General features: G+C 44.9%; 3 protein-coding genes, 2 long non-coding RNA genes and 2 pseudogenes across 5 annotated transcripts; 3 read left to right on the plus strand and 4 right to left on the minus strand.

Moving 5' to 3' along the window:
- The first annotated feature begins 69,690 nt into the window (after positions 1 to 69,690).
- LOC134968664 (mucin-5AC-like) lies at positions 69,691 to 578,782 on the plus strand. Its single transcript, XM_063944186.1, has 41 exons — positions 69,691 to 69,715; positions 70,991 to 71,131; positions 100,120 to 100,284; positions 103,302 to 103,396; positions 151,110 to 151,236; positions 183,493 to 183,748; positions 202,251 to 202,306; positions 206,543 to 207,235; positions 208,013 to 208,362; positions 210,811 to 210,933; positions 211,001 to 211,430; positions 216,594 to 217,433; positions 217,504 to 218,352; positions 223,127 to 223,227; positions 232,951 to 233,102; positions 233,179 to 233,317; positions 235,597 to 235,707; positions 235,832 to 236,011; positions 236,232 to 236,471; positions 248,997 to 249,153; positions 259,169 to 259,297; positions 259,396 to 259,540; positions 270,936 to 270,979; positions 271,824 to 271,988; positions 273,950 to 274,471; positions 294,568 to 294,731; positions 302,069 to 302,243; positions 335,029 to 335,631; positions 370,209 to 371,387; positions 379,550 to 380,728; positions 388,985 to 389,656; positions 405,558 to 406,229; positions 413,127 to 413,798; positions 443,545 to 444,216; positions 459,049 to 459,720; positions 474,393 to 475,052; positions 479,485 to 480,144; positions 487,105 to 487,136; positions 529,239 to 529,410; positions 542,598 to 542,715; positions 576,303 to 578,782. The coding sequence occupies exons 1-41, from the start codon at positions 69,691 to 69,693 to the stop codon at positions 576,478 to 576,480; spliced, it is 14,715 nt and encodes a 4,904-aa protein (XP_063800256.1). The 3' UTR covers positions 576,481 to 578,782.
- On the minus strand, positions 335,152 to 357,592 carry LOC134969058 (uncharacterized). The gene is made up of 4 exons (XR_010189396.1): positions 357,516 to 357,592; positions 356,763 to 356,947; positions 355,321 to 355,454; positions 335,152 to 335,251 (listed from the first exon to the last, which is right to left on the minus strand). It is a non-coding gene; the product is annotated as an uncharacterized LOC134969058 (long non-coding RNA).
- Positions 578,783 to 628,435: 49,653 nt separating the features above from the next.
- On the plus strand, positions 628,436 to 637,337 carry LOC134969053 (uncharacterized). The gene is made up of 3 exons (XR_010189388.1): positions 628,436 to 628,522; positions 628,879 to 629,141; positions 636,761 to 637,337. It is a non-coding gene; the product is annotated as an uncharacterized LOC134969053 (long non-coding RNA).
- A 102,830-nt stretch (positions 637,338 to 740,167) lies between these two features.
- Positions 740,168 to 753,399, minus strand: LOC134969052 (intestinal mucin-like protein). Its single transcript, XM_063944757.1, has 5 exons — positions 753,210 to 753,399; positions 751,815 to 751,937; positions 745,831 to 745,891; positions 743,794 to 743,896; positions 740,168 to 740,806 (listed from the first exon to the last, which is right to left on the minus strand). The coding sequence occupies exons 1-5, from the start codon at positions 753,357 to 753,359 to the stop codon at positions 740,635 to 740,637; spliced, it is 609 nt and encodes a 202-aa protein (XP_063800827.1). The 5' UTR covers positions 753,360 to 753,399; the 3' UTR covers positions 740,168 to 740,634.
- Positions 753,400 to 757,116: 3,717 nt separating this feature from the next.
- LOC134968665 (mucin-5B-like) lies at positions 757,117 to 928,847 on the minus strand. The gene is made up of 32 exons (XM_063944187.1): positions 928,775 to 928,847; positions 927,070 to 927,114; positions 924,450 to 924,711; positions 924,225 to 924,342; positions 918,250 to 918,337; positions 915,733 to 915,887; positions 913,723 to 913,828; positions 913,251 to 913,357; positions 910,485 to 910,709; positions 909,079 to 909,199; positions 908,847 to 908,964; positions 907,078 to 907,216; positions 906,698 to 906,808; positions 892,092 to 892,161; positions 876,463 to 876,600; positions 873,353 to 873,517; positions 867,166 to 867,260; positions 863,729 to 863,855; positions 859,277 to 859,532; positions 848,425 to 848,464; positions 840,192 to 840,305; positions 838,759 to 838,910; positions 835,480 to 835,618; positions 835,249 to 835,359; positions 824,042 to 824,221; positions 823,586 to 823,825; positions 793,328 to 793,484; positions 792,929 to 793,057; positions 791,861 to 792,005; positions 786,989 to 787,032; positions 772,402 to 782,211; positions 757,117 to 757,271 (listed from the first exon to the last, which is right to left on the minus strand). Exons 1-32 carry the CDS (start codon positions 928,845 to 928,847, stop codon positions 757,117 to 757,119), a joined length of 13,935 nt encoding a protein of 4,644 aa, XP_063800257.1.
- Positions 928,848 to 1,045,961: 117,114 nt separating this feature from the next.
- LOC134971372 (5S ribosomal RNA) lies at positions 1,045,962 to 1,046,080 on the minus strand (annotated as a pseudogene).
- A 9,086-nt stretch (positions 1,046,081 to 1,055,166) lies between these two features.
- Positions 1,055,167 to 1,055,285, plus strand: LOC134971373 (5S ribosomal RNA; annotated as a pseudogene).
- Positions 1,055,286 to 1,153,433: the final 98,148 nt, after the last annotated feature.

The raw sequence follows: 1,153,433 nt of genomic DNA on the forward strand, positions 1-1,153,433 counted from the left end.
GCGGACGGATCGCCTAGTCACGTCTGGAGTGCACGTATGGGACGGAGCCGCTTCAGAAGAACGTGGCTCCATCTGTATGCCTTGTGTACAGCGACTCATTATGTACTGTATGTAGGCTAGACCATGAAGGATGCATATTATTTCAATTTCTACGGCAGGTTACATTGGGTTCCACAGGGAAAACATCGGGGTGTAAAGTGGATCTGGATCCAGAGGCACCAACAGGCAAAGCTTTAGCTGTCCCAGGATGCATAGGGGCCTCCTCTATAACACCGACTACACTGAGAGCTAAGTTTTGAGTTGGTGCCGGCAGCAGCAGGTCACTGAAAAGGGGAGCTGCGCTGTGCAGCCCTGAAAGCTTTTCATCTGACAAGAATTGAGTTTGCTATTTGAGCTGGCAGCACTTCTATGTCAGTGTGACATTCAGTGCTGTCGCTCCATCACATCCCAAGTGGCGTTGCACACTCCCATTAGCCTGGTTCCCGGGTACCTGCGTCGGCGACGTCCCGACTTAGGCACGGTCGCAGACTGCTCTCCTGGATCACGTGGCTGCTACGGGGAGGCGGTAAGAGGGTCTCCTAGGTGGGACTCACCATTAAACCGCGATCCGTTCACAGTCTGGGTAGATGGACCGCGGCGCTGGTGTGGACACTGTCACTGGGCAGGGCACAGGTCAGGTGTATTAACACCAGTTTAATGGGGCTCCATAGTACCTGGGATGGAAGACCAGCATAGGGGTGGCGGTACTTGACCTGTAGCCCCTCCCCCGGCCCAGGGTGCCATCTCCTGCAGATTTCCCACCCTGGAGCTGCCTCACTCTCCCTCACTCCCTCACTCCCTCACAGAGACTCTGGGCACCATCTTAACAGCATAGCAGCAGGTTTCCGGGATTGCTGAACAAGGTCTCCCATGTAAAGCCATCTGTGTACAGCGCTGTGTCTTTACATTCACTTGAGTATCCTACATGTCTTAGAGACAGCGTTAGTTGAGAAAAGGTGTACATTGCAGAGTATATTGTATGAGTATTCTGCTATATCCTCCGGCCTGAGACCGTGCTGCGTTTTTATATATATATATATATATATATATATATAAGTCCAGTGCAGCATTATTGTATATAATTTCTACATTGCTTGTGACTGTGTGCCTGTATCTGCTGTGTGGTTTCACTTTTAGTGTTTCCCAGATATAACTGTCACTATATTCTGTACCGTGGGCTAGATGCGTTTGGATCAAACATTATAGTTGTGCACAGAGTTTATCTATACACCTATATAATTATATTACTCCTGTGTTACAGTCACATTATACCCTGTTGTTTTATTCCTAAAGTTATTGTATTTGTCTGGCTATATAATCGTACGGTGTAAGTCCAATTGTTTACATTGTGCAATGTCTAACAAAAAGAGCAGCAAATCTGCAGAAGCTCCTGCATTATGCAGAGCATGCTCCGTGGACTTATCAGAGTGGGAATTATTGCATGAGGGTCTCTGTACCGGGTGCCATGCACCTCCCAGTCAGTCCGTAGCCCCTGCACTTAGAAGCCTCCATGGGCAGCATTCACTACCCTGCTGGGTACTCTAGTGGAGTGCCTTGCAACCCCTATGGAGCCACCTGTGCCATTACCCCCACAAATTGTGCCCATGGTTAATCCGCTTTGGGCGGAAAGATTGTCTAACAAACTGCAACAACTAAACCATTCCCTGGTTAGACTAGAAATCTACCACGGGTCACTCCCATGCCCCTGGTCCCTCAAAGCGGGCTGCTTCCTCCTCACTGTCTACAAACCTCTCTGATGTCTCATCTGAAGAGGAGGGGGAGCATGTGGTCCTGTTGGACACTGAATCCTGTATTACTGATGACAAATCTCCCTTATTGATAGTTGTCCCTGCGCTAGTGGTTGCTCTTAAGCATATCCTGCAAATCACAGATGAGGAGGATTCCACTACTGGGGAAAAGTAAACTGATAAATTTAAACAGCAGAAGGTGGTTAAAACTGTATTACCCCATTCTGATCATTTAGTGGACATCAGACAGGAACCCTGGTCTAATCCAGGGAAGAAATTCCCTATTCCCAAACAGGCCTTGGCTCGCTACCCTCTCCCTGCAGAGTTATGTAACAAATGGGAGACTCCGCCACCGGTGGATTCTCATGTCACCCGCCTAGTGGTGTGATCCACTCTGCCTGTCACCATTGTCACCTCACTGAGGGAGCCGACAGATAAGCATGTTGAGGGATGCCCGAAATCTGTATATTCCCTTATAGGGGCTATTCATAGACCCACTATAGCTGCCTCTTGGGCTGCAAAAGGTATTGAAGCGTGGGTTCAGGCATTAGAGGAAGAGCTGCCTGAGGATACAGTGTTTCTGAAAATGCCAGACAATACCTGTCTCATATTACCACCGCTTCTTATTACATTCAAGAAGCGTCCACTGAGGTGGGAGTGTTGATAGCCAAGGCGTTGGCTACGTCTGTCCTGGCGTGCTGCATACTGTGGTTAATGTCGTGGAAAGTGGACTTGGACTCCAAGAAGTCATTAGAAGTCCTCCCCTTCACTGGGGACATTTTATTTGGGGAAGACCTATATAAAATTGTGTCTGAACCGGCAGCTGCTAAGACAGCTTTTCTCCCCACTAGTAAGCCTTCTCAAAAGACAAAAAGTACCACTTTTTGTTCCTTTCGGCCTCAAGGGAAAGAGAAAGGTCAAATGTACCATAGACAATCTCGCATTTCCAAAACCTCCAAGCCCAAGGTGAAGCAGTCTTGGGCAGCCTGTTAGCCTGCTGCCAAGCATGACAAGCCTGCTGAATGATGGGGTGGGCCTCCCCCTGGGGGACCCCAGGGTGTGTGGCTGACTTCCACAGTTTGCGCAGGTCTGGCTCACGACCAATTCAGACTCTTGGGTACTGGAAGTTGTTTCTCATGGGTACGCTGTCTCATTCAAGAGATGTCCCCCTCACTGTTAGGCGCCGAGGGTCCGCTCGTCAGTGCGGCCGGCGCCTAGCAACGGGGACGCCACTGTCGGATCGTGTTCCCCGTTGCTGGGTCTAAGTTTATATCATCACTGGTTTCCTGGCTGTGTAGCATGCAGCTGCACGGCATGTTGTAATTATCACTCATCTGTTTCCCTGGCCATGCAGCTTGTCAGCTGCATGGCATTTAATCCAATCAGCCTCCAAACAGCTGATTGGAAGACTCTCTGTTAAAAGCACTCCCAGGACTCCTCACAGACGCCGGTGATAGCTTCCTGTTTGCCTGATTCTGCTGCAGAGAGAGTTCCCAGTCCCGGTCTGTTCGTTTGTTCCTGTTCTCAGTGATCCAGTACTCGGAAGTTACCATCTGTTCCTGGAGTCTGACCGAGCACCTTTAACATCTGGTGGTGTTCGTGAGTCGCGGCGCAGCCGTGTGTTGCGGCTTGTCCGCTACTATTTATTATTGTGTTTATTTTGAGTTCTGGTGCCTTGCGGAGGATTCCGCTTCCACAAGATCCACTCTGGTGTCCAGCGGTGCCGGATAGGAGTGTCGGATCCGTGGATCCTTGGTTGTCCTTTTCCCTGGCGGCTAGTCCGCACATACCTTTTGATTTAGTTAAGTTAGCTTGTAACCCCTGGCTTGGTTGCTTAGTCAGAGGGCCCCTTGTTATCTCCCTGTCTCGGACTTCCCCTTGTCTCCCATTAAGACCTGCGGGGGCATCGGGGTTGGGCAGACATAATCCGCCCTTCGAACGCGGCTGCCATGGGCTCAAGCAACCATAGTCTCGCAGGGGATTTCTGATAACACGGGCGAGACAACGGAGTTAGGGCGCCAGGGGTTACTAGGCTCTCCAGCTCCCACAACCTGTATTTCATTCCTGTACTCAGATCTCTGCCATAAGATCTTCTCCAGTCTGGAGTACAGGAATCGTAACATTATCACCGGCCGACAAAAGAAAAAATTTCAACAGGAGTTAATTTTTTCACTTATCCAGTAGGGAGAATTTTGTCGGCCTCATGAATCCCACCGGTGTTGGGCCAAATCCTGGCCAGTTTTTGGTTAGTCAGATTCAGGAACTTACCCAGATGGTTCAGGATCTGTCCCTCCGGGTGAGCTCACAGGAAGATCTGTTACGGACTTCCCCGAGGGTCATCCCTGAACCAAAAATGCATCTGCCTGACCGTTTTTCTGGGGATAGAAAACAGTTTTTTAATTTTAAAGAGTCTTGTAAATTGTATTTTCGTTTAAGACCAGTTTCCTCAGGTACGGAGGCTCAGCGGGTTGGAATTATAATTTCTCTGCTTCAGGGGGATCCTCAGACCTGGGCTTTTGGTTTAAAGACAGACGATCCGGCCTTATCGTCTGTAGACGCCTTTTTGAAATCTTTAGGGCTATTGTATGACGACCCTGATAGAGAGGCATCCGCAGAAAGTCAGTTGCGTGCTCTAAGACAGGGTAGGAATCCTGCAGAGAATTATTGTACGGAGTTTCGCCGTTGGTCGAACGACTGTGGCTGGAATGATCCTGCCCTGCGCAGTCAGTTTCGCCTCGGCTTATCTGAATCTATAAAAGACAGCCTCCTTCAGTATCCCGCTCCTGAGAACCTTGATAAACTCATGGAGCTCTCTATTAAAATAGATCGTCGGCTCAGAGAGCGGAGGACTGAGAAAGGGGCATCTGTAGTTTCTTTTCCCTGTGTTTCTTCCGTTCCGATAGACATGGAGGAGCCTATGCAGATTGGTCTCTCCAAATTGTCTCCGGAAGAAAGAACCAGGAGGCAAAATTCTGGTCTGTGTTTGTACTGCGGAGGTAAGGGACATTTTGCCCGTAGTTGCCCAAACAAGTCGGGAAACTTCCTGACCAAGTGAATAGTGAGGGGGTTCACTTTGGTCTACAGCTCATCTCCTCAAATAATTCACTATTGGTTCCTGCTAAAGTTTCTTATGACAGCCTCTGTTCCTCGGTCTCTGCTTTTGTGGACAGTGGAGCTGCAGGAAACTTTATGGACTTAACATGGGCCAAGGCCTTAGGTATTCCTCAGTTAACCATAAGTAGGTGTATCACCATGCATGGTTTAGATGGGAGTCCCTTATCCAATGGGGTTATTTCTCTATGTACACCTCCTGTTTTGCTCTCGGTGGGAGCTCTACATTCTGAAAAGATTGAGTTTTTTTCTTACCCATTGTCCAGCAGTTCCTGTGGTTCTGGGTCACCCTTGGCTGGCCTTTCATAATCCCATCATAGATTGGCAGTCTGGGGAGATTCTACAATGGAGTACCATCTGTGATAAAGAATGTATTACACTTCCTATCCGAGTAGCTGCTGCCAGGCCCGCACATATTCCTGGAGAGTACCAAGATTTTGTTGATGTGTTTTCCAAGGGCAATGCGGATATTTTGCCTCCCCATAGGCCTTATGATTGTACCATTGAGTTAATTCCTGGTGCCACGTTGCCTAAAGGAAGGTTATATGCATTGTCTGGTCCTGAAACTGTGGCCATGAATGAGTATGTGAAAGAAAGTCTTGAGAAAGGGTTTATCAGGCCATCTAAATCCCCTTTAAGTGCAGGTTTTTTTTTCGTAGAGAAGAAGGATGGTTCCCTCAGACCCTGCATTGACTTTCGAGCCCTGAATAAAATCTCAGTAAAGAATACTTACCCTCTGCCTCTGATCTCTGTCCTCTTTGATCAGCTACGTTCGGCTGTTATTTTTTCCAAGATTGACCTGAGAGGAGCATATAATCTCATTAGAATCCGATCGGGGGATTAGTGGAAAACGGCATTCAGTACTCAATCAGGTCACTATGAGTATCTGGTCATGCCTTTCGGCCTATCTAACGCTCCGGCAGTCTTTCAGGATCTCATTAATGATGTGCTCCGTGAGTTTCTGGGAAGATTCGTTGTGGTCTATTTAGACGACATTTTGATTTATTCTGACTCTATAGAACAACATGTTACCCAGGTGCGTCAGGTACTTAAGAAATTACGTGAAAATCACTTGTATGCCAAACCGGAGAAGTGTGAATTTCACGTCACGGAGGTATCCTTTTTAGGGTACATTATTTCCCCTCGGGGATTCCGAATGGAACCTAAGAAGCTCCAAGCCATCCTGAGTTGGGCGCAACCCACCAACTTAAAAGCAATTCAGCGCTTTTTAGGGTTTGCGAACTACTACAGAAGGTTTATTCACTCTTTCTCTGACATAGTTGCTCCCATTGTGGCACTCACTAAGAAGGGAGCAGATCCTACCAATTGGTCATGTGAAGCTAAAGTATCTTTTCAGGCCTTGAAACAAGCCTTTGTCTCAGCCCCTGTCCTTAGACATCCCAACCCAGAATTGCCTTTCATCGTTGAGGAAGATGCCTCGGAGGTTGGTGTAGGGGCTATTCTTTCTCAGAAGGATCCAGATTCCCTTGAGTTACATCCTTGTGCCTTTATGTCCAGGAAATTCTCATCTGCTGAATCCAACTACGATGTTGGTAATCGGGAGTTGCTGGCTATTAAATGGGCTTTTGAGGAGTGGAGACATTGGCTTGAAGGAGCGACCCATACCATTTCTGTTTTGACAGATCACAAAAATCTTCAATACATTGAATCAGCTAAGCGACTGAATGCCCGACAGGCTCGTTGGGCTTTATTTTTCACTCATTTCAAATTCATTATCACCTTCAGACCTGGTTCCAAGAATACCAAGGCAGATGCCCTCTCACGCAGTTTTCTTCCCGCTCAAGACAACAGTCCTGTTACTCTCATACTTCCGCCTTCAGTCATTCAGGCAGGTCTCACACAGGATGTTTTTTCTCAATTGAAGCTGCTTCAACATCAAGCTCCGGGAAATACTCCTGCTGGTCGTCTTTTTGTTCCTGAGTTTTTGAGAGCAACTGTTTTGGAGGAATTTCATGATAGCAAAGTTGCAGGGCATCTGGGAGTCGCTAAAACTTTTGAATTGGTATCCCGCGCAGTGTGGTGGCCTGGTCTTTCTAAAGACATTAAAGAGTTTGTTTTTTCGTGTCAGGTCTGTGCACAGCATAAAGTTCCCCGTTCTTTGCCTATTGGTCAACTTATGCCATTGAATGTTCCTCTTAGACCATGGTCGCATATCTCCATGGATTTTGTGGTGGATCTCCCTCTGTCAGCTGGATGCACAGTCATATGGGTGGTAGTGGACCGTTTTAGTAAGATGGCTCATTTTATTGGTCTTCCCCGATTGCCATCTGCCCAGGGATTGGCAGTCTTGTTCCTCCGTCATGTTTTCAGACTCCATGGGTTACCCACTGATATTGTTTCTGACAGGGGTCCACAATTCATTGCACAGTTTTGGAAGTCTTTTTGTGCTTCGTTAAAAATGAAATTATCATTAACCTCCGGTTATCATCCACAATCAAATGGACAGACTGAGCGAGTGAACCAATCCTTAAAACAATATTTGCGTTTGTACTCGGCCAAACTCCAAAATGACTGGTCTGAGTTTCTTCCATTGGCAGAGTTTGCTTATAATAATGCCTGTCATTCCTCTACCAATGTGTCTCCATTTTTTGCAGTTTTTGGTTTCCACCCCAGAGCTAATTCATTTTTCCAACATTCCTCTGTCTCCTCTCTGGCCCTGACCTCTCATCTTAAACTTATTTGGAAAAAAGTGCACATAGCTCTCAGAAAAGCAGCTTTCAAGGAAAAAGATTTTTCGGACAGGTTCCGGCGGCCGTGCACTTTTAGAGTAGGAGACAGGGTGTGGCTGTCGACTCGCAATATCAAACTTCGACAAACCTCAGCCAGATTGGGTCCTAGATTTATTGGACCATTTCTCATTATCAAAAAAGTCAATCCAGTTGCTTTCCGGTTACAGCTACCAAAAACGTTACGAATCGGAAATACCTTCCATTGCTCTTTGCTCAAACCATATGTTTCATCTAGCAGATTTCCTCGTAAAAAACCTCAGGGGAGATCACCAGTTAATGTACAGGGTCAGCAGGAGTTCGTGGTTGAGAAGGTTCTCGATTCCAAGCTGTCCCGGGGTCGGCTTTATTTTTTGGTGCATTGGAGAGGTTATGGTCCTGAGGAAAGGTCGTGGGTCCTAGATGAGGACCTTCATGCCCCAAGGCTCAAAAGGGCATTTTTTCAAGAATTTCCTCAGAAACCCGGATTTAGGGGTTCCTTGACCCCTCCTCAAGGGGGGGTACTGTTAGGCGCCGAGGGTCCGCTCGTCAGTGCGGCCGGCGCCTAGCAACGGGGACGCCACTATCGGATCGTGTTCCCCGTTGCTGGGTCTAAGTTTATATCATCACTGGTTTCCTGGCTGTGTAGCATGCAGCTGCACGGCATGTTGTAATTATCACTCATCTGTTTCCCTGGCCATGCAGCTTGTCAGCTGCATGGCATTTAATCCAATCAGCCTCCAAACAGCTGATTGGAAGACTCTCTGTTAAAAGCACTCCCAGGACTCCTCACAGACGCCGGTGATAGCTTCCTGTTTGCCTGATTCTGCTGCAGAGAGAGTTCCCAGTCCCGGTCTGTTCGTTTGTTCCTGTTCTCAGTGATCCAGTACTCGGAAGTTACCATCTGTTCCTGGAGTCTGACCGAGCACCTTTAACATCTGGTGGTGTTCGTGAGTCGCGGCGCAGCCGTGTGTTGCGGCTTGTCCGCTACTATTTATTATTGTGTTTATTTTGAGTTCTGGTGCCTTGCGGAGGATTCCGCTTCCACAAGATCCACTCTGGTGTCCAGCGGTGCCGGATAGGAGTGTCGGATCCGTGGATCCTTGGTTGTCCTTTTCCCTGGCGGCTAGTCCGCACATACCTTTTGATTTAGTTAAGTTAGCTTGTAACCCCTGGCTTGGTTGCTTAGTCAGAGGGCCCCTTGTTATCTCCCTGTCTCGGACTTCCCCTTGTCTCCCATTAAGACCTGCGGGGGCATCGGGGTTGGGCAGACATAATCCGCCCTTCGAACGCGGCTGCCATGGGCTCAAGCAACCATAGTCTCGCAGGGGATTTCTGATAACACGGGCGAGACAACGGAGTTAGGGCGCCAGGGGTTACTAGGCTCTCCAGCTCCCACAACCTGTATTTCATTCCTGTACTCAGATCTCTGCCATAAGATCTTCTCCAGTCTGGAGTACAGGAATCGTAACACTCACCAGTTCTGCACAATGGCTCTCCCATCGGATCCATTGAAAGTGCAGGCTCTATAAACGGTTTTAAGTTTGCTCCTGAGCATGGAAGTGGTTGTGCCAGTTCCTCACCCCCAGAGGGGCAGAGGTTATTACCCGACCCTGTTTCTGGTCCCGAAACCCGATGAGTCCTACTGGCCCATACTCAACCTGAAATCTTTGAACAAGTTTGTGAGAGTGTCCAAGTTTTGTATGGAAACACTGCACTGAATATTGCTGGATATGGAACCTGGAGACTATATGGTATCCTTGGATATACAGGATGCATATCTGCATATTCCTATTGCCATGTCACATCAGCAGGTCCTGCAGTTTGCTATTGGCGATCTACACTACCAATTCCAGGCTCTGCCATTTGGACTGGCTATGGCTCCTCTGGTTCTTCACCAAGGTCATGGCTGTTATGATGGCCCACCTCCGTCACCAGGGAATCAGAATCCTCCCGTACTTGGATGACTTACTGATTCTGGCAAGTTCACATGAAGTCCTCCTCAGTCATCTACAACTGACGGTGCCTTTCCTGCAAGCCCGTGGGTGGCTAATAAATTGGAAAAAGTCCTCGCTGGTCCCAGCTCAGAGCATGGTGCACCTGGAGGCACTCTTGGATACACACAGTCAGAGATTGTTCCTGTCTCCAGACAAAGTCCTGAAACTTGAAAACAGGATAAGGCGCTTCCTTCATCACCCCAGAGTGTCCATACACTCTGCGATGCAAGTACTTGCCCTGATGGTGTCGTCCTTCAACATGGCGGAGTATGCTCAATTTTACTCTAGTCCTCTGCAACGGTTGATCTTCTCCAAGTGGGATGGCCTGCCTCATCGGATAAGATACCAAATGGTCTCTTTGACTCTGGAGGTTAGTCTGTCACTGTCCTGGTGGATCCAGGACCAGCAATTGAGAAAGGGCGGTCCCTTCTGGATCCCCAACTGTGTCCTACTGCGATGGACGCCAGTCTTTGGGGATGGGGAGCGGTGTTGGAGCAACACTCATTTCAGGGTCATTAAACCAAGGAAGAATCACTACTTCCAATCAATATTCTGGAGTTGAGGGCAGTGTTCAATGCACTGTCGCCCTGCCTCTGGTACAGAACAGGCATGTTCAGGTACAATCAGACAATGCCACCATAGTTGCTTACATAAATCATCAGGGTGGTACTCAAAGCTGCATGGCGATGTTGGAGGTGTCCAAAATCCTATGTTGGGCGAAACGCCATCTAACAGCTATATCAACAGTGTTCATTCCAGGCATCCTGAACTGGGAAGCGGACTTCCTCAGTCGCCAGGACGTTCACTCCAGAGAGTGGAGCCTTCATCCCGAAGTCTTCCAACTCCTGGTAGACAGATGGGGTCTGCCAGACGTGGACCTCATGGCGTCTCGACACATTTACAAAGTTCCGGTCTTCAGATCAAGGACCAGGGATCCTCAGGCAGTGTTCGTGGACGCACTGGCAGTTCGGTGGGACTTTCAACTGCCTTACATTTTCCCTCTGGTGTCACTCCTAGCCAGAGTACTGCGGAAGTTCAAGCAAGAAGGAGGAATGCTAATTCTAGTCACTGCGTGGCCCAAACGGCATTGGTTCTCAGACCTGCAGGGTCTATCGACAGAGCGTCCCCTTCTGCTTCCTCAGCATCAAGACCTCCTTGTGCAGGGCCCTTGTCTCTACCAAGGACCTGGACAGACTGGATTTGATGGCGTGGCTCTTAAAGCATCACTCCTAAGGGCCAAAGGATTTACTGAGTCAGTCATTCAGACTATGCTGAATGCCCGCAAACTGGTCTCTGCCCGGATTTATTACAGGGTTTGGCATTTTTACTTCACCTGGTGTGCTGATAAGAATTATGATGTTTATAGATTCAGAACTTCCAGTATTCTGGCTTTTCTACAAAGAGGCTTAGACTTAGTTCTGCGTCTGGCCTCCCTCATGGTTCACACTTCTGCCTTGTCGGTATAATTTCATTGCAAGATTGCCTTTATACCTGATGTTCATACATTCACTCAGGGTGTTCTACTTATTCAGCCCTCCTATGTCTCCAGAGGCTCCATGGGACCTATATATTGCATTAAAAGCCCTTCATGAGTCTCCCTTCAAACCTCTTCAATTGGTGAACCTCAAATGGCACACAGCCAAGGTCCTGTTCTTGTTGGCTATTGCCTCCGCGAGAAGGGTCTCAGACTTAGGCACTTTGTCCTGTTGTCCGCCCTTTCTGATTTTCCACCATGACAGGGTGGTTCTCAGAACCAGGCCCGGTTACCTACCTCAGATGGTGTCATTTTTTCACCTGAACCAATAGATTGTGGTCCCGGCCTTTATCTCTTTGGACTTGTTGGCTAAAGACCAGTCTTTAGATGTGGTTAGGGCTCTTCGTGTCTATGTTGACAGAACTGCCTTTGTTAGATGGTCTGATGCCCTATTTGTCCTGTCTGGATTCCAAAAATGTGGCTGGCCTGCGATTAAGAAAACCTTGTCCAGACGGTGATTGCACATGTTTATGTGCAGGCTGGACTTCCAGCTCCTGCTGCGATTAAGGCCGGTTCTACCCAGTCTGTTGTACCTTCTTGGGCGGGCTGCCATGGTGCGTCCACACAAATATTGTGCAAGGCAGCTACGTTGTCCTCTGTGAACATTTTTCTTAGGTTCTATGCTTTTGATACCTTCCCCTCGCTTCCATTGGACCCTGGATTCTCACATCCGCTAAGGCTCGTCCCCTCCCTTGAGGAACTGCTTTAGGACATCCCCGATGTTTTCCCTGTGGAAACCAATGTCACCTGCTGCAGAAAGGAGAATTATGGTAGACTTATCATTGTTAACTCTCTTTCTGCAAGGTAAATTGGGTTCCACAGGGCGCCCACCCTGACGCACCTAGCTTCTTTGGGTTTGTATGGCATTAGCCACTGGTACCTTCTCCTGTCGTGAGATTGTGTTTTTATCTGACTAACATCTGCCTTCTCTCTTGACTGCTCCTGCATTGGATTGGTTATCAAAACTGAGCTCTCAGTGCCTGGAGGCGGGGTTATAGAGGATGACCCTATGCACCCTGGGACAGCTAAAGCTTTGCCTGTTGGTGCCTATGGATCCAGAGTTCAGGCAGTCCTATCTGGCTTCTATGGGCTGCATCCTGCGCAGACCATAGAAGCCAGTGTTTTTCACATGCACAATCCCGCCGCCTCTTGTACGCATGCACTAACCTGGCAGCTGCCAGATCCATTGTGCAGGTTGGCTCTCTTTTCTGCGGGCATGGCATTGGTAGTGGCAGATCCCTTCCTACCAGAAGATATGAGCCGCTACTGGTGGGCACTCTACCTCAGGAGTATCACCTTTGTTTTGGGGGAAAGTCACAGGTTTGCAACTCCGATCCCCTATGCAGTAAATAGACTCCTATGTCTTACTGTTGACAGCCTACTAGTATTGTCTTCCTAACATGAATTTCTGGTGATAACATTTCCAGAGATACAGCGTAGCATGGGCACCACCATGTTGTCTTTGATGATATGCTCCTATCATCATTATGCTCCTATCCTTCAAATAGCTACCATCACCTCAAATAGGATTTCAGTGGCTTTCATTTCAGATAAACTCCAGCTGGCTGATTTAATCTCAGCACCTGTGCTGCATAAAGAATTCCAGCTTCCATTACTGATTGATACCTGCAATCATAGTGTTATCACACTGGGCTTAATTCAGACCTAATCGCTGCTGTGCGTTTTTGCACAGCAGCCGATCAGGTCTGAACTGCACATGCGCCGGCGCATGCCAGACAGCCGATGGCCATCTCAGTTTAGCGATCGCCTCTTCCTGATTGACAGGCAGAGGCGATCGCTGGGCGGGAGGGTGCGGGGCCAGCGGTGTTTGGCTGCTGTTTTGAGGGCATGGTCCAGGCAACGCAGGCATGCCCGGACCGTGTGGGGTGGGACGCGGTGCCTGTGTGATGTCACACGCAGCCGCTGCTACCTGGATAGCGATGGGTAGCTCCCTGCCAGCGCGCTGGAGCTGCGCTGGTAGGGAGCTACTCGTCAAGTATAAAAGCATCGCCGCTATGCAATGCTTTTGTACTTGTTTGGGGAGGAGGTAGGGCTAGACATGCGGGGCGGACTAGCCCTGTACTGGGCATCCCCCGCATGTCTGAGTAACTAATCGTAGCCATTAAAAATTTTGCACGGCTACGACCAGGTCTGAATTAGGCCCACAGTTCTTAAAACACCACACACCTTGCAGTGTTCAGCCACAGCCAGGAAGACCAGTAGTGACTACTTAGGATTAATCTGTCCTGCCTCACTGCTTGTGTGAGTTCTAACTAATGAGTAAAAGCATCATCCATGCACCTAGTTTCATCCACTCCAGTTCTCACCAACTTTTCACAGGGGTTCCAGTTTCGAGCCCACAACAAATACAGAATCTGACAGTACACAAGCGGCAGATCTGAGATGTCACCACGGCTGTGATATTTGCATATATATATATATATATATATATATATTAGAGATGAGCGGGTTCGGTTCCTCGGGATCCGAACCCCCCCGAACTTCACCCATTTTACACGGTTCTGAGACAGACTGGAATCTTCCCGCTTTGCTCGGTTAACCCAAGCGCGCCCGAACGTCATCATCCCGCTGTCGGATTCTCGCGAGATTCGTATTCTATATAAGGAGCCGCGCATCACTGCCATTTTCACTCGTGCATTGGAGATGATAGCGAGAGAACGTTGCTGCGTTCTCTCAGTTTCTGTGTTCAGTGTAGAGATGAGCGGATTCGGTTTTACTCGGTTTTACTCGGTTCTCAAAACCGAATCTTATTGGCTCACGGATGTCACGTGTTTTGGATAGCCAATAAGATTCGGTTTTGAGAACCGAGTAAAACCGAGTAAAACCGAATCCGCTCATCTCTAGCAGTGTGCTGCAAATATCTGTGCACAGTGTGCTGCAAATATCTGTGCTCAGTGTGCTGCAAATATCTGTGCTCAGTGTGCTGCAAATATCTACGTTCTCTGCCTGAAAAACGCTCCATATCTGTGCTGCATTGTAGTATATAGTAGGAGGACAGTGCAGAATTTTGCTGACTACCAGTATATATATAGCAGTACGGTACAGTAGTCCATTGCTCTACCGCTGTGTCGTCAAGTATACTATCCATCCATACCTGTGCTGCATTTTAGTTGTGCGCAGTATATAGTAGGAGGACAGTGCAGAATTTTGCTGACCACCAGTATATATATATATATATAGCAGTACGGTACAGTAGTCCATTGCTCTACCTCTGTGTCGTCAAGTATACTATCCATCCATACCTGTGCTGCATTTTAGTTGTGCGCAGTATATAGTAGGAGGACAGTGCAAAGTTTTGCTGACCACCAGTATATATATAGCAGTACAGTACAGTAGTACATTGCTCTACCTCTGTGTCGTCAAGTATACTATCCATCCATACCTGTGCTGCATTGTAGTTGTGCGCAGTATATAGTAGGAGGACAGTGCAGAATTTTGCTGACCATCAGCATATATATAGCAGTACGGTACAGTAGTCCATTGCTCTACCTCTGTGTCGTCAAGTATACTATCAATCCATACCTGTGCTGCATTTCAGTTGTGTGCAGTATATAGTAGGAGGACAGTGCAGAATTTTGCTGACCACCAGTATATATATATATAGCAGTACGGTACAGTAGTCCATTGCTCTACCTCTGTGTCGTTAAGTATACTATCCATCCATACCTGTGCTGCATTTTAGTTTTGAGCAGTATATAGTAGGAGGACAGTGCAGAATTTTGCTGACCACCAGTATATATATAGCAGTACGGTACAGTAGTCCATTGCTCTACCCCTGTGTCGTCAAGTATACTATCCATCCATACCTGTGCTGCATTTTAGTTGTGCGCAGTATGTAGTAGGAGGACAGTGCAGAATTTTGCTGACCACCAGTATATATATAGCAGTACGGTACAGTAGGCCATTGCTATTGATATATTACTGGCCTATAATTCCACACATTAAAAAATGGAGAACAAAAATGTGGAGGGTGAAATAGGGAAAGACCAAGATCCACTTCCACCTCGTGCTGAAGCTGCTGTTACTAGTCATGGCCGAGACGATGAAATGTCATCAACGTCGTCTGCCAAGGCCGATGCCCAATGTCATAGTAGAGAGCATGTCAAATCCAAAAAACAAAAGTTCAGTAAAATGACCCAAAAATCAAAATTAAAAGCGTCTGATGAGAAGTGTAAACTTGCCAATATGCCACTTACGACACGGAGTGGCAAGGAACGGCTGAGGCCCTGGCCTATGTTCATGGCTAGTGATTCAGCTTCACGTGAGGATGGAAGCACTCATCCTCCCGCTAGAAAAATGAAAAGACTTAAGCTGGCAAAAGCACAGCAAAAAACTGTGCGTTCTTCTAAATCACAAATCCCCAAGGAGAGTCCATTTGTGTCGGTTGCGATGCCTGACCTTCCCAACACTGGACGGGAAGAGGTGGCCCCTTCCACCATTTGCACGCCCCCTGCAAGTGCTGGAAGGAGTACCTGCAGTCCAGTTCCTGATAGTCAAATTGAAGATCTCACTGTTGAAGTACACCAGGATGAGGATATGGGTGTTGCTGGCGCTGAGGAAAAAATTGACAAGGAGGATTCTGATGGTGAGGTGGTTTGTTTAAGTCAGGCACCCGGGGAGACACCTGTTGTCCATGGGACGAATATGGCCATTGACATGCCTGGTCAAATTACAAAAAAAATCACCTCTTCGGTGTGGAATTATTTTAACAGAAATGCGGACAACAGGTGTCAAGCCGTGTGTTGCCTTTGTCAAGCTGTAATAAGTAGGGGTAAGGACGTTAACCACCTAGGAACATCCTCCCTTATACGTCACCTGGAGCGCATTCATCAGAAGTCATTGACAAGTTCAAAAACATTGGGTGACAGCGGAAGCAGTCCACTGACAACTACATCCCTTCCTCTTGTAACCAAGCTCCTGCAAACCACACCACCAACTCCCTCAGTGTCAATTTCCTCCTTAGACAGGAAAGCCAATAGTCCTGCAGGCCATGTCACTGGCAAGTCTGACGAGTCCTATCCTTCCTGGGATTCCTCCGATGCATCCTTGAGTGTAACGCCTACTGCTGCTGGCGCTTCTGTTGTTGCTGCTGGGAGTCGATTGTCATCCCAGAGGGGAAGTCGGAAGACCACTTGTACTACTTCCAGTAAGCAATTGACTGTCCAACAGTCCTTTGCGAGGAAGATGAAATATCACAGCAGCCATCCTGCTGCAAAGTGGATAACTCAGGCCTTGGCAGCTGCGGTGGTGTTAAACGTGTGTCCGGTATCCACCGTTAATTCACAGGGAATTAGACAATTGATTGAGGTACTGTGTACCCGGTACCAAATACCATCTAGGTTCCATTTCTCTAGGCAGGCGATACCAAGAATGTACACAGACCTCAGAGTCACCAGTGTCCTAAAAAATGCAGTTGTACCCAATGTCCACTTAACGACAACATGTGAACAAGTGGAGCAGGGCAGACTCAGGACTATATGACTGTGACAGCCCGCTGGGTAGATGTATTGCCTCCCGCAGCAAGAACATCAGCAGTGGCACCAGTAGCAGCCTATCGCAAACACCAACTCGTTCCTAGGCAGGCTACGCTTTGTATCACCGCTTTCCATAAGAGGCACACAGCTGACAACCTCTTACGGAAACTGAGGAACATCATCGCAGAATGGCTTACCCTAATTGGACTCTCCTGGGGATTTGTGACATTGGACAATGCCACCAATATTGTGCGTGCATTACATGTGGGCAAATTCCAGCACATCCCATGTTTTGCACATACATTGAATTTGGTGGTGCAGAATAAAAAAAAAAATGACAGGGGCGTGCAAGACATGCTGTCGGTGGCCCGAAGAATTGCAGGCCACTTTCGGCATTCAGCCTCTGCGTGCCGAAGACTGGAGCACCAGCAAACACTCCTGAACCTGCCCCGCCATCATCTGAAGCAAGAGTGGTAACGAGGTGGAATTCAACCCTCTATATGCTTCAGAGGATGGAGGAGCAGCAAAAGGCCATTCAAGCCTATACATCTGCCTACGATATAGGCAAAGGAGGGGGAATGCACCTGAATCAAGTGCAGTGGAGAATGATTTCAACGTTGTGCAAGGTTCTGCAACCCTTGGAACTTGCCACACGTGAAGTCAGTTCAGGCACTGCCAGCCTGAGTCAGGTCATTCCCCTCATCAGGCTTTTGCAGAAGCAGCTGGAGAGATTGAAGGAGGAGCTAAAATGGAGCGATTCCGCTAGGCATGTGGGACTTGTGGATGGAGCCTTTCATTAGCTTAACCAGGATTAGAGGGTGGTCAATCTGATGAAATCAGAGCACTACATTTTGGCCACCGTGCTCGATCCTAGGTTTAAAGCCTACGTTGTATCTCTCTTTCCGGCAGACACAAGTGTGCATAGATGCAAAGACCTGCTGGTGAGACACTTGTCAAGTCAAGCGGAATGTGACCCGTCAACAGCTCCTCCTTCACATTCTTCCGCAACTGGGGGTGCGAGGAAAAGGCTAAGAATTCCGAGCCCACCCGCTGTCGGTGATGCAGGGCAGTCTGGAGCGAGTGCTGACATCTGGTCCGTACTGAAGGACCTGCCAACGATTACTGACATGTCGTCTACTGTCACTGCATATGATTCTGTCACAATTGAAAGAATGGTGGAGGATTATATGAGTGACCGCATCCAAGTAGTCACGTCAGACAGTCCGTACGTATACTGGCAGGAAAAAGAGGCAATTTGGAGGCCCTTGCACAAATTGGCTTTATTTTACCTAAGTTGCCCCCCCCTCCAGTGTGTACTCCGAAAGAGTGTTTAGTGCAGCCGCTCACCTTGTCAGCAATCGGCGTACGAGGTTACTTCCAGAAAATGTGGAGAAGATGATGTTCATTAAAATGAATTATAATCAATTCCTCCATGGAGACATTCACCAGCAATTGCCTCCAGAAAGTACACAGGGACCTGAGATGGTTGATTCCAGAGGGGGCGAATTAATAATCTGTGAGGAGGGAGATGTACACAGTGAAAGGGGTGAGGAATCGGACGATGAGGAGGAGGTGGACATCTTGCCTCTGTAGAGCCAGTTTGTGCAAGGAGAGATTGATTGCTTCTTTTTTGGTGGGCGCCCAAACCAACCAGTCATTTCAGTCACAGTCGTGTGGCAGACCCTGTTGCTGAAATGATGGGTTTGTTAAAGTGTGCATGTCCTGTTTATACAACATAAGGGTGGGTGGGAGGGCCCAAGGACAATTCCATCTTGCACCTCTTTTTTCTTTAATTTATCTTTGCATCATGTGCTGTTTGGGGACTATTTTTTGAAGTGCCATCCTGTCTGACACTGCAGTGCCACTCCTACATGGGCCAGGTGTTTGTGTCGGCCACTTGGGTCGCTTAGCTTAGCCATCCAGCGACGTTGGTACGCTTCTTTTTTTCTTTGCATCATGTGCTGTTTGGGGACTATTTTTTTAAATGCCACCCTGTCTGACACTGCAGTGCCACTCCTAGATGGGCCAGGTGTTTGTGTCGGCCACTTGGGTCGCTTAGCTTAGTCATCCAGCGACCTCGGTGCAAATTTTAGGACTGTGAGGTGTGAGGTGTTCAGTATAGACTGGAAATGAGTGGAAATTATGGTTATTGAGGTTAATAATACTATGGGATCAAAATGATTCCCAAATTCTATGATTTAAGCTGTTTATGAGGGTTTTTTTTTTTTTAAAAACACCTGAATCCAAAACACACCCGAATCCGACAAAAATTTTTCAGGGAAGTTTTGCCAAAACGCGTCCGAATCCAAAACACTGCCGCGGAACCGAATCCAAAACCAAAACCCGAAAAATTTCCGGTGCACATCACTAATATATATATATATATATATATATATATATATATATATATATATATCCGCTGCATATGGCATAGCAGCTGCAACTACATTTGTGACTGTCTCTGAACCAGGCCCTGAATTCACAGTTTCAGTGATTGTGGCACCTAATTGGTTCTACCACTAACAAACAAACCATGACCACTGGCAACCAATCACTTACAAGGCAAAACTATCCCTTGTAAGTGACTGCCCCTTTAAAAATCTGTCCGAGTTTGGCCGGCATCCCGCACGGCTGTCGAGCTCAAACTAAATTACACCCGGCTACTGATGGCCAATGTTGTGAATATTCATGGTCAAGGAAAACATCCAGATATATGCGTATGTATAGATATACTGTATTTTAACCTATAGGCAAGTCACACAGATCTCCACTTACAGTATGGGTATATGGCTTTGAAAGAGTGGCAACTGGGCATGTTCACATAATCTAATGTGAAAATGTGTGTTTTACATTGTTGTGCTTCTGAGCTGTGTGCATGCTCCATCTGATGGGTCTTCAGCATCCAGAATGGTTTGGTCTAAATCTGGATAATAATGATGACCCTTACCACTGGCATATTTATAATGGGTGCAGTGTGTGGGGTCCCACTCCGCACACCCATTACATTTAATACTTAACCCTCCAGAGTTCTGCAGCGCTGCACAAATCACTAGGAAATGGTGTGGTGCCTTTTTTCCAGTGTTTCATGTTTGCGCACTAGAAAAATCCCTGGGAAAATGTCCGCTGCGCCATCTCCCCAGAGATCTGCACATGCGCTGTAGACCCTGGGACAGTGCTATGGTCCCCTAGGGACCCTAGTGCCCAGAGCTTAGCGCTGCCAGCTAGAGAGGAGAGGCCTAGATGAAGCCTGCACACGGGCCTCCTCCTCTCTAGAAACGTCCCTGACTCTTGCGCTCTGCTGTTGTTTAGGGGCTCTGTGTCCGCATGCTACTTGCAACTCAGACTTGCTGTAGGGACCCAATTACATTTTCATGCATGCAATGTGATCACAGATTTAAACGCTATGGGCATGACTCAAAATTAGGCCCATAATCTGATGTAAAGTAATTTGGTGCTAACGCCAAGATACAAGTATGTCACATTCATGTGCATTTAATATGTAGGCTAGGTATACATAAAAAAAAATGTGATTGTCAATTTTGGAAAGTAAAAGTAGATGTCACCATGGAAATTCTACTTGACCCTATGGTGACAGTCCCTATTTTAATAAACCTTTAAAAATTTAGAGTTTCACCACACCCTTATCTGAAATCCTGACAATGAAGTGGAAAGAATAAGTAGTCATACTTGCCTGCACTTCCAGAATGCCCGCATGACTCTTGAATCTTTGGTGGTCCTCCCAGATGTCCAGAAAAGTAGATAAGGCGCCAGTAAATTGAGCAGTCCTGGCTGTTTGATGATGTGTTTCATGCTGAGCATTTTACAATACTGGTAATAGAGGCATTGTATAGCAGGCGGTGGGGATACAGTGACATGATCAAGGCATCTTGCCCCCCACACTTCCCACCTGGCTGACCCCTCCTGGAGGAGCCGTTAGAAACTCGGCACATATGTAAGTAGTTTGTGGCAAGTACTGTGTATTTGTATGAAAATGCAATCATAAAATTATGTTACTGTATATGGATGTTTATTATACTCTTATTTCTCATTTTTCAGCACAGGGGTTTAATTTTGATAAAGTCTGCAGTTACTGGAACAACTTTCACTACAAGACTTTTAATGACGAGATTTTCTTCTTTTCTGGAAATTGCACCTACCTCTTTTCTTCACATTGTAAGAACAACTATGAGGATTTCATTGTGCAGATCAGACACACAGTGGTAAACAACTATGTCACTGATACCACAATCACCATGAAAATTGATACAGTAAAAGTGGAACTTATTAACAACACTGTGCTGGTCGATGGGGAAGTGTAAGTATATCATGCAAGAATGTGAGATCAAACTTTAGACTCAAAAGATTAAAGCATAGAAACTTCAATAGATTTAAAAATGGAAAGTATTATGTAAATAGGGAAATAGGCAATGGTAGGTAGACTGTATGTGTAACCATTGCCTGTCCAGGCAGCTCTAGGGAAGGACATTTCTTACTAATTAATTGAAACTTTATTGAAAATATAGCTGTTCCACTCTATTTCTAACCATTTTTTTAATGGATGATTACTATATCATGACAATGACTGTGCTGTGAAGATATATATCTTTCCCAGTTGCCCTGAGCCAGCTGCCTTTCTTTCCTATCCCAGATCTCTCCTCTTGTCATTAGAGGATTTCTGAGCAGAAAGTTGAAATTCTCTGAGAGGCTGAGAACTTCTTTAGAACTGGGCATCATCTATCTGTAATTTCTCTTAATCTGGAGATCTTTGTAAAAGATAATCAACTACAAACCAAACCCATATAAAAAAATCAGGGGTGGATTGGGATCGAAAGTCAGCCCCGGTAAATTTATGGAAGCAGCCCTAATGGGGTGTGGTCTGATGAGGGGGTGGAGTCTGTTGAGGGGGGCGAGATCACTCCTCACAGGATCTGATTGTACGCAATTGCGGCCTTCCTTGCGTCTTTTGCTGCAGTTGTGTTTGAGACCAGGGACAGATTGGGAACTAAAAGTGTCCCTGTAAAATTTTGTAGAAGTGGCCCAACATGGGCAGCATAAGAGGTATAACATACTGTGTAGCCATGGCAGCATCACTGGATGGCAGAGTTGCTGTACTTCAGAGACTGCATAACAGAATGAATGGGACAATGCAGTGTAATGAGTGCTGTATGCTGCCTGTCATGTGTGGGGAGTGGAGCCACATGATAACACACAAAATAGGCCCCAGAGACACGTCAGCCTACCAGGAATCTTCCTGGTGAGCTCTATCGTCAATCCGCCACTGAAAAGAAGTAAGCGCCAACATCATCTTACCAATTTCCAGCAACCATCATCAAAACTGGATTAGAAGTATACCAAATGGTGAGTGACAAAGAATATGATGAAACTGTAGTGAACAGAAAACCTATGAGGAACAAAATAATAAAATCATCAACAACTTCATATAGGATATAAAAACAAGACTTACAGAAATAGAAGAAAAGAATGGCAGTGACGGTGGTGTCCTCAGTGCGGAGTTGCTGGTGGCCTCGGCACTGCTGGCTGTGTCGGTAGTGTGGGGATACCAGGGGTGTCCTCAGTGCAGGGGTGCCGGCAGTGTCCTCAGTGCAAGGTTGCCAGTGGCGTCAGTAGTGCTGTGGTGCTGGTGGTGTCGGCAGTGCATGATTGTCGGCGGTGTCCTCCAGTGGTGTCAACAGTGTCAGCAACATGGGAGTGCCAGCAGTGTCCTCAGTGATGGGGTTGTTGGCAGTATGGGGGTGTCGGCTGAGTCAGCATTGTGAAGGTGCTGGTTGTGTCATCAGTGCAGGAGTGCTGGCAATGTCCTCAGTAAGGGGGTGCCGGCAGTGTCGGCATTGCTGGGAGTGCCAACAGTGTCCTCTGTGCGGTAGTGCCAGCGATATCATCAGTGCGGGGGTGTCGGCAGTGTGGGGGTGTCAGCAGTGTGGACAGCGGTGTCAGCAGTGTGAGCGGCAGTGTAATTACCTTGGTGCGGGCCGCCATCTCATCCCTTTAAAGTCTGTGGGGACATGCTGATTGGCTGAGATTGGCTCTGCCAGTCAGCGGTCAGACAATTGACTTAATGGGACTTTTGAAATTGGCGCCACAGCCAAAACCGTGAGATCCAACATTTACATCTTGCGGTTTCACCTCAGGTCGGGATCCGAGGCACCCGGGGCAGATCCGAGCCCCAGCCGGACTGACTCGGATCCCGGAAGTTCGGAGCTGTTTGGATTTTTTAAAAACCGAACCGCTCATCTCTATACTGTATAGGTGTATTTCAATATATAATGTACATACTTTTGATAAAAACTACTATTAAGCACTTCTACCATGCAGTTCCTTCATATTTTTTTTAAAGATTTCTGGCCAGCGCTTACAGTTTCATCCAGAATCAATAGCCCCATGAATCACACTGGCATCCTTGAAAAAGTACAAGCTGCTGCACGAAATGCGTTGGAGGCAAGAGGGAATACAATCCAAAAGCTCCCCCGTCCAGGGCCGTCTTAACAGCAGGCAAGGCCGCTGGGCACAGCAGTGCACTGGGCCCCCTACCCATCCTCCAGCAGTAGGGGTGGGGGGTGCTATCAGCAGCAGCTTTGATGTCCCGCGGGTGGTAGCGGGTGTTCTATCTTCCGCTCAGCATGTAGTTCCTGGAGAAGTAATAACTGCTAATTACTCCTTCACTGCACTGATGGGGCGAGAGAGATAACACTAAACTGTGGAAGGCGACACTGGGCTGAATGAGGTGGCACTGGTACTTGACTTCCAGGGTGGTACAGGGTGTTTAATACGTAGGGGAGGGGTGAATAGTTGAGCGGGCTTAATATTCAGTATTTGCTGGTGGGAGGGCAGCTTGCTTGACCGCAGATATCTCCAGTTTCTGGAATTAGATTTCTTAGCTTTGAAAAGGATAAAAAAAAACTAGAGAGTGCCACCTTTCAGGAGGTATTGGGGACTTGGGGAACAGAGATTAGGAGCCAGAGCAATCCACCAAGCGTGTGGAGCTGGAGCAGGGACGAGCTGCTGGAAGGCTGATACTGTATCTCTGGTTCTTGGCATAGTAAAGACAAACTGCCAGTGTCCCCTGAAAGGGGAGAATCCCAGCTTTTGGAGTATACCCTCAGAAAAACTCAAAGTCAGACAGAACCAGAGATGTCTGGCTGGGAAAAGCAATTAACAGGCTTCGATGGGGAACACTGCTTTGAAGTCAGATATCTCCAGTTCCCCTGGGCCAATTTTAAAATATCTGATACCCCTGGAAAGAGGGGACCCTCAGCTATCAGCCTATGGTCCTTATACTCCTGGGGCCCCTGGGTAAGATCCCATTGAGCCCATACAAAAAGTCGGCCCTGCCCCCTTCATCAGCTTACAACTGTACACCCGGAGCCGGCACCCGGTTCCTGAGTGATGTCATCAATTGCGACCCTCTACAGCCGGACAAATGGTGCATGTGGGCATTATACACAGGTGCAGAGGTATAAACTCCTGGAAATTTGGTGGGTTTTGATCAGAGATGGGCGGAAAAGATACACAGGTGAGGCACTGCCTCACCTGTCAAAGACTTTTTACTCCAGAGATTTTACTATTTAAATGATTAGAATAATACAAAGAAGATATTTTTAACATATTATTTGTATTTTTCATACACTTTATACAGTAAAAATACTGGCCCAGATGTTAGTATTACAGGAAAGGCTCTGCATCACCTGCCTCACCCCACAGCATGTCACTGGCATTTCTATAATGGGTGCAGTATGCACCTATATATTATACTTACCCCTCCAGAGTCCCGAGACAGTGGCCCTTCACTGCAGACAGAAATCACTTGGAAAATGGCCACTGAGTGATTTGCGCAAGTGCATTGGAGCTGTCCCTGGTAACAAGGTGCAGGAGCCATGTTCCCGGAGAGCTGCACATGAACAGTATACTTTGCTATTATGCCAGAGTATGCAGCTGCCGCAGAGGTGGGGGCCCGCGACAGAGGCTGCAGGTGGGTCCCCTCCTCTCTTAAAACGCCCCTGACTAACATGGTGTCCTATTTTTCGTTAAAGCTATTTATTTGATACATTTTGTGAACTAGGTATGAATCAAAATCAATTATAAATGGATAAATCAATTTGGATATTTCTGCACATGACAATTTTTAATCAAACATTCTAAGTTGATCTAAAAAAATGTTTTAAACATGTTTAAGAACAACATCCTGCATGCAAAGGAATAAGTAATTTTTTTTATTTTTGTTACTTAGAGTGGAACCACCCTACAGTGAATCAACAGTTATAATTCAGAAAAGCGGGTCATACATAAAAATCTCCTCAATAATTGGAGTCGAGTTTATGAAGAAAGATGATGGCAGCTTTGAGGTAAAAAAACAAAACAAGGATCAACAAAACACAATCCAAACACTAGTATGATACAATACTGAAGACAGCTTTTTTCTTTTATCTCTTTTTCATTATTAACACATACTGTACAGTAAATATTTCTGAGGCTCTGTTTAATGTATTGATTGATATTCACTTCACTTACTGTAAAGAAAAAAAGACAGGTTCGACTTTTGCTTATTTTTAGAAGCTTAGCAATAGATAAGTGATTTATTTATATTTTATGAAACTGAATAAAATCACTGTCTCGGTTCATGCAAATATAGTAAAAAGTTTTTTTAAGAGAAGTTTGTTCTATAATACAATTATTATTTATTGACTTGGTGGCAACTAGTGTCAATAGCTCTGTACAGAGAAACAATAACATTGAAAACACAACCACTTCAATATAAAAAGTACAAAAAGAACTGAAAAAGTGGAGGACTACAGATGGAGCCTCCCTCATCGTTGCTGTTTCTCCACCTAAGCAATAGATCAGGTTGTTCAGTTATTGCACGGACAGGCGCATTGAGGCATGACTTCATACGCAGCATGCAATACACATCTTCACCACTGGGTGGCTAATGCGACGCTAATCCAGTACTGTAGAGCGAATAGTGGCGGATTGATCTCCAAGCTCTAGCAAGTGGTCAGTGACGACTGTAACATGACTGTATACTGTACACACAAACCAATGGTCAGAAGGAGAGAGTCAATTAAAAAACAAAGAAACCAATAAATCAATCAATAAAATTAGTGTATACAAACCCAAGTGAATGTGTTAAAGCAATGGTCCATTAACGGGTTATGTGAGGGCCAAGTCCTGTAGACTAATCAATAAATAAAAATAGTGTATACAGATGCAAACAAACGTGTTAAAGCAATGGTCCATTGACATTAGGCATACAGTACTGTATGTGAGCATCCAAGTCTCATAGCCAATACAGCAAAACCCATGGGAAGGGATCACTGCTTACATTTACACATGAGCTTGTGTCTCTATCACCAGGCATCATGGCCAAGTGGTGAAATGTCCTGCACCCCATGCTCAGAGCCCCATGTTCGATTCCCAAAGTGCGAATGCCCTTGTTTTGTTTTTTTTTCGTTTTTTCCTTCTTGACACTTTATAAAAATTTTTTATAACATTCATATATTTAAGAGCCTTACATTCAATAAAATTATGCACACAGGAAAAGACCTGTTTCCATAACTAACTGTCGGGCATCTGACATGCAAATTCCATAGCACAGTACTGTAGTGTATAATATACACTCACTCTGGCCCTCTTTAGTCCTTTCCCCCAACCAAAGTGATTGTAGTATCAGCCCTTCATTTACATATTGTGTTGGGCTCTTTGTGTGAAAAAATTAGTCTCTCAGGGGAGGGGGGAGGTGGTGAGATGGTGAGATGCTGTCGAAAATATTCATTCTTTGTCAGGACCCCAAAAAAGAAACCAATAAATAAATGAATAAAAATAGTATATCCAGATGCAAATGAACATGTTAAAGCAATGGTCCATCGACGTTAGGTTTATGTGAGCTATTCAATTCAATTAAAATTGTCTTAAAGCTTAATATCTTTGGTTCTTGGGGTCCAATAGGCTCAGAACCATGTTGGTATGGAAGGGGAGATGACTAGATACCAGATGATACTGACCCCAAGTTTCTATAAACCCCACAAGGCCAACAGCAAGCGTTGGAACCCATGGTGGGTCTGAATTAATGGGCCCATTATAGTCTATGGGAAAATGGGTCCACTTTGCCCCAATATCTCTGGTTCTGGGTTTCCCAGAGACTCGAGACTGATACCATATGAAAGAGGAGACTATTGGCTTTCGGAGCAGACCGGCCACTAGTTTATGCCGGTAGCATGAAGAGTTTGTAAAGTACTCTGCTCTAAAGGCTACAGAGGCAAGTGTTATCTTTATATGTATAATGGGATGGGATAAAAGCTCCTCCCTAAGTTTCTAGATGCAAAAACACAGTGCTTAGCATCTCTGTACAGTATTTTCTATTTGAGTACTAAGTAGCACGAACAGCTTGTAACGTACTCTGCTCTAAAAGCTACAGTGGCAAGTGTTATCTTTATAAGTATAATGGCGAGAGGTAAAAGCTCCTCACTGAGGGCCTAATTCAGAGTTGATCTCAGCAGCAAATTTGTTAGCAGTTGGGCAAAACCATGTGCACTACAGGGAGGGCAGATATAACATGTGCAGAGAGAGTTAGATTTGGGTTGAGTGCGTTCAATAAAATCTAAATTGCAATGTAAAAATAAGCGAGCCAGTATTTACCCTGCACAGAAACAAAATAACCCACCCAAATCTAACTCTCTCTGCAAATGTTATTTCTGCCATACCTGCAGTGTACATGGGGGGTCATTCCGAGTTGATCGTAGCTGTGCTAAATTTATCATGTTTCCAGACATGCGGGGGGACGCCCAGCACAGGGCTAGTCCGCCCCACATGTCAGTGCCAGCCCCCACCCCCCGCACAAGTACAAAAGCATCGCACAACATGATGCTTTGTACTTGTGGAGTAACTCCCGGCCAGCGCAGCTCCTGCGGCTGGCCAGGAGTTGATCATTGCTGCCCCTGGTCGCAGCGGCTGTGTGTGACATCATGCAGCCACTGCAGCCCGCCCCCCACATGGTCCGGCCACACCGCCGCCCCCATAACAGCGGTCAAACACCGCCGTGCCGCCCAGCACCCGCCTCTCCCTGACAATCAGGCAGGGGCGTATGCTAGGAAACGACGGCATTCAGCCGTCTGGCATGCGCCAGTGCACTACGGCACATGCACAGTTCCGACTTGATCGCTGCATTGCGATAAACTGCAGCGAGCGATCGGGTCAGAATGACCCCCATGGTTTTGCCCAACTGCTAACAAATTTGCTGCTGCGATCAACTCTGAATTACCCCCTAAGTTCCTGGATGCCAAATCACTGTGCTTAGCATCTCTGTACAGTATTTTCTATCTAGCCAGAAACCTGGCACCCTGGTCGGACAATTGGAGGGGACCCAACACACGGTTGCTTGCCATATCCCTTTGCTGTGTCACATAAACTAGTTGCCAGTCTGCCCTGAAAGCCAAGATGCTCCTCCTACGTATGGTACTGGTCTCAAGTCTCTGGGACACCCAGAACCAGAGATATCTGGATGCAAAATGGACCCATTTTCCCATAGACTATAATGAGCCTGCTAATTCAGACCCACCATGGGTTCTGATGCTTGCCGTTAGCCTTGTGGCGGTCAAAGAAACTTTGGATAGGTATCCACTGGTAGCTATTTGTCTCCCCTTACATGCTTCTGAGCCGATTGGACCCCCAGAACCGGAGATATTAAGCTTTAAGCCCATTTTAATTTAATTTAATTTCATAGTTCACATAAACCTAACGTCAATGGACCATTGCTTTAACACGTTCATTTGTGTCTGTATACACTATTTTTATTTATTTGTTTGTCTACGGGACCTCACTGCCGCAATGTATTTCTAATAGCTTAATGATACGCGCGTACAGCATTCCCCATACAGTGTACAGTAAAGTAGTTCTTGCGCTATAGTGTACTGTATTTCAATGGAGACCACACGCATGCGAAATGGTAATTTTAAAAAGCAACATCTGGTGGATGATCGCAGGTATTACACTCACTGGTAACGCCAAACACCATGATTAGCTCTGTGAGCCTCCCTACAACTAGGCACGCCGCCTTGTGCCCAAGCACGCTGCGACTCCGTAATCAGGACTAGCGCCATAGACAGCATCGATGAGTGAGGCTCCATCTGTAAACAGAGAAATAAGATGACTTTGGGAGTGGCAATAAAACATTCTCACTATTCAATAAGATTCAGAAACTGCCATCTTGTTGGAAAAAGGGCAGTTTCCGACTGATTTAGGTTGGAAGGGGTTCCGATCTATTCAATAGGGGCTGTTTTCTTCCCGACAAGTCGGTAAATTCCCGACTTGTCAGAAAACACGTGGATTGGTGGAATAGCCACGGATCCAAGTGCTTTTGTCCAAAAATCTCAATCCGACTTTAAAAAAAGTTGGATTGAGCTGATGATACAGGGGGAGCGGGGCGAGGGAGGGAGAGAGTGCTTACTGGTGGGTGCAGCTGGAGCCACGGTCAGTGGAAGACATGGCTCCTCTCTGACTGGTGTCCCCTCAGCCAGTCTCCTCACTGAATGCGGCTGTGCAGCTCCCTCGGGAAGCTCCCTGTGATCTCACACATGGGGAGCTGCTGACAGCAGCAGCATGGATGGGAGGGAACGGCCAAATCCGACAATCGGATTCGGCTCAAATCCGACAGTCGGATTTAGCTGCTCATTGAATAGGGCTTGTCGGATCCATTCTGACAAATGCATGTCAGAATGGATCCGACTTTTATTGAATATACAGTACCCCTAAATAACTAAGGCCCAAATGTATTAAGCCTTAAAAAGTGATAAAGTGGAGACAGATAAAGAGTTATTATTATTATTATTATTATTATTATTAGCCTTTATTCATATGGTGCCACAAGGGTTCTGCAGCGCCCAATCATAGAGTACATAAGCAAATAATCAAAACAGGAAAACAGCGACTTACAGTTGAAGACAATATAGGACAAGTATAGGGTAAATAAACATAGCAACATCAGCAGATGACACTGAAATAAGTATCAGAGTGGCAGAAAACCGCATCATTTGGTGCAGTTGAAGATTATTAAAGTAAAAAAGGATAAGCGCATGAGGGAAGAGGGCCCTGCTCATGAGACCTTACATTCTAAAGGGGAGGGCAGGCAGGCAGGGGTTACACAGATGGGGTAGATAGCGCTTGGAACAGAGGTTTAGGATGAGATTTGGCTATGTTTGGTGAAGAAGTGGGTCTTGAGAGCCAGTTTGAAGTTTTGTAGAGAGGTGGAGAGTCTGAGGGAGAGAAGTAGAGAGATCCAGAGAAAGGGAGCAGCACCTGAAAAATCTTGGAGGTACTGTAGGAGAAAGTAATCAGTAGGTAGGAAAGTCGGCGTACATTAGCAGAGCGAAGAGGACAGGTGGGAGTGTAAAGGGAGATAAGGTCAGAGATGAAAAGGATGAGAGGAGTGGGTGAGGACTTTGTAGGCAAGTGTGAGAAGCTTGAATTGTATTCTGAAAGGGAAGGGAAGCTAGTGAAGGGCGTTTAGTAGAGGGGAGGTGGACATAGTGCATTTGGTGAGGAAGATGAGGCGGGCTGCAGCTTTGAGGATAGATTAGAGTGGAGAGAGGCATTTGTCAAGGATGCCAGTCAGGAGGAGATTACAGTAGTCTAGTCTGGAGATGACCAATGAGTGGATAAGGGTCTAAGTAGCATCCTGGGTTAGAAAGGGTCTGATCTTGGAAATATTTTTTTAGATGAAAACAACAGATTTGTGAGAGGTGCTGAATGTGTGGTTTGAAGGAGAGGGAGGAATCAAGTATTACTCCAAGACAGTTCACTTGGGGGCTAGAGGAGATAGTTATGCCATCAATAGATAAAGAAATTGTGGGAGGTTAGGTGGTGTGGAGGGTGGGAAGATGATCAGCTCAGTCTTAGACATGTTAAGTTTAAGAAAGCGCTGGGACATCCAAGAAGAGATAGCAGAGAGACAGTTGGAGATACGAGTGAGGAGAGCGGGAGAGAGGCCCGGGGATGAAAGATAGATTTGAGTATCAGCAGCATAGAGATGATATTGGAAATCAAAAGAACTAATCAGTTTACCTAAATAGGACATATAGAGAGAGAAAAGGAGAGGTCCAAGAACAGAACCTTGGGGGACACCTACAGTTAGTGGAAGTGAGCAGAGGTGGAGTCATGAGGGGAGACAGAGAATTAACAGTTAGATTGGTAGGAAGACACCCAAGAGAGGGCAATATCACGCAGACCAATGGAGTAAAGGATTTGCAGAAGGAGAAGGTGGTTCACAGTGTCAAAAGCAGGAGAGAGGTCAAGAAGAATAAGCAGAGAGTAGTGGCCCTTAGATTTAGCAGCATGGAGGTCATTGCAGACTTTTGTAAGGGCAGTTCAGTGGAGTGGAGAGAATGGAAGCCAGACTGTAACGGTTTAAGAAGTGAGTGTGAGGAATGTAAGGAAGTAAGTCGGTTATAGACAATTCGCTCAAGGAGTTTGGAGGCAAAAGGGGTGGAGAGAGATGGGTCGGTATTTGGAGAGAGTGTTTGGATCAAGGTTAGGTTTCACAAGAATAGGAGAGAAGAGTGCATGCTTAAAGGCAGAGGGGATAGTTCCTGATGAGAGGGAGACATTAAGAAGGTGGTCAAGATGGGAACAGGCAGAAGGAGAGAGGTAGCGGAGGAGGTGGGAGGGGATAGGTTCAAGTGGGGGGTACAGATGAGGGCCGTGACTTCCTCAGTTCACATGGAAGAAAGATGTCAGAGTTGGTGAGAGGGATGGAGAGGGGTGGTAAGGGATAAGAGGTGGCTGGCTACTGCTAGTGTTCTGGTGTGATGTGATGTCCTGAGGTATGGAGCCAATTTTGGTTGTGAAATAAGTGGCATAGTCAAGAGCAGAGAGTGAGGAGGGGAGACAAGGTGGAGGTAGTCAGAGGAGTGAGTTGAAAGTGGCAAAGCGACATTGGATGTTGGAATGGCTCTTGAAGTATGACTGTTTAGCAAGGGAAAGAGCAGCACTGAAGGATGAGAACATAAGTTTGAAATGGAGGAAGTCTGATTAGAGCGTGATTTCCTCCAGTGTCGCTCAGAAGAATGTGAGCATTTTTGCAGATATCTGGTGCATTTTGTGTGCCAGGGTTGAGGTGTTAATTTGCATGGGTGAATAGTGGTTGGTGGAGCGACAGAGTCAAGAGCAGAAGTAAGGGATACATTGTATAGGGAAGTAGTTTGTGTAGGGCATGAGAGAGAGAAGAGGAGAGAAGTAAGTCAAAAAGGGAGGTTAGAGATGTGAAAGTGATGTAAAGGAGTTTAGAGGCAGGGGATTTTGTGGGGATATCGACAGGAATGTTGAATATTGAAATCGCCTAGGATAATAGAGGGAATGTCAGAAGAGAGGAAGTGAGGAAACCAGGAAGCAAAGCTATAGAGGAATTTGGAAGCAATGCCGGAACCTGTGTGTGTGTGTGTGTGTGTGTGTGTGTGTGTGTGTGTGTGTAGGGGGGGGACTGTAAATGGCAGCCCCTCTAAGATGTACAGGTTGGAAGAGGCATATAGCATGGAGCTCAAATGTAGAGAATGTAAGGGATGGTTCTGGGGGTATGAGTTGGTAGGAGTAACTAGAGGGTAAAAGGACCCCAACACCACCATGGTGACCCTCAGGTCGGGGTGGTGTGTGAGTATAAGGCCCCAAGCAGAGAAAGCATAGGAGAAGTAGTGTCAGAGGGAGTAATCCAGGTTTCAGTAATGGCTAGTAAATGCAGCGAGTTGGAGATGAAAAGGTTGTGAGTGGAACCAGTTTGTTACAAACAGATCTGGCATTCCATAGGGCACAGGATAGAGAGTATAAATTTGTGGGAGAGATGTAGATGAGATTATTATGGTTGCTGTAGCATTGAGGTGAGATTAACTTTGAGGGCAGGGATGATAAGATAGGAGTGTTGGTGCGGGTGGCTGAGCTAGGAAGGTGGTGGGCAGGGAAGGAGTTCAGTGGGATATGGATGGGTGTGTGGGGAAATGACAGGAAGAGGATGGAGGCAGCAGGGCTGAGTGGTGGGGTAGTAGGACCATGGGGCAGAGGTGAATGACAGGAGAGGAGGAGAAAGTGAACAGAGGGGTGGAAGGGATACAGAGGAGGGGATAAAGGAGGAGGTGTAGGAGACTAGGGGGGTAGGATAAAGGTGGGAACAGGAGGCAAGATACATTTATAGGTAGACACTGAATGATGGGTGGAGTAGAAGAAAGCCTGGACATAGTGTGGAGTAGATAAATAGGTGGAGGGAAACTGGAAGTAGGAGTGGAGGCTGTAAGGGAATCAGAGCAGTAGAATTGCAGAAATGCAAGTGAGAAAAGCAGTGTAAGCTCAATGGGTGTAAATTTAGTTTGAAGTGAATCAAAAGCGTAGATAAAATGGGTGCAGAAATTGATTTGGACTGTAAGAAACTAGAGGATTGTGAGTGACAGTATAAAGCAATGGCAATCAGACAGGATTTTTAAATGTTTGAAGGTAAAAATGCATTGGTACAACTGTGCATAAAAATCAAACAAACAAAAATACAAATAAAAGCATGTCTTCGTAAAATGGATGGGTTTTGAAATGTCCAAGTCAGGTAGTTAAGTGTTATTTAGACAGATTCAACAAGAAGGAGGTGAATGATATGGAGTAAGTGAATTCAGATTTGTTTTTTTCAATTAGTTCTTCAATTTTCTATTATTGATAGACTGGTCTCCTTCTGTTTCACTTCGGTTGAACTCTGGTTGAATGCTGCTGTTATGTGTCCATTTTATCACACTTTAATAATAAATGCACACAGCCTACCGGCTTTGCACAGCCTACAGGATGGAATTTAAGTAGAGAAATACTGCATGTAATCCCAATAATTGGAATGTACAACCACTCCACACCCCCTAGAATGCCAAGCAATAAATTAGCTAACACAAACAAGCAAGGCATACCACATAGTTAACAACTGGGTCTATACCAGGCCAGGCCAACCTGTGGCTCTCCAGCTGTTGTGAAACTACGAGTCCCAGCATGAACTGCCACAGTTTTGCTATTAGGGAATGCTAAAACTGTGGCAGGGCATGCTGGGTTGTGTAGTTTTGTAACAGCTGGGGAGCCGCAGGTTGGCCAGGCCTGGTCTATACAATTCAAAACTAAAGAAGGTACATCAGAATGAGATACCATGCAGTAATGTTTCAATTTAAATTACCTAGCAGTTTCAGGCTGGCCTATAGAAGTATAATGCAGCAGAATATGTTGGTAGGTGTAGTTAAATTGCCTAGCAGTTTCAGGCTGGCCCATAGAAGTAAAATGCTGTAGAATATGTTGTTAATAAAGTGATACATGACCAGCCAATCAGCTTCCTAGCTACCATGTAACAGTCTGTGTTTGAAAAATGACAGTTAGGAGCTGGTTGGCTGGTGCTGTATTACTCTTTATCCATCCCCACATTATCACTTTTTAAGGCTTAATACATTTGGGCCTTAGTGCCTTTTGGTGGACATTTACTGTAGAAATAATTTGAGAAATAGATGCATTTTAAAGGATCATTTAAAGCAGAGTAGACTGGAAGACAGTCTGATATTGTGGGGTCTATGTACGAAGCCTTGGATTGAGATAAAGTGGACGGAAATAAAGACCCAGCCAATCAGATCCTTACTGTCATCTCACAGGCTCGGTTTGAAAAATGACAGTTAGGAGCTGATTGGCTGGTACTTTATCTCCGTCCACTTTATCTCCACCCAAGGCTTAGTAAATAGACCCCTGTATGTCTGGGTATTATCTCCAGAGGAATGAAGCTGGAAAGAGAGGAATGATTAAATGGATTAAAGGTTAGAGGGAGGCGTTTAAACTGGATTATGTACAAGAAGGGGAGCCAGTGAAGGAGTGTAAAGGTCAAATTTATCAAAAGAAGACCACAAAGTAGGAGGTTGCAATCTATATAGACAAATTGTACAGATGTTGCGGAGGTCAAAGTGAAAAGATTGGGAGCTAGCGTGAATGCGAATGTTGGGGGGATGACCTTTTGGCAGAAGTCATGTTTGACAGGAAAGAGGACAATGTTGTCAACAGTAAGGATATATTTACTAGAGTCGATTTTAAATTGATGAAAATTAGTCTAAATCGATACTGAGTATCAGGGGCTATAACATACATGTGCTAACAAATGGGATTTTCTTCAAATAAATTTTTAAATGTTAATGCAACATCACTTTAGATAAATTTTTATTGAAAAAAACAATAGAAATTGACCTTTAGAAAATATACCCCCTAAAATAGAGGTGGGAAGGAGTGCAGGTGAGGAGGAAACAATATGCTCAGACTTAGACATACATCTAGTTGAAGAAAGTGTAAGGACTTCTATGAAGAGAGGCAAATGGAGATAAAAGATAGGGCAGATTGGGAGAGGTCAGAAGAGAAGTAAATTTGGGTATTATTCGACAAAGATTGCATTGTAAACCAAAAGAACTGATAATACAAAGGGCACCTAAATCATATTGCACCTATATGTTAATTAAGCAGCTTCTGATATTAAAATGATTTTGATGAAAACATAAAAACAGAATATAAGCTTTAACAGTATGGTGTGAAATATGTATTAAGTGTATAAGGTCCCCATTGGATATAGAAATTGTGACGGGATCCGTTTGATTTGCCGGCTTTTGCCCTTCTGCTCCATGGAAGGTTTCTGTCCTCCCTGAGCTCGCCTTAGGACACCTGCGATACGGTTTGATAGATGTACCGCCTCATCCTGGTGGTCAGGATAGAGATGCTGGAATCACGCTTTCTCAGCAGCTGCGCATCCCCAGTAATAAGGATCCGGCGGAGCGGAGGTAAGCAGGAACCGGGGCTGCAGTGCCATCTCTGCAGCCGGGCACCCCAAGTAATAAGAAGCTGGCGCAGGGGACCCTGCAATGTCCCAACAGGGGTGTCCACTGGGGATTTGTGCAGCAGATGGGAGGGGGGTGTCAACGACTGCAGTGCGATTATTGCCTGCAGCAGGGGGTGCGAGGAAAGGCTGCCGCTGCAGTTACTGAAGTTACTGAAAGCAGGCGGACTGCCCCAGTTATCAGGTGCCGGTCACAGTGACTATGCAGCTGCCAGCCAACCCCGGTATTTAGGTGCAGGGGGTTGCTGATTCTGTATATGGGCCTAATTCAGACCTAATTGCTAGGGTGCGTTTTTTTAATCCCTGCGATCAGGTATTTGCCGCCTACAAGGTGAGGGGGAAATCGCTGTGCAGGGGTGCAATCGCATGTGCAGGAGAGCTGCACAAATAGAAGTTTGTGCAGTCTCTGCACAGCCCAGGACTTACTCTTCAAGTGCGATGATCGGGGCCGGAGCTGATGTCAGAAACCCTCCCTTCAAATGCCTGGTCCCTCCTACGTTTCTCCAGACACTCCTTAAAAACGGTTAGTTGCCACCCACAAATGGCCTGTTCCTGTCAGTCACCTTGCAATCGCCCATTCGATCGCTTTTCTTGCACATCCCGTCGCTGCCCGCTGATCGCCATCACTGTGGACCAATGCACCTGCGCATTGTGGTGCATACGCATGCGCAGTTCAGACCAGATCACAGGCTGTACAAAAATGCAGCCTAGTGATCAGGTCTGAATTAGGCCCATAGTAAATATTTTTATATATGTATATATATATATATATATATATATATATATATATATAAAGTCAATCCGTGGGGTCCACACTCACATAATCCATATTCATGCTGGGGTGCATTTCCAGATGAAAGATAACCATCAGGTTATAATTCCACAATAGCCAAACGAAGGGAGAGCACTCACCAGACTTGTTTAAAAGGTAAATCCTTTATTTCAGAACAGGAAGTCAAACAGCTACATCATGATGTAGCTGTTTGACTTCCTGTTCTGAAATAAAGGATTTACCTTTTAAACAAGTCTGGTGAGTGCTCTCCCTTCGTTTGGCTATATATATATATATATATATATGTGATCTGAGGGCGCATATAATGGTGTTCCTTATTTAAACCATTCACAGTAAACTATTTAACAATGCTGATATATTTAATGATAAAACATCACTTATTAAAAAAATGTATTCACAGTAAAATTGTTTAAAATATACAATAATCCATAAACAACATCTGTAAAAGTCTTTTGATGATGTTTAATCATGTTTAATCATGATGGAACAGACGTTGACAAGAATATACAACCCAACACGTTTCGTCTTGCAGGACTTCTTCAGGGTTATATAGTCAATTGCCCAAATTTTATGTGTTAAAGGTGAAAAGGAGATAAACCACTGGACATGCCAGCTAGGGCTATATAATCTGGATTTAATAGGTATATTGTTGCAATATCGTAGATGAATTCTTGAATATATAGAGGTGAAGATTAGCACTCTCCAATGGGAGCGTATCCCTTTAATGATAGATACAGTACCATATAAAGACCAACGGATTTTGTTGGTCTGCTGTAGTACACCAGATATATATTACTGGACTTTTTGCTAGATAACATGAACCTTCCATGTAGAAACCGGCCAATGGAAGCAGCCACACTAGAATTGGTGTGACTCTCTGAAGGTCCAGTTGTTTATGGATTATTATATATTTTAAACAATTTTACTGTGAATACATTTTTTTAATAAGTGATGTTTTATTGTTTAATATATTGGCATTGTTAAACAGATTACTGTGGATGGTTTAAATTGGGAACACCATTATTAGTGCCTTCAGATCAGTTTGCTATTTGTTATTTAAGAATCTTTGCTAACATCTAGCGGTGCTGCTTAAAAATTATATCTTAGCGCAACTGGGTTCTTTCTTATATATTTACATATATATACTGTATATAATATTCACTTCCTTGTTTGGGTGCTGCGCATGGGGAAAATGATCACTATCCGAAAAACTGTCTTTACAAAAAGCCCAGTTTTTCGGAGTGATAATTTTTTCATGGGGGCATATTGAATACTGAGAAAAATTGTATATACATTTTTTTCACATATTTGCTCATATTTATTTAGTTATTTTTATTTAGTTAATTATTTCATTTTTTTTATTCAATCATTTATTTTTGTCAATGCCTTGATCATCTGCCACATACTATTATAATATTAATACACGTAATACATTTTTCACACAGCACAATTAGAAGAAAATGGGAACATTTGGGAACACCAAGGAAAAGGGAGAGAGGGGAAGCACAAATGGAGAAGGAACAGTTAAAAAGATTGAGCAGGGGGATGCCAAGATTGAGCAGTGTCATGGTTCCAAAGAGAGTATAGGATGGGAAGAAGGAGATTGCTGTCATCTGCATCAAAGGCATCTGATACTGTGGGTAAAGAATGATTTAAATGGGAGATGTGAAGAGGTCATTACTGACCTTGGTCAATGAACTAGAAGCAGATCATGAACTAATGGGAGTGGGCAGCTCTTGGAATACAGTCAGTGCAAGATTTTGGTGGCAAAAGAGAAATGAGATGGGACAGCAGTTATAGAGGATGATTGAAAGTTTTTTTTAGGAATGGGAGAGACAAGAGCATGTTTAAAGAAAGAAGAGACAGTGCCAGTGGAAAGAAAGTTAAAATGTGAGCAAGGGGGTAACAACCATCAAGATATAAGGTGTGGATGAGCTGGGTCCAAGGGGGGCAAGTGGATGTAGAAAAGAAAGAGAGGAGGGAGCAGACATCATTACCTCTTGTGAGGGAGAAGAAGGATAGGGTAGGTTGACCAGTGACGCAAGTTACTACAAGGATATTGAACTTATTTGCACTCACCATATGTCATCAAAGGAAATCTAAATATCCAAGTAAGAATAAATGCTATTATAATTTATTTTTACACTGTGTCAGCATATTCTCTTTTACGCAATATACTAGAGAGTCCTATATAACCAAATAAAAATAAAAGATATCTAGAATACTGCACAGAAGGGCCCCCAGAATATTGTATGTGTGAAACTCACAGATATTTTAACCAAACTGTCCTGAATTGCTAAATTAGAATATATCTTATTAATCTTTTGAATATGATACTTCTACTCTCTTAACTTTAGCTCAAGCTTGATAGCAAATACACCAACCAGACATGTGGGCTTTGTGGAGAGCTCAACGGAGAAAGCACTTTTTATAAAAATGGTGAGAATTCCTTCTATTTTTGTTTGTGTGAAGATTGTATAAAATATTTGATGGCAAATAATGTGATAAGAGAACAGAACAATCATTTTATGACAGTACACTGTATACAGTGAATGTGTAGTAGTTTTGTTGGGTTTCTCCATTCCTCCTCAGCCCATAGTTTCTACATTCTTGGTCATGGTCCCAGGCAGTGGCTGCAACCCAGACCACATATAGCTATGATGGGGGGGGGGGGGGGGGACAGGTTAAGTCTTGTATACAAGCGCTGTAGTACCTTCACTGTGTGTTATACATTGTGTGCTGACTGTCTGTTCAGTCCATTAAACTGCAGCGCCACTGTGTGAATCACAGCCATGCTTTTCCTTCCTGTATAACCAACCTCCAGACTCTTGTGTAACAAGCCAATGGAAGTCTGGCTCGGAATATGCAGGAATGAGAAGTGTGGCTGTGATACACAGAGCGGTACTGCCGATCCCCGGTTTTATAACACATAGTAAAGGTATTATAAAGCTAATATATACAAGACTTAACCTGAACCCCCCCTTCACTACCCCATGGGCAGCAGCCGCCACTGCTCCCAGATACAGCATATGGCAAAATAAAGTTACTTTGAATTCATTAGCAGCAAAATGGTCATGTATCAGGTAAATAAAAGTAGATTTCGGAATAGATTTTAGTAAATATAGTATCTTTTCAATTCACTATATAAATTCAGTGCCCTTAACCACTAAACAACACCTATTTTTGGTGGATGTTTGCGCCTTTTCCCAGTTTTTCGAGCTGATATTGTACAGACAAAAATTTACAAAGCTGAACCACTGCAAATATATTTTTGGGGTGTAATCTGCGTAATAATTACATATGGTTTCTGTCTGTCAAAATGGGGCTGTTATTGTTAGTACCCTCTAAATGGAAGAACTTGGCGGTCTGTACCGTGTTGAATGAGGACAAGACATACCCCTAGATATTCATTTTTCTGCACAAATTAGTCTCATTTTGTGAGACAAAGTATTTAAATGAGATTCAAGGGATGGAGAGAGAACAAGTAGGTGTTACTTGAATAGTGGTGTTCAAAAAGTAATTGATATTTAGAAATCCTCAGAAGAGATATTGGGCTGGATGTAATGCCACCACGACTTCTGTGGCCGTGTGCGGGATGCCAGCCAAACTCAGATTTTTTTTTATAGAGCAATTACTTACAAGGCATGGTTTTGCCTTGTAAATGATTGCCCCTTTAAAAAAACGTCAGAGTTCATCTGACCTCCCGCACAGCCGATAAATTCGGGCGACATTACATCCTCGCTCATCGCCTCATACATATTATACCTTTCGAGCACGGTTTCTAGAGAATGTTCAAGAGGATATTTACTGTAGCAGTATTTTTGACAAATTTAATAAGAACATTGAAATGTACATTAGTGACATGTAAAAGTCCTCATGTCATTCCTGTTATTATTTATTTGGACATAAATGAGGCACAAATGCATTTTTACAACTAAAAGTAAAATTTGAAATTAATGCTTACTGTCAAGTGGTCATATACACATTTTATTCTATACCCGTAATTCCACATAACTGTGGTCAAAGTGATTTTCCAGATGATATTTCTGAAACCTGAATGTGGACATGCAATTGTGTATACTTGAGGTATAGAAATAAGTACATGTTCTGTGATGATCAGTATGATTTGCCAATGGACGAGATACTGGCTGTCAGTATACAAACAGCGGCATCCTGTCCGTCAGAATCCCGATAGCCCCCCATTAAGGCTCCTATCCCTCACCTTTTCCCTACCCTAACCCTCCCCGGTGGTGCCTAACCCTAACCCTCCCTGCTTGGTGCCTACCCCTAACCCTCCCTTCCCTGCATGCTTAAACCTAACCCTCCCCGCTTGATGCCTAACCCTAACCTCCCCCTCTAAGTGCCTAAACCTAATCCTCCCTCCCCAGTCCCTAACCCTACCTTCTCGTACCTGCTCCCTAACGCTAAACCCCCTTCTCCTGCCTAAACCTAACCCTCTCCCCCGCGAGGCAGGACGCCAGTGCGTACCGCTGTGAGGATGACCAGGATGCTGGCTGTCAGTAATGTGATGTCGGCATTCCAAGCGGCGTTGGTATGTAGATGCCGGCATTGTGTCCTCCTTCGGGATCCCGGCATCGGTATATTGACTGCCAGGATCCCATCCATTGGGAAGGTAACTGCTTCCCATGCTGTGGAGTCTAATTTTTACAAATTAGTAAATGAGTTTAATTAAAGTAAAGTATATTATTCACTTGCTCCAGATTGCACATTTGGTTTATCTTACAGTATGTATCTGAGACATTGAAAAAATAATGAGTAGGGTATTATACCAGTAATACTGAGGTGACAGCACAGACTACGTACAGAGCTGGCCCTAACCAATATGATGCCCGAGGCAATATTTTGGCTGGTGCCCCCTAGCACCAATGCTAGTTCCGCCTCTGTCCCTGTGCTCCTTTCACAGCACCATCACCCCTCACCCATAGCAGTCCTCATTTTGGTGTTCCTACCCCCTATATTTTAAATAGGAACAGTGTGCACATTCGGCGCAAAGCCCAGAAAGGTGTGTGTTTTTGCTGGGAAGGGGCATGGCCACACAATAGTACTCCCAATTCAAGTTACGCCACACAACAGCGCAACTTTATTCACATTTTATCATGCAATAGTGTCCCTAATTCACATTACATCACACAGTAGTACCACTTTATCTTATACAGTATATGTTACTGCTCACATTAGTGTCCCTTTTTCACATTAGATCACACTGAATTGCTCCTTATTCACATTACACCACACCATATTGCTCTTTATTCACATTAGACCACACAGTAGTGCCCTTTCTGTACGTTATGCCACACAGTAGAGCACCTCATACACATAATGCCACACATTAGTAATGCATTTACTATATACCATACAGTAATGCCCCTTACACATACGACACACATTATTTATTTATTTATTTATAAACATAATGCACCTTACATATTGGGGGTAATTCCAAGTTGATCGCAGCAGGAAATTTTTTTAGCAGTTGGGCAAAACCATGTGCACTGCAGGGGGGGCAGATATAACATGTGGACGAGCTGGCACCGGACTATCGCTGGACCAGCTGGCACCAGAGTGTTGCTGAAACAGCTGGCACCGGAGTATCACTGGACCAGCTGGCAGCAGAGTATCACTGGACCAGCTGGCAGCAGAGTATCGCTGAACAAGCTGGCACTGGAGTTTTGCTGGACCGGCTGGAACCAGAGGATTGCTCAACCAGCTGGCACTGGAGTTTCACTGAACTGACTGGCACTGGATTATCACTGGACCAGCTGGCACCGGAGAATTGCTGGACCAGCGGGCACAGGAGTTTTGATGGACCGGCTGGAAAACCAAAGTATCGCTGAACCGGCTAGCACTGGAGTATCACTGAACTGGCTGGCACCGGAGTATTGCTTGACCTCTGGCACCAGAGTATCACTGGACCAGCTGGCACCGGAGTATCGCTGGACCAGCTGGCATCAGAGCTTCGCCGGACTGACTGGAACCGGAAGATCCCTGAACCGGCTGGCACCGGAGTGTCGCTGACCTGGCTGGCAACAGAGTATCGATGAACCGGCCATAACCAGAGTATTGCTGAACTGGTTGGGACCGGGAGACTGGACCAGCTATGACCGGAGACTGGACCGCTGGAACTGGGTAACTGGATGGGCTGGGATCGGGAGAATGGACTGGGTAGACTGACCAGGCTGGACCTGGAATATTGCTGGACTGGATGGTACCAGGACAGACTGACCAGGCTGGACCTGGAGTATTGTTGGACCAGCTGGAAGCGGGACGGTCTGACCAGGCTAGATCTGGAGTGTTGCTGGACCTGGAGTAGCAGACTCTATAGAATACCAGGCTGAATCTAAGAAACTGTATAAGCTAGTTCTACAGCAATCAGAACTTAGCCTAAATGTAGCTGGAGAGCAACATTGTCAGACCATCAGCTAGTACCAGTGAAGATTCCCTTATACCCCTAGCTGAGCAGCGATAGGGCAGTGGAGTCAGCTGACCGGAGTGAGGCATGCGTTTGGTAAATTGGAGATCAGATGGAACCATGGGGTGCAGCAATGGCAGATAATCTCACAGTACTGCACACAAATAGTTACCAGCTGTTCTGAGATCATTGCTGCAATCTGGAGTCAGCACAGGTATTAAATCAGCCTGGGGGAACTGCTGCAGCAGCAGCAGCAGAAGCACAGTCTTACACTGAATGTAGGCCAGCTTGTACAGCAGATACTGGAGTAAGAACGAAACAAAAGTCAACATGGAACTCTGAAGCAAGGCTGAGCAAAAGTAAGGACATCACAGGAAATTCTGGCCTGCAAGACAGGAGGCTGAGGTAAGACACATGGCTGGTTACTACAACATAGGACATTTAAGTCAGGTTCATGACATAAGTGGTAAATAATGAACCCACAATAAAGTTAAAAACCATATGGAGCTTACCCTGAGATAAGCTACTGATCCTTGGTCTCTGCCAATGGTATGCGGATAGCACACCGATCGTCGGGACCTGATAACCGATTATCCATTACGTTTGGTGAGATATATCTCTACCTACTGTAATATTACATCCAAGGGTGGTTAATATGAAATGTCACCTTCTCTATAAAAGGAAATAAGTTATTAGTGTTTCCACTTACTAAATAGACTGATTCAAAATAAATCTGTAGGGAGGAATTATCTTTGCCTATGTTATATTTATCTAAGGCTGGTTATTTATTTACTATAAATACAGTATAAATTTATTAAGAGACTGATACCCTAATTAGCTTTTGGACTCTCCTTATTATCCAGTTTCAAATGTACAATTACAGTGCATACTTGGTAGATGTAAACACTACATTTAAACATGTAATTTATGCCACAGAGTAAACCAATAAATTGAACAACTGTCTAAATATAGAACATATCAGCAGTTTTAAACTGTATTAACTGGACAAGTGGCCAACAAGTTGGATATATCAATGGCATTTAACATTCTCACCTCCCACTTTTAGTAAAGAATATAGGAGATATTTTGTCCAAATTACAAATGCCCTCAACATTCATACAATGTAGGGCTTAATTCAGCATAGATCGCTAATTGTAACATTGTGTTTGCGCAAGGGGTAATAGTGACAGAAATTGCATACAGATCATAATTGCAATGTAGCCGCTGTTTGACTGACAGGAAGCCAGTGTTTCTGGGCGAAAACCTGACGTTTTCTGGCTGTGTCAGAAAAAACACAGATGTGCCCAGGCATTTTTGGGGAGGGTCTCTGACGTCAGCGCAGACCACTTCCAGCCCGTCTCAGTCGCAGATTACAGGCAGCCTCAGAGCTACTTACATTTGCTCAGATGGCAAAAAATCTTTGATGTTTACGAAAATTGCATATGCATATGTCAATGGATAGCAATCTGAGATGTATTCGCAAACTTGGAGGGAGCGTTTTTTCTTCCTCTCGAGGCTATGCCTTTCTACCCGCAGACAACTGCAATTTCTCTAAATAGTGATCCAGGCTAATTTAGGCTCGTAATCCTGTAATTGTTATTGGACAATATAGAAGGACGCATAACTATAGTTTTAATTACATGGCTTTTAATTATGTACATATTCTGACTTTTACTCCAAGCTTTTATTTCTTTATAATAAATTATTTTATCGATATTGTACTTACAAAATGTAGTGCACCACACTATAACAACCTCTATTCTCTCTCTCTTGATGTACTACTATATATTTAGGTTTGATTGTTAGGTGGTGCACTCCCTAATATGAAATTCTGGATTATACATTTTTCTCTGTTTTATTTCTTTGTACTGTAGATGTTTTTTGAAATATTTTTGAAGACTACCTTCCAGAGCGGTACATAAACATATCAGTGTTCATTGTAAATACTTTAAACCAGATATATTTTTTCTTCCCAGGATTTCCACTTTCGGAAACAGAGTTTGGAAATAGTCAAAAAATGGAGGGCCCAAATGAAGAATGTGCAGATGTAGAACCTCCAGTGTGGAACGCATGCCCTACTAATATTGTAACTATGACATTTAATTTAAGTGTTCATCAAAAGCAATGACATTTATTATTACAAGAATTAAATAGAAAATCATAGAATATTTTATAGTTTTCCTGGTGGTATTCGTAACCTGGCAATGACCATGTTATTTGCTAAAGGCTAAACCGCATACTTTCAACTGCCATAGCTAAAACTGAAATTGTGATTTTTACACATGAAAAGAAATCAAATTGTATAATGTAATGAGATGGGGTGTTGGTTGCAATGTCTGGGGAGAGGGGTTAGGATGGGGTGGGGCAGGTAGTGGGAGGTTAGGATGGGATGACATAGAGCATGGGGGGGTGGGGTGGAGTGGAGGGATGGTAAATACAGCAGTAAGAGCCGAGGGTTGGGTTGCACAGCAGGGGGCATGGTGGTGTGGTCAGGGGCAAACTGGTGGGACCTGCTACTAGTAATAATAATAATACTAGCAACCCCCTATATTGTGAGTGCTGGATTAGAGTTACTTGGATAGAACAATGAAACTCAAGTTGGCTCTTTATAGTAATTTGTGACATTGCATTACCCTCAGAGCTTTCTGCCTCAAAGACAAAGTACATGGCAATATTTAGACTCCCTGTAAAATTCACCTGGAAAAAAATGTCATTAACAAAACATGACAACTAAACTTTGCACAATACAAAATACTCATACACTGCCTTAAATGCTGTCTATACCCCTAAACCACAAGATAAACTGCACAATTGTAATTTACATAGAGACAAAGACACAGAGAATTTGGCAGCAGATAAGAACTACTAGCCTATCTAGTCTGCCCTAAACACATTTACATGCACACACTTACACTAGGGTTATTTTTTTGTGTCGGTAGCTAAGTAACCTACTAGTATATTTTTGGATTCTGGGAGGACTGCGCTGGCAGGCAGCTACCTACCATGTTCTGGGTCACAGCAGCTGTGTGTGACATCACACAGCCGCCGCAGCCCATCCCGCAACGGTCCAGAAACGCCTGCGTTGTCTGGACTGAGTCCCACCAATGGCATTCTAACGCTGTTGGCATGCCCCCTTCCGCCCAGCGACCACCTCTGCCTGTCAATCAGGCAGAGATGATCACATCTCACTGGGTGCACATGCACAGTGCGGCCACTGCGCGTGCGCACTACAGAAAGGGCATCAGGCTGAGATCGCTGCCATTGCATCGATCAGGTCTGAATTAGCATGATATAATACCTGCAGAAATGCCTACTCCTGCTCTTGTACAGTCTCTGGGACATCTCCAAGTTCAGATGCATCAGACTATGTGCTGTACTACACTTAGTGGTAACAACCTTTCCTAGAGGTCTGATGCTGGTGGTCTATTGTCTGCTGCCTTTCAGGTCTTGGCCTGTATCACTATATAGTCCCATATGCTGAAGGGATGAATATTGGTACTGCCCAATCCCACCGTTGCCACCAAATGTCAAATACCTGTGTATAGAGACTTATTTCACAAGGTAACCTGGCATATTATTGTGGATCATGAATCGAACAAGCAACAGAGAGATACAACTGTATCTTTATTATATTTTGGATGTATACAATATAATCCAATAAAACAATTCCCAGGTTAAGCATTACTATCCTAGTTCATATATTTACCATACAATGTTATTGGGACTAGGAAGCACTCCACTCTCCAATTTCTGACTGATGAAACTCAATGATTTGCAGAAAAGTGAGTGACTGCCTTACTGCAAGCAGAAGCCTAACAACTCCAAGCCCTGCACTTCTTCTCATGGTAGAATCTTGTAATACCATCCAGCTGGCAAGACACAAAACATCGCTCTTCATTATCTCCTCTTAGGAGCCTAAACTCCACACCCCAGAAGATGTTAGACATCACTGAGCTCCCAACACTTTACTGTCTGGACTTTTTGAAATATTTCAAATCTCATGATGTTGGTATAAACTCCTGTATGTCTTCTGGTATTGGGTATACCTGCAGAGGGTTTGGTTGTGATGCAAAAGTATACTCCCCATGTTTGAAAACAACTCCCTGTGCTGTATGTACTGTAATGTCTGAAAGTTACAATACTTTGATTGTACAATAGATGAGAGGGATTATTAATTGGAAGAGAAATTTATGTTAATGTGTGTCCCTCCTTTAGTTAAGTGTTCATGGTCAATTGTGATATCATGCATCCTTCAGCTGTCCAGAGCTTTCTGCCTCATAGGCCATATATACTGTAGACTTCCTGTAGAATTCACCTGGTAACATGTTGGAAACAAAACTTGACAACCTAGTTTTACACAATACTCTTATAAAATCCCTTAGATGCTGTCTATATTAAAGATGTGCGGTTCGGATTACCTGAAATCTGAATGTGCCCAATCGTCTATGATCTGAGTCAATCCGAAGCAAGACTTGGGGTTTCCCGCCAGGCACGGATTCCAAATTGAGGAAAAACATCATCCTCCTTGTGTCAGATTTTCATGGGTTTTAGATTCTGTATAAGGGCACTGTGGCTGGAAATCAGAGCTATTTGTGTACAATGTATTAGATTTAAACTAATGCATGGGTACTGTTTATAGCTCCACCTAATTGATAGACAACTATTTTATACAATTTTCTTGCAGTAGATCAAAGACAACTTGAACAACCATAAAAAACACATCAAAAAATAAAATCTATAATTTATCTTGTCACATGCAAGAATAACAGCAGCCTATGTACTACATTCACACTGGTACAGGACTCAGGAGGACTCTGTGTGTCTCAGTCTCTAGACCCAAATGCTCTCAATAGATAACAGGTTACACAGGACCCAGACACCAAGGCGGGGAGGAGGAAAAGCTAGGATCCCTGGGTCACTGGGCAGCTCTCTTCCCCCTTCTACTGTATCTCGCCTTTGGTCGGGAAGCTCCATCAGTAGTTCGTGTCACCTGATACCCCTGTGTCTCTGCCTGTACGGCATACTGTCCTGTTTTCATTCTGGCTGCCTGGTTCTGCTGCTGCATAAGAGGGAGAGCTAGTGATGTTGGTGTGCTCTGGCAAGGAGGGCCTTGATAGAGGGGGGAAGGCAGGATACAGTATCCCCTGTGCATCACCTAGGTTGAACTACTTAATTGATAAGAAAGGTATTTCAACACAGGTAATTGCAATCATAAATGAAGAGGGAAGTCCAAATAGAGAGCGTTTTGTATTTGTATTTGTTTGTATTATTACATTTTGGCCTCGGTCTCATCACTGTTGACAATTTCCTAATCATTATATGCATCATCTTTCTTATTACTGATGTCAAGAAGATCATCATTTTCCTCCAACATTCCAGTAGTTCATCACCACTGTAATCTAGACTTGCATACCCATTTTGTGAAGAATGATTATGGTGTTCCTATATTTGTAGTTAATTTTTATGAAGACCAATTTCTCTACTTTTTTTTGGTAGTGGCCTCCTATGTTGATCACTCACAATGTTTCCTTCTGTGCTAAACATTGCTTCAGAGTACACTGAAATTTCCTTCTTTACTTTCCAAAATTCCAATGGACACTCTGTAATGGGTCATTCCATGGTAACAAACGTTACATTTTGAAATATATTTAATGTGAAATATATTTTTTTGAGCATGCGTTTTGAATATTTTGTGCAAAGTAAATGTTGTTTGTCTGGTACATGATATACTTTAATTTTGATGCAAAGCTTGTCAGGAAAACTGGTAACAGACGTTTACATAAAAAGACCATTTTCATGGAATCACCCTAATGCTAATTTGTGTATTAGCATAATGTTTCCCTCCACCATTCTAGACATTGACACTACATCACAATGAGATGTGGCAGTGTTGTCACAGTCGAAAGTGGACATTTTATTTAAGCCTGCCCAGATGTTATAACAACCATTCAGATTTCTGCACTGTGTTAACTCATCAAATGTGAATCTCTGTTTTAGCCTGGCATTATTATTACAACTATTATTACTACTCCTAATAACAGCACTAGTAGATGCTGAAGCAGAGGATGTGGCACTTGAGAGTTGGTCAACTTTCTCACAAGGATCTGGGTCATTTGGGGAAAAAAAGACAAAACTTAAGACTTAAACCTAGGCTCAAGCATTGTTGACAAAATGTAGTTATCATTTTGCAAGGGAAAATTTACTGCCAAAAAACATCAAATTGCCAACACTGGAATTCACCATTACAGAAGTTTCTGTACTTTGTTGTATTGGGTGGCAAGGGTCTTCCTCATAAAATTTGTAGTTTCCACTTTTCATTGGTTACTACTTCAAATGGTTTCAGTAGCGTGCATAAAACAAAGAGTATTCTCCAGTGTGCTGGAGTAAGGCAGGTTACACACCTAAAAGACATCTGTCCAATCTGTCTGGTGGTAACAAAAATCTGGGAATGTATGAGAGCAAACGACAATCAACTATTTCCACCCAAACACTGGAAAGCAGACAATAGTCATTCAGACAAATTGATTAAATCCGTTAGATATAACAAATTTACCCAAACAATTGTTTTTGTCCGTTTTCCAGTGTTGGAAACATTTGAATAGGCGCTTTCGCGAATTTACTGCAATTCGCGATTTTTACAGTGAAATGTGGTTTCAACGTTAATTGAATACTCCCTTTAGTGGGATAAGCCATCTTGCTATGACATCCCTAAGTTTTTCTAACAAGTTGACTCTGGTATGCCTCTTTGTTAAGCCGGTGATACAGAGAATAGCCAGCCTGTGTATGAGCTGGCATTTTGTGTTAGATACTGCTTCTGCCGCTGCTGCTGCTGAAGAAGACAATACACCCACACAGTGGGCTTTCACAGTCATGTCATTTTTAGTTTGATCAGTACCGCTTGTCCACATATCTGTCATTAAGTGGATAGTGGGTATAATGTCCCCTAAGCCCCCCCGATTAAAATTTTCGGACTCATATAAATTAAATTAACTTAAGTTAGGAATCAATCCTTCCTTCCTTTACCTGTCTTCCACTCTATGCATACTTCCCCTCCATCAGGCCTTTGCTCTATTTCTTGATTAATGAAAACATTCTTGGTTACTTTCTGGTTACCTTTTATGAGGTCATACAGTTTTTTAAACTGCCATCCTGTCTGCCACTGCAGTGCCATTCTGTTTGTTACATGTGCCATATTTGAAGTTGAACTGCCACGTGTTTGTGCCGCCCACTGCTTTCTTAAATTAGTCAGCTTCCTATTTATGCCATTTGATTTGAACCGAGAAGTTATAACATCTATTTGAGCTACTTACAACTTAAACACAGTAAAGACAGTGGGTTTGCAATGTGGTAGAGAAGGCCAGCAACAGACAAATGATTACATAAAGTGTAGGACTGAAACATGAAGGGCCCATGCTTAGAGGTTTGGCTAACCATTAGAGAGTACATGGTCTGGGGCCCTTGATAAATATGTATAGTAAATACTGACAGTGCATGCATGGTAATGTACAAGATTAATAACCTGAATGCACTGTAGAAAAACACTGTAGTCCTGTGCAACATACTGTAACATACTGTATGTATAATTCAAGTGCACAATCTGCAACCTGATCCCTAGAGGAAGGACTGGGGGGTGCAGGCAGTGAGGCCCACTGGGGGTTTTCCCTGTGGGCCAGTGCGACCCTGGTTACATATGACTAACCTTAGCAGATGGCAGGAGAGTTAGGATAGGGTTCTGCTATATACAATACATTATTATACTGTCTATATAGAAATGGCAGATAGGCTAGAGGTCTATTTTGCAAAATTAGCTACTTAATAATAAAACTCTACTATATTGGTGTTTTTCCTTTTACAGTTTTTGAATGGCGTTACCCTTTAGTTAATTTAATTTTACGTTTTTAAGTACTGAAGCACTGTATGAAAATAATTGTGCTTTGTTCTATTATTTTTATATTTTTAGGCAGTATGTGAGTCTGTGTTAACAAACACAAGCTTTTCAAGCTGTAATCAAGTTACCGCAGTTCAGCCATATATTGATGCTTGCAATCAAGACCTATGTCTATGTGAAGAGCCTGACAAGGTTTCCTGTATTTGTTCAACTATTGCTGCGTACTCCCACCAATGCATTCTGCATAAAGGAGACCCTGCAGATTGGAGAACTCCAGACATTTGCCGTAAGTTTACACATGCTTATTTGATTAAGTATATGATGGATTCCTCTATATAGGAGTGTTTTAAGAGAGGAGGGGATCTATAGGCCTGCTTAGAGTGGGTCTCTAACCCTCACATTAGTACATGCACAGTGTAGAATCTACTGTGCAAACACATATACTATATGTGGTGTCGCCATTTTACCAGAGATAAATATAGAAAGAGTGAGTATATTCAATGATCACAGGACTTGTGGTGTGGTCCCCTTTGGACTAATGGGCCCATGTGCACCACACACCTTGCATTAATTAGATATATACCTACAATATGCCTTTATATGAACTGGACTTTATTGTGTCCCAATAACTTAACAGTAAAGGGGAGATGTACTAAACAGTGAAAACAGTGGAGAAGTGAGCCAGTCGAGAAGTCGCCCATGGTAACCAATCAGCATTGACGTAACATTTATAATTTGCATACTGTAAAACTATACAGAGCAGCTTGCTCATTTTTCCACTCTTATACACTCTTATACACTCTTAGTACATCTCCCCCTATTCAATTAGTGCCGTTTTTTCTACTAGTCAAAAAAACTGCACTTTCCGCCCATTTGTAGGTCAAATTTACATTTGACCTATTCAAAGCCCGTTCCGATTTTTTGAGTTGTCGAAAAATCTGCCCATGCTAAAACCATGTGGATCAGCGAATTCGCCGCCGATCCATGTGTTTTGGCAAATTCGCAGGTGCTTTCGCAAATTTTTTGCCCGTGCCAATTTGACATAAAAAAATTGAAAAGGCAAGGCGAAAACGGAGCACAAACCTGTTGAAAATGCCTGCTATTTAATACCCAACGGTCGAATTAGTGTCGATTTTCCGACTGTTGCCGATGGATTGTTTGGTGATATTTTCTATATTACATTTGGTGATTTGGTGGTGTGTGGTGACACGCTTTCTCACTAAACAATTCAAGATAGGCAGCTAGATTTAACGCACTGATTTGTCCATATTTTTGTGTAAATTGTCTTTTGGGCACAGCATATTAATCATGCTGTGACATTGGGGCACTGCGAGCTATCTCACAAATGGAGACCTGCACATACGCAGAACACGTATGACTCATGCAGATCTCTCACTATCGGTTTTGTACAAACACCATTGCGTTTGCATACAACAACGAATCAGGGCCTAAGGCACCATTATAATGTTTTTGCATCCTTTTGGGGCATCAATCATGCATAATAGCGGTCTAATTCTGCATGTCATTTAACTCCCGGCCTTTAACACATTTGTGGAATTTGGTAGTTTGGGTTCACAATGTAAACTGATTATTTTTTGTTTTTGTTTTTTTTCCCTTTTAGCCAAATTTTGTGCAAACAACATGGAATACAGAGAGTGCAGCTCAGCTAGTAATAATAGCTGTTCTAGCCTAGATATAGAAAGTTTGTGGGATGAAGATTGTGTGGAAGGCTGCTTCTGTACTGAAGGTTAGTGGATTCTCCCAGTTGCTGTAATGTATACAACACACAGCTTATGTCAAAGGTACGGGCCACTACTTTCTACTTATTTTTCTTGATCTCTCTGCTGCTTTTGACACTATGGAAAACCCTCTCCTACTGCAAATCCTTCACTCCATTGGTCTGTGTGATACTGCCCTCTCTTGGCTGTCTTCCTACCTCTCTGACCGTTCATTCTCTGTCTCTTCTCATGACTCCCCCTCCCCCTCACTTCCACTAACTGTAGGTGTACCCCAAGGCTCTGTCCTTGGTCCTTTTCTTTTCTCTCTCTATACATCCTCACTAGGTAAGCTCATTAGCTCTTTGATTTCCAATATCCTCTCTATGCTGATGACACTCAAATCTATCTTTCCTCTCCGGACCTCTCCCCTGCTCTCCTCACTTGAATCTCCAACTGTCTCTCTGCTATCTCGGGTGGCCATTCCGAGTTGTTCGCTCGCAAGCTGCTTTTAGCAGCTTTGCACACGCTAAGCCGCCGCCTACTGGGAGTGAATCTTAGCTTATCAAAATTGCGAACGAAAGATTTGCAATATTGCGAAAATACTTCTCTGTGCAGTTTCTGAGTAGCTCGAGACTTACTCTGCCAGTGCGATCAGTTCAGTGCTTGTCGTTCCTGGTTTGACGTCACAAACACACCCAGCGTTCGCCCAGACACTCCTCCGTTTCTCCAGCCACTCCCGCGTTTTTCCCAGAAACGGTAGCGTTTTTTCACACACACCCATAAAATGGCCAGTTTCCGCCCAGAAACACCCACTTCCTGTCAATCACATTACGATCACCAGCACGAAGAAAAAACCTCGTAATGCCGTGAGTAAAATACCTAACTGCATAGCAAATTTACTTGGCGCAGTCGCACTGCGGACATTGCGCATGCGCATTAGCGACTAATCGCTCTGTTGCGAGAAAAAAATAACGAGCGAACAACTCGGAATGACCCCCTCTGTTTGGATGTTCCAGCGCTTTCTTAAACTTAACATGTCTAAGACTGAGCTGATCATCTTCCCTCCCTCCCGCATAACCTCACCTCCCACAATCGTATTATCTAGTGATGGCACTACTACCTCCTCTAGCCCCAAAGTGCGCTGTCTTGGAGTAATCCTTGACTCCTCCCTCTTCTACAAACCACACATTCAGCACCTCTCACAAACCTGCCATTTTCATCTAAAAAATATTTCCAGGATCAGACCCTTTCTGACCCAGGATGCTACTAAGACCCTTATCCACTGACTGGTCATCTCCAGACTGGACTACTGTAATCTCCTCCTGACTGGCATTCCTGACAAATACCTCCCTCCACTCCAATCTATCCTCAATACTGCTGCCCGGCTCATTTTCCTCAAATGCACAATGAGACCTTCACTGGCTTCCCTTCCCTTTCAGAATCCATTTCAAGCTTCTCACACTCACTTACAAAGCCCTCACCCACTCCTCTCCCTTTTACATCTCTGACCTTATCTCCCCTTACACTCACACCCGTCCTCTTCGCTCTCTGCTAATGCACGCCAACTCTCCTGCCTACTGATTACTTCCTCCCACTCCTATCTCCAAGATTTTTCACGTGCTGCTCCAACTTCTCTGGAATTCCCTACCTCTCCCCCTCAGACTCTCCACCTCTCTACAAAACTTCAAATGGGCTCTCAAGACCCACTTCTTCACCAAACCCAGCCAAATCTTATCCTAACCCTCTGTCCACGCTCTCTATGTACCCCATCTGTGTCACCCCTGTCTGTCTACTCCTCACCTTTAGAATGTAAGCTCTCACGAGTAGGGCCCTCTTCCCTCATGTGCTTATCCTTTCTCTAACTTTAATAATCTTCAACTGCACCAACTCCAGCAGTCCTCTGCCACCTGATACTTATTTCAGTGTCATGTGCTTTTGTAGCTATGTTTATTTACCCTGTACTTGTCCTATATTGTCTTCAACTGAAAGTTGCTGTTTTCCCGTTTTGATTATTCGTTTATGTACTCTGTAATTGGGCGCTGCGGAACCCTTGTGGCACCATAAAAATAAAGGATAATAATAATCATACTTAGAAATATTTATGACAAGATTAGCTTTATATATACAGCCATTTGGTCTAAAACATCATTGTGATCAACTATTAAAAACATAAAACAAAACACTAACTAAAACAAACTGATCTTCCAGAGAGAATACTAACTCACTTCTTTTGCACTCTATCAAGTGGGCAGCCTCTGGACCGCAACAGGATACAGTCATTAGGTCCACCACACTTAGGTCAACAGTCATTAGGTCGACCATTACTGGTCAACATGCATTAGGTCAACATGTTCCCTAGGTCGACATGTTCCCTAGGTCGGCATGTACTAGACATGGAAAAAGGTCGACATGCATTTTTCAAAAATGTTTTATTTTTTGAACTTTTTCATACTTTACGATCTATGTGGACTACGATTGGGAATAGTAACCTTTCGCTCGCCATGCTAGGGGACATGGTGCACCAATTGGGGTTCCTCCTCACTTTATGATGAAAATGAAACAAAAAAAACCTTATGTCGACCTTTTTCCATGTCGACCTTATTCAGTTCGATCTAATGACTGTTTTGACCTATTTCAGGTGTCTACCTGGTCACTGTCGACCAATAGTAGTTGACCTAATGACTGTCAACCTAATGCATGTCGACCCTACGACCCATACCCACTGCAAATAACCACTTTCTCTGTAGTGACAGAACATCAACATATATAGTACTCAGCCAATTAATGTGGTCTAATGTCCATATATAGTTTATTATTATTATTATTATTATTCACACCATCATAATACACTTAATCATGTCGCACAGAAAGTACAAACAAGATAAAAACAAAAGAAAAAGTGTTTAGTTATCATTCTATGTTAGTTGTCTATTGCTGCTGTGAGAGGTGCAGCTGCTGTGCGTGTGGTGGTGCCTGCTGCCTTGCAGGTGTAGACTCGGTACTCACCAGGCGCCGCTCTCTCTCACCTTCAGGTACCGGAACCTTCAACGGACCTGGCAATCTTCAATCGGATCCGGACACGGCGATTCCCTCTCGGAGCTGACCGACGACCGAGCTGAGGAGAGAATAGTTTACCTTAAAGGGGGTATCGACCCTTCTTCCACTGGAACAGGGGATGCCCCAGGGGTGACCGCGACCTTCACCGGTTGGGTGAAAGGTCATCACCGGCACAAAGCCTCAGCCACCCAGATTTCACACACTCGCGCTCTCGCACGTAGTGTGATGAAAAGGATTCCCACGTCCGTGAGCAATCCCGACTCCGGTGCTCGGGGACAGACAAGGGACAAACGTACACAGATGCTACTCACCGTCACAAGTCTTGCACTCCGATCTTCTCCACTTACAGGTCCCTGTAAGGAGGCAAAGAGAAACAGCCGTGCAGGGCCAAGAACTACCCTAGTCTCGCAGCCCTGTGGCCTGACTATCCGGGCCGGGGGGTTCCCCGGCTACTCGTGGCCACGGGCCTGGAGGGCCCGACTAAATGCCCCACGGGCCGGGAGGGCCCGACTACTTGCCCACAGGCCGGGAGGGCCTGACTGTGCCCACGGGCCTAATGCCCGAACACCCGGTGGTCTAGGGAGGAGCGGGTACAGGGGCACCTGAAAAGGGCCTACCTGACCCGCTGGGAGAGGCACCAGGGGGGAGCTTCGCCAGCCCTTTGCTTCCCACCCCTGGTGACCTCTCTGGCGCTCTTCTTTAATCTTCGGCCGCTGGCCCGTCCTGGCCAGCGGCGCCGCCGTCGCCTCGCCGCGTCCAGCCGCCGCTGGACATCTTCTTCCTGCCGCCGGACATCTTCAGGCCTCTTCCGCGGCCACCCGAGCTCCCACCGCGATGTCTTCTTCCTCGCGCCGCCGGGGATCTTCGCCGCTCTTCGGCGCGGCCTCCTCTCCCTGCTGTTCCCGCCCGGCGTCTGACGTCAGACGCCGGGGGCGGGGCCTGTGACGCGGCGAGCACCGATTGGCTCGCCGCGCCCCTCTGTGATTGGCCGGCGCCCCGCGAGCCGTGATTGGCTCGCGGACGGCGCCAGATTCAAAAAGACTCCGGCGGCGCTTCTCATTGGCGGCCCGAGCGGCGCCAAGTTTAAAGCGCCGCCGCGCCGCTACCCGCCACCGACAGCCTGGTGCAGGGAAATAACCGATCCCTGCACCAGACACCCACCGCCACGCACTGACAAGCGCTGTGGGTAGACAAGCTGCCCCAGCGCTGCCCACAGTCAGCACCGCTGATGTACCTACAGGGCACATCTCTACACTGCGGGAGACAGAGACTTCAAAATGAAGCTAAAAGCATAGCACCACTCAAATCTATTTATATATTTAGGCCCAGAATTATCAAGCCTTGAATAGTGATAAATTGCATGGCGATAAAGTATCAACCATCCAGCTCCTAACTGCCATGTCACAAGCTGTGTTTTAAAAATGACAGTTAGGAGCTGATTGGTTGGTACTTTATTGGTTGGTGCAATTTATCACTCTCCAAGGCTTGATAAATCTGGGCCTTAATCGGCAAAGTCATTCTTTTGTGAGAGCAACTACTCCATGATGACAACACACATTTTGATGGTTCAGGTGTCATTTGATAGGGTGTGAGGTGGAGATGTGCATTGCAGAATTTTGATACGTGGTCAGGTTGTTTAGGAATAGTTCATCAAATTTGTATTTTTTTTCCATGGAAAAAGCGCTGAGTAGGGTTGTAAATTTCAGCGAAGCCATTGCCAATTTTTTTCTGCCCTAATTTCAGTTCATATAATGAATTAATTATTTCTAACACTTAACAAAATATTGGGATACAGTAAACTTTAGGGATGCAGGAAACTGTTGGGATACAGGAAACTGTTGGGATACAGGAAACTGATGAACGCATTGTAGAACACACAATATTTTTTTGGCTCAATTTCGAGCAATGCGGTTGACTAGTCAACATAAATGAGACAAAATAATGAACTTAAAATACTACTTAAAAGGTTTATGACACAGAATAATATGATAATGAAGTAAACTTGGAGAATATACTAGTAGCAACTAAAAACATAGAACCTTTGCACTTTTGCATTCAAAAAATAAACCAAACCAGACATTTCTAATAGATCAACTCCTCATAGAGTTTAATATTAATATTACTATCTATTTTAAAGGCTTAAAGTTTGATGACATCGGCAACAATGGTTGTATACTGATTGAGGAATGTCCCTGTACATACAGTGGTAATACGTATAACCCAGGAGAATCATATATGACTAAATGTAGCAATTGGTAAGTAACAATACTGACATTCGTGATATTCTCAAAGCTAGATTAATAAGAGCCTGCAGATCCACAAGCTTTGGTGTCCTAATGTTGGTATTATCCTCTAGCCAAACCTTCTCATAGCTTGTCAGTCTTTACAGAGCTGATTGAGAGACACTGCGCTGTGCAGTTTACTCAGTCAGTAGGGATAGGAATGGAAGAGTTGTGGTTATAAAGGGATCTAGTGAAGATGGCGGCTGTCCGGATCCCAGCAGCTGAAATACTGATGCCGGAATCCCAACATCATCAGAATACCGACACTGGAATCCCAAAAAGTTCATAACACCAACGCTGGAATCCCGACAGCCGTCATCCCGACCATGGGTATTGCAAGAGGGTTAGGTTTAGGACTAGGGGTGGCGGTGTTAGGTTCAGGCACCAACCCGTGAGGTTAGGGTTAGCCTGCGGGAAGGGAGAAGTTAGGGTTAGGCTGCGGAATGGGGGGGGGCTTGGTTTAGGCACCACCTGGGGGAGGTTAGGTTTAGGCTCTAAGGGGGGAGGGTTAGGTTTAGGCTGCGGGAATAGGGGGGTAAGGTTTAACCAACAACAGGGGAGGTTAGGTTTAGGCACCAAAGGGCAAGGTTAGGGTTAGGCTGTGGGAAGGGAGGGTTAGGTTTAGGGGGTAGGGGAGAACATCAGTAGCTCACCCCTGTCGGGATTTCAATTGTCGGGATTCCAGCATCAATATACTGAAAGCCGCCATCCTGACTGCTGGTAACTCATACTCAGCCCGTTACAAAGTGCCCATGCCCGTGTCTGCCAGGGAGGTATAGCCATGCCTACATGTTTTTACAGTGAATTTCCCTCCAGCAGCCCAGAATATTTATATAGACAATGAGGCATGGCCAGGGCTCTGCCCACCACAACCACACCCCACTAAATACCATGCCCCAAAATGTTTCTCAGTCCACCTGCACTTAATCCTCATAGAAATCATGTTCCTTATGTAAACTATACCTGACCTATATGGCTTTGCTTTTCCCCAGCTCAAAAACTCAAAGAAAACTCAAAGCATTCAGTTATGCTAATTGACTTGGCTTCTTTGACATTTGCTGTGCTGGTGAACAAACACCTCTCATTCCCTTACTTCTATAAGCATGGTCCTATTCTTTCTAATGATGAATCTTAACTTGCGTGTTTGGAGCATGATCATGAAGAAGAGTTAGCTCTTTACAATAATCTCTATTTACAGCTCATGTGTCAGTGGAAGATGGAATTGCACAATCTTTCCTTGTTCAATGACTTGTGCCATAGAGGGAGGGTCACACATTACCACCTTCGATCAGTTACGGTATGACGTTTATGGGGACTGTTCTTATGTCATTTCCAAGGTAAGACAATAGTAGCACTGCTTTTACTTTCTAATAGTCTATAAATTCAACAGTCACTTATGGAAAATACACAATTATATGTACAGACTAGCTGTTCTACCCATTCTTTGCACGGGAGTTTCTGATTTTCACTGTTATAAGTGTACATGAGTGTTAATAATTTGGTAAATCTTTAGAGATGTAAATTTTGAAATGTGTTAATGTACAGTAAGTAAAAATTAATCCATGGTACTTGGCGTTACCCGAGGAGCACCCGTAGCAGATACGGTAAAAAGTGGCAGGACCATTTTTGTAGTTTATTAAATTCTACACACTGGAAGTGCAACCCAGATTTTGATCTGATTGTCCATTTAGGCGTTTTCGCTCACACAACGCAAGCCACGCATTGGTAATGACATCATTATGTCAACCCCATTTTCCTCGCCTTAGAGGAGGTTTATTATTCAAATTACAGAGTTTTCCTATTTATCACCTGAAGAATACTTACAGTATGTTAAATTATAACTTCCTAACATATCGGGAAGTAAGAGAATTAATGATGAGTCAGTCAGTAGGTGAGTGAGGGCTTTTTGCATTTATATATATTGTATGTGTAGTGTATGTAATTAGGTATAATTAATTAATTAATTAATTAATTAAATAATATAGTTAAACATGAAAAGGGTACTATTATGTCTTTAATCGCATTACAAATATGGTAATTTTTATATTATTTTTGAAAGTTTTACTGTTAAGTGCATCTCATACTTGATAAATAGCCCCAAAATAGTTCCAAATCACCATAACATGTGCACTGTATCATGTAAAATTTTCAAAGGTTTTAATAATACATTTTATAGAAATTGCTGTGGCAGGGACAGCATGATTCAACATGAGGTTAATGTGGAATGGGCATTGTCGGACTGGGGCATGAAGGGCCCACCGGGGGAATGCAGTGATAGGGGCCCATACTTATAGGTGTGGCCAGCCTACAAAGGGGGTGTGACTAGCCTCCACAGAGGCTTGAAATATGCAATAGACTTGTGCAGTGTAATGCAACATATCTACTATGTATAATATAAGTACACAGTCTGGAACCAGATCCCTAGAGGAAAGAGTGGGACCCCAGGCAGTGGGGCCCACCGGTGGTTTCCCCTGTACCCCTGTGGGCCAGTCCGACCCTGGGAATGGGAGGCTTTTGCAGGATTGGAATAGCAGCAACAGGTCTGATGGAATCTGTTCTGGGTTTTAGCTGAGTCTGTGGTAAGCCACAGCTGGTCTAATCACTTCACCTTTTCTGCTGTCTTTAAAAATGTGTTTTGGTAAGTAGGTTATGGCTCCTGATGCCATCAAGTGGCAAGGTGATAGACGGAAGAGTGAGGTTACATTAGGAGCCATTTGGAATATGCGCGGTTTGTGATTGCTAGAACTTGGAATGTTATACTGCTGTTTTAAGAACTGCCAGTAAAACCTGACCTGCAAAACCTGCACGTGAAGCTGTATCCTACTCAAGGTGGAAATAAAGTGTGCTGGATAACACTCCGATTATGTGATTCCTGTCACATTGCCCATAATACTTATCCAGCCATATGATTTTTTTTAATACAAGACTGAAAAAACAAGAATGCTGAAGGAATACAGAATTTTTCACCCTAAGTAGGAGGACTACAGCTTTACCAATCACCTTCCAGTTAACCCTGAAAAGAAGAAAATATTTTACCCAATTTAGTTCATAAAACGGCCAATATTTTGAAATATATTAACTAACCCATGATGCCGAAAGCAAGCTCCATCTGTCCTGAAGAAAAATAATCTTACATTTTGAGGTGCAAGTTTGCCATATTTTCACTTTCAAAGAATCAGTTATATAGAACCATGGAGACATGACAAAAAAAGAGAACCTTGTCATACTGTACATGTTTTACACTAGGAGCATCATTATAAAAAAAAAAACATTTGAATTAAACAGATGGGAAATATATCTTTGAAAATGAAAAAGGTTGCTAATTGGGGGTAAAAAGTTACTTTAATATTTGTTTAAAATATAAAAGTTTAGAAGTGACATTTTTGAGACATCAAAGGGTCGCTTCATCAATGATGACATTTTGGTCCCGATCAACCTAATTTCTTATAAATGCATACAGTATTATGGTAATAAGAAATAATGTATTGGGGCAATGTATCAAGAACTACTTGCCAAGAGATTGGCTCAAATAACAGCCCAACCCTTTGTAAAGAGTAAATGATACACTTACGCAATCACCTTACTTTCATGTAAGGACTCGACAGAGTTAGGGTGTGTACATATGGTGAGATTCGGGCTATGCCCGATTTCCACTATGCGACAGGGGCCGGGTCGGCACATAGTCAGTATCGCAAGCACATAATGAGTGTGCTTGCGATACTGGCTATGTGCGATTTTGGCAAAGTGTCAATTTTGACTATCTCTTCTATAGAGATAGTCAAAATTGACTTGCCCGCACAGTCTATCTTTTCTTTCGATGACGACCGCGCATCGGCATTGAATCGGGATCAGAAGGTGACTGTCACCTTGCGATCTGCACCAACTTTTCTTCAGATTCTGACTATATAGTCAGAATCGGAAGAAAAAATCTCACCGTGTGTACACACCCTTACTGTGCTTGCATATCAGTCTGGCTCCACATGTGCAAGCAACCAATAACTGGGGAGGGATATAAGGGATCAGTGTGATGTTGTAACCTACTGTATAGACAACAATAACTAATCCTGTAAATTTATGGCATTGGGAGGAATTTGATGAATTTGGCAATATTGCAGGTCCCATAGACTACAAAATAAAAGGATCCTATTGAAACATCAAGGGCGTAAATACTTAGAAATTACATATACTGTATATATATAGAGAGAGAGAGAGAGAGAGAGAGAGAGAGAGAGAGAGAAAATATAAATAGTGAAGGCTCTCCATAGTGCATTAAAAGGTTGATTTGATTAAAACACACCAGGCACAAAGCTGCAAATCACATGTAGCCTCTGGTGACAAGCGTCAGAGAGATGAGCCCTCTGACAAAGTGATTTACGAAACTCGTTAGGGCATGGTCTCCTGATGTCACCACAGCAGGCTTACGGCACTTGATAGCTCGCTCTGAGGTGGTCTGACACGTAGAGGTTCCCGGCTCTGAGAGATGAGGTAGCGGGGTGTAGGATCCCGACAGGAGCTGAAGGAGGCTGGAGTATTATTGATCCAATCTATGTGGTAACCAGCCCACACAGTTGATTTTAATGGTATGGGAGGCTACATGTGATTTGCAGCATTGTACCTGGTGTGTTTTAAACAAATAAACCTTTTAATGCACATCGGAGCGCCTCCACTATTTATATTTTCCATAGATTTATGACCCGGTGGACTACAGGGATTAATAGAGAAGAAGTCGCGGTCCAAATATTTCCTGGAACTGGAACGGACTAGCATGCGGAAAAATTTATTGGGTGAAAGAACTTTGTCTCTCACTGTTAAAAAAGTGTGGACGAATTGTTGGAACAGAAACTGTGAGCTCAGTATGCATAAGTGTTTTAGAAAAAAAATTATAAATATATATATTTGTATAGCCACTTTTAGCAGAAATCTGTTTTCTACTTTTCCTCATGCCTCATCTGTTTGCATACAAGTCTTACATTTCTACAACAGTTATGCTAATCAGCTTCATTCTTTTTCAGGATTGTGTTAATAACAGTTTTGCCATCTTGGGTGATCTAAAGCGGTCTGGGATAAGAAAAACTGACACATGTCTTATGAGAGTCACCATCATCTTAGAAAATGTCGATATGGTAGGTGAACAATCTAAGATAAGAGAACATATTTTCAGTTGTATGTATACAGTAGCTCACAAACAATTATGTAAACAGTGACATTAAGTACAGGTATAAGGAGTTTAGAATAATGTAAAGAACTTTGGTCCTCTGTGTTTGAGTGCAAGCTTCCTAAATACAAGTGTGTGTCCTATTGCATCAATTATTATATATGTATCATTGTATGTTATGCATGTAAGTATCTGTTATAGCTTCAGCAAAGTACAAGATGAGTCCCTAGATCAAAAGTCCCTAGGACAGGAGTATTCACCTATACCAAGTTGCCATTCCCATAAAAGCTTCCATTGCTAAGAGCAAACATTTTATGTAACCACAAGTCTGATATCATAAGGTTTTTAAGTGTAATAAAGAAAGACCTCTCCGAAGTACTGCATTTACTATAAACAAATGTTTTATTACTTGAGTCTGTTAGTAACTTACTAATCTGTTCATATGGAAATTGGACTTTTTTTTAAATCTAGCTGCTGCCACTATATAAACTTTGGAGTGTTTCTAAGTCCAATTAAGGACAATTCTATTTATTTATTCAGTTAGTTAGTTAGTTAGTTAGTTAGTTAGTTAGTTAGTTTATTTAATTATTTATCTATTCATTGTATTTATCAATTAGCACATATTTGGCTTAGTGTGTAACAGTCCCTCTGATTATAGGGGTTAGCGCGATTTGCACCATATATACAACAATATATATATATATATATATATATATTCAGTACTTAAAGTTGTCCTGGAGTGGTGGTGTAACCCATTGCCCCTGCCACCTACCCCCCTTTCATTAGGTGGATCCAGTGCTGGTGCTAGGGTGTTTGACACCTCTCTGCAATGTATAAATATATGCCCTACCTCCCATACTTCTCAAAGGTGGAGTAACAGTGTACGCCGAAGGTGTGGTCTCACAAGTTTGTTTGGAGATGTACACTACAGGATAATCATTTCTATATTATGGAACTACAGAAAATACGTAACAATTGGAACCATAGCTATATTGGATAGACATTCATATATATATATATATATATATATATATATATATATATAGCGCATTTATTATTGTAAGTAAAAGTTTTCCACCTAACACTTTTTTATCGCCTAATCAATTGATATACAGCATTACTAAATTTAAACCAGAATCTATAAAGGGTTTGATTTCAGACAAACATTTAACCAAGTGTAAGAGAAACATATTGTCTTTATATAAAACGAAACCATATTTTACATTCAGACTTCTGTCAAGTAACACAAATAAGTACGTTTTTATTTATATTTTTAGTTTAAAGAAATTTTGTAACATCATACAGGCTCAAGCTGTATTTTCCATTATTCTGTTTATTATTATTTCATGTCTTGTTTATTGTCTTTTTATTGCTTTTTTTTAGATTTTAGAGATTGTACCCACTGGCTACGTGTATGAGAATAGGAACCTTAAAGACCTGCCTGTATCATCAGGTATGGAACTTTTATCTCATTTGGGGAATTTCTGAGAAGTGGTGCAGACTGGTAATTGAACACAAAATGTGCTGTAATGGAATAAATCTGATTCTACATCTATAGATTGATCACAGAATATTTTTTGCACAATTACCTCCCTACCTATAGTAACATTTCCTTAATATCTATAGTTGTTTGTAGATATGCTTGTGTATGTTGATTTTTTTTTTTTTCAACTTAAGTATACTGTATCCAAGTTTAATAAATGTATGCAAATTAATGATACAGGTAAAGGCAAAATGTTATTGATAGAAAATCAGGAGTTTAAGAAAGTGTGGTTGAAATAATTACATAAACATATATACTGTGTATATATATATATATATATATATACTGGTAGTTGATTTTAGGTGAGGTAGTCGGAGACCGCTACTTCCTGTTTTTTTAGATGGTATGCAAATTGAGGAGGTAGATTCTTTTAAGCTTCTGGGCATTTATGTATCTAGAGACCTAATTTTGTCTTTAAACTGCACCTTCTTAGTTAAGAAGGCACAGCAACGCCTCTTTTGCTTAAGACGACTTGCTTGAGTACAGATTTGCTGATTAAGTTTTATTGCAGTATAGTAGAGAGTGTTCTTACTTACAGAGTAATAGTATGGTATGGGAACTGTACTGTGGCTGAGAGGGCTTCCCTGGAACGTGTGGTCATAACTGCAGGCAGGGTCATTGGTGTGTCCTTACCATGTGTATATGACCTTTATGAAAAGAGAGTGTTAAAAAGAGCTAGAAATACATTGACAGATTCCAGTCATCCAAATTACTCAGTTTTTGAGAGATCACCATCACAAAAATGTTGTAGAAGTGTACATACGCATACATAATATATGATTAATAGTTTTTTTTCCAGCAGCTATACGTTCACTAAATGGTCTAAATGAAATGAGATCATTTATAAGTGAGACTTGTTTGTTTGTTTTACTGTGCAGGATGTTTATTGAAAAAATGTCATTGACATTTCATTGTTGTCTTGTTAATGACAATAAAGTATTATATTATTGTATATAGTCACACTTCTGAAAAAAATGACAGTAAGGCAGGTCTCCTGGTCGATGTTTCAATGATTAGCTAATTTTTATAGAAAAAAGCAGAGAAAGGTCCCTAGTAATTTTGACTCCCAGATATGTAATATGTGAAGGATGCCAGACAAATGGAAAGGCTATTTTCAAGCCCTCTATCATTTTATGGGGAGCCGAAATATTTAAAGCTAATGATTTAAAGAAATTAATTTTAAAGTTAGAAAGCGATCCAAACTTCTCAAATTCCAGCATAAGATGAGGAAACGAGGTTACAGGTTGAGAGATCATCAAGGAGATCATCTGCAAATAATGCAAGTTTATATATAGAACCATCAAACCATATCCCTGAAATTTCAGAGTTGGATCTTATAGCAAGGGCAAGGGCCTCAATGCATAACACAAATATTAGAGGGGATAGGAGGCAAGCCTGACGGGTACCATTACGGATCGTAAAAGACTCCGACAGGAAGCCACTGACTGTCACTTTTGCTGATGGTGTTGAATAAAGGGACATAGGGGGTCATTCCGACCAGTTCGCACAAATCGGTTTATCGCTGTGGTGCGAACGGGTGCGGAATGCGCATGCGCGGCTGCCGCAGTGCGCATGCGCGACATTGCCCGACGACAGGGGTTGCCGGGTTATGTCAAGAAGAACGGACAAAGCGGTCACAGAGCCGATCGCAAGAAGATTGACAGGAAGAAGGCGGTCCTGGGTGGCACCGAAGCGATTCCAACCATTTTCGGGGAGTGGATTTCAAAATGCAGGAGTGTCCAGAAGAACGGAGGGCGGATGTCTGACGTCAAAGCCGGGACCTGCATTGCTGATATCGTCGCACAGGGTAAGTATGTCCAGTTCTGGTCTAGTTTTACTTGAATTTTTTTTTAACTTGGCAGGGCTGCACAAGCGATCGTAGCCCTGCTAAGCTAAAATACACTCCCCCATAGGCGTGGACTAATTGATCGCAACAGCAGCAAATAGTTGCTGGCTGCGATCAACTCGGAATGACCACCCGAATTGGACCCAAACCCAAGTGTTCCAGCACTAACCTCATAAAAATCCAGTTTGTCCTATCAAAAGCTTTTTCAGCATCCATAGATAAAAGTATAGTGGGTGTGTCCTCATCAGAAATATGTTGAATCAGATTAATTATTTAAGTTGTATTATCTCTTGCTTCATGCCCCTGCACAAAGCCAACTTGATCACTATGAATTAAATGGGGAAGGCGAGAATTAAGTCTATTAGCTATTATTTTAGCATACAATTTAAGATCCACATTAAGCAAGGAGACAGGCCTATAGCTGAACACAAGAAAGGGTCTTTACCTAATTTGTGTATCACTGAGATGTGTGCTTCTAAGGATTGAGAAGAGAAGTGCGACTCACTGGAGACCTCATTAACAGCTTTCAGTAACATGGGAGCTAATACATTTTTAAATGTTTTGTAATATCCTATCGTAAGTCCATCTGGACCTGGACTTTTACTCAAGGGAGAAGTTGAAATAGCCATCTCAATTTCACCTAAGGAAAACGTAGATAATAGGGAATGAACTAGTGGAAAGATAGCCCAAAACATCTTGTGAGGACAGAATTGGTAACATTTCAGAAGAAGAGTCAGATAAATTATATAAAAAAAGAGTGGTAGTATTTCTGAAATGAAGAAGCTATTCTGGAGGTTTCTGAAACAGTCACAGTGGAGCTATCCTTAACAGAGTTTATAAATCCAGCAGCCCTCTGAGCTCTGAGAGTGCGAGTTAAGAGTTTGCTAGGTTTATTCCCCCATGAATAAAAATCAACCTTTACATTTTGTCACAGAGAGTTTTATCAGAGAGGATTTTATTCATGGAGGTGCATGCTTCTGTCAATTTGAAATATGTTTTGCTAGATAAAGTATCCTTATGTGAGGATTCCAGAAGTGCAATCTGATGGAGCAAGGCTGCAATTTGAACAGTGTTTTGCTTTTTGGTAAAGGAGCTCAAACGAATAAAGGCACCCTGAAGAATACATTTGTGAGACTCACAAATGGTGATCTGAGACATACGTGGGGTTTCAGTATGTTTCAAAATATCTATAAGGGTAGAAGTATTTTCAGATTTACAATAGTCATCCAGCAAAAGGATCTTGTTAAGCCTCCAGGTCCACTGTTGGGGAGAAGTCGGCGGGAGAATTAGTGTTAACAAAACTGGTGCATGATCGGACCATGTAATTGATCCTATATTAGTGTCTGCCAGCAAGTGTAGGTGCCTATGACTGAGAAAGAGGTAGTCTAAATGGGAGTAACTGTTGTGAGGGCAAGAATAAAAAGTAAAGTCCCTATTGGATGGGTGAAGGACTCTCCAGGAGTCGGCCAGCTGGTACTTGTGAAAGACCTTCCTAACCTTAGAATATTTAACTGATGAAAACTTAGGTGAATTAGAGGCAGTATCTATAGAGGGACTGAGGGCCCAGTTGAGGTCTCCACCTAAAACGGTGATGCTCTGTATTAAGGGAGCCGTCATGTACAGTGCAGTTTTAATAAAGGTCATTTATGATTGATTTGGTACATAGATATTAATAATTGTGAAGTATTGACAGAATATTGTACAGGTAATCAGAAGAAGCCTCCCAGGGATCAATCTATGAACCGTAATGTCCAAGACAGGGAGCCATCGTGCAAATAGTATAGCTACATCCTTAGACTTCCCATCTGGGTTGTTACTATAAAAACCTGTGGGAAAGTGGAGATCTCGGAGAGGGGGGATGGGGGCTTGTTTTAAAATGCGTCTCCTGAATCAGAGCTACATCGGCACTGCTGGCCCAAAAGGATCTTAGCAATTTGGACCTCTTCTCGGTTATATTCAATCCCCTAGCATTGATTGACAAGACTACAAGTTTTGTTGGGGTAGTCATTTAGAGAAAACTGATCATGGCTTAAGAAAGAATCCCATGTATACAGAGTAAAAAGGGTATCTTAAGATCTGTACACAGAGCAGAAAAAGAGAAAGTAGGAAGTAGAGAAGAGAAAAATAAACTCTAGACCTAACATCAAATGAAATACACACAGAGAATGTGGAACCTGAGGAAGATCCCAACATCTCAAACAACAGTGTGAAACGTGGGTATGGGGGTTGAAGGGGTCAGTGTCGCGTAATGTCTCGAAGTAATAACAATGATAAACACAGCATAATTATTACACTTCAAAGTTATAGGTAAACAACCGAACCATAGTAAATCATGAAAAAAAATAATCTTCCGTAAATATCATAGAAAGACAGAAATCACAGAGATATTCTTATCAACACTGTTGCTTGTCAAGAAGCAGTTCGGATGATCTCTTGCTTTCAAACTGATATACACAAAGAAGGTAATTCAAGGCAAATCAACATCCCAAAGTCAAGTTTCCTCAAGGGGAGAGGGCAACGCAGGACTCTTAGGAAGATGACGGAACTGTCTGCCATGATAATTTATTCTCAAGGAACTTTGAGAAGTCCAGTTGAGCTAGCGGCTCTTTCCATTTAGGAATGTCGATCAGTGGAAGCCCTAAAGTCTTGCAAAAGGACGGAATATTGGAAGGAGTATGAATAAAGCATGGTTTCCCTAAGAAGAACACCTGCCAATTAAATGGGTAACCCCATCTGTACTTTGACGCTTGCGTAGCTCATCTGTCAGAGGGCATAGTGCTCTGCGTTGCTGTAAAGTATACCAAGATAGGTCTTGATAAATCTGTATTGTGACTCCATTGAAGTCCACACCATCCAGTTGTCAGGCTTTCTGCATTATCTTATCTTTTTGAGAGTAATAATGCAGTCTGCAAATTACATTTCTAGGATTGACAGAAGGAGTGCCTCAAAGTCGAAGAGCTCTATGAGCTCGATCAAAGACAATTTCCTCATTGGGATCATTCTTGAGAATTTCACTGAACACCTTCGTCAACACAGGAATCAGATTAGCTGGTTGAATGTCCTCAGGGAGGCCCCTAATTCTTATATTGTTTCTTCTCCCCCTGTTGTCTAGATCCTCAATCCTAGCTTTCATGAGCCTCATTTCAGTGGTTTGAAGAGCTACAATGTCAGACAGTTCAGTGAAAGGTTTGTTCGTTGATTCCTGACCATCTTCCAGCTCTGTAAGGTGCACAGAAATGACAGTTAACTTTTGTTTGACTGATGCAATTTCTTGTCTAATAGTGGTTTGAAGATATTGTTTGGTAGGTAAAGCATTGATGTAGGTCAGAATTTCTTGCAGTTCTTTACCCCTATCAGTAGCTGTGTGAGAAGGCAGGTCAGTCATCATGGAAGGGCTTGGAGGAGAGGACGGGATCGGAGAAGAGTCTGATCTATCAGCACTAGAGTTCAATGCTTATTGATGAGGAAGAAAAAAAAGGTCTCAAGTCAGTTTGAGAGGTTTCCTTTTTGGGACATGGTTTAACTTTCTTATGAGATGATTTTCCAGTCCTGCTCATACTTCAGTGTAACATTACAGAGATCAGAGAAGAAGGGCAGCAAGCTAATAGCAACATAATAGAGGTATTGAAGTGTTGAAATAGGGAGACATCAGCGAGCACAGACCCCCAGTGGTCAACGGATACATAAGCATCATGAGGTCAGTTCTTATCGTTAGTAGCAAGAAGATGCCATCGTTGAACAACATAGTAACTTATATGAGCTAGCAACTGTAACTTGCTACTGCCATGGACATATAGGCTGCTGCACCGTAACTATAGATCATGCTTCAAAAGCTCCAAATGTGTATTTTGTAGTGTACCTGTGATTTTTTTTACTATCATCATTTCTAGTGATGTCTTTTTAGCTACTTAACTTTGGGGATTACTAGATTAGTTAATGTATCAGATGACTGAATATTATCTAATATAAATGAGTCATTGTAGTGAATATCATAATAATTGCTATACATAGGAAATCAAAACACCACTCAACTATTCTTTAAATTGTAGCGAGCAAACAAATTACAAAAATTTTAACTATTGTCCATTTATTGTACCATTTTTAGAGAAGAAAATATCATTAATTTAATGTTTATTATTAATGGCTGTATACTGTATATTGCTGTAGTTCCCTAGTATTTACTAAGAACTAAGAAGTAAGAGGTTTACACATTTATTATGAGTTACAATTACTGTACTGTAAATCTCCAAATGGAATGTAACAGTATCCAGAGAATAGCAATTTTGTGTAGCATTCTATGTATTATGATATCAGAAATGATTCTAACTCTTTAGCAAAAATAAAAAATAATAATAATACAAAGCTAAGCTAGATATAATAATATTTTATGTTATAATATTTAATGGATGTTATGAATCCTACTACTGAACATAAGTACGGTATAGTAACATTTAGTAATGCCTTCTGCATTTGGGGCATTGCCAAGAGAAAGATGAGAGACATGAGACAGAACAATGCAGAAGGGCTGAAGGCCGCTAATATTTTATCTCCCCCAAACACATACAGATACACATACAGATACCAGAAAAAACACTACTTGATTTGTGCCCATATCCAAATGTAAATTGAAATCAATATTTACAGTACTATATATCCCTTTCAGTTGAAGCCTTAGTTATGGGGAGCAGAGCAGTTTATTAAAACATAATAATGGAACCAATGCACTAATTATGTTTCCCTTTGTATGGTTTTTGTTTCAGTAAACTACATCATCTTTGAAGTCCCACCTTCCTATATTATTGTCTACATAATTGAACAGCGACTTACAGTAGTGATTCAAATCAAACCTATTATGCAACTGTATCTGGTTTTGGAACCATCATTTCAAACTATGACTTGTGGTAAGAATGATTCTGTATGTCAGTTGATTACATTCAGCAGTGAAGAATGTAAAATTGAACTTTACATACAGATTTAACCTATTATTGCACACCAAACAGACAAGAATCCTACAAATGTACTCTATATTGCTGAATGCCACTATAGAAAAATTTGGTCCAGCTAATTTGCTTCATAATAAATTCTTCCTATTATATACATAGCCAAGCAAAAATGATTTACTTTCTTAATATGCACTCAGTTTTGAAGTTTTGAAGTCCTGGTGCCTCATTTTCACTATTGATTAATTTATCTTCCGACTTGCACCATCTTCCCCATTCTTCCTCACAGCTCTGTACATTAAAACTGACAACAAGGTATATGCTCATTTCATACTGCAACCACCTTATTCTATACTTCAACCCCCCCCCCCCCACACACACACACACACCACCACCACCACCTCAAGTTATTTAACCTCAGATACAGTATCATGATTTAGGTCACTGAACACTCCTTACCATCTTACCCTTTACATCATTAAAACTATTTCCTCCCAACTGTTCCCCTTTTCTCCGCCACTGCATGCCCCCTTCTAGATCACCTCTTTGACCTATTTATCTCACTGGTATATTCCCATTACTCTCTAACTGCCACTTTATTTCTCTCCTCCCCAGTGGTGCAAGTAGAAATTTTTTGGTGGTACAGATAGTAAAAATGGGCGTGGCCATGTGCCGTGATGGGGCGTGGTCACATGAAACAAGGGGAGTGGCTACATGACAATAGGGGCATGGACACATTATGCCACATACCATAATGCCTATTACATATTATACCACATACAATTATGCCACTAACACCATTTTACAAAAATGCCCCTTATAAATTATGCCCCAGCGTTGGGCTGGTGGTACTGTGTACCACCACCAAATTTCTTTAATGGTACTCTGTACAACCCCGTACCACCCTACATTCAGCACTGCTCCTCCCTTAAGTAACTTGTGTATAATTGCTTATATCAATTTCCATACTTTCAGTCTCTACTCGACTCTGAATTTGGGCTTCCACACCCAAAATTTCACTGATAATATCCACACCGAAGTGATCAACAATTTACTTACAGAATAGTCCAGGAGTCACTTGTCCATACTCCCCTGCCGCTGTGCTGTTTTTGACAGAATTGATTACACTCTCTTGCATCCAACTCTTCACTGATTTGATTTTTATGATATACTCAGTTCCTGGATAGCATCAAACTTATCCAGAAACTTGTTCACTATCTCTTCCATTAGCACATCATCATCTTCATTCTCACAATCTGTTGGGGTTCAACAAGTCTGTTTTTAGGCTTTTGTTATTCTCATACTACACATTTCTTTCTGAACCATGTTCATTTGATCTCCATTACTATCTATGCACTGATTTCATCCAAATCTGCATTTTCTCTACCCTGACTTCTCACCTTTTCTAATATTCCATGGAATCATTTGTCTCTCTGCTATTTCCATGTGGATTTCCAAATTCTGCCTAAAGCTAAACATGTACAATACAAAGTTTATCAAGTTCCTCAGTGCAAATAACACAGCACTTTCCTTTACCTCCCATGTCCATTGTCTTCATTCCATCCTTCTCTTTGGTACCAAAACATCTCATTTCTATGTATATGTATATAGATATAAATATACACAGTAGTGCTTGAAAGTTTGTGAACCCTTCAGAATTTTCTATATTTCTGCTAATATTTGGCCTAAAACTACCTCAGATTTTCACATGAGTCCTAAAAGTAGATAAAGAGAATCAAATCAAACAAATAAGACATAAAATATTAGACGTGCTCATTTTTTTTATTGAGGAAATTGATCCAATATCACATATATGTGAGTGGCAAAAGTATGTGAACCTATAGGCTTAGCAGACATTTTGAAGGTGAAATCAGAGACAGGTATTTTTAATCAATGGGATAACAATCAGGTGTGAGTGGACAACCTGTCTTTTTAAAATAACAGGGATCTATCAAAGTTTGTTGTTCACAAGTCATGTTTGTGTAAGTGTATCATGCCACAGACAAAGGAGATTTTTTGAGGACTTCAGAAGAACAGTTGTTGATGCTCATGAAGCTGGAAAAGGTTACAAAACCAGTTCTGAAGAGTTTGGATGCCGCCAATCAACAGACTATTGGCGGCATCCAGACAGATTGTGTAAAATGGAGGAAATTCCAGACTATTATTACCTCCCCCAGGAGTGGTCGATCAACAAAGATAACGCCAAGAGGAAGGGGTCTAAAAGTTTGCAAGGTCACAAAGGAATCCAAGGTAACGTCTAAGCAACTGAAGGCCTTTCTCCCATTAGCTAATGTAAATGTTCATGAGGCCACACTGAATAACAATGTTATGCATGGCAGGATTGCAAGAAGAAAGACACTGTTCTCTATAAAAGAATATTGCTGTTCATCTGCAGTTTGCTAAAGATCACCTTGACAAGCCAGAAGGCTATGGGAACACTGGGGCAGATGTATTAACCTGGAGAAGGCATAAGGAAGTGATAAACCAGTGATATGTGCAAGGTGATAAAGGCACCAGCCATTCAGATCCTAACTGTTGGAACTGATTGGCTGGTGCCTTTATCACCTTGCACATATCCCTGATTTATCACTTCCTTATGCCTTCTACAGGTTAATACATCTGCTCCAATGTTTTGTGGACAGATGAGTCCAAATTAGAGCTTTTTGGTTTAAATGAGAAGTGTTATGTGTGGACAAAGGAGCACAGCATTCCAGCATAAAAACCTCATACCATCTGTAAAAGATGGTGGTGGTAAGTATCATGGTTTGGGCCTGTTTTACTGCATCTGGCCCAGGAAGACTTGCCATCATTAATGGGACAATGAATCCTGAATTTTACCAGAATATTCTAAAAGAAAATGTCAGTACATCTGTCCATGAGATGCATCTCGAGAGAATGTGAGTCATGCAGAAAGATAACAATCCAAAGTACACAAGTCATTCAACCAAAGAATGGTTAAAAAGGAATAAATTAAAAGTTTTGGAATGGCCAAGTCGAAGTACTAACCTTAATGCAATCTAAATGTTGTGGAAGGAACTGAAGCAAGCAGTTCATGGGAGGATACCCACCAACATAACAGAAGCTGTTTTGTACAAAGGAATGGGGTAAGATTCCTCCAAGACAATGTTCAGGACTAATCAACAATTAACGTAAATGTTTACATGCAGTTAAGGTTCACATTTGATATTTGATAATTTTCCTCAATGAAAAATTGAGCACGTCTAATTTTTTTTTGTCTCATTTGTTTGATCTGGTTCCTTTTACCTACTTTTAGATAAATGTCATTTTAGTACAAATTTCAGCAGAAATACTGTATAGAAAATTATGAAGGGTGCACAAACTTTCAAGCACCACTGTATATACTAAATATATATATATATATATATATATATATAGAATTGAAGACTACGGCGCTCAGGTGCAGTTTTGTGACAATTATACCATAAGTATGAAATAAAAATTCTAAAAATATAGTAAAAAATGTAATCAAATATAATAATATAATAAAACACCTCTGTTCTATATATAAACACTTCTCAATAGATTATTTGAGTGGCAGCTTGTAATACATAGACATATGCTTGGCATGCATATAAAATCTGTTGCAAGAATTGGTGAAAACAAGCGCCCAAGAGTGTGGTGACTAAAATTCAGGGGGAATGAAGGTATAGAGGAAGGGATGATAAGGATCAGCTTAAAACACTTATCTGGTAGAGAGGAACTCAGCTCAAGCAGCACTCTTTTTGTGGCTTAAAAACATGCGGATAAAACAGAAGAAAACTAACATAGTGTATACCATTTAGATTACGTATTGTGTTACTGCTTAATTTCACAGGCCCAATTAGGGAACTTGCTTATTCCCACAGGAGATAAATATATAGCCTGGGCAGTATATATATTAAAAATACAAAGAATTTAATGACATAATCACATAAAAATACACATAAAATGGCTGGATAACATGCGTACAGAATAAAAAATTATATCAGGCTTATCTGTCCATAACAATGGCTGTAATGCATGCGTACAGGATTTAAAATTGTTTGAAGCTTATCTGTCCATAAAAGGAGATGTCTGCAGGTACTCCCAACGCGTTTCGTCCGTCAGCAACAGGACTTCATCAAGGGGATAACCACACTGAGCAAGCTTTGCTCTATTTATGCCCAAAGGAGGTGATTAATGATGACATCACTTCCTGTGACTATCATTAGTTTTGTTGGAGGAAAAAGCAATTTTTGATATTTTAATCTGCACTCAAATAAGTGACAAGTGGATTAGAAAAAGGATAGAATATGAAAGAACCGAAAATGCGAAGAAAAAACAAAGAAAAAAGGGTTTTAATACCATTAGTGACAGCTAATGCCGTCGGAAATAGCGGTGGACCGCATGTGGAACGCATGCGTCATTTCCGCCCGGCGTAGTATAGTATTAGTGCAGTGAAGTGCCGATATTATCTATCGTGTGGGTAGATACAGGAGGATCAGGGTAGGGGGTGATTATGCTCTTAGACATAGAAGAGAGATCCAATATAGTAGTACCGATTAGGGAAAGGAGGAAAATAGCGGTGACACGCACCGCCATGACAGTGACGTTACTTCCGTAATAGACGCGGAAGTGAGCTGACGTGTTTGTTAATGCGGTGGAATGCACCGCCATTAGGTTCCGGCCATATGGATAGTGCGTGTAGTACTGTGACACGCATCTCCATTCATATAAGGAAGTGCATAATGATTATGATGATTGTGTAGTAAAATTTGAGATCACAATAGTGATTATTTAGCCGAGTGTGCAATTGTGACGTTGTAGTCATATATTGTGGATAGTTAAAGGTGCAGGTGATATTTAAAGTGACATGGCATTTGTTTAAAAAAATAAAAAATATATATACATATACACATCCTAGATAATGATAAATTAAAGTGACAGTGCCATAATTTATATTGCTAACATTTAATTTTAAAGTGACAGTGCAACAATTAGTGTTGTATCATGCTGTTTATTTTGAGTGCAGTTAGATATCAATAACCATTGATATTAATGATTTTATGTGTAATATAAATAGGACCTAGATCAGTTATTCTTTTATGAAATAGGCGATACAGTAATGTGAACTCATTATATCTTAGTCATTCAATTGTCCATTGTTTAAATGTATCCTCAAAAAAAGTCTTGCACATCACTTGGAGTCGTCTTATACTCCTTCCCACGTTTGTCAGTTTTTTGTATCGTCTGACGGAGAATTTAACTGAAAAAGAACCATAGGATGGCTTATGACATAAAGCCTTGACTACATGTAGTTATCAATATGCATAACAAGAAAAACCAATTTCTTGCATCATTATGTGTCAAAAAAGGAGTGAAGGAGATGAAAGGTGTGTGAGAAATGAAGCATCAAAGAAAAGGGGCAATTTCAAAGGCTTCATTCAGTCCTAACGGGGATAAGGTCTTTAGTTCATATATCCAGAACATTTCACGTTTTGACAACTTATTTAAGATATCACCCCCTCTTTCTCCAAGTTTTACCAGTTCAATAGCTTTAAATGAAATATCTTCCGGATTTGATTTATGTTTTTCTGTAAAATGTTTGGAAACTGTATGGTTGTCTATCCTGTTTTTGATATTTCTAATATGCTCTTGAATTCATAACTTAAGGACTCTTTTCGTCTTTCCGACGTACTTTAATCCACATGTGCACTCCAATAGGTATATTACCATGGTCGAGTTACAGTTTAAGAAGTCTTTAATACTGTATTCTTTGGTGCTATTGTGATTGGTAAATTTTTTCCTATTTGGATGAAGATATTTGCAAATATTACAATTTCCACATTTATAGCATCCTTTACAGTTAATGAAGGTGCTATTTCCGGCTTTATTCCTGTTTTGTAGGTGACTTGGAGCCAAAATGTCTTTCAGGCTGCTGGTTTTTCGAAATACAATATCTGGTTTTGATGGGAGAATATCTTTTAGTATTGGATCCATTAGTAAGATATTCCAGTGCTTATTGAAGGATTTCTTAATGATATGCTCTTGATTACTAAATGTAGTGATGAATGGGGTGAAGTTCTCAGATTTCTTTTGTGCTTGTTTGTTAAATAGATCCGTTCTTTGTACGTTGGCCGTCTTTTCCAATGCTTCATTTATCACATGTTCCGGATATCTCCTTTCCTTAAATCTGGTGGCGTATGTTGTTAGTTGGTTATTGCAATCCTGTTCGTTACTGCAGTTGCGTTTGATACGATAAAACTGAGAGTATGGGATGTTGGTTTTCCAATTCCGAGCATGGCAACTTTTGAAATGAAGGTAGCTGTTAGTGTCTACTTCTTTATATGATTACTGGTTATAACTTTTGAGTCGGAACTCGAAAGGGTAAGATCCAGGTAATGTACACTTTCTTTGCTAATCTCGTATGTAAACTTCAAATTGTATTGGTTTGTAGTGAGTAATCGAAAAAACTTCTGAATAGTTCCTCATCTCCTTCCCAGATGATCAGAATATCATCTATATATCGTTTGTATACAATCAGATTTTTCAAGTATGGATTATTGTTATAGATGCACTCTTCTTCCCATGAGCCCATTAGTAAGTTGGCGAAGCTGGGAGCAAATGATGTACCCATGGCCGTTCCACAAATTTGTAAGTAGAAAGTCCGCTGGAACGTGAAGTAATTGTGACTTAGGATGAATTTCATGAAGTCGCAGATTGCATTCTTATGAGATGGTGATAGTTCTGGGTTTTTATCCAGGTATCTTCTGCAAGCTTCTATTCCCTTTTCAGACCTATCATCGCAGGGATTGACTCCCTTACTAGCCATTTATCAGAATATGTAGACATCTTTTTGTGTAAATACGTAATCAACCTACCATCCTTTTTGAAAGACACCAACAGTGCAATCAATATACTGTCCTCAGTGGAATGGAAGGATTCCTTTCTTTGGATTACCATAGACGTGCAAAGCCTATACACCTCCATTGTCCATGAAAAGGGAATAGAAGCTTGCAGAAGATACCTGGATAAAGACCCAGAACTATCAACATCTCATAAGAATGCAATCTGCGACTTCATGAAATTCATCCTAAGTCACAATTACTTCACATTCCAGCGGACTTTCTACTTACAAATTTGTGGAACGGCCATGGGTACATCATTTGCTCCCAGCTTCGCCAACTTACTAATGGGCTCATGGGAAGAAGAGTGCATCTATAACAATAATCCATACTTGAAAAATCTGATTGTATACAAACGATATATAGATGATATTCTGATCATCTGGGAAGTAGATGAGGAACTATTCAGAAGTTTTTTTCGATTACTCACTACAAACCAATACAATTTGAAGTTTACATACGAGATTAGCAAAGAAAGTGTACATTACCTGGATCTTACCCTTTCGAGTTCCGACTCAAAAGTTATAACCAGTAATCATATAAAAGAAGTAGACACTAACAGCTACCTTCATTTCAAAAGTTGCCATGCTCGGAATTGGAAAACCAACATCCCATACTCTCAGTTTTATCGTATCAAACGCAACTGCAGTAACGAACAGGATTGCAATAACCAACTAACAACATACGCCACCAGATTTAAGGAAAGGAGATATCCGGAACATGTGATAAATGAAGATTTGGAAAAGACGGCCAACGTACAAAGAACGGATCTCATTTAACAAACAAGCACAAAAGAAATCTGAGAACTTCACCCCATTCATCACTACATTTAGTAATCAAGAGCATATCATTAAGAAATCCATCAATAAGCACTGGAATATCTTACTAATGGATCCAATACTAAAAGATATTCTCCCATCAAAACCAGATATTGTATTTCGAAAAACCAGCAGCCTGAAAGACATTTTGGCTCCAAGTCACCTACAAAACAGGAATAAAGCCGGAAATAGCACCTTCATTAACTGTAAAGGATGCTATAAATGTGGAAATTGTAATATTTGCAAATATCTTCATCCAAATAGGAAAAAATTTACCAATCACAATAGCACCAAAGAATACAGTATTAAAGACTTCTTAAACTGTAACTCGACCATGGTAATATACCTATTGGAGTGCACATGTGGATTAAAGTACGTCGGAAAGACGAAAAGAGTCCTTAAGTTACGAATTCAAGAGCATATTAGAAATATCAAAAACAGGATAGACAACCATACAGTTTCCAAACATTTTACAGAAAAACATAAATCAAATCCGGAAGATATTTCATTTAAAGCTATTGAACTGGTAAAACTTGGAGAAAGAGGGGGTGATATCTTAAATAAGTTGTCAAAACGTGAAATGTTCTGGATATATGAACTAAAGACCTTATCCCCGTTAGGACTGAATGAAGCCTTTGAAATTGCCCCTTTTCTTTGATGCTTCATTTCTCACACACCTTTCATCTCCTTCACTCCTTTGTTGACACATAATGATGTAAGAAATTGTTTTTTCTTGTTCTGCATATTGATAACTACATGTAGTCAAGGCTTTATGTCATAAGCCATCCTATGGTACTTTTTCAGTTAAATTCTCCGTCAGACGATACAAAAAACTGACAAACGTGGGAAGGAGTATAAGACGACTCCAAGTGATGTGCAAGACTTTTTTTGAGGATACATTTAAACAATGGACAATTGAATGACTAAGATATAATGAGTTCACATTACTGTATCGCCTATTTCATAAAAGAATAACTGATCTAGGTCCTATTTATATTACACATAAAATCATTAATATCAATGGTTATTGATATCTAACTGCACTCAAAATAAACAGCATGATACAACACTAATTGTTGCACTGTCACTTTAAAATTAAATGTTAGCAATATAAATTATGGCACTGTCACTTTAATTTATCATTATCTAGGATGTGTATATGTATATATATTTTTTATTTTTTTAAACAAATGCCATGTCACTTTAAATATCACCTGCACCTTTAACTATCCACAATATATGACTACAACGTCACAATTGCACACTCGGCTAAATAATCACTATTGTGATCTCAAATTTTACTACACAATCATCATAATCATTATGCACTTCCTTATATGAATGGAGATGCGTGTCACAGTACTACACGCACTATCCATATGGCCGGAACCTAATGGCGGTGCGTTCCACCGCATTAACAAACACGTCAGCTCACTTCCGCGTCTATTACGGAAGTAACGTCACTGTCATGGCGGTGCGTGTCACCGCTATTTTCCTCCTTTCCCTAATCGGTACTACTATATTGGATCTCTCTTCTATGTCTAAGAGCATAATCACCCCCTACCCTGATCCTCCTGTATCTACCCACACGATAGATAATATCGGCACTTCACTGCACTAATACTATACTACGCCGGGCGGAAATGACGCATGCGTTCCACATGCGGTCCACCGCTATTTCCGACGGCATTAGCTGTCACTAATGGTATTAAAACCCTTTTTTCTTTGTTTTTTCTTCGCATTTCCGGTTCTTTCATATTCTATCCTTTTTCTAATCCACTTGTCACTTATTTGAGTGCAGATTAAAATATCAAAAATTGCTTTTTCCTCCAACAAAACTAATGATAGTCACAGGAAGTGATGTCATCATTAATCACCTCCTTTGGGCATAAATAGAGCAAAGCTTGCTCAGTGTGGTTATCCCCTTGATGAAGTCCTGTTGCTGACGGACGAAACGCGTTGGGAGTACCTGCAGACATCTCCTTTTATGGACAGATAAGCTTCAAACAATTTTAAATCCTGTACGCATGCATTACAGCCATTGTTATGGACAGATAAGCCTGATATAATTTTTTATTCTGTACGCATGTTATCCAGCCATTTTATGTGTATTTTTATGTGATTATGTCATTAAATTCTTTGTATTTTTAATATATATACTGCCCAGGCTATATATTTATCTCCTGTGGGAATAAGCAAGTTCCCTAACTGGGCCTGTGAAATTAAGCAGTAACACAATACGTAATCTAAATGGTATACACTATGTTAGTTTTCTTCTGTTTTATCCGCATGTTTTTAAGCCACAAAAAGAGTGCTGCTTGAGCCGAGTTCCTCTCTACCAGATAAGTGTTTTAAGCTGATCCTTATCATCCCTTCCTCTATACCTTCATTCCCCCTGAATTTTAGTCACCACACTCTTGGGCGTTTGTTTTCACCAATTCTTGCAATATATATATATATATATATATATACACACACACACAGACACACACACACACGCACGCACTATATGGATAAAAGTGTTTGTACACTTGACCATTACACCAACAGGCAATGTGTTCAAATACATATACTTTATTTTGGAGTTGGTCTCTTTTTTGCAGCTATAACAGCTTCCACTCTTCTTGAAGATTTTGAAGTGTTTCTGTGGGAATTTCTCCCCATTCATTCTGTAGAGTATTTATGAGGTCAGGCACTGATGTTGGATGAGTAGGCCTGGCTTGCAATCTTCATTCCTGTTCATTCCAAAGGTGCTTGATGGAGTTTAGGGCTCTATGCGGGCCAGTCAAGTTCTTCCATACCGAACTCTTCAAACCATGTCTTTATGGTTCTTGCTTTCTGCACTGTGACAGTCATGTTGGAATAGAAAAGAGCCTTCCCCAAACTGTTGACACAAAGTTGGTAGCATAGCATTGTCCAAAATGTATTGGCACACTGAAGCATTAAGATTGCCCTTCACTGGAGATAAGTGGCCTAGCCCGAACCCTGGAAAACAGCCATATACCCTTATCCCTGCTCTACCAAACTTCACAGTTGGAATAATGCAGTCAGGCAGGTGATGTTCTCCTGGCATCTGCCCAACCCAGATTCACCCATCTGACTTCCAAATGGAGAATACAGAGCCGGCCTAACCAATTTGATGCCTCTAAGCAAGATTTTGGCTGGTGCCCATTACCAATGCTGCTAGTTCCATCTCTGACCCAGTATCCCTCTCCCAGCACAGCACCCATCACCCAGCAGCAAGGGCAGATTGGGATGGAAAACAAGCCCAGGAAATTTACGGAAGCAGCCCTAATGAGCGCGGGATCTGCTAAGAAGGTGGGGTCTGCCAAGAGGAGCAGGAGCCCTACTCATAGGGTCTGATTCTGAGTTGCATGCAGTTGCAGCTTTCCTTGTGGCTTTTGCAGCAGTTGCATCTGGAACTTTATTCTGATGCCATTACACTACCATTCCCTGGTGCACATCCTTGCATCTGAATATGCAAGACCTGAGATGCCCACTGTCAGTGTGTACATTATGCTTTGCACATCTTTAGATGCCACCGTTGGTTGCCACTATTGAAACTTTCACCAGCCCTATGCTAGATGCAGATCATCTGCCTCAGTATGGCCTCCACTGTGAGCAATTCAGCATCTCTGTACACAACCACTTTCAGCAACTGACCCATGTCACTCCTATAAGATGCCAGTACTAGGTTATATCTGTGTCTGAATAGCCAACTCCCTGTAATCAACTAGTAAAGCACAACACATTTCTAATACACTTGTTGGTATGTACATCTGATGCTGTACTGCAAATCTGTACATACAAAATCAGGACACGTGCAGATATAAAAACATTGCAGAAGAAAAACTAAAAACATTGGCCCCCAAAGAAAACTAAAAAAAAAAATTGGCCCCACAGGAAAAAAACAAACTGACCATCAACAGTAAAAAACAAACATACTGACCCCGCAACAGGGAATATAAAACATTTGTCCCCACAGGAATAAACAAATTGGCCCCTACAGGATGAAAACACATTGCCCCCAAAGAAAAAAAAAAAATATATTGACCTCACTGGAAAATACATAAACACAGTAGCCCTAACAGGAAAAAACCCAACTGGCCCCCAACAGGAAAAAACAAACATACTGACCCACAACAGGGAAAAAACAACAACATTTGACCACACAGGAATAAACACATTGTCCCCTCCCCCAGAGAAAAAACACAGTGGGCAAAACAGAAAACAATAATACGTATTAGTGACAACAATAAGGGAAAAAAATGGGGTGGAAAGCATATGACCCTGCGTTCAGGGGGGGGGGTATTGTGCCTAGGAGGCCTTGCGGTACCATGGACAGTGTATGTAGCTGGGATGGGGTGTGGGGGGTATGGTGAGTAGTCTATGTCCCCGGGGGCCATGGGTGGGGCAAAGATACTGTATATATAGGAGTCTAACTAATACCCTCTTGCACTATACTAGATATATGATATGGCTGAAAAATTCAATACATTAGATCTTATATTTTATAAGTATAGGAAAATGTATTCATACACAATGAATCACAAATTTTAAAGCAAGACCGGTCTCATTAATACCATAAAAATCTTTGAATGAGAATAACAAGTATATATTATACTATACGGAGATGGACTTAAGCATAAACTGTGCACAGAAGTGTATATACTATTATGTAAGGAAATAGCTCAGTCCATGAATATTAGTCAATGTGTAACCACTGTCAGCTGCTAGTTAGAACCCGTACACTGATTAAATATCCGTAGATAGTTATTTTGTATCACAGTTCCTTTAAAAGTAACCATCCAGCACAAAGCAATAAACTGCGTGAGAACCGCTCTGAACCGGAGTCTTACGTGAGGCTTAAGCCAATGATATCAGCAAGGGGGAGTTCTAGTGTCTACTGAGGTGGTCTCTGGCTGCGGCAGCCGGCACCTGTGCTGGCGCCTGCTGTATATGATCCTGCCCGACTTCAAGGCTCTGTGAGTCCACACCTCTTTGTGCCGTATGCAGGCACTGGTGAGCAGTTTCTCTCCTCCCAGCAATCATTCCAACAAATGATGGTATCAATAGCTGATGCAAAGTACGGGTCCAATTAATGCAGGGGTCCAAAAAACAATGCTTCTGACGACTAGCAGCTGACAGTGGTTACACATTGACTAATATTCACGGACTGAGCTATTTCCTTACATAATAGTATATACACTTCTGTGCACAGATTATGCTTAAGTCCACCTCCGTATAGTATAATATATGCTTGTTATTCTTATTCAAAGATTTTTATGATATTAATGAGACCGGTCTTGCTTTAAAATTTGTGATTCATTGTGCATGAATAAATTTTACTATACTTATAAAATATAAGATCTAATGTACTGAATTTTTCAGCCATATCATATATCTAGTATAGCGCAAGAGGGTATTAGTTATAGTTCTGTGGTATATTGCACTTGGGAATTCCAGTGCATATAAATTGACTTGCTAACCCCAAGTCAAAAACTCTCCTGCAGCTTATTTGAAATAATACTATTTATATATTAGTCAATCATAGGATTTTTTAATACATTGTATTAGTGCTCCGGTTAAAGCGGTTTTTTGTTTGTTTGTTTTTTTGGCAATTTTTTGTGGAGGTCAGAGGGGCATGTTCTGGAGGCCAGGAGTTAGAGCGGATTGTGGCTATGTGCCTGAGGCGGGGGGAGAGGGTTAGGGTGGGTACTGTACGGTGAGTCCTGGATGGAAGGCTTGTAGTAGTAGTGTTGGGAAGCAGGGGGCAGGCTGAGAATAGTAGTGGGAAGCAGAGGGCCAGCCGGGAGTAGTAGTGGGAAGCAGCGGGCAGGCTGGAGTAGTGGTAGTGCAGATAAGGGGACAGACTCGGAGTAGTAGTGGTGGGAAGTAGAAGGCATGCTTGGAGTAGTACTGTTGAGCAAGAGGCAGGCTAGTAGTGGTAATGAGGATAAGGGGGCAGACTGGGAGTAGCAGCGGTAGGGAGAAAAGGGAAGGCAAAAATTAGTATTGGGAAGCAGGGTGCAGGCTGGGAGTAGGAGTAGTGGGGGTTGAAGAAGTCAGGCTGGCACTAGCAGTGGGAAGCAGGGGGCAGTAATGTGGGAAGCAGGGGACAGGCTGGGGTAGTGGTAGTGCGGATCAGGGGACAGGCTGGGAGTAGTAGTGTTGGAAGCAGGGGCCAGATGAGAACAGTAATGGGAAAAAGGGCAGGATGGAAGAGGATGGAAACAAGATTCTCACCTATCTGCAGCTCCCAGGTCCCGGCCACCCATGCTGCTTCCATTGACAGCAGCCTCACACAGGAGGAAGTACTGCAGTGTCCCGCTCCTCTGGCTCCTACACAGCAGTGCCAGCACATCACCCTCTTTATGCTGCGAGTTTCAGCTGACCCAGGGGATGGCTGGACTATCCTACATATACATGGGAGGGGGGACTGCAGAAGATGAGTAAGGGGACACTACCCGGCAGCACAGGTAATTAAAGTCCAGAGCTTCCAGTTTGTTGCCCGCTGTGAATGCTGAGCCGTCCCTAGGCTTGGGGTGCATGCCCCTAGGCATTTGCCTACTTTGCCTATACCTAGGGCCGGATATAGGAGAAGGGTGATTTGTCACTCCACAGAACATGTTTCCACTGCTCCACAGTCCAGTGTCAGTGTGCTTTACACCACTCCATTCGACGCTTGGCTTTGGACTTGGTGATGTGAGGCTTGCATGCAGCTGCTCGGCCATGGAAACTCATTCCATTAAGCTCCCGCCGCACATTTTTTATGCTTGCATTAATGCCAGTGGGAAGTTTGGAACTCTTTAGCTATGGAAGTGTTGGCGACTTTTACGCACTGTGCGCCTTAGCAGTCATTGACCTTGCTCTGTGATTTACGTGGTCTTCCGTTTCATGGCTGAGTTTCTGTTGTTCCTAAACGCTTCCACTTTCTAATAATATTATTTACAGCTGACTATGGAAGATCAGCATGGATGACATTTCACAAATCATGTTGCAAAGGTGGCATCCTATCACAGTACCATGCTTGAAGTCACTGAGCTCTTCAGAACGACCCATTTTGTATCACAAATGTATGCAAATGGAGACTGCATAGCTGGGTGCTTGCCTTTTCACACCTGCGGCAACAGGTCTGACTGAAACACCTGAATTTATTAATTAACTGGTGTGGCCAAACACTTTTGTCCATATACAGTAGTGTGTATATGTAAGCACCCAGGTAAGCGCCAACAGTCAAAAGCAGAAAAAAATACTGTATATATAAAAATCTTCAATATCAATATTGGAAATAGCTTCAATGTCCATAGTGCAAATAGCAAATGGGCATATCCAATGCCTTTCATATCCACAAAGAAATAAATTGCTGAACTTATACTGGTCTCATAGATTGGTTGCCATGGGCAACTTCTCCACTGGTTCACTTCTCCACTCTTATTACTGCTACATACATCTGTTCCTGAGGTGACTTTGACATGTGCCAAATTGTGATGGCTTGATGACTGGGTCAGAACATTTCTAAAATTGCACGACTTGTGGGAGTATTGCTCATATGCAGTTGCTAGTAACTCCCAAAAGTGGTCCAACTAAGGACAACCGGTAAACTGATGAATAGACGGGTCATGGGCACCCAAGGCTCATTAATGTGCACAGGGAGCAAATATTAACCCATCTGGTCCTATATTACAGAAGAGCTACTGTAGAACAAATTGCTGAAAAAGCTACTTCTGCTCTGATAGAAAGGGGATCAGTATGATATCCCGGCTGTCGGGATCCTGGCAGTGAGGAGACCAACGCTGGGATCCCGATAGCTGGAATACTGGCGGCTAGCGGAGCGTGTCCCCTCGCGGGCTATCTGCACTCACCACGTTTTGGGTCCGGTGGTGACCTTAGGTCGCCAAATGGTTTTATCCCCCCCCCTCCCCCCGGGTGGTGGCGTGGACCCCCACCCGAGTGGGGATTTCGCCCGGCATTCAGAATTCACCAGCTGTCGAGATACAGATGTCGGTCTTCTGACAGCTGGGATCCCAACAACCGGCAAATTGCCTCCCAATAGAAAGTATCAGAAGACACAGTGCATCACAACTTGCTATGTGTAAGGCTGCAGACTGGTCAGAATGTACATGCTAACCTCTGTCCACCACCGAAAGCACCTACAATGGGCAGGTGAGGAACTGGATCATGGAGCAATGGAAAAAGGTGACCTGGTCTGATGAATCACAATTTCTTTTAAATCATGTGGACAGCCGAGTGCGTGTGCAGGAGGATTTCTTTTAAATCATGTTCTCTTGTATACTTGCTGCTATGTGTACAAATTGCAGCAAGGGCAGCATGGCATAGCAGGGCGTGTGTGATCGCACGCTCCCACTATGCCATAGACATGAATGGGAGCTGGCGTACAAATTGAGCCCTCCTCCTATTCACTTCAATGGAACCTGGCAGCGATGCAAATGAGTGTTGCATTATGGTCCCGCTACAGCACACTGCTAAAAGCAGCAAGGCTGTAGCGGGACACATCTGTACCTGGGGAGGAGATGGCACCAGGATGCATTATGGGACGAAGTCAAGCCAGCGGAGGCAATGTGTGCTAGGCAATATTCTGCTAGGAAACGGATACTGGCATTCATGTGAATGTTACTTTGACACGTACCACCTACTGTACCTAAACATTGGTGCAGACCAAGTACACTGTTTCATGGCAGTGGTCTTCCTTGATGGCAGTGACCTTTTTCAGTAGAAAAATAAAGTGGTTCTAATACCAGGCACCAATCGAAATACTCAATGTCCATAGCTTCCTGTTGCTACCAGTGCAGTGGATGCTTACTCAACCTCTTTGAGATACTAAGCAAAAGCAAATATATAAATATGGAAGCGCTGGAGACTAGGATTCACTTAGAAACAGGAGACTATTTATTTTATCATCTCCTACAAAAAACATTAAAACCGGGATCCAAGAGTCGGTATGCTGACCTCAGGGATCCCAAACGCCTGTATGTCAGCCACAACCATATATACCTTTTGGTCTGGTCAATATATTCTATCAATCTGTGCAAGGTTTACTTTGAGACACAATAAACCAATTTTCTCCAGAACCAACAATTAGCAGCATAAGAAAAACATCTATATACAGTACAAATACAATAATAGTAAATTGCACAATATCAATCTATGCAGGGTTTGCTTTAAGAGACAATCTGTACTAATTTTCTCAAGAACCAGTTTAGCATCATACTGTAAAATGATTCTTTTGAATCCAGATAGCGTCATATAACAATAAAGTGCACTGAACCGCTTTTTATGAAAATAAATAAATAAATGGGTTTGTATATTAGTTAGCACCCAAGAAAAAAAGGCAGTCTGTTTGGTGCAGTAGCATGTGCTAAATGGTATAAACAGCAATTAAAAATGATGAAACATGGCCATGGGATGTTTTAAGTACCACACCCTCCTCTGTCCTGGGCTTTGTTTTGCAGCTATAGTGATTCTCCTCTCCCGGCTATATGGATGGTAATTCTGCCATGTCTGGAGATTTTGGAGTGTTAACTATGCTTGCTCCAGGTGGGTAGTGTGTACACCAGCTATATCTAGCTATAAAAATGTGTTTCACATCCTTTGCTAGTTAATCAGCGGCATCCTCGGTCAGTATAAGATGTGTTGCAGGGTTCTGCTTCTTAAACCATGATTGCACGCCCTGCACCTGTGTAGAACAGTGCTGTCCAAGCGTCACTGTCATTTCTCATTACTGAGCATGTACAGCAGCCATTTTATGTGTTCCAGCACTTTTGTTTGCATTCCAATTACAGGAAGTCAATCGGGCTGTCACTTCCTGGACAGTGGCTTTGTTTATGGTTATGGCTAAAACCAATTTGGAGAAAGGACCTCTGACATCACCAGTAGGAGAAGCAAGGCCTGAATAAGCTACCCAAAATGTACCTTTGCGGGCTCACTTCGCTTGCTACGCTTCGGACTTGGGGGCTCACTCCACTCCGTTTGCCACCGGGTTACTAAAGGGAAAAGTTGGTGGCATGAATAGTGAAAGAACTATCCCCCCGGCCTAGCTCCTCCCCCTGATGTCAGAGATCCTTTCTCCAACTTGGTTCTAGCATCTACCCTTTGTTTATTTCACTGCAATTATGTGCACAATTGTTTTTAAAGACATGTTTAAAAATGAACCCTGCATATACCTAAACATATTTTACATACATTGAGTACCTGCAAAAACTGATTATTCAATCAACTTTATAAAACAGCTTTTAACTATATTTTATGCATATAAATGCACAGTTAAAGTGGGCAAAACATAGCATTACCACTAAGCTTTAAACGCATATCTATTATTATAATTTTTATGTTTTGTTCTTATAAACAGCATATTTTATTTTGTATAGTTAAATTCACTGTTCAGTATATGGAGATTAATCTCATTCATTAGGATACTCCAGATATCACTTATAATATTAACACCACAGAAACTTCATGCTAAAATAAATGTGTAAATAATGAGAAATAAGAGATCATATATCATAGATTAAAAAAATGGAAATGGGAAAAACAGCTAATTTATATGTATCTGGGGATCATGTCTACCGGTTAAGCCCTGACAGCACCCACCTCGGTGGACACAGATTGGTAGTGCGGAAATGGGTTGATCAGCAGAAATAAGGACTGCTAGTCATAATTATATCGGCTAAAACATTACTACCAATAATGCATGAAGTACAAACTAATATTAGTGAAATTTTAACTAATTTGCTGGACCCAAGAAAGAGAAGAACTATTAGTCCAAAAGTTTAGGGGATAGAAAAAACCAATGGAGATGAACCCATAGAGGAAGCAGTTCACAATAGTACCAAAAAGAATAAATAGATTCAAAATTGCATAGTACGTAGAAGTCAAAAAATAATAACTCAAATATTATTCAACAATACTGTGTTGTTAAGGCCATGTGGATATAAAGTGTCTAATTGATAGATCCAGAAGGCCTCCCTACAACACAGCAGACCAAACCTATCCCCTCCTCTGGTGTTGGGCTGTATCTGTTCAATGTCTTTCACTAAAACTACTTGCAGAGAGGAATTTTTACATTGTGAGATGTGGCTTGACACTGGATGTGTCTTTATGACCTTATTAATGTTTCACCAGTGCTCCATCCATCTGATGTGTAGCGTACTTGTGGTATGGCCTATATACTGTCTGCCACGTCCACATTGTATCATATATATCACATATATGTGGACCTACAATTGATAAAACCCTTAATAGGAAATTGTTTACCATTTTGTTGTGAACGGAATTCCTCTCTGTATGTATGCAGGTATTACATGCCATCTTTCCACAGCGATGAAACCCCACTAATTTCAATTTAAAGTTATCTGATTTTCTAAAAATTATTTTTCCTTCTAAATTTATCTGATCCTTTAAGAGAGAATCTAATTGTAATAAGGACGAGTTGGTTTTAATGATCTTTTGAATTTCTTTAGAACAGCTGTTAAACTTGGTTATAAATAATGCTGAGCTGTCATCATTCATCTGAGTATTACCATTTTTTGACCCTTGATTTCGGTAGTAGAAGATCTGATCTATTTTATCTACCTCAGTTCTCACCTTATCTGGTAATTCTCTGGGGTAGCCCTGCTCTAAGAAGGATAAATATAAGTATCTCCACTTGTTTTTTATATGATTCTTTAGAACTGCAATTTCTTTTAATTCTAACAAACTGTCCTTTTGGTATATTGGACTTCCATGTTTTTGTTTGTAAGCTTTTGAAATTTAAGGGGTAAATTTAATAAGATGGGAGTTCTATTTAAGATGGGATGTTGAACATAGCAACCAATCAGATTCCAGGTATCATGTTCTAGAAGGTGCTAGATAAATGAGAAGTAGAATCTGATTGGTTGCTTTGGGCAACATCCCACCTTAAATAGAACTCCCATTTTAGTAAATTTACCCATAAGTATCTATTTTTGACTACTGGTTTTATATATGTTTTTGTCATTAGTGAGCCATCTTTAACTGTTAGTGCCATGTCCAGGAAGCTATTATCTGTATAGCTATAAGTTGACTTGAATTTTAAACCATATCGGTTAGTGTTTAAACTGTTAACAAAACTCATTAAAGTGTCCAAAGTCCCCTCCCAACCAATATATAAATCATCAATATATCATCCATAGAGGACCAGGTGTGCCACATACTCACCACCCCACACATGCTCCTCCTCAAACCACCCGATGTATAGGTTGGTGAAACTACGGGCTAACCTGGTCCCCATGGTGGTGCCTCGTGTTTGTAAAAAAAACTTGTGTATCAAACGTAAAATAATTGTGCTGTAAAATAAATTGTGCATATCTTAATATAAAACCATGCAGACCAACTACACTGCTTCATGGCAATGGTTTTCCTTGATGGCAGTGACCTTTTTCAGTAGGATAATGCGCACTGCATCATTGCAAACATTGTTCAGGAATGGTTTAAGGAACAAGACAAGGAGTTCAAGATGTGTTGATGCCACTATAGGTTATTGGTACAGCCTCATCTGCAATACTGTGCTCAGTTCTGGAGGCCATATCTCCAGAATTATATAAATACATTAGACACTGTACAAAGAAAGCCAGCTAAAATGGTGCATGGCCTACATCACAAATCTTACCAGGAAATACTTAAAGATATTAATATGTATAGTTTGGAACAAAGAAGGGAAAGGGGATACATGATAGAAACTTTCAAATATATCAAGGGTTTTAATAAGGTACAAGAGGGAAACATTCTTCAAAGAAAGAGAAGTATTAGACATGCGCTGAAACTGGAGGGAGGGAGGTAGGTTTAGAGGAAATTTGAGGAAAAATTACTTCACAGAAAAGGTAGTGGATAAGTGGAATAGCCTCCCATCAGAGGTGGTAAAGGTTAAGACTAGAGCAATTTAAACACACTTGGGTTAGGCATAAGAATATCCTTACAAAGACATAAGGAACAACTAAGGTTGAAGTTGCCAAAAGGATAAAAGAAAAAGGGGCCAATACGATGGGCCAAGAGATTCTTATCTGCCATCAAATTCTATGTTTCTATGTTTCTATGTTCTATGATTTTGCCTCCAAACTCCCCAGGGGATATATTTACCAAAAGTCGATTTGTTTAAATTTTTATCCATTTATGGTTGATGTTTGGTTAATTTTTTATCAATTTTGTGTTTCAGGGTCTAAACCAGACATTTACTAACAGATGATTTTTGATATTGATTAAAAAAGTCAATAATCATCTGTTAGTAAATGTGTGACTTGAAACCCTTAAATACAAAATAAATACTTAAATATACCTCCAGATCTCGAACCAGTTGAGTGTCTGTGGGGTGTGCTGCAAAAACAAATCAGAGCTATGGAGACTCCACCTCACAGCAAACCAGATTTAAAGCTGGTAATGTTCTGGTGCCAGATAACACAGCACACCCCAGAGGTCCTGTAGAGTACGTGCCTCAATGGGATAGAGTTGTTTTGGCTGTAAAAGGGGAACCTAAACAATATGAGGCAGGTTATTTTAATATTATTGCTGATTGGTATATGCTTGTCCACATAATAACACCCTTGTTAAACTTTGCTTATGTGAGAACACCCTTCTGCTTCCTCAGTTGTACTGTAAGTATAAATGTGGCAAAAGGTCTTGAGTGCAGCATTAATTCAAATTTCCATAGACTATTCAAACCGGCATATATTCAATTCCATATCAGCCGTTTTGTCCTTAAATGAGCTAACATTATTCACTGAAAAACATTGTTTAGTTATAAACTCAAAAAAGTTCACCAGTTCTGCCTAATTCATGAATGGTCCGCATGTCCCCAAGCATTATTGCTAGAGCATATATAAAATTTCACACTGAAAATAAAATGAATGTCTGTTTCTCAAAGAGAAAGATACTGTGCTCTACAATTACACTGAAAGTGAAATCTACAAAAAGTAGTGTTATCATTCAAGCAGAAGGGAACTGGGATCTAATTGTTGTTTGTAAGGTATTGTAAGGAAGCAGATGAGCAATACTGTATAAAGTCCAAATGTAGCAGGAGGCGTCTGCAGGAGAAAGAGGTCTCTTGTGAATCACCATCATTATAGCCACAGCACTTGGCCAGTTTGCATAAGCCAAGCTTACTCATGGCAACATTATTTAATTGTTGATATTATGAATATGAACAAATTAAATGCAAACATTGTGATCATGACAACATTCTGACTACTGTATGTCAGTTGTCACGGTTCTGGAATTCTTTGGATCCGGCTTTGAACATTGGATATGAGCATAGATTTACAATAAACTGGGAGGCTGGATGTCACTTATAGTCATAGGTTTTACAGGAGATTAAGCACACTAGTGACACATAGGGACCACAAACTGGTGATATACAAGGATACTGAATTGGAACTGAATTGGACCGGACGGTCTCTCACCTCTTAATCAATTAAAAGCAGCAAGGCCAGAGACACACTCTAGAAGCAAGGAGCCCGAAACTCAGAGCAGCATAGTACTGGCAAAATGGAACTGGAGACTCAGTCAGGAATCAGGGAAAAGCCAGAGGAAGCTATATCCCTGGTACTGCTCTGACACAAGATCTGGCCCCAGAATCAAATGAGGAACTTGGAACAGAGGAGCAGACTGGGTATTGTGTACAGTTCTGGGCACCACACTGTAAAAGAGACATATTAGAACTTGAAAAGGTTCAGAGGCAAGCTACCAAATTGATTAAGGGGTTGGAGACACTGAACTATGAGGAGAGGCTTTCTAGGTTAGATATGTTTACACTAGAAATAAGATGACTAAGAGGAGATATGATTAATATTTACAAACATATAAAGGGCCAATATGAGGAGCTTTCAGGTAATTTGTTTATTAATAGTCCTCTACACAAATTGCACGGACACCCACTAAGGCTTGAGGAGAGGAAATTTCGTGCTCAGTGCAGGAAGGGATTCTTCACTGTAAGGGCAATACGAATATGCAATACACTGCCAGAGAAGGATGTAATGCCGGACTCAGTCAATGCATTTAAAAATGGGTTTGATAAATTTCTAACGGAAAAAGATACTGTATATGAGGATAAAGCCTTTAACCAAAATAGAATAGGGAATACAATATAATTCAGGTTGAACTCGATGGACTACTGGTCTTTTTTCAACCTCGAGAACTAAGTTAAATACTGCTCTGACGCAAGACCTGGCCCCAGAATCCAAAGAGGAACTTGGAACAGCGGAGCAGCCTTTGTAAAGACAGTACTGAATGCACAGACCATAACCCAACCCTGGACTCTAGTCCCAGAACCTGCACCCTATTCTGCCAGCCCAAGACAACACACACAGTGGTAAACCAGTATGTCTCAGCAAAAGATATGCCATTTAACCTGAGTGAACCACAAAGAAATGCTTCTGAGCACAGTACAAGGTGGTAGTCAGCCCAGATGTGGAACAAGGTCTGCAAAGATGGCATGCAGTGAGCACAGCAGCAGGTGGAATGAGCAGCAGGTACACAAGCTGTGATGATGGTGAGGTGAATGGAAGCAAGTCTGTGTGCAGCATAGAAGACGCAGCACTTATAGATGGTAACTCAGCGGTAATGTGATGTTCACTTGATGCTGGCAGTGTGGAGGCCGCAGTGCTGATATATGGAATTACAACTGCAGGTGGAATGGAGGTAATGGCAGGAGTATAGAGTAGTCTCTGGAACATGATCACAGGAGATACACTGGAGCCCAGAACGATCCTTTGGAGGAACACAATTGTTCAAGCAATGAGGTGATCCCCAGTTGATAAAGGGAGTGGTGTCATCTTAATGGTCTGGCTAACCATGTGAATGGCTAGGTGAACATGTGATCACTAAGTAAGTCTGAAAAGAAGTCTGTATGCAGAAATGGATGAATGTTTCACATTGTATTAGAGGAGGATTTACCACAAGGCAACCAAGGTGGCTGCTTAGGGCCCTGTGGGTCTCAGGGGGCCCTGTGAGTCCCAGGGGGGCCCGCTGATAAAGCTATATGGAGGGCATTTCCTGCAAACCGCAGCCTTCATCAAAAATGTTGGAGAACTGGGCTGGCTGAATACTCCCAGCAGGCTGTCAGTGATTAGACAGCTGTTGGATGCCAGATCCAGCACATGCCTGTGTCTCCAGTCCTGCAGTGTTGTAAGCTATGATCAGTAATATACAATGTAAGTGGGGTCGCCAGTCCTTAGTAGTATGCTGATTACTCCCTCGCTACTTACACCTGAGCTGTATTGTGTATAGAGAATTGTGGTTCTCTTTGTTACCTGTACTCAATTTTGTTATTTATTTACTGTAAATGTTAAGTTCTGTCCCCCTGTACTGTTGTATGCCCTTTGTACAGCGCTGCGTAACACTGGTGGCGCCTTATAAGTAAAACGTAATAATATTAATAATGTGATCAGTGAGTGTAATAATGGGGTATAGGGACCTGCTACGTACAGTGAGGGGAGCATTGATCTAGAATGCAGTAACTGTGTGAAGCCTTAAATCCCCAGTTTCCTTTCAGCTGACAACTTCAGTGAATCACAAAAATTGTCATATTTTTTAAACCACTTCTGCCAATACCTTTGTATAAACATTGTCTGACACATGGGTTTAAACTTACTAAAGCTCCTGCAGTTTTCAGCCACTTCTGTGTTAGGAACTCTCTTTATGCAAAACAGAACTCCATTTCACAGATCGTAGCAAACAACAGGTAGGTTTATTCTATGGTAGTGAAGCATACAGGAAAACAAGAATGATGTCAGGCACAGCAGACTGAAATAAATATTTACAGAGTATCACAGAAACATTAAGAACTTAACTTGGTGGTGCAAGAAAACTGGAATCTAAACATAAACTTAGGAACACCGGAGAACATGGTTTGCAGGCTAGACTTGGAAGGTAACAGAGGGCTGGAACACAAGAAACCAAGACTGGCAGGCTTGTCTGGAAAACTGACTGGCAGGTTTGACAGGCTAACAACATTAATGATCCAGCAATGCATGCTGGATCTTTGGCCAATTATATAGCACAGGAAACAGGTATACCAAGCTGGAATAGAACCCTAATTAATACACCTGACCACAAAACAGAACAAAGCCTAAGGTATGGTGACCCCTAGTGGTAAAGAACATATTACCAGAAAATACACAGCAACCACAATATAACATAATCCCCCTCTTCACAAGGTGGATTCTAGACACCTTAAAGAGTCATCTTCTTTCTCTTTTTCTTCTTTTTATTAGAAGACAGTGGGGAGCTTATACCCTCTTGCAATACAGAGTCCTCCCGGAGAACAAAGGAAACTGTCAATGAGCTAAATCTTTTAATTAAAGCCTTGACAAATATGAATAAATCCTGGAAAACTGGGTCTTGAAAGTCCATAAACGAACGTGCCCACATCAAGACCTCCCCTTTGCATCTCATCAGCATGTTGGCAATAATGTCAGAATGGACACAGTCGATTGACTCAAGGTTCAGCTTAAGAAGGACTCAAGTTTGGAGAACTCTCCTTCAAAATATATAGGCTGGTCCTCACAAACTGATGTACTCTCCAGTAAAGTTGGCATCTCTTGGTCCTCTGGCACGGCAGGCACATCTCCGGCCTCTGGCAAGGTGGACCCCTCTCAGAACTCTGGCGAGACAGACCCCTCTCGGTCCTCTGGCACGGCAGGCACATCTCTGGCCTCTGGCAATGTGGATCCCTCTCGGAACTCTGGCGAGGCAGACCCCTCTCGGAACTCTGGCGAGGCGGACCCCTCTTGGTGCTAGAAACAGAAATTTTGGACACCCGCTGAGTTCTGGATATTTGACAGAACACCGGCTTGACCATCGGAAACCTTTGCTGGGATCTGGACAGAGTATAAGACATCGGCTTGATTATCATATACCCCTGCTGGGGTCTAGACCTTGGCTGAAATCTTGGATTCCCCTGTTGAGATCTGTACATCGAACAGAACATTGGTTTGATCATTGGATACTCTTGCTGGGGTCTGAAAATTTGACAAGATGAACACTCAGGGCGACAAAGCAGGCTCTCCAGGATTGCTATGCAGTCATTTAAAAACAATTCTTTAATTCAGTTATATTACATGTACATAAAGTGTGTATAAGGATGTTGTCCATGACTGTATATAGCCTGTAAAAGTAAGGCATTCTCTATTTAAATGTGTAAACATAGCCATTTTCAAAAGATTTCAAATACAATGCTAAAATGTGACAATATGGTACATTTTATAAATCTGTCCACTTTTATCAATGAAAGGGAAGGTTTATCAGTTTATATATTAATTTTTAATATATGCGTCATCGTGAACTTTGCATATAATCGCCCATTTGCGAGGCCATTGAAGTTGCGTCGACCTCGGAATTAGGCCCTATATGTATAGTGTGTGCAATGCCTAGTAACATATATTGTACAGTATGCACTGCTCAGGACATCTATTATGGCTGACCAGAGGTTAGTGTTACCTGCTATGCAGGATATTGGTTCTTCAAGTCTGACCTTTTGCTGCTCTGTTGCTTCATTTAGCCAACCAGCCTTTGGCCAATATTTTGGAAACCAATATTATGAGTTGTGAGGTGGTCAAAATTGACTGAAAATTACTGGAAATGTATGTTCTTGAAGTTATTAATACTGAAGTAACAAAAATAGGCCCAAATGACATGATTTTAGCAGTTTTTAGCATTTAAACACACTTCAGCCTGCTGCGCTAGCTCTGCATTAAAAATACTGAGTGTGTGCTGCTCCAGCCTCTGCATAAAACAAAACTGCATTATAAAACAAATATAAATTCGGGGGGACACTGTCAGTACCAGTAGTATACATTAAGTATATGACATGTAGGGGATGCACTGCTGCTGCCAGCCTGCAACTGCTGTGTGCTGAGTCTCACAAGGGGCTGTACTGTAGGTGGTACACTATGTTGACTTTGCTTTTAATATTATATAAGTTACTTGTATAACTACGTTGTGTCCACTCTAGAGACTCAGAGTCTCACAAGGGGGTATGCTGTATCCTAGTGCGCTTTCCTCACGTGCATCTAACCCTTTGATTCACGCAGTTTGAAAGGAGTTGCAAGTTATATTAAAAAAAGTTAATTTCTATTGTTTGTACTATTTGGAGCACTGTACCCTAGTGTGCTTTCCTCACATGCTCTAACCCTGTGATTCACGCAGTTTGAAAGGAGCTGCAAGTTAAATAAAAATATATTGTTAATTTCTATTGTTTGAACTAATTGTTGGGCTGTACCCTAGATGCGTTTTCGTCACGTGCATCTAACCTTATGATTCACTCAGTTTGAATGGAGCTGCAAGTTATATTAAAAAAAATGTTAATTTCTATTGTTTGTACTATTTGGTGCGCTGTACCATAGTGTGCTTTCCTCACGTGCATCTAACCCTGTGATTCACGCAGTTTGAAAGGAGTTGCAAGTTATATAAAAATATATTGTTAATTTCTATTGTTTGTACTATTTGGTGTGCTGTACCCTAGTGCACTTTCCTTACATGCATCTAACCCAGTGATTCAAGGAGTTTGAAAGGAGCTGCAAGTTATATAAAATTATATTGTTAATTTCTGTTGTTTGTACTATTTGGTGTGCTGTACCCTAATGCGCTTTCCTCACGTGCATCTAACCCTGTGATACACGCACTTAAAATGGATAACAATCAGTTTAGAAAACACCAACCTGCTGCCACCAGTCATGATGATAACGATAGTCCAGCATCTTCTGAAGCCGATGCTGAAGGGCATAGTGGATCTAAGTCAGGGCATCTAAAACCAAAAACCTGATATACAGTGGTAAAGAAAAAAACACCTCTTATAAAGGGAAGGTTTGGTGCAGAATGACATAAAATTGGCAACATGCCATTAACCGCAAGCAGTGTCAGGGAAAGGCTCAGGCCTTGGCCTTCATTTCTGAGTGGTGGTTTTGCACCTGTCAGTGAGGCATCTTCTTCTGCCTCTCACACTCGGAGTCTAGAAGAGGTGCAAAAAAACTGAAAACCAGTAAGGCAGTAGAACAAACTGTGCAATCAGAAACACAAATATCTCAAATACCTGAGGAGAGTCTAAGTGTGTCCCCGAGTGCTATGTGTGCGTCTTACCTTTCAGATACAGTACTCACAGAGAAGCCACCTTCCATCATTTCTGCTCCCTCTGCATATGTGGGGATGAGCAGCATAAGTGTTGCTGATGACATATAAATTGAGGATGCCACCATGGAATTGCAAGAGGATGAGGTGGAGATTTGTGTAGCCAATGCTGGCACTAATGAGGATGTTGGGGAAGGGGATGTTGTTTGTGTTAGTCAGGCACCCATGGAAGCATCTCTTGGACATGATAAAAAGAAGGCCATTGTCATGTCTGGGTATAGGACCAACAAATCCACCTCTTTAGTGTGGAATTATTTTTACCCAACCCTGACTTTTGTCAAGCCATCTGTAGCCTTTGTGTAAAGTACAGTAAGTAGAGGTAGGGATGTTAAACATTTAAATACCTCCACCCTATTATGTCATCTGCAGCGAGTTCATGACAAGCATTTTATAACATCCACAACTGGTGCTAAAAAAATAACGGCAAATAGTCCAGCATCAGCTAGTTCCCTTCTTTCTACTAGCTAGATAAATGAATGTTAATTTTAAGAAAATCAGTGAAATAGAAAAAAAAATAGAAGACTTGTGCATCACAGAAAAGAAATAGTGAAAAAAGGGGTTGGGTTTAATTTTCTGGCGTTCGGGATGAAGGAAGTCAGAATACTGACTGCTGAATCCTGATGGTTAGAATCCAGACGGGAAGGTAAGAAATTTGTCTGAAAACAGGAAGGTCTCTGTATATGATCCCCTCTAAATAGCCTACAGTTCTGTGTAAACATCACCTGCATGCTTATCACATGTGGGAACGCCTTGTTACCACCCAGTAACAAACACTCAGCTGCAAGTGGAGATGCAACTGACATACATGCAACAATACAGCTGACATATATATAACAATACAGTTGCTTGTGCAGGCTCTAACGCATGCTCAATTGCCATGTATTGGAAGTCCAATGTGTAGAGCAAACTTTCATGCAACTCTTACAGTAGTCATGATATTAATATACAGTCCTACTTGAATAATACCACATGCACCCACTACCTAACTTAAAGGAGCCTTTGCTTTAGCATAAATTCCTGCATCCTAATTAATCGACACACTTCTACAGTATTCATTTGTAATTATGTTAACAAAGGATATTACTCAATTTTCCAGGTCTTTGTGGAAATTTCAACAACATACAGATCGATGATCTCAAGTCCTTAGGTGGTGTGGTTGAGGGGACTGCTGCTGCTTTTGTAAACACATGGAAATCATCAGCCCTTTGTCCAAATGTTAAAAACATCTTTGATGACCCTTGCAGTCTTAGTGTGGAAAGTGGTAGGTACCTATGTACAATTCTTATTTATTATTTTGATTTTCTTATTACCAGTTACTTATATAGTGCGCACACATATTCCATAGTGCTTTACAGAGAATATTTAGCAATTCACATCAGTCCCTGCCCCAGTGGAGCTTACACTCTCTGGGGTAAATGTATTATAGCGGCACGGATTGTGCTGCTATAACACTTCCCGCTTCGCCTCATTAACGAGGCGAAGCAGGAAGGGACATCGACAAGATTTACTAACATCTTGTCTGCTGAAGCGGGGGAGCAAAAGCTCCCCCCTCCGGCAATGTCCCCCGAGCACACATCTGTGTCTCCCTGTCCCGGCGGCTCCAGTGCACCTGCACGGGTTTTCTCTACTCATGCGAGATCCCCTGCGCACTCCGGAGCTGGCACAACCAGGGACAGCTCTGTCCCTGATGTGGTGAATGGGCATTGCCACCTGCAGCTGTCGAAATCTACATTGACAGCTACAGGTATCGGAAAGTTCATACATTGCCCACGCTTATCGGCCTGCTAGCCTTTAGTTAGCAGCGTGGATAAGGACCGAGGCGCGTAGCTCTCCTGTCACCCTGCAGACACCGCTGCCTTCATACATGGGGGAGAAGCAGTATAGCTGATACCGCTTCTCCCCCATAACGATGGATAATACATTTACCCATATATTCCTTATCACATGTACATTTTTGGTTGGGAGCTACTAGTATAATTTTTGGATTGTGGGAGGAAACTGGAGCCCCCGGAGTAAACCGACACAAGTACAGGAAGAATATACAAACTCCACACAGTTAGGGCTGTGGTGGGAATCGAACCCATGACCTCAGTGCTGTAAGGCAGTAATGCTAACCATTACACAATCTCTACTGCTTAGAAATGTTCCATGTAGTAATACTTTATTTTCAACCTCTAAATGTCTCAATATTATTGCAGTACTACAGTAATTTAAGTTACATTACATTAGTACTAGGAACATTGATGTCTCGCTATTATTCACACCAATTTATTAACCTCTAAATTTCAAAACAATTTATAGATTATATTTATTTTTATCTGTCAGAGATATTTAATGTCTACAATGTTTATTGGGGTTTGGTGTGGAAGTTGGTGTTGTAGTTTCACAGTTGATCTTAAAAGGATGTGGATGAAGTTTTATCAATGATTTTATACAGTGAATTGTGGGGTGTAACAAAGGATAGGTTATAGGGTGAATGGTAAATATGAATGAGTTTATACTTATCCAGTGCTGTTGAGTTTGTTGTTTTGTTCTCCTGTTTTAGTCGGCCATCTTTTTCACTGTTATTTACTCCAGGGATCGTCAGTACATGCAATGAGATTTTAGGAATAACGATTGTACTAGCTATTGACGCTTTTATAAAACAAGACAAAAGGCTATTTCAAATAAGGTCCTCCTCAGTTTTTGTTATGCTTTCTATAAAGTGGTTGCTAATGGTAGGAAGCTTAGCAAGATTCTATTCTCTCCCTTCTTGTGGGATTTTTTTCTTTTCAACTAGAAAACAGGTTTTCCCACTAACTTTTTTCTGTGCTTGTAAGAGCGTACCTCACTTACATAATGTGAGGTGATGGTAGACTTATCAAGGTATCTTTAAACCATTTTTTTAGTTGTAAGAGCGTACCTCACGCAAAATGAGGCTGTGATAGACTTATCAAGGTATCTTTTAACAATGTGTTAGGTACAGCATATGCCCAGGTGCATAGCTGACTTACACTTATAATGTGTTATATGCTCATATCATGGTATATTTGTGCGTGAAGCAGGGTGTACCAGTATTCACAAAGGTAATGTGGTTCTTCAATCTCATCAAGGTATCTTTCTCCTCTCATACAGAGATGTCATTAATTCAAAGCTGAATTTATGAGATAAATGTTTATGTTTGTACATAAAACAAAAAAAGTAAGAGAAAGAATTTTTTAAAATGTGATAAAACATTAACACAAAAAACAGGCATTGATCATAGGAGGCCCCCAAACATCCAGGAGGAAAAGGATGACCCTCTTTATTTAACCTAAACAGAACTGGTTCCTAGTGAGGCTAAACAAAACTGATAGAGGTCATACCTTCCTCCAAAGGTTATGAGGGCAAATTTGTCTTATAAATTAATCTCTTTGAATTAAGGACATCTCTGTATGAGAGGAGAAAGATACCTTGATGAGATTGAAGAGCCGCATTACCCTTGTGAATACTGGTACACACTTCTTCATGCACAAAGATACCATGATATAAGCATATAACACATTATAAGTGTAAGTCAGGTATGCACCTGGGCATATTCTATACATACCACATAACCATTGGAAACTAATTGATTGTTAAAAGATACCTTGATAAGTTTATCACCGCGTCATTTTGTTTACGCGAGGTACGCTTTTACAAGTAAAAAAACTGGTTTAAAGATACCTTGATAAATCTACCATCTCCTCAGATTTTGAAAAAAGTTACCACTTTATAGAAAGCATAACAAAAACTGAGGAGGAGCTTATTTGAAAAAGCCTTTTGTCTTGTTTTATAAAAACATCAATAGTTAATACAATCGTTATTCCTAAAATCTCATTGCATGTACTGACGATCCCCGGAGTAAATAACAATTAAAAGACAGCCGACTAAAACAGGAGAACAAAACAACAAACTCAACAACACTGGATAAGTATAAACTCATTCATACTTACCATTCACCCTATAACCTATCCTTTGTTACACACCACAATTCACTGTATAAAAGCAGTGACAAAACTTCATTCACATCCCTTTAAGATCAACTGTGAAACGACAGCGTCATCTTCCACACCAAACCCCAATAAACATTGTGTGCAAATTTCTAGGGCTAGTTCTACAGGTGTTGGCAAGAGGCAGCAGAAGTTTTTTTCAAAGGAGCGCCTAACATTTCCTTAAACCCCCTTTTTTGTTACATATTTAATGTCTAGTCTGCTGTAGGTGCAAATAAATGTATTACATCATATGCCAAGAAAAACATATTTTTGTTTCTCCATTCAGAGGAGTATGCCAAATACTGGTGTTCACAAATCACCGATCCTTCTGGGGCCTTGAGTACGTGTCACAGTAAAGTGGACCCAAATATTTATTACAAGGTATTATACTTCTCAGTTTAAAAAGGTTTTCCGTTCTGTCTGTTAATAAATTGTCTACTTCTTTATGATTTAGCACTGATGATCTAATGGTGAAACAAATATACCAATAACTATTGAATAACTATTTATATTTTTTGCTCTTAATTTGCAGGAACCATAATGTTCATATCATTAGCTTATAGTTAAGATTGTACATAGATGTAGTTTCTTTAAACATATCTTACATTCTCATTGTATAAAACATATGTTAACACAATATTTATCATTTGTTTCTTTGGGCGTGGGTTTTATCTCAAGCTGTCATTGTGTATATAGGATATGATGTTGTCTAAAGCTCTACCTATTTTGTGTGTGTAACCCAACACAATGGCTATCTGTGGTGTACATCCCACTGTGCCAATTTTGTTATATGTACACTTTGCTGAATGGTGGGTACATTAAGTGTAACATATATTAATTATCACTGCTGTCTCAATTACACCTACTAGTATACTCAATTGCATAAATCAAAACTACAGTCTCAATTATTCCTAAACCAAAACATGTTTTGCAGCCCATAACACAATATGTTTATCCCGGCATATGCTCTTTAGGCAATATAATGAAGAAACAGCATTACACCATGACAAGCTTAATTAATATACAGTAATAAATACTTAACATTGCAATACACAGTACAATTTGGGGCTAAATGTAATTGTGTATGAGAAGCCAAAGGTGCAGAAGTTTGTGCGAGAATATCCGATTTTTCAAGCAGCAATCTTTTACAAGGCAGAGGCAGGTTGGTTTTGCCTCTTACTGTATATGATTGCTGCTTTAAAAATGTGGGCATTGTCGCACAAACTCCGGCACCTCTGGTAACTTGCACACCACTGATCATATAACAGCACATCACACATCATAATCTCTAACCTAAACTTTATCACTGTACAGTTTTGCACCACAGATATGTATTGAACATTGTTTTAAATTAGAGCTGAGCGAGTTCGGTTCCCTGAGAACCAACCCCCCCGCCCCGAGCTTAACGCTCCAAGCCCGGATCCGAGTCTGGCTCGGGACTTCCCGCCAGACTCTGCAAAATGTCATCATACCGCTGTCGGAATCTTGCGGGTTTTGGATCCCATATAAACAGCCGCGCCTCACCGCCATTTTCACTATGGACTTGGAGAGTGAGGAAGACAGACCTCTCTCTCTCTCTCACTCTGTGGGTGGTGGCGTCGGGTGGGGTTAGTGTGTGCTCTGTAGGGGTGCTGCTGCTGTCACTGTGGTGTTCCTGTGCTGTTAGGGGTGCTGTCCTGACTGTCACTGGTGTTTCATGTGCTGTTACTGCCGGGTGCTGCAGCTGTACATGGGTGTTGCTGTCCTGGCTGTCACTGTGTTGTACAGGGAGCAGGGGAACTGTCCTCCTCCTGTATGCTGGAAAATATAGGGGTGCTGCTGGCCCTGTATGTTGTAAAAATTCAGAAGTGCAGTTGTTAAAAATCAAAAGCACACTGCTCCTGTATGCTGTCAAATATTGGGATGCTGCTGTTCAAGTAACATTACACTGGCCCTGTATGCTATAAAAATTCAGGGGTGCAGTTGTTAAAAATGAAAAGCACACTGCTGTATGCTGTAAAATATAGGGGTGCTGCTGTTTAAATAACATTGCACTGGCCCTGTATGCTATTACATTTCAGGGGTGCAGTTGTTAAAAATTAAAAGCACGCTGCTGCTGCATGCTGTAAAATACTGGGTTGCTGCTGTTTAAATAACATTACACTAGCCTTGTATGCTATTAAAATTCATAGGTGCAGTTGTTAAAAATTAAAAGCACATTGCTGTTGTAAAATATAGGGGTGTTGCTGTTCAAATAACATTACACTGGTCCTGTACGCTATAAAAATTCAGGGGTGCAGTGGAAATCAATGTACACTGGCCCTGTCTTGTATGCTGTAATAATTCTAGGGTTCAGTGAAACTCAAGATACACTGGCCCTGTCTTGTATGCTGTAATAATTCTAGGGTGCAGTGAAAATCAATGTACACTGGCCCTGTCTTGTATGCAGTAAAATTACAGGGGTGTTGTGAAAATACAGGGGTGCTGGCGCTGTCTGCGGTTGCGATGTCTAGGCCTGATCTTTACAACACTGTATGGGAAGAGGAGGCTCCTACCCCCATTTGCACACACCCTGCAAGTGCTGGGAGGAGCACCCTCAGTCTAGTTGCTGATATTGAGATTGAGGATGTCACTGTAGAAGTACACAAGGATGAGAAGGATATGGGTGTAGCTAGCACTGAGGAGGAAGTTGACGATGAGGATTCTGATGGTGATGTGGTTTGTTTGTGTAAGGCACCAGTTGTTGGCCATGGGATGAAAAAGCCCATTGTCATGCTTGGGCAAAATACCAAAAAAGCCACCTTCGGCCACCTCTTCGGTGTGGAATTATTTCTCCACAAATCTGGACAACAGGTGTCTAGACATCTGTTGCCTTTGTCAATCCATAATAAGTAGGGGTAAGGACGTTAACCACCTAGGAACATCCTCCCTTATACGTCACCTGCAGCTCATTCATCATAAGTCATTGTCAAGTTCAGAAACTTTGGATAATAGCGTAAGCAGTCCACTGACACCTAAATGATGTGGTTTGTTTGTTTGAATATTTTTTATCTGTGAGGATGAGGATGTAAACATTGAAGGGGGGGGATATGTGAATGAGGACAACATCTTGCCACTGTAGAGCCAGTTTGTGCAAGGAGAGATTAATTGCTTCTTTTTTGGTGGGGGCCCAAGCAAACCAATCAATTCAGCCACAGACCCTGTCTCTGAAATGATTGGTTTGTGAAAGTGTGCATGTCCTGTTTATACAATATAAGGGTGGATGGGAGTTCCCAAGGACAATTCCATCTTGCACATCTTTTTTTCTTTGCATTATGTGCTCTTTGGGGCCTTTTTTTTTTTAAACTGCCATCCTGTCTGCTCCTGCAGTGCTACTCCTAGATGGGCCAGGTGTTTGTGCCGCCCACTTGTGTCGCTTAGCTTAGTCATCCAGTGACCTCGTTGCACCTCTTTTTTATCTTTGCATGATGTGCTCTTTGGGGCCTAGTTTTTAAAACTGCCATCCTGTCTGCCACTGCAGTGCCACTCCTAAATGGGCCAGGTGTTTGTGCCGTCCACTTGTATTGCTTAGCTTAGTCATCCAGCTACCTCATTGCACCTTTTTTTTTCTTTGCATTATGTGTTCTTTGGGGCCTATTTTTTAAACTGCCATCCTGTCTACCTCTGCAGTGCCACTCCTAGATGAGCCAGGTGTTTGTGCCGCCCACTTGTGTCGCTTAGCTTAGTCATCCAGCGACCTCGGTGCAACCTTTTGGCCTAAAAACAATATTGTGAGGTGTTCAGAATAGAGTGGAAATATGTGGAAATGAATGTTATTGAGGTTAATAATACCATAGGATCAAAATTACCCCCAAATTCTGTGATTTTAGCTGTTTTTATGGTTTTTTTTCAAAAATAATCCAGATCCAAAACCAAAGCCAAATCCCGAAAGTTTTGGCAAAACCAATCCAGATCTAAAACACGAGCAGGGATCCAGATCCATAACCAAAACATAAAACACGAAAAGTGCCAGTCGCACATCTCTATTTTAAATCAGTGTTAATTTTGACAAGGATTTTCAATTTAGATTTAGACTTAGTCACTTAAATTGTAGTTGGTTTATAGTCACATTTTAGTCCTTTTCTTTTGCTTTGTTTTAATCACGATTTGTGAGTTATTCAGAGTTGTTAGCAAACAAAAAAAGCATACTAATGGGCAAAACCATGTTGCACTGCAAATGGGGCAGATGTAACATGTGCAGAGAGATTAGATTTGGGTGGGGTGTGTTCAAAATGAAATCTTAATTGCAGTGTAAAAATAAAGCAGCCAGTATTTACTAGAGATGAGCGGGTTCGGTTTCTCTGAATCCGAACCCGCACGAACTTCATGTTTTTTTCACGGGTCCGAGCAGACTCGGATCCTCCCGCCTTGCTCGGTTAACCCGAGCGCGCCCGAACGTCATCATGACGCTGTCGGATTCTCGCGAGACTCGGATTCTATATAAGGAGCCGCGCGTCGCCGCCATTTTCACACGTGCATTGAGATTGATAGGGAGAGGACGTGGCTGGCGTCCTCTCCATTAGAAATTAGATTAGAAGAGAGAGAGAGATTGTGCAGAGTCAGACAGAGTTTACCACAGTGACCAGTGCAGTTGTTGTTAGTTAACTTTTATTTATTTTAATATAATATATCCGTTCTCTGCTATATCCGTTCTCTGCCTGAAAAAAAACGATACACAGCAGCAGCCAGTCACACAGTGTGACTCAGTCTGTGTGCACTCAGCTCAGCCCAGTGTGCTGCACATCAATGTATAAAAGGCAAAGCTTATAATAATTGTGGGGGAGACTGGGGAGCACTGCAGGTTGTTATAGCAGGAGCCCCCAGGAGTACATAATATTATATTAATTTAAAATTAAACAGTGCACACTTTTGCTGCAGGAGTGCCACTGCCAGTGTGACTAGTGGTGACCAGTGCCTGACCACCAGTATAGTAGTATATTGTTGTATGTATTGTATACTATCTCTTTATCAACCAGTCTATATTAGCAGCAGACACAGTACAGTGCGGTAGTTCACGGCTGTGGCTACCTCTGTGTCGGCAGTCGGAACTCGGCAGGCAGTCCGTCCATCCATAATTGTATTACAATATATACCACCTAACCGTGGTATTTTTTTTTCTTTCTTTATACCGTCGTCATAGTGTCATACTAGTTGTTACGAGTATACTACTATCTCTTTATCAACCAGTGTACAGTGCGGTAGTTCACGGCTGTGGCTACCTCTGTGTCGGCAGTCGGCAGGCAGTCCGTCCATCCATAATTGTATTATTATTATAATATATACCACCTAACCGTGGTTTTTTTTTCATTCTTTATACCGTCATAGTGTCATACTAGTTGTTACGAGTATACTACTATCTCTTTATCAACCAGTGTACAGTGCGGTAGTTCACGGCTGTGGCTACCTCTGTGTCGGCAGTCGGCAGGCAGTCCGTCCATCCATAATTGTATTATTATTATAATATATACCACCTAACCGTGGTTTTTTTTTCATTCTTTATACCGTCGTCATAGTGTCATACTAGTTGTTACGAGTATACTACTATCTCTTTATCAACCAGTGTACAGTGCGGTAGTTCACGGCTGTGGCTACCTCTGTGTCGGCAGTCGGCAGGCAGTCCGTCCATCCATAATTGTATTATTATTATAATATATACCACCTAACCGTGGTTTTTTTTTCATTCTTTATACCGTCATCATAGTGTCATACTAGTTGTTACGAGTATACTACTATCTCTTTATCAACCAGTGTACAGTGCGGTAGTTCACGGCTGTGGCTACCTCTGTGTCGGCAGTCGGCAGGCAGTCCGTCCATCCATAATTGTATTATTATTATAATATATACCACCTAACCGTGGTTTTTTTTTCATTCTTTATACCGTCGTCATAGTGTCATACTAGTTGTTACGAGTATACTACTATCTCTTTATCAACCAGTGTACAGTGCGGTAGTTCACGGCTGTGGCTACCTCTGTGTCGGCAGTCGGCAGGCAGTCCGTCCATCCATAATTGTATTATTATTATAATATATACCACCTAACTGTGGTATTTTTTTTTCTTTCTTTATACCGTCGTCATAGTGTCATACTAGTTGTTACGAGTATACTACTATCTCTTTATCAACCAGTGTACAGTGCGGTAGTTCACGGCTGTGGCTACCTCTGTGTCGGCAGTCGGCAGGCAGTCCGTCCATCCATAATTGTATTATTATTATAATATATACCACCTAACCGTGGTTTTTTTTTCATTCTTTATACCGTCGTCATAGTGTCATACTAGTTGTTACGAGTATACTACTATCTCTTTATCAACCAGTGTACAGTGCGGTAGTTCACGGCTGTGGCTACCTCTGTGTCGGCAGTCGGCAGGCAGTCCGTCCATCCATAATTGTATTATTATTATAATATATACCACCTAACCGTGTTTTTTTTTTCATTCTTTATACCGTCGTCATAGTGTCATACTAGTTGTTACGAGTATACTACTATCTCTTTATCAACCAGTGTACAGTGCGGTAGTTCACGGCTGTGGCTACCTCTGTGTCGGCAGTCGGCAGGCAGTCCGTCCATCCATAATTGTATTATTATTATAATATATACCACCTAACCGTGGTTTTTTTATACCACCTAACCGTGGCAGTCCGTCCATAATTGTATACTAGTATCCAATCCATCCATCTCCATTGTTTACCTGAGGTGCCTTTTAGTTCTGCCTATAAAATATGGAGAACAAAAAAGTTGAGGTTCCAAAATTAGGGAAAGATCAAGATCCACTTCCACCTCGTGCTGAAGCTGCTGCCACTAGTCATGGCCGAGACGATGAAATGCCAGCAACGTCGTCTGCCAAGGCCGATGCCCAATGTCATAGTACAGAGCATGTCAAATCCAAAACACCAAATATCAGAAAAAAAAGGACTCCAAAACCTAAAATAAAATTGTCGGAGGAGAAGCGTAAACTTGCCAATATGCCATTTACCACACGGAGTGGCAAGGAACGGCTGAGGCCCTGGCCTATGTTCATGGCTAGTGGTTCAGCTTCACATGAGGATGGAAGCACTCAGCCTCTCGCTAGAAAACTGAAAAGACTCAAGCTGGCAAAAGCACCGCAAAGAACTGTGCGTTCTTTGAAATCCCAAATCCACAAGGAGAGTCCAATTGTGTCGTTTGCGATGCCTGACCTTCCCAACACTGGACGTGAAGAGCATGCGCCTTCCACTATTTGCATGCCCCCTGCAAGTGCTGGAAGGAGCACCCGCAGTCCAGTTCCTGATAGTCAGATTGAAGATGTCAGTGTTGAAGTACACCAGGATGAGGAGGATATGGGTGTTGCTGGCGCTGGGGAGGAAATTGACCAGGAGGATTCTGATGGTGAGGTGGTTTGTTTAAGTCAGGCACCCGGGGAGACACCTGTTGTCCGTGGGAGGAATATGGCCGTTGACATGCCAGGTGAAAATACCAAAAAAATCAGCTCTTCGGTGTGGAGGTATTTCACCAGAAATGCGGACAACAGGTGTCAAGCCGTGTGTTCCCTTTGTCAAGCTGTAATAAGTAGGGGTAAGGACGTTAACCACCTCGGAACATCCTCCCTTATACGTCACCTGCAGCGCATTCATAATAAGTCAGTGACAAGTTCAAAAACTTTGGGTGACAGCGGAAGCAGTCCACTGACCAGTAAATCCCTTCCTCTTGTAACCAAGCTCACGCAAACCACCCCACCAACTCCCTCAGTGTCAATTTCCTCCTTCCCCAGGAATGCCAATAGTCCTGCAGGCCATGTCACTGGCAAGTCTGACGAGTCCTCTCCTGCCTGGGATTCCTCCGATGCATCCTTGCGTGTAACACCTACTGCTGCTGGCGCTGCTGTTGTTGCCGCTGGGAGTCGATGGTCATCCCAGAGGGGAAGTCGTAAGCCCACTTGTACTACTTCCAGTAAGCAATTGACTGTTCAACAGTCCTTTGCGAGGAAGATGAAATATCACAGCAGTCATCCTACTGCAAAGCGGATAACTGAGTCCTTGACAACTATGTTGGTGTTAGACGTGCGTCCGGTATCCGCCGTTAGTTCACAGGGAACTAGACAATTTATTGAGGCAGTGTGCCCCCGTTACCAAATACCATCTAGGTTCCACTTCTCTAGGCAGGCGATACCGAGAATGTACACGGACGTCAGAAAAAGACTCACCAGTGTCCTAAAAAATGCAGTTGTACCCAATGTCCACTTAACCACGGACATGTGGACAAGTGGAGCAGGGCAGGGTCAGGACTATATGACTGTGACAGCCCACTGGGTAGATGTATGGACTCCCGCCGCAAGAACAGCAGCGGCGGCACCAGTAGCAGCATCTCGCAAACGCCAACTCTTTCCTAGGCAGGCTACGCTTTGTATCACCGCTTTCCAGAATACGCACACAGCTGAAAACCTCTTACGGCAACTGAGGAAGATCATCGCGGAATGGCTTACCCCAATTGGACTCTCCTGTGGATTTGTGGCATCGGACAACGCCAGCAATATTGTGTGTGCATTAAATATGGGCAAATTCCAGCACGTCCCATGTTTTGCACATACCTTGAATTTGGTGGTGCAGAATTTTTTAAAAAACGACAGGGGCGTGCAAGAGATGCTGTCGGTGGCCAGAAAAATTGCGGGACACTTTCGGCGTACAGGCACCACGTACAGAAGACTGGAGCACCACCAAAAACTACTGAACCTGCCCTGCCATCATCTGAAGCAAGAAGTGGTAACGAGGTGGAATTCAACCCTCTATATGCTTCAGAGGTTGGAGGAGCAGCAAAAGGCCATTCAAGCCTATACAATTGAGCACGATATAGGAGATGGAATGCACCTGTCTCAAGTGCAGTGGAGAATGATTTCAACGTTGTGCAAGGTTCTGATGCCCTTTGAACTTGCCACACGTGAAGTCAGTTCAGACACTGCCAGCCTGAGTCAGGTCATTCCCCTCATCAGGCTTTTGCAGAAGAAGCTGGAGGCATTGAAGAAGGAGCTAACACGGAGCGATTCCGCTAGGCATGTGGGACTTGTGGATGCAGCCCTTAATTCGCTTAACAAGGATTCACGGGTGGTCAATCTGTTGAAATCAGAGCACTACATTTTGGCCACCGTGCTCGATCCTAGATTTAAAGCCTACCTTGGATCTCTCTTTCCGGCAGACACAGGTCTGCTGGGGTTGAAAGACCTGCTGGTGACAAAATTGTCAAGTCAAGCGGAACGCGACCTGTCAACATCTCCTCCTTCACATACTCCCGCAACTGGGGGTGCGAGGAAAAGGCTCAGAATTCCGAGCCCACCCGCTGGCGGTGATGCAGGGCAGTCTGGAGCGACTGCTGATGCTGACATCTGGTCCGGACTGAAGGACCTGACAACGATTACGGACATGTCGTCTACTGTCACTGCATATGATTCTCTCAACATTGATAGAATGGTGGAGGATTATATGAGTGACCGCATCCAAGTAGGCACGTCACACAGTCCGTACTTATTCTGGCAGGAAAAAGAGGCAATTTGGAGGCCCTTGCACAAACTGGCTTTATTCTACCTAAGTTGCCCTCCCACAAGTGTGTACTCCGAAAGAGTGTTTAGTGCCGCCGCTCACCTTGTCAGCAATCGGCGTACGAGGTTACATCCAGAAAATGTGGAGAAGATGATGTTCATTAAAATGAATTATAATCAATTCCTCCGCGGAGACATTGACCAGCAGCAATTGCCTCCACAAAGTACACAGGGAGCTGAGATGGTGGATTCCAGTGGGGACGAATTGATAATCTGTGAGGAGGGGGATGTACACGGTGATATATCGGAGGGTGAAGATGAGGTGGACATCTTGCCTCTGTAGAGCCAGTTTGTGCAAGGAGAGATTAATTGCTTCTTTTTTGGGGGGGGTCCAAACCAACCCGTCATATCAGTCACAGTCGTGTGGCAGACCCTGTCACTGAAATGATGGGTTGGTTAAAGTGTGCATGTCCTGTTTTGTTTATACAACATAAGGGTGGGTGGGAGGGCCCAAGGATAATTCCATCTTGCACCTCTTTTTTCTTTTCTTTTTCTTTGCATCATGTGCTGATTGGGGAGGGTTTTTTGGAAGGGACATCCTGCGTGACACTGCAGTGCCACTCCTAGATGGGCCCGGTGTTTGTGTCGGCCACTAGGGTCGCTAATCTTACTCACACAGCTACCTCATTGCGCCTCTTTTTTTCTTTGCGTCATGTGCTGTTTGGGGAGGGTTTTTTGGAAGGGACATCCTGCGTGACACTGCAGTGCCACTCCTAGATGTGCCCGGTGTTTGTGTCGGCCACTAGGGTCGCTAATCTTACTCACACAGTCAGCTACCTCATTGCGCCTCTTTTTTTCTTTGCGTCATGTGCTGTTTGGGGAGGGTTTTTTGGAAGGGACATCCTGCGTGACACTGCAGTGCCACTCCTAGATGGGCCCGGTGTTTGTGTCGGCCACTAGGGTCGCTTATCTTACTCACACAGCGACCTCGGTGCAAATTTTAGGACTAAAAATAATATTGTGAGGTGTGAGGTGTTCAGAATAGGCTGAAAATGAGTGTAAATTATGTTTTTTGAGGTTAATAATACTTTGGGATCAAAATTACCCCCAAATTCTATGATTTAAGCTGTTTTTTAGGGTTTTTTGAAAAAAACACCCGAATCCAAAACACACCCGAATCCGACAAAAAAAATTCGGTGAGGTTTTGCCAAAACGCGGTCGAACCCAAAACACGGCCGCGGAACCGAACCCAAAACCAAAACACAAAACCCGAAAAATTTCCGGCGCTCATCTCTAGTATTTACCATGCACAAAAACGATATGACCCACCCAAATCTAAATCTCTCTGCATATGTTACATTTGCCCCACCTGCAGTGCAACATGGTTTTGCCCAATTGTTAACTTTTTTGGTTTGCTAACAACTCTGAATAACCCCCTTAGTCAGTGAATCTCAGTTTTAATTTTAGTCATTTCATTTCTATAACACTCCCTTGTGAAGTTTGCATACCTTTAACTTTGGTGGTCATTCCGAGTTGATCGCAGCCAGCAACTTTTTGCTGCTGCTGCGATCAACTAGTCCACGCCTATGCGGGAGTGTATTTTAGCTTATCAGGGCTGCGATCGCTTGTGCAGCCCTGCTAAGCTAAAAAAATTTCAAGCAGAAGAAGACCAGCCCCATACCTACTTACTCTGTGCGACGATCTCTGCGATACTTGAGCCGGCTTTGACGCCAGACATCTGCCCTCCGTTCTGCTGGACATGCCTGCATTTTCCTTACCACTCTCCGAAAACGGTCTCCATTGGTCCGGATCCGTCCAGGTACGCCTTCATCTTGTCATTCTTCTTTGCGGTCGGCTCTGCGACCGCTTCCATCGTAGGACGCGATGTAACCAGGCGACCCCTGTCGCCGGGCAACATTGCGCACTGCGGCCATCGCACTTGCGCATTCCGGACCCATTCGCACCGCAGCGATAAGCCGCTGCGTGCGAAAGGGTCGGAATGACCCCCAATCTAAGCTCAGTAGGCTGAGAATGTGTTACAAACTGAGACTGACTTACCAATGTACTCCCATATATCACATACAAATGAATGCTTTAAGGTTGTTAGACCAAACACGTGCAATACACAATCCTATTTTCTTCACAGCAGGTTATATTTATTTTCTGCAAATATCTACCACACATAATTGTTCTTTAAAAATGTAAAACCCACTTCCAGTGTTAATTTTGTCAAGGATTATAAATTTAGTTTTAGATTTAGTTGATGTCATTGCTTTGTTTTAGTTAAGATTTAGTCAGTGGATCTCAGTTTTCATTTTAGTCTAATTTTAGTCCTGAAGTCCTGAAATAAACTGTAGTTGACGAATACTTTGTCAAAATTTCCCTCGACAAAATTAACACTGTTTTAAATACATATTTAATTGCTATATTTCCATGATCCTTAGAGAGAGAACTCTTGTGCTATCCATAGCCAATATCTATTTATTTTCTTGGGTTGAGGAGAGAGAGGGTACCCACTACTGCGAGGCACATGAGGCAGCTAATAGGTTATTCCATGAGCTCATTACCGTACTTTTGAGTGATATGTGTCTATGGGAGGAACTCATGTGCAGGAAGTGGGAGTATTGACCTACTTATAATATTTGTAAGACTGGTACCAAATTATTTTGTTTGACAGTAAACTAAATAGTTCCTAATTTCCTGTACAGTAAAGAAGGAAACATGGAGTCCCTGAAATTTTGTGTGTGTAATGGAATAAATGGAGTAGACGAAATGCAAAAAAATAATTATAGCGAAATATGTACTAAAAAAGTATATCTGAGAAGGTACATTTAGGCTACACTCCTTGTGAAAGGTTATAGATGTAAGATGGTGTACCAACTTAATACTGTAGATTAGATTCTTAATGCACACATATATGCTCCTTATTCACATTACACCACACCATATTGTTGCTTATACCCATTGCACAACAAAGTAGTGCTCTTTATACACGTTACGCCACACAGTAGTGACACAGTAGTGAACCTTATGCCACACAGTAGTAGCACCCCTTATACACATAATGCCACACAATAATGCCTGTTATACATTATGCCACTCATTATTATACACTAACCTCCCACCCCACACACACACACACACTCCCTGCATAGCATGCACTCTACCAATAAATCTGTAAACCTCAGTCTACCTGGACTCTGCAGATATTGAAGCCTGGCTGCAGGGAATCAGTGCCGGCTTCCCACTCCCACTGCTGCCAGCTGTATGAAATGATGCTTGATCAGAGCTGAGCTGACAGCTCCAGTCATGGTAAGGCAGCCAGAGCACAGCTGCCAGCTTCATCCTCCTATCCCCTGCAAACCTGTCCTAATCCCACCACTGCCCAATGCCAAGCAGATATGGCCCTAAGCTTGGAATATACACTCTAAGCTTGGAATATACACCCTAAGCATTTGCTTAGTTTACCTATGTTTAGGGCCGGTCTGATCACACCCTTATGACTAGAATGGTGCAACAGGATTAGATGGGGCAATGTGATGAGAGTACAGCAATCATGTATGCATGTCATTTTGATTGATTCATAGTTGTACACCTGTACCCATAACACTATCTTAACTAAAAATGAGCAGGTTCGGTTCTCCGAGGTACGAACCCCCCCAAACTTCACCTAGTTTACACGGTTCCGAGGCAGCCTCGGATCTTCCCGCCTTGCTCGGTTAACCCGAACGCGGCCGAACGTCATCATCCCGCTGTCGGATTCTCGCAAGATTCGTTTTCTATATAAAGAGCCGTGCGTCGCCGCCATTTTCACTCGTGCATTGGAGATTGAACGGAGAGGACGTGGCTGCGTTCTCTCCCTGAAAAGCTCAGCAATCTGTGCTCAGTGTGCTGCAAATATCTGTGCTCAGTGTGCTGCAAATATCTGTGCTCAGTGTGCTGAAAATATCTGTGCTCAGTGTGCTTTATTGTGGGGACTGGGGACCACCAGTATACAATTATACTTATAGTAGTACAGTACAGTAGGCCATTGCTGTATCTTGCAGCTCTGTGTCACTGCAATTATCCATTCCATATCTGTGCTGCATTTTTGTGAACAGTATATATTGTATTACAGTGCAGCATTTTGGTGACCCAACAGTATATAGTTGTGTACAGTAGGCCATTGCTGTATCTTGCAGCTCTGTGTCACTGCAAGTATCCATTCCATATCTGTGCTGCATTTTTGTGAGCAGTATATATAGTATTACAGTGCAGCATTTTGGTGACCAACAGTATATAGTTGTACAGTAGGCCATTGCTGTATCTTGCAGCTCTGTGTCACTGCAAGTATCCATTCCATATCTGTGCAGCATTTTTGTGAGCAGTATATATAGTATTACAGTGCAGCATTTTGGTGACTAACAGTATACATATATAGTACAGTACAGTAGGCCATTGCTATTGATATATTACTGGCATATAATTCCACACATTAAATAATGGAGAACAAAAATGTCGGGGGTAAAATAGGGAAAGATCAAAGTCCACTTCCACCTCGTGCTGAAGCTGCTGCCACTAGTCATGGCCGAGACGATGAAATGCCATCAACATCGTCTGCCAAGGTCGATGCCCAATGTCATAGTAGAGAGCATGTAAAAATCCAAAAAACTAAAGTTCAGTAAAATGACCCAAAAATCTAAATTAAAAGCGTCTGAGGAGAAGCGTAAACTTGCCAATATGCCATTTACTACACGGAGTTGCAAGGAATGGCTGAGGCCCTGGCCTATGTTCAGGGCTAGTGGTTCAGCTTCACATGAGGATGGAAGCACTCATCCTCCCGCTAGAAAACTGAAAAGAGTTAAGATGGCAAAAGCACAGCAAAGAACTGTGCATTCTTCTAAATCACAAATCCCCAAGAGAGTCCAATTGTGTCGGTTGCGATGCCTGATCTTCCCAACACTGGATGGGAAGAGGTGGCGTCTTCCACCATTTGCACGCCCCCTGCAAGTGCTGGAAGGAGCACCCACAGTCCAGTTCCTGATAGTCAAATTGAAGATGTCACTGTTGAAGTACACCAGGATGAGGATATGGGTGTTGCTGGCGCTGAGGAGGAAATTGACAAGGAGGATTCTGATGGTGAGGTGGTTTGTTTAAGTCAGGCACCCGGGAAAACACCTGTTGTTCATGGGATGAATATGGCCATTGACATGCCTGGTCAAATTACAAAACAAAAATCACCTCTTCGGTGTGGAATTATTTTAACTGAAATGCTGACAACAGGTGTCAAGCCGTGTGTTGCCTTTGTGAAGCTGTAATAAGTAGGGGTAAGGACGTTAACCACCTAGGAACATCCTCCCTTATACGTCACCTGGAGCGCATTCATCAGAAGTCAATGACAAGTTCAAAAACTTTGGGTGGCAGCAGAAGCAGTCCACTGACAACTTAATCCCTTCCTCTTGTACCCAAGCTCCCGCAAACCACTCCACCAACTCCCTCAGTGTCAATTTCCTTCTTAGACAGGAACGCCAAGAGTCCTGCAGGCCATGTCACTGGCAAGTCTGACGAGTCCTCTCCTAACTGGGATTCCTCCGATGGATCCTTGAGTGTAATGCCTACTGCTGCTGGCGCTGCTGTTGTTGCTGTTGGGAGTCGATTGTCATCCCAGAGGGGAAGTCGGAAGACCACTTGTACTACTTCCAGTAAGCAATTGACTGTCCAACAGTCCTTTGCGAGGAAGATGAAATATCACAGCAGTCATCCTGCTGCAAAGCAGATAACTCAGGCCTTGGCAGCTGTGGTGGTGTTAAACGTGTGTCCGATATCCACCGTTAATTCATAGGGAATTAGACAATTTATTGAGTGTGTGTGTACCCGGTATCAAGTAACATCTAGGTTCCACTTCTCTAGGCAGGCGATACCGAGAATGTACACAGACGTCACAAAAAGAGTCACCAGTGTCCTAAAAAATGCAGCTGTACCCAATGTCCACTTAACCACGGACATGTGGACAAGTTGAGCAGGGCAGACTCAGGACTATATGACTGTGACAGCCCACTGGGTAGATGTATTGCCTCCCACAGCAAGAACAGCAGCGGCGGCACCAGTAGCAGCATCTCGCAAACGCCAACTCGTTCTTAGGCAGGCTACGCTTTGTATCACCACTTTCCAATAGAGGCACACAGCTGACAACCTCTTACGGAAACTGAGGAACATCATCGCAGAATGGCTTACCCCAATTGGACTCTCCTGGGGATTTGTGACATCGGACAACGCCACCAATATTGTGCGTGCATTACATGTGGGCAAATTCCAGCACGTCCCATGTTTTGCACATACATTTAATTTGGTGGTGCAGAATTTTTTTTTTAAACGAAAGGGGTGTGCAAGAGATGCTGTCGGTGGCCCGAAGAATTGCGGGCCACTTTCGGCATTCAGCCACCACGTGCCAAAGACTGGAGCACCAGCAAAAACTCCTGAACCTGACCCGCCATCCGTGGTAACGAGGTGGAATTCAACCCTCTATATGCTTCAGACGATGGAGGAGCAGCAAAAGGCCATTCAAGCCTATACATCTGCCTACGATATAGGCAAAGGAGGGGGAATGCACCTGACTCAAGCGCAGTGGAGAATGATTTCAACGTTGTGCAAGGTTCTGCAACCCTTTGAACTTGCCACACGTGAAGTCAGTTCAGACACTGCCAGCCTGAGTCAGGTCATTCCCCTCATCAGGCTTTTGCAGAAGCAGCTGGAGAGATTGAAGGAGGAGCTAAAACAAAGCGATTCCGCTAGGCATGTGGGACTTGTGGATGGAGCCCTTAATTCGCTTAACCAGGATTCACGGGTTCTCAATCTGTTGAAATCAGAGCACTACATTTTGGCCACTATGCTCAATCCTAGGTTTAAATACTACGTTGTATCTCTCTTTCCGGCAGACACAAGTGTGCAGAGGTGCAAAGACCTGCTGGTGAGACACTTGTCAAGTCAAGCGGAATGTGACCCGTCAACAGCTCCTCCTTCACATTCTACCGCAACTGGGGCTGCGAGGAAAAGGCTAAGAATTCCAAGCCCACCCACTGGCGGTGATGCAGGGCAGTCTGGAGTGAGTGCTGACATCTGGTTCCGTATTGAAGGACCTGACAACGATTACTGACATGTCGTCTACTGTCACTGCATATGATTCTGTCACCATTGAAAGAATGGTGGAGGATTATATGAGTGACCGCATCCGAGTAGGCACGTCAGACAGTCCTTATGTATACTGGCAGGAAAAAGAGGCAATTTGGAGGCCCTTGCACAAACTGGCTTTATTTTACCTAAGTTGCCCTCCCTCCAGTGTGTACTCCGAAAGAGTGTTTAGTGCAGCCGGTCACCTTGTCAGCAATCGGTGTACAAGGTTACTTCCAGAAAATGTGGAGAAGATGATGTTCGTCAAAATGAATTATAATCAATTCCTCCGTGGAGACATTCACCAGTAATTGCCTCCAGAAAGTACACAGGGACCTGTGATGGTGGATTCCAGTGGGGACGAATTAATACTCTGTGAGGAGGGGGATGTACACAGTGAAAGGGGTGAGGAATCGGACGATGAGGAGGAGGTGGACGTCTTGCCTCTGTAGAGCCAGTTTGTGCAAGGAGAGATAGATTGCTTCTTTTTTGGTGGGGGCCCAAACCAACCAGTCATTTCAGCCACAGTCGTGTGGCAGACCCTGTCGCCGAAATGATGGGTTTGTTAAAGTGTGCATGTCCTGTTTATACAACATAAGGGTGGGTGGGAGGGGTGGGTGGGAGGGCCCAAGGACAATTCCATCTTGCACCTTTTTTTAAAAATTTATCTTTGCATCATGTGATGTTTGGGGCCAATTTTTTTAAGTGCCATCCTGTCTGACACTGCAGTGCCACTCCTAGATGGGCCAGGTGTTTGTGCCGGCCACTTGGGTCGCTTAGCTTAGTCATCCAGCGACCTCGGTGCAAATTTTAGGACTAAAAATAATATTGGGACTTCCGGCGGGCCATCCAGCATGGCTGCTTTTTAGCTGGGCTCCGGCTTGCAGGTTGGAAATCCACTAACATCCCCTGCTATCCCCTCTATTTGCCTGAGAGACCCTCTATACCAACCCCTACATCATAGGGAGCCTGGAGATACCCTGCAAGGGTAGGAGCGTGATTGTGTGCCCCCGAAGTTTGGCCTTCAAGGAGACGGCCTGCATGACCGCCGGCATGGGTTCTGGCACGAAGAATGGAGGCCTAGTAATACCCATCCCCTGCCACTCACGCGGGGATTTCCCATTACCTGCGGCCTTTTGGTGGTGACCCATCCGTGGTGTGAAGGTGCGGAGGCTCCGTGTCCGGCTGGCAGCCCGGCGGCTTCTGCTCCCTGGTACTCGGCTGCCCCTGCTGCCCCTGGACGCTTGTAAAGACTCCCGCGGTGGGCTGCGGTGTAGCGCTGCACCGGCGGCGATCTCTGGAGCGGTGGACCTGGCCTGGCTCCCCCCCGCTTCTGCTCCCAAGGCTGTGCGGCAGTGCTTGGGGACGGGACCGAACGGCGGGACGTGGTTTGCCTGACGGCGGTGGGGCGCTGAGACGGGGACGGCCCCTGGAGTGGAGGACGCTGACCTGGCTCCCCCCCTGCTTCCACGTCTGTGCTGCAGTGTCCAGAGGAGAGACTGGGTGACGCGGCGGTGATCGGCTGCCGTGACGGGCGCTGGCAGAGTGGAGACAGAGGATCCCGGGAGGTACTTGTCAACGCGGGTGAGGTGAGAGCCTGCTGAACCGAGGCCGATTGTTACCTGGGGGGTGGCCGCTGCTACCCTCGGCGCCCGGGGTGTTGCGATTCCTCTTCAGCCCTCTGAACCTGGTGCCGGGGTTTGGACACCCGGATTACTGTGCCCTTGTACATTGCAGCGGCAGTGAGTGCTGAGGTGAGCCCTGTGCCTGCTCGATTGAACCCCTCGAGAGTGACTAGACTAAGGGGCTGGGAACTGTTTTTGGGTACCCGCTGGCATAGTGAACATCACTCTAAAGGATAGTGGCGGTTTGGTGTCCTGCCTGTCGCTGACCACTGGCTGCGTGGTCCTACTACCCGGGATCGCATCTTTACATGAGAGACTTATACAGCCCCCTTGTACAATGCTTAATACCTGCCTGTTGTGTGCTCAGTCTCTCCTTCTTGCTTAGGCCCTTTTGTCTTGAGGTGTGGGAACCCAGGCCTCTCTCTTATTCTTCCTTCTGTATCTTGCTGGATTCTCCCCTTTTATTTCTTTCCTTTTTTCTTTCCCTATCTACCCACCATTAATACTGTACTTATTAGTAATGTTGGAAGCTGCCTCATGCGACACTGGTAAATGAGTTTATTGAATTCTCTATAGCCCCTGTGCAGGAAATTCTGAGGTTACATCGCCACCTGGTGGCTACCTAGTTTTAACATTTAATTGGCTATATTGATCTACTGTTACCTTTTACAAAGCCTTTTTACTGGGGCAATTTATAATTTCTCTCCTAATATTTGTCTCACAGTTGTTTTGCCCTGACATAGGCTTCAACCCGGAGGCTTCATGGTGCAATGCCTCTTCACTACCATTATCTGTATAATATGTGAGTTAATGTCTAGTTAAATTTTGTTTTTGTTTCTTTGCTGAGTAGCTCTGACAAATCTTCTGACTCAGGCCTTTACGTGAGGTGTTTTATTATCATATGCTACAGTGTGTTTGAAAAAGAGTCCTCAGCTTGTTGCACTTAGTGGTCTACGGACCGGGGGATGGACAAATACGTCCATAAAACTCCAGCGGTTAGATCCTCCCAATCCTCAGTCGCTACAAGAATGAGTAAGAACAAGAACACGGCTGGGAAACCTAACCCCCCCTCTCCCCCGGAGGCAGGGAACTCCCGAGACCAAACTCAGGAGGTGGAGGCGCTGCCTGATCAGCCCTCGTTAATGCATATGGCCCAAGAGCTCTCCCAGCTTCTCATGCCCCAAATTGACAAGAAACTTGAAAATATCCCTTTAATTGACAAAAGGCTTGAACAGATACAGACACTACTTGATTCGACACTTGCAAAAATTGACCATAACACCTCACGGATCACCTCGGGTTAGTGATGGGGAAGATCAGATACACACACTCCAGCGATCCACTGACACTCAGGATTCCTCTCTTAAAACCTTACAGGAAAAAATAGATGAGCTTGAAAACAGGGATAGGAGATCAAATCTACGCTTTGTGGGCATCCCCGAAACAGTTAGAGACAGACAATTGTCAGATTTTATAACGACTGATATATTCCTGGCTTTGGAAATTACAGATGCCCCATTCTTATCACATATTGAAAGGGTGCATAGAATTGGTCCTGCTCGACCTGATGTTGAAGTGAAGCCGAGACCAGTCATTGCGAAATTCATGGATTTTCGTATGAAGGAACATGTATTGCGCTCTTATCGCAAACTCCCGCAATTGGTAGTGCAGGGAAAGCGTATTTTGATTTTTCAGGATTTCTCGGCCTCTGTTGCGCAGAAGAGAAGGGAATTCTCGGATGTTTGCAAAATACTCCATGAGAGCAATACTAGATTCGCATTGCTGTATCCAGCTAAATTGCGCATTCATGACAATGGTCGCACACTGCTATTTGTTGATCCTGCCACCGCAAAATCCCATGTTACACACATGTTGAACCCTGGAAATCCACCACACCAGTACTAGATATATTGTTGTTCTAAACTTTATGTCCTGAGTCGGTTTAATTTTCACATGAGAGAGACATTTGGTCTCATTACATGCTACTCAGCTTGAATTTAAATGTTGCATTTACTTCTGATAGGTTTCTCGCCAGTGCTACCGGAGGGTTTAGCTCTTGTGTTGTTATTAGTTTGGCTTGGAAAAAATAAAAAATGTTATGTGAAGCAATGTGTGTTTTTTTTTTTTTGCCCGTGCCGTGCCTTCCTCACCCGGTCTGTTCCTGAGCTCTATGGTACAGTATGGTTTCGGTCGTTCCTCTCCGCTCGCTGGGAAGGAGGAGGACGACTCTGTGACGTGATGTTCCCGCTGGACTGTCACCCTCAGGTGGGTGTAGGTTAATAGACTAATGACCGATCCTAGTGTAAGAACCTCTTCATCAGATTCTTGCTTTAAGATTATATCCTGGAATGTGGGCGGCCTTAACTCCCCAATAAAACGTAATAGAGTTGTCACACACCTGAAACGGTTTAAACCTCAAATTATATTTCTCCAAGAGACCCACTGGGTGTCGGGCGCCTCCTCTGCTCTTCGGGCACCATGGTTAGATAGCTGTGTTTCTGCAGATAACACGAGGAAGACTAGGGGGGTGGCGATCCTATTTAGCAAACACCTACACTACACTGTTTTAAACTCTGTTACTGACCCGGAGGGGCGTTATTTAATTTTGGATGTGGAAATTTGGGGTAACAAATACACACTGGTTAATGTTTACGCACCCAATGGTGAGACAGCTGCTTTTCTCCAAGAATTAAGCTCTCAGCTGTTACAACGCGATAATTTTCAATTTATCCTGGGAGGCGACTGGAACACAGTGGATGATCCCACTATTGATAAACGTCCTGTCCCGCGTACTTCCGGTTCCTCTTTTTGGACACATCTCCAAACGTTAAAGGCCTCCCTTCAGCTTACTGATATTTGGCATCTCCTCAATCCCTCTGACAGATCATTTACTTTCTTTTCCGGGGTTCATAGATCCTGGTCCAGGATTGACTCAATCTTGGTTGCAGACTCCCTAGTTACGCAAGTCGCGCAAGCTGATATCCACAACATTTTGATATCGGACCATGCTCCTTTGACATTGACGCTGCAAAGAACTCTTCAGTCGGGAGGCTCCAGGATTTGGAGATTTCCGAGTTATCTTTATAATTGTGATGATTTTAGGAAATTTTTGATAACGAATTGGGCCAACTATTTAGACGATAACCTGGAACACTGGGACCACCCAACTATTCTTTGGGGTGCGGCAAAACCAGTTCTAAGGGGTCAAATTATTGAGTATGTTCATAGATTGAAAGAGAAAAATTTGGCGATTTTTAACGCCTTACAATCAGAATTAACTGATGCACTGCAGCGTCACCTTACCCTGCAGACTGAGGAGTCTTTGCAGCTTTATTTACAGGCTAAGCAACTCTTAAATGACCATTTGTTAGCGCAAGCAAAGCGTGACATGGTATTTTGTTCTCATAAATATTACCAATGGGGAAATAAATCAGGTCGACTACTGGCAAATATGGCTAGGAAAAAACCCACTCGCAAATTCATAACAGCTGTTAGACACCGAGCCTCGGGACAACTCTTTACCAGCTCCCCTGCCATATTAGATCATTTTGAATCTTATTTTGCTGACTTATACTCTGATCTCCCCTTCAGTGTAACTACCCATACCACGCTTCTACCAGACACAGTAGTACCACTAATAACGAATGCACAGTCGGATTTACTGGTGAGAGCTATCACGGAGGAGGAACTAGTCTCGGCAATGTCCAAACTCAAATTTGTACAAGTCTCCAGGCCCTGATGGCCTCTCCAATGAAATTTACAAAATCCTTCAGCCTCACATAGTTCCGACTCTGCTGGAATTGTTCAATGGTCTTTTGCAGCATCGCACCCCCTTTCACCACTTCACAACAGCACATACTATTTTAATCCCTATACCCGCACAGGACCCACAATTGGTGACCTCACACAGGCCCATTACGTTATTAAATACCGACATAAAATTATTTACTAAGATTTTGGCAGATCTGCTACAAACTATTCTCCCCCACACTTTAACTAATCACCAGCTCGGCTTTGATCGCAATACACATTCGGTTAAGGGAATTAGGGCGGCGGTCGCTGCTGTTATAGCTTCCGCTCAATCGTCCCAATCCAGGAATATACTCCTCAGTTTAGACACCACTAAGGCCTTCGATACAGTACTTTGGCCCCATCTATTCAAGGTCTTAGAACGTAGACTATTCCACCAAGACTTCATTGATATTATTCGCTACCTGTATGATTCCCCCTCTACTACCCTCTTACTTAATGGACATATTAGCAGCCCGGTGGTTATGCGCCGTGGCACGCGGCAGGGTTGCCCCTTGTCTCCCCTGCTGTTCAACCTGGCCATAGATCCCCTACACCGTTTGCTGTTAAGTGATACTCAGTTTCAGGGAATTCAGGTTGGTTGCAGAGACCTAAAACTTACTGCATTTGCCAATGATCTACTGCTTTATATCTCAGACCCGGAGGCTTCATTGACCCATATATTTAATTTACTGCAGGCTTATGTCAAGTTTCGGGCTTCAATGTTAACTGGGCAAAATCAGTGGCACTCAGATTGGGGAATGGTTCATTTTTGAAACATGGGGTGAGGAACCTACCATTGCAATGGAGTTCAGATGAACTAACTTATCTAGGGATTCGAATATCGAGAAAACCGGAGCGATTATATGCCCTAAATTTTACCTCGGCCATCCGAACAATTGAAACAGAACTTGAGACCTGGAAATCTATGCCTTTATCATATATGGGGAGGGCTAGCTTGATTAAGATGATATCATTCCCCCGTTTGATGTACTTCATTCAAGCCATGCCGCATGTACTTCTACCTAAAGACGTTCAACGTCTCAATTTTCTTTTTAGAAGATTTATTTGGCAGGGAGGGAGACCGCGCATAGCGTTGATCAAACTCCAGCAGACTGCAGGAAATGGGGGAATTAACTTCCCTAATATATTCTGGTACTCCCAAGCGGCCCAACTACGATACCTCCATGACTGGATGCACAATGACAATACGTACACAAACACAGACTTAGATAGGGAATTTTTACAAGGGGGGGATCTAATTACCTTTCTACATCTACACGCTCGGGAGGTGTCCGAGGAGCTGAGGAGAAACCCACTATTGTGGAACATTAAGAAGCTATGGACGGATATGCGACATAAACTTGATCTAAATGCCCACAAATCATTACATCTTCCGTTCATGGCTAATCCTGACTTCCAGGATGGTTGGGCACAATATCCGTTTAATATATGGCGGTTGGGGTGTGTGTCCAGGATAGGTGATCTAGTGGATATGCGGAGCTTGAGGCCGCTCAGGTTCCAGGAGGCCACTACTAAATATCCAACTTTGTTGGCCTATCCTGTGGCCTTTCTTTTGGCTCAACACTATGTTTAATCCATTATTGGATGTTTTTCACCTGGGGATTGGGACAATCCATTGGATAGAATGCTGAAACAAACCCCTAAGGTTCGTAAGGCAATTTCGACTGCATATGGGTACTTTCGGAACGTCTTAGACTACTCGAGGGGACTGGGAGGTATTATGTCTTGGAAGGATTGTCTCACAGACATTGAGATTACAGACTTACTTGCGGCACATGTTAAGGCCTGCAAATTATTTCCCTCTTCTAGGTATAAAGAAATGTCTCTTAATATTTGACATAGGACTTATTTATCGCCACATAGACGACACATTATAGGACTTGCTGACACACATGCATGTTGGAAATGTGGCACTCTTCAGGCGGATCTATTTCACTGCCTGTGGACATGCCCTATAATCAGACAGTTTTGGATACATATAAGAAACTACTTGACGGCCATTCTGGTGAACTATTGGAGGTTGTCTCCGGAGTGGGCGCTTTTCGGTATCCTACCACCGAATCAACGCCTCTCTTTGGGCAGTAAAAAGCTGCTGCTGGCAGTTAGTATAGCGGCTAGGAAGGCCATTCTGCAAGTGTGGATAGCTAGGGATCCACCTACTCTATCATTATTTAAAGCCAAACTATTCTACCTCTTTAGGATGGAGTGGATAAGCATCCTGCTGGAAAAAGATACTAAGATACAAAAAAAATTTGAAGTTTGGGAGAGCTATATAACGACCTTGTCGACAACGGTTAGGAAACAGCTCCATGACTCCCTGTCCAATACAGAATGGTTTCTAACTAGAATGGCTGCGGGAGATCCGCCGATTGTGCTTTAAAATTGACTGTGACTCGGGGCTTCGGGGGTGGATGGGTGGGGAAATAAGGTACGGACACGTTTTTTTTTTTCTTTCTCTTCTTATGTATAAATCCGGGTCAATCGACTGAGCTGGATTTTGGTTCAGTGGAGCCTGTGGTCTCCGGGGACATGTTTCATGCAGATGTGATACTGTTGCTTGCTTATAATGGATATGTCTCTCGATTAAGGACTCAACTGTATTCTCCCTTGTCTTGTTTTCATATGTTACCCTTCTACCGAAAATTTGAATTACAGGGAATGTTTATGTATGTATTGCATATATTGCTTCAATAAAAAATTATGTAAAAAAAAATAATAATAATATTGGCCCTCATTTCGAGTTGTTCGCTCGCTAGCTGCTTTTAGCAGCAGTGCACATGCTAAGCCGCCGCCTACTGGGAGTGTATTTTAGCATAGCAGAATTGCAAACGAAAGATTCGCAGAATTGCGAATAGAAATTTCTTAGCAGTTTCTGAGTAGCTCGAGACTTACTCATCCACTGCGATCAGTTCAGTCAGCTTCGTTCCTGGTTTGACGTCACAAACACACCCAGCGTTCGCCAAGACACCCCCCCATTTCTTCAGACACTCCCACGTTTTTCCCAGAAAGGCCAGCGTTTTTTCGCACACACCCATAAAACGGCCAGTTTCCGCCCAGAAACACCCACTTCCTGTCAATCACACTACGATCACCAGAACGATGAATTTTCTTCGTTAAGCCGTGAGTAAAATACCAAACTTTTTTGCAAATTTACTTGGCGCAGGCGCACTGCGAACGTTGCGCATGCGCAGTTTGCGACTAATCGCTCCGTTGCGAAAAAAACTAACGAGCGACGTCAAACCAGGAACGAAACTGACTGAACTGATCGCAGTGGCAGAGTAAGTCTCGAGCTACTCAGAAAATGCTAAGAAATTTCTATTCGCAATTTTGCGAATCTTTCGTTCGCAATTCTGCTAAGCTAAGATTCACTCCCAGAGGGCGGCGGCTTAGCGTGTGCACTGCTGCGAAAAGCGGCTAGCGAGCGAACAACTCGGAATGAGGGCCATGGTTGGATTTTGTACCCCGTACAACATGGAGATTTACAGAGAATTTGTATTCTTTAATATGTGCTGACAATACCCAAATACTGCTGCAAAAGCATCACATTTGTAAATAAAGCGAACTTTCAAATACAACTGCTTTTGGCTTGCTTGTTGGAGAATTATGCATGGATCAGTGATATTTGTGCATGCTTCTCTGTGTATAACTGTGTAAAATAGTATAATTTTTTTTTTAAATGAGCTGGTCCTGGTTGTTAAAATACCGGGGGAAAAATGTGTAAGGGTTCCCATTATTAAAAAAAACAGCACTGGGCTCTTGGACCGGTCCTGGTTCAAAAAATATGCATGGGAAAAGGACGTAGGGGTCCCCCGTATTTTTTAAACCAGCACCAGGCTCCACTGGTCAAGAAGATAATGCCACAGGTGGAGTACACATTCATATAGGTCCCAGTGGCCGTGGCATTACCAACTGAACTAGTCATCCGTGGCTGGGATTCCCTGGGGGAGTGGTGACACTCCAATAAATTGGTCCCCCCCTCCAGGCAACCAAGGGCCACGAATATAGCTCAAGGCTGTCCCCGGTAGCCCTGGGCAGTCGGTGCAGGGCTGACAACCATTAAGTGTAAAAATAATAAATAATAATGTCTTTTGTTGTGGAACTATATGTCCATAACAAACTATATATCCCAGCAAGCCTCCCCCGCATGCTGGTACTTGGAGTAACCACAAGGGTCATCCCCAATGACCCTTGTGGGTGCAGGACCACTGGCAACACCTGTCTGGCCACTTGCCGCCGCACTGTGGAGTCTAGCCCACCACCCGCCACCTGGCATGCCCGGCACCCAGCAACATTGCCCGGCTACCTTTCACATGTGCTGGGAGAGATGACATCTCTCTTAGCCTGCCCCAGCCCACCCACAATACCCTGCGCTGCGAAGAGAGCAGCATATGGCAGGAAGAGAAGAGGTGCATCTACCATGCCGGCTCATCACAGGTGAGTCTCTCTCTCTCTCCCCCCACCATCCATAATGTGTAAAAAAGGGGGACTGCCTGCCATAATGTGTAAAAAGGGGGACTCTGCTGCTGTAATGTGTAAAAAAGGGGGACTCTGCCTGCCTAATGTGTAAAAAAGAGGGACTCTGCTGCTGTAATGTGTAAAAAGGTGACTCTGCCTGTCATAATGTGTAAAAAGGGGAACTCTGTCTGCCGTAATTTGTAAAAGGGAGCTCTACCTGATGTAATGTGTAAAAGGGAGCTCTGTGGCCACACCCCTCCCCATGAAGCAACGCACCTATATTTTTGGCCTGCGCATATAAGGTGCGCACTGGCCCTGTTTTATATATGGGGGGTGCCAATGCTGTTTCTTGCACGTGGACTAAAATGTCTGGTTACAGCACTGACGCACAATATACTGGGTTTTTAATTAACATTATGGCAGAGCCCCTGGAGGTATGGACAGATCACTCCTAGGTGGTTGGGACACCCCTTTTAAGATACAACAGGCGACAGACAGAGCACCCCTGGACTGATACTGATATGACACACCCGGGGCTGCCATCAGAAATTGTGGGGCCTGGGATTGACAAAATTGGCAGTGCCCTCCCCCTCCCCAACCTCCCCCTATTGTGCCTAACCCTAACCTCCCTGAAATGGGTCCGAACCCTACCCCCCCACCCACAGCCTAACCTAACCTCCCCGGGGATGACTAAACTAACCCCCTTCCCACCATCAACCTAACCCAGTCACTATACTTACATGGGTCAGGATTCCAACTGTCGGGATTTAGACATCAGTCTCATGACGATTTTGGAATTTCTAGTGCCGGCATTGTGACGGGAGTCCAGATTTCGGCATCGGTATTCCGACAGCCGGGGTCCTGACTGCTGGCCAATTAACCGCATCCCTTTCAGCAATTAAAGACACAGATGAATGTATAATCTTCTAATTTGCATAGTTAATGGCGTGAGAGTGTTGATAACTGTAGCAATTAGCTATATTGTGTTATATTTGCTTAATTTATTTATTTACAGATACATATCACTGACATGTCCTTTAATAATTCAGTAGAAAATGCAGCCAGGCAGCCCCCTGACCCCCCCTATGAATGATCCCTGCAATAAACAGTGAGGCCCTGTGTACTCCTAGAATTTTAGTTACAGCCAGCCCCAGGCCCCTTCTGCCTCTAACAAACAATTACACTACATTCTTATCCTTCCTGTGAAAATACATCCTCCACTTCTGTCTGTCTCTCCACTCTCCACACGCCCACTGGTGTCTGCTCCTCAGTCGGGACTCTGGCTCCTCTTACGTTCATTGGCATCATGCCGCGCCGTACAATAAACTTTATTGTACAGCAAGCTGGTAGCTTGCTAGGAAATAATTTGATGCGTGGGTGGTGGGTAGCAGCCCGTGACCCAGTGCAGACGGGAGAAGAGCAGGGCCAGTGGCACCGGGAATATTAACAGTGGCTGCCATGTACCACCAGTGCTTGGTCGGGCAAAGGAGCAGCGGGGTGGTCACGGACAGTACTGCCGGTGCTGGGAATGCAGCAGTGGCGGTCAGTATGAGCACCCTGGGCCCTCTACTCTCTGTCAGAGTGGCTGGGCCCGGGACAAGTGTACCCATAGTACCCACTTGATGGCGGCCCTGAACACACCAGCCCCTGGATTTTTAATTAACACTGGGCCAGAGCCCCTGGATGTATGGACAGAGCACCTCTCGTCAGATACACCAGACGACAGAGCACCCTTTGACTGATACTGATAAGACACACCAGGCCCTGGATATACACACAGTATACTTGGTTTTAACACTGGGGCAGAGCTTCTGTATGTATATGAACAGATCACCCATTGCCAGATACATCAGACAACAGACAGAGCATCCCTGTACTGATAGGACACACCCACCCCAGGATGTAGACACAGTATATTGGGTTTTTAATTAACACTGGGGCAGAGCCCCTGGATGTATGGACAGATCCCCCCTAGGTGGACAGATCACTCCTCGTCAGATACACCATGTTAGATATTGGAATCTGGCGATGTCAGATTCACATTGCTGTGCATTCTGTGTTATACTTACAGTACCATGTTTCACCACTATATTGTTGTTCAGTGCTATTGTGCAGCTTGCTACAAAAGTGTGTTGCGTTTTTGGCAGTTAAGTAAAGTTGGAAGCACCATGCTGATCTCAGCTCCCGCTCTCCATGTCTGTTTGTGTCAATAAGCACATACACAGACACTACAATTGGCGACGAGTGGCTTCTGAACCCAGGCCACATCTGCTAGACCAGAAAGAAGTGGCAGTGTTTGTGAAGGAATCACTGTGCACTCTGTTTAGCTGCAAGCACCGATAAGGAGTCAGGCCCACGGTCATGGCTCTACATATAGGCACCTTAAGCAGGACTGTAACTAGGTGTGTGCGAGAGGGGCTTCGCACACAGCGCAGAGCCCTGGGGAGCGCACAGTCACGGCCCTGTTTAACACTGTATGGAGCATCAGAGCTCCGTACAGCCCAATTGCCCAGCCGCAGCCCACCCCAGCACAGCAAGCCGCCTCAGCTCCACTGTATGGACTCCGTACAGTGGAGCTGAGGCGGCTTGCAGCTGGGGCATGTTGGCTGGTCCTACCCGCTCCCATACTCCATACTACGGAGCATGGGAGCGAGGAGGACCCGCCAACATGCCCCAGCCGCAAGCCTCAGCTCCACTGTACGGAGCTTCAGAGCGGGGAGGACCCGCCAACATGCCCCAGCCGCAAGCCACTTCAGCTCCACTGTACGGAGCATCGGAGCGGGGAGGACCCACCAGACGCCAGCATTTCCCCGCTACAGGCCGTCTCAGCTCCATTGCCCAGCCGCAGCCCGCCCCAGCACAGCACAGCAGCACCAGCCAGTGTCACAGAGGACAGCGGGGAGAGATGGTAAGTGTCTGTCTGTCTCTCTCTATCGACGCTGTCTGCCGTAATGTGTAAAAAGGGGGACTGGCTGTCGTAATGTGTAAAAAGGGGATGCTGTCTGCCGTAATGTGTAAGAAGGGGACACTATCTGCCGTAATGTGTAAGAAGGGGGACGGCGTCTGCCGTAATGTGTAAGAAGAGGGACGCCGTTTGCCGTAATGTGTAAAAAGGGTGACAATGTCTGCCGTAATTTGTAAAAAGGGGGACGTTGTCTGCCATAATGTGTAAAAAGGTGGACTGTCTGCCGTAATGTGTAAAAAGGGGATGCTGACTGCTGTAATGTGTAAAAGGGGCTCTACCTGGTGTAGTGGCGCTACTGTGCGGTGTAATTTGAATAATGGAAACTACTGTGCACCATATTATGAATTGGTATTATTTTGTGGCCACACCCTTTCCCCATGAAGCCACGCCCCTATTTTTTGGCCCATATTTTACATAAGGTGTGGGGGGGGGGCGCTATTGCCGTTTCTTGCACACAGCGCTAAAATGCCTAGTTACGGCACTGACCTTAAGTGACTTTGACATTGAAAAAGATGACTGGCTCCACTACACTGAAAGGCTGGAGCAGTATTTTCTGGCAAATAACATTGCTGTAGACAAACAAACATAGTAACATAGTATCTGAGGTTGAAAAAAGACAATTGTCCATCGAGTTCAACCTATTTGTGGTCTCCTATGCATGATGATTTGACTAAAATTTCTGACTGATGCTGCTGTCAGCCGTTGCATTTTATCCCTATTTATAGTAACTATAATGCATGACTATGCACCATACCCCTGGATATCCTTATCCATTAGGAATTTATCTAACCCATTCTTAACGGTGTTGACAGATTCCGCCATTACAACTCCCTCGGGCAGGGAATTCCAAACACGTATTGTCCTTACCGTGAAAAAGCCTTTACGCCGTATTGTGCGGAATCTCCTCTCCTCTAACCTGAGCGAGTGTCCACGAGTCCTCTGTGTTGATCTAACCAAAAACAGGTCCCACGCAAGCTCTGTGTATTGTCCCCTTATATATTTGTAGATGTTGATCATATCCCCTCTTAGTCTCCGCTTTTCCAATGTAAACATGCCTAGTCTTTCAAGCCTTTCCTTGTATTCCATCGTCTCCATGCCCTTAATTAGTTTGGTCGCCCTCCTCTGTACCTTTTCAAGCTCCAGGATATCCTTTTTGTAGTACGGTGCCCAGAATTGTACACAGTATTCAAGGTGTGGCCTCACTAGTGATTTATATAACGGGAGTATAATACTCTCGTCCCTAGCATCAATACCCCGTTTTATGCATGCTAATATCTTATTAGCCTTCTTTGCTGCAGTCCTACTTTGGGTACTACTGCTTAGCTTGCTATCTATGAGGACACCTAAGTCCTTTTTCAGTACAGAATCCCCTAATTTTACCCCATTTAGTAGGTAGGTGTAATTTTTGTTCTTGTTACCACAGTGCATTACCTTACACTTGTCTGTGTTGAAGCGCATTCTCCATTTGGCTGCCCATGCTTCTAATTTAACTAAGTCGTTCTGAAGAGACTCGGCATCCTCCTCTGTATTTATAGCCTTACACAATTTGGTATCATCTGCAAAAATTGACACCATGCTCTCTAGACCTTCTGTTAGGTCGTTAATGAAAATATTGAACAATAGCGGTCCTAATACTGAGCCTTGCGGCACACCACTTAGCACTTCAGTCCAAGTTGAAAAAGATCCATTAACCACAACGCGCTGCTCCCTATTATCTAACCAGTTTTTGACCCAAGTGCATATTGTGCTTCCTAGCCCTGATTCGTGTAGCTTGTAGATAAGTCTCATGTGTGGTACAGTATCGAACGCTTTGGCAAAGTCTAAAAAGATTACATCCACGTCTTTACCCTGATCTAGGTTTGCGCTTACTGTTTCATAAAAGCCAAGAAAGTTGGTTTGACAGGATCTGTCCTTCATAAACCCTTGTTGATTGCTTTTAATGACCTTATTGGTTTCAAGGAACTTCTGAATACTATCTCTTAGAATACCTTTCAATACTTTCCCCACTATAGATGTAAGACTAACTGGTCTATAATTACCTGGTTCAGCTTTACTTCCCTTTTTGAATATAGGCACTACTTCCGCTATACGCCAGTCTTTGGGAACCATACCTGATATAACTGAATCCTTAAAGATCAAAGATAGCGGTTTTGCCAGTTCAGAGTGAAGCTCCATTAGAACCCTTGGATGAATGCCATCGGGCCCTGGTGATTTATTAATCTTTAAATGTTTTAATCGGTCACAGACTACTTCCTCGCTTAAATAAGTACCTATCAGTGTCATATTCTCATTATTGAGATTGTGTGTCAGTCCCTGAATTGGGTCCTCTCTAGTGAATACTGTTGAAAAAAACTCATTTAGTGTGTCCGCTATGTCATTATCATTTTTGCTTAAGACTCCCAACTTGTCTTTTAAAGGGCCTATACTCTCCTTCTTTAATCTCTTGCTATTAATGTATTTAAAGAATTTTTTGGGATTCGCTTTGCTTTCCTTTGCTACTAGTTTTTCAGTTTCTACTTTAGCCGCTCTTATTTCCTTTTTGCAAGTTTTTGCAAGTACCAGTTCTATTAAGTGCGATGGGAGGAAAAGCCTGTGGTCTGCTCCGCAATTTAACGTCCCCTGTGAGACCTGCTACTAAGTCTTATGCTGATATTGTTAAGATTTTACAAGAACATCTGTCCCCTAAGCCTCTCCTGATAGCAGAATGGTTCAGATTTCATAAACGGAACAAAAAGGAGGGGGAATCAGTGGCTGCCTATGTGACAGAATTAAAAAGACTGTCTGAGCACTGTCAATTTGGGGATGGCCTGAATGATGACCTGAGAGACCGTCTGGTGTGTGGTACAGTATTTTAAGTGGGAGTGTGCAAAACATTTACTAACAGAGACAAACATCACGTTTACACGTGCAGTACAAGTGGCACTATCAATGGAAACTGCAGGTAAGGATGTGCTGGAGCTCCAAATAGCTGGCAAGTCTGCATCACAAGTTCACAAAATGGTGACAACAACAACAAACACAACGCCCTTGCAAGAACATGGTCCCCCATTAGAAGTATGCTACCGCTGTGGCGCAGATACACATTCATCCAGGGACTGTAGGTTCAAACATGAACTGTGTCGGAAATGCAACAAAAAGGGGCATATTAAACGTATTTGCCGGTCGCAGACATATCAGGCTGAGGCCACTGGTGGGAAAAAGAATCACAGTAGATTAAGGAATACATATGTTTTGAAAGACCACAAGGTGGACTCAGACAGCGGCAACGATCTGGGCAGTTTGGAAGTGTTTGCAGTGAAAGGGGGTGACAAGCAAGCAATTTGGGTCACTCCACAAATCAATGGCCATCCGATTAAAATGGAACTGGATACGGGATCAGCAGTCTCTGTAATGTCAAACGCCATTTTAAAAATGTTAAATTAAACAAAATTTCGGTGCTGCTTAAAACATATACTGGGGAGAAAATTATTCCATGCAGGTTGTTGCCCGTACTTGTGCAGTATAATGGCCAGCAGGAGACTCTGGACTTATACATTGTTCAAAAAAGCGGCACAGCATTGTGGAGTCGGGAATGGCTCTGAAAAAGTCATTAAAAGCCTGAGCGTCACATAGACTCTGCCTTTGTCCCTGAACACAGTCCTTAACCAAGCTACAGCTGTTATGACTAATTTGAAAATTCAAGCCATTTAACAAATCCCCAAGAAAGGTAAAGGGTGGGGGGGGGGGATAGGTTCAACAGGCTGTGCAAGAAAGAAGCCTTCTAGATTTTTAAGTTGGGACATTAATACCGAACGGTCAGTGCCGTTTCTTGCGGCGGGCGAGCCGTGCAACCGCACGGGGCGCTCGCCACAGCGCTTCTAATGCTCTTTGATTCCCCCCTCCTCCCGAGTACCCAGCTCAGGGGGTGGAGTGTCACGGAATGACGCGGGTGCGTCGTGATGTCACGTCACAATCACGTCATTCCACGAAATTCCGCCCCCCCGAGCAAGGTACTCGGGAGGAGGGGGAGCCAAGCAGCTGTAGGAAGGGCCGGCGCGAAGAAGACGAGGGAGAGGCGGCCGAAGAGCGGGAAGAACCGCTTCAAACGTAAGTCAGTCTCTCTCTCTCCCCCCCTCTGCCTCCTGCCATCATGTGTAAAATGGGGACTCTTGCCTGCCATCATGTGTAAAATGGGGACTCTTGCCTGCCATCATGTGTAAAATGGGGACTCTTGCCTGCCATCATGTGTAAAATGGGGACACTTGCCTGCCATATTGTGTAAAATGGGGACTCTTGCCTGCCGTACTGTGTAAAAAGGGGACACTTGCCTGCCATATTATGTAAAATGGGGACACTTGCCTGCCGTAATGTGTAAAATGGGGACACTTGCCTGCCGTATTGTGGAAACTGGGGACACTTGCCTGCCGTATTGTGGAAAATGGGGACACTTGCCTGCCAAATTGTGGAAAATGGGTACACTTGTCTGCCGTATTGTGGAAAATGGGGACTCTTGCCTGCCGTATTGTGGAAAATGGGGACACTTGCCTGTAGTATTGTAGAAAATGGGGACACTTGCCTTCCCTATTGTGGAAAAATGCGGACACTTGCCTTCCGTATTGTGGAAAATGGGGACACTTGCCTGCCGTAATGTGTAAAATGGGGACTCTTGCCTGCCGTAATGTGTAAAATGGGGACTCTTGCCTGCCGTAATGTGTAAAATGGGGATTTAATGTATCAAGGGCATTACGGTGTTTGGCATAATATATATATATATATTTTTTCCTGTGGTCGCCGTGATCTGTCGGTGCAAGGTCAAAAACTGTGGTGCAAGGTAGTCTTTTCAGATGAGGCCAAGCCCATTTTAGTGAGACCACGCCCATTTTATTGAGGTCACGGGGGCGTGACCTTTTACTTTTTATATCTATTGGGGAGGCAGGGCGCATTTTTTTTATGTCAGAGGGGGCGCATTTTTTAATCTCGCACTGGGAGCCAAATTGGCTAGAAACAGCCCTGCGAACGGTCTTAATGATATGATAGAACTCAATAATGTTTAGAAGCAGAACACTCTTGGGATGGTTTGCCTAATGTGGGGGTTACACTACAGGTCCCTAGAGTCAGTCCCCACTGAGTTGGCCATCCCGGGAGTTATTTCAGGTACCACCCTCCTTGGAGTTCATTCGGGTGTGGATCATAGGATCGACAGTATCTAGGTTGACAATAGGTCGACAGTCAGTAGGTCGACAGGGTTTTTAGGTCGACATGTTCTAGGTCGACATGAGTTTTTCATGTTTTTTTGTGTCGTTTTGTCCATACAGTGACCGGGAAGCCCAATTAGTGCACCGTGTCCCCTCGCATGGCTCGCTTCGCACACCATGCTTCGGGCAAGGTTACTATTCCCAATCGTAGTCCGCGTGGATCGTTAAGTATGAAAAACTGAATTCAGAGTGGGGACAGCGTTGAGGATACAAGCTCCAGTATTGCAGCTATCAAAATATAAGGTTGTTTATACAAAGTTCGAACTCGCCTGTACGTTAGCTACAAAAACTTTGGGATTATCCTGTACCGGTTTAGGATTTCAATACTGTGATTAAGATATATGGGTTTTGTCCCATTTTTATTTCTACAATTAGGACTTCATTCTTACATATAAAAACACCCCTGAGGAAGTGTGTAGACGAAACGCGTTGGTTGATAAACATTGTGGGTTGGACAGGCTGTCATAGGAGCTCCTCCCCGGCTGGGGTAGACAGCAAGTTCCATTAAGACCTTATCCCACGAATGTTAAGATCGATGTAAGAATTATATATCATTTTAAAAGAAACATATTTTATTAAATTTCATGGAAATCTTAAATTTACGAGTGATGTCGTTATCTGGGTGAATCTGGTGAGAGGGTATTTTGCAGAATCATCCAACTTCCCGTGGTCAAATTCCAAATTGAAGGACTATCCTAGAAAATTAAAGAGACAATAACACATGTTTGAGCGCTATCTATACAACCATCTACACTGTTTAACCATCGGTTCTCGACTGGCAGGAGGACTTATTTGGAGATTAGCAGCCAATCTTTTCCAAGGACTATTGGGTCCATGGCGGATCACCTATAGCGCATTTTGGTTATATTTTTCTGTTGATGTATATATATATATATATATATATATATATATAAATGTCTATTGCTACAGTGTAACTTATTTAATGACAAAGATTCTGGGTTGGTTTATAGTGTGTATAACATCTAGAAAATAGAAAATAAATCTTTATTAATAGAATGATTGACCTGACTGATGGATTGAATTGTCTAATAACATGTTCTGTATAAAACATAATATACAATTTTGAACTTAAATGGTGACAATATGACTTGGAGGTAGATTTTTATTAAGGGGCAGAGTGGTTTTCTTTTATCAATGCATAGTGATCGCATGTGTGGGTTATTTTTGCATAAGCTGGTTAATTATAATGATGTGATATTGAGGAGTTCAATCTCTAATGATCCCAAGCTGTCTTGTATTGAGATAATTAGCCTAATTAGGGATAGACAGGATGACTGAGGGGCGGCACTTCTGATGAAACAGCCATGTCACATAGGCTGAGAAACGCGTCAAGCAGTGCCCCTGTTCTAACGGACCAACTGATCCTGCACCTGAGAACTCTTTTAGGGGTACATTTACTAAGCAGTGATAAGAGTGGAGAAGTGAGCCAGTGGAGAAATTTCCACATCAACCAATCGGCAGCTCTGTATCATTTTATAGTATGCAAATTATAGATGTTTCTTCAGTGCTGATTGGTTGATGGGGAAATTTCTCCACTGGCTCACTTCTCCACTCTTATCACTGCTTAGTAAATGTACCCCTTAGACTCCTGACACAGCATGCTGACAAGCCAGTGTCAGCAGCTGTGGTCTCCAGCAGATCCGAGCGACCAGCAGCTCTAAAGCCCAGTACCCACGGGCCGATTAAGGAGAGATGTGTGCTGAGCGAACCGCTCAGCACACATCTCTCCTGCCGCTCAGCATAGCGCGATCTGTGCTGAGCGTGCGGGGGGAGACGGGGGGGGGGGCGCTTACTTCACCCAGCGGGTGAAGTGAGCAACCCGCTAGATTGGCCTGCATGCAGGCCAATCTAGCAGCAGCGATAGCGATGTGCGGGCCGCGCATCGCTATCGCTGAGGGGGCTACACACGGAGCGATCATGCTGATATTCTAAGCAATCTAGTCAGATTGCTTAGAATATCGCTCCGTGAGTACCCCCCTTAAGGGACGGAAGCAGCAGGCACCGTCATTCCAGCCCTACTTAGGAGCCTGACAGCGCAGCTCCTTATCGAAGAGATTTACAGCTTTCAGCTACCGAAGCAGCAGACATCATCTTCTTGACCCCTTACAGGAACCTGACAGTGGATCTCCGTAAATAAGAGACGCATAACTCCAGCTCTGTAGATTTTTAACCCTGTCATTGCCATACACCTGGACTATCCACTAAACGACAGGTGAGGGTTATAAAAACTATATGGAGCCTTTGAAATAAATATTACATTTCATAACATGTAAGGAAGTGCTTGCTGCATTTGGACAAATTGTTATATTTAATTCAATGGAAAGGAGTCAGCTGTATGAAGCTTTCTACACTTCATACAGGTGCAGTGCCGTTTGACATACATTTTTGAAAAGTATATATATATTTTATTTTATTTTATTTTATGTTTATTAAGAACGTTTTTACCAACAGCTGTTGAGATATTTTTGTCTATATATTACCATCAATCAAAGACATTTACCAGCAAATTGATTGGTTTATAATATGAACACCAACTCTATTCATATTTTCAGCTGAAAGTTACCCCTATATACTGTGAATTTTTTATTGTGTATATTTTTTGATATATATGTTATATGATTATTAAAATAACTTTTTATTGATTGACTGCACTTTTGCTCTGTGGACGGAGCTTCTTTAAATTTTCTTCTCCCCTTTTTTTGTAATTATTACTGAGATTCAGCAACTCATTTTAAGCAGCTGCAGTGCAAGTAGCAGGTGTAATTGATTAAGCCAAACAATCATTTTATGTGGTTTTACCAAGTGTCTCCAAGTCAGTACACTAGCGCCCACTTCTTCTTATTTTCGATTTTAAGCTACAGCTGTTTTTCAACCAGGCATTGCGACCTTGCAACACATAAAAGGGAGCCAGTGCTCAAAGATGGAGCTGTTCCCAGGTTCCATAAAGTGTGGCCTGCACCGTAGGCTATCAGACAGAGGGTGGAGCTGGAGTTAAACTGGCTGGAAAGTGAGAAGATCATATCCAACGTGGATTGGAGCCCTTGGGCAACTACAGTAGTTCCAATTGTGAAAAAAAAAATGGCACAGTACGGGCATTTCAAGGTCACTATAAATCCAGTAATGCAAACAGATCACTACCCTTTACCAAAAATTGAAGATATCTTTGCAAATCTGGCTGGAGGACAGAGGTTTAGCAAGATTGACCCAGCTGATGCCTATCTACAAATGAAGATAGAGGACGATTCAAAGGTGTTCCTCACCATTAACATACACAAAGGTGGGACAATCGGGTGATAGTTAACATTGCTTCTGCCACTGCCCTTTGGACCAAGTGTTACAAGGGGTTCCTGGTACCCAGTACTATCTGGATGACATTATTGTGACAGGTTCATCTGATGCAGAAGACCTCCAAAATCTTAAATTGGTGTTGCAGCGGCTTGAATAATATGGGCTCAGAGTCAAAAGAGACAAGTGTGAGTTCTTCATGGCCTCTGTCACATCCTGTCGGCAAACGATTGATGCAAATGGCCTACCCAAATGTCAAGAAAAAGTGGAAGATGTGTTAAAGGCTCCCCCACCAAAAGACGTGTCCCAGTTTTGCCCTTCTTAGGGTTCATTAACTATTACCACAGATTCTTGCCTAACTAAGCCACAGTTCTGCATCCATTACATCAGTTGCTCCAGCAGGTTGAAATGGCTATGGCCTACAGAAATTGAATGTGAGCATGTTTTCACAAATGCAAAGGACTTGATAATATCACACATCGTGTTAACCCACTACGACCCCTTGCTTCCTGTTAGAGTGGCCTGTGATGCCTCATCTTACAGCAGGCCTGGCCAACCTGTGGCTCTCCAGCTGTTGTGAAACTACATGTCCCAGCATCCCTTTCCACAGTTCCAGCATTCACTAATAGCAAAACTGTGTCAGGGCATGCTGGGACATGTAGTTTTACAACAGCTGGAGAGCCACAGGTTGGCCAGGCCTGTCTTACGGCATTGGAGCTGTCATGTCACATACTATGCCAGATGGACAGGAGTGTCCAATAGCTTTTGCATCTCGTGCATTATCCAAGGCTGAACATAACTATGCACAGAGTGACAGAGAAGCCCTAAGCCTGGTTTGGGGAGTTAAATGATTCAATTAGTATTTATATGGCAAGAAGTTCACACTTGTGACTGACCATTAACCGCTTTTGTCCATCTTAAAACCTTCAGAAGGATATTCCTGTCACGTCGGCTGCATGGATGCAGAGATGGGCCCTGTTCTTAGGTGGCCATTGCTATACTATAGAATTCAAGCAGACTGCACAACATGCCAATGCAGGCAGGTTGTCTTGACTGCTTTTACAGACTGCCCCATTGCCACAGACAATCGAGGATTCGTAGAATGTTTTCACAATGACACAAGTGTAATGTCTCCCCATAACTGCCAGTATGATCAGATGTGAGACTGCTCGGTACCCTATCCTGCCTCAAGTACTCACATCCACACAAAAAGGGTGGGTCGTGCCTGTGCGTCGGCAGCTGGCTCCTTACTTTTATCGGAGGCGTGAGTTGACAGTTGATACTGGCTGCCTCCTCTGGGGGTTGCGGATCATCGTGCATTTCAAGCTGTGTGCAAGAGTTTTAGAGAAGCTCCATGTGGGTCATTTGAGCGTGGTCAAAACGAAGGCACTTGCCAGAAGTTTTGTGTGGTGGCCAGGCTTGGATCAACAGTTGGAGGATCTGGCCAGGGAATGTTCCGGGTGCCAATCTGTTCAAAATATGTCTGCTCCAGCACCATTGTATCCGTGGGAGTGGCCATCCACTCCATGGCAGCGGATACATGTGGACTTTGCGGGACCATTTCTAGAGTCCATGTTCCTGGTGGTGGTTGATGCCTGTTCCAAATAGCCTGAAGTTTTTACAGTTACTTCTACTATAGCTGCACACACAGTGGAAGTGTTGAGGAATCTTTTTGCCAGAACAGGGGTACCAGAGCAGTTGGTCAGTGACAACGGTCCTCAGTTTACCACTGAAGAGTTCCAGACTTTCCTGAAAAAAAACTACAAAAAAGCTACAAATGGACTGACTGAATGCTTCATTCAAACCTTAAAGCAAGCTTGCCGCATGATGTGCACAGACGGGCACTTTACAGCACAAGCTTTCCAATTTCTTGTGTGCCTACAGGAATTCGGTTCATGCCACAACAAATCAAATCCCAGCTATGCTGTTCCTGTGCAGGATCCTCAAGTCTCCACTGGATTTGATCAAGCTGGATATTCATGGATGGATTCGTGATCGGCAACTGAAGCAGTCTCTAATTTCAGGTGGTACTAAAATGCAAGTTTTGTCTGTAGACCAGACTGTGTGGGCCCGTAACTATTGTGGGGAACAGAAGTAGGTCATTGCAACTGTTACACAATGTAAAGGCCCACTGTCATATATAGTGGAAATTGAGCAGGTGGTACTGTGGCACAGGCACCTGGATCAACTACGTGACCATAATGGATCACCTACGTTGGATGGATAAAAACTTTCTGCAGAAGCTCCAGTGTCAATACCCACACCAGTAGACACTGTGGATTGTTCAGATGACCTGTCTGGAGTTGCACAATTGTTATAGCCCCATGATAATGTTGAAGTGAACACTGACACAGTAAAGTCCACAGACATCTTAAGTGCTCCTGCTCCAAGTTCACAGGTCATTCATGAGGACCGCCGCTATCCTTCTCGAATAAGACATGCGCAACAAAGACTGGACTTGTAAAATGGATTAAGAGGTATTTATCTACATGGAGAGGGAACTGTTAGATATTGGAATCTGGCTATGTCAGATTCACATTGCTGTGCATTCTGTGTTATACTTGCAGTACCATGTTTCACCACTGTTTTGTTGTTCAGTGCTATTGTGCAGCTTGCTGCAAAAGTGTGTTGCTTTATGTTTTTGGCAGATAAGTTGGAAGCACCAAGCTGATCTCAGCTCCTGGTCTCCACGTCTGTTTGTGTCAATAAGCACTTACACAGACACTACACACCAGACGACAGACATAGCATCCTTTGACTGATACTGATAGGACACACCAGTCCCTGGCTGTCTCCACAGTATACTGGGTTTTAACACGGGGGCAGAGCCCATGGATGTATATGGACAGATCACCCATTGTCAGATACAGCAGATGACAGACAGAGCACCCCTGGACTGATACACCAGCCCTACAGCAACCAGCTGTCCCATGCCCATGCCACACCACCCAGCACTGAGATGGATACGTCCATTCAGTGCAATCTCCACAGATGGAGTGAAAATGGCGCAGATCACAAGGACCTTTATAGACTTAAAAACCCTGCGAGAATCCGACAGCAGGATCATGACGTTTTGCCTCGTTTTGAGATCCAAGTCTGGCAGGAAACCCCGACTCGGATCCGTACTCGGATCGCAAAGTTCGGGTGGTTCTGGTTCTAGGAGAACCAGACCCATTCATCTCTAATAATAATAAATGTTAATCATTGATTATGTATTCTCTTTCGGGTTATTTTACTTTGGTCGTGTCTGCAAGTTAGTGTTATGTTATTGTTTCTTCTATACTGGGGACACTGGACTGCGACTTTAATTGCACAAGGATAAGCTTAAAACTAGGGATGAGCGGGTTCGTATCTCTGAGATCCGAACCCCCCCAAACTTCAGGATCCGAGTCCGGATCCAAGTCCGGGTTGGGACTGCCCACCACATTCTGATCCCAGATCAAGGCAAAATGTCATCATCTCTCTGTCGGATCTTGCGGGTTTTGGATTCTACATAAGGAGCTGCATGCCACTGCTATTTACACTCTGGACTTGGAGAGTGAGGGAGACAGACCTCTGTCTGTCTGTGGGTGGTTGCGTACAGGGGTGCTGCTGTCCTGTGTCACTGCCATTTTTACTCCAGACTTGAGAGTGAGGGAGACAGACATATGTCTGTCTGTGGTGGTGGTGTACAGGGGTGCTGCTGTCCTGTGCTCTTCTGGGATGGTGTCCTGTGCTGGTGTACTGTGCTGTTAAGGATGCTGCTTTCCTGCGCTGTTCTCGGTTGGTGTCCTGTGCTGCTGTCCTGTGCTGTATATGGTTGCTGTTCTGGGGTGTCCTGTGCTGTTTCGGGTGATGTACAGGGGTACTGTTCTGTGTGCTGTAAAAATAAAGGGGCACTGTGGCCCTGTTGGGTGCTGTAAAAATAAAGGAACGCTGTGGCCCTGTCCTGTATGCTGTAAAAATACAGGGGTGCTGTAAAAATTAAGGGGTGCTGTGGCCCTGTCCTGTATGCTGTGAAAATGCAGGGTTGCTGTGGCCCTGTCCTGTATGCAGTAAAAATACAGGAGTGCTGTATACATAATGGAACGCTGTGGCCCTGTCGGGTGCTGTAAAAATAGAGGGGTGCTGTGGCCCTGTCCTGTATGCTGTAAAAATACAGGGGTGCTGTAAAAATACAGGAAGAAAACTAGATTTTCCAAACACACCTATGTCTATATGTCTGCCATATAATTCCAGGGATGCCCTGTCTGAACCCGCTGATCTCTAGTAGATACTGTATATCTTCTAGTGTGCACTGTGTACCCAGCAATAGAGAGAGGTTCTTCTCAATTATTTCATGTTAGGGACTCAAATGAATGACTCAAATTAGTCAACCTTAATTTTGATTTATTAATGTTCCACATTTTGGGATTATTTACAAGATGCGCATTTGGTGTACAGGGTTCTTTTCCTTTATTTTGTAACTGTTTTCTCTTTAATAATTGTACATTGTAAGGGTTGTGTAGGGTTATCGCAAGACCTCGCTGTGTTAGAAGAACAGAGTTTCAGTGATCTTTCATTTCATCAGCTTTCCATTGCACTGCAGCACTAGATGGGCCAGGAGCTCCTGTGAGGCACAAGCAGTTACTGTATTAGGGCCCAGTATGGAGTCTCATGGTGGCTTACAGCCAGGAAGCTGTCTGGTTTGCCAGGCTGAGGCATGCTGGTAGCACAGAGATTAGCATTGCTTCCTCCCACAGTCCTACTTGTAATATGAAATGAGTTTGGACTAGAGTGGTAAGCTCCACTAGGTCAGGGGCTGAATAACAAAAAATGTACTGCACAGTTCTGCTTAGTACTGTACCGAGCCTACCCGAACTCAAATTGCCCGATCTGGGCCGCTGTGGGGGCTCACGTGGGGCTGCTAAAATATCTAAGAGGATGCTTTATTTAAAAATAAAATATGAATAAAATAAACAAGACTCACTGGTATGCTCACATGCGTGTAACTGGGAGCTGTGAAAAAGGAAACTAAGGCATATGCCACAAAATATGTAAATAAAAATGCAGTTAAAAAATAGAAAAAAAACAAACCCGCAAGATTTTCACAAAATAAATCTCCAGACTGCGTGGAGGGTAAAATATATATATAAAAGTTTATTTGCATCCCAGCATTAAATCCAAGATTATCGTTATCCCTGAAAATGGAGAAGGGGGTACAAATTCGGAGGCTTTGGCCCCTAGTTTTTCAGTTTGTCCAGTAATGTGGTAATTATACTGTACATACTGTACATAATGTGGTAATTATACTGTACATTTGCTTGGTTAAAGTACTTTCTGTTCCACACCAAGATAGGAGTGGAGGTGAAAGCCTGTGTGTTGTTTCTGATTGCATGTGCCTCTCTAATTTTTAGTCAACTTCTTGATACTGTCCTCTTCCTCTTGCCTCTTCTCATAATGGCCCTCATTCCGAGTTGATCGGTCGCAAGGCGAATTTAGCAGAGTTACACACGCTAAGCCGCCGCCTACTGGGAGTGTATCTTAGCATCTTAAAATTGCGACCGATGTATTCGCAATATTGCGATCACAAACTACTTAGCAGTTTTAGAGTAGCTCCACACTTACTCTGCCTGTGCGATCAGTTCAGTGCTTGTCGTTCCTGGTTTGACGTCACAAACACACCCAGCGTTCGCCCAACCACTCCCCCGTTTCTCCGGCCACTCCTGCGTTTTTTCCGGAAACTGTAGCGTTTTCAGCCACACGCCCATAAAACGCCGTGTTTCCGCCCAGTAACACCCATTTCCTGTCAATCACATTACGATCGCCGGAGCGATGAAAAAGCCGTGAGTAAAAATACTTTCTTCATAGCAAAGATACTTGGCGCAGTCGCAGTGCGAATATTGCGCATGCGCACTAAGCGGAATTTCACTGCGATGCGATGAAAAATACCGAGCGAACGACTCGGAATGAGGGCCAATGTGAAAAGTTATTAAATATGGAGGTGGTATGTTTGTAGCTAGTGATGATTCTGAGAACTTGGTGAGCTTTTTCCGGGGGACCACCTGTTGCTGAAATGATGGGTTTATTAAAGTGTGCATGTCCTGTTTAAACAACATAAGGGTGGATGGGAGGACCCAAGGACAGTTCCATCTTGCACCTCTTTTATTTCTTTGCATTATGTGCTCTTTGGGGACCAGTTTTTAAAACTGTCATCCTGTCTGCCACTGCTAGATGGCTATATTATAACAACAATGTTCCTTCATATGGTAATATAACAAGTTCCACTACTTCTGGACTATTAGCACTAACAATTTGGAATTACAAGTATTAGGTCTAATGTAGGCATTTAAATATTGCTGAAAAGAACTGCAATATCATATAAAAGTTAGAGTTATAGAAGGGTTATAATGTGCCCTGGGCTGAGTCATCACACCACACATGTGGTTCTCATGGGAATTTGTAGGCTGCAGGCTCTCCTTCCAGGCTTAGGATGGGCTTGGAAACTGGCAAGGTGGGTAATGCCAGCTTGTAAACTAATGTAGCTGAGATTAAGTTTCCAGCAGCACCAGAGTTTACTAGTTGAGTGACTATGATGGGCTGGACACAGGGCAATACGGAGGATACTTATTTCTGCCAACACCATGGTAAGGAACTCCAATACTATATCTGCTCCACTGGTGAAAGTTATTACATTTGACTTGCATTAGAGGATCCACTCTGCTGTATGGCGCGTGCATTAAGACTGACTAGTTGGAACTGAGAGTCACCGCAGAAGTCTTTGTAAGTGGACATCTCATCCATTTGTGTTACGTATATCACCTTTTGGAACATATTGGATTAATTAATAAACTGAGATGTACATCTATATTTAATACATCAGCAATAACCCTTTACATTTTAACTTTCCTGGTGCTTATGGAGATTCATTAATTAAAGTGAGACTGAGATATACAGTTAAGAACAATAATAGCAAGTCATTGGTCACAAGTGCTTGGTGAGTGTGTATTTTTTTTATATGTAGCTACGCAATTCGTGTTTGCTGTATTTTGTTTTGACATTTTACTGACCCACACCCGGGAATAATTTGTTTTTTGTGTTTACTAATCAAACTTTTTATATTATTTGATTTGTGGTCTGTACCAGTGGGTGTTCAAGCACCACCTAGTTTTATGTGTTTTTGTCATTTTATTAGAAGATTGACATACCTCTCCTAAGTGAGCAGCTACTTAATTGATCTGTGTGCTCCTGTACTGATTGACAGGCAGCACGCGGCAGTGTTACAATGTAGCGCCTATGCGCTCCATTGTAACCAACGGTGGGAACTTTCTGCTCAGCGGTGAGGTCACTTTCGGACAACCGCTGAGCAGAAAGTTCCCACCATTGGTTACAATGGAGCGCATAGGCGCTACATTGTAACACTGCCGTGTGCCGCCTGTCAGTCAGTACAGGAGCACACAGCCGATCAGGAGGGTGCCACAACGTGGCGCTCCCTGATTGGCTGAAGAAACCCACTTAGACATCAGTCAGAGTGGGTTTCTGGCATTCGGGGAAAGGGGGCCCATGTGAAAACATGGGTCCCCTTTCAGTGCGTGGCTCGGGTCTCCGTTTTTTTATTTTAATCAAGTACGTGGATTACAAATGGATTCGCCAAGGAGCCTGGTACCCTGGATCTGGTGAGTATAATTTATTCAACAGGTACCCCATGGATTCTACTGGAGAAGAGGACCGACCTGCGTGTAAACATAAGGTAAGTATGTATGTATGTTTGTGTGGATGTATGTAATAAATCTTTACTTTCAAGGTGTGTGTGTCTTGTCTTTTTTTAGGTATTTTTTTAGTATTAGTACTACAGGTACCAGCGGGCCCGTTTTTCCGCCGCATGCTGGTACTTGTGGTTCTCCAAGTACCAGCATGCGGGGGAGGCTTGCTGGGACTTGTAGTACTGCTACTAAAAACAATATCTTTACATTTTCAACAAAGGCTATCAGCCCCCCATCCGCAGCCCATTGGATGGGGGGGACAGCCTCGGGCTTCACCCCTGGCCCTTGGGTGGCTGGGGGGGGACCCCTTGATTGAAGGGGTCCCCACTCCCCCAGGGTACCCCGGCCAGGGGTGACTAGTTGGATATTTGATGCCACGGCCGCAGGGCACTATATAAAAGTGACCCCCGGCTGTGGCATTATCTGTCCAGCTAGTGGAGCCCGGTGCTGGTTTTAAAAATACGGGGGACCCCTACTCTTTTTGTCCCCCGTATTTTTGGAACCAGGACCAGGCCCAGAGCCCGATGCTGGTTGCTTAAATATGGGGGAACCCCTGTCAATTTTTTCCCCATATTTCTGCAACCAGGATCGGCTCAAAGAGCCCGAGGCTGGTTATGCTTAGGAGGAGGGAACCCCAGCTATTTTTTTTAAAAAAAAAACCACTTTCCCACCCCTTCCCACTGATATACATGCACGGATCTCATGGATCCGTGCATGCCTATCCAATCACGGATCAAAAAAGCAGGTCTGGTTTTTTTTAGCACTTTTTTACGAGTTGGAATTTTTCACGGCAGTGTTTTATTTTTTTTTGCTTTGCACCCCTTAGTAAATGACCGAGATTCATACTTAAACAGCCGCGTTTTGACCGATGGTGTATTCATTCGTAATTTTTTTCTTGGACTTCCCAAAAAATACGAATGCCCTCATCACTGCTGTGATTTGAGTTTAGTAAATTACCGAGATGACACTTTGAAGAAAAAACGGCATCTCGGTCAAAATCGGGACCTTAGTAAATATACCCCACTATCTACTAATGTGATTTGGGGATACTGTTTCATAATGTGTTCTGGCAGCCCTAAAATGTGACATAATGTGACCTAGGGCACTACTATGGTTCATAAAATGAAGTAGGGCGCTATTTTGGGGCATATAATCTTTCTCCAACAGGACTCAAGGTGCTTATCATTAACTAAGACACTACTATGGTTCTTAAAATGAACTAGAGCGCTTTTTTGGGGCATAAAATTAACAACTGCTGCAGAGAGGTGTCTCTCTAGAAGCACTGGGACAGGGGCCCATTCAAAATGTTTCTTTCGTGCTTACAAAGTTCTAGCTATGCCCCTGTTCGCTGGGGTTTGGCAAAAGCATGGGAATATACATTTACTCCTAACTAAATAATGCCCAATATTTGCTTTTTGGGAAAAGCTGATACAGTACAGTGTTTCCTATTTTTTTAACACTTTTTTAAAGATTGCATAGTAATTCCACTGTACAGTCATAGACATAAGCTGTTTATATACAAATATGTGCAGTAACGAAAAAGAGTGTGTAGTGCAAGTATTACAGGGAACAGACATGTATTAGGTCAAGTGGGGCACAGTCTGATCAGGATGACCTTTGTTTCATACTGTCTTTCATACTCTTTTTTTTTTTTTTTTTTTCCCCCATCATGGATATTTCCAGTTTACCTTTCACTCCTGATCTGGCCCGATGCTCCCATACTATTATACAAGGGATACATTTATCAGGCTCTAAAAATAAATGTTTGGACCTTGACAGATGGAACCTTCGCCATCTTCAGTTAGCATTTGTTTCCTGACCCTAACTCCTTCCTATGTCAAGGAGGTGTTGGGTTTGTGCAGACGGATCCGATCATATCCCTCCACCCCTGTTCCGCTCCTTCCACTGGCACCTTCCATCGTCCCTGTTCAGCTTCTTCAATCATGCGCCGGGTTCTTTGTGCACATACGTGAACCCAAGTTCATGCATGCGCACTAGCACCGTTGACTCTGCAGTGATAATTTTCACTGCTACAAAGTAGCTGTGATATATATTGCAGGCACAGATGATCTTTGGATGTTAAATTGCACCAGCAGGTTGAATAGTTAACTACTGTACTTGCAGCAAGTTGGATAGTTAACTTTCGGCAGCCAGGTGGCCCCTGATAATGAATAGTCCCCTTCGCACTTAAAAAAAAATTGCTGGAATTAAGGGTGAGCTAAATACAGTCCAGGTAGGAATACACTACTATCTAATTGCACATCAACAGGAACTAAAATATGCTAAATGTGTCCTTTACTTTCAGAACTGCCTGTGGGACACCTGTAGCTGTGAACAAAGTGAAGATTGTATGTGTGCTGCCATTTTTTCTTACATTAAAATATGTGCTGCTAAAGGAATTACAGTAGAAAACTGGATAAACAAAGCTTGCAGTAAGTACAGATTTTTTAATATTCTGAGTAGGTATGTTTATAAACAGCATATATGTTATACGTTCACCCAGTGCGCACTCTGCACCATCTCCCCCCGTTCCAGAGGTGCAGCCATCCGAAAAGGGGGCATGACCTAACAAAAGGTGGCATGGCCTTGCAGGGATCCCTGTTTAGTCACTCCAGGGGCATGTCCAGCATCCTCAAAGATGCTGGCTGCACCCGGAGACTGGGCTGAGTGCAGTACCAGCTTTTCATTTGTGACAGGAGCCGAGGGCGGCAGGTATTGCATACTGCAGCACCCAGCTCCTGCAGAGCCCGCACTCATGGAAAGCCAGCACTTTTGGGGGCCGCACCCCCCACACCCGGCTTGTGACGCCACTGCTGCAATGTACTGTGGGAGAATAGAATTGCTGCCATACATAGTGTGATGTAAAGGTCTAATTTATTTATGAAATAAATAACAAATTCTAATATCACAAGATGAATTAGCAAATGTTTTAAAGAGCAGAATACTCAGAAACTCAACAAGAGTCATGTGAATAGCAATGGCTATAACATCTTAAAAAACAGTTAATAGAAATTGTGTTAAAGAGCCAGGTATTCAGATTCTTTTATGTGCTTAATACACAATGTGTCACAAGATTTATAGTATAATATTGGAAATATCAGTATGACAAATGGATATACTAAAAAAAACCTGACTGTTCCAGAAAAAAAATAACAGAGCAGCTACTTACCCGGGAGTGTGTTGTGGGGCAAGGGCTGAGGATGTGTGGTTAAGTCTGTAAGGGCAGCTATGACAATGCTCCCACTGTGCCACCACTGAAGCAGTGCAAAACTGGAGGGGTATGGGTCCTTGGCAACCCATCGCTTTACTCTGAGAGAGTTGTGATAATCCAATAAAGAAAGCCTGACTATGCTGTCCTTTTTTAGATAGGTGTTCCAACCCTAAAATTATATTGTAGCAAAACAGATAAATTTGTTGGAAAATAAAACAGAACCCTTAAACCCACATGCAACCACTACATATAACATAATGATAATCACAATGATATATAGCACAGACACCCCCCTAGTGATCACCACACAGCATTACAATAACCGCCATACAGTACAGACAAGATACTGTACAAATGACCACCTAACAGGACATTGAGCATGCCTGTGACTACAATACAATACATTATCATATAATGCAATTGGACTGTAATTCTATAAAAATGTACATATAGATATGTTACCATACAGTACATCACTGCTGTAGTCATGGCAAACATCCCCTCTAGGCGCACCAGGTTCCATGAGAATATGCAAGCATTGGGTGTCTTTTTGACTCTAAATGAATCTTAATCTCAATGTAATGCAACCAGGATGAACCAGGAGATTGTGCTGATCACTTTACATGCTGTTTGGCATGACTGCTGCAAAAATGTATGAGGATCAGGCAAACTGTTGGGCCGAGTCTCGCAACATAGGGCTGGGCGATCAGTGCAGTCTCCTGGCTCAGTGTTCGCCCAGCAACCCGTCCATCAGTAGATGGCATATAGATAGCTGGGAGTCTGCCACGAGGCCAGGGCACCCTGACTCATGACACCCCCCCAACCGTGGCTTCGCCCCCTGTTATGCATCTATAAAAGGATATGCCAGGGCTGCTTCAAAATAAAAAAAAGATATTTTTATTTATATATATATATATATTCAATACTGGCAGAAGGCAGTACTCCTCATCAGCAAAGTATGTATAATGTAGGTGTCCTCCATACTGTACTTTTCTTGGGAAATCCAGTGGATTTTTATGGACCCTGGGAGAGAGAGGCATCACTGTACTTGTCCTGAAAGACTGAGGGCCTAATTCAGATCTGATCGCAGCAGCAAATTTCTTAGCTGATGGACAAAACCATATGCACTGCAGGGGGGGCAGATATAACATGTGCAGAGAGAGTTAGATTTGGGTGGGTTATATTGTTTCTGTGCAAGGTAAAAACTGGCTGCTTTATCTTTACACTGCAATTTAGATTTCAGTTTAAACACACCTCACCCAAATCCAACTCTCTCTGCACATGTTATATTCCGCCCCCCCCCTGCAGTACACATGGTTTAGCCCATTAACTAACAAATTTGCTGCTGCGATCATATCTTAATTAGGCCCTGAGATACTGGATTAAGTTACCATGCCATACCAAGCTCAGAAACAAATAGAACTGAGCTGGCCACCATGATCAAAATACTGAAGAAGTGGTTGAAATCGGATTGAAATACATTGGTTGGTGGAACACCTGGCAATTGACCTTTGTGTCCGGACATTGGACAAGGGTTTGCAGAAGTGGGTGATAAAGGTAGACCCTCATACCCCTGAGGAACTACTGTACCATGAGTGTAACTAGATGACATAGCTATACTCTCAAAAAACTGGGAAGTGCATCTTCCTAAGGTCGAGGCTGTAGTGGCCTCATTGAGATCAGCAGGTTACATTGCAAACCCTGAGAAATGTGCAGTGGCCCTAAAAGAAGCTAAATATTTGGGTTATGTAGTTTGACAGGTTAAGGTGAAACCTCAGATAGGTTGAAGCAGTCAAAAATAGTTTGAAGCCTGGGTCCGAGTCACAGTTGAGAACCTTCCTGGCCTTTGTAGGTTACTATAGGCAGTTTATCAATCACTTTGTGACTAGAGCGGCTCCATTAACAAACTTGATAATAAAATGCTGTCTGAATTGACTGGAGTGGACAAGTCTTGCTTAAACAACATGGACAGATTTGCATCTGGCCCTTTGTACCTCTCTAGTACTATAGGTACCTGATTTTGCATGCAGGTTCTTCCTCCAGACAGACACCTCTGATGTTTGCTCTGTTGCAGTGCTGTCCCAGGAAAATGAGAGTGGTAAAACACCCCGTATTGTACTTCAGCAGGAGGTTGTTGCCAAGGGAACAACATTACACAACAGTAGAGAAGGAGTGCCTAGCAATACTTAACCCAGGAAGTTGTCTTTTTTCATTCTCAGTCCTACAAGAAAAATACAACCTTCCTCTATCACATTTCTGTATGCTTTTGCAAACCCAACATTTATATACAATCTTTAAACAACCCCTTAGCAGCCCCCAGATGCTCCACGTCCATTTGAGCTTGGGGTATCAGCAAGAGAGGCCCGTGGACCCAGGCAGAGGCCGAAGCAAGAGTATAGAAGTCAGTCAAGGAGGACACTCCTGGAACTGTGCCTGGTAACGAGAGGCAGAGGCCGACCTCTGCTTCACCCCTAAAGGAGCGGCTGCTGGAGAAGGGAAGGTAACAGGGCCGCTGAGGTGTCGGGCGGCTCAGATCTCCGACACGAAGGAGGCGGGGGCAGGGCATAGATACACTGTAGTGAAACCAGGCGCAGGTGGGGCGGTGTCCCCTGAAAGCAGTCCAGGGCCTTGTCAGCCGCATCCCTGCACACACAAGTCACACCACTGGCTGCACCCCCACTGCCTTGCAACATCAGCTAATGGGAGCCGCATAACTAGGCACACCACTGCGTGACATGTATAGCACAGCAGCGGGCGCCTGGTGGCTGCAATGCTGATTAGCCTGGGAGCAGCATTGCCTGCAGTGTCCTGGGAGCTTTGTCTGTGGAGAATGCAGCTGATGCGCCCTCCACAGCATGGTGCTTTACGTGGCTGCGTACTTTGCGTTATGGTCGGGCCGGTCCAGGGCAGGCGGCAGTGACACTACTAGTTGTGAGCAGTAGTAGATTTACAGCTAGGGAACCTGGCCCTGCGTGGGGCCCTTGGGACCTGCTGGGACTTAGGCAGCTGCCATGGTTGACTAGCGGTAAATCCGCCACTGCTTATAAGGACATTAATACTGTGAGTCATATGTGTAAGGGGCATTACTGTGTGATATTATGTGTATAAATGCATTACTTATTGCTTCCGGCATCCCCGTTGCCAGGGATCCGGCGGCTCTCAGCGCCCGGCATCTGCCTGTTGCTAGGCGCCGGGTGGGAACAAGGAGACCTTGCGCCCGGCATCCACCTGTTGCTAAGCGCTGGACGGCGGTCAGCAGGAGGCACGGCATCCCAGCTCCCAAGCACCGGATGGGACACGTGCCTCCTGGCTCTAACAGTACCCCCCCTTGAAGAGGGGTTAAGAAACACCTAGATCTCCAGGTTTCTGGGGATATTTCTTGCAGAATACTTTTTTTAATTCAGGAGCCTGGAGGAACTTCCCAGTCACCTGAGTTCTCTCTACAGAACCATAGCCTTTCCAATGTACTAAATAATGTACATGACCCCATACAAACTTGGAGTCCAGGATTCTCTCAACAACAAATTCTTGATGTCCCCGATCATGACTGGAGAAGGTCTTCTGAAACTTCTTACTTTACATTTCTTAGAAACAAATGCCAGTTTAAATAGAGAACAATGGAAGGTATTATTGATTCTCAAAGATCTGGGTAATTTCAGATGGAAAGCAACAGAACTGATTTTCTGGATGATTTGAAATGGTCCAATGTAATGGGGTCCTAGTTCTGGCAGAGCTTGATGTGTTTGGCAGATAACCATACCATGACTCCTCCTTTGAAAGAACAAGGTTTCCGAAATCTGTCAGCAAATCTCTTAGACCGGACAGCTGCATCCTCCAAGGCTTGATGTACTTCCCTCCAAATCCTCCTAAGGCAAGACACGGGAGAAAAAGAAGAACTACACTGTCATGATGGAGTGAATGTATTGAATTTAGGATGAATACCGGAAACACAGAAGAAAGGAGAAATGGAAGTTGAAGAATGTTCAGCCTCATTATATGCAAACTCTGCAAAGGGTTGATGGTCAACCCAATCATCCTGGCATTTAGAGATATAACATCATAGATGTTGCTCCAATGATTGATTAACCCATTCTGTCTGGCCATTGGACTGTGGGTGATATCCTGACAAGAGGCTGATATTGATTCCTAGTTCCGCACAGAAAGATCCCCAGAAACGGGCTATGAATTGAGAACCTCTAAACGAGTAAATGTCTTGTGGTAGGCCATGAATACGGAATATATGTTGAATGAACAGAGAAGCAAGATCCTTAGCATTAGTCAGTTTAGCATTAGTCAGTTTAGAGGAATGAAATGAGCCATTTTACTGAAACGGTCAACTACCACCCAGATGACCAAGCATTTGGAAGATCTTGACAAATCTACAATAAAATCCATTGACAAATGTGTCCATGGCTTGGAGGGTACAGATAGAGGAAGTAATTGTGCAGAAGGAAGAACATGAGGAGACTTGTTTTTGGCACAGACATGACAGGCCCTAACAAACTCTCAAACGTCTGCCACCATACAGATCATGAGAGAAGATGTAAAATCTTATTAACCCCTGGATGTCCTGAAGTCTTGTTGTCATGGAACTCAGAATACTGAAGGATTCTCAGATGGGGCCTGCGTCTGTGCTGACTGGACTTGAGAGGCAAGATTCATGGTTAGGCCAGCAAGAATACACCCTGGGGTAAGAATAGGCTCCAGACGCTTAGAGACTTTATGACTAGACAGAAAACTTCGGGATAAAGCATCAGCTTTGATGTTTTTAGAACTGGGCCTCTAGGTAATTACAAAATTGAACCTGTCAAAGAACAGTGCCCATCTGGCTTGCCAAGAGTTTAATCTTTTAGCAGATTCAAGGTAGACTAAATTTTTGTGGTCTGTGAAAACGGTTATTGTATGCCTTGCTCCCTCCAGCCAGTGCCTCCATTCTTCCAAAGCACATTTGATTGCAAGGAGCTCTCTATTCCCTACGTCATAGTTGACTTTAGCAGGAGAAAATTTGCGAGAGAAAAAGGCACAGGGATGGAGCTTATGACTGACTGGATCCTCTTGTGATAGAATAGCTCCAACGCCTACTTCGGAGTCATCCATTTTTACAATGAAAGGTAGCTCTGGATCAGGATGCCAAAGAACAAGAGCAGAGATGAATGCTTTGTTAAGGTCCTCAAAGGCCTTTACTGCCTGTGGTGGCCAGTGAGCAGGATCTGCACCTTTCTTGGTCAGGCTCACAATTGGAGCAACAATTGAAGAGAATGAATCAATAAATCTTCTGTAGTAGTTTGCAAAACCAAGGAAACGTTGAGTAGCTTTTAGATTGGAGGGATGGACCTATTCCACAATTGCCTGAAGTTTCTTGGGATCCATAGAAAACCCCTTGGAGGTGATGATGTATCCTTGGAAGGCCACCTTCTCAACCTCAAATTCACATTTTTCCAATTTTGCATACAGATGATTTTCCCTGAGTTTGGTGAGGAACGCTTTTACATGAGCTTGGTGTTCTTTAAGTGAGGCGGAGTAGATCAGAATATCATTGAGATAGACGACCACAAATCTTCCCAGGAATTCCCGAAGAACATAATTTATGAGATCCTTCAAGACGGCAGGGGTGTTGGAGAGTCCAAAAGTCATAACCAAGTACTCATAGTGGCCCGAGTGAGTACTGAATGCGGTTTTCCATTCATCCTCCTGTCGGATCCAAATGAGATTATATGCCCCTCGTAAATCAATCTTAGAAATAATTGTAGCACTTCTGAGCTGATCAAATAAGACCGAGATCAGGGGCAATGGGTATGATTTTTGATTGTTATCTTATTCAGTCCTCTATAGTCTATACATGGCCGTAATGAGCCATCCTTTTTACCAACAAAGAAAAACACGGCTCCTACTGGTGATTTAGAAGGCCTGATGAAGCCATTTTCTAAACTCTCCCGGATGTATTCCTTCATTGCTTTCGTCTCGGGCAAAGACAGAACGTAGAGGCGGCCTTTTGGGAGACTAGCTCCAGGTACGAGATTGATTGTACAATCATAAGGACGGTGAGGAGGCAGAGATTCAGATTGTTGTTTGGAAAAAACATCCATAAAAGATATGTACTAGGCATTACGGTGTGTGGTATAATATGTAAGGCAGTACGGTGTGTGGCATAATGTGTAATGGTCTTTACGGTGTGTGGCATAATGTGTAATGGGTGTTACGGTGTCTGGCATAATGTGTAATGGGCATTACGGTGTGTGGCATAATGTGTAGTAAGCATTACGGTATTTGGCATAATGTGTAAGGGGCATTATGGTGTGTGGCATAATGTGGCCATGCCCCTATTGTCATAAAGCCACTCCACTAGCTTTGTGTGATCACGCCCCCTCATGACACACGCCCATCTTTACTATCAGTACCACTAAGAAAAAATGTCTACTTGCACCACTGATCCTACCTGCATATATCCCTGATGGGTTGGGTATGGGTTACTGAGGTTTAGAATGCCGGCAGGGGGGGGGGGGGGGGGGGGCAGGCACAATGAAGCCCCTTGCGGGCTCGGTGGCTTGCTGTGCTTGCCACAGGTTCTGTTCCCACTCTATGGGTGTTGTGGACACCCATGAGTGGGAATAGTCCCTCCTAGTCGGCATATCGACTGTCGAGCGTTCAAGTGTTCGGGATCCTGACCGCTGGTCACATAACTACATCCCATCCCTGATTGCCCACTCATAGCTTTCTCTCGGGAGTACTGCAATCCCAGCAGTTGGGATCCCGACAGTCAGAATGTCAACAGAGGCACTCTGACGTTCAGAAGCCCGAAGGTTTCCAGTGGGTATTTTAACCATATCCGTACCCCACCCCTCTTGCAGCCTAACCCCAACACCCACCCCCCCTAGCCCTAACCCTCCCCTAGTGCCTAACAAACCTAGCACCCAGAACTTACTGCTGGAATTCTGAATAGCCCCTAGCCCCTTAAATGGCCCTCTACAGCTCTGCACCTTGCCCCTTCACTGTCCACCCACAGCATCTTTCCCCAACACCTTTAGTGTTCAAAAGAAAGTGGGGGTCACAGAGAACTTGCGCGCTAAGATTCTAAAAACACGCATCAGTGCAGCACCCTGTGTGGCAGAGGTTTACTTATCTCAAATTATATCTTGATTTGCTGTATTGGATGTGTTCCTGTATGTTGGGTGTCAGCAGAAATGTGGAGAAAAAGAAAATTTCCACATAGTAAAGTACTGTTTTAACCGATGATAATAATAGATCCAAACACACAAGAGATTTTATATATATATATATATATATATATATATATATACACTCCTCAGTGTATCCACCAATTGAATAGAAAATGGAAGCTTTGTCAGACTAATGTGTACTTCAGGCATGTAGAAGCAAATCCTGATCGATTATTGACACAGAATAATTCATCAGGATTTGCTTCTACATGTCTGAAGTAGATATATATATATATATATATATATATAAAAAATAAGGAATGTTTTTTTCTATTTTGTATTCAGTTTTATAGGTTATTTTGAAATGGATATCCTAAACTGAATGCAAAATCGAATATTAGTAACTGTGGTACCTAATGAGAGAAAAAGAAGTTGCATTTGATTTAATATCTGTCAATTTAAATTGAACATAAAATTTAATTTTATAAAAACAAATATATAACCCCATCACAAAATGTATTACAGTATTTTCAAGGTCTGCTATCTTTAATATCAGTTTGTCATTCTGATACAATTATGCATACACAGATGTCATAACTCCAACACTGGGCCTCATATATGATGTAATGCAGAAGTCACCATTACCATTTAAAAATAAAATAGAAGACAAAAAATACTACACTGCTCAACAAAATAAAGGGAACACTTAAACAACACAATGTAACTCCAAGTCAATCTCTCTTCTGTGAAATCAATCTGTCCACTTAGGAAGCAACACTGATTGACAATCAATTTCACATGCTGTTGTGCAAATGGAATAGACAACAGGTGGAAATTATAGGCAATCAGCAAGACACCCCCCAATAAAGGAGTTGTTCTGCAGGTGGTGACCATAGACCACTTCTCAGCTCCTATGCTTTCTGGCTGATGTTTTGGTCACTTTTGAAAGCTGGCGGTGCTTTCACTCTAGTGGTAGCATGAAACGGAGTCTACAACCCACACAAGTGGCTCAGGTAGTGCAGCTCATCCAGGATGGCACATCAATGCGAGCTGTGACAAGAAGGTTTGCTGTGTCTGTCAGCGTAGTGTCCAGAGCATGGAGGCGCTACCAGGAGACAGGCCAGTACATCAGGAGACGTGGAGGAGGCCGTAGGAGGGCAAAAACCCAGCAGCAGGACCGCCACCTCCGCCTTTGTGCAAGGAGGAACAGGAGGAGCACTGCCAGAGCCCTGCAAAATGACCTCCAGCAAGCCACAAATGTGCATGTTTCTACTCAAACGATCAGAAACAGACTCCATGAGGGTGGTATGAGGGCCCGACGTCCACAAGTGGGGGTTGTGCTTACAGCCCAACACCGTGCAGGACGTTTGGCATTTGCCAGAGAACACCAAGATTGGCAAATTCACCACTGGTGACCTGTGCTCTTCACAGATGAAAATAGGATTTTAATACCTACCGGTAAATCCTTTTCTCTTAGTCCGTAGAGGATGCTGGGGACACTTCAAGAACCATGGGGTATAGACGGGATCCGCAGGAGACATGGGCACTTTAAGACTTTGAAGGGGTGTGAACTGGCTCCTCCCTCTATGCCCCTCCTCCAGACTCCAGTTATAGGAACTGTGCCCAGGGAGACGGACATTTCGAGGAAAAGGATTTATTGTTAAACTAAGGTAAGATACATACCAGCTCACACCACAAATACGCCATACAACATGGCATTTAACAGAACTCCAGTCAATGGCATGAACAATGTCACCAACAGGCTGACTATAACAGAAACACAACCTGTGTGTCAACATAACTAATAACTGCAGATAGAGTCCGCACTGGGACGGGCGCCCAGCATCCTCTACGGACTAAGAGAATAGGATTTACCGGTAGGTATTAAAATCCTATTTTCTCATACGTCCTAGAGGATGCTGGGGACACTTCAAGAACCATGGGGTTTATACCAAAGCTCTAGAACGGGTGGGAGAGTGCGGATGACTCTGCAGCACCGATTGACCAAACATGAGGTCCTCATCAGCCAGGGTATCAAACTTGTAAAATTTCGCAAAAGTGTTTGAACCCGACCAAGTAGCTGCTCGGCAGAGCCCACCTTTCTGGTAGAGTGGGCCTTCACTGATTTCGGTAACGGCAATCCAGCCATAGAATGAGCCTGCTTAATTATATGACAGATCCAGTGCGCAATAGTCTGCTTGGAAGCAGGATTTCCAATCTTGTTGGAAGCATACAGGACAAACAGAGCTTCTGTTTTCCGAAGTGGAGCCGTTCAGGTGACATAAATCTTTAAAGCCCTGACAACATCGAGAGATTTTGACTCAGCAAAAGCGTCAGTAGCCACCGGCACCACAATAGGCTGGTTCATGTGGAACGATGAAACCACCTTCGGCAGAAATTGTTGACGAGTCCTCAACTCTGCTCTATCTTCATGGAAGATTAAATAAGGACTCTTGTGAGACAAAGCCGCTAACTCAGACACCCGCCTTGCGGATACTCAGGCCAATAACATGACAACTTTCCAAGTGAGACATTTCAACTCTACCTTCTGTAAAGGTTCAAACCAATGTGATTGAAGGAACTGCAACACCACATTAAGATCCCATGGTGCCACTGGGGGCACAAATGGAGGTTGGATGTGCAAAACACCTTTCACGAAAGTCTGAACTTCTGGAAGGGAGGCCAATTGCTTTTGAAAGAAAACTGATAAGGCTGAAATTTGTACTTTAATCGAGTCTAACTTTAGGCCCGCATCCACACCTGCTTGCAGAAAATGGAGAAAACGCCCTAGCTGAAATTCTTCCGTAGGAGCCTTCTAGGATTCACACAAAGACACATATTTTCTCCAAATACGGTGGTAATGTTTTGACATTACTCCTTTCCTAGCTTCAAAAAGTGTGGGAATGACTTCACTGGGAATACCCTTTCAGGCTAGGATCCGGCGTTCAACCGCCAAGCCGTCAAACGTAGCCATGGTAAGTTGTGATATACGCACGGCCCCTGCTGTAACAGATCCTCTCGTAGAGGAAGAGGCCAGGGATCTTCTATGAGTAATTCCTGAAGATCTGGATACCAAGCTCTCCTTGGCCAGTCCGGAACAATGAGGATCGCCTGCACCCTTGTTCTTCTTATGATCTTTAGCACCTTTGGAATGAGCGGAAGCGGAGGGAGCACATACACCGACTGAAACACCCATGGTGTCACTAGCGCGTCCACCGCTATTGCTTGAGGGTCCCTCGACCTGGAACAATATCTCTGAAGTTTCTTGTTGAGGCGAGACGCCATCATGTCTATTTGAGGAATTCCGCAAAGACTTGTCACTTCTGCAAAGACCTCTTGATGAAGACCCCACTCTCCTGGATGAAGATCGTGTCTGCTGAGGAAGTCTGCTTCCCAGTTGTCTACTCCTGGAATGAAGATTGCTGACAGAGCGCTTGTATGTCTTTCCGCCCAGCGGAGAACTTTTGTGGCCTCTGCCATTGCCACTCTGCTCTTTGTTCCGCCCTGGCAGTTTATGTGCGCTACTGCTGTTATATTGTCCAACTGGATCAGTACGGGTAGGTTGCGAAGGAGACGTTCCGCTTGAAGAAGGCCGTTGTAAATGGCTCTTAACTCTAGAACGTTTATGTGTAGACAAAACTTCCTGGCTTGACCATCTTCCCTGGAAGTTTTCCCCCCATGTGACTGCTCCCCTGCCTCAGAGACTCGCATCCGTGGTCCCTAGGATCCAGTCCTGGATCCCAAACCTGCGTCCCTCTAGGAGGTGAGAGCTGTGCAGCCACCACAGGAGTGAGATTCTGGTCATGGAGGACAGGATTATTTTCCGGTGCATGTGCAGATGGGATCCGGACCACTTGTCCAACAGGTCCCACTGAAACACTCTGGCATGGAATCTGCAAAATTGAATGGCCTCGTAGGCTGCCACCATCTTTCCCAGCAATCGAGTGAATTGATGGATTGACACTAGAGATGAGCGGGTTCGGTTTCTCTGAATCCGAACCCGCCAGAACTTCATGTTTTTTTTCACGGGTCCGAGCGACTCGGATCTTCCCGCCTTGCTCGGTTAACCCGAGCGCGCCCCGAACGTCATCATGACGCTGTCGGATTCTCGCGAGGCTCGGATTCTATCGCGAGACTCGGATTCTATATAAGGAGCCGCGCGTCGCCGCCATTTTCACACGTGCATTGAGATTGATAGGGAGAGGACGTGGCTGGCGTCCTCTCCGTTTAGAATAGATTAGAGAGACACTTGATTTACTAATTTTGGGGAGCATTAGGAGTACTCAGTACAGTGCAGAGTTTTGCTGATAGTGACCACCAGTTTTATTTATAATCCGTTCTCTGCCTGAAAAAAGCGATACACAGCACACAGTGACTCAGTCACATACCATATCTGTGTGCACTGCTCAGGCTCAGGCCAGTGTGCTGCATCATCTATTATCTATATATAATATTATATATATCTGTCTGACTGCTCAGCTCACACAGCTTATAATTGTGGGGGAGACTGGGGAGCACTACTGCAGTGCCAGTTATAGGTTATAGCAGGAGCCAGGAGTACATAATATATTATATAGTGAGTGACCACCAGACACACAGTGCAGTTTATTTAATATATCCGTTCTCTGCCTGAAAAAAGCGATACACACAGTGACTCAGTCAGTCACATACCATATCTGTGTGCACTGCTCAGGCTCAGGCCAGTGTGCTGCATCATCTATATATATTATATATCTGTCTGACTGCTCAGCTCACACAGCTTATAATTGTGGGGGAGACTGGGGAGCACTACTGCAGTGCCAGTTATAGGTTATAGCAGGAGCCAGGAGTACATAATATTATATTAAAATTAAACAGTGCACACTTTTGCTGCAGGAGTGCCACTGCCAGTGTGACTAGTGACCAGTGACCTGACCACCAGTATATATAATATTAGTAGTATACTATCTCTTTATCAACCAGTCTATATTAGCAGCAGACACAGTACAGTGCGGTAGTTCACGGCTGTGGCTACCTCTGTGTCGGCACTCGGCAGCCCGTCCATAATTGTATATACCACCTAACCGTGTTTTTTTTTTCTTTCTTTATACATACATACTAGTTACGAGTATACTATCTCTTTATCAACCAGTCTATATTAGCAGCAGACACAGTACAGTGCGGTAGTTCACGGCTGTGGCTACCTCTGTGTCGGCACTCGGCAGCCCGTCCATAATTGTATATACCACCTAACCGTGGTTTTTTTTTCTTTCTTTATACATACATACTAGTTACGAGTATACTATCTCTTTATCAACCAGTCTATATATTAGCAGCAGACACAGTACAGTGCGGTAGTTCACGGCTGTGGCTACCTCTGTGTCGGCACTCGGCAGCCCGTCCATAATTGTATATACCACCTAACCGTGGTTTTTTTTTCTTTCTTTATACATACATACTAGTTACGAGTATACTATCTCTTTATCAACCAGTCTATATATTAGCAGCAGACACAGTACAGTGCGGTAGTTCACGGCTGTGGCTACCTCTGTGTCGGCACTCGGCAGCCCGTCCATAATTGTATATACCACCTAACCGTGGTTTTTTTTTCTTTCTTTATACATACATACTAGTTACGAGTATACTATCTCTTTATCAACCAGTCTATATATTAGCAGCAGACACAGTACAGTGCGGTAGTTCACGGCTGTGGCTACCTCTGTGTCGGCACTCGGCAGCCCGTCCATAATTGTATATACCACCTAACCGTGGTTTTTTTTTCTTTCTTTATACATACATACTAGTTACGAGTATACTATCTCTTTATCAACCAGTCTATATATTAGCAGCAGACACAGTACAGTGCGGTAGTTCACGGCTGTGGCTACCTCTGTGTCGGCACTCGGCAGCCCGTCCATAATTGTATATACCACCTAACCGTGGTTTTTTTTTCTTTCTTTATACATACATACTAGTTACGAGTATACTATCTCTTTATCAACCAGTCTATATATTAGCAGCAGACACAGTACAGTGCGGTAGTTCACGGCTGTGGCTACCTCTGTGTCGGCACTCGGCAGCCCGTCCATAATTGTATATACCACCTAACCGTGGTTTTTTTTTCTTTCTTTATACATACATACTAGTTACGAGTATACTATCTCTTTATCAACCAGTCTATATTAGCAGCAGACACAGTACAGTGCGGTAGTTCACGGCTGTGGCTACCTCTGTGTCGGCACTCGGCAGCCCGTCCATAATTGTATATACCACCTAACCGTGTTTTTTTTTTCTTTCTTTATACATACATACTAGTTACGAGTATACTATCTCTTTATCAACCAGTCTATATATTAGCAGCAGACACAGTACAGTGCGGTAGTTCACGGCTGTGGCTACCTCTGTGTCGGCACTCGGCAGCCCGTCCATAATTGTATATACCACCTAACCGTGGTTTTTTTTTCTTTCTTTATACATACATACTAGTTACGAGTATACTATCTCTTTATCAACCAGTCTATATATTAGCAGCAGACACAGTACAGTGCGGTAGTTCACGGCTGTGGCTACCTCTGTGTCGGCACTCGGCAGCCCGTCCATAATTGTATACTAGTATCCAATCCATCCATCTCCATTGTTTACCTGAGGTGCCTTTTAGTTGTGCCTATTAAAATATGGAGAACAAAAATGTTGAGGTTCCAAAATTAGGGAAAGATCAAGATCCACTTCCACCTCGTGCTGAAGCTGCTGCCACTAGTCATGGCCGAGACAATGAAATGCCAGCAACGTCGTCTGCCAAGGCCGATGCCCAATGTCATAGTACAGAGCATGTCAAATCCAAAACACCAAATATCAGTAAAAAAAGGACTCCAAAACATAAAATAAAATTGTCGGAGGAGAAGCGTAAACTTGCCAATATGCCATTTACCACACGGAGTGGCAAGGAACGGCTGAGGCCCTGGCCTATGTTCATGGCTAGTGGTTCAGCTTCACATGAGGATGGAAGCACTCAGCCTCTCGCTAGAAAACTGAAAAGACTCAAGCTGGCAAAAGCACCGCAAAGAACTGTGCGTTCTTTGAAATCCCAAATCCACAAGGAGAGTCCAATTGTGTCGGTTGCGATGCCTGACCTTCCCAACACTGGACGTGAAGAGCATGCGCCTTCCACCATTTGCACGCCCCCTGCAAGTGCTGGAAGGAGCACCCGCAGTCCAGTTCCTGATAGTCAGATTGAAGATGTCAGTGTTGAAGTACACCAGGATGAGGAGGATATGGGTGTTGCTGGCGCTGGGGAGGAAATTGACCAGGAGGATTCTGATGGTGAGGTGGTTTGTTTAAGTCAGGCACCCGGGGAGACACCTGTTGTCCGTGGGAGGAATATGGCCGTTGACATGCCAGGTGAAAATACCAAAAAAATCAGCTCTTCGGTGTGGAGGTATTTCACCAGAAATGCGGACAACAGGTGTCAAGCCGTGTGTTCCCTTTGTCAAGCTGTAATAAGTAGGGGTAAGGACGTTAACCACCTCGGAACATCCTCCCTTATACGTCACCTGCAGCGCATTCATAATAAGTCAGTGACAAGTTCAAAAACTTTGGGTGACAGCGGAAGCAGTCCACTGACCAGTAAATCCCTTCCTCTTGTAACCAAGCTCACGCAAACCACCCCACCAACTCCCTCAGTGTCAATTTCCTCCTTCCCCAGGAATGCCAATAGTCCTGCAGGCCATGTCACTGGCAATTCTGACGAGTCCTCTCCTGCCTGGGATTCCTCCGATGCATCCTTGCGTGTAACGCCTACTGCTGCTGGCGCTGCTGTTGTTGCCGCTGGGAGTCGATGGTCATCCCAGAGGGGAAGTCGTAAGCCCACTTGTACTACTTCCAGTAAGCAATTGACTGTTCAACAGTCCTTTGCGAGGAAGATGAAATATCACAGCAGTCATCCTACTGCAAAGCGGATAACTGAGTCCTTGACAACTATGTTGGTGTTAGACGTGCGTCCGGTATCCGCCGTTAGTTCACAGGGAACTAGACAATTTATTGAGGCAGTGTGCCCCCGTTACCAAATACCATCTAGGTTCCACTTCTCTAGGCAGGCGATACCGAGAATGTACACGGACGTCAGAAAAAGACTCACCAGTGTCCTAAAAAATGCAGTTGTACCCAATGTCCACTTAACCACGGACATGTGGACAAGTGGAGCAGGGCAGGGTCAGGACTATATGACTGTGACAGCCCACTGGGTAGATGTATGGACTCCCGCCGCAAGAACAGCAGCGGCGGCACCAGTAGCAGCATCTCGCAAACGCCAACTCTTTCCTAGGCAGGCTACGCTTTGTATCACCGCTTTCCAGAATACGCACACAGCTGAAAACCTCTTACGGCAACTGAGGAAGATCATCGCGGAATGGCTTACCCCAATTGGACTCTCCTGTGGATTTGTGGCATCGGACAACGCCAGCAATATTGTGTGTGCATTAAATATGGGCAAATTCCAGCACGTCCCATGTTTTGCACATACCTTGAATTTGGTGGTGCAGAATTTTTTAAAAAACGACAGGGGCGTGCAAGAGATGCTGTCGGTGGCCAGAAAAATTGCGGGACACTTTCGGCGTACAGGCACCACGTACAGAAGACTGGAGCACCACCAAAAACTACTGAACCTGCCCTGCCATCATCTGAAGCAAGAAGTGGTAACGAGGTGGAATTCAACCCTCTATATGCTTCAGAGGTTGGAGGAGCAGCAAAAGGCCATTCAAGCCTATACAATTGAGCACGATATAGTAGGTGGAATGCACCTGTCTCAAGTGCAGTGGAGAATGATTTCAACGTTGTGCAAGGTTCTGATGCCCTTTGAACTTTCCACACGTGAAGTCAGTTCAGACACTGCCAGCCTGAGTCAGGTCATTCCCCTCATCAGGCTTTTGCAGAAGAAGCTGGAGGCATTGAAGAAGGAGCTAAAAGGGAGCGATTCCGCTAGGCATGTGGGACTTGTGGATGCAGCCCTTAATTCGCTTAACAAGGATTCACGGGTGGTCAATCTGTTGAAATCAGAGCACTACATTTTGGCCACCGTGCTCGATCCTAGATTTAAAGCCTACCTTGGATCTCTCTTTCCGGCAGACACAGGTCTGCTGGGGTTGAAAGACCTGCTGGTGACAAAATTGTCAAGTCAAGCGGAACGCGACCTGTCAACATCTCCTCCTTCACATTCTCCCGCAACTGGGGGTGCGAGGAAAAGGCTCAGAATTCCGAGCCCACCCGCTGGCGGTGATGCAGGGCAGTCTGGAGCGACTGCTGATGCTGACATCTGGTCCGGACTGAAGGACCTGACAACGATTACGGACATGTCGTCTACTGTCACTGCATATGATTCTCTCAACATTGATAGAATGGTGGAGGATTATATGAGTGACCGCATCCAAGTAGGCACGTCACACAGTCCGTACTTATACTGGCAGGAAAAAGAGGCAATTTGGAGGCCCTTGCACAAACTGGCTTTATTCTACCTAAGTTGCCCTCCCACAAGTGTGTACTCCGAAAGAGTGTTTAGTGCCGCCGCTCACCTTGTCAGCAATCGGCGTACGAGGTTACATCCAGAAAATGTGGAGAAGATGATGTTCATTAAAATGAATTATAATCAATTCCTCCGCGGAGACATTGACCAGCAGCAATTGCCTCCACAAAGTACACAGGGAGCTGAGATGGTGGATTCCAGTGGGGACGAATTGATAATCTGTGAGGAGGGGGATGTACACGGTGATATATCGGAGGGTGAAGATGAGGTGGACATCTTGCCTCTGTAGAGCCAGTTTGTGCAAGGAGAGATTAATTGCTTCTTTTTTGGGGGGGTCCAAACCAACCCGTCATATCAGTCACAGTCGTGTGGCAGACCCTGTCACTGAAATGATGGGTTGGTTAAAGTGTGCATGTCCTGTTTTGTTTATACAACATAAGGGTGGGTGGGAGGGCCCAAGGACAATTCCATCTTGCACCTCTTTTTTCTTTTCTTTTTCTTTGCATCATGTGCTGATTGGGGAGGGTTTTTTGGAAGGGACGTCCTGCGTGACACTGCAGTGCCACTCCTAGATGGGCCCGGTGTTTGTGTCGGCCACTAGGGTCGCTAATCTTACTCACACAGTCAGCTACCTCATTGCGCCTCTTTTTTTCTTTGCGTCATGTGCTGTTTGGGGAGGGTTTTTTGGAAGGGACATCCTGCGTGACACTGCAGTGCCACTCCTAGATGGGCCCGGTGTTTGTGTCGGCCACTAGGGTCGCTAATCTTACTCACACAGCTACCTCATTGCGCCTCTTTTTTTCTTTGCGTCATGTGCTGTTTGGGGAGGGTTTTTTGGAAGGGACATCCTGCGTGACACTGCAGTGCCACTCCTAGATGGGCCCGGTGTTTGTGTCGGCCACTAGGGTCGCTTATCTTACTCACACAGCGACCTCGGTGCAAATTTTAGGACTAAAAATAATATTGTGAGGTGTGAGGTATTCAGAATAGACTGAAAATGAGTGTAAATTATGGTTTTTGAGGTTAATAATACTTTGGGATCAAAATGACCCCCAAATTCTATGATTTAAGCTGTTTTTTAGTGTTTTTTGAAAAAAACACCCGAATCCAAAACACACCCGAATCCGACAAAAAAAATTCGGTGAGGTTTTGCTAAAACGCGTTCGAACCCAAAACACGGCCGCGGAACCGAACCCAAAACCAAAACACAAAACCCGAAAAATTTCAGGCGCTCATCTCTAATTGACACTCTCGTCGGTTTCAGAATTTGTTTGACCAAACTCTGAATTTCCAGAGCCTTCTCTTCTGGAAGAAAAACTCTCTGTAATTCTGTGTCCAGAATCATTCCTAAAAACGACAGCCATTTCGTCGGATTTAACTGTGACTTCGGCAAGTTTAGGATCCAACCATGTTGTTGTAGAACTGTCAGGGAGAGCGTAATGTCCTGCACCAGCTTGGCTTTGGATCTCGCCTTTATCAGGAGATCGTCCGAATAAGGGATAATTGTGACTCCTTGCATGCGAAGGAGAACCATCATTTCCGCCATTACCTTGGTGAAAATCCTCAGAGCCGTGGACAGACCAAGCGGCAACGTCTGAAATTGGTAATGACAATTCTGAATAGCAAACCTCAGGTAAGCATGATGCGGAGGAAATATGGAATGTGTAAGTAGGCATCCTTTATGTCGACCGACACCATGAAATCCCCTTCCTCCAGACTGGAGATCACTGCTCGGAGAGATTCCATCTTGAATTTGAATTTTCTTAGGTAAAGATTGAGGGACTTTAGGTTCAGAATTGGTCTGACCGAACCGTCCGGCTTCGGGACCACAAACAGGCTTGAATAAAAGCCTTCTCCCTGTTGAGACGGGGGAACCCTGATAATGACTTGATTTAGACACAACTTTTGTATTGCATCGCATACAACCTTCCTGTCAGGAAGAGAAGCTGGTAAGGCCGATTTAAAAAAAATCGGTGAGGGGGAATGTCTTGAAACTCCACCACTATTTCTAAAACCCATGGGTCCAGGGCCGAACGAGCCCAGAATTGACTGAAGAGCTTGAGACATGCCGCCACCGGTGCGGACTCCTGCAGAGGAGCCCCAGCGTCATGCAGTGGATTTGGCAGAAGCCAGGGAGGACTTCTGCTCCTGGTAACCTGCCACAGCCGGAGAAATTTTACCTTTTCCTCTTCCCCTACTAGCAAGGAAGGAATAACCTCGGCCTTTTTTGTATTTTGATCCAAAAATGCCAATATCTCTCGCCGCCTCCTTTAGGTAGGCCGCAGCGTCCCTGATATAACCCAGAGTTAACAGGATGCTATCCCTATCTAGGGTATCTATATCAGATGACAAGTTTTCTGCCCACTTTTCGATAGCACTATTCACCCACGCCGATGCAATGGTTGGTCTGAGCAGTGTACCCGCGGTGACGTAAATGGATTTTAACATATTTTCCTGTCTACGATCCGCAGGATCCTTAAGGGCTGCCGTGTCAGGAGACGGTAAAGCAACCTTTTTAGACAACCGAGATAGAGCCTTGTCCACAATGGGGGATGACTCCCACTTTTCTCTATCCCCCGAGGGGAACAGATACGCCACCTGAATCCTTTTGGGAATCAGAAACTGTTTGTCAGGATTTTCCCACATTTTTTCAAAAAGAGTATTCAGTTCATGAGAGGGAGTAAACGTTATCTCAGGCTTTCCCTTATACATACAGACCCTAGTATCAGGAACCACAGGGTCTTCAGTGATATGTAACACGTCTTTTATTGCCACAATCATGTACTGAATGTTCTTTGCCAATTTTGGGTCTAATCTGGCATCACTATAGTCGACACTGGAGTCAGTGTCCGTATCTGTGTCTGCCAACTGAGCAAAGGAACGTTTCTGTGACCCCGAGGGGGTCTGGACCTGTGATAACACATCCTCCACAGATTTCTTCCATGCCTGGTTCTGAGATTCAGATCTATCTAATCTCTTATTAATAAGAGCCACATTAGCATTCAAGGCATTCAACACATTTACCCAATCAGGAGTCGGCGGTGCCGACAGGGTCACTCCCACAGCCATTTCTGTCCCTAACACAGTCTTCTCCTGGGAAGAGCACTCCGCCTCAGACATGCCGACACACGCGTACTGACACCCACAGACACAGTGGGCAAAAAGGGGACAGACCCACAGTAGAGCCTGTCAGAGAAACACAGAGGGAGTTTGCCAGCTCACAACCCAGTGCTCAATCCCGGTTCTGAAACGTTAATACAAAGCCTCAGACCTGTAGCGCTGTAATAATACTGATATTTGCACCAAATTAACTGTGCCCCCCCGTTTTGCACCATGTTACTTGTACAGCAGTGTTAAGGAAGGACCAGCGTCTCTGCAGCTCTGTGAAGAGAAAATGGCGCTGATGAGAGCTGTGAGGGCTAAGCTCCGCCCCCTTAATGGCGCGCTTCAGCCCCGCTATTTTTAACATAATTACACTGGCGGGGGCTAGGATTTTGTGCCTAGGCACTTATTATCCACTTTGCCAGCCTTAATGAGGAGTTTTTATGCTGCCCAGGGTGCCCCGCCCCCCCGCATCCTGCACCCTGTAGTGCCGCTGTGTGTGGGAGCATGGCACGCAGCGCGATCGCTGTGTGGTACCTCAGAAGCCATCACTGATGTCTTCTATCTTCTTCTACTCACCTGTCTTCTGGCTCTACAAGGGGGGTGACGGCGGGCTCTGGGAGTGAACCCCTAGGCGTACCTAGTGTTACAAACCCTCAGGAGCTAATGGTGTCCTGTAGCCAAGAAGCAGAGCCTTTGAACTCACTAGAAGTAGGTCTGACTTCTCTCCCCTAAGTCCCACGATGCAGGGAGACTGTTGCCAGCAGTCCTCCCTGAAAATAAAAAACCTAACATAAAGTATTTTCAGAGAAACTCAGTAGAGCTCCTCCAATTGCATCCAGTCTGCCTGGGCACAATTCTAAAACTGGAGTCTGAAGGAGGGGCATAGAGGGAGGAGCCAGTTCACACCCCTTCAAAGTCTAAAAGTGCCCATGACTCCTGCGGATCCCGTCTATACCCCATGGTTCTTGAAGTGTCCCCAGCATCCTCTAGGACAGAGGTTCTCAAACTGCTGGTAAGCCAGCAGGTGCACAGGTGTATTAATTACTCACTGACATATTTTAAAAGGTCCACAGGTGGAGCTAATTATTTCACTTGCGATTCTGTGAGGAGACCTGCAAAACTTGCACTGTGTGTGCCCCCGAGGACCGAGTTTGAGAACCTCTGCTCTAGGACGTATGAGAAAGCAGGTTCTCACTGAGCACATGGGACAGACGTGACAGAGTCTGGAAATGCCAAGGAGAATGTTCTGCTGCCTGCAACATCCTCCAGCATGACCGGTTTGGCAGTGGGTCAGTAATGGGGTGGGGTGGCATTTCTTTGGGGGGCCGCACAGCCCTCCATGTGCTCGCCAGAGGTATCCTGACTGCCATTAGGTACCGAGATGAGATCCTCAGACCCCTTGTGAGACCATATGCTGGTGCGGTTGGCCCTGGGTTCCTCCTAATGCAAGACAATGCTAGACCTCATGTGGCTGAAGTGTGTCAGCAGTTCCTGCAAGACGAAGGCATTGATGCTATGGATGCCCGTTCCCCAGACCTGAATCCAATTGAGCACATCTGGGACATCATGTCTCGCTCCATCCACCAACGCCACGTTGCACCACAGACTGTCCAGGAGTTGGCGGATGCTTTAGTCCAGGTCTGGAAGGAGATCCCTCAGGAAACCATCCGCCACCTCATCAGGAGCATGCCCAGGCATTGTATGGAGGTCATACAGGCACGTGGAGGCCACACAAACTACAGAGCCTCATTTTGACTTGATTTAAGGACTTTACATCAAAGTTGGATCAGCCTGTAGTGTGTTTTTCCACTTTAATTTTGAGTGTGACTCCAAATCCTGACCTCCATGGGTTAATAAATTTGATTTCCATTGATAATTTTTGTGTGATTTTGTTGTCAGCACATTCAACAATGTAAAGAACAAAGTATTTAATAGGAATATTTCATTCATTCAGATCTAGGATGTGTTGTTTAAGTGTTCCCTTTATTTTTTTGAGCAGTGTATTTTCTGGCCTAGAAAAGAACACAATTGGGCGCTAATGTTTTTAATCAAACGCTAGCCGTACGTTCCTGGGGCCTAGTTCTTATGCCACCAATTAAATATAACAAGGAAGAACAAAAAAACTTTGGAACTGCGCTTAGCATTTAATTATAGCTATTTATTCTTTACCACAATAAAATATAAAAATATATAAAAATGTATATAATTATACAATTACCGGCCGGATTTCTTTATAATATACAAATCAAGACATAAAACATTTAATGTATCCAAAATATGCATCTATTGCACAAAGAGAAATTTTTCTCCTAAAAACATGCATTTAAATCTTTATGCACATGAGGGAACTCCACTAATTGAGAGGAACTGCCTTTATGACTCCTATAACATCGCAGGCGTCCCTGCAATGTGGGATAACTCGTAAACTGTCCGTTTAATTATGTGAGGGAAAGAAATTGGTACGTTGTTACCTCAGTCACTCTTTATGTTCTGTCCCAAAGATCACAAGTGCCAGCACAATATTTGTTGGACAGATCTTATATACTGTATCCTTCCTTTTGGCAACGGAGTATCTCAGCAGTCTCTACATACAATGTAGGGGAGTTCAGGTGTCAGAATGTTCATATATCAGCACAACGACATACTCAATGCGGTTATATCAAGCTGATAGTGCAATCCTCCCTCTAGCCCCAGGTGCCGCATCTGCCTCTAATTGAGATGTAAGTAAACTCAGATCAGGGAGCGTACTCCTTATTCCCCCTTAGCACTGGGGTCCGGGTATCCGGGTGCTGAGTATAACAATAAAGTGAAGATAGCAGGCGCTTCCTGGAAAAGTTAAATTAGCCGGCCGGCTATAAACTCACTCGTTCACATACGCGTTTCTCCGCCTTCATGTATCCTCGGCGGCTTCCTCAGTGTGTATGGAGCCTCTTGATAATTAGCTGGCTTATAAGCCGGGTCCGTCTCTCCGTCTTCCTAATTCGCTGGTTCACGCGTAATGCGTTGCGTGCCAGACCTCATTATGATTTCCCATTACATACCGCAAGTCACCACCTGCGATCCCAATCAGAACCAAGCCTCTTTATAAATAAAAAAGCTGTTCAATCTAGGTTCCAATTACGTTATGATATTACAATACAGGGATTATTTTCAATTAGTGGAGTCACCTACATCATAATAACCTCTATATATATACATAATTCATCTCACAGTTCTAAAAACATATTACCAATTGTAGTTTAAACATATCCCCAGACATTTGATATTCCTTTTATACTTTACACATCGAAAATGCAAAAGATCTCATCAATTTATTCTACCGGAAATTTTATCCTGTTGTTGGTCAATAAATATACATACTGAATTTTAATTTCCTATATTTTATATATTATATATTGTACTTTCGTAATTCTTTGAGAATAATTATACTGACATTAATATTTAGTTCTAATTTTGAAATTTGCAAGGTTTAATCCAACAGATTTAGTTCAATAATATCATAATGAATAAATACTAACCATAATGAACACACATCCTCCAATCCTAATGCCCTATTTTCCTATTTACACATAGATAACTGCGCAATAATGGTGAATAATAACTCATAGTGTATTCCCATATTCCAATCACAACTAAACCCCATTCAGTTCAACAGTGTCGTTTAATCCATTTGGCATCATTGTGTCTAACTGGAAAATCCAGTATGCCTCACGTCTACATAATGACCCATACCTATTCCCCCCCCCCCCCGTTTGGTTTGTTTGATTTGTTCTATAGCTACCATGGTGATACCTTCAAATTTCCCTTTGCAGCACCGGGTTATATGATTCGACACTGGATGCTGTGCATTTTTCCTTATATTTCGCCTATGCTCCATAAAGCGCACATGCATTGTACGTGTAGTGCGACCTACATATTGTCTACCACAGACACACGTTAATAAATAAATAACGTATGTGGATAGGCAATTAATAAATTCTTTTATTTGAAATTTCTCTTTAGTCACAAATGACTGAAATTCTATACTTTTACGAGGAAGATAATTACACGATAAGCAATCCAATTTACCACACCTATGAAATCCACTAGGTTTTTGTGGCAGCCAAGTTGTATCAGTATTCACAACCTTTTTATTTTCATAATGACTAGTAACCAATTTGGATTTGAGATTTTCGGCCCTTCTAAAGATGACTGTACCTCTAGGGTCTACATCTGCCTTTATTAGTTCGTCAGAAAGTAACATTGATGTATTCTTTTTAATAATACGCCCAATTTGATGTGCACAGCAATTATATTTAGTTGAGAAGAGACCACTTTTTGCCTTATTCTTACTCTCCTCTTGCTTTCTTACCTCTATGGTTCTAGGTTTCTGGCCTACCATGTCTGCTGTCATAGAGCGTGTCCTTTGCAATGCTCTCCACTGCCATTATACCAGGGAGTCTCTCACACTGCATAAGGTCCCTGAACTCCCCTGGTTGATTGTGGCAGCAGATATCTTTCATTGGGGGGAAAGAAGCACTGGTTGGTTTGAGTTAGACTATCTGCCTAATTGCCAGTGCAATGGTAATCAACAAAATGAAAAAGTGCTTGACATTCCTCAGCAGGAAGTACAGCGTTCAATGTATTTGTGTCTTAATGGGACATTATTTACAAGACCAGCAGCACAAGGTACCCACAATCTAAAGGTTTTGCTGAAAGGGCAATCTAGTCAGCATAGCATATGTTAAAAAATTGTTTTAGTGACAAGTCTGATATTTATTTGAAAGAGACCACACTCCTCTATGCAGAGTCTTCGTATCCAACACCCACTTCATGGTCCCAGAAAATCCTCCATGTATTGGATATATAGTGTAGCTGATTCCCAGGAGAAATTTTCTCAATTAACCCCATTCTTTTTTACAACACTTGACAGGATCTCAAGTCCAAATTCCAAGTTCCAGACCATTGTTAAGTGACAATTACATTAATTCTGCAGAACTATTTTATTGTTGTTTCCTGCTGCAGTGTTCTACACACTTTGGCATGCTTGCACACATAAACACAATTTGTAAAGTCCCTTCCTCTTCTAAAACAGCGAGGATGTACATCTTAATAAATGTACTGAGGATGGACTTTCGTGGTCCCTGTCTCTTGAGCTTGATGTTACCAGACAACCATTTTGTGAGTTAGTGCAGTGAGGTAGCCAGTGTCTGTATTTAGCTCAAGTAAAGATGAAACTCCATGTCCTGTCATCTCTTTCGGTACCCAGCGTTATCTCGCTTATGTCACTCAGGTAGGGTTTTTAGGTGCTTATTTTGCCTAATGGTACAGTAGCAATTGCTTGCTTTTAATGTATCAATACTCATACATTACCATAGCCCTCTATAGCCCTTTATAATAAAGAAATTAAGTGAAATGTTATTATTTAAGTTAGGCAGGTCCTAATGTATTATTGAGAATGATAAAACTCCACTTAAGCCTGTAAGCAAACCAGATGCTTCCTCAAAATTGTGCATGTACAGACTGTCACGCAAAAGACTGACTCCCACTTACTGGACCTGATGCTGTTGTTTCATCTGCTGGGACACTCCCACTGGCCACTATAGTAAACATAAACATAATTTGGATTAAACAGCTGATTCTGGTTTGTTCTAATCACAGAAGAGTTCTGTAGAGTAAGAGTAGCTTCCACCTGACCAAAGGCACCAATGACTGATCAGAACACCCTATTTAAATCCATCACCTCCATCTGCTCATTGCCAGTACAACTTGTATCTTACCAGTTCCTGGTTTCAGTATCAGCAGTTCTGCTTCCTGCTTGGATTGATGTATCTGCCACCTGGTGCACATTCCATGGTGCACACTCAAGTTCTGTTTTTATCAGCTCCTGTCCCCTAAATTCAGCTTCTCCTAGCTTGAGTCTTAATGCAATCCTGTGCATTTTCCACAATACTAAACATCTGGGGGTATCTGGATTATAAAACAAAAAACAGTATTTCCAATGAGCGCTTAATAATACATGGGCACAATCAAATTTAAAATGTATAAACACAATTTATTCACATAGATTAATATTAATAAAACTCCCAGGCGTAAGCAATCACAATTAGTACATAAACAATAGATGATGAGATACACAGTTAAAATAACGCTGATGTTATAAAAATTTCTCCAGCACGTGTAGTTCAATAATATTTGCTTTACAAGGAACCTGCAATGCAAATCATCTCCAGTAAGAATATAACATGAAAGAATAGTATATTACCATGTGGAATTTGTCCAAACGGCGGAGACTCTCAGTCCTGTGTAGCCAGTCTCAACACCTGCGGGTAATAACCGTGTACAAGAGCTCCGTAAATAATAAATGTTGGTAAACCAGTCACAGAACTCACCATGCGGCAGTGTTACTTTGTGGCCAATAGGTCTCTGCACCTCCAGGTTCCGCACCTGGCAATGGTGTTTAACAGCAGCTGACCGGGCAGGGGTACAGTGGTCTATGTACCCGGAGACCGCACACAGCGATGGAATGCCTGGAGCGGTATGCAGTGGTAAGTGGTGAGGAGGTTCTCTTACAGTGACCGCGGTAACCAGATCTGCATCCCGCTGATTGATGCTGCTAGAGTCCACACAGAGCGGCAACACCTGAGGCGGTGAACGATGGTAAGCGGAAGCGGTCAATGTCCCACACTGTTGGCGCTGGACGGAGCTCTAACCCACTGATTGGCGGTGTGGCTGCAATGGGGTTGGTGGCAGTTAGCCACAGCAAGATGCCTTGATGTCTAATCCTGATGGAAAAAAGATTTGCTTTGCAGAATATCTTTAACAATGGAGATCTTAATCAATGGCTTCTTGAAAAAGCCGCATTGGAGTACGTGAAACGTGTTGAAGATACAAGGCTTTTACCTTTCCATTGTTAAAGATGGAGAGGGAAATTTTGACCAAAAAAAATCAAAACCTTATGTCAACCTTTTCATGTGTCGACCATTTCTGTGTCATCCTGTGGACTCTGTCGACCTTCCGCATGTCAACCATTTGGTGTCACCCTAGATATTGTTGACCTTCTGATTGTCAATCCTTTGATCCATAACCGTACCTGAGTGCATTTCACTCATAGCCTGCAGAATGCACATCCATTACCTGCCTGCATTATTACTCAGAGCCTGCAGAGTGCACATCCATAACATGCATGCATTATAATTTACAATCAGCAGAGTGCTCATCCTAGCAGAGCCCACTCTTGCCCAACATTTGCAAAGTCCTACAGCAAATACCTGCTACTATTGCAGGACAGGATATCAGTTACTCTCAGCTTAATGCGTCATCCCGATACTGCTCTGATACTCTAAGATTAGTTCCTGTGATATTACTGAAAGAGGAAGAGCACCATAAGGCCATCTAACTTTGGGTCTAATTCAGACCTGATCGCTAGGGTGCATTTTTTTGCATCCCTGCGATCAGGTAGTAGCCGCCTACAGGGGGAGGGGGTAGTCACTGTGCAGGGGTGCGATATCATGTGTAGAGAGCTGCACGGCCTCCTCACAGCTCAGGACTTACTCTTCCAGTGCGATGATCCGGCCAAGAGCTGACGTCAGGAACCCCCCCTTCAAACGACTGGACACGCCTGCGTTTTTCCGAATACTTCCTGGAAACGGTCAGGTGACACCCACAAACGGCCTCTTCCTGTCAATCTTCTTGCGATCGCCAGTGCGATCACTTTCTTTGTTCGTTCCATCGCTGTCCGGCGATCCCCGTCGCCACGGGGCGATGCACCTGCGCATTACGGTGCATACACATGTGCAGTTCTGACCTGATCAGGTCTGAATGACCCACTTTGTTCACTGCAGCCCCAACCAGTCTTGCCCATTGTTCGCAGTCCAGAGCCCAAACCATACACAGATCCTCCCACAGGCAAATTCACTTAAAACATTTTTTGGGGTCGTTTACGGTATAAAAGTGCATTATACCAGTGGCGGAACCTGTGAGGGGTGGACCCAGGTGCAAAAATAATCTATGGGCACCCCCTCATCAGCCCCACCCCAAGTTCACAATATGCAACACAGCAGTGGGTGACAGGGATAGGCAGAAGGTGACAGGGAGAGACAGTGGGTGACAGAGAGGGTGCTAGGCAGAGCCGGCCCTAACCAATATGATGCCCTAGGCAAGATTTTGGCTGGTGCCCCCTAGCACCACCGCTAGTTCCGCCTCTGACCATGCACCCCTTTCCCAGCACCATCACCCCCTACCCATAGCAGTCCTTTTTTTTGTTTTCCTACCCACTGTAATTTAAATAAGAACAGTGTGCACATTTGGCCTTACACATATGCCGCACATTATTAGTGCCCTTATACACATAATGACACACATAGTGCCCCTTACACATATGTTACACATTATTAGTGCCCTTATACACATAATGACACATGTAGTTCCCAGCGTGAGTCAACTGGCAGCTCTGCTAATGTTAGGTGCCTATTTTCTATGAAAATGCATCTTATTTGCATTGCTATGTGGCTAGGATGCACAAGCAGCTTCTGCTGATTAAAATGATATGTGGCATGCCTATATACTGTGTGCGACTGTGGCTGTATCTGCATATGAAATGCTACACACAGAATATAGGCATGCCGCATATCATTTTAATCAGCAGAAGCTGCTGATGCCCCTAGGCATACCAGATGCCCTAGGCAATTGCCTAGTTTGCCTATACCTAGGGCCGGCTCTGGTGCTAGGTATAGGCAGTGGCAGGGCCAGATTAACAATGGGGTGGATGGAGCAGCAGCTCCATCCCTCCCCATGAAGATAGGCCCAAGGAGACTGACAGAGGTGACCGTAAAAAAATGTGTTGTCGCCCCAACACTGCAATTTAGATGTTATATCTGCCCACCCTGCAGTGCAGATGGTTTTGCCCAACTGCTAACAAATTTGCTGCTACGATCAGGTCTGAATTACCCCCACTGATAGAAAGTGCAATGGAATATACTAGCGCTACATAAATGTTAATAAATAGCCTTTCAAATAGCAGGGGAAATTTGAAACAAATTGTAATATCAAAAGCTATATTATACATTTATTTATTTTGTCCCTGTAGGGGCTAATTTATTTTATTGTTTTCTGTGGGGGGCAATGTGTGTGTTTTCCTGTGGGGGCTATTAGGGCTCCTTCCATGAATTTCCCTGGCTAGTTCTCCATCTTAATCTGCCCCTGGTGACAGGTATAATCACCATGTGACAGGAATAGGCTGACTGAGAGGCAGTGGGTGACTGGAATAGGGTGAGTGGGTGACAGGAATAAGCTGACTGAGAGATATTGGGTGACTGGGATAGGGTGACAGGGAGTGGGTGACATGAATAGGCTGACTGAGAAGCACTGGGTGATTGAGATAGGGTGACAGCGAGAGGGTGACAGATAAAATCAGTGATTGACAGGAATAGGCTGGTATAGGGTAACAGGGAGCGGGTGACAGGTATAATCAGTGGGTGACAGGAATAGGCTGACTAAGAGACAGTGAGTGACTGGGATAGGGTGACAGGGAGAGGGGGACATGTATAATCAGTGGGATACAGGAACAGGCTGACTGACAGGCAGTAGGTGACTGGGATGGAGGAGTGTGTGACAGGAATAAGCTGACTGAGAGATAGTGGGTGACTGGGATAGGGTGACAGGGAGTAAGTGACAGAAATAGGCTGACTGAGAGGCACTGGGTGACTGGGATAGGGTGACAAGAAGAGGGTGACAAGTATAGGATGACTGAGATGCAGTGGGTGACTGGGATAGGGTAACAGGGAGTGGGTAACAGTTATAATAAGCAGGTGACAGGAAAAGGCTGACTGAGAGGCAGTGGATGACTGGGATAGGGTGACAAGGAGAGCTTGATAAGTATGTTACATACATTAATTCATTTACCTTGGCCCAGAACTATGGAGTGTGAAGGGAAATCTTCTCTTCTTAACGCCAGGGACAGTCAGTGAAATCATCATCAACGACAGCCTTTCACACATCCTCACAGAGGAAGTTGGATTAGAGGAAAGGGGGGGAGCTGAGTAAAGAGAGCCGCCCCTTCTCCCCTTCCTGCCACCCCGGACCGCAAACACTTAGGGGTGTATTCAATAACTGAAGGAAGCTGCCGTCTTGTCGGAAAGACGGCAGCTTCCGACAGAAATAGGTCGGAAGGGGTTCCGACCTGTTCAATAGGGGTTTGTTTTTTCCGACAAGTCGGGAATTCCTGCCGATCCGCATGCTTCTGTCGGAAATGGGGCCAAATCCGACAGGTTTTGGCCCCCTTTCCGACAAACTCAATCCTACTTGAAAAAAAGTTGGATTGAGGTGAGGAGATGAGCAGTGCTGCGGGCGGCTGGGGGAGCTGAGATCGGCGGCCAGCAGAAGGAGCTGGCTGCGGGGGGACATGTCTGCGGCGGGGGGAGAGGCGCTGCAGGGAGAGAGGTGCTTGTCCGTCCCTCGACCAGGTACCGCTCTACCTGCAGCGCCTCCCCACGCCACTGCAGACATGTACACCCGCAACCAGCTCCTCCCACCGGCCACCGATCTCAGCTCCCCCAGCCTCCCACAGGCACCTCTTTCCCTGCAGCGCCTCCCCTCGCCGCCGCAGACATGTCCCCCCACAGCCAGCTCCTCCCGCCGACCGCCGATCTCTGCGCCCCCCGCCACCGTCCCGCTCACGCCCACCGCCGTTAATACCCACCCTGGCCGCTGCTGTCAGTGCATCCGCAACCGCTGACAGCAGCGGCAGCACAGGACCCTGTGTACTGCCAAATCAGACAGTCGGATATGGCTGTCCATTGAATAGGGGTTGTCGGATCCATTCCGACAACTGCATGTTGGAATGGATCCGACTCTTATTGAATATACCCCTTAGTCACACTCACAGCAACAGTGTATAGACTCCCGAGTCAGCAGCAGTGGATTATTGTAATTTACTGGGGAGCGGCGCACCACTAACGGCAACATACAATGAGTCCGTGTGACACCTGCTGTGGGCCCCATCACTTCGCAATGCACCGGCTGCACCGCTGCTAGTTCCGCCATTGCATTGTACATTTTAATACATTGCAATTTTATGCCCATGTATGAGGACTAAGCAAACTATAAGTATGTGTGGTTTATATCTGGAGTTGCTATAATCATACAGCAAAATATAAAATATATACAATAGTGTATTTATGTTAGTCTGTTTTCCTCTGTGATACCCACAAAGTAATAGTTCTCTCTCAAATTTGATAGCAAGTAAAGACCTACATATAGTAAATATACCTATAAATGCAAAAAAAAACAAAAAACTTAACCTTGATATTTTCAATAAACACAAGTTCAATACTCATTGTGTTATTAATGCATTGCCAAAAATCACTGTCGTTTTTACAAGTTAAAACCTAAAAAGGGGTGAATAACAAATAAATTAAAAAGAATAATTTTTATAATTTCTTGATGAATACATTTTACCTCAAGCAAGAAAAATATATATTTAAAGGCCCACATTTTATTAGATGTTCCCGAGGTGATTCTGGCAATATACTGTAGCTGCTAGATTTGAAGAGGCAATTACAGTAGTTCTAAGGTAAAACCAGGTTGCTTTGCTTGATCCCTAATTATAGGCTAGCAAATCAGAGCCTAATAAATGTGGGCCTAAATATTAGTTTAAAAAATAGAAATTGCATACAACCTTGCTCTTATACATCACTTTAACATATGGTAACCCACATTTATTGTTCACTTTCTGTTTTTACAGGCAAGTATACAACCCTCTGTCCCGAAAGCCAGATCTTTAGCTACATGATAAATTCATACCCACCCACCTGTCGCTCTCTTAGTGAACTGGACATCACCTACCAAATCTACTTTGATCCACTGCCTGGCTGCACATGTGAGCAAGGATACTATATGAATGATGGTGGCATATGTGTTCCAGCTTCTGCCTGCCCATGTTACTATGATGGGATTGAAATACCTGCAGGACAAACTACAAACAAAGATGGAGTTTTGTGGTGAGTACTGACACGTATAGGGGTAGCGTCGAGCCATGGCACCCGGATCAGGCTCATCACAACTCCCCCCTCCATACACACAACCACACACCATGAATTAACCCCCTATTAAACAATTTCCTCATGGTTTAATTCCCCCCTAGGAGCCTTCATTAACTTATTCCTCTCCATTCCAATATCATTTCTTTATCAGCTCCCATAAATATCTTCCCACACATAGTCTGGAGGGGAAGTTTCTTAAGTGATTTACATGCTGGGGAACTCAAAGGGTAGGAGGACAGTACTTAAGGAGAGGTAGGGGGTGACCACCACACTGCCTGCATGTTCTATGTCACTGAATGCAGATACTGCACCTAATAGCCATAGAGCCGGAAGTTGCGCGCAGCCTTCCCGACTCTGTTGACTGCAACGGCCCACCAGCCCATCGGCCCTTCTGGCATTTGCGAGAAGTGCCAGATGAGCAGTCCGGCCCTGTTTGTAAGTAAAGCAAAAAAGCAAGTAACTGGAAAAAACCATGGTTCACTGCAGGTGGGGCAGCTGTAACATGTGCAGAGAGATTTAGATTTGGGTGACGTGTTCAAATAGAAATCTAAATTGCGGTGTAAAAATAAAGCTGTTGAACATTTGTGGGCTACATGCAAAAGCAGCCAGTATTTACCCTGCACAGAAAAAAATATAAATGTATTTGCTCCCCTTGCATTGCAAAACGTTACTTGTTTGTTTTTTTTGCTTTACTTACTAACATGAACCAGTCCATTCATTCTGAAGTAAATGTCTTTGATGCCTCGTAGCTGCATGTAAAAGGGGTTGTAGTGTCCATGGCATTTAGGATTAGTGGACTTGGTATAAAATTGCAGATAAAGTACAATGATGCCTGCCGCGGTTCACTCTTGTCAGCCCTCATTCTTTTGCCTTCTTACCCAGGTTAGCTCCCGGGTCACACAAAATTGGTGCGTACAATGCCAGTGCTAGTGTCCAGGTTACTCGTGCATTGTACCTTTGTTGGATTAGTGATGTGAATAAGACGCAAAATCAATACAAAACTGTATAGTAGAATGCATGGTTAGGATGGCTTAGTTGCAAAGTCTAGAGTGACAAATTAGGCTATTTGGCGCTATTTGAGAATAGGAGCATGTAAACAACAGGGGAGTATTAATGCCCGAGGTGGAAAGTGCGCAGGGGGGCTTTTTCTGGGCAGATTATTCCCATCCCATCTGCATCTTACCTTGTTTCAGAAAATAGGTCCCTCCTCCTCCGCTGCGCTATCTCCCCAGTGATATTTGTGAAAATTGAGCATGTGCACAAGAGAGCAAAATCTCTGGCACAGTGCCAAAGTCTTTGCTTTCACTGCAAATTGTCATCTTCCTGAAGATGTAATTGGGAAGATGGCGGAAGAGGAGGGACCGAGTTTGCTGCAACATGCTAAGTATAATCTGGGTGCAGGGTTACCCATTATAAATAAACATGGGAGGTGGTTGATAGATAGACAGTTAAGATGTTGACAGTCAATAGGTCGACACCATAGGGTCAACTGTCAAAAGGTCGACAGGGTCAAAATGTTGACAGGGTCAAAAGGTCGACAGTCAAAAAGTTGACAGGGTCAAAATACAGACACAAAAAAGGTTGACACCCATATGGTTGCCATGATTTTTAGGGTTTTTTCATGTTTTTACAACTTTTGCTGCATTTACTATCCACGTCATAAACTATTACCTTTAGTAACCTTGTGGCTCGCAAAGTGGAGCAGAGCGGGGCGAGTGTAGCAAGCCCATGAGGGTACGTATTTCAACAAATTTACTATTCATGTCACAAGCTAATACCTTTAATAACCTTGTGGCAAATGAAGTGGAGCAGAGTGAGCCACCGAACCCAAAATGTGGTGAGTGAAGCGAGCCCACAAGGGGATGCATTTCAACAAATTAGGGTAAAAATGTTTGAAAACACAAAATAACAACCAATTTTGTTGTGTCGACCTTTTTGACCATGTCGACCTTTGGCCCTGTTGACCTTTTGACCCTGTTGACCTTTTGACTGTCAACTCTATAGTGTAGACCTAATGACTGCTTACAGTATCTTTTTAATGTCTATCTTCTGTATCACACCCATGTGCCTATGGTGAACACATCGGTACAGTATCACTTCAATTTTTAGACGATAATACATTTTAAAAGATAAAGGACTAAGGTGCTTTGATTTCTCTATTCACAGGTATAGAAATTGGCAACCACATGGGCATATTGTATCTATAATGTCCATTGTGTCCAGTGTGTGTGTGGAACATAGGGGGTCATTCTGACCTGATCGCACGCTGCAGTTTATCGCAGCGGTGCGGTCGGGTCAGAACTCGGGTCAGGGTCGGATCATTCACACCGACATGGGCGTCCCCCTCATGTCAGTGTGAATGATCCTAGCTGTGCTAAATTTAGCACAGCTACGATCATCTCGGAATGACCCCCATGGCCCCTTTGTCCAAGGGGGCTCATACCACACTCCCTGCACACACATTACATTTACTGTATCTGTCAGTATCGGCTTTGCAGGAATCACTGGGAAAATGGCATGGCCACCATTTTCCCACAGAGTTGCACATATGCGGTAGATAAATCACCAGTAACATAGTGTGGGCACAGCAGACTCTTGCATAGTAGCAGAGTCTACTTGGCAGCTGTACCAGTCAGGGGAAGGGAGACCCGTATGGAGGCTGCACATGGGCAGTCTCCTCTCTCCTAAGCCACCCCAGATGCAACTACAGATGGAGAGAGAATTGACAGCATAGGAAAGGAATGAGTTAAACATCTTGTGAGGGGTTGACCCAGTGGTGCAGGTGGGCGGGTACGGGTGGGTACGGCGTACTCGTAAGAATTTAGCCGTGGGTACGCCGTACCCACACCGACGGGCCGCCGCTCCTCGCACCGCCGCTGATGTGAGGGAAGGAGAGCGCAGCCTGTGCCTCTCCTTCCCCTCAGTCTCCGGCGGGTGTCATAGTTTAATTCAGCGCCGATCCGTGAGCCAATCAGAGCTCGCGGTGCGAGCTCTGATTGGCTCACGGATCGGCGCTGAATTAAACTGTGAGACACCCGCCGGAGACTGAGGGGAAGGAGAGGCACAGGCTGCGCTCTCCTTCCCTCACACAGGACGGCAGCGGCCAGCGGCAGCGATGAGCGGGGGAAGGGGGGAGGCATGTTATACCTGGCACTGGGGGATATCTGGCACTGGGGAGGGCATTTCTATCTGGCACTGGGGGATATCTGGCACTGGGGGGGGCATTTCTATCTGGCACTGGGGGATATCTGGCACTGGGGGGGCATTTCTATCTGGCACTGGGGGATATCTGGCACTGGGGGGGCATTTCTATCTGGCACTGGGGGATATCTGGCACTGGGGGGGCATTTCTATCTGGCACTGGGGGATATCTGGCACTGGGGGGCATATATACCTGGCACTGGGGGATATCTGGCACTGGGGGGCATATATACCTGGCACTGGGGGATATCTTGCACAAGGGAGCATGTATACCTGGCACTGGGGGATATCTGGCACAGGGGGGCATGTATACCTGGCACTGGGGGATATCTGGCACAAGGGGGCATGTATACCTGGCACTGGGAGATATCTGGCACTGGGGGGGCATGTATACCTGGCACTGGGGGATATCTGGCACAGGGGGGCATGTATACCTGGCACTGGGGTATATCTGGCACTGGGGGCATATCTGGCACTGTAGGGGCATTTCTGTATCTGGCACGGGGGGCAATGTATATCTGACACAGTGGGGGCATTTGTGTATCTGGCACTGTGGGGCAATGTATATCTGGCACTGTGGGGCAACGTGTATCTGACACTGCGAGGCAATGTATATCTGGCACTCTGGGGGCATTTCTGTATCTGGCACTGTGGGCAATGTGTATCTGGCACTGTTAGTCAATGTGTATCTGGCACTGTGGGGCAATGTATATCTGGCACTGTGGGGCAACGTGTATCTGGCACTATTGGGGTCATACGTGTATCTGCCCCTCCCCCATATGTGTATCACGCCCCCATTTCTCTGACGTCCTAGTGGATGCTGGGAACTCCGTAAGGACCATGGGGAATAGCGGGCTCCGAAGGAGGCTGGGCACTCTAGAAAGATTTATGACTACCTGGTGTGCACTGGCTCCTCCCACTATGACCCTCCTCCAAGCCTCAGTTAGATTTTGTGCCCGGCCGAGGTTGGATGCACACTAGGGGCTCTCCTGAGCCTTTAGAAAGAAAGTATAGAAATTAGGTTTTTTATTTTCAGTGAGACCTGCTGGCAACAGGCTCATTGCAGCGAGGGACTAAGGGGAGAAGAAGCGAACCTGCCTGCTTGCAGCCAGCTTGGGCTTCTTAGGCTACTGGACACCATTAGCTCCAGAGGGATCGACCGCAGGCCCAGCCTTGGTGTTCGGTCCCGGAGCCGCGCCGCCGTCCCCCTTACAGAGCCAGAAGCAAGAAGAGGTCCGGAAAATTGGCGGCAGAAGACATCAGTCTTCACCAAGGTAGCGCACAGCAGTGCAGCTGTGCGCCATTGCTCCTCACACACACTTCACACTCCGGTCACTGAGGGTGCAGGGCGCTGGGGGGGGGCGCCCTGAGAAGCAATAATAACACCTTGGCTGGCAAAAATACCACAATATATAGCCCCAGAGGCTATATATGTGGAAAATACCCCTGCCAGAATATAGGAAAAAGCGGGAGAATAGTCCGCGGAAAAGGGGCGGAGCTATCTCCCTCAGCACACTGGCGCCATTTTTCCCTCACAGCTCCGCTGGAAGGAAGCTCCCTGGCTCTCCCCTGCAGTCTACACTACAGAAAAGGGTAAAAAAGAGAGGGGGGGCACTAAATTTAGGCGCAGTATACATTTATATAGAAAAAGCAGCTATAGGGGACATAACTCAGTTAGTCCCTGCATTATATAGCGCTCTGGTGTGTGCTGGCATACTCTCACTCTGTCCCCCCAAAGGGCTTTTGTGGGTCCTGTCCTCTGTTGGAGCATTCCCTTTGTGTGTGCGGTGTGTCGGTATGGCTGTGTCGACATGTTTGAAGAGGATAATGATGTGGAGACGGAGCAGATGCCTTTAGAAGGGATGTCACCCCCTGCGGGACAGACACCTGAGTGGATGAGCTTATGGAAAGAAATGAGTGCACGTATAGACTCCTTACATAAGAAATTTGACGACATGCCAAATGTGGGACAGCCGACTTCTTAGCTCGTGCCTGTCCAGGCGTCTCAAAGGTCATCAGGGGCTCTGAAATGCCCGCTACCTCAGACCGCAGACCCAGATGAGGACACTGATACTGACACCAGTGTCGACGACGATGAGTCTAACCTGATGCCCACTAAGGCCATTCACTGCATGATTGAGGCAATGAAAGAGGTGTTACACATTTCTGATATAAATACAGGTACCACTAAAAAGGGTATTATGTTTGGGGAGAAAAAACTACCCGTAGTTTTTCCCCCATCAGATGAATTAAATGAAGTGTGTGAAGAAGCGTGGGTTTTCCCTGAAAAAAAATTGGTAATTCCTAAGAAGGTACTAATGGCGTTCCCTTTCCCGCCAGAGGATAGGTCACGTTGGGAAACACCTCCTAGGGTGGATAAAGCGCTCACACGTTTGTCTAAAAAGGTGGCACTACCGTCTCCGGATACGGCCGCCCTCAAGGAACCTGCTGATAGAAAGCAGGAGGCGATCCTGAAGTCTGTATATACACACTCAGGCATTATACTTAGGCCAGCTATTGCGTCAGCATGGATGTGCAGTGCTGCCGCCGCGTGGTCAGATAAACTGTCAGAAAATATTGACACACTAGACAGAGACACGATCCTGCTAACCATAGACCATATCAAAGACTCAGTCTTATATATGAGAGATGCACAGAGGGAAATCTGCCGGCTGGCATCTAAAGTAAGTGCATTGTCCATTTCTGCTAGGAGAGGCTTATGGACTCGCCAGTGGACAGGAGATGCAGATTCTAAATGCACATGGAAGTTTTGCCTTATAAGGGTGAGGAATTATTTGGGGATGGTCTCTCGGACCTAGTTTCCACAGCAACGTCTGGGAAGTCAGCATTTTTACCCCATGTCCCCTCACAGCCTAAGAAGGCGCCGTTTTATCAGGTTCAGTCCTTTCGGACCCAGAAAAACAAGCGTGGAAAAGGCGGGTCTTTTCTGTCCAGAGGCAGAGGTAGGGGAAAAAGGCTGCAACAAACAGCAGGTTCCCAGGAGCAAAAGTCCTCCCCCGCTTCTTCTTCCAAGTCCGCCGCATGACGGTGGGGCTCCACAGGCGGAGCCAGGTACGGTGGGGGGCAGCCTCAAGAATTTCAGCGATCAGTGGGCTCGCTCACAGGTGGATCCCTGGATCCTTCAAATAGTATCTCAGGGGTACAAACTGGAATTCGAGGCGTCTCCACCCCACCGGTTCCTAAAATCTGCCTTGCCGATTGCTCCCTCAGACAGGGAGGCGGTGCTAGCGGCAATTCACAAGCTGTATTCCCAGCAGGTGATAATCCAGGTACCCCTACTTCAACAAGGCCGGGGTTACTATTCCACACTATTTGTGGTGCCGAAACCGGACGGTTCGGTGAGACCCATTTTAAATTTGAAATCCTTGAACACATACATAAAAAAATTCAAGTTCAAGATGGAATCGCTCAGGGCGGTTATTGCAAGCCTGGACGAGGGGGATTACATGGTATCCCTGGACATCAAGGATGCTTACTTGCATGTCCCCATTTACCATCCTCACCAGGAGTACCTCAGATTTGTGGTACAGGATTGCCATTACCAATTCCAGACGCTGCCGTTTGGACTGTCCACGGCACCGAGGGTATTTACCAAGGTTATGGCGGAAATGATGATACTCCTTCGAAAAAAGGGAGTTTTAATTATCCCGTACTTGGACGATCTCTTAATAAAGGCGAGATCCAAGAAACAGTTGTTGGTGGGAGTAGCACTATCTCAGGAAGTGCTGCACCAGCACGGCTGGATTCTGAATATCCCAAAGTCACAGCTGGTTCCGACGACACGGCTACTGTTCCTGGGTATAATTCTGGATACAGTCCAGAAAAAAGTGTTTCTCCCGGAGGAGAAAGCCAGGGATTTGTCATCTCTAGTCAGAGACCTCCTGAAACCAAAACAGGTATCGGTGCATCACTGCACGCGGGTCCTGGGAAAGATGGTAGCTTCTTACGAAGCAATTCCCTTCGGCAGGTTCCATGCCAGAATCTTTCAGTAGGACCTATTGGACAAATGGTCCGGATCGCATCTTCAGATGCATCGCTTAATAACCCTGTCTCCAAGAACCAGGGTGTCTCTACTGTGGTGGCTGCAGAGTGCCCATCTTCTAGAGGGCCGCAGGTTCGGCATACAGGACTGGGTCCTGGTGACCACGGATGCCAGCCTTCGAGGCTGGGGGGCAGTCACACGGGGAAGAAACTTCCAAGGACTATGGTCGAGTCAGGAGACTTCCCTTCACATAAATATTCTGGAACTAAGGGCCATTTACAATGCCCTAAGTCAAGCAAAATCCCTGCTCCTACACCAGCCGGTGCTGATCCAGTCAGACAACATCACGGCAGTCGCCCATGTAAATCGACAGGGAGGCACAAGAAGCAGGATGGCAATGGCAGAAGCCACAAGAATTCTCTGATGGGCGGAGAATCATGTACTAGCACTGTCAGCAGTGTTCATTCCGGGAGTGGACAACTGGGAAGCAGACTTCCTAAGCAGACACGACCTCCACCCGGGAGAGTGGGGACTTCATCCAGAAGTCTTCCAGATGCTGGTAAACCGTTGGGAAAAACCACAGGTGGACATGATGGCGTCCCGCCTCAACAAAAAGTTAAAAAGATATTGCGCCAGGTCAAGGGACCCTCAGGCGATAGCTGTGGACGCTCTAGTGACACCGTGGGTGTACCAGTCGGTTTATGTGTTCCCTCCTCTGCCTCTCATACCAAAGGTATTGAGAATAATAAGAAAGCGAGGAGTAAACACAATTCTAGTGGTTCCGGATTGGCCAAGACGAGCGTGGTACCCGGAACTTCAAGAGATGATCTCAGAGGACCCGTGGCCTCTGCCGCTCAGACAGGACCTGCTACAGCAGGGGCCCTGTCTGTTCCAAGACTTACCGTGGCTGCGTTTGACGGCATGGCGGTTGAACGCCGGATCCTGAAGGAAAAGGGTATTCCGGAAGAAGTCATTCCTACGCTTATTAAAGCCAGGAAAGATGTTACGGCATATCATTATCACCGCATATGGCAGAAATATGTTGCATGGTGCGAGGCCAAAAAGGCCCCAACAGAGGAATTTCAACTAGGTCGATTTCTGCATTTCCTGCAAGCAGGAGTGAATATGGGCCTAAAACTAGGCTCCATTAAAGTACAGATCTCGGCTCTGTCGATTTTCTTTCAAAAAGAACTAGCTTCAGTACCTGAAGTTCAGACATTTGTGAAAGGAGTGCTGCATATTCAGCCCCCGTTTGTGCCTCCTGTGGCACCTTGGGATCTCAACGTGGTGTTGAGTTTCTTAAAATCACATTGGTTTGAGCAACTAAAAACCGTGGATCTAAAATATCTCACGTGGAAAGTGGTCATGTTATTGGCCTTGGCTTCAGCCAGGCGAGTGTCAGAATTGGCGGCTTTATCATGTAAAAGCCCTTATCTGATTTTCCATATGGATAGGGCAGAATTGAGGACTCGTCCCCAGTTTCTCCCTAAGGTGGTGTCAGCGTTTTACCTGAACCAGCCTATTGTGGTGCCTGCGGCTACTAGGGATTTGGAGGACTCCAAGTTGCTAGACGTTGTCAGGGCCCTGAAAATATATGTTCCAGGACGGCTGGAGTCAGAAAATCTGACTCGCTGTTTATCCTGTATGCACCCAACAAGCTGGGTGCACCTGCTTCTAAGCAGACTATTGCTCGCTGGATTTGTAGTACAATTCAGCTTGCACATTCTGTGGCAGGCCTGCCACAGCCAAAATCTGTAAATGCCCATTCCACAAGGAAGGTGGGCTCATCTTGGGCGGCTGCCCGAGGGGTCTCGGCTTTACAACTTTGCCGAGCAGCTACTTGGTCAGGGGCAAACACGTTTGCAAAATTCTACAAATTTGATACCCTGGCTGAGGAGGACCTGGAGTTCTCTCATTCGGTGCTGCAGAGTCATCCGCACTCTCCCGCCCGTTTGGGAGCTTTGGTATAATCCCCATGGTCCTTACGGAGTTCCCAGCATCCACTAGGACGTCAGAGAAAATAAGAATTTACTCACCGGTAATTCTATTTCTCGTAGTCCGTAGTGGATGCTGGGCGCCCATCCCAAGTGCGGATTGTCTGCAATACTTGTAAATAGTTATTGCTAACTAAAGGGTTATTGTTGAGCCATCTGTTGAGAGGCTCAGTTGTTTTCATACTGTCAAACTGGATATAGTATCACGAGTTGTACGGTGTGATTGGTGTGGCTGGTATGAGTCTTACCCGGGATTCAAAATCCTTCCTTATTATGTCAGCTCGTCCGGGCACAGTGTCCTAACTGAGGCTTGGAGGAGGGTCATAGTGGGAGGAGCCAGTGCACACCAGGTAGTCATAAATCTTTCTAGAGTGCCCAGCCTCCTTCGGAGCCCGCTATTCCCCATGGTCCTTACGGTGTTCCCAGCATCCACTACGGACTACGAGAAATAGAATTACCGGTGAGTAAATTCTTATTTTTCATTGGCCACGCCCCATGTGGCATTTGGCCACACCCATTTTTTTGCGCGCGCGCCTTCGGCGCGCGCACACAGTACCCTTAAGACATTTTTTCTACTTGCACCACTGGGTTGACCTAGCTGGTAGGAAAGTACAGCCCTTGGAAAGAGGGGAGGGTTAGTATATATAGGGAAGGATAGGCCATTTTGTCTCTCTCTGGTTGGTGAAATTGCCTTGTGCTGGGTGAGTGCTGCAGTGCAGAGCTCCCCATATTTGGTGTACAGCTAGGGTTTTTGAATTTAACTGCTCTCCCTTACTTTGGTCGCTATGGCTTCCCGCCCTCGCCGTTCCGCCGGGACCCCAGCTCGATACCGCACTTCTGGCGGTGGAGCTGGGCCGGGGGAAGGGATGGCAGGCCTGGGGGACGGGGCTCTGTCCCCTGCGGCCACCACGGGTGCGGGCAGGAGCGCTGCTAGGCGGGTCAGGTCGGCCTCGCCGCTGGGGGCCAGGCCGGCTTTGCCGGGCGGGCACGGGCGGCGGGGTAGGCCAGAGATTCAGTCAGGCCCGGAGGTAGACGGGCATCAGCCCTCGCCTCCGGGAGCGCCTGACGAAGCGGCGGTGTCCGGCGGGCGCGCGCATGCGCGCCGCAGCGGGCGCTTGGCGGTTGCTGCACAGGCGGCCCCTGTCTCTCCCCCCTTGCCGTGGCCGGAGCTGAGTGCCGGGCGGGGGGTAGAAGCCAGACGGGGGTCGGTGGCTCGCCGCGCGGGGCTTGCTTCGGGGCCTCGCGCGGCGGGTATGGTCAGTGCGGCTGGCGGGGGAGCTGTGACGGAGACCAGTGGGACGCGCGCACGAGGTGCGCGCGCGCCCACGCCTGCCTCCGGCGGCGCCGGCCGCGCACGTGTGCTCGCAGCGGCGCCGCCAGCCCTGTTGTCCCCCTGTTCACCGCAGTTAACTCCCCGGCAGCCGGAGTCCGGCGGGGGCCGGGGAGGCAGGAGAGGTAGGGCAGCATTAGGGGGCAGGCGGGAGGCACAAGTGGTGGTAGAATATGAGCACCGGAGTGCAGCTGCACACGGTGACTGGGCGCGCGAGCCTGTGCCCACTGCCAGCGGCGCAGTGCGCGCGCGGGCGCGCGCAGCTGCGCCGTGAGTTTCTCGGTCTCCCCTACTTACTCCCCTGGGGCCAGAATCCAGCGGCCCGCGGGGGAGGAGGGGGGGACAGGGAATGGGTCAGCGCCCGCAGGGCGGCGGCGCGTGCGAATTATTCCCAGGGTGTCTCCCCCCTAGCGGCGGGAGATAGTTCCGACTCGCAGGGGGAGGTGGCGTACTCGGAGGCGGAGAGCGAGGGCAGCGCGGGCGCCGACAGGGGCGCCCCCGTCTTCCCACCGGGGCAGAGGGCGTTGGGTGCCCGGTTGCCGCCGGTCGGGCGGCGGGCGCGTGGTCGCGCGCGGGCCCCAGCGGGAGGTTCTTCGGGGCCCGATGGCTCGTTTTGGGGGGGTCGCGACCCCTCCGGAGCGCTGGCGTCGGCCCTGGCCACTGTGGTGGAGGCTTTAGGGCCGTTAGCAGCGGCTGGCTCCCCGAGGACGACTGCTAGTTCCGGCGAACCTGCGGCGGCAGGCGGGGCCGGTGGTCGGAGGGCTGCGGCGGCGCAGCGAGTGGCACGCGCCTGCCGGGAGCTCGGGGCGGCCGCCGCAGAATTGGAGCAAGGTCCGGGGCAGGACGCGCAGGGGTGCTCGGCGGCAACTCCTTCCTCACGAAGGGCGCGGCATGCGCCGCAAGTGCTGGCGGGGTCCTCCGTGTCTTTCTCTGTTGCAGGGGACCTCGGGGAAGTGGAGATGGCTGAATACGAAGAGGAAGACGGCGGTTTGGCCACGCCGGAGGATTCCATGTCGGGGTCGGCGGCATCAGGTGAGGTGGTGCAGTCGGTATCAGGTTCCTCCACGGGCTCTAGTTCTCGTAGTTCCTCCTCTTCCTCCTCTTCGTCTTCTCTATCGTCGCAGGTGTCCGCAGTCAGTAGCACGACTAGGGCAAGGAAGCGGGCGACGAAATTCGCCAAGAGGGCAGCGGGCCAGCAGAAGAGGCGGTAGAGGCGCAAGCGGCTTAGCGAGGAAGCTCGTAGGGCCAAGAAGCGCCGCGATTTGCCCGGGGTCGTGCGCTGCGAATATACTGCCGTTATGCGGGGGCTTCGAGATAGCTGCCGCAGGAAGATTCGCAGAGGGGACTTCGTTGATGTGTTCGTCCTGACGAAGGACGCGAAGAGGGAGTATAAGGCGGCGGCAGCGAAGAAGGGTATCGGGACGGAGGCATTCCGTACCTTCGATAATTGGCTGGCCGGGTTTTGGGTCTTCGCGGCGTGTTACCTGGAGGACAGGCCAAACGAGCACATGAACATAATCCGGTACCTGCATCTCGTGCACGACATGCAGCGCACGTCTGCGGGATCGGAGTGGCGTAGGTACGACCAGGAATTCAGGGAAAAGCAGGACGGATTGCAGGTCATGGACTTTGGGTTCAAGGACGTTGAGGTCTGGCTCAAGGTCACTCGGGCTTCGCAGCAGGCTGAGGAGCCCCGGAAACCGGGGGCGGACGGGCACCGCGCAGGGTCGTCCGCCCAAGGGTCCGGCGCGGAAGGCGGATTGGCCAAGCCAGGTAGGTCGGCCGTCCGCGCAGGGGGGCGTGCCACCACAAAAGGAAAATGTTTCGCGTTTAACAACGCGGCGTGTTCCTTTGGCAAGCAGTGTCGTTTTCGACACTCGTGCCTGCAGTGTGGCGGATCCCACCCAGCTTCCTCCTGCTTCAAAGGCAGTCGGCAAGGTGCCCGGGGTAAGCAACCTTACCCCAGACAAGCCGCGGGTGGGAGCGCTTCGCAGAGCGCCAACACCAATTAAATTGGAGACGATGGGCTGGTGGTTGGACTTGTATCCGAATAGGGAGGATGCACAATTTTTGTTTTCCGGTTTTCAGTTTGGGTTTCGCTTGCCTGTTGCGAGCGAGGTGTCCGTGCGTGCCCAGCGGAACCTCCAGTCTGCCCGAGCCTTGCCGTTAGTACTGAGGGAGAAAGTGGATAAGGAGGTCAGGTTGGGCAGGATGGAGGGACCGTTTCCATCGCCCCCGGTGGATGACTTGGTCATCTCTCCAGTGGGGGGTGGTTCCCAAGAAGACTCCAGTCGCTTTCCGTCATTCAGCATCTTTCTTACCCGTCGGGGGCATCGGTCAACGACGCAATACCGCCGGCTCATTGCTCGGTGGTGTATCAGTCGTTTGACGAAGCATTGGGGATGGTCCGCGGTTACGGGACCGGGGCCCTCATGGCTAAGATTGATGATGAGTCCGCTTTTCGGTTGCTGCCATTACACCCGGACTCATTCCGTTTTATGGGTTTCCGGATTGGAGCGGAGTATTTCATCGACAAATGTTTGCCGATGGGATGTTCCGTTTCATGCTCATTTTTCGAGCGTTTTAGCACTTTTTTACATTGGTGCGTGAAGTCTTCATCAGGGGGTCACGGGGTCGCCCATTACCTCGATGACTTCCTGTGCGCGGGTCCGGCAAATTCACCACGGTGCGGCGACTTGCTTTTCAGCATCCGAGCGCTGTTTTTCCACTTCGGCGTTCCTGTGGCCGAGGATAAAACAGAGGGCCCGTCCTCCTGCTTGTCCTTTTTGGGGATTGAGATTGACACGGTGGCAGGAGCGTGTCGGCTTCCTCGGGACAAGGTGGTGAAGCTCCGCGACGCCATTTGCCGGTTGGTAGGGTCGCGTAAGGTCACACTACGGCAGGCGCAGTCCTTGCTGGGCATGTTGAACTTTGCTTGTCGGGTAATCCCGATGGGCAGGGTTTTCTGCCGGAAGCTAGAAAGGGCGACTGCGGGGTGTGCCAGACCACACCATTTCGTACGTTTGTCCTCAGAGATTAAGAGGGATTTGGCAGTATGGGCCTCGTTCCTGGAGGACTTCAACGGGGTGTGTATATGGCAGGCCCCAATGGTGGACAGCGCTAGGTTGCAGTTGTTCACCGACGCAGCGGGTGCCTCTGGATTCGGTTGCTATCTGGAGGGATCTTGGTGCGCGGCCTCGTGGCCGGCGGAATGGCATCGCGAAGGTTTAACAAAGGACCTTTTGCTTCTGGAGCTTTTCCCCATTATGGTGGCGCTGGAGGTATGGGGCGATCGGCTGGCTCATCGCAGCATCTTGTTTAGATGTGATAATCTGGGTGTGGTGCATGCGATTAACAAACAGAGGGCGAAGTCGCTGGTCGTTCTGCGGGTGCTGGGGCAGTTGCTGTTGACGTGCCTACGTCGGAACGTGTGGTTCCGCGCGGAGCACGTGCCGGGGCTAGAGAACGGAATTGCTGATGCATTATCACGAGGGCAGTGGGAAAGATTTTGTTTGTTGGCACCCAAGGCCGACGAGCATGGTTTTCATTGTCCCGGTTATGTTTGGCAGGTGATCGGGCCGGACTGGAGGGTCTAGCGTTGCGGTCAGTCGCGCCAACTACGCTTACGGCTCACAGGCAAGCCTGGAGCGAGTGGGAGGAGTTTGTTCAAGGACGGAATTCACAAGGTAAGAGCGGGCATCGGATGATGCTTTCTTTTATTTGGCAGCTGTATGTTTCGGGTAGGTCCAGAGCGGTGGTTGCCCGGTACTTGGCTGGGATTTCGTTTTTCAGCAAAATAAAGGGCGTCCCCGACGTGACGAAAAGTGGGATTCTGCTGAAGGCGATGAAAGGATGGGCGCGAGTCGCGCCGACGCCGCCTGACAAGAGGCGGCCCATTGACGCGGCCTTGTTGTCGGCTGTCATCAGGGCGGTGGGAGGTGTCGCATCGTCCATGTTTGAGTCGCTGCTGTTCAGTTTGGCGTTCTCAATGGCTTACCACGGGGCCTTTAGGGTTTCGGAATTGGTAGCGCCTTCTAAGCGAGCAGATTCGCGCATGCTTGTCGGGGACGTGGTGGTGGGTGAGAGGTCCTTGCTTTGCAGATTGCGTCGCTCTAAGACGGACCAGGTGGGGAGAGGTCGTTGGGTCACCTTGGTTCCGGCTCTTGATGGGAGCATTTGCCCAGTGAGGTTGGCAGTGCAATATGAGGCAGTACGGCCTGACGGTCGGGGGTCATGGCTGCTGCATTATGACGGGCTGCCGGTGACGAAGTATCAATTTCGTTGGATGCTGGGTCGCTGTCTTGCGAGCTTGGGCCTTCCACCCGCTGCGTTCGGGACGCATTCCTTCCGCATAGGGGCTGCGACGTCGGCTGCGGCGGCGGGATTTTCCATGGCCGAGGTCCAGGCGGTGGGGCGATGGAAGTCGTCAAGTTACAGACGGTATATTCGCCCCGTTGCATGAGATGTTGGCTCGCGCGTAGTTTGTTTGTTTAATTACAGTTGTTCAGTCATGTTGTACAGTTCAGTACGTTATGGTGTTGTGCGTGTGTTTGTCTTCCCCTTTTTATCCTACTCAGGGATTAGCTACTCGCCGTTGCGGGCATGAGCCGGCAGCGGGGGTCTGGAGTTATTTTGCGATTTTTTTGCCTGACTTGACGGACTGAATTCTAATCCACAATTCGGCTAATCTGTTCTAATCAGAGTCCCTCAGCAGGTCTTTACGCTTTCACCTCCAGCTGAGTTCTTACATGTTTTAACCCCTTTTTTACCCCCCCCCACAACCCCCCCCCCCTTTTTATTTTCCTTAATTTGTTTTTCATTTACCCATTCGTGTGTTCATGTTATGCTTCAAATTGGCTCGAAGCTCGTGCAGATCGGCTAGGCCGAGATTTCTGCAATATTCGGAAACAAAATTTTTCTTTTTGGCAGATCCTTCAGGTTAATGCACTTACTGAATTATGGTTTAGATATTTAGTAACCAATTCTACCCCCTTTTCCTCCTCTTCAGGTTGGTTTGCTGATGACTTGACCGTTTGGGTGGTGGGCCACTCGTATGTTTTTTGGGCCGCAAAGTTTTTAGCCTCGGCTGGGGCTCAGCGGTTTCCTAGGGCTCAGGGAGTTAGATGGCTTGGTTGGCGAGGAATGATGTGGAAAGATCTGAGGAGTAGACTAGTCAGTCAGGCCAGCAAGCATGGAGTTCCTAAAGTATTGGTTGTCCATCTAGGTGGCAATGACCTGGGGAAGAGGACATCTTTGGAGTTGCGATGGGCCATGATACAGGATCTGGCAAGTGTGGCCGCGGCATGGACCAATTGCATATTGGTGTTCTCATTGATGGTGCCAAGGTTGAGTTGGCGAGGTGTGACGGACGGTCGCGTAATTGATGAGGCCAGAAAGAAGGTGAATGGGGCGGTGGCGAAGTGGGTGCTGTCCCACGGAGGCAAGGTAGTTCGCCACCCTAGGATTCAGTTCCGAGACAGTCACCTTTTTCGGCCTGATGGTGTGCACCTATCCAATGAGGGGATGATGTTTTTCCTGGAGGATCTGTTCCTAGTGTTGCAGGAGTTAGGGTGAGGTTATGGTGGCGGTGCGAAGACTCTGGGGAGGAGTCTTTCGCTGTTGGCGGAAAAGAACGGCAGTTTGTAGTTGTATGGTAAGCTGTAGTGATTTACAGTTTGATTTGGTTTAGGTGCACTCACCTCCATCGACTTATTGGCCGCTCGACCACCCGACCGGGAGGCAGCGGAATGGGCACCCCTCCGGGTGGGAAGTCATTGTGGGGGTGGAGCTAGCACCTATTACCGTTTTGATAGTTTGTATTTAAATTAAGATGGTTTTGATTTTAGCATTTTAAGGTTAGCGTCAGTCTAATAGAGCCGTTCTTTTTTCTGCCACCATATGCCGGCTGTTTCGGCATCTTAACAAAAGTTTTTCATTTACAGGTTTGCTATGGTTAGGGTCAAATAAATAGCTAGCAATTTTTCTGCCAAATTCAAGTCTCCGTGTCTTTATTTCTTGGTATGAGAGGTAACGAAGGCTTACTTAGAACGAAGGGGTCCACCAAATGTCACTAGGATGTTTAGGAGAGAGAATTGACAGCATAGGAAAGGAATGAGTTAAACATCTTGTGAGGGGTGGACCTAGCTGGTAGGAAAGTACAGCCCTTGGAAAGAAGGGAGGGTTAGTATATATAGGGAAGGATAGGCCATTTGGTCTCTCTCTGGTTGGTGAAATTGCCTTCCCGCCCTCCCACCCTGTTTGGTAGAGGTTCTGGCACGGAGTGCATTGGCATTGGATTGTTGGCTGGTTTTATCGTTGGCTATTTATTGGCGGAAAAGAACGGCAGTTTGTAGTTGTATGGTAAGCTGTAGTGATTTACAGTTTGATTTGGTTTAGGTGCACTCACCTCCATCGACTTATTGGCCGCTCGACCACCCGACCGGGAGGCAGCGGAATGGGCACCCCTCTGGGTGGGAAGTCATTGTGGGGGTGGAGCTAGCACCTATTACCATTTTGATAGTTTGTATTTAAATTAAGATGGTTTTGATTTTAGCATTTTAAGGTTAGCGTCAGTCTAATAGAGCCGTTCTTTTTTCTGCCACCATATGCCGGCTGTTTCGGCATCTTAACAAAAGTTTTTCATTTACAGGTTTGCTATGGTTAGGGTCAAATAAATAGCTAGCAATTTTTCTGCCAAATTCAAGTCTCCGTGTCTTTATTTCTTGGTATGAGAGGTAACGAAGGCTTACTTAGAACGAAGGGGTCCACCAAATGTCACTAGGATGTTTAGTGTCTCTTCTCATCCTACATATAATCGCCTGAAACGTGTATGCTCCACAGCAGCAAATATATGCAAATATATGCCACAGCTAGTCGCAGCCTACGACTGTTACCATTGCTTTCAATGGGAGTGGATACATATGCACGTGCCCACGAATCGCTGGCAGACTATTCATGACAAACAAGACACGTTTCCCGCATCTCATTTGCACAATAAGGGGGGTGACATCTGTACATCTTGTGCCACAACAATGGGGTACATTTTCTAACATTCGTGTTTTTGCCGTTGTCAGCCGAGATCAATCTCGCCGGACGTTTTAGAGTGCAACTTTTTTTTTTTTAAACACGGTACTAAACTACTGTGTTTTTAGTACCATGTAACATTTACTAAACTACTGTGTTTTTTCAATTTTTACTCACATAATGCCATTCGTATTGCCAGCAATGTTTTACGGGAGAAATTAGTAAAACACTGCCGGACATAACACAATGAAGCCCGGCCAGATCAGTGTGATCCGTGCAGGGCTTCATTGTGTACAGTACTGAAATAGGTAAAATAAAATAAAAAAATTGCGTGGGGTCCCCACTCCTAAGCATAACCAGCCCTGGGCTCTTTGAGCCAGTCCTGGTTGTTAAAATACCAGGGGGAAAATGTGTAGGGATCCCCAGTATTTATACAACCAGCGCCGGACTCTTGGTCCGGTCCTGGTTCCAAAAATATGGAGGACAAAACACGTAGGGGTCTGCGGCTAACCGCAAGGTTAATGGAGGTCACCCACAAGAGTGACCTCAATTAACCTTGCAGTTAGCCGCAGACCACAACTTTACCCCCATTGGCTATAATGGAGGATCGCGATCCTCCATTATAGCTTGTGCAATCCGCCTCATTGACAGGCCAGGAGTGCACAGCCAATCAGTAGAGCGCTATAACGTGGCACTCCATGATTGGCGGCCGGGTCCTCTTATGACAGCAGTCACAGGGGGTCCCGGCATTCGGGGAAAGGGGATCCATGTGTAAACATGGATCCCCTTTAGTCACGTGGCTCGGGTTGTTCGGTTTGTTATTTTATTAACCCCAGGGATGCCTGCTTGGACAGAAGAGGACCGATCTACACAGGATAATAGGTGAGAATATTGGGTTTTTTATTACAGGTACTCCAACGGATTCTACATGGACAAGGGGACCAAGGTGCTGCGTGGGACACTAGGTAAGTATGTTTGAGTGTGTAAGTGTGCATGTTTGTGTAAATAAACTTTTACTATCACAGTGCGTGTGTTGTGTTTTTTGGGGTATTTATATTGTTGTGGACCTATAGGTACCAGTGGGCCCCTTTTAATTCCCTGCATGCTGGTACTTGTGGTTCTCCAAGTACCAGCATGTGGGGAGGCTTGATGGGACTTGTAGTTCCACTGCAAAAGACAATATTCTGTTTTCACACATTTTTGGCTATCAGCCCTGCACCCACCGCCCAGGGGTGCTGGGGACCACCTCCGGCTTCACCCCTGGCCATTGGGTGCCTGGAGGGGTAGACTCCTTGATTTAAGGGGTCCCCACTCCCCAGGGTACCCTGACCAGGGGTGACTAGTTGAGGGGGTAATGCCACGGCTGCAGGGACCAATATAAATGTGTCCCTCAGGTGTGGCATTATGTCCCTTGCTAGTGGAGCCCAGTGCTGGTTAAAAAAAGACGGGGGACCCCTACTTCTTTTGTCCCCCATATTTTTGGAACCAGGACTGGACCAAGAGCCTGGTGCTGGTTGTATAAATACTCGGGATGCCTGTGCAATTTTTCCCCAGTATTTTAACAACCAGGACCGGCTCAAAGAGCCTGGGGCTGGTTATGCTTAGGAGGGGGAACCACACGCAATTTAAAAAAAAAACTTTGACTCTTTCATATACTTTTACACAAAGAAGTATGCACGCATCTCACTGATCCATGCATGGTTCTGCAAACATGCCAACCACAAGCAGTTCTGTTTGAAAGTTCTATTTCTGTACAAATTCCATGTTTTTCCGCAGTGTTTGGCTATTGTCGGCAGTGATTGAGAATACAAATTCTTAGTAAATTCCCATGTTGTTTGAGGTGTATGTGAAAATCCAACCGTGTTTGGCCGATGGTGTATTGATTCGTATTTGTGTGGAAGGCAGTGTATCTCAATACGAATAGCCCCAACACTGCAGAGATTTGTGTTCAGTAAATTACCGAAATGACACTTAGTAAAAAAGACCAACTCGAATGGATTCGGGACCTAAGTATATTTCCGCCAATGTTTCTACTGCTGTGAATATGGAGTATATTTAAGTTTAGACTATAATCTTGCCTGCAATCCACTAGGCCACCTGCTCTGCTTTTCTAAGCATACAGTGCACAGGAATATCGGATGATAAGAGGATCAGGTAGGACAGTATTACCAGGCGGACACCTTCAATGCTATATAGAAGAAACAGGTTTGATTTGTGATTTATAGGGTATTGGAAAAATGTACTTATTATGTTTATTGGTTACCTTGCTATCATCTGGAGTTATGAATAAATGAAACCAGGCATTCCCAACCTCGGTCCTCATTGCACACTAACAGTCCAGGTTTGTATGATATCCAGGCTTGAGCATAGGTGACTTATACCCAATATACTTCAGACTAGCAGAAATTTCCTAGGTTATTGCACATTGATTTTGCCTAGATGAAAGGGTCCTAAAGGAATATCCCGGGTCGCGGGGTTAAAGCCGGAATATGTGCAGTGCAATGGGTAATCCGGGTCAAGGCAACTCGGCATCTGATCATCTCCAAGCGCCGTCTCCTCCTCCTCCTGTAGCATCAGTGGTGACATCATCAACTCGGCATTATGCCGGGTCGGGCCGCGCGTCTGAAAGGGGTCTCAAGCCAGGTCGCATCTGGGAAGCACCCATGTACAAATTACCAGGTGCGACCTGGCTGTGTCAGTCTGAAAGGGGTATTAATTAGGGGTGGACTTCAGTATGCCGAATGTCGGGATCCTGGCGCACAGTATACCGGCGCCGGAATCCCGACACCCGGCATACCGACAGATATTCTCCCTCGTGGGGGTCCACGACCCCCCTGGAGGGAGAATAGATAGCGTAGCGCGCATAGCGCGCCACCGTGCCCGCAGCATCGCGAGCGCAGCGAGCCCGCAAGGGGCTCCATTGCGCTCGCCATGCTGTCGGTATGTCGGCGGTCGGGCTCCCGGCGCTGGTATGCTGGTCGCCAGGAGCCCGGCCACCGGCATACCATACTACACCCTTAATTAGTGCCTCAGTTATTTTGATATAACCATCTATGCTGAAACCTGGATATCACTAAAACCTGCACTGTTAGTGTGCCTTGAGGGCCGAGGCTGGGAATGCCTGAACTAAACTACAGTAAGTGAACATTTCATTTAAGAAAGAAACTAAAATTGACTCTTATTTTTAAAATCCACAGCACCTGTAGAAAAGGAAAATTAAACTGCTTGATTCCAAGTCAGAAAAGTAAGAAATGTTTTTTGTTTTTTTACCTCTAAGCTGTCTTTACTTTATTACCATTGTAATAAATGTAATAATAGTCCAAATAAAGCACAAATTTAGTGGCAAATGTCAGTGCTTTACCATTTTAAGTGCTGAAGAAAACAGAGCGGAAAAACAGCACAGGAGTAATGTACAATAAGGAATAGCTAAAGAAGAAAAAGTAAGAGTACACTAAATCGTACAGGTATAATAATATTCACTACCAACAAAGTAGGGGATGTCCCAGGAGGCTCAGCATGTCCACGCCTTCTCCCAGTAATGCATCTGTGAAGAGCCAGCTAGGACAGGGTATGGGGCACAGCATGCTGTGGAGGCAGACTTTTTAAAGGAGTTGCCACGGGGATTTGGAGGTAGTGCCCTTGCTGGAAACCCCTAATATTTTCTATTATGCATTAATTGAAATAATATTTAAGCAATAAGGGGTGCTATCACTTACAGCGAACATAGCAATAACCATTAGTTGAGACCAGAAAAAGATTGTCATTTATTGATGCACATATAGAAAATAAATATAGTTTTTATTTTTCTAACGTCCTAGGGGATACTGGGATGGTCTTAGTACCATGGGGTATAGATGGGGTCCATTGGAGCCATGGCACTTTCAAAATGTCTTCAGTATGCTAGCTCCTCCCCTCTATGCCTCTCCTGCAGACTCAATTTAGAAAAATGTGCCCAAGGAGCCGGGTGCATTCTCTGAAGCTCCAGAGAATTTTCTTAAAATTTTATTTTAGTTTATTATTTTCAGGCAGGACTGGTTGGTACCGGTCTGCCTGCGTCATGGGACTTAGGAGGGGGGACCAGTACCAACCTCTTGAAGGGTTAATAGTCCGGAACCCCGCTGACAGGACACAGGGGGTCATTCCGAGTTGATCGCTCGCTGACGATTTTCGCAGCGCAGCCATCAGGTAAAAAAATGGCAAAACTGCGTATGCACCGCAATGCGCACGCACGTCGTATGGGTACAAACAGCATCGTTGCTGTGCAATGCTTCAAGCGACGATGCCATTCGCACAGTCGATCGCAAGGATATTGACAGGAGGAGGGTGTTTATGGGTGTCAACTGACCATTTTCTGGGAGTGGTAGGACAAACGCAGGCGTGACCAAGCGTTTGCAGGGCGGGTATCTGACGTCAATTCCGAACCTCCATCGCTAGGATCATCGCACAGGATAAGTAACTTCAGGGCTGGTCTAGTTTTGCATAAAATGTTTTTGTACCGCTGGCTGCACATGCGATCGCACACTTACGAAGTGAAAAAAAACTCCCCCGTAGGCGGCGACTATGCGTTTGCACGGTTGCAAAGAGTAACTAGCGAGCGATCAACTCGAAATGAGGGCCACAGGATCTTGAGGTGTTGTTTCGCTCACCCCCAGGGTGTGCAAGCACTCCAACAGCATGCCGCCACCCCTAACAGAGCTGAAGACACTAGAGTGGTGAGTACTAAACCGGGGTCCCGGTTAGCTGGTCCCCGGTTCGAATAGCGGCATAAGGGGACGCGGGCACTTGGCACTGTGGGGGCAGTGCTGCCCACTGCAAACTCCCACACTAGCGCTGACATGAAAAAGGGGTTTTAACCCTGTTTTTCTACTACTAGAGATATTTGCCAGTATGTTAAGGATCAGGGCACACCGCGCGCCATTAAGGCAGCGGGGCTTCCCGGTGAGCGGGACCAGCAGCTCAGAGGTGTCATTTCTTGCTGCATCAGACTCCAGGCTGCATGCAGGGAAGCGCTGCTCCTCCAAGCACCCTCCACTGCAGCTACAATTGGTACCAAGGGGGTTTGTAGAAGGGGGGGAGCAATTTATTTGTAAAACAGATATTGAACGTTATATAAAGTTATAAGGCTGTAGCTACTGCCCGGCAAAGCACTGCTTAGCTTAGTGGCAGAGTTTGCTGGCTTCTCCTCTCTGTCTCAATCCTAGCTGTCTGGGTCACTGTGTTATATTTAACCTATTCCTGTGTTTATGCCCTGCTGTTCTGTATGTCTGGGAAAAAGGTTACATGTCAGTACTGTAACACAAAGTTTTCCCCCTACCCCAGTGGGTCTCTCTTGTGTACTCAGTGCAGTATCCCTTCTCAGGGTAACAGTTCTCTGGAGCCAGCATGGCTGGACTCCATTAAGGGGATGATTACTGATATAACTACTGAACTAGCTACTGCCAAGCAAGAAAGGCAGGTGTGTAAAAAATCTATTGATGATTTTCTTGTTCACACTGCAGACCTCAGACCTGCTTCCCAACCCCCTCTGCCAGTTTCACAGAAACGCACACTGCCCCATGTGCTCCAGTTTAACTCTGATAATGACATGCCAGATTTGGAGGAGGTAGAAGTTGAGGGGGATAAAGCAGAGACTGCTCTGTCTCATGGAGTGGAAGCTCTGATTTATTCTATTAAAGAGGTCCTAAATATCCCTGAAAAGGAAAGAGAACCTCATGTGGAATTGTTTTTCAATATAAAACCTAAGTCTCATGCTACATTTCCTGTTTCTATGGAATTAAACACGCTTTTTAAAGAAACACGCCTTTTGAGCGTATCCCCTTTTCCAGAGCACGCGCACATAGTTACAGTCTTCAGTCTTTTCATACCCCCACATCTAAATTTCCACTTCGACCACTGTATATAATATACATATATATATATATACATATATATGTATATTTAAATATATATATATATATATATATATATATATATATATATGATATAGAAAAGCGGCACTCACCAGTTTTTATAATGAAAGTTAAAACGTTTATTACATGTAATAAAGGACGTTTTAACTTTCATTATAAAGACTGCTGAGTGCCGCTTATCTATATCTTCTACAAATAGCTCTCCCAGAGCTTAAGAAGGCACCACAGCAAGGATTACCATTATTCCAAAGGGAGTGCAGGGCATTTGGACATTATATATATATATATATATATATATATATCTGGCTCCAGGGCTGGCACTCGACTGTATCTACAACCCACAGCCGGTGCCCTCACAATATAGTATGATACCATTCTCCTTGGTGCGCCACTCCAGGCTTGACAAATCACACAACTCCTTTATTTGGTCATTAACATTTCAGTATTCAAACTGTCTTCAGAATAACATGTATACAAACACTACATACCTTTTATAGAACACCTCCACGTGCATCAGGCTTGCCAGAGCAGGACAGCACACCCGTCCTGGGCGTCTTAAGATGACATCATTCCATAGCCAAAGCTCCGGAGCGTCTGTGAACCGTCACCATAGCAATGATAAACACCCATTACCACAAATACAAAAAATCCCTAGGGGCTTCCGCATGCGAAATTGTCCGACAATTGGTAGGCACTATCCATTGTTCTGTAAGTGTTGGATTGCAATCATGAACAAATGATGTTTGAATTTAATCCTATTAGTGATCGAACAATCAATGAAGGAACTGGATAAAATCAAATGCAAAATCAGTAATTTTGAGAAGATCCACATGCCTACCTTGACAAGTGATCAAGATATAGAATGGCTTGACAAATTAAATACACAAATAAATCAATATAAAAGAGATCTGATCCGTTTTAAAAAAGAGAAACAGTCTAAAGTGGATCTTGATTATGAAAAGCACACAGTGTACAAGTGGATATCAGGCGGCTCACAACAAGAATCTAAACACCGATTCTTTAGACAGAATAAAAAACCTTTATCAAGACTTGACACTGAATCCTCAGCAGACACTGGTAGTTCCAACACTGAAACAGAGCAATCCACAGTGGCAAGTGGCCCTTTAGGAGTGTCCACACAGGCCACAAAACCTGGACAAAGAGATAATATACGTGACGCAGCGGGCAGAACGAGAGGAAGAGGAAGAGTAGGCAGACCACCTCGAACCGGTCACAATTAATCTGTAATATTTCTTCATATGAATATCTAACAGTGAAATTAGCCTTTTGAGCAAAGGCTTATCAAAAATAATTGACGACTTTCAGTGGAATATAGAAAAAGCACACTTTACAGCGTAAATTGAAATTGAAGGAATATTTTGAAGGCAAACCATTAAATCCAAACTTTGTGGAAAAAATACCACCACAATTAAAGCAAGTTGCACCTCGCTCTTTAATTCAAGCTTAAAAACCTTTATGCGTATTCTGGACATAGAGGTACAAGATGCAGTAAAATCCCAGAATACCCATCATACGAATTTGACACCGCTTGAACGACAAGCTTTGAATCAGTTAGCAATTAATGATCAATTTATTATCATACCCGCAGACAAAGGAGGAGCCATAGTGCTCCAGGATTTATGTGACTATAAGCGCGAAATACAAAGACAACTTTCGAATCCAGGAGTATATAAACCATTACATCATGATCCTACACCAACATGCAGGAGAGAACTGAAGAATATTTTACAAAGAGCAGTGGATATTAACTTTATTTCTGAGGAGACTATGGATGCTTTATTACCGGAATTTCCGCTAGTCCTCCTTTTTTATACCTTACCAAAGATCCACAAGAACGAGAAATGCCCTCCGGGACATCCGATAATCTCAGTACGCGGATCTCTTTTACAGCAAACAGACGTCTTTTTAGACTCTTTATTTCAGCCGCTTATCCAGAAAGAGCCTAGCTTTTTACTGGATACAACACTGTTTCTGATGAAATTGAGATAAATAGGGGAGATGCCCCCTGGTTGTTTCTTAGCAAGTATTGATGTAACCAGCCTATATACGTCAATCTCCCATGAATAAGGATTAATGATGGTAAAAAAAATCTTATTGAAAAGCAATGTTTTCTCGCCACCGGTATTTGAAGTAATTGTATCTCTCTTAGAGCTTACATTGGTACAAAATAATTTCTTATATGATGGTCAGTTTTATCTGCAGACGAGGGTGTGTGCAATGGGCAGTAGCGCCGCCCCCTCGTATGCAAATATTGTTATGTTTGCCATTGAACAGGAGTTATTTTTTTCGAGTGTTGAGGGGAGTAGGAACATCATACTATTCAGCCTTTTCGTCATCTGGAAGGGCAGCAAAGCTCTATTTAGAGAAATAATGGATGAATACAATCAGCGCGAAGGCCCTATAAAATGTACATATATAATTGATCCTAATGAAATAAATTTTTGGGATGTGAAGCTCTGCATCCATAATAGTTAAGCAACGCAGTCTACTCAGAACCCGCAGATAAGAATAATCTGTTACAAGCAAATAGCTGTCATCAAAAAACCATGGTCAGAAGTCTCCCTTACTCGCAAATGGTAAGGATATGGAGGATAAATAGCGACCCTTTAATTGCTGAACAACAGATAGATGCAATAAAAGAAAAGCTGAGAGATCGTGGTTATGCATTAAAATCCTTATTAGAATCCAAACAAAAAGTTCTTACTCTAGATAGAAAATGTACATTGAGAAAAAACATTGAAGACTAGGGATTAGGAAAAAAGAATGCCCTGGGTAAATAAGTACAACGCTTTGTCACCAGCAATTAATAATATTGCCAAAAAACATTGGCCATTGGTAAAAACAGATAAGATCTTGGGATTATCAGAAACTAGATTGATGCACTTTTATTCACGGGGGCCGCAATATCCATGATTTCTTGGTAAAAGCTGACATACCTAAAAAACAAAATGTTCAGAGAACATTATTTTCTCAAAGCAGTAAAGTGGGGTGTATACGTTGTTCATGTGTTACGTGCCAATTCCTGATTCTGGGAGATACGTTCCCACACCCCCAGACAGGGAGCAAGATTCAAATACGACACTTGTTAGATTGAAACACGAATTATGTAGTGTACCAGATTATATGCCCATGTGGGCTATCATACGTCGAAAACACGGAAAGAAAATTTAAAGAGAGGATGGCAGCCCATCACTCATCGATCTGCAATGCCTTGATTAGTGGGTATAGTGACCAACCGGTCGCAAGACATTTTGTGACTCCTAACCACCCGCTTTCCTCACTGAGGTACAGGATGATATATCACGTTCCCTCCTCCTTAAGAGGAGGTAACAGATCTCTCAAATTAATACAATGTGAGACACGTTGGTTCGCAAGATTGGGGGTAATATACCCTAAGGGTCTCAATGAAAACATAACATATGGTAGTTTTTTATAGGTCTGGTGTGGATTTTTGCAGGACATGGTGATAGTCATGAGAATAGGTATATAAGGCTGACAAAATATTTTTAAAGATAATTTACTTTTGCTGCTTACCATAGATTGGAGGAATACTGGAGAGTGGTGATCTCAGGCCTGGAGGAAGGGGAATTCCTGGTATTCCTGGATATCAAGGATGCATACCTTCACATCCCGATATGGCCACCTCATCAGGCTTACCTCAGGTTTGTACTGCAGGATACTCACTTCTAGTTTCGGGATTTGCCCTATGGCCTCTCCACTGCCACACAGGTGTTCACAAAGGTGATGGCAGAGATGATGCTACAACTCTGTATGATGAGTGTGAACATCGTTCCATACTTGGATGATCTTCTCATAAAAGTGGTATCCGAGGCTTGGTTGTTGGAAAGCATAGCCCTGACTACACGGCTACTGATAGATCACGGGTGGATTCTTAATCTACAGAAATCACACTTGGTACCATTACAGAGGCTTCAGTTCTTGGGGATGATCCTGGACACAGTGTCTCAGAAGGTGTTCCTTCCTATGAACAAGGCCTTGACTATTCAGTCAATGGTGCGCTTCATTCTGAAACCTCCAAAAATCTTGGTGCATCTTTGCATCCGCCTGCTGGGCAAGATGGTAGCCTCATACGAGGCAATTCAGTATGGAAGGTTCCATGCCCATCCATTCCAGCTGGATCTGCTGGACAAATGGTCGGGTCACTCCTGCTTATGCACCAGCGGATATCCCTTTCACCAAGAGCACGGATTTCCATGTTATGATGATTGCAGACCTCCCACCTAGTGGAGGGTCAACATTTTGGAATTAAGACCTAGATTCTATTGACGACAGATGCGAGCCGCCACGGTTGGCGGGCTGTAACCCAAGGGGTTTAGTTTCAAGGATGGTGGTCACCTCAGGAGGCTTCCGTTCCAATAAACATTCTGGAACTCAGAGTGATTTACAATGCCCTTCTACAAGCCGCTTTTCTCCTCCAACATCAGATCCAGCCGGAAAACGCAATTGCGGTGGCGTACATAAACAAACAAGAACAGGGCCGCAATGTGAAAGGTGTCCTAAAAACTCCTCTGGGAGGAACCATGTCAGCCATCTTCATTCTGGGAGTGGACAACTGGGAGGCAGACTTCCTCAGCAGACATGGTCTGCACCCGGGGCCTTCACCCGCAGTTCATCTATCTGTTCCCTCCAATTCCTCTCATTCCCAGGGTCCTAAAGAGACTAAAAAGGGAAGGTGTTCAGGCAATTCTGATTGCCCTGGATTGGCCTCGCCGGGCCTGGTATGCAGACCTCCTGGCCATGTCCCTCGAAGAGCCCTGGCTTCTGCTGCTTCAAAAGGATCTTCTTCTGCAAGGACCGTTCATCTATCCGGACTTACCACGGCTACGTTTGATGGCGTGGTGGTTGAAAGGGAGATATTAGCCCAAGAAGGGCTTCCCTCCAAAGTCATCTCTACTATGGTCCAGGCTTGGAAGGTGGTCACATCTAAGCATTACCACCCTATCTGAAAGAAGTATGTCTCCTGGTGTGAGGGTCGACAGTCCTCCACTGTAGATTTTCATCTGAGTAGGTTCTTGCTCTTTCTGCAGGCAGGTGTGGGCCTTTGTTTAGGCTCCATTAAGGTTCAAATCTCTGCCTTGTCTGTTTTCTTCCAAAAACAGTTGGTTGTTATACTGGAAGTCCAGACATTCCTAAAAGGTGTCCTTTATATTCAGCCACCCTTTGTATTTCCCACGGCACCATGGGATCTCAATTTGGTCCTGATCTTTCTGCAATCAGAGTGGTTTGAATCTTTGCACCAGGTGGACTTGAAATATGTGACTTGAAAGACTGTCATGTTATTGGCCTTGGCCTCAGTGAGGCTTGGCTCGGAAATTGGGGGCCTTATCCTGTAAGAGCCCTTACCTGGTGTTTCACGAGGATAGAGCGGAGCTCAGGACTAGCACGCAGTTTCTCAACAAACAAAAAGCGACCTTTCTTGCGCTCAAAACAATTGTCAGCCCCTCGTCCCTCAAAAGAAACCTTCACCGTGGTCCCACTTAATGAGAATACACCAAAAGAAAAATGTGGGGCGAATGAGGCGCCACTTATCACTTATAGAGACACATAAATAAATGCTTACACCAGTAAAATTCACGACAGGTGAATCATAAATGACCTTCCATGGAAATGGATACTAAAAAGATAGTAAAAGAACACAAAACATAGTGTATTCCAATTTGATTGATTGATAAAGCTTTTATTGCTTCTTGGTCTCACTCACATGATGTATGAATTTAATTTGCATGTAGAAATTAGTGCATCAGGATGATTCAGCTTCATAAACATATACCCAGCATCAGCTCCAATTAGCAGTGATATACGAGTTGCATTTGCATGTAGAAATCAGTGCATCAGGATAGATGTGCACCCAGCATAAACTCCAATTAGCACTTGAAAACAAGAATAGAAAAATAGTGCAATACCGTCTGTGTAAGGGAAATAAATTCTTTTAATAAAAACACTCACAAACACAGACTTGGTAACAGCATTAAACAAGTAAAAGTTGCATGGATATCGGGATAAAGGAGAAAGCCACCAGCAGCATGGGATTATAATCACCGCAAGTCCCGGTTTACTCAAGGCGTCCCCACTCTGTCAGATCCCTTCTCCAAGTCTCCAAACAGTCCAGCATAAAACAGTCCCCAGCTAAAGCGCTTTCGGATGTCATATCCTTCTTCAGAAGCGTAGGGGACAAGCACGCTATCCAGCTTTAAGTAGTGTCTCAATCTAAGGAGATCCGTTACAGCTGTGAGTAGGAACCCTCCCATATGACAAGTCCGTGACATAGGGAGTGACGTTTGCGTTCCATCGGGCGGAACTCGCGTCGCCGGAAATGACGTATGTGGAACCCTGCATGCGTTCCATTTCAACCCGTTTTAATTCACAGCTCAATCTCGGTATATGTCTCCGCACAAGACCATCAAGCACCCAAAACATAAAAGATAGACATATCAGGGGTAATTTATAACCTTAAATTAGCAATATAAATAAATTAGAACCTTAAAAACATTAATGTTTAAAAACAAAAGAAGAGATTTAAAAAGGAAATAGAATTATCATAAGAACCATTAGAGTTCGAAGTCGCTATTAAGCCCTGAGGGGACTAGGGTTTTTAATTTATATATCCACTTCATTTCTGTTTTCGCCAGTAGAGTATTAATTTCTTTATTTTGAGGGGTGGGATTAATGGTTTGGATACCCCAAAAGGACTTAAAGTGACAGGGTTTGCAGGCGTGTTTCAATTTGAAATGTTTTGAGACCGTATGTGTATCCAGTCCCTTCTTTACGTTGCGGATATGTTCGGATAGTCTTGTCTTTAAATTCCTACTTGTCTTACCGACATATATTAATCCGCAGTCACATTCCATCGCATAGATAACATTACTCGAATTACATGTAATGAAATTCTTAAGGGGATAAGTATTCCCACCAACTGTAAATTCTTTAATCTTACTTGCGCCTTTTGTGCATTTGCACATGGCGCAAAGACCACATCTATAGAACCCTGTACTTCTGATACTAGTTCTCTTGGGGACTTCAATAGAACTTCGCACTAGGTTATCCTTAATAGATCTAGACCTTCTATAGATAAACCTAGGCTTAGAGGGTAATATTGGGCCTAAAACGGGATCCTTAGTGAGCACCATCCAGTGTTTTTTCACGATGGACTCAATTTCCCTATACTGTGAATTGAAATCAGTGATGAAAGACCACTTGAAATCATTCTCTCTTGATACCTTCTGATTAGTTCCCTGTATTAGATCTTTCCTATCTACAGTATTAGCTCTCTCCTGAGCTTTGGCTAAGCTTTCTTTACTATAACCTTTCTCAAGGAATCGTTCACATAAATCGCCCATTTGGTTCTCACAGGTACTGGAATCAGTACAATTCCATTTAACCCTTAGTAATTGACTGTAGGGAATCCCATCCAACCAGTGATCATGATGTTGACTGGTCCTTTCAATAAACCCATTAGAGTCAGTAGGTTTCCGGTATAATTTCGTATTAATTGAACCATTTGCTATATAAATGCAAAGGTCCAAATACATTATTTCCTTCTGACTTATAGTGGTAGTTAACCTAATATTAAATGGGTTGTTGTTAAGTCCTTCAATGAACAGGTCTAGATCTTTCAGATCCCTGTTCCATACAAATAATATATTGTCTATGTAGCGACGTCATAGCACCAGGCCCGCCCCGAGCTGCTCTCCATGCCATATCGCCTTTTCCTCCCAATAGGCCATGAAGAGGTTAGCATAGCTCGGGGCGAACCTGGTGCCCATTGCAGTCCCCACACGTTGAAGGTAATAATTACCGTTAAACACAAAATAATTATTTCTTAGGATAAACCTAATACCCTCTAAAATAAAAATCTTTAAATCAGAAGAATAATCAGATAATTCCAAAAAATAGGACACAGCCTCGATACCTTTTTCTTCTTCTATAATTGTATAGAGGGTGGATACATCAGAACTCGCAAGAACATAGTTCTCTTCCCATCCCAAACCATCCAATATAGTTAGAAGTTGTCCTGTATCCTTTAAGTAAGATTTAGTGCTTTTAACCAACGGTTGTAGGTAATGATCTAACAGCATTGAGAGATTAGAAGTAACACTGTTCACCCCAGACACTATAGGTCTACCTGGGGGACAGACCAGATTTTTATCGATCTTAGGTAGGCAATAAATAGTAGGAATTGTAGGATGTTCGATGTTGATGAAATCGAACTCATCCTTTGTTATAACACCCTTTAATAGGCCTTCTGTTGTCCATTTACGCAATGATTCACTGATCTTTAAGGTGGGGTCTGCCTTAATTTTTGAACAAGTGATCCCATCACTGAGCTTGCGATCCAACTCAGCTATGTAATCTACCTTATCCATCAAGACTAGACCCCCACCCTTATCTGCGGGTTTTATAATAATACTGTCATCGCTCTTCAAAGATTTTAAAGCGGACCATTCCTTTTTGGTTAAATTGCACTTCCTACGTTTTTTTCTCAAGGTCTGTTCAACATCGTCCAGTACAAGTTTGCTAAAGCAGTCTATAAAGCTCCCTTTTGCAAACGTAGGGTAAAACGATGATTTGGGTTTAAATTGGGAACCGGATTGAGCTTCCGAGTTCCCCACCTCATCATTGTTTTTACCAGTAAAGAACCTCCTCAGTGTAAGTTTACGTATAAACTTCTGTAAGTCCACGTAAAAACCAAAAGGCTCTAACTGACTAGTAGGGGCAAATTTCAGCCCTCTGGTAAGTACTTTTCTTTCATCTATTGTAAGAACTTTCTTACTTAAATTAAATATTTTTACTGTATTAACCTTGGGAATTTCAACTTTCTTTTTAATGGGTTTTTTCTTCTTAACACCCTCTCAGGAAGGAAGTAAGATATAGAGGGGGGAAAAGGATTAATAATTCCAATAAAACATGGAGGCGAGATACACAGAATAATCCTAGAGAGAATTATAGGAGGACAAACTTCAGGAGGACGGATAGAAGGGAAGAAGGTTTCTATCAAAGGGATAGAGACGATCAGTACTATATGGAGGATGATATTCCACAAGATAGGTGGAATCAAAGGGGAGCTAGATCACAGAAAACACGTTTTTTAGACCGGGATCGATCACGAAGGAGGGTGTTCTAGTCAAAACCAAATCCTTAGGCCCCCCAAAAAACCATAAAAAAAGAAAGAACCCTAATAAGAGAAGAAAGAGGGGAAAGAGAGGGGGTGTTAAGAAGAAAAAACCCATTAAAAAGAAAGTTGAAATTCCCAAGGTTAATACAGTAAAAATATTTAATTTAAGTAAGAAAGTTCTTACTATAGATGAAAGAAAAGTACTTACCAGAGGGCTGAAGTTTGCCCCTACTAGTCAGTTAGAGCCTTTTGGTTTTTACGTGGACTTACAGAAGTTTATACGTAAACTTACACTGAGGAGGTTCTTTACTGGTAAAAACAATGATGAGGTGGGGAACTCGGAAGCTCAATCCGGTTCCCAATTTAAACCCAAATCATTGTTTTACCCTACGTTTGCAAAAGGGAGCTTTATAGACTGCTTTAGCAAACTTGTACTGGACGATGTTGAACAGACCTTGAGAAAAAAACGTAGGAAGTGCAATTTAACCAAAAAGGAATGGTCCGCTTTAAAATCTTTGAAGAGCGATGACAGTATTATTATAAAACCCGCAGATAAGGGTGGGGGTCTAGTCTTGATGGATAAGGTAGATTGCATAGCTGAGTTGGATCGCCAGCTCAGTGATGGGATCACTTATTCAAAAATTAAGGCAGACCCCACCTTAAAGATCAGTGAATCATTGCGTAAATGGACAACAGAAGGCCTATTAAAGGGTGTTATAACAAAGGATGAGTTCGATTTCATCAACATCGAACATCCTACAATTCCTACTATTTATTGCCTACCTAAGATCCATAAAAATCCGGTCTGTCCCCCAGGTAGACCTATAGTGTCTGGGGTGAACAGTGTTACTTCTAATCTCTCAATGCTGTTAGATCATTACCTACAACCGTTAGTTAAATGCACTAAATCTTACTTAAAGGATACAGGACAACTTCTAACTATATTGGATGGTTTGGGATGGGAAGAGAACTATGTTCTTGCGAGTTCTGATGTATCCACCCTCTATACAATTATAGAAGAAGAAAAAGGTATCGAGGCTGTGTCCTATTTTTTGGAAATTATCTGATTATTCTTCTGATTTAAAGATTTTTATTTTAGAGGGTATTAGGTTTATCCTAAGAAATAATTATTTTGTGTTTAACGGTAATTATTACCTTCAATGTGTGGGGACTGCAATGGGCACCAGGTTCGCCCCGAGCTATGCTAACCTCTTCATGGCCTATTGGGAGGAAAAGGCGATATGGCATGGAGAGCAACTCGGGGCGGGCCTGGTGCTATGGCGTCGCTATATAGACGATATATTATTTGTATGGAACGGGGATCTGAAAGATCTAGACCTGTTCATTGAAGGACTTAACAACAACCCATTTAATATTAGGTTAACTACCACTATAAGTCAGAAGGAAATAATGTATTTGGACCTTTGCATTTATATAGCAAATGGTTCAATTAATACGAAATTATACCGGAAACCTACTGACTCTAATGGGTTTATTGAAAGGACCAGTCAACATCATGATCACTGGTTGGATGGGATTCCCTACAGTCAATTACTAAGGGTTAAACGGAATTGTACTGATTCCAGTACCTGTGAGAGCCAAATGGGCGATTTATGTGAACGATTCCTTGAGAAAGGTTATAGTAAAGAAAGCTTAGCCAAAGCTCAGGAGAGAGCTAATACTGTAGATAGGAAAGATCTAATACAGGGAACTAATCAGAAGGTATCAAGAGAGAATGATTTCAAGTGGTCTTTCATCACTGATTTCAATTCACAGTATAGGGAAATTGAGTCCATCATGAAAAAACACTGGATGGTGCTCACTAAGGATCCCGTTTTAGGCCCAATATTACCCTCTAAGCCTAGGTTTATCAATAGAAGGTCTAGATCTATTAAGGATAACCTAGTGCGTAGTTCTATTGAAGTCCCCAAGAGAACTAGTATCAGAAGTACAGGGTTCTATAGATGTGGTCTTTGCGCCATGTGCAAATGCACAAAAGGCGCAAGTAAGATTAAAGAATTTACAGTTGGTGGGAATACTTATCCCATTAAGAATTTCATTACATGTAATTCGAGTAATGTTATCTTTGCGATGGAATGTGACTGCGGAATAATATATGTCGGTAAGACAAGTAGGAATTTAAAGACAAGACTATCCGAACATATCCGCAACGTAAAGAAGGGACTGGATACACACACGGTCTCAAAACATTTCAAATTGAAACACGCCTGCAAACCCTGTCACTTTAAGTCCTTTTGGGGTATCCAAACCATTAATCCCACCCCTCGAAATAAAGAAATTAATACTCTACTGGCGAAAACAGAAATGAAGTGGATATATAAATTAAAAACCCTAGTCCCCTCAGGGCTTAATAGCGACTTCAAACTCAAATGGTTCTTATGATAATTCTATTTCCTTTTTAAATCTCTTCTTTTGTTTTTAAACATTAATGTTTTTAAGGTTCTAATTTATTTATATTGCTAATTTAAGGTTATAAGTTACCCCTGATATGTCTATCTTTTATGTTTTGGGTGCTTGATGGTCTTGTGCGGAGACATATACCGAGATTGAGCTGTGAATTAAAACGGGTTGAAATGGAACGCATGCCGAGTTCCGCATACGTCATTTCCGGCGACGCGAGTTCCGCCCGATGGAACGCAAACGTCACTCCCTATGTCACGGACTTGTCATATGGGAGGGTTCCTACTCACAGCTGTAACGGATCTCCTTAGATTGAGACACTACTTAAAGCTGGATAGCGTGCTTGTCCCCTACGCTTCTGAAGAAGGATGTGACATCCGAAAGCGCTTAAGCTGGGGACTGTTTTATGCTGGACTGTTTGGAGACTTGGAGAAGGGATCTGACAGAGTGGGGACGCCTTGAGTAAACCGGGACTTGCGGTGATTATAATCCCATGCTGCTGGTGGCTTTCTCCTTTATCCCGATATCCATGCAACTTTTACTTGTTTAATGCTGTTACCAAGTCTGTGTTTGTGAGTGTTTTTATTAAAAGAATTTATTTCCCTTACACAGACGGTATTGCACTATTTTTCTATTCTTGTTTTCAAGTGCTAATTGGAGTTTATGCTGGGTGCACATCTATCCTGATGCACTGATTTCTACATGCAAATTAAACTTGTATATCACTGCTAATTGGAGCTGATGCTGGGTATATGTTTATGAAGCTGAATCATCCTGATGCACTAATTTCTACATGCAAATTAAATTCATACATCATGTGAGTGAGACCAAGAAGCAATAAAAGCTTTATCAATCAATCAAATTGGAATACACTATGTTTTGTGTTCTTTTACTATCTTTTTAGTATCCATTTCCATGGAAGGTCATTTATGATTCACCTGTCGTGAATTTTACTGGTGTAAGCATTTATTTATGTGTCTCTATAAGTGATAAGTGGCGCCTCATTCGCCCCACATTTTTCTTTTGGTGTAGCACGCAGTTTCTGCCTAAAGTGGGTGTCGACATTTCACATCAATCAGCCGATTGTAGTTCCTGTGTTGTCTGAGACATCCACTTCTTCAAAGTTCTTGGACGTGGTTCGAGCTTTGAGGATTTATATCAAGAGAACAGCTCATCACTGGAAATCTGATTCCCTTTTTGTTTTCTATGACGCTACGAAGATCGGATGTCCTGCTTCAAAGCAGTCAATTGCTCGTTGGATCCGGATGACTGTACCACAGGCTTACTCTTCAGCGGCCTTGCCGCTGCCGAGTTCTATTTATGCCCACTCCACAAAGTCGATGGGTTCTTCCTGGGCGGCTGCCCGTGGTGTCTTGGCCTTGCAGTTGTGTCGAGCAGCTACTTGGTCTGGTTCAAACACATTTTGTTAAGTTTTACAAGTTCGATACCTTGGCTACTGAGGACCTTCAATTTGGTCGTTCGGTGTTGCAGGGATCTCTGCACTCTCCCACCTTGTCTGGGAGCTTTGGGACATCCCCCTGGTACTAAGGCCATCAAAGTATCCCCTAGGACGTTACAGAAAATAGGAATTTAATACCTACCAGTAATTCCTTTTCTCCTAGTCCGTAGAAGATACTGGGCGCCCTCCTCTGTGCTTCATAATAAAGTGGTACATACTAGAGTGAAACAGATTTTATATATATATATATATATATATATATATATATATATATGTATATTTTGTCAGTTCTTAATGCCGTACGGTGCAGATTTTCTTTTAATCCACATTTCTGTACTTCACTCACGCTTTCTATTTATTTTATATTACACTGGCTGTTCTTATTTTTTCACAATTTTAATGTGAATTATAAAAGCTATATTTTATATATGTGCATCAACAAATTATAACCTTTTAATAGTCCTTTCTTGGAGTTATTACAATAAGGAATATTAAGCCACACTATACGCTATATTATAGTCATATTTTTTAGAATTATTTTATGCTTGAATTAATTAGGAAGGTGCTCCAAGAGGAAGATATAAACTGAAAATATTTTTCAAGAAAGAGAAAATAAAGTTTTCTCATAATAGTTTACACACTTATAACAGTGGGATATATAAAACATAACTTTCTAGTAAGGTTAAAACTGTCAATATTAAACCCAAAGTGACATGAAAAATGAAGGTGAAAAATAAAACACATGGGGCCAAATGTAATAGAGAGATAGTTTCAGAAAGTGAGAGATTTGGTCAGGTTTTTCAGGGTTTCTTTTAAAGTGCCAATCATTTACACTGCAAAACCTGGTTGATCTTGTTGTGTAAATGATTGCCACTTTAAAAAATACTGCAAAACCTTACCAAATCTCTCACTTTTTGAAACTCTCACTCTATTACATTTGGCCCATGATCTTTAAAAGACGAGTCTATGGGCAACATTACATCTAACGTTCCTGATCCTGGGTTAATACAGTTGCAGTTCTTATTCCTACAAGCAGGTGTTCGTACTGTACTTTCTGATACACTGTTTATAATTTTTGACCACAATGTGTCCAATAAAGACTATACAGTACAACAAATGTCTTGTATTGTGTTGATAATTGTATCTATCATACCTCCCTGTGATAGATTCAGTTATTGTCTGTTAGGGAAATTAATAAATGAAACAGATACCACTATTCTACTGTAATCCTATTGCCTCTTTGGTCCAATCATATGAGTATTGGGTGTATATTTACATAAAGAGAGGTTTTCTTCATTTTTAAATCAATGAAATTTGATCTAAATCAGAATTTGGTTTAATTTAATATAAACAATTGGCAGTTAGCAAATGTGTGTTTTAGCATGATAAGCCCAACATCACTTTAGAATGATTTCCACCAGTTTAAAAAAACAAAAAATCAATGAAAATCAACCTTTTATTAAATATACCCCTTTTATTAAATATACCCCGTTGCACTGAACTATGTACAGTATATCAAAATCATAAAAGTGTCTATGCTTAGCAGTTTGTATTAGAGATGAGCGGGTTCGGTTTTACTCGTATTTACCCGAATCTCCTTATTGGCTATCGGACGCCACGTGTTTTGGTTAGCCAATAAGAAAAATCCAGAAAATAAGTAATGGCGATAATTCTGGCATAAAGAACCGAGTAAATTTGAACCCGCTCATCTCTAGTTTGTATTCACTACCATATATAGTCATTAACATACACTGTAATGAGATTAGAAATAGAATTACATTTGCTAAATTAATTCCCAAAATAGTGAAATTTAATTTATAATGTTTAGCACTTGAAATACATCTGCATAATTATGTGTTTTTGACCACATACAATTATTAAAAACGTATGCTGTCTTGAGGCTTATGATTAGACTTGCAATTATGATTACCAGAAAAATAATATTACAGACAATTATAAAAAAAAACCCCACTATAAAATACACCATGCTCAGCCTGTATGCATTAAATTATAAGTAGTACTGTTCAATTATATTTCCAACATTTATAATAAAACAATTAAGACATACATTAGCAGCTAGGTATAAGGAGTAAATTATTTGACTCTATTGTATACACTAGGGTCTAGCTGTATTCTGAGTATTACAGATTAAATAAACTAATTTAATAGCACATACTAGTTGTGACTGATTCACTGTACTTATGTACCATTGTGAATAGTTGTACAGCTGCAGTCTCCTTTAAAAAAGTGTCTTGGTCACTACACTAGTGAACCACCATATGTAATATAGCTGAAGTGTCTACGTCATTACATTGTACTACGGAAATGCACGTTTCGCATCTTTTTATAATAAGCATAAAATGCACATTCTCTTGGTAATGATATATGAGGGAGGATTCAATTGTTTTGGGCTCTCAGTTAATTAAAGGGTGCCAGGCAGAGTAATTAAATTGCTGCTCTGTTCAAACAGGAATGCTGCAGACGCCCACATTTTTGCTTGTTGCCTCCTGAGATGGTGAGCAGAAATGTTCAAAAAGTCTGCCATTGGGTGCCCTAATCAGGACTATACATGACTAAACCTGGTGCAGTTGGGCATGACAAGTGCTATAATTAATGGGCGCTTAAAACAATTGAATTGCTCTGTTGGGCACCCATTACTTACCATAGTGCCCAAAACAATTAAATTCCCCCCCATGGGTTATGTTGTATGTGTTTATGCAGATTATTTGAAATCCATTTTATGACACAGAAAGTCTTATTGGCTTTCTTTTCTACTCACCTACTTATATCCTTCTGATAATCTTATAATAAAACATCTAATGTGTATCATCTCTATTTGTAGATTGTATATCTCCAATGACATTTAATGATTGCGATCCATCGAAAGGAATAACCACTGGAGTAGAGTGTGCTAAAAGTTGTAGTACTCTGGATATGCATTGTGTAAGTACAGTATGTATAATGAAAACATTATCTTAGTGTTATCTAATAGTTGAGATTATTTCCATTTAAAGGACAAACCAGGTTGCATTCTTTTGTACTTGTTAAAAATGGAAAATAGGTACGTTCCCAAGACTTTTGTACATTTTACAGTCACTGCTGGTGATAATTAGTAGAACAGATTTGTCCAAAATTAGGATGTTATTTAGACTAATTATATAGAAAGGAAAGAGGCCACGTATAGCAATGTTGAAACTGCAGCAAACAAAATTTAAAGGGGGAATTAACTTTCCAAACACCCAACTTTATAATTATGCGTCTTTATTAAGATTTTTGAGGGATTGGACAAAGATACATACAGTATGCTCCAGCTGGAAACACAATTTTTAGAAAGGGGTAACTTGATCACATTCCTTTATGGGATGGAGGCTGAATTTGATCAGGACTTGAAAGATAACCCCCTGTTGTGAACGGTTTATCGCCTCTGGCACATTCTCAGAAGCTGTGGGAATCTAAGTTCACATAAGTCGTTATATCTCACGATTCTAGGTAACAGCGAATTCAAGCATGGGGAGGTGGGTTTTCCGTTCACGGCATTTCATTGTGAGGGTCTGAAAGATTTAGGAAGTCTGGTTAATCCAAGCTCATGACATTTGCACAGGCACAACAGTCTTACCCAATTATTCGAAGATACCCTTGACATTTTTTCAAATGCAACATTACGTAAGCTCTGTACTTAAGGCTTTATCAAAATCAGACTTAGACAATAACCTAGATGGAATCTTGAGGTCTCCGCCTGCACTGGAAAAAGCCCTGTCTGTACACTGTAGAATACTTAATACGCCTAAGGATCATTGCAGATCGCAGTCTGGTATACAACAGTGGGTGGCAGATTTTCCTACACTTACCTGTGATGTGTTGCTTAAAAGTCTAACAAACTCATGTAAATTAATACCCTCGGTACAATACCATGAAATGTTTTATAACATTACTCACAGGGCATACTATTCCCCACATAGGCAATTTATGGCAGGTATGACTGATTCGGACGAATGGCTAGAGCTGATCTATTACATTGCTTTTGGACATGTCTTATGCTACATCGGTTCTGGCTTCAAATCAGGCACTGCGCTACTGAACAGCTAATAAATGTCCTCCCTTTTACATCAGAGTGGTCAATCTTCGGGATTACTCTGGAAGGACAGAGAATTACAAAGGGTTGTTTAAGAGTTTATTGATGGCAATAAGTGCGGCAGCCTGTAAAGCTATACTGCAATCATGGATCCTGCAAAGCCTCCCTGTGTTATCTTTATTTAAGAGGAAATTGCACCATATTTCCCAAATGAGACAACATTGCATAAAGATAAACTGGTAGGGCGTTTTTTTTTTTAATCATGGAAGAGCTATATTGCTACTCTTCCTGTAGATTATCAAAGTAGAATAAGAAACTCATATAAGAATACAGAATCGTTTGAAACGAGATTATTATTGGATGACACGCCCCCCCCCCCCCCCCCTATAATGTTGGAAACCTGAGTTTCTAAAGATTCTTGTGGTAAGAGATGTCTCCAGGCCCTGACCTCTTCGCATGCCTGGAATGAATAGAGAAGTCAGTTTCTTGTTATGTAACTTGAGATGTATTTTATTTAAATCATTGTAAAGGGAAAGAATGTCTACGTATTTATAACAATTTTAGTATTCTAAGCATAATATTATGTTCGGTGTAACACGCTAGATGTACAACTGTTACTATCAATATCTTGTGCTTACAGGAAGCTCCTTGTCTTTTCGTTTTATTGTTCTCTTCCTTGCATGACAAATATCGTACTGTGAAGTGATGCATTAATAAACACATGTAAAAAAAAAATGGAAAATAGACCCAAAGGGTATGTTTAGTAAGTATATAGCAGAATGGAAACAATATAGCAAAATGTATCTAGCATTCATGTTTCATGAACATTAATCTTTGGTAGGCCATACAGATCTATGCTTCCACCTGCTTACCAATATCAGTCAGCCTCCTTTCAGCTCAAGGTTAGATTAACTGCAGCTGTGAACTGGTGCAATAGGGATCTTGTGAGAGCACCTCACCTTAATAGTGCTTATAGGTCTCTGTAAACTGCAGGCACACACTCCATACATGACAGATTATTGGATCATAGTCGGGATGACCTTGTCAGGAATCCCTCTCCTATCTAGAATCACCCATACAACTTCCATGCCGTTAAACGTAACCATGGTAAGTCTTGATAGACGAACGGTCCCTGCTGCAGAAGATCCTCTCGAAGAAGCAGAGGCCACAGATCTTCAATCAGCATCTCGAGAAGATCCGCATACCAGGCCCTTCGTGGCCAGTCCGGAGCAATGAGGAGTGCTTGAACCGTTTCCATTTTTATTCTTTTTAGAATTCTTGGGATCAGAGGAATGGGAGGAAACAAGTATACTAGCTTGCAAACCCACGGAGTTGTCAGGGCATCTACCGCTACTGCCTGTGGGTCCCTCGACCTGGATCAATACTGCTTGAGCTTCTTTTTGAGTTGAGAGGCCATCGTGTTGATTTGTGGATACCCCCACCAATTTGTTAACCACCTGAACACCTCCGGGTGGAGGCCCCATTTACCCTCGTGCAGATCGTGTCTGCTGAGGAAGTCTGCTTCCCAGTTGTCTACTCCCAGAAAGAAAATCACACACAATGCCACAGCGTGTTTTTCCGCCCAGAGGAGAATTCTTGACACCTCTGACATTGTAGCTCTGCTTTTCGTTCCGCCCTGCCGGTTTATGTACGTTACCGTCATCACATTGTCCGACTGGACCTGAATGGCCTGATGCTAAAGTTGAGATGAGGCCTGCAAAAGGGCATTGTAGATAGCCCTGAGTTCCAGGATGTTTATTGGAAGGACGACTTCCTGACCATCTTCCCTGAAACTGTACCCCCTGGGTGACTGCTCCCCAACCTCTGAGGCTTGCGTCTGTGGTTAGCAGAATCCAATTCTGAATCCTGAACCTCCAACCCTTGATTAGGTGAGAAGTCTGTAGCCACCACAGGAGGGGAGATCCTGGCTTTTGGTGACAGACAAATCCTCTAGTGCATGTGAAAATGTGTCCAACAGATCAAGCTGGAAGGGCATCGCATGAAAACTTCTGTACTGAATTGCTTCATAAGAAGCCACCATTTTCCCCAGAAGGCATTTGCAGAGATAAACTGAGATTCGGTCGGCTTAAAGATGGCCCGAACCATCGACTGGATTGCCATTGCCTTTTCCAATGGAAGGAATATTTTCTGAGACTCTGTCCAGTATCATTCCCAGGAATTGAAACCTCTGCGTTGGTTCTAGGTGAGATTTTGGCAGGTTCAGAATCCACCCATGATCCAGGAGTAGTCTGGTTGAGAGGGCAATGTCCTCCAACAGCTGTTCCCTGGACGGTGCCTTTATCAAAAGATCGTCCAAGTACGGAACTATGTTCACTCCCTGTCTGCGGAGCAACATCATAATTTCTGCCATCACTTTGGTGAACACCCTCGGTGCCGGTGGAGAGACCAAATGGCAGGGCCTGGAACTGGTAGTGACAGTCCTGCAGTGCAAACCATAGATAAGCCTGATGAGGCGGCCAGATCGTAATGTGAAGGTATGCATCCTTGAAATCCAGAGACACTAGGAATTCTCGCTCTTCCAGACCTGAGATTACCACTCTCAATGACTCCATCTTGAATTTGAGCACTCATAAGAACGGGTTCAATGACTTGAGGTTCAGAATCGGTCTTACCAAACCATACGGTACTACAAACAAGCTGGAATAGTAACCCTTGTTTTGTAGATGAGGTGGAACTGGAACAATGACCTGGGTCTGTAACAGTTTTTGAATGGGGTCATGTAAGTTTACTCTCGCTTCTTGTGAAATTGGTGAGCCTGATTTGAATAATCTGTGAGGTGGGAGCTCCTGCAACTCCAATCTGTAGCCCTGGGATATAAGGTCTATGACCCAGGGATCCTGGTACAATCCTGTCCAGATGTGACTGAAGAATTTTTGCCAGCATCCCACCCTCCTGTCTTCCAGGCATCACGGTCTACCATCATGCGGTGGATTTTGAGAAAGCAGAGCCTGAGCCCTGTTCCTGTGAACCAGCAGTTGCTGGTTTGGGTGGTTTACCTCTAGCATCTGCTTGCGGCGGTAGAAGAACATCTGGCCTTGCCCCTAAACTTGGCAGTCCTAACGGACTGTAGATTAGGTCCTGAGTAGACCTTCCTAGCTGGCGGAGCTGCAGAAGGTAGGTATGTGGATTTACCTGCAGTAGCTCGGGAGATCCATTTGTTGAGTTCATCTCCAAATAAGGCCTCTCCTGTGAAAGGTAGGCCTTCCACTCCTTTCCTGGAGTCCTCATCAGCCGTCCACTGATGTAGCCACTAGCCATAATCCTCTTTGTGCCGACACTGCCATAGCTGTAGTGCATGCATTAAGCAAACCTATTTATTTTATGGCTTCCACCATAAAATTTGCAGAGTCTAGTATATGTTGCAGGGGCAAAACAATTTCCTCTTGAGGTAAGGTGTCTAACCCCTCAATTAAATTACCTGACCATTAGCAATGGCTCTTGTAATCCACCCACTATAGTGGGTCTCTGGGCCACCCTGGCAGTAGTTTACAAAGATTTGAGTGTAGTCTCAATCTTGCGATCAGCCGCATAATTTAGGGAGGCTGCACCAGGGACAGTTAATACAATTTTACATGAGAGCCTGGAGACTGAGGCATCCACTATAGGTAGATTTTCCCTAATTTTTCCTATCCTCAGGAGGAAAAAGAAAAGATGATAGCGGCCTAGGAATTTGATTTTTTTTATCTGGATTAACCCACGGTGCTTCAAACAGGGTATTTAGTTCTTTTGACACAGGAAAAGTGGCTGAGGATTTTTTCTTAATATTAAAGTAAAATTCCTCACTCTCCTCTGTCACCTTATCAAGTATATTTAGAATTTCTCTGATAGCATCTATGAGAGCCTCTACATCCTGTGACAGAGTACCCTCCCCTACCACTGTGTCCACCTCACCTTCCTCCATTTCTGACCTTTCATTATCAGAGTCAGAATGCAGGATATGGGACAAAGTATTTTTTTGCGGACAAATGGTAGAGGACTGAGATGTTGGTCTGGGTACTTTTTCATAAACTCATCCATAGACTGCCTTAAGTATTGCGTTTCTTTCTCATTATGAGACAATTTTGTAGAAATGGTGGAAATCATTCCCCTAATGGAATCCAGCCATGCCAGTTCTGCCCCAATAGCCTGGGAAGGGATACTACACTGAGTAGTACACATTAGTGAAACCCCTGCAGAAGAGGAACACTGTTCCTAACATTAAACACGCTCTTTGCCTAACATACTGCAGTAGTGACAGCACACACACAAGAAAATGTTAAAAGCACAATTAACCCACAAATAGCCCTTCCAGAGAGACACACAGAGAGAGCATGGAACCAGCAAACGGTGCCTTTATCGCTAATGCCAAGCTTAGCCGGGTCACAGACTAAGTACCTAAATTAGGGACTTAGTACACTAGTAAACCACTTCCCCCTGGTACTGCTGAGGTAATCTGAAGTCTCTCCGGAGGAGTTGCACGTCCCTGTCAGTCAGCATCTGTGTCAGCTACAGTAGGGAAAATGGCGCTTGTGAGCTGCTGGATCCGCTCATAGTGAAGCCCCGCCCCTTCAATGGCGCACAGTCTTCCCTCTCTTCTTTATACTTGCTTATGTGTCTGTGTGCATAATATGGAGACATTCCCCTTTTATGGCTGTAGTGCCAGTCTGGGTATTGTGTACACTACAGTGTACTTAGTCAGGAGACTCAGTCCGCCCCATGTAGAAGCCATGCGTCTCCATACCCTCATGCCGCCATAATGGCCGGCGACCCGCTAACCGGGGCTAACAAGCTTAGTACTCACCACTCTTCTATCTTATGGGTCTGTTAGTGGTGGCGGCGTAGTGTGGGAATGTACACTCGCCGTGGTGGGGCTTGCAAATAGTTCCCTCAGGAGCTAGCGTCCTGTCAGCGGGGAACGGGACCATTAATCCTTGGTGGGGTTGGGCCGTTCCTCCTCCTAAGTCCCACGAAGCAGGCAGGCTGGTGCCATCCAGTCCTGCCTGAAAATAACAAACTTTAAAAATAAATGTACAAAACTCTCCAAGAGCTCCGCCGGGCTCATTTACTAAACTGAGTCTGGTAGGAGGGGCATAGATGGAGGAGCCAGCACACACAATCAAACTTCTAAAGTGCCAATGGCTCCTAGTGGACCCATCTATACCCCATGGTATTAAATGGATTCCCAGTATCCCCTAGGACGTAAGAGAAAATGGCATTGCTTGATAGTTTATAATAATCTTATATTACTGAATAAAAAATATATAATAGTAAACACATTTATTAATGTATATTTATTTTGTATAACTTTATTTCTCATGTTGACCATATATTTGCAAACTGTTGCCAATACAAACTGATACCATTCTATTTAGATAGTAAACCGGTTACTCTGGGTTTACTATATGTCCAAAATCCATAAATCTCTTGTACGGGTGGTCTTCTGTATGCCGGCGGTCGGGCTCCCGGCGCTCAGTATACCGGCGCCGGGAGCCCGACAGCCGGCATACCGACACTTATTTTCCCTCGTGGGGGTCCACGACCCCCATAGAGGGAGAATAAAATAGTGTGGCGCGCGTAGCGCGCCACCGTGCCCGTAGCGTGGCGAGCGCAGCGAGCCCGCAAGGGGCTCATTTGCGCTCGCCACGCTGTCGGTAAGCCGGCGGTCGGGCTCCCGGCGCCGGGATGCTGGTCGCCGGGAGCCCGACCGCCGGCCAGCCGTAGTGAACCCTCTTGTACACCCCATCCAGATGCCCCATTATTTCTAGTATTGGATCATTAACTGAAAACCTGTCTGCCTATGTTGATTATTATTTTCAACCATATGTTCCTCTCTCATATCCCATATTAGAGACAATACTCAGTTTTTACAAAAAATTTAAAAAGTAACATTGAGAAATTTTTTAACCAATAATATTTCATCACTCTATGCAAATATTCCTCATTAGGGGGCTGAGGCTGTGAATTTCTTTTTGTCTAAAGAGGATGGGATATCAAAGAGGAAATGGAAATTCCTAATAGATTCTATAATATTTATCTTGGAGCCCAATTATTTTATATTTGACCGTACATATTATTTACAGCACACTGGGATGGCCACGGGGACCAGGTTTGCTCACAGCTTTTGCAAACCTCTACATGTGCATGTTGGAGGAGAAGCTTGTTTGGGGTCCAGAGCTGGGGGGTGTATGACCACTACATAGACAACCAATTCATTAATCAATTAGCAATTTCTAGATAAAACCTTAGAGATCCATGATGGTGACATTTTGACCCATACCAGCGGTCGCCAACCCATCACTCAAGAGTGACAGGTAGCTTGTCACCACTTTCTAAGTGGCTCGCACGGCGGTGCATTTTAATATGATGCCGGCCGCCAGCCAATCAGAGCTCGCATGCTGGCTCCTGATTGGCTGCCGGTCCACACCATATTTCAAATAGTCGTGCGGCCGAAGACGTCAGCGACAGGACCCGGGACTTCAGCTGCAGCAGTGAGGATGGAGCAGGAGATGGAGGCACTCGCTGTGCAAGTGCCGGGCTCTCCTCCCCTCAGACACACACAAGAGAGCGGCAGCTGGAGGGGCAGACTCCAAAACCTGTGAGCACTTCTTGTATCTGTCACTGCTGGGTGGCATCAGATGTACCTGTCACTGCCGGGGGGCATCAGATGTACCTGTCACTGCTGGGGGGCATCAGATGTACCTGTCACTGCTGGGGGGCATCAGATGTATCTGTCACTGCTGGGGGGCATCAGATGTATCTGTCACTGCTGGGGGGCATCAGATGTATTTGTCACTGCTGGGGGGCATTAGATGTACCTGTCACTGATGGGGGGAAACAGGTGACTGCTGGGGGGCATCACATGTATCTGTCACTGCTGGGGGGCATCACATGTATCTGTCACTGCTGGAGGGCATTGCATGTATCTGTCACTGCTGGGGGCATTATTTGTGTATCTGGCACTGCTGGGGGGCATTATTTGTGTATCTGGCACTGCTAGGGGGTATTACTTGTAGTTGTGAGGCCACACCCACTTTCACAGGAACGCACATGCGCGCATTGGAGGGAGGGGGTAGCTCTTTCAGGGGTTTTTCATTTTCCGAAAGTAGCTCACACCCCAATTAAGGTTGGACACCACTGACCTATACTTATAAAATATAAGTAGATACCAAGAACATGTACAGTATATTGAATATTCCAGCAATCACCACAAATATTGCTTATGTAACATCCCACTAGGTCGAATGCATAGATTAAAATGTAATTGCTGCTCACCTACTAAATGTGAGGAACAAGCAGAGGAACTCTCTGAGACTTTTAAAGAAAAGGGCTATCCAGTGGAACCGATTGCCAGTGTTAAGACTAAGATTAGAACACTAGATAGCACCAATATCATTTCTGGGCCATCTATTGAAAATAAGAAGGTAAAAAGGAAAAAGAAGACCCTGAATAATTTCGATCCTTCAGTTGTTTTTTTTAATCTAAATTTAATAACTCTGTCAGCAAAAGCATGCCTTGTAAATGATTGCCACTATAAAAAAATGTCCAAGATCGTCGGCATCACGCACCTCAAACTTGGACCCTATTACATATGGCCAAATATGTCCCTCTCCCTATGGTTCCAGTTTTGCCATTTTCCCCTTTCAACAGCAAACACAGCAGCCCTAGTACAATATTAGGGCTTTTTCATTTCATTACTGCCGATAACCCATAGAAGCCTATGGGCTTCTCTCCGCAGCGCTGTGTGATGGATCCAATCGGATCCCTCCCAGCATGCCTCGCGCCCACCCTCGTCACCCTGCACATGCGCAGACTGAACCCCGGGGATGAATCCCGGAAGTCAGCGTGCAGCTGCGCATCGTGGAGGACAGCTCTTTTCGGAAGAGCTGTCCTCCGCAATGATGATAACATATGTAAGTACGCATGTTCAGCATCGTGGTGCTGGGCGGCGATGTGCATTAGTACATCCCGCTCACTGTATCTTCTCCACATTTTCTAACCATAATTACTGTACCACTTAATGTACCACATGTTTTAAGCTCCCAGGGTAAGAGCCAGGAGCTATTCTATTACTGCTTGGAGTAAGCTCGCTGGTACACGTAATATGGATTTCTGTTTGCACCTCAGGAAGGTGTGAACATAAATCTTTGTTAATTACATACATTAGGCTAGTTGTGGTCTTACTGCACACAGTAATTGCATAACTCAGGACACTTAACCTGGAATCTATTCTAATCTGTACCTCATGTTAGCCACATGGCCTGCCACAGGATATGGGGCTTACTGTGGTATATAATTGGATAGCTCTGGTCACATAACCTGGGAGTTAAGAGCCTGCGGTAAGACCCACAACAAATTGTGTTCTCAAATGGTGAACTAGGAATGAGCAGCCACCTTACCAACAGCAGACAGTGCTTACACTACACTTTAAAGTTTCACAGTTTTTGTAATACTGTATATTGACGTTCTTGTTTATTTATTATTGTTTTGAAGTATATTATCAATTTATCTGAAACCCAAGTTAACTATCATAGTCCCATAAATAGAGTTATATTAGTTTCATATTAAATTAAGATTTCTCCTTTTGGTGTCACTAGTATTCGAAAAGGTGTGTCCCGGGATGTGTCTGTCCACCTGGACTTTTGTCTGATGACCATAGGGGCTGCATTCCTGAAGAACAATGCCCATGTGTCCATAATGAAGCCACATATAACACAGGAGAGGTGATCAAAATCCCATGCAACACTTGGTATGTATATCTATATCTTTCGGTAATAGCACCGTGAGGCCTAAATGATAATGCATCATTCATAATATTTTCACAGTGTTTGCAAGGACAGAAGGTGGGAGTGTACTAACAATACCTGCCTGTCAACCTGTACTGTTTATGGTGATGGACATTATATTACCTTTGATGGAAAACGCTTTGAATTTAATGGGGAATGCCAATATGCTCTTGCTCAGGTACTGTATATTAAAATTGGACTTCACTTGCTCGTCATACAGTATATGTTTGGTTAGCTGTACAATTACATCTATTCTGATTTTTTTGTAACACTTTTCCATATGCCAGCACAATTAGAATCTTTTGTATAGTAGTGCTCTCTGAGCCTAATGTGGATCTGGCCGCTGGTCTGCGCTTTTTGCTGTCCTGCGATCAGATAGTCGCCGCCTACAAGGGGAGTGTGTATATTCGCTGTGTAAGTGTGCGTTCCTATGTGTTGCAGAGCTGCTCAAAATTAGTTTGTGCAGCCACTGCGCAGCCCAGGACTTACTCTTCCAGTGCGACTGAATCGTACTGATTGCGGCCAGAGCAGACATAAGACACCTCTGAAAATGCTTGAGCCCGCCTGCGGTTTTCTGGACACTCCCTGTAAATGCTCAGTTGCCACCATCAAATGGCCTCTTCCTGTCAATCACCTTGTGAACGCCCACACGAATGGATCCTTCGCACCATCCCGTCGCTGACCGCCGATGCCCGTTGTAGCCATCCGACACGCCTGCACATTACGGCTCAGATGCATGCGCAGTTCGGATCTGTTCGCCCGCTGTGTGAAAATGCACAGCAGCGATCAGATCTGAATGACCCCCTCTGTTTTTTCCGTATATTGCTTTTCTTGGATGGTGCCACTGAGTATTATGAATTTTATATAATTATTTTTTTTCATTAATTGAGTCATTTTGTTTTATTTCTTTTATTTATTATCAGTGCACACATACATATAGACCATGTACCTATGCTGCATACAGTGTCAGACTGGGGCATGTAGGGACCACCAGGAGAATGCAGTGGTAGGAACCCATGTTTAGGGGTGTGGCCAGTCTGCAGAGGGGGTGTGGCCTGCCACCTCATTGGTTTGACTAACCATTAGAGAGGGCAACGTCTGGGCCCCTTCATAAATATATACAGTATATTCAGCTGCTGCATGCGTGATAGTGAACCAGATAAATAACAGATTAATAACATTAATGCACTTTCGAAAATAGACCATAGTCCAGTATAAGGTAACACATATATATATAATGTATAATTCAAGTGCACAGTCTGGAAACTGATCCTTAGAGCAGGAGGTAGGCCCCCAGACAGTGGGGCCCACCGGTGGTTTCCCCTGTACCCCTCTGGGCCAGTCCAAGCCTGGATGCATGTATGTACAAAAGGCCTAAATCATGTTTGTAATTGTATGCAGCTGTAATTGTAATTGTGATTCTCCAGACTACAATGCTGCTAATGTTACAGTAGCAAGTGAATCTTCCGCCCAGAAATGAGAAGCCCACCAGAGCCATTATAAACTCATTTGCAATTGCGCACACATTTGCAGTCTCTATGCAAAAATAAGGAACATCAAGGTTAGGGGTAGCCCTGTGGCTACGCAGAATGGACACAGAAGTAGCAAGGGAGGCCCAATGTTTTTGCATGTACATGTTCATAGCCGACGGCAGATACTGTACATGTCCTGAAAGCGGCCTTGCAACACCTGTGTTTTTCCAACCGCTTCCCGTTAACACCTCCAAATGGTCCCTTCTTGTCAATCACATCTCCATGAAATCCTGATTATGAGCAAGATCACAGCGGCATCTTGACACATCACATCACATGCACAGTATGCCGATAATCGCTCAGTTGCGTGAACATCGGCCATTGCATACAAACATGAATTAGGCCCAATGTGTGAGAGATGTGCTGCTATCAGGGATCAAAGCTCCCCAAAAGAGATTGATACTGGATGTCCTATACTGTCTGTGCCTGGAGACACAGCATAGGTAAGTAGTTCTCAAATGCCAAAATTGTGAGTAAATCATATATAATTATTTTAATTTAGATTCAGATAAAATCCAAACTAGAATTCTAATACTTAAACATATCATAAAAACTGTGGACAAAGATATCTCATTGAAATCTATATATATATAGGACTCTGTTACGATTATTCATACAGACAATGGTAGAGCAAAATGCGTTATTTCTGTTCTTTTTATATTCTATTTGGGAGGTGACATAGATATCGCCTTTTGAGAGTGCAGCAGGCCTATCTTTTAATTAAGTTTTATTTAATAATTATATACACTATTATATTGTTTGGCGACATCAGACCTTATTCTTTTTTATTTTTAATAAATAATTCATATGTATTTTACTCCAATTTTGACATTTGAGAACTACCCACCTATTATCAATGCGTAAGCTACATAATTTAAGTTTATCATATAACTTATACAATGTTTTGTTTACTTCCCTTACCAAGGATCACTGCTCTGGGAATGATAATAATAGCACCTTCAGAGTCATTACAGAAAATATCCCTTGTGGGACCACAGGAACAACCTGCTCAAAATCTATCAAAGTTTTTCTGGAGGTGAGCACAGCTAATAAGACACAAACACTAAACCTAAACTCTATGCCAGAAAGGCATGGCTGCTAAACTGACCTTTATGTTTCTAATTCTATCTTATTTGACAGTTATTAAATTCCTTTTGCAGGGCTATGAAATAATCCTTGTTGATGATCACCTTAAAGTCGTACAAAGAGGTTCTATCACAGATGTTCCATACAGAGTGCGATTAATGGGCATCTTCTTGGTCTTTGAAGCTAAAAATGGATTGTCACTGATATGGGATAAGAAGACCAGCATCTTCATCAAAATTACTGAAGATTTTAAGGTGAAAATATACTGTGTTACAGTCTGCCTAATTTTTACATTTAACTCATAAGTAGAAAAGCTTGGGGATTCGCCCTCTTTTATGTTGTTCCAGGCTGCTTACCCACTAGAATAGATGTATCTGAATAGTAATATTTTATCTGCATTTGATATGGAAATGGATATTAAAATGTGTGATATGCTCACAAGAGTTCAACATTCTTTTATATTTTTTTTCACAGGGGAAGCTTTGTGGATTGTGTGGAAATTACGATGGAAATAGGATGAATGATTTCACTATGCGGACCAATGCAATTGTTGGAAACACTGAAGAATTTGGAAACAGCTGGAAGTTATCCACCAGTTGTCCAGATGCAACAGTTCACAGGAATCCTTGTTCTTTAAATCCATACAGATTACCCTGGGCACAAAAGCAGTGCGGTGTCATTAACAGTGAAGTCTTCTCCGAGTGCCATCCACAAGTATGTATAAATGGTATTGTATAATGCATCGAAAGAAGGACAGTATTCTTCCTAATTAATCTAGAACAATTACCCCTTGGTTTTAACATTGTTCATAGTATAATTTCTATCATGATTCCTTTCAGCCAACCTAGCGAGAGTAACCTAAGCACACATCTCATTGCTTCTGTACATAGCACTGTGGGCTCCATGTACAAGAAGTCCACTTATAATGGAGAAAAAGCGGGATCTGCTTTGCCTGTCATCATTGTGAAACAGGAGATGGCTAACGCAATTTGTACTAAAAATAGCTCTGCCGAGTGAACATTCCGTCACCTCCTCGGTGGTGACAGCAGAGACGCATTTCGCTTCTTGACACTGTAGATTCTCACCTGTCACCTCTGGTCTCCCAAGTCCCGTGCAGCTTCAGCATTGAGAATTTTTTATTAAAAAAAACAACAACTTTATTAATAACAGATAAAGGAGACAGAGAGCTCACTTCCTGCTTCTGCACTTGAGGAGGGGTAGATAACGGAAGCTAGAGGGGACAAAGCCCAGAGAAGACAGTTTACAGTGATCTATCTTCTTAGTAATAGCTGGGTCACTTATCACAGCCATAGGTGTTTATAGCAGCACAATACAATGCTATTAGTGCTAGCAGGCAGAAAGCGGACACATCTCTATAGTACATATTTGAAATAGTATATGTACTGTGATTTTCTCTTATTTATTTCGCCCATTTAGCTCCACTTAGTACAAGGACCGCCTAAGTCAGCAAACACTGTAAAGTTTCCCTAGCTGCCAACACTTACTGTATGCCCCCTGGGTAAATACTCCTCACAACATAACTGTGGAGTGATAGAAGCTTGTGAGTTTGCCAGGAGCAGTTTGGAAATCAGAAATTAAGCTTTTCACAGGAGTTTATTTTGTATTTGGAAATTAATTTTCCATGATTCCAGACAGCGTCACTATTCATAGATGGCACCATGATTTTGTTGCATTCCATTTGTCTCTCAATTGTTAGTTTATGTTAAAATGCAAGATAAACATATGTATTGAGTATAGCATGAGGCAATGAAAGGAAGACTTAGTAAATTAATATTACAGGTTTATTTAACTTGCCATTTTTTAAGGTATATTTGGTTAATGCTAGAGCATTTGTGTAAGTTACCAACTATGTCTGATTTTCTATTGACCTGTTCTTAATCTCAAAAACTGTTAGTGAGACGGATATCTGCACATGCTGTAATTTGAAAACCCTTTAAATACAATAAAACAGATTTAGCCAGGCTCATTGTTGCAGCGATGCGTATGCATGTGAATAGGCATCGCGGCAATGACTAACTGTGCCTATTTGCATCTGCGACTGGGTAAGGCAATGCATAAGCATCGTAGATACAAATATATGCATGCGCATGCCAGCATCCGCACGCATCGCAGCATCCTAGTCACGGTTGTAACTAGGCACATCCACAAGGGAGTAGTGTACAGGCTGTAGTACCAGCATTTAGCCAGCTAGGTTGTGGCAGTGCAGAGAACTACTTGTAATGGTTCAGCAACTGGTAAAAATAGGAAAACCAGGTGAATAAGGTAATATACAACTAGAGATGTGCACCGGAAATTTTTCGGGTTTTGTGTTTTGGTTTTGGATTCGGTTCCGCGGCCGTGTTTTGGATTCGGACACGTTTTGGCAAAACCTCCCTTAAAAATTTTTGTCGGATTCGGGTGTGTTTTGGATTCAGGTGTCTTTTTCTCAAAAACAGCTTAAAACATAGAATTTGGGGGTAATTTTGATCCTATAGTAACCTCAATAACCATAATTTCCACTCATTTCCAGTCTATTCTGAACACCTCACACCTCACAATACTATTTTTAGTCCTAAAATTTGCACCGAGGTCACTGGATGACTAAGCTAAGCGACCCAAGGGGGTGGCACAAACACCTGGCCCATCTAGGAAAGGTGCACTGTGGTCACTGGACGGCTAAGCTAAGCGACACAAACACCTCAATATCACAGGAATTATTCGTTCTAATCAATGGTATTATTGTTCCAAATCACTGGAAGAAAATGACAAAATCACAGGAATTATTTGTTCTAATCAATGGTATTATTGGTCCAAATCACTGGAAGAAAATGACAAAATCACTGGAATTAAATGGCAGTAATGTCGGGAATTATATCAAATGGCAGTACCACTAGACATATACGGAAGTGTCAAACAGGATGGCACTTAAAAAAATAGTCCCCAAACAGCACATGAAGCTGGATGGCTGAGCTAAGCAGAGGCGTATCTAGGGTAGGGCGAGTAGGGCACGTGCCCTGGGCACCTTGGCAGGCCCAGGAGAGGGGGGCGCCGCCGGCGGCCAGGGCATCATGCCCCACTCACCCCCGTCACGCCGAAAGCCGAAATGTGAGGGGAGGAGAGCGCACCGTCTCTCCCTCCCCTCACCGCCGCTGAAAGCCCTAGCAGCGCTGCCAGCAGCGCTGCTGTGTCCGGCCTCCGGCGGCGTTAGCCAACCAGAGCTTGCAGACCGGCTCCTGATTGGCTGCCGGTCCGCGAGCTCTGATTGGCTAGCGAACACAGCCGCCGGAGACCTGTCCTGGAGCGGTGAGGGGAAGGAGAGGCGCTCTTCTCCCCTCACATAGAACAAGCGGCGCCGCCGCACCGGTGACTCGGTAAGTGACCGGGGGGGGAGGAGAGAGAGCACAGTGGGGCATGTAACTGGCACAGTGGGGCATGTAACTGGCACAGTGGGGCATGTGACTGGCACAGTGGGGCATGTATCAGGCACAGTGTTGGGCATGTATCTGGCACAGTGAGGTATGTAACTGGCACAGTGGGGCATTGTATCTGGCACTGGGACAATGTAACTGGCACTGTGGGGCATGTATCTGGCACTGTGGGGCATTGTATCTGGCACTGTGGGACAATGTAACTTGCACAGTGGGGCATGTATCTGGCACAGTGGGGCATTGTATCTGGCACTGTGGGGCAATGTAACTGGCACTGTGGGGCATGTATCCGGCACTGTGGGGCATTGTATCTGGCACTGTGGGACAATGTAACTGGCACTGTGGGGCATTGTATCTGGCACTGTGGGACAATGTATCTGGCACTGTGGGACAATGTATCTGGCACTGTGGGGCATTGTATCTGGCACTGTGGGGCAATGTAACTGGCACTGTGGGGCATGTATCCGGCACTGTGGGGCATTGTATCTGGCACTGTGGGACAATGTAACTGGCACAGTGGGGCATGTATCTGGCACTGTGGGGCATTGTATCTGGCACTGTGGGGCAATGTAACTGGCACTGTGGGGCATGTATCCAGCACTGTGGGGCATTGTATCTGGCACTGTGGGGCATTGTATCTGGCACTGTGGGACAATGTAACTGGCACTGTGGGGCATGTATCTGGCACTGTGGGGCATTGTATCTGGCACTGTGGGGCAATGTAACTGGCACTGTGGGGCATTGTATCTGGCACTATGGGGCATTGTATCTGGCACTATGGGGCAATGTAACTGGCACTGTGGGGCAATGTAACTGGCACTGTGAGCCATTTTCAGTGGCCACACCCCTTCTGGAGCATGGTCACATGCCCATTTTTCGCCTTCTTTTGCTATGTTTTTTTTTTTTTTTTTGGGGGGGGGGGGCGCCATTTTACATCTTGCCCTTGGCTCCAAAAACCCTAGTTACGCCTCTGAAGCTAAGCGACACAAACACCTAACTATCACAGGAAAAGTCCCTGTGAACTAACAGTGGATACCGGACACACGTCTAACACCAACACAGCTGCCAAGGCCTGAGTTATCCACTTTGCAACAGGATGACTGCTGTGATATTTCATCTTCCTCACAAAGGACTGTTGGACAGTCAATTGCTTACTGGAAGTAGTACAAGTGGTCTTCCGACTTCCCCTCTGGGATGACGATCGACTCCCAGCAGCAACAACAGCAGTGCCAGCAGCAGTAGGCGTTACACTCAAGGATCCATCGGAGGAATCCCAGGCAGGAGAGGACTTGTCAGACTTGCCAGTGACATGGCCTGCAAGGCGTTCCTGTCTACAGAGGAAATTGACACTGAGGGAGTTGGTGGTGTGGTTTGCAGGAGCTTGGGTACAAGAGGAAGAAGGGATTTAGTTGTCAGTGGACTGCTTCCACTGTCACCCAAAGTTTTTGAACTTGTCAATGACTTCTGATGAATGCGCTCCAGGTGACGTATAAAGGAGGATGTTCCTAGGTGGTTAACGTCCTTACCCCTACTTATTACAGCTTGACAAAGGCAACACACGGCTTGACACCAGTTGTCCGCATGTCTGTTGAAATAATTCCACACCGAAGAGGTGATTTTTTTGGTATTTTGACCAGGCATGTCAATGGCCATATTCGTCCCATGGACAACAGGTGTCTCCCCGGGTGCCTGACTTAAACAAACCACCTCACCATCAGAATCCTCCTTGTCAATTTCCTCCTCAGCACCAGCAACACCCATATCCTCATCCCGGTGTACTTCAACAGTGACATCTTCAATTTGAATATCAGGAACTGGACTGTGGGTGCTCCTTCCAGCACTTGCAGGGGGCGTGCAAATGGTGGAAGGAGCCACCTCTTCCCATCCAGTGTTGGGAAGGTCAGGCATCGCAACCGACACAATTGGACTCTCCTTGGTGATTTGTGATTTAGAAGAACGCACAGTTCATTGCTGTGCTTTTGCCAGCTTAACTCTTTTCATTTTTCTGGCGGGAGGATGAGTGCTTCCATCCTCAGTTCCTCATGTGAAGCTGAACCACTAGCCATGAACATAGGCCAGGGCCTCAGACGTTCCTTGCCACTCTGTGTCATAAATGGCATATTGGCAAGTTTACGCTTCTCCTCAGACGCTTTTAATTTAGATTTTTGGGTCATTTTACTGAACTGTTTTTTGGATTTTACACGCTCTCTACTATGACATTGGGCATCGGCCTTGGCAGACGACATTGATGGGATTTCATCTTCTCTGCCATGACTAGTTTCAGCAGCTTCAGCACTAGGTGGAAGTGGATCTTGATCTTACCCTATTTTACCCTCCACATTTTTGTTCTCCATTTTTTAATGTGTGGAATTATATGCCAGTAATATTATTATATCAATAGCAATGGTCTACTGTACTGTACTACTATATACTGCTCACAACAATGCAGCACAGATATGGATACTTGCAGTGACACGGAGCTGCAAGATGCAGCAATGGCCTACTGTACTGTACAACTATATACTGTTGGTCACCACAATGCTGCACTGTACTACTATATATACTGCTTACAACAATGCAGCACAGATATGGATACTTACAGTGACATGGAGCTGCAAGATACAGCAAAGGACTACTGTACTGTACAACTATATACTGTTGGTCACCAAAATGCTGCACTGTGCTACTATATATAATATATATAGTATATACTGGTCACACAACAATGCAGCAGATATTGAGCACTGATTATCAGGATACTGTCTAGAACTGAGTCTGACACGGAGCTGCAAGATATAGCAATGGCCTACTGTACTGTACTACTATAATTATATACTGGTGGTCCCCACAATGCAGCACACTGAGCACAGATATTTGCAGCACACTGAGCACAGATATGGAGCTTTTCAGGCAGAGAACGTAGATATTTGCAGCACACTGAGCACAGATATGGAGCGTTTTCAGGCAGAGAACGCAGATATTTGCAGCACACTGAGCACAGATATTTGCAGCACACTGAGCACAGATTACGGAGCTTTTCAGGAAGAGAACATAGCCACGTCCTCTCCGTTCAATCTCCAATGCACGAGTGAAAATGGCGGTGATGCGCGGCTCTTTATATGGAATACGAATCTTGCGAGAATCCGACAGCGGGATGATGACGTTCGTCCTCGTTCAGGTTAACCGAGCAAGGCGGGAAGATCCGAGGCTGCCTCGGACCCGTGTAAAATAGGTGAAGTTCAGGGGGGTTCGGATCTCAACGAACTGAACCCGCTCATCACTATATACAACAAAGCAAGAGTTCATTTCTCAGGAGGATATGATAGTAGAATAGCTAATACATGAAAAGCAATCAGCAATCTGTTATAGAGATGTGCAGAAAACTGAAAGTCACTGTAACAGTATGTACTGTAAATGGCAGCGGAGAAAGTTAAGACTCACAGGAGAAAAGTTTGTCCAGGCAGCAAAACAGGATGTTTGACTTCAAAAATCAAAAGTGGGATGCCAGTTACTGTAGTAGGTAAAATATAAACAAGGCAGTGACAGGTACACGGATATCCTGTAATCAGCATATTTTCTGGGTTTTTTTTGCACTTGCAGCTCGTTCAAACTGCTTGGAGTCACAGGGCTTATATATACACTTGAACAATGCGCACTAGGGTCAAACTCACCAAACAGTACAAACAATATATATATATATATATATATATATATATATATTACTTTACATACAGCAGTGTGCCCCAATACATCACTATACAGAGCACTGGAGTCTGGAATTTCAGCACAGTCAATTAACAGCAGAGTACAGTGCATATGGAGCGTGCCCCTATACATAATGACTATATAATACAGAGATCACTGGCATCTGGAGTTTTATCACTGGAATGCCCGCTATACCCTATGCACACTGACTAAGAGATCACCACTGGAGTCTGCAGTCAGCACAGCCAATTAGCAGAGTACAGTGCATACAGTAGCATGTCCCCTATACCCAATGGACACTGACTATGAGATCACCCCTGGAGTCTGCAGTCAGCACAGCCAATTAGCAGAGTACAGTGCATACAGTAGCATGTCCCCTATACCCAATGCACACTGACTATGAGATCACCTCTGGAGTCTGCAGTCAGCACAGCCAATTAGCAGAGTACAGCAGCATGTAGTGAAATGGCGCAAAGTCCCGGCCGTGGTGCCTTATATAGCATCCTAAACCCACGATAATCTGATGCCAGGACTGATTTATTATTATTTATTAACCGTTTCTTATATAGCGCAGCAAATTCAGTTGCGCTTTACAATTGGAATACCACCAGACGAAATCCATAACACCCATATAGTGGGAATAGATCCTGTGTGTGAGCACTGCGAGCCACCGAGCCCGCAAGGGGACTCTTAGCACTCGCCCCACTGCCGGCAATCTGGACGGCGGGAGGGCGCTGTTGGGATATTGACAGCTGGCACCCCTTCTGCAGGTAAAACATGCTGAATCCGTGTGGACTGTACAGTGGGGATGTAATTCGATAGGAAAGCTTATGAAAGTTAAGTGAGTGGTTCTGAAATTTGATAAGCTTGCCTGAAGAGGTGAGTTTTCAGGGAATGTTGAAGGTTTGGAGATTAGAGGAGAGTCTTATGGTGCATTGTAGGGCATTCATGAATGGGAGCGAATAATGTGTGTGGGTTGGGTTGGGAGATATTTTGAGATAAGCGAAGAGATGTACACTGGTGTAGTTTGGTTAATGGCCTTGTGTGTGAGTAAAAGTATTTATACAGATATTGAATACGGTAGAATACAGGTAACCAATGGAGGTCCAGACAAAGTGGATCTGCAGACGATGAACATCTAGCAAGGAAGATTAGCCTTGCAGCAGCATTCAGAATGGATTGTAGTGGTGAGTGTCTCTTTGATAAGACCAGTAAAAAGACTATTGCAATAATCAATGCTCGAGATAATGAGTATTGATTACAGTATTTGCAGTGTCTTGTGTAAAGTATAGTAATATTTTGGATATGTGTTTTTTAGATGCACGTTACATGATTTTGAGACAGGTTGAATGTAGTGCAGTGAGCTTGAGGGTTAGGATTGATTGTCGAGTTCTCAACAGTTATAGAGATATCAGGTTGGTAACTACTATTGGTCGGTGGAACTATAATTAACTCTGTTTCGGAAATATTAAATTTGAGGTGGTGAGATGACATCCAAGATTAAGACAGAAAGACATTTAGTGACATGGACCAATTCAAATGGTGACAAATCTGGAGAGGATAGGTAGATTTGAGTATCATCTGCATACTGATGATATGGAAATCCAAAAGAGCTGATTAGTTTACCCAGATATGTGGTATAGACTGAGAAAAGCAGAGGACCTAAGACTGAGCCTTGTGGTACTCTAACTGAAAGAGGTAGCGAAGAGGAGGTGGATTCAGAGAAGCAGCACTAAAGGAGTAACTAGATAGGTAGGATAGGAACCAAGAAAGGGCTGTGTCTTCAAGGAATAGGGACAGTGGTGCAAGTAAGCGGGTACTCTCAGCTATGGGTACGTAGTACCACCTGCCACACACTTTGCGTCCACGACTGCCATTACCACAATTATAATGCACAACAATACAACAAGACCATGGTGCTAGGCAGTATGATGGCACCTTCCACTTTCTCAGGGTTACTGGGAGCGTGACGGTGACATCATGACGTCAATATATATATATTTATTATACTGGGGGTATCACTATATATTTCTGTTATACTGGAGGCATTACTATATCTTTCTAGCCTTGCCTCCAGAGTTCAAAGAAAAGGGACTGTATCATGTGGCCATGCTGCTAGTGTCATGTAGCCACTCCTACTAGTAGCATGTATCTATGGCTATGACCACTCACAACAAATGTCCACACCCATTTTTTCAGCACTCAGTACAACTAAAAAAATATTTCTACTTGCACCACTGCATAGGGATTGTAGTGTTTGTATAAGTAGAGAGTGGTCAACGTGTCAAAAGCAGCTGACAGAGCTAGAAGAATAAGGAGTAATGGCCTTTAGACTTCGCAGTGACCAGATCATTCACTACTTTAGTCAGTGCTGTCTCTGTGAAGTGTTGGGAATGACTGATGATGTTTTGTCTTGTTTTGGGAACTGAGTCAGATGGGAAACCCTGAGCCAGACATGGTTCACCCTTGGATCTGTGATGTTCGGGTGGGTCCGGTTTTCAGAGATTTAGGACCCGCTTATCTCTACTATAAAATATAATTCTAGTCTCCTCCATGTCTGCAATAACCACTGTCATTGCCATGTTTTCTTTTGTCACCCACTGTGAATTCTGCTTTTCCTGCTCCATACAACCAATGCTGTAATTATATTATGAAAACTGTCCTCTTAATACCTTCTGCTCCATTTTTTGCTACTGTCACACATTACTTAAACTGGCCATGATTATCTCGCAGATAATCTTCCAGATCTGGCTGGTTGGAATGAAAATCTGGTAATGAATGAGGGCAAATGACAATGGACCATTCACTCCCAAACACTGGAAAACAGACAAAAACTGTCATTCATACAAATCTGTGATTTAACCAATCTGTATAAATTACAGTTTCTGTCCATTGACCCAGATGATCTGCCAGATAATTGTATAGCGTATGTCCAGGTTTACCTACACTTCTTGACTGAAGAAGCTAAGCAAGATGTACAGATGGAGCCTCCGTTATTCAGGCTCTTTGCGTGACTAGGCGTGGATGCCTGGGCGCACCTAGTCATTGTGAGTGTCTCTGTGTGAATGGCCGCGTGCGCCCAGACGGAGATGCTCCCCATTCACTGTAATGAAAAGTGTCCCCATCCACATGCCCAGACAGAGACGCTCTGAATGGGAAGCGGCTCGTGCACTCCCAGCGTGACTAGGCGGACGGATTGCCTAGTCACGCCAGGAGTGCACGCCTGTGACTAGGCAGGGTTAGATAAAGAAGGCTCATCTGTAGCCAGGGAACATAAACAAAAGGAGCAGGAAGGTGGGATTCATAGGTCAGGAGCAGAGTGATACACTGTACATGTTCATTAATCTCAAGTGGGGGTATTGATGTAAAAAAAACTAGTCACAGGCACATGCTACAAACAGCCAGATATTAGCATACATGAGGAAGAACAACTCTAGCAGCAAATTTAAAAGGTTGCGTGATTGGGGGACATCCTAGTGATTGGGGATTTTAACTATCCTGATATAAATTGGAGTAACAATTCATGTGTTAAGGCTAGGGGCAACAGGTTCTTAAATATGTTAAAGGATCACTTCTTGTCTCAACTAGTCGAGGACCCAACTAGAGGTAAAACTACTCTGGATCTAGTAATTACTAATAACGTGGACATTATATCAAACACTAAAGTTGGGGAGACTTTGGGTAACAGTGATCACTATATGATCACATTCGACATCAGTTTCAGGAAACATAGCTATAAGGGATCAACCAAAACATTTAACTTTAGTAAGGCTAACTTCAGCATGCTGTGAAGTGCACTAAATGACATTGACTGGGAAGTTTTGTTTCATGGCAAGAACATTACGGAAATGTGGGATGCTTTGAAAGGGTTGCTAAATAGCAATATTCACATTCATTCCGATGGGCAGCAAACGCAGGAGTACCAAACTCAAACCAATGTGGCTTAATAAGAAGGTCAAGGAAGAAATGGATAAAAAGAAGCATGCTTTCAAAGCATTTAAATCTAATGGAAAGGCGGAGTCATTCCATTACTACAAGGAATGCAATAAAAGATGCAAAAAAGCAATAAGAGCAGCTAAAATTGATAACGAAGAGCAAATCGCTGTGGAGAGCAAAACCAATCCTAAAAAGTTTTTTAAATATATAAACAGTAAAAGGTTAAAAAAGGAGAACTTAGGTCCAATAAAATATGAATTTGGAGTATTGATAAATTATGATAAAGCAAAAGAGGAAATACTGAACGTATTTTTTTTATCAGTGTTTACCAGAGAGGAACCGATGGTGGGAGTAGTGCATAACGATAGTGCCAGCAATGATTCGTGGCTAGGTACTTGTTTAAGTGAAGTAATAGTCCTGGAGAAACTAAGAAAAATTAAGATTAATAAATCACTTGGCCCAGATGGATTTCACCGAGGGTACTTATGGAACTCAGATCACAACTGGCAAGACCTCTATACTTTGATTTTTAATAGTTCAATTAGATCAGGCATGGAACTGATGGATTGGTGTATAGCTGTGGTAGTGCCATTATTTGAAAAGGGATCTGAAAATCATCTGGGTAACTACAGAACAGTTAGTTTGACATCTATAGTGGAGAAAATATTGGAAGGAATTTTAAGGGATAGCATACAGGGTTATCTGCATACCGCTAAGATTATTAGCAAGAACCAGCATGAGTTTGTGAGAGACAGATCATGTCTAACTAACTTAGTTAGCTTCTATGAGGAAGTGAGCGACAATCTCGACCAGGGAAAACAGTGGATGTGGTCTACTTAGATTTAGCAAAAGCCAACGATACAGTGCCTCACAGGAGACTGATCATCAAATTAAAGGAGCTTGACCTTGGAAAAACTATTTGTACATGGATGAGAAACTGGCTGGATAATAGGGTACAGCGAGTAGTCATCAACGGAATGTACTCCAGCTGGGCAACAGTAGTCAGCGGAAAACCACAAGGGTCCGTACTCGAGCCACTACTGTTCAACATATTTATAAATGACCTAGAAATAGGCCTGGAAAGCACAGTGTCAGTCTTTGCTGATGATCCTAGGGTAATTAATTTGGAAATAGATGTGGAGTCTCTACAGAATGACTTATCTAAACTTGAAATCTGGGCGTCTAAATGGAGAATGAGGTTCAATATAGAAAAATGCAAAATTATGCATTTCCAGACTAAAAACAAACTTGCAATCTACATATTGCATGGGGAAAATTTAGGGGTAACAGTATTGGAAAAAGATCTGGGGGTACTCATTGATTATAGGCTTAATAACCGTCAAAGTGCAGCAAAGAAGGCAAGTAAAGTGCTAGCGTGCATAAAATGGGGAATTGAGACAAAGGACGAGACTGTAATCCTGCCGCTGTACAAATCATTGGTATGTTTGCACCTGGAATATTGTGTTTAATTTTGGGCACCATATTATAAAAAAGATATCTGTAAACTCGAAGGGGTTCAAAGGCATGCTACTAAATTGATTAAAGGGCTAGAGGGACTGGAGTATGAGGAAAGGCTTACTAGGTTGAAAATGTATACACTGGAAAAGAGGCGTCTAAGAGGAGACGTTATTAATATCTTCAAATAATTAAAGGGACATTACAAAGAAACGTCAGAGAAATTGTTTATAAAAAGAACTCTGCATAGGACCCGAGGTCACTCGCTGAGGTTAGAGGAAAGAAAATTCCATTCACAACGTAGGAAAGGGTTCTTCACTGTTAGGGCAATAAGGATTTGGAATTCCCTGCCTGAGAAGGTGGTAATGGTGGACTCTGTATATGCATTTAAAAAGGGATTGGATACATTTCTGACTGAAAAAGATATCCAGGGTTATAGCATTTAAAATTATGCACATTGATAATCTGGAAGGACATGATTTACAGTGGTTAACTAGACATAAAATATTATTTCAACAGGGAAAATTATAATGAACTCGGCTTAATACAGAAATACAGGTTGAACCCGATGGTCATTTTGCCTCTTTTCAACCTCAATAACTATGTTACTATGTTAATCATTTAGGTTTTCAATATACTGTATACACAAAAAAAGCAAAACTAAATGGCTAGCAATATATTGGACAGTTCTGATAAAGTTAAATTTCCCCTGTAGGTTGATCCATGCAAGTACTATGATGCCTGTGTTTCTGATTCATGTGCTTGTAACACTGGAGGCGACTGTGAATGTTTCTGTACAGCTATTGCTGCCTATGCCCAGGCATGTGGAGAATTTGATATATGCATCTCCTGGAGAGGTCCAAACTTTTGTCGTAAGTAATAAACTCAAATTACAATACATAGAAAAGGCAATAGGTTAGGTGGGCGTAACATAAGCCAATTATAGTAGATTGGTTAACATTTTTTAAAGAACACAGTGTAAAACAAAAACATTGCTGGATTATGTGAATATTTGAATGGTTTAATTGCAGTGGTCTTCTAATTTTTCATACACAATGGGCCTAATTCAAGGTTGATTGTAAAACAACATTTTCCTCTAATGGGCAAAACCATGTTGCACTGCAAGTGGGGCAGATATAATATGTGCAGAGACAGTTAAATTTGGGTGGGGTGTGTTCAAACTGAAATCTAAATTGCATGTAAAAGTAAAGCAGCCAGTATTTGCCCTGCACAGAAACAAAAATAACCCACCCAAATCTAACTGTCTATGCACATGTTGTATCTGCCCCACCTGCAGTGCAACATGGTTTTGCCCATTAGAGGAAAATATTGTTTTGCAATCAACCTTGAATTAGGCCCAATAACAATACTTTAATGCCATTCTGTGTACTTCACTTTATAGATATCTTCCTCTTGTAATCTGAATATATTTTGTTATATACTATTTTCTAATGCGGTCAACACATTCACCTCAAGTCCCTTCTTCTCTCCACCACTAAATAAATTATACCGTATCACTCCCCCCTGTTCTTCAGTCTCTACCTATTGGGAATAGGGGCATTATTCTGAGCTGCAGCATTTTATGATTTTTAGCAATATGGACATGCATCATAGCTTACATGTAAAACTTGATGATTTTCAGTGAGGGCTGAATGTACATTATAGGGTAGCAACCGGGTGCCAATGGTTCATTCATAGCATGAAAAGCATCCATTTGCACTGTTGTGGGCATGTAGACAGAATTGCAACCTATTCTGAGTTGAGCATACAATATGTAAAGTACTCGTCATTTACAGTTGGATCCTCTGCCCAAGATTGTGATAGACTTAAATGTCATTACTATTGAGGATAGCAGTTCTATTGGCTAGAGGGCTGGGGAGTTGTGGTTGCATAGATGCATACAACCCAAAATGTTCACATTGGACTTCACATTGGACTTCTAAATGCTTCAGGCAGCAAAAATTGTTACCACACTACATGCATCTCAGAATCATATCCAGTTGCAAATTTCATCTATGTGCTCACCCAATCCCCAGTCCCCCCCCCCCCCCCAAGTAAAATCTTCCTCCTTAGTGAACCAGTTGCAGTCCGTGTTGCACTGGCTACACTCTGACTGGAAGTGAGTTTGAATTGGAAGTGCTACCTATCAGTTACACACACTACAAACAGTCCTATAGGGTGGTGTTTCCTCCCTCTGGGACTGCCAGACCGGGCTGCGATTAGCAGAAAGCATATTTCTTGTGGGAAGCTCCTCCCTGCCATTCAGGCAGCCCTATCCGGCTTCTAAATGCTGCTGCCGACGCTGCCCATAGAAGCTGGTGTTTTGGCATGCACTGGTCCCAGAGCTTGCCAAATCCATTGTGTAGGTGTTGGGACCTGACTGGCCTGGGCTCTCATCTCCATGCAGCATGGGCAGCAGTAGCCCCCCTTGTCCAAGGGAGCTGCGATTGATCATATCTTAGCTGTACAGCGCAGAAGGGAGTAAGAGCTATTCGATTTATGGATGGGTGCTGCTGTGACAAGTAAAGGACAGCTATGCCACATCTTTACCTTTGTGATTTGGTGTTTGCCGCTATTTGCAGTGTCCTCGGTATAGCCCCATACTTTATTGTTTTATTCTTTTCAATATGAGGCTTGCATTATGAAAGTTTGAATGTTATATGCTAGCACACAGCTCTCCAACTCAACGCAGAATGCAAGCTACATTCTAGGGGCCTTAGTATAAGGTGCATGCAATTCCAAATGTATACGTGTGCAGCCTGCATATGAAACTTAGAGCAACCGGGAATGATTCTGAATCATACGTATCTCAGTTGATTTTCACCAACAGCTGAGTGGAGGTTACCGATTGGCAACTGGGTGGCAATGGAACGTTGTTTGTGCCTGAAACATAAGATGGCAAATGCAATGTAATGGGATTTCAGCTTGTCTGTCTCTGACTGTCAGTATAATCACTGAATTAATCCATTTTCTCTTACGTCCTAGAGGATGCTGGGGTCCACATTAGTACAATGGGTATAGACGGGTCTACTAGGAGCCACTGGCACTTTAAGAGTTTGAACGTGTGGGCTGGCACCTTCCTATATGCCCCTCCTACCAGACTCAGTTTAGAAAATGTGCCCGGAGGAGCTGATCACAGCTAAGGGAGCTCCATAGGAGTTCTTTTAGTTTTATTATTTTTGTTAGAGTTTAGCGAAGTAGGGAGGCTGCTGGCAACAGCCTCCCTGCTTTGAGGGACTAAGGGGAGGAGTAGTGTCCGCCCTGCGGGGTCTGAGCCACTATCTCTGCTGACAGGACACTGAGCGCCTGAGGGGATCGAACGTTCGCCGTCACAGGGGATCGCTCACCCCAGCAGCATGCCGCCACCCCCTTACAGAGCCAGAAGATCAGTGGCGAGTTAGTCACCGGCCCCCCTGGCAAGCGAGGAGCCGGTGTGAAGATGGCAGCAACAGGGTAGGGAGCGCAGTATTAACTGCGCTCCGGGGCTCAGCGGTACATGGTGAGGGGCGCCCTGAGCCAGCGCCAGAGGCAGAACTGTGGGAGGCAACGGAGTCATCTGCCGCCGGGCTCCTGCTCTGAAGGGGGCTCCTCTCCTCCCATTCTGTGACACCATTGAATTAAGTTAATTGATAGCTGCCGCTGTCTTTTCAGCGTCCGACTTCCTCACTGGTCCCTGTTCTTTACAAATCACACCCTCTTTATTATACTGAATATACACATTTTACAAGTGTCACACCCAGGATTAGAAACCACAACCTATTACACTGGAATCAGTCACTTTACTGACTAAGCTGTTTGCTCTTGTATAGGAATTAGGAAATATGAGAATTTTAACTATATGAAGATACTTCTCTGACAATTACACGTAACTTCATATAGTTAGCATTCTCATAACTCCATCAGTAAAGTGTCTGCTGTTAGTGTAACAGGTCATGGGTTCTAATCCTGGGTATGACTGCTAAGAAATGTGTGATTTAAAATAAAAGACAATTAAATGTAGAAATACAGTATATACATTTTTTTCAGAACACACACACACATACATACATATATTTATCTTTATATAGGAAATAGGGGGGAACCAATATATATCTTGCCTCGGGGCAACTGGGACAAACTTACGCCACTGGCCAGCGCCTACACCCTACAATGTTCAGCAAGCCTGTCAGGGTCCCAGGATTGCTGCCAGCACAATTCCTCAGGCCAGTATAATCTTCAGAAGAGCGGGAAGACAGCGCCATAAGAGGGGGCGGAGCTTCTCCTCAGAGCAGACCCAGCAGCGTTCAGCGCCATTTTCCTGCCTGCAGAAGCACTGACAGGGAGAGCTGTCCCTCCTGATCAACGCCAGCTGCCTTGTACGGTACCAGGGGGTTGTAGAAGGGGTGGAGGCTGTATATCTATACTGTGTAATCTATTAAGGTGCACAGTAAGTGCTAGATAAGGGTTTCCCTATATCCTGAAGTGCTGTGTGTGGGTTGGCTCCAATCTCTGTGGCTCTCTTGGCATTCTTGGGGGAAAACTCTGTCTGGCCCTTCCATGTGTGTGTGTGTGTGTGTGTGTGTATCCTGTGTCATATGCTGCGAAGGATAATTCCTTTCAGGATGATCCCATTCCATGTAATCAGGATTTCACTGTTTTAGCGCAGGTCCCTGCAAGAGAGCCTGAGTGGTTAGCCTCTATCAAAAGTATGATTTCTCAGATTTCTACCAAGGTTGCACAAAATGAAAATGCAACTCAGGTCTTACAGAACTCTATGGCAGTTTGGTCCGGTTCTCTTCCCTCAGGAACCCCTAGCGTACACTCTCATAAAGTGCTCTTGCCCAGATTATGCAGGATGACACGGATACCGATTCTGACACAGCAGATGGTGATGGGGATGTGCTGCGGGGGGCGGCATCTCTTGCAAAAGGGGTGCAGTTGATGATTGAGGCCATTAGAGATGTGTTGCATATTGCAGATACAACACCTGAGCAGGTTGAGGAGGCTTTCTTCACTGACAATAAGAAAACCTTGCTAACCTTCCCTGCGTCTAAGGAATTTTAACGCTATATTTGAGAAAGCCTGGGAAAACCCGGAGAAAAAAATTCAGATCCGTAGAAAGGTTCTGGTTGCTTTTCCCTTACCTGAGGAGGATAGGAAAACATCGGAAAAACCCACTCATTGTTGACGCGTCTGTCTCCAGACTGTCAAAAAAGGTGGTTTTACCGGTTTCAGGATCTACCGCGTTAAAAGAACCGGCTGATCGCAAAATTTACACTATGCTCAAATACATATACACGGCTTTGGGGGCGATATTACGTCCTACTATTGCCTGTGGGTGGATTTCTAAGGCTATATAGTAAAGTGGTCAGGCACGTTACTTGAAGATTCAAATACATTGGATAAAAGTGACGTTGAATTATTTTTACGTAACATTCAGGATTCTGTAGGATTTATGGTGGAATCCTGGGTTCAATGGCTGCAGGGATATCTTCCATGTTTGTCTTGGCTCGCAGGGGACTCTGGCTGCGCCAGTGGTCTGTCGATGCGGTATCTAGAAAAGTGTGGAGAACCTACCCTACACAGGTCAGGCTTTTTTTGGGGAAGCGTTGGATGCGTGGATTTCCACAGCAACCAAGGGTAAGTCACCTTTTCTTTCCCCAGCTGCACCTGCTACGAAGAAACCCTTTTCTGCAGCTACGTCACAGTCCTTTCAGGCTGTCAAATCAAGACAGTCCAAGCCGTCTAACACTTTCTTTAGAGGAGGTCGGGCAAAATCCAAGAAACCTACTGCTGCAGGTTCCCAGGAGCAGAAGCCCGCTTCAGGTACATCAAAGTCCTCAGCATGACGGTGGACCGCGCGGCCTGGAGGTAGGGCCGGTAGGAGCGAGGCTCAGACGATTCAGCCACTTCTGGGTGTTGTCCAGCCTGGACCCCTGGGCACAGGATATAGTGTCCCAGGGGTACAGGCTGGAGTTTCAAGAAACCCCACCTCACCGATTCTTCAAATCAGGCTTGCCAGTTTTGCTGGCAGACAGGGCTGTCCTACAGGAAGCCATTCAAAAGTTGGAAGAGTCACAGGTCATTGTACCAGTTCCACCTCATTTGTAAAACAAGGGTTACTATTCAAACCTTTTTGTGGTACCAAAACCGGATGGTTCGGTCAGGCCCATTCTGAACTTAAAATCACTAAACCCCTTTCTGAGGGAGTTCAAGTTCAAAATGGAGTCCCTAAGGTCGGTGATATCAGGTCTGGAAGAGGGGGAATTCCTGGTATCCCTAGAAATCAAGGATGCGTACCTCCACATTCCGATTTGGCCGCCGCATCAGGCTTTTCCTGATTCGCACTATTAGTAATTTTCAGTTCCAGGCACTGCCATTCGTCCTTTCCACGGCACCGAGGGTGTTCACCAAGGTGATGGCGGAGATGATGGTTCTCTGCAGACAGGGGGTGAATATAATCCCGTATCTGGACAATCTGCTAATAAAGGCATCGTCCAAGGAGAAGCTGTTACAGTCCATTGTTCTCACGACTCGTCTGCTCAGGGAATACGGTTGGATCCTGAATCTTTCAAAGTCACACTTTGAGCCGACCAGGAGATTGTCCTTTCTGGGAATGATCCTCGACACAGAGGTGCAGAGGGTGTTTCTTCCGGTTGAGAAGGCGTTGGTGGTACAAACAATGGTCCGGGATGTCCTGAAGCTGGCCCGGGTTTCGGTCCATCAGTGCATTTACCTTCTGGGGAAGATGGTTGCCTCTTACGAGGCTCTGTAGTACGGATATTGCTCCTCTGGTGGCTGCAACTACCTCATCTTCTGGAGGGCCGCAGGTTCGGGATTCAGGGTTGTGTCCTTCTGACCACGGATGCAAGTCTTCGGGGCTGGGGCGCAGTCTCTCGGGGAGAAACCTACCAAGGAAGGTGGTCAAATTTGGAATCAGGCCTGCCAATAAACATTCTGGAACTAAGAGCCGTCTACAACAGTCTTCTCCAAGCGGCCCATCTTCTGCAAGATCGGGCCATTCAGGTGCAGTCGGACAATGTAACGATGGTGGCTTACATAAACCGACAGGACGGAATGAAGAGAATAGCTGCAATGTCAGAGGTAACAAGAATCATCCTCTGGGTGGAAAAACACCCATTGGCGCTGTCAGCAATCTTCATTCCGGGAGCAGACAACTGGGAAGTGGACTTTTTCAGCAGACACGATCTCCTTCCAGAGGAGTGGGGACTCCATCTAGAGGTGTTCGTGGAGGTAACAAATCTTTGGGGTGTACCTCAAATAGACATGATGGCCTCTCGTCTCAACAAGAAGCTTCGGCGGTATTGTTCCAGGTCGAGGGACCCACAAGCCGCGGCGGTGGACACTCTAGTGACTCCATGGGTTTCCAGTCGGTGTACGTGTTTCCTCCACTTCCACTCATTCTAAGAGTTCTAAAACTCATAAGGAGAACAAAAGTTCAGGCAATCCTCATTGCTCCGGACTGGCCAAGAAGGGCTTGGTACGCGGATCTTCTGGATCTACTGCTAGAAGAGCCGAGGTCCTTTTCCTCTTTAGGAGGACCTGCTGCAGCAGGGGCCGTTCACTTATCAAGACTTACCGCGGCTACGTTTGAACGCCAGATTGAACGGAGGTTGAACGCCAGATATTAGCTCAGAAGGGCATTCTGAACAAGGTTATTCCTACCCTGATGCAGGCTAGGAAAGGAGTAACGTCTAAACATTACCATCATATTTGGAAAAAATATGTATCGTGGTGTGACTCCAAGAAATTTCCTATGGTGGAGTTTCAACTGGGATGGTTTCTCCTCTTTCTGCAAGCAGGTGTGGATATGGGCCTTAGGTTGGAATCCGTAAAGGTCCAGATTTCTGCCCTATCCATTTTCTTCCAGAAACAATTGGCTTCCCTCCCTGAGGTTCAGACTTTTCTGAAAGGGGTTCTGCACATCCAGGATTGGTTCAAGCCTCTACCAGAGGTTGAGGTCAAGTTTCTCACATAGAATGCTGTCACTTTGTTAGCCTTAGCTTCTGCTAGATGTGTGTCAGAGCTGGGGGCTTTGTCTTGTAAGAGCCCCTACTTGATCTTCCATGCAGATAGAGCTGAGCTCCAGGCTTCCTTCCGAAGGTTGTGTCGGCATTTCATATCAACCAACCTATTGTGGTGCCAGTTGCTACAGACTCCTCAGTTTCATCAAAGTCATTGGATGTTGTAAGGGCTCTGAAAATCTATGTGAAGAGGACTGCTCGTCACAGAAAATCGGACTCTTTGCCCTATGATCCCAGGAAACTTGGGTGTCCTGCTTCTAAGCAGACAATCTCTCTCTGGATCAGGTTCACTATCCAGCAGGCATATTCTACAGCAGGATTTCCATGTCCTACGTCTGTCAAGGCCCACTCTACTCGTAAAGTGGGTTCTTCCTGGGTTGATGCCCGGGGTGTCTCTGCTTTACAGCTTTGCCGAGCGGCTACTTGGTCTGGGTCGAACACGTTTGCAAAGTTCTACAAGTTCGATACTTTAGCCGCTGAGGACCTGAGGTTTGGTCAATCAGTTCTGCAGGAGCCTCCGTGCTCTCCCTCCCGGTCTGGGAGCTTTGGTACATTCCCATGGTACTAATGTGTAACCCAGCATCCTCTAGGACGTAAGAGAAAATAGGATTTTAATTACCCACCAATAAATCCTTTTCTCATAGTCTGTAGAGGATGCTGGGTGCCCGCCCAGCGCTTCGTGATCCTGCAGTGGTTACTTAGTTCAGTACTGCTTAGTTCTTGGTTAAGTACTGTTTTGTTACTTGGTAAGTAATATTGTTCAGCCGTTGGTGATGTTAGCTTGGTTTGCCTTGTGTGTGAGCTGGTATGAATCACTATCTTTGTAAAATCCTTCTCTCTAAGTTGTCCTTCTCCTCGGGCACAGTTTCTAAACTGAGTTTGGTAGGAGGAGCACAGAGGGAGGAACCAGCCTACACTTTCAAACTCTTAAAGTGCCAGTGGCTCCTAGTGGACCCGTCTATACCCCATGGTACTAATGTGGACTCCAGCATCCTCTACGGACTACGAGAAAAGGATTTACTGGTAGGTAATTAAAATCCTATTTACTAATAATTAGAGTTGTATTGTATGCAATCCAAAAATTCCATTTGCATTGATTCACTTTCATTTGCAGAGTTTTCAGATGTTAAATTCTTGAAATGGTTCTCCAATTTTCCTCCAAACAAGGAACAACTCTAAAAATATATCTTCTCTTTATCTAAAATTATGACACAGAGCGCACCCAGTGGTAGCACTGGGGTCGTTGTCACCTGGTGCAGCCAACAGCCCCCCAGCCTCCTGAATATGGTCCGTGGTTACACAGACAGGGGCGTGGCTTCATGGGATACCCCCATTTGCAACACTGTGGGGCATGGCCTTGCGGGAAGTCTACCCAATTACAGTATATACTCTGGGATGCTGGCCTGCCCTGGAGACACTGACTGCACTGCTGGCTCCCCCTCAGTGATATGAACCGGGCACTGCAGTATAATGTAGCACTTGGCTCCTGCAGCACTTGACTCCTGTCAATGTAGAGGCGCTGATATTTTGGTGTCACCCCCTGGAAGGGTGACTCCAGGGTCCAGACCACACCTTCCTTGTGATTTTCCCTAGTGACAGCCAAATTCCTCCAGTGACATTGGGTATAGAAGCTTGTGGCAATGTGGGGGTTAAAGGTAAGGATTCTGAAAGTGTGTCAACACAGAAGAGTTGATATTATTTCATTTTAGCAGCTGTTAATTTTAATTGCACAACATGAAGTCAGGGTTAGGAAATTTGAACAAAACACCTGAATAGAATCTCTGTAAAATGTAAGGTATTGTGTTTATACAACAAGGTCACAATAAACTTAATAATTGGTGCACAGTGCACAGGATTCACGGATACTTCCTATGTAGTTGACATCTTCTAAAGCTCATTCAGTTTAGGACAAATGTGACGATCATTGGACAATCCCCTTAAATGTGATCTGTCCCAGCTAAAGTGAAACAGTTGGGAGGTCATCATCACTATCAGTGCAGACTTGCACCAGCGTATACAGTACTTGACACAGTAGATCTGTCTGAAATCAAAGTCATTGTGCATGCCCATCTCTGAAGAGATTGCAGTTCCATCTATTTGCATTTCATTACACTTAGCCTACATGCAAACACTCTGGCTGACTCTCAATTACACCCATTTAGCTGTAAGTGAGGAGTTACTGAGATGTGTACATTCTGAATCGCTCATTGATGAGTAGGCCCAGATTCTATGCGTAAGCAGTTACTAAAAATCATAAGATCTGTCCACAAAATGGACTTGTGTTCAACACTAAGGCCCTAAGTACATAATGTGCAGAGGCGTTAGCGGGTGTGGTGTATTATTACTCTCCCCGGCCGCCTAAAAGGGGTATGGCTTAATAAAAAGGGGCGTGGTCTAGCTGGATCCCTCTTACGTATCCGGAGATGCTGGCTACCCCTGGAGACTAAGCTGGTGTAGTGTCAGCTCTTCATCTATGACAGGAGCCAAGTGCTGCAGGAGAATATCACTATGCAGCACCCAGCTCCTGAACCTGTAGAAGAGCCAGCACTTTGGTGTCACCCATACCGACGGTGACACCCGCACTCCCCGCACCTGGGTTGTGACGCCACTAGCAGTGTGCATATGATGGCATAAAGGATTTTTTTGGAGGAATGTATTAATCTAAATTGCATGGTCTGATCTGATAAGAAATGCTTTGTATCACTTTTCTGAATTAGCCCCAAATAAAAATAATATTTAGAATAGATTATGTTCCTTTTAATAAAAAATGATTATTTACTTTAATTACATGCAATCTATATCATGCGATATATCTGGTTATTTTATGTACAGTAAATTAGTGATGTTTATTCTGTGCCACCAGCTCTCTTCTGTGATTACTACAATGACAACAAACTATGTGAATGGTCCTACAGAGCTTGTGGTGTTCCATGCATGAAGACCTGCAGGAACCCAACTGGGATATGCCAAAATGAGTTAAAAGGCTTAGAAGGTATACAGTTACACAATATTACTGATTATATTTAACTAGAATTCACTCCCTCTGTTTGCTCCTAAAGCTAAAAAGATCTGTTACTGTCCTTTAAACAGGATGTTACCCCGAGTGTCCAGAAGACCAGCCTTATTTTGATGAGGATGAAATGATGTGTGTTGCAATTTGCGGCTGCTATGATGAGGAAAGAAAGCATTACAAGTTGGGGGCAAACGTTCCCAGTGAAGAGAATTGCTATATTTGGTAAAATAACTTCTCTTCCTATCTCTGTACATTTACTGTTTACATATACCTAAAATATGCATGGTCAAACAGATGGATGTTTTTTCTTTTCCACGTTCTGTGCAAATGCCACTTGATCTCTTGGTCATATAAAACGATTGTGCTAAATACAGTACAGTATTTACACAAACAGGACTTCACATTAAAATGTTCATGTCTCTTTCAGCACTCATGTACAGAGTTGTGTACAATGCCAGAGAACATTAGGTAACAAAATATACACATTTGTTTGTGACATCCCAAATAAGACAGTCATCAACTTTTCACTAGCAATGGAGGCGATTCAATTATCTGCTACTGTATGTGCCCAGTGTTGGACTGGGGTATGAAGGGCCCACCGGGGGAATGCAGATATAGGGGCCCATACTTAGGGGTGTGGCCATCCTCCAAAGGGGGTGTGGCAAGCCTCCACAGAGGCTTGAAATACACAATAGTTTAGTGCGGTGTAATGCAGCATATCTACCATGTATAATACAAGTGCACAGTCTGGAACCTGATCCCTAGAGGAAGGAGTGGGCCCTCAGGCAGTGGGGCCTACCGGTGTTTTCCCTGGTACCCCTGTGGGCCACTCCGACCCTGTATGTGCCACCAGGTATCTTTATATGCATGTCTGGCAGAATGCACTCCTGCGTATTATGATATGGAATTTTCACTCATTTTACAGAACTTATTCCGGAAAAATGATTGACACAGTTTCTTCATATTATAGTTGTAGTTATATAGAATAATGTAAAAAAAAAAAAAAATTCCAGCTATTTGGGGACAACCTGAGACAGTGCTACTATTTGTAGGGCATCTCAGCATTATTATATTCAGAGATCACCTGCACAGTGGCTGTCACTCCATAGACCATTTCTAATATGATATTAAATATAATATGATATGATTAATGTGGCAATTTGGGATTTTCATTGCATTAGCCTAAAGATTTTAAGCCTGTCTTAAGGGGTTGGGCACACATTGCTAGCTATCGGGATCCCGGCAGTCCGCATACCGACCCCAGGATCCTGGCAGCAGAATGCCGACAGGGAGGGGGGCAGCGCAACAAAGCCCCTCGATGTGCTCACCACAGGTTCTAGTCCCACTTTATGGGTATCATGGACACCCAGGAGTGGGAATAGTAGGCATTTCAGCAGAGGCTGGCGTCATTTGGAGCACTCAGGATCCCGCCGTCGGCATGGTGACCGCTGGGATCCCGAGCGTCGATCACATGACCGCATCCCATCTTAACCACTTAACTGGCATGGTCAGATCACGTGCAACCGCGCTGCCCTACTGTGTCCCCCAGTTTTTGACAAGGAGATCCATTCTGCGGATGTGCACAATATAAAATTTAAATATTTAAAAAAATACTTTTTAAACTTTAATAAATAATAAAATAAAATAAAACATTTTAAGAATGGCTTTGAAGGGAAAAATCGTCAGTTATATGGTTAAGGAGGTGTGTACTAGAGTTATAATATTTGAATTTAGCACCATATAAAATCTATTTATCATATACTATATAGTAATTGTTTTTTAACACCGGCTCATTAATGGGCTGATTTCGAATAGGCTTTAAGTAGAAATTCTGATAGATATCTGCACCAATTAGGTATACTGTACACACAGGAACAATAATACATACTGACTGATCCATAAAATGGGTGTCCACTTGAACAAATGTAACCATGACTGGATAAAGGCTAGTCAGGGCTCCTGGGCAACAAATGTGTGGGACTCCCACCAATAAAATTGACACCACCCCATCGCTGTCACTACTTTGCCCCTTGGGGGAGCAGGAAAAAAGAGTTAGGGGAGTAAGAGAGAGAGACATATGGTGTCAGGGAGAGAGAGAGAAATAGGAGGGAGCAAGGGAGAGATGAGAGATCTAGAGAGTGTGAGAGAGAGAGAGATGGTATCAGGGAGAAAGAGAGAACAGCGAGATAGAGAGAACAGCAAAATAAATGGTGTCAGAGAGAGAGAAAGAGTAGCAAGAAATCGAATGGAGAGAGAGAGACAGAGTGTCAGGGAGAGAGAGGGCGTCAGGGAGAGAAAGAGAGTTGGTTTTGGTGCAAGAGAGGTTGTCAGGGCAAGAGAGGAAATGACAGAAAGAGACGAGAGAGCAAGAAAGAGAGAGAGAGGGTGTCAGAGAAAGGAAGAAAACAAGGGGGAGCAAAAGAGACGGTGTCAGGGAGAGATAAGGAAAAAGGGGGAAGAGAGACAGAGCGAGTGTAGCAGAAAAGAGAGAAAGGGTGATGGAGAGGGAGAGGGGAGAGAGAAAGAGTGAGTGTGTGTAAGGGAGAGAGAGAGGTGAAAAGCATGAGGTAACCAAGAGAGGGAGAGAGAGAGTATGTCAGGGAGAGAGAGAAAGGTAGGGGGAGTGGGTGGGAGAGAGACAGAGGGTGTCAGGGAGAGAGAGAGGGGGAAAGAAAGAGGGAAACGGGAGAGGAAGGGGGTGTCGGAGAGAGATAAAGGGAGGGGGAGTGTGTGGGAAAGAGACAGAGGGTGTCAGGGAGAGAGAGAAAGGGAGGGGGACTGGGTGAGAGAGAGACAGATGGTGTCAGGAAGAGAGATGGGAGCAAGAGATAGAGTGTGGTATAGAGAGGGAGGGGAGAGAAAGAGGGTGAGAGAGGTTGCCGTCCAGAGGGTGCCATCCAGAGGGTGTTCTGGATGGCACAAGAGGGAGATATTGTGTCAGTTAGAGAAAGAGAGAGAGAGACAAAGAGGAGGAGGAGGATGAGAAAGAAAACGAAGACGATGAAAGAAGAAGAAGAAACAATATAAATTATTCTAAACCGAGCTTTAAAACCCTTCTGGTGCACTCCCCTTTTAATTACCAATTTCTTACTTATCTATCACTCAATGCAAAATGTTAACATTATTAAAAAGTTGAAGAGTAGATACCCGTATAAACAATTTTTAAATATATTAACTAGAGATGAGCGGGTTCGGTTTCTCTGAATCCGAACCCGCACGAACTTCATGTTTTTTTCACGGGTCCGAGCAGACTCGGATCTTCCCGCCTTGCTCGGTTAACCCGAGCGCGCCCGAACGTCATCATGACGCTGTCGGATTCTCGCGAGACTCGGATTCTATATAAGGAGCCGCGCGTCGCCGCCATTTTCACACGTGCATTGAGATTGATAGGGAGAGGACGTGGCTGGCGTCCTCTCCATTTAGATTAGGGTTGAGAGAGAGAGAGAGAGATTGACCTGAGGCTGTGATACTGTAGAAGAGAGTGCAGAGTTTAGTGACTGACGACCACAGTGACCACCAGACAGTGCAGTTGTTTGTTTTATTTAATATATCCGTTCTCTGCCTGAAAAAAACGATACACACAGTGACTCAGTCACATACCATATCTGTGTGCACTGCTCAGCCCAGTGTGCTGCATCAATGTATATATATATCTGACTGTGCTCAGCTCACACAGCTTATAATTGTGGGGGAGACTGGGGAGCACTGCAGTGCCAGTTATAGGTTATAGCAGGAGCCAGGAGTACATAATATTATATTAAAATTAAACAGTGCACACTTTTGCTGCAGGAGTGCCACTGCCAGTGTGACTAGTGACCAGTGACCTGACCACCAGTATATATAATATTAGTAGTATACTATCTCTTTATCAACCAGTCTATATTAGCAGCAGACACAGTACAGTGCGGTAGTTCACGGCTGTGGCTACCTCTGTGTCGGCACTCGGCAGCCCGTCCATAATTGTATATACCACCTAACCGTGGTTTTTTTTTCTTTCTTTATAGTCATACTAGTTACGAGTATACTATCTCTTTATCAACCAGTCTATATATTAGCAGCAGACACAGTACAGTGCGGTAGTTCACGGCTGTGGCTACCTCTGTGTCGGCACTCGGCAGCCCGTCCATAATTGTATATACCACCTAACCGTGGTTTTTTTTTCTTTCTTTATACATACATACTAGTTACGAGTATACTATCTCTTTATCAACCAGTCTATATTAGCAGCAGACACAGTACAGTGCGGTAGTTCACGGCTGTGGCTACCTCTGTGTCGGCACTCGGCAGCCCGTCCATAATTGTATATACCACCTAACCGTGGTTTTTTTTTCTTTCTTTATACATACATACTAGTTACGAGTATACTATCTCTTTATCAACCAGTCTATATATTAGCAGCAGACACAGTACAGTGCGGTAGTTCACGGCTGTGGCTACCTCTGTGTCGGCACTCGGCAGCCCGTCCATAATTGTATATACCACCTAACCGTGGTTTTTTTTTCTTTCTTTATACATACATACTAGTTACGAGTATACTATCTCTTTATCAACCAGTCTATATATTAGCAGCAGACACAGTACAGTGCGGTAGTTCACGGCTGTGGCTACCTCTGTGTCGGCACTCGGCAGCCCGTCCATAATTGTATATACCACCTAACCGTGGTTTTTTTTTCTTTCTTTATACATACATACATACTAGTTACGAGTATACTATCTCTTTATCAACCAGTCTATATTAGCAGCAGACACAGTACAGTGCGGTAGTTCACGGCTGTGGCTACCTCTGTGTCGGCACTCGGCAGCCCGTCCATAATTGTATATACCACCTAACCGTGGTTTTTTTTTCTTTCTTTATACATACATACTAGTTACGAGTATACTATCTCTTTATCAACCAGTCTATATATTAGCAGCAGACACAGTACAGTGCGGTAGTTCACGGCTGTGGCTACCTCTGTGTCGGCACTCGGCAGCCCGTCCATAATTGTATATACCACCTAACCGTGGTTTTTTTTTTCTTTCTTTATACATACATACTAGTTACGAGTATACTATCTCTTTATCAACCAGTCTATATATTAGCAGCAGACACAGTACAGTGCGGTAGTTCACGGCTGTGGCTACCTCTGTGTCGGCACTCGGCAGCCCGTCCATAATTGTATATACCACCTAACCGTGGTTTTTTTTTCTCTCTTTATACATACATACTAGTTACGAGTATACTATCTCTTTATCAACCAGTCTATATTAGCAGCAGACACAGTACAGTGCGGTAGTTCACGGCTGTGGCTACCTCTGTGTCGGCACTCGGCAGCCCGTCCATAATTGTATATACCACCTAACCGTGGTTTTTTTTTCTTTCTTTATACATACATACTAGTTACGAGTATACTATCTCTTTATCAACCAGTCTATATATTAGCAGCAGACACAGTACAGTGCGGTAGTTCACGGCTGTGGCTACCTCTGTGTCGGCACTCGGCAGCCCGTCCATAATTGTATATACCACCTAACCGTGGTTTTTTTTTCTTTCTTTATACATACATACTAGTTACGAGTATACTATCTCTTTATCAACCAGTCTATATATTAGCAGCAGACACAGTACAGTGCGGTAGTTCACGGCTGTGGCTACCTCTGTGTCGGCACTCGGCAGCCCGTCCATAATTGTATATACCACCTAACCGTGGGTTTTTTTTCTTTCTTTATAGTCATACTAGTTACGAGTATACTATCTCTTTATCAACCAGTCTATATTAGCAGCAGACACAGTACAGTGCGGTAGTTCACGGCTGTGGCTACCTCTGTGTCGGCACTCGGCAGCCCGTCCATAATTGTATATACCACCTAACCGTGGTTTTTTTTTCTTTCTTTATACATACATACTAGTTACGAGTATACTATCTCTTTATCAACCAGTCTATATTAGCAGCAGACACAGTACAGTGCGGTAGTTCACGGCTGTGGCTACCACTGTGTCGGCACTCGGCAGCCCGTCCATAATTGTATATACCACCTAACCGTGGTTTTTTTTTCTTTCTTTATACATACATACTAGTTACGAGTATACTATCTCTTTATCAACCAGTCTATATATTAGCAGCAGACACAGTACAGTGCGGTAGTTCACGGCTGTGGCTACCTCTGTGTCGGCACTCGGCAGCCCGTCCATAATTGTATATACCACCTAACCGTGGTTTTTTTTTCTTCTTTATACATACATACTACTACGACATCTCTTTATCAACCAGTCTATATTAGCAGCAGACACAGTACAGTACGGTAGTTCACGGCTGTGGCTACCTCTGTGTCTGCACTCGGCAGGCAGTCCGTCCATAATTGTATACCACCTAACCGTGGTTTTTTTTTCTTTCTTCTTTATACATACATAGTTACATAGACATCTCTTTATCAACCAGTCTATATTAGCAGCAGACACAGTACAGTACGGTAGTTCACGGCTGTGGCTACCTCTGTGTCTGCACTCGGCAGGCAGTCCGTCCATAATTGTATACCACCTAACCGTGGTTTTTTTTTCTTTCTTCTTTATACATACATAGTTACATAGACATCTCTTTATCAACCAGTCTATATTAGCAGCAGACACAGTACAGTACGGTAGTTCACGGCTGTGGCTACCTCTGTGTCTGCACTCGGCAGGCAGTCCGTCCATAATTGTATACCACCTAACCGTGGTTTTTTTTTCTTTCTTCTTTATACATACATAGTTACATAGACATCTCTTTATCAACCAGTCTATATTAGCAGCAGACACAGTACAGTACGGTAGTTCACGGCTGTGGCTACCTCTGTGTCTGCACTCGGCAGGCAGTCCATAATTGTATACTAGTATCCATCTCCATTGTTTACCTGAGGTGCCTTTTAGTTGTGCCTATTAAAATATGGAGAACAAAAATGTTGAGGTTCCAAAATTAGGGAAAGATCAAGATCCACTTCCACCTCGTGCTGAAGCTGCTGCCACTAGTCATGGCCGAGACGATGAAATGCCAGCAACGTCGTCTGCCAAGGCCGATGCCCAATGTCATAGTACAGAGCATGTCAAATCCAAAACACCAAATATCAGAAAAAAAAGGACTCCAAAACCTAAAATAAAATTGTCGGAGGAGAAGCGTAAACTTGCCAATATGCCATTTACGACACGGAGTGGCAAGGAACGGCTGAGGCCCTGGCCTATGTTCATGGCTAGTGGTTCAGCTTCACATGAGGATGGAAGCACTCAGCCTCTCGCTAGAAAAATGAAAAGACTCAAGCTGGCAAAAGCAGCACAGCAAAGAACTGTGCATTCTTCGAAATCCCAAATCCACAAGGAGAGTCCAATTGTGTAGGTTGCGATGCCTGACCTTCCCAACACTGGACGTGAAGAGCATGCGCCTTCCACCATTTGCACGCCCCCTGCAAGTGCTGGAAGGAGCACCCGCAGTCCAGTTCCTGATAGTCAGATTGAAGATGTCAGTGTTGAAGTACACCAGGATGAGGAGGATATGGGTGTTGCTGGCGCTGGGGAGGAAATTGACCAGGAGGATTCTGATGGTGAGGTGGTTTGTTTAAGTCAGGCACCCGGGGAGACACCTGTTGTCCGTGGGAGGAATATGGCCGTTGACATGCCAGGTGAAAATACCAAAAAAATCAGCTCTTCGGTGTGGAGGTATTTCACCAGAAATGCGGACAACAGGTGTCAAGCCGTGTGTTCCCTTTGTCAAGCTGTAATAAGTAGGGGTAAGGACGTTAACCACCTCGGAACATCCTCCTTTATACGTCACCTGCAGCGCATTCATAATAAGTCAGTGACAAGTTCAAAAACTTTGGGTGACAGCGGAAGCAGTCCACTGACCAGTAAATCCCTTCCTCTTGTAACCAAGCTCACGCAAACCACCCCACCAACTCCCTCAGTGTCAATTTCCTCCTTCCCCAGGAATGCCAATAGTCCTGCAGGCCATGTCACTGGCAATTCTGACGAGTCCTCTCCTGCCTGGGATTCCTCCGATGCATCCTTGCGTGTAACGCCTACTGCTGCTGGCGCTGCTGTTGTTGCCGCTGGAAGTCGATGGTCATCCCAGAGGGGAAGTCGTAAGCCCACTTGTACTACTTCCAGTAAGCAATTGACTGTTCAACAGTCCTTTGCGAGGAAGATGAAATATCACAGCAGTCATCCTACTGCAAAGCGGATAACTGAGGCCTTGGCATCCTGGGTGGTGAGAAACGTGGTTCCGGTATCCATCATTACTGCAGAGCCAACTAGAGACTTGTTGGAGGTACTGTGTCCCCGGTACCAAATACCATCTAGGTTCCATTTCTCTAGGCAGGCGATACCGAAAATGTACACAGACCTCAGAAAAAGAGTCACCAGTGTCCTAAAAAATGCAGCTGTACCCAATGTCCACTTAACCACGGACATGTGGACAAGTGGAGCAGGGCAGGGTCAGGACTATATGACTGTGACAGCCCACTGGGTAGATGTATGGACTCCCGCCGCAAGAACAGCAGCGGCGGCACCAGTAGCAGCATCTCGCAAACGCCAACTCTTTCCTAGGCAGGCTACGCTTTGTATCACCGGTTTCCAGAATACGCACACAGCTGAAAACCTCTTACAGCAACTGAGGAAGATCATCGCGGAATGGCTTACCCCAATTGGACTCTCCTGTGGATTTGTGGCATCGGACAACGCCAGCAATATTGTGTGTGCATTAAATATGGGCAAATTCCAGCACGTCCCATGTTTTGCACATACCTTGAATTTGGTGGTGCAGAATTTTTAAAAAAACGACAGGGGCGTGCAAGAGATGCTGTCGGTGGCCAGAAGAATTGCGGGACACTTTCGGCGTACAGGCACCACGTACAGAAGACTGGAGCACCACCAAAAACTACTGAACCTGCCCTGCCATCATCTGAAGCAAGAAGTGGTAACGAGGTGGAATTCAACCCTCTATATGCTTCAGAGGTTGGAGGAGCAGCAAAAGGCCATTCAAGCCTATACAATTGAGCACGATATAGTAGGTGGAATGCACCTGTCTCAAGCGCAGTGGAGAATGATTTCAACGTTGTGCAAGGTTCTGATGCCCTTTGAACTTGCCACACGTGAAGTCAGTTCAGACACTGCCAGCCTGAGTCAGGTCATTCCCCTCATCAGGCTTTTGCAGAAGAAGCTGGAGACATTGAAGGAGGAGCTAACACGGAGCGATTCCGCTAGGCATGTGGGACTTGTGGATGGAGCCCTTAATTCGCTTAACAAGGATTCACGGGTGGTCAATCTGTTGAAATCAGAGCACTACATTTTGGCCACCGTGCTCGATCCTAGATTTAAAGCCTACCTTGGATCTCTCTTTCCGGCAGACACAAGTCTGCTGGGGTTGAAAGACCTGCTGGTGACAAAATTGTCAAGTCAAGCGGAACGCGACCTGTCAACATCTCCTCCTTCACATTCTCCCGCAACTGGGGGTGCGAGGAAAAGGCTCAGAATTCCTAGCCCACCCGCTGGCGGTGATGCAGGGCAGTCTGGAGCGACTGCTGATGCTGACATCTGGTCCGGACTGAAGGACCTGACAACGATTACGGACATGTCGTCTACTGTCACTGCATATGATTCTCTCAACATTGATAGAATGGTGGAGGATTATATGAGTGACCGCATCCAAGTAGGCACGTCACACAGTCCGTACTTATACTGGCAGGAAAAAGAGGCAATTTGGAGGCCCTTGCACAAACTGGCTTTATTCTACCTAAGTTGCCCTCCCACAAGTGTGTACTCCGAAAGAGTGTTTAGTGCCGCCGCTCACCTTGTCAGCAATCGGCGTACGAGGTTACATCCAGAAAATGTGGAGAAGATGATGTTCATTAAAATGAATTATAATCAATTCCTCCGCGGAGACATTGACCAGCAGCAATTGCCTCCACAAAGTACACAGGGAGCTGAGATGGTGGATTCCAGTGGGGACGAATTGATAATCTGTGAGGAGGGGGATGTACACGGTGATATATCGGAGGGTGAAGATGAGGTGGACATCTTGCCTCTGTAGAGCCAGTTTGTGCAAGGAGAGATTAATTGCTTCTTTTTTGGGGGGGGTCCAAACCAACCCGTCATATCAGTCACAGTCGTGTGGCAGACCCTGTCACTGAAATGATGGGTTGGTTAAAGTGTGCATGTCCTGTTTATACAACATAAGGGTGGGTGGGAGGGCCCAAGGACAATTCCATCTTGCACCTCTTTTTTCTTTTCTTTTTCTTTGCATCATGTGCTGATTGGGGAGGGTTTTTTGGAAGGGACATCCTGCGTGACACTGCAGTGCCACTCCTAAATGGGCCCGGTGTTTGTGTCGGCCACTAGGGTCGCTAATCTTACTCACACAGTCAGCTACCTCATTGCGCCTCTTTTTTTCTTTGCGTCATGTGCTGTTTGGGGAGGGTTTTTTGGAAGGGACATCCTGCGTGACACTGCAGTGCCACTCCTAGATGGGCCCGGTGTTTGTGTCGGCCACTAGGGTCGCTAATCTTACTCACACAGCTACCTCATTGCGCCTCTTTTTTTCTTTGCGTCATGTGCTGTTTGGGGAGGGTTTTTTGGAAGGGCCATCCTGCGTGACACTGCAGTGCCACTCCTAGATGGGCCCGGTGTTTGTGTCGGCCACTAGGGTCGCTTATCTTACTCACACAGCGACCTCGGTGCAAATTTTAGGACTAAAAATAATATTGTGAGGTGTGAGGTATTCAGAATAGACTGAAAATTAGTGTAAATTATGGTTTTTGAGGTTAATAATACTTTGGGATCAAAATGACCCCCAAATTCTATGATTTAAGCTGTTTTTTAGTGTTTTTTTAAAAAAACACCCGAATCCAAAACACACCCGAATCCGACAAAAAAAATTCAGTGAGGTTTTGCCAAAACGCGTTCGAACCCAAAACACGGCCGCGGAACCGAACCCAAAACCAAAACACAAAACCCGAAAAATTTCAGGCGCTCATCTCTAATATTAACTAAATTTTGTTTAATATAATCAGTTGTGTAAAGTAGAAAATAGTGCCTCATATGACACACTTTGTTTTTGTTGTAATGACCTTTGCACTGTGCCAGAGTCTTCTGCGTATGCGCTAAATTCAGGTGCCATATTTCAGGTGATTACTTCAAAAATATGGCACTGGCTCAATATTTTCCCAGAAATATCAACTTAATTATGGTGCAGGCACCGGCAGGATGGTTTGACAGGCAGATAAGTACAACAAATGCAACAATTGGTGTGCAGTTTGGGCGCCCCTTGACCCAGGGGCCTATGAGCACTGCAAACAGGGCTGTAGAGAGCCAGGTACTTTTCACGGTGGGTGGCCTAACCGCAGGAGGCATGGCTATGCACTGAGGACAAGAGCTGAAACTGCTGGTGCCAGGTAAGGTGTGGGGGAAGGAGACCTGGGCCCAGGTCATTAGTACCCTCCGCCCCTCTCTCAGCCCCACTGACTACACATACAGCACCCATTATAGATGTGCCGCTGTTGTTGAAACCTGCGTACTATGCACATATTCAAATATTCTGTAAAGATGTCAGTTAATAGAAAATGTTTCTTGCATACAGTATGTATAGTGAAATCTTGTTTATATTTCTCCTCACAGTAATTGTACCATGAATGGCATAGAATGTACATACCATGTGGAAAGTAAGTTTTTAGAATAATTTTTGTCAAATGTGAAATAAAATTTATAGTTCATATACATTTTCCTTTTATATTTTTGGATTATGCTCATACTGTAAATAGAGGGAAAAGTTGCCAGTAAAGCACCTCCACTTTCTGATACATGGCCCCTAAGATCAACTATCTGCAGTACTTTATTGTTTTCCTGAAAATAAATTGCAACAAACTGTACTACACATCATCCATGCCTACCGATATTTAAGACGCATGAAACGAGACAGGGTCTGGACCATGTCATGATAGGGATTAGCCATGTCCCAATGCTAGGCTGCCCCTTAGCCATACCCTTTCCCCTACAAACATGCATTCATTGTGGCACATAACAGTAAATGAACAGATGAACAAAACATACCGTACCACCCAAATTTCCTACTGTAGGGTAGAGATGACTGCGAGCAGGATGGGGGACAGAACCCTTAAATCTCGACTGTCCTTAATAAATCATGATAGATGGTAGATATGGATTTTTCTGTCTAGTCTGTAGCAGGTGTCCTAAAAAAAACCAACAACAATAATGGGAATTTGAGTAAAAAAAAATAAAAAAAATAAAGGGAGCAGGAATAATCAGTGTTTAAAAAAACAGTGAAAAAAAAGGGATTGTTAAACTATTTTGTAAATATAAATATATTTTTTATATCTTGTCTGATGTTGTTTATCATAAAGTTTTTTTAATTTAAACAATATATTATTATTATTATTATTATTATTATTTTTATTATTTGCTACTTTAAATATCATAGAGACATCTTTTATAAATACTTATATACAGTATGTAACAACAAACTTTTCTTATTTCTTTTTATTATAGGCTGCATATGCGAGTACGATGGACACTTCTATAAATATAATGAAACTATTTACACCATCTCAAAAGGGGAAGGAGTCTGTGCCGATTTTATATGCAAGGAAAATGGAACCATCATCGAAGTTGACTACCCATGTGCCACTACTACGGCAACCACATTTACCACAGGTGTGATTTATACTGCCCATACACTGTAAGATATAACTCGCCGTCTGACAGATAGGCCAATCTGACTTTGCCATACTCTGCCAGATAATTGGTCTCTTTCTTTGATGGCAAGTATATCCACTATCAGATGAGACCACCAATTGTCACATGAGTAGGCATGCTGAAAGATTTGTCATGCTTGATAGAGCGATTATTGGTGTTCGGTTGGGCCGGCCATTAAACTCTGCAATTATCAGCCCGATCAATTCATAATCATCAGCCAATAGAGTTGATATTCAAAAAGTGTGAGGCTGCCTTTAGGTATAATTCATTCATCTGATGATACAAAGCAGGTTTATCCAATATTCTGGTGCAACATGCTGAAAGGCAATGTAACACAATTTAGAAAATTAATGTAACGCCTGATTGGTTGCTATGCATTACAGTGCATTTATTTTCAATTAACTGTATTATTATTTAAACCCCAATGAGTACATTTACATCTATGTCATAGACAGATTGATAGTAAGACTACAATTATCTCAAGTCCCTCAAGAACCAATTCATTTCACTTGATGGAAACAAAAAAAAAACATGATGGCTGCACTTCCATAAAGTATGTAATAAGCAGCTGTCATCTATCTCCAGTGTCTATGTATTGGACAATTTGATAGTCATTTACAAAGCAATTGCAATTTGCATCACATTAGACACACAAATAGTATTGTGGCATCATGAATCAGCAATAATATGCTGTACAATTAATAAAAGTCTATGAATATGTAGTGCATGCAACAAGATAGCGGCTGTTCTAAAATTAGCAGTTCAGCTCTTGTTTGTTTCAGAGGAAATAGTTGTGTTTGTAGGAGGGTGGGTGGGTGAGTATGTATTGCTTCTAGATTGTGGCTACGTTTAAAATGTTTTTTAGGAAATGATATAAGCCTTTTGCTCCAGGTTGCATCAAATGTGCCACGAGTGAGTCACATTTGCCTGAAGAGCTAGACTGTCCATCTGGCCCTTCTGGCAAATGCCAGAAGGGCCGATGGGCTGGTGAGCCAGTCCTGTCACACAGAGAGATGGGAATGCAGTGCGCCTCGCAGCTCTCTGATCTGCTCGCTCCCATGCCGGGAATGCAGCACACCTCGTGGCTCTCTGGTCTGCCCGCTCCCATGCCGGGAATGCAGCGCGCCTTGCGGCTCTCTGGTCTGGCCGCTCCCACGCCCCCTGTTCGTCTCTATGGAAATAAATGCGCACCACGGGCAACACCCCTGTCATGCCCCTGCCCGTCTCCATGGAAAGATAAATGGGGGGTAATTCCAAGTTGATCGCAGCAGGATATTTTTTAGCAGTTGGGTAAAACCATGTGCACTGCAGGGGGGACCGATGTAACATGTACAGAGAGAGTTAGATTTGGCTGGGTTATTTTGTTTCTGTGCAGGGTAAATACTGGCTGCTTTACTTTTACACTGGAATTTAGATTGCAGATTGAACTCACCACACCCAAATCTAACTCTCTCTGCACATGTTATATCTGCCTCCCCTGCAGTGCACATGGTTTTGCCCAACTGCTAAAAAATGTCCTGCTGCGATCAACTTGGAATTACCCCCAGGGTTGCGAACTTGGATATTCTGTTTCATTGTAGGCCATGCTCTGATGGAGAATTTACAGTACAGTAGCATGGAGCATGTGAAAGTTTCGACAGTGCATTCAATTGTAGTATCTAAAGGTTCACTAAGTAGTATTGTTGCATCTAAAGATGTACAAAGTAAACGTTCCAGTCCTTGTACATTCAGACACACACTTGTACATCGGAGGAAGGGCTGAAACTATCATTGGCTTAAAGTGGAATACACAATCACAGCAAAAGACATTAAAGTGGTCGCAGCAGTGTGTTACTCTTAATCAGCCCCATTGTGTGTCTGTTTCTGCATGTTTTGCTTTCACATGATAGTGACAATATTCATTTCCGCTTGTATCACAGAAACTAAAACCACAACATCAACGTACACTACCACATATCCCTCAACAACTACAGCACTTACAAGTACACCTACAGTTACATCCCAAACAACGGCTACATCACAAGGAACTCCAGCAACCCCAAACTGTACATCAGTGTGTGAGTGGACAGAGTGGTTTGATGAATATGAGCCTACCTTTGGAAATGAAGGAGGAGATTTTGAAAACTTACAAGCTATAGAAGAGGCTGGCTTTCAAGTCTGTCAGAACCCCTCGGACATTGAGTGCAGACCAAAATTATACCCCCAAAAAACACCCAAGGAATTAGGACAACATGTTGTTTGTACTGTGTCTGACGGTTTAATATGCTACAATAAGGATCAAATCACATTATCTGGTCGATGCTATGATTATGAAGTCAGATTCTTATGCTGTAGAAATTACTGCACAACCACATCCCCAGCGTCCACAACTTCTATACAGTCTACAACTGCTACAACAACCGCGTGTTATTGCTATACAAATGGCATATATTACGCACCAAGTAAGTGATTTACTTTATTTTTCCTCAGTAAGCATTTATTTACTTCTCAAAGTTTTGTGTATTATAGTATATATTATGTAGACTATCAAGAAATACGCCCTCTCACACATGCCATATATACGTATGAAAAGAAACATTGTTTAACTAGATGTTTGTATTAGTGTTTACACACAATGTGATGTGTTGACTAAAGATCCAGAATGCTTTGTTAAGTTTAAAATAAGTTTTATGTTCAAAAGAAATAATTCTTCATTGAAAAGTATGTTTTAGGAATATTCAAAAACCTTTATCATTTTCATACCCCATCTCTGATGTCATCATCTCAGCAGTACTATGGGGCTAACTCATATGTGGTTGGAGTGGCGTGTCCTGCACCAAAACATATTGGTACTTTGCATGGGGGAACAGGTCCTGCGACACAGGACTGCAGCAGACTGTCAGTGATTAACAGTCTCCTACCATTTGGAGGGCAGGGAGGGAGTGGAAACAACCACCGTTTCCCAAAACAGAAGCGTGTTGCCACCATTTAGGAGGCGGAAAGAGGTCAGGGATCTCCATTGGATGGATATTTACTGGGCTCTACGATTGGCGGCTTGCATGTGCCCATGGGGGTCACAAGCCTCGCAATGGTGAGTGAGTGATACGATGCTGCGTCCTAGGATCCAGGTCGGATCACTACTGTAGCAGGAGGCGTCTACTTGTAATAGATGTCTCCTTCTGCATTACCATACCACGCTATCACTGGTCCTTCCAAGGAAGCAGCAGTGATAGCAACTCTAACCACATCTGTATAAGACCCAGTGTGTTTCAGGTGATGGCGTTCTGATCTTCTGAGCGACCGTGACCTGTCCACTCACGTGGTTGTGCAAATGTATAGTAATAGTTTGGGCATTAGTTTTATCAGTGCTGAAGTGCAATTTATTGCTTCTTAGATGGGAGTTGATCTCATCTCCAGCGCTGACTCTGCACCCGCCCCCGATGCCGCCGCGGTCCCCACCCCTGGATGGCAACCCGACCTGACAATATGGAAGCATGTTCTCAGGGTCCAAAGTCGCAAAAAGCATCCGAGATCAGTACCTTCGGAGAGCTCAGACTCCGTTAAATACAGCCATTGATGCTTTGCATGCAACACCGATGGTGAGAGATATGGAGATCTGACATGCACAGGGTTAGTACTGCACATGTGCAGGTCTATTTCTGCAGGATCACTCATAATGCCCCTAAACAAAAGCATGATTGATATGCCACAGTTATTTGGGGGCGGGATGAGGGTGGTAATGGTTTGGGTTTTACAAAATAGGAGCATGTCGTCCCCATTTTGTAGGTGTGCTGAGGCCAGGGATTGCATCTTCTGGCCCCTGTTAGGGTAAAAACGCCGGCCATCCGGAGTAATCTGAGGGTTACTCAGATGGACAATGTTTTTGCATCTACTCCGAAACTGTGTCCGAGCAGCAGATCCCAAAATCTTGCAGGAGGTGTCTATTTACACAAGACTCCTCCTGCAGCATTAGCATATGTAAAACAGCATCTGCATCTAAAGACATAGCTGCTATGTGTACTGCGTCCACCTCTGAACCAGGCCCTTGGTGGACATTAGGTATAATAGTCAATTTGTACATTTGAAATTTTTACAAGTCTCAAGAAAATAGATACAAAAATGCTTTTACAGCCAGTGCAAATCCCAACAGCAGAATCCTATTAACGAAAATCCAGATGGCTTCTGGATATTTCACCCCACCCCTAATCTTATCCTAACTTACCTTTCCCACAGCCCAGCCCTAACCTTCTCCACCTTTAGACTAACCCTAACCGTTCCCTCCTGCAGCCTAACCCTAGCCTCACCCACCCCTGTAGCCTAATCCTAACTCTCCCCCCAATGCCTAACCCTAACCCCAACCCCAGTACTTGACTCCAGGAAACACGATTCAGTGTGGCCAGACCTTCCATATACAGCACAGATATCAAGGAGGACAAGGGACATCCTTGACAAGTGCCAGTATGTATCTGCCCAGGTTGTGTGAGTGTGCTGTTACGCCTTATCCTTGATGAGGACAATCAGTAGAGGGTTAAAAATCTCCGAAGGCAGGTCATGCCCAGACCCATGTATGCAATTACCCCCTCACTAAAGGCCAATTGATCTTAATAAATGCCTTCTCATCCTCTGTGAAGAGTTCACTGTGACATGAATTAATTCTATAATTTTGGTGGTGATGTCTCTCGCTTATCTTCCAGGACAAAACCCACCTAATCATTATAGACCAGATCTGTAAGTAGAAGTTTAAGTCGATTTGCAATACGTTTAGCGAATTATTTTATGGCCATATTAAGTAAGGAAACAGGGCTATAGTTGGAGCACAGGGACATTCCATACCCTCCTTTGGAAACATGATTATATGAGCTGATAGGGTCTGATTCAAAAAGTAAGTTATGGCAGATACTGGGCCTGTTTTAGAGGTGGACACAATCCAGACAGCTGCTGCATCTTTGCTAGCAGCTGATCTGAGAGTTTATTCTAATGCAGCAAACGTCGTCTTTTGTAAAAAGATGCCCATTGCCAGTTTCTCAGATCTGCTGCCTGCTTCCGAAGACGTAGATTAGATCAATATTGCAACTGGAGAAGCCAATCCTGCCTCATTCCCGGGATACCCAGAACTGAGTTGAAGTACAGGTGGCACTCATAAGTCACTGCATTAGTGTGATCCCATGGCCCATACCATGGCTAGTAAAAGGCCATTTTGGCTGACAACAGCTTGGTCCCTCAGATTCGGGGTGCAGGCAGCACTGTGTGGGTGCCTCCTGTGGCAGAGCATCCTGGGCTGTTACAGTTGCTGCAGTGGTTGTTGCTGTTGTTACCACTAGTGTGGTGCCCACTTGCGGTGGGACTTCCACTGGGGCTGCTCTTGGGTCTCTGCCAGATGCCGTCTAGCAGCCTGACCATTAGTATATTTGCTGGTAAATCATCTATCCCACACTCCACCAGGTTGCGGCACTTAGGGCAGCACAACTCACTCCTGGAGCTGACAGTGATCTGCAGGCAGCAGTGGCAGAAGGTGTGCTGGCATTGTTTTTTATTCTCAGTGGAAACAGCGGCTAAGAGAAAACCACAAGGTTAATTGAGGGCAACCACAAGATTGACCTCAATTAACGTTGTGGTTTTCTATTAGCCGCGGTTCCCACAACTCACTTCTATCGGACTTTCTCCCCATAGCAGTATATGGAAACCGATGATTGACAGCACTACAGCACATAGCCAATCAGGAGAGTGGCACATATGTGGCACTCCCTGTTTGGCTGCTGGATACTCTAGTGATACTCTAGTGACAGAAGTCACATGGAGGCTATCATTTGGAAATAAATACACATAAATGTCCTTCATCCACTAGTTCAGGTAATTTTTTTTTTCTTAACTCCTGGATGCCTACAGTACTTTGAATGTATTGGACCTATCTGCACAGGAAATAGGTGAGTATATATTTTTACAGGTGTCGTGGATTACTACTGGAGAAAAGGACCCAGAGGGCAACAGGGGGTGAAGGTACGTGTGAGTGTGTGTGTGTACGTACGTACGTACGTACGTACGTACGTACGTACGTATGTACATACGTGAGGATTACAGCAAGCCTACACCGCATGCTAGTACTTGGAGTACCACAAGTATTCAGCTCCTGCTAGTACCTGTAGTGCTCCTACAAAATAAAAATTATAATAAAGAGAAGACACACACCATTAGAAGTATAACTTTAATAAACACAATCCTACTAGTGGCGGGAGGGGTGGGGGAGTTAATAATGATCTGGCTGGGGTGAGTCCAACAAGTAAGTCCCCTGGCTGTAATCATAAAGCAGTGGAGGTGGCAGATAACGTCCACACATTTCTTAGATTGGAAGCATGAAGGCTTGGGAGCAGGGATGTAGCCAGAACTTTGTAGGCCCTATAGCAACACTTTGAAGGGGCCCCTGTCCCAATGCTTCTAGAGAAACACCTCTACACTGCATATGTTAATGTTATGCTCCATAGTAGTACCCTATTTCATGTTATTTCACATAATAAGGCTGACAATACAAAATGGGCTAAATTTACTAAGTTGGACATTTTTTAGAACTGGTGCTGTAGCTCATAGCAACCAATCAGATTCTACTTAACATTGATCTAGCTGCTTTTAAAAGATAATAAATAGAATCTGACTGGTTGCTATGGGCAACATCACCAGTTCTAAAAAAAAAAACTCCCACCTTAATATGTTGCACAGTATCCCTTATTCACATTATGACATGCAAAGTCCCCAGTTCATATTATGTCACACTATAGTGCTTCCACTTCATATTATTATTATTATTATTATTATTATTATTATTATTATTATTAATAGACAATATAGCACAAGTACAGGGTAAATAAACATAGTTGCATCAGCATATGACACTGACATAAGTATCAGGGTGGCAGAAGCCATGGGATTAGGTGCCGCTGAGGATGTTTAAGTAAGAGAAGAATAAGCACATGAGGGTTGAGGATCCTGCTCGTGAGAGCTTACATTCTAAAGGGAAGGGGCAGACAGACAGGGGTGGCACAGATGGGTGAGACAGCGAGCGTGGAACAGGGGGTTAGGATGAGATTAGGCTGGGTTTGGTGAAAAAGTGGGTCTTGAGAGTCCGTTTGAAGTTTTGTAGAGAGGTGGAGAGTCTGAGGGGGAGAGGTAGGGAATTCCAGAGAAAGGGAGCAGCACATGAGAAATCTTGAAGGTAGGAGTGAGAGGAAGTAATCAGTCAGCAGGAGAGGCGACGTGCATTAGCAGAGGATGGCTGGTGGTGTAAAGGGAGATAAGATTAGAGATGTAAATGGGAGAGGAGTGTGTGAGGGCTTTGTAAATGAGTGTGAGAAGTTTGAATTGGATTCTGAAAGGGAAGCCAGTGAAGGGCTAGTAGGAGAGGGGAGGTGGACGTAGTGTGTTTGGTGAGGAAGATTAAATGGGCTTCAGCGTTGAGGACAGATTGGAGTAGAGAGAGGTATTTGTCAGGGATGCCAGATAGGAGATTACAGTAGTCCAGTCTGGAAATGACCAGTGAGTGGATAATGGTCTTGGTGGCATCCTGTTTGAGAAAGCGTCTAATCCTGGAAATGTTTTTGAGATGAAAGTGGCAGGTTTGTGAAAGGTGCTGAATGTGTGGTTTGAAGGAGAGGGAGGAGTCAAGGATTACTCCAAGACAGTGCACTTGGGGGCTAGAGGAGATAGTAGTGCCATTAATAGATAATGAGATTTTGGGAGGTGAGGTTATGCGGGAGGGAGGGAAGATGATCAGCTCAGTCTTAAACATGTTGAATTTAAGAAATCACTGGGACATCCGAGAATAGATAGCAGAGAGACAGTTGCATACACGAATGAGGAGAGCAGGGGAGCTGTCAGTGGAGGAAATGTAGATTTGAGTGTCATCCGCATAGAGAGGATATTGGAAGTTAAAAGAGCTTATGAGTTCATCTAAAGAGGATGTATAGAGAGCGAAAAGGAGAGGACCAAGAACAGAACCTTGGGGGACACCTACAGTTAGTGGAAGTGGGGGGGTGATGTCATGAAAGGAGACCTAGAAGGAACGACGAGAGAGGTATGAGGACAGCTAGGAGAGGGCAGTATCATGCAGACCAAGGGAGTGAAGGATTTGCAGAAGGAGAAGGTGGTCCACAGTGTCAAAAGCAGCAGAGAGGTTAAGGAGAATAAGCAGAGAGTAGTGGCCCTTAGATTTTGCTGCATGGAGGTCATTGCAGACTTTTGTGAGGGCAGTTTCAGCGGAGTGGGGAGAACGGAAACCAGATTGGAATAGGTCAAGCAGTGAGTTGGAGGAAAGAAAGGCAGTAAGGCGGTGGTAGACAATGTGCTCAAGGAATTTGGAGTCAAAAGGGAGGAGAGAAATGGGTCAGTAGTTGGAGAGGGTGTTTGGATCAAGGGTAGGTTTTTTAAAAATAGGTGAGACAAGAGCATGCTTGAAGGTAGAGGGGACAGTGCCTGATGAGGTGGAAAGATTGAAAAGGTGGGCAAGATGGGAATAGGCAGAAGGACAGAGGTAATGGAGGAGGCGGGAGGGGATAGGGTCAAGTGTGGTGAGTGGGAACGGTTGAGGGCCATGATTTCCTCCACAGATACCTGGGAGAAAGAGTTGATTTGAGGGAAGGAGAGGGGTGGTAAGGGATGGGAGGTGGCTGGTTGCTGATGGTCTGATGGATGTGATGTCCTGATGTATGGAGTCAATCTCAGATGTGAAATAAGTGGCAAAGTCAAGAGCAGACAGAGAGGAGGGGAGAGGAGGTGGGGGTGGGCAGAGGAGGGAGTTGACAGTGGAAAGAGGCGCCGGGGGTTGGAAGACTGGGAGATGAGAAATTTGAAGTATGATTGTTTAGCGAGCGAAAGGGCAGCACTGAAGGGCAAGAGCATAAGTTTGAAATGGAGGAAGTCTGCCTTAGAGCGTGATTTCCTCCACTGTCGCTCAGCAGTATGTGAGCATTTTTGAAGATATCTGGTGCACTTGGTGTGCCAGAGTTGAGGTGTTAATCTATGAGGGTGAATTGTGGTAGGTGGAGTGACAGAGTCAAGAGCAGAAGTAAGGGATGCATTGTATAGGGAAGTGGCTTGTTCAGGGCATGAGAGAGAGAGAATAGGAGAGAGAAGTGAGTCGAACAGGGAGGACAGAGATCAGGTGTCAATAGCCTCAATGTTATGCTTAGTGATGGTTGCTTTAGGAGGGAGACATGGAGAATCAGAGATAGATAAGTTAAAAAATTGCAGGTGGTGGTCAGAGAGGGGAAAAGGGGAGTTGGAGAAATCAGAAATATCACAACAGTGATTAAAAACCAGATCCAGTGAGCTCCCATTCACATGGGAGGGAGAGGAAGTCGACTGGGAGAGACCAAGTGAAGAGATGAGGTTGAGGGGGTTAGAGGCAGGTGATTTTGGGGGGGGGGTTATTGATAGGAATGTTGAAATCACCCAGGATAATGGAGGGAATGTCAGAGGAGTAGAAATGAGGAAGCCAGGAAGTAAAGTTGTTGAGGAATGTGGATGGGATGCCAGGTGGTCGGTATATGACAGCAACTCGAAGATTAGCAGGTTGGTAGAGGTGTATAGCATGGACCTCAAATGTAGAGAATGTGGGGGATGGTTCTGGAGGTATGAGTTGGAATATGTAGCTAGAGGGTAAGAGGACCCCAAAAACACCACCATGGCAACCCCAGGTTGGGTGTGTGCGAGAATGTGAGGCCCCCAGCAGAGATGGCAGCAGGAGAAGTAGTGTCAGAGGGGGTAATACAGGTTTCAGTAATAGCTAGGAGATGCAGAGAGTTGGAAATGAATAGATCATGAGTGGGGTCAGTTTGTTATAAACTGATCTGGCATGCCAGGGGGCACAGGATAGGGGATAACAGTTTGTGGGAGAGATGTGAATGAGATTATGAGGGTTGCTGTAGCGATGAGGTGAGATGAATTTGGAAGGAAGGGATTCAGAGGGTGTAGTGGTGGTGCTGGAGCCTGGGCTAGAAAGGAGACAGCAGGCGTGGAGCATGGATGGAGTGCAGTATGATACTGGAGGAGCAGAGGTGAGGTGACAGGGAGAGAAGGGATAGAGCAGGGCTGGGTGGAGGGGTAGAGTGTCTGTAATGGGGCAGAGGTTAGTAACAGTGGGGTAGCAGGAGTGGGGGGAGTGAAGAATGGGGGAGGATGGGAGATAGAGGAGAGGAGAGAGGAAGAGATGGAGGAAACTGGGAGAGAAGGTTAGAGGTGGTAGCAGGGGTCAAAATAGAGGATTAGTAGGACAAGGAGTGTTGGGGAATTTTGTCAGCCTGGGCATAGCGTGGTTGGGGTAAGTAGTGATAGTAAAATGAAAATAGATGGGGTGGATGAAGGAGAGAGCAGTAGAATTGTAGAGATGCAGTTGATAGTAATGCCAAGGTAATTTGCACAGTATTTGAAAGTACAGTATATAAACTGTGGTTAGTGTACACAGGTTGAAAGAAAGTGGTGAAAGATTTAAAAAAAAATTACAAAGTGTTTGTAATGCAAACAGCAATCCAGTGTACCTTCATTACCTATGCCTATCGGACCAAACTTTGTTTTCAGGGTATTTACACTGTTATGGAAAACATTGTATTACACATAATTATTATATTATTGTTTTGCAGAAATTGGTTGTATAGTGTTTAGTCAGTGATGTTTGGAGGTTGTTATAAATGAACATAGATGTGTGAAGCAGTCCAATTGGTGATAGATTTGATAGAAATTTTCCTCAGTTGTTTGTTTTCTTTCAGTTTTCAACTAGGTTAAGTCCTAGGTAAGTCGCATGCGTAACCCTTTGAGTCTTCGCCCTTCAAAGACATATTGTGTCCCAGTTCATATTATGTAACATAATGCCTCCCAGTTCATAGTAAATTGTGTATTACAATGTGCAGCTCCAGGGGACTAGATATATTGCAGGCCCCAAGACAAAAGTTTGCAAGGCCCCTATATGCCACACAATGGTAAAAAATGTATATAACACATGTAACTGTGATAGGGAAGGTGGGCCCCTCTCAGCTCAGGGCCCCATAGCAACTGCACTCCCTGCACCTATGGTAGCTATGCCCTTGCTTGAGAGCTCTATGTGCTGTATCAAATATATCAGCAGTTCAATAAAGATTTTAGTAATTGCATCCACTAGGCCCTGTGTAATAACATCTTCTGAAACACCCCTCACTTGGAGATTGTTGAAATATTTATCTTCATATCTCATTTTCTGTAGCAATTGTGTATTTTGCTAGTTTAATACAAAAAAAATATACCGTACTTTCATGCAAAATGAATTGCAAATATACTACTGATTTCACAGTTGTTCCAAAAAAAGAAAGAAAAAAAGATCTACAGTAGTTGGTCAGGATTTACTTCAACTGAAGATTATGTATACACGTTTAGACAGCTCCGACTCACACAATTTCTGACAACTGCATGAAATCCTCATACAAGCCCTTTTTGACACACGTTCCTATAAAGCATTATGGGAAAGAGCTCTAGCTTTGAGAGGGTCAAGTTTGCCTGCTCATCCAGTGTTGAGATGTTCGAGACACAATATAGATTGTTGACTAGGTGATATGAATACCATTACATAATACACAACTTCATTCCCAGTGTCCTCTCTCTGCTGGAGATGATCATGTAAAATGTGATCATTACTGTATTTAATATTTGGTGGGACTGTCCTCTTATTTACCCCCTTCTCCGCTAAAATTATAGCAGAGATTTTGTTTTAAGGTGCATGCACACTGGACGTTCTTGCCCAGCGTGTATGCAGAACGATGATGTGAACATTTCTGGGTGCAAAAAGGCTCAGTGCATACCCCGGCCTAGCGATGTTCACGGGGTGAAACACTTTCCACAGTAGGAGACTGTGGAAAGTGGTTCACATGGCTTGTAAAACTAGCACTCACCACTCATCACCTGCCCATACACACTGGCTGAGTTTGAGCTCAAAGTAGCTCAAAATGCCAAAAGTGAGCTAATTTGAGCTGAAAATCGCCCAATGTCTATGGGCCTTTAGTCAGTGCCCTCTGGTCCAGAGTTCTAGTTCTTCTCTTACTTTGACATTACCCAAGCCATGTGCAAAAAATGTGTTGCTTACAAACATGCACACAGCACTAGGGCAGTTTTGCTGGTCACAGCTTCGGGATCCCTTCTTCCTCTCCAGCTGTTGGTCCTTAACTTTTTTTCCTTAGATCCCCTCCTGGCTTTGTTCTCTTGACAGTCCTAGAGTCCTTCCCCCCACACATACACAGCTTTTTACCCCTCTCTCGTTGTACCCTTCTCCATTTCTGTTTTTTATTTATTTATTTTTCTTCTTTGTCCCTTTCTTTTTTTTAACTTTCTCTTTTAATCTTGTTTTTTGTCCTTTATTTCTCTTTTCTTCTCCATCTTCCTTTCTCTTTTGTCTTTTTCTGTATTTCAGTGTTTTGTTTTGATATATTGAGGGAATTTGTACCTGGAGTGGGTTATTATTATTATTATTTCAAATTCCCTTCTTTTGTTTTTGTTATTTTTGCCCTCTCCTTTGTTTTCTTTTCTTTTTTTATTAATCTTTTCTCTTTACTTTTCTATTTTTTTCTTTTTCTCTGTTTATTTTTTCTTTCTTAATCTTTCTTTCCTTCTGCATTATTTTGTTTTTAAATATTGAGGTCATTTGTATCTGGAGTCGGTTAGAGGAATATGTGCAAATAAAAATGCATATATGAACGCAGTACCTGTGTAATTAATGTTTAAACTCCTTTATATAATGGTTGCGATATCCAGTTGGACAGTTAAGGGTTCTGAGTAATGCTGGCCAGTACTGGAGGTTGTTAGGTTGGCAGGTTAGCTAACTGTCCTTATCTCTGCCTACCTTTTTCTCCGAGTGGTGTGCGTTCTGGCTGGTCCCCGATGCTTCATTTACTGGCATCCACCCGGCAGACATCAGTCCGGACTTCCCGCTCTGTGTTTGGCACTTCCAACATGTTTCAGGCATAGAGCCCTTTGAGAAACAGTTAGCCAACCATACCTGTCAACCTAACAACCTTAAGTCATGGCTGGCATTACTCAGAATCCTCAACTGTCCATCCAGACACCACAATCATTATACAAAGGAGTTTAAACATTACTTATTAACCCCTTTTTTACTTTCACAGGTGTTTTCATTCTGTTATAGGATAGACTTTATTAAGTTTATATGTAGGTTAGATGTACAAATGGAATGTGGCCTGCTATACCCGCTATCCAGGGCCGGCTCTAGGCATGTTCGAATAGAGCGACCGCGCAGGGCGCCACCGTTAATGGGCGCCGCGCGCTGGCGCCGCCATATTCGATGCTGGAGCAGGCCCTGTGTGTGCAGCATTTGCCCGTCGCGCTGCGCGGCGCCGGTGTCTAACGTCAGACGCCGGCGCCGCACATAGCGCACACAAGTGGCCGCCCGCCAGCCCGCACCCGGACCCAGGCTCAGGCTCACTCTCGCTCGCCCGCCCGCCAGCACTCCCACACTCGGACAGGCGGACAGCAGTACTCCTCCCCAGCGCCGCAGGTATTTTGGGGGTGGGGGGGGCATTTATCTGGCACTGTGGGGGCATTTATCTGGCACTGTGGGGGCATTTCTGGCACACAGGGGGCATTTTTGGCTATGTGGGGGGCATTTCTGGCACACAGGGGGCATTTATCTGGCACTGTGGGGGCATTTCTGGCACTGGGGGCATTTCTGGCTCTGTGGGGGGCATTTCTGGCACTGTGGGGGCATTTTTGGCTCTGTGGGGGCATTTCTGGCTCTGTGGGAGCATTTCTGGCACTGTGGGGGCATTTCTGGCTCTGTGGGGGCATATCTGGCACTGTGGGGGCATTTATGTATCTGGCACTGTGGGGGCATATCTGGCACTGTGGGGGCATATCTGGCACTGTGGGGGCATATCTGGCACTGTGGGGGCATTTCTGGCTCAGTGGGGGGCATTTCTGGCTCAGTGGGGGGCATTTCTGGCACTGTGGGGGCATTTATCTGGCACTGTGGGGGCATTTCTGGCACACAGGGGGCATTTCTGGCACACAGGGGGCATTTTTGGCTATGTGGGGGGCATTTCTGGCACTGTGGGGGCATTTCTGGCTCTGTGGGGGCATTTCTGGCACTGTGGGGGCATTTATGTATCTGGCATTGTGGGGGCATATCTGGCACTGTGGGGGCATATCTGGCACTGTGGGGGCATATCTGGCACTGTGGGGGCATTTCTGGCTCAGTGGGGGGGGGCATTTCTGGCTCAGTGGGGGGCATTTCTGGCACTGTGGGGGCATTTCTGGCTCTGTGGGGGCATTTCTGGCTCTGTGGGGGCATATCTGGCACTGTGGGGGCATTTATGTATCTGGCACTGTGGGGCATATCTGGCACTGTGAGGGCATATCTGGCACTGTGGGGGCATATCTGGCTCAGTGGGGGGCATTTCTGGCTCAGTGGGGGGCATTTCTGGCACTGTGGGGGGCATTTCTGGCACTGTGGGGGCATTTCTGGCACTGTGGGGGCATTGCATATCTGGCTCCGTGGGGGCATATCTGGCACTGTGGGGGCATAACTGGCACTGTGGGGGCATATCTTGCACTGTGGGGGCATTTATCTGGCTCTGTGGGGGCATTTATCTGGCTCTGTGGGGGCATTTATCTGGCACTGTGGGGGCATTTATGTATCAGGCACTGTGGGGGCATTTATGTATCAGGCACTGTGGGGGCATTTATGTATCAGGCACCGTGGGGGCATTTATGTATCAGGCACCGTGGGGGCATTTATGTAACAGGCACCGTGGGGGCATTTATGTATCAGGCACCGTGGGGGCATTTATGTATCAGGCACCGTGGGGGCATTTATGTATCAGGCACCGTGGGGGCATTTATGTATCAGGCACCGTGGGGGCATTTATGTATCTGGCACCGTGGGGGCATATATGTATCTGGCACCGTGGGGGCATTTATGTATCTGGCACGGTGGGGGCATTTCTTGCACTGTGGGGGCATTTCTTGCACTGTGGGGGCATATCTTGCTCTGTGAGGGCATTAATGTATCTGGCACTGTGGGGGCATATCTGCGCTGTGGGGGCATTTATCCATCTGGAACTGTGTAGCCATTTATGTAGCTGGCACTGCTGGGGGGCATGTCACGTGTAGCTGGCACTGCTGGGGGGCATGTCATGTGTAGCTGGCACTGCTGGGGGGCATATCATGTAGTGTTCCCGCTAGGCGTCTGTGGCTGGGCAGTGTGTCTCAGTGCTCTACCTGGCGCAATGTGTCTAACGTGCTCTTATAGGAGGTTCTACCTGGTGCAATGTGTATTAGCTGCACTACTGTGTGGTGTAATGTGAATTGCCACTATAATGTGGCTACGCACCTTCCCCACGAAGTAACTCCCCTAAATTTTTGCTGCGCGCCTTCGGCGCGCACTGTCCATGCTTTGGCGTGTGGAAATGGGAACAACAAGCATTACAGTATGTACATCATTTTGCCCACCAAACTTAAAAATGTGCCCTCCCTGTGATCAGCAACCTGCCCTAAAAAGTGAACACTATCACATGTAGCTGGCACTGCTGGAGGGCATGTCATGTGTAGCTGGCACTGCTGGGGGACGAGACCACGCCCACTTTTTCAGGAGGCCACGCCCACTTTTCCAGGAACGTGCGCGCCTTCGGCGCGCGCATGGGGGGGGGGGCACTTTTACATTTTCTCGCTCAGGGTGCTAGTAGGCCTGGAGCCGGCCCTGCCGCTATCCTCTTTTTTTTGTCTCTCTCTCTTTTCTTCTCTCTCTTTTTTCTTACTCTCTTAATATTATTCTTTGGTATCTGTAATTTAATATAAGATATGAGCTTGCTATTTTGTGTAAGAAATAACATGTAAGATTCTTAATCTTGGTATCTGTAACACAGTCAGGAGCGTAGCCAGAACTTTGTGGGCCCCTTAGCAACATTTTGTGGGCCCCCTGTCCCAATGGTTCTAGAGAGACACCTCTCCACTGCATTTGTTAATTTTATGACCCATAATAGTGCTCTGGTTCATTTTCTGAACCATAGTAGTGGTTTAATTAATGTTATACCCCATAGTAGTGTTTTAGTTTATTTAATGAATCATAGTAGTGCCCTAGTTCACATTATGCCCCACATTGTAGGGCCACCAGTACACATTACACAATACAGTACCTAATACATTAGGACATGTAGTGCCCCTAGTTCATAGTATGCCACACTATAGTGCCTCCACTTCATACTGTGCCCCAGCTCATATTATGTAACATTAGAATGCCCTCCTGTTAATTTTATACCACATTACAATGAGCAGGTCCAGGGGCATAACTAAATATACTGTAGGCACCATGGCAAAAGTTTGTAAGGGCTCTTATGTACCACCCAGTGGTGAAAAAATAAGAATTTACTTACCGATAATTCTATTTCTCATAGTCCGTAGTGGATGCTGGGACTCCGTCAGGACCATGGGGAATAGCGGGCTCCGCAGGAGACAGGGCACATCTAAAAAAGCTTTTAGGTCACATGGTGCGTACTGGCTCCTCCCCCTATGACCCTCCTCCAAGCCTCAGTTAGGTACTGTGCCCGGACGAGCGTACACAATAAGGAAGGATCTTGAATCCCGGGTAAGACTCATACCAGCCACACCAATCACACCGTACAACTTGTGATCTGAACCCAGTTAACAGTATGATAACACAAACGAAGTAGCCTCTGAACAGATGGCTCACAACAACAGTAATAACCCGATTTTTGTAACAATAACTATGTACAAGCATTGCAGACAATCCGCACTTGGGATGGGCGCCCAGCATCCACTACGGACTATGAGAAATAGAATTATCGGTAAGTAAATTCTTATTTTCTCTAACGTCCTAGTGGATGCTGGGACTCCGTCAGGACCATGGGGATTATACCAAAGCTCCCAAACGGGCGGGAGAGTGCGGATGACTCTGCAGCACCGAATGAGAGAACTCCAGGTCCTCTTTAGCCAGAGTATCAAATTTGTAAAATTTTACAAACGTGTTCTCCCCTGACCACGTAGCTGCTCGGCAAAGTTGTAATGCCGAGACTCCTCGGGCAGCCGCCCAGGATGAGCCCACTTTCCTTGTGGAATGGGCCTTTACAGATTTAGGCTGTGGCAGGCCTGCCACAGAATGTGCAAGTTGGATTGTACTACATATCCAACGTGCAATCGTCTGTTTAGACGCAGGAGCACCCAACTTGTTGGGTGCATACAATGTAAACAACGAGTCAGATTTTCTGACTCCAGCTGTCCTTGAAATATATATTTTTAATGCTCTGACAACGTCCAGTAACTTGGAGTCCTCCAAGTCGCTAGTAGCCGCAGGCACCACAATAGGCTGGTTCAAGTGAAATGCCGAAACCACCTTAGGGAGAAATTGAGGACGTGTCCTCAATTCTGCCCTGTCCGAATGGAATATCAGATATGGGCTTTTGTATGACAAAGCTGCCAACTCCGAAACTCTCCTGGCTGAAGCCAGGGCCAACAGCATGGTTACCTTCCATGTAAGGTATTTTAAATCTACCGATTTTAAAGGCTCAAACCAATGAGATTTGAGAAAATTTAGAACCACGTTCAAATCCCACGGTGCCACAGGAGGCACTATTGGGGGTTGTATATGTAGTACACCTTTGACAAAAGTTTGTACTTCAGGCACTGACGCCAATTCCTTCTGGAAGAAAATTGATAAGGCCGAAATTTGAACTTTAATGGACCCCAATTTGAGGCCCATAGACAATCCTGCTTGCAGGAAATGTAAGAATCGACCCAATTGAAATTCTTCCGTTGGAGCCTTCTTGGCCTCACACCACGCAACATATTTTCTCCAAATGCGGTGATAATGTTGTGCGGTCACTTCTTTCCTGGCTTTAATTAAAGTAGGAATAACTTCCTCAGGAATGCCCTTCTCTTTTAGAATCCGGCGTTCAACCGCCATGCCGTCAAACGCAGCCGCGGTAAGTCTTGGAACATACAAGGTCCCTGCTGAAGCAGATCCCTTCTTAGAGGTAGAGGCCACGGATCCTCCGTGAGCATCTCTTGAAGTTCCGGATACCAAGTTCTTCTTGGCCAGTCCGGAGCTACCAGTATTGTTCTTACTCCTCTTTTCCGTATAATTCTCAGTACCTTTGGTATGAGAGGCAGAGGAGGGAACACATACACTGACTGGTACACCCACGGTGTTACCAGAGCGTCCACAGCTATTGCCTGAGGGTCTCTTGACCTGGCGCAATACCTGTCCAATTTTTTGTTGAGGCGAGACGCCATCATGTCCACCTTTGGTTTTTCCCAACGGTTCACAATCATGTGGAAAACTTCTGGATGAAGTCCCCACTCTCCCGGGTGAAGGTCGTGTCTGCTGAGGAAATCTGCTTCCCAGTTGTCCACTCCCGGGATGAACACTGCTGACAGTGCTACGACATGATTCTCCGCCCAGCGCAGAATCCTTGCAGCTTCTGCCATTGCACTCCTGCTTCTCGTGCCGCCTTGTCGGTTTACGTGGGCGACTGCCGTGATGTTGTCGGACTGGATCAACACCGGCTGACCCTGAAGCAGCGATTTTGCCAGGCTTAGAGCATTGTAGATCGCTCTTAGCTCCAGTATATTTATGTGAAGAGACGTCTCCAGGTTTGACCACACGCCCTGGAAGTTTCTTCCCTTTGTGACTGCTCCCCAACCTCGTAGGCTGGCATCCGTAGTCACCAGGACCCAGTCCTGTATGCCGAATCTGCGGCCCACTAACAGATGGGCAGTCTGCAACCACCACAGGAGAGACAACCTTGTTCTCGGTGACAGTGTTATCCGCTGATGCATGTGCAGATGCGATCCGGACCATTTGTCCAGCAGATCCCACTGAAATGTTCGTGCATGGAATCTGCCGAATGGAATCGCTTCGTACGAAGCCACCATCTTTCCCAGGACTCTTGTGCATTGATGTACTGACACAGTTCCTGGTTTTAGGAGGTTCTTGACAAGTTCGGATAACTCCCTTGCTTTCTCTTCCGGGAGAAATACCTTTTTCTGAACCGTGTCCAGAATCATGCCCAGGAACAGCAGATGTGTTGTCGGGGTCAATTGAGATTTTGGAAGATTTAGAATCCACCCGTGTTGCTGAAGCACTACTTGTGTTAGCGCTACACCGACTTCCAGCTGTTCTCTGGACTTTGCCCTTATCAGGAGATCGTCCAAGTAAGGGATAATTAATACGCCTTTTCTTCGTAGAAGAACCATCATTTCGGTCATTACCTTGGTAAAGACCCGAGGGGCCGTGGACAACCCAAACGGCAGCGTTTGAAACTGATAATGACAGTCTTGTATCACGAACCTGAGATACCCTTGGTGTGAGGGGTAAATCGGGACATGTAGATAAGCATCTTTTATGTCCAAGGACACCATGAAGTCTCCTTCTTCCAGATTCGCTATCACTGCTCTGAGTGACTCCATCTTGAACTTGAATTTCTTTATGTACAGGTTCAAGGATTTCAGATTTAGAATAGGCCTTACCGAACCGTCCGGTTTCGGTACCACAAATAATGTGGAATAATACCCCTTTCCCTGTTGTAGGAGGGGTACCTTGACTATCACCTGCTGAGAATACAGCTTGTGAATGGCTTCCAAAACCGACGTCCTTTCTGAGGGAGACGTTGGTAAAGCAGACTTTAGGAACCGGCGAGGGGGAGACCTTTCGAACTCCAGCATGTAACCCTGAGATACTATCTGCAGGACCCACGGGTCCACTTGTGAGTGAACCCATTGATTGCTGAAAATCTTGAGTCGACCCCCCCCCGTTCCTGAGTCCGCTTGTAAAGCCCCAGCGTCATGCTGATGGCTTTGTAGAAGCCGGGGCGGGCTTCTGTTCCTGGGCAGGGGCTGCTTGCTGCCCTTTCTTACCCTTTCCTCTGCCTCGCGGCAGATAAGACTGTCCTTTTGGTCGCTTTTTATAGGAGCGAAAGGACTGCGGCTGAAAAGACGGTGTCTTTTTCTGTTGGGAGGGGGTCTGAGGTAAAAAAGTGGATTTGCCGGCAGTTGCCGTGGCCACCAGGTCCGAAAGACCGACCCCAAACAATTCCTCTCCTTTATATGGCAATACTTCCATATGCCTCTTGGAATCCGCATCACCTGACCACTGTCGCGTCCATAAACTTCTTCTGGCAGATATGGACATCGCGCTTACTCTTGATGCTAGAGTACAAACATCCCTCTGAGCATCTCGCATATAAAGGAAAGCATCCTTTAATTGCTCTAGAGTCAATAAAATACTGTCCCTATCCAGGGTATCAATATTTTCAGTCAGAGAATCCAACCACACTACCCCAGCACTGCACATCCAGGCTGAGGCTATTGCCGGTCGCAGTATAACACCAGTATGTGTGTATATACTCTTCAGTGTAGTTTCCAGCCTCCTATCTGCTGGATCCTTGAGGGCGGCCGTATCAGGAGACGGCAACGCCACTTGCTTTGATAAACGTGTGAGCGCCTTATCCACCCTAGGGGGTGTATCCCAGCGCGCCCTAACCTCTGGTGGGAAAGGGTATAATGCCAATAACTTCTTGGAAATTAGCAGTTTTCTATCGGGGTTAACCCACGCTTCATCACACACGTCATTCAATTCCTCTGATTCTGGAAAAAATACAGGTAGTTTTTTCACCCCCCACATAATACCCCTTTTTGAGGTACCAGCAGTATCAGAGATCTGCAAAGCCTCCTTCATTGCCGTGATCATATAACGTGTGGCCCTATTGGAAAATACGTTTGTTTCTTCACCGTCGACACTAGATTCATCTGTGTCGGTACCCGTGTCGACTGACTGAGGTAAAGGACGTTTTACAGCCCCTGACGGTGTCTGAGACGCCTGAACCGGTACTAACTGGTTTGCCGGGCGTCTTATTTCGTCAACTGACTTTTGTAATGTGCTGACATTATCACGTAATTCCATAACTAAAGCCATCCATTCCGGTGTCGACTCCCTAGGGGGTGACATTACCATCATCGGCAATTGCTCTGCCTCCACACCAACATCGTCCTCATACATGTCGACACACACGTACCGACACACAGCAGCCACACAGGGAATGCTCTAATCGAAGACAGGACCCCTTAGCCCTTTGGGGAGACAGAGGGAGAGTTTGCCAGCACACACCAAAAGCGCTATAAAAGTATATAAACAACCCTAGAAGGTGTTGTTTACTATATATGCGCTCTTAATATATAAATATCGCCAATTTATGCCCCCCTTCTCTTTGTTACCCTGTTTCTGTAGTGCAGTGCAGGGGAGAGACCTGGGAGCCTTCCTCACCAGCGGAGCTGAGCAGGAAAATGGCGCTGAGTGCTGAGGAGAATAAGCTCCGCCCCTTTTTCGGCGGGCTTTCCCCCGGTTTTTAAGAAACTGGCCTGGGTTAAAATACATACATATAGCCTTAATGGCTATATGTGATGTATTTATTTTGCCACTAAAGGTAATTATATTGCTGCCCAGGGCGCCCCCAGCAGCGCCCTGCACCCTCCGTGACTGAGTCAGTGAGCCGTGTGACAACAATGGCGCACAGCTGCCGTGCTGTGCGCTACCTTCAAGAAGACTGAGGAGTCTTCTGCCGCCTGTTTTCCGGACCTCCGTTCTGCCGTCTCTTCAGCGTCTGTAAGGGGGATCGGCGGCGCGGCTCCGGGACGAACCCCAGGCTGACCTGTGTTCCGACTCCCTCTGGAGCTAAGTGTCCAGTAGCCTAAGACTCCAATCCATCCTGCACGCAGGTGAGTTGGAAATCTCTCCCCTAAGTCCCTCGATGCAGTGATCCTGTTGCCAGCAGGAATCACTGAGATTGAAACCTAAAAAAAAACTTTTCTAAACAGCTCTTTAGGAGAGCCACCTAGATTGCACCCTCTCGGATGGGCACAAAAACCTAACTGAGGCTTGGAGGAGGGTCATAGGGGGAGGAGCCAGTACGCACCATGTGACCTAAAAGCTTTTTTAGATGTGCCCTGTCTCCTGCGGAGCCCGCTATTCCCCATGGTCCTGACGGAGTCCCAGCATCCACTAGGACGTTAGAGAAATGTATATAACATATGTAACTTTGACAGGGAAGGTGGGCCCCTCTCAGCTCTGGGCTCCATAGCAACTGCACTCCCTGCACCTATGGTAGCTACGCCCTTGAACTCAGTGTAAGATATGAACTTGTTGTTTTGTGTAAAGTCAACTGAATATTAATGGAAAACCAAAAAAAAAGAAACAAAAGTGTGCAGTAGTGTTGTAACTGTAATGAATAGTTACTTGGAAATTGAGCACAACATTCTTTATACTGTATTATTTGGTTGCTCACTTCTCATATATATATATGTCCCGGTATGTCTTGAGAAAGGGGTATATACCTGGAAACGTCGACCAACAAGACCTGTCTTTTTTGCAACTTTAAACTGCCTTCCGAGTGCCATTCATTATTCCTGTTGGGTGAGATATGCAATGCTTCGATTTGGGCACCGAGGCTTTTACTTACCATTATTGATTGAGTGCCGACTTGCATGTGCTGATTTATATATACAGTGTATAAACTATTCTCTATTGCAGATTCTATTATTGAGCACCAACAGGATGGTTTTACATGTTACTATATTTTTTGCACTGATATATGTGAGATTGTTAGGATTGGTGAACCTTGCACCACATCTACAACTGCAACTACAGTCACTCCTCAGACATCTACGGAAATACCAGGTTGTCCTCCAAGAAAGGTAATTGCTATAATGAATGTCCAGTGGGTATGTATATGTGTACATTTTGCTCAAAAGTACATAGACACACACACACACACACACACACACACACACACACACGCACACACACACACACGCACACACACACACACACACACACACACACACACACACACACACACACACACATATTCTAACAACTCTAGCTATTATTCCCCATATGTCTTAAGGATTTGAAGACTAACTTCACAGTTGTACACTGGTATCATAAAAATGAAATTGTAAACAATGAATAACTGAAAATGAGAACATTAAGCAGAACATATAATAACAGGACATGAACACCATATTGCACTGCTGTTGGGGATAATTTGAATTGTGCAGAGATATGTAGATTAGAGATATGCGTAAACTCCTGTGTTTTGGTTGTAAATAGAAATGGTCGGCTCAGATTTGATCAAATCCAGGACACCCCGAACTTCCGGATTCTGAGTCTTTCCGAGCCCTGGCTCGGAGTTTCCTACCAGGCTTGGATTCCAAATTGAGGCAAAACATCATCCTCTTGGCATCAGATTCTCACTGGTTTTGGATTCGATATAAGCGGGCTATGGCCGGGAGTCGGCGCCATTGCACTCCAGTCCAGGCATGCTGCTGCATGCTGCATTCTGCTCTGCTTTAAGTGGCTGTGGGGTGTCCATCTGAGAGTGGCTGTGTGGTATCCATCTCAGCATGGCTGTGCGGTGTTCATCTCAGAGTGGCTGTGCTGTGTCCATCTGAGAATGGCTGTGCATTGTCCATCTAAGTGGCTGTGTGGTGTCCATCTAAGTGGCTGTGTTGGGTTCATCTAAGTGGCTGTGCTGTGTCCATTTAAGTGGCTGTGTAGTGCCCATCAAAGTGGCTGTGTGATGTCCATCTCAGTGGCTGTGCTGTGTCCATTTAAGTGGATGTGTAGTGGCCATCTAAGTGCCTGTGCAGTGTCCATCTCAATGGTACTGCACGGACTCCGCAGGCCCCACCCACTGCATTCGCGTAAGCAATGGGTTAAAAAAGTAAAAAAATTAAAGGGTTAAAAAAGTTTTTAAAGTTTTAAAAAATTGTATAATTTGTACTGTTCCCTAGTACGCCGTAATCCAGTATGCTCTGTACCCCAGTTGCCATGCATAAAAGCAGTCTGATTCCACAAAGTGTAAGCCCAGCTGCCAGTTGAAAACAGAAAAACATATTGTTGTATAATTTTGACATCTGGTCAGGTCTGAAAGGATTTCTAAAAATTAGTGGCACGTCTACCGTAACTTCATCTGATACGGTCACCATCCAGAGCCGGATTAAGGGGGGTGCCCCGGGGGTCAGTACCCCGGGCCCCCCTGTTTTAAGGGGCCCCCCGGCCGAAGCTCTGCACCGTTCTACAGGTTGCCGGGGCAGGAGGGATCCATGCTGTGCATGCGGCTCCCTCCCCCCTCCTCTCGGGTAGCATGGTCGGGGACTGAGTCAAGCAATCTCCAGCCTTCGCTGCTGCCAGGAGAGATGCTGCTGGCGGCAGAGGCTGGAGATTGCTTGACTCAGTCCCCGACCGTGCTGCCCGAGAGGAGGGGGGAGGAAGCCGCATGCACAGCCGCACTCCTCCCCCGGCAGCGTGGATCCCTCATACCCCGGCAGCCTGGTGTCTCTTCTCCCCATGCTGCAGCACGGCTCCCTTTGCCTGTGACCGCGGGAGGTGAGAAGCGGGAGGGGGGGGGGGGGGTAACTGTGGGGGCTGGTGGTCCACTGGGGGGCCCTGCTGTCTTTGGTGCCCCGGACCCCCCAAGGGCTTGATCCGGCCCTGTCACCATCCAAAGAATGGTGGAGGATTATTTTCATGACACCATACAAATAGGCATGTCACAGAGTCCCTTTGACTACTGGAAAGAAAAAAAGACAATGTGGAGGCCCTTGTACAAAGTGGCTTCCATTACTTAAGCTGCCCACCTTCTAGTGTGTACTTAAGAGTTTTTAGCACAGTCTTGAGGTGGTCCAAACTTACTGAAATTGAATGGAAATTAATGTTATTGAGGTTAGTAGTACTCTAGGAATAAAAAAGGCCCAAATTATGTGATTTGAGCTTTTTTTTGCCAATTTATTTAAAAAATACAAAACCAAAACCAGTCGCAGACGGAATCCAAAACCAAAACCGGATGACAAATTAGAAATAAACCAAAGCCAGCAAAAATGTTCCGGCACACATTTCTAGTTCTTAATTATCATGTTTTGGTACTGGTTTTGACAAAACAACCCTCAAGTGTTTTGGTTTTGGTTTGGATATGTATTTCTTTAAAAAAGGATAAAACAGTTAACTTGGACCTGTTTTTGTCCGTATAGTATTTGTCACGATCCAGGTGACTGGTCGCCATTTTCTACCAGTTAGGTGTCTCCTGAGATTGGTTCAGCGTGCCAGGCCCGGGTCATAACTATGTTTTGTTTTACATTTCATTTTTGTGTTACCCGCAGCGCCAGCTCAGCGGCCTTCTTAGTAATTTCACTGCCGCACCCGCGATCTTGCCGCATGGAAACTGAGTGTGGCGTCCTCTGTGAGCTGCGGCCGCCGCTGTCCTCTCAGTGGCCGCTGTGCGTGTGTGGAAGAGCGTGGAGTCACCTGCTGCCGCGGCCTCTGCCGCCATTGTTGTTTGGCACATGGTTCTTTCCCCTTCAAACTCTGTCATGGGCGCAGCCATGTTGGATAAAGTCACATGTCATTCTTCTTACCAATCTGCAGCGCTGCTGGTGCCTGTGTCAAGTTGTCAGCCAATGCCTGTTCACCAGCGGGTATAAATATCCTGTCCCAGCACCCAGGAAGTTGTCAGTGCTTCAATTGTCTTTTCAGCGATTCCAGTCTTCAGCTGCACTAGAGACTCTCCTGTGTTATACTCTGCAGTACAGCCTGACTCCCCTGTGTCTATACTCTGCAGTGCAGTCTGCTTCTCCTGTGATAACTCTCTGCGGTGCAGTCTGCTTCTCCTGTGATAACTTTCTGCGGTGCAGTCTGCTTCTCCTGTGATAACTCTCTGCGGTGCAGTCTGCTTCTCCTGTGATAACCCTCGGTGGTGCAGCCTGACTTTCCAGCTACTGCACCCTGCGTTGGCAGAGTATATGCTTTGGCTACCCATAGCTTTTCTCCAGCGGAACTCTGTTCACATTGTTCTCTGTATTCAACATTACAGCTAAGTGCTGTTCCTGCAATATCTAGCATCATTCTACTATTTCACCAACGATCTCAAGCATCATTAAACACCCTAAACTATTTCCCAAGTTACTGGTCTCAAGCCAGTAGGAATCCAGAGACTCTTTTGATGGTTATTGTTTGTTGCACTTTTCATGACTTTTATCATTTAATAAAAATCTCAAAGTTACCTCCAGTTGTCGTGGTCACGCCTTAGGGCATTGGTGCTGCAGCCTCTGCGCATGTCTAGGAGTCCCATCTCACCTCCTAAGTTTAAGTACCCGTCAGCCCCTAGAACTGAGGCTTCCTGCTACCAACACCAGCCCTCAGTTGTGACAGTATTATTAACATGAATGGCATTCAAATCCAGTCATTACCAGTCACTTGTTACACTATTCTGTATGATATGGCACCTGAAATCGATGGAGGGAATTACATGCAATCGAAAACCCAAGATCCGTTTTTGAGATGTGAGATCTGGACTTATGGGAAGACCTGACCTGGGACTCAGTTTTACTTGGAACCCCAAAGTGATCTGAGCCGGGACTCGGTTCAACCTGAAACCTAAAAGTTCGGGTATGTACGGTTTTAGGTAAAACTGAACCGCTCATATCTAATTTAGATTTGAGAAAGGTGTGTCCAAGCTGAAATCTGAATTGCAGCACAAAAATAAAGCTGGCCAGTATTTGTGGGCTATATACTTTGTTTATCTTGTATTCGCATCCCTTGTGTTGCAACAGTGCACAGATACAGTAAACGCTCTTTTTGCTTTACTCCCAACTCAGAATCAGGCCTCTAGTTTGCAAACTCTGTGACTATAGACATGGTAAGGCAATATCTTAAAATATGTCACTTAAAGAACTGTAGATAAAATCTGCTTCCAATTAATATAATTAATAGGATCCCAAGCTCAGGATCCAAGAGATATTGTACTTAATTCAAGAGTATGACTCAACTGTAGAGTCAATATGAAAATAAACTCCAAGAACAAAAAAAGGGAGTTGCCAAAAAAATGTATAAAAATAACAAACCAATTTCAAGATGTGCAGTAAAGAATAAAATATCAGCATTGCGTAAAATAATTAATGCTACTAAAGCTGGTAAAACTCTAATCCAATCTTAACTCAGAGCAAAAATGTTGGTCGGACATTGGTAGTCAGTGTATGCTCACACAACTTCTGGTTTCATTGGTTGGTCTTGTCACAAGATTTTTTATACTTACTGAAAAATCAGGAGACCAGATGACCAAACATCAAAACAATATAGAAATGTGTATGCTCCTAAGACTGGTTTGTCCTATTCTTCTCTCAATTCATCTCTGTGAGTGGCAGCTAATCTGCCAAAGATTGGAACTGTATACAGTGATGCAATCCTTTCACTAGATTGTTTCAGCAGATGTAGATTGGAGATCTGCTGCAAAATTGGAGGGGAGTGTACGCATAGACTGGATGTAGAATATGTGGCCAGGTCTCCAGTAACATGGTATAAACAGTCTGACCTGGAATTGGATTGGAATTGGATCCCCAGAGTATTGGAAAATTAAGTACCCAGTTTAAGACTAATTGCCAGTCCTTCTTGGACAAATTAACATAAAATGTTCATTTTGAATACTTTGCAGGTAATGACTGCCTGAAGTCTGGAACCCAATGATGTCATACAATGCTGGGTATCCTCCTTTGTTATATTTGTCAGTGCTTTACTGCATATGTCTTCAGTTGTTGTTTGTTTGTGGGTCTTTCTGCCTTCAATATTGTCTTCAGTCAGTGATATGCATGCTCGATCAGGTGATTGACTTGACCGTTGCAGAATATTCCATTTCTTTGCCTTATAAAACTCATGTGTTTCTTTTGCAGTATATTTTGGGTCATTGTCCATCTGTACTGTGAAGACAGTCCAATCAACTTTGCAGATTTTGACTGAATCTAAGCAGATAGTATATCCCTATGGACTTCAGCATTCATCTGACTGCTTCTGTCTTATGTTACCTCATCAATAAACACTAGTGACCCAGTGCCATCAGAAGCCAAGCAGAAACATGCCATCACACTGCCGCCACCATGTTTCACAGACAGTGTGGTATGCTTTGGTTCATGAGCATTTTTCAAGCCTTCTCCAAATTTTTTCTTCATCAATCCAAATAATGCTGTTCCAGAGCTGGGATGGCTTTTTTAGATGTTTATTGGCAAAGTCTAATCTAGCCCTTCTATTTTTCAGGCTTATGAATGGTTTGCAACTTGTGGTGAACCCTCTGTATTTGCTTTTGTGATGTATTCTCTTTATGCTAGACTTGGAAAATTCCTGGAGAATGTTCTTCACTTGGCTGGATGTTGTGAAATGTTTTTTTCTTTACAATGCAAATCATCCTGTGATCATGCAACAATGTTGTTTTTAATGGATGTCCAGGCCTTTTTGTGTTGTCAAGCTCACCAATATTTTTTTTTTATTCCTAGAATGTACCTCATTGTTGATTTGGCTACTACTAAGGTTCCTTAAATCTCTCGGCCTAAGGTGGCCGGTTTAACTTACATTTAGAGCTCCTATGACCACATGTTGTGAATTCATACCACAAATTAAAATATCTTCTCAACTTGGATCCCAATGCAGTACTACCTTTGTCCAAGCCTTGGGTGAGGAGATCAACTGTATCTCCAGACTCTATAAATTGCATTGCTGAATAAACCACTTGCTAGTGCCATTTTTTTTAAGACTGTTAGGAAATTGAACTATGTCCTAACCAGTTTTTCAAAGCAGCAATCATGAAATTGTTGGGCTGGACTGATTGCCTTAGATCTGATGTGAAGCACATTTTAGGTTTTCATAGTTCAACATCTTTATTTTTTCCAAATCCATATAAGTGTTTAGAACTTCCCTGAACAAACAAGATGCTAGCATCTTGATCCAATTCTCCACTGGCAATTTAGCATAGTTTGTGATTCCTTCAAAAGCCATCAGATATGCCTGAAATCATCTACTGGCATCATTTTATGCAGAGTATGTTGCACCTCTTATCTTATTGTTTCCTCAATGATACAGTAAGTCCAGGTGTGCCTACAACAGCCTAAAGGTCTCCTCCTGGGCCTTATCATGTGTTTGCTGTGCAGCAGAGGCTTCCAAAATACCTTTTTGAAATTATCTCCGATTTATTTGTTTGGCCAGATAGGAATATGGCTCCCCTAAATATCTCATGGTGGTATACATTGGTTTTATTCATATAAGGACACCTTTAAGATGACACTCACAGTGTAACTTTGGTTTAACAGTCTGCCTTATTTGTCAGTATGGCAGATCATTTTTTGCAAGCAAAACATATGGGGAGGCCATTTGCCTTTTTATATAATATGTGTAATGTATGTGATGCTGGTCAACAGAAGAAAGTACATATCCATTGCAGCGTACCATTATATCCAGTTGGTCTTTGACTTGACATGACACACTTGGGACTAGATGTATCAAGCAGTGAAAAGAATGGATACGTTGCCCATAGCAACAAATCAACATTGAGTTTGCATTTATCTTACCCACTTATCTACCCTCCTTGGATGATGGAGCTTTTTATTTCCTTTACCCTGCAGCCTGCCAGCAACAGTTACAGCTGAATTGTCTCCAATGGCATCATTAGATAGATAGATAGATAGATAGATAGATAGATAGATAGATAGATAGATATAATAGATAGATAGATAGATAGATAGATAGATAGATAGATAGATAGATAGATAGATAGATAGATAGATAGATAGATAGATACGATAGATATGATAGATATAATAGATACAATAGATACAATAGATAGATAGATATATAGATAGATAGATAGATAGATAGATAGATAGATAGATAGATAGATAGATAGATAGATAGAGTAGATAGATCGATAGATTCATATTTATTTGTGAGGAGACTTGTATATTTAATAATAACTGTTTCTTAAGCAATATCATAATAGCTTTGAAGGGGAGCACACATTACACATGTTTATATCAACTATAACCAATCTGTCATCCAATAAAGGGCACTAACAATTAAAGATGGTAATGTTTTCCTTTCTGAAATTGTTCCTCTGCTGAAGTGAATATAACCCATAGCTGAAATGCACAGTAAAAAAATGTTGTAAAATATATGCATACATTTTGAACTTTAACTTCCTATTCTTCCAATACAGTTTAATGAGACATGGCTAATTAACAACTGTACAGTGGCCACATGTCATGGATATAATAATGTTACTAAAGAGCGAGTGAAATGTCCACCTGTCTTGAGCCATTCCTGTCCTAATGGAGCAAAACCATATCCGGTCTATTCATCTGATGGCTGCTGCTACCAGATTGCCTGCAAGAGTAAGTCCTGTGGCATCATTGTTGTTATACTATACATGAAAATATTCATATAGAATATATTAATATAGATATATTGCTCAGTTACAGAATATGGTTGTCTGCTATGTTTACATTACTTGTGTTTTCATTAATGGGAATCTTAAAGTCTTCAGATGTCCTCACTTAGCTTTTCATTTTTTGGATTTTTTTCCATTTATTTTATCATGTGTAGCTTCCTTCTGTTTATTTCTATAATCAACCAGTTGTTTATGTTCATTGTCCTATGATACAGCACAATATGGTAAAATATACAGTATAGGTTGGAGCAGGACATGGGCGGAGGAAAGACTTAGGGGTACATTTACTAAGCAGTGATAAGAGTGGAGAAGTGAGCCAGTGGAGAAGTTGCCCATGGCAACCAATCAGCACTGAAGTAACATCTATAATTTGCATACTATAAAATGATACAGAGCTGCTGATTGGTTGATGGGGAAATTTCTCCACTGGCTCACTTCTCCGATCTTATCACTGCTTAGTAAATGTCCCCCTTTATCTTGTCTAAAGGGAAAACAAAACTTTAATCTCTTTATGCAAAATGACATATAGAAATGTTGTATGTGGCAGCACAATGTTACTGTATAGAATGGCATTTTCAAAATGTCATCAATGGTATGGTGGGTCTGGCCCTGTGAAAGCCCCACTTGGGTGCAGCTATGGGTTCAGGAACATTTTTGCTTGATTCCCCTCCTTAGGGGCGTGAGCAGTCAGGAAACAAAGACAATATTGTTTGTAAAAAGAGTGGAAGTAAAGAATTAATATTATTTTGGGCTGTATCCAGTTAGCAAGATGGCTTCTTTGCCTGCCACCATCTATTACTATTACAGAGTAAAAAGTGTGTATTATTATTATTATTATTATTTATTACCAGTTATTTATATAATGCACGCTTATTCCATTCCGCAGAGCTTTACAGAAAATATGGACCTTTCACATCAGTCCCTCACATGTACACACACACACACACACACACACACACACACACACACACACACACACACACACACACATGCACTAGGGTTAATTTTGTTGGGAACCAATTAACATGCCAGTATATTTTTGGATTGTTGGAGGAAACCAGAGTACCCAGAGGAAACCCACACAAGCATGGAAACAATATTCAAACTCCACACAATGGGGGCCATGGTGGGAATCGAACCCACTCATTCTTGTGAAGTAGTAATGCTAACCATTACACTATACATGCTGCCCACCATACCCAATGTAATAAATTTGCCCCCATTTAATATTAACTTTCCAGAATTATTGCAAAAATGTACAATGTAAAATACTCTGTTAGATACCAGTCTTTAAATGACAGTAAAAAGGACATTTTACATTTCAGCTCTAAATTTTAATTTAATCCCAAATTAATTTAAATAGTTACAATGTATATAAAGTTCAGAAGCAAATGATAAACCTACTAAAAGCACTCAAAATTCAAAATAGATTTGGAGGTTTGACTTTAGCAAGACTGCTCAATGAAATAGGGTGTCAATGGAGTACATTTAATTGTGAAATTTCACATTTACAAATTGACCCATGCACAATTGTTATCATTATAGTTTATTTATGAAGCTCCAACACTTGCATTTGATAAGTATTGTAAAATTATAACTGCCATTAGAAATATGTGTCAATAGCAACAGGGCTAAATATTTAATTAATCTGGAATATAGAGCATTATACAAATTTTCAAAATTAGATCTGTTGCAATATGGGACACCAATTAAAATACAAAAAAATTAGACTTAGAGGGAAATTTATTAAGATTAGTGCTGGGCTGCGATCCATTTTTTCACTTTTTGCTGGAATGTTGGGCGACGCAAATCTCAAAATTACTAAGAATTGTATTTGCTTACGCATTGTCATTCAATTGTGTTACTAATTGTGTTATGGTGTGTGTGAGTTCAGTCATTTATTTGCAACTGAATTCGCAAATTGTGGTTACGATGGAACTCAAATGGCAAATCTCAAAATCCAAACACGCCTGATCTTGCACCTGAATTTGCAATATGAATCGGAGTAAATTGCAAACACATTGAGATTGGCCCGAAATCCACATGCTACAGTGTCGCAACAATGTTCTTATGAAAACACCACCAATCCACCCAGACATGCATGGTGGCGTTTGTGTTGGCAGGAGTGTGCACAGTGGTTGGAGAGGAGAGTTTTCTTTGAGGTTTTGCGACTGTTGCTTGGTTTTGTAAGTTGTCTTTGTTTATTGTCTTGTTAGGTTTTAATGTCTGTTTTTGTTTTGTCTTGTGTCATTTTTATCTTGCCATTATTTGAGAGTGTCTGTGGAATGTGTGTGACAAATGTGTGTGAGGTGGTGTTGGAGGGTTTTTTTTTCTTTTATTTATCAGTGCTCATTGTTTTGTGTTGTGATGGCTTGTGTTGTGAGGTTTCAGTGCAGCAGTCTTTGGTGTAGTCTGAGCTGAAGAAGGATGATGATGATGATGATGATGGCTCTGTAGTCAGAGGTAAGACAAAGAGTGGCCGCAACATGCAGTTTGCATTTGAGAAGAATGTGGCCCTCATGAAAAGTTTAATGAGGTACAGTATTATGACCAGTTGTTTGGTCACTATTCCTCAAGAACAAGTCGTCACAAGAAAGCCTCGTGTGGCATTAAATTTTGGAGGGGTGAACTATTCTGGGACTCTGAAGCACTGTGGATGTGTGTAAAAAGCACTTCAGTGACAAAAAGCATTATGTGAAGCACAAAATGGCCACAGACACCAGAAGCATAGATGAAAACTTGGCAACAGTAGAGTTTTCTCATTATCGGATGAGGTGGTGACTTCCTTGGAGAGCCCATTTACCCTGACTGAACTGGAAGCAGCCATTGACTCCTCTCCATCTGGAAAGAACCCAGGCCCCGGTGGTTTAACCATTGCCTATTATAAAGCTTTTAAAGTTACCCTGGTCCCGCTCTTATTACAGTCTCTCAATCAACTTTCTGACTCCTGTCCCTCATTACAACAGTCTCTAGAGGCACATGTGACAGTTATCCTGAAAGAGGGTAAAGACTCCACTCTGCCACCTAGTTAGCACCAATATCTTTGTTAAATATTGATGTGAAATTATTTGCAAAAATGATAGCATCCCACCTCCAACCATTTATATGTGACATTATTCATCAGGACCAGGTTGGGTTTGTCCCGGGCCACAACACTTCCAAAGTGATTAATCTGACGCATCTTGCTTCCAACTCTTCCACCCCTATGATATTATCGACAGGTACTGAAAGCATTTGATAGGTGGATTAGCAGTTTTTGTCCAGGATACTGCTGGAACTGGGCTTATGTCCTACCTGCCTTTTCCAAAATACTCTCCCTCTACCACTATCCAAATGCCAAGGGTGGAGTGAAAAGGGTCACTCTCTCCATCCTTTTCCATTTCAAACGGGACTCGACACGGATGCCCACTCTCACCCCTTGTCTTAATGTTTTGTACGGAGGCTTTGGTCAGAGCGATTCAGATTAACCCAAATATCAGTGGAGTACAGGCCAGATCGTCTGTCCACAAACTTGCGCTTTACACAGACGACCTCCTTGCTCTTGTCTCAAATCCCACTGTATCTCTCCCCTCTTTTTGTTGAGAAATGTCAAAGGTTTGCTCTGCTAATTTTAAAATGAATTATTCTAAATTGATTGCACTAATATCAACGCTCCTGCGTCAATGGTTGCTCAGTTGCAACAAGCTTTCCCCTTTGTGTGGCATCCCTCTTGTATCAAATACTTTGGTGTGTTCCTTACATGGGACAACACTGACCTTGCCAGGTTGAAATTTGACCCACTTCTCCAGGGTGTAAAATTGGACTTTCAGCCTTAGATCTCTGTATGGGTCTCTTGGCTAGGATGCATTCACATTATTAAAATGAATAACCTCTTCAGGATACTTTACTTGTTACAGACATTACTCATATGTACATACCCACCTATTTCTTCAAAGCTCTGCATAAGATTGTACAGCATTTTGTATGGGGGCAATAAAAACCAATCCAATAAACACAGCATCCTCTACAGGCATAAACATTAGGGGGGGGGGGGGGGATTTCAGCAAACTAAATTTCTGACCTATTACCGTGCTGTCCTTCTTTTCCATATAGTAGAATGGACAATAGGTGCAGGTTATAAACAGTTGATTTCGATTGAGGATAGCATTCTGCCCACCCCCATTGATGTAGTCCCTTGGGGTCCGACTCTACCATCCCTGTCTCACTCGACAATTACTCCTACACTGTCGCATTGGAAGGTACAACATATCTTCACTAGTTTCTCCACTTACTGTACCTCCCTCTTTTTCAATTCTTACTTTCCTCCAGACCTACATCCCCCTTTCTTTCCCACATTGGTTCACTTCAAATCCGCACCGTCTCAGTCAGAATTATATAGTTACCTCTTTTTCAAATTTTCAGGAGATAGGGAACTTGCCAAATGGAGAGCTATGATGCTATTTCCAAGTGAAGCACTTCTTACAGAAGCATCTTCATGTGGCTTTGATCTCACAAGCTCTCACTCCTTTTGAATCACTATGTACTGCTAGACTGGCACCAAGGTGTAGCCTTTCTGACATCTATAAACTGCTGGCTGGAGTACAGTTCTGTTCTCTCCCTATTTTCACCCTCACCTGGCATGAGGAATTGGGGTTCAGTATTTCAGAGGGGCAGTGGAATTATTTTCATTTACTCAAGTCTCCTCACAAAGCACCTCTGTAGTTGAGATGCATTTGAAATTCTTCTCGTAGTGGTATAGATTTCCCAGTGTTCTGAGTAAAATATTCCCAGGCATGTCTAACTTGTTGGAATTGTGGACAGATATTGGGGTCATCCAATTCATATTTGGTGGGAATGCCCCAAAATTTGCAAATTCTAGGATACATTTATTCAGACTGTGATGGGGAGGGAATGTCTTCTGACTCTGTATCTTGGCTGTTCAATCTATTAGATATTCATATCTCTAGGTATAAGAAATCTTAACTCAAGTACTTTATTAATGCAGCAAAAGCGGTTATCCTATTTGTCTGGAAGGCCCTAAACCCATGTCCTATATCTGCCTGCTTTCAAAGGCTTGACACGTATGTGGATATGGAAGACCGTTACCTTACTAGCCAGAACAGATAGCAGGAATTTATCTCTACGTGGCCTGCTTGGCTAGACTATAAAGATTCCATTGAGTGCAATCCCCATTTGCTGGAATAGTGGACCCTAGTGTGGATCAGCCTTTTCGTTTTATGGGCCTAATTCAGACCTGATCGCTAGGCTGCCTTTTCTTACAGCCTTCGATCAGGTCTGAACTGTGCATGCGTATTCACCGCAATGCGCAGGCGTGTTGGTCCGCAGTGACAGGGATCGACAGGATGTGCGAGAAAAGCGATCGCACAGGCGATCGCAAGGTGACTGACAGGAAGAGGCCGTTTGTGGGTGGCAACTGACCGTTTTTAAGGAGTGTCCGGAGAAACGCAGGAGGGACCAGGCGTTTGGAAGGAGGGTTTCTGACGTCAGCTACGGCACCGATCATCGCACTGGACTTCTGTTTGTACAGCTCTCCTGCACTTTTGATCGCACCCCTGTACAGCGATTTCCCCCTCCCCTGTAGGCAGCGACTACCTGATCACAGGGATGTAAAAAATGCACCATAGCTATCAGGTCTGAATTAGGCCCTATATGTCCTCCTTCTGATCACAGGACAGATATCTATTTCAACTGTAGACCCAGTCTCATCTGACCCTCTTCTTTCTCTTCTCCTTTTTCTTCTTGATCTCTGTTATGCTCCTCTCCGTATTCCTCCCATCTTTCCCCCATATTTTGTTTTTCTGTTCTTTTCTTTTGCGTCCTAGAGGATACTGGGAATCCATTTAGTACCAAGCGGTATGGACGAGTCCACTAGGTGCCATTTGCACTTTAGGAAATTGAGACTGTGTGCTGGCTCCTCCCTCTATGCCCCTCCCACCAGACCCAGTTTAGAAAATGTGCCCGGAGAAGCCGTCATGCTAATGGAAGCTCCTGAAGAGTTTTCTGCATTTCTTTTATCTGTTTGTTATTTTCAGGCAGGACTGGATGGCACCAGCCTGCCTGCTTCATGGGGGGGAAACGGCCCAACCTCTTGAAGGGTTAATGGTCCTGTTCCATGCTGACAGGACACTAGCTCCTGAGGGAACTATTCACAAGCCCCATTACGGCGAGCGTACATTCCCGCAGCACGCCGCCACCCCTAACAGACCTAGAAGAGTGAAGAGTGGTGAGTACTAAGCCGGCGTCCCGGTTAGCAGGTCGCCAGCCATTATGGCGGCATGAGGGTATGGAGATGCACAGCTTCTACAGGTGGCGGCTGGGTCTCCAGTCTCAGTACACAGTGCAGACGCACAGCTTCTGAGGGGGCGAACTGAGTCTTAGTACACTGTACACAGTACCCACAGTGGCAAACACAGACTTAGAAGGGGTCTGACTCCAGTTTAAGCACTAAATTACTTTAGCCAGTATAAAAAAAAGCGGGAAGACTGCATGCCATTGAGGAGGCGGGGCTTCACTATGAGCAGATCCAGCAGCTCACCAGTGCCATTTTCCCTCTGCAGTGGACACAGACGCTGACTGACAGCTCCTCCAGCGTGACTCCAGAGTTACCTCAGCGGTACCAGGGGGTCATAGCAGGGGGGGGGGGGGCGATTATTAGTGTACTGAATACCCAATCTGGGTACTTAGTCTGCGACCCGGCTGGGCTTGGAATTAGCGGTAAGGGCGCTGTGTGCTGGCCACATACTATCTCTGTGTCTCCCTGGAAGAGCTCTTTGTGGGTTAATTGTGCTTTTAACCTTTTCCTGTGTGTGTGTGTGTGTGTGTGTGTGTGTGTGTGTGTGTGTGTGTGTGTGCTGTCACATTTACAATAGGTCAGGCAAAGAGTGTGTTTCATGTAAAGCAGAGTGTTCCTCTTCCCCAGGGGGCATACTACAATTTACTCTGTATAGTGCACCTTCCCAGGCTAGCGGGGCTGAGCCAGCATGGCTGGATTCCATTAAGGGAATGATTTCCAATATTTCTACTAAATTGTCCCGCAGTGAGAGAGAGACGCAGGACTTAAGTCTATGGATGAGTTTATGAACAGAGACTCAGTCCCCAAACCAGCATCTCAGACCCCCTACCATTTGTCCGCAAAAACGTACTCTGGCCCATATCCTGCAGTCTGACTCAGATGATGAAGGGTCAGACATGAAGGAGGGTGAGGTGGACTCACAGATAGGGGAAGCTACTCTGTCACAGGAAATAGAGGCTCTCATAGAGGCTATCAGAGACGTCTTACTTATCCCTGATAAGGTAACAGAGGAGTGTGAGGAATCTTACTTTAATGTAAAAAAAAAATCCTCAGTCACTTTTCCTGTGTCAAAGGAACTTAATACCCTGTTTGAAGAACCGTGGGTTAATCCTGATAGGAACTTTCAAATCCCTAAGAGGTTACTCTCATCCTGTTCTTTTCCTCCTGAGGACAGGAAAAAATGGGAAAATCCACCGATAGTGGATGCATCAGTATCCAGGATGCCACGAAAAATAGTATTGCCTGTCCCTGGTGCAGCCTCCCTGAAAGACACGGCTGATCATAGAATTGAGACCACACTCAAATCTTTGTAAACAGCTGCAGGGGTGGCCCAGAGACCTACTATAGCATGTGGGTGGATTACTAAAGCCATTGCTAAATGGTCGTGGTAACCTAATTGAGGGATTAGATTCCTTATCTCAGGGAGAGATTATTTTACTCCTGCAACATATACAAGACTCTGCAAACTTTATGGTGGAGGCCATAAAAGAAATAGGCTTGCTTAATGCATGCAACACTGCTTGGCAGTGTCAGCATGCAGTGGACTGCTGATGCAGACTCCAGGAAAGGTGTGGAAGGCCTGCCATTCACAGGAGAGGCCTTATTTCGAGATGAGACAAATGGATCTCCAAAGCTACTGCGGGTAAGTCTACATATCTTCCTTCCGCAGCTTCCCAAACCAGGAAGGCTTACTCAGCTTCTAATTTACAGTCCTTTCGGACAGCCAAGTTTAAGGGCAGAACCAAAGGTTCTTCTACAGCCACCAGAGGCGCTAGATGTAAACTACAAAAACCAGCAACTGCCAGTTCTCAGGAACAGAGTTCAAGCTCTACTTCCTCAAAGCCTTCAGCATGACGGTGGACCGCAATGCCTGGAAGACTGGTGGGTGGGAGCCTGACTAAAATTCTTCAGTCACATCTGGACAAGTTTGTGCCAGGATCCCTGGGTCATAAATCTTATATCCCAGGGCTACAGACTGGAGTTCCAGGAGCTCCCACCTCACACATTCTTCAAATCAGACTTACCAGTTTCGCAAGAGGCAAGTATAACTTTACAGTACGCCATTCAAAAACTGGTACAGACTCAGGTCATTGTTCCAGTTCCACCTCATCTGCAAAACAACGGGTATTATTCCAACTTGTTTGTAGTACCGAAACCGTACGGTTCGGTAAGACCGTTTTTGAACCTCAAGTCATTGAACCCGTACTTACGAGTGTTCAAATTCAAGATGGAGTCTCTGAGAGCGGTGATCTCAGGTCTGGAGGAGGGGGAATTCCTAGTGTCTCTGGCTATCAAGGATGCGTACCTTCACATTCCGATCTGGCCGCCTCATCAGGCTTATCTACAGTTTGCACTGCAGGACTGTCACTACCAGTTCCAGGCCCTGCCATTTGGTCTCCCCACGGCACCAAGGGTGTTCACCAAGGTGATGGCAGAGATGACGTTTCTCCTCCGCAATAAGGGAGTGAACATAATTCCATACCTGGATGATCGTCTGATAAAGGCTCCGTCCAGGGAGAAGTTGTTGGACAGCATTGGTCTCTCAACCAGACTACTCCGGGATCACGGGTGGATTCTGAACCTTCCGAAATCTCACCTAGAGCCAACACGGAGGCTTCCATTCCTGGAAATGATACTAAACACAGAGTTGCAGAAAGTATTCCTTCGGTTGTAAAAGGCATTGGTAATCCAGTCGATGGTTCGGGATGTCCTGAAGCCAACCCGGATATCGGTGCATCTATGCATTCGCCTTCTGGGGAAAATGGCAGACTCTTATGAGGCACTTCAGTACGGAAGGTTTCACGCAAGACCCTTCCAGCTCGATCTGTTGGACAAATGCTCCGGATCACATCTTCACATGCACCAGAGAATCCGTCTGTCGCTAAAAGCCAGGATTTCTCTCCTAAGGTGGCTTCAGACTTCTCATCTAATCGAGGGTCGACGGTTCGGGTTCAGAATTGGATTCTGCTAACCACAGACGCAAGCCTCAGAGGTTGGGGAGCAGTCACCCAAGGGGTGCAGTTTCAGGAAAGATAGTCAAGTCAGGAAGTCATCCTTCCAATCAACATTCTGGAACTCAGGGCTATATACTACGCCCTTTCTGCAGGCCTCATATCTTCTTCAAGATCCAGCCATTCAGGTCCAGTGGGACAATGTGACGGCAGTGACATACATAAACTGATAGGGCGGAACGAAAAGCATAGCAGCAATGTCAGAGGTGTCAAGAATTCTGTGGTGTTGTCAGTGGTCTTCATTTCTGGAGTAGACAACTGGGAAGCAGACTTCCTCAGCAGACACGACCTGCATCCGGGGGAGTGGGGCCTTCACCCGGAGGTGTTCAGGTGCTTGACTCATCGGTGGGGATATCCACAAATTGACATGATGGCCTCTCATCTCACCAAGAAGCTCGGGCGGTATTGTCCCAGTTTGAGAGACCCTCAGGCAGTGGCGGTAGATGCTGTGACGACTCCATGGGTCTATCAAATGGTGTACGTGTTTCCTCTACTTCCTCTGATCCCACTAATTCTAAAAAGAATAAAACGGGAAAGGATTCAAGCAATTCTCATTCCTCCAGACTGGCCAAGAAGGTCCTGGTATGCAGACCTTCGGGAGATGCTCCTTGAAGATTTGTGGCCTCTGCCTCTTTGGAAGGATCTTCTGCAACAGGGCCCATTCGTCTATCAAGACTTACTGCTGCTATGTTTAACAGCGTGGAGGTTGAATGGCTGATTCTAGTCAGGAGAGGGATCCCTGACAAGGTTATCCCGACTATGATCCAAGGCAGGAAGGGGGTAATGTCTAAATATTACCACCATATTTGGAAGAAATACGTCTCTTGGTGTGACAGCAGACAATATTCTGCAGCGGAATTTCATCTGGGACATTTTTCTGCAGTTAGGTGTGGATGTGGGCCTACGTCTGGGCTACATAAAAGTCCAGATTTCTGTCTTGTCCATTCTCTTTCAGAAACAATTGGCTTCTCTCCCTGAGGTCCAGATGTTCTTGAAAGGTGTTCTGCACATGCAACCTCCCTTTTTGCCTCCCACAGCACCTTGGGATCTCAATTTGGTGCTGCAGTTACTTCAGTCGGACTGGTTTGAACCGTTACAGGAGGTAGACGTAAAATGTCTTACGTGGAAGACCGTCACATTGTTGGCTTTGTATTCAGCAAGACGTGTGTCGGAGCTGAGGGCATTGTCTCACAAGAGTCCCTACTTAATTTTCCATGAGGACAGAGCTGAACTCAGAACTCATCAGCAATTTCTTCCTAAAGTAGTGTCTGCATTTCACATCAACCAACCTATTGTGGTTTCGGTTGTTACAGACACCTCTGCTGCTTCAAAGTCTTTGGATGTTGTGAGGGCTTTGAAGGTGTATGTAAAACGAACAGCTCGTCACAGAAAATCAGACTCACTGTTTGTTCTTTATGATCCCAATAAGATTGGGTGTCCTACTTCAAAGCAGTCCATAGCGCATTGGATCAGGCTCACTATCCAGCATGCTTATTCCACGGCAGGATTGCTGGTTCCAAAATCTGTACAGGCCCATTCTACTAGGTCATGGGTTCTTCTTGGGTGGCTGCCCAGGGTGTCTCGGCTTTACAGCTCTGCCGAGCAGCTCCTTGGTCAGGTTCAAACACGTTTGCTACGTTTTATAAGCTTGATACTTTGGCCTCTGAGGACCTTCAGTTTGGTCAATCAGTTCTACAGGAACCTCAGCATTCTCCCACCCGGTTTGGGAGCTTTGGTACTTTCCCGTGGTACTAAATGGATTCCCAGTATCCTCTAGGACGTAAGAGAAAATAAAATTTTGATTACCTACAGATAAATCCTTTTCTCTTAGTCCGTAGAGGATACTGGGTGCCCTCCTGGTGCTTCGTACTTCCTGCACTGTTACTTGGTTAAGTATTATTGTTTGGTTCAGCTATTGCTGTTCCTGGTTTCAAGTTTGGTTAGCATGGCTTTCCTCTTGTTTATGTGTGCTGGTTCGGAATCTCCCCACTATCCTTTTATATCCTTCTCTCAAAGTATGTCCGTCTCCTCGGGCACAGTTTCCTAGACTGGGTCTGGTAGGAGGGGCATAAAGGGAGGAGCCAGCACACACTATCAAATTCTTAAAGTGCCCATGGCTCCTAGTGGACCTGTCTATACCCCATGGTAAAAAATGGATTCCCAGTATCCTCTACGGACTACGAGAAAAGGAATTACTGGTAGGTAATTAAAATCCTATTTTTGTCATTTGTAATGTAAAAATTGCATTCACGCCATGATTACTTTGAAAAATGCTTTTATTACATTTGTATATTTTTGTTTTCAAATAAACATTGAATATAGAAACAAATAACATTATATGCTGGTGTTGACAGAATAAAATGTTACAAACCTGCCATTTGTTTATTTGCTTTTATATTACACTTCAAAAACCTGATCTCATGTAATTACTTAATTTAACACTTAACAAAACTTAAAAGAATAGAAACTGACTTTTTTAGCTTTTATGGGAAAAATATTGCAATATACTGACATATTAGTGTAAGAGTGTGTGGAGCAAATACAGTCACATATTTTACCTCAAAGTGACGTGTTTAATGCTTACACAAATGTCTATGCAAATTATATGCAAACAGAGGCAAGCTAATAATGTGCTGTTTCACAAGTTTCATAGCAAAAACGTTGTATGCTGATGTGTTTGGTCATTTTGAACTGATATAGGGGGTCATTTTGAGTTGATCGCTCACTAGCTAGTTTTAGCAGCCATGCCAACGCTATGCCGCCGCCCGCTGTGAGTGTATTTTAGCTTAGCAGAAGTGCAAACGGTTGTATCGCAGAGCGGCTACAAAAAATTTTTGTGTAGTTTCAGACTAGCTAAAAAGCTACTCAGCGCTTATTATCACTTCAGACTATTCAGTTCTGGATTTGACATCACAAACCCGCCCAGCTTTCGCCCAGCCACGCCTGCGATTTCTTGGAACGCCTGCATTTTTCCGCACACTCACTGAAAATGGTCTGTTGCAACCAAGAAACGCCCACTTCATGTCAATCACTCTGCGGCAAGCAGTGCGACTGAAATGCATCGCTAGACCCTGTGCAAAACTACATCGTTCGTTGTGCCCGTACATTGCGCCGCATACACATGTGTAGAACTGCCGATTTTTAGCCTGATCGCTGCGCTGCGAACAAATTCAGCTAGCGATCAACTCGGAATGACCCCCATAGTTAAGTAATAAAAAATGCTAAAAGGAAAATTGTACTTAACTGAGATTTTTTTGTTTACTACAGATGTAAAACTCTCTTTCAGAACTGCCAACAAGGGGGGTAATTCTGAGTTGATCGCAGAGGCAAGTTTGTTTGCAATTGGGCAAAACCATGTGCACTGCAGAGGGGGGGGGGCAGATGTAACATGTGCAGAGAGAGTTAGATGTGTGCGGTTTATTTTGTTTCTGTGCAGGGTAAATATTGGCTGCTTTATTTTTACACTGCAATTTAGATTTCAGTTTGAACACACCACACCCAAATCTAACTCTTTCTGCCCATGTTATATCTGCCCCCCTGCAGTGCACATGGTTTTGCCCAACTGCTAAAAAATTTCCTGCTGCGATCAACTTGGAATTACCCCCAATATACATTATAGGAGGGGCTAAATGCTTTGCACCTGGACTTCATTTTTTTTGCAGGACATCACATGTGTTGAAATACCTTGGATAAGTAGTTCACCACAGGTGACGTCAAACACTAATTTAGAGGGAAGGCAAGACACGCATAATTTAACATTTACTAGAATGGGTGATACCATTCTATTCTATGTGCACCTTTTGACATTGTCAACATTTTGACCCTGTCGACCTAATGCATGTCTACCATTAGTGGTAGACCTATTGACTGTAGACCTTTTTAGTGCAGATCTATTAATACACAACCAGTCCTATACAGCAGATATCAAATAGATAGCAACACAAATATATATACATAACCATATGCGATACAGTGTCAATGTTACATGAACAATAACATATAACTATGGGTGGAGTCAACATTCTTACATTTAATACATAAATTATTCAAAATATACAATAAAATCATGAGATATTTACGGAAATAATTTCACCCAGAATTGAGTTCATCAATGTCTAGAACAACTGCCAATTGATCAAAATGAAGCATGTTCCAATATGTACCTCAGAAGCCATTTAGGTGGTCACTGACGTTAAGCCTCCTTTAAATAAATAGCACTGTCCAATAGAAAATAATGACAGTATTCAGTGACTGATAGTGGGGTAATCTCTTGAGCATGTGTTGTCTGACATGCAGAGTTGGAGCCCTCAAGTGATGTGGTGTCTTAGGTGGGTACAGTCCAAAACTACAATGGAAGTTGGTGGAATATTTCAAATGTGCTGTCCAGAAGTTGATTAAGGCATCAAGATGGTGTTTCAGCAATCCAAAGTAGGTGGGTGGAGGTAGGTACAGCTAACGCATTTCACTTTTTCAGTGGCTGGCATTAATGAACTATTTTCATGAACTCAATTCTGGGTGAAGTTCATTCAGTATATGGCTCATGATTTTAGTGTATATTTTAATTATTAATGTATTAAATTATGAATTACTCCATCCATATTTATATTGGTACACTATCCCATCTGGTTATATTTATTAACCCTACAATCTACTGTATTTGCTATCTGTTTGTGTTTGAAGGGCTTGACTATCCCTATTTCATAGTAGTTGCTTGGTGAAACAAATCATATCTGCACCAGCACAGAACTGTCGTTGGTATAAATTTCTTTACAAGTTGTACAGTATGGGTGTGTATTAGTATGTTCTATGTCAGCAACAGTCCATATAGACTTGAAAATTGTCCAGTTTTCCATGTACTGTAAATATTAACTTGTTTTATTGTCTGAAAAGATGTCTGCAGATCTGCAGTAGCCGTCCACACGTCATCTGCACAGATGTGTCCTATAAGTATCCTGAAAATAATTATTTCAGTGTAACAATAGGGTCAGACACAATTCCCAAGGAGGTTTATAAATACGCCTTTGCTGGACTATGTCTCTTTTGTTTCAATGATATGAGAAAGGCTTACTAGATAGCTGTCACAGTTTATATCATCATACAGTTGAGAAGTTTGCTAGACTTCTTGGAAAGCAGCCACTAACCCCTATTGCACACTGTAACTGAAGCCGCTGTGGCCACTGTAATAAATCCTTTACCTACGTACTCTGTCCCCAGTTAGCGTACACAGTCCCGTACTGTGCATGCACTTTGCGTACACACGCCGGAATAGCCGTGCAGCTTACACTCAGTGCATACACACATACCGACACGCTGAGAGCACGAGGCAGCTCTAGGTGTGGCAATTACACTATACAAACGGTCAACAGAAACTGAATGCGACACCAGTATTTGATTGTAAGTTGTGGTCCAAAGCAGCAACAAGTAATAATATATTTGAAAAAGGGGGTTACAATAAGTTACAATATAAATGGTACAACACCATACAATTCAATCACAGAGAGAGAGTCACACCCAATGATACGTACGCTTTGTCGCTTGCGCCACCCGGATCCGGTCCCCAGTCGTCTGGCGAGACGACCTATGAGTCTTTAAAAAGCAGAGAGAGAGAGTGACCGGCCCAGGTGCAAGGTTTATATACCCTTGCCCAAAATACAATACAATGGGGTTGTATGCTCTCCTCTGATTGGTTGGAGGGATGGTCATTTACAGTACAGGAGAGGTCATTGGTCGGTTTGAAGAGATGGGCGATGCCTTGATCCAGGGGTGTGTACAGCTGGTCAGCTCTGGATTCCCACCGCATACCAAGTACATAATAAACACAAATATACCTTTAATCTGCCTTTGCGTATAACTATTCGCAACAACATGCGATCTTCTCCAAACCAACACCGGATTATTACTCATAATTATCCGAACACGTAGATACCATGCATGATGCTCTGATCAGTTACTGTCCCCTCGCATACTGTAAAGGTGTATAATTCCCTTGTTGTGCCTTGTAAATAAGTAAAAGTTGCATGAGGGGAAAGGGGAGACTATGTGTAATGTGTGTACTAAGTTTGGGAAATATGTAATGTGTGACAGATATTTCCATGTTCATTTGGTCACTTTGTTATGTTATCTCCAGGCAACATGATCCTACACATGAAATGACCAACCATTCTCAAGATACACACAAATATATATATATATATATATATATATATATATATTTATAAGTGTTTCCCTGCTATTATATCTATCTTTCAAAGGTTTTCTAGACTGCAGGCTGCCAGTAGTTAATAATTTGCAACCGCAGGCTTGTGTGTATCTATTGGGATATTTGTCTCCCATTGTTCTGGCCCCCACCAAACGATGTCTTGTTTGGTTTGTGTTTGTCTTTCTTCACAGACCAGGGGGTCTGTTCAAACATTGGAGTGAACAAGACATTGTGTTGGAAGGATGTGCATGTTTGGTTAGATTAGTGTGTGCGTGAACATTGACTCGACACAGGCTGGGTACTGTGGCATGTAATAATTTCCATTGCAAGTAAGAATCTTTCTGTAATTGCTCATACCATGCCCGTACGCCCACTACCGTGGGAGGCGATTGTACGCAATTTGCGAGTATGCGCACGCACGGCAGACTGAGTACATGCATGGATGCCATCTGCGTGGTGTTTGCATGTGGTGTGTGTATTGCAATATTTTTCAACTTCGACAGTCCACCCTTTGGCAGTCAACAATAACTGCCACTAATATTAATAACAGAGAAAAATATTTACATGCTATACATTACAATGGGCGAGTATGTACCTTGGAAGAGGGAGAAAAGGTCAAAGGTGAGACATGGATGGCCTAGTGTGATAGGAAAAACGTGTATGTATGAGTAACTGCCTGAGGGGGATGCATCATCGTGCAACACTAGCTTCTTGGCTTTGCGAAGTATTCATTATATTCCTTCTCATCCCGTATTAAGGGTCTGTACATGGTCCAACAAACTCCACCGATCTATATGATAAATGGAGAGCACATTTATGTGCTGATACATTGTGGGGATCCATATGTGTGAGCAATTATGTGTCCCTATTATCTAATGACTATGTGTGTTTCACTAACCTAGCCCTACAGAGATGAACAGAAGACATGTAACGGTACATACAACACTAAAATGACATTTTTGGTGATTGATGAGTTGGGTTCCAGTTTGTGGATTTCCTTTTTCTGATGCTAGCCTTGGCGAAAGTGATACGCTGATCCTGGGGTCCTATCAACCCGTACTCTCCATCAGAACTCACTCCAGATCCTTGCTCGACATCTCGGGGGCCCTCACAAAAACAAATTGTCCTGCACAAAAACAAAACCACCAGAAAAAGCCAGAATACAGTCTCTTGGGATGGATCCATTTCGTTAGGGACAAAAATAGGAAGATGAGGGGGAAAAACAAAGACAAAGTAGTGGGGAGGTGAAAAAAGAAAAACTGGTGCTACAACCTTCCTTGATCTTTGTTAACCGTCTCTGGCTGCACCATCCGTCTTTGCTCTTTCCGCTCCCTACGCTCGGGTGCCGCTCAGCAGTCTTGCCTTTTTAGTTCTCCCGGAATAGCTGCTCCAGCGATACAAGGTTCTCTTCACCTTTCTCCTTATCACGAGCTGTCTCCGGGTTTGCAACTTTCTTGCAGTGGGACGAGTGGACCCATGTCTCTCTTTCGCCGACCTTTAGTGCTGTTGTACTGGTCAATAAAACTTGGTACGGTCCTTCCCACCTGTCAATGAGGCAACCTGAGCGTAGAAAATTTCGAATCATCACAAAGTCCCCAGGTTCAATGTCATGACAATTACTGTTTGGTAGGTCAGGAATCACCAGCTTTAGATTTCTTTGTTGATTTCTGAGCTGCTGGCTCATCCTAACCAAATATTGCACAGTCACTTCATTATTACATTTCAAATCATCCTGGGTGTCAATCATTACGTAAGGTTGTCGCCCAAAAAGAACTTCAAAGGGTGATAGGTTAAGTGGTGACCTGGGCGTGGTTCTGATGCTGTACAACACTAGTGGCAATGCCTCTGGCCACAACAATCCAGTTTCAACCATCACCTTGCTAAGCTTGTTCTTAATAGTGCTATTCATTCTCTCCACCTTTGCGCTCGCCTGTGGCCGGTATGGAGTATGTAGCTTGCTATTAATACCCATCAGTTTGCACATGACCTGAAAGACTTCACCTATAAAATGGGTACCCCTATCACTTTCAATTATTCTAGGGATACCATATCTACACACAAATTCCTGCACAATTTTCTTTGCAGTGAACGTAGCAGTATTTGTGGCAGCGGGGAATGCTTCTACCCAATTTGAAGACATCTGTACACACTAGGACATATTTCAGATTCCTACAGGGTGGTAACTGTATGAAATCTATTTGTATTACCTGGAAGGGTCCGTCCGTAGGAGGGATATTGGATGGTTCCGTCAGTATTGTCTTCCCAACATTCTTTCTCATTCAGGTAATACAAGCCATTGCCCTCATACCTGCATGAGATGAGAACCCTGGTGCACTCCAGTATGCCCTGACCAGTTTGCACATACCCTCCTTGCCCAAGTGGGTCAGGCCATGAGCTGCTTCCACTAGGGCTGGAAGATATGCCTTGGGGGACACTAGCTTACCGTGCCCATCTGTCCAGAGGCCCGAAGACTCTCTTCCATATCCCTTTGCCTTCCAGACGGACTTCTCCTGCAGGGAACACAAATCTTGCATTTCAATGAGTTGTTGTGTGCTTATTGTATTAAATGTCATCAGTGGTGTGATGTTGGTTAGTGTGGCTGAACTTGCTGCTGCCTTGGCAGCTTCATCTGCCCGGCTGTTACCAAGTGACACTGGGTCTTGACTGTAAGTGTGGGCTTTGCACTTGATAACAGCAACTCTGTCGGGGTCTTGTATTGCTGATAGCAATCTTTTGATGTGGGTCGCATGCGCCACGGGTGTGCCAGCTGCTGTCATGAAATTTCTGAGGCGCCATAGGGCCCCGAAATCATGTACCACTCCAAACGCATATCAAGAATCCGTGTATATATTAGCTGATTTACCCTTGGCCAATTCACACGCTCTGGTTAGGGCGACTAGCTCAGCAACTTGTGCCGAGTGCGGTGGGCCCAGGGGTTCAGCTTCTGTGATACCTCTGTCGTCTACAACTGCATATCCAGTACACAGGTCTCCCGAGTCCGTCTGTCTGTGGCAACTACCGTCGGTGTAAAAGGTAAAATCTACGCCTTCCAGTGGGTTGTCACTGATGTCAGGTCTCGCAGTGAAAGTCTGATTCAGGTATTCCATACAATCATGCGTATCAGTATCAGCACTAAATCCTCCTTCACCATCATTCTCATCCTCCACCCTTTGTGCCTGTCCAGGCACACTTGGCAGATAAGTTGCAGGATTTAGTGTGCTGCATCTCTTTATGGTGATGTTTACAGGGGCCATTAGTGCTAATTCCCACTTTGTAAACCGTGCCGATGAGACATGTCTGGTTTGGGCGGAGTTCAGTAAGGCTGATACTGCATGAGGTGTATGGATGGTCAGGTTGTGTCCTAACACTACGTCTTCACTTTTACTTACTAGCAAAGCTATCGCTGCAACACTTTGCAAGCATGTGGGGAGAGACCGCGCTACGGTGTCCAACTGTGCACTGTAGTAAGCTACCGGCCTGCTGGCATCACCATGTCTCTGAGTTAAAACTCCTGCTGCGCACCCTGCACTTTCTGTACCGTATAATTCAAAAGGCTTCCCATAATCTGTCATACCTAATACAGGTGCCTGTGATAGGCACTGTTTGAGTCTCTCAAAGGCCAATTCGGACTCATCTGTGTGCGAGATCCGATCTGGTTTGTTCGAGGAGACCATTTCTTGCAAAGGTAAAGCCAGTATGGAGAATCCTGGGATCCAGTTTCGGCAGTACCCACACATTCCAAGGAAAGTGCGGATCTGTTGCTGGATCTGTGGCAGGGTCATGTCGCGAATCGCCTGTATTCTATCAGCAGTGAGGTGTTGTTGTCCTTGTGTCAAGCAATGCCCCAAATACCTCACCCTTTTACTGCACAACTGTAATTTATCCTTTGAAACCTTGTGTTCTGTCTGGGAGAGGTGAAGCAGCAGCTGCTTCGTATCTGCCAAGGACGTTTCAAATGAGTCAGAGCACAACAATAAGTCATCAAAATACTGTATTAGCACTGAGCCATTTTCAGGTTGAAAGGATTGCAAACAGTCATGCAGTGCTTGGGAGAAGATACTTGGGCTGTCAATGAAGCCTTGGGGAAGTCGAGTCCAGGTGTACTGTACTCCCCTGTAAGAGAAGGCGAAAAGGTACTGAGTGTCGGGGTGGAGAGGGACAGAAAAGAAGGCAGAACAGAGATCAATGACAGTGAAGTATGAAGAGGTTGCGGGGATCTGCATCAAGATGACAGCTGGATTGGGCACTACGGGGAATTGACTCTCAACTATTTTGTTCACCCCTCTTAAATTCTGCACTAGCCGGTAACCCCTCCCCCCGCTCTTTTTGACAGGGAAAATGGGACTATTGGCTGTGCTGGACGTCCTGACTAGGATGCCCTGCTGTAGCAGCCGTTCTATGACAGGGAAAATTCCTAGTTCTACCTCTGGCTTCAGAGGGTATTGGGGGATTTTTGGAGCTATCCTGCCATCTTTTAATTGTACCACTATTGGGGCTACATTCACCATCAATCCAGTGTCTTGTCCATCTTTGGTCCATAGGGAACCCGGTATTTGTGAGATCATTTCCTCTACCTGTGATGGACATGCGTCTAGGACAGTAGAGTGCAACATTAGCCATCGTGGTGTGTCTAGCATATCTTGCACTTCCTGTGCGTGGTTTTCAGGGATATCTAAAAACACGCCTTCAGGTGTACAATATATGACACATCGCATTTTGCACAGTAGGTCACTGCCTAGTAGATTAGTCGGAGCCGACGCAGCCAACAAAAATGAATGTCTGGTTTGCAAGGGCCCAATCGTAATCTCTGCAGGTCTAGACAAAGGATACTGCTGCACTCTTCCCGTCACTCCCATAGCCGAAATGGTTTTGCCCGTGGTCAGTAAATTGGTTGGAGCTTTGAGTACAGATCTGGCCGCCCCTGTATCTACAAGAAATGGTTGTAGTGTTCCTGCTACTTTGACCAAGACCTCAGGTTCATTCACAGGGCCAGCGATCTGCTTCACAGGCTGCAGACTACAGGTGTGGCCTAACCTCTATTGGGTCCGTGGACCCACCCTTTGGGCGTTGGCGGCTATGATATGTGAGGGGGATAACGGCAAGTCTTCGGGGGCTCGCCAGTCCTCCCGTGGTGGGTACCTCCTTGTTTCCCCTCTATGCGGCTCGTACTCTCTCCTGTATGATCCCTGATCTCCTCTATGTGTATAATTACTTTGCTCGTGTTCTTGGCTAGGGGGTCTGAATTTTTGTGTGCTGTTACAATTGCTGGCATAATGCCCTTCCCTTTTACACAGATAACAAACTCTTGACTTTTTCCATGTGTCAGGGGCCTGGGGTTTTGGTCGAGTTGGTGCTCCTTCCAGTGCTTGGATGCTCATCACCATCAACCGCTCCCCTTGTGCCTCCCTGGTTTTCTGGATATTACGGTCGTGTTCCAGTGCTGATTCCCTAAGTGCAGTCACCGTAATACCCCTCCAGTTTGGCAGAGAAGTTTGCACCCTGGTTTTCAGTGCCTCCTTCAATCCCTCCATTAATACAGAGACATCTACTTCCCTGTGGTTGACATTGTCTCTAATATCCTCAACCCCAGTGAATTTAGCCATTTCCATCAAAGCTCTGTGGAAATATTCGGATGCCAGTTCATTCTCTTTCTGTCTTATGGAAAAAATCTTATTCCATCTAACTACGGCTGGGAAATACAAACCTAGTTGTATATTGATTTGCCTGACATTCTCCTGATTGTAAGCATCAGTGAGTGGCACTTCTGCATCTAGGTTGCAGTCTGTAATAAATTTTGGGATGTCAATGTTAGAGGGGAGACTCGCTCGCAACACCATCTGCCAATCTTTGTTTGTGGGTTCTTGGGAAAGTCCTAAATCTTTTATATATTTCTGGCATCCGACTAAATCCTTTCTGGGGTCAGGGAATAATGCCATAATTGACCTCAACTCCATACGGGACCAGGGACAGTACATTGCAATGTTCCTGATTGTGGTCACCCCCTGAGTGTCAGTTCTCCCGTTAGGGACTGCAATCACCCTAACTGGATGCAACTCAACCACATCTTTCTTGTTTGTCTCTACAATACGGGGAGTCACTGTTTCTGCATAATGGACGGTACCGTACTTACCAGTCGCCACGATCTCATCTGTCCCCTCACTGGCTGATGCAGCTACTGCCCTTGGTGGTTGGGCAATGCCCACCCTTGTGTTGTGTATGGTGGCAGCCAGGGCAAGGGCTGAGATCATGCTAGGCTCATCCTCTACGTTGCTGTAATCTTGGGGAGAAGGTAAAACAGGGTACAAGGTACAAGCGTTAGTTTTAATACATTCGCTGCGCATTTCCCTGACCTCTACCTTTGTATCTTTGGTGGTGACACTCTTCTATCCATCAACATATGGTGGTGGTGGTGCTGTCGCATTCACGCTTCTGCCTGGTTTGGAACTTGCTGTGCGTGCAAGCTCCCTTTGCACATCCCCCTCTTGTTGCCACAAGTTTAAACAATCTGTATGCCTTACTCTTTGCTTTCTGGATTTGAGCAGGCATATTCTAATCCTTACATTTGTAGTACCTCTGGATCAAAACTACCTATCCCAGGAAATGATGCTTTATCCCCCACAGTCATTCGTGTCCATTCATCACAAAAGGTCTCAGTGTGGGGACCATACTTCCCCCACATTACCAACCGAGCTGACCCCTGGGTCTCAATTCTGCTGTCTGAACCCTGACTGAGGAACGTCCCTGTGTTGTGCACTTGGCTCCCATTGTGGACCCTTTTAACACGGGAAAACTTCCTAAAATGCTCCAAACACAGAAGTCTAACGGTGGAAGTCCTCAAAGTTCTTCCACTAACTACTTCTGCTCCGAGTACCACGGATCCGTCCTATTTAGCAGACACGCGTAGCCAGTGCAGGCCATACTTTGGCCTATATCCCCTGGGCCTTTAGGAATAGCTTACCGTACCCAGTGAATATCTGCCTAAAAGACCATTTTTACACAAATCACACCTGCATGTGCTTTACACAACGCGTATGATGATGAGATTTACGCACAAATATGCAAAACTTCGTATCACATTGCGCCATGTATCGCTCACACAACCGTGCGGTCCAATCGTACCGCTTATAGACACTTGCTATCTATAAGTTGTAGGATCACTGGAGTCTTCACACTGTGCTCCAAAACAGCCGGAGTGTAATACCAAGAAAAAAAAACCTTTAAAACAACAACTTCACAAAGCTTTATCACACTCCGTTGCACGTGTTCACCTAGACCGTGCTCACCAAGTTCACAGAGTTTCACAGAGTTCACCGAGTTCACCAAGTCCACCAAGCGGGGTTCAATACATTCACACCTTTTTCAGCCCACACTAACACTCTATAGTTTTCTGATCAGAAAAATATCCTTTCCTGTAAACTGATAGCTTTCCCCAGAGGTAACACACTTTATCAATGTTATTCTAATCTGCATTTGAAACCGGATAGTTATGTGCTATTTGTAGATAAACATCTACTACTCCGCTTTAAATTGAACTATTGTGTGGTTTGCCCTTGGTGTTAGCGATCTTACGCAACTTGAGTAATTACGCAACCGCACGTGCTTTTTCACGCTTGTGCGCGCTCACATACAAAAGTGCGCCCGCACTAAAACAAATCACACAGTATAAATGTGAGCGATATAAACTATTGTCGCTCACGAACACACCGCACAATTGCTCTGTTTAACCTAAAGGACTAGGCCAGAGCTGCGTTTTGTGTTCTTACAACTATATCATTAACACAGTTACTTCAAATGTATATAGCAACACAGATGTATCCGGTTTCACACAAACCCATAAATAACCGTTATAACCTATGGCAACAATATGTGGGATGGATGCAAAGTATGGGTACGCTGTGTGCGCCTTTACGCAAGGTTACATGTGCAAAAGAAAACAAAACAAAACTTTTAAATGCCTTTTTTTTTCCTTTGTCCTTGCGGTTCACGCCAGCATCCCTAACCAATGCAGTACAGGCGCGGTTCAGCAGCACAAGATAGCTCAACACAATATAATAATGCTAATTCACCCTTTGCTGCTGGCAAGCGCCTGCAATGTTGTGCAAAAGCCGGGTATGAGACGAGCCGGACGATACCCCCAACTGAGAAGTTTGCTAGACTTCTTGGAAAGCAGCCACTAACCCCTATTGCACACTGTAACTGAAGCCGCTGCGGCCACTGTAATAAATCCTTTACCTACGTACTCTGTCCTCAGTTAGCGTACACAGTCCCGTACTGTGCATGCACTTTGCGTACACACGCCGGAATAGCCGTGCAGCTTACACTCAGTGCATACACACAGACCGACACGCTGAGAGCACGAGGCAGCTCTAGGTGTGGCAATTACACTATACAAACGCTCAACAGAAACTGAATGCGACACCACTATTTGATTGTAAGTTGTGGTCCAAAGCAGCAACAAGTAATAATATATTTGAAAAAGGGGGTTACAATAAGTTACAATATAAATGGTACAACACCATACAATTCAATCACAGAGAGAGAGTCACACCCAATGATACGTACGCTTTGTCGCTTGCGCCACCCGGATCCGGTCCCCAGTCATCTGGCGAGACGACCTATGAGTCTTTAAAAAGCAGAGAGAGAGAGTGACCGGCCCAGGTGCAAGGTTTATATATCCTTGCCCAAAATACAATACAATGGGGTTTTATGCTCTCCACTGATTGGTTGGAGGGATGGTCGTTTACAGTACAGGAGAGGTCATTGGTCGGTTTGAAGAGATGGGCGATGCCTTGATCCAGGGGTGTGTACAGCTGGTCAGCTCTGGATTCCCACCGCATACCAAGTACATAATAAACACAAATATACCTTTAATCTGCCTTTGCGAATAACTATTCGCAATGACATGCGATCTTCTCCAAACCAACACCGGATTATTACTCATAATTATCCGAACACGTAGATACCATGCATGATGCTCTGATCAGTTACTGTCCCCTCGCATACTGTAAAGGTGTATAATTCCCTTGTTGTGCCTTGTAAATAAGTAAAAGTTGTATGAGGGGAAAGGGGAGACTATGTGTAATGTGTGTACTAAGTTTGGGAAATATGTAATGTGTGACAGATATTTCCATGTTCATTTGGTCACTTTGTTATGTTATCTCCAGGCAACATGATCCTACACATGAAATGACCAACCATTCTCAAGATACACACAAATAAATATATATATATATATATATATATATATTTATAAGTGTTTCCCTGCTATTATATCTATCTTTCAAAGGTTTTCTAGACTGCAGGCTGCCAGTAGTTAATAATTTGCAACCGCAGGCTTGTGTATATCTATTGGGATATTTGTCTCCCATTGTTCTGGCCCCCACCAAACGATGTCTTGTTTGGTTTGTGTTTGTCTTTCTTCACAGACCAGGGGGTCTGTTCAAACATTGGAGTGAACAAGACATTGTGTTGGAAGGATGTGCATGTTTGGTTAGATTAGTGTGTGTGTGTGTGTGTGCGTGTGAACAGTGACTCAACACAGGCTGGGCACTGTGGCATGTAATCATTTCCATTGCAAGAAAGAATCTTTCTGTAATTGCTCATACCATGCCCGTACGCGCACTCCCGTGGGAGGCGATTGTACGCAATTTGCGAGTACGCGCACGCATGGCAGACTGAGTACATGCATGGATGCCATCTGTGTGGTGTTTGCATGTGGTGTGTGTATTGCAATATTTTTCGACTTCAACACAGTTCATTCAGGGATTCATAGCTGCTTTACTAAGGAAATAGTCCCCTCCTGTTGTAGGACTGTGTTTATGGGTTATAGATATCCTGAAAGTAATTGTCACAGTGGGGTATGGGTCATTAGGTCGACCACACTTAGGTCGACAGTCATTAGATTGACCACTATTGGTCGACATGCATTAGGTTGACGTGGTCACTATGTCGACACGGTCATTAGGTCGACATGGGAAAAGGTCGACATGAGTTTTTTTTACTTTTATGGCATCTTCGTAAAGTGATGGGGAACCCCAATTAGTGCACCGTATCCCCTCGCTTCAGGCAGATTATCATATTGAAATGCTTTAATTGAATGAACTATACAAATCATTATTTACAACTATACAAAATAATATAAACGTACAATTACAAAGTGTGCAGAAAACATGTTATCAATGGCCCTCATTCCGAGTTGATCGCTCGCTAGCTACTTTTTGCAGCCGTGCAAACGTATAGTCGCCGCCCACAGGGGAGTGTATTTTCGCTTTGTAAGTGTGCGATCGCATGTGCAGCCGAGCGGGACGAAAAAGTTTTTTGCAGTTTCTGAATAGGTCTGAACTTACTCAGCCCTTGCGATCACTTCATCCTGTCCGGTCCCGGAACTGACGTCAGACACCCGCCCTGCAAACGTCTAGACACGTCTGCGTTTTCCCTACAACTCACAGAAAACGGTCAGTTGACACCCATAAACGCCCTCTTTCTGTCATTCTCCTTGCGAACGGCTGTGCGAATGGAATCATCGCTATAAGCATTGCACAGCAAATATGCTGTTTGTACCCGTACGACACGCCTGTACTTTGCGGTGCATACGCATGTGCAGTAGTAACCTGATCACTGCGTGCGATAAACTCGGAATGACCCCCAAAGTTGGAATGAGAAGAGAAGAAATACATCCCAATTATTAGAAGAAAGGTAAAACTGCACACCAACACACAGGCTAATACCCTGTATACTGTATACAGTAAGATACCGCTCAGGCTCGGCGCTACCCGCTCAGCGAAGGGATGCAGTGCAGGGAGGCGCTGGGACGGAGAGGCGCTCCCCCTGCTCTGCATTCCTTCCCTGCTGCGCCGTCCTGTCCCCACTGCTGCTGCTGCTGCTGTGCCTGTATGACAGGCACTGGCAGCGGCGCTTGTAGCATTAAAATCCTCCTCCCTCCGCTCCCCTTCCCTCACCTGTGTGACAGGACAGCGCTGTGTATGGGACAAAAGGGGGCAGAGCTACACGGGATGGAAGGGGCAGAGCTAAACGGGACCGAAGGGGGCGGAGCTACACGGACCAGGCTGCTATAGTGTACAGACTCAGAGGGAGACTGGCTTAGGTAAGTGAAGGGTGAGAGGGAAGTGTGTGTGTATTGTGTCTGTGTGTGTGGTATGTCTGTGTGCGTTTGTGTGCTTTAAGGACGCTACTACTACAGGGGGGGGCATTACGTGTAACGTCGCTACTAATGGGGGGCCATTACCTGTAACGTCGCTACTAATGGGGGGGCCATTACGTGTAACAACGCTACTACTAGGGGGGTCATTACGTGTAACAACGCTACTAATGGGGGGGCCATTACGTGTAACAATGCTACTAATGGGGGCCATTACGTGTAACAACGCTACTACTAGGGGGGTCATTACGTATGAGGACGATACTACTACTTGGGGGGGCATTATGTATAGGATGCTACTATTACTTGGGGGACATTACATATAACAATACTACAACTACTTGGGGCTGGGCCGTAACTACGTGTGTGCCAAGTGGGCTTGGCACACAGCGCAGTTGCCCTGAGGGTGCACGGCCAGCGGCATGTAATGAGTCAAATTGACTCATTACATGCCGCCTCTGAAGTCTGCGACGTGCGCCGCAGCCGCGCTGGAGGAGAGAGAAGCGCCGGAGGCAGCTGAGAAGGAGGAGGAGGGAGGGGGACTGGAGCCGCAGCAGCGCTATTTCATTGGTAGTAAGCGCCGCTGCAGCATCCCCCTCTCCTTCCGTATAGGCTGCCCGGCGCTGCTGTGGATGCTGGGATGCGGTTCCTCCATCCCAGCATCCACAGCAGCGCCAGGCAGCCTATACGGGAGGAGAGGGGGATGCTGCAGCGGCGCTTACTACCAATGACATAGCGCTGCTGCGGCTCCAGTCCCCCTCCCTCCTCCTCCTTGTCCGATGCCTGCACAGAGGGAGATGCCAGCACGAGGAGCCTGTCAGCGGGGAGAAGGTAAGTATATCCCTCTCTCTCTCTTTCTTTCTCTCTCTCTCTCTGGGGGACACCGTCTGCCATAATGTGTAAAAAGGGGGACTGGCTGCCGCAATGTGTAAAAAGGGGTCCTGGCTGCCGCAATGTGTAAAAAGGGGGCCTGGCTGCTGCAATGTGTAAAAAGGGGGACTGGCTGCCGCAATGTGTAAAAAGGGGGACTGGCTGCTGTAATGTGTAAAAAGGGGGACGCTGTCTGCTGTAATGTATAAAAGGGGCTCTAACTGGTGTAGTGGCGCTACTGTGCAGCGTAATTTGAATAATGGAGACTACTGTGCACGTAGTATGAATTGTTATTATTTTGTGGCCATGCCCCTTCCCCATGAAGACACGCCCCTATATATTTTTTGCGCGCCTACGGCGCGCACTGCCCCTGTCTTGCATGGGGGGGCGCCAATGTCATTTCTTGCACACAGCGCTAAAATGCCTAGTTACGGCACTGACTTGGGGGGCCTTACGTATAAGGACGCTACTTCTACTGGGGGTGCACTATGTATAAGGATGCTACTACTACTGGGGGGGCATTATGCATAGGGATGCTACTACTACTGGGGTGCATTACATATAAGGACGCTACTACTACTTGTGGGGCATTACGTATAAGATGAATAAGATTGTGCTACATTGTGGCGTAATTTTGAATGGGGGTACTATTGTGTGGCTATGCCCCTTACTTGTAAGACCACACCCCTTTTCCCGGTGCGCGCCAAAGGAATATGGGAGGGCGCAAATTTATAGTTTGCAGGGGGGCGCCGAACACCCTAGCACCGGCCCTGATACCGCTGCATGCATAAAGCTCCAACAGAGAGGGAAAACTGGTTTGTTTTAATCCCAGACTAAGGTGGAAATTTACTAAACTACCGATTTTAACTGAGATGGTGTTTTTTCTTCAAAGTGTCATCTCGGGAATTTACTAAACTCAAATCACGGCAGTGATGAGGGCATTCGTATTTTTTTGGAACTCAAAGAAAAAAATTATGAATGAATACACCATCGGTCAAATACGCCTGTTATTTGGTAGAACTCAGTAATTTACTAAAAAGAGTATTTCACAAACACTGCCGGCAATAGCCAAACACTGCCGTGAAAAAATACAAATCGTAAAAAAATGCTAAAATAAAACAGACCTACTTTTTTTTACCGTGTTCTGATAGGCATGCACGGATCCATGAGATCCGTGCATGTTTATCAGTGGGAAGGGGTGGGAAAGTGTTAAATTTGTTTGAAAGAAATGCGTGGGGTCCCCCCTCCTAAGCAAAACAAGCCTCGGGCTCTTTGAGCCGGTCCTGGTTCACAAAATATGTGGAACAAAATGACCGTGGTTCCCCCATATTTCATAAACCAGCACCGGGCTCTGCGCCTGGTCCTGGTTCCAAAATTATGGGGGACAAAAAGCGTAGGGGTCCCCCGTATTTTTGAAACCAGCACCGGGCTCCACTAGCCAGGTACATAATGCCACAGCCGGGGGACACTTTTATATTGGTCCCTGCGGCCCTGGCATTACATACCCAATTAGTCACCCCTGGCCGGGGTACCCTGGAGGAGTGGGAACCCCTTAAATCAAGGGGTCCCCCCCTCCAGCCACCCAAGGGCCAGGGGTGAATCCCGAGGCTGTCCCAACCATCCAAGGGCGGCGGATGGGGGGCTGATAGCCTTTTTGTAAAAATGTGAATATTGTTTTTAGTAGCAGTACAACAAGTCCCAGCAAGCCTCCCCCGCAAGCTGGTACTTGGAGAACCACAAGTACCAGCATGCGGTGGAAAACCGGGCCCGCTGGTACCTGTAGTACTACTACTAAAAAAATACCCCAATAAAAACAGGAGACACACACCTTGAAAGTATAAGTTTATTACATACATGCACACCTACATACATACATACATACATACTTACCTATGTTCACACGAGGGTCGGTCCTCTTCTCCATGTAGAATCCATGGGGTACCTGTGGAAAAAATTATACAGGTTGAGTATCCCATATCCAAATATCCGAAATACGGAATATTCCGAAATACGGACTTTTTTGAGCGAGAGTGAGATAGTGAAACTTTTGTTTTTTGATGGCTCAATGTACACAAACTTTGTTTAATACACACAGTTATTAAAAATATTGTATTAAATGCCCTTCAGGCTGTGTGTATAAGCTGTATATGAAACATAAATGAATTGTGTGAATGTAGACACACTTTGTTTAATGCACAAAGTTATAAAAAATATTGGCTAAAATTACCTTCAGGCTGTGTGTATAAGGTGCATATAAAACATAAATGCATTCTGTGCTTAGATTTAGGTCCCATTGCCATGATATCTCATTATGGTATGCAATTATTCCAAAATACGGAAAAATCTGATAATCAAAATACCTCTGGTCCCAAGCATTTTGGATAAGGGATACTCAACCTGTACTCACATAATCCAGTGTAGATCGGTCCTCTTCTGTTCTTTGTATAATCCACGTACTTTGCAAAATAAAAAAACGGACACCCGACCACGCACTGAAAGGGGCCCCATGTTTTCACATGGGACCCCTTTCCCCGAATGCCAGGACCCCCCCCCCCCCTGACTCCTGTCTAAGGGGGTTCCTTCAGCCAATCAGGGAGCGCCACGTCGTGGCACCCTCCTGATTGGCTGTGTGCTCCTGTAGTGTATGTCAGGCAGCACACCATTCCCACCATTGGTTACAATGGAGCGCATAGGCGCTACATTGTATCACTGCCGTGTGCTGCCTGACATACACTACAGGAGCACACAGCCAATCAGGAGGGTGCCACGATGTGGTGCTCCCTGATTGGCTGAAGGAACCCCCTTAGACAGGAGTCGGGGGGGGGGGGGTCCTGGCATTCAGGGAAAGGGGTCCCATGTGAAAACATGGGGCCCCTTTCAGTGCGTGGTCGGGTGTCCGTTTTTTTATTTTGCTAAGTACGTGGATTATACAAAGAACAGATGAGGACCGATCTACACTGGATTATGTGAGTAAAAATTTTTCCACAGGTACCCCATGGATTCTACATGGAGAAGAGGACCGACCCTCGTGTGATCATAGGTAAGTATGTATGTATGTAGGTGTGCATGTATGTAATAAACTTATACTTTCAAGGTGTGTGTCTCCTGTTTTTATTGGGGTACTGCTACTAAAAACAATATTCACATTTTTACAAAAAGGCTATCAGCCCCCCATCCGCCGCCCTTGGATGGGGGGGGCAGCCTCGGGCTTCACCCCTGGCCCTTGGGTGGCTGGAGGGGGGGGGACCCCTTGATTTAAGGGGCTCTCACTCCTCCAGGGTTCCCCGGCCAGGGGTAACTAGTTGGGTATGTAATGCCAGGGCCGCAGGGACCAATATAAAAGTGTCCCCCGGCTGTGGCATTATGTACCTGGCTAGTGGAGCCCGGTGCTGGTTTCAAAAATACGGGGGACCCCTATGCTTTTTGTCCCCCGTATTTTTGGAACCAGGACCAGGCGCAGAGCCCGGTGCTGGTTTATGAAATATGGCGGAACCCCGGTCATTTTGTTCCACATATTTTTGTGAACCAGGACCGGCTCAAAGAGCCCGAGGCTGGTTTTGTTTAGGGGGGGACCCCACGCATTTTTTTTTTTTTAATTTTAACAATGTTCTTCTTTTTACGAAAGGTGCACAATGAAGCCCAGCACGGATCGCACAGATCCGGCCGAGATTCATTGTGTTAATGTTGGCAGTGTTTTACAATTCATTCCCGTAAAACACTGCCAAAAAATACGAATGACATCGACATCGGAAAATACGAAAATGCAGAATACGACAGCTTAGTAAATTAGTCGTAATAAATTCAAAAAGTTGCAATTTTACACTTTCGATGTCATTCGTGTTTGAACTTTAACCTCATTCGGAAAAATACGAATTTTAGTAAATTTACCCCTAAATGTCAGTTGGTAATGGAAGTCAGATCAAGTCGAATATACATATATTTAAAAAAAAAAACAGTTTAAAAATAACAATATTATTAATTCATACATTTAAAAATCAAATTGCTAAAGTATTGTGCATATGACATTATAATACAGTGCATACAGTATATAGAGTGGAATTCAATTAATATCCCTTTGTTGAAGGTGCTGTATGATTTTTCAGATGTTACTTTAACTGCAGTAATACTTACATTTTTTGCAATGCAACCAAAATTATAAAAATATGAGAATCACCCACTGAGTATAATACAGGATCACGTTTTATCTTAAAATAGTTTACAGTTGTAATGTGTTTTTAAACTTACTGTACATATCACAGACCACAGTAGCATTCTATTTCACTGCTATCATATGTTGTTTGTAATGCATACATATCTGCATTAACTGAAACATAACATGTATCCTCTATTTTTCTTGCATGTACACTTTCTATGGTTTTATGGGGTTATTCAGGTCGCATCGACAGCAATAACCCCGTCAGCGGCGCCAGTGCACAGTGATCTGATCGCATTGGCTGCAAACGCCTCTGACAGGCAGAGGCGGGCATGGAGCGCCAACGGAGTGTTGCAGGAGGCAGCACGGTGGATTTTTGGTGCGGCTGCGTGACATCACACATAACGCTCTCATGAAAAAAATGGCGGCTGACCCTCTGCATACGCAGACTAGCTATGCCATCCACAGTTGCTGCAACCACAATTAAATTGCCACTGGGCAGGCCATTCTGCATGCCGGCGGCCTTGCCCTGCGATGGGCAGCCTTCAGCATGAAAAAGAAAGGATTGCAGATTCTGCTTTTTAATAGAATTTGCAATCTGTACTGAATAACCCCCTTAAATTGCAAAAGATATACTCAATTAGTGTCCTCAGTCAGTGGTGTCAATGGTGGCAGTGACAAGTGGTGCGCTAAAGTAGCCCACCCAGATGCCTAAGGCGTGTGCAACCTGAAAGGCTGTATCTTTTGTGGAAAGGGGTCTGGCTTTTTGACATGACCCCTCTTTCATCACTCCGGGGGCATACCTAGCATTCCTGTAGATACTAGGCTGCCCCTGGAGATTCTGCCTGCACTGTCAGCTCCTCCTCAGTGACAGGATCTGGGAGTACCATAGTGCAGCACCCGACTCCCGGAGCACTGAGAAGGAGCTGGCATCACCCCCTGGTGCACTCCCTGCACCCCTTAGTGATGACTCTGCCCTCATTTGGTGTATACAATTTCACATACACAGTTATAAATATATCTGATACATATATATTTTTTTTTAGCTTCCTGTGTCCCTGAGTGCTCCTGGTCAGTTTGGTATGACGTGAGTTATCCTGAATTTAATCCGAATGGAGGAGATTATGAAACCTATGAGAACATCAGGAATGCTGGATATCACCTGTGTGAGAAGCCAGAGAATATTTCCTGCAGAGCAGTGAATTTCCCAGATATACCACTGAATGACTTGGGGCAGAATCTGACATGTGACGTCTCCTATGGGCTCATCTGTAACAACAAAGACCAAGATACGGTTACACCTGTGTGTTATAACTATGAGATAAGTGTATACTGCTGTATTCCTCTCCCAGATTACTGCTTAACTACAACAGTTTACACAAGCACAACATCCACAACTCAGAGTACAACATCACTAACAACAACACCAACAACCACGGTTACTACGACTGCAACTACTCCAGAGACAACTACTCCCACCACTACAAAGGCCTCAACAACCACAACTCAGAGTACAACAACATTGGTATCTACATCACCAACAACCACTGTAACAATTACTCCAGAAATAACAACAACTCCCAAGTTAACAACTATACCAGAAACTTCAACACCTTCTACGTCTACAAAGACTACATCTCCAACTACACGTAAGAATTAAATGGAATTCAAATTTTATTTTGCCCATACAAGGTTTAAACACTGTATCGAAAATAAAAAAAGCTACTCTAATTGAAAGATAAAGGGCCTTATTCAAGTTTGTTAGCAAACCCAAAAATTAGCAATTGGGCAAAACCATATTGCACTTCAGGTGGGGCAGATGTAATATGTGTAGATAGATTTAGATTTGGGTGGGTGTGTTCAAACTGAAATCTAAATTGCAGTGTAAAAATAAAGCAGCCAGTATTTCCCCTCCACAGAAACAAAATAACCCACCCAAATCGAAAGCTCTCTGCACATGTTACATCTGCCCCACCTGCAGTGCAAAATGGTTTTGCCCAATTGCTAACTTTTTTGGTTTGCTAACAAACCTGAATAACATCCCCGAAGTACAGTATCATGCTTAATCAAGCAATGATTCAAAGTTTTACATTTTAGATGTTATGTGACAATAGGGTTTATAATGTGTTGTACGGAAGTTCATTGGCGGAGCATACAGTATGCTCAAAACTATAACTGCACAAGCATGCTATAATGAACATACATTTTAGTTTACACTTACAGTATATTATAGTACAATTACAGACATCTACGTTACATATATTTTCGAAGAAGTTATTATGATTGTCTTAAAACTACATGATAATAGTACCCACTCTGGTTCATACATTTGTGTATTGGTACCTGGTAATAGCACAAATATTTAAATATTTCTACAGTATATTGAGAGCTTTCTCATCTGGAGGCACCCCAAGAACCTCCAAATGACACTACAAGGACCAGCATACACTCTAACTACTGATCCCATGCATGCCTCTCTCAATTTAGAAATATATATGCGTGTGATGTTATCATGTAGCAATATACAAATGTCTGTGTGCACTATTATCTGTAGTGTTAGGACCACCATAACATAGAAACATAGATTTTGATGACAGATAAGAACCACTTGGCCCATTTAGTCTGCCTATGTAGACACACACTCTTACATGCTAGTGTTAATATTTGAGAGCTAATTAACCCACCAGTACATTTTTGGGTTATGCGAGGAAACCAGCCAGAGTACCTGGAGTAAACCCATGCAAGTACAGGGAGAATATACAAACTCCACACAGGGCTGTGGTGGGAATCGAACCCATGACCTCAGTGCTGTGAGGCAGTAATGCTAAGTGGCTGGTGGATTAATCATATCTTTGCAAATACTGTATATGTTACTGAGATTTTTGCATTTCTATTATCATATAGGGCGTAACTCTCTTTCTTTAACGTCCTAGTGGATGCTGGGGACTCCGTAAGGACCATGGGGAATAGACGGGCTCCACAGGAGACAGGGCACTTTAAGAAAGAATTAGGAATACTGGTGTGCACTGGCTCCTCTCTCTATGTCCCTCCTCCAGACCTCAGTTTGAATCTGTGCCCGGACGAGCTGGGTGCACTTTAGTGAGCTCTCCTGAGCTTGCTGAATAGAAAGTATTTTGTTAGGTTTTTTTATTTTCAGAGAGATCTGCTGGCAACAGACTCTCTGCTACGTGGGACTGAGGGGAGAGAAGCAGACCTACTCACTGTGGATAGGTCATGCTTCTTAGGCTACTGGACACCATTAGCTCCTGAGGGATCGAACACAGGAACGCACCCTTGGTCGTCCGATCCCAGAGCCGCGCCGCCGTCCCCCTCGCAGAGCCAGAAGCCGGCGTGAAAAGCAAGAAGACTTCGAAAGCGGCGGCAGAAGACTCCAGTCTTCATATGAGGTAGCGCACAGCACTGCAGCTGTGCGCCATTGCTCCCACATTACACCCGCACACTCCGGTCACTGTAGGGTGCAGGGCGGGGCGCCCTGGGCAGCAATTAAGTACCTCTTGGCATAAAAGAGCATATATACAGTTGGGCACTGTATATATGCATGGGCCCCCGCCATTATTGTACACAAATCGTGGGACAGAAGCCCGCCGCTGAGGGGGCGGGGCTTCTTCCTCAGCACTCACCAGCGCCATTTTCTCTCCACAGCTCCGCTGAGAGGAAGCTCCCCAGGCTCTCCCCTGCAGAATCACGGTAGAAAGAGTGTAAAAAGAGGGGGGGGGGGGGGGGGGGCACATAAATTTAGCGCAAAATCAGTGTATACAGCAGCTACTGGGAAACACTAAGTTACTGTGTAATTCCTGGGTCATATAGCGCTGGGGTGTGTGCTGGCATACTCTCTCTCTGTCTCTCCAAAGGGCCTTGTGGGGGTTCTGTCCTCAAATAGAGCATCCCCTGTGTGTGTGGTGTGTCGGTACGCTTGTGTCGACATGTTTGATGAGGAAGGCTATGTGGAAGCAGAGCAGGTGCAGATGAATGTGGTATCGCCGCCGACACCCGATTGGATGGATATGTGGAAGGGTTTAAATGATAATGTTAATTCCTTGCATAAAAGGTTGGATAAAGCTGAAGCCTTGGGACAGTCAGGGTCTCAACCCATGCCTGACCCTACAACGCAGAGGCCGTCAGGGTCTCAGAAGCGTCCACTATCCCAAATAGTTGACACAGATGTCGACACGGATTCTGACTCCAGTGTCGATGGCGATGATGCAAAGCTGCAGCCTAAAATGGCTAAAGCCATCCGCTACATGATTATAGCAATGAAGGATGTATTACACATCTCAGAGGAAAATCCAGTCCCTGACAAGAGGGTTTATATGTTTGGGGAAAAAAGGCATGAGGTGACTTTTCCCCCTTCACATGAATTAAACGAGTTATGTGAAAAGCTTGGGAATCTCCAGATAGGAAAGTGCAGATTTCCAAACGGTTGCTTATGGCGTATCCTTTCCCGCCAACGGACAGGTTACGCAGGGAATCCTCCCCTAGGGCAGACAAAGCTTTGACACGCTTATCTAAGAAGGTAGCCCTGCCGTCACAGGATACGGCCACCCTAAAGGATCCTGCGGATAGAAAGCAGGAAGGGATCCTGAAGTCCATTTATACACATTCAGGTACTCTGCTAAGGCCGGCAATTGCGTTGGCCTGGATGTGTAGTGCTGTCGCAGCATGGACAGATACTTTATCTGAGGAACTTGATACCTTGGACAAGGATACTATATTACTGACCCTGGGGCATATAAAAGACGCTGTCCTGTATATGAGAGATGCCCAGAGGGATATTACCCTACTGGGCTCTAGAATAAATGCAATGTCGATTTCGGCCAGACGGGTCCTGTGGACTCGGCAATGGACAGGTGATGCCAACTCAAAACGGCACATGGAGGTTTTACCTTATAAGAGTGAGGAATTGTTTGGGGACGGTCTCTCGGACCTAGTTTCCACAGCTATGGCTGGGAAGTCAAATTTTTTGCCATATATTCCCTCACAACCTAAGGAAGCACCGTATTACCAAATGCAGTCCTTTCGATCACAAAGAGGCAAGAAAGTCCGAGGTGCGTCCTTTCTTGCCAGAGGCAGGGGTAGAGGAAAGAAGCTGCACAATACAGCTAGTTCCCAGGAACAGAAGTCCTCCCCGGCTTCCACTAAACCCACCGCATGACGCTGGGGCTCCACAGGTGGAGCCAGGATCGGTGGGTGCGCGTCTCCGACATTTCAGTCGCCAGTGGGTTCGCTCACAGGTGGATCCCTGGGCTATGCAGATTGTGTCTCAGGGATACAAGCTGGAATTCGAAGTGATGCCCCCTCACCGTTACCTCAAATCGGCCCTGCCAGCTTCCCCCTTGGAGAGGGAAATAGTGTTAGCGGCAATTCACAATTTATATCTCCAGCAGGTGGCGGTGAAGGTTCCCCTCCTTCAACAGGGAAGGGGTTACTATTCCACTATGTTTGTGGTACCGAAACCGGACGGTTCGGTCAGACCCATTTTGAATTTAAAATCCCTGAACATTTACCTGAAAAGGTTCAAGTTCAAGATGGAATCGCTCAGAGCGGTCATTGCAAGCCTGGAAGAGGGGGATTTTATGGTGTCTCTGGACATAAAGGATGCTTACCTGCATGTCCCCATTTATCCACCTCATCAGGAGTACCTCAGATTCATGGTACAGGATTGTCATTACCAATTCCAGACGTTGCCGTTTGGTCTCTCCACGGCACCGAGAATATTTACCAAGGTAATGGCGGAAATGATGGTGCTCCTGCGAAAGCAAGGAGTCACAATTATCCCATACTTGGACGATCTCCTCATAAAGGCGAGGTCCAGAGAGCAGTTACTGATCAGCGTAGCACGCTTTCGGGAAGTGTTACAACAGCACGGCTGGATTCTGAATATTCCAAAGTCGCAGCTGATTCCTACGACGCGTCTGCCCTTCCTGGGCATGATTCTGGACACAGACCAGAAGAAGGTTTTTCTCCCGACGGAGAAGGCGCAGGAACTCATGACGCTGGTCAGAGACCTCTTAAAACCAAAACAGGTGTCGGTGCATCACAGCACGAAAGTCCTGGGAAAGATGGTGGCGTCATACGAGGCCATTCCCTTCGGCAGGTTCCATGCGAGGACCTTTCAGTGGGATCTGTTGGACAAGTGGTCCGGATCGCATCTACAGATGCATCGGCTGATCACCCTATCCACCAGGGCCAGGGTGTCTCTTCTGTGGTGGCTGCAGAGTGCTCACCTTCTCAAGGGTCGCAGATTCGGCATTCAGGACTGGGTCCTGGTGACCACGGATGCAAGCCTCCGAGGGTGGGGGGCAGTCACACTGGGAAGAAATTTCCAGGGTCTGTGGTCAAGTCAGGAGACTAGCCTTCACATCAATATCCTGGAACTAAGGGCCATATACAACGCTCTAAGTCAAGCGGAGACCCTGCTTCGCGACCAATCGGTGCTGATTCAATCAGACAACATCACCGCAGTGGCTCATGTAAACCGCCAAGGTGGCACAAGGAGCAGGGTGGCGATGGCGGAAGCCACCAGAATTCTTCGCTGGGCAGAGAATCACGTGAGAGCACTGTCAGCAGTGTTCATTCCGGGAGTGGACAACTGGGAAGCAGACTTCCTCAGCAGGCACGACCTCCACCCGGGAGAGTGGGGACTTCATCAAGATGTCTTCGCGCAGATTGCCAGTCGGTGGGAGCTTCCACAGGTGGACATGATGGCATCCCGCCTCAACAAAAAACTACAGAGGTATTGCGCCAGGTCAAGAGACCCTCAGGCGATAGCTGTAGACGCACTAGTGACACCGTGGGTGTTCCAGTCGGTTTATGTTTTTCCTCCTCTTCCTCTCATACCCAAGGTACTGAGAATCATAAGAAAAAGAGGAGTGAGAACAATACTAATTGTATCGGATTGGCCAAGAAGGACTTGGTATCCAGAGCTGCAAGAAATGCTCACAGAGGACCCATGGCCTCTGCCTCTAAGGCAGGATCTGTTGCAGCAGGGGCCCTGTCTGTTCCAAGACATACCGCGGCTGCGTTTGACGGCATGGCGGTTGAACGCCGGATCCTAGCAGAAAAAGGGATTCCGGATGAGGTTATTCCTACGCTAATAAAGGCTAGGAAAGACGTGACGGCTAAACATTATCACCGTATATGGCGAAAATATGTTGCTTGGTGTGAGGCCAGGAATGCCCCTACAGAGGAATTCCAGCTGGGCCGTTTCCTTCACTTCCTACAGTCGGGAGTGACTTTGGGCCTAAAATTGGGGTCCATTAAGGTCCAGATTTCGGCCCTATCAATTTTCTTCCAAAATTAACTAGCTTCTCTGCCTGAAGTTCAGACGTTTGTAAAGGGAGTGCTGCATATTCAGCCCCCGTTTGTGCCTCCAGTGGCACCTTGGGATCTTAACGTGGTGTTGAGTTTCCTGAAATCACACTGGTTTGAGCCACTTAAAACCGTGGAGTTAAAATATCTCACGTGGAAGGTGGTCATGCTATTAGCCTTGGCTTCGGCGAGGCGTGTGTCAGAATTGGCGGCTTTGTCACATAAAAGCCCCTATCTGGTTTTCCATATGGATAGGGCAGAATTGCGGACTCGTCCGCAATTCCTGCCAAAAGTGGTGTCATCTTTTCATATGAACCAACCTATTGTGGTGCCTGTGGCTACTTGTGACTTGGAGGATTCCGAGTTACTGGACGTAGTCAGGGCTTTCAAGGTTTATGTAGCCAGAACGGCTAGAGTCAGGAAAACTGAGTCGCTGTTTATCCTGTATGCATCCAACAAGCTGGGTGCTCCTGCTTCAAAGCAAACTATTGCTCGCTGGATCTGTAACACGATTCAGCATGCTCATTCTGCGGCTGGATAGCCGCTGCCAAAATCAGTTAAAGCCCATTCCACTAGGAAGGTGGGCTCTTCTTGGGCGGCTGCCCGAGGGGTCTCGGCATTACAACTATGCCGAGCTGCTACTTGGTCAGGTTCAAACACTTTTGCAAAGTTCTACAAGTTTGATACCCTGGCTGAGGAGGACCTTGAGTTTGCTCATTCGGTGCTGCAGAGTCATCTGCACTCTCCTGCCCGTTTGGGTGCTTTGGTATAATCCCTATGGTCCTTACGGAGTCCCAGCATCCACTAGGACGTTAGAGAAAATAAGATTTTACTTACCGGTAAATCTATTTCTCGTAGTCCGTAGTGGATGCTGGGCGCCCGTCCCAAGTGCGGACTCCTTCTGCAATACTTGTATATAGTTATTGCTTAAATAAGGGTTATTTTATGGTTGCATCAGGTTTATCTGATGCTCTGTTGTTGTTCATACTGTTAACAGGGTAAGGTTATCACGAGTTATACGGTGTGGTTGGTGTGGCTGTTATGAGTCTTACCCTGGATTCCAAAATCCTTCCTTGTACTGTCAGCTCTTCCGGGCACAGTTTCCTTAACTGAGGTCTGGAGGAGGGACATAGAGGGAGGAGCCAGTGCACACCAGTATTCCTAATTCTTTCTTAAAGTGCCCTGTCTCCTGCGGAGCCCGTCTATTCCCCATGGTCCTTACGGAGTCCCCAGCATCCACTACGGACTACGAGAAATAGATTTACCAGTAAGTAAAATCTTATTTTTCCTGGTCCATTGCAGTGTGCTGGAGGAATTATGTGTTATTTATCCTTGTCTAGATTAGACCCTCTCTTACAAGCACCTACAGTATAATAGACCCATAAATTGTCATAGTCATACATCTCCATGTGTGACTGAAGGAGCATAACTGGACTTTCTCGCATACCTGCAAGCTAAATTCAGTGTGGATGTGTAGACTGAAAAGTAGGCATGTCGAGTTTAAAAAATATGTATGCATTAATACGCAGATGTGTTTTTTTGCATAGCGACTAGTGCTGTACAAGTGTGCACCCATAATGATTATGGGTACCACGCCGAAGGTATGCATAGGGGCGGTGTGTCTGCAGATATGTGTAAAACGCTGCATACTGTATGGGTAATGATATACACAGTTTTTGCCATGGACGCAATGTGGGAGCAATTTTTTCTAACTTATTTTAGTTTCAAAGCTTTATTAGGTTTTCACAGTTTGAGATAAGATATAAAATCACAATATATTCATTTAAACTGAGTAATGTCATCTACATGACTATATGTATGGAATACAATGTTTCAGGAATAATAAAGGAACGTGGCTGGAAATGAGTATATTCCTGGCCAGTACAACAACTTAAACGCATATAAACAATTTTATAATTTTAGACAATTTAGAATTAGGTTAATGCATAAAGCATTTATACTCACAGTCTATGTAAATATAAAATTCAGTGTAGGGTAAAGAGCATTAAATTTATCTATAACTGGTACAGTATCTATAGTTAATTCCAACCCTATTGGAAGCAAAAGACTCAGTTACAGTGAGACAAGAAGAATAATATCCACAAATTCAGTTAAGAACATAATATGGGGGGAGACGCAGACATGGGAGGTAAGTGGGAAGGAGATGGGTAAGGGGATGAACTTGAGCAGAGCTCTAGCAACAAAAGATGGTAACCTAAGATACAGCAAAATGGGGACTTGGGACATACATTTCAAATATCTAACCCATATAAGAGTAATCTGTTTCCAGCACAATATTAAGCTGTTTAGGCATCAGGATGTACAGCCATTAATATGCTTGATTGTAATTTGACATCCAAGGAAGCTATAAACTGTCCCCACTTGTCATTGAATTTTGATATTCGATAGCCTGGGTTAAGAGAGAGTGCCCTTTTATCAAAATATAACAACTGCAATAGTCTTGTTTTCAATTCTTGGATCAAGGGGGCATGCTTCTTGGTCCAATAAGTTAGGATAAGTTTTTTAGCTAAAGTCAAAGCTACCGTTAGTAAGGGGATAGCATGTTTCTGTTGCGGAGTTAAAGCCCAGTGCGAGAAATTAAGACAAATGCAGGCTAGAGGATGGGGGGTAAGGGATAGGTTTAGTGTAGCATTAAGGAAGGAAAGAACCTTATGCCAGAAACTGAGTTTTTGGAGCAAGTCCAAAAGCAATGGAAGAATTTAGCATTAGCCATTCTACATTTAGGGCATGATCCAGATTCCGAGGAATCAATATATTTCCTTTGTGCTGGTGCTATATATATCCTATGGATGGTTTTAAAATGTGTTTCCTGGAGATATGCAGAATGTAAAATGGACAGTTTTGGAGTAGTGCTGCAATAATTGTGGAGTTCCATCAATATCCGGTATATCCTTTTTCCAAGATTCTAACAGAGGCAAAACACCTTTGTTTCTCTAACGTCCTAAGTGGATGCTGGGGACTCCGTAAGGACCATGGGGATTAGTGGCTCCGCAGGAGACTGGGCACAACTAAAGAAAGCTTTAGGACTACCTGGTGTGCACTGGCTCCTCCCACTAAGACCCTCCTCCAGACCTCAGTTAGATTCTTGTGCCCGGCTGAGCTGGATACACACTAGGGGCTCTCCTGAGCTCCTAGAAAGAAAGTATATTTTAGGTTTTTTATTTTACAGTGAGATCTGCTGGCAACAGACTCACTGCAGCGAGGGACTAAGGGGAGAAGAAGCGAACCTACCTAACTGGTGGTAGCTTGGGCTTCTTAGGCTACTGGACACCATTAGCTCCAGAGGGATCGACCGCATGGAACCGACCATTGATGTTCGGTCCCGGAGCCGCGCCGCCGGCCCCCTTACAGAGCCAGAAGCAAGAAGAGTCCGGAAAATCGGCGGCAGAAGACATCAGTCTTCACCAAGGTAGCGCACAGTACTGCAGCTGTGCGCCATTGCTCCTCATACACACTTCACACTCCGGTCACTGAGGGTGCAGGGCGCTGGGGGGGGGCGCCCTGAGCAGCAATAAAAACACCTTGGCTGGCAAATATATCACAATATATAGCCCCAGAGGCTATATATGTGATAAATACCCCTGCCAGAATCCATAAAAAAGCGGGAGAAAGGTCCGCGAAAAAGGGGCGGAGCTATCTCCCTCAGCACACTGGCGCCATTTTCTCTTCACAGTGCACCTGGAAGACAGCTCCCCAGGCTCTCCCCTGTAGTTTTCAGGCTCAAAGGGTTAAAAAGAGAGGGGGGGCACAAAATTTAGGCGCAATATTGTTTATACAAGCAGCTATGGGGGGAAAATCACTCAGTTATAGTGTTAATCCCTGCTTTATATAGCGCTCTGGTGTGTGCTGGCATACTCTCTCTCTGTCTCCCCAAAGGACTTTGTGGGGTCCTGTCCTCAGTCAGAGCATTCCCTGTGTGTGTGCTGTGTGTCGGTACGGCTGTGTCGACATGTGGGATGAGGAAGGTTACGTGGAGGTGGAGCAGAGGCCGATAAATGGGATGTCGCCCCCTGTGGGGCCGACACCAGAGTGGATGGATAGGTGGAAGGTATTAACCGACAATGTCAACTCCTTACATAGAAGGCTGGATGACGTAAAACAGCGGTGGGACAGCCGGCTTCTCAGCCCGCGCCTGCCCAGGCGTCTCAAAGGCCATCAGGGGCTCAAAAAAGCGCCCGTTACCTCAGATGGCAGACACAGATGTCGACACGGAGTCTGACTCCAGTGTCGACGAGGTTTAGACATATACACAATCCACTAGGAACATCCGTTACATGATCTCGGCAATGAAAAATGTGTTACGCATTTCTGACATGAACCCAAGTACCACATAAAAGGGGTTTTATTTTTGGGGAGAAAAAGCAGCCAGTGTTTTGTTCCCCCATCAGATGAATGAATGAAGTGTGTAAAGTAGCGTGGTTCCCCCGATAAGAAACTGGTAATTTCTAAAAAGTTACTGATGGCGTACCCTTTCCCGCCAGAGGATAGGTCACGTTGGGAGATATCCCTTAGGGTGGATAAGGCGCTCACACGTTTGTCAAAAAAGGTGGCACTGCCGTCTTAGGATACGGCCACCTTGAAGGAGCCTGCTGATAAAAAGCAGGAGGCTATCCTGAAGTCTATATATACACACTCAGGTTATATACTGAGACCTGCAATTGCCTCAGCATAAATAGTGCTGCTGCAGCGTGGTCTGATACCCTGTCAGATAATATTAAAACTCTAAGACAGGGATAATAGTTTGCTAACATAGAGCATATTAAAGACGTCGTCTTAGATATAAAGGATGCACAGAGGGATATTTGCCGGCTGGCATCCAGAATTAATGCAATGTCCATTCTACCAGGAGGGTATTAGAAACCTGGCAGTGGACAGGTGATGCTGCCTATAAAAGGCACATGGAGATTCTGCCTTATAAGGGTGAGGAATTGTTTGGGGATGGTCTCTGGGACCTCGTATCCACAGCAACAGCTGGGAAGAAAAATTTTTACCTCAGGTTTCCTCACAGCCTAAGAAAGCACTGTATTTTCAGGTACAGTCCTTTCGGCTTCAGAAAAGCAAGCGGGTCAAAGGCGCTTCCTTTCTGCACAGAGACCAGGGAAGAAGGAAAAAGCTGCACCAGCAGCCAGTTCCCAGGATCAAAAATCTTCCCCTGCTTCCTCTGAGTCCACCGCATGACGTTGGGGCTCAACAGGTGGAGACAGGTGCGGTAGGGGCGCGTCTCGGGAACTTCAGGGACCAGTGGGCTTGCCCACAGGTGGATCCCTAGGTTCTGCAAATAGTATCACAGGGATACAGGCTGGAGTTCGAGGCGACTCCCCCTCGCCGTTACCTCACATCAGCCTTGCCTGCTGCCCTCGGTGAAAGGTAGTACTGGCGGCAATTCACAAGCTGTACTTCCAGCAGGTGAAATCAAGGTACCCCTCCTTCAACAAGGCCGGGGTTACTATTCCAAAATGTTGTGGTACCGAAACCAGACGGTTCGGTGAGACCCATTCTAAAATTGAATGCCTTGAACACTTATATACGAAGGTTCAAGTTCAAAATGGAATCGCTCAGGGCGATTATTGCAAGCCTGGAGAATTTCATGGTATCACTGGACATCAAGGATGCTTACCTGCATGTCCCTATTTACCCTCTTCACCAGGAGTACCTCAAAATTGTGGTACAGGATTGTCATTACCAATTCCAGACGTTGCCGTTGGTCGGTCCCCGGCACAGAGGTATTTACCAAGGTAATGGCCGAAATAATTATCCCGTACTTGGACGATCTCCTTATAAAGGCGAGGTCCAGGGAGCAGTTGTTCGGCGGAGCAGCACTATCTCGGAAAGTGCTACAACAGCACGGCTGGATTCTGAATATTCCAAAGTCGCAGCTGGTTCCTACGACGCGTCTACTGTTCCTGGGTATGGTTCTGGACACAGAACAGGATAAAAAGGGTTTCTCCCGGAGGAGAAGTCCAAGGAGTTGTCGTCTCTAGACAGAGACCTCCTAATACGTATACAGGTGTCGGTGCATCAATGCATGCGAGCCCTGGGAAGGATGGTAGCTTCTTATGAAGAAATTCCATTCGCCAGGTCCCATGCAAGGATTTTCCAGTGGGATCTGTTGGACAAGTGGTCCGGGTCGTATCTTCAGATGCATCGGCGGATAACCCTGTCTCTAAGGGCCAGGGTGTCGCTGTTGTGGTGGCTGCAGAGTGCTCATCTTCTAGGGGGCCGCAGATTCGGCATACAGGACTGGGTCCTGGTGACCACGGATGCCAGCCTTCAAGGCTGGGGGGCAGTCACACAGGGAAGAAACTTCCAAGGCTATGGAAAAGTCAGGAGACTTCCCTACACATAAATATTCTGGAACTAAGGGCCATTTACAATGCCCTAAGTCAGGCTAGACCCCTGCTTCAACACCGGCCGGTGCTGATCCAGTCAGACAACATCACGGCGGTCGCTCATGTAAACCGACAGGGCGGCACAAGAAGCAGGATGGCGATGGCAGAAGCCACAAGGATTCTCCGATGGGTGGAAAATCATGTGTTAGCACTGTCAGCAGTGTTCATTCCCGGAGTGGACAACTGAGAAGCAGACTTTCTCAGAAGACACGACCTCCACCCGGGAGAGTGGGGACTTCATCCAGAAGTTTTCCAAATGATTGTACACCGTTGGGAAAGGCCACAGGTGGACATGATGGCGTCCCGCCTCAACAAAAAGCTACAAAGATATTGCGCCAGGTCAAGGGACCCTCAGGCGATAGCTGTGGATGCTCTGGTAACACCGTGGGTGTACCAGTCGGTGTATGTGTTCCCTTCTCTGCCTCTCTTACCCAGGGTAATGAGAATAATAAGAAGGAGAGGAGTAAGAACTATAATCATTGTTCCGGGTTGGCCAAGAAGGGCTTGGTAACCAGAACTCCAAGAAATTATCTCAGAGGACCCATGGCCTCTGCCGCTCAGACAGGACCTGCTGCAGCAGGGGGCCTGTCTGTTCCAAGACGTACCGCGGCTGCGTTTGACGGCATGGCGGTTGAACGCCGGATCCTGAAGGAAAAGGGCATTCCGGAGGAAGTTATCCCTACGCTATTTAAAGCTAGGAAAGAAGTAAACGCAAACCATTATCACCGCATATGGTGGAAATATGTTGCGTGCTGTGAGGCCAGGAAGGCCCCAAAGGAGAAATTTCAGCTAGGTCGATTTCTGCACTTCCTACAGTCAGAGGTGACTATGGGCCTAAAATTGGGTTCCATGAAGGTCCAGATTTCGGCTCTATCGATTTTCTTCCAAAATAGAACTGGCTTCACTGCCTGAAGTTCGGACTTTTGTTAAGGGAGTGCTGCATAGTCAGCCCCCGTTTGTGCCTCCAGTGGCACCGTGGGATTTTAACGTAGTGTTGGATTTCCTGAAGTCGCATTGAGTTGAGCCACTTAAATCCGTGGAGCTACAATACCTCACGTGGAAAGTGGTCATGCTGTGGGCCTTGGCGTCGGCCAGGCGTGTATCAGAATTGGCGGTTTTGTCATGCAAAAGCCCTTATCTGTATTTTATATGGATAAGGCGGAATTGAGGACTCGTTCCCAATTCCTTCCTAAGGTGGTATCAGTTTTCATGTGAACCAACCTATTGTGGTGCCTGCGGCTACTTGGGACTTGGAGGATTCCAAGTTTTTTCTGGACGTAGTCAGGGCCCTGAAAAATATATGTTTCCAGGACGGCTGGAGTCAGAAAGACTGACTCGCTATTTATCCTGTATGCACCCAACAAGCTGGGTGCTCCTGCTTCTAAGCAGACTATTGCTCGCTGGATCTGTAGCACGATTCAACTTGCACATTCTGCGGCTGGACTGCCGCACCCTAAATCTGTAAAAGCCCATTCCACGAGGAAAGTGGGCTCTTCTTGGGCGGCTGCCCGAGGGATCTCGGCTTTACAAATTTGCCGAGCTGTTACTTGGTCGGTGTCAAACACTTTTGCAAGAGTCTACAAGTTTCATACCCTGGCTGAGGAGGACCTAGAGTTTGCTCATTCGGTGCTGCAGAGTCATCCGCACTCTCCCGTCCGTTTGGGAGCTTTGGTATAACCCCTATGGTCCTTACGGAGTCCCCAGCATCCACTTAGGACGTTAGAGAAAATAAGATTTTACTCACCGGTAAATCTATTTCTCGTAGTCCGTAGTGGATGCTGGGCGCCCATCCCAAGTGCGGATTGTCTGCAATACTTGTATATAGTAATTGCCTAACTAAAGGGTTATTGTTGAGCCATCTGTTGAGAGGCTCATTTGTTATCATACTGTTAACTGGGTATTGTATCACGAGTTATACGGTATGATTGGTGTGGCTGGTATGAGTCTTACCCGGGATTCAAAATCCTTCCTATTTGTGTCAGCTCTTCCGGGCACAGTATCCTAACTGAGGTCTGGAGGAGGGTCTTAGGGGGAGGAGCCAGTGCACACCAGGTAGTCCTAAAGCTTTCTTTAGTTGTGCCCAGTCTCCTGCGGAGCCGCTAATCCCCATGGTCCTTACGGAATCCCCAGCATCCACTACGGACTACGAGAAATAGATTTACCGGTGAGTAAAATCTTATTTATTACGCGGAGAAAGTAGTAATGTGTATAAGGAAGAAGATTTTAACTTACGGGATGGAAGAGAACGAAGCAGATTAGCGAAAGGGGAATTAACCTTAGTAAACTGACAGGCATTTTGCAAGGAAGAGATGTAATGGCGTACTTGAAGGTATAGGTAGAAGTGAGAATTAGGTATATCGTATTGTTCCACTATGTGTGCAAATGAGAAAATATGACCACCCGGATCAAACAGTTTAGTTGCTAGATTTAGTCCCTTTTCACGCCACACTCTGATTGCGGGGTTGTGCAGGGAGGGCTGGAAGGCTGGATTGCCCCATATCGGGATAAACGGGGAGTATCTGTGGTTAGATTGCAAAGTCTTGTGAATTGCAAGCCAACTGTCATATGTGTCTTTAAAGAGTATATGCTGTAGAACTGATGGGGGGATGAGTTGTATTGGGGAATGAAGGAGGGCTCCTGGGGATAACGGCAGGAAAATAGATTGTTCTAGAGTATTATCAACGTAGTCTGAAGTCTCTAATAACCAATCTGATATATAACGGAATTGTGCAACCCTAGAATACAGCTGAAAATCTGGAATCCCCAAACCACCTTCCCTTTTGTTTTTTGTCAGTTTCAGAAGGGATAGCCTAGGCCTTTTATTCTGCCAAAGAAAGGATGAAACGGCTTTATTAAGTTTGAGGACATCTGGAGATGTAATGGTACAAGGAAGCATTTGTATAGCGTAGTAAATTTTAGGGAATATTATACTTTTGACAACGGCTGTCCTGCCTAGTAGAGATAATGGTAGTTTATTCCATCCATCCAATTGAGAAAGAACTTTATTAAGTAAGGATGTAAAGTTGGCTTTGTATATTTGAAGTGGGTTCCTGGTAATTTGAATCCCTAAATATTTTATAGAGTGGTCCTGAATAGTAAATTGATTTATTATCGGCAAGGCTTGGGTTAGAGCAGACAGTGGTGTTATAGGTAAAATATCTGATTTAGAAACATTAATTTTGTATCCAGACTGAGTATGATATGCTGATATTATGTCCATGATTGCGGGGAGGGAAGTTTCAGGGTTCAAAATAAATAGAAGCATATCATCAGCGAAAAGTGAAACTTTTAATTCTGATGAGGCGATCGTTATACCTTTAAACAAAGCGGCTGATCGAAGTGACATTGCTAGAGGTTCGATCGCTAAAGCAAACAGGAGTGGGGATAGGGGACACCCTTGTCTCGTGCCTCTCTGAATAGGAAAGGGGGGGGGGACAAAAAGCCATTACATGCTATCTGGGTAGAAGAAGAGTTATACAGAGTCTGGATAAAGGAGATAAAGAGAGCAGGGAAAACAAAGCGTTCCATAGTGGTAAACAGATGAGGCCAAAGTATTAAATCGAAGGCCTTTTCTGCATCCACACTTAGTATCATCTTTTCATCTGTGTCTGGAGCCTTGCCATAGAACGCTTGGATCGCTGCTAGAACTTTCCTAATATTTATAACAGAGTGCCTGCCTTTAATAAAACCTGTCTGGTCTTGATGAATAATGTGCGGCAACACAGGATTTAACCTAGTAGCGAGGATTTTCGTTAGTATTTTGTAGTCTGAATTTAACAAAGAAATTGGTCTATAAGACCCAGGTAAATCATGTGGTCTACCAGGTTTAGGAAGGACCTTAATGATGGCTGAATTAAAATAAAGGGGGGTATTATGATTGAAAAGGATAGAGTTAAAAACAGAGACCAAAATAGGGCAAATTCTAACACTGAACATCCTGTAAAAATCTCCACTAAACCCATCAGGACCAGGAGATTTAGCCTGCTTGAGTGTTTTAACTGCGTCTCGGACTTCTGTTAATGATATGGGATCAGTCAGTCGCAAAATAAATTCTTCAGGGACAGGAGTGAAAGAAATGTTTGTCAGGGAGGAAGGAATATGTGAAGAGTGTTTCAATTCCATGTTTGGTCCGGAGGGATCTAAAGAATAGGGTGTAGAGTATAGTTCAGCATAGAACGTTCTCATAACATCAGTAATTTGTTTATTGGATGTAGTGTGGGAACCATCAGGCAGTAGTAATGGTTGGACAGCCATAGCAGGTCTGGTGCCATTCAAAATATTAGTGAGTAATTTACTCGTCTTGTTACCAAATTGGTGATATTTAAAATTGGAAACAAACTGAGATTTATCTGTTAGTGATTGAAGAACTTCATCAAAGTGAGCCTGTGCCGTAAGATAATTTATCCTATTCGTGGGTGTCGGGTCTCTAGTGTAAGTAGAATATGCGTCAGTAAGTAGTTGTTGTTTAATAAGATAGGATTCTAAAGTTGACTTTCTCAATTGGGATTCATAAGACATAATAGACCCCCTTAGTACTGCTTTAGCCGTCATCAAATATAAGGCAGGATCCGAGGCCAAACTACTTTCATTATTGAGATGAAAGTCGTCCCAGGAATGATGAACATGAGAAATAAAATTCGGGGAATTGTGTAGGTGAGCAGGGAACCTCCAAATTTTGTGGTCAGAAATTTCATTCTGTGTTTTAAATATTACCCATACAAGTGCATGATCTGAAATAGTAATTGGTTCAATGTCAGATTCTACTACTTGAGTAAACAACGAGTTGGAGAGGGAAATGTAATCTATTCTGGAAAACGTGTGGTGTGCCGAGGACAAGCAAGTATAGCCTTTATCAGTTGGGTGGGTAGCCTTCCATACATCAATCATTTGCAGTAAGTGAAAAAGGGTAGGGACCCCTAATTTAGGGAGAGAGGGTGCACGTGGTTTAGGGTGAGATTTATCCAAGTGTAGGTGAGAAATAAGGTTGAAATCTCCACATAAAATAATATTGGAAGAAGAGAGAGGAAGTAATATACGAAGTATGGTCTTGAAAAAGGTTTTAGTGTAAACATTAGGAGCATATAGATTGCAGAGTGTGTAGGTTTTAGTATAAAGTCGGAAGGACACCACTACATATCTGCCATTTGGGTCTGCTTGGACAGTAACTTCATCTATAGGTAAGGATTTGGAAGCTAGGACTACCACTCCCCTAGATTTGGTATTATAAGGGGCAGATGCAAGAACCTGCCAGTTAAGCATTTGCAACTTAACCGTTTCAGCAGCTAATAGGTGAGTTTCCTGAATACAAGCTATATGTAATTTGAGTTTATTCAGGTATGTAAGTGTCTTACGTCTCTTCGCCGGAGTATGAAATCCCCCGATATTGATGGAACCGATTTTAACATTCGTTACCCTGGGATTAGGGAATGGAAAGTCTGATGGAAGAGGTACGTCTCCAAGAAGCCACTGATTATCCTAGATAAGGGGATAAAACATAAATGGGAAAGAACAAGAGGGTAGGGGGAGACATGAGATAAACACAAACGAAACATGTATAGCAATATACATCGATGCATGAGTAACATGCAGAGAAGTTATTAAACTCCAACTAAGGTAACTTCCGAACCGTATGAAAAAAAGAGATCAGTAGAGCCGTGCGGGGACAGCGGCTATGAGATAATCCTCGATCGGGACATGGCAGAGGCTCCATGGCCCAAAACATGAGTGTATATACCCCTAATAGGATTTGTAAATATTAAAACATATAATAAAATGAAGAGGGTAGAGGAGGGGGAGGGGGGAAGAGGGAGGAGTGGGGGGGGGGAGGGGAGCAAATTATATAAAAAACTCCACATACATATTTTAGTAGCTAAAATATTATGTCACAGGTATCTTAAACTGTATGAGAATAATGGTATTATATATAAAACAGCATATGATAGATGGTAAGTAGAGTCCAAGAACAGGTAAGAGTTTGTATCCCCTATTTAGAGTACATATGTCATATAGCATACTAGCAATCAGAACATAGATGGGAACAGCATACGAGAGATGATGTGTGGAGAAACAGGTGGAATGAAGTTGAAAATGTCCCTTCAAGCTTTGGCTGTCGCTGGAGAATCAGAAATGTCATCATATGCTGCTTGAGATCCTTCATCCAAAAAGGCCAGAGCGTCGGCAGGAGAGATAAAGTCATAATGTTTATCATCAATAAAGATGCGGAGCCTGGCTGGATACATAAGGGCAAACTTTTGTTTGGCTGCCACTAATGAGGAACATATTGGCGAAAACGCTTTACGTGCCTTAGTAAGTTCAACCGAAAAATCTTGGAATATACGAATCCTTGAACCTTCCCAGAGCAAGGTGTGCTCTCTGCGGGACGCCTTCCATATAGCAAGTTTGTGGAGGTAACTCAAACATTTGAAGATAACTACCCTCGGCCTTTTGTCATGCGGTTTTGGGGAGGGTCCAAGTCTATGAACCCTTTCCACTATTAGATCAGAACATTCGGATTCAATTTTCAGGAGTTTAGGTATAGTGGTTTTCACAAAACACATAAGGTCAGGGCCTTTTACAGATTCAGGGACTCTGACTAGTCTTATATTACATCTTCTTGTCCTGTTTTCATTATCGTCTATCTTGTTCCAGAGGTGATAGTTATCTCTCTGGAGTCTGTCAATAGCACTCTGAGCATCGGCTAAGTCGTGGCAGACAGCATCAACCCGGCGTTCAGTGTCACCTACCCTGATCTGCAGCTGTTGTATTTGCTGGGTAATCTCCGTGACTGCCTGTGCTAGGAGAGGAGTCATTGCATGCTTAATAGCCTCCACTATATCTCCATAAGTGGCTGGGGTGTCTGGGGATTTGCGTACCTGTGGTAGGTCTTCATCTGAGGAGGGCGCCGCTGCTTTCTTAGTAGCAGGGAGAGGTGACGCAGCGTCTTGACCCGCCGCCATGTGAGGCTCTGCTTGGCGCTTCTCCAAGCGGCTCTGCTGTTGCTGCTTAGCGGAGGGTGGAGAGGACAGAAATTTATCCATCTGGAGTCCCGAGAGCAGGGAGGTAAATGTGCGGGGGGTAGTGGAGGCAAAGGTGCCGTGATAGTGGTAATTAGCTGAGGGCCACGAAGCGGAGCTGAGCAATCACGCTGCTGCTCCCATGAACCGGGAAGCGGAAGTCTTTTCTAACTTATTTTATCATCAAGATGGTCTTCTAGGAAGAGTCAAAGTTATATCAAACTCCAGCTATTTGCATTTGTGTGTCATCTCAGGATGGATCCACTTGGGACATCTATTTTTTTGAGTATTTTTATTGAATTTTAACAAGAAAAAACCAACAAAGAAGAAAAAATCCCAAAAGAGGCAACAATTACATTTTGAGGCACAGACACAAATATATGTGGAATCAGGGCATAGATGGAGAAGAGAGTTCAGGCGAAAACAATGTGATGATCAATAGACTTTAAGGATGAAGAAAAAAATACAATACATTGATTTAACAGCTCAAAACAGACATTACTATAAGGAACACATAAGGCAAAGACACCCAAGGGTCAAAAAGAGACACAGTAAAGGTGTGGGGGGATGTGAATCCAAAGCTTACCTGGAGGATTTTCACAGAGCCCAAACTCTATCAAGTTTTAAGGGGCATTGCCGCTTGAAGTACATAAACCTCTCATGCGAGATTGACCAAGCCCATCAGGAGAGGAACGTAGGCGCAGGAGGAGCCATTCAGGTCTGAGCAATACAAAAAGATTAATAACAAAGAGCTATAAATACATATATAGGGGTTAAACAAAGGTATTCAAATCTCAATCATATCGACATACTCCACCATTCAGGACCACAACAAGGAAACGTAAGGGCAGGGCTATAACAATTGCTACAAATCAGCTCTGGAGGCTCAATACTTAGGAGAGGAGGCAGAGCATAACCATCCAAACCCAAATGAGCCAAACTAGAATCCAATAAACTCTGTGAAAGATATACAATTGGATCTGCTGGTAACCATCATATGCCTTGGCCACAGAAGAGAACCCCATTAGAAAACTCCAGTACTAATCGGACAAAAGTCCCTAGTCTTTTTTCCAAGGCTGTCTAAGGGAGCTTAATCCACTCACTCCCAAATCTAACAGTAATATAAAGTCCTTTAGAGAAATAGACTACTGGCTGGAGAATGTCTGATACAAAAGACATATAGGAAATGTATATACTGTATAATGGGATAGCATCATACCACTGTGCACAGAGAGTATGTCTGAACCGCAGTTATCGAAAAAACGTGAGAGGGGAGGTTTAAAGTAAAACCCAACTGAGCAATATATTGTTAAACCCACTCTGATAGGTATGAACCACTTAATCCACCCCATGGGACAGCAAAAGAGACCGCCCATCTTGAGCACAGAGTTCAGGAAAGGTAGCGTTGTCTCAATACAGAGAACAATGGTCAATCCCCATAAACCATTTGCTATAGCCACCCAAACTCTGCATGCCTGAATGAGGAGAGATGATAAACAGGCAAGCGAAGATCTGCTAATAAACACTGTAAAGGGGTGACAAATAGTTTTGTTTTCTTTAACATAGCCCTTTGGGTATCTCCCTGCCCTAGAGACCCACTCACAGAAGTGAACAATTTATCATCTAAAAAATAGAGTCTCATGTCCAGCAGTGCCAGATCCCCTCACCTTAAGTTCTACATAATGGGGGTTACAGTATTTAGGTTTGTTAGCAAACCAAAAAGTTAGCAACTGGGCAAAACCATGTTGCATTGCAGGTGGGGCACATGTAACATGTGCAGAGAGTGTTAGATTTGGGTGGGTTATATTGTTTCTGTGCATGGTAAATACTGGCTGCTTGAAAAACAGCCCCAGACCATTTTTCCTAGTCTACCACCTTTGCATTTGGAAGTATGCATTGGGCAGGAAGCTGTCTTCTTGCAGAACATTCTCCAGATTCATCTGTCCATTTTGCCAGACGGTGAAGCATAATCCATCATGCCATACTATGCCTTTCCACTGCTCTAAAGTCAAATAACAGTGTGCTTACCTCCAGCTGAAGATTGGCTTCATCCAAACAGTCCTTGTGCATACATTGCTTTCAGACCCAGTTTGGAACTCTGTAGTGAGTGTTGCATTTGAGAGAAGCTTTTTACACAATTCATGCTTCAGCACTCTTTGGTCCCAATCTCAGACTTTGTGTGGCAGAGCTGTTGTTGATTCTAAACTTTTAAACTTCAAAATAATAGCAGTAATAATTGGCAGAATCATAACTAGAAAAGGCAGATGTTTCCCATTTATATAAAATACACTTAAATTATATGTGTACATGATATCTATATGCTGTATACTGTATAAAAGGCAAATACCACTGACTCATCACAAAACCTACTGAACCATAAGGACTAGGAACTTGACATTTGGACAGTAGCTTGCTTTTGTGATGTAGGCACCCACTAAGAAGGGATTTTTCAAAATTCCACTTACAAAGGGGTTAAAAGGGGTGAGATGATTATTGGGAATTCCCTCCTCACAGAGGAGTTAAGACAGCCCACCCAGCCAGGGCTATAAAGAATGCATGGTGTCAGCCATACCAAGTTGCAGAGGGGGGAGGACACAATGCTCTGTTCCTGGACTTCCTTGCCAGTGGCAGTTGCTACTATTTGAATAATGGACTGCTCTGCAACTGCCACTGGCAAAGAAGTCCAGCCTTATGGTTCAGGAGATTGTGCAACGAGTCAGTTGTATTTGCCTTATATATATATATATATATATATAGTAGATTTCAGATATAAGTACTTACCCAATCTGTTTCCAGGTAGGAGAGGATAGTGTCTCAATTATCAGAGGTTAACCTGTCACTTGAACTAAACATTGCCGAACCTTTCAGAGAGCAACAGGAGGAAAGAAGAGATAGATATTTTCACTCTTAAATGCATTAAAGGAAAGCTTGATACTCAGCAACTGCTTATCTACTGTGTAAAGCAGGCCTCTCCAACCTGCGGCCCTCCAGCTGTACTGAAAATACAATTCCCAGCATTCCCTGCCACAGTTTTGCTGTCAGAAAATGCTAAAACTGTGGAAGGGCATGCTGGAATGTGTAGTTTCACAACAGCTGGAGGGCCACAGGTTGGACAGGCCTGGTGTAAAGGGTACCGACAGCTCTCTCACTGACCTTAAGTGTTGTGCAGAAATATTTACCTTTTTACCTCAAAGGAGGAGCCCTAAGGAGTGCAAGAAGCTACGCAAGGAGACCTAGGGCCCTTTGGAATAGAGTCAGCCTATCCCTGCAAACTTTACATATATAACATACAGAGTGGGCGGAGCTTGGATTGGACCCAGCATTTACAGCACTGAACAGGGCAGCATCAGAGGCGGGATGGGACAGAGAAGGATGCATATTATTCTTAGTTCCAGCCTTTAGACAGCATCAATCTGTGAAAGGCCCACCCAGAGGTGCAACCTGACAAACATTGGCAGCGGTGGCAGAGAATGTCTTGTTGTAAGTCTTCTGATCTTCTGTGATAAACTAATCAGTTAACTTTAGGTATAGATGTACCCATGCTCATCGTTGCTGCTGCTGCGCCATACAGGTGACCTAGTCGCGCCATACAAATAGCACAGGTAGGAGAAGTAAGGCAAGCCCTGACAAGCGGGCCAGTGCACATTAAATATAGTAGTTCTGTTTTAATACGTTAATACTGCAGGGTGGAGTACGAAATCACCAGAACAGCAGGCATCCAGGGAAATGTATACTGTATTAAATGATCCCTACATTGCATAGAAATTTGAACACTGAAAAAGATTTGCTGAGCATCTTCAACGCACACAAAGAAAAGCACAGTTCAGAGGGATTCAGTACAAGATCCCGCCGGACAGGATCCCAGCGGTTGGAATACCGACACCAGGATCCCGACCGGCACAATCCCGACAGGGGGGCGAGCGCAACGCACCCCCTTGCAGGCTCACTGCACTCGCCACGCTGCAGACACAGTGCCTTGCTACGCTCAGCACACTAATTTATTCTCCCCCAATGGGTGTCGTGGACACCCGTAGAGGGAGAATATGTCGGGATTGTGCCGGTCGGGATCCAGGTGTCGGTATTCCGACTGCCAGGATCCTGTCCGGCGGGATCTTGACCGCATCCCGTTCAGAGTTCTACACAGCTGGAGGGATCAGTGGTGGGGGAGGTTGTCTAATAAACAATGGGGAGGCCCAGGAAGAAGTACAGTAAACTCAGTCTCAAAGATAACACTCATAATTTAAAAAGCCACAACTTGTATATTTGTGTAAAGATTAGCCTCCACACATTTTTTCTAATTTTCCCAAAACAAGTTCTGTCAGACTTTGTATGTAGACTAAGACATGCACACACAGATATATAGTCAAAATTACAAAAAACTGTAGGTCAGGCATGTCAAAATCCCAACTGGACCAAATAATCAAGGTCTAAGTCTTGTGTGAGCTGCAAGAAAAATAAAGAGTTTTATATGTCTTATTTATCAGTGTGAGCTGACAACTGTGTTATTTCCCCTCATATATCACTGTACAGACCCCTCTAGTGACATGCGGTGAGGTGAGGCAGAGCCTTTCCTGTCATACTAATGTTTATGCCAGAGTTTTGACTGTATAAAGCAGATGAAAAATACAAATAATTTGTTAGAAATATCTTCTTTGCATTATTCTAATAATTTTTATAGCCAAAACCTTGGAGTAAACTCTATGGCAGGTGAGGCAGTGCCTCCCCTGCCTATCTTTTCTGCACATCTCTGATCAAAACTCATCAAATTTCCTGGAGTTTATAATGCTGCACCTGTGTATAATGCCCAGATGTACCCGTTGGCTCATATATTGCACGTAAATTTGATTCTGGGGCTAACCAGTGCCTCCTGAGCCATTTAGCTCGCCACACATCCCTGCGGCCCTCTCCCCTTTAATATTTAAAAATAATAATACCATTTCTAAGTGTGAGCTGATAGCTGTGTTATTCCCCCTCATATATCACTGTACGGTCCCCTCTCCCCTATATAATAATACCACATATCAGCATGTGCCGGGGGCTGTGTTATTCCCTCTCAAATATCACTGTGGTCCCTTCTCCCCTATATAATAATAATACCATATATCAGTGTGTTCCGGAAGCTGTGATATTTCCCCTCATATATCACTGTGCTGTCCCCTCTCCCCTATATAATAATAATATCAGTGTGAGAAGACAGTTGTGTTATTCCTTCTCATATATCACTGTACGGACCCCTCTCCTCTTACTTTAATATATATATATATATATATATATATATATATATTAATCTGTAAAGATCTCTGTTGGTGAGACTCACACTCACAGTCTTAAGTATCCTTATGGGCACTCTTTCCTCTCAGGGCGGCTTCCCTCCTCCGTCCTCACAGGAGACGTGATCTAACATCATCTCTGAAGGTAGGGTGGGCTGGTGGGAAAACCCGCCTAGAACCCAGCCTCCTCTCCTCCTGCAGCAGTCATGACTGGGTTCAATGGTGCTGGTAGTGGTAAGCCCTCCCAGAACCCAGCCTCCTAACCTCCAGCAGCATCCATGACTGGGTGAGGTGGGCAGTGCAGACTAGCAGGGCAGATGGGGGTGGCCAGACAATGATGCAGTGTGGGTGGATAAATGTGGACTCAGTTAACCCGTTGCAGCCCAAGTTAACCAGCTGCATAAAGACCCATGCCAGCGGGCCGCATAATGACTCTTGCATAAAAGATGCAGTAGGGGCCACATGCGGCCCTCCGGCTGTGAGTTTGACACCCCTGTCGTAGGTGCTACTTATTGTACAAATATACAAGTTGTGGCTTTTCAAATCCCCAGAGTGTTGTCTTTATGAGACTGAGTTTACTGTACTTCTTCCAGGGCCTCCCCATTGCTTAAATAGGCAGCCTCCCCCACCACTAATCCCACCTCCTGTGAGACTTGTGATTCTGAGGACTGGGTGCACTGCTTAGTAAATGACAAACACAACACGGCCGGTACACTACTGTATATAAATGAATGGCTCATGCTGTCATTTACTAAGCAGTATACCCAATCCGTGAAATCACAAGTCTCACGTGGGTGGGGTTGGAGGTGTGGGATGATGCCTATTAAAGCAATGGGAAGGCCCAGGAAGAAGTACAGTAAATACAGTCTCATAATGATAACACTCTCAAAATTTGAAAAGTCACACTTGTATATTTGTGTAATAAGTAACATCTACGGATTTTTTTCTAATTTTGACTGTATATCTGTGTGTATGTCTGAGACTGTATACAAAGTATGACAGAACTTGTTTTGGCAAAATTACAAAATATATGTGGATGCTAATTTTTACACATATATAGAAGTGTGGGAATTGAAACCTAGCTCATGGGCATGGTAACCATAGGTGATACCACTATGCCAAGATAGCTATGGAGACAGGTGACTGACACCTGCAGTGACATAGTGATGTTGTTCATTGTAATTTTTTTTATAGTGCGGTGTGTCCCAGCTCTATCGTTGATTTAATGATTTTTTTCTTTTAGAGAGCTGTGTAAAACTCTGAACTGTGCTTTGTGTGTGTTGGTGACGCTGTTTCTGTGTTCAAATTCTACTTAATGTAGAGATCATCTAATAAAGTAGTTCTTAAACTACAAACATCGTTTCTGCTGCGGGGTACACTGGGCTCCACAAGGATTAACATCGGGGTGTAGAGTAGGATCTTGATCCGAGGCACCAACAGGCTCAAAGCTTTGACCTTCTTCCCAAGATGCATAGCGCCGCCTCCTATATCACCCCGCCTCCGTGCACAGGAGCTCAGTTTGTAAGTTGGTGCCATGCAGTAAGCAGGCAATCAACAGGAGGGCTGCTCCTGCAGCCCATTTGTATAAGCCGTAACCGGGCGGTTCTTAGAACGCATCCGGGTTATTTACCCAAGGTGGTGTCTTCCTTCCACCTTAACCAGGAGATTGTGGTTCCAGCTTTTAATTCTCCTGAGTTGTGCTCTAAAGAGCGGTCTTTGGATGTGGTACGGGCTCTCCGTATCTATGTGAAGAGAACCTCCTCCATTAGGAAATCTGATTGTCTTTTTGTACTGTTTGGTTTTCACAAACGTGGCTGGCCTGCTCACAAGCAGACCTTGGCTAGATGGATTAGAATGGTGATTGCACATGCTTATGTACAGGCTGGTCTGCCAGCTCCTGTTACCATCAAAGCCGATTCTACTCAGTCTGTAGGACCTTCTTGGGCGGCCCGCCATGGTGCAACCCTTGAACAATTGTGCAAAGCGGCTACGTGGTCCTCAGTGAACACTAGAGATGAGCTGGTTCGGTTCTCAGAGAACCGAACCCTACCGAACTTTGCCTTCCAAGCCCGGATCCGAGTCTGGCTCGGGTTTTCCCGCCTGACTCGGAAACCCGAACGCGGCAAAACGTCATCATCCCGCTGTCGGATTCTCGCGGGATTTGGATTCCATATAAGGAGCCGCGCGTCGTGGCCATTTTCACTCCAGTCTCGGAGTGTGTATAGAGAGGAAGTGTCCTCAGTGTTCAGTGTTTGTGTGTTGGGGCGGGATAGTGGGGTGGCAAGTGTTGTGCTGCTCAGACCAGTCCAGTGTAGTCACTCAGTGTATTGTGCTGCATCAGTCCAGGCAGTCACAGTGTTGGTGTTCTCTACTGCCGTATATCCAGTGTAGCTGTATAAGTGGTGCTGTGTTGTGCAGACCAGTCCAGTGTAGTCAATGTATTGTGCTACATCAGTCCAGCCATTCACAGTGTTGGTGTTCTTTGCTGCCATATATCCAGTGTAGCTGTATAAGTGGTGCTGTGTTGTGCAGACCAGTCCAGTGTAGTCAGTGTATTGTGCTGCATCAGTCCAGCCATTCACAGTGTTGGTGTTCTCTGCTTCCATATATCCAGTGTAGCTGTATAATGTGGTGCTGTGTTGTGCAGACCCGTGGTAGTGTCCTGTGTCATCAGTAATTTCAGTGATGATAAATGCTGCTGCTATATGTCCACTACTGCAGTATAATAATTATAACAACAACCTGTTGTGCTGCATCAGACCAGTGGTAGTGTCCTGTGTCATCAGTAATTCCAGTGACGATATACGCTGCTGCTATATGTCCACTGCTGCAGTATAATAATTATTACAACAATAACTTGTTGTGCTGCATCAGACCAGAGGTAGTGTCCTGTCTCATCAGTCATTCCAGTCATTCCTGTGCCTCATATTGTCTCATATAACTCCCAAAAAATAATGGAGAACAAAAATTTTGAGGAGAAAATAGGGAAAGATCAAGAAGAACCACTTCCTCCTAGTGCTGAAGCTGCTGCCACTAGCCATGACATAGACGATGAAATGCCATCAATGTCGTCTGCCAAGGCCGATGTCCAAAGTGATAGTAGAGGGCATGTAAAATCCAAAAAGCCAAAGTTCAGTAAAAAGAACAAAAGAAATTTAAGTTGTCTGAGGAGAAACGTAAACTTGCCAATATGCCATTTATGACACGGAGTGGCAAGGAACAGCTGAGGCCCTGGCCTATGTTCATGGCTAGTGGTTCAGCTTCACATGACGATGGAAGCCCTCATCCTCCCGCTAGAAAAATTAAAAGAGTTAAGCTGGAAAGAGCACAGAAAAGAACTGTGCGCTCTGAGATGGTATCACAAATCCCCAAGGAGAGTCCAAGTGTGTTGGTAGTTGCAATGCCTGACCTTCCCAACACTGGATGGGAAAAGTTGGCTCCTTCCACTATTTGCACGCCCCCTGCAAGTGCTGGAAGGAGCACCCACAGTCCAGTTCCTGATATTCAAATTGAAGATGTCACTGTTGAAGTACACCAGGATGAGGAGATGGGTATTGCTGGCGCTGAGGAGGAAGTTGATGATGAGGATTCTGATGGTGATGTGGTTTGTTTAAGTCAGGCACCGAGGGAGACATCTGTTGTCCTTGGAATGAAGAAGCCCATTGTGATGCCTGGGCAAACTACCAACAAAGCCACCTCTTCGGTGTGGAATTATTTCTCCACAAATTCGGACAACAGGTGTCAAGCCATCTGTTGCCTCTGTCAATCTGTAATAAGTAGGAGTAAGGATGTTAACCATCTAGGAACATCCTCCCTTATACGTCACCTGCTGCGCATTCATAAGAAGTCAATGTCAAGTTGTGAAACTTTGGGTAAGAGCGTAAGCAGTCCACTAACACCTAAAGCCCTTCTTCCTCCTGTAATCAAGCTCCTGCAAGCCACACCACCAACTCCCTCAACGTCAACTTCCTCCTCAGTCAGGAACATCCGTAGTCCTGCAGGCCATGTCATTGTCAAGACTGAGGAGTTCTCTCCTAACCGAGATTCCTTTGTAGGATCCTTGAGTGTTACGCCTGCTGTTGCTGTCGCTGCTGTTGTTGCTGCTGGGAGTCGATCGTCATCCCAGAGGGGAAGTCGGAAGACCACTTGTACTACTTCCAGTAAGCAATTGACTGTCTAACAGTCCTTTGTGAGGAAGATTAAATATGACAGCAGTCATCCTTTTGCAAAGCGGATAACTGGGGCCTTGACAGCTATGTTGGTGTTAGAGGTGCGTCCGGTATCCACCATTAGTTCAGTGGCACTTAGAGATTTGATGGAGATAGTGTGTCCCCGGTATCAAATCCCATCTAGGTTCCACTTCTCTAGGCAGGCGATACCGAGAATGTACACAGATGTCAGAAAAAGAGTCACCAGTGCCCTACAAAATGCGGTTGTATCCAGTGTCCACTTAACTACGGACATGTGGACAAGTGGAACAGGGCAGACTAAGGACTATATGACTGTAACAGCCCACTGGGTAGATGTATGGCCTCCAGCAGCGATACCAGTAGCAGCATCTTGCAAACACCACCTCGTTCCTAGGCAAGCTACATTATGTATCACCGCTTTCCATAAAAGGGAACACAGCTGACAACCTCTTACAGAAACTGAGGAACATCAGCGCAGAATGGCTCACCCCAATTGGACTCTCCTTGGGATTTGTGATATCGGACAATGCCACCAATATTATGCGTGCATTACATCTTGTCAAATTCCAGCATGTCCCATGTTTTGCACATACAATTAATTTGGTGGTGCATAATTTTTTGAAAAATGAGAGGGGTGTGCAGGAAATGCTGTCGGTGGCCCGAAAAATCGCTAGCAAACACTCCTATACCTGCCCCGCCATCAACTGAAGCAAGAGATGGTAACGAGGTGGAATTCAACACTCTATATGCTTCAGAGAATGGAGGAGCAGCAAAAGGCCATTCAAGCCTGTACATCCACATATGATATAGGCAAAGTACTCAAGCGCAGTGGAGAATGAATTCCGTCTTGTGCAAGGTTCTCCAACCCTTCGAACTTGCCACACGTGAAGTCAGTTCAGACACTGCCAGCTTGAGTCAGGTCATTCCCCTCATCAGGCTTTTGCAGAAGTAGCTGGAGAAATTGAAGGAGGAGCTAAGAAGGAGCGATTCCGCAAAGTATGTGGGACTTGTGGATGGAGCCCTTCATTCGCTTTGCCAGGATTCAAGGGTGGTCAATCTGTTGAAATCAGAGCACTACATTTTGGCCACCGTGCTCGATCCTAGGTTTAAAGCCTACGTTGTATCTCTCTTTCCAGCAGACACAAGTGTGCAGAGGTGCAAAGACCTGCTGGTTAGTAAATTGTCAACTGAAGCAGAAAGTGACCCATCAACAGCTCCTCCTTCAATTTCTCTCGCCACTGGGGCTGCAAGGAAAAGGATAACATTTCCTAGCCCACCCGCTGGCGGTGATGCAGGGCAGTCAGGAGCGAAAGCTGACATCTGGTCCAGACTGAAGGACCTGCCAATGATTACTGACATGTCTACTGTCACTGCATATGATTCTGTCACCATTGAAAGAATGATGGAGGATTATATGAGTGACAGCATCCAAGTAGGCATGTCAGACAGTCCGTATGTATACTGGCAGGAAAAAGAGGCAATTTGGAGGCCCTTGCAGAAACTGGCTTTATTTTACCTAAGTTGCCCTCTCCAGTGTGTACTTTGAAAGAGTGTTTAGTACAGCTGGTAACCTTGTTAGCGATCAGTGTAGGGGGTTACTTCCAGAAAATATGGAGAAGATGATGTTCATCAAAATGAATTATAAAGTCCTCAGGGAAGACCTTTACCAGCAATTGCCTCCAGAAAGTACACAGGGACCTGAGATGGTGGATTCCAGTGGGGACGAATTAATACTCAGTGAGGAGGATGTACAGGGTGAAAGGGGTGAGGAATCGGAGGCTGATGATGAGGTGGACATCTTGCCTCTGTAGAGCCAGTTTGTGCAAGGAGAGATTGATTGCTTCTTTTTTGGTGGGGGCCCAAACAAACCAGTCATTTCAGCCACAGTCGGGTGGCAGACCCTGTCGCTTAAATGATTGATTTATTAAAGTGTGCATGTCCTGTTTATACAACATAAGGTTGGGTGGGAGGGCCCAAGGACAATTCCATCTTGCACCTCTTTTTCTTCTTTGCATCATGTGCTGTTTGGGGACTAGTTTTTTTAAAGTGCCATACTGTCTGTAACTGCAGTGCCACGCCTAGATAGGCCAGGTGTTTGTGCCGCACACTTGTGTCGCTTAGCTTGGCCATCCAGCTACCTCATTGCACCTCTTTTTCTTCTTTGCATCATGTGCTGTTTGGGGCCTATTTTTTAAATCTGCCATCCTGTCTGCCACTGCAGTGCCACTCCTAGATGGGCCAGGTGTTTGTGCCTCACACTTGTGTTGCTTAGCTTAGTCATACAGCTACCTAATTGCACCTCTTTTTCTTCTTTGCATCATGTGCTGTTTGGGGGCTATTTTTTAAATCTGCCATCCTGTCTTCAACTGCAGTTCCACTCCTAGACGGGCCAGGTGTTTGTGCCGCACACTTGTGTCGCTTAGCTTAGTCATACAGCCACCTCGGTGCAACTTTTAGGCCTAAAAACAATATTGTGAGGTGTGAGGTGTTTAGAATAGACTGGAAATGAGTGGAAATGATTGTTATTGAGGTTAATAAAATTGTAGGAACAAAATTACCACCAAATTCTATTATTTTAGCTGTTTTTATGGGGGGGGGGGTGTTCAAAAATCATCCAGATCCAAAACCAAAACCAAAACACGAAAGGGTGGTTTTGGCAAAATCAAGCCAAAGCCAAAACACGAAAATGGAATTAGAACCAAAACACAAAACACGAAAAGTGCCCGCCGCACATCTCTAGTGAACACGTTCATAAGGTTCTATGCCTTCGATACTTCCGCCTTCCAGGATGCTTCCTTTGGACGCCGGGATCTTGTGCCCGCTACAGTGCGTCCCCTCCTATAAGGAACTGCTTTAGTACATCTCCGATGTTAATCCTTGTGGAGCCCAGTGTACCCAGCAGCAGAAAACGAGATTTATGGTAAGAACTTACCGTTGTTAAATCTCTTTCTGCGAGGTACACTGGGCTCCACAAGGCACCCACCCTGACGCACTTAGCTTCTTTGGGTTGATATGGCATTAGCCGCTGATACTCTCCCCTGTGGTAAGTGTGTGGTCTATGTGGCTACTCATGTTTGTCGTCTCTGGTACCTGCTACTGCATTGGGCTGGTTAACGAAACTGAGCTCCTGTGCACGGTGGCAGGGTGATATAGGAGGCGGCGCTATGCATCTTGGGAAGAAAGTCAAAGCTTTGAGCCTGTTGGTGCCTCGGATCAAGATCCTACTCTACATCCCGATGTTAATCCTTGTGGAGCCCAGTGTACCTCGCAGAAAGAGAATTAACAATGGTAAGTTCTTACCATAAATCTCGTTTTTACTTTACAATGTAGACTTCACACATGTGCAATGGTGGTTTTCAAAAGCGACACCGGGTGGATGAACACCAGTATTGCACCCAATGGAGACTTAAATCATTACACTGTGACTGAATACATCACGCTGCGACAAGGCACAGGCAAATGTAATGCGACTAGTTTTTCGCACTACACGCCACACGGAGGATAGATGAGCATGGCTACATCTGTATATCCCGTTGTCTAGAAAATAAGAGACAGAGACTACAGATTCCCATACAATAAAATCCATTTGTTATTTTGGTGTGTTCTCGGGCGGTTTCATGGAGGGGCACTTTGATGCTACCAGTTCTCAACAACATCCTACTACAAGTGAGTCTATTTTAAAAACAGTATTATATTTGCTTAAATACCAGCTCTTTTTATCTCTTTGTGATTATACTTGATATTCCGTAGCAAAGCACGGGTATTCAGCTAGTACAGTATAAGTGATTGTTTACTACACAAAATAAAATTACATGGTTATATCATACCTCCCAACTGTCCCGATTTTCGCGGGACAGTCCCATTTTTTGGGGACTGTCCCACCCGCGGGTCGCAGTGTCACGTGGTGGTGGTAGTGGGGGGGGGGCAGTTGGGAGGCTCCTATCACTGTTCTTCTCCTTAGCAAAGCAGCGGTGAATAGACGCAGCGTCTATTCAGTGGAGACAGAGGGAGAGGGGGCATGCCAGCAGCTCCCAGAGCGCTGGGCATGCCCCCTCAGTGACGAAAATGGGGGCATGGCTCGTGATCACAGGCCCTCCCACGAAGCCACAGCCCCTTTTCAGTAGGACACCCCCCCTTCTCGGGCGCTCATGCTACGTGCGCGTGAAGATGTCCCTTTTTCCATCTCTCAAATGTTGGGAGGTATGGTAATATTCAAAATGATCAGATACAGTAACATATTATCAAGTGTAGCAGATGAAGAAAAGGAGAGTAGAGAAGATAGGCATCCCATATGATAATAGCGGAGTGAAATTGCACAGCAATATGCCACACACAAATGTACAGTGAGAAAACTGCATTCACCAAGCTCCAACTAATGCATCAGAGAGGAGTCTCTGGGGTCTTTTATATTTCCATACAACATTTCAGGTGTTTATGTAAGTCATACTTGCCTACCCTCCCGGAATGGGCGGGAGGCTCCCGAAATTTGGGTGACCCTCCCGGCCCCCTGGAAGAGCAGGCAAGTCTCCCGATTTCAGGGGTCACCCCCTGCCCGGCCACCCACTTAGCGAGTAAAGTGGGCGGTCCGGGCAGGTGATGACGCGATTCTTGTTGAATCGCATCCCCATAGCCATGCCCCCTGCTGTATAATGCCGGTAATAGCGGCATTACACAGCCGGGGGCGTGGCTTACATGACGCGTCCAGCAGTCATGCCCCCGTTCCGCCTCTGGCCCACCCCCATTCCGCCTCTGGCCCGCCCCCTTCAGCACGTCACCACACTGCACGCCTGCCCTGCTGAGCCGACCGGTTGCTCTCTCCCAGAGAGAGCAGCCCAAAAGTCGGTACGTATGATGTAAGTTAAATAAGGTGAACATATAAAGATGCCCTATCAAACATAAGTATATCTTTTATTCATATAATTTACAAAATCAAAATTTAAAAGCAGCACATATTTAGTATCACTTTTTGGTAATTTAAGATTAATGCAGGTCAGAGTGTTTTCTGCCTACCATGGTGTATTTAGCTAAAATTGAGTCACTGGGCCTGATTCACACACAAACCACATGCAATGCAGGTGTTCATGTAGTTTAGCAATTATTTGCAACTGCAAATTAGTATTTAAACATGCATGGGCAAGAAAAGTGGATATCTCTGTCCTTGCAAATATGGCTCCATGGATGTACAGAAGAGAAGTAATTTGTAGCTGCATTTGTGTAAACCCGCACACAGGAAACAGCTGATAGATGCTGCTGTGTGCGACTCTTAAGGGGGGTACTCACGGAGAGATCCTTGCTTAAAATCTAAGCAATCTGACTAGATTGCTTAGATTTTAAGAACAGATCACTCGTGTGTAGCCCCCTCAGCGATAGCGATGCGCGGACCCGTACATCGCTATCGCCGGTGCTAGATTGAGCCTGCATACAGGCCAATCTAGCACGTCGTTCATTTCACCCGCTGGGTGAAATGAGCGCCCCCCCCCCCGTCCTCCCCCGCATCGCTCAGCACACATCTTTCCCTTGTATATGGCCCTTAAATCAGCCCCACATTGTTTTGTCTGTTTTTTGGATCCACTAGATTCCATCCAATGCCATAATAATAACCCTTTATTGAAGTTGCAGTATGCTTTTCTAGATGCTATTTTAGCTTCAGCAATATTTACATTTTCATTTTAAATTTATAGCAATATAACCAAAATCTTAAAAATTATGTTGCCGAAAATCAACCACCGAGTAATATACAGTATGACCGTATATTCTTTATTAGAATTCTTAAAAGTTGTAACTTTTTTTAAACTAACACCTAACAGGGCCAAGATAGAGGCTACATTTTTCTGCTATCACATGCTATTTTTACTAGATATCTGCAGTTTGTGAAAGACATTTGACCTGCATTTATACTTTTTATTTCCATATATTGTATACATTGTCTTAGAATTCTAGATCTCAATTGGTGTACACCATTTCAGACACAACTAAATATATAAATATATATTCATTTATTTATCTTCCTTAAGCTTCCTGTGTCCCTAAGTGCTCATGGTCACAGTGGTTTGATGTGAGTTATCCTACAAATGGAGCCAGTGGAGGAGAGTATGAGACATATGAGAATATCACAAAAGCTGGATATCATCTGTGTGAGAAACCAGAGAACATTTCCTGCAGAGCAAAGCAATTCCCAGATAAACTGGACAAACTGGGACAGAAAGTGACATGTGATGTCTCCTATGGGCTCATCTGTAACAACAAAGACCAAGATGGGGTTGTACCTCTGTGTCACAACTATGAGATAAGTGTGTATTGCTGTCTCCCACTCCCAAGTTACTGCTTAACTACAACCCCTCTCACCACAACAACCACAACTCAGAGTACAACAACGTCTGCATCACCAACAACCACTGTTACTAAGACTACAACTTCTCCAGAGACATCTACTCCCACAACTACAAAGGCCACAACAACATCAACTCAGAGTACAACATCTACATCACCAACAACCACTGTTACTAAGACCACAACTTCTCCAGAAACATCTACTCCCACAACTACAAAGACCACAACATCAACTCGGAGTACAGCAACATCGACATCACCAACAACCACTGTTACTACGACTACAACTTCTCCAGAAACATCTACTCCCACAACTACAAAGACCACAACATCAACTCAGAGTACAACATCTACATCACCAACAACCACTGTTACTAAGACCACAACTTCTCCAGAAACATCTACTCCCACAACTACAAAGACCACAACAACATCAACTCAGAGTACAACATCTACATCACCAACAACCACTGTTACTAAGACCACAACTTCTCCAGAAACATCTACTCCCACAACTACAAAGACCACAACATCAACTCGGAGTACAGCAACATCGACATCACCAACAACCACTGTTACTACGACTACAACTTCTCCAGAAACATCTACTCCCACAACTACAAAGACCACAACAACATCAACTCAGAGTACAACATCTACATCACCAACAACCACTGTTACTAAGACCACAACTTCTCCAGAAACATCTACTCCCACAACTACAAAGACCACAACATCAACTCGGAGTACAGCAACATCGACATCACCAACAACCACTGTTACTACGACTACAACTACTCCAGAAATAACTACACCAGAGACATCTACTCCCACAACTACAAAGACCACATCTCCAACTACACGTAAGAGTGAAATGGGATTCAAATTCTATTTTGCATGTACAAAGTTTAAACACTGTGATATGCACATTATTCCAAAAAAAACTGTATTGAAAATAAGGAAAATAATAATAATAATAATAATAATAATACATTTTCTGGTACATAATTAGTTTTATATACAGTCAAATATGAGCTTTTAATGTGTTGAACATAAGTTAATATGTGGAGCCTATCATGCACATGCCCCAATACTAAGTTTATGCAAGTACAGGGGATGCAGGGTCATGCACATCTCAGTCACATCTCCACTTGTGACTGAAGGAACATAAATGGGCTTTATAGAGGCTTGCAGTAAGGGTGTTTAGACAGAATTGTAGGCTATGGGGTCTACTGAATTGAAGTCGGAACTGCCGTCTAGTCAGAAAGACGGCAGTTTCTGACTTTTTTAGGTCGAATCATGATTCGACCTGTTCAATAGTTTTGACGTTTTCCCGACTTGTCGGCAATTCCAACTTATTAGAAAACACGTGGATCAGTGGATTAGCAGCGGATTTACATGTTTTGTCGGATTTGCGGCAAAATCCGACAGGTTCTAGTCCCGTTTTTTGACAATGTCAATCCGACTTTAAAAAAGTCGGATTGGCATTATCGAAAACGTGCAATATCTGTCGGATTTGCCCGCAAATTTAATGCTGCATTGTCGGATCCCCTCCGTTGGAGAGGATCCGACATGCATTGAATAGACCCCTATATAGAGTTCTTTGTGCAAAAAATATGTAGGCCTGATTTAGAGTTATCATACAAAAAGTCTCTTATCAGGAAGCACTGCTAACGGGTTCAATTTTGACACAATTATGGATACATTTCACTATAATTTATTAAACATACACAGTATGGCCATATGAACAATACATAAAATACCCTAAGATACAATAAAGATCGTACAATAAAATACAGATCTGGCTGGTATAATTAACCTTCATCGATGGCTATGTTTTTATTTAGCCTGCATAATTAATAGTAATCTTATCAAAGCAATGAAATACAATTAAATCTTACTCTACAAATACAGGTTGAGTATCCATTATCCAAAATGCTTGGGACCAGAAGTATTTTGGATATCGGATTTTTCCGTATTTTGGAATAATTGCATACCATAATGAGATATCATGGTGATGGGACCTAGGTCTAAGCACAGAATGCATTTATGTTTCATATATACCTTATACACACAGCCTGAAGGTCATTTTAGCCAATATTTTTTTATAACTTTGTGCATTAAACAAAGTGTGTGTACAGTCACACAATTCATTTATGTTTCATATACACCTTATACACACAGCCTGAGGGTCTTATAATACAATACTTTTTAATAACTGTGTATTTAACAAAGTTTGTGTACATTGAGCCATCAGAAAACAAAGGTTTCACTATCTCAGTCTCACTCCAAAAATTCCGTATTTCGGAATATTCTGTATTTCGGAATATTTGGATATGGGATACTCAACCTGTATATTGCTGCACTCTGTGGCTGTTATTATTACAGCAGAGTCACAACAGCTTTCTAATAACTCAGTTGTTATACATCCACTCCTGTGGGAAAATTTTCACTTAACTGCTTATAGAGAATAATAAAGTTTTTCACTTTAATCTCTAGGATATATTTCAATTCCTTTGGGATTATTCAAATATAAGGAATAGCAACCGTATTATCTAGTTTTGGGATTCCTCACCTTGAGAATCGATTAGCAGTCTTCCTGTTTCGCTAGTCAAATCGGAACATGCAGAGAATCATATGCAAATGAGCTGGAGTCAGAAATGCACTCAATGCAGCTGTAGTGTTGTTTTTAACCACTTAACTGACTATTCCCCCCCCCCCAAAAAAAAAAAGCTCAGAAATTTAAATTTTTTTTAAAGAGTGAAATAGGTGAAGAACATGAATTTAATCCTATCCAAAATGATTTTAGTTAAAAAAAAATTATATATACATATATATAGATAGATAGATAGATAGATAGATAGATAGATACACATATGATTTTTATTTTATTTTTTTTACTTTTTTTCAAACATCGGAACATTGATCGGGAACATTGTGACCGTCGCAACTTTAGGTTTTAGAGCCCGGACAGCTGCCATGTACACAAGGGGTATGATTTACACTTACCAGCAGCTGCCATTGTCTGCAGCCGCTGGGGGTGGGGAATCCTGCTGTGCTGACCGATCAGCAATGATTGGCAGCACGGCAACACTGAGGGCAGGGTGCAGGGAGGCAGTGGGACCTTCCGGTCCCTATGACAGCAGCAGCGGAGGTAAGGTTCCCTTCCCTGCCACTGCTAACACAGTTTATCTGGCTGGTCGCATCCTGTGAAAACACTCTTTTTTACATTTTGTTAGTAAAAATAATGTTAATAAACGCATTGAGATTTTTGAGGCAGTGGCAGCTTAGCGCATATTCTCATATTATCTGTGTTCCTATTCGCAGCTGCGTATGCATAAGCGTACATCTCTGTATATGACTTTGTATGCATAAGTATACAGATGTATTATTAGCACAGAGTATAGTGCTGTACATAAGTGCACTGATAATAAGGATGGTTACCAAACCAAATGTCTGCATATACTGTAGGTGGCATGTCCACAGAGATGTGCCCAATTCTGATGACAGTATGGGTGTTTTGCACCAATACTTTAAAGATTGATAAGTATTGTAGTTCTCAAATGGCGTACAAAAATAAGAATTTACTTACCGATAATTCTATTTCTCGTAGTCCGTAGTGGATGCTGGGGACTCCGTCAGGACCATGGGGATTAGCGGCTCCGCAGGAGACAGGGCACAAAAGTAAAAGCTTTAGGATCAGGTGGTGTGCACTGGCTCCTCCCCCTATGACCCTCCTCCAAGCCTCAGTTAGGATACTGTGCCCGGACGAGCGTACACAATAAGGAAGGATTTTGAATCCCGGGTAAGACTCATACCAGCCACACCAATCACACTGTACAACCTGTGATCTGAACCCAGTTAACAGCATGATAACAGCGGAGCCTCTGAAAAGATGGCTCACAACAATAATAACCCGATTTTTGTAACAATAACTATGTACAAGTATTGCAGACAATCCGCACTTGGGATGGGCGCCCAGCATCCACTACGGACTACGAGAAATAGAATTATCGGTAAGTAAATTCTTATTTTCTCTGACGTCCTAAGTGGATGCTGGGGACTCCGTCAGGACCATGGGGATTATACCAAAGCTCCCAAATGGGCGGGAGAGTGCGGATGACTCTGCAGCACCGAATGAGAGAACTCCAGGTCCTCCTCAGTCAGGGTGTGCCCCTGACCAAGTAGCTGCTCGGCAAAGTTGTAAAGCCGAGACCCCTCGGGCAGCCGCCCAAGATGAGCCCCCTTCCTTGTGGAATGGGCATTTACATATTTTGGCTGTGGCAGGCCTGCCACAGCATGTGCAAGCTGAATTGTACTACACATCCAACTAGCAATCGTCTGCTTAGAAGCAAGAGCACCCAGTTTATTGGGTGCATACAGGATAACAGCAAGTCAGTTTTCCTGACTCCAGCCGTCCTGGAAACCTATATTTTCAGGGCCCTGACAACATCTAGCAACTTGGAGTCCTCCAAGTCCCTAGTAGCCGCAGGTACCACAATAAGCTGGTTCAGGTGAAACACTGACACCACCTTAGGGAGAAACTGGGGACGAGTCCGCAGCTCTGCCCTGTCCGAATGGACAATCAGATATGGGCTTTTGTGAGACAAAGCCGCCAATTCTGACACTCGCCTGGCCGAGGCCAGGGCCAACAGCATGGTCACTTTCCATGTGAGATATTTCAAATCCACAGATTTGAGCGGTTTAAACCAATGTGATTTGAGGAATCCCAGAACTACGTTGAGATCCCACAGTGCCACTGGAGGCACAAAAGGGGGTTGTATATGCAGTACTCCCTTGACAAACTTCTGGACTTCAGGAACTGAAGCCAATTCTTTCTGGAAGAAAATCGACAGGGCCGAAATTTGAACCTTAATGGACCCCAATTTGAGGCCCATAGACACTCCTGTTTGCTGGAAATGCAGGAATCGACCGAGTTGAAATTTCTTCGTGGGGCCTTCCTGGCCTCACACCACGCAACATATTTTCGCCACATGTGGTGATAATGTTGTGCGGTCACCTCCTTCCTGGCTTTGACCAGGGTAGGAATGACCTCTTCCGGAATGCCTTTTTCCCTTAGGATCCGGCGTTCAACCGCCATGCCGTCAAACGCAGCCGCGGTAAGTCTTGGAACAGACATGGTACTTGCTGAAGCAAGTCCCTTCTTAGCGGCAGAGGCCATGAGTCCTCTGTGAGCATCTCTTGAAGTTCCAGGTACCAAGTCCTTCTTGGCCAATCCAGAGCCACGAGTATAGTTCTTACTCCTCTACGTCTTATAATTCTCAGTACCTTGGGTATGAGAAGCAGAGGAGGGAACACATACACTGACTGGTACACCCACGGTGTTACCAGAGCGTCCACAGCTATTGCCTGAGGGTCTCTTGACCTGGCGCAATACCTGTCCAGTTTTTTGTTCAGGCGGGACGCCATCATGTCCACCTTTGGTCTTTCCCAATGGTTCACAATCATGTGGAAGACTTCCCGATGAAATCCCCACTCTCCCGGGCGTCGGAATGAACACTGCTGACAGTGCTATCACCTGATTTTCCGCCCAGCGAAGAATCCTTGCAGTTTCTGCTATTGCCCTTCTGCTTCTTGTGCCGCCCTGTCTGTTTACGTGGGCGACTGCCGTGATGTTGTCCCACTGGATCAATACCGGCTGACCTTGAAGCAGAGGTCTTGCTAAGCTTAGAGCATTGTAACTTGCCCTTAGCTCCAGTATATTTATGTGGAGAGAATTCTCCAGACTTGATCACACTCCCTGGAAATTTTTTCCCTGTGTGACTGCTCCCCAGCCTCTCAGGCTGGCATCCCTGGTCACCAGGACCCTTCCTGAATGCCGAATCTGCGGCCCATTAGTAGATGAGTACTTTGCAGCCACCGCAGAAGAAACACCCTTGTCCTTGGAGACAGGGTTATCCGCTGATGCATCTGAAGATGCGATCCAGACCATTTTTCCAGCAGATCCCACTGAAAAGTTCTTGCGTGAAAACTGCCGAATGGAATCGCTTCGTAAGAAGCCACCATTTTTCCCAGGACCCTTGTGCAATGATGCACTGACACTTTTCCTGGTTTTAGGAGGTTCCTGACTAGCTCGGATAACTCCCTGGCTTTCTTCTCCGGGAGAAACACCCTTTTCTGGACTGTGTCCAGAATCATCCCTAGGAACAGCCGATGTGTCGTCGGAAACAACTGCGGTTTTGGAATATTTAGAATCCACCCGTGCTGTTGTAGAACTACTTGAGATAGTGCTACTCCGACCTCCAACTGTTCTCTGGACCTTGCTCTTATCAGGAGGTCGTCCATTTTCTTTGAAGAAGAATCATCATTTCGGCCATTACCTTGGTAAAGACCCGGGGTGCCGTGGACAATCCAAACGGCAGCGTCTGAAACTGATAGTGACAGTTCTGTACCACGAACCTGAGGTACCCTTGGAGAGAAGGGCAAATTGGGACATGGAGGTAAGTATCCCTGATGTCCCGGGACACCCTATAGTCCCCTTCTTCCTGGTTCGCTATCACTGCTCTGAGGGACTCCATCTTGATTTGAACCTTTGTAAGTGTTCAAATATTTCAGATTTAGAATAGGTCTCACCGAGCCTTCTGGCTTCAGTACCACAACATAGTGTGGAATAATACCCCTTTCCTTGTTGTAGGAGGGGTACTTTGATTATCACCTGCTGGGAATACAGCTTGTGAATTGTTTCCAATACTGCCTCCCTGTCGGAGGGAGACGTTGGTAAAGCAGACTTCAGGAACCTGCGAGGGGGAAACGTCTCGACTTTCCAATCTGTACCCCTGGGATCCTACTTGTAGGATCCAGGGGTCCTGTACGGCCCCAGCGTCATGCTGAGAAACTTGGCAGAAGCGGTGGAGGCTTCTGTTCCTGGGAATGGGCTGCCTGCTGCAGTCTTCTTCCCTTTCCTCTATCCCTGGGCAGATATGACTCTTATGGGGACGAAAGGACTGAGGCTGAAAAGACGGTGTCTTTTTCTGCAGAGATGTGACTTAGGGTAAAAACGGTGGATTTTCCAGCAGTTGCCGTGGCCACCAGGTCCGATGGACCGACCCCAAATAACTCCTCCCCTTTATACGGCAATACTTCTTTGTGCCGTTTGGAATCTGCATCACCTGACCACTGTCGTGTCCATAAACATCTTCTGGCAGATATGGACATCGCACTTACTCTTGATGCCAGAGTGCAAATATCCCTCTGTGCATCTCGTATATATAGAAATGCATCCTTTAAATGCTCTATAGTCAATAAAATACTGTCCCTGTCAAGGGTATCAATATTTTTAGTCAGGGAATCCGACCAAGCCACCCCAGCTCTGCACATCCAGGCTGAGGCGATCGCTGGTCGCAGTATAACACCAGTATGTGTGTATATACTTCTTAGGATATTTTCCAGCCTCCTATCAGTTGGCTCCTTGAGGACGGCCCTATCTGGAGACGGTACCGCCACTTGTTTCCCAACGCGCCCTAACTTCTGGCGGGAAAGGGTATACCGCCAATAATTTTCTATCGGGGGAAACCCACGCATCATCACACACTTCATTTAATTTATCTGATTCAGGAAAAACTACAGGTAGTTTTTTCACACCCCACATAATACCCTTTTTTGTGGTACTTGTAGTATCAGAAATATGTAACACCTCCTTCATTGCCCTTAACAAGTAACGTGTGGCCCTAAAGGAAAATACGTTTGTTTCTTCACCGTCGACACTGAAATCAGTGTCCGTGTCTGTGTCGACCGACTGAGGTAAATGGGCGTTTTAAAGCCCCTGACGGTGTTTGAGACACCTGGACAGGTACTATTTTGTTTGCCGGCCGTCTCTGTTGACATTATCACGTAATTCCTTGAATAAGCCATCCATTCCGGTGTCGACTCCCTAGAGAGTGACATCACCATTACAGGCAATTGCTCCGCCTCCTCACCAACATCGTCCTCATACATGTCGACACACACGTACCGACACACAGCACACACACAGGGAATGCTCTGATAGAGGACAGGACCCCACTAGCCCTTTGGGGAGACAGAGGGAGAGTTTGCCAGCACACACCAAAAACGCTATAATTATACAGGGACAACCTTTATATAAGTGTTTTTCCCTTATAGCATTTTAATATATATAGTCATATCGCCAAATAAGTGCCCCCCCTCTCTGTTTTAACCCTGTTTCTGTAGTGCAGTGCAGGGGAGAGCCTGGGAGCCTTCCCACCAGCATTTCTGTGAGGGAAAATGGCGCTGTGTGCTGAGGAGAATAGGCCCCGCCCCCTTTTCGGCGGGCTTCTTCTCCCGTTTTTCTGAGACCTGGCAGGGGTTAAATACATCCATATAGCCCCCAGGGGCTATATGTGATGTATTTTTAGCCAGAATAAGGTACTATCATTGCTGCCCAGGGCGCCCCCCCCAGCGCCCTGCACCCTCAGTGACCGCTGCTATGAAGTGTGCTGACAACAATGGCGCACAGCTGCAGTGCTGTGCGCTACCTTATGAAGACTGAAAAGTCTTCTGCCGCCGGTTTCTGGACCTCTTCACTTTTCGGCATCTGCAAGGGGGTCGGCGGCGCGGCTCCGGGACGAACCCCAGGGTGAGACCTGTGTTCCGACTCCCTCTGGAGCTAATGGTGTCCAGTAGCCTAAGAAGCCAATCCATCCTGCACGCAGGTGAGTTCACTTCTCTCCCCTAAGTCCCTCGATGCAGTGAGCCTGTTGCCAGCAGGACTCACTGAAAATAAAAAACCTAACAAAACTTTTACTCTAAGCAGCTCTTTAGGAGAGCCACCTAGATTGCACCCTTCTCGGCCGGGCACAAAAATCTAACTGAGGCTTGGAGGAGGGTCATAGGGGGAGGAGCCAGTGCACACCACCTGATCCTAAAGCTTTTACTTTTGTGCCCTGTCTCCTGCGGAGCCGCTAATCCCCATGGTCCTGACGGAGTCCCCAGCATCCACTTAGGACGTCAGAGAAATTATATACTATAAAAATAAATGTATTTGATATATTTTTCTTTTCTTTAGCTTCCTGTTTCCGTAAGTGCTCATGGTCACAGTGGTTTGATGTGAGTTATCCTACAAATGGAACCAGTGGAGGAGATTACGAGACATATGAGAATATCACAAAAGCTGGATATCATCTGTGTGAGAAACCAGAGAACATTTCCTGCAGAGCAAAGCAATTCCCAGATAAACTGGACAAACTGGGACAGAAAGTGACATGTGATGTCTCCTATGGGCTCATCTGTAACAACAAAGACCAAGATGGGGTTGTACCTCTGTGTTACAACTATGAGATAAGTGTGTATTGCTGTCTCCCACTCCCAAGTTACTGCTTAACTACAACCCCTCTCACCACAACAACCACAACTCAGAGTACAACAACGTCTGCATCACCAACAACCACTGTTACTAAGACTACAACTTCTCCAGAGACATCTACTCCCACAACTACAAAGGCCACAACAACATCAACTCAGAGTACAACATCTACATCACCAACAACCACTGTTACTAAGACCACAACTTCTCCAGAAACATCTACTCCCACAACTACAAAGACCACAACATCAACTCGGAGTACAGCAACATCGACATCACCAACAACCACTGTTACTACGACTACAACTTCTCCAGAAACATCTACTCCCACAACTACAAAGACCACAACATCAACTCAGAGTACAACATCTACATCACCAACAACCACTGTTACTAAGACCACAACTTCTCCAGAAACATCTACTCCCACAACTACAAAGACCACAACAACATCAACTCAGAGTACAACATCTACATCACCAACAACCACTGTTACTAAGACCACAACTTCTCCAGAAACATCTACTCCCACAACTACAAAGACCACAACATCAACTCGGAGTACAGCAACATCGACATCACCAACAACCACTGTTACTACGACTACAACTTCTCCAGAAACATCTACTCCCACAACTACAAAGACCACAACAACATCAACTCAGAGTACAACATCTACATCACCAACAACCACTGTTACTAAGACCACAACTTCTCCAGAAACATCTACTCCCACAACTACAAAGACCACAACATCAACTCGGAGTACAGCAACATCGACATCACCAACAACCACTGTTACTACGACTACAACTACTCCAGAAATAACTACACCAGAGACATCTACTCCCACAACTACAAAGACCACATCTCCAACTACACGTAAGAGTGAAATGGGATTCAAATTCTATTTTGCATGTACAAAGTTTAAACACTGTGATATGCACATTATTCCAAAAAAAACTGTATTGAAAATAAGGACAATTCTGTTATTTAAGAATAAAGTGTCTTGCTTTATCAAGCAGAGATAAAGGTTTTGCATGTCAAAGAACATTAGGAAATAATAATAATAATAATAATAATACATTTTCTGGTACATAATTAGTTTTATATACAGTCAAATATGAGCTTTTAATGTGTTGAACATAAGTTAATATGTGGAGCCTATCATGCACATGCCCCAATACTAAGTTTATGCAAGTACAGGGGATGCAGGGTCATGCACATCTCAGTCACATCTCCACTTGTGACTGAAGGAACATAAATGGGCTTTATAGAGGCTTGCAGTAAGGGTGTTTAGACAGAATTGTAGGCTATGGGGTCTACTGAATTGAAGTCGGAACTGCCGTCTAGTCAGAAAGACGGCAGTTTCTGACTTTTTTAGGTCGAATCATGATTCGACCTGTTCAATAGTTTTGACGTTTTCCCGACTTGTCGGCAATTCCAACTTATTAGAAAACACGTGGATCAGTGGATTAGCAGCGGATTTACATGTTTTGTCGGATTTGCGGCAAAATCCGACAGGTTCTAGTCCCGTTTTTTGACAATGTCAATCCGACTTTAAAAAAGTCGGATTGGCATTATCGAAAACGTGCAATATCTGTCGGATTTGCCCGCAAATTTAATGCTGCATTGTCGGATCCCCTCCGTTGGAGAGGATCCGACATGCATTGAATAGACCCCTATATAGAGTTCTTTGTGCAAAAAATATGTAGGCCTGATTTAGAGTTATCATACAAAAAGTCTCTTATCAGGAAGCACTGCTAACGGGTTCAATTTTGACACAATTATGGATACATTTCACTATAATTTATTAAACATACACAGTATGGCCATATGAACAATACATAAAATACCCTAAGATACAATAAAGATCGTACAATAAAATACAGATCTGGCTGGTATAATTAACCTTCATCGATGGCTATGTTTTTATTTAGCCTGCATAATTAATAGTAATCTTATCAAAGCAATGAAATACAATTAAATCTTACTCTACAAATACAGGTTGAGTATCCATTATCCAAAATGCTTGGGACCAGAAGTATTTTGGATATCGGATTTTTCCGTATTTTGGAATAATTGCATACCATAATGAGATATCATGGTGATGGGACCTAGGTCTAAGCACAGAATGCATTTATGTTTCATATATACCTTATACACACAGCCTGAAGGTCATTTTAGCCAATATTTTTTTATAACTTTGTGCATTAAACAAAGTGTGTGTACAGTCACACAATTCATTTATGTTTCATATACACCTTATACACACAGCCTGAGGGTCTTATAATACAATACTTTTTAATAACTGTGTATTTAACAAAGTTTGTGTACATTGAGCCATCAGAAAACAAAGGTTTCACTATCTCAGTCTCACTCCAAAAATTCCGTATTTCGGAATATTCTGTATTTCGGAATATTTGGATATGGGATACTCAACCTGTATATTGCTGCACTCTGTGGCTGTTATTATTACAGCAGAGTCACAACAGCTTTCTAATAACTCAGTTGTTATACATCCACTCCTGTGGGAAAATTTTCACTTAACTGCTTATAGAGAATAATAAAGTTTTTCACTTTAATCTCTAGGATATATTTCAATTCCTTTGGGATTATTCAAATATAAGGAATAGCAACCGTATTATCTAGTTTTGGGATTCCTCACCTTGAGAATCAATTAGCAGTCTTCCTGTTTCGCTAGTCAAATCGGAACATGCAGAGAATCATATGCAAATGAGCTGGAGTCAGAAATGCACTCAATGCAGCTGTAGTGTTGTTTTTAACCACTTAACTGACTATTCCCCCCCCCCAAAAAAAAAAAAGCTCAGAAATTAAAATTTTTTTTAAAGAGTGAAATAGGTGAAGAACATGAATTTAATCCTATCCAAAATGATTTTAGTTAAAAAAAAATTATATATACATATATATATAGATAGATAGATAGATAGATAGATAGATAGATAGATAGATAGATAGATAGATAGATAGATACACATATGATTTTTATTTTATTTTTTTTACTTTTTTTCAAACATCGGAACATTGATCGGGAACATTGTGACCGTCGCAACTTTAGGTTTTAGAGCCCGGACAGCTGCCATGTACACAAGGGGTATGATTTACACTTACCAGCAGCTGCCATTGTCTGCAGCCGCTGGGGGTGGGGAATCCTGCTGTGCTGACCGATCAGCAATGATTGGCAGCACGGCAACACTGAGGGCAGGGTGCAGGGAGGCAGTGGGACCTTCCGGTCCCTATGACAGCAGCAGCGGAGGTAAGGTTCCCTTCCCTGCCACTGCTAACACAGTTTATCTGGCTGGTCGCATCCTGTGAAAACACTCTTTTTTACATTTTGTTAGTAAAAATAATGTTAATAAACGCATTGAGATTTTTGAGGCAGTGGCAGCTTAGCGCATATTCTCATATTATCTGTGTTCCTATTCGCAGCTGCGTATGCATAAGCGTACATCTCTGTATATGACTTTGTATGCATAAGTATACAGATGTATTATTAGCACAGAGTATAGTGCTGTACATAAGTGCACTGATAATAAGGATGGTTACCAAACCAAATGTCTGCATATACTGTAGGTGGCATGTCCACAGAGATGTGCCCAATTCTGATGACAGTATGGGTGTTTTGCACCAATACTTTAAAGATTGATAAGTATTGTAGTTCTCAAATGGCGTACAAAAATAAGAATTTACTTACCGATAATTCTATTTCTCGTAGTCCGTAGTGGATGCTGGGGACTCCGTCAGGACCATGGGGATTAGCGGCTCCGCAGGAGACAGGGCACAAAAGTAAAAGCTTTAGGATCAGGTGGTGTGCACTGGCTCCTCCCCCTATGACCCTCCTCCAAGCCTCAGTTAGGATACTGTGCCCGGACGAGCGTACACAATAAGGAAGGATTTTGAATCCCGGGTAAGACTCATACCAGCCACACCAATCACACTGTACAACCTGTGATCTGAACCCAGTTAACAGCATGATAACAGCGGAGCCTCTGAAAAGATGGCTCACAACAATAATAACCCGATTTTTGTAACAATAACTATGTACAAGTATTGCAGACAATCCGCACTTGGGATGGGCGCCCAGCATCCACTACGGACTACGAGAAATAGAATTATCGGTAAGTAAATTCTTATTTTCTCTGACGTCCTAAGTGGATGCTGGGGACTCCGTCAGGACCATGGGGATTATACCAAAGCTCCCAAATGGGCGGGAGAGTGCGGATGACTCTGCAGCACCGAATGAGAGAACTCCAGGTCCTCCTCAGTCAGGGTGTGCCCCTGACCAAGTAGCTGCTCGGCAAAGTTGTAAAGCCGAGACCCCTCGGGCAGCCGCCCAAGATGAGCCCCCTTCCTTGTGGAATGGGCATTTACATATTTTGGCTGTGGCAGGCCTGCCACAGCATGTGCAAGCTGAATTGTACTACACATCCAACTAGCAATCGTCTGCTTAGAAGCAAGAGCACCCAGTTTATTGGGTGCATACAGGATAACAGCAAGTCAGTTTTCCTGACTCCAGCCGTCCTGGAAACCTATATTTTCAGGGCCCTGACAACATCTAGCAACTTGGAGTCCTCCAAGTCCCTAGTAGCCGCAGGTACCACAATAAGCTGGTTCAGGTGAAACACTGACACCACCTTAGGGAGAAACTGGGGACGAGTCCGCAGCTCTGCCCTGTCCGAATGGACAATCAGATATGGGCTTTTGTGAGACAAAGCCGCCAATACTGACACTCGCCTGGCCGAGGCCAGGGCCAACAGCATGGTCACTTTCCATGTGAGATATTTCAAATCCACAGATTTGAGCGGTTTAAACCAATGTGATTTGAGGAATCCCAGAACTACGTTGAGATCCCACAGTGCCACTGGAGGCACAAAAGGGGGTTGTATATGCAGTACTCCCTTGACAAACTTCTGGACTTCAGGAACTGAAGCCAATTCTTTCTGGAAGAAAATCGACAGGGCCGAAATTTGAACCTTAATGGACCCCAATTTGAGGCCCATAGACACTCCTGTTTGCTGGAAATGCAGGAATCGACCGAGTTGAAATTTCTTCGTGGGGCCTTCCTGGCCTCACACCACGCAACATATTTTCGCCACATGTGGTGATAATGTTGTGCGGTCACCTCCTTCCTGGCTTTGACCAGGGTAGGAATGACCTCTTCCGGAATGCCTTTTTCCCTTAGGATCCGGCGTTCAACCGCCATGCCGTCAAACGCAGCCGCGGTAAGTCTTGGAACAGACATGGTACTTGCTGAAGCAAGTCCCTTCTTAGCGGCAGAGGCCATGAGTCCTCTGTGAGCATCTCTTGAAGTTCCAGGTACCAAGTCCTTCTTGGCCAATCCAGAGCCACGAGTATAGTTCTTACTCCTCTACGTCTTATAATTCTCAGTACCTTGGGTATGAGAAGCAGAGGAGGGAACACATACACTGACTGGTACACCCACGGTGTTACCAGAGCGTCCACAGCTATTGCCTGAGGGTCTCTTGACCTGGCGCAATACCTGTCCAGTTTTTTGTTCAGGCGGGACGCCATCATGTCCACCTTTGGTCTTTCCCAATGGTTCACAATCATGTGGAAGACTTCCCGATGAAATCCCCACTCTCCCGGGCGTCGGAATGAACACTGCTGACAGTGCTATCACCTGATTTTCCGCCCAGCGAAGAATCCTTGCAGTTTCTGCTATTGCCCTTCTGCTTCTTGTGCCGCCCTGTCTGTTTACGTGGGCGACTGCCGTGATGTTGTCCCACTGGATCAATACCGGCTGACCTTGAAGCAGAGGTCTTGCTAAGCTTAGAGCATTGTAACTTGCCCTTAGCTCCAGTATATTTATGTGGAGAGAATTCTCCAGACTTGATCACACTCCCTGGAAATTTTTTCCCTGTGTGACTGCTCCCCAGCCTCTCAGGCTGGCATCCCTGGTCACCAGGACCCTTCCTGAATGCCGAATCTGCGGCCCATTAGTAGATGAGTACTTTGCAGCCACCGCAGAAGAAACACCCTTGTCCTTGGAGACAGGGTTATCCGCTGATGCATCTGAAGATGCGATCCGGACCATTTTTCCAGCAGATCCCACTGAAAAGTTCTTGCGTGAAAACTGCCGAATGGAATCGCTTCGTAAGAAGCCACCATTTTTCCCAGGACCCTTGTGCAATGATGCACTGACACTTTTCCTGGTTTTAGGAGGTTCCTGACTAGCTCGGATAACTCCCTGGCTTTCTTCTCCGGGAGAAACACCCTTTTCTGGACTGTGTCCAGAATCATCCCTAGGAACAGCCGATGTGTCGTCGGAAACAACTGCGGTTTTGGAATATTTAGAATCCACCCGTGCTGTTGTAGAACTACTTGAGATAGTGCTACTCCGACCTCCAACTGTTCTCTGGACCTTGCTCTTATCAGGAGGTCGTCCATTTTCTTTGAAGAAGAATCATCATTTCGGCCATTACCTTGGTAAAGACCCGGGGTGCCGTGGACAATCCAAACGGCAGCGTCTGAAACTGATAGTGACAGTTCTGTACCACGAACCTGAGGTACCCTTGGAGAGAAGGGCAAATTGGGACATGGAGGTAAGTATCCCTGATGTCCCGGGACACCCTATAGTCCCCTTCTTCCTGGTTCGCTATCACTGCTCTGAGTGACTCCATCTTGATTTGAACCTTTGTAAGTGTTCAAATATTTCAGATTTAGAATAGGTCTCACCGAGCCTTCTGGCTTCAGTACCACAACATAGTGTGGAATAATACCCCTTTCCTTGTTGTAGGAGGGGTACTTTGATTATCACCTGCTGGGAATACAGCTTGTGAATTGTTTCCAATACTGCCTCCCTGTCGGAGGGAGACGTTGGTAAAGCAGACTTCAGGAACCTGCGAGGGGGAAACGTCTCGACTTTCCAATCTGTACCCCTGGGATCCTACTTGTAGGATCCAGGGGTCCTGTACGGCCCCAGCGTCATGCTGAGAAACTTGGCAGAAGCGGTGGAGGCTTCTGTTCCTGGGAATGGGCTGCCTGCTGCAGTCTTCTTCCCTTTCCTCTATCCCTGGGCAGATATGACTCTTATGGGGACGAAAGGACTGAGGCTGAAAAGACGGTGTCTTTTTCTGCAGAGATGTGACTTAGGGTAAAAACGGTGGATTTTCCAGCAGTTGCCGTGGCCACCAGGTCCGATGGACCGACCCCAAATAACTCCTCCCCTTTATACGGCAATACTTCTTTGTGCCGTTTGGAATCTGCATCACCTGACCACTGTCGTGTCCATAAACATCTTCTGGCAGATATGGACATCGCACTTACTCTTGATGCCAGAGTGCAAATATCCCTCTGTGCATCTCGTATATATAGAAATGCATCCTTTAAATGCTCTATAGTCAATAAAATACTGTCCCTGTCAAGGGTATCAATATTTTTAGTCAGGGAATCCGACCAAGCCACCCCAGCTCTGCACATCCAGGCTGAGGCGATCGCTGGTCGCAGTATAACACCAGTATGTGTGTATATACTTCTTAGGATATTTTCCAGCCTCCTATCAGTTGGCTCCTTGAGGACGGCCCTATCTGGAGACGGTACCGCCACTTGTTTCCCAACGCGCCCTAACTTCTGGCGGGAAAGGGTATACCGCCAATAATTTTCTATCGGGGGAAACCCACGCATCATCACACACTTCATTTAATTTATCTGATTCAGGAAAAACTACAGGTAGTTTTTTCACACCCCACATAATACCCTTTTTTGTGGTACTTGTAGTATCAGAAATATGTAACACCTCCTTCATTGCCCTTAACAAGTAACGTGTGGCCCTAAAGGAAAATACGTTTGTTTCTTCACCGTCGACACTGAAATCAGTGTCCGTGTCTGTGTCGACCGACTGAGGTAAATGGGCGTTTTAAAGCCCCTGACGGTGTTTGAGACGCCTGGACAGGTACTATTTTGTTTGCCGGCCGTCTCTGTTGACATTATCACGTAATTCCTTGAATAAGCCATCCATTCCGGTGTCGACTCCCTAGAGAGTGACATCACCATTACAGGCAATTGCTCCGCCTCCTCACCAACATCGTCCTCATACATGTCGACACACACGTACCGACACACAGCACACACACAGGGAATGCTCTGATAGAGGACAGGACCCCACTAGCCCTTTGGGGAGACAGAGGGAGAGTTTGCCAGCACACACCAAAAACGCTATAATTATACAGGGACAACCTTTATATAAGTGTTTTTCCCTTATAGCATTTTAATATATATAGTCATATCGCCAAATAAGTGCCCCCCCTCTCTGTTTTAACCCTGTTTCTGTAGTGCAGTGCAGGGGAGAGCCTGGGAGCCTTCCCACCAGCATTTCTGTGAGGGAAAATGGCGCTGTGTGCTGAGGCGCCCCCTTTTCGGCGGGCTTCTTCTCCCGTTTTTCTGAGACCTGGCAGGGGTTAAATACATCCATATAGCCCCCAGGGGCTATATGTGATGTATTTTTAGCCAGAATAAGGTACTATCATTGCTGCCCAGGGCGCCCCCCCCAGCGCGCCCTGCACCCTCAGTGACCGCTGCTATGAAGTGTGCTGACAACAATGGCGCACAGCTGCAGTGCTGTGCGCTACCTTATGAAGACTGAAAAGTCTTCTGCCGCCGGTTTCTGGACCTCTTCACTTTTCGGCATCTGCAAGGGGGTCGGCGGCGCGGCTCCGGGACGAACCCCAGGGTGAGACCTGTGTTCCGACTCCCTCTGGAGCTAATGGTGTCCAGTAGCCTAAGAAGCCAATCCATCCTGCACGCAGGTGAGTTCACTTCTCTCCCCTAAGTCCCTCGATGCAGTGAGCCTGTTGCCAGCAGGACTCACTGAAAATAAAAAACCTAACAAAACTTTTACTCTAAGCAGCTCTTTAGGAGAGCCACCTAGATTGCACCCTTCTCGGCCGGGCACAAAAATCTAACTGAGGCTTGGAGGAGGGTCATAGGGGGAGGAGCCAGTGCACACCACCTGATCCTAAAGCTTTACTTTTGTGCCCTGTCTCCTGCGGAGCCGCTAATCCCCATGGTCCTGACGGAGTCCCCAGCATCCACTTAGGACGTCAGAGAAATTATATACTATAAAAATAAATGTATTTGATATATTTTTCTTTTCTTTAGCTTCCTGTTTCCGTAAGTGCTCATGGTCACAGTGGTTTGATGTGAGTTATCCTACAAATGGAACCAGTGGAGGAGATTACGAGACATATGAGAATATCACAAAAGCTGGATATCATCTGTGTGAGAAACCAGAGAACATTTCCTGCAGAGCAAAGCAATTCCTAGATAAACTGGACAAACTGGGACAGAAAGTGACATGTGATGTCTCCTATGGGCTCATCTGTAACAACAAAGACCAAGATGGGGTTGTACCTCTGTGTTACAACTATGAGATAAGTGTGTATTGCTGTCTCCCACTCCCAAGTTACTGCTTAACTACAACCCCTCTCACCACAACAACCACAACTCAGAGTACAACAACGTCTGCATCACCAACAACCACTGTTACTAAGACTACAACTTCTCCAGAGACATCTACTCCCACAACTACAAAGGCCACAACAACATCAACTCAGAGTACAACATCTACATCACCAACAACCACTGTTACTAAGACCACAACTTCTCCAGAAACATCTACTCCCACAACTACAAAGACCACAACATCAACTCGGAGTACAGCAACATCGACATCACCAACAACCACTGTTACTACGACTACAACTACTCCAGAAATAACTACACCAGAGACATCTACTCCCACAACTACAAAGACCACATCTCCAACTACACGTAAGAGTGAAATGGGATTCAAATTCTATTTTGCATGTACAAAGTTTAAACACTGTGATATGCACATTATTCCAAAAAAAACTGTATTGAAAATTAGAGATGAGCGGGTTCGGTTTCTCTGAAACCGAACCCGCACGAACTTCATGTTTTTTTCACGGGTCCGAGCAGACTCGGATCCTCCCGCCTTGCTCGGTTAACCCGAGCGCGCCCGAACGTCATCATGACGCTGTCGGATTCTCGCGAGACTCGGATTCTATATAAGGAGCCGCGCGTCGCCGCCATTTTCACACGTGCATTGAGATTGATAGGGAGAGGACGTGGCTGGCGTCCTCTCCATTAGAAATTAGATTAGAAGAGAGAGAGAGATTGTGCAGAGTCAGACAGAGTTTACCACAGTGACCAGTGCAGTTGTTGTTAGTTAACTTTTATTTATTTTAATATAATATATCCGTTCTCTGCTATATCCGTTCTCTGCCTGAAAAAAAACGATACACAGCAGCAGCCAGTCACACAGTGTGACTCAGTCTGTGTGCACTCAGCTCAGCCCAGTGTGCTGCACATCAATGTATAAAAGGCAAAGCTTATAATAATTGTGGGGGAGACTGGGGAGCACTGCAGGTTGTTATAGCAGGAGCCCCCAGGAGTACATAATATTATATTAATTTAAAATTAAACAGTGCACGCTTTTGCTGCAGGAGTGCCACTGCCAGTGTGACTAGTGGTGACCAGTGCCTGACCACCAGTATAGTAGTATATTGTTGTATGTATTGTATACTATCTCTTTATCAACCAGTCTATATTAGCAGCAGACACAGTACAGTGCGGTAGTTCACGGCTGTGGCTACCTCTGTGTCGGCAGTCGGAACTCGGCAGGCAGTCCGTCCATCCATAATTGTATTACAATATATACCACCTAACCGTGGTATTTTTTTTTCTTTCTTTATACCGTCGTCATAGTGTCATACTAGTTGTTACGAGTATACTACTATCTCTTTATCAACCAGTGTACAGTGCGGTAGTTCACGGCTGTGGCTACCTCTGTGTCGGCAGTCGGCAGGCAGTCCGTCCATCCATAATTGTATTATTATTATAATATATACCACCTAACCGTGGTTTTTTTTTCATTCTTTATACCGTCATAGTGTCATACTAGTTGTTACGAGTATACTACTATCTCTTTATCAACCAGTGTACAGTGCGGTAGTTCACGGCTGTGGCTACCTCTGTGTCGGCAGTCGGCAGGCAGTCCGTCCATCCATAATTGTATTATTATTATAATATATACCACCTAACCGTGGTTTTTTTTTCATTCTTTATACCGTCGTCATAGTGTCATACTAGTTGTTACGAGTATACTACTATCTCTTTATCAACCAGTGTACAGTGCGGTAGTTCACGGCTGTGGCTACCTCTGTGTCGGCAGTCGGCAGGCAGTCCGTCCATCCATAATTGTATTATTATTATAATATATACCACCTAACCGTGGTTTTTTTTTCATTCTTTATACCGTCGTCATAGTGTCATACTAGTTGTTACGAGTATACTACTATCTCTTTATCAACCAGTGTACAGTGCGGTAGTTCACGGCTGTGGCTACCTCTGTGTCGGCAGTCGGCAGGCAGTCCGTCCATCCATAATTGTATTATTATTATAATATATACCACCTAACCGTGGTTTTTTTTTCATTCTTTATACCGTCGTCATAGTGTCATACTAGTTGTTACGAGTATACTACCATCTCTTTATCAACCAGTGTACAGTGCGGTAGTTCACGGCTGTGGCTACCTCTGTGTCGGCAGTCGGCAGGCAGTCCGTCCATCCATAATTGTATTATTATTATAATATATACCACCTAACTGTGGTATTTTTTTTTCTTTCTTTATACCGTCGTCATAGTGTCATACTAGTTGTTACGAGTATACTACTATCTCTTTATCAACCAGTGTACAGTGCGGTAGTTCACGGCTGTGGCTACCTCTGTGTCGGCAGTCGGCAGGCAGTCCGTCCATCCATAATTGTATTATTATTATAATATATACCACCTAACCGTGGTTTTTTTTTCATTCTTTATACCGTCGTCATAGTGTCATACTAGTTGTTACGAGTATACTACTATCTCTTTATCAACCAGTGTACAGTGCGGTAGTTCACGGCTGTGGCTACCTCTGTGTCGGCAGTCGGCAGGCAGTCCGTCCATCCATAATTGTATTATTATTATAATATATACCACCTAACCGTGGTTTTTTTTTCATTCTTTATACCGTCGTCATAGTGTCATACTAGTTGTTACGAGTATACTACTATCTCTTTATCAACCAGTGTACAGTGCGGTAGTTCACGGCTGTGGCTACCTCTGTGTCGGCAGTCGGCAGGCAGTCCGTCCATCCATAATTGTATTATTATTATAATATATACCACCTAACCGTGGTTTTTTTTTCATTCTTTATACCGTCGTCATAGTGTCATACTAGTTGTTACGAGTATACTACTATCTCTTTATCAACCAGTGTACAGTGCGGTAGTTCACGGCTGTGGCTACCTCTGTGTCGGCAGTCGGCAGGCAGTCCGTCCATCCATAATTGTATTATTATTATAATATATACCACCTAACCGTGGTTTTTTTATACCACCTAACCGTGGCAGTCCGTCCATAATTGTATACTAGTATCCAATCCATCCATCTCCATTGTTTACCTGAGGTGCCTTTTAGTTCTGCCTATAAAATATGGAGAACAAAAAAGTTGAGGTTCCAAAATTAGGGAAAGATCAAGATCCACTTCCACCTCGTGCTGAAGCTGCTGCCACTAGTCATGGCCGAGACGATGAAATGCCAGCAACGTCGTCTGCCAAGGCCGATGCCCAATGTCATAGTACAGAGCATGTCAAATCCAAAACACCAAATATCAGAAAAAAAAGGACTCCAAAACCTAAAATAAAATTGTCGGAGGAGAAGCGTAAACTTGCCAATATGCCATTTACCACACGGAGTGGCAAGGAACGGCTGAGGCCCTGGCCTATGTTCATGGCTAGTGGTTCAGCTTCACATGAGGATGGAAGCACTCAGCCTCTCGCTAGAAAACTGAAAAGACTCAAGCTGGCAAAAGCACCGCAAAGAACTGTGCGTTCTTTGAAATCCCAAATCCACAAGGAGAGTCCAATTGTGTCGTTTGCGATGCCTGACCTTCCCAACACTGGACGTGAAGAGCATGCGCCTTCCACTATTTGCATGCCCCCTGCAAGTGCTGGAAGGAGCACCCGCAGTCCAGTTCCTGATAGTCAGATTGAAGATGTCAGTGTTGAAGTACACCAGGATGAGGAGGATATGGGTGTTGCTGGCGCTGGGGAGGAAATTGACCAGGAGGATTCTGATGGTGAGGTGGTTTGTTTAAGTCAGGCACCCGGGGAGACACCTGTTGTCCGTGGGAGGAATATGGCCGTTGACATGCCAGGTGAAAATACCAAAAAAATCAGCTCTTCGGTGTGGAGGTATTTCACCAGAAATGCGGACAACAGGTGTCAAGCCGTGTGTTCCCTTTGTCAAGCTGTAATAAGTAGGGGTAAGGACGTTAACCACCTCGGAACATCCTCCCTTATACGTCACCTGCAGCGCATTCATAATAAGTCAGTGACAAGTTCAAAAACTTTGGGTGACAGCGGAAGCAGTCCACTGACCAGTAAATCCCTTCCTCTTGTAACCAAGCTCACGCAAACCACCCCACCAACTCCCTCAGTGTCAATTTCCTCCTTCCCCAGGAATGCCAATAGTCCTGCAGGCCATGTCACTGGCAAGTCTGACGAGTCCTCTCCTGCCTGGGATTCCTCCGATGCATCCTTGCGTGTAACGCCTACTGCTGCTGGCGCTGCTGTTGTTGCCGCTGGGAGTCGATGGTCATCCCAGAGGGGAAGTCGTAAGCCCACTTGTACTACTTCCAGTAAGCAATTGACTGTTCAACAGTCCTTTGCGAGGAAGATGAAATATCACAGCAGTCATCCTACTGCAAAGCGGATAACTGAGTCCTTGACAACTATGTTGGTGTTAGACGTGCGTCCGGTATCCGCCGTTAGTTCACAGGGAACTAGACAATTTATTGAGGCAGTGTGCCCCCGTTACCAAATACCATCTAGGTTCCACTTCTCTAGGCAGGCGATACCGAGAATGTACACGGACGTCAGAAAAAGACTCACCAGTGTCCTAAAAAATGCAGTTGTACCCAATGTCCACTTAACCACGGACATGTGGACAAGTGGAGCAGGGCAGGGTCAGGACTATATGACTGTGACAGCCCACTGGGTAGATGTATGGACTCCCGCCGCAAGAACAGCAGCGGCGGCACCAGTAGCAGCATCTCGCAAACGCCAACTCTTTCCTAGGCAGGCTACGCTTTGTATCACCGCTTTCCAGAATACGCACACAGCTGAAAACCTCTTACGGCAACTGAGGAAGATCATCGCGGAATGGCTTACCCCAATTGGACTCTCCTGTGGATTTGTGGCATCGGACAACGCCAGCAATATTGTGTGTGCATTAAATATGGGCAAATTCCAGCACGTCCCATGTTTTGCACATACCTTGAATTTGGTGGTGCAGAATTTTTTAAAAAACGACAGGGGCGTGCAAGAGATGCTGTCGGTGGCCAGAAAAATTGCGGGACACTTTCGGCGTACAGGCACCACGTACAGAAGACTGGAGCACCACCAAAAACTACTGAACCTGCCCTGCCATCATCTGAAGCAAGAAGTGGTAACGAGGTGGAATTCAACCCTCTATATGCTTCAGAGGTTGGAGGAGCAGCAAAAGGCCATTCAAGCCTATACAATTGAGCACGATATAGGAGATGGAATGCACCTGTCTCAAGTGCAGTGGAGAATGATTTCAACGTTGTGCAAGGTTCTGATGCCCTTTGAACTTGCCACACGTGAAGTCAGTTCAGACACTGCCAGCCTGAGTCAGGTCATTCCCCTCATCAGGCTTTTGCAGAAGAAGCTGGAGGCATTGAAGAAGGAGCTAACACGGAGCGATTCCGCTAGGCATGTGGGACTTGTGGATGCAGCCCTTAATTCGCTTAACAAGGATTCACGGGTGGTCAATCTGTTGAAATCAGAGCACTACATTTTGGCCACCGTGCTCGATCCTAGATTTAAAGCCTACCTTGGATCTCTCTTTCCGGCAGACACAGGTCTGCTGGGGTTGAAAGACCTGCTGGTGACAAAATTGTCAAGTCAAGCGGAACGCGACCTGTCAACATCTCCTCCTTCACATTCTCCCGCAACTGGGGGTGCGAGGAAAAGGCTCAGAATTCCGAGCCCACCCGCTGGCGGTGATGCAGGGCAGTCTGGAGCGACTGCTGATGCTGACATCTGGTCCGGACTGAAGGACCTGACAACGATTACGGACATGTCGTCTACTGTCACTGCATATGATTCTCTCAACATTGATAGAATGGTGGAGGATTATATGAGTGACCGCATCCAAGTAGGCACGTCACACAGTCCGTACTTATACTGGCAGGAAAAAGAGGCAATTTGGAGGCCCTTGCACAAACTGGCTTTATTCTACCTAAGTTGCCCTCCCACAAGTGTGTACTCCGAAAGAGTGTTTAGTGCCGCCGCTCACCTTGTCAGCAATCGGCGTACGAGGTTACATCCAGAAAATGTGGAGAAGATGATGTTCATTAAAATGAATTATAATCAATTCCTCCGCGGAGACATTGACCAGCAGCAATTGCCTCCACAAAGTACACAGGGAGCTGAGATGGTGGATTCCAGTGGGGACGAATTGATAATCTGTGAGGAGGGGGATGTACACGGTGATATATCGGAGGGTGAAGATGAGGTGGACATCTTGCCTCTGTAGAGCCAGTTTGTGCAAGGAGAGATTAATTGCTTCTTTTTTGGGGGGGGGTCCAAACCAACCCGTCATATCAGTCACAGTCGTGTGGCAGACCCTGTCACTGAAATGATGGGTTGGTTAAAGTGTGCATGTCCTGTTTTGTTTATACAACATAAGGGTGGGTGGGAGGGCCCAAGGATAATTCCATCTTGCACCTCTTTTTTCTTTTCTTTTTCTTTGCATCATGTGCTGATTGGGGAGGGTTTTTTGGAAGGGACATCCTGCGTGACACTGCAGTGCCACTCCTAGATGGGCCCGGTGTTTGTGTCGGCCACTAGGGTCGCTAATCTTACTCACACAGCTACCTCATTGCGCCTCTTTTTTTCTTTGCGTCATGTGCTGTTTGGGGAGGGTTTTTTGGAAGGGACATCCTGCGTGACACTGCAGTGCCACTCCTAGATGTGCCCGGTGTTTGTGTCGGCCACTAGGGTCGCTAATCTTACTCACACAGTCAGCTACCTCATTGCGCCTCTTTTTTTCTTTGCATCATGTGCTGTTTGGGGAGGGTTTTTTGGAAGGGCCATCCTGCGTGACACTGCAGTGCCACTCCTAGATGGGCCCGGTGTTTGTGTCGGCCACTAGGGTCGCTAATCTTACTCACACAGCTACCTCATTGCGCCTCTTTTTTTCTTTGCGTCATGTGCTGTTTGGGGAGGGTTTTTTGGAAGGGACATCCTGCGTGACACTGCAGTGCCACTCCTAGATGGGCCCGGTGTTTGTGTCGGCCACTAGGGTCGCTTATCTTTCTCACACAGCTACCTCATTGCGCCTCTTTTTTTCTTTGCGTCATGTGCTGTTTGGGGAGGGTTTTTTGGAAGGGACATCCTGCGTGACACTGCAGTGCCACTCCTAGATGGGCCCGGTGTTTGTGTCGGCCACTAGGGTCGCTTATCTTTCTCACACAGTCAGCTACCTCATTGCGCCTCTTTTTTTCTTTGCGTCATGTGCTGTTTGGGGAGGGTTTTTTGGAAGGGACATCCTGCGTGACACTGCAGTGCCACTCCTAGATGGGCCCGGTGTTTGTGTCGGCCACTAGGGTCGCTTATCTTTCTCACACAGTCAGCTACCTCATTGCGCCTCTTTTTTTCTTTGCGTCATGTGCTGTTTGGGGAGGGTTTTTTGGAAGGGACATCCTGCGTGACACTGCAGTGCCACTCCTAGATGGGCCCGGTGTTTGTGTCGGCCACTAGGGTCGCTTATCTTTCTCACACAGTCAGCTACCTCATTGCGCCTCTTTTTTTCTTTGCGTCATGTGCTGTTTGGGGAGGGTTTTTTGGAAGGGACATCCTGCGTGACACTGCAGTGCCACTCCTAGATGGGCCCGGTGTTTGTGTCGGCCACTAGGGTCGCTAATCTTACTCACACAGCTACCTCATTGCGCCTCTTTTTTTCTTTGCGTCATGTGCTGTTTGGGGAGGGTTTTTTGGAAGGGACATCCTGCGTGACACTGCAGTGCCACTCCTAGATGGGCCCGGTGTTTGTGTCGGCCACTAGGGTCGCTTATCTTACTCACACAGCGACCTCGGTGCAAATTTTAGGACTAAAAATAATATTGTGAGGTGTGATGTGTTCAGAATAGGCTGAAAATGAGTGTAAATTATGTTTTTTGAGGTTAATAATACTTTGGGATCAAAATTACCCCCAAATTCTATGATTTAAGCTGTTTTTTAGGGTTTTTTGAAAAAAACACCCGAATCCAAAACACACCCGAATCCGACAAAAAAAATTCGGTGAGGTTTTGCCAAAACGCGGTCGAACCCAAAACACGGCCGCGGAACCGAACCCAAAACCAAAACACAAAACCCGAAAAATTTCCGGCGCTCATCTCTATTGAAAATAAGGAAAATTCTGTTATTTAAGAATAAAGTGTCTTGCTTTATCAAGCAGAGATAAAGGTTTTGCATGTCAAAGAACATTAGGAAATAATAATAATAATAATACATTTTCTGGTACATAATTAGTTTTATATACAGTCAAATATGAGCTTTTAATGTGTTGAACATAAGTTAATATGTGGAGCCTATCATGCACATGCCCCAATACTAAGTTTATGCAAGTACAGGGGATGCAGGGTCATGCACATCTCAGTCACATCTCCACTTGTGACTGAAGGAACATAAATGGGCTTTATAGAGGCTTGCAGTAAGGGTGTTTAGACAGAATTGTAGGCTATGGGGTCTACTGAATTGAAGTCGGAACTGCCGTCTAGTCAGAAAGACGGCAGTTTCTGACTTTTTTAGGTCGAATCATGATTCGACCTGTTCAATAGTTTTGACGTTTTCCCGACTTGTCGGCAATTCCAACTTATTAGAAAACACGTGGATCAGTGGATTAGCAGCGGATTTACATGTTTTGTCGGATTTGCGGCAAAATCCGACAGGTTCTAGTCCCGTTTTTTGACAATGTCAATCCGACTTTAAAAAAGTCGGATTGGCATTATCGAAAACGTGCAATATCTGTCGGATTTGCCCGCAAATTTAATACTGCATTGTCGGATCCCCTCCGTTGGAGAGGATCCGACATGCATTGAATAGACCCCTATATAGAGTTCTTTGTGCAAAAAATATGTAGGCCTGATTTAGAGTTATCATACAAAAAGTCTCTTATCAGGAAGCACTGCTAACGGGTTCAATTTTGACACAATTATGGATACATTTCACTATAATTTATTAAACATACACAGTATGGCCATATGAACAATACATAAAATACCCTAAGATACAATAAAGATCGTACAATAAAATACAGATCTGGCTGGTATAATTAACCTTCATCGATGGCTATGTTTTTATTTAGCCTGCATAATTAATAGTAATCTTATCAAAGCAATGAAATACAATTAAATCTTACTCTACAAATACAGGTTGAGTATCCATTATCCAAAATGCTTGGGACCAGAAGTATTTTGGATATCGGATTTTTCCGTATTTTGGAATAATTGCATACCATAATGAGATATCATGGTGATGGGACCTAGGTCTAAGCACAGAATGCATTTATGTTTCATATATACCTTATACACACAGCCTGAAGGTCATTTTAGCCAATATTTTTTTATAACTTTGTGCATTAAACAAAGTGTGTGTACAGTCACACAATTCATTTATGTTTCATATACACCTTATACACACAGCCTGAGGGTCTTATAATACAATACTTTTTAATAACTGTGTATTTAACAAAGTTTGTGTACATTGAGCCATCAGAAAACAAAGGTTTCACTATCTCAGTCTCACTCCAAAAATTCCGTATTTCGGAATATTCTGTATTTCGGAATATTTGGATATGGGATACTCAACCTGTATATTGCTGCACTCTGTGGCTGTTATTATTACAGCAGAGTCACAACAGCTTTCTAATAACTCAGTTGTTATACATCCACTCCTGTGGGAAAATTTTCACTTAACTGCTTATAGAGAATAATAAAGTTTTTCACTTTAATCTCTAGGATATATTTCAATTCCTTTGGGATTATTCAAATATAAGGAATAGCAACCGTATTATCTAGTTTTGGGATTCCTCACCTTGAGAATCGATTAGCAGTCTTCCTGTTTCGCTAGTCAAATCGGAACATGCAGAGAATCATATGCAAATGAGCTGGAGTCAGAAATGCACTCAATGCAGCTGTAGTGTTGTTTTTAACCACTTAACTGACTATTTCCCCCCCCCCCCCAAAAAAAAAGCTCAGAAATTTAAATTTTTTTTAAAGAGTGAAATAGGTGAAGAACATGAATTTAATCCTATCCAAAATGATTTTAGTTAAAAAAAAATTATATATACATATACATATATATATAGATAGATAGATAGATAGATAGATAGATAGATAGATAGATAGATAGATAGATAGATAGATACACATATGATTTTTATTTTATTTTTTTTACTTTTTTTCAAACATCGGAACATTGATCGGGAACATTGTGACCGTCGCAACTTTAGGTTTTAGAGCCCGGACAGCTGCCATGTACACAAGGGGTATGATTTACACTTACCAGCAGCTGCCATTGTCTGCAGCCGCTGGGGGTGGGGAATCCTGCTGTGCTGACCGATCAGCAATGATTGGCAGCACGGCAACACTGAGGGCAGGGTGCAGGGAGGCAGTGGGACCTTCCGGTCCCTATGACAGCAGCAGCGGAGGTAAGGTTCCCTTCCCTGCCACTGCTAACACAGTTTATCTGGCTGGTCGCATCCTGTGAAAACACTCTTTTTTACATTTTGTTAGTAAAAATAATGTTAATAAACGCATTGAGATTTTTGAGGCAGTGGCAGCTTAGCGCATATTCTCATATTATCTGTGTTCCTATTCGCAGCTGCGTATGCATAAGCGTACATCTCTGTATATGACTTTGTATGCATAAGTATACAGATGTATTATTAGCACAGAGTATAGTGCTGTACATAAGTGCACTGATAATAAGGATGGTTACCAAACCAAATGTCTGCATATACTGTAGGTGGCATGTCCACAGAGATGTGCCCAATTCTGATGACAGTATGGGTGTTTTGCACCAATACTTTAAAGATTGATAAGTATTGTAGTTCTCAAATGGCGTACAAAAATAAGAATTTACTTACCGATAATTCTATTTCTCGTAGTCCGTAGTGGATGCTGGGGACTCCGTCAGGACCATGGGGATTAGCGGCTCCGCAGGAGACAGGGCACAAAAGTAAAAGCTTTAGGATCAGGTGGTGTGCACTGGCTCCTCCCCCTATGACCCTCCTCCAAGCCTCAGTTAGGATACTGTGCCCGGACGAGCGTACACAATAAGGAAGGATTTTGAATCCCGGGTAAGACTCATACCAGCCACACCAATCACACTGTACAACCTGTGATCTGAACCCAGTTAACAGCATGATAACAGCGGAGCCTCTGAAAAGATGGCTCACAACAATAATAACCCGATTTTTGTAACAATAACTATGTACAAGTATTGCAGACAATCCGCACTTGGGATGGGCGCCCAGCATCCACTACGGACTACGAGAAATAGAATTATCGGTAAGTAAATTCTTATTTTCTCTGACGTCCTAAGTGGATGCTGGGGACTCCGTCAGGACCATGGGGATTATACCAAAGCTCCCAAATGGGCGGGAGAGTGCGGATGACTCTGCAGCACCGAATGAGAGAACTCCAGGTCCTCCTCAGTCAGGGTGTGCCCCTGACCAAGTAGCTGCTCGGCAAAGTTGTAAAGCCGAGACCCCTCGGGCAGCCGCCCAAGATGAGCCCCCTTCCTTGTGGAATGGGCATTTACATATTTTGGCTGTGGCAGGCCTGCCACAGCATGTGCAAGCTGAATTGTACTACACATCCAACTAGCAATCGTCTGCTTAGAAGCAAGAGCACCCAGTTTATTGGGTGCATACAGGATAACAGCAAGTCAGTTTTCCTGACTCCAGCCGTCCTGGAAACCTATATTTTCAGGGCCCTGACAACATCTAGCAACTTGGAGTCCTCCAAGTCCCTAGTAGCCGCAGGTACCACAATAAGCTGGTTCAGGTGAAACACTGACACCACCTTAGGGAGAAACTGGGGACGAGTCCGCAGCTCTGCCCTGTCCGAATGGACAATCAGATATGGGCTTTTGTGAGACAAAGCCGCCAATTCTGACACTCGCCTGGCCGAGGCCAGGGCCAACAGCATGGTCACTTTCCATGTGAGATATTTCAAATCCACAGATTTGAGCGGTTTAAACCAATGTGATTTGAGGAATCCCAGAACTACGTTGAGATCCCACAGTGCCACTGGAGGCACAAAAGGGGGTTGTATATGCAGTACTCCCTTGACAAACTTCTGGACTTCAGGAACTGAAGCCAATTCTTTCTGGAAGAAAATCGACAGGGCCGAAATTTGAACCTTAATGGACCCCAATTTGAGGCCCATAGACACTCCTGTTTGCTGGAAATGCAGGAATCGACCGAGTTGAAATTTCTTCGTGGGGCCTTCCTGGCCTCACACCACGCAACATATTTTCGCCACATGTGGTGATAATGTTGTGCGGTCACCTCCTTCCTGGCTTTGACCAGGGTAGGAATGACCTCTTCCGGAATGCCTTTTTCCCTTAGGATCCGGCGTTCAACCGCCATGCCGTCAAACGCAGCCGCGGTAAGTCTTGGAACAGACATGGTACTTGCTGAAGCAAGTCCCTTCTTAGCGGCAGAGGCCATGAGTCCTCTGTGAGCATCTCTTGAAGTTCCAGGTACCAAGTCCTTCTTGGCCAATCCAGAGCCACGAGTATAGTTCTTACTCCTCTACGTCTTATAATTCTCAGTACCTTGGGTATGAGAAGCAGAGGAGGGAACACATACACTGACTGGTACACCCACGGTGTTACCAGAGCGTCCACAGCTATTGCCTGAGGGTCTCTTGACCTGGCGCAATACCTGTCCAGTTTTTTGTTCAAGCGGGACGCCATCATGTCCACCTTTGGTCTTTCCCAATGGTTCACAATCATGTGGAAGACTTCCCGATGAAATCCCCACTCTCCCGGGCGTCGGAATGAACACTGCTGACAGTGCTATCACCTGATTTTCCGCCCAGCGAAGAATCCTTGCAGTTTCTGCTATTGCCCTTCTGCTTCTTGTGCCGCCCTGTCTGTTTACGTGGGCGACTGCCGTGATGTTGTCCCACTGGATCAATACCGGCTGACCTTGAAGCAGAGGTCTTGCTAAGCTTAGAGCATTGTAACTTGCCCTTAGCTCCAGTATATTTATGTGGAGAGAATTCTCCAGACTTGATCACACTCCCTGGAAATTTTTTCCCTGTGTGACTGCTCCCCAGCCTCTCAGGCTGGCATCCCTGGTCACCAGGACCCTTCCTGAATGCCGAATCTGCGGCCCATTAGTAGATGAGTACTTTGCAGCCACCGCAGAAGAAACACCCTTGTCCTTGGAGACAGGGTTATCCGCTGATGCATCTGAAGATGCGATCCGGACCATTTTTCCAGCAGATCCCACTGAAAAGTTCTTGCGTGAAAACTGCCGAATGGAATCGCTTCGTAAGAAGCCACCATTTTTCCCAGGACCCTTGTGCAATGATGCACTGACACTTTTCCTGGTTTTAGGAGGTTCCTGACGAGCTCGGATAACTCCCTGGCTTTCTTCTCTGGGAGAAACACCCTTTTCTGGACTGTGTCCAGAATCATCCCTAGGAACAGCCGATGTGTCGTCGGAAACAACTGCGGTTTTGGAATATTTAGAATCCACCCGTGCTGTTGTAGAACTACTTGAGATAGTGCTACTCCGACCTCCAACTGTTCTCTGGACCTTGCTCTTATCAGGAGGTCGTCCATTTTCTTTGAAGAAGAATCATCATTTCGGCCATTACCTTGGTAAAGACCCGGGGTGCCGTGGACAATCCAAACGGCAGCGTCTGAAACTGATAGTGACAGTTCTGTACCACGAACCTGAGGTACCCTTGGAGAGAAGGGCAAATTGGGACATGGAGGTAAGTATCCCTGATGTCCCGGGACACCCTATAGTCCCCTTCTTCCTGGTTCGCTATCACTGCTCTGAGTGACTCCATCTTGATTTGAACCTTTGTAAGTGTTCAAATATTTCAGATTTAGAATAGGTCTCACCGAGCCTTCTGGCTTCAGTACCACAACATAGTGTGGAATAATACCCCTTTCCTTGTTGTAGGAGGGGTACTTTGATTATCACCTGCTGGGAATACAGCTTGTGAATTGTTTCCAATACTGCCTCCCTGTCGGAGGGAGACGTTGGTAAAGCAGACTTCAGGAACCTGCGAGGGGGAAACGTCTCGACTTTCCAATCTGTACCCCTGGGATCCTACTTGTAGGATCCAGGGGTCCTGTACGGCCCCAGCGTCATGCTGAGAAACTTGGCAGAAGCGGTGGAGGCTTCTGTTCCTGGGAATGGGCTGCCTGCTGCAGTCTTCTTCCCTTTCCTCTATCCCTGGGCAGATATGACTCTTATGGGGACGAAAGGACTGAGGCTGAAAAGACGGTGTCTTTTTCTGCAGAGATGTGACTTAGGGTAAAAACGGTGGATTTTCCAGCAGTTGCCGTGGCCACCAGGTCCTATGGACCGACCCCAAATAACTCCTCCCCTTTATACGGCAATACTTCTTTGTGCCGTTTGGAATCTGCATCACCTGACCACTGTCGTGTCCATAAACATCTTCTGGCAGATATGGACATCGCACTTACTCTTGATGCCAGAGTGCAAATATCCCTCTGTGCATCTCGTATATATAGAAATGCATCCTTTAAATGCTCTATAGTCAATAAAATACTGTCCCTGTCAAGGGTATCAATATTTTTAGTCAGGGAATCCGACCAAGCCACCCCAGCTCTGCACATCCAGGCTGAGGCGATCGCTGGTCGCAGTATAACACCAGTATGTGTGTATATACTTCTTAGGATATTTTCCAGCCTCCTATCAGTTGGCTCCTTGAGGACGGCCCTATCTGGAGACGGTACCGCCACTTGTTTCCCAACGCGCCCTAACTTCTGGCGGGAAAGGGTATACCGCCAATAATTTTCTATCGGGGGAAACCCACGCATCATCACACACTTCATTTAATTTATCTGATTCAGGAAAAACTACAGGTAGTTTTTTCACACCCCACATAATACCCTTTTTTGTGGTACTTGTAGTATCAGAAATATGTAACACCTCCTTCATTGCCCTTAACAAGTAACGTGTGGCCCTAAAGGAAAATACGTTTGTTTCTTCACCGTCGACACTGAAATCAGTGTCCGTGTCTGTGTCGACCGACTGAGGTAAATGGGCGTTTTAAAGCCCCTGACGGTGTTTGAGACGCCTGGACAGGTACTATTTTGTTTGCCGGCCGTCTCTGTTGACATTATCACGTAATTCCTTGAATAAGCCATCCATTCCGGTGTCGACTCCCTAGAGAGTGACATCACCATTACAGGCAATTGCTCCGCCTCCTCACCAACATCGTCCTCATACATGTCGACACACACGTACCGACACACAGCACACACACAGGGAATGCTCTGATAGAGGACAGGACCCCACTAGCCCTTTGGGGAGACAGAGGGAGAGTTTGCCAGCACACACCAAAAACGCTATAATTATACAGGGACAACCTTTATATAAGTGTTTTTCCCTTATAGCATTTTAATATATATAGTCATATCGCCAAATAAGTGCCCCCCCTCTCTGTTTTAACCCTGTTTCTGTAGTGCAGTGCAGAGGAGAGCCTGGGAGCCTTCCCACCAGCATTTCTGTGAGGGAAAATGGCGCTGTGTGCTGAGGAGAATAGGCCCCGCCCCCTTTTCGGCGGGCTTCTTCTCCCGTTTTTCTGAGACCTGGCAGGGGTTAAATACATCCATATAGCCCCCAGGGGCTATATGTGATGTATTTTTAGCCAGAATAAGGTACTATCATTGCTGCCCAGGGCGCCCCCCCCAGCGCCCTGCACCCTCAGTGACCGCTGCTATGAAGTGTGCTGACAACAATGGCACACAGCTGCAGTGCTGTGCGCTCCCTTATGAAGACTGAAAAGTCTTCTGCCGCCGGTTTCTGGACCTCTTCACTTTTCGGCATCTGCAAGGGGGTCGGCGGCGCGGCTCCGGGACGAACCCCAGGGTGAGACCTGTGTTCCGACTCCCTCTGGAGCTAATGGTGTCCAGTAGCCTAAGAAGCCAATCCATCCTGCACGCAGGTGAGTTCACTTCTCTCCCCTAAGTCCCTCGATGCAGTGAGCCTGTTGCCAGCAGGACTCACTGAAAATAAAAAACCTAACAAAACTTTTACTCTAAGCAGCTCTTTAGGAGAGCCACCTAGATTGCACCCTTCTCGGCCGGGCACAAAAATCTAACTGAGGCTTGGAGGAGGGTCATAGGGGGAGGAGCCAGTGCACACCACCTGATCCTAAAGCTTTTACTTTTGTGCCCTGTCTCCTGCGGAGCCGCTAATCCCCATGGTCCTGACGGAGTCCCCAGCATCCACTTAGGACGTCAGAGAAATTATATACTATAAAAATAAATGTATTTGATATATTTTTCTTTTCTTTAGCTTCCTGTTTCCGTAAGTGCTCATGGTCACAGTGGTTTGATGTGAGTTATCCTACAAATGGAACCAGTGGAGGAGATTACGAGACATATGAGAATATCACAAAAGCTGGATATCATCTGTGTGAGAAACCAGAGAACATTTCCTGCAGAGCAAAGCAATTCCCAGATAAACTGGACAAACTGGGACAGAAAGTGACATGTGATGTCTCCTATGGGCTCATCTGTAACAACAAAGACCAAGATGGGGTTGTACCTCTGTGTTACAACTATGAGATAAGTGTGTATTGCTGTCTCCCACTCCCAAGTTACTGCTTAACTACAACCCCTCTCACCACAACAACCACAACTCAGAGTACAACAACGTCTGCATCACCAACAACCACTGTTACTAAGACTACAACTTCTCCAGAGACATCTACTCCCACAACTACAAAGGCCACAACAACATCAACTCAGAGTACAACATCTACATCACCAACAACCACTGTTACTAAGACCACAACTTCTCCAGAAACATCTACTCCCACAACTACAAAGACCACAACATCAACTCGGAGTACAGCAACATCGACATCACCAACAACCACTGTTACTACGACTACAACTACTCCAGAAATAACTACACCAGAGACATCTACTCCCACAACTACAAAGACCACATCTCCAACTACACGTAAGAGTGAAATGGGATTCAAATTCTATTTTGCATGTACAAAGTTTAAACACTGTGATATGTACATTATTCCAAAAAAAACTGTATTGAAAATAAGGAAAATTCTGTTATTTAAGAATAAAGTGTCTTGCTTTATCAAGCAGAGATAAAGGTTTTGCATGTCAAAAAACATTAGGGAATAATAATAATAATAATAATAATAATAATAATAATAATACATTTTCTGGTACATAATCAGTTTTAGAGACAGTCAAATATGAGCTTATAATGTGTTGAACATTAGTTAATATGTGGAGCCTATCATGCACATGCCCCAATACTAAGTTTATGCAAGTACAGGGGATGCAGGGTCATGCACATCTCAGTCACATCCCCACTTGTGACTGAAGGAGCATAAATGGGCTTTATAGAGGCTTGCAGTAAGGGTGTTTAGACAGAATTGTAGGCTATGGGGTCTACTGAATTGAAGTCGGAACTGCCGTCTAGTCAGAAAGACGGCAGTTTCTGACTTTTTTAGGTCGAATCATGATTCGACCTATTCAATAGTTTTGTCGTTTTCCCGACTTGTCGGCAATTCCAACTTATTGGAAAACACGTGGATCAGTGGATTAGCAGCGGATTTACATGTTTTGTCGGATTTGCGGCAAAATCCGACAGGTTCTAGTCCCGTTTTTTTGACAATGTCAATCCGACTTTAAAAAAGTCGGATTGGCATTATCGAAAACGTGCAATATCTGTCGGATTTGCCCGCAAATTTAATACTGCATTGTCGGATCCCCTCCGTTGGAGAGGATCCGACATGCATTGAATAGACCCCTATATAGAGTTCTTTGTGCAAAAAATATGTAGGCCTGATTTAGAGTTATCATACAAAAAGTCTCTTATCAGGAAGCACTGCTAACGGGTTAAATTTTGACACAATTATGGATGCATTTCACTATAATTTATTAAACATACACAGTATGGCCATATGAACAATACATAAAATACCCTAAGATACAATAAAAATCGTACAATAAAATACAGATCTGGCTGGTATAATTAACCTACATCGATGGCTATGTTTTTATATAGCCTGCATAATTAATAGTAATCTTATCAAAGCAATGAAATACAATAAAATCTCACTCCACAAATATATTGCTGCACTCTGTGGCTTTTATTATTACAGCAGAGTCACAACAGCTTTCTAATAACTCAGTTGTTATACATCCACTCCTGTGGGAAAATTTTCACTTAACTGCTTATAGAGAATAATAAAGTTTTTCACTTTAATCTCTAGGATATATTTCAATTCCTTTGGGATTATTCAAACATAAGGAATAGCAACCGTATTATCTAGTTTTGGGATTCCTCACCTTGAGAATCGATTAGCAGTCTTCCTCTTTCGCTAATCAAATCAAAACATGCAGAGAATCATATGCAAATGAGCTGGAGTCAGAAATGCACTCAATGCAGCTGTAGTGTTGTTTTTAACCACTTAACTGACTATTCCCCCCCCCAAAAAAACGCTCAGAAATTGTAATTTTTTTTAAAGAGTGAATTAGGTGAAGAACATGAATTTAATCCTATCCAAAATGATTTTAGTTAAAAAAATAATAATAATATATATATATATATATATATATATATATAGATACTTCCAGTTATGGTCGCACTCTCACCGACCCAATAGATCAACGACTGGGGTGATTCCCAAGAGGTCCAGTGTAAAGTCCAGACTCCAACATATAGAAAACCAATATAGAGGTGCACTCACCAGACATTTGCATTTAAAAAAAGCATTGAATTTTAATGCATACTTATCAGAATAATGTTTCAAACAGATAATTCAATTGTACTTCGACGTTTCGATCCCTCAGGATCATCATCAGGAGATTGCAACAGATACAACATACACAGCAGGTTACATCTGTTCATATGCACCAATATCAAGTGATCAATGCCTAGCAGGTCTCCTAAATACCCCCAGCACCTTCATGGTAGGCAGCATTTTCAATTAGCTAATTAAATTCATGGAGCCTTCCAAAACTGGAAAAGGGCAATTTGCACCATCAACATGATATAACTAATCCCCTCATAGGGACAAAAAGACAAGTACACCCCCATACCAATAGCACTTACCAACAACCAGGCTGGTCCTTACTCAAACAAAGAGAGCAGCTGGGATTGTATCAGCGTGCGTTCCATTATGTTCAAATGGAACGCAATCAGCTTCACATGGTGTGTGCAGGGCCACCCCTAATCAAACACCTTCCCCGTATTCCACCAACACGCGCCAGACACATATCGCTCGCGTGCGTTCCACCAAGCGCGGCTGGAACGCACAGCACTTCCGCATTGCGTACCCGCGTCACTTCCGGTTGCGGCTGTACGATATCACTGGGCACTAAAAAGCACCATGGCCTGGTTTCTGGGTCATTAGCCACGTATTCTCACTCTCAGGTTGGGATCTACTGGGGTGCATCAACAGTTGTTTAAGATTTCTACCCCTGCGGTACGCCATCATAGGATTATCCGTGTTGAACATAGTTAATGATGAATCTGTAGAGATGATAGGCCAATGTTTCTTAATGGATTTAGATACTCTTGAGGACTTCTGATCAAACTGAGTCACAAACATCATACGATCACCTTGATTACGTATTTTTTTACGAATGTTCTTGTGTGCTCCGGTGAGGCATCCCTCTATGGTTTTACTATCATAGCCCCTATCCAAGAAGCGTTGGCTCATTTCAGACAACTGAGATTCTGCAGTAATTGCGTCGGAATTGTTCCTTAGCACACGCATAAACTGCGAAATTGGTAGGCTGTTCTTTAAATGTGGCGGGTGATTGCTTTTCGCATGCAATATAGTGTTTCTGTCCGTTTCTTTACGGTAAAGGGTGGTACTCAATCTAGACCCATCCCATGTTACCATCACATCCAAGAATTGGATATTGTTGCGACTACACTGTCCCGTGAACCGAACATTACCTTCCAAAGAATTTAGTGTACTAAGCATACTTTCAAAGTGCTCCTCAGTGCCTCTCCACAACAAAAAAACATCATCGATGTATCTCTTATAATAGAGTATTCTCTCACCAAACTGTGGAATAATGTGTGTGGACTCATATTCATGCATAAACACTCCAGCGTAAATCGGGGCCACATTGGACCCCATCGCTGTTCCTGCGCACTGAATATAGTACCTATTGCCATACATAAAGTGATTGTGTACAAGAATGAGCTCCAACAACTCTAGAATGAATTCAACTGGTGGCCCTGCTGGTCTATGGGCAGACATTAAATTCCGAACCGCTGTGATGCCCTGCTTGTGTGGAATGATCGTATATAGGGAGGACACGTCTAATGTGCATAACAGCGTATCATCCGGTAGATCATCTAACGCCAGGATCTTGTCCAGAAAGTCCCCCGTGTCACGCAGGTAACTTGGGACAAACTGTACAAGGTCCTGCAGGAAGCTGTCCACAAACATGGCCAAGGGTTGTAACAGAGAGCCCCTGGCCGATATAATGGGCCTACCAGGGGGGGTCTAGCATGCTCTTATGCACTTTTGGCAAAGTATATATCACTGGGCAGACCGGGAAATCCACCTTAAGGAAACCCACGATCTGCTCAGTGAGCCAACCACAAGTGACTGCTCTATCCAATGAGTCATCAACAATGCGCTTGATACGGGGAATGGGATTATTGGTACATTGGATATATGTGGCCGTGTCAGATAATTGGCGTTTGATCTCCTGATCATAATCACTGGAGTTTTGAACAACAACTGCCCCGCCCTTATCGGCAGTCCGTATTGTAATAGATTGATTACCCCTAAGTGATCTAAGCGCTTTCCACTGTTCAGGTAACAAATTGCTATGAGACACCAGGTCTGTATCGTTTTCAATATCTTGTTCAACCATGCGCAAAAATGTACGTATGCTAGCATTGGAACACTGTGGATCAAATAAGCTCGGTTTTCGTAGAGATCCAACTACCTGGCTGTCTGCTGGATTACTGCTGTTATTACGAAAAAATTCTTTTAACCTCAATTTACGACCGAACTTATATTGATCCACAGCTAAATTGAAACAATCATGTCTCGATGTCGGTACAAACGACATTCCTAACGATAACAGCGACAATTCACCTGGGGATAACACATGCGAGGACAAATTGAATACCAGACCTAGGTCTGCCGTCTCCTCCTCCCTCTTCTTTTTATATCCCCCTCGCCTCGGGTGAGACCTCCGCGGCGAGTGGTATCCCTTGTATAGTGATCTAAAAAACCACTTGGTGGACGGGGGGCAGAATGGTCGGTGTCAGATGTTGAAGGGGAAGTTGTAGCCTCAAATCTATCGAAACCCTTTTGTTTGAAATACCTCTGTGGCCTCCGGCGTCGCGGTGTTTGTGCGTTACCAGTCAGCCAGCGATTGACCTGGTGATTAGCATAATCACTAGTTACTGTCTGTAGCTTCTTCCTCTTAAAGGATACTAACTCATCTTTAAAGGCATCAACGGAGGATTGTAGTTTTTCACACCACTTCTCAGTTTTATCCGCCTTAAAAGAAGGCAAACTGGCTTTGTCCAAAACTACAATCTCCTCACGTACCTTAGCTACTTCAGACCCCACCTCTTCTATTACTAGAAGGATAAGGTCTAAGGAGCATTTATTCAGCACGCCGCACCATTTGCTACAGAAGAGAGCATTGGTGCGGCCGATGGTGGGCAACCCGAAAGCCGCGTGGGATTTTTTTGGTTCTGTGATATTCTGACAAGAATTGACCGTGCGGGGTCAATTCCACCTCTCTACGTTTTAGTCTAAGAAGTTTATGATAGATATCAACTGTTTTTTCAGTAGGTAATTTCTTAAATTCCAGATGGTCAAAGTAGATCTTGTCTGCATCGTCATCTGTCAGAGACACCAAACCACTTTCTGCGGCCTGTAGTAAACTCTCGTCAAAGGCGATTGGAGCTGTCTGAGACATAGATAGAGTTGGATGACCCAGAAGCAAAATTCTGTAACGGCAACAATGCAATCTGCGTACAACCCGGTACAGTACAACTAGCTGTTAAATACCAATAGCCCAACAATTATATATCTAATCCCTAAAATCTAGGAAATTCAGCACAAAATTTACATGTGTTAGACCAAGATCTGAAATCAATCCATATCAAAACATCATGATGTGAAGAGGCAGCGAGGAGCACCAAAGCCAACACGTCTAAACAACAAAAAATTAAAAATTTAAAACTGAAGAGCACCTTCAAAATTAAGCAAGGTGAAACTTCCAATAAAAACCACTAGACTAAAGATGATATGAAAAAAACATCCATGTCAATAAGTAACGTGGGTGACAGACCAAAAACAATGTCCATATAGATAAGACTTTGTTCAAAATAATACTTCCAGGTATGGTCGCACTCTCACCGACCCAATAGATCAACGACTGGGGTGACTCCCAAGAGGTCCAGTGTAAAGTCCAGACTCCAACATATAGAAAACCAATATAGAGGGGCACTCACCAGAAATTTGCATTTAAAAAAAGCATTGAATTTTAATGCATTCTTATCAGAATAATGTTTCAAACAGATAATTCAATTGTACTTCGACGTTTCGATCCCTCAGGATCATCATCAGGAGATTGCAACAGATACAGCATACACAGCAGGTTACATCTGTTCATATGCACCAATATCAAGTGATCAATGCCTAGCAGGTCTCCTAAATACCCCCATGTTGATGGTGCAAATTGCCCTTTTCCAGTTTTGGAAGGCTCCGTGAATTTAATTAGCTAATTGAAAATGCTGCCTACCATAAAGGTGCTGGGGGTATTTAGGAGACCTGCTAGGCATTGATCACTTGATATTGGTGCATATGAACAGATGTAACCTGCTGTGTATGCTGTATCTGTTGCAATCTCCTGATGATGATCCTGAGGGATCGAAACGTCGAAGTACAATTGAATTATCTGTTTGAAACATTATTCTGATAAGTATGCATTAAAATTCAATGCTTTTTTTAAATGCAAATTTCTGGTGAGTGCCCCTCTATATTGGTTTTCTATATATATATATATATATAGATATATAGATATATATAGATAGATAGATAGATAGATAGATATAGATATATACACATATGATTTTTATTTTTATTTTTTTACTTTTTTTCAAACATCGGAACATTGATCGTGAACATTGTGACCGTCGCAACTTTAGGTTTTAGAGCCCGGACAGCTGCCATGTACACAAGGAGTATGATTTACACTTACCAGCAGCTGCCATTGTCTGCAGCCGCTGGGGGTGGGGAATTCTGCTGTGCTGACCGATCAGCAATGATTGGCAGCACGGCAACACTGAGGGAAGGGTGCAGGGAGGCAGTGGGACCTTCCGGTCCCTCTGACAGCAGCAGCGGAGGTAAGGTTCCCTTCCCTGCCACTGCTAACACAGTTTATCTGGCTGGTCGCATCCTGTGAAAACACTCTTTTTTACATTTTATTAGTAAAAATAATGTTAATAAATAGGCCCCTATGTATGAACGCATTGAGATTTTTGAGGCAGTGGCAGCTTAGCGCATATTCTCATATTATCTGTGTTCCTATTCGCAGCTGCGTATGCATAAGCGTACATCTCTGTATATGACTTTGTATGCATAAGTATACAGATGTATTATTAGCACAGAGTATAGTGCTGTACATAAGTGCACTGATAATAAGGATGGTTACCAAACCAAATGTCTGCATATACTGTAGGTGGCATGTCCACAGAGATGTGCCCAATTCTGATGACAGTATGGGTGTTTTGCACCAATACTTTAAAGATTGATAAGTATTGTAGTTCTCAAATGGCGTACAAAATTATATACTATAAAAATAAATGTATTTGATATATTTATCTTTTCTTTAGCTTCCTGTTTCCGTAAGTGCTCATGGTCACAGTGGTTTGATGTGAGTTATCCTACAAATGGAACCAGTGGAGGAGATTACGAGACATATGAGAATATCACAAAAGCTGGATATCATCTGTGTGAGAAACCAGAGAACATTTCCTGCAGAGCAAAGCAACTCCCAGCTATACCACTGGACAAACTGGGACAGAAAGTGACATGTGATGTCTCCTATGGGCTCATCTGTAACAACAAAGACAAAGATGGGGTCTTACCTGTGTGTTACAACTATGAGATAAGTGTGTATTGCTGTCTCCCACTCCCAAGTTACTGCTTAACTACAACCCCTGTCACCACAACAACCACAACTCAGAGTACAACATCTACATCACCAACAACCACTGTTACTAAGACCACAACTTCTCCAGAAACATCTACTCCCACAACTACAAAGACCACAACAACATCAACTCAGAGTACAACATCTACATCACCAACAACCACTGTTACTAAGACCACAACTTCTCCAGAAACATCTACTCCCACAACTACAAAGACCACAACATCAACTCGGAGTACAGCAACATCGACATCACCAACAACCACTGTTACTACGACTACAACTACTCCAGAAATAACTACACCAGAGACATCTACTCCCACAACTACAAAGACCACATCTCCAACTACACGTAAGAGTGAAATGGGATTCAAATTCTATTTTGCATGTACAAAGTTTAAACACTGTGATATGTACATTATTCCAAAAAAAACTGTATTGAAAATAAGGAAAATTCTGTTATTTAAGAATAAAGTGTCTTGCTTTATCAAGCAGAGATAAAGGTTTTGCATGTCAAAGAACATTAGGAAATAATAATAATAATAATACATTTTCTGGTACATAATCAGTTTTAGAGACAGTCAAATATGAGCTTATAATGTGTTGAACATTAGTTAATATGTGGAGCCTATCATGCACATGCCCCAATACTAAGTTTATGCAAGTACAGGGGATGCAGCAGTGGCGTGCGGTGAGGTCAGTGGCTGGTGAGGCACTACAGCCATAATGTCCACCGGATCCTGCCGATGACCCCTATCGCCACCGAGCCAATGCCCGCTACTGCCTCTGAGCCAATGCCTGCTGCCACCGCCAATGGCTTACAAACTTGCCTACCATCAACTGACCCAGCCCTCCGCCACTAATTTGCATCTCAGTCCGATGCCGCAAATGCCCGCTGCCTGCCTCTCATACTTGTGATATATTGTACATTTTTATAGAAAAAAAATAAAAATGAGTGTTTGGGACTGGGAAGGGAGTGGGAGGAGGACATAAATGCAATTTTGTTGTCTAGGGCTTCCATTAACTTAATGGAGAAGGGTCTTAATGGGTTAAAAAAAAATAAAAAAAAATGTGTGAGGTCCCCCCTCCTAAGCATAACCAGCCTCGGGCTCTTTGAGCCGGTCCTGGTTGTTTAAATACTGGGAAAAAATTGGACAGGGGTTCCCCGTATTTAGACAACCAGCACCGGGCTCTTAGACCGGTCCTGGTTCCAAAAATACAGGGGACAAAAGATGTAGGGGTCCCCCCGTATTTTTAAAACCAGCACCGGGCTCCACTAGCCAGGGACATAATGCCACAGCCGGGGGACACATTTATGTAGGTCCCTGCGGCCATGGCATTACCCCCCCAACTAGTCACCCCTGGCCGGGGTTCCCTGGAGGAGTGGGAACCCCTTAAATCAAGGGGTCCCCCCCCTCCAGGCACCCAAGGGCCAGGGGTGAACCCCGAGGCTGTCCCCAACACCCCTGGGCGGTGGGTGCAAGGCTGATAGCCATAAGTGTGTAAAAAAAAAAAAGAATATTGTTTTTTGTTGTGGAGCTACAAGGCCCAGCAAGCCTCCCCCGCTTGCTGGTACTTGGAGAACCTCAAGTACGAGCATGCGGGGAAATAACGGGCCCGCTGGTACCTGTAGTTCTACAACAACAAAAAATACCCAAATAAAAACACAACACACACACACCGTGAAAGAAAAAATTTATTAAAACACACTTACACACTCACACATACTTACCTACATCCCACGCCGGTCACGTCCACTTGTCCATGTAGAATCCAATAGGTGGTTCCTGTAAAAATGAGAGAGATTACATACCTACATCCCACGCCGGTCACGTCCACTTGTCCAGTAGAATCCAAAAGGGGTACCTATAAAAATGAAAAATAAGATTTTACTCACCGGTAAATCTATTTCTCGTAGTCCGTAGTGGATGCTGGGAACTCCGTAAGGACCATGGGGAATAGACGGGCTCCGCAGGAGACTGGGCACTCTAAAAGAAAGATTAGGTACTATCTGGTGTGCACTGGCTCCTCCCTCTATGCCCCTCCTCCAGACCTCAGTTAGGATACTGTGCCCGGAAGAGCTGACACAATAAGGAAGGATTTTGAATCCCGGGTAAGACTCATACCAGCCACACCAATCACACCGTATAACTCGTGATACTATACCCAGTTAACAGTATGAAATATAACTGAGCCTCTCAACAGATGGCTCAACAATAACCCTTTAGTTAGGCAATAACTATATACAAGTATTGCAGACAATCCGCACTTGGGATGGGCGCCCAGCATCCACTACGGACTACGAGAAATAGATTTACCAGTGAGTAAAATCTTATTTTCTCTGACGTCCTAGTGGATGCTGGGAACTCCGTAAGGACCATGGGGATTATACCAAAGCTCCCAAACGGGCGGGAGAGTGCGGATGACTCTGCAGCACCGAATGAGAGAACTCAAGGTCCTCCTCAGCCAGGGTATCACATTTGTAGAATTTAGCAAACGTGTTTGCTCCTGACCAAGTTGCAGCTCGGCAAAGTTGTAAAGCCGAGACCCCTCGGGCAGCCGCCCAAGATGAGCCCACTTTCCTCGTGGAATGGTCTGTTACTGATTTAGGATGCGGCAATCCAGCCGCAGAATGCTCCAGCTGAATTGTGCTACAAATTCAGCGAGCAATAGTCTGCTTAGAAGCAGGAGCACCTATTTTGTTGGGTGCCTACAGGATAAAAAACGAGTCAGTTTTCCTGACTCCAGCCGTCCAGGAAATATAAATTTTTAAGGCCCTGACTATGTCCAGTAACTTGGAATCTTCCAAGTCCCTAGTAGCCGCAGGCACTACAATAGGCTGGTTCAAGTGAAAAGCTGATACCACCTTAGGGAGAAACTGGGGACGAGTCCTCAATTCTGCCCTATCCATATGGAAAATCAGATAAGGGCTTTTACATGACAAAGCCGCCAATTCTGACACACGCCTGGCCGAAGCCAAGGCCAATAACATGACCACTTTCCACGTGAGATATTTCAAATCCACAGTTTTAAGTGGCTCAAACCAATGTGATTTTAGGAAACTCAACACCACGTTGAGATCCGAAGGAACCACAGGAGGCACAAAAGGGGGCTGAATATGTAGCACTCCCTTTACAAATGTCTGAACTCCAGGCAGTGAAGCCAGTTCTTTCTGGAAGAAAATCGACAGAGCCGAAATCTGGACCTTAATGGAACCCAATTTTAGGCCCATAGTCACTCCTGACTGTAGGAAGTGCAGAAAACGACCCAGCTGAAATTCCTCTGTTGGGCCTTCCTGGCCTCACACCACGCAACATATTTTCGCCAAATACGGTGATAATGGTTTGCGGTTACTTCTTTCCTGGCTTTTATCAGCGTAGGAATGACTTCCTCCGGAATGCCCTTTTGCTTTAGGATCCGGAATTCAACCGCCATGCCGTCCAACGCAGCCGCGGTAAGTCTTGGAACAGACAGGGCCCCTGCTGTAGCAGATCCTGTCCGAGCGGTAGAGGCCATGGGTCCTCTGATATTATTTCTTGAAGTTCTGGGTACCAAGCTCTTCTTGGCCCATCCGGAACCACGAGTATCGTTCTTACTCCTCGTTTTCTTATTATTCTCAGTACCTTTGGTATGAGAGGCAGAGGAGGGAATACATAAACCGACTGGTACACCCACGGTGTCACTAGAGCGTCCACAGCTATTGCCTGAGGGTCCCTTGACCTGGCGCAATATCTAGTTTTTTGTTTAGGCGGGACGCCATCATGTCCACCTGTGGCCTTTCCCAACGGTTTACCAACAGTTGGAAGACTTCTGGATGAAGTCCCCACTCTCCCGGGTGTCGGTCGTGTCTGCTGAGGAAGTCTGCTTCCCAGTTGTCCACTCCCGGAATGAACACTGCTGACAGTGCTAAGACGTGATTTTCCGCCCATCGGAGAATCCTTGTGGCTTCTGCCATCGCCATCCTGCTTCTTGTGCCGCCCTGTCGGTTTACATGGGCGACTGCCGTGATGTTGTCTGATTGGATCAGTACCGGCTGGTTTTGAAGCAGAGGCCTTGCCAGACTTAGGGCATTGTAAATGGCCCTCAGTTCCAGAATATTTATGTGTAGGGACGACTCCTGACTTGACCAAAGACCTTGGAAATTTCTTCCCTGTGTGACTGCCCCCCAGCCTCGAAGGCTGGCATCCGTGGTTACCAGGACCCAGTCCTGTATGCCGAATCTGCGGCCCTCTTGAAGATGAGCACTCTGCAGCCACCACAGTAGAGAGACCCTGGTCCTTGGAGACAGGGTTATCAGCCGATGCATCTGAAGATGCGATTCCGACCACTTGTCCAAGAGGTCCCACTGAAAGGTTCTTGCATGGAACCTGCCGAATGGAATTTTGCTTCGTAAGAAGCTACCATTTTTCCCAGGACTCGTGTGCAGTGATGCACCGATACCTGTTTTGGTTTCAGGAGGTCTCTGACTAGAGATGACAGCTCCTTGGCTTTCTCCTGCAGGAGAAACACTTTTTTCCTGTTCTGTGTCCAGAACCATCCCCAGGAACAGCAGGCGTGTGGTAGGAACCAGCTGTGACTTTGGAATGTATAGAATCCATCCGTGCTGTTGTAGCACTTCCCGAGATAGTGCTACTCCGACCAACAACTGCTCCATGGACCTCGCCTTTATAAGGAGATCGTCCAAGTACGGGATAATTAAAAACTCCCTTTTTTCGAAGGAGTATCATCATTTCTGCCATTACCTTGGTAAAGACCCTCGGTGCCGTGGACAGTCCAAACGGCAGTGTTTGGAATTGGTAATGGCAATCCTGTACCACAAATCTGAGGTACTCCTGGTGAGGATGGTAAATGGGGACATGTAGGTAAGCATCCTTGATGTCCAGGGATACCATGTAATCCTCCTCCTCCAGGCTTGCAATAACCGCCCTGAGCGATTCCATCTTGAACTTGAATTTTTTTATGTATGTGTTCAAGGACTTCATATTTAAAATGGGTCTCACCGAACCGTACGGTTTCGGTACCACAAACAGTGTGGAATAGTAACCCCGTCCTTGTTGAAGTAGGGGCACCTTGACTATCACCTGCTGGGAATACAGCTTGTGAATTGCCTCTAGCACAGCCTCCCTGCCTTAGGGAGTTGTCGGCAAGGCAGATTTGAGGAAACAGCGGGGAGGAGACGCCTCGAATTCCAGCCTGTACCCCTGAGATACTACTTGAAGGATCCAGGGATCCACCTGTGAGCGAGCCCACTGATCGCTGAAATTTTTGAGGCGGCCCCCCACCGTACCTGGCTACGCCTGTGGAGCCCCCGCGTCATGCGGTGGACTCAGAGGAAGCGAGGGAAGAATTTTGATTCTGGGAACTGGCTGACTGGTGCAGCTTTTTCCCTCTTCCCTCGTCTCTGTGCAGAAAGGAAGCGCCTTTGACCCGCTTGCTTTTCTGAAGCCGAAAGAACTGTACCTGATAATACAGTGCTTTCTTAGGCTGTGGGGAAACCTGAGGTAAAAATTTTTCTTCCCAGCTGTTGCTGTGGATACGAGGTCCCAGAGACCATCCCCAAACAATTCCTCACCCTTATAAGGCTCTATGTGCCTTTTAAAGTCAGCATCACCTGTCCAGTGTCGGGTCTCTAATACCCTCCTGACAGAATGGCCATTGCATTAATTCTGGATGCCAGCCGGCAAAATATCCCTCTGTGCATCCCTCATATATAAGACGATGACTTATGTTCGCAAAATAGTATCCCTGTTTGACAGGGTTACAGACCACGCTGCAGCAGCACTATCTGCAGGTCTCAGTCTAGTACCTGAGTGTGTAAATACAGACTTCAGGATAGCCTCCTGCTTTTTATCAGCAGGTACCTTCAAAGTGGCCGTATCCTAAGACGGCAGTGCCACCTTTTTTGACAAACGTGTGAGCGCCTTATCCACCCTAGGGGATATCTCCCAGCGTAACTTATCCTCTGGCGGGAAAAGGTACGCCATCAGTAACTTTTTAGAAATGACCAGTTTTTTCACACTTCATTCACTCATTTGATGGGGGAACAAAACACTGCCTGCTTTTTCTCCCCAAACATAAAACCCTTTTTTAGTGGTACTTGGGTTAATGTCAGAAATGTGTAACACATTTTTTATTGCCGGGATCATGTAACGGATGTTCCTAGTGGATTGTGTATATGTCTCAACCTCGTCGACACTGGAGTCAGACTCCGTGTCGACATCTGTGTCTGCCATCTGAGGGAGCGGGCGTTTTTGAGCCCCTGATGGCCTTTGAGACGCCTGGGCAGGCGCGGGCTGAGAAGCCGGCTGTCCCATAGCTGTTACGTCATCCAGCCTTTTATGTAAGGAGTTGACACTGTCGGTTAATACCTTCCACCTATCCATCCACTCTGGTGTCGGCCCACAGGGGGCGACATCCCATTTATCGGCATCTGCTCCGCCTCCACATAAGCCTCCTCATCAAACATGTCGACACAGCCGTACCGACACACCGCACACACACAGGGAATGCTCTTACTGAGGACAGGACCCCACACAGCCCTTTGGGGAGACAGAGAGAGAGTATGCCAGCACACACCAGAGCGCTATATAATGTAGGGATAAACACTATCACTGAGTGAATTTTCCCCAATAGCTGCTTGTATAAACAATATTGCGCCTAAATTTAGTGCCCCCCCCCTCTCTTTTTAACCCTTTGAGCCTGAAAACTACAGGGGAGAGCCTGGGGAGCTGTCTTCCAGCTACACTGTGAAGAGAAAATGGTGCCAGTGTGCCGAGGGAGATAGCTCCGCCCCTTTTTCGCGGACTTTTCTCCCGCTTTTTTATGGATTCTGGCAGGGGTAATTATCACATATATAGCCTCTGGGGCTATATATTGTGATATATTTGCCAGCCAAGGTGTTTTTATTGCTGCTCAGGGCGCCCCCCCCCCCCCAGCGCCCTGCACCCTCAGTGACCGGAGTGTGAAGTGTGTATGAGGAGCAATGGCGCACAGCTGCAGTGCTGTGCGCTACCTTGGTGAAGACTGAAGTCTTCTGCCGCCGATTTTCCGGACCATCTTCATGCTCTGGCTCTGTAAGGGGGACGGCGGCGCGGCTCCGGGAACGAACACCAAGGACGGGTCCTGCGGTCGATCCCTCTGGAGCTAATGGTGTCCAGTAGCCTAAGTAAGAAGCCCAAGCTAGCTGCAAGCAGGTAGGTTCGCTTCTTTTCCCCTTAGTCCCTCGTTGCAGTGAGCCTGTTGCCAGCAGATCTCACTGTAAAATAAAAAACCTAACATATACTTTCTTTCTAGGAGCTCAGGAGAGCCCCTAGTGTGCATCCAGCTCGGCCGGGCACAGAAATCTAACTGAGGTCTGGAGGAGGGGCATAGAGGGAGGAGCCAGTGCACACCAGATAGTACCTAATCTTTCTTTTAGAGTGCCCAGTCTCCTGCGGAGCCCGTCTATTCCCCATGGTCCTTACGGAGTTCCCAGCATCCACTAGGACGTCAGAGAAAATAAGAATTTACTCACCGGTAATTCTATTTCTCGTAGTCCGTAGTGGATGCTGGGGACTCCGTAAGGACCATGGGGAATAGACGGGCTCCGCAGGAGACTGGGCACACTAAAAGAAAGATTTGGTACTACCTGGTGTGCACTGGCTCCTCCCTCTATGCCCCTCCTCCAGACCTCAGTTAGGATACTGTGCCCGGAAGAGCTGACACAATAAGGAAGGATTTTGAATCCCGGGTAAGACTCATACCAGCCACACCAATCACACCGTATAACTCGTGGTATTAAACCCAGTTAACAGTATGAACTACAACTGAGCCTCTCAACAGATGGCTCAACAATAACCCTTTAGTTAGGCAATAACTATATACAAGTATTGCAGACAATCCGCACTTGGGATGGGCGCCCAGCATCCACTACGGACTACGAGAAATAGAATTACCGGTGAGTAAATTCTTATTTTCTCTGACGTCCTAGTGGATGCTGGGGACTCCGTAAGGACCATGGGGATTATACCAAAGCTCCCAAACGGGCGGGAGAGTGCGGATGACTCTGCAGCACCGAATGAGAGAACTCAAGGTCCTCCTCAGCCAGGGTATCAAATTTGTAGAATTTAGCAAACGTGTTTGCCCCTGACCAAGTAGCAGCTCGGCAAAGTTGTAAAGCCGAGACCCCTCGGGCAGCCGCCCAAGATGAGCCCACCTTCCTCGTGGAATGGGCTTTCACTGATTTAGGATGCGGCAATCCAGCCGCAGAATGCGCCAGCTGAATTGTGCTACAAATCCAGCGAGCAATAGTCTGCTTAGAAGCAGGAGCACCTATTTTGTTGGGTGCATACAGGATAAACAGCGAGTCAGTTTTCCTGACTCCAGCTGTCCTGCAAACATACATTTTTAAGGCCCTGACTACGTCCAGTAACTTGGAATCCTCCAAGTCCTTAGTAGCCGCAGGCACCAAAATAGGTTGGTTCAAGTGAAAAGCTGATACCACCTTAGGGAGAAACTGGGGACGAGTCCTCAATTCTGCCCTATCCATATGGAAAATCAGATAAGGGCTTTTACATGACAAAGCCGCCAATTCTGACACACGCCTGGCCGAAGCCAAGGCCAATAACATGACCACTTTCCACGTGAGATATTTGAGATCCACGGTTTTAAGTGGTTCAAACCAATGTGATTTTAGGAAACTCAACACCACATTGAGATCCCAAGGTGCCACAGGAGGCACAAAGGGGGGCTGAATATGAAGCACTTCCTTTACAAAAGTCTGAACTTCAGGCAGTGAAGCCAGTTCTTTCTGGAAGAAAATCGACAGAGCCGAAATCTGGACCTTAATGGAACCCAATTTTAGGCCCATAGTCACTCCTGACTGTAGGAAGTGCAGAAAACGACCCAGTTGAAATTCCTCTGTAGGGGCCTTCCTGGCCTCACACCACGCAACATATTTTCGCCAAATGCGCTGATAATGGTTTGCGGTTACTTCTTTCCTGGCTTTTATCAGCGTAGGAATGACTTCCTCCGGAATGCCCTTTTCCTTTAGGATCCAGAATTCAACCGCCATGCCGTCCAACGCAGCCGCGGTAAGTCTTGGAACAGACAGGGCCCCTGCTGTAGCAGATCCTGTCTGAGCGGTAGAGGCCATGGGTCCTCTGATAACATTTCTTGAAGTTCCGGGTACCAAGCTCTTCTTGGCCAATCCGGAACCACGAGTATCGTTCTTACTCCTCGCCTTCTTATTATTCTCAGCACCTTTGGTATGAGGGGCAGAGGAGGGAACACATAGACCGACTGGTACACCCACGGTGTCACTAGAGCGTCCACAGCTATCGCCTGAGGGTCCCTTGACCTGGCGCAATATCTCTTTAGCTTTTTGTTGAGGCGGGACGCCATCATGTCCACCTGTGGCCTTTCCCAACGGTTTATCAACAGTAGGAAGACTTCTGGATGAAGTCCCCACTCTCCCGGGTGTAGGTCGTGTCTGCTGAGGAAGTCTGCTTCCCAGTTGTCCACTCCCGGAATGAACACTGCTGACAGTGCTAGTACGTGATTTTCCGCCCATCGGAGAATCCTTGTGGCTTCTGCCATGGCCACCCTGCTTCTTGTGCCGCCCTGTCGGTTTACATGGGCGACTGCCGTGATGTTGTCTGATTGGATCAGAACCGGCTGGTTTTGAAGCAGGGGCCTTGCCTGACTTAGGGCATTGTAAATGGCCCTCAGTTCCAGAATGTTTATGTGTAGGGACGACTCCTGACTTGACCAAAGTCCCTGGAAATTTCTTCCCTGTGTGACTGCGCCCCAGCCCCGAAGGCTGGCATCCGTGGTCACCAGGACCCAGTCCTGTATGCCGAATCTGCGGCCCACTAGAAGATGAGCACTCTGCAGCCACCACAGTAGAGACACCCTGGTCCTTGGAGACAGGGTTATCAGTTGATGCATCTGAAGATGCGATCCCGACCACTTGTCCAAGAGGTCCCACTGGAAGGTCCTTGCATGGAACCTGCCGAATGGAATTGCTTCGTACGAAGCCACCATTTTTCCCAGGACTCGTGTGCAGTGATGCAGTGATACCCGTTTTGGTTTTAGGAGGTCTCTGACTAGAGATGACAGCTCCTTGGCTTTCTCCTGCGGGAGAAACACTTTTTTCTGTTCTGTGTCCAGAATCATCCCCAGGAACAGTAAGCATGTGGAAGGAACCAGTTGTGACTTTGGAATGTTTAGAATCCAGCCATGCTGTTGTAGCACTTCCCGAGATAGTGCTACTCCGACCAGTAACTGCTCCCTGGACCTCGCCTTTATTAGGAGATCGTCCAAGTACGGGATAATTAAAACTCCCTTTTTTCGAAGGAGTATCATCATTTCTGCCATTACCTTGGTAAACACCCTCGGTGCCGTGGACAGTCCAAACGGTAGTGTCTGGAATTGGTAATGGCAATCCTGTACCACAAATCTGAGGTACTCCTGGTGAGGAAGGTAAATTGGGACATGCAGGTAAGCATCCTTGATGTCCAGGGATACCATGTAATCCCCCTCGTCCAGGCTTGCAATAACCACCCTGAGCGATTCCATCTTGAACTTGAATCTTTTTATGTATGTGTTCAAGGATTTCAAATTTAAAATGGGTCTCACCGAACCGTCCGGTTTCGGTACCACAAACAGTGTGGAATAGTAACCCCGTCCTTGTTGAAGTAGGGGTACTTTGACTATCACCTGCTGGGAATACAGCTTGTGAATTGCCTCTAGTACAGCCTCCCTGCCCGAGGGAGTTGTCGGTAAGGCCGATTTGAGGAAACAGCGGGGGGGAGGCGCCTCGAATTCCAGCTTGTACCCCTGAGATACTACTTGAAGGATCCAGGGATCCACCCGTGAGCGAACCCACTGATCGCTGAAATTTTTGAGGCGGCCCCCCACCGTACCTGGCTCCGCCTGTGGAGCCCCACCGTCATGCGGCGGACTTGGAAGAAGCGGGGGAGGACTTTTGTTCCTGGGAACCTGCTGCGTGGTGCAGCTTTTTTCCCCTTCCTCTGCCTCTAGACAGAAAGGACCCGCCTTTTCCCCGCCTGTTTTTCTGGGGTCGAAAGGACTGTACCTGATAATACGGCGCTTTCTTAGGCTGTGAGGGGACATGGGGTAAAAATGCTGACTTCCCAGCTGTTGCTGTGGAAACAAGGTCTGAGAGACCATCCCCGAATAACTCCTCACCCTTATAAGGCAAAACTTCCATGTGCCTTTTAGAATCTGCATCCCCTGTCCACTGCCGAGTCCATAAGCCTCTCCTAGCAGAAATGGACAATGCACTTATTCTAGATGCCAGCCGGCAGATCTCCCTCTGTGCATCTCTCATGTACAAGACTGAGTCTTTTATATGCTCTACGGTTAGCAATATAGTGTCCCTGTCTAGGGTGTCAATATTTTCTGACAGGGAATCTGACCAAGCAGCAGCAGCACTGCACATCCACGCTGAAGTAATAGCTGGTCTCAGTATAACACCAGTGTGTGTATATATAGACTTTAGGATAGCCTCCTGCTTTCTATCAGCAGGTTCCTTTAGGGCGGCCGTATCCGGAGACGGTAGTGCCACCTTTTTAGACAAACGTGTGAGCGCTTTATCCACCCTAGGGGGAGTTTCCCAACGTGACCTATCCTCTGGCGAGAAAGGGAACGCCATTAGTAATTTTTTTGAAATCACCAATTTCTTATCAGGGAAAGCCCACGCTTCTTCACACACTTCATTTAATTCTTCAGATGGGGGAAAAACTATTGGTAGTTTTTTCTCCCCAAACATAATACCCTTTTTTGAGGTACCTGGGTTTATATCAGAAAGGTGTAAAACCTCTTTCATTGCCTCAATCATGCCACAAATGACCCTAGTGGACATTAAATTTGACTAATCGTCGTCGACACTGGTATCAGTATCCGTGTCGACATCTGTGTCTGCCATCTGAGGTAGTGGGCGTTTTAGAGCCCCTGATGGTCTTTGAATTGCCTGGGCAGGCACGAGCTGAGAAGCCGGCTGTCCCGCATTTGGCATGTCGTCAAATTTTTTATGTAAGGAGTCGACACTTGCACGTAATTCCTTCCATAAGTCCATCCACTCAGGTGTCTGCCCCGCAGGGGGTGACATCACATTTATAGGCATCTGCTCCGCCTCCACATAAGTCTCCTCATCAAACATGTCGACACAGCCGTACCGACACACCGCACACACACACAGGGAATGCTCTTAAAGGAGACAGGACCCCACAAAAGCCCTTTGGGGAGACAGAGAGAGAGTATGCCAGCACACACCAGAGCGCTATATAATGCAGGGACTAACTGAATTATGTCCCCTATAGCTGCTATAATATTTACTGCGCCTCAAATCTGTGCCCCCCCTCTCTTTTTTACCCTTTTCTGTAGTGCAGACTGCAGGGGAGAGTCAGGGAGCTTCCTTCCAGCGGAACTGTGAGGGAGAAATGGCGCCAGTGTGCTGAGGGAGATGGCTCCGCCCCTTTTTTGGCGGACTTTTCTCCCGCTTTTTTCTGTATTCGGGCAGGGGAAATTACTAGAGATGAGCGGGTTCGGTTTCTTTGAATCCGAACCCGCACGAACTTCACTTTTTTTTTCACGGGTCCGAGCGACTCGGATCTTCCCGCCTTGCTCGGTTAACCCGAGCGCGCCCGAACGTCATCATGACGCTGTCGGATTCTCGCGAGACTCGGATTCTATATAAGGAGCCGCGCGTCGCCGCCATTTTCACACGTGCATTGAGATTGATAGGGAGAGGACGTGGCTGGCGTCCTCTCCATTTAGATTAGATTTAGAAGAGAGAGAGAGAGAGAGATTGCTGTGATACTGTAGATTAGAAGAGAGTGCAGAGTGCAGACAGAGTTTAGTGACTGACGACCACAGTGACCAGTGACCACCAGAGACAGTGCAGTTGTTTGTTTTATTTAATATATCCGTTCTCTGCCTGAAAAAAACGATACACAGTCACACAGTGACTCAGTCTGTGTGCACTGCTCAGCCCAGTGTGCTGCACATCAATGTATTGTATATAAAGCTTATAATTGTGGGGGAGACTGGGGAGCACTGCAGGTTGTTATAGCAGGAGCCAGGAGTACATGATAAATAATATTATATTAAAATTAAACAGTGCACACTTTTGCTGCAGGAGTGCCACTGCCAGTGTGACTAGTGGTGACCAGTGCCTGACCACCAGTATATTAGTAGTATTGTATACTATCTCTTTATCAACCAGTCTATATTAGCAGCAGACACAGTACAGTGCGGTAGTTCACGGCTGTGGCTACCTCTGTGTCGGCACTCGGCAGGCAGTCCGTCCATCCATAATTGTATTATATACCACCTAACCGTGGTTTTTTTTTTCTTTCTTTATACCGTCGTCATAGTCATACTAGTTGTTACGAGTATACTACTATCTCTTTATCAACCAGTGTACAGTGCGGTAGTTCACGGCTGTGGCTACCTCTGTGTCGGAACTCGGCAGGCAGTCCGTCCATCCATAATTGTATTATAATATATACCACCTAACCGTGGTTTTTTTTTCGTTCTTTATACCGTCGTCATACTAGTTGTTACGAGTATACTACTATCTCTTTATCAACCAGTGTACAGTGCGGTAGTTCACGGCTGTGGCTACCTCTGTGTCGGAACTCGGCAGGCAGTCCGTCCATCCATAATTGTATTATAATATATACCACCTAACCGTGGTTTTTTTTTCGTTCTTTATACCGTCGTCATACTAGTTGTTACGAGTATACTACTATCTCTTTATCAACCAGTGTACAGTGCGGTAGTTCACGGCTGTGGCTACCTCTGTGTCGGCACTCGGCAGGCAGTCCGTCCAACCATAATTGTATTATATACCACCTAACCGTGGTTTTTTTTTCATTCTTTATACCGTCGTCATACTAGTTGTTACGAGTATACTACTATCTCTTTATCAACCAGTGTACAGTGCGGTAGTTCACGGCTGTGGCTACCTCTGTGTCGGCACTCGGCAGGCAGTCCGTCCAACCATAATTGTATTATATACCACCTAACCGTGGTTTTTTTTTCATTCTTTATACCGTCGTCATACTAGTTGTTACGAGTATACTACTATCTCTTTATCAACCAGTGTACAGTGCGGTAGTTCACGGCTGTGGCTACCTCTGTGTCGGCACTCGGCAGCCCGTCCATAATTGTATATACCAGTGACCTAACCGTGGTTTTTTTTTCTTTCTTTATACATACATACTAGTTACGAGTATACTATCTCTTTATCAACCAGTCTATATATTAGCAGCAGACACAGTACAGTGCGGTAGTTCACGGCTGTGGCTACCTCTGTGTCGGCACTCGGCAGCCCGTCCATAATTGTATACTAGTATCCAATCCATCCATCTGCATTGTTTACCTGAGGTGCCTTTTAGTTGTGCCTATTAAAATATGGAGAACAAAAATGTTGAGGTTTCAAAATTAGGGAAAGATCAAGATCCACTTCCACCTCGTGCTGAAGCTGCTGCCACTAGTCATGGCCGAGACGATGAAATGCCAGCAACGTCGTCTGCCAAGGCCGATGCCCAATGGCATAGTACAGAGCATGTCAAAACCAAAACACCAAATATCAGTAAAAAAAGGACTCCAAAACCTAAAATAAAATTGTCGGAGGAGAAGCGTAAACTTGCCAATATGCCATTTACCACACGGAGTGGCAAGGAACGGCTGAGGCCCTGGCCTATGTTCATGGCTAGTGGTTCAGCTTCACATGAGGATGGAAGCACTCAGCCTCTCGCTAGAAAACTGAAAAGACTCAAGCTGGCAAAAGCACCGCAAAGAACTGTGCGTTCTTTGAAATCCCAAATCCACAAGGAGAGTCCAATTGTGTCGGTTGCGATGCCTGACCTTCCCAACACTGGACGTGAAGAGCATGCGCCTTCCACCATTTGCACGCCCCCTGCAAGTGCTGGAAGGAGCACCCGCAGTCCAGTTCCTGATAGTCAGATTGAAGATGTCAGTGTTGAAGTACACCAGGATGAGGAGGATATGGGTGTTGCTGGCGCTGGGGAGGAAATTGACCAGGAGGATTCTGATGGTGAGGTGGTTTGTTTAAGTCAGGCACCCGGGGAGACACCTGTTGTCCGTGGGAGGAATATGGCCGTTGACATGCCAGGTGAAAATACCAAAAAAATCAGCTCTTCGGTGTGGAGGTATTTCACCAGAAATGCGGACAACAGGTGTCAAGCCGTGTGTTCCCTTTGTCAAGCTGTAATAAGTAGGGGTAAGGACGTTAACCACCTCGGAACATCCTCCCTTATACGTCACCTGCAGCGCATTCATAATAAGTCAGTGACAAGTTCAAAAACTTTGGGTGACAGCGGAAGCAGTCCACTGACCAGTAAATCCCTTCCTCTTGTAACCAAGCTCACGCAAACCACCCCACCAACTCCCTCAGTGTCAATTTCCTCCTTCCCCAGGAATGCCAATAGTCCTGCAGGCCATGTCACTGGCAAGTCTGACGAGTCCTCTCCTGCCTGGGATTCCTCCGATGCATCCTTGCGTGTAACGCCTACTGCTGCTGGCGCTGCTGTTGTTGCCGCTGGGAGTCGATGGTCATCCCAGAGGGGAAGTCGTAAGCCCACTTGTACTACTTCCAGTAAGCAATTGACTGTTCAACAGTCCTTTGCGAGGAAGATGAAATATCACAGCAGTCATCCTACTGCAAAGCGGATAACTGAGTCCTTGACAACTATGTTGGTGTTAGACGTGCGTCCGGTATCCGCCGTTAGTTCACAGGGAACTAGACAATTTATTGAGGCAGTGTGCCCCCGTTACCAAATACCATCTAGGTTCCACTTCTCTAGGCAGGCGATACCGAGAATGTACACGGACGTCAGAAAAAGACTCACCAGTCTCCTAAAAAATGCAGTTGTACCCAATGTCCACTTAACCACGGACATGTGGACAAGTGGAGCAGGGCAGGGTCAGGACTATATGACTGTGACAGCCCACTGGGTAAATGTATGGACTCCCGCCGCAAGAACAGCAGCGGCGGCACCAGTAGCAGCATCTCGCAAACGCCAACTCTTTCCTAGGCAGGCTACGCTTTGTATCACCGCTTTCCAGAATACGCACACAGCTGAAAACCTCTTACGGCAACTGAGGAAGATCATCGCGGAATGGCTTACCCCAATTGGACTCTCCTGTGGATTTGTGGCATCGGACAACGCCAGCAATATTGTGTGTGCATTAAATATGGGCAAATTCCAGCACGTCCCATGTTTTGCACATACCTTGAATTTGGTGGTGCAGAATTTTTTTAAAAACGACAGGGGCATGCAAGAGATGCTGTCGGTGGCCAGAAAAATTGCGGGACACTTTCGGCGTACAGGCACCACGTACAGAAGACTGGAGCACCACCAAAAACTACTGAACCTGCCCTGCCATCATCTGAAGCAAGAAGTGGTAACGAGGTGGAATTCAACCCTCTATATGCTTCAGAGGTTGGAGGAGCAGCAAAAGGCCATTCAAGCCTATACAATTGAGCACGATATAGGAGATGGAATGCACCTGTCTCAAGTGCAGTGGAGAATGATTTCAACGTTGTGCAAGGTTCTGATGCCCTTTGAACTTGCCACACGTGAAGTCAGTTCAGACACTGCCAGCCTGAGTCAGGTCATTCCCCTCATCAGGCTTTTGCAGAAGAAGCTGGAGGCATTGAAGAAGGAGCTAAAAGGGAGCGATTCCGCTAGGCATGTGGGACTTGTGGATGCAGCCCTTAATTCGCTTAACAAGGATTCACGGGTGGTCAATCTGTTGAAATCAGAGCACTACATTTTGGCCACCGTGCTCGATCCTAGATTTAAAGCCTACCTTGGATCTCTCTTTCCGGCAGACACAGGTCTGCTGGGGTTGAAAGACCTGCTGGTGACAAAATTGTCAAGTCAAGCGGAACGCGACCTGTCAACATCTCCTCCTTCACATTCTCCCGCAACTGGGGGTGCGAGGAAAAGGCTCAGAATTCCGAGCCCACCCGCTGGCGGTGATGCAGGGCAGTCTGGAGCGACTGCTGATGCTGACATCTGGTCCGGACTGAAGGACCTGACAACGATTACGGACATGTCGTCTACTGTCACTGCATATGATTCTCTCAACATTGATAGAATGGTGGAGGATTATATGAGTGACCGCATCCAAGTAGGCACGTCACACAGTCCGTACTTATACTGGCAGGAAAAAGAGGCAATTTGGAGGCCCTTGCACAAACTGGCTTTATTCTACCTAAGTTACCCTCCCACAAGTGTGTACTCCGAAAGAGTGTTTAGTGCCGCCGCTCACCTTGTCAGCAATCGGCGTACGAGGTTACATCCAGAAAATGTGGAGAAGATGATGTTCATTAAAATGAATTATAATCAATTCCTCCGCGGAGACATTGACCAGCAGCAATTGCCTCCACAAAGTACACAGGGAGCTGAGATGGTGGATTCCAGTGGGGACGAATTGATAATCTGTGAGGAGGGGGATGTACACGGTGATATATCGGAGGGTGAAGATGAGGTGGACATCTTGCCTCTGTAGAGCCAGTTTGTGCAAGGAGAGATTAATTGCTTCTTTTTTGGGGGGGGTCCAAACCAACCCGTCATATCAGTCACAGTCGTGTGGCAGACCCTGTCACTGAAATGATGGGTTGGTTAAAGTGTGCATGTCCTGTTTTGTTTATACAACATAAGGGTGGGTGGGAGGGCCCAAGGATAATTCCATCTTGCACCTCTTTTTTCTTTTCTTTTTCTTTGCATCATGTGCTGATTGGGGAGGGTTTTTTGGAAGGGACATCCTGCGTGACACTGCAGTGCCACTCCTAAATGGGCCCGGTGTTTGTGTCGGCCACTAGGGTCGCTAATCTTACTCACACAGTCAGCTACCTCATTGCGCCTCTTTTTTTCTTTGCGTCATGTGCTGTTTGGGGAGGGTTTTTTGGAAGGGACATCCTGCGTGACACTGCAGTGCCACTCCTAGATGGGCCCGGTGTTTGTGTCGGCCACTAGGGTCGCTAATCTTACTCACACAGCTACCTCATTGCGCCTCTTTTTTTCTTTGCGTCATGTGCTGTTTGGGGACGGTTTTTTGGAAGGGACATCCTGCGTGACACTGCAGTGCCACTCCTAGATGGGCCCGGTGTTTGTGTCGGCCACTAGGGTCGCTAATCTTACTCACACAGTCAGCTACCTCATTGCGCCTCTTTTTTTCTTTGCGTCATGTGCTGTTTGGGGAGGGTTTTTTGGAAGGGCCATCCTGCGTGACACTGCAGTGCCACTCCTAGATGGGCCCGGTGTTTGTGTCGGCCACTAGGGTCGCTAATCTTACTCACACAGTCAGCTACCTCATTGCGCCTCTTTTTTTCTTTGCGTCATGTGCTGTTTGGGGAGGGTTTTTTGGAAGGGCCATCCTGCGTGACACTGCAGTGCCACTCCTAGATGGGCCCGGTGTTTGTGTCGGCCACTAGGGTCGCTAATCTTACTCACACAGCTACCTCATTGCGCCTCTTTTTTTCTTTGCGTCATGTGCTGTTTGGGGAGGGTTTTTTGGAAGGGACATCCTGCGTGACACTGCAGTGCCACTCCTAGATGGGCCCGGTGTTTGTGTCGGCCACTAGGGTCGCTTATCTTACTCACACAGCGACCTCGGTGCAAATTTTAGGACTAAAAATAATATTGTGAGGTGTGAGGTATTCAGAATAGACTGAAAATGAGTGTAAATTATGGTTTTTGAGGTTAATAATACTTTGGGATCAAAATGACCCCCAAATTCTATGATTTAAGCTGTTTTTTAGTGTTTTTGGAAAAAAACACCCGAATCCAAAACACACCCGAATCCGACAAAAAAAATTCGGTGAGGTTTTGCCAAAACGCGTTCGAACCCAAAACACGGCCGCGGAACCGAACCCAAAACCAAAACACAAAACCCGAAAAATTTCAGGCGCTCATCTCTAGAAATTACCACATATATAGCCTCTGGGGCTATATATTGTGGTTATTTTGCCAGCCAAGGTGATATTATTGCTGCTCAGGGCGCCCCCCCCCCCCCCAGCGCCCTGCACCCTCAGTGACCGGAGTGTGAAGTGTGTATGAGGAGCAATGGCGCACAGCTGCAGTGCTGTGCGCTACCTTGGTGAAGACTGAAGTCTTCTGCCGCCGATTTTCCGGACCATCTTCTTGCTTCTGGCTCTGTAAGGGGGACGGCGGCGCGGCTCCGGGAACGAACACCAAGGACGGGTCCTGCGGTCGATCCCTCTGGAGCTAATGGTGTCCAGTAGCCTAAGAAGCCCAAGCTAGCTGCAAGCAGGTAGGTTCGCTTCTTCTCCCCTTAGTCCCTCGTTGCAGTGAGCCTGTTGCCAGCATGTCTCACTGTAAAATAAAAAACCTAATATATACTTTCTTTCTAGGAGCTCAGGAGAGCCCCTAGTGTGCATCCAGCTCGGCCGGGCACAGAAATCTAACTGGGGTCTGGAGGAGGGGCATAGAGGGAGGAGCCAGTGCACACCAGGTAGTACCAAATCTTTCTTTTAGTGTGCCCAGTCTCCTGCGGAGCCCGTCTATTCCCCATGGTCCTTACGGAGTCCCCAGCATCCACTAGGACGTCAGAGAAATTATACTTACAAACGAATAAATGAATATTATGCCCTCACTGACGCGGGAAGACGTTCGCCCCTTGTAGTTGTGCCCCTGTAGCTGCGCCACTTGTACTGTGCCCCTTGTAGTTGTGCCGCTGTAGCTGCGCCCCTTTTACTGTGCCCCTTGTAGTTGTGCCCCTGTAGCTGCGCCCCTTGTACTGTGCCCCTTGTAGTTGTGCCCCTGTAGCTGCGCCCCTTGTAGTTGTGCCCCTGTAGCTGCGCCCCTTGTACTGTGCCCCTTGTAGCTGTGCCCCTGTAGCTGCGCCCCTTGTACTGTGCCCCTTGTAGCTGTGCCCCTGTAGCTGCGCCCCTTGTAGTTGTGCCCCTTGTAGTTGTGCCCCTTGTACTGTGCCCCTTGTAGTTGTGCCCCTGTAGCTGCGCCCCTTGTACTGTGCCCCTTGTAGTTGTGCCCCTGTAGCTGCACCCCTTGTACTGTGCCCCTTGTAGTTGTGCCCCTGTAGCTGCGCCCCTTGTACTGTGCCCCTTGTAGCTGTGCCCCTGTAGCTGCGCCCGTTGTAGTTGTGCCCCTGTAGCTGCGCCCCTTGTAGTTGTGCCCCTGTAGCTGCGCCCCTTGTACTGTGGCCCTTGTAGTTGTGCCCCTGTAGCTGCGCCCCTTGTACTGTGCCCCTTGTAGTTGTGCCCCTGTAGCTGCGCCCCTTGTACTGTGCCCCTTGTAGTTGTGCCCCTGTAGCTGCCCCCTTGTACTGTGCCCCTTGTAGTTGTGCCCCTGTAGCTGCGCCCCTTGTACTGTGCCCCTTGTAGTTGTGCCCCTGTAGCTGCGCCCCTTGTACTGTGGCCCTTGTAGTTGTGCCCCTGTAGCTGCGCCCCTTGTACTGTGCCCCTTGTAGTTGTGCCCCTGTAACTGCGCCCCTTGTACTGTGCCCCTTGTAGTTGTGCCCCTGTAGCTGCCCCCTTGTAGTGTGCCCCTTGTAGTTGTGCCCCTGTAGCTGCGCCCCTTGTACTGTGCCCCTTGTAGTTGTGCCCCTGTAGCTGCGCCCCTTGTACTGTGCCCCTTGTAGTTGTGCCCCTGTAGCTGCCCCCTTGTACTGTGCCCCTTGTAGTTGTGCCCCTGTAGCTGCGCCCCTTGTACTGTGCCGCTTGTAGTTGTGCCCCTGTAGCTGTGCCCCTTGTAGTTGTGCCCCTGTAGCTGCGCCCCTTGTACTGTGCCCCTTGTAGTTGTGCCCCTGTAGCTGCGCCCCTTGTACTGTGCCCCTTGTAGTTGTGCCCCTGTAGCTGCGCCCCTTGTACTGTGCCCCTTGTAGCTGTGCCCCTGTAGCAGCGCCCGTTGTAGTTGTGCCCCTGTAGCTGCGCCCCTTGTAGTTGTGCCCCTGTAGCTGCGCCCCTTGTACTGTGGCCCTTGTAGTTGTGCCCCTGTAGCTGCGCCCCTTGTACTGTGCCCCTTGTAGTTGTGCCCCTGTAGCTGCGCCCCTTGTACTGTGCCCCTTGTAGTTGTGCCCCTGTAGCTGCTTCCTTGTACTGTGCCCCTTGTAGTTGTGCCCCTGTAGCTGCGCCCCTTGTACTGTGGCCCTTGTAGTTGTGCCCCTGTAGCTGCGCCCCTTGTACTGTGCCCCTTGTAGTTGTGCCCCTGTAGCTGCGCCCCTTGTACTGTGCCCCTTGTAGTTGTGCCCCTGTAGCTGCCCCCTTGTACTGTGCCCCTTGTAGTTGTGCCCCTGTAGCTGCGCCCCTTGTACTGTGTCCCTTGTAGTTGTGCCCCTGTAGCTGCACCCCTTGTACTGTGCCCCTTGTAGTTGTGCCCCTGTAGCTGCCCCCTTGTACTGTGCCCCTTGTAGTTGTGCCCCTGTAGCTGCGCCCCTTGTACTGTGCCCCTTGTAGTTGTGCCCCTGTAGCTGCCCCCTTGTACTGTGCCCCTTGTAGTTGTGCCCCTGTAGCTGCCCCCTTGTACTGTGCCCCTTGTAGTTGTGCCCCTGTAGCTGCGCCCCTTGTACTGTGCCCCTTGTAGTTGTGCCCCTGTAGCTGTGCCCCTTGTACTGTGCCCCTGTAGCTGTGCCCCTGTAGCTGCGCCCCTTGTAGTTGTGCCCCTATAGCTGCGCCCCTTGTACTTGCCCCTTGTAGCTGTGCCTCTGTAGCTGCGCCCCTTGTAGTTGTGCCCCTGTAGCTGCGCCCCTTGTAGTTGTGCCCCTGTAGCTGCGCCCCTTGTAGTTGTGCCCCTTGTAGTTGTGCCCCTTGTACTGTGCCCCTTGTAGTTGTGCCCCTGTAGCTGCGCCCCTTGTACTGTGCCCCTTGTAGTTGTGCCCCTGTAGCTGCGCCCCTTGTACTGTGCCCCTTGTAGTTGTGCCCCTGTAGCTGCGCCCCTTGTACTGTGCCCCTTGTAGCTGTGCCCCATGTAGCTGCGCCCGTTGTAGTTGTGCCCCTGTAACTGCGCCCCTTGTAGTTGTGCCCCTTGTAGCTGTGCCCCTGTAGCTGCGCCCCTTGTACTGTGGCCCTTGTAGTTGTGCCCCTGTAGCTGCGCCCCTTGTACTGTGGCCCTTGTAGTTGTGCCCCTGTAGCTGCGCCCCTTGTACTGTGCCTCTTGTAGTTGTGCCCCTGTAGCTGCGCCCCTTGTACTGTGCCCCTTGTAGTTGTGCCCCTGTAGCTGCCCCCTTGTACTGTGCCCCTTGTAGTTGTGCCCCTGTAGCTGCGCCCCTTGTACTGTGCCCCTTGTAGTTGTGCCCATGTAGCTGCGCCCCTTGTACTGTGGCCCTTGTAGTTGTGCCCCTGTAGCTGCGCCCCTTGTACTGTGGCCCTTGTATTTGTGCCCCTGTAGCTGCGCCCCTTGTACTGTGCCCCTTGTAGTTGTGCCCCTGTAGCTGCGCCCCTTGTACTGTGCCCCTTGTAGTTGTACCCCTGTAGCTGCCCCCTTGTACTGTGCCCCTTATAGTTGTGCCCCTGTAGCTGCGCCCCTTGCACTGTGCCACTTGTAGTTGTGCCCCTGTAGCTGCTTCCTTGTACTGTGCCCCTTGTAGTTGTGCCCCTGTAGCTGCCCCCTTGTACTGTGCCCCTAGTAGCTGTGCCCCTGTTGCTGTGCCTCAAACACACACACATAAAAAAAAAAAAAATACACACAGACACATACTTACCGCTCCTGCATCGCTGCCTCCGTCTCCGTCCGCCGCTCCTCTCTGCTGTACTATAGGAGAGACGTCATGACTCATGACGTCTCCCACTGTAGCGCCGCTCAGACACTAGGGGTCAATTATGACCTCTAGTGTCAGTCAGCGGCGCCGGCTGCAGCGGGCGCCCACACATCCCACGGCGCCTGCTGCAGCCGGGAAGGGGGATCACTAGTGATTGGACAGCGGATCCAGCACTGGATCCGCTGGGATAATCACATCTGGGGGAATGACAGGGGCGTGCATTCATCGGGGCTGAATGCACGCCCCTGTCATTGAGGCATCAGTAAAGGTGCCGCTTCCCCGTTCTTTTTTAATGGGCTTTCACAGCCCATTGCTGCGCCCCGCCCCCCACTGCCCGGACTTTAATGTTAGGTGCGGGAGGCACCTCTCCTGCTGCCTCCCAGCCTAACATTTTCACGGGGGGAGATTATTAAAATAATAAAAGAATATATTTATCACAGACTCTGTGATAAATATCTTCTTTTTATTATTTTAATCATTATGACAGGGAAGGCACTGCCTCCCCTGCCTCCCCTGACTGCACGTCCCTGGGATGCAGGGTCATGCACATCTCAGTCACATCTCCACTTGTGACTGAAGGAGCATAAATGGGCTTTATAGAGGCTTGCAGTAAGGGTGTTTAGACAGATTTGTAGGCTATGGGGTCTACGGAATTGAAGTCGGAACTGCCGTCTAGTCAGAAAGACGGCAGTTTCTGACTTTTTTAGGTCGAATCATGATTCGACCTATTCAATAGTTCTGCCGTTTTCCCGACTTGTCGGCAATTCCAACTTGTTGGAAAACACGTGGATCGGTGGATTAGCAGCGGATTTACATGTTTTGTCGGATTTGCGGCAAAATCCGACAGGTTCTAGTCCCGTTTTTCGACAATGTCAATCCGACTTTAAAAAAGTCAGATTGGCATTATCGAAAACGGGCAATAACTGTCGGATGTGCCCGCAAATTGAATACTGCATTGTCGGATCCCCTCCATTGGAGAGGATCCGACATGCATTGAATAGACCCCTATATAGAGTTCTTTGTGCAAAAAATATGTAGGCCTCATTTAGAGTTATCATACAAAAAGTCTCTTATCAGGAAGCACTGCTAACGGGTTACATTTTGACACAATTATGGATACATTTCACTATAATTTATTAAACATACACAGTATGGCCATACGAACAAAACATAAAATACCCTAAGATACAATAAAAATCGTATAATAAAATACAGATCTGGCTGGTATAATTAACCTACATCAATGGATATGTTTTTATATAGCCTGCATAATTAATAGTAATCTTATCAAAGCAATGAAATACAATTAAATCTCACTCCACAAATATATTGCTGCACTCTGTGGCTGTTATTATTACAGCAGAGTCACAACAGCTTTCTAATAACTCAGTTGTTATTAGTGATGTGCACCGGAAATTTTTCGGGTTTTGTGTTTTGGTTTTGGATTCGGTTCCGAGGCCGTGTTTTGGATTCGGACGCGTTTTGGCAAAACCTCCCTGAAAATATTTTGTCGGATTCGGGTGTGTTTTGGATTCGGGTGTTTTTTTACAAAAAAACCTCAAAAACAGCTTAAATCATAGAATTTGGTGGTCATTTTGATCCTATAGTATTATTAACCTCAATAACCATAATTTCCACTCATTTTCAGTCTATTCTGAACACCTCACACCTCACAATATTATTTTTAGTCCTAAAATTTGCACCGGGGTCGCTGGATGACTAAGCTAAGCTACCCAAGTGGCCGACACAAACACCTGGTCCATCTAGGAGTGGCACTGCAGTGTCAGACAGGATGGCACTTCAAAAAAATAGTCCCCAAACAGCACAGGCGCAATGAGGTAGCTGTGTGACTAAGCTAAGCGACCCAAGTGGCCGACACAAACACCTGGCCCATCTAGGAGTGGCACTGCAGTGTCAGACAGGATGGCAGATTTAAAAAATAGTCCCCAAACAGCACATGATGCAAAGAAAAAAAGAGGTGCACCAAGGTCGCTGGATGGCTAAGCTAATCGACCCAAGTGGCCGACACAAACACCTGGCCTATCTAGGAGTGGCACTGCAGTGTCAGACATGATGGCACTTCAAAAAAATAGTCCCCAAACAGCACATGATGCAAAGAAAAATGAAAGAAAAAAAAGAGGTGCACCAAGGTCGCTGGATGGCTAAGCTAAGTGACACAAGTGGCCGACACAAACACCTGGCCCATCTAGGAGTGGCACTGCAGTGTCAGGCAGGATGGCACTTCAAAAAAATAGTCCCCAAACAGCACATGATGCAAAGAAAAATGAAAGAAAAAAGAGGTGCAAGATGGAATTGTACTTGGGCCCTCCCACCCACCCTTATGTTGTATAAACAGGACATGCACACTGTAACAAACACATCATTTCAGCGACAGGGTCTGCCACACGACTGTGACTGAAATGACTGGTTGGTTTGGGCCCCCACCAAAGAGAAGCAATCAATCTCTCCTTGCACAAACTGGCTCTACAGAGGCAAGATGTCCACCTCCTCCTCATCGTCCGATTCCTCACCCCTTTCACTGTGTACATCCCCCTCCTCACAGATTATTAATTCGTCCCCACTGGAATCCACCATCTCAGGTCCCTGTGTACTTTCTGGAGGCAATTGCTGGTGAATGTCTCCACGGAGGAATTGATTATAATTCATTTTGATGAACATCATCTTCTCCACATTTTCTGGAAGTAACCTCGTACGCCGATTGCTGACAAGGTGAGCGGCTGCACTAAATTTCGGAGTACACACTGGAGGGGGGGCAACTTAGGTAAAATAAAGCCAGTTTGTGCAATGGCCTTCAAATTGCCTTTTTCCTGCCAGTATACGTACGGACTGTCTGACATGCCTACTTGGATGCGGTCACTCATATAATCCTCCACCATTCTTTCAATGTTGAGAGAATCATATGCAGTGACAGTAGACGACATGTCCGTAATCGTTGTCAGGTCCTTCAGTCCGGACCAGATGTCAGCATCAGCAGTCGCTCCAGACTGCCCTGCATCACCGCCAGCGGGTGGGCTCGGAATTCTTAGCCTTTTCCTCGCAGCCCCAGTTGCGGGAGAATGTGAAGGAGGAGCTGTTGACGAGTCACGTTCCGCTTGACTTGACAATTTTCTCACCAGCAGGTCTTTGAACCTCTGCAGACTTGTGTCTGCCGGAAAGAGAGATACAAGGTAGGTTTTAAATCTAGGATCGAGCACGGTGGCCAAAATGTAGTGCTCTGATTTCAACAGATTGACCACCCGTGAATCCTGGTTAAGCGAATTAAGGGCTCCATCCACAAGTCCCACATGCCTAGCGGAATCGCTCTGTTTTAGCTCCTCCTACAATGTCTCCAGCTTCTTCTGCAAAAGCCTGATGAGGGGAATGACCTGACTCAGGCTGGCAGTGTCTGAACTGACTTCACGTGTGGCAAGTTCAAAGGGTTGCAGAACCTTGCACAACATTGAAATCATTCTCCACTGCGCTTGAGTCAGGTGCATTCCCCCTCCTTTGCCTATATCGTAGGCAGATGTATAGGCTTGAATGGTCTTTTGCTGCTCCTCCATCCCCTGAAGCATATAGAGGGTTGAATTCCACCTCGTTACCACCTCTTGCTTCAGATGATGGCAGGGCAGGTTCAGGACTGTTTGCTGGTGCTCCAGTCTTCGGCACGCGGTGGCTGAATGGCGAAAGTGGCCCGCAATTCTTCGGGCCACCGACAGCATCTCTTGCATGCCCCTGTCGTTTTTTAAATAATTCTGCACCACCAAATTCAATGTATGTGCAAAACATGGGACGTGCTGGAATTTGCCCAGATGTAATGCACGCACAATATTGGTGGCGTTGTCCGATGTCACAAATCCCCAGGAGAGTCCAATTGGGGTAAGCCATTCTGCGATGATGTTCTTCAGTTTCCGTAAGAGGTTGTCAGCTGTGTGCCTCTTATGGAAAGCGGTGATACAAAGCGTAGCCTGCCTAGGAACGAGTTGGCGTTTGCGAGATGCTGTTACTGGTGCCGCCGCTGCTGTTCTTGCTGCGGGAGGCAATACATCTACCCAGTGGGCTGTCACAGTCATATAGTCCTGAGTCTGCCCTGCTCCACTTGTCCACATGTTCGTGGTTAAGTGGACATTGGGTACAACTGCATTTTTTAGGACACTGGTGACTCTTTTTCTGACGTCTGTGTACATTTTCGGTATCGCCTGCCTAGAGAAATGGAACCTGGATGGTATTTGGTACCGGGGACACAGTACCTCAATCAAGTCTCTAGTTGGCTGTGAATTAACGATGGATACCGGAAACACGTTTCTCACCACCCAGGCTGCCAAGGCCTGAGTTATCCGCTTTGCAGCAGGATGACTGCTGTGATATTTCATCTTCCTCGCAAAGGACTGTTGGACAGTCAATTCCTTACTGGAATTCCTTGTACTACACAAGTGGTCTTCCGACTTCCCCTCTGGGATGACGATCGACTCCTAGCTGCAACAACAGCAGCGCCAGCAGCCGTAGGCGTTACACTCAAGGATGCATCGGAGGAATCCCAGGCAGGAGAGGACTCGTCAGACTTGACAGTGACATGGCCTGCAGGACTATTGGCTTTCCTGTCTAAGGAGGAAATTGACACTGAGGGAGTTGGTGGTGTGGTATGCAGGAGCTTGGTTACAAGAGGAAGGGATTTAGTGGTCAGTGGACTGCTTCCGCTGTCATCCAAAGTTTTTGAACTTGTCACTGACTTCTGATGAATGCGGTCCAGGTCACGTATAAGGGAGGATGTTCCTAGGTGGTTAACGTCCTTACCCCTACTTATTACAGCTTGACAAAGGCAACACACGGCTTGACACCAGTTTTCTGCATTTATGTTGAAATAATTCCACACTGAAGAGGTAATTTTTTTTTGTATTTTGACCAGGCATGTCAATGGCCATATTCGTCCCACGGACAAAAGGGTGTCTCCCCGGGTGCCTGACTTAAACAAACCACCTCACCATCAGAATCCTCCTTGTCAATTTCCTCCCCAGCGCCAGCAACACCCATATCCTCATCCTGGTGTACTTCAACAGTGACATCTTCAATTTGACTATCAGGAACTGGGCTGCGGGTGCTCCTTCCAGCACTTGCAGGGGGCGTGCAAATGGTGGATGGCGCAACCTCTTCCCATCCAGTGTTGGGAAGGTCAGGCATCGCAACCGACACAATTGGACTCTCCTTGGGGATTTGTGATTTAGAAGAACGCACAGTTCTTTTCTGTGCTTTTGCCATCTTAACTCTTTTAAGTTTTCAAGCAGGAGGATGAGTGCTTCCATCCTCAGGTGAAGCTGAACCACTAGCCTTGAACATAGGCCAGGGCCTCAGCCGTTCCTTGCCACTCCGTGTCGTAAATGGCACATTGGCAAGTTTACGCTTCTCCTCAGACGATTTTGATTTAGATTTCTTGGTCATTTTACTGAGCTTTATTTTTTGGGATTTTACATGCTCTCTACTATGACATTGGGCATCGGCCTTGGCAGACAACGTTGATGGCATTTCATTGTCTCGGCCATGACTAGTGGCAGCAGCTTCAGCACGAGGTGGAAGTGGATCTTGATCTTTCCCTATTTTACCCTCCACATTTTTGTTCTCCATTTTATTAATGTGTGGAATTATATGCCAGTAATATATCAATAGCAATGGCCTACTACTATATATACTGCGCACAACTGAAATGCACTATAGGTATGGATGGATAGTATACTTGACGACACAGAGGTAGGTAGAGCAGTGGCCTACTGTACCGTACTGCTATATAGTATATACTGGTGGTCAGCAAAATGTGTAAAACTGAAATGCACCACAGGTATGGATGGATAGTATACTTGACGACACAGAGGTAGGTAGAGCAGTGGCCTACTGTACAATACTGCTATATAGTATATACTGGTGGTCAGCAAACTGTGCAAAACTGAAATGCACCACAGGTATGGATGGATAGTATACTTGACGACACAGAGGTAGGTAGAGCAGTGCCCTACTGTACCGTACTGCTATATAGTATATACTGGTGGTCAGCAAACTGTGCAAAACTGAAATGCACTACAGGCATGGATGGATATTATACTTGACGACACAGAGGTAGGTAGAGCAGTGGCCTTCTGTACCATACTGCTATATAGTATATACTGGTGGTCAGCAAACTGTGCAAAACTGAAATGCACCACAGGTATGGATGGATAGTATACTTGACGACACAGATGTAGGTAGAGCAGTGGACTACTGTACCGTACTGCTATATATATAGTTATACTGGTGGTCAGCAAAATTCTGCACTGTACTAGTCCTACTATATACTACAATGCAGCACAGATATGGAGCGTTTTTCAGGCAGAGAACGTATAATACTGGTGGTCACTGGTCAGCAAAACTCTGCACTGTCCTCCTACTATATAATACTGCTGGTCCCCAGTCCCCACAATAAAGCAATTAGCACACTGAGCACAGATATTTGCAGCACACTGAGCACAGTCAGATATGGAGCGTTTTTCAGGCAGAGAACGTAGATATTTGCACTTGCAGCACACTGAGCACAGATATTTGCAGCACACTGAGCACAGATATTTGCAGCACAATTTGCAGCCCACTGAACATAGAAACTGAGAGGACGCCAGCCACGTCCTCTCACGATCATCTCCAATGCACGAGTGAAAAATGGCGGCGACGCGCGGCTCCATATATAGAATACGAATCTCGCGAGAATCCGACCGCGGGATGATGACGTTCGGGCGCGCTCGGTTTAACCGAGCAAGGCGGGAGGATCCGAGTGTGCCTCGGACCCGTGTAAAATGGGTGAAGTTCGTGGGGGTTCGGATCCCGAGGATCCGAACCCGCTCATCACTAGTTGTGCGCAGTATATACTGTAGTAGGAGGACAGTGCAGAATTTTTCTGACCACCAGTATATATATAGCAGTACGGTACAGTAGTCCATTGCTCTACCTCTGTGTCGTCAAGTATACTATCCATATCTGTGCTGCATTGTAGTTGTGCGCAGTATATAGTAGGACAGTGCAGAATTTTACTGACCACCAGTATATATATATATAAGTATACAGATGTATTATTAGCACAGAGAATAGTGCTGTACATAAGTGCACTGATAATAAGGATGGGTACCAAACCAAATGTCTGCATATACTGTAGGTGGCATGTCCACAGAGATGTGCCCAATTCTGATGACAGTATGGGTGTTTTGCACCAATATTTTAAAGATGGATAAGTATTGTAGTTCTCAAATGGCGTACAAAATTATATACTATAAAAATGAATGTATTTGATATATTTATTTTTTCTTTAGCTTCCTGTGTCCCTAAGTGCTCATGGTCACAGTGGTTTGATGTGAGTTATCCTACAAATGGAGCCAGTGGAGGAGAGTATGAGACATATGAGAATATCACAAAAGCTGGATATCATCTGTGTGAGAAACCAGAGAACATTTCCTGCAGAACAAAGAAACTCCCAGATATACCACTGGACAAACTGGGACAGAAAGTGACATGTGATGTCTCCTATGGGCTCATCTGTAACAACAAAGACCAAGATGGGGTCTTATCTGTGTGTTACAACTATGAGATAAGTGTGTATTGCTGTCTCCCACTCCCAAATTACTGCTTAACTACAACCCCTCTCACCACAACAACCACAACTCAGAGTACAACGTCTGCATCACCAACAACCACAGTTACTAAGACTACAACTTCTCCAGAGACATCTACTCCCACAACTACAAAGGCCACAACAACATCAACTCAGAGTACAACATCTACATCACCAACAACCACTGTTACTAAGACCACAACTTCTCCAGAAACATCTACTCCCACAACTACAAAGACCACAACATCAACTCGGAGTACAGCAACATCGACATCACCAACAACCACTGTTACTACGACTACAACTACTCCAGAAATAACTACACCAGAGACATCTACTCCCACAACTACAAAGACCACATCTCCAACTACACGTAAGAGTGAAATGGGATTCAAATTCTATTTTGCATGTACAAAGTTTAAACACTGTGATATGCACATTATTCCAAAAAAAACTGTATTGAAAATAAGGAAAATTCTGTTATTTAAGAATAAAGTGTCTTGCTTTATCAAGCAGAGATAAAAGTTTTGCATGTCAAAGAACATTAGGGAATAATAATAATTAAAAAAAAATTCTCATACGTCCTAGAGGATGCTGGGGATGCTTCAAGAACCGTGGGGTATAGACGGGATCCGCAGGAGACATGGGCACTTTAAGACTTTAAAAGTGGTTTGAACTGGCTCCTCCCTCTATGCCCCTCCTCCAGACTCCAGTTAGATTCTGTGCACAGTGAGACTGGAAGCACACTGAGGAGCTCTCCAGAGTTTCTCAGAAAAAAGATTTTGTTAGGTTTATTATTTTCAGGGAGACCTGCTGGCAACAGGCTCCCTGCATCGTGGGACTGAGGGGAGAGAAGCAGACCTACTTCTGTGAGTTCAAAGGCTCTGCTTCTTAGGCTACTGGACACCATTAGCTCCAGAGGGTCCGATCACTTGGTACGCCTAGTTGCTCGTTCCCGTAGCCGTGCCGTCACCCCCCTTGCAGAGCCAGAAGACAGAAGCCGGGTGAGTAAAAGAAGATCAGAAGACTTCAGTGACGGCAGAAGATGGCTTTTGAGGTACCGCACAGCGGCCGCGCTGTGCGTCATTTCTCCCACATAAGTACGGCACTGCAGGGTGCAGGGCGCAGGGGGGGCGCCCTGGGCAGAATAAATCCTCAAATAGCAACTGGCAGAAGTGTATAAAGTGCCTGGGCACTAATTACTGACCCCCGCCAGTATAAATATGTAAAATTAAGCGGGACTGAAGCGTGCTATTAAGGGGGCATGGCTTAGCCCTCACAGTTCTGACCAGCGCCATTTTCTCTTCACAGAAGCTGCAGAAACGCTGAGCCTGGCCTCCCACACTGCTGTACAAGTAACAGGGTGCAAAACGGGAAAGGGGGGGGGGGGAGCACAAGAGATTTGGTGCTAATTATTTGAAAGTAAAAGCGCTAACAGGTCTGGACAGTAATTTCCTCGCTTCAGAACCAGGATAGACGCTGGGTTGTGAGCTGGCAGAACTCCCTCTCTGTTTCTCTAACAGGCTTTGTTGTGGGTCAGTCTCCTATAGCCCCAGTGTGGTTGTTGGTGTCGGTACGTGTGTGTCGACATGTCTGAGGCTGAGTGCTCTTCCCAGGAGGAGGCTGGAGTGGGGACAGAAAAGGCTGTGGGAGTGACCGTGTCGGCACCGCCCACGGCTGATTGGGTAAATATGTTGGGTGTTTTGAATGCAAATGTGGCTTGGTTGACTAAGAGATTAGATAAATCTGAGTCTAAGAACCAGACATGGAGGAAATCCATGGAGGATGCATTGTCACAAGCTCAGACCCCTTCGGGGTCACAGAAATGTGCATTTACCCAGATAGCAGATACGGATACCGACACAGACTTTGATTCCAGTGTCGACTATAGTGATGCCAGATTGAATCCTAAACTGGCTAAGAGCATTCAGTACATGTTTGTGCTGATAAAAGAAGTGTTGCATATAACAGAGGACCCTGCTGTTCCTGATACTAGGGTCTGTATGTATAAAGGAAAGAAACCTGAGGTAACGTTTCCTCCCTCTCATGAACTGAACGCTCTTTTTGAAAAGGCTTGGGAAAATCCTGACAAGAAGGTACAGGTTCCCAAAAGAATTCCAGTGGCATATCCGTTTCCTTTTGGGGACAGAGAAAAGTGTCAACCCTCACGGTGGACAAAGCTCTATCGCGTCTATCCAAAAAGGTGGCGCTTCCGTCTCCTGACACGGCAGCCCTAAAGGATCCTGCGGATCGTAAGCAGGAAAATACACTAAAATCCATTTATGTCACTACGAGTTCGCTACTCAGGCCTGCCGTTGCTTCGGCATGGGTGAGTAGCGCTATTGAAAAGTGGGCAGATAACTTGTCATCTGAGATAGATTCCCTAGACAGGGATAGCGTGCTTTTGACTCTGGGTCACATCAGGGACGCTGCAGCATATTTCAAAGAAACTGTGAGGGATATTGGCCTTTTCGGATCAAGGGCCAATGCCATGGCAGTCTCAGCTAGGAGAGCATTGTGGATTCATCAATGGAATGCTGATGATGACTCTAAGAAGGCGATGGAGTCTTTACCGTTTAACGGTAGTGTCTTGTTTGGTGACGGCCTCACTGATCTGGTATCTACGGCTACCGCGGGTAATTCGTCATTTTTACCTTATGTTCCTGCACAACAGAAGAAAACGCCCCACTATCAGATGCAGTCCTTTCGGCCCAATAAATACAAAAAAAGGACGAGGGTCCTCCTTCCTTGCTGCGAGAGGAAGAGGGAAGGGAAAAAGGTCACAGGCTGTGGCAAGTTCCCAAGAACAGAAGTCCTCTCCGGCTTCTACCAAATCCAACGCATGACGCTGGGGCTCCTCTGCGGGAGTCCGCACCGGTGGGGGTACGTCTCAAACTTTTCAGTCAGGTCTGGGTGCACTTGGACCTGGATCCTTGGATATTAGAAATAGTAACCCAAGGGTACAAATTAGAGTTTCAAGACGTGCCCCCTCACCGATTTTTCAAATCAGCCTTGCCAGCTTCTCTTCTAGAAAGGGAGGTAGTATGCGCTGCAATACTAAAGCTGTGTCAAAATCAAGTCATTGTCACAGTACCCCGTCACAACAGGGGGAGGGTTTTTATTCGAGTCTGTTCGTGGTCCTGAAGCCGGATGGCTCAGTCAGAATGATTCTGAACCTAAAATCCTTCAATTTCTTTCTGAAAAAATTTAAATTCAAGATGGAATCTCTCCGAGCAGTGATCTCCAGTCTGGAGGAGGGGGATTTTATGGTGTCGGTCGACATAAATTATGCTTACTTACACGTTCCCATATATCCTCCACATCAGGCACCGGAGGTTTGCTGTTCAGGATTGTCATTACCAATTTCAGACGTTGCCGTTTGGTCTGTCCACAGCACCAAGGATTTTCACCAAGGTTATGGCGGAAATGATGGTTCTCCTGCACAAGCAGGGAATTACGATTATCCCGTACTTGAACGATTTCCTCATAAAGGCGATATCCAAGGAGAAATTGCTGAAAAATGTTGCGCTCTCACTGACGATTCTGCTACAACATTGTTGGCTCCTAAACTTGCCAAAATCACAGTTGGTTCCGACGACATGGGATTCCTGGGTATGATTCTGGATACAGAATTACAGAGAGTTTTTCTTCCAGTGGAAAAAGCTCTGGAAATACAGAACATGGTAAAACAGATTCTGAAACCGGCAAAAGTGTCAGTTCTTCAATGCAGTCGGTTGCTGGGGAAGATGGTGGCGGCCTATGAGGCCATTCCGTATGGCAGGTTCCACGCCAGGGTTTTTCAGTGGGACCTGTTGGACAAGTGGTCCAGATCACACCTAGACATGCACCGGAAAATATTCCTATCTTCCAGGACCAGGATCTCCCTTCTGTGGTGGCTGCACAGTTCTCACCTTCTGGAGCGACGCAGGTTCGGGATTCAGGATTGGATCCTGGTGACCACAGATGCAAGTCTCCGAGGCTGGGGAGCAGTCACACAGGGGAGAAATTTTCAGGGAAAATGGTCAAGCCAGGAAGCTTGTCTATACATAAACATTCTGGAATTAAGGGCCATTTACAACGGCATTCTGCAAGTGAAACATCTTCTTCGCGGTCTGCCCGTCTTGATTCAGACAGACAACATAACAGCAGTGGCGTACATAAACCGCCAGGGCGGAACAAAGAGCAGAGCTGCGATGGCCGAAGCCAAGAAAGTTCCTCGCTGGGCGGAGAGACATGGAAGCGCTCTGGCAGCAGTCTTCATTCCAGGAGTGGACAACTGGGAAGCAGACTTCCTCAGCAGACACGATCTCCATCCAGGAGAGTGGGGTCTTCATCAAGAGGTCTTTGCAGAAGTGACAAATCGTTGGGGAATTCCTCAAATAGACATGATGGCGTCTCGCCTCAACAAGAAACTTCAGAGATATTGTTCCAGGTCGAGGGACCCTCAAGCAATATCGGTGACGCCCTAGTGACACCGTGAGTGTTTCCGTCGGTCTATGTGTTCCCTCCACTTCCACTCATTCCAAAGGTGATAAAGATTATAAGAAGAACAAGGGTTCAGGCGATACTCATTGTTCCAGATTGGCCAAAGAGGGCCTGGTATCCAGATCTTCAGGAGTTGCTCATAGAAGATCCCTGGCCTCTCCCTCTATGGGAGGACCTGTTACAACAAGGACCGTGCGTGTATCAAGGCTTACCGCGGCTGCGTTTGACGGCATGGCGGCTGAACGCCAAATCCTAGCCCGAAAGTGTATTCCCAGTGAAGTCATTCCCACATCTCTTGAGGCTAGAAAAGAAGTAATGGCAAGGCATTACCACCGTATTTGGAGGAAATATGTGTCTTGGTGTGAATCCAAAAATGCTCCTACGGAGGATTTTCAACTGAGGCGTTTGGTCCATTTTTTGCAAGCAGGTGTGGATGCGGGCCTAAAATTAGGCTCCATTAAAGTACAAATTTCAGCCTTATCAATCTTCTTTCAGAAAGAATTGGCCTCCCTTCCAGAAGTTCAGCCCTTCGTGAAAGGCGTGCTGCACATCCAACCTCCATTTGTGCCCCCTGTGGCACCATGGGATCTTAATGTGGTATTGCAGTTCCTGCAATCTCATTGGTTTGAACCTTTACGTAAGATAGAGTTAAAATTCCTTACTTGGGTAGTAGTCACGTTGTTGGCCTTGGCATCCGCAAGGCGGGTATCTGAGTTGGCGGCTTTGTCTCACAAAAGCCCCTATTTAATCTTCCATGCTGATAGAGCGGAGTTGAGAACTCGTCAGCAATTTCTGCCGAAAGTGGTTTCATCATTTCACGTAAACCAGCCTATTGTGGTGCCAGTGGCTACTGACGCCTTGGCGGAATCAAAGTCTCTCAATGTGGTCAGAGCTTTGAAAATCTATTTCACCAGAACGGCGCAGTTTAGGAAAACAGAGGCTCTGTTTGTCCTGTGGGCTCCCAACAAGATTGGGGCTCCTGCTTCCAAGCAGACTATTGCGAGCTGGATCTGTAATACGATTCAGCAGGCTCATTCTACGGCAGGATTTCCGTTACCGAAATCGGCGAAAGCCCATTCTACCAGAAAGGTGGGCTCATCTTGGGCGGCTGCCCGAGGGGTCTCGGCATTACAGCTTTGCCGAGCTGCTACTTAGTCGGGTTCAAACACCTTTGCGAAGTTTTACAAGTTTGATACCCTGGCTGAGGAGGACCTCTTGTTTGGTCAATCGGTGTTGCGGAGTCATCCGCACTCTCCCGCCCTTTCTAGAGCTTTGGTATAAACCCCATGGTTCTTGAAGCATCCTCTAGGACGTATGAGAAAATAGGATTTTAATACCTACCGGTAAACCCTTTTCTCTTAGTCCGTAGAGGATGCTGGGCGCCCGTCCCAGTGCGGGATGTATCTGCAGTTTGGTTATGGTTACACTCATGTTGAGTTAAGTTCAGTCAGTCTGTGGCAGATGTTGGTCATGCCATTGCATGCGTTGTTGTTAAATGTCATGTTGTACAGCATGTTTGAGGTCTGAGCTGGTATGTATCTCACCTTAGTTTAAAAATTAAATAAATCCTTTTCCTCGAAATGTCCGTCTCCCTGGGCACAGTTCCTATAACTGGAGTCTGGAGGAGGGGCATAGAGGGAGCAGCCAGTTCACACGTCTTTTAAAGTCTTAAAGTGCCCATATCTCCTGCGGATCCCGTCTATACCCCATGGATCTTGAAGCATCCCCAGCATCCTCTACGGACTAAGAGAAAAGGATTTACCGGTAGGTATTAAAATCCTATTTTCTGGTACATAATCAGTTTTAGAGACAGTCAAATATGAGCTTATAATGTGTTGAACATAAGTTAATATGTGGAGCCTATCATGCACATGCCCCAATACTAAGTTTATGCAATTACAGGGGATGCAGGGTCATGCACATCTCAGTCACATCTCCACTTGTGACTGAAGGAGCATAAATGGGCTTTATAGAGGCTTGCAGTAAGGGTGTTTAGACAGAATTGTAGGCTATGGGGTCTATTAAATTGTAGTCGAAACGCCCGTCTAGTCGAAAAGACGGCAGTTTCTGACTTTTTTAGGTCGAATCATGATTCGACATATTCAATGGTTCTGCCGTTTTCCTGACTTGTCGGCAATTCCAACTTTTTGGAAAACACGTGGATCGGCGGATTAGCAGCGGATTTACATGTTTTGTCGGATTTGCAGCAAAATCCGACAGGTTTTAGTCCCGTTTTTCGACAATGTCAATCCGACTTTAAAAAAGTTGGATTGGCATTATCGAAAATGAGCGATATAAGTCGGATTTGCCCGCAAATTGAATACTGCATTGTCGGATCCCCTCCATTGGAGAGGATCCGACATGCATTGAATAGACCCCTATATAGAGTTCTTTGTGCAAAAAATATGTAGGCCTCATTTAGAGTTATCATACAAAAAATCTCTTATCAGGAAGCACTGCTAACGGGTTAAATTTTGACACAATTATGGATACATTTCACTATAATTTATTAAACATACACAGTATGGCCATACGAACAATACATAAAATACCCTAAGATACAATAAAAATCGTACAATAAAATACAGATCTGGCTGGTATAATTAACCTACATCGATGGCTATGTTTTTATATTGCCTGCATAATTAATAGTAATCTTATCAAAGCAATGAAATACAATTAAATCTCACTCCACAAATATATTGCTGCACTCTGTGGCTGTTATTATTACAGCAGAGTCACAACAGGTTTCTAATAACTCAGTTGTTATACATCCACTCCTGTGGGAAAATTTTCACTTAACTCCTTATAGAGAATAATACAGCTTTTCACTTTAATCTCTAGGATATATTTCAATTCCTTTGGGATTATTCAAATATAAGGAATAGCAACCGTATTATCTAGTTGTGTGATTCCTCACCTTGAGAATCGATTAGCAGTCGTCCTGTTTCGCTAGTCAAATCGGAACATGCAGAGAATCATATGCAAATGAGCTGGAGCCAGAAATGCACTCAATGCAGCTGTAGTGTTGTTTTTAACCACTTAACTGACGATTTTTTTCCCCAAAAAACGCTCAGAAACTGTCGGGGTTTTTTTAAGAGTGAATTAGGTGAAGAACATGAATTTAATCCTATCCAAAATGATTTTTGTTAAATAAATAAATTATATATATGATATTTTTGTTTTTTGTTACTTTTTTTTCAAACATCGGAACATTGATTAGGTACATCGTGACCATCGCGACTTTAGTTTTTAGAGCCCGGACAGCTGCCATGTACACGGGGGTAAGGTGGGGCTTGGGGGCGATGATTTACACTTACCAGCAGCTGCCATTGTCAGCAGCCGCTGGAGGTGGGGAATTCTGCCGTGCTGACGATCAGCAATGAGGGCAGGGTGCAGGGAGGCAGTGGGACCTTCCGGTCCCTCTGACAGCAGCAGCGGAGGTAAGGTTCCCTTCCCTGCCGCTGCTAACACAGTTTATCTGACTGGTCGCATCCTGTGCGACCAGGTCAGATAAAGCACTTGTAGGTATGGTTGCATCTAATGCGACCATGCTAGGCAAGTGGTTAAACAGCAATAATCAGTCTGTAGTCCCTTGTTTTTGGCATATCATATAGGAATTTATAGAGCAATTAAACAAAGCTTTAATCTCAAGTACGTACTCCAGTTCCTTTAGGATTATTCAAATATAGCAACAGAAAACATATTATCCATATTACTATTAATTATGCAACTATATAAAAACATAGCCATTTATGTAGATTTATTATACCAACCAGATTTGGATTTTGTTGAACCGTTTTTATTGTGTTTTGTGGTATTTTATGTATTGTTCATATGGCCATACTGTGTATGTTTAATAAGTTATATTGAAATGTATCCATAACTATGTCAAAATGTATCCAGTTAGCAGCGCTACCTCATAAGAGACTCTTTACTGTATTTGTTATTATTTTTTATGGGGTGGCAATTGCTCCCAACAGGAAGCAGCAACGTTAACTGGATAGTATAAAATTGTGATTGCTTGGTAGATAGGTGCCAGGGGGCTTTTTTCCTACTGATTTAGAGTTATACACTACCCCAATATTTACACAATTCAGTGATTATAAGCTTATTGTGCATGCAGCTAAAGGGGCCTACACACTGGGCGATGTTGGCAATATCATCGACCATCAATATTGTCGATGGTCAATTTTTTCGCCAATGATTTAAAACCTACACACTGGATGATATCGATGGCCAATTTGGACGATATGAGAGTACAGACATCTATATCATCCAAATTGACTGGCATGTTTAAACGATGATCATGCAATGATGAACGATTGCGGGCACGCGCATCATTCATCGTTGAAGCATCCACACTTAAAGATATGAACGATTTATCGTTAATTTATGCACGACATCGAACATATATTTCAAATATATCGACCGGTGTGTAGGGCCCTTAAGTCACACTGCTCATGTGCCTTGGTGGTCTTCTAATGGAGTATGTAGAAAGGATTTATTCTCTAATTGATTGACAGGCATGGACCGTTTGTGGGCAGCATTGTGGTTGCTGCGACTCAAACGCAGACATGTTGTGGACATTTTTGGGGCGTGGTTCATCTTATGTCTGCAATCCTGTACGCAGTACCAATGTCTCCAACGTCTTACTTCCTGCACCATGCTACACGACCATAAAGCTATGCAGAACTGTGATAACAGAATGACCTGAGATGAATATTGTGTCTATGGGGCCTATTTATCACCATCTGCATCCAAGGATGCGGAAGTGAGGTGAAAAAAATCGCCCGAATCCGCATTGAAATATTTGATTACATTGCACGGATGTATTGATTATCGCATGCAGGGACAGAGCTTTCAAGCAAGCTCTGTCCCTGCGATGCCTGTCTGCAGCATCATCAGGGTATTTTTTGTGAAAAAATCCCAGATTTCCTGCTGTGCATGTGCCACCGGTGACATCTCTGCTGCTGTTTTGACCCCCCGTGGGAACTACCTCCCACACCGCATTACTCCCCCAGGAACGGTATATATTCTCACCAGTCATCACTGCTCCTGCAGGGCTGCCGGACACTGGATCCTGTGCTATGCTGTGACCCCCCAGTGCTGTAAAGTGAGCTGCCGCTTTGCAGCATCACTTTACTGCAACGGGGGTCACAGCGCAGCATATGCAGGACCCAGCGCCCTGCAGCCTGCACAGGAGCACTGATCACTGGCTCCTGGACGGGTATGTTTTTTGTTTTTACTTTTTTTTTGTTTTTACCAGTTATCAGCCTGTAGGTCCATTGGACACACAGAGCTGATCACACTGCTGATTCCCTGCACAGCTTTCTCTGCCAGGAGGAAGAGAAAATCGCAGGAAGCCCTGTGATAATTTCGCCAGCTCAGGCTGGTGAAATCACAGGGCTCATTTTGAGATTTTTATTCACAATTTGTTTTTAGCAAATTTGGTCCTGATCACATTTCCCATTATAACTATGGGAAATGCAATGTGGGTTACTAAAAAACAGTGAATTAAAGGGTTTGGAGCAGTTTTCCATGAAAACTGCTCCAAAAGCCCTTTAATACATTTAAATGATACTAAAATAATGTGAAAAGGGTGTGAAAATACTCTTTTTTACATTTTATTAGTAAATATAATGTTAATAAATAGGCCCCTATGTATGAAGGTGTTGAGATTTTTGAGGCAGAGGCAGCTTAGCACATATTCTCATATTGGCCCTCATTCCGAGTTGTTAGCTCGCAAGCTGCTTTTAGCAGCTTTGCACACGCTAAGCCGCCGCCTACTGGGAGTGAATCTTAGCTTATCAAAATTGCGAACGAAAGATTAGCAGAATTGCGAATAGACACTTTTTAGCAGTTTCTGAGTAGCTCCAGACTTACTCGGCAACTGCGATCAGTTCAGTCAGTTTCGTTCCTGGTTTGACGTCACAAATACACCCAGCGTTCGCCCAGACACTCCCCCGTTTCTCCGGCCACTCCCGCGTTTTTCCCAGAAACGGTAGCGTTTTTTCACACACTCCCATAAAACGGCCAGTTTCCGCCCAGAAACACCCACTTCCTGTCAATCACATTACGATCACTAGAACGAAGAAAAAACCTCGTAATGCCGTGAGTGAAAAACCTAACTGCATAGCAAATTTACTTGGCGCAGTCGCACTGCGGACATTGCGCATGCCCATTAGCGACTAATCGCTCCGTTGCGGAAAAAAAAAAACGAGCGAACAACTCGGAATGACCACCATTATCTGTGTTCTTATTCGCAGCTGCGTATGCATAAGCGTACATCTCTGTATATGACTTTGTATGCATAAGTATACAGATGTATTTTTAGCACAGAGAATAGTGCTGTACAGAAGTGCACTGATAATAATGATGGGTACCAAACCAAATGTCTGCATATGGGTGGCATGTCCACAGAGATGTGCCCAATTCTGATTACAGTATGGGTGTTTTGCACCAATACTTTAAAGATTGATCAGGATTGTAGTTCTCAATTGGCGTACAAAATTATATACTATAAAAATAAATAGATTTGATATATTTATCTTTTCGTTGGAGAGGATCCGACATGCATTGATTAGACCCCTATATAGAGTTCTTTGTGCAAAAAATATGTAGGCCTGATTTAGAGTTATACAAAAAGTCTCTTATCAGGAAGCACTGCTAACGGGATAAATTTTGACACAATTATGGATACATTTCACTATAATTTATTAAACAAACACAGTATGACCATACGAACAATACATATAATACCCTAAGTTACAATAAAAATCGTACAATAAAATACAGATCTGGCTGATATAATTAACCTACATCAAATACTATGTTTTTATATAGCCTGCATAATTAATAGTAATCTTATCAAAGCAGTGAAATACAATTAAATCTCACTCCACACATATATTGCTGCACTCTGTGGCTGTTATTATTACAGCAGAGTCACAACAGGTTTCTAATAATTCAGAAGTTATACATCCACTCCTGTGGGAAAATTTTTACTTAACTCCTTATAGAGAATAATAAAGCTTTTCACTTTAATCTCTAGGATATATTTAAATTCCTTTGGGATTATTCAAATATAAGGAATAGCAACCGTATTATCTAGTTGTGTGATTCTTCACCTTGAGAATCGATTAGCAGTCGTCCTGTTTCGCTTGTCAAATCGGAACATGCAGAGAATCATATGCAAATGAGCTGGAGTCAGAAAAGCACTCAATGCAGCTGTAGTGTTGTTTTTAACCACTTAACTGACGATTTTTCCCCCAAAAAAAGCTCAGAAATTGTAATTTTTTTAAGAGTAAATTAGGTGAAGAACATGAATTTAATCCTATCCAAAATGATTTTAGTTAAAAAAAATTATATATATATATATATATATATATATATATATGATTTTTATTTGTTTTTGTTTTTTACTTTTTTTTCAAACATCGGAACATTGATCGGGAAAATTGTGACCGTCGCAACTTTAGTTTTTAGAGCCCAGACAGCTGCCATGTACACAGGGGGTAAGAGGGGGCTTGGGGGCGATGATTTATACTTACCAGCAGCTGCCATTGTCTGCAGCCGCTGGGGGTGGGGAATCCTGCCGTGCTGACCGATCAGCAATGATTGGCAGCATGGCAACACTGAGGGCAGGGTGCAGGGAGGCAGTGGGACCTTCCGGTCCCTCTGACAGCAGCAGCGGAGGTAAGGTTCCCTTCCCTGCCACTGCTAACACAGTTTATCTGGCTGGTCGCATCCTGTGAAAACACTCTTTTTTACATTTTATTAGTAAAAATAATGTTAATAAATAGGCCCTAAATAGGCATTGAGATTTTTAAGGTAGTGGCAGTTTAGCAGATATTCTCATACTATCTGTGTTCCTATTCGCAGCTGCGTATGCATAAGCGTACATCTCTGTATATGGCTTTGTATGCATAAGTATTAGTGATGTGCACCGGAAATTTTTCGGTTTTTGTGTTTTGGTTTTGGATTCGGTTCCGCGGCCGTGTTTTGGATTCGGACGCATTTTGGCAAAACCTCCCTGAAATTTTTTTGTCGGATTCGGGTGTTTTTTTTTACAAAAACCCATGAAAAACAGCTTAAATCATAGAATTTGGGGTCATTTTGATCCCATAGTATTATTAACCTCAATAACCATAATTTCCACTCATTTCCAGTCTATTCTGAGCACCTCACACCTCACAATATTATTTTATTAAATTTGCACCGAGGTCGCTGGATGGCTAAGCTAAGCGACCCAAGTGGCCGACACAAACACCTGGCCCATCTAGGAGTGGCACTGCAGTGTCAGACAGGATGGCAGATTTAAAACATAGTCCCCAAACAGCACATGATGCAAAGAAAAAAAGAGGTGCAATGAGGTAGCTGTGTGACTAAGCTAAGCGACCCAAGTAGCCGACACAAACACCTGGCCCATCTAGGAGTGGCACTGCAGTGTCCGACAGGATGGCAGATTTAAAACATAGTCCCCAAACAGCACATGATGCAAAGAAAAAAAAGAGGTGCAATGAGGTAGCTGTGTGACTAAGCTAAGCGACCCAAGTGGCCGACACAAACACCTGGCCCATCTAGGAGTGGCACTGCAGTGTCAGACAGGATGGCAGATTAAAAAAATAGTCCCCAAACAGCACATGATGCAAAGAAAAAAAGAGGTGCACCAAGGTAGCTGTGTGGCTAAGCTAAGCGACCCAAGTGGCCGACACAAACACCTGGCTCATCTAGGAGCAGCACTGCAGTGTCAGACAGGATGGCAGATTTAAAAAATAGTCCCCAAACAGCACATGATGCAAAGAAAAAAAGAGGTGCAATGAGGTAGCTGTGTGGCTAAGCTAAGCGACCCAAGTGGCCGACACAAACACCTGGCCCATCTAGGAGTGGCACTGCAGTTTTCTAGCGAGAGGATGAGTGTTTCCATCCTCATGTGAATCTGAACCACTAGCCATGAACATATGCCAGGGCCTCAGCAATTCCTTGCCACTCCGTGTCGTAAATGGCATATTGGCAAGTTTACGCTTCTCATCAGACGCTTTTAATTTTGATTTTTGGGTCATTTGAATGAACTTTTGTAGTATACTTGACGACACAGAGGTAGAGCAGTGGACTACTGTACCGTACTGCTATATATATACTGGTGGTCACAGCAACATTCTGCACTGTCCCCTCCTACTATATACTGCGCACAACTAAAATGCAGCACAGGTATGGATGCATAGTATACTTGACGACACAGAGGTAGAGCAGTGGACTACTATACCGTACTGCTATATATATACTGGAGGTCACAGCAACATTCTGCACTGTCCCCTCCTACTATATACTGTGCACAACTAAAATGCAGCACAGGTATGGATGCATAGTATACTTGACGACACAGAGGTAGAGCAGTGGACTACTGTACCGTACTGCTATATATATATATATATATACTGGTGGCCACAGCAACATTCTGCACTGTCCCCTCCTACTATATACTGCGCACAACTAAAATGCAGCACAGGTATGGATGCATAGTATACTTGACGACACAGAAGTAGAGCAGTGGACTACTGTACCGTACTGCTATATATATATATATACTGGTGGCCACAGCAACATTCTGCACTGTCCCCTCCTACTATATACTGCGCACAACTAAAATGCAGCACAGGTATGGATGCATAGTATACTTGACGACACAGAGGTAGAGCAGTGGACTACTGTACCGTACTGCTATATATATATATATATATATATATATACTGGTGGTCACAGCAACATTCTGCACTGTCCCCTCCTACTATATACTGCGCACAACTAAAATGCAGCACAGGTATGGATGCATAGTATACTTGATGACACAGGGGTAGAGCAGTGGACTACTGTACCGTACTGCTATACATATACTGGTGGTCACAGCAACATTCTGCACTGTCCCCTCCTACTATATACTGCACACAACTAAAATGCAGCACAGGTATGGATGCATAGTATACTTGACGACACAGAGGTAGAGCAGTGGACTACTGTACCGTACTGCTATATATACTGGTGGTCACAGCAACATTCTGCACTGTCTTCCTACCATATACTACAATGCAGCACAGATATGGAGCGTTTTTCAGGCAGAGAACGTAGATATTTTCAGCACACTGAGCACAGATATTTGCAAGCACACTGAGCAGATATTTGCAGCACACTGAGCAGATATTTGCAGCACACTGAACACAGAAACTGAGAGATCGCAGCCACGTCCTCTCACTATCATCTCCAAAGCACGAGTGAAAATGGCGGCGACGCGCGGCTCCTTATATAGAATACGAATCTCGCGAGAATCCGACAGCGGGATGATGACGTTCGGGCGCGCTCGGGTTAACCGAGCAAGGTGGGAAGATCCGAGGCTGCCTCGGAACCGTGTAAAATGAGTGAAGTTCGAGGGGGTTCGGATCCCGAGGAACAGAACCCGCTCATCACTAATAAGTATACAGATGTATTATTAGCACAGAGAATAGTGCTGTACATAAGTGCACTGATAATAATGATGGTTACCAAACCAAATGTCTGCATATACTGTAGGTGGCATGTCCACAGAGATGTGCCCAATTCTGATGACAGTATGGGTGTTTTGCACCAATATTTTAAAGATGGATAAGTATTGTAGTTCTCAAATGGCGTACAAAATTATATACTATAAAAATGAATGTATTTGATATATTTATTTTTTCTTTAGCTTCCTGTGTCCCTAAGTGCTCATGGTCACAGTGGTTTGATGTGAGTTATCCTACAAATGGAGCCAGTGGAGGAGAGTATGAGACATATGAGAATATCACAAAAGCTGGATATCATCTGTGTGAGAAACCAGAGAACATTTCCTGCAGAACAAAGAAACTCCCAGATATACCACTGGACAAACTGGGACAGAAAGTGACATGTGATGTCTCCTATGGGCTCATCTGTAACAACAAAGACCAAGATGGGGTCTTATCTGTGTGTTACAACTATGAGATAAGTGTGTATTGCTGTCTCCCACTCCCAAATTACTGCTTAACTACAACCCCTCTCACCACAACAACCACAACTCAGAGTACAACAACGTCTGCATCACCAACAACCACTGTTACTAAGACTACAACTTCTCCAGAGACATCTACTCCCACAACTACAAAGACCACAACATCAACTCGGAGTACAACATCTACATCACCAACAACCACTGTTACTAAGACCACAACTTCTCCAGAAACATCTACTCCCACAACTACAAAGACCACAACATCAACTCGGAGTACAGCAACATCCACATCACCAACAACCACTGTTACTACGACTACAACTACTCCAGAAATAACTACACCAGAGACATCTACTCCCACAACTACAAAGACCACATCTCCAACTACACGTAAGAGTGAAATGGGATTCAAATTCTATTTTGCATGTACAAAGTTTAAACACTGTGATATGCACATTATTCCAAAAAAAACTGTATTGAAAATAAGGAAAATTCTGTTATTTAAGAATAAAGTGTCTTGCTTTATCAAGCAGAGATAAAGGTTTTGCATGTCAAAGAACATTAGGGAATAATAATAATAATAATAATAATAATAAATTTTCTGGTACATAATCAGTTTTAGAGACAGTCAAATATGAGCTTTTAATGTGTTGAACATTAGTTAATATGTGGAGCCTATCATGCACATGCCCCAATACTAAGTTTATGCAAGTACAGGGGATGCAGGGTCATGCACATCTCAGTCACATCTCCACTTGTGACTGAAGGAGCATAAATGGGCTTTATAGAGGCTTGCAGTAAGGGTGTTTAGACAGAATTGTAGGCTATGGGGTATATTCAATTGAAGTCGGAACTGCCGTCCAGTCGGAAAGACGGCAGTTTCTAACTTTTTTAGGTCGAATCATGATTTGACCTATTCAATGGTTCTGCCGTTTTCTCGACTTGTCGGCAATTCCAACTTGTTGGAAAACATGTGGATCGCGGATTAGCCGCGGATTTAAATGTTTTGTCGGATTTGCTGCAAAATCCGACAGGTTCTAGTCCCGTTTTTCGACAATGTCAATCCGACTTTAAAAAAGTCAGATTGGCATTATCGAAAACGGGCAATATCTGTCAGATTTGCCCGCAAATAGAATACTGCATTGTCGGATCCCCTCCGTTGGAGAGGATCCGACATGCATTGAATAGACCCCTATATAGAGTTCTTTGTGAAAAAAATATGTAGGCCTGATTTAGAGTTATCATACAAAAAGTCTCTTATCAGGAAGCACTGCTAACGGGTTAAATTTTGACACAATTATGGATACATTTCACTATAATTTATTAAACATACACAGTATGGCCATACGAACAATACATAAAATACCCTAAGATACAATAAAAATCGTACAATAAAATGCAGATCTGGCTGGTATAATTAACCTACATTGATGGCTATGTTTTTATATAGCCTGCATAATTAATAGTAATCTTATCAAAGCAATGAAATACAATTAAATCTCACTCCACAAATATATTGCTGCGCTCTGTGGCTGTTATTATTACAGCAGAGTCACAACAGCTTTCTAATAACTCAATTGTTATACATCCACTCCTGTGGGAAAATTTTCACTTAACTCCTTATAGAGAATAATACAGTTTTTCACTTTAATCTCTAGGATATATTTCAATTCCTTTGGGATTATTCAAATATAAGGAATGGCAACCGTATTATCTAGTTGTGTGATTCCTCACCTTGAGAATCGATAAACCTCCTAATGCTAATGTGTGGACCTCCATTCTAACAGTAAATCATTCAATACCCTTAATAGTAATAAATAATGACACAGAGACTTGAATTTGGCAGAAAATTGTTAGCTATTTATTGTACCCTAACCACTAGAAAAACCTGTAAAGGAAATATTAAATTAGCATGTAATATCAACCGAAATATGGTGGCAGAAAAAAGAACGGCTACAACCCACTGAAGATAACCTCAGAAAAAATAAAACTCAAACTATCCTGATCTACCACAAAAACCATACATAGGTAATAGGTGCCCTACTCAGACCTCCACGCTGACTACCTACCCTGATGGGTGATGACGCTGCCCCCTGTTGGGTGATCTATCGGCCTTAAAAGTCAATGGAGGTGAGTGCACCTAAACCACACCAATACTGTAAAAACTTTGACTAACAAGTCAAACTAGAACCTGCCGTTCTTTTCCGCCAACAGCGAAAGATTCTTCCACAGAGTCTTCGCACCACCACCGTACCCTCAACCTAACTCCTGCAACACCTGAAACAGATCCTCCAGGAAAAACATCATCCCTTCCTTGAACAAATGCACACCATCAGGCCGAAAAAGGTGACTTTCACGGAACCGAATCCTAGGGTGGCGAACCACTTTCCCTCCGTAGGCCAATACCCACTTTGCCACCGATGCTTTCACCTTTTGCCTGGCCTCATCAATAGGGTGACCGTCCGCCACTCTTCGCCAACGCAACCTTGGCACCATCATGAAGAACACCAAAACACAGCTAGGCCAAGCTGCGGCAACACTGGACAGATCTTCCATCATGGACCGTCTCAGCTCTAAAGACGTCCTCTTCCCCAGATCGTTGCCACCCAAGTGGACAATCAGAACCCTAGGGACTCCATGCTCCCTGACTTGACTGACCAATTTACTCTTCAAATCTCGCCACATTATTCCACGCCAGCCAAGCCAACGAACACCATGAGCCAGGGGTAAAAACTGCGCCCCTTCCGAGGCCAAAAACCTGGCTGCCCAGTAAACATAAGAGTGGCCAAATACCCATACTGACAATTCGTCTTCCACCCAACCTAAAGTGAAAGAATGGAATAAAAATTAGGTTAGTAAATATCCTAACATGAGCTTATTTCATGAATTAACCATGAAGGATCTGCCAAAAGAAAAAAGGTTTTCATTTCTTATTGAGTCACGGCCTAGCCGCTGTAAACAAGCTTCAAGCTAATCGAAGCATAACATAAAGGCACAAAGGGAAAGATCAAAATAAAATAAAGCAAAATAAAAAGGGGTGAGGTGGGAGGGGGATGGGGGCAGGGGCGTCAGAACGTTTTTAGGTTGGGGGGGCAAGATATAATCTGAGTTTGGCGTCCCTAGCTTCCCAGAACAGTGTGACAGTGGGTGACATGAAAGGCATATGTGTCGGTGCATCATTATGATTATTAGCATTACCAGCAACATGGTAAACATGGGATCTGGTTTGGATCCCGGCATTTGAAATACCTACGTCGGAATCCCGACACTGCTCGGAATGCTGGCGTTGGCATCCCGAATAGGATCACAATCCTGACGCCGGATCCTAGATGTCTGTGTGATATGTAACCGGAGAAGTAAGCCATGGAAGGTGGAAGTGGGTGGGGGGGGGGGAGTTAGGTTTAGGCTGTGGGAAGTGGGTGTTAGGGTTAGGCTGCGGGGAGGGGGGGAGGTTAGGTTTAGGCCGTGGGAAGGGGGGGATTGGGGTTATGCACCCCCGGGGAGGGTTAGTCTGCGGGGTGGGGAGGGTTAGGCTCTAAGGGGGAGGGTTAGGGTTAGGCTTCGGGGAGGGAAGGTTAGGCACTAAGGGGGAGGGTTAAGCACTAAAGAGGGACGGGGGGTTAGGGTTCGACTGCGGTTAGGGAGGGTTAGGCTGCGGGGATTGGAGGGTTAGGGTGAGGCTGCAGGTAGGGAGGGTTAGAGGGGTAGAGGGGGAGGGTTAGGACACATAACTCCCAGGTGTCGGATTCTGTGCATGGGAATGCAGCGTTAGGTGTTCTGACAGTGTGCAGGCAGTTGAATAATATATACTGTACCCTGGCTGGTCTCTGTGTCAGCTTGACAGTTCAGCCCCACATACAGTACATAAGTTAATATCTCATAGTGCTTGGTAAGCACTGGCTGCTTTCTGGTATATTGCCAAACTTGCAAAAGCGGGTACCTTGCAGTGGGTGTCCTCTCCTCAATTTTCTGCACTGGGGACGTCATGAGATCAGATGTCACAGTCAGACCTCAGCCAGAAGCAGCAGTGTGTCAGCACCAGCGGAGAAGGTCAGAGGAGAGAGGAGGGGATGGAAGGAAACAGAAGCCCAGGACCGCCTCCTTCCTCTTTGTCATGTCCTGCAGCCGGCTGCGTACTTGGAGTACTATAATGAGTCAGTTTGACTCATTATTAGTACTGTTCATACTACTGCTGTGGGCCCCTTTGTTGCTTTGGGCCCCGGTGCAGTAGTTCCGCCGCTGCGCGGCAGGTATCCAACCGCAGTGCTCCCAGTGCCGGCGTGAGCAGGGGCAGAGGCGCTGGTATACAGGAGCACCATCAGCGAGAGGCAGATGCCAGGCAGAGAGAGAGGAGGGGAGGCAGATGTTGGGCAGAGAGAGGGGGGACAGATGCTGCGGATAGGGGGGCAGATGATGGGCAGGGAGAGGGGGGGGGACAGATGCTGTGGAGAGGACAGATGATGGGCAGAGAGAGGGGGAACAGATGCTGGGCAGAGAGAGGGTGGACAGATGCTGCAGAGAGGGGGACAGATGCTGGGCAGAGAGAGGTGGGGACAGATGCTGCGTAGAGGAGGACAGATGATGGGCAGAGAGAGGGGGGACAAATGCTGCGGAGAGGGTGGCAGATGCTGGGCAGAGAAAGGGGGGACAGATGCTGTGGAGAGGGGGGGGGCAGATGATGGGCAGAAAGAGGGGAGCAGATGCTGGGCAGAGAGAAGGGGGGACAAATGTTGCAGAGAGGGGGAGCAGATGCTGGGCAGAGAGAAAGGGGGACAAATGCTGCGGAGAGGGGGACAGATGATGGACAGAGAGGGGGGGGACAGATGCTGCGGAGAGGAGGATAGATGATGGGCAGAAAGAGGGGTGGACAGATGCTGCGGAGAGGGGGGAAGATTATGGGCAGAGAGAGCGGAGGCAGATGCTGGTCAGAGGGAAGGGGTACAGATGCTGCGGAGAGGGGGGCAGATGCTGGACAGAGAGAGGGGGACAGATGCTGCGGAGAGGGGGCAGATGATGGGCAGAAAGAGGGGGAGCAGATGCTGCGGAGAGGGGAGCAGATGATGGGCAGAAAGAGGGGGGACAAATGCTGCGGAGAGGGGGACAGATGCTGGGCAGAGAGAGGGGGGGACAGATGCTGCGAAGAGGAGGACAGATGATGGGCAGAGAGAGGGGGGACAGATGTTGTGGAGAGGGGGGCAGATGCTGGGCAGAGAGAGGGGGGACAGATGCTGTGGAGAGGGGGTGGGCAGATGATGGGCAGAAAGAGGGGGACCAGATGCTGGACAGAGAGAAGGGGGGGACAAATGCTGCAGAGAGGGGGACAGATGATGGGCAGAGAGGGGGGGACACAGATGCAGCGGAGAGGGGGGCAGATGCTGTGGAGAGGGGGGGCAGATGATGGACAGAGAGGGGGGCGGGGACAGATGCTGCGGAGAGGAGGATAGATGATGGGCAGAAAGAGGGGTGGACAGATGCTGCGGAGAGGGGGGCAGATGATTGGCAGGGAAAGCGGAGGCAGATGCTGGTTAGAGGGAGGGGGGACAGATGCTGCGGAGAGGGGGCAGATGATGGGTAGAAAGAGGGGGAGCAGATGCTGGGCAGAGAGAAGGGGGGACATATGCTGTGAAGAGGGGGCAGATGCTGGGCAGAGAGAGGGGGGACAGATGCTGCGGAGAGGGGGGCAGATGATGGGCAGAGAGAGGGGGGACAGATGCTGCGGAGAGGGGGGTAGAAAGAGGGAGAGCAGATGCTGGGCAGAGAGAAGGGGGGACAGATGCTGTGGAGAGGACAGATGATGGGCAGAGAGAGGGGGGACAGATGCTGCGGAGAGGGGGGCAGATGCTGGGCAGAGAGGGGAGGCAGATGCTGCGGAGAGGGGGGCAGATGATGGGCAGAAAGAGGGGGAGCAGATGCTGGGCAGAGAGAAGGGGGGACAGATGCTGCAGAGAGGGGGGCAGATGATGGTCAGAAAGAGGGGGAGTAGATGCTGGGCAGAGAGAAGGGGGGACAGATGCTGCAGAGAGGGGGACAGATGATGGGCAGAGAGAGGGGGGGACAGATGCTGCGGAGAGGGGTGGCAGATGCTGGGCAGAGAGACAGGAGGGGAGGCAGATGCTTGACAGAGAGAAAAACATGTAGCAGTCAGAGAGAGAGAGAGAGAGAGAGAGAGAGAGACAGCAGCTGCATAGAGAGGGTGGCAGAGACAGGCAGGAGCTATGGAGACAGAGGAGTCAGGTTGAATACATTACTCACATTTAGACAAGGGCCATGCTGTGTGACATCCTCCGTGTTCCAGGGGTCAGAGGAGCATGTGACAGCTCCTCCAATCAGGGGCTCTTCTAATCAGCATGTGCCGAGCTCCTCCAATCACTGCTCGGCACATATTCTTCTGACCTTATTGCTGATACCAGGGAGGGGAGGAGACGAGGCACCGCAGTGAGTTGCAGGGACTTCCCCTGCTGCTGCTCTCAGTGAGTACAAGCAAACCCCTCCTCCCATCCCTGTGCTGCCAGCGCTGCTGCCTGTCATGCAGTGTGACAGGCACAGCGGCAATCGGCAGCTGCAGAGTAGCAAAGCAGGGAGAGCACCTCCCTGCTTTGCAGAGGCACCTCTCTCATGTTTGGGGGGAGCGAGCTGCCCCCTTGCCCCCCTATTCCGACGCCCCTGCGCGGGGGGGGGGGTTAAATGGGAAAACATAAGAACTCAGCTGGAGGTGAAAGCATAAAACTAAAACCTGCTGAGGGACTTTGTATTGGAACTAATCAGCCAAATTGTGTAAATTGAGATTCAGTCCTTCAGGTCAGGCAAAAAATTGCAAAAGAACTCCAGAACCCCGCTGCCAGCAGCGGCGAGTAGCTAATCCCTGAGTAGGATGAACAGGGGAGACAAACAGACACAAACTGCACAATGACGTACCTAACCATCCAACAGTAACTTATTAACGTTTGTTAAAACAGAAAAACTCATGAAACCGGGCGAATATAATGTTTGTAACTGGAAGACTTCCAGCGCCCCACCACCTGAATCTCCGCAACGGAAATACCCGCCGACGCAGCCCACGTCGCAGCCCCGATTCGGAAAGAATGCGTACCGAAAGCAGCGGGTGAAAGGCCCAAGCCAGCCAGACAGCGACTTAGCATCCAACGAAATTGATATTTCGTCAATGGTAAACCGTCATAGTGCAGCAGCCATGACCCCCTGACATCTGGCCGAACTGCTGCATATTTCAATGCCAATCTCACCGGGCAAATGCTCTCCTCCAGAGACGGTACCAAAGTGACCCATCGTCCTCTACCTACTTGGTCCGTCTTAGAGCGACGCAGTCTGCACAGCAAAGACCTCTCACCCACCACCACGTTATCTTGAAGCATGCGCGAATCTGCCCATTTAGATGGCACTACCAGCTCCGAAACCCAAAAGGCTCCGTGATAAGCCATGGAGAACGCCAACTGGAACAACAGCGACTCAAAAAGTGACGATGCGACACTGACTACAGCACCGATGACAGCTGGTAGCAAGGCCGCATCGATAGGGCGCCACCTATCTGGCGGTGCTGGCGCCACACGCGCCCACCCTTTCATCGCCTTCACAAGAAGCCCGCTCTTTGTCACGTCAGGAAAACCCTTCATTTTATAAAAAAATTAAATCCCTGCTAGGTACCGGACACCACCGCTCTGGACCTACCCGTGACAAAAAGCTGCCAAATAAAAGAAAGCATCAGCCGATGCCCGCTCTTACCTTCCTGACCCCGTCCTCGGACAAACTCTTCCCACTCGCTCCAAGCTTGACCGTAAGCCTTGAGCGTGTTCGGAGCTACTGATCGCAACGCTAGGCCCTCCAGTCCGGTCCGATCACCTGCCAGACATAAACGGGACATTGAAAACCCCGCTCATCGCCCTCAGGTGCCAACAGCCGAAATCTTTCCCACTGCCCACGGGACAACGCGTCGGCAAATCCGTACTCAATTCCCGGAACATGCTGCGCGTGGAACCATACATTCCGACGCAAGCATGTCAGCAACAATTGCGCAAGCACCCTTAAAACCACCAGCGACTTTGCCTGTCAACCTTGGCCTGAGGAAGGCGACATGAGCCTGCCACCGTGTCAATTTCATTACCCAGAAACGACAAACAGGAGACCGGCCCCTCCATCTTAGCCTCGGCAACAGGAACGCCAAAGTGATAAAACAGGGCCTCCCGTTGAAGACTCCACGCACCAATGCAAAAACGTGCTAAACCTTTCGAAGATGAACAGGAAACGGAACACCCCTTCAGCAAACATTTGTGAACGAAATATTCCGTTCCGATCCGAAAACACATAAAACGGAATGAGTCCGGATGTAAAGGGAGCAACCTAAATGCGGATTCAACATCAATCCTACCCATCAGAGCTCCTGGGCCATAAGTCCAAACAATCTCCAGTGTCTCGTCAAACAACTGGTACACCACCGAACATTGTTCCGGCGGGATTGCGTCGTTGACCGACAACCCTGATGGGTAAGAGAGATGCTGAATGAGCCTAAAGGCGCCCGGAGTCTTCTTGGGGACCACCCCCACTGGAGAAATAACCATATCATCCAATGGTGGAAGGGGAAATGGGCCATTCATTCTACCCAATCACACGTCTTTCCCCACCATATCACGCAAAACTGACGGGAAAGTGCGAGCGGATTGCAGATTCTTGAAAGCCGCAACCCTAATCTCGCCAGCAACTGGCAGGCGGAAACCAAACTTGAAACCTTGAAACCAAAATTTAGCGACCTGCCTATTTGGATACCAGCCAAGCCACTTGGACATGGCATCCAACTTAATTGGCGTTGGAGCCCTGCGGAGCGTTCCCACTCCCGGATGGTTTACCATAGCCTTGTTTCCCTCCTCTTGCGCCCTGCCTATTCCCCTTAAAACAGTTGGAGGCCGGGTGAAAGCCACCGCATTGCAAGCATGAGTGTCGAAAACGACACTGCCTGCCGAAGGAACAAGTCGCATTATCAAATACGAAACATTTACCCTTCGCTGGCGCCTGCCTGCCCCCGCAATTATCAGCTCTTCCTTTCCTGCCCGACCCTGCCTCTGCGCTATTCCCCTGGGCTGATGGCCCAGCACTCTGGCCATCCGCCCCCGGGTTCCGGGGCTCCTTCGCAGCTTGCGAAGTTTGCGTGACCTGAAGCCACACTTCCACGTCTTTGCACCCGAAATCGATTATGTGCAAGCAATCTTGCTTCTCTCTAACTTTTTCGTCATACTTGCGCCATTCTACCCCTGCTGACACTCGCTGCATGTCGTGAATCAGGTGCAAATACCGGATGACGTTCATGTGCTCATCCGGCCTTTCCTCCAAATAACACGCCGCAAAGACGCAGAATCCAGCCAGCCAGTTGTCAAATGACCGGAACGCCTCGGCTCCTATACCCTTCCTGGCCTTAGCTGCTTTATACTCTTTCTTCGCGTCCTTGGTGAGCATAAACAAGTCCACGAACTCGCCTCTATTGATTATTCTCCTGCAGCTATCCCGCAGCCCCCGCAAAACTGCCATATAGTCGCAGTGAACTACACCCGGCAAATTACGGCGCTTCTTGGCCCTGCGAGTGTTCTCACCAAGCTGCTTGCGCCTCTTCCGCTTCTCCCCCTGCCCTGCTGCCTTTTTTGCGTACTTGGCAGCCCTCTTCTTTGCTCTGGTTGTGCTGCTAACCTCAGACGCATGCGACGATAAAGATGAAGAAGAGGAGGAACTAACTGAACTGGTGCGCACGGAGGAACCTGATGACGAATCCTCCATCTCACCTGACGTTGAAGACTGCTCGGACTCAGACGCCACCGCTGTGTGAATCCCGAAATCATTGTCACCGTCGTCCTCCATCTCGACAAGCACTCCTGGAAGAGAAAACAAAGCACGGGACCCGGAAACCCCCGCCGGGACCGGCAGTCTAATCCGAGGTGCTCCCGCCTGTTTATCACGCGAGCGCCTCGCCCCCGTTGGCGAGTTGCCCAACTGTGCCGCGGCCTCCTCCAACTCGTGGCAAGCGCGTGCTATCCACCGCACCGCCGCTTCCGATGGCACTGAAGAAGCCCCCGAACCCCGCCGTGTGCCCGCATGTCTGACCGAACCCGGGGAGGCAGCTGCCACCAGTGGGGCCAACAGCGACGCCACTGACGTCAGTGCTGATGCCAGGTCCTCAGTGGGCTCTCGCTCGCTCCTATCCTCCCAGCCCCTGCTAGGCGAGACTTCCGGGACATCCAGTGCCCCACTCCATTTCCTGCCCTGGCCTCTATAGGGGGACAAGGATGGCCCTGCTTCTATGTGGACAGGTTGCCTGGGTGCAGGGCCGGTTCTAGACCCTTTGGCGCCCCGGGCTGAAAATGGGGGTGTGGTTCATACAGGGGGCGTGGTTAGTTACGCCCCCTGTACAGTGGAGTAGCGCCGCTGAAAGAAAAAAAAAATACTTACTATCCCCGCTCCCGACCGCTGCAGATCTCCGCCGGTGCCGCTCCTTTCCTCGGATGACAGACACTAGAGGTCAATTATGACCCCTAGCGTCTGTCAGTCTCACAATGCTGTGCGGTGCGCGATGACGTCATCGCGCACCGCACAGCAAAAGTCCTCTACACGAAGGGAAACTAGACGCGTAGCGTTTAGTTTCCCTTCACAGCGGGGGACAGTGGGACCAGCGGGGGACACAGCGGCCAGCAGGGGGCACAGAGTAGTGGATCTTGCCATAGTGCGGCGCCCTCCAGATGGCGCCGGCGCCCTCCGGAAGGCGGCGCCCCGGGCAAAAGTCCTGCTTGCCCATGGCAAGATCCGCTACTGCCTGGGTGACCAGCCGGTCCCCCCTCTGACCTCCTGTCCTGCCCTCTGCCCTGTACCTCTTTCGCCCCTTCTGTCCCCCAATGCTTGGCCACCTATGCCAGCCCTGCCCTGCACTATTCTGCCTGTTCCCAGCCGGGAGGCCCCAGGTTCTTGAAACCTGGAGCTTCCACCAGCCCTAGGAAAGGCAGCCCCATCTGCCAAATCATTTTCACGCTGCAGCACATTATTGGTAGGGACAGCCACCAAATCATTTCCGTCACTAAAATCATGGGCCGTGCCCTCCCCCCCCCCCCCCGCCGTCCCCGGCCGAGCTCCGGCAATGAGGGAGGCAGGTGGGGAGAAAACTCAACAGCCACCGATTCGCGCACACATGCGCGAGCGGCAGCAGCAGGGACATACACGCGCGTCCCTTGCTGAACGCGCGCACCCATGCACCGTGAAGGAATCCGGCCTGCAGGTGAGAGAGCCGCCTGCCGGGATCCGGCCACTGCCTCCCCCTGCCTGTTCGCCGCTCTCTGCCCACCCCGCCGCCCTCAGCCGACAGGTAGCTGCGGCCTTGTTATGGGCGACGGTGGTGCAGCTCCCCCTCCAGCAGGGCACGCGCGCCCGCGAAAGTTGCCCCTCGACAGAGGGAGCCGCAGGCCGGGTCCCGGCCACGACTCCCTCCCTCGCCACATACTGTCGTCTCCCCTACCGCCCACGGCCAGACCTCATGGCCGGCTCAGCCAGCTGCAGCAGGGGAGACTGGGCTCTATAGACTGCGGCCGCGCGTGCACGCGCGCCGACGGAACCAGAGGCCTCACGTGCGGACGGGGCTACAGGCCCCCCGGTGACTCCCTCTCCACCGCGCTCCGAGCGGTAGCGAGCTGGGGCCCGGGGGGAACGCTGGGGTCGGGCTGTGGCAGACATTTAGCAGAGAGGACAGAAGAAGCAAAATATTTGTTTCCCTCTGAATCCTAACTAAAAGGCTATGAACACTGAGGGAGGGAAATGAACCAGAGAGAATAGAATCTAAACTATTCTAATCACTAAAGTACTACCAGACAAGCAAAAAGCTGGACTAATCAGGACAGAATGCACTTACCTCAAGGCAAACTAAAAGAGACCCCTAGATGACCTATACATCCCTATATATACTGATCCCTCCCCTATCTACCATTGGCTGTAACCTTTCATAACAATTTGGTCCACACCCATCACAGGAGGTTTAACTCTCTCCATTCCCATGTCTGTCATTTCGTTCTCCTTAGCAGTCCTCCTGTTTCGCTTGTCAAATCGGAACATGCAGAGAATCATATGCGAATAAGCTGGAGCCAGAAATGCACTCAATGCAGCTGTAGTGTTATTTTTAACAGAGCCGGCCCTAACCAATATGATGCCCTAGGCAAGATTTTGGCTGGTGCCCCCTTGCACCACCGCTGGTTCCGCCTCCGACCTTGCACCTCTTTCCCAGCACCATCACCCCTCACCGATAGCAGTCCTTATTTTGGTGTTTGTACCCCAAATATTTTAAATAGGAACAGTTTGCACATTTGGTGCTCAGCCCAAAAAGGGGTGTGTTTTTGCTGGCAAGGGGCATGGCCACACAATAGTAACCCCAATTCCAATCACGCCACACAGTACTGCAACTTTATTCACATTTGATCATGCGATAGTGTCCATAATTCGTATTACATCCCACAGTAGTATCACTTTACCTTATAAACGTTACGCCTCACAGTGGAGCCCCTTATTCACATTACATTACACTGAATTGCTCCTTATTCACATTACACCACACCCTATTGCTCTTTATTCACATTAGACGACACAGTAGTGCCCTTTCTATACGCAACGCCACATAGTAGAGTGCCTTATACACATAATGCCACAGAGTAATGCCCCTTACACATATGAGACACATTATAAATGTCCTTATAAACATAATGCACCTTACACATTATGACAACCTTTATTAATGCCCTTTTACACATTTCTGTCCCTTACACATATGCTGCATATTATTAATGCCCTTATACACATAATGACACACATAGTGCCCCCTACACATTTGCTGCACATTATTAGTGCCCCTATACACATAATGACACACTTACAGTAGTACCCTGTTACACATATTCCACACATTATTAATGCCCTTATACACATAATGACATATGTTGCACATTATTAATGCATTTTTACATGAAACACATAATGCTCCTTACACATATTCCGAACACTACTGCATAACCAACCCACTCACATGCACACAGCACTCACACTGCCACTAACACTGTGAGCTCTGCCTCTGCTTGGATACAGATGTGTCCTCATAAATCTTGTCTCAATGCTAACGTTGGGCACCTTTTTTATGAAAATGCAGCTTATTTGCATTGCTATGTGGCTAGGATGCACAAGCAGCTTCTGCTGATTAAAATGATATGTAGCATGCCTATATACTGTGTGAGACTGTGGCTGTATCTGCATATGAAATGCTGTACACAGAATATAGGCATGCTGCATATCATTTTAATCAGCAGAAGCTGCTGATGCCCCTAGGCATATCAAATGCCCTAGGCAATTGCCTAGTTTGCCTATGCCTATGACCGGCTCTGATTTTTAACCACTTAACTGACGATTTCCCCCCCCAGAAAACGCTCAGAAATTGTTGGGGTTTTTTAAGAGTGAATTAGGTGAAGAACATGAATTAAATCCTATCCAAAATGATTTTAGTTAAAAAAAAAATATATATATACATTTGATATTTAAATTTTTTTAACTTTTATTTCAAACATCGGAACATTGATTGGGAACATCGTGACCGTCGCAACTTTAGTTTTTAGAGCCCGGACAGCTGCCATGTACACAGGGGTAAGGGGGGGCTTGGGGGCGAAGATTTACACTTACCAGCAGCTGCCATTGTCTGCAGCCGCTGGGGGTGGGGAATCCTGCCGTGCTGACCGATCAGCAATGATTGGCAGCACGGCAACACTGAGGGCAGGGTGCAGGGAGGTAGTGGGACCTTCCGGTCCACCTGACAGCAGCAGCGGAGGTAATACAGTGTACAGTGCTCAGTCCAGTGTAGTCAGTGTCTTATGCTGCATCAGTCCAGCCAGTCACAGTGTAGGTGTCCTCTGCTGCTTTGTGTCCCCAGTGCTGCTGGCTGCTCTATAAGTCCCTTGCAGTTTTGCTGTGTTGTCTTGCATCAGACCAGGGGTAGTGTCTTGTGCAGCATCAGTCCAGTGACCAGTCACAGTGGTGGTGTCCTCTGCTGCCATATATCCAGTGTTACTGGCGTATAATACTAGTGATATTGTTGTATAATTCCCGTGATATTGCCGTATAATTTCCGTGATACTGGCGTATAATTACAGTGATATTGATGTATTATTCTCGGGATACTGGCGTATAATTCCTATGATATTGCCGTCTAATTCCCGTGATACTGGCGTATAATTACAGTGATATTGCCGTATAATTCTCGGAATACTGGCGTATAATTCCTGTGATATTGCCATATAATTCCCGTGATACTGGCGTATGATTCCTGTGATATCGCCGTATAATTCTCGGAATACTGGCGCATAATTCCTGTGATATTGCTGTATAATTCCTGTGATATTGCCGTATAATTCCCGTGATACTGGCATATAATTCCTGTAATATTGCAGTATAATTCCAGTGATATTGCCGTATAATTCCACTGATATTGCCATATAATTACTGTGATATTGCCGTATAATTCCAGTGATATTGCTGTATAATTCCAGTGGGAATTGTTTGCAGCGATTGGCTTAGTCAGACAGCTACCTCATTGCACCTCTTCTACATCTTTGCATGAGGTGCTGTTTGGGGCCTTTTTATAGCTGCCCTCATGTCTGACACTGCAGTGCCACTCCTAGATGGGCCAGGTGTTTGAGTTGTCCGCTTGTGTCGCTTAGCTTAGTCATCCAGCAACCTCGGTGCGACCTTTTGGTCTAAAAACAATATTGCGAGGTGTGAGGTGTTCAGAATAGACTGAAAATTAGTGGAAATGAATTTTATTGTGGTTAATAATACCGTAGGGTCAAAATTACCCCAAAATTCTGTGATTTTAGCTGTTTTTATGTTTTTTTTCCCTCAAAAAATCATCCAGATCCAAAACAAAAACACAAAAGGGTGGATTTGGTAAAACCAAGCCAAAAACAAAACATGAAAGTGGAATTAGATCCAAAACCAAAACAGAAAACACGAAAAGTGCCCGCCGCACATCTCTAATATATTTATCTTTTCCTTAGCTTCCTGTGTCCCTAAGTGCTCATGGTCACAGTGGTTTGATGTGAGTTATCCTACAAATGGAACCAGTGGAGGAGAGTATGAGACATATGAGAATATCACAAAAGCTGGATATCATCTGTGTGAGAAACCAGAGAACATTTCCTGCAGAGCAAAGGAATTCCCATATATACCACTGGACACACTGGGACAGAAAGTGACATGTGATGTCTCCTATGGGCTCATCTGTAACAACAAAGACCAAGATGAGGTCTTACCTGTGTGTTACAACTATGAGATAAGTGTGTATTGCTGTCTCCCACTCCCAAATTACTGCTTAACTACAACCCCTCTCACCACAACAACCACAACTCAGAGTACAACAACGTCTGCATCACCAACAACCACTGTAACTAAGACTACAACTTCTCCAGAGACATCTACTCCCACAACTACCAAGGCCACAACAACCACAACTCAGAGTACAACATCTACATCACCAACAACCACTGTTACTAAGACCACAACTACTCCAGAAACATCTACTCCCACAACTACAAAGACCACAACATCAACTCAGAGTACAACAACATCTACATCACCAACAACCACTGTTACTATAACTACAACTTCTTCCAAGACAACAACTACAGCTCCAACTGCAACTAAAACCACAATTACAGGTAAGAATTAGATTGTAGATTATTAAGGATACTTTCTGTGTAATGAGATGCATGTTATTCTGGGAAAACTGTTTCAACGATAAGACAACTGATTTAAAGATCAAATAATTGGTATCATGTTTTAGCAAAGAAATATACAATGGAGTATATTTACTAAGCTAGGGTGATAATGTAGATGTTCTATAGCTGCTTAACATAGCAATAGGAAATCAAGCTTCTCTAAGATTTATCTGAAATGCTGGTGCCACTTTATCTGCATTTGGGATCACAGTGTTAAAGGCCCCATACACTACAACAACATGTCAGACCCTCAAGTCACATAAAATTTCCCTTGAACCGCCCGGCAGCTTCCGGAGCAGCAGTATCACATACGATACATCGTATGCTGTCATTTTGCATATTATGTATTGTATGCGATCCCAGTCATGCCTGTGGGATCCGAGATATCTTTATTGCAGTATTTCCGATCTAGGAACTCCATTCTGATGCTCACGGGGCCGTGCATCGGATCCAATTGGAAGTAAAGCACATGCGATTTGCCTGTTTTCATCCGCTTTATCGGCCCAAAATGTCGGAATCGGATGAAATCGGGCATTATCATACTAGTGTAAGGAGCCCTTTAGTCTGGATATACCCTGAAAATGTTTGTGCCATGTCTGTGTATTTGCTGCTGCTCCCAGTTAATTCCCACTGAATGGTTGCTTGCTGTTAGTCACTTGAGAATAAATCCTCACTGCGAGCGGCTATGGTAATTGACTTTTTGATCGCAGTTCATGAATGCGCAGTCAGCTGATAACCGCTTAACTCCATAAATATCATCAAAGCATACAAGTCTGGAGCAGGCCCAGAATCCATATAGCACAGATTCTCAGTAGCAGAAATGTTTATTTTTACATGCATCAAATGGACAAGGCGTGCAATTTCATTTCAGATACATTGGGCTTTATTCAGCTTCTTTTGCAAAATTGCAAAATAGCAAATCGGCCAATTATTGTCAGACTGCGCATTCGCTGCAACCACATCTTGTGTGAACGAAGGCCAAAATGCGTTTGCAATGCGATCACTGGCCCAGCAAAGTGCAATCACATAGCGATTGCCAGGAACTGACTGTTAGTGGGAGGTAACATGGCGTTTGTGGGGAGTTGTTGGGAAAATGCAGGTGTGTCATGATCGTTTTCGGGGCGTGCATGTGACATCACCTGCGATTGAAAACACGGAGCCACTGTGACTGCAGATGCATATATCCTACGTAGGCATGGGTCAGCCGGTATCAGGGGCATATTGGGATTGAACACTGGCCCGGGAAATTTATGGAAGCAGCCCTAATGGGGGTGGAGTCTGTTGAGGGGGAGGAGTTTGTCAAGAGGGCGTGGTCACTCCTCAGAGTTTCTGATTCAGAGATAGACACAGTTGGGACCTCCTTTGCTTTACGTTATGATAATGTTTACCTGCGACTTTATGCATATCCTGCTACAATGCCCTGCCTTGATGTACATCTCTACGTCTGAATATACAAGGACTGATATGCCCATTTTCAGTGTCTACCGACACTGCAGTCATGCCTTTAATCTACTTCTGATTTTATTGATTTTTCATTCTACAAACCCCTTTTTTTAACTGTATATGTTTTTAAAGTACAGGGAGGGGGAGCACACACTACATATAGCACAGTACAGGGAGTGAGCATACACTACATACAGAACAGTACAAGGAGGGGGAGCACACACTACATATAGCACAGTACAGGGAGGGGGAGCACACAAGTAGTGAAACACTGACACAGGGGACCAGCACAGCGGAATCTGTCCCAGTGGCCAATCCGCCCCTGATTACATACCTAGCCACCACATTATTACATGAATAGCACATTACACGAATAGCACCACATTACACATAGAGCAACGCATTACACGTATAGCACCACATTACACAAATAGCACCACATAACATGAATAGCACCACATTACACATATAGCACGGCACTATACGTATAGCATCGCATTACACAAATAGCACCACTTAACAAGAATAGCACCAATTTACAGGTATAACACCACACTACACGAATAACACCGCATTACATACATAGCCACCACTTTACATACGTAGCCACCGCATTACATACATAGGCCCATCATCATGGACAGACATTGGACAGCTAGGACTTTTCATTAGAGATTGTCTCAGGGCTGGCTGTGAGTGCTGCCTGATCAGCTGGCATCCTGAGAACAAGGTACATCCTGCTCCTATCCAGTCCCCAAACCATACACTGTGACCGGGGACGCCCTAACCCTTACACCAGCATGATAATGGGAATAATGTCATTAAAAAACTAGCTGGAGAGATAATAAAATCCCCAACTACTCACCCCTGGCCGGGGTACCCTGGAGGAGTGGGGACATAACCAACCCACTCACATGCACACAGCACTCACACTGCCACTAACACTGTGAGCTCTGCCTCTGCTTGGATACAGATGTGTCCTCATAAATCTTGTCTCAATGCTAACGTTGGGCACCTTTTTTATGAAAATGCAGCTTATTTGCATTGCTATGTGGCTAGGATGCACAAGCAGCTTCTGCTGATTAAAATGATATGTAGCATGCCTATATACTGTGTGAGACTGTGGCTGTATCTGCATATGAAATGCTGTACACAGAATATAGGCATGCTGCATATCATTTTAATCAGCAGAAGCTGCTGATGCCCCTAGGCATATCAAATGCCCTAGGCAATTGCCTAGTTTGCCTATGCCTATGACCGGCTCTGATTTTTAACCACTTAACTGACGATTTCCCCCCCCAGAAAACGCTCAGAAATTGTTGGGGTTTTTTAAGAGTGAATTAGGTGAAGAACATGAATTAAATCCTATCCAAAATGATTTTAGTTAAAAAAAAAATATATATATACATTTGATATTTAAATTTTTTTAACTTTTATTTCAAACATCGGAACATTGATTGGGAACATCGTGACCGTCGCAACTTTAGTTTTTAGAGCCCGGACAGCTGCCATGTACACAGGGGTAAGGGGGGGGCTTGGGGGCGAAGATTTACACTTACCAGCAGCTGCCATTGTCTGCAGCCGCTGGGGGTGGGGAATCCTGCCGTGCTGACCGATCAGCAATGATTGGCAGCACGGCAACACTGAGGGCAGGGTGCAGGGAGGTAGTGGGACCTTCCGGTCCACCTGACAGCAGCAGCGGAGGTAATACAGTGTACAGTGCTCAGTCCAGTGTAGTCAGTGTCTTATGCTGCATCAGTCCAGCCAGTCACAGTGTAGGTGTCCTCTGCTGCTTTGTGTCCCCAGTGCTGCTGGCTGCTCTATAAGTCCCTTGCAGTTTTGCTGTGTTGTCTTGCATCAGACCAGGGGTAGTGTCTTGTGCAGCATCAGTCCAGTGACCAGTCACAGTGGTGGTGTCCTCTGCTGCCATATATCCAGTGTTACTGGCGTATAATACTAGTGATATTGTTGTATAATTCCCGTGATATTGCCGTATAATTTCCGTGATACTGGCGTATAATTACAGTGATATTGATGTATTATTCTCGGGATACTGGCGTATAATTCCTATGATATTGCCGTCTAATTCCCGTGATACTGGCGTATAATTACAGTGATATTGCCGTATAATTCTCGGAATACTGGCGTATAATTCCTGTGATATTGCCATATAATTCCCGTGATACTGGCGTATGATTCCTGTGATATCGCCGTATAATTCTCGGAATACTGGCGCATAATTCCTGTGATATTGCTGTATAATTCCTGTGATATTGCCGTATAATTCCCGTGATACTGGCATATAATTCCTGTAATATTGCAGTATAATTCCAGTGATATTGCCGTATAATTCCACTGATATTGCCATATAATTACTGTGATATTGCCGTATAATTCCAGTGATATTGCTGTATAATTCCAGTGGGAATTGTTTGCAGCGATTGGCTTAGTCAGACAGCTACCTCATTGCACCTCTTCTACATCTTTGCATGAGGTGCTGTTTGGGGCCTTTTTATAGCTGCCCTCATGTCTGACACTGCAGTGCCACTCCTAGATGGGCCAGGTGTTTGAGTTGTCCGCTTGTGTCGCTTAGCTTAGTCATCCAGCAACCTCGGTGCGACCTTTTGGTCTAAAAACAATATTGTGAGGTGTGAGGTGTTCAGAATAGACTGAAAATTAGTGGAAATGAATTTTATTGTGGTTAATAATACCGTAGGGTCAAAATTACCCCAAAATTCTGTGATTTTAGCTGTTTTTATGTTTTTTTTCCCTCAAAAAATCATCCAGATCCAAAACAAAAACACAAAAGGGTGGATTTGGTAAAACCAAGCCAAAAACAAAACATGAAAGTGGAATTAGATCCAAAACCAAAACAGAAAACACGAAAAGTGCCCGCCGCACATCTCTAATATATTTATCTTTTCCTTAGCTTCCTGTGTCCCTAAGTGCTCATGGTCACAGTGGTTTGATGTGAGTTATCCTACAAATGGAACCAGTGGAGGAGAGTATGAGACATATGAGAATATCACAAAAGCTGGATATCATCTGTGTGAGAAACCAGAGAACATTTCCTGCAGAGCAAAGGAATTCCCATATATACCACTGGACACACTGGGACAGAAAGTGACATGTGATGTCTCCTATGGGCTCATCTGTAACAACAAAGACCAAGATGAGGTCTTACCTGTGTGTTACAACTATGAGATAAGTGTGTATTGCTGTCTCCCACTCCCAAATTACTGCTTAACTACAACCCCTCTCACCACAACAACCACAACTCAGAGTACAACAACGTCTGCATCACCAACAACCACTGTAACTAAGACTACAACTTCTCCAGAGACATCTACTCCCACAACTACCAAGGCCACAACAACCACAACTCAGAGTACAACATCTACATCACCAACAACCACTGTTACTAAGACCACAACTACTCCAGAAACATCTACTCCCACAACTACAAAGACCACAACATCAACTCAGAGTACAACAACATCTACATCACCAACAACCACTGTTACTATAACTACAACTTCTTCCAAGACAACAACTACAGCTCCAACTGCAACTAAAACCACAATTACAGGTAAGAATTAGATTATAGATTATTAAGGATACTTTCTGTGTAATGAGATGCATGTTATTCTGGGAAAACTGTTTCAACGATAAGACAACTGATTTAAAGATCAAATAATTGGTATCATGTTTTAGCAAAGAAATAGATGTTCTATAGCTGCTTAACATAGCAATAGGAAATCAAGCTTCTCTAAGATTTATCTGAAATGCTGGTGCCACTTTATCTGCATTTGGGATCACAGTGTTAAAGGCCCCATACACTACAACAACATGTCAGACCCTCAAGTCACATAAAATTTCCCTTGAACCGCCCGGCAGCTTCCGGAGCAGCAGTATCACATACGATACATCGTATGCTGTCATTTTGCATATTATGTATTGTATGCGATCCCAGTCATGCCTGTGGGATCCGAGATATCTTTATTGCAGTATTTCCGATCTAGGAACTCCATTCTGATGCTCACGGGGCCGTGCATCGGATCCAATTGGAAGTAAAGCACATGCGATTTGCCTGTTTTCATCCGCTTTATCGGCCCAAAATGTCGGAATCGGATGAAATCGGGCATTATCATACTAGTGTAAGGAGCCCTTTAGTCTGGATATACCCTGAAAATGTTTGTGCCATGTCTGTGTATTTGCTGCCGCTCCCAGTTAATTCCCACTGAATGGTTGCTTGCTGTTAGTCACTTGAGAATAAATCCTCACTGCGAGCGGCTATGGTAATTGACTTTTTGATCGCAGTTCATGAATGCGCAGTCAGCTGATAACCGCTTAACTCCATAAATATCATCAAAGCATACAAGTCTGGAGCAGGCCCAGAATCCATATAGCACAGATTCTCAGTAGCAGAAATGTTTATTTTTACATGCATCAAATGGACAAGGCGTGCAATTTCATTTCAGATACATTGGGCTTTATTCAGCTTCTTTTGCAAAATTGCAAAATAGCAAATCGGCCAATTATTGTCAGACTGCGCATTCGCTGCAACCACATCTTGTGTGAACGAAGGCCAAAATGCGTTTGCAATGCGATCACTGGCCCAGCAAAGTGCAATCACATAGCGATTGCCAGGAACTGACTGTTAGTGGGAGGTAACATGGCGTTTGTGGGGAGTTGTTGGGAAAATGCAGGTGTGTCATGATCGTTTTCGGGGCGTGCATGTGACATCACCTGCGATTGAAAACACGGAGCCACTGTGACTGCAGATGCATATATCCTACGTAGGCATGGGTCAGCCGGTATCAGGGGCATATTGGGATTGAACACTGGCCCGGGAAATTTATGGAAGCAGCCCTAATGGGGGTGGAGTCTGTTGAGGGGGAGGAGTTTGTCAAGAGGGCGTGGTCACTCCTCAGAGTTTCTGATTCAGAGATAGACACAGTTGGGACCTCCTTTGCTTTACGTTATGATAATGTTTACCTGCGACTTTATGCATATCCTGCTACAATGCCCTGCCTTGATGTACATCTCTACGTCTGAATATACAAGGACTGATATGCCCATTTTCAGTGTCTACCGACACTGCAGTCATGCCTTTAATCTACTTCTGATTTTATTGATTTTTCATTCTACAAACCCCTTTTTTTAACTGTATATGTTTTTAAAGTACAGGGAGGGGGAGCACACACTACATATAGCACAGTACAGGGAGTGAGCATACACTACATACAGAACAGTACAAGGAGGGGGAGCACACACTACATATAGCACAGTACAGGGAGGGGGAGCACACAAGTAGTGAAACACTGACACAGGGGACCAGCACAGCGGAATCTGTCCCAGTGGCCAATCCGCCCCTGATTACATACCTAGCCACCACATTATTACATGAATAGCACATTACACGAATAGCACCACATTACACATAGAGCAACGCATTACACGTATAGCACCACATTACACAAATAGCACCACATAACATGAATAGCACCACATTACACATATAGCACGGCACTATACGTATAGCATCGCATTACACAAATAGCACCACTTAACAAGAATAGCACCAATTTACAGGTATAACACCACACTACACGAATAACACCGCATTACATACATAGCCACCACTTTACATACGTAGCCACCGCATTACATACATAGGCCCATCATCATGGACAGACATTGGACAGCTAGGACTTTTCATTAGAGATTGTCTCAGGGCTGGCTGTGAGTGCTGCCTGATCAGCTGGCATCCTGAGAACAAGGTACATCCTGCTCCTATCCAGTCCCCAAACCATACACTGTGACCGGGGACGCCCTAACCCTTACACCAGCATGATAATGGGAATAATGTCATTAAAAAACTAGCTGGAGAGATAATAAAATCCCCAACTACTCACCCCTGGCCGGGGTACCCTGGAGGAGTGGGGTCCCCTTAAATCAAGGGGTCCCCCCCTCCAGCCACCCAAGGGCCAGGGGTGAAGCCAGAGGCTGACCCCCCATCCAAGGGCGGCGGATGGGAGGCTGATAGCCAAGTCTCAAAATAAAGAATATTTTTTTTTGTAGCAGAACTACAAGTCCCAGCAAGCCTCCCCCACAAGCTGGTACTTGGAGAACCACAAGTACCAGCATGCGGGGGGGAAATGGGCCCACTGGTACCTGTAGTTCTACTGCAAAAAAAATACCCAAATAAAAACAGTACACGCACACCGTGATAGTGAAACTTTATTACATACATGCACACCGACACAAACATACTTACCTATGTTGACTCGACGACTCGGTCCCCTTCACCAGTAGAATCCACGGGTTACCTGTAAATAAAATTATACTCACAAAAATCCTGTGTAGATCTGTCCTCTTCTGCTTGTAATCCACGTACTTGGCAAAATAATAAAACACAAAACCCGGACCACGCACTGAAAGGGGTTTACACATGGGACCCCTTTCCCCGACTGACGGGACCACCCGTGACTGCTGTCAAAGAGGGTCCCTTCAGCCAATCAGGGAGCGCCACGTCGTGGCACTCTCCTGATTGGCTGTGCGCGTCTAAGCTGTCAGGCGGCGCACTCAAGATACAATGTAGCGCATAGACGCTCCATTGTATCCAATGGTGGGAACTTTGCGGTCAGCGGTTGACCACGAGTAACCTCGAGGTCAACCGCTGACCGCAAAGTTCCCACCATTGAATATAATGGAGCGCCTATGCGCTATGCGCCGCCTGACAGCTCAGTGAGTATAAAGTGAGTATAATTTTATTTACAGGTAACCCGTGGATTCTACTGGTGAAGGGGACCGAGTCGTCGTGTCAACATAGGTAAGTATGTGTGTGTCGGTGTGCATGTATGTAATAAAGTTTTACTATCACGGTATGTGTGTACTGTTTTTATTTGGGTGTTTTTTTTGCAGTAGAACTACAGATACCAGCGGGCCCGTTCCCCCCCGCATGCTGGTACTTGTGATTCTCCAAGTACCAGTTTGCGGGGGAAGCTTGCTGGGACTTGTAGTTCTGCTACAAAAAACAATATTCTTTATTTTGAGACTTGGCTATCAGCCTCCCATCCGCCGCCCCTGGATGGGGGGGACAGCCCCGGGCTTCACCCCTGGCCCTTGGGTGGCTGGAGGGGGGGGACCCCTTGATTTAAGGGGTCCTTAATCCTCCAGGGTACCACGGCCAGGGTTGACTAGTTGGGGATTTAATGCCATGGCTGCAGGTACCGGTATAAAAGTGTCCCCCCGGCTGTGGCATTATCTCTCCAGCTAGTGGAGCCCGGTGCTGGTGTGAAAAATACGGGGGACCCCCCACGTCTTTTGTTCCCCGTATTTTTTGCACCAGGACCGGATGCAGAGCCCGGTGCTGGTTGTTAAAATACAGGGGATCCCGTGTCATTTTTTTCCCGTATTTTTGCAACCAGGACCGGCTCAAAGAGCCCGAGGCTGGTTATGCTTAGGAGGGGGGACCGCACGCATTTTTTTTCTGGGTTTTTAACCCATTCCCACCCCTTCCCACTGAAAAACATTCTCTGATCTCTCCATATTAATTTAGTCAGTAAAAAAAAAATATATTCTTTTAAAAAATATATTAAATAATATTTGTGGCTCCTAATAGACAAGCCAAAGTAGATAATCCCGTCTAATATAAATAGATATGCTATTAGCAATTAAAAAAACACAAAAAAAACATGTTTTTAAACATTTTTATTAGATCACGACAGCAAAATGAGGCGGACTGAAATGGACGAAATGACTGTCGAAAAGCACTGTTGTCGAATCGACATTCTTCAATTGAATATACTTTTGTCGAAAAGCCGCATTTTTACTATTGCAGACTTGTCGAATTTGACAACTGTCGAATTGCAAAAATTCGAATCTGAAACAGACATTTTTTTTGACGAAAAGTACTGTATTGCATTGTCGAATCATTTTTTGTGTCGAAAATGCCCCGTTTTTCGACATTTGCGGCAATTCGACCGCAATTGCATATGGCCCTTTATATGCAGCAAATTCCATTGTTTTTCTCGGTTGTTCCCATTGCTCACCTCAAGTAGGTGAGAAATTGACCTTTAAAGGTTTCTTTGTGTTTCTTTATCTCTCAACAATAATAATTACACTTATTACCTCAAAAAGACCAAAGAAGTTTCTCATAGTGTAAAATGTTTACAATTTATTCATACATAAAATATATACAAAATCCCCATAAGTTAGGGGTTACTCCCTACATTATAGTGTCTTTATGAAGGCATATGTTCAGGCACGAAAGGATAGCAGATGTACATTACCAGGTACACCGAGGAAGAAGATGATGTAGATCCATTTCTCACCTAAGGTGAGCACTGGGAACAACCAAGAAAAACACACATCTTGAAATAATAATCCATTTATTGATACTTTGAACTTTGTCTTCTTATTCTCTGCATATGTTGCATATACAACTGATAAATGAGGTGACGGGGTGTAAAGCTAAGAAGCATGATTTTGGTGTGACTAGTAAGGCACTGGTGGAGGATCTGAATTTATTTTATTGCAGATTTGAGGAGAGTAACAACTTATCCCAGTCACCGCTATGTCCTAGTATGGGTGATACCCCCCTAGTACTTGACGAGGCCACTGTGGCTAAATGTCTGCGTCAAATAAATCCTGGTAAGGCAGCAGGGCCTGACGGCATTCAAGGGAAGGTTCTCCATGATTGTGCGGAGCAATTGTGTGGAATATTGACAATTTTGTTTAATCTATCACTCACGCACTGTGTAGTACCGAGGTGCTTTAAGATGACTAGTATTGTCCCCGTCCCGAAGAAAGGGTTAGTAAAAGGCTTAAATGACTATCGGCCTATAGCATTAACACCTCTCATAACGAAATGTTTTGAGAGACTGGTACTGAATCATATTAAATCTTTTTTCTCTGCCGATTTTGACCCATTTCAGTTTGCCTACAGACAAAACCGATGCACTGATGATGCGATTATTTCACTGTTGCACTTTACTCTGTCCCATTTGGAAGTGAGTAATGCCTATGTTAGGATTTTATTTGTTGATTTTAGTTCGGCTTTTAACACAGTGATTCCAATCTCCCTAATTAATAAATTATCCGCATTAGGCCTTGATTGTTTCACTTGTAATTGGATTTTAGCATTTTTGACTAATCGTCCTCAAGTGGTTAAAATGGGCAGTATTAGGTCTGACGAGGCACAAATTAATACAGGTGTACCCCAGGGTTGTGTTCTTAGTCCTTTTTTATATTCATTGTTTACTTATGATTGTGTATCAGCAGACGCATCAGTTAAATTGATTAAATTTGCGGATGATATTGCCGTAGTTGGGTTAATTAGTGGTAATGATGAGCTGGTATACAGGACGGAAGTTGCAAAGTTAGTTAATTGGAGTAATGAAAATCATTTATTTTTAAATAGTGGGAAGACAAAAGAACTGATTATTGATTTTAGGAGAAGGCAGCTACCGAAGTTACCAGTGTTTGTTGGCGATCAGGAAGTGGAAATGGTTAACTCATTCCGGTTTTTAGGTATTCAGATCTCGTCATGCTTGACTTGGTCTGAGCACTTGCTATTGATAGGAAAAAAGGCTCAACAACGACTTTTCTTCCTGCGGCGTTTAAGGGCCGCAGGTGTTGGTGCTCAGACCATGTTAAATTTTTATAGGTGCTCGATAGAGAGCATTCTTAGTTATGGGATCGTGGCATGGTATGGCGGTTGTACTCTAAAAGATCGATGGGCATTAGAGAGGATAAGGAAATCGGCTAGCAAAATTATTGGTTCACCACTGCCTAGCTTTGATGATTTGTATAGGAGTAGGGTTTTAAGCAAAGCCAGGTGTATTTTACTAGATAGTGCTCATCCTTTTAATATGCTTTTTGTAAAACTTCCGTCACTAAAGAGATTTCGTTCTCTGATGGCTCGTACCAACCGGTTTAGGGTTAGTTTTATCCCATCTGCTGTACGTATGTTAAACGAATGATTTATTTTTATGTTTGTTTTATGTTCTCGCTTGCTACTATTTGATGCCTTGTACAATGTAATTTCGTCTGTCAATTTGTTTTGGCTGATGACAATAAACTTGAACTTGAACTTGAACTTGTACAGTATAGTGTCATACTGTATATTGCTTGGTGGCCATCCTGTTGTTTGTTTTGAAATAAATATTAGCACAAGTCCATCATTTGGACTATGGTGCTATGGAATTAAGTGATCAAGGGTATAATAAAGGGTATAATACCCCTTTGGTATTATGCTTACAGTGGGTAAGAATTCAAAGTATACAATAAACCCCTCTTGCACGTACAGGACCCTACATCATATGACATTGATCATACTGTAGCAATAATTTCTCTAACTCCCTATCTCCTCTCACATCTGGGGAACATGAGGTCTGGATCTTAGTTTAATCACATCTTGTGAGGATTGTATCCATGGCCTTTGAGTGGTTTACACAATCTTTTCTACTATAGGTATAACAATTTTATATGACCTTAAGTTTGGATCTGTTAATATAATACTTTCTTTTTCTTTTTTTTTCAGAGTGTATTGAACCTAATGGTGTGATTAAAATGGTAAGAAAATGTCTTATTATATTGATAAGGTACCCAAAGGATTGTACTGAGGACCAGATTTTAGTCTTTTTTGGCGCTTCAAGGACAGTACAGAGCAAGGAAATAACTTTAAACAGTAGTTATGAAATGTCCTTCTATATTTTACCACAGCACTGGCATTCAAAGAAACTGAGTGAACACATAGTGCAAGTATTGTTATTAATATACAGTACATTAAGTATACAATGCATTACGATGAAGTATTGTTTTCTAGTACAGGGTGAGGCCAAAAAAAATAAAATAAAGGTTAACAAAAAAAGAAAATGCTATTCAAAATTGTAGTACATAATCTAAAAGTGCATGGAATACAGTTAATTTTCAATTGGTTTTGAAAATGGTGTCATCTTGATGGTAGCCTTCATTTATGATACACATACAGTATGTAGTCGATTTCTGAAGCTTTGCATCACTTGGCGGATCATTTCCAGCATTATCACTGTGATTTCTTGACCAAGCTCACTTTCATTTGTCTAGCTACAGATGTGTCCACATACATCTTTGCTATATCCCGCCATGTATGGCATGGTTTTGCATGTCATAGACTCAGAGATTTAGCCATGCCTTGTGATTTTTCATAATTTGCTTCTTTAATATGTTACTTTATAGTACATATTCTATCATGGCAAACAAAATTTTTAAAATAAATCCACTTGCTACTCGTGAAAAACAGCTTAGCCGTGTTTTGCGTGTTGTGCCAAATTTACCAAAATAGCAAAGATGTAAGTGGACACATCTTGTACATCAACAAGCAGAATTTTCGTTACTCTACACAGCCAATGGTGCCATTTGAAAGCTGATGACTACAAACATCGGCCAAGTACCATTAATGAACTGAAAGCTGCTATACGCCAAGAAATGACTATGGGGCATATTCATCATGAAAAAAATTGTGAAATGAGAATTTTTAGTTTTCAATTCTCATTGTATTTTCTCACAATTTTTTCAGGATTCATTATTCCCCCATGAGAAAATGATTACTTTAGAAAAACTGGCCTTTTTGAGAAGACAGTTTTTGTAAAAGTGATAATTTTCCCCTCTGGCTGCCAGGGTGCCCAGCTGTAGAAAGGGACCCACGGTAGCATTTTATAACTGCGGCACCCTAAACAACCCGCCCCCATCATTTTCCCTGGACTGGGAAGATCCGTGTCTGCCCGGCTGCACAGGAAGGTGAACGCTCATCCGTGGCACTCCCTCTCCCCTGCCGGCTTCTGATTGTTGGGGCTGCCAGATCTTGCTGCAGCCCCTTACCACCCCCCAGACCTTACTGTCTGGTCTGCCCAGCTGCAGAGAGCGCTCTGCAGACGCGGCCCCCCTTCTTCCCCTTCCTCTGCTGCACAAGCTGCCATGTAAACGGCAGCTTGTGCTGAGATTCAGAAGCTGTTCACCGTCTCAGGATGGTGAACAGTTTCACCTCCAAACTCCGGAAAAATTGCTTTTCCGGAGTTTGATGAATGTCACAATTTCTACATCTCCAGCGGAGTGTAGAAATTGAGACATATAAAGGATAATGAATATACCCCTATATCATATTCAACATAATGAAAATAGACTATGTTCCATGCACTTTTAGATTATATACTACTTTGAGTAGCATTTACTGTCTCTTTTGGTTTAACCTTTAAAATATATTTTTTTTCCCCTCCCCTGTATGAGTTAAGATGGAAACAGGGAATAACTGTATAAAGTAATTTTTTTCTGGCTTTATAAATATCTTTGTTTCTTTGTGTGATAGAGACCAAGTTTGGTGTAGCAAAACAAGAAACTGTGGTGAGATTCTAGTTCCACCTGAGGGAAATGCAGCACCAGTTTAAACGCCCCTTTTTAAAGAATAAAATCATGAATGGAGATCATTTTTCTCTGACGTCCTAGTGGATGCTGGGAACTCCGTAAGGACCATGGGGAATAGCGGCTCCGCAGGAGACTGGGCACAACTAAAAGAAAGCTTTTAGACTACCTGGTGTGCACTGGCTCCTCCCACTATGACCCTCCTCCAAGCCTCAGTTAGATTTCTGTGCCCGGCCGAGCTGGATGCACACTAGGGGCTCTCCTGAGCTCCTAGAAAGAAAGTTTATTTTAGGTTTTTTATTTTACAGTGAGACCTGCTGGCAACAGGCTCACTGCATCGAGGGACTAAGGGGAGAAGAAGCGAACCTACCTGCTTGCAGCTAGCTTGGGCTTCTTAGGCTACTGGACACCATTAGCTCCAGAGGGATCGACCGCATGGAACTGGCCTTGGTGTTCGTTCCCAGAGCCGCGCCGCCGTCCCCCTTACAGAGCCAGAAGCAAGAAGAGGTCCGGAAAATCGGCGGCAGAAGACATCAGTCTTCACCAAGGTAGCGCACAGCACTGCAGCTGTGCGCCATTGCTCCTCATACACACTTCACACTCCGGTCACTGAGGGTGCAGGGCGCTGGGGGGGGGCGCCATGAGCAGCAATAAAAACACCTTGGCTGGCAAATATATCACAATATATAGCCCCAGAGGCTATATATGTGATAAATACCCCTGCCAGAATCCATAAAAAAGCGGGAGAAAAGTCAGCGAAAAAGGGGCGGAGCTACCTCCCTCAGCACACTGGCGCCATTTTCTCTTCACAGTGTAGCTGGAAGACAGCTCCCCAGGCTCTCCCCTGTAGTTTGCAGGCTCAAAGTGTTAAAAAGAGAGGGGGGGCACTAAATTTAGGCGCAATATTGTATATACAAGCAGCTATTGGGAAAAATTCACTCAATATAGTGTTAATCCCTAAATTATATAGCGCTCTGGTGTGTGCTGGCATACTCTCTCTCTGTCTCCCCAAAGGGCTGTGTGGGGTCCTGTCCTCAGTCAGAGCATTCCCTGTGTGTGTGCGGTGTGTCGGTACGGCTGTGTCGACACGTTTGATGAGGAGGCTTATGTGGTGGCAGAGCAGATGCCGATAAATGTGATGTCGCCCCCTGTGGGGCCGACACCAGAGTGGATGGATAGGTGGAAGGTATAAACCGACAGTGTCAACTCCTTACATAAAAGGCTGGATGACGTAACAGCTGTGGGACAGCCGGCTTCTCAGCCGCGCCTGCCCAGGCGTCTCAAAGGCCATCAGGGGCTCAAAAACGCCCGCTCCCTCAGATGGCAGACACAGATGTCAACACGGAGTATGACTCCAGTGTCGACGAGGTTGAGACATATACACAATCCACTAGGAACATCCGTTACATGATCCCGGCAATAAAAAATGTGTTACACATTTCTGACATTAACCCAAGTACCACTAAAAAAGGGTTTTATGTGTGGGGAGAAAAAGCAGGCAGTGTTTTGTTCCCCCATCAAATGAGTGAATGAAGTGTGAAAAAGCGTGGGTTCCCCTGATAAGAAACTGGTAATTTCTAAAAAGTTACTGATGGCGTACCCTTTCCCGCCAGAGGATAAGTTACGCTGGGAGATATCCCCTAGGGTGGATAAGGCGCTCACACGTTTGTCAAAAAAGGTGGCACTGCCGTCTTAGGATACGGCCACTTTGAAGGTACCTGCTGATAAAAAGCAGGAGGCTATCCTGAAGTCTGTATTTACACACTCAGGTACTAGACTGAGACCTGCAGATAGTGCTGCTGCAGCGTGGTCTGTGACCCTGTCAAACAGGGATACTATTTTGCGAACATAAGAGCATATTAAAGACGTCGTCTTATATATGAGGGATGCACAGAGGGATATTTTGCCGGCTGGCATCCAGAATTAATGCAATGTCCATTCTGTCAGGAGGGTATTAGAGACCCGACACTGGACAGGTGATGCTGACTTTAAAAGGCACATAGAGCCTTATAAGGGTGAGGAATTGTTTGGGGATGGTCTCTGGGACCTCGTATCCACAGCAACAGCTGGGAAGAAAAATTTTTACCTCAGGTTTCCTCACAGCCTAAGAAAGCACTGTATTATCAGGTACAGTCCTTTCGGCTTCAGAAAAGCAAGCGGGTCAAAGGCGCTTCCTTTCTGCACAGAGACGAGGGAAGAGGGAAAAAGCTGCACCAGTCAGCCAGTTCCCAGAATCAAAATTCTTCCCCCGCTTCCTCTGAGTCCACCGCATGACGCGGGGGCTCCACAAGCGTAGCCAGTTACGGTGGGGGGCCGCCTCAAAAATTTCAGCGATCAGTGGGCTCGCTCACAGGTGGATCCCTGGATCCTTCAAGTAGTATCTCAGGGGTACAAGCTGGAATTCGAGGCGTCTCCCCCCCGCCGTTTCCTCAAATCTGCCTTGCCGACAACTCCCTCAGGCAGGGAGGCTGTGCTAGAGGCAATTCACAAGCTGTATTCCCAGCAGGTGATAGTCAAGGTGCCCCTACTTCAACAAGGACGGGGTTACTATTCCACACTGTTTGCGGTACCGAAACCGGACGGTTCGGTGAGACCCATGTTAAATTTAAAATCCTTGAACACATACATAAAAAAATTCAAGTTCAAGATGGAATCGCTCAGGGCGGTTATTGCAAGCCTGGAGGAGGGGGATTACATGGTATCCCTGGACATCAAGGATGCTTACCTACATGTCCCCATTTACCATCCTCACCAGGAGTACCTCAGATTTGTGGTACAGGATTGCCATTACCAATTCCAAACACTGCCGTTTGGACTGTCCACGGCACCGAGGGTCTTTACCAAGGTAATGGCAGAAATGATGATACTCCTTCGAAAAAAGGGAGTTTTAATTTTCCCGTACTTGGACGATCTCCTTATAAAGGCGAGGTCCAAGGAGCAGTTGTTGGTCGGAGTAGCACTATCTCGGGAAGTGCTATAACAGCACGGATGGATTCTATGCATTCCAAAGTCACAGCTGGTTCCTACCACACGCCTACTGTTCCTGGGGATGGTTCTGGACACAGAACAGAAAAAAGTGTTTCTCCCGCAGGAGAAAGCAAAGGAGCTGTCATCTCTTGTCAGAGACCTCCTGAAACCAAAACAGGTATCGGTGCATCACTGCACACGAGTCCTGGGAAAAATGATAGCTTCTTACGAAGCAGAATTCCATTTCAGTGCAAGAACCTTTCAGTGGGACCTCTTGGACAAGTGGTCGGGATCGCATCTTCAGATGCGTCGGCTGATAACCCTGTCTCCAAGGACCAGGGTATCTCTACTGTGGTGGCTGCAGAGTGCTCATCTTCAAGAGGGCCGCAGATTCGGCATACAGGACTGGGTCCTGGTAACCACGGATGCCAGCCTTCGAGGCTGGGGGGTAGTCACACAGGGAAGAAATTTCCAAGGACTTTGGTCAAGTCAGGAGTCGTCCCTACACATAAATATTCTGGAACTGAGGGCCATTTACAATGCCCTAAGTCTGGCAAGGCCTCTGCTTCAAAACCAGCCGGTACTGATCCAATCAGACAACATCACAGCAGTCGCCCATGTAAACCGACAGGGCGGCACAAGAAGCAGGATGGCGATGGCAGAAGCCACAAGGATTCTCCGATGGGCGGAAAATCACGTCTTAGCACTGTCAGCAGTGTTCATTCCGGGAGTGGTCAACTGGGAAGCAGACTTCCTCAGCAGACACAACCTACACCCGGGAGAGTGGGGACTTCATCCAGAAGTCTTCCAACTGTTGGTAAACTGTTGGGAAAGGCCACAGGTGGACATGATGGCGTCCCGCCTAAACAAAAAACTAGATATTGCGCCAGGTCAAGGGACCCTCAGGCGATAGCTGTGGACGCTCTAGTGACACCGTGGGTATACCAGTCGGTTTATGTATTCCCTCCTCTGCCTCTCATACCAAAGGTACTGAGAATAATAAGAAGACGAGGAGTAAGAACGATACTCGTGATTCCGGATGGGCCAAGAAGAGCTTGGTACCCAGAACTTCAAGAAATGATATCAGAGGACCCATGGCCTCTACCGCTCAGACAGGATCTGCTACAGCAAGGGCCCTGTCTGTTCCAAGACTTACCGCGGCTGCGTTTGACGGCATGGCGGTTGAATTCCGGATCCTAAAGGAAAAGGGCATTCCGGAGGAAGTCATTCCTATGCTGATAAAAGCCAGGAAAGAAGTAACCGCAAACCATTATCACCGTATTTGGCGAAAATATGTTGCGTGGTGTGAGGCCAGGAAGGCCCCAACAGAGGAATTTCAGCTGGGTCGTTTTCTGCACTTCCTACAGTCAGGAGTGACTATGGGCCTAAACTTGGGTTCCATTAAGGTCCAGATTTCGGCTCTGTCGATTTTCTTCCAGAAAGAACTGGCTTCACTGCCTGGAGTTCAGACATTTGTAAAGGGAGTGCTACATATTCAGCCCCCTTTTGTGCCTCCTGTGGCACCTTGGGATCTCAACGTGGTGTTGAGTTTCCTAAAATCACATTGGTTTGAGCCACTTAAAACTGTGGATTTGAATATCTCACGTGGAAAGTGGTCATGTTATTGGCCTTGGCTTCGGCCAGGCGTGTGTCAGAATTGGCGTCTTTGTCATGTAAAAGCCCTTACCTGATTTTCCATATGGATAGGGCAGAATTGAGGACTCGTCCCCAGTTTCTCCCTAAGGTGGTATCAGCTTTTCACTTGAACCAACCTATTGTAGTGCCTGCGGCTACTAGGGACTTGGAAGATTCCAAGTTACTGGACGTAGTCAGGGCCTTAAAAATTTATATTTCCAGGATGGCTGGAGTCAGGAAAATTGACTCGCTTTTTATCCTGTAGGCACCCAACAAAATAGGTGCTCCTGCTTCTAAGCAGACTATTGCTCACTGAATTTGTAGCACAATTCAGCTGGAGCATTCTGCGGCTGGATTGCTGCATCCTAAATCAGTAAAAGCCCATTCCACGAGGAAAGTGGGCTCATCTTGGGCGGCTGCCCGAGGGGTCTCGGCTTTACAACTTTGCCGAGCTGCAACTTGGTCAGGGGCAAACACGTTTGCAAAATTCTACAAATTTGATACCCTGGCTGAGGAGGACCTTGAGTTCTCTCATTCGGTGCTGCAGAGTCATCCGCACTCTCCCGCCCGTTTGGGAGCTTTGGTATAATCCCCATGGTCCTTACGGAGTTCCCAGCATCCACTAGGACGTCAGAGAAAATAAGATTTTACTCACCGGTAAATCTATTTCTCGTAGTCCGTAGTGGATGCTGGGCGCCCATCCCAAGTGCGGATTGTCTGCAATACTTGTATGTAGTTATTGCCTAACTAAGGGTTATTGTTGAGCCATCTGTTGAGAGGGTCAGTTATATTTCATACTGTTAACTGGGTGTCATATCACGAGTTATACGGTGTGATTGGTGTGGCTGGTATGAGTCTTACCCGGGATTCAAAATCCTTCCTTATTGTGTCAGCTCTTCCGGGCACAGTATCCTAACTGAGGCTTGGAGGAGGGTCATAGTGGGAGGAGCCAGTGCACACCAGGTAGTCTAAAAGCTTTCTTTTAGTTGTGCCCAGTCTCCTGCGGAGCCGCTATTCCCCATGGTCCTTACGGAGTTCCCAGCATCCACTACGGACTACGAGAAATAGATTTACCGGTGAGTAAAATCTTATTATTAAATAAGCTGAATAAGGCTTAAATTGGTCTATTAATGTTAACAGCCTGGCGCACCACATACACCTATATACGTCTTCGTCTCCGGCGGCGGTGACTATCTTCAATTTGGTGCCGGCCCGTGAGCCAATCAGAGCTTGCGGACCGGCAGCTAAGGCTCCTGATTGGCTGCCGGACCGTTAGCTCTGATTGGCTCACGGGCCGGCACCGAATTGAAGATAGTCACCGCTGCCGGAGACTGAGGGGCAGGAGAGGCTCACACTGCGCTCTCCTCTCCTCATAGCAGCAGCAGCGAGGTGAGCAGGGGGAAGCGGGAGGGGGAAGGGGGGGCCGCACTGTGGGGACATGTGCATCTGGCACTGAGGGCATATCTGGCACTGTGGAGACATATGCATCTGGAACTGAAAGCATATGTGGGGACGTGTATCTGGCACTGGGGGCATATCTGGCACTGTGGGGACGTGTATCTGGCACTGGGGGCATAGCTGGCACTGTGGGGACGTGTATCTGGGACTGGGGGCATATCTGGCACTGTGAGAATGTGTACCTGGCACTGGGGACATATCTGGCACTGTGGGGGCATGTGTACCTGGCACTGGGGGCATATCTGGCACTGTGGGGGCATATGTATCTGGCACTGGGGATATATCTGGCACTGTGGGGGCATGTGTATCTGGCACTGGGGGCATATCTGGCACTGTAGGGGCATGTGTATCTGGCACTGTGGGGACGTGTATCTGGCACTGTGGTCATATCTGGCACTGTGGGGCATATCTGTATCTGGCACTGGGGTCATATCTGTATCTGGCACTGGGGGCATATATGTATCTGGCACTGTTTGGCATATATGTATCTGGCACTGTGGGGCATATATATATATATATATATATATATATGGCACTGTGAGTATATATATATCTATATCTGGCACTGTGGGGCATATATATCTAGCACTGTGGGGACATGTGTATCTGGCACTGGGGGCATATACTTATCTGGCACTGTGGGGGCATATATGTATCTGGCACTGTGGAGGCACCCATTTTTTTGCATTTTTATATGTATGTGGCACTGTACAACATGACTAAAAACTGAGTTATAACACAAAGTCATACTCCTACAAACGTCATACCGAAAGGTGTGTGCACAAAAATGGGGTGTGGCTTTGTGACAACTTTCCCTTGCCTACAGATCCTTCCTGGCTCTTTGCCTTTGACTGGTTGGCCACCCATGCCTTAGCAAATTAACCTGCAGTTGATTAATTACAATTGACATATTCAAATCATTGTTGATATTAGTGATAAAGTAACATTCTTAATATCAGAAAAAATTTAACAAAGTGAGGTGGAGGAAGATGCAAATGTCGTCTCTACTGCAACTGCGCACCCAGTGGATATGTAATGCCGCTGTCTTGTGCACCGAGAAGCCAACTTAAGTATAAATATGCAACATCGGGAATATCAGTTGCACATGGGTTGCAAAATCGAACTTGACCCTCTAGCTATTTCCAAACTTGGGTGTCAGACCTCTGAATCAGCAGCACTATGCTAATGTCTGACCTTTTGCTACTCTTATTGTTGCCAATAAGGAGCACATTGACTCACCATTATAGCAGAATAGTTTACAGCTGGGCCAGTCTCATCCCGTCCTCTGCTGGATCAGCTTACCCTGCCTACCAGCCCAGGCTGATTCATGCATCCGCCCGGCCGGTTGCCGCACTTCCAGGATTTGCGTATCACACTGTGGAACGTAGACCTGAAGTTTTCATTGGCTCCTGGCTAGTGGTCACTTCCAGGTGCCGTTAGCCGGGAGCAGTGGCATAGGGTTGGTTATGCTGCTCCTTTGCCGTCCTGCACACAGGAGCTGGCAGTGGCACCAGGAACCTCCGTTCAGCGTGCTGACAAGCCAGCGTCAGCAGCGCACGGAAACAGGGTATCCCACCTCTCCCCTCTGCTGCTTGGCAATGGCAGCAAAGTAAACAAAGGGAATCAGCCAATTCATACTCCCCGTCACAGGACACCTGCCAATCAGACTAGGTATATCACTGGCCCCCCGTTTTCTAGCACTGCTTTTGAGAGACATTTGGGGGTTTAATCACTTGCATCAATGCAGTTAGTCTAAGCAGCATGAGACCACTATTCTTCATGATACTGTAAACCATGGGTCTTCAACCTGCAGCCCTCCAGGTGCTGTGGAACTACACATCCTAGCATGCACTGTCACAGTTTTGCTATTATGGAATGCTAAATCTGAGGCAGGGTATTCTGAGATATGTAGTTCCACAGCAGCTGGAGGGCTACAGGTTGAAGACTAAAGACCATTCACCTCTTAACTGATGATTCCCCCCCCCAAAAAAAAAAAAAAAAACGCTAAGAAATTGTAATTTCCATTTTATGAGTGAATTAGGTGAAGACTCAAAAAAATGTGTTACGAGGGCTGCACTAACACTTTAAGTTTAAGTAGCAGCTACGGAGAATAAGGGGTTCCACTAGCCCTGTTAATATGTGTAAGTGTGTAAATGTGTGTAAGTTGGTTACTCCCAGCGCTGGGAGTAACCAACTTACACACATTGAATTAGGTGAAGAACATGAATTTAACCTTATCCAAAATTGTTTTAGTTAAAGAAAGAAAATAAATAAATAATTTTTCTCAAACATCGTTAACATTGCGACATTACTTTTTACACCCAGGACAGCTACCAGGTACACAGGCGGGTTCTAGGGTGGCTCGGGGGGTTGTTTTATACTTTCCCAGTGGCTGCCATTGTCTGCAGCCGCTGGGTGGGGAGATCCTGCCATGCTGACCGATCATCAATGATCTGGTCCCTCTGAGAGCAGCAGCGGAGGGAAGTTTCCCTTCCCTGCAGCTGCTAACACTCTTTATCTGACTGGTCGCATCCTGTGCGACCAGGTCAGATAAAACACTTGGTGTGGTCATATCTGAAGCGACCATGCCAGGCAAGTGGTTAAAAACAAAGGGAGATGCTGCACTGTGATTCTCTCTAAGCAATCTGACTAGATTGCTTATACCCCTTTCACACCATAAATGCAGGGTCTTGCCTGGGAATACGGTCCAGGCATGCTGACGTCAGTGGGGATGCGGCGGGGGCGGCGCTAGAGATCACATGATCTCCAAGTGCTGCCTGTACATAGAGAGTGAGCGGGAGCCGGGGCGCATTGACCCCGGGTTCAACCCTGGTCAAGAACCAGGTTGAAATGCCGGGGCATGGTTCCTGGGATTTTGACCTGGTACCCTTTCATACCGCACATGAACACGGGTTATGCGCGTTCATGTGCCAATAACCCGGGTTCAGATGTGTTGGTGTGAAAGGGGTATTAGAAATTAAGCACACGTCGCAGAGTGTTATATACTAAACACCCTCTGTCCCATGACATATGCTCCCGACCTTACCTCCCAGCCCTATACAGTGTCCCCATCAACCCAGGTACATACACTATTCACTCAACCCCTCCTCCTTCATCCATAACCCCAGGGACATACACTGCATACACTGCATATGCTCTAGTTTATCAGTCCCAGGGACATACACTGTCTGCTCTACACCCCTGACTCAACCTACCCTTATCAATGTGAACCGACACTACCTGCACTACCCCCCTAATGTCCATACACTCCCACCCTGTCCCAGTGTCAATGTATGTGTTTTTTTTTCCTGTGGGGGTCACTGTTATATTTTTTCCTGTTGGGGGGCATTGTGTTTTCTTTTCTTTTTATTGAGGCCAATGTATTTTATTTTTGTAGGGGCAAGTGTTTTATTTTTTCCTATGCTTTGTCTCTCATCTTCTCTTGCATCTCTGTTGCACCGCGCATGCATCCGGTGATCATCATACAGAGTTGCAGTAAAGAGCAGCCGCATGCACCAAGAAGTATATTAGAAATATGTTGGGTGGTCACTGGGGGTTGGCTAATCAGACATAGATGTAAAATAGTATAGGTGTGTTACTGGAGTGACATGGGAGTGTTGTTGAAAGTAGTTGCATATAGAGAGGCTAAATTGCTCACACTGGAGGTCACACTCGGAAGATCTGCACCTAGCATAGGGCTGGTGCAAGTTTCAATGGTGTGACTGATGGTGACCTCTAAAGATGCACAAAACATGATCTGTAGTCACTGAAAGTGGGTTTATGTACACCAGGGAATGGCACTGTAGCAGCATTTACATAATGTCAGACACAACTGCAGCAAGCAGCGCAAGGGCTGCTTCTATAAATTTTCCGGCCTGGTTTTCCATCCTAATCCGCCTGTTGCCAATATTGTACATGTACTGAATCTAGGATTGATCATACTACAATTTTGTCAATTTAATATCACTCTGCTAATTAATCCATTTTCTGTCTATTGCAAAACACTCAATTGTCATTATTGAAGTACTTACTATGGGCCTAATTCAGACCTGATTGTTAGCGTGCATTTTTTGCATCCTTGCGATCAGGTAGTCGCACCTTTAGGGGGACTTACTATTCCAGTGCGATGATCGAGGCCGGAGTGGACGTCAGAAACCCTCCCTTCAAATGCCTGGTCCCTCCTGTGTTTCTCCGGACACTCCTTAAAAACGGTCAGTTGCCACCCACGAACGGCCTCTTCATGGCAGTCACCTAGCAATCGCCCATGCAATCGCATTTCTCGCATCATCCTGTCGCTACCCGGCGCTGTGGACCGACGGGCATGCGCATTGCAGTGCATACGCAGTTTAGACCTAATCGCAGGCTGTAGGAAAACGCAGCCTAGCGATCAGGTCTGAATTAGGTCCTATGTACTATGTTACTATGCATGTTTACCATACATCTGTACTTTTGGTTGCTTCCTTCCCACTGAGATGTTTGATGTGATTGCTACTGTTAGGTTACTTTAACCTTTTAAGATTGTTTTATATATTACTTTTTTCTTTTTTAAGTTAACAAAAGTGTTTTAATGAACATTTAACAAAACACCCACATTTGATCTAGGTGATCTTCAGGGTCCCAGTTTATAGCACAAAAAAATAGTAAAGACAGGGACTTATCCTGCGCATCACAATGAGATCACGGTTCTGGCGATTCTGGAGTTATTTGAAAACTCACAAAGATGCCATATAAAAGAAAAAATGTACATATAGTGAAGTACAATTTTAATAAGGCATCGGATATTTCAACAACATATATATACAATAGTTAAAAATTCATTTAAAATTCCATTAGTCACATAGATAGCAGCATACAAAATAGCAGCATAATTTTTTGACAGCACAAATGTGTGGGCTATAAATAGGGGAGCAGTGGGGATTTACCAGAAATGAAGAACTGTAAACAGTTCAAAGCCAGCTTGCGGGTTTTATTAGTGCAGGGAAACCCGGGAATCCCCTGTACCACGCTGTACTGGAAAGGTCAGTCCGCCGTTGCTCCTCCGTTCACAGCCCCACGTCCACCAACGCGTTTCTACCTCCTGCCGAGGTCTTTGTAAAGGTGCAGAGTGATCAAGTGTGCTGTTAGTGTCAGTCCATTTAAACCAATCACAACCAATCCCTATGCAGTGACCACAGCTGGACCCTATACAATTAATCATTAAACAAGTCCCATGGTCCTTTGCTGTCCACCGCTTCTTCCTGTTGTTACATGTCACCATGGCAACCGCTGTGTATTTCCGGTTGCAGAAGGGTCCGGTGTTGATAACTGATTCCCCCTTTTGTTACCATCTTCTTGTTTTATGAGTCATAAATACAAGTCCACATGGTGTTAATGATAATGTCACTGAGTCCGAATTGTACCTGAAAAACCACTACTCCGCCACTGAACGCCGACACGTCACTTCCGGTCAGTGATTACTATGTAAATCCAGTCATCATCCCTCTCTGGATGGCGTAACGTCACTTCCGGTGATGAGTGTCAATAGAGGCAGTAATGATAATGTCACTGAGTCCGAATTGTGCATGAAAAACCACTACTCCGCCACTGAACGCCATCACGTCACTTCCGGTCAGTGATTACTATGTAAATCCAGTCCTCATCCCTCTCTGGATGGCGTAACATCACTTCCGGTGATGAATGTCAATAGAGGCAGTGCATTCTTCTATTGTATACTAAATACCAACGTGAATTTTAGATAAAAAGTAGATAAAATCGCTTCCGACTACTTGTCATATGTTTCAACCTATAAAACACAATAAATTGTAAAATACAATAAAAAATTAATATTCCAAAGGTGTATATTGCCAAATGGCAGTCACATGGTCTAAAATCCACTATATGATAAATAGAAAATGTTGGATAATAAGATTTAAATAGAAAGGCAAGAAAAACACATAAAAAGAGAAATCATGAAGGTGTAATGTATGAGTTCCTATAAAAACCACTTAATCTCAAAATTGCTGTTTAAGCCCTCTGGTTTCAGTGTTCCTAACTCATATATCATTCTCATCTCGGCTTTAGCCAACTGGGTCGCCAAGTCTTTGCGCCTCCAGTCCCCTTTAATGTGTCTTAGACCGCAGAACTGTTTAATGGCACCGCACTTGCTCTGATGTGACACACGGAAATGTTCCGATAGAGCGTGTGTAGTGAGGGATTTGTTAATGTTCCTGAGGTGTTCTCCCAGTCTTATCTTAAGGGTTGTCGGGAAGGTCTCCCTATATACCAAAAACCGCAATCGCATTCGATCGCGTAAACAACATTATTGGTATTACAGGTGATGAAGTCTAGTATCTTAAATTTAGTTTTATTAATAACCACCTCTGTGACTTTGCTACCAGATCCTTTAATGACCCTGCATCCTAGACAGCTTCCACATCGGAAAAAACCTTTGGACTTGATGGTATTCATCCTTTTTAACCCTGGTTGTGTGCTCCTCACCAAATTCGTCTTGATGTTTGGTGCCTTTTTGAAAATACATTTAGGCCTCACTGGTAAAAGGTCACCTATTACTGGGTCTTTTTTTAGGATTTTCCAATGTCTATTTAAAGAGCTTTCCAAGGTCTTATATTGGTCAACATTTTGGGCTCACGCCCTGGAAGGGTGACACCCCTTTGTAGAGCACACAATTACTTTTCTATAGTATATTCATCAGCAATGACTAAGATAGCATAAATCCTAAATGTACCAGATAGCTAGTGTGTGTGTATGTGTATATATATATATATATATATATATATATAAACTCCTATCGGTCTGGCACTCCCCTTAACGAATAATATCACCTGCACCGGTGCCTTCATGTAGAAATAGATACACTCCCGGGGATGCGGCACTCTGGTTCACTTTGAGAAACAAAAGAGCGGGTGTGGACTCCCAAATGAAGATCAACGTTTCAATATTTATTTATATGATGACAATATAAATAAATATTGAAACGTTGATCTTCATTTGGGAGTCCACACCCGCTCTTTTGTTTCTCAAAGTGAACCAGAGTGCCGCATCCCCGGGAGTGTATATATATATATATATATATATATATATATATATATTATTTTATTTCCAATAAGTTTAATTATGTTGAGCAAACTTTAACTATGGGGCCTCATTCAGGTCCGGTTGTATCTGCGCAGCATACTGCAAAGTACCAATTTTTGTGTAAACAGGTCCTGCGACACAAAACACAGTAAGGCATCAGACTGTCAGTGATTGACAGTCTAATGCCACTTGGGGATGTGGAGGGGGTTGCGACGGCTTCTGTTTGTGCAAATGATGGTGTATAACCACTGTTTAGGGAAAGGAATCCTCTTACAAGAAACTGCTACGACCAGCTTGTGAGATCCCATTGGTGCCGCAAGCCATCCGATGGTGTCACATTGAGCAGAGGCTGCATACTAGGACACAGCTCAGATTACTACAGCAGCAGGCGGCATCTACTTGTAATATACACTTTCTGCTGCATTTACATAAAGAGCTATCACTGCTGCTTCCAAGTAAGCAGCAGCAATAGCAACTCCATCCACATCTGAATTAGCCCTTTTATTATTATTATTATTATTACTATTATTAATAAATCGTATTTATAAAGCACCACAAGTGGTCCACAGCACCGTACATCTGGAAACATTAGGACAGTACAGGGTACACAATACATTACACTATGGAAGGCAGTGCATAAACAGAGCACAAGTAACAATTACAGTCTCATCACAATTCTCAGTACACACAACTGGGAAGCAAGCTGAGTGAGGGTGAAATTGGCGAATGGTAGAACCTACCTCCAATAGTGATGGCACGACTAGCTGGAGTAGAGCCACTGGAAGAAATGAGCAGTGATGAGTGAGAGGAATTCTGGGCTAAATGCCCAATAAGTAGGTTAAGGCTGTCATTGAAGTGCTAGGTAAGAGGGCTGTGAAAACAGAAGGGAGGGCCCTGCTCCTAGGAGCTTACAATTCAGAGGAGATAGATAGATGACATGAGCATGAATATATGGATGGGAACCTGAGGGCAAGAAGAATGCGAAGTAGAGATGGCCAAGGTAGGAAGGTGGGGTGAGTGACCTGGTGACAAGGTTATGTGAAGGAAAGATATGTTTTGATGAACAGTTGGGATTCAGTGCATGTTTAAAACTATTCAAAGTCAGGGAGAGCCTGATAGACCAAGCAAGCTCTTTCAAGTGAAGGGGATTGCTCAGGCAAAATCTTGCGTGAGATGCAGTAACCAAGGTAGAGGAGAGGTGACAGTCATGGACTGACCAGAGGGGGCAAGAGGGAGTGTGTATGGAGATTAGGTTGGAGATGTAGTGAGCAGTGGAGTTAAAGAGGGCCCTCACATACAAGGATATGTGAGGGTGAGGAGTTTGAAAAGGATTCTATAGGGGAATTGGAGCCAGTGCGGGTTTTGGTGGAGGGGGGAGGTGGATGTGGAATAGTGGGAGAGAATGATAAGTCTAGCTGTAGCACTGAGAACAGAATGGACAGGAGTGAGATTGGAACAGTGAGAAGGCTGCAGTCGTTGAGGCAAGAAATTATTATTGAGTGGATAATCTGTTTGGTAGCATTCTGAGAGAGGAATGGCCTGATGCAAGCGAAGTTGCATAGCTAGATTGAGCCAGAGGTTGAATGTGGGTAGAGATTGAGAAGGTGGAGTCAAATGTGATACCTAAGCAGCACAGTTGATGAGCAGGGGAGATGATGGTGTTGTCAACATTGATAGAGAAATTGGGAGGTGGAAACTCTGTTAGGGGCAAGATGATGAGTTTGGTTTTGTCCATGTTGAGCTTAAGAGAGCACTACGACATTCTGGAGAAGATAGAGAGGCAACTGGATATCCAAGAGAGGATGGAATGGCAGAAGTCAGGAGAGGAGAGGCATGTCATTGGTATAGAGGTGGTATTGGAGGCTGAAGGAACTGATAAGTTCACCCAGAGAAGAAGAGTACAGGGAGAAGAGCACAAGTAACAATTAACAAGTAACAATGACAGTAGCATCCATATGTGGAATCAGGTAGTGATCCCACTGATTTTAGCTGCAACTTGTATCACCATCTTCAAGGTGTATAGCGTGGTCTCCCTGACCCATTTTTTTTGTATCTGGGGGAAGGGAGAGTTGGAGAAGCACACAGATGGGTAAAGACAAGGTCAATGGAGCGACCGAGACAGTGGATGGAGGAGGTGGTTCTTCAAGTGCCAGCATGCTGAGGTAGGTTTGCTTGGAGCTGTAGTTCCACTGTAAAGAACAATATTAATTCTTAATTCACACCACCGCCACCAGAGATGTGGGGCATAGTCCCAGGCTGACAGCCCAGGCTTGAGAGTTCCCCGTTTATTGGGTGTACCCAACTTCCTGAGGAATTCCAGGCCTAGGCTGACTAGTTTGGGAATGTTTTATGTGATGGCAGGGGGGGGGACACCATAATGTGTATCTCCCTGCTGTAGCGTAACACCCCTGTCTGGTTCTGTACAGTGCTGGTTACTATAAAAATGGGGGACCCCACACAATGTTGTTTCTAAATGTTAACCCTTTATTTACAGTAGAATACACAAAGGCCTGCACAGATCATACAGCCAACAGAGCCATACTTCTATTTGACTGCAGATTGGGCAGTGAATAAAATTAGCTGCGGGGTAACTCCTAATTGAATCTTTCCCTGAATCTGTGTATGATAATGTGTGAGTTTGCATGTGTCCATATTTAGGTAAGTTTGCATACAGACAGTCAGCAAGGTAGAATGAAGTTTGAGAGGCAAGAGTCCCTACAAAATTGCTTTCCATGGTGCTCCTACATCTGCAAACCCTTCTGTGAGGCCACTGCACTTTGCAGATGCTGCTGAGAATTGCAAGTTAGGAGAAAGTAAATGATTATATTTACTTCACAAAACATTCAGCTTAAATGAATTGGGATGCAGTCATACTCTTTTTCTCACTTGGGGGTCTATTCATAAAGAAATCGAAAACTGAATTGTTATTATCACTATACATTGAATCAGTTCGACGCATTGTATAGCTTTGATAAGAAGCAATTCATGTATACAACTGTACTGATAACCCAATAGCAACCCTAAATGGCTGTCCAGCTGAGCTCCAGGAGTGGATGAGTGCCAGTTGGCTGCAACTGAACCCGGATAAAACAGAGGTTCTTATGACAGGACCGCAACATCAAAGGACAAGACTTCAGCATAGCCAACCAACTGGATTTACACTTGGGGATTCAAAATTACAAACCACTGATCGTGTGTGGAATCTTGGCGTTGTCCTGGATGGTGGCTTGACACTTAAACATCAGATATCAGCCACAATCAAATCCTAATTCTTTTACCTGAGGAACATAGCCAGAATCAAGCACTTAATTCCCTCAGATGATCTGCCAAAACTCATACATGCATTTGTATAATCTCGATTAGACTACTGTAATGTTTTCTAACTTGGTCTCCCAGCAAAAGAATTTCACCGCTTACAGCTGGTGCCAAACACAGCTGCCAGGCTGTTAACCAACCAGCCCCATTCTAGCCACATAACAACCATCCTCTACTCCCTTCACTGGCTGCCTGTAAGATGGCGATTCATTTTCAAGATTGGCTTACTGAGTTTTGATAAAGCTAAATATTTATCTTATATAATACCCTTTATGAGGTCTAAGAACACTGTACGCTATCTACGTATGAAGTACCGTAAGGGTACGCACGTTGCGTAACAATCGCTTAGCCGTAGTCGAGACGCTCAAGCGTCACGTTTGCTCACGGCCAAGAGATCACAGGCAGGCACGCTATTGGCTGCTGACTAACTTAATGATTCGCTATAGCGTAGCGGACGCTCGGGACCACGAGGAGATCACCAGCGGCGCTGACGCTCACAATGTTAAACCTTTGTATCTAAACCATAAACAGTGTATTGTGCAGTAAAACCTTAGTGTAATGATAGAGTGTAAATGCAACACAGTATAACCTTATTACCTTTAAAGCTGTTCTAGCGTCACCGACGCTCTGAGAATACTTAACACTATAAGAAATACACAGATACCTGGGCTTAGGGTCCAACGCCTAATATATATATATTTTGAATGATATACTTGCAAAAGAATTAATACAAATACAAATCATACACTACAATATAACATAGACTACCTAACCAGATAACTACACAGGAAATATAATACAATTGCTATTTAAGGGAAAATAAGAGAGAAAGAGGAGAAGAGAGAGAGAGAGATTGGCCCACAATAACAAGAAGATCAATATAGTTGCGGAGAAAAACTTACGCACAAAGGAAACGATCGCATGCGCCTCTGGACATCCAGCTCCCGATTTTCAGCAATGATAACCGTTGAAGAGTGAGAGCTGGATGTGATCGGCTTGTCTATTTATGCCCCACACACAATGCAATTCAATGGTCCCTACAATCTCATTGTTCATTGGACACAGGAATTCCTCCTTGCATTATAACAAAAGGTCATAGGTTGATTCATACAGGTGGGCCGTGACTATTTCCAACAGCTCAGGTGGGAGGGAAACTTGGTTTCCCGCCGCATGGATAAGTAAGTGCAAATACAGTAAATGTTCCTAAACTTCTTATGTCCATAACTATTCGCACGAGCGATTAATCCGCTTCAAACCAACACCGGAATATTGCTAATTAAATACTCTTCCGAGGGGTACTAAACACCACTGTATTACTCCTGTCTGACCCTTCGTATCAAACAAAGAGGGATTTCTCTGTTCACGAACATTCTATATTAACCAAACTTTCAGAATCTATCAAAGGGACCATGATCTACAAAATACATTATATAGTGAAAATATGTAACGATTGAGTCGCACGCTACGATCACATAAACTCTACCGTAAATACGCATACCGTGCGCCTGCGGGTGCCCGCGACTGTGAGTATGCGCACGTACGGGAGAGCGTACGCATGCGCAGCACGGACCTGTGTGAGGTGCAAATATGGTAGTGTGCATAGAGATATTTTTCTGACTTTGACAGTCCACCCTTTGGCAGTCAACAATAACTGCCACCTTCTAAAACATTTCAAAAAGAGAAAAATATATGTCAGGGGTTAATACATTTACATGGTTGGGTAGGGGAGGAGAGGAGAAGGTAGGAAAAGGGTATGACCTAGTGAGATAGCAGAAGCATGTGTGTATGAATCCGTGCTTGGGGGTCATGTATCATCGTGCCGTACGTGTTTTAAATCAAGCTTCGAGGTATTGCGAAGTATACATTTGAATTCCTTCTTATCCCGTGGTACGGGTCTGTGGATGGGCTGTCAAACTTTACCGAGCTCTTTTCGGCTTTGGTTGTAACAAAATGGGGGAGCACATTTTAGTTGATGATACATGAATGGGGGAGATATGTGATTGCTGATATCTGTGCCTGTATTCCCTATCGACTATGTGTGTCATTACCTGAGGGTTGTAGAAATGAAGAAAAGACATAATTACGGTAAATGCGGTGGTATTCTATGTCAGGTAAATGTACATTCGTCGATTGAGGTCTTGTTTGGTGTCTGTTGAATGCAGTCTTCTTTGTGCTTTTGCCCATAAGGTGCGAGCAAAAGCTGTCAATGTCCATAGATTTACAAAAGTGTTGGGCTAGCGTAATTTTAAAATTTCTAGGGAAACTGGGGATCCATGGCATAGTTCATCAAAAATCTGTGTATCAGGTTGTCAAAACTTCTTCTTTAATCCCTCTGTTGTCTGTATATCGGCTCATCAAACTCCTCGTCCAAGTGGGTCTTTTTACCTTGGAGGAAACGGAAAAACAGGTGAAAGAAACGGACCGTAGAAATCGCATTTTCATCACATTATTGTTTCTACCGTTGGGTCATAAATCAAATCCATTGAAATTACAGTTTCCTCACTCCTTAGACTCATTACCTCAGGTAGTACTTTTCCAATATAACACAATCCTTCAGAGTTTGGGGCAAGCCGCTCATACACCTTTCTCCCGCATATGAAATATGCATCATCGGGGAGAACATATGGGACGGAATATGTCATAACCATATTACAAACCTTCCATGTGAAATCTCCTAACCCTAATTCTCCCATCTGTTTAGTACACCTATCAGTTTGTACAATCTGTGCACTGTATCCTAGTGATACCTCTCCAACTCTCGTAATCCTATTTCCTAGGGTATACCTATATCGGAAAGATTTTCCTCTACTGGCTATGTGGCGTATAAGCTCTGTATCTGTCGGCATTCTATCTGCTCTATATGAAAAGGTCATGGTTTGGTTACTCCATGACACTTCCCAATTTCCCGGCTTTCGGGGATTGGAGATGTTAAAACATAATAGGGACCTATCCACATGGTATTGGTGGAGCTTCAAACTAGGAGGGCTAGAGATATTAAACCTCCTGTCCACCGGTCTCCCACCCTTTAGCTCAAGTACCTCCCCTACCGTTAGAGGAAATGGTACTAGCCCTGATTTGCTATGACCTTGAGGTACTTGAGAGCATACCTAACAATCTGTTTGATTTAATACACTACCCACTAAGGAGTGATAGTCACTCAATGGATGCCGGTCCATATGGATATTAAAACTGGATTGGCATTTCTTTATGCACCCATCCTCAATGACATTGTTACAGAGCCGACAGATACAGTTTTCTTCAGCTAACAATCCTTAAAAGAAAATGTTTACAGATAACATGGCTGCTGGATCGTTTCCGGTACTCGCCTTTGCTTGGTGATTGGGTTGTTATTGGAAATTTACACCTCCATCTTTATCATCAGAACCCATTCCAGGACCTCTCTCGACCACCATGGTACTCTCGCCGGAACAGACTGCTCTGGTCAACATCATGGTCAACAGGAAAATCCGGATCACAGTCTCTTGGGGCAAGTCCATCTTACAGGAGGAGAAAAGAAGAAATTTGTAATGGGGGTACAGGAAAACAGTTTGAGGGGGAGAGAAACTTGTTACGATAATTAAGTTCTCTAGTCTTGTTGTTCTTCTTGTTCTGCTGTCATCTCAAAAAGGTGCTGTCTCTCAGTCTTCCAAACGAACATTCCGGTGATGCAATATCTCTTCCAAACCAGCGATCTTTCTGTAAGGAGCAAAAATCTTGCATTACCATTTGTCTAACTGAGGTGTGACATACCATCTTTAAAACATGAAAGCATGAGTGAGAAGAGAGAGAAAACAACAACAGCAAAAAAAACAAAAGAGAGAGAACAATTCATATATGTATATATATAACATAACACATCAATAAACAACAACAGGAAAAAAACATTTTTCAAACAAACAGTTTTCAAACATTTTAAAACATTTCAAAACATTGTCAGATCATCAGGCTGTCATATCTACATGTCTAATGGTTTCCTTGCGCAGTCCCTCCCCCCCAGCACTTCCATATTCCATTGTCTGTATCTGGCCAGAATACATTGGTGCGGATAGGTCATGCTGGGGTTTGGTAGACTTCTGCAAAGACCAAGTATATATGCAATGTTTGAATCCTACCAATAATCGTCAGAGATGGGGATAGAGAGAGAGAAAGAGAAAAAAAAAAACATTTTTTCACAAATACATTTACAACGTTTCACCTGGTCATTCCTGTGTCTTCAGGGAATGACCTCCCAATTTATTAACCGTTACCTCAGGCTTACCATCAGTCGTATGATCACCTTTCTTGACTACATATCATGGGTGTGGCTCAAAATTCTTCCTATGTGATCCCTGATTGTAATTTGGTGTGTCATATTTATGCTCATTTTCATGTCTAGGGGGTCTGACTTTATGTGTGCTATTACAGTTGCTGGCATAATGCCCTTCTCTTTTACAAAGATAACAAACCCGGGGCTTCTTCCAAGTGTCAGTGACCTGAGGTTTTGGTTGATTTGATGCCTCCTCAAACGCTCGGATGCTCATCACCATCAACCGCTTTCCCTGTGCTTCCCTGCTTCCTTGGATATCATGGTTATGTTGTTGGCTAGGGGATTGATATGACTTTTGTATTTCTCTTGATCTACAATCTCTCGCAAAGTGTCCCTTTTTATGACAATTGTAACAGACTTCCACATTTAAATTTCTCGCAGGGGTTTGGGGCTTATGCTGGAGTGGTCTTGTGGTTAGGGCCTGTATACTTGCGGCCATGAATTTATCACTTTGTGACTCTCTGTATCTGGTGATATTTTGATCAATATCAATAGCGGCCTCTCTTAATGCGGCCACCGAGATATTTCTCCAGTTTGGGTTGGTGGTCTGTACCCTTGTACTCAATACCTCCTTTAAACCATTCATTAATACCTTAACCGCTATTTCTCTATGCTGTGCGCATGTTTTGATGTCTGTGATCCCAGTGTTCCTAGCCATTACTTGCAGTGCTCGATTGAAATAACTGGAGATACTTTCCCTTTCGTTTTGTCTTATGGAGAAGATTTCATTCCACTTGACAACGGCAGGGAAATATACTTCCAACTGTTGGTTTATCTGCTTAATACATTCCTGATTGTGTTCCTCCGTTTGAGGTACTTCTGTGTCTAATTGACAATCAGTAATAAATGTCGCAGAGTCAACACCGGAGGGCAAACATGCCCTCAGCACTGTCCGCCAATCTTTGTTGGTGGGTTCTGTTGAGTTTCCTAGTTCTTTAATGAACCTTTGACATGCGACTAGATTTTTCCGTGGATCTGGAAATTCGGACATAATTGATCTCAATTCGGTCCGGGACCAGGGACAGCGCATTGCACTGTCCTGGACGGGAATGGTTCCCTGATCGTCAGTCTTCCCATTGGGGACTGTGATCACCCTGACAGGACTAAACTCAATTACATCACCTTGTTTTGGTCTTACAATATGGGGTACATTTGTTTGTGCGTGATATAAAACATTGTACGTACCTGTGGACACGACCTCACCTGACCCTCCGTTAGGGGGTTTGATTATTGCCTTTACCGATTTGGTCGCGTCCACCTGGATGTCTTGTGTGATGGCTGCTGGAAGTGGTGCCGACATCGTGTTGAGTTCACTTTCTTGCTCGTATTCCTGAGGGAAGTTTGACATGGGGTGCAACTTGCACGGGTTAATAGTTGTACATTTAACAGCATTACAATTATCATTGTTATGTTTATTACACTTATTCTTATCATCTATACTACAGTTGCTAAGTGCGTTTTTATTGTTCAACATTGTGCCTTTCTCCGCAACCATAATCCTCTCCATTGCCACATCTCTCCTCCCAAGATGAGAGTCAGGTATGTCAGTTAGCTCTTTTTGCATTTCACTTTCCTGTTGCCATAACTTTAAACAATCATAATGTTTGATCCGTCTCTTTGCTGGTTCAATAAGACCTATCCTTCTCCTTAGATTTAGTAACACTTCTGGGCTAAAGCTACCTATTCTTGGGAATTTCTCCCCGTCCAGTACAGTCATTCTTTCCCATTCATCACATAAAACCTCTATGTGTGAACCGTATTTTTCACACATTACATACTTGGCCGACCCGATTGGTCGGTTTACTAAATCAACCCGAACCGAGGTTGATCGCCCCCTACCTGAACAACTGGCCCCCATAACTTGCAGGTGTTGCTTTTCTTCAGCGAACCCTTACAAAAACCAAGATGCCCGGGGCAGGCTGGCGGTGAAGTTTACCGAGTACTCCACTCACTTCTCGCCCACGTTGGCCAGTAACACAATCACTGTATCCAGAGCTGTTGTACCCAACCTAGGGCCCCTGTGAACCTTTATTTACTGGGGCGCGTTCCCCAGCAAGTATCGGTTGTTGGATAGTTCCTGAGTGACCAGCGAACTTCCCTTAAAATAAAAAAAAATTACACAAATCACGTTAGAATGTACAAATAGCGTTTATGACCTTCGTACACAAATAGTACCAGTCAGGTTTACTAATGCACACAATTACGTGCGGTACAATCGTTCAGCACATAAGCAACTAATCTTATGTACTGAGCGACCAACGGAATCGAAAATTACGGCTGCGAATTCCTTCAGCCAGAGCTTGTATGGCCTATATGGGTGTTGCACCAACCCTTTTAGGTGTTGTGCCTGTGGACTGTATAGCGGACTTCCTTGTCTGCTGTACCTGAACCTGCTGGTCTGCTATGACCTCCTGGTCTGTTACAGTATGACCTCCTGGTCTGCTACACTCTAATGCTCAAATTGTATGTTTTAACCAGGGATGCCTCCCTAGCCACCATGTACGTCACTTACACGTATGTACCTCACGAGAACTCGACTTTTCTTGTGGTTCAACCTCAAAAATTGTAAAAACAAACACTCACTCACCACATATACACTTTTGTTTCTATTTCTATTTCTGCGCTGAAATTTCTCTTTAGACCAGATGTGTTACAAATTAGGAGAAGGATCTATTAATTTTAAATTTGGAATGTTAAAATAAATTTTCGCTATTTATCGCCTGTTGCGCTACTTATCGCCTGTTGCGCTACTTATCGCCTGTTGCGCTACTTAAAAATCAACACTATCGTGTGACTTGAGTTACGTGGGCGTACCCAGACGCTCCGTTGCGTAATTTACGCTGCGTGCGTCGGCCTTTGCGTACGCGAGTCTCAGCCCTTTGTTAGAGACACGTGTACACAAAGCCTTTGTCTACCGTAACACAACTAACACGTTTATCAATGTAGATGATCCTTGATCATCTACCGCGCACCACACTGACTTCGCCTTGTCTCTCAGACACAGCTGTGTTTGTCTATACTTTAACTATATTACCTTTTTACTCTTAAACTATGAAATAGCGGCAAATCTCTCTTAGCACGTTTATCAATTATACAATAGCAAACAGGAGAGTGATATATGAAAATACACGAATGAAAAGAAATGCAGATATGCGTGCGTGTGTACGCAAGACTGAAAAATAAACAGTTTTAAAAGAGACTAGCGTGTTGTTCTTACCTCCGGTTCCCGGATTCCTTCAGCACCCTTTACTAAGAGAAGCAGACGCTTATCCAAACAGCACTACGAGGAATATGATCTCCCGCCCTTTGCTGCTGGATAATGTCTGCTGAAATTACCTAGTGCAGATGTGTGAAGGACAGGACGAGCCCGCAATTGATAAAGCTAAATATTTATCTTATATAATACCCTTTATGAGGTCTAAGAACACTGTACGCTATCTACGTATGAAGTACCGTAAGGGTACGCACGTTGCGTAACAATCGCTTAGCCGTAGTCGAGACGCTCAAGCGTCACGTTTGCTCACGGCCAAGAGATCACAGGCAGGCACGCTATTGGCTGCTGACTAACTTAATGATTCGCTATAGCGTAGCGGACGCTCGGGACCACGAGGAGATCACCAGCGGCGCTGACGCTCACAATGTTAAACCTTTGTATCCAAACCATAAACAGTGTATTGTGCAGTAAAACCTTAGTGTAATGATAGAGTGTAAATGCAACACAGTATAACCTTATTACCTTTAAAGCTGTTCTAGCGTCACCGACGCTCTGAGAATACTTAACACTATAAGAAATACACAGATACCTGGGCTTAGGGTCCAACGCCTAATATATATATATTTTGAATGATATACTTGCAAAAGAATTAATACAAATACAAATCATACACTACAATATAACATAGACTACCTAACCAGATAACTACACAGGAAATACAATACAATTGCTATTTAAGGGAAAATAAGAGAGAAAGAGGAGAAGAGAGAGAGAGAGATTGGCCCACAATAACAAGAAGATCAATATAGTTGCGGAGAAAAACTTACGCACAAAGGAAACGATCGCATGCGCCTCTGGACATCCAGCTCCCGATTTTCAGCAATGATAACCGTTGAAGAGTGAGAGCTGGATGTGATCGGCTTGTCTATTTATGCCCCACACACAATGCAATTCAATGGTCCCTACAATCTCATTGTTCATTGGACACAGGAATTCCTCCTTGCATTATAACAAAAGGTCATAGGTTGATTCATACAGGTGGGCCGTGACTATTTCCAACAGCTCAGGTGGGAGGGAAACTTGGTTTCCCGCCGCATGGATAAGTAAGTGCAAATACAGTAAATGTTCATAAACTTCTTATGTCCATAACTATTCGCACGAGCGATTAATCCGCTTCAAACCAACACCGGAATATTGCTAATTAAATACTCTTCCGAGGGGTACTAAACACCACTGTATTACTCCTGTCTGACCCTTCGTATCAAACAAAGAGGGATTTCTCTGTTCACGAACATTCTATATTAACCAAACTTTCAGAATCTATCAAAGGGACCATGATCTACAAAATACATTATATAGTGAAAATATGTAACGATTGAGTCGCACGCTACGATCACATAAACTCTACCGTAAATACGCATACCGTGCGCCTGCGGGTGCCCGCGACTGTGAGTATGCGCACGTACGGGAGAGCGTACGCATGCGCAGCACGGACCTGTGTGAGGTGCAAATATGGTAGTGTGCATAGAGATATTTTTCTGACTTTGACAGTTTCAACGCCCTACATGACCAGGGCCCAAGATACCTGAAGCAGCTTCTGATTCTATACTGCCCCACTCGATTACTGAGATCTGCAGATGAAGCACTTTTAACAGTACCTAGAATCACCCGTAATTCATCTGGGGGTCGAGCTTTCAGTCATGCGGCTCCGACTCTATGGAACTCACTTCCCTGCACAGTGCTAGAGGTCCCAACTATAGAATCCTTCAAAAAAAGACTCAAAACTTTCCTGTATACTTAAGCATTTCCATAATGTCCCTTTAGTATCTACATGCTTCTGTATTTTATGAAAAGCTGTTCTGTACTTCATTGTTTCTGTACTATATTATGCTCTGTATCTGTTAAGCGCCTTGAGTCCTATTGGAGAAAGAACGCTATATAAATAAAATTATTATTATTACCTTTCCGGAAATGCAATGTGGTATCCAGGGCTACAGCTGTGGTGTCTTCAGCTGCGGTCCCCTTCTGCGGTGTTGAAGCCAGCCTGCTGGTCCCTCTGCACATACAGTTCCGGCTGACCTTCCGGGAGGCTGCAGTGGTTGATGGCAGGTCAGCGGGGCGGAGCCAGCACAGATGCTGGGCAGAGAGCAGGCAGTTACCGCACCAGAGTTCAAACTACGCCATCCTGAGATAGCAAATCTGAACTCCATGGAGAAGCAGAAAGTGGAGATTTTGTTCCTTCATGAATCACACTCACCATACTAAAGTATGTATTCGTGATTCAGGCATGGAGCCGCTGGGGAAGTCAGGAACTTCTCCACGCTAACCCGCTCTGTGAATAGCTGAAAGCAGAGAAAAGATCTGTTTTCTACAAAACAGGGATTTTCTCTGCTACATGAATAGACCCCTTCATTACATCATGAAAGGCGCTAGGCCATAGGTAACATCCATTCCATTACCCTCCCCCAGGAGACACCTGTACTTGTGCTGGTTATAATTATTTTTCTGTCTCCTCTCTCTCTCCTACAGTATTTAGCTGTTACTAAACCTGATCCTGTACATGACTCTGCCATTTTGATTCCTGCAAGCGACTAGCCCTTGTGCTTGCTCCTGACTATGCTGTCTACCATTTACCTTTTTTGCACTTGGATTTTTTCCCACTGTCTGTTGCCTTGTGTATGGCCATCAACATCAGTCAGCATTTCCTCAGTTAGTGGACATCTTGACAACCAACTGTGATTTTTGTTATCTAGTTTATTGTGTCTCAAATATTACACTTTTGGTTGTGTCACCAGCTTGCGCTCTAGACAAGACACAGTCTACTACTATGTGGTTGCATGTGTGTAATGACAAGCATGTAAGTCAGTAACTTGGCCAATATTACACTATAGTTAGAGAGTACATGTAAAACACATTGTTAAGTCTCTACATACTGGGACCTTGTAGTATGTCCCTTGTGCTTTTGAAGCTCCCTGGTAACCACTCTCAAAGCATTGGAGGAATTTAATACAGAATCTAAGGTCCGTCTGCCTTCTAAGACCAAGGTAATTTCCTGTTTCATCTCCACCTGTCCCAGCACATTGAGGGGTTTGTTTTATATTTTGCAAATAGTTTTTTTTTGTGTACTTTTTTATTGATTTATTGATTGATGCTCTTAAAATGATTATTATTATTATTATTATTATTATTATTATTATTATAAGCACTCTAACAATAGCACTTTCTTGTTATAAATCTACATATAGACTAATAATAAATAAATAGATAAATAGATCAGAAATTTGTGATTTTACCTACTAGACAATGTTCATATGAGAAATTATTTATATACAATTTTATTTTGTTCACAATATATTTTTCTATGGTATATTGCATAGTATAAAGAGAAATGTTCTGCTTTGTTATCTGTTACAGGTATTAGTTTTATATTAGATTACAATAGTTATGTTAAGATATTTGGCAAGTAGAACTTAAAATTTGAATTACCATCTAGTGAAACATTTTCATATAATGCACTTCCTTCCCCCTAATACCAAACTAACAAACATATAACATAATATAATAAAATTGCAGTAGTAATGGAGTATTCATGGTTATCATAGGGGGCGTATTAACAGAGGAGTCAGCCCCTGTCAGTGCATTAGAGTCTGAGCACTAGAGAGGCACAGAATCTATTGTGTATGATCAAATCTTGGTGAAATGTGTGGCAGCCATTTTCCCAAAGATTTCTTTACTGCTCAAGCATACAGACGAAGCCACACTAATCGTGACTCAGACTGTGCCTGGGCACACCCATCGCCGCGTCTGGGGTATGCACGCGTCCGAGACACGCACGCGCTCCTTTCACTTTAGTGGGAGCATCTCTGTGCACTCCTGTAGCAGGGCTAGGCGCCGGATCATCTAGTCCCGCCGGGAGTGCACGTCTGCGATGGAGCCGCATCCATCTGTACAGTACATCTTTGGAGAAATGTCTGCCACAACAATTACTGGAGATTTGTTGCTGCCGATGGGGGACTTCAGAAAGGTGAGTATTTAATAAATGGGTACAGGGTGTGCGGTGTGGGCACTGCTGGTTCGCGGGGGCCCGAGTGCACTGCACACACTGCACCCATTATACATACACCACTGGTTGTCATCCCCTCTGACATGGGACTGATAAAAATGGAGGATCTCAGGAAAAATCATGAGCCGGGATTTAGCTGGATAGTTAGAGAATATTTCTCTAACATCCTAGGGGATACTGGGATGGATTAGTATCCCCTAGGATACTTTAAGAAATGTTCAGTGTGTGCTGGCTCCTACCCTCTAGCTCCAGAGAGTTTTCTTCAGAAATTTATTTGAGTTTATTATTTAGTTTATTATTTTCAGGCAGCACTGGCTGGCACCAGTCTGCTTGCATCGTGGGACTTAGGGGGGGGGAGAACGGACCAACCTCTTATAGGATTAATGGGTCGTATCTCTGCTGACAGGACATTAGCTCCTGAGGCACTGTTTCAAAAGCCCCCAGGGTATGCGAACACGCCAGCAGCATGTCGCCACCCCTAACAGATGGCGAAAAAAATGCGGTGCGGTGAGTACTAACACCGGGGTCCCGGTTAGCGGGTCCCCGGTGACAATGGCAGCATAAGGGTGCGGCAGGAACCAGGATGCAGGCTACGCTGCCTGCTGCGGACACCCACATTGGTGCTGAAGTAAAGGGTTTTTTAAACTCCATTTTACACTGTATATGTTTACAATAAAGCCAGTATAATCATATAGGGGCTGTGCGCCATTGAGGGGTAGGGGCTTCCCAGAGAGTGGGACCAGCGGCTCAAAGGCGCCATTTGCAGCTGCTGCTGCTGCTGACTTCCAGGCTGCATGCAAGCGCTGCTCCTCCACAGACATTACTGAATCACCAATTGTACTGCTACCAGGGGGTTTTATAGAAAGGGGGGGGGAGCATATTGGTGGCTCTACCACATTCTGCCTTACTAAGGCTCTGAATCATACCCAGCAGAGCACTGCTTTGACTGAGGTATTGTGTGCTGGTCTCATTCCTCTCTGTGTCACTCCATTAGGGTGTTTGGGGTTTACTGTGTTATTTCACCGTCCTGTGTTTTTCACTGTACTGTGTTATTTTACTAAACTGTGTGTATTTCTGCTGAATCAGAATGTCTGGCAAAAAGACTTTGTGTCCCTCATGCAACACAAAGTTTTCCCCTTCACCGGGGAATCTCTCCTTTGTACACAGTGTTCTCTACCTTCACAGGGTAGTAGTGTTCAGGAGCCAGAGTGGTTAGAATCATTCAAAGGAATGATTACTAATATTAATACAGAGTTGGCTGCCAGACAAGAAAGGCAGACTCTTAAGAAATTCATGGATGGTTTTTTAATCAGGGCTGCTGACCAAAGACACGCACCTCAGCCCCCCCTATGGTCTCTCATAAACGCACACTCCCACATGTACTCCAATCTGACTCTGATAATGGCATGCCAGATTTGGATGAAGGTGAGGTAGACATGGAGGGGTACAACACTCTGTCTCAAGGTGTGGAGGCCCTAATTTATTCTATTAGAGAAGTCCTCAAAATACCGGATAAGGAGACAGAACCTGTGGAAGAATTGTTTTTTAACATAAAACCAAAATCTTCTGCCACCTTACCTGTCTCCAAGGAATTATACTCACTCTTTAAAGAAGCATGGGTCAATCCTGACAAAAAGTGTCAAACCCCTAAACGGTTGCTAAATTCTTTCCCTTTCCCACCAGAGAATAGGAAGGTATAGGAGAACCACCTGTGTGTGGATACCTCAGTGTCCAGGCTGTCTCGAAAGATTGAGCTGCCTGTACCTAGTGCTATCTCTCTCAAAGACCCTGCTGACCATAAAATTGAGACTACACTCAAATCAATTTATACCACAGTGGGCGTAGCACAGAGGCCCACCATTGCTTGTGGTTGGATTACAAGAGACATTGAAAAATGGTCTGATAATATGATAGAGGGGTTTGACACGCTACCTCAGGACGAAATCTTGACTATATTGCATCATATCCATATGCTGCGAATTTCATGTGTAAGGCGTTTAATGATATAGGACTCATTAATGCCCGTGCTACTGCAATGGCGGTCTCAGCTCGCAGGGCTCTTTGGCTGCAACAATGGACAGCGGATGCTGATTCCAAGAAAGGAGTAGAAAATTTTCCTTTTACAGGGGATGACTTGTTTGGGGAAGAACTGAACAAGTGGATCTCTCAAGCAACAGCGGGTTAGTCTACCTATTTGCCGTCTGTTGCGCCTCCGGCTAGACATCCCTATCTCTGCAGTCCTTTTGTGTGGCCAGATTTAGAGGCAGAGCCAGAGGTGCCTTTAATGGAGCTAGAGGAAATAGAGATAAGTCCAGTAAATCAGCGGTTGCCGGTTCTCTGGACCAGGCCTCCAGATCCTCTTCCACTAAGCCCTCCATATGACGGTGGGCCCCAGCTGCAGGGGGGACTTCAGGTGGATGCTCGACTTCAACACTTGGCCCATGTGTCTGCAAAATCCTGCCGGGACCCATGGGTGAGGGACCTCATATCCCAGAGTTACCGGTTGGAACTTCAAGCACCCCCTCCTCTCAGATTCTTCAAGTAAAGCTTACCAGTTTCAGGCCTTATCCTGTGGTCTCTCTACAGCCCCAAGGGTATTCACAAAAGTCATGGCTGAGATGATGATGCAACTACGCATGATGGGAGTCAACATAGTTCCCTACTTGGGTGATCTCCTGATAAAGGTAGTGTCCAGGGAGAGTCTGCTGAACAGCATCAACTTGGCTACTTGCCTTCTTACCGATCATGGTTGGATCCTAAATTTCCAGAAATCTCACCTGGAACCGTCACAAAGGATTCAGTTCCTGGGAATGATACTGGACACAGTGTCTCAGAAGGTGTTGCTCCCCATGGACAAGACAATGACAATCCAGGCTATGGTCTCCCTGCAGGGTCTCTGTTCACCTTTGCATCCACCTACGAAGCAATCCAGTACGTCAGGTTCCATGCCCGTCCATCCCAGCTGGATCTGCTAGACAAGTGGTCAGGGTCTCACCTGCACATGCACCAGAGTATAGCTCTGTCGTCAAGAGCATGGATATCCCTGTTATGGTGGCTACAAGTCTCTCAGCTTGTGGAGGGCCAGAGTTTCGCTACCCAGTCTTGGACTCTGCTGACAACGGATGCCAGACTCCGGGGCTGGGGGGAAGTGACCCAAGTGGCTCAGTTCCAAGGAAAAAGGTTGAGTCATGAATCTTCGCTCCCGATAAATGTTCTGGAACTCAAGGCAATTTACAATGCTCTTCTGCAGACTTTCCTATCTTCTACAAAATCAGGCCATACAAGTACAGTCGGACAATGCCATGGCGATGGCGTACATAAACTGTCAGGGAGCAACAAGAAGCAGGGCCGCAATGCGAGAGGTCTCACGGATACTCCTCTGGGCAGAAGCCAATGCAAGGGCCATTTCAGCCATATTCATCCCAGGCATGGACAACTGGGAAGCAGACTTCCTCAGCAGGCACGACCTCCATCCGGGGGAATGGGGCCTTCACCCTCAAGTATTTCAGCAACTGGTTCACTGGTGGGGCTGTCCAGAGATAGACCTGATAGCTTCTCGTCTCAACAAGAAGCTTCATTGTTTACTATTCCAGGACGAGAGATCTGCAGGCGGCAGCGGTGGACACTCTGACATCACCGTGGACTTACCAGTTCGTTTACCTGTTTCCTCCAATCCCGCTCATCCCCAGAGTTCTAAAAAGACTCAAAAGGGAAAATGTTCAGGCAATTCTAATTGCCCCGGATTGGCCTCGACGGGCCTCATATGCGGACCTCCTGACCATGGCCCTCATTCCCATAAAACAGTCAGTTTCCGCCCAGAAACACCCACTTCCTGTCAATCACACTCCGATCACCAGAACGAAGAAAATTCCTCGTAATGCTGTGAGTAAAATACCTAACTGTTGAGTAAAATAACTAAGCGCATGCGCTCTGCGAACATTGCGCATGCGCAGTAAGCGACTAATCGCAAAATAGAGAAAATCGGCAACGAGCGAACAACTCGGAATGAGGGCCCATGTCTCTAGAGGAACCCTGTCCTCTACCGCTTCTTAAGGATCTTCTTTAACAAAAGTAAAAAGTAAAAGGGGCAGACTAGATGGGCCAAGTGGTTCTTATCTGCTGTCAAATTCTATGTTTCTATGTTTCTAACAAGGCCCATTCGTCTATACAGACTTACTGCGGCTTTGTTTGATGACTTGGAGGTTGAAAGGGAGATTCTAGCTAGAAAAGGGCTTCCCTCCAGGGTTATCACGACTAAGGTCCAAGCCAGGAATGTGGGCATGTCTAAGCATTACCACCGAATCTGGAAGAAATATGTTTCATGGTGCGAGGGTAGAAAATATTCTACTGTGGATTTTAACTTGCCCATTTTCTGCTCTTCCTGCAAGCAGGCTTGGATATGGGCCTATGGTTTGGCTCCTTTAAGGTTCAGATTTCGGCCCTCTCCATATTCTTCCAGAAGCAATTGGCTGTAATTCCGGAAGTGCAGACATTCCTGAAGGGTGTCCTTCACATTCAACCACCCTTTGTCCCTCCCACGGCTCCGTGGGATCTCAATGTGGGCTTGACTTTTCTCCAATCGGACTGGTTTGAACCTTTACATAGGGTGGAATTGAAGTATCTTACTTGGAAGACTGTCATGTTACTGGCATTGGCCTCTGTGAGGCGCGTGTCAGAATTGGGCGCCTTATCCTCTAAGAGCCCTTATTTGATTTTTCACGAGGATAGGGCAGAGCTCAGGGCTCGCCCACAGTTTTTGCCAAAATTGGTATTGTTTTTTCACATTAATCAACCGATAGTGGTAACCGGATACTGTCTGACACATCAGTTGCTCCAAAGTCCTTGGACGTGGTTCAGGCTTTGAGGATTTACGTCAAGAGGACAGCTCATCACAGGAAGTCTGACTCGCTTTTTGTCCTTTATGACGCTACCAAAATTGGATGTGCTTCTTCTAAGTGGTCCATTGCTCGATGGCTCAGATTGACCATTCAATAGGCCTACTCTTCTGTGGCATTGCCACTGCCGGGTTCTATTCAGGCCCACTCCACTAGGTCGGTGGGTCCTTCCTGGGCGGCTGCCCATGGCGTCTCGGCCTTACAGTTGTGCCGAGCAGCTACTTGGTCGGGTTCGAACACGTTCGTGAAGTTCTATAAGTTCGATACCTTGGCCAGTGAAGACCTTCAGTTTGGTCAGATGGTTTTGCAGGGGTCTCAGCACTCTCCCATGCATTCTGTGAGCTCTGGGACTTCTCCATGGTACTAATCCATCCCAGTATCTCCTAGGACATTACAGAAAATAGGAATTTAATACTGTACCTACTGGTAATTCCTTTTCTAGTAGTCCATAGGGGATACTGGGCGCTCGCCTCAGTGCTTCGTGTTTCCTGCTTACAAGGTTGTAAGTTCTTGGTTGGGTCTGCTGTTGCTGTCCCTATTACTGTTTGAGTTAGCGTTGCTATCCTTTTGGTTTGGTTAGCGTGGCTATCCTTTGTTCAGGTTAGTGCGGCTATCCTTTCCTGTTGTTTTGTGTTGGTTCGTTACCTCACCGCTGTTGTTATATGTTTTCCTTCTCTCAAAGTATGTCCCTCTCCTCGGGCACAGTTTTCCTAGACTGAGTCTGGTGGAGGGGCATAGAGGGGAGGAGCCAGCACACACTGAACATTACTTAAAGTGCCAGGCTCCAATAGACCTGATCTATACCCCATGGTACTAATCCCAGTATCCCCTATGGACTATGAGAAAAGGAATTACTGGTAGGTATTAATTTCCTATTTTCTATAGCAAACAGTACAGCTCTAAATTATTTTAATTTTGATATTAAATTATTAAATATCTTAAATATGAATTTATACATCTTTTTCAAACAAGTAATTGTAATTAGCAATCAGAGGTGTGTGCTTCGATTTTACTGAAAACCAAATAGACCTGAACTTTGGAGTTCTGAGTCGAACCGAGTACTGGCTTGGCTCATCTTGGATCTAAAAAACAAAGCTTGCATGTTCTGGATTGCATGTAAGTACCTCCCTTGTGATTTCAGGGGCCATTTGATTTTAGCTATTTTGATAAAAAAAAAATTAAGAACTCCAGATACAAAACCAAAACACTCGAAGGTATTTTTATCAAAATCAAACCCAGAAACACAATGATGGTTTGGAACCAAAACAAAAACATGGGTTTCTGTGCACATTTCTATTACTTATTACAGTAAGTGTAAACCATTTGTGAAGAATTTTTAAAATGAGACTCCATTGACTGATGAATCCATAAATGACCTTTGCCTCAGGTACTTGTACTGCTACACCAAGATAGTGCTATGTGGTTTCTATCACACCAGGTTTATCCTGATATATTTGTCAGAAAAACAAAAACTTTTCTACTTTGTACATTTATTGCTACTATTTCATCTTAATCCATACTTGCCTACTTTTGGAAACCAGTTTCAGGGAGATTCTAGATGGTATGAGAGTTTGCACAGTACGCCACTGAGGGGGGGGTGTCATGCTCCACCTAAAGGATATTTTGAGCTCCACCTGTGGGTGTGTCTCTTGCCACTCAGGGGTGTGTCCTGCAGTGGTAGGTAGAAACTAAATTATTAAGTGCAGCATGCTGCCAGAGGAAGCATGTGTATGGGTGGCGTATGTAGTCACAAAATATCACTAATTTATGTGATTACTGACACTGATTGACTCCTTGCAACGTGACCCTCTTGTGTTTTTATAACCTCCACTGTTTGGATACAAAGGGGTCAGTGCAACCCTACATACACACATGGATCTGTGCCAGCCTACACACATACAGGGGTCAGTGCCAGTTTATACACACCCACACACACCACATAGGACAGTAGCAGCCTATACACAGTGCGAGCCTATGGAGTCGCTGAGGTAGAACCACATACACTCACCTTGGGATTGGGCACTCCTCATAGAAACATAGAATTTGACGGCAGAAAAGAACCAGTTGGCACATCTAGTCTGCTCATGTACACATTAGGGTTAATTGTTTTTGTCAGGAGCCAATTAACCTGCCAATATATTTTTGGATTTTACCAGATATTGTCATTACTGATAGCCAAAAATATATTGTATCTCAATCAATTTCTCACCCTTATGCAAAGAATGAATACTGGTCCTAGTTTACTGTGTTAAATATCCTTGGTAACAGTACAGCCTGAATCTGTTATGTGCTCAGAAGTGTCTATTTGATTGTTCAATAGTTTAATTGGTAACACAGTAGTAGTAACAGTTACATATCCGTTGCTAAAGAATTTTCATATGGTTATTATGTTGCAATGCCTCAAATACACTTCACTGTGCAGTTTAAAGGATAAATATAGATAGTTATATTTTGCTGTATAGGCTGCTAATATATTGACACATTAGAGCATAGGACAGCGTGTGTATTGATATACCACACTGTGTTCTTTCTCTCTTTATTTTTCTCTCTCACTGCATTATATAAGTAGTCAACCTTATAAAGTACAGGGCAAGTAGAGTATTCATATTCAGCTATTGGGTTGCGATTGTTGTGCCTGCAGTCGGGATCCCGAAGGTCAGCATACCTAGCCCAGAATGCCGACAGGGCCGTGGGGGTGGGGGGGGAGCACAATGGAGCCCTTGGCGGGCTCGCTGCGCTTGCCACAGCTTCTGTTCCCACTCTATGGGTGTCGTGGACACTCACAAGGGGGAATTGTCCCTGTGTGTCTGCATGCTGACCGTCGAAATTGCCAGCAATTGGTATCCCGGCGTTGACATCCTGACCGTCGGGATCCCGACTGCAGGTCATGTGACCGCATCCCCAGCTGTTTATTAGCCTTTATACTTGCAGTGTAAAGTATATAAATAGCATATAACATATTTGCAGCAGTAGTAAACAGAAAATGTGATTGGCATTTACGGGAATCTGCTAATTGCCAGGATAAATGTGTACTGTTCAGCTCAGTGCATTTAATAACCAGTAATAATTAAATATCCTATTGTTCTTGGTGGATACTGTGCTTCTAATGTCAAAAAGGAATGGTATAGTGCCAGTCCTTGGATGAAGTAATAACCCTAACCCTGAACTTTAACAGAGGGGGATACAACAAACAAGGGTAAGGAACAGGAGGGTGGGGAAAAGCCAAGCTGTGTGGGCTTGCTAGGTTCCAGAACCTGTGTTACAAATGGCAGGTGATTAGGAGTTACACAAGCTCACCAGAACTCAGCAGACTTTACAGCAGCAGGACGGGACTGGAATAAAAGGTCATCAGTGGGGGCTGTTTAATCTCTCAGCATGGAAGGCTGCCTGTGATAAGGAGGGTCAGGTAAGGTTACCGGATCACAGTATGAGCATTCTATGCAGCAGCGGGTGCGCCGCAGTGGTACAGAGAAGGTGGTCACCAGAGCTATCTGGACGCACAGAAGTGTGGGCGGGTGCCTTATAAACTCAGTGACTACCAAGTATGTACAGAAACGGCAGATACAGCATAAATCTAGTGGGAGCTCTGCCAAGCTGCCGTTGGAGGCCAGAGGTCACAGTCGCGTCCATCTGTTACCCTGTGGAAGAATATTTCCTAGCCACCTCCAGACTGTCAATCCTCTCAGATCACTCGCCCTCCTAGATGACTTACTGCCCACAGGTCTGTAAGTGGTGGAGAGGGGGTCAGATCAGCCGCTGCAGCTGACACGGCCGCTGGAGAGGGAAAGGTGCTGTAAGGTTTCCATAGTGGCTGGCTGCTCGCAGTCTCTGCGGGGCCGGGAGTCCGATGCTGCCCATTAGCCCACTGTGTTGTCCGACCTATTCTGCATGCTCAATCCAAGCTCCGTCCCCCATCGCGGTGTGGATTTCTGACAGGGATTCCGGGGGATTGGGAGGGTTTTGCGGGGCAGCGGGAGAATGCTTGGCGGAACGGGAGCCTCCCGCAAAATGCGGGAGTGTTGGCAAGTATGTCTTAATCTGTAACTATGGTGGAGATGTATTAACCTGGAGAAGGCATAAGGAAGTGATAAACCAGTGATATGTGCAAGGTGATAAAGGCACCAGCCAATCAGCTCCAAAATGTAAATTAAAAGTTAGGATCTGATTGGCTGGTGCCTTTATCACCTTGCACATATCACTGGTTTAACACTTCCTTATGCCTTCTCCAGGTTAATACATCTGCCTCTATGTTTCCCAGTTTTCATTTTATTATTTTGTAAACAATACTTGCTCTACATCTATAATATCCTCTCTGCCTCTTTGAGAACCACGGCTGTACCGAAATATGAAGTGGTCATTTTGGCTGGCTGGACAGTGTTTGCAGATAAAGATACAGATAATTCATTCTGCATTTAAGAGCCTGAAGCCAGAAGACTGCAAGTAACTTTTATGCTCCATTATTATCTGTCAATGGGTTGAATATTTTCATTTCCAATACTGTTCACTGTGTACAGTATGTACATGTTTTGTATACCTGTTTTGGGATTTAAGAACCATGTAGTATTTGTTATGTCCTTGTTCAAAATGAAGCTGACGATGGCACTCAATTATTCCTTGTGGAGCAAATACTGATCACATAGGTGGTCATTCCGAGTTGATCGCACATAATTTTTTGCTGCTGGTGCGATCAACTTAACGCCGCCTATGGGGGAGTGTATTTTAGCATAGCAGGGCTGCAATCGCTTGTGCAGCCCTGCTATGCTAAAAAAGTTTTGTGCAGAACAAGACCAGCTTTGCACCTACTTACCCAGTGCGACGGATCCAGCGATGAAGGTCCCGGCTGTGACGTCAGACATCCGCCCTCCAAACGCCTGGGCATGCCTGTGTTCACCTTACCACACCTGGGAAATGGTGATTAGACGCCCCAATCCTCCTTCCTGCTGTCAATCTTCTTGCGATCGGGCCTGCAATCGCTTTCTTCGGTCCTGGCGTCGTTGCCCGGCGACTCCCATTTTGGGCAATAACGCGCATGTGCAATGTGAGCACCATGCAGCCGCAGTTCTGGCCCGTTCGCACCGCAGCGAAGAACCGCTGTGTGCGAAAGGGTCAGAATGACCCCCATAGACTAGTAGGAAATGCACTCTGTGCTCAACATTGCAGCATAAATATAAAGCTATCCAGTATTGGTGGGCAGCTAGTAATTCGGGATGCGGTTATGTCACCGGCACTCAGGATCCCAGTGGTCAGCATGCCAATGCCGGGATCCCAAATGCTAAAAATGCTGGCAGTCGGAATGCCGACCCACAGGGTCTATACCCACTCCTGGGTGTCCCATAGAGTAGGAATAGAACCAGTGGCGAGTGCAGTGAGCCCGCACGGGTCTTTGTTGAACCCCGCCCGTCGGCATTCAGCTGCCAGGATCCTGGTGTTAGCATGCTGACCTCCGGGATCCCGGCAGCCGGGATAACATACCCAACCCAGTAATTCCCCAGTGTGAATAACATGGTATATCTAGAGTAAGTGCAAAGTTACTTCTTTTATTTTTGCTTTGCTCCCAACTTTGAATTAGCCCCATACTGTCCACTCCCTTGAGGTTATAACACTACCTCGAACCAAGCCAAGGTTTTTGGGGAGATGAAAGGAGTTCCTGAGCAAAAGTATAAATATCAAATTAACTGTTCAAAAGCCAACAACTTTAGAATCAAACCTTGTATAAAATGACATTACTGTTTACTCCTGCTTGGTGAAGCTTTATACTGCACAAATTAACCATGAGTAAAGGGGCATCAAGACTGTTATTCTGGCCCATAGTGAGGTGTGTACAGCCAGTGCCGAAGCTCAAGCAAAAGGTTGATTGGGATGCACAGTTGCCCGGTACACATCTTGCTGCTACCCCATTACATGTTATGTGACATCATAACGTGATATGTGCTGAAGGGATGCTGTCGCTGCTACTGCACTGCTGTTGTGATGTCATTTTAAAATGGGGTGGGGGCGGTCTCCATTTCACAAAATGGAGGTGTGCTGCCACTGTTGTGTGGAAGGGACAGGAGATTTCCTGGCCTCTTGCTCAGACCTGCGGCTTTGCGCGACCCCATGGGATCCGTAATGCACGCAGGTGACGTGACGCCTCCTGCTGCATTACCATATTAGAGCTATTGCTGCTGCTTCTAGGCAGGCAGCAGTGATAGCTACTCCAACCACATTCAAATCAGGCCCATGTGCTGTGCAGGAAATCAGTGTGCACATGTTTAAACTAAGGTGTATGGCTTGGCCAAAGCTTATTCTGTATCATGGGGGTCATTCCGAATTGTTCGCTCGTTGCTGATTTTCGCTATACTGCGATTAGTCGCTTACTGCGCATGCGCAAGGTTTGCATAGCGCATGCGCATAGTTATTTTACACAAAAGTTTGGTATTTTACTCACGGCGTAACAAAGTTTTTTCATCGTTTTGCTGATCGGTAAGTGATTGACAGGAAATGGGTGTTTCTGGGCGGAAACTGACCGTTTTCTGGGAGTGTGCGGAAAAACGCAGGCGTTTCAGGGAAAAACGCGGGAGTGGCTAGAGAAACGGGGGAGTGTCTGGCCGAACGCAGGGCGTGTTTGTGACGTCAAACCAGGAACGAAACTGACTGAACTGATCGCAATGTAGGAGTAAGTCTGGAGCTACTCAGAAACTGCTAAGAATTTTCTAATCGCAATTCTGCTAATCTTTCGTTCGCAATTCTGCTATGCTAAGATACACTCCCAGAGGGCGGCGGCTTAGCGTGTGCAATGCTGCTAAAAGCAGCTAGCGAGCGAATAACTCGGAATGAGGGCCCGTGTTTCTACAGTATATTTTGAATTTTAGAATTCAATTATGTGAAAGATATGTAAGAGTGGACTCTAGATTGATGTTCAGTATGCTGTGTGTACTAGATATCATAAGTCTGTCATTACATCCTATGATACCAGTTGTGAATTTTCAGCAAATAGAACAGGACACAAATTACCAGTGTGCCACAATTCAGCTTTTATGTGAGTGAAAGGTTTATTGAACGTTTATAAATTAAACATGGTGAAGAGAGTCAATTATTCTTTCATATTTGCTCAAATCAAATGTTTTTTCTTTGCAGAAATGATGGTGTCCAACATTTTCCTGTTTCTGTTTGTAGAATATTATCTAGTTTGACACAAAATGTGTAAATGTTACGAGATTATTTGATACATACACAAGAATGATCACAGCATTCCTTTTGTTCATGCAATTATTACTACATCTACTGTATTTTGTTTTAGTGGAGATTAATTCTATATTCAATGCTATATTGTGTTGCTATCATACAAAATCTTCTGTATCCCTGTTAACAGCCTGGAGATAACTGGATAAGAAACTGCTACAACTGTACATGTGACCACTACGGAACTATAATATGCACGCCAATCCAGTGTCCGCAACCTGTTCTACTAAACTGCACAAATGGCTATGTTGTAAATGTTACTGATCAAAACAATCCTTGTTGTATGAAGCAAGTGTGCCGTCGTAAGTTAACTTTTTTTGTAATGAACTATATATACTGTACGTAATATGGACATGCTGTATATTTTTTCAATTCAATTTACAAATAGAACAGTGATTTATTTAGTAACAAATCAACTCCACTTTGTGAAGTTTATTATGTTCTAATAAAGTACAGTATGACATACCAAAGGTATTTGACAAATACCATATTTGAAAATAGTATAGTGAGTTGCAGGTGTTTCCAGCTCCAGTCCTCAAGTACCCTCATTCATTTTCAGGAATTATGCCACTTGTACATGATTAAAAAAAATCCTGAAAACACAAGCTGCTCGTGTGCCTGGGATAAGTTATATGTCCGTACCTCACAGACTTTCTCCTAATATCTTGCATTTCAATTATTTTGCGAAAGTGCCACTCTTAAGGCCCCCACACACGAAACAATATAACTGACGATCAGACACATTGGAATGATAAGCTATATTGTTCCGTGTGTATGCGTGATATCGTTCATTGGAGGTCATTCCGAGTCGTTCGCTCTGAAAATTTCTTCGCATCGCAGCGTTTTTCCGCTTAGTGCGCATGCGCAATGTCCGCACTGCGACTGCGCCAAGTAAATTTGCTATGAAGGTTGGATTTTTACTCACGGCTTTTTCTTCGCTCAGGCGATCGTAGTGTGATTAACAGGAAATGGGTGTTACTGGGCGGAAACAGGCCGTTTTATGGGCGTGTGGGAAAAAACGCTACCGTTTCCGGAAAAAACGTGGGAGTGGCTGGAGAAACGGAGGAGTGTCTGGGCGAACGCTGGGTGTGTTTGTGACATCAAACCAGGAACGATAAGCACTGAACTGATCGCAGATGCCGAGTAAGTCTGAAGCTACTCAGAAACTGCTACGAGATGTGTAATCGCAATATTGCGAATCTTTCGTTCGCAATTTTAAGAAGCTAAGATTCACTCCCAGTAGGCGGCGGCTTAGCGTGTGCAATACTGCTAAAATCGCCTTGCGAGCGAACAACTCGGAATGAGGGCCATTGAGCGCTCCTGTTGGATCATCCGTCGCTTCTCTTGATCTTTCTGCGTGTTCAAAAGATCAGGCGATGCGGCTGACGATGCCATGCAGTGCTATGCGGAGTAGATAGGGCACTCATGTGTAGGGACCACCCGCTATGTCAGCCATCGGATCAACGGTCACATCGTCAGTATACATCATACCGTATGTGGGGGTCTTCACAGATATTACCCCCCTCCCCCCCCGGTATCCTCCCGGCACACTGACTAATACCCGCAACAATACCTGAACCTATATTTGTTACATGAATTTGCAAATACATGGGAAGCTGCTGAGCCACGTCAAGGCTTCTCCAATATCAGCAGTCCTACGCTGCCTAATAGCAGTGCCCACATAGGGCCATTAGATTTGTCTACTCATGATAAAGGCTCATACAAAATTACATCCAGATTGAGGGCTAGTTTACCTGAGAGCCACCCCTAAGATCTCCCATTAGCACCACAAGGACCAGCATGCCTTCTAAATGCTGCTCCCATTTAATGCCTTCTCACACATTCAAACAAACAGTGGTAGTAGCTCAATCACTCTGGATATACTTATCAGGTGCTAGAAAAGGGGAGGGGTCACAGCAAACAGAGAGGGGGGTGGGGTGCTCCCCTCCTTCCTCCCTGGTATCCCCCAGCACACTGACTAATATCCGCAACAATAACTGGTATTCAGGTATTGTTGCGGGTATTAGTCAGTGTGCTGGGGGGATTCCAGGGGGAAAAAAGCACACCCCTTCTCAGTTTGCAGTGATCGGGTCTTTATTAGACACATCTGACAAATCTCCTCAACATGGAAATCTATTTTCAGACACAATGGAATGCTGTTGACACCACCAGTACATTTCCCCCATTATTATGCTAATCAAGGCATCTGCATCAATAGCAGGCTCTGAGTTGGTTAGTCAGGCTCAGCAGTTCCACCAGATGTAACACTCCAGATGTAAATCTCTTATGCAGACCTGCATCAGTTACAGTAACATAGTCAACACTCTCACAATTGTTATATTTGACAATTTTTTCAAGTTTGTAGTAGAGATGAACGGTCCGGATTACCTGTAATCCAAACACGCCCGAACTTCAGGTATCCAAGTCAATCCGAATGGCAACTCGGGTGGTGCCGCCAGACTCGTATTCAATTTGAAGGCAAAATATCATCCTGCCGGCATCGGATTCTTATGGATTTTGGATTCTATATAAGGTGCTGTGACTGGGACTCTGCACTATTTCACTCTCAGGCACACTGCTGAATGCTGTGATTGTAGCAGTGACGTGCGGTGAGGTCAGTGGCTGGGGAGGCACTTGCTGCTACCCAACAGCCCCCCCCCCCGCCTAAAAACAAACAAACGTAGAGTCCACCTTGCATCACAAAAACCAGCACCAGGATGAACCAGCCAGGGGGATAATGCCATAGCAGGGGAGGCAATCAGTATGGGGTCCCCCTGACATAACATTAACACCCCCCAAACCAGTCAGCCCAGGGTTGGCATTCCTCAGAAAGTGGTTACCCCAAAAATTTAAGAGGTGTCCCCCCCTCCTAAGCAACAACCAGCACTGGGCTGATAGCCCAGGGCTATGCCCCGCACCCCTGGTGGTAGTGGGTGCGGGGTTCATGCTATAATATTGTTCTTTACAGGTGGCCTACAGGTCCCAGCAAGCCCGATCTAGCATGCCGGCACTTGGAGAACCACAAGTGCCAGCATGCCTGGACATTAAGGGGCCGCTGGCACCTGTAGTCCACCTGTAAAGAAAATATTAAAATACAAGACACAGTTTTAAAATAAAATTTATTATTCAGGGTCTTCACTTGGGAGGCTGCGGCCTTTAAGCTCTTTTGCATAGCGGCCGCCTGCCCAGGGCTTCTGACATCTTCCTCCGGCGTCTTCACCTGGGAGGTGGTGGCCTATAAACTCTTTTGCATAGCCTCCGCCTGCCCAGGGCTTCCGGCGTCTTCACCTGGTGGGTGGCGCCCTTTAAGCTCTTTTTGCATAGCCACCGCCCATCTAGGACTTTCACGGCATCTTCTATCTTCAGGAGTTCTTCACTGCTCTTCCTCCACCGTCGGACTGACAGCCGCTGCCTCGCACTGACTTATATAAGTAAGCCTGAGGGGGCGGGGCGATGATGCGGCGAGCCGTGATTGGGTCACGGCGGCCATCTTTAATTTAAAAAATGACGCTGTGGCGCCATTTTTGAAAAGGGTACCGCTCCGCTGCCAAACCCTGCAGTATGGCAGGCAGGGATCTCGGATCCATGCCTGCCACCACTGACGCCCGCACCGCCACCGCATCACGCCGCCCACATCTCCGCCGCATTCGCCCACACCCAGTGAGTGATGGCAGCGGATCCAGTGACGGATCCACTGGCCAATCACATCTGGCATCACTGACGGGTGTGCTTTCATGGGTTGAAAGCACGTCCCTGTATGAAAGCGGCACTTTAGTAGGTGCCGCTTTCTATTATATTTTCAATGGGCTTTAACTGCCCAAGGCTTGGCCCGCCCCCGCACCTGCCCGCCCTCCGTTCCCATTAACAACGGGAGGTGCCTCCTAAACCCATTCTAGGAGTAAAAATGATTAGATTAATATAAAGGAGATACTTATGACACAGAATATGTGTCATAAGTATCTTCTTCGTATTATTTTATTCATTAATGACAGGGGAGGTCCTGCCTCCCCTGACTGCATGTCCCTGGATTGTAGTGTCTGTGTAGGTGCTCATTCATGCAAACAGACATGGAGACTGGGAACTGAGATCAGCATGCTGCTTGAAACGTTACTTAACTGCAAACAAACATAAAGCAACACATTTTGCAGCACGCTGCAAAATAGCACTACACAACAAAATAGTGGTGAGACATGGTACTGCAAGCATGAAACAGAAATGTAAAGCAGTGTGAATTTAGCAAAGCTAGTTTACCATATCTAACAATTCCCTCCCCATGTAGATAAATGCCTCTTAAACCCATCTTCCAAATTCAGTCTTTGTGGTGCATGTCTTACACGGGAAGGGTAGCGGCGGTCCTCATGAATGACCTATAAACTTGGAGCAAGAGCGCTTATGATATCTGTTTACTCCACTGTATCAGTGTTCACTTCAACATTATCATTGGGTTGGAACAATTGGGCAACTCTGGACAAGTCATCCAAACAAGCCGCTGGGTCTACTGGTGCGGGTATTGACAACGGAGACTCTGTAGCAGGTTTTTCTCCATCAAGCGTAGGTGATCCAATATGCTTCCGTAGTTGATCCAGGTGTCTGTGCCACAGTACCTTGGGCTCAATTTCCTCTATATATGACAATGGGCCTTTACATTGAGTTACTGTTGCAATTACCCAATTCTGTTCTCCACGATAGTTAGGTGCCAACACAGTTTGGCCTACAGACAAAACTCACATTTTGGTACCGCCTGAACTTTGAGACTGCTTCAGTTGCCAATCACGAATCAATCTGCTAATATCTAGCTTGATCAAACCTCGTCGAGACCTGAGGTTCCTAACCAGGAACAGCATAGCTGGGGTTGATTAGTTATGGAACCGCATTCTTGTATACAAACAAGAAATTGGAGAGTTTGTGCTGTAATGTACTCTTGTCTGTGCGCATGGCACGGCAGGCTTGCTTTAAAGTTTGTATGAAGCATTCAGCCAGTCCATGTGTAGCTGGCTGATATGGGGTAGAGGTGATATGATGAATTCCATTTTTCATCAGGAAAGGGAGGTCCATTATCACTGACCAACTGCTCTGGAACCCCTGTTCCGACAAAAAAAATCCTCAGCACTTCCACCGTGTGCGTAGCTGTAGTATAAGTAACTGTAAAAACTTCAGGCCATTTGGAACAGGCATTCACCACCACCAGAAACCCAGAAATGGTCCCACAAAGTTCACATGAATCGGTTGCCATGGAGTGGATGGCCACTCCCATGGATGCAATGGTGCTGGAGCAGGCATATTTTGAACAGATTGGCACCTGGAACACTCTCGAGCCAGATCCTCCAACTGCTGATCCAATCCTGGCCACCAAACAAAACACCTGGCCAGTGTGTTCATTTTGACCACACCCAAATGACCCACGTGGAGTTCCAAGACTCATGCACACAGTTTGACAGGCACGATGATCCACAACCCCCAGAGGAGGCAGTCAGTAACAACTGTCAACTCCGATACAAGGGGCTAGCTGCCAACACACTGGTGCAACTCACCCTTTTTGTGTGGCTGTGAGTACTTGAGCCATGATGGGGTCTTGAGCAGTCTCACATGTGATCATACTGGCAGTTATGGGAAGACATTCCACTTGTGACATTGTGAAAACATTCCACAAATTCTCAGTTGTCCGTGACAATGAAGCAGTCTGTAAAGGCAATTGGGACAACCCATCTGCAGTATATTGTGTAGCCTGCTTCAATTCTATAGTATAGAGACGTCTACCTAAGAGTAGCGCCCAGTGCTGCATCCTAGCAGCCACTGTGACAGGAATACCCTTCTGAGAGTTAAAGATGGACAAAATTGGCTGCCTTTGTAAAAGCATGCTCACATTGTATAGACTGTATCCATTTCTGACCCTGCTGGAGAAACTGATGTAATGGATGCAGGGGCAGAGGCCAAACACCAACCGAAGAACACCTTTGAATCATCCTCTATCTCCATTTGTAGATATGCACCAGCAAGGTCAATCTTGCTAAATTTTCGTCCTACTGCCAGATTTGCAAAGATATGTTAAATTTTTGGTAATGGGTAGTGGTATGTTTGCAATACTGGATTTATGGTGACCTTGAAGTCCCCGCACAGCCATACAGTGCCATTCTTTTTTTTACATTTGGAACAACTGGAGTTGCCCAAGGGCTCCAAGCCCCCTTGAATGTGATTTTCTCACCTTCCATATGATCTAACTCCAACTCCACCTTCTGCTTGACGGCATATGGTACTGGGTGAGCTTTATGGAACCTGGGAACAGTTCCACCATTGAGCACTAGCTTCTCTTTGATATATTGCAAAGTCCCAATGCCTCGTAGCAAAACAGCGGTAGCTTGGTTAAGGACTGTGTTAAGGAACAAGGGCAGGGTGTGGGTGACGCTCAGGCTTTTGATGACTGACTAGTCTAATTGAATTTTTTTGCAGCCATTCTCGACTCCACAATGCTGGGCTGCCTTTTTGAACGATGTAGAAGTCCAGAGACTCCTGCTGGCCATTATACTGCACAAGTACAGGCAACACCCCGCATGGAATAATTTTCTCACCAGTATCTGTTTTAAGCTATATCAAAGTTTTGTTTAATTTAAAAATTTTAAAATGGCGTTTGTACTCTTGCTGTGACATTACAGAGACTGCTGATCCTGTGTTCAGTTCCACTTTAACAGGGTGTTCATTGATGTGTGGAGTGACCCAAATTGCTTGCTTGTCACCACCTTTTACTGCAAACTTACAAACTGCCCAGATCATCCCGTATGGTTTCTAAAGCAAATGTATTCCTTACTCTACTGTGCTTCTGTCTTCCACCAGTGGCCCTAGCGTGATATGCCTGTGACTGGCACACCCATTTAATATGCCCCTTTTTGTTGCATTACCTACACAGTTCAAGTTTGTACCTACAGTCCCTGGTTGAATGTGTATCTGCACCACAGCGGTACCATACTTCGAATGGGGCACCATCTGCATGCAAGGGCGTTGTATTTGTTTTTGTCACCATTTTGTGAATTTGAGATGCTGACTTGCCTGCAATTTGAAGCTCCATAAATCTGTAGCTGCAGTTCCCATTGAAAGTGCCACTTGTACTGTGCATGTATATGTGAGATCTGTTAGTAAACATTTTTTGCACATTCTCTCTTAAAATGCCACACACCAGATGGTCTCTCAGGGCATCATTCAGGCCTTATCCAAACTGGCAGTGCTCCAACAGTCTTTTTAATTCTGCCACATATGTAGCCACTGACTCCCCCTCCTCTAGGTTCCGTTTATGGAATCTGAACCGCTCTGCTACCAGGAGAGGCTTAGGGGACAGATGCTCTTGTAGAATCTTAATATCTGTGTATGACTTTGCAGCATGTTTTAAAGGGGATGTTAAAGTGTGAAGCAGACCATAGGCTTTCCCCCATTGAACTTAATAGCACAGGCACTTGTTTCTCTGCATGTTATTTGCTAGAAAATACTGCTCTGGCCCTTCTGTATAGAGGAGCCAGTCATCCTTTTCTATGTCACTGAATGTGTCTATGTGCATAGCCACGGCATTGGGTCCTTACCAGAGGCGTAATAAGGGTTTTTGGAGCCCAGGGCAAGATTATGAATGCCCCCCCCTCCGCCCCCCCTCCAATGATTTAGACTCCAAGCTATGTGCGCGCCGTAGGCGCGCCCAAAAATGCCCAGAGGGGGCGTGGCCACTGAAAATGTGGTGTGCCGATATGACACCTGTTTCACGTCACAATGGAGACATTCTTTTCAATTGCACACGCACCTTACCTGTAGGATGGCTTCTAACAATGTGGAACCTCTGGAGAATTTTATCCTCTGAGGCAGACGGCATCTTCAGTCGGCATTCACTATTCATGTAGGAGATTACATCGTCCAGAAGATGCCTGGTTGTGTAGAAAGGTCAGCATTGTACAACAGCGGTTCAACCACACTAACATCCTGCCCCCTGTGTCTCTCAGCCACACCATTACCTACCCCCTGTGTCATCACTCAGCACACCATCACATTTTAAGTCTCCCAGTGTCCCCCCCCATGTCATAGTGTATCTCTTTTCCCTCCTTTCTATGTCTCCCAGTGCCCCCGCCCCCTTAAGTGTCTCTCTCCCTCCTCTAGTCCTATCAATGTGTTAACTCTCTCTCACCCCCATCCCCTTACCTAGTGGGAGCCGGGGGGCTGAGGTGGCAGGCTGTTCAGACAGGGGAGCGTGACACATTGTGGTCACCAGAGCCGGCCCTAGCTAATTTGATGCCCTAGGCAAGATTTTGGCTGGTGCCCATTAGCACTGCCGCTAGTTCCGCCTCTGACCCTGTACCCCTTTCCCAGCACCATCACCCCTCACCCATAACAGTCCTCATTTTGGTGCCCTGTGCCAGCAAGAGTATTGGTGCGTGCTGAAAAAAGAGGTGTGTTTATGCTGGAAAGGGGCTGGCCACACAACAGTACCCCAATTCAAATGATGCCACACTATCGCTTTTTATTCACATTACACTGCACCGTAATCGATCCTTATTTCAGAGACAGACGTATCCTCTGGTGCATGTGTAGGTGAGATCCCGACCACTGTTCCAAGAGATCCAGTTAAAAGGATCGAGCATGAAACCTTCCGTACTGCAAAGCCTCATAGTAGGCAACCATCTTCCCCAGAAGGCGGATGCACTGATGAACCGACACCCTGGCAGGCTTCAAGACATCCCGGACCATGGTTTGAATCACCAATGCTTTCTCCGCTGGTAGAAACACCCTCTGCACCTCCGTGTCGAGGATCATCCCCAGGAAAGACAGCCTCCTTGTCAGCTCCAGATGAGACTTTGGAAGGTTCAGAATCCAACCGTGCTCCTTGAGCAGATGCGTTGTGAGAGCAATGGATCTTAACAACTTCTCCTTGGACGACGCCTTGATCAGCAGATCATCCAGATATAGAATTATGTTTACCCCCTGCTTGCGGAGGAGGACCATCATCTCTGCCATCACCTTGGTGAAGACCCTCTGTGCCGTGGAGAGGCCGAATGGCAGCACCTGAAACCGATAGTGATCGTCTAACAGTGCAAACCTGAGATAAGCCTGATGCGGCGACCAAATGGGAATGTGGAGGTACGCATCCTTGATGTCCAGGGATACCAGGAACTCCCCCTCCTTCAGTCCTGAGATAACTGCCCTTAGAGACTCCATCTTGAATTTGAAGTCCCTGAGATAAGGGTTCAAAGATTTCAAGTTCAGAATTGGCCTTACTGAACCATCCGGCTTCGGTACCACAAAAAGGTTTGAATAGTAAAATTTGTTCAACTGATGAGGTGGAACTGGAACAATGACCTCGGGCACTATCAATTTTCGGATAGCGTCCAGTAGAATAGCTCTGTCTGCTGGCAAAGCCAGCAAGCCTGATTTGAATAATCTGTGAGGTGGGAGAGTTTGAAACTCCAATATCCTGTGTCCAGGCCAGACGACACCCAGACGTGGCTGAAATGCCGGAGTCTTGCTCCCACCTGACCTTCCTCCAGGCTTTGCGGCCCACCATCATGCTGAGGACTTTGAGGTACCAAAAGCAGGCTTCTGGTCCTGGGAACCTGCGGGAGCAGGCTTTTTAGAATTGGCATGACCACCTCTAAAGAAGGTGTGAGAGGGCTTGTTCTTTCTAGGCCTAGCGGGCCAAAAGGACTGTGATGTGTTGGGAGTAAAAGGATTCTTCGTAGCCCGTGCATCTGAGGGGAGAAAAGGAGAATTACCCACAGTAGCCGTGGCAATCCACGCATCCAGCGACTCCCCAGAGACTGACCTGTATAGGGTAGGCTCTCCACACTTTTCCTGGATTCCGCGTCCGCAGACCATTGGCACAGCCAGAGACCCCTGCGAGCCGAGACGGACATGGAGATCCCCACGGCCATGGAACCCAGATCCTTCATGGATTCTACCAGGAACCCTGCAGAATCCTGTATGTTACATAAAATAAATCAACGTCACCTTTATCCAACGTAGTCAAGTCCTCCTGCAGAGTGATTGACCACTTTGCTATAGCTTTTGAAATCCATGTACAGGCAATAGTAGGCTGCAGTATATCCCCTGAAGCCATGTATATGGATTTGAGCATAGCATCCACTTTGCGATCTGCCGAGTCGTTCAACACAGTAGATCCTGGGACTGGTAAAACCACCTGTTTTGCCAGCCTAGAGACCGAGGCGTCAACTATAAGCGGGGACTCCATTTTTTTCTATCATCTTCCGGGAAGGGAAAAGCAACCAGAACCCTTTTAGGGATCTGGAATTTTTTCTCCGGGTTTTCCCAGGCTTTTTCAAATATAGCATTTAATTCCTTAGATGCCGGGAAGGTGAGAGGGGCTTTCGTACTGTCTGTGATAAAGGCCTCCTCAACCTGCTCAGGAGGTGTGTCAGAAATATGTAACACTTCCAGGATGGCCTCAATCACCCCCTTAGCAAGTGATGCCGACCCCCTCGACGCATCTGCATAACCGTCTGCTGTGTCAGAATCAGTATCCGTGTCATCCAGCATAATCTGGGCAAGAGCACCATTGTGAGAATGTACCGCAGGGGGCCCTGAGGGAGCAGTATCTGACCATACTGCCATAGAGGACTGCAATAACTGAGTAGCATGCTCAGTCCTTGCAACCCTTTCAGAAATCTGAGAAATAGTCCCCCTAAGAGAGGTTAACCAATCCAGTTCTGTAGCTGGGATTTGCGCTACAAAAGTGCAATACTGATTACATGGGATGGGATCTTCCTGAGAAGATAAATCCTCTGCAGCATATGAGACAGAGTCTCTAGACATTTTGCTTGTACACCCCACATACACACAGGGCAGACAGAGTTTCCCCTGAAGAATGGCAGAGAGACACAGAGATTGGAGCCAACCCACACACAGCGCTATATAGGTATAGGGAGACTTTTAACCAGCGCTGACTGTGTCCCTTAATATGTGACACAGTCTTTACACAGCCTCCCCTCCCTTCTACAACCCCCTGGTACCGTACAGATAGTTGGAGGTGCTCTGGAGGGACTGCTCTTCCACTAGCAGCGTGTCTGCAGGCAGGAAAATGGTGCTAAACTCTGCTGGGTCCGCTCTGAGGAGAAGCTCCGCCCCCTTAATAGCGCTGTCTTCCCGCTCTTCCTAGATTATACTGGCCTGAGGATTTTGTGCTGGCTGAGATCCGCGGACCCCAACAGGCTTTCTGGTCAGTTTAGGGTCAAGGCGCCGGCTCAGGGCGCCCCTCACAGCGACGCACATACTACGCTCCTAATCTGTAGCCGCCATCTTCATATCGGCTCCCTGCTTGTTAGGGAGCCGATGACTCACTCGCCACACTTCCACCGAGCTCGCAGCGTGGCAAGTGCAGATAGCGCTCACAAGGGACTTTGTTGCACTTGCCCCCTTGCCGGCATTCCGCCACTCGGGATGCCGATGTCGGGATCCTGACATTTGGCATCCTGGCCGGTGGGTTCTCAAACCGATCCCACAAAGATATGGGAATACAATTCCTACTGTACTGTACCATCCTACTGCCATCTGTTCTGACATGCAGCCAGTATGGGAGAATATATTAACTGGAGTATGTATTGGTCTACAGCCCAGCCAGTGTCAGTGTGTTCTCAACCAGGGGTTGGGATTTGATTTTGCCAGAATACCAACTGCGGCATCCTGATGTTTAGAATTCGGACAGGGTAAGATAAGTATACTTACCCGCTTCCCCTAGCACCATAACCCTCCCTTTCCGTAGCCTAAACCTAACCCTCCCCTTCCTACAGCCTAACCCTAGTCCTCTCAGGTGGCGCCTAAACCTAACCCCTTCCTGCAGCCTAAACCTAACCCACCCTCCTTGCAACCTAAAACTAAACCGCCTGGGGAGCAATCTAACCCTAACCCTTCCCCCACAGCCTAATCTTAACCCCCACACCCCTTACCTCTCAGGCATGTCGGTGGTTAACCGTTCGAGATCCTGGCTGTCAGGATTCCGGCGCCTGGCTGGAAATCCTATTCGGTATGCCGGTATCAGCATTCCGAGTAGTGTTGGGATTCCGATGTCGGGATTCTGACCTGCCGGGACCCTGACCGGATCCCCTCAACCAACACGATCTAAGGAGCAGAAGGGAAGTGTGAGAATCCTGTGACACATTTCCCCGCCTTGCTATGTCGAGTAATCAGCGGTTTCCTCAGACGGTATTTCTGTGTATGTATATATGCTTAATACAGTACTTACACTTGATTTTTGACCTATTCATATATTTTTCAATTATTGAGCTCGGAGTATTTACTGAGTAAGTAATAAATAGAAAGGCAGTTTCTGCTTTACTATACAGACTTCAGTGCATTACTGTAGCTCCAGATCATGATGAAAATGATAACTCACAGTTGGCAATTATGGGGGTAATTCAGATCTGATCGCAGATACAGTATGCTAAATTTAGCACATCTACGATCAGTTTCTCAGACATGTGGGGGAAGCCCAGCAAAAGCATCTGCTAAGTAGGTACTGCGCGCTAGCAGGCCGCTACTCGCTGCGTACCGGGTCGCAGCGGCTGTCTGTGATATCACGCATCCACCGTGGCCCACCCCTGCAACGGTCCGGACGCGCCTCCGTTGTCCAGGCCACGCCCCTTCAATGGCGTTCTAACGCCGTTGGCATGCCCTCTCATGGCCCACGACCACCTCTGCCTGTCAATCAGGCAGAGGCGATTGCAGCATGTTTTTAGCTTGCGGGTGCGCACTCCACAAAGTGATTCAGACTGCAATCGCTGTCGCTGCAGCGATGCAGTCTGAATTACTCCCAATTATGTCCATAGGTAGTAAAACAGATGTTAATTTTTTATGTTAACTCAGGACATTTTCAACCTTTCTGTTTCATATAACTCCTATTATCAGTATTTTCTTAAATAACTTTCATATTGTTTATCAATTTATATCAATTACCTCCTAAAACTATGTTTATTCCAAGTTTCAAATATATACTGTACATATTTGGCAAGTAAAATTTTATGTTTTTAACTGTATAAATATTTTACAGGTTGAGTATCCCATATCCAAATATTCCGAAATACGGAATATTCCGAAATACGGACTTTTTTGAGTGAGAGTGAGATAGAGAAATCTTTGTTTTCTGTTGCTCAATGTACTCAAACTTTGTTTAATACACAAAGTTATTAAAAAATATTGTATTGAATGACCATCAGGCTGTGTGTATAAGGTGTATATGTAACATAAATGCATTCTGTGCTTAGATTTAGGTCCCATCACCAAGATATCTCATTATGGTATGCAATTATTCCAAAATACGGAAAAATCCCATATCCAAAATACCTCTGGTCCCAAGCATTTTGGATAAGGGATACTCAACCTGTATTAGTTATATATAAAAATGTTAGAGTTAAAGTAACTTCTAGAGGTACACCATGAATCTATCTGATGTACATTGAAAATGTATCACACTTTGAGACCCCTTGTTCTAACTATATATTTTTATACCTTATAGAACACTTGCAAGGCTGTAGCCTAACCCCAACGCTAGTCACCATTAAGTATAACAAGTGTACATCTATTGGGCCTGTGCCTATTAATTATTGCAGCGGATCATGCGATTCTTCAACCATGTGAGTATCTGTGCTGAGAAATTGGGGTCAGTCATATGGGTGTGGATCGTTGGGTCGACAGTAACTAGGTTGACAGTCATTAGGTCGACCACTTTTTTTTTTTTAAATGGTGGTTTTCATCGTAAAGTGTCCGGGAACCCCAATCAGTGCACCGTGTCCCCTCGCATGGCTCGCTGCTTCGGGCAACGTTACCATTCCCAATCGTAGTCCACGTGGATTGTAAAGTATGAAAAAGTTAAAAAAATTAAGAAAAAAAAGTGAAAACTTGTGTCTGCATTTTCACGTGTTGACCTTTGCCATGTCGACCTAATGAGTGTCGACCTAAAGACTGGATACCAGTTATATACTGTATTAAATTCCAGGAACAAATTGTAGCTGGAGAGCTGGCTGATACAGCAACGTTTTGATTGAAAGTAATGAAAGGATGAAAATCACATACAGTATCTCCATTGTTTCCATTCTCTAACTTGACATTAACTAAGAATCTGTTGTAAAAGATATAAGCTTAAAACTTCTGCTATTACCTTTTTCCCCTCCCTGATTAATTATCATTTATTATGGGAGAGTATCTCTCAGCATGGGTGATAGGGGCTAATTCAGACCTAATCGTAGATGTGCTAAATTTAATACATCTGCGATCAACCACACTGACATGCGGGTGTACGCCCAGCACAGGGCTACTCCACCCCACAAGTCCGGCCCTGACCCGTCGCACTAGTACAAAAGCATCACACGGCAGCGATGCTTTTGTACTTGAAGAGTAGCTCCCCACCAGCGCAGCTCCTGTGCACTGGCAGGGAGCTACTTGTCGCTGCCTGGGTCGAAGCGGCTGGCTGCGTGTCACATTACACAGCCGCCGTCCGCCCCCCATTGGTCCGGGCACGCCAGCATTGCCCTGATACGCCCCCTAAATGGCGGCCTAATGCCGCCGGCCCGCCCAGAGACCGCCGCAGAGGTGATCGCAGGGCTAAAACAGCCATTGGCTGTTTTGCTTGCGCCGGCGCATGCATAGTTCAGACCTGATCGCTGCTGTGCAATATTATAAAGTCACAGATCCTACAGCTGCTAAAAATATACACACAGGAAAGACTGTGGATGTGATTCAGAGAAGAAACTATTTTTTTTTGCTGTTGAGTGATTACCAGCAGTCTGTGCATGTGTCTGTCACACTACAGAAGACTGACACATAAACAAATGAGCAAAACAAAAAGAAAACAGCGACTTACCGTATAAAATAATGTAAGACAAGTAATGTTGTACAAGTACATGGTACAGTGTATAGACATTGCTGCATCAGCTGACATGACACTGAAATAAGCATCAGGGTGGCAGAAACCGAGGGTTAGGTGCTGTTGTAGGGAGTATGAGTAGAAGATAGTCTAAGTAAGAGAAGGAAAATCATATGAGGGGAGAGAGCCCTGCTTGTGATACCTTATATTCTAAAGGGGGGGCAGACAGACAAGGGTCACACAGATGGGGTAGACAGTGAGCATGGAACAGAGGGTTAGGATGAGAGGTGGTTCGGTCTGATCAAGAAGTGGATTTTGAGAGCCAATTTCACGTTTTGTAGAAAGGTGGAGAATCTGATGGGGATGGTAGAAAATTCCAGAGATAGGGAGCAGCACATACAATATCTTGGAGGCGGGAGTGGGAGGAAGTAAATAGTAGACAGAAGAGGCGGTGTGCATGTGTGAAGAGGGTGGGCAGGAGTGTAAAGGGAGATAAGGTCAGAGATGTAAATGGGATAGGAATGGCTTTGTGAGTGTGAGAAGCTTAAATTGGATTCTGAAGGGAAAGGGGAACCAGTGTAGGGCTTGTAAGAGAGGGGGAATGGACATATTACATTTGGAGAGGAAGATGAGCTGGGCAGCAGCATTGAGGATAAATTGGAGTGGAGAGAAGCAGTAGTCAGGGAGGCCAAATAGAAGGAGATTCCAGTAGTCCAATCTGGAGATGACTAGTGAGTGGATGAGGGTCTTAGTGTTATCCAAGGTTAGAAAGTGTCTGATCCTGGAAATATTTTTGAGATGGAAATGGCAGGATTGCGAGAGGTCAGGGGATGAAAGGTAGAATTGAGTATCATATGCATAAAGATGATATTGGAAGTAAAAAAAAAAAAACTAATGAGCTCACCGAAAGAGTACATATACTGTAGAGAGACAAAAGGAGAGGTCCAAGAACAGGACCATGGGGGACACCTGCTGTTAGTGAAAGAGTGAAGGTGTAGCTTTAAGAGGAGACAGAGAATGGTCAGAGAGGTAGGAGGGCATCCAGGTGAAGGCAGTATCACACAGACCAAGGGAGTGAAGGATTTGCAAGAGAAGAGGGTGGTCCACAATGTCAAAAGCAGCAGAGAGGTCAAGAAGAATAAGCATAGAGGTTTTGGCAGCAAGGAGGTAATTGCAGACTATTGTGAGAACAGTTTCAGTGGTGTGGAGAGGACAGAAGCCAGACTGAAATGGGTCAAGCAGGGAGTGAGAAGAAAGAAAGGCTGTAAGGTGGTTGTAGACAATAGGCTCAAGGAGTTTGAAAGCAAAAGGGGGGGGGGGGCAGAGTAGTGGGAAAGAGTGTTAGAATCAAGAATAGGCTTTTAAAAAATAGAAGAGACATGGGTAAGCTTGAAGGTAGAGGTGACAGTGCCTGATAAGAGGGAGAGATTGAGGAGGTGGGCAGGATGAGAACCAGCAGAAGGAGAGAGGTAGCAGAGGAGGCGGGAGGGGATAGGGTCAAGTGGGGGATAGAGGGGACCAGGAAGGGGGGAGATGAGGACCATGACTTCCTCCCCACAGACATAGATGGTAAGAAGGATGGGGAGGCGTGGTCAGAGAGAGGAGGGGGCAGGTTGCTGAGGGACTGGTGGGATGTGATGTCCTGACATATGGAGTCAATTTTGGATTTGAAGTAGGTGGCAAAGTCAAGGGCAGATAGTGAGGAGGAGTCAAGGTGGTGGTGGGCAGAGGAGGGAGTTGACAGATGTCAGGATATTGAAGACAGGAAAGAGATAAGGTTCTTGAAATACAATTGTTTAGAGAGGGAGAGGGCAGCACTGTAGGATGAGAGCATAAATTTGAAATGGAGCAAGTCTGCAGTAGAGTGTGATTTCCTCCACTGTCGCTTGGTGGTATGTGAACATTTTTGCAGATATCTGATGCCTTTGGAATGCCAGAGTTGACGTGTTGATCTGTGGGGGTGCATAGTGTCAAGGGACATAGTGTCCCATACTTTTGCTCTTGCATAGAGTCAAGAGCAAAAGTAAGGGAGGTATTGTATAGGAAATTATAATTAATTCTACAGCTAGGCATATGTTAGTTATGATGTTGTCCTAATTAGGCAGTGCTATTTTGATAAGCAGAATACAAAGGCAGCAATCTTTGTGTGTTTATCTTTATCATACTGTATGCAAATAAAAAATAAGAAACCTTTATGGAGATTTCCCAGTCAAAATTAAACACTGGGTTACTTGAAACAGCTACATTTATGTCCTCATACACCAAGCCTCAGTCCGCCATGCGGCACCAGACGACCGGCGTGAGTGGGCAGTGTTGAGCTTTTTCTTTAAATTTGCATTTTATTCACTGCAGATGCAGTGAAGTACCGCTCAATCTGTTCCAGAGTTGCTAGGAATTACACAGGAATTACTGTAGTTTGAAATATGTACAAAGTTGCAGATGAAGGACAATGGAACTTGGCTGCTACATCGTAACACTTCTTATATGACTGCGGCAATAGCAAAAGTAAGGGAGGTATTGTATAGGAAATTATAATTAATTCTACAGCTAGGCATATGTTAGTTATGATGTTGTCCTAATTAGGCAGTGCTATTTTGATAAGCAGAATACAAAGGCAGCAATCTTTGTGTGATTATCTTTATCATATGCAAATAAAAAATAAGAAACCTTTATGGAGATTTCCCAGTCAAAATTAAACACTGGGTTACTTGAAACAGCTACATTTATGTCCTCATACACCAAGCCTCAGTCCGCCATGCGGCACCAGACGACCGGCGTGAGTGGGCAGTGTTGAGCTTTTTCTTTAAATTTGCATTTTATTCACTGCAGATGCAGTGAAGTACCGCTCAATCTGTTCCAGAGTTGCTAGGAATTACACAGGAATTACTGTAGTTTGAAATATGTACAAAGTTGCAGATGAAGGACAATGGAACTTGGCTGCTACATCGTAACACTTCTTATATGACTGCGGCAATAGTATATGAGGATACATCAGTATTTTATAAGGTAGTAAATAGTTAAATATTGGGTGGAATCTAGAGATGAGCGCCTGAAATTTTTCGGGTTTTGTGTTTTGGTTTTGGGTTCGGTTCCGCGGCCGTGTTTTGGGTTCGAACGCGTTTTGGCAAAACCTCACCGAATTTTTTTTGTCGGATTCGGTGTGTTTTGGATTCGGGTGTTTTTTTCAAAAAACACTAAAAAACAGCTTAAATCATAGAATTTGGGGTCATTTTGATCCCAAAGTATTATTAACCTCAAAAACCATAATTTACACTCATTTTCAGTCTATTCTGAATACCTCACACCTCACAATATTATTTTTAGTCCTAAAATTTGCACCGAGGTCGCTGTGTGAGTAAGATAAGCGACCCTAGTGGCCGACACAAACACCGGGCCCATCTAGGAGTGGCACTGCAGTGTCACGCAGGATGTCCCTTCCAAAAAACCCTCCCCAAACAGCACATGATGCAAAGAAAAAAAGAGGCGCAATGAGGTAGCTGTGTGAGTAAGATTAGCGACCCTAGTGGCCGACACAAACACCGGGCCCATCTAGGAGTGGCACTGCAGTGTCACGCAGGATGTCCCTTCCAAAAAACCCTCCCCAAACAGCACATGACGCAAAGAAAAAAAGAGGCGCAATGAGGTAGCTGTGTGAGTAAGATTAGCGACCCTAGTGGCCGACACAAACACCGGGCCCATCTAGGAGTGGCACTGCAGTGTCACGCAGGATGTCCCTTCCAAAAAACCCTCCCCAAACAGCACATGACGCAAAGAAAAAAAGAGGCGCAATGAGGTAGCTGACTGTGTGAGTAAGATTAGCGACCCTAGTGGCCGACACAAACACCGGGCCCATTTAGGAGTGGCACTGCAGTGTCACGCAGGATGTCCCTTCCAAAAAACCCTCCCCAATCAGCACATGAAGCAAAGAAAAAGAAAAGAAAAAAGAGGTGCAAGATGGAATTGTCCTTGGGCCCTCCCACCCACCCTTATGTTGTATAAACAAAACAGGACATGCACACTTTAACCAACCCATCATTTCAGTGACAGGGTCTGCCACACGACTGTGACTGATATGACGGGTTGGTTTGGACCCCCCCCAAAAAAGAAGCAATTAATCTCTCCTTGCACAAACTGGCTCTACAGAGGCAAGATGTCCACCTCATCATCACCCTCCGATATATCACCGTGTACATCCCCCTCCTCACAGATTATCAATTCGTCCCCACTGGAATCCACCATCTCAGCTCCCTGTGTACTTTGTGGAGGCAATTGCTGCTGGTCAATGTCTCCGCGGAGGAATTGATTATAATTCATTTTAATGAACATCATCTTCTCCACATATTCTGGATGTAACCTCGTACGCCGATTGCTGACAAGGTGAGCGGCGGCACTAAACACTCTTTCGGAGTACACACTTGTGGGAGGGCAACTTAGGTAGAATAAAGCCAGTTTGTGCAAGGGCCTCCAAATTGCCTCTTTTTCCTGCCAGTATAAGTACGGACTGTGTGACGTGCCTACTTGGATGCGGTCACTCATATAATCCTCCACCATTCTATCAATGTTGAGAGAATCATATGCAGTGACAGTAGACGACATGTCCGTAATCGTTGTCAGGTCCTTCAGTCCGGACCAGATGTCAGCATCAGCAGTCGCTCCAGACAGCCCTGCATCACCGCCAGCGGGTGGGCTCGGAATTCTGAGCCTTTTCCTCGCACCCCCAGTTGCGGGAGAATGTGAAGGAGGAGATGTTGACAGGTCGCGTTCCGCTTGACTTGACAATTTTGTCACCAGCAGGTCTTTCAACCCCAGCAGACTTGTGTCTGCCGGAAAGAGAGATCCAAGGTAGGCTTTAAATCTAGGATCGAGCACGGTGGCCAAAATGTAGTGCTCTGATTTCAACAGATTGACCACCCGTGAATCCTTGTTAAGCGAATTAAGGGCTCCATCCACAAGTCCCACATGCCTAGCGGAATCGCTCCGTGTTAGCTCCTCCTTCAATGTCTCCAGCTTCTTCTGCAAAAGCCTGATGAGGGGAATGACCTGACTCAGGCTGGCAGTGTCTGAACTGACTTCACGTGTGGCAAGTTCAAAGGGCATCAGAACCTTGCACAACGTTGAAATCATTCTCCACTGCGCCTGAGACAGGTGCATTCCACCTACTATATCGTGCTCAATTGTATAGGCTTGAATGGCCTTTTGCTGCTCCTCCAACCTCTGAAGCATATAGAGGGTTGAATTCCACCTCGTTACCACTTCTTGCTTCAGATGATGGCAGGGCAGGTTCAGTAGTTTTTGGTGGTGCTCAAGTCTTCTGTACGTGGTGCCTGTACGCCGAAAGTGTCCCGCAATTCTTCTGGCCACCGACAGCATCTCTTGCACGCCCCTGTCGTTTTTTAAAAAATTCTGCACTACCAAATTCAAGGTATGTGCAAAACATGGGACGTGCTGGAATTTGCCCATATTTAATGCACACACAATATTGCTGGCGTTGTCCGATGCCACAAATCCACAGGAGAGTCCAATTGGGGTAAGCCATTCCGCGATGATCTTCCTCAGTTGCCGTAAGAGGTTTTCAGCTGTGTGCGTATTCTGGAAAGCGGTGATACAAAGCGTAGCCTGCCTAGGAAAGAGTTGGCGTTTGCGAGATGCTGCTACTGGTGCCGCCGCTGCTGTTCTTGCGGCGGGAGTCCATACATCTACCCAGTGGGCTGTCACAGTCATATAGTCCTGACCCTGCCCTGCTCCACTTGTCCACATGTCCGTGGTTAAGTGGACATTGGGTACAACTGCATTTTTTAGGACACTGGTGAGTCTTTTTCTGACGTCCGTGTACATTCTCGGTATCGCCTGCCTAGAGAAGTGGAACCTAGATGGTATTTGGTAACGGGGGCACACTGCCTCAATAAATTGTCTAGTTCCCTGTGAACTAACGGCGGATACCGGACGCACGTCTAACACCAACATAGTTGTCAAGGCCTGTTATCCGCTTTGCAGCAGGATGACTGCTGTGATATTTCATCTTCCTCGCAAAGGACTGTTGAACAGTCAATTGCTTACTGGAAGTAGTACAAGTGGGCTTACGACTTCCCCTCTGGGATGACCATCGACTCCCAGCAGCAACAACAGCAGCGCCAGCAGCAGTAGGCGTTACACGCAAGGATGCATCGGAGGAATCCCAGGCAGGAGAGGAATCGTCAGAATTGCCAGTGACATGGCCTGCAGGACTATTGGCATTCCTGGGGAAGGAGGAAATTGACACTGAGGGAGTTGGTGGGGTGGTTTGCGTGAGCTTGGTTACAAGAGGAAGGGATTTACTGGTCAGTGGACTGCTTCCGCTGTCACCCAAAGTTTTTGAACTTGTCACTGACTTATTATGAATGCGCTGCAGGTGACGTATAAGGGAGGATGTTCCGAGGTGGTTAACGTCCTTACCCCTACTTATTACAGCTTGACAAAGGGAACACACGGCTTGACACCTGTTGTCCGCATTTCTGGTGAAATACCTCCACACCGAAGAGCTGATTTTTTTGGTATTTTCACCTGGCATGTCAACGGCCATATTCCTCCCACGGACAACAGGTGTCTCCCCGGGTGCCTGACTTAAACAAACCACCTCACCATCAGAATCCTCCTGGTCAATTTCCTCCCCAGCGCCAGCAACACCCATATCCTCCTCATCCTGGTGTACTTCAACACTGACATCTTCAATCTGACTATCAGGAACTGGACTGCGGGTGCTCCTTCCAGCACTTGCAGGGGGCGTGCAAATGGTGGAAGGCGCATGCTCTTCACGTCCAGTGTTGGGAAGGTCAGGCATCGCAACCGACACAATTGGACTCTCCTTGTGGATTTGGGATTTCGAAGAATGCACAGTTCTTTGCTGTGCTGCTTTTGCCAGCTTGAGTCTTTTCATTTTTCTAGCGAGAGGCTGAGTGCTTCCATCCTCATGTGAAGCTGAACCACTAGCCATGAACATAGGCCAGGGCCTCAGCCGTTCCTTGCCACTCCGTGTCGTAAATGGCATATTGGCAAGTTTACGCTTCTCCTCCGACAATTTTATTTTAGGTTTTGGAGTCCTTTTTTTTCTGATATTTGGTGTTTTGGATTTGACATGCTCTGTACTATGACATTGGGCATCGGCCTTGGCAGACGACGTTGCTGGCATTTCATCGTCTCGGCCATGACTAGTGGCAGCAGCTTCAGCACGAGGTGGAAGTGGATCTTGATCTTTCCCTAATTTTGGAACCTCAACATTTTTGTTCTCCATATTTTAATAGGCACAACTAAAAGGCACCTCAGGTAAACAATGGAGATGGATACTAGTATACAATTATGGACTGCCTGCCGAGTGCAGACACAGAGGTAGCCACAGCCGTGAACTACCGTACTGTACTGTGTCTGCTGCTAATATAGACTGGTTGATAAAGAGATGTCTATGTAACTATGTATGTATAAAGAAGAAAGAAAAAAAAACCACGGTTAGGTGGTATACAATTATGGACGGACTGCCTGCCGAGTGCAGACACAGAGGTAGCCACAGCCGTGAACTACCGTACTGTACTGTGTCTGCTGCTAATATAGACTGGTTGATAAAGAGATGTCGTAGTAGTATGTATGTATAAAGAAGAAAAAAAAACCACGGTTAGGTGGTATATACAATTATGGACGGGCTGCCGAGTGCCGACACAGAGGTAGCCACAGCCGTGAACTACCGCACTGTACTGTGTCTGCTGCTAATATATAGACTGGTTGATAAAGAGATAGTATACTCGTAACTAGTATGTATGTATAAAGAAAGAAAAAAAAACCACGATTAGGTGGTATATACAATTATGGACGGGCTGCCGAGTGCCGACACAGAGGTAGCCACAGCCGTGAACTACCGCACTGTACTGTGTCTGCTGCTAATATATAGACTGGTTGATAAAGAGATAGTATACTCGTAACTAGTATGTATGTATAAAGAAAGAAAAAAAAACCACGGTTAGGTGGTATATACAATTATGGACGGGCTGCCGAGTGCCGACACAGAGGTAGCCACAGCCGTGAACTACCGCACTGTACTGTGTCTGCTGCTAATATAGACTGGTTGATAAAGAGATAGTATACTCGTAACTAGTATGTATGTATAAAGAAAGAAAAAAAAACCACGGTTAGGTGGTATATACAATTATGGACGGGCTGCCGAGTGCCGACACAGAGGTAGCCACAGCCGTGAACTACCGCACTGTACTGTGTCTGCTGCTAATATATAGACTGGTTGATAAAGAGATAGTATACTCGTAACTAGTATGTATGTATAAAGAAAGAAAAAAAAACCACGGTTAGGTGGTATATACAATTATGGACGGGCTGCCGAGTGCCGACACAGAGGTAGCCACAGCCGTGAACTACCGCACTGTACTGTGTCTGCTGCTAATATATAGACTGGTTGATAAAGAGATAGTATACTCGTAACTAGTATGTATGTATAAAGAAAGAAAAAAAAACCACGGTTAGGTGGTATATACAATTATGGACGGGCTGCCGAGTGCCGACACAGAGGTAGCCACAGCCGTGAACTACCGCACTGTACTGTGTCTGCTGCTAATATAGACTGGTTGATAAAGAGATAGTATACTCGTAACTAGTATGACTATAAAGAAAGAAAAAAAAACCACGGTTAGGTGGTATATACAATTATGGACGGGCTGCCGAGTGCCGACACAGAGGTAGCCACAGCCGTGAACTACCGCACTGTACTGTGTCTGCTGCTAATATATAGACTGGTTGATAAAGAGATAGTATACTCGTAACTAGTATGTATGTATAAAGAAAGAAAAAAAAACCACGGTTAGGTGGTATATACAATTATGGACGGGCTGCCGAGTGCCGACACAGAGGTAGCCACAGCCATGAACTACCGCACTGTACTGTGTCTGCTGCTGATATAGACTGGTTGATAAAGAGATAGTATACTCGTAACTAGTATGTATGTATAAAGAAAGAAAAAAAAACCACGGTTAGGTGGTATATACAATTATGGACGGGCTGCCGAGTGCCGACACAGAGGTAGCCACAGCCGTGAACTACCGCACTGTACTGTGTCTGCTGCTAATATATAGACTGGTTGATAAAGAGATAGTATACTCGTAACTAGTATGTATGTATAAAGAAAGAAAAAAAAACCACGGTTAGGTGGTATATACAATTATGGACGGGCTGCCGAGTGCCGACACAGAGGTAGCCACAGCCGTGAACTACCGCACTGTACTGTGTCTGCTGCTAATATATAGACTGGTTGATAAAGAGATAGTATACTCGTAACTAGTATGTATGTATAAAGAAAGAAAAAAAAACCACGGTTAGGTGGTATATACAATTATGGACGGGCTGCCGAGTGCCGACACAGAGGTAGCCACAGCCGTGAACTACCGCACTGTACTGTGTCTGCTGCTAATATATAGACTGGTTGATAAAGAGATAGTATACTCGTAACTAGTATGTATGTATAAAGAAAGAAAAAAAAACCACGGTTAGGTGGTATATACAATTATGGACGGGCTGCCGAGTGCCGACACAGAGGTAGCCACAGCCGTGAACTACCGCACTGTACTGTGTCTGCTGCTAATATATAGACTGGTTGATAAAGAGATAGTATACTCGTAACTAGTATGTATGTATAAAGAAAGAAAAAAAAACCACGGTTAGGTGGTATATACAATTATGGACGGGCTGCCGAGTGCCGACACAGAGGTAGCCACAGCCGTGAACTACCGCACTGTACTGTGTCTGCTGCTAATATATAGACTGGTTGATAAAGAGATAGTATACTCGTAACTAGTATGTATGTATAAAGAAAGAAAAAAAAACCACGGTTAGGTGGTATATACAATTATGGACGGGCTGCCGAGTGCCGACACAGAGGTAGCCACAGCCGTGAACTACCGCACTGTACTGTGTCTGCTGCTAATATAGACTGGTTGATAAAGAGATAGTATACTCGTAACTAGTATGTATGTATAAAGAAAGAAAAAAAAACCACGGTTAGGTGGTATATACAATTATGGACGGGCTGCCGAGTGCCGACACAGAGGTAGCCACAGCCGTGAACTACCGCACTGTACTGTGTCTGCTGCTAATATAGACTGGTTGATAAAGAGATAGTATACTCGTAACTAGTATGACTATAAAGAAAGAAAAAAAAACCACGGTTAGGTGGTATATACAATTATGGACGGGCTGCCGAGTGCCGACACAGAGGTAGCCACAGCCGTGAACTACCGCACTGTACTGTGTCTGCTGCTAATATAGACTGGTTGATAAAGAGATAGTATACTACTAATATTATATATACTGGTGGTCAGGTCACTGGTCATTAGTCACACTGGCAGTGGCACTCCTGCAGCAAAAGTGTGCACTGTTTAATTTTAATATAATATTATGTACTCCTGGCTCCTGCTATAACCTATAACTGGCACTGCAGTGCTCCCCAGTCTCCCCCACAATTATAAGCTGTGTGAGCTGAGCACAGTCAGATATATATATACATTGATGCAGCACACTGGGCTGAGCAGTGCACACAGATATGGTATGTGACTGAGTCACTGTGTGTATCGTTTTTTTCAGGCAGAGAACGGATATATTAAATAAAACAAACAACTGCACTGTCTGGTGGTCACTGTGGTCGTCAGTCACTAAACTCTGCACTCTCTTCTACAGTATCACAGCCTCAGGTCAATCTCTCTCTCTCTCTCTCAACCCTAATCTAAATGGAGAGGACGCCAGCCACGTCCTCTCCCTATCAATCTCAATGCACGTGTGAAAATGGCGGCGACGCGCGGCTCCTTATATAGAATCCGAGTCTCGCGATAGAATCCGAGCCTCGCGAGAATCCGACAGCGTCATGATGACGTTCGGGCGCGCTCGGGTTAACCGAGCAAGGCGGGAAGATCCGAGTCGCTCGGACCCGTGAAAAAAAACATGAAGTTCGGGCGGGTTCGGATTCAGAGAAACCGAACCCGCTCATCTCTAGTGGAATCTCAATCTGATACTAATTATTGCCCGGAATCTTAAAGGTATCTCCTGCTTTTAAATATTAACATGCATTATACTCTCATGTGCTTTAACTTAAAATGGGCATACAGTATTATGACCTGACTGGTTGAAATTATTATCTGGTAATGGATGAGAGCAAAAGGCAATAAACAATTTGCTCCCAAACATGAAAGATTAACAAAAACTGTCGTTCAGGCAAATTGGTGAAATCACGGATTTAACCAATTTGTATGAATGATAATTTTTGTCCATTTTCCACTTTTGGGAGCAACCAATCAATTGTCATTTGCTCTCATCCATTACCAGATTTTCATTCCAACCAGCCAGATCTGGCAGATTATCTGTTAGATAATTGTAAAGTGTATGCCCAATTTAAGAAGTGTGCTCTTTGGAAAAGTTAGATGTATAAAATAGACCAGCTAGGCTGAGGGAATAAAAGAGCTACACATGAAGACAATAATCCAACGTATTTCAACAATTACCAAAAGAAAGACCGATATGAGGCTGAATCCCTTACGGATGCTCAACCACTGGTGCCAAATTCAAATGGATGCTGATGCTGATGACTGGAGGCCATTTCTGAAATTCAGAATGCATTTGAATGTTTCTAATTTACGGTAATACTATAGTAATGCAGGTTGCTGCAATCTATTTGCGCTAACTCTGTGATATTTGCATTAGTCTACAGCAGTAGCCAACCCTGGTCCTCTAGTGCTATCAACAGTTCATGTTTTCCAGACCACCTGTGGATCTGTAGAATGTGTCAGTTGTGAATGAATGCACCACGTTTAAAAATGTGAGCGTTAGTAATGACACCTTTGCACCAGCTAGGTCATCTAGAAAATGTGATTTGTTAGTAGCTATCAAAGACTGGGTTGGCTACCCCTGGTCTATAGCAATAAAGTATATTTCCATGTACGTAATCTTTCAAAGGTGATGGTGATGGATATGTGTATTGTATTGAACTTATTTAGCACTCTCATTTATTCTTTGTGACTTGTTATAAATTATTTTCGATTTTAAGTATAAATTGTAAACTGTAAAATTATCATTTACTACTACCATTGTGAAGCAAAATCTCCTGGTGTAAAATTAGGAGCATATATGATTCTTCACTCCAGAAGTACAGCAGGGGCATAAGCTACCCTTGAGGAGTTACAGTAACTCCTCCTTAGGAAGCAAGCTCTCATGGGCAGGCCTCTTAGCATCACATGTCCTTTGTACTCCACCAACCAACCAGCAGCTCTGGTTCTGCCTGTCTGCTCTCCCAGGGCTATTAGTGCTACCTTTTGATTTATTTGTACAGAGCTCTCAACAGCGGCGTTTTAAGAGAGGAGGAGGCCCAGGTGCAGCCTCCTCCGTCCGGGCCCCATCCTCTCTGCCGGCAGCGGGAAGAGTCTGAGCACTAGAGCTCTCAGACTCTACTGCGTATGCGCAGATCCCCGGGAAAATGGCGTAGCGGCCATTTTCCCTGAGATTTCTCTACTGCGCATGTGCAGAACTCCGTGAAAATGGCCGCTGGGCCATTTTCACAGAGTTTTAACACCTCCGTGGACGTCGCCGTGGGACTCCGGAGGGTGAGTATTCACAAAATGGGTGCAGCGTGTGCGGTGGGGGCCCCCCTCTGGACTCAGCGGTCCGTGTGCACCGCACACACTGCATCCATTATAGAAACGCCAGTGGCTCTCAATCTCCCCAGGTTCTTTTTCTCCTCTGTACTGTCTGTCTGTTTGAATATCTTATTATTTATGTGCTCTACTGTAATTTGCCTGTATGGACCCTTTGTGGCGCCATATAATAAATAATCGATAATTATAATAATGTTGCTTATACTACCAGGTGTGAAAATGAATTTAGTCGCAAATTATGTCCAACTCAGCATGAGCCACAATTTGCCAGCAGGTACAGAATAAAGACATTTTAAAGTAAGCTGCAATGGAAACATAATAGTAAAATATAAAAAGTGAGAAATAAAGATTTTACTTTTTATTCACAATTGATGACCACAAATTAATTTGTAACCAGAACATTCTCATTATAAATAAAAGACAAAGGAAGGAGAGATGTAATAGAGATGGGTCTTGGTTTGGACAAAACCTCCCTGATTTGTTTTGGTTTTACAAACCATGAAACATGGTCAAAAACTGGTAAAATAATGTAAGCTGGTTTTGTTCCTGCATTAATATTTCTATAATTAACATACATTTACAATACTCTTGCTAATGACCAACTAGCAACAATCATTATTTTATCAATACTGGCCAAAAGTTGCATTGAAGTGTCTGGCTAAAAGAAGAGACAGAGAAGTAGCACATACTACATAAAATAGTTTAAGAAAATCGTCATCTTTCTAATGTTATACAACATTTGTGACATGGAGAAGGAAACAGTAGCTGCAACACTTACAAAATTGTCAATTTAGAAAAGACTAACCCTACAGCTCGCCATAGACTTTTAGATTTATTGTCCAATTTGGTTGGATGGAATGAATATCTGGTAATGTATGGGGGCAAATGACAACTGACCATTTTCTAAGAAATGGCGGAAACTGACAAAAATGGTCGTTCAGACAAATTGGTTAAATCAAATGGATGTAACCATTTTGTCTGATTGACCATTTTTGTCTGTTTATCAGTGTTTGGGAACAAATGGTCAACTGTCATTTGCTTCCATACATTACCAGATTTTCATTCCAACAAGCCAAATTGAACAAAAAATCTTTAGTTGTATAGCCAGTCTAAGATGAGCCTGAGCCTGCAATCAAGTGGATTGAGATAATCATTGCATTTTATTCTCAGTGTTATAAACTATGTGTCACATGGAGAGAGATATAAGTGGCAGTTTCAAATGGTAATTTGGGAAAATATAAACTAAGGAGATATTTAATTTCTCTGACGTCCTAGTGGATGCTGGGAACTCCGAAAGGACCATGGGGAATAGCGGCTCCGCAGGAGACTGGGCACAACTAAAGAAAGCTTTTAGGTCACCTGGTGTGCACTGGCTCCTCCCACTATGACCCTCCTCCAAGCCTCAGTTAGATTTTGTGCCCGGCCGAGGTTGGATGCACACTAGGGGCTCTCCTGAGTTTCTAGAAAGAAAGTATATAATTAGGTTTTTTATTTTACAGTGAGACCTGCTGGCAACAAGCTCACTGCAGCGAGGGACTAAGGGGAGAAGAAGCAAACCTACCTGCTTGCAGCTAGCTTGGGCTTCTTAGGCTACTGGACACCATTAGCTCCAGAGGGATCGACCGCATGGAACTGGCCTTGGTGTTCGGTCCCGGAGCCGCGCCGCCGTCCCCCTTACAGAGCCAGAAGCAAGAAGAGGTCCGGAAAATCGGCGGCAGAAGACATCAGTCTTCACCAAGGTAGCGCACAGCACTGCAGCTGTGCGCCATTGCTCCTCATGCACACTTCACACTCCGGTCACTGAGGGTGCAGGGCGCTGGGGGGGGCGCCCTGAGCAGCAATAAAAACACCTTGGCTGGCATATATATCACAATATATAGCCCCAGAGGCTATATATGTGATAAATACCCCTGCCAGAATCCATAAAAATGCGGGAGAAAAGTCAGCGAAAAAGGGGCGGAGCTATCTCTCTCAGCACACTGGCGCCATTTTCTCTTCACAGTGCAACTGGAAGACAGCTCCCCAGGCTCTCCCCTGTAGTTTTCAGGCTCACAGGGTTAAAAAGAGAGGGGGGGCACAAAATTTAGGCGCAATATTGTATATACAAGCAGCTATTGGGAAAAATTCACTCAATATAGTGTTAATCCCTAAATTATATAGCGCTCTGGTGTGTGCTGGCATACTCTCTCTCTGTCTCCCCAAAGGGCTGTGTGGGGTCCTGTCCTCAGTCAGAGCATTCCCTGTGTGTGTGCGGTGTGTCGGTATGGCTGTGTCGACACGTTTGATGAGGAGGCTTATGTGATGGCAGAGCAGATGCCGATAAATGGGATGTCGCCCCCTGTGGGGCCGACACCAGAGTGGATGGATAGGTGGAAGGTATAAACCGACAGTGTCAACTCCTTACATAAGAGGCTGGATGACGTAACAGCTATGGGAAAGCCGGCTTCTCAGCCCGCGCCTGCCTAGGCGTCTCAAAGGCCATCAGGGGCTCAAAAACGCCCGCTCCCTCAGATGGCAGACACAGATGTCGACACGGAGTCTGACTCCAGTGTCGACGAGGTTGAGACATATACACAATCCACTAGGAACATCCGTTACATGATCCCGGCAATAAAAAATGTGTTACACATTTCTGACATTAACCCAAGTACCACTAAAAAAGGGTTTTATGTTTGGGGAGAAAAAGCAGGCAGTGTTTTGTTCCCCCATCAAATGAGTGAATGAAGTGTGAAAAAGCGTGGGTTCCCCCGATAAGAAACTCGTAATTTCTAAAAAGTTACTGATGGCGTACCGTTTCCCGCCAGAGGATAAGTTACGCTGGGAGATGTCCCCTAGGGTGGATAAGGCGCTCACACGTTTGTCAAAAAAGGTGGCACTGCCGTCTTAGGATACGGCCACTTTGAAGGTACCTGCTGATAAAGAGCAGGAGGCTATCCTGAAGTCTGTATTTACACACTCAGGTACTAGACTGAGACCTGCAGATAGTGCTGCTGCAGCGTGGTCTGTAACCCTGTCAAACAGGGATACTATTTTGCGAACATAAGACGTCGTCTTATATATGAGGGATGCACAGAGGGATATTTTGCCGGCTGGCATCCAGAATTAATGCAATGTCCATTCGGTCAAGAGGTTATTAGAGACCCGACACTGGACAGATGATGCTGACTTTAAAAGGCATGGGATGGTCTCTGGGACCTCGTATCCACAGCAACAGCTGGGAAGAAATTTTTTTTACCTCAGGTTTCCTCACAGCCTCAGAAAGCACTGTATTATCAGGTACAGTCCTTTCGGCTTCAGAAATGCAAGCGTGTAAAACGAGGGAAGAGGGAAAAAGCTGCACCAGTCAGCCAGTTCCCAGAATCAAAATTCTTCCCCCGCTTCCTCTGAGTCCACCGCATGACGGGGGGGCTCCACAGGCGTAGCCAGGTACGGTGGGGGGCCGCCTCAAAAATTTCAGCGATCAGAGGGCTCGCTCACAGGTGGATCCCTAGATCCTTCAAGTAGTATTTCAGGGGTACAAGCTGGAATTCAAGGCGTCTCCCACCCGCCGTTTCCTCAAATCTGCCTTGCCGACAACTCCCTCAGGCAGGGAGACTGTGCTAGAGGCAATTCACAAGCTGTATTCCCAGCAGGTGATAGTCAAGGTGCCCCTACTTCAACAAGGACGGGGTTACTATTCCACATACCGAAACCGGACGGTTCGGTGAGACCCATTTTATATTGGAAATCCTTGAACACATACATAAAAAAATTCAAGTTCAAGATGGAATCGCTCAGGGCGATTATTGCAAGCCTGGAGGAGGGGGATTACATGGTATCCCTGGACATCAAGGAGGCTTACCTACATGTCCCCATTTACCATCCACACCAGGAGTACCTCAGATTTGTGGTACAGGATTGCCATTACCAATTCCAAACACTGCCGTTTGGACTGTCCACGGCACCGAGGGTCTTTACCAAGGTAATGGCAGAAATGATTATACTCCTTCGAGAAAGGAAGTTTTAATTATCCCGTACTTGGACGATCTCCTTATAAAGGCGAGGTCCAAGGAGCAGTTGTTGGTCGGAGTAGCACTATCTCGGGAAGTGCTACAACAGCACGGATGGATTCTATACATTCCAAAGTCACAGCTGGTTCCTACCACACGCCTACTGTTCCTGGGGATGGTTCTGGACACAGAACAGAAAAAAGTGTTTCTCCCGCAGGAGAAAGCCAAGGAGCTGTCATCTCTAGTCAGAGACCTCCTGAAACCAAAACAGGTATCGGTGCATCACTGCACACGAGTCCTGGGAAAAATGGTAACTTCTTACGAAGCAAAATTCCATTCGGCAGGTTCCATGCAAGAACCTTTCAGTGGGACCTCTTGGACAAGTGGTCGGGATCGCATCTTCAGATGCATCGGCTGATAACCCTGTCTCCAACGACCAGGGTATCTCTACTGTGGTGGCTGCAGAGTGCTCATCTTCAAGAGGGCCGCAGATTCGGCATACAGGACTGGGTCCTGGTAACCACGGATGCCAGCCTTCGAGGCTGGGGGGCAGTCACACAGGGAAGAAATTTCCAAGGACTTTGGTCAAGTCGGGAGTCATCCCTACACATAAATATTCTAGAACTGAGGGCCATTTACAATGCCCTAAGTCTGGCAAGGCCCCTGCTTCAAAACCAGCCGGTACTGATCCAATCAGACAACATCACGGCAGTCGCCCATGTAAACCGACAGGGCGGCACAAGAAGCAGGATGGCGATGGCAGAAGCCACAAGGATTCTCCGATGGGCGGAAAATCACGTCTTAGCACTGTCAGCAGTGTTCATTCCGGGAGTGGACAACTGGGAAGCAGACTTCCTCAGCGGACACGACCTACACCCGGGAGAGTGGGGACTTCATCCAGAAGTCTTCCAACTTTTGGTAAACCGTTGGGAAAGGCCACAGGTGGACATGATGGCGTCCCGCCTAAACAAAAAACTAGAGAGATATTGCGCCAGGTCAAGGGACCCTCAGGCGATAGCTGTGGACGCTCTAGTGACACCGTGGGTGTACCAGTCAGTTTATGTGTTCCCTCCTCTGCCTCTCATACCAAGGGTACTGAGAATAATAAGAAAACGAGGAGTAAGAACAATACTCGTGGTTCCGGATTGGCCAAGACGAGCGTGGTACCCGGAACTTCAAGAGATGATCTCAGAGGACCCATGGCCTCTGCCGCTCAGACAGGATCTGCTACAGCAGGGGCCCTGTCTGTTCCAAGACTTACCGCGGCTGTGTTTGACGGCAGGGCGGTTGAACGCCGGATCCTGAAGGAAAAGGGCATTCCGGAGGAAGTCATTCCTACGCTGATTAAAGCCAGGAAAGATGTAACTGCAAAGCATTATCACCGCATATGGCGGATGTATGTTGCTTGGTGTGAGGCCAAAAAGGCCCCAACAGAGGAATTTCAACTGGGTCGGTTTCTGCATTTCCTACAAGCAGGAGTGACTATGGGCCTGAAATTAGGCTCCATTAAGGTACAGATCTCGGCTCTGTCGATTTTCTTCCAGAAAGAACTAGCTTCACTACCTGAAGTTCAGACGTTTGTTAAGGGAGTGCTGCATATTCAGGCCCCTTTTGTGCCTCCAGTGGCACCTTGGGATCTCAACGTGGTGTTGAGTTTCTTAAAATCACATTGGTTTGAGCCACTTAAAACCGTGGATCTAAAATATCTCACGTGGAAAGTGGTCATGTTATTGGCCTTGGCTTCAGCCAGGCGGGTGTCAGAATTGGCGGCTTAGTCATGTAAAAGCCCTTATCTGATTTTCCATATGGATAGGGCAGAATTGAGGACTCGTCCCCAGTTTCTCCCTAGGGTGGTATCAGCTTTTCACTTGAACCAACCTATTGTGGTGCCTGCGGCTACTAGGGACTTGGAGGATTCCAAGTTGCTGGACGTAGTCAGGGCCTTGAAAATTTATGTTTCCAGGACGGCTAGAGTCAGGAAAACTGACTCGCTATTTATCCTGTATGCACCCAACAAGCTGGGTGCTCCTGCTTCTAAGCAGACTATTGCTCGCTGGATTTGTAGCACAATTCAGCTGGCGCATTCTGCGGCTGGACTGCCGCATCCTAAATCTGTAAAAGCCCATTCCATAAGGAAGGTGGGCTCATCTTGGGCGGCTGCCCGAGGGGTCTCGGCTTTACAACTTTGCCGAGCTGCTACTTGGTCAGGGGCAAACACGTTTGCAAAATTCTACAAATTTGATACCCTGGCTGAGGAGGACCTTGAGTTCTCTCATTCGGTGCTGCAGAGTCATCCGCGCTCTCCCGCCCGTTTGGGAGCTTTGGTATAATCCCCATGGTCCTTTCGGAGTTCCCAGCATCCACTAGGACGTCAGAGAAAATAAGATTTTACTCACCGGTAAATCTATTTCTCGTAGTCCGTAGTGGATGCTGGGCGCCCGTCCCAAGTGCGGATTGTCTGCAATACTTGTACATAGTTATTGTTATCTAAAGGGTTATTGTTGAGCCATCTGTTGAGAGGCTCAGTTGTTTTCATACTGTAAAACTGGGTATGGTATCACGAGTTATACGGTGTGATTGGTGTGGCTGGTAAGAGTCTTACAAATCAAATTCAAAATCAAATTCAAAATCCTTCCTTATTATGTCAGCTCGTCCGGACACAGTGTCCTAACTGAGGCTTGGAGGAGGGTCATAGTGGGAGGAGCCAGTGCACACCAGGTGACCTAAAAGCTTTCTTTAGTTGTGCCCAGTCTCCTGCGGAGCCGCTATTCCCCATGGTCCTTTCGGAGTTCCCAGCATCCACTACGGACTACGAGAAATAGATTTACCGGTGAGTAAAATCTTATTTTTTGGGGGCACACAAATATAATGGGTGCCCAACAGAATATAAATTTATATATAGAAAAATATATGTAAAAGGAAGAAGCAGAGGATGCGCTTCATTTTGCAGATCAGTTTATTTGTTACCAGGTTTAAACTTTTTTCTTCTATCGAGTTATATAGATAATGCTCGAACCCAGAGTTTCCTCCGAGGATCCAGGGACACAACCTGTACAGAGGGGAGCAGCAGTCTCCAGAATTCACGGGACTTGGTGTTTTCTAACTGTCTGTCTGCCCGTGCGATAAAGCTGGACATTTTTTTGAAGAACTTTCATTGTATACATTATATAGTGTCAAATGGGTCAGTGTGCTACAAGGGAGCAGCCAAGGGTGTTTATTTAGCTAGCCTGGGGAAGTTGTGCATTTGGAGAATAAAATGTGAAAATACTGTGTCTCCCTGCAGTTTGGCAGACTGTCTGGACAAATCAAAGCTCCTGTTAAGTCTTATCTTTTAAAGGCAAGAAGGGGGAGTGGTTTACTTGTCAATCTGGGTGGAGTAGGAGGAATCTGGGTTATATAAGGCCTCTTTAGGCCATTTATCTGGGATGACCAATGCCAGATAGTGGCCCGTGACAAAGGTAGTAGGTCTTTGTTAGTAAGTGATAGGGTTCTGAACACTCTTCTCTGTAAAAGTTTCTGTTTTGCGGTCATGCTGGAAAAATAAAACAGCGGTGAAGAATCAGAAGTTCAGAATCAGTGTGCGTGCCTCCACTAAAAGGCTGCTTCACCACAAGCACCATGTTAAGGGAAGCTATTTTCCTCTTCCCAGCCCACAAAAAAGCCAAAATGGAGGAAAATCTGAAAATGCTTGTGAGCAGGCAGCAGCAAATCCTGCAGCAGCATCAGCAAATTCAGCAGCAGTTCCAGCAGCAACTGATATAGATGCAATAGGAATTGCGGTATGAACGTTTGCTGCTGCAATGCCAGCAACAGCAGCCGGGTCCTAAGGATAAGCCTAAGCCTAAGAAAATGTCAGCTGACTTCTTAGAAGCCTATCTTGCCATCTTCAAAAGAAAGCAAATAGGGCAAAATGGCCATCCGAAATGGAGACGCTGGTGCCATAGTTGACTGGTGAGACCCAGTGGGTTCATATGGATCTTGATGAGAAGGAGGCGTTAGTGTACGCGACCTTAAACACTAGATACTGGCTCCAGGGGAGAATTTAGGAATCAGGGCACCTCTAGGTACAACAGTGTTTGGTTATCAGTCAGAAACATCCACCACCCACTGCTGGAAGATATTCCAACTAGCAGTCTTAAGAGTGCTCTACCAGCCACTCTCTACCTATGGTGTCAACGTCCAGTCTGCTTCAAAAGGGATCACTCACCCATGGTTGCAGGAAAACAAGCACAGAACTTAATATACCGCCCCCCCCAAAAAAAAAAAAAAAAAATAGTCCAAGGGGCTTAAAATTGCCTTTCTTCAAAGAATTGTAAGGCACTGTCTGATACTGGGTACACACAGATTTATCTGCCCAATCTGGCTGGATGAAATGGAAATTTGGTAATATACTATATGGGAGCAAATAACAATAAACCATTTGCTCACAAACTCTGGAAAATTTACAAAAAACGATTGTTTGGATAAATTTGCTAAATCAAACAGATTAACAACCACTGCCAGTGCATGAGAGCGAATGGTCGATTGTCGATTGCTACCATACTGTACATTGAGGGTTATTCAGAGATGGATAGCAGCAAGATCTGTGTCCATCTCCTCACATGCTGAGGCTGCCCAGCATGTGTGGCGCCGCCTCATGATGCGTCCGCAATTTAATTATGGATACATCAATTTAAGGTTGACCCCTACTGCGCTGGTAGGCGGTCATTTTTTTATCTGAGCGGCTGCGTGTGACATCATGCAGCAGTTCTGAAAATGGTCACGGCACGCACCGTTATGGCCGCCACCCCACCCCACAACGTGAGGGGTATGCGTATGTCTATCATATGTGTATCTGGCCCCCATATGTGTATCATGCCCTATTTGCATTGGCTACTCCCCGTGTGGCATGTGGCCACACCCATTTTTTGGCGTGTGCACACAATACCACTATGAAACTTCTTCTACTTGCTAATCACAGTGCAAAACTGCACAGAGTTAAACGGTGTGCGCTTTATATAGCATATAAAGAAGTCCAGCCCCTTAAACAACTCCCGCCCCATAACATATAATTTCATCTTATCTTATCATTTTATCATATAGTATGTATGCCCGATACCGTATGTTGGGAATGTTTGGGAAAACTCATTCAGTATTTGATGCTTAATAGCAGATATTGAACAGTAGTCATCCATCCTCCTGTCTGTAGCTCTTTTATCCCTATACTGAGAGCATTAGAGACCGCTATATAATAAAGAAAGCAACAGTGACCCTTACACAGAGTTTCAGCTGCCAATAAAACTGTATCCAATGTATAAGCAATTAGGAGACACACAATACATTTGTAATCATGTTCTTGCATGTTAAATCACTAGATACTTTCTCTACTGTTATGTTTTGTATTTTTTGCCGGCTTATTTTGGGACATACAATTTTTATAGATAAATAATAAAAGTCACGTTTAATGCTTATCGCTAAACTCCAATTTGAATACCAATGTATTTGATACTACCTGTAAACAATTGGGCCTAAATTCAGTGCTGTCTACCTTTGTATCTTTTCATAGTTTTAGATTGTAAGCTGGCAAGAGCAGGGCCCTCTCCCCTCATGTGCCTTTCTTTCTTACTTACACTATCGTATACGCCATACTCCCTTTGCTGACACCTAACCCCTGGTTTTCCGTACTTGTCCTACAGTATATTGGGGGTCATTCCGAGTTGTTCACTCGCTAGCAGTTTTTAGCAGCCGTGCAAACGCATAGTCGCCGCCCACCGGGGAGTGTATTTTCGCTTTGCAGGAGTGCGAATGCTTGTGCAGCAGAGCGCCTGCAAACACATTTTGTGCAAAACAAGACCAGCCCTGTAGTTACTTATCCTGTGCGATGATTGCTGTGACGAGTGACACGGTAATGAAGTCAGATACCCGCCCAGCAAACGCCCGGCCACTCCCAGAAAATGGTCAATTAACACCCAGAAACTCCCACTTCCTGTCAATCTCCTTGCGTTCGGCTGTGCGATTGGAATCGTCGCTAGAACCAGTGCAAAATCACAAAGGACTCCGTACCCATACGACGCGCGTGCCCATTGCGGTGCATACGCATGCACAGATTAGCCATGTTTTTCAATGATCACTACGCAGCGAACGGCAGCTAACGATCAACTCGGAATAACCCCCATTGTCTTGAACTGTAATGCAGGCCATACACTAGGTGGATATCGTGTACGAATACAATATGTCGACCTATCATTCGACCCTTTGCATGCACATCGTGCATGTTAATGGGTACGAATATGATGCTGATGTGGCGCATCAGCTATCATATGTGCTGCACATATGATCAGCCGATCCCGGCCCCCAGCAATTGCGGAGGCACCATACAATCTATCGCATGCCCGGCAGCTGGCGGGGAGGATCGTAGTACAACTCGCTCTAAGTGCTGTTTTACTCATTTGTTTATGTACTCTGTAATGGGCGCTGCAAATCCCTTGTCACACCATATAAATAAAGGATAATAATATAATAATAATAATTATTATTATTATAGTACCAAAGGCCTGTTCCAGAGATGTAAGCAATGCTGATATTTATGGAGTTGAGTATCATCACTGTCACACTGCGCATATGCCAAGGTACCTTATTAGTGATGCCGTTGCAGTGAAGATTTTCTTTGCACAGTGATTGACCGTTAGGGACCTTTGAGGGCAGTTACAGGGAGTTGTGGCAAAATCACAGGTGTGTCATTTTTGGGGGGCATGACTCGGCCTACAAATACAATCCTGTATGCAGAAAACGTGGCACCAATGTCTCAAATCCTGTGGCCACTCTGCACAACCATACAGTATGCGTTCTCAAAATCTAGGGGGAGGGGGACCAACCTTTGGCGCTACTGGTTAATACTCAGAAATAGTGGTTTATTTACAATAGAACACAGTTTTCTGCAAATAACATATATGAGGTGTGTATAGTTATGCACAGTGTGTATATGGGTGTAGTGGATATATACGGAGGCAATGGGATGTGTTTAGATATCAGGTTGTTTATTGTGGTAATAATACTTGTAAAAAAAAAAAAATTTTAAATTTTTTTTGACAATATTGATTTAAACCTTAATGCTTTAGTGCGCTCTTTGTATTGCTAGCAAACAGTGAGAATTGAAATGACATTTAATGAAATTAAAAAGCTAAAATACATTGGTATTAAACACGTAATAAATAACAATTTGTGTATAATTCTAAAATACAAAAATACATTGGTATTAAACACGTAATAAATCACACTTTGTGTATAATTCTAAAAAATGATGGAGACCGGTCTCTTGCTCTTTACGGTATTTGTGGATTGTTAAGTGTAAATCCCGGCAGGACCGATTGTGTCCGCAAAAGGTCCGGTTTTTAGTCCGTGATAGCAGGTTGTAGTAACAGTACTTCGTTTTCAGGTGATAAAGGTTATTATGGATCGCTTACGTGTCTTCACCCTATTCAGGGCTGGGAAGTCCGTGCGTGTCCAATGGTGCTGCAGGTGTCTTTCTCCGTAGCCGCGGTTTGTTACAGGTGCCTGTAACCCCGGTTCTCTTGGTGTTTCCTCGCCGGCATCTTCCAGGAAGTCGGGATCTCCGGGTTTCGGGTGAAAGAAGGGGGCGTGGTCCAACGCGTTTCACTCGGCCAATGGTGCCGTGCTTCGTCAGGGACATTGTCCGCGGCTACGGAGAAAGACACCTGCAGCACCATTGGACACGCACGGACTTCCCAGCCCTGAATAGGGTGAAGACACGTAAGCGATCCATAATAACTTTTATCACCTGAAAACGAAGTATTGTTACTACAACCTGCTATCACGGACTATCAGGAACTCACTAAAAACCGGACCTTTTGCGGACACAATCGGTCCTGCCGGGATTAACACTTAACAATCCACAAATACCGTAAAGAGCAAGAGACCGGTCTCCATCATTTTTTAGAATTATACACAAAGTGTGATTTATTACGTGTTTAATACCAATGTATTTTTGTATTTTAGAATTATACACAAATTGTTATTTATTACGTGTTTAATACCAATGTATTTTAGCTTTTTAATTTCATTAAATGTCATTTCAATTCTCACTGTTTGCTAGCAATACAAAGAGCGCGCTAAAGCATTAAGGTTTAAATCAATATTGTCAAAAAAAATTTAAAGTATTATTACCACAATAAACAACCTGATATCTAAACACATCCCATTGCCTCCGTATATATCCACTACACCCATATACACACTGTGCATAACTATACACACCTCATATATGTTATTTGCAGAAAACTGTGTTCTATTGTAAATAAACCACTATTTCTGAGTATTAACCAGTAGCGCCAAAGGTTGTTCCTCCTCCCCCTATATTTTGTAAAGCAAGGAAACAACCGAAAAGAGTTTCCTATTCCAACCTGGGCTGCTCGGATACTCAAATACACAAGTAAACATTTTAGGGAGCGCAGAGCACAACCCCAGCTACACAGTATGCGTTCTCAGTTGTTGATCATTTAAGGATATGCGAATACCACTGCATGTTTGCATACCTCCAAACTTTTTTGAAGTGGAAGGAGGGACCTTTGGCGCGGTGTAACCGCGCCCTGCCGGAAAAAGGGTGTGTGGCCTCGAGAAAGGGGGCATAACTTTGCGGGAGTGCCGCGATCTCAGGTCACGCCCCTGGTTTCGGCACTGAGGGGGCATACCCAGCGCTCTGTGAGCTGCTGGCATGCCCCCTCTCCCTCTGTCTCTAGTGAATAGACGCTGTTCACCACTGCTCTGCTAAGTAGGGCAGCGAGTGATAGAGCCTCCCAACTGCCCTCCCCCCCCCACCACCACAGGACACTATGGCCCGCGGGTGGGACAGTCCCCAAAAAACAGGACTGTCCCATGAAAATCGGGACAGTTGGGAGGTATGTGTTTGTACAAAGTTGATTGGATCTGCGAAGCTTCCAATGGGCATCTTAATTAATTTCCAGGTGGCTGCAGCATTAGCATATTTTCGCACATCCACGGTGTACAAATTTGCAGCTGTGAATGCATTAGCATACATCTCTGGATCAGGCCCCACGATCACAGGGCTCCTGTATCCCAGTCAAAGCAGAAGAGGAAGAGGATTCAAGTTCTGGCCCGGCAGCGGAGTGAGACGGGCTGCTGCTCATTAATATGTCACTGAAGGGGGACAATGCCAATCATATACTCCTACTTCTGGTGGGTGATGTAGTACAGTACAGGCAGCAATACTTACTTTGGAGTCTCCAGACAGTGGAGCCTGTATGCCCCATTAACAAGTGAAGACTACCGAGAACCAAAAAATAAATGAAACAGCTACCATAATGAAATGGGTTTTACCCTCACCGTACAAACATCTCAGTTTTCGTAATGTCATCTCAATGATAGGCTACTATATACTGGGTGGAATGGGCGGCTGAGATGAGGCTTTGTGCTGGGTGATAGAAAGGCTAGCTCCACCCTTGCCTTGAAGTCAGATGTAACTCTCTAAAACCAGACTATCTGGATGAAAATAAAAGTTTGAAGCTGAATTAGATCAACAATAGACAACTAAGTTACTTTTAAAATTATAAAGTACTAGGCTATTACATTTCCGCCATTTCCTCCAATGTCTGCTCATTCACCAGGCAGTATCCAAAAAATAGGATTTTAATTACCTGAAATGGTAAATCATTTTCTCGTAGTCCGTAGAGGATGCTGCGGTCCATATTAGTACCATGGGGAATAGACAAGTCCTCCAGGAGCCATTGGCACTTTAAGAGTTTAATAGTGTGGGCTGGCTCCTCCCTCTATGCCCCTCCTACCAGACTTAGTCTAGAAAACTGTGCCCGAGGAGACGACATACTTCGAGAGAAGGAAGTACACAGATAGTGGCGAGATTCATACCAGCTCACACAATAGACAAACCCGGCTAACAAGCCGGAAAAACTCAGCAACAGCTGAAACAGTACTGAAACAGCAAACAATGCAGAACTTACCTAGGAACCAGGTAGAACTGAAATATAAAACCAAAGCAGGAAAACGAAGCACTGGACGGGCGCCCAGCATCCTCTACGGACTACGAGAAAAGGATTTACCATTTCAGGTAATTAAAATCCTATTTTCTCTTACGTCCTGGAGGATGCTGGGGTCCATATTAGTACCATGAGGACGTACCAAAGCTCCCAGAACGGGAGGGAGAGCGTGGAGGCTCCCGCAAGACTGCTTGACCAAACTTGAGGTCATCAGAGGCCAAAGTGTCGAACTTGTAAAACCTGGCAAACGTGTTCGAACCAGACCAAGTAGCAGCTCGGCAAAGCTGTAGTGCTGAGACACCCTGGGCAGCCGCCCAGGAAGAACGCACTTTACGAGTAGAGTGGGCCTTAACCGATTTCGGATACGGCAATCCTGCCGTAGAATAGGCATGCTGGATAGTGAACCTGATCCAGCATGAAATCGACTGCTTCGAAGCAGGACACCCAATTTTCTTGGGATTATAGAGGACAAACAGAGAGTCAGTTTTCCTATGACGAGCTGTCCTCTGCACATAGATCTTCAAATCCCTCACAACATCCAAGGCCTTTGAAGCAATTGAGGAGTCAGTAGCCACTGGCACCACAATAGGCTGGTTGATATGAAAAGCCGATACAACCTTAGGCAGGAACTGTGGACGAGTCCTAAGTTCCGCCCTGTCTTCATGAAAGATCAGATAAGGGCTTTTACAAGATAAAGCCCCCAATTCCGACACGCGTCGAGCAGAAACCAAGGCCAACAAAGTGACCGCCTTCCACGTGACAGCCTCCAGTAGAGGCTCAAACCAAGCTGATTGTAGGAACTGCAACACCACATCTAGATCCCAGGGTGCCGTTGGCGCCACAAAAGGAGGTTGGATGTGCAGAACCCCTTTCAAAAAGGTCTGAACCTCAGGAAGGACAGCCAATTGCTTTTGAAAGAAGATGGACAAGGCAGAGATTTGGACCTTGATGGAGCCCAATCTCAGGCCCATATCCACTCCTTCTTGCAGGAAAAGGAGAAAACATCCGAGTTGAAAATCCACCGCAGCAAATTTTCTGGATTCACACCAGAAAACATATTTTTTCCAAATATGGTGGTAATGTTTAGACGTTACCTCCTTCCTAGACTGAATCAGGGTAGGAATAACCTCGCTCGGGATACGTAGCTGTGGAAAGTCTTGATAGGCGAAAGGCCCCTGCAGCAGCAGATCCTCCCAAAGAGGTAAGGGCCTTGGATCTTCCAGAAGAAGATCCAGCAGATCCGCATACCAAGCCCTTCATGGCCAGTCAGGAGCAATGAGGATTGCCAGAACCCTTGTTCTTCTTACCAGCTGAAGAACCCTTGGGATCAGAGGAAGTGGAGGGAACACATACACTGACGGGAAAACCCACAGTGCTACCAGTGCGTCCACCACCACTGCCTGAGGGTCTCTCGACCTGGAACAGTACCTCCCCAGCTTCTTGTTGAGACGGGAGGCCATCATGTCTATGTGAGGAACCCCCCACCAAGCGGTTACTTCCTTGAACACCTCCGGATGGAGGCCCCACTCCCCTTGATGGAGATCGTGTCTACTGAGGAAGTCTGCTTCCCAGTTGTCTACTCCCGGAATGAAGATTGCTGACATTGCTACAGCGTGCCTTTCTGCCCAGAGAAGGATTTTTGACACCTCTGACATTGCAGCCCTGCTCTTCGTTCCGCCTTGCTGGTTTATGTAGGCAACAGTGGTCACGTTGTCCGACTGTACCTGAACAGCCCGATCTTGTAGCAGATGTGCTACTTGCAGGAGGGCGTTGTACACGGCCCTTAGCTCCAGGTACAGTCGGTCACGTTGTCCGACTGTACCTGAACAGCCCGATCTTGTAGCAGATGTGCTACTTGCAGGAGGGCGTTGTACACGGCCCTTAGCTCCAGGATGTTTATCGGGAGAAGGTATTCTTGAAATGACCACTTTCCTTGAAAGGTTTCCCCCAGAGCGACTGCTCCCCAACCTCTTAGACTTGCATCTGTGGTTAAGAGGATCCAGTTCTGAATTGCGAACCTTCGGCCTTCCAGAAGGTGTGGAAGTTGTAGCCACCAGAGGAGTTAAATCCTGGCTTTTGGAGACAGGCGTATCCTCTTGTGCATGTGTAGGTAAGAGCCCGACCACTGGTCCAAGAGGTCCAGTTGAAATGGACGAGCGTGAAACCTGCCATACTGCAGAGCCTCGTAGGTGGCAACTATCTTCCCCAGAAGGCGGATGCATTGATGAACCGACACCCAGGTAGGCCTGAAGACCTCCCGGACCATTGTTTGAATCACCAATGCCTTCTCCACCGGGAGAAACACCCTCTGCACCTCCATGTCGAGGATCATTCCCAGGAAAGAGAGCTTCCGCGTTGGCTCCAGATGAGACTTTGGAAGGTTCAGGATCCAACCGTGCTTCCTGAGCAGCTGTGTTGTGAGCGCGATGGATCTCAATAACCTCTCCCTGGATGACGCCCTGATCAGGAGATCGTCCAGATAATGAATTATGTTCACCCCCTGCTTGCGAGAAGAACCATCATCTCCGCCATCACCTTGGTGAAAATCCTTGGTGCTGTGGAGAGGCCAAACGGCAGCGCCTGCAACAAGTAGTGATCATCCAACAGCGCAAACCTGAGGTATGCCTCATGCGGTGACCAAATGGGGATGTGAAGGTAAGCATCCTTGATGTCCTGAGACACCAGGAACTCCCCCTCCGTTAGCCCTGAGATGACAGCTCTCAGAGATTCCATCTTGAATTTGAACTCCCTGAGATAAGGGTTCAAAGACTTTAAGTTCAGAATAGGCCGTACCAAACCATCCGGTTTCGGTACCACGAAAAGGTTTGAATAATAACCCTTGTTCCACTGTTGAGGCGGAACCGGAACAAAGACTTCCGACACCACCAATTTTCTGATGGCCTCCAGAAGAATCGCTCTGTCCGCCAGCAGAGCTGGTAAGCCTGACTTGAAGAAACGGTGAGGCGGAGGATCTTGAAACTCCAGTCTGTACCCCCTGGACACTATATCCAGGACCCAGGGGTCCAGACCAGACGACACCCAGACGTGGCTGAACTGTCGGAGTCTCGCCCCCACCTGACCGTCCTCCAGGCCCAGCCATCCACCGTCATGCGGACGGCTTAGTGGTATCAGAAGCGGGCTTCTGGGTCTGGGAACCTGCGGGAGCAGGTTTCTTTCCTTTTGCACGACCACCTCTGAAGAAGGTGTTCGAAGGCTTGTTTTTTCTTTGCCTCACGGGCCGATAGGACTGTGACGCGGCTGGTGTAAAAGGCTTCTTCATAGCCGGTGCAGCTGAGGGAAGAAAAGTAGACTTACTCACGGTAGCCGTGGCAATCCACGCATCCAGCGCCTCCCCAAAGAGAGCCTGACCCGTGTAGGGTAGGCCCTCCACGTACTTCCTGGATTCCACATCCGCAGACCATTGGCGCAGCCAGAGACCCCTGCCAGCCGAGACGGACATGGAGGAGATCCCTGCAGCCATGGAGCCCAGGTCCTTCATGGAATCCACTAGGAACCCTGCAGAATCCTGAATATGGCGTAAAAACATATCAACGTCATCTTTATCCAGCATAGCCGATTCTTCCTGCATAGTGATAGACCGCCTGGCAATAGCGCTTGCAATCCAAGCACAGGCTATAGTAGGCCTTAATACAGCCCCAGAAGCCGTGTACATGGATTTTAACGTAGCATCCACCTTCCGATCCACCGGGTCTTTCAACACTGTAGATCCTGGTACCGGCAACACAACCTGTTTGGACAGCCTAGATACAGAGGCATCGAGCAACGGCGGGGACTCCCATTTTTTCCTATCTTCCTCTGGGAAGGGAAAAGCAACCAAAACCCTCTTAGGGATCAGAAATGTATTTTCCGGAGTTTCCCAGGCCTTTTCAAAGATATCGTATAATTCTTTGGATGCTGGGAAGGTGAGGGGGGGGGGGGGGTCTTCTTGTTTTCTGTAAAGAAGGCCTCCTCCACTTGTTCCGGAGCTGTGTCCGAAATGTGCAAAACATCTCTAACAGCCGCAATCATCAACTGTACCCCCTTGGCAAGTGATGCCGTTCCCCTCGACACATCCCCGTCACCATTTGCAGTGTCAGAGTCAGCGTCCGTGTCATCCTGCAACATTGCAAGTGCACGTTTCTGAGAATGAATCGCAGGGGACCCCGAGGGGGCACTATCAGACCAAACAACCATAGAGGACTGGAGGACCTGAGTGGCGTGCTCAGTCCTAGCAACTCTATCAGAAATCTGGGAAATAGTCCCCCTCAGAGAGACTAACCATTCTGGCTCTCTAGCAGGGATCTGCGCTAAAACTGTGCAATCCTGATTACATGGAATGGAGTCCTCTTGTGAGGATAAATCCTCTGCAGCATATGATGCATTGTCCCTAGACATGTTACCACACACACACACACACACACACACACACACACACACACACACACACACAACACCCCACAAACACACAGGGTATTATGAAGGCAGAGTTTCCCCCCAAAGAATGGCAGAGAGACACAGAGATTGGAGCCAACCCACACACAGCGCTATCAAAGGTATAAGGAGTCTCTAGCCAGCGCTGTGTCCCTTAATAGGTGTCAATCTGTATACAGCTCCCCCCCCCCCCCCCCTTCCCCTTCTACAACCACCTTGGTACCGTACAGATAGCTGGAGATTGTTCTGGAGGGACCTGGATCCACTTTGCAGTGAGAGCAGGCAGGAAAAATGTCGCTGAACGGTGCTGGGTCCGCTCTGAGGAGAAGCTCCACCCCCTTCAATGGCGCTGGCTTCCCGCTCTGTAAAGTGATTATACTGGCCTGGAGGAACAGTGGCTGACCCGGATCCGCAGACCTCGTCAGGAGATGACCAGTGTGGGGTCTGGAGCAGGTCCAGGACGCTACCCCCAGCGCCGCACCATGGTACACTGAGCCACCCAGGAGCGCAGTCAAGGCCCCGCTCCCGCCCTAACAGCCGCTCTCTTCACACTGTCCCCCTGCTTGCAAGGGGGGATAGTGATTAACTCGCCACGTTCAGCATCTGGGGGGTAGCGGCCGGCTGCTGGGGCGAGCGTTCCCCTGTGGCGGTGCGCGATCGACCCCCCCCCGAAGCTAACGTCCAGTCAGCGGGAGCAGTGGCTCAGGACCCCGCGGGGAGGACACTGCCCCCCCCCTAGACCCATGCTGCAGGTAGACTGTCGCCAACAGCCTCCCTGTAAAACAAAAAATCCTGAAAGAAATAAATAAAACTCTTTTACCAAGAGAACTCAGTAGAGCTCCCCTAGCTGTGACCGGCTCCTCCGGGCACATTTTCTAAACTGAGTCTGGTAGGAGGGGCATAGAGGGAGGAGCTAACCCTCACTATTAAACTCTTAAAGTGCCAATGGCTCCTGGTGTACCCGTCTATACCCCATGGTACTAATATGGACCCCAGCATCCTCTAGGACGTAAGAGAAACGCAGACTACTTACAGTATTGCATTATTAGTAATCTGGCACATTAGTCGGAATTTATTGCGCAGTCATTGTAGTTATTGCTTTTAGATTCATTTCTTCCTCTAGGATAGTGCTCCTGCATTCTGAAAAACTGTAGGTTGGAACTATTGTGAGATGCCTGATTGCAACACTGATCTGTTATTTAAGAGAAAGTTGGTTATCAGTTAGTGCATATATTAATATATGTATGATTTTTATACTCCACACAGGTTCTCTATAATAAATCACAGGATGGAACAGAATTGTAGATGCTGCATACCAACCCAGACCAGCGAAATAGAAGTGTCTCTGGAATGCGAAGATGGCAGTAACACAAGTTACACATACACTGATATAGAGAAATGTGATTGCTCAATCCCTACATGCAAAGATTACGCAACAACTTAATATGTCAAGTATAATCTTTCTTATGAATTTTGAGTTTAAAATGTAAAGCCAAAAATATTAAATTTCTTATGTATTGCCTACTTGTTATGTCAGCGACATTAGTCTAAGAGTAGTACAAGATGTTCTATCAATTTATAATGTAGTATTTCTATGTAAAAAACTTGAATTTTCAAATTATTAAAAGCCTTTATGCAAATAAATGAAATGCTAATATTGCCCGCTAATTTTACTGTTATTCCTGCAACAGTTATACAAGGTTCAACAAATGAAATGATTTAAAGCATTTCTGCCACCTACATAATAGACAGCCATGTTACCGATGTACACATTCCTAGGCTTTCTTACATCTACAGTACATTCCCACGATAATTGCTCTATCCCACCAGTTGTCTGCCTGTATTGTGTGGAGGACATACAGATGTGGCCACGCTCATGCAGCCTGCGGCTCAGCCACACGCGCCACTCCGAGGCGCGGGTGCGACTTAGTTCCTCATTCAGTAGAATGGCATTTGCAAAGCTGCTTGCAGCTTAGTACGTCGCAATCCTTAGCTGCAGCTTAGTACGCCCTCCATGTATTCCTATGGGTGCATGTACTTAAAAGTAACGCCCACACCCTAGTTGTGGGCACACCTTCCGCGTCTGGCTTCCCGCAAATACGGAAAACTGCAGGCTGGATTAGCGTGGCTACATCTGTATTCCATTTAATAATAAAGCTTTACATCCTAATATTGATATTGAATTTGATATACCATTTAAAGTTGGCTAGTTGTAGAGCTATTATTGCTTTCCACTCTAAAATGGCACATGGAATGAGGTGTTTATTAGTCTTTGTGCCTACACCCTCCTCAGTGTCACACCGCTTGGCTGTGAGTCAAATGACATGGGGCATGACCCAGAGGTGGACGCAGGGCAATCTTAATGTATAGGCACACTGGGCAGCTGCACATGGCCTTACAATTCTAGGGGCCTCTGAGTAGTGGTGAATGTTGGTCACACAATCAGAGCACCGAGGAACTGCCTCCCAGCCTGCAGCCAGACAGTGAATGGCTGTCAGCATGCTGACTGGTGGATGGCTGGAGCTATCCACCAGTCAGAGTGCTAACAGCCATTCACTGTATGGAAGCATGTGGGGGATGGTGCAGGACCACAGGAGGGGCATGTTACTATTTGTAATACTTGATTCCTGTGAATGGGTGTGTAGGGGTCCCAGTGCATTGCTTTGCCCAGGGCCTACTATGCTATTGGTGTGGATGGAGTGCAGTAGCAACAGCTTGTTGTGGAAGCTACTGTGAATTTATGCTGAGATGCCCACCTGCTGTTGCTCTAATATGCCATGGTGCACACAAATGCGTACCATCAGTCGGGCATCAGGTACACCATAGGCATACTTGCCTACTTTTGAAAAAGCATTTCAGGGTGATTGTGAAAGTACCACCTATCAGCGCAGACGTACATATGATTCTACATCTGAGAGGCCCCAAAGTTAGTAAGATCTACTTAGTTATTGAAGAAAAGACACTGGTATTTTGCAGGATTTGTTTGTATATTGTGTTTTACAAGAGGTTCCATATACTGTAAGTTGCCACGAGAAACCTTATTTAAAATATATGTAGCCATAGGGATCGTTGTGCCTTATAAACTTACCAATGCAGGGAAATGGAACTGATGATCCCATTTGAATGTATATAGCTATATAGCTCTGATTCCCTCCAAGAATGTAACAGCTACATAATGGGAATAAGTGTAATCAGGGAGATTTATGGACTATTCAGGGAGTCAGGGAGATTAACACTATTCAGGGAGTCTCCTGCAGAATGAGGGAGGATAGGCAACTATGACCATAGGTCTTATGAGCAAACCTATGGCTGCCCAGAAAGGCTGATGGAATTGAACTGCCAGTGTCAGTGGAACTGTGTCTTCCGATGAAGTCTCCCACAAACACGCTGATGCCAGACACCCCACTGTCACCGCCCAGGAACGCCTAATTGAACTGCATAGATCTCCATGTCGTTCTGATCTGCCAATGGAAATACTCGAGATGCATGATCATTGTGTTTCAGATGTATGCGTAGATGTAATATATTAGGCACATGCGTTCAATGTTATACATCCATCCAGGTCTGTATCAGGCCCATAGCCCAGGAAAACAAACCAAGGTCACCCTGTGGCTTGGAATGTAGCATGAAGCTTTTACCAACACTAAACAGAAAACTCAAATTAAGTTTCTCTTCCAATTAATGTAATTGGTTCTCAGCATATATTTTGTTTTATCTTGTGTTTAAAGATTACTGTAATCTTGTTTTCCTTTATGTAATTTAAAAGTAAATTTATTTTCAATCATTTTCTATGTAGAGTAATTTTATGTACAGTAAATTGCATCATCCAAATAAAATCCTCTAAATTAATACATGTCATTTTATTTACCTTTGAAAAGGGTATTAAAGCTATGTCATTTTTTTATGAAATTTGAATTACTTTGTGCTATCCTATATAATAAAAGGCTAAGGCTGCTCCTCACTTCTGTTATGTGCGCTGGTGGCCACTAGATGCCGCCACACAGACTAAATGACTCAGCTGAAAGTGAAACTGACATTGCTGGGAGATGTTGCAGCCTCCTACCCTGCTGCTATTAATAATAATACTCATCTGACGGTTTCCTGACTTGCTGCATACGGAGAGAGGGGGACTTGGCAACAAATAGCAGCAGTAACCGGGAAACGGATGCATGAACCACCAGATGGTCCTGCAACTTTCAGAGCAGAGGCAATGTCGACATGTGTGGCCACTTACTGGCAGGAGAAAGTGAATTAGTCCGGCATGAAGGTATAGACCTTGTGTAGGGTGAGCAGTGGGATGACAGGTAGGAAGAGGGGTTGGTACTGGGGCTGCAGATGATGTGGGTGAAGAGGCAGATAACTGGCTCAACTGCTTTATATACACTGTGCGCCGGTGGAGTGCCAGGGTTCTGTGCTCGCTCCTCACACCCCATGCCCAGACCCCTCAGGCCAGCTGGTGGTGTCCTCTATCCCCAGACTGGTCGGGAGCTGTGGGAGACTGGCGAGTTTATGCATGCCAGTACTAATGTATATATGGCAGCATCATTATAGCCTGCCTATTACAGATATACAGTATATATATCTTGGCTGGGATAACATCCCACGTCGGATGCCATCCCTCTCCGAGTCCCGTCTGCAGCTCGTGGTTGCCAGGTTACCCATGTCCTCCTCCGTCTCCCTCCTAATCATGCACATGGTTGCCAGGTAATCCACATCCCCTTACATCCCCCTACTAGACCCGCCCGTGGATGCCAGTTAACCCACAACACCCACATCCTCCTCCGTCGCCCTCCTAGTCCTGCCTGCCTCCGTTCCCTCCTAGTTCCACTCGTGGTTGCCAGGTAACCCACATCACCCACCTCCTAGTCCTGCATGCTGCCATTCTCCTAGTCCCTAGCCCACGTCCTCCTCCGTCTGTCCCTTCGGTTTCCCTGGAACTCTGGCGGTGCCAGACGAAGTGACTTGTTTATCACATTTTCCCATCGCTTTCCGCTTTAGTAAATCAGCAGGTTGCAAAATTGACAGAAAATCATAAAAAAAAAAAAAATCCAAGACTGACACTTAGTAAATACCCCTCAGTTCTTTTGTGAAGGCTCAAAATTAGTAGGAATTCCACCTCGTGCAGAGGAATAGAACCTCAAGGAAAGACCCAACTATTGAGTTATACTGTATGTAATTTATTAGTAACTATCAATGGTTTACCAATTATATTACAGGCTGTCACACATTCAGTAGGTAAGCAATGTAGATTCTGTATAAGTTGTCATTCATTGTATCAATAACAGCAACTTGGAACTTCAGCGAACTGAGAGGCTTCTCTATATAGATGATGACAAGGTGTCCTTCCGGATACCCATATACCACCTAGCTATATGGGAAAAGAATATCTTAAAAATCTTTATGTCTTATGCATCAGAGTATGTCCGTGACAGGTAATATGGTCCACTGACCTGATCACCAGGGTTTCCTGCATGAGTATGGTGTTTTAGACATAATAAAACTGAGATCATCTGGTACCACTACTGTTAGACTGTTATAACATTTGCTAGAGCATGTATAATCTCACTGACCTAGAGAGCTTGCTGCTGAATTTGGGCAGCATTACATCCGGCCCGAACAGTCTATTGAGACACAGACCGGCTGCAGCTCTAATCCGCCGTAGTGCACCACAGAGCAGACATTGGCTGCACCATTGGACTTTTCGTTAACCCTATGTTTGCTCAGAGCACCCAATGGTATTTGGCTGCCAGTGTCAGAGAAACTGAGTCTTCCTACACAGTCACTAACCCTCCAAAACACCCGCCATCTCAAGCCACCTCCCCATGTCAGTGGATCTCCATGGAGTTCCATAAAAACATATGACAATAATTAATACAAAATCTACATGCCAACATTCACCCTGCATCAACTGACACCAGACTGCTGTACAAGCTGATTAATGTAAAAGAGACCAGCAGTTGAAACAAAGAGCACAAACATGGTCATGGAGATCTAATAGCACAAAAAGTAAAAAATGTACAGTACTCTGTCAAACACATCTTCAATGAAAAGGTCATACTCACTTATTAATTGCCTATGAGTTTTATGAGCCTCTATCAGGCATTAGCCACAATATAAGTACTACTGTATACTACAAACGTGGGTGACTGTAGGGCTCTGACTGTGGGGAAAATTCCCCCACTAACTGGGCAAGATTGGATGTTCCTCAAGAATATGCACTCAAGGGCAGGACACCGCAACTTACTTCAAACAATTCCACCCAATCATGTCCTCTAAAGAGCAATTCTTTCTTGCCTATCTATATCTCAACTGTAAAGATGTTAAACAATCAATCAATCAATCAATCAATCAATCAATAAAACAGGACAATGTAGAGAAATTAACAAACCAAGAGAAACCTCACTGCTATGCACAACAATGTAGGTGGGTGAGGGGTACGGCAGCAATCAGAGGAACAGAGGAAGATCCATCCCACAATCAAGGTATACCCCTTTCACACTGCCAATGCTGGATCCCACCCGGGAATTGGAAACGGGTCCTTCCCGGGTGGGAATGGCAGCTGCTGCAGGCTTTCCCGACCTGGCAATATGCCGGGCGGGTTGCCATAGCAGCGGGGGGAGGGGGGGCGGCGCTGGGAGATGAGCTCAGCTCCGCGCCACCTCTCCCTATCTAGTAAACGGGTCCCGGGTCGCATCGACCCGGGAGCCCGTTTACGCAGCCACTGACCCGGTATTCAACCCGGGTATAACACTGCTTTATACCAGGCGACCCGGGATTTCGGCTATGCCCCTTTCACACCGCACGCTGACCCGTGCCGGGTCGATACCGGGTTATTTGTGCGGTGTGAAAGGGGTAATAGTTACACAACTAAACTCACACCTCATTCACATGCTAATGTTGGATACACCTCTGGAAACTTGTCTGCCTTTTGTAATTTTTACATCATTTTTGTGGAGTCCTGAAGCCAGTGACTGCATCCACAGACACAGATTCACTTGCCTTGGCTAGTTAGTTCTGGTGGACATTTGGAGCAAACTAAGGGTTGTTTAGATGTTTAGTAGTATTTGCAATGTTGATACGATGCGTCTCTGGATGCGGGCAGTGGAACTGAGAATCTAGCAATGGCGTCTCTTTACAAAAGATGGATAAAATTTACATAAATTCACAGATCTGCTTCCACCAAAGATGCAACAGCGACCCGGATTGCGTACACCTCTGAATCAGACCGTGTATTATCTCATAAATCAAGGAGCTTATGGGCCTAATTCAGATCTGATCGCAGCAGCAAATTTGTTAGCTAATGGGCAAAACCATGGGGGTCATTCCGACCTGATCGCATGCTAGGTTTTTTCGCTGCGGCGCGATCAAGTCAGAACTGCGCATGCGTATGCACCGCAATGCGCAGGCGCTTCATACGGGTACAAAGCGGATTGTTGCTGAGCGATGGATTTAGCAAAGAATCCATTCGCACAGCTGATCACAAGGAGATTGACAGGAAGAGGGCGTTTGTGGGTGTCAACTGACCATTTTCTGAGAGTATTTGGAAAAACGCAGGCGTGTCCAAGCGTTTGCAGGGCGGGTGTCTGTGATAAATGGCAGCATGCGATCAGGTCAGAATGACCCCCATAATTCAGGCATACGTAGTGTGCACACTGCTTAGAACATAACTGAGGCATGCATGGTGTACACACTGCTTAGAACATAATTCAGGCATACATGGTATACACACTACTTAGAACATAGAGGGGCATTCCAACCTGATCGGTGCCGTCGGACCGCTATGATCGCCTCTGCCTGATTGACAGGCAGAGGCGGTTACTGGGCGGGGGGTGTAACTGCGGCATTTGCCCGTTGTTTCGTGGGCGCGGTCCGGCCAACGCAGGTGTGGCCGGACCATGCAGGGGGCAGTCAGCAACTCGGAATGACCCCCATAATTCAGGAATACATGGTGTATACACTGCTTAGAACATAATTCAGGCATACATGATGTACTCACTGCTTAGTACATAACTCAGGCATGCATGGCATACTTACCTACTTTGTGGCCGCTCCCTCCGGGAGGGAGCAGCCAGGTCACACAAGAGGAGGCATGGAAGAGGCGGTAAGGAGGCGTGGTGATGTGTTTGCATCATCGTAGCCACGCCCCTGCTCTGTAATGACCACATTATTGGTATTGCAGAGCGGGGGGCGGGGCGAATTAGCGCAATCACATCATCGCCTCGCCCCTCTTTTCTATTCAACAGGCTGAAAGTGGTTGGGGCGTGGGGTGCAGCGGGAGGAGTGCGGGGTGCAGCGGGAGTGAGCGGGTTGCGGGAGACTTGCCCCCTGGGGGGGGGGGGGGTCCGGGAGTGCCACCCTAATTTCTGGAGCCTCCCGGCCTTTCAGGGAGAGTGGGCAAGTATGATGCATGGTGTACACACAGGGCCATTTTTATGGCCGGTATTGCTGAGTGCCTGCAGCCAGTGTCTGAACAGTATTACATGCAGATTGGCCGTCTGCATGGAATACTGTTGAAAATGTCCCTCCCAGAAAATGTCCCTCCCAGAAATGTAGGAAATCAGTAACCAATACGTGGGTAACTACTTTCTGATCATTCAATATTCTCCTTTCACAATTATCTTTGGGAGCTGTTTGCGGGACAATTTCTTCTGAATATTACTGGGACGCCAGTGTATATATTTCAGTACCATTCGAGAGGGCATTTTTTTATTTGAATTCAGTGCATGTTTTGCATATTTTATATATTCTTCTTAATAATTAAATAATTTCAACTATATATAATCAAACTTATACATATTTAAGTAAAGAAAAATATACAGCGCTATTTGACACAGTGAGATCTGAGCAAATGTGTATTTAATATTGATTTTAAAAAAGCTTATACAAATAAAAACATATCAACTGAAATGAATATACATAAAATCTATGTCTCACTATTGAATCTTTTGTGGACTTTGAGACCTGGTGAATACTAGCACCAACTAGTATGTGAAGGCACCAATTAGCATGAATATACCAAGCGTAAATACAGTCATGAATACGGACCAAGTGTATAATGATTCATCCAATTGGATGTGGTTACCAAGTCTGTGTTCCATTTAAAAAGGCTCCCATAGATGTAGGCAGCAATTGGAGTCCTGGTTCACAGTTCAATGGGTGCTCCGTGTTCCAATGTGTGGGTTCTCCTATAGGAATAGTAGGCGATGGCAGTGCCAATGTGGAGTCCTGGTTCACGGAGGCAATGGATTGCTGGGTCCTGACTGTAGATGGTGGTGTGATAGTGGTGCTGGTCAGCAAAAGTCCACACAAGGTCCCAATCTAATGCGTTTCGCTGCTCCAGGCAGCTTTGTCAAAGGTAGTATGATGTTGAGACTGGTGCCCTTTTTATAGGGGAGGTAATATCATAAATGGAGACAGCTGGTGCTTAATTAATATATTGAACAAATTTATTAAAACAGTTCTTAAAATAAACCTAGCTCTTATTATTTATATTAGAGAGCTATCTAGTTAGATATATGTTGAAAACGAAGCTGGAGACGAGAGAAAAATACCGATATTTTTATTTATTTATTTGCATTATTTCCGATCATGTGATCCCTAATCGAGGTGAGAACCAATGAAGGAGATCCTATCGATCACGTGAGTATATCACGTGATTTTCGGGATAAGGAAGTGATGTTATGGTGACTTAAGGGATATTCTTTATATCTCGGGCTGGCACGCATGACGTTCAGGCCACGTGATCGGACAATTGCCGGTCACGTGACTGTAGTCACGCGTTGGTTGGCACGTCAGAGTCACGTGATCGGACAATTGCCGATCACGTGATTATAGTCACATGTTGGTAAACACCAATCATAAAGCTGGATATTTGAATAACAAGCTTAATGGGTTGCTAGGTAACTAATGATCTTATAGAGAATGCGCTGACGTTACTTATGAAAAACAATATGAGTCCCCCCCCCCGGGAATGCCTAAGGTTGTGACTGCTTGGTGTGTAAAATGAGTATAATAACAACAATAAAAAATATAAAATATATATATATATATATTTTCGGTTAACAGCAAGTTGCCGATAATTATCTTATATTGAAACTTATGTTGTTCAAGAAAAAATGACGTGACAAAAAGGAAGAAGAATAATGACTATTTAAGAAATTTGACTAAGTTATGTGACTGGGTGAGATCTCGGTCACTAGATCGAATCTAGGTTTGTAACAGTGATATAGATAGTGCTGCTTAAATTCATTTAAACGATTAATTAATAAACATAAATATATAACTAATACAAAAGTGAATCCAATATGTGTCAGATGGTCGAGTGAACTCTCGACTACGTGACCCATATGAAGTTGACATTGATCCAGTGTCTTTGTTTAATATAATCACTAGATTACCAAAATGACTCAAATAAATGAATAAATAAAATTATTAATAAGTGCATGAAGTATATATTTTAGTGTTTAGTTAATGTTATAGAATTTTATTATAATTATTATTTTTATATTTAATTTTAATTTTAATCTTGGTGCCCTTAATGTACCCCAAATACACTATTATAATAGAGCACAAGGTTTAAAGTGGCAAAACTTATTGATTATAATTCTTAACTGTCACTAAAGAGATATTGAATGTTCTCACTTCTAGTCTGTATATAGGTAATGGGATTTCTAGTGTCAGTCCTTAGTGACTCAATATAATAAGATGGTGAGATAACAACATATAGTAAATGCTCCTTATCTCAATTTGACAAGAACCACAGTATTTCGCAAATATGAATTAATAAGAAGCATCTTATAATATAGTATTGAGTTCCAGAGCTTCATTTAGACCTTCAGAATGTAGGGAGTTTAATTGAAAAGTCCAGTATATCTCTTGTTTACAGAGTCTTGCAAATCTATCTCCTCCTCTTTTAGTAAGAGGGATACTGTATGTTCGAGACCAATAATTCTTAAAGTTTCCGGGTTCCCCTGATGATATTTGGTGAAGTGTCTTGGGATGCTATGATTAGTTAACTTATTAAAAAAGTTTCTCCTATGTTCAGTGAAACGCGTTTTTAATGATCTTGTGGTCCGACCCACATATAGTGCATTGCACCCGCAGATTAGGACATAGACTACCCAGCTTGTGTCGCATGTGATAAAGCTGGTGATACTGATATCTCTATCAGTGATTGTTTTGGTTCATTTTATAGTTTTATTTAGTACATGTTTGCAGGTGATGCATTTAGTTTTACTGCATTTATAAAATCCGGTTTGTTTTGGGAACAAAGAGCTATTATTTTTAGACAACGATTGTAGCCCAAAGATCGATTTTTCTTAAAGATGAAACGTGGTTTGGGTGGCAAAAGATCCTTCAGAATAGTATCGTATCTAAGAATATTGTAATTATTATTAATTATTTGTTTAATTTCGTTAGAACAATTGTTAAACATAGAAATGAAGGACAGTTCATGTTGTTGGGATTTTTGTTTAGACTTAGATTTAGTTTTAAGGAGCTGGTTCCTATCCATTCTCTTTACTTCTTCTAAGGCGCTACATAGTAGTTCTTTAGGGTAACCCCTATTCTCGAAAGCTGTCAGCATGTCAGAAGCTTGCTTCTGAAAGACAGAGTCTGATGAACAATTTCTTCTTATACGCATAAGCTGGCCTTTTGGAATGTTAGTCTTCCATGGGATGTAATGAGCACTTTTAAAATGTAAGTAAGTATTGCTACCTACTTCTTTGATATGGTTGGAAGTCTGGATGTGGCCGTCAACAATATCGAAGGTCACATCCAGGTATGGTATGGTCTCTATTGATATCAAAGATTTTTTGCTCAGGGGTGGAAAGTGTGATATCTTTTTGATTTTCTTGGTATAATTCATCAAGAGTTCGGAGTATTGGATCATCTGTCTCATCTAAAATGATTGGAGACTGATTTGGTTCAATTTTATCCAAACCCTTCTGTGCAAAAAATCTTTTGCGGCACAAGGTTCGAATGAACCTGTTTAGATCCACGAAAAGATTGAAAATATTAGGTTCAGCTGCCGGGGAAAATTTTAAACCCTTTTGTAACAAGGAGATTTCATCTTTACTCAATACTTTACTGGACAGATTGAAAATTCCTGTGGGATTCAAAGTTTCTACTTTATTGAGTTGAGCTGTTAATTTCTTATGTTTCTCTTTTTTCCCGCCCCTTCTCCCTCTTGGCTTATACTTCTGCCTCTTTTTGGAGTTTGTTCCAGGAGGGATCGATTGTCCCACCTTGATCTGTGGTGATCCTGATCTAAAAAAATAGGAAAAGCTGTAGAGTCTTTAGATTGATATGATCTTTGATTTAAATTTAAATTCTTTTTGGGTCTGGCCCCTAAGTGACGCTCATCAGATCTTTCATCTTTTGAGCGGTAATAGAATCTTGAGCCGGTATTTTGGGGCCTGTAATCCCTGGGTCTGAACTGGTCAGAAGAATCTCGCTGTTTTAATGAGAGGAGTCTAGGAGGGGCGTTTCTATTAAATTTTGACCTAATATGGTTAGATGAACCTTCTTGGGATTGATAGTAAGTGGATTTGACCTGTTTTTTTTTATAAGATCTGACTTCTCCTTTGTCGTAATCCTCTAGATCCCTTTTGAACTTTCTGCATTTGGTATCTGTTATGGTTTGTTCGTATTTGAGTAATTTTTCAGTAAGTGTTCTATCATATTCTTCTTTAAATTCCTGTGTTGTGCTGTGTGGTACTAATTTCTTCTTTAAAAATTCTATTTCACATTACATATTTGTTTGTTATTTAGAAGCCTGTTATTCTCTATTAAGAGCTATTAATCTGATGTTAATTGTCATTTTTATGTTATATGTTGTTTGCGGTATATAAATATTTCAGATAAAATAATTTATTTTTAAGTATACTGAGTCCTACTGAGTCAATCATTCTCCATGACAGACCACACATTTTGAAGGTATAGGGGGTCATTCCGAGTTGTTCGCTCGCTAGCAGATTTTAGCAGCATTGCACACGCTAGGCCGCCGCCCTCTGGGAGTGTATCTTAGCTTAGCAGAATAGCGAACAAAAGATTTGCAGAATTGAGAATAGAAAATTCTTAGCAGTTTCTGAGTAGCTCACAGATTGCGATCAGCTCAGGCCGTTTCGTTCCTGGTTTGACGTCACAAACACGCCCTGCGTTCGGTCAGCCACTCCCCCGTTTCTCCAGACACTCCCGCGTTTTTCCCTGACACGCCTGCGTTTTTCCGCACACTCCCAGAAAACAGTCAGTTTCCGCCCAGAAACACCCACTTCCTGTCAATCACACTCCGATCACTTCAACGATGAAAAATCTTTGTTCGGACGTGAGTAAATCTGCTAAGTTTTGTGCTAAAATACTAACCGCATGCACACTGCGTACCATGCGCATGCGCATTTTTACCTTAATCGCTCTGTTGCGAAAATCGGCAACGAGCGAACAACTCGGAATGACCCCCATAGAATGTTCCATAGCACAGAGTAATTCCCATTTTGTCCCAAGAATCTCTGTAACATTGCAGCCTAGCTAGCAGTTCTTACTCAGCTGCTTCAAAGGAACATTGATTGATACTATATAACTAATTTATTCAGCGACGGGTGTCACAGTTTGAGACTTTGTCTCTAACTGTTTCCCTTCCTCTATGGTGTACACACATGGCCATTTTTATGGCCGGTCGTGCGGAGTGCCTGCAGCCAGTGTCTGAACAGTATTCCATGCAGATTGGCCATCTGCATGGAATACTGTTGAAAATGTCCCTCCCAAAAATGGACATCTTTACATCCAAGGGTTGTTAGGAGTATTCAGTACATGATTGTAGCTATCAAAGATGTTTTACATATCTCTGAGGAACCTGCTGTTCCAGACACAAGGGTTTGCTTATTTAAGGGGAAAAAGCCTGAGGTGAAGTTTCCCCCCTCTCATGAAATGAACGCGCTTTGTGAAAAGGCTTGGGTGTCGCCTGACAAAAGATGGCAGATTCCCAAGAGAATTTTTATGGCGTATCCTTTCCCCTCTGAAGACAGGGAAAAATAGGAGTCGTCCCCCAGTGTGGACAAGGCACTATCACGACTGTCCAAGAAGGTGGCGCTTCCGTCTTCTGACACGGCTGCTCTCAAGGATCCGGCGGATCGCAAGCTGGAGACGACATTGAAGTCCATTTTCGTTAATACTGGTGCATTGCTCAGACCTGCTGTGGCGTCGGTTTGGGTGAGTAGTGCTATTGCTAAGTGGGCTGATAATTTGGCTTCTAATATGGATACCCTTGATAAGAATAACATTCTTTTAACTCTTGGTTATATCAAGGACGCTGCAGATTACCTAAAGGATGCGGCGAGGGATGTTGGCCTCTTGGGATCAAGAGCCAATGCCATGGCGGTCTCGGCCAGGAGGGCGCTGTGGATTCATCAGTGGAATGCTGATGCCGACTCCAAGAAGAATATGGAAGCTCTCCTTTTTAAAGGTAGTGTCTTGTTTGGTGATGGCCTTGTTGACCTGGTGTCTACCGCTACTGCGGGTAAGTCTTCTTTTCTTCCTTATGTTCCCACACAACAGAAAAAGGCACCCCATCATCAGATGCAGTCCTTTCGGCCTAATAAATACAAAAAAGGAAAGGGCTCGTCCTTCCTCGCTTCAAAGGGTAGAGGAAGGGGAAAGAAGTCGCCCGCCGTGTCAGGGTCCCAGGACCAAAAGTCCTCCCCTGCCTCTACCAAATCTACAGCATCACGCTGGGGCTATCCTGCGGGAGTCTGTACCGGTGGGGGGCCGGCTCCGATTCTTCAGTCAGGTCTGGTTTCAATCGGCCCTGGATCCTTGGGTCTTAGATATAGTGTCCCAAGGGTACAAACTGGAGTTTCAGGAGATGCCCCCCCCCCCGCCGCTTTTTCTTGTCGGCCTTGCCAGTTTCTCTTCCCGAAAGAGAGGTGGTAAATGCTGCGATACAAAAGTTGTGTCAACAGAGGGTCGTTGTGCCGGTTCCCCCGTCCCAACGGGGGGAAGGGTTCTATTCGAGCCTCTTTGTCGTGCCGAAGCCGGACGGCTCGGTCAGACCGATTCTGAACCTGAAATCCCTCAATACATACTTGAAAAAAAAAGTTCAAGATGGAGTCTCTTCGTGCTGTGATCTCCAGCCTCGAAGGGGGGAGGGGGGGATTTTATGGCGTCCGTCGACATAAAGGATGCTTACTTGCACGTCCCGATATACCCTCCTCATCAGGCCTTCTTGAGGTTTGCGGTACAGGATTGTCATTACCAATTTCAGGCGTTGCCGTTTGGGCTTTCCAAGGCCCCGAGAGTTTTCACCAAGGTAATGGCGGAAATGATGGTTCTCCTTCGCAAGCAAGGAGTCACAATTATCCCGTACTTGGACGATCTCCAGATAAAGGCGAGATCCAAGGAACAGTTGTTAAGAAATGTGGATCTCTCCCTGTCGGTTCTGCGACATCACGGTTGGATTCTAAATTTGCCAAAGTTTCAGTTGATCCCGTCCACTCGGCTGCCCTTCCTGGACATGATCCTAGACACGGAGCTACAGAGAGTGTTTCTTCCTGAGGACAAAGCTCTGGAAATCCAGACCATGGTCAGGGAGCTTCTGAGGCCGACAAGTGTGTCGATTCATCAATGCTAGGGAAGATGGTTGCGGCTTACGAAGCCATTCTGTTTGGCAGGTTTCATGCCCGGGTGTTTCAGTGGGATCTGCTGAACAAATGGTCCGGGTCTCACCTGCACATGCACCGGAAAATAAGTCTATCTTCCAGGGCCAGGATTTCTCTCCTGTGGTGGCTGCAAGGTTCTCACCTTCTAGAGGGGCGCCAATTCGGAATCCAGAACTGGGACCTGCTGACCACAGATGCAAGTCTCCGAGGCTGGGGCGCAGTCACGCAAGGAGGAAGTTTCCAGGGAAAGTGGTCAAGCCAGGAATCTTATCTCCACATAAATGTTCTCGAGTTAAGAGCCATTTACAACTGCCTCCTGCAAGCGAAGAACCTTCTTCAGGGTCTCCCTGTCCTGATCCAGTCGGACAACATAACAGCGGTAGCGTACGTAAACCGCCAAGGCGGAACAAGGAGCAGGGCGGCAATGGCGGAGGCCACAAGAATCCTTCGCTGGGCGGAACAGCACGTGAGCGCTCTGTCAGCAGTCTTCCTCCTGGGCGTGGAAAACTGGGAAGCAGGCTTCCTCAGCAGACACGATCTCCATCCGGGAGAGTGGGCTCTTCATCAAGAACTATTTGCCGCCAAATGCGTTATTGTTCTAGGTCAAGGGACCCCCAAGCCAGTGCAGTGGATGCCCTGGTAACTCCGTGGGTGTTTCAGTCGGTGTATGTGTTCCCTCCGCTTCCTCTCATTCCAAAGGTGCTGAGGATCGTAAGACGAACGAGGGTTCAGACAATACTCGTCGTTCCAGATTGGCCACGGAGGGCCTGGTGGCCGGATCTTCAGGAATTGCTTGTAGAAGATCCTTGGCCGCTTCCTCTAAGAGAGGACCTGTTACGCCAGGGGCCCTGCGTGTTTCCGGACTTACTGCGGCTGCGTTTGATGGTATGGAAGTTGAGCGCCAAATCCTAGCTCGGAAAGGTATTCCCGGGGAGGTCATCCCCACTCTCCTTAAAGCTAGGAAGGAGGTTACGGCAAAACATTATCACCGTATTTGGAGAAAGTATGTGTCGTGGTGTGAAACCAAAGCAGCTCCTGCGGAGGAGTTTCACTTGGGTCGTTTACTCCATTTTTTGCAGGCAGGCGTGGATGCAGGCCTGAAATTGGGTTCCATCAAAGTACAGATTTCGGCTTTATCTATTTTCTTTCAAAAAGAATTGTCCGTCCTTCCTGAGGTTCAGACTTTTGTGAAGGGACTGCTGCATATCCATCCTCCATTTGTGCCACCCGTGGCGCCGTGGGATCTTGAAGTGGTGTTGCAGTTTCTTATGTCTCACTGGTTTGAACCTTTGCGTAAGGTTGAGTTAAAGTTTCTCACTTGGAAAGTGGTCATGCTTTTGGCTCTGGCGTCTGCCAGACGAGTGTCCGAGTTGGCGGCCTTGTCTCACAAGAGCCCGTATTTGATCTTTCATTCGGATAGAGCGGAATTGAGGACTCGTCAACAATTTCTGCCGAAGGTGGTTTCTTCGTTTCACATAAACCAACCTATTGTGGTACCTGTGGCTACGAATGCTGTGGCGGTCCCAAAATCTCTTGATGATGTAAGAGCTTTGAAAATTTATGTCGCCCGAACGGCTCTTACTAGGAAGACAGAGGCTCTGTTTGTCCTGTATGCTTCCAACAAGATTGGAAATCCTGCTTCTAAGCAAACTATTGCACGCTGGATTTGTAATACAATTCATCAAGCTCATTCTTCGGCTGGGCTACCGTTGCCGAAGTCAGTAAATGCCCATTCTACCAGGAAGGTGGGCTCATCTTGGGCGGCTGCCCGAGGGGTCTCGGCACTTCAACTTTGCCGAGCAGCTACGTGGTCGGGTTCAAACACTTTTGCTAAGTTCTACAAGTTTGATACCCTGGCTGATGAGGACCTCATGTTTGCTCAATCGGTGCTGCAGAGTCGTCCGCACTCTCCCGCCCGCTCTAGAGCTTTGGTATAGACCCCATGGTCCTTTTGGAGTCCCCAGCATCCTCTAGGACCTAAGAGAAAATTGGATTTTAATACCTACCGGTAAATCCTTTTCTCCTAGTCCGTAGAGGATGCTTGGCGCCCATCCCAGTGCGGACTGTTCCTTGCAGTTGTATTGATACTAGTTATTTTTAGTTACACGTGGGTTGTGTATCAGTTATATTCAGCTTGTTACTGTTGTTAGTTCATACTGTTATCTGGTTTCCTGCTACTCCGGTTGTACGGTATGTTTGTGGTGTGGGCTGGTATGTTTCTCGCCCTTAGTTAGACAAAAATCCTTTCCTCGAAATGTCCATCTCTCCTGGGCACAGTTCCTATAACTGAGGTCTGGGGGAGGGGCATAGAGGGAGGAGCCAGTTCACACCCAGTCAAAGTCTTTTTAGTGTGCCTAAGCTCCTGCGGATCCCGTCTATACCCCATGGTCCTTTTGGAGTCCCCAGCATCCTCTACGGACTAGGAGAAAAGGATTTACCAGTAGGTATTAAAATCCTATTTTTATTAGTTTAGTGTTTTAAAGTTCTAGGGCCATATGTAATAGCTTCCAATTTAAATGTAGGATTTTCTGCAATTTTGCAGCAGGTTTTGTAGCAGCCAGACAGAAATTTAAATCCAACAAAAGATTTGCCAAAAAAGTCTTCACTTCTAGCAAATCAGATGCTGTTACATTTGTCCCTTAGAATTGTCACTAAGCTGTGATTTCAGACACACGCCACCTACACATGAAGGTGTGCACCCACTTTATGGTCCTGGGGCCTGTTCCCATAATAGAGGTACACCTTTATCTAGCAAAGTGCAAAAGACCTTTGTCCTCTGGGAGGTGCATTTTCTACATTCACAAGTCACCATTAGTCACTCATAACGCTTAGAACAAGGGTGGGGAGCCTTTTTTCTATCAAGGGCCATTTGGATATTTATAAAATCCTTCGGGGGCCATTCAAAAATTATCAACTTAAAAATTAGCCTGCCCCCAGTCAGTAGTTATGCTCCAGTCACTTGTTATGCCCCCAGTCACTTGTTATACCCGATTAGATTTGCCCCCAGTCAGTTGTTATGCCCAATTAGATATGCCCCCTCAGTTGTTATGCCCTATTAAATAAAAATATGCCTCCTGTAGTTATGCCCTGTTAGATATGCCCCCTGTAGTTATGCCCCATTAAATATGCTTGCTTAAACACACACATTAAAACAGGCATGTCCAAACTGCGGCCCTCCAGCTGTTGAGAAACTACACATCCCAGCATGCCCTGACACAGCTTTAGCATTCTTTGACAGCAAAACTGTGTCAAGGCATGCTGTGTTATGTAGTTTCACAACAGCTGGAGGGCCGCAGTTTGGACATGCCTGCATTAAAAGAAAGAAAAGAAACCACAATGCTCACCAGCCCTGCTCCTGCTTCCGGACCACTGCCCTCCCTCTCCTCGAAACTATGGGAGATGTCATGATGTCTCTCCCATAGCGCCGCACAGCCACACATGTACTCTGCCTGAGCCAGAAGCTGGAGCTCAGGAGTGAGCTCCTGCCTCCGGCTGCTGCTGAGCCTGAGGAGAAGGGCGCCCACTGGTGGTAAAATCTCAGCGGGCGCTCTGCATCTCCTCTCGTTTAGGTGAGCCTGGCCGGGCCAGATCAAGTGGCTTTGGGGGCCTTATACGGCCTTCGGGCCTGAGGTTCCCCACCCCTGGCTTAGAATGTGTATCATGCACTGTCTATTCTCAAACAATTCCTTAATGAAGAAAGTGCAATATTTCTCTTCTTCCAGAGACTTAAAACCAGAAAACATCCTGATTGGTGAAACTGGCCACATCAAAATCGCCGACTTTGGTCTGGCAGTGAATAACATCCATGGAGTGACCGGACGCGCAGGAACCCAAGGATATATTGCCCCAGAGGTGGGGATAGAGTGTTATAGTATTACTTTGTAGAGAGTATAATAGTGTTATTCTTATATGTAGGGTCTGTATACTAAGGTAAATATGGAGGATAGAGCGGCGCATTTCTACATATCCTCTCTGTTATTTAGGGGCAATTCCCCGATAGTCACCATTACCATGCAGCATGTGTAATGGCCGAATTGCCCAACCTGATGACTCCAAGTGTGGCCAGCATTATAATCACTGATATACAGGTGGACAGTGGTCACTGATCAGCATTAGATTTTTATTTCTCCTGGCAACAATCTCAATCACTTCACCTGATCATCCTATATATCAGGGGTGGGGAACCTGCGGCCCTCCAGCTGTTGCTGAACTACACATCCCAGCATGCCCTGCAACCATTTTAGCATGGCCAAATAGCAAAATTGTAGCAGGGCATGCTGGGATGTGTAGTTCAACAACAGCTGGAGGGCCAAAGGTTCCCCACCCCTGCTATATATGCTTACCATACTATCCCTATAAACTGGGACAATCATGATTTACACAGGTTCTGTGACTGATTAAAACAAAGTGAAATGCAGGCTTGAAGTCATCCTATGTAATTAATGAATGTCCCAGTTTAAAGGGATAGTATGGTAAGACTAATCTTATATATCCTAGTCATACTTATATATCCTACTCTGCATTCTTCCTACTAATATTTTAATATGTATCCAAACTCTGTTTGTTTTCACACAACTGTACATATAAGAGTATGAGTCTAAATATGGCAAAACACCCAGTTTACAGAAGTGGACTGAGTCAAATTCTCTTTCAATTGAAATCTCCCCTTAAGAAATGACCCTCCTGCACACTCCGAGGGTCCACTGCTAAATGATTGTCAAATCAGGATTTCCTCTCACTGCCAGCCAATCACAGGCATTTTCCCACACTGGCAGTTTATGAATGGGTCGCTGTGAATAGGGGTCCAGGGATCCCTCTCTGATTGGTTGTTCATAGAGAGCTGGATGAGTCTGTTTCTATGGAGATTTTTCAGGGATTTGTTTTTGTTTTCATTGTGGACTATGGGCCTGATTTGGATTTGTAAGTAAACCCCATGGTTTACATACAAATCTGATGGTGGGTGCACTGTGCATGTGCAGAACAGGTTCTGTGTCGTCGCACACAGTGCCCCCTAAGCCACAGGCTGTACTCCATACTTGCCTACCTGACCCTCTCCATGAGGGAGAAAATGCTCTGTTCCTGGACTTTCCTGGTAATGTATGATTGCCATCACCTGTGGTGAGCTAGATAATTGATAAGAAAGGTGTTTCACCACAGGTGATGGCAATCATACATTACCAGGAAAGTCCAGGAACAGAGCATTTTCTCCCTCATGGAGAGGGTCAGGTAGGCAAGTATGCTGTACTCATGGGTTGTGACCGGTGGTCTCCACCTCCCCGATCGGCATACTGACCAATAGGGACTATTCCTTCTCATGGGTATCCACGACACCCATAGAGTGGGAATAGAACCTGTGGCAAGCGGCCGCTGGTAACATGTTACACACCCGTACTCACATAGTACCATATAGTGTCCTCCCTGTGTGCCCGTCTCTGTGACTGTTGTACAGTGGTCACTGCCCAGCTGTACTAGCTTAGTATCATGCAGTGTCCTCTCTGTGTGCCTCTCTCTGTGACTGTTGTACAGTGGTCACTACCTAGCTGTACTCACATAGTATCACGCAGTGTCCTCCCTGTGCGCCCCTCTCTGACTGTTGTACAGTGGTCACTGCCCAGCTGTACTCGCATAGTGTCATGCAGTGTCCTCCCTGTGTGCCCGTCTCTGTGACTGTTGTACGGTGGTCACTGCCCAGCTGTACTCGCATAGTATCATGCAGGGTCCTCTCTGTGCCCCTCTCTGTGACTATTGTACAGTGGTCACTGCCCCAGCTGTACTCGCATAGTATCATGCAGTGTCCTCCCTGTGTGCCCCTCTCTGACTATTGTACAGTGGTCACTGCCTAGCTGTACTCGCATAGTATCATGCAGGGTCCTCTCTGGGTGCCCCTCTCTGACTGTTGTACAGTGGTCACTGCCCAGCTGTACTCGCATAGTATCATGCAGTGTCCTCCCTGTGTGCCCCTCTCTGACTGTTGTACAGTGGTCACTGCCCAGCTGTAATCGCATAGTATCATGCAGGGTCCTCTCTGTGTGCCCCTCTCTGACTATTGTACAGTGGTCACTGCCCAGCTGTACTCGCATAGTATCATGCAGTGTCCTCTCTGTGTGCCCCTCTCTGACTATTGTACAGTGGTCACTGCCCAGCTGTACTCGCATAGTATCATGCAGTGTCCTCTCTGTGTGCCCCTCTCTGACTATTGTACAGTGGTCACTGCCTAGCTGTACTCGCATAGTATCATGCAGGGTCCTCTCTGGGTGCCCCTCTCTGACTGTTGTACAGTGGTCACTGCCCAGCTGTACTCGCATAGTATCATGCAGTGTCCTCCCTGTGTGCCCCTCTCTGACTGTTGTACAGTGGTCACTGCCCAGCTGTACTCGCATAGTATCATGCAGTGTCCTCCCTGTGTGCCCCTCTCTGACTATTGTACAGTGGTCACTGCCCAGCTGTAATCGCATAGTATCATGCAGTGTCCTCTCTGTGTGCCCCTCTCTGACTGTTGTACAGTGGTCACTGCCCAGCTGTAATCGCATAGTATCATGCAGTGTCCTCTCTGTGTGCCCCTCTCTGACTATTGTACAGTGGTCACTGCCCAGCTGTAATCGCATAATATCATGCAGTGTCCTCTCTGTGTGCCCCTCTCTGACTGTTGTACAGTGGTCACTGCCCAGCTGTAATCGCATAGTATCATGCAGTGTCCTCTCTGTGTGCCCCTCTCTGACTGTTGTACAGTGGTCACTGCCCAGCTGTAATCGCATAGTATCATGCAGTGTCCTCTCTGTGTGCCCCTCTCTGACTGTTGTACAGTGGTCACTGCCCAGCTGTAATCGCAAAGTATCATGCAGGGTCCTCTCTGTGTGCCCCTCTCTGACTATTGTACAGTGGTCACTGCCCAGCTGTACTCGCATAGTATCATGCAGTGTCCTCTCTGTGTGCCCCTCTCTGACTATTGTACAGTGGTCACTGCCCAGCTGTACTCGCATAGTATCATGCATGGTCCTCTCTGTGTGCCCCTCTCTGACTATTGTACAGTGGTCACTGCCCAGCTGTACTCGCATAGTATCATGCAGTGTCCTCCCTGTGTGCCCCTCTCTGACTGTTGAACAGTGGTCACTGCCCAGCTGTAATCGCATAGTATCATGCAGTGTCCTCTCTGTGTGCCCCTCTCTGACTGTTGTACAGTGGTCACTGCCCAGCTGTAATCGCATAGTATCATGCAGTGTCCTCCCTGTGTGCCCCTCTCTGTGAGTGTTGTACAGTGGTCACTGTCCAGCTGTAATCGCATAGTATCATGCAGTGTCCTCCCTGTGTGCCCCTCTCTGTCACTGTTGTACAGTGGTCACTGCCCAGCTGTAATCGCATAGTATCATGCAGTGTCCTCCCTGTGTGCCCCTCTCTGACTGCTGTACAGTGGTCACTGCCCAGCTGTAATCGCATAGTATCATGCAGTGTCCTCCCTGTGACTTGTACAGTGGTCACTGCCCAGCTGTACTAGCATAGTATCATGCAGTGTCCTCTCTGTGACCCTCTCTGACTGTTGTACAGTGGTCACTGCCCACCTGTAATCGCATAATATCATGCAGTGTCCTCCTTGTGTGCCCCTCTCTGACTGTTGTACAGTGGTCACTGCCCAGCTGTAATCGCATAGTATCATGCAGTGTCCTCTAGTGATGAGCGGGTTCGGTTCCTCGGAATCCGAACCCCCCCGAACTTCAGCCTTTTTACACGGGTCCGAGGCAGACTCGGATCTTCCCGCCTTGCTCGGTTAACCCGAGCGCGCCCGAACGTCATCATCCCGCTGTCGGATTCTCGCGAGGCTCGGATTCTATCGCGAGACTCGGATTCTATATAAGGAGCCGCGCGTCGCCGCCATTTTCACACGTGCATTGAGATTGATAGGGAGAGGACGTGGCTGGCGTCCTCTCCGTTTAGAATAGAAATAGATAGAGAGTGAGAGTGAGACACTTGATTTACTGGAGCTTAGGAGTACTCAGAGAGTGCAGAGTTTACTAGTGACTGACCAGTGACCACCAGTGCAGTTTTATTATTATTTAATATAATCCGTTCTCTGCCTGAAAAAAAACGATACACAGTGACACAGTATACCATATCTGTGCTCAGCCTCAGTGTGCTGCATCATCTATGTATATCTGACTGTGCTGAGTGCTCACTGCTCACACAGCTTAATTGTGGGGGAGACTGGGGAGCAGTTATAGCAAGAGTACATTAACAGTGCACACTTTTGCTGCCAGAGTGCCACTGCCAGTGTGACTGACCAGTGACCACTGACCACCAGTATATTGTGATTGTCTGCCTGAAAAAGTTAAACACTCGTCGTGTGGTGTTTTTATTCTATAAACGCATTCTGCTGACAGTGTCCAGCAGGTCCGTCATTATATAATATATACCTGTCCGGCTGCAGTAGTGATATATATATATTTTTTATATCATTATCATCCAGTCTATATTAGCAGCAGACGCAGTACGGTAGTCCACGGCTGTAGCTACCTCTGTGTCGGCAGTCGCTCGTCCATCCATAATTGTATACCACCTACCTGTGGTGTTTTTTTTTTTTCTATCTTCTTGATACTAGTAGCTTACTTTAGGAGTCTGCAGTGCTGACAGTGTCCAGCAGGTCCTTCATTATATAATATATACCTGTCCGGCTGCAGTAGTGATATATATATATTTTTTATATCATTATCATCCAGTCTATATTAGCAGCAGACGCAGTACGGTAGTCCACGGCTGTAGCTACCTCTGTGTCGGCAGTCGCTCGTCCATCCATAATTGTATACCACCTACCTGTGGTGTTTTTTTTTTCTATCTTCTTGATACTAGTAGCTTACTATAGGAGTCTGCAGTGCTGACAGTGTCCAGCAGGTCCGTCATTATATAATATATACCTGTCCGGCTGCAGAAGTGATATATATATATTTTTTATATCATTATCATCCAGTCTATATTAGCAGCAGACGCAGTACGGTAGTCCACGACTGTAGCTACCTCTGTGTCGGCAGTCGCTCGTCCATCCATAATTGTATACCACCTACCTGTTGTGTTTTTTTTTTTTCTATCTTCTTGATACTAGTAGCTTACTTTAGGAGTCTGCAGTGCTGACAGAGTCCAGCAGGTCCGTCATTATATAATATATACCTGTCCGGCTGCAGTAGTGATACATATATATATTTTATATCATTATCATCCAGTCTATATTAGCAGCAGACGCAGTACGGTAGTCCACGGCTGTAGCTACCTCTGTGTTGGCAGTCGCTCGTCCATCCATAATTGTATACCACCTACCTGTTGTGTTTTTTTTTCTATCTTCTTGATACTAGTAGCTTACTTTAGGAGTCTGCAGTGCTGACAGTGTCCAGCAGGTCCGTCATTATATAATATATACCTGTCCGGCTGCAGTAGTGATATATATATTTTTTATATCATTATCATCCAGTCTATATTAGCAGCAGACGCAGTACGGTAGTCCACGGCTGTAGCTACCTCTGTGTCGGCAGTCGCTCGTCCATCCATAAGTATACTAGTATCCATCCATCTCCATTGTTTACCTGAGGTGCCTTTTAGTTGTGCCTATTAAAATATGGAGAACAAAAATGTTGAGGTTCCAAAAATAGGGATAGATCAAGATCGACTTCCCACTCGTGCTGAAGCTGCTGCCACTAGTCATGGCCGAGACGATGAAATGCCATCAACGTCGTCTGCCAAGGCCGATGCCCAATGTCATAGTACAGAGCATGTAAAATCCAAAACACCAAATATCAGTAAAAAAAGGACTCAAAAATCTAAAATAAAATTGTCGGAGGAGAAGCGTAAACTTGCCAATATGCCATTTACCACACGGAGTGGCAAGGAACGGCTGAGGCCCTGGCCTATGTTCATGGCTAGTGGTTCAGCTTCACATGAGGATGGAAGCACTCAGCCTCTCGCTAGAAAAATGAAAAGACTCAAGCTGGCAAAAGCACAGCAAAGAACTGTGCGTTCTTCGAAATCACAAATCCACAAGGAGAGTCCAATTGTGTCGTTTGCGATGCCTGACCTTCCCAACACTGGAGGTGAAGAGCATGCGCCTTCCACCATTTGCGCGCCCCCTGCAAGTGCTGGAAGGAGCACCCGCAGTCCAGTTCCTGATAGTCAGATTGAAGATGTCAGTGTTGTAGTACACCAGGATGAGGAGGATATGGGTGTTGCTGGCGCTGGGGAGGAAATTGACCAGGAGGATTCTGATGGTGAGGTGGTTTGTTTAAGTCAGGCACCCGGGGAGACACCTGTTGTCCGTGGGAGGAATAGGGCCATTGACATGCCTGGTGAAAATACCAAAAAAATCAGCTCTTCGGTGTGGAAGTATTTCAACAGAAATGCGGACAACATTTGTCAAGCCGTGTGTTGCCTTTGTCAAGCTGTAATAAGTAGGGGTAAGGACGTTAACCACCTCGGAACATCCTCCCTTATACGTCACCTGCAGCGCATTCATCATAAGTCAGTGACAAGTTCAAAAACTTTGGGCGACAGCGGAAGCAGTCCACTGACCAGTATATCCCTTCCTCTTGCAACCAAGCTCACGCAAACCACCCCACCAACTCCCTCAGTGTCAATTTCCTCCTTCCCCAGGAATGCCAATAGTCCTGCAGGCCATGTCACTGGCAATTCTGACAAGTCCTCTCCTGCCTGGGATTCCTCCGATGCATCCTTGCGTGTAACGCCTACTGCTGCTGGCGCTGCTGTTGTTGCTGCTGGGAGTCGATGGTCATCCCAGAGGGGAAGTCGTAAGACCACTTTTACTACTTCCACCAAGCAATTGACTGTCCAACAGTCCTTTGCGAGGAAGATGAAATATCACAGCAGTCATCCTGCTGCAAAGCGGATAACTGAGGCCTTGGCATCCTGGGCGGTGAGAAACGTGATTCCGGTATCCATCATTACTGCAGAGCCAACTAGAGACTTGTTGGAGGTACTGTGTCCCCGGTACCAAATACCATCTAGGTTCCATTTCTCTAGGCAGGCGATACCGAAAATGTACACAGACCTCAGAAAAAGACTCACCAGTGTCCTAAAAAATGCAGTTGTACCCAATGTCCACTTAACCACGGACATGTGGACAAGTGGAGCAGGGCAGGCTCAGGACTATATGACTGTGACAGCCCACTGGGTAGATGTATGGACTCCCGCCGCAAGAACAGCAGCGGCGGCACCAGTAGCAGCATCTCGCAAACGCCAACTCTTCCTAGGCAGGCTACGCTTTGTATCACCGCTTTCCAGAATACGCACACAGCTGAAAACCTCTTACGGCAACTGAGGAAGATCATCGCGGAATGGCTTACCCCAATTGGACTCTCCTGTGGATTTGTGGCATCGGACAACGCCAGCAATATTGTGTGTGCATTAAATCTGGGCAAATTCCAGCACGTCCCATGTTTTGCACATACCTTGAATTTGGTGGTGCAGAATTATTTAAAAAACGAGAGGGGCGTGCAAGAGATGCGGTCGGTGGCCAGAAGAATTGCAGGACACTTTCGGCGTACAGGCACCACGTACAGAAGACTGGAGCACCACCAAAAACGCCTGAACCTGCCCTGCCATCATCTGAAGCAAGAAGTGGTAACGAGGTGGAATTCAACCCTCTATATGCTTCAGAGGTTGGAGGAGCAGCAAAAGGCCATTCAAGCCTATACAACTGAGCACGATATAGGAGGTGGAATGCACCTGTCTCAAGCGCAGTGGAGAATGATTTCAACGTTGTGCAAGGTTCTGCAACCTTTTGAACTTGCCACACGTGAAGTCAGTTCAGACACTGCCAGCCTGAGTCAGGTCATTCCCCTCATCAGGCTTTTGCAGAAGAAGCTGGAGACATTGAAGGAGAAGCTAACACAGAGCGATTCCGCTAGGCATGTGGGACTTGTGGATGGAGCCCTTAATTCGCTTAACAAGGATTCACGGGTGGTCAATCTGTTGAAATCAGAGCACTACATTTTGGCCACCGTGCTCGATCCTAGATTTAAAACCTACCTTGGATCTCTCTTTCCGGCAGACACAAGTCTGCTGGGGTTCAAAGAACTGCTGGTGAGAAAATTGTCAAGTCAAGCGGAACGCGACCTGTCAACATCTCCTCCTTCACATTCTCCCGCAACTGGGGGTGCGAGGAAAAGGCTCAGAATTCCGAGCCCACCCGCTGGCGGTGATGCAGGGCAGTCTGGAGCGACTGCTGATGCTGACATCTGGTCCGGACTGAAGGACCTGACAACGATTACGGACATGTCGTCTACTGTCACTGCATATGATTCTCTCCCCATTGAAAGAATGGTGGAGGATTATATGAGTGACCGCATCCAAGTAGGCACGTCAGACAGTCCATACTTATACTGGCAGGAAAAAGAGGCAATTTGGAGGCCCTTGCACAAACTGGCTTTATTCTACCTAAGTTGCCCTCCCACAAGTGTGTACTCCGAAAGAGTGTTTAGTGCCGCCGCTCACCTTGTCAGCAATCGGCGTACGAGGTTACATCCAGAAAATGTGGAGAAGATGATGTTCATTAAAATGAATTATAATCAATTCCTCCGTGGAGACATTCACCAGCAGCAATTGCCTCCACAAAGTACACAGGGAGCTGAGATGGTGGATTCCAGTGGGGACGAATTGATAATCTGTGAGGAGGGGGATGTACACGGTGATATATCGGAGGATGATGATGAGGTGGACATCTTGCCTCTGTAGAGCCAGTTTGTGCAAGGAGAGATTAATTGCTTCTTTTTTGGTGGGGGTCCAAACCAACCCGTCATTTCAGTCACAGTCGTGTGGCAGACCCTGTCACTGAAATGATGGGTTGGTTAAAGTGTGCATGTCCTGTTTATACAACATAAGGGTGGATGGGAGGGCCCAAGGACAATTCCATCTTGCACCTCTTTTTTCTTTCATTTTTCTTTGCGTCATGTGCTGTTTGGGGAGTAGTTTTTGGAAGGGCCATCCTGCGTGACACTGCAGTGCCACTCCTAGATGGGCAAGGTGTTTGTGTCAGCCACTTGGGTCGCTTATCTTAGTCACACAGCTACCTCATTGCGCATCTTTTTTTTCTTCTTTGCGTCATGTGCTGTTTGGGGAGTAGTTTTTTGAAGGGCCATCCTGCGTGACACTGCAGTGCCACTCCTAGATGGGCCAGGTGTTTGTGTCGGCCACTAGGGTCGCTTAGCTTAGTCACACAGCTACCTCATTGCGCCTCTTTTTTTCTTTGCGTCATTTGCTGTTTGGGGGGTGTTTTTTGGAAGGGCCATCCTGCGTGACACTGCAGTGCCACTCCTAGATGGACCAGGTGTTTGTGTCGGCCACTAGGGTCGCTTATCTTAGTCACACAGCTACCTCATTGCGCATCTTTTTTTTCTTCTTTGCGTCATGTGCTGTTTGGGGAGTAGTTTTTTGAAGGGCCATCCTGCGAGACACTGCAGTGCCACTCCTAGATGGGCCAGGTGTTTGTGTCGGCCACTAGGGTCGCTTAGCTTAGTCACACAGCTACCTCATTGCGCCTCTTTTTTTCTTTGCGTCATGTGCTGTTTGGGGGGTGTTTTTTGGAAGGGCCATCCTGCGTGACACTGCAGTGCCACTCCTGGATGGGCCAGGTGTTTGTGTCGGCCACTTGGGTCGCTTAGCTTAGCCACACAGCTACCTCATTGCACCTCTTTTTTTCTTTGCGTCATGTGCTGTTTGGGGAGTAGTTTTTTGAAGGGCCATCCTGCGTGACACTGCAGTGCCACTCCTAGATGGGCCAGGTGTTTGTGTCGGCCACTTGGGTCGCTGAGCTTAGTCATCCAGCGACCTCGGTGCAAATTTTAGGACTAAAAATAATATTGTGAGGTGTGAGGTGTTCAGAATAGACTGAAAATGAGTGGAAATTATGGTTATTGAGGTTAATAATACTTTGGGATCAAAATGACCCACAAATTCTATGATTTAAGCTGTTTTTTAGGGTTTTTTGAAAAAAACACCCGAATCCAAAACACACCCGAATCCGACAAAAAAATTTCGGTGAGGTTTTGCCAAAACGCGTTCGAACCCAAAACACGGCCGTGGAACCGAACCCAAAACCAAAACACAAAACCCGAAAAATTTCCGGTGCTCATCACTAGTGTCCTCTCTGTGCGCCCGTCTCTGTGACTGTTGTACAGTGGTCACTGCCCAGCTGTACTCACATAGTATCATGCAGTGTCCTCTCTGTGTGCCCCTCTCTCTGTGACTGTTGTACAGTGGTCACTACCTAGCTGTACTCACATAGTATCATGCAGTGTCCTCCCTGTGCGCCCCTCTCTGACTGTTGTACAGTGGTCACTGCCCAGCTGTACTAGCATAGTATCATGCAGTGTCCTCCCTGTGTGCCCCTCTCTGACTGTTGTACAGTGGTCACTGCCCAGCTGTACTAGCATAGTATCATGCAGTGTCCTCTCTGTGCCCCTCTCTGTGACTATTGTACAGTGGTCACTGCCTAGCTGTACTCACATAGTATCATGCAGTGTCCTCTCTGTGACTGTTATACAGTGGTCACTGCCCAGCTGAACTTGCATAGTGTTATGCAGTGTCCTCCCTGTGTGCCCCTCTCTGTGAGTGTTGTACAGTGGTCACTGTCCAGCTGTACTCGCATAGTATCATGCAGTGTCCTCTCTGTGTGCCCCTCTCTGTGACTGTTGTACAGTGGTCACTGCCCAGCTGTACTCGCATAGTATCATGCAGTGTCCTCCCTGTGCGCCCCTCTCTGTGACTATTGTACAGTGGTCACTGCCCAGCTGTACTCGCATAGTATCATGCAGTGTCTTCCCTGTGTGCCCCTCTCTGTGACTGTTGTACAGTGGTCACTGCCCAGCTGTACTAGCTTAGTATCATGCAGTGTCCTCCCTGTGTGCCCCTCTCTGTGACTGTTGTACAGTGGTCGCTGCCCAGCTGTACTAGCATAGTATCATGCAGTGTCCTCTCTGTGCCGCTCTCTGACTGTTGTACAGTGGTCACTGCCCACCTGTAATCGCATAATATCATGCAGTGTCCTCCCTGTGTGCCCCTCTCTGACTGTTGTACAGTGGTCACTGCCCAGCTGTAATCGCATAGTATCATGCAGTGTCCTCTCTGTGTGCCCGTCTCTGTGACTGTTGTACAGTGGTCACTGCCCAGCTGTACTAGCGTAGTATCATGCAGTGTCCTCTCTGTGTGCCTCTCTCTGTGACTGTTGTACAGTGGTCACTACCTAGCTGTACTCACATAGTATCATGCAGTGTCCTCCCTGTGCGCCCCTCTCTGACTGTTGTACAGTGTTCACTGCCCAGCTGTACTAGCATAGTATCATGCAGTGTCCTCCCTGTGTGCCCCTCTCTGACTGTTGTACAGTGGTCACTGCCCAGCTGTACTAGCATAGTATCATGCAGTGTCCTCTCTGTGCCCCTCTCTGTGACTATTGTACAGTGGTCACTGCCTAGCTGTACTCACATAGTATCATGCAGTGCCCTCTCTGTGACTGTTGTACAGTGGTCACTGCCCAGCTGAACTTGCATAGTATCATGCAGTGTCCTCCCTGTGTGCCCCTCTCTGTGAGTGTTGCACAGTGGTCACTGTCCAGCTGTAATCGCATAGTATCATGCAGTGTCCTCCCTGTGTGCCCCTCTCTGTGACTGTTGTACAGTGGTCACTGCCCAGCTGTACTCGCAGAGTATCATGCAGTGTCCTCCCTGTGTGCCCCTCTCTCTGTGACTATTGTACAGTGGTCACTGCCAGCTGTACTACCATAGTATCATGCAGTGTCCTCCCTGTGTGCCCCTCTTTTTGACTATTGTACAGTGGTCACTGCCCAGCTGTACTAGCATAGTATCATGCAGTGTCCTCCCTGTGTGCCCCTCTCTGTGACTATTGTACAGTGGTCACTGCCCAGCTGTACTCGCATAGTATCATGCAGTGTCTTCCCTGTGTGCCCCTCTCTGACTGTTGTACAGTGGTCACTGCCCAGCTCTACTAGCATAGTATCATGCAGTGTCCTCTCTGTGCCTCTCTCTGTGACTATTGTACAGTGGTCACTGCCCAGCTGTACTCGCATAGTATCATGCAGTGTCCTCTCTGTGCCTCTCTCTGTGACTATTGTACAGTGGTCACTGCCCAGCTGTACTCGCATAGTATCATGCAGTGTCTTCCCTGTGTGCCCCTCTCTGTGACTGTTGTACAGTGATCACTGCCCAGCTCTACTTTCCTGTATATAATGCTGATTTATTTTTGACCTGTTTCCCTCGTTTTGACAGATGCTATTCCAAAAACAGTACGACGCCGGAGTGGATTGGTATGCTCTTGGAGTTGTAATTTTCCAAATGACATCTGGAAGATCCCGGTTCGACTGTGAGCTCTCTGCATTGGCTGGCTACAATCTGAGCCCTGACACAAGGGACATCATTAAAGCAGTGAGTGTGAGTAGATACTTAGTATGCAGCACTAGGTACAAGGATGTCCGTTATGTACTGTTTATAAAACTCCCCGTCTTTGGTATCTGTTATGTACAGTATATGTTCATGCTACAAATGTGCAGGTAGAAACTGTATTACAGTATATAGGTCAGCTAACATTTACTTGTGCCACCTTTCTCATACACAAGTGGAGGCTGAAGATAACTCCAACCCAGATCAGTCAGTGCTGCAGGAGTGAGGTTACGTGTGACATACTCTAGCCTAGATTTATCCTACACTAGCGGGTCCTCAGATTGGGGTAAAAGAATAATGCGTTACTTGTTTGCCTCTGGAAACACATTGCTGATTATATTGCTGCCATATATGTAGCCATACAGACATCAGTGTGCAGCTGCGCTGGTATTATAGTTATGTTCATAGTTCACGTTTCTCTTTTCAGCTTCAGTGTGACAACCTGAAACAGCGTCTGGGAGAGAATGGCCAGATACAACAATGGAGGTCAATCCGAGTTGATCGCTAAGTTTTTCGTTCGCACAACATATTCGCAAAGTTGCGATTATGTTGTAAAATTGCGATCGTCCGCCCCCAACGTAATTTTGCTATTTCGTACGCAGTATTACACAAGGTAGGCGTATGCCATATTACAACGCATTATTGCGAATCCAAAGCATACACACAAACCTCATTGCAAAAATTCGATGTCATCGTATATTTACGCATTCCTCTTAATTATGCTAAGTTTTGTGCAAACAAACGCACAGCAATGGTTTTTTTAACCTAATTTAGATAACACCTTGCAATTCTAACTCAGCAAGCGTACCTCAATTAGAAATCCAATTAGTGTAATAATTGATTATGTGCTTGACCAATTAAGTCTGCTAAGAATACCTTAAGAAAAGTTTGTAGGCATAATTGCTCATTACCATGTTTTTTTATAAAGAAGTGCAAGAGATGTATAAACTGTACCTGACAGAAATGTAGATAGCGTAATTTGGTGTGTATGTGTAGTGTGTGAATGTATGTTTTTTCTTTTTTGTAAAAAAAAATAAGCTACCTAACCTAATTTGTATGTAATAAATAAGATTTAAACTCCTATTTATTTATTTTTGTTTTTATTTTAGCTAACCAATTTCTGCATTGCAATATGCTTTTAGATTGTTGCTTAAAAAACATCACAAGCGCATAACAGTAAATAATGATTGTTTATTTTGTAACAATTTTGTTGATTTACATTTTTTAAAACGTTTTTTTTTTAAACTTAAAGTAAATTGGCCAAATCATTTACTTCCGCCAACATGGCCTCCAATTTGAATTTCAAATTGGCAACGATGCCTGCCAGCCTTGTGGGATCTCCAATGGCACCATCTGAAATGCAGAGTAAAAATGATTAATTTTTAAAATAAAACATTTCCTATTACATCACAATTCCACAAAGCACACTTTCATATCAAATGATATACATCATGTATGTATAAATGACTAAACAGTAGCATACCAACACACAAGCATACTCAGCAATGTTTGACATAGCTAAATTACAATGTGTAAAAGTCTACCACACCATGATGTACATTTACTAAGATGGGAGTTCTATTGAGGGTGTGATGTTGTCCATAGCAACAAATCACATTCTACTTCTCTTCTCGAAGGTGGGAAATAACTGTAACTGTGTGTTTGTTTGTTTGCAAAGGTAAACATCCTATCTAGAATCACAACCACAAATTAGTACATGTAACCCCATACTGGACTTCATTCACATCTGTAGTGAAGCAGACTTGTTTTTTGTGCTGTTTTGACCTGCATCATCACACTGCATATCAACACCTTCAGGAGGACAACATATCCTAGCATGCCAACACTCCCTGAAAGCCTGCCTTACAAAAAAAATTAAGGACAAATCGTTTTTAATAAAGCAAATAAGCATTTTGTGAATGTAACTTGCAAAACCCAAACAAATTAAAAAAAAAAAAAATATCACTCAGGTCTAAATGTGTTGCAGATAATGTTTCACATACAAAGGTTGTTGTGCAGGCAAATCTGTCGACATAGTGATTTACAACCAGATGGACACACTGTACATATAATGTCCCGCACACAAATGAGAATGCATCATCCATACCATGATGAAGAAGACAAGCATTTAACCTAGACAAAAGATTATACACAGTACAACAATGCATTTTATATTTTTTCATTTTGTTGTTTTAAAAAAAAATAAGGAATGTGTGCGAACTTACTATCCTCTGACACTTCACAACCTCCCTCGAGTGGCTCTGGGGCCTCTGCTGCCCATTCTGAAGGCGTTGTTGGCTGGCTGGGGGATGGAGGCTGGATGGGTGCTAGGTGCTGGCTGGGGGATGTAGGCTGGAGGGGTGATGTTGGCTGGCTGGGGGATGGAGGCTGGATGGGGGTTAGGTGCTGGCTGGAGGATGGAGGCTGGAGGGGTGAGGTTGGCTTGATGGGGGATGGAGGCTGGATGGTGGAAGGAGGCAGGATGGGGGAAGGAGGGTCCCATTGTGTGACTGGCTGTAAGGGGGAGGGACTTGCAGAGTGGGTTAAGGAATGATAGGGTGAGGGTGGTGGTGTTATTTTTACGGACATAGAGGGTGAGGGGGGCAGAGAGGGGAATTTGGAAAAAGTGTGGGTTTGGGCTGGAGAGGGGGTGTGGGCTGGAGAGGGGGATTGGGAAAGAGAGTGGGCTTGGGCTGGAGAGGGGTATTGAGCAGGAGGGGGAGGTGGCAGGAGAGGGGGATTGGGCAGGAGAGGGGGATTGGGCAGGAGAGGGTGAGGTGGCAGGAGAGGGGGATTGGGCAGGAGAGGGGGATTGGGCAGGAGAGGGGGAGGTGGCAGGAGAGGGGGATTGGGCAGGAGAGGGGGATTGGGCAGGAGAGGGGGAGGTGGCAGGAGAAGGGGAGGTGGCAGGAGAGGGGGATTGGGCAGGAGAGGGAGATTGGGCTGGAGAGGGTGAGGTGGCAGGAGAGGGGGATTGGGCAGGAGAGGGGGATTGGGCAGGAGAGGGGGAGGTGGCTGGAGAGGGTGAGGTGGCAGGAGAGGGGGATTGGGCAGGAGAGGGAGATTGGGCAGGAGAGGGGGAGGTGGCAGGAGAGGGGGATTGGGCAGGAGAGGGGGAGGGTGATCGGGAAGGGGATGGGGAATGTTGCTGGTGTGGACTACCAGCACCAGCACCTTGCCGTTGTGCTCGCCCTATAATGACATATGTTAAAATTATTAAAAAACAAGAAAAAATTAATCACAGCATATTCCTATTACTCTGTTCTGTACCATGTTAAAGAAACAGAGTTAACATGACTAAGTTATTTAAATATATTTCATGGCGATTTTGGCCTTATCAAACAAACAGATTCAAATTCAACTATATTAAATACCGTCTATCCATTTAAAAATATATTCTCATTTTTAAATCTAAACAACATCCCCAGTGTCAAAATTGACCCACATTTGTTAATTTTTAAGAAAACAATGATCCGGAAATTTATTATACTTTTCGGCCTGTGTATTAATTATGGCCAACAACATACAGTCAGTACCATACCTCCCAACATGAGTCTCGCCAGGAGGGACAGAATGTTCTTCTCCGTCACTTCACTCTTAATGTATGATTTCCATTACTTGTGCATAGAAATCTGGAGAATAACTATTAAGTTACAAATACCTAAGCAGAGTTTTCGTTTCCTCTTGCAAAAGGTCATATTGTGAGTTATGCATCACTGCATAACCTACCTACACACACTCATGCAAATTTTCTATGTGCAAATTTTGGCACTCACACTTAACGATAGTATGCAAAGGTTATGCGTTAATCCCGTCTGTGCACGAAATGTTACTTACTGCGGACACGTAGGGTCCGGATCTGTTGGCGGAGCTCCGCCAGGAGGTCTGGCGTGCGCCTCCGCAGGTCGCTCCAGCGCCTCTCAAGCTGGATGATGGTCCTGCGACTGCGGAGGCGCCCCCGTAGTAAGCGGCGGACCTCCGCGTAGGCCTCGCGTTTTACCCTATTTGGGATAAAACGCCCAACGCGGCCTACGCGTCGGTCCATTACCGCCACCAGCACGCGGAGTTCCCGCCGTGTGAACATGCATCATGGCAATGGCGTTTTCCTTGTTTGGGCATATATTTATAGTGTGTGTTGGCATGTGATTGGTGTAAAATCTATGCTGTCATTGAAATAAACTTTATTGATGTTTGCAATGCTGTGAAGAGCAGAGTCAATGCTGGGAAGAGCAGAGTCATTATTTCGCTAGAGCGGAAATATGCAGTAGCGGAAGAGCAAGGAAAAAAATCTATTCTGACACAACACCCAATACATACACACTTTGTATAAAATTAACAAAAAACACAGTGTACTCACCACATTTGGTGTGAAAAATCAGCTGCACAGTCACAAAATGTTCAACATTTTGAAACATATGTTGGTGTTTTGTTCAAAGAAAACATGATTTAAAAAAAAAAAATTAGCAACGACACATTATTATATTCCCTGAAAAAACATTGTAAGCTTAACATTTTATAATTAAAAAAAAAACACAAACAGAATAATATATTCAAACACACCCTAACAATTACACAATGACCTTACAAGAACAACCTAAATGACATGTGCTCAAAATGACCATAAGCATACAGTGTTTTTTAGTAATTTCCAAAAGGATAACAAAATACACTATACCTGAAATATTCTTGGACAATGCTTGCCCTTACTTGGCTGCCCCTCCGGGAAACACTCCCACCACCAAATCTCCGCCCAACCCCTGGCTCCTCATCTGGCAATTCCTCTGTGTCAGGAAGCTCAACGCGACTCCTTACCGCGATGTTATGAAGTATAGCGCACAGGACCACTATTTTACTTGCCATCATGATATCGCCACCAGTGCGGTGGAGCACACGAAAACGTCCTTTAAGCACACCAATTGTGCGCTCCACCAGCTGTCTAGTGGCAGTAAGCGCGGAGTTAAATGCCATCTGTGGTCCTGGCCTGGGATTACGGTAAGGAGTCATGAGCCAGGGGGTGCAAGGATATCCACGGTCTCCTGTTTGATGAGAACATTAAATTAGAATGTGAATATTATTTAGGTATTAAAAAATTAAGTACCAAATTAAACAAATAACTCACCCAATAACCACATGTCTTGTCGTTGAGTTGATCTTAATCTCTGCCATATCCCTGATTGTCTAATAACATGTGCGTCATGGGACCTCCCAGGGAACTTAGCATTCAGGGACAGGATCTGGAGGGATGGCCCACAAACAACCATTACATTCAGAGAATGAAACAGTTTCCTGTTTCTATAAATTTCTTCATTATGTCTTGGTGGGACAATAGCTACAAGTGTGCCATCCACAACCCCAATAACATGTGGGAAGCGACTACCACCTTCCTCAAATTGCCGCTTCACCACATCTAGGGCACCAGCATCCAAAGGCATAGCAATAAATTGCTTAACACGCTTTAGGAAAGCCTGGCTGACACGCCGCAGGACCTTACTGAACTGGCCCTGCGACATGCCATCCAGGTCTCCAACCACATGCTGGAATGAGCCTGTGGCCACAAAATGTAACACAGCAAGGAATTGTGTCAATGGTGGTATTGCTGTAGGATACCGAATTGAAGACTCCAGATCACTCTCTATTATGGAGAGAGTGTCTAGGATTAGATGTGGTGGCAGCCTGTATCTACGCACAACCACATCATCTGGCATCCCAAAAAGTAGGACACGGGTGCGGAAAATTGGTGGCCTAGCACGCCTCCGTTGCCTTGGTTGATGAGGAGCCGGTTGTGGTTGGGGGGCTTGCGGTTGGGGTGGGAGTGCTTCCGTGGGTTGGGGTGGGAGGGCTTCTGCAGCCACAAAGACCGACATCACCAACTTAAAATAAAGATAATAATATTGAGAATAAGACAAATGCAAAAAACAAATGTACAACCTTAAAACTAAATAAAAATTCAGGGTGTAAACTTACTGCAGGAGCATACGACATTGTTTCTGGATTCAATTACAGACCAATTTGAAATTGAGACAAAAAAGGAGAAACACAAATTAAAAAAGGAAAAAACAAACATAGTTTAACCCCTAAAAAAAAAAAAAAACCTACCAAACAGACACATAATAAGAGCTAAAACAAAAAAAAAACACCTAAGTATAAATAATGAAAATTATGTTATAAATCTAAACTAGATTCCACACAAAATTTAGTCCTTTAGTAGCTATTACAGGCAATAACAGCACTACTTTGCAGAACAATCCTGGAAATAATAAGTGTATTTTTTCAAAATAGTGCTGACAAACATAATGAAAACACTTTGAACACACACATACTCCACAACACACAGGCCTAGGGGACTTACCTGCTCGTCAAAATAAGACACTCAATTAGTGTCACAAGCTGTGTCCACAAAAAAGACCAGAATTTGGCCACAGAAATCAAAATGGAGTCCTTCTCCAAAAAGAAACACCTACAAAAGACACAAAATGAGACTAAGACCACAAAGAGCCCATTAGCACAAACACACAAACACAGGCCTAGGGGACTTACCTGCTCGTCAAAATAAGACACTCAATTAGTGTCACAAGCTGTGTCCACAAAAAAGACCAGAATTTGGCCACAAAATCAAAATGGAGTCCTTCTCCAAAAAGAAACACCTACAAAAGACACAAAATAAGACTAAGACCACATAGAGCCCATTAGCACAAACACACACAAACACAGGCCTAGGGGACTTACCTGCTCGTCAAAATAAGACACTCAATTAGTGTCACAAACAAGCTGTGTCCACAAAAAAGACCAGAATTTGGCCACAAAATCAAAATGGAGTCCTTCTCCAAAAAGAAACACCTACAAAAGACACAAAATGAGACTAAGACCACATAGAGCCCATTAGCACAAACACACACAAACACAGGCCTAGGGGACTTACCTGCTCGTCAAAATAAGACACTCAATTAGTGTCACAAGCTGTGTCCACAAAAAAGACCAGAATTTGGCCACAAAATCAAAATGGAGTCCTTCTCCAAAAAAAAACACCTACAGAAGACACAAAATGAGACTAAGACCACATAGAGCCCATTAGCACAAACACACACAAACACAGGCCTAGGGGACTTACCTGCTCGTCAAAATAAGACACTCAATTAGTGTCACAAGCTGTGTCCACAAAAAAGACCAGAATTTGGCCACAAAATCAAAAAGGAGTCATTCTCCAAAAAAAACACCTACAAAAGACACAAAATGAGACTAAGACCAACATTTTAACATTAGTCCACAAAACAGAAACACTAAAGTACAGGTTATGTGCAAAAATTACATAAAAAATCAACATTGAAAACAAAATAAAAAAAAAACTAAGTACATCAGAAAAACACCTGCATTGCACCAACAAACATACTTGCATTTAACAACACGATTGCACGAATACTCACAAACGGAACTTCGCAAAAATTAATTAATACAGTGTATATGCTAAAAGTAAAAAAACAGAAAATTGTATGCTTGACAATGCTAAAATTACTCACTCAGAAAAGTCCAAGAGCACCTTATCGCACGAGCCAGAAACACAAACTCCATTCATCACCAAAACACTCACAGCGTGCAAACCAGGCCATTAAATAAGCAGTACAATCAGTAGCAAGATTAGCATACTGTACACCTGTGTGAATGAACGCGCCGCACGTAGGTATAAATAGGCACACACCTGGGCGTACAGACTTCATCTCCAACATGGCTACTCGTGAGGAATTAGCAGCAGAGATGGACCGCATTATGCAGCAGCAGATGGCATTGGCGAAAAAATGCATAGAGTGCCAGAGACGGATGATGGAATCCGCCTCTGTGGATTTTGAAGAGGCAGGACCTAGTACTCGGGAAATGTCAGCTTCTGAGCCCCAACAATTAAGTGGGGATACCCTGCCACACACACATACTGGCCAAACTGAGGGAGAATCAGCATTAGCCACACAAGCACAACAGACAGAAGCTGCTAGTGACGAGGAAGATGGTGAGGAGCAGCAGGAAGAAAGCTCACAGGCTACCTCCAGACGTAAGAAAAGACAGCCAGCATTCACTAAGAGGGAGTTGCGTGTTTTGGTCACGCAGGCCATGTCCAAAATACATAGAGGCCCCAAAAACATGGGTGCTGCTACGAAAGATCGCATCTGGAGGGACATCACACATTCTGTGAATGAAGTTGGCTCTGTCGTCAGAACATCACAGGAAGTTAGACGACGGTAAGTGCATCTTGGCAGTCCATTCTCTGTGCTAAGTTGTCTTAAAAATGTAGTTACATGTGATGTTATGTATAGTAGAGATGAGCGCCTGAAATTTTTCGGGTTTTGTGTTTTGGTTTTGGGTTCGGTTCCGCGGCCGTGTTTTGGGTTCGAACGCGTTTTGGCAAAACCTCACCGAATTTTTTTTGTCGGATTCGGGTGTGTTTTGGATTCGGGTGTTTTTTTCAAAAAACACTAAAAAACAGCTTAAATCATAGAATTTGGGGGTCATTTTGATCCCAAAGTATTATTAACCTCAAAAACCATAATTTACACTCATTTTCAGTCTATTCTGAATACCTCACACCTCACAATATTATTTTTAGTCCTAAAATTTGCACCGAGGTCGCTGTGTGAGTAAGATAAGCGACCCTAGTGGCCGACACAAACACCGGGCCCATCTAGGAGTGGCACTGCAGTGTCACGCAGGATGTCCCTTCCAAAAAACCCTCCCCAAACAGCACATGACGCAAAGAAAAAAAGAGGCGCAATGAGGTAGCTGTGTGAGTAAGATTAGCGACCCTAGTGGCCGACACAAACACCGGGCCCATCTAGGAGTGGCACTGCAGTGTCACGCAGGATGGCCCTTCCAAAAAACCCTCCCCAAACAGCACATGACGCAAAGAAAAAAAGAGGCGCAATGAGGTAGCTGTGTGAGTAAGATTAGCGACCCTAGTGGCCGACACAAACACCGGGCCCATCTAGGAGTGGCACTGCAGTGTCACGCAGGATGTCCCTTCCAAAAAACCCTCCCCAAACAGCACATGACGCAAAGAAAAAAAGAGGCGCAATGAGGTAGCTGACTGTGTGAGTAAGATTAGCGACCCTAGTGGCCGACACAAACACCGGGCCCATTTAGGAGTGGCACTGCAGTGTCATGCAGGATGTCCCTTCCAAAAAACCCTCCCCAATCAGCACATGATGCAAAGAAAAAGAAAAGAAAAAAGAGGTGCAAGATGGAATTGTCCTTGGGCCCTCCCACCCACCCTTATGTTGTATAAACAAAACAGGACATGCACACTTTAACCAACCAATCATTTCAGTGACAGGGTCTGCCACACGACTGTGACTGATATGACGGGTTGGTTTGGACCCCCCCCAAAAAAGAAGCAATTAATCTCTCCTTGCACAAACTGGCTCTACAGAGGCAAGATGTCCACCTCATCATCACCCTCCGATATATCACCGTGTACATCCCCCTCCTCACAGATTATCAATTCGTCCCCACTGGAATCCACCATCTCAGCTCCCTGTGTACTTTGTGGAGGCAATTGCTGCTGGTCAATGTCTCCGCGGAGGAATTGATTATAATTAATTTTAATGAACATCATCTTCTCCACATTTTCTGGATGTAACCTCGTACGCCGATTGCTGACAAGGTGAGCGGCGGCACTAAACACTCTTTCGGAGTACACACTTGTGGGAGGGCAACTTAGGTAGAATAAAGCCAGTTTGTGCAAGGGCCTCCAAATTGCCTCTTTTTCCTGCCAGTATAAGTACGGACTGTGTGACGTGCCTACTTGGATGCGGTCACTCATATAATCCTCCACCATTCTATCAATGTTGAGAGAATCATATGCAGTGACAGTAGACAACATGTCCGTAATCGTTGTCAGGTCCTTCAGTCCGGACCAGATGTCAGCATCAGCAGTCGCTCCAGACTGCCCTGCATCACCGCCAGCGGGTGGGCTCGGAATTCTGAGCCTTTTCCTCGCACCCCCAGTTGCGGGAGAATGTGAAGGAGGAGATGTTGACAGGTCGCGTTCCGCTTGACTTGACAATTTTCTCACCAGCAGGTCTTTCAACCCCAGCAGACTTGTGTCTGCCGGAAAGAGAGATCCAAGGTAGGCTTTAAATCTAGGATCGAGCACGGTGGCCAAAATGTAGTGCTCTGATTTCAACAGATTGACCACCCGTGAATCCTTGTTAAGCGAATTAAGGGCTCCATCCACAAGTCCCACATGCCTAGCGGAATCGCTCCGTGTTAGCTCCTCCTTCAATGTCTCCAGCTTCTTCTGCAAAAGCCTGATGAGGGGAATGACCTGACTCAGGCTGGCAGTGTCTGAACTGACTTCACGTGTGGCAAGTTCAAAGGGCATCAGAACCTTGCACAACGTTGAAATCATTCTCCACTGCGCTTGAGACAGGTGCATTCCACCTACTATATCGTGCTCAATTGTATAGGCTTGAATGGCCTTTTGCTGCTCCTCCAACCTCTGAAGCATATAGAGGGTTGAATTCCACCTCGTTACCACTTCTTGCTTCAGATGATGGCAGGGCAGGTTCAGTAGTTTTTGGTGGTGCTCCAGTCTTCTGTATGTGGTGCCTGTACGCCGAAAGTGTCCCGCAATTCTTCTGGCCACCGACAGCATCTCTTGCACGCCCCTGTCGTTTTTTAAAAAATTCTGCACCACCAAATTCAAGGTATGTGCAAAACATGGGACGTGCTGGAATTTGCCCATATTTAATGCACACACAATATTGCTGGCGTTGTCCGATGCCACAAATCCACAGGAGAGTCCAATTGGGGTAAGCCATTCCGCGATGATCTTCCTCAGTTGCCGTAAGAGGTTTTCAGCTGTGTGCGTATTCTGGAAAGCGGTGATACAAAGCGTAGCCTGCCTAGGAAAGAGTTGGCGTTTGCGAGATGCTGCTACTGGTGCCGCCGCTGCTGTTCTTGCGGCGGGAGTCCATACATCTACCCAGTGGGCTGTCACAGTCATATAGTCCTGACCCTGCCCTGCTCCACTTGTCCACATGTCCGTGGTTAAGTGGACATTGGGTACAACTGCATTTTTTAGGACACTGGTGAGTCTTTTTCTGAGGTCCGTGTACATTTTCGGTATCGCCTGCCTAGAGAAGTGGAACCTAGATGGTATTTGGTAACGGGGGCACACTGCCTCAATAAATTGTCTAGTTCCCTGTGAACTAACGGCGGATACCGGACGCACGTCTAACACCAACATAGTTGTCAAGGCCTCAGTTATCCGCTTTGCAGCAGGATGACTGCTGTGATATTTCATCTTCCTCGCAAAGGACTGTTGAACAGTCAATTGCTTACTGGAAGTAGTACAAGTGGGCTTACGACTTCCCCTCTGGGATGACCATCGACTCCCAGCAGCAACAACAGCAGCGCCAGCAGCAGTAGGCGTTACACGCAAGGATGCATCGGAGGAATCCCAGGCAGGAGAGGAATCGTCAGAATTGCCAGTGACATGGCCTGCAGGACTATTGGCATTCCTGGGGAAGGAGGAAATTGACACTGAGGGAGTTGGTGGGGTGGTTTGCGTGAGCTTGGTTACAAGAGGAAGGGATTTACTGGTCAGTGGACTGCTTCCGCTGTCACCCAAAGTTTTTGAACTTGTCACTGACTTATTATGAATGCGCTGCAGGTGACGTATAAGGGAGGATGTTCCGAGGTGGTTAACGTCCTTACCCCTACTTATTACAGCTTGACAAAGGGAACACACGGCTTGACACCTGTTGTCCGCATTTCTGTTGAAATACCTCCACACCGAAGAGCTGATTTTTTTGGTATTTTCACCTGGCATGTCAACGGCCATATTCCTCCCATGGACAACAGGTGTCTCCCCGGGTGCCTGACTTAAACAAACCACCTCACCATCAGAATCCTCCTGGTCAATTTCCTCCCCAGCGCCAGCAACACCCATATCCTCCTCATCCTGGTGTACTTCAACACTGACATCTTCAATCTGACTATCAGGAACTGGACTGCGGGTGCTCCTTCCAGCACTTGCAGGGGGCGTGCAAATGGTGGAAGGCGCATGCTCTTCACGTCCAGTGTTGGGAAGGTCAGGCATCGCAACCGACACAATTGGACTCTCCTTGTGGATTTGGGATTTCGAAGAATGCACAGTTCTTTGCTGTGCTGCTTTTGCCAGCTTGAGTCTTTTCATTTTTCTAGCGAGAGGCTGAGTGCTTCCATCCTCATGTGAAGCTGAACCACTAGCCATGAACATAGGCCAGGGCCTCAGCCGTTCCTTGCCACTCCGTGTCGTAAATGGCATATTGGCAAGTTTACGCTTCTCCTCCGACAATTTTATTTTAGGTTTTGGAGTCCTTTTTTTTCTGATATTTGGTGTTTTGGATTTGACATGCTCTGTACTATGACATTGGGCATCGGCCTTGGCAGACGACGTTGCTGGCATTTCATCGTCTCGGCCATGACTAGTGGCAGCAGCTTCAGCACGAGGTGGAAGTGGATCTTGATCTTTCCCTAATTTTGGAACCTCAACATTTTTGTTCTCCATATTTTAATAGGCACAACTAAAAGGCACCTCAGGTAAACAATGGAGATGGATACTAGTATACAATTATGGACTGCCTGCCGAGTGCAGACACAGAGGTAGCCACAGCCATGAACTACCGTACTGTACTGTGTCTGCTGCTAATATAGACTGGTTGATAAAGAGATGTCTATGTAACTATGTATGTATAAAGAAGAAAGAAAAAAAAACCACGGTTAGGTGGTATACAATTATGGACGGACTGCCTGCCGAGTGCAGACACAGAGGTAGCCACAGCCGTGAACTACCGTACTGTACTGTGTCTGCTGCTAATAATATAGACTGGTTGATAAAGAGATGTTGTAGTAGTATGTATGTATAAAGAAGAAAGAAAAAAAAACCACGGTTAGGTGGTATACAATTATGGACGGACTGCCTGCCGAGTGCAGACACAGAGGTAGCCACAGCCGTGAACTACCGTACTGTACTGTGTCTGCTGCTAATAGAGACTGGTTGATAAAGAGATGTCTATGTAACTATGTATGTATAAAGAAGAAAGAAAAAAAAACCACGGTTAGGTGGTATACAATTATGGACGGACTGCCTGCCGAGTGCAGACACAGAGGTAGCCACAGCCGTGAACTACCGTACTGTACTGTGTCTGCTGCTAATATAGACTGGTTGATAAAGAGATGTCTATGTAACTATGTATGTATAAAGAAGAAAGAAAAAAAAACCACGGTTAGGTGGTATACAATTATGGACGGACTGCCTGCCGAGTGCAGACACAGAGGTAGCCACAGCCGTGAACTACCGTACTGTACTGTGTCTGCTGCTAATATAGACTGGTTGATAAAGAGATGTCTATGTAACTATGTATGTATAAAGAAGAAAGAAAAAAAAACCACGGTTAGGTGGTATACAATTATGGACGGACTGCCTGCCGAGTGCAGACACAGAGGTAGCCACAGCCGTGAACTACCGTACTGTACTGTGTCTGCTGCTAATATAGACTGGTTGATAAAGAGATGTCGTAGTAGTATGTATGTATAAAGAAGAAAAAAAAACCACGGTTAGGTGGTATACAATTATGGACGGACTGCCTGCCGAGTGCAGACACAGAGGTAGCCACAGCCGTGAACTACCGTACTGTGTCTGCTGCGACTGGATGATAAATGATATAAAATATATATATATATATCACTACTGCAGCCGGACAGGTATATATTATATATTATATAATGACGGACCTGCTGGACACTGTCTGTCAGCAGAATGAGTTTTATTTTTATAGAATAAAAAAAACAACAACACACAAGTGAAGTCACACGACGAGTGTTTAACTTTTTCAGGCAATCACAATATAAGTATACTACTAACTATACTGGTGGTCAGTGTGGTCAGGTCACTGGTCAGTCACACTGGCAGTGGCACTCCTGCAGCAAAAGTGTGCACTGTTTAATTTTAATATAATATTATGTACTCCTGGCTCCTGCTATAACCTATAACTGGCACTGCAGTGCTCCCCAGTCTCCCCCACAATTATAAGCTGTGTGAGCTGAGCAGTCAGACAGATATATAATATAGATGATGCAGCACACTGGGCTGAGCCTGAGCAGTGCACACAGATATGGTATGTGACTGAGTCACTGTGTGTATCGCTTTTTTCAGGCAGAGAACGGATATATTAAATAAACTGCACTGTCTGGTGGTCACTCACTATATAATATTATGTACTCCTGGCTCCTGCTATAACCTATAACTGGCACTGCAGTGCTCCCCAGTCTCCCCCACAATTATAAGCTGTGTGAGCTGAGCAGTCAGACAGATATATAATATATATAGATGATGCAGCACACTGGGCTGAGCCTGAGCAGTGCACACAGATATGGTATGTGACTGAGTCACTGTGTGTATCGCTTTTTTCAGGCAGAGAACGGATATATTAAATAAACTGCACTGTCTGGTGGTCACTCACTAGTAAACTCTCTGCACTCTCTACACTTCTACAGTACTCCTCCTAGTCCTAAGCTCCAGTAAATCTCTCTCTCTTATAATCTAAATGGAGAGGACGCCAGCCACGTCCTCTCCCTATCAATCTCAATGCACGTGTGAAAATGGCGGCGACGCGCGGCTCCTTATATAGAATCCGAGTCTCGCGAGAATCCGACAGCGTCATGATGACGTTCGGGCGCGCTCGGGTTAACCGAGCAAGGCGGGAGGATCCGAGTCTGCTCGGACCCGTGAAAAAAACCATGAAGTTCGGGCGGGTTCGGATTCAGAGAAACCGAACCCGCTCATCTCTAATGTATAGCAAACAAAAGCAGAACATGTGTCCTATATATTTTTAGACAGAAATAATAATACTCTACTTTGCCCCTATTTCCACAAACATATGTAGTTGGGCCGATTTCAAATCCCGCCTGAAGGCAAAGAGGTCTGCGGAGTGGAATGCCTCAAGGGATACAGGTGGAGGACCATCTGTCGCTGTGGAGTTTACAGACTTGGAGGAGATGGCGATGCCCTGTATCAGTTATGAGGAGGCCCAAGGGGTGTCAAATATGGACACGGACCTGCCTGAGATCCTGACGGAACATGACTTGCCAGGTAAGTTTACACACGTATTTGTCTGCAATTTAAACTGTATGTTTTTAAATAAAATTAATTTTTTATTGTACTCTTTTCCCACACATTCTTCTATTTGCTTGCCACAAAACACAGCACAGGGGGGTGATCAGTTAGAGTCACAGGAAGGTTATGTGGCTGAGGCTGAGGTGGAGGGACCTAGTGGGTCTGGGCGTGTGGGCCCACAAATCCCACCTCTGCAGATTCCTACTGGCCCCCCCACCCAGAGCCGCCCCTAACCAATATGATGCCCTAGGCAAGATTTTGGCTGGTGCCCCCTTGCACCACCGCTGGTTCCGCCTCTGACCTTGCACTTCTTTCCCAGCACCATCACCACTCATCCATAGCAGCCCTTATTTTGGTGTTTGTACCCCCTATATTTTAAATAGGAACAGTTCGCACATTTGGCGCACAGCCCAAAAAGGGGTGCGTTTTTGCTGGCAAGGGGCATGGCCACACAATAGTAACCCCAATTCCAATTACGCCACACAGTACTGCACTTTATTCACATTTGATCATGCAATAGTTTCCATAATTCATATTACATCTCACAGTAGTATCACTTTACCTTATAAACGTTACTTCTCACAGTAGAGCCCCTTATTCACATTACATCACACTGAATTGCTCCTTATTCACATTACACCACACCCTATTGCTCTTTATTCACATTAGACGACACAGTAGTGCCCTTTCTATACGTAACGCCACATAGTAGAGCACCTTAAACACATAATGCCACACAGTAATGCCCCTAACACGTATGAGACACATTATTAATGTCCTTATAAACATAATGCGCCTTACACATTATGCCAACATTTATTAATGCCTTTTACACGTAATGTCCCTTACACATATGCCACACATTATTAATGTCCTTATAAACATAATGACACACATAGTGCCCCCTACGCATTTGCTGCACATTATTAGTGCCCCTATACACATAATGACACATACAGTAGTACCCTGTTACACATATGCCGCACATTATTAATGCCCTTATACACATAATGACACACATAGTGCCCCCTACACATTTGCTGCACGTTATTAGTGCCATATGCACATAATGACACACATACAATAGTACTCTGTTACACATATGCCGCACATTATTAATGCCCTTATACGCATAATGACACACATAGTGCCCCTTGCACATATGTTACACATTATTAATTAATTTTTACATGACACACATAATGCTCCTTACACATATCCTGAACACTACTACACAACCAACCCACTCACATGCACACAGTACTCACACTGCCACTAACACTGTGACCTCTGCCTCTGCTTGGATACAGATGTGTCCTCATAAATCTTGCCTCAATTTGAACGTCAGGCAGATTTTTTTAATGAAAATGCATCTTATTTGCATTGCTATGTGGCTAGGATGCACAAGCAGCTTCTACTGATTAAACTGATATGCAGCATGCCTATATACTGTGTGAGACTGTGGGGTATATTTACTAAAATTTGTATTTTTCAGAATGAGGTTGAAGTTCAAACACGAATGACATCGCAAGTGTAAATTTGCAACTTTTTGAATTTATTACAACTAATTTACTAAGCTGTCGTATTCTGCATTTTCGTGTTTTCCGATGTCGATGTCATTCGTATTTTTTGGCAGTGTTTTACGGGAGTGAATAGTAAAACACTGCCGACATTAACACAATGAATCTCGGCCGGATCTGTGAGATCCGTGCAGGGCTTCATTGTGCACCTTTCGTATAATAAATAACATTGTTACAAATCATTAAAAAAAAATGCGTGGGCCCCCCCCCCCTAAGCTAAACCAGCCTCGGGCTCTTTGAGCCGGTCCTGGTTGACAAAATATGGGAAAAAAATGTCAGGGGTTCCCCCATATTTAATCAACCAGCACCGGGCTCTGCTCCTGGTCCCAAAAATACGGGGGACAAAAAGTGTAGGGGTCCCCCGTATTTTTGAAACCAGCACAGGACTCCACTAGCCAGGTACATAATGCCACAGCCGGGGCACACTTTTATCTAGGTCCCTGCGGCCCTGGCATTACATACCCAACTAGTCAACACTGGCTGGGGTACCCTGGAGGAGTGGGAACCCCTTAAATTAAGGGGTCCCCCCCTCCAGCCACCAAAGGGCCAGGGGTGAAGCCCGAGGCTGCCCCCCCCATCCAAGGGCGGCGGATGGGGGGCTGATAGCCTTTTGAAAAAAATTTGAATATTGTTTTTAGTAGCAGTACTACAAGTCCCAGCAATCCTCCCCCGCAAGCTGGTACTTGGAGAACCACAAGTACCAGCATGCGGTGGAAAACCGGGCCCGCTGGTACCTGTAGTACTACTACTAAAAAATACCCCCAAAAAACAGGACACACACACCATGATAGTATAAGTTTATTACATACATGCACACCTCCAAACATACATACTTACCTATGTTCACACGAGGCTCGGTCCTCTTCTCCATGTAGAATCCTAGGGGTACCTGTGAAAAAAATTATACTCACATAATCCAGTGTACCTTCTGTTCTTTGTATAATCCACGTACTTGGCAAAACAAAAAAGCGGAAACCCGACCACGCACTGAAAGGGGTCCCATGTTTACACATGGGACCCCTTTCCCCGACTGCCAGCACCCCCCCTGACACCTGTCAAAGAGGGTCCCTTCAGCCAATCAGGGAGCGCCACGTCGTGGCACTCTCCTGATTGGCTGTGTGCTCCTGTAGTGTCTGTCAGGCTGCACACGGCACAGATACAATGTAGCGCCTATGCGCTCCATTGTATCCAATGGTGGGAACTTTGCGGTCAGCGGTTGACCGAAAGTGACCTCACCGCTGACCGCAAAGTTCCCACCATTGGATACAATGGAGCGCATAGGCGCAACATTGTATCTCTGCCGTGTGCAGCCTGACAGACACTACAGGAGCACACAGCCAATCAGGAGTCAGAGGGGGTCCTGACAGTCGGGGAAAGGGGTCCCATGTGTAAACATGGGACCCCTTTCAGTGCGTGGTCGGGTTTGCATCTTTTGGTTTTGCCAAGTACGTGGATTATACAAAGAACAGAAGGTACACTGGATTATATGAGTAAAATTTTTTTACAGGTAGCCCTAGGATTCTACATGTGGAAGAGGACCGAGCCTCGTGTGAACATAGGTAAGTATGTATGTTTGGAGGTGTGCATGTATGTAATAAACTTACACTGTCACGGTGTGTGTGTCCTGTTTTTTGGGGTATTTTTTTAGTAGTAGTACTACAGGTACCAGCGGGCCCGGTTTTCCACCGCATGCTGGTACTTGTGGTTCTCCAAGTACCAGCTTGCGGGGGATGCTTGCTGGGACTTGTAGTACTGCCACTAAAAATAATATTCACTTTTTTTTCAAAAGGCTATCAGCCCCCCATCCGCCGCCCTTGGATGGGGGGGACAGCCTCTGGCTTCACCCCTGGCCCTTGGGTGGCTGGAGGGGGGACCCCTTGATTTAAGGGGTTCCCACTCCTTCAGGGTACCCCGGCCAGGGGTGACTAGTTGGGTATGTAATACCAGGGCCGCAGGGACCTAGATAAAAGTGTCCCCCGGCTGTGACATTATGTACCTGGCTAGTGGAGTCCAGTGCTGGTTTCAAAAATACGGGGGACCCCTACGCTTTTTGTCCCCCGTATTTTTGGAACCAGGACCAGACGCAGAGCCCGGTGCTGGTTGATTAAATATGGGGGAACCCCTGACATTTTTCCCCCCATATTTTTTCAACCAGGTCCGGCTCAAAGAGCCCGAGGCTGGTTTTGCTTAGGAGGGGGGGACCCCATGCATTTTTTTCCAGAAAATGTAACACTTTCCCACTCCTTCCCACTGATAAACATGCACGGATCTCATGGATCCGTGCATGCCTATCAGAACACGGTAAAAAAAAGCAGGTCTGTTTTAAATTTGCTTTTTTTTACGATTTGTATTTTTTCACGGCACTGTTTGGCTATTGCCGGCAGTGTTCGTGAAATACACTTTTTAGTAAATTACCGAGTTGTGTCAAAAAACAGTCGTATTTGACTGATGGTGTATTCATTCGTATTTTTTTTCTTTGACTTCCAAAAAAATACGAGTGCCCTCATCACTGCCGAGATTTGAGTTTAGTAAATTCCCGAGATGACACTTTGAAGAAAAAACACCATCTCGGTCAAAATCGGGACCTTAGTAAATATACCCCTGTCTGTATCTGCATATGAAATGCTACACACAGAATATAGGCATGCCGCATATCATTTTAATCAGCAGAAGCTGCTGATGCCCCTAGGCATACCAAATGCCCTAGGCAATTGCCTAGGTTGCCTATACCTATGGCCGGCTCTGCCCCCACCCAACCCTCTGCTATCCCGGAGATCCTGCTTGAAATAGCTAGGTATGGTGAGAGCCTAAATGCATTTCAAGACGGGGTCCTCCAGGAGGTAAGCCAGATAGCTGTCCGGCTCAGTGAGCACCGAACCAGTGTTGAGCAAGGTGTTGCTCAACTCTGCCAAGGTCTGGCAGAGATCAGGCAGGGACAAGAACAACTTGCCTCCTCATTCCAAAGCCTTGCAACTAACATCTTGCAAGGGCTCCAGGCCATCGCTGTCTCCCTTGCCCACAGTGGCAGAGAGCCACCCACATCGGCTCCCTTCCCTGCCCCTACCCAGGAAGAACAGGCCACTGGGCAGGCCCAACGAAGGTCGCTCCGCAGACCAAGCCAAGAAGAACAGCCTCAGGCGGTGCGAAAAAAAAGAAAGTGATGTCTCTCCAGATGGGCAGCACCCATGTTTTTCATGTTGCCTCTATGTTATTTTGGAGTTGGCTTGTGTGTCCAGAATGGCTAACTCCCTCTTAGTGAAATGTATTATTAATGTTTGGAGGTATTGTAGCCTGTGAGCTTATTTTCAGAAACAACAGAGCCATCTTCCTCTTACTAGTGTGCTATGTATTGCTGTGTTTGTGTGGTGGATCCTGATTCTTTCTCAGTTGGGTCCAAATTTTTGTGTGGCAGGGTGTGTAATATTTTATTTTGGTACTTAAATTTCTCAGTTTGTCAGAAGCTGAATTTTGCAGAGTACTGAGTTCTGCTATCTCATTTGTGTCAGTGTCATCTGCTTGCTGCTTGGTCCATCTCTGCCTGTGATACTCACGTGTAGCCATGTTGTTTTGATGTTCAAAAATATTACTACAGTAATAAACATATAATATTTTACCAACAATTGTGCACTTTATTCAAGGTAATGCATTATGTAAATCTTAGTTCCAGGAAGATTATGTAAGCATATAGACACTTGTGTAACGAGGGAACAATCTGCAAGTTTTTAAAACAATTGCATCTTCAAAAATACTACAGGTATGCCTTGCACCACACTTTAATGTCCATATTAATTAAACTGACACAACACTTTTTTGTTTTATCTATGGTCAACAGGACATCATTTAAAACATTGTCAGATATTATAAAAAAAAAAAAATATCATTTCTGGCCAAAATTAAGTGTATGCTGCATTATGTGGGTGTCTGTTTATTTAGGTAAAATGTTGCTGCTTGCAATTAACATTTTGTGTAATTTCACTTGTTTGCAGTTAGTAGTCTTACACACATTAAAACCTGCCCTTTACAAACATTTTACACACCAACTTTAACACAAACAACAACCTTATTTGGCAGTGTGTGAGATTTATATGTGAGTAGAATGAACATGTAATGTGGGTTCAGACAATTGCTGTTTGCTAACTTTCATCTGAGCAGTATTTAACAAGTAATTGGCCAACAGATGAATGTGCTCTCCAATTAACTGCTAATTACTGCATACACACTTGTAACAGCACTTCGCAAATGCAGAGTAACTGCAGACCTACTCGGCTGCTAGGTGAAGATTGCTATGGATTCCTATGTTAGTTTTAACAGCGACAATGTTTTATTGCGAAAAACACGCCCATTGCGAGTTGCATACTCCCACACTGTACGCCCACTTTCATGCCCATGTCGGACCATTGCGAAGTCTCGCCACCACCACGCCTCCGCCACTCCTCGTTTTCGTTTGTGAGTAACGTGTGGGTTTTTTTGTAGTATTTTTGCACCGGTGTCGTTAGGCTGAGCTCGCGCATGTGTATTTAAGCATTTGCGCATGCGCAGTTAGTTAGGTTTTGCACATTTGCAATGCGATGTCTCTCTGCGATCAACTCGGAATGAGGGCCAATATCCATTCTTCTGGGACATAGATTGGGAAGAACTAAAAGCTCTCCATGTGCAGCCCCCTGTACCCGGCAACGTAAGTACATAGAACTGACAGGTAACATATGTGACATTAATCATATGTGAGTCATAACAGGGATAGACTACATGCTTATATGGAGCGAGGTGATGGGGTCATGTTGTGTTACCATACATGGGCTTGTGTTGCCACATATACTAAATTTAATCATGGTTAACTCTTCATTGGCTCCATTCCTATATTAATAATATACACATAGTGTAAAGTCAAAGTCAGTTGTGCTTCTACTATAGAATAGAATGACTATGATAAATACCTATAACCACATTTATACTCTATCTGTCCCACGTATTCAGGAGGTTTTTCCTCACCCTTTCATGTGATTTATGGCTGATGTTAAATTTTGCCTGCAGACATCAGAGAAAGAATCTCCTTCTCAGACGTCGGAGTAACACCATCCACTGGAGCCGCTTCCAATAACATCTTAAGTTGCATCCATCATGAACTTTCTGATGATGTCCCTTAGGGTTCAGTAGAAGGTCCAGCCTGTAGCAAAAACAGCCGGCCACTCTCCAGCTGCCCAGATTACATCAGTCGGTATAACATCTCTTATCATTAGTCAGACTGTGTTTGATCTCGGAAACCCTCAAAGATCTGGAGATACTGTAGAGACAACGTGAGTAACATACAGTGCATCTGTGTAGATATTATAAATATGTACAGTACATTTATTTGGTATGTATGTGGCGCTTTAGCACCAGCTGATTTTGTATCAGATAAGATACTAAATTGACCATAAAAAGGGGGAATGGAGAAAAGGGAAGAAGTCTCAAATGTAAAGAGTACAAAAGTCCCTCATTAATAGTACTGAATGGATCAGATGCTCAGTGTGCACACTAAAAGGTTTATTCAGAGTTGTTAGCAATTGGGCAAAACCATGTAGCACTGCAGGTGGGGCAGATGTAAATGTGTACAGAAACTTAGCTTCGAGTGAGGTGTGTTCAAACTGGAATCTAAATTGCAGTATAAAAATAAAGCAGACCGTATTTACCCTGCAGAGAAACAATATACCCACCAAAATCTATGTTATATCTGTTCTTAGATGCCATGCATACAGGCATTAAGGTGACCCAGTGGCAGATTCAGAGGTAGATGCTATAGCACAGACACTGTGTCTTTGTACGCAGCAGCTGTGCCCCCAAACAGCAGTTGCAGCTTAGGGAACACTTCGACTATGTCCACATCCACAGATCTGCACTTGCTCACTACTGACCTGCACATGCACAGATCTAAAATCATTGTAGATGTGTATGCATTGCCTATACGTACATGTCTGAATCAGGCCGGCACTTCATACTCATGACAGCCCTTATCTTGCTCCTTGGTCTCTTAACATAAGAATTAATAAGTAATTAATTAATTAATAAGTATTATAACAAAACATATCTAGTATACATTTAGTGCAATTGCAGGTATTATAGCAAATCTAGTATACATTTAGTGCTAATGCAGGTGTTATAGTTAAACTAGTATACATTTAGGGGGTAATTCAGAGTTGATCGCAGCAGCAACTTTGTTAGCAGTTGGGCAAAACCATGTGCACTGCAGGTGGGGCAGATATAACATGTGCAGAGAGAGTTAGATTTGGGTGGGTTATTTTGTTTCTGTGCAGGGTAAATACTGGCTGTTTTATTTTTACACTGCTTATTTAGATTTCAGTTTGAACACACCACACCCAAATATATCTCTCTCTGCACATGTTATATCTGCCCCCCCTGCAGTGCACATGGTTTTGCCCAACTGCTAACAAAGTTGCTGTTGCGATCAAGTCTGAATTACCCGCCTAGTGCTAATGCAGGTGTTATAGCTAAACTAGTATACATTTAGTACAAATGCAGGTGTTATAACAAAGCTAGTATACATTTAGTGCTAATGCAGGTTTTATAACAAAGCTAGTATACTTTTAGCGCTACTGCAGGTCTTATAACTAAACAAAGCTAGTATACATTTAGAGGGTCAGTCATACCCTGCCATAACAGTAGCCCACAGCGCAGTTTTCCAGTGTCGGAAATCTGTGCATGCGTAGTTGCCACACAGTGGCTACGCATCCAAACACATTGCGATCTCATCCCTGATGGATGCAACTGCAATGTGATTAACAGGCAAGGCCATTGCGAGCGGTGGTGGAGTTATGGTGTTGCATGGGCAGTGCTGGGAAAATGGGGGTGGTCAAGGACCATTTTTCGGGGTGCTTGCATGATCACACACGCAGCCGCCTAACAAAAATGGCCGCTGACCACCTGGCTCACGGCAGGGGTCAACCTTAGTTCCAGTGCGTTTGCAATTAGATTGCAGATGCATCGGCAGGCGGCCTCACACATGCTGGGTGGCCTTGCTCTGTGTTGGGCAGCACCTAGCATGTGCAGCGAAGACTGCAGATCTCGCTGCATATGCAGCCATCTGCGTTCATCTCTGAATGACCCCCTTTTCTCTAACGTCCTAGTGGATGCTGGGGACTCCGTAAGGACCATGGGGAATAGACGGGCTCCGCAGGAGACTGGGCACTCTAAAGAAAGATTAGGTACTATCTGGTGTGCACTGGCTCCTCCCTCTATGCCCCTCCTCCAGACCCCAGTTAGAATCTGTGCCCGGCCAGAGCTGGGTGCTCCTAGTGGGCTCTCCTGAGCCTGCTAGTAAAAGAAAGTATTTGTTAGGTTTTTTATTTTCAGTGAGCTTCTGCTGGCAACAGACTCACTGCTACGAGGGACTGAGGGGAGAGAAGCAGACCTACCTGTCTACAGCTAGGTTGCGCTTCTTAGGCTACTGGACACCATTAGCTCCAGAGGGTTCGAACACAGGCATCTGTCCTCGATCGTCCGTTCCCGGAGCCGCGCCGCCGTCCCCCTCGCAGAGCCAGAAGAACAGAAGCTTGAAGACGGCGAAAACGGCGGCTGAAGACTCCTGTCTTCATTTAAGGTAGCGCACAGCACTGCAGCTGTGCGCCATTGCTCCCAGCACACTTTCACACTCCGGTCACTGTAGGGTGCAGGGCGCTGGGGGGGGGGGGGGCGCCCTGGGCAGCAATTGAAGTACCTTTTTGGCATAACATACATATATACAGTCAGGCACTGTATATATGTAAAAACCCCCGCCATTTTTTTCACACAGAAGCGGGACAGAAGCCCGCCGCTGAGGGGGCGGGGCCTTCTTCCTCAGCACACCAGCGCCATTTTCTCTTCACAGCTCCGCTGGAAGGATGCTCCCCAGGCTCTCCCCTGCAGTATCCAGGTACAAGAAGGGTAAAAAAGAGAGGGGGGGCACACAAATTTTGGCGCAAAAGACATAAAATCGGCAGCTATTGGGTAATCACTTATTATAGTGAATATCCCTGGGTTATATAGCGCTGTGGTGTGTGCTGGCATATTCTCTCTCTGTCTCCCCAAAGGCCTTTGTGGGGTCCTGTCCTCAGTCAGAGTATTCCCTATGTGTGTCCTGTGTGTTGGTACGGCTGTGTCGACATGTTTGATGAGGAGGGTTACGTGGAGGCGGAGCAAGTGCGGATAAATGTGGTGTTGCCGCCGTCGGGGCCGACACCTGATTGGATGGATATGTGGAAGGTCTTAAATGATAATGTAAGCTCCTTGCATAAAAGGTTTGATGACGCTGCAGCCTTGGGACAGCCGGGGTCTCAACCCGGGCCTGCCCAGGCGACTCAGAGGCCGTCAGGGTCTCATAAACGCCCACTATCTCAGATAGTTGACACAGATGCCGACACGGAGTCCGACTCCAGTGTCGACGATGATGAGGCACAATTACAGCCTAAGATGACCAAGGCCATCCGCTACATGATTATTGCAATGAAAGATGTATTGCACATTTCAGAGGTTAACCCTGTCCCTGATAAGAGGGTGTATATGTTTGGGGAGAAAAAGCAGGCAGTGACTTTCCCCCGTCACATGAATTAAATGAGTTATGTGAAGAAGCGTTCCCCTGATAAGAAAGTGGTGATTTCCAAAAAATTACTGCTGGCGTACCCTTTCCCGCCAACGGACAGGTTACGTTGGGAATCCTCCCCTAGGGTAGACAAGGCGCTGACACGCTTATCTAAGAAGGTGGCCCTGCCGTCTCAGGATACGGCCGCCCTAAAGGATCCTGCGGATAGGAATCAGGAAGCTATCTTGAAATCAGTGTATACACACTCTGGTACTCTACTGAGACCAGCTATTGCTTCAGCCTGGATGTGTAGCGCTGTAGCAGCATGGACAGATACTCTGTCAGAGGACATAGATGCCCTGGACAGGGATACTGTCTTGCTAACCCTGGACCATATAAAAGACGCCGTCTTATATAGGCGGGATGCCCAGAGGGACATTTGCCTGCTGGGCTCTAGAATAATGCAATGTCCATTTCTGCCAGGAGGGTCTTATGGACTCGGCAATGGACAGGGGATGCCGATTCTAAAAAAAAAACACATGGAGGTTTTGCCTTAAAAGGGTGAGGAATTGTTTGGGGACGGCCTCTCGGACCTTGTGTCCACAGCGACAGCTGGAAAGTCGACTTTTTTGCCTCAGGTTTCCTCACAGCCTAAGAAAGCACCGTATTATCAAATGCAGTCCTTTCATTCTCAGAGAAGCAAGAAGGTCAGAGGTGCATCCTTTCCTGCCAGAGGCAGGAGTAGAGGAAAGAAGCTGCACCATGCAGCTAGTTCCCTGGAACAAAAGTCCTTCCCGGCTTCCACTAAGTCCACCGCATGACGCTGGGGCTCCACAGGCGGAGCCAGGAGCGGTGGGGGCGCGTCTCCGAAAATTCAGCAACCAGTGGGTTCGCTCAAAGGTGGATCCTTGGGCTATACAAATTGTATCTCAGGGATACAAGCTGGAGTTCGAAGTGACTCCCCCTCACCGTTACCTAAAATCAGCCTTGCCAGCTTCTCCCACGGAAAGGGAGGTAGTCCTGGCGGCAATTCACAAGCTGTACCTCCAGCAAGTGATGATAATGGTCCCCCTCCTTCAACAGGGAAGGGGTTACTATTCCACACTGTTTGTGGTACCGACACCGGACGGTTCGGTAAGACCTATTCTGAATTTAAAATCCTTGAACATTTATATGAAAAAATTCAAGTTCAAAATGGAATCGCTCAGAGCGGTCATTGCAAGCCTGGAAGAGGGGGATTTTATGGTATCTCTGGACATCAAGGATGCTTACTTGCATGTCCCCATTTATCCACCTCACCAGGAGTACCTCAGGTTTGTGGTACAGGACTGTCATTACCAATTCCAGACGTTGCCGTTTGGTCTGTCCACGGCACCAAGAGTATTTACCAAGGTAATGGCCGAAATGATGGTACTCCTTCGGAAGCAAGGAGTTACGGTTATCCCGTACTTGGACGATCTCCTCAAAAGGGCGAGGTCCAGGGAGCAGTTGTTGATCAGCATAGCACACTCTCAGAAAGTGTTGCAACAGCACGGCTGGATTCTGAATATTCCAAAGTCGCAGCTGATTCCTACGACGCGTCTGCCCTTCCTGGGTATGATTCTGGACACAGAACAGAAGAAGGTGTTTCTCCCGGAGGAGAAGGCCCAGAAGTTAGTGACTCTGGTCAGGGACCTCCTAAAACCAAAACAGGTGTCGGTGCATCACTGCACGCGAGTCCTGGGAAAGATGGTGGCCTCATACGAAGCCATTCCCTTCGGCAGGTTCCATGCGATGATCTTTCAGTGGGATCTGTTGGACAAGTGGTCCGGATCGCAGCTTCAGATGCATCGGCTGATCACCCTGTCCCCGAGGGCCAGGGTGTCTCTTCTGTGGTGGCTGCAGAGTGCTCATCTACTCGAGGGCCGCAGGTTCGGCATACAGGACTGGGTCCTGGTGACCACGGATGCAAGCCTCCGCGGATGGGGGGCAGTCACTCAAGGAAGAAACTTCCAAGGGCTGTGGTCAAGTCAGGAGACTTGTCTGCACATAAATATACTGGAACTAAGGGCCATATACAACGCCCTGAGTCAAGCGGAGCCTCTGCTTCGAGACCAACCAGTCCAGATTCAGTCAGACAACATCACGGCGGTCGCCCATGTAAACCGCCAGGGCGGCACAAGAAGCAGGGTGGCGATGGCAGAAGCCACAAAGATTCTTCGTTGGGCGGAGATTCACGTACAAGCACTGTCAGCAGTGTTCATTCCGGGAGTGGACAACTGGGAAGCAGACTTCCTCAGCAGACACGACCTCCATCCGGGAGAGTGGGGACTTCATCAAGAAGTCTTCACACAGATTGCAAATCGATGGGAACTGCCACAGGTGGACATGATGGCGTCCCGCCTCAACAAAAAGCTAAAAAGATATTGCACCAGGTCAAGGGACCCTCAGGCGATAGCTGTGGATGCGCTAGTGACACCCTGGGTGTTCCAGTCGGTATATGTGTTCCCTCCTCTTCCTCTCATATCCAAGGTACTGAGAACAGTAAGAAAAAGAGGAGTGAGAACAATACTCTTCGTTCCGGATTGGCCAAGATGGACTTGGTACCCAGCACTACAAGAGATGATCACAGAGGACCCATGGCCTCTGCCTCTCAGACAGGACCTGTTGCAACAGGGGCCCTGTCTGTTCCAAGACTTAACGCGGCTGCGTTTGACGGCATGGCGGTTGAACGCCGGATCCTAACGGAAAAGGGCATCCCGGATGAAGTGATTCCTATGCTGATGGGCCTGAAATTAGGGTCCATAAAGGTCCAGATTTCGGCCCTATCCATTTTCTTTCAAAAAGAACTGGCTTCACTGCCTGAGGTTCAGACGTTTGTAAAGGGAGTGCTGCATATTCAGCCCCCTTTTGTGCCACCAGTGGCACCTTGGGATCTTAACGTTGTGTTGGATTTCCTGAAATCCCACTGGTTTGAACCCCTTAAGACAGTGGAACTAAAGTATCTCACGTGGAAAGTGGTCATGCTGTTGGCCTTAGCATCGGCGAGGCGTGTATCAGAATTGGCGGCTTTGTCATGTAAAAGCCCTTATTTGATCTTCCATATGGACAGGACAGAATTGTGGACTCGTCCCCAATTTCTCCCAAAGGTGGTATCATCGTTTCATTTGAACCAACCTATTGTGGTCCCTGCGGCTACTCGGGACTTGGAGGACTCCAAGCTGCTGGACGTAGTCCGGGCTTTGAAAATATATGTTTCCAGATCGGCTGGAGTCAGGAAGACTGACTCGCTGTTTATTCTGTATGCACCCAACAAGCTGGGTGCTCCTGCTTCAAAGCAAACTATTGCTCGCTGGATCTGTAACACGATTCAGCTGGCTCATTCTGCGGCTGGATTGCCGCATCCAAAATCAGTGAAAGCCCATTCCACAAGGAAGGTGGGCTCTTCTTGGGCGGCTGCCCGAGGGGTCTCGGCTTTACAGCTTTGCCGAGCGGCTACTTGGTTGGGTTCAAACACTTTTGCAAAGTTCTACAAGTTTGATACCCTGGCTGAGGAGGACCTTGTGTTTGCTCATTCGGTGCTGCAGAGTCATCCGCACTCTCCCGCCCGTTTGGGAGAATCCCCATGGTCCTTACAGAGTCCCCAGCATCCACTAGGACGTTAGAGAAAATAAGAATTTACTCACCGGTAATTCTATTTTCTCGTAGTCCGTAGTGGATGCTGGGCGCCCGTCCCAAGTGCGGACTTTCTGCAATACGTGTATATAGTTATTGCTTACTAAAGGGTTATTGTTATGAGCCATCCGTTGAGTGATGCTCAGTTGTTGTACATACTGTTAACTGGGTAAGGTTATCACGAGTTGTACGGTGTGATTGGTGTGGCTGGTATGAGTCTTACCCTGGATTCCAAAATCCTTTCCTTGTAATGTCAGCTCTTCCGGGCACAGTTTCCCTAACTGAGGTCTGGAGGAGGGGCATAGAGGGAGGAGCCAGTGCACACCAGATAGTACCTAATCTTTCTTTAGAGTGCCCAGTCTCCTGCGGAGCCCGTCTTTTCCCCATGGTCCTTACGGAGTCCCCAGCATCCACTACTGACTACGAGAAATAGAATTACCGGTGAGTAAATTCTTATTATTGCTAATGCAATAAAGTTACCTTTGTTAAAAATACTAAAAGTTGCAGGAAATATTGGTGAGATTAATATAACTGGCATCTTAATTATAAGAGATAAAAAGAATAGTTACTAGGTATCAGTAAAATAGTATAAATCTGAGTATGTTCAGAATATGTGTAGAGTTTGTAGAATACTATTGTGTTACCAATACCTGGTTCTTATGTAGTGCAGCTATTAACCAATAGATACAATTCCATTTGTTATTATAGAAATATGTTTGGCGAGGGATGCTGATACTGAGGAGTGGTAACTGGAGCTGGACTATGGGCTACATGGAGGAACCTTGATGGCTTGGTAAAATTCCTTTTCATAGAGCAGAAGAAGCTGGTATGAGTAGTCTCGTGTAATGCACAGGAGAGCTGGAGTACGTGGTTGGCGCAGGGGTAGTTTATATTCTTGCACCTAGTTCTTTGCTGAGTAGCAGGAGAAACCGGAATGATACCAGTAATGTAGACGGCTGAAACTGGTAATTTTGAACCAGATTGGAACTGGATTGCTGGACTTGGACTGGAATGATGTGTTGGACTATAACTGGATTGCTGAGCCGGACTGGAACCGGATAACTAAACTGGACCTCTGGGACAAACAGGAGAAACAGTGTATTGGCAGGTAACAGGATATAAGAGTCTGGAGCGTGACATCGGGACCCTTAGGACTAAACAGAACCTAGGTGAAGTGGAGGTCTTCTGATTCGGCAAGTGTATGGTACCTCCTGGTTGCCCTACATATTAGAATACATTTACAATATTGTATTATTTATTATATTACTAATATTTATTATTAACATTATATTACTATTATTATTATTTATATTTATTACTATTATTATTATTATTATTATTACATTTATATTTTTTATTACTATTAGTATTATATTCATATTACTATTTATTATTATTATTATTATTATTATTATTATTACTTATACAATTAATGTTAATACAGGAGTGTGATTGGCTGGCTATTAAGGGGAGGTGGAGGCCAGACTTTATTTAAGCCAACACTTTGCAGTAAATGTTAGTATTGTCTTGTTTTGTGTTTGATTTTCTTCTTAAACAAGATCCTGTTAATCATGTGTTGGCTTAAATAAAGATTAATAATATAAAATATATGTATTAACTGTACAGCTATATACCTGTTGCACCCGCCAGAATGTATCTGTATGTGATGTTAACGTACCATATCCTCCTCCTCTATAAGTGGCCACTGGACATTGGGGTTTACACAGGAATTTTTGATGGAATGTTTTTGATCAATAAAGGTACATGGAATTGTTCTTGAACCTGGAGTCAAGGATCTCTTTCATTTCATATTCTTTCCCCTTGATCAGTTTCAACTGGTGGTGACCTAGATTTTGATGTGTAGAACGGATTCAGAATTAAGGTTGTGAGGAGAGAGATTTGAAAGCAATTTTGGACTCTCAAATATCCAGGCAGTCAAAGCTGTTATATGAGGGGCCAATAAAACGTTGAGCAAATTTCATAGATGGAGCCCAGAGACGCAGATTTTGAGTAGATAGCCATACTTAATCAACTAGTTTGAGTTGGGGAATGGCTTGACATTTCCGGACTGCCTGGATCTTCTAGCAATAAGAGGTTTTAAGTAGAGATGAGCGCCTGAAATTTTTCGGGTTTTGGTTTTAGGTTCGGTTCCGCGGCCGTGTTTTGGGTTCGAACGCGTTTTGGCAAAACCTCACCGAATTATTTTTGTCGGATTCGGGTGTGTTTTGGATTCGGGTGTTTTTTTCCAAAAACACTAAAAAACTGCTTAAATCATAGAATTTGGGGGTCATTTTGATCCCAAAGTATTATTAACCTCAAAAACCATAATTTACACTCATTTTCAGTCTATTCTGAATACCTCACACCTCACAATATTATTTTTAGTCCTAAAATTTGCACCGAGGTCGCTGTGTGAGTAAGATAAGCGACCCTAGTGGCCGACACAAACACCGGGCCCATCTAGGAGTGGCACTGCAGTGTCACGCAGGATGTCCCTTCCAAAAAACCCTCCCCAAACAGCACATGACGCAAAGAAAAAAAGAGGCGCAATGAGGTAGCTGACTGTGTGAGTAAGATTAGCGACCCTAGTGGCCGACACAAACACCGGGCCCATTTAGGAGTGGCACTGCAGTGTCACGCAGGATGTCCCTTCCAAAAAACCCTCCCCAATCAGCACATGATGCAAAGAAAAAGAAAAGAAAAAAGAGGTGCAAGATGGAATTATCCTTGGGCCCTCCCACCCACCCTTATGTTGTATAAACAAAACAGGACATGCACACTTTAACCAACCCATCATTTCAGTGACAGGGTCTGCCACACGACTGTGACTGATATGACGGGTTGGTTTGGACCCCCCCCAAAAAAGAAGCAATTAATCTCTCCTTGCACAAACTGGCTCTACAGAGGCAAGATGTCCACCTCATCTTCACCCTCCGATATATCACCGTGTACATCCCCCTCCTCACAGATTATCAATTCGTCCCCACTGGAATCCACCATCTCAGCTCCCTGTGTACTTTGTGGAGGCAATTGCTGCTGGTCAATGTCTCCGCGGAGGAATTGATTATAATTCATTTTAATGAACATCATCTTCTCCACATTTTCTGGATGTAACCTCGTACGCCGATTGCTGACAAGGTGAGCGGCGGCACTAAACACTCTTTCGGAGTACACACTTGTGGGAGGGCAACTTAGGTAGAATAAAGCCAGTTTGTGCAAGGGCCTCCAAATTGCCTCTTTTTCCTGCCAGTATAAGTACGGACTGTGTGACGTGCCTACTTGGATGCGGTCACTCATATAATCCTCCACCATTCTATCAATGTTGAGAGAATCATATGCAGTGACAGTAGACGACATGTCCGTAATCGTTGTCAGGTCCTTCAGTCCGGACCAGATGTCAGCATCAGCAGTCGCTCCAGACTGCCCTGCATCACCGCCAGCGGGTGGGCTCGGAATTCTGAGCCTTTTCCTCGCACCCCCAGTTGCGGGAGAATGTGAAGGAGGAGATGTTGACAGGTCGCGTTCCGCTTGACTTGACAATTTTGTCACCAGCAGGTCTTTCAACCCCAGCAGACCTGTGTCTGCCGGAAAGAGAGATCCAAGGTAGGCTTTAAATCTAGGATCGAGCACGGTGGCCAAAATGTAGTGCTCTGATTTCAACAGATTGACCACCCGTGAATCCTTGTTAAGCGAATTAAGGGCTGCATCCACAAGTCCCACATGCCTAGCGGAATCGCTCCCTTTTAGCTCCTTCTTCAATGCCTCCAGCTTCTTCTGCAAAAGCCTGATGAGGGGAATGACCTGACTCAGGCTGGCAGTGTCTGAACTGACTTCACGTGTGGCAAGTTCAAAGGGCATCAGAACCTTGCACAACGTTGAAATCATTCTCCACTGCACTTGAGACAGGTGCATTCCACCTCCTATATCGTGCTCAATTGTATAGGCTTGAATGGCCTTTTGCTGCTCCTCCAACCTCTGAAGCATATAGAGGGTTGAATTCCACCTCGTTACCACTTCTTGCTTCAGATGATGGCAGGGCAGGTTCAGTAGTTTTTGGTGGTGCTCCAGTCTTCTGTACGTGGTGCCTGTACGCCGAAAGTGTCCCGCAATTTTTCTGGCCACCGACAGCATCTCTTGCACGCCCCTGTCGTTTTTTAAAAAATTCTGCACCACCAAATTCAAGGTATGTGCAAAACATGGGACGTGCTGGAATTTGCCCATATTTAATGCACACACAATATTGCTGGCGTTGTCCGATGCCACAAATCCACAGGAGAGTCCAATTGGGGTAAGCCATTCCGCGATGATCTTTCTCAGTTGCCGTAAGAGGTTTTCAGCTGTGTGCGTATTCTGATAAGCGGTGATACAAAGCGTAGCCTGCCTAGGAAAGAGTTGGCGTTTGCGAGATGCTGCTACTGGTGCCGCCGCTGCTGTTCTTGCGGCGGGAGTCCATACATCTACCCAGTGGGCTGTCACAGTCATATAGTCCTGACCCTGCCCTGCTCCACTTGTCCACATGTCCGTGGTTAAGTGGACATTGGGTACAACTGCATTTTTTAGGAGACTGGTGAGTCTTTTTCTGACGTCCGTGTACATTCTCGGTATCGCCTGCCTAGAGAAGTGGAACCTAGATGGTATTTGGTAACGGGGGCAAACTGCCTCAATAAATTGTCTAGTTCCCTGTGAACTAACGGCGGATACCGGACGCACGTCTAACACCAACATAGTTGTCAAGGACTCAGTTATCCGCTTTGCAGTAGGATGACTGCTGTGATATTTCATCTTCCTCGCAAAGGACTGTTGAACAGTCAATTGCTTACTGGAAGTAGTACAAGTGGGCTTACGACTTCCCCTCTGGGATGACCATCGACTCCCAGCGGCAACAACAGCAGCGCCAGCAGCAGTAGGCGTTACACGCAAGGATGCATCGGAGGAATCCCAGGCAGGAGAGGACTCGTCAGACTTGCCAGTGACATGGCCTGCAGGACTATTGGCATTCCTGGGGAAGGAGGAAATTGACACTGAGGGAGTTGGTGGGGTGGTTTGCGTGAGCTTGGTTACAAGAGGAAGGGATTTACTGGTCAGTGGACTGCTTCCGCTGTCACCCAAAGTTTTTGAACTTGTCACTGACTTATTATGAATGCGCTGCAGGTGACGTATAAGGGAGGATGTTCCGAGGTGGTTAACGTCCTTACCTCTACTTATTACAGCTTGACAAAGGGAACACACGGCTTGACACCTGTTGTCCGCATTTCTGGTGAAATACCTCCACACCGAAGAGCTGATTTTTTTGGTATTTTCACCTGGCATGTCAACGGCCATATTCCTCCCACGGACAACAGGTGTCTCCCCGGGTGCCTGACTTAAACAAACCACCTCACCATCAGAATCTTCCTGGTCAATTTCCTCCCCAGCGCCAGCAACACCCATATCCTCCTCATCCTGGTGTACTTCAACACTGACATCTTCAATCTGACTATCAGGAACTGGACTGCGGGTGCTCCTTCCAGCACTTGCAGGGGGCGTGCAAATGGTGGAAGGCGCATGCTCTTCACGTCCAGTGTTGGGAAGGTCAGGCATCGCAACCGACACAATTGGACTCTCCTTGTGGATTTGGGATTTCAAAGAACGCACAGTTCTTTGCGGTGCTTTTGCCAGCTTGAGTCTTTTCAGTTTTCTAGCGAGAGGCTGAGTGCTTCCATCCTCATGTGAAGCTGAACCACTAGCCATGAACATAGGCCAGGGCCTCAGCCGTTCCTTGCCACTCCGTGTGGTAAATGGCATATTGGCAAGTTTACGCTTCTCCTCCGACAATTTTATTTTAGGTTTTGGAGTCCTTTTTTTACTGATATTTGGTGTTTTGGTTTTGACATGCTCTGTACTATGCCATTGGGCATCGGCCTTGGCAGACGACGTTGCTGGCATTTCATCGTCTCGGCCATGACTAGTGGCAGCAGCTTCAGCACGAGGTGGAAGTGGATCTTGATCTTTCCCTAATTTTGGAACCTCAACATTTTTGTTCTCCATATTTTAATAGGCACAACTAAAAGGCACCTCAGGTAAACAATGCAGATGGATGGATTGGATACTAGTATACAATTATGGACGGGCTGCCGAGTGCCGACACAGAGGTAGCCACAGCCGTGAACTACCGCACTGTACTGTGTCTGCTGCTAATATATAGACTGGTTGATAAAGAGATAGTATACTCGTAACTAGTATGTATGTATAAAGAAAGAAAAAAAAAACCACGGTTAGGTCACTGGTATATACAATTATGGACGGGCTGCCGAGTGCCGACACAGAGGTAGCCACAGCCGTGAACTACCGCACTGTACACTGGTTGATAAAGAGATAGTAGTATACTCGTAACAACTAGTATGACGACGGTATAAAGAATGAAAAAAAACCACGGTTAGGTGGTATATAATACAATTATGGTTGGACGGACTGCCTGCCGAGTGCCGACACAGAGGTAGCCACAGCCGTGAACTACCGCACTGTACACTGGTTGATAAAGAGATAGTAGTATACTCGTAACAACTAGTATGACGACGGTATAAAGAATGAAAAAAAAACCACGGTTAGGTGGTATATAATACAATTATGGTTGGACGGACTGCCTGCCGAGTGCCGACACAGAGGTAGCCACAGCCGTGAACTACCGCACTGTACACTGGTTGATAAAGAGATAGTAGTATACTCGTAACAACTAGTATGACGACGGTATAAAGAACGAAAAAAAAACCACGGTTAGGTGGTATATATTATAATACAATTATGGATGGACGGACTGCCTGCCGAGTTCCGACACAGAGGTAGCCACAGCCGTGAACTACCGCACTGTACACTGGTTGATAAAGAGATAGTAGTATACTCGTAACAACTAGTATGACGACGGTATAAAGAACGAAAAAAAAACCACGGTTAGGTGGTATATATTATAATACAATTATGGATGGACGGACTGCCTGCCGAGTTCCGACACAGAGGTAGCCACAGCCGTGAACTACCGCACTGTACACTGGTTGATAAAGAGATAGTAGTATACTCGTAACAACTAGTATGACTATGACGACGGTATAAAGAAAGAAAAAAAAAAACCACGGTTAGGTGGTATATAATACAATTATGGATGGACGGACTGCCTGCCGAGTGCCGACACAGAGGTAGCCACAGCCGTGAACTACCGCACTGTACTGTGTCTGCTGCTAATATAGACTGGTTGATAAAGAGATAGTATACAATACTACTAATATACTGGTGGTCAGGCACTGGTCACCACTAGTCACACTGGCAGTGGCACTCCTGCAGCAAAAGTGTGCACTGTTTAATTTTAATATAATATTATTTATCATGTACTCCTGGCTCCTGCTATAACAACCTGCAGTGCTCCCCAGTCTCCCCCACAATTATAAGCTTTATATACAATACATTGATGTGCAGCACACTGGGCTGAGCAGTGCACACAGACTGAGTCACTGTGTGACTGTGTATCGTTTTTTTCAGGCAGAGAACGGATATATTAAATAAAACAAACAACTGCACTGTCTCTGGTGGTCACTGGTCACTGTGGTCGTCAGTCACTAAACTCTGTCTGCACTCTGCACTCTCTTCTAATCTACAGTATCACAGCAATCTCTCTCTCTCTCTCTCTCTTCTAAATCTAATCTAAATGGAGAGGACGCCAGCCACGTCCTCTCCCTATCAATCTCAATGCACGTGTGAAAATGGCGGCGACGCGCGGCTCCTTATATAGAATCCGAGTCTCGCGAGAATCCGACAGCGTCATGATGACGTTCGGGCGCGCTCGGGTTAACCGAGCAAGGCGGGAAGATCCGAGTCGCTCGGACCCGTGAAAAAAAAAGTGAAGTTCGTGCGGGTTCGGATTCAAAGAAACCGAACCCGCTCATCTCTAGTTTTAAGTAGGGCTCCCATACCAGTTGCTAGCTCTTAGCAAACTCTCTCGCACTCAGTTCAGAGGCTGGTACAGAGTTAGCTGGCAGGGGTCTTGAGATCATTGTTGACTCTCTTGACCTTATGATTAGACTGTGGGTGGTAGGCCAAAGAAAACTTGAGTTGAATTTGTAGGTCATGATATAATGACCGCCAGAATTTGGCCGCAAAGTGAGCTCCTTGACCTGAGATGATCTCTTTTGGCATCTGTGTAATCTGAAGATCTCTTTCAGGAATATGTGTAGAGATTTTAAAACATTTTAATAAGTAAACTTTAGTATACTTTATTATTAATTTATATTACTTATATAATTAATAATAAAAGAGGCATGTGATTGGCTGGTTATTGAGGGGAGGTGAAGGCCAGAGTTTTATTTAAACCAACACTTTGCAGTAAATGTACTACTGTGTTGGTTTAGATAAAGATTAATAATTTAGAACATATGTTTTTACTGTTGTACAGTTCAACAATTGACGTGAGCGCCTATTTTGGGTACCTTTAGGTACCTTACATTTTGAAAAGTAAACTTTAGTATACTTTATTATTAATTATATTACTTACAGGTATATAATTGATAATACAGGCGTGTGATTGGCTGGCTATTGAGGGGAGGTGGAGACCAGAGTTTTATTTAAACCAACACTTTGCAGTAAATGTACTACTGTGTTGGTTTAAATAAAGATAAATAATATAGAATATGTTTTTACTGTTCAGTTCAACATTTGAGGTGAACACCTATTTTGGGTACCCTTATGCACCTTACATTTTAAAAAGTAAACTTTAGTATACTTTATTATTAATTATATTATGTATATAATTAATAATAATGCAGGTGTGATTGGCTGGCTATTGAGGGGAGGTGGAGGCCAGAGTTTTATTTAAACCAACACTTTGCAGTAGATGTTCTACTGTGTTGATTTACATAAAGATTAATAATATAGAATATATGTTTATACTGTTGTATAGTCCAACATTTGAGGTGAGCACCTATCTCGGATACCCTCAGGTACCTTACATTTTAAAAAGTAAACTTTAGTTTACTTTATTATTAATTATATTACGTGTATAATTAATAATAATAATAATAATACAGGCGTGTGATTGGCTGGCTATTGAGGGGGGGTGGATGCCAAAATTTTATTTAAACCAATACTTTGCAGTAAATGTACTACTGTTTTGATTTAAATAAAGAGTAATAATATCAAATATATGTTTTTACTGTTGCACAGTCCAACATTTGAGGTGAGCACCTATCTCGGGTACCCTTAGGTATCTTACATTTTAAAAAGTAAACTTTAGTTTACTTTATTATTAATTATATTACATACAGGTATATAATTCATAATAATAGAGGCGTGTGATTGGCTGGCTATTGAGGGGAGGTGGAGGCCAGAATTTTATTTAAACCAATACTTTGCAGGAAATGTACTACTGTTTTGATTTAAATAAAGAGTAATAATATCGAATATATGTTTTTACTGTTGTACAGTCCAACATTTTGAGGTGAGCACCTATCTTGGGTACCTTTTAGTTATCTTACATTTTAAAAAGTAAACTTTAGTTTATTATTAATTATATTACATACAGGTATATAATTCATAATAATAGAGGCGTGTGAATGGCTGGCTATTGAGGGGAGGTGGAGGCCAGAATTTTATTTAAACCAACACTTTGCAGTAAATGTACTACTGTTTTGATTTAAATAAAGAGTAATAATATCGAATATATGTTTTTACTGTTGTACAGTTCAACAATTGAGGTGAGCACCTATTTTAGGTACCCTTACGTACCTTACATTTTTAAAAGTAAACTTTATACTTATTATATTACTTACAGGTATATAATTAACTAGGCGATTCATCGCGCCCTACGGGCGCTCTTCACACCGTCGTTTGTGGCTACGCCCCGTTAACCCCTGCACTCCTTTGAACATGCGCAGGCCGGTAGAGAACAGATGCAGAAATGCAGGGCAATATAGAGGGCATTAGAGATGAGCGGGTTCGGTTTCTTTGAATCCGAACCCGCACGAACTTCACTTTTTTTTCCACGGGTCCGAGCGACTCGGATCTTCCCGCCTTGCTCGGTTAACCCGAGCGCGCCCGAACGTCATCATGACGCTGTCGGATTCTCGCGAGGCTCGGATTCTATCGCGAGACTCGGATTCTATATAAGGAGCCGCGCGTCGCCGCCATTTTCACTCGTGCATTGAGATTGATAGGGAGAGGACGTGTCTGGCGTCCTCTCCATTAGAATAGAGATAGATAGATTAGATAGAGAGAGATTGTGCAGAGTCGCAGACAGAGTTAGTTTACCACAGTCAGTGACCAGTGCAGTTGCTAGTTAACTTTTATTTAATATAATATATCCGTTCACTTCTCTCTGCTATATCCGTTCTCTGCCTGAAAAAAAAAACGATACACAGCACAGTCAGTCACACAGTGTGACTCAGTCTGTGTGCACTCAGCTCAGCCCAGTGTGCTGCACAGTCATCAATGTATAAATTAAAAGCTTATAATTAATTGTGGGGGAGACTGGGGAGCACTGCAGGTTGTTAGCAGGAGCCAGGAGTACAATTATATTAATTAACAGTGCACACTTTTGCTGCAGGAGTGGTGACCAGTGCCTGACCACCAGTATAGTATTGTTGTATACTACTAATATCTCTTTAAATATCAACCAGTCTATATTAGCAGCAGACACAGTACAGTGCGGTAGTTCACGGCTGTGGCTACCTCTGTGTCGGCACACGGCAGGCAGTCCGTCCGACCAGAATTGTATTATTTATTATTATATACCTACCACCTAACCGTGGTTTTTTTTTCATTCTTTATACCGTCATAGTGTCATCCTAATTGTTACGAGTATACTACTATCTCTTTATCAACCAGTGTACAGTGCGGTAGTTCACGGCTGTGGCTACCTCTGTGTCGGCACACGGCAGGCAGTCCGTCCGACCAGAATTGTATTATTTATTATTATATACCTACCACCTAACCGTGGTTTTTTTTTCATTCTTTATACCGTCATAGTGTCATTCTAATTGTTACGAGTATACTACTATCTCTTTATCAACCAGTGTACAGTGCGGTAGTTCACGGCTGTGGCTACCTCTGTGTCGGCACACGGCAGGCAGTCCGTCCGACCAGAATTGTATTATTTATTATTATATACCTACCACCTAACCGTGGTTTTTTTTTCATTCTTTATACCGTCATAGTGTCATCCTAATTGTTACGAGTATACTACTATCTCTTTATCAACCAGTGTACAGTGCGGTAGTTCACGGCTGTGGCTACCTCTGTGTCGGCAGTCGGCAGGCAGTCCGTCCATCCATAATTGTATTATTATTATAATATATACCACCTAACTGTGGTTTTTTTTGCATTCTTTATACCGTCGTCATAGTGTCATACTAGTTGTTACGAGTATACTACTATCTCTTTATCAACCAGTGTACAGTGCGGTAGTTCACGGCTGTGGCTACCTCTGTGTCGGCAGTCGGCAGGCAGTCCGTCCATCCATAATTGTATTATTATTATAATATATACCACCTAACCGTGGTTTTTTTTTCATTCTTTATACCGTCGTCATAGTGTCATACTAGTTGTTACGAGTATACTACTATCTCTTTATCAACCAGTGTACAGTGCGGTAGTTCACGGCTGTGGCTACCTCTGTGTCGGCAGTCGGCAGGCAGTCCGTCCATCCATAATTGTATTATTATTATAATATATACCACCTAACCGTGGTTTTTTTTTCATTCTTTATACCGTCGTCATAGTGTCATACTAGTTGTTACGAGTATACTACTATCTCTTTATCAACCAGTGTACAGTGCGGTAGTTCACGGCTGTGGCTACCTCTGTGTCGGCAGTCGGCAGGCAGTCCGTCCATCCATAATTGTATTATTATTATAATATATACCACCTAACCGTGGGTTTTTTTTCATTCTTTATACCGTCGTCATAGTGTCATACTAGTTGTTACGAGTATACTACTATCTCTTTATCAACCAGTGTACAGTGCGGTAGTTCACGGCTGTGGCTACCTCTGTGTCGGCAGTCGGCAGGCAGTCCGTCCATCCATAATTGTATTATTATTATAATATATACCACCTAACCGTGGTTTTTTTTTCATTCTTTATACCGTCGTCATAGTGTCATACTAGTTGTTACGAGTATACTACTATCTCTTTATCAACCAGTGTACAGTGCGGTAGTTCACGGCTGTGGCTACCTCTGTGTCGGCAGTCGGCAGGCAGTCCGTCCATCCATAATTGTATTATTATTATAATATATACCACCTAACCGTGGTTTTTTTATACCACCTAACCGTGGCAGTCCGTCCATAATTGTATACTAGTATCCAATCCATCCATCTCCATTGTTTACCTGAGGTGCCTTTTAGTTCTGCCTATAAAATATGGAGAACAAAAAAGTTGAGGTTCCAAAATTAGGGAAAGATCAAGATCCACTTCCACCTCGTGCTGAAGCTGCTGCCACTAGTCATGGCCGAGACGATGAAATGCCAGCAACGTCGTCTGCCAAGGCCGATGCCCAATGTCATAGTACAGAGCATGTCAAATCCAAAACACCAAATATCAGAAAAAAAAGGACTCCAAAACCTAAAATAAAATTGTCGGAGGAGAAGCGTAAACTTGCCAATATGCCATTTACCACACGGAGTGGCAAGGAACGGCTGAGGCCCTGGCCTATGTTCATGGCTAGTGGTTCAGCTTCACATGAGGATGGAAGCACTCAGCCTCTCGCTAGAAAACTGAAAAGACTCAAGCTGGCAAAAGCACCGCAAAGAACTGTGCGTTCTTTGAAATCCCAAATCCACAAGGAGAGTCCAATTGTGTCGTTTGCGATGCCTGACCTTCCCAACACTGGACGTGAAGAGCATGCGCCTTCCACTATTTGCATGCCCCCTGCAAGTGCTGGAAGGAGCACCCGCAGTCCAGTTCCTGATAGTCAGATTGAAGATGTCAGTGTTGAAGTACACCAGGATGAGGAGGATATGGGTGTTGCTGGCGCTGGGGAGGAAATTGACCAGGAGGATTCTGATGGTGAGGTGGTTTGTTTAAGTCAGGCACCCGGGGAGACACCTGTTGTCCATGGGAGGAATATGGCCGTTGACATGCCAGGTGAAAATACCAAAAAAATCAGCTCTTCGGTGTGGAGGTATTTCACCAGAAATGCGGACAACAGGTGTCAAGCCGTGTGTTCCCTTTGTCAAGCTGTAATAAGTAGGGGTAAGGACGTTAACCACCTCGGAACATCCTCCCTTATACGTCACCTGCAGCGCATTCATAATAAGTCAGTGACAAGTTCAAAAACTTTGGGTGACAGCGGAAGCAGTCCACTGACCAGTAAATCCCTTCCTCTTGTAACCAAGCTCACGCAAACCACCCCACCAACTCCCTCAGTGTCAATTTCCTCCTTCCCCAGGAATGCCAATAGTCCTGCAGGCCATGTCACTGGCAAGTCTGACGAGTCCTCTCCTGCCTGGGATTCCTCCGATGCATCCTTGCGTGTAACGCCTACTGCTGCTGGCGCTGCTGTTGTTGCCGCTGGGAGTCGATGGTCATCCCAGAGGGGAAGTCGTAAGCCCACTTGTACTACTTCCAGTAAGCAATTGACTGTTCAACAGTCCTTTGCGAGGAAGATGAAATATCACAGCAGTCATCCTACTGCAAAGCGGATAACTGAGTCCTTGACAACTATGTTGGTGTTAGACGTGCGTCCGGTATCCGCCGTTAGTTCACAGGGAACTAGACAATTTATTGAGGCAGTGTGCCCCCGTTACCAAATACCATCTAGGTTCCACTTCTCTAGGCAGGCGATACCGAGAATGTACACGGACGTCAGAAAAAGACTCACCAGTCTCCTAAAAAATGCAGTTGTACCCAATGTCCACTTAACCACGGACATGTGGACAAGTGGAGCAGGGCAGGGTCAGGACTATATGACTGTGACAGCCCACTGGGTAGATGTATGGACTCCCGCCGCAAGAAAAGCAGCGGCGGCACCAGTAGCAGCATCTCGCAAACGCCAACTCTTTCCTAGGCAGGCTACGCTTTGTATCACCGCTTTCCAGAATACGCACACAGCTGAAAACCTCTTACGGCAACTGAGGAAGATCATCGCGGAATGGCTTACCCCAATTGGACTCTCCTGTGGATTTGTGGCATCGGACAACGCCAGCAATATTGTGTGTGCATTAAATATGGGCAAATTCCAGCACGTCCCATGTTTTGCACATACCTTGAATTTGGTGGTGCAGAATTTTTAAAAAAACGACAGGGGCGTGCAAGAGATGCTGTCGGTGGCCAGAAAAATTGCGGGACACTTTCGGCGTACAGGCACCACGTACAGAAGACTGGAGCACCACCAAAAACTACTGAACCTGCCCTGCCATCATCTGAAGCAAGAAGTGGTAACGAGGTGGAATTCAACCCTCTATATGCTTCAGAGGTTGGAGGAGCAGCAAAAGGCCATTCAAGCCTATACAATTGAGCACGATATAGGAGATGGAATGCACCTGTCTCAAGTGCAGTGGAGAATGATTTCAACGTTGTGCAAGGTTCTGATGCCCTTTGAACTTGCCACACGTGAAGTCAGTTCAGACACTGCCAGCCTGAGTCAGGTCATTCCCCTCATCAGGCTTTTGCAGAAGAAGCTGGAGGCATTGAAGAAGGAGCTAACACGGAGCGATTCCGCTAGGCATGTGGGACTTGTGGATGCAGCCCTTAATTCGCTTAACAAGGATTCACGGGTGGTCAATCTGTTGAAATCAGAGCACTACATTTTGGCCACCGTGCTCGATCCTAGATTTAAAGCCTACCTTGGATCTCTCTTTCCGGCAGACACAGGTCTGCTGGGGTTGAAAGACCTGCTGGTGACAAAATTGTCAAGTCAAGCGGAACGCGACCTGTCAACATCTCCTCCTTCACATTCTCCCGCAACTGGGGGTGCGAGGAAAAGGCTCAGAATTCGGAGCCCACCCGCTGGCGGTGATGCAGGGCAGTCTGGAGCGACTGCTGATGCTGACATCTGGTCCGGACTGAAGGACCTGACAACGATTACGGACATGTCGTCTACTGTCACTGCATATGATTCTCTCAACATTGATAGAATGGTGGAGGATTATATGAGTGACCGCATCCAAGTAGGCACGTCACACAGTCCGTACTTATACTGGCAGGAAAAAGAGGCAATTTGGAGGCCCTTGCACAAACTGGCTTTATTCTACCTAAGTTGCCCTCCCACAAGTGTGTACTCCGAAAGAGTGTTTAGTGCCGCCGCTCACCTTGTCAGCAATCGGCGTACGAGGTTACATCCAGAAAATGTGGAGAAGATGATGTTCATTAAAATGAATTATAATCAATTCCTCCGCGGAGACATTGACCAGCAGCAATTGCCTCCACAAAGTACACAGGGAGCTGAGATGGTGGATTCCAGTGGGGACGAATTGATAATCTGTGAGGAGGGGGATGTACACGGTGATATATCGGAGGGTGAAGATGAGGTGGACATCTTGCCTCTGTAGAGCCAGTTTGTGCAAGGAGAGATTAATTGCTTCTTTTTTGGGGGGGGTCCAAACCAACCCGTCATATCAGTCACAGTCGTGTGGCAGACCCTGTCACTGAAATGATGGGTTGGTTAAAGTGTGCATGTCCTGTTTTGTTTATACAACATAAGGGTGGGTGGGAGGGCCCAAGGATAATTCCATCTTGCACCTCTTTTTTCTTTTCTTTTTCTTTGCATCATGTGCTGATTGGGGAGGGTTTTTTGGAAGGGACATCCTGCGTGACACTGCAGTGCCACTCCTAGATGGGCCCGGTGTTTGTGTCGGCCACTAGGGTCGCTAATCTTACTCACACAGCTACCTCATTGCGCCTCTTTTTTTCTTTGCGTCATGTGCTGTTTGGGGAGGGTTTTTTGGAAGGGACATCCTGCGTGACACTGCAGTGCCACTCCTAGATGTGCCCGGTGTTTGTGTCGGCCACTAGGGTCGCTAATCTTACTCACACAGTCAGCTACCTCATTGCGCCTCTTTTTTTCTTTGCGTCATGTGCTGTTTGGGGAGGGTTTTTTGGAAGGGCCATCCTGCGTGACACTGCAGTGCCACTCCTAGATGGGCCCGGTGTTTGTGTCGGCCACTAGGGTCGCTTATCTTACTCACACAGCGACCTCGGTGCAAATTTTAGGACTAAAAATAATATTGTGAGGTGTGATGTGTTCAGAATAGGCTGAAAATGAGTGTAAATTATGTTTTTTGAGGTTAATAATACTTTGGGATCAAAATTACCCCCAAATTCTATGATTTAAGCTGTTTTTTAGGGTTTTTTTTAAAAAACACCCGAATCCAAAACACACCCGAATCCGACAAAAAAAATTCGGTGAGGTTTTGCCAAAACGCGGTCGAACCCAAAACACGGCCGCGGAACCGAACCCAAAACCAAAACACAAAACCCGAAAAATTTCCGGCGCTCATCTCTAGAGGGCATACAGAAAAGAGAGAGGCGAAGGGGGGGGGGAATGTACAGAAACGCTGTGCGATGGGTAAAGGATAGGGAGAGGCAGGGTGGTAGGGAGAGGATAAAGAGAGGCAAGGTGTTACAAAACAAAATACCGGTGGGTGCTGTGGGTACCACGGGTGGGGAAGGGGTGTTGCGGTTGGGGAAGGGAGTGCTGCGGGTGGTGGAGGTGAGGGTGTGGGTGCTATGGGTGGGGGAAGGGGCAGGAGTGCCGCGGGTGGGGGAGGGACGTGTGCCGCGGGAGGGGGGCGGATGTGAAGGATGCTGTGGGTGTTTAGGTGAGGGAGGGGCGTGTGGCACGGGTGGGGGGCGTATGTGGTGGATGCCGCGGGGAGGGTGGTGGGTTGCAGGGGGGAGAGGTGGGTATGGGGGTGGTGCAGGGTTTTTGGGGTTGGGCCGGTGGCTTTTGCTGGTTGTGGGTGTTACGGGAGGCGGCGGGAGTGCCGTGGGTGAAGGAGGGGTGTGTGCCACGGGTGGGGGCCGAATGAGGTGGGTGCTGTGGGTGGGGGAGGGGTGGGGGGTGCGGATGTGGTGGATGCTGTGGGTGGGGTGGAGGGTGCAGGGGGGGTAGGTAGAGGTAGGTGTGGGGTGGTGGAGGTTGGGGGGTGCTGCGGGTGGGGGAGGGGTGGGTGTGGTGGAGGGTGTAGCGGGGGGAGAGGTTGGTATAGGAGTGGGGGTAGTGCGGGTGGGGGAGGGGCATGGGGTTTTGCGGGGTGTGGGTGTTACGGGTGGGGGGGGCGGGAGTGCAGCGGGTGGGGGAGGGGTGTGTGCTGCGGGTGGGGGAGGGGTGCTGCGGGTGGGGGAGGGGGCGGGAATGCTGCGGGTGGGGGAGGGGGTGGGAGTGCCGCGGGTGGGGGAGGGGGCGGAAATGGCGCGGGTGGGGGAGGGGTGCGTGTTGCGGGTGGGGTGGGGGAGGGGTGCGTGGCGCGGGTGAGGGAGGGGTGCATGCCGCGGGTGGGGGAAGGGTGTGTGCCGCGGGTGGGGGAGGGAGTGCGTGCCGCGGGTGGGGGAGGGGGCGGGAGTGCCGCGGGTTGGGTGGATGCCGCGGGTGGGAGGGTGCGGGATGCCGCGGGCCGTGTGCCGTGGTTGGGTGGGGTGGATTCCTGTCTCCCAAATCCCCAGCAGTGTCCCGGATCGGAGCACCCACCCTTCGGGCCAGGCGCATCACGCACAGCACGCAGCTCAGCACAGATTGCCGGAACTCCTCATAAGTCAGCCAGTCCCAGAGCCGCTGAAGCAGGATGGAGAGGCGGGACCCGGCCCAGCGAGCCCCCTTCCTGAGCAGCCGAGCGCTGGACGCGGCCGCTCTACTGCCCGGAGCAGCACGGAGCGGAGAAGGAGGAGCGGGGCGGGCATAGTGCGGGGGCGGCTGGGGGGAGACGGGCAGCGGTCCCAGAGGGAGGGGACTGTCCAGCCGCCGAGATCTGTGCCTGTGACTCCGCCCAGCGTTACGGGCACAGAGTCACAGACTAAGGCAAATATATGTGAGATAATAATACAGGCGTGTGATTGGCTGGCTATTGGAGGGGGTGGGGTGGAGGTCAGAGTTTTATTTAAACCAACTCTTTGCAGTAAATGTACTACTGTGTTGATTTAAATAAAGATTACTAATATAGAATATCTGTTCTTACTGTTGTACAGTTCAACATTTGAGGTGAGCACCTATTTTGGGTACCCTTAGGCACCTTACATTTTAAAAATGAAAGTTTAGTATACTTTATTATTAATTATATTACTTACAAGTATATAATTAATAATAATAATAATAATAATAATAATAATAATACAGGTGTGTGATTGGCTGGCTATTGAGGGGAGGTGGAGGCCTGAGTTTTATTTAAACCAACACTTTGCAGTAAATGTACTACTGTGTTGATTTAAATAAAGATTAATAATATAGAATATATGTTTACACTGTTGTACAGTCCAACATTATTGGTGAGCACCTATTTTGGGTACCCTAATGTACCTTACATTGTAAAAAGTAAACTTTAGCATGCTTTTTTATTAAGTATATTACTTATATAATTAACAATAATAGAGGCGTGTGATTGGTTGGTTATTGAGGGGAGGTGGAGGCTTGAGTTTTATTTAAACCCACACTTTGAATGGCCAAATATTCTCTGTGTGTGCTATATAAATAACTGGTAATAATAATAGACCTTCAGAATAAGACAAGTGTATAGTGTATATATATTAAGTATAGTATTTCCACTAGCTGGTTTACTGCCTTACATATGGCTGTGCTGATGAGAAAAATGATGAACTTCAGAAGGCCATAACTAGATTAGATTGTTAAAATTGTTAGTTTAGTTGTAGTGCATCAAACACAGAGACCATCTCCTTTGGTTTCCTTTCTGCATTGTAAAGTTTATAGAGATGATTTTGGTAGCACACCCGACAATTCATATAAACTGCTTTTCTCATACGTCCTAGAGGATGCTGGGGTCACTTCAAGAACCATGGGGTATAGACGGGATCCGCAGGAGACATGGGCACTTTAAGACTTTGGGTGTGAACTGGCTCCTCCCTCTATGCCCCTCCTCCAGACTCCAGTTTAGAATCTGTGCCCAGTGAGACTGGATGCACTCTGAGGAGCTCTACTGAGTTTGAAAAAACTTTATGTTAGGTTTGTTATTTTCAGGGAGACCTGCTGCAACAGGCTCCCTGCTTCGTGGGACTGAGGGGAGAGAAGCAGACCTACTTCTGTGAGTTTCAAGGCTCTGCTTCTTTGGCTACAGGACACCATTAGCTCCTGAGGGTCTGAACGCTAGGTACGCCAAGATGCTCGTTTCCAGAGCCCGCCGTCACCCCCCCTTGCAGAGCCAGAAGTCAGAAGACAGGTGAGTAGAAGAAGATCAGAAGACTTCAGTGACGGCTTTTGAGGTACCACACAGCGGCAGTGCTGCGCACCATGCTCCCACGCACACAGGCACTGTAGGGTGCAGGGCGCGGGGGGGCGCCCTGGACAGCATATAAATCCTCAATACAGACTGGCAAACGATAATATGAGTGCCTAGGCACTATATCCAACCCCTGCCAGTATAAATATATTAAAGAAATAGTGGGGCTGAAGCGCGCCATTAAGGGGACGGGGCTTACCACTCACAGCTCACATCGGCTCCTTTTTCTCCATTTTCTCTCCACAGAGACGCTGGTCCTTCCAAAAAGACACTACTGTACAGAACAGGGTGAAAAACGAAGGGGGGACACAGATGGTTTGGTGCAATATAAGTGAATAAAAAAGCTATATATATAGATATAGATAGATATAGATAGATAGATATATATAGCCAGTGTCGACATGTATGAGGCTGCGTACTCTGCCACAAATGTCTGTGGATTTGACCCTGTCGGCACCGCCAACAACTGATGGTACTTGGTACATGTAAAAAAGTGTATACAGGTCGGTAGATGTATGTTTTTCCCAAGAGAAAACGATGTGGGGGACACCGACGTGTGTGGGTGACCCTGTCGGCACCACCAATATCTGACTGGGTAAAAAAATTTGCATGAAAATATGTTGTATGTCAGAAAGGGCTATACCTATATTTATATATGTATAGTAAGGTTACGTAAATCTGTCGCACAGACACAGACGTAGTAATATTTATAGCGGGTGTCATATTCATAGAAATATTCCCCTCAGACCCCTCGGGGTCGCAAAAATGGTGATTTGCCCAGTTACTACTCCCTGATATCGACACGGATACTGTTTCTTAGGTCGACCATAATGTTTCCTGATTAGATCCACAATTTACTGTTCAGCATTCAGTACATGTTTCATACACATTATGAACGTATTACCGTCACTAGGGACCCTGCTGTTCCAGATACAAGGATGGATAGATAGATAGATAGATAGATAGATAGATAGATATAGAAATAGAGAATGTGCAAGCGCCACAGATGTTGTAAATACACCCAACTAAAAAACACTCCCAAAGATTTTGGGCGTCTGCCGTCCCTTAAGTATGCAGTAGTGGTAACCTACTGTAATAGTGATTTATAAGAAAAATGGAATAAGGGTTCTGGCGACCACCGGTGTATGGAAAAAACCGTATCAGTCCATGTATATAGTAAAATAAAATATACAAATTTATTAGGTACAGTTAAAATACAAATAGATCAAAAAATGTGCAATGCTATACTGAATTTAAAAAATATATATATATTTGAGAAAAATATTTTTTAAAAAGGGGGAGAGGAATGGACTGTGTGCTAAAAAACACAGGGCTCTCCCTCTGTGACCCTCTACCTCAAAGTTAAGACTCTCCTTTATTTTAATTTTTGAACATTTTTTATTTATATATTTATACATTTCCAGTGGTAAACTTTTTTTGGTCTTAGAAATTTGTATATGTTTTTTAGCACACAGTCCATTCCTCTCCCCCATTTTAAAAAATAATTTTCTCAAATATATATATATATATTTTAAATTCAGTATAGCATTGCACATTTTTTGATCTATTTGTATTTTAACTGTACCTAATAAATTTGTATATTTTATTTTATTATATACATGGACTGATACGTTTTTTTTTCCATACACCGGTGGTCGCCAGAACCCTTATTCCATTTTTCTTATAGATATATACCAACTAGGACAAATGAGGCGGCACTCAGAGTCTTCAAACAAGTGAAAAATTGTAATGGTGCTTCAACGTTTCGGGGTCTCCCCCTTCGTCAGGAATAATGCAGTGCAAAATACAATGTGTTTAAATAGAACTTACCCCCCTTCAGGAACATCCCATCCAGCGTGCATCCGTGGCCGCGCCATCCCGGCGCCCAGCCCGCCGTCCTCAGCGTCTCAGCGGAAGTGACGCGTCGGCGCCTGGAGGCGCGTCCACGGGCCTGCTGCCTAGCAACAGAGAGGGATGTAAACACCCGTTAGTGATACAGGGACGTGAACTTTGCTTTGAGTCACTGTTCCCGTGTCTATACAATTATCATACAACGAAGATAAAAATTGGTGTGCTCTCTTAAAATAGTGCTAGACAATAAAACATTAATAACATGTGCATATACACAACTTTTTTTAAAAAATTTCAGGCAATTAGTGAAAAACACAAAATGACAGTTAATAATACACAACACAATATCTCATTGACATGCCCAGATGAAACCACCCTTTTGACTCCACCATACTCTATTCATATTTATACTAATGGTGCCGACACTGAGCATGGAGTTTTACAGATATCCTGCGCAAATTTTAAATTTTATGTTTTATGTCATCCTGCTAACTCTAGACACAGGAACAGCTATCCTGTCTTAGATAAAGTTAATAAGCCCCAGATTGTCATTTAACCCATCAGGTCTAAGTGTGTTTAACCTATGGATCCATCTAGACTCTAGTTGTAGGAGTTTTTTTCCCCTATTACCTCCTCGCATAGACTCAGGCACATGGTCTATGATTCTGTGTTTAAAGGTAGCCATGGTATGTCTGTGTTCGACAAAGTGTTTTGCTACGGGTTGGTCCCCCTTGCCTGATGCCAAAGCATTCCGGATGGCCAACCTATGCTGTGCCATCCTGATTTTAAATTGGCATTCAGTCTTGCCAATGTAGTATCTGCCGCACGGGCAGATGATGGCGTATACTACAAATTTGGTAGTGCAGGTTAATGGCCATTTAATGGGGAATTTTTTACCTGTACAGGGATGTGTTATACTATCTCCTACCGACATATGCGAGAAAGTTGTACACCCTGTACATTTGAAGCAACCGTTTTTACGTTGCAAGAAATGCTTTGATGTTTCTTTAAATTTTGCCATGTCTGTTTTAACTATCATGTCCTTAATGCTCCTTCCTCTCATGAAGCTAGGCATGACTCTCAGATGGCGAAACATTGGTAGATCGGGATCTGTAGCTACTAGTGGCCATAGTTTCTTTACCTGCTTTTGTGTATGGTTACTGTGTGCATTGAAGTCACACACCCAGGGTATGACATCGCCCAATTTTTTTGCACTCTTTGGTATCAGGCTTTCAATTCTATTCTTACTTAAGGCTTTTTTTCTAGCCTGTGCCAGTAATTGCCGGGGGTAACCTCTGGCAAGCAGTCTAGATTCCATTTCGTCTAGTTGCTTGTCCCTCTCAGCTATATTGCTGTTAATTCTACACACTCTCAAAAGTTGAGAGTAAGGCACACTCCTGACAGTGGATAATGGATGGCAACTGTCGTATCTAAGGATGGTGTTACGATCAGTTGGTTTTTTGTAGAGAGATGTCACCACTGTGCCATCCTGTAGGCAAATCCTCAAATCTAAGAAGCATATGTCGCTGCGGCTACTGCTCAGTGTTAATTTAATTGGGCTATCGGTGGCATTGTGTGTTTCAACGATCTCTTGTAAATCAGCTACCTCACCGAGCCACATTAAAAACAAATCGTCTATGTACCTGTAGTATTGAAACAACCTACTAGATACCAGGCTATTGGTGAAGAACAAATTGCGTTCCACCTCCCACATATATGCATTGGCGAACGAGGGTGCCACGGAAGACCCCATGGCACACCCCGTCTGCTGCCTGTAGAACTGGCCATCAAAACTAAAGAAGTTATGAGTCAACGGCCCGAAAGAGAGGCCCTCCAAGATTTAAGTAAGAGGAGGGATATAGTGATCCGCCATGCGGACAAAGGCGGTGCAATAGTGATTCAGGACCTTGTCGAGTATAAAGAAGAATGTCTGCGACTGCTCACTGATGAAGCAACCTACTGTAGATTACCACGTGACCCGTCAGCAGAATATCAGAAGGAATTAAAGGCCATTCTACAGCAGGCCAGGGAAGAGGACATTATCTCAACAGAAGTGTTCCAAAAATTGTGGACAGACTTCCCGGTATCGCCCCTCTTTTACACCATCCCCAAAATACATAAGGACGCACAGAGGCCACCGGGCAGACCAATCATCTCAGCCCGGGGGTCTCTGTGCGAGCCTGTCGCAATCTTTTTGGACTGCTTTTTACAACCGTGCATACAGGGCACTTTTACCCATCTTAAAGATTCTGCCACGCTCCTATATAAATTTTCCTCCCTTGACCAGGTACCAGTTGACCTCACCTTGGCGACCATCGATGTCACAAGCCTATATACCTGCATCCCGCATACACAAGGGATGCAGGCAGTGAGACATTTGATCACTGGGAATGTGTTATATGAGGGGCCCGACATTGATTTTTTCATGTCCTTGCTAAACTTTACGTTGACTCATAACTTCTTTAGTTTTGATGGCCAGTTCTACAGGCAGCAGACGGGGTGTGCCATGGGGTCTTCCGTGGCACCCTCGTTCGCCAATGCATATATGTGGGAGGTGGAACGCAATTTGTTCTTCACCAATAGCCTGGTATCTAGTAGGTTGTTTCAATACTACAGGTACATAGACGATTTGTTTTTAATGTGGCTCGGTGAGGTAGCTGATTTACAAGAGATCGTTGAAACACACAATGCCACCGATAGCCCAATTAAATTAACACTGAGCAGTAGCCGCAGCGACATATGCTTCTTAGATTTGAGGATTTGCCTACAGGATGGCACAGTGGTGACATCTCTCTACAAAAAACCAACTGATCGTAACACCATCCTTAGATACGACAGTTGCCATCCATTATCCACTGTCAGGAGTGTGCCTTACTCTCAACTTTTGAGAGTGTGTAGAATTAACAGCAATATAGCTGAGAGGGACAAGCAACTAGACGAAATGGAATCTAGACTGCTTGCCAGAGGTTACCCCCGGCAATTACTGGCACAGGCTAGAAAAAAAGCCTTAAGTAAGAATAGAATTGAAAGCCTGATACCAAAGAGTGCAAAAAAATTGGGCGATGTCATACCCTGGGTGTGTGACTTCAATGCACACAGTAACCATACACAAAAGCAGGTAAAGAAACTATGGCCACTAGTAGCTACAGATCCCGATCTACCAATGTTTCGCCATCTGAGAGTCATGCCTAGCTTCATGAGAGGAAGGAGCATTAAGGACATGATAGTTAAAACAGACATGGCAAAATTTAAAGAAACATCAAAGCATTTCTTGCAACGTAAAAACGGTTGCTTCAAATGTACAGGGTGTACAACTTGCTCGCATATGTCGGTAGGAGATAGTATAACACATCCCTGTACAGGTAAAAAATTCCCCATTAAATGGCCATTAACCTGCACTACCAAATTTGTAGTATACGCCATCATCTGCCCGTGCGGCAGATACTACATTGGCAAGACTGAATGCCAATTTAAAATCAGGATGGCACAGCATAGGTTGGCCATCCGGAATGCTTTGGCATCAGGCAAGGGGGACCAACCCGTAGCAAAACACTTTGTCGAACACAGACATACCATGGCTACCTTTAAACACAGAATCATAGACCATGTGCCTGAGTCTATGCGAGGAGGTAATAGGGGAAAAAAACTCCTACAACTAGAGTCTAGATGGATCCATAGGTTAAACACACTTAGACCTGATGGGTTAAATGACAATCTGGGGCTTATTAACTTTATCTAAGACAGGATAGCTGTTCCTGTGTCTAGAGTTAGCAGGATGACATAAAACATAAAATTTAAAATTTGCGCAGGATATCTGTAAAACTCCATGCTCAGTGTCGGCACCATTAGTATAAATATGAATAGAGTATGGTGGAGTCAAAAGGGTGGTTTCATCTGGGCATGTCAATGAGATATTGTGTTGTGTATTATTAACTGTCATTTTGTGTTTTTCACTAATTGCCTGAAATTTTTTTTAAAAAGTTGTGTATATGCACATGTTATTAATGTTTTATTGTCTAGCACTATTTTAAGAGAGCACACCAATTTTTATCTTCGTTGTATGATAATTGTATAGACACGGGAACAGTGACTCAAAGCAAAGTTCACGTCCCTGTATCACTAACGGGTGTTTACATCCCTCTCTGTTGCTAGGCAGCGGGCCCGTGGACGCGCCTCCAGGCGCCGACGCGTCACTTCCGCTGAGACGCTGAGGACGGCGGGCTGGGCGCCGGGATGGCGCGGCCACGGATGCACGCTGGATGGGATGTTCCTGAAGGGGGGTAAGTTCTATTTAAACACATTGTATTTTGCACTGCATTATTCCTGACGAAGGGGGAGACCCCGAAACGTTGAAGCACCATTACAATTTTTCACTTGTTTGAAGACTCTGAGTGCCGCCTCATTTGTCCTAGTTGGTATCCATCTGGTATCTATACCTGGAGGAGGGCACCGGAGCAAGTTAGCCCCATTGCTGGGACATAGCCTAGTGCCGGAGCATAGAACTGGTTATATATATATATATATATATATATATATATATATATATATATATATATATATATGTATATGTGTGTGTATATTAGATATATATGTGTGTGTATGTGTATGGATGTGTATGTGTGATACCCTGAAACTGCAGCCCACATCAACTGTGGCACTACAGGTGCCAGCATGACTTTAATAAAAGTAAAATGTTTGCTGGAGTTGCATAGCACTGTGCCAGCAGCCTACGGCTTGCAGCACAGAAGGAGTTAACAGCACAGCTCATAGCTATACAGATTAGTCTGCAAAATGCAAAGGGCATGACTCACTCATTTGCAGACTCAGAGCGGGAAACACAGAGCGGGAAATCCCAGATAGAATGTGTACCTGGGAATGCAGGGTTATAAAAAGTAGAGATGAGCGGGTTCGGTTCCTCTGAATCCGAACCCGCCAGAACTTCATGTTTTTTTACACGGGTCCGAGCGACTCGGATCTTCCCGCCTTGCTCGGTTAACCTGAGCGCGCCCGAACATCATCATCACGCTGTCGGATTCTCGCGAGGCTCGGATTCTATCGCGAGACTCGGATTCTATATAAGGAGCCGCGCGTCGCCGCCATTTTCACACGTGCATTGAGATTGATAGGGAGAGGACGTGGCTGGCGTCCTCTCCGTTTAGAAATAGATAGGAGAGTGAGACACTTCATTTACTGGAGCTTAGGAGGAGTACTCAGAGAGTGCAGAATTTTGCTGATAGTAGTTAGTTAGTTATACTAGTGACTGACCAGTGAGACCACCAGTGCAGTTTTATTATTATTTAATATAATCCGTTCTCTGCCTGAAAAAAACGATACACAGTGACTCAGTCACATACCATATCTGTGCTCAGCCCAGTGTGCTGCATCATCTATGTATAATATCTGACTGTGCTCACACAGCTTAATTGTGGGGGAGACTGGGGAGCAGTTATAGGTTATAGCAGGAGCAAGGAGTACATATTAAACAGTGCACACTTTTGCTGCCAGAGTGCTACTGCCAGTGTGACTGACCAGTGACCTGACCACACTGACCACCAGTAAATTGTGATTGTCTGCCTGAAAAAGTTAAACACTCGTCGTGTGACTTGTGTGGTGTTTTTTTATTCTATAAAAAACTCATTCTGCTGACAGACAGTGTCCAGCAGGTCCGTCATTATATAATATATACCTGTCCGGCTGCAGTAGTGATATATATATATATTTTTTATATCATTATTTATCATCCAGCAGCAGACACAGTACGGTAGTTCACGGCTGTAGCTACCTCTGTGTCGGCACTCGGCAGTCCATCCATAATTGTATACCACCTACCCGTGGTTTTTTTTTCTTTCTTCTTTATACATACTACATCTCATTATCATCCAGTCTATATTAGCAGCAGACACAGTACAGTACGGTAGTCCACGGCTGTAGCTATCTCTGTGTCGGCACTCGGCAGTCCATCCATAATTGTATACCACCACCTACCCGTGGTTTTTTTTTTCTTTCTTCTTTATACAAACTACATCTCATTATCATCCAGTCTTTATTAGCAGCAGACACAGTACGGTAGTCCACGGCTGTAGCTACCTCTGTGTCGGCACTCGGCAGTCCATCCATAATTGTATACCACCTACCCGTGGTTTTTTTTTTCTTTCTTCTTTATACATACTACATCTCATTATCATCCAGTCTATATTAGCAGCAGACACAGTACAGTACGGTAGTCCACGGCTGTAGCTATCTCTGTGTCGGCACTCGGCAGTCCATCCATAATTGTATACCACCACATACCCGTGGTTTTTTTTTTCTTTCTTCTTTATACATACTACATCTCATTATCATCCAGTCTATATTAGCAGCAGACACAGTACGGTAGTCCACGGCTGTAGCTACCTCTGTGTCGGCACTCGGCAGTCCATCCATAATTGTATACCACCTACCCGTGGTTTTTTTTTCTTTCTTCTTTATACATACTACATCTCATTATCAACCAGTCTATATTAGCAGCAGACACAGTACGGTAGTCCACGGCTGTAGCTACCTCTGTGTCGGCACTCGGCAGTCCATCCATAATTGTATACCACCTACCCGTGTTTTTTTTTTTTCTTTCTTCTTTATACATACTACATCTCATTATCATCCAGTCTATATTAGCAGCAGACACAGTACGGTAGTCCACGGCTGTAGCTACCTCTGTGTCGGCACTCGGCAGTCCATCCATAATTGTATACCACCTACCCGTGGTTTTTTTTTCTTTCTTCTTTATACATACTACATCTCATTATCATCCAGTCTATATTAGCAGCAGACACAGTACGGTAGTCCACGGCTGTAGCTACCTCTGTGTCGGCACTCGGCAGTCCATCCATAATTGTATACCACCTACCCGTGTTTTTTTTTTCTTTCTTCTTTATACATACTACATCTCATTATCATCCAGTCTATATTAGCAGCAGACACAGTACGGTAGTCCACGCCTGTAGCTACCTCTGTGTCGGCACTCGGCAGTCCATCCATAATTGTATACCACCTACACGTGTTTTTTTTTTTTCTTTCTTCTTTATACATACTACATCTCATTATTAACCAGTCTATATTAGCAGCAGACACAGTACGGTAGTCCACGGCTGTAGCTACCTCTGTGTCGGCACTCGGCAGTCCATCCATAATTGTATACCACCTACCCGTGGTTTTTTTTTTTTCTTCTTTATACATACTACATCTCATTATCAACCAGTCTATATTAGCAGCAGACACAGTACGGTAGTCCACGGCTGTAGCTACCTCTGTGTCGGCACTCGGCCGTCCATCCATAATTGTATACCACCTACCCGTGGTTTTTTTTTTCTTTCTTCTTTATACATACTACATCTCATTATCAACCAGTCTATATTAGCAGCAGACACAGTACGGTAGTCCACGGCTGTAGCTACCTCTGTGTCGGCACTCGGCAGTCCATCCATAATTGTATACTAGTATCCATCCATCTCCATTGTTTACCTGAGGTGCCTTTTAGTTGTGCCTATTAAAATATGGAGAACAAAAATGTTGAGGTTCCAAAATTAGGGAAAGATCAAGATCCACTTCCACCTCGTGCTGAAGCTGCTGCCACTAGTCATGGCCGAGACGATGAAATGCCAGCAACGTGGTCTGCCAAGGCCGATGCCCAATGTCATAGTACAGAGCATGTCAAATCCAAAACACCAAATATCAGTAAAAAAAGGACTCCAAAACCTAAAATAAAATTGTCGGAGGAGAAGCGTAAACTTGCCAATATGCCATTTACCACACGGAGTGGCAAGGAACGGCTGAGGCCCTGGCCTATGTTCATGGCTAGTGGTTCAGCTTCACATGAGGATGGAAGCACTCAGCCTCTCGCTAGAAAAATGAAAAGACTCAAGCTGGCAAAAGCAGTAGCACCGCAAAGAACTGTGCGTTCTTCGAAATCCCAAATCCACAAGGAGAGTCCAATTGTGTCGGTTGCGATGCCTGACCTTCCCAACACTGGACGTGAAGAGCATGCGCCTTCCACCATTTGCACGCCCCCTGCAAGTGCTGGAAGGAGCACCCGCAGTCCAGTTCCTGATAGTCAGATTGAAGATGTCAGTGTTGAAGTACACCAGGATGAGGAGGATATGGGTGTTGCTGGCGCTGGGGAGGAAATTGACCAGGAGGATTCTGATGGTGAGGTGGTTTGTTTAAGTCAGGCACCCGGGGAGACACCTGTTGTCCGTGGGAGGAATATGGCCACTGACATGCCTGGTGAAAATACAAAAAAAATCAGCTCTTCGGTGTGGAAGTATTTCAACAGAAATGCGGACAACAGGTGTCAAGCCGTGTGTTGCCTTTGTCAAGCTGTAATAAGTAGGGGTAAGGACGTTAACCACCTCGGAACATCCTCCCTTATACGTCACCTGCAGCGCATTCATAATAAGTCAGTGACAAGTTCAAAAACTTTGGGCGACAGCGGAAGCAGTCCACTGACCAGTAAATCCCTTCCTCTTGTAACCAAGCTCACGCAAACCACCCCACCAACTCCCTCAGTGTCAATTTCCTCCTTCCCCAGGAATGCCAATAGTCCTGCAGGCCATGTCACTGGCAATTCTGACGAGTCCTCTCCTGCCTGGGATTCCTCCGATGCATCCTTGCGTGTAACGCCTACTGCTGCTGGCGCTGCTGTTGTTGCTGCTGGGAGTCGATGGTCATCCCAGAGGGGAAGTCGTAAGCCCACTTGTACTACTTCCAGTAAGCAATTGACTGTTCAACAGTCCTTTGCGAGGAAGATGAAATATCACAGCAGTCATCCTACTGCAAAGCGGATAACTGAGGCCTTGACAACTATGTTGGTGTTAGACGTGCGTCCGGTATCCGCCGTTAGTTCACAGGGAACTAGACAATTTATTGAGGCAGTGTGCCCCCGTTACCAAATACCATCTAGGTTCCACTTCTCTAGGCAGGCGATACCGAGAATGTACACGGACGTCAGAAAAAGACTCACCAGTCTCCTAAAAAATGCAGTTGTACCCAATGTCCACTTAACCACGGACATGTGGACAAGTGGAGCAGGGCAGGGTCAGGACTATATGACTGTGACAGCCCACTGGGTAGATGTATGGACTCCCGCCGCAAGAACAGCAGCGGCGGCACCAGTAGCAGCATCTCGCAAACGCCAACTCTTTCCTAGGCAGGCTACGCTTTGTATCACCGGTTTCAAGAATACGCACACAGCTGAAAACCTCTTACGGCAACTGAGGAAGATCATCGCGGAATGGCTTACCCCAATTGGACTCTCCTGTGGATTTGTGGCATCGGACAACGCCAGCAATATTGTGTGTGCATTAAATATGGGCAAATTCCAGCACGTCCCATGTTTTGCACATACCTTGAATTTGGTGGTGCAGAATTTTTTAAAAAACGACAGGGGCGTGCAAGAGATGCTGTCGGTGGCCAGAAGAATTGCGGGACACTTTCGGCGTACAGGCACCACGTACAGAAGACTGGAGCACCACCAAAAACTACTGAACCTGCCCTGCCATCATCTGAAGCAAGAAGTGGTAACGAGGTGGAATTCAACCCTCTATATGCTTCAGAGGTTGGAGGAGCAGCAAAAGGCCATTCAAGCCTATACAATTGAGCACGATATAGTAGGTGGAATGCACCTGTCTCAAGCGCAGTGGAGAATGATTTCGACGTTGTGCAAGGTTCTGATGCCCTTTGAACTTGCCACACGTGAAGTCAGTTCAGACACTGCCAGCCTGAGTCAGGTCATTCCCCTCATCAGGCTTTTGCAGAAGAAGCTGGAGTCATTGAAGGAGGAGCTAACACGGAGCGATTCCGCTAGGCATGTGGGACTTGTGGATTGAGCCCTTAATTCGTTTAACAAGGATTCACGGGTGGTCAATCTGTTGAAATCAGAGCACTACATTTTGGCCACCGTGCTCGATCCTAGATTTAAAGCCTACCTTGGATCTCTCTTTCCGGCAGACACAAGTCTGCTGGGGTTGAAAGACCTGCTGGTGAGAAAATTGTCAAGTCAAGCGGAACGCGACCTGTCAACATCTCCTCCTTCACATTCTCCCGCAACTGGGGGTGCGAGGAAAAGGCTCAGAATTCCGAGCCCACCCGCTGGCGGTGATGCAGGGCAGTCTGGAGCGACTGCTGATGCTGACATCTGGTCCGGACTGAAGGACCTGACAACGATTACGGACATGTCGTCTACTGTCACTGCATATGATTCTCTCAACATTGAAAGAATGGTGGAGGATTATATGAGTGACCGCATCCAAGTAGGCACGTCACACAGTCCATACTTATACTGGCAGGAAAAAGAGGCAATTTGGAGGCCCTTGCACAAACTGGCTTTATTCTACCTAAGTTGCCCTCCCACAAGTGTGTACTCCGAAAGAGTGTTTAGTGCCGCCGCTCACCTTGTCAGCAATCGGCGTACGAGGTTACATCCAGAAAATGTGGAGAAGATGATGTTCATTAAAATTAATTATAATCAATTCCTCCGCGGAGACATTGACCAGCAGCAATTGCCTCCACAAAGTACACAGGGAGCTGAGATGGTGGATTCCAGTGGGGACGAATTGATAATCTGTGAGGAGGGGGATGTACACGGTGATATATCGGAGGATGATGATGAGGTGGACATCTTGCCTCTGTAGAGCCAGTTTGTGCAAGGAGAGATTAATTGCTTCTTTTTTGGTGGGGGTCCAAACCAACCCATCATATCAGTCACAGTCGTGTGGCAGACCCTGTCACTGAAATGATGGGTTGGTTAAAGTGTGCATGTCCTGTTTATACAACATAAGGGTGGGTGGGAGGGCCCAAGGACAATTCCATCTTGCACCTCTTTTTTCTTTAATTTTCTTTGCGTCATGTGCTGTTTGGGGAGTGTTTTTTGGAAGGGCCATCCTGCGTGACACTGCAGTGCCACTCCTAGATGGGCCCGGTGTTTGTGTCGGCCACTAGGGTCGCTTATCTTACTCACACAGCTACCTCATTGCGCCTCTTTTTTTCTTTGCGTCATGTGCTGTTTGGGGAGGGTTTTTTGGAAGGGACATCCTGCGTGACACTGCAGTGCCACTCCTAGATGGGCCCGGTGTTTGTGTCGGCCACTAGGGTCGCTTATCTTACTCACACAGCTACCTCATTGCGCCTCTTTTTTTCTTTGCGTCATGTGCTGTTTGGGGAGGGTTTTTTGGAAGGGACATCCTGCGTGACACTGCAGTGCCACTCCTAGATGGGCCCGGTGTTTGTGTCGGCCACTAGGGTCGCTTATCTTACTCACACAGCTACCTCATTGCGCCTCTTTTTTTCTTTGCGTCATGTGCTGTTTGGGGAGGGTTTTTTGGAAGGGACATCCTGCGTGACACTGCAGTGCCACTCCTAGATGGGCCCGGTGTTTGTGTCGGCCACTAGGGTCGCTTATCTTACTCACACAGCTACCTCATTGCGCCTCTTTTTTTCTTTGCGTCATGTGCTGTTTGGGGAGGGTTTTTTGGAAGGGACATCCTGCGTGACACTGCAGTGCCACTCCTAGATGGGCCCGGTGTTTGTGTTGGCCACTAGGGTCGCTTATCTTACTCACACAGCTACCTCATTGCGCCTCTTTTTTTCTTTGCGTCATGTGCTGTTTGGGGAGGGTTTTTTGGAAGGGACATCCTGCGTGACACTGCAGTGCCACTCCTAGATGGGCCCGGTGTTTGTGTCGGCCACTAGGGTCGCTTATCTTACTCACACAGCTACCTCATTGCGCCTCTTTTTTTCTTTGCGTCATGTGCTGTTTGGGGAGGGTTTTTTGGAAGAGACATCCTGCGTGACACTGCAGTGCCACTCCTAGATGGGCCCGGTGTTTGTGTCGGCCACAAGGGTCGCTTATCTTACTCGCACAGCTACCTCATTGCGCCTCTTTTTTTCTTTGCGTCGTGCTGTTTGGGGAGGTTTTTTTGGAAGGGACATCCTGCGTGACACTGCAGTGCCACTCCTAGATGGGCCCGGTGTTTGTGTCGGCCACTAGGGTCGCTTAGCTTAGTCATCCAGCGACCTCGGTGCAAATTTTAGGACTAAAAATAATATTGTGAGGTGTGAGGTATTCAGAATAGACTGAAAATGAGTGGAAATTATGGTTTTTGAGGTTAATAATACTTTGGGATCAAAATGACCCCCAAATTCTATGATTTAAGCTGTTTTTTAGGTTTTTTGGAAAAAAACACCCGAATCCAAAACACACCCGAATCCGACAAAAAAAATTCAGTTAGGTTTTGCCAAAACGCGGTCGAACCCAAAACACGGCCGCGGAACCGAACCCAAAACCAAAACACAAAACCCGAAAAATTTCCGGCGCTCATCTCTAATAAAAAGGTTGTCCTGCAGCAGCCTAGGGAGGGGACAGTCAGTGAGGAGAGTGAGCAGACAGTGAGGTGGATTTAGCCAGAAAGATGTAGCCCCAGTGACGGCTCCCCACATGTTTAGGTGGGGAGTGATGCCAGCCACAGCAAAGCACTTGATGACAGAGGGAGACATCGCAGTGTGAGAGCAGCAGTATGCAGAATCCAGCGAAAGGGTGATGCCAGGAGAAAAGTGTGCTAATGGTGTGAGTCTCAAGAGGTATCTGGGTGAAGTGGTCGGAAGCCACGCGGCGTGAGTAAGCGCCCCCATGGAAAAGTATCTCGAGAGGTATCTGGGTGATGCCAGGAGAAAAGTGTGCTAATGGTGTGAGTCTCAAGAGGTATCTGGGTGAAGTGGTCGGAAGCCACGCGGCGTGAGTAAGCGCCCCCAAGGAAAAGAATCCTCGCTAAGTAAGAGAGAGAGAGACGGTCACCTGATGTGTAGCACTACTGGTCACAGAATGCCCTGGTACGTAATGCTGTTTGCCATGTATATGCCGCTGCGACTAAGCGATGCGCTGGAGGAGGTGCCCTGATGTGTGATCCACTGTAACTTATGCTTTGTGCTGGAGGAGTGTTCACAAGTTATCCCTGCAATCTCCCTGTTTGATGTTTAAATAAACTTTATGCTGTTTATCTGAGATGGGCTGGCACCCAATTCTTTATGCGCTGCACCGACACCTGTAGTCCACACCCACAATGTACTTGTAGTTAAAGACCTGATTCTTCAGGGGACCCTCTGGTAACTGTGCCTGAACCCATGACCAGCCGGGGCAAGGTAAGGGTGATGTACTATACACAGTGACTGCAGATCTTGCATACCTAATACTAGTGGGCTATCACATATGTATATATATAAGTTTATAATGAATGCTGAGGTAAAGTTCCTCATGTGCTGAGCACTCTGTTGGAAAAACTCTGGGTCAGCCCTGACGAAATGGTTTCAAATCCTCAAGAGGATTCCGAGTGTTTATTATTTTCCTGCGGAGAGGATAAAGGGGGAGCTACCCCCTGTTCTGCACGGGGCCCTGTCACAAAGGATCATATGCAGGAAGCTACGTTATATTCTAGTTATGTGTCCACGCGTGTGTTACTTATACCTGCCATTACATGCGCTTGGGGGAGTAATAGTATTCAGAAATAGTTGGTTACCTTGTCATCCGATATAGTTACCCTGGGGAGAGATGGGATACTCCTTAAGTTGGGTCATGTCTAGGACTTTGCAGCATACTGCTGGGCGACTACAAGGGAGGTAGGACTCTTGGGTTCGCGGGCCAATTCCAAGGCGGTCTCGGCTAGGAGGGCGTTGTGGATTCACCAATGGAATGCTGATGCTGACTCCGAGAAGAAATGGAGTCTCTTCCCTATGAAGGTGAAGCCTGGTTTGGTGACAGCCTTGTTAATTTGATCTCAGCAGGCCCTGCTGGTAAGTAGACTTTCTTGCCCTATGTTCCCTCACAACGGATGATGATGCATCATTGTCGGATGCAGTCATTTCAGCCGAATACATACAGATTTGCCCTTTCTTTCCAGGTAGAGGAAGGAGACAATGGAAGAGATCAGCAGCCTTTTCAAGTTCACAGGAGCAGAGATCATCCTCTGTTTCTGACACATCTACCGCATGACGCTGGGTCTATCTTGCGGGAGCCCACACCGGTGGGACCACGGCTAAGACTCTTCAGTCAGTCCTGGAATGGACATGGACCCGTGGGTTTTAAGAATAGTCTCCAAAGGGGGGCATACTGGAGTTTCCAAACGTTTCACCTCACCGATTTTCAAATCGACCTTACCGGTTTTCCTCCGTACGGGGAGGAAGTATGCGGTGCAATACAAGGGTTGTGTCAGGATCAGGTCTTTGTCCTGGTGTCCAGGTCACAAAAAAAAAAAAAGAGGCTGTTTTCCAAGCCTCTTCGTGCTCCCGAGGCCGGACGGCTGGGTCAGACCAGTCCTATATCTGAAATCCCTAAATTTCTACTTAAAGAAATTAAGATCCATGATGGGATCTCTCAGGGCAGGGATCTCCAATCTGAATAAAGGATAAAGGAGGTCTAATTACGTTTTTCTTCCGCACTAGGCTTACCTGAGGTTTGCAATTCAGGATTGTCATTACCAATTTCACCAGGGTGAGGGCGGTAATGATGATTCTCCTTCGGTAGTAAGGAGTCATAATTAGTCTGTACTGGGTCGCTCTCCTGATTACGGCGAGATCAAGTAACCACGTGGTGCAAAACGTTGCATTCTCCCGGACAGTGCTTCAAAATCACTGTTGGTCCCAACGACGCAGTTGTCGGCTTTGGGAATAAAACTAGATACAGAACTGATGAGTTTATTTTCTTCCAGTGGAAAAGGCTCTGGGGATCCAGAGTCTGGTCAGACATGCAACGGTGTCAATCCTTCAATACATTCAGTTGCTGAAAAGGATGATTGCTGCCTACGAAGCCATTCAGTGGGCAGGTTCCATGCCAGGGTGTTTTAGCAGGACCAGTTGGACAAGTGGTCCGGTTCCCACCTAGGATAATCCTGTCTTTCTAGACCGGAATCTCACTCCGGTGGGGGCTGCACGGTTCTCACTTCCTAAAGGGGCGCAGGTTCGGGTTCCAGGTCAGGATCCTGGTGACCACGGATGCATGCCTCCGAGGCGGGGGAGCTGTCACACAGGAAGAAAGCTTCCAAGGAAGAGGATCAAGTTAGGATACTTGTCACAGATTAAACGGTCTAGAGTTAAGGACCGTTTACAACGGTTTTCTACAAACAGGAAACGGAGAAGGAAATGGCAGAAGCCAGAAAAAATTTCCGCTGGGCAACGAAACATACAAGTGCTCTGTCAGCAATGTTTGTTCCAAGAGTGGACAACTGGAAAGCAGACTTCCTCAGCAGACACGTTCTCCATCCAGGAGAGTGGAGTCTTCATCAAGAGGTCTTCACAGAAGTGACAAGTCTTTGGGGAATTTCTCAAATAGACATGTTGGCGTCTCGGCTAAAAAAAAAAAAACTTCAGAGATATTGTTCCAGGTCAAGGGACCCTCAAGCAATAGCGGTGGACGCACTAGTAACACCGTGAGTGTTTCAGTCGGTGTATGTATTCCCTCCGCTTCAACTCTTTCCAAAAATGCTAAAGATCATAAGAAGAACAAAGGTTCAGGTGATCCTCATTGTTCCAGACTGGCCAAGGAGGGCTGGGTGTCCAGATCTTCAGGAATTGCTCATGGGAGATTCCGGGCCTCTTCAGCTACAAGAGGATCTGTTACAGCAGGGTCCATGCGTGTATCAAGATTTACCGCGGCTGCGTTTGAAGGCTTGGCGATTGTACGCCAGTTCCTATTCCGAAACAGTTTTTTCCCGGTGAAATAATTTCCACACATCTTCAGACTAGGAAAGGGGTAACGTCTACACGTTACCACCGTGTTTGGAGAAAATATGTGTCTTGGTGTGAGTCCAAGAAGGCTTCTACGGAAGAATTTAAGTTAGGACGTTTTCTCCATTTTTCTACAAGCTGGTGTGGATGCGGGTTTAAAGTTGGGCTCAATTAAAGTACAAATTTCAGCCTTATCAGTTTTCTTTCAAAAACAATTGGCCTCCCTTCCAGAAGTTCAGACTTTCGTGAAGGGCGTATTGCACATCCAACCTCCATTTCTGTCCCCAGTGGCACAATGGGATCTTGGCGTGGTGTTGAAATTCCTTCAATCACATTGGTTGGAACCTTTACAGAAGGTGGAAGTTGACAGTCATCACTTGGAAAGTGGTCATCCGGTTGGCCTTGGCATGCACAAGGCGAGTGGCTAATTTAGCAACCTAGTCTTACAGGAGACCTTATTTGATCTTCTACGAAGACAGGGCTCAGTTGGTAACTCGTCAACAATTCCTACCGAAGGTGTTTTCTTTCTTCCACATGTACTAACCTATTGTGGTGCCGATGGCTACTAACGCCTTCACTGAGTCAAAAGCCTCTGCATGTGGTCAGAGTTTGAAAATTTATGTCGCTAGGATGGCTCTGTTTAGGAACAAAGGCTCTGTTTGTCCTGTTTGCTCCCAACAAGATTGGGTGTCCGGCTTCTAAGCAGACCGTTGCGTGCTGGATCTGTGGTATGATTCAGCATACTCATCCCACGGCAAGATTGCCTTTACCGAATTAAGTGAAGGCCCATTCTTCTAGAAAGATGGGCTCATCCGGACCGGTGGACCGGGGAGGTCTCTGCATGGCAACTGTGCCGAGCAGCTATTTAGCAAACTGTTTGCCTAAAATTTTTTACAGGTTTGATACCTTGGTCGATATTGACTTCGGGTTTGGTCTTTCGGTGCTGCAGAGTCGTCCGCACTCTCCCACCCGTTTGTAGAGCTTTGGTATAACCCCATGGTTCTTGAAGTGACCCCAGTATCCTCTAGGAATTATGAAAAATACCTACCGGTAAATCCTTTTCTCTTAGTCCGTAGAGGATGCTGGGCGCCCGTCCCAGTGCGTCCTGTATCTGCAGTTACTAGTTGTGGTTACACACAGGTTGTGTTACGGGTTCTGTCAGCATAGTGCTGCAGGTTCTTCATGCCGTTGGCTGGTGTTCTATGGAATGCCACGTCCTGCGGCATGCTTGAGGTGTGAGCTGGTAAGTGGCTCACCGTGATTTAACATTAAATTCTTTCCTTGAAATGTCCGTCTCCCTGGGCACAGTTCCTTAAACTGGAGTCTGGAGGAGGGGCATAGAGGGAGGAGCCAGTTCACACCCATTCAAAGTCTTAAAGTGCCCATGTCTCCTGCAGATCCCGTCTATACCCCATGGTTCTTGAAGTGACCCCAGCATCCTCTACGGAGTAAGAGAAAAGGATTTACCGGTAGGTATTAAAATCCTATTTTCTCTTATGTCCTAGAGGATGCTGGGGTCCATTTTAGTACCATGGGGTATAGACAGTTCCGCAAACTTTTCAACAGTGTGAACTGGCTCCTCCCTCTATGCCCCTCCTCCAGACCTCAGTTTAGAAAATGTGCCCAGGAGACTGGATGCACACTAGTGGAGCTCTATAGAGCTTTGCTGGAAAAAGACTTTCTTAGGTTTTTTATTTTACAGGGAAGCTGCTGGCAACAGCTTCCCTGTTTCGTGGGACCTAGGGGGGGGAAGTAGGAACTAGAGATGAGCGCCTGAAATTTTTCGGGTTTTGTGTTTGGGTTCGGTTCCGCGGCCGTGTTTTGGGTTCGAACGCGTTTTGGCAAAACCTCACCGAATTTTTTTTGTCGGATTCGGGTGTGTTTTGGATTCGGGTGTTTTTTTCCAAAAACACTAAAAAACAGCTTAAATCATAGAATTTGGGGGTCATTTTGATCCCAAAGTATTATTAACCTCAAAAACCATAATTTACACTCATTTTCAGTCTATTCTGAATACCTCACACCTCACAATATTATTTTTAGTCCTAAAATTTGCACCGAGGTCGCTGTGTGAGTAAGATAAGCGACCCTAGTGGCCGACACAAACACCGGGCCCATCTAGGAGTGGCACTGCAGTGTCACGCAGGATGTCCCTTCCAAAAAACCCTCCCCAAACAGCACATGACGCAAAGAAAAAAAGAGGCGCAATGAGGTAGCTGTGTGAGTAAGATTAGCGACCCTAGTGGCCGACACAAACACCGGGCCCATCTAGGAGTGGCACTGCAGTGTCACGCAGGATGGCCCTTCCAAAAAACCCTCCCCAAACAGCACATGACGCAAAGAAAAAAAGAGGCGCAATGAGGTAGCTGACTGTGTGAGTAAGATTAGCGACCCTAGTGGCCGACACAAACACCGGGCCCATCTAGGAGTGGCACTGCAGTGTCACGCAGGATGTCCCTTCCAAAAAACCCTCCCCAAACAGCACATGACGCAAAGAAAAAAAGAGGCGCAATGAGGTAGCTGACTGTGTGAGTAAGATTAGCGACCCTAGTGGCCGACACAAACACCGGGCCCATCTAGGAGTGGCACTGCAGTGTCACGCAGGATGTCCCTTCCAAAAAACCCTCCCCAAACAGCACATGACGCAAAGAAAAAAAGAGGCGCAATGAGGTAGCTGTGTGAGTAAGATTAGCGACCCTAGTGGCCGACACAAACACCGGGCCCATCTAGGAGTGGCACTGCAGTGTCACGCAGGATGGCCCTTCCAAAAAACCCTCCCCAAACAGCACATGACGCAAAGAAAAAAAGAGGCGCAATGAGGTAGCTGACTGTGTGAGTAAGATTAGCGACCCTAGTGGCCGACACAAACACCGGGCCCATTTAGGAGTGGCACTGCAGTGTCACGCAGGATGTCCCTTCCAAAAAACCCTCCCCAATCAGCACATGATGCAAAGAAAAAGAAAAGAAAAAAGAGGTGCAAGATGGAATTATCCTTGGGCCCTCCCACCCACCCTTATGTTGTATAAACAAAACAGGACATGCACACTTTAACCAACCCATCATTTCAGTGACAGGGTCTGCCACACGACTGTGACTGATATGACGGGTTGGTTTGGACCCCCCCCAAAAAAGAAGCAATTAATCTCTCCTTGCACAAACTGGCTCTACAGAGGCAAGATGTCCACCTCATCTTCACCCTCCGATATATCACCGTGTACATCCCCCTCCTCACAGATTATCAATTCGTCCCCACTGGAATCCACCATCTCAGCTCCCTGTGTACTTTGTGGAGGCAATTGCTGCTGGTCAATGTCTCCGCGGAGGAATTGATTATAATTCATTTTAATGAACATCATCTTCTCCACATTTTCTGGATGTAACCTCGTACGCCGATTGCTGACAAGGTGAGCGGCGGCACTAAACACTCTTTCGGAGTACACACTTGTGGGAGGGCAACTTAGGTAGAATAAAGCCAGTTTGTGCAAGGGCCTCCAAATTGCCTCTTTTTCCTGCCAGTATAAGTACGGACTGTGTGACGTGCCTACTTGGATGCGGTCACTCATATAATCCTCCACCATTCTATCAATGTTGAGAGAATCATATGCAGTGACAGTAGACGACATGTCCGTAATCGTTGTCAGGTCCTTCAGTCCGGACCAGATGTCAGCATCAGCAGTCGCTCCAGACTGCCCTGCATCACCGCCAGCGGGTGGGCTCGGAATTCTGAGCCTTTTCCTCGCACCCCCAGTTGCGGGAGAATGTGAAGGAGGAGATGTTGACAGGTCGCGTTCCGCTTGACTTGACAATTTTGTCACCAGCAGGTCTTTCAACCCCAGCAGACCTGTGTCTGCCGGAAAGAGAGATCCAAGGTAGGCTTTAAATCTAGGATCGAGCACGGTGGCCAAAATGTAGTGCTCTGATTTCAACAGATTGACCACCCGTGAATCCTTGTTAAGCGAATTAAGGGCTGCATCCACAAGTCCCACATGCCTAGCGGAATCGCTCCCTTTTAGCTCCTTCTTCAATGCCTCCAGCTTCTTCTGCAAAAGCCTGATGAGGGGAATGACCTGACTCAGGCTGGCAGTGTCTGAACTGACTTCACGTGTGGCAAGTTCAAAGGGCATCAGAACCTTGCACAACGTTGAAATCATTCTCCACTGCACTTGAGACAGGTGCATTCCATCTCCTATATCGTGCTCAATTGTATAGGCTTGAATGGCCTTTTGCTGCTCCTCCAACCTCTGAAGCATATAGAGGGTTGAATTCCACCTCGTTACCACTTCTTGCTTCAGATGATGGCAGGGCAGGTTCAGTAGTTTTTGGTGGTGCTCCAGTCTTCTGTACGTGGTGCCTGTACGCCGAAAGTGTCCCGCAATTTTTCTGGCCACCGACAGCATCTCTTGCACGCCCCTGTCGTTTTTTAAAAAATTCTGCACCACCAAATTCAAGGTATGTGCAAAACATGGGACGTGCTGGAATTTGCCCATATTTAATGCACACACAATATTGCTGGCGTTGTCCGATGCCACAAATCCACAGGAGAGTCCAATTGGGGTAAGCCATTCCGCGATGATCTATCTCAGTTGCCGTAAGAGGTTTTCAGCTGTGTGCGTATTCTGGAAAGCGGTGATACAAAGCGTAGCCTGCCTAGGAAAGAGTTGGCGTTTGCGAGATGCTGCTACTGGTGCCGCCGCTGCTGTTCTTGCGGCGGGAGTCCATACATCTACCCAGTGGGCTGTCACAGTCATATAGTCCTGACCCTGCCCTGCTCCACTTGTCCACATGTCCGTGGTTAAGTGGACATTGGGTACAACTGCATTTTTTAGGAGACTGGTGAGTCTTTTTCTGACGTCCGTGTACATTCTCGGTATCGCCTGCCTAGAGAAGTGGAACCTAGATGGTATTTGGTAACGGGGGCACACTGCCTCAATAAATTGTCTAGTTCCCTGTGAACTAACGGCGGATACCGGACGCACGTCTAACACCAACATAGTTGTCAAGGACTCAGTTATCCGCTTTGCAGTAGGATGACTGCTGTGATATTTCATCTTCCTCGCAAAGGACTGTTGAACAGTCAATTGCTTACTGGAAGTAGTACAAGTGGGCTTACGACTTCCCCTCTGGGATGACCATCGACTCCCAGCGGCAACAACAGCAGCGCCAGCAGCAGTAGGCGTTACACGCAAGGATGCATCGGAGGAATCCCAGGCAGGAGAGGACTCGTCAGACTTGCCAGTGACATGGCCTGCAGGACTATTGGCATTCCTGGGGAAGGAGGAAATTGACACTGAGGGAGTTGGTGGGGTGGTTTGCGTGAGCTTGGTTACAAGAGGAAGGGATTTACTGGTCAGTGGACTGCTTCCGCTGTCACCCAAAGTTTTTGAACTTGTCACTGACTTATTATGAATGCGCTGCAGGTGACGTATAAGGGAGGATGTTCCGAGGTGGTTAACGTCCTTACCCCTACTTATTACAGCTTGACAAAGGGAACACACGGCTTGACACCTGTTGTCCGCATTTCTGGTGAAATACCTCCACACCGAAGAGCTGATTTTTTTGGTATTTTCACCTGGCATGTCAACGGCCATATTCCTCCCACGGACAACAGGTGTCTCCCCGGGTGCCTGACTTAAACAAACCACCTCACCATCAGAATCCTCCTGGTCAATTTCCTCCCCAGCGCCAGCAACACCCATATCCTCCTCATCCTGGTGTACTTCAACACTGACATCTTCAATCTGACTATCAGGAACTGGACTGCGGGTGCTCCTTCCAGCACTTGCAGGGGGCGTGCAAATGGTGGAAGGCGCATGCTCTTCACGTCCAGTGTTGGGAAGGTCAGGCATCGCAACCGACACAATTGGACTCTCCTTGTGGATTTGGGATTTCAAAGAACGCACAGTTCTTTGCGGTGCTTTTGCCAGCTTGAGTCTTTTCAGTTTTCTAGCGAGAGGCTGAGTGCTTCCATCCTCATGTGAAGCTGAACCACTAGCCATGAACATAGGCCAGGGCCTCAGCCGTTCCTTGCCACTCCGTGTGGTAAATGGCATATTGGCAAGTTTACGCTTCTCCTCCGACAATTTTATTTTAGGTTTTGGAGTCCTTTTTTTACTGATATTTGGTGTTTTGGTTTTGACATGCTCTGTACTATGCCATTGGGCATCGGCCTTGGCAGACGACGTTGCTGGCATTTCATCGTCTCGGCCATGACTAGTGGCAGCAGCTTCAGCACGAGGTGGAAGTGGATCTTGATCTTTCCCTAATTTTGGAACCTCAACATTTTTGTTCTCCATATTTTAATAGGCACAACTAAAAGGCACCTCAGGTAAACAATGCAGATGGATGGATTGGATACTAGTATACAATTATGGACGGGCTGCCGAGTGCCGACACAGAGGTAGCCACAGCCGTGAACTACCGCACTGTACTGTGTCTGCTGCTAATATATAGACTGGTTGATAAAGAGATAGTATACTCGTAACTAGTATGTATGTATAAAGAAAGAAAAAAAAACCACGGTTAGGTCACTGGTATATACAATTATGGACGGGCTGCCGAGTGCCGACACAGAGGTAGCCACAGCCGTGAACTACCGCACTGTACTGTGTCTGCTGCTAATATATAGACTGGTTGATAAAGAGATAGTATACTCGTAGCTAGTATGTATGTATAAAGAAAGAAAAAAAAACCACGGTTAGGTCACTGGTATATACAATTATGGACGGGCTGCCGAGTGCCGACACAGAGGTAGCCACAGCCGTGAACTACCGCACTGTACTGTGTCTGCTGCTAATATATAGACTGGTTGATAAAGAGATAGTATACTCGTAACTAGTATGTATGTATAAAGAAAGAAAAAAAAACCACGGTTAGGTCACTGGTATATACAATTATGGACGGGCTGCCGAGTGCCGACACAGAGGTAGCCACAGCCGTGAACTACCGCACTGTACACTGGTTGATAAAGAGATAGTAGTATACTCGTAACAACTAGTATGACGACGGTATAAAGAACGAAAAAAAAACCACGGTTAGGTGGTATATATTATAATACAATTATGGATGGACGGACTGCCTGCCGAGTTCCGACACAGAGGTAGCCACAGCCGTGAACTACCGCACTGTACACTGGTTGATAAAGAGATAGTAGTATACTCGTAACAACTAGTATGACTATGACGACGGTATAAAGAAAGAAAAAAAAAACCACGGTTAGGTGGTATATAATACAATTATGGATGGACGGACTGCCTGCCGAGTGCCGACACAGAGGTAGCCACAGCCGTGAACTACCGCACTGTACTGTGTCTGCTGCTAATATAGACTGGTTGATAAAGAGATAGTATACAATACTACTAATATACTGGTGGTCAGGCACTGGTCACCACTAGTCACACTGGCAGTGGCACTCCTGCAGCAAAAGTGTGCACTGTTTAATTTTAATATAATATTATTTATCATGTACTCCTGGCTCCTGCTATAACAACCTGCAGTGCTCCCCAGTCTCCCCCACAATTATAAGCTTTATATACAATACATTGATGTGCAGCACACTGGGCTGAGCAGTGCACACAGACTGAGTCACTGTGTGACTGTGTATCGTTTTTTTCAGGCAGAGAACGGATATATTAAATAAAACAAACAACTGCACTGTCTCTGGTGGTCACTGGTCACTGTGGTCGTCAGTCACTAAACTCTGTCTGCACTCTGCACTCTCTTCTAATCTACAGTATCACAGCAATCTCTCTCTCTCTCTCTCTTCTAAATCTAATCTAAATGGAGAGGACGCCAGCCACGTCCTCTCCCTATCAATCTCAATGCACGTGTGAAAATGGCGGAGACGCGCGGCTCCTTATATAGAATCCGAGTCTCGCGATAGAATCCGAGCCTCGCGAGAATCCGACAGCGTCATGATGACGTTCGGGCGCGCTCGGGTTAACCGAGCAAGGCGGGAAGATCCGAGTCGCTCGGACCCGTGAAAAAAAAAGTGAAGTTCGTGCGGGTTCGGATTCAAAGAAACCGAACCCGCTCATCTCTAGTAGGAACCAACTTCTCAATTAGTTAATGGTTCTGCTTCCATTAGCTCCTGAAGGGTACTGAACACAGCCCAAGCCTGGCCAGCGTTCACTCCCACAGCACTGCCGCCACCCCCTAACAGTGCCAGTCAGAAGGCTGGTAAGTATATTACCGGAGTCCTGCAGAGAGGGGATCCTCCGGTCATCATTGGCGGCATACAGTTACACGCGCAGCGCACACCATGTCTCTCGGCACAAGGGTGCAGAGCGCGCGGGGGGTGGCGCTCTGAGGGCATGTTTTAAAACCTTACTCTCATTGGCAAACAGGGTACATACAGTACATGTACAGTAACTGATGTGCCATCCCCAGCCAGTATAAATATAACATTGCTGAGGCTGAAGGGAGAGGCTTCTCCTCAGACTTGCCAGAACACTCACTGGGTACCATTTTCTTCTGCAGAAACTCCAGTGTGAAGCTCCTGAACGCTGTTTCTCCTCATGACAACGCTGATACAAGTACAGGGTGTTATAGAAGGGGCAGAGAGTGTTCATTATAATTAGGTCTGTGGGCCTATTATTGGTATATGTGCTGTAAGTGGGTAATATTTCCACAATTCACAATAAGGCGCAGTGTGTGGACTGGCAAATCCCTGTGTCTCTCTGACAGACTTTAGTGTGGGTCTGTCCCCAATTGCTCCCCTGTGTGATAGGGGTGTGCGTGTGTGCGCGCAAGTGTGTAACATGTCAGACATTGGGGAGGGTTCTTCCAAGGAAGAACACATTTTAGATGCACAGGAGGGTAATGCGGTGGCCCTTCCCTCTCAGAAGGAGCCGGAGTGGGTGAGAATGTTGCAAAAGAATATGTCAATTCTCGGAGTCTGAACAACAGACTAAATATTGGATGCAGTCTGTGGAGGATGCACTGTTTACTGACCCCTCCATATCATCCACTCGGGTCCCATCTAGTTCCTAGAAAAGGTCTCTGGCCCAGATAATGCAAGGGGACACAGATTCTGACTCTTACGTTGACACTGGGGATTTGAGAGGGGTAGACCCCAAATTAGCCAAAAGCATACAATGTAAGATAGTTGCTATAAAGGAAGTGTTGGAGTTTCCTGAAACAACACTGGTCCCTGAGGAAAAGGATTATTTTAAATTAAATAAAAAGCAGGTTGTGACTTTTTTCCTCCTTCAAAGTATTTGAATGCATTCTTTGAAGAATCCTGGGCTAACCCTGAGAAGAAATTTACCCTTCCCAGAAGGTTACGTGTAGCGTACCCTTTCCCTGAGGAAGACAGGTACAAATGGGAGACACCCCCAATGATAGACACCTCAGTTTCTTGGCTGTCTAACAAAATAGTTTTGCCTGTCCCTGGTTCAGCCTCATTAAAAGATCCAGCTGACCGTAAATTAGAAATAACCCTAAAATCCATATATACGGCTAACGGAACGGTGCTCAGGCCCACCATTGCTTGTGCGTGGGTAGGTAACGCTGTGGAAAAATGGTCTGACAACTTGCTTGTTAACATAGACACAGTTGACAGGGATGAAATAGTCCTAACTCTTGGCCATATCAAAGATGCTGCAGGTTACTTAGTTGAAGCTATGAAGGATATTGGGTTGCTGAGTTCAAGATCCTCCGCTATGGCGATTTCAGCCCGCTGGGCGCTGTGGATCCACCAATGGAATGCTGATGCGGAATCAAAAAAGAATATTGAGGCGCTTCCTTACAATGGAGAAGCCCTCTTTGGAGGCAAGCTGGATGCCATGATTTCAACAACTACATCAGTCAAGTCAGCATTTCTGCCTTCTGCAGCTGCTCCACCTAGGAAAAGATTTACTTCTCATACGATGCAATCCTTTCAGCCCAACAAGTCCAAAAAGGCAACAGGGTACTCCCTTCTTCGCAGGAAGAGGTCGAGGAAGAGGAAAAAAATCTACACCACCATCAGGCACGCTGGAGCAGAAGTCAGCAGCTACTTCTGCTAAAACCTCAGCATGACGCTGGAGCTCCCCTGCGGGAGTACGATCGGGTGGGGGCACGTCAACTGTCTTTCAACCAGGTCTGGGTTCACTCAGATCTGGATCCTTGGGTATTGCAGATAGTATCCCAAGGGTACAAATTGGAATTTCTCTGACGTCCTAGTGGATGCTGGGACTCCGTCAGGACCATGGGGAATAGCGGCTCCGCAGGAGACAGGGCACAAAATTTAAAAGTTTGACCACTAGGTGGTGTGTACTGGCTCCTCCCCCTATGACCCTCCTCCAAGCCTCAGTTAGGTTTTTGTGCCCGTCCGAGCAGGGTGCAATCTAGGTGGCTCTCCTAAAGAGCTGCTTAGAAAAAGTTTGTTAGGTTTTTTATTTTCAGTGAGTCCTGCTGGCAACAGGCTCACTGCAACGAGGGACTTAGGGGAGAAGAAGTGAACTCACCTGCGTGCAGGATGGATTTGCTTCTTAGGCTACTGGACACTAGCTCCAGAGGGACGATCACAGGTACAGCCTGGATGGGTCACCGGAGCCGCGCCGCCGACCCCCTTGCAGATGCCGAATAGAGAAGAGGTCCAGAAACCGGCGGCAGAAGACGTCTCAGTCTTCATGAGGTAGCGCACAGCACTGCAGCTGTGCGCCATTGCTCTCCGCACACTTCACACCAGCGGTCACTGAGGGTGCAGGGCGCTGGGGGGGGGCGCCCTGGGCAGCAATGTAATATACCTATTCTGGCTAAAATATCACATATAGCCCCTGGGGCTATATGGATGTATTTAACCCCTGCCAGGTTCCAAAAAAACCGGGAGAAGAAGCCCGCCGAAAAGGGGGCGGGGCCTATTCTCCTCAGCACACAGCGCCATTTTCCTGCCCAGCTCCGCTGCGAGGAAAGCTCCCAGGACTCTCCCCTGCACTGCACTACAGAAACAGGGTAAAAAGAGAGGGGGGGCACTTATTGGCGATATTTATAATATTTGAGCTGCTATAAAGGGAACACACTTATTAAGGTTGTCCCTATATATATTTATAGCGCTTGGGTGTGTGCTGGCAAACTCTCCCTCTGTCTCCCCAAAGGGCTAGTGGGGTCCTGTCTTCTATCAGAGCATTCCCTGTGTGTCTGCTGTGTGTCGGTATGTGTGTGTCGACATGTATGAGGACGGTGTTGGCGTGGAGGCGGAGCAATTGCCTGTAATGGTGATGTCACCCCCTAGGGAGTCGACACCAGAATGGATGGCTTTGTTTATGGAATTACGGGATAGTGTCAGCACGCTACAAAAGTCGGTTGACGACATGAGACAGCCGGCAAACCAGTTAGTGCCTGTCCAGGCGTCTCAGACACCGTCAGGGGCTGTAAAACGCCCTTTACCTCAGTCGGTCGACACAGACCCAGACACTGACACTGAATCCAGTGTCGACGGTGAAGAAACAAACGTATTTTCCAGTAGGGCCACACGTTATATGATCACGGCAATGAAGGAGGCTTTGCATATCTCTGATACTGCAAGTACCAAAAAAAGGGGTATTATGTTGGGTGTGAAAAAACTACCGATAGTTTTTCCTGAATCAGAGGAACTGAATGAAGTGTGTGATGAAGCGTGGGTTACTCCAGATAGAAAACTGCTAATTTCAAAGAAGTTATTGGCATTATACCCTTTCCCGCCAGAGGTTAGGGCGCGCTGGGAAACACCTCCTAGGGTGGATAAGGCGCTCACACGCTTATCAAAGCAAGTGGCGTTACCGTCTCCTGATACGGCCGCCCTCAAGGATCCAGCTGATAGAAGGCTGGAGAATACATTAAAAAGTATATACACACATACTGGTGTTATACTGAGACCAGCAATCGCCTCAGCCTGGATGTGCAGTGCTGGCGTGGCTTGGTCGGAGTCACTGTCTGAAAATATTGACACCCTGGATAGGGACAGTATTTTACTGACTATAGAGCAGTTAAAGGATGCATTTCTTTATATGCGAGATGCACAGAGAGATATTTGCACTCTGGCATCAAGAGTAAGTGCGATGTCCATATCTGCCAGAAGAAGTTTATGGATGCGCCAGTGGTCAGGTGATGCGGATTCCAAACGACATATGGAAGTATTGCCGTATAAGGGGGAGGAATTATTTGGGGTCGGTCTATCGGATCTGGTGGCAACGGCCGGAAAATCCACCTTTTTACCCCAGGTCACCTCCCAGCAGAAAAAGCCGCAGGCTTTTCAGCCGCAGTCCTTTCGTTCCTATAAGAACAAACGAGCAAAAGGACATTCCTATTTGCCCCGAGGCAAAGGAAAGGGTAAGAGACTGCAACAAGCAGCTCCTTCCCAGGAGCAGAAGCCCTCCCCGGCTTTTACAAAGGCTTCAGCATGACGCTGGGACCTTACAAGCAGACTCAGGGGCGGTGGGGGGTCGCCTCAAACATTTCAGCGCACAGTGGGCTCACTCGCAGGTGGACCCCTGGATCCTGCAGGTAGTATCTCAGGGTTACAGGTTGGAATTCGAGAAGTCTCCTCCTCGCCGTTTCCTAAAGTCTGCTTTGCCAACGTCTCCCTCCGACAGGGCGACGGTATTGGAGGCCATTCACAAGCTGTATTCTCAGCAGGTGATAGTCAAGGTACCCCTCCTACAACAGGACAAGGGTACCTCAGGTTCGTGGTACAAAACTGTCATTATCAGTTTCAGACGCTGCCGTTTGGATTGTCCACGGCACCCCGGGTCTTTACCAAGGTAATTGCCGAAATGATGATCCTTCTTCGAAGAGAAGGCGTCTTAATTATCCCTTACTTGGACGATCTCCTGATAAGGGCAAGATCCAGAGAACAGCTGGAGGTCGGAGTAGCACTAACCCAAGTAGTGCTCCAACAACACTGGTGGATTCTGAATTTTCCAAAATCCCAACTGATCCCGACGACACGTCTGTTGTTCCTAGGGATGATTCTGGACACTGTTCAGAGAAAGGTATTTCTTCCGGAGGAGAAAGCCAGGGAGTTATCCGATCTAGTCAGGAACCTCCTAAAACCAGGAAAAGTATCTGTGCATCAATGCACAAGAGTCCTGGGAAAAATGGTAGCTTCTTACGAAGCGATTCCATTCGGCAGATTCCATGCACGAACTTTTCAGTGGGATCTGCTGGACAAATGGTCCGGATCGCATCTGCAGATGCATCAGCGGATAAAATTGTCCACAAGGACAAGAGTGTCTCTGCTATGGTGGTTGCAGAGTGCTCATCTGTTAGAGGGCCGCAGATTTGGCATACAGAACTGGGTCCTAGTGACCACGGATGCCAGCCTGAGAGGCAGGGGAGCGGTCACACAGGGAAGAAACTTCCAGGGCGTGTGGTCAAGCCTGGAGACGTCTCTTCACATAAATATACTGGAGCTAAGAGCAATCTACAATGCTCTAAGCCTGGCAAAACCTCTGCTTCAGGGTCAGCCGGTGTTGATTCAGTCGGACAACATCACGGCAGTCGCCCACGTAAACAGACAGGGCGGCACAAGAAGCAGGAGGGCAATGGCAGAAGCTGCAAGGATTCTTCGCTGGGCAGAAAATCATGTGTTAGCACTGTCAGCTGTGTTCATCCCGGGAGTGGACAACTGGGAAGCAGACTTCCTCAGCAGACACGATCTGCACCCGGGAGAGTGGGGACTTCATCCAGAAGTCTTCCACATGATTGTGGTCCATTGGGAAAGACCAATGGTGGACATGATGGCGTCCCGCCTCAACAAAAAACTGGACAGGTATTGCGCCAGGTCAAGAGACCCTCAGGCAATAGCTGTAGACGCTCTGGTAACACCATGGGTGTACCAGTCAGTGTATGTGTTTCCTCCTCTGCCTCTCATACCAAAAGTACTGAGAATTATACGGCAAAGGGGAGTAAGAACGATACTCGTGGCTCCGGATTGGCCAAGAAGAACTTGGTACCCGGAACTTCAGGAGATGCTCACGGAAGATCCGTGGCCTCTACCTCTAAGACGGGACCTGCTTCAGCAGGGACCGTGTCTATTCCAAGACTTACCGCGGCTGCGTTTGACGGCATGGCGGTTGAACGCCGAATCCTAAGGGAAAAAGGCATTCCGGAAGAGGTCATCCCTACCCTGGTAAAAGCCAGGAAGGAGGTGACTGCACAACATTATCACCGCATTTGGAGAAAATATGTTGCGTGGTGTGAGGCCAGGAAGGCCCCGACGGAGGAATTTCAACTGGGTCGATTCCTACATTTCCTGCAAACAGGATTGTCTATGGGCCTCAAATTAGGGTCCATTAAGGTTCAAATTTCGGCCCTGTCGATTTTCTTCCAGAAAGAATTGGCTTCAGTTCCTGAAGTCCAGACTTTTGTAAAAGGAGTACTACTTATACAGCCCCCGGTTGTGCCCCCAGTGGCACCGTGGGATCTTAATGTAGTTTTGGATTTTCTCAAATCCCATTGGTTTGAGCCACTCAAATCGGTGGATTTGAAATATCTTACATGGAAAGTAACCATGCTACTGGCCCTGGCTTCAGCCAGGAGAGTGTCAGAATTGGCGGCTTTATCGTATAAAAGCCCATATCTGATTTTCCATTCGGACAGGGCAGAACTGCGGACGCGTCCTCAGTTTCTGCCTAAGGTGGTTTCAGCGTTTCACCTGAACCAGCCTATTGTGGTGCCTGCGGCTACTAGCGATTTGGAGGATTCCAAGTTGCTGGACGTTGTCAGAGCATTGAAAATATATATTTCAAGGACGGCTGGAGTCAGAAAATCTGACTCGCTGTTTATACTGTATGCACCCAACAAGCGGGGTGCTCCTGCTTCTAAGCAGACGATTGCTCGTTGGATTTGTAGCACAATTCAACTTGCACATTCTGTGGCAGGCCTGCCACAGCCTAAATCTGGAACGAAGGATTTGAGTTTGCCTGCACTGCTGCCGTTGATTTCTTTAAATCATGTTGAGCCAACAGTATCAGAATTTCATAATTTTCAATACAGTATAACAGAAAATTTCTATATATGTTGGCGGTGCGACCCCAGAGGTATTGAACATTTATAGAAACAAAAATTGGTCCTTCCAAAGAGATGGGGAACCAAGGAGAAAAAGCCTCTTTGTGGGTGCACTCTTTCAAAAACAATTTATACGTTTATTTGTAAATATTTATTGTTTAAAAAAATATAAATTTTATTATGACAATTAAAAATAATGTGTATAGAATAAGGGAAAAAAATTTACCTATTGGTATACCCTAAAAATTAAACAAATAAAGTACAAGGTGATTATGTGTCATTTATTGGACTCCTCCAAAGTAATAATTATCTCAAAAGATTCTTTATGATAGTTTGTAGCATCCCCTGTGAACAGTAGTGTGTTTTAGAGTAAAGGAATTGATTCCAAAGCTCTTGACACTGGATGCAATTTAATAAAATCTGTAGTGGAGGAGGATTAATTAATTGATTATCTGCTAGGCGAAAATCTATATGCTAATAATCATAGTAGGCAAAGAAGTTTACATAACAACAATTCTGTTTGTTACCGACTGTATAGAATATTACACACTGATGTGTGGATGTTTACTTAATAAATATCAGAAACCACACATCCTGCAATAGATAGCCGTAACTGTTAATCATTATACAAATGCTGCATTAATATCCAAATATCTTGCAAGTGCATGCAGCAAATGAAAGATGTTTCATAATGATAAAAAGTTGTTACTTAATAAAAAACAGAAATGACACATCCTGCAATTGGAAACTGTAACTTGTGATACCTAAATAAGACACTCTATTTGTATCAATAAATCTTACTGATGTATAAAGCAGGATTCTGTCTGCTGTGTCAGTTTAGGACAAGTGGTGGTTTTCACTGCAAGGAGAGGTAATTGAGGTAATAAGGTAAATCTTGGAGAGTACCCGTGCCGTGATTCCACTCACTTCTGCTGCCTTCCCATATGTGAACAATGGTCACAGTGAATGGGAGGTGAGAGAGTCAGTGGCCGGAACGGGTATGAAGAAAGACAGTGGCGTTACTTGCTTTTGCCGGGATACGGTGAGGGGTTATCCTGATAACAATTGTCATTGCAGGAAAAAGCCCACTCCCGACCCGCAATGAGTGCGCGCCGAAATACCTCAGGTGCGAGAAGTTCTAGTTGTTATAGCCCCCGTGGATGTCCTTGCTTGAGACGCGTGTGGGGGTTTCTGCCTGTGAGTCCGGGTCCGTGATTGTCACACGGGAATCCGGAAAAGACGTCAGGATGACGTCAGAGTATCTGTGAACGAAGCGGACGTACGTTTCACCCTAGCCGGGCTTGGTCACCTTGTGTCCTATTGTGGTTGCTGCCGTGTTTTATGCCGGTTCTATCCAATGAGAATGGGAGCTGCCAAGATTAGTGTTTGAATTGCAGCAGAAGTGTCTAACTGAATTAATCAATTTAATTAATTAATAGCATAATAAGATAAATTTATCAATAATCTTAGAGGAGCTAATCTACTAAACGACGTTTATGGTTTTGTGAGATAATGTAATTGAATTATGATGGAATGAATAAATAAAAATTATATGAATAAATAGATGAATAAATGGAAAAATAAATAGATAATTAGAAAATGAAAAATATTAAATAATAATAGGTAGAATAAAAAATAATAATAATAATAAATAATTAATAAAATGAATATTTAATGACGAACTATTTGTGACTTTTTTAGCAAAAAGGGGAATTTATGATTAGTGATGATTCCTTACAAAAATCGAATAAAAGGAATCATTGCAATATAAAGAAAAATAAGGAAGAAAAGGGGCGGGTTTATTTATTAGAGAAAAAAAAGTTTTTTTCTTTTTCTTTGAATACTGAAGATTGCAATACATTGTTTGCATATGTGGGTGAAGATACCTCTAATACGAGCACATATAATATATAAAGATAAATTAGTAGTGGACATATAATGTAATGTAATGTAAAGATATAAAGTGGATACACTCTTGTACGTATATGTATGTATATAATAGCAGTTGCACATCATGGTATTTGATGCTTAAAGAGAACTAATAAAATTTGTAATATTAAGAATTAATTGGTTATATCCAAGTAATTGTCTGGTAATTAATCCAGATTAATTTAATTAGAATTGATAATAGTTTATAATGATCAATAAGTTGAATATGTGGGATCCACTATCTTGACCGATATTTAGTACTGAAAGTTTTTTTGCTGTTTTGTATGAAGTCTTTAAGTGGTTAAAAAAGCCCCATAATGTATATTTTCATTTAGTCCCCTTGGTGAAAGGGATCCAAGCCTGAAGATCCATTTGCTCTCTTTTTTCAAGAGCTCCTTGTTCAGATCTCCACCTCTCAGGCCCAGGAGTACTTTTTCTAAACCAAAGATTTTTAAATCATCTGAGCAACCATGGTGTACTTTATGGAAGTGTTTTGCCACTGTGGTCAGAGGTCTCAGTTTTTTAATATCGGATTCAACGTTCCTGATTGTCCCTATATGTTCCAGAGCTCGTTGCTTGAGCATTCTTGAAGTCATTCCCACGTAATAAATATGGCAAGGGCAAGTTATGCAATAGATGACATTCTTTGTCTTGCAATTGAAAAAGTCCTCTATGGGTCGAGATATACCATATTTGTCCATGATTGAATCCTTATGCAAAATATGTCTACAAACTTTGCAGTTGCCACATGGGAAACTGCCTCTGATGGTAGCTTCTTTCGGTGGTCTAGCTTCAAAGTGACTTTGAACTAGTCTATCCTTGAGACTTGCAGACCTCCGCCAGCTCATCTGTACTTGTTCTTTCAGTATTTTATCCAAATCAGTATCTGTATGTAACACTGGCCAGTGTTTTTGGATGATACTTTTGATTTCACTCCACTCGGCACAGAAGTTGCCCACAAAACGGATTTCAATATCTTGTGGTTGGTCCTTTGTGTTTTTCTTTTTAAAAATTAGCGAGTCTCTGCTGGTATGTCTGATGTCTCTTAGTGCCTTCTTGATGGACCTGTTGCTGTATCCCCTACTTCGTAGTCTATTGGATAGCTCTAGACTTTTTTCTTGAAACGTTCTCTCATCAGAGCAGTTCCTCTTTAGCCTCAAGAACTCCCCTTTAGGGATATTTTTGACTGTGGGTGGGAAGTGGGAGCTGGAGTGATGAAGTATGGAGTTGGTGGCTGTAGGTTTCCTGAACAATTCCGTACCAACAATATTATCCGGGTCACGGAAAATGGTGAGGTCCAGAAAAGGGATCTTATCCTTGCTAACCTCAAATGTAAATTTGAGATTTAAATCGTTGACGTGCAAGTCTTGTACAAAAGACCCCAAAGATTCTTCGTCACCATCCCATATGAGTAATATGTCATCTATATAGCGAAGCCATAATAGAATCCTCCTGGTATGATGGTCATTTTTTTCTTGAAACACAACTTCCCGTTCCCACCAGCCTAAGAATAAATTTGCATACGTGGGTGCACAGGATGCTCCCATCGCTGTCCCCCTTGTTTGTATGTAAAATTTATTGTCAAAAATGAAGTAATTATAATGAAGGACAAAATGCAATAGGTCCAAAATAAATGAGTGAAAATCCGTTAATCCTTCCATTTCCATAAAGTATCGAATTGCTGCTAAGCCTTTTTGATGATCAATTGAAGTGTAGAGTGACTCTACATCCATACTGACAAGGAGATGAGTCTCATCTAGCCTGATGCCATGAATTTTCTGTAGGACATCCGTGGTGTCTTGGACATAAGAAGGAAGAGTAGTTACATGGTGTCTTAATTGTACATCTATAAAGACACTTGCCTGTTCAAGGAGGCCTCCAATCCCAGACACTATGGGTCTGCCTGGGGGTTTGGTAATACTTTTGTGTGTCTTGGGTAGGAGATAAAAGGTTGGAATTTTGGGATGGTTTATTTTCAAAAATTGGAGTTCTGATTTTGTAATGATGTTATTTCTCCATGCATTCTCAATGAGCCTTGTATACAATGTCTGAAAATTATCTGTAGGGTTGAAGAGCGTCTTCTTATAACAATTTTTGTCATTGAGTTGCCTGAGAGCTTCCTTCACATACATATCTTTGGGCCATAGGACCACATTACCTCCTTTATCGGATTGTTTGATTTCTATGTCATTCCATGATTCGATCTCATTAAGTGCCTTTCTTTCAATACTTTTCAAATTATGATGTAAGGCCCCCTTATGTTTTTGATGTAATCCATCCAAATCCTTTGAGACCAGATTTATAAATACCCTCACCTCCGGGCATATGTTGTCCTGTGGAAAGAAGTTTGATTTCCTTTTACAGGTTGGTCTCGTAGTTTCCCCTACGGATTCCATTTCCCTGGTGTCCTGTAATTCTTCAAGAATAGATAATGCCACTAATTCTTCTTCAGAAAATGGAAAATCTTGGTTCTCCAAGTCCATTGTGGCCTCTGGATTGTTTGTCTCTTCAGGAGTCAGGGAGATAGCCGAATAGTTTTTATTAGCATGAAATTTTGCAAGCAACAGTTTCCTGCCAAACAAATGTAGGTCCTTGTCCCATTGGAACCTATCAAATTTTTTAGTTGGAGCAAAGGTAAGACCTTTTGACAACACTTTGCTATGAGCTTCTGTTAATATATGTTCTGATAGATTGATAATCATGAGATTATCTTCAGTATTTAATATTTCCTGCGGTTCCGTATGGGGTAATGGGATGGTGGTGGGGAATCCCATCTTTGGGCCCCTCTTCCTCTTCTTTCCCCCCCTCCTCGACTTCCTCTTGGACGTCCCCTTTTGGGCCTGACTTCCTCTAAAAAAGGAAGGAGATGTGCGGTTTGGTATCTATTGATCTCAGACCGCGATCGATTATCACCGAAATCCTCTTCAGTCCCTGAGGAGTCGATCTCAGAGGAGGAGGCTTGTTCCTGGTTGGATGGTCTCTGGGATCTTTGTGGTCTATTCCACTTGAAAATCCTACCAGAACTGAAATCCTGTTGATCTCTACTGAATTTGGATTTTTTCCTTTCAATGATCACCCTTTCATATTCCTGTAGTTCTTTCTTGTTCTGTTCAAATTTCACTTGAAAGGAGAGATCTTTCTCAAAGTCCTCTAATTTCTTTCCAATTTTCTCTATTTCTGCCCCCACTTCTGCCAAGACTAGATTGTTATGTTTTACCAGAATTTGGAGAAGTTCAGAAGAGCATTTCAATAAGCATGTCTCCCACTCACTTTTAAGATTTTCAGTAGTGAGTGGGAAAGTGGGAAAAAGCTTGGGTCTCAGACCTCTGGGAACAATCTTTTGTTTTAAATAATTTTCTAAGCTAATCAAATCCCAGTTGACCCTCGTCTGGCGTTGTAATAGGTGCTTCAACTTGCGCATATCATCTTCCCAACTGCCCACTGAAATATTTGTTGTAGCAGTGTCTGGAAAAATATTCTCCAAATCCTCTGTCCGTCGTTTATTGATTAGCTCATGCTTAAGACTAAAAGTTGACATTATAGATGTGACACACAATTTGGCGGCAGGTTATATACAATAACCACGAATCGGATATAAACATTCAATACACTGTTGATGTTGAATGTCTTAAACTATACAGTCAAGAATATTTTTAACTATATATAGCCACAAATGATCAAATGATTAGTTGTGATAATATGTGCGTGCAAGGCAGAGAAAGCTGAGAAAAAAGCTCAGCACAAACAATGTAGAACGAAGGATTTGAGTTTGCCTGCACTGCTGCTGTTGATTTCTTTAAATCATGTTGAGCCAACAGTATCAGAATTTCATAATTTTCAATACAGTATAACAGAAAATTTCTATATATGTTGGCGGTGCGACCCCAGAGGTATTGAACATTTATAGAAACAAAAATTGGTCCTTCCAAAGAGATGGGGAACCAAGGAGAAAAAGCCTCTTTGTGGGTGCACTCTTTCAAAAACAATTTATACGTTTATTTGTAAATATTTATTGTTTAAAAAAATATAAATTTTATTATGACAATTAAAAATAATGTGTATAGAATAAGGGAAAAAAATTTACCTATTGGTATACCCTAAAAATTAAACAAATAAAGTACAAGGTGATTATGTGTCATTTATTGGACTCCTCCAAAGTAATAATTATCTCAAAAGATTCTTTATGATAGTTTGTAGCATCCCCTGTGAACAGTAGTGTGTTTTAGAGTAAAGGAATTGATTCCAAAGCTCTTGACACTGGATGCAATTTAATAAAATCTGTAGTGGAGGAGGATTAATTAATTGATTATCTGCTAGGCGAAAATCTATATGCTAATAATCATAGTAGGCAAAGAAGTTTACATAACAACAATTCTGTTTGTTACCGACTGTATAGAATATTACACACTGATGTGTGGATGTTTACTTAATAAATATCAGAAACCACACATCCTGCAATAGATAGCCGTAACTGTTAATCATTATACAAATGCTGCATTAATATCCAAATATCTTGCAAGTGCATGCAGCAAATGAAAGATGTTTCATAATGATAAAAAGTTGTTACTTAATAAAAAACAGAAATGACACATCCTGCAATTGGAAACTGTAACTTGTGATACCTAAATAAGACACTCTATTTGTATCAATAAATCTTACTGATGTATAAAGCAGGATTCTGTCTGCTGTGTCAGTTTAGGACAAGTGGTGGTTTTCACTGCAAGGAGAGGTAATTGAGGTAATAAGGTAAATCTTGGAGAGTACCCGTGCCGTGATTCCACTCACTTCTGCTGCCTTCCCATATGTGAACAATGGTCACAGTGAATGGGAGGTGAGAGAGTCAGTGGCCGGAACGGGTATGAAGAAAGACAGTGGCGTTACTTGCTTTTGCCGGGATACGGTGAGGGGTTATCCTGATAACAATTGTCATTGCAGGAAAAAGCCCACTCCCGACCCGCAATGAGTGCGCGCCGAAATACCTCAGGTGCGAGAAGTTCTAGTTGTTATAGCCCCCGTGGATGTCCTTGCTTGAGACGCGTGTGGGGGTTTCTGCCTGTGAGTCCGGGTCCGTGATTGTCACACGGGAATCCGGAAAAGACGTCAGGATGACGTCAGAGTATCTGTGAACGAAGCGGACGTACGTTTCACCCTAGCCGGGCTTGGTCACCTTGTGTCCTATTGTGGTTGCTGCCGTGTTTTATGCCGGTTCTATCCAATGAGAATGGGAGCTGCCAAGATTAGTGTTTGAATTGCAGCAGAAGTGTCTAACTGAATTAATCAATTTAATTAATTAATAGCATAATAAGATAAATTTATCAATAATCTTAGAGGAGCTAATCTACTAAACGACGTTTATGGTTTTGTGAGATAATGTAATTGAATTATGATGGAATGAATAAATAAAAATTATATGAATAAATAGATGAATAAATGGAAAAATAAATAGATAATTAAAAAATGAAAAATATTAAATAATAATAGGTAGAATAAAAAATAATAATAATAATAAATAATTAATAAAATGAATATTTATTAAATTGCATCCAGTGTCAAGAGCTTTGGAATCAATTCCTTTACTCTAAAACACACTACTGTTCACAGGGGATGCTACAAACTATCATAAAGAATCTTTTGAGATAATTATTACTTTGGAGGAGTCCAATAAATGACACATAATCACCTTGTACTTTATTTGTTTAATTTTTAGGGTATACCAATAGGTAAATTTTTTTCCCTTATTCTATACACATTATTTTTAATTGTCATAATAAAATTTATATTTTTTTAAACAATAAATATTTACAAATAAACGTATAAATTGTTTTTGAAAGAGTGCACCCACAAAGAGGCTTTTTCTCCTTGGTTCCCCATCTCTTTGGAAGGACCAATTTTTGTTTCTATAAACAGCCTAAATCTGTCAAGGCCCATTCCACAAGGAAGGTGGGCTCATCTTGGGCGGCTGCCCGAGGGGTCTCGGCATTACAACTCTGCCGAGCAGCTACGTGGTCAGGGGAGAACACGTTTGTAAAATTCTACAAATTTGATACCCTGGCTAAGGAGGACCTGGAGTTCTCTCATTCGGTGCTGCAGAGTCATCCGCACTCTCCCGCCCGTTTGGGAGCTTTGGTATAATCCCCATGGTCCTGACGGAGTCCCAGCATCCACTAGGACATCAGAGAAAATAAGATTTTACTTACCGATAAATCTATTTCTCGTAGTCCGTAGTGGATGCTGGGCGCCCATCCCAAGTGCGGATTGTCTGCAATACTTGTACATAGTTATTGTTACAAAAAAATCGGGTTGTTATTGTTGTGAGCCGTCTGTTCAGAGGCTCCTACGTTTGTCATACTGTTAACTGGGTTCAGATCACAAGTTGTACGGTGTGATTGGTGTGGCTGGTATGAGTCTTACCCGGGATTCAAAATCCTTCCTTATTGGGTACGCTCGTCCGGGCACAGTATCCTAACTGAGGCTTGGAGGAGGGTCATAGGGGGAGGAGCCAGTACACACCACCTAGTGGTCAAACTTTTAAATTTTGTGCCCTGTCTCCTGCGGAGCCGCTATTCCCCATGGTCCTGACGGAGTCCCAGCATCCACTACGGACTACGAGAAATAGATTTATCGGTAAGTAAAATCTTATTTTCAGGACCTTCCCCTATGCCGATTTTTCAAATCAGCCTTACCAGCCTCTGTTCAGGACAGAGCAATAGTGCTAATTGCAATACAGAAATGATGTCAAGACAATGTAATTCACCTTAGTTTGTGTCACAACAGGAAAAAGGGTTTTATTCAAGCCTGTTTGTAGTGCCGAAACCGGATGGCTCGGTCAGACCGATTTTACACCTAAAGACTCTGAACCTTTATTTGAAAAGGTTCAAATTCAAGATGGAATCCCTGAGAGCGGTGATCTCCAGCTTGGAGGAAAAGAGATTTCTGCTGCGGGGTACACTGGGCTCCACAAGGAATGGACAATGGGGTGTAGAGTAGGATCTTGATCCGAGTCACCAACAGGCTCAAAGCTTTGACTGTTCCCAGAATGCATAGCGCCGCCTCCTGTATCACCCCGCCTCCCTGCACAGGATCTCAGTTTTGTAGTTGGTGCTGCAGTAGCAGGCACTTAACAGAGGGGCTGCTCCAGGCAGCCCTAAGAAGAGCTTTTTTTCTGAGTAAAAAAATTGAAGACTTCAAGGACAGCAGCAGTGTTACATGTCAGTGGACATTCACTGCTATAGCTCTGGCTCTCCCCAGCGGCGCTGTACACTCCCGAGCCCTGGTTGCCGGGTAACTACAGCAGGAGGCTCCGGTTTTCTTCTTGTCAGGCACACACGACAGGGGCTCTCCGGGATCGCGTGGCCGCGCTTCGGGAGGTGGTAAGTGGGTCCCGCTTGTGGGACCCGGTCTTTATCGCAATCTGGCGCGGTCAGTGGGAGGCTGGCCGCGTGCGCTGGCGGTGGACACTGTGGCAGTACAGGCGATCCCACTAGATCACCAGGGTATGGGACAGGTCAGGTTTTCTCTATAAACCATTTTATTAGAGCCCGCAGTACCCAGTGGTTTTGCCAGCAGGGGGATAGAGCTTGGACCTGAAGCCCCTCCCCCAGCCCCAGGGCACCATTTTCTGCAAATGTTCCCGCCCTGGAGCTGCATATCTGTCTCTCCCTCACTCCCTGGCAGTGTCTGCGCGCAATTATCCCTCAGTTCACTGTTCCTGGGAATGCTTGGGCAAATCCTCCTATGTAAAGCCGCCTGGTTGTCAGTGCTGTGACTTTACAAGACACTTAAGTATTCTACCTGCCTTTTTTAGTCAGTGTTCGTTAAGAAAGAGTGCAGTTAGTCAGGGTTTCCTAGTACAATTACCCTGTGATATACATCCAGTTCTTACTGTGTACTGTTATATCTATTTTTATATAGCTGTGTAAGCTAGTCCAGTGCAGTATTATTGTTAGTAATAACCTCTGCATTGTACAGACTGTGACTATTTGTGTGTGCATTTGATAGCTGAGTGGTGTCCATTTCGTGTCTTTCACTCAACTTGCTATCCCTATATTCTATAACCTGAGGGGGCTTGGTGCGTCAGGTTTTACCTAATATAGGATTTTCACAAAGATATACTGTATTACGTATTTTTCTCTGTGATTTAGTCACCATATCTCTCCTTTATCTCTGCTGGTGCTGACTACACTGCGCAGGGGTTTGGGCTAGAGGTATTGTGCTGCTGACAATGTGTACTGTGTTACCTGATACTGCAAGTTATATCATGTCTGCTTCTGAGGGTAACGGTTCTGGGGCTGAACACACTGCCGGTGTTGCTGAAGCCGCAGATACCTATGAGGAGAATATAGCAGCTTTGGGCTCTGGTTCTGGGGTGCTCCTTGCCCCCCAGTGGGACGGTGGCAACGGGGGCAAATAGTGACCCACCGTGGGCCGCTTTTTCCACGCTTCTGCATACGCTAGTTAATAAACTAACACCCCTTATGGGACCCCCAATGCAGGTGCAACCGTTTGTGGTCCCTACAGCTAACAAGCCGTGGGCGGACGAATTATCTGCTCAAATAAAGACGTTGAACCAGTCCCTGACTGCTAAAAAGTCTGACCGTCGCTCGCCTACGACCAATGGGTCCTCTAAGCGAGCGCTTGTCTCCTCACAATCCACTGCTGTCACTGACACCTCGTCGGATGAAGACGGCACTTACACTGACCCCACAGGTTCTGACTCAGATACGGCTGATGGGGAGGGTAGTTCACATGTGGATGTTCCTGATCTTTAGGAGGCTATTAAGTTAATTTTACAGATTACGGATGATCCCGAGCCATCCGTTCCTCCTAAGAAACCAGATAGGTTCAAGCGTCAGAAGGTGATTAAACAAGATTTACCTCACTCTGACCACCTAATTGATATACGTCAGGAACCCTGGGAAAACCCGGGTACGAAGTTTGTGCCTCAAACGAAGATGCTGGCTCGCTATCCCCTCGCACCGGAGCTGTCTAAGAATTGGGAAACGCCTCCTCCAGTGGATTCACATGTGGCTAGGATGGTGGTTTCCTCAGCTCTACTGGTCACCACCGTCACGTCTCTAAAATAGCCTACGGATAAACGTGTGGAGGGTTGTCTGAAAGCGATTTACACCCTCACGGGTGCTGCACAAAGGCCCACTATTGCAACGACATGGGCTGCAGAGGCTATTGAAGCATGGGCCTTGGAGTTAGAAGCTGAAATCTCTTCTGACCATGCTAGACAATGCTTGTCATATATTGTCACAGCTTCTCGCTATATTAAAGAGGCGGCTTCTGATGTCGGTATCCTGGCAGCCAAGGCTTCTACTACATCAGTCCTGGCTCGCCGGATATTGTGGCTGAGATCCTGGTCTGTAGATCTGGACTCTAGAGAAACCCTGGAGGTACTCCGTTTCAAGGGAGATATTCTGTTTGGGGAGGACTTAAATAAGATAGTGGCTGAATTGGCTACTGCCAAAACTGCCTGTCTGCCAAGTACCGCTCCTTCTGTGTCGAAGGCTATAGGTACTTCCTTTCGCCCCTTTCGTCCTTCAGGTAAAGCAAAAGGTCAGGCGTACAACAAGCAGGCCCGCACTTCCAAACCTGGTAAGCCTAAGCCCAAAAGAGCCTGGGCGGCCCGTCAGCCAGCTACCAAGACAGATAAGCCTGCCGCAAGACAGGGCGGGCCTCACTCTGGGGGATCCCAGGGTGGGGGGCCGGCTTCTAGGGTATACCCAGGAATGGTTGAAGACCACTTCAGATGCCTGGGAACGGGAAGTTGTCACTCGAGGTTACGCCATAGCCTTCAAAAACCGACCCCCTCATCGATTTTGCCAGAGAGATGTCCCGTTGGACAAGACAAAGGCAAACACTCTACATTCAGTGGTACAGATCCTCCTGGATACAGGAGTCGTAGTACAGGTGCCTCTTGCGCAGAGGAGCCGGGGGTACTATTCTCCGCTGTTTCTAGTCCCGAAACCGAATGGGTCCTCACGGCCCATTCTCAACCTCAAGGCACTGAACAGGTTTGTGAAGGTTTCCAAGTACCGGATGGAAACCCTTCGCTCTATAGTTCTGGCCTTGGAACCTGGGGACTTCATGGTCTCCCTGGATATACAGGATGCTTACCTGCATATTCCTATAGCAGTGTCTCATCAGCAATACCTGAGATTTGCGATTGGCAACTGCCATTACCAGTTTCGGGCGTTACCTTTTGGTTTAACAACGGCTCCGCGAGTCTTTACAAAAGTCATGGCGGTGATGACTGTGTACTCCGCCGTCAAGGGGTCAGGATACTGCCGTATTTGGACGACTTGTTAATCCTGGCAAATTCCCCAGAACTTCTCCTGCGTCATTTAGATGTGACGGTCCGGTTTCTGCAAGCCCACGGGTGGCTCATCAACTGGAAGAAGTCATCCCTGATCCCTGCTCAGAGCATGGTGCATCTGGGAGCACTATTGGACACTCACAACCAGCGGTTGTTCCTGTCTCAGGAGAAAGTCCTGAAACTTCAGGACAGGATTTGTTGCTTCCTATCTCGTCCGCAAGTGTCGATACATTCGGCGATGCAGGTGCTGGGCCTCATGGTATCAGCATTCGACATGGTGGAGTACGCTCAATTTCACTCTCGCCCTCTCCAGAGGCTGATTCTAGCCAAATGGGACGGCCTGCCTCACCGGATCAGGTCTCAAATGATCTCATTGACTCCCGAGGTCCGCCTGTCACTGCTCTGGTGGCTCCGGGACCAACAACTGTGCAGGGGCCATCCGTTCTGAATATCCGACTGGGTCCTGTTGACGACAGATGCCAGTCTAAGAGGTTGGGGCACGGTGCTGGAGCAACACTCCCTTCAGGGGCGGTGGACCAAGGAGGAGTCCCTCCTCTCGATCAATATTCTGGAGTTGCGGGCGGTCTTCAATGCCTTGAACCTAGCTCAGCATTTAATTCAGAACCGTCCTGTTCAAGTACAGTCGGACAACGCCACCACAGTGGCTTACATAAATCATCAAGGCGGCACTCTAAGCTGCCTAGCAATGAAGGAAGTCTCACGGATTCTACAGTGGGCAGAACGCCATCTACCGGCCATTTCGGCAATATTCATTCCGGGAGTCCTGAGTTGGGAAGCAGACTTTCTCAGTCGTCAGGACGTGCATGCCGGCGAGTGTGGCCTCCATCCAGAAGTGTTTCAACTCCTAGTGGAAATGTGGGGCCTTCCAGACGTAGATCTGATGGCGTCTCGACATAATCACAAGGTTCCGGTCTTTGGAGCAAGGACAAGGGATCCTCAAGCAGCATTCGTGGATGCGCTGGCAGTACCGTGGAGGTTTCGGCTGCCGTACGTGTTCCCTCCGGTATCACTCCTGCCCAGGGTAATTCGGAAGTTCAAGCAAGAAAAAGGAATTCTGCTTCTCATAGCTCCAGCGTGGCCCAGTAGGCACTGGTTTTCAGACCTGCAAGGCCTATCGTCAGAGCGTCCAATTCTACTTCCAAATTGCCCAGACCTCCTCGTTCAGGGCCCCTGTGTCTACCAGGACCTAGCCCGGCTGTCTTTGACGGCGTGGCTCTTGAAGCTTCCGTCTTAAGGGCTAAAGGGTTTTCTGAGGCGGTCATTCAAACTATGTTGCGGGCCCGGAAACCGGCTTCGGCTCGGATTTACTATAGGGTCTGGCATTCTTACTTTGTTTGGTGCGCATCTAACGATTATGACGCTTCCAAGTTTAGTATAGCCAAGTTGTTGGCTTTTCTTCAGCAGGGCCTGGACTTAGGCCTGCGTCTGGCCTCCCTCAAGGTTCAAATATCTGCCTTGTCGGTGTGGTTTCAGAGAAAAATTATGACCTTACCTGATGTGCATACCTTTACTCAGGGCGTGTTGCGTATCCAACCTCCTGCCTGTGGCTCCTTGGGACTTGTCGGTGGTTTTGGAGGCGTTACAAGAGTCTCCGTTTGAACCTCTTGGTTCAGCTGACCTTAAGTGGCTTTCCCTTGAGGTGGTGTTTCTGCTGGCTATTGCTTCAGCTAGAAGAGTGTCGGATTTGGGTGCCTTGTCCTGTAGTTCCCCATATCTGATATTTCACCGTGACCGGGCGGTTCTTAGGACTCGCCCCGGCTATCTACCTAAGGTGGTTTCTTTGTTCCACCTTAATCAGGAGATTGTAGTTCCGGCACTTGTTTCTCCTGATCTGTCTCCCAAAGAGCGGTCTTTGGATGTGGTACGGGCTCTCCGTATCTATGTGAAGAGAACTGCTCCTATTAGGAAATCTGATTCTCTTTTTGTTGTGTTTGGGTTTCACAAACGGGGCTGGCCTGCTTACAAGCAAACTCTGGCCAGATGAATTAGAATGGTGATTGCACATGCTTATGTGAAAGCTGGTCTCTCTGCTCCTGATCACATTAAGGCCCATTCTACTCGGTCTGTTGGACCTTCTTGGGCGGCCCAATGTGGTGCGACTCTTGAACAATTGTGCAAGGCAGCTATGTGGTCCTCTGTGAACACGTTCATAAGGTTCTATGCCTTCGATACTGCCGCTTCCCAGGATGCTTCCTTTGGACGCCGGGTTCTTGTGCCCGCTACAGTGCGTCCCCTCCCATAAGGAACTGCTATAGGACATCCCCATTGTCCATTCCTTGTGGAGCCCAGTGTACCCTGCAGCAGAAAACGAGTTTTATGGTAAGAACTTACCTTTGTTAAAACTCTTTCTGCGAGGTACACTGGGCTCCACAAGGCGCCCACCCTGACGCACTTAGCTTCTTCGGGTTGGTATGGCATTACTAACCGTTGTCGTCTCTTTTCCTGCTACTGCATTGGACTGGTTAACTAAAAACTGAGATCCTGTGCAGGGAGGCGGGGTGATATAGGAGGCGGCGCTATGCATTCTGAAAGCTTTGAGCCTGTTGGTGCCTCGGATCAAGATCCTACTCTACACCCCATTGTCCATTCCTTGTGGAGCCCAGTGTACCTCGCAGAAAGAGTTTTAACAAAGGTAAGTTCTTACCATAAAACTCGTTTTCTGGTATCGATGGACATCAAAGATGCTTATTTACATGTTCCCGTCTACCCGCCGCATCAGGCATACCTGAGGTTTGCGGTGCAGGACTGCCACTACCAGTTCCAAACATTGCCTTTCGGGCTCTCCGTGGCTCCGAGAATATTCACCAAGGTGATGGCGGAGATGATGGTTCTTCTTCGCAAGAAAGGAGTCAAAGTCATTCCCTATTTGGACGATCTCCTCATAAAAGCGAGATCCATGGAGAAATTAGTGCAGAACATTGCACTTTCCCTGACGGTGCTTCAACAGCACGGTTGGATCATAAACCTTCCAAAATCACAATTGGAACCCACAATGAGGTTATCATTGCTGGGAATGATATTGGAAACGGAAGCACCGAAAGTATTCCTACCGGTGGAAAAGGCTCTAGAAATCCAGAGGATGGTCAAACAAGTTTTAAAACCAGCATGCGTATCGATTCATCAGTGCATCCGCCTGCTGGGGAAGATGGTAGCGGCCTACGAGGCTCTACAATTTGTCCGATTCCACGCCAGGGTGTTCCAATGGGACCTACTGGACAAGTGGTCCGGATCGCACCTACACATGCACCGGAGGATAATCCTGTCAACAAAAGCCAGAATTTTACTCTTGTGGTGGCTTCAAAATTCTCACCTCTTGGAGGAACGCAGGTTCGGGATTCAGACTCGGATCCTGTTGACCACAGATGCAAGCCTGCGAGGTTGGGGAGCAGTCACGCAAGGGGAAAGCTTCCAAGGACGATGGTCAAGTCAAGAAGTACTCCTTCACATAAACAATCTGGAATTGAGAGCTGTGTACAACAGCCTTCATCAAGCGGCACACTTTCTTCAAGGTCGTCCCATACAGATCCAGTTAGACAATGTAACGGCAGTAGCTTACATAAACCGCCAGGGTGGAACAAAAAGCAGAGCGGCAATGGCAAAGGTGACAAAGATATTCTTCTGGGCAGAAAGACATGCAAAAGCTCTGTCAGCAATTTTCATTCCGGAGAGTGGACAACTGGGAAGCAGACTTCCTCAGCAGACACGATCTCCATCCAAGAGAATGGGGCCTCCACCCAGAAGTCTTTGCAGAGGTAGCAGATCGTTGGGGCATTCCTCAAGTAGATATGATGGCATCACGTCTCAACAAGAAGCTTCAGAAATATTGTTCCAGGTCAAGAGACCCACAAGCAATAGCAGTGGATGCACTGGTTTCCCAGTGGGAGTTCCAGTCGGTGTATGTGTTCCCTCCACTTCCACTAATACCAAAAATTCTCAAGATCATAAGAAGAGCAAAAGTTCAGGCGATCCTCATTGTCCCAGACTGGCCAAGGAGGGCTTGGTATCCAGATCTTCAGGAGTTACTAATAGAAGATCCTCAGCCTCTTCCTCTTCGCGAGGACCTGCTTCAACAGGGGCCGTTTGTTTATCAAAACTTACCGCGGCTATGTTTGACGGCATGGCTGTTGAGCGCCAGATCCTAGCCCGTAAGGATATTCCCAATGAAGTCATTCCCACACTTATTTTGGCCAGGAAAGGGGTAACGTCCAAACATTACCATCGTATTTGGAGTAAATATGTATCTTGGTGTGAATCCAAGAAGTCTCCTGCGGTGGAGTTTAAATTAGGATGTCTTCTCCTATTTCTACAGGTGGGTGTGGATGCTGGCTCGAGATTAGGGTCTATCAAGGTCCAAATTTCGACCTTGTCCATTTTCTTTCAGAAACAGTTGGCTTCCCTTCCTGAGGTCCAGACGTTCGTAAACGGGGTTCTGCGCATCCAACCTCCCTTTTTGCCTCCTGTGGCGCCATGGGATTTTAATGTTTTGTTGCAGTTCCTTTAATCGGACTGGTTTGAGCCTCTACAAGAGGTAGAGTGGAAGTTTCTCACTTGGAAAGTGGTCATGCTGTTGGCCTTGGCCTCAGGCAGACGAGTGTCTGAATTAGGGGCTCTGTCACACGAGAGTCCTTTTTTGATTTTTCATGAAGATTGAGCTGAACTGCGGACGCGTCAGCATTTCTTCCAAAGGTTGTGTCTTATTTCCATACCAACCAACCTGTGGTGGTGCCAGTGGCTTTTGACACCTCAGCCGTTTCAAAGTCCTTGGATGTCGTCAGAGCGTTGAGGACTTATAATGCGAGAACGGCTCAGATAAGGAAAACAGAATCTTTGTTTGTCCTCTATGACCCCAACAAGATTGGGGGTCCTGCTTCTGTTGGAAGCTGTGCAGGGAGTTGTAGGGTTACATTTGTTGTTTTCTCAGCCTATAGATTTAGGGGTAAATTCAACTAGCGTCGGGTCCATTCTGACATGCATTTGTCGGAATGGATGCGATAACCCCTATTCAATCTCAACTCAATTCCACTTTTTCAAGTCGAATTGAAATGAGGGACCCAGAGGAGGAGAGGGGGGGGGGGAGCCACGAGGAGACCAGCGTGGAAAGCCGCCGGCATGTAGATCAGTGCTACAATAGCGCTGCAGGAGGATGTCACACAGCCGCCCGACCTCACGGCAGTGTCCACCCGGCTCCAGCAATCGTGACCTCACTTGCTGGAGCCAGGTGAAAGCTGCAGTGAGCAGCGCGGCTGTGTGACATCCTGCTGTAGCGCTGATCTCCCCTGTATGCCGGCAGCTGTCCCCCATCTCCCCGCAGCTCCCACCCCTCACCTCCTCTGGGTCCCACAGCTCAGTCCAACATTTTTTTATGTCGGATTGAGATGGTCGAAAAGGGGGCCAAAACCTGTTGGTTTTGGCCCCGTTTTCGACACAAGCACGTGGATCGGCAGCTATTCCGCCGATCCACGTGCTTTTCGACAAGTCGAATTCATCGACTTGTCGAAAAATGTTGGGATACATTGAATAGGTCAAATCACGATTCAACCTTAAAAAGTCGAAAATTGCCACCTTTTCGACAGACGGCAGCTTCGACTTCAATTGAATATACACCTTAGTGGTGATAGTGTGTAGGGGATGACATCTTTTACTTCGGTCAGTGCTGCACAGGTCCCTGCTTTTATTCCTGTTTCCTGCCTTCCCTCTCTCTTTTTCTTATATTGATGTTTCTCCTTCGTCCTAGAGGATGCTGGGGACTCCAAAAGGACCATGGGCTATAGATGGGATCCACAGGAGACATGGGCACTTTAAGACTTTAAATGGGTGTGAACTGGCTCCTCCCTCTATGCCCCTCCTCCAGACCTCAGATAGATTCTGTGCCCAGAGAGACTGGACACACACTAGGGGAGCTCTACAGAGTTTCTCTAGAAAAGACTTTCTGTTAGGTTTATTGTTTTCAGGGAGCACTGCTGGCAACAGGCTCCCTGCTTCGTGGGACTGAGGGGAGAGAAGCAGACCTACTTCTGTGAGTTAAAGGCTCTGCTTCTTAGGCTACTGGACACCATTAGCTCCAGAGGGTCTGATCACTTGGTATAGCCTAGCTGCTCGTTCCCGGAGCCACGCCGCCGTCCCCCTCACAGAGCCAGAAGAGAGAAGCCGGGTGAGTAACCGAAGCAAAGAAGACTTCAGTGAAGGCCACAGAAGACATCAGTCTCTGAGGTACCGCGCAGCGGTCGCGCTGCGCGCCATTGCTCTCGCTCACAAACGGCACTACACAGGTGCCGGGCGCAGGGGGGGCGCCCTGGACAGCAATAAAACCTCTCTTTAGATCTGGCAAAGAGGTATACAGTGCGCAGGCACTGTATACAGACCCCCACCAGTATAAAAATAAGCAGGACACAAGCGCCCCATTTAGGGGACGGGGCTTCGTCCTTCCAGCTCTTATCAGCACCATCTTTTCTCTTCACAGCAAGCTGCAGAGACGCTGGTCCTGGCCCTTCACTTCTGTCACAAGTAACGGTGCATAAACAGGGGGGGGCACAGCATATTTGGTGTTGAAAATATATATATATATATATATATATATATGCGCTGCAAGGTCTGGGGCATTGTATATTCCTTCAGTCCAGGTGAGACGCTGGGTGTGAGCTGGCAAACTCCCTCTCTGTCTCTCTGAAGGGCCTTATTGTGGGTCTGTTCCCTATAGCCCAGTGTGATAGTGGGTGTCGGTACGCGTGGGTCGACATGTCTGAGGCTGAATGCTCTTCCCAGGAGGAGGCTGGTGTGGGGGCAGAACAGAATGTGGGAGTGACTCTGTCGGCACCGCCGACTGCTGATTGGGTAGATATGTGGAGTGTCTTAAATGCAAGTATGGCTTTGTTGCATAAGAGATTAGACAAATCTCAGAACCAAGCATGGAGACAATTCATGGAAGATGTTTTGTCACAGGCTCAGACCCCCTCAGGGTCACAGAAACGTTCGTTTACCCAGATAGCAGACACAGATACCGACACGGATTCGGACTCCAGTGTCGACTATGGTGATGCCAGGTTGAATCATAAACTGGCTAAGAGCATTCAGTACATGATTGTGGCAATAAAAGAAGTGTTACATATCACGGAAGACCCTGCTGTTCCTGAGACAATGGTCTGTATGTTTAAAGGAAAGAAACCTCCGGTAACGTTTCCTCCCTCTCATGAACTGAACACTCTTTTTGAAAAGGCTTGGGAAATTTCTGACAAAAAGTTGCTGATTCCCAAGAGAATTATTATGGCTTACCCGTTTCCCTCTGAGGATAGGAAAAAGTGGGAGTCGACCCCCAACATGGACAAGGCTCTAGCACGGCTGTCCAAGAAGGTGGCACTCCCGTCCCCTGACACGGCGGCCCTAAAGGATCCTGCGGATCGTAAGCAGGAAACTACCTTGAAATCTATTTTTGTCACTATGGGTACACTGCTCAGATCTGCAGTGGCATCAGCATGGGTGAGTAGTGCAGTTGAAAAGTGGGCAGATAACTTATTATCTGACTTGGACACCCTGGATAGGGATAGCGTTCTTTTGACGCTGGGTCATATCAGGGACGCTGCAGTCTATCTAAGGGAGGCTGCGAGAGATATTGGCCTCTTGGGATCAAGGGCCAATGCCATGGCAATCTCGGCTAGGAGAGCATTATGGACTCATCAATGGAATGGTGATGCTGACTCTAAGAGGGCTATGGAGGCGCTGCCGTATAAAGGTGGTGTTTTGTTTGGTGAGGGACTCGCGGACCTGGTATCTACAGCTACCGCGGGTAAGTCATCTTTTCTACCTTTTGCCCCTCCACAGCAAAAGAAAACGCCTCAGTATCAGATGCAGTCCTTTCGGTCTAGTAAATTCAAAAAAGGACAAGGGTCCTCCTTCCTTGTTGCTAGAGGTAAGGGAAGGGGAAAAAGATCACTGGCTGTGGCAAGCTCCCAGGAGCAGAAGTCCTCCCTGGCTTCTGCCAAGTCCACCGCATGACGCTGGGGCTTCGCTGTGGGAGTCCGCACCGGTGGGGGCACATCTTCAGCTCTTCAGTCGGGTCTGTGCTCACTCAGGCCTGGATCCTTGGGTGCTGGAAATTGTGGCCCAAGGATACAAACTGGAGTTTGAAGACGTGCCCCCCCCCACCGATTTTTCAAATCGGCCTTGCCAGCTTCTCTTCCGGAAAGAGAAATGGTATGCGCTGCAATACAAAAGCTGTGTCAACAGCAAGTCATTGTCACTGTACCCCCGTCACAACGGGGAGAAGGGTTTTATTCAAGCCTGTTTGTGGTCCCGAAGCCGGATGGCTCGGTCAGACCGATTCTGAACTGAAAATCCCTCAATCTATATTTTAAAAGATTCAAATTCAAGGTGGAATCTCTCCGAGCAGTGATTTCCAGTCTGGAAGGGGGGGATTTTATGGTCTCAGTCGACATAAAGGATGCTTACCTACATGTCCCCTATATATCCTCCACATCAAGCTTACCTGAGGTTTGCTGTTCAGGATTGTCATTACCAATTTCAGACATTGCCGTTTGGTCTTTCCATGGCCCTGAGGATTTTCACCAAAGTAATGGCGGAAATGATGGTGCTCCTGCGCAAGCAGGGTGTCACAATTATCCCGTACTTGGACGATCTCCTTATAAAGGGGAGATCAAAGGAGCAATTACTAAAAAACGTTGCGCTCTCCCTGACAGTTCTGCAGCAACATGGTTGGCTCCTAAATTTGCCAAAGTCACAGTTGATTCTGACAACACGGCTGTCGTTCTTGGGCATGATTCTGGACACGGAACTGCAGAGAATTTTTCTCCCGATGGAAAAAGCTCTGGAAATACAGAACATGGTCAAGGGGATTCTATGTGTTCCATCCTCTTCCACTCATCCCAGAGGTGATACGGATCATAAGAAGAACAAGGGTTCAGGTGATACTCGTTGTTCCAGATTGGCCACGGAGGGCCTGGTATCCGGATTTTCAGGAATTACTCATAGAAGATCCCTGGCCTCTTCCTCTAAGAGAGGATCTGTTACAGCAAGGGCCGTGCGTGTTCCAAGACTTACCGCGGTTGCGTTGGACGGCATGGCGGTTGAACGCAAAATCCTAGCGTGAAAAGGTATTCCCGGTGAGGTCAACCCCACTCTACTGAAAGCTAGGAAGGAGGTAACGGCGAAGGTGATACTCGTTGTTCCAGATTGGCCACGGAGGGCCTGGTATCCGGATTTTCAGGAATTACTCATAGAAGATCCCTGGCCTCTTCCTCTAAGAGAGGATCTGTTACAGCAAGGGCCGTGCGTGTTCCAAGACTTACCGCGGTTGCGTTGGACGGCATGGCGGTTGAACGCAAAATCCTAGCGTGAAAGGGTATTCCCGGTGAGGTCATCCCCACTCTACTGAAAGCTAGGAAGGAGGTAACGGCGAAGCATTACCACCGTATTTGGAGAAAATATGTGTCTTGGTGTGAATCCAAGAAGGCTCCTAAGGAAGAATTTCAGCTGGGTCGATTTCTCCATTTTTTACAAGCAGGTGTGGATGCGGGCTTGAAGTTAGGCTCTATTAAAGTGCAGATTTCGGCCTTATTAATTTTCTTTCAAAGGGAATTGGCCTCGCTTCCAGAAGTACAGACTTTTGTGAAAGGCGTGCTGCACATCCAACCTCCATTTGTGCCCCCAGTGGCACCATGGGATCTTAACGTGGTGTTACAGTTCCTTATGTCACATTGGTTTAAACCTTTACAAACGGTTGAGTTGAAATTTCTCACTTGGAAAGTGGTCATGCTATTGGCCTTGGCGTCCGCAAGGCGGATGTCGGAATTGGCGGCCTTGTCTCACAAAAGCCCCTATTTGATTTTCCACGAGGATAGAGCGGAGTTTAGAACTCGTCAAAATTTTTACCAAAGGTAGTTTCTTCGTTTCACATGAACCAACCTATTGTGGTACCTGTGGCTACTGAAGCCTTGGCTGATTCAAAGTCTCTTGATGTGGTCAGAGCTTTGAAAATTTATGTAGCCAGAACGGCTCGTATTAGGAAACCGGAGGCTCTGTTTGTCCTGTATGCTTCCAACAAGATTGGGGCTCCTGCTTCTAAGCAGACTATTGCACGCTGGATCTGTAATGCGATTTGGCATGCTCATTCTACGGCTGGATTGCCGTTACCGAAATCAGTGAAGGCCCATTCTACCAGGAAGGTGGGCTCATCTTGGGCGGCTGCCCGGGGAGTCTCGGCGCAACAACTTTGCCAAGCAGCTACTTGGTCGGGTTCAAACACCTTTGCAAAATTCTACAAGTTTGATACCCTGGCTGATGAGGACCTCATGTTTGCTCAATCGGTGCTGCAGAGTCATCCGCACTCTCCCGCCTGGTCTGGAGCTTTGGTATAAACCCCATGGTCCTTTTGGAGTCCCCAGCATCCTCTAGGACGAAGGAGAAAATAGGATTTTAATACCTACCGGTAAATCCTTTTCTCTTAGTCCATAGAGGATGCTGGGCGCCCGTCCCAGTGCGGACTCGCTATCTGCAGTACGTGTTCATAGTTATTGCTTTTGTTACACAAAGGTTGTGTTTTGGTTTCGATCAGCCTGTTGCTGATTTTTTGGTTCATGCTGATAACTGGTTTTAGTTAAATGCCATGTTGTATGGTGTGTTGTGGTGTGAGCTGGTATGTATCTCACCCTTGGTTAACAAAAATCCTTTTCCTCGAAATGTCCGTTTCCCTGGACACAGTTCCTATAACTGAGGTATGGAGGAGGGGCATAGACGGAGGAGCCAGTTCACACCCATTTAAAGTCTTAAAGTGCCCATGTCTCCTGGGGATCCCGTCTATACCCCATGGTCCTTTTGGAGTCCCCAGCATCCTCTACGGACTAAGAGAAAAGGATTTACCGGTAGGTATTAAAATCCTATTTTTAGGTGGCTGGAAAGAGCGTCAGGACCAGAGGCGGAACTACCGGCAGTGCAGGCAGTGCACTGCACTGGGGCCCGCCTCTGTCCAGGGGCCCAAGCATGTAATGAGTCAAACTGACTCATTACATGCCGCTGTGCGCTGCAGGCAACCGCTGCCCGCAGCGCACAGCCGCCCGGAGATAGGAGCTTAGCAGCGGTACAGACGGGGGAAGGAGGAGGGAGCCGGAGGACGGAGCCGCAGCAGCGCTTTGTTACTGGTGGAGGCGCTGCTGCTGCTGCTCCTCTGCTTCCCTATAGGCTGTCTTCCGAGAACAGCCTATAGGGAAGCAGAGGGGCAGCAGCAGCAGCGCCTCCACCAGTAACAAAGCGCTGCTGCGGCTCCGTCCTCCGGCTCCCTCCTCCTCATTCTCTACTGCCCGGGAATCGTCGTCTGACGCAGCTGCACCGAGGAGCCTGAGGGTAAGTATAATTCTTCTTTCTTTCTTTCTTTCTTTTTCTTTCTTTTTCTTTCTTTTTCTTTCTTTTTCTTTCTTTTTCTTTCTTTCTTTCTTTCTTTCTTTCTTTCTTTCTTTCTTTCTTTCTTTCTTTCTTTCTTTCTTTCTTTCTTTCTTTCTTTCTTTCTTTCTTTCTTTCTTTCTTTCTTTCTTTCTTTCTTTTTCTTTCCTTCTTGTGCCTGCCTGCCGCAATGTGTAAAAAGGGGGGACTACCTGCCGCAATGTGTAAAAAGGGGGGACTGCCTGCCGCACTGTGTAAAAAGGGGGGACTGCCTGCCGCAATGTGTAAAAAGGGGGGACTACCTGCCGCAATGTGTAAAAAGGGGGGACTGCCTGCCGCACTGTGTAAAAAGGGGGGACTGCCTGCCGCAATGTGTAAAAAGGGGGGACTACCTGCCGCAATGTGTAAAAAGGGGGGACTGCCTGCCACTATGTGTAAAAAGGGGAATCTGCCTGCCGTAATGTGTAAAAATGGGGACGCTGTCTGCCGTAATGTGTAACAAGGGCACGCTGTCTGCCGCAATGTGTAAAAAGGGGGGACTACCTGCCGCAATGTGTAAAAAGGGGGGACTGCCTGCCGCACTGTGTAAAAAGGGGGGACTGCCTGCCGCAATGTGTAAAAAGGGGGGACTGCCTGCCGCAATGTGTAAAAAGGGGGGACTGCCTGCCGCACTGTGTAAAAAGGGGGGACTGCCTGCCGCAATGTGTAAAAAGGGGGGACTACCTGCCGCAATGTGTAAAAAGGGGGGACTGCCTGCCACTATGTGTAAAAAGGGGAATCTGCCTGCCGTAATGTGTAAAAATGGGGACGCTGTCTGCCGTAATGTGTAACAAGGGCACGCTGTCTGCCGTAATGTGTAAAAAGGGCACGCTGTCTGCCGTAATGTGTAACAAGGGCACGCGGTCTGCCGTTATGTGTAAAAAGGGGTAATCTGCCCGACGCTATGTGTAAAAATGGGGAATCTGCCTGCCGTAATGTGTAAAAAAGGGGGGCTGCCTGACGCTATGTGTAAAAATGGGGAATCTGCCTGCTGCTATGTGTAAAAAGGAGGAATCTGCCTGCCGTAATGTGTAAAAATGGGGACGCTGTCTGCCGTAATGTGTAACAAGGGCACGCTGTCTGCCGTAATGTGTAACAAGGGCACGCTGTCTACCGTAATGTGTAAAAAGGGCACGCTGTCTGCCGTAATGTGTAACAAGGGCACGCGGTCTGCCGTTATGTGTAAAAAGGGCACGCTGTCTGCCGTTATGTGTAAAAAGGGCACGCTGTCTGCTGTAATGTGTAAAAAGAGGAATCTGTTCGCTGTAAGGTGTAAAAGGGTCTCTACCTGGTGTAGTGGTGCTACTGTGCGGCGTAATTTGAATAATGGAGACTACTGTGTTGGTATTATTTTGTGGCCACACCCCTTCCCCACGAAGCCACGCCACTATGTATTTTTGCGCGCGCCTACGGCGCGCACTGCCCCCGAAGTGGACTTGGATGGGGGGGGGGGGGGGGCCCAAAGCATTTTGTCGCACCTGGGCCCACCGCTTGCTTGTTCCGCCACTGGAGTGGTTGTTTTGCTGCATTGATATGTGGGCGTGCCCTGTAATACATACCTCCCAACTGTCCCGATTTTGGCGGGACAGTCCCGTTTTTCACGGTCTGTCCCGCTGTCCCACCCGCGGGTGGGGGGGCAGTTGGGAGATCCCTCCCTGTCCCTCGCTGCTCTGTGGAGAGCAGCGGTGAATAGATGCTGTGCGCATGCTCACAGCGTCTATTCACGGCAGAGAGGGACAAGGGGCATTACCAGCAGCTCTCACAGCGCTGTTCATGCCCCCATAATGACGAAAACGGGGGCGTGGCTTGCGACTGCGGCACTTGCCGCAAAGTCACGCCCCCTTGCTATTAGGCCATGCCCCCTAAAAACGGGCGCGCGTTGCTGTCCCTCCACCCCTGAGATCAAAGTTGGGAGGTATGCGGTAGGCCGATATCACCCGGATATCAGCAGGATGTGAAAGATGTGGAGATCCTACTATCACTTGCCATTGAGAAGAGCAAGTGACAGTGCAAGTATAGAGGGGGTTAGTGGCTGGGCGCAAGTTGTGGTAGCCACTTTCTCTACCTAGTAGCTCATTTTTAATATTTAAATAAAACAGCTGACCATTTTTTAATTGCCATACTATTGTCTGTGTCATTATTTTAGATAAGTTATGGTTAAGTTTAACTACCGGTGAGCGATCAATCTGGCATCTGCCGATAGGGGATTTTTATCTCCTCAGGTATAGTGTATTATATAATAGTGTTCCCCTAGGAATTTTTGAGGGCAGGGCACCAGTCTGTGGGGGCACTTGTGCACGCTTCTGAAAACAGGGCGTGACTATGCAAATGGCAGGCGGCGACGTCACTTAAGGGTGCGTTGGCGGGCTGCGACGGCGTCACTAAAGGGGGCGTGGGCGGCTGGCGGTGTCATTAAAGGGGGCACTGGCGGCATCACTAAATGGGGTGTGGGCGGCTTGCGGCGTCACTAAATGGGTCGTGGGCGGCTGGCAGCGTCACTAAAGGGGACGTGGGCGGCTGACAGCTCCACTAAAGGGAGTGTGCCTAGCACCTACGGAGGTGCTGGGCTTCCCCCAAGCACTCTCTCCCGTAGCATGAATGGACGCTGGGAGAGCATGAAGCGGGCAGGCTGTTTAGCAGGGCGCTGCAGAAAGAGCAGGGTGGATTTTGCCTTTAAAAAATCAGGCAGGGCTCTGCGCCCTGCTAAAACAGAGTAGCGTGAACACTATATAATGTACAGTAATGTCTGACACAGTATAATGATTTTCTGTGTGTATGAACCCTCCTTTATAGCACTGCAGGACAGTATATCCCACTCCATACAAAAAGTGATTTCTAGAGGGTCTGGCCGCTGGCTACACCACTGTTACTAATAATAGAAAGGAGGCTGGACAAAGTGTATATTGGCTCCTCTAGGTGGCCTGAATAATGTGTTACGGAACCATTGTAGCTACACAACAATTTTGAATGAATTCCAAGCACAGTTTCCTATACAGTAGGGAAGTGCATGAATAATAAACGGGGAATAATTGTGTATGCCGGAAGTGCATGATATTAAATGTCCAGTGATTTGGAGAACTACATGAATGACACTGGGATTATATGTTGCACCATACGAGTAAAATATACACTTTTAATCCATAATATAAACTCTGCAAGATCACATAAACAATATTGCAGGGTATGCTGCTAACTGTAGACTCCTTACTCTTATACCCCTTTCACATCGCACAAATAACCCGGTATCGACAAGGCATATTGCCATGTCAAAACGGGTCAGTGTGCGATGTGAAAGCTCCTTTGGTGAATTAGTGGGTCGCCTGACCCGGTAATTCAACCCGGTAAAAAAGAAGGGTTATTACCGGGTTGAACACTGGGTCAAGTGCAGTGTGAATGGGAGCCGTTCCGATGTGACACGGCTCCCATTCACAGCACAGGGAGAGGCGGCGCAGGAGATAAGCTCATCTCCCAGTGCCGCCTCCACCCCCGCCCCTGCTGCGCCCCCCGCTGCTATGGCAACCGACCCGGTATATTGCCGGGTCGGAAAGCCAGCAAAGGAGCGCAAATGCCGGATCCCTCCCGGTAAGGACACGTTTCTCTTACCGGGTGGGATCCGACATTTGCGATCTGAAAGCAGCATTATGGTGTGTACACACGAGATTCTTGCTATGCCCGATTTTCACTTTACGATTTCCCCTGAACTCCCCGGAGCCCAGCACCACCGATTTTGACTAACTTTTCTTGAGATATGGACTATGTGTGCTTACGATTTTGGATTATGTGAGATTTAATTGACATGTGAGATGAACTAGATAGTACACCGATCTAGCAAGGATTAACTTGGCTGCACAGTCTATCTTTTCTTGCGATACCGACCAGGCGGGACCGCGCATCGGGATCGAATCGGGATCACAAGTGGCATAACACCTTGCGATTTGCACTAACTTTTCTTGCGATTTTGATTATATAGTCAAAATCGAAAGAAAAAATCTCACCGTGTGTACACACCATTTCTCATACGTCCTAGAGGATGCTGGGGGCTCCAAAAGGACCATGGGGTATAGACGGATCCGCAGGAGCTTGGGCACACTATAAAGACTTAAACTGGGTGTGAACTGGCTCCTCCCTCTATGCCCCTCCTCCAGACCTCAGTTAGACTTTGTGCCCAGGAGTGATGGGTCACACACTAGGGGAGCTCTCCAGAGTTTCTCTGAAAGACTTTATTGTTAGGTTTTTTATTTTCAGGAAGACCTGCTGGCTACAGGCTCCCTGCAGCGTGGGAGTGTGGGGAGAGAAGCAGACCTACTTCTGTGAGTTTCAAGGCTCTGCTTCTCGGCTACTGGACACCATTAGCTCCAGAGGATTCGATCACTTGGTGCGCCTAGCTGCTTGTTCCCGGAGCCATGCCGTCAATCCCCTCACAGAAGCCAGAAGAAAGAAGCCGGGTGAGTATGTGAAGAACAGAAGACTTCAGTGACGGCAGAAGACTTCAGTAACAGAGGTAACAGATCGTGCTACACTCCATGCTCCCACACACCAACGCACTCTCAGGGTGCAGGGTGCTGGTGGGAGCGCCCTGGGCAGCAGGTCACTGGGTTTTCCTTAGGGACTTACATAAAAGTGGATCGGTGCCTGGACACTGTAGATCCTACCCCCGTCAGCATGTAGCACATTCTCCCCCCCCCCCCCCCCACTGCAGCCAGCTTCCCCGGGTGCGTGGCGCTGGGGGGGGCCTAGCCAGCTTATTACTGTGGCCATTTTATCTTATAACTGGTGCTGCCGGGGCTCCGGGTACCGGTCCCCCGGCAGCTCATCGTGGCGCATTGCGCGCCATTTCCTTCCCGCCGCCGGCTCTTTCGGGTGCAGGGCGCTGGGTAGGGGAGCGCCCTGGGCAACTTATTTTACAGTAAAACGTCCGGCGGGGCCGAGGCGCTGTGCCCCGGACCCCGCCAGCATGTTCCCGCGCGCTACGCGCCAACTTCCTCCGACACCGGCTCCTGGGGTGCAGGGCGCCGAGACGGAGGGGAGCGCCCTAAGCTGCAGACTAGTCCCCGGTGCCGCGCACGATACCGCTGGGCATAAAGGCGGTCGTGCGCCGCACCGGTGCTCCCACACACCAACGGTTTACTTGGGTGCAGGGTGCAAGGGGGCGCCCTGAGCGTGAATGTTTAAGAATATATATATATATATATATATATATATATATATATATATATATATATATATATATATACACAGGTTGAGTATCCCTTATCCAAAATGCTTGGGACCAGAGGTATTTTGGATATCGGATTTTTCCGTATTTTGGAATAATTGCATACCATAATGAGATATCATGGTGATACGACCTAAATCTAAGCACAGAATGCATTTATGTTACTTACACACCTTATACACACAGCCTGAAGGTAATTTAATACAATATTTTTAATAACTTTGTGTATTAAACAAAGTTTGTTACATTGAGCCATCAGAAAACAAAGGTTTCACTATCTCACTCTCACTCAAAAAAGTCCGTATTTCGGAATATTTGGATAATGGGATACTCAACCTGTATATGTATAATTATAGTGAATGTACACTATATAAGGACCCAGTAAATGATGGTTTCACTTATGGGATGAAAAAACGCTGGGAGGAGGTGGAGCTTAGTCCTCGGAACGAGTCAGCGCCATTTTCCTCACATTCCCCCTAGAACTTGCTGTATAGTAAGATGGAGGGGGGGGGGGGGGGGGCACAGTAGTTATACTGCTATATGGTTGTCATATAGCATGATGTTGGATATGGGTTGCATAATCCTGGTGGTACTACATACATTCCCTGTCCCTGTTAGTCTACCGAAAAAAGCTGGTGGCTGCGCCGGCACACGGTGGTGCTTGATTCGGTGAATTAAGTGTTACCAAGTTGTTTTTTTGTGTGCTTAAAACAGTGAACACAAGAGGGATGTCACAATGTTTTGTGATGCCCTGTCGGCATCAACGGTATTTCCTGGGTGAAAGAATTAGCAGGCTGTTATTGCCTTGTACCTATATATATATATATATATATATATGTATTCGGGTGTTTGGGGGGGGGGGGGTCTTATCAAAATTGTATTTGTATGATTCCCTCAGACCTCTCGGGGGTTCCCAGTTATTATTATTATTATTAATTTTTGCCCGCTTACTATCCCTTGCTGTCGACATTTACTAAGTTTCTGTCGACCATAACGTTACAGGTAATTCCACATCGGGTACATGTCAGTACATGATCATACACATTACTGTCTCTAGGGACCTTGCTGGTCGGGACAATCCACTTGCATATAGGTTACGTCTATATGTTTATATAGGTAGATATGGGTTTTATGCATGTTTTGGATATATGTGTTATATCGTGTGTGGCAGGAGGTTTATCAATGAATGCTGAAATAATGGTATTCTTATCCTGTCCTGACCGCTCTGTTGATTAAGCTCTAGATTGGCCGTGACGAGTTGGTTTCGATCCTCTCGAGGAGTCCGAATATTATTCTCTTCACAACGCGGAGAGAAAATTATGACAGTCAACTCCTGGTCGACGCAGAGCCCGGTCGCAAAAGATCATACACAGGCAGCTAAGTGAAATTTTATTTCTATTGTTTGTCTTTATTTGCACTGTATACTTTTGAGAAAGTGTGGTATTTGGGTAGGCATCCGACAGTATTACCCTACCCAGAGTGGGTAATCCTTGCCTATGTTTGTTCTAAATGATAACATTACAGCAGGCTGCCACGTGACAGCAGGAGGTGTGACCGGTAAATTGCGGAGGATGTACCAGGGAAAGCTGGAGGGAGGTGTACAGCTGTGGGTGTGGCCTCTGTTCGGTAATTCTCGGCGGATTCCTCTGGTAAGCCTAATTTCGTGAATTAGCCTACTTCACGACGGTTGGTGATGCATTCTTTTATGCGGTGCAGTCATTGGTAACCGGTTCGATACCATTCTTGTTTTTCCTTTTCTGTGCAGACAGTGAAAGGCGAAAAGGTAAGTGTTCTGCATCCTTGTTAGGTTCGCAGAAGTGGAGGTTGTTTTCTTTTTTTTCTACTACTTCAACCACTGGTCGCTGAGTCGATCTGGCGGGTTCCCACTCCAGTGACCACTTGTCTGATGAGTTTCAGTTGGTCCAGAATTAGACTAGGACCTGTGAGTTATTCATAGAATATAAAGGAGGACATTCTGGGTTCCAGTTGTTTTTCCTTACTGTTTTTCTAATAGTTTTGCCGCTCCCCTCTGGGAGGGGAGGTAATACGCGACGCCATGCAGTGGTGCGTCATGTTCAGGACAATCTCTGGCTGTCCCTGTATTAAGGTGCAAATCATTGGGTCTCTCTGACTGTTTTTGACACAGGGATTGGCTGTTGTTCCCAATGACGCAGATGTTGAAATTGGGGTTCAGAGTAGGTGCTGACTGGTTTTGGTTCAGTGTTTTTTCCTGTGGAAAGAGGTCTGAGGATCCAGAGTCGGATCGGTTTTGGGGTGACACCTCATCAATTTCTTCCGTCATAAAGTAGATGGCTGCGGCCTAAGAGGTTTTTTCCGGTGAGCAGATCTAATTACCAGATGGGTTTTTAGGGGACCAGTTGGGAACGTGGTCTGGAGTTTACCTGCGAATACTCAGGAATATAATCCTAACCGCCAGGACATCGCTCCTGTGGTGTCTGGCCGGTTCTCTTCTTCTAAAGGAATGAAGGTTCGGGATCCAGCTTTAGACCCTGGTAGCCGTGCATGCAGCTCCCCGATGCGGGGGAGCAGTCCTTTGCAAGGGACAAATTTCCAGAGCCTATAGTTAAGTTAAAAAGCTGGTCTGCTGTATGCTTTCTGGAATTGAGAGCTATTTTTCGACAAACGTTTTCTTCGAGGGCTGCCCGTGTTAGTTCTGCCGGACGACTTGTCAGCAGCGGCGTAGGTAGGCCGCTAGGGCGGAACATGGGGCAAGCGGTATTGGCAGAAGTTGCACAGTTTGCGGTTGAAGGGGAGGTCTGGAAAACGCTATATTAGCAGCCTTCGTTCTGGAGGTAATGACAGGGAAATAGAGTTCCTCTGCCGACGTCATATCCAGCCGGAGAAGATTCGGTCATCATCGAGAAGCATTCCCAGATGTGTCGAGTCTTTGAGGAGTATTGCAATGGGATATGTTGGCGATTCGCTTCAACGAGAGGCCTCAAGGAGATTTTTCCAGGTCATGGGACGCTCAAGATATAGTAGTGGACATCCTCATAACACCGTGGGTGTCTTTAGTCGGTCTATGTGGTTTCTCCGCTTTCACTTATCTCGTGGTGGTGTGCGGAAGATGTTGGAAGGTTCCGGTGATCCTCTTGAATCTGGTATAGAAGTCAGGGTTGGCTATCCAGTTTCATGATTTACTCATAGAAGTTTACGGCCCTCTTCCTCTACGTGAGGTAATGTTGCAACAAGATCAGGTGTAGCATGACTTACCGCGGCTGTGTCTGACGGCGAGGCGGTTGAATGCCATGTCCTAAGCCGAACGAGTATTCATGGTGTAGTCGTTTCCTCAATTCTTCAGGCTACGAAAGAACTAACGACAAAAGGTTACCAACGTAGTTGGAGTACCTAGATGTCTCGGTGTCTTCCACAAAGACTTTTATGGAAGTTGTTCAGCTTTGTCTGGCTTATCCAGCTGGTGTGGACTTTCTTTACAAAATTTCTCTTTCCGAAGGTGGTCATGCTATTGGCTTTAACATCCGCAAGGCGGTGTCGAAAGTGGTGTTTTTTGTCTCACAAAAGCCTGTTTTGATTTTTCAGGTGGATAGTGAGGAATTGGGTACTAGGTTGGTAGTTCTACCTAGAGTGGTTTCTGGATTTGACAGAAATCCATCTTTTTTGTTGCTGGTAATTTTTAGGCATTAGCCGTTTCAAATTTCCTTGATCTAGCTGGGGATTTGAGTATGTGGGTCGCCAACTGGGCTCAGTGTGGCGTAACAGGAGCTCTGTTCTATGGCATGTTTCCCAGCGTGGTTTAGAAGACTGTGTTATGTAGTCTGTTACAGGCTGAATCTGTGATGCGGTTTGGCATGTTTATTATACGGCTGGATTGCCGTCACCGAAGTAGGTGGAGGTCTATCCTTCTGGGAAGGTGGGCTTACTCTCGGGCGGATGCCCGGGGAGTCTCGGCAGGTCAACTTTGCCGAGAGGATTCTTGGTCGGGTTCAAACGCTTTTGCTTTGCTCTACAAGTTTGATTTCCTGATTGTTGGGGACCGTTTTGTTGGCTCATGCGGTGCTGCAGAGTCGTCCGCACTCTCCCGCCCGGTATGGAGCTTTGGTATAATCCCCATGGTCCTTTTGGAGTCCCCAGCATCCTCTAGGACGTATGAGAAAATAGGATTTTGGTACTTACCGGTAAATCCTTTTCTTTTAGTCCGTAGAGGATGCTGGGCGCCCGTCCCAGTGCGTACTGTGTCTGCAGTTATTGATTTGGATTACACCCTGGTGATGTGTTTTTCTCTGTCAGGCGTTTGATACCGTTGTTCATGCCATGGCATGCGGGGTGTTATTGTTGCTTATGTGGACACACGGTTGGTGTTACGTATTTTCTCAGCATGTGGCTGTGTTTTTGTGTATACCGTTGGCTGGTATTCTACTGAATGCCAAGTTCTACGGTGTGTTTGAGGTGTGAGCTGGTAGGACACTCAGTGTGTTATAACAATAAATTCTTTCCTCGAAATGTCCATCTCTCCTGGGCACAGTTTTCTAACTGAGGTCTGGAGGAGGGGCATAGAGGGAGGAGCCAGTTCACACCCAGTTTAAGTCTTTATAGTGTGCCCAAGCTCCTGCGGATCCGTCTATACCCCATGGTCCTTTTGGAGTCCCCAGCATCCTCTACGGACTAAGAGAAAAGGATTTACCGGTAAGTACCAAAATCCTATTTAAACTGATATGTTAATAAACTAGAGATATGCACCGGACATTTTTTGGGTTTTGGTTTTGGATTCGGTTCCGCGGCCGTGTTTTGGATTCGGTTCCGCGGCCGTGTTTTGGATTCGGGCGCGTTTTGGCAAAACCTCCCTTAAAATTTTTTGTCGGATTCGGGTGTGTTTTGGGTTCGGGTGTTTTTTTTTCAAAAACCCCTCAAAAACAGCTTAAATCATAGAATTTGGGGGTAATTTTGATCCCATAGTATTATTGACCTCAATAACCATAATTTCCACTCATTTCCAGTCTGTTCTGAACACCTCACACCTCAAAATATTATTTTTAGTCCTAAAATTTGCACCGAGGTCACTGGATGACTAAGCTAAGCGACCCAAGTGGCCGGCACAAACACCTGGCCCATCTAGGAGTGGCACTGCAGTGTCAGACAGGATGGCACTTAAAAAAATTGGCCCCAAACATCACATGATGCAAAGATAAATTAAAAAAAAAAAGGTGCAAGATGGAATTGTCCTTGGGCCCTCCCACCCACCCTTATGTTGTATAAACAGGACATGCACACTTTAACAAACCCATCATTTCGGTGACGGGGTCTGCCACACGACTGTGGCTGAAATGACTGGTTGGTTTGGGCCCCCACCAAAAAAGAAGCAATCTATCTCTCCTTGCACAAACTGGCTCTACAGAGGCAAGATGTCCACCTCCTCCTCATCGTCCGATTCCTCACCCCTTTCACTGTGTACATCCCCCTCCTCACAGATTATTAATTCGTCCCCACTGGAATCCACCATCACAGGTCCCTGAGTACTTTCTGGAGGCAATTGCTGGTAAATGTCTCCACGGAGGAATTGATTATAATTCATTTTGTTGAACATCATCTTCCCCACATTTTGTGGAAGTAACCTCGTACGCCGATCGCTGACAAGGTGACCGGCTGCACTAAACACTCTTTCGGAGTACACACTGGAGGGGGGGGGGGCAACTTAGATAAAATAAAGCCAGTTTGTTCATAGGCCTCCAAATTGCCTCTTTTGCCTGCCAGTATACGTACGGACTGTCTGACATGCCTACTTGGATGCTGTCACTCATATAATCCTCCACCATTCTTTCAATGGTGACAGAATCATATGCAGTGACAGTAGACGACATGTAAGTAATCGTTGGCAGGTCCTTCAGTCCGGACCAGATGTCAGCTATCGCTCCTGACTGCCCTGCATCACCGCCAGCGGGTGGTTCTGGAAATTTGATCCTTTTCTTGGCAGCTCCAGTGGCGGTACAAAATGAAGGAGGAGCTGTTGGCGGGTCACGTTCCACATGACTTGACAAGTGTCTCACCAGCAGGTCTTTGAACATCTGCAGACTTGTGTCTGCCGGACAGAGAGATACAACGTAGGCTTTAAACCTAGGATCGAGCACGGTGGCCAAAATGTAGTGCTCTGATTTCAACAGATTGACCACCCATGAATCCTGGTTAAGCGAATGAAGGGCTCCATCCACAAGTCCCACATGCCTAGTGGAATCGCTCCGTTTTAGCTCCACCTTCAATCTCTCCAGCTGCTTCTGCAAAAGCCTGATGAGGGGAATGACCTGACTCAGGCTGGCAGTGTCTGAACTGACTTCACGTGTGGCAAGTTCATAGGGTTGCAGAACCTTGCACAACGTTGAAATCATTCTTCACTGCGCTTGAGGCCCTCCTTTGCCTATACCGTAGGCAGATGTATAGGCTTGAATAACCTTTTGCTGCTCCTCCATCCTCTGAAGCATATAGGGGGTTGAATTCCACCTCGTTACCACCTCTTGCTTCAGATGATGGCGGGGCATGTTCAGGATTGTTTGCTGGTGCTCCAGTCTTCGGCACGCGGTGGCTGAATGCTGAAAGTGGCCCGCAATTCTTCGGGCCACCGACAGCATCTCTTGCACGCCCCTGTCGTTTTTAAAAAAAATTCTGCACCACCAAATTCATTGTATGTGCAAAACATGGGACTTGCTGGAATTTGCCCACATGTAATGCACGCACAATATTGGTGGTGTTGTCCGATGTCACAAATCCCCAGGAGAGTCCAATTGGGGTAAGCCAATCTGCGATGATGTTCCTCAGTTTCCGTAAGAGGTTGTCCGCTGTGTGCCTCTTATGGAAAGCGGTGATACAAAGCGTAGCCTGCCTAGGAACGAGTTGGCGTTTACGAGATTCTGCTACTGGTGCCGCCGCTGCTGCTGTTGTTGCTGCGGGAGGCAATACATCTACCCAGTGGGATGTCACAGTCATATAGTCCTTAGTCTGCCCTGCTCCACTTGTCCACATGTCCGTGGTTAAGTGGACATTGGGTACAACTGCATTTTTTAGGACCCTGGTGACTCTTTTTCTGACGTCTGTGTACATTCTCGGTATCGCCTGCCTAGAGAAGTGGAACCTAGATGGTATTTGGTACCGGGACACACTACCTCAAGAAATTCTCTAAGTCCCTTTGAACTAACGGCGGATACCGGATGCACGTCTAACACCAACACAGTTGTCAAGGCCTGAGTTATCCGCTTTGCAACAGGATGACTGCTGTGATATTTCATCTTCCTCGCAAAGGACTGTTGGACAGTCAATTGCTTACTGGAAGTAGTACAAGTGGTCTTCCGACTTCCCCTCTGGGATGACGATCGACTCCCAGCAGCAACAACTGCAGCGCCAGCAGCAGTAGGCGTTACACTCAAGGATCCATCGGAGGAATCCCAGTTCGGAGAGGACTTGTCAGACTTGCCAGTGACATGGCCTGCAGGACTATTGGCGTTCCTGTCTAAGGAGGAAATTGACACTGAGGGAGTTGGTGGTGTGGTTTGCAGGAGCTTGGGTACAAGAGGAAGAAGGGATTTAGTTGTCACTGTCAGTGGACTGCTTCCGCTGTCACCCAAAGTTTTTGAACTTGTCAATGACTTCTGATGAATGCGCTCCAGGTGACGTGTAAGGGAGGATGTTCCTAGGTGGTTAACGTCCTTACCCCTACTTATTACAGCTTGACAAAGACAACACACGGCTTGACACCAGTTGTCCGCATTTCTGTTAAAATAATTCCACACCGAAGAGGTGATTTTTGGGGTATTTTGACCAGGCATGTCAATGGCCTTATTCTTCCCACGGGCAACAGGTGTCTCCTCAGGTGCCTGACTTAAACAAACCACCTCTCCATCAGAATCCTCCTGGTTAATTTCCTCAGTGCCAGCAAAACCCATATCCTCATCCTGGTGTACTTCAACAGTGACATCTTCAATTTGAATATCAGGAACTGTACTGCTACTTCCAGCACTTGCAGGGGGCGTGCAAATGGTGGAAGGAGCTACCTCTTCCCGTCCAGTGTTGGGAAGGTCAGGCATCGCAACCGACACAATTGGACTCTCCTTGGGGATTTGTGATTTAGAAGAACGCACAGTTCTTTGCTGTGCTTTTGCCAGCTTAACTCTTTTCATTTTTCTAGCGGGAGGATGAGTGCTTCCATCCTCATGTGAAGCTGACCCACTAGTCATGAGGAACATAGGAGAGGGCCTTAGCCGTTCCTTGCCACTCCGTGTCGTAAATGGCATATTGGCAAGTTTACGCTTCTCAGACGCTTTTAATTTAGATTTTTTGGTCATTTTACTGAACTTTTGTTTTTTGGATTTTACATGCTCTCTACTATGACATTGGGCATCGGCCTTGGCAGACAACGTTGATGGCATTTCATCATCTCTGCCATGACTAGTGGCAGCAGCTTCAGCACTAGGTGGAAGTGGATCTTGCTCTTTCCTTATTTTACCCTCCACATTTTTGTTCTCCATTTTTTAATGTGTGGAATTATATGCCAGTAATATATCTGGAATTAGACGGCAATAATGTCTGGAATTAGATACCACTAGATAGATACCAGATACCACTGTGGCTGGAATGATGATGACTTATGCAAAGTGACACGACACTACAACAGCACCCTACAGCAGCAAGATGCAGCACAAGACACTGGACTTTTAGTCACCACAATGCAGCACTGATAATAATGAGCACAGATATTGAGCACTGTTCAGGATAATAGAATTGACACTGTGCAGCGAGAACAGCACTGGACTACTGTACTGTACTACCATATACTGGTCAGTGGTCACCACAATGCAGCAATGATGATAATGAGCACAGATACACTGTGCACTGTTCAGGATAATAGAACTGAGTGACACTGGGCAGCGAGAACAGCACTGGACTACTGTACTGTACTACCATATACTGGTCAGTGGTCACCACAATGCAGCAATGATAATAATGAGCGCAGATACACTGTGCACTGTTCAGGATAATAGAACTGAGTGACACTGGGCAGCGAGAACAGCACTGGACTACTGTACTGTACTACCATATACTGGTCAGTGGTCACCACAATGCAGCAATGATCATAATGAGCACAGATACACTGTGCACTGTTCAGGATAATAGAACTGAGTGACACTGGGCAGCGAGAACAGCACTGGACTACTGTACTGTACTACCATATACTGGTCTCCACAATGCAGCACTGATACTGAGCACAGATATTGAGCTGAGATTTGCTGATATTGGGCTATTCGGGCAGAGAACGTAGCCACAACCTCTCTCTATCTCGACAATGCACGAGTGAAAATGTCGGCGACGCGCGGCTCTTTAAATGGAATCCAAATCTCACTAGAATCCGACAGCGGGATGATGACATTTTCCCCCGTTCGGGTTTTGCGTGTAAGGTGGGAAGAACCGAGGCTGACTCGGACCCGTGTAAACCACGTGAAGTTCGGGGGGGGGGGGGGGGGGGGGTTCGGATCTCGATTAACTGAACCCGGTCATCTCTATAATAAACAGATATGTTGGAATAGCTTGAGTCTTTGTTAGCACCTTACTGAGATCCTATATGGATTTACCAATGCAATATATGATTAATGCTGCTTAAAGCACCCAGGATGTTTAAATAATTAATGTCTTGGATTAATGCTATCTACCTGCAGAGTAATATTCCCAATGCTGTGATGCTTTGAGAATTAAATGAACAACATTTGGACTTTATTTTGTACAGTAAGAACTATTATAGACGTTGCTCCTCTCTGTTAATCTATAAATGAATCTGTATATATAATATTGCAGGTTATGCTGTTAATTGCAGATCCTATAATGTAACACTGATAAATGGATAATAACAAATGATGGAGTTGGCTTAATGATTCAATCTTGAACTCATATTAGCATATCACAGAGCTACTGTACTATAGGAATATATCAGCAGAATATATATTGCTACTGATACTGCGGAAAACAGACCAGGTATAACTAATAGATATCAAAGAATGTCAGTATGGATATCATGTCAAATGTTACAGTGTCAGAATGTCAACACTGTGCAAGGCGTATAGCGTTTTCAGACAATTCTAGATCCAACCATAACAGCAATCTATCACTAAATCAGACTGTTGACATTCTACCTGTTGACTTTCACAGTGTTGACATTATTGCCATGCTGATATTTTGACCATATGGATATTCAGAATGCCAACATCCATATGTAGATATTCTGAATGTTGACAGAATGATTGCATACCACCACTGGTGCTTTTCTCAACCACCAGCTGTGAAATGTGAGGATGGACTTAACTGTCCATTCCCATTTTATTTCTCTAGCAAGTCACTTATCTGTCTTCGGAACCATTCAGTACATTTGCCTCCATTTAGGCCCAAGTCAGTATAATGAATGGTGGCTGGGAATAATGGAGAGAAGTCTGTAACATGTGGTCGATACTGTGGCACACCATCCATCTGCTTCCCATTGACTATTACAACCCAGCTTTTGTTTTCCTCCTAGTAGTTTTTCTCTCTTACTTTATGTCACTGGGTTCAGAAACCCTACAATTTTGCCCCAAGTTCTACTCATGATTGTTAGTAATCCAGCTGTATGTTTTGTTATTGTCACTGGGGTAATGAGAGAGCTACTGTACAAGTCACAGGGTCCCACATCAGGCTGTAGGACATAGAGGACATCTCACTAGCAACAACCAGGGCCTCCTTTTTCCATGCAGAATAGCAGTGGATCGCTTTCAGTTTTCTGAGAATTGGAAATTACACAGGCACTTTGTAGCAAAGGGAAAACAATTAATGATATAATGGGACATAATGAGCCGTGAGGTAAATTATAGGGAAATTGTGTATACAGTATGTTTATAAGCATCCACACAGTGCTGAGAAGCAGGGGACAGCCCAGCAGGCTCGGGAAGTGCTGACAACGCCCCCAACATGACACGCAATAGGGGCATGTCTTTCTTTTTCAAGCAGTGTGCACACAATGACTGTATACTTTCCTTCCAAGTTATGACATTTGCCTATTTAGTCATTCTTTCTACTGCAAGTTACATTTAACATTGCTGTAATGTACTCTGACCGGCTAAAGCCGGGTACACACTGGAGTAATGTGCACTCAGATGAAATGCTGGCCAACATATTGTATCTGCGGTACACATCAGAATGTCCTCCATCACACTGCACGGTACTGCGTGTTATACCGTCCGGTTAGTAGTGCAGCATGGCCAAACGGGCAAAATCGCATGCGATCGCAGGAGCGCGCACATTGGCCATACACACTGAACAATAGGCCTGATTTGTTGTTCTGATATGCCTGGAAACGACAAATGGGCAGATATTGCTCCATTGTGGACCCAGCATAATACGCTATGAGACACTCCATCTGTACACAAGGAATGTGGGAGGTCTGGTTTTAGGATTATCATGTCTTCTGACAATGTATATGTAAGCAGTATGACATTGCCTAGAAATACAGTAGGAAACTATGACCCCTGCCATAAACTGTTATCTATCCCAGAACTAAGAGGCTCCAACATACTGTACATGTGGCTGATCCTTAGGCCCAAATGTAATGGTCCACAATCATGGTGATGAAGACTCAAGATTTAAAGCAGCAACTTTTTAAAAGCCGAAACCAGGTTGGTGCTAGAAAGGCCTCGTGTGTACCTCCGCATGTCAAGAAAATGATCTACAAGTGCTTTGTCTCAATTTTTTACTGTCATTTCAATGACCTCACTTCACAAAATGAAATCTCCATAAAACCACATACTATGCTATTAGCAGAGCCAGATTAAGGGGGGAGTCAGGGAGCGGGTATCCCCAGGCTCCACTTTTTCAGCCCCCCCGTCCCCAGCTAGAGTTGCTCCTACCAGCTTCCGCTGCCAGAATCAGCTCTCCAAGTCCCAGCAGCAGCGCGGGAGCCACAGGTCAGTTGCAGCGGGGGGATAAATGTCCCCATTTGAACGCCGTGCCCTTGGCCCATACATCTTGCTGGGGCAGAGGAGGAGGCAGGACTAGACATGAGGCACCGACACTGCTGCTGAGAGAGGTGAGTGAGTTTGAGTGAAGACAAGAGTCAGCCTGGACACAGTGCCCGCACCAGGAGAGAGGTGAGCACACCAGGATCAGGCTACATAGGACACTACAATGCATCTACAGATCTGCATAGACAAAGGAGATTTGCTGGGTAGACAACGGGGAAATGATGCGTAATGAGACAGGAGGGGATAAGATTGAGAGACACAGGGGAATGAGGCTGTGACACAAGTGGAGAGGGTGAGGCTGATAAACATGAGGGGGGAGGATAAGGTTGACAGATATAGTGGGGGTGAGGCTGACACACAAGGGGGAGGTTTAAAGACACAGTGCGGTATGAGCCTGGGAGACATAAGAAATGAGCTGTTGGCTCCTTTCAGTACCTGGGCCCTTGTGGGCTCTCGACAGCCCTGCAGGAGTGCACATAGGATCTGGCTGCAGCCTCATGGAGGTATGTTGGAGGATGTGGGAACAGCCAGGGGAGTGGTGCTGACAAGAGCTGAGGGCTTCCCTATCTTAAGTGCCCGGCAGCTTAATCTGGCCCTGGCTATTAGGGTGTACTGACCCAATACTCTTTTCTCTAACGTCCTAAGTGGATGCTGGGGACTCCGTAAGGACCATGGGGAATAGCGGCTCCGCAGGAGACTGGGCACATCTAAAGAAAGCTTTAGGACTAACTGGTGTGCACTGGCTCCTCCCCCTATGACCCTCCTCCAAGCCTCAGTTAGATTTCTGTGCCCGACGAGAAGGGTGCACACTAGGGGCTCTCCTGAGCTTCTTAGTGAAAGTTTTAGTTTAGGTTTGTTATTTTCAGTGAGACCTGCTGGCAACAGGCTCACTGCATCGAGGGACTAAGGGGAGAAGAAGCGAACTCACCTGCGTGCAGAGTGGATTGGGCTTCTTGGCTACTGGACATTAGCTCCAGAGGGACGATCACAGGCCCAGCCTGGATGGGTCCCGGAGCCGCGCCGCCGGCCCCCTTACAGAGCCAGAAGAGCGAAGAGGTCCGGAAAAATCGGCGGCAGAAGACGTTCCTGTCTTCAATAAGGTAGCGCACAGCACTGCAGCTGTGCGCCATTGCTCTCAGCACACTTCATACTCCGGTCACTGAGGGTGCAGGGCGCTGGGGGGGGCGCCCTGAGAAGCAATAAAACATGATAAAAATACCTTACATGGCAAAAAATACATCACATATAACTCCTGGGCTATATGGATGCATTTAACCCCTGCCAGAATATACAGAAAAACGGGTGATAGGCTCCGCCCCCTTTTCGGCGGCCTTATCTCCTCGGCACACTGGCGCCATTTTCCCTCACAGCTCAGTTGGAGGGAAGCTCCCTGGCTCTTCCCTGCAGTCACTACACTACAGAAAGGGTTAAAAAAAAAGAGAGGGGGGCACTAATTAGGCGCAGTATTAAAACATACAGCAGCTATAAGGGGAAAAACACTTATATAAGGTTATCCCTGTATATATATATATATATATATATATAGCGCTCTGGTGTGTGCTGGCATACTCTCCCTCTGTCTCCCCAAAGGGCTAGTGGGGTCCTGTCCTCTATCAGAGCATTCCCTGTGTGTGTGCTGTGTGTCGGTACGTTTGTGTCGACATGTATGAGGAGAAAAATTATGTGGAGACGGAGCAGAGTGTCTGTAACAGTGATGTCACCACCTAGGGGGTCGACACCTGAGTGGATGTACTGTTGAAAATTACGTGACAGTGTCAGCTCTGTATAAAAAAACAGTGGTTGACATGAGACAGCCGGCTACTCAGCTTGTGCCTGTCCAGACGTCTCATAGGCCGTCAGGGGCTCTAAAGCGCCCGTTACCTCAGATGGCAGATACAGACGCCGACACGGATACTGACTCCTGTGTCGACGGTGAAGAGACAACCATGATTTCCAGTAGGGCCACACGTTACATGATTGAGACAATGGAAAATGTTTTATACATTTCTGATAATACGAGTACCACCAAAAAGGGGTATTATGTTCGGTGAGGGAAAAACTACCTGTAGTTTTCCTGAATCTGAGAAATAAAATGAGGTGTGTGATGATGCGTGGGTTTCCCCCCGATAACAATTGATAATTTCTTAAAAAGTATTGGCTGTATACCCTTTCCCGCCAGAGGTTAGGGTGCGTTGGGAAACACCCCCTAGGGGGGATAAGGCGCTCACACGCTTGTAAGAACAAGGGCTCTACCCTCTCATGAGATGGCCGCCCTTAAGGATCCTGCTGATAGAAAGCAGGAGGGTATCCAAAAATGTATTCACACACATACTGGTGTTATACTGCGACCAGCAATCGCCTCAGCCTGGAGGTGCAGTGCTGGGTTGGCATGGTCGGATTCCCTGACTGGAAATATTGATATCCTAGATAAGGATAGTATATTATTGCCTATAGAGCATTTAAAAGATGCATTTCTATATATGCATGATGCACAGCGGAATATAAGTGCGTTGTCCAATTCTACCAGTAAAATGGTCAGGTGATGCGGATTCCAAACGGCATTTGGAAGTATTGCCTTTGAAAGGGGACATTTGGGGTCGGTCTTTTAGACCTGGTGGCCACGGCAACAACTGGGAAATCCACGTTTGTACCCCAGGTCGCCTCTCAAAATAAGACGCCGTATTATCAGGCGCAGTCCTTTGTTGGCAAGCGGACAAAAGGTTCCTCTTTTCTGCTCGTGACAGAGGGAGAGGAAAAAGGCTGAAGAGATTACCCAGTTCCCAGGAACAGAAATCCTTTCCCGCCTCTGCAAAGCCCTCAGTATGACGCTAGGGCCTTACAAGCTCAGGCACGGTGGGGGCCCGTTCTCAATGAATTTCAGTGCGCAGTGGGCTCACTCGCAAGTAGACCCCTGGATCCTTCAGGTAATATCTCAAGGGTACATATTGAAATTCGAGACGTCTCCCCCTCGCCGTTTCCAAAAGTCGGCTTTACCGACGTCTCCCTCTGACAGGGAGGCAGTTTTGGAAGCCATTCACAAGCTGTATTCCCAGTAGGTGATAATCAAGGTACCCCTCCTGCAACAGGGAACGGGGTATTATTCCACACTATTGTGGTACCGAAGCCAGACGGCTCGGTGAGACCGATTCTAAATCTAAAATCTAAAATCTTTGAACACTTACATACAGAGGTTCAAATTCAAGATTGAGTCACTCAGAGCAGTGATTGCGAACCTGGAAGAAGGGGACTACATGATGTATCGGGACTTCAAGGATGCTTACCTTCATGTCAAAATTTACCCTTCTCACCAAGGGTACCTCAGGTTATGGTACAGAACTGTCACTATCAGTTCAGACGCTGCCGTAGGGATGGTCCACGGCACTCCGGGTCTTTACCAAGGTAATGGCCAAAATGATATCCCTTCGAAGGAAGGGAATTTTAGTTATCCCTTACTTGGACGATTCCCTGATAAGGGTAAGATCCAGGGAACAGTTGGAAGTCGGTGTAGCACTATCTCAGGTAGTGTTGCGGCAGCACGATTGGATTCTCAATATTCCAAAATCGCAGCTGGTTCCGACGACTTGTCTTCTGTTTCCTAGGGATGTTCCTGGACACAGTCCAGGAAAAAAAAAAAAAAAAAAGGTGTTTCTCCCGGAAGAGAAAGCCAGGGAGTTATCCGAGCTAGTCAGGAACCTCCTAAAACCGAACCAAGTCTCAGTGCATCAATGCACAAGGGTTCTGGGTAAAAATGGTTGCTTCCTACGAAGCAATCCCATTCGTTAGATTCCACGCAAGAACTTTCCAGTGGAACCTACTGGACAAATGGTCCGGGTCGCATTTTCAGATGCATCAGCGGATAACCCTGTCACCAAGGACAAGGGTATCCATCATGTGGTGGTTGCAGAGTGCTCATCTTCTAGAGGGCCGCAGATTCGGCATTCAGGACTGGGTCCTGGTGACCACGGATGCCAGCCTGCGAGGCTGGGGAGCAGTCACACAGGGAAGGAATATCCAGGGCTTAGGGTCAAGCCTGGATACATCACTTCACATAAATATCCTGAAGCTAAGGGCCATTTACAATGCTCTAAGCTTAGCAAGACCTCTGCTTCAAGGTCAGCCGGTGTTGATCCAGTCGGACACCATCATGGCAGTCACCCACGTAAACAGACAGGGTGGCACAAGAAGCAGGAGGGCAATGGCAGAAGCTGCAGGGATTCTTCGCTGGGCGGAAAATCAGGTGATAGCACTGTCAACAGTATTCATTCCGGGAGTGGACAACTGGGAAGCAGACTTCCTCAGCACGACCTCCACCCGGGAGAGTGGGGACTTCACCCAGAAGTCGTCCACATGATTAAAAAACTCGACAGGTATTGCGCCAGGTCAAGAGACCCTCAGGCAATAGTTGTAGACGCTCTGGTAACACCGTGGGTGTACCAGTCAGTGTATGTGTTCCCTCCTCTGCCTCTCATACCCAAGGTACTGAGATTGATAAGATGGAGAGGAGAAAGCACTATATTCGTGGCTCCGGATTGGCCAAGAAGGACTTGGTAACCGGAACTTCAAGAGATGCTCACGGAGGATCCGTGGCCTCTACCTCTAAGAAGGGACCTGCTACAGCAAGGACCCTGTCTGTTCCAAGACTTACCGCGGCTGCGTTTGACGGCATGGCGGTTGAACGCCGGATCCTGAAGGAAAAAAGGCATTCCGGATGAAGTCATCCCTATCCTGATCAAAGCCAGGAAGGATGTAACCGCAAAAACATTATCACCGCAATTGGCGAAAATATGTTGCGTGGTGTGAGGCCAGTAAGGCCCGACGGAGGAAATTCAACTGGGTCGATTCCTACATTTCCTGCAAACAGGAGTGTCTATGGGCCTGAAATTGGGGTCCATTAAGGTTCAAATTTCGGCCCTGTCAACTTCCAAAAAGAACTAGCTTCAGTCCCTGAAGTTCAGACGTTTGTAAAAGGGGTACTGCATATACAGCCTCCTTTTGTGCCTCCAGTGGCACTTTGGGATCTCAATGTAGTTTTGGGTTCCAAAAGTCACATTGGTTTGAACCACTTAAATCTGTGGAGTTAAAATATCTCACATGGAAAGTGGTCATGCTGTTGGCCCTGGCCTGGGCCAGGCGCGTGTCAGAATTGGCGGCTTTATCCTGAAAAAGCCCTTATCTGATTTTCCATTCGGACAGGGCGGAATTGAGGACTCGTCCTCAGTTTCTCCCCAAGGTGGTTTCAGCGTCTCACCTGAACCAACCTATTGGTGGTGCCTGCGGCTACTAGGGACTTGGAGGCCTCCAAGTTGCTAGACGTTGTCAGTGCCCTGAAAATATATGTTTCCAGGACGGCTGGAGTCAGGAAATCTGACTCGCTGTTTATCCTGTGTGCACCCAACAAGCTGGGTGCTCCTGCTTCTAAGCAGACTATTGCTCGTTGGATTTGTAGTACAATTCAGCTTGCACATTCTGTGGCAGGCCTGCCACAGCCAAAAATCTGTAAATGCCCACTCCACAAGGAAGGTGGGCTCATCTTGGGCGGCTGCCCGAGGGGTCTCGGCTTTACAACTTTGCCGAGCAGCTACTTGGTCAGGAGCAAATAAGTTTGTAAAATTCTACAAAATTGATATCCTGGCTGAGGAGGACCTGGAGTTCTCTCATTTGGTGCTGCAGAGTCATCCGCACTCTCCCGCCCGTTTGGGAGCTTTGGTATAATCCCCATGGTCCTTACGGAGTCCCCAGCATCCACTTAGGACGTTAGAGAAAATAAGAATTTACTTACCGATAATTCTATTTCTCATAGTCCGTAGTGGATGCTGGGCGCCCATCCCAAGTGCGGATTGTCTGCAATACTTGTACATAGTTATTGTTACAAAAATCGGGTTATTATTGTTGTGAGCCATCTTTCAGAGGCTCCTCTGTTATCATGCTGTTAACTGGGTTCAGATCACAGGTTATACGGTGTGATTGGTGTGGCTGGTATGAGTCTTACCCGGGATTCAAAATCCTTCCTTATTGTGTACGCTCGTCCGGGCACAGTATCCTAACTGAGGCTTGGAGGAGGGTCATAGGGGGAGGAGCCAGTGCACACCAGTTAGTCCTAAAGCTTTCTTTAGATGTGCCCAGTCTCCTGCGGAGCCGCTATTCCCCATGGTCCTTACGGAGTCCCCAGCATCCACTACGGACTATGAGAAATAGAATTATCGGTAAGTAAATTCTTATTTTTACTTTATTACTTACTGTAGTTGGATTTAAATACAACCATTTCCTATCTGAAATAGGAGTGCCACATCTAATCTACAGCTTGTCTTCCTATGCAAGTTCCGCTGACCACCCCAGGAACACCTGAAGTTCTTACTGTATAGGATTTCTCATAAATAAGTAGCGGGCGCCAGTTCCTGGTTACTCAGATCTGTCACTATTTTCCACTCAACATTCTTCACTCACAGTTCTTATTTCCCCTTAGCTTAAATTCAGGGGTTGCCTGGAAAATTTTAACTTGGGGGCAAGAACAAAACACTGGCCCCTTGAATAGTGACACATTCTTAAGTGGTTTTAAGTTCAGAACACAAAACAGGGTCGGACTGGCTCACAGTATTTCCCCGGTGGGCCACACTGCCTGAGGGCCCCACCTCTTCTAATGTCAGTTTTCCAACAGTACATGTAAATGATACATTGTTAGTTTATTACATGGCCAGTCACCTGGCAGGAGCAGGAACATGGATTAACAGACCATGCACTGTAGTATGTAGTATCCATGTTGCCTGCAGGCTATGGACCCTATTCAGGTTCAGTTACAGATTCTAAAAAGCAGAATCTGTAACTGCTTCTATAGCATGCTGGGGGCCGCCCAGCACAGGACAAGGCCGACCAGCAGGCTAATTGGTCGCCAGTGATGCGTTTGACTCCAGATTTAATTACGAACCCCCGTATATGCAAAACAGTCTGTCCGTCACCATTTTCTTCATCGAAGCGGCTTTGTGTGATGTCACACAGCTGCCCTGAAACCATTCTGGCAACGCCTGTATTGGCCGGATCACTCTCCCGTAACACCACCCCCAGGGCGGCCGCCGTTTTCAATCATAGTGGGATCCCATCCTTCAAGTATGTGAGCACACTGAATGTGAATGCATGTGCTGTGCGGCCGCAGCGCGTGCACAGTTTGCCAAAATTGCCTGTTTGCGATATTCGGCATATAACGATCCATACTGAATAACTCCCTATGTCCTTTATAATGGTTGGTCAAGCCTCTGTGATGGCCGGTGATACCCTTTAGCCAGAGCCCATATCACTGCCTTTCCCCAGTGGGCCCTTCATGCCCCAGTCCAATGCATGTCAGAGGAGGGCTGATGGGGAGGGATCCGGTAGAGTAGCCCATAGGATACTATGGGCAAACAATCTTCAGATGTCGTTAATGTCCGCTTTGGAATGTGAAACTTGGTAAATCTGGCAGTCCTTGTAGAAATTTATGCTAGCTGCTTATGCTGTCAAAAATGAAGGGATCATGGAAGACATCTGAGATATCAGCTGTAGTCCTACCTTCGTAAATCCGGGAAATGCTGAATATTTGCAGGTAATACTCATAAAGGGGTGTTTTCATAGGTTTCCCACATATATTCTTTAGTAGGGGCCATTAAATTGCCTAGAGTCTCAGAGCTGGTCAGTTCCATATTAGGCCTCCCCCATTAAAGGCAGACATTTGGGGCATGCCTATTGTCATTCAGCATTGCTTTCTGTCTGTTCTCTGCTTATGGCTACTGCATATTTCTGCTCTTATGACGCAATGCTTTGTCTGTGGTCAATACTGTACTGTGCTCTAGAGAGATAGGGAGTCATTCCGACCTGATCGTATGCTAGGTTTTTTCGCTGCGGTGCGATCATGTCCGAACTGCGCATGCGGATGCACAGCAATGCTCAGGCGCGTCGTACAGGTACAAAGCAAATCGTTGCTGAGCGATGGATTGTTCGAAGAATCCATTTGCACAGCCGATCGCAAGGAGACTGACAGGAAGAGGGCGTTTGTGGGTGTCAACTGACCATTTTCAGGGAGTGGTTGGAAAAACGCAGGCGTGTCCATGCGTTTGCAGGGCGGGTGTCTGACGTCCGGGCCAGAACAGGCTGAAGTGATCGCAGCGGCTGAATAAGTTCTGAGCTACTCAGAAACTTTTTTGTACCGCTCGGCTGCACATGCGATCACACACTTGAAAAGCAAACATACAGTCCCCTATGGGTAGCGACTATCTGTTCGCAGCGCTGCAAAAAATAGCTAGAAAGCAATCAACTCGGAATGACCCACATAGAGCCATGCACATCACCTAGTCATGAGGTTGTGCAGTTTGCTGGCCACAAAGATATTGTTAGTAGGGTCAGTGTGTCTTGGTATACTACAACAGGTGGTAAACACTTTCTCCGTAGTTAGCATGGTACTGTGTGGCAGGGCACTGCATTGTGTCATTTCATGTGGTGGCAGTAGAGGTGGCACAGTAAATGTCAATAAAGAGAACTTGGTGAGTATCCTTTGGGGTATATTCAATTGAAGTCAGATCCATTCCGACATTCATTTGTCGAAATGGATCCGACCTGGGCTATTCAATATAATCTCAATTCGCCTTCAAAAAAAGTTGAATTGAGATGCAGGAGCCGAGATGGGGGAGAGCCGCGGGCAGACGGGGGAGAGCAGCGCTACAGCAGCGGGCAGCGTAGCCGGAGGATGTCACAGCAGCGTCCACCCGGCTCCAGCAAGCCGGAAGCCGGGTGGATGCTGCTGTGAGCGGCGGCTGTGACATCCTCCGACTACGCTGCCCGCTGCTGTAGCGCTGCTCTTCCGCGGCTCTCCCCTCCCCCCCCCCCGTCTCCCCCTCTCCCACGTTTCTGCTCCCGCATCACAGCCGCTGCTCACAGCAGTGTCCACCCGGCTCCAGCAAGTGATGTCTCGCTTGCTGGAGCTGGGTGGACGCTGCTGTGAGCGGCGGCTGCGACGTCCTCCGGCGCTGCTTTCCCCCGTATGCTTGCAGCTCTCCCCGTCTCTGCTCCTGCATCTCACTTCGACTTTTTTTAAAGTAGAATTGAGATGGTCGAAAAGGAGGCCAAAACCTGTAGGTTTTGGCCCCGTTTTCGACACAAGCATGCGGATCAGCAGCTATTCCGCCGATCCACGTGCTTTTCGACAAGTCGAATTCTTTGATTTGTCAAATAATTTGTGGTTAGATTGAATAGGTCAGAACCCCTTCCAACCTAAAAAAGTCAACAACTGCCGTCTTTTCGACAGACGGCAGCTTTCGACTTCAATTGAATATACCCCTTTGTGTCTGTTTACAGTATAATATATAAACAACAAAGGTCAGAGAAAATACCAAACACACCAAAATGTCAAAAGTGAGTACAGCAGTTCCCAAAGCATCCAAAGGCCTCACTGACAGATGAGCTACAAGGGTTTGTACAGGCAGAAAGACAAAAAAGACTCTTATGGGTAAATGTCAAAGTATTTCTTGGGAAATTGCAGATCTAGATACAAATCATATAACTGGTGAAAACAGTAAAAATTGTCGATTAAAATATTGGGGGTCATTCTGAGTTGATCGCACGTAGCAACTTTTTGCTGCTCGTGCGATCAACTAGACGCCGCCTATGGGGTAGTGTATTTTAGCATAGCAAGGCTGCGATCGCTTGTGCAGCCCTGCTATGCTAAAAAGGTTTTGTGCAGAACAAGACCAGCCCTGCAGTTACTTACCCTGTGCGATGGATCCAGCGATGAAGGTCCGGGAATGACGTCAAGACAACCGCCCTTCAAACGCCTGGACATGCCTGCGTTCGGATCTCCACACCCAGAAAACGGTGAGTATCCACCCTGTAACGCCTCCCCGCTGTCAATCTTCTTGCAGTCGCGCAGCGTGCGATCGGGTCGGAATGACCCCCACAGTTCACAGATTGTATTGATATCTCAGGTAGTATAATATTATGTACATAAATAATGTTCCAGTAATGAAATTGGAAGAATTATGTTGAGCTAATTGCAGTGCCGTCTTAACAGCAGCGTAGGCCCTGGGCAAAGCAATGCACTGTGGCCCTACCCATCCTCCAGCGGTAGGGGGTGCTACCAGCAGCAGCTTTGATGTCCCGTGGGTGGTAGGGGGTGTTCTATCTTCCGCTCAGCATGTAGCAGCTGGAGCAGTAATTTCTGCTAATTACTCATTTACTGCACAGATAATGGGAGATGGGACGGGAAGGAGGACACTAAACTGTGCAAGGGTGCATTGGGCTGAATGAAGGGGCCCTGGAACATGACTTTCAGTTTCAGGTTGGTAGGGGGTGTATATTATGCAGGGGAGGGGTGGATAGTAGAATGAGCTTAATAGTCATCATTTTTCGGTTGGAGGGCAGCTTGATTGACTGCAGATATCTCCAGTTCCTGGAAATAGATTTCTTAGCTTTCAATGGGATAACAAACTAGAGAGTGTAACAGTTCCGGAGGTATTGAGACTTGGGGATCAGAGTTTAGGAGAAAGAGCAATCCACTGATGAAAATATAAAACAGCATACCAGGAGTGTGGAGCTGGAGCAGGGACCAGTTGCTGGAAGGCTGATATCTCTTGTTGTGGGTATAAAAGAGACAAGCTGCCAGTATTCATGAATAGTGGAGAGTCCTAGCTTTTGGAGTATACCCTCATAAAACCTCTAAGTCAGACAGAACCCGAGATATCAGGCTGGAAAGAGCAATTAACAGGCTCATGATGGGGACCACTGCTTTGAAGTCAGATATCTCCAGTTCCTCAGGGCTGATTTTCAAACATCTGTTACCCCTGGAAAAAGAGGACCCTCAGCTTACAGCCTAGGCTCTTATACTCCTGGGGCCCTTGGGCAACTGCCCATTGAGCCCATACGAACAGACGGCCCTGGCACTTTTCTATAGAACCCAGACAGGAAAATCCTTTGAGTAATGTCACTGGTACAATTAAAAAAGGTAATACACACAATAATCTGTAAAACAGCCTACTGTATTTCATATTTATATAATAAAATGATAGGCTGACTTCTATTGGAAATATAAGCATAAATAAAGTTATATCCTATCTACTAGTGAGCTGGAGATTCCAACTGAACTCAAACCTGGAGATTCCACCTGAGCTCACTGCTAAAGTCAATTGTGTGTTTATTAACAATTTTAAAGAATTTGAAATGAGGACTTGTACAAAAAGTTACACAATTTAAAAAGAAAGACACAATGAGATAGTTGCTTTCAAATATATTGTATTTTTAAATACATACATGTTTCTATATCTGCATTGTCTATAATTATGTGTTCATTAGGAAACAAAATATATGTGCACAATAGTTGAAAATCAAGTGTTTAAAGAGTATGTTTCTGTTCCTATTGACTGTCAGGGCACGATATACTGCAAACAGGCAACTCATATTTGGGAACATAAGTTTACACTGCTGATATACAAGTTTTACTTAATTAGGACTCTCCAGGGATTTCGATTTATAATTAGGATGACATTATTCTTTGTAATTATTTTCATTACTGCAGTAAAGACATCTTCTATCGCTTATATGTATTACACTGGAGGGTCAATGTTTGCTGATACAATTTCATATACTGTACATTAGCAAAAATAAATCTTTTCTAAAGTGTAACCATAGCTTACTCTGATAATAGTTGCTGGCCTAGCAACATTTTTTTAAAGGATTTAATGTATTGCTTACAGTTTATTCTGTGAACACACAGGCTGCACCCTTACATGCACACTTCAGTATATCAGTGAATGTGTATCCTATTGTCTTTCCATTTGTACATTGCAGCTGGATATTCTTGGTGATGGTTTTTGAAGCTTGGCAACAGGTACAGTCATGTTCTTCCATTTTGGGAAAATTGGGGTGCCTGCAGAATTACAAATAAATTAATAAAATTGAGACAATATTTTTATATCAGTAATACAATCTAAAGGTGCATACACACGGTGCACTGTAACCTTTTGAGTTTGACTATATAGTCAAAATCGTAAGGAAATTTAGTGCAAATCGCACCATGTGTACACAGCTTGTGATACCGATGCGTGCTCCCGTGGGGTCGGTATCACAAGGGAAGATAGACTGTGCAGGCAAATCAATCTTGATTATATTGTGTACAATCTAGTACATACTGTACTGTAGTATAGTCAAAATTGACACTTAATCAAAATCTCACATAGTTAAAATCTCAAGTAAATTACAGTCGGTATCGGTGGTTCAGGGCTCCGGGGAGTTCAGGTGAAGTGGCAAAGTCAATAGATAGTCAATATCTCACCGTGTGTATGCACCTTAACAGGCAAAAATAATTTTAGATATTTTTTGTCTAGTAATAAAGTATTTTTCACTCATCAACTATCAGTGATCATGAAATACAGTAGATCACAGGTTCTCAAACTCGGTCCTCAGGACCCGACACAGTGCATGTTTTGCAGATAACCCAGCAGGTGCACAGGTATATTAATTATTCAGTAACACATTTTAAAAGGTCCACAGGTCAAGCTAATTATTTAATTTGCAATTATTTAAGGAGTCCTGGAATACGTGCACTGTGTGTGGTCCTGAGGATCGAGTTTGAGAACCTGTGCAGTAGATCTCACATGAGCTAAGAAGGCTTCTTTTCTCAAACTGCATTTATGTTCCAAGTTTGTACTGAGGTACTTTATAGCAAGCAAACAGGTCTATTCTAGAGATGTGTGTGAACCCCCCGTGTTTTGGTTTTGGCACTAAATCTTCTCGTTTTGATCTGTATTTCTTTAAAAAATAAATATAAAATCAGCTTAAATAATTTACTTTTTGACCTATTTGTGTTCCTACTGTATTAGTAATATCCGTTTCCAGTCAATTTAACCACTATGCTGCCTATAATATTGTTTTCACCAATTTTGGCAAAGGCTACAGTGAGCTAATGTATTATAGTAAACTTCAGAACAGTAGAAAGAAAAGTAAAAGAGAGACATGGAACAAACTATCATGGAAGGGGGAAAAAAATCATCCATATAGGGATCATTAACACTGTTTAATCTAAAATAAGTGACCTGAAAATGACAGTTACATGTACTTGGTAATGTAATTAGAAGTTCATTTAATCACAAACTGATCCGAACAGCAAATCACAAGCCTAATGAGTCAGGACAATGCAAGAGATTCAATCAAGGTAGAGTCACAGCCTTGTCAAGGTTGATAGCTACTAGGCCTCAAGAGTCAAGACAATGCAAGAGATTCAAGGCAGAGTAGCAGCCTGGTCAAGTATGATATGACTGGTGATAAGATTTAAGAAAATAATATGATATAATTATTAGTAGAATTTATTATATGCTGCCTGTCAAGCACATACAAGAAATGATGGCAAGAAGGATGAGCTGGTGATGGATGGCCTAGCAAGAGACAAGACTGTCAGCAATGCCCCAGTAAAGTATAGCCCATAATGAAAAGTAGTGCATGATAGAATTGTCCCACCCACCCGTATGTTGTATATTAAAAAGGGCATACACAGTTTAACAAGTCAAGCACTTCAGAGACAAGGATTGCCACCTTTGTGGCAGAAGTGCTTGATTTGTTTGGGCCCCACAGACAACATCCTAGTGGTATGGCTAAACCAAGCTACCAGTTGGCTTAAGGCATCTAACAGTGTTAATCATCATCACATCTGGAACATGACATCATTATCATCATCAAAATTCAACACTCATACACAAGTGGCACAGTATACTGTATTGATTTCACTTTGAAAAAAATACATGCTCACTTTTTAACAATGAAGAGCCTATTAGCAGCAGCACACACAGTAGCCTATTTGCAGTATTGTGTCTGACAAACACATAGTGTATACACAATGACAGTTACTGTATGCCTGCAGTCACTATTCCATCTACAGTACTTATTACAATTGTTTGTGCCCAAATGGCGCCCGATTGGCATTTTGATGGTGTCCTAATGGCGTTTGATTTTCTTTTACACAGTGCAGAGTCCCACACCCTCTCAAGTGTGAAATGGAGCATGATCACGAGGGATGGTCTCTTACATGCAATCCAAAACATGTCAGAAGTGATTTCCAAATAATTATGTTCTGCCTTGTTTTGAGATATGAATTTGCAGGGAATTCCAGAGCCAAGACTCGATTCTCCTTGGAAACCCCAAGTTCGGGTACAGTATATTCGGTTTTATACAAACTGAACGCGCACATCTCTAGTTTATTTGTTTCTGGATTGAAGATAAATATAAATGTAATTGCTGACCGGTTGCTGTTGGTGAATGAGCCATATACAACATTTGTATCTAACTACATCCTTCATTGCTCATGAGCAATGCTACTTAGTTAATCATTGAACATGGCAATCTTTGATAGTGAAGATTTTGAATTAGAATTTGTATTTATTTCAACTGCATATTAACACTTGAATGTCCTCTTTATTGGTGCAATAATAATTTGTGAATGATAAATTTACCAGCCTCTTTTGAACTGCATATAACATTGCTGATTTATTATTCATAACAGATATATGTTATTTTATTGTATAGCAAATCTCATGATTAAATACCAGGAATACACTTAAAATAGATTTTTTGTAGAAGCATAACTTGAAACATGTTTTAGAGGAACTCTGATCTTAGGAATTTTTGCTTACATTTATTTGCACTTTTTACTGTTATTACATAGCGATAGCTTATACATTCCCATGTGACACCTTTTGCACACCAATGATCTCATATTAACTGGTGTTAAGGAGGCCTGAAAAACATCTGATAAGTGTTGTTGAACAATCCAAGCATACACTTCCAGCTACAGGGTGCTCAAGTATGATGTACATATTATTTGCCCCTTTTCTCTCCTTAAAAACGTATACTAGTATATCCCACCTGGAGACAGAGCTACAGTAACCTTCGCAGTTGTTTAGAGTCACATTGGCTGAGCATTCTCCGCTTTCTATAATCTTCCATGACTTCATTACATCACACTTGCCTGTATTGGGAAGCAAAATAATCTTTACTGTATGCTGTGGTTACGGATGTCAGCTTAACCAAACAGTGTTGAGTACTTGATGCAAAAGAGTTAACGTGGCTTTAAAATCCGGTATGACCAAAATAGATTTTTATGTCGTCAGATCTATTATTTTTATAATATGATCATTTAGGTTACTTAATTCTAAATTATATGACCTTGTATACAGTGTGATCATTTATGTAACAATAGCAAATACATTTACTAATTAAAGAAAAGGACATAAGTGAGACAATGACAAGTTTTCTGGATGCAATAAAACTTGGAAAGAGAGAAAAGATCTGTGTTTCACAAAAGCTTTCAATTTCTACTGGTGTAAATTTACTAAGACAGGAGTTCTATTTAAGATGGGATGTTGCCCATAGCAACCAATCAGATTATACTTTTCATTTATCTAGCACCTTCTAGAAGATAATACCTGTAATCTGATTGGTTGCTATGGGCAACATCTCATCTTAAATAGAACTCTTATCTTAGTAAATTTACCCCACTGTATGACGTGAGTAAGCCATAAAACAGTACCTATCATGCACAATTACTGCAATATTATATTATTGAATAATCTCGCCTTAGGGCAGTGGTTTCCAAACTTTTTTGAATCACGGGGGGTCATTCCGAGTTGTTCGCTCGTTGCAGATTTTCGCAACGGAGTGATTAAGGCAAAAATGCGCATGCGCATGGTACACAGTGCGCATGCACTAAGTATTTTAGCACAAAACGTAGTAGATTTACTCACGTCCGAACGAAGAATTTTCATCGTTGAAGTGATCGGAGTGTGATTGACAGGAAGTGGGTGTTTCTGGGCGGAAACTGGCCGTTTTATGGGAGTGTGCGGAAAAACGCAGGCGTGTCAGGGAAAAACGCGGGAGTGTCTGGAGAAACGGGGGAGTGGCTGGCCGAACACAGGGCGTGTGTGTGACGTCAAACCAGGAACGAAACGGCCTGAGCTGATCGCAATCTGTTAGTAGGTCTGGAGCTACTCAGAAACTGCTAAAAAATTTCTAATTGCAATTCTGCGAATCTTTTGTTCACTATTCTGCTAAGCTAAGATACACCCCCAGAGGGCGGCGGCCTAGCGTGTGCAATGCTGCTAAAATCTGCTAGCGAGCAAACAACTCAGAATGACCCCCACGGTGCCCTAAAATATCAGAATTTTTTTCACGGCACCCCTAGGCCAAAAATTTCTTATTGAGAAATTTAGAAAGAAATATTACATTAAGTAGATCACGTTTATATGTCATCCTTAGGGTCAGTTGTGTGGTGAGGGACAAGATTTGCTTCTGTTTGGCCACATATTTTATGACTGGCAGCCACCAGCAATGGTTTTGCCTATTATATTGACCATGAATAATTTGTATTGGTCCTGGACCACCAACCCAGGGCACCCCTGCAAGTGTCCCAAGGCACCCCAGGGAGCCACAGCACACAGTTTGGGAACCTCTGCCTTAGGGCATGATTCCAATTTGTGTAGAATTGCATAGCCGCAGGTCAGTGGCTGGGCATTTCCACACAAATAAAATGCAAATGCAGCAGAAGGCATCTGCAGGAGATAGATGCCTATTGCCTGCATCTGAGATCTGAGTGGACTGAGGATGCAGCATCGGATCACCATAGCAACCAACAATCGCAACTTGCAATGTTAGCTGAAGTTTACTCAAACTGGCCGTAAGATCTGGATGTCGCCCCCGCTCTGCCCCCAAACATTGCAGAGTGTAAATCATGCTGTGACTAAGAGGAGGCTGCGTGCAATATCGCAAGACCCGTTCTGCACATGTGCAGACCCACAAACATCAGACCTGTATGTAAACTATCGGTCTGGAGTACAAATCGAGTCAGGCCCTTAGTTCTCTGGCAGTAGTAACAAGAAAAATAAAATAAATAATTATCATACTTACGTGGTTCACAATATTGTAGTGTACAACATCCATCTGTGCTTGTAACATTAACCAATATACCCTGTGGATATATAATAAACAACATCTCTTAAAATGTCAACATTTTACTTTACATTCCATTGATCTTATTCCCAGCATATACTGTATTATTGCTATCAAGTAAATTGCACCTAACAACCATTGCTTTACTGAAAAGTCCCTGGGTCCAAAAGCTTAACCAGAATGTCCTAGAGTCCTAGAGTCAGACAGAGGTAGACCCTAGTGCAGCGAGTTATGACTGTAGATAAGTCATATGATTATTTTGTTGTTAAGTTGTAGAAATCGTCCTATCACAGACCATTCTGGTGCTTCCATAATCCTAAAGCAACAGAAAGAATCATGTTGCTCTGGGCCTACAGTACATAGCATAATGAGATGAAGTGAGGCCCAAATACAGTAGCACAAGTGTGGAGATGTGTCCCGCTAGGGATACATCAGGGGCCGGCACTGGGGCAGTGTACAGTATCTGCTACCAGGGCTAGTGAAGCAGCAGCAGCAGGCTTGTGAATTTGACACCACCTTTGAGCCAATCATTGCTTGTGAACTGGCAGCCAATGAGAAGTGACCACGGCAAGCCAATCACATTTCTCTGCATCATAGCTCCACCTGCACGCATAAGATGCCGCCGGGTAGTAGAATCTGCTTGGCAGCAGAGGGAGAAGAGAGAAGACATCCATAGAAGAGGTCCAGCGGCTGAAGAAAAGGCCAAAAGATGATGCAGTCAAGAACAAAGGGTGTGCCAGTTGGAGGCAGAGAAGAAGAGGTGGCGCAGCTTGCCAGGATGGGTAAGTGGCAGAAGAAGGAAGAGGACCGGAGAATGCAGCTATTGGAGGAAACAACAAAACTAATGAAGATCCATAATGCAGCCACTCCCAGCGATATAGGTAGGCCACCTGTGAGACCTGCTGTTACCACATCCCTAGACCACCAGGTGTCAGGCACTAGACCTGTGGGCATAATGAGGCCTTAGGCCTGTGCCACAAGTTAGGTGGGCAGTATGCCCATGTCCCCCCATATTTAGAGTGACAATGGGCATTAGGTCCAGGTTGCTCCAACGTGCCCACAGGGGCCTGAGCCTCACCTTATGTAAAGTCATTAAGCCTAGAATTTGCCCTTGAAGCAGGCAGGCCAATGGGCCTGAGCCTCATAAACAAAGGGGACCTGAGCATTAGGCCTAGGTCACTTAAATGTGTCCTGGTATATAGTGGCTTTGGACATTAGGCCCAGTCCACTTCAACTGTATCACTTAGTTAGGCCAGAGCCCACATGAGTGATGCTGGGTATTAGGTCCAGGTCATTTACATTAAGTGTACTGGCTTGTTTGGCAAAGGTGGGCAAGCTGTGTAGCTCCCAAACTCTCTAGCAGCATTCCTTTTTCCTTATAAGTGGAGGGCTTTCAGGCCCCCACCTAAAGAGCCATTTCTTCACCAAGGTAAATTAGTCCCCCTCTTACCAGCAAGAAGAGGAGCTGGCCAGCTCTGTATAGGCAGGGGTTTAAAGAGACAGTACTAAGTGCTATGCTTGTCTTGTATAACTGTAATTTCTGTAATGTACCTGTGCAGGGTGAACTGTAGAGTAGATTGCAGGTTGTGTTGCACTAAACTTATTGTTGTATGTTAGGTCAAAAAGTTGAGGCAGGGGCAGATTTAGGGGTCATGGCTCCTCTAGGCACAACAGTAATGGCTGCCCCCACCTGCCTAATTTTATTATTTTAATTGATTATTATCAATAAGCCCTCATTTGATGATTGCCAATTTAATATCATAATAAAAAAGCCATGAAATATGATTTTTTTATTATTATTATGCATACATATTTACTAAGTAGAACAGCTTACAGGGGCAGTCCTACCCATTTCCACTCCACTCAATATGGTACAGTAAAGTTGAAATATTTAGCAGTAAGTGGTAAATTTCAGTCTTACAGTACTAAAACAAGAATCCAAGTACCAGCCCTAGGCACTTGCCTCACGTGCCTAATGGGAAATTCACCACTGAGTTGAGGGCCTTGTTTGTTATTGTTGTGATAGCGAGGATAGCTTGTGACACATTTAAATTGGGATTAGGTCTTGCATGGCTGTGCTGTTTATTGTCTTCTTACAAGAACCTGTAAGAAAGCAAGTTGGACGAAGGTCAAGGAGTGTCACTGGTACCATCTTTTTTTTGTCTGTCTCTTTCTTCCTCTTTCACTTAAGCCCAATATGCCTATTTGAAAGTCTTGGTCGGGTAGGGTGTTGCAGTCATCGTGAAGATAGGACAACACTCACATATTGTCCAACCTCCTTGACCTCTTTCTTTGTGTCCAGCCTACACACCATGACCAGCTGCTACACGTACAGCCTGAAGGTGAGAGAGGGCAATGGTTGGTAGGCCACAAGACTGTACCTGCATGGCAGCAAGCGACACCAACCCACCACACTTTTGCATAAGTTAATGAATATAAATTGAATAGCTTCTTTTCCATAGTGGTCTGTTTTTATGATGTAAATTGAATGTTGTTTCTATAAAAGCACTATTTAATGAACATGAATAGAATAGCTTCTAATCTTTCATGGTTTCAATAGAAACCGCTGCCATATAGAACAAGCCCCCACAGCAGATTGTCATTTAGAAACTGCCGGGGATCAACTGCAGATTAAGAGGCTAATTCAGGTTGGATTGCAAATTGCCATCCAACCGGTATATTTACGATCGCCCAGTGGGGGGGGGGGGGGGGGCGGGCAACGCTCCATTTCCAGGGAGGAGACGGAGCATTGCGGGGACGGTGGGGCGTGAAGGGGGGGGGGGCGGAGGCGGCCAAACTGGGGGGCGTGTTGGGGGGTGATCATGGCAGCTGTGGCCCTGCTGGGGCCCCGCGGGGGGTTGGGCAATGCTCCAATTCCAGGTAGGAGACAGAACGTTGCGGGGACGGTGCGGCGCGTATGGGGGGTGGAGGCGGCCAAATGGTGGCGTGTCGGGGGGTGATCATGGTGGCTGCAGCCGCCGCTATCGTGAACACAGCGGTGGGGCCCTGGCAGGAGGCATCACTAATTTCTACAACGAAGCAGAAATTGCGAGGCGATCGCCATTTCTGCTTCATCAAGGGAGGGGGGTGCCAGCGATGGGCGGCCCCCAGCATGCTAGGAAATGGATAGCAAATTCTGCTAATTAGCATAATTTGCTATCCTTACTGAATTTGGCAATAAATTTAGACACCAAAACGACCTTTAAATGCTGTCAATTAGAAATAGAAACCGATGGTGTTATCTGGTGGTTTCTAAATGACACCAAAGCCGCAGTTTAGTAAATTTATCCCTATGACTTGTGAATCAAATAATGGAAAAATAATTCTTTATATAATTCAGTTATTCTAATCACCATAAAGGTATAGTTTTCTACACAGCAGCATGTTTAAATGTCAGGGTTCAGAAAAATGTCTTATATCCCCAATAACAGCAGCATTGGCGTATATAATTCATCCTTTCTACAAACACGTTCCTAACATTATTCCTGATTTATTGTTAATTCTACCATCTCCATTATCCTAACCTTGTTGTTTTCACTGAATCTAATTTCTCTTTTCTCTGGTTTCCATTAACTTTTTGTTAGTTATGTGTATAGAAGAAAATCTTCACAAAAGCACAGGATGCTCCGCCGCAATAGCCAATTTCTATTGGTACCTTTATGCTAATTCTGTGTCTTGTGGCTACAAGTTTTCTATTACAGGGCTTTCTTTAGTTAGTTTAGCTTGCTTTTGATTAATCATCTGCTGAATTGAATGCAAAGAAGAGAAAAGCAATAGAGTGGTGGGGTATCACCAACGGTGGGACTTGGCCCCATATTGTAGATGCTTCCCTACGCCCTGATTATATTCTTAATAATAATAACATTTTATTTATATAGCGCTCTTCTCTATTAGGACTCAGAGCGATTAAAAGATAAAATTAACATAATACAATACAGAACCAATGAGCATGGAAATACTAAAGGGACACCCAGGAAATGCTTGAATAAACAGGAAAGTCTTGAGTCTATTTTTGAAGGACTGTGCGGTGAAGCAAGTTATATAGAGTCGGAGCCGCATGGTTAAAAGTTTGACCCCCAGATGAATTGCAGGAGATTGTAGGTACTGCTAAAAGTCCTTCAGCGGGACAGTAAGGAATCAGAAGCTGCTTTAGATTATCTTTGTCCATGGTCATGTAGGGCTTTGAAAGTCAGTAATCCAATTTTCAAAATGATTTGCCATCTTACAGGCAGCCAGTGGAGTAATTAGAGGATGGGTGTTAAATGACTGGAATGGTGCTGGTTGGTTAACAGCCTGGCAGCTGCATTTTGTGCCAGCTGTAAGCAGTTCAACTCTTTTGCTGGGAGACCAAGGTAGAAGGCATTGCAATAGTCTATTTGAGATTATACAAATGCATGTATGACTTTTGGCAGATCTCTAGAGGGAATTAAGTGCTTGATCCTGGCTATGTTCCTCAGATGAAAGAATGAGGATATGATTGTGGCTGATATCTGATGTTTAAGCATCAAGTCACCATCCAGGACAATGCCAAGATTCCTCACCACAGGATCAGTGGTTTGTAATTCTGAACCCCGAGTGTAAGTCCAGTTGGTTGGCTATGCTGCAGTATTGTCCTTTGAAGTTGAGGTCCTATCATAAGGATCTCTGTTTTATCAGAATTCAGTCGCAGCCAACTGGCACGCATCCACACATCGAGCTCAGCTAGACAGTCATTTAGGGTTATTTTTGGGTTCTTAGTATCTTGTGTGGACTTGGACATACAGTAAAGTTCTCTTCTTGAGAACATGGCATTATAGGAGCAGAAGTCAACTTCACAGGTAAAGAGCTAATAGTTGCTGTTCTTCAATGTCAGTGGCCAGCGCACAGGTTGGGGGCACAGTGGGGAAAATAATGACATTGGCATTATACGGCATACAGCACATGCCCCATTATACTGGCAACCTAGGTGTCAGCTTAGTTTATAATAGTTGTACCACCAGCCCCAGAAATGGGTTATGATGACTTTAGCAAAAGTGTCCCATTTACAAAACTAAACTCTACAAGTTCTGTGTTTTCAATATGTGGACAATTTTTACATAAAAGTATGAGCAGATCACTTTGCAGTATTTTCAGAATAGATGGCGGCAAAGCTCCCATGTGAAAGGGCCCTTATAAATGAATGCATTTTTGTTTATTTAACTTGCATGTCTCAATGCAAACCTTTCCAAATCCTGCGCTCTTGTAATTGACTCGCATAATGTAGGTCATGACTATACACACATACCATACTGCTAACATTCAAGCAGGGTTATATCAAATTCAAGTTTAACTGGTACATTTTTTTGTGAAGACTCTTTTTGTTTTCATATCAGAAATTTACTCCTGCTTCGAAGTAAGCTAGTAATTCAAGACAAGTAAGCTATATACAGTATGTTGGCAACACCTGTATTTTTCTAGAAGTTAAGATTTCTTGTACTTAGTGGTGCAAGTAGAAATATTTTCTTAGTGGTACGGAGTGTCAAAAAATGGGCGTGGTCATGTGTTGTGAGGCGGCGTGGCCACATGCTGCTAGTGGGAGTGGCTACATTACACTAGCGGTGTGGCCACATGCCAGCCCCTCTTTTTTTATATCTGGAGGCAAGGCTAAACATATATAGTAATGCCTCCAGTATAATAGAAATATATAGTGATACTTCCAGTATAATAGAAATATATAGTAATGCCACCAGTTTAATAACAATATATAGTAATGCCTCCACAGGAAAATACAGCCACTGTCGCACTCCCAGTAACCCTGACAAAGTGGGAGGAGCCATCATGCTGCCAAGTCTTGTTGCTTTGTGGCACATTATAATTGTGGTAATGGCAAAGTGTGTGGCAGGTGGTACTGAGTACCCGCTGCCAAATTCTAATGGGTACTCCGTACACGAGCGTACCCGCATACTTGCACTGCTGTACTATACCTTTTCACATTCTACAGGCTTTTGCTCCGGACATGACATGATCCTTTTGATAACAATAAATGTATTTGGTTCACATTCATAGCATGTGCAGTTATCACCAGGGGGACGCCATAAGATTCCAGGCTGTAAGATAAAATTATTACATTCTAATTCTAACAACTGTAATATATTTATAGTTTAGTATAAAAAATGCTACAGTAAATAGTGACTATAGAGTATTTGAAAGGAGGGAAGAGATTTATATTTACATTCTCTATATAGGAAGGGTTACACATATTGAGAAATGTTTTTTACACATTATCTGCTGTGGCAAGGATTGGGGATTATATTTGTTATTGCCTTGCCCCTTCACGATGTACTGTACGTGGGAAGATGCAATTTAAGTCACATTTTTACCAATGTATTGCAAACATACCATCATTTTGCATTGGTATGCCGCATTGTGCCCATTCATACCACCACCCAGAAACAGTGCCCTCAATATGTCCAAACTGTGCATCAACATACTGTAGCATCACATGATGGACAATGCTCCTACTGTATGTCCTTAGTGTGTACCCATGGTGTATCATTGACACTGTGTGGGCATTCAGAGCCTGATTCAGAGAAGGATGCAGTAGCACAGCTAAAACTGCTAATGGTGCAGGAGGCATCTCATGCAAATAAACACCTCCTGCTGGCATCTCTGTTCCGTTGCTTCATCCAAGGACGCAGCACTGAAACATCTACATGGACGATGGCCATCTGAGTAACACTTAGTTACTCAAGATGGCCGGTGTTTTCATGGAGCTGGGGCCAGTGAAGGTGTGTTCAAGGATACAGTTACAGGTCTTGGCTTGCCCAGAAAATGGGGCCAAAATGCCCCAGTTTTCTGAAACGCAGGCTGTCACTGCCCCCAAATAGACGCAACATGTCAATCATGCTGACGTTTATTGGGCACTACGAATGTTGCCACAGACAGAGATCTGCACATGTGCATTACAGATCCTGTGCATGCACAGTTCTGAAAACATCAAGAGAAGTACATCTCTAAATCTGGCCTTCAGTCACTGCCCCCACTGTTGTCCCATATGCTTCCACATTCTATCACTGTCCCCACATGGCATCTCTGTGTCCTCTTATCTCACTCTGTAGCTATAGTACAGGTCACAAAATCCCTTCACCTGGCACTGACAGCCCTGCATCTGCGATTAGAAGCACTTCTCTGAGGAGGAACTTATGGCATCAGGTGATAAATTAAACACCACCCATTTTATTTCTATGTTAAAACCATAATTCTTCAATGCAAAGGTAATATTTAATAAATTAAGTACTGTAATAAATTCATCCCCATTGAAATGCCATATACACTTATTTTGTCTCAATGGATACTTCGGTTGAGAAGCTCATACATACCTTGATCAGTACAGTGTTATTGAGAATGCAGGAAGACTGAACGCACTTTCCACAGCACTCTCCATTTATTTTTTTGTGTGTGAATCCCTGGAAACCAAAATTGAGTAATATTTCATTGTCATCACCAATTAGAAGCAGAACAAGGAACATTTAAATAAAACATAGCTGTTTTAACCCCTTGTAATGTATGAGACTGTCAACCTCTGACCCGAACTCTTGGGATTAAGAACATTTTTGATTGACTCAGAGTTCCCCAATCACTGCTCTCATTTTGAATATGAAACTTTATTGAACAGAAGCCTGATGCAATGCATGGTTTCCTGATCTGCTTTTTATCTCCCACAGAATTACACAGAGCCACATCACTATTTATATGTCAGCATAAATGTAGTTTATGCTGCAACTGCCTTGAAACTGTTTATGTATAAAAGTTGGTACCCATGCAGTGCTTTTGGTCCTTCCTCTATTATAGCATACTTTTTCACTTACATGTGCAGATATGTCCTTTCACATCTAGCATCCATATGACATGTAATGTGTCCTGCTACTTATGCCCTGCCGTGTCACAGTTTGGTGTATTAAGTCGCTTCATCCCGTATTGAGCTGCATCATAATGAACTGAGAGGCCAAAAAGGAGAGTGTAATACTACCTTTGGTCCACCAGATGTCACTTTTCCTAAACTACACTGTGCATGTACAGTAGTTTCTGTGGCACTGCCCACTGAATGGCTGGCAGAACAGTGTGGGAAGTTTTATTTGGAAAAGATGGAAGGAGAACTGCAGTTAATTGTTATCTGGAGGCTGGATTCTACTTAACAAAGGAAGGGGACTGAGTACTGGCAAGGAGTGTATAAAAAATGGACTGAATCATTCAGTTTCTGAGTACTGTATTTTTTTAAAATATTTTCTTTATTTGGTAGTACAGATGTTAGCTGCCAATTACTGTCTGCACTTGTGGTTCTCTAAGTACTGAGATGCTGGAGCAGGATGACTGGGATCTGTAGTATCTTACTGAAACAAGACTCCTTAACATACACTATCAACTCCACAGGGGGTGTTGCACAATTCGGCATCTCAGACACACACATAGCAAGTGAAGACTCATGTGAGACGAGCCTAAGATGCTATATTAGAAGTATTTTTGTGTTTAGAAGTAGTTGTACTGCTGCAAGAGTTTATCCAGGGCCATAGTAGCTTTGCTTTAGGGATAATGTCACTTTCACAATAGACATGGCCACACCCCCGTAGCATACCTAACACTTTCAAATTATTCCTGTAGGCCAGTACCCTTCCCTCCCCAAAAAAACAACTTCAGTGCTTCACTGGTAGGCACAGCATTGACATACAGTACCTTGTAACTGTAACCAAATCGGGACAAAGTCTTACCAACTGCAGTGTTCAGTAGGACCTATCAAGTAATGTCTGTTTGGCCTAAATTTGGTCAGCTGTAAATTATGTAATAATTACCAGTTTCATTTTAGGTCACTAATTCTGCATAGTAATTATCTTTAGTGATCCACAGAGGGTTAGCGATTTAGGACCTAAAACTGGAAAGCTCTTTCCTGTGCATCTTTTTGACAGTTACCAATGAGCAAATACATGTTGCGGCTCTTTAAACAACAATTTGCCATATGGATCTAACAGATAGCCATTAGCTAACTTCATGGGACATTGATACATTTAAAAAGGCACTTTGGAGATATCCAGACATTCTAACATTGCACGTTACAAAATAAAACACATAAAAACTAAATTATTGTTGCCCATTCTTTTTATTGCTGAAACAGCTATTGTATTTGCAAGAGACCTCTGCAGCTCCTTCCTGAGATGGGGTCACTATATAGGATTTTACACCATACTGTATCTAGATAGCTCTTTCTTAGATTGAAAACATTGAACTCTTCAATTTTTTATTATATAAGCAGCAACATTCCACTTATTATGCAGTTAATATGACAATTACTCAAGTTGTACTTACCAGTGGGCAGTCTGTCTGGCACTCAACTGGTTTGCATATTATCTCTGCAGTATTTTTCATCGTTCTTGTGCATTTGCAGTCTTGACAACTCTCTGGTGGGGGCGGAACAGGAGCTCCCACCTGAATGTACACAAGTCATTATTAGATGTGCTTGATGTATAATGTAAATCAGTGAGTTTTGTCTTTGTGACCATAATCTGTTTAAAGCATAGTGACATAACATACAAATTACATTTAATTTGTGCTGGATATACAGTTCCATACTCAGAGTGTCAAAAAGATCAGGTGAGCGTCAGTGATGCCTGTGATTCTTCTTGAGTGTATGGTGGCCTTTATTGTTCAAATAAATATGGTAGTACAGTATACCCTGTGTTTGAAAGATTTGGGATATTTAGTGGATCTTAGAGTAACCAGAACAGATATCTGCTCTGGGAGATCCAAGGGGTAGGTGTACGGTCATATGGCTTGCTCCTCTATCATCACACAATGAGGGATTATGTCCTGATGATGAGATTCACCTAATCAGTCATTGCACCTAGCTGCAAAGTAAAATCATATCCTAGGCAGGGCTAGATGATGCAAATTGCATTCCACGGACTAAGCCCTCTTCAAAATAAATGAGTTCCGAGTACAAACACTTGGACAACCTCAGACAGATTTGGTTGTGGCATATCTCAAACACAAAATTGCTCAATTCTATTCATGTCACAGAGAACACAGAACAAAGGGAATAGAGTAGATAATCAATGCCATGGGACTTCCAACTAAGACTTGTCCGCTTCTTTTCCTCTAATTTCTCACACTCTGTGGAAGATACAGAGAGAAGCAGTGGAAGCCAAAGCAGCGGGGATGCTCTAATGAGATAATCTGAACCAAGAACTCATTCTACTGTACATCCCATCCCATTTGAAATACTCTATGTTTGAGAGTGTGGTGATTAGACACATGTTGTAAAATAAACCAACAAAAAAAAAAACTAAGGAGCCACAGGAATAGCAATTTACTGTAGGTATTATAAAAAGTAGAAAACAGAGGGGGTCTGGCTTGCCATCTGACTGAGCAGACGTGTCCCGGGAGAGCTCCTGCAGTCTTCAGCCCTTATAACCCCTTATTGCGTCCGTACAAGCCCGCCTCAGTTACAACCAGAGTGCTCTAACACTTCCCTTAGTGCTCTGAAAACGTAGAGGTGAGCTGGGGGACAGGTTTATCCTGTCCTTGCAGGTTGTGGCCTCCCCACTGTAGTGAAGCAAGGACCTGAATTTTAGTGACTTTCGGCTGAGTTCCTGCGCGGTTCGGGTGCCACGCTCTTACTAGCGGCTCCCGTTTGCTGTATGCCCCTCATATGAAGTGCCTTACCAGGAGGTGCGGAGGCGACGCTGAGTCCCTTCAGCTGTGGATCCTGGGCTGCTGCTGGCCGTGGTGGTGCTCACTGGAGTCTGGTGGCGGCAGCTATCTAGGAGGCAAGGTGAGAGTCCTCATATCGAAGCACCTGTGCAGAGACTGGCGGGCGGCAGTTACTCTGACTGTGCGGTCTGGGAGAGCTGAATCCTAGTTCTCTTTTCTGTTTGCAGGGTGGTGGACACTTGGGGTGTAGTTTTTTTTTATTTTTAAAAGTGATGCTCGGGTGGTAGACTGGAGCAGAGAGGGAGTTTGTGGAGCATCAGTTTAGTGGGAAGCGGCCATATTGATTATATGCATCCCTTGCTCATCTCCAGCATCATCTGCTTCACACTGCTGATATCGCCCTATAATCAACTTGACATTGACTTCTGATGAATGCACTGCAGGTGACGTATAAGGGAGGATGTTCCTAGGTGGTTAACGTCCTTACCCCTACTTATTACAGATTGACAGAGGCAACACACGGCTTGACACCTGTTGTCCGGATTTGTAGAGCACTAATTCCACACCGAAGAGGTGGCTTTTTTGCTATGTTGCCCAGGCATCACAATGGGCTTCTTCTTCCCACGGATAATTGGTGTCTCCACCGTTGCCTTCATTTAACCAAACTCCATCACCATCAGAATCCTCATTGTCAACTTCCTCCTCAGCGCCAGCAATACCCTTATCCTCATCCTGGTGTACTTCAACAGTGATATCTTCAATTTGAATATCAGAAACTGGACTGTGGGTGCTCCTTCAAGCATTTGCAGGGGGTGTGCAAATGGTAGAAGGAGCCACCTATTCCCGTCCAGTGTTGGGAAGGTCAGGCATCGCAACCGCCGACACATTTGGACTCTCCTTGGGGATTTGTGATACCATCTCAGAACGCAGAGTTCTTTTCTGTGCTTTTTCCAGCTTAACTCTTTTCATTTTTCTAGCAGGAGGATGAGGGCTTCCATCATCATGTGAAGCCGAACCACTAGTCATGAACATAGGCCAGGGCATTAGCCGTTCCTTGCCACTCCGTGTCGTTTATGGCATATTGGCAAGTTTACGTTTCTCCTCAGACCATTTAAATTTCTTTTTTGGGGTCTTTTTACTGAACTTTGGCTTTTTGGATTTTACATGCCCTCTACTATCACATTGGGCATCGGCCTTGACAGACGACTTTGATGGCATTTCATTGTCTATGTCATGGCTAGTGGCAGCAGCTACAGCACTAGTAGGAAGTGGTTCTTGATCTTTCCCTATTTTATCCTCCAAATTTTTGTTCTCCATTATTTTTCTGGAGTTATATATCACAATATGCGGCACAGGAGCACTGGACATATGGCAGCAGAGGATACCACTGTGACTGGTCACTGGAATGACTGATGGCTGATGTACAGGACACTACCACTGGTCTGATGCAGGACAACACAGCAACACTGTAAGGGACTTGTTTTTATTATACAGCAGCACTGGACATATGGCAGCAGAGGATACGACTGTGGTCACTGGAATGACTGTGGTTGATGCACAGTACACTACCACTGGTCTGATGCAGGACAAACACAGCAACACTTTAAGGGACTTATTCATCTATTATACAGCAGCACTGGGCATATGGCAGCAGAGGACACCACTGTGAATGGTCACTGGACTGACTGATGCACAGGACACTACCACTGTGTAGATGCAGGACAACACAGCAACACCTTAAGGGACTTATTAATATATTATACAGCAGCACTGGGCATATTGCAGCAGAGGACACCACGACTGTGACTGATGCAGCACAACATACCACCACTGTGACTGATGCAGCACAACACACCACCACTGAACTGATGCAGCACAACACAGCACCACTGAACTGATGCAGCACAACACAGCACCTCTGGACAGCACTGGACATATGGCAGCAGAGGACACAACCACTGTGACTGGACAGATTCAGTACTAGACACGGACACTGAGAAAACGGAGACACGTCTTCTCTCTACACTCTCCAATGCCGGAGTGAAAATGTCGGGGACGCGCGGCTCCTTATATTGAATCCAAACTCCGCGAGAAACCGACAGCGGGATGATGACGTTTTGCCTCGTTCTGGTTTCTGAGTCTGGCGGGAAAACCCGAGCCTGACTCCGATCCGGGGTCGGATTGTGAAGTCCGGTAGGGTTCGGTTCTCAGGGAACCGAACCCGCACATCCCTACTTCATGTCCCTATCCTTGACCTGCCCAGAAGCCAAGATAAACTCATTATGCACTTCTGTATGGCGGATAAATCTCTGATAGCTAAACACTGGAGAGACCAAAAAGCACCCTCCCTAACTGCACTTGTGGCTAAGGTTAACTATATTGCTGACATGGAATATATCGCTAGTTTACGGAAATAATACAGTGGCTCAATTTCATAATATCTGGTCCCCATGGTACCTCACACGCTCCTTACCCATACCCAGACTCTGCTGATACCCCTATCCATGTCCACGACCATTCTCCCGTTTACTCATCTGCTTACTGTATTTCCTACTTTCCCCTTCCCAGCCTTACATTTTTCTATTTTCTTTTTCCTTTTATTTTTCTTATCTTCAGTGTTCCGATTTCTGTTTTATGTTTCTGTATTGATTATAAAATAAAATAGAGATTGACCACCCAGTAGGTTATACTTGGACAGGTGGTATGCTGTTCTCCGCGGATGACCTGAAGTATCACAGAATATTATGTTTTCGTACTCTGTTGTTTAGATATTCCACTACTTCCTCGTTATCCGATATTGTTGATAAACGCTCTCCGTGTGTTCACTGCTGAAACCTGTGACTGTTTTTTTTTGTTTACCAATACTGTGGTTGTTGGTCAATTTCAATAAAAACTCCATGTTTAAAAAAAAATAAAAAAAATAGAAAACAAAATTCTACAGTGCTTATTAAAGGAATTTTTAAATATATATATATATATATATATATGTATATATATATATATATGTGTAGCAGAAAATGATACAGTGCCACTTGTGGGGTACAATCTCAGTAAGTAAAGAGGATTAAAAATACTTAATTTTTTAAAAACTAAAAACACACACGTAACCTAACTGTAGGTGTCTGCCAACCCTTAAGAGTGCAGTACTGGTACAGTACTGCTAAAAAGAGTATAGAGTGGGGGGATATGGGTACCGGCGACTAGTGTTGTTTAAAACATGATCATTAAAAGTTAAAATTTATGAGCCAAAAAATATATAAGATTAACAAACAAGTTTTTTAATAATATATAAAAGTGGAATAAAACATAAAAAATTCACAAGCACTGGTAAAAGCATAAAAGTCTTTGTAAAAGGTAAGGAATTCTGACTTAACTTTTAAGATAGGCAAGGGGGGTTACTGCAGGGAACCCAACGCGTTTCGTCACACCAGACTTCTTCAAAGAAGTCTGGTGTGACGAAACGCATTGGGTTCCCTGCAGTGACCCCCCTTGCCTATCTTAAAAGTTAAATCAGAATTCCTTACCTTTTACAAAGACTTTTATGCTTTTACCAGTGCTTGTGAATTTTTTATGTTTTATTCCACTTTTATATATTATAAAAAAACTTGTTTGTTAATCTTACATATTTTTTGGCTCATAAATTTTAACTTTTAATGATCATGTTTTAAACAACACTAGTCGCCGGTACCCATATCCCCCCACTCTCTCTCTCTCTCTCTCTATATATATATATATATATATATATATATATATATATATATATATATATATTTTTTTTTTTTATTTTTTTTTTGCTGTGCAGATAATCTCTTAGATCCTGATGCTATTAGCATTCCACAGATTCTGGATGCATTGAACAAGGGTCTTGATCTCCAGTCCCTGTTAGTTCTAGTGTCTGCACATAGGGGGTAATTCAGACTTGTTCGCTCACTAGGGTTTTTTTGCAGTCCTGCGTTCGAATAGTCACCGCCCATAGGGGAGTGTATTTTCGCTTTGCAAGTGTGCGAACGCATGTGTAACAGAGCTGTACAAACAGATTTTGTGCAGTCTCTGAGTAGCCCAGGACTTACTCAGCCGCTGTGATCACATCAGCCTGTCCAGGACCTGAATTGACGCCAGGAATTCTCCCTGCAAACGCATGGACACGCCTGCATGCTGCACTCCCAGAAAACGGTCAGTTGACACCCACAAACGCTTTCTTCCTGTCAATCTCCTTGCGAACGCCCATGCGAACGGATCTTCGCACAAACCCATCGCTGAGGAATGATCCGCTTTGTACCCGTGCGTTGCGCCTGCCCATTGCGGCGCATACGCATGCGCAGTTTAGACCTGATCGCCCGCTGTACGAGAACGCAGCCTATCAATCAGGTATGAATTAGACCCATAGTGTTTTTAGTGGCATTCAATGCTTTTATTGTGCGGTTGCAGTAAAAGGGCAATTAAAAATAATTAAAAACATCCAAGTACCTAATTAGTCATCCAGGGATTCTGAACCAAATCCCCATATTTTACCCTTAAAATAGGGATTTTGCATTACTTTTCACCTGCTCAGAGATGGTGAAATGAAATTTGTGATAAAACCTATAGATACTTTTTACTGATAAGTATTTGTAGCTAATTGGATATATTGAGTTTTTGCAAATGCGATAAAAAGCCCAATTTTTACAGTGAAACCGCGTTTTTGCCGCTAATTGGATACCCCCCTTAGTATTGCTGACTGCATAGAAGCCTTGAGAACACATAAAAAATGGATTTACGATTTTACTGTTTAGTTATAACCATAAATGTAGCAATACTGCCCCCTACCACTAATAAAATAGAGCATCAATATATAGATGCTATATAGTTTGTATACATTTCTGGGTAGACACCACTCCTAATCTCAAGAGGGATAAAATGTTGTGATGTGTGACGCATCTTGGCCTCTTTGTTACTGGATGGAGATGCTTAGTGGGGATGCAGTTAGGCAACCCCTGGGGTACTTAAGGTGTGGGGGGAGGGGTAGAGGGATAGGTTTAGGGTCCGGAGATGAGAGGTAAGGGTTAGGCACCATGGGGGGGTTAGGGTTAGGCTGAAGGGCGAGACACTTAGGTTTCAGGTGCGGGGAGGGGGCTAGATTTAGCCACCACCTGGGAGGGGGGGGGGGGGGGGTTAGGGTTAGGATACTGAAGGGGGGGGGGGTTAGGCTTAGCCACCTAAAAGGGAGGGTTACACTCCCTAACAACCCATGTTGGGATTTCGATTGTCGGGGTGTATGAACCCAATGTTGACATTCTCAAAACATTACAAATATGCTATCTTTCTGCTGGCTGGGGAAAACGTAATTATAATATGTTTACTATATGTGCATGACTCTTAAACTGTTTATCTGCAGCAATATTAACGCTTTAAACCAGCTTCTTTAAAAAATTCTAAAGGTATATCGAGACAAATTAAAAAAAATAATTATTGTTTTCTAGAGATATAAATTGTATTATGTTTACACACACTCAGGGGTTTATAAACTAAGGTGTAAGTTTTTTAGAAGTGGAGATGTTGCCCATAGCAACCAATCAGATTCTAACTATTATCTTATAGAAGTAGCTAGATAAATATTAAGTGAAATCTGATTTGTTGCTTTGGGCAACATCTCCACTTCTAAAAAACTCACACCTTAGTAAAGGGTTGTAGTTATGTGACCGGTCACATTACCTCTCCCTCATCCCACCCCCTCACAATCCCGACGGTCGGCAAGCTGACCAGCAAGGACTGTTCCCACTTGTGGGTGTCCACAACACTCATAAATTGGGAATAGAATCCGTGGCTACCGCACGTCACCACCGAGCCAGCAGCATGGCGAGTGCCGCAAGGGGCTTGCTACCCTCCCCCCCCCCCCCCCCCCCCCCCGCTGCCATTCTGCCGCCGGGATCCCGGTGTCAGGATGCTGACCGCCGGAATCCCGATACATACCCCTTAGTAAATATATCCCTTAGTTTTATATATATATTAGAGATGAGCGGGTTCGGTTTTATTCGGATTTACTCGGTTCTCAAAACGGCATCTTATTGGCTCACGGACGTCATGTGTTTTGGATAGCCAATAAGAAACATCCGGATAAAACCGAACTGGCGTTAATTCTGGCGTTACATTCGAACCCGCTCATCTCTAATAAATATATATATATATATATATATATATATATTTTATTGAGACATTACAGCGTATCAGATTAGTCTGGAGATACAATCAAGACATACTGTAAACTCCAAAATATGGTTTGCAATGGCATGGAAAAAGAAATTTCAGCGTTATAATAAAGCTGTGCTTGTACAAAACACCCCCTAGTTTTAATTAGAGATGAGTGGGTCTCTGAGAACCGGACCCACCCAAACATAAGGTGTGATCCAAGCCACAGCTCAGCTCTCCCTGCCTGGCCTTTGTCCCAAAAAGAGGCTATAACCTCGAGATATTGAGGTTTTGCCTCGGGCACCAGTCTCATTGAATTCAATGGACTGAATGCTGAGTTGCTGAGAGAGCTATCTGTTACAGCTCTCAGCCAATTAGTGCTTGCCCATAGAGTTCAATGGGCACAGAGTTAAAGATACCCCCCCCCCCACTGAGGACACTACCAGCTCCCCCAACTGCCAACAGCACCAGCACGCATGCACAGAGGACACCACTGGCACCCCAGCACTGCCAGCAACACTGCACAAAGGACACTGCTGGCACCCCTGCACTACCGACACAACATACATCGCATTGTCGACACATCTGAAACCCCCGCACGGAGGACACCACCGGCACCCCCACACTGCCAACACCACTGGTACACCTGCACAGAGCACACCGCTGGCATCCTCCTCACAGACACCACTGGGGGCATTTATCATCAGGGGCTCCCCTCCTGCTTGCTGTCACATTAAGTGCACTGTTGGCTTTTTCCAACCCACACTGTATCTGACCTGCACTGTATCAAGCCCTCACTGCATCAACTCACACTGTATCAGACCTGAACTGTATCCGACCTGCAGTGTCTGTAATCTGCACTGTGTGCAACCTACACTGACCCGCACTGTATCTGACCCACATTGTATCCAACCTACACCGTATCCAACCTGCACTGTAACATGCACTGTATCAAAATTACACTGTATCCAACCCACACTGTTTCTGATCCACACTGTATCCAATCCAACCTGCACTGTATCCAACACGCACTGTCTATGACCTGCATTGTAACCTGCACAGTCTCTGACCCACACTGTACCCTACCCACAGTTATGGAACACTGTTTTATGATTTAGGAGATTTTAGGGAACTGTTCAACAAAAAGGCTGATTGATCGTGGCTTTACATGAGTACAGAGTGCCAGTCATCTGTGGCTCGGGGCCCCCAGGAGGGAGGTACAGATTGGGCACTGAGAATAGGCATGTGCACTTGTGCAGGGGGCATCCACGTCTGCTGTTGCTATTTTACACATGGTTTTGGACTTTTTTCTTTGCTGTTTGTTAATTACTACTACTTTAGAGCAATGATATTCCACACGCGATTTTTAGTAAATTTCTGTGTTGTATTGTTTTCTATTGAAAGTAACAGTGAGTTGGTTTAATAGGTTATTGCTAATACAGTACTAATTTGCAAAACATTTTTAACGAGAAATAACTGCCATGTGTTTGTGCCGCTGCTCTGTTGCTTAGTTTAGCCAGCCAGGCTATGGCCTATGTTGGTGAACAATATTGTGAGCTGTGAGGGGTCAAAATTGACTGGAAAAGACTGAAAATGATTGTTAATGAGGTTAATAATACTGAAGAAACACAAAAGGCCCAAATTATGTGATTTTAGCAGTTTATATCAATTTTTTTTTTTTTTTTAAATACAGATCCAAAACTAAAGCCAATAAATGTGAGGGCGGTATTGGCAAAACCAAAACTGAATTCAAAACACAACGTTAATACAGATCCAAAACATGGGGGTCAGCGCAGATCTCTGCTTTTAATAGTATAAACAGATGTCAGTTATGTCTTATTTACTTTTGTAACTAATAGAAAAATTGATTCCCCATCCAACTTGCATAACAAACTTACATGGCAGCTATAAAATAGCAATTCAAAATCCATGTGTCACCCGGAGTCAATTAAAATAGTCTAGTCAAATGGGGTCATCAAAGCATCTTAAGTTCCATATATATATATATATATATATATATATATAAAATGTGTGTGTGTGTGTGTGTGTGTGTGTGTGTGTGTGTGTGTGTGTGTGAATCTTACCTCATATGTAGATCCATTATACAAACACATGTAAGGTACTGTTGAAAAAAACAAATACAAGTTTTCAAATTGTCAACAAGGATATAGAAAAAAATCAGCGTAAAGTTTCAGTAATGAGCAATATCTGGTGCTCTTGCCTTTCTCAACCTTTAGATAGGGACACCTCCTTACAAAATATAGTAACACTAGCATCAGCATGCTATTTAATACATTAAATTTGTTAATGCCAATGTAGTAAGGGTTGCTATAATTTTTGCATGACAAAACAGTAAACAGACATGTTTACCCATTTCTGTAAGTGAGTATGGCACAAACTATTGACATTCAGAATGTTGACATGACCTGAATTTTATACATTGCAGACATTTTCTGTGATTCAAATATTCATGGTTAGCAGTGTACTACCAACTTCAGTAACTGAGCATCCTTCTTTCATAATGTCAACTTTTCAATTTCATGATAAACTGCCTGTGTGACCTTTGTTAATTCATTATAGTTAAGGGACATACAGACTGTTTTTATTTTAATTATCTTTCCTTTACATTTAAGTATCTTTCCTTTCCTTTGCATTTTGTTAATTGATTAAAATAAAAAATTAACACTTCTATTTTCGAAAGCATTCTTACTTTGCAGCATTTTTTCCACACCTGCCTAAATCTTTGGCACAGTACTGTATATATACAGTATATATACATGGGGGAGACACATTTTTATGACCATCTCCTACATTTGACATCAGCAGTGCATAGCCCAAGAAGTACATCACGTGTCGTGTGCTGGCTCGGTAGGTGTATAAGGTGTGCAATAAGCTGTATGCACACATACAGTGCATCCGGAAAGTATTCACAGCGCTTCACTTTTTACACATTTTGTTACATTACAGCCTTATTCCATAATTAAATAAACTAATTTTTTCCCTCAAAATTCTACACACAATACCCCATAATTACAATGTGAAAAAAGTTTTTTTGAGATTTTTGCAAATTTATTAAAAATAAAAAAACTAAGAAATCACATGTACATAAGTATTCACAGCCTTTCCTCAATACTTTGTTGATGCACCTTTGGCAGCAATTACATCCTCAAGTCTTTTTAACTATGATACCACAAGCTTGGCACACCTATCTTTGAGCAGTTTCACCCATTCCTCTTTGCAGCACCTCTCAAGCTCCATCAGGTTGGATGAGAAGCGTCAGTGCACAGCCATTTTCAGATCTCTACAGAGATGTTCAATCGGATTCAAGTCGGGGCTCTGGCTGGGCCACTCAAGGACATTCACAGAGTTGTCCTGAATCCAGTCCTATGACATCTTGGCTGTGAGCTTAGGGTCGTTGTCCTACTGAAAGATGAACGTCACCCCAGTCTGAGGTCAAGAGCGCTCTGGAGCAGGTTTTCATCCAGGATGTCTCTGTACATTGCTGCATTCATCTTTCCCTCTATCCTGACTAGTCTCCCAATTTCCTGCCACTGAAAAACATCCCCACAGCATGATGCTGCCACCACCATGCTTCACTGTAGGGATGGTATTGGCCTGGTGATGAGCGGTGCCTGGTTTCCTCCAAACATGACGCCTGGCATTCACGCCAAAGAGTTCAATCTTTGTCTCATCAGACCAGAGAATTTTGTTTCTCATGGTCTGAGAGTCCTTCAGGTGCATTTTGGCAAACTCCAGGTGGGCTGCCATGTGCTTTTTACTAAGGAGTGGCTTTCGTCTGGCCACTATACCATACAGGCATGATTGGTGGATTGCTGCAGAGATGGTTGTCATTCTGCAAGGTTCTCCTCTCTCCATAGAGGAATTCTGTAGCTCTGACAGAGTGACCATTGGGTTCTTGGTCACCTCACTGACTAGGGCCCAGTTTAGATGGTCGGCTAGCTCTAGGAAGAGTCCTGGTGGTTCCGAACTTCTTCCATTTATGGATGATGGAGGCCACTGTGCTCATTGGGACCTTCAAAGCAGCAGATATTTTTCTGTACCCTTCCCCAAATTTGTGCCTCGAGACAATCCTGTCTCGGAGGTCTACAGACAATTTCTTTGACTTCATGCTTGGTTTGTGCTCAGACATGCACTGTCAATTGTGGGACCTTATATAGACAGATGTGTGCCTTTCCAAATCATGTCCAGTCAACTGGATTTTCCACAGGTGGACTCCAATTAAGCTGTAGGAAAATCTCAAGGATGATCAGTGGAATCAAGATATACCTGAGCTCAATTTTGAGCTTCATGACAAAGGCTGTGAATACTTATGTACATGTGATTTCTTAGTTTTTTTATTTTTAATACATTTGTAAAAATCTAAAAAAAATATTTTCATGTTATGGGGTATTGTGTGTAGAATTTTGAGGGGAAAATTAATTTATTCCATTTTGGAATAAGGCTGTAACATAACAAAATGTGTAAAAAGTGAAGCGCTGTGAATACTTTCCGGATGCACTATATCTGTCTATATATGGTAATACTAACGTCCTTATCCTGCACCCCTACTTCACACTTTTAAAATATTAGCTGCTACACTAACAAAGCCCCCTGTTAGATGGGCTAGAGCAGTGGTTCTCAAACTCGGTCCTCAGGACCCCACAGGGTTCACGTTTTCCATGTCACCCAGCAGGTGCACTGTGTATCACAAACTGTCACATGTTAAAAATCTGCAGGTGACCTGCAAAACATGAACCATGTGGGGTCTTGAGGACCGAGTTTGAGAACCTGTGGGCTAAAGGATAGATATGAAAAGAAGTTTGTAGGAGAGCATTTGTACAGCCAACACATGTAGAGTGGTCTATTTTCACATGAGGAAGGGAGGACTGAATCTATGCACTTTTTGACAAATCAATATTATAAAAATTGTAATGACACTCTTTAGAAATTATCATTCAAATTTATGACAATGAAAGTTCACATAAAATTGTCACCATTCCACTGCTGTAATATTCTCCATTTTGGATATGTACAATAAGTCCTCCATAGGAATACAGTGATTCACAGCGGTATATTACTTCTGAATTTTCAAAACACAGTAACCCTGCGTGTTTCGTCTCCTTGGAGACTTCCTCAGAAGTATGTCTCTAGGTTTTTCAATCGAACTAAAGATCTCCATAATGATGCACTGTTGATTTTGACTGAAAAGTTGGTTTTCTTGAACAGCCCTCTGTTATAAGCTGAGGGTGAACAAGCTGCGGACCTTTGGTACTTGTATGGCAATGAATGCTTGTAAGAATATGGCTTCAGGAAAAACAACAATGGTTCCTATGATTTGGCACTTAGGCAGAGCCGGATTAAGGGGGGTGCCAAGGGGGTCAGTACCCCGGGCCCCCCTGGCATAAGGGGCCCCCCAGCCGAAGCTGCTCTGCACCGCATTGGTGCTGCTGTCCCCTCTGCCCTGTATCTGCCGCTGACCCGTGGGGAGGGAGCCACATGAAACAGCCGCGAGCGGGACATCATACACCCGCTGGCAGCACAGCTCGGAATCCTCCCTCCCCAGCAGCTGAGGGGGGGGGGGGGTGTAGGTGAGAGGAGAGTGAGAGAGGAGAGAATAGGGAGGTGGCCCAAATCGCTGTCCGGTCATACGGCAGGCATTCGGAGCCCCGCCCCCTTGTAGCTGTATACCGCGATTCGGGGGTCTAACCAGAGGGAGCTAATATGAGATAATTAATAGAATCTCGATATATTGACTCCGCCCCCTTCCCGCCGACCCGCGAATCGCGGCATTTTTTGACGTGGGGGCGTGGCCTAATGGTGAACTGTTGTCCCTGGCTCCCAGCAATATCTCCTGGCTGTGGCATCCATTCCTCACCCCTTTCCTCAGGCTTCAGTGTAAGTGTGTGCACAGTTTGTGCTGTGTATACTGTATGTATGTATATATGTTCTATTAGTGTATATGTATGTGTATATTTTCTATGTGTGTGTATGTGTTTTATGTGTATGTTATGTATTTGTGTGTCTGTGGGTGTATGAGATCTATGTAATGTGTATGTGTGTGTGTATATATATATATATATATATATATATATATATATATATATATATATATATATACAAATGGATTGGCCGGCACTCCCTCTCCTTAATCAGCAGCCGTGGTGCTCTTTACACTGCCTTCACATAACCTCCAATAGTATGGTACTCAGCGGACTTCTTAATCACATATCACAACGCCAGCTAGTTCAGCAACGTTTCAGGTTTTATTTACCCTTTTGTCGTATATGTGCTGTTTGACAAAGGGTAAATAAAACCCAAAATGTTGCTGAACTAGCTGGCGTTGTGATATGTGATTAAGAAGTTCGTTGAGTGCCATACTTTTGAAGTATATATATATATATATATATACAGTTCCAATTCAGTCGGCACTCACATTCAAAGAACAATTGCCCCGGTGTCCATTTCAAAGCACTTCATATCTCTCCAAAAAGAACGGCACTCAGGGACTGGTAGATATACAAACGTTGTATTGAAATCGAACGTACACGTTTTCGGGGACACAGCCCCTTCGTCAGGATCGTGTTACTGTCTGTTTGATCCGTTCTTTTTGGAGAGATATATATATATATATATATATATATATATATATACAGTGGTCGAAGTGGGGCAGTATGCGGTGGTCTGGTATACCGCCACTTCTTCCACTGACCCAGAAATGAGGAAATTAAAGTGCAGCAGGAGGCGAGGGAAGTGGCCATCCTGCTGCACATGTTGCTCCCCATCCCTGCGCAGCGGCCGGCGGCTGTGTAGTGCGCTGTACTAGCTCACAGCCGCTCACTTCCGCCAACCACCCACCGCATGCCGCTCACCGCCGCCAGCCACCCGCCGCTCACCCGCAACAAATGAGGCAATGTTCCCCCGCTGTCACCTCTCTCCCTGTCGTTACCGTCCCTGTCCCTACTGTCACTCTCTCTCTCCCTGCTGTCACTGTTGTCACCCTCTCCCCCTGTCATCACTCTCTCTCTCCCTGCTGTCACTGTCGTCACTCTCTCTCCCTGTCGTCACTCTCTCTCCCTATCATCACTCTCTCTCCCTGTCGTCACTCTCTCCCTGTCGTCACTCTCTCTCTCCCTGTCGTCACTCTCTCTCTCTCCCTGTCGTCACTCTCTCTCTCTCCCTGTCGTCACTCTGGCTGTCCCTGCTGTCACAATTTCAGCTCATTCAGTGTGCTACAAGGTGACTGTCGGCTCATTCAGTGTGCTACAATGTGAATTTTGGCTCATTCAGTGTGCTACAATTTGACTGTCGGCTCATTCAGTGTGCTACAATGTGAATTTTGGCTCATTCAGTGTGCTACAATGTGAATTTTGGCTCTTCAGTGTGCTACAATGTGAATGTCGGCTCATTCAGTGTGCTACAATGTGAATTTCGGCTCATTCAGTGTGCTACAATGTGAATTTCGGCTCATTCAGTGTGCTATAATGTGAATTTCGGCTCATTCAGTGTGCTATAATGTGAATTTCGGCTCATTCAGTGCGCTACAATGTGAATTTTGGCTCATTCAGTGTGCTACAATATGAATTTCAGCTCATTCAGTGTGCTACAATGTGAATGTCGGCTCATTCAGTGTGCTACAATGTGAATTTCGGCTCATTCAGTGTGCTACAATGTAAATTTTGGCTCATTCAGTGTGCTACAATGTGAATTTCGGCTCATTCAGTGTGCTACAATGTGAATTTCGGCTCATTCAGTGTGCTACAATGTGAATTTCGGCTCATTCAGTGTGCTACAATGTGAATTTTGGCTCACCATGTGCTATAATGTAAAATTCAGCTCGTACCATGTGCTATAAGGTGAAAGGGGCACCAGTACTAGATAGTATAAGGGGTTCTACTACACTGGACACGCCCCTTTTGTGTGACCGCGCGCCGAAGGCGCATAATTGTGACCTTGACTTTTGCATACCCCCACTTCAAAATTTCCACTTCGACCACTGTGTATATATATATACACGCACACACACACATGTGCGTGCATCAAAGGAAACCCCCTTCCGAATCCTGCTTTTGCCCCTGCGGGGGGTAGTTGCTGGTGGGGGGGCCCCCTGTCTTGGGTGCCCTGGGCCCCCCAAGGGCTTAATCCGGCCCTGCACTTAGGTCTACCAATCCTTGTGGAGCAAGAAAGTGGTCAGCTGCAATTCAACTCAAAGTCTGAGTACAAGCGCTCTCTTACAACCTTTTTTCATCCATCTATCTATTTATCTATCTATCTATCTATCTTTCTATCTATCTATCTATATATCTATCTATCTATCTATCTACAGTATATAGAAGGAGAATGTGCAGAACTCACAGCACATAAAAAAACAACTGGACCGTGAGTGGCTATCCATGTTTCAATTTGTTCACTTTTCGTCAAGGTACATGTATCCTGACAAAAATGTAACAAATTAAAATGTTGAAATCCACTCGAGGTCCAGTTATTTTCTTACGTGCTGCCCATTCTCCTTTGATATCTTGCTGTTGCAAGCAATTGTGAGGGCACTGGGCGAAGTTACCATTACGTGAGTGCCGGACTTCCTGCTATAGATACTGTATCTCCAGTCCTTAAACCTCATTGCTAAATTATTTTCCACAAGACAAAACCTTGTTTTACAGTAGGTATCAGAGCATTATATTACAGTGAAATTTTAAAAAATACATAATCTGTACATCACTCTATGCCAACTAAACAATGAAAATCATTGCAAGACATGAAAATAAATTTTTAGATAAAAAACTTATTGAGCTTTATAGAAATACTGTATACATACACACACACACACACACACACACACACACGCACACACACACGCACACACGTCACATATACTGTAGGGCCAGGATCCAGGCTGTTAGATGACCGGTGGGATAGTGAGGGTTCGGGATGTAGGTGCCGGTATTGACTGCCGGTCACATAGCTATATCCCATACTATACACATACACACACTTAGTTAGAACACAAACACCTATAATTATACACACCCTTAGAACACATATATACATTTACACACACACAAACACACATACATAACCACATAAACACAAACATATAGAATACATATACAAAAAACAAATACAGACACACAGACATAGAACACAGTACACACAGTTATACTTACTATTGCTGTCTGAGGGTTTCCAGGAGCAGAAGGATGTTGATGAGGGATAGACAGGGTCATGCTTTTTTCATTAGGCCCCACCCCCGTGGCCTAATGCATAATTGCGGATCAGCGGGGGAGGGGGTGGAGCCAATATGATATCGCAAAATTGAAAAAAATATATCAGTTGGTCCATCAGGGAAGTTTCTGGGTACTCGGACCCCCCCTCCTCCCCTCATTGCGTGCACTACTGAACTCAGAACACTATGTTTAGTGCCTTAAAAAGGCAACAATTTTGATATTAAATTACAGCTAGTAAGAACATTGCCCTTTTACATTTCTGACATAAACACTATCAGAAACACCAGGATATAGAACCTGATGGTTAGTAAATAAAACCTTCAGATACTGATAGTGGTATGAACTGATTGACAATATCATTTTCCAATACATCACCTGTCTCTATCCAATAATAACATATAGAATCACCTTCAAGATGGCAGATAAATTAAGAAATATACAGTAGTATCATATGCTTAAAACATTTAAAAAAAAAAAAACATACCTGTGTTTTTTGATACTTCAGAACTTGAGTAATGAGCTTGAGTACTAGCAGAGCTTGTTTGGCTTGATATTTTAGTTGAAATGCTCGAAGATGTCAAGACACTAGTGAATCCTTTAGTGAGTTCATTTGTTTGACTTGTGGAAACATGATTAGTAATTGTAGTGGATGGTGCTTCCATCACAGCTAATGTAGGACAACCGTAAATCTGATCACAACAGTAGAATTGTACTTGATAATTGTAGCACATCTTCCATGGTCCTACTATATCCTTGTTTCTACACTGTAAACCTGTTTCAATATCACAGGTTACAGGTTGATGTAGACTTTCAATTGGAATACTAGGATATGAGCTAGCTCTGCATTCAATTTTCCGGATATATTTTTTTTCTCTGCACACATGTATTCCTTTACTTTGTGCTAGTTCAAAGGTCTCCTGGTCTCCGCCTGCTTCTTCTGATGTTGGATGATTTATATCAACCCACCCTGTCCAGCGACACAAACCACAAGGCCCATTTTTGCTAGCAGTCGTTGATGTTGGATTACTGAAAGTTGATATTGAATTTAACGGTGTTAAAATCTCAGTAGGAGCAGTTGTTGTTAGTGTTGGTGAGTAGGTGCTGGTTTCTGGAATGGCTTTGGTGGATGTAATTGATGGATTAAATGTACTTTTTGGTATGGGTGATGACACAGAAGATGTAACAGGAGCTGAAGTCAAGGGTGTTGCAAGGGTGGAAGTTCCACTAATTGTATTAGTTATTTTAGAATTAGAACTACTTTTTGAATTTGAGGTTGTAGAAACAGAGCTTGTTGATTTTGTAATTATTTTTGCAGAAGAAACTGGAAATGTAGTTGTTGCTATGCCTGTAGATGTAGAGAAATTTAAGTCTGCAGTAGTGACTTTAGCTGTTTTAGTTATAGGGTGATGACTTGTGGTTTTAATTGACAGTGTAGATGTTGTAGTTGATAAAGTAGAAGGACAGTCGTAAATCTGATCACAACAGTAGAATTGTACTTGATAATTGTAGCACATCTTCCATGGTCCCACTATATCCTTGTTTCTACACTGTAAACCTGTTTCAATATCACAGGTTACAGGTTGATTAAGACTTTCAATTGGAATACTAGGATATGAGCTAGCTCTGCATTCAATTTTCCGGATATATTTTTTTTCTCTGCACACATGTATTCCTTTACTTTGTGCTATTTCAAAGGTCTCTTGGTCTCCTCCAGCTTCTTCGGATGTTGGATGATTTGTATCAACCCACCCTGTCCAGCGACACCAAGCACAAGGCCCATTTTTGCTAGCAGTCGTTGATGTTGGATTACTGGAAGTTGATATTGAATTTAACGGTGTTAAAATCTCAGTAGGAGCAGCTGTTGTTAGTGTTGGCAAGTAGGTGCTGGTTTCTGGAATGGCTTTGGTGGATGTAATTGATGGATTAAATGTACTTTTTGGTATGGGTGATGACACAGAAGATGTAACAGGAGCTGAAGTCAAGGGTGTTGCAAGGGTGGAAGTTCCACTAATTGTATTAGTTATTTTAGAATTAGAACTACTTTTTGAATTTGAGGTTGTAGAAACAGAGCTTGTTGATTTTGTAATTATTTTTGTAGAAGAAACTGGAAATGTAGTTGTTGCTATGCCTGTAGATGTAGAGAAATTTAAGTCTGCAGTAGTGACTTTAGCTGTTTTAGTTATAGGGTGATGACTTGTGGTTTTAATTGACAGTGTAGATGTTGTAGTTGATAAAGTAGAAGGACAGTCGTAAATCTGATCACAACAGTAGAATTGTACTTGATAATTGTAGCACATCTTCCATGGTCCCACTACATCCTTGTTTCTACACTGTAAACCTGTTTCAATATCACAGGTTACAGGTTGATTTAGACTTTCAATTGGAATACTAGGATATGAGCTAGCTCTGCATTCAATTTTCTGGATATATTTTTTTTCTCTGCACACATGTATTCCTTTACTTTGTGCTATTTCAAAGGTCTCTTGGTCTCCTCCAGCTTCTTCGGATGTTGGATGATTTGTATCAACCCACCCTGTCCAGCGACACCAAGCACAAGGCCCATTTTTGCTAGCAGTCGTTGATGTTGGATTACTGGAAGTTGATATTGAATTTAGTGGTGTTAAAATCTCAGTAGGAGCTGTTGTTGTTAGTGTTGGTGAGTAGGTGCTGGTTTCTGGAATGGCTTTGGTGGATGTTGTAATTGATGGATTAAATGTACTTTTTTGTATGGGTGATGACACAGAAGATGTAACAGGAGCTGAAGTCACGGGTGTTGCAAGGGTGGAAGTTCCACTAATTGTATTAGTTATTTTAGAATTAGAACTACTTTTAGAATTTGAGGTTGTAGAAACAGAGCTTGTTGATTTAGTCATTATTTTTGCAGAAGAAACTGGAAATGTAGTTGTTGCTATGCCTGTAGATGTAGAGAGATTTAAGTCTGAAGTAGTGACTTTAGCTGTTTTAGTTGTAGGGTGATGACTTGTGGTTTTAATTGACAGTGTAGATGTTGTAGTTGATAAAGTAGAAGGACAGTCGTAAATCTGATCACAACAGTAGAATTGTACTTGATAATTGTAGCACATCTTCCATGGTCCCACTATATCCTTGTTTCTACACTGTAAACCTGTTTCAATATCACAGGTTACAGGTTGATTTAGACTTTCAATTGGAATACTAGGATATGAGCTAGCTCTGCATTCAATTTTCCGGATATATTTTTTTTCTCTGCACACATGTATTCCTTTACTTTGTGCTATTTCAAAGGTCTCTTGGTCTCCTCCAGCTTCTTCGGATGTTGGATGATTTGTATCAACCCACCCTGTCCAGCGACACCAAGCACAAGGCCCATTTTTGCTAGCAGTCGTTGATGTTGGATTACTGGAAGTTGATATTGAATTTAGTGGTGTTAAAATCTCAGTAGGAGCTGTTGTTGTTAGTGTTGGTGAGTAGGTGCTGGTTTCTGGAATGGCTTTGGTGGATGTTGTAATTGATGGATTAAATGTACTTTTTGGTATGGGTGATGACACAGAAGATGTAACAGGAGCTGAAGTCAAGGGTGTTGCAAGGGTGGAAGTTCCACTTATTGTATTAGTTATTTTAGAAATAGAACTACTTTTTGAATTTGAGGTTGTAGAAACAGAGCTTGTTGATTCTGTCATTATTTTTGCAGAAGAAACTGGAAATGTAGTTGTTGCTATGCCTGTAGATGTAGAGAAATTTAAGTCTGCAGTAGTGACTTTAGCTGTTTTAGTTGTAGGGTGATGACTTGTGGTTTTAATTGACAGTGTAGATGTTGTAGTTGATAAAGTAGAAGGACAGTCGTAAATCTGATCACAACAGTAGAATTGTACTTGATAATTGTAGCACATCTTCCATGGTCCCACTATATCCTTGTTTCTACACTGTAAACCTGTTTCAATATCACAGGTTACAGGTTGATTTAGACTTTCAATTGGAATACTAGGATATGAGCTAGCTCTGCATTCAATTTTCTGGATATATTTTTTTTCTCTGCACACATGTATTCCTTTACTTTGTGCTATTTCAAAGGTCTCTTGGTCTCCTCCAGCTTCTTCGGATGTTGGATGATTTGTATCAACCCACCCTGTCCAGCGACACCAAGCACAAGGCCCATTTTTGCTAGCAGTCGTTGATGTTGGATTACTGGAAGTTGATATTGAATTTAGTGGTGTTAAAATCTCAGTAGGAGCTGTTGTTGTTAGTGTTGGTGAGTAGGTGCTGGTTTCTGGAATGGCTTTGGTGGATGTTGTAATTGATGGATTAAATGTACTTTTTTGTATGGGTGATGACACAGAAGATGTAACAGGAGCTGAAGTCACGGGTGTTGCAAGGGTGGAAGTTCCACTAATTGTATTAGTTATTTTAGAATTAGAACTACTTTTAGAATTTGAGGTTGTAGAAACAGAGCTTGTTGATTTAGTCATTATTTTTGCAGAAGAAACTGGAAATGTAGTTGTTGCTATGCCTGTAGATGTAGAGAGATTTAAGTCTGAAGTAGTGACTTTAGCTGTTTTAGTTGTAGGGTGATGACTTGTGGTTTTAATTGACAGTGTAGATGTTGTAGTTGATAAAGTAGAAGGACAGTCGTAAATCTGATCACAACAGTAGAATTGTACTTGATAATTGTAGCACATCTTCCATGGTCCCACTATATCCTTGTTTCTACACTGTAAACCTGTTTCAATATCACAGGTTACAGGTTGATTTAGACTTTCAATTGGAATACTAGGATATGAGCTAGCTCTGCATTCAATTTTCCGGATATATTTTTTTTCTCTGCACACATGTATTCCTTTACTTTGTGCTATTTCAAAGGTCTCTTGGTCTCCTCCAGCTTCTTCGGATGTTGGATGATTTGTATCAACCCACCCTGTCCAGCGACACCAAGCACAAGGCCCATTTTTGCTAGCAGTCGTTGATGTTGGATTACTGGAAGTTGATATTGAATTTAGTGGTGTTAAAATCTCAGTAGGAGCTGTTGTTGTTAGTGTTGGTGAGTAGGTGCTGGTTTCTGGAATGGCTTTGGTGGATGTTGTAATTGATGGATTAAATGTACTTTTTGGTATGGGTGATGACACAGAAGATGTAACAGGAGCTGAAGTCAAGGGTGTTGCAAGGGTGGAAGTTCCACTTATTGTATTAGTTATTTTAGAAATAGAACTACTTTTTGAATTTGAGGTTGTAGAAACAGAGCTTGTTGATTCTGTCATTATTTTTGCAGAAGAAACTGGAAATGTAGTTGTTGCTATGCCTGTAGATGTAGAGAAATTTAAGTCTGCAGTAGTGACTTTAGCTGTTTTAGTTGTAGGGTGATGACTTGTGGTTTTAATTGACAGTGTAGATGTTGTAGTTGATAAAGTAGAAGGACAGTCGTAAATCTGATCACAACAGTAGAATTGTACTTGATAATTGTAGCACATCTTCCATGGTCCCACTATATCCTTGTTTCTACACTGTAAACCTGTTTCAATATCACAGGTTACAGGTTGATTTAGACTTTCAATTGGAATACTAGGATATGAGCTAGCTCTGCATTCAATTTTCCGGATATATTTTTTTTCTCTGCACACATGTATTCCTTTACTTTGTGCTATTTCAAAGGTCTCTTGGTCTCCTCCAGCTTCTTCAGATGTTGGATGATTTGTATCAACCCACCCTGTCCAGCGACACCAAGCACAAGGCCCATTTTTGCTAGCAGTCGTTGATGTTGGATTACTGGAAGTTGATATTGAATTTAATGGTGTTAAAATCTCAGTAGGAGCAGTTGTTGTTAGTGTTGGTGAGTAGGTGCTGGTTTCTGGAATGGCTTTGGTGGATGTTGTAATTGATGGATTAAATGTACTTTTTTGTATGGGTGATGACACAGAAGATGTAACAGGAGCTGAAGTCACGGGTGTTGCAAGGGTGGAAGTTCCACTAATTGTATTAGTTATTTTAGAATTAGAACTACTTTTAGAATTTGAGGTTGTAGAAACAGAGCTTGTTGATTTAGTCATTATTTTTGCAGAAGAAACTGGAAATGTAGTTGTTGCTATGCCTGTAGATGTAGAGAGATTTAAGTCTGAAGTAGTGACTTTAGCTGTTTTAGTTGTAGGGTGATGACTTGTGGTTTTAATTGACAGTGTAGATGTTGTAGTTGATAAAGTAGAAGGACAGTCGTAAATCTGATCACAACAGTAGAATTGTACTTGATAATTGTAGCACATCTTCCATGGTCCCACTATATCCTTGTTTCTACACTGTAAACCTGTTTCAATATCACAGGTTACAGGTTGATTTAGACTTTCAATTGGAATACTAGGATATGAGCTAGCTCTGCATTCAATTTTCCGGATATATTTTTTTTCTCTGCACACATGTATTCCTTTACTTTGTGCTATTTCAAAAGTCTCTTGGTCTCCTCCAGCTTCTTCGGATGTTGGATGATTTGTATCAACCCACCCTGTCCAGTGACACCAAGCACAAGGCCCATTTTTGCTAGCAGTCGTTGATGGTGGATTACTGGAAGTTGATATTGAATTTAACGGTGTTAAAATCTCAGTAGGAGCAGCTGTTGTTAGTGTTGGTGAGTAGGTGCTGGTTTCTGGAATGGCTTTGGTGGATGTTGTAATTGATGGATTAAATGTACTTTTTGGTATGGGTGATGACACAGAAGATGTAACAGGAGCTGAAGTCACGGGTGTTGCAAGGGTGGAAGTTCCACTTATTGTATTAGTTATTTTAGAAATAGAACTACTTTTTGAATTTGAGGTTGTAGAAACAGAGCTTGTTGATTCTGTCATTATTTTTGCAGAAGAAACTGGAAATGTAGTTGTTGCTATGCCTGTAGATGTAGAGAAATTTAAGTCTGCAGTAGTGACTTTAGCTGTTTTAGTTGTAGGGTGACGACTTGTGGTTTTAATTGACAGTGTAGATGTTGTAGTTGATAAAGTAGAAGGACAGTCGTAAATCTGATCACAACAGTAGAATTGTACTTGATAATTGTAGCACATCTTCCATGGTCCCACTATATCCTTGTTTCTACACTGTAAACCTGTTTCAATATCACAGGTTACAGGTTGATTTAGACTTTCAATTGGAATACTAGGATATGAGCTAGCTCTGCATTCAATTTTCCGTATATATTTTTTTTCTCTGCACACATGTATTCCTTTACTTTGTGCTATTTCAAAAGTCTCTTGGTCTCCTCCAGCTTCTTCGGATGTTGGATGATTTGTATCAACCCACCCTGTCCAGTGACACCAAGCACAAGGCCCATTTTTGCTAGCAGTCGTTGATGGTGGATTACTGGAAGTTGATATTGAATTTAACGGTGTTAAAATCTCAGTAGGAGCAGCTGTTGTTAGTGTTGGTGAGTAGGTGCTGGTTTCTGGAATGGCTTTGGTGGATGTTGTAATTGATGGATTAAATGTACTTTTTGGTATGGGTGATGACACAGAAGATGTAACAGGAGCTGAAGTCACGGGTGTTGCAAGGGTGGAAGTTCCACTTATTGTATTAGTTATTTTAGAAATAGAACTACTTTTTGAATTTGAGGTTGTAGAAACAGAGCTTGTTGATTCTGTCATTATTTTTGCAGAAGAAACTGGAAATGTAGTTGTTGCTATGCCTGTAGATGTAGAGAAATTTAAGTCTGCAGTAGTGACTTTAGCTGTTTTAGTTGTAGGGTGATGACTTGTGGTTTTAATTGACAGTGTAGATGTTGTAGTTGATAAAGTAGAAGGACAGTCGTAAATCTGATCACAACAGTAGAATTGTACTTGATAATTGTAGCACATCTTCCATGGTCCCACTATATCCTTGTTTCTACACTGTAAACCTGTTTCAATATCACAGGTTACAGGTTGATTTAGACTTTCAATTGGAATACTAGGATATGAGCTAGCTCTGCATTCAATTTTCCGGATATATATTTTTTCTCTGCACACATGTATTCCTTTACTTTGTGCTATTTCAAAGGTCTCTTGGTCTCCTCCAGCTTCTTCAGATGTTGGATGATTTGTATCAACCCACCCTGTCCAGCGACACCAAGCACAAGGCCCATTTTTGCTAGCAGTCGTTGATGTTGGATTACTGGAAGTTGATATTGAATTTAATGGTGTTAAAATCTCAGTAGGAGCAGTTGTTGTTAGTGTTGGTGAGTAGGTGCTGGTTTCTGGAATGGCTTTGGTGGATGTTGTAATTGATGGATTAAATGTACTTTTTTGTATGGGTGATGACACAGAAGATGTAACAGGAGCTGAAGTCACGGGTGTTGCAAGGGTGGAAGTTCCACTAATTGTATTAGTTATTTTAGAATTAGAACTACTTTTAGAATTTGAGGTTGTAGAAACAGAGCTTGTTGATTTAGTCATTATTTTTGCAGAAGAAACTGGAAATGTAGTTGTTGCTATGCCTGTAGATGTAGAGAGATTTAAGTCTGAAGTAGTGACTTTAGCTGTTTTAGTTGTAGGGTGATGACTTGTGGTTTTAATTGACAGTGTAGATGTTGTAGTTGATAAAGTAGAAGGACAGTCGTAAATCTGATCACAACAGTAGAATTGTACTTGATAATTGTAGCACATCTTCCATGGTCCCACTATATCCTTGTTTCTACACTGTAAACCTGTTTCAATATCACAGGTTACAGGTTGATTTAGACTTTCAATTGGAATACTAGGATATGAGCTAGCTCTGCATTCAATTTTCCGGATATATTTTTTTTCTCTGCACACATGTATTCCTTTACTTTGTGCTATTTCAAAAGTCTCTTGGTCTCCTCCAGCTTCTTCGGATGTTGGATGATTTGTATCAACCCACCCTGTCCAGTGACACCAAGCACAAGGCCCATTTTTGCTAGCAGTCGTTGATGGTGGATTACTGGAAGTTGATATTGAATTTAACGGTGTTAAAATCTCAGTAGGAGCAGCTGTTGTTAGTGTTGGTGAGTAGGTGCTGGTTTCTGGAATGGCTTTGGTGGATGTTGTAATTGATGGATTAAATGTACTTTTTGGTATGGGTGATGACACAGAAGATGTAACAGGAGCTGAAGTCAAGGGTGTTGCAAGGGTGGAAGTTCCACTTATTGTATTAGTTATTTTAGAATTAGAACTACTTTTTGAATTTGAGGTTGTAGAAACAGAGCTTGTTGATTCTGTCATTATTTTTGCAGAAGAAACTGGAAATGTAGTTGTTGCTATGCCTGTAGATGTAGAGAAATTTAAGTCTGCAGTAGTGACTTTAGCTGTTTTAGTTGTAGGGTGATGACTTGTGGTTTTAATTGACAGTGTAGATGTTGTAGTTGATAAAGTAGAAGGACAGTCGTAAATCTGATCACAACAGTAGAATTGTACTTGATAATTGTAGCACATCTTCCATGGTCCCACTATATCCTTGTTTCTACACTGTAAACCTGTTTCAATATCACAGGTTACAGGTTGATTTAGACTTTCAATTGGAATACTAGGATATGAGCTAGCTCTGCATTCAATTTTCCGGATATATTTTTTTTCTCTGCACACATGTATTCCTTTACTTTGTGCTATTTCAAAGGTCTCTTGGTCTCCTCCAGCTTCTTCAGATGTTGGATGATTTGTATCAACCCACCCTGTCCAGCGACACCAAGCACAAGGCCCATTTTTGCTAGCAGTCGTTGATGTTGGATTACTGGAAGTTGATATTGAATTTAATGGTGTTAAAATCTCAGTAGGAGCAGTTGTTGTTAGTGTTGGTGAGTAGGTGCTGGTTTCTGGAATGGCTTTGGTGGATGTTGTAATTGATGGATTAAATGTACTTTTTGGTATGGGTGATGACACAGAAGATGTAACAGGAGCTGAAGTCAAGGGTGTTGCATGGGTGGAAGTTCCACTAATTGAATAATCAGGAATAGTAGTTTTAGTTGTAGGTGTAGAATTTATATAATTGGAAGTTCCGGTTGGTTCTGATAAGGTTAAGGTTATTGGGCTTGTTTTTGTATTAACCTTAGGTGTGTATGGTGACATGGAATATGTAAATGTAGTTCCGGCAATGGAAGTTTTTTTGCCTGAAATTGATGGAAATGTAGAGGTTCTGACCGGGAATGTAGGTATTATTTCTGGAAAGTCAACTGGGATCTCTTTAGTTGTCTCCATTAATCTTTGTGCAGTAGGAACGACTGTTGTGCAAATGTTACTGATTTCAATAATTTCTCCATTTAATTCACACTTCATTTGCGTGCATTTTCCATGTTCATTATTTAAGCTTGGAATTACTTCTGTATAGTTGTAAAATTTGCCTTCATATTCACAGCGGCAAGCTAGAAAGGAAGATACATTTGTAAATATTGTTTCATGCTTAATATATCAGTTTAAGCTTCAGCTGAAACTTTACAATGATTTTCAGTATGTTTTATTTTACACCATTTTTTGTTGAGTGCCTTTGCTTACTTTTGCGCAGTTGAGCATAATATTACAACATTTAAAAATAATATTTCATGTGTCTCAATTTATTTAAATGGTCTGCTAAGGAGAGATAGTGTTTTAGGGCCTGATACTCTTGATGGTGCTATCCAGAAAGCACAGGGAATACTATATGCGTGTTCAGGAAATCACCATTCATACTGCATACAGTATGTGCATGTAATGAATGTTAAACCGCTCATATTTTTAATCTTGGCATCAAATTATCTAATGATGATAATTTTGGAGTGTAAAATAGACTTTCCTTATAACTGTGTATAGCTGTACAAACTTCCCAGATGGTACTGTAGCACAATGTACATAATGTAAAGGTTTTATCAATAAGTTACATTGTCACATAGCCACAGCAATCTGGTAGTCACTTTTACTGGGCAATATGGATGGTGTAATGGTTAGCATTACTTCCTCACAGCACTGAGGTCATGGGTTCGATTCCCACCATGGCCCTTACTGTGCAGAGTTTGTATATTTTCCCCCCCTACTTGCGTGGGTTTCCTCCGGGTACTCCGGTTTCCTCCCACAATCAAAAAATATACTCGTAGGTACTTGTAGGTTAATAGTGTGAATGTGTGTGTGTGTGTGTACATATGATAGGGAATATAGATTGTAAGCTCCACTGGGGCAGGGACTGATGTGAATGGACAAATATTCTTTGTAAAAGCGCTGCGGAATATGTGTGCACTATATAAATAACTGGAAATAAATAAAATGGTCACTTTTTAGAATTTCCCTCTATACCACCTTAGACTGGCTGAATAAAAAGTCTCTATAATTAAGCTACATTACTACATTAAGCTATGCTAATCTATTGGTTTATGAGGTATCTGTCTACTTAGTGTTATCTACTCTATTTTACAGATGATAGAACAGCATATCCACTCTGCAGAAGATCTTGAATTGTTTGGCTGGTTAAGGTAAAGGAAAACCCAGCCAGGGGGAGACATAAACTTTGGGGATTAAGAGTTTATGGTACAGAGGTGTTCCTAAAGAATAACCTTATTCTCACCACATGTGGGACTCCCCCTTTGGTGACACTGCACTGATGGAGATATTCATTTGAAACTTTGCATCATACTTATTTCTATTTTTATTTTTAATTTTGTTTGTTTTTTCCTGGGCTGTTAACATTTTCCCATTGTTATTCACTTTTTTAAAGCCACCTACACCCTAACGCCAATAAATTAAAGTTATTTTCATGACTTCTACATTTGTCCCAGAACTTAACACATCCTAACACATCCCCCCCTTCCCCACCATAACCCTATAAGCAGTGCTGTATAACTACCATATCCACGATTACCTGGAGGAGGGACACCTCCATATAAAGCAGCACTATCCCCCCCCCCTTTATTTCCCACTTCCTATTTCTTTTTCTTTACTCTTTTCTCTTTTTCTTTTCCTTTTTCCTGTTTCTCTTCTCAATTACCCCTCCGTTTTAGTACCTGAGAGTGACATAATCTGATTGATCAGCTTGCCAATAAATGTGTATTGCAACTCAGGAGAGTAGCCATGTCAACCATAATGTTTGATAACCCTTGTGGATTCCTGAACTGCAATTGGTGGAATTGAAACTGCATATCTAAGAAGGTGGTAATAACCTTCTCAGATAGAAACAAGCATGTAAGCCCCCATGACATACATGGATACCATAAAATTGTCCTCTTCTATGCCATGGATCTCAATAATTATGTCTTAAACTTCCCCATCTGAATGAGGGTTTGTTTTGGACCAAAACAGGTTTGAGTATGAATTCTACCCCCACTGTTCTACAGGCACTTGAATAATCTTGTCCTTGGCAATGCATAGAGACTACCACTTGACCTAGTCTACAGAGATTGATGACATAATCCTGATCTGTGATCACCCAGGAATATGAACTTGATGAACCACTGATCCCACAAGAGAAGCAGACATCTCCTACCACAGTTGATAATGGTTGGGCAGAGTTCCAATCGCATAAGCTGTTTTTCTGGGGGCTTAGTATTCAGCTTCTCTGTCAGCGGCTTGTTTGTATATGTGCAGCACTGCAGCTGCATTCACTTATGTAATTAGGAGTTCCTTCTTTCTGGCTACACTGATTAGTGGATATCCCTGTTATAAGGCAGCCAGGCCAGCTCCTTCCTGCTTGTTATAGTTTGTGCTGTGGTATAAGCTGCTGGTACGTGTTCCAGGCGCTTGCACCTCATGCTTGTCCTGTGGATACTCTGCCCGTCTGCCTGAATCTCTGCCTACCAGAAGTCTTGCCTTACCTTGCCTGAACCCTGGTACTGTTCCAGTGTTATTAACCTCTAATGTGCCTCCTTAGTGTTATGTTGTGCTTAGCCTACAAGATATTGATCAACTGCACAGTGCTGTTATTCCACCTCACAGTGCTTTATCTGCATTTGCTGAGATCCTGCCCCAGTCCTGACCTTAACCCTTTGTGTTCTAGTCTAGTCCATTACTTAGTATATTACTCCAACTTATTTTGTAAGCCCCTACTGCTAGAGGTTTAAGTCCTGGCAGCAACCTAAGTACTGGTATGTACATCATACACTAAGAAAACAACAGGGGCTGTTATAGGCAGAAGACCCTCTCACCGGATCTATGGGTCTCACACCGTAGTGCTGGAGTTCCCTAACAGTGCCTCTTGGGCAAAAACTAGATTCCAGTACTCTGGACTTAATAAAAGAAAGGCAATAACTCCAATCATATTTGACACTGAGGGGCAGATTTATTAAGCTCGGTGAAGTGATAAAGTGGAAGGTGATAATGGACCAGCCAATCAGCTCCTAACCTTCATTTTTCAAACCCAGCCTGTGACATGGCAGTTAGGATCTGATTGGCTGGTCCTTTATCACCTTCTACTTTATCACTTCACCGAGCTTAATAAATCAGCCCCTATATCACCTTCTGTGACTTGAGAGAGGGCGCATTCAGTGAAATGAGATCATCAACGCTGAAATAATGGTCAGCTCAGAAAAGTGGTGGTCTTAAGACAATCAAGCTATAGGGGTGTATGGCAATGTTAAATAATTGGTCTGCGTTTGATCTCACAGTTGGCCTAATTCACATGCCTCTGCCAATGTTGTACACAGTGGAATTATGTTTTTCTACTGCTCATGCATCACGCCGCTCCTGCTTCCCAATTGTTAGCACATAGAGGGACAGATTTAGATGTGGACACTAATGCAATCGCAACTGCGAATTTTTATGCAGAACATTTGTGAAAATATGTTAATTCCGCTGCTTGGAAATAAACTGAGATGTCCACTGGTAGCTTTGCAGGTCCCAGCAATTGCATACAAACAAGCAGTAGCGGTCGCAAATTCTTCGATAATCAATCATCTGAGTGACCTTATGGTTGTGCAGAATGGCCCATGGGAAGTGAGATTATGGCGCCATGTTTTTTGCATATGGGACAGCAGTTGTAAGCTGAGACATGCCTCAAAAATGGTTGCGACATGCCTGCATTTTTGCTGCCACTCCCAGTTACCTGCCCCAAATGGCCCCTGACTGTCAATCACTTTGCAAATAAATCCTCACTGCGAGCGGCATTGTTAAGGTACCTTGATGCATGTGCCACCACAATGTATGTGCAGTCGACCGATAATCACTCAACAGAGTAGATATCGGCATTACTTAATCGAGCCCAGAATCACAACAGTTCTAATTCAGATGCATCGTGTCTGCAATATATTAGATATGTAATGGACGTTCCTAGGAGGTGATAGGGTGGTGGTGTCAAATGATCATTTTATGGGAGTGCCGCAGCAAGACATTATAAGTGGATTTGTACTAAGACACCTCATCGCTCACATTGGAGGCCATACTCAGATAAAGAATCTGCTCTGCACCTAGAATAGGGCTGCTGCATATTTCAATGGGGCAATGGTAGATGGATGCACCAAACAAGACTCAGCATCTCAGGATGTGGCTGTATCCGACTCAGTGTGAGGCCATCATTAGCCATGATTCACCATTCATTGCAAGAAACTCTACTCCATCTGCAATTGGTTTTGCCGACTTGGCATGTACAGTACTCTGCTGCAGGAAGAGAGATGCAGATGCACACTCCTGGCACTAAGAACAATTATAGTAAGAATAATTTAATTAAACCCTCACAATTAACATGGAGTATAACTGAAGTTCTTAGCACACATTTGCGCAAATATGCGGGCTTATGTACAGCGACCAGGTGACTTATCCATTGCATTATGCATTTCAGATCACACATTGATAAGGGCACTATTTAAAAGTAAGTCCTGGATAAATTTATATACTGTAATGTGAAAGTATTAGGAATGTTAGGGACTCATGTGACGAAGTCACCTGGTCGCTGTACATAAGCCCGCATATTTGCGCAAATGTGTGCTAAGAACTTCAATTATACTCCATGTTAATTGTGAGGGTTTATTTAAATTATTCTTACTATCAGTGTTCTTAGTACCAGGAGTGTGCATTGGCATTTTTCTTCCTCCAGCATAGTATTAGAAGCCTCAGCATGATAGCATCTCCTAATATCTTTACTAATAGGGTGTACAGTCCAGCCCCCCCCCCCCCCCCATTTTCATGTACAGTACTCTGTAAACATCTCCTGTAAGCAATGAAAATATATAAGCCATACATACATACCTGTGCTGTCATATTGGCATCTTACCCCATCCATGGAACACTCACTGAAAAATATAAAAGTACATGTGAAGACCATTATAATTTGATAACTACAATCTGCTAATGTACAATATACTATGAGAATGTTGCTGATAGCAACCGTTATGTTTTGAAAGTAGTCTTTGTTGTTCAGGGATGCACATTCTGGGGCAGATTCTGTGACGCAGAATGTAAGCAATTAAGCACCTGAGTTCACAACCAGTTCTGCGGCATGCCCGCAACACTCCCAGAACACACCTGTAAGACAGTACATCTCCGTGCGTCTAAATAGCCACCTTCCAGTCACTGCCCAGATATGCCGATACCGGCCAGATATGCCGATACCGGCCAGATATGCCGATACATTTCTGAGACTGTGTGTCTCAATCTGTACTGCAACTCTGTGTATCATACACACTGGGCCTAAATCAGACCTGATCGCTAGCAGGCGATTTTTGCACTGCTGCGAGCAGATAGTCGCCGCCTACAGGGGGAGTGTATTTTTGCTTTGCAAGTGTGCAAACGCATGTGTAGCAGAGCTGTACAAACAGATTTTGTGCAGTCTTTGCGCAGCCCAGGACTTACTCAGCCGCTGCGATCACATCAGCCTGTCCGGGACCGGAATTGACGTCAGGAACCCTCCCTGCAAACGCATGGACATGCCTGCGTTTTTCCAGACACTCCCAGAAAATGGTCAGTTGACACCCACAAATGCCTTCTTCCTGTCAATCTCCTTGCGATTGCCCGTGCAAACGGATCCATCGCACAAACCCATCGCTGAGCGGCGATCCACTTTGTACCCATGTGATGCGCCTGCGCACTGCTGTGCATACGCATGTGCAGTTTGGACCTGATCGCCCGCTGTGTGAAAATGCACAGCAGCGATCAGGTCTGAATTACCCCCTCTATCGGATGCATTTACTGTACGACTTCTCGGCGGGTGTAGTATGTGTTGCCGGCGGTCGGGCTCCCGGCGACCAGCATACCAGCGCCGGAATCCCGACCGCTAGCATACCGACAGCTGGGCGAGCGCAAATGAGACCCTTGCGGGCTCGCTGCGCTCGCCACGCTGCGGGCACGGTGGCGCGCGTACTATCTATTCTCCCTCCAGGGGGGTCGTGGACCCCCAAAGAGGGGAAAAGGCGGTATGCCGACGGTCGGGATTCCGGCTTTGGTATGGTGGTCATCGGGTGCCCGGCCGCTGACAACCTGAAGACCACCCCTTCTCAGCTACTTAGATGCATGTGCAGTTAAAAATCATTGGCAATTTGCATTAATATCGGCATTGCTTCTGACTCAGAATCAAGCCACAGTGGCACCACAATGGGGGTGTAGGGGGTGCGGCCTGCACCAGGGTGTCACCCGCCGAGGGGTGACACCACAGTGCTGAATCCTCTTCAGTGACAGGAGCAGGGTGCTGCACTGTGACATTACGTGCAGCACCCTGTTCCTGTCACTGTGCAGAAGAAGGCACTGCACTTGCACTAGTCCCCAGGGGCAGCACGCATCTCCAGGACCCCTGGAGTGAAGAAACGGGCGTCCCGGCTGCTAGTCCACATCCATTACCCATGAGACCACGCCCCTTTCTAGCAGGGCCACAGCACTTTTTTGACAGTGCATGGCTTCACTGCGCACTTAATGTTCCCTGTAAGACAGTACATCTCCGTGTGCGCACCGGGTGTCACTACAATCAGTGACGCCTCTGTCAAGCGATATGTACTTTCATCATTGAAAAAAAGTGCACTTATCAATGACATACTGTATGTGACCATATACCCCCATATAACATTAAGTATTCCACCAGAGACTTTTTGCAAAAACAGCAATCTCTAGGCACCACTAATGCAACAAAAGTGGAATGCAAGGTAACACTGACTACTGGTGATGGCATTTCATCATCTTTTGCGTGCAACTAAATTGCTAATCTGGATACAAAGGTAAAAGACAGACGGCCTTATACAGAATTGGACGCAGCCTCTGCGCTCACATACAGTGGCTGCTTCCATAGGGTCTGCACACGCGCATCATCCATTGTGCAGGTGCGCAACCCTTCACTGTGCAGTCGCATCCCGGAAGGATGCGATCACATGTGTATTGATAGGTGATGGGCATCAGGGGGTGGTGACACGAGGTTGTGAGGGAGGAGATCTGGAAACACAGGCATACATGGCCTTTTTCGGAGCCGGCTGATGACGTCGCCTGCATTTCCTGTGATAGGAAACATGGCGGCAGGACCCCTGCCTATGCAGCCAGGCTGCATGGGCAGGGGTAAACCTCTATTCAATGTGATCACAATTGATTTGCGGGTGCCTAAAATGCAGGCACATGTGTAGGATGGGCCCTGCGCATGCGTCCGCATCTTTATAGTAATTTTTGCGGTTGAATCGCGTATGGCGATCCAATGGGCCCTATGTATCCTGATGCTTAATTGGGATGTAGTTATGTGACTGGCAGTCAGGAGACCGCTGGTCACAATACCGGCACCTACATCTCACCCCCTCACAACGAGTTTTAAAGCTCGTTGCATGTGATAAATCTCGTTACTACATCAGCCCTTTAGAGTGCCTAGTACACTGTGACTGACTTCATGTGGTTTTGATGCAAATGGGATGAACTATTTAGGAAAAATATGAATTGCTACCTGTGGTGGATCGCCTAAGTCGCACCAAGGGGGTCATCCAGGTGCAGACTCAAAGCAGCTATTGTGCACATATTGGGCCTAATTCAGACCTGAGTGAGTGACAGGAAGTCAGCGTTTGGGGGTGGTAACGGGGAGTGGTCAGGCGATCAAAGGCGTGTCATGGCCATTCAGACTGCGTTTTCTGGACGTGCATACATTAGCTGCTACGATCACACTATCTACCCGAGAGATCAGTTCATCCTGTGCATCTACAGAGGTACTCAGGCTCTGCATGATGACTCGATCTGCGACGATGTTACCGATGTTTCTGCAATCATGCAGCGCTGCATGCAAATTATGTGGGTGTTCTTTTGCACGAGTTAGCAGATAACCGCAATTGCATATGGTAGGGATGGCCATCTGTGTGTTCGCCATCGATGGCAAAACTGTGAGTGTCCATCGATGGTCACTAACTATGCTATGGGAGACCATCGATGGTTTCACTCATCGATGGCAATTCCTGTTATTTCTGTGAATGACCTGCGGGCCAATCACATCCCAGGGGCGGGGTTTCATGGGTGTCGGGGTGGAGCTATGCTCTGTGTCCCAGCGTCTTGTAAAAAAATATATATATATATATATTCGTTTTATGCTAAGCCATCGATAGAGGGAAACCATCTGGTTCACCTCCCATCGATGGCAAAACAATTCAACATCGGCCTTAAACCATCGATGATTAGGAATCAGCGATGGTCAATGGCCATCACTAGCATACGGCAAATCATTGGAACAGAAGTAGGAAGAACAACCACATCTGAATGACCCTTCAAGTGTCTCACGTCATATAGCTAGGTGAATAAGGACCCATCTGAAGAGAACACGGAGGTATTCTATGGGCTGAACAGTGGCATCACTGTACCCAAAGTGTCCTTAGCAAGGGCTTTGTTATAACCAGTGAAAGGTAGCAGAATTTCTGAGCCTGGATGTATTTCCAGCACATCCCTTGAACTACTGATAGTAACATTTTCATGTTTAACAGTCATTGCAGAGAATAGAATGTAACAGAGCAATTCGCACAATGGGCCTAATTCAGACCTGATCACTCGCTAGTGGTTTTTTGCACTGCTGCGAACAGATAGTTGCCGCCCATAGAGGAGTGTATTTTTGCTTTGCAAGTGTGCGAACGCATGTGTAGCAGAGCTATACAAACAGATCTTGTGCAGTCTCTGAGTAGCCCAGGACTTACTCAGCCGCTGCGATCACTTCATCCTGTCCGGGACCGGAATTGACGTCAGGAAACCTCCCTGCAAATGCATGGACACGCCTGTGTTTTTCAAACCACTCCCAGAAAACGGTCAGTTACCACCCACAAATGGCTTCTTTCTGTCAATCTCTTTGCGATCGCCTGTGCAAATGGATTCTTCGCACAAACCCATCGCTGAGCGACGATCCGCTTTGTACCTGTGTGAAGTGCCTGCGCATTGCGTTGCATACGCATGCGCAGTTCTGACCTGATCACAGCGCTGCAAAAAAACACTAGCGAGCGATCAGGTCTGAATTACCCCCAATAAGGGGTACATTTACTAACTGTCTGCTTTGGTTTTAAACCAAAATCGCTTAGAAGTGTGAAATCTGTCTGCTTTCTTTTTTGATAAATTGTGCGGGTAATACGATTATAATAAGTGTTTTTTAATTATCCATGCACAAGTCCCATTGAGGTTTCTCTACTGGGATATTTTATCACGTGCTGGGGTACTTTAGCGGCTGATGCCAATAAGCAGTTGCTATTTAGTTTATACTTCTACATGGACTTTTTGGGGACCTTTTGGATTGTTGAGCTGGCCTTTCCTTTTAAGAGCAGGAGGGAGGATGTCTTGCTGTTACAAAATGGTTCCAAAGTCCATCTTGTGCAAAATTCACTATTACAAGATGGATCAGTTGGACATGGGCAGAGGGTCACTCTGCAGTAGCACAAGGATTGTTTGTCCTGTGGGTGGTACCCTCCTCTTTCAGTTTCTACATAGTGACTCCTCTCCTCTGTCTCGGTAACAGATGGACACAGTACTTAAGTGGTGTGTGCCTGAGGAAGGATTGATCTCTACCCATCTGAATTTGGCATGAATACCTATTTCCTTCTTCTGGAGATGCTTTTATTCATTTTCTTAATTTGTCCATAATTTGTGCATATTATGCAGTAAATACAGTAAAACTGAGACTCTCATCTCTCTTCTTACCAAGTTTGACAATTCTGTTCAGATGGAACCCTCTCGCCATAGTTATACCAATTTCCGTTGTTATCACTACAGCCACACTGAGCCACACACTTCATGGTCTCTTCATTCAGATAGGGTTTAGATGCAGGGCATTTGGGATAGCAGCCTTTGGGGCGGAATAGAAGAGAAACATGTAAGATGGACAGTAATAATATATCCTACAGAAAACATACATCCCTTGTCTGTCTGAAGAGAGATATTTGAACGTGCCTGAAATTAAGGGGCGTGGCCTTGTGGCTACAAAGGAAATGACATATCCACAAGCAATGCCCCCATCTTTCATCATGTTGGGAGCATGCCCTGCTCTCCAGGAACTGCTGGACATACTGCCAGTCCCTCTCTCCTGTGGATAGATGTCACGCACACCTCATTTAATCACTGCTGTGCTGCTAAGCAGAGCAGCGAGTAAGAATGGCCTCACAACTCCCCCACTGTGGCAGGACAGTGGCCGAAAAATAGGACTGTCCAACCAAAATTGATACAGTTGGGAGCATAGTTGCCGACTTTCTGGGAGGGGGCAGCCAGGTTGGCACAGACACTGGAGATGTTGTGTGTGTGGCCTGGTATAGTGGGTGGGGAGGGGGCGTGACATAACAAGCAGGCTGTGAATAGGGGTGAGGCTTCATGATCGTGTCATTATAGCCATGATCCCACCATTCAATGCTGAGACTACTGGCATTGTAGAGCGAGGGGGGCATGGCTACAATGACACAAATTAGCGCGAATCACGTCATCGGCAACCCGGCCCGCCCACTTTACTCGGCAAGTGGATAGCGGGGTGCCTGTGGATCCAGGAGGCACGCCCACTTTCCTGGGGGAGGAGCCAGGAGAGCCACCTTATTTTCGGGAGCCTCCCGGCCGTTCCAGGAGAGTAGTCAAGTATGGTTGGGAGGCATAATAAAGTATTGTAGGTTATGAAATGGATGCCGTCAGAAATACACAAAACAAGCTTTTCAATATACTATTATTTTATTTTATTCATCTACTATATTCAATAAAAAGAAAAGAAAAATAATGAGGAATCCTTACCTTCACAGCCTGACAGCTCATACAGGCACTTTCCTTTAGGGTACCTGCAAGTCTTCATACATTTATCACCACAGGGTTTGTAGTGCCATTCACATTCTCCGACATCATTATAGTAATCACAGAACATAGCTATGAAGAGATGACATGAGAAGTAATGATTGGCTATTTTACATTGATGCAGTGAAAAGGAATATCATCACAAAGAAATAAATATTGACTTTTCCATCATTTACTACACACTTTTTAAGTGAAAAAAAAGGGTTGGAGCATACACAGAAATATCTGGAGCTTCACACCAAACATGGGACCTTTTGGGTTCATCAAGGTAGGAAATGGGTGGATTAGGTCTTAATTTGACCACATATTGAAAATCCTGTACTTAGGCGCTACCATACTTACGGCATATGGTTGGCGTCCTCCAATTGATACACACCCCATTTTCACTGCAAGCTTGGGCATATAGTGCCACGGCAGTACAGAAGCATTCACAGTCTCCTCCAGAATCACAGGCACAGGAGTCGCTAATGCAAGATTCAAAATACATGCCAGGATCCACCTGTAAGTATAGACATGTTAATATTATACATGACTAGAAAACCATTACTGCTGTTTTACTTTAGTTATGTATGAAGTAACACCACCAGCAATTGTCTGCAATATTCAGTAAAAATATACCATGTTTATTTAACATGCTTACTGCAAAGTGTTAGGCACCACGGGCCTTATTCCGGTCCCGACAGACCCGCGGCGCATAGAGCAAAGTACTGATGATTGGTATTTTGTTCCTGCGCCAGACCCATACTGTGGACGCAAGGCGGCATTAGACTGTCAGTGGTTCACAGTCTGATGCTATTTGGGGGCAGGGAAGGGTCAGTGACGGCCTCCATTTCTAAAATAGGAGGCTTTGTGGGAGAGGGATGAGGCCGGGATCTCCATCCGAGGTCGGAGAGTTCCTGGCCTCTTAAAAGCTCCTGCGATGGCCAACTTGAACGACCCCATGGGCCATGCAGCCGGTCCATGGTGTTCCAAATGATCCGATACTGTGTCCTTGGATGCAGCTCTGATCAGTATTGCGTGCAGGAGGCGTGACGCCTCCTGCTACATTACCATATTTGTGCTCTTGCTGTTGCTTCTATGTAAGCAGCATCGATAGCTCCTCCAGCCACATCTGAATAATTTACCAAACAGATAAAAGTCAGTCTCATAGCATAATTAATTATGAACATATGCACCTCAGTGTCTACCTAATGCATGAAAAGGGAGTGTCCCACAGAAACTAAATACTGTGCAACTATTAAATATTCAGCACAAATAAGTAGTTAAGTGTATCAACTTTTTTGCAGGGGAGAGCCGCGTCGCAAAAAATGGGTGTGGCTTTGTTGAAATGGGCGTGCAGGAAAAGACTACCTTATACCCCAGTTTTGCAACCTGCATGCCCAGACGTTGGCCACCACAGGAAAGAAAAAGAATCCTGATTCATGCCCCTTACATTATTTGTCATTTCTCTGACGTCCTAGTGGATGCTGGGACTCCGTAAGGACCATGGGGAATAGCGGCTCCGCAGGAGACAGGGCACAAAATAAAAGCTTAAGGATCAGGTGGTGTGCACTGGCTCCTCCCCCTATGACCCTCCTCCAAGCCTCAGTTAGATTTTTGTGCCCGGCCGAGAAGGGTGCAATCTAGGTGGCTCTCCTGAGCTGCTTAGAATAAAAGTTTTCAGTGAGTCCTGCTGGCAACAGGCTCACTGCATCGTGGGACTAAGGGGAGAAGAAACGGACTCACCTGAGTGCAGAGTGGATCGGGTTTCTTTCTTAGGCTACTGGACACTAGCTCCAGAGGGACGATCACAGGTTCAGCCTGGATGGGTCACCGGAGCCGCGCCGCCGTCCCCCTTACAGAGCCAGAAGAGACGAAGAGGTCCGGTGAAATCGGCGGCAGAAGACATCCTGTCTTCAGACTAAGGTAGCGCACAGCACCGCAGCTGTGCGCCATTGCTCTCAGCACACTTCACACTCCGGTCACTGAGGGTGCAGGGCGCTGGGGGGGGAGCGCCCTGAGACGCAATATAACAGAATACCTTAGGTGGCAAAACAGAATACATCACATATAGCTCCTGGGCTATATGGATGTATTTTAATCCCCTGCCATTTTACACAAAAAAGCGGGAGATAAGGACGTCGTGAAGGGGCGGAGCCTATCTCCTCAGCACACAAGCGCCATTTTCCCTCACAGCTCCGCTGGAAGGACGGCTCCCTGACTCTCCCCTGCAGTCCTGCTTCAGAATCAGGGTAAAAAAGAGAAGGGGGGGCACGTTTGGCAGCAAATAAATATATTAACAGCAGCTATAAGGGAGTAACACTTATATAAGGTTATCCCTGTATATATATATAGCGCTGGGTGTGTGCTGGCAGACTCTCCCTCTGTCTCTCCAAAGGGCTAAGTGGGGTCCTGTCCTCTATCAGAGCATTCCCGGTGTGTGTGCTGTGTGTCGGTACGCGTGTGTCGACATGTATGAGGAGGAAAATTATGTGGAGGCGGAGCAGTTGCCTGTGTTGGTGATGTCACCCCCTAGGGAGTCGACACCTGACTGGATGATTGTATTTAAACAATTAAGTGATAATGTCAGCAATTTGCAAAAAACTGTTGACGACATGAGACAGCCGGCAAATCAATTAGTGCCTGTCCAGGCGTCTCAAACACCGTCAGGGGCGCTAAAACGCCCGTTACCTCAGTGGGTCGACACAGACCCTGACACAGATACTGAGTCTAGTGTCGACGGTGATGAGACAAACGTAATGTCCAGTAGGGCCACACGTTACATGATCACGGCAATGAAAGAGGCATTGAACCTTTCTGACACTACAAGTACCACAAAGAAGGGTATTATGTGGGGTGAGAAAAAACTACCAATATTTTTTCCTGAGTCAGAGGAAATAAATGAGGTGTGAAAAAGCGTGGGTTTCCCCCGATAAAAAACAGCTAATTTCTAAAAAATTATTAGCATTATATCCTTTCCCGCCAGAGGTTAGGGCGCGTTGGGAAACACCCCCTAGGGTAGATAAGGCGCTCACACGTTTATCAAAACAAGTAGCGTTACTGTCTCCTGATACGGCTACCCTCAAAGAACCAGCTGATAGAAGGCTGGAAAATATCCTAAAAAGTATATACACACATACTGGTGTTATACTGCGACCAGCAATCGCCTCAGCCTGGATGTGCAGTGCTGGAGTCGCATGGTCGGATTCCCTGACCGAGAATATTGATACCCTGGATAGGGACAATATTTTGTTAACTATAGAACATTTAAAGGATGCATTACTATATATGCGTGATGCACAGAGGGATATTTGCACCCTGGCATCAAGAGTAAGTGCTATGTCCATCTCTGCCAGAAGAGCGTTATGGACGCGACAGTGGTCAGGGGATGCGGATTCCAAACGGCACATGGAAGTATTGCCGTATAAAGGGGAGGAGTTATTTGGGGCTGGTCTATCGGACCTGGTGGCCACGGCAACGGCTGGAAAATCCACCTTTTTACCCCAGGTCACTCCACATCAGCAGAAAAAGACACCGTCTTTTCAAACTCAGTCCTTTCGTTCCCATAAGTACAAGCGAGCAAAAGGCCACTCCTTTCTGCCCCGGGGCAGAGGAAGAGGAAAAAGACTGCACCATGCAGCCGCTTCCCAGGAGCAGAAGCCCTCCCCTGCTTCTGCCAAGTCTTCAGCGTGACGCTGGGGCTTTACAAGCAGACTCAGATATGGTGGGGGCCCGTCTCAAGAATTTCAACGCGCAGTGGGCTCACTCGCAAGTGGATCCCTGGATTCTACAGGTAGTATCGCAGGGGTACAAACTGGAATTCGAGGCGTTTCCCCCTCATCGGTTCCTGAAATCTGCTTTACCAAAGTCTCCCTCCGACAGGGAGGCAGTTTTGGAAGCCATTCACAAGCTGTATTCCCAGCAGGTGATAATCAAGGTACCCCTCCTGCAACAGGGAAAGGGGTATTATTCCACGCTGTTTGTGGTACCGAAGCCGGACGGCTCGGTGAGACCAATTTTAAATCTGAAATCCTTGAACACTTACATAAAAAGGTTCAAATTCAAGATGGAGTCACTCAGAGCAGTGATAGCGAACCTGGAAGAAGGGGACTATATGGTGTCTCTGGACATCAAAGATGCTTATCTCCACGTCCCAATATACCCTTCTCACCAAGGGTACCTCAGGTTTGTAGTACAAAACTGTCATTATCAGTTTCAGACGCTGCCGTTTGGATTGTCCACGGCACCTCGGGTCTTTACCAAGGTAATGGCCGAAATGATGATTCTTCTACGAAGAAAAGGCATTTTAATTATCCCTTACTTGGACGATCTCCTGATAAGGGCAAGATCCAGGGAACAGTTAGAAGTCGGAGTAGCACTATCTCAGGTAGTGTTACGTCAGCACGGGTGGATTCTAAATATTCCAAAATCGCAGCTGATTCCAACGACACGTCTACTGTTCCTAGGAATGATTCTGGACACAGTCCAGAAGAAGGTGTTTCTCCCGGAGGAGAAGGCCAGGGAGTTATCCGAGCTAGTCAGGAACCTCCTAAAACCAGGACAGGTCTCAGTGCATCAGTGCACGAGGGTCCTGGGAAAAATGGTGGCTTCTTACGAAGCGATTCCATTCGGAAGATTCCATGCAAGAACGTTTCAGTGGGATCTACTGGACAAATGGTCCGGATCGCATCTGCAGATGCATCAGCGGATAACCCTGTCGCCAAGGACAAGGGTGTCTCTCCTGTGGTGGCTGCAGAGTGCTCATCTACTAGAGGGCCGCAGATTTGGCATTCAGGATTGGATCCTGGTAACCACGGATGCCAGCCTGAGAGGCTGGGGAGCAGTCACACAGGGAAGGAATTTCCAGGGCTTGTGGTCAAGCATGGAAACATCTCTTCATATAAACATTCTGGAACTAAGGGCCATTTACAATGCCCTAAGTCAAGCAAAACCTCTGCTTCAGGGTCAGGCGGTGTTGATCCAATCGGACAACATCACGTCAGTCGCCCACGTAAACAGACAGGGCGGCACGAGAAGCAGGAGGGCAATGGCAGAAGCTGCAAGGATTCTTCGCTGGGCGGAAAATCATGTGATAGCACTGTCAGCAGTGTTCATTCCGGGAGTGGACAACTGGGAAGCAGACTTCCTCAGCAGACACTACCTTCACCCGGGAGAGTGGGGACTTCACCCTGAAGTCTTCCACCTGATTGTAAACCGTTGGGAAAAACCAAAGGTGGACATGATGGCGTCACGTCTAAACAAAAAACTGGACAGATATTGCGCCAGGTCAAGGGACCCTCAGGCAATAGCAGTGGACGCTCTGGTAACGCCGTGGGTGTACCAGTCAGTGTATGTGTTCCCTCCTCTGCCTCTCATACCAAAAGTACTGAGAATCATAAGAAGGAGAGGAGTAAGAACTATACTCGTGGTTCCGGATTGGCCAAGAAGGACTTGGTACCCGGAACTTCAAGAGATGCTCACGGACGAACCGTGGCCTCTACCTCTAAGAAAGGACCTGCTACTGCAGGGGCCTTGTCTGTTCCAAGACTTACCGCGGCTGCGTTTGACGGCATGGCGGTTGAACGCCGGATCCTGAGGGAAAAAGGCATTCCAGAAGAAGTCATCCCTACTCTGGTCAAAGCCAGGAAGGACGTAACCGCAAAACATTATCACCGCATTTGGCGTAAATATGTTGCGTGGTGTGAGGCCAAGAAGGCCCCTACAGAGGAATTTCAACTGGGTCGTTTCCTTCATTTCCTGCAAACAGGACTGTCTATGGGCCTAAAATTGGGGTCCATTAAGGTTCAAATTTCGGCCCTGTCGATTTTCTTCCAGAAAGAACTGGCTTCAGTACCTGAAGTTCAGACTTTTGTAAAAGGGGTGCTGCACATACAGCCTCCTTTTGTGCCTCCAGTGGCACCTTGGGATCTCAATGTTGTGTTGAGTTTTCTAAAGTCACATTGGTTTGAACCACTTTCCACTGTGGACTTAAAATATCTCACATGGAAGGTGTCGATGCTGTTAGCCTTGGCTTCAGCCAGGCGTGTGTCAGAATTGGCGGCTTTATCATATAAAAGCCCTTACTTAATTTTTCATTCTGACAGGGCGGAATTGAGGACTCGTCCTCAATTTCTACCTAAGGTGGTTTCTGCATTTCACATGAACCAACCTATTGTGGTACCTGCGGCTACCAGGGACTTAGAGGACTCTAAGTTGCTTGACGTTGTCAGGGCCTTGAAAATATATGTTTCCAGGACGGCTGGAGTCAGAAAATCTGACTCGCTGTTTATCCTGTATGCACCCAACAAGCTGGGTGCTCCTGCTTCAAAGCAGACGATTGCTCGTTGGATTTGTAGTACAATTCAGCTTGCACATTCTGTGGCAGGATTGCCACAACCAAAATCAGTAAAAGCCCATTCCACAAGGAAAGTGGGCTCATCTTGGGCGGCTGCCCGAGGGGTCTCGGCTTTACAACTTTGCCGAGCAGCTACTTGGTCAGGGGCAAACACGTTTGCTAAATTCTACAAATTTGATACCCTGGCTGAGGAGGACCAGGAGTTCTCTCATTCGGTGCTGCAGAGTCATCCGCACTCTCCCGCCCGTTTGGGAGCTTTGGTATAATCCCCATGGTCCTTACGGAGTCCCAGCATCCACTAGGACGTCAGAGAAAATAAGATTTTACTTACCGATAAATCTATTTCTCGTAGTCCGTAGTGGATGCTGGGCGCCCATCCCTAGTGCGGATTGTCTGCAATACTTGTATATAGTTATTGTTACAAAAATTCGGGTTATTATTGTTGTGAGCCATCTTTTCAGAGGCTCCTTTGCGTTTATCATACTGTTAACTGGGTTCAGATCACGAGTTGTACGGTGTGATTGGTGTGGCTGGTATGAGTCTTACCCGGGATTCAATATCCTTCCTTATTATGTACGCTCGTCCGGGCACAGTATCCTAACTGAGGCTTGGAGGAGGGTCATAGGGGGAGGAGCCAGTGCACACCACCTGATCCTTAAGCTTTTATTTTGTGCCCTGTCTCCTGCGGAGCCGCTATTCCCCATGGTCCTTACGGAGTCCCAGCATCCACTACGGACTACGAGAAATAGATTTATCGGTAAGTAAAATCTTATTTTCTCTTACGTCCTAGAGGATGCTGGGGACTCCAAAAGGACCATGGGGTATAGACGGGATCCGCAGGAGCTTGGGCACACTAAAAAGACTTTGACTGGGTGTGAACTGGCTCCTCCCTCTATGCCCCTCGCCCAGTTAGACTTTGTGCCCAGGCGTGACTGGACACACACTAGGGGAGCTCTACTGAGTTTCTATAGAAAGACTTTTGTTAGGTTTTTTATTTTCAGGGATACCTGCTGGCTACAGGCTCCCTGCATCGTGGGACTGAGGGGAGAGAAGTCAGACCTACTTCTTCTTAGTTAAATGCTCTGCTTCTTAGGCTACTGGACACCATTAGCTCCAGAGGGTTCGATCACTTGGTGCGCCTAGCTGCTTGTTCCCGGAGCCGCGGTCACAGAAGACAGAAGACGGGTGAGTATTAGAAGAACCGAAGACTTCAGACGGCAGAAGACTTCAGTAACGGAGGTACAGTGCAGTGGTAGCGGTGCGCTCCATGCTCCCACACACATCACCAACGGCACTTGCAGGGTGCAGGGCGCTGGGGAGGAGCACCCTAGGCAGCAGCTACTGGGGTCATTAGGACTGGCTAAAGGCATATTCGGTGCCCGGCCACCGTATATAATACCCCCGCCAGTATAAATATTTCAAATTTAAGCAGGACTGAAGTGCGCCGTGAAGGGGCGGGGCTTAGCCGCACAGCTCACCAGCGCCATTTTCTTTTCTCCACAGCCGCTGCAGAGACGCTGGCCCGGACCTCCAAGCTCCTCACAAGTAAAAGGGAGCAAAACTGTGGGGGGGGGGGGGGGGGGGGGCGGCACAGACAATTTTGGTGCTTTCTTATAATTTACAGCGCTACTGACATATATTATAGTTTTAGTATATGGGCGCTGGGGTGTGAGCTGGCATACTCCCTCTGTGTTTCTCTCTCCGGGCTTCCCTGTAGGCTGTCCCCTTTATTTGGCCAGTGTGAGTGTGCGGGTGTCGGTACTACATGTCGGCATGTCTGAGGCTGTTACTCCCCGGAGGAAGTTACTGGGGGTGCTGAAAAGGGTCTGGAAATGTCTCTGTCGGCACAGCCGACTGCTGATTGGGTTACTATGGCCCTCATTCCGAGTTGTTCGCTCGTTAGTGGTTTTCGCAACGGAGCGATCTGTCGCAAACTGCGCATGCGCAACGTTCGCAGTGCGTCTATGCCAAGTAAATTTGCCAAAAAGTTAGGTATTTTACTCACGGCTTAACGAAGAAATTTCTTCGTTCTGGTGATCGGAGTGTGATTGACAGGAAGTGGGTGTTTCTGGGCGGAAACTGGCCGTTTTATGGGTGTGGGCGGAAAAACGCTGCCGTTTCTGGGAAAAACGCGGGAGTCGCTGGAGAAACGGGGGAGTGTCTGGGCGAACGCTGGGTGTTTTTGTGACATCAAACCAGGAGCGAAACTGTCTGAACTGATCGCAGTGGCAAAGTCCCGAGCTACTCAGAAACTGCAAAGAAATTTCTATTCGCAATTATGCGAATCTTTCGTTCGCAATTCTGCAAAGATAGGATTCACTCCCAGTAGGCGGCGCCTTAGCGTGTGCAAAGCTGCTAAAAGCAGCTAGCGAGCGAACAACTCGGAATGAGGGCCTATGTTAAGTACACTTAATGCTAATGTGGCTTTATTGTCTAAGAGGCTTGATAAGTCTGATTCTCAGACACAAACATGGAGAAAATCCATGGAGGATGCTTTGGCTCAGGTGCAGACCAACTCGGGGTCACAAAAGCGCTCATTTAACCAGATGGTAGATACAGATATCGACACGGACTCTGATTCCGATGTCGATTTCAATGAGGCTACTTTACACCCAAGGGTAGTTAAGAGTATTCAGTATATGATTGTGGCTATAAAAGATGTTTTATATATCTCTGACGAACCTGCTGTTCCAGAAACAAGGGTTTGCTTATTTAAAGGGAAAAGGCCTGAGGTAAAATTTCCCCCCTCTCATGAAATGAATGCGCTTTGTGAAAAGGCTTGGGAGTCGCCGGACAAAAGGTGGCAGATTCCCAAGAGAATTTTGATGGCATATCCTTTCCCCTCTGACGACAGGGAAAAATGGGAGTCGTCTCCCAATGTGGACAAGGCTCTATCCCGATTGTCCAGAAGGTGGCGCTTCCGTCTCCTGACACGGCGGCTCTCAAGGACCCGGCGGATCGCAAGCTGGAGACGACATTGAAGTCCATTTTCGTTAATACTTGTGCATTGCTCAGACCTGCTGTGGCGTCGGTATGGGTGAGTAGTGCTATTGCTAAGTGGGCTGATAATTTGGCTTCTGATATGGATACCCTTTATAAGGATAACATTCTTTTGACTCTTGGTTATATCAAGGACGCTGCAGATTACCGAAAGGATGCTGCGAGGGATGTTGGCCTCTTAGGATCAAGAGCCAGTGCCATGGTGGTCTCGGCCAGGAGGGCGCTGTGGATTCATCAATGGAATGCTGATGCCGACTCCAAGAAGGCTATGGAAGCTCTCCCTTTTAAAGGTAGTGTCTTGTTTGGTGACGGCCTTGCTGACCTGGTGTCTACCGCTACTGCAGTTAAGTCATCTTTTCTTCCTTATGTTCCCACACAACAGAAAAAGGCACCCCATCAGCAGATGCAGTCGTTTCAGCCTAATAAATACAGGAGAGGAAAGGGCTCGTCCTTCCTCGCTTCAAAGGGTAGAGGAAGGGGAAGGAAGTCGCCTGCAGTGTCGGGCACCCAGGACCAAAAGTCCTCCCCCGCCTCTACCAAGTCCACCGCATGACGCTGGGGCTCCCCTGCGGGAGTCCGTACCAGTGGGGGTCCATCTCCGATTCTTCAGGTCTGGTTTCAATCGCCCCTGGATCCTTGGGTCTTAGACATAGTATCCCAGGGGTAAAAACTGGAGTTTCAGGAGATGCCCCCCCAACGCTTTTTCATGCCTTGCCAGTTTCTCTTCCCGAAAGAGAAGTGGTAAATGCGGCGATACAAAAGTTGTGTCAACAGAGGGTCGTGGTGCCGGTTCCCCCGTCCCAACGGGGGGAAGGGTTCTATTTGAGCCTCTTTGTCGTGCCGAAGCCGGTCGGCTTGGTCAGACCGGTTCTGAACCTGAAATCCCTCAATCCGTACTTGAAAATTTTCAAGTTCAAGATGGAGTCGCTTCGAGCTGTGATCTCCAGCCTCGAAGGGGGGGATTTTATGGCGTCAGTCGACATAAAGGATGCTTACTTGCACGTCCCGATTTACCCTCTTCATCAGGCCTTCTTGAGGTTTGCGGTACAGGATTGTCATTACCAATTTCAGGCATTGCCGTTTGGGCTTTCCACGTCCCGGAGGGTGTTCACCAAGGTAATGGCGGAAATGATGATTCTCCTTCACAAGCAAGGGGTCACAATTATCCCGTACTTGGACGATCTCCTGATAAAGGCGAGGTCCAAAGACCAGTTGTTAAGAAATGTGTATCTCTCCCTGTCGGTTCTGCGACATCATGGTTGGATTCTGAATTTGCCAAAGTCTCAGTTGATCCCGTCCACTCGGCTGCCCTTCCTGGGCATGATCCTTGACACGGAGCTACAGAAAGTGTTTCTTCCGGAGGACAAGGCTCTGGAAATCCAGACCGTGGTCAGGGAGCTTCTGAGGCAGACAGGTGTGTCGATTCATCAATGCACTCGGGTGCTAGGGAAGATGGTTGCGGCTTACGAAGCCATTCCGTTTGGCAGGTTTCATGCCCAGGTGTTTCAGAGGGATCTGGTGAACAAATGGTCCGGGTCTCACCTGCACATGCACCGGAAAATAAGTCTATCTTCCAGGGCCAGGATTTCTCTCCTGTGGTGGCTGCAAGGCTCTCACCTTCTAGAGCAGGGGTGGGGAACCTCCGGCCCGCAGGCCGTATAAGGCCCGCAAAGCTGTTTGCTCCGGCCCACCCGCTTCTCTCAGTGAGACACGCCGCCGCTCTGTCCGGCGGCAGCGTGTCTCAGCTGTCAGGACAGGGACTCAGGAGGAGAGCGCGGCTATTGTCGGGTGGTGGCGGCGGCGTGTAGGACTTGAAACCAGCCGCCAGTTCGTGAGCCAATCAGAGCTCGCGGACCGGCAGCCAATCAGGAGCCGCGGCTGCCGGTCCGCGAGCTCTGATTGGCTCTCGAACCGGCGGCTGGTTTCAAGTCCTACACGCCGCCGCCCAACATACACGCTCTCCTCCATGTCCCGCCGAAAGAAGCAGCAAGCAGCGGTAAGCAGCACGGGGGGGGGGATTTGTATACCTGGCACTGTGGGGGGCATCTGTATACCTGGCACTGTGGGGGGCATCTGTATACCTGGCACTGTGGGGACATCTGTATACCTGGCACTGTGAGGGGCAATTGTATACCTGGCACTGTGGGGGGCATCTGTATTCCTGGCACTGTGGGGGGCATCTGTATACCTGGCACTGTGAGGGGCAATTGTATACCTGGCACTGTGGGGGGCATCTGTATACCTGGCACTGTGGGGGGCATCTGTATACCTGGCACTGTGAGGGGCAATTGTATACCTGGCACTGTGAGGGGCATTTGTATACCTGGCACTGTGGGGGCATCTGTATACCTGGCACTATGGGGGCATCTGTATACCTGGCACTGTGGGGACATCTGTATACCTGGCACTGTGGGGGGCATTTGTATACCTGGCACTGTGGGGGGCATTTGTATACCTGGCACTGTGGGGGCATCTGTATACCTGGCACTGTGAGGGGCATTTGTATACCTGGCACTGTGGGGGCATTTGCATACCTGGCACTGTGGGGGCATCTGTATACCTGGCACTGTGAGGGGCATTTGTATACCTGGCACTGTGGGGGCATTTGTATACCTGGCACTGTGGGGGCAATTGTGGATCTGGCACTGCACTATTGGGGGCATATGTGTATCACGTCCCATTTTAACTGGCCACACCCATTTTTTTGGAGCGCGCGCCTCCGGTGCGCACACACAGTGCCTCTAAGCGGCAGACCTACTGGGGGGCAGGGTAATTTTTTAAGTTGAAAATTTTTGTATGGCCCCCGAAGGATTTTATAAATATCCAAATGGCCCTCGGTAGAAAAAAGGTTCCCCACCCCTGTTCTAGAGGGACACCGATTCGGTATCCAGGACTGGGTCCTGCTGACAATGGATGTAAGTCTTCGAGGCTGGGGAGCAGTCACGCAAGGAAGAAATTTCCAGGGAAAATGGTCAAGCCAGGAATCTTGTCTCCACATAAATGTTCTCGAGTTAAGAGCCATTTACAACGGCCTGCTGCAAGCGAAGAACCTTCTTCAGGGTTTCCCTGTCCTGTACCAGTCGAACAACATAACAGCGGTGGCGTACGTAAACCGCCAAGGCGGAACAAGGAGCAGGGCGGCAATGGCGGAGGCCACAAGAATCCCTCGCTGAGCGGAACAGCACGTGAGCGCTCTGTCAGCAGTCTTCCTTCCGGACGTGGACAACTGGGAAGCAGACTTCCTCAGCAGACACGATCTCCATCCGGGAGAATGGGCTCTTCATCAAGAGGTATTTGCAGAAGTGACAAGGCGTTGGGGAATTCCTCTGATAGACATGATGGCGTCTCGCCTCAACAAGAAGCATCCGAGGTATTGTTCCAGGTCAAGGTACCCCCAAGCCAGTGCAGTGGACGCCCTGGTAACTCCGTGGGTGTTTCAGTCGGTGTATGTGTTCTCTCCGCTTCCTCTCATTCCAAAGGTGCTGAGGATCGTAAGACGAACAAGGGTTCAGGCGATACTTGTCGTTCCAGATTGGCCACGGAGGGCTTGGTATCCGTATCTTCAGGAATTGCTTGTAGAAGATCCTTGGCCGCTTCCTCTAAGAGAGGACCTGTTTCCGGACTTACCGCGGCTGCGTTTGACGGCCTGGAAGTTGAACGCCAAATCCTAGCTCGGAAAGGTATTCCCGGGGAGGTCATCCCCACTCTCCTTAAGGCTAGGAAAGAGGTTACGGCTAAACATTATCACCGTATTTGAAGAAAGTATGTGTCGTGGTGTGAAACCAAAGCAGCTCCTGCGGAGGAGTTTCACTTGGGTCGTTTCCTCCATTTTTTGCAGGCAGGCGTGGGTGCAAGCCTGAAATTGGGTTCCATCAAAGTGCAGATTTCGGCTTTATCTATTTTCTTTCAAAAAGAATTGGCCGTCCTTCCTGAGGTTCAGACTTTCGTGAAGGGAGTGCTGCATATCCATCCTCCATTTGTGCCACCCGTGGCGCCGTGGGATCTTGATGTGGTGTTGCAGTTTCTTATGTCTCACTGGTTTGAACCTTTGCGTAAGGTTGAGTTAAAGTTTCTCACTTGGAAAGTGGTCATGCTTTTGGCTCTGGCGTCTGCCAGACGAGTGTCCGAGTTGGCGGCTTTGTCTCACAAGAGCCCATATTTGATCTTCCAATTGGATAGAGCGGAATTGAGGACTCGTCAACAATTTCTGCCGAAGGTGGTTTCTTCGTTTCACATAAACCAACCTATTGTGGTACCTGTGGCTACGGATGCTGTGGCGGTCCCAAAATATCTTGACGTTGTAAGAGCTTTGAAAATTTATATCGCCAGAACGGCTCTTACTAGGAAGACAGAGGTTCTGTTTGTCCTGTATGCTTCCAACAAGATTGGAAATCCTGCTTCTAAGCAAACTATTGCACGCTGGATTTGTAATACGATTCAGCAAGCCTTTTTCTACGGCTGGGCTACCATTGCCGAAGTCAGTAAAGGCCCATTCTACCAGGAAGGTGGGCTCATCTTGGGTGGCTGCCCGAGGGGTCTCGGCACTTCAACTTTGCCGAGCAGCTACGTGGTCGGGTTCAAACACTTTTGCTAAGTTCTACAAGTTTGATACCCTGGCTGATGAGGACCAAAAGTTTGCTCAGTCGGTGCTGCAGAGTCGTCCGCACTCTCCCGCCCGCTCTGGAGCTTTGGTATAGACCCCATGCATCCTCTAGGACGTAAGACAAAATAGGATTTTAATACCTACCGGTAAATCCTTTTCTCCTAGTCCGTAGAGGATGCTGGGCGCCCATCCCAGTGCGGACTGTTCCTTGCAGTTATATTGATACTGGTTATTTTTGGTTACACGTGGGTTGTGTATCAGTTATATTCAGCTTGTTGCTGTTGTTAGTTCATACTGTTATCTGGTTTCCTGTTACTCCGGTTGTACGGTATGTTTCTGGTGTGGGCTGGTATGTTTCTCGCCCTTAGTTTAACAAAAATCCTTTCCTCGAAATGTCCGTCTCTCCTGGGCACAGTTCCTATAACTGAGGTCTGGGGGAGGGGCATAGAGGGAGGAGCCAGTTCACACCCAGTCAAAGTCTTTTTAGTGTGCCCAAGCTCCTGCGGATCCCGTCTATACCCCATGGTCCTTTTGGAGTCCCCAGCATCCTCTACGGACTAGGAGAAAAGGATTTACCAGTAGGTCTCTTTCTGCCATTTCATCCTGGATGACATCTCGCCACCTCAAACTGAATATTTCAAAGACAGAGTTAATTATATTTCCACCGGCCAATAGTAGGTACCAACCTGATATCTCTATCACTGTTGAAAACTCGACTATCTACCCTACCCCACAAGCTCGCTGCCTAGGTGTCATCCTTGACTCTGATCTGTCCTTTGTTCCCCACATTCAATCTGTCTCAAGATCATGTTACATGCATCTAAAAAACATATCCAAAATACGACCATACCTTACACAAGACACTGCTAAAACTCTAATCCACGCTCTCATTATCTCCCACATTGATTATTGCAATAGTCTCCTAACTGGCCTTCCCAAAACGAGACTCTCACCACTACAATCCATTCTGAATGCAGCGGCGAGGCTTATATTCCTCGCTTAGACGTTCATCGTCTGCAGATCCACTCTGCCAGTCCCTCCATTGGTTACCTGTACTCTACTGCATTCAATATAAAATACTTTTACTCACACACAAGGCCATTAACCAAACTACACTAACGTACATCACTTCGCTTATCACAAAATATCTCCCAACCCGACCTCTTCGCTCTTCACAAGACCTGTGTCTCTCATCCACACTCATTACTCGCTCCCACTCACGACTGCAGGACTTTCATCGGGCTGCACCCACTCTGTGGAATGCTCTACCATGCACAATAAGACTCTCCTCTAGTCTCCAAACCTTCAAGCGTTCCCTGAAAACTCACCTCTTTAAGCAAGCGTATCAAATTCCAGAACCGCCCACATACCTTTCATAAACCTTCCTATCAAATTGCATCCACTCTGTACAGTCCACACATATCCTCACATGTCTTCTCATTCTATGCAATAGATAGCACCTTTCCTTGTGTACATATGCCTATTTCCCTATAGACTGTAACCTCTATGACTGTTATCACTAGTGATGAGCGGGTTCGGTTCCTCGGGTTCCGAACCCCCCCGAACTTCACCCATTTTTTCACGCGTCCGAGCAGATTTGGATTCTCCCGCCTAGCTTGGTTAACCCGAGCGCGCCCGAACGTCATCATCCCGCTGTCGGATTCTCGCGAGATTCGTATTCTATATAAGGAGCCGCACGTCGTCGCCATTTTTCACTCGTGCATTGGAGATGATAGTGAGAGGACGTGGCTGTCGTTCTCTCAGTTTCTGTGTTCAGTGTGCTGCAAATATCTGTGCTCTGTGTGCTGCAAATATGTGTGCTCAGTGTGCTGCAAATATCTACGTTCTCTGCCTGAAAAACGCTCCATATCTGTGCTCAGTGTGCTGCAAATATCTGTGCTCAGTGTGCTTTATTGTGGGGACTGGGGACCACCAGTATTATATAGTAGGAGGACAGTGCAGAGTTTTGCTGACCAGTGACCACCAGTATTATACGTTCTCTGCCTGAAAAACGCTCCATATCTGTGCTGCATTGTAGTATATAGTAGGAGGACAGTGCAGAATTTTGCTGACCAGTGACCACCAGTATTATATCAGTACGGTACAGTAGTCCACTGCTCTACCTACTTCTGTGTCGTCAAGTATACTATCCATCCATACCTGTGGTGCATTTAAGTTTTGCGCAGTATATATATAGTAGGAGTACAGTGCATAATTTTGCTGACCACCAGTATATAATATATAGCAGTACGGTACAGTAGTCCACTGCTCTACCTACCTCTGTGTCATCAAGTATACTATCCCATTCATACCTGTGGTGCATTTTAGTTTTGCACAGTATATATATAGTAGGAGGACAGTGCATAATTTTGCTTACCACCAGTATATAATATATAGCAGTATGGTACAGTAGGCCACTGCTCTACCTACCTCTGTGTCGTCAAGTATACTATCCATCCATACCTATGGTGCATTTAAGTTTTTGTGCGCAGTATATATATAGTAGTAGGACAGTGCATAATTTTGCTGACCACCAGTATATAATATATAGCAGTACGGTACAGTAGGCCACTGCTCTACCTACCTCTGTGTCGTCAAGTATACTATCCATCCATACCTGTGGTGCATTTAAGTTGTGCGCAGTATATATAGTAGTAGGCCATTGCTATTGATATATTACTGGCATATAATTCCACACATTAAAAAATGGAGAACAAAAATGTGGAGGGTAAAATAGGGAAAGATCAAGATCCACTTCCACCTCGTGCTGAAGCTGCTGCCACTAGTCATGGCCGAGACAATGAAATGCCATCAACGTCATCTGCCAAGGCCGATGCCCAATGTCATAGTAGAGAGCATGTAAAATCCAAAAATCAAAAGTTCAGTAAAATGACCCAAAAATCTAAATTGAAGGCGTCTGATGAGAAGCGTAAACTTGCCAATATGCCATTTACGACACGGAGTGAAAAGGAACGGCTGAGGTCCTGGCCTATGTTCATGGCTAGTGGTTCAGATTCACATGAGAATGGAAGCACTCATCCTGTCGCTAGAAAACTGCAGTGCCACTCCTAGATGGGCCAGGTGTTTGTGTCGGCCACTTGTGTCGCTTAGCTTAGCTATCCAGCGACCTTGGTGCACCTCTTTTTTTCTTTGCATCATGTGCTGTTTGGGGGCTATTTCTTGAAGTGCCATCCTGTCTGACACTGCAGTGCCACTCATAGATGGGCCAGGTGTTTGTGTCGGCCACTTGGGTCGCTTAGCTTAGTCACACAACTACCTCATTGCGCCTCTTTTTTTCTTTGCATCATGTGCTGTTCAGGGACTATTTTTTGAAGTGCCATCCTGTCTGACACTGCAGTGCCACTCCTAGATGGGCCAGGTGTTTGTGTCGACCACTTGGGTCGCTTAGCTTAGTCACACAGCGACCTTGGTGCACCTCTTTTTTTCTTTGCATCATGTGCTGTTTGGGGACTATTTTTTAAATCGGCCATCCTGTCTGATACTGCAGTGCCACTCCTAGATGGGCCAGGTGTTTGTGTCGGCCACTTGGGTCGCTTAGCTTAGCCATCCAGCGACCTTGGTGCACCTCTTTTTTTCTTTGCATCATGTGCTGTTTGGGGATTATTTTTTGAAGTGCCATCCTGTCTGACACTGCAGTGCCACTCCTAGATGGGCCAGGTGTTTGTGTCGGCCACTTGGGTCGCTTAGCTTAGTCACACAGCTACCTTGGTGCACCTCTTTTTTTCTTTGCATCATGTACTGTTTGGGGACTATTTTTTTAATCTGCCATCCTGTCTGACACTGCAGTGCCACTCCTAGATGGGCCAGGTGTTTGTGTCGGCCACTTGGGTCGCTTACCTTAGCCATCCAGTGACCTCGGTGCAAATTTTAGGACTAAAAATAATATTGTGAGGTGTGAGGTGTTCAGAATAGACTGAAAATGAGTGGAAATTATGGTTATTGAGGTTAATAATACTATGGGATCAAAATGACCCCCAAATTCTATGATTTAAGCTGTTTTTGAGGGTTTTTTGTAAAAAAACACCCGAATCCAAAACACAATCGAATCCACCCAAAAAATGTCATGGAGGTTTTGCCAAAACGCGTCCGAATCCAAAACACGGCCGCGGAACCGAATCCAAAACCAAAACACAAAACCCGAAAAATGTCCGGTGCACATCACTAGTTACCACTAGAGATGAGCGCCTGAAATTTTTCGGGTTTTGTGTTTTGGTTTTGGGTTCGGTTCCGCGGCCGTGTTTTGGGTTCGAACGCGTTTTGGCAAAACCTCACCGAATTTTTTTTGTCGGATTCGGGTGTGTTTTGGATTCGGGTGTTTTTTTCAAAAAACACTAAAAAACAGCTTAAATCATAGAATTTGGGGGTCATTTTGATCCCAAAGTATTATTAACCTCAAAAACCATAATTTACACTCATTTTCAGTCTATTCTGAATACCTCACACCTCACAATATTATTTTTAGTCCTAAAATTTGCACCGAGGTCGCTGTGTGAGTAAGATAAGCGACCCTAGTGGCCGACACAAACACCGGGCCCATCTAGGAGTGGCACTGCAGTGTCACGCAGGATGTCCCTTCCAAAAAACCCTCCCCAAACAGCACATGACGCAAAGAAAAAAAGAGGCGCAATGAGGTAGCTGTGTGAGTAAGATTAGCGACCCTAGTGGCCGACACAAACACCGGGCCCATCTAGGAGTGGCACTGCAGTGTCACGCAGGATGGCCCTTCCAAAAAACCCTCCCCAAACAGCACATGACGCAAAGAAAAAAAGAGGCGCAATGAGGTAGCTGTGTGAGTAAGATTAGCGACCCTAGTGGCCGACACAAACACCGGGCCCATCTAGCAGTGGCACTGCAGTGTCACGCAGGATGTCCCTTCCAAAAAACCCTCCCCAAACAGCACATGACGCAAAGAAAAAAAGAGGCGCAATGAGGTAGCTGTGTGAGTAAGATTAGCGACCCTAGTGGCCGACACAAACACCGGGCCCATCTAGCAGTGGCACTGCAGTGTCACGCAGGATGTCCCTTCCAAAAAACCCTCCCCAAACAGCACATGACGCAAAGAAAAAAAGAGGCGCAATGAGGTAGCTGTGTGAGTAAGATTAGCGACCCTAGTGGCCGACACAAACACCGGGCCCATTTAGGAGTGGCACTGCAGTGTCACGCAGGATGTCCCTTCCAAAAAACCCTCCCCAATCAGCACATGACGCAAAGAAAAAGAAAAGAAAAAAGAGGTGCAAGATGGAATTGTCCTTGGGCCCTCCCACCCACCCTTATGTTGTATAAACAAAACAGGACATGCACACTTTAACCAACCCATCATTTCAGTGACAGGGTCTGCCACACGACTGTGACTGATATGACGGGTTGGTTTGGACCCCCCCCAAAAAAGAAGCAATTAATCTCTCCTTGCACAAACTGGCTCTACAGAGGCAAGATGTCCACCTCATCATCACCCTCCGATATATCACCGTGTACATCCCCCTCCTCACAGATTATCAATTCGTCCCCACTGGAATCCACCATCTCAGCTCCCTGTGTACTTTGTGGAGGCAATTGCTGCTGGTCAATGTCTCCGCGGAGGAATTGATTATAATTCATTTTAATGAACATCATCTTCTCCACATTTTCTGGATGTAACCTCGTACGCCGATTGCTGACAAGGTGAGCGGCGGCACTAAACACTCTTTTGGAGTACACACTTGTGGGAGGGCAACTTAGGTAGAATAAAGCCAGTTTGTGCAAGGGCCTCCAAATTGCCTCTTTTTCCTGCCAGTATAAGTACGGACTGTGTGACGTGCCTACTTGGATGCGGTCACTCATATAATCCTCCACCATTCTATCAATGTTGAGAGAATCATATGCAGTGACAGTAGACGACATGTCCGTAATCGTTGTCAGGTCCTTCAGTCCGGACCAGATGTCAGCATCAGCAGTCGCTCCAGACTGCCCTGCATCACCGCCAGCGGGTGGGCTCGGAATTCTGAGCCTTTTCCTCGCACCCCCAGTTGCGGGAGAATGTGAAGGAGGAGATGTTGACAGGTCGCGTTCCGCTTGACTTGACAATTTTGTCACCAGCAGGTCTTTCAACCCCAGCAGACTTGTGTCTGCAGGAAAGAGAGATCCAAGGTAGGCTTTAAATCTAGGATCGAGCACGGTGGCCAAAATGTAGTGCTCTGATTTCAACAGATTGACCACCCGTGAATCCTTGTTAAGCGAATTAAGGGCTCCATCCACAAGTCCCACATGCCTAGCGGAATCGCTCCGTGTTAGCTCCTCCTTCAATGTCTCCAGCTTCTTCTGCAAAAGCCTGATGAGGGGAATGACCTGACTCAGGCTGGCAGTGTCTGAACTGACTTCACGTGTGGCAAGTTCAAAGGGCATCAGAACCTTGCACAACGTTGAAATCATTCTCCACTGCGCCTGAGACAGGTGCATTCCACCTACTATATCGTGCTCAATTGTATAGGCTTGAATGGCCTTTTGCTGCTCCTCCAACCTCTGAAGCATATAGAGGGTTGAATTCCACCTCGTTACCACTTCTTGCTTCAGATGATGGCAGGGCAGGTTCAGTAGTTTTTGGTGGTGCTCCAGTCTTCTGTACGTGGTGCCTGTACGCCGAAAGTGTCCCGCAATTCTTCTGGCCACCGACAGCATCTCTTGCACGCCCCTGTCGTTTTTTAAAAAATTCTGCACCACCAAATTCAAGGTATGTGCAAAACATGGGACGTGCTGGAATTTGCCCATATTTAATGCACACACAATATTGCTGGCGTTGTCCGATGCCACAAATCCACAGGAGAGTCCAATTGGGGTAAGCCATTCCGCGATGATCTTCCTCAGTTGCCGTAAGAGGTTTTCAGCTGTGTGCGTATTCTGGAAACCGGTGATACAAAGCGTAGCCTGCCTAGGAAAGAGTTGGCGTTTGCGAGATGCTGCTACTGGTGCCGCCGCTGCTGTTCTTGCGGCGGGAGTCCATACATCTACCCAGTGGGCTGTCACAGTCATATAGTCCTGACCCTGCCCTGCTCCACTTGTCCACATGTCCGTGGTTAAGTGGACATTGGGTACAGCTGCATTTTTTAGGACACTGGTGACTCTTTTTCTGAGGTCTGTGTACATTTTCGGTATCGCCTGCCTAGAGAAATGGAACCTAGATGGTATTTGGTACCGGGGACACAGTACCTCCAACAAGTCTCTAGTTGGCTCTGCAGTAATGATGGATACCGGAACCACGTTTCTCACCACCCAGGATGTCAAGGCCTCAGTTATCCGCTTTGCAGTAGGATGACTGCTGTGATATTTCATCTTCCTCGCAAAGGACTGTTGGACAGTCAATTGCTTGGTGGAAGTAGTAAAAGTGGTCTTACGACTTCCCCTCTGGGATGACCATCGACTCCCAGCAGCAACAACAGCAGCGCCAGCAGCAGTAGGCGTTACACGCAAGGATGCATCGGAGGAATCCCAGGCAGGAGAGGACTCGTCAGAATTGCCAGTGACATGGCCTGCAGGACTATTGGCATTCCTGGGGAAGGAGGAAATTGACACTGAGGGAGTTGGTGGGGTGGTTTGCGTGAGCTTGGTTACAAGAGGAAGGGATTTACTGGTCAGTGGACTGCTTCCGCTGTCGGCCCAAGTTTTTGAACTTGTCACTGACTTATTATGAATGCGCTGCAGGTGACGTATAAGGGAGGATGTTCCGAGGTGGTTAACGTCCTTACCCCTACTTATTACAGCTTGACAAAGGGAACACACGGCTTGACACCTGTTGTCCGCATTTCTGGTGAAATACTTCCACACCGAAGAGCTGATTTTTTTGGTATTTTCACCAGGCATGTCAACGGCCATATTCCTACCACGGACAACAGGTGTCTCCCCGGGTGCCTGACTTAAACAAACCACCTCACCATCAGAATCCTCCTGGTCAATTTCCTCCCCAGCGCCAGCAACACCCATATCCTCCTCATCCTGGTGTACTTCAACACTGACATCTTCAATCTGACTATCAGGAACTGGACTGCGGGTGCTCCTTCCATCACTTGCAGGGGGCGTGCAAATGGTGGAAGGCGCATGCTCTTCACGTCCAGTGTTGGGAAGGTCAGGCATCGCAACCGACACAATTGGAGTCGGACTCTCCTTGTGGATTTGGGATTTCGAAGAACGCACAGTTCTTTGCGGTGCTACTGCTTTTGCCAGCTTTAGTCTTTTCATTTTTCTAGCGAGAGGCTGAGTGCTTCCATCCTCATGTGAAGCTGAACCACTAGCCATGAACATAGGCCAGGGCCTCAGCCGTTCCTTGCCACTCCGTGTGGTAAATGGCATATTGGCAAGTTTACGCTTCTCCTCCGACAATTTTATTTTAGGTTTTGGAGTCCTTTTATTACTGATATTTGGTGTTTTGGATTTGACATGCTCTGTACTATGACATTGGGCATCGGCCTTGGCAGACGACGTTGCTGGCATTTCATCGTCTCGGCCATGACTAGTGGCAGCAGCTTCAGCACGAGGTGGAAGTGGATCTTGATCTTTCCCTAATTTTGGAACCTCAACATTTTTGTTCTCCATATTTTAATAGGCACAACTAAAAGGCACCTCAGGTAAACAATGGAGATGGATACTAGTATACAATTAAGGACTGCCTGCCGACTGCAGACACAGAGGTAGCCACAGCCGTGAACTACCGTACTGTACTGTGTCTGCAGCTAATATAGACTGGTTGATAAAGAGAAGATGTCTATGTAACTATGTATGTATAAAGAAGACTGAAAAAAATCCACGGTTAGGTGGTATACAATTATGGACGGACTGCCTGCCGAGTGCAGACACAGAGGTAGCCACAGCCGTGAACTACCGTACTGTACTGTGTCTGCAGCTAATATAGACTGGTTGATAAAGAGAAGATGTCTATGTAACTATGTATGTATAAAGAAGAATGAAAAAAATCCACGGTTAGGTGGTATACAATTATGGACGGACTGCCTGCCGAGTGCAGACACAGAGGTAGCCACAGCCGTGAACTATCGTACTGTACTGTGTCTGCAGCTAATATAGACTGGTTGATAAAGAGAAGATGTCTATGTAACTATGTATGTATAAAGAAGAATGAAAAAAATCCACGGTTAGGTGGTATACAATTATGGACGGACTGCCTGCCGAGTGCAGACACAGAGGTAGCCACAGCCGTGAACTACCGTACTGTACTGTGTCTGCAGCTAATATAGACTGGTTGATAAAGAGAAGATGTCTATGTAACTATGTATGTATAAAGAAGAATGAAAAAAATCCACGGTTAGGTGGTATACAATTATGGACGGACTGCCTGCCGAGTGCAGACACAGAGGTAGCCACAGCCGTGAACTACCGTACTGTACTGTGTCTGCAGCTAATATAGACTGGTTGATAAAGAGAAGATGTCTATGTAACTATGTATGTATAAAGAAGAATGAAAAAAAACCACGGTTAGGTGGTATACAATTATGGACGGACTGCCTGCCGAGTGCAGACACAGAGGTAGCCACAGCCGTGAACTACCGTACTGTACGTTGTCTGCAGCTAATATAGACTGGTTGATAAAGAGAAGATGTCTATGTAACTATGTATGTATAAAGAAGAATGAAAAAAAACCACGGTTAGGTGGTATACAATTATGGACGGACTGCCTGCCGAGTGCAGACACAGAGGTAGCCACAGCCGTGAACTACCGTACTGTACTGTGTCTGCAGCTAATATAGACTGGTTGATAAAGAGAAGATGTCTATGTAACTATGTATGTATAAAGAAGAATGAAAAAAATCCACGGTTAGGTGGTGTTACAATTATGGACGGACTGCCTGCCGAGTGCAGAGACACAGAGGTAGCCACAGCCGTGAACTACCGTACTGTGTCTGCTGCGACTGGATGATAAATGATATAAAAAATATATATATATCACTACTGCAGCCGGACAGGTATATATTATATATTATATAATGACGGACCTGCTGGACACTGTCTGTCAGCAGAATGAGTTTTATTTTTATAGAATAAAAAAAAAAAAAACACACAAGTGAAGTCACACGACGAGTGTTTAACTTTTTCAGGCAATCACAATATAAGTATACTACTAACTATACTGGTGGTCAGTGTGGTCAGGTCACTGGTCAGTCACACTGGCAGTGGCACTCCTGCAGCAAAAGTGTGCACTGTTTAATTTTAATATAATATGTACTCCTGGCTCCTGCTATAACCTATAACTGGCACTGCAGTAGTGCTCCCCAGTCTCCCCCACAATTATAAGCTGTGTGAGCTGAGCAGTCAGACAGATATATAATATATATAGATGATGCAGCACACTGGCCTGAGCAGTGCACTGCACAGTGCACACAGATATGGTATGTGACTGACTGAGTCACTGTGTGTATCGCTTTTTTCAGGCAGAGAACGGATATATTAAATAAACTGCACTGTGTGTCTGGTGGTCACTCACTATATAATATATTATGTACTCCTGGCTCCTGCTATAACCTATAACTGGCACTGCAGTAGTGCTCCCCAGTCTCCCCCACAATTATAAGCTGTGTGAGCTGAGCAGTCAGACAGATATATATAATATTATATATAGATAATAGATGATGCAGCACACTGGCCTGAGCCTGAGCAGTGCACACAGATATGGTATGTGACTGACTGAGTCACTGTGTGTATCGCTTTTTTCAGGCAGAGAACGGATATATTAAATAAACTGCACTGTGTGTCTGGTGGTCACTCACTATATAATATATTATGTACTCCTGGCTCCTGCTATAACCTATAACTGGCACTGCAGTAGTGCTCCCCAGTCTCCCCCACAATTATAAGCTGTGTGAGCTGAGCAGTCAGACAGATATATATAATATTATATATAGATAATAGATGATGCAGCACACTGGCCTGAGCCTGAGCAGTGCACACAGATATGGTATGTGACTGAGTCACTGTGTGCTGTGTATCGCTTTTTTCAGGCAGAGAACGGATTATAAAGTAAACTGCACTGTCCTCACTAGTAAACTCTCTCCACTCAGTCTCTACACTTCTACAGTAACAGTACTCCTCCTAGTCAGCTCCAGTAAATCTCTCTCAGTCTCTTATAATCTAAATGGAGAGGACGCCAGCCACGTCCTCTCCCTATCAATCTCAATGCACGTGTGAAAATGGCGGCGACGCGCGGCTCCTTATATAGAATCCGAGTCTCGCGAGAATCCGACAGCGTCATGATGACGTTCGGGCGCGCTCGGGTTAACCGAGCAAGGCGGGAAGATCCGAGTCTGCTCGGACCCGTGAAAAAAACCATGAAGTTCTGGCGGGTTCGGATTCAGAGAAACCGAACCCGCTCATCTCTAGTTACCACCCAGTTTGTTATTGTTATTTCAAATTGTAAAGCACAACGGAATTTTCTGCGCTATATAAGAAACTGTTAATAAATAAATAAATAGGTGTTAAAATCCTATTTTTTCCTCCTTATAGTAATGCCCAGTATACATTATGCCACATACTGCAATGTCCCTTAGACATTATGCCACACACAATAATGCACATGACACAATATGCACACACCATAATGCCCCCGACACATTATGCCACACACCGTAATGCCTGTGACACATTATAACAGGAATCGCAATGCGTGTTATACATTATGCTACATACTGCAATGCCCCTGATACATTATAGCACATACAATGCCTGTGACACATTATGACACACACCGCAATGTCCGTGATACATAATGCCACACACTGCAATGACCCTGAGACATTATACCACATACCACAATGCCAGTGATATAGTATACCACACACCGTAAAGCCTGTGTCACATACCGCAATGCCCGTTATACCCTATGCCACACACCGCAATGCCGTTATACATTATGCCACACTGCAATGCCCCTGAGACATTATACCACATACCTCAATGCCCGTGATATAGTATGCCACACACCGTAATGCCTGTGACACATTATGACACACACCGCAATGTCCGTGATACATTATGCCACACACCGCAATGCCCATTACACATTAAGTCCTACATTAAGGCTACTAATTACTTTTAAATTACCTGCTCGTTGCCAGGGGTTCCATGCTCTTTTTTCCATGCACGGTGCCAGGGGTTTTCATGCTCAGGGTGTCATGCTCGTTGCCAGGGGTTTCATGTACTGGGTGTCATGCTCGTTGCCAGGGGTTTCATGCACTGGGTGTCATGCTCGTTGCTAGGGGGTAGTGCTTGTTGCTAGGGCTGTGCTCCCAGTGCCACATATGCCCCCAGTGCCAGATATTCCCCCACAGTGCCAGGTACTCACATGCCCCCAGTGCCAAATATAGCCCCCCCATGTGCCAGGTACACATATACCCCCCCAGTGCCACATATGCCCCCAGTGCCAGATATTCCCCCACAGTGCCAGGTACTCACATGCCCCCAGTGCCAAATATAGCCCTCCCATGTTCCAGGTACACATATACCCCCCCCCAGTGCCACATAAGCCCCCTCAGTGCCACATATGCCCCCCCAGTGCCAAATATGCTCCCCCTGCCCCAGTGCCGAATATGCTCCCCCAGTGCCAGTTAAACTTCCCCCCGCTCCCCCGCTGTTTTGTATAGGAGGACACGGAGGACACAGTTCGCGCCTCTCCTGTGTCCCTCCTGCGTCTCCGGCGTGTCTGTTAAATGAAGTGCCGGTTCCTGAGCCAATCAGAGCTCATGAACGGGCACTTCATTCAATAGACCCGCTGGAGATGCAGGAGGGACACAGGAGAGGCGTGCTGTGCCTTCCGTGTCCCTCCTTCACAGCAGCGGAGGGAAGGAGGGAGAGCAGACAGCAGATTGACATGCGGACGGCTCGTCCGCATGTCAATCTGCGCTAAATCAGTGGCGGCGCCGCCCCGCAGCCCTGCGCCTCCAAGCCACCGCGAGGGCTGCGGGGGCAGTAGTTACACCACTGGGCTTTTGTATTTTCACTCTTAGCTCTCTATTGGATAAATAAAATAAAGCTAGTTTATTATAAGCCCAATTTGTCACGTGGTAAGCCAATAGCCCATGTGCGTTAACCATAGCCATATTAAAGTGAGGGTGCAGGGCATACTATACTCCGGGCCCACCTTTGACAGCCCGTCCCCCAACTGGAGCACACTGATATCACTAGTTCTCCCTCTTGTGCAGCAGTAGAACCAGACAGATTGTGAGCAGGACAGTATGCAGTGCTGGCAGAGACACAGGAGTATCAGGGTTCATGAGCTTCCAACAAAGCTTGGAAAAGTGCTGTGCTTTTCCCGTGTGCCTCAATGACAACTCCAAATCTGTGCGCAGGCTATCTAGACACATGCACACTGTGACATACTGTAGACGCATGTGGATATCACTTCACTGCATCCGGCGTCGGCAGTGTATGTATCTCAGATTCATGCCCATATAAGAATCTCCACAGGGAATCTCACAGAAAATCTTACACGTGACTGAAACTGTATTTCATTTCTAATATACTTATCTATACAACTTACTATACAGACAGAAATGGTCACTTCACCGCTCGGTGAACAAATCATTTTTTATTTTATTTTTTTTAGCAAAGATTGACAGTGTTCTGTACACTTAGCCCATGAAAGAGCCACATTGTTACAGCAGTGATAATTATTTATTAAAATTGCCCAAGCAATCAAAGATCACAAACATGGTAAGGAATCAAGCTCGAATAGCAGGTATTCATTAGAGGGAAGAATTGTGCATGTAATCATGCAAATTATCCTCCATTCTATGCAAAAAAAAATCGAATCATTTAAACTCTTAGTGTTATGGTCGGCATATAGCTCAAAATGCTAAGGATGATACCAGTTGCCATCACTACCAAAGGAGTTCAAAGTAATAAAAAATCCTTATTGCAAGATTTACCCTTGTAGATCCTGCTGGTGGTGGCCAGGTAAGAAGGGGGCATTGATGATACCAGTGGCATATCAATAATGGGTGCAAGGTGTGCAGTGCACCCGGCCCGCTGGGTCCAGGGGGGCCCATACCGCACACCCTGCACACATTTCTTGAATGCTTACTCCTTCGGAATCTCACGTCAGCGGCACTGCACAAATCACTGGGAAAATGGTGGGGCAGCCACTTTCCTGGAGTTTTGATCATGTGGAGAGAAAATCTCAGGAAAAATGGCCACCACACCATTTCCCTGGAGGCCGTGCATGCAGGTTCTTCTGAGCTGCCAGCTATAGAGGAGGGGGCCCAGAAGGAGACTGCATGTTGGCTCCCTCCTCTCTTAATGCTCCCCAGATGACACCATCACAGCTGGTAATTGATCACACTACTGATACTGGGCCTCAGCAGCTCCTTGGTGGAGGAGGGGGGCTGTCACTGACAATGCTGCCAGGTACCTTCTCCCTTGTCCCTGCAGCTCGGTCCCTGTTCCCTTGTCCACCTGCCGGTCCCGGCATCTGTACAATATACAGTGGTTCACAGACATCGCAAACGACGCATGCGCAGTAGCGGTGATAGTACTGCGCATGCACAAACCTCCGGCTTCTATTGACTGCATCGGCTGCAGCCCATAGAAGCCAGCTAGGGCTGTCCGAAAGGCAGAGACTGGCTCCCTGCAGGAAGCCAGCTCTCTGACATTCGCAGCCCTGTCTGGCAGTCCCAGGGGGAAGAAACACTTCCCAAGGGAATACCCCCCCCCCCCTTCCACTTGGGTCTCTCTGTCTCATGTGCCCCGTGCACCTCCAAGGCTTAATCTGGCCCTGGCTGCATGGCATATTTAGGCTTTGTGTATAAGGACACATGCGTACATGCATCATGATCAAGTTGCGTTTTCATATATAATGGTAGATGCTCAATCAGCTTAATGATATTATTCAGGTGCTCGAAAGGGAGGGGTATTTCTAAGCAAGAAAAAAAGAGAGACATTGTTTCCCCCAGCACCCTGAATGATAACAGTAACCAGATGTAAATCCCACATAATATTGGAATTCAGACATCTTCGTTACACATATTTGCGCAAATGTGTGAATAAGCCCCAAAGCCGCATCAAGGCGTCTCTGTATATTTGGGGTCCCTAGTGCTATATCTAGGTGCAGGCTGTGGCACCCCAAAACACCAGTTGCGTTTTCACCTGGACTAAATTATTAACATTACTGCGAGCTAAAAACATCAGTGACTTCTAGCTTAATACTTGATACATAAGTAGGCAATCAGGAATCAGTCCCTGAAAGCCAAGGAATGATCCAAGGAGAAGGTCTGGAACAAAGGCAGGGAAGTCAGATAAAGCCAAAGGTCAAAATCCAGAAGGTAAAACAGTAGACCAGGTAAACCTCCTAACGGCTCAGGGCCGTACCCCACTGTATACCAGCGGAACAATTAAGACAACTTATAATATTAAAATAACAACACAGAGACTTATATTTGCCAGAATATTGTTAGCTATTTATTAATTAGTCTAATAACTAGAAGCCCTGTAATCAAGTGAAGATTAAGGTAAAAAGCTAAAGATTAAGAGTATGGTGGCCAGAAGAAAAACGGCTGAAATTCAAAGGCAAATCCCAAATTAATCAAACTAATCCAATAACCAAAATCAACCTAACTACCAGCCAAACATAGGTATCCACTCAAACCTTCTACCTTGACTAACCACCCTGAAGGGTGATGACGCTGCCCCCTGAAGGGTGGTCCAGCAGATATAACAGTCAAAGAAGGTGAGTGCACCTAAACAGCACAAGAACTGACTAAAACTGCAACTACTAACTCAAACACAGTGAACCTGCCTCTTTTTTCTGCCAGACAAATATATAACGCTGCTATTGCATGACAACCAGAAAACAATGAAACAGAAGAAGGTAGAAAGAAAAAGAAAAAAAGGGTGAATGGGTGGAAAGGCAACAGGAAAAGAGGCTGACTAAAACCTGCCTAAACCAGGAAGCACCACTAAAAACCACACCCAAGCCTTTCTATTGGAGTAACAACCCTGTCATGCCATGGTGGTCCACCTCAAGCCCAGGAGGTTTACCTCCCTCCATTTCCAAGCCTTGTCATTACGTTCTCCAAAGCATTAGAGTGTAAGTCCAATAATCATGCCGGGGTGCTGCATTTTTCCAACCCTATATACTGTCAGGTTGCAGGTGATTGCCAGTGGTCAGTAAGTAGGCAGAGAGCGGGCATATCCATGGTGGTTACGTATTTATGTACAGTGGCCTAAATAAACAGCAGCTGCTCAGTTGCTAGGATCACTGGTCCTGAGGTTACAAAGCCTGAGGTCAAGTTCTGCAAAGTGAATTAGTGTTTATTTGTGATGTTGAAACACGGCTGTCAATGTAAAATATGGAGGCACAATTGTCAGAATAATTTAGTGTGGGGGTAAAGTGGCATTCTTATATATGAAGGCATAACAATTGCATTTCAACAGTGAAGTGCATATAATACTCTGCTAGGTTTCATGTAATACTAAAGTTTAATATATAGCACTAAAAAAAAGATAATACATTGATCTAATTACTGATTTGTGTGCCTTTGTTTGATAATGATGTGTTGTGTTGATCGATCAATCAATCAATCAATCAATCAATCAATTAATTCATTCATCACTAGGGATAAGATTCATATTTATTATCAAATGTGTTTTCACATGTGATGACATGGCTATTCACCTGAGGATGACAAGCTTGAAAGACCTTGCTGGTGATGATTCCACACTGCTTCAGTGCCCAAGCTTTTCTGTATGGGTTGATGGAACAAGGATCCTTGACAGCAAACACATTAGGGCACTTTGGGTCTGTTTTCCAGCTGTTACCAAATTCCATCAAATTCTCTACCACTGACTGACTCCTAGTGGTGAAATCATTGTTTGCAATGCCATCGTAGTTACCACAAATGCCACAGACTTTATTCTAGTTGTGAGAAAAAAGAGAAAATGAAAAAGGTAGAGATGTGTACAGTATGTATGGTTTCCATTATTGTTTGTTTCGAAAACTGTTTTGTCACTTGTTAATTGGCCATAGCCTGAAGAAAAATACCAGCAATAATCATACTGTAAATTGATGTATTTAAACATACCACAAATAATCATTACGTTGAACAAAACAGTTTAGGTAAGATATTCTCACCTGGAAGTCCGGGCTGAGCTTTATGTGAATGGTGGTCTTTTGGTCCCACATGATTATAATTTTATTCTCGCTGTTAATGACTAGGTACATGCCCCTGTGCATGACCTCATAGGGAATAGTGCTGTTGTCATCTCTCTTCACTACCTCAATTTTTTCATTGTTAAGACGAAGCTCGTACCCCTGACAATCACAACAGTGCTCAGTGGTCAAATTACAAACACCATATAATTCAGTTATTATTATTTATTATTATTATGTAATGCATATAACACCTATGAAATTCTACTTGCAAGACTACTATGTCAAGCACCTCATCCATCGAGATATCCCTCTTCTTATAAAACAGATGAGCACAACCAGTGGCGTTACTTACCTATTTTAAACCCGTTGCAGCAAGTGTAGTCCATACGTATCCGTTAAAATGGGGATTTGGCTTTGTGGGAGGAAGAGTGACTTAGCATCCCAACTCCTATTTCTGTCACTCCAGGGGTCCAGGAGATACGGACTGCCCCTGGTAGATTGCCTTGTCTTCAGAGATGGCTTCTACTCAGTGACACAAGCCGGATGCTGGACGTAATGTTACAGTCCGGCTCCTGTCACTGGGCAGGAGCTGTTGCTATAGGGTCACCCCTCAGCGGGTGACATCCGGGTGCGTCCCACACCCCCATTGTGATGCCATTGAGCAAAACCAAACAAGCATTAACAACATTATAAAAATGAACTAAAAGTAATTTATATTATCTGTGTGTTTTGTTTCCCCATAATAGAGGTACAGGTGTGTCCTCATACACCTAGCCTCAGTAAGCCATGCGGCATAAGTGAGCTACTCCAAATGGTCAAGACTGCATCACAAGACTTTACTGATCAATTTGATTTGTGACACTTGTATATCTGTGTGCAGCTGAGTATGAACATGTATATGAAGCACAACAGAACTTGGCAAGGAAATTAGCTGCGACTAGCATCGTAGCACAGTTTGTATACAGATTCAGACTCATTGGTACACTGATATAGAAATGTTATATATAAAATGAATCAGTGCATTCTTGTAAAACAGTTTTGTCACATCACATTTTGATTAAAATGCACATTCCAATGATAAGACACAAAAAAAAACCTCTTGTCGAGTAGAGATGAGCGGGTTCGGTTTCTCTGAATCCGAACCCGCACGAACTTCATGTTTTTTTTCACGGGTCCGAGCGACTCGGATCTTCCCGCCTTGCTCGGTTAACCCGAGCGCGCCCGAACGTCATCATGACGCTGTCGGATTCTCGCGAGACTCGGATTCTATATAAGGACTCGAGCCGCGCGTCGCCGCCATTTTCACACGTGCATTGAGATTGATAGGGAGAGGACGTGGCTGGCGTCCTCTCCATTTAGATTAGGAGAGAGAGAGAGAGATTGACCTGAGGCTGATACTGTAGAAGAGAGTGCAGAGTTTAGTGACTGACCACAGTGACCACCAGCAGTGCAGTTGTTTTATTTAATATATCCGTTCTCTGCCTGAAAAAAACGGTACACACAGTGACTCAGTCACATACCATATCTGTGTGCACTGCTCAGCCCAGTGTGCTGCATGCCTGCATCATCTATGTATATATTATATATCTGACTGTGCTCAGCTCACACAGCTTATAATTGTGGGGGAGACTGGGGAGCACTGCAGTGCCAGTTATAGGTTATAGCAGGAGCCAGGAGTACAAGACAGTCACATACCATATCTGTGTGCACTGCTCAGCCCAGTGTGCTGCATCATCTATGTATATATTATATATCTGACTGTGCTCAGCTCACACAGCTTATAATTGTGGGGGAGACTGGGGAGCACTGCAGTGCCAGTTATAGGTTATAGCAGGAGCCAGGAGTACATATTATATTAAAATTAAACAGTGCACACTTTTGCTGCAGGAGTGCCACTGCCAGTGTGACTGACCAGTGACCTGACCACACTGACCACCAGTATAGTTAGTAGTATACTATATTGTGATTGCCTGAAAAAGTTAAACACTCGTCGTGTGACTTCACTTGTGTGGTGTTTTTTTTTTTTATTCTATAAAAAACTCATTCTGCTGACAGACAGTGTCCAGCAGGTCCGTCATTATATAATATATATACCTGTCCGGCTGCAGTAGTGATATATATATATTTTTTATATCATTATTTATCATCCAGTCGCAGCAGACACAGTACGGTAGTTCACGGCTGTAGCTACCTCTGTGTCGGCACTCGGCAGTCCATCCATAATTGTATACCACCTACCCGTGGTTTTTTTTTCTTTCTTCTTTATACATACATACTACTACATCTCTTTATCAACCAGTCTATATTAGCAGCAGACACAGTACAGTACGGTAGTTCACGGCTGTGGCTACCTCTGTGTCGGCACTCGGCAGTCTGTCCATAATTGTATACCACCTAACCGTGGTTTTTTTTTCTTTCTTCTTTATACATACATACTACGACATCTCTTTATCAACCAGTCTATATTAGCAGCAGACACAGTACAGTACGGTAGTTCACGGCTGTGGCTACCTCTGTGTCGGCACTCGGCAGTCCGTCCACAATTGTATACCACCTAACCGTGGTTTTTTTTTCTTTCTTCTTCATACATACATACTACGACATCTCTTTATCAACCAGTCTATATTAGCAGCAGACACAGTACAGTACGGTAGTTCACGGCTGTGGCTACCTCTGTGTCGGCACTCGGCAGTCCGTCCATAATTGTATACCACCTAACCGTGGTTTTTTTTTCTTTCTTCTTTATACATACATACTACGACATCTCTTTATCAACCAGTCTATATTAGCAGCAGACACAGTACAGTACGGTAGTTCACGGCTGTGGCTACCTCTGTGTCGGCACTCGGCAGTCCGTCCATAATTGTATACCACCTACCCGTGGTTTTTTTTTCTTTCTTCTTTATACATACATACTACTACATCTCTTTATCAACCAGTCTATATTAGCAGCAGACACAGTACAGTACGGTAGTTCACGGCTGTGGCTACCTCTGTGTCGGCACTCGGCAGTCCGTCCATAATTGTATACCACCTAACCGTGGTTTTTTTTTCTTTCTTCTTCATACATACATACTACGACATCTCTTTATCAACCAGTCTATATTAGCAGCAGACACAGTACAGTACGGTAGTTCACGGCTGTGGCTAACTCTGTGTCGGCACTCGGCAGTCCGTCCATAATTGTATACTAGTATCCATCCATCTCTATTGTTTACCTGAGGTGCCTTTTAGTTGTGCCTATTAAAATATGGAGAACAAAAATGTTGAGGTTCCAAAATTAGGGAAAGATCAAGATCCACTTCCACCTCGTGCTGAAGCTGCTGCCACTAGTCATGGCCGAGACGATGAAATGCCAGCAACGTCGTCTGCCAAGGCCGATGCCCAATGTCATAGTACAGAGCATGTCAAATCCAAAACACCAAATATCAGTAAAAAAAGGACTCCAAAACCTAAAATAAAATTGTCGGAGGAGAAGCGTAAACTTGCCAATATGCCATTTACCACACGGAGTGGCAAGGAACGGCTGAGGCCCTGGCCTATGTTCATGGCTAGTGGTTCAGCTTCACATGAGGATGGAAGCACTCAGCCTCTCGCTAGAAAAATGAAAAGACTCAAGCTGGCAAAAGCACAGCAAAGAACTGTGCATTCTTCGAAATCCCAAATCCACAAGGAGAGTCCAATTGTGTCGGTTGCGATGCCTGACCTTCCCAACACTGGACGTGAAGAGCATGCGCCTTCCACCATTTGCACGCCCCCTGCAAGTGCTGGAAGGAGCACCCGCAGTCCAGTTCCTGATAGTCAGATTGAAGATGTCAGTGTTGAAGTACACCAGGATGAGGAGGATATGGGTGTTGCTGGCGCTGGGGAGGAAATTGACCAGGAGGATTCTGATGGTGAGGTGGTTTGTTTAAGTCAGGCACCCGGGGAGACACCTGTTGTCGGTGGGAGGAATATGGCCGTTGACATGCCAGGTGAAAATACCAAAAAAATCAGCTCTTCGGTGTGGAGGTATTTCAACAGAAATGCGGACAACAGGTGTCAAGCCGTGTGTTCCCTTTGTCAAGCTGTAATAAGTAGGGGTAAGGACGTTAACCACCTCGGAACATCCTCCCTTATACGTCACCTGCAGCGCATTCATAATAAGACAGTGACAAGTTCAAAAACTTTGGGTGACAGCGGAAGCAGACCACTGACCAGTAAATCCCTTCCTCTTGTAACCAAGCTCACGCAAACCACCCCACCAACTCCCTCAGTGTCAATTTCCTCCTTCCCCAGGAATGCCAATAGTCCTGCAGGCCATGTCACTGGCAATTCTGACGATTCCTCTCCTGCCTGGGATTCCTCCGATGCATCCTTGCGTGTAACGCCTACTGCTGCTGGCGCTGCTGTTGTTGCTGCTGGGAGTCGATGGTCATCCCAGAGGGGAAGTCGTAAGCCCACTTGTACTACTTCCAGTAAGCAATTGACTGTTCAACAGTCCTTTGCGAGGAAGATGAAATATCACAGCAGTCATCCTGCTGCAAAGCGGATAACTGAGGCCTTGACAACTATGTTGGTGTTAGACGTGCGTCCGGTATCCGCCGTTAGTTCACAGGGAACTAGACAATTTATTGAGGCAGTGTGCCCCCGTTACCAAATACCATCTAGGTTCCACTTCTCTAGGCAGGCGATACCGAGAATGTACACGGACGTCAGAAAAAGACTCACCAGTGTCCTAAAAAATGCAGTTGTACCCAATGTCCACTTAACCACGGACATGTGGACAAGTGGAGCAGGGCAGGGTCAGGACTATATGACTGTGACAGCCCACTGGGTAGATGTATGGACTCCCGCCGCAAGAACAGCAGCGGCGGCACCAGTAGCAGCATCTCGCAAACGCCAACTCTTTCCTAGGCAGGCTACGCTTTGTATCACCGGTTTCCAGAATACGCACACAGCTGAAAACCTCTTACGGCAACTGAGGAAGATCATAGCGGAATGGCTTACCCCAATTGGACTCTCCTGTGGATTTGTGGCATCGGACAACGCCAGCAATATTGTGTGTGCATTAAATATGGGCAAATTCCAGCACGTCCCATGTTTTGCACATACCTTGAATTTGGTGGTGCAGAATTATTTAAAAAACGACAGGGGCGTGCAAGAGATGCTGTCGGTGGCCAGAAAAATTGCGGGACACTTTCGGCGTACAGGCACCACGTACAGAAGACTGGAGCACCACCAAAAACTACTGAACCTGCCCTGCCATCATCTGAAGCAAGAAGTGGTAACGAGGTGGAATTCAACCCTCTATATGCTTCAGAGGTTGGAGGAGCAGCAAAAGGCCATTCAAGCCTATACAATTGAGCACGATATAGGAGGTGGAATGCACCTGTCTCAAGCGCAGTGGAGAATGATTTCAACGTTGTGCAAGGTTCTGATGCCCTTTGAACTTGCCACACGTGAAGTCAGTTCAGACACTGCCAGCCTGAGTCAGGTCATTCCCCTCATCAGGCTTTTGCAGAAGAAGCTGGAGACATTGAAGGAGGAGCTAACACGGAGCGATTCCGCTAGGCATGTGGGACTTGTGGATGGAGCCCTTAATTCGCTTAACAAGGATTCACGGGTGGTCAATCTGTTGAAATCAGAGCACTACATTTTGGCCACCGTGCTCGATCCTAGATTTAAAGCCTACCTTGGATCTCTCTTTCCGGCAGACACAAGTCTGCTGGGGTTGAAAGACCTGCTGGTGAGAAAATTGTCAAGTCAAGCGGAACGCGACCTGTCAACATCTCCTCCTTCACATTCTCCCGCAACTGGGGGTGCGAGGAAAAGGCTCAGAATTCCGAGCCCACCCACTGGCGGTGATGCAGGGCAGTCTGGAGCGACTGCTGATGCTGACATCTGGTCCGGACTGAAGGACCTGACAACGATTACGGACATGTCGTCTACTGTCACTGCATATGATTCTCTCACCATTGAAAGAATGGTGGAGGATTATATGAGTGACCGCATCCAAGTAGGCACGTCACACAGTCCATACTTATACTGGCAGGAAAAAGAGGCAATTTGGAGGCCATTGCACAAACTGGCTTTATTCTACCTAAGTTGCCCTCCCACAAGTGTGTACTCCGAAAGAGTGTTTAGTGCCGCCGCTCACCTTGTCAGCAATCGGCGTACGAGGTTGCATCCAGAAAATGTGGAGAAGATGATGTTCATTAAAATGAATTATTATCAATTCCTCCGCGGAGACATTGACCAGCAGCAATTGCCTCCACAAAGTACACAGGGAGCTGAGATGGTGGATTCCAGTGGGGACGAATTGATAATCTGTGAGGAGGGGGATGTACACGGTGATATATCGGAGGGTGATGATGAGGTGGACATCTTGCCTCTGTAGAGCCAGTTTGTGCAAGGAGAGATTAATTGCTTCTTTTTTGGGGGGGGTCCAAACCAACCCGTCATATCAGTCACAGTCGTGTGGCAGACCCTGTCACTGAAATGATGGGTTGGTTAAAGTGTGCATGTCCTGTTTTGTTTATACAACATAAGGGTGGGTGGGAGGGCCCAAGGACAATTCCATCTTGCACCTCTTTTTTCTTTTATTTTTCTTTGCGTCATGTGCTGTTTGGGGAGGTTTTTTTGGAAGGGACATCCTGCGTGACACTGCAGTGCCACTCCTAAATGGGCCCGGTGTTTGTGTCGGCCACTAGGGTCGCTAATCTTACTCACACAGTCAGCTACCTCATTGCGCCTCTTTTTTTCTTTGCGTCATGTGCTGATTGGGGAGGGTTTTTTGGAAGGGACATCCTGCGTGACACTGCAGTGCCACTCCTAAATGGGCCCGGTGTTTGTGTCGGCCACTAGGGTCGCTAATCTTACTCACACAGTCAGCTACCTCATTGCGCCTCTTTTTTTCTTTGCGTCATGTGCTGATTGGGGAGGGTTTTTTGGAAGGGACATCCTGCGTGACACTGCAGTGCCACTCCTAAATGGGCCCGGTGTTTGTGTCGGCCACTAGGGTCGCTTATCTTACTCACACAGTCAGCTACCTCATTGCGCCTCTTTTTTTCTTTGCGTCATGTGCTGATTGGGGAGGGTTTTTTGGAAGGGACATCCTGCGTGACACTGCAGTGCCACTCCTAGATGGGCCAGGTGTTTGTGTCGGCCACTAGTGTCGCTTAGCTTAGTCATCCAGCGACCTTGGTGCAAATTTTAGGACTAAAAATAATATTGTGAGGTGTGAGGTATTCAGAATAGACTGAAAATGAGTGGAAATTATGGTTTTTGAGGTTAATAATAATATGGGATCAAAATGACCCCCAAATTCTATGATTTAAGCTGTTTTTTAGTGTTTTTTTAAAAAAACACCCGAATCCAAAACACACCCGAATCCGACAAAAAAAATTCGGTGAGGTTTTGCCAAAACGCGGTCGAACCCAAAACACGGCCGCGGAACCGAACCCAAAACCAAAACACAAAACCCGAAAAATTTCAGGCGCTCATCTCTATTGTCGAGTCGCACTGGACCTGGTGCACGAAGAAGTGATGTTTAGCACAGGTGTAGTATGTGATGCCGGCGGTCAGGCTCCCGGCGGCCAGCATACCGGCGCCGGAATCCTGGCCGCCGGCATACCGACAGCTGGGTGAGCACAAATGAGCCCCTTGCGGGCTCGCTGCGCTCGCCATGCTGCGGGCACGCCACCCTATCTATTCTCTTTCCAGGGGGGTAGTGGACCCCCAAGAGGGAGAAAAGATGTCGGTATGCCGGCGGTTGGGATTCCGGCGCCGGTATGGTGGTCATCGGGAGCCCGGCCGCCGGCAACCTGAAGACCACCCGTTTAGCACAACTGCAGTTATAGTGTATGAGGATAAATCTATACTCATTTTGTGGGATGAGACATTGGGCCTAATTGAGACCTGATTGCAGCAGAATTTTTTTCCTCTAATTGGCAAAACCATGTGCACTGCAGGGGGGGGGGGGGGGGGGCAGATATAACATGTGCAGAGAGAGTTAGATTTGGGTGTGCTGTGTTCAAACCGAAATCTAAATTGCAGTGTAAAATTAAAGCAGCCAGTACTAGGGTTGCCACCTCATGCATCATCGATTCCTGGAGATCCACCCCCCCAATCCCAACCCCCCCCCCCCCCCCCCCCCCCGCAGCACCAAGTAACAGTCATGTAAATATAATGATGAACCATATTTATAAAATATTTAACGTATCTTAACAATCTAAATTAAACAGTGTATCTATATAAATAGGAGTATAATAGTCGCCACTTAGATAAATTACAGGCATTTGGGAGGTCATTCCGAGTTGTTCGCTCGTTGCCGATTTTCGCTATACTGCGATTAGTCGCTTACTGCGCATGCGCAAGGTACGCAGATCGCATGCGCTTAGTTATTTTACACAAAAGTTAGGTATTTTACTCACGGCATAACAAAGCTTTTTCATCGCTGTGCTGATCGTAGTGTGATTGACAGGAAGTGGGTGTTTCTGGGACGGAAACTGGCTGTTTTATGGGAGTGTGCGGAAAAACGCAGGCATTCGAGTTGCAAAACGCAGGAGTGACTGGAGAAAAGGGGGAGAGGTTGGGCAAACGCTGGGTGTGTTTGTGACGTCAAACCAGGAACGAAAAGGACTGAGCTGGACGCAATGGCTGAGTAAGTCTGGAGCCACTCAGAAACTGGTAAGAAATTTCTATTCGCAATTCTGCTAATCTTACGTTCGCACTTCTGCTAAGCTAAGATACACTCCCAGAGGGCGGCGGCTTAGCGTGTGCAATGCTGCTAAAAGCAGCTAGCGAGCGAACAACTCGGAATCACTCCCTTGGTGCCTTAAAACTAGATTGTGTGAAAGAGGGAAGAACCATGGAAGCATAAGTGTTGCACACAACCTAATCAATATCAAGCTTCAACAGGTTAAACAAACAAATGCACTACTAAAAGGTGTCTGTTAGTGATTAAAAAATATACATATATCTATATATAACTTGAGCCTCTATTTGTTTCATGCAAGCTCATTATATTATAAATATACGTGTGACATGCTGTCAGCTCTTGTTGCTCTTCTCACATGAGCCGGGCTGGCGTTACTTCACCACCGCAGCCCGGGGAAACACGGAGGAAGAGCTGCCGATGGCAGCATCACAGCAGCTTCGGCTCAGTCTGCGGTCCGCAGGCGCAGCCCGGGGAAATGCTGAGGAAGAGCTGCCAATGGCAGTGTCACGCCAGCTTCGCCTCAGTCTGGGCTGAACACAGTCTTGCGAGATTTTATGTCATCATCTCGCGAGACAGTCACTGTAGTTCACTGAGTTCCTTGGCTGCCAAGGAGTACTGCTGGTGCCCCCAGTGTCCCCTTATTCCTGGAGAATCCAGGAATCCGGGTGAAGGGAAAAGCCTCCTGGAGGGTTACCCTCCAAATCCTAAAGAATCCAGGAAATCAGGGAGAGGTGACAACCCTAGCCAGTACATACCCTACACAGAAACAAAATAACCCACCCAAATCGAACTCTCTCTGCACATGTTATATCTGCCCCACCTGGAGTGCACATGGTTTTGCCCATTAGAGAAAGATTTTGCTGCTGCAATCAGGTCTGAATTAGGCCCATTGTTTTAAAGCAGCCCATGAATTCATTAGGACCTATTAGCATCACTGAGGAACTTTGATGTCATTAGGTCTTAGTGAATTCATAGACTGAAATCGCTATAATGTTGATTGAGATGGACAAAATGGCTACCTCCAGATGAGTAGGTAACAGGTACAGTATTCACAAGTTGATTGAAATAATTATTTTTTTAATCTTGCAATACTTATAACCGGTGGTGTAATGGTTAGCATCACTGCCTCACAGCACTGAGGTCATAGGTTTGATTCTCATCATGGCCCTAACTGTGTGGAGTTTGTATATTCTCCTCGTGCTTGCATGTACACCAGTTTCCTCCCACAATTCAAAAAATATACTGGCAGGTTAATTGTCTCCCAACAAAATAAATCCTACCATGAATGAGTGCGCGTGTACTGTACTTGGGATGCATTCTGCATCCCAGCAGGCGGGAGGACAGCAGTCATGTGATTGATGCCGGAATCCCGACACTAGTGCCAGAACACAGACAGCCACCATCCCAAAGGTAAGTATTGGGTGGATGATAGGGCCCAGGGCGGGGGGGAGGGTTAGCGTTAGGCACTAGGGGAGAGTTAGGGTTAGGCACTAGGGGGGTGGTTAGCTTTATTAGGGGCAGGGGGGAGGGTTAGCGTTAGGCATTAGGGGAGAGTTAGGGTTAGGCACTAGGGGTGTGGTTAGCTGTAGTAGGGGCGGGGGGGAGGGTTAGCGTTAGGCATTAGGGGAGAGTTAGGGTTAGGCACTAGGGGTGTGGTTAGCTGTAGTAGGGGCGGGGGGAGGGTTAGCGTTAGGCATTAGGGGAGAGTTAGGGTTAGGCACTAGGGGTGTGGTTATCTGTAGTAGGGGCGGGGGGAGGGTTAGCGTTAGGCATTAGGGGAGAGTTAGGGTTAGGCACTAGGGGTGTGGTTAGCTGTAGTAGGGGCGGGGGGAGGGTTAGCGTTAGGCATTAGGGGAGAGTTAGGGTTAGGCACTAGGGGTGTGGTTAGCTGTAGTAGGGGCGGGGGGAGGGTTAGCGTTAGGCATTAGGGGAGAGTTAGGGTTAGGCACTAGGGGTGTGGTTAGCTGGAGTAGGTGCGGGGGAAGGGTTAGCGTTAGGCATTAGGGGAGAGTTAGGGTTAGGCACTAGGGGTGTGGTTAGCTTTATTAGGGGTGGGGGGGAGGGTTAGCATTAGGCATTAGTGGAGAGTTAGGGTTAGGCACTAGGGGTGTGGTTAGCTGTAGTAGGGGCAGGGTTAGCGTTAGGCACTAGGGGAGAGTTAGGGTTAGGCACTAGGGGTGTGGTTAGCGGTAGTAGGGGCGGGGGGGAGGGTTAGCGTTAGGCACTAGGGGAGAGTTAGGGTTAGGCACTAGGGGGGTGGTTAGCTTTATTAGGGGCAGGGGGAGGGTTAGTGTTCTTACCCCCAAATGTGTCAGGAATCTCGGTTTCAGGATGCCGCGGTCAGTTATGTGACTGCCGGCATCCCGAATGCCAGGATATCATACTGAACCCCTGTACCAAATATTCTTTGTAAAGCGCTGTGAAATATGAGTGCACTATATAAATAAATGGTAATAAATAATAGTAAATAAATCTCTCTGTTTACCTTGATAAAGAACTTGATATTCTTGGAACATGTAGTACCAGTTGTCCCACAAGGCACATTCTCCGTGATGACTCTGAAAGTGTTTTGCCCTCCATCATGGCCACAGTTATCCTTAGGAGAAATTTAATTTTCAGGTGTTATATGTACAAACTGGGCTCTTGTGTTTTCTATACAAGTAAGGCTATACCTTCATTCACCATCAAAGCACTCTGCAACACAATATAGATGTACCTGGACCAATGTGTATTCACAGCTCCCACTAAAGGTAAAATGCTTGTTATCAAAGGTTGTGTAATGTCCGTCCCCATAAATGGAACACGTCCCGAGACATTGTTTGCGGGTACACTGCCACTTCCTGTTCTTACATGTGCTACAAACAAAGTAAAAAGACAAAGATTACAGTTGAAGTTTTCTTAGATACCCAACATTATACAATACATACAGTAACTGGAATCAAGGGGGTAATTTACATTTTTTTCAATGGTGTCAGTAGCCACCAGCTTTCAAAAAGTCACTTCTTGTCATAAGATTAAACTTCCAGGTAACGCATGGCAGCCCTTTCGGTCGATTATTTTCACTGAGTTTTTATGACTGGCTTATACTTGCAGAAGATCTGTCTACAGACAGCTTCTTTCATTCTAGATGGGACTCCTAAATGCATTGGTCAGGTTAATAATGGGACAGATGGTACTTCAGACCCTCCAACGTGACCCGCCCCACTAGGTACAAAATGCTCTGTTTCTGGACTTCCCTCTTAATTTATGATTTCCATCACCTGTGTTGAACTAGTTAAATGATAAGAAAGCTGTTTTTTCACAGGTGATGACAATAATAAATTAAGAGGGAAGTCCAGAAACAGAGCATTTTGTACCTAGTGGGGTCATGTTGGAGGGTATGGTACTACAGCTCCAGGACTACACATAAAAATTAGGATCATCGTCATGGTGACAAGATGATGACCAGCCCCTCAGCTTACCACATAGTTGGCTACAAATCATAATAATAAACTTGTATTTCTATTTTACTGATAAAATGATGCAATTTTTCTGTTTTAACATATTTAGGGAGACATTGGGACTGAAGCTGGGTACACATTAGATGATGTGTACCCAGCGTGATATCGGCAGTGACGGGACCATGGGCCAACATCGGCAAATGCATATACACTTGCCGATGCTGGCAGCGATGAGCGATGGCGGGAAGGTGGAGGTTCATGCTACATTCGGCAGCATGGCACTCGTTGGCGATGTCGCTTGTAGGACCTACTGGCAGGTCCGATGGAGAATGGCGCTGATGGCGCTCGGGAGCGTGCATCGTCAGTGTCCTAGTGCATGCGCACTAGACGATATTGTAAATGGAATCAGGCACATTGCCCCCAGGGGCGTAGCGAGGGTGGAACGAGTGGAGCTCGAGCTCCAGGCGCTGCCTGGGACATGCCGGCTCTCTGTAACAGAGCTGAAGCCAGGATCTTGGGGTAGGAGGAGATGACTGGAAGAGAGGGAAGGGGTGACCACCACACTGCCTGCATGTTCCATGTCACTGATTGCAGTGTGGATACTCCAGAGCAGTGTAGTGTAATGTATTGTTAGGGAAGAGGGGAGGTCTGGACGCTTGTTAGAAGAACTTTCCTGGCTGTCAGGTATCTGCATTCGGAGATATGAAACATGCAGGCCAGTGTGGTGGCCACTCCTTCTCTTTCCTCAGTCCTTTCCTTCTACCCACAGAGGTCAATCACATAGAAGCTCCGCCCCTCCAGGCTAGAACGAGGAGCTGCTCTGCTGCTGCCCTCTTGGTGAGAATTAATGTGTGTATACTGTGTGTATATGTGTGTGTATGTGTTTATGTCTGTATATACTGTGTGTTTATGTGTATATGTCTGTATGTATGTGTGTGTAAATGTGAGTGTTTGTGTGTAAATGTGTGTATATGTCTGTGTGCATATGTGTTTGTTTATGTGTATACATCTATATGTGTGTGTGTGTGTGTGTGTGTGTGTGTGTGTGTATATATGTGTGTATATGTGTGTGCTTATGTATGTCTGTGTGTATATATCTTTGTATACAGTATGTGTGAGTATATGTGTGTGTTTATGTATGTATGTATGTATGTCTGTGTGTATATTTCTGTGTATGTGTGTGTGTGTTTAGGTATGTCTGTGTATTTTTGTGTGTGTATACTGTATGTGTATATGTGTGTTTCTGTATGTCTGTGTGTATATGTGTATATCTGTGTGTATATATGTGAGTGTTTGTGTGTGTATGTATATGTGCATATATCTGTGTGTTTTTATGTATGTATGTGCCTAAATGTGTGTGAATCTATATATATATATATATATATATATGTATGTATGTATGTGTGGTGGTGGGCGGGGCGTGCCGTGACATGACCCTGTTTCGGGTGTCATGTCTCCATGCTACGCCTCTGATTGCCCCTGACATAGTGTGTACCCGGCTTGATAGTGTAGGAGGAGTACATACCAGCATGTCTCTGGTTACACCTACATGGCACTAGTCATAGCTCCCCTGCTTGTCACTATAGACCCTTGATCATTTTCAGCCCCCTGCCCATGTGGCCCTAATTCCGGTCCTGCTAAATGAAGGTTGGGACGTTTTGGCATGAAAGTTAATGCTATATACTGTACAGTAGAACAGCATGGATATCACTAAAACCTGGATTGTTAGTGGGACTTGAGGTTAGTAAAGGCTGCTGTAGACAGTCCCCCCCCAAACAAACAAAAAAATAGCAAAATGTTTTCCTCAGTGATAAAATAATGCACATAAATTATTTTGTACTCCTGACAGGATTTTCTTTCTTCTGTTCTCCTAGAAGAGAAACCGAATGATTGGCATAAGAAAAGAGTTGGTTTAAACCTCTAGGATGAGGGCTGGTGTGGGTGCTTATTGCCAGATTAGTAGCCTATGGCAGTGCAAGGGCATGTTCTAGGTGAAATGTTATTTAAGGGGCTTGGGCTGTAGGCTAAAGCCTCTTTGTTTCCAGTCTTCCCCATCTCCCTTCCTTTTGAGTTTTTTTGTGTGGTGCTTTCTGTGTTGGCTATTGTGGCGAGAAAGAATGGCAGGTCGCTAGTCCAGGGTGCAATTGTTTAGTTGAGGTACGCTCCTTTTGTTGACTGGTAGTCAGCTGTACCACCCTAAAAGGGGCAGTATCATAACCCAAACAGGTGGTAATCAAGTTAGAAGGTTGAGAGGAAACCTGTGTTGCTTGTAGGGATTTTTTAGTTATGTGTGCGATCTTTGGGCGGTATCTGCCTACAATGTATGTTGTTGATTGTGATTGGGCATTGCACATTGGAAGATTCTTGGCCATCCTTTTTTTTTTGCCACTAAGCTTTTCCTATAACGAAATATTTATTTTCTCATTTAATAAAAAGCTAACAGTTTTCTGCCAATATCTATGTCTCTGTGTGTCTTTATTTATTGGTAGAGTTTAATTGTTACGTGATTGGCACACATGACACACCTCATCAGATATTGTAAGTTTAACATTTACCAAGTGTTACAGCCGACTGAGATGTTGGCTCCTGGACGGAATGTGGCTTCATTGTGGAAACATGGACACTTCTGCTGAGTGATACAACCTCCATTGTCATCCGAAACCAACCCAGCAGGACATATACAACCTGAAATGCACTGAGAAATGTACTGTGGAAGAACAAGAGCAAAATATCATTAAATGTACAACATTATACTGTGTTTTTATTTAAGATTATTTACGTAAGAATCAAATAAATTGATCATGTGCCTCACCAAAAATTCTGAAGATGTTTTAGGAACAGTATAACGGTCAATTACATTTGTACATATGTTTATCATTATGCAGATAAATATAGAGTGCTGGTTTAAATCCGGTTTAGTCTTGGAACTAAGATTATATTGACTGGGATATGTTTAACCCTGATAACAACATGTAGAAAAATAGAGGCTGTAATTTAAAAAGTCATACAAATGCAGATATCTAGGACGGAACTACATACTGTAGCTTCATGTACAAACTGTTTGTACATGAAGCTAGTTCCATTCTAAATAGACGAGTCTCCATCCCAGTTGGAGGATTATCCACCAACTCTTTGTCTAGGACACACTGGGGGCGAATCAATAAACCACAACGTTTCTGGAGCTCTGTTATGCTAATACAATGCAGGTTACCCATACAGGAAAGCCTTGCTTGTTTCTGTTCACACCCCATAAAGAAGCAAAGAAAAATAAGTGAGTTTTACAGTCCCTAATTACCTGCTAAATGTGCAGCCGCAAATCATACATGGTTCGCACTATACTATATTGCTCCATTTAAATGAATATAATGTGCCTCACAGAGGCGCCAGTCAATGTACTGAGATGCGGGGTGCAGTGTGGCCCTTTGTCTAGGGTTATCACAAGCAGTCTGTCTGTAGTCTCTGGATGTGCAGTAGATAATCCCATGATCCACCTCCTCACATCTCCTGATGAGAGCTGTCCTTTACGTTGTGGGGGCTTCCGGGTTTGAATCCTTTTGGGCATGCATCGAGTGATGAACATGCTCCAGGGGATTCAGGGAGGGATCCAATTGGATCCCTCTCAGTGGTAAATGCTGATAAAACCCATAGGTTTCTATTTGGTAATGCCATCTAAACATGGCATTAGCCACCGGGATGCATTCCGGAGCTCGGTGCATATGCAGCAAGCAGCCCAACCTTCAAAAACAACATTTTCCGAGGTTTGACCACAAAATATAGCTTGATGCATCTCACCCATAAAAACATAAAAAAAGTTAAATCTGAAGAGCACTCCAAAAATTGTCAAATAGTGATAAACAAGGAACAGACACATAGCGAAATGGGAAATGAACTGGTCCATCTTTGGCACCCCAAAGAGCATGGTATATGATGTTTATCAAAACTGAATTTGCCCAAAGTTGCCTCTCACTGCCACATACAGTATACTTACACAATCCATGTCCAGGGTATGACAACTTCTCTGACACTCCACTCCTTTGGAGCCCTTTGGGGCACTGGTGCAATTAAAATAAACCAATGGATCAGGGCAAACTGGTAAGAGAAAGTTTGGAAGTGATGAATGTGTAAATTATTAAGGTACTTTCTTACCAATGTGCAAATTAGAATATTGTCACTATTCTGTAAATTAAAATCATATCACTTCCTATTACTAAATAGTGATGCTGATGAGATTTGCAAATATTGACCAAATAAGTGAAATCATATTGTGGTTACAGATCGTTCCACAATAAGATGCTATTAAAATCCATCTTTACTAATCTGCAATGCACAACAATTATTTTACCTATGGATTCCACACTCTTTATAGGGATCTGACTTCAGCTAACGAGGATAACATGTTGAGGCAGAGAAGTAAAGTAGTTAAGGATTTTGCCCTTAACCATAGCACAGCCTGTAGTAGTTTAAGGAAACTGGCTGTAATAGAAAAACAATTAATTAAGTTGCTGTTCAGAATTTTACACTGCAGGTTAGCGAATAGCCAGACATTATTGGGGCAGATGTATTAACCTGGAGAAGGCATAAGGAAGTGATAAACCAGTGATAAGTGCAAGGTGATAAACACACCAGCCAATCAGCTCCAATATGCAAATTAACAGTTAGGAGCTGACTGGCTGGTGCATTTATCACCTTGCACTTATCACTGGTTTATCACTTCCTTATACCTTCTCCGGGTTATTACATCTGCCACATTGAATTTTAGAAACTCAGCATCTACCGTACCATTTGCTTGTCAGTGTTTGCGAAAGTCTTCTGTAGTGTATCACTGTATGTACTAAAGGCATTGACATTTTTAGATATAATTTAGCTGTGTCTAGCTGCAAATTTTCACGCAAGAACTCTGAATACATATTCTGTAAATGTTGATGCCAATTAAATATGTATAAAGTTAGCATCACATTTATATTGCATAACTAGGAAAAGGATCACATGCAAGTTTTAGTATTTTATACTTTTATGTATTTATGAATGGCAAAAGACTCAAGGTTGACCTACTGTAGTTGTCCTTTTTAAGAAGATTCATATACAGTACTTATAGTTTGTTAAGTGCTTTTCTCTGAGTCCTCTGTGGGATTGTGGGAATATGTTGAGTTATAGTCAATGTTACAGACACTTTAAATCTTGAGTGTGTAAAAATGGAATTAACAAGTAAAACCTTTGGCGCTCGTAGTGAGTGGTCTTTCTTAGAGCAGCTAATATATCAGGGTTAGTTAGACCCTATAACTGAAAGCAATAAACAAGAAAAAGCGCTAGGAAACTGGATAAGAAATTTCTGACAAATTTAATAAAGAATAAAAAATTATTCACTGTTGCAACAGATAATTAAAAAAATCATTAGAATCAATTAAAAATAGGGCTTAATATAGCACTGCAAGAATTTAAAAAGTCCCATATGCTTTATATAGTATATAGAATTTGCCGGTACTCAAATGAAACAATTCATCCCAAGAAGCTTTTTTGCCACAGTCCAGGAACAATATTGCGAATGGAAAAGAGATTACTGCAGTTAATGACCTTACGTAGCTAGGTTCAAGTCGCTGCTTGGTCCAGTAATTTTGCTCAGGTCCAATGATGCAGTGGTCCAAATCGCTGATGCAAGGAGTTCCTTTATCTGACTTCTAGGCGTTTGTATGGGGATGTATAGTCAAAGTCCAGCTGCTACACCGACGCGTTTCGCTGTTATACACAGCTTTCTCAAGGTGATTGTGGTGCAGTGACTAGAAGCCCTTTATATAGCAGTGCTAATAGCCCATTCAAAACAGGTGTTACAAATTGGACACATCTAAACATTGTTAAAAATGAAATTATATCCAGTTTCCCTAAATAGTGACAGACACAGAGACTCAAATATTAGGAATTAATAAAATTATTATTGGCACAAAACCGTTTTTAATCATATTAAATGATTGTGGAGATCGGTTTCCGATCACATGATCGTATGCTCACTTCCTGTATTTGGAACACAAAGCTTGTTCCAATTTCCTGTATATGGAACACAATCCCCTATTCATTGGTTGGTATCCGGACACGTGACCGGAACTGGTCAGCTCCCGACAGACCCCGCACCTTGTTGCTAAGTGACAGACTGCACAAGGAGGCCCGTTCCGGTCACGTGACCGCAATCCAGACGTCACGCTGCTTATATGAGTAATATGTAGAATAGGACAAATTTGCATACCACATGACTGTTACCAAGTAACAGACCGTGCGAGAAGGCCTGTTCCGGTCACGTGGCCGCACTCCGAACGTCACACTAATTACATTAGTAATGTTTGGAATAAAACATATTTACATATCATGTGACTGTCCGGACCAATAGTATTAAGGATATTCATTTAGCTTGGCAACAGATTCAATAGATTACGGTTATACCCTGCAAAAACGAGTATCTATAAGTTCAATAACAAATCATAAGTAAATATATCTCTAATGCAAACACAACAACATTATGGATATTTGAATTGCATTAGGATCAGTATACAGTGTATTTTTTATTTTTTATTAAATTAGTGCCATCTTGTGGTGAAATAATAATATAGCACTCCTCATGATTATTCTTCAGAGAATTAATCTGATATCTTTATTTGAAACTCATACAGAATCCACAAAAAATGCACATGATCTACAAATATCAAAAAAGAGATTAATCAATGAATTAATGTAAATTTATAAAGGTTAGTATCATTATGACCAATCATAGTTCTCAGTCTATGATGTAAAGGAGAAGCGCTCCTGTGTGTAATCTTAGAATGTCCACAAATGGCAAAGGACATAACTAAGTATACTGATCGGGATACCCTGAATATATACATAGATGTATATGTTACATAGAGAAATCTACCTGGAGTTTGGAATCTAATTATAAAACAGCGTTTAGTTCTAGGGCCTCATTGAGGCCACTGGGATAGAGAGTATTGAGCTGAAACGTCCAAAAGATTTCCTGTCTACCTAATCTGATGAACCTATCACCACCTCTCGTTGTTTTTGGGATATGCTCTAATCCCGTAACTGTTAGGGAGGATGGATCTTTGTTATGATGAAGAGCAAAATGTTTAGAAACACTGTGTTTAGTGACCCCATTAATGATGTTTCTTCTGTGTTCCATGAATCTGGTTTTCAACATCCTAGTTGTTCTGCCCACGTATTTAAGGTGACACTCACATTGTAAGAGATACACAACCCACATGGTATTACAGTTAATAAAACTTTTTATTGAAATGTTTCTCCCCTCTATAGCTAGGGGGATGATTGTAGTTTTGTCACATGTATGGGTACATGTTGTGCATCTTGTGGTACCACATTTGTAAAAACCTCTGATGTTACTTTTTAACCATGTTGAACCTTTGTTTATTGAATCTTCCCCAGCTCTTAATTGGCTTGGTGCCAATATAGTTTTCAAAGATTTGTTTTTTCTAAAAACAAAGTCCGGTTTCAATGGTAAAATGTCACACAAGACTGGATCACACCTCAACATGTGAAAATTGCGTTTAACTACAGATCTAATCTCATTAGTTCTCGAATTGAATTTTGAGATGAAGGCCCATTCTTTAGTCTCCCTCTTTAACTTTTTCTCTTTTGGCACTAATAAGGATTCTCTATCTAGATCTAGTACTTCCTTCATTGCTTGATCTAACAAGTGTTGGGGATAGTCTTTATATTGAAAAGTCTTTAATAAACTTTTAGCTTGTTCGGTAAAAGACTGTATAGAGGAGCAGTTTCTGCGAAGGCGCAGCAATTGCCCTTTGGGGATATTGTTCTTCCACGCCACATGGTGTGCACTTCTGTAATTCAAATAGGCATTACTGCCCACTTCTTTTACAAAGTTGGAGGTCTGTATTCGACCATCCACTATTTCAATGGTCAGATCGAGAAAAGTAAGTTTAGAGGTGCTAAATGAAGAAGTGAAAACTAAATTATAAGTGTTGGTGTTGAGAAAATCAACAAAATTAGTGAAAGAAGCAGAGTCTCCATCCCAAATAATAAATAGATAGTCTATGTATCGACCATAGAGGACCAGGCCCGCGCCATGCCCTCCCCCCCACAAGAGCTCCTCCTCGAGTTCGCCCACATACAGGTTAGCGTAGCTTGGCGCGAACCTAGTCCCCATGGCCGTACCCATAATTTGACGATAAAAAGTGCTAGAAAAAAGAAAATAATTGTGCGAGAGAATAAAAGAAATAGAGTCTAATAGAAACTGCTTGTGCCTCTTACTTTTCTCGATCTGACCATTGAAATAGTGGATGGTCGAATACAGACCTCCAACTTTGTAAAAGAAGTGGGCAGTCTGTCACTTAGCAACAAGGTGCGGGGTCTGTCGGGAGCTGCCCAGTTCCGGTCACGTGTCCGGATACCAACCAATGAATAGGGGATTGTGTTCCATATACAGGAAATTGGAACAAGCTTTGTGTTCCAAATACAGGAAGTGAGCATACGATCATGTGATCGGAAACCGATCTCCACAATCATTTAATATGATTAAAAACGGTTTTGTACCAATAATAATTTTATTAATTCCTAATATTTGAGTCTCTGTGTCTGTCACTATTTAGGGAAACTGGATATAATTTCATTTTTAACAATGTTTAGATGTGTCCAATTTGTAACACCTGTTTTGAATGGGCTATTAGCACTGCTATATAAAGGGCTTCTAGTCACTGCACCACAATCACCTTGAGAAAGCTGTGTATAACAGCAAACGCCTAGAAGTCAGATAAAGGAACTCCTTGCATCAGCGATTTGGACCGCTGCATCATTGGACCTGAGCAAAATTACTGGACCAAGCAGCGACTTGAACCTAGCTACGTAAGGTCATTAACTGCAGTAATCTCTTTTCCATTCGCAATATTGTTCCTGGACTGTGGCAAAAAAGCTTCTTGGGATGAATTGTTTCATTTGAGTACCGGCAAATTCTATATACTATATAAAGCATATGGGACTTTTTAAATTCTTGCAGTGCTATATTAAGCCCTATTTTTAATTGATTCTAATGAATTTTTTAATTATCTGTTGCAACAGTGAATAATTTTTTATTCTTTATTAAATTTGTCAGAAATTTCTTATCCAGTTTCCTAGCGCTTTTTCTTGTTTATTGCTTTCACTTTAAATCTTGAGACCTGGTCTGTCCTCATTCCTGCTAGTACACCATGCTGGTCAGGAGCGCTTGAGTTATGTTTAACCAAGTGCTTCAGTAGAGGATAGAGAGAACAAACAAGAAGGAGAAAGAACAAGATGCTTCCCAAACATGGAGCAAGAATGTAATAAAAAATCCAAGAGCTTCAAGGGTAGGCTAGTTTCCCCTCAATGGACTCAAAAAAGGATTTAATGTAAGTATGAAAATCCTCTTTTCTTTTTTATCTGATAGGTGACACACTGCCTGTGAAGGTGAGTACATTCAGTTCTTCCAAAACTGGCATCCTTGGATGCAAACACATAAAATAATAGAATCTGGTGGATGACTGAAGAAGTAACCAGGTAGAAGCCCCACAAGTTGTTTAACTGAAGTTGAAGCTTCATGTAGTGTCATCCAGGAGGCATTGATCGACCTTGGATACGGTCCTGTTTGATTTTTTAGGAATCAGCTGAACAGAATAATCCGGATTAATGGTGGACTGTTTGGAAGACAGCCAACCCCTTTATTGAGTCTCATAGAGGACTACAAGATTATCTGTCTTGCAGACATCCAGTGTCCACTCAACATGTTATAAATACACAAAGTCATCCAACCAATGAAGAGATCTCAATATACTGATTAACTGAAAACTATCATACCACTTTAAGAAGAAATGAAAGTTTAGTACTCAGTATTTTCCAATACTGATAGAAAAAAAAAAATTAGAAAGCTCCCTGTACTGAAACTCTATTAGGTTATGTAATCTTAAAAAATAAGCTGTCTTCCAGATGAGAAACTTAAACTCCACTAAATCCAATGGCTCAAAAGAAGGATGCTGTTAGGCATTCAGTAACATAAAGATTCCATGGAGCTTCCGTACAAATATGGGCTGTATATATATGGTATGTCATGTAAAAACATCTGGGTTATCTCTGAAAGAAAGCCAACGAGAACCTTCAAAGAACTAACTGAGTAATTCCAAGTTGATCGCAGCAGGATTTTTGTTAGCAGTTGGGCAAAACCATGTGCACTGCAGGGGAGACAGATATAACATGTGCAGAAAGAGTTAGATTTGGGTGGGTTATTTTGTTTCTGTGCAGGGTAAATACTGGCTGCTTTATTTTTACACTGCAAATTAGATTGCAGATTGAACACACCACACCCAAATCTAACTCTCTCTGCACATGTTAAATCTTCCTCCCCTGCAGTGCACATGGTTTTGCCCAACTGCTAACAAAAATCCTGCTGCGATCAACTTGGAATTATCCCCTAAGTCTACATTCCTCACCCAGACCCTGTTGTTTGAAAATTAGTAACCTAATGTAGACATCCTGAAATATGAGTATCACACCCCTGCCTCCCACACCAAGAGTTATATATCTTCCATACTGTACAGGGATAATTACTGGATTATACAATTTTCCTGGCTTTAAGTTATAGTCTGAATCACCTTCAAGCCCTTTGCTTTAAAGATCACCATTCTAACAGCCATGCTGTTGTTTCTTAGGTGAAGAAAGTGCCATGGCTTATTAGGTCTGGCCTTTATCAGAAGCCAGTAAGATGTTGAGAATGCTTACATTCCATGCTCAACATGACCAATCCACAGCAACTAGAATGACTAGACAGTGTTTCCATTTCACCCACTTTAATATCATCAGGAACAAGTAGATGCGTTGAATGTCTTATAATAATGGCATAGCATCTAATTAAATATCCTAGGGTTCCTAGTCCTGGTGGTTGATCTGAGATGCCAACATGTCAACATCTGACTGAGCCCCATCTTTCCATTTCTGTATTAAAGGACCACTCCCTGGAATGAAGATCCTGGAGAATAAGTAAATCTGCTTCTAAGTTTTTTATGTCCATAATGAACACCACCATGTTGGATGCAACATTTCTCACTGCTAATTGCAGGAAACCCAACTACATTTTCAGAAGCTGGAGAAGAACTGAATAAGATTATTCAGGGAAACAGCCATAACCCTTGCCCAGGCTGGTTCTAGAAAATTGGATGCATAAACCTCCAACATTGGCAACACCAAATTTCCCACCTGGTAAGCTGGAGTTCCACTGGTAGGTAAAGTGAGGAGGTAACTCCTTTAATGGGAGTACTCATCACAGCCATAGGTGTCTTGTTAGACATGATAGCAAACAGAAAACAGACAAACACAAAAAAAGAAAGTGAAACTGCAAAACAGTCTACAAAGCCCAGTAAATCTAAGGAAACTAAACACCCCCAAAATATATTAACACCAGGTAGAGTATACAGGGAATACTGCAGCTCCTATAAAGCCTACAGCCTGCTTCTGTACTCAAACATGGGTATGAGCCAAGGAGAAAGTGCAGAAGCTAGGAGGGAACAATTTCCGCTCCAAGACCCAGTACCAAGATGGCTGCCATCCCTATGCATTGTGCCCAGTAACCCCACTGCCAAAACTACTGTAGGTACCCATAATGAATACAACCCACTATGGGGGAGTGAGAAGAAAGATTGATCCAACAGCTACTGGCGAGAAGCCACTGCATAAGAGACTAATCACATCTGCTATAGTACCTCCAGACCCACTGTTATTCCTCACACAGCTATCAGCACTGTATTCTTTTTCTACAGTTCCAAACCAGGTCCATGATCTGGAGCAGCATTTTGTGTTTAAAAAAAGCAAAAATCTGCAAAACAGTTCTAAAAAATCTCCACATTTTCAGGGCAGTTTGATTAAACATAAGTGCTCTGATAGGGGAAGGTAGTATTCTTTAGATTAAAAGTGCCCACACTCCTCTGGACTTAGCATACTTCGACATATTCTCGGTGTCTCCCAAGAGGATGAAAAATACATTTGTTTTTCTGCTACCACATTCTGTTCTTCTATCCAGAACATACAGCATCTTACACTTTTAGTTCTTTGCCATCTTAAAACTATCTGCTAAATAATGCATTACCAATCAATTTATTCTGTATATGATTTGGCAACATGTTAACCTGATCTCTTAGAATAAAAGTGTAGTATACTCTAAAACGTAAATATTTGTAGAGTGTTGGTTTACCTGACTTTTTAATTAATGATCCCATACAGTTCAGCTGGCCCTTTTCGCATTTACTGTAAAAATAAGAAAATATATATTCACAGTTATATATATATATATTATTTTTCTAGAGATGTGCATGGACCGTATTAGGTAAATTTACTAAGATGGGAGTTCTATTTAAGATGGGATGTTTGCCATAGTAACCAATCAGAATCTGCTTCTCATTTATCTACCACCTTCTAGAAGATAATACCTGGAATCTGATTTGCTATTGGCAACATCCCATCTTGAATAGAACTCCCATCTTAGTAAATTTACCCCTATGTTTTGGTTTTGGCTCTAATTCATCATCATTGAGTTTTGGTTTTGGCAAATCCACATTTTTTGGAGTTCGAAATCAGATTTCGGTTTGGTTTAAAACCGATAAAAACATTATTAACCATTGATTAAATATCAATAAAAAATTATAAAAGCAGCTAAAATCATGTCATTTTTGCAACTCAAAACCTGAAAATTGGATTTAAAATCTGAATTCCTAACTGTGGAAAGATTTGAATCAGGACTCAGTTCGGATGTTCTCGAGGTCTCTGGATTAGGTTTTGGTTCAGTTTGGATCCACAAAATCCAGGTGGATTCAGATGTCTGGAGAACCGAACTGCACATCACTAATTAATTTATGCCAAAGCAATACCACATTCAAAACAAACATTGCAATAACAAACAAGTGCACATACTACTTGTGGTAAAGTACTAATGTAACCACCATACATAAAAGATGACAGCCAGACCTACTGTATACAGTAAGTCTCCAATATTTCCAAAATCCTTCCCACAACTATTGAAACAATAAATATGTAGTAACACTTAACACTGCACCTAGAGAAGTTTGAATGTGACATAAGCACATTGTTGAGACTGCTGATTGGATGAGTCTCAGAATGCTGACAAACTTGGCCAATCAGCATGGAATGACAAAATACTCATCCAATCCTATAGTCACAAACCCTTATTATTTGATAAACTTCCTAATCCAGTGATGGGTGAGTAACTTCATAACATCTGGGCTTGCAAAGAAGGGACGACTTAGCTGGGGTGAGTAGGATTTTGAAACATAAAAAAGTTAGGATATTAGATAGAAAAGGTACTGCTACTGGCAAATGTAATAGTTCTTTTTTATTCACATTTTTCTTTCCTCTCCTCTGACATACAGTACCCCAGGAAATTAGTGTCTATTAAATGGTGTAAAAAATACCTTAACATAATTCTGCACACTTATTGCTAGGAGTCTACTAAACATCATGACATTAGGATAATATTGCTATAGGAGGAAGTTTAAATGCAGAGGCACTCTGGTAGCAATTGCATTGGCATTGATACCATGTGTGTGTGTGTGTGTGTGTGTGTGTGTGTGTGTGTGTGTGTGTGTGTGTGTGTGTGTGTGTGTGTGTGTATATACATACAGTATATGTAGAACATATTATATGCTGATATGAGATCTACATTCTTGGTACCCTGCAATATTCTTGAAAATCTTGCCAGCTTTTTAATTATTTGTGTCATATTTTGTAATTTTGTTGCACATTCTATTTACTGCACTGTGTACACATATTTATTATGTGATTTCATTAATACAGCCACGGCACTTTCTGATCAACAGAATAGTCTCCTATCCATTATTATGGAGAGTCACTGAACACACTGGCTGATACATTTGTTACATGTTTTTGTCCCTTTATCTCTCCAATTGTCTATACCACGCTGTATATAATTTATGGTACCCAGTCTTTAGGTCGACACTCATTAGGTCGACCACTATTGGTCGACATGCATTAGGTCGACATGTTCAATAGGTCAACGTGGTCACTAGGTCGACCTGGCAAAGGTCGACACATGAAAAGATTGACATGAGCTTTTCACAATTTTTTTCATTTTTTTGAACTTTTTCATACTTTACGATCCACGTGGACTACGAGGCACCTTGCCCGAAGCATGGCAAGCAAAGCGAGCCATGAAAGGGGACACGGTGCACTAATTGGGATTCCCGGTCACTTTACGAAGAAAACGACACCAAAAAAATATAAAAAATGCATGTAGACCTTTGTCCATGTCAACCTAATGACCGTGTCAACCGATTTCAGGTGTTGACCTAGTCACTGTCGACCAATAGTGGTGAACCTAATGACTGTTGACCTAGTTACTGTCGACCCTATGATCCACACCCATAAATATGACCTTGTAATATAATTATCACTGTATTACACCTTAATCAATATATAACTTAAGCTATTTGTCATGTAAAATAAATAAAAATTATATACTTGAAACACGCACTTTCAAACTTCTTATTTTCATTATAGTACATATCCCCTAAGTCCTGATTACATTACCATTACATGCTGGTTTGAAGACATCACACTCTTCTATGTGACATCTCTCAGATCCTATTGGATCAAGTCTGTGCGGACTCTCACCTCTATTTGGTGCTGTGTAATGATGTCACCTGAGATAACTGATTCTCACCCTCCTGACCTCACGCCTGGAAGGAATGTGACAGATGGATGTGTACTATGCTGTTTGGCTGTGAGTGCGGGAGGGGAGGGCCTGAGAGCTCAGAGCAGGAGAAGCGGCTCTGCTCAAAAATGATCATGTAGCTGATCTGCCGGAGAAAAAGCAGCAGCAGGTGTCGGGAGAGCAGCAGCAGGCAGATGACTTATTCAGCTTCAGTTACAAAATTGCTAAATCGCAAATCGGGTGATTATTGGGTGACTGGGCTGCGACCGCATCACGTGTGCATGAAAGCGCAGGAACTGCGATCACACCGGAACCATAGGCCCAGAGAGGTGCAATCACATAGGTTACATGGTATTTGTAGGGAGTTGTTGGGAAAACGCAGATGTGTCATGGCCATCTGACATCAGCTGCGATCATAAACATGGCGCCACTGCGACTGATAATAGGAATAATCTGGGTGGCGTTTAATAATACATGAGATAACCAGTATATAAATAAAAAAGTATTTATTCAGCTAAAATGACAATCTGAATGAACCTCCTGGGTGTTATGAACCACAGGTAGTGGTTCATTCCTATTTTATGTTTATAAGTAGTCTTGCAGGCCAGGATTTCCCGTTGCTCTGGTTTAAGAAGATTCTTGTTTGCTGCCAGTGGTGAGTCTGTGTGATTGCAGCTTGTTCCCATGTGTTCAGCCTCACCTGTCTGTTGATTGCACCTCTCAGTTGTGCAGCAGGGCAGCTGCACGACATAATTAATTAAGACTCTCTGTTATATGCTGGCTAAGTGCAATTCACAGACGCTGGTGATATTTCCAGATTTCCAGGTTTCCTGGGTTCCAGAGTTCTTGAGTTCTGAGCTAGTCCCTGCCAGTTCCTGAGCTCCTGTCTAGCAGTGTCTGTCTAGCTGCTTTGAGTGTCGGTTCCTGTGTCAATTCCAATGTCGATTCCAGTGTCTGATCCTGTGTCCTGCCGTGAAGCGTTCCTGTCCAGGAGTCCTGTGGCTTTGTCTGTGCCTGGTCGAATATCTGGCTTCTTGGTGTCCACTGGTTTGTCATTTGGGATTCTGCCTGTCCTCCAGTTCTGAGAGTCTGTGTCGGCTACATTGGGGGTTCCTGTCCGTTTGCCAGTATTTGTACCGGTTCTGTGAGTAGCGGCTTTGCCACGTCCGTCGGCTCAGGCCGCAGTATTCTTTGGTTATAATTTGTTTCTGGTGTTTTGCAGAGGGTTCTGCTTGTGCTGTCACCGCCGGTACACAACGGTATTGTGTCGGCGAGTGGACAGCATTTCCTTTGTTGTTCTTTTCCTTTGGTGGCGTGCCGCACATATATTTAGGTTTAGGGTTGTTAGTAGCCCCTAGCCTTCTGTTTGTTTTAGCTAGAGGTCCCCTTGTTACTATCCTGTCTCGGTTCACGCCTTGTCTCAATCTAAGACCTGGGGGCATCGGAGTTGGGCAGACCTAATCCGCCCTTCAAATGCGGCTGCCGTGGGCCCAAGAAACCATAGTCACTCAGGCGTGAACGGACCACACGGGTGAAACAACGGAGGTAGGGTGCTAGGGGCTATTTCCACACCACACCTTGTTTCAGCGTCACGTTCTGGTGCTCAGGACTCACTACGCAACATCTCCCTTGTTCTGAGCACCAGGAACCTAACATTATCACCAGCCATACAACAAAAAATAAATAAAACTTTTTCTTTTTTGGCCCAGTCCAGTGTCTTGTCTAGAATCCAGTCCTGTCTAGAATTCAGTTTGCAGAATCCAGTCCGGTGTTTAGAATCCAGTCCTATCTAGAACTCAGTGTGCAGAATCCAGTCCGGTGTTTAGAATCCAGTCCTGTCTAGAATTCAGTGTGCAGAATCCAGTCCGGTGTTTAAAAATCCAGTCTTGTCTTGTCTAGTTTAAAAATCCAGTCCAGTCTTGTCTTGTCTTGTCTAGTCTAGTCTAGTCTTGTCTTGTCTAGTTTAAAATCCTCCTATGCCAACTATGCAAGCCCTGCAGGCATCTCTCTCAGCCCTGAACTCTGCTTTCAGTGCTTTGAAACCTGAGCGGCTGGAAGTTTTGCAGCAATCCTTAAAGCAACTGCAAAACCTTCTGACCAAAATTTTGCTTATTTTGCCAGAAGTTCTTGAGAGTACATTCTCTAAAGAGACTCTTGTTCACAGTATGGTGACAAGTGAATCCTCAGGTTTAATTAGAGAGAATAAGTTTGAAAGTTTTCTGCGGCCCAGGCTCTCAGAAGAGGAGCGTCTGCGTCGCAGAAACTTAGATTTATGCCTATATTGTGGGGGTTTAGGCCACTATCTGCAGACCTGTGAGTTGCGCAAGCCAAAGTGTGGCGACAAGTCCTGCCCTCTGGCCAAGTTGAGTCAGGATACAAGACCTACTCCTGTCTCTACTGTGGCAGAGGTACTTGTCACACAACCCACACTAAAAAGCACTTTGTCCTATAATTGGGGTCCTTGGGCTAGGGAGCCCCATTATAGATTCAGGAACCAAAGGAGAATGTTTCTCTCCTCTCTTGATTTTCCTGTGGAAGCAGAGTTGCAAACCCCTGGAGCGGTGCCCGATGCCCAGAGTCCTGGAGCGGTGCCTGATGCCCAGAGTCCTGGAGCGGTGCCCGATGCCCAGAGTCCTGGAGCGGTGCCCGATGCCCAGGGTCCTGGAGCGGTACCCGATGCCCAGAGTCCTAGAGCGGTACCCGATGCTCTAGGTTATAGAGGGACATCGAATATTATTGCTCAGGTGTCAATACCAGAAGGGGTCTCAGAAGCTGTTACCCCAGGTAGAGACTTGAAAAGCGCAACTCCAGAGAAGGTGTCTAAAACCATAGTTCTAAAAGGGAACTCGAGAAGCAAAACCCCAGAAGGGATCTTTGAAGTAATATCCCCAAGTGGGGTCTCGAGAGATGCAGCTCTAAAGAAGGGTCTAGAGGTCGCTTCCCCAGGAAAGGACTCAAGAGGCATAGCGTTAGTGGAGGTTCTGAAGGTTATAGCTTCAGCAAAGGTCCCGGAAGTCTTAGTCCCGGGAGAAGTTTCGATAATTATCGACTCAGAGAGGGAGGCCGACGGCTCGGTCCCAGAGAGGGAGGCCGACGGCTCGGTCCCAGAGAGGGAGGCCGACGGCTCGGTCCCAGAGAGGGAGGCCGACGGCTCGGTCCCAGAGAGGGAGGCCGTCGGCCCGGTCCCAGTGAGGGAGGCCAACGGCCCGGTCCCAGTAAAAGAATCCGAGTTGCTGGCCCCAGCGGGGTTCCCGGAGGCCACTGCCCCTGCGGGGTTCCCGGAGGCCACTGCCCCAGCGGGGTTCCCGGAGGCCACTGCCCCGGGTGGGGTTCAGAAAGTCACTGCCCCGGGTGGGGTTCAGAAAGTCACTGCCCCGGGTGGGGTTCAGAAAGTCACTACCCCAGGTGGGGTTCAGAAAGTCACTACCCCAGGTGGGGTTCCGAGGGCCACTCCCCCAGGTGGGGTTCCGAGGGCCACTGCCCCAGGTGGAGTTCAGAAAGTCACTGCCCCAGGTGGGGTTCAGAAAGTCTTAGCCTCGAGTAAGGTCAATAGTGACCAGGTCCTAGCAATGCACTCTAGTCAGTCAGATGGGAAGGAAGCAGATCCTGACTCTGTTGATATCTCAACATCTATAATCTTTGATGGGGACTTAGTCCAATTTCTGGCGCTTTACAAACACTATTACACCATTTTGTTGTTTAGACCATTTCTGGGCATCACTTCAGAGAACCTTGTGCTCTATCTGATATATTCCTTTAGAGGAGAGCCTTTTGAGTGGGCAACCAGCCTAATGAAAGCTGAAGATCCCATTCTTCAGGATCCCCCGGCATTCAGTGATGCAGTTATTAAGAGATATGGTTCCAAAGAAATTGGTTCAGGTTACTCTAGGTCACCCGTCTTATCTGCTGAGAGTTCACCGTATTCTGTAAATTCGGCACAAGAGTCTCAGCCCGTTGTTTTGACTGCAGGATGTGCTTTTCTCTCTTCTTCTAATAGTAGTACTTTGCCTGAAAGTTCAGCTCCCAAGGTTAAGAAACCAATCTCTGATTTGAACCCAACCTTGCTGGGAGGTACCATCAGTTCAGACAATGTTTGGGGAATTACCTTGGTCAGACCTGAAGAACTTTGTAAAAATAAGAAGATGAAGAAAAAGAAATGATTATTGACTCTTGCCATGTTAAAAAAAAAATAGAAAAAAAAAAGATTTTTTTTTTCTTTCCTTGTCTTGTGTCCAGTGGCCACCGTCAAGGGGGGGGGCACCGTTACAAGCTGTTGTCACAGCTTGTTTCTGTTAGACCTGTGTGTCAGGTTTTTTTTGTATCCCTTGTTTTGGAAAGTCTGAATTTTGGGGTCCTTTGACCCCTCCTCAAGGGGGGGTAATGTTATGAGCCACGGCTGTGGCTCATTCCTGTTTTGCATTTTTGGTTATGTATTTTATGTTATACTTCTGTTTCTGTTCCCCGTGGGTGTCATGGGGTGTTCGGAGCCCACCCTTAAAGAGAGGGTACTGTTATGAACCACAGGTAGTGGTTCATTCCTATTTTATGTTTATAAGTAGTCTTGCAGGCCAGGATTTCCCATTGCTCTGGTTTAAGAAGATTCTTGTTTGCTGCCAGTGGTGAGTCTGTGTGATTGCAGCTTGTTCCCATGTGTTCAGCCTCACCTGTCTGTTGATTGCACCTCTCAGTTGTGCAGCAGGGCAGCTGCACGACATAATTAATTAAGACTCTCTGTTATATGCTGGCTAAGTGCAATTCACAGACGCTGGTGATATTTCCAGATTTCCAGGTTTCCTGGGTTCCAGAGTTCTTGAGTTCTGAGCTAGTCCCTGCCAGTTCCTGAGCTCCTGTCTAGCAGTGTCTGTCTAGCTGCTTTGAGTGTCGGTTCCTGTGTCGATTCCAATGTCGATTCCAGTGTCTGATCCTGTGTCCTGCCGTGAAGCGTTCCTGTCCAGGAGTCCTGTGGCTTTGTCTGTGCCTGGTCGAATATCTGGCTTCTTGGTGTCCACCGGTCTGTCGTTTGGGATTCTGCCTGTCCTCCAGTTCTGAGAGTCTGTGTCGGCTACATTGGGGGTTCCTGTCCGTTTGCCAGTATTTGTACCGGTTCCGTGAGTAGCGGCTTTGCCACGTCCGTCGGCTCAGGCCGCAGTATTCTTTGGTTATAATTTGTTTCTGGTGTTTTGCAGAGGGTTCTGCTTGTGCTGTCACCGCCGGTACACAACGGTATTGTGTCTGCGAGTGGACAGCATTTCCTTTGTTGTTCTTTTCCTTTGGCGGCGTGCCGCACATATATTTAGGTTTAGGGTTGTTAGTAGCTCCTAGCCTTCTGTTTGTTTTAGCTAGAGGTCCCCTTGTTATTATCCTGTCTCGGTTCACGCCTTGTCTCAATCTAAGACCTGGGGGCATCGGAGTTGGGCAGACCTAATCCGCCCTTCAAACGCGGCTGCCGTGGGCCCAAGAAACCATAGTCACTCAGGCGTGAACGGACCACACGGGTGAAACAACGGAGGTAGGGTGCTAGGGGCTATTTACACACCACACCTCGTTTCAGCATCACGTTCTGGTGCTCAGGACTCACTACGCAACATCTCCCTTGTTCTGAGCACCAGGAACCTAACACTGGGGGTATTTCAAACATTTATAACAGTGTACACATTAAATGTTAGCTATTCATATTAAAACACAATTTGAATATTTAAAGTAAATTACCCACATAGATAGTCCAACATTTCCAGAGTATTTTGAGTGGTATAATTCCCACAAGATTAGTAAAGAGTACAGAGTGACTGATGTAATAGTAATATTGTATCAGATAGTTAGCCGTAGTATGGTTATGGCAGCAGGGGCATTAAGATGTAAAACATTCTGCCCGTGCTGCTGGTATAGAATGCTGATAGGGGGCACAAAATCTGGGTGCTTCCCGGATGGTACTCCAATCACTAACCAGGCTGTTTATGTGTACTAATGAAATGAAACCAGGCCAGAAAGTGTTGGTGCACATAAATAGCCTGTCCAGTGATTGGAGTACCATCCGGTGAGCTGCTCCTACTACCACACGAAGCAAGGCCAATATCCACTTCGCTCCAGCCACTCTGCACAGGAGAGCACAACAAAAGAGGTGTGCCATCTGGGATCTACCAGCAGTGTAACATCTAGTGACCATCTCCTGCAGGTCTCAGTGCACGAAAGGATAGGACCGGATGCCACTCCTGTCATCATTCACGTGAATGGTTAGTGCATGCACACAAGGATTTTGTGCCCCCTGTCAGCATTCTATACCAGCAGCACGGGCAGAATGTTTTACATCTGAGTGCCCCTGCTGCCATAACCATACTACGGCTAACTATCTGATACAATATTACTATTACATTGGTCACTCTGTACTCTTTACTAATCTTGTGGGAATTACACCACTCAAAATACTCTGGAAATGTTGGACTATCTATGTGGCTAATTTATTTTAAATATTCAAATTGTGTTCTAATATGAATAACTAACGTTTAACGTGTACACTGTTATAAATGTTTGAAATACCCCCAGGAGGTTCATTCAGATTGTTATTTTAGCTGAATAAATACTTTTTTATTTATATACTGGTTATCTTATGTATTATTAAACGCCACCCAGATTGTTCCTATTATTAGTTTTTTTCTAGAGGCCGGCATACCTCTATTCTGGGCGGCTGCTGATATAGGTGGTCATTCAGATCTGATCGCTGCTGTGTGTTTTCGCACAGCGGGTGATCAGGTACTAACTGCTCATGTGTATGCACTGTAATGCGCATGCGTGTCGGACAACAACAAAGTGCATCGCCGGTGAGTGATGGGATGGTGCGAATTCCATTCACATGGGCATTCGCAAGGTGACTGACAGGAGGAAGCCGTCTGTGGGTGATAACTGACCGTTTATTGGGAGTGTCCAGAAAAATGGAGGCCCCGATCAGCCTGATGTGATCGCACTATAGGAGTAAGTCCTGGGCTGCGCAGAGACTGCACAAAGTGGATTTTAGCACCTCTGCGTACACATGGGATCGCACACTTGCATGGTAAATTTACACTCCCCCTGGAGGCGGTGACTATCTGAACGCAGGACAGCAAAATTAGCAGCCCATCCATCAGATCTGAATGACCTGCCACCCATAGTTACTAGAGCTAACTGTATCTACCACAGCATCTGAGATTATTCCTTTGTTAATTGAATAGAGTGTATATACCCTATTTTTTTTGAAGCTGTTGGTATACAAATTATTAAAAAAAACTCCACTCGCTATAACGCCTGAGACCTTTTCTGCGCCACTGAAACTGATGCCACATATATCCTGTGCATACATGGGTCAACCACAAATGTCGATGGTACTCAATTTCTGCATATGGATCACATCGGTGGGCGTATTTTAAATTTCTGAGTGGATCTTCACAAGCATTTTTTAGCAGAAACAGTTCAGAGAAAATCTAAATTTCTGTCTCAATAGCGATCCAAGCTGAGTGAGGTCCAGAATCTCTGATCCCAGACACCAGGAGAGCAGCCGCAGGCAGAGTCACCGGTTGCCTTGAGACTCCAGAGACAGGCGTGTGCCAGATGTGAGAAATCGCTCCCCCTGCACCCTTGTAGCTATGCCACTGTGTGTGCTTCCCCTTCCCCAATTCATTGTCCATGAATAATTCTTTACATCAGAAGATCCAGACTTATCCTCTCTAAGAAATCTGAAGATCATGCCATGTTATAAATGTGGCAAAAAAATATGAATGATTACGTGGTCCGCACTGACATCACCTCATTCAGAAAACCTACCTCAGGACACTTTATGACAAGGAAGACTGGTAATTAATTACAGGTGCACCAGGTGCATCATTTGCGGATTCCCCAGAGGTGGGTCACAGCTTTAGTACTGATTTTATATTCCGTTTCATTTTATATTAGCCTGTGTATACATGTATTGCATGGTTGCCACGCTTTGCTTCTGTAGATATTTGCTAATATTTGTGCATCTGTTCTATTTAATATTTGTGTTCAGTGTTATAGACATTCGGCTAGTCTTTGTATGTTTACCCCATTTCCATGGTATTGTAAGCCAGGGGAGCCGCATCTGGCCAGAGGCAGTACCTGGTGACGTCAGGATTCTGTGCCGACCCAGAATCTTGCTGATGTGTACCGCACACTCTTGGGTGTCTTCTTCTATTAAGGTAAGCTTATTTATGTATCTGTGGTCTCTGAAGAAAGATTATACTGTATATCTGAAATGTCAGACTTTAAACCACTGTGGCTGCAGTGTCATTCTTTTGATGTGCAAGTCCCTATGAGAGCTGCCTCTACCTATTTACCTGGTTTAGAGGGTACCAGGGCAAGTTGTTGTTTTTACCAAGGAAACTTACCACGCAACTCCATTCTCCGTAATCATTTCTCCAGCTTCCATTACTTTCCCTTGGTAGTAACATGGGCATGAACTTGGCAAAACACAATCCCCATTGTCATTCATATAGGTTCCATCCTTACACACACAGCCATCCACAAGGTCAAATTTAAAACTGCATGTCACATCTGCTTCACTTAGAGATCGGCATGTTGGCTGGCACCGAGTCACATTATAACGGTATGCCTGAGATTCCTGGCAGATCTTTGTGTATTTTTCTAGAAGAAAAAATTGACAGAATGAAAACTGAACAAATGCAGGGGCTATGTATAAAATGGTCTGGGATAAATGGTCGACCTAGTTAAGGTCGGCAGTCATTAAGCCAACCACTATTGGCCAACATTGACATGATCGACATATGAAAATGGACGACACATGGAAATGGTCGACACAGGACAGGTTGACACGTGAAAAGGTCGACATGGATTTTTAATCTGTTTATGGTGCCATGTATTCCGTAACATGACCAGGAACACCAATTAGTGTTCCGCGTTCTCTTTCATGGCGAGCAAACTGCGGGCAAGGTGCCTCGCTCCGCTATTGCTGTGCTCAGCACAGGTTACTATTCCCAATCGTAGTCCACATGGATGGTAAAGTATGAAAAAGTTAAAAATCTAATTTAAAAAAAAGACCAGTGGACCCTTTTATGTGTCGACCTGTCCTGTGTCAACCATTTTAATGTGTCGACCATGTCAGTGGTGACCAATAGTGATCGACCTAGTGACTGTCAACCTAAGTAGTGTCGACCTACCATCCGGATACCGTATAAAATACACACCAATAGATACTCCAAGCACCACTTAAATCAATCAATCGTTTTAGATTTATACCTGCGGCAAGTGATAGTGGGGTTATTGCAATTACCCCAGAAAAAAAGAGAACATAATTGGCAGAAATGATAACTACGCTTAGTATAAACTAGAAAATATAATGTTTGCTTGTTTATCATAAGCGGTCGGAAGCTTCCATTATAATAAAATTAATTTAATAATGCAGCAAAAATTTAGAACACATAAATTAAACATAAAAAGAAATGTAATTACAAATATATGGTAATAAAAGCAATAAGCTCATTTGGGCCCAGGCAAAAGTAAAAAAACACAATATGTGAGTTAATGTTATTAGGGCTAATTCAACAAGGAATGCAAAACTGCAAAAATCGCAAAAATACCTAAAAAATACGTAAAATATGAGACAAAGAATACAAAATCTGAGACAAAAAATACAACTTCTAAGACGTAGCAAAAACTGCGTATGCACTACGAAACCTAGGCGCGTAGGGGGCGTACTAAAGGGCTGGATTCGCAAAAACTATGAGCAGGGGCGTGTTGTGGGCGTATGCAGATTTTAGATAGGTGGGGCATACGCATTTTTTGCAACTGAACACCCAATTATGGTGTGCAGTTTCTGGGTGACAACAGGTCTACCTTAAAATCTGCACAAGCTGACCTCAGTTGTAGAATGTTCGATGTACACTGCAATCATTGCTTAATTACACCCAGCTGAAGCACCTCACACTGCTGACCACAATTCAGGTTATTCAGATGCATTGAAACTTAACAACATGTAAGGGAGTGTACACACGGTGAGATTTTTTCTTTCGATTTTGACTATATAGTCAAAATCGCAAGAAAAGTTAGTGCAAATTGCAAGGTGTTATGCCACTTGTGATCCCAATTCGATCCCAATGCGCAGGCAAGTCAATCCTTGCTAGATCGGTGTACTATCTAGTTCATCTCATATGTCAATTAAATCTCACATAAGCCAAAATCTCACATAAGCCAAAATCGTAAGCACACATAGGTGGTCATTCCGAGTTGTTCGCTAGTTGACGTTTTTCGCAACGGAGCGATTAGGTGGAAAATGCACATGCGCAAGGTACGCAGCGCGCATGCGCTAAATCAGGCATGTCCAAGCTGCGGCCCTCCAGCTGTTGTGAAACTACATATCCCAGCATGCCCTGACACAGTTTTGCTGTCAGAGAATGCTAAAGCTGTGTCAGGGCATGCTGGGATGTGTAGTTTCTCAACAGCTGGATGGCCGCAGTTTGGACATGGCTGCGCTAAGTACTTTCACACAAAACTTTGTAGATTTACACAAACTCGAGCGGCGTTTTTTCCTCGCTCGAGCGATCGTAGTGTGATTGACAGAAAGTGGGTATTTCTGGGCGGAAACTGGCCGTTTTCAGGGAGTGTGCTAAAAAACGCAGACTTGCCAGGTAAAAACGCAGGAGTGGCTGGAGAACCGGGGGAGTGGCTGGCCGAACGCAGGGCGTATTTGTGATGTCAAAGCAGGAACTAAACGGACTGAGGTGACTGCAATCTAGGAGTAGGTCTGGAGCTACTCTGAAACTGCAAGGAATTATTTAGTAGCAGTTCTGCTAACCTAAGATACACTCCCAGAGAGCGGCGGCCTAGCGTTTGCAATGCTGCTAAAAGCAGCTAGCGAGCGAACAACTCGGAATGAGGGCCATAGTCCATATCTCAAGAAAAGTTAGGCACAATCGGTGGTGCTTGGCTCCGGGGAGTTCAGGGGAAATCGCAAAGTGAAAATCGGGCATAGTAAGAATCTCACCATGTGTACACACCATAAGGGAGATTTAAACTATTTAACACATGTATTACTCTAAATAAAATATATGTTAGTAGTAACCTAATAATTCTTTAAGTTAATAACAATGCAGGTTTGTCAACAACACACTTGTTTTCCTACAAACGTACAATAACATTTACAAGCACATTTTTTTGGGTGGTTAATGGCTTTTTGTTTAAAAGTTTAATTTTTTTATGATTTAAAGCAACAAACAATTATTATCTTCAAAAATCATACCCACATACATGTGTAAGGTTTTTATTGTTTTTTTGTCCCCTTGACAAAGAAACATATGTTCTATTACATCACCACAATAATTGTGATTTTGTTGACATTTTAATTATGCGCCACTTTTTTTTTTTATATTTTCATATTAAACAATAACATTAGGGATGATCATAATAACAAAGAAACATTAATATATCATGTATGTAAACTTTCAACAATTTTTTTTTTTTTTTTTCCGCCTGCGTTTGTGGATTCACCAGTGGAAGTAGCTCGTCTTGTTGCTCGACGCATCCTGTCATTAGGCATGGTTGGCTCAGTGTTATGTGTGGCTGATGTTAAATTGTGACATCAGAAACCTTTACGCAAAAATGCGACTAAGTGTAAGTTTTTGGGCAAAAAATGCGGAATTTTAAGTGGGTAATTCCAAGTTGATCGCAGCAGGAAATTTTTTAGCTGTTGGGCAAAACCATGTGCAGTGCAGGGGGGGCAGATATAACATGTGCAGAGAGAGATAGACTTGGGTGTGGTGAGTTCATTCTGCAATCTAAATTGCAGTATAAAAATAAAGCAACCAGTATTTACCCTGCACAGAAACAAAATAACCCACCCAAATCTAACTCTCTCTGCAAATGTTATATCTTCCCCCCTCCCCCCTGCAGTGCACATGGTTTTGCCCAACTGCTAAAAAAATTCCTGCTGCGATCAACTTGGAATTACCCCCTAAATCTCATTGCAAAATTAGCAAATTTGATAAGTCCACCTTTTTTTGCAACATTAAATTAGTGTTGCAGATTTTCCGATTGGTCACAGTTTTTGCTAATTTGTACTTCTTACGATCCTTACTGAATAAGCCCCATTGTCCAAATCCACAATAGGCAGAAATATTAAGCTGGAAAATGAATTGCTGTTATAAAACTCACTAATGTTGTAGAGGTCGACTGTTTCACTGGTAAGTATAGGAACTTGAATATAATTACAGCAGGAAGTAATCCTCCAGAGATAAAAAGTTCCCACGGGATAACTTGCCTGAATTGTGTCAAGTACAAAAAGTGTATCAAAGTCTCTTTTAGTGCCGGCTTGGGAGACTCTGGTAAAGAAGCTGAGTGCCTTATGGGTCTATTCATGAAGCAGTGAAAAGAGAGAAACAGATGAGTGGAGAAGTTACCCATGGCAACCAAACAGCTTCTCCCTTACATTTTATAGAATGTACTTGATAAAGGCTTCCTTCAAAGCTGAATGGTTTCTATGGGCAACTTCTCTACTTTTCTCCACTCTTTTCACTGCTTCATGAATATACCCCATAGTCAGGATGTTCTGGAGCAGATGTCATGTAGTTGACACACTTTGTTCCTAAGCAAAAGGACTGTATTCAAGACCGGCCAGGGTTTTGTTTTCAAAAGGTCCGGCTAATCTTTTTCCATCTTAATAATTCTGTCTATTGTTGATGTAGACATTAGTAAGCAAATGTGACCAAAATAAGCCAACACATTTTTAGGAAAGTAGAGCAATTGTGTCACTGATGAAAACATCCATTAGTGATGAGCAGTGCTGTAGAATTCACAAGAACAGACTAGGAGATGAAATGGATACTTACGGCAAACGCTATCTCTCCATCCAAAGAGAGAAACACTCTTCTTGGCACATGCATATACGTAAGAAGAGAGGGCAGCACACATGCCTTCTTCACTGTCCTGAGAGCTACATGTGTCTGACAGACATTTCTATAAAGATAGATAATAGACATCATGGATACAAAAGTTTATTATACATTGTGTTTTAAGAACCAGTAGTGATGGACATCAGCCAACAATGTATAGCAAACATCAATGTTTTTCTGGTGTTCGATGTTTTGCCATAGATGATGGAGTTCTGACGTTTCTCTGACATTGATGGGTGAGTTCTGGTAGTGACACAACAATAGTTTTTACTTTAAGCACATAGCTTAGTCCCATCCTCCCACTGGGCATCCTCTAGCCCGGGATGTAGTTATGATCCCAGTGGTCAGTATACCGACGCTGGGATCCTGGCCGTCAGAATGCCATGGGTGTACACGACACCCATAGAGTTGGAATAGAACCTGTGGTGAGTGCAGCAAGCCACCAAGCCCGCAGAATGGCAAGTGCAGCGAGCCCCGCAAGGGGCTTCATTGCGCTCGCCCCCCTGCTGGCATTGTAGCGGTCGGGATCCCAGTGTCAGTCACCCGACCCCAACCCTCTAGCCCAGTTCTCCTTCTCAGATTGAGCCACTATGGTAATATGTATGTACTTCTGCCACCCATTAATGGTTCAAATCATCTGCGATTTTAAGTTAAAGGAAGGTACAGATGAACCATTTGATGTATAGTACATTTCTAGGACTCCTAACTTATAAAGCCCAGCTTTCCTTATGTTCCTTATGTACTAGATAGATAGGCCATTCATAAACATAATTCATATGTTTCTTCTAAGAATTATCACAGACCAATAATAACATGCTGGGCTAAATGTAATAGGGTGCGATGTGCAAGTTTGTTTCTGTAGGACAAACTCGCAATTCCAGCACATTTGAAGGTGCGAGTTTGTCTCACAACTCGCCAAATGTAATATCCCTCGAGTTTTTGAGATTGAGGTCATTACAAGTGTGAGTATGTGCAAGCTTTTTAGTGCTTAAACTCGCACCTTGTAATGTGAATTTCATTGCAAAGTGTGAGTTGTACAGAAACATGCACAGATAAGAGAGATCCGTGCATGCTTCTGTCAAAGTTAAGAAATAATAGAGAAATAAGTGGGACTGCGCTGTGCTTAATAGATTGCAGTTGATTTGGTGGGTTAAGTAATAAATTTAAAAAGGGGTGCAGAGCGTTTGTTAATTATATAGTGGGCGCATTACCTAAAAGAGGTAGGCAGAGATAGGGACAGCTTAGCATAGCCAGCGGACTCGCTGCGGCTGCGGCTCAGCCCAAGTAACACCCGGCACAACCTTGTAAACCCCGCAATACCTTCAGTGCAAGTCCTTATAACAATTTCATTAAGGAGCTTAAACATTAATTAAAGTGTTTTAACCCCTTTTTTTCTCTTAGGTAATGCATCCACTATATAATTAACAAGTGCTCTGCACCCCCTTTTAATTTTAAGAAATAGTTACAAATGTTAGAAAATAATGTTCCCCATTCCCTACTCTAATGTACAACTAGTCTCAGGTTCTTTGAGCAGATCCTTGTTCTTAAAATTCAGGAAAAAATTTTTTTGTGGGGTTCCCCTGAATTTTAAGAACCAGCACAGGTTCTTGGACCAGTACTTCATTGTCCCACATGCTGGTACTTATGGTTTTCCAAGTACTGCATGCGGGAAGGCTTGCTAGGACCTGTATTCCTCTTGTAAAAAACAATATTATTTTTCAAAATGAAATCTTTAATGTTATCAACACATCACCCACAGCCCAGGTGTGTCGAGGATAGTTCCGAGCTTCAGTCAAGGCCTTAAGTGCCTGGAGGGGGGGGGGGGGGGGGGGATCCTGGCCTGGGCTGACTAGTTAGGTGGGTTAATGCTTCGGCCACTGGACACCTCCAAGTGTGTCACCGGGCTGTAGCATTACCTCCCTGCTAGTGGAACCCAGTACTGGTTCTAAAAAAATGGAGGACCCCTACTCATTCCTCCCTCCCATATTTTTAGAACCAGGACCGGTCCAAGAGTCCTTTGCTGGTTTTTAAAATTCAGGGGAACCTCACACATTCCCCCCTGAATTTTAAGAACCAAGACCAGGTCAAAGAGCCCGGGGCTGGTTATGCTACCTTATGCTTTTTTTTTATTTTTTGTTTTTTTAACTTTTTCATAACTTTTAAACACAGAAGCATGCACAGTTCTCACTGATCTGTCCATGCTTCTGTCAAATTCGCCTATAAAAAGCTGATGTATTTATAAACAAGTTTCTGGTAAGGTTTCAGGTACCAGTTTAAAACTCGCATCCTATTACATTGTCTGAGAGCTATGTTTTCCATAGGAAAACATGTTGATGCGAGTCTGTCCAATACAGGTTGTTCAATTGTGGGAAACATGCGAGTTTGCATGTTCCCGCATCCTATGACCTTGTGTGAGCACTAAAAAAGTTTATTGGTAAATTCATACTTTTGACTCTATTACATTTAACCTGCTGCATTGCTTGATGGAAGCAGATGTACATAACATTAGGGATTCTTTTTAGGCTAGCCTTTAAGCTTTTTTATAGAGATGTTCGTGGACCCCTGTGTTTTTCTTTTGGTTCTATTTCATCATCATGTTTTGGTTTTGGTTTGGCAAAACCACACTCACGTGTTTTGGCTTGATTAAAAATTGATTTAAATAAATCAATAATCATCAATAAAAATCGATAAAAGCTATATTAAAACATCTAAAAGCATGTATTTTTTGCAATCCCAAGACAAAAATATCAGATTTAAAAATTGAATTCTTGACCATGGGAAGATTCAAATTGGGACTTGGTTCAGATCAGATCTCTTCATGAGATCTGGACTGAGTTTTTGTTCGATTCAGGTCCAAATAAATTCAGGTGGATTCAGATTTCTGGAGAACCAAACCACACATTGCTACTTTTTTTTTCTTATTCCATTGCACTTTTCAAATTAGTGAGTTGATGGCTGCAGGCAAGGCATCTATGACATCCAGTATGCTTGCACAACGTGTGTAAAAGAGAGTCTTCTCTATCCTCCTCATTTTCCTTCTTTCATTGTTTTTTATCCTCATCCTTTTCCCTCTTTTATTCTTCTCTATCCTCCATCTCCTTTTCTTTCCTACATCCTTCTTTATGCTCCTCTTCCTAGTTCCTTTTGTCCTTCTTTATCCTCCTCCTTTTCCCTCTTATTTTTCTCTATCTTATTCCTCCTGCACATTACCCTATTCTTTACCCTATCTCTGGCCTTGTCTATTTCAGTCCTCCTGCTTGATTTTTCACCACCCTGCTACTCTTCTTCTATTTAACTTTCTCCCTGTCTGACAGCTATTGTACAATTACATATTTACAATAATATATTGTATGTGTATTAGGTTTGTGCATTACCGCGTAATAAGGAAGTGGATTTTCTAGGCTGTGGCATGGGGAGAATGGTCCAGTTAGAGAAGTGAGTAGGCTACACCAATGTTGGGCATAGGTTTCTGTAAAATAAAAATGTTTGTTAAACAGCATTCATGCTTACATGGCTCTAATATCTGTGTTTAAAGGCTGCTAGAATTATCATTACATATTTTAGTGAATAGTGTACTGAATTTACTCTGTATTTTCTGTGCTAAAAATAATCATTGATGGAATACAAAAGAGTTACATTAGCTTTCGCATAGAAATGCATTTGGTGCCACAATCTGGCCTTATCAGGAGCTTCACATCATTACTCTGATGTTGGGAGAACCTGCTCCTTCCACTATCTCTCAGTGCCTGGCTTCTTCCTGCTTCCTCACATGATGTAATGCCTTCTGTTTGCGCTGCTAGAGTTCTTACATTCCTTATGTGATTCCAAGTCTCGGGGCCATCAGAGCACCATATGGCAGGCCCAGGGAAAAGCACCAGCTATTTATACAAGACATTTACATACTCTGACTGGGAAGCAGATTCCTTAGTAGTGGTTTGGGTGATAGGTACAGTAGATCTCCAGCCATTTGTTTAAAAGGTGGGATGCAGTCAATTTACCTACAATCAAAATCCCGACGGTCAAAATACCAACAACCATTCACCGATGGTCAAAATACCGACAAAGTCAGAATGCCAACATGGTCAAAATACCAACATTAAAAATTTTGACACGGTCAAAATACCGACATTTAAAATGTCGACAGGTCAAAAAATTTACATTAATTTTTCAGGATTTTTTCATTGAAACCGACTTTTTCATACTTTACCATCCCAGTGGACATGGAGGGTGAATATAATAGTGTGCCGAGTGCAGCGAGGCACCGTGCCTGAAGCATGGCGAGTGTAGCGAGCCATGCGAGGGGACACGGTACACCTATATGGTGTTCATGTTGACCAATGTTGAAATACACACCAATGTTTTCTAAAAAAAAAGTGTGTTGACTTTGACTTGTCGACATTTTAAATGTCTGTACTTTGACCATGTTGACATTTTAAATGTCAGTATTTCGACCATGTTGGTATTTTGACCTTGTTGGTATTTTGACCATCGGTCAAATGTTATCGGTATTTTGACCGTCGGGATTTTGAGTGTAGGTAAATCATACTGATCCCTAAAAGGCCAGTGTCTTCTCTGCCATCCAATACTGGATAGTATTGACCTCCACGGCTACCTCTGAGGAACCTGCTCAGAATAAAATAGGTGGAGAAACGCGTTAGCCAATCTAGTTGACATCGTAGTTGCTCTACATGCGCCATATCCATTGGATGAGTTACAGCATTTTTTGGGGGGTGAGATGAGATGCTTCATGTACACTGTATCTAATAGTGGGAGTATTTTGGCAACAAAAGAGTGGAATGAGCAGTGCATTCACGTTCTGATATCTTGCTGGATACATAATAACAGAATATATTTGTTAGAACTGTTTCACTAACATTGTGAGTGCTTCAGCATCTAAATCGTGGATGGAGCTACACCGTGAATATATGAGATATCATGTTTGAATTGCTTCACTAACACTGTGAGTTCTTTGGATTGAGCGGTGTTTTAGATGGGATGTGGTTATGTGACCAGCGGTCGGGAGACCTCCGGGCACTATACTGATGACTGAATTCTCGCCTGGTGGAATGGAACCTGTGGCAAGCACAGCGAGACACCAAGCCCGCGAGCACACATGGGGGTTCATTGCGCTTGCCCCCCGCCACCAATCTAAACACCGGAATCCCGGTGTCGGTATGGTGACAGACACATAATACAAAATAGCATCATTACCAACTACAATAAACACAAGTGGACAGAGCCAGAGTGGCACCCAGGAACACAGGGGAAACCCTTGTTGGGCCCCACTGCCTGAGGTCCCACCCCCTCCTCTAAAGATCAGGATCCATAGTTGAATTACACAGTGTACAGTACATATTATATTACACACAACTTTGTTGTATTTTCTACAGTGCATTGTTGTTATAAATCTGGTACATTATCATGCATGCACTAGCAGTACTTACTATATATACTGTTTATTTATAAAGGGGGCCAGACCATGCACACTTTAATGGTTAGCCAAGCTTCTGTGTTGGCTAGTCACACCCCTGGGCCCCTATCACTGCATTCCCCTGGTGGGGTCTTCATGCCCCAGTCCAACACGGCATGTGGATATATTATTTTCCTTTAATAGAAGCCCATTGACAGATTATAAATATGAAAAAGGTTCACCAAAGTTGTTTGGATAATAGTCTAACAGTTGGCTTATGAGGCTTGCATGGCAACAAATTAAATATAGCTACAGTATAATGTTAAATCAATTGTGGCTATATTAATACAGGTTAAGTCATGTTTTATGTGGTCTTTTATAGAAAGATTTTTTATACTATATAGAGCATAAAGTACTGTATGTATAATCATATTTTTCACAAACAGCACTTACATTTTTTGTCCATTCAGTTTCATTCAACTCTGCCTGCTCTGACCTCAAACCTTTTCTTGACTAGTATTTGGTTTACTACTTTTGTTTGTATTTATTGGTCTAGTGATGTCTATCATCATCAATACAACATTCCAAGATAGATTCTTAAACTGCCTGTCTTTTTTATTCCTACTGTGGGATCAGGGGCATTGAAAGTGGTGGAGCGGGTACTGAATAGCCTGGCTTGTCTAGGGATACTGTAGAGGCCCAAGATAGTCATGTAGGCAGAGCAGGGTCCCCAGGAAATGCAACTTCATACAATGTTCATGCTACTATGCATGGCCACACCCCCTCTCTTGTACCCGGGCCCGTAAAATGTTTCAGTGACCCAGTGCAAGGGTAGTTTTCTCTTTCATTGTAGCAGTGCCTTGGACATTACCTTAGTGTCTCAATTTTTTTTACTCATTACATATCTTGGCACATTGAAGCAGACAAATTCTGGATAGGGATGAGGATGTAAAAGAATCCTAGGTTTTTTACTATTGGTTGAGTGTGACAGCCTTGTTGCTGGGCAGAATTTGAGTCTAGTGTTTGACTGTCAATTAAAAGTTGGCAGCCTATTAGGTTTTAAAGGGAGGTGTTTCTGTGTAGGTTTATTTAAAGGGGGTGGCCCCATAGGACAGCCTCTTTTCCTGTATTCGGAGTCCTGCCCGCCCACCCAATATCGTGTTGTCACTGCTTGTTGCTTCTTTCCCATCCAGGGGAACAAAGCTTGGTGGGAGAACGCGGCAGTGTAGTGGCCCTCTGTGGTGAAAAATGTAGTTGTGGGGCACCTACCCTCTGATTACTTGGCAAGTTTGTCCTGCTTTGTGCGGGGTTACCTGGGGGCTCTTTGTGCGGGAGTGCTCAGTCTTAGCCCAGGAAGCGTGGTGAGTCCTTATGACACTAGTGCGTCTTTACAAGGGGAGATATCTTAGTCATCCCCTAGGGCGTGATATACTAATTAAGGCTGGTACTGAGATTGCAGTGTCTCCTGGCTACCTTTACCTCATTAGGTTAATCACAATTGGAATGAATATCTGTGACCTTTAAGTAAAGCCGTTTATGTGTCAGTCTCAGTTATTGTGTCAGTGTCGTTATTTATAGTGTTAAGTTTATTCTTAAGTACCTAAGTTTAAGGGGGTTTAATAATGAGAGGTTCTGTAAAAATATATTTCTGGTATAGTTAGTAGGTTAATGATAAATACACGTTATAAGGCTTTAATTGTGTTTTAGGAATAAACCAATGGAGCTCTTAAAGCAACTGTGAACTAGTAATAGTAAATCCTGACTTCCGTGAACCTATCTATAAGTGGTGCACCTACAGTAGGTCCAGGAGCACACACACAGCACATCCTTACCTATATACTATAGCTTTTTTCTAGCTGAGCACTGCAGATACCACAGGAAAATCCTGTTGGTGCCATTTTCCCAGAGATATGTTCATGCACAATAGAGAAATCACCAGGAAAATGGTCTGGAGATTTGCACATGAGCAGTATAGTGTGGCACAGTGTAAGAGACTACTTGGTGAATGTGCAGACAAGAGAGGTGGTGCCTGTACCAAGACTACTCTCTTTAACCACCCTCCATAATTACTTTTATATATATATATATATATATATATATATATTTTTTTTTTTTATTTTTTTTTATTCACAGACAACTGCAGACAATAGCGGGCAATGTGGTTATACCATAACTACCATCTGTAATACAACAGTCTGGCCTGCAGTATCTCTGTGCTGCCAGAGGTGCTGCTGTGATATGTTCTCCTTACTGCAGGAGTTAATCTGACTTTTCTGTTATCACATGCACCTGCCTCACTGATACAGTATTTATTTCTGCCCCTTACCATGCACCTTGCTGGTCATTGATTGCTCTCCATGCAAAGTATGCTTCTATGGTCCAGTTCAGTCTGTATAGTCATATTGATCTCATATTATAATGTGCACAGCTAAACACAGAATACAGGTTGAACCCGATGGGCATTTCGCCTCTTTTCAAAGTCAACAACTATGTTACTATGTTTGTTACTATGTTACTATATTCCTGTACCTTGGATTTCCTGATTATCAATTCCTATTTCATGTGTCCTGCTCTGGTCCGTTTACGATCATTTCCAGCTTATAGTTTGACTGCACTTTCAAAGTTAAGTTTACATGTGTCTGTGAATCCTGCAATGCCTGATATAGGGGCTAATTCTGAGTTGATCGCAGCAGGAATTTTGTTAGCAGTTGGGCAAAACCATGTGCACTGCAGGGGGGACAGATATAACATGTGCAGAGAGAGTTAGATTTGGGTTGGCTATTTTGTTTCTGTGCAGGGTAAATACTGTCTGTTTTATTTTTACACTGCAAATTAGATTGCAGATTGAACACACCACACCCAAATCTAACTCTCTCTGCACATGTTAAATCTGCCTCCCCTGCAGTGCACATGGTTTTGCCCAACTGCTAACAAAATTCCTGCTGCGATCAACTTAGAATTACCCCCATAGTCTGTTATGTCTGACACCCACTGGTGAATTTATAATAGGTGCAGTGTGTGTGGTGAACATGGGTCCTGGGGGGCCAACACCGCACACCCTGCATCCATTTTTTTCAATACTTACCCACCGGAGTCTCGCGTTGCAGCAGAAGCACTGTAGAAAACACTAGGAAAATGGAGCTGCGGCCATTTTTTCTGTGTTTTGCACATGAACAGTAGGAAAATCACTGGGAAAATGGCCACCGTGCCATTTTTCCGGAGATCTGTGCATGCGCATTAGACTTTGGGACAGCACTAGGGTTCCCTAGTGATCCTAGTGCCCAGAGTCAAGAGCACTAGAAAGAAGTGGGCCCAGAAGGAGACTGCACACGGGCCTCCTCCTCACTTAAGACACCCCTGCTGATACCATCTGCATAGATACCCAAGACTCAGTTAATTTGTATTCACCTGCATTGCCTGATACAGTCTCATACCTCCCAACTTACGTCTCTTGGGAATAGGGACATGCCGCACTGGAGACGCGGCCGCGTCTGGAAAGGAGACGCGGCCTCAGGTGGAGGGAGCGGTGCCTAGGATGGAGGGGCAAGGCCTAGTGCCGTGACCCTCATTTTCATAATTTGGGGTGTGCCCAGCTCTCCCTGAGTGGCTGGACAGCCCCAGGCTCCCCTCCTTGCACTGATAGATGCCGTGTGCATGTGCACGGCATCTATTAAGTGATCACCTGCTGCTTTGCTGAGCAGCATTGATCACTGGCTCTCCCAACTGTCCCCCCGCCTGCGGGACACTGAGACCCGCGGGTGGGACAGTGGGACAGTGTCTAATTGGTGGGACTGTCCTGCTAAATTCGGGACAGTAGGGAGGTATGACAGTCTGCCGTGCCTGATAATATTTACTTTGCACCTGCCCATCTGTATTCTCAAGAATCCAAATTTACCTTGCTAAATTCACCTGCATTCCTATGCCAATATTATCATTGAAAAAATCTTTCTGAATTCACTACAATCTGCGAGGTTTGCTACTCTCCAGGGAGTTTTCATAACACTAAATAAATATATGTTACATTATATAAAAAGAGCCATAAAACAAGATAAACCAGTTCTGAGTTTCTTAACTGATGAAGACAGAAGACCTGTTTTTCATCTATGTCCTGTAACATTATCTCTGTATATAACTTTATATCATAGATATACCTTTCTCCAGACTGAGGGAACATGGGTCCTCATAACTGTTTTTGATGTTTGGGCAGTTGGATAAAGTCTTCCAGGTATTAACAAAGGCAGCAGCAGTCCCTTCAATGACTCCACTAATAGCTCTAAAGTCATCAGTCTGAATATTGTTGAAGTTTCCACATAGCCCTGTAACAAACAAACAACTTGGTTTGGAAAAATAGAGAGGCATGAAAGAAGCCTGCATGTTCGGAGAGCACAAAAGCCCCCAATTTAATCTATATACAGTATATAATACCCACTCAGCCAGAGATGGGACCAATAGATAGCATGCAAATAGGCGGTACTCTAGACGGGAAGCAGTTACAATACCGCTAGTCGGGATCCCGGACGCCACAATGCCGACGCCGGAATCCTGACTAGTGGTGAAATACTGCCACCGGAATCACTGCGCCACAGGCTTTTCTCCCTTTATGGGTGTCCAGGACACCCCCCGCTGCCGGCACACTGGATCCCACTGTCCGTATACTGACGGCCGGGATCCCACCCGATGGTTTTTCATACCGATCCCCTCTAGACGGGTTACGGTCGTTAGGTCGACACAACTTAGGTCAACACTCATTAGGTCGACCACTGAAGGTTGACAATGCTTTTAGGTCGACATGACCATTAGGTTGACATGTACTAGGTCAACAGGTCAAAAGGTCGACATGAGGTTTTTGACCCATACCCCTCTAGACAACTTTGTAGAAATGAATAAACAGCCCAATGTGGGTAATCAGTGTTTCAACGCCTTTCATTGTGCGTTTTTGTCAGGAGGTCCTGACCAGAGGGTGCCAACACTAACACTCAACATAAACATAGAACATACATAAGGGGGACAGTATTGTCTTTGTGTGATGCACCTCACAGATTCTGTGCATCATCCAAAAATAATACTTTGCCCTTGTTTACTGTATATTCTACAGTTCCAGAGTCAATGTACAGATGGGTGTAGTATGGTATGCCCAGCCGGGCTCCCGGCGACCAGCATACCGGCACCGGGAGCCCGACCGCCTTATTTTATTCTCCCTCCAGGGGGGTCGTGGACCCCCACGAGGGAGAAAAAGTGTCTGTATGCCGGCTGTCGGGATTCTGGCGCCGGTATACTGTGCGCCGGGATCCCGACAGTCGGCATACTGAAGACAGTCTCTTATCTATTGTGTGTTTGCTGCTGCGATACTCTCGCGGGTCTCCAAGGCATATTCGATGGGCAGCGGGAGTGTGCATATGCACGTCTCCAGATGTGCCAGGACTCGCATGCTGCATCGAGGACACTTCTTTAAGAAAAGAAATAAATCAACATTGTGTTTTTAAATTAAAAAAAAAAAAAAATAGAAACAAATGCAAAAACTAATTACAGAAAAGATGCATTATTTTAATAATAAACTTTTTTTTCCCCAGTGGGTACCGTCTCCCTGAGGACCACTACAGTACTTCTGTTACAGCTGTTCATGATAAATAGGCTTCCTGATGCTTGGCAAGAGTAAGCATTGCAGAATATTGCTGAGAAAGGTTTTGCTATCAGTGAGACTTCTGACTTTTACAGGATTGAAGTTTTTTTGCACTAGATGAATGCACCCCTTAGTCCCACAGTGCCAGGGGCAAATAATGTCAGACAAGGGAGTACTTTTATCACACTCAGAAGAAATAAAAATTGCTTTTAGTTATAAAATAGTTCTCAGTACTATTTACCTGATTCATGTTTATAACTAAAAAAAAAAAAAAAAAAAAAAAAAACAAGTAAAAATTTGTGTCTGGAACAAACCATATTGCCATGCGAGGGGAGCAAATACATGTATGGGCTAATTCACACCTGATCACTGCTGTGATCAGGTCTAAACTGCGTATGTGCCGCAGTGCTCATGTGCATGCCAGAGATGCGATCGGCATCTCAGCCCAGCGATCGCCTTTGCCCGATTGACAGGCAGAGGTGTTTTCTGGGTGGGAGGGGGTGGGCCAGTGGCGTTTGGCCACCGTTTTGGGGGCACAGTCCGGGCAACGCAGGCGTTCCTGAACCGTGCAGAGGGGGTGGGCCGCGGTGGCTGCGTGACGTCACACGCAGCCAATGTGACCCGGGTCGCGGCAAAAAGTTGCCTACCAGCGCAGCAATGCTGCGCAGGTAGGGACTTACTCACCAGATGCAATAGCATCACCGCCGTGCGATGCTATCGCACCTGTGTGGCGGGGGGAGGGCCAGACACGCAGCGCGAACTAGCCTTGTACTGGGCATTACCCCGCATGTCAGGGTGGCTAATCGTAGCTGTGCAAAATTTTGCACAGCTACGATCAGGTCTGAATTAGCCCTCTAATGTATATTTCTTCTTTGCAGCATAAATACCGTCTGCTTTTACATGTAGCCCACAAACATTAGCTTTATTTTACACTGCAATTTAGATTTCAGTTTGAACACACCCCACCCAAATCTGAGAGGTGAATTTACTAAAATTTCTGAACTTAAAAAGTGATGTTGCCCATAGCAACCAATCAGATTCTGTCTATCATTTTCTAAGATGCAATAGATAAATGATAGACAGAATCTGATTGGTTGCTATGGGCAACAGCACCACTTTTCATTTTTAGAAGTTTTAGTAAATTTCCCCCTAAGTCTCCTGGCACGTGTTACATCTGTCCCACCTGCAGTGCAGCATGGTATTGCTCAGTTGCTTGTTTTATTTTCTTTACTTACAAACATGAATCAGGCCCTATGTGCCTATAATGCTCAATAACTATACTCATGATGTACACTTATGGGGAAATGGAAGTTATAAAGCATTTTGCTTTGATACACCTATGTTACGCCAACATGATATTATTATAAGTGTATCTACACCAGAGGTGAGTGGGTTCGGATTTACTCGGTTCTTTACGCCAGAATTATCGCCATTTCTAATTTTCTGGATTTTTGTTATTGGCTAACCAAAACACGTGACGTCCGATAGCCAATAAGGAGATTCTGGTAAATCCGAGTAAAACCGAGTAAAACCGAACCCGCTCATCTCTAATCTATACCATTAAAGGTACAGCTGTTATTGCTGTTAGATAATAAGATATAAACTGTATTTTAGGATAGCAGATTAAAAAGAATTTCTTACCGCAAGTTTGATTATGATAAGATGGGTCCATGGTGATGTAGACCTGCATAAATGGTACCGTCTGAATCTGTATCTTAACACCAATGCGTAATGCTACATTTATATAGAAGGATGTAGGCGGGTATACTGTCATGTCAGCTATGAGGAGAAAAACATTATGTGATTAGTATTGCAAGTATAAAGCAGGGCATACACCATACAATTATCAGACAGATAATATGCCAGATATGGCTGCTTGGAATGAAAATCTGGTAATGGATGAGAGCAAATGACAATCGACCATTTGCTCCCAAACAGTGAAAAATGGACAAAAATTATTGTTCATACAAATTGGTTAAATCTGTGATCTGTGTGAACAACAGTTTTTGTTAATTCTCATCCATTACCAGACTTTCATTCCAACTAGCCAGATCTGGCAGATTATCTGGCATATGTTGACGCGGCAACTCAGGACACAGGAGGAGATAATTCCAGGGTCCCACACACCAGTGTGCGCATCACAGGATGCTAAGGCATGAGAGCACAAGTGGGAGGATATCAATGTACAGCGCAGCATCCACAATGCTGAGTCCTGAGTGGTCACAGCGGTGAAGAGGCGGTGCATGCGCAAGTTCATACCAGCAAGGCCAGGGGAGAAAACAATGGGAGTGAATGGCAGCGACAGGAAGGGTTACCGTGGAGATATCAAGGGAGCGCAGAGAAGGCAATTAGCGGTGCTGCAGAGCTTAGTACATCCCGCCCAATATATGAACACAAGGGTTCATGTGGGCATTGTACAAAGGTGCAGCAGTATATATTGCTGAAAATCTGGTGAGTTTTGATCTTCAATGTGTGGAAAAGATAGGCACTTCCTCACCTGGGGGGGGGGAAGCCTAGGGCACTTAAGTCAGAGGGGCCCTGGGGGAAGGGGGGGGGGGAGGGATGTACATTAGGTTATGCATACCTCTCAACATGACCCATTCCAGGAGGGACAAAATGCTCTCTGCCTGGACTTCCCTCTTAAAATATGATTGGAGTCACCTGTGTTGAACTATTTCATTGATAAGAAAGAGGCGATTGCAATCATAAATTACTGTAAGAGGGAAGTCTAGGTAGAGTGCATTTTGTCCCTCCTGGAATGGGTCATGTTGGGAGGTATGGATTGTGTATATTCAATTTAAACCAATGGTGTATATTAGAAATGAACTAAAAGTGTAAGATTGCCTAGCTTAAACAACCTTAAAATGCACATAGAAAAATAAAATCTATACTTTATCTTGCAAATATGCAATAGCAGCAGCCTTTGCACTACTTACACACTGGGACAGGACTCAGGAGCACTCTTTGTGTGTCTCTCACTCTAGACCTGAATGCTTTCATTAGATAACAGGTTACACAGGACTCAGATACCCAAGCAGGGAGGAGAAGCTGGGATCCCAGTGTCACTTACTGCTCTCTCCCTGTCTCTGAGAAACAGGCAGAGGCATTCGAGGGGCGGCAACAGAGCATTGCAGGGTAGCACGTTGAAAATGGGGGCCTGTCTGCAGCATTTTCAGGGCAGTTTCATGATGTCACACGCAGCTGCTTAGATTAAGAAAATGGTGGTGGACAGCCTGCATATGCAGCCTAGCTGCGGCTGCAGGGGGTCATCCACAGTTGCTCTGATAGCAATTAAATTGTGGTCACAGCCACCAGGCAGACCATTTAGCACTCTGGACGGCCTTGCCCTGCAATGGGCCACCCATAGAATGCGTTAGAATGGATTGCAGAGTCTGCTAAAAAGCTGAATCTGCATCCTTACTAAATAACCCCCTCTGTCCTCACATTCTGGTTGCCTGGATCTGCTGCTGCACAAAATGGAAAGCTAGTGATGACAGTGTGCTCTGGCTGGGGTCCCCTGACAGATGGGGGCCAGGGGTACAGTATCCCCTGCACCCTCACCTTAATCTGGCTATGTTCTTGACTCCACAGTTTTGACTATAAAAATGAATAGCATAATACAAAGAAGATTTATTTATAATATATTCTTTGTATTTTTCATATTCTTTATATAGTCAAAACTCTAGAGTAAAGCGGAATATGACAGGAAAGGCTATGCCTCACCTCACCGCATGTCACTGCTCCCCTGCCTACCCTGACCGCATTATCCAACTTAAAGCATACTTGTAACATGCTCACATCGGGTAGGCATTTTTAGCTGTAACTAATTCTAATATGAGTGCAGCCCATTAATTTACTGGAATCAGTGAACTCCTTGAGGCATGAAGCATCTTTAATTGTGACTGAAGAGGTGTAACTGGGCTGTAGCAAGGCACTCTCACCTAACCAATTACACTAACTGGCTAATATTTTTCCAAAAACCACTCAGAAATTGTCATGTTTTATGATTGAATTAGGTTAAATACATCTATTTAAAATGTATCCAACACTATTTTATTTTGTTATGTTTTTTAACAATTTTTTGTGAACATCGGTTAAACATTGATGATTGTGATATCAGGCCATCGATCACTGAAACACCATGACCATCGCAAACTTACAGTTATTTTTCAGGGAATACTGTACATGTGTATTCCCAGCGGACTGGATGCTGGCTGGACCTATTCCCACTCTATGAAGTGTTGTGGACATCCACGAGTGGGAATAGCCCCTGTGAGTCAGTATTCTGGCTGGCGGGATCCCAACAGCCGGCAAATTGATTGCCTCCCATTTTTCAGGTGGCTGCTGCTCTCTGCAGCCTCTGATGTACACACAGAAGGTAAGTGTGGCTTTTATTACATTTCCTTAATGTTTGCAGCTGCTTTGTGGGGGGTGCCACTGGACTGCCCGAATTAGCAGAGATCAGCAGCACGGTAGGCACTGGGGGAGGGAACTAGGAAGCAGAGGGTCCTTGGGGGCTTTCTGAAGTTAACAGCCACATAATGGGCATTTCTGACGGGTCGCATCAGATGTGACCATACCCGGAAAAGCCCTTCCTGGTGTTGCCATATCTGATGTGACCACGCCAGACAAGTGATTAAGGGGCTCATACATATATTGGCCAATTACTTTATCCGATGCACCAATCCCTGATCCAATTTGCAAATTCCTTTTCTCTGTTTCTCGGACGATTGGAAAAATCCAACATGTTAAAAATCCCTGTCTTACTGGTTCCAATCATTTAAGGTCTGGACCTTTGAATCAAAGCTTTCCAACGTGTTGAATTTTTGCCAACGTTTCTACACAATCCTTTTGCACACCAGAGCACTGTGTCAGTTAGTTTATTGATGTATGAGCTCTTTTAGGCAACGTTCAGAGAGGACATCGCTACCGTTACAGGCTATATGAATGTGGTTGCAGTTACGGTTGACTTGCATTCAATTTTGCATCAGTCCTTTTGTGTGCAAGTTAGTGTTTGCACAGGATTAGACACATTATTTACTTCACGGGTGTAGTATGGTATGCCGGTGGCCGGGCTCCCAGCGACCAGCATACCGGTGCCGGAATCCCGACCGTCGGCATACCGACAGCGCGGCGAGCGCAAATGAGACACTTTCTCCCACCAGGGGGGTTGTAGATCCCCAAGAGGGAGAAAAAGTGTTGGTATGCCGGATGTCGGGATTCTGGCGCCGGTATACTGTGCACCTGGATCCCGACAGCCGGCAAACTGAAGACCACCCTTACTGCACATATCCTGCAATGTACATAAAATGTCATGATGCATCTCTGTGTTGTTTGCTTCAATTACGCATCGTAAGGTACAGCAAACTATATGTAAGATTTTTGTTACATAATGATGCTGGATTGATATCAGAATCTTCCTGATTCAGATACAGAGGCCTCATGAAACTCTGTGCTGATGGAGGATCCTGCTAATTTCTCTCCTCACAATACTGGAAGTCTTTAATGAACTGAAGGAAAATCAAGTGTATTTATTTTTCAGCAGTGTTTATTTGCACGCCTTTCTAATACAAAATGCATTCCATTGAAAGTATAGGCTGAGGCCAGATATCTTTCACCTCCAAGCAAGTGAATTAGTCAAGCCCTTTTGGGTGGAGAGGAACTTTCAATATCTAGATGTCCATGCGTGCACACTCTCCAAACCTTAAGTCACATTTAAAATATAATTTTTGCAAGAGGGCACAATATAGGATAATGGCTGTGCACCTGCCTTTGCAGCCAGCCTACGCAGGCAGGGGTCGACCCTAATAGGCCCTATACACTTAGTGATGACACTGAAAGATATGAATGATCTTGTTAATTAATGAACGAGATATTGTTCATATCTGTCAGTGTGTATGCACCAACGATGAACTATGTGCGGCCCTGTGCTCGTTCATCGATAGTGCCGAGTCGTTTATACACACATGCCAATATGGACAATCTCGTCAATATTAGCATGCAGGGCTATGGAGCCCGGTGACGGGAGGAGTGAAGAAACCACATTCCTGCCGTCACCCCCACCACCACCGCCGCTGGGTCAGCCGTCGGCCGTATCACCTTAACTGCTGTGATTCCTGCGATGTGATTGCAATTCGATTGTGTTCGCATTACAGGGTGGCACTTAGCCTGCTGAGCGGCCTTGCCCTGTGGTGGGTGGCCCCCTGCATGCAATCATAAGCAGTTGCGGTTTTGCTATTTTAGCAAAACTGCAACAGAAGTTGAAATGAGCCCCTTGCCAACACTTTGTTATGAAAGATCTGCAGAGCTTCTTCTATGAGGAATGTTAACACTTTTGAATCCCCTACTGTCATACCACACAGGTGCAATTTTGGAAAGGGGCTGAAGCCAGTGTCATTTTAGAATAAAGTTTATTCAAAATAGATCATTCGGAGGGGTGACAGTTGGAGCTGTTGAGAGAGGAGAGCTGGGTGTTAAAGAAATAAGAAATTGAGAGAGAGTACAAAAAGTAGACTGCCTGAGACTTGTGATTCCACGCAGAGAGTCTTGTTGCAGTTAGAGCTGTAATTACCTTTTGAAGGGGAAGTAGCACCCTGATTCAGTAATTTTACATTAGTGAAATAAATCCAGTTATATTTCCATAATGAATGCATCTATTGTTGTGGAACAAGCAGAATATAATAGGGTACAATATTTGAAAAAAGTGTAACTGAGCGCTATGTTCATGTGTACAATATGAAGGAAAAAAAGGGAGGAAATATAGTAGAAGTGAAGAGAGAAGCTGGAGAGTGCAATGGGTGCAGTAAAAGAAATGAGAGAAAGGGTAAAGGATGGACACTAGAAATGGCTAAAAAATTTAAAAAACCGTGAAAGAATCCAACAGGATTCAAAACGCTTTGGATACAGTGTGGGAGCAAACACAAGAGAAGGAGAAAGCACTGCTACCGCCGCCACCAGCGTCTGACGTCACCGGAAGCCAAAGATCCGAACTTCCGGCCAGAGTGCATAGCACACACAGTGGGACCTGTCTTAGGGTAAGCCAGGGACAGCACTTGAAGCGGGACTATTTGTTTCTCCAACCAGCTCCACACCAAACACCCAAAAGGGGCTGTAAACATTGGGTCACTAGACCATTGTCTTTTTATGTCATACATGTGTTTCACATGATTATTTTTTTAACCATTTCTAGTGTCCATCCTTAACCCTTTCTCTCATTTCTTTTACTGCACCCATTGCACTCTCCAGCTTCTCTCTTCACTTCTACTATATTTCCTGCCTTTTTTCCTTCATATTGCACACATGAACATAGCGCTCAGTTACACTTTTTTCAAATATTGATCTCTCGATCCAGAAACTGAGCAGCTCACCACAAGCGCAGAAAACTATTATTATATCTTTTCCATAATAGGGTACTATTTAATGTGTGAGTACAAACTTGCACCAAATCACTGCAAGTTTGTACCTCTGCTCACACTGTGTAATAGCCAGCAAGTTAGGGAGTTCAGAGCTATCAGAAATGCAAGTCCATGCGAGTTTCATTGCGGGTAAACTCACACCTTGTAATGCGAGTTTCATTCTAAGATGTGCGTTTGACATAAGCATGCACAGGTCAGCGAGATCCGTGCAGGTTTCTGTGTGTAAAAGTAATTAAATAGTTAAACAGTAATAAAAAAAATCCTGGCTTTGAGCCAGTCCTGGATTAAAAACTACAGAGAACAAAGGTCCCACATATTTTTAAAACCAGCACTGGGCTCCACTAATAGGGGGGGTAATGCCATAGCATAACTACAACCCCGCAGCTACTGCAGAGGCTTGGAGGTGCTGGGCTGGGGGGGGGGGGGGGGGCGCTGCCGCTGTTTAAGTGCAGTTTCCCATGTGGACTAGCTGTCTGCATGTCAATCTGCTAAATGTCCCTCCTTAAATGGTTGCCGCCATGGAGGAGACAGATGCTAGAGGCCATACTTCACCTCCAGTGTCTGACAGAGCCGGGAAGTGCTAGGAGTACTTAACACTGGTGGCAGCCTTACATAAGAAAACCCCTGTCAATGAGCATTACACACCCATGGCAACAAGCATGACACTCAGAGCATGACAGCCCCTGGCAACAAGCATTAGACATCCCTGGCAATGAGCATTACACAGACAGCATGAAAACCCCTGTCAATGAGCATTATGCACCCCTAGAAATGGGCATGACACCCAGAGCATGAAACCCTGGCAACAAGCATTACACACCCGTGGCAAGGAGCATTACACCCAGAGCATGAAAACCCCTGGCAATGAGCATTGCACCCCTGGCAATGAGCATGACACCAACATCATAAAACCCCCTGGCAATGAGCATTACACACCCCTGGCAATAAGCATGATACCAGTAGCAAAAAAAACCCTGACAGCGAACATTACACACCTCTGGCAATGAGCATGACACTGACAGCATGAAAACCCCTGGCAACGAGCCTTACCCACAACTGGAAATGAGCATGACACCCAGAGCATGAAAGCACTGGTAATGAGCATTACACCCAGAGCATGAAACCCCTGGAAACTAAAACATGGAACCCATAGCATAGAACACCTGGCAACGACCATGGAACCCAGAGCTTGAAAACCCTGGCACTGATCAGGTAATTTAAAAGTAATTAGGGGCGTAATGTGTAATTGACATAGTGGTGTGTGGCAAAATGTATCACGGATATTGCAGTGTGTGGCATAATATATAATGGGCATTGCTGTGTGTGACATACTGTATAACAGACATTGCAGTTTTGTGGCATACTGTATCACGGGCATTGCGGTATGTGGTATAATGTGACAGGGGCATTGTGGTGTGTTGCATAATGTATCACAGGTATTATGGTGTATAGCATAATGTATCACGGGCAATGTGGTGTGTGGCATAATGAGTCACAGACATTACGGTGTGTGGAATATTGTATAATGGGCATTACGGTATGTGGCATATAAGCAGCAAGTGCAGGAGTACCAAACTCAAACCGATGTGGCTTAACAAGAAGGTCAAGGCCGAATTCGATAAAAAGAAGCGTGCTTTCAAAGCATTTAAATCTAATGGAAAGGAGGATTCATTCCAGTACTACAAGGAATGCAATAAAAGAAGCAAAAATGCAATAAGAGTAGCTAAAATTAAAAACGAAAAGCAATTTGCTATAGAGAGTAAAACTAATTCTAATTTTTTTTTTTAAATACATAAACAGTAAAAGGTAAAAAAAAGGAGAACATAGGCTCATTAAAAAATGAATTTGGAGTATTGTTAAATGATGACGAATCAAAAGCAGAAATACTGAACAAATTTTTTTCATCAGTTTTCACCAGAGTAGAACTGACGGTGGGAGTAGTACATAGCGATAATGACAGTAAGGATTCGTGGTTAGATACTTGTTTAAGTGAAGAAGTAGTCAGAGAGAGGTTATGCAAAATAAAGATTAATAAATCACCTGGCCAGGACGGACTTCATCCGAGGGTTTTTATGGAGCTTATGTTACAACTAGCAAGACCACTATACTTGATTTTCAATAGTTCAATTAGATCTGGCATGGTACCGAAGGATTGGCGTATAGCAGATGTAGTGCCATTATTTAAAACGGATCCAAAAATCATCCGGGTAACTACAGGCCGGTTAGTTTGACATTTTCAGTGGGGAAAATATTGGAAGGAATTCTAAGGGATAGCATACAGGAGTATCTGCAGACCACTAAGATTATTAGCAAGAACCAGCATGGGTTTGTGAGGGACAGATCATGTCAAACTAACTTAGTTAACTTCTACGAGGAAGTGCGCAACAATCTTGACCAAGGAAAAGCAGTGGATGTGGTCTACTTAGATTTTGCAAAAGCCTTCGATACAGTGCCTCACAGGAGACTAATCATCAAATGAAAAGAGCTTGGCCTAGGAAAAACTGTTTGCACATGGATAAGTAACTGGCTGGACAACAGGGTACAGCGAGTAGTGATCAACAGAAAGTCCTCATGATGCCGAACAAGGAAGGCAGAAGGTTAATATACAGTATAAGACAGGCAACTGCAACTTGAACCTGCTCCCCAACATCTATAGCTTCACCTTAAGTGGGGTAGCACTCGACTACAGACACCACCATAATTAGGCCCACGCACTTTCAATACAAACAGGAGCATTTACATCTAATTTAAAGTTTGGGAAAGTGCGCACTATGGAAGTTCTGCACATGCAATGAGGGAGCTATAGATGATGCAAGGGGTGTGCATTCTATGGGGCCCAGAGGCTTATGGGGCCCAAGACCCAGCTCATATAGTCAGACGTGGATCTACAGAGAAATTAATGAAGTTTAAGTTTCAGGGCCCAGAGGGGCGCTGAAGCAACTTTTTAAATCAGTCAATTTTTCAACAAAATCAATAGTTTTTTAAGGGTGTGTGTTAGGGTCTCCTGCCCTGTGCTGCCACGTCGTCATGGCAACCGGGAGACAAGTGCTAGTGGAGTAACCTGAGCGCAGCTGATACTCCGGTTCGGGTCTTTTGCTGTGCAGTGGTTATAGGCTCTGTGCACGGCAGGGGATCCGGTGCTGGTTTTTGTGCTCACAGTCTGTGAGGTCTGAGTGGGGCGTGGACAGCACCTGCTTTATAAGGCCTCTTTTCAGGGTAAGCAGATGCTGCTGAATCTTTGTTGGTTAGTCAGTTCATGAAAGTTAGCCAGTACTGTGTAGCTTTGTATTTGTTTGTTGCTTACTGCAAATAGGCCTGGGGATTTGGTATTACACTCTGCCAATCCAGACCTAGCAGTAAGACTGGAGTCAGTCGTTTAGCTTGCTGGGGTTCTGTTACTACTCTGTGAACTTAGCAAGTTTGCGGCTGTATTCTAAGACTTGCCTGTCTAATCCTGTCTCACTGTGCTAGGTGTCAGGGGTCAGTTTAGTGGCAGTAAGCTAAAACCTGTGCACTGCAAGTGAGAAATAGGATTGTGGAGACTCTCCTTGTGTCTATCATTCCATCTCTGACCAAGGAGTTTACTGCCACACCCGTTGGTAACCCTTTAGGGTTTTGCTGTTGCCCTTAGCAACAGCATTTCGGGTTCTCTACGTATTAAAACACAACATCTTGCTTTTTCCATCTGTGCAGTTCTAATACAAGGGAGATACCCAGTTCCTTAGCCTCTGGGCTTCTCTGTTCACTTTGTGTGTATTTTGTTACCCTATTACCTTCTGTGTACGTTATGTCATATTCCCCAGTTTGTCTGTGAGTCCATTTGTTTTGCATAACAGTTCAAACACCAGTACATTCCTGCAGACACTGGAGTGCATAACAGTTCTGACACCAGTACTTTCCTGCAGGCACTGGTGTGCATAACATATTCAGCAGCCTAATACTCCTGTTGAAATTTTGTGGGAATATGGAGCATACCCCTCAAAATACGTTGCAACAGGTGGTCGATCAGGTGCAGGTCCTGACTCGACAATTTAATGATTTGTCCATTAAAATGCACACCTCCCAGGCTGCTGGCGGAGCTCCCGCAGCAGCAGCACCTGCAGGGGTTAAGGAGCCGAAAGTAAATCTCCCGGATCGTTTTTCTGGAGATCGCTCGCAGTTCTTTTGTTTCAAGGAGAGCTGCAAGCTATACTTCCGGCTTAGGCCTCAGTCTTCTGGGTCGGAGATTCAGCGGGTGGCATAGTGATTTCCTTGCTACAAGGAGACCCACAGGTCTGGGCATATGGGTTGCAGCCTGACTGTCCGTCGCTTAAAAGTGTTGATGCTTTTTTTACGGCACTGGGCATGTTGTATGATGACCCTGACAAGACGGCCTCAGCGGAGGCTCAGATTTCGATCCTTAAGCAAGGGCGAAGGCCAGTTGAGGTTTACTGTACGGAGTTTCGGAGGTTGGCCCATGATACCCAGTGGAATGACCCAGCCCTGAGACACCAGTACCGAAGAGGTCTTTCTAACCAGATAAAGGACCAACTGGTACAATATCCCTTGCCTGATAGCTTGGATCAGCTCATGCAGTTATCCATCCGGGTGGATAGACGGCTGAGAGAGCGTAGGCTTGAAAGGGAGACTGAGATTTCCTTCCTTCCCAAGGGAATCTCAGACTCTGAGGAATTTTCTGAGGAGCCTATGCAGATTGGGGCTACCCGCCTCTCCTCGCGTGAGAAGACGCGGAGGAGACAGCAGGGGTTGTGTTTGTACTGTGGGAATAAAGGTCATGTGGTAGTATCATGCCCAGAAAAGCCGGAAAACTTCAGGGCCTGAGGGTGATGGGAAATATCCTGTCAGGCCAGAAGTCAGAATTTCCCAAGAAGACTTTTATCATTCCGGTGACCTTGAAGATCCTCGGTCAAACTGTCAAGACTGAGGCCTTTGTGGACAGTGGGGCCGACGGGGTTTTTATGGACCGCCAATTCGCCCTGAAACACTCTGTTCCCTTAGTACCCTTGGCATCGGAAATTGAGATCTGTGGGTTAAACGGGGAACCATTATCCCAAGGTAAAATTACCTCTTGCACTAGCCAGATTTCTTTGTTTATTGGAGCCACACACTCTGAAAAATTGTCCTTTTATGTGACTGTCTGTACTTTTGCCCCATTGGTGTTGGGGTTACCCTGGTTAAGGGCCCACAATCCTCAATTTGACTGGGTCTCTGGGGAGATTCTTAGTTGGGGTACTGATTGTTTCAGGAGTTGCTTGAGCCTTCCAGTCAGGCTCTCGCAGCTAAGTTTGCCAGGATTGCCAGGGTGTTATGCAGATTTTGCGGACGTGTTCTCCAAAAAAGTTGCAGAGGTACTACCTCCCCATCGCCCCTATGACTGTGCCATTGATTTGTTGCCAAATGCTAAGCTTCCCAAGAGCAGGTTGTACTCCCTGTCACGTCCTGAGACTCAGGCTATGGCAGAGTACATTCAGGAGAACTTGGCTAAGGGATTTATCAGACCTTCACTGTCTCCAGTTGGGTCGGGGTTCTTCTTTGTGGGTAAAAAGGACGGTTCGTTGCGACCCTGCATCGACTTCAGGGAATTGAACCGTATCACGATTAAAAACTCATACCCACTGCCTCTCATTTCGGTCTTGTTTGACCAGCTTCGTACTGCCACCATTTTTTCTAAGATTGACCTACGCGGTGCGTACAATCTAATCCGAATAAGAGAGGGGGATGAATGGAAGACTGCCTTTAATACCCACTCAGGGCATTATGAATATTTGGTGATGCCTTTTGAGCTCTGTAATGCCCCGGCAGTCTTCCAGGATTTCATGAATGATGTGCTCAGGGAATATTTGGATAGATTCTTAGTTGTATACTTAGATGACATCCTAATCTTCTCCCATTCCCTGGAGGAACATCGGAAGCATGTACGCTTAGTCCTCCAGAAACTCAGAGACCACCGGCTTGGGGCGAAGCTGGAGAAGTGCGAATTTGAAGTTCAGCAAATCGCATTTCTAGGATATATTATCTCCCCAGAAGGTTTCCAAATGGAGGGTTCCAAGGTACAGGCAGTCCTGGATTGGGTGCAGCCCACTAGTTTGAAGGCGCTTCAGCGTTTCCTGGGCTTTGCGAATTTTTATAGACGATTTATCGCTGGATTTTCGTCTATAGTGGCGCCCTTGGTGGCACTCACTAAGAAAGGGGCGGATGTTGCTCACTGGTCTTGTGAGGCTAAAGCGGCTTTTGCCCGTCTCAAAAGGGCATTTGTTTCGGCCAAGGTGCTGCGACACCCAGATCCAGAGCGTCCTTTTGTGGTGGAGGTGGATGCCTCTGAGATGGGTATTGGGGCAGTGCTTTCTCAGATGGGAGTGTCTGATAATCGCCTTCATCCCTGTGCTTACTTTTCCCGTAAATTTTCGCCTGCCGAGATGAATTATGACGTGGGTAACCGGGAATTGTTGGCTATTAAGGATGCACTCGAGGAGTGGAGACACTGGCTTGAGGGGGCTAAGTTTGTGGTCTCAATTCTCACTGACCATAAGAATCTGGCATATTTAGAGTCAGCGAAGCATCTCAATGCCAGGCAGGCACGATGGGCTTTGTTTTTTGCTCGCTTTAATTTTTTGATAACATATCGCCCTGGGTCAAAAAACATCAAGGCTGATGCGCTCTCGCTGAGTTTTGCTCCAATCCAGGAGACCACCGAGGAGCCGTTGCCCATTGTTTCCCCATCATGTATTAAAGTGGGCATTACCCAGGACCTCTTATCATTAGTCCTTAGAGCACAGGAGCAGGCTCCTCCAGACCTTCCGGTAGGTCTTTTGTTTGTGCCTCCTAGGTTAAGACAGCGAGTGTTCCTGGAATTCCATGCCAAGAAGTCGGCAGGTCACCCGGGTATTGCCAGAACTCGGGAGTTGCTATCTAGGGCGGTGTGGTGGCCCTCGGTGGCTAAGGATGTGGATCAGTGGGTTCGGGCATGTGACATCTGTGCCCGAAATAAGACTCCTAGAGGGGTTCCTGTTGGCCCATTACATCCACTCTCTATCCCATCTAAGCCATGGACCCACATTTCAATGGATTTTGTGGTGGACTTGCCCAAATCCTCGGGGATGACAGCCATCTGGGTTGTCGTTGACAGGTTTTCAAAGATGGCGCACTTCGTTCCACTGGTTGGGCTGCCATCAGCCAGACGCCTGTCTGAATTATTTATGCTGCATGTTGTGCGTCTCCACGGGTTGCCACTTGATGTGGTCTCTGACCGCGGATCCCAGTTTGTGGCCAAATTCTGGAGGGCATTTTGTTCCGATCTCCAGATTTCTGTCAGCTTGTCGTCAGGCTACCATCCGCAGTCTAATGGGCAGACTGAAAGGGTGAACCAGTCCTTGGAGCAGTTCCTCAGGTGTTATGTCTCCAAGTGTCAGACTGACTGGGTTGCTCATCTGTCCATGGCGGAGTTTGCCTATAACAACGCGGCTCACTCTGCTACAGGGATCTCTCCCTTCCTTTGTGTGTATGGGCATCATCCTAAGGCCAATTCTTTTGACCCCCTGGACTCCACGCCTGGTGGTTCCTCTGTGGTTTCGGTCCTTAGAGGTATTTGGCGGAAAGTGAAGAAAGCCCTTGTGTCTGTGTCATTAGTGACCAAAAGGGTTTTTGATAAGCGGAAAAGACCCTGCAGCTTCAAATTAGGAGACTTCGTCTGGTTGTCTACCAAGAATTTGAAGTTGAGACAGCCATCTCATAAGTTAGGGCCCCGGTTCATCGGCCCTTATAAGATCACCAGGGTTATCAATCCGGTGGCATTTCAGTTAGATCTGCCCCGTTCTTTGGGTATCAATAAAACATTTCATTGTTCCCTTTTAAAACGGGTGATTAGTAATCCTTCTTCCAGTGGAAGACCTTCCCCTCTTCTGATACGTGGCCAGAGGGAGTTTGTTGTTGAAAGGATTCTTGACTCCAAGGTGGTTCAGGGTCGGCTGTCATTTTTGGTGCACTGGAAGGGGTATGGCCCGGAGGAGCGGTCGTGGGTGCGCAGTTGTGATCTTCATGCCCCCAGACTGATACGCTCTTTCTTCTCGCAGTTCCCCGATAAACCCGGTGGTAGGGGTTCTTTGACCCCTCGTCAGAGGGGGGGTACTGTTAGGGTCTCCTGCCCTGTGCTGCCACGTCGTCATGGCAACCGGGAGACAAGTGCTAGTGGAGTAACCTGAGCGCAGCTGATACTCCGGTTCGGGTCTTTTGCTGTGCAGTGGTTATAGGCTCTGTGCACGGCAGGGGATCCGGTGCTGGTTTTTGTGCTCACAGTCTGTGAGGTCTGAGTGGGGCGTGGACAGCACCTGCTTTATAAGGCCTCTTTTCAGGGTAAGCAGATGCTGCTGAATCTTTGTTGGTTAGTCAGTTCATGAAAGTTAGCCAGTACTGTGTAGCTTTGTATTTGTTTGTTGCTTACTGCAAATAGGCCTGGGGATTTGGTATTACACTCTGCCAATCCAGACCTAGCAGTAAGACTGGAGTCAGTCGTTTAGCTTGCTGGGGTTCTGTTACTACTCTGTGAACTTAGCAAGTTTGCGGCTGTATTCTAAGACTTGCCTGTCTAATCCTGTCTCACTGTGCTAGGTGTCAGGGGTCAGTTTAGTGGCAGTAAGCTAAAACCTGTGCACTGCAAGTGAGAAATAGGATTGTGGAGACTCTCCTTGTGTCTATCATTCCATCTCTGACCAAGGAGTTTACTGCCACACCCGTTGGTAACCCTTTAGGGTTTTGCTGTTGCCCTTAGCAACAGCATTTCGGGTTCTCTACGTATTAAAACACAACATCTTGCTTTTTCCATCTGTGCAGTTCTAATACAAGGGAGATACCCAGTTCCTTAGCCTCTGGGCTTCTCTGTTCACTTTGTGTGTATTTTGTTACCCTATTACCTTCTGTGTACGTTATGTCATATTCCCCAGTTTGTCTGTGAGTCCATTTGTTTTGCATAACAGTTCAAACACCAGTACATTCCTGCAGACACTGGAGTGCATAACAGTTCTGACACCAGTACTTTCCTGCAGGCACTGGTGTGCAAAACAGTGTGTCATTAAAAATAACAAAAAAGGGTACATGTCATGAGTCCATGCCCCAAATAGACAGAAACCACACCCCTCTCATCTGAGGCCACACACCCTTTGTGGGTTGCATGCGAGGGTCCCAACTCCCTTCATTGAAAAGTTGGGAGGTTTGGATTAGGACTGTTCCAGAAAGGAACAGTGTGCCTAAATTAAGAACATCTCCAGTCCAAGTGGAATTTCCTGCATTAGAAAGTATCCCCTCAGGTATAAATTGGTTGATTCATGCCCCCTATGTGGCATAATGTGTGCTGGAGACACTGTGTTGCATAATGTATACTGTAGTTGCAACACTACAATGTGGCATGTGATATATTGTGAATTGGGGGGGATATAGTGTGGCATAATATTAATTGGGGGCATTGTGTGGTATAATCTGAACTAGGGCAATATTATGGAGCATAAAATTAACAACCATTGTGGAGGGAGGTGTCTCTCTAGACTCATTGAGAAGGCGCTCAAAATGTTGCTATGGGGTCCACAAAGTTCTGGCTATGACTGCAGCCCTGCCCTCACTAACATAATAACAGCGACACTTATTTCCTGAAATGCTCTGTTAATATGATTATTTCCATGATCTATAAGTTGTTTTTTTACCCACTGGGCATACAAAAAGAATTTTCTAAACTGCTAATCCATACATGTCTGTTGAAAACAAATGTAACTGTTCATATGTAAATGAAGTTGCATATATGGTTTCTTGCTTGTACCACAATGGCTCCAAGAAGAATGACCATTACTGTAAGTACTTTTTCAAACTTACCAACTGAAAGAGGCATTTGAATTGGAATTGAGTTAAGGAACACCATGCCATTATCTTTAATGGCAAGCACCTGCAAATAAAAAGAAATACAGTCAGTCTAGTTTTTAATTAGTATTAAAGTAATAACTGCTTTATTATTATTTTATCTATTTATACCAGATTGCTGTGAAAACAACTTGTAAAACATGTTCATAAGAATTATGACTTACAGTATTATATTGTCTTGCTTAAGCTTTACATTTATTAGGGAAAGTAGGGAAGCTGGAAAATGGCTTTTATGCAACTTGTATTTGTTCACTACAGCCGTAGGGGCTTAATAATGTAACCTCAATTTAAGGGTTTTAAATAGTTTGAAGTGGGGAAGTTTATATATTAGAGAGTAAATACTTATATTATTATTAGTTTTGATAATTAATATGTATAAGATGTATTAATGGGGCAATATTTATAAATAAAATAACATTTATGGACTATGATATTGATGGCAGTGGAGTGGATTTACATAATGTAATAGCCAATATACCAGAAGCCCTGGCTGTAGCAGTGAAAGTGCCAGAAGCGCTGCACACCAGGAAGGGAATTGTTAAGACATTAGTGGCACTGACTGACTGTTGGAAGCCGTGAGAAGCCCCGCATGCCAGTGAACATGCTACAATCACTGCGCACTGGGTAGCAGTAACTAACTTGCTCTGCTGATAGGATGAGAGAGGAGCTTGTGATGCTGGCTTAAAAGGTACAGTAGTGAGGGGTGGGGTCGTACTCACATGGGGGCCAATTTATCGGGATGTGTTTAATTTGCCAGCTGTCGGGATCCCGGGGGCCAGGATACCACCACCAGAATCCTGACAGGTGACAATGCCGCCAGCGGAAATCCAAGCAAAACAGGACTTTTCCCACTCGTGGGTTTCCACGACACCCATAGAGCAAGAATTTGAGATGTGCGGCGAACACTGTTCGGGTTTTGTGTTTTGGTTTTGGATCTGGATCTCCGTTTGTGTTTTGTATCTGGATTGGTTTTTGCCAAAACCACCCCTTCGGGTTTTGGTTTTATTTTAGATCTGGATTTTTTTTTTTTTTAAACATAAAAACAGCTAAAATCACAGAATTTGGGGGTAATTTTGATCCTATGGTATTATTAACCTCAATAACATTAATTTCCACTCATTTCCAGTGTATTCTGAACACCTCACACCTCACAATATTGTTTTGAGGCCAAAAGGTTGCACCGAGGTAGCTGGATGACTGAGCTAAGCGACACAAGTGGGCGGCACAAACACCTGGCCCACCTAGGAGTGGCACTGCAGTAGCAGACAGGATGGCAGTTTTAAAAATTAGGCCCCAAAGAGCAATCATTCAAAGAAAAAAAAGAGGCACAAGATGGAATTGTCCTTGGGCCCTCCCACCCACCCTTATGTTGTTTAAACAGGACATGCATTTTAATTAAAAACATTATTTCAGTGACAGGTGGTCCTTCTGGAAAAAGCTTGCCAACTTCTCCAAATCATAGCTAGCTACAAACAAACCACCTCCATATTTGATGACTTTTCACTAGAGATGAGCAAGTTCGGTTCCCTGAGAGCTAAACCCGCCCGAACTTCACCACCCGAGCCCGGATCCGAGTCAGGCCCGGGTTTTCCCACCTGACTCAGAAACCAGAATGAGGAAAACATCATCATCCCGCTCTCGGATTCTCACGGGGTTTGTATTCCTTATAAGGAGCCACGTGTCGCCGCCATTTTCTCTCCGGCATTGGAGAGTGTAGAGAGAGGATGTGTCTCTGCATCAGTTCAGAGGTAGTGTCTGGTGCTGCATAAGTCCAGTCACAGTGGTTGTGTCCTCTGCTGCCATATGTCCATTGCTGCTGTATTAGTCCAGTCCAGTGGTGCTGTGTTGTGCTGCATCAGTCCAGTGGTGGTGTCTTGTGCTGCATCAGTCCAGTCACAGTGGTGGTGTCCTCTGCTGCCATATGTCCAATGCTGCTGTATAAGTCCAGTCCATTGCAGTGGTGCTGTGTTATCCTGCATCAGTTCAGTGGTGGTGTCCCTGTGCTGCTATATATGTCCGGTGGTACTGCCATATATGTCCAGTGATACTGCCGTATATGTCCATTGATACTGCTGTATATGTCCAGCGGTACTGCCGTATAAATCCAGTGGTACTGCCGTATAATTCCAGTGATCCTGCTGTATAATTCCAGTGGTACTGGCGTATAAATCCAGTAATCCTGCCGTATAATTCCAGTGGTACTGGCATATAAATCCAGTGATCCTGCCGTATAATTCCAATGGTACTGGCGTATAAATCCAGTCCAGTGATACTGCCGTATATGACTAGTGGTACTGCTGTATTAGTCCAGTGGTACTGCCGTATAATTCCAGTGGTACTGGCGTATAAATCCAGTGATCCTGCCCTATAATTTCAGTGGTACTGGCGTATAAGTCCAGTCCAGTGATACTGCCGTATATGTCCAGTGGTACTGCCGTATAATTCTAGTGGTACTGCCGTATAATTCCAGTGAACCTGCCGTACAATTCCAGTGGTACTGCCGTATAATTCCAGTGATCCTGCCGTGTAATTCCAGTGATACTGCCGTACAATTCCAGTGATACTGCCGTATAATTCTAGTGGTACTGCCGTATAAATTCAGTCCAGTGGTGCTGCCATATAAATTCAGTGGTGCTGTCCTGTACTGTATATTACTTACTCCAAATAAACGGGTTATTAATATTTAATCCAAATAATTTTCACAGGGTTTGCCCTGTGTGGTGTAGAGGTACGCTCTCCTGTACCGCATATTGTTATATAACTCCAGAAAAATAATGGAGAACAAAAATTTGGAGAATAAAATAGGGAGAGATCAAGTACTACTTCCTCCTAGTGCTGAAGCTGCTGCCACTAGCCATAACATAGATGATGAAATGCCATCAATGTCGTCTGCAAAGGCCGATGCCCAATGTGATAGTAGAGGGCATGTAAAATCCAAAAAGCCAAAGTTCAGTAAAAAGACCCCAAAAAATAAATTGAAATGGTCTGAGGAGAAACGTAAACTTGCAAATATGCCATTTACGACATGGAGTGGCAAGGAATGGCTAAAGCCCTGGCCTATGTTCATGGCTAGTGATTCAGCTTCACATGATGATGGAAGCCCTCATCCTCCCACTAGAAAAATTATAAGAGTTAAGCTGGCAAAAGCACAGCAAAGAACTGTGCGTTCTAAGATGGTATCACAAATCCCTAAGGAGAGTCCAAGTGTGTCGGCGGTTACAATGCCTGACCTTCCCAACACTGCAAGTGGTGGATGGAGCACCCGCAGTCCAGTTTCTGATATTCAATTAAAGATGTCACTGTTGAAGTACACCAGGATGAGGATATGGGTGTTGCTGGCGCTGAGGAGGAAGTTGACGATGAGGATTCTGTTGGTGATGTGGTTTGTTTAAATCAGTCACTGGGGGAGACACCTGTTGTCCGTGGGATGAATAAGCCCATTTTGATGACTGGGCAAAATACCAAAAAAGCCACCTCTTCGGTGTGGAATTATTTCTCCACAAATCCGGACAACAGGTGTAAAGCCGTGTGTTGCCTCTGTCAATCTGTAATAAGTAGGGGTATGGACGTTAACCACCTAGGAACATCCTCCCTTATACGTCACCTGCAGCACATTCATCATAAATCAGCGTCAAGTTGTAATACTTTGGGTAAGAGCGTAAACAATTCACTGACACCTAAATCCCTTCTTCCTCTTGTACCCAAGCTCCTGCAAGCCACACCACCAACTCCCTCAACGTCAACTTCCTCCTCAGTCAGGAACGTCAGTAGTCCTGCAGGCCATGTCACTGGCAAGACTGAGGCGTCCTCTCCTAACCAGGATTCCTCTGGAGGATCCTTGAGTGGTACGCCTACTGCTGCTATTGCTGCCGCTGCTGTTGTTGCTGCTGGGAGTCGATCGTCATCCCAGAGGGGAAGTCGGAAGATCATTTGTACTACTTCAACTAAGCAATTGACTGTCCAATAGTCCTTTGTGAGGAAGATGAAATATGACAGCAGTCATCCTTTTGCAAAGCGGATAACTGAGGCCTTGACAGCTATGTTGGTGTTAGACGTGCGTCCGGTATCCGCCATTAGTTCAGTGGGACTTAGAGATTTGTTTGAAGTAGTGTGTCTTCAGTACCAAATCCCATCTAGGTTCCACTTCACTAGGCAGGCGATACCGAGAATGTACAGAGACGTCAGAAAAAGTGTCCTAAAAAATACAATTGTACCCACTGTCCACTTAACCATGGACATGTGGACAAGTGGAACAGGGTAGACTAAGGACTATATGACTGTGACAGCCCACTGGGAGATGTATAGCCTCTCGCAGCGACAACAACAGCAGCGGCACCAGTAGCAGTATCTTGCAAAAGCCAACTCGTTCCTAGGCAGGCTACGCTATGTATCACCGATTTCCGTAAGAGGCACACTGCTGACACCCTATTACGGAAAATGAGGGACATCATCGCACAATGGCTTACCCCAATTAGACTCTCCTGGGGATTTGTGATATCGGACAACACCACAAATATTGTGCGTGCATTACATCTGGGCAAATTCCAGCACGTCCCATGTTTTGCACATACAATTAATTTGGTGGTGCAGAATTTTTTTTTAAATTACAGGAGATGCTGTCGGTGGCCCGAAAAATTGCGGGCCTCTTTCAGCATTCATCCACCATGTGCCGAAGACTGGAGCGCCATCAAACACTCCTGAACCTTCCCTGCCATCACCTGAAGTAAGAGATGGTGACAATGTGGAATTCAACACTCTATATGCTTCAGAGGATGGAGGAGCAGCAAAAGGTCATTCAAGCCTATACATCCACCTACAATATAGGCAAAGGAGGGGGAATGCACCTGACTCAAGCACAGTGGAGAATGATTTCTGTCTTTTGCAAGGTTCTCCAACCCTCGAACTTGCCACACGTGAAGTCAGTTCAGACACTGCCAGCTTGAGTCAGGTCATTCCCCTCATCAGGCTTTGCAGAAGTAGCTGGAGAAATTGAAGGAGGAGTTAAGACAGAGCGATTCAGCAAAGTATTTGGGACTTGTGGATGGAGCCCTTCATTCGCTTTGCCAGGATTCAAGGTGGTCAATCTGTTGAAATCAAAGCACTACATTTTGGCCACCGTGCTCGATCCTAGGTTTAAAGCCTACGTTGTATCTATCTTTCCGGCAAACGCAAATCTACAGAGGTTCAAAGACTTGCTGGTGAGAAAATTGTCAACTCAAGCGGAACGTGACCCATCAACAGCTCCTCCTTCATTTTCTCTCGCAACTGGGGCTGCGAGGAAAGGGATAAGATTTCCTAGCCCACCCGCTGGCAGTGATGCAGGGCAGTCAGGAGTGAGTCCTGACATCTGGTCCGGACTGAATGACCTGCCAATGATTACTGACATGTCTACTGTCACTACATATGATTCTGTCACCATTGAAAGAATGGTGGAGGATTATATGAGTGACAGCATCCAAGTATGCATATCAGACAGTCCGTACGTATACTGGCAGGAAAAAGAGGCAATTTGGATGCCCTTGCACAAACTGGCTTTATTTTACCTAAGTTGCCCCCTCCAATGTGTACTTTGAAAGAGTGTTTAGTACAGCTGGTAACCTTGTCAGCGATCGGTGTAGGGGGTTACTTCCAGAAAATATGGAGAAGATGATGTTCATCAAAATGAATTATAAATTCCTCCAGTAAGACCTTTACCAGCAATTGCCTACAGAAAGTACACAGGGACCTGTGATGGTGGATTCCAGTGGGGACGAATTAATAATCTGTGAGGAGGAGGATGTACACAGTGAAAGGGGTGAGGAATCGGAGGATGAGGTCGATATCTTGCCTCTTAGAGCAAGTTTGTGCAAGAAGAGATTGATTGCTTCATTTTTGGTGGGGGCCCAAATAATCCAGTCATTTCAGCCACAGTCATGTGGCAGACCCTGTCGCCGAAATGATAGGTTTGTTAAAGTGTGAATGTCCTTTTTATACAACATAAGGGTGGGTGGGAGAGCACAAGGTCAATTCCATCTTGCACTTCTTTTTCTTCTTTGCATTATGTGTCATTTGGGGACTAGTTTTTTTAAATTGCCATCCTGTCTGACACTGCCGTACAACTCCAGGGGTACTGCCGTATAAGTCCAGGGGTACTGCCGTATAAGTCCATTCCAGTGGTGCTGTCTTGTGCTGCATCAGTCCAGTGGTGGTGTCTTGTGCTGCCATAAGTCCAGTGGTGATGTCCTGTTCTGTATATTATTTAATCCAAATAAAAGGCTTCTATACATTACTTATATTATTATACAAATCATTTTTACAGGGTTTGCCCTGTGTGGTGTAGGGGTACACTCGCCTGTGCTGCATATTATTATAATAGCTCCAAATAAAAGGGTTATTATTATCCAAAATAATTTTACAGGGTTTGGCTGTGTGTGTGTGGTTTAGGGGTATGCTCTCCTGTGCCACCAATATTGTGCATGTATTACATTTGGGCAAATTCCAGCACGTCCCATGTTGTTTGTGCAGCACACTTGTGCTGTTTGGGGACTAGTTTTTTTAAGTGCCATCCTGTCTGCAACTGCAGTGCCAGTCCTAGCTAGGCCATGTGTTTGTGCCGCACACTTGTGTCGCTTAGATTAGTTAAACAGCTACCTCATTGCACCTCTTTTTCTTCTTTGCATGATGTTCTGTTCGGGGCCTAGTTTTTTTTAAGTGCCATCCTGTCTGCAACTGCAGTGCCACTCCTAGATGGGCCAGGTGTTTGTGCCACACACTTGTGTCGCTTATCTTAGTCATACAGCTACCTCACTACACCTGTTTTACTTCTTTACATGATGTGCTGTTTGGGGCCTAGTTTTTTTAAGTGCCATCCTGTCTGCAACTGCAGTGCCACTCCTAGATGGGCCAGGTGTTTGTGCTGCACGCTTGGCTTAGTCATACAGCTACCTCACTGCACCTCTTTTTCTTCTTTGCATGAGGTGCTGTTTGGGGCCTATTATTTATATCTGCCATCCTATCTGCCACTGCAGTGCCACTCCTAGATGGGCCAGGTGTTTGTGCCGCACACTTGTGTCACTTAGCTTAGTCATACAGCTACCTCGGTGCAACTTTTAGGCCTAAAACAATATTGTGAGGTGTTCAGAATAGACTGGAAATGAGTGGAAATTAATGTTATTGAGGTTAATAATACCGTAGGGTCAAAATTACCCCCAAATTCTGTGATTTTAGCTGTTTTTATGTTTTTTTAAAATCATCCAGATCCAAAACCAAAACACGAAAGGTTGGTTTTGGCAAAACTAATCCAGATCCAAAACATAAGGATGGAACCAGAACCAAAACCAAAACCAAAACACAAAACACGAAAAGTGCCCGCCACACATCTCTATTTTTCACATTATGAGACAAGGCAAGAGGAAGAGGACAGTGTCAAGTAGTTGATTCAAAATTAGAGAGGCACATGCAATCAGGAACAACACACAGACTTTCCCCTCCACTTCTATATTGGTGTGGAACGGAAAGGACTTCAACCAAGCAAATATATAATTATCACATTACTGGACAAACTGAAAAACTAGGGGCCAAAGCCTTCGAATTTGTACCCCCTTCTCCATTATCAGGGATTAAGATAATCTCTGATTTAATGCTGGGATGCAAATAAACTGATGTATACCACAGGATCAAGATTGGATATTTTCCCCTTCATGGAGTCTGGATACTTATTTTGTGAAAACCTCATGGGTTTCTTTTTAAAAAAAAATTATTGCATTTTTCTTTACATATTTTGTGGCAAAAGCCTTATTTTCATTTTTCACAGCTCTCAGTTACACGCATGTGAGCATACCTGTGTGTCCCAGTTACACGCATGTGAGCATACCTTTGTGTCTTGTTTATTTTATTCATATTTTATTTTTAAATAAAGCAGCCCCTTAGATGTTTTAGCAGCCCTCACAGAAGCCCCGGATGGGGCTATTTGAGTTTTGGTGGGTTCGGTAAAGTACTAAGCAGGACTGTGCAGTGATTTTTTTTCTTATTGAGCCCCTGCCCTAGGGGAGCTTACCACTCTTCAGTCGAAACTCATTTCATACTAAAATTAGAACTGTGGAGGAAGCAATGCTAACCTCTGTGCCCACAGCATGCCTCATCCTGGCAAGCCAGACATCTTCCTGGCTGTAAGCCACAATGAGACTCCATACTGGGCCTTATTCAGTAACTGTTTGTGCCTCACAGGAGCTCCTGGACCATATAGTGCTGCAGTGCAATGGAAAGCTGATGCAATGCAAGATCACTGAAACTCTGTTCTTCTAACACTGCGAGGTCTTGCGATAACCCTACCCAGCCCTTAGGAAAAGAAAAAGGGGGGTGGAAGCTGCGCTCACAGAGTGGGGTACCAATTGTGCTGCTGTACCTGAAGGCGTCCTACCTCCTTGCGTGGAATAATGGTTGTAAAGGTCAGCGCACTAATTGGTTGGTGAGGGTATGTAATGGGTGTGTGATGGTCTGGGTGAAGTTTGTGTACCACGTGGATGTGTGTGTTAATGATGGTCACTCTAACCGTTGGATTGCCGTGTGCATCTAGTTTTATTTTTGTTTTTATTTTAAAAAGTGTTCATACAGTATCAAGGTTGTCCTTATTGGCAACAACCTATGAGGATTAGATAATGGTTCCTTTCAGTTATTTGTCCACCTCTTTCAGGTGTGTCCTGCAGACTACCCTTTATTTTGTATACCTTCCTAGTGGTATACAAGATGGACCCCAGTTCAGGTGAATGTCAGGTGTACCCTGCGGGTCACCTTTACCATAGGGGTGATGAGAGCCTATGTTCCCTCTGAGTCTGGATGCTGGATGGTGTCTATGGAGTATGATCAGTGCGGCGTCCCGCCTGTCATACACCTTCTGTGTGCAGCACTGAGGTGTGAGAGAGTGGGCTGTGTGCACTGACACTTACCGCCGTGGACAGGATTTTCTGCTGCCTGTCGCCGGTGAGCCGCGTCTCTGCTGTTCCCCCCTCAGGCTGTCAGTCCTCCGTTACCTCCGTCTTTCTTAGTAGATGTTCTCCCCAGCGGCAGCCGGTCCCCTCCGTGGCTTCTTCTGTCTCCCTTACTGTGCGCGCTGTCTGGCGGCAGCTGATCTCCTTCGCCTCCTCCTCGTCGTCCGCGTTCCGTCCTGCCGCTTCCGGGTTCGCGCGTCACGTTCAGTACCACGTGAGCGCTCTTTCAGTGCAAAGTTCAGATTGCCCTGTTCCCTTCTCCGGCCGGAGAGGGGAATCTGTAGGCTGTATTTTTGTGAATGAGTGTGATGTTAATTACGTCCCAACGCGTTTCAGCACGAATGCCTTTGTCTAGGGTTACAAGTGTATGTTCCTGTGCCCATTATATGGTGCAGTTACCATGTTGATTGGTCCATATAGATTGTCTTTGGTCACCGCCCACCACTGTGATTGGTTGCGGTGACTCTCCACCTGTCAATCAATCACATCATGTCGTCTATGTGTTTCGGACTTGCTCTTACTCCTAGGTGCAGGTCTCATTATTAACATGGACTACAATGTCAGCGTTGAGTTCTGTAAACTATACCCAGCTGCCTGTGCCTCTAGGTTGCAGTCTGTGGGTGATTGTATAGTTACATGAAAATGGATTGCAATATGGGGATGCCGTTATGCTGTATTGCTGTATTGGATATTGGGGTAATTAATTAATGTGGGTGGTCTGTCCTGTCAGTATGGGGTGGTGGTCGGGTGTAGGGGGAAGGATGTGGGGGATGGGGGGGGGGGGGGAATCTCTGGTTGGACTATGCGAGCCTTTAATTGAGACGTGGTGGGGAGGGTATGAGGGGGGTGATGAAGGGGGGGGGTTGGGGTTGAACGGGGGGGGGGGGGAAAGAGAGAAAGGACAGGATGTGTAGGGTGGGTGTGGGGTCAGTGCTTCTGATGCTGTGTTTCAACCCGTATTGTTAGAGGGCCAATAAGGACAACCTTGATACCTTAGGAAAAGAAACCTGTACAACAAATGCACATTTTGTAAATAAATAAATCAATCAAAATTAAGGTTGACTAATTGGAGCCATTAATTTGAGTGAGTCCCTAACATGAAATAATTGAGAAGAGCCTCTCTCTAATGCTGAGCACACAGTGCACACCAGAAGATGTAGATGAGCAGGTTCAGACAGGGCACCCCTGGAATTATATGGCAGACATATAGACATAGGTGTGTTTGGAAAATCTAGTTTTTTCTGGTAGTTGCGCTGGATTATGGTTCTGTTTCTTCTGAAGTAAGAACAAAGCCCCTCCCTTAACTGGGAGGAAAAGAACTCTAATAATGGAAAGCAACTCATTAGTATCTGACCATATATAAAGATAAACAGTTACACTCCAATATGCTCAAAAAAAGTATTAAAACTTAACTTTTATTCTAAATTGAAGATAAAATGTTTTTGATATATCAGAACAAAGTAACATTTAAAAGGTGAAATATAAACAGACAATTGATACAAATAACATATAGAATGACACCAGGAGAAGAGGTTCATATAATAGAAAATCTCAGGATAATAGCCCGTAACCTCTTACTGTAGCATAGCATTTGCTCTGTTTCTTCTGAGTCTGACTGAATTTGGACACAAATGTGGCCTCATTGGAAAACACTTCATCAAAATTGCATTATTCATTTCCACCTTTGCAGCTATATGTTTTCACAAATCTGGTTGTGATGTTGAAGCCTGTTTCATATTCTTCTCTAGGCTTTAATTTAAACCTAGGATCGAGTACAGCAGTACCCCTGGAATTATATGGCAGCACCTCTGGACTTATACAGCAGATAGGCAGCACCCCCGGGCTTATACAGCATAGGCAGCACCCCTGGAGAATTACACAGCACAGCAGACAGGCAACAGCAGGGCAGCTGAAATTTTAAAAAAAACTACCCTGACAGAAAGGGATTACCCCTTGAAAAAGAATCCTGCTAGGATTTGAAACATGTTGAAGCGCATTAAGAGGACCTGGGAACCCACATCACCACTTGAAAGATCCACGCAGCCGGCGCATGACTGAGCAACGGCTGCCACCAGGACAAGCATGCTTCCCCGCTACATCTCTGCATTGACCCCCACAAATGGTACTGGACAAAGCAGTTAAGGGAGAGGATCATTTGTAGCCCAGATGGGCTGACTTGGACTAACAATTAATTTGAGAAGCCGTGGTTTTACATAGAAGGTCCCCATTATCCCAACACCTCTGAAAATAGCGTGTAAAAATTAGAAATTGCGTTCATTGCTTTTTTAAAATTATTTTATCCTTCCTTTTGTCTCTTTATTGTTTCAATTCTGTTACTTAATTTATTTCTTGTCCTGTTTCGTAGTTTCTTTTTCCACAACATACACACAGTAGTGCTCAAGTCTATACAAAACTTTACCAATTGTTCACATATTGAGCTGCTTAACCCGTTCACAATAGTGCAGCATACTATTTTTCACAGTTTAGCTGTCTCGCTCCGGTCATTGGGGGTCATTCTGACCCATTCGCTCGCTGCTTTTTGTCGAAGCCGAGCGAACGGGGTCCCTACTGTGCATGCGCCAGTGCCATAGTGCACTGGCGCATGCCAGATGGCTGAAGGCCGTAGCAGGGCTGCGATCGCCTCTACCTGATTGACAGGCAGAGGCGATCGCTGGGCGGGAGTGGGTGGAACGGCGGCATTTGGCTGCCGTTTCATGGGAACGATCCGGCAAACGCAGGCGTGGCCGGACCAAACGGGGGGCAGGCCGCAGCGGCTGCGTGATGTCACAAGCAGCTGCTGTGGTCCGGGGAGTGATGAGTAGCTCCTGGCCAGCACGCTAAAGCTGCACTGGTCAGGAGATACTCTTGAAGTGCAAAGGCATCGCCGCTGTGCGATGCCTTTGCACTTCTGCTGGGGGGCTGGCACTGACATGCGGGGTGGACTAGCCCTGTGCTGGGCATCCCCCTGCATGTCAGTGTGAATGATCGTAGCTGTGCTAAATTTAGCACAGCTACGATCAACTCGGAATGACCCCCATTGTTCTTCTCCTCAGCAGCTCAGCTGTTCCCTATTATAGAGCTACACTTGTGGTTGGGCACCGAGAGTTTGGGGACAGGTGTGGCTGGGCCGGCCACGGCTGTGTCCTGCACTCCCTCAGTGGCTTACCATGGTATCTGGCTCACATGCCAATTCCCTGCGGCAGTTCAGAGGTTCACCGCATTCAGTGTTTGCAATGTCGGAGCCTAGGTTGCATTACCCTGCTTGCCATCAATGCCACAGGACAGCTTGTAATATAGCTTCACCCACCCTGCGACTAGGATGCACCTGATTGGCACCCGAGGAGTATCAATCTTAGGAGGACCTCCACTAAACTACTGCCAAAGGGGTAAGCAAAGCACTGTCGTGGATGTTCAAGGGGAGCTTGTTTCAATCTCTAACCTGCACCTGCTGTGTATGTTTATCCCTGGGGAACTTCTGTGTTGTGCGGCTGCTACTGCTATGGGGCCCCAGAGCCCTGTTATATGGTTATATACATGGGGCCCCATAACTTTGTTGCCCATGGGTCCCCACACACCTTAATAAAGCCCTGCAGAGAGCAGCAACTAAAACCTGAGTTTACAACCAAATACTGTGAACCAACGATTGATAGAGCTAATGGCCAATGGAGTGAGTAATATCCATTTTGAATATTTATATGCATATTAATAAAAATAAACTTTATGCCATGAGGATTAGCCCCCCAGCACACTAAAAATTACCTGTAACTATATCTGAACCTATCTGGTAATAAAATTTCAGAGAAATTGGTCATATGAATTTGCAAAGACATGTTTAGCTGCAGAACTGCGTCAAAGCTTCTCCGATATCAGCAGTCCTAACATTACATAATGGCAGTGCCCACGTAGGGCCATGTGATTTGTCTACAGTAAGGCCTCATGATAACGGCTCATACTAAAAATGCATCCAGACAGAGGTCTAACTTACCTGAGAGCCACCCCCAGGATCTCCCATTAGCACTACAAGGAACAGCATGCCTATCAAATGCTGCTCCCATTTAATGCCTGCTCACACATGCAGACAAACAGTGGCAGTTACTCAATCATTCCTGGAGATAATTATATATCAAGTGCTAGAAAGGGGGAGGGGTCACAAACAAACAGCAGACAGAGAGGGGGGTGCTTTTCCCCCCCTGGTATCCCCCCAGCACACTAAAAATTACCTGTAACCATATCTGAACCTAGCTGGTAATAGAATTTCAGAGAAATTGGTCACATGCATTTGCAAAGACATGTTTAGTAAATAGTATAATCTCTGCAGTAAAACCTTCGTAATCAGTCAAAACTCAGAGTATTGTACTTGACAGATAAAAGATACTTACTGATTGGTTGCTAATTGATTGCTATGGTGTTAGCAGAGGTACCAACATTTCAAGGGGATGCAGTTAAAATGCGTCCAGACAGTATCATGGCAGTTGAAATACCAACACTGGAATCTCAAATGACGGCATAAGACGATCATCAAAATTCTGATGGAGGTCGTGATCCCGGTGTCAAAATACTGATTCCCAGAATCCCTATTGTTCTTCTAGTGGGACGCAGTCGCGTCCTGCCGCAGGGTTGGGAGGTTAGGTTTAGACATTAGAAGAGGGGTTATGGTTAGGGTGCAGGGACGGAAGGTTATGGTTAGGTACCGGGGAGGAGGGGTTAGGGTTAGGCACCTGGAAGGGAAGGTTAGGGTTAGGCACCTAGCAGACAGGGTTAGCTTTAGACAGCAGGCAAGAGAGGGTTAGGGTTAGACACCACCAGGAAGTGTTAGGGTTAGGTACCCACAAGGGAGTGTTAGTGTTAGGAAAGGGGGAAGAGGAGGGTTAGGGTACTTTTTGAGGGGCTGTCCGGATTCTGATGGTCGGGATGCCGCTGGCAGGATTCTGACCACCGGCATCCCATCTATCGGGATATCATACTGAATCCATTTCAAGAAACCAACCATCTACACTAAAGGTTGCATTGGTAATACTAAATACAGGTTGAGTATCCCTTATCCAAAATGGTTGGGACTAGAGGTATTTTGGATATGGGATTTTTCCGTATTTTGGAATAATTGCATACCATAACGAGATATCATGGTGTTGGGACATAAATCTAAGCACAGAATGCATTTATGTTACATATACACCTTCTACACACAGCCTGAAGGTCATTATAGACAATATTTTTATAACTTTCTGCATTAAACAAAGTGTGTCTACATTCACACAATTCATTTATGTTTCATATACACCTTATACACACAGCCTGAAGGTCATATAATACAATATTTTTAATAACTTTGTGTATTAAACAGTTTGTGTACATTGAGCCATCAAAAAACAAAGGTTTCACTGTCTCACTCTCACTAAAAAAAAGTCAGTATTTCGGAATATTTGGATATGGGATACTCAACCTGTATGTGTATTTAGCCTGCAAATATATACTAGATATAACAGAAAAAAAACTTGCTTGAATGTGGCAATTTCCTTTAATGCTCCTGTTGCTGTTTCCTATGTGTCTCATCATGGTTAAATAATGAACTAGTTATTTAACAATTATACTCACAGTTTCACCTTTCTTCAAGCTCAAAACAACACTTTTCAGGCAGGATTTGGTGTTAGTTATTCCGCACCTGCGCATCTCTCCAAGCAATGTGAAATCATCGCCACTGCAGTTCTGCATTAAATAGAAAAGATAAATATTAAATGTGTATAAGATGCTCTTCCAGAATGTTTAGCTTTATTTGGAATTACAGTATGCAAGGACATTTTTATATGTTTCAGTGCAGTAAGCTTGGAAGCTTCTGAGTAGAAAAATTGGCATACTGTATGTTGTCTGACATTTTTCTACACATTTAAGGTCTTCAGCAAGTATAGCAGTCTAGGAACCTAAGAAAAAGAATGCCCTATTTTCAGAAACCCACAAGTGCTTCTTAGATCATTTACCTTTGCCAGTACATAACTACAATCCATATCGATACTGTAACGGGTCCCATCAAAGCTTGTAATGTGTGTCCCTCCTTCAACAGAACAACTGCCTGTGCATGGCAGCTCTTTACATTTCCACTTTCCTCCTGAGCATTTGCTAGGAACAAAAGAGTGATACAACTTATACTGCATTCTGACACATATATAAACCCTCTGCTATCTCTGCAGTTTCTTTGGGGCAGATTCACTTACCCGCACTGTTTATTCTTTTTTATGAAAATTCTCTGCACGGAAAACCCGTGGCCAATGCGTATTAATCTATAGATTCCAGATTAAGTGCCCATAAATACATGAGTTACCCAACACATCCAGAGGATGCATTTAATTCTGAGGAAGTGCACCCCCTGACAGTGGTGCAAGGGGGGGGGGGGGGTACTAATTATCTGGACCAGTCTAATTAAGCAGCCTGGTGAGGGCACCGGTTGGCTGCATGTCCACCACCCTACTCTCCCTTACCTGTCGGTGGCCCCAGCCCAGCATACTGAAACCGCCACTTGATCTGCTCCTGACTGAGAGGCACAATGGTACCCCTCTTGTGGAGCATGAAGCATTATGAATACTATTTGTTCGATGGGGGAATAGGGGGGTTATAAGCACGCATGGTCACATATAATTACATTAGGCCACACCCCCCACTACCCATGCCCAGCAACTCTCTCTACGTCCCTGTCATATGGGCTTTACACGCGGTGTAGCAGTAAATAGGTCAGGGCAGAGCTTTAGCTGGTTGAATCTGCCTATTACGTACGAATGCATCATACTATAAATTTAACATTTGCCACCATTACTACTTGCTCCAGTATCTCTATATCTATTGGACGTTATCTCTGTTTTCTTTTTTCTCAGAGTATATACAAAAGGGAAATTAATATTATTCTGCAAAGCAATACATATTGGAGAATATTTAGTTTTTTTTTTTTTCTTGCCATTCCTATTGTCTGAGCCAAGACCATACTTACAGTATAAAGTTGTAATTATGTTTATCTGCTTCTCACCTATATTTTTTATGAATTACAGAGGTTCAGTCGGCTGGATTCACCATAGAAAGGCCACACACTATAGGCCTGATTCAAAGTTGTACAATTAATTTGCATGCAATTTCTACACTGTGCTATTGCAAAATTATGCTAATGACTCAGACGCCGTCTTGTGCATAATGATGACCACAGCCGGCATCACACGTCCGCTTCTTACATACAAAATCGAAAACATTGGTAACATCCATCGATCTTCTGAGTAACTCTGTGCTGTCTCAGACAGAGTGGATCTCCTAAAACACTGAAGGATCTCTAGTTGCAAGCAAATTTGCAGTGGCTGGTTGTGGCATGCCCAGAAAATGATATCGACATGCTGCATTTCCCTAGCTACCCCTGTTACCTGTCACTCAGTTTGCAAACAAATCTGTGCATGGCTATTGCAAGCCAGATGCTGCGCGTGCAACTCTGGCACATGCACAGTAGCACCTAATCACTCCACTGCATGCAGCATTGGTATTGCAAACATCTTTGAATCAGGCCCATAGTACAAGTTTAATTATAAATGATGACCATTTCTTATCATGAAAAAAAACATGCTAATTGACCAAGGTCCAATAAGTGACCAAAATTTGCATGGTCACTTTCTGTGATATGTGTGTCCTTTTTTTTTCTTTTCTTCAAAGAATACCAAAACTGGAGCTCTCATGCTGTTATGCACACTGCTAGATGTATTTAAAGAAACAAACTCACCATGCTCGGCATGCCGTACTGTAGGTGGAGCCTGGAGCATAAGTCTCGCTGTTATAGACACAAAAACATTCCTCTCGAGGGACGCAGCCAATGTTATTTATGTCATCTAACACAGTCCCTAAGGAAGGAGATGTGTTTTACTTATATAGGAAATTAACATTGAAATGGCTATGCAGCAAGGAGTGGCAACAGTGTGGGGAGCTGAACTACATGAAGTACAAATGTTTATTACCTGGTGGACAAAAACATCCATCAATGCCATGATCTTCACAAAGCATTGACCTCTCTGTGTTGGAACAGGTATTGGGGCAGGGAGAACCATGTTCTTGGAATATCATGTTGAAAGGACATGACTGAGCTAAAGCATAAAAGAGGTAAAACATTGGTAAATAAATACAGGAGAACCCGATGGACATCTTTCAAACTACTACACTGAAATCTCCCCAACCTCAGATTTATGAAGGGTTCAATTAATTAGCAATTTCCAGATTTGTAATTTGTTAATTCTGATATTTCTGCATGAAAATTTAGGGGGGAAAAATCACAGTCATTCCAATCCATCAATGCCAGTAGCTCCATCTACCCAATAACAGTGTTTTTAGTTATATACCTCAAAGTAATGTCTTTCATTTCTTATTTTATCTTATTGTATTACAATTTTAGGCTGTGTACACACATGAGCAACCTATCCGCTAACCCGCAGAATGAGCAACTAATTTATTAAGTATACTCAACAATTTTGACATGGCCAGACATGATAACTGGGCGGACGTTTAAATTTTCCTGCCCATTTGTGATGTCATTGTCAGCAGTTCCTGCCGCTATATAAGGGGTTGTCATATTATTTATGTTAGATCCAATAGTTGATTGAAACAAATTGTTATATAAATATTGAAGCTCTATCTGCACTTTGTAAAATAATTCCAGTGTACTGCAATATACATTATCCATTGATACCCCTTTCAGACTGACACAACCGGGTCGCACCCGGGAATTTGTACACGGGTGCTTCCCGTGTGCGACCCCTTCCAGATGTGCGTGCCAACGCGGCATATTGCCGGGTTGGTGACGTCACCGCTGAGGGGACAGGAGGCGGCGCTTGGAGAGGATCATCTCCAATCGCCGCCTCCTCCTATGCCAGTGATGGCTAACCTTGACACTCCAGCTGTTATTGAACTACACATCCCAGCATGCCCTGCTACAGTTTTGCTATTTGGCCATGCTAAAACTGATGCAGGGCATGCTGGGATGTGTAGTTCAACAACAGCTGGAGTGTCAAGGTTAGCCATCACTGTCCTATGCAGAGAACAGGTGCCGGGTTGCCTTGACTGGTGAGTATGAAAATATTTTGATGATGAGTCTGTATAATTCTTATTGTACATACAGTACCATCTATAAGCTCTTTGGGGAATATTTCACATTGTTCCTATCAAATGAATTCCTTAGAATTATACAAATGTTATGTTGTCTTTGACTTGCAATCTTGTAAGCCAGTGTGCGTTGTTACGGGTGCTAAATAAATGAAGTATAAATGCTGTACTTACATAGCGAGAGATACTGTGTGATTTGATTGTGATTTCCTTTAATATTATTTAGGCACTGCATACTATTTATACTGTATATTGTTTTACAGTTTACCCACTTACGGCATAATGTAGGAGTTCTCCAGTTCCCAGGAACTCCTGCAGCATGGGTACACTGACGTGAATATTCAGCAAACATGTTGCACAAGAAGACCATGCGGTTCTCAGCTGTGCTCTGACAAAGGTCCGCCACACAAGCATCTATGTAGTCCATTGGTGCTAGAAGGGCGTTACAACTGAAGAATGCTGCAGACGTCAGGGATTTCTTACATAGCTCATCCTGCAACAAAAACCAGCTATACTTGGTGCAAAGTCAGGATGCCCCTTTGTCCCTGTGAATCAGTTAAATACTTTGCACACTTGCTGATTCAGTATAAAACACTAGTAAAAAAAATAATATGACAAAGGTATGTACAACACATGCATTTATAATTTGTATCATGAATGGATCTTTGTGTGAAATGAAATATGTCTACATACAGTGCAGAACCCACATCATTCTGATGTCTTGTATGTGATAGAGGCATAGGTGACCAGGGACTCCAGTCCCGGGCCCTGACTGAGAGGGAGCCCGGGTGGCAGCCGTAAGGATCGCTGAGACAGGCCATCTACCTGCGCACCGGCAGGGCAGGCAGCTATGGTGGTACACAGAGCTGCAATTGTATTCTTTCTATTAAGCCGGCGGTGAGCCAATCGGTGCTCACGGACCGGCAGCCAGAGGCTCCTGATTGGCTGCCGGTCCTTGAGCGCCGACTGGCTCACGGCCGGCTCAATAGAACGAATATTACAACCACAGTTCTGTGTGTGCTGTGCCTCCGTGGCTGCCTGCCCTGCCAGTGCGCAGGTGGCTGGCCTGTCTCCGCGAATCTCGCTGCTGTCACCCGGCGGGACCTCACAAAATGGTAAGATGTGGGGGAGCTATAGGACAGAGGGGATGGGGGGCCCTGCCAAATTGTCAGTCCCGAGCCTCATCATTTCTGATGGCAGCCCTGCCTCCAGCAGCTCGCAGATTTTAGCATAAACTATAAATGGAATAAAGTTGGTCATACACTATAAAATTATCTGTCATAAGATAATGTGGTTGGCCTGAAAACCTGGTAATGGATGAGAGCAACTGACAATCGATCATTTGCTACCAAACACTGGAAAATGGACAAAACCTGTCGTTTATACAAATCAGTTAAATGATTTAACCGATTTGTATAAACGACAGGTTTTGTCCATTTTCCAGTGTTTGAGAGCAAATGATCGATTGTCAGTTGCTCTCATCCCATTACCAGGTTTTCATTCCAACCACAGATTATCTGACAGATAATTGTATAGTGTATGCCCAGTTTAGAGTTCATAAATTAGTATCAATTGAAGACACGACCATAAGACACTCCCACTCTACACAGCATGTAACAGGAAATTAGTAGCAGACTTGAGTTTGATTAAACCCCTTTTATTTGTTAACAGACTGTAGATATGATAGACAACAGTGTACAATGTTGATTGATTTTTTATTGAGTACATAACTAACAATGTCTTAGTGCTGTACATATCTAAGTGTTTACGTACCACTCAGGAAGCATGGACCATGAACAAAATACATTAGAAATTCTGTAGTTTCACTCTTAACGCTAAATGATGCAGTTATAAAAAATTATATCTAAAAAAACAAAATACAATGTCATTTTCAGGCTACTATATATATTTTATTTACAGCAAAAGGTGTATGTCGACATTCAGAATGTTGGCATGGTCTTAATGTTGACAAAGATGTTATGTCAGCGGGTCAGGACCGCCGGTCAGTATCCCGATGGCGGGATCCTGGCCACGGAATGCCTGCGGGAAGGGGGGGGGGGCAAGCCATGCTGCGGGCTCTGTGGCGACAGGTTTTATTCTCACTCTATGTGTTTCGTGGGCACCCACGAGTGGGAATAGTCCCTGTTGGTTGGCATGCCGACCATAGGAATTGTGATCGGGCGGGATCCAGGGGTCTCCTGATCTCTGGTCACATAACTGTATCCCATGTCAGCATGTCAAATGTCGACATTCACAATGGTGAAATGAACACAATGTCAACTTTGTCAGAAAGTATATACTGTGAATGTCTACAGTCGTCATGTGATTTTGGGGGAGATGTACTAAGCAGTGATAAAAATGGAGAAGCGAGGCAGTGGAGAAGTTGCCCATGGCAACCAATCAGCATTGATATAACATTTATAATTTGCATACCATAAAAGTATACAGAGCAGCTGATTGGTTGCCATGGGCAACTTCTCCACAGGCTCACTTCTCCACTTTTATCACTGCTTAGTACATCTCCCCCTTAATCTCTAACCCTTGTCTAACTATTATAATTTCACACTGTACTCTATGTATATAAATTTATGTACAGTACTAGTTCTTGACATAAACATCACTGACTTGGCATAACTATATTTTTTTTACCTGTGCTTAATGTTGAACTAATACCTCATTGCCCACTGAGGAAACAGTCAGTGTATTTTGATAAAGAAATGCATCAGAGTTAGTAAGGACTCTTACAAGTCACCGCAGTGCTATAATGCTGTAGTTTGTCATCACACAGTGATATTACCAGGAACTGAACAGCAGCTTCTGTGTGCATGATACAGTACCTTGAAGTATTAGGCCTGTTGCTGTATGTAGGGCCAGATTAACAATGTGGCGGACGGAGTTACAGCTCCAGGCCTCAGGTAAAAATAGGCCCATCACCAAACTTCCCAACTTCTGAACTCTTTAAGTCAGCACATTTTAGTGAAGTATTTTGAAATAAAAATAATCATATATCAAAAATAAAGTTTTAGTTTTTTACCTTATCTGAACAGTTAGTCAGTTTAGGAGAGGATACGTCTGGGCAATCTTCCATTGGACCATTCATTTTCTGCAAATTTCCGAACTGCACTGGTGTAAGCTGGATGCCTGTTCATAGGTACATATGGTAGTGCTGTTGTTACTATTATTATTATTGTTGTTATTATTATTATTATTATTATTATTATCATCATCATCATCATCATTATCATCATCATCATCATTATTATCATTATTATCTGCTGAACACTGACAATTTTAATCATCACCATACAGAAAAAAGGAAAAATGCATGTGCACACGCTAAACACTAAGAACACTGGCAATCAATTATAATAAACTCTGCTATTTAACATGGCACAAAATTAAGGTTCTTAGCATAATTTTTGGCCAAAACTATGGGCTCACTGTTTTTATCATGCTGTATTTTTACTAATTTAACACTTTTTAACACTTTCATTTTTACCTCTCACCTATGTAACACTTATGCTGGTACCTCTTATTAATGTAACACTTTTTAACACTTAAACTGCTACTTCCCACTTGTATCATGCCTTGGGGTGGCTGGGCTATGCTAGCCTGGGAAAGGAAGGGTCTCGTGTTCTGAGCTTAAACATTAGGAATAATTGGGACCCACCTAATGAGGTCACCATGCTATGTCAGGTGGGCCTATATTTTTGGCCCAAAAATATGCATGGATTATCTCTGTCATATAGTTTTATAGCAAAAGACAATGTTTTAAAGCGGTTTTTAATAAAACACTTTAGATATGTTAAAGTCATAAATAAAGGTTTAAAAGATTCAATAAAAAAAATTAGAGATCTAAAGTAAACCATATTTATGAGTTATAGGAACCTGTGTAAGATGTGATCAATGACTGTTGAGAGAATAATTCTGAAACTTGTGGGGTTTACTACTCATGTGATTATATGCTGTAGAAATATGTATGTCACATTTACATTTACATGAATCTGCAGTCTGATATGAATATCCTTACTTAACAACACAGTTATAATAGCCCAAATACAAATCACATAAAATGTTTGTACTACATGCCATGGGGACTGGGAATGCTTGCATTACAGATGTGATGGCTGCAGTGTATTCTATATTAATACGCTAGTGAAACATTCATATACTCAAAGAGAATATACAGCACACACACTCAATAAACAAATGAAGACTTGCAATTTTCTGCACTTGCACCTTCCTTACAACTAAAGAAAGGAAGCTGTGGTCTAATTTAGGCCACGAATAGTAAGGACATAACCCTTTCATAGGCAAATGCAGGGGGGTTTCTGGTTGCCAGGAAACCCCCCTCCTCTTGGCAAGTGGCTCAAATTATAACAACAATAGCAATGGTATATAATAAGAAGGTAGCTGCCAAGAAGAAGAGACAGAAGCCTTTCCATGAGGTGGGAGAATGTGTGCTTAGAAAGTGCACTTCTGTTTACTACTGGTTCTATTATGTTTGTTTGTTTGTTTGTTTGTTTGTTTGTTTAGTATGGTTAGTTTAACTTTTTCCTGACCACTTATCTTATTTATATTGTTTAAATATGTTTGATACTGCCTATACTATAGACAATCTATAGCGTTAAATATTAATACTGTATTCCATACAGTATCCAATATATAAAAGGTACCAATGTTCAGGGTCGATACTAGGTTCTTCTACTGCTCCCCCAGACTCCTGCACTTGCTCCGCAGAGTGGAAGATTATGGATTGTATTTGTAAACCCCCCTCTAGAAATCCTGCGTTTGCCACTGCCCTTTCAGTGAGTGCATTCCCTAATTAGCAAGTAGGAAAAATATTAGCATACTGTAACTTAGTTTGTCACTGTACAGCTTATGCTCAAAAGCCCTTCCAGCTTCATCAAAGCCTTCCAGGTTTGCTGAGTACCTGCCAGTGGAAGCTCAATGTGCATGCACTAGTGGCTAACTTGCTTGCACATTGCTTGAAAGCCCGCCATTGGAACTGTTAGGCTGCCAGCAACAAAATGGAGGATGCTGCTAAGGGAAGGGATATCCTGGGACCTTGCCGGAGTGGTAAGTAATATTAAAGTTGTCAGCATATTTGTTAGTATCACTGTGATTCCAAATAAAATATGCCACCGGCAAACAGTTATATTTTTAAATAGATCCCTGACTGATGATGGATATACTAGGGGTGGCTATTAAATAATGAGACTGATGCTATAATTTAAGTTTAATTATATTAAGTATATTTTAACTCTGTTCCCCTTCTATGTACTCCGCTTCAGCATCCACACACTGCTGGATTCTTATTTTCCATTGGTCAAAGCCGTGCTGTAGCTCATTATCTGTCAGCTGTCTCAACAGCTCCACCATTTTCTTTTTTACCTCAATACATGATGCAAAACAGGTTCCCTCGAGTACAGGGAAAAACAGAAACACACTATGCTAGGTATGGTGAGTATGGAGGGTATTCTAGCACTGCAATCTGTTTCTTGGTCAAAAACTACTTCACAGAGAGAGCTGTACGAGCTGGTGCATTGTCCTGATGGAGGATGAAACCACTTTCCCCCATCTATGGCCTGTTTCCTCTGATTCTTTCCCATAGTTTCTAGAACATTTTTGTAGTAATGCTGATTCACTGTTGCACCTTCTGGTACCCAGTCTGCAAAAATAACACCCTTCATGTCAAAGAAAACAACAGCTTTGAGTTTGGATTTGCTTTGATTTGCTTTTGTCATTCATGGTGATGATGGTGTTTTCCAGTGCATGGAATAGTGTTTTGTCTCAGGATCTTACTGGAAGATCCATGTTTCATTACAGGTCATAACTTTATCTAAAAAGTGTGAATACACTAGAAATTGTTCCAGAATATGTGTACAAATTCACTTTCTATTTTCTTTCTGCTCGGCAGTGAAACATCTTAGCACAAACTTTTGTCTTGATGCAAAATTTGCCAGACAGTTTCTTTGTAGATGTCTACCATGTTTGCTATCATTTGGATGATAAGTCTACGGTCAGTTTAACAAATTTTCTATTTTTCCCCCCACATTTTCATTTGTTTTTGATGTGCAAGGTCTTCCTGGATGTTCATCAAATTCAACAGCCTCACGACCATCACTAAATCTTTTGTGCCACTCAAACACATATGCACGTGACATACAATCTGCCCTGTAAGTCTTGGTTAGCATACAGAAAGATTCAGTGGGCATTTTGTTCAATTTAACTAAATATTTTAAGTGAACACATTGCTCTACCAACTAAACATTTTTACAATGCATGGGAAAGTAACTACTTCTATGACAGCAAACTATGACAGCAAACTATCTGTGCGAGAGGGGTGAAACTTGCAAAACTGTTTTGTGATAGTCCAAGGTCAGTGTCCCCCACTCCCTTTTTAACTCACGCAGTATGGTTTATTTTTTTATAAGTACAGTCTTGTTATTTAATAGGGTTATTTAAAAGAATTTTGTGAACCCCATAGAAAAATATTAAACGCCCCCCCTTCCCCGAAAGCTTCTAGAGACACCTCTCTCTACAGAACACCCCTGGAGTGGGCATGTCTACTGCTGGCCATGGGCGTACTTATTGCTGTCTATCAGTTTTAATACAAATATTAAGTCAGACCCCATTAGTTGATGCACACAACTGATAATACCTCAAGGGTCTAACTAACTTATCAACCCCTTCCCAGTACGCCCTTAACCTCTTTCCAACATGTGCTGCCATCTCCAAGCATGCACTGACCCCCACCCTGCATGAATTGACTCCTTCCCAGCATGCACCGACCCCCACCCTCCCAAAGCTCAGCGACCCTCTCCATCCTAGCACACACTAAACCCCTCAGCACCCAATGCCCCCTTTCTGCATACACTTTCCCCCTCTCAGCACTCTCTGCCCCCTCTGTACATGCACTTACCCACTCTCAGCACTTATTGCCCCCCTCCCTGCACGCACTAACCCCCCTCTCAGCACTCATTGCCCCGCTCTCAGCACTCATTACTCCACTCCCAGCATGTACAGACCCCACCCAGCATTAATAACCCTCCCTCCCAGCACATACTGACCCCCTAAGAAAACCAACTAAACCCCTCTCAGCACTCCCCGCTATGGTGGCCAATCCCGGGATCGGGATCGGCGGGTTCCCGGGATTTAGGCCCAAAAATGGACGGGATTCAATACCGGAATTGGAAGCTCCAATCCCGGGGATTTAGGGATCAGCATTGAGCGTCCACAGGACGCTTAAACGCTGCCTGGGTTCCTGCTTCCGGGTCCCCAGCGGAGCGTGAGAGGTCACGTGAGAGGCCACCTAGGTAAAAGCCAATCCCGGGTATCCCGGGAATCCCGGGATTGGCCATTTTTCAATCCCGATACCCGGGATTGAAAAAATGGCCCGGGATTGGCTTCCCTACTCACCGCCCTCTCCCTTCATGCACTGACTCTCTCTCAGCACTCATTGCCCCTCTCCCAGCACACACTAAACACCTGTGAGCACACATTACCACCCTCCCAGCATGTACTGACACCCTCTCAGCTCTATGTTAACCCCAAGCAGCGTCAGCACCAGCACACTTACCTACTTAGCTGTCGCCTTGTCCCCTGTTGTACATCCACGGTCGGTGACATTGTCCTGTTTTCTGCAGTGGACCTGTTGTACAGTGCCAGATGGCTCCTTTTCACACGGCTGCAGTGGTGTGCAGTGCATCATACTGTCACGATCAGGACTCCCAAAAAAGGAGCATAGTGCGGCGGAGCTGTTCATCCCCTGCATTCCCCCCTTCCCAAGATCATGAAGTTGCCACTGATAACTCATTAGTCCCAGCATTCCCCTGTGTTCTATTTGGCAGCGTGACAAAGTGCAGAGGAAGATTTACCCTGGAGACGGTAAAGGCCCCATAGCAATTTCACCCCCTGTACCCACGATAGTTACACCACTGGCCACACCTCATATTCTATTTTTGCATTCACTTTATTTGAATTATTTACTTATCAATAATTATATTTAAATCCTTGAAAAGTAATCTTACCATCCAACACTGTAAAACCACCAGCATCACTGAAATCACCGCACATTCCACATGTCTGGTTGCCATATTTATTACGGTTCAGTTTCAACTGCAAAATAGAGATTATTAAGAAGCAATTTATATTCAACAATTCAAATTTATTTTTTTTGCCTTGCTGTAAGAATCTAAAATTGTGTGTGTCTGTTTTTATTACTTCGGAAGCCCCATGACACTTCATCCATTGTGCTTTTATCAAAAAATCTGAGTTATTTGCTAAAATTTAGGATTTCACCTGTTGTACGGGATGATCACAAAATCAAGAGAAGGTGCAGAAAATATATCTAATACTGGACACTAGTGACTGAGAGGGAGAACCCAACAATGTTTTCAACTATCTTATTAGAAATACACTTGAAATAAGATACATTTAAAAAAATCTCTACAAAATGTGAGACAACTTGATCAATATAAATGACTACATAACATTAATAGTAAATGTGCTTCATTAAATTTTCCCTTGTAAAAACACCCCACTGACCCAAGAGCCATTGCTGTGCAGAGGTTCCGTCAGCAACCAGAGACCCCCTGTACAAGGCAGGACCACAATGTAACACACATTTTCCATAAACAGATCTTTTATGTTTATCAGAGTGTATGCTCACATGGCTAATTGTCAGTTGTACTCACTACTATACATCAGATTTCTAGTATTTAAGTCCAGATATTTCACAACACGGTATTACAAAAAATATAAATCAGAAACTTAATATCAATGTCTTTTACAGGTAAGAAGTACTAAGGGTTATAATAGTGAACCGTACGGGTGTGGTATGCAAGGTCGACAGTAACTAGGTCGACCACTATTGTCAACAGTAACTATGTCGACAGGGTCTGTCGGTCGACAGGGTCTCTAGGTTGACATGGTCTAGGTCAACAGGTCAAAAGGTTGACATGAGTTTTTTATGTTTTTTTGGTGTCGTTTTCTCTGTACAGTGACCGGGAACCTCTATTAGTGCACCGTGTCCCCTCACCCTGCTGCCGCTGCGCTTGGCACAAGTTACTATTCCTAATCGTAGTCCACGTGGATCGTTAAGTTTGAAAAAGGTCAAAAAAAGAATAAAATTGTGAATAACTCATGTCGACTTTTTGACCTGTCGATCTAGAACTTAGTTACTGTGTACCAATAGTGGTCAACCTAGTTACCTTCGACCTAGTTACTAATACTATCGACCTAGAGACCGGATCCCGAACTGTACATAGGGCCTAATTCAGCATGGAAAGCTAATTAGAGAATTCAGACATTGAGCGAATTATCAACTGACTGCGCACGTGTAGCATTCGCATTGCGCATGCATGAGGGGCAATAGTGACAGAAATTGCATACAGATCATAAATGAAATGTAGCCACTGCTTGACTGACAGGAAGCCGGCATTTCTGGGCGGAAACCTGCCGTTTTCTGGGTGTGTTAGAAATAAGCAAAAAGAAAAAGAGAAAAGGACTGTATTTGTCGATGCACAGGAAGAAGGGTGACCTGATTATCACAATCTTCTGGAGAATTATTAAAATTTAACTTTTATTAGTGTCAAATTAAAATAGTGTGATGATAACTGACACACAAACTACGAGTATAGACGAAACATAAAGGTTAAAATCAAGACGTATACAACATATACCACAAGTGCAATGAAATAATAAGTGTGATTAAAGATTAAAATATGTGTCCGCGTGTCTGTTCTTATATCCAATTATATAATATTGCTCACAATATTTACTCAGTCTGATAATAGTTGTCAGCAATTGGTCTTCATATGTTCACATGACCATTTGTCAGTATTTATAATATCTGGAGTATCCCACTCCTATGTGTATAATTGTAGCTGACAATATGATTCCAATGGTGTCTATAATATTCACACTGTGTATATCTTATATTCTAGGCTTGGTGGTCTGTCTTATTCCCCACTTCAATATAGTGTTTTAATCACACTTAAATGGATCACACTCAGTCTGTACACTTATATATACTAATATGCAACTTTGTCAAGATGGAGTATCATTCATTACATATATATAGTTTGTTCAGTAGTGGATGCATCTTTCCTGAGCCTTCTAAAGAGCATTCATTGGGAATACAGATTGGGTTTTTCTGCCTAAAAATTAACACATTCAATATCCTGGTTGGTACTTATGTGTAGATTATTGTTGTAAACAGTATAAATAGGTTACAGTGTACCAATATCTCTATATGGTTGTATTACGTGCGCTCTTGATTTCAATGAGACTCTCTGTAGTCATGTAAGATAATTAGATCAGGAGACATGCCATTCCTATAGTGAGAGTGAGTACTTTCCTCACACTTCAATATAGGTATTATAAATGTGCAGCAGTATACTGTGTTGCAGTACCCCTCTTAAAGGTGACACCTCCTATATTGACAGACTAAATGTATCTGAATTAGATAGGGATAGTTATGTCCCCCGTCAATTATAGAGGGCCAGCTGGTTATTAATAATAAATTAGGTAATGGTGGTTTATATTCCTACCACTCAAGGTGTATATATGTTGAATTAGCTAAGCTAATTGGTAATCAAAAAGTACGGGTTCTGAGATGTTTATTATAGTATCAATATACCTGCTGCATAAGTTAATACTGCAGCACTTTATCCATTGGCATTCATTGAGTTGTATCATAAGTGTTTCCACATGCCTATTGAATTATAAATGACCACACACTTATAATTAGAACCTTGCTAGCTTAATTGCTACCTCTGGAGACAAAGATATACTTTATTATCTGTGCTGATAATTCTCAAACAGCATAGATTATAGGGTATGTTTCTTATAGTATTTATGTATCTGCCGGGTTCTGAGGTGTTTATTATAGTATCAATATACCTGCTGCATAAGTTAATACTGCAGCACTTTATCCATTGGCATTCATTGAGTTGTATCATAAGTGTTTCCACATGCCTTTTAAATTATAAATGACCACACACTTATAATTAGAACCTTGCTAGCTTAATTGCTACCTCTGGAGACAAAGATGTACTTTATTATCTGTGCTGATAATTCTCAAACAGCATAGATTATAGGGTATGTTTCTTATAGTATTTCTGTATCTGCTGCACAGATTGAAACTGTAACGTTTATTCTATTGGCATTAGTTAAATTGTATCATGCATATCTCCTCCTGACTAACAGGTGGCTTGGAGAATCAACTGTGAAACATTGTTGCGTTTCTATCTGTATAAGCCACAACACTGTCAATTACTGCTTTCTCACTGACATAGTTAGACTGACTGTGTCTGCTAGCCTAACACAATTTATCCGTCTACCTGCTATTTAGTGCTGTGGATACCATCGGAATCTAACTAATCACATAATCAGAACTAGTTATACATTAAATTGGTTTATGACGAAGCTGTCAGAGTAACGGCTGAACACGCGTGTGGGCAGCGTGTGTCCGCGTGTCAGTCTATGTCCTTGCTCATAAACCAATTTAATGAATAACTAGTTCTGATTATGTGATTAGTTAGATTCCGATGGTATCCACAGCACTAAATAGCAGGTAGACGGATAAATTGTGTTAGGCTAGCAGACACAGTCAGTCTAACTATGTCAGTGAGAAAGCAGTAATTGACAGTGTTGTGGCTTATACAGATAGAAACGCAACAATGTTTCACAGTTGATTCTCCAAGCCACCTGTTAGTCAGGAGGAGATATGCATGATACAATTTAACTAATGCCAATAGAATAAACGTTACAGTTTCAATCTGTGCAGCAGATACAGAAATACTATAAGAAACATACCCTATAATCTATGCTGTTTGAGAATTATCAGCACAGATAATAAAGTACATCTTTGTCTCCAGAGGTAGCAATTAAGCTAGCAAGGTTCTAATTATAAGTGTGTGGTCATTTATAATTTAAAAGGCATGTGGAAACACTTATGATACAACTCAATAAATGCCAATGGATAAAGTGCTGCAGTATTAACTTATGCAGCAGGTATATTGATACTATAATAAACACCTCAGAACCCGGCAGATACATAAATACTATAAGAAACATACCCTATAATCTATGCTGTTTGAGAATTATCAGCACAGATAATAAAGTATATCTTTGTCTCCAGAGGTAGCAATTAAGCTAGCAAGGTTCTAATTATAAGTGTGTGGTCATTTATAATTCAATAGGCATGTGGAAACACTTATGATACAACTCAATGAATGCCAATGGATAAAGTGCTGCAGTATTAACTTATGCAGCAGGTATATTGATACTATAATAAACATCTCAGAACCCGTACTTTTTGATTACCAATTAGCTTAGCTAATTCAACATATATACACCTTGAGTGGTAGGAATATAAACCACCATTACCTAATTTATTATTATAACCAGCTGGCCCTCTATAATTGACGGGGGACATAACTATCCCTATCTAATTCAGATACATTTAGTCTGTCAATATAGGAGGTGTCACCTTTAAGAGGGGTACTGCAACACAGTATACTGCTGCACATTTATAATACCTATATTGAAGTGTGAGGAAAGTACTCACTCTCACTATAGGAATGGCATGTCTCCTGATCTAATTATCTTACATGACTACAGAGAGTCTCATTGAAATCAAGAGCGCACGTAATACAACCACATAGAGATATTGGTACACTGTAACCTATTTATACTGTTTACAACAATAATCTACACATAAGTACCAACCAGGATATTGAATGTGTTAATTTTTAGGCAGAAAAACCCAATCTGTATTCCCAATGAATGCTCTTTAGAAGGCTCAGGAAAGATGCATCCACTACTGAACAAACTATATATATGTAATGAATGATACTCCATCTTGACAAAGTTGCATATTAGTATATATAAGTGTACAGACTGAGTGTGATCCATTTAAGTGTGATTAAAACACTATATTGAAGTGGGGAATAAGACAGACCACCAAGCCTAGAATATAAGATATACACAGTGTGAATATTATAGACACCATTGGAATCATATTGTCAGCTACAATTATACACATAGGAGTGGGATACTCCAGATATTATAAATACTGACAAATGGTCATGTGAACATATGAAGACCAATTGCTGACAACTATTATCAGACTGAGTAAATATTGTGAGCAATATTATATAATTGGATATAAGAACAGACACGCGGACACATATTTTAATCTTTAATCACACTTATTATTTCATTGCACTTGTGGTATATGTTGTATACGTCTTGATTTTAACCTTTATGTTTCGTCTATACTCGTAGTTTGTGTGTCAGTTATCATCACACTATTTTAATTTGACACTAATAAAAGTTAAATTTTAATAATTCTCCAGAAGATTGTGATAATCAGGTCACCCTTCTTCCTGTGCATCGACAAATACAGTCCTTTTCTCTTTTTCTTTTTGCTGACTAACCTTAGCTGTAGTCGATAGCACCCCCACAAATAATTGGGAATACTTGAATGCAATAGGGGTTATTTTGGAGCTGTATATAGTTCCAAATCTGATATAATACAATTGTGTGTGTGCAGATACAATCCCACTTTGTGTTAGAAATAACGCAGATGTGCCCAGGAGTTTTTGGGGAGGGTCTCTGACATCAGCGCAGACCACTTCCAGGTCTTCTCAATCACAGATTAGTGGCAGCCTCTGACCTACTTACATTTGCTCAGACGGCAAAAAATCTTCTATGTTCCGGAAATTGCGTATGCATCTGCGAGTGGATAGCGATCTGCAATGCTTTCGCAGACTTGCAGGGGGCATTTTTTCTTCCTGTCGGGGCAATGCCTTTCTACTCACAGTCAACTACATTTCTCTGAATAGCGATCCATGCTGAATTAGGCCCACAGTTCTATTCTAGGAGAATTCATGTTATTATTATATTTAAAAAAATGAATGCAGAAAATTATGTACTGTAGTAATATTTTCCCTTTCTATGGTGAGGTAATGAAGACTTATGATAAACTAGAAAATACCAGCAGACTGTCTTCTCCATTCCATATAAGGACAATATCACTGGAGACTGAAATCTTTAGATAATTGCCAATTTTGTCAATGTGAACCCTGGACTTCTCAACTGGAATCTCTGTAATCCTACAAGAACATATAAACCAGAGATAATTTCATAAGTGGCTATTGTGCTCTGAAAGGCATATTAACACCTACACTGTACCAATCAGTAAGACTTAGAAAGAACTTACAAGACTCCATCCATTGTAATGGATTTATTTATTATCTCCACCACCACTCCATCGATCTTCGCTGTGATATGGGTTATAACAGGGACACTGTTGTTATCACTGCGTCGCATCTGAATGTTGAAGTCTTCATGACTGCTCTTGCAATGAGAAGCAAATACATAGTTGCAAGTCCCAGGGAACTGGTATATATCTCCAGCAAAGGTCTTGAAGTGGTAATTTCCCCATGTACTGCAAACTTGACCACTATGACTTACGAATTGAGCTGCAAATCAGAACAAAAATTAAAATCAATGAAAGTCACATCATAAAAAAGGTTCATGACAAGTTAGCTGACCTCTGCAGTCCAGGAAATAGTATACCAAGTGATCAGGACATTGGGCTAGATGCTTCATTGGTTGGAGAGAGAAAAAGTGCCAGCCAATCAGTTTTTAACTGTCATCTTGCAGACAGTGTTTGAAAAAAATGACAGTTAGGAGCTGATTGGCTGGTACTTTTTCTCTCTCTCTATTTTATCACTCTCCAAGCAATGATGCATCTAGTTCTTTGTAAAATAAGCAATTTGTGGGGATAAGAGTTTGCTTTGATGTGAGCATAGCGCTTGTATCACAGAGCGCTCTATAAATGTCTCTGAGTGATCTAGCTGACATCCAGACAAGGCCTTTCTCTTTTTAACTTACATATGGACAGTTCCACTCTTTACAGGTTTTCCATTGGCAGATAATTACATGAATTCATATAGTAGACAACATGATTACAGAGTTAGCTTTTACACTATGAAGCAACACAGGGACATAATGAAGGGTAATAATAACATGGGAGGTCATTCCGAGTCGTTCGCTCTGAAAATTTCTTCGCATCGCAGCGTTTTTCCGCTTAGTGCGCATGCGCAATGTCCGCACTGCGACTGCGCCAAGTAAATTTGCTATGAAGTTTGGATTTTTACTCACGGCCTTTTCTTCGCTCAGGCGATCGTAGTGTGATTGACAGGAAATGGGTGTTACTGGGCGGAAACAGGCCGTTTAATGGGCGTGTGGGAAAAAACGCTACCGTTTCCGGAAAAAAACGCGGGAGTGGCTGGAGAAATGGAGGAGTGTCTGGGCGAACGCTGGGTGTGTTTGTGACGTCAAACCAGGAACGATAAGCACTGAACTGATCGCAGATGCCGAGTAAGTCTGAAGCAACTCTGAAACTGCTACGAGATGTGTAATCGCAATATTGCGAATCTTTCATTCGCAATTTTAAGAAGCTAAGATTCACTCCCAGTAGGCAGCGGCTTAGCGTGTGCAATACTGCTAAAATCGCCTTGCGAGCGAACAACTCGGAATGAGGGCCATAGTTATTTGAGGGACAACTAGGGGTATTTAAAGGAGAAGGGGATCTACAGTTTGTGCAGTCTTCAAGCCCCACCCCATTCCCTTTGTGCTGGCACATGTGCAGTGTAGACCTTAGTGCCATTGCCATTTTCCCAGAGATTTGTTCAGAAGCAGTCACATAACACAAGTGTATTCAATGGGTGCAGGTTGTTGTATTCTGGCCCAGGACACAATGGGAAAGTCAATCTGAAGTTCTCTGATGCCCTTATTAAGCCTGGAGACAGCATAAGGAAGTGATAAACCAGTGATAAGTGCAAGGTAATAAGCGCACCAGCCAATCAGCTCCGAACTGTTAATTTACATGTTGGAGCTGATTGGCTGGTGCGTTTATCACCTTGCACTTATCATTGGTTTATCACTTCCTTATACCTTCTCCAGGTTAATACATCTGCCCCAAGGTCCTTAGTGAACATGTTATATGATCCCTTTAGTTTGTTTTCATGCATAGGGCCAGGGCTACATTTTTTTATATTTACCTTGGAGCATGTACTCTCCACTGCTCTACAGCATAAATGATTGTCAAGTATATACTGTAGATAGTGAAATAGACAGATATAATTGTAAACTAGACCCACATTGAGAGAGAGATTATGAGTGGCATATCTACAATGGGTGCAAGGTGTGCGGTGCACATGGGTCCCCGGGTCCACCCATTTTTTTAATAATTACCCCTCTCCCCACCCCCCAAAGTCCCACGTCAGTGGCAGCAGTGCTGCACAAGTCATCGGGAAAATGGCATGGTGGCCATTTTCCTGGCATTTTGAGTATGCGCAGTAGGAATATCACTGGGAAAATGGCCACAGTGTGCTAAACTCTGGCACAGGGCTAGAGTCTCCTAATTACCCTAGTGCTCAGAGACTGTTGCACTGCCAGCTAGGGAGGAGGGGGCCCTGATGGAGGCTGCACACAGACCCCCTCTTTCTTAATATGCACTTGGAGTACTGTATTTTGGGTTTCTTGGAAGTATTCAGAGAACCATGCCCTCTGACTTCACGAGACTAACGTAGGTAAATCTCTGTGCACTCTTCTGCAGGTGCCATGCATAGATAACCTGTACCAGGTAGGGAATTCTTATCTCTGCTCTTTACCACACAACTACTACGAAGCATACCATAGCAAGCTAAAACTGCTGTAACATTGAGATGAGTCACTGAGCCAATGTTGTTGGGAACCCTACCAAAAGTAGCTTTTTTACCATACACAAGACTGAATCTTAAATGTCTTTTCTGATGTTTTATATTACTTACGTATAGAAGCCGGTGTTGGCATCATTGACTGGAGCATAGCAAGACCTAAAATGCATAAATTGCAAATAATAGTAACTTGTATTTCCATAAATCATGTTCAGTCATCTTAACAGTGCTTTTGGTGTGTGCACGAAGTCTTCTCACTAAAGAGGAGATGTACTAAGCCTTGGAGAATGATCAAGTGGAGAGAGATAAAGTACCAGCCAATCAGCTCCTAACTGCCATGTTACAGGCTGTATTTGAAAAATCACAGGATCTGATTGGTTGGTAGTTTATCTTTTTCCACTTTATCACTCTCCAAAGCTTAGTACATCTGCCCCCAGACCTGGAAATGAGTTGCCTTAACAAATTAAAACTTTAGTTAAAGGGGCTTTATTGAATTGTGTGTTAGGTGCAATTCTATTAAATTGCTTCCAGTTCTAACTCTTTTATTTGTTCAAACACTTAAGGGATTTTTCAGTTACTTTATTCCTGCTGAATTCTGCATTGTACAGATGGGAGGCGATCATGAGACCACCTGTCGGGATCCCGGCGGTCACAATGCTGATGCCAGAATCCCAGACGGAATCCCCACACCGCAGGCTTTTCTCCCTTTATGGGTGTCCACGACCTTCATAGAGGGAGAATATAACCAGAGGCGAGTGCAGCTAGCCACCGTACCCGCAGCGAGCCTGCAAGGGGCTTTCTAACGCTCACCCTGCTGCCGGCGTACTGGTGGCCGGGATCCCGCTGTCAGAATCATGACAGCCAGGATCCCGGCCGTCGGTATTACGTATGTATTCCTTACAGATAGGCATGCATTTATTACACATTATTTCACTGTACAATAAATCTCAGTTAAAATTACTTAGCCCAGATGAACATTTCTAAAATGTGAAATTATCTACCCAGAGAGTTCAAAGTAGAGAATATCCTATTTCAGATGCCTGGAGCACCTGGTTGGACATGTAATATCATTGGCTTTCCATTGGTAGGGCTAAGGAAAATCGGCCAATACATTCCAAGTATACTTTATGATAAAGATAGTCTGTTACTCAGTAACATTGGCTTCATGAATGAATTGGTGTTTTTGCAATTACAGAAAAAAGTGGTCAAATACAAGCAGAACATTATCATACTGTATAAATGTTGCCATATCTACAGTAACATGGCAGTTTCGCTATTTTGTGCTACCGACTCTTAAGACAGATGTTGTCTACTTCCGAGAAATTGTGGGTGATATTTATCCAAGCTTAGAGAGAGAGAGAGAGAAAGTGGAGAGAGATACCAACCAATTAGCCCCTGACATTTTTCAAACTCAGCCTTTAAAATGACAGTTACTGTAGAAGCTGATTGGTACTTTATCTCTCTTTACTTTATCTCTGTTCACCTTTGATTAAATCTCCCCCTGTATCACTATTCATAAATAGAATCATATGGTGACAGTGTTGTCTGTCACCTTCTCAGTGACTGTGGAACAGTGTATGAATGTTCAATATATAAGGATATCACAACAGCTATTGATAATAATAGCTACTGTACAGTACATACGTGCTGCTTGTATTGTTACAATTTCATAAAATATTTATTCATTTTTTTTTTAGAATAACATGTATTTTTTATTAATATCTATTGAGATACAATATTGGTAATCTTCTACAGTATCTTTATATTATTGATATTATTTGACATTAAATCATCCTTTAAAATAATTATTTGTACTTACCAATTTGATTCCAAGAGCATAGAACCCATATCAGAAACCATAGCTTTGTGGAACCTTTAGCAGAGAGAATCATATCTGCAAATGCTAAGCTCACCTGTCTGGTTAGCTAGCCCAACTTATATTGCCTAGAACTTGGCTGCATCCCAGATTACACTAATCGTACATCCCATTTATCCAAAGGTTTCTTAGCATGTTGCAATTTTTTTTAACCCTTAAGCTTTTAACGATGATATAACATCCAAAGAGTTACTCCTTATATTTAAGACTATAAACTAATATGTAATAAGTGGAATTTATTTATGCATTCATTACAATTTAGTTTTTCTTTCTTGTGTGCTAATGTGTCTAATAGACATACAATAGAAGCCATAGGGTGGTATTCAATTCTTTTCACCCCCTTTCACACCCATTCTGTTTCTGCTGACGGGCATGGTATCTTCATTTCAGCTTGCTACCCCTGGTATAGTGAGGCACCCAACACTTTATGCAGCTAATGCTGATTATTATGGGCACTATATGCGCGATAACGGGGATCACTTTAGGAAGGAGATTGGGCGTGATATATCATTTGAATACCACCCACTGAGAGTACCCTTGTCTCTTCTGTCCGTCTTTCCATCTAAAATGCTTTTATTATACATTTAAAATAGCATACACACTGTATATTTTATTATGTTAAAGCTTTGTGCGTTTTCTAAGTGCAAAATGAGCTGCATTTACTAATAATTTGCATTTATGGTCTGTTAATGGATTTTCATGTCTATGAATGACAGATCTTCTTCTATGCCCAAAGAGTATACATCTGTATGGGCAGCACGGTCGGTGTGATGGATAGCATTACTGCCTCACAGCACTAAGGTCATCGGTTAAATTCCCACCAAAGCTCTAACTGTGCGGAGTTTGTATATTCTCCCTGTGCTTGCATGGGTTTCCTTCGGGTACTCCGGTTTCCTCCCACAATCCAAAAATATACTGGTAGGTTAATTGGCTCCCAACAAAATTAACCCTAGTGTGTGTACATGTTTTAGGGAATATAGATTGTAAGCTCTACTGGGGCAGGGACTAATGTGAATGGCCAAATATTCTCTGTAAAGCGCTGCGGAATGTGTGTGCACTATATAAATAACTGCTAACAATATACTAATGGAATGTAAAGGAAACATTTAGCTTTCTTTGGTCTGCCTGTCGATCATAGTTATGCGTCACACCTGACTTTTCCAGTACAGCAACATGGGTTAAATAAATCGCCTATGCAAATAGAGGGTCAATGACACACTCTATTATTGTATAAACACACAACACAAGAAATATACAGATCTGTGTAACTCAGGAAAGAAGCAGCAAGAAAATTCCCCAGTGTTATCAAACTGGATCTATGACAATGTTTAAAGCTATAATATGAAATAACGCGTTCCACTGAAGGAATATAATACTTATTCACAGTATCAGTTTATTAAAAACTGCCTCTATAGTGAAAACGTGGCTTTAGACACATCCACTTCTGCCAATGTTCTCTCCCCGCGTTTCTCCCAAACATAACAGAGAAGAAGAAAAATAATCCTAATAGTGTAGTACTGTATGTTTATGGTGGCGAATGAGGGGAGAAGTGCAACCATCTCCGACCATCACCTTTGAAGCAATGAAATAGCCTTTTAGTTTGTTTAATGTTTATATTTGATGCATTTTATATGTCTACTGATTTACTGTAGCTTCAGCTTAATGAAACATTTTGATTTCGTTCAACAGCAAAAAAATATTGCAGACCCCCTGTACTCTTTTTGAACTAATAGTACTACTGCTATAACTCACAAGACAAGAGTGCAGGTGAGAAGTGACACCCAGCACACCCCTTGATTGCTGAAAATGAGAGTGTGATGTAAGGTGTGTGCATGAAGTCTTAGCCAAATCATGGGTCATGGCCACATTACATGATGGTATACACAGAAGAGGAGGGCATGTTTCTCCTTGCATAGCTGACCAAGGCCCCTGCCGAGCGCCTTAAACAATCCCTGGCAAACAGTACTCACTGTCCCTGGGTGACCATAGAAGAAGTATAGTTTCTGCAGCACCAGTAAGCAGCTGTGTGTAGAAGGCCACTAGAAGCTGTTATTCTAAAGATCTTTGGTCTCTATGGTAAATATAACTCGTAATACACATTTAGAGATAGAAGCAGTTCCATCTCAAGAGTGCAAATTTGCTCTCAGACAAAACATCTTTTACTGCTAAGGGTGCAAATGTAATTTTATTTTGGTAACAAGGAAAATGTTGCTTGCACTTACATGTAGCATAGAAATACTGGCCAATTTGTGTGCCTCTGACGTCTGTGCTGACTCCACGCCAGTGTAGATCTAAATTATCTATCTACTCCAGACTGACCTGACCTATCTGTACATCCACTCCAATGCTACTGAGCTTAACTATCTGCCTATCCTCCACTGCAATGCTGCTGAGCTGACCCATCTGAGTGTCCACTCCAGTCCCCGTAGTGTATTATTAGCTGAGCTAGATATACAGTACAGGCAGTTAACAAGTCATTGTTTCTATTTTTATAGTGCAGGAACTTAGAAGTTACATCTATTGTCTAAGTGTGTCACACTGCTGCTGCTGCTGCTGCTGCTGCTGCTGTGTAACCCTAAGTGTCACACTGGCCCTGAGCATTAGCCCTTGGTGCAACTGCACACTGCAGCTGCAGGCCAGAGCTCCATATAGGGCACCCTTAAACCTTGGTACACAGTTACACTGGTGTTTTAAACTTTTTTTTGTCACTACCTGCAGTGCAGTTCAGAGCAGAGCTAATATATTTTTTGTACAACTGATGTATTGTGTAGATATAATGCTCCCCTGCATTCACATAATTAAATATAAGCACTGTGACTCTGCAGGCTGAACACCTCTGTGTTCACATAAATATAAGCACTGTGAGTCTGCAATGTGAGTGGTAATTTTTTTAAAAGTTCACGTAAATAAATACCATAGTTTTTCTTTTTTTGTACAACTTGTGTGTGCTTTACCTCACTGCGTTCACGCCACATAAGCCCTGTGAATCCACAATGTGTGTAGTCTTTTTAGAAAATGTCCAAGTAAATGAATAATACTATACACTAGTTGGGTTTTTTTTTTTTTTACAATGTGTGTGTGCTGTACCCCACTGTGTTCATATCACATAACTATAAGCACTGTAAGTGCACAATGTGAGTGGCCTTTTAAAAAAAAATATCCAAGTAAACAAATAATACTATAGTTATTTTCTTGGCACAACATGTATGTGCTGTACCCCACTGTGTTCACTTAAATCTAAGCTCAATTGATATGGATCACGATCAATGGAAAGAAGAGCAGGAACAGCAATTAAGTACTAGTGTCATGGCTGCTGACAGTCATGATAATACTACAATATCTAGTAAATATGGTTCAGGGGCAGAAAGTTTGGGAAAGGGCACCGTAAATTAAAATCATTCACACTTATTTAATAAAGGGGTAGATGTGTCACATTAAAAGCAAACAAATCAGTGTCCAAAAAAAAAAGAACACTAAGGCTGAAGAACAAACTTTGTGTTCACAAATCCCTGAGAAGAGTCTAGGGGTGTCCACGTTAGCTGTGTGTCAGTCTGACATTGCTGATACTGTATTTGTAGAGAAACCTCCTTCCACCATTTCTGCACCATCTGCAAATGTGGGGTTGAGCAGTACAAGTACAGTTGGTGATAATGACATAATGAAAATTGAGCATGCTGCTGTAGTGTGGAAGTGGAACAGAATGAGGGGAGTATTTGTGTACTATCGGACGCTAATGAGGATGATGAGGATGAGAATGTAGTATGATGTTGTTTATGTAAGTCATCCACCAGTTGCAGCAGTTCTTGCCCATGATAAAAAGAAAGCCATTGTGATGACTGGGCATAAGACCAAAATAGCCACCTCCTGGTTGTGGCATTATTTTTACCAAATCCTGACAATGTTTGTGAAGGCATCTGCTCTATTTGTGAGGCCAAAATTAGTAGAGGTAGGGAATTAACCTTTTAGGCACCTTCTCCATGTTACATCATTTGTGGTGAGTGGTGCGATTGGTACATCAAACAGTGGTGCAATTTATACACCTTCAGGGCTGCCATCAGAGATTGTAGGGCCTGTGACTGTCAAAATAGGCAGCCCCCCTTCCCAAAAAAAAGTAAAAAAAAAAATATATATATATATATATATATATATATAAAGACTATGCACATATGGAGTAACACCATATTATGTCCCTTGCACCATATTAAGTCCTTGCAGTAATGCCCTTTACACTATATTATCCCCCCAGATTTATGCCCCTGTCACTGTATTATGCCCCACACAGTAATGCCCCTCAAACCATACTATGCCCCCACTTTAATGCTGCCATACCTGCTCATTGGGGGTCATTCCGAGTTGTTCGCTCGCAAGCTGCTTTTAGCAGCTTTGCACACGCTAAGCCGCCGCCTACTGGGAGTGAATCTTAGCTTATCAAAATTGCGAACGAAAGATTAGCAAAATTGCGAATAGACACTTCTTAGCAGTTTCTGAGTAGCTCCACACTTACTCGGCATCTGCGATCAGTTCAGTGCTTGTCGTTCCTGGTTTGACGTCACAAACACACCCAGCGTTCGCCCAGACACTCCTCCGTTTCTCCAGCCACTCCCGCGTTTTTCCCAGAAACGGTAGCGTTTTTTCACACACATCCATAAAACGGCCTGTTTCCGCCCAGAAACACCCACTTCCTGTCAATCACATTACGATCACCAGAACGAAGAAAAACCCTCGTAATGCCGTGAGTAAAATACCTAACTGCATAGCAAATTTACTTGGCGCAGTCGCACTGCGGACATTGCGCATGCGCATTAGCGACTAATCGCTCCGTTGCAAGAAAAAAATAACGAGCGAACAACTCGGAATGACCCCCATTGTCAGGGGTTCTGCTCATTGTCAAGGAATTTCTCCATTCAGCCGCTGCTGCGGGTCCTGCCTCTGTTTGCGCCTGCATGCTTCTTTTGAAAACGTCCCTCCCAAAATAGCCGCCACCTCCGAGGAAACAGTTATTAAAGATACTAGTCAGACAGCGGCATGATCAGCCAGGGCCCTTCCTTATCTGTCGGAGAGGCTGGGCCCAGGACAGCTGTGCCTCCAGTACCCCCCTGATGGTGCCCCTGCTGGCATTACACCCATAGCAATATGCCACATCCCTTCAGCACAGATGATGGCATGCACAGTACTTCCTGAGGTGATATGATAGAAACATTCAAATACAAAAAAAGGTTTAATAAAATAAGTTTTCTGGATTAAGTCTCACAGCAGACTGAGACATACTCAAATGATGGCTGGGCTTCCACCATCAATACTTTCGAAGCAATGATAACTAAATATTGCATCAAAAGAATTTGATGGAAAAAGTATTCATAAGACTTGCACATGTGCAAAAAATCCTGTTTGCGAATGTACAAAAGCAACCCATGGCCGTTCCTAAAGTTAAACAGCTGAATTCAGCAGTATTTTAACATCAGATGGCCATCGCATCCACACCATTTGATGGCAGCTACCAGCAGACAGCCACCATCCAATGGTGAAAACACTAACATCAAAATAAAAACATTGATGGCTTCAAGCCATCGGAAACCAATGTCCATCCCTACACCAACTGTATACAATAAAATGAAAGAATGCATGAGACACACAGATCCATTTTCTTAAGACTCAGAAAAAAAAGAAATACATATATATATATATATATATATATATAAAATAATAACACCACCACCCCGTCACCAACACCGCCAAGGCAAACGTAAGTCCTGTATTTCTTTTCTTACCTCAAATGGTATGTTTCTATGTAGCTGAGGGAGATCTTTGACCAGTCTTTATAAAAATTGCAATTGCCTGGCGGTTCTAACAAACTATCTATAATGCAATGAAAATTAACGCTATTAGATGCAGGCTAGCTGTGGCCACTAGATACTGTATGTCACAGAATAGAACATACTAATCAATACTCACCAGATGTACAATAATAAAGTGAAATACTATTATATTAATTAATTTTAGATAATTTTTTCTTTGTATTTGAAATTTGGAATTTGAAACAAGTAGACCTAAGAATAGATGTTACTTTTTTGAATTTGTTTTTATATCATTTTGCGTTATATATCCTTTTTATATATACATTTTTTAAATGTTCATTTGATTATGTCTTATTGTATCCCCAGTGGGCAGAGTTAGAACAACCTATGTCAGTCCTATTCCATAATCTTTATTCTACTTCAATATGTGCCTAATAATATCTATGGGACCCAATCTGCTTCCAGTGCCTGCTGCTCCCCCTGCACCTGGACATGGGCTGCCTCCAAGGCCCGCTGCTCCCCCTGCCCACAGTGATAACAGCCGCAGTAGCCGTGTAGGGGCCCTTCCTGGCAAGCACCAAGTCCCGGCTGCCGACGCCACGATATGCAGGTATTTAGGGGGCAGGTCCTAATTCCATGAAGTGCCTGCCCCCATCAGAGACCTCTGCTGTTTTCAGGATGGACAGGTAATGTATCACCTGCTTGTCTCCACCTTCTCTCTCCCTCCTCTCTCTCTCTCTCTCTCTCTCTCTCTCTCTCTCACTTATACTCTCTCCCTTGCTCCTTTCTTTCTCTTTCTCTCCCTGACACATTCTCACTCTCTCCCTCTGAGATTTTCTCTCTCTCCCTGATACTATCCCTATCTCTCTCCCTGACACTGTTGCTTTCTCCCTCTCTCTCTCCCGGACAGTCTCTCTCTCACTCTTTCTGCCACTATCCCTCCCTCTCTCTCTCTCCCTGATACTGACTCTCTCTTTCTCCCTGACACTTTCTCTATCTCTCTTTCTGACACTATCTCTCTCCTCCTCTCTCCCTGACACTATCACTCTCTCTCCCTCTCTCTCTGACACTGTCTCTCTCTCCCTGACACTCTCTCTCTCTCTCCATCCCTGACTCCCTCTCTCTATCTCGTTCTCTCTTTACCATACTTTATCTCCCTGACACACTCACACTCTTTTGCTCCCCTCTCTTTCTCTCTCCCTCCCTCTATCCCTGACACTTGCTCCCCTCCCTCTCTCTATTCCTCCTCCCTGTTCTCTCTCTCTCTGACATCCTCTCTCCCTGATTCCCTCTTCCCCATCCCTTTCTCTCTCTTTCTACCTGATACCCTCACTTCTGTCTCTCTTTTTCTCATTTCCTCTCTTTTCATAAAACTCTCTCTCTCCCTGACCCCCTCTTTCTTGCTCCTCTCTTTCTTTTTCTCTCCCCCGACACCCCATGTGTATCTCTCTCACTCACTCCCCTCACTCTATCTCCTGGTCCCATAAAGGGCATTGTAGTGACAATGGCGATTTGGGGGGGTGCTTTCAAGATTTTCCTATGGGCCACCCAAAGTTGTAGTTACGCCCCTGATATAAAGCACTATCACAATAGCATTTTATGGCAGAACTATGACAGATCTCATACAGTGTCATTGCGTATGTATAATAAACCATGTGCCATACAACAATGAACTATTAAGGACAACAGTTATTTGGAAAGAAGGAAATCAGAGAAGGAAGTTATACATCATTTGGTTAAGTTTATGTGAATAATACACGTACAGTACAGGAAAGTGAAATACCAGCGTTTGCACCTCCCCCACCTTTTTGTGGTTCTGTGCAGAATGCCAGGAATAACAGGTATTGTTCCCTGCATGCTACATCATAATCAGTGTCAATGTTTCACTTTATAAATTAATCCAACTCTATACAGCATATTCATTCTAGAAAGTATACAAATATTTGCACTTGGAAATTAGTCAAAGAGAAAATACTAAACGGTTAATGAACATTTGGCCTGATTCATGTTTGTAAGTAAAGCAAAAAAGAAAGCAACTGGGCAAAGCCATGATGCACTGCAGGTGGGGCAGATGTAACACAGGCAGAGGGATTTAGATTTGGGTGGGCTGCATCCAAATTGAAATGTAAATAGCAGTGTGAAAATAAAGCTGTCTAACATGTGTGGGCTGCATGCAAAAGCAGCCAACACTGTAACTTTGTGTCTGGAACAAACCACGTTGCCATGCAAGGGAAGCAAATATATTTTTATTCTTCTGTGCAAGGTAAACACTTACCCTGCACAGTAAAAATATAAATGTATTTGCTCCCTTTGCATGGCAACATGGTTTGTTCCATATATATATATATATATATATATATATCTGTAAGAAAACACAAAGATGAAGTTAACTTTGCAATGTCTGAATCAATCAATCAATTAATCAATCAATCAATCAATCATATAAAACTAACACACATATATAAAAAAAGTAAAGTAAAAAAACATGAAAATCTATTTTTTTTATTAGAATCAAGTTTTAAATTTGTCCTGAGAAAAAGAGCCTTCTTTCAGAAAATAAGTCAATATACTTGTACTCAGATAAAAAGTAAAGTTCACTTACCCATGTGGTGCTTAGTCAAAAACTGATTTTATAGTAAAAGGGTCTATACTGGATATATAGGCACTTACCCAGTGTCTTTGAAAAAAAAGTGACAGTTCCAGTCAGTACACATGAATTGTTATTTCCAGGTGAAGAGTTTTTGCTGGCCAAACAAGGTTCTGTCCGTGTAAACCCTGGCTCCTTAATAGAGCTAATTGCCTTCCTACCACAATGCATTTTACCCTTGCAGGAGTTTCATCAGGAAATGGATGGGTGAAATCCTCCTCACAATGTCCCTCTTCTTGTACCCAATATTGTTACAGCTTACTCCTTATAGAATTTTTTATTTTTTATTTGACAGAGATTTCTTTTTACAAAAAAGCTGCATGATGGGGTCCAATGTGGCCCTATCTTAAGACAATTTTGTTATATTTGAACAAGAACACAGACTAAATTTTAATGACCCAAAAGTATCTAAAGATAAGGTACTGTACATCCATTACATTGACGACATATTACTGTTGTGGACTGGTAGTGTAGTAAAATTTGAACAATTATTAAAGGGGATTAATGAGATGAATAATCCAATTAAATTTACCTTTGGTTATGATCTTCAAGAATGAATTTTTTGATGTTAAAATTTCAGTGGCTAAGAGAGTGATACCTATTTCCATATTTCAGAAAAAAATGGATAGAAAAAAAATTCTTATGGCATCCAGCCACCACCTGCAGGCATTAAAGTGAGGCTTACCCTTATCCCAAATGATGCAAAATGTTGATAACGCTTTGCTTCAGCTTGTTTTTCTCATACAGAAATTTGTGGATAGAGGATATAACTAGTGTATAACTAGTGTATAAAAGCCAAGCCTCCTGGCCGGCCTCAGTCTATTCTCTGAAGGTCATCTTTCCTGATTGACTGAGGACCGGATTCGGGTGGCGCAGGCAAACAAACGTATGTATTCATTGGTCGTAGCTTCTTCTCTGTAATAGTGTTGTATATTCTGTGATTAACCATTTTAAGTAAATATTTGTTGCTGCGTTGGACCACAACATAACATATAACTACTGGTGTCACATTCCATTTCTGTTAAGGGTTTAAGGTGTATTCAGCCACACGTGTAGCTACATTGTGCTCACTGCGTGTCGGCGTGCTTACGCAAATGTGTATACATATGCTTTAGGGTTTAGAGCATACACTTAGCGGCCGCAGCAGCCCATACACTGTGCAATAAGGTATTGGTTTTTCCTGAAAGTTAATAGAACTTAACAGTTGGCGGCTCGTCCGTTTCGCCACATACTCGGACTTGCAGGGCCACACAGACTTTGGTCTAGCAACAAAGGGTGGAGACGCATCTTAAGTAACCTTGCATTGTGTTTAAATCTATCTTTTGTTGTTAGACCATGTCTGTGCTGTATAGTCTTAGAGGTGCTGGTGTGAACCGAGGGACAAACAGGAAAAAAAGCCATTTATTTTCTGCATGTGTAATTTTTGGCATGAAAGCGTACACAAAGCGTACTGATACTTTGCATACATTCTTACATATTGTTGCCATAGGTTATAATAATCATTATAGATCTGTGTAAAGTCGGATACATTTATTTGCTATATATTTGAGATAGTGTGTTAAGGGAGCACTTATAAAAATACACAAAACGCAGTTCCGGCCTAAACGTTTAGGTATACACTCAAAAGAGGATTACCTTTGGGGGTAACTTCCAGTGAGTGTAAGGAACAATTGTGTGTTGTGTAAGTGAGCAGTATTATTTTGTTGCTCACATTTATTGTTATATAGTGTGGTTTATTGAGTTGCGAACGCACGTTTGTACACGTGGTACGGTACGTGAGGAAAGCGTACAGGAGCGCGCAAGTGGCGCAGGGACTTGCACGGTCGCGTGTTTACACAAGGTTGCGTGAAGTTGCGAGCACAAGTTATAACCGCACAATAGCAGTTCAATTTAAGGCGGGATAGAATACATTTATACAATAGCAAATAACTATCCGATTTTAAAAAGCAGATAATTATATTACTTTGTTTAAAGTGTACTACCTCTGGAACAAGCTATCAATCAAAGGGAGTGATATTTTTCTGTACAGAAAAAAACATTGTGTGTTAGTGTGAGTTGAAAGTAGGTGTGTATATATTGAACCCCGGAGAAACGGGATCCCGTGAGAGACACTGAGTTGGCAGAGGCTTGGTGGCATGAAGGCTAGCGACCTTACATTATAAGAGAAATACGCAAGTGAGAAAACTTGCGAAGGAGTGTGATAGAGTATATATTGTGAAGTATTGAAGTTTAAGGTTTTTGTGTTACGCTCCAGTGATCATAGGGCATATAGATAACAAGTATCTATAGGCCGTGTGATTGGACCGCATGTCTGTGTGTGCACTACGTGGCGCAACGTGATACCATTTGCATTCTTTTGCGCAAATTGCGTCATCATATGCGCTGTGTAGAGCATATGCAAACGTGATTTGTGTAAGGTAAAAAGGAAGTTTCGCTGACTCTCTCTCAGGAAACCAATCCAACAGACTTCTAAACTCCAGTGGCAAAGGTGTTGTATCGATTCTGTTGGTACTTCAATAATTCCAGTATGAGGGGTCTGGTAGGAGCCTAGTCTGGGTAAGCGGGAGTCACTATTGGAGTGAGTCGTGGTACTGGCCAACGGAGGCAGGAGCGAGTGAAAGTGCTAGGTTGACTTTCACCGTCTGCTCGTATTGTGCATTTGGTGATCGTGTAAAAAAGGTCCGCGATGGGAGCCAAGTGCACAAGCGGAAGGCGTTCGGCAGCCAGGGTTCAGGCTGGAGAGCTGAGGCCAAGAGGGTCCGCTCGGTTCATAATGTGTGGGTAGTATGGTCCACACGCTTAGCCTTTTTGTGACAAATGGGTATGTATGACTGCTGATGATAGGGCATCATTCTCTAGGATGGGTAGTTTTGAACCAGAGGTACTGCAAAATGTAAGGAATAGAATATGTCTGATCAAATCAAAGAAACAAAGGATCAGACATAATGACTGTTTAAATATATGGCAACAAGAGGGAGATGTGCAAAGGGAGCTTGCTCGCACAGCAAGTTCCAAACCAGACAGAAATGTGAATGCGAGCGCACCACCACTGCCATATGTCAGTGGGGAGAAGGCAGCTACAACCAATGGTACATCAAGAAATGATAGGAATATGCATAAAAATTGTACTAACCCTAATCCATGCAAGTTGTACCCTGTTCTGAATTCTCCCAAAGGTTGTAGTTCTGAGGAAGACGATGAGCCCAGCATGATCGCAGCCCTCTCCCTGGCAGCCACCTTGCAAGAAACACAGGTGAACACCGCCCAACCAGTAAGAGTAGTAGTGGTGTCTCCCACTTGAAGGACGGGTGAGATCATAGCTACCGGTAGGTATGAGACTGTTCAATACGCAGAGACAGTGACACCCCACAGTGAGCCGGATAGGACTGGTATGGTTGGGTTACACCCTGTCTGGATAATAGCAACTCCCAATGGGAGGTCCGACAGCCAGGGAATAACCCTCATCGAGGATACTGCAATGTGTTGCTCGTGGACCAGATCAGAATTGCGGTCAATCTTTTCAGAATTCCCCGATCCCAGGAGAGATTTAGCCAGGTGCCAAGAGTTCATTAAGAATCTGGGTAATGCCCATGAGCCCACAAACAAAGATTGGCGGATAGTGTTAAGAGCGTGCCTACCCCCTAATACGGACATCCCTAAATTTATCACAGACTGCGACCTAGATGCAGAAGTGCCACTCACTGATGAATACACTCAGGAGAATGTTAGGCAAATCAACATACAATTAGGATTGTATTTCCCCACAGTTGTAAAGTGAAACAGAATTTTCACTATCAAAGAGAAAATGAACTAGCATCTGAATATTTTCACAGAACTTTACAAGAAATGGCTAAATACACTGGGGTAAGGGATATAAAGAATGATGTGAACCACAGGAAGGTTCGCTGTTTCTGTGCTAATGGTCGGACTCAAGGAGGAATTGCAAGTCAGGGTATGGACATCTTTACCAAATTGGAAAGGGGTAACTGTACAGGCTCTGAAGGAGTCTGCAATTAGACACGACAAAAATATCTCCAAATACAAGGAACAACAGGGGAAGAGGTTGATGGTGATGAGTATGCAGGCTCTGAAAAGACAAACTACACAACCTATTCCCCAGGTGTTTGAAGGACCAAGAAAGAGAGCAAGTAGGTGTTACACTTGCAGAAAGGAGGGACATTTTGCTAGAGAATGTAGGGATACAGAGACACATGGTAAGTATAGAACTCCTAGACAGAGAACACGAGCCACGTAATTCAGACACATAGACAGGACCAAGGGACATATAGCAAGGATTTAAAGCCATATAGAAAGAAAGATCACTAGTAAACACTAATTCGGCAAATGGGAAAAACAGGAAAAGTGCAACATTACCCTTTGACAAAATTCGCTGGAGTTACGATTGGGGCCTCTACGATGCTAAACTTATTTTTCTTTTCTCCAGGCAGCAGTGGCCCCTGACTAACCTAATTGACAGATTTTGTAGTGTAAAATTCAAAAAAAATGCAATACTTATAGTGTACTCCCGCTCAGGAAGTACAAGGTATGTCAGATACTCCTCAAAGACTAAGGTTGCATTCCACTGTTCTAGATTCATGTCCATCACAGGTAGAGGAAATTATCTCACAGAATACCGAGTTCCCTATGAATTTAGGATGGACAGGACACTGGATTGATGGCTGGGATAGTCCCAGTAGTGACACAGCAGGCACAAACTTTAAAGGGAATAGACCAAGTAGTTAATCACTTCCCCGAACTGCGCAATCCAGTTGTCATTTTAATAAAATCCTCTCCACCTCTACAAAACTTATCTGTCACCAACCTCTATTCTGTTTTTCCACCGTTCCCTTTTCATTTTTTTTTTGCGTTCACACAGGGGTACAATACATGGACCTATTCTCCCAAGGTCACGAGTGACAGCCTGAGTATTTTCCCCCAAGCCCTACATGACTGTTTACAGTCCTTTCAGCCTGAGAATGGGTTGGTGCTGAATCGCTGATACAATATGTTAATGACTTGTTATTGTGCGCTGATTCATTTGAGTCGCACCTGGCAGATACAAAATAGTTTCTGTTTCGCCTCTTCCAAACAGGACACCAGGTCTCAAGGATGAACTACAGTTGTGTGGGACAAGGGTCAAATACCTGGGATGTAGTACTGGTACCTGATTTGACAGTTCATAAACCACATGCCATATTGGTCCTTCAAAGTTATGCCCGAAGCCGGTATGTCTCATCAGCACGGTGACACCAGTATTACTGCAGTGTGCCTTGTCATGCACAAAGGGTGGAGGATGAGAATACTGGTGAAGGGAGATTTTGTATAGACACCGATAGGTATGAGTGGGATATCCGAATCAGACCTTTACTACGAGACCTGACATAAGTGACGGCCCGTTGGTGAACGTAGACCTGAAATACTCTTTGTTTTTCTAATATTTTCTTTTTTTTTCCCCTCCTATAGAGACATTTTTTGCTCCAGCAAGCACTACCCCACACAACATATGACATTTAACACGATAAACATGCAACAATTAATCAAAATGTTAAATTTGTGTTCCCTACAGGAGAAGGCTGTCTGGAAGGTGAAGGGATATGGTCAGGAGTCCTCAGGACTTTGGAGAGATGGAAATAGTAAGCCAGTGGCCCCCAGGGCATATCTCCCAATCCTAGCTGAGGCGGCACACAGTCTGACTCATCTGGGCAAGCATGGTATGTGCAAATTGGTAAGAGCTTACTGGAGTGCACCAGGGTTCTCTTCTCAGGCGAGCAAGAAAGCAATGACATGTCTTACTTGCTTGAGGAAGAATATTGGTAAGACAATACCAATGGAGCCATCCCATATTCCTCCTACAGATGGACCTTTCCAGGTAATACAAATTGACTTCATACAGTTACCACCCTGTAGAAATTTAAAGCATGGTTTAGTATGTACCAATGTCTTTTCGAGCTGGGTAGAAGCATTCCCCGCTGCCACAAATAATGCTGTATTCACTGCAAAGAAAATCGTGCAGGAATTTGTGTGTAGATATGGTATCCCTAAAATGATTGAAAGTGATAGGGGTACCCATTTTACAGGTGAAGTCTTTCAGGTCATGTGCAAACTGATGGGTATTAATAGTAAGCTACATACTCCATACCGGCCAAAGGCCAGTGCGAAGGTGGAGAGAATGAATAGCACTATTAAGAACAAGTTGAGCAAAGTGATGGCTGAAACTGTACTGTTGTGGCCAGAAGCACTGCCACTAGGGTTGTACAGCATCAGAACCACTCCCAGGTAGCCGCTTAACTTATCACCCTTCGAAGTTCTTTTTGGACGACAACCCCATGTAATGATAGACCCCCAGGATGATTTAAAGTGCAATAACGAAATGACTGTGCAATATTTGGTTAGGATGAGCCAGCAACTGAGAAACCAGCAAAGGAATCTAAAACTGGTGATTCCTGACCTACCAAACAGTAATTGTCATGACATTGAACCAGGGGATAATGTGATGATTCAAAATTTTCTACGCTCAGGTTGCCTCATTGACAGGTGGGAAGGACCGTATCAAGTTTTGTTGACCAGCACGATAGCACTGAAGGATGCCGAGAAAGAGACTTGGGTCCACTCGACCCACTGCAAGAAGGTTGCTGACCCGGAGAAAACTCGTAACAAAGAGAAAGGCGTAGAGAACCTCGTATCACTAGACAATCTGTTCTGGGAAAGCTGAGAGGCAGGACTGTTGGACGGCACCTGAGCGTGGAGAACAGCAAAGTCAAGGATGGTTGTCGTACCATTTTTCTTTTTTCACCCCCCACTACATTTTTCTTTTTCTCTCTTCCTATTTTTGTCCCTTAACGAAATGGATCCAGACCAAGAGACTGTGTTCTGGCTTTTTCTTGTGACTCTGTTTTTGATCAGGACAATTTGTTTTTGTGAGGGCCCCCGAGACGTCGAGCAAGGATCTGGAATGGGTTCTGATGGAGAGTATGGATTCGTAGGACCCCAGGATCAGTCCATCACTTTGGTCAAGGCAGGTATCAGTAAGAGATCTGGTAGTCACGGAGCTCGGAGGCAATGTGAAGGGTTATTGTCTGATGAATACTGCATATGTGCACACTGCGATAACATAGTCGAAGATGGGTGCATCCAGAGATGTCAGTCAAACTGTAATATCGACATGAGCGAACATCCTCATTAGCGGGTACGGTCTTAAAACAAACAGATTGCTGGGTGTGCTCACAAGTACCTCAAGGATAGAGTAAGTCAGGATTAGTGCCGTACCCTTTAACAGTAAATTAGGTACTCGAATTATGGGGGGGGGGGGAGACTGGTGGACATGAAATTCAACATATCTAGGCCCCCTAGCTTGAAGCTCCACCAGTACCACGTAGAAAGGTCACTGTTGTGCTTTAGCGTGTCCAATTTCTGGAAACCAGGAAATTGGGAAGTGACATGGAATAACCAGACAATGACCTTCTCACATAGAGCTGATAGAGTACCCATCAACTCCGAACTTGTACGTAAGATAGCCACAAGTGGGAGGTATTTCTGATATAGGTACACATGTGGGCTCAAAACCATGTGGGCTGGAAAAGTATCACAGGGGTATTGTGCCCACATCATCCAGCCCGATACTTGTACTGAACAAATGGGAGAACTGGGGACCGGTTTCTTCATAAGAAAAATCTGCGATATGGTTTTGTTGCATTTTGTCCCCTATGTTTTTCCAGACGATGCCTACTTCATATGTGGAAGGAAAGCGTACAAAGTGGCTTACTCCGAGCTCTGAAGGGTTGTGTTATAGTGGCAGAGTACTTCCAGAGGTTATGACCATTGCACACAACAAAATGAAAGATATTCACCGCAACGCTCAGACTCCTTATACTCATACACATTATGAACACATTGTCAAGAGACACCTCATAGATAGGACAGAGCCCGCAGCCTCTGATTTGATCCATGAATCCACCGGGATTCAAATTCTTCTCGCATTAGATATCACCCATACGGCCAGAGGAATTATAAATTATAGGTACATCCATGTGCCGGCGAACTTGATAGATAATATCACCGAGATGTATGATGACACCTTCAGGTATACGGGTAGGGAGTTACAGGCCTACAAGAAGGAGCTGGTCCAGCATAGGATGGTCTTGAATTACGTCAGGCTGTGACAGGTGGGTACTGTGTTACTCTGGCAACTCAATATGGTGTGAAGTTCTGTATGTATATTACGACCAGCACCGAAGACCCAACGGAGATCATCAATCAAAAGATGGACGAGATCTTGCAGTTGAAGTGGGAGTTCAGAAGGAAGCACAACCTTACCTTAACGGCTGTGGGTAATGAATTGATCAGCTGGGCCTCATGGTTGAACCCACTCAAATGGTTCTCTGGGTTAGGACAGTGGGCGCAAAATGTAATTGCAAGTGTGTGAAAGTTCCTCCTCTGTATCCTGGGTGTCATCATAATTATCGGTCTGATATTCAGATGTTTTTGAATTTTGACGCTGCGCAAGCACAGGGCAAATTTGATGAGACTAAGGAGCGAGGGCATTGTAACAGCGGCAGATTTGATATATGACCCATCCGCAGAAATAGTGTTGTGATAAGGATTGTAAATAAATTTCATGGCATGTTTCTTTCATAATTTTTCTGTTTTCCCCTCTACCCAGAGACATCCATCCGGAAAAGACTTCAGTATACCCAAATATATGTAAATGTATTTTTATATGTCTTACCCTCATCTCTGCAATCTTCAGTTAATAACACACATAGTCAATAAATTATCCACACATAATAGCATACACATACTTCTCCCCCACATGTATCATCAGAAAAATGTGCTCCCCATGTGTTGGTATAAGAAGCTGGAAAGGTAAGGGCTAATGGCCTTTGCCTAGAAAGAGTTCGGTAGTGTTTGTTTGCCCATGTACAGACCCTTAATACGGGATGAGAAGGATTCAATTTATACTTCGCAATACCTCGAAGCTTACTTAGAACATATACGGCACGATGATACATCCCCCTCAGACATTTACTCATACATACACGCTTTTTCCTGTCCCACTAGGCTATACTTTTCCCACCTATAACTCTTCCCCTGTTACCCGAACTTTGTACCTATTGTAAATGTAATATTTTCAGTATTGTTAGTTATGTGTGGCAGTTATTGTTTACTGCCAAATGGTGGACTGTCGAAGTTGAGTGGCCTCCGTGCGTGTGCTTGCTCTGCTGTGCGTGTGCTTACCCGCATGCTGCGTACATTGGCTCGCAGGCCTTGTGTATTGGCACGTGGTATGAGTAAATACAGTAGCATACGCATAAACATAGAAATGCCACAAAGACATATACTATATTTTATTCACATAGTGCATTATTTACACATAGTCCACACGCACCACACCAGCAACCTACACTTACTTGGAATGAATAGAAACGGAGGTATTCAGCTTTGCAGGATGTGAGGGGACAGAAATAGGTCAAAACATAATGTTTGGTATCCACATGTACAGTAAATTAAGGGCAATATTCCGATCGCAGTTTGCAGATAATCGCATGCTCCTGCGCATAGTTATGTGCAGGAATACAATATTCATATCTCACTGTATGTACTGTACTCCTGATATTCGGTGGGAACTCAGTGGAGGACACCTGCAAGTACACCTGGACCAAGCATCGCCCACCTGTTCAAACCAACCTATGACCCCTCACATACTGTAAATGACCTGCCCCTTGACCTATGGATGAAGGGCTTACAGTTTCCTTTGTTTCATGCTTCGGACTATTGTATAAAAGCCAAACCTCCTGGCCGGCCTCAGTCTATTCTCTGAAGGTCATCTTTCCAGATTGACTGAGGATCGGGTCCGGGTGGCGCAGGCGAACAAACGTATGTATTCATTGGTTGTAGCTTCTTCTCTGTAATAGTGTTGTATTTTCTGTGTTTACCCCTTTTAAGTAAATATTTGTTGCTGCGTTGGACCACAACATAACATATAACTACTGGTATCGCATTCCATTTCTGTTAAAGGTTTAAGGTGTATTCAGCCACACGTGTAGCTACATTGTGCTCACTGCGTGTCGGCGTGCTTACACAAACATGTATACATATGCATAAGGGTTTAGAGCGTACACTTAGCGTCCACAGCAGGCCATACACTGTGCAATAAAGTATTGTTTTTTCCTGAAAGTTAATAGAACTTAATAGAGCTCTCATTGGGTTAGCAGCAAGTCTATCACACCCAGTCCACAGCTGATTGGACGAGAAACGCCCCCCCACACAGGTTACATCCAATGGGAGGCTCTGCCCATTGGCTGATGTGTGTTCCCAGAGCAGGATTAACAATTGGGCTGATGGAGCTGCAGCTCCAGCTCCACACACCAAAATAGGCACACTGCATCTGCAGCAACATACCCTACAACAATTTACACATAAAAATCGGGACAAATTCGAAAAGGGGGCCTGGCCACGGGTACAGTGGCATGGCCATGCCCTTTTCCTATACTTTCAATGGAAGTTTGGAGAGCCAAATATCAGTACAGACCATAAAAAAGGTCCTGTACCTGCCAAAAAGGTGCAGCTGGAGGGTATGCCACTGCATCTGCAGCAAGTCTCTGTGCTGTAGATAGTGAAAAAAAAAACTTTTACTGCAGCATCCTATGGGGGTCATTCTAATCTGATCTCTTGCTGCAGTTCATCACAGCGTAGCGATCAGGTCAGAACTGCGCATGCACCGGAACCGCAGGGCTGTCATTGCCTAGCAATTGCCTTTGCCTGATTGACAGGCAGAGGCAGTTGCTAGGCAGGAAGAGGGGCACGGCAGCGTTTGGCTGCCATTTTGTGGGCACGGTCGGGCCAACGCAGCCTCTACGACCAGGGCACCTATGAGTAACTCCTGGCCAGACGCAGAAGCTGCGCTGGCTGGCAGTTACTCTTCAAGTACAAAAGCATCGTCACTGTGCGATGCTTTTGTACTTGTGCGGAGGGGGAGGCCTGACATGCGGGGCGGACTAGCCCTGTGCAGGGCATCCCCCTGCATGTCAGTGTAAGTGATCGTAGCTGTGCTAAATTTAGCATTGCTGGGGGGCATGTCACATGTAGCTGGCACTGCTGGGGGGCATGTCACGTGTAGCTGGCACTGCTGGGGAGCATATCATGTAGTGTTCCCGCTAGGCGTCTGTGGCTAGGCAACGTGTCTTAGTGCTCTACCTGGCGCAATGTGTCTCAGTGCTCTACCTGGTGCAATGTGTCTCAGTGCTGTGCCTGGCGCAAAGTGTCTAACGTGCTGTGACAGGCGCAAAGTGTCTAACAAGCTGTGCCTGGTGCTTACACTTAATGGGCGCCGCCCACCGCCATATTCATGCCTGGAGCCGAGCCAGCCTGCAGCACTACCCACCCGGCCTGCCCGATCCTGTTGTGTGTCCGCTATGCGTGCTATGCGCGCTTTGCAGTGCCGGCGTCTCACGTTAGACTCCAGCGCTGCGCAGTGCGCATACCGCGCACACAACAGTGTAGGAAAAGTCACTCCCCCCTCCCAGCAGCACCGCAGGTATTGGGGCATTTCTGGATCGGGCACTGGGCATTTATGTATTTGGCAGGGCACTGTGGGGGTCATATCTGGCACTGTGGGGGCATTTATGTATCTGGCACTGCGGGGGCATATCTGCACTGTAGGGGCATTTATGTATCTGGAACTGGGGGTATTTATGTATCTTGCACTGTGGGGGCATGTATGTATCTGGCACTGTGGGAGCATATCTGCACTGTGGGGGCATTTATGTATCTGGCACTGTGGGGGCATTTATGTTTCTGGCACTGTGGGGGCATTTATGTATCTGGCACTGTGGGGGCATATCTGCACTGGGGCATTTATGTATCTGGCACTGTGGGGGCATATCTGCACTGTGGGGGCATTTATGTATCTGGAACTGGGGGCATTTATGTATCTGGCACTGTGGGGGCATGTATGTATCTGGCACTGTGGGGGCATATCTGCACTGTGGGGGCATTTATGTATCTTGCACTGTGGGGGCATTTGTGTATCTGGCACTGTGGGGGCATTTATGTATCTGGCTCTGTGGGGGCATATCTGCACTGTGTGGGCATTTATGTGTCTGGCACTGTGGGGGCATATCTGCACTGTGGGGGCATTTATGTATCTGGCACTGTGGGTGCATATCTGTACTGTGGGGGCATTTATGTATCTGGAACTGTGGGAACATATCTGGCATTGTGTGGCCATTTATGTATCTGGCATTGCTGGGGGGCATGTCACATGTAGCTGGCACTGCTGGGGGGCATGTCACGTGTAGCTGGCACTGCTGGGGAGCATATCATGTAGTGTTCCCGCTAGGCGTCTGTGGCTAGGCAACGTGTCTTAGTGCTCTACCTGGCGCAATGTGTCTCAGTGCTCTACCTGGTGCAATGTGTCTCAGTGCTGTGCCTGGCGCAAAGTGTCTAACGTGCTGTGACTGGCGCAAAGTGTCTAACAAGCTGTGCCTGGTGCAAAGTGTCTAACGTGCTGTGCCTGGCGCAATGTGTATATGAGGTTCTACCTGGTGTAATGTGTATTAGCTGCACTACTGTGTGGTGTAATGCGAATTGCCACTATTATGTGGCCACGCACCTTCCCCAAGAAGTAACTCCCCTAAATTTTTGCTGCGCACTGTCCATGCTTTAGCGTGTAGGTATGGGAACAACAAGCATTACAGTATGTACATCATTTTACCCTCGTAACTTAAAAATGTGCCCTTCCTGTGATCAGCACCCTGCCCTAAAAAGTGAACACTATCATGTGTAGCTGGCACTGCTGGGGGGCATGTCATGTGTAGCTGGCACTGCTTCGGGGCATGGCATGTGTAGCTGGCACTGCTGTGGGGCATGTCATGTGTAGCTGGCACTGCTGGGGGGCATATCATGTCTATCTGGCACTGCACATTATGTGTATCTGGCACTATACTGGAGACATTATGTGTATCTGACACTATACTGGAGACATTGTGTGTAAGGAACACTACTGTGGCTGTTATGTGTAAGGCTGCTAATTGTGTACGTAGAAGGGGTGTGAAAATATATTTATAGTTTGGTGATATGAAGTTACGAGGCCACGCCCACTTTTCCAGGAGGCCATGCCCACTATTCCAGGAGCGCACGCGTGCCTTCGGCGCCCGCATTGGGGTGGGAGGGCGCTTTTACATTTTCTCGCTCAGGGTGCTAGTAGGCCTGGAGCCGGCCCTTGAGCTAACAATAGTGACTGGCTGCTTGGCTGCTGTGCGAGTCTCCGGGAGAGCCACTGCCAAAGGGAGGACAGCAGCCTAGCTGCTTCCAGGAGAAGAAGCGGGAGAAGCATTACCCGCCACTCCCCCACTCGCAGAACCTCCGGGCTTCATCCACGGCACCCGCACCCCACACCCCTCCACCACCCACGGTGGCTCCGGACCCCCTCCCCACCTGTAGCACCCCCGCACCCACCCTCCTCCACTTGCATCACCCCCGCACCCGCGATGGCTCCAGAACCTCCACCCGTGACACCCGCCCCTTCCCCACCACCACACTAGCCCCTCCCCCACCCACACCACCCCCGCAACCACTCACCAACTCCACCCCCTAACCCCATCCGCATCTCCCCAGCACCCGCCACTCCCCCAACCACAGCACCTACTAGGTGATTTATCAGGCCCTGCGTGCGCTGTTCACGCCATTGCAAGGGGCTACGACCCATTAACCATTGCACGCCCTTTGTATGTGCAATATTTAACCACTCACACAATTATGATTGGAGGTAATACTCCATATAATACAAATATTGCACGCTACAAGGGTATGAAAGGGTTAAGGGGGCATAGCCCCTTACGGCGGTGTGAAGTGCGCCCGTAGGGCGCGATGAATCACCTGTAGCATTTTAACTAGAGATGTGCACTTGAAATTTTTCGGGTTTTGTGTTTTGGTTTTGGGTTCGGTTCCGCGGCCGTGTTTTGGGTTCGACCGCGTTTTGGCAAAACCTCACCGAATTTTTTTTGCCGGATTCGGGTGTGTTTTGGATTCGGGTGTTTTTTTTAAAAAACACTAAAAAACAGCTTAAATCATAGAATTTGGGGGTCATTTTGATCCCAAAGTATTATTAACCTCAAAAACCATAATTTCCACTCATTTTCAGTCTATTCTGAATACCTCACACCTCACAATATTATTTTTAGTCCTAAAATTTGCACCTAGGTCGCTGGATGACTAAGCTAAGCGACCCTAGTGGCCGACACAAACACCGTGCCCATCTAGGAGTGTCACTGCAGTGTCACGCAGGATGGCCCTTCCAAAAAACCCTCCCCAAACAGCACATGACGCAAAGAAAAAAAGAGGCGCAATGAGGTAGCTGTGTGAGTAAGATAAGCGACCCTAGTGGCCGACACAAACACCGGGCCCATCTAGGAGTGGCACTGCAGTGTCACGCAGGATGTCCCTTCCAAAAAACCCTCCCCAAACAGCACATGACGCAAAGAAAAAAAGAGGCGCAATGAGGTAGCTGTGTGAGTAAGATAAGCGACCCTAGTGGCCGACACAAACACCGGGCCCATCTAGGAGTGGCACTGCAGTGTCACGCAGGATGGCCCTTCCAAAAAACCCTCCCCAAACAGCACATGACGCAAAGAAAAAAAGAGGCGCAATGAGGTAGCTGTGTGAGTAAGATAAGCGACCCTAGTGGCCGACACAAACACCGGGCCCATCTAGGAGTGTCACTGCAGTGTCACGCAGGATGGCCCTTCCAAAAAACCCTCCCCAAACAGCACATGACGCAAAGAAAAAAAGAGGCACAATGAGGTAGCTGTGTGAGTAAGATAAGCGACCCTAGTGGCCGACACAAACACCGGGCCCATCTAGGAGTGGCACTGCAGTGTCACGCAGGATGGCCCTTCCAAAAAACCCTCCCCAAACAGCACATGACGCAAAGAAAAAAAGAGGCGCAATGAGGTAGCTGTGTGAGTAAGATAAGCGACCCTAGTGGCCGACACAAACACCGGGCCCATCTAGGAGTGGCACTGCAGTGTCACGCAGGATGGCCCTTCCAAAAAACCCTCCCCAAACAGCACATGACGCAAAGAAAAAAAGAGGCGCAATGAGGTAGCTGTGTGAGTAAGATAAGCGACCCTAGTGGCCGACACAAACACCGGGCCCATCTAGGAGTGGCACTGCAGTGTCACGCAGGATGGCCCTTCCAAAAAACCCTCCCCAAACAGCACATGACGCAAAGAAAAAAAGAGGCGCAATGAGGTAGCTGTGTGAGTAAGATAAGCGACCCTAGTGGCCGACACAAACACCGGGCCCATCTAGGAGTGGCACTGCAGTGTCACGCAGGATGGCCCTTCCAAAAAACCCTCCCCAAACAGCACATGATGCAAAGAAAAAAAGAGGCGCAATGAGGTAGCTGTGTGAGTAAGATAAGCGACCCTAGTGGCCGACACAAACACCGGGCCCATCTAGGAGTGGCACTGCAGTGTCACGCAGGATGGCCCTTCCAAAAAACATTCCACAAACAGCACATGATGCAAAGAAAAATTAAAGAAAAAAGAGGTGCAAGATGGAATTGTCCTTGGGCCCTCCCACCCACCCTTATGTTGTATAAACAGGACATGCACACTTTAACCAACCCATCATTTCAGTGACAGGGTCTGCCACACGACTGTGACTGAAATGACGGGTTGGTTTGGACCCCCACCAAAAAAGAAGCAATTAATCTCTCCTTGCACAAACTGGCTCTACAGAGGCAAGATGTCCACCTCATCATCATCCTCCGATATATCACCGTGTACATCCCCCTCCTCACAGATTATCAATTCGTCCCCACTGGAATCCACCATCTCAGCTCCCTGTGTACTTTGTGGAGGCAATTGCTGCTGGTCAATGTCTCCACGGAGGAATTGATTATAATTCATTTTAATGAACATCATCTTCTCCACATTTTCTGGATGTAACCTCGTACGCCGATTGCTGACAAGGTGAGCGGCGGCACTAAACACTCTTTCGGAGTACACACTTGTGGGAGGGCAACTTAGGTAGAATAAAGCCAGTTTGTGCAAGGGCCTCCAAATTGCCTCTTTTTCCTGCCAGTATAAGTACGGACTGTGTGACGTGCCTACTTGGATGCGGTCACTCATATAATCCTCCACCATTCTTTCAATGGTGAGAGAATCATATGCAGTGACAGTAGATGACATGTCCGTAATCGTTGTCAGGTCCTTCAGTCCGGACCAGATGTCAGCATCAGCAGTCGCTCCAGACTGCCCTGCATCACCGCCAGGAATTCTGAGCCTTTTCCTCGCACCCCCAGTTGCGGGAGAATGTGAAGGAGGAGATGTTGACAGGTCGCGTTCCGCTTGACTTGACAATTTTCTCACCAGCAGGTCTTTCAACCCCAGCAGACTTGTGTCTGCCGGAAAGAGAGATCCAAGGTAGGCTTTAAATCTAGGATCGAGCACGGTGGCCAAAATGTAGTGCTCTGATTTCAACAGATTGACCACCCGTGAATCCTTGTTAAGCGAATTAAGGGCTCCATCCACAAGTCCCACATGCCTAGCGGAATCGCTCCGTGTTAGCTCCTCCTTCAATGTCTTCAGCTTCTTCTGCAAAAGCCTGATGAGGGGAATGACCTGACTCAGGCTGGCAGTGTCTGAACTGACTTCACGTGTGGCAAGTTCAAAGGGCATCAGAACCTTGCACAACGTTGAAATCATTCTCCACTGCGCTTGAGACAGGTGCATTCCACCTCCTATATCGTGCTCAATTGTATAGGCTTGAATGGCCTTTTGCTGCTCCTCCAACCTCTGAAGCATATAGAGGGTTGAATTCCACCTCGTTACCACTTCTTGCTTCAGATGATGGCAGGGCAGGTTCAGTAGTTTTTGGTGGTGCTCCAGTCTTCTGTACGTGGTGCCTGTACGCCGAAAGTGTCCCGCAATTCTTCTGGCCACCGACAGCATCTCTTGCACGCCCCTGTCGTTTTTTAAAAAATTCTGCACCACCAAATTCAAGGTATGTGCAAAACATGGGACGTGCTGGAATTTGCCCATATTTAATGCACACACAATATTGCTGGCGTTGTCCGATGCCACAAATCCACAGGAGAGCCCAATTGGGGTAAGCCATTCCGCGATGATCTTCCTCAGTTGCCGTAAGAGGTTTTCAGCTGTGTGCGTATTCTGGAAAGCGGTGATACAAAGCGTAGCCTGCCTAGGAAAGAGTTGGCGTTTGCGAGATGCTGCTACTGGTGCCGCCACTGCTGTTCTTGCGGCGGGAGTCCATACATCTACCCAGTGGGCTGTCACAGTCATATAGTCCTGACCCTGCCCTGCTCCACTTGTCCACATGTCCGTGGTTAAGTGGACATTGGGTACAGCTGCATTTTTTAGGACACTGGTGAGTCTTTTTCTGAGGTCTGTGTACATTTTCGGTATCGCCTGCCTAGAGAAGTGGAACCTAGATGGTATTTGGTAACGGGGGCACACTACCTCAAGAAATTGTGTAGTTCCCTGTGAACTAACGGCGGATACCGGACGCACGTCTAACACCAACATAGTTGTCAAGGCCTCAGTTATCCGCTTTGCAGCAGGATGACTGCTGTGATATTTCATCTTCCTCGCAAAGGACTGTTGGACAGTCAATTGCTTACTGGAAGTAGTACAAGTGGTCTTCCGACTTCCCCTCTGGGATGACCATCGACTCCCAGCAGCAACAACAGCAGCGCCAGCAGCAGTAGGCGTTACACGCAAGGATGCATCGGAGGAATCCCAGGCAGGAGAGGAATCGTCAGAATTGCCAGTGACATGGCCTGCAGGACTATTGGCATTCCTGGGGAAGGAGGAAATTGACACTGAGGGAGTTGGTGGGGTGGTTTGCATGAGCTTGGTTACAAGAGGAAGGGATTTACTGGTCAGTGGACTACTTCCGCTGTCACCCAAAGTTTTTGAACTTGTCACTGACTTATTATGAATGCGCTGCAGGTGACGTATAAGGGAGGATGTTCCGAGGTGGTTAATGTCCTTACCCCTACTTATTACAGCTTGACAAAGGCAACACATGGCTTGACACCTGTTGTCCGCTTTTCTGTTGAAATACCTCCACACTGAAGAGCTGATTTTTTTGGTATTTTCACCAGGCATGTCAACGGCCATATTCCTCCCACGGACAACAGGTGTCTCCCCGGGTGCCTGACTTAAACAAACCACCTCACCATCAGAATCCTCCTGGTCAATTTCCTCCCCAGCGCCAGCAAGACCCATATCCTCCTCATCCTGGTGTACTTCAACACTGACATCTTCAATCTGACTATCAGGAACTGGACTGCGGGTGCTCCTTCCAGCACTTGCAGGGGGCGTGCAAATGGTGGAAGGCGCATGCTCTTCATGTCCAGTGTTGGGAAGGTCAGGCATCGCAACCGACACAATTGGACTCTGCTTGTGGATTTGGGATTTCGAAGAACGCACAGTTCTTTGCGGTGCTTTTGCCAGCTTGAGTCTTTTCAGTTTTCTAGCGAGAGGCTGAGTGCTTCCATCCTCATGTGAAGCTGAACCACTAGCCATGAACATAGGCCAGGGCCTCAGCCGTTCCTTGCCACTCCGTGTGGTAAATGGCATATTGGCAAGTTTACGCTTCTCCTCCGACAATTTTATTTTAGGTTTTGGAGTCCTTTTTTTACTGATATTTGGTGTTTTGGATTTGACATGCTCTGTACTATGACATTGGGCATCGGCCTTGGCAGACGACGTTGCTGGCATTTCATCGTCTCGGCCATGACTAGTGGCAGCAGCTTCAGCACGAGGTGGAAGTGGATCTTGATCTTTCCCTAATTTTGGAACCTCAACATTTTTGTTCTCCATATTTTAATAGGCACAACTAAAAGGCACCTCAGGTAAACAATGGAGATGGATGGATACTAGTATACTTATGGATGGACTGCCGAGTGCCGACACAGAGGTAGCTACAGCCGTGGACTACCGTACTGTGTCTGCTGCTAATATAGACTGGATGATTGATAATGAGATGAAATCAATATATATATATATGTATGTATATATAATATCACTAGTACTGCAGCCGGACAGGTAGAAAATATATTTATTAGGTAATGATGACTGATGACGGACCTGCTGGACACTGTCAGCTCAGCAGCACCGCAGACTGCTACAGTAAGCTACTATACTCTATAGTAGTATGTACAAAGAAGAAAGAAAAAAAAAAACCACGGGTAGGTGGTATACAATTATGGATGGACTGCCGAGTGCCGACACAGAGGTAGCTACAGCCGTGGACTAACGTACTGTGTCTGCTGCTAATATAGACTGGATGATTGATAATGAGATGAAATCAATATATATATGTATGTATATATAATATCACTAGTACTGCAGCCGGACAGGTAGATAATATATTTATTAGGTAATGATGACTGATGACGGACCTGCTGGACACTGTCAGCTCAGCAGCACCGCAGACTGCTACAGTAAGCTATTATACTCTATAGTAGTATGTACAAAGAAGAAAGAAAAAAAAAAACCACGGGTAGGTGGTATACAATTATGGATGGACTGCCGAGTGCCGACACAGAGGTAGCTACAGCCGTGGACTACCGTACTGTGTCTGCTGCTAATATAGACTGGATGATTGATAAAGAGATGAAATCAATATATATATGTATGTATATATAATATCACGAGTACTGCAGCCGGACAGGTAGATAATATATTTATTAGGTAATGATGACTGATGACGGACCTGCTGGACACTGTCAGCTCAGCAGCACCGCAGACTGCTACAGTAAGCTACTATACTCTATAGTAGTATGTACAAAGAAGAAAGAAAAAAAAAAACCACGGGTAGGTGGTATACAATTATGGATGGACTGCCGAGTGCCGACACAGAGGTAGCTACAGCCGTGGACTAACGTACTGTGTCTGCTGCTAATATAGACTGGATGATTGATAATGAGATGAAATCAATATATATATGTATGTATATATAATATCACTAGTACTGCAGCCGGACAGGTAGATAATATATTTATTAGGTAATGATGACTGATGACGGACCTGCTGGACACTGTCAGCTCAGCAGCACCGCAGACTGCTACAGTAAGCTACTATACTCTATAGTAGTATGTACAAAGAAGAAAGAAAAAAAAAAAACCACGGGTAGGTGGTATACAATTATGGATGGACTGCCGAGTGCCGACACAGAGGTAGCTACAGCCGTGGACTAACGTACTGTGTCTGCTGCTAATATAGACTGGATGATTGATAATGAGATGAAATCAATATATATATGTATGTATATATAATATCACTAGTACTGCAGCCGGACAGGTAGATAATATATTTATTAGGTAATGATGACTGATGACGGACCTGCTGGACACTGTCAGCTCAGCAGCACCGCAGACTGCTACAGTAAGCTACTATACTCTATAGTAGTATGTACAAAGAAGAAAGAAAAAAAAAAAACCACGGGTAGGTGGTATACAATTATGGATGGACTGCCGAGTGCCGACACAGAGGTAGCTACAGCCGTGGACTAACGTACTGTGTCTGCTGCTAATATAGAGTCTAGACTGGATGATAAATTATTGATAATGAGATGAAATCAATATAATATCACTAGTACTGCAGCCGGACAGGTACTATATATATTTATTATGTAATGACTGATGACGGACCTGCTGGACACTGTCAGGTCAGCACAGCACCGCAGACTGCTACAGTAAGCTACTATAGTAGTATGTATAAAGAAGAATGAAAAAAAAAAAAACCACGGGTAGGTGGTATACAATATTATATATATATATATATTATATACAATTATATATATATATATATATTAAACTGGTGGTGATTGATTATTAAACTGGTGGTCACTTCAGGTCACGTTGCAACTTGCAACTAGTACTCCGAGGCCTAAGCAGACAATCACAAAATATATTATTATACTGGTGGTCAGTGTGGTCACAACAATGGCAGTGTGGCACTGACTCTGGCAGCAAAAGTGTGCACTGTACGTTATATGTACTCCTGAGTCCTGCTCTCAGACTCTAACTGCTCCCCACTGTCAGTGTCTCCCCCACAAGTCAGATAATACACTTACAGTCACACTATCTATTATCTAATCTATAAATATCACTTCAGCAAGTAGTATAGTAGTATACAGTATAGTAGTACTCCTCCTAATAATGCTCCCCAAAATACTGTGTCTCTCTCTTCTCTAAACGGAGAGGACGCCAGCCACGTCCTCTCCCTATGACTCTCAATGCACGTGTGAAAATGGCGGCAACGCGCGGCTCCTTATATAGAATCCGAGTCTCGCGATAGAATCCGAGCCTCGCGAGAATCCGACAGCGTGATGATGACGTTCGGGCGCGCTCGGGTTAGCCAAGCAAGGCGGGAAGATCCGAGCCTGCTCGGACCCGTGTAAAAAACCTGAAGTTCGGGCGGGTTCGGATTCAGAGGAACCGAACCCGCTCATCTCTAATTTTAACACCACAAATACAGTAATAAGAATAAAAACACACAGCTCTGTATGGTTCCTGTTACAGCCGCATAATGCACTTATCAAAAGTACTAGAACAATTAATTGTTACAAAGCTAGAAACAATGCAGTAGCACTACAATCACTTGATTAATGTTGCACAAGAAATAGCCCCCCCAAAAAAAGAATAGAAGCAGAGCAATGTAAAACCATATACTATATGAAACACTGGAGCCCCGGTGTCTCATTTAACCCTTTGAGCGCTAGCAAATCCAATTTAATGATACAACATTAAAAGACGCCTGGACCTGTCACGACCTCTGTAAAGAGGAGGTACATGACCGATAATCCTGTATCGTAATAAAGACAAATTGTGTTTCACCTTGGCAAAATGGCGCACAACCGGCTTTTCACTCACCCCTGATGACAGCGCCGCACGGGTTGCCGAGCGATGCTGTGTCATACACACCTTAAAGTTGCAGTCCGTCTTACCAACATAGACTTTAGAACAAGTATAGATAATGGCATAAACCACAAATCTTGTGGTACAGTTTAGATGAAGAGATTTGCAGCGGACACTTTTCGTGTTTTGTGTTTTGGTTTTGGTTCTGGTTCCATGCTCATGTTTTGGATCTGGATTGGTTTTGCCAAAACCACCCTTTCATGTTTTGGTTTTGGAGCGGAATGATTTTTGAAAAAAGCTTAAAAACAGAGGTGCAGTGAGGCAGCTGTATGACTAAGCTAAGCGACACAGGTGTGCCGCACAAACACCTGGCCCATCTAGGAGTGGCACTGCAGTTGCAGACAGGATGGCACGTAAAAAAAATAGTACCCAAACAGCACATCATGCAAAGAAGAAAAAGAGGTGCAATGAGGTAGCTGTATGACTAAGCTAAGCGACACAAGTGTGCGGCACAAACAACATGGGACGTGCTGGAATTTGCCCAGAATTTGTATTTGTAATACATGTACAATATTGGTGACACAGGAGAGCGTACCCCTAAACCACACACACACACACACACACACACACACACACACACACACACACACACACACACACACACACACACAGCAAAGCCTGTAAAATTAATATGGATAATAATAACCCTTTTATTTGGAGCTATTATAATAATATGCAGCACGGGCGATTGTACCCCTACACCACACAAGGCAAACCCTGTAAAATTTATTTGGATAATAGTATAAGTAATGTATATAAGCCTTTTATTTGGAGTAAATAATATACAGCACAGGACACCACCACTAGACTTATGTCAGCACAAGACACCACCACTGGACTGATGCAGCACTCCTGGACTTATACAGCAGTACCCCTGGAGTTGTACAGCAGTGTCAGACAGGATGGCACTTTAAAAAACTAGTCCCCACATGATGGAAAGGAGAAAAAGAGGTGCAAGATGGAATTGTCCTTGGGCCCTCCCACCCACCCATATGTTGTAAAAACAGGACATGCACACTTTAACAAACCAATCATTTCAGCGACAGGGTCTGCCACACGACTGTGGCTGAAATGACTGGTTTGTTTGGGCCCCCACCAAAAAAGAAGCAATCAATCTCTCCTTGCACAAACTGGCTCTACGGAGCCAAGATGTTGACCTGATCCTCATCCTCCGATTCCTCACCCCTTTCAGTGTGTACATCCTCCTCCTCACAGAGTATTAATTCGTCCCCACTGGAATCCACTATCACATGTTCCTGTGTACTTTCTGGAGGCAATTGCTGGTAAAGGTCTTCCTGGAGGAATTTATCATTCATTTTGATGAACATCATCTTCTCCACATTTTGTGGTTGTAACCTCCTACGCCGATCGTTGACAAGGTTACCGGTTGCACTAAACACTCTTTTGGAGTACACACTGGAGGGGGGGCAACTTAGATAAAATAAAGACAATTTGTGCAAGGGCATCCAAATTGCCTCTTTTTCCTGCCAGTATACATACGGACTGTCTGACATGTCTACTTGGATGCTGTCACTCATATAATCGTCCACCATTCTTTCAATGGTGACAGAATCATATGCGGTGACAGTAGACATGTCAGTAATCGTTGGCAGGTCCTTCAGTCCAGACCAGAAGTCAGCACTCGCTCCTGACTGCCCTGCATCACCGCCAGTGGGTGGGCTAGGAAATCTTATCCTTTCCTCACAGCCCCAGTGGTGGGAGAAATTGAAGGAGGAGCTGTTGACGGATCATGTTCCGCTTGAGTTGATAATTTTCTCACCAGCAGGTCCTTGAACCTCCTCAGACTTGTGTCTGCTGGAAAGAGAGATACAATGTAGGCTTTAAACCTAGGATCGATTACAGTGGCCAAAATGTAGTGCTCTGATTTCAACAGACTGACCACCCTTGAATCCTGGCAAAGCGAGAATGAAGGGCTCCATCCACAAGTCCCACATACTTTGCGGCATTGCTCCATCTTAGCTCCTCCTTCAATTTCTCCAGCTGCTTCTGCAAAAACCTGATGAGGGGAATGACCTGACTCAAGCTGGCAGTGTCTGAACTGACTTCACGTGTGGCAAGTTCGAAGGTTGGAGAACCTTGCACAAGACGGAAATCATTCTCCACTGCGCTTGAGTCAGGTGCATTCCCACTCCTTTGCCTATATCCTAGGTGGATGTATAGGCTTGAATTGCCATTTGCTGCTCCTCCATCCTCTGAAGCATATAGAGTGTTGAATTCCACCTCATTACCACCTCTTGCTTCAGGTGATGGCAGGGCAGGTTCAGAAGTGTTTGCTGGTGCTCCAGTCTTTGGCACGTGTTGGCTGAATGTCGAAAGTGGCCTGCATTTTTTGGGGCCACCGACAGCATCTCATGTATGCCCCTGTCATTTTTCAAAAAATTCTGCACCACCAAATTAATTGTATGTGCAAAACATGGGACGTGCTGGAATTTTCTAGGTATAATGCACGCACAATATTAATGGCGTTGTCTGATATCACAAATCTCCAGGAGAGTCTAATTGGGGTAAGCCATTGTGCGATGATTTCCCTCAGTTTCCGTAAGAGGTTGTCAGCGGTGTGCCTCTTACGGAAAGCGGTGATACATAGCGTAGCCTGCCATGAACGAGATGGCGTTTGCAACATGCTGCTACCGGTGCTGCTGCTGTTGTTGCTGCCGGAGGCAATTCATCTAACCAGTGGGCTGTCACAGTCATAAACAGTATTCCTTAGTCTGCCCTGTTCCACTTGTCCACATGTCTGTGGTTAAGTGGACAGTGGGTACAACTGCATTTTTTAGGACACTGAGGACACTTTTTCCGACGTCTCTGTACATTCTCGGTAACGCCTGCCTAGTGAAGTGGAACCTAGATGGGATTTGGTAAATGGGGAACACTACCTCCATCAATTCTCTAAGTCCCACTGAACTAATGACAGATACCGGACGCACATCTAACACCAACATAGCTGTCAAGGCCTCAGTTATCCGCTTTGCAACAGGATGACTGCTGTCATATTTCATCTTCCTCACAAAGGACTGTTGGACAGTCAATTGCTTACTGGAAGTAGTACAAGTGGTCTTCCAACTTCCAATCTGGGATGCCGATCAACTCCCAGCAGCAACAACAGCAGCGGCAGCAACAGCAGCAGTAGGCGTACCACTCAAGGATCCTCCGGAGGAATCCCAGTTAGGAGAGGACTTCTCAGTCTTGACAGTGACATGGCCTGCAGGACTACTGACATTCATGACTGAGGAGGAAGTTGACGTTGAGGGAGTTGGTGGTGTGGCTTGCAGGAGCTTGGGTACAAGAGGAAGAAGGGAGTTAGGTGTCAGTGGATTGCTTATGCTCTTACCCAAAGTTTCACAACTTGACATTGACTTCTGATGAATGCGCTGCAGGTTACGTATAAGGGAGGATGTTCCTAGGTGGTTAACGTCCTTACCCCTACTTATTAAAGTTTGACAGAGGCAACACATGGCTTGACACCTGTTGTCCAGATTTGTGGAGAAATAATTCCACACCGAAGAGGTGGCATTTTTGGAATTTTTCCCAGGCATCACAATGGGCTTATTCATCTCATGGACAACAGGTGTTTCCTCCGGTGCCTGATTTAAACAAACCACATCACCATCAGAATCCTCATCGTCAACTTCCTCCCTAGCGCCAGCAACACCCATATCCTCATCCTGGTGTACTTCAACAGTGACATCTTCAATTTGAATATCAGAAACTGGACTGTGGGTTCTACTTCCAGCACTTGCAGAGGGCGTGCAAATGGTGGAAGGAGCCACCTCTTTCTGTCCAGTGTTGGGAACATCAGGCATCGCAACCGCCGACACACTTGACCTCTCCTTGGGGATTTGTGATACCATCTTAGAATGCACAGTTCTTTGCTGTGCTTTTGCCAACTTAACTCTTATCATTTTTCTAGCTGGAGGATGAGGGCTTCCATCGTCATGTGTAGCTGAACCACTAGTCATGTACATAGACCAGGCCCTTAGCCGTTTCTTGCCACTCCGTGTCGCAAATAGCATATTGGCAAGTTTACGTTTCTCCTCAGACCATTTCAATTTATTTTTTGGAGTCTTTTTACTGAACTTTGGCTTTTTGGATTTATATGGCAGTACCAGTGGACATATACGACTGTATCACTGGACATATACGGCAGTATCACTGTACATACTGTATACGGCAGTATCGCTGGATTTATATGGCAGTACCACTGGACATATACGGCACAGTATCACTGGACATATACGGCAGTATCACTGGACTGGATTTGTACGCCAGTACCACTGGACATATACGGCAGTATCACTGGAATTATATGGCAGTACCACTGGGCATATACGGCAGTATCACTGGACTGGATTTATACCCCAGTACCTCTAGAATTATACGCCAGTACTACTGGAATTATACGGCAGTATCACTGGAATTATACGGCAGTACCACTGGAATTATATGGCAGTACCACTGGACATATACAGCAGTATCACTGGACATATACAGCAGTATCACTGGAATGGATTTATACGCCAGTACCACTGGAATTATATGGCAGTACCACTGGACATATACGGCAGTATCACTGGATTTATACGGCAGTACCGCTGGACATATACGGCAGTATCACTGGACATATACGGCAGTATCACTGGATATATACGGCAGTACCACTGGACATATAGAGCAGCACAGGGACACCACCACTGGACTGATGCAGGATAACACAGCACCACTGCAATGGACTGGACTTATATGGCAGCACTGAACATATGGCAGCAGAGGACACCACCACTGTGACTGGACTGATGCAGTTCAAGACACCTCCATTGAACTGATGCAGCACAACACAGCACCACTGGACTGGACTTATACAGCAGCACTGGACATATGGCGGCAGAGGACACCACCACTGTGACTGGACTGATGCAGCACAAGACACTACCACTGAACTGATGCAGGACACTGAGGACGGAGACATGTCCTCTCTCTACACTCTCCAATGCCAGAGTGAAAATGGTGGCGACGTGCGGCTCCTTATATGTAAACCAAACCCAGCGAGAATCCGACAGCGGGATTAGGATGTTTTGCCTCGTTCTGGTTTCCGAGTCAGGCGGGAACACTTGGGCTCAGGTAGTGAAGTTTGGGGGGATTCGGTTCTCAGGGAACCAAACCCGCTCACCTCTAGTTAGATGGTGAGACATATTGGATCTTACCCCAGAAAAGTGGTGATAGAAGCTGGAACCCGTTGGTAAAAAAAACTAGACCTAGTGCAGTTAGGGCATTTGAAACACCCATTTCTGAGTTTGACAAAAAAAGGTGTTTTTACATGTTTGGCCATTTTAGACACATCTGTTTTCACTACAAAATCTCTTTTATTCTTGCCTCTGCGATAACAAGTCATAAGAGAAGTGTCAAGTAGAGATTTAAGGTCCTTATCAGTGGCTAACATCGGCCACAACCTCTTAGCTTCTCTTTTAATAACACTGCTCATATGATTAAGCTTGGTAACCCATACATGCCTTTTATGGTTCAATTTACCTGTTTTATTTTTAGTAGTAGTCATCTGTTCTCTGGATAAAGTCAGTTCCTTAGTTTGGCCTTGTCTAGCTCTTTACTTGCATAACCACGATCTGAAAACTTCTCATAAATCAAATCAATTTGTCTTATACCTTCCACCCTATCGGTACAAATTCTCACAGTGCGAAGAAACTGAGAGTACGATAAAGCATTTTATAACGGGGCTGGGTGTGCACTAGTAGCACTCTCCTGATTTAATAGCAATTGCCTGGGTGCCCTCCGCAGTAAAGGTTGTGGATAGCAAGAAGAAGGCAGCAGCACTCCAAGTGAACGTTTATATCATGACTGAACTTTATTAGAAAAAGTACAATACATTCATAGACGTTTCTATAATGGGTGTAGTATGCGAGGTGCTCATGGGCCCCTAGGTCCAGGGGGGCCCCCACCCACACACACTGCACCAATAAGTATATTTACCCCTCCAGTGTCCCGCGCTGGTTACCCTGCGAGCACAAATTACTCTGAAATTGGCCGCTGCGGCCATTTCTGGGAGATTTGCGCATGCGCAATGGAGATGTCCCCGAGAACAAGGCGCGGACACCATGTTCCCGGAGACCTGCACATGCGCAGTAGATTTTGGCATTATGCCAGAGTCTACTTGCTGCCGGAAAGGACGGGGACTGCAACGGAGGCTGCATGCAGGTACCCTCCTTTGTAAAACCCCCCTGAATACATTGTACATCTGTTGAAAGCTCACCAACGATTCAGGGCCAGATCAGCCCTTTTATCAAGGCGGCAGCATAACGACGCGTAAAAAAAACAAATGAAAAACCATTTACACAATATGAGCTTACCTTTATGTAGCCCAATGGTCCTCCTACTGTCTGCAGGCCGGGGGAGGAAGGGGGTGTGCACGTGGACATGCCGGAGCCTGTCCGTCCCATCCTAGTGATGTCACAAGTGAGTGCCGCCGTTCCTGTTGTAGCGAGTCTCTCGCAGGGAGATGTATCTTTCTGGCCCACAGACAAGAGGCTACATCAAAAGAATAACATGTATCATACTATTTACAGCACGCTAATAAAGATACATTGTAAAATCGGGTTCAGTATGATTTGGCGATGGATGGGATGCCAGCTGTCAGTATACTGATAGTGGCATCCCGTCCATCATAATCCTGACAAGCCACTAGTAAGCCCCCTATGTCTCCTCTGCCCCCTACCCTAATCATAAGCCTCCCTTGTGGGTGCCTAACCCAAACCCTCCCCGGTGGTGCATCCTACTTCAGGATCCCGGCGTCGGTATTTCAACCGCCGGGATCCTGTCTGTCGGGAATCTTACTGCTACCCATAAAATCATATGCTTGAGAGCTATAACTGAATAAAAACAGCGCTGTGTTATCCCACACGTTACTAGTTGCAAAACAAACAGTGGATCAAAAATGTCTACAGAGGTATCAGCAGCGTTAAGGGGAGGGAAAAAAAGAACGGACATTTTTATGAGAAAGCGTTCCAATGAAATAATTCATTTAGTCCTATAGATAGATACCAAGTGGCTATGTTTACTTCTGTCACACAGCCTAAAACCGGGGAATCGGAGACACATTACAGCATCTCCTGGGAGCTGGCACAACCAGTCAGCAGGATGCAGCAGTGTGGGGACATTACAATAGCAACAAATGCAGAGGGTTGATGACCAGCTGGTCTCCCTGATGATGACGCATGACTTCACTAAACAGCGCAATCGGCAGGCCAGTGCACACACCAATATTTTGCAGTTATGCGATGTATGATGTCCGAGCTACAGTACCTTTTATAACACTTTCTTTTGTAGCAGGTAACTGCCACAGTATTAGGTCTTTACTCATAGTTTCCAGCACTGTCATTTTTCTCTTCAGTCTGCTACTTATATATACAGTATGGGTTTGACCCAGCTTGTTCTGGTTACTCTTTGCCCACTGATAATACATAACACCCATAACTTGGGAGGATTTATATGGGTATAGCATGCTTTTGTAAACTAATTATAATCACCTTCTCTACCTGAACGTCCGGACTCCTGGAAGAATGTGCAGAATGAGGACTGTAATGTTCAGAATCATGAATTCATGAGTAGGGGGCAGAGAAAATGTGATGGGATTCCCTATTCATAGACCCACATGGGACCTATTAATATGAAGCTTTCATCCCTGCCCCAGTTGCATCTGAGGCATCTCCTCTATGGGTTTTACCTATTACTGGAAACCACTGCTAGGCAGTGGGCCAATCAGGTAAGGGGGCAGGCCAAAAAAAATGGCTGCCCTGGTGGCAACCATCATTGGTTGATGGCCTTCTCTATACTGGAGAGGGGAAAAAATGAGCAAGTGTGAAATTAATTTCAAATCTGCTAAACTTTGTTGCACCAGGACATTCCTCAAGATCAGAGCTTTGTGAACACTCTTGATATTTATAATGTAATTGGGGATGGCTCAACAATCTGGAAAATTAATAGATAGCACTTAACATAGTAACATAGTAACTAAGGTTGAAAAAAGACAATTGTCCATCGAGTTTAACCTATTTGTGGTCTCCTATGCAGTCTTATTATAGGACTAGTTATTTTTATGTTAGGACTAGTTATATTAACTATAATGCATGCCTACGCACCATAACCCTGAATATCTTTATCCAATAGGAATTTATCTAACCCATTCTTAAAGGTGTTGACTGAGTCCGCCATTACTACTCTCTCAGGCAGGGAATTCCAAACACGTATCGTCCTTACCGTGAAAAAACCTTTTCGCCTCAATGTGCGGAAACTCCTCTCCTCTAACCAAGGGAGTCATTCCGAGTTGTTCGCTCGCAAGCTGCTTTTAGCAGCTTTGCACACGCTAAGCCGCCGCCTACTGGGAGTGAATCTTAGCATATTAAAATTGCGAACGAAAGATTAGCAGAATTGCGAATAGACACTTCTTAGCAGTTTCTGAGTAGCTCCAGACTTACTCGGCATCTGCGATCAGTTCAGTGCTTGTCGTTCCTGGTTTGACGTCACAAACACACCCAGCGTTCGCCCAGACACTCCTCCATTTCTCCAGCCACTACCGCGTTTTTCACAGAAACGGTAGCGTTTTTTCACACACTCCCATAAAACGGCCTGTTTCCGCCCAGAAACACCCACTTCCTGTCAATCACATTACGATCACCAGAACGAAGAAAAAACCTCGTAATGCCGTGAGTAAAATTCCTACCTGCATAGCAAATTTACTGCGGACATTGCGCATGCGCATTAGCGACTATTCGCTCCATTGCGACAAAAAAATAATGAGCGAACAACTCGGAATGACCCCCCAAAGCAACTGACCACGTGTCCTCTGTGCTGACCTTAAAGAAAACAGGTCCCTCCCGAGCTCTGTATATTTAATAAGCAGCTGATGATACAGCTAATATGCTATTTATATTATATTGAAAATTAGTTTTCAGAAAGAAGTATTTGAAACTGCTAATATAATAGATATAAACGTATGCACTCTCATAAGAAGGTAGGTGTTTACATACATCAAGGAATGAATTTAAAAGAATATACAATACAAAAATATTTAATTGCAATTGCACCAACATGAAGCATTTCCCTAAACAGTAATTGTATAACATGAAGCATTTCCCATAACAGTAATTGTATAACATCGGAAATCAGCTTGTTTTTCAAGTATCTACTGTAGTTAGTGTTTTTTAATGTTACACGCAGTGTAGAACTGGGGCATGAAGGGCCCACCGGGGGAATGCAGTGATAGGGGCCCATGCTGGGGTGTGTGGCCAGTCTCCAGAGGAGGTGTGGCCAGTCACCACAGAGGCTTGGCTAACCATTAGCGAGTGCATGGTCTGGACCCCTTGATAAATATATACAGTAAATACTGCTATTGCATGCACAATAATGTACCAGATTAATAACAGCAATGCACTGTAGAAAACACACTATAGTCCTGTGCACGATAATGTAACATATGCATAATGTATAAATAGGGCACAGTCTGTAACCTGATCCCTAGAGGAGGAGGAGGAGGGGCTCCAGGCAGTGGTGCCAACTGTGGGTTTCCCCTGTACCCTTTGAGCCAGTCCAACCCTGGTTACAAGTAATCCATTCATCATGTTTTTATTTGCACCTATAGGCTCCTTTTACAGAGCACTGACCCTCATTAGAGTTCTGCAAATCCCACATTACAATCTAATCTTTAGGACATGAAAGAGACGCAAATCTGTCACTGTATAAGCTTGTATAGGTCTGTTATATACACAAAAGGGATTTAGCAGGAGTAAAACATCATTGCTGCAGTTGTGCCAAACAGCCCTTCTTGTCGCGCCAGGCTCCGTGAGACTCTGCTAACGTTAGGTGTCATTTCTGCTGAAAATACATCTTATGTGCAATGCAACTAGAATACACTAGCAGACAGTACTGTTTCAATTGATATGAGACACTTGTACCATTGCTCCAAGTACCATTGTGTTTTATATACAGACTCACACAGATATACAAGTGTTTCTTTATAATATGTAGCAATATGTAACATATACTGTATAAAGATAGATTGATGATTGTGAGCAGGTTTGGACTGGCCCACAGAGGTATAGGGGAAATACCTGGTGGGCCCCACTGCCTGGGGGCACACCTCTTCTAATGTCCGTTTTCAGATAGTGCACTAGAATTATACATTAATTATACATTGTTATTACATTACAGGGTCAGTCACCTGCTAGAACAGAATATGGATGAACAGACCATGCACTGTACTATCCATGTTGTCTGCAGGCTATGGGCAGATGCACTAGAGCAAATATGCGGTTTTTACGCATTTGCATATGTACTAAGCCCTCTATCCCTGGGTATCCGTTCACATGGTCGACCATGTTATGGTCGACAGTCATTAGGTCGACCACTATTGGTCGACATTGACATGGTCGGCATGAACACATGGTCGACACATGAAATGGTCGACACGTGAAAGGTCGACACATGAAAAGGTCGACATGAGTTTTTTAACTTTTTTTTCTTTTGGGAAACTTTTCCATACTTTCCGATCCACATGGACTACGATTGGAACGGTAAAGTGTGCCGAGCGAAGCGGTAGCGGAGCGAAGGCACCATGCCCGAAGCATGGCGAGCGAAGCGAGCCATGCGAGGGGACGCGGTGCTCTAATTGGAGTTCCCAGTCACTTTACGCAAAAAACGACACCCAAAAAAGTTAAAAAACTCATGTGGACCTTTTCATATGTCGACCTTTCATGTGTTGACCGTTTTCATGTGTCAACCATGTGTCCATGTCGACCATGTCAATGTCGACCAATAGTGGTCGACCTAATGACTGTCGACCATAACATGGTCGACCATTCATACCGGAACCCTATCCCTGGGCTTCAGTGCTGAGGGTAACGGCAGCAAAAACTGGTGTTATCCTATAGCAGCATATGGGCTTCTTTGCACACTGTGCTGTGAGAGGGATCTGATCGGATCCTACCCAGTATCCCCATGCAGCTGCCACATCACTCTGCGCATGCGCAGATGTACTCCCAGGGCCAGTACCCAGTAGTGCAGTGACCGGCGCTCATCACAAAGGACAGCTCTTATCCGAAGAGCTGTCCTTTGCAGGCAAAAAATTGGTACTTCTGCGCATGCGTATGCGGCACAATGCGCACGCGCGTCGTACTATTACAATGACCAATGTAGTTTCACACAAGGTCTAGCGAAGCTTTTCAGTCGCACTGCTGGCCGCAGAGTGATTGACAGGAAGTGGGCGTTTCTGGGTGTCAACTGACCGTTTTCAGGGAGTGTTCATACAAACGCAGGTGTGCCAGTAAAAATGCAGGTGTGGCTGGGCGAACGCAGGGCGTGTTCGTGACGTCAAAGCAGGAACTGAATAGTCTGAAGTGATCGCAAGTGCTGAGTAGGTCTGAAGCTACTCTCAAACTGCACAAAAAAACTTTGTAGCCGCTCTGCGATCCTTTTATTTGCACTTCTGCTAAGCTAAAATACACTCCCAGTGGGAGGCGGCATAGCGTTTGCACAGCTGCTAAAAACTGCTAGCGAGCGAACAACTCGGAATGACCACCATTGTGCATGAGAGGAAAGAATGGGAGAAGCAAAAAAGGAAACAGGTGCAGGAGATGGTTACATTTTACATTTTTCAAGACGTTTGCTTCCATGCTACTGTAGTAGAAAAGAAACGCTTTGACGTAATTGGGATACTTGGTACATGCAGATGTAACATGTTCATCCATTCTATCCAGATACAGCATGTTTGCTGCAAACGATAACTCGGCCAGCAACTTAGATGCAGTAGGCTGTCACTAGCCACCTATTCACAATACCTGGCAGCAGCAACTGACTACAAATACCCTGGATTACTAAAACGCTGGGGAAATTCACACAAGCGCCATTTTACCTGCTGTGGCCCCACATCACTCCTTGGCTTTTTGTTATACTCAGGCGCTGCATGTGCCATTGCTTTCTGCACAAACCGGATAATATTATTCATCATTTAGAATGGTACCATATCTACTGGGGCTATTAAAAGTAATTGTGACATTGAGCACTTTAGCTAATAACATCACACAAGCAAGCTTAAATACATTTATTATTTCACCTAGAGGACTGTATCCCACAAATTGGATTGTGTATTTGAATACACAGTATGTGGGCTGCTTGTCCTACTGACTTCAGGGTCTGATTCATGTTTGAAAGTAAAGCGGAAAAAAAAGTCACTTTGTGTCTGGAACAAGCCATGTTGCCATGCAAGGGCAACAAATACATTTATATTTTTTACTATGCAGGGTGTATTTTTGAAGCAAAACATTATTTGCCTCAGGCAAACATGAGTATTTTTATTTACTTATTTTATTATGTGTATATTGGTGTTTTTTTTATTGATATACAGTATTAATATTGGAGTTTATCAAATGTTTGTGATATATTATCAGTTGCAAGAAGAAAATACTGCAATTTATTTTTGAACCTACCTATATATTTAACTATAAATGTTATAAACCAGTGCAGTGATTTCATCCTTCTTATTAATGGAAAATATATAATTGATGTATATTTGCTTTTTTTGAGATACTGTATTGCAATTTACCTCATCATCATGGCAGCTTGTGTATCACATGCAAGCGCCAAGAATTGGTTGGAAGGATGCTGGCTTTTCTTATCCATTCTCCTTTGTTTCTTAAACTTGTACACTATTGTAGTTCACGGATTTAAGATCAATAAAGTAAAGATTTTCCTTTTTAAGTTTGACAAGCTTTGAGATTGAATGAATGGAAGTGATATGAGACCATTGAAAAATTTGGCAGAAATAAAGTTTTAGTTTGAAAAAAAATTCTGAAAAGAAGAGGAAGAGGAAGAGGAAGAAGAAGAAGAAGAGGAAGAGGAAGAGGAAGAGGAAGAAGAAGAAGAAGAAGAAGAAGAAGAAGAAGAAGAAGAAGAAGAAGAAGAAGAAGAAGAAGAAGAAGTTTTTTTTTTAATGTTATTCTGTTCTCCAAAAGAACTGAAAGTACAGTTCGGGTTATCATAAGCTCTAGTCTCCATTTTAATATGCACCAGAAACAAAAAGACATTGTGCTGCTGCTTTGTTTTACAGGAAACAATATGACATTGAACATGTTTTGTTTGTCTAAGTTCCCATTAAACTTGGCAACACTTCCATTATAACACAACAGAGAGAACAGGAGAATTGTTATAAATGTTTGGTTCATCTTCAGAAACTGTAGAAATCCTTTCTTTAAACTTATTAGATATTGCAAGTGGGAGTGAACATACCCAAGGTGGGAGTGAGGATGGCGGGAGATAAACAAGGGACTCTCTGCATGAGCTAACTCTTAATAAACATAGTTACTGTATCAGTAAATGTTGGTACTTGTTGTGCCACTAACTGTTGCTGTTGACATTATCATTGTCTACTTCTTTTTTCCATTCCATGCAATCCAGATATTTATACATGTATTTACTAACAGGTCGGATAACTCATTAACTAATGCATAGTATGATTGCTACATGAATAGATATTATATATACGTTTTCTCTTTACTCCAACCTACAGATCGCATCCAAAATATATTCTGTAGAAAAATATATATTTTTTCCCCATTGCACACTAATGCGTATCAAATGGCAAATTCAGGGTATTTGTGTATACTGCAAATTCTATTCCTATTAACATATGGTAAAGATAAATTGTCTATCTGTCTTCCTACCTTTTAAAGGCATTATTTAAAAATCCAGTAAAAGGTGTGGTGTTTAACCTTGTAAAAACCATTGCACTGCAAGCTGTATTTTCTCTGCATACAAAAACAAAGGGACACATTTAGCAAACCTTCTATATGGGACAAGTGGAGAGTTTGCCTGTATCAACCAATCAGATTCTATCTACTGTATCTTTTAATAGAATGTACCAGATAAATGATCACACGTATTTTATTGGTTGCCTCTTTAGAAGTTTGGAAAATCTCTCCCAAAATGTAAAATTTTGCCTCTTGCATCACAACAATTTGCGCAATTCAGTTGGATTTGCTTCCAACAGTAAATGAGGCCCTAAGTTTGTTCATAAGCTATTATATTACATTGTGAATTAAGTACCAGATTGCACTCTTCACCAGTCTGTATTATGGGGGTCATTCAGACTTGATCGCTGGGCTGCTAAAATTGTTGTCCTGGGATCAGATAGTCGCCGCCCAAGGGGAGTGTACATTCGCCCGTGCAAGTGTGCAATCGCATGTGTACGTTGAGCTGCTAAAAATCCCTCAGTCAGCAGACAGCTGCAAATCTGTTCGCACCTCACTCAGCATTGAATGATTTTTCCACTGTGTGCAGTCTCTGCGCAGCCCAGGACTAACTCCTACAGTGCGATGAAAATGGGGTGATCGGGTCCAGAGCTGATGTCAGTCACACACCCTGAAAATGCTTGGGAATGCCTGGAATGACACTCCCAGAAAACGGTCACCCACAGATTCGCTCTTCCTGTAAATCACCTTGCGAACGCCTGTCCAAATGAAATGTTCACACCAGCCTGTCGCTGACCAGCGCTGCCTGTTGCTGTTGGCTGATGCGTGTGTGCATTGCGGTGCATACGCATGCGCAGTCTATTGCTGTTCGCCCGCTGTGCAAAAACGCACAGCAGTGATCAGTTCTGAATCACCACCTATGTCATGGACTTTGCCATTACTAAAGAGAATATTGTGGCAACATTATACTTTAGTAGTCCACTCATTTCTTAGTTATTCTTTTTTCATGTTCTGAGGTTTTAGTGATTTGTGCACATAAAGATGTTTTTCCCTCTTTGCATTACAAAACCTCTGACTGCTGAAAGTAACTGTTTTCCCATCAAGGTTATTGACTAATTCTTTTTTCTTTTAATTGTTTTGCAAAAAAAAAAAAAAAGAAAGAAATCCGAATATCAAGTGTCAACACTATTCAATAAGAATAAATAAAAGCAAACTATTGTTAATGCATGCCCTCAACATTTTGTACTTTGTGATAAATGTTATAAAGTATCAGTTTTCATTTTTTGTTACAGACATGTCAACTAAGTTTTTTTTTAATTTCTGACTTTTGTAACTGGGAATTATTGCTTCATGCATGAATTATTATGTGGCTTTAAGAGTTCTCACCCACAGAATCTTTTGTTCAGTCAATTTGGAGAGGTGTGCTCGGTCACATGCAAATGTAGATAGAAAGCATCTCAGAAAAGGTATGATTGTTCCAGGTGGTCTGTGGACACTCCGTACAGTACCAAAACTTAATCACATTAGCAGTAAGTTGCTGTGAATTGTATTTCAAATGCATCTGACCCAACACTTGCTGATTAAAACTGTTATATATTGTGGTATGTCTAGTCAGTATTTAAAATGTCGATTTTACAAATATCTACACTGCCAGAATGTCAACAGTGGGCATGTCAGCGTAGCTTAGCACTAATTGTTAGCATTCTGAAAGTCAACATAATAACTGCATACCTGCATGGGTAATTTTACTTCTAGTCTTTATGGTTTAGTTGTCTGTAGTCAATAACATCAAATTACAAACTGTAAAACATATGGGCCCTCAGGTGCACTTCTCTACATTTGGAAACAACTAGGTAAAAGTAATTTACATCTATATTTGTGGTTTTGCTTTGCAGATACCACAGAAGTTATGCATTATGGAAACAATAAAACCGTCACTTCAACAACTACCACTTCCACTATAACACCACTCCCTTTATCCATTTAAACTTTCAAGTACTTCTTCTAAAATATTGAGCGGTGTAACATCAGCTGTAATTAACTTATGAAAGTAATCATATCTGAGGACTATATAAATTACTTGCCTCACGTTACTGAGTGGTTAGTACTGTATAACACTGTAGTTGAAATTAACACACGGGCCCTCATTCCGAGTTGTTCGCTCGCTAGCTGCTTTTAGCAGCTTTGCACACGCTAAGCCGCCGCCTACTGGGAGTGAATCTTAGCTTCTTAAATTTGCGAACGAAAGATTCTCAAAATTGCGATTACACACCTCGTAGCAGTTTCAGAGTAGCTCCAGACTTACTCGGCATCTGCGATCAGTTCAGTGCTTGTCGTTCCTGGTTTGACGTCACAAACACACCCAGCGTTCGCCCAGACACTCCTCCGTTTCTCCAGCCACTCCCGCGTTTTTTCCGGAAACGGTAGCGTTATTTCACACACACCCATAAAACGGCCAGTTTCCGCCCAGTATCACCCATTTCCTGTCAATCACATTACGATCGCCTGAACGAAGAAAAATCCCTGAGTAAAATACCTAACTTCATAGCAAATTTACTTGGCGCAGTCGCAGTGCGAACATTGCGCATGCGCACTAAGCGGAAAATCGCTGCGATGCGAAGAAATTTACCGAGCGAACAACTCGGAATGAGGGCCACGGTGTGAATTAAGACTATGGGGTATACAATATTTACTAAGATTCGTATTTTGGCCGTTTTCAGTCGAAATAGAAGTCGAATGACATCGGCCGTGCAAAATTGCAACTTTTTGTTTTTGTACTCGGTAATTTACTAAGCTACCATGTTTGCCATATTCGTATTTTCCGATGTCGATGTCATTCGTATTTCTGGTGTGTGTTTTCCGGCCGTATGTGGTATTGTCCGGCCGAATATGGATATTTGGATACATGTTTCTTAATTTTCAAGTGCGGCAGTGTTTTGTGGTCAGTGCAGACATGTTTTTACATTTACTTTCGATTTTGAAGGTGATGCGTGATTGGTTGTGTAGAATACGTGGGTGTGTCAAAGCGCAGCCATATAAATATGCCCCAAACCGTCCGCACCTTGTGGGTTTAGTTAGTGAAGAGGTGAGAGATAGTGGTCTGAGGAGTTGGTGAGTGTAGTGCTTTTATATATTACACATTCTGATTGCTGTATTGTGTTTGAAAGTTGTCTTGTCTTGTATTGTTAGTTATTAGTTTGTCATAATTTCTGTCAGTGTTTTTTTCATTTAGTCTCTTGTCTGTGTGTGTGTGTGTGTGTGTGTGTGTGTGTGTGTGTGTGTGTGTGTGTGTGTGTGTGGTGTGTCTAGAGATAGAGGAGGAGTGTGTTTTGTTTGTCTTTATTTTTTAGTGTTCTATGTTGTTTGTCTTAAGTATGTCACATGCAGAGGTTAGTGAGGTGGAGGAGGTTAATGAGGGAGGTGAGGTGGAGGAAGTTAGTGAGGGAGGTGAGGTGAAGGAGATTAGTGAGGGGGGTGAAGCGGAGGAGGTTAGTGAGGAGGATGAGGTGGAAGATGATGCGCCTGAGTCCTCTAGTGAGAGTGTTGTAGCTCCACAGCCACACACCAAGACCAAGACAGGGCGCAATGTTAAGTTCACTTTTGATGAAAATATGGCCCTGGTGTGGGTGATTATGAGGTACCATCTGCAGCTTTTTGGCCCAGAGGCTGCTAAGGTCTTATCCCGTAAGAAGGTGGTTGATGCTGTTAAAAGTGAGGGCTTGGTGATGCGAATCGAGGAGACATGTAGAAAGAGGTTCTATGATATAAAGAGGTGTTTAAAAACCAAAATGGCCAAGGAGGCCAAGTCTGCATGCCAAACAGGAGGTGGGCATCTTTTTGTGGCCTCTTATTTAGACTATGAGGAGCCCCTGCAGAACCTGATTCCTCCAGAAGTAGTGAGTGGGACTTATGTCTGGGACTCAGATCGACCCAAGCAGACTGGTAAGTTGTGTATTTTAATATAGTCATTCTGATGATGCACTAATTTAAAAATTATTTAAAGTCTGCTTTGTACTTTTTTTATTTTTACAAATGTATTGGTCAGTAATAATGTTGCATGTTTTTCATGAGGCATTTTCTCATTGTGTATGCTGACAACACTGAAATGTATCTTGTGAGGGTTTTGTTTTGTGTATTGTGCATAAAAAACATTCCAACCATACTGTGCTTTTATCTGCATTGTATGTTTTCCAAATGAAAGAGAGGTGGTGTTTTTTGAATATATGCTTAGTCACATTATGTGTTATAGTTGTTTCGAAAGTATGCAAACATTTTTGATAGTGTATTTTTTAATATATGTTAATTTTTTATTTTGATAAACATGAGTTTTGAATTCATGAGTAGCAACATATGTGTGTTGTTTGAATTGTTTTGTTTTAAATGAAATGCTTCATATAAATTTGCAGTCTTCATATACATTTGCAGTCTCCAAATAGTCACAAAGAGCCTCTGGGCCAGTCTCCACTCCTACTGATGTGTAGCTCGGTCCTCTTCTTTATTTGTAATCCACGTACTTGGCAAAAAAACAAAACTAAAATCCCGGACCACTCACTGAAAGGGGTCCCATGTTTACACATGGGACCCCTTTCCCCGAATGATGGGACCCCCCGTGACTGCTGTCAAAGAATGTCCCTTCAGCCAATCAGGGAGCGCCACATCATGGCACTCTCCTGATTGGCTGTGCGCGCCTGAACTGTCAGTCAGGCTGCGCACTGTAGAGATACAATGTAGCGCATAGGCGCTCCATTGTATCCAATGGTGGGAACTTTGCGGTCTGCGGTAGACCGCGAGGTTAAGTGGGGTCACTCTTGTGGTTGCCCCCACTTAACCTCACTTGTTTTTTTGCCAAGTACGTGCACTACAAACAAAGAAGAGGACCGAGGTACACAGGATTGTTGTGAGTATGATTTTATTGACAGGTACCCCATGGATTCTACGTGGAGAAGGGGACCGACTCTTCGTGTCAACATAGGTAAGTATGTATGAATGTAAGAGTGCATGTATGTAATAAAATTGTACTGTCACGGTGTGTGCGTTTTGTTTTATTTGGGTATATTTTTGTAATAGAACTACAGGTACCAGCCGGCCCGTTTCCCCCTCGCATGCTGGTACTTGTGGTTCTCCAAGTACCAGCTTGCGGGGGAGGCTTGCTGGGACTTGTAGTACTGCTACAAAAAACAATATTCTTATTTTTACACAAAAGGCTATCCGCACCCCATCCGCCGCCCTTGGAAGGGGGGACAGCCTCGGGGTTCACCCCTGGCCCTTGGGTGGCTGGAGTGGGGACTCCTTGATTTAAGGGGTCCCCACTCCTCCAGGGTACCCCGGCCAGAGGTGACTAGTTGGTGATTTAATGCCAGGGCCGCAGGGACCAATATAAAAGTGTCCCCCGGCTGTGGCATTATCTCTCTGACTAGTGGAGCCCGGTGCTGGTGTTAAAAATATGGGGGACCCCTACGTGTTTTGTCCCCTGTATTTTTTGCACCAGGACCAGGCGCAGAGCCCGGTGCTGGTTTTTAAAATATGGGGGATCCCCAGTCAATTTTTCCCCATATTTTTACAACCAGGACCGGCTCAAAGAGCCCGAGGCTGGTTAGGCTTAGGAGGGGGGACCCCATGCAATTTTTTCCTCTGATTTTTAACACTTTAAACACTTAATTTAAGGTACACAATGAAGCCCTGCACGGATCTCACAGATCCAGCCGGGATTTGTTGTGTTGAGTTCGCCAGTTTTTTACTAATCACTCCCGTAAAACACTGGTCGAAATTACGAATTACATCGACAGAGGAAAAAATGAAAATGCAGAATACGACAGCATAGTAAATGAGGCGTAAAATATTCAAAAAGTTTAAAATTCACACTTTCAATGTCATTCGTGTTTAATCTCCCTCCAAATCGACAGTAATACGAATCTTAGTAAATATACCCCTAGGTGTGTCTTCATGGCCAGTACACATCACAACACCAAGGGGTAAATTTACTAAGATGGGAGTTCTATTTAAGAGGGGATGTTGCCCATGGCAACCAATCAGATTTCAAGTATTATCTTCTAGAAGGTGCCGGATAAATGGGAAGTAGAATCTGATTGGTTGCTATGGGCAACATCCCATCTTAAATAGAACTCCCATCTTAGTAAATTTACCCCCAAGTCAACGCATATCGGAGGTATAAGCTGTCACACCAATGCAACTCCTAGACAGCCCGCAGCCATTGTCACCACATTCGCCACACCTGCCTGGTGTTTAAAAAAGCAAAAAAAAATGACACATACTTACACACACACACTTTGCCATAAGTCAAACATTGGGCTAAATTTTCAAAAATGGAATTTCAATTTAAGATGGAATGTTGCCCATAGCAACCAATCAGAATCTACTTATCATTTATGTTACACCTTATAGTATAAACATCTTGGAATGTGATTGGTTGGTATATGCATCATCCCAGCTTAAAAAAAGAACACCCATCTTAGAAAAATTACCCCATTGTAGTGTGATAGTTTAAGGGAGCAGCTTAGTAACAAAGTGGTGGAGACACTTAACATTATGGTCTTCAAATACTTAAACTCAAATATTTGATGGACATATGTTGTCCATAGCCAGCAAAAAAAAAATAATATATATATATATATAATTTTGCAAATTATTGACCCATATCAACAAATATACAAAATGTGGATAAGAACAACATCCACTACTTAATAATTAAAGTAACTTAACATTTGTAGCCCTAGGAAACATAACACATAAGATATTCTTCATTAGGTAATAAACATATACAGTACTTACAGACAACTGGTCTCTCATTTCAGGGGAACCCATTCTTCACCCAACTCAGCCAGGCCAAGTGCAGGAACCTGACAATGAAGATATATTCACTTTAAATCTCACAACAATACCACCGCCAAACCCAACAACTACATATTTGTCTACTCCGCCCACTCAAAGGACACCACAACAGGACATAAGCCCTACCACACCACTACCACAGTCTCAGGAACAGGTTTTTTGGGACAGCTGGTCCACCCAGCAAGCCAATAACTTAAATTGTTTGAATAGGAAACCCCAATTTATTGCTAGTCTGGCCCATCACATCCCAAGATTATGCAGAAGCAACACCAGACAAACCACAGGACTCACCAGAATGGCTAACACACTGGAATTAATGAGGACAGACAATGATAGGATGCTAGACACATACCAACGAATCATGGATAAGAATCACAGGCTCCATCAATCATACCTGCAGATATTAACTGCAACACAAAACACACAAGCGAGCATGGTCCGAATAATGGAAACCCACGCGACAGCCACTAAAGACTTGAATGTCACGCTAACTTCCCTAACCCAGCATCTCAGTCATCAACCTGAGCAAACAAGTACCAGTTCAACAGCCACAACTCCCTTAGTATCACCTGTAACCTCACCACCAAGATGTTCTGGCCGAACACGCCCAGACACAAGTGGGAAAGGGCCATCCAGCTCCAGAGGATGACCTGCAAAATAATCATGTGTTTGAAATGGACATTGGTAATTATATGCAAGTAGCATTTTACATGTTCTTTACAAAATTAAGGCCACAGTTTTTTATTTGAAAACAAATGTTACTAATTAACATATCCAAAACTAGAACCAAGGCAAAATAAAAGGTTGTCTGTCATTTCTTTCTAGAGTAATTAGAGTACAGTTGTTTAAGTATGTAATATGCATGGTGACATTTAAGCAACATAGATTACACATGCAGCTGTGGTTAAGTATTGATATAGAGAAGAGTGTCCTTAATAACGGTTAATTCTATTTTTTACAATTACCTTAGGGATATGTGAAAGCATGGCCAAACATACACAAAGCTAACACAATTCCACATAGAGTAGTGTGCTACTATAATTTTAATTCCAACTTTCCTTGCATTATTTTAATATTTAAATGTATAATGCATACAGAAAAAAGTGTTATGTTGTTAAAAACCTAACAATAACACAATAAAACTTAAACAATATATTAAAATCCATACAAGGATATTATAACACAGAGGTGGCCAAAACGTCGATCGCCGGTAGATCGCGATCCAAGTGTGACTTGCCGCCTCTCTGAGTCCGGAGCATTCCCAATGATGCATTATAGGGGTGACATCATGACGTCAGCCGCGCACTCGCGAATGCACGATTAGGAACGCGATGTGAGGAGAGTGTGCGCTTGCTGGAACTGGTTTGATCCAGTCAGTACCGGCAGCAGCAGGACAGCAGCAGCGGGGATCCAGCCAGCCAGTGGGGATCCAGTCAGCCAGCGCGTATCCAGCCAGCCAGTGGGGATCCAGCCAGTCAGCGGGGATGCAGCCAGCGGGAATTCTGCCAGAGGGGACACACTCAAGCCAGCCAGCATAAGATAAAGTAATGTTATTGTGGGCACATGGCATTGTGGGGGCATATCTAGCACTGTGGGGGCATATATGGCACTGTGGGGGCACATGTGGTATTGTGGCGGCATATATGGCACTGTGGGCACATGGCACTGTGGGGGCATATGTGTATCTGGCACTGGGGGGGCATATGTGGCACTGTGGGGGCATATCTGGCACTGTGGGGGCATATGTGTATTTGGCACTGTGGTGGCATATGTGGCACTGTGGGGGCGTATCTGGCACTGTGGGGACAAATATGTATCTGGCACTGTGGGGGCATATGTGTTTGTGGTTTTTACCTGTGGGAGAAATGTGTGATTTCATGCGAGACAGCCACTACACCCTGTGCAGCAAGGCTACACCCCTTTTTTTGTTATGCCATTCCTCCTTTTTTGTTATGCCACGCCCTTTTTGGGACAATTATTCTGCCTCGGTAGATCACAAAAGCTTTTCAGCTTTCAAAGTAGATCACCGACTCCAAAAGTCTGGCCACCCCTGTTATAACACTTACCTTAGCAATTGGACAGCAGTGAGAGATGTTAAACATGAACAGCCAAAAACAGTTCTATTTGAAATGAAGGTATTTACGGCTGCATTCATTAATACGAATCCTTGGTAAATTACCGTGTTGTATGAAATAACAATCTTATTTGACCGATGGTCTATTCATTTGTATTTGTGTAGACGGGCATGAAAAAAAAATGATTTGCCCAAACACTGCTGAATTTAATGTTTAGTAAATTCCCGAGATGCCACTTAGAAAAAACAAACAAACTCAAATGGATTCGAATGGAATCGTAACCTTAGTAAATTTCCCTATATGAGGGATAAGGTTTAGTTTCTGGCAACACTCACCAGTCGTAGACCAGTAAAACAGGAAACACACCTCTAAATGCACATTCTCACGGTAATATCTCTAAATGCACATTTCCCAGGTTTCATCTCTAACTGCATATTCTCCAGGTCACATTTCTAAATGCACATTCTCCAGGTCACATCTCTAAATGCACATTCTCGAGGTCACGTATCTAAATGCACATTCTCGAGGTCACGTATCTAAATGCACATTCTCCAGGTCACATCTCTAAATGCACAGTCTCGAGGTCACGTATCTAAATGCACATTCTCGAGGTCACGTATCTAAATGCACATTCTCCAGGTCACATCTCTAAATGAACATTCTCCAGGTCACATCTCTAAATGAACATTCTCCAGGCCTCATCTCTATATGCTCATTCTCCAACCCATGTCTCTAAATGCACATTTAACAGATCACGTCTCTAAATGCACATTCAACAGGTCACGTATCTAAATGCACATTCTCCAGGTCACATCTCTAAATGCACATTCTCCAGGTCACATCTCTAAATGAACATTCTCCAGGCCTCATCTCTATATGCTCATTCTCCAGGCCATGTCTCTAAATGCACATTTAACAGATCACGTCTCTAAATGCACATTTAACAGATCACGTCTCTAAATGCACATTCAACAGGTCATTTAAGTAATTGAACCCTATAAAATGAAATCTAAGTTTAAGTGCAAATCCACACATGTGCACTGCAAACTGCAATACCAAATGCTCCCAATGTACAGTATGCTATTAGATGGTGCGATTTGTTTCAGCAAATCATGTGCTTACAGTACCCCCAAAAATTAGGCAGATTTGTGTAACATTTATTAAAATAATAATCGGAATTTCCTTCAAAATACATTTGCACTGCACTTTATAAATTGTCTGTAAAGTATATTTTTTTTCTTGCTCTGGTAAAGTGAACACAATGGAGCATATGTAATAGCGTCCAAGTTTGGCAGAGGGGCAGGATGCCAGCCGATCTCGGACAGCAGCAATCATACAGCTCAAATGGTATTTGTGAAAGCGAGGAACTCAGTGTACAATGTTAAGCTGTTGATAGCAGTATTGACATAAACACTTCTTAGGTGCCGGTCTTGATGGGATTGGAAGCCACAGGTGAGAGCTCCATCCTTGCCACCCCGCAAATCAACTTGTAAAGGCTGTTTACAGCTTCCATAAACCTCGAGACTGGACCTGCAGCCCCCATGATTGCTATGGATCGCTTTGTGACTCCTGTAGTTGCGGATTCCCAGCCTTCAACTGCCTCCTCCACGAGGCAGGAGAAGTGCCGTGCGGCTGGCAATATGGCGCCGGATGCTGGCCCTGAAGCGATCACCCCTGCCTCCAAGAAAATGGCTGCAGAAGGCACAGGGAATACTGCCTACCAGGTATGCTGCTCCCCAGATGCGCCTGTGACTTATGGGGATGTGGTGGAAGCTATAAAAGCCACCATTACCCACCTTCTCTCCCAGGCACTGTGTTATATCACTAAGCAGCTGCAGCACCTCACACAGCGAGTCACTTTCACTGAATCTCAATTGCATGCTGCTACACATGACATTGAATGGCTGCAGCATTCTGGGAAATCATTGACCTCTGAGAATCACCAGATATGGAATAAATTAGATTATATCAAAAACAGGTCAAGAAGAAATAATATAAAGCTGGTAGGATTACCTGAAACAGTGAAAGGCACAGCTTTAGCTCATTTTGTACAAATCTCCCTCCCGTCACTATTGGGTATTGAGCAAGATTGTCAGGATCTTGTGATTGAACGGGTTCATCGTGTGTGACCTGTTCCTACCCCAAACAGACAGCAACAACGTGTGACCCTTTTTCGTTGTCTGAACTGCCTCCACGAGGTAGCGTTTTGGTCTGCCTCTTGCAGAATGAAAAATATTTAATGGGAAGGGAACAAGCTTTTTATTTTTCAGGACTACTCTGTGGCGCTGACCAGGGCCCGGAAAGCCTTTCCCACCATTTGTTCTCAACTTGTGTCAGAGGGCCGCAAGTTTGACCTTTTATATCCTGCATGTTTACGCCTGTATGAGGGTTCTTCCCACACCGAATTCCTGTTGCCAGCTTATGCCACTGCATACCGGCGTACTCTCTCTAGAGTCGATCACTCAGGCATATCTGATCCTCCTGCAGCAGCCACCTGAAAGGATTTGTGTACCTTCTATAACAATGCCTCTCATACCTATTTGTGATTATTGAACTGACAGCTTTCATAGTACTTCTCGAGACTGGAGTCTCGTGCTTTGTTGACTTGACCTGAGTTATCTTCTTCATATTGAATATCACTCCTTTGGGACTACCGCCTTTACGTCTGGACTGCTACGTCACAAGTTCCTTTTTGGTTGTTTGAATGACCGTTTCAAGTCTTACCCTGCCTGTGAACTTTTGAACTTTCATTTTTTCATCTCATTGGCTTCCTTATGGATCATTATTTGTTACCTGGAATTCTTTCTACAGTTTATCCTTTATTCTTTTGCAGGTTCAGTATTCTGAATAGACAACCCTCCCTGGGGTGGCTTTTATTCATGTTGGTAATGTTTTATCCTATAATTTTTTTCTTTGTAACCTCATATTGCAGGGTGGTTGGATGGGGCCACCTCCCAATTTGCTCTGTTATTAGCACCCATGCATGAGCTTGATATATTTATAGCGCCCGCATGCTTGCTAGCCGGAAGTGTACGGCTGTTTGTATTTTTCTGTGTCTGACTATGCTATCATTGATATTGTGTAGCTGCATAATTATGCTAATTTCTATGTTTAGTTCCCCCGCTCCTTTGTCTTTGTCTCTTCCCCCCACCCCCCTCTCCCCTCCCTCCCCATGGAAATATTTATGCACTATTTTGTTGCCTATATCTGGTAAAGGTACCTCCTTTTTTGCACTATCTGCTGAGTAATGTCTGATTTAATAGTGGGGTCATGGAATGTTGGAGGTTTTAATTCCCCGGCTAAGAGACAGAAGGTAATCCTTTATCTCAGTAAACAGCATGTGGACCTGTCATTCCTTCAGGAAACTCATTTGACGCCGGATGAGACTGCAACATTGAACTGTTTAAATTGACAAGTGTTGGGTTCTAGTTCCTTTAATTCTAAAGCTAGGAGGGTACGAATACTGATAATCGCCATGTACCTTTTTAAATAATATCCACAACAGTCGACCCACAGGGTCATTATGTAATTATGTCAGGTAAGATTCAGGGGAGATCATATTCACTATGTAATGTTTATGCTCCCAATGTGTACTCTAAACTCTTTTTCCGCTTGCCTAGACAGATTCCATGTGCCCACCCAGTCTCTTACATTACCTAAATTAGGGGTCTCCCTTATGGCTGAGAGATTACGCGGTAGATATATAGAGGGCACTACATCCTATCGATAAAGAATACACATGCCTATCCACTGAACACCATACTCTCTCTAGAATAGACTACATATTATTATCTCAATCTCTTTTACCACAGGTAACAAATTCTCACATTGAAGCGATAGCTCTCTCTGACTACGCCCTAGTCTCAGCAACCCTTCACTTTCCAGACACCTCTACCTCCCCTAAACTGTGGAGATCCCCCTCATATCTTGCAAAGTCTCTTAAGTTCCAAGAACTCTTTGAATCTACTATGGAATCTTGTAGGATTAACAATATGTCTCACATGGAAGATAACCCACTTTTGTTCTGGATGACAGCAAAATCAGTCCTCCGGGGTGATATTATTTGCTATGTCTCAGCTATGAATAAAAAATATGCCTCCCAATACATGGAATTTCGGGGAAACTTGTCAACAGCCTTTCAGCAATACAAGTCATGTCCAAATGCCCATAATCGGCATTTATATATTGATGCTAAGACACATTTTGACAAATTCATGAAATTGATGGGGGATAGATATCTTTTCTCAGTGAATTATAGAGTCTATAAATTTAGTAACATAACAGGCACATTATTGAAAAAATGTGCTTAATGGTTCACGCCCCCCTATGGTCACTCGCCCATTACGTACCCTTCAGGTGTTCTGACCACCAACAATATGGAAATTTCAGAAATGATAAAATCCTTTTATCAACACCTATGTTCAGTCTCTTCGATCTCTGTGCATATCCACGATGACTCCCCCAGGCCTCCGGCTTTCTAGGACAATATTCCCACTCCACAACTTCCATCATCCATGATTCAGGTGCTTCTTGATCCTATTATGCTTGAAGAAGTGCAACATGTGGTTGGTCAATTCAGTCATGATAAGTCACCTGGACCAGACAGTTTTAGTGTGGATTTTTACAAGATCCTTTTCCCCCCATTTAGGTGAGACACTGGTACAAGTTCTGAATGTCCTATTATCCTCTAAATCCCTCCCTCTTCATTTTAATATGGCCATACTTAAAATTCTTCCCAAGCCCGGTTGAGACCTATCCCTCCCTGGTTCCTACCACCCAATATTTCTCCTGAATCTAGACTATAAATTACTCACCAAGATCTTAGCTGACCGCATCAACTCATTACTCCCCCATATTATACACAAAGATCAAACCGGGTTTTTAACGGGGGTGTATTCCGAAATTAATGTTCGTCGGTTACTGTCTGCCCCCTCTGACTTTCCTCTCATCCATGGTCTGATACGCCTGGTAGCATTTGATAATCAATGGATGGGACTGAGGGTTAGTGCCTTTCCATTGACTTGCCTTTGTGCAATTTTTTATGAATGGGATTAAGGTCCATCATGATGACAATACCTGCCATTCCTAACAGTACTGGTGATAGCATTTAAGAAAATTATTTTATCACACTGGCATATCTAGGAGTGGCACTGCAGTGCAGACAGGATGGCAGTTTTATAAACTATGCCCCAAAAATGCTGCACAGAGCACATAATACAAAACAATAAGGTGCAAAATTGAATTGTCCTGGGGCCCTCCCACCCACCCTAATGTTGTATATTAATAAAACAGGACATGCAAAGTTTAGCAAATTAATCACTTCAGCAAGAGAGACTGTCACTTGTAGCTGAAATGATTGGTTTGTTTGGTCCCCCACAAAACAAGCTGGCAATGGTCTGGACTTGGGAAGATGGACCATGGACATAAATTGGAGACATGAAGCAAGTTATTAAAAACAAGAATGTATTATTTTGATTGACCAAAAAAAAACACCCCTGGACCAAAAAAAGAATACACCTAGGCCTAGAGGGATGCAGCAGCAGGGACCATGGACATAAATTGGAAACATGGAACAAGTTATTAAAAAAATAAACACAAACACCTGGCACATCTAGAAGTGGCACTGCAGTGGCAGACAGGATGGCAGTTTTATTTTATGCATTATTCCCAAAAAATGCTTCAGAGAGCACATAATGTCAAGAAATGAGGTGCAAGATGTAAATTGTCTTTTGGGCCCTCCCACTCACCCTTATGTTGCATATTAAACAACATGCAAAGTTTAACAAACCAATAATTTCAACGACAAGGACTATCACTTAAGTTGTTGCTGAAATGATTGGTTTGTTTGGGCCCCCACAAACAAGCTGGCAATGGACAGTGCACAAACTGGCTTTAGTTTATAGCCATGATGTTGTAGTTCTCATCATCATAATCTGATTCCTCACACCCATAATTGTCTAAATCCTCTTCTTCACAGACTATTAATTAGTCCCCCCTGGAATCCACCATTCCAGGTCCCTCTGTACTTTTTGTAGGTAATAGCTGTTAAAGTCTTCCTTGTGGAATTTGTAATTCATTTTGATGAACATCATACTTTCCACATTATGGGGAAGTAACCTCTTGCGCCGATCTCTGACAAGGTGCCCGGCTGCGCTAAAAACTCTTTCTGAGTACACACTGGAGGGTGGGCAACTTAGGTAAAACAAAGCCAGTTTGTGCAAGGGCCTCCAAGTTGCCTTTTTGTCCTGCCAGTGTTCAAATGGACTGTCTGACATGTCTATTTGGATTCTGTCACTGAAATAATCGTCAACCATTCTTTCAATGGTGACATCATCATATGCAGTGACAGTAGACATGTCAGTGATTGTTGTAGGCAGCTCCTTCAGTCCGGACCAGATGTCAAAAGTCTTTCCTGACTGATGTTCATTACCGCAAGTGGGTCTTTTGGAAATTTTAGTTTTTTCCTTACAGCTGCAGTTGATGGAGAAAATGAAGGAGCAGATTTTGGATTGTCACGTTCCACTTGAGCTGACAATTTTCTCAATAATAGCTCTTTGCATCTCTGCAGATTTGTGCCCGTTGGAAAGAAAGACATAACGTATGACCTACGGTTGCCAACATATAGTGCTCTGATTTCAAGAGATTGATGACCCTTGAGTCCTGGGAAAGTGATTGAAGGGCTTGATCTGCAAGTCTGACATACTTAGGAGCTCAATCGCTCCATTTCAGATCCTCCCTCACTTTCTTCAGCTGCTTTTGCAAAAGCCTGATGAGAGGAATGACCTGACTCAAGCTGGATGTTTCTCAAACTTCACAGTTGACAACTTCAATGGATTTGAGAACCTTGCACAACGCGTAAATTATTCTCCATTGTGCTTGACTCAGGTGCATTCCCACTCCTTTCCCTATGTCATAGGTGAATGTGTAGGCTTCAATGGCCTTTTGCTGCTCCTCCAAAGGGTAGAATTCCACCTTATTACTACCCATATGCGCACGCAGGGGGGGTTCCGAGTACCTAGAAACCCCCCCTGGCCGCTGATCTATCGTGGAGGAGCTGCACAATATTTTTCTCTCTGTAGTCGGTCCGAAGCTCAGCCTCGCCTGCGCGTCTCGAGGATGGCGGCTCAGGCTGGCTCATAGGGGGAGCAGCTCTTCTCAGGCTGCTCTCGTAGCATGCTGGTTGGTGCAGCAACATTATTGCGGTGCTGCGAATAGCTTCACTCCCAGCCAGTGGGCAGGCACTGACTCTGTGGAGCCGAGCAAGCAGGTGAGACCAGTGCTTAAAGTGGTCCTAGAGAGGTAGTGGAACTCACCCCCCTCCCCACAGCGCCAATGCAACAAAGGTATTGCGCACGCCTACGGCGCGTGCCGCAAAAAAAATGCGCGGTCTAAAAAAAGGGGCTTGTTACACAATAGTAATAATGCCCATAGTAGTAGCACCTCATAATACACATAATGCCCACAGCAGTAGCGCCTCTTATACAATGCCCACAGTGGTAGTGCCCCTTATATAGAGCCAATAGTAGTGGTGCCCCTTTATGCAATGCCCACAATAGCAGTGCCCCTTATGTTCCCAGGAGTGATGCCCCTTACGAAGTGCCCCCTTTACAATGCCCTCATTAGTAGTGCCCCCAGTAGTAATGCCCTTAATGGTAATGCCCCTGTGTAATATTGCCCCCAGTAGTAATGTTGCCTGTAGTAATGCCCCCAGTCATTTAGCCCCTGTAGTTATACCCCCTTGTAGTTTAGCCCCCAGTAGTAATGCCTCCAAGTAGTAATGCCCCCAGTAGTTTAGCCCCTGTAGTTATACCCCCAGTAGTATTGCCCCTGTAGTTATGCCCCCAGTAGTAATGCCCTCCTGTAGTTTGTCCCCAGTAGTTAGCCCCCTTGTAGTTTGCCCCCAGTAGCTTGCCCTCAATAGTTTTCCCCCTGTAGTTTGCCCCCAGCAGATGCCCCCCAGTAGTTGCCCCTCAGTAGTTTGCCTGCCAGTAGTAATGCCCTCCTGTAGTTTGCCCCCTTGTAGTTTGTCCCCAGTAGTAATGTCCCCCAGTAGTTTGCCCCCATTAGATGCTCCCCGTAGTAATGCCCCCAGTAGTAATGACCCCAGTAGATGCCAGTCAGTAGTTTGCCCCCCAGTAGTTTGCCCCCAGTAGATGCCCCTCAGTAGTTTGCCCCCCAGTAGTAATGCCCTCCTGTAGTTTGCCCCCTTGTAGTTTGCCCCCAGTAGTAATGTCCCCCAGTAGTTTGCCCCCAGTAGATGCCCCCCAGTAGTAATGCCCCCAGTAGTAATGCCCCCAGTAGATGCCCCTCAGTAGTTTTCCCCCCAGTAGTAATTCCCCCAGTAGTTTGCACCCAGTAGTAATGCCCCCCCAGTTGTTTGCCCCAGCAGATGCCCCTCAGTAGTTTGCCCCAGTAGTAATCCCCCCCAGTAGTTTGCCCTCAGTTGATGCCCCCCATTAGTAATGCCCCCCCAGTTGTTTGCCCCCAGTAGATGCCCCTCACTAGTTTGCCCCCCAATAGTAATGCCCCCCCTCAGTAGTTTGCCCCCCAGTAGTAATGCTCCCCCCAGATGCGCTGCTACACAAATTAAAAAAGACAAACACAACACACACCATACTTAACAAGCCCCGCTCCGTGTCCAGGCGCTGTAGTCTTCTGAGCGTCATGACGTCTCTCCCATAGCTCGCAATGACAGAGCCGGAAGCTGGAGCTCAGTACTAAGCTTCTGCCTCCGGCTGCCGCTGTGCAGGGAGACGGGCGCCTGCTGGTAACACAATCTCAGCGGGCGCCAGTCATCTCCTTGCTGCGGCGCCGGGGATACATGGGATGAGGTGAGCCGGAGGAGGCGGAACTGCGTTCCGTCTCCAAATGGAACTGACGGAACGCAGTTCCGCCCCGTTCCAGCTCACTTTAACCCCTGGGTGAGACGTGCTGGGGGCAGGTGCCGGTACACTTATAATAGGTAGAAGTTTGACCAGGGGGAATGACAGTACACATGTGCTGTTCGTCTGTGAAAGAGGAATGATAATGCTACGCTGTCTATGGGGAGGAGAGAATATTGGAGCTCATTGTGATGTCTGTCTATTGGGGGGGGATGTTGATGCTGTGTCTGTTTATGGAGGGAAGGGGGGGGTTGCTGGGGGAACAATGGTGCTGTGTCTGTTTATGGAGGGAAGGGGGAGATGTTGCTGCTGTGTCTGTTTATGGAATGATGGGGTGGTTGCTGGGGGGAACAATGGTGCTGTGTCTGTTTATGAAGGGAAGGGGGGATGTTGCTGTGTCTGTTTATTGAGGGGAGGGGAGGTTGCTGGGGTGAATGATGGTGCTGTGTCTGTTTATGAAATGAAGGGGGGTTGCTGGGGGGAACGACGGTGCTGTGTCTGTTTATGAAGAGAAGGGGGGTTGCTGGGAGGTATGATGATGCTGTGGCCATCTGTCTATGGGGGGGAGGGAATGATGGTGCTGTGATGTCTGTCTGTCTATGGAGAGGGTTGCTGGGGAGGGGGTAATGATGTGCCCTTGCTGTCACACCATTGAATAGCAGGTTGCACTCATTGCAGGAATAATCAGGCAACAAAGAAGGGTTCATCAACGTTTCAATGCTATTCAGTTCAACATTTCATCAAAGTGAAGTGTGAAAAAGAATTTACCTATATACTCTATCCAGACTGTCCATGGCGCCATCTGCTCACAGGTTCCTGGCACAGAATGACATCATATGTGTAGGCCACCATCGGCATCACGGAGGGATTATTATTAATGAAGATTCATTATTATTAATGAAGGCATCTGCACTTACATTATATTACAGAGAGGAGTGCAACACACACACACACACACACACACACACACACACACACACACACACACACACCAGTTAAGAGCTACTGTACTTGGCCCATCTAGGTTGCTCATGCACATACTTGCACACTAGGGTTATTTGTCTTATTGGGAGCCAATTAACATACCAGTATATTTTTGGAGTCTGTGATGACACTGGAGTACCCAGCGGAATCCCATGCAAGTACGGGAAGAATAGACAAACTCCACACAGTTCCCATGGTGGGAATTGAACCCATGACATCATTAGACCATCCGTACTGCAGTCAACAGGGTTGGCAATGCTTATTGCTAATGTGTCTTAGCACAATGGTTAGAAATAGGTTAATCAAGACAGCACTGAACCTAATAAGTTTAAGCTAGAGAATGGAAACCCCCCCTTTCAAAATCCTGCGTTTGCCACTGCTACCTCTTGCTTCAGCTGATTACAGAGCAATTTGAAGAGTTTTTGCTGGTGCTCCAGTCTTTGACATGCATGTGCCGAATGGCTAAAATGTCCACAAATTTTGCGGGCCACTGACAGCATCTTCTGCATGCCCCTGTCATTTTTAAAAAAAAATCAGCACTACCAAATTGATTGTGTGAGCAAAATATGGGACGTGTTGGTAATTGCCCAGATGTAATGCTTTCTCAATATTGTTGGCATTGTCAGATATCACAAATCCCGAAGCGAGTCCAAGTGGGGTAAGCCATTGTGCAATGATTTCCCTGAGTTTTTGTAAGATGTTCTCAGTGGTGTGCCTCTTACCAAAACCGGTGATACACAGCGTAGCTTGCCTTTGAATGAGTTGGCATTTGCGAGATGCTGCTGGTGCTGCTGCTGTTGGTGAAGCAATACATCTGCCCAGTGGGCTGTCACAGTCATGTGGTCTTTAGTTTGCCCTGTTCCACTTGTCCACATATCCATTGTTAAGTGGACAGTGGGTACCAGTGGTGGAACTAGCGAGCGGTGGGCCCAGGTGCGACAAAATGCTTTGGGCCCCCCATCCCATCCAAGTCCACCCCCTCACCCCTGGAGAGGATCTGGTGAGGGGGACCAAGACCTGCTCAGGGCCAGAGAAATGGATACCTGGCAACAGTGCCCTAACTAGACATTTTAGCACTGTGTGCAAGAAATGGTATCGGAGCCCCACCACTGCATGCAAAACAGGCGCGTGCAAAAATACATAGTGGCGTGGCTTCGTGGGGAAGGGGTGTGGCCAAAAATAATACCAATTCATAAAACGGTGCACAGTAGTCTCCATTATTCAAACTACGCCGCACAGTAGCACCACTACACCAGGTAGAGACCCTTTTACACATTACGGCGGACAGATTCCTCTTTTTACACATTACCGCAGACAGCATCCCCTTTTTACACATTACGGAAGACAGCGCCCCCCTTTTTACACATAACGGCAGACAGCATGCACTTTTTACACATAGCGGCAGACAGCGTCCCCTTTTTACACATAACGGCAGACAGCGTGCCCTTGTTACACATAGCGGCAGACAGCGTACACCTTTTACACATAACGGCAGACAGCGTGCCCTTGTTAAACATAGCAGCAGACAGCGTACACTTTTTACACAAAACGGCAGACAGCGTGCCCTTTTTACACAGAACGGCAGACAGCGTCCCCTTTTTACACATTACGGCAGACAGCGTGCCCTTGTTACACATTACGGCAGACAGCGTCCTCCTTTTTACACATTACGGCAGGCAGATTCCCCCTTTTTACACATAGTGTCAGGCAGATTCACCCTTTTTACACATTGCGGCAAAGATTCCCCCTTTTTACACGTTACGGCAGACAGATTCCCCCTTTTTACACATTACGGCAAGCAGATTCCCCCTTTTTACACATTACATCAGGCAGATTTCCCCTTTTTACACATTGCGGCAGGCAGATTCCGATTCCCCCTTATTACACATTGCGGCAGGCAGATTCCCCCTTTTTACACATTGCGGCAAGCAGATTCCCCATTTTTACACATTGCGGCAGACAGTCCCAAGAAAGAAAGAAAGAAAGACAGGAAAGAAAGGAAGAAAGAAAGAAAGAAAGAAAGAAAGAAAGAAAGAAAGAAAGAAAGAAAGAAAGAAAGAAAGAAAGAAAGAAAGAAAGAAGAATTATACTTACCCTCTCCGCTGGCTCAGGCTCCTCGGTGCAGCTTCTGGTCACGATTCTCGGGCAGGAGAGAAGGAGGAGGAGGGAGGTGGAGGAGGGAGCCGCAGCAGCGCTGTGTTATTGGTGGAGGCGCTACTGCTGCTGTCCCTCTGCTTCACTATAGGCTGTTCTCGGAAGACAGCCTATAGTGAAGCAGAGGGACAGCAGCAGCAGCGCCTCCACCAGTAACAAAGCGCTGCTGCGGCTCCCTCCTCCACCTCCCTCCTCCTCCTTCTCCCCCGTACCGCTGCTCCTCTCCTCTCTGTCCGGGCGGCTGTGTGCTGTGGGCAGCGGTTGCCCGCAGCACACAGCGGCATGTAATGAGTCAGTTTGACTCATTAAATGCTTTGGGCTCCTGGACAGAGGCGGGCCCCAGTGCAACGCACTGGTTGCACTGGCGCCTCTGGTGGGTACACAGCATTTCTGAGGACACTAACAACATTTTGTTTAATGTCCATGTACAAGCTGGGAATGGCATGTCTAGAGAAGTGGAATCTAGACGGCATTTGGTACCGGGGACACAGTACATCAATATTGGATACACATCTAACACCTGCATAATTGTTATGGTCATATGCTGTCATACTTCATCTTCCTTGCAAATGATTGTTGAACAGTCTATTGTTTGGTTAAACTATAAGTAGTCTTCCTGCTACCCTTCTAGGATAAAGACGATCAACCCCCAGCAGCAGCAGTAGGCGTAGCACTCAAGGATCCTTCGGAAGAATCCCGGATAGGAGAGGAGTCAGCCTGAAATGGGATACAGGAGGACTACTTCCGATCCTGATTGAGGAGGAGATTGACGACGAGGAGGGTGTTGGTGGTTGGGATTTCAGGCACTTGGATCCTACATAGAAAAAGGATCTAGGTGTCGCCGGACTGTTTACATTCTTAGCCGAAATTTTGGAATTTGTCAACAACTTGTGATGGACGCGCTGCAAGTGGTGTAACAGGGAGGAAGTTCCTAGGTGGTTACGGTCCCTATCTCTACTTACAACGGTTTTACAAAGGCTACAGATAGCTGTACAGTGTTTGTCTGGGTTTGGGAAGAAATATTTACACACATAAGACGTGGATCTTTTTGTCTTTTGCCCAGGCATGAAGACAATGGGCTTGTTTTTTATACCATGGGCAACAACTGTCTCCTCTGGGGCATTATTTAAACAAACCACATCCCCATCATCAAAATCCTCATCGTCATCAACATTCTCATTAGCGCCAGCTACAGCAATATCCCCCTCATCCTGGTGTACTTCTACAGTGACATCTTCAATCTCAACATGTAGACTTGCACTGCTCCTCTCACCACTTGCAGAGTGCATGCAAATGACGGAAAGAGCCTCCTCTTCTGGTACAGTACAGTTAGACATGGTAACCGTGGACATACTTGGACTTTACTTGGGAATTTGTGATATTTTTGAAGGCATACTTGGTTCTTGTGCCTTTACAAGTTTCCTTTTTTTTAGCTCTTCTACAGGGAGGAGGGCTTACATTATCATTATGAGACGCAGAACCACCAGTCATAAACAATGGCCAAGGCCTTATCCTTTCCTTGCCACTTTGTTTAGTGAATGGCATATTGGCAATTTTATGTTTCTCTTCAGCCTACTTTAATTTTTTTTTAAATCACCTTAAACCATTACTTCTTTGACTTTACATGCCCTGTACACCATTGGTCATTGGCCTCAGCCGATGATGTTGACAGAATTGCATTGTTGTCATGACTAGTGGTAGCAGCATCAGCACTAGGAGTAGTCTTGATCTTTCACCTGTTTGACCTCCATTTCTGCGGTTTTGTGTGACGCACAAATCTCTGTCAGCAAAAACTAGAATCGGTCACACACTGAGGATGTAGTAGTGGTAGTATAGTTATGTGACGCACAACTTAATATTTTACTTTATCGTTATCCAACACTTTGTGATTGACGCAGAAATCAATATCAGCAAAAAAACAGAATCGGTCACACACTGAGGATATAGTAGTGGTAGTATTGTTGTGACACACGACTTAGCAATATTTTACGATAATTATCCCACACTTTGTGATTGATGCACAAATCTCGGTCAGCAAAGAATTTAATCGGCCACATACTGAGGATGTAGTAGTGGTAGTATAGTTGTGTGACGCACAACTTAACAATATTTTACTTTATTGTTATCCCACACTTTGTGATTGACGCACAAATCTCTGTCAGAAAAAATAGAATCGGTCACAAGTTGATGTTGGACAGAGCACTCTATACACAGCCCCTTATAGACAGTGCACACCTAAACATAGCCACAGTATTATTTAGAGCCAGAGGCAGAGGCGTATCTAGAACTGGGCGAGCAGGACACATGCCCTGGGTGCCGTGGAAGCCCCAACAGAGGGGGCGCCACCGGCACGGCCCGCTCGCCCCATGCGACAGGGATTCCGCCGGCACTATCTGCGGCGCTCTCCCTGTCTCCCCGGCTGCTGTGCCTGTCACACTGGACAGGCAGCGGCCTCCAGGAGCCTCCCCTCCTCCCCCTTCCTCCTCTCTGCACATTGTACAGTGCGCGATCGCGCATGCGCGCGACCGCGGCCTCGGAGGTACGCGTGCGCGGCCGCGATGAGCTGGGTAAAACAGGTGAGCCGGGCGGGCTTTACAGTTTTTAAAGATGTTTATAGTTTTCTGTCGGGAGAGAGGGGGAGGGGGGTGCGGGACAGTGTTTGTGTGTTAATTGTGTGTGTGTGTGGGACAGTGTGTGTGTTAATTGTGTGTGTGTTAATTGTGTGTGTGTGGGGGACAGTGTGAGTGTGTGTTAATTGTGTCAGTGTTTTAATTGTGTGTGTGTGTGGGGGGGGCAGTGTGAGTGTGTGTTAATTGTGTGTTTGTGGGACAGTGTGCGTGTGTGTTATTTTTGTGTGTGTGGGACAGTGTGCATGTGTGTGTGTGGGACAGTGTGCGTGTGTGTTTATTGTGTGTGGGACAGTGTGAGTGTGTGTTAATTGTCCCGGCGGTGATTGGCATCTGCAGTGTGTACCCCCCCTCCCCCCCCCCCCCCCTCCTCCTCCACCGCTAACAGGAGCGGTGTTGTGCGGCTCTCCCCCTCCTCCACCGGCTCCGTCCTCCCGCTGACAGGAGCGGCGGTGTGCAGCTCTCCCTCTCCTCCGCCGGCTCCGTCCTCATGGCGTGGCCCTGCAGTGTGTGCGGCTCTCCGCAGCAGCAGCAGGTTAGTCTTTCTCTACCCCCCTCCCCACCCCCCTCTCTCTCTCTCTCTCTCTCTCTGTCCTCCTGTGGATTGAAGTTTGTAAGTATAATTTTCATTTTTACAGGTGCCCCTACCCTATTGGATTCTACTGGACAAGTGGACGTGACCGGCGTGGGATGTAGGTAAGTAATCTGTCTCTCATTTTTACAGGTACCCCTATTGGATTCTACTGGACAAGTGGACGTGACCGGCGTGGGACATAGATAAGTATGTGTGAGTGTGTCAGTGTGTTTTAATAAATTTGTGTGAGTTGTGTTTTTATTTGGGTATTTTTTCTGTTGTAGAACTACAGGTACCAGCGGGCCCGTTATTTCCCCGCATGCTGGTACTTGAGGGTCTCCAAGTACCAGCAAGCGGGGGAGGCTTGCTGGGCCTTGTAGTTCCACAACAAAAAACAATATGCTTTTTTTAATAACATGCCTATCAGCCTCCCATCCACCGCCCACGGATGGGGGGGACAGCCTCGGGCTTCACCCCTGGCCCTTGGGTGCCTGGAGGGGGAGTGACCCCTTGATTTAAGGGGACCCCATTACTCCAGGGAACCCCGGCCAGTGGTGACTAGTTGGGGGGGTAATGCCACGGCCGCAGGGACCTACATAAATGTGTCCCCCGGCTGTGGCATTATGTCCCTGGCTAGTGGAGCCCGGTGCTGGTTTTAAAAATACAGGGGACCCCTACATCTTTTGTCCCCTGTATTTTTGGAACCAGGACCAGACAAAGAGCCCGGTGCTGGTTGTCTAAATACGGGGAACCCCTGTCCAATTTTTTCCCAGTGTTTAAACAACCAGGACTGGCTCAAAGAGCCCAAGGCTGGTTATACTTAGGAGGGGGGACTTCACACATTTTTTTAACCCATTCAGACCCTTCTCCATTAAGATAATGGAAGCCCTGGACAACAAAATTGCATTCATGTCCTCCTCCCAGTCCCAACCACTAATTATTATTTTTTTCTATAAAAATGTACAATATATCACAAGTATGATGAGCAGGCAGGCAGCGGGCATTGGCGGCATCGGACTGAGAGGCAAATTAGTTGCAGAGGGCTGGGTCAGTTGATGGTGGGCGGGTGTGTAAGCCATTGGTGGTAGCAGTGGGTATCGGCTCAGAGGCAGTGGCGGGCATTGGCTTGGTGGCGGTAGGGGTCATCAGTAGATTCGGTGGACATTATGGCTGTAGTGCCTCACCAGACACTGACCTCACCGCATGCCACTCGTGTGTGGGACAGTGTGCGTGTGTGTTAATTGTGTGTGTGTGGGACAGTGTGAGTGTGTGTTAATAGTGTGTGTGTGTGTGTGGGACAGTGTGAGTGTGTGTACATTTTTGCAGTCCAGTGTGTGTGGGGGAGGGGAAAGTTTGTGAATGTGTGTGGAGTCTAAGTGGGTGTGTGTGGGGTTTGGGGGTGGCCAGTCTGTGTGTGTGTAATCTACAGCGTGTGTGTGTAAGTAAGGGGGTGGGGCAGTCTGTGTGTGTGGGCGGGATGTACTAATGGCCATTTACCAAAGAGGGATATGTATTAAACCACGGGCACTGAGATGCCCGTCTCACTCACCATCCAGCTGGGTGGGCGAGCCGGGCAGGTGGAAAGTCAGCAGCAGGGGCAGCATGCCGGATATCAGCAGCCGAGGGTGCGGACTGTAAGGCACGTGCGGAGCCCAAAGCCAGAGATCGGCAGCAAGCGGCTTCTGCTTCCGCGTTCAACATGCTGCCGATCTCCGGCTTTGGGCTACGCAGGGTTCGGGGGATGGGTGTCCTCTGCCGGTGTACTGCAGCTGCGGGCTCCGGAGGCTTTCAGCACTGTTGAATATCCAGCTGCCTCAAGTATGTACAGCCCGCACCCTCGGCTGCTGATATCCTGCATGCTGCTGGCTGTCCCCCAGCCCGGCTCGGCCACACAGCTGTATGGTGAGAAGGGCATCTCAGTTCCCGAGGTTTAACACATATGCCTCAGTAAATGGCCTCTGCGGTAAACGATACTAATGCTTACCGTGGCAGTAACAGCGGGGAGGACGGCGCACATTGGGATCCTGCAGCAGGAGAGCAGAACCCCTTCGGAGCGCAGCAGACCACACTGAAAAGGATGCATCCCCGGTGCAGTGCTCTGCATCCCGGGTGGTGCCGAAGATGTGGAGTGTCGGAGGTGGCAGAAGCGACGCAGCTTGGGGTGACAAACTGCTGCAGCCCTTCCGCTGCTAAACTCTGCATTTAGTCTATTAAGGGGGTAGGCTCCCCTCACCACAGTGCCCCGCAGGATTAGTTAATTAAGGGGGTAGGATCCCCTCACTCTATAATGTGAATTTTGGCTCATACCATGTGCTGTAACGTGAATTTTGGCTCATACCGTGTGCTATAATGTGAATTTCGGCTCATATCGTGTGGGGTTATGTGAATTTCGGCTCATACCATGTGGGGTAATGTGAATTTCGGCTCATACCATGTGGGGTAATGTGAATTTCGGCTCATACCGTGTGGGGTAATGTGAATTTCGGCTCATACCGTGTGCTGTAATGTGAATTTCGGCTCATACCGTGTGCTATATTGTGAATTTCGGCTCATGCCATGTGGGGTAATGTGAATTTCGGCTCATACTGTGTGCTATAATGTGAATTTCGGCTCATACCGTGTGGGGTAATGTGAATTTTGGCTCATACCGTGTGCTGTAATGTGAAAGGGGCACCAGTACTAGATAGTATAAGGGGACCTACTACACTGAAGGACATGCCCCTTTTGAGTGACCACGCCCCTTTTCCGGAGCATGCTATCTACACTCTTACATTCCGCCTTCAAAAATTCAACCTCGACCATTGCACCTACATCTATACATACACACCCTGACATCTTTATATACAGTGACACCGGTGGCATCTGCACATACTATCCTTTTGTATTTATTTATTTTTTATTTGTATTTTTTTTTTTTATTATTATTTTTTTTTTGGGGGGGCGCCATTATTGATCTTGCCCTGGGCTCCAAAAACCCTAGCTACGCCTCTGGCCAGAGGTATAGCGTGGAGACATGACACCCAGAGCAGGGTCATGTCATGGCGCCCCCACCCACCACCACACACATACATACATACATACATACATACATACATACATACACACATAGATTCACACACATTTTGGCACAGACAGACATAAACACACAAATACTTTATACACAGACACACACACACACACACACACAAACACACAAATATACACACACAGATATACACAGACATACACATTTACACACAGACATACATAAACACACACATATACTCACACGTACTGTATACAAAGATATATATACACAAACACACACATATATCTATACACATTAGCACACAGACATACACATACACATTTACACACAAACACAGACATATACACATAAACACACAGTATACACAACATAAACACACAGTAGTTCTCACCAAGAGGTCAGCAGCAGAGCAGCTCCTCGTTCCAGCCTGAAGGGGCGGAGCTTCTATGTGACTGACAGGCTGGCCCTCCGTGGGTAGAAGGAAAGGACTGAGGAAAGGGAAGGGGTGGCCACCACACTGCCTGCATATTCCAGATTACTGAATGCAGATCCCTGACAGCCAGGAAAGTTCTTCTGACAAGCCTCCAAACCTCCTCACTTCCCTAACAACACACCACACTGCACTGCACTGCGCTGCACTGAACTCTCTACACTGTGCAATCAGTGATCTGCAACATGCAGACAGTGTGGTGGCCACCCCTTCCATCTCTTCTAGTCATAAACTTTTTATTGGCCGATGTCGGACCGCACAACATCATTGCACAATAACCTTACCACAAATTGTGAACTACCTTAACTTATCTAGAAATAACGACACAGAGAAATAACGACACAGACAACTGAAATGCCATTAAAATCGGTCAACCGTTATTTATTTAATTATAATACTTAAATTAAGTATGGTGGCAAATAAGAAAGAATGGTTGGATCAGCAGTGACACTACGACTTATTGCTGCTACGCATGTCCACGACATGACTTTATTTATCTCATTGGCTACGCCAATAAGCGCTGGGTCTCCAACTCTCTTCCCAATACACCGCAATAGGGCCGGCCAGACAGCCAAGCCCAATGACCCCAAGTAAGGAGGGCCAGAGTATACAATGTATTGGGCAAAGAGCGCACCTCCAAACAGCGGCGCAATAGCCACTGCAACCACCGTTCTTTCCCACCACAGAGATGGTTGACAAACCCCAACCGGCAAAGACAAAGAAAAATGGGTGGGGAAATGTGAGGTGACTTGGGGAGGGAGGGCGGGGAAATTCTGGAGAGAAAGAGGCAGATGAACAAACCTGTCTCCCTCAAAATGGCTGCTAGCTCCTCCCTAACACTCCCATTATTCTAATTAACATCCAACCCCCAGACCTCTTTAACTGTTTGCTAACCTGCTAATTGTGCAAGGCCCATGCAATCCTCATGGCCTTGAAGTTTACGAACGCCTGTGCTATTTGCACTCGCTCTTCATAAACTTTCTATCGACCGATGTAGGACCGCACGACATCATTGCACAATAACCTTACCACAAATTGTGAACTACCTTAACTTATCTAGAAATAACGACACAGAGAAATAATGACACAGACAACTGAAATGCCATTAAAATCGGTCAACCGTTATTTATTTAATTATAATACTTAAATTAAGTATGGTGGCAAATAAGAAATAATGGTCGGATCAGCAGTGACACTACAACTTATTGCTGCTACGCATGTCCACGACATGACTTTATTTATCTCATTGGCTACGCCAATAAGAGCTGGGTCTCCAACTCTCTCTCCAATACACTGCAATAGGGCCGGCCAGACAGCCAAGCCCAATGACCCCCGGTAAGGAGGGCCAGAGTATACAATGTATTGGGCAAAGAGTGCACCTCCAAACAGCGGCACAATAGCCACTGCAACCACCGTTCTTTCCCACACTGGCTCAGCAGGAGCCGGTGCCACCACCATACTAGAACCTAACTAACTATATCCTAACTAAGTAAAGCAATACCTTCATCTGTCAAATGGACGCCATCAGTTCTCAGTAAGTGGGCATCCTTAACGAAGAAGTGGGTGGGAGACTACTGCGCCACCAAAATCCTAGCCACGCTACGGGAATGGCCAGGGGAGGAAAGGGGTACGACCTGTCCCGAAGTGAAAACCTGCAAAACCTGCCACAGAGGGCGCGGGCCAATAGCACCCCCTGGTTTCTCAGGAGAAAAGCAGGGCAAAATCCAACAGGACCCTCACCGTTCAAACGGTGACGAGTGGCCAAAAAAGGTTACAGGTCGAGTCCAGTCGAGGAAAAACAAGCAGACGGGGAAACAAAGTGGAGCGGAGGACACCCCCGCAGACTCACATAGAAAAACTACATGCAGCCCAGCGAAGGCACCCCCAGCCCGCCCTGCCGGCTCTTGCTCCGCGAGCGAACTGATACAAAACAAAACTGAAAAGTAAACTGGAGCCAAACCCCCGGAAGGGCCGGCCGGATAATGGACAGAAACTGTAAAGGCAACGGGATACCTGTGAACAAGCGATGTAATATCGCCGCCCAAGAAACCCAGGGATGCTGCCGTCGTCATAGCCCTAATGCGAAAGTGAATGCGCGCCATACAGTGATGGCAACAATCCCAAGGCAAGGAGGCAAGTACACCGAAAGTGTTAGACCGTCAAAGGGGACCCATCAAAGGTGCGGAAGCCAACACTCCGCCATCACGAGGCCACAAGTCACAGCATGCAGGAGCCAATGTGTTAGGGCAGGCGGGCACCCCAGCTGCCCACGCTCAGTAATTGCTACCCAACGAGTGAACGCTGCCCGAAATATCACACCCTATGAGCCAGAGGAGTTATCCTGCTTGATCGCCATATAACCAGCCCCGGAACCGAGTAAGGGACCTTGTCGCTAACAGAAGGCGAAACCCCTTGATTAAAAATACCAGCCAGCAAAAATTTGTGCTGCAGGGCAAAGTGGGTACCAGTGCAGCTATGTGTGCATGGCATCCACCCTGACGGGGGAAGGTGCTTTACTGAGCGCTATCAACGCCGGATGATCTGCCACACGATCCCGCACTGGCAGGCTTCGGACATTCCGTAGCAGGATGGGACGCTCCGCAACACAGGCAGCGGTGTCGAAAACGACATGTGGACCCGGATTCGCAATTGCCGCTGTTAAAGGCAAAACAACGACCCTTGGACCTTTTTCCCACGGTGGCTTGAAAGGAACCCGTACCGTGCGTCCTAACAGGCTGGGCAGGAGAGGCTTCCACAAGCTCGAGGGAGCTCTCAGTAACCTCAAGCCACACTTCAACGTCCTTCACTCCGAAGGCCATGATGTGCAACCCGTGCTGCTTGCGTCTGAACTCCGTGTCATACCGAAGCCAAGCGAGAGGCCAGTTAGAAAGGAAATGACCATGAACCATGTGCAGATAGTGCACGATGTTCAAGGCCTCTTCCGGGCGCGTCTCCAGATAACAGGCTGAGAAGGTGTAGGACCCCGTGAGCCAGTTAACATAGGACCAATAGGCCTCCTCACCTATTTCACGCTTCTTCTTGGCCACCACCAAAGCCTTGCGGGACCTGGAAGTCAAAAGCAAAGACATCCACATAGGACCCACTATGGATCCAATACCGTATCTGTGGGCCCCCGCAAAACTTTGGTGTACGGGCAACGAACCACGTCGCTGGGGCTGCCCTGTTCCAGACTGCTGCTACTGCTACCGTGCCTATGGCGGCGCAGACGCTTACTGCGCTTACGGGAACGGCCGTGCCTCCGGCGTTTACCCCTGGAAAGCTCTGCATGCCTTTTGCCGCTCGCAGCCTCGGCTACATCGCCCAGCTGCCCTAGTGCGCTATCACCAGCAGTCTCACCTGACGAAGAGGCTTGGGAGTCCCGTCTCAAGTCGGCCGATGTGGAAGACTGGTCACTGTCCATGAAATCACTCTCTGCCAAGTCTACAGGATCTGAAACACGAGAGGGAACAGAAGGTGCCAGCGAAGAGCCTGGCAATTGGTTATGTGCAGACGCCTGCGCACCGGAACCATCAACAACCAGCGGTTGTTGTCACTCAGTAGAAGCGGGAGCAGCGCATAGCGGCGTCAGCTGAGTGACCAGAGAGGTCAGTGCAGACCGCAAGTCACTGAAATGCCCCGCCGATCCACTCCCGGACGCGTACGCGGTCAAGAGGGGAGTCAAAATCCCTACCAAGGAAACCAGCAGCACGGAAACAACCGCTGTGTCCCCGGTCGCAGGCGCAGGTCCTGCCGCCAGTGCAATAGGGCACGCAAGGCCCATCGCTGAAGGTGCACTACCTGCCAAAGGCCCTGCACCACCATCCAGATGTACAGGACCTTGAGCTGCGTGTCTCGTCCCCCGCCCAGTGACCACCTGAGGCAGGCCAGCACCGTCCGGGGGGTACCCCAATCCTGTCAACCCTGAGCGGCTGCAGAAGACTGTGCGGCTGCTACAGAGGGCCGAGAAGCGCCAGACGCCGGGGCCACCCTTCGACCGCGGCCAACAACACCACACCTCCCGACACGCCTATCCCAAGCCCAGGTGCTGTGTGCCAAGATGCGCCACGACCTGGAGAGGACCCCCCTCCAGTAGCATTAAGAGGGACTGAAACCCTGGAGGCTGTCACAACATGCCCTCCAGGGGACAGACCCTGCCTTCCCCTTGTGGCTCGCCTGCCAATAGTGACCCTACCCCTGGAGGCTGACACTGCAGCACTTCCAGGGGTCAAATGCCGCTGAGCGTGCCCCTGCCGCACTCCAGAACTTATGCCCCAACCCCTGGAGGCTGACACTGTAGCACCTCCAGGGGTCAAATGCCGCAGAGTGCCCCCTGCCTCTCCCCCGTGGCTCGACCTTTATGTATGCCCCCCACCCCTGGAGGCTGACGCTGCAGCACCTCCAGGGTCAAATGCTGCCATGCCTCCACATGTGCTCCCTCCGCCGGGCAGACCCACGCACCACGTGCAGCGGTGGGGGCCGAGGCAGAGGCAGGAGCAAGGACGCGGCGACCCGGGACCCGACGGAGCCTCCCCGAGCGTGTCGCGGGACCCCCGGTGGAAGTAGCTGCAAGACCGCCGGGGGAAGCACCCGCGAGCGCGCCCGTGGCAGCAGGCGAGTCATGAGGGCTGGGGGACTGGCGGCGGCTCCGAGCGGGAGGCTCCACTGAAGACGCCCCAGCCGCAGCATTTAGATAGCGGGCAGGGGGGAGCGCCCGTCTGTGTGGGCGAGCGGCCATTATCCTTAGGAGAGAGAAAGAAAAGAATGCCCAGGGAACCGAAAAAATGTAGAAGAATTATAAAGGGATATTAAAGAATAAGGAAAGAATACTCGCTCTTCATTTCCTCCTACCCCTGCCCGAGATCCCGGCTCTCAGCTGTGCAGTGAGTCGGTGCCTTCTGTCCCCAGTGGCGCCTGGAGCTCGAGCTCCACTTGTTCCAACCTCCCTACGCCCCTGTGTAGAGCATCCTATACACAGCCCCTTATAGACAGAGCACACCTTTACATAGCCACAGTATTATGTAGAGCACCCTATGCACAGCCCTATATAGACAGAGCACACCTATACATAGCCACAGTATTATGTGGAGCACCCTATACACAGCCCCATATAGACAGAGAAGACCTATACACAGCCACAGTATGCAGAGCACCCCTATATTACACAGCCCCTAACAGAGCACATCTACACACAGCCCCAGTATATTTATAAGTGCCCCTATACAGTACACAGCCACTATACAGTACACAGCCCCACTTGGCAGCCCCTTGATGTATGTGAAATAAATCAATCAGTCACACAGTGCAGCTCAAAAAGGTTACACAAGCACCAGCCTTCTGCTCCAAGTCTCCTGCCCCCTTCCGTAACCCTAGCCTGCCTGCTTACCTAACCTAAGTTCTCCTAGTTTCTTCTGTTTTTTTTTTTTAACAGCACGGACACGTCCGCGATGTGCTCTCTCCAATGCCGGAGTGAAGATGGCGCAGAGACGCGGGGCTTATAAAGAATCTAACATCCGCAAGAATCTGACAGTGGGATGATGACGTTTTGCCTCGATAACGTTGTCGAGGCGGGTGGGAAAACACGAGCCAGGCTCGTATCCCAGCTCGGATCTGCAAATTCGGGTGGGTTCAGTTCTCAGAGAACCGAACCCGCTCATCTCTAATGGAAACAGACATACAACACAGACAACAATTTAGTCAGTGATAATATCAGTGCACGTCTTTTGGTGATCACCCATCTGTTACTTTATGCAAATGCCACTCTAAAATCCTTCCCTGGTGGACATCCATGTGTAAGAGATGCCTACTTTGAACATTTGTAGATGCTGTAATACAACCTGGTATGTTTTTAGATTATTATTACATTTTATTTATAAGGTGTTTCGCAGCGCCGTACAAAGGACAGTACAAGGGACAAAACATTGCATTACAGTAAATAAATAACAGAAATAGAGTACAGGTAACAGAGCACCACACATTCTCAAGACATAATACAGCTAAGATGTAAGTATCGAGGGAGTGATCATCGTACTACTGGAGGCTGGTGGCCATAGATGGAGATGAGCCTTTACTAGCAGGATAAAGATGGTCGTTGAGTAGGGGAGAGCTGTGAGTGAAATGTGTTGAGATGAGGGCTTAGATAACAAGAGGAAAGAGGGCCCTGCTCTGAAGAGCTAACAATCTAATGGATTGCCATCTGTCAAACCATTGAAACTTGCATCATCAGAAATTTCCAGAACTTTTCAAAGACATTTTTTATACTGTGCATCTGAATTGCAACAACATCATTGTGCATACACACTGTAACGCATGCATCATAGAAGGTTTTCATTACTTTTATGCATGCGTGGAAGCAAATAAACCACACTCACTCAACTATGTAACCATCAGCTTTGCATGTGAATCGAACTCAGAGTTTCCATGATAATATGTGGTGCCATGCAGTAACTCTGCACAAAGGGGGTAATTCAGACCTGATCGTAGCAGCAAATTTGTCAGCAGTTGGGTAAAACCATGGTGGTCATTCCAAGTTGATCGCAGCCAGCAACTTTTTGCTGCTGCTGCAATCAACTAGTCCACGCCTATGAGGGAGTGTATTTTAGCTTAGCAGAGCTGCGATCGCTTGTGCAGCCCTGCTAAGCTAAAAAAATTTCAAGCAAAAAAAGACTAGGCCTGGACATACTTACCCTATGCGATGATTTCTGCGATGCTGGGGCCGGCTTTGACGTCAGACATCCGCCCTCCGTTCAGCTGGACCTACCTGCGTTTTTCTTCTCCTCTCCCCGAAAACGGTCTCCAACGGTCCGGATCCGCCCAGGCATTCTTTCTGTCAATCTTCTTGCGGTCGGCTCTGCGACCGCTTCCTCCATAGGACGCAACGTAACCCGGCGACCCCTGCCGCCGGGCAATATTGCGCACGCGCAGTGCGGCCGCCGCGCATGCGCATTCTGGACCCGTTCGCACCGCAGCGACAAACTGCTGTGTGCGAATGGGTCAGAATGACCCCCCATGTGCACTGCAGGGGGGCAGATATAACATGTGCAGAGAGAGTAGATTTGGGTGTGGTGTGTTCAAACTGAAATCTAAATTGCAGTGTAAAAATAAAGCAGCCAGTATTTACCCTGCACAGAAACAAAATAACCCACCCAAATCTAAGGGGCCCTACACATTTCCCGATGCGCCGCCGAGGTGCCCGACGGCCGATACGGCCGACGAGCGACCCGGCGGCGGGGGGGCAGTGACGGGGGGAGTGAAGTTTCTTCACTCCCCCCGTCACGCGGCTGCATTGAAGTGCAGGCAAATATGGACGAGATCGTCCATATTGGCCTGCATGCACAGCCGACGGGAGACCAGCGATGAACGAGTGCGGGGACGTGCATCGTTCATCGCTGGAGTCTCCACACTGAAAGATATGAACGAGTTCTCGTTCATTTATGAACGAGATCGTTCATATCTTTCAGAAAATCGGCCAGTGTGTAGGGCCTATAACTCTCTCTGCAAATGTTATATCTGCCACACCTGCAGTGCACATGGGGGGTAATTCTGAGTTGATCGCAGCAGCAAGTTTGGTAGCAATTGGGCAAAACCATGTGCACTGGAGGAAGGGCAGATACAACATTTGCAGAGAGAGTTAGATTTGGGTGGGTTATTTTGTTTCTGTGCAGGGTAAATACTGGCTGCTTTATTTTTACACTGCAATTTAGATTTCAGTTTGAATACACCCCACCCAAATCTAACTCTCTCTGCACATGTTATATCTGCCACACCTGCAGTGCACATGGGGGGTAATTCCAAATTGATTGCAGCAGGATTTTTGATAGCAATTGAGCAAAAACATGTGTACTGCAGGGGAGGCAGATATAACATGTGCAGAAAGAGTTAGATTTGGGTGGGTTGTTTTATTTCTGTGCAGGGTAAATACTGGCTGCTTTATTTTTACACTACAAATCAGATTGCAGACTGAACATACCCCACCCAAATCTAACTCTCTCTGCACATGTTATATCTGCCTCCCCTGCAGTGCACATGGGCCCTCATTCCGAGTTGTTCGCTCGGTAAAAATCTTCGCATCACAGCGATTTTCCGCTTAATGCGCATGCGCAATGTTCGCACTGCGACTGCGCCAAGTAAATTTGCTATGCAGTTAGGAATTTTACTCACGGCTTTTTCATCATTCTGGCGATCGTAATGTGATTGACAGGAAATGGGTGTTACTGGGCGGAAACAGGCCGTTTTATGGGCGTGTGGGAAAAACGCTACCGTTTCCGGAAAAAACGCAGGAGTGGCCGGAGAAACGGAGGAGTGTCTGGGCGAACGCTGGGTGTGTTTGTGACGTCAAACCAGGAACGACAAGCACTGAACTGATCGCAGATGCCGAGTAAGTCTGAAGCTACTCAGAAACTGCTACGAGGTGTGTAATCGCAATATTGCGATTACTTCGTTCGCAATTTTAAGATGCTAAGATTCACTCCCAGTAGGCGGCGGCTTAGCGTGAGCAACTCTGCTAAAATCGCCTTGCGAGCGAACAACTCGGAATGACCTCCATGGTTTTGCCCAATTGCTAACAAAAACCCTGCTGCGATCAACTTGGAATTACCCCCATGGTTTTGCCCAACTGCTAACAAATTTGCTGCTACGATCAACTCTGAATTACCCCTAAAGAACTTTATTCAGAGATGGATGCAGATTGCTGCATATGCAGCCAGATCTGCGTCCATCTCCTCACAAGCTGGGGGCCGCCAAGCACAGGGAAGGCTGCCCAGCATGTGTGGCGCCACCTCACGATGCGTCCGCAATTACATTGTGGATGCATTGAACATAGGTTGACCCCTGACCTGACATCACGCAGCCACTCCAAAAATGCTCCTGGAACAACCCCATTCGACCCGCCACTCCCCCCCAATGCCACATCTCATCACAATGAACGCCCGCCACTGTCAATCACATTGTGGGAGGATGCTGCCACAATGTTTGAGCATAACAGAATAGCGACAGCCTCTGAATGAGGCTCAATATTTCTTGTAAGTGGTGCACATAACTTTAAACACATCTGTCACTGCCAACCGATCGGATAATCGAAGCTCAGTGTTTTTGTTAATCTATGAACCATTTTATCAGCATTTAGTCAAAACAATCATGACACAAACTTCACAATTAACAGTCCAATCATCCGATTATTGGCAAATCAGACCATTCATTTTATAATGTGTACTTAGCATTAGTTTCGTTATTTATTTATATGACTAGAGCTAATTAGTATGAAATGATATAAACTGATATAGTATTTTAGACACCTCTTGGAGTGCCATGTTCCGCGAGGCTAGGTCATGCCGTTGCGTAATTTTTGCTACAAATGTGTGATTTATTCAAACAAATAAAATATGTGGAAGCAAAAAAGCTACTTTGCTAGACCACATTACCCAATTTGATGTGACACATTTGTAAATGTGCGTGAATAAGTCTGAATCTGTATACAATGTGCATTGGCTGCAGCTTTTTTCCACACCAATTTCAGTTGTGCTTCATTTGCGACTTTAAACATGTTTAAAAGTAATTCCTGTGTGGTTACATTTGCAGACCAGCATCTCTTGTATAGTTTCAGTGGTATTTTACTACATCTGTGATCCGAGTAAGGTACAAAATTTAAATAAAAAGTCGCTACATTATCAGATCTGTATTAACCCATGGCGGGCCCCTAGACTTTCAGGTACTTTGGGCCCCCTCCGTCACGTCAATCACCACACCGCAGCTGAGCTTATGCCATCATTAAAACTTTCAGTATTCGCACGGACACCGATAGCATCTTGAAATAAAGGGGGACATTTACTAAGCAGAGATAAGAGCGGAGATGTAAGCCAGTGGAGAAGTTGCCCCATCAACCAATCAGCAGCTCTGTATCATTTTATAAAATGCAAATTAGAGAGGTTACTTCAGTGCTGATTGGTTGCCATGGGCAACTTCTCCACTGGCTCAATTCTCCTCTCTTATCACTGCTTAGTAAATGTCCCCCAAAGTCTGCTGACCTCTTTTTTTTTCGCAGCGCAATCTTTCTTCCTTTTCTTTTCTCTTTTGAAATAGCGCTAGTGCACTATTGATCCCCTGTCTCTCTCACCCCCCTTCATTGTCTCAAAGCAAACTTCCATTTACTATGAGTGTGCCTTGCTACAGCCCTGACTGCAAAGTGCCTTTAACCATTGGAGTCCTAAGGCGCAGGTAACAGTGCCTCAGCAAAAAAAATTGACAGGCCCCTAGTCCCTGTGGGGCCCCTATGCTTCAGGCTAATCAACTTTATGGATAATACGGCACTGCACACTAAACCATTTTGTGCGGCTCATTTGAGCTGTGCGTATTGCGCTGTATTGCGAATTGAGGCTTGGTGTATGAGGATGCATCCATATTCTATTGTGCATTTTTATTGTTTGTTTAATAAATTGAAAGAGATTTAATTTGACAGTTTTCTACAGCGCCATTATTAAACATTGTTCGTACAAAAATATATTGTGTTTATGAATCAACACATCTTTTAAATATAATTTTATTGTACGTATTTGAATACCTCATTATGTAGTTATATAAAATTGTATTTCAGTTGACAGTGATCAATGCTATTGAAGGATTGGCAGCTATACAGGAAAGCCGCAGCATCTTGGCAATCATCTTAGAATATGTTTGGTTAGGTTAACCACAATTTATTTGAGACTTAATTACTATATTTCCTCTACATATTTACATAGCCACCCCTTAGGAAATTACAGGATTATGCTTCTATTAACCCTTTAATTGTAGATAAATTAATATTTTAAACATTTTATGTAAATAACTAAGTGTCTCCAAATTGCATAACACATACTGATGTGCCTTGTAGTACAGATGTAAGTAAAGTTATCTTATGTCAAAGCATTTGGGGGTTGGGTGTGTTAACAAATGTCACAGTTTCTGAGAGGATTTAAATACAAATTGAAATATAACATTACTATTATTATTATTATTATTATTATTATTATTATTATTATTATTAATACTACTACTAATAATAATATCCTTTACATGGCGCCACAAGAGTTCTGCAGCACCTTACAATCAGAGGTGTAGCTAGGTGCCTTGGTGCCCGGAGCAAAGGTATGTTTTGAAGCCCCCCTCTCCTGTACTGAATTGGGGCCCTGGACAACATGTGGTGGCATGTTACATCTGAAAAGCAAAAAATATTAAAAATTTTTAACTTGGTGACAGGGCCAGTTCTTGACCTTGTGGAGCACAGAACGGAAGTCTTTTTAAGTGCCCCCATGTTTAAAATATGGACAGTGCACGCTGAAACTGCACAACTAAAATATAAGGGCGTGTGTTCATAGGGAAGGGGTGTGGCCACATGATAGTACCAATTCACATTACAACTGCACAGTAGTGTCTGTTTTTCACCTTACATCACACAGTAGTACCCCTTATACATGTTACACTACAGTAGAGCAGCTTATACTTGTTACGCCACAGTAGAGTCACTTATACACATTACGCCACAGTAGAGCCACTTATACACGTTATACCATGGAAGACCCCTTATACACGTTATACCATGGAAGAGCCCCTTATACATGTTATGCCATGGTAGAGCCCCTTATGCACGTTACACCGCAGAAGCGCCACTATGGAATTAGCTGTATATAACTATTTACTTGTTTAAATAAAAAAAAATTAAAAACACTGTGTATGCCTCGACTGACCTGACCTCACAACCCACCAATCCCTTAATGAAAATAATGCCCCAAATGTGACCTCCCATAGTTTTGATAACCTCTCAATAACTCAATGAAAATAATTCCCCAAAAACTGACCCCCCAAGATCTGATAATCTCCCAATGCTTCAATGAAAATAATGCCCCAAATGTGACCCCCACAAACCTAAACCCTGCCCCCTAACTCTCAATGTAAATGATGCACCAAAGCTTCCCCCCCCTCCCCCGAATTAATATTCCCCCAATGTATCAATGAAAATAATTTCCTGAAACTGCCAGCCCAGGCCTGATAATCCCACTATGCCTCAATGAAAATAAGTCCCAGAATTGCCTGAGGGGCAGAGATAGCTGATCCACAGCAGCTTGAGGGGCAGAGAGAGGTGCAGCAGCAGCTGTGGCAGAGAGAGGGGCTGCAGCATCAATGTAGAGAGAGGTGCTGCAGCAGCTAGGGCAGATAAGGGTGCTGCAGCAGCTAGGATAGAGAGAAGTGCATGTTAAATTGTAGAGTTTATTATAACTGTTCTAATTACCAGTTTTCTTAGTGCTCAGATTGTGCACCTGCATTTTCCTTTGCTTTCTTCTGTTAAACATTGCTACTGTACATCAGCAGTTATAAGATCCTAATTGGCAGCGGAACAACCAGACCCAATAGTTTGGTGCCATTAGTGTCGGTGAGGAGATAACTGTATAAGTGAGGGAAGGGAAAGCTCAAGAGATATAGATGTAGCCACGCTTGTTGTGGCTGCTCCTAGTCACACCCATAACTGTGTTGACGCAATGCATGTGCACGCCAGCGTGCTTGTGCGTATATTCTCACCCGTGACCCATACACATTGTATTGCCGGATTGCAGGTGCGAATAAGCGCTGCCTCCAGAGTGCAAAGAAAATGGACTATGATGTGTGGCCACACCCCTAGTGTAATGTAGCCACTTTCCCTTGTGTTATGTGGTCATGACCCCTCATGACATGTGCCCAGGCCCATTTGTCCAGCACACTCAGTACCACTAACAAAATATTTCTACTTGCCCCACTGGAGGGTCCTGGGGGAAAGGAGCCCCCATCTCCACTGCAGACAGCACGCAGAGAGAGGACTGAACACTTTCCTGAAGCAGCAGCCTCTCTCCCCAACCAAGCACACGGCACATACCTGCTGTGTACTGCGCTGGGGAGAGAGAGAGACAGCAGCAAGTGTTAAGTCCTCTCTCTTCCATGATTGCAACAGCCCTGCTGCCCACCAGATTCTTCACAGCACTCCCCCCCTGTAATCTTAAAGATTTTCTGAGGAGGGTGTGCGGCCACGCCCCCTCGCTTTACCAAGGCCTGTCAAAGCTGTCGGTGTCCCTGTATATGATCAATTTCTTATCAGTTTTACTCACACATAACACAGCCAAGAACCTAATTCATGTTGGATTGCAATACACGATCCAACTGCAAAAATTGCTAAAAGGATTCGGGCATATGCGCAGCGGCCGTCCTTTGCATGTGCCTGCATTTTCTGCAGGGGGCCTCAGAAAATGCGAATGCCTCTGCCTGTCAATCAGGCAATGGCATTCTCGGGGCGGGGTGGGGGCGGCAACGCTCTGTTTCCTAGGCAGAGATGGAGCGTTGCGGGGGACACGTCGTGGAAATGGGGTAGAGTGGTGTGGGAGTGATCACGGAGACTGCGTGTGGTCACACGCAGCCGCCGCGATCAGAAACATGGCAGCGGGCCTCCTGCAGGCGCAGTTAAGCTGTGCCGGCAGGAAGCAATCTCAAATTCAATGCGATGCAATCGCAATTTCTGCTTCATTAAAAGGGGAAGGCGGCGGTCAGCATGCTGGGGAGCTTTGCCCTGCGATGGGTGGCCCCAGCATGCATTCAGAAGGATTGCAAATACCGAATTAGGCCTCAAGAACGTACCACAAAAATGTTACAGAACATGCCTTCTGTCTCACGGTGTGACTTTACACTGAAATAGAATCCTTTCATATCTATTCTACTGGAGATTGTATTTTTCTTTTGTTATTTTTGTGAATAAATGCCCACACTGTATTCATTGTATGTAGCAATGTGTCACAACAAAAAAATAGCTTGACATTTGGTGTATTGTGCTTTGTTCATGGCACATATAAAACATTGCATATCAGAATACATAATTAGAAATCATAAAACAAGGTATTGTACATTTTACATTACTGGACAACAGTGTAAGACAGGCTGACTTAGGGGGTCATTCTGACCCGTTCGCTCGCTGCATTTTAATGCAGCAGAGCGAACGGGTCCCTACTGCGCATGCGCTGGCACCGTAGTACACTGGTGCATGCCAGACGGCCAAAGGCTGTAGTAGGAATGCGATCGCCTCTGCCTGATTGACAGGCAGAGGCGATCGCTGGGCGGGAGGGGGCGGAACGGCAGTTTTGCCCGCCATTTCGTTGGTCTGGTCCGGCCAAAGCAGGCGTGGTTGTACCGAATGGGGGGCGGGCCGCAGCGGCTGCGTGACGTCACGCGCAGCCGCTGCGGGCCTGGGAGTGATGAGTAGCTTCCAGCCAGCACGCTAAAGCTGCGCTGGCCGGGAGCTTCTCTTATAGTGCAAAGGCATCGCCGCTGTGCGATGCTTTGCACTTCTGCGAGGGGGGCAGACTGACATGCGTGCCCCCGCATGTCAGGGAAGAAGATTGTAGCTGTGCTAAATTTAGCACAGCTACGATCAACTCGGAATAAACTCCTCAACCTTTACTATTATTATGATCGACACACTGCCTTTACTACAAAGAGCAAGTAAACCCCATATTAAATGCATTCTTTCAGATCAGTGCACAGTTAAGGAGTTGTACTTCTTTAACTGAACCAGCAGAATATCAGTGAATGCCTGGCTGTGTTGACGAATGATTAGTGATGAGCGGATTCGGTTTGATGATCATTCATTTTAAATAATTACATAACTATTATTTTCAGTATGAAGTCCTCTATCAATAAATCATGCAAACTTTGTAAAAACGATTTAAGCTTAAGGAAATGTCTTGTTTGCAGATGTTAAATATAATCATATTCCTTCCTCTTTCCACATAAGGCTCAACAAACCATTAGTCTAACAGTACAATCTCATTTTCTTTTTGCCCTATTCATCAGTAACACTATCATTGCTACACTACACTACAAGTGAGTTGATCTTTGTGATTCCCAGGGGGAGATTTACTAAAGTGCTAATCCATGTGGCTTTTGGCATTTTCATCTGTGGTTTATAAACCATGAGGCTCACTAAAAGCAAAACTACAGTATATTCCCTTTCAATCACAATTTGGATGGAATAGTCCCACTGTACAGAGCTGGCGCTACCCACTCAACAAATCCTGCAAAGCAGGGAGGCGCCGGGCTGGAGAGGCGCTCTCCTTGCTCTGCTGCTGTACATGACTTCTGCTGCCGGCTGCCGCATAAAGAAAAAACAACTCCTCTGCATAGACTGGAGGGGCCGCCCACATATGTTTCCGACAAGGGGCTGCGGTTGTAGAACCAGTAACACCGCACTGTGCAGAGTGATCGTGGGGGGCACACTGGCACTGGCCAGACGCTGCTCTCACAGGGTACCTCTTTTATAAGGAGACGGGGCCTGGACTGCACACCCTAATTTCTTAAAATGGGATGTGCTACCTTGCTGGGACTTAGTACTACAATACTGCAATATAGTTAGTAACAAAGGGTGCAGGTGCACCATACACCATTAAAATTATTACAACCATAATATAATATTCGAGGTTCTTGGCATATATTGGGCAGTATATGAGCCTGCCCACCTGCTTCACGGTGACCTCATCGGACAGGTCCCTAACATTATAGGGGTTAACCTCTGGGGTGCAGAGCACCCCCAGACTACCCCAGCCACATCACCCAAGGGCACCACACAGAAAAAAGATAGAAGTGAAAGATCAGTGTTAAGCAAATGAAAGAGGCTGCTGAATGTAAAAGAAAAAAAGAGGACAGCAGTAAAGTGTCAGAGTGTTAGAAAGTGAAGTTTAGCTGAGCAGTGTTACAAGTGTAAAAGATATACTGTGTATGTGAAAAATGCTACATAAATATAAAACAAACACAATGTGATATAAGTGTTAAAAGTAAATGTAAGGTGGTGGTGCCCCACAGTTGCCCAGCCAGAGCAATATAGGGAGCTCCACGCCCCCAAACGCACGCTCACTCCAAAACTGACTTTGTATATAATTGAAAGGATCTTACCTATGTATTTTGTGCAGTCAGCATGTGCTGGTTCCCTGTTTAATAGGACATTCAAGAACATTTGAGAAATATTAAGAACAGAATTAGTACGCATAGTCTACCAAGACATTTTTCCAAGTTTCATAATTCTGATACAAAAAGTTTGAAGTTCACCATATTGGAGCATATTAAAGAAGGTGATAAAGGAGGCAACAGAGAGTTACAGTTATCCAAAAGGGAGTCTTATTGGATTTTTACCCTCAATACCCTTACCCTGTTTGGGATTAACGAGGGTATTGATATTGTCTCTTTTCCGCGATAAAGATTGATGGATCCTTTATTGATGTAAATTGGTGATTATTGCTTGTCGTTCTTAGATTGGCTGTTCTTGATATGTTTTTATATGTACAGTGTGTGTCAGTAGAAAGACTACAGTGAAAGTATAAACAATAGCACTTTGTAGGGTCACAGTGTCTGTTAGTAAAAAGACTCCAGTGAGAGCATAAACAATAGTATTTTATAGGGTGCACAGTGTGTGTCAGTAAAAAGACTCCAGTGAGAGCATAAACAATAGTACTTTGTAGGGTGCACAGTGTCTGTTAGTAAAAAGACTCCAGTGAGAGCATAAACAATAGTATTTTATAGGGTGCACAGTGTATGTCAGTAAAAAGACTCCAGTGAGAGCATAAACAATAGTATTTTATAGGGTGCACAGTGTATGTCAGTAAAAAGACTCCAGTGAGAGCATAAACAATAGTACTTTGTAGGGTGCACAGTGTCTGTTAGTAAAAAGACTCCAGTGAGAGCATAAACAATAGTATTTTATAGGGTGCACAGTGTGTGTCAGTAAAAAGACTCCAGTGAGAGCATAAACAATAGTACTTTGTAGGGTGCACAGTGTCTGTTAGTAAAAAGACTCCAGTGAGAGCATAAACAATAGTATTTTATAGGGTGCACAGTGTGTGTCAGTAAAAAGACTCCAGTGAGAGCATAAACAATAGTACTTTGTAGGGTGTACAGTGTGTATCAGTAAAAAGACTTCAGTGAGAGCACTAATAATAGCACTTAAAACAGTTAATTCACATTCACAGAATAAATATAAAACAAAATAAACATTGAAAATATTTAAATAGCACTCAAAATAGTTAATTCTCATTCACAGAATAAATATAAAATGAAATAAATTATTAGAGGTTATGTTGCTGCGACAACGAATAATCATTTCTCTAGTGTTGGTGCTCTTGATTATATTAGTAATAAAATTAAGTTTTCTGCGATGCACAAGAACCACTATAATTAATAAAGCAAATAGAGATATGTTGTCTAATATTGATAAAACAATACAGATACAAATTATAATTTATGATATATATGTATGATTTCCACTAACTAAGGAATTAATGTAACATATGGATGATACAAACTATATAATTAATTATAGGTACATATGAGTGCGGCCATTACAGTAAATGTATATATTTTCAATAAATGTGGACTATTGGTGCCAGTAAATGTGGATAGTTTAAAGTTTTATAATATGTGTACACACAGCTATTGACGGCAACAGTGTTACTATGACAACAGTTTCTCCATTTACAGATCGCAATCAATCCCACGTGACCACGATCATTTCTGTGTATCTAGTCTAAATAGTGGTCACGTGACGTGCGCGATGACGTCGCACACATCAGAATGAGGCTTGAGGCGCATCCAGGAAGCATGGATTCCGCTCCGGGTGGCGCTTGTTGACTGGACGTGCGCGATGACGTTGCGCCTGTCACAGTGAGGCTTGAAACACATACAGGAAGCTAGATCTCCGCTCCTGGAATACAAATTAGATAATTAAGTTGGTCAAGTAGTTTTTTCTTGCATGTAATTCCATTCCACCGAACACCAATGATTACTAAAGGTGTATTATTGTAAAAAAGTGCTCCGAATATAGGTTCCAGAATATAGAGGTTAGGTTTATTAACAATACCAATTAGGCACGTAATAAGATCAGACAGGAAGTGCGGTAACTCACTGTGGGGCTAAAATAGAGAGCCAAAGTGCCTATCATTCATTTCACAACTGGAATCTCATGCATACAGACGTATAGGACTGCTGCTGGTAAGTTAAATAAAAAAAAATCAAATTTAAACTAATCTATAGATTCTAAAGTTAGAATATTCAGTAATACACTGTTGTTTTAATTAGAAAAAGAAAATCTGATAGCAATCAAATAGCTGGTTTGACATCAATATAAGTGTTTAGTAAGTATTTTTTCTTTAGTTTAAACCTCATTACTGAATAGATTTCATTAATTAAACTAAATATATTGAACAAATGTCTTCCTCTAGGAGTTTTATAAATAGGGAATCCAGCCAAATCTGTTATTAAGCTGTGGAAACCAATTAAGACTATCTTGTTAAGCTGTGGAATTCAATTAAGTCCATTCCAAATATGTTTCCAGTAAGTATTTATGGGTAAAAAGGGATAACTATGTTAAAATTATGTCAGATAAAATAACCTAAACTGGATATTTTTATTCAATTAGGTAAAATAATTGGCTTTACTAATGAGCTCATTTATTGAGTTACCATTAAAGAAGGAAAAACCATCCCAAATCACTTGGGCATTACAATAAGAAAATTATTGTTGCTCAAATAGTAAGTATTGTATGTAATTCTATTGATTAATAATTTATTTTGAAGTCTTCCAACAGACCATCACTATTCAAATATGAGCTACAGTTGTTATTGGTGTTATAATGTAATGTATCTTAATATAAATAATCATTTGAACAAAAGTTAAAAAGTTAAAGGTGCCATCTGTGGTATAACAATATAGTTCATTGGGTTATGAATAACAGTAGTATAGTGAACCACCTTTCATCAAACTTTTGACAGGTGCTCCACCCCCTTTAAGCCCCACCCCTTTTTAAGTGTGTTTAATATAAAACTGATATCAAATGATATAAACTGATATCAAATGATTATTGATTGGCCATTAAGAACAGAATCCGACCCTTAGACAAGCCGCATTTATATTAAATGGCTAATCAAAAAAAGCTTATGAAAAAGGCGTATTATACGGTATTAAAGCCGGGGAGTTATTGCGGTGTCGATAAATATTATAAGGCGAATAAAGGCAAGTTCAAAAGAGCGGAAATTAAAAAATGGTTTCAAGTACAAGACGCCTACACATTGCATAAGCAGGCACGAAAAACCTATAAAAGGAACATGATTTGCGTATCGGATATAAATCAACAATGGCAATGTGATCTGGTCTCGCTCATAGACATTGCAAAGTACAATGATGGTTTTAAATATATATTAACCATCATCGATATATTCAGTAAGAAAGCATGGGCGGCTGGTCTAGCATCCAAGAATGCGACAACCGTCGCTAATGCTTTTGAAAAAATATTCCAACAGGGATGCGTGCCAAAGAAGTTGCAAACCGATAATGGTAAAGAGTTTGTAAACAAAATCTTTAAAAAAGTGTTAGAAAAATACGGCGTACATCATTTCACAACCAATAATGAAGTGAAAGCGGCCATTATAGAACGCTTCAATAGGACTTTAAAAACAAGGATGTGGCGTTATTTCACAGCGCGGAACACGTACAGATATATAGATGTCTTACAAGATTTCATAAACAGCTATAATAACACATATCATAGAACGATTAAGTGTACACCGTGTGCTGTGGGGCCCTCTAACGCTTTGAGAATTTTCAAGACGACGTACGGCGATTACTTTAGAACTAAGAAAATTACACCACGTTTTTACATCGGTGAACATGTACGCATATCCAAATATAAGGATATATTTCAGAAAGGGTATGAACAGAATTTTTCTGAGGAAATATTTGTCATACCGAATGTGAACACTAAAGGTGTTAAGCCGCTTTATAAGTTGACGGATCTCTACGGCGAAGAAATTACCGGCAGTTTTTACCACGATGAGTTACAAAGTGTGCCAAAAAACTATAATAGAATATACAAAGTGGAAAAGATTTTAAAACATAAGACGGTAACTGGTCGAAAATACGCGTTAGTCAAGTGGCGCGGGTACCCCGCAAAATTTAACAGTTGGGTTGATGCATCAGAGATAAAAGATATATAAAACGTGCAGCACGCTAAACAAGACGAGCGATGGATGACAAATCGTTTTACATAACATTACCCAGCAATGCCTCAGCGGATACTTTTCCGCAAAATAAGATTTCAAACTATACAACAAAGCTTGCAAAGTCAATACACTTAAGCGGTGAGTGGGAAGTCGCTCTTACAGAAATACAATATCCACACACGTGGAATACCTTGGATATACATGATTGTAAGTTACAAATAACACAGGATGTTATGTTTTCCAATCCAGTTGTGGAATTTGCAGCCGTGTGCGTTAAACCCGGATTTTATAAACAATCGACTCGCTACTGGACGTAATCAACGCTGAAATAGGGCGACATAAACTGGATGGGGGATTAAGACTAGTGTACGATCCGCTTGAACGCGTAGTAACATGCGATAGTAAGCGGCTGTATCATCTTACAGCTGGTGATAAACTGACGACGATCCTTGGATTACAACCTAAAACTAAGATTTCTAAACCATGCGCAGACATCAAAGGCGGCCAGTATACGCTGTATGTGTATACTGACATTATCGAGCACCAGCGGGTCGGTGATAGCTACGTACCGCTACTACGCACAGTTGAAATTAAGGGATATAACAATGAGGTGGTCACAATACGATATGAGAAACCCGATTACGTACCATTGTGCAAAGCGCATTTTGACACTGTAGCCATAGAGATAAAGAACGACCAGAACAAGAACATCTCATTTAAGTTTGGTAAAGTGATCGTGAAACTACACTTTAGACGTCGCAAACACGAAATTTATTAACTAAACAGGATGGTCGCTGTTAAAAATTATGGCAATCCGGATCTCTACGCGCAATATTATAAAACGCAGGCCGGTAATGGATTACCAGGTTTTCACGGCAGCGCGTACATGTACGGATGCGGTTTAGGCGGTATTTTTCGAAGTCTTTTCAGAAAAGCTGTTCCTCTTTTCCGGAGAGGTTTAGAGTTAGCTAAACCGCATATGAAGACCGCGGCACGTAATATAGCGAAAGACGTTATCGGACAAGCCACAACGGCCGTAATGAATAAGATACACGATGCGAACCAAGCAAAACAAGACGGTTCAGGACTAATATATACAAGAAAAGGCGTGTCTAAAAGAAAACGGAAGCGTATGATAGCACTTCCGCCTTGGGACATATCCTTTTTAAATAAAAACCAGAGACGACGCAACTCAAAGAAGAGAAAGCCGAAGCGCTCCGTTGGTGATATTTTTTAAACATGTCTTTCATACACCACGAGTCCGTTGAATGTGCAAAAACAGAGCTGGATCTTTTTGACGTGCCCCCGACACAAACAAGCATAGAGAAAAGTCTATACGTCGAAGTTCAACCTTAAGCGGCATTATCCGACACAGCGCCGCTTGAATTTTATATAGCGGCCAGCGGCGAACACTACTACGATCTGAACAACACGTTGCTGTACGTGACGTGCAAGATCGTACGAACCGATAACACACCGATACCGCAAGGTGCACGGGTCGCACTTATTAATTACCCCATAGCGACTTTATTCAACCAAGTGGATGTAACTTTGGGTGACAGGCTCATATCGCAATCCAACAATCTTTACGCATACCGCGTGTACATTGAGACTATATTGAATTACAGCTCAGACGCTTTGTCAACAAAGCACACAACAGGATTATTTTACAAAGATTCGGCTGGAGAATTTAACAACACGGTGCTGGACGGACCGAATACGGGGTTCAAAAAACGAGCAGGTGCGACAGAGCAGAGTCGCACGGTTGAATTGCTAGGACAGCTTCACTGCGACCTTTTTCATCAACATAAACTAATTTTAAATGCCGTTGACCTGAAGATTAAACTAACCAGAAACAAAGACGCATTCTGCTTAATGTCAGCGGACGCGGATGCCTTTAAAATACAGATCACAGCGGCGTCCCTGTTCGTGAAAAGAGTGCAAGTCTCACCGGCCGTGCGGATTGGGCACGCGCAGGCCCTGCTAAACGGCAACGCGAAATGATAAACATCATCGGCAGCATCCGGCTGTGCTGGATTAATTGTTTCATCAAAGACATTTGTACCAGGTGATAAAAGAGTTAAAGTTGACATTTCACCATCAGTCTGTTTACTCAGGACCAGATACCTCTGCAAAGCGGCTGTGTAACGTTTTGCCTTTTCATATTCTGATAAATTGTTATTCTGTAGTATGTTTACGATCTCTACATCTAGACCTTGTGTGGCTGTTTTACGTATGTCATCTGAATTGGGTTTGTTTTGTAAACGCTCTATCTGTCGCTGGGGCACCAAATACATTTTCTCAGCGTATTCCATCAGCGGTTAGTCAGAAGTCCTGTTATTAATGGAATAGCAAAACCAAGCAACGACCCAATAAATCCCCCGGATTGTTTCACCAAACGTTTCTTTTTACCAATGGTGCATTTCTTATTACAAAGAGATTTTATAAGAGCCCGCTTCTTTTTAAGGTACTTCAACTGTCTTTGTGACAATGGTATTTTACCTTTAAGTATGTTGAGGGCTATCTCACAAATGGCTGTCACCAAATCGTTTGAAGCGTTGGATAAAATAGCACTTCTTTGGGTCGGTGTCACCTTTATTAGCGTCTTTAAAAGCGACCAATTACGGCTTATCCTGGCTGACATGTTCACGGCTGATAGGACTATGACAAATGACTAAAAGTTGTGCGTTTATAGCTTTTTAGAGCTTCTCTTTTTAATGACATAAGCAACCGGCTCATCCGGTGGAAATAAACCGCTTCGTAAACGGTATTCGTCAAGCGTATTGGTTCTTAAATCAACCAGTAAATAGCCATACGGCGTGGATGTCGCATTTTGGAATGCATCCAGAAAGAAACGACTATTAGTGGGGTACATTTGTCTAGCCAGCGTCGTCACCTGCAATTTATCCCGTGGGTTTTTGAAAAGGACCATATATTTTGTGTTTAGATGTATCGTCCTGCTCTTTTTACCTTGGCAAAAGACATTTTGCACTAGGTACATGATACTGAGGTTTCTGTGGTGTACATACTTTGTGAACGCTTTCTCAATCTCAGAATTATTACTAGCCGACTCCATCAGATCATCAACAACCGCTAAATTAATCCTACCAAGGGGAAAAAGTTGGTCATCGTTAAAAGTCTCAGGTAGACCCTCTATAAAACGCATGCTTGGGTAATCATGCAGAAGCTGATCGTACATAGGTTGCCAACAGCCATAAAACCAAACAATATTATCAGGCACATGTGATATGTGCGTAGGTGCATTTTCCAGCAACATTTTCACAAAATAACTTTTACCCGAATTGGAGGGGCCTGCTAAAATACATGAGAAGGGGTGTTGTAACCGGACATCCATCCTAATACCCAAACGGGACTGTTGTGAAGTTATCTGTAAGTCTCCGTTTAGTGTAAACACACTTTTGCGTTTTCTGCAGCGTGCGCGTTTCAATCTGCCAGTACTTTTTAAATCGGACTATACCGGGTTGACGGAGCACTATTTTTTTTTGATCATCGCCTTCGGGGTTTAACGGATAATCTAAGACCAGGTCTTTCAGACTTTCAAAGTTAATGTGTTGCGCATTATCAACATTGAGCGTTATACCTTTAACTTTTAAACTAGTCTTTCCATTGTTTAGACGATATCCATATGATTTGGGGCCTGATGAGACAAACTCTGTTATATGGGCACCCGCTGGAAGCTCGCTAGTCAGCTCACCTAGATAATCACCCAATGGTGGATTCCAATCACCGGGCCGGCTGACAAAAATCACAGAATCTGTATCGTGGTAAAGACAACGTTCTTGTAATCGATCCAATAGTTTGTACAATTCAATCCTAGCATGCGTGGTTGTAATCGCAGCTATAAATATATTTGTATTTGAAGCTTTGGAGTAATGATCTTTTGCATATCTCCAATTAAGCATTGCGGTACTATCATCTATAAAGTCTAAAGCAGACACCTCATAGTGCGGTAAAAACGCGTATTCAAAAAGCTTGTCGGGATCAGACACTAGACAAGTGTTGGGCATGTTATTACGTTGACCAAACTTTCCCCATAAGGAGTTTAAAAACAATTTAGAAATTTGTCTTTTTGCGGGGTTAATTTCTATGTGATCGGGTCGTAAAGACACACCTTCATTTTTTTGATAGGCATCTATATACGCCTGGCGTTTTTCAGAGTCTGTACACCAATCGGGATAACCAGAAGCCTCTTGTTTATCCCTAAGATGCATTTTAATGTAACCTGAAAAAATCGTCAGATCGTTCATCAAATTGCCACACCTCATAGATTTTACACACTTTGTAACCCTTGTCTACAGCCAGATTTAACTCGGGAGTACACCACGTACCCGTGATTGCCCTGCATTCATCGCTATGGACACAAGGCTCGGTCTGTCCAGACTCAGCACATGTGCGACATAAAGGAAACATCAGTTTTCCACGCATTTTAACAGGTAGAACAGGAAAGAAAAGACCCCGTGGTGGATACACTTTTACTTTGGCAATACCAAAATACTTTGTAACATCCCCAAAATTTCGATAGATTATACGTGGGTGTTTTATTGGGTACATTTTGGTTTTGTTGACAAAAGGGTACAGACTGGTAAAATCATAGTAGTGAATCTGTTCACCCGGCTGTGCTTTGTGATACAGCTTTATGGCGTTTGTACGACCACCGTAAAGCGCTGCTCGGGGGTCCAATGGTTCGGGTAATTCTTTACCCTTCAAAAAAGATTGTAGACTCGCATCAGACTCTACCATTTTTTTCCATTCGCATTCCCAAATGAGACGTACGTGAAAACCGCATAGTTTAAGAAAGTTCATTCTCACTAGCGTCTTGTGTCGCAGTTGACCATAGGTCGTTTTAGTCAGTTTGTTTTTATCATCGCCGTTGTAACATATGCCACAGCCATGGTAAAAACAACCTTGGAATTCAAACGCCGTTGCTACGCCGTTAATCACGGCGTAACCATCAAGGTGATAGTTACCAACTTTCTTTTCACCCCCTTGTAAAGCGTGTCTTATTTCTATTCCTTCTTGGTGTTCTATGTACATCAACCATTGTATGGCCGGTGTTGAATATCGCTTCTGAGTTTTGTGATAGTTATCCCCTGGTACAAGTGCCAAGGTATTTTCTGGAAAAAACCTGCTCCGGTACATCGCCATGCAGACAGCCGCCAAGGTCGTCAGTTGAAAGGGGTCAATGTGCCTCTTAACAACGACATCACCATTCTTCTTCGTTATTACATATTCTTGTTCCGTCATAGATATAACAGCGTCTCTGAAAGAGCTACATGCTTTTTGTAAAATTTTGACATCCTCCTTACAGTAGCGCGCAAGTTCATCCTGAAAGTTGAATGGGGCTTGTTTGGCACTTTTATACCATTCTGTAAACTCTGCTTGATCTTCAGTTAACATGTATTGTACACCAAAATACTCTGTTGCGGGCATAGAACCTATGTAATTTTGGTTAGCGGCAGTGTTAAAAAAATGTGGAAAATGACCTTTGGAACCCTCAAAACCCATCGCTTTTGGTAATCGACCGAGTCGCATGGGCAAAAAATTTAAAGAGTCGATAAATCTTATCTTTAAATCTGTTACTGTTACACACAACAGTTTACCACCCTGAGCCAGCACATCGATCTTAAATTTCTCCTTAATCAGCTGTCGCATAGCAAAGTACGCATCATAACGACCGGCATTATGGGCTATGAATGTGTACCCCTCAAATTTTGCTCTCATGAATGTTTTTACAAAATCCTCAATACAAACATCACCCTTAAACTCCCAGAATTCATCATCCACTAGTGTTAGAGCGTAACAGTAATTTGGCACGTGAATATTGTTTTCTTGGCTGCACTCAAAATCATAAAAAATGTAATTCTTAGTGGGTTTCGCGGGTTTTATGTTTTGTATGTAACACAAATGACCCGCAAAACCTGCAACCACTGTCTTGCAAATGGGGCAAATCATTCCGTCACATTTGTGTTTGGGGGTCGTAAACTTGCCACATTTATCACAATAGATTTTGTTTAGACACTGTATCTTGTGAGACAATGCTAGAGACTTGTGCGCCTCTAAACATACAGTTGACCTACAAAACACTCTACATATGGAGCACCTTAGAGCAGCATCTCCTGTATCAACACATTCCTGTCTGAGGCATGCTTTACAAAAGAAAAGGCAGGTGTGGATATTTCTGTGGTGATACGCTGTGTGGCAATATGTACAGAAAAAACGGGCTCCTACAAATGCCTTAATATCTAATATACCGTAGAAATGGTCATTGTGCCATAATATGAAAAGAATTTCATCGTACTGGCTGTCTGTGCAAAAATAATGCCAAGAATTATTGTTGTGATAAAGTATTTTAATTTTCGCGCTTAAGTGTTTTTCGAAGAAAGCAATGTCGCTAAAGCCGAGCGCTTTATCAAGAGGTAGCTTCAAAGCTTTATGAAGCTCTAGAGCCCTCTCATGGATCATGTGGTCCGTTGCATTATCTTTGCCCAGGAGTTTGCAGAGACTAGCAGCCAGACACAGATTGTTACCGGTGTTATTAAAATCAAATAACAGGCGCCGACGCTTCTCAATTATTAGGCTATGAGGAATCCGCCGTAGACCCGCCCCGTTAGCGCCCCACCTGCACGATTCTTGAAAACAGAGATCACAAATTTCAACTCTGTATTAAATAAAACCTCAGCATTACTTTGCAACATGTTTGTTATCTGATTCAAAAAACCGATGGCGTCTAGTGAGCCATGCGGTTTACGGTGTGAATAGATTGCGTTATGTAGTCCACCACCCTCCAGACATCCAGGTTTGTAGGTCTCTAAAAAAGGTATAATGCGATCGGATTAATGATCGTATACTTTTTTCAGACTGTCAACGGTAAACGTATTATACATTGAAATACCTTTAAATAATATATATAATTTACTGATATTAAACAATTAAACAATTAAAATACAAAAATATGGTATATTTGTTTGAAATATTAATATACTATGTGTTTGTTTTTTGCTTTATGAGAACGTGTATAGCATCACTTTGCAGCGGGTTGCGACATTGTATAAAAGTTGCATAAAATACATTTACAGTAGGGTTTCATACAATGCTTAATAACCAATTATTTAATCATTAAATTAACTGAATTAACTGTACAGTACTTAACTACACACCTGCATTATGTTTGACAGTTGATGGCTTGGTATAAATTTTATTAGTAATTTCTGAAAAATATAAAACACAGTGTATTTTTTATTATGATAAATTACAATGATCATGCAAAATAAGAGTTTATAAACAACGCTGTAGTATAAGTAACATTCAATAGCGCCCTATAACATACACAAATAGATGCCTATAACATTCAAACAGCAACAGCTTCTAAAAATATATATATATAATTTTAAATCCTATAGGCCTACACAGTATTACAACATAATATCGGTCAACCCCAAAATATTACAGAAACACACTGCTGTGTATTTTAAGACATGCTAAATTAACAACTAGACACTCAAACAGTATAAAAACACAAAACATGTTCTCTCACATTTTAACTTGTTTGCAAAAATATAAAGAGCTTGCTAACTGACGACTATTAGTAACATTCAAATAGCGCCCTATAACATTCACAAATAGGCCCCTATAACATTCAAACTTGCTAACTGACTACTATTAGTAACATTCAAATAGCGTCCTATAACAGTCACAAATAGGTGCCTATAACATTCAAACAGAAGCAGCTTCTAAAAATATATATATATAATTTTAAATCCTATAGACCTACACAGTATTACAACATAATATCGGTCAACCCCAAAATATTACAGAAACAAAATGCTATGTAGTTTAAGACATGCTAAATTAACACAATGACACTCAATCAGTATAAAAACACAAAACATGTTCTCTCTTATAAGCAATAATTCACATCAGCATGTGATAGGGACATAATCACAATTCACAATAATATAGCGGCCCAGCAGACATAATGGCATAATAAAAATACAGGATGCAGAAACACACACATTCAAACAGATACAATAACAGCAACATATTAATAATTACCACCGCTGTGCTATAAATTATCACAGCATCTTTTAAAACATAAATGACCACAATACCAACCATATGGTCATGCATAAAACAAAATCACAAAGTATGACAGTGCATAAAAAACATTTATATAGTAAAAGTCATAATTACCGTTTTCGCAGCGATCAGTTCAGTAACCAAAAGTCAGATTTCCAAGTCGCCTTTAGAGCAGTTGTCCATAGCTTTCTGACCTGTTCTTATATAGCCATTTTAGTGATGACACAACGTACCGCCCAGAAATTACAACTGATGGTGGGCGTTTCCATTTTTTACTCTTAAAATAAAAGTTAATTTCTTCACATAAACATATTTTTTGTCTTGTGTGTACTATAAAGTTTTATTTGATAAAATCAAAATCGTTGAATTTTTTCCTATCATTTAACTTCAAACATGATATGTGACTACATTTGATAACAAAATATAGTTCAATAAATGTAAATTTCACATACACTATATAGAATTTAAATGTTGAGCTGAAAAAATATTTGTAACTATACAATGCACATTGAGGCCGTTAACTGCTCAAACCGTAGCTTATATTAGATAACACCACAATGCTGTATAATACAAATATATAGTTTTCTAATGTGTAAATCATACAACTACATGCCCGGACATGATTATGAAATATAAAAAATGCCCTACCCCTTTAAATTTGAATCAGAAGATAATATACAAATATCTATAAACTATACCTGTTGTTTCACACATTGACCGCTAGATGTCACTATTACAACACAAACCACAATGCTTGCATAAGGGCTAATTGTCTGTCCATCTGCTTGACCACATAATTGGTGTACACTGCTTTTCACAAAGATATCAAATAGCCGGCCATATGTCCAGATACTTTAGCCCTCATAATTGGTGGTATACATTACAAACCCCAAATATTGGTTACATGGCAAATAGTTGTCCATATATCCAGAATCTACATCCATCAAGATGAGTGTCAGATGGTCAGTCTCTGACCATTTGTGCAGATAGATCATCCCCCATCATAATGAGTGGCAGATGGTCAGTCTCTGACCATTTGTGCAGATAGATCATCCCCCATCCACTGAGCTGCCTTCTAAGACACATGTAGCTGGTTCACACAATGTCTTGTGTGTACTATAAAGTTTTATTTGATAAAATCAAAATCGTTGAATTTTTTCCTATCATTTAACTTCCAACATGATATGTGACTACATTTGATAACAAAATATAGTTCAATAAATGTAAATTTCACATACACTATATAGAATTTAAATGTTGAGCTGAAAAAATATTTGTAACTATACAATGCACATTAAGGCCGTTAACTGCTCAAACCGTAGCTTATATTAGATAACACCACAATGCTGTATAATACAAATATATAGTTTTCTAATGTGTAAATCATACAACTACATGCCCGGACATGATTATGAAATATAAAAAATGCCCTACCCCTTTAAATTTGAATCAGAAGATAATATACAAATATCTATAAACTATACCTGTTGTTTCACACATTGACCGCTAGATGTCACTATTACAACACAAACCACAATGCTTGCATAAGGGCTAATTGTCTGTCCATCTGCTTGACCACATAATTGGTGTACACTGCTTTTCACAAAGATATCAAATAGCCGGCCATATGTCCAGATACTTTAGCCCTCATAATTGGTGGTATACATTACAAACCCCAAATATTGGTTACATGGCAAATAGTTGTCCATATATCCAGAATCTACATCCATCAAGATGAGTGGCAGATGGTCAGTCTCTGACCATTTGTGCAGATAGATCATCCCCCATCCACTGAGCTGCCTTCTAAGACACATGCAGCTGGTTCACACAATGTTTGCATCCTAATGCACTCCCTATCAATAATATTTAATACCTAAAAACCCTATATTTGGTTCACATAATTGTATACATGTCATTTCACAAAGATGTATAGATTACATCGCTATTAGCTGGCCATTTAATATAAATGCGGCTTGTCTAAGGGTCGGATTCTGTTCTTAATGGCCAATCAATAATCATTTGATATCAGTTTATATCATTTGATATCAGTTTTATATTAAACACAATTAAAAAGGGGTGGGGCTTAAAGGGGGTGGAGCACCTGTCAAAAGTTTGATGAAAGGTGGTTCACTATATACAAATATCTATAAACTATACCTGTTGTTTCACACATTGACCGCTAGATGTCACTATTACAACACAAACCACAATGCTTGCATAAGGGCTAATTGTCTGTCCATCTGCTTGACCACATAATTGGTGTACACTGCTTTTCACAAAGATATCAAATAGCCGGCCATATGTCCAGATACTTTAGCCCTCATAATTGGTGGTATACATTACAAACCCCAAATATTGGTTACATGGCAAATAGTTGTCCATATATCCAGAATCTACATCCATCAAGATAAGTGTCAGATGGTCAGTCTCTGACCATTTGTGCAGATAGATCATCCCCCATCATAATGAGTGGCAGATGGTCAGTCTCTGACCATTTGTGCAGATAGATCATCCCCCATCCACTGAGCTGCCTTCTAAGACACATGCAGCTGGTTCACACAATGTTTGCATCCTAATGCACTCCCTATCAATAATATTTAATACCTAAAAACCCTATATTTGGTTCACATAATTGTATACATGTCATTTCACAAAGATGTATAGATTACATCGCTATTAGCTGGCCATTTAATATAAATGCGGCTTGTCTAAGGGTCGGATTCTGTTCTTAATGGCCAATCAATAATCATTTGATATCAGTTTATATCATTTGATATCAGTTTTATATTAAACACAATTAAAAAGGGGTGGGGTTTAAAGGGGGTGGAGCACCTGTCAAAAGTTTGATGAAAGGTGGTTCACTATACTACTAATAACTATATTTAATTCATTCAAATATGACTAATCTGGTTTACTTGAGTTATGTTATCTGATAAAATAAATGTACTTCAATTGTTTTGAACTGTATATTGTGCATTAAGGTATTTCTTCTCCTCTCTTACACCCTAAAGAACACCCGGAAGAAGTCGCTATAAGACGAAATGCGTTGGGTGAAAATAAACATATTTTAATGTTTTTATTGTATGAACAAAAATTTTAACAAATATGTGTTTATTTACTGATCAATATTGTTTTACAAAAAGAATGAGTTAAGAAAAGTATTTTTTTTATTAAGTTATTTGCATTTTAATAAAAAGATGTGTATTTTTTTAACATTTGGGTATATACATCTATGAGGTACAGATAAGGTCATCCTTGATTTATATCCATATAAAAACAAACAAAAACAAATTGAATAAATTGTCAAATAAGAGCGCTCCACAGGGATATATATTCCATGTATCTATTTCCGTTCGATCCTTATCAGCAAGGGATCTTTTTCCTGTGGTGAAGCTGCCCAAAGAGAGTAGTGTTGAACAAAAAAACAAATAGCATTAAACAAAATAATTGACTTCAAGGCTAGTTAATTTGTTACATTTATAACTTTATAATTTTACAATAGGAGCGCATTAAGGAACTATATATATATATATATATATATATATATATCAACATTATTAATTTGTGTAATTACATAGGGTTGGGGGCAGGCGGGTGGTCTTCTGTATGCCGGCGGTCGGGCTCCCGGCGCTCAGTATACCGGCGCCGGGAGCCCGACAGCCGGCATACCGACACTTATTTTCCCTCGTGGGGGTCCACGACCCCCATAGAGGGAGAATAAAATAGTGTGGCGCGCGTAGCGCGCCACCGTGCCCGTAGCGTGGCGAGCGCAGCGAGCCCGCAAGGGGCTCATTTGCGCTCGCCACGCTGTCGGTAAGCCGGCGGTCGGGCTCCCGGCGCCGGGATGCTGGTCGCCGGGAGCCCGACCGCCGGCCAGCCGTAGTGAACCCGGGGCAGGCATGTGGAATTACTGAGGGGGCTGGTGTGTATAATTACTATGGGAGGGAGGTGTTGCATCACTATGGGGGGCAGGTGTGTATAAGTACTATGGGGGGCAGGTGTGTATAATTAGTTAGGGGCAGGTGTGTGGCATTACGGGGCATGTGTGTATAATAACTATGAGGGACAGGTGTGTGGAATTACTATGGGGGACAGGTGTGTGGCATTACAACAGGGGTCATGTGTATAATTACTATGGGGGCAGGTGTGTGGAATTACTATGGGGACAGGTGTGTGGCATTACTGGGGGATAATCAGTGGAATTACTATGGGGGAGGTGTGTGGCATTACTATGGGGGGAGGTGTGTGGAATTACTATGGGGGCAGGTGTGTATAAGTACTATGGGGGGCAGGTGTGTGGCATTCCTATGGAGAGCAAGTGTGTATAATTAGTTGCGGTGCAGGTGTGTAGCATTACGGGCATGTGTATAATTACTATGAGGAGGCAGGTGTGTGGAATTACTATGGGGCAGGTGTGTATAATTAGTTGGGGTGCAGGTGTGTAGCATTACGGGGGCATGTGTATAATTACTATGAGGATGCAGGTGTGTGGAATTACTATGGGGGGGTCAGGTGTGTGGCATTACAACAGGGGCCATGTGTATAATTACTATGGGAGTCAGGTGTGTGGAATTACTATGGGGACAGGTGTGTGGCATTACTGGGGGATAATCAGTGGAATTACTATGGGGGAGGTGTGTGGCATTACTATGGGGGGAGGTGTGTGGAATTACTATGGGGGCAGGTGTGTATAAGTACTATGGGGGGCAGGTGTGTGGCATTCCTATGGAGAGCAAGTGTGTATAATTAGTTGCGGTGCAGGTGTGTAGCATTACGGGCATGTGTATAATTACTATGGGGGGCAGGTCTGTGGCATTCCTATGGAGAGCAAGTGTGTATAATTAGTTGGGGGGCAGGTGTGTGGCATTATGGGGTATGTGTGTATAATTACTATGAGGGGGCAAGTGTGTGGAATTGCTATGGGGGGGCTGGTGCGTGGCATTACAACAGGGGTCATGTGTGTATAATTACTATGGGGGCACGTGTGAGGAATTACTATGGGGTAATAAGTGGAATTACTATGGGAGCATGTGTGTGGCAATATTGAGTCTGTTTTATTACAGTGAGGGCCAATGTGTGGTATTACTGTGGGGGGGGGGCTGTGTGGTATTACTGTGGGGACCAAAGTGTGGAATTACTGTGAGGGCAAATGTGTTCAATTACTGTGGGGGCCAATGCATTTGTTTAATTACTGTGGGGGCTAATGTGTGTGTTTTATCCCCATGAGGGCCAATGTGTGTGTGTTTTTTTTAGGGATTGGGGTACTGATGGTGTGCCTTTCCAATTTTAAAATCTTGGTTGGTGTGGCACGAATTGAAAAAGGTTGAAAATTACTGTTTTAGAGTGTAGTCAGGGCTGGTGCAACCCACTCAGCAGAGTATAAAAAATAGGGAAGCGCCAGGCTGGAGAGGCGCTCTCCCCACTCTGGTACTCTGCTGTTGCTGCCAGCTGCTTTTGCACCTGTTGAACTGTATGACAGAAAGCAGTGCCGGCAGCATGAAGAGCAGCTCTTCCGGCGTCCGCAACCTCCCTCCCTCCCTCCTCTCTACTCCCTGCACCTGTAGTGCAGTGGCTCTGGCAGCGTGAAGCGGCTCTTCAATCACAAGTCCACCAGGTGCTGATCTCCTGTGTGAGTACCACACTCCCCCCTTTCTCCCCTCCTGTGGACATATGTGTAAGGGGAACTATTACTGTGGACATTATGTGTAAGGGACATTATTGCTGTGGGCATTATGTGTGGCATTACTGCTGTTGGTGTTCTATGTAAGGGGCACTACTACTGTGGACATTATGTGTATGACGAACACGACTATGGGCATTGTGTATAAGGAGCACTACTGTGTAGCATAACATTACTAGGAGCACTACTGTTATGTAATGAGCGCTGTCCCTTTATAACGTTTGTGAGGGCGTAAATTTATCATTTGCAGGGAGGCGCCGAACACCCTAGCACCGGCCCTGGTCCCACATTTTGGATATAGCCTCTCTGCTCCATCTGCAAGCCACAGTGTCCTGCAGACATTTAATGGATGGAGAAGCACTCTGCCACCATTGTGCTGCATAGACAAATAGATGCAGTAAACATACACGCAACATTTAAACATTGCGGGTGAGAGCCTGGTGGAAAACCTGGAAGATCGGTGAGTGATAGGCATGTCCACAGAATGATTGATATGCAGTGTAACATGAGGCCACACCCCATTGCTGTAATGTAACGCTCTCTTTCAGGTGCATGCCTTCAGCACACACAGAAGGTCCCTCTTAGGGTTACCCCTACCATATGTTGAGGGTTATGGAAAAAATGCACATCAAACTGCCCTGTTTCAAATGACGAGTTCTGGAAATGACTGTTCCATTTTTTTAAGAATGAAAACAGTACAAATCCAATGTGACAAGTGTTGGTTTGCAAAACCTCATGCCAATTAGGAAACATGCCGAAAGATTAGACAAAGGTGAGTTGTATGCCATGGCATGTGCAAAGACTCATTTCAGTGCTCTGCAGCATATTGTATGTAGCAGGAGGACAAACTGGGAAGGAAGGATGAAGAGCAGAGGTACCATGTGCTGTGAAGCTTCTGAGGGTTATCAAGGCCAACAATTATAACATATATTGGCCTTGGGATCACTGAAAGACCAAGAGGTTATTCAAAGAATTTAATCGCAAAAGATGGAACCTCCTGAATCTTTATGAGATGAAAATGATGATTTGGAGCTGCTGAGCTACACACTCCAGTGCTTCTAGTCTGAACAAACTATTAGGTGTAGTGTACTTGATGACCACTGGATCATTTCAATTTATTTGGTCAAAAAGTTAGATATTAACCAACAATCAAAGCATCTCAAGTGTTACACACTTTATAAAGACTGTCACAAACTACATATACATACAGTACTGTATATCTGTTTCCCTAGCCAGGAGTAACATGGTATGACTTAATTAGTTACAGTAGCTTTCTACACCTCTCCGGAACCTCTGCAATCTCTCAGGAACCTCTAATACTGTATATTGGCAGCTACATATTGCACACATGTTATGCCTAGAGAGATGATATAGGTGTGTACAGTATAGCAATTGCCACCAGTACCACTTTCTGAACGTACAGGTGGTTTGTTATAGAAACATCTGCATCATGAGATTGGTAGCACTCTATACAGGTTCAAACCATGGACACATGTAATAGGGCGGAGTTTGCAGGAGGTGTGGGATGCTGGCTGATCTTGGAGGTTTTTTTAAAGTGGCAATCATTTACTAGTTTTGCCTTGTAAAAGGTTGCCGCTTTTAAAAAGCCTCCTAGATGGGCAGCATTCCCACACCTCCTGCAAACTTGGACCCTTCTACATATGCCCCCATGACTCTTATTTCCTGTACCAGCGAGGTAGGCTAAAGCTGAAGGAATTGCTGAAGGCATTTTTTGTTAATAAAACAATAATTACTTTGCATATATATTTTGTTATACAGTGTGGTTCACATGTACAAACTACAGCAAATGTTTATTAATATGTATTATATGTGTCATTTTAAGTGGTTCCGAATATTGATGTCACTCCTGGCTAATTACATCTCTGTTGAATTCAAGTTTTCCTTCCAATCACAAATGTAATGAGCACTAGGGTCTAGTTATTATTATTTTTTTTTTATGGAAAAATCCCTGAAAACCAAATCATTGCATTTCAATGCAATTCAGAGAATTTCTTGGGATATTTATTATTGCAGACACACCAGGGCATGGGCGACTTGCAGTGTCAAATGCAGGATTTCTAGAGAGGGGTTTCCAAATACAGTCCACAATCTCAAGCTCTACGGAACATTGGAGCCAGTGCAGGAGTCTGGGGGAAATGTAGAAGAACCCAGTAATGACCCTGGACATTAATGTAAACATTGGTCTTTTTATACACTGTATACTTTAAGTAGTACAGCAGTGGTTCTCAAACTCGATCCTCAGGACCCCGTACGGTTCATGTTTTCCATGTCACCCAGCAGGTGCACTGTGTATCACCAACTGTCACATTTTAAAAATCTACAGGTGACCTGCAAAACATGAACCATGTGGGGTCCTGAGGATTGAGTTTGAGAACCTGTGTAATACAGTATTTATATTTAACACTATAGATGATCTACAGTATAGGCTGTATCAAACATTTAAATAATATAAATAAATTGTCAGGAAAAGGTTAAACATACCGTAATAAATAAATACACAAACATAATAGAACCAGTACTGCCCTTTCTAAGCATTCTCCCACCGCATGGTAAGGCTCCTTTCTCTTCTTCCTGGTAGCTACTTTCTGGTCCAGTGCACTGATTGAGGAATCAGATCCACACACACAGCCAACTTGGTAGAAGAAGCTGCTATCACTGGGCATGTGCAGCAGCTCTGCTCTGTCCCTTAAACTGCATGATGTGGCAGTAGCTCCAGTAATTTTTTTATTTACCATTGATTTTGTTGTCCTAATTTGAGCCACTTGCCAAGAGGAAGAGGGTTAGTGGTAGAAATGAGCGGATTCGGTTTTACTCGGATTTACTCGGTTCTCAAAACGGCATTTTATTGGCTCACGGATGTCACGTGTTTTGAATAGCCAATAAGATGCCGTTTTGAGAACCGAGTAAATCCGAGTAAAACCGAATCCGCTCATCTCTAGTTAGTGGGCAACCGAAACATCCCCCCCCCTCCTGCGTTTGCCTATGACTTGGCGACAGCTAAAAAAATTAAACACTTAGGCAATCACTTTACAACCATTTTCAGAACCAGTTGAGCTTCTGCACATAATGGGGCCAAGCATTGAAAAATGAATCTTTGTTTGGTGTATAATGATGACTACAGTAAAATATGCTGATTTTGAGTAATGCAGGAAATATCTGCGATTTTGCACTTGCTAATTTGTTCCAGCAGTTATATCACACAGAAACTGTCTTTTTCACATGGTTTCCAGTGACTTCATTTAAAAAGTAGGAATCTACAGTAGATATATGATAGAGCTCATCTTGAACTTTTGATGAGCAGGTTCAGGGGCATTGATGAAACTGGTTGTTGTTTCTTTATTCCCCTACAAAGTTGATGTTGTAGTGGTTTGCTATAGGATGCATAATGTAGCTTCACTGTAATCTATTCATATAGCTATAGAAAGAGAGTGTCACTAGGGAGTGATGAGAATAATATAGATGTCATGAGACAGGTGAGACAACATATCATTCACCAATATTTTACATGTAAGTGGTCTTCAAAAACTTTTGACTAATTATCAGTGTTGTAAAGGAACACAAATAATATATTTTTCCCTCTACGTTTGCTATCCCTAGTGCTAACACTTCATCTTAGAGGACTCGCTGTCATTGATGTGGATGGTGTACTGTTAGTATTATTCTTCACTGAAGGAGACACAAGAGACAGACATGGCAACAAATCATGACATAAATGGGAAACATATGCAATACAATTTTACATTCAGAATCCTGATAGATCCAGTAAAGTCATTTAGAGGCCTATTTATTAACATTATTTTTACTAAAATAATGTAAAAAAAGGTGTTTTCACAGCCTTTCACATTACTATTATTTCATAAGCTCTGTCCCTGCATGTGAAAATTGATACATCCGTGCAATGTAATCAATTATTGCAGTGCAGATTCGGGCAATTTTATCACTACACATCCGCATCCTTGGATGCGGATGGTTATATATAGACCCAGGGTCGGACTGGCCCATAGGGGTAACAGGGACACCACTGGTAGGCCCCACTGCCCGAGGGCCCACTCCTTCCTCTAGGGATCAGGTTCCAGACTGTGCACTTGTATTATACATGGTAGATATGTTGCATTACACTGCACTAAACCATTGTGTATTTCAAGCCTCTGTGTAGGCTGGCCACACCCCTAAGTATGGGACCCTATCACTGCATTCCCCCGGTGGGTCCTTCATGCCCCAGTCCAACACTGTATAGGCCCCTTAATACCTCTGTCATTTCACTAAATTGATATCCTTTACCTTCAGGGAATTCGCTTTATGATTTTGAATACTATTGTATGTTAAGCACTTGATAACTGGGTATTAATTTTGCAATATTTGATGATTATGTGTATGTTATGTCATTTTGGATGCTTAAAATTTCATCCATTGTAACTGTCATATTCATAACCGGGGCCCTCATTCCGAGTTGATCGGTCGCAAGGCGAATTTAGCAGAGTTACACACGCTAAGCCGCCGCCTACTGGGAGTGAATCTTAGCTTCTTAAAATTGCGACCGATGTATTCGCAATATTGCGATTACTAACTACTTAGCAGTTTCAGAGTAGCTCCAGACTTACTCTGCCTGTGCGATCATTTCAGTGCTTGTCGTTCCTGGTTGACGTCACAAACACACCCAGCGTTCGCCCAGGCACTCCCAACGTTTCTCCGGCCACTCCTGCGTTTTTTCCGGAAACGGTAGCGTTTTCAGCCACACGCCCCTGAAACGCCGTGTTTCCGCCCAGTAACACCCATTTCCTGTCAATCACATTACGATCGCCGGAGTGAAGAAAAAGCCGTGAGTAAAAATACTTTCTTCATAGTAAAGTTACTTGGCGCAGTCGCAGTGCGAACTTTGCGCATGCGTACTAAGCGGATTTTCACTGCGATGCGATGAAAAAGAACGAGCGAACAACTCGGAATGAGGGCCCGGGTTCTGTGATCTGCTAATTTGGCTTACTTTCAGCAGCAGCACATGGAGTTTGTCTTGGAATAGGTAGGTTCACTAGCTCCTTCCTATCTGAGGTTGGCTCTGTTGCCAGGGAACGTCTGCAAAAAGATACTGTGGATTTAAACCGTGACATAATGACAGTATTATGTTATAAAGATACTTATCAGTGTATACATAGTGTAAAAACATGGCATATTCTTGTACTTACATTTGCCAGCCTGCATGCCTTGATTTATAGACATTTATAACTGTTTAATACTGTCTAATTCAAAGAGAAAAAAATAAATTTATATATATATATATATATATATATAACACACACACACACACACACACACACACACACACACACACACACACACACACACACAGAGGTCCTATTGCATTAACAATATGACAGACCCAATTTCACAACTGCTGCTTGTGCATAATTTACAGTACAGTATGTCTTTACATCCTGATTACACAAAATCTGATTGTAGCAGCGTACGTACATTGTAACTAATGAGTCACAATTCTCATCATGTAAGGAGCAAATTGCTGTCATGATTGTCTCCCCCTGTCTCCTCTACCCTCCTGGGCCTCCTCTGCCACCTCATGGATGACCTACTGTCATTACTTCTCCATAGTCTCACAGTCTCAGCCCCTCTCTGTCATCTCTCCATAGTCTCTCTAAACCCAATAAACTAAGTACATTACCAGTCACACCCAGATAAAGCAGGGATCAGTCACAGGTAAAAATACAATAAACAGTAATAGAAACAGGAAAAGCAGATGTAACCATGTCCAGCTTTGCAGTTTGCTGCATGGCACACCAGGCTGCCACTATTCACAGCTGGTGAACGCTCAATGAATTCCTATGGATGTGCGTGTACATACTAGGGATGTGCGGGTTTGGATCTCTTAGATCCGACCCCCCCCCCCCCCCCCCGGACTTCAGGATCTGATTCCGGATCCGAGTCCAGCTCGGGACTTCCCGCCAGACTCTGATCTCAGATCAAGGCAAAACATCATCATTCCGCTGTTGGATATTGGGGGTTTTGGATTCTATATAAAAAGCCGCATGTTGCCGCCATTTTCACTCCAGACTTGGAGAGTGAGGGAGACAGACCTCTGTCTGTGAGTGGTGGCGTACAGGGGTGCTGCTGTCCTGTGCTCTTCTGGGGTGGTGTCCTGTGGTGGTGTACTGCGCTGCTAGGGGTGCTGCTGTCCTGTACTGTTCTGGGGTGGTATCCTGTGCTGATGTACTGTGCTGTTAGGGATGCTGCTCTCCTGTGCTGTTCTGGGGTGGTGTCCTGTTCTGGTGTACTGTGCTGTAAGGGGTGCTGCTGTACAGGGTTGCTATCCTGTGGTGTCCTGTGCTGTACAGGGGTGCTGCAGTCCTGTGCTGTACAAGGGCACTGTTCTGTGTGCTGTAAAAATACAGGGGTGCTGTGGCCCTGTCCTGTATGCTGTAAAAATACAGGGGTGTTGTAAAAATACAGTGGTGCTATAAAAATAAAGGAACACTGTGTCACTGTCCTATATATGCTGTAAAAATACAGGGGTGCTGTGAAAATACAGGCATGCTGTGGCCCTGTCCTATATGCTATAAAAATGGAGGGGTGTTTTAAAAATACTGGGGTGATGTAAAAATAAAGGAACACTGTGGCCCTGTCCTGTATGCTGTAAAAATACAGGGGTGCTGTGGCCCTGTCCTGTATGCTGTAAAAATACAAGGGTGCTGTAAAAATACAGGGGTGCTGTGGCCCTGCCCTGTATGCTGTAAAAATATAGGGGTGCTGCCTATCTGCTGTACAAGTTGAGAGGCACTGCCGTATAATTCCAGGGGTGCTGCTGTACTTGATCCTAGGTTTAAAGATTAAAATAAAACCTAGTGCAGAATATGAAACAAGCTTCAACATCACAACCAGATTTGTGAAAACATATAGTTGCATAGGTGGAAATGGAAATTTTAAGTTTGACAAAGTGTTTTCCAATAAAATGGGGAGAGACCACATTTGTGGCCAAAGTCAGTCAGACTCAAAAGAGACAGAGTCATAATCCAACAGAACGTGACATGGCAACATCTCCTACTTCATTTTCTCTGGCAACTGCAGGAGAAAACGAGATTTTCCAAACACACCTATGTCTATATATCTGCCATATAATTCCAGGGGTGCCCTGTCTGAACCTGCTCATCTCTAGTAGACATATCTTCTAGTGTGCACTGTTTATCCAGTATTAGAGAGACGTTCTTCACAATTATTTCATATTAGGGAGTCAAATTAATGGCTCCAATTAGTCAACCTTCATTTTGATTTATTAATGTTCCACATTTGGAATTATTTGCAAGATGTGCATTTATTGTACAGGGTTCTTTTCCTTTTTTTGTAAATGTTTTCTCCTTTTAATTGTACAATGTAAGGGCTATGTAGGGTTATCGCAAAACCTGCGGTGTTAGAAGAACAGAGTTTCAGTGATCTTGCATTGCATCAGCTTTCCATTGCACTGCAGCACTAGATGGTCCAGGATTTCCTGCGAGGCACAGTTACTGACTAAGGGCCCTGTATGGAGTCTCATGGAGACTTACAGCCAGGGGCATGCTGGTGGCACAGAGGTTAGCATTGCTTCCTCCAACAGTCCAACTTATAATATGAAATGAGTTTCGTCTAGAGTGGTAAGCTCCACTAGGGCAGGGGCTCAATAACAAAAAATTTACTGCACTGTCCTGCTTAGTACTGTACCGAACCCACCTGAACTCAACTTGCCTGATCTGGGGCTGCTCTGGGGGCTCACGAGGGGCTGCTAAAACATCTAAGGAGCTACTTTATTTAAAAATAAAATATGAATAAAATAAATGAGACACACAGGTATGCTCACGTGCGTGTAACTGGGACACACTGGTATGCTCACATGTAAGTACCTGGGAGCTGTGAAAAACAAAAATAAGGCATCTGCCACAAAATATGAAAATAAAAATGCAATAAAAAAATGGGAAAAAAGAAACCCATGAAATTTTCACAAAATAAGTCTCCAAACTCCATGGAGAAGAAAATATCCATTCTTGATCCTGTGGTATAAACCAGTTTATTTGCATCCCAGCATTAAATCTTAGATTATCGTAATCCCTGAACATGGAGCCCCTTCTCCAAATTTGAAGGCTTTGGTCCCTAGTTTTTCAGTTTGTCCAGTAATGTGGTAATTATAGATTTGCTTGGATAAAGTCCTTTCTGTTCCACACCAGGATAGGAGTAAAGGTTCCTCTTGCCTCTTCTCATAATGTGAAAAGTCATCAAATATGGAGGTGGTATGTTTGTAGCTAGCTATAATTTGGAGAACTTGGCGAGCTTTTTCCAGGGGGACCACCTGTTGCTGAAATTATGGGTTTATTAAACTGTGCATGTCCTGTTAAAACAACATAAGGGTGGATGGGAGGGCCCGACGACAATTCCATCTTGCACCTCTTTTTTGTCTTTGCATGATGTGCTCTTTGGGGCATAGTTTTTAAAACTGCCATCCTGTCTGCTACTGCAGTGCCACTCCTAGACGGGCCAGGTGTTTGTGCCGCCCACTCGTGTCGCTTAGCTTAGTAATCCAGCTACCTCAGTGCAACCTTTGGCCTAAAAACAATATTGTGAGGTGTGAGGTGTTCAGAGTAGACTGGAAATGAGTGGAAATGAATACTATTGAGGTTAGTAATACTGTAGGATCCCCCCCAAAAAAACTGATTCTGTGATTTTAGCTGTTTTTATGGGTTTTTAAAAAAAAAATCCAGATCCAAAACCAAAACCCGAAAGGGTGGTTTTGGCAAAACCAATCCAGATCCAAAACACGAGCGGAGATCCTATCCAAAACCAAAACACAAAACCCGAAAAGTGTCTGGTGCTCATCTTTAGTACATACGCACACATGTGTTCTAGCACTTTAGTTGCACCAGCTACAGTATGCTGTGATGTGTATGCATCCCTCAAAGCAGAGCATGGCTACATCTGTATGCGCAGACCCCCATGATTTGTTTTTGGTTCTGAATCATCATCCTGTTTTTATTTTGAATTTAGCAAAGCCTCCCTCAACTGTTTTGGTTTGGGATCTGGATTTCTTTAAAAGGTATCCGGTGTCTAGGTCGACAAGACTTAGGACGACAGTGTCTAGGTCGACCACTATTGGTTGGCAGTAACTAGGTCGACATGGTTTCTAGTCGACAGGGTCTCTAAGCCAACACGTTCTAGGTGGACAGGTCAAAAGGTCGACATGAATTTCTCAAAAAAATTATCTTTTTTTGAACTTTTTCAAACTTTACGATCCACATGGACTATGATAGGGAATGGTAAACCTTGCCCCAGCATGGCGAGCGAAGCGAGCAATGTGAGGGGACGCGTTGCACTAATTGGGGTTCCCGGTCACTGTACGGCAAAAATGACACCAAAAAAAGAGTAAAAAACTCATGTCGACCTTTTGACCTGTTGACCTAGACCATGTCAACCTAGAGACCCTGTCAACCTAGTTAATGTCGACCAATAGTTTTTGACCTAGACAGTGTCGACCTTAGTGTGGTTGATCTTCAATACCACACCCCTTTAAAAATGTATAAAATTAACATCAATAACATTCATTTCCAGTTATTCCCAATGTGAAATGGCACCTGAAATCATGATAGAGGGATTTATTATCACCATTAGGAAAACACAAGATTCAGTTTTTAGATCTTAGATTAGAACTTGGCAGGATGACCAGAACCAGGATTCAGTTAGACTTAGAACCCCAAAAATGACCCAAGCCTGAACTCATTTCCACTCGAAACACTAATGTTAGGGTAAGTTTTCAGCAAAGTCAAACCACTCATTATTTTAAACCCCTTAACGGCTGAGGGCCGTCCAGTTAAACTCATTCAGTGACAAACAATTAAACTTAACATCTAAAATAAAGACTCAGAGACTTGAATTTGGCAGAAAAACTTGATCGCTACTGTATGTATTTATAAGTAGTAAACTAATAAATCTAAAATTAAAGTAAAGAAGTTAAGAGTATGGTGGCCAGAAAGAACGGTAGTAACAATCCACACTAAAAGCTCTATGCAAACCCAGCCAAGTCACAACACTAAAACACTAAATAAAGGTATCCACTCAACCTCCACTTGACTACCCACCCAACTGGGTGGTGAGGCTGCCCCCGTTAAGGTGATCCAGCAGATATTATAACAGTCATCGAAGGTGAGCACACCCAAACTAATTAGCAAACTCAACCAACAACAGGTAATAATCATTTTTTTCCCGCCAACAAGCAAGGTTCTGACAACAGAAACCACGCACTGCCACCATACCCCTAAACCAAACCAGCAACCACCAAAAACAGATCCTCAACAAAGATAGACAAGCCTTCCTCAGCCAAATGCTCCCCATTCCTCCTAAACAGGTAAAAAAAAAAGTGAACTCGGCTGGAGGTGAAACTTAAAAGCCTGCTGAGGAACTTATAATTGAAAAGCCAATTAGCCGAATTAAAAATGAGTAGGCCAGATTCAGTCCATCAGTACAGGTAAAAAATTGTTAAAGAACTCCAGACCCCCACTGCCAACAGTGGTGAGTAGCTAATCCCTGAGTAGGGAGGACAGGGGCAGACTAACAAGACGTGACACACCACAGACGAAAACAGGCAAAAAACAAGCAAGAAACATTAAGTTAGTTAAAAGGAAACCCTTCATGTAGTCAGGAATACCTCGCAATTTGGAGAAAAAGGAAATCCCTGCAAGGTAACGAGAAACCGTTGCTCTCGACCGACCTTCCACAAAGAGTTTCCAAACAAATGACAGCAAAAGCGAACAACCGATCTCACCTCGACCCTTGGTCACGGGAAAACTCTTCCCAATCCATACAGGCCCATTGGTACATCTGTAAAGTGTATTACATAGGAAAAAAGGGGGTTTTTGATCCTGCACCGACCTAGATTCTAACTACATGAATAGTCCAAAGTTAGCCAGAAGTGGACGATATGTATGGAAATTCCCATTTGTCCATATGGCGGTGCGCCCAGAGTAAAAAAAACACAGATGTATATACACGAGAAGAGAAAGTATGACTCTTGTTTGGGCGCACTCTTTATCTAACAATCAAATATAAGTTGTTGAGTAATATGCCCAACTAGAGTGAGGTAGTCTTTTATACTTGTTCTCTAGGATACATAAAAATTTATCCGGACATATATGCCATAGATCATTGTGATTGAATCCAGTAGGAGATGGCTACTTCAAATTCAAGAAATGTTCTTATCTTAATTATGCCTGAATAACTGCATATAGGAAGATAGCCACATCTTATGCTACTTCCGTCTGCCAAAGATCAGTACAAACAATGTTTGTATTAATAGACCCTGATTGGGTTAGGTATATTGGTGGAAAAGTCCACACTTAGAGAAACGATTCTATTTGTTGGCCAATAACTCAGACGGTCGTGAGGGATGGAGGTTCAGAGATTAGTAGGAATAAGTGTAAGTGGTGATACTGCTGTTGGTGTTGAGTCTATAGGGAAGATAATCCTCCTACTTCACTGGGTATTCCCTAGGAGTCGCCCATCTAGGTACTGACCCAGCCCGCCTCCGTTTAGCTTCCAAGATCGGACGAGATTGGGCGTGAACGCAGGGGTATGGTCGTAGGAAGGTTGAACCCTACAGCACCAATGAGAGTGCACCGAAATGGAGGGATGGAGTCCACCCAAGAGGTGATTAGGACTGGGTGAAGAGAGGAGATGGCAGCTGTTTAGGTAGGTGTGAATCTGCTGTCCACGTTAGACTGAAGAGGCGTGTCCCCTGCGGGGGCACGCTCCACAGAATCGTGGATGAGAGTTCACAGAAGGAAGCCAAGTTTGGGAAAACAGGAAAAGCGAGAAAAGCATATAAAGCATATAATCATAGTTAATAAAGTATCACAAAATCAGTTGGGAAAACAATATATATATAGCAAAATTTGTTACTAAATTGTCAGAATATGCTGCTAGGTAGTATGACCTAAGTCAATAGGGATTGTTATCTAGTCAATTTATCATATAGGCTTGTGCCCAAAAAGAAAAAAGGCATGTGACCACAAGGGACATGATTATAATCAGCACAGCTGGGGATACCAGCAGAAATTAATTGAATAAGTGCTAACAAAGATACATAAGTATACTAATAAAGCATAAGAGTTGAAAAGATGAATGAGGGGTCAAATGTCACACAATCCAGCATCTGCTTTTGGAAATCATTATACTGCTGAAGCATTAGGATTGAGAGAATAGGGGATCAAAGATGTCACCAAATCCTAGTACAACCAGGCAAGTGCCCTGGAAATCAGAAACAGTAAAGGATAACATATCACCCAATCCAATATTAAGCAGGCATATGCTGAGGAGAAATGTAATCAGCGGGTAGCTGCAAAAAGTTGGTTGAATAAATGTTTGCAAAGATACATACATATACTGCTAAGGCATTCGCAATATATGAAAAAAATTTATAATGAAAGAAATGAAAAAAATAATAAAAAGAAAGAAAGAAATGGAAAAAATGAGGGATCAAAATGTGTCATCCAATCCAGCATCTGCTTTTAGAAATACATAAGTATACTGCTAAGGCATTAGGGATCAAATGTCAGTCAATCTAACAATATCCAGGCATATGCCCTAAAGAAAATGCTGAGGCATGAAATCTGAAATAATGACAGATCAAATATCACCCAATCCATGTCAGGCAGGCATGTGCCCAGGAGGAAAACGCGTTTCACCCATTCATGGGCTTGTTCACTTCCTTTCTGAGCTGCTCTTCCAGGTATTCTGTCAGAGTATTTAAGTGCCCCTGTAAATTGCTTGTGCACCTGTGGTTAATCGTGGGGGCATGGTTGTGTTAACCTCTAGTCCAATCGGAGGCCAGCAAGCGACGCATCATAGGGACGGACTTAAGGGAAGGGCGGAAGTTCTCCATGCTATTTCCGCCCTATAGTTTAAGAAAATAGTGAGAGAAATGGAATGATAATCATATCCCTCATAGTTGTGTACAGCTGATTAGAGTCAGCGGGAGTTGCTGAGGTGGATGCTATGTGCTTACGTGATAGCTCTGAGCGGCGTGGTTTGATCGCGCTGTGCTGGCGGAAGCTTAGATCTGGGCTTCCGCCGCCTGTTGTTATTCCTGGTTGCTAGGATACCCGCGTCATCATACGGCATGACGTGGGTGATGTTGAGTGATTACGTGATTGCTCTGAGCGGCGTGGTTTCCTCGCGCTGTACTGGCAGAAGCTTCGGTCTAGGCTTCCGCCGCGTATTGTTATTCCTAGTTGCTAGGATACCCGCGTCATTATACGGCATGACGTGGGTATTGTTGTGCGGGCGGAGATTAATTCTAAGCTCCCGCCCTCCTAAAACTTGGTGTTAGTGGGTTGCTATGATACCCACGTATCCTGAATAAGGTCCCTCATCCAGTAAGAGTAAATGGGTTACTAGAAGAACAACGTCTTCTAAGTATGGTGACCATTTTTGTAATTTGAATCGGGTATAAGTAAATGTAAGATACAGAAAATCCAAAAGATACAAAAAGGTGTAAAAGTACAAAAGTACACTACCCAGGATCAATTAGAGATGTGTTAAACCAAACATTGTTAGGAGAGGAAAAGTGAAAGTTTCTTTTTTCAAAAAGTTCTTTGGTGATGTCTCCACCCCTAATTCCCAGATGGATTTTCTCCAGACCGAAGATCTTAAGATCCTTCTGACGACCTTTATGAAAGGTATGAAAATGTCTGGCGACTGTGGTTAGTTGCTTCATCCGGACCAGGTCCATGGCGGCATTGCGACAGGTGCCAAGATGTTCTAACGCTCTTTCCTTGAGTTTGCGAGTTGTCATTCCTATATATCTGACATTGCAATCGCACGTGATGCAGTAGATAAGTGATTGCGAATCGCAATTGAAAAATTGTTTAATCATCGTGGTTTTGCCATATCTGTCTACCACTGAATTAATTTTCACAATGTGGGGGCATACTTTACATTTGCCACAGGGGAACGTACCCGTCACTCTAGTGTCTGCTGTAGTGCTACTAGCCATAAAGTCTGTTATTTGGCTCTGTGTGGGTGTGTTTTTGATAAAGTGACTTCTAACCAGATGGTCCTTTATGTTCCTGGACCTTCGCCAGCTCATGTTAATTTTCGAATCGACGTAAGGTGATAATTCCGTGTCTGATTGCAAAATGGGCAGATGTTTCTCAATTGCCTGTTTCAGGAGTTTCCATTCAGGACAGAAGGTTCCAACGAACCTGATTTTGGTGTCATCATCCTTGGTCTTGGGCTGACGTCGGGAGATCAGAGTGTCTCTACTGGTATGAAGTGCTTCTTTTTGTGCCCGTTTAAGAGAGCGCTTGCTGTATCCCCTTTCTAGGAGCCTGCTAACCAATGCTTGACTTTTCATCTTATATACCCCCACCTCCGAGCAATTGCGCCTCAATCTCAAAAATTCCCCCTTAGGAATGTTTTCTATGGTCGGGGGGAAATGTGCGCTGGTTTGGAGGAGGATGCTGTTTGTGGCAGTTTCTTTTCGGTAGAGTTCTGTGGCTAGTGTGCCTTCGGAAGACTTATAGATCCGTAGATCCAAAAAGGCAACCATATCTTTACTGATTGTATGTGTTAGTTTTATATTTAAATTGTTATTGTTGAGATGGTGAATAAATGATAGTAATAGTTCCTCTGTGCCATCCCAGATGATAAAAATATCATCTATATATCTGAGCCATATTAATACATGCTCAGTATAGATGTCATTCTGTTCATTAAAGACGTGAGTTTGTTCCCACCTTCCCAAGAATAAGTTGGCGTACGTAGGTGCGCAGGCTGCGCCCATCGCAGTACCCCTCACTTGTAAGTAAAAACGATCCTGGATGGTGAAATTATTCTTTTCTAGTACAAATTTCAATAGATTAAATAATAAGGAGTTGAAATCGTCATCCTTGCTGGAATCCAAGAAGTATTTCACTGCCTCGAGGCCCATCTGGTGGTCGATACTCGTATACAGTGCCTCTACGTCCAACGTAGCTAGTAGAAAGTGGTCCTCAAAATTTATGTCTTGTATCTTGCGGAGCAAGTCAGATGTATCTTGTAGATAGGATGGCAGCTGTAATACGTGCTCCCGAAGGTGCAAGTCCAGGAAACGACTGGGTTGTTCCAGCAAACCTCCATTCCCAGACATAATTGGTCTGCCTGGTGGTCTTTGAGTGTTTTTGTGGATCTTAGGGAGGAGGTAGAAGGTGGGTATCCTGGGATTTGTGACTGAAAGGTATTTGTGCTCCTGTTTAGTAATTGTGCCTATCGAGACTGCTTCGTTGATCAACTGGGAGTATTCTCTCAAAAATTGTGGGATCGGATTGTGGGAGAGTTTCCTATAACAGGTTGTCTGATTTAATTGGCGGAATGCCTCAATAGTGTACATGTCTGTTGGCCACAAGACGATGTTCCCACCCTTATCGGACGGTTTTTTGACCACATCCTTCCAGGTATGTAGTTCCTTGAGTGCTTGTCTTTCCTCCCTCTTCAGATTGTCCGGGAATGCATGTCGCCTATTAAGATTTCTCATGTGGATGTTGTCAAATTCTCTGGCAACCAAATTCAGGAATACTCGCACTTCAGGACTATTATCATCTGAGGGGAAGAAAGTGGATTTGCTTTTACACATTGGGCGTCGGTCAGTTGTAGATTCTGTGTTGGATTCGGAGTACAGTTCTTCCAGGATGCTAAGCGTGTTCCTGTCTTCCTCCGTTGTTAGGAGTTCTGGGACGTCATCTTTTTGATGGCTCCTTTTTGCAAAAAAAATTTTTAAAAGGAGTTTACGACCGAATAGTCTTAGATCTTTTTCCCACAAAAATCTGTCGAAAGACTTGGAGGGGGAGAAGGAGAGGCCTTTGCTGAGAACATTAGATTGTGCTGGAGTAAGAATTCTACGAGATAGGTTGATTATTGTTAAGTGTTGAAGTGGGGACGGGTCTACCGTGCCTTCCGTCTCTGGCGTTCCGGGTACTTCGATGTTCGTGGCATATCCCATCGGGGGTCTCGTCCCGTGTCTCTTCTACCCCCCTCGTCTCGTCTTTCTTGAGGTTTGTATCTTCCTCTCGGTTTCTGTCCTCTTTCTAAAAAATGACGTTGAGGAGAGCCTTCTCTGCTAGAGTTGGGGGTGAGTCGTGCCGTATCGTGTGTCTCACTAGGAGAGTCCTCACTATTGGTTGACTCAAATTCAGAGAATTTATACTCCTCTTGTTGTCTTCACCCTCTACTCCTAGGGGGCTGTAAGTTCCACCAGAAAATATCTCCTTGAGAGAAATCTCTTCTGTGTCTCTGCAACTTGTTTCGTTTCCTGTCAATTATGGTTTTTTCGTAAGTATCCAGGTCCTTTTTGTATTTTTCAAAGGTGGTCTGGAAAGATACGTCTTTCTCCCAATTCTCTAGATCTTTTCCCAAATCCTCTATTTCTTTCTCAACCTGGTCTAACATTAAGGTATCATGTTTGACCAAAATATGCAATAAGTCATTAGAACACTTCAGTAAAGCTGATTCCCATTCGCTCTTGAGGTTTTCTGTGGCGAGAGGAAAGGAGGGGAAAATCTTGGGTCTAAGACCCCTAGGTACGATCTTATGCTTGATGTAATTATCTAACGTGGTAATGTCCCAGGTTAGGCGGACGCGTCTCTGAAGGGTTCTTTGTAATTTGGAGAGAGATGTTCTCCAGTCTGTCGACGTAGTCTCAATATTGGGGGCTTCGGAGAGTAGGTCTTCAAATTGTCCTAAGTTTCTCCGTTTGGACAGCTCATTTTTAAGAGAAAAAGAGGACATGATGGTAGTTCAGTCTTACCAGAGTACAAGTGGCCTGTCGCAAGTAATGTCAATTATTCTGACTTGAGAGCATGAAATTGTTAATACATAGAAGGTCGTTACCAGATTGAAGCATATAAATCGAAAACAAGACAAAAAGACACAAAGAAATTGTTATCACAAAGGATTTAGGGCGATAAAGGTATCTGCCCAAAAAAACCAATGGCGTGGTCGTGCTGAGGATTGGAAGCATCCACAAACAGCATCCTCCTCCAAACCAGCGCACATTTCCCCCCGACCATAGAAAACATTCCTAAGGGGGAATTTTTGAGATTGAGGGGCAATTGCTCGGAGGTGGGAGTATATAAGATGAAAAGTCAAGCATTGGTTAGCAGGCTCCTAGAAAGGGGATACAGCAAGCGCTCTCTTAAACGGGCACAAAAAGAAGCACTTCATACCAATAGAGACACTCTGATCTCCCGACGTCAGCCCAAGACCAAGGATGATGACACCAAAATCAGGTTCGTTGGAACCTTCTGTCCTGAATGGAAACTCCTGAAACAGGCAATTGAGAAACATCTGCCCATTTTGCAATCAGACACGGAATTATCACCTTACGTCGATTCGAAAATTAACATGAGCTGGCGAAGGTCCAGGAACATAAAGGACCATCTGGTTAGAAGTCACTTTATCAAAAACACACCCACACAGAGCCAAATAACAGACTTTATGGCTAGTAGCACTACAGCAGACACTAGAGTGACGGGTACGTTCCCCTGTGGCAAATGTAAAGTATGCCCCCACATTGTGAAAATTAATTCAGTGGTAGACAGATATGGCAAAACCACGATGATTAAACAATTTTTCAATTGCGATTCGCAATCACTTATCTACTGCATCACGTGCGATTGCAATGTCAGATATATAGGAATGACAACTCGCAAACTCAAGGAAAGAGCGTTAGAACATCTTGGCACCTGTCGCAATGCCGCCATGGACCTGGTCCGGATGAAGCAACTAACCACAGTCGCCAGACATTTTCATACCTTTCATAAAGGTCGTCAGAAGGATCTTAAGATCTTCGGTCTGGAGAAAATCCATCTGGGAATTAGGAGTGGAGACATCACCAAAGAACTTTTGAAAAAAGAGAGCGAATGTACCTTCAGGCTGAATGGACTCCGACCCAATGGCCTTAATGAGAACATTAACTTTAGTGTTCTCTTATAAATTTAATCTGTAACACCCTTTTTTGAGACCTACTTATACCTAGAATCTCTCCATCTAAGTGAACACCAGCGGCCTAACCCAGCCAATCTTTATCCACGTCAAGCCTAGTATCAATTTATTGTTTCCCACAGGTATCCCAACCTTTTATCCCCTGCCCACACCCATGCACCCCTTTTTTCCACACAAGTCTCTCCTGTGTTCTCTTTTCTTCTCCTCGGTCATCACCACTCACACCACTGTCAACACTATTGATTCTAGTGTTATCACCCTTGCACAGTTCTCACCACACGCGTGTCTTATACTCAACACACACTTTTTTCTCCCACCCGTGCATCGTCCCCACTCAAAGCCCTCCTGGCCATAAATACATTCTCCGCCCAACTAACGTTTGACAACACTATTCACATCACCCCAAACCCTATCCTGCTCTTGTTCTTTTTGCTCTTAACTTCCCCCGCACACACCCCTGTGCTGCCAGACACATTAGCAGCTTGCACCACTCATCACAGCTTTTACCCATTACAAGGGTCAGTATATCAACCCTAATTTGTACACAATTAGGGCAGCACTCAAAAAACACTATATTCACCCATCAAATTTTCCCTTCTCCTACTATCATTTTCAAACAGCTATATACATCACAGTCACACTTGTTTTGTTAAATTTCATTCATCCAACCAATCCCGGGATTAGTCACTTCCCAACACTCCTTCACTTTCACTTTTCCTCTCCTAACAATGTTTGGTTTAACACATCTCTAATTGATCCTGGGTAGTGTACTTTTGTACTTTTACACCTTTTTGTATCTTTTGGATTTTCTGTATCTTACATTTACTTATACCCGATTCAAATTACAAAAATGGTCACCATACTTAGAAGACGTTGTTCTTCTAGTAACCCATTTACTCTTACTGGAAGAGGGACCTTATTCAGGATACGTGGGTATCATAGCAACCCACTAACACCAAGTTTTAGGAGGGCGGGAGCTTAGAATTAATCTCCGCCCGCACAACAATACCCACGTCATGCCGTATAATGACGCGGGTATCCTAGAAACTAGGAATAACAATACGCGGCGGAAGCCTAGACCGAAGCTTCCGCCAGTACAGCGCGAGGAAACCACGCCGCTCAGAGCAATCACGTAATCACTCAACATCACCCACGTCATGCCGTATGATGACGCGGGTATCCTAGCAACCAGGAATAACAACAGGCGGCGGAAGCCCAGATCTAAGCTTCCGCCAGCACAGCGCGATCAAACCACGCCGCTCAGAGCAATCACGTAAGCACATAGCATCCACCTCAGCAACTCCCGCTGACTCTAATCAGCTGTACACAACTATGAGGGATATGATTATCATTCCATTTCTCTCACAATTTTCTTAAACTAAAGGGCGGAAATAGCATGGAGAACTTCCGCCCTTCCCTTAAGTCCGCCCCTGTGATGCGTCGCTTGCTGGCCTCCGATTGGACTAGAGGTTAACACAACCATGCCCCCACGATTAACCACAGGTGCACAAGCAATTTACAGGGGCACTTAAATACTCTGACAGAATACCTGGAAGAGCAGCTCAGAAAGGAAGTGAACAAGCCCATGAATGGGTGAAACGCGTTTTCCTCCTGGGCACATGCCTGCCTGACATGGATTGGGTGATATTTGATCTGTCATTATTTCAGATTTCATGCCTCAGCATTTTCTTTAGGGCATATGCCTGGATATTGTTAGATTGACTGACATTTGATCCCTAATGCCTTAGCAGTATACTTATGTATTTCTAAAAGCAGATGCTGGATTGGATGACACATTTTGATCCCTCATTTTTTCCATTTCTTTCTTTCTTTTTATTATTTTTTTAATTTCTTTCATTATAAATTTTTTTCATATATTGCGAATGCCTTAGCAGTATATGTATGTATCTTTGCAAACATTTATTCAACCAACTTTTTGCAGCTACCCGCTGATTACATTTCTCCTCATCATATGCCTGCTTAATATTGGATTGGGTGATATGTTATCCTTTACTGTTTCTGATTTCCAGGGCACTTGCCTGGTTGTACTAGGATTGGGTGACATCTTTGATCCCCTATTCTCTCAATCCTAATGCTTCAGCAGTATAATGATTTCCAAAAGCAGATGCTGGATTGTGTGACATTTGACCCCTCATTCATCTTTTCAACTCTTATGCTTTATTAGTATACTTATGTATCTTTGTAAGCACTTATTCAATTAATTTCTGCTGGTATCCCCAGCTGTGCTGATTATAATCATGTCCCTTGTGGTCACATGCCTTTTTTCTTTTTGGGCACAAGCCTATATGATAAACTGACTAGATAACAATCCCTATTGACTTAGGTCATACTACCTAGCAGCATATTCTGACAATTTAGTAACAAATTTTGCTATATATATATTGTTTTCCCAACTGATTTTGTGATACTTTATTAACTATGATTATATGCTTTATATGCTTTTCTCGCTTTTCCTGTTTTCCCAAACTTGGCTTCCTTCTGTGAACTCTCATCCACGATTCTGTGGAGCGTGCCCCCGCAGGGGACACGCCTCTTCAGTCTAACGTGGACAGCAGATTCACACCTACCTAAACAGCTGCCATCTCCTCTCTTCACCCAGTCCTAATTACCTCTTGGGTGGACTCCATCCCTCCATTTCGGTGCACTCTCATTGGTGCTGTAGGGTTCAACCTTCCTACGACCATACCCCTGCGTTCACGCCCAATCTCGTCCGATCTTGGAAGCTAAACGGAGGCGGGCTGGGTCAGTACCTAGATGGGCGACTCCTAGGGAATACCCAGTGAAGTAGGAGGATTATCTTCCCTATAGACTCAACACCAACAGCAGTATCACCACTTACACTTATTCCTACTAATCTCTGAACCTCCATCCCTCACGACCGTCTGAGTTATTGGCCAACAAATAGAATCGTTTCTCTATGTGTGGACTTTTCCACCAATATACCTAACCCAATCAGGGTCTATTAATACAAACATTGTTTGTACTGATCTTTGGCAGATGGAAGTAGCATAAGATGTGGCTATCTTCCTATATGCAGTTATTCAGGCATAATTAAGATCAGAACATTCCTTGAATTTGAAGTAGCCATCTCCTACTGGATTCAATCACAATGATCTATGGCATATATGTCCGGATAAATTTTTATGTATCCTAGAGAACAAGTATAAAAGACTACATCACTCTAGTTGGGCATATTACTCAACAACTTATATTTGATTGTTAGATAAAGAGTGCGCCCAAACAAGAGTCATACTTTCTCTTCTCGTGTATATACATCTGTAAAGTGGCCGGGCAAGTGAATTTGCAGCCAAACCTTCTAATCTGGCACGATAACCTGCCAAACAGAAGAGGGGAAGGACAAACCAACCGGATCAGCCTCCGGAGCCAAGACACGAAACCAATCCCATTAACCCCTAGATAAGGCGTCGGCGATTGCGTTATCCATACTAGGAATGTGCCGAGCCTGAAACAACACATTGCACTACATGCAAAGCAGCAGTACTCGCACAAGCACCCGCAGCACTTAGCTCACTGATTATTAATGGCATGCACCACGCCCAGGTTGTCGCACCTGAAAATGATGCTGCGATCGCTAAGCTGCTCGCACCACACTTCCAAAGCCACTAATATAGGGAACAACTCGAGCAGCAAGAGGTCCTTTGTGAGACCCTCCGCTGTTAACTTGCAGGCCAAGGAGCAACACACCAAGAACCGTTCAGGTAACATCCGAAACCCAAAGATCCCGTGGCGTCGGTGAAAAGCTGCAGCTCGCAGTTGTTGATGGATGGGGCCAACCAAATCCTAACACCATTAAAAATTCACCAAAAATGAAACCCAAACAGACAGGTCTCTCCGTATCTCAGAAGAAAGGCAGACAAAATGATGCGGCATGGCAACCCCAGCCGTGGCACCCTCGAGCTTGCGGCAAAATACCCTCCCCATGGGAATAACGTGACAGTCAACGTTCAACAGGCCCAACGGAGATTGGGCCTGCCGAAGGGTCACCTTCATCCTACCTGAGCACAGCGTAATCACATCGCAAAGCTTCGCCACCTTGTCTCGTGGCAATAGACAAGCCCCTGCAACAGTATAAATTTTGAAACCCAAAAACAACAGGCACGTATGCGGCCCTTTGGTCTTGTCTTCTACCATCGGTACCTCGAAATGCCAGAAGAGAGCACGCAAGGAAAACAACAGTCTGCTGCAACGCATAGAACCCGCGGGGCCCACGCAAAGAAAATTGTTGAGATAGTGGGCTATACTCTGACCCCCGCAGGAAAACTCTACACACCAGTGCAGGAAAGTGCTGAAATGCTCAAAAAATGTGCAGGAAATGGAGCATCCCATTGGCAGGCAATTATCCACAAAATAATCCCGGCCCACTCGGAACCCAAGGTACCGTAATGAATCCGGGTGTAAAGGGAGCAAGCGGAAAGCAAACCCCACATCTATCTAAGCCATGAGGGCCCCAAGGCCATGCGCCCCTACCAAGCAAAGCGCCTCATCAAACGACTGATACCACACCGATCAATGCTCGGGAGGTATCGCATCATTAACAGAGGACCCCAATGGGTAAAACAGAATCAGCCGAATCCTGCCAGGAGCTTTCTTGGGAACAACCCCCACAGGGGAGACAATCAAGTTCTCCAAGGGAGCTCGTGAAAAGGGGCCCGCCATCCTCCCTATCCTAACCTCCCGCTCAACTTTTTCCTGAAGAACCTCAGGAAAAACTTGAGCCGACTGCAAATTTTGGGGGCAACTAACAACCACCTCCCCTTCAACTGGCAGGCGAAACCAAAACGAAAACCTGAAAACAAGAACCCGGCATCAGCCCGGTCTGGATACCACTCAAACTATTTGGCCCTGGCTGCCAAACAGACAGGGGGGGGGGGCCCTGTTTAGGGACATTGCTGCCAGCCTGCTTGGGCGGTGCTCTACTACCGGGCCTGGAACCCCTCTTACCCCAGTGGAAGCAATTGGAAGCGGGATGTGTCCCGTTACAACGCAAGCAGAGGTGTCGAAAACGACACTGCTGTCCCAGAGTGCAAGATGCATTGTTAAAAGCTTAACACTTGCCTTTTGATGGGGACAAAAAGTTTGATCATGCTGCTCCACCCACGCCGTTAGGTTATCGGCTAATAAGCGCGATGTGCCCGAGGATGCCGCTTGCGCTTCAGGTGGCACTGTCAGCGCCTCCTTACTTCCCTGTGCTGACCTCGTAATTTCTAACCAGACTTCCACATCCTTGCAGCCGAAGTCCATCACCTCCAAGCAATCCTGCTTACGCCTGAACTCCTCATCATAAACCCTCCATTCAGTACCTTTGTACATGCACTGCATCTCATGTACTAAATGAATATACCTAATGATATTCAAATATTCGCCCAACCGATCCTCCAAATAGCAAGCCGCAAACACGCAGAAACAGGCTAGCCAATTATCATAAGACCTGAAGGCTTCAACCCCAATACCACCCTTCGCCTCGCGAAAAGCCTTCTTAGCCTCATCTGTGAGGGTGAACATGTCTACATACTCACCCCTGCATATCCGCTTCCGACAGCTATCACAAAGACCCTGCAGCACCTTCGTGTACTCGCAGCGTACCACGCCCAGCAAATTGCACTGCTTCCTAGCCCGACGCGCACTCGAGGACAAACGTCGCCGCTTGCCATCTTTCTTGTGGGCTTCACGCCACGCGTAGTGTGCCGCCCGCTTCTTGGCCCTAGTTGCGGTACTGTTGGACGCCAGCGACAAAGACGACGATGCCGTCAATGAAGATTTACCAGAAAAATGCCTATCCTCAAGCCTGTGCTGAGCACTACCCCTCACAGCTGAGGAAACTGCCGGCTCAATATCACCAGCCCCAGCCGCCTGGTCAGAGGCATGAGCAGGTTCTCTACCCGCTAAACCCCTCCTGCGCCTCCCATGTGACTGCTCCTTATGAAATGGTGGCCAACAGTGCTCCCCACACCTGTCTCCCCTGCCGAGGCTGGCGCGCTGCCACCTGCAACAAAGGCAGCAGCGCGTGCCCCATGGCTGCCGACAGCAGTACCTCCCAGCCGGCCTGGGACAGCACCCCACACCATCTGGGAAGAGAGAGGAGGCCTCATGTGAGCGGCAGTCAGGCTGCACGCTCCCGCTGCAGCCACTGCCAATGAGGGCTGAGCGCTAGCGGGCCATAGACCCGCTGCGTCAGCCCCCCCCCCCCGGCCACCCCCATCACCGTGTATTGTCCGGCCGGGGAGGGGGCCATCTGCGGCAGTGAGGGAGAAGCGGCGGCGGTGAGACGTTGAGCAGCACATCACCGTCGCCGCCAGCCGCTGCCATCAGAGGGGGAACCGCGCGATGGCTCCACAGCTGGGAGAGCTCTGGCCTCCTCGGTGAGATAATGGGCCGGGGTCCTGGAGGAACACCGTGGGCGGGGCATGCTGATGGAAGAGTGACTGAAAGTGTATGTGTATGAATTTAATGTGTAGTAACTTAGTAAATGTATGTATGTGAGTGATTATATTACAGGTTGAGTATCCCATATCCAAATATTCCGAAATACGGAATATTCCGAAATACGGACCTTTTTGAGTGAGTGTGAGATAGTGAAACCTTTGTTTTTTGATGGCTCAATGTACACAAACTTTGTTTAATACACAACGTTATTAAAAATATTGTATTAAATGACCTTCAGGCTGTGTGTATAAGGTGTATATGAAACATAAATGAATTGTGTGAATGTACACACACTTTGTTTAATGCACAAAGTTATAAAAAATATTGTCTAAAATGACCTTCAGGCTGTGTATATAAGGTGTATATGTAACATAAATGCATTCTGTGCTTAGACTTAGGTCCCATCTCCATGATACCTCATTATGGTATGCAATTATTCAAAAATACGGAAAAATCCCATATCCAAAATTTCTCTGGTCCCAAGCATTTTGGATAAGGGATACTCAACCTGTAATATGAGTAATACAGGTTGAGTATCCGATATCCAAATATTCCAAAATACGGAATATTCCTAAATGCTGAATTTTTGCAGTAAGAGTGAAAAAGTGAAACCTTTGTTTTCTGATGGCTCAATGTACACAAACTTTGTTTAATACACAAAGTTATCAAAAATAGTATATTAAATGACCTACAGGCTGTGTGTATAAGGTGTATATGAAACATAAATGAATTGTGTGACTGTACACACACTTTCTTTAATGCACAAAGTTATTAAAAATATTGTAAAAAATTACCTTCAGACTGTGGCCCTCATTCCGAGTTGTTCGCTCGCTAGCTGCTTTTAGCAGCCGTGCAAACGCTAAGCCGCCGCCCTCTGGGAGTGTATCTTAGCTTAGCAGAAGTGTGAACGAAAGGATCGCAGCGCGGCTACAAAATAATTTTGTGCAGCTTCAGAGTAGCTCCAGACCTACTCCTAGCTTGCGATCACTGCAGACTATTTAGTTACTGTTTTGACGTCACGAACACGCCCTGCGTTCGGCCAGCCACGCCTACGTTTCACCAGTCACGCCTGCGTTTTTATCTGGCATGCCTGCAATTTTTCATTCACTCCCTGAAAACGGTCAGTTGATACCCAGAAACACCCACTTCCTGTCAATCACTCTGCGGCCAGCAGTGCGACTAAAAAGCTTTGCAAGACCTTGTGTGAAACGACATTGTTCGTTGTAATAGTACGACGCACGTGCACATTGCGCCGCATATGCATAAGCGGAACTGCCGTTTTTTTGCCTGATCGCAGCGCTGCGAACGAAAGCAGCTAGCGATCAACTCGGAATGACCACCTGTGTGTATAAGGTGTATTTGAAATATAAATGAATTCTGTGCTTAGATTTGGGTCCCATCGCCATGGTATCTCATTATGGTATACAGTTATTCCAAAATACAGAAAAATCCAATATCCACAATACTTCTGGTCTCAAGCATTTTGGATATGGGATACTCAACCTGTAATATAAAGAAGTGCTCAATATAAACTGGAGCAATGAACAAGAGCCCAAATATCACAGCACTAAGTAAATACCCAGAGTACAGCTCCTACCTGACCAAAATCTTCTAGAAAAGAGGCTGACCTAACTGCCAGCTCCCTTACAACAACTCAGGGACAACCCCTACCCTCTGCACCCTTAGGTCACTAAAAACCTGATGTTTCCCTGGTCCGCCCCCACCCACTCCTGTCCTATTCAGTCTTTTCGCTCTCCTTAATAAGAAATAAGTAATAGGACAACAAAAAAGCACAACACACAAATCAATAAATATACTGGCAATCAATAAGAATAAAATGATTATTCATGATTGGATTTACATTCCCCTTTTCTGTGTCTAGAAATGGGCGCAGTAGCAGATTTTAACACACCTCCCGCAGTAAAATCTGCCACGTCAAAAGAAAAATAACCATAATAAGCACACTAAGAGAAAACAACACCCCACCACACAGAACACACCTATGAACATGCATATACTTAACAGCAGATATATATAGAATACAAAAATAAAAGGCAAAAGGCATGAAAAATCAATAAATAAATATAAAGGCTACTTTGCCACAAAAATAACAGGAAAATTATGCTCCCTTGAGAATAAAGAAAATAATCATAGTAAGCACAGTAAGAGAAAACAACACCCCACCACACAGAACACACCTATGAACATGCATATACTTACCAGCAGATAGATATATATATATATATATATATATATATATATATATAATACAAAACTGAAAGGCAAAAGACCTGAATAATCAACAAAAAAGGCTACTTGCCCACAAAAATAATAGAAAAATGATGCTCCCTTGAGAAGAAATGACAAAAGAGAAAAAAAACAAAAACAAAAACTTTAGCATATCAGTCAGGTAAGCCACACTACAAACATCCTTAAATACAAACATTAAAACCCATTATCATAAACAAATACAACATTCATTGTTTGTCCTAAACGCTGTGCGACTGCAATACTCCACATAAATGCAACACATCCCAAAACACACTACACAAGGACGTGTTGCAAACACACACTGGGGGTAATTCCAAGTTGATTGCAGCAGGAATTTTGTTAGCAGTTGGGCAAAACCATGGGGGTCATTCCGAGTTGTTCGCTCGTTATTTTTTTCTCGCAACGGAGCGATTAGTCGCTAATGCGCATGCGCAATGTCCGCAGTGCGACTGCGCCAAGTAAATTTGCTATGTAGTTAGGTATTTTACTCACGGCATTATGAGGTTTTTTCTTCGTTCTGGTGATCGGAGTGTGATTGACAGGAAGTGGGTGTTTCTGGGCGGAAACTGGCCATTTTATGGGTGTGTGCGAAAAAACGCTACCGTTTCTGGGAAAAACGCGGGAGTGGCTGGAGAAATGGAGGAGTGTCTGGGCGAACACTGGGTGTGTTTGTGACGTCAAACCAGGAACGAAACTGACTGAACTGATCGCAGATGCCGAGTAAGTCTTGAGCTATTCAGAAACTGCTAAGAAGTGTCTATTCGCAATTCTGCTAATCTTTCGTTCGCAATTTTGATAAGCTAAGATTCACTCCCAGTAGGCGGCGGCTTAGCGTGTGCAAAGCTGCTAAAAGCAGCTTGCGAGCGAACTACTCGGAATGACCCCCACGTGCACTGCAGGGGAGGCAGATATAACATGTGCAGAAAGAGTTAGATTTGGGTGGGTTATTTTATTTCTGTGCAGGGTAAATACTGGCTGCTTTATTTTTACACTGCAAATTAGATTGCAGATTGAACACACCCCACCCAAATTTAATTCTCTCTGCAAATGTTATATCTGCCCCCCCTGCAGTGCACATGGTTTTGCCCAACTGCTAACAAAATTCCTGCTGCGATCAACTTGGAATTACCCCTACTGTGCGGACGCACACAACCATCACCATGTGAAAAAAAAGCCAAAATCTTCACAACTGCATAAGACATAAGAAAATTAACATTTCTCCAAAGAAATATGCGAAAAACCACTACATATATTAAAAAAAAAAAAAAAATACAAAAAAGTAAACACTTACCTCCAAAAATCTCTCTCCACCTCTCACCACAGCACACCACAACTCCTTGGCCTCCATACACTCACAAACCACAGATGGCTTGGGCATGCTTAAGTAATGTAAGCAATCAAAGCAAATGTACTGTACCAATTGTGTATGCTTCACTTCAGGGCCAGATCTATACCTTGTGGTGCCAGGGCGAAAGTTTCCTCTGGTTCCCCTCCCCCCTCCCGACAGGTGAAAGCGTGTCAAAAAATAGGGGCGTGGCTTCATGGGGAAGGGGCACGGTCACAGTTATGCCCCCTGTAGCTGTGCCCTCAGTAGGTGTGCCCCAGTAGTTGTGTCCCCAGTACTGTGCCCTCAGTAGCTGTGCCCTCAGTAGCTGTGCCCCCAGTACTGTGCCCACTGTAGCTGTGCCCTCAGTAGTTGTGCTCCCAGTACTGTGCCCCCTGTAGCTGTGCCCTCAGTAGGTGTGCCCCAGTAGTTGTGTCCCCAGTACTGTGCCCTCTGTAGCTGTGCCCTCAGTAGCTGTGCCCCCAGTACTGTGCCCACTGTAGCTGTGCCCTCAGTAGTTGTGCCCCCTGTAGCTGTGCCCCCTGTAGCTGTGCCCCCTGTAGCTGTGCCCTCAGTAGTTGCGCCCTCAGTACTGTGCCCCCTGTAGTTTTGCCCCCAGTACTGTGCCCCCTGTAGAGTTATGCCCCCTGTAGAGTTGTGCCCCTGTAGCTGTGCCCCAGTAGTTTTGCCCCCTGCCGTGCAGTGTGCGATGATGTCATCGCGCACTGTACAGCACCGGCACCAGTAGCGGATATTGCCATGGCAGTGGCACCCTCCGGACAGCGGCACCCTGGGCAAAAATCCTTCTTGCCCATGGCAAGATCTGCTACTGCATCACCTGTGCGAATTTATGTTAAGCATGCATACGCATGTATAAAACAACACCCCCTGAACCATACGCACATGCTACCTGCATCATGGATTCTGAAAGTGAGACAGTACAAGAGCTTAGAAGGCTAAAATCAAAGTATGAAGCTGTTAAACAAAGCCTAAGAGAAAGGAAAGAAAGATGACGCCAAATTGCACAGCAACATGCACCTGGCTGTGCAGAGGAGAGAGGAGCAGGACCCAGTAGTGAAGTACCCCCATCTACTGTGCAAACACAACAAGAAGCTGGTCCCAGTGTTGGCAAACTGGGGAAGAATCTGGGCCCAGTACCCAAACACAAAAATCAGTCCCACAAACTGAAGAAGCTGGGTCAAGTTCACAGGCTACTGCATCGCAGCCAGGTAAAGATAAGAGAAGACTCCAACCCCCATTTGGCAGGAGGGAGCTGGAAATTCTTGTCCCACAAGCCATTGACAAAATAAATTTTGGATCTAAGAACATGGGCGCTGCAACCAAGGACCATATCTGGAGAGAAATCCCCGATGCAGTGAATGAGGTGGCCACAATTCTCTGCACACCCCAAGAAGTTAGGAGATGGTAAGTACATACTGACTTACACTCTAAAACACTATTATGTGCATTTACTAAGACGGTAGTTGCTTTTTAGATGTAATTTTGCCTATAGCAACCAAGACTATTACATATATAACCTTCTAGAAGGTGCAATACACATTATAATACACAAATACACATTATACAGTATGCCCGCAGCACTGCTGCCAGATACACATTATATGCCCCCAGCAGTGCTGCCAGATACACAAATGACCCAAGTGCTGCCAGGTACACAAATGCTCCCAGTGCCAGATACACATTATATGCCCCCAGCAGTGCTGCCAGATACACAATGCCCCCAGTGCTGCCAGATACACGTTATACAATATGCCCCCAGTACTGCTGCCAGATACACATTATATGCCCTCAGCAGTGCTGCCAGATACACAAATGACCCCAGTGCTGCCAGATACACAAATGCCCCCAGTGCCAGATACACATTATATGCCCCAGCAGTGCTGCCATATACACAAATGCCCCAGTGCTGCCAGATACACAAATGCCACAGTGCCAGATACACATTATGTGCCCCCAGCAGTGCTGCAAGATACACAATATATACCCCCACACCGCTAACAGATACACAAATGCCCCCAGTGCCAGATACACATTATATGCCCCCAGCAGTGCTGCCAGATACACATTATATGCCCCCACAGTGCTTCCAGATACACATTATATGCCCCTAGCAGTGCTGCCAGATACACAAATGACCCCAGTGCTGCCAGATACACAAATGCTCCCAGTGCTAGATACACATTATATGCCCGCAGCAGTGCTGCCAGATACACAAATGCCCCCAGTGCTGCCAGATACACATTATACAGTATGCCCCCAGTACTGCTTCCAGATACACATTATATGCCCCCAGCAGTGCTGCCAGATACACAAATTACCCCAGTGCTGCCAGATACACAAATGACCCCAGTGCTGCCAGATACACAAATACCCCCAGTGCCAGATACACACTATATGCCCCAGCAGTGCTGCCATATACACAAATGCCCCAGTGCTGCCGTATACACAAATGCCCCAGTGCCAGATACACATTATGTGCCCCCAGCAGTGCTGCAAGATACACAATATATACCCCCACACCACTAACAGATACACAAATGCCCCCAGTGCCAGATACACATTATCTTGCACATTCTAGAAGGTGCAAGATTAATGAGCAGTTTAATGTTTGGTTTCTACAGTATGTGCCAAAATCAATCTTGAAGTTCAAATTACATCTTACAATATTTACTGCTATGTATGTGTACAAGTAGAAGATGTCCAGAGTAATGTAGGGTATGATATTTGTGATTGTTTGATGTATACAATTGCACCAGTAACTCAACTTAAAAAATAAATAAATAAAGTAGACGCAGAGAATCTTAAATCAGGAAAATTTAAAAATGTAAACAATGTAATAATGCAATTTTAATTTTTTTTTATTTTATTTAAAAAAAACATCTGTAGTTGGGCTGACTTCAAGTGCCGGCTAAAGAACAAGATGTCTGCACAGTGGAGATCTGTGAGGGGAACAGGGGGAGGGCGAATCCCTTAGAGCATGGGTTCCCAAACTGTGCGCTGCGGCTCCCAGAGGTGCCGCAGCGCTATCACAGGGGTGCCGCAGCCTGAAGTTAGCCGGAGGATGGAAGGGGAGACTGTGTTGCAGGAGTGGCGGGCGGGCAGTGAGTAGTCAGCCGGGGGAAGGGGAGTGCGGGTGGCTGGAGCGGCCGTCTCATAAGTAATAAGCTGGGGGGGAGCGCGGGTGGCTGGAGTGGCTGTCTGGAGCGGCCATCTCGGAAGTAATCAGCGGGGGGGGGGGGCGTCCATAAGTCATCGGCTGGGGGAGCACGGGCGGCTGGGGCGGCCGTCTGGAGCGGCCATCTAGTAGAAAGACAAGTAATCAGCGGGGGGGGGGGGGAGCGCGGGGGCAGCTGGAGCTAGGTACAGCCGAAGTCAGCCGCAATGTTTAATCAGCTGGCGCCGTGGGGGGGGGGGGAGGAGAGTGCAAGATGTCTGCGGCTGGTTCATCGGCTGCATGGGGGCAAAATGTCAATGGTCACGGAGTCACCCAGTGGGGGGGGATGTTATGCTCTCAGGTGCAGGGGGGGTAACCGGAGTCACCCGGCAGGGAAGGGGTGGTGTTATGCGGGATGTGTTTGTGTGCAGGGGGAACCTGTGAGTGGCCAAGGAGTGCGCTGGTGTGGCCAAGAAGTGCGCTGCAGTGACTAAGGAGTGCGCTGGGCAAGGATCCTGACGGCTCATTGAAGTCCTGGCCGGCGTGACCGAGGAGCTGGCTGAAAAAGTGAGTAAAATATTAATATATGATACTGTATGTGAGATGCTGCATAGGGAAATCTATTGGAGGGGGGTGCCTGCTGTAATTGACTTAAGGGCCCTACACACTCGGCGACCCGCCGCCGAGCTGCCCAACGGCTGATATGGCCGTCAAACGACCCGGCGGCGGAGGGGGAGGTGATAGGGGGAGTGAAGCAGTGCATGCTAATATGGACGAGATTGTCCATATTGGCCTGCAGGTATGAACGAGCCGGCACCAACGATGAACGAGCACAGGGCCGCGCATCGTTCATCAGTGGTGCCTACACACTGAAAGATATGAACGAGTTCTCGTTCATTAATGAACGAGAACATTCATATCGTTCAGTAAAATCTTTAAGTGTGTATGTAGGGCCCTTTATATGACGACAAGCTGGTAAGCAGGTGGGGGGCTGGTCTTGGTGCATGGATGCACAGGAGCCTTTTTAGATTGATGTATTTGACTGCAAAAAAAACTGTTATTTTATGTTTGTTTGTTTTTTAAATGAATGCAGGTGCAGGTGACCAGTATCGCACTGCAAAAAGACATAGGGGGTCATTCCGAGTTGATCGCTAGCTGCATTTATTCGCTGCACAGCGATGAGGCTAAAAAATGGCACTTCTGCATATGCATCGCAATGCGCACACGTGACGTACTATTACAACGACCGATATAGTTTCACACAGGGTCTAGCGATGCATTTCAGTCCCAATGGCTGCCGCAGAGTGATTGACATGAAGTGGGCGTTTCTGGGTGGCAACTAACCGTTTTCAGGGAGTGTTTGGAAAAATGCAGGTGTGCCAGGGAAAACGCAGGCGTGGCTGGGTGAACGCAGGGCGTGTTTGTGACGTCAAATCCGGAACTGAATGGTCTGAAGTGATCGCCAGAGTCCACTGCATCATGCCAGAGTCCACTGCTGCCGGAGAGGAAGGGGCCCATGATGGAGGCTGCAAGCGGGTCCCCTCCTCTTTTAAAATGCCCCTGTCTGCCACTATTGCCCAAGGCATGCAGACCATTGCAGCCCTCCATGGTCAAACTCTCAGGGAGGCTACAACACCTGCCCTATCCCCTAGCTCTGGAACAAGATCTCATTGGGCAGGCCCTTCACAGATCCATGCACAGATCCCACTCTGAAGAACAACCTCTTCAGCCGGCCATAAAAGGGGCAGATGGTGATTTCTCTCCAGATGCGATCCTTGGTTCTAGTGCTTATGTTTTTGGTGACATAGTGAATTCTGTCAATGGATTGCAGGACAAGAATGACCAACGCCCTCCTGCCAAATGGGGGTTGGTGTTTTCTCTTCTCTTTCCCTGGCTGCAATGCAGTAGCCTGTGAACTTGAGTCAGCTTCCTCTTCTGTTTGTGGGCCTGATTGCTGTGTCTGCGTACTGGGACCAGTTTCTTCTTCTGTTTGCCTCACATATTCCTCAGCCAGGGTACTGAGACCAGATTTTTGTTGTGTTTGTTGCAGAGATGGGGGTAACTGACTACTGGCTACTGTAATCCTCTTTTCTGCACAGCGTCAGCCAGGTGCTTGTTGCAGTCTTTCTTTTCTTTTGCTTGTCTTTGAGTTATGATTTAAAAATGTATGATTTACTCCTGTATGATTAAATATGTTTACTCCCCTTACACTTTATCCACAAATAGTGTTTATTTGATTGTGCTGCATGGTAATGGCTGTTTAATAAAAAAAAAATGCTATGAGTAATTTTTTTGGGTAACAAAAACCCTCCATACTATTAATCTAGTACCTAAAGCATCATTACTGAACATTGGGGCAGATGTATTAACCTGGAGAAGGCATAAGGAAGTGATAAACCAGTGTTAAGTGCAAGGTGAAAAATGCACCAGCCAATCAGTTCCAATATGTAAATTACAGTCAGGAGCTGATTGGCTGGTGCATTTTTCACCTTGCACATATCACTGGTTTATCACTTCCTTATGCTTTCTCCAGGTTAATACATCTGCCCCATTATATGTAAACTTGCAGTATGGTGGTAATGTTGTAATATGAGTCACACAACAAATGTATTCCTCCAGAAAACATGGCATGTATATGCATACCTCCCAACTGTCCCGATTTTCGCGGGACAGTCCCGTTTTTTGGGGACTGTCCCGCTGTCCCGCCCGCGGGCCACAGTGTCCCGCGGTGGGGGGGGGGGGGGGGGGCAGTTGGGAGGCTCTGTCACCCTCTGCCCTGCTTAGCAGGGCAGCGGTGAATAGACGCTGTGCGCATGCGCACAGCGTCTATTCACTGAAGTCAGAGGGAGAGGGGGCATGTCAGCGGCTCACAGAGCGCTGGGCATGCCCCCTCAGTGACAAAAATGGGGCGTGGCTCACGATCGCGGGTCCCCCGCAAAGCCACGCCCCCTTTTATGTAGGCCACACCCCTTTTTCTGGAGAGCGCGCTGCTTTGCCGCGCGTGTGTCCCTCTTTATAAAGAAGAAATGTTTGGTGGTATGTATATGGGTGAGATCTATACAGTATGTGTATTTTGAAAGCACAATGCAGCTTGATCGACACCTCAAAGCAATGTGAAAACAGAAAGAGGCCCTTTAAAATTTCATACAAGTAAAGTGTTGGGACTGAATACATGGCATGTTTGTGGGTGAGATCCATACAGTATCTGTGTTTTGAAAGCACAATGCAGCTTGATTGACAGCTCAAAGCAATGTGAACACAAGAAAGAGGGACTTTAAAATGTGTTAATCTGTTGTGTGTAATGTGTACAATTGCTTGACAAACGACACATGTAGTACATGTGCAGTACACATTTAATAGTTGTAAACAAACGTGTGTTGCACATATCCAGGGATTGTGAGTCTACATACCATTTCACAGAGAGCTAGAAATGAAATGAGATGTCGAGGCGTTTGCATTGCAAACAGGTGTGTGTGATATGCAATTATTTGCAGGGACATCACTGACAGGACACATTTGCTGAGCGATCACAAGCTGTGCGCAGCCCTAGACTTACTCGGCATCTGTGAACCCTCTGTGTGCACTGACAGCGATTTGCTTTGAAGCTGTGCAAAAACCCTGCCTGCAGCCCATAGCACACTCCCCCGCTACACACCCACCTTCACGCCCCTTTTCGCTTGCCTGCGAAGCCTTGCCCTCACACCGCCATCACCATGCCTCTCTGTCAATGCCTGTCTGCATTCACAAATTTCATGTGTACAGTATGTCTGTACATTTGTCGCATGGTGAGGCCGGCACATGCGCACTCGTGACTTTGCGTGTGCGCATTCAGCAAAAAAACACTGCTTGCAATGTGATTTGCAGCAGCGATCAGTTCTGAATTACCCCCAAAGTTTGGAGCATAATTTGAGGTCTTTTATCCTCCCACACTAAAGAGGAAAGATAACTATCTATGAGATGGAATAGCTGATGAGGAATATAGACGAGGGTTTGATTAATCACTTAATTTAGGGAGGACCATCATTTTAATCAAGATATCCCAGCTACTGTGGTAACAGTCAGGCATGCAGTTTATATATTACATAGTCAATATTTGGCTGAACATTATATTAAACCACTATTAGGACTGCACTGATAAAAATATATGTGATTACAAAGTATTTCTATAAATATTAATTTGCATAATAATATCAACAGTCAAGACACATTAATAATGTAAAAAATATTGTGACAATTTATTACAATTATACACCGTAATGTAAAATATAATTAAAAATACAATTGTAAAAAATGGTAATATGCCTTTTAAATAACAGGCATCTGCAAATTAAGTAAGGGCTTGGAATATGACGCCCTATAAAAATAGTACTATTTATGGAATTGATTACTCACTATTATACATAATTATAAATAAGTGTCAAAATATTACACAATGGGCTAAGTATACATGAAATAGCAGCCGTTCCTATATGTGCCTGTGGAAGCACATGTCATTTTCCATATTTAGTAAAAACTACGTAAAAGATAAAAATAAGGTCCTGCACTCAAATTTCTTATTACAGTTCTGACATTGCAGAAAAATACAATACACACATATATCAACATAATAAGAAATGTACTTATTTATTCTAAATTAGAAATGAATGGTTCAGATTTTAGGAAATCTGAATGTGCCCGGGATCCGAGTAAATCCTAGCCCTGGCTTTGGTTTTCCCACCAGGCTCCATTCCAAATCAAAACAAAATATTATCCTCCTGGCGTCCGAGTCTTGCTAGTTTTGGCTTCTATATAAGGACCTGGTGGCAGTCAATTGGCTCTATTTCACTCCAGTCATACTGCTGTGTACATCTATTAATAGGCTGTGCTGTGTCCATCTAAGTGGCTGTGCTGTGTCCATCTAAGTGGCTGTGCTGTGTCTATCTGTGTGGCTATGCAGTGTCCATCAATGTCAGGGGTGTCCAAACTTTTTGCAAAGAAGGCCAGATTTGGTGAGGTGAAAATGTGTGGGGGCTGACCAGATACATAAATGCCCCCAGCAATGCTGCCAGATACAAAAATGCCCCCATTAAGACCTAATTCTGCGCTTTAATGAGCTCCACCCTGGAAGGTACTCCCTGTTAGATAGAGTGCAGAGAAAGATAATTTCACTATCTATCTATCTATCTCTCTATCTATCTATCTATCTATCTATCTATCTATCTATCTATCTATCTATCTACCGCCAGTCACAATACAGATGCTGGGATCCCGCCCCCTTACAGTCCCGACAGTCAGCATTCCGAATAACAGGGACTATATTCACTCATATATATCTCCATATCACAAAGCGAGAGAGGCGGAGGCATGGAGAGAGAGAGGCATGGGGGGAGAGAGTGAGGCTTGGGGAGAGAGAGGGCCATGGGGAAAGAGAGAGAGAGCATTGGGGACAGAGAGAGGCATGGGGGGAGAAAGAGGGGGGGTATGGAGAGAGTTAGTGGAATGGGGGAGAGAGGGAAGGGCATGGATAGACGGGGGCATGGGGAGAGAGAGAGGTGGTGCAAAGGGAGAGAGAGAGCTGGGGGCATGGGGAGAGACATAGGGGGCATACTGAGAGAGGAGCATGGAGAGAGAAAGAGCAAGAGAGGCATGGGGGTGGAGAGAAAGAGTGGCACGGTGGAGAGAGAGAGAAGGGGCATGGGAAGAGACAAAGGGGGAATAGTGAGAGAGGCATGGAGAGAGGGGGCATATGGAGAGGGGCATAATGAGATTGGGGAGAAGAGCTGCCCATTAGAGCAGTTACCTTGAGGTCTTAAGGAGGAATGTGCCCCGGAATGTGCTAAGGTGTCCCTGGAATATGTAACTGCTCTGGAGGGCTCTTCGCTTCCTGGCAGGGCTTTAACCGGCTGGGAGAAGGTAGGCGGGAGGGACTTCAGAGTGAAGACACGCCTCCCCACTCCCCGCACCCCCCCGGCGGCACCACCCAGGATGTGAACACACACGCCGGATGTCAATGCTCACTGTTCCGTCTGCCGCCTGAGAGGAGATGTGCACTGCATTCAAGCAGACACAGCTACCGGAGCTCCTCAATAAAAAAATAAATTAAAAAAGAAGCTAATATCGGTTAGTGGCGCTGGTATATCGGTGGGCAGTGGGGTTTCTAGGTACTCAGAAACCCCACATGCGTGCACGTATGAGTGCCATATACACATTATATGCCCCCAGCAGTGCTGCCAGATACACAAATTAACCCACAGTGCTGCCAGATACACATTATACAGTATGCCCACAGCAATGCTGCCAGATACACATTATATGCCCCCATTAGTGCTGCCAGATATACAAATGCTCCCAGTGCCAGATACACATTATATGCCCTAAGCAGTGCTGCCAGATACACAAATGCCTCCAGTGCTGCCAGATACACATTATACAGTATGCCCCCAGCACTGCTGCCAGATACACATTATATGCCCCCAGCAGTGCTGCCAGATACACAAATGACCCCAGTGCGGCCAGATACACAAATGCCCCCAGTGCCAGATACACATTATATGCCCCCAGAAGTGCTGCCAGATACACAAATGCCCCCAGTGCTGCCAGATACACAAATGGCCCAGTGCCAGATACACATTATGTGCCCCCAGCAGTGCTACAAGATACACAATATATAGCCCCACAGTGCTAACAGATACACAAATGGCCCCAGTGCCAGATACACATTATATGCCCCCAGCAGTGCTGCCAGATACACATTATATGCCCCCACAGTGCTTCCAGATACACATTATATGCCCCCAGAAGTGCTGCCAGATACACAAATGCCCCCACAGTGCTGCCAGATACACATTATATGCCCCCAGTAGTGCTGCCAGATACACATTATATGCCCCCAGCAGTACTGCTAGGTACACAAATGACCCCAGCAGTGCTGCCAGATACACAAATGCCCCAGTGCCAGATACACATTATATGCCCCCAGTAGTGCTGCCAGATACACATTATATGCCCCCAGCAGTACTGCTAGGTACACAAATGACCCCAGCAGTGCTGCCAGATACACAAATGCCCCAGTGCCAGATACACATTATATGCCCCCAGCAGTGCTGCCAGAATCATCCATACACAGTGTGCCAATACCCCTAATCCTCCCTCCCTCCAGCATACTGCAGCATCATCCAGCACTCCTGCCACCACCACCCGCATACTCACCAGAAAGATGCCAAAAACTTTGCAGCTTCACAGTGGCGGCTGGAACCCCCTCACCCGCTGCAGACAGCAAGAAAGCCAGAAAGTCCTTCTGACTCTCCTGGGACAGTAATTGTGCGCTCCAAAAGCTGCTGCTGGGACGCCACTGGATTGCGCTGTCCTCACTGTGTGTCCTGCCCTCTGGCATCCCGCGTATACTGCTCCGCCCGCTTCCGGCTGCACAGAGGCTGCGGGTCGGTGAAAATGTGAGCAGAGGCTGCGGGCTAGTGGAAATGTCAGCACGGGCCGCAATTGGCCCCCAGGCCAGACTTTGGACATGCCTGATCTTGGTGGCTGTGCTGTGTCCATCTATATGGCTATGCAGTGTCCATCTAAGTGTCTGTGCAGTGTCCCTCTAAGTGGTTGTGCTGTGTCCATCTACTACAAGTGGCTGTGTGGTGTCCATCTAAGTTGCTGTGCTGTGTCCATATAAGTGGCTGTGCGGTGTCCATCTAAGTGGCTGTACAGTGTCCATCTACAGTAAGTGGCTGTGCAGTGTCATCTAAGTGTCTGTGCAGTGTCCATCTAAGTGGCTGTGCAGTGTCCATCTACAGTAAGTGGCTGTGCAGTGTCCATCTAAGTGTCTGTGCAGTGTCCATCTAAGTGTCTGTGCAGTGTCCATCTGCTACAAGTGGCTGTGCAGTGTCCATCTAAGTGTCTGTGCAGTGTCCATCTAAGTGTCTGTGCAGTGTCCATCTACTACAAGTGGCTGTGTGGTATGCATCCACAAGTGGCTGTGCTGTGTCCATCCACAAGCTGTGCTGTGTCCATCCACAAGATGTGCCCAGTTCTCTTAGTCTAATTCCATCACACAGTGGTGCTGCACTAACTTCACAGACCCCACTCATTGCATTCACAAAAGCAGTGTGACTCTGTATTGTTTTTCAGTTGCATAAAAAGTTAAAAAGAAAAGAAAAAAGGTTAAAAAGTGAAAAAAGTGTTACTTTTTTTATAATTTATTTGTACTGTTCTGTGCACTGCACCCCAGTATGTTATACCCCAGTATGCTTTGTTCACTTTACGTACATAAAGGGCACACCCTAACACTTTATTAACGCTTATGTCTTTCCCTATCACATTGTATATATTTTGTATTATTTTAATCACACTTCTCACTTACATAGCACTTATGTGCTTCTTATTAACCCTTACTAATTTTCACCTGTGTGCTGCCCTGGGGTGGCCAGCCTGTGCCGGTATGATGGGGTCCCAGATAGGGATGAGCGGGTTCGGTTCCTCGGAATCCGAACCCGCCCGAACTTCAGTTTTTTTCACACGGGGCGACTCGGATCTTCCCGCCTTGCTCGGTTAACCCGAGCGCGCCCGAACGTCATCATCCCGCTGTCGGATTCTCGCGAGGCTCGGATTCTATCGCGAGACTCGGATTCTATATAAGGAGCCGCGTGTCGCCGCCATTTTCACACGTGCATTGAGATTCATAGGGCGAGGACGTGGCTGGCGTCCTCTCCGTTTATAGAGAAGAGAGTGAGACAGTAGAGAGAGACACAGTAGTAATTTTGGGGAGCATTAGGAGGAGTACTAGTAGTTACTTGCTGAAGTGATAGATAGTGTGACTGTATTATCTGACTTGTGGGGGAGACACTGACAGTGGGGAGCAGTTAGAGTCTGAGAGCAGGACTCAGGAGTACATATAACGTACAGTGCACACTTTTGCTGCCAGAGTGCCACACTGCCATTGTGACCACACTGACCACCAGTATAATATATATTGTGATTGTCTGCTTAGGAGTACTACTTGCAAGTTGCTGATAGTGTGACCACTGACCAGTGACCTGACCACCAGTTTAATAATCACCACCAGTGAGTTTAATATATATATATATATATATATAAAATTGTATATAATATATATATAATATTGTATACCACCTACCCGTGGTTTTTTTTTCCTTTCTTCTTTATACATACTACTATAGTAGTAGTAGTCCACGGCTGTAGCTACCTCTGTGTCGGCAGTCGCTCGTCCATCCATAATTGTATACCACCTAACCGTGGTTTTTTTTTGTTTCTTTCTTCTTTATACATACTACTATAGTAGCTTACTGTAGCAGTCTGCGGTGCTGCTGAGCTGACAGTGTCCAGCAGGTCCGTCATCAGTCATTACATAATAAATATATATACCTGTCCGGCTGCAGTACTAGTGATATTATATATATATATATTGATTTCATCTCATTATCATCCAGTCTATATTAGCAGCAGACACAGTACGGTAGTCCACGGCTGTAGCTACCTCTGTGTCTTTTAGTTGTCGCTCCAGACTGCCCTGCATCACCGCCAGCGGGTGGGCTCGGAATTCTGAGCCTTTTCCTCGCACCCCCAGTTGCGGGAGAATGTGAAGGAGGAGATGTTGACAGGTCGCGTTCCGCTTGACTTGACAATTTTGTCACCAGCAGGTCTTTGAACCCCAGCAGACTTGTGTCTGCCGGAAAGAGAGATCCAAGGTAGGTTTTAAATCTAGGATCGAGCACGGTGGCCAAAATGTTGTGCTCTGATTTCAACAGATTGACCACCCGTGAATCCTTGTTAAGCGAATTAAGGGCTCCATCCACAAGTCCCACATGCCTAGCGGAATCGCTCCCTTTTAGCTCCTCCTTCAATGCCTCCAGATTCTTCTGCAAAAGCCTGATGAGGGGAATGACCTGACTCAGGCTGGCAGTGTCTGAACTGACTTCACGTGTGGCAAGTTCAAAAGGTTGCAGAACCTTGCACAACGTTGAAATCATTCTCCACTGCGCTTGAGACAGGTACATTCCACCTCCTATATCGTGCTCAATTGTATAGGCTTGAATGGCCTTTTGCTGCTCCTCCAACCTCTGAAGCATATAGAGGGTTGAATTCCACCTCGTTACCACTTCTTGCTTCAGATGATGGCAGGGCAGGTTCAGGCATTTTTGGTGGTGCTCCAGTCTTCTGTACGTGGTGCCTGTACGCCGAAAGTGTCCCGCAATTCTTCTGGCCACCGACAGCATCTCTTGCACGCCCCTGTCGTTTTTAAAAAAATTCTGCACCACCAAATTCAAGGTATGTGCAAAACATGGGACGTGCTGGAATTTGCCCATATTTAATGCACACACAATATTGCTGGCGTTGTCCGATGCCACAAATCCACAGGAGAGTCCAATTGGGGTAAGCCATTCCGCGATGATCTTCCTCAGTTGCCGTAAGAGGTTTTCAGCTGTGTGCGTATTCTGGAAACCGGTGATACAAAGCGTAGCCTGCCTAGGAAAGAGTTGGCGTTTGCGAGATGCTGCTACTGGTGCCGCCGCTGCTGTTCTTGCGGCGGGAGTCCATACATCTACCCAGTTGGCTGTCACAGTCATATAGTCCTGACCCTGCCCTGCTCCACTTGTCCACATGTCCGTGGTTAAGTGGACATTGGGTACAACTGCATTTTTTAGGACACTGGTGAGTCTTTTTCTGACGTCCGTGTACATTCTCGGTATCGCCTGCCTAGAGAAGTGGAACCTAGATGGTATTTGGTAACGGGGCACACTACCTCAAGAAATTGTCTAGTTCCCTGTGAACTAACGGCGGATACCGGACGCACGTCTAACACCAACATAGTTGTCAAGGCCTCAGTTATCCGCTTTGCAACAGGATGACTGCTGTGATATTTCATCTTCCTCGCAAAGGACTGTTGGACAGTCAATTGCTTGGTGGAAGTAGTAAAAGTGGGCTTACGAATTCCCCTCTGGGATGACCATCGACTGCCAGCAGCAACAACAGCAGCGCCAGCAGCAGTAGGCGTTACACGCAAGGATGCATCGGAGGAATCCCAGGCAGGAGAGGACTCATCAGAATTGCCAGTGACATGGCCTGCAGGACTATTGGCATTCCTGGGGAAGGAGGAAATTGACACTGAGGGAGTTGGTGGGGTGGTTTGCGTGAGCTTGGTTACAAGAGGAAGGGATTTACTGGTCAGTGGACTGCTTCCGCTGTCGCCCAAAGTTTTTGAACTTGTCACTAACTTATTATGAATGCGCTGCAGGTGACGTATAAGGGAGGATGTTCCGAGGTGGTTAACGTCCTTACCCCTACTTATTACAGCTTGACAAAGGCAACACACGGCTTGACAAATGTTGTCCGCATTTCTGGTGAAATACTTCCACACCGAAGAGCTGATTTTTTTGGTATTTTCACCAGGCATGTCAACGGCCCTATTCCTCCCACGGACAACAGGTGTCTCCCCAGGTGCCTGACTTAAACAAACCACCTCACCATCAGAATCCTCCTTGTCAATTTCCTCCCCAGCGCCAGCAACACCCATATCCTCCTCATCCTGGTGTACTTCAACACTGACATCTTCAATCTGACTATCAGGAACTGGACTGCGGGTGCTCCTTCCAGCACTTGCAGGGGGCGTGCAAATGTTGGAAGGCGCATGCTCTTCACGTCCAGTGTTGGGAAGGTCAGGCATCGCAACCTACACAATTGGACTCTCCTTGTGGATTTGGGATTTCAAAGAACGCACAGTTCTTTGCAGTGCTTTTGCCAGCTTGAGTCTTTTCAGTTTTCTAGCGAGAGGCTGAGTGCTTCCATCCTCATGTGAAGCTGAACCACTAGCCATGAACATAGGCCAGGGCCTCAGCCGTTCCTTGCCACTCCGTGTGGTAAATGGCATATTGGCAAGTTTACGCTTCTCCTCCGACAATTTTATTTTAGATTTTGGAGTCCTTTTTTTACTGATATTTTGTGTTTTGGATTTTACATGCTCTGTACTATGACATTGGGCATCGGCCTTGGCAGACGACGTTGCTGGCATTTCATCGTCTCGGCCATGACTAGTGGCAGCAGCTTCAGCACGAGGTGGAAGTGGATCTTGATCTTTCCCTAATTTTGGAACCTCAACATTTTTGTTCTCCATATTTTAATAGGCACAACTAAAAGACACAGAGGTAGCTACAGCCGTGGACTACCGTACTGTGTCTGCTGCTAATATAGACTGGATGATAATGAGATGAAATCAATATATACATATATAATATCACTAGTACTGCAGCCGGACAGGTATATATATTTATTATGTAATGACTGATGACGGACCTGCTGGACACTGTCAGCTCAGCAGCACCGCAGACTGCTACAGTAAGCTACTATAGTAGTATGTATAAAGAAGAAAGAAAAAAAAAAACACGGGTAGGTGGTATACAATTATGGATGGACGAGCGACTGCCGACACAGAGGTAGCTACAATTCGTCCCCACTGGAATCCACCATCTCAGCTCCCTGTGTACTTTGTGGAGGCAATTGCTGCTGGTCAATGTCTCCACGGAGGAATTGATTATAATTCATTTTAATGAACATCATCTTCTCCACATTTTCTGGAAGTAACCTCGTACGCCAATTGCTGACAAGGTGACCGGCTGCACTAAACACTCTTTCAGAGTACACACTGGAGGGGGGGCAACTTAGGTAAAATAAAGCCAGTTTCTGCAAGGGCCTCCAAATTGCCTCTTTTTCCCGCCAGTATACGTACGGACTGTCTGACGTGCCTACTTGGATGCAGTCACTCATATAATTCTCCAACATTTTTTCAATGGTGACAGAATCATATGCAGTGACAGTAGACGACATGTCAGTAATCGTTGGCAGGTCCTTCAGTCCGGACCAGATGTCAGCACTTCTCTCCAGACTGCCCTGCATCACCGCCAGTGGGTGGGCTCGGAATTCTTAGCCTTTTCCTCACAGCCCCAGTTGCGGAAGAATGTGAAGGAGGAGCTGTTGATGGGTCACGTTCCGCTTGACTTGACAAGTGTCTCACCAGCAGGTCTTTGCACCTCTGCACACTTGTGTCTGCCGGAAAGAGAGATACAACATAGGATTTAAATCTAGGATCGCGCACGGTGGCCAAAATGTAGTGCTCTAATTTCAGCAGATTGACCACCCGTGAATCCTGGTTAAGCGATTTAAGAGCTCCATCCACAAGTCCCACATGCCTAGCAGAATCGCTCTGTTTTAGCTCCTCCTTCAATATCTCCAGCTTCTTCTGCAAAAGCCTGATGAGGGGAATGACCTGACTCAGGCTGGCAGTGTCTGAACTGACTTCACGTGTGGCAAGTTCAAAGGGTTGCAGAACCTTGCACAACGTTGAAATCATTCTCCACTGCGCTTGAGTCAGGTGCATTCCCCCTCCTTTGCCTATATCGTATGCAGATGTATAGGCTTGAATGGCCTTTTGCTGTTCCTCCATCCTCTGAAGCATATAGAGGGTTGAATTCCACCTCATTACCACCTCTTGCTTCAGATGATGGCGGGGCAGGTTCAGGACTGTTTGCTGGTGCTCCAGTCTTCGGCATGCGGTGGCTGAATGCCGAAAGTGGCCTGCAATTCTTCGGGCCACTGACAGCATCTCTAGCACGCCCCTGTCATTTTAAAAAAAATTCTGCACCACCAAATTCAATGTATGTGTAAAACATGGGACGTGCTGGAATTTGCCCACATGTAATGTATGCACAATATTGGTGGCGTTGTCCGATGTCACAAATCCTCAGGAGAGTCCAATTGGGGTAAGCCATTCTGCGATGATGTTCCTCAGTTTCCGTAAGAGGTTGTCAGCTGTGTGCCTCTTATGGAAAGCAGTGATACAAAGCGTGGCCTGCCTAGGAATGAGTTGGCATTTGCGAGATGCTGCTACTGGTGCCGCCGCTGCTGTTCTTACTGCGGGAGGCAATACATCTACCCAGTTGGCAGTCACAGTCATATAGTCCTGAGTCTGCCCTGCTCCACTTGTCCACATGTCCGTGGTAAAGTGGACATTGGGTACAACTGCATTTTTTAGGACACTGGTGACTCTTTTTCTGACGTCTGTGTACATTCTCGGTAACGTCTGCCTAGAGAAATGGAACCTAGATGGTATTTGGTACCGGGGACACAGTACCTCAAGCAATTCTCTAATTCCTTGTGAATTAACGGTGGATACCGGACACACGTTTAACACCACCACAGCTGCCAAGCAGAGCCGGCCCTAGCCAATATGATGCCCTAGGCAAGATTTTGGCTGGTGCCCCCTAGCACCACCGCTGGTTCCGCCTCTGACCTTGCACCTCTTTCCCAGCACCATCACCCCTCATCCATAGCAGTCCTTATTTTGGGGTTTGTACCCCCTATATTTTAAATAGGAACAGTTCGCACATTTGGCGCACAGTCCAAAAAGGGGTGTGTTTTTGCTGGCAAGGGGCATGGCCACACAATAGTAACCCCATTTCCAATTATGCCACACAGTACTGCAACTTTATTCACATTTGATCATGCGATAGTGTCCATAATTCATATTACATCCCACAGTAGTACCACTTTACCTTATAAACGTTACTCCTCACAGTAGAGCCCCTTATTCACATTACATCACACTGAATTGCTCCTTATTCACATTACATCACACCCTATTGCTCTTTATTCATATTAGATGACACAGTAGTGCCCTTTCTATACATAATGCCACATAGTAGAGCACCTTATACACATAATGCCACACACTAGTAATGCATTTATACACATAATGCCCCTTACACATATGAGACACATTATTAATGTCCTTATAAACATAATGTGCCTTACACATTATGACAACCTTTATTAATGCATTTTTACACATAATTTCCCTCACACATACGCCGCACATTATTAATGCCCTTATACACATAATGACACACATAGTGCCCCCTACACATTTGCTGCACATTATTAGTGCCCCTATACACATAATGACACATATACAGTAGTGCCCTGTTACACATATGCCACACATTATTAATGCCCTTATACACATAATAACACACATAGTGCCTTTTACACATATGTTGCACATTATTAATGCATTTTTACATGACACACATAATGCTCCTTACACATATTCCGAACACTACTGCACAACCAACCTACTCACATGCACACAACACTCACACTGCCACTAACACTGTGACCTCTGCCTCTGCTTGAATACAGATGTGTCTTCATAAATCTTGCCTCAATGCTAACGTCGGGCACATCTTTTTAATGAAAATGTATCTTATTTGCATTGCTATGTGGCTAGGATGCACAAACAGCTTCTGCTGATTAAAATGATATGCAGCATGCCTATATACTGTGTGAGACTGTGGCTGTATCTGCATATGAAATGCTACACACAGAATATAGGCATACCGCATATCATTTTAATCAGCAGAAGCTGCTGATGCCCCTAGGCATATCAAATGCCCTAGACAATTGCCTAGTTTGCCTATACCTATGGCCGGCTCTGCTGCCAAGACCTGAGTTATCCGCTTTGCAGCAGGATGACTGCTGTGATATTAATCTTCCTCGCAAAGGACTGTTGGACAGTCAATTGCTTACTGGAAGTAGTACAAGTGGGCTTCCGACTTCCCCTCTGGGATGACGATCGACTCCTAGCAGCAACAACAGCAGCGCCAGCAGCAGTAGGCGTTACACTCAAGGATCCATCGGAGGAATCCCAGGCAGGAAAGGACTCGTCAGACTTGCCAGTAACATGGCCTGCAGGACTATTGGCGTTCCTGTCTAAGGAGGAAATTGACACTGAGGGAGTTGGTGGTGTAGTTTGCAGGAGCTTGGGTACAAGAGGAAGGGATTTAGTTGTCAGTGGACAGCTTCCGCTGTCACCCGAAGTTTTTGAACTTGTCAATTACTTCTGATGAATGACATATAAGGGAGGATGTTCCTAGGTGGTTAATGTCCTTACCCCTACTTATTACAGCTTGACAAAGGCAACACACAGCTTGACACCTGTTGTCCGCATTTCTGTTGAAATAATTCCACACAGAAGAGGTGAATTTTTTTGTAATTGACCAGACATGTCAATGGTCATATTCGTCCCACGGACAACAGGTGTCTCTCCGGGTGCCTGACTTAAACAAACCACCTCACCATCAGAATCCTCCTTGTCAATTTCCTCCTCAGCGCCAGCAACACCCATATCCTCATCCTGGTGTACTTCAACAGTGACATCTTCAATTTGTCTATCAGGAACTGGACTGTGGGTGCTCCTTCCAGCACTTGTAGGGGGCGTGCAAATGGTGGAAGGCGCCACCTCTTCCCGTCCAGTGTTGGGAAGGTCAGGCATCGCAACCGACACAATTGGACTCTCCTTGGGGATTTGTGATTTAGAAGAACGTACAGTTCTTTGCTGTGCTTTTGCCAGCTTAAGTCTTTTCATTTTTCTAGTGGGAGGATGAGTGCTTCCATCCTCATGTGAAGCTGAACCACTAGCCATGAACATAGGACAGGGCCTAAGCCGTTCCTTACCACTCCGTGTCGTAAATGGCATATTGGCAAGTTTACGCTTCTCATAAGACGCTTTTAATTTTGATTTTTGGGTCATTTTACTGAACTTTTGTTTTTTTGGATTTTACATGCTCTCTACTATGACATTGGGCATCGGCCTTGGCAGACGACGTTCATGGCATTTCATCGTCTCGACCATGACTAGTGGCAGCATCTTCAGCACGAGGTGGAAGTGGATCTTGATCTTTCCCTATTTTACCCTCCACATTTTTGTTCTCCATTTTTTAATGTGTGGAATTATATGCCAGTAATATATCAATAGAAATGGCCTACTGTACTGTACTATATATGTATACTGTTGGTCACCAAAATGCTGCACTGTAATACTAGAAGCTATAGAAAAGTATATATGTTATTGTATATATCAGTACAGAGCGGTGTAACTGTGACACATGTGTCCTGACAAGCAGTATAGAAGCTATAGAAAAGTATATATATTATTGTATATATATCAGTACAGAGCGGTGTAACTGTGACCCATGTGTCCTGACAAGCAGTATAGAAGCTATAGAAAAGTATATATATTATTGTATATATATCAGTACAGAGCGGTGTAACTGTGACACATGTGTCCTGACAAGCAGTATAGAAGCTATAGAAAAGTATATATATTATTGTATATATATCAGTACAGAGCGGTGTAACTGTGACCCATGTGTCCTGACAAGCAGTATAGAAGCTATAGAAAAGTAAATATATTATTGTATATATATCAGTACAGAGCACTGTGACACATGTGTCCTGACAAGCAGTATAGAAGCTATAGAAAAGTATATATATTATTGTATATACAGTATCAGTACAGAGCAGTGTAACTGTGACACATGTGTCCTGACAAGCAGTATAGAAGCTATAGAAAAGTATATATATTATTGTATATATCAGTACAGAGCAGTGTAACTGTGACCCATGTGTCCTGTCAAGCAGTATAGAAGCTATAGAAAAGTATATATATTACTGTATATCAGTAGTAGTACAGAGAGGTGTAACTGTGACAAATGTGTGTCCTGACAAGCAGTATAGAAGCTATAGAAAATGATTTAAAATTATTGTATATATCAGTACAGAGCGGTGTATCTGTGACCATGCGTCCTGACAAGCAGTATAGAAGCTATAGAAAAGTATATATAATATTACTGTATATCAGTACAGAGTGGTGTAACTGTGACACATGTGTCCTGACAAGCAGTATAGAAGCTATAGAAAAGTATATATATTATTGTATATATCAGTACAGAGCTGTGTAACTGTGACCCATGTGTGTCCTGACAAGCAGTATAGAAGCTATAGAAAAGTATATATAATAATATTACTGTATATCAGTACAGAGCGGTGTAACTGTGACCATGTGTCCTGACAAGCAGTATAGAAGCTGTAGAAAAGTATACAGAGCCGGCCCTAGCCAATATGATGCCCTAGGCAAGATTTTGGCTGGTGCCCCCTAGCACCACCGCTGGTTCCGCCTCTGACCTTGCACCTCTTTCCCAGCACCATCACCCCTCATCCATAGCAGTCCTTATTTTGGGGTTTGTACCCCCTATATTTTAAATAGGAACAGTTCGCACATTTGGCGCACAGTCCAAAAAGGGGTGTGTTTTTGCTGGCAAGGGGCATGGCCACACAATAGTAACCCCATTTCCAATTATGCCACACAGTACTGCAACTTTATTCACATTTGATCATGCGATAGTGTCCATAATTCATATTACATCCCACAGTAGTACCACTTTACCTTATAAACGTTACTCCTCACAGTAGAGCCCCTTATTCACATTACATCACACTGAATTGCTCCTTATTCACATTACATCACACCCTATTGCTCTTTATTCATATTAGATGACACAGTAGTGCCCTTTCTATACATAATGCCACATAGTAGAGCACCTTATACACATAATGCCACACACTAGTAATGCATTTATACACATAATGCCCCTTACACATATGAGACACATTATTAATGTCCTTATAAACATAATGTGCCTTACACATTATGACAACCTTTATTAATGCATTTTTACACATAATTTCCCTTACACATACGCCGCACATTATTAATGCCCTTATACACATAATGACACACATAGTGCCCCCTACACATTTGCTGCACATTATTAGTGCCCCTATACACATAATGACACACATACAGTAGTGCCCTGTTACACATATGCCGCACATTATTAATGCCCTTATACACATAATAACACACATAGTGCCTTTTACACATATGTTGCACATTATTAATGCATTTTTACATGACACACATAATGCTCCTTACACATATTCCGAACACTACTGCACAACCAACCTACTCACATGCACACAACACTCACACTGCCACTAACACTGTGACCTCTGCCTCTGCTTGAATACAGATGTGTCTTCATAAATCTTGCCTCAATGCTAACGTCGGGCACATCTTTTTAATGAAAATTTATCTTATTTGCATTGCTATGTGGCTAGGATGCACAAGCAGCTTCTGCTGATTAAAATGATATGCAGCATGCCTATATACTGTGTGAGACTGTGGCTGTATCTGCATATGAAATGCTACACACAGAATATAGGCATACCGCATATCATTTTAATCAGCAGAAGCTGCTGATGCCCCTAGGCATATCAAATGCCCTAGACAATTGCCTAGTTTGCCTATACCTATTGCCGGCTCTGAAAGTATATATTATATACTGGTGGTCCCCAGTCCCCACAATGCAGCACACTGAGCACAGATATGGAGCGTCTTCAGGCAGAGAACGTAGATATTTTCAGCACACTGAGCACAGATTATTTGCAGCACACTGAGCACAGATATTTTCAGCACACTGAGCACAGATTACGCAGCTTTTCAGGGAGAGAACGCAGCCACGTCCGCTCCGTTCAATCTCCAAAGCACGAGTGAAAATGGCGGCGACGCGCGGCTCCTTATATAGAATATGAATCTCGCGAGAATCCGACAGCGGGATGATGACGTTCGGGTGCGTTCTGGTTAACCGAGCAAGGCGGGAAGATCCGAGGCTGCCTCGGAACCGTGTAAAATAGGTGAAGTTCGGGGGGGTTCGGATCCCGAGGAACCGTACCCGCTCATCTCTACTCCAAACACAACCTGTCCCCTTCAGGAACTACACTACACACACACAGCATGTTCCCCCAGACCGCCACCCCCCATCCCCCCCCACACACACATAGGCCCCTCCCCTCCAGTCACTGCAAACACAGCATGTCCCCTTCAGTTACTACACACATAACCTGTTACCCCCAGACCCACACCCACCCACACAGCCTGTCCCCGCTAGTCACTACACAGACACACAGCCTGTCCCATCCAGTCACTACGCACACACACAGCCTGTCCCCTCCAGTCACTACGCACACCCACAGCCTGTCCCCTCCAGTCACTACGCACACACACGGCCTGTCCCCTCCAGTCACTACGCACACACACGGCCTGTCCCCTCCAGTCACTACGCACACACATGGCCTGTCACCTCCAGTCACTACGCACACACACGGCCTGTCCCCTCCAGTCACTACGCACACACACGACCTGTCACCTCCAGTCACTACGCACACACATGGCCTGTCACCTCCAGTCAGTACGCACACACACGACCTGTCCCCTCCAGTCACTACGCACACCCATAGCCTGTCCCCTCCAGTCACTACACACACACAGCCTGTCCCCTCCAGTCACTACGCACACCCACAGCCTGTCCCCTCCAGTCACTACGCACACACACTGCCTGTCCCCTCCAGTCACTACACACACACACGTACGTACACACACACACACACACACACACACACACACACACGGCATGTCCCCTCCAGTCACTACACGCACACACAGCCTGTCTCCTCCAGTCACTACACACACACAGCCTGTCCCCTCCAGTCACTACGCACACACACAGCCTATCCCCTCCAGTCACTATGCACACACACGGCCTGTCACCTCCAGTCACTACACGCACACACACAGCCTGTCCCCGCCAGTTACTATGCACACACATGGCCTGTCCCCTCCAGTCACTACGCACACACACCGCCTGTCCCCTCCAGTCACTATACACGCACAGCCTGTCCCCTCCAGTCACTAGTCACAAAAAAGGAGTGAGGGAAATGGTGGGAGGGGGAGGGGAGAGGGAAAGTCAGTTGCACAGGAAATGAAATTATGAAAGAGGCCCCTATTTCACGTATCTCATCAATTGCTCATATTTCCAAGGGGGTGCTACCACAGATCATATTGTAAATGCACAGTAAAGGAAAAGGAAAAGGATCTGTCTTAGGTGCACAAAGTTTAAAATATAACTTTTATTTGTTTCCATTAAAATTAGGATTTGACACTATATTGTAGCGTATTCTACTGAGTAGCTAATATGCGAAATATTAAAACCACAAATAACAAATATGTGAAAGTATAACAACACTGTGAATTACAGAAAAAGAAAATAAACATAGATTTAAAAAAGCTGAGCGTCTGTTTGGTGTCTGTTCTGTTAAGTCCCTGTTTTTATATATCAATATTCTTTCACGTTTGTATTTCACATAGATACAATTGTGTTCAAATAATAACCTCAATGTTTAGAAGAATGTTTCTAGCATTTAAATGTTTGAAAAAATGTTTCTGGCACAGAGCCCGGATTCTATGACTAGAACATATGTTGCAATCTTAAAGGATGTGATACATTGTTCCTATGTTTTTTTTAAATTTGTTACAAGTCACTTAGATTTCCACGATCAGTCACATATAGATTTATGTGGCGCCACTCTCATTAATAAATAGGACCGTTGTAAACAAATAGTATGCCTTTTAGTTATGATATCAAGTCCCCATATAAGTTTTACTGATATGCAGATCTCAGTATGATAGTATGATATCTCATTACCCAAATCATCAGATTATTAGTCGTCTTATTTAGGATGTGACATTCCAGTGTTGGTTCACCTCTCACTTATAGTGTCAGGTGTCTATCATATACCATAGGATCTTATATTCAATTCCCCCTTAATATTATACGCAGTTATCTTATTATTGATATTTTATAATATCACCTCTCACTTATAGTGTCCGGTGTGCGTTATGTGCTTCAGATATCACGATTCAGTGTCAGTATACCTCTCATTTCCAATGTCAGGTATCTGACTTAAATTCCCAATTATGGCACACACTTATCTATTATTGGTGTACCTTAATATCACCTCTCACATATAGTGTCAGGCGTATTATATCGGGGGGTAACCCCGTGGTGTTTCTCATATGTGAGATTATATGCTGGTTCGCCTCTCACTTATAGTGTCAGGCTTACTGTATATTGGGGGGGTGATCCTGTGGTATTTCTCATATAAGGAATTATATATTGGTACACCTCTCACTCGTAGTGTCAGGTGCTCAGTTCCATCTAGAGTTGGTTATTCATGAGTAGCAGACTTGGTGTCGCTAGAGATTTGCTTTAATGATGATTTAGCAGATTTATATTAATCAGAAAAAGGAGGGGGGGATGAATGTAGTATGTAGATAGCGCTTGATTGTTCATAACAAATATAAAATGGTCCTATATAGAAGGAGTTCACAACATAATAAATGTATATAGATAGAGTTTAGGCTGCGGTCAGATATACAATAAGTGCTCTGCGGCTAAGCTATATTCAGCCGGCTACTGTGATCTATTATGACTGATCAATTTGTTCACTTTTCACTCATATGTATATCTCAGGGTCAGGTATGTGACCGGCACTCTACGGCTAGGTTAGCTGCTATGATCTATTATAGCTGATCAAGTTCTTCACTCTTCACCCGAATATGTAACTCAGGGTGACATTACTTTCCACATTAATAACAGTACAGTAATTATCAGTGGTCCTTTAATTAGGGTCTGGTAAAATAACCGTATGATCATCTAGTGTGGGCCATTTGCCTATACAGATCCCTTAAGCGGAGTGTTGTGTATTATCAATATATGCACACTGATATCTGACTATTCTCTTAAGATGAGTCTGTGCTTCAGTGATAACTAGCATGCCTATCCCAGCTCGTGTCTATGTTGCGTATAATATGTGGTCTCGCTCACATGGGAGTGGATCTGTTGTCCGACTCTCTGTCACTTCATAATTGCCAGTATTGGTCGCAGTGTTTTAAGACCTAGCTGTCATTCTGCTGCGCTAAACACATATAATCACAATATTATGAGACCTAGCTATATAATATTCTAAGCGGTCTTTGTTGTGCTCAAGCTGGTCTAATGTTTCACGTCCCGCATGCAGATTGCCTATTAGAGCTCGTATCTATACTGCATAAATTAAGCAATCTCGTTCACTCGGGATTCTGAGACCTAGCCATAAATTCTTCTATGCTGAACACATTGTATCTCTAATACATTTCTTTATAATTTTATATTTAAAACAGGAGAAGCAGACGCGTAGGACGCTCAGGTCCTACGTACGTTTCACAATAGCTTCGTCAGGGTCGACGAAGGAATGACAGCAGTGAATGGGGTGCGTGCGTGTCTCATACGCCCACGCGTCTCAGATGCTACAATAGGTGGGCCTCGGCGGACATGCTATGGCACAGATGGAGCCACGATTAGCGTGGCTCCATTTGAATGTGCACTCTACCTACCCCAGTATGCTCTGTATCCCAGTGCAATTTGTTCACTTCATGTAAGCCCTGTGACTCCACAGTGTGAGCTGAACTCCTCAGTGTGAGCTGAACTGCTAGCTGAAAAAGAAAAAGTATATTGCTATATAATTTGTTTGTACTGTTCTATGCACTCTACCTACCCCAGTATGCTCTGTACCAGAGTGCTTGCATAAAAGCTGTCTAACGCCATACAGTGTGAGCTGAGCTGTCAGTTAAAAAAAAAAATGTTGTAGCATTTGTTTGTACTGTTCTGTGCACTCTACCTACCCCAGTGTGCTGTGTTCAAATCACATAATTCCTGTGACTCCATACAGTCTGAGCTGAGATGCCAGTTAAACTAGGTCCCTGAAAGCAATGAAATTAAGAAATATGATACAGAAACGCTAAGTTAAAGGGAAACTATTGGTGTTTAGGCACCACAACAGAATTCCAGCCTGTCCGGGGCCGGAATCGATGTCAGGAACCCTCCCTGCAAATGCTTGGGAACGCCTGCATTTTTCCAAACACTCCCTGAAAACGGTCCATTACCACCCACAAATGCCTTCTTCCTGGCAATCTCCTTGCGATCGGCTGTGCGAATGGATTCTTCGCACAAACCCATTGCTAAGCGTCAATCAGCTTTGTACCCATGCGACGCGACTGCGCATTGTGGTGCATACACATGTGCAGTTCTGACCTGATCGCAGCGCTGCAAAAAATGCTAGTAAGCGATCAGCTCTGAATAACCCCCAGTGTCCATAAGGAGATCTATTTCCTATTGTACAAGACCTGGAAATTAAGAGAGAACCACCAATCATATTTAAGCTTATACAGTGTTTACCAAGCTCTAATGTTAGAGGCTGAAGCGTGCATGAGGGCACATCTTAGAAAATGTGTAGTTTGTTGTACTTAAATTTCATGCCAAAGCTTCTTAAGGATGTCATCTATTTGAAGTAATAAAGACTATATATCACGTCCCTTGGTCAATAGCTAACCCCTTTAGTCTCAAGCTGGGTCCCTATGTGCCCAATCAAATTCAATCTGATCATTGGTATCATGCACCAAAATGATTCAAAGAGTTTAGTAAGAGCATACATTAAACCAAGTTGAGGAACATCTTCAGGGAGACAATGGACTTCAAGATTGTTATGATGACCCTTATTGTCAATGTTTAACTGCACACTGGCTTGTTTTGCAACTGACTCACGTAGTTGGAAAAGGAACATGTTAGAGGTGTCTTCATCTTCGTCTAAAGTGGTAATACAGGACCCCAATTTTACCATTGTGGCTCGGACAGGTGCAATCTGTTTTTTTTTTTGTGACTCCTGTAATTGGAATTCAAGCGCTTGTATGTCCTGCTTAGAGGGGAGAGTGTTTTGATGTGGACAAGGATCTCGCTGATATCCCTCCTTAATTAGATGAACTGTGAATGAAGGTCTTCCACCTGAGAAGTCTGAGCGATTGTTGTGGGAGAAGTTGAGCCTGCAGCAGTAGGGTCCTCTTGGGAGCTGGTAGAGTGCGATATTTTTCGAAATGATAAAGGTAAGAGTGAGGCAAATGGTTATATGATTTTTTCTTATAAGAAGTCTTCATATCTTGTCTGCTTGCTTAAGAAGTACAACTTGGGGGTGGACAGAGGACACAATCCCACATATTTGGCTCAACAAAATCATGGTGGCTAGATGGAGGAGGTAATTTCTTAAATGTGAGTTTTACTTTGCAACTAAATCACATTGAAATTTGTATGCAATATCACTGGTAGTCACCAGGTGGCAGCTGGAGTCCAATACTAGCAAGGTGAGAACACTGCATTTCAGAAGCCAATGCAATTTCCATGTATTGTGGGTATGGGACAGAAGGAGGGGATGATGAGATGATTTGATGAGTTTCCAATAGGGAGAAAGATACAGTAAGTACAGTGCTGTTTAAAGGAGAGTCAAATAGGAAGCAGCAAATACTAGAATAAAAGGCTGTTACCTCTATATCTTAACTCCCACCGTGTGACAAGAGCAGCTGCGAGATCAGAGCTATAGGTAATGTGACATGGAGGGTAATTCAGACCTGATCGCTGCTGTGCGTTTTTGCACAGTGAATGATCAGGTCCAAATTGCGCATGCATATGCACCGCAATGCACAGGCGCATTGCACGGGTACAAACCGGATCGCCGCTCAGCAGTGGGTTTGTGCGACGGATCCGTTCACACGGACGATCGCTAGGAGATTGACAGGAAGAAGGCATTTGTGGGTGTCAACTGACCATTTTAAGGGAGTGTCTGGAAAAATACGTTTGCAGGGAGGGTTCCTGACGTCAATTCCAGTTTCGGACAGGCTGATGTGATCGCAGCGGCTGAGTAAAGGCCCGTACACACTGGTTGATATATCGGCTGTTCTCTTGAACGGCCGATATATTGCGGGACCGTCGGCCAGTGTGTACGGCCGATACGTCTGTGAACTCCGTCGTTCACAGACGTATCGCGTCGGCCCCGCAGCACAGCCGACGGACAATATATCTACCGATATATTGGCGCGTCGCTGTGTGTGTACGGGGCGGTCGGCCGACCGCCTGTACACATGCTGCGGCGGCCGGCCCAGTTCATGACGTCAGTCCCCGACGGATTGAGCAGTGTGTATGCTGAACACACTGCTCGTTCCGTCCACAGATATATCTGCAGATCAATTGATCTGCAGATATATCTGTTAGTGTGTACCCACCTTTAGTCCTGGGCTGCGCAGAGACTGCACAAAATCTGTTTGTACAGCTCTCCTACACATGCGATCGCACACTTGGACAGCTAAAATAAACTCCCCCTGGCCTGTAGGCAGCGACTATCTGAACGCAGCAGTGCAAAAATCGCCTGCTAGCGATCAGGTCTGACTTAGGCCCATGGTGTCTAGCAAATGAGATGTTAACAGAGGATAGAGTCAGATGAGGCACTTTATCAGCAGGACTCTTGTAGCTCCCTGAGCATGTGTCCTGTCTAGGGTTGCCAGATCATCCCTAAGAGACATATACACATGTGTCCTCTTACATGAATGCTGCAGTCGCATCAAAGAACTGCTCTCAGCGCATCAAGTGCCGTGAGACTCTGCTAGCATTGGGTGGATTTTTTGCATATTTTTTGCCATAAAAGAATCTTAGTCCCTATGCGATTTGACGTGGACTCACCAGTAGACTGTTGATTAAATTGATATGCAAAACTTTATATCTGTGTGCGACCGAGTATTTGAATCTGTATATGAAGTGCTTCAATGCAGCGACCACTGGCGTATTTATAAAGTGTGCAGTGTGTACAGTGCACACGGGTCCTCGGGGTCCAGGGGGGCCCACACCGCACACCCTGCACCCATTATTTGTAATACTTACCCTCCTGTGTCCCGCAGTGAAGCTGCAGTGATAGTGCTGAAGGATCACTGGGAGAATAGAGTGGCACATTTTCCCGGTGTTTTGCGTTTGCGCAGTAGGAAAATCACTGGGAAAATTGCTGTTGTGCCATTTTCCCAGAAATCTGAGCATGCAGATGGATCATCCCTCTAGGTGCCCTAGTGCCCAGAGTCACAGCGCTACCGCTAGCTAGAGAGGAGGGGGTCCTGATGCAGCCTGCACACAAGCCTATTCCTCTCTAAATATGCCCCTGGCAGCGACCACAATTTTTTTCCATGCTAAGTTCCATTGTGCTTCTTATACAGAATACAGACTTACACACAGATATGCAAGTGTCACATAACAAATTAATCAGCACAGTCTCCTGGTGTGTCCTAGTTGCATCGCTTCTAGTAGAGTTTCACAGGACCTGACAGCTTACTCAAACCAGACATCTTGCGCTGCATGGCGAATACTGATATCTTACCTGCTGATGATTGACAGTATGTAATACTAGTGTGAATAAAGGAACAAACTGAGGACCTCATTCAGCTTGGATCGCTATTGAGACAGAAAGTAGGATTTTCTCAATCTTGCTTCTGCTAAAAGACACGTGAAGAAAGGAAAAAGATGCCCACTGATGCATTCACAATAATTGCGATGCACACAGAAATCGATTACCATCGACAGTTGCTGTTGACCCAGGGTTACTCAGAATAATGAGAATGCTGTTGCACTGGTGCCATGTTTTTAGTTGCAATCCATTGCAACTGACGTCAGATACACGATCAGCCTGCATTTCCCAAACCGCTCCCCACAAACGCCATGTTACCTCCCACAAACAGACACTTCTTCATAATCACTATGTGATCGCACCTTGCTTGTCCTGTGATCGCATTGCGGCTTTGAAACATGTGCAATGAATATGTAGCGCCAGTGCTTAAAGTGGTCCTAGAGAGGTGGTGGAACTCACCCCCCACCACGCCTATGAAATAAAGGGAGTGCGTTCGCGATGCAAAAAAGGTGCGTGGGCTCGAAACAAAAGGGGCATGGTCTCAAAACAAAAGGGGTATGGTCACCCAATAGAATCCCCAATTCAAATTATGCTGCACAGTAGCACAATGTTATTCACATAACACCACATAGTAGTGTCCCTTATTCTTGTTATGACACACATTAGTGCCCCTTATATACAAAGCCCACAGTAGTAGCACCCCAAATACACATAATGACCACAGTGGTAGTGCCCTTTATACAATGCCCTCAGTAGTAGTGCCCCTTATGCAATGTCCGCTGTAGTGGTAGTGCCCATAGTATTGGTGCCCCTAACACAGTGTCTCCGGTAGTAGTGCCCCTTATGTCCCCAGGAGTGATGCCCCTTATTAAGTGCCCCCTATGCAATGCCCTCATTAGTAGTGCCCCCAGCAGTAATGCCCCCAGTGGTAATGCCCCCCGTGTAATAATGCCCCCAGTAGTAATGCCCCTGTAGTTATGCCCCCAGTAGTTATGCCCCCAGTAGATTTGCCCCCAGTCAGAAGTGCTCCAGTAAATGTGCCCCCTGTAGTTATGCCCCAGTAGATGTGCCTCCATTAGTTATGCCCCCCATTAGTTAACCCCCAGTAGATGTGCCCCTGTAGTTATGCCCCAGTAGATGTGCCCCCATTAGTTATGCCCCAGTAGATGTGCCCCCTGTTGTTAAGCCCCAGTAGATGTGCCCTCATTAGTTATAGTAACATAGTAACTAAAGTTGAAAAAAGACAATTGTCCATCGAGTTCAACCTATTTGTGGTCTCCTATGCAGTGTTATTATAGGACTAGTTATTTTTATGCTAGGACTAGTTAAATTAACTATAATGCGTGCCTATGCACCATAACCCTGAATATCTTTATCCAATAGGAATTTATCTAACCCATTCTTAAAGGTGTTGACTGAGTCCGCAGTTACCCCTCTATCAGGCACGGAATTCCAAACACGTATTGTCCTTACTGTGAAAAACCTTTTTCGCCTCAATGTGCGGAAACTCCTCTCCTCTAACCTAAGAGAGTGACCACGTGTTCTCTGTGCTGATCTTATAGAAAACAGGTCCCTCCCAAGCTCTGTGTATTGACCCCTTATATATTTGTAGATGTTGATCATGTCCCTTCTGTGGGGTAAATTTACTAAGATGGGAGTTCTATTTAAGATGGGATGTTGCCCATAGCAACCAATCAGATTCCAGGTATTATCTTCTAGAAGATGCTAGACAAATGAGAAGTAGAATTTGATTGGTTGCTATGGGCAACATCCCATATCAAATAGAACTCCCATCTTAGTAAATTTACCCATTAGTCTCCTCTTTTCCAATGTAAACATGCCTAGCCTTGCAAGCCTTTCCTCGTATTCCAGCGTCTCCATGCCCTTGATTAGTTTGGTCGCCCGCCTCTGAACCTTTTCTAGCTCCAGAAAATCCTTTTTGTAATATGGTGCCCAAAATTGCACACAGTATTCAAGATGTGGCCTCACTAGTGATTTATATAATGGGAGTATAATACTCTCGTCCCTTGCATCAATTCCCCGTTTTATGCATGCTAATATCCTATTAGCCTTCTTTGCTGCACTCTTACGCTGGGTACTGCTGCTTAATTTGTTATCCATGTGAACCCCTAAGTCTTTTTCCAGTACAGAATCCCCTAATATTACCCCATTTAGTATGTAGGTGTAATTTTTGGTCTTGCCCCCACAGTGCCCCAGTAGATGTGCCCCCAATAGTTATGCCCCCAGTAGATTATGCCCCCAGTAGATGTGGTCATGACGTCTCTGCCATGGCGCCACCCAGCCTCACACTGCCTGAGCCGGAAGCCGGAGCTCAGGAGTGAGCTCTGGCCTCCAGCAACCATTGAGAGGAAGGAGCCGGGTGCCCGCTGGTAACACAATCTCAGTGGGCACCCGGCATCTCCCTCCTGGGTTAGGTGAGCCAGAGGAAGTGGAACTGGTCCTGTCTCCAAATGGAAATGATGGAACGCAGTTCTGCCCCATTCCGGGCTCACTTTAACCTCTATGTAGCGCATACGCACTTGTCCGATAATCGTCCGATTTGCAATTTTGCAAAACTGCAACTGAAGCTGAATAAGACTCCAAGGTTTCATGGAAACGAGGACACATAATAGGCCTAATTCAGAGTTGATTGCAGCAGCAAATTTGTTAACAGTTGGGCAAACCCATGTGCACTGCAGGGGGGCCGATATAACATGTGCAGAGAGAGTAGATTTGGGTGGGGTGTGTTCAAACCGAAATCTAAATTACAGTGTAAAAATAAAGCAGCCAGTATTTACCCTGCACAGAAACAAAATAACTAGAGATGTGCACCGGAAATTTTTCCAGTTTCGTGTTTTGGTTTTGGATTCGGTTCTGCGGACGTGTTTTGGATTCGGGCGCGTTTTGGCAAAACCTCACTGAAAATTTTTTGTCGGATTCGGGTGTTTTTAAAAAAAAACAACCTTAAAAACAGCTTAAATCATAGAATTTGGGGGTCATTTTGATCCCACAGTATTATTAACCTCAATAACCATAATTTACACTCATTTCCAGTCTATTCTGAACACCTCACAATATTATTTTCCAGGTCGCTGGATGACTAAGCTAAGCGACCCAAGTGGGCGGCACAAACACCTGGCCCATCTAGGAGTGGCACTGCAGTGTCAGACAGGATGGTACTTAAAAAAATTAGCCCCAAACATCACATGATACAAAGATAAATAAAAAAAAAAAGAGAGGTGCAAGATGGAATTGTCCTTGGGCCCTCACACCCACCCTTATGTTGTATAAACAGGACATGAACACTTTAACAAACCCATCATTTCAGCGACAGGGTCTGCCACACAACTGTGGCTGAAATGACTGGTTGGTTTGGGCCCCCACCAAAAAAGAAGCAATCAATCTCTCCTTGCACAAACTGGCTCTACAGAGGCAAGATGTCCACCTCCTCCTCATCGTCCGATTCATCGCCCCTTTCACTGTGTACATCCCCCTCCTCACAGAGTATTAATTCGTCTCCACTGGAATCCACCATCTCAGGTCCCTGTGTACTTTCTGGAGGCAATTGCTGGTGAATGTCTCCACGGAAGAATTGATTATAATTCATTTTGATGAACATCATCTTCTCCACATTTTGTGGAAGTAACCTCGTACGCCGATCGCTGACAAGGTGACCGGCTGCACTAAACACTCTTTCGGAGTACACACTGGAGGGGGGGCAACTTAGGTAAAATAAAGCCAGTTTGTGCAAGGGCCTCTAAATTGCCTCTTTTTCCTGCCAGTATACGTACGGACTGTGTGACATGCCTACTTGGATGCTGTCACTCATCTAATCCTCCACCATTCTTTCAATGGTGACAGAATCATATGCAGTGACAGTAGACGACATGTCAGTAATCGTTGGCAGGTCCTTCAGTCCGGACCAGATGTCAGCACTCACTCCAGACTGCCCTGCATCACCGCCAGTGGGTGGGCTCGGAATTCTTAGCCTTTTCCGCAGCCCTAGTTGTGGGAGAATATGAAGGAGGAGCTGTTGATGGGTCATGCTCCACTTGACTTGACACTTTTCTCACCAGCAGGTCTTTGAACCTCTGCAGACTTGTGTTTGCCAGAAAGAGAGATACAGCGTAGGCTTTAAACCTAGGATCGAGCACGGTGGCCAAATTGTAGTGCTCTGATTTCAACAGATTGACCACCCCTGAATCCTGGTTAAGCGAATGAAGGGCTCCATCCACAAGTCCCACATGCCTAGCAGAATTGCTCTGTTTTAGCTCCTCCTTTAATATCTCCAACTGCTTCTGCAAAAGCCTGATGAGGGGAATGACCTGACTCAGGCTGGCAGTGTCTGAACTGACTTCACGTGTGGCAAGTTCAAAGGGTTGCAGAACCTTGCACAACGTTGAAATCATTCTCCACTGCGCTTGAGTCAGGTGCATTCCCCCTCCTTTGCCTATATCGTAGGCAGATGTATAGGCTTGAATGGCCTTTTGCTGTTCCTCCATCCTCTGAAGCATATAGAGGGTTGAATTCCACCTCGTTACCACCTCTTGCATCAGCTGATGACGGGGCAGGTTCAGGAGTGTTTGCTGGTGCTCCGGTCTTCGGCATGCAGTGGCTGAATGCCGAAAGTGTCCCGCAATTCTTCGGGCCACCGACAGCATCTCTTGCACGCCCCTGTCATTTTTTAAATAATTCTGCACCACCAAATTCAATGTATGTGCAAAACATGGGACGTGCTGGAATTTGCCCACATGTAATGCACGCACAATATTGGTGGCGTTGTCAGATGTCACAAATACCCAAGAGAGTCCAATTGGGGTAAGCCATTCTGCGATGATGTTCCTCAGTTTCCGTAAGACGTTGTCAGCTGTGTGCCTCTTATGGAAAGCGGTGATACAAAGCGTAGCCTGCCTAGGAATGAGTTGGCGTTTGCGAGATGCTGCTACTGGTGCCGCCGCTGCTGTTCTTGCTGCGGGAGGCAATACATCTACCCAGTGGGCTGTCACAGTCATATAGTCCTGAGTCTGCCCTGCTCCACTTGTCCACATGTCCGTGGTTAAGTAGACATTGGTTAAAACTGCATTTTTTAGGACACTTGTGAGTCTTTTTCTGACGTCTGTGTACATTCTCGGTATCGCCTGCCTAGAGAAGTGGATCCTAGATGGTATTTGGTACCGGGGACACACTACCTCAATAAATTCTCTAATTGCCTGTGAACTAACGGCGGATACTGGACGCAAGCACGTCTAACACCAACGCAGTTGCCAAGGCCTGACTTATCCGCTTTGCAACAGGATGACTGCTGTGATATTTCATCTTCCTCGCAAAGGACTGTTGGACAGTCAATTGCTGACATGGCCTGCAAGACTATTGGCTTTCCTGTGTAAGGAGGAAATTGACACTGAGGGAGTTGGTGGTGTTGTTTGCAGGAGCTTGGGTACAAGAAGAAGGGATTTAGTTGTCAGTGGACTGCTTCCGCTGTCACCCAAAGTTTTTGAACTTGTCAATGACTTCTGATGAATGCGCTCCAGGTGACGTATAAGGGAGGATGTTCCTAGGTGGTTAACGTCCTTACCCCTACTTATTACAGCTTGACAAAGGCAACACATGGATTGACACCTGTTGTCCGCATTTCTGTTAAAATAATTCCACACAGAAGAGGTGATTTTTTTTTTTTTGTAATTTGACCAGGCATGTCAATGGCCATATTCATCCCACGGACAACAGGTGTCTCCCCGGGTGCCTGACTTAAACAAACCACCTCACCATCAGAATCCTCCTTGTCAATTTCCTCCTCAGCACCAGCAACACCCATATCCTCATCCTGGTGTACTTCAACAGTGACATCTTCAATTTGACTATCAGGAACTGGACTGTGGGTGCTCCTTCCAGCACTTGCAGGGGGCGTGCAAATGGTGGAAGGTCAGGCATCGCAACCGCACAGTTGGACTCTCCTTGGGGGCTTTGTGATTTAGAAGAATGCACAGTTCTTTGCTGTGATTTTGCCAGCTTAAGTCTTTTCATTTTTCTAGCGGGAGGATGAGTGCTTCAATCCTCATGTTAAGCTGAACCACTAGCCTTGAACATAGGCCAGGGCCTCAGCCGTTCCTTGCCACTCCGTGTCGTAAAATGGCATATTGGCAAGTTTACGCTTCTCCTCAGACGCTTTTAATTTAGATTTTTGGGTCATTATACTGAACTTTTGTTTTTTGGATTTTACATGCTCTCTACTATGACATTGGGCATCGGCCTTGGCAGACGATGTTGATGTCATTTCATCGTCTCGGCCATGACTAGTGGCAGCAGCTTCAGCACGAGGTGGAAGTGGATCTTGATCTTTCCCTATTTTACCCTCCACATTTTTGTTCTCCATTTTTTAATGTGTGGAATTATATGCCAGTAATATATCAATAGCAATGGCCTACTGTACTGTCTGTACTACTACTGCTGGTCATCAAAATGCTGCACTGTCCTACTATATACTGCTCACAACAATGCAGCACAGAGATGGATAGTATACTTGACACAGAGCTGCAAGATACAGCAATGGCCTACTGTACTGTACTATATGTATACTGCTGGTCACCAAAATGCTGCACTGTCCTACTATATACTGCTCACAATAATGCAGCACAGATATGGATAGTATACTTGACACAGAACTGCAAGATACAGCAATGGCCTACTGTACTGTACTATATGTATACTGCTGGTCACCAAAATGCTGCACTGTCCTACTATATACTGCTCACAATAATGCAGCACTGATATGGATAGTATACTTGACACAGAACTGCAAGATACAGCAATGGCCTACTGTACTGTACTATATGTATACTGCTGGTCACCAAAATGCTGCACTGTCCTACTATATACTGCTCACAATAATGCAGCACAGATATGGATAGTATACTTGACACAGAGCTGCAAGATACAGCAATGGCCTACTGTACTGTACTATATGTATACTGCTGGTCACCAAAATGCTGCACTGTCCTACTATATACTGCTCACAATAATGCAGCACAGATATGGATAGTATACTTGACACAGAGCTGCAAGATACAGCAATGGCCTACTGTACTGTACTACTATAATTATATACTGGTGGTCCCCACAATGCAGCACACTGAGCACAGATATTTGCAGCACACTGAGCACAGATATGGAGCGTTTTCAGGCAGAGAACGTAGATATTTTCAGCACACTTAGCACAGATATTTGTAGCACACTGAGCACAGATATTTGCAGCACACTGAGCACAGATACGGAGCTTTTCAGGGAGAGAATGCAGCCACGTCCTCTCCGTTCAATCTCCAATGCACGAGTGAAAATGGCGGCGACGCGCAGCTCTTGATATAGAATACGAATCTCGCGAGAATCCGACAGCGGGATGATGACTTTCGGGCGCATTCGGGTTAACCGAGCAAGGCGGGAATATCCGAGGCTGCCTCGGACCCGTGTAAAATAGGTGAAGTTCGGAGGGTTCGGATCTCAACGAACCGATCCCGCTCATCTCTAAAAATAACACACCCAACTCTAACTCTCTCTGCACATGTTATATCTGCCTCACCTGCAGTGCACATGGTTTTGCTCAACTGCTAACTATTTTGCTGCTGCAATCAACTCTGAATTACCCCCTATGCACGAAAGGGATTTGAAAGAGACAGGTGTCAGTTGATATGCAGGAGACCACAATGCCACAGCATAAACCCACACAGTTTTTTCAGATGTAGGATGTAATACATGCAGTTGGCCAGAACTTGCAGTTGTCTGCAAGTAGAAAGGAGCCGCCCTGACAGAAAGAAAAAAATGCCCAGTGCAAATTTGCATACACTTGCAGATGCATACGCAAATTCCAGAACATCAAAGAATTTTTGCCGTCTGAGCAAATGTAAGTAGGTCTGAGGCTTCCACAAATCTGCGGCTGAGACGGGTTGGAAGTGGTCTGCGCTGACGTCAGAGACCCTCCCCAAAAATGCCTGGGCACGCCTGTGCTCTTTCTGACACACCTAGAAAACATCAGGTTTCCGCCCAGAAACACACTCTTCCTGTCAGTAAACCAGCGTCTGCATTGCGTTTATGATCTGTATGCATTTTCTGTCACTATTACCCCTCATGCATGCACAAAGCGAACGCTACGCATTCGCGGTCATTCAATAAACGCTCCATTTGCGATTTATGTACTTAGCGATCCATGCTGAATTAGGGCCTAATTCATTAATTACACCTGCTGAATGTTTTGAATCTATATTAGTGTCCATAACCAGGGCTATGACTCAATCGGGATTCCAGCACACATGAGTAATTTCCGAGGGGATTGGCATGTACAACAGTAAACACAAAGGGACACGTCTGTCACAGGTATTAAAACTGAGTCTTTCTACAATTACACTTACTCACCTGCTACAACCTCTGTCCTGCTTTATTTCACATGTTGTGCAGCCAAATCCTCAAGCAGACACTACAAAAAGCTATTCCAACAAAAATTCCATATCAGACAAATCAGTATAACAATAAAATATATAGATTCAACTTCACACATTGCAGGTTACCATCGGACTATTCTGCCAGCATTAGACACACAGAGGTACAGTATAAGGAAAGAATAAAACAGTTTCGTACCTTTCAATAGCCGGCACTCCATCTGTCGATGCAGGAGATCCAGGTCTATTAGGTGATACAATGATGAGGATTGGACAGAGCGCCAGTTATTAAAGTACAGTTATTAAAGTACAGTATAATAAATGATAGTATAATTAAAAAAAAATATATATATATATATATCCTTCCAAAAATATATTGGCAACCAGCCTATTGGATGTGCAGCAAAGCCAATTGCATGCACAAGCAGCTTCATTCTAAAATCTGCAGGGCAGTACGGATAGTGTAATGGTTAGCATTACTGTCTCACAGCACTGAGGTCATGGGTTTGATTCCCACCATGGCCCTGACTGTGTGGAGTTTGTATATTCTCCCCGTACTTGCGTGGGTTTCCCCCGGGTACTACGGTTTCATCTCACAATCCAAAAATATACTGGTAGGTTAATTGGCTCCCAACAAAATGAACCCTAATGTGTCTGTGTGTACATGTGATAGGGAATATAGATTGTAACCTCCACTGGGGCAGGGACTGATGTGAATGGGCAAACATTCTCTGTAAGACGCTGTGGAATATGTGTGTGCTATATACTTACTTACTTACTTAGCTTTATAGTTACTTACTGGTAATAATAATAAAGGTCCAACCCCGTGGCTTAACAGCTTAACATGAGGATTTCCACAATCGAGGCATTTAGTAATTAAACTGGTAGATCCCAATTGTAATTTGTCTGGAGAAATATCTCTTACAACTCATGAATCTATGTGAATACACTGCATTATATTGTCTTCTTATGTCTGTACATGTTTTACTGCCTGGATATACCTTTTTACAGATTACTGCAAGTAATTGTGAAGATTTCAGTCCAGCCTGAGAGTTTCTAAATTGAAGTGAGACTTTTTATATATATATGAATATATATATATATATATATATATATATAAAGAATATAAATACCTTTCCTGCGCTGACAGTGAGCAGCACTACTGAAAGTCCCCCTGTTAGTGGGAACTTAGAAATGAATGAAAACAACACAAGACAAAGTGCGCTAAAGCATAAACAATGATTGAATAATATTCAATTAACAAAACGTAATCGCAGGTTCTCTTGGATTTTGTTCCAGTTAATGCCTTCTCAATTGGGGCCTACAGAGAAACCCACTCACCAGAAAGAAATAACTTAATTAAGTCTTAAAGTGGTTGGCAATTATATAAATTATAAGTGTAATAAGGTAGAACACTAAAGACAATTAACATTAATGTTTCATCCATTAAGGATTAAGGAAAAAATTATATTAAATTGAATAACAACAAAATCAATTGAATTTGTTTACTATTAGCGAGTACTAATTTTTAAAAAGAAAGTTACACAAATTAAGTTCACTATTAATGAGCACTTAATTAATGACCCATTAAGCAATAGGGTTAATATATTCAATTACTTTCACCATTCAGTATTATTATGTACAAATTGTTCACAGCACTATAACCTAATCAAATTAATTAGATTTTTTTATTTTATTATTTTTTCACACTAATGAGGATTTTTTAAATATGTAATGAATTAATTGCAAGTGTCAAAATAATCTATAATATATGAAGTTAATAAGTGTTAAAACAATCTATGAATATATGAAGTTGTTAAATGTATGGGAATGCCAGGAGATATTATAAGCAACCCAATGTATATTTTTTACATATTTCAACTGCAGTTCCCAGTTTAAACTAGAGATGAGCGCCGGAAATTTTTCGGGTTTTGTGTTTTGGTTTTGGGTTCGGTTCCGCGGCCGTGTTTTGGGTTCGACCGCGTTTTGGCAAAACCTCACCGAATTTTTTTTGTCGGATTCGGGTGTGTTTTGGATTCGGGTGTTTTTTTCAAAAAACCCTAAAAAACAGCTTAAATCATAGAATTTGGGGGTAATTTTGATCCCAAAGTATTATTAACCTCAAAAAACATAATTTACACTCATTTTCAGCCTATTCTGAACACATCACACCTCACAATATTATTTTTAGTCCTAAAATTTGCACCGAGGTCGCTGTGTGAGTAAGATAAGCGACCCTAGTGGCCGACACAAACACCGGGCCCATCTAGGAGTGGCACTGCAGTGTCACGCAGGATGTCCCTTCCAAAAAACCCTCCCCAAACAGCACATGACGCAAAGAAAAAAAGAGGCGCAATGAGGTAGCTGACTGTGTGAGAAAGATAAGCGACCCTAGTGGCCGACACAAACACCGGGCCCATCTAGGAGTGGCACTGCAGTGTCACGCAGGATGTCCCTTCCAAAAAACCCTCCCCAAACAGCACATGACGCAAAGAAAAAAAGAGGCGCAATGAGGTAGCTGACTGTGTGAGAAAGATAAGCGACCCTAGTGGCCGACACAAACACCGGGCCCATCTAGGAGTGGCACTGCAGTGTCACGCAGGATGTCCCTTCCAAAAAACCCTCCCCAAACAGCACATGACGCAAAGAAAAAAAGAGGCGCAATGAGGTAGCTGACTGTGTGAGAAAGATAAGCGACCCTAGTGGCCGACACAAACACCGGGCCCATCTAGGAGTGGCACTGCAGTGTCACGCAGGATGTCCCTTCCAAAAAACCCTCCCCAAACAGCACATGACGCAAAGAAAAAAAGAGGCGCAATGAGGTAGCTGACTGTGTGAGAAAGATAAGCGACCCTAGTGGCCGACACAAACACCGGGCCCATCTAGGAGTGGCACTGCAGTGTCACGCAGGATGTCCCTTCCAAAAAACCCTCCCCAAACAGCACATGACGCAAAGAAAAAAAGAGGCGCAATGAGGTAGCTGACTGTGTGAGAAAGATAAGCGACCCTAGTGGCCGACACAAACACCGGGCCCATCTAGGAGTGGCACTGCAGTGTCACGCAGGATGTCCCTTCCAAAAAACCCTCCCCAAACAGCACATGACGCAAAGAAAAAAAGAGGCGCAATGAGGTAGCTGTGTGAGAAAGATAAGCGACCCTAGTGGCCGACACAAACACCGGGCCCATCTAGGAGTGGCACTGCAGTGTCACGCAGGATGTCCCTTCCAAAAAACCCTCCCCAAACAGCACATGACGCAAAGAAAAAAAGAGGCGCAATGAGGTAGCTGTGTGAGTAAGATTAGCGACCCTAGTGGCCGACACAAACACCGGGCCCATCTAGGAGTGGCACTGCAGTGTCACGCAGGATGGCCCTTCCAAAAAACCCTCCCCAAACAGCACATGACGCAAAGAAAAAAAGAGGCGCAATGAGGTAGCTGACTGTGTGAGTAAGATTAGCGACCCTAGTGGCCGACACAAACACCGGGCACATCTAGGAGTGGCACTGCAGTGTCACGCAGGATGTCCCTTCCAAAAAACCCTCCCCAAACAGCACATGACGCAAAGAAAAAAAGAGGCGCAATGAGGTAGCTGACTGTGTGAGAAAGATAAGCGACCCTAGTGGCCGACACAAACACCGGGCCCATCTAGGAGTGGCACTGCAGTGTCACGCAGGATGTCCCTTCCAAAAAACCCTCCCCAAACAGCACATGACGCAAAGAAAAAAAGAGGCGCAATGAGGTAGCTGTGTGAGAAAGATAAGCGACCCTAGTGGCCGACACAAACACCGGGCCCATCTAGGAGTGGCACTGCAGTGTCACGCAGGATGTCCCTTCCAAAAAACCCTCCCCAAACAGCACATGACGCAAAGAAAAAAAGAGGCGCAATGAGGTAGCTGTGTGAGTAAGATTAGCGACCCTAGTGGCCGACACAAACACCGGGCCCATCTAGGAGTGGCACTGCAGTGTCACGCAGGATGGCCCTTCCAAAAAACCCTCCCCAAACAGCACATGACGCAAAGAAAAAAAGAGGCGCAATGAGGTAGCTGACTGTGTGAGTAAGATTAGCGACCCTAGTGGCCGACACAAACACCGGGCACATCTAGGAGTGGCACTGCAGTGTCACGCAGGATGTCCCTTCCAAAAAACCCTCCCCAAACAGCACATGACGCAAAGAAAAAAAGAGGCGCAATGAGGTAGCTGTGTGAGTAAGATTAGCGACCCTAGTGGCCGACACAAACACCGGGCCCATCTAGGAGTGGCACTGCAGTGTCACGCAGGATGGCCCTTCCAAAAAACCCTCCCCAAACAGCACATGACGCAAAGAAAAAAAGAGGCGCAATGAGGTAGCTGACTGTGTGAGTAAGATTAGCGACCCTAGTGGCCGACACAAACACCGGGCACATTTAGGAGTGGCACTGCAGTGTCACGCAGGATGTCCCTTCCAAAAAACCCTCCCCAAACAGCACATGACGCAAAGAAAAAAAGAGGCGCAATGAGGTAGCTGTGTGAGTAAGATTAGCGACCCTAGTGGCCGACACAAACACCGGGCCCATCTAGGAGTGGCACTGCAGTGTCACGCAGGATGTCCCTTCCAAAAAACCCTCCCCAATCAGCACATGATGCAAAGAAAAAGAAAAGAAAAAAGAGGTGCAAGATGGAATTATCCTTGGGCCCTCCCACCCACCCTTATGTTGTATAAACAAAACAGGACATGCACACTTTAACCAACCCATCATTTCAGTGACAGGGTCTGCCACACGACTGTGACTGATATGACGGGTTGGTTTGGACCCCCCCCAAAAAAGAAGCAATTAATCTCTCCTTGCACAAACTGGCTCTACAGAGGCAAGATGTCCACCTCATCTTCACCCTCCGATATATCACCGTGTACATCCCCCTCCTCAAAGATTATCAATTCGTCCCCACTGGAATCCACCATCTCAGCTCCCTGTGTACTTTGTGGAGGCAATTGCTGCTGGTCAATGTCTCCGCGGAGGAATTGATTATAATTCATTTTAATGAACATCATCTTCTCCACATTTTCTGGATGTAACCTCGTACGCCGATTGCTGACAAGGTGAGCGGCGGCACTAAACACTCTTTCGGAGTACACACTTGTGGGAGGGCAACTTAGGTAGAATAAAGCCAGTTTGTGCAAGGGCCTCCAAATTGCCTCTTTTTCCTGCCAGTATAAGTACGGACTGTGTGACGTGCCTACTTGGATGCGGTCACTCATATAATCCTCCACCATTCTATCAATGTTGAGAGAATCATATGCAGTGACAGTAGACGACATGTCCGTAATCGTTGTCAGGTCCTTCAGTCCGGACCAGATGTCAGCATCAGCAGTCGCTCCAGACTGCCCTGCATCACCGCCAGCGGGTGGGCTCGGAATTCTGAGCCTTTTCCTCGCACCCCCAGTTGCGGGAGAATGTGAAGGAGGAGATGTTGACAGGTCGCGTTCCGCTTGACTTGACAATTTTGTCACCAGCAGGTCTTTCAACCCCAGCAGACCTGTGTCTGCCGGAAAGAGAGATCCAAGGTAGGCTTTAAATCTAGGATCGAGCACGGTGGCCAAAATGTAGTGCTCTGATTTCAACAGATTGACCACCCGTGAATCCTTGTTAAGCGAATTAAGGGCTGCATCCACAAGTCCCACATGCCTAGCGGAATCTCTCCGTGTTAGCTCCTTCTTCAATGCCTCCAGCTTCTTCTGCAAAAGCCTGATGAGGGGAATGACCTGACTCAGGCTGGCAGTGTCTGAACTGACTTCACGTGTGGCAAGTTCAAAGGGCATCAGAACCTTGCACAACGTTGAAATCATTCTCCACTGCACTTGAGACAGGTGCATTCCATCTCCTATATCGTGCTCAATTGTATAGGCTTGAATGGCCTTTTGCTGCTCCTCCAACCTCTGAAGCATATAGAGGGTTGAATTCCACCTCGTTACCACTTCTTGCTTCAGATGATGGCAGGGCAGGTTCAGTAGTTTTTGGTGGTGCTCCAGTCTTCTGTACGTGGTGCCTGTACGCCGAAAGTGTCCCGCAATTTTTCTGGCCACCGACAGCATCTCTTGCACGCCCCTGTCGTTTTTTAAAAAATTCTGCACCACCAAATTCAAGGTATGTGCAAAACATGGGACGTGCTTGAATTTGCCCATATTTAATGCACACACAATATTGCTGGCGTTGTCCGATGCCACAAATCCACAGGAGAGTCCAATTGGGGTAAGCCATTCCGCGATGATCTTCCTCAGTTGCCGTAAGAGGTTTTCAGCTGTGTGCGTATTCTGGAAAGCGGTGATACAAAGCGTAGCCTGCCTAGGAAAGAGTTGGCGTTTGCGAGATGCTGCTACTGGTGCCGCCGCTGCTGTTCTTGCGGCGGGAGTCCATACATCTACCCAGTGGGCTGTCACAGTCATATAGTCCTGACCCTGCCCTGCTCCACTTGTCCACATGTCCGTGGTTAAGTGGACATTGGGTACAACTGCATTTTTTAGGAGACTGGTGAGTCTTTTTCTGACGTCCGTGTACATTCTCGGTATCGCCTGCCTAGAGAAGTGGAACCTAGATGGTATTTGGTAACGGGGGCACACTGCCTCAATAAATTGTCTAGTTCCCTGTGAACTAACGGCGGATACCGGACGCACGTCTAACACCAACATAGTTGTCAAGGACTCAGTTATCCGCTTTGCAGTAGGATGACTGCTGTGATATTTCATCTTCCTCGCAAAGGACTGTTGAACAGTCAATTGCTTACTGGAAGTAGTACAAGTGGGCTTACGACTTCCCCTCTGGGATGACCATCGACTCCCAGCGGCAACAACAGCAGCGCCAGCAGCAGTAGGCGTTACACGCAAGGATGCATCGGAGGAATCCCAGGCAGGAGAGGACTCGTCAGACTTGCCAGTGACATGGCCTGCAGGACTATTGGCATTCCTGGGGAAGGAGGAAATTGACACTGAGGGAGTTGGTGGGGTGGTTTGCGTGAGCTTGGTTACAAGAGGAAGGGATTTACTGGTCAGTGGACTGCTTCCGCTGTCACCCAAAGTTTTTGAACTTGTCACTGACTTATTATGAATGCGCTGCAGGTGACGTATAAGGGAGGATGTTCCGAGGTGGTTAACGTCCTTACCCCTACTTATTACAGCTTGACAAAGGGAACACACGGCTTGACACCTGTTGTCCGCATTTCTGGTGAAATACCTCCACACCGAAGAGCTGATTTTTTGGGTATTTTCACCTGGCATGTCAACGGCCATATTCCTCCCACGGACAACAGGTGTCTCCCCGGGTGCCTGACTTAAACAAACCACCTCACCATCAGAATCCTCCTGGTCAATTTCCTCCCCAGCGCCAGCAACACCCATATCCTCCTCATCCTGGTGTACTTCAACACTGACATCTTCAATCTGACTATCAGGAACTGGACTGCGGGTGCTCCTTCCAGCACTTGCAGGGGGCATGCAAATAGTGGAAGGCGCATGCTCTTCACGTCCAGTGTTGGGAAGGTCAGGCATCGCAAACGACACAATTGGACTCTCCTTGTGGATTTGGGATTTCAAAGAACGCACAGTTCTTTGCGGTGCTTTTGCCAGCTTGAGTCTTTTCAGTTTTCTAGCGAGAGGCTGAGTGCTTCCATCCTCATGTGAAGCTGAACCACTAGCCATGAACATAGGCCAGGGCCTCAGCCGTTCCTTGCCACTCCGTGTGGTAAATGGCATATTGGCAAGTTTACGCTTCTCCTCCGACAATTTTATTTTAGGTTTTGGAGTCCTTTTTTTTCTGATATTTGGTGTTTTGGATTTGACATGCTCTGTACTATGACATTGGGCATCGGCCTTGGCAGACGACGTTGCTGGCATTTCATCGTCTCGGCCATGACTAGTGGCAGCAGCTTCAGCACGAGGTGGAAGTGGATCTTGATCTTTCCCTAATTTTGGAACCTCAACTTTTTTGTTCTCCATATTTTATAGGCAGAACTAAAAGGCACCTCAGGTAAACAATGGAGATGGATGGATTGGATACTAGTATACAATTATGGACGGACTGCCACGGTTAGGTGGTATAAAAAAACCACGGTTAGGTGGTATATATTATAATAATAATACAATTATGGATGGACGGACTGCCTGCCGACTGCCGACACAGAGGTAGCCACAGCCGTGAACTACCGCACTGTACACTGGTTGATAAAGAGATAGTAGTATACTCGTAACAACTAGTATGACACTATGACGACGGTATAAAGAATGAAAAAAAAACCACGGTTAGGTGGTATATATTATAATAATAATACAATTATGGATGGACGGACTGCCTGCCGACTGCCGACACAGAGGTAGCCACAGCCGTGAACTACCGCACTGTACACTGGTTGATAAAGAGATAGTAGTATACTCGTAACAACTAGTATGACACTATGACGACGGTATAAAGAATGAAAAAAAAACCACGGTTAGGTGGTATATATTATAATAATAATACAATTATGGATGGACGGACTGCCTGCCGACTGCCGACACAGAGGTAGCCACAGCCGTGAACTACCGCACTGTACACTGGTTGATAAAGAGATAGTAGTATACTCGTAACAACTAGTATGACACTATGACGACGGTATAAAGAATGAAAAAAAAACCACGGTTAGGTGGTATATATTATAATAATAATACAATTATGGATGGACGGACTGCCTGCCGACTGCCGACACAGAGGTAGCCACAGCCGTGAACTACCGCACTGTACACTGGTTGATAAAGAGATAGTAGTATACTCGTAACAACTAGTATGACACTATGACGACGGTATAAAGAAAGAAAAAAAAATACCACAGTTAGGTGGTATATATTATAATAATAATACAATTATGGATGGACGGACTGCCTGCCGACTGCCGACACAGAGGTAGCCACAGCCGTGAACTACCGCACTGTACACTGGTTGATAAAGAGATAGTAGTATACTCGTAACAACTAGTATGACACTATGACGACGGTATAAAGAATGAAAAAAAAACCACGGTTAGGTGGTATATATTATAATAATAATACAATTATGGATGGACGGACTGCCTGCCGACTGCCGACACAGAGGTAGCCACAGCCGTGAACTACCGCACTGTACACTGGTTGATAAAGAGATAGTAGTATACTCGTAACAACTAGTATGACACTATGACGACGGTATAAAGAATGAAAAAAAAACCACGGTTAGGTGGTATATATTATAATAATAATACAATTATGGATGGACGGACTGCCTGCCGACTGCCGACACAGAGGTAGCCACAGCCGTGAACTACCGCACTGTACACTGGTTGATAAAGAGATAGTAGTATACTCGTAACAACTAGTATGACACTATGACGGTATAAAGAATGAAAAAAAAACCACGGTTAGGTGGTATATATTATAATAATAATACAATTATGGATGGACGGACTGCCTGCCGACTGCCGACACAGAGGTAGCCACAGCCGTGAACTACCGCACTGTACACTGGTTGATAAAGAGATAGTAGTATACTCGTAACAACTAGTATGACACTATGACGACGGTATAAAGAAAGAAAAAAAAATACCACGGTTAGGTGGTATATATTGTAATACAATTATGGATGGACGGACTGCCTGCCGAGTTCCGACTGCCGACACAGAGGTAGCCACAGCCGTGAACTACCGCACTGTACTGTGTCTGCTGCTAATATAGACTGGTTGATAAAGAGATAGTATACAATACATACAACAATATACTACTATACTGGTGGTCAGGCACTGGTCACCACTAGTCACACTGGCAGTGGCACTCCTGCAGCAAAAGTGTGCACTGTTTAATTTTAAATTAATATAATATTATGTACTCCTGGGGGCTCCTGCTATAACAACCTGCAGTGCTCCCCAGTCTCCCCCACAATTATTATAAGCTTTGCCTTTTATACATTGATGTGCAGCACACTGGGCTGAGCTGAGTGCACACAGACTGAGTCACACTGTGTGACTGGCTGCTGCTGTGTATCGTTTTTTTTCAGGCAGAGAACGGATATAGCAGAGAACGGATATATTATATTAAAATAAATAAAAGTTAACTAACAACAACTGCACTGGTCACTGTGGTAAACTCTGTCTGACTCTGCACAATCTCTCTCTCTCTTCTAATCTAATTTCTAATGGAGAGGACGCCAGCCACGTCCTCTCCCTATCAATCTCAATGCACGTGTGAAAATGGCGGCGACGCGCGGCTCCTTATATAGAATCCGAGTCTCGCGAGAATCCGACAGCGTCATGATGACGTTCGGGCGCGCTCGGGTTAACCGAGCAAGGCGGGAGGATCCGAGTCTGCTCGGACCCGTGAAAAAAACATGAAGTTCGTGCGGGTTCGGTTTCAGAGAAACCGAACCCGCTCATCTCTAGTTTAAACTAACATCAAGTATCTTAATCTTCGTTAATTCATTAATATTATAATGGGGTGTTTAATGTTAACATCTAATCTTATTGATAAGGAATAGGTATATTAATATCAAATACTACGTGAGGAGTTATATACTATATATAGGAGGCACTATTAATAGCACATATTCTATATAAATAACACAGGAGTCAGACAAATACAAGCAGGTAGCGCTCTAAGTAGCGCGAATCCTGCAAAAAATGGTTGCCAGGAGATTTATGGGAAGCGCTCCGAGTAGCGCTTACCCGGTATCTCGGCATAATTGGTTGCTAGGAAACTAAATACGGGAGGCGTCTTTAATAGCATTCATCCTGTGTCTTAGCAGCGGGACGTACGTATCCACGTGAGGCCAAACAACAGAGCGCACACATCCATGTCGCGCTCGTTGCTCGGCAACGGGCGTACATACTGACGATACAGTTGATTGTCTTATGCCCATAGGAAGCAGTTTTTCCGCACTGAGGAAATGTAAAAAACATCGCGCATGAGGCCAAGTGACGGAGCATAAACATTCATGTCACGCTCGTCGCCCGGCAACGGGGCGCACACGCCGACGACACATTTGAGTGTCATGCCCATAGGAAGCATTTTTAATATATAATTTTTTTTATTTACTTTATTATTATTTTTATTATTATTATTATTATTATTTTTAATTTTAATATTTTTTTTTAATTTAATTTAATTTTTATTTATTTATTATTTAATTATTTTTAATATATTTATTTAATTTTTATTATTATTTATTTTTATTTATTTTTATTTTTCTGCACTGGGGATATGTAATAAACAATTCCAACAGTTGCCAAGCAACCGGATGTTCGATGATGTCATCCCAGCCACAAAGAGGCTTGGAACTCATATAGGAAGCATCTCTTTGCTTCTATGCCAATTAGAAAAATCAATTTGGTCTAAATTCTTTATTATGAACTTAATTCTACTTAATAACACAGTTATTTCAATCAGGTATCATGAATAAAACCATTCCATTTAATAAAGGTTCTTTTATTTCAATTTGAAATACATAATAAAAGATTAGAGTAAAAATATCAATTAAACAATTAAAAAGCTATAACAGGGGGGGCGTGGTCTGGCTGCTGATGGAGGCAGCAGTGTGTTAGAAGAGCTCCCTGGACCCACAGCCTAAAACGCACATTCCTTCTCTATCTAAAGCCTCCTGATTGCCCCATTACCTCCATCACTCCTCTTGTACTCCCTGCCGAACCCCCCGAGGTACCGCGGAATCGGGGAGCAGTTTTAACTGCTCCCGCGGGTTGCGGCCTACGGGGCTCACGGAAGCCGGGGCCTCAAGTTTAGCCTCATACTGGTAATAGCTCCAGGACCGGTTGCTTGGGCCACGGACCTCCTCCGGAGCTTCGTCCTTCCTGTCACCGCCAGCCGCTGACCGCGACTAAGCGTATCTCCCCGCTCCCGGCTGCAAGTAACTCTCTACTACCCGGCAAGGACCCAGAAACACGTCGCGCTGGTCGGCGCCGGAGTGCACCCGGCGGCCATCTTGAAGACACATCAGGTACTGCCTGTTCTCCTCCCGCTGGGCCACCAATGGTGATTGCGGTCCCTGGTGCTTAAGTAAGAGAAAAGGGAGGGGTGCTTATAAAGCTGTGCCACATAGACCTTTGTGCCATATATTATTTGCCAAAGTGCCCCCTCCATTCATTCATTCATCCATCCATCCATCCATCCATCCAGGCACTTGCGTCAGCTGGCTCCCTGATTAGTGGCTTCCACATAGCCCACCACCCGCTGCCGTCGTTAATCTATAACACCGTGGTACGGTGTCGTGGCACGTACTCTCTAACGCATAGGGTCCCGCAGATATACCTCAATTGGACCAAGTTAGATGTATTGCCGCTGTAAGCTGACGCATGGAACCCTAGCCATGTTCCTGCCTGCCTGATGCCACCCTAAGGCCACGTGGGGGCTTATTGCACGGTGACGACCACATGCTTTCCACTGCCGAGGAAATGTGAAAGTGTAACTCTAAATTGCTATATTTTAAGACCGATCTCATGGTGAGAGGGATAAAGAAAAAAAAGGCCAAGACCAAGCCGGTCGCGAACCCATCCCCCACGAACCGACATTCGTTGGACCTACGTCAGTTCTTAACTACTCCAACCTCAATCCCCGCTACTTCCACTACTGTCCCGACCTCCCCGAATCTACACAGCCCGGTGGCCGACATGGCATCCCCTGGGACCCCGTTACCTCCACAGGCCCTCTCCTTGTCTGCGGAGATAAGCGAGATATTGTCTCACGTTAGGTCACTTCCCACGAAACAAGATTTCTTAGCCTTGGAGACTCGCTTGCTTTCCACCATCACTCAGGAGGTGACGGCGCTCCGACAAGACATGTCCCAAATTGCGACTCGAGTTGATGTCCTGGAACGCCATGAATCGTCTACTGTGGATTCTCTGACTAAATTTCGGGAGGTGCTATCCCAACAACAGGATGATATCTCTTTTCTAAAATCACGCATTGAGGATATGGATAATCGCGGCCGGCGAAATAATATCAGAGTCAGAGGCTTACCTGAGAGTGTCCAACAGGCTGATTTGATAACCGCCTTATCTACGATATTTGGAGAACTTATTGACCTGGATCCGAACAAGGACATTATATTCGATAGAGCTCACCGAGCCCTTCGTCCTCGCGGCCTCTCCTCCGACAGACCACGAGACGTGATTTGTAGGCTCCACTATTACGCCCAAAAGGAGGAAATAATGAGGTCGGCCCGTCAGCTGGACAGTATTAACTTTCAAGGGGACAAGATTCAGATATTTCCTGACCTTGCCTGGTCGACCTTACAACAACGTCGAGCCCTGAAACCTCTTACAGACTCTCTCAGGAAACTGGAGCTAAAGTACAGATGGGGCTTTCCTTTCTCCCTCCAGGTTTCTCATGGTGGCAAAGTCGCGAGACTCTCTAGACCTTCTGAGTTACAGGCCTTCTTCACGATCTTGGGAATTCCTCCAGTACCGTTACCAGATTGGGACGCTTTTCACCACCTACCAGACCTGCCTGTTGTTCTACCTCCAGACGACGCGTGGCAACAAGTTCGTTCCCCACGGAGGCGGGGAGCCACTCCAGGTCCACGTTCTTTAGAGCCTCCTTGAATGAGAAGTCTCGTCCCGAGCGGACGTGATTTTACTTGCTACCCATGTTATATATTGAGTTGGTTTTTTTTTTCTTCCTCTTAAATAGTACTATGTGTTGCTCACACGTGAGATCGGTTTTTGGTAACTTAGTGACAATATGCTGTTACCATGGTTTCATAGATAAGCGATGTGGTATCGCCGACATGTAATTTTGTTTTATTTTTATGCTGAATTCCTTATCTTGTCGACGATACTCTCATACACAACTGATCAGCCTTCATGAGGCCGGGTACGATTGTTTAAGGATTATATATACATTTTTATATAAGCTTTTATATTTCTATTTTTGTTTCACTTGTGCCCTTGTGCACACCTCGGTAATACCACATATTTGTTTAGATTATATCTTGTGGATGGTCGCTGTCCTAGGCCCCCTGTAGGACCCCCACTATGCTGCATCCTCTGTCTCTTTGGACTAGGAGTCGGCAGGATTCCGCTCCTGTCCTTTTTGCAGCAGTCCTTTTTGTAGTATCCTTAACTCTATCCAATGTCAAAGTACTTGTCGGCGTGGTCTCCCACGCTACACTTGCTCTTTTCCTTTTCTTAACTTTTCCTGTTTTCTTACTTTCTCTCTTTGCTGCTCTTTCTTCATTGTCCCCAGAGTCTGCCGTAGGGAAGACTAATGTGAAGCAATTAGGTCCGCCTGATAATGGGGGTGAATGATTTACATGTAACTACCCTTAATGTCAAAGGGCTAAATGTTCCAGAGAAAAGGTCTAAACTCCTCAAATGGCTTAGAGATGAGAAAGTTGACGTTGCTTTTATTCAGGAAACACATTTCAAGATGGGCCACGTGCCGTCCCTAAAATGTCACTATTATCCCCATGTTTTCCTGTCTAATAACTCTTCTGGTAAGACATTGGGCGTGGCTATATTGCTGGCTCGCCACCTGCCTGTTCTTAATGTTGCTTCCCATAGAATAGCTGAGGGTAGGGGGTTGCTGGTGAAGTGTGAAATACATGGTCAGCGCTTTTCTTTCTTGAATATATATGCTCCTAACGCTAAACAACCTTCCTTTATATCCTCAGTTCTAGATAACGTGGAACCTCTTTTGGAAGGGGTGGTGGTGATGGGAGGGGATCTTAATTGGACCCTAGATCCCCACCAGGACAATTCGAAAAAGATCTCCTGTAGACCAGAGAGGGAGCATAGGGTAATGAAGCGCGCCCTGCTCGACCACCAGCTGATTGACACATGGAGACTGACACATCCTACGGAGATAGATTACTCCTTTTTCTCACACCCCCATCAGACATATTCCAGAATTGATTACTTGTTTCTGAGCCACCAGCACTTACACCTCCTTTCTGATGCCTCTATAGGACAGATTGTGTGGTCAGACCATGCCCCAGTTAACCTCACTTTACGCTTGCCTCCCAGTACACATCGCCAATGGTCCTGGCGTTTTAACGACACTTTTCTGCAGGATGCAGACTGTAGGTCTCGAATAGACAACGCTTTAGATTCTTACATTTGTACCAATGACTTAGAGGACATTTCCAAAGTTTCAGTTTGGGAAGCTCACAAATGTGTCGTTAGGGGGGTCTGTATTCAGATAGGATCCTTCCGCAAAAAGCAGAGGGAGAAACTTCGGGGTGATTTATTGTCTAAAATACAATCTCTCGAGCTTCTACATAAAAAATCCCAAACCCCACAACATTATGCCGATCTCGAAGCCGCTAGGGCAGATCTAAATAAATTACTCTCTGATAGAGTTAAGTTCTCTTATAGGAAGTGCCGTAGTAGATATTATCAATGGGGAAAAAACCTGGGAAATTACTAGCCAAAGCACTCAGAGAACAACGTGCTCTTACTTTTATTCACACAATTAAAGATAGCCACGGTCAATCCCAACACCAGACACCCCACATCGCTAAGGCCTTTAGGGCATATTATTCCACTCTGTATAACCTCTCTGGTCCGACCGGAAGAATTGACAGGTTGTCCCATCAAACAGCCATAGCTGACCACTTACGAGCCTTAGACTTCCCCAAGCTATCCACAAAAGAAGTAGAAGACCTAGATGCCCCGTTTTCTACGGAGGAGGTTACGAAAGCTATTGAATCCTCTCCCAACGGCAAGAGTCCCGGCCCTGATGGATATACCATTGCCTATTACAAAGCTTTTAAAGAGAAACTAGTTCCTATACTCACGAGAGCCTTTAATACCATATCGGAACAATCGCCTTTCTCCACACAATCTCTCGAAGCCCATATTGCAGTTCTACCCAAGGAGGGTAAAGACCCCAGCCTTTGCTCCAGTTACCGGCAAATCTCACTATTAAATATAGACATAAAACTTTTTGCCAAATTGATTGCAAACCGCCTTAAACTATTATTACCTGGTCTGATACATGGAGATCAAGCTGGATTTGTCTTAGGCCGAGAATCTAGGGATAATACCTCTAAAGTGCTCAACATGATTCACTATGCCGGCCAGTTTTCATCCCCATCAATCATTCTGTCGACTGATGCTGAAAAAGCATTTGATAGAGTGGACTGGGACTTTCTGACTGGTATACTGAAGCATCTGGGACTCGGTAACGCTTGTCTTCACAGAATCCTGTCTCTATATACCTCCCCGTCCGCTAAAATTAGGATTAATGGCTCCCTTTCAGATTCCTTTCCTATTTCCAATGGCACGCGACAGGGCTGTCCACTATCCCCATTGCTTTTTGTCCTTTGCATGGAAACATTAGCTCGAAGCATTAGGGCTAACCCGAGTATTTCGGGTTTGGTGGTAAAAGGGACTGAATACAAACTGGCTTTATATGCCGATGATTTACTTGCTATAATCACAAAACCGGTCACTTCTCTGCCAAACTTGATGGTAGAATTTGAGAAGTTTGGAGCCCTCTCTAACTTCAAAATAAATTATTCCAAATCAATCGCCATGAATTTAACTACTCCCCCTGATATAATAGAGAGCCTAAAACATGCTTTCCCTTTTACCTGGCACAATCACAAATTAAAATATTTAGGGGTGTTATTGACGAACGATCTATCCAAATTATTCTCTCTAAATTTTAGCCCCTTACTGGCTAGGCTTCGCCTAGACTTCCAGAAATGGAAGAAACTAAGATTGTCCTGGTTCGGCAGGATTAATGTCGTCAAAATGAACGCCCTCCCTAGGATACTATTCTTTCTCCAGACCCTTCCGATACACATCCCTTTGCTTTGGCTCCGAGACGTCCAGAATCTAATTCGTGCGTTTGTATGGGGTTGTAAGACACCCAGGTTTAAACACGACATTTTATTCAGGAGAAAACATCAAGGGGTGCAACAACTCCCACATATTCCTAACTACTACCACGCAGTGCATCTGAATAGGATTATGGAATGGACGCGTGCTAAAGACCGCAAACAATGGGTCTTACTAGAGGAGGGCTGTCTCCCACATTTTATTGAAATTGCACCCTGGCTTCCTACCCTTCCGAAGGTGTCACACCCCACGGTCTCCCCCACGCTCAAATTATGGGCCATGCTGAGATCCCAGAGCCATATATCCTCCAGATGGTCCCCTCTAACCTCCCTTCTTCATAACTCAGAATTTGCTCCAGGCCTTCACGGGACAGCTTTCGCTCCATGGGCGGAAGCCGGGATTTTTAGAGTAGGTCAGCTGGTGAGCTCGGGTAGGGTGCGCTCTTTTTCAGATGTTCAGTCTTCTTGGAACCTACATAGTGCTGAGTTTTGGAGGTTCCTGCAGGTGCACCATTTTATATCATCTTCTAAGAACCTCCCTGACATAACTAGGGATCTCACTGGGTTTGAAAGATTATGCACCTCTCCCAATTCTCCCACACATACTATCTCACAAATCTATGCGCTGATCATGGAAAACTTTTTTCCGCAACCTCCTACCTTTCTGGCTTCCTGGGAGAAGGAACTGTCAGGGCTACCTATGCAGATTAACTGGGATTCCGTATTTAAGAACGCTCAGGCGAGTTCCCTATGCTTATCAACATTAGAGACCCTCTATAAACTAATATATAGGTGGTATAGGACTCCTCAGGTTCTCAATAAAATGTTTCCCTCTCTCTCGAACCTGTGCTGGAGATGCAAAAACGCCCCAGGGAGTTTTATACATATTTGGTGGGATTGCCCTCTTATAACTCCATTCTGGGAAGAGGTTTTTAAATGCTCCGAACAGATAGTGGGAGATGAGATCCCGAAAGACCCGGGTTTTTGGCTCCTCAATCACACTCTCGCAGGAACACACTCCTACAAACATTCCCTGTTGAGACATCTCAGCAATGCAGCAAAAGCGGTTGTTCCAATCCTTTGGAGATCCACTTCACCACCCTCGACTAAATTATGGCTCACAAAGGTCGATTACTTTTTAGACATGGAAGACCTTGTCTCTTTCTCATCCGGGAAAACTGTTAATTTTATAGCTACTTGGTTTCCCTGGTACGACTTTAAGGATACACCTTTGTATCGGTCCCACATGGCGACATAACCCCTCTCATATTCATACTCTTATCCATATCCATATTCATAAACGTACTCATATTCCGATTACGTTGTCTTTCTAATGTGCCTCAGCCCCTTAATGGGTGGAGACCCCCCTCTCCGTCCCCTAAACAACCTTTCCCTAATGCGCAGACCCTCACACCTGACTCTACCCCTCCTAATTATCCCTCTCTTTTTCTTTTTCCTTCTTTTCTTCTCTCTTTCTTCTCTTTTCCATTTTCCTATGCTGTTTTGTTAAAATGTTCCTCCTTTATAAGTTCTGATGTTGTAAGCGAAGCAGACAAATTATTTTTCTAATTTGGACGCCATATGTGTAGTGTACTGACATATATGACATGTGATGTTTTTGTCCCTCCTTCCTTTTTATGGAAAAGTATTGCTGTAATGTCTTGTCTGCTGCTTAAATCAATAAAAAACAGTTTACACAAAAAAAAAAGCTATAACAGGAAGTGATGTAACAGGCTGTGGAGCTTAAATAGGGAGAATGTGAGCTTAGTCTTCATTCCAATATTGGATACCTATGCAGGCAGACCTATAGGACAACTGCTGGCAAGCAAATATGGCCACTCTTCACTTGATTGCAGTCTGGTTAGAAATAAGATGTTAAGTAATACTCTGTCCCCATTAGGAAAATTAAAGGGATATTTTTATCCTAAGTTTACAAGTTGATCCCTTCTGTTGGACTTCACTGATACTTTGAAAAACTGAGGGTAAGCTAAGCTTTATAAATTAAAAATAATTATAAATAAATTATAAATAGTTACTAACTCCAACTTTTATGAATTTAATATTGTAGGAGATAATTAATTATTGTTCTGTTCTTGTTAGAAATGCCAACCCAATGAGCCAAGAAAAATGAATGAAATATATATCTACATGCTGGAGAAGAATATAATTCATTAGGTGGCCTATAATAAGGAATCCCAATAAATGCTATCATATTCTGGGAATAATTTTCTTCAAGTTTTTTCAACTTGGTAATAAATATTTTTCAGTAAGTATATTAAAATAAATACAATTTAGCCAATATATTTGAAAATGGGTTATATTAAGATTTGGTCTCCCCTTTTCTAACTCAGGTACAACTTTGGTTCAATTAGAACTTCATACCTTTTGAATACTACAGTTATTCCAATATAAACAAAGAGCTGTTATTTAGAAGTGAGTACAATTATACTGATGGGTCAATTGTCTGGCTTACTGATTATGGAGTGATTCAGCAGACAACTATTATCATAATGTGTTTTGATGGTCTTTAAAATAATTTTTAATAATGTGCAAGAGAGTATGTAAGCAGTTTCTTGTTTAACTCATAAAATCATTGTCACATACAATATCAGTTTGTTTAAATAGGGATAATATGACCATATTGCGATATGCATATTCTTCTCTGCATCAATGTTCCTTCTTATTCATGCTTGTTTTATATATTTTTTGTTTTTGGATTGCACCCTGAAGAACACCCCTGAAGAAGTCGATATAGACGAAACGCGTTGGGTGAAAGCTCATTATATTGTTGTTTTTTTCCTTATACAAATAATGTTGAAATATACAATTGTATCTCCAATGTAAAAGAAAAGGAAAAGTTTTATGATAAGTTTTAAATCAAAATCTTTTAATAAAGAGATATATGTGATTCTAATATGGGTGTATAAATGTGTAAGGTCATCCTCTCTTTATATAACATCCACCAACAGTCATCTAATTATATCAGATTATAGAATAAGAGCGCTCCATAGAGATATTTCTTCTTTTATCTATTTTTGATCCTTACCGACAAAGGATTCTCTCTGTGTTGAAGCTTGCTTTCCCGTTTGGAAATATAATAGTATTTATGTTAGTAAACTCAGACACTAACTGACATAAAGTAATTAGACATTTCAGTAGTGTATAATAAGAGCGCACTAAGGGAACATACTAATATATATATATATATATATATATAATATAAATACCTTTCCTGCGCTGACAGTGAGCAGCACTACTGAAAGTCCCCCTGTTAGTGGGAACTTAGAAATGAATGAAAACAACACAAGACAAAGTGCGCTAAAGCATAAACAATGATTGAATAATATTCAATTAACAAAACGTAATCGCAGGTTCTCTTGGATTTTGTTCCACTTAATGCCTTCTCAATTCGGGCCTACAGAGAAACCCACTCACCAGAAAGAAATAGTCACCCAACAAAAGATACAATGGATTAATAATACAATTTTGATTTAAAAAGTTTTTATTACAAAGTTTTGTATAAAATACACGATCAACTGGACACACACCAAAATGCTTAGATGGTATTACAAGATAACCTCCTCACCTAATGGTGTGAGCTCAAAGGAGTACACTCAAAGCAAAAGGATAGTGTACAATAATCGATGAACCCTACGCGTTTCGCCCTGACGGACTTCTTCAGGGGATAAAAAAGTGTCTAAAACTTTAACATACTGGTGTCCACAAGGGGGACTGCCAGATTATATTTGGATTTGTAGAGGACCCATAAATGGCGTATGACAAAATCTAAAAATTCAATATGGTCGGTTATACCACTCAGACCATACTAATTTGTGGTATTATTTATTATTGTAACCCCTAGAACTTAATTAAAACTTTCTCGGAGTTAATGTGGTCAACTATATTCCTCAGACCATAGTGATTTTAGGGGCAGTGTCCGCCTCTATAGAGGGTCCACAATGAATCGTCCTTTAGCACAGGACTCAATTTAAAAAGATATAATAAAAAAATATGAAAAATCCCTCTTCACGATAGAGAAGTCAAGATCTATATCAGCAACAGAGGGTAACAACTGGACCCAATGAAAATTCTGAAAAAATTTCTCTCTTCTCACAGCATGAATAACTGATTTGTATACAGAAATGTGTACAAAAAATAGAAGTCCAATGGTTAACACTTCACTGCAGCCTATCCCTGGATCATATGTTCATGACAGAGAGAATATATATATATATATAGTGTAGTGCAGTATGTTATGCCAGCGTTCGGGCTCCCGGCGGCCAGCATACCAGCGCTGGAATCCCAACAGCCGGCATACCTACAGCTGGGCGAAATCAAATGAGCTCCTACGCATGCCATGCTGTCTATTCTCCCTCCAGGGGGTTCGTGGACCCCCTAGAGGGAGAAAAGCTGTCAGTATGCCAGTGGTCGGGATTCCGGCACCAGTATGCTGGCCGTCGGGAGCCCAGCCGCCGGCAAACTGAAGACCACCCATATATATATATATATATATATATCTTAGAGATGTGCGGCGGATACTTTTCGGGTTTTGTGTTTTGGTTTTGGATCTGGATCTCTGCTCGTGTTTTGGATCTGGATTGGTTTGCCAAAACTACTCATTCGGGTTTTGGATCTGGATGATTTAAAAAAAACCATAAAAACAGCTAAAATTTTGCAGGTAATTTTGATCCTATGGTATTATTAACCTCAATAACATTCATTTCCACTCAGTTCCAGTCTGTTCTGAACACCTCACACCTAACAATATTGTTTTTAGGTCAAAAAAGTTGCATCGAGGTACAGATGGAGCCACGCTCATCTTGGCTTCTCTGCTGCGCCTAGGTGCACCAAGGTTTATTAGCATAAGCCTTTCATATATTGTTCTCAGATGCAATACAATACAGAGAAAACAATACAGCAGGGGATTAAGTCCGACTGCCCTGGCTCAGTTAATCCTATTAAAGGCCAAGATGGGGAGGGCTCCATCTGTAGCTGGATGACTAAAATAAGCGACACCAGTGTGCAACACAAACACCTGGCCCATCTAGGAGTGGCACTGCAGTGGCAGACAGGATGGCAGTTTTAAAAACTAGGCTCCAAAGAGCACATAATGCAAAGAAAAAAAAGAGGTGCACTGAGGTCACTGGATGACTAAGCTAAGCGACACAAGTTGGTGGGACAAACACCTGAACCATCTAGGAGTGGTATTGCAGTGGCAGACAGGATGGCAGTTTTAAAAGCTAGGCCCTAAAGAGCATATAATGCAAAGAAAACAAGAGGTGCAAGATGGAATTGTTCTTGGGCCCTCCCACCCACCCTTATGCATACCTCCCAACTTTTAACATGTAATAAGCGGAACACACGCGCGACGAAGCCACTCGCGCTCCCGAAAAAGGGGCATGGACTAAGAAAAGGGGACGTGGCTTCGCAGAGGACCAGCTATCGTGAGCCACGCCCCAGTTTTTCGTCACAGAGGGGGCATGCCCAGCGCTCTGTAAGCCGCTGGCATGTCCCTCTCTAACTCCAGTGAATAGACGCTGTGCGCATGCGCACAGCATCTATTCACCGCTGCTCTGCTAAGCAGGGCAGCGAGTGACAGAGCCTCCCAACTGCCTCCCCCACCGCGGGACGCTGCGACCCGCAGGTGGGACAGTGGGACAGTCCCCAAAAAACGGGACTGTCCCGCAAAAATTGAGACAGTTGGGAGGTATGCTTATGTTGTATAAACAGGACATGCACCCTTTAACAAACCAATAATTTCAGCGACATGGTCTGCCACGGTGTCCGTTTGGATGGTCGACCATGTTAAGGTCGACAGTCATTAGGTCGACTACTATTAGTCGACATTGATATGGTCGACATATGAACATGGTCGACACATGAAAAGGACGACATGACTTTTTTTTAAAAAAAATAGATTTTTTACTTTTTCTTAATTTACCATCCATGCGGACTACGATTTGGGAATGGTAACCTGTGCCAAGTGCATTGGTAGCGGACCAAGACACCTTGCCTGTAGCATGGTGAGCGAAGTGAGCCATACAAGGGGATGCGGTACACTTATTGGGGTTCATGGTCATGTTACGAATAAATTACACCAAAAACAGTTAAAAAATTCATGTTGACCTTTTCATGTGTCGACTATTAGTCCATGTTGACCATGTCTATGTCGACCAATAGTGGCTGACCTAATGACTGTCGACCTTAACATGGTCGACCATTCATACCAGAACCGTCTACCACACGACTGTGGCTGAAATGATTGGTTTGTTTGATCCACCACAAAAAAGAAGCAATTAATCCCCCGACTAAAACAGAAGCAATTAATCTCTTCTTGCACAAACTGGCTCTACAGAAGCAAGATGCCGTCCTCATACTCATCCTCCGATTCCTCACCCCTTTCAGTGTCCTCCTCCTCACATGTCCTCCTCCTCACAGAGTACTAATACGTCCCCACTGGAATCCACCATCACAGGTCCCTGTGCACTTTCTGGAAGCAATTGATGGTAAATGTCTTCCTGGAGGAATGTATAATTCATTTTGATGAACATCATCTTCTCCACATTTTGTGGAATTAAGCTCCTATGCCGATCGCCTACAAGGTTACCTGCTGCACTAAACACTCTTTCAGAGTACACACTGGAGGGGGGGCAACTTAGGTAAAATAGAGCCAGTTTGTGCAAGGGCCCGCCAAATTGCCTCTTTTTCCGCCCAGTATACATACAGACTGTATGACATGCCTACTTGGATGCTGTCACTCATATAATCCTCCACCATTCTTTCAATGGTGACAGCATCTTATGAAGTGACAGACATGTCAGTAATTGTTGGCAGGTCCTTCAATCTGGACCAGATGTCAACACTTGCTTCTGACTGCCCTGCATCACCACCAGTGGGCGGACTCGTAAATGTTATCCTTTTCCTTGCAGCCCCAGTTGTGGGAGAAAATGAAGGAGGAGCTGTTGATGGGTCACGTTCCGTTTGAATTGACAATTTTTTCACCAGCAGATCCTTGAATCTTCTGCAGACTTGTGTCTGCCAGAAAGGGAGATACAATCTAGGCTTTAAACCTATAATCGAGCACGGTGGCCAAAATGTAGTGCTCTGATAACCACCCTTGAATCCTGGCAAAGCAAATGAAGGGCTCCATCCACAAGTCCCACATACTTAGCGGAATCGCTCTGTCTTAGCTCCTCCTTCAATTTCTCCAGCTGCTTCTACAAAAGCCTGATGAGGGAAATGACCTGACTCAAGCTGGCAGTGTTTGAACTGACTTCACGTGTGGCAAGTTCAAAGGGTTGGAGAACCTTGCACAACACGGAAATTATTCTCCACTGCGCTTGAGTCAAGTGCATTCCCCCTCCTTTGCTTATATCGTAGGTTGATGTATAGGCTTGAATGGCCTTTTGCTGCTCCTCCATCCTCTGAAGCATATAGAGTTTTGAATTCCACCTCGTTACCACCTTCTGCTTCAGGTGATGGCTAGGCTGGTTCAGGAGTGTTTGCTGGTGCTCCAGTCTTAGGCACGCAGTTGCTGAATGTTGAAAGTGGCCTACAATTTTTCAGGCCACCGACAGCATCTCCTGCATGCCCCTGTCATTTTAAAGAAAAATTCTGCATCACCAAATTAATTGTATGTGCAAAACATGGGACATGCTGGAATTAGCCCAGATGTAATGCATGCACAATATTGTTGGCGTTGTCCGATATCACAAATCCCCAGGAGAGTCTAAGTGGGGTAAGTTATTGTGCAATGATGTTCCTCAGTTTCTGTAAGAGGTTGTCATCGGTCTGCCTCTTACTGAAACCGGTGGTACACAGCGTTGCCTGCCTAGGAATGAGTTGGCATTTGTGAGATGCTGCTACTGGTGCCGCTGCTGTTGTTGCTGCGGGAGGCAATACATCTACCCAGTGGGCTGTCACAGTCATGTAGTCCTTAGTTTGCCCTGCTCCACTTGTCCACTTGTCCACATGTCCGTGGTTAAGTGGACAGTAGGTACAACCACATTTTTCAGGACACTGGTGACACTTTTCTTAATGTCCCTGTTCAGTCCGGGAATTGCTTTCCTAGTGAAGTAGAAACTAGACAGGATTTGGTACCAGGGACACAGTACGTCCCTCAACTGGCTAAATCGCACTGCACTAGTGGCGGATACCAGGCATAAGTCTAACACCAGCATAGTTTTTATGTCCTCAGTAATCTGCTTTGCAACAGGGTGACTGCTGTAATATTTCATCATCCTCGCAAAGGACTGTTTGACAGTCAATTGCTCAGTTGAAGTAGTACAAGTGGTCTTCCGACTTCCACTCTGGGATGACGATCGACTCCCAGCAGCAATAAGAGCAGCAGCAGCAGTAGGCGTTACACTCAAGGATACTCTAGAGGAATCCCGGTTAGGAGAGCACTCGTCAGTCATGCCAGTGACATGGTGTTAGGGTCTCCTGCCCTGTGCTGCCACGTCGTCATGGCAACCGGGAGACAAGTGCTAGCGGAGTAACCTGAGCGCAGCTGATACTCCGGTTCGGGTCTTTTGCTGTGCAGTGGTTATAGGCTCTGTGCATGGCAGGGGATCCGGTGCTGGTTTTTGTGCTCACAGTCTGTGAGGTCTGAGTGGGGCGTGGACAGCACCTGCTTTATAAGGCCTCTTTTCAGGGTAAGCAGATGCTGCTGAATCTTTGTTGGTTAGTCAGTTTCTGAAAGTTAGCCAGTACTGTGTAGCTTTGTATTTGTTTGTTGCTTACTGCAAATAGGCCTGGGGATTTGGTATTACACTCTGCCAATCCAGACCTAGCAGTAAGACTGGAGTCAGTCGTTTAGCTTGCTGGGGTTCTGTTACTACTCTGTGAACTTAGCAAGTTTGCGGCTGTATTCTAAGACTTGCCTGTCTAATCCTGTCTCACTGTGCTAGGTGTCAGGGGTCAGTTTAGTGGCAGTAAACCGAACCTGTGCACTGCAAGTGAGAATTAGGATTGTGGAGAATCTCCTTGTGTCTATCATTCCATCTCTGACCAAGGAGTTTACTGCCACACCCGTTGGTAACCCTTTAGGGTTTTGCTGTTGCCCTTAGCAACAGCATTTCGGGTTTTCTATGTATTAAAACACAACATCTTGCTTTTCACATCTGAGCAGTTCTAATACAAGGGAGATACCCAGTTCCTTAGCCTCTGGGCTTCTCTGTTCACGTTGTGTGTATTTTGTTACCCTACCACCTTCTGTGTACGTTATGTCATATTCCCTAGTCTGTCTGTGAGTCCATTTGTTTTGCATAACAGTTCAAACACCAGTACATTCCTGCAGGCACTGGAGTGCATAACAGTCCTGACACCAGTACTTTCCTGCAGGCACTGGTGTGCATAACATATTCAGCAGCCCAATACTCCTGTTGAAATTTTGTGGGAATATGGAGCATACCCCTCAAAATACGTTGCAACAGGTGGTTGATCAGGTGCAGGTCCTGACTCAAAAATGTAATGATTTGTCCATTAAAATGCACACCTCCCAGGCTGCTGGCGGAGCTCCCGCAGCAGCAGCACCTGCAGGGGTTAAGGAGCCGAAAGTAAATCTCCCGGATCGTTTTTCTGGAGATCGCTCGCAGTTCTTTTGTTTCAAGGAGAGCTGCAAGCTATACTTCCGGCTTAGGCCTCAGTCTTCTGGGTCGGAGATTCAGCGGGTGGGCATAGTGATTTCCTTGCTACAAGGAGACCCACAGGTCTGGGCATATGGGTTGCAGCCTGACTGTCCGTCGCTTAAAAGTGTTGATGCTTTTTTTACGGCACTGGGCATGTTGTATGATGACCCTGACAAGACGGCCTCAGCCGAGGCTCAGATTTCGATCCTTAAGCAAGGGCGAAGGCCAGTTGAGGTTTACTGTACGGAGTTTCGGAGGTTGGCCCATGATACCCAGTGGAATGACCCAGCCCTGAGACACCAGTACCGAAGAGGTCTTTCTAACCAGATAAAGGACCAACTGGTACAACATCCCTTGCCTGATAGCTTGGATCAGCTCATGCAGTTATCCATCCGGGTGGATAGACGGCTGAGAGAGCGTAGGCTTGAAAGGGAGACTGAGATTTCCTTCCTTCCCAAGGGAACCTCAGACTCTGAGGAATTTTCCGAGGAGCCTATGCAGATTGGGGCTACCCACCTCTCCTCGCGTGAGAAGATGCGGAGGAGACAGCAGGGGTTGTGTTTGTACTGTGGGAATAAAGGTCATGTGGTAGTATCATGCCCAGAAAAGCCGGAAAACTTCAGGGCCTGAGGGTGATGGGAAATATCCTGTCAGGCCAGAAGTCAGAATTTCCCAAGAAGACTTTTATCATTCCGGTGACTTTGAAGATCCTCGGTCAAACTGTCAAGACTGAGGCCTTTGTGGACAGTGGGGCCGACGGGGTTTTTATGGACCGCCAATTCGCCCGGAAACACTCTGTTCCCTTAGTACCCTTGGCATCGGAAATTGAGATTTGTGGGTTAAACGGGGAACCATTATCCCAAGGTAAAATTACCTCTTGCACTAGCCAGATTTCTTTGTTTATTGGAGCCACACACTCTGAAAAATTGTCCTTTTATGTGACTGTCTGTACTTTTGCCCCATTGGTGTTGGGGTTACCCTGGTTAAGGGCCCACAATCCTCAATTTGACTGGGTCTCTGGGGAGATTCTTAGTTGGAGTACTGATTGTTTCAGGAGTTGCTTGAGCCTTCCAGTCAGGTTCTCGCAGCTAAGTTTGCCAGGATTGCCAGGGTGTTATGCAGATTTTGCGGACGTGTTCTCCAAAAAAGTTGCAGAGGTACTACCTCCCCATCGCTCCTATGACTGTGCCATTGATTTGTTGCCAAATGCTAAGCTTCCCAAGAGCAGGTTGTACTCCCTGTCACGTCCTGAGACTCAGGCTATGGCAGAGTACATTCAGGAGAACTTGGCTAAGGGATTTATCAGACCTTCACAGTCTCCAGTTGGGTCGGGGTTCTTCTTCGTGGGTAAAAAGGACGGTTCGTTGCGACCCTGCATCGACTTCAGGGAATTGAACCGTATCACGATTAAAAACTCATACCCACTGCCTCTCATTTCGGTCTTGTTTGACCAGCTTCGTACTGCCACCATTTTTTCTAAGATTGACATACGCGGTGCGTACAATCTAATCCGAATAAGAGAGGGGGATGAATGGAAGACTGCCTTTAATACCCACTCGGGGCATTATGAATATTTGGTGATGCCTTTTGGGCTCTGTAATGCCCCGGCAGTCTTCCAGGATTTCATGAATGATGTGCTCAGGGAATATTTGGATAGATTCTTAGTTGTATACTTAGATGACATCCTAATCTTCTCCCATTCCCTGGAGGAACATCGGAAGCATGTACGCTTAGTCCTCCAGAAACTCAGAGACCACCGGCTTGGGGCGAAGCTGGAGAAGTGCGAATTTGAAGTTCAGCAAATCGCATTTCTAGGATATATTATCTCCCCAGAAGGTTTCCAAATGGAGGGTTCCAAGGTACAGGCAGTCCTGGATTGGGTGCAGCCCACTAGTTTGAAGGCGCTTCAGCGTTTCCTGGGCTTTGCGAATTTTTATAGACGATTTATCGCTGGATTTTCGTCTATAGTGGCGCCCTTGGTGGCACTCACTAAGAAAGGGGCGGATGTTGCTCACTGGTCTTGTGAGGCTAAAGCGGCTTTTGCCCGTCTCAAAAGGGCATTTGTTTCGGCCAAGGTGCTGCGACACCCAGATCCAGAGCGTCCTTTTGTGGTGGAGGTGGATGCCTCTGAGATGGGTATTGGGGCAGTGCTTTCTCAGATGGGAGTGTCAGATAATCGCCTTCATCCCTGTGCTTACTTTTCCCGTAAATTTTCGCCTGCCGAGATGAATTATGACATGGGTAACCGGGAATTGTTGGCTATTAAGGATGCACTCGAGGAGTGGAGACACTGGCTTGAGGGGGCTAAGTTTGTGGTCTCAATTCTCACTGACCATAAGAATCTGGCATATTTAGAGTCAGCGAAGCGTCTCAATGCCAGGCAGGCACGATGGGCTTTGTTTTTTGCTCGCTTTAATTTTTTGATAACATATCGCCCTGGGTCAAAAAACATCAAGGCTGATGCGCTCTCGCGGAGTTTTGCTCCAATCCAGGAGACCACCGAGGAGCCGTTGCCCATTGTTTCCCCATCATGTATTAAAGTGGGCATTACCCAGGACCTCTTATCATTAGTCCTTAGAGCACAGGAGCAGGCTCCTCCAGACCTTCCGGTAGGTCTTTTGTTTGTGCCTCCTAGGTTAAGACAGCGAGTGTTCCTGGAATTCCATGCCAAGAAGTCTGCAGGTCACCCGGGTATTGCCAGAACTCGGGAGTTGCTATCTAGGGCGGTGTGGTGGCCCTCGGTGGCTAAGGATGTGGATCAGTGGGTTCGGGCATGTGACATCTGTGCCCGAAATAAGACTCCTAGAGGGGTTCCTGTTGGCCCATTACATCCACTCTCTATCCCATCTAAGCCATGGACCCACATTTCAATGGATTTTGTGGTGGACTTGCCCAAATCCTCGGGGATGACAGCCATCTGGGTTGTCGTTGACAGGTTTTCGAAGATGGCGCACTTCGTTCCACTGGTTGGGCTGCCATCGGCCAGACGCCTGTCTGAATTATTTATGCTGCATGTTGTGCGTCTCCACGGGTTGCCACTTGATGTGGTCTCTGACCGCGGATCCCAGTTTGTGGCCAAATTCTGGAGGGCATTTTGTTCCGATCTCCAGATTTCTGTCAGCTTGTCGTCGGGCTACCATCCGCAGTCTAATGGGCAGACTGAAAGGGTGAACCAGTCCTTGGAGCAGTTCCTCAGGTGTTATGTCTCCAAGTGTCAGACTGACTGGGTTGCTCATCTGTCCATGGCGGAGTTTGCCTATAACAACGCGGCTCACTCTGCTACAGGGATCTCTCCCTTCCTTTGTGTGTATGGGCATCATCCTAAGGCCAATTCTTTTGACCCCCTGGACTCCACGCCTGGTGGTTCCTCTGTGGTTTCGGTCCTTAGAGGTATTTGGCGGAAAGTGAAGAAAGCCCTTGTGTCTGTGTCATTAGTGACCAAAAGGGTTTTTGATAAGCGGAAAAGACCCTGCAGCTTCAAATTAGGAGACTTCGTCTGGTTGTCTACCAAGAATTTGAAGTTGAGACAGCCATCTCATAAGTTAGGCCCCCGGTTCATCGGCCCTTATAAGATCACCAGGGTTATCAATCCGGTGGCATTTCAGTTAGATCTGCCCCGTTCTTTGGGTATCAATAAAACATTTCATTGTTCCCTTTTAAAACGGGCGATTAGTAATCCTTCTTCCAGTGGAAGACCTTCCCCTCTTCTGATACGTGGCTAGAGGGAGTTTGTTGTTGAAAGGATTCTTGACTCCAAGGTGGTTCGGGGTCGGCTGTCATTTTTGGTGCACTGGAAGGGGTATGGCCCGGAGGAGCGGTCGTGGGTGCGCAGTTGTGATCTTCATGCCCCCAGACTGATACGCTCTTTCTTCTCGCAGTTCCCCGATAAACCCGGTGGTAGGGGTTCTTTGACCCCTCGTCAGAGGGGGGGTACTGTTAGGGTCTCCTGCCCTGTGCTGCCACGTCGTCATGGCAACCGGGAGACAAGTGCTAGCGGAGTAACCTGAGCGCAGCTGATACTCCGGTTCGGGTCTTTTGCTGTGCAGTGGTTATAGGCTCTGTGCATGGCAGGGGATCCGGTGCTGGTTTTTGTGCTCACAGTCTGTGAGGTCTGAGTGGGGCGTGGACAGCACCTGCTTTATAAGGCCTCTTTTCAGGGTAAGCAGATGCTGCTGAATCTTTGTTGGTTAGTCAGTTTCTGAAAGTTAGCCAGTACTGTGTAGCTTTGTATTTGTTTGTTGCTTACTGCAAATAGGCCTGGGGATTTGGTATTACACTCTGCCAATCCAGACCTAGCAGTAAGACTGGAGTCAGTCGTTTAGCTTGCTGGGGTTCTGTTACTACTCTGTGAACTTAGCAAGTTTGCGGCTGTATTCTAAGACTTGCCTGTCTAATCCTGTCTCACTGTGCTAGGTGTCAGGGGTCAGTTTAGTGGCAGTAAACCGAACCTGTGCACTGCAAGTGAGAATTAGGATTGTGGAGAATCTCCTTGTGTCTATCATTCCATCTCTGACCAAGGAGTTTACTGCCACACCCGTTGGTAACCCTTTAGGGTTTTGCTGTTGCCCTTAGCAACAGCATTTCGGGTTTTCTATGTATTAAAACACAACATCTTGCTTTTCACATCTGAGCAGTTCTAATACAAGGGAGATACCCAGTTCCTTAGCCTCTGGGCTTCTCTGTTCACGTTGTGTGTATTTTGTTACCCTACCACCTTCTGTGTACGTTATGTCATATTCCCTAGTCTGTCTGTGAGTCCATTTGTTTTGCATAACAGTTCAAACACCAGTACATTCCTGCAGGCACTGGAGTGCATAACAGTCCTGACACCAGTACTTTCCAGCAGGCACTGGTGTGCATAACACATGGCCTGCAGGACTATTTCCGTTCCTGACTGAGGAGAAAATTGACGTTGAGGGAGTTGGTGGTGAGGCTTGCAGGAGCTTGGGTACCAGAGGAAGAATGGATTTAGGTGTCAGTGGACTGCTTACACTCTTACCCAAAGTTTCTGATCTTGACAATGACTTCTGATGAATGCGCTGCAGGTGATGTATAAGGGAGGCTGTTCCTAGGTGGTTAACATCCTTACCCCTACTTATTATGGATTGACAAATGCAACACTGACACCTGTTGTCCAGATTCGCGGAGAAATAATTCCACACCAAAGAGGTGTTTTTTTTTGTATTTTTTGGTATTTTGCCCAAGCTTGACAATGGGCTTTCTCATCCCACGGACAACAACTGTCTCCACTGCTGCCTTATTCAAACAAACCACATCACCATCAGAATCCTCATCGTCACCTTCCTCCTCAGCGCCTGCTACACCAATATCTTCCTCATCCTGGTGTACGTCTACAGTGACATCCTCAATCTCAATATCAGCAACTGCACTGGCGGTGCTCTTGCAGGGGGCATGCAAATGGTGGTAGGAGCCTCCTCTTTCCATACAGTCTTGGGAAGGTCAGGCCTAGACATCGCAACCGCGGACACACTTGGACTCTCCTTGGGGATTTGTGAAATCTCTGAACGCACATTGTTTTTTCCTGTGCTTTAACAAGCTTCATTTTTTACATTTTTCGAGAGAGAGGAGGACTTCCATCCTCATGAGAAACTGAGCCATTAGTCATGAACATAGGCCAAGGCCTTAGCCTTTCCTTGCCACTTTGTGTCGTGAATGGCATAATTTTCCATTTCTCATCAGATATTTTCTTTCTTTTCTGATTATTAATTTTTACTTCTTGGATTTTACATGCCCTCTATGACATGGGGCATCGGCCTTAGCAGACGACGTTGATGGAATTACATTGTCAATGTCATGACTGGTGGCAGCAGCAGCTTCAGCACTAGTACTAGGAACTGGAAGTGGTTCCTGATCTGAAACTATTTTTTCCTCCAAATTGTTGATCTCCATTTCACAGGACAGCACCCCTTTATTATTACATCACACAGAACAGTGCCCCTTTATTTTCACAACACTCCTGTATTCTTACTGCATACGGGACCAGTGTGCTTTTATTTGAATAACTGCACCTCTGAATTTTTACAGCATATAGGGCCAGTGTAATATTATTTTTTTAACAGCAGCATCCCTATATTTTTATAGCATACAGGACCAGTGTGCTTTTAATTTTTAACATCTGCACCCCTGAATTTTTACAGCATATAGGGCCAGTGTAATGCTATTTTAAAAGCAGCACCCCTATATTTTTACAGCATACAGGACCAGTGTGCTCTTAATTTTTAACAACTGCACCACTGACTTTTAACAGCATACAGGGCCATTGTAATGTTATTTTAACATCAACATCCCTATATTTTTACAGCATAAAGGACCATTGTGCTTTTAATTTTTAACAACTGCACCCCTGAATTTTTATAGCATGCAGTGCCAGTGTAATGTTATTTTAACAGCAGCACCCTTATATCTTTATAGCATACAGGAGGATAGTGCCCCTGTACCCTGTACAACACAGTGACAACCAGGACAGCAACACCTATGCAGCTGCAGCATCCGTAACAGGAAGCACATGAAACACCAGTAACAGCCAGGATGGCCAGGACAGCACCCCTAACAGCACAGGTACACCACAGTGACTGGAGCAGCACCCCTACAGAGCACACACTAACCCCACCTGATGCCACCACCCACAAAGAGACAGAGGTCTGTCTCCCTCACTCTCCAAGTCCGGAGTGAAAATGGCAGCGACGCATGGCTGTTTATATGGAATCCAAAACTCACGAGATTCTGACAGCGTTATGATGATTTTGCCTCTTTCTGGTTTCTGAGTCTGGTGGGAAGTCCCAAGCCGGACTCAGATCCGGGCTCAGAATGTGAAGTTCGGGGGGTTCGGTTCTCTGGGAACCAAACCCTCTCATCTCTAATTAATAAATAAATATATATATATATATATATATATATAAACAATAGGCAAGCACTCATACATCCGCGGTGCCAGTGGTATTTTGACCACACTATTTAAATAAAAAAAAATCATACAAATTCAGCACTCACCTAATATTAACACTTCAAACTGTAATTCATCTGAATTCAGGGAATGTTAGTTCCAAAATATTGCAATAGTTTGTTAAGATGACCAGCCCCTTCACGGCCATTCCCATTTGGTCATATATATATATTGTGTTTGAGGGCAGGTATGTTTGTCCCAGGTTCTTGTCTTACATGTTTTAGGCAAAGGAAAACTTCCAGGAAAATGTTTTGTTTTGTTAGAACCTTTTCAGTCTGTTGGAAAAGCTGGATAAGGGCCCTGAGAGAGAGAGAGGGCAAGTTCCAGACAGTGGGCCCAGTTCAGGTCTTTGGCCTCACAGAGGGCTAATCAGGGTTTCAGCTGTGTAAGAGTGTTATAGGGCTGCTAGCCTGATCAGTGTGTGCAGACTGCCTGGGGAGACTGCAGAACCTCTGTGGGAGAAACATGCTTCCTTATACAAGTGAGCTATACAGTATTTACTGGAAAACTCTGTGTTTTTGTTTAGAGACAGTCAGGAACATCTTGTGTATAGTTAGTGCTGGACAGGCAAGGTATTTTCTTTTGATGTTTATTTTATTTTCTACTTAATAAAACTGGTTGCGGTCAGTTGCACCACAAAACTGGACTTGTATGATATCTCAGCTGCTGCTTGCTGCCATCTACCCCAGGAGAAGGCATACTGTTCCCCTACAGTGTTACAACTTGATGGAGAATGCGAGCATTCCATTCTGCGCATAAGTGAAAGCAGCAGCTTTATAAGGCCTGCAGAAAACTGTGGTTTATGAAGATACAGCCCAGTGTGAAGTTGCTGAGACACACCCCTGAGGATTTGATATATGTCTTGGGTGAAAGCAGCTACAAAGCTGCCCGAAAAATCTGTTGACATGGAGGAACTGCTTAAAGCCTTGCTGCAAGCTACAGCGGCTCAGCAGGATGCTAACAGACAGCAGCAGGTGGCTCTTGACAAACTTTACAGGCAACAGCGTCAGGATAGAGAGGCCTTAACAGAAGTGGTGCAGAACTTTGCAGCCCGGATTGGAGATAACGCCGTCCGTGCTCCAACCAGCCCTAGTTCTATACAGGCCAGTCACTTCTTGCAGAAAATGATGGAGGCTGATGATGTGGAGGCATATCTGACCACATTTGAAAGGACTGCCGGGCATGAGAATTGGCCTAAAGCACAGTGGGCCAGTCTGCTAGCACCTTTTCTTTCAGGTGAGCCCCAAAAAGCATACTTTGATTTAAGCTCGGGACTATGACAAACTGAAAACTGAGATCCTGACCCGCCTGGGAGTCACGCTGTCAGTACGAGCACAATGGGTGCACCATTGGGTGCATGCCATGGAGAAGCCTCCTCGCTCCCAGATGCACGACCTTATTCACCTAACAAAAAATGGTTACAGCCAGAGAAATTAACTGGTCCCCAGATGGTTGAAAGAGTTGTCATGGACCGCTATTTGAGATCTTTGCCCATGGTCCTGCACAAGTGGGTGAGCTATGGAAATCCGGATACCGCTGACCAGTTGGTGGACATGGTAGAGAGGTATCTGGCGGCAGTGGAACTACTGATGACCACCCAGCAACCCATAGATCCTCGACAGTGCCCTTCAGTAAAGACTGGTAAGACTGCTCCATGGGAAAACGTTGCTGGTCGGTTAAGAGAACGCAAGACTGGAGAGACTGTAAATACTGGCACTGGAGACAGGCCAATGGGGCTAGAAAGGTCTATGCCGCCCAAACAGGTTGATAATCGTGTAGTTAAATGTTTTAGGTGTGGTATGCCAGGTCATGTTATTGCCAATTTCCCAGTCACGCAAGAACCCATGCAATGTGATGCTGCCTTTGAATGTTGCAGAATGTCTTTCTTTGCTAGGTTAGCCTGTACTGTGGTACCTTCACCTGTGCTGGAAAAACAAATGTGTGACGTGTTCTTAGGGGATAACCGGGTAGAGGCCTTGCTAAATTCAGGAAGTTTAGTTACCCTCGTGAAAGCTGGGTTAGTGAACCCCTTAAAGGTCCAGCAAATACCTATTGGGATAACTTGCATACATGGGGATACCCAACATTATGTCACTGCTGAAGTGAATATAGAAACTTGTTGTGGGTCAGCAGTTGTTAAAGTAGGACTGGTCCCCACCTTGGTGCATGAGGCCATAATAGGGAGGGATTTTCCTCATTTTTGGAAACTGGCAATCACGTTTAGCCACAGATGTGAGAAGTAAAGAACCAGTTGATAATACCGGTAATTTTATGGCTGTACGTGTGTCCTTGGAACTTTCTGACCCTTTACCTTTTGCTAGTTTGGCTGGGGATGTGACAGATGGGGAGTCCAGTGAGGACCCTCTTGCTGGGAACAGAGACATAGTAGTTAGAACTGAATGAGTGCCTGGCCTGGAGGTAAGGAAGGATCTGTTTGCATCTGAACAGTTAAAGGATCCTACCTTAATAAAGGCTAGAGAGAATGTTAAGATTGTTAATGGGGAACCTGTGGTACCAGGTGACAGGGTTACGTAACCCCACATGACCGTCTGTAATGAGCTCTTGTACCACATGGTCAAAAGGGGTGAGGATGTGGTGGAACAGCTGGTAGTTCCCCAGCCATATAGGAGAACGGTACTAGATTTAGCTCATAGTCATGTTACAGCAGGACATTTAGGAGCAGAAAAAAACACTGAAAAAGGTTTACAAAGGTTCTTTTGGCAAGGGGTTTATAAAGAAGTGTCTGAATATTGTTCTTCCTGTCCTGAATGCCAGTATCATACCCCTAGACCCCATTTCAGGAGCCCACTAGTTCCCATGCCTATTATAGAGGTCCTGTTTGACAGAATAGCCATGGATCTTGTGGGGCTGCTTTTTAAAATCCGCTCGGGCCATCAGTATATCCTGGTAATAATGGACTATGCCACTCGATATCCTGAGGCTGTCCCTTTACGCAATATCACAACCAAGGCGATAGCTAGGGAGCTGGTGTTGGTTTTTAGTAGAGTGGGAATACTAAAAGAAATTTTTACTGACCAAGGTACCCCATTTATGTTGAGGGTCATGAAAGAATTGTGCAAATTATTTAAGGTCACTCATCTCAGAACATCCGTCTACCATCCCCAAACTGATGTGTTGGTAGAAAGGTTTAATAACACATTAAAAAGTATGTTAAAAAAGGTTGTTGATAGAGATGGGAAAAACAGGGATTGTTTGTTGCCCTACCTGTTAATGGCCATCAGAGAAGTTCCTCAGTCCTCTACGGGGTTTTCTTCATTTGATTTGTTGTATGGTAGACACCCCAGAAGGCTGTTGGACATTGCCAAAGAGACGTGGGAAGGAAACCCACTCCTTATAAAAGCGTTATTGAACATGTAACACAAATGCAGGATAGGATTGCAGCCGTGGTACCTATTGTCAGAGAGCACATGGAACAGGCACAAAGTGCTCAACAGAGGGTATATAACCGGAATGCCAAGATACGTGAATTTGCTCCTGGCGATAGAGTTCTTTTTTTGGTACCCACTGTGGAAAGCAAATTCCTAGCTAAATGGCAGGGTCCAATTGAGATTAGGGAAAAAGTGAATGAGGTTAACTACAAAGTATACCAACCGGGAAAGAGAACCCGAACAAATCTACCATGTTAACTTAATCAAACTCTGGAAAGATAGGTTGTCCCTGTCAGCTGAGCCTTGCCTTTCGGTGTCTTAATCTCAGTTGCTTCCCACAGTAAAGGTGTCAGAGACATTATCAGCTGATCAGAACAATCATGCTATAGAATTTTTCATCCAAAATAGGGAGATATTTTCAGAGCTGCCTGGCCGAACGGCCATAATAAAACATGACATTGTCACAGAACCAGGGGTCAGGGTCAATTTAAAGCAATATAGGATTCCTGAAGCTCACCGAGAAGCTGTTTCTAAAGAAGTTAAAAACATGTTAGAACTTGGAGTCATATAGGAATCTAACAGTGAGTGGTCCGAGTGGCAAACGCAGGATTTGCATGGGGTGGTTTCCAGAACTGGGTGGAGCAAAGCACGGGGGTGGGGACTCAGGTGACCCAGTATATGCTGGGTCCGTAAAACTAGTGTGTCTGTGTGTGTATATGTATGTATGTATATATATATATATATATATATATTGTATATACATCTATATATATATATATCTATATCTATATATCTATATATCTATCTATATATATATATCTATATATATATATATATATATATATATATATATAGTCGTCTCGGGGGTCTGGCACTCCGTAGTTAATAATAACTTGTGCCGGTGCCTTCGCTTTAGAATGTAGATATAGGCTCGGTGGCGCAGCACTCGGCTCTTCTATATGAATAAATGATGCGGACCACAGTCTGCTAATCAATGTTTCAATATAATTAAATATTTTCGTCAGGACGAAAATATTTAATTATATTGAAACGTTGATTAGCAGACTGTGGTCCGCATCATTTATTCATATAGAAGAGCCGAGTGCCGCGCCACCGAGCCTATATATATATATATATATATATATATATATATAGATACAAGTGACGGCGGCACTCACGGAATTCTTCAATGCAATAACTGAGATCACTCGGTACTGCTAAGACTTAACGTTTCGGTTTTATTCAACCGTCATCAGAAGATGATGACGGTTGAATAAAACCGAAACGTTAAGTCTTAGCAGTACCGAGTGATCTCAGTTATTGCATTGAAGAATTCCGTGAGTGCCGCCGTCACTTGTATCTGCATTTCTACTAAAGCCTGGAGGGCACCAGGGTGTGGTGAGATTTTTTCTGAAAGCGAGTGCCGAATACCTTTCACACATACATATATATACACACATACACATACACATATCACATTAAACATGTATGTATGTATATATATATATATATATATATATATATATATATATATATGGGAAGTCCCACACTCTCACCCGGCACAGGTAACGGCTGGGGTGCCAAATCAAAGTCTGATCCAATCACAGGGTCAGACTCATAGTACAATACAGTATTTATCCACAAACCAGTGGAAAAAGATAGCACTCTCCAGACTTGTGTGATATGATGTAAGCAATAAAGTCATTTATTCAAAAGCTTGGTTCCATGTAACTTCATGTCACAAAAAAGTATATATACACAGAAAGGGCTCACCAACGTTTCGGTCCTCTGCTCGGACCTTTCTCAAGGTATACGCCAGTCAATACATAGTCAAAACATCAGTAGCATCGACAGCAGCATCAGGAAGGAACCAGGCCCTGCATAGTGCCTCCCAGGCCCCCTATATATACCTGAGTGCTAATGAATAAGTGAATCATGTGTCGCAGCGGCCGCCACGTCACTTCCGGTCCAACCGGAAGTCGCGTTCCGTTGGGCGCCGCACTGTATAAAACATACCAATCGGACAACAGTATATAACAGTATGTAACACCCCTGTGTGCAGCCGTGTTGCTAACATATGCCCCTGTGCCCCGCCGCAATCCGCCGCACTATGTCCATAGCTGGACCGCTGGTAGCTATGGCAACTCGTGATGCCGCTATGTCACTTCCGGCCAAGACCGGAAGTCATGCGTTCCACGCTCGTAGCGCTTTGCGTTCCACGTAGTACTGTGTCTAAAGGCAGGAGGTGGGGCCTTTGCAGCCATGTATGGGGCACAAAAACAAATAGGTGAATAAATATAAAGTATATAAAGTATATAAAGGGGTGTTATTGATCGGTATATCGGGGACCTGGGAAACCACACATAGCCAATACATATTAGTCAAGTTTAACATACATTATGGTGTGCGCTACGCGCGTCACACCGGTTACGACAGTAACACTGCTGTATACCAAACATAATTGAAATCAATACATATAGATAAATAATACCCTATGCGATCCAACGCTCTAGGGATATGTATACATGAATATCCTACAAAGCCTCAGAGAAGAGGGAATGCCCACTTGGATCAGGTCAGGTGTGTGCATATAACAAGGCTAAACTCAGCCTAGACCTCCCTCTGGACAAATATTAGAGGACCAGCTGAGACATATGATGTGGTGGATACAGATAGTATGCCATGTGCAGACGGACCCCCAGAACGATTGTATACTAATGTGAACTCAAGTGTAACCGCCGGTCTAGTGTATACAATAAGAGTAGTTCTATGAAAAGTCCAAAAATGAGTACATTCCTTATAAGTAATTATACATTAACGAGTCGGCATAGTCCCGGGAGGGAGTGCCGATACGGAGTCACAAATAGGACCAACCAGGGTCTCAGTCACGTTCGACTACCTGAGAAATATCGAGAGAGGATTATTTTTGTTCATCCCTCTGGGGGAAATGGTGTCTAGTCGGTAGATCCAGTAGCTTTCTCTTCTTTTCAATGCCAGGATGCGATCTCCCCCTCGGACGGGTGGTGGTACCCAGTCGATCAGCTTACACCTGAGATTGGATACCTGGTGTTGATGTGCCAAAAAATGTCTTGGTACCGGTTGTTCTGCCTTCTTGGATTCAATGGCCTGGTGGATGGTGGTCCTGTGATTGGCCATCCTATCACGGAAACGCCTTGATGTCATCCCGACATAATATAGTCCACATGGACATGTAAGAATGTAAATGACATGGTCCATCAGACAGTGTAATTTATATTTGATCTTAATTGGATGTCCAGAGTGTGGGTGAGGAAAGGTAGGGCCGGTGAGCATGCTCCGGCATGTGGTGCAACCAGTGCATTTGAAACATCCCGGTTTCTGCTCTTGCAGCCATGTTGTCCTACTGGGGACGGTCGGGGTAGCTGTCGGTCTTAATAGAAGTTGATTAAGGTTTGGTGCTTTTCGGTATGCCATCATTGGAGGTCGTGTATTTTTTGCCTTCAGTGAGGTATCTGTTGTGATGATGGGCCACCTCTTGCGGAGGGCTTTACTAATGTTACCGGACTGGCTGTCGAACGTCGTGGTAAAGACCATCCTATTGGTGTTGGTGTTTGGACTTGAGGACACGATGCTGGGACTCGTATTGGTGGTGTCCAGTGCTGTAAATTTTATACGGGCTTTATGTAGGCATCGTTGTATACAGCCATCCGAGTATCCACGTTCACGGAATCTCAGCGACATATCCTGCAACTGTTGTTCCATGTTCACTGGGTTGGAGTTGTTCCTCATAACTCTCAAAAATTGTGAGATGGGCAGATTCTCTTTGAGTGCTGGTGGATGTTGGCTGGTGGAAAGAAGGAGGGTGCTCCTGTCGGTGGGCTTCCTGTAGAGCGTCGTGCTGATCACATGGTCTTCTATGGAGACCGTGATGTCAAGGAAATTAATGTGATGGTCATCAATCTGGTGTGTGAATCTCACCGGGCTTTCCAGTTCATTTAGCACCTTGACCATCTGGTTGAACATCTCAGTCGTCCCAGTCCAGAGAATAAAGATATCATCGATGAAACATTTGTACATCAAAATATGAGCCCCATACGTTGGTAGGATGTGCTTCTTCTCGTATGCCGCCATATAGATATTCGCGTAGGCCGGCGCCAAATTAGAGCCCATAGCGGTCCCGGATTGTTGTACGTAATACTTGTCCAAGTAGGAAAAGTGATTAAGCTTCAGAACTGCTTCAGCAAGTTGAATAATAAAGTCAATCGGCGGATTAGCCGGAGGGTGGGCAGTAAGGGCCTCTTTCAGTGTTTGCACTCAGGTATATATCGGGGGCCTGGGAGGCACTATGCAGGGCCTGGTTCCTTCCTGATGCTGCTGTCGATGCTACTGATGTTTTGACTATGTATTGACTGGCGTATACCTTGAGAAAAGTCCGAGCAGAGGACCAAAACGTTGGTGAGCCCTTTCTGTGTATATATACTTTTGTGACATGAAGTTACATGGAACCAAGCTTTTGAATAAATGACTTTATTGCTTACATCATATCACGCAAGTCTGGAGAGTGCTATCTTTTTCCACTGGTATGTGGATAAATACTGTATTGTACTATGAGTCTGACCCTGTGATTGGATCAGACTTTGATTTGGCACCCCAGCCGTTACCTGTGTCGGGTGAGAGTGTGGGACTTCCCGTGCATATTATTTGGGTATGCTTAGCTTAGCTGAGTGTATCTTTTCCTGCACCCACCATATATGTTTAATTGTGAACCAGGTACACTGCATGACCTGCACATAGCACATCTTTTTCATACGTCGCCTGTTTGGTTACATCCGTGTTTTCACATGTGTGTCAGATATTGAGTCATCTTAGTGACCAGTGGCCATTAGTCTATTTTGTGTACCTGTAACTACAGTCATACCTCATTGGCAATGCCCAACTCCTTCTGAACTTGGAAGCCAAGCAGTGCGGGCCTGGGTAGTACCGGTAAGGGAGACCTACGGGATGATTGGGTACTGTAGTCTAGTCCACGTGAGACATACACTTCCTGGGATACACAGACGATGGCCCAGGGTGGCGCTGGTTTTTTGGATGACAATCTTCTGTCACAGGCTGAACACGGTATTGTATCACTAACGGATGACGACGCCGAGAAAGTACTCTTTGATCAGATAGAATTTGATACACTTCCGGCAGAAACAACTACTGATTTATACCACCAGCTACTAAGACTCAGCAAGAGGGAAATTGACCTTAACCTACATGGTCAATTCTTATCTGAGTACCATCGTAAAAAACAAATCCCTAGAGGGTTTCGGGTCAGCAATATCCCAACTATCGGGAGAAACAACCCCACCTTCTGTAGCCGCTGGTGCGGTGTTCTCAATAAATGTTCTTTAGATTTAATGTTGCTAGTAATTGAGGAGGTGGGCACTGAACTAACCAAAGTCAAGACCCAGATTGACACATTTAACAGCACCCACTTATCCACTATCAGGAATGACAAAACTTGTAATCATTTAGAAAAACTAAAAGCCCAAATTGACAATTATAAGAAGGAGCTCACCGCATTCAAGCGGAGCAAATTAGCTACGGTGGTGTCTGACTACCAGAACCACACCGTGTATAGGTGGCTACTAGGTGACTCAAGGCCCACTAGACCCCAAAGAGGTTTCCGACAACGTCGCCAAGGTCGACGATAATACGCCACCTCTGACACTGGATCATCTGCATCCACTTCGGACACAGAGCAGATTGACACCCGTCGACCTCGTAACACAGCTTTTTTAGGACAGGGCCTAGACGCAGGTCTACCCCCCAGTGGGGGACGCGAAGACCACACCCAAGGAAGGGGCGACGTGTGGCGAAGGTGCAGGGACAAAAACAAGGTCTAGTCTTCAATTTGACAGATAGACCACTTGATGAGGCCACACTGAGCCTCCTCTCCCGTGGCCTGTCTTTTGTGCCCATGTGTCCACATAAACCCTTCGAGACGGCCATTGACATGTACAAATTTGGTCGCAAACTTAGGCTCCGTGAACACTATGGGATACCAACCTTGACAATAGGACCCCTTTTCGTCCACCATCGACATACGATCCACCCTCCTCCAACCCAAGTATTAAGACATACATCCAATTGGTTGAACAAGATATCAGCTCAGGTACTCCCAGGAAGTCCTATGACAACCTATCCAAACAGGAAAGGCAGGCACTAAGAACACTCAGAGACGATACCTCTATCGTCATCAGACCAGCAGATAAGGGGGGAGCGATCGTTGTGCAGGAATGGGGTGACTATAACCGAGAGATCTGCAGACAATTAGCTGATACCTCCACCTTACGTATGCTGTGCTACTAATCCCATCCCCAATTTCAAAAACCAAGTAGACCGGCTACTACAACACAGTCTCCAATCCAAGTGGATCGATAAACACACTTTTGAATTCCTCACAGTCCCCCACCCAGTGTGTCCCATTATATACACTTTACCCAAAGTCCACAAGACACTCTCTAACCCACCAGGTAGGCCAATCATTTCGGCAAGAAATTCATTGTTGCAACCACTGGCAGTATACGTGGATTCATTTTTGCAACCAATAGTACAACAGTCAGATAGCTACATCAGGGACACCATGGACTTTCTTACCAAACTCTCCGATCTACCACAACTAAGTGGAGATGTCAGATTGGCAACCATGGACGTGTGCTCACTGTACACCATCTGCCCACCCTCCGGCTAATCCGCCGATTGACTTTATTATTCAACTTGCTGAAGCAGTAATGAAGCTTAATCACTTTTCCTACTTGGACAAGTATTACGTACAACAATCCGGGACCGCTATGGGCTCTAATTTGGCGCCGGCCTACGCAAATATCTATATGGCGGCCTACGATAAGAAGCACATCCTACCAACGTATGGGGCTCATATTTTGATGTACAAACGTTTCATCGATGATATCTTTATTCTCTGGATTGGGACGACTGAGATGTTCAACCAGATGGTCAAGGTGCTAAATGAACTGGAAAGCCCGGTGAGATTCACACACCAGATTGATGACCATCACATTCATTTCCTTGACATCACGGTCTCCATAGAAGACCATGTGATCAGCACGACGCTCTACAGGAAGCCCACCGACAGGAACAACCTCCTTCTTTCCACCAGCCAACATCCACCAGCACTCAAAGAGAATCTGCCCATCTCACAATTTTTGAGAGTTATGAGGAACAACTCCAACCCAGTGAACATGGAACAACAGTTGCAGGATATGTCGCTGAGATTCCATGAACGTGGATACTCGGATGGCTGTATACAACGATGCCTACATAAAGCCCGTATAAAATTTACAGCACTGGACACCACCAATACGAGTCCCAGCATCGTGTCCTCAAGTCCAAACACCAACACCGATAGGATGGTCTTTACCACGACGTTCGACAGCCAGTCCGGTAACATTAGTAAAGCCCTCCGCAAGAGGTGGCCCATCATCACAACAGATACCTCACTGAAGGCAAAAAATACACGACCTCCAATGATGGCATACCGAAAAGCACCAAACCTTAAGCAACTTCTATTGAGACCGACAGCTACCCCGACCGTTCCCAGTAGGACAACATGGCTGCAAGAGCAGAAATCGGGATGTTTCAAATGCACTGGTTGCACCACATGCCGGAGCAAGCTCACCGGCCCTACCTTTCCTCACCCACACTCTGGACATCCAATTAAGATCAAATATAAATTACACTGTCTGATGGACCACGTCATTTACATTCTTACATGTCCATGTGGACTATATTATGTCGGGATGACATCAAGGCGTTTCCGTGATAGGATGGCCAATCACAGGACCACCATCCACCAGGCCATTGAATCCAAGAAGGCAGAACAACCGGTACCAAGACATTTTTTGGCACATCAACACCAGGTATCCAATCTCAGGTGTAAGCTGATCGACTGGGTACCACCACCCGTCCGAGGAGGAGATCGCATCCTGGCATTGAAAAGAAGAGAAAGCTACTGGATCTACCGACTAGACACCATTTCCCCCAGAGGGAAGAATGAAAATAATCCTCTCTCAATATTTCTCAGGTAGTCGAACGTGACTGAGACCCTGGTTGGTCCTATTTGTGACTTGGTCCGTATCGGCACTCCTTCCCGGGACTATGCCGACTCGTTAATGTATAATTACTTATAACGAATGTACTCATTTTTGGACTTTTCATAGAACTACTCTTATTGTATACACTAGACCGGCGGTTACACTTGAGTTCACATTAGTATACAATCGTTCTGGGGGTCTGTCTGCACATGGCATACTATCAGTATCCACCACATCATATGTCTCAGCAGGTCCTCTAATATTTGTCCAGAGGGAGGTCTAAGGCCCCACCTCCTACCATTACACACAGTACTACGTGGAACGCAAAGCGCTACGAGCGTGGAACGCATGACTTCCGGTCTCGGCCGGAAGTGACATAGTGGCATCACGAGTTGCTATAGCTACCAGCGGTCCAGCTATGGACATAGTGCGGCAGATTGCGGCGGGGCACAGGGGCATATGTTAGCAACACGGCTGCACACAGGGGTGTTACATACTGTTATATACTGTTGTCCGATTGGTATGTTTTATACAGCGTGGTGCCCGACGGAACGCGACTTCCGGTTGGACCGGAAGTGATGCGGCGGCCGCTGCGACACATGATTCACTTATTCATTAGCACTCAGGTATATATAGGGGGCCTGGGAGGCACTATGCAGGGCCTGGTTCCTTCCTGATGCTGCTGTCGATGCTACTGATGTTTTGACTATGTATTGACTGGCGTATACCTTGAGAAAGGTCCGAGCAGAGGACCGAAACATTGGTGAGCCCTTTCTGTGTATATATACTTTTTTGTGACATGATGTTACATGGAACCAAGCTTTTGAATAAATTACTTTATTGCTTACATCATATCACGCAAGTCTGTAGAGTGCTATCTTTTTCCACTGGTATGTGGAGAAATACTGTAATATATATATATATATATATATATATTTATTTATATACATACAGTATACGTATATATACGCATGTATTGTAAATGCTGATTTACTTACAGGACTAAAAGCAATACTTTAATACACTCAATACACTTAAAAAAAATCGAGCCGCTGCGGCCGCTGTATTCAATAATTAACCTACGTACTTTTTACTCAGTTAGCGTACAAAGGCCCGTACCGTGCACGCACTTTGCGTACACACGCCGTGACGGACGTACAAAGTACAAGCAGTGCATACACACACACCGACACGCTGAGAGCACGTGTGGCTGAAATACATTTAAAACCTTAGCAGGAAAAGAGACACGACACCAATTGTATTTAAGATGTTGGGATCCGACCCACCAACATATAATTGCTGAAAGGGGGTTACAACAGATATACAATTAAAATAAGAGAAAAGAGGCTAAAACACAATGGTATATATGTTTTGTTTCGCCAGCGCCACATGGTCCGGTGCTCAGTCAATCTGCAAGATGGCCTTCAGAGATAGATGAATGATCGGCTAGGCAGCTTAGCTTTTTTACAGTTGGTAAAAACACAATACAATGGAAACTGTAAACTCTTCATCCATACGTCAAAGGGCTGATCATTTACAGTACAGGAGGGGTCATAGGTTGGTTTGAATAGGTGGCCGATGTCTGGTCCAGGTGTACTTGCAGTTGGTCTCCACTGGGTTCCCGCCGAATATCAAAGTACAGTAAATACAGTATAATAGTAATGTTCTGTTCCTGCGCATAATTATGTGCAGGAGCGTGCTATCTTCTGCAAACTGGTACCGGAATGTTGCCCTTAAAATACCCTACAGTTGGATACTAAACACCACCTCATAACCTAATGCTGTCCCCTTATATCCTGTTAAGGTGAATCCCTTTGTTGTTGTACCTTTTAAACAAGTATAACTTGCTGTCGTGGTGCGTGTGGGCTATGTGTACATTGTGCACTATGTGGATTAAATATGAGATATGTCTTTGTGGCTTTCCCCATGCGAGTACAAATGCTACTGTAATTACCCATACCACGCGCTAATACGCAGGACCGCGTGAGCGGTCATACGCAACTTGCGAATATGTGCACGCATGGCAGAACAAGTACACGCATGGAGGCCATCTGTGTGGTGTTTGTACGTGATATGTGTACTGTAATATTTTCCTACTTCGACAGTCCACCCTTTGGCAGTCATCAATAACTGCCACTCTTAACTACTAAACTAAAAATATTACCTATACAATATATACAAAGCTTGGATGATTGGTGAGAGTGGTAGGTGGGAGATGTATAGCCTAGTGGGACAGTAAAAGCATGTATGTATGAATCAATGTCTGAGGGGCATGTATCATCGTGCCGTATATGTTCTAAGTAGTGATGAGCGGGTTCGGTTCCTCGGGATCATAACCCCCCCGAACTTCACCCATTTTACATGGTTCCAAGGCTGACTCGAATCTCCCCGCCTTGCTCGGTTAACCCGAGCACACCCGAACGTCATCATCTCGCTGTCAGATTCTCGCGAGATTCGTATTCTATATAAGGAGCCGCGCGTTGCCGCCATTTTCACTCGTGTTTTGGAGATGATAGCGAGAGGACGTAGCTGCGTTCTCTCAGTTTCTGTGTTCAGTGTGTTGCAAATATCTGTGCTCAGTGTGCTGCAAATATCTGTGCTCAGTGTGCTTGCAAATATCTGTGCTCAGTGTGCTGAAAATATCTATGTTCTCTGCCTGAAAAACGCTCCATATATGTGCTGCATTGTAGTATATAGTAGGAGGACAGTGCAGAATTTTGCTGTGACCACCAGTATATACTGTATAAAGCAGTACGGTACAGTAGTCCATTGCTCTACCTCTGTGTCGTCAAGTATACTATGCATCCATACCTGTGCTGCATTTTAGTTGTGCACAGTATATAATAGGAGGACAGTGCAGAATTTTGCTGTGACCACCAGTATATATATAGCAGTACGGTACAGTAGTCCATTGCTCTACCTCTGTGTCATCAAGTATACTATGCATCCATACCTGTGCTGCATTTTAGTTGTGCGCAGTATATAGTAGGAGGACAGTGCAGAATTTTGCTGTGACCACCAGTATATATATAGCAGTACGGTACAGTAGTCCATTGCTCTACCTCTGTGTCATCAAGTATACTACAAAAGTTCAGTAAAATGACCGAAAAATCAAAATTAAAAGCGTCTGAAGAGAAGCGTAAACTTGCCAATATTCCATTTACGACACGGAGTGGCAAGGAATGGCTGAGGCCCTGGCCTATGTTCATGGCTAGTGGTTCAGATTCACATGAGGATGGAAGCAATCATCCTCTCGCTAGAAAACTGCAGTGCCACTACTAGATGGGCCAGGTGTTTGTGTCGGCCACTTGGGTCACTTAGCTTAGTCACACAGCTATCTCATTGCACCTCTTTTTTTCTTTGCATCATGTGCTGTTTGGGGACTATTTTTTAAATCTGCCATCCTATCTGACACTACAGTGCCACTCCTAGATGGGCCAGGTGTTTGTGTCGGCCACTTGGGTCGCTTAGCTTAGTCACACAGCTACCTGATTGCACCTCTTTTTTTCTTTGCATCATGTGCTGTTTGGGGGCTATTGTTTAAATATGCCATCCTGTCTGACACTGCAGTGCCACTCCTAGATGAGCCAGGTGTTTGTGTCGGCCACTTGGGTCGCTTAGCTTAGTCACACAGCCACCTCATTGCACCTCTTTTTTTCTATGCATCATGTGCTGTTTGGGGACTATTTTTTAAATCTGCCATCCTGTCTGACACTGCAGTGCCACTCCTAGATGGGCCAGGTGTTTGTGTCGGCCACTTGGATCGCTTAGCTTAGTCATACAGTGACCTCAGTGCAAATTTTAGGACTAAAAATAATATTGTGTGGTGTGAGTTGTTCAGAATAGACTGGAAATGAGTGGAAATTATGGTTATTGAGGTTAATAATACTATGGGATCAAAATGACCCCCAAATTCTATGATTTAAGCTGTTTTTGAGTGGTTTTTGTAAAAAAAAACACCGGAATCCAAAACACACCCGAATCCGACAAAAAAATTTCAGGGCGGTTTTGCCAAAACGCGTCCGAATCCAAAACACGGCCGCGGAACCGTATCCAAAACCAAATCATAAAACCCGAAAAATTTACGGTGCACATCTCTAGTTCTAAGTAAGCTTTGAGGTATTGCGAAGTATATATTAAATCCTTCTCATCCCATATTAAGGGTCTGTAAATGGGCAAACACTACCAGCTTTTTTCGTCTTCTTATTCCAACAAATGGGGAACACATTTAGTTGATGATACATGGAGGGGTATTATATGTGAAAGCTACTATGTGTATAACACCTGTCGACTATGTGTGCCATTGACTGAGGGTTGCAGAGATGAAGATAAGATACATATATAAAAATACAGTCACATAAACATTTGGGTAGGGTTGACATCTTTTCCGGTTGGATGTTTCTGGGTTAAGGGGAGACAGAGAAAAATGGTGAAAGAAACAGGCCATGAAATTCATTTACAATCCTTATCATAACACTATTTCTATGGATGGGTCATAAATCAAATCTGCTGCTATGACAACACCCTCGCTCCTTAGACTCATTAAATTTGTGTCGTGCTTGCGCCGCATTAGAATTCGAACACACCTGAATATCAGACCAATAATTATGATGACTCCCAGGATACAAAGGAGAAACTTCCCCACACTCATAATAACATCCTGTGCCGACTCTCCTAACCCTGAGAACCATTTGTGTGGGTTCAACCATAAGACCCAGCCGGTCAGTTCATTACCCACAGCCATCAAGGTAAGGTTGTGTTTCCTCCTGAACTCCCACTTCCACTGCAAGATCTTGTCCATCTTTTGATTGATGATCTCCGTGGGGTCGTCAGTGCTATTCGTAATATACGTACAGCACTTCACACCATATTGAGTTGCCAGGGTAACACTGTACCCACCTGTCACAGCTGTAACGTAAGTAAGGACCATCCTGTGCTCGATCAATTCTTTCTTGTAGGCTTGTAACTCCCTTCCCGTATACCTGAAGGTGTCATCATACATCTCAGTGATATTATCTATCAAGTTCGCCAGCGCATGGATGTACCTATAATTTCTAGTTCCTCTGGCGGTACAGGTGATATCTAATGCGAGAAGGAACTGAATCCCGGTGGATTCATGGATCAAATCAGAGGCTGCGTGCTCTGGCCTATCTATGAGGTGTCTCTTGATGATGTGTTCATAGTGGGTATGAGTATAAGGAGTCTGAGCATTGCAGTGAGCGTCTTTCATTTTCTCGTGGGTTATAGTCATGACCTCTGGTAGTACTCTCCCAATGTAACACAATCCCTCAGAGCTCGGAGTAAGACACTTGTACGCTTTCCTCCCACATATGAAATAGTCATCATCTGGGAGAACATAGGGGACAAAATGTAACAACACCATATTGCAAATCTTCCATGTAAAGAATCCAGTCCCTAGTTCTCCCATTTGCTCAGTACAAGTATCGGGCTGGATAATGTGGACACAATACCCCTGCGATACCTTTCCAACCCACATGGTCTTGCTTCCACGTGTATACCGGTACCAAAAATACTTCCCACTGTTGGTTATCTTGCATACAAGTTCAGAGTCGATAGGAATCCTATCAGCTCTGTGTGAAAAGGTCATTGTCTGGTTATTCCAAGTCACTTCCCAATTTCCTGGTTTTCGGAAATTGGAGATTTTAAAACACAACAGGGACCTATCTACGATGTACTGGTGGAGCTTCAAGCTAGGGGGCCTAGATATACTGAATTTCTTGTCCACCGGTCTCCCACCCCGTAATTCGAGTACCTCATCTATTGCTAAATGGTATGGTACTAATCCTGGCTTACTCTGTCCTTGAGGCACTTGTGAGCACACCCAACATTCTGTCTGGTTTAAGACCTTACCCACTAATGAGTGGTAATCACTCAATGGATGTCGGTCCATGTCAATATTAATGTTGGACTGACACCTCTGGATGCACCCATCTTCGACTATGTTCTCACAATTCCTACAAATACAATATTCATCAGACAATAACCCCTCACATTGCCTCCGAGCTCCATGACTACCAGAGCGCTTACCGATACCAGCCTTTACTCGAGTGATGTGCTGCTCCTGAGATCCTACAAATCCGTACTTGCCATCAGAACCCATTCCAGATCCTTGCTCGACTTCTCTGGGACCCTCACCAAAACAAATTGCCCTGAGCAAAAACAGAATTACTAGCAGAACCCGAAACGCAGTCTCTTAGGGTAGATCCATTTCGTTAAGGGAAAAGAAGGAAGACAAGAAAGTGGGGAAGAGAAAAGGGCAGTGGTAGGTGAAAAAAGAAAACTAGTACAACAACTGTCTTTGATCTTGTTGCTCAGGTGCCATTTCAACAGTCATGCCTCTCAGCTTTCCCGGAACAAACACTCTAGTAATACGAGGTTCTCTTCACCTTGCTCTTTGAACACACAGTTCTCCAGGTCAGCGACCTTCTTGCAGTGGGACGAGTGGACCCAAGTCTCTCTTTCGGCAACCTTTAGTGCTGTTGTGCTGGTTAACAAGACTTGATACGGTCATTCCCACCTGTCTATGAGGCAACCTGAGCGTAATTTTTTTTTAATCATCACATAATCCCCAGGCTCAATGTCATGACAATTACTGTTCGGTAGGTCAGGAATCACCAGCTTTAGATTTCTTTGTTGATTTCTCAGCTGCTTGCTCATCCTAACCAAATATTTCACAGTTATTTCGTTATTGCATTCCAAATCATCCTGGGGGTCTATCATTACATGGGGTTGTCGATCAAAAATAATTTTATAGGGTGATAAGTTAAGCGGTGACCTGGGAGTGGTTCTGATGCTGTACAACACTAGTGGCAAAGCTTCTGGCCACAGCAATCCAGTTTCAGCCATCACTTTTCTCAGCTTATTCTTAATAGTGCTGTTCATTCTCTCCACCTTCGCACTCGCCTGTGGTCGGTACGGAGTATGCAGCTTGCTATTAATTCCCATCAGTTTGCACATGACCTAAAAGACTTCACCTGTAAAGTGGGTACCCCTATCACTTTCAATCATTCTAGGGATACCATATCTGCACACAAATTCCTGCACGATTTTCTTTGCAGTAAACACAGCAGTATTTGTGGCAGCGGGGAATGCTTCTACCCAGTTGGAAAACACATCGGTACATACTAACACATATTTCAAATTCCTACAGGGTGGTAACAGTATGAAGTCGATTTGTATTACCTGAAAAGTTCCATCTGTAGGAGGGATATGAGATGGCTCCGCTGGTATTGCCTTACCAATATTCTTCCTCAAGCAAGTAAGACATGTCATTGCTTTCTTACCTGCATGAGAAGAGAATCCTGGCACACTCCAGTAGGCTCTTACCAGCTTGCACATACCCTCCTTGCCCAGATGA

Source organism: Pseudophryne corroboree, chromosome 11, assembly GCF_028390025.1.
Source record: "Pseudophryne corroboree isolate aPseCor3 chromosome 11, aPseCor3.hap2, whole genome shotgun sequence".
Taxonomy (NCBI): Eukaryota; Metazoa; Chordata; class Amphibia; order Anura; family Myobatrachidae; genus Pseudophryne; species Pseudophryne corroboree.

Coding starts and splice junctions, on each gene's coding strand:
- LOC134968664 (XM_063944186.1), top strand. CDS start 69,691: ATGAGGAAGAAAAAAAAGGTCTCAA. Junction 235,708..235,831: donor CTATCAAAGTTTTTCTGGAG/GTGAGCACAGCT, acceptor TTCCTTTTGCAG/GGCTATGAAATAATCCTTGT. Junction 236,012..236,231: donor AAATTACTGAAGATTTTAAG/GTGAAAATATAC, acceptor TTTTTTTCACAG/GGGAAGCTTTGTGGATTGTG.
- LOC134968665 (XM_063944187.1), bottom strand. CDS start 928,847: ATGATTCTCTCTGCTAAAGGTTCCACAAAGCTATGGTTTCTGATATGG. Junction 908,965..909,078: donor TGGATGTTTTTGTCCACCAG/GTAATAAACATT, acceptor CTCCTTCCTTAG/GGACTGTGTTAGATGACATA. Junction 863,856..867,165: donor ATCCACTTCCTTATTACGCG/GTAATGCACAAA, acceptor CTATCTTTATAG/AAATGTCTGTCAGACACATG.
- LOC134969052 (XM_063944757.1), bottom strand. CDS start 753,359: ATGTTCCTTGTTCTGCTTCTAATTGGTGATGACAATGAAATATTACTC. Junction 745,892..751,814: donor AGCCTGTAGAATGTGAAAAG/GTATAGTACAGC, acceptor ATATATCCACAG/GGTATATTGGTTAATGTTAC. Junction 740,807..743,793: donor TACTGTAGCTCTGTCTCCAG/GTGGGATATACT, acceptor GTAATTCTGCAG/GCACCCCAATTTTCCCAAAA.